The sequence below is a fragment of the Schistocerca nitens genome, chromosome 3, assembly GCF_023898315.1.
Source record: "Schistocerca nitens isolate TAMUIC-IGC-003100 chromosome 3, iqSchNite1.1, whole genome shotgun sequence".
Taxonomy (NCBI): Eukaryota; Metazoa; Arthropoda; class Insecta; order Orthoptera; family Acrididae; genus Schistocerca; species Schistocerca nitens.
In genome coordinates, this window is record NC_064616.1 from 915,115,468 (window position 1) to 916,268,900 (window position 1,153,433).

Below are 1,153,433 nucleotides of genomic sequence, written 5' to 3' on the forward strand. Positions count from 1 at the left end.
AATAGAATAGAATAGAATAGAATAGAACTCCAGCAGATGACTACTGGCTGCTGTGCGTACCAGAAGTTTTTTTTAACAAATTAATATAATATGTATATCTTAGTAACACACATTTTATCATGCAGTAATGCTTCACTGTGATAAGATGGCATATTTCTACAATATGGAGAAGAGAATATGGAAGGCTTTAGAAACTTTCCAGGTGTGCCAATGTGTGACACTGACAATGGTGGTACAGAAGACCCCACTCCTTCTCATTGTACATTTGAGGTTGTGAGAGTTCGCCTCCACGGATTTATTTGGTCCAGTGCTAGGATCAATGCATGGTTATCAATATGTATTGGTTACTGTTGATTTTACATCAAAATACGCCATATTTATGCTGCTGCAAAATGCTACCGCCAAAGCTGTATGCAAAGCATTTGCTGAAGTTTTCCTGGGTCCAGTTTAGGTCTCGACAATGGGAAAGTCTGGTTCATCAGCAGAAGATTACCTCTACATTTACATCTCATTATCACCCTGCATCTATTCCTGCAAGCAAGGAATATTTTCACACTCAGTATAGAAACTGGGACCTCTTCTTGGATTATTTCCAAGAACACTTTAATGGTTTACTACATGAAACAACCGTAATGGCTCTGGTACTGGTCTTGAAGAACAAGTGGTCAGCGTATAAAATTAGAGAAGTAATCAAGTTTGCGCCAACCAGGAGAGAAAGTCACGCACTGATCATATGGATGGCTATTGAAAGTATTGAAAGGGCTACGGGAAGGAGTAAGGTGAACCAGAAAGGAAACATTCAAGATATGGGACTGGAAGTTGGGGACAAAGTAGTTATTAAGGCTCAACACCTGTCAAACAAGTGAAATTTTCCCTGCAAGAAGTTTTTTAATGTGTACTGTGGTCCCTTTCGGGTGCGCAGAGTCATGCACCTAAGTATGATCGAGGTAGAGTCCTTACGCACAAAGAGACCTCGTGTTTCGCATGTGATTCTTTTGCTAGTTGAAAATTATTACAGGTGACAGAGAGTTCTTATGGATTAAATCATTACGTGAGCTATTAACTGAACTTTGAAGAAAGGGATCTCGATTTAGAACGATGCTGATCCACAGTTACGAGTTATGTGGCAGATGGAGTAATGGGAAGCAAATGCAAGCTGCCAGAGAAAACGCTGAGATAAAATTCTGCATACATGCACGATGATGATGATGATGCACATGGATGCAGAGGTAAGTACCTGCATGTGGATTCAGAGGTAAAGCTGTTTGTTTTTCTTTGTTTGCCTGCCTGAGTAGACGTAAGTCATAGGACCAAGGGAGATCGACTGCCTGTGAGTAATGTCCATGGTTTTGCTTTTAGTATGTTATTTTGAAACATAACCGTCTCTGATTGAACCACAATATTAATGGAAGAGAGACGCAAAACACTTTCATTAAGCTTTCATATGACCTGCAATAAGGAAAACATGTTGAGAAGAGGGAGAATAATTGCGAGGGTAACAAGGTGGTATATACATCTCTAAATAGATGCATATTAATATCTGTGTTAGCCATAAGGTGTTGCCATTCAGGGTACTATTTTGTATCTCCTAACAATTTGTATGGTTCTAACTGTATGTTCACAGTGTTTAGGGAAGATATTCTGTCAAGAGACGAGATATCACAAAGAGAATGTCGCGTAGAAAAGAGTATGGTGGAATATTTCGTTTATACTTGTTGTTAAAAAGTACATATATCCAAAGTAAACTTAACTGTCTTGTGTATGTAGGTCCATGGTGAGTCTTCACGTATATATCTGAATGAAGTTTCGCATGTAATTGATTGTAAGAGCGACTCAATGATAAATAGATTTGGGAAGGTTTGATGACACATTTCTGTATCGACGTGCATCATTGGAATCATGACACTGGAATCAGAAAGTAATTAGATACATTGTGTTTTTATTGTAGTGTTTATTTGGTGATTTCATAGTGTGGGTTTTGTGAGAAATCTCAAGAACCGATCCACTATCCCAAAAGGGGATCATCTAAAGTCATGTTTATCTTGTTTATACGGAGATACATTTTTATTTTACTTGTGACATAATTTCTTATAAAACATCGAGCTGAGGATACTCTCTCGTAAACTGTTGAATTTTAGATTTCAATGCAAGATGTTCAAATTAATTTTTATGTAATTAAAATCTAGTGAAATTAAAATCGATTCAATATTTTAGAGGATGTTTTGAGAATTTTTAGATATCCTTGTAATGTTATGGTACCTTATTTAGATATATATGTATATATATATAATCTAAGGATTGTATTTTCACATGAAATTAGGTACTCTGCAATGCTGAAGAGAGTGAGGGCGTGCACTGGGACAGCTCCAATAGAGCGCCTGTGGAGCAGTCATCATCAGCTGACGGGTGAGCATATTGAACATAGGAGGCCACATTCCTTGTTGTTTGGAAGAACGGCAGGTGCTTCGCCCCTGCTTCCTGTGAATGCCAAAGCTGTCTCCGAGCCTTGGGGACACATGCACCTGCGATCAGCTGGAGGCCAGTCTGGCAAACTGGAGCTGATGGCAGCACTACGATGGGGGTGACTGTGGGGGGAGAGGTGTCTTCATCTCCTGCCCTGAAACCAGCTGACCTCCAGACGGTCTTGGCTGCAGGCAAGCTAGCCAACAAGAAGACAAAACCAGAGGGATGTGTGGCGCCGACTGCCTTCGATCCCATTCCGATTGCCTGTGGCCACTTCTCATGAACAGGCCCCCTCCAGAATGAAGCAGCTGAGCACACCACTCTCCAGATAGTCGACCTGCCCTGGGCGTTTGTTTTGTGAAAGCTGGCATCTCAACAAAAGGCAGCCACGTCGAAAATGAGGACTGGATGAGCAGTAATTAGTAGTTGCACAAGGCTTTTCTTTCTTAGTGTCCTGCACGCTGGCACTGGGCGAACAGTGAATGGGCCAGAGACTTGTGACTGTTCGTAATGACATGCAGTTGTGCCCACTAAGTAATCGCAGACTGAATTGCGAGGGAGGAACTGTTTTACTGACAATCTTCTCGCGCCATGTTCTTCATTCGGTACAAAACGAGGGAGATGATTAAGCAGAGCCGGCCGGAGTGGCCGTGCGCTTCTAGGCGCTACAGTCTGGAACCGAGCGACCGTTACGGCCGCAGGTTCGAATCCTACCTCGGGCATGGATGTGTGTGATGTCCTTAGGTTAGTTAGGTTTAATTAGCTCTAAGTTTAAGGCGACTGATGACCTCAGAAGTTAAGTCGCATAGTGCTCAGAGCCATTTGAACCATTTTTTGATTAAGCAAAGCCTGTACACAAGTGACTGTTATGCACTGAGGTGACAGAAGTCATGGGATAGCGATATTCACATATACACATGGCGGTAGTATCGCGTACTCGAGGTATAAATGGACAGTGCATTGGCGGAGTTGTCATTTGCACTCAGGTGATTCAGTGAAAAGGTTTCCGACGTGATTACGTCCGCAGAACGGGAACTAACAGACTTTGAACGTCGAATGGAAGGTGGAGCTAAACGCATGGGACATTCCAGTTCGGAAATCGTTAGGGAATTCAACGAGATCCACAATGTCAAGAGTGTGCCGATAATATCAAATTTCGGGCTTTACCTCTCACCATGGTCAACTCAGGGGCCTGCTGTCTCCAATTAACGACCGAGAGCAGCAGTCTTTCGTAGAGTTATCAGCACTAACAGACAAGTAACGCTGCGTGAAATAACGGCAGAATTCAATGCAGGACGTACGACGAACGTATCCTTTAGGACAGTGCAACGAAATGAGGCGTCAATAGGCTGTGGCAGCAGAAGACTGACGCGAGTGCACATCGCCTGCAGCGCCTCTCGTAAGCTTGCGACCAAAACGGCTGGGCCCGTGGCCTAGCCAGATGAGTCCCGATTTCAGTTGGTAAGAGCTGATGGTAACGTTCGAGTGTAACGCAGACCCAACGAAGCTATGGATCCGAGTTGTCAACAAGGCACTGTGCAAACTGGTGGTGGCTCCATAATGGCGTGAGCTTTGTTTACATGGAATGGACTGTGGGTCCTTTGGGCCAAGTGACCGGTCATTGACTGGAAATGGTTAAGTTCGGCTACTTTGGGACCATCTATACCCATCCGTAGACTTCATCTTCCAAAAAACGATGGGATATTTATGGATGAAAATGCGCCGTGTCACTGGGCATAAACCAATAGCGAACAGTTGTGGCACAGTGACACGGAACATTTTCATCCATAAAAATCCCATCGTTGTTTGGGAACATGAAGTCCACGAATGGGTGGAGATGGTTCCAAAGTAGCCGAACATTCTGAACAGTTCGAGCAAATGATTTGGCCAGACGGATCGGTCGACGTGAATTCCATCGAACAGTTATGAAACGTAACCAAGAGGACAATTCGTGCCCAACATCCTGCACCGGCAACAACTTCAAACGAATTCCAACGACTTGTTGAGTCCATGCCACGTCGAGTTTCTGCACTAAGCCGGGTAAAAGGAAGTCCTACACGATATTAGGCGGTACCTCGTGACTTTTGACACCTCAGTATATTATGGGCAATGCTAATGAAGGGCAATCTCTATTTAAGACGTGATAATTTTTTGGAAAAGACGTAGAATGGCCGCTGTAGGCTGTAGAATTTCAGAACTTACGACCAATAATTGCAGAAACGTGGTCCGTGATAGAACAATGGACTTGCTATGGCATTTTGAAAGTAAAGAGACAGATTGTATGAAAGACACTACTTAGAAACCCCCCTCTTTTCATTACCGCTTTTATCACGTCCTTGTTCAGAGTATGGCGCCTTGAAAGAAACATCAGAGCTTTCACAAACCATGTTATAGCCCACTGAAGGTTGTGTTTTTACTTGTGTATAGACAATGAAGTGAAGTGATTAGGATGCGCACTGCGTGACATCTCACAAGCGAATGTAATTTTCCTTTGTGTATTTGTTTGTGTACAGTCAAGTTACGAAAAAAAAAAAAAACAGAACACCTTGAACGACTAGAGACAGGAGTCTAATATTCACAGGAGATGTAAATTAGTATATTCTGCAGAAATTATTAGTAATTGAACTATGTCGACCCATGGATATCGCGGCGCAACACCGCCTACTAGCAAAATGTGCCTGCGGCTCTCGTTGTCGCTATAAACCAAAGGTAATGGATGCGTGTGGCTTGAACAGACGTGTAGAATGCCTCGCAGACGTGTGCGCGAACTGTACCGTCAAATTAGTAAGTTTGAAAGAGGGCGAATTATTGGCATGAGAGAATGTAATGTATCCATTCGGGAAATTGCTGCTCGTGTGGGACGAAGTGTTTCGGCAGTGCAACGAATGTGTGCAGAATGGTCGCAGAAGGTCGTAGAACATAACGAGATGGGTCAGGTCGCTCTACCCAGACCACACACTGAGAAGATCTACACTCATCCGAATGGCATTGCTGGACAGATCTACGTCCTCCTCGGGTCTGGCGCAACAGTGGAACGGTGTAACACATCGTACACTATTAGGAGTGGACAGTCCATCGCCGATTATTACTGCATGGGTTACGTGCGCTTTGTCCACTCTTCCGCCTAATGTGCAGAAACATGCTGGACGGCAATGGTGTAAGGAACGACGTCTGTGGGGACAGGAATGGCATCAGGTAGTGTTTTCGGACGAATCCAGGTTCTCTGTGTTTGAAAACGATGGCCGCATTTTGGTTCGCCGCAGACAGGGGGAGCGGCATCACAGTGACTGCATTCCCACAAGTCGTACAGTGTCAGCTGAAGGCCTGATGGTGAGGGATGCTATTGGGTACAGCCAAAAATCAGAGTTGGTGCGTGTCCAGGGCACGGTCGCCACTGTGACCTACGTGAATGATATTCTGCGACCAGTAGTCATACCCTTTCTGCACAACACCCCAGACGCCGTTTTTCAGCAAGATAGTGCACGACCACATGTTGCTGCATGAATACGTGTCTTCTTGGTGCTATAGGATGTCAGCCTTTTGCCGTGGTCCGCCGAACGGTGGGTGCAGCGCTGTGATCCAATGCCAACCACCACAGATGAATTTTGGAACCAGTTGACTGCAGCATGGAGGGCTACACCACAGGACGCCATCGCGCATGAAACAAGCTATCAGGACCTATGCCGGACCCCGTGCCTGCTAGACAATTGGACACATGCTGAACCGAGGTGACTGAAATGCTAATCATTTCTGCAAAACATATTAATGTACATGTCCTGTGAATATGAACTTACTATCTCTAGTCGTTCAAGGTGCTCTGTTTTCCTGAACATGAGGTTATTTTTCGCAGGAAAAGACAGTGATTTACGTAAAGATTTCATTCAGACTCGTCCGAACGAGAACCATATTTCGTATTATGATTGTTTTTCTCTTATGTGTTTCTTACTTACAGAAAAAGACATTGATCTAATAACGATTTAAGTATATACTTGTATCACATTTCGTCTGAATGAGGACCACGCTTTCATGTACCTAGTTATTGGTAGTTTATATTTTGTTTGACAGGTCTTTGATGATTGACACCATTTTGTGACGCCTCTTATTGTTGTTTGCAAAATTAATTATTTCTTGAAACACCGATACACTTGCGTATTTTGCATATGATTTATTTTTGTGGGTATTTTATGTATGTGTATATAGTTAGGTTGTTTACCATATTTCCATTTATCTTTTACTCATTTATCTTTTACTCATCTCAAATGCACAAGTGCATTTTTACTTCAGAAAGTAAGTAACTATCACATTTAAGTTGTGATTTATATGGGCCTCGGGTGAGGGCGGAAGTTAGAATTTTTAGGAATGATTCATAATGATCCTCTAAATAAGCTAAAAATCACCTTATTACTAAAGAAAATTAGAGTTTCGACAACAGTGGCGTAGTGTAGACGGTAATTAAGAAAATTTTCGTGTTGTTCGCAGGAGTTAGGGTTCCCTCTTGTGTTGTCATCACTTAATCAGATGGCCTAAACAAAAGAATAAATCAGCAAAAATCCCTTGTTTCTTTCATCATACAGTAATAACAGGTCCAGAGTGACGATTCTAACCTGCATGAAGAGCACTGAAAGGCAGCAGTCAATCCGCCTTACATGTGATTTGCACACTTATAAATTCAGGTGGATTATCTTGGTACAGCTTTGTTACAGGGCCTGGGAACGGCCTCTGAATTTAATTTTTCGAAGCTGGCTTGGGTCTCCAGTTTCCCAGGTGTCAGACTGCCCGGTCTTTCTTAACGCACAGCCTTGCGGATGGTTCCCTCGTGTTTATGGGAGAGGCAAGCGCTTGTTCAAATTTTAGAGGTTGAACCGATCAAAAATTTTGAGCACAGAAACCAGCGTGGTTTCTCCTATCTTGTGGTTGATGGAGATGCCTGGTAACATTGAAAAATTCGTCTTGTCGATTTATTAGTTCGCTCCCTCCAAGTTTCTTTGTGTGTCTGTCCACGGAGTCAAGGCAGGCTGGATTCTGAGCATAGTTAGTAGCTGTGCTGGAATGTGGTGAGTACGAAGTGCCGCTTCTATGTGCAGTTGGAAGGTGATTTTGGATGGGAGTTAATTCAGTTTTTCGTTGTAGGAGCTTTCTATAATTTTTAGTCATTTGTCAGAAGCACTATGACGTTCTCGTGAGTGATAACTTGGCTATCGTTTAAGTAGCTTCAGTTGGGGCCGACGTTGTTCTTTATCCGATCACGTTTCGTCTCAGGCATCATGACCCCTATTAAGTTTCGTTCTGCTTTACGCTGTGAGTGACAAGTCAATTTGAAGTCTTAACCTTTGCTAGGAAATGGTGAATTTTACCGTAGGCTATTCTGTGAATGTATGAATCTTTGTGTGTGAGCCCATGAGTGTCCACGTTGCGTTCCTTATTTAACGCCGGCTGGGGTGGCCGAGCGGTTCTATGCGCTACAGTCTGGAACCGCGCGACCGCTATGGTCGCAGGTTCGGATCCTGCCTCGGGCATGGATGTGTGTGATGTCCTTAGGTTGTTGTTGTTGTTGTGGTCTTCAGTCCTGAGACTGGTTTGATGCAGCTCTCCATGCAGGTTAGTTAGGTTTAAGTAGTTCTAAGTTCTAGGGGACTCATGACCTCAGAAGTTATGTCCCATAGTGCTCAGAGCCATTTGAAACATTTTGAACCTTAACATAATCCTCGCTGAATCATGATCATTAATGTAATGCCTAACAAATTCCCCTTCCGAGACCACAGCCCTAGGATTTTATACGTGTTAAATGTTTACCAAAGTTGAGAAGTACTTTCCATTTTGTGGAAAAATGTCTATTTGGAGTCAACGTGGTTGTTAAGGTTTTCCCCAATGTGCATAACAGCGCATCATTTCACCTTCTGTAGCTATTAACCTCATTTACCCTATAACAGACAGATATTCGGAAGCATTTAACGAAATTCATTCCTTGATCGGTCGATATGAAGTCCCGTACTGAAATTCACGTTGCACGGTATCTGTGTGATAGAATAGAGGGCCAAATTAATTGAAAGTTTATATGGCCTGACCTTAATTGGAAGTTAATAAATGATAGACACTGTTTTATTCAATAGGAACCTCGAGGGTACAAAGAAATCCATGCTATATGCCATGAGTTTGATCCACTGGGGATACGAACAAATATTTAGATGTTTTCAATATTTTATAAACAGTGGGTGGCTTTTAATCTCGTTTGAGGTATTATGTGGTTTCTCTAAGTCACTACAAAGGATCCCGCCTCAGTTCTTTTAGCAAGGTCATCGCCAATTTATTTCCCAAAATCGTCCGTCTTACCCTGTTGTTATTGACACTTTTCACAGGAAAACTTAGTGGTGTAATTAGGAAATTTGAATTCGATCTTATAAATGTCAGTCATATATTCGTATATGTGGTTACCAAAAGCAGTTATGTCTTTTAACATTGTTCAAAAACATCTGTTGATAGAAAATTCTACTCGTCAGTAACTAAGTAACGATCGGGAGAAGCGCCTGCACAGAATTTTTGAGGCTTCCGTGCCTACGTGGTTACATATTGCCTGTTGGATTCTGTCTCTGATTCTTCCACCGACGTTTGATGACTTTTCTGTCGTTTCGCCAGAGTCACTGGCTGGCATTGCCAACGGTTCACCCTCTATTGCTGGTGGCGGAGTGCAGATTATATGTATGTATTGCGCTAAAGTTTGTCGACTTTTCCCTTGCTCCCTGCACCGGTCGTCCTCTGCAGCACAGGGACCACGGATCCGCTTAGAATGAGGCTTTCCTCTTTCTTGTCGAAGTTATTGTCATGTTTGTGCATTTCTATAGCTTCTCTGAACAAGCGAGCGTGGTAACTCTTCTCCACACCGAGAACGCCCGTCCGTCGAATTTCATTGTGTCGTCACTCTCACACAGCGTGCTCTCTGGCATGGCAAGTTCTCCACCTGTCCCAACCAGCAGCACCGTTTATGACCGGCGAGCTTGGTGTTAAATGTTTCATGCTGCTATTTGTGGAGTCACCAATCTAGTTGAGAATGAACTCACCCAGACAGAGCTAGTGCTTATACACTCCTGGAAATTGAAATAAGAACACCGTGAATTCATTGTCCCAGGAGGAGGAAACTTTATTGACACATTCCTGGGGTCAGATACATCACATGATCACACTGACAGAACCACAGGCACATAGACACAGGCAACAGAGCATGCACAATGTCGGCACTAGTACAGTGTATATCCACCTTTCGCAGCAATGCAGGCTGCTATTCTCCCATGGAGACGATCGTAGAGATGCTGGATGTAGTCCTGTGGAACGGCTTGCCATGCCATTTCCACCTGGCGCCTCAGTTGGACCAGCGTTCGTGCTGGACGTGCAGACCGCGTGAGACGACGCTTCATCCAGTCCCAAACATGCTCAATGGGGGACAGATCCGGAGATCTTGCTGGCCAGGGTAGTTGACTTACACCTTCTAGAGCACGTTGGGTGGCACGGGATACATGCGGACGTGCATTGTCCTGTTGGAACAGCAAGTTCCCTTGCCGGTCTAGGAATGGTAGAACGATGGGTTCGATGACGGTTTGGATGTACCGTGCACTATTCAGTGTCCCCTCGACGATCACCAGTGGTGTACGGCCAGTGTAGGAGATCGCTCCCCACACCATGATGCCGGGTGTTGGCCCTGTGTGCCTCGGTCGTATGCAGTCCTGATTGTGGCGCTCACCTGCACGCCGCCAAACACGCATACGACCATCATTGGCACCAAGGCAGAAGCGACTCTCATCGCTGAAGACGACACGTCTCCATTCGTCCCTCCATTCACGCCTGTCGCGACACCACTGGAGGCGGGCTGCACGATGTTGGGGCGTTAGTGGAAGACGGCCTAACGGTGTGCGGGACCGTAGCCCAGCTTCATGGAGACGGTTGCGAATGGTCCTCGCCGATACCCCAGGAGCAACAGTGTCCCTAATTTGCTGGGAAGTGGCGGTGCGGTCCCCTACGGCACTGCGTAGGATCCTACGGTCTTGGCGTGCATCCGCGCGTCGCGGCGGTCCGGTCCCAGGTCGACGGGCACGTGCACCTTCCGCCGACCACTGGCGACAACATCGATGTACTGTGGAGACCTCACGCCCCACGTGTTGAGCAATTCGGCGGTACGTCCACCCGGCCTCCCGCATGCCCACTATACGCCCTCGCTCAAAGTCCGTCAACTGCACATACGGTTCACGTCCACGCTGTCGCGGCATGCTACCAGTGTTAAAGACTGCGATGGAGCTCCGTATGCCACGGCAAACTGGCTGACACTGACGGCGGCGGTGCACAAATGCTGCGCAGCTAGCGCCATTCGACGGCCAACACCACGGTTCCTGGTGTGTCCGCTGTGCCGTGCGTGTGATCATTGCTTGTACAGCCCTCTCGCAGTGTCCGGAGCAAGTATGGTGGGTCTGACACACCGGTGTCAATGTGTTCTTTTTTCCATTTCCAGGAGTGTATTTTAACGTGGAATCCGAACTGCAGTGCAAACAAACGCTAATCAAACAAGTGACATATCGCAAAAATAGAAACCAAAGTAAAATTAGGGTTTAACATTCCTTCCACGTTGTGGTCATTAGAAACAGAATCGTGGAAGGGAATCGGTCATATTCTTTCGAAAGGAACTATACCTTTTTTGCACTGACTGATTATGGGTAACCATGGCAAACCTAAACCTGAATGTTCGGAAGGAGATTGGAAATATGTTTTCCCAAATGAAAATCCAGTGTCTTAGCACTGCGGCACCCCTTCTCGGTGCGAATCCGTGTGAAGTGCTATACGCAGTTCGGTCGATAAAAAGTGAGTCGAGCTAACAAAACTTGGCTGAATAACTTTTTTCAAACAAAATACTTTTAAATTCAGCTAGCTAACTGCACAACGCAGACGATGTTGGAAATTCATTGTCAGATTCAGCAGGCTCAACTGCCAACTCAGAGCCCGCAGTTCCTGCAGCGACAGCAGCTGTAACAACTACAGGAATAGCGGCTTCTGCACCAACATCATCAACAAATACAGTTTAAGTAGCAACAACAGCTCGTCCAGCAGTAACAATTCCAACAAATGAAACTAAAGCAACAGCAACAATAGGTCAACCAGCAAGTCAACAAGCAGCTCGACACTAATAGCATAGCACTTAATGACGGTGTAATCGATAACAATCAATAGCAAAGTGGTCACCTCAGTAAACGGTTACGCGTGGACTCCTACACTGACCGAGACTGTGGCATGAACGAGATACCGTGTTCACATACTGCTGCTTATTGCGGCGTAGTGTCGACGAACACAGATCACTCTCGGGTTCAACCACCGGTTACAAACAATGTGGTTGTGCGACCAAGCGCAAATGATTGGTACACTCGATTTGATACAGGCCCATTCATTGTGTTCGTGGATAGCTTGGACAAGAACCTTGGCAAACTACATCCCGTGTCAGTAGGCAAGTCATTGTACGCCTATGGTTCTCATCTGAAACATGATATTGCCAACATTAGTCCATCAGACAGAAGTAGAGTTAAGGTAGAACCGAAGTCCACTGCGGCTGCCAACGACTTAAGAGTGGCTTCCGTTCTCAAGGATCATAAATTAGATGTGTATATCCCAAACTTCTTGGTTCATAAGTTTGGAATTATCCGAGTGTCTTATCCTGAGATAATTGACGACATGTAGATACAGTATCAAAAAATACGCAAAAGAATTGTGTTTCTCTCACAAAATTTTCCTTCACATGTTACTATTTTGGCGGCACGATGCCCGGTTGAGACTTATGTCGCTCCGGTAATTCAGTGCAGCAGTTGTTGGAGCTTTCATCATCAGGTGAACCACTGCAGGAGCTATATCTATTGCAGCAGATGTGGTGATCAATATTCGGCGGATACGTGTACGGCGATAGTTCCAACTTCCCTACAGTGTTCCGGTCAGCATCCAGTCACAGACAGGACAGGTGCAGTATTTATACAACAACAGGGTTTACAAAGAGCAAAGGGCTTACGCTACGACAACATCAAAGCTCTTCAGTATGCGGACGACGTTTGTTCGAGGGTTGCCCAGAAAGTAATGCACCGCATTTTTTTTTCTCAGCCAAAAACAAAGCTGCGAATGCGAAACGTTACGTATGTATTATGTGAAGCCTCCTGAGTAAGCGCGCCAAGTGTCCGCCACGTCTGACACATAGCGTAGCTGCAGGATAGTTTCAAAATGGCGTCTATAGATGACGTACGTTACAAGGAACGTGCCGTCGTTTAATTTCTCACTGCAGGGAAAGAAACAGTGCGGAATATTCACAAACGCTTGACAAAGTGTATGGAGTATCTGTTGTCGACAGAAGTACAGTTAGTCGCTGGGCACAGAGGATGAGGTCATCAGAAGGCAGTTCGACGGAGCTCCACGATTTGCAGTTGTCGGGGAGACCATCCACGGCTTGTCACACCTAACAGCCCCGACTTAGCCCCCTCGGACTTCCACTTGTTTGGGCCATTACAGGATCCCGTTCGTGGAAGACAATTTGAGGACGACGAGGAAGTGATTCACACATTGAAGTACTGGCTCCGTCACCAGGACAAGGATTGGTACTGACAGGGCACACACGCCCTTGATTCGCACTGGAGGACGGCGATACAACGGTATGGAGATTACGTGGAAAAATATGGTATGTAGATAAATCACCATTCTATTGTGTGTGTAATTTTCATCATGTTCAATAAAGTACTGTTGAAGAAAAAAATTACAGTGCATTATTTTCTGGACAACCCTCATGTATACACCCATTCCCTATATTTTTGGGGGCAAAGTTATGGCGAAACGATGATCGTGAAGTGGTTGCCAAGTGGACGTTAGGCAATAGACTTACTATGTCACCAGAAAAATCCGTCGTGGTGATATTTCTCAACAAAAATACTGTTTGTCCCGTACAAAGTTCCTATACAGTCACATGCTAAACTACTTGGAGTCTACTTGACTACAACTAAGGTGGATTCGTGATATTGCGTACCTAATTAACAAGCTGGAAAAAACTTCAGATATACTACGAATAGTTGGTGGAATCTCGTGGGGAGCGGGACGGATGATGCTTCTGACTGCGCATAAGTTCTGGATCCCCTCTGTCTTCGACTACAGAAGCATCACATACGGCAACACACCAAAACTTACTTTGCAGAAACTAGACGTACTCCATTCCAGAGTGATCCGCTTAACTCTTAGTACCATGAAAGCAACTCCCACTGTTAGCCGGCCGGTGTGGCCGAACGGTTCTAGGCGCTTCAGTCTGGAACCGCGCGACCGCTACGGTCGCAGGTTCGAATCCTGTCTCGGGCATGGATGTCTGAGATATCCTTAGGTTAGTTAGGTTTCAGTAGTTCAAAGTTCTATGGGACTGACGACCTCAGATGTTGGGTCCCAGAGTGCTCACAGCCATTTGAACCATTTTTGAACCCACTGTTGGTGAAAGCTTCCGAAATGCCATTAAAGACAGGGAGACAGATTTTGTCAGACACATTGCTCTTAAGTAGGTTTTCGATATCTCATTGTAGTCCCATAAAGGCAGTGAACAAACTCTTGGGTCTAACAAGAACACCTCACAGAAAAAGAACGAACCGAATTTCGCTTCTAGTAAGAAGGTACGAGAAATCGTGAAATCTCTTACCGATAGTCCTACAGGACCTGAGATTCCCTAGCTTTCACTGTCTGTTTGACATCTCCTTGAATGCAGCCCCAGTGTTACACTTGCCATACGATTTAAGAGAAGGTAAGGATATCAGTTAGGAACTATAGCAATTTGTTGAACGATATTGGCCACAGTATGCTTGTGTATACATAGGTGTTACTAAAACAAGTGCCCCTCTAATGGCACCTATAAAACGATTGCACTTCCATCCAAAATTTCTATCCACACAGCGGAGTAATTGGCCATAAGGGAGGCTAGTTATTATGGCATACAGACATTTATGCTCCTATTATTACTCACGGACTCCCAAAGCGTTATGCAGAAATGACAAATTCCAAAATTCGAACAAGCACACTAAAGATTTATTTCGTATGTCCACTTGCTATGGATTAACGGACGTCATCGAATTTTACATAACGAAATAGTCGACTCCCCAGCAAAGAGGAGCATTACTGAAGGAGAATTCCGTCTCATACCAATCCCATATACTGATCAAACGTATGATCAAGAAATCTGCCTACCGTCACTGGAACCGTGAATGTTTGTGCCTCAGCCACATAAGGGCAGACACCTGACGGCCGTACAACAGGACATTCCTCCACGGCTATGGTTAGACAGTGTGAAACTTAGTAGACATCATGTAACATCCATCATTCGAATGAGGCTAGGACAAGGATTCCACCCGCATATTTACAGCGACAAATAATTCTAGATTCTGGAAATTGCGATATAGTGCAATCTGACGTAGCAGATTTGAATCATGTAACACAGGCATGCACTAAATACGAAGATGCACAAGACGTATTCTACAGGAAACTGATTACAAGAGGTTTTCCCCTATCTACATGTGTAACTTCCAATCCCAAAGAAAGCATGTGTTGACATGTGTGAAAATAACCGAACTATCAGTTTAATAAGTCACGGCTGCAAGATACTAACACGAATGGAAAAACTGGTAAAAGCCGGCCTGGGGAAGATCAGTTTGGATTACGAAGAAATGTTGGAACACGTGAGGCAATACTGATCCTACGACTTATATTGGAAGATAGATTAAGGAATGGCAAACCTACGTTTCTAGCATTTGACAATGTTGATGTTCAAATTCTGAAGGTGGCAGGAGTCAAATACAGGGAGCGAAAGACTATTTACAATTTGTACAGAAACCAGACGGCAGTTATAAGAGTCGAGGGGAATGAAAGGGAAGCAGTGGTTGGGAAGGGAGTGAGACAGGGTTGTAGCCTATCCCCGATGTTATTCAACCTATATATTGAGCAAGCAGTAAAGGAAATAAAAGAAAAATTTCGAGTAGGAATTAAAATCCATGGGGAAGAAATAAAACCTTTGAGGTTTGCCGATGACATTGTAATTCTGTGAGAGACAGCAAAGGACCTGGATAGCAGCTGAACGGGATAGACAGTGTCTTGAAAGAACGATACAAGATGGACATCAACAAAGGCAAAGCGAGGATAATGGAATGTAGTCGAATTAAATCATATGATGCTGAGGGAATTAGATTAGATAATGAGACACTTAAAGTAGCAGATGAGTTTTGCTATTTGCTGAGCAAAATAACTGATGATGGTCGAAGTAGAGGGGATATAAAATGTAGACTGGCAATGGCACGGAAAACGTTTATGAAGAAGAGAAATTTGTTAACATCGAATTTGGATTTACGTCTCAGGAAGTCTTTTCTGAAAGTATTTGCATGGAGTGTAGCCATGAATGGAAGTGAAAGATGGACGATAAATAGTTTAGACAAGAATAGAATAGAAGATTTCGAAATGTGGTGCTACAGAAGAATGCTGTAGATTAGATGGGTAGATCACGTAACTAATGAGGAGGTACTGAATAGAACTGGGGAGAAGAGGAATTTTGGTACAGATTGACTGGAAGACGGGGTCGGTTGGTAGGATATGTTCTAAGGCATCAACGGATCACCAGTTTAGTATTGGAGGGAAACGTGGAGTGTAAAAAATCGTAGAGGGAGACCAAGAGATGAATACACTAAGCAGATTCAGAAGGATGTAGGTTGCAGTAGGTACTTGGAGATGAAGAAGCTTGCACAGGATTGAATAGCATGAAGAGCTGCCTCAAACCAGTCTCTGGACTGAAGAGCACAACAACAACAACCTCCTTACTCTACCAATCCGACGCACATAAATATAATTTGATAGTGATATATTTAAAAGAAAGTGAAATACAGGTTTGAGCTATAAGTTGATGTGGTCCAAGTACTCTTATGGGATCAGCCCGGTTAGCAAAATGCGTTGTCAATTGCGTATTTATTTTAAGGACTCATATTTCTACATTGCTCCAATGTAATTTTTTAAATCACGTTAACTGTGTACTTCTGTAACTATTGCTAGCTATATGGTCAATGTTATCTAAGGCCAAAATAAATAAAAAATGTTTTCACTGCCATACACAGACTTAATGACAATAATAAAGAAAAAAGCCTACACAAAATGGCCTCTGAGCACTATGGGACTTAACATCTGAGGTCATCAATCCCCTAGAACTTAGAACTACTTAAACCTAACTAGCCTAAGGACATCACACACATCCATGCCCGAGGCAGGATTCGAACCTGCGACCGTAGCAGTCGCGCGGTTCCAGACTGAAGCGCCTAAAACCGCTCGGCCACAACGGCCGACGATCCTAACTAATACTGAAAAAATCCCACGTAACACAATTTGAGATGCACTAGGAACTTTATAAAATCAATAATCAGGTTACGATTTAATCGTAGGATTTTCTCAGGTTCTGTTAAGAAGCTGAGAATAGAGGATATCAGTTTCTGTGCAGTTCAGTAGTTCAGCGGGAGATTTAAATCACGTCTTATTTTTTGTGGTAAGAATAAACAACAAATAGAAAAATTACTTATTAACCTCAAAAGTGAAACATTTCCTCACCGAGTAACATGTTTTCTAGCAGATACTAGGCTTGAAGTGTAGAGTTCTTTCTGTATACAACCTAACAAAACTTAATTCATATACTATATTAGTTTATAGAAGGTATTAATTTAATCAGTAGAAGTACATTTGTATTGTATTATTATTATCACATTATCATTATCATTACAATTATTAATATAAAGTACCTTTTTCGTATTTTTAAATTTTGTTAACCTAAAATTTGTGCTCATTAGTGTTTTAGTTATGTTCACTCACGGTAGTTACTACATTTGACGTTCATTTACTGTTACAAACTGTTAACCTGTTCAGTATAATGCTGTAAGTGGTAAAATACACTCCTGGAAATGGAAAAAAGAACACATTGACACCGGTGTGTCAGACCCACCATACTTGCTCCGGACACTGCGAGAGGGCTGTACAAGCAATGATCACACGCACGGCACAGCGGACACACCAGGACCCGCGGTGTTGGCCGTCGAATGGCGCTAGCTGCGCAGCATTTGTGCACCGCCGCCGTCAGTGTCAGCCAGTTTGCCGTGGCATACGGAGCTCCATCGCAGTCTTTAACACTGGTAGCATGCCGCGACAGCGTGGACGTGAACCGTATGTGCAGTTGACGGACTTTGAGCGAGGGCGTATAGTGGGCATGCGGGAGGCCGGGTGGACGTACCGCCGAATTGCTCAACACGTGGGGCGTGAGGTCTCCACAGTACATCGATGTTGTCGCCAGTGGTCGGCGGAAGGTGCACGTGCCCGTCGACCTGGGACCGGATCGCCGCGACGCGCGGATGCACGCCAAGACCGTAGGATCCTACGCAGTGCCGTAGGGGACCGCACCGCCACTTCCCAGCAAATTAGGGACACTGTTGCTCCTGGGGTATCGGCGAGGACCATTCGCAACCGTCTCCATGAAGCTGGGCTACGGTCCCGCACACCGTTAGGCCGTCTTCCGCTCACGCCCCAACATCGTGCAGCCCGCCTCCAGTGGTGTCGCGACAGGCGTGAATGGAGGGACGAATGGAGACGTGTCGTCTTCAGCGATGAGAGTCGCTTCTGCCTTGGTGCCAATGATGGTCGTATGCGTGTTTGGCGCCGTGCAGGTGAGCGCCACAATCAGGACTGCATACGACCGAGGCACACAGGGCCAACACCCGGCATCATGGTGTGGGGAGCGATCTCCTACACTGGCCGTACACCACTGGTGATCGTCGAGGGGACACTGAATAGTGCACGGTACATCCAAACCGTCATCGAACCCATCGTTCTACCATTCCTAGACCGGCAAGGGAGCTTGCTGTTCCAACAGGACAATGCACGTCCGCATGTATCCCGTGCCACCCAACGTGCTCTAGAAGGTGTAAGTCAACTACCCTGGCCAGCAAGATCTCCGGATCTGTCCCCCATTGAGCATGTTTGGGACTGGATGAAGCGTCGTCTCACGCGGTCTGCACGTCCAGCACGAACGCTGGTCCAACTGAGGCGCCAGGTGGAAATGGCATGGCAAGCCGTTCCACAGGACTACATCCAGCATCTCTAGGATCGTCTCCATGGGAGAATAGCAGCCTGCATTGCTGCGAAAGGTGGATATACACTGTACTAGTGCCGACATTGTGCATGCTCTGTTGCCTGTGTCTATGTGCCTGTGGTTCTGTCAGTGTGATCATGTGATGTATCTGACCCCAGGAATGTGTCAATAAAGTTTCCCCTTCCTGGGACAATGAATTCACGGTGTTCTTATTTCAATTTCCAGGAGTGTAGTTAAACTGTTGAAAGCCAAACTGAAATGCAATAAAAAAAATAAAAATGCAATGCCGTCTTACTGTGGCCGTTAAGTATGTAATCTAATAATTGTATAACTTAAGGACAATGATGTACCTAAGTTTCTTATTCAGTGAAATCATTTCTACTTTGGTAAAGTCGAGGTCAATAGACTCAACGGCCGCTAGCTTTGCTATAATTACTGTTTAGTTTATTCTTTAAAAGCTTGGCTTTTTAAATTAAACAGTCTATGAGGGACAAAATTATTTTGACCATCAGAAAATACTTTGAGGTTATGAACCCGAATATTACGAATGAAGTTTCTGGGCTACCGCAATTTCTGAATAAATCTATAAGGATTCACCGGGGCGCTTTTAAATAAGAGTTTAAGTGCAATGAAATCGAAAGTAATTTGGTTTGTGTGTTCCATTACCAGACTAATAAGATGAACTTCCGAAAAAAGGTAAACATTTTACTGTCGTACTTGTCTGATTTATACTTACAAGTTTCACTTGTCTTTCAACGTAAACGAATACAGTTATCACGTCTGTTACCGAATCTAAGTCGAGCGTTATACACAACTATGAATATGCATTTACTCCTCATAATAGGGAGGAGCCAGCGCAGTAAAGAGGCCCATATTTCATTTGTGGCTCTCAGCCGAGAAAACGGGCCCCTACTTTTAGAGAAGGAAATAAATTTGAAGGCAGTGAAACTCCTTCGCACCTTAGAAGAAGAAAGGGAGAACTGGGAAGCAAGAACGCATCTTTGTATGCGTCACGCAATGTTAACGAGTGCAAAGCGACCACTAACACTTACGTCGTTCTGAAGAAGTTTCCTGCAACAATAAAGACTAGTAAGAATCGTATACTGTATAATCGTTACTAGCCATAGGTTTCTGTAGTCGCTTTCATGCTCCTGTGCCATACTGCTCTCGCGGTCACAGGCATACCAACCTAATTCATTCAGATCTCAGTACAGTACACGACCAGTGCCATTTGCCGTGTGTTTTGTGACATTTGCTTCTATAGATGTTACTTACTATCTTCTTTGTCAGAAGCTGACTATTACGTTGCGTGTCAGTAAATACCGTGGTAATTCACTGGCTTATTTTTCGATTCTCGAATTTGCTGACGATTAGCGTTGTACAATAGCACAAATGCCGGAAAATCCGTCGGGTTAGCAGTCATCTGTTCTAGGTAGGATGTACGGCTGCAAGTTAAGCAGTCCTTCACGGGAGAGGATTAAGTCATTTGTTAGCTTTGTTAGCGAAACTGTATATCTGGAGATCTCAAATAATGTGTCTGTAATTTACATCTGATTTAAGTACACACAGAATACGCACACAGTACGTAAAATCTTTCTATTTATCATTTACATAACAGCTACTAAATTAACAAATGTTTCTTGTAACTTAATTTTTTCTAAGAATTACTTCTTCTTCTATGACTTTCACAAGTTTCTCTCGCTGTTCACGAGTACTATAAAGTAGTATAAAGGCGTCAGGCGTCAGAATCCGCACTCAGCATTAGTAGCAGCTTTTAGGTCATAACTCTTGCTCTTCACAGTTTTCTCTACTCGTATATTAAACGATGCAGAAACTATTACTTTTCCTTAAAATAAGTTCTCCACTTCACATCCAATTTGCCGTTATATGTACGCTTGAAGATATCCAAACTAACTATTGTCTGTGTGTCCTTGTGCAATGTAATCTAATGCTTTGCGGAAAAACTCCATGTCACATCTACCTTTTTATATTCTTGCTTCGGACCAAGACGAGCAAGCATGGGTACAATCGACACCCCCGGGATAACAAGGCCGCCCAGCAGTGTTGGTGACGTCACACTAAGCGGCCCATAGCCAACGCAGCAGTCCACGGACACCTCCGTATAGACGCGCCTGATGCTAACGATCTTCTGTCCGTCATACAGAAAGGAGCGAAATAATCGATAATTCTAACCAAAGACCAAATTATATATATTCTTGTAAACAGCATAAAGGTTCATAACGAAATACCGATTACATATACGGGCAGGAATAAGTTTAATCGATTCAGGAACTTTGCCACTATTTTATAATTGTCAGAACACTATTTAGCTTTAAAACTCGCATACAGGTGGTGACAAATGCTAACTGACAGCAGGACTTAACATTTTCAAGCCATTACACTGCAAGTAAATTTTCTTAAACACTGCCATACGTACCAAACCCTCACAACTTTCGTTTACAATAAGGTAACAAGAGTTTGCTTTATCTCATAAAACACCTGACTGTTGTGAATTTACTCATATATTCATGGTGACAGCTCTTTTCAAGAATTTTTACAAGTGTATCCCAGTAATAAAGAATGGAAACAAAGGATAGAGATCAAATATTCTCCTTTCAACATAGACATCACTGAACACAATATTCTGTCTTGCACTATAATACTAAGGGACTGCTCTTTCCTTTAAGAAAACCCTGACAATTTGAAATTCACTCTGCTATTGAAGATACACTTCTAGAAACAATATTAAAAAATGTTATGAATGGTAAGATTAGTAGGAAATGAAAAACAGCCAAGTGCATTACATGTAAGAATGTGAGCAAAAGGCTGAGGCTCTCTTTACTTACCATTTTCAATCTCTCTATAGGTTACTTCCTTATTCACATAGAAATCACCAACTACAAGTCTCATTATTGCTATCTGGTACTGACAAAGTGCTTTTCTATTTAGAAAACCTGACAATTTGATGTTCATTCCGGTACTGAAGATAAACACTTTTCAAAGGAGTTCTAGAGGTAGGCATATATCACATATTGTAAGAAATGTTGAAGAACCAAGGCCACCTGATGTGTTACTAAACTATTAAGCCTTCCTTTGCCTGACATAGCAATGTAATGAAGTAGCAAATATGACCTCTGTGCACTCTAAACAATGGAGTTTTCTTAGCAATCAGTGACAACAGAAACCAGAAATGTATGTTAAAACTGGTACGTCTGTTTCAATATTTTTTAAATCATCACTGACACATATCACAAAATGAAGCACCATCAACATTCACATTGCTGGATTCTCAGCATCACCAATCATCTGTACAATTTTCAGTTTCCTATGTGGATGCACATTTAGTTCTAAGATACTCATAAGTCTTAAATTCTTTTCTGATTCTAACAACTACCTACATGACATATGATACTACCTACATGACATACGATACTGTCTTCCACATAATCGCCAATAAAGTTCAAATCAAGCTACAGTATCTAGTGAGTCAGTTTGAAATTTACCTTGCAGGATATATGACATATTTAGTTCTCCACAGCAGTAATAATTTATCTTCACTAAGCCATATGTGGTAACCCTAAGTGGTGTATATTTCTCTAGGGGCAATTCACCATCCTGCAATTTTAAACTTCTACATTTGTCCAACCAAGTAATGAACTTATCCAGGAAATTGTACAACATATCCCTTATTTTGTTAGTCAGAAGTTTCTGAATTTTTTACTATGGGTTCAGATGCATGCTAATGACAGCAATCAATTCATCCTAAGCAATAAAATAAGATGTTAAGGCTGTGCCAAAAAGACTCAGTTTTGTTTCTTACAATTTTCAGGAAACTGTAGAGCACTTACATTTGGTTTAACACTTGACAGAGCATAACGTCATTCATTTAAAGGGTAAAGCAGTTTACTTATCTGGAGGTTAGTAACAGGGAGCGAGCAATGTGTTTTAAGTAATATTACAAAAATTTTGAGGAATTGTGGCCATTAAGAAGTAGATTTTTGATTCTTAGTACTTTGAAGACACTGTACAGCACTTCCATTTGATTTTACACAAAACACATTTCATCAGTGAGTAAAACATTTTGTGTTGGGGACTTCAAGAGTTCAGTAGGAGGTAGCAATAAAATACATATTAAAGATATTAAATTTTAAAAAAAGTTTATTTCAAATTGTGGAACAGTGTTACAAGTTTCATCTTCTTAGAACTTTGGAGAGACTGCACAGAAGTTTCATCATTTTTCTTTTTACAAAAATTATTTAGTACTATATTTACAGTGGTCCACATCATTTTCTTCACATTTCTGATACAGTGTGCTGAGGACAAGAACTTTCACACAACAGATCAGCAGCCATAATTATTTTCCAAATTAGTTCAGCTGCTACTGCTCTTTGATTCAGCAGCTTCAGGAATGATGATGTTGCCAACAACTTTTGTAGAGTCAAGTAACTGTACATAACTACTGTCACAGGAAATTCATGTGGGAATTTCAAACTTCCTCTGTCCAATTGTCTAATTAAATTAAACTGTTTCTCAGTTGTCATTGACCTATGCAGTATCAAAAAATCTGTGCAGTCTCTGCACTGAAGTTTCCTAATCAATGAGTGGCAACAGTAACAAGCAATGTATGTTAAAACTGGGAGTTCATATTCAATATTTTTTAAATCATCTTCACTGATATTGACATTAAAGGTATATCCACTATCATTCACACTGCTCTCAGTACTTTCATCACAACTATGCGTCTCTACAATTCTCAGCTTGTCTTGTGGGTGAACATTGAGTTCTAAAACAGTCATGAGTCTTAACTTCTTTTCAGTTTCTAACAACTGCCTAAGTGAGATATGATACTGACATCCTGATAACTGTCTATATAGGCTAAACCTTGCTTCAAGAGAATCAGTCTGGAACTTACCTGGCAGAATATATGACATGTTTAGTTCCTTGCAACAGTATTCAGTTACTTGCATTAAGCCATATGTTGTGAGTCGCAGTGCTGTGTGTGTTTCCACAGACAATTTACCATTCCCTGACTCTAACTTCTCCATTTAGCTAACCAAGTAAGAAATTTATCAAGAAAACTGTAACGTATGTCTTCTGCTTTATTGGTCAGAGGCTTCTGCATTTCTTCCTTATGGTGAAGTCCCTTCAGAGGTGCTTTAAGATTGACAATCCTCCACCAAGTCCTAATAAGATTTATAAATTTAGCAGTACCTTCCCAGTTTTCTACATTATGAACTGGCCCCAACTCAACCATGCTACTTTCTACATAATCACTGAAGATTTGAGTCACCAGCTTAACATTTTGCCTTTCTAAAGATGAAGACCACAGGGCTTTCACAGGCAACCCATAACCATATTTTAACAGTTTTTGGCTTTCTAAGTCATGTACTTCTCTAACTGCAGCAAAAGATGCATACCTAACAATATCAGAATCCCGGGTTCCCAGGTTCGATTCCCGGCGGGGTCAGGGATTTTCTCTGCCTCGTGATGAGTGGGTGTTGTGTGCTGTCCTTAGGTTAGTTAGGTTTAAGTAGTTCTAAGTTCTAGGGGACTGATGACCATAGATGTTAAGTCCCATAGTGCTCAGAGCCATTTGAACCATTTTTGAATATCAGAATTATCAAAATCTGGATAACAAAATGTTTGCCTGTGGTTCTTCAGATTTATCGAGTTGTTCGTTATGCACTTAAAAATATGGACAGTGTCATGCAGAAAAAACATTGGTCTTTTACCATCTGAAGGAGATGGGTATACAAAATGGCTTGTGGAGGATTTGCAAAGTATGTAACACATTTCCTGTTAATGGCATTATTATCTGTAACAAGTGAAACAACCTGAAAGCCAGCTGCTTCTATACCTACTACTAGTTCTTACTACATTAAACAAGCTCTCTGTATTCAGTTTTTTCACAGGCAATAAATGTACAACAGTTTTGAAAGGAGAAAGAATACTCTGAATCATGAATACATGTGCACTGCTTGCTATTTCAGCAGTATCCAAAGTCATTACATTAATATTTTCCCCTTTATAATCTACATATGGTTTGATGTGGATCTCATCTAGCATAAAGGTAACAAACAGTTCATGTGGTTCCAAACATGAAACTTCCTCCTTCAAACGACTTAAAAAATCTGGATTGCTTGGGTTCACGTTTATATTACAACTAAGCTTCCTTAATATGTTTTGATGTGGTAGAATGACAAAACCAGATGATCGCAAAAACTTTTAAGCATGTGGATAAATTGTAAACTACACAGTACAAAGAATCAAAACCTCTGGAAGTGTGCTGGCAGCAATCTCAACACCATTTACATACAATTTAACACTGAGGTTTCTACAAACTTAAATACACAATATCATGTGGCGTTTTCTCAAAGTTAAGGTAGAGGAACAATATACAGTCTTCTTTCACAACTTTACTCCACCGTTGACTTAATGTAACATTCTCACTTTTTTTTCAAAAATTCACTATAATCTTGAAAACTGTCATTTTCCCTTTGTGCAGAAGCTGTTTCTATACTTTCAGATATAGCTTTACTTAAGGCATCTGCTTTTAGCCGTTGTCTTCTTTGACTTGGGGGCTCTCGTTAAACATCTCGTCTTGAGCATAAATAACTGGGACAGTTTGGCAGGAAACATGGCACTGCATTTTCTTTCAGTCTTCGCTTTTGTAGAGGCAATGTCAAAGTTCTCCCTGTTTTCCAGTCACCTGCTGTGCTTTGAAGAATCAGGTCACTCTGACTGAAGTTTTCTTGACAAACCTGGAAAGGAAATGAAAAGAAAATTGTTCCATAATAATTTCGAAATTAATTAATCCTACTTAAGATATAAAGATTTCACATTAGTAAAGATAAGTATTTAACACTACCTTAAAATGTTTTGTTGTTAGTAATGCAAAAATGCTACTCATCAAACGAAAAAACCTTAGGGCCAGAGCATTTGGTAGCCTAACTTGCATTTGTAACTGCTAGCCTAAATCAAATATACTTCTTACATTGTTATCTATAGTTTTACGTTAACTTACACACTTTACAGTTAATACATACTAAAACATTCTAAATCGGAACAATAAAAATCGTTTAAACAATACTTTCAATGAAAGTAAACAGTGGAGTCTTTGTAGTTGTAATTTATTCTTACGAAATTAGCTTCGGTTTTTTTTTGTTAATAATGTAACTTGTTACTACTTACCACTGAATGTTCAGAGGGAGTGAGGTTCTGCCATCGAATAGCATGTGTCCACTTCTTCCTCAGTTCAGCGTCCTTTGGAAATCTGAACACAGATATCTTTTTCCCGGTCCAGTAGTTGCCAATACAGCCCGGTACACAGCACTTATTCACCATAGTGTAACGGACAAGTACTTTGCGGTGGTAAATGAGATGTATCAAAATAACAACAGTTTCAGCAACTCACAGCTCGAACTCGAAAGCAATCCACTCACAGCAATATACTATCGCCATATTGGGCCGCTTGTCGTGACGTGACGTAGCAACCCCTGTTGGTTGGCCTTGTTTTCTCGGAGGTGTCGGTACAATCATGGTTCCATAGGCAAACGCAAAATTCTTTCCATGGCGTCACTGACTGTCTTTTCTCACAGTGGGAATATGTATTAACAGTTATGGCACATACTTTTGAAATAATAAACAGTTTACTTACTTCTTTTCCACATGTCTCCTTTTTATTTGACTGCTCCTTATATTTGTTGAACTATACGACTGTCTCTTTCTAACTAAACATGAGGCAGAAAGAGAAGCTAGATTTTAGAAGTATGAAGAAATGGTACTTAAACATGAGGGAGAGAGGGAACATGGAATTAAGAAGCTGGAAGAAATGAGAGCTAAATTCGAAGTGGAAAGGGAAGCTAGATATAACAAGGATGGGGAGTGAGAACTAAACATGAAGCGGAAAGGGAAGCTAGATGTAAGCAATATGAGGAAAGCAACGCTAAGGTAGAAGCAGAAGAGGAAGCAAGACGTGCGGAGTAAGAAGAAGGGAAAGCTGAAGGTAAGGAACTAAAAGATGATTTACAATACGAAGTTGACAAATTAGTAAAGACTTTTCTAGTTAACTATGCAGAGGAGGTATCTGTAAGACAACCAGTAGTACATAAGCATATAGATCACTTAACTAATAAGAATGAAGGAGCTGTTTTTAACAACACTAGATCCCCATGTGTGATTCGTGTATTACAATCCGTAGAAGCCACAGAACTGAGGGATAAATTAGCTAAGTATGGGAAACAAAACTTTGTAAATATTGAAGTAAAATCTAAGAAATCTGAAAGAGGGGACTATGGTTATGCTGAGAGGGAAATCTGTGAAGGTGCTATAAAATATATTTGGCATTTATGCAAATTTCAGTTACATGAGAAGAACTTATCAATGACACAAGTAAAAAATAATAATTTTAAGAGATTTAAAAAGAGTAGACCTGAAGTTAAAGAAGAGATAGCGGGAGATCATGCGTTAGTTTACTTAAGTTTTTTTACATACGATACAGAGGGCAATATACACCCTCTACAATTAGAAATCATTCGAAGGAACATTTCCGAAATGCTGGTCGAAGTTAAGAGGATAAGGGTTATAGTTGGGCATTTAAGAGGAGAAGCTACTAAGTGGGGTATGAAATGCCAAAATAACTTTAAAACACGGGATAGGTTCCAAGTAGCTTTTAAAAAAGCATTTATGTCTCGCAGTGAATGTACCAAAATGTACGACTGTCATATAACTAACTGTGAAAAATGTTTAAGATATTATAAGTATTCATAAGGAGTTCTTAAGCTTCGAAAATAGTGTGCGTCAAGAGAAATTAACTGCTAGCGTAAATGCTGAAGTATGAAGCGTTTTTAAGCTTTATGACAATACGAATATGAATGTTAATGAACATATGGATGAAGCCTTAAGCTATGAATCCCTAGTATATATGCTGCTATGTGAATTACTGTCTGTGGAACGCACAAAGTTTATTATTAGAGGACTATGTGCAATTTCAGGCATTCTGCGTTATGTAGATGCGATGTATTTACGTGTAACAGATGTGTTGTTTACCGAGAAAGTAGAAGATAAAGACTTAAGGTGCATCTATTGCCAAAACCTGGATTTGTTCGTGTTATTTTATGCTGAGGGCACACAGAATAATTGCAAACGCGGTTTTACTCATGACGACCAGTGACAGGTCTGGCAAAGAACTTTTATTTCAAAGCTGAAGCTGTTGGCTCAGATTTACACAGTTACAGTAATTTTATTTATTTTAGTGGAGACAATAGCCTTATTCATTCACTTACTTGTTTATTGTTCGAGGGATAGGTCCAAATTGAAAGAGTTCAAGCTTGTAAATTATGTACAGTATGTTGTTAAGTATTCTCCTGTTTCCTTGTCTGCTGCAGCAGAAGGTCTAGTGTTGAGTATAACAGTTAGTTTAGCAACATAGTACACGCTTAATGTTAAACTAATTCCTCGCAGAAGATCAGGCGTTGAATAACATTAAATCTCGTATTCACATTATTGGAATTGAATATTAAATTAATATTATAAGTGTTGGGAGGTATTTTAATCATGTGTAGGGTGCTCTACGCTATTTGAGATTACAGTATTACTAGTAGTGTAAATGGAAAAATATTTTTCTTTAAGCAAGGCCATTAATCAAAATATAATGCTGTTGTTGAATTTGTTTAATTAGATGGGAGCGATGGCCTTACTTTAAAGTTTATTTGTTTATTGTTAAATGAAAGAAATGCAGTTGGAAGGGTTTAGATATTTATTTATGGTAAAAGAACTTGTTGATGATCAGTTGTTTTTATCAGCTGCAGCTGAAATTAAGTTGGGATAATATAATAGTTACTCTGGTGTAAAAGCTTTTAACGAATTCTCACAGGCATCTCAAGTGTAGCTGCGTAATACATCTGACAGTTGCTCAGGTGGGGCTGAATATTATTCGCATTATATATATATATATAGTGTGTGTGTGTGTGTGTGTGTGTGTGTGTGTGTGTGTAAGAAAAGTTGAATTATGTTAACTTAGCATACAGGGTGTTACAAAAAGGTACGGCCAAACTTTCAGGAAACATTCCTCACACACAAAGAAAGAAAATATGTTATGTGGACATGTGTCCGGAAACGCTTACTTTCCATGTTAGAGCTCATTTTATTACTTCTCTTCAAATCACATTAATCATGGAATGGAAACACACACCAACAGAACGTACCAGCGTGACTTCAAACACTTTGTTACAGGAAATGTTCAAAATGTCCTCCGCTAGCGAGGATACATGCATCCACCCTCCGTCGCATGGAATCCCTGATGCGCTGATGCAGCCCTGGAGGATGGCGTATTGTATCACAGCCGTCCACAATACGAACACGAAGAGTCTCTACATTTGGTACCGGGGTTGCGTAGACAAGAGCTTTCAAATGCCCCCATACCCCTACCAATCCATCGGTCACCGAATCTATTGTTGCGAAGCGTACGAACACTTCGACTGAAATGTGCAGGAGCTCCATCGTGCATGAACCACATGTTGTGTTGTACTTGTAAAGGCACTTGTTCTAGCAGCACAGGTAGAGTATCCCGTATGAAATCATGATAACGTGCTCCATTGAGCGTAGGTGGAAGAACATGGGGCCAAATCAAGACATCACCTGCCCAAACGTTCATAGAAAATCTGTGTTGATGACGTGATTGCACAATTGCGTGCGGATTCTTGTCAGCCCACACATGTTGATTCTGAAAATTTAAAATTTGATCACGTTGGAATGAAGCCTCATCCGTAAAGAGAACATTTGCACTGAAATGAGGATTGACACATTGTTGGATGAACCATTCGCAGAAGTGTACCCGTGGAGGCCAATCAGCTGCTGATAGTGCCTGTACACGCTGTACATGGTACGGAAACAACTGGTTCTCCCGTAGCACTATCCATACAGTGACGTGGTCAACGTTACCTTGTACAGCAGCAACTTCTCTGACGCTGACATTAGGGTTATCGTCAACTGCACGAAGAATTGCCTCGTCCATTGCAGGTGTCCTCGTCGTTCTTGGTCTTCCCCACTCGCGAGTCATAGGCTGGAATGTTCCGTGCTCCCTAAGACGCCGATCAATTGCTTCGAACGTCTTCCTATCGGGACACCTCCGTTCTGGAAATCTGTCTCGATACAAACGTACCGCGCCACAGCTATTGCCCCGTGCTAATCCATAGATCAAATGGGCATCTGCCAACTCCGCATTTGTAAACATTGTACTGACTGCAAAACCACGTTCGTGATGAACACTAACCTGTTGATGCTACGTACTGATGTGCTTGATGCTAGTACTATAGAGCAATGAGTCGCATGTCAACACTAGCACCGAAGTCAACATTACCTTCCTTCAATTGGTCCAACTGGCGGTGAATCGAGGAAGTACAATACATACTGACGAAACTAAAATGAGCTCTAACATGGAAATTAAGCGTTTCCGGATACATGTCCACATAACATCTTTTCTTTATTTGTGTGTGAGAAGTGTTTCCTGAAAGTTTGGCCGTACCTTTTTTGTAACACCCTGTATATGAATACATAAAGTGGCATCTCTACTTCCACTGCAGTTATCTGGAGAAATTTCAGAGCAATGGATAATATCGCATATGTATCGATGTTATACTAGGAACGAAAAGATGGTCCCTGTGACCGAGGTGTAATGCTGTGATGTAGAAGAAAGGTATTTATTGAGTAGTTAATCATGGGAGCTGCGTAATGAGAAATAAGCGAATTAATTAATGTTTTTAAAATAAGAACTGGAATGTTTTCACACGAAGTCAGTTGTATCCTATATGGAGATCAAATAGAAGGTTATCGAATTATCGGGTGAGCTACTAACGCTAGTGGTACCGAAAGTAAAGTATTTATGATGATTAGTTTGAGGTGAGAAATAATTATTGCTATTATACAGGATGATCAGAAACAGTCTGAAAAGCTTGGAAGTTATTTTAGTGATAAGTTCCTATGGGACAAAAGTGCTCAGTTCATCGGTCCCTAGGCTTACACACTACTTAAGCTAACTTAAAGTAACTTAAGCCATGCCAGAGAGAGGACTCGAACCTCCAACGGGGTAGCCGCGCGAACCGTGGCAAGGCGCCTGAGACCAGGCGGGTACCCCACGAGACTGAGCTTGTATGTTGCAGGGTAGGTTGAGCTGAGAAATAATTATTAAGAAAAAATTCGATACGTTGCGCCGTTTCCGAGTTAATTAGCACTGAAGTTAGCCAATCACACCGTTGCAAGGGGAAATTCAAGCGGCTCGCCAGATATAATTTGTGACAGTTATCCTCATAGCACTCGAGACTGCTCAGCCTTTCACTCGGGGTCGATTCTTACTACTGTCCCATGTCCAATTTTTGAATTTTTGTGTCGCTCTCTTGTTCGGTTTTAGGAAACCAAACGAAGAACACGTTTGGCAACTCCGTCTCTGGCGGGCAGCACGAATTGGAGCGCGCAGCGGTCTGATTGGCTAACTTCAATGCTAATCACCTCGAAAACGGCGTAACATATCGAATTTTTTTCTTGACATTTATTTAGCAGCACAACCTACCCTGCAACACCCTTACAAGCTTTTCAGACTGTTTCCGACCACACTGCATGTTATGTATTTGGATGTGACATGTGTTTAAATGAGGGCATCCACAGCCGAAATTCTGCATGTTGAATAAAAAGTTTTTTGCTCATGTAGTTAAAGTCATTTATTGAAAGGTCGCCATCAGTTTCGCGTTCTTGAAATACATCATTAGGTGATATGTACTTTGGAGCAGTAACTTATTTCTTCATCGGTATAACTAATTTTCAAAAATTAAAAAAATGGAAAATAAATGATCATAATCACATAAGAGAGCTAAGAAGAGTATATTTAAATTATCTTTTAAGTGATTGTAGTATACAGGAAAAACAGCTATAGCCAAGTCCTATCGTTCATCGTCAAAGCAATAAAAATAAGTAACCCGCTGTGAAGCGGTGGTCCAAGTTAAAATCGTTGGGCCCAAAAACGGGCCTATTAAATAAGGGAATATTCCTCCAATGTACAGATCACATAATGATGCATTTTAAGAATGCGAAACCGGAAGCAACCTTTCAATAATGGATTTTAACAGCCCGAGCGGAAGACATTTCATTAATTATGCAATAGTTTAGTTTAATACAAGACCCCATCGAGGCACATGGTGGCGCCAACAATCAAATGCCTCAGTTATTGGTTAATTATGCTTCAATTTTGTATTACAGCGGCAGCTTGTAGAGCTGACCAAAGGAATATGGCAGTTACTAGGTGATGCTGTTAAACGATACTTAAATAGATTTGTTAGGTAAAACTTGAGGTCACTACTGCTGAACATGATTAAGAATGGTGCGTTTATTTACTATACCGATATAAGTGTAGCTACACCCACCAACAAGCTTCAAAATTTATTGGAATATATGTAATAAGCAACACTGTGAACTTACAATATCTACTCACGCAAACGCTGTGAGTCTCAGGGCTATGACGCTACGAAGATATGCTCCAAGCGAAAGAAATGCTTTACGCAGTCACACGAAAACGATTATTACTCAGGGCTATCATTTAATAAGCCATTGTGCAATCACAGAGAATCAGTTTTGTGCCCGTAGTGAGGGTAATCTTACCTAGAACGGACTTAAGATTCTTCTAGCCTCCAGGATCGGAAAAGTGTGAAGACAGACGGACCGTGTACGAACAGTCAATATTTACCTCCCAATAGTTAAGACACCTACACAATCCGTTTTCCTCTCCACTTATAATGGTATCGATCACCTCGGGGCAAATAAGTAAATTTTAAAACAGAATTTCAGTACTGGAATGAAGTGGATAAAGTAAGTGCTAGTTCTGCAAATAATAATCCACATAATTTATAATATTGTGGGAGCTACTAAATTGTTAAATTAAAAGGCTTCGGACCGAACAAACGCGAAATGTTAATTGCGTGACAGTGCGGGCCGTGAAATAGCGGCAATGCGTATTTGAAATGCATGAGGTTGCGCAGAAAGCAGGAGTTTATGAATTGAAGGCCGTAAAGATAAGAGGCGCGGCTGCGGGCAAATAATTGAGGCACGACGTGGAGGTAGGAAATGCGCCAGCGTTCAGAGGGAGACGTCACGTCACGTCTTCTTACGGAGATCTCTTCATTTCCGTATTCACGAGCGGCGTAGAATGTGTGCAGCAGCCGACTCAAGCCACTACAACGCCCCAAAATTAAGGCCTTCCTCTCGCAACACTGATGTTTCCATCTGACGCGCGCGTAAGTGAAGCTACACTTATGTCTTTTTCGGCAGTAAACTATGGAACCAAGGAATTTATGGCTGAATATGTGCCAGAGCAAGAAGACGATCGTTTTCCGCTATATTCTCATCCTTTCCTTCTTTCTGAATTTGTTTCGTTTCCGCTAATAATAAATCAGACTGATTTGAATCAGTTTCTTTCACATTTGATACTTACCCAATGCTTGGATAGTTTCTAATAAGGTTCTGAAGATATCGCTGATCCAAATGTGTGTCCTGTACTTCTGTATTCTTATTGCATTTAACGTTTTGTAAAGTCTGGATCAATGGTAGAAGTTTAAAAAATGTTGAGGGAATTTCTTAACTTGATCTTAACATTGTGTTTATTTCAGACATGTGTTTGACTGTGTTGTGCTTACAGACGAATCACACCCTCCGACAATTTCTTAATTTCGTGTTGATTACATGGCGGTGTTTTCTGCCACATTCGTCAACATTACTGCTATTTTTGCTAACCCGCCAGCGTAGCCGAGAGCGCTAACGCGCTGGCCCCGGGTCGAATCCGCCCGGCGGATTAACGACGAGAACCGATTTGCCGGCCAGGCTGGATGTGGTTTTTAGGCGGTTTTCCACATCCCACTAGGTAAATACCGAGCTGTTCCCCATGTTCCGCCTCAGTTCCACGGCTCGCAGACATATGAACACTCGACGCGGACAGTTTGAGTTTCACAATTCCGTCCCGGGGGGTACGGGGTGGCGGCAGGAAGGGCATCTGACCACCCTTTAAACATTCACATGTTTCACATGCCAAATCCGATTAACGATGGCTGTAACTGCGGGACAAGGCTCAAGCTGCTGTTTTTGTTGACGTTTGTGGTTCATTACACATGAATCGCTACTGAAATGATCAAGTATAGCGCATCATGTTGCGGTACTCTTATCTCTTGGGAATGGTGTATGAAGAACTAGGGAAATTACAAAATGAATCATTTACCACGTCGTAACGTTGTAAGAAATCAAACTGAAACTACTTTTCATGCACATCGTACAGTTTCCTGGTGGAAATAGAAAACATGTCCAAGATTGAAACTTCCTGGCAGATTAAAACTGTGTGCCCGACCGAGACTCGAACTCGGGACCTTTGCCTTTCAGTAAAGTTTGGAAGGTAGGAGACGAGATACTGGCAGAAGTAAGGCTGTGAGGAGCGGGCGTGAGTCGTGCTTCGGTAGCTCAGATGGTAGAGCACTGGCCCGCGAAAGGCAAAGGTCCCGAGTTCGAGTCTCGGTCGGGCACACAGTTTTAATCTGCCAGGAAGTTTCATATCAGCGCACACTCCGCTGCAGAGTGAAAATCTCATTCATGTCCAAGATTACCTACAACAATTCCAGAAATTTTATATTTGCTGCAGTGCTGATAATTTTAATTAATTTATCGGGTGGTATACAATTTGGTATTATATTCGTATATTCGTATTGGAAATTAGCATTTTTATTATGTTTAGGACTTATTTAACATTAGCTTTCAAGAGTATGTTTAAAACTGTTATCTTATGAAATGTTCTGCCGTTAAATTATTACTATGTCGCACTTACAAATAAAACTTCTTCTACTGGAATAAGTATACTTACTGTAATCGATAACACACAGGGTTTCGAAATGTATTTAGTGTCGCAATGTTTGTGTACCAATGGAGTAACTTCGTTGACATCTGTGCGACGTGTATAGTCCACTACAATATTATTGGACCTGGGAATGAGGGCACTTTGGTCAGCTTATTGTGAGTTTTTATCTTGATATTTCACGAGACGAGCTGAACCACTTGATAACATATGCACAACTGTCCTGAAGGCGTTTACATTGCGGTGCGTTTTCCTTAGTCACTTGCTTACCGTAACGTCACGGCATGTCTCCGATAACGGTCATGGAGGGCCAAGTGTAATAATATCGTCGCCGGGTAGAATCAGCACACGAATACGGATATGAGCTCTCTGTTGGCTATATAGCGGATAGCAGGTAGCACGTGCATAGTTATCATTGTGGAAACAGCGACACAGAATGACCGCCACAAATTTCTACAGAGGTAAGAACATAAAAACGACTACCTGTGAGGGACCTAGAAAACGGAAACCAGTAGTTAATGTATATCACGTTCAGACACATTATGGGACAACGAATTCTTAGATGGTCTTTAAGAACGGAAGAAAGTACGACACATATGCAAAGGCAAACCATTCGAGTTAACTCATCCTCTGAACTAGTCAAAAACTTACGATACGAGAAAGAGTGAAATTATGTATAATAACTGAAGTTTATTTCCGTCTACATTTACAATCTTCATCAAACACCGAACACGCGCACTCCAAAACTTCATAATTCGAAAACCCAACACAATACAACAAAACACAACAGACAAAGAAGCGACCCGTAAACGCATATTAGTCAAGGTTAATTCCGTGTGTCAATCCAAGTGAAAGTGATACAGACATCCAATAACACTTAACATAAGAGTGTCGCCAATGAAAATGGTATGACGATCATGCAGCCCCTCACAAATCTGCAACACCAGCATGAAGAAGCCAGCTACTCCCCAAGACATCCGATCAACCAACACAGAAAACACAAGAAAACGAAGTGTCACCCAGCAGCAATCAGCACAGTTGGGCAACTGATTACGGTACCTTAGAGCGAAATCTTAAATTAAGAGGATCAGAGCAAAAAGACAATTTCCAAATGGCATAAAGGCTCTTGACTTCATTAAGATACATCTCTAAGCTGACTCGGTCTGTTTGCCGTCCAAGGAGCAGACAGACAAAATTATTCTGAGGACAGAAAAATGTACAAAGATCAGATCAGGGCATACAGAAGGGCACACTTTGACTATACCCAATCTGGCACGAAGTGTTATGTTTACCTTCAACATTCCTGAAGGTTTTACAGCTCAGTGCGACGAGGAGCACCCTCGTTAGTACTGAACATCCCAAAATTGTTCAGGACTTGAGAGATGACGTCCTACACTGCGGTGAAAAAAGTCATGGGATAGCGACACGCACATATACAGATGGCAGCAGTATCGCGAGATATAAAAGGGCAGTACATTGGTGGAGCTGTCATTTGTATTCAGATGAAATGCAAATGAAGTCCGACGTGATTATGGCCGCACGACGGGAATTAAGGAACTTTGAACGCGCAGTGGTAGTTGGAGCTAGACGTGTGAGATGTTCCATTTCGGAAATCGTTAAGGGATTCAATATTCCGAGATTCAAATTGTCAAGAGAGTGCGGAGAATACTAAATTTCACCACGGACAACGCACTGGCCGACGGCCCTACCTTAATGACCGAGAGCAGCGGCGTTTGCCTAGAGTTGCCAGTGCCAACAGACAAGCAATACTACGAGAAGTAACCGCAGAAAACAATATAGGACGTACGATGAAAGTATCCATCCTGACAATGCTGCGACATGTGGCGTGTTAATGGGCTATGGCATTAGATGACCGACGCGAGTGTCTTTGCTAACAGCACGACGTCGCCTGTAGTGTCTCGCCTCGGCTCGTGATCATATTGGTTGGACCCCAGACGACTGGAAAACCATGGTGTAGCCAAATGAGTCTCGATTTCAGTTGGTAAGAGCTGATGGTGGGGTTCGAGTGTCGTGCACACCCCACGGACCCAAGTCGTCAACAAGGCGCTGTGCAAGCTGGTGATGGTTACGTAATGGAATCGGCTGTGTTTACATGGAATGGACTGGGTCCTTTAGCCTAACTGTATCGATCATTAACTGTAAATGGTTATGTTCGACTACTTGGAGACCATTTTCAGCCATTCATGGATTTCATGTTCTCAAACAACGACGTAATTTTGATGTATAACAATGCGTCATGTCATAGGGCCATGATTGTTCGCGATTGATTTGAAGAACATTGTAGACAATTCGAGTGATTTATTTGACCACCCAGATCGCTAGACATTAATCCCATGGAAAATTTATGGGACATAATCGAGAGGTCAATTTGTGCAGAAAATCCTGCACCGGCGACTGTTTTGCAATTGTGGGCGGCTATAGACGCAGCATGTTTAGTATTTCTGCAGGATATTAGGAGGTATGCCATGTCTCTTGTCACCTCAGTGTATGTATGCAAGGGCCTTACGTGAGACTCTGGAAGTTTACGAGCCTTTCCACTAATACTGTCAAGGTAACCGGCAGTATGGGTTGCAAGGCTGCAATATTGTGATCCTCAATAACAGACTAAGCGCTGTTAAAATCTCACAGCCGCGTAACAGTCACCTAGTTACAATAAAAGTATCACAAGGCAGGAATGGGCAGTACAGGCAAGGGTCGAGCCTAAAGCCAGTCCGATAACTACCTAAATAAGAAACTAACAGTATGTGGGGATTTTACCTTTAGGTCCAACCTATGAATCTGTGACAAGACTGATGACAGAGGACACGGGTAATATAGACGAGTGTCAACAGAGAACAAAACCTACATTTGTGGTGGGTGCGCTGTGACAGGATGACGGTACAATGACTAGACAATGGAGAAATACAGCACAGTTTCTGCTGACTAAATTTCTCCTCGATGATGTCAAACCACACGGAGAAGATCTACACACTTTCTACAACACAGCCACATTCACCTGCCCGTTTGATTATGAAGAAGTTGCAGTATCAATGACAGAAATATAAAACAAAAAACAGCAAGTTCAGATGAGATCTATATCTACATCTAATTATATACCCTGCAAATCACCGTACTGTGCATGGTGCACCACGTATCACTACTAGTCATTTCCTTTTCTGTTCCACTTCTCAAATGGTTCAAATGGCTCTGAGCACTATGGGACTCAACTGCTGAGGTCATTAGTCCCCTAGAACTTAGACCTAGTTAAACCCAACTAACCTAAGGACATCACAAACATCCATGCCCGAGGCAGGATTCGAACCTGCGACCGTAGCGGTCTTGCGGTTCCAGACTGCAGCGCCTTTAACCGCACGGCCACTTCGGCCGGCTCCGCTTCTCACACAGAGAGTGAGGAAAAACAACGACGATTTATAAGCTTCCGTACGAGGCCTAATTTCTCTCAACGTATCCTCGTGGTCCTTACGCAAAATATACGTTGGTGGCAGTAAAATCGATCTGAAATCTAACTCAAATGTCGGTTTTCTAAATTTCCGCAATAGTACCTCGCGAAATGAGCGTCGTCTTCCTTCCAGAGATTCTCATTTGAGTTCACGAAGCATTTTGTTACGGCGTAAAGTCAAGCGCCTGCTCGCCAGTCGGGATTGACAGGGAAGAGAAGGCTGTGAGAAAAGGTCAGCCAATCGCACGCTGGCCGGACTTCCCTCCAGGACGAGAACGCAACAGCAGTGGCCCCTATGTGAAGAGGACATAAGGGCCGCGACCGAGGCCTACGAGAAAGACAGGCCGAAGGTAGTCCTGCGCTCGCTCGTTCGCTCAAATCAGCAGACAAACTACGTTTCTACACGTGTTAACCCGTAACTAGACGTGTACGTACAAACTAAAACTGTATCTTCTACTGTAATCCGCTATTATGGAATCTTACTGTTATCAGTCCTGTAATGATGAGTAAGTCCATGGGCCTGCTTATAATTTGTTACGGCTGTACTGGCATACAATAAGATAAAATCATGCTAAAATGATTATCAGTTACGTAGGGCACCACTTCCAGCATGTAATGAGTACTGTTAAGCAGAAGAGACTAAATGCTATAAACAAGCCGTTATACCGTTTATATCGAGTACTGATCTTAAATTGAATTTTGCTGTAGTACTGTTAATCAGTAAGACTTCATAACAGCAGATTCCAGTGGAAGATGCGATTCTCGTTAGTATTTACACGCCCAGCTGCGAGTAACAGGTTTAGAAACGCATTTTGTCTGCTGAGCTGAGCGAGCGAGCGAGTTCAGGGCTACCTTCGTGGCGTACGCGCCGCGGCCTGTCTTTCTCGTGGGCCTCGGCCGCGACCGACAGGTGACGGTTCAGTTCAACAGAAGCTTCAAGATTAGCGACTTCGATAGCAGCGTCAACGCGAGTCACTTCTCTTGTACTCTTTATGTAGCACATACATGGGATTGCCTATACCGAAGAAGACTGATTGTTTTGTATGTCGGCCTTTGCTTGCGACACATCGGTGTAATTGCAAAGTATTGTATCTCTTCTTATTGTAATAAAACCCACTAATACGACTTGTTTAATTGTTTGTCTAGCGGACCAAGTATGCAGGCTTCTTAGACACGTATTTCCGTATTATCTGCGTGCTGATCGAACCTACGGTAGCAAATCTAGCAGCACATCTCTGAAATGCTTCGATGTCTTCCTTTAATCCGTGGGGACCCCAAACACTCGATCAGTACTCAATAATGGGTTGCACTAGCGTTACATACGCTGTCTCCGTTACAGATGAGCTACACTTTCCCAAAATTCTCCCACAAGACGAAGTCTAGCATGCGCCTTCCAAACTGTCAGCCTAACATGCTGATTCCATTTCATATCGCTCTGCAATATGACGCATAGTTATTTAATCGATGTGACTGTGTCACTCAACGCAGTACTAATGCTGTATGCGAACGTTACAGGATTGTTTTTTCCTACTCATCCAGTCCGCCTGCTTAGCTGGGTGGTAACGCGCTCGCCTCCCATGCATGTGGGCCCGGATTCGATTCCCGGCCGGGTTGGGGATTTCCTCCGCCCGGGCACTGGGTGTTGTGTTGTCGTCATCATCATTTCATCCTCATCACCGGCGCGCAAGTCGCCCAATGTGGCGTCGAATGAAATAAGACTTGCACTTGGCGGCCCAACTTCCCCGAATAGGGGCCTCCCGGCCAACGATGCCATACGTTCATTTCATTTCCTACTCATCCGCATTAACTTACATTTTTCTTAGATTTAGAAATTCTAAGTCATCTTGTATCCCCACTCAATGAAGACAGCTTCCAGTACACCACAGCGTCATCAGCGAACAGCAATGAATTGCACGCTGGTCGGACCTCCCTCCAGGACGACAACGCGACAGCAGCGGCCCCTGTGTACTCGCACCTTCGTCAGCAGTCTGCAGTGGGGCACCGTGTCAAACGCTTTCCGGAAATCTAGGAATATGGAATCTGCCTGTGGCCCTCTATCCATGGTTTGTGGCATAACATGTGGTATGTGAGTTTCGCACGAGCGATGCTTTCTGAAACATGTTGATTCGTAGACATAAGCTTCTCAGTCTCAAGAAAATTTATGATATACGAACTGAGAATATGTTCAAGGATTCTGCAGCAAACCGAATTTAGGAATATTAGTCTGTAATTTTGCGCGTCCATAAAAGTAATTAAACTAAATATTTTCGTGCCTTATCCAAACCACCCTCTCAACCAAAACCATTTCTGCTCCCAATAGACCATCACATAGAACACTCTTTCGCTTAGTAAATTATTTTCAGATCACGGACGGCAAGTTACCTTTAGAACTTCAAGGTGGCAGCTGCCTGACCTTTTATTCACCTAGTTTGCGTTACTATGGTGTTGCAAGATAATTTCAACGGAATATACCAACTTCGTATTTGAAACAATATATTTGGTTTTCTATCTTGATTTTTAGGCAAATACTAAATGTTGTTAGGAGGATTCAAGCTGGCTTCAGCAATGGGCAGGTTAACCAATAGGAGATACTAAAGTATTTCAGATATTAAACAAAAGCTACCTTGTACTATTTAAGTATGAGGGTCTGTAGAACTATGAGGATAGCCAGATTGCATTGCGTTAATTTGAGCCTTATTCTTTTTTTGGAGGAAGGGTAATCTTTATGTAGGACTTACTAACCACAAACTGCTGCAGTTAAAATCATAAGTAATATAAATCAGATTTTACAGACCCCATACATGTGTCGACTTTCCTGTTAGGATTAAAACGAACTGGGGTTGTGTTTTCTGTATGTTGCTTAACAAATATATTTATTTATTTAATAAATAATATTTGTGTGCATTTTTTTGAAGTTTTTTGTGTTGATCTGACACAAATATCCTTGGAGGGAGTGATAATACCTGTTCTGCATACTGAAAACTGGATTTTATAGTGTATCATTTTTAACAATTCTTATGTATTAAACTTTTTATAGGTCGATGTCTTGTGAGGTGATTTTGTGACTATTATTTGTTTTCCTTTTTAGTGATATTAATAACCGGTACAAAATGAAGACTGTTGTCATTAGTGAGAATGAAACCAGTTGTGATGTGTTTCAACCATTTGAATCTGTTAATAGTTGTGGTATATAAACAGGTGCCACTTCCCCTTCAACAGTTTGTCCCGTTCAGATTGAACAGCAGAGTGATACGTCAGTTATAAAACAGGAATTTCGTCAGTCTGTCTTGGAAATAATACGTCCATGAGGTAGGAACACAGAGTAACTTCAAGAGGATTCAACAGAAGACTAGAGACTAATGAGAAGCAATTGGAAAAGATAGATAAAAGACAAGGGGTTCATCAAAAGCAATTTAAATGGGTAGATAACAAACTGGAGATAAATGAAATACGATTGAAAAGATGGAGGCTAGTAGCAAGATTGATAACAAAGTTGGGTAAGGTTTCATTACAGAAAATAGACAATAATGCAAGAGGATTTAACGATAAAGTAGATTAAGAGAACAGATTGAAAGCATTATTGAAGAGGTTACAGGTAAACCTACTGAATTAGATACCCAATTCATGGCAGACGGCCAGACTCGATTTCATTTGGTTGTTATGAAGCAAACGAAACGTTTGCAAAATAATTTTCAAAATTTAAGGGAAGACTGTGAGATGAATGAAACAGAATTTTAGTGTTGATTTGAGATGACACGTGACCAGGAAGCTGTTACTCAAAATCACGAACAGATTTTAAATCACGCCACATTTTTCGAAGGTTTAGGAAAGAATTTTTAAGAATTAAAGCTTTGTAGTGAGGAAATGTTTAAACTGAGCATAAAGAAGGTTGATGAGTTCAGTTCTTCAGTTGATTAACTACTGGCTAATGCTGAGTAGAGTGCTAATTTAGTACAAGACTTGAATGAGAGATTATCAAAAGTTGATCAAAAGAATTTCGGGCCAGGATGTCGGGTCTAGTTGTAAGGCGCACGACTGAAAACCTAAAGGTCGCGGGATCGAATCACTGTCGAAGGACAGGATTGTCAGCCTGCCTTCAATTTATCTTTCAGCTCTTAATGATGTGAAGATTCGTGGAAACCAACATGTGGTTGGGTTTTTACTTTAAATTGAAAACTCCCTTTCCACAATAGGATTTTTTGAGTATGATAGGGAGACACAAGTCGCCGAAGTGGCTTCCAAATGAAAGACGCACACCACGCAGTTTTGCCACACAGAACTACTACTACTACTACTACTACTACTACCATAATTATTTTTATTATTATTATGTCTGAATTTTATAGCCTTTCTAAATTTTTCTTTAGTTTCCTTTACTTTTTGCTCAATGTACAGGCTTGGGATAGACTACAATCCCGTCTTACTCCCTGTCTCCCCTTTATGTCGTTCGACTCCAAGAACTATAGCCTGGTTTTCGTATGAGCTGAAGGTAATCTTTCATTCCGTGTGTTTCATTCTTGATAACTTCAAAATTTCAAAATGTTTACTCCGCTTATTATTATCAAAATGTGTTTTCCTAATTTAGAAAGGCTTTATTCGACCTAAATTGTAAGACACATTTCAGAGTGGGTACTGTGTGGCCTGTTGTACGAACTCGCATGACTGTATGTATTGTGAGCGGTACCAGTTAGTGTTGTCACAGGAGGTGTAGTCTGTGGCAGTGGAGCTCACTGTGCCTGCAGTGTATGCTCTTTCCAGAGAATCAACAAGCGTAGAAGGGTCATAACGTTTACTCGCACACGTATCGCTACTTCACAGCAGGGAGCGCTGTCCGTGCAGGAAGTTGCCTATAGAGTCACGGGTGAGGCTGTTAGAGCAAGGCAACATTATTGTGTTACACAGAGAGTTGAACACCCGTCTCACAGTCTTCGCTCCCAATCCACAACATTAGCTGACTACCTCAGCCAAGAAATTACGGACTATAGGCAATAAAATTGAGAACATGTTACATGATGATCAGTTTGGTTTAAGGTAAAGGCACCAATTCTTACGTTACAATTGATAATGGGAGTAAGATGTAAGTAAAATCGAGACACTTTCACAGGGATTAAATGTTGAAAGACCTTTGACATCCTTAAAAAATATATGAAGGGCTTATTTAAATGGTAGTACAAGTCCAATTTTGTTCATTTTGATATACAGAGTCCTAAGTTAAATGAGCTCTGAAAAATCTGCAGTTGAGATACCAGAAATATTCAAGCATATGGCTTCTTGCTAGAAATGAACCTTTCTTTCTGTTTGTTTGAATCATTAATTTCAGAAGCATTATAATCAGAAAAGTGGAGGTAATGGACTTGTACCACTATTGAAATAGGCCCTTCATAGCACACGCTCTGCAGACACACAACGTCAATACAATATGTACAATCAGAAAGAGGAAACAACATGATTGAAAGACTAAGACAAAAGTAATCGGATGAAAAGAGGTGTAACGAGGCAATTCAGTCTTTCTTTCTTGTCGTATAGCCTGCATATTGATGAAGCAACGTAGCAAACAACAGAAACTAGCGACCAGATCTGGATTCGATCTGTTAGCACTTAGTGTCTACGACCAGACGACTTATCTGGCGTAGAGGTAATGAATTATTCACAAAAAACTTTCTCGTGAATCAGGCTATCTATTAGTGAAAATTCCTATGTAATTCCTGAGATTATATAGGTTACAGACAGAAAAACGCGGCGGGACACTTTAATACATACTATCTAGTGAAATGAAATGGTCGTACAGTATTTTTATTTGGGGGGTTGTTCGACCACCTTGTGCAAGTCTCGCTATTTGACGCCACTTTGGCGATATGTGCGTCGATGAAAATGTGATGAGGAAAACACAAACACCCACTTCCGAGCGAAGAAAATCTCCAAGCCGTCCGGGAATCGAACACGCGACTCGACAGTGTGAAGACCGCCACTCTAACCGCTAGATCACAAGCTGAGGGTATAATACGTCGTGACTGATTGGTATGTGTAGCTTTACTGCTGACTGCTGTCAGGAGCTGCGGTGGCTTACTGCATTTCCCGTTAGATAACATCTCCTCTGTAGATGACCAGCTCCTAGTTCCCATCGCTGTCATGAGGTGTCACTCTAAACACCAATTAAATGTGGATAAGGTGACAGTACTTATTTTTCACCCTCATCATTGCTATAATTGTAAGTTACGTACCAAACCTTCCTCATGAATCAGTCCATCTATTAGCAAAAACCATATCAAAATCCCTACAATAGTTCCTAAGGTTAGCCTTCACGTACAGCCAGGAAAACGTGTAAAGGAAGTTTAATTTATAATATGTACAGGTTATAAGGGTGGGATTAAAATTCAGGGTGAGGGGATATCAATGGTAAGATTCACTCGTGACATTGCTATCCTTCGTGAATATTAGGAAGAATTACAGTACCTGCTGAAGGTAATGAACAGTCTCCTGAGCTCAGAAAATGAATAGAGGGCAAACGGCAGAAAGGCAAAACTGACAGCATTCTGCTACCTTGCACGCAAACTAACGTTTTTTGGACGAAGCAAGGGAGACGTAAGAAGCCGACTACCACCACTACCGAAAGCATTCCTCGCCAAAAGCAGTCTTCTAGTATCAAATATAGACGTATAATTTTAGAAAGAAATTTCTGAGATTCTGTCTTGTCTAGGGCACAGATTTACTCGTATAATGAAGTGAATCATGACCGTGAGAAAGCCAGAAAAGAAGAGAATATTTAGTGTAACGGAAGGATTCTGAAAACTGAGTGCACTGCTAAGATAGTAAATGGAAAGTTTTCCTTTTTATAATTTGTGAGAAAAGGAATGTGTCGCAAACACTATAAAAAGGGGCAGAATGATAGACGATATGTTAAGACAGCACACAATAAGGTCCATGGTATTAGATAGGATTAAAGAGGGTGAAAAGCGTAGGGGAAGACAGAGATTGGAATACATACACCAAACAGTTTAGACTGTAGGGTGTAAATGCCGATCTAAGATGCAAATGTCACCACAGGAGAGGGAACAGTGGTGGGCTGCAAGAAAACCACTCAGAAGATCAATGGCCCACAAAAAAAGAAGAGAAACAGAACTACCATATACGTCCTCGACAAAGAGAATAATTCAACGAACAATAGCCCGTATCAAATCAGAAAAAAAAATTGTTGAGATTTTCAGAATCTTGCGATGGTGTGTGTGTCTGCAGATGGAAACCAGTTCTAACGAAACGCGTCAGTTTTAATATGATTTTGAGGTGAATAACATCGAAAATTTGGTGGAGCCGAATTATCCTATAAATCTGTGAAGTAATATGCTTTAAGGACCAAAATAAAAGCAGAGCAGTAGTAAAAATAATGACAGTGTATTCGAAACTGCACATCTCTGCAGTCAAAATCTGATGCTTGGTATCATTCCATGCTGCGTTTCTCCACTCCGTAATATTCTTGGCACGATGGCCAAAAACTGCTCATTACGATGCTGGTCAAATCCGTCTAGTCTTTCGGAGATCATCCAGTGTGTGCGAATAATACATTCCCGTCTTGAAAGAGGAACCCAGAGTACAAATGCTGACCATACAACTGGACAATGTGTTCGAGGACCGCGTCCTGATACTGCACAGCTCTCAAATAAGCCTCTATACTAGAGTCGGCCACGGCATGCCAAATTACACGCGGGCACGATGTGCGGGCCGAGGATCGGTCCATCGGCTTTGCTCGGTACCTCTTGAATGTCCTCGGTAGAGCGCGATATTTCACTTCGCATTGCAGTGCGGTATTTTTCGGTCAGCACCACTGTCTTCAGTTCAGAAGAATCGTGGTGACAGCGCTGTTTACCTTTCGTTATTTTTTCGTGGTATATAAGAAGTTTACAGACCTAGTGGCCTTTTGCACAAAAAGAGACAGTCTACCGATCTATTGTCAAAAGCCTTCAAAAAGAGTGGAGAGAAGGATAAGATTTGTCATTATTTATTAGACGGCATACATTCGCATAATGGAAAGGTACCGAAAATTTGCCACGGAACGATACTACGACACCAAACAGAAAGTATTTAAAGATTTAGTTGACGATGGCATAGTAAAAAATTACAGACAGACGGGGTTCATTGTGCTGTACATCAAGAAACACTTTGTGCTAAATTTTCACGCATGGAGCACCTGACGAAACTAGTGGTTCAAACAGTAAATTTTGTGGAGTCGCCTCACATTATTCCACTGCCAGCTACAATAGTTTTCGATGGAATTGAACGATGAGTATGGAAACTTTATATATTACTGAAAAGTACGTTGGTTAAGTCTAGGGCATGAATGAAGCGGTTTTTCGATTTAAAACCCGCTATAATTGAATTTATGGAGGAAAAACGAGAGCAGGAACGAAAATTAAAGTATCGAAATGGATTGCAGAGCTCTCATTTTAAGTGGACTTGGACGCATACTGCCTACAGTAAGACACTGCAAGATGAGAAACAACTTATTTTTGATTTAATGGGGATGCATTTAAAAAGAAAATTTCATTGTGAAAGGGACAACCTCTGACATAAGACTTTATCTATTTCCCTAAGCTCACTGGCTTTAAAGAACACGCAAGGTTAGAAGAAATCATTGTGGCCTTGAAGACTTACAAGGTAGTTTTCTAAACTTTTTGAACATCTGCCCATCCTACACCTATTTTCGAACTGTTTCCTAGACCGTTGGTTGTTTCACTTGAAAGCGCCCCTGTGCATCTACAGATGGCACTGACTGATCTCCAGTGTAATTCCAACTTAAAAGACAAATTCTTTTACGTTTAAACTGTGCAGGAGTTCTACGTTGTCACTGACGTCTCTCTAGTGAGGTTGCAAAAATGATCAAATATTTCGATCAACATACTTTTGTGAAAAACTTGTTTCGATCATGGAACTAAACATAGTATCTGATGTTAACATCTCGTGTTTGTGTTAATATACAGTATTAAGAGCTATGGGTTTCAGGTTGATAGAAATAAGTTTTAGCCGTTTGTAATTTGACTCGATTACTTAGATATTTAACCCTACGTTTCATCCATGTTTAGAGGGGGTTTGACTTCTTTTAATTATGGAGCAATTCGGTGCAGCATCTTGAGGTATGATTATGACAGAACCTCTTGTATCAAGATTAAATGTAGATATTCTGTCTACCACATTACTTTTACAACATGATTATCGCTTTCCAGTGAGCACAAATACACTCCTGGAAATGGAAAAAAGAACACATTGACACCGGTGTGTCAGACCCACCATACTTGCTCCGGACACTGCGAGAGGGCTGTACAAGCAATGATCACACGCACGGCACAGCGGACACACCAGGAACCGCGGTGTTGGCCGTCGAATGGCGCTAGCTGCGCAGCATTTGTGCACCGCCGCCGTCAGTGTCAAAATGGCTCTGAGCACTATGGGACTAAACATCTATGGTCATCAGTCCCCTAGAACTTAGAACTACTTAAACCTAACTAACCTAAGGACATCACACAACACCCAGCCATCACGAGGCAGAGAAAATCACTGACCCCGCCGGGAATCGAACCCGGGAACCCGAGCGTGAGAAGCGAGAACGCTACCGCACGACCACGAGATGCGGGCGCCGTCAGTGTCAGCCAGTTTGCCGTGGCATACGGAGCTCCATCGCAGTCTTTAACACTGGTAGCATGCCGCGACAGCGTGGACGTGAACCGTATGTGCAGTTGACGGACTTTGAGCGAGGGCGTATAGTGGGCATGCGGGAGGCCGGGTGGACGTACCGCCGAATTGCTCAACACGTGGGGCGTGAGGTCTCCACAGTACATCGATATTGTCGCCAGTGGTCGGCGGAAGGTGCACGTGCCCGTCGACCTGGGACCGGACCGCAGCGACGCACGGATGCACGCCAAGACCGTAGGATCCTACGCAGTGCCGTAGGGGACCGCACCGCCACTTCCCAGCAAAATTAGGGACACTGTTGCTCCTGGGGTATCGGCGAGGACCATTCGCAACCGTCTCCATGAAGCTGGGCTACGGTCCCGCACACCGTTAGGCCGTCTTCCGCTCACGCCCCAACATCGTGCAGCCCGCCTCCAGTGGTGTCGCGACAGGCGTGAATGGAGGGACGAATGGAGACGTGTCGTCTTCAGCGATGAGAGTCGCTTCTGCCTTGGTGCCAATGATGGTCGTATGCGTGTTTGGCGCCGTGCAGGTGAGCGCCACAATCAGGACTGCATACGACCGAGGCACACAGGGCCAACACCCGGCATCATGGTGTGGGGAGCGATCTCCTACACTGGCCGTACACCACTGGTGATCGTCGAGGGGACACTGAATAGTGCACGGTACATCCAAACCGTCATCGAACCCATCGTTCTACCATTCCTAGACCGGCAAGGGAACTTGCTGTTCCAACAGGACAATGCACGTCCGCATGTATCCCGTGCCACCCAACGTGCTCTAGAAGGTGTAAGTCAACTACCCTGGCCAGCAAGATCTCCGGATCTGTCCCCCATTGAGCATGTTTGGGACTGGATGAAGCGTCGTCTCACGCGGCCTGCACGTCCAGCACGAACGCTGGTCCAACTGAGGCGCCAGGTGGAAATGGCATGGCAAGCCGTTCCACAGGACTACATCCAGCATCTCTACGATCGTCTCCATGGGAGAATAGCAGCCTGCATTGCTGCGAAAGGTGGATATACACTGTACTAGTGCCGACATTGTGCATGCTCTGTTGCCTGTGTCTATGTGCCTGTGGTTCTGTCAGTGTGATCATGTGATGTATCTGACCCCAGGAATGTGTCAATAAAGTTTCCCCTTCCTGGGACAATGAATTCACGGTGTTCTTATTTCAATTTCCAGGAGTGTATATACAGGGTGTTTCAAAAATGACCGGTATATTTGAAACGGCAATAAAAACTAAACGAGCAGCGATAGAAATACACCGTTTGTTGCAATATGCTTGGGACAACAGTACATTTTCAGGCGGACAAACTTTCGAAATTACAGTAGTTACAATTTTCAGCAACAGATGGCGCTGCAAGTGATGTGAAGGATATAGAAGACAACGCAGTCTGTGGGTGCGCCATTCTGTACGTCGTCTTTCTGCTGTAAGCGTGTGCTGTTCACAACGTGCAAGTGTGCTGTAGACAACATGGTTTATTCCTTAGAACAGAGGATTTTTCTGGTGTTGGAATTCCACCGCCTAGAACACAGTGTTGTTGCAACAAGACGAGTTTTCAACGGAGGTTTAATGTAACCAAAGGACCGAAAAGCGATACAATAAAGGATCTGTTTGAAAAATTTCAACGGACTGGGAACGTGACGGATGAACGTGCTGGAAAGGTAGGGCGACCGCTTACGGCAACCACAGAGCGCAACGCGCAGCTAGTGCAGTAGGTGATCCAACAGCGGCCTCGGGTTTCCGTTCGCCGTGTTGCAGCTGCGGTCCAAATGACGCCAACGTCCACGTATCATCTCATGCGCCAGAGTTTACACCTCTATCCATACAAAATTCAAACGCGGCAACCCCTCAGCGCCGCTACCATTGCTGCACGAGAGACATTCGCTAACGATATAGTGCACAGGATTGATGACGGCGATATGCATGTGGGCAGCATTTGGTTTACTGACGAAGCTTATTTTTGCCTGGACGGCTTCGTCAATAAACAGAACTGGCGCATATGGGGAACCGAAAAGCCCCATGTTGCAGTCCCATCGTCCCCGCATCCTCAAAAAGTACTGGTCTGGGCCGCCATTTCTTCCAAAGGAATCATTGGCCCATTTTTCAGATCCGAAACGATTACTGCATCACGCTATCTGGACATTCTTCGTGAATTTGTGGCGGTACAAACTGCCTTAGACGACACTGCGAACACCTCGTGGTTTATGCAAGATGGTCCCCGGCCACATCGCACGGCCGACGTCTTTAATTTCCTGAATGAATATTTCGATGATCGTGTGATTGTTTTGGGCTATCCGAAACATACAGGAGGCGGCGTGGATTGGCCTCCCTATTCGCCAGACATGAACCCCTGTGACTTCTTTCTGTGGGGACACTTGAAAGACCAGGTGTACCGCCAGAATCAAGAAACAATTGAACAGCTGAAGCAGTACATCTCATCTGCATGTGTAGCCATTCCGCCAGACACGTTGTCAAAGGTTTCGGGTAATTTCATTCAGAGACTACGCCATATTATTGCTACGCATGGTGGATATGTGGAAAATATCGTACTATAGAGTTTCCCAGACCGCAGCGCCATCTGTTGTTGACAATTGTAACTACTGTAATTTCGAAAGTTTGTCTGCCTGAAAATGTACTGTTGTCCCAAGCATATTGCAACAAACGGTGTATTTCTATCGCTGCTCGTTTAGTTTTTATTGCCGTTTCAAATATACCGGTCATTTTTGAAACACCCTGTAGCGTTGTACGAGCGTTTACGCGGTCCGGAGCCAGCAGGAGTAGTGTGTTACATCTGGCGTATTTTAAGTGCCAGCAGGGTGTGAGGGCGATCTTTAAGCGTGAGAAGCATAGATGATGCAGGAAATGATAGCAAGGGGAGGACTTGTACATCAGATATTAATGACACTTTGGTATGATAATGATTTGCAGCAAGATACGGAATTTTTTATAATATGGACCTAGTGGAATATCAGCATGTAAACAAAAACTACTCTGATACTTTTTACAGCAAAGATATTAATTTATAAAACAGTTGACTACTCTATCGCCGACTGATTGCAGCTGAATGACTACCGTAGTTAGATGATAGTATTCAAATAGCTTTGCAGTGCACCGATGTATCAGTCGAGTGTTAGGCACTGTTAGAATCAGTAGCTCTGACAGTGGAGATATGACGTCAGTTATATCTCGACAGCAGTGTTGACACACTCCACGAATATTCAGTTTTTTTCCAAATCAATGAGGAATATTCGCAGGTATCCCGAATTTTATTGATTTCTTAAAAGGTTACATCCCGCTACGTAGTCCGTATGAAGCCACTTAAGGGTCGTGACGCCGATCGATGCTATCTTCTGCAGGTTCAGCGTGTGGGAAACAGACAAGCAAGAGCCCTTAGTCACCTTGACTGGATGAGAGGAATTGCGAGAGTGTGCAACCAAAGCGTAATACCTGGGGTCACGATTTCGCTAGCAAACGCTTGCAACGGGCTGAGTCCATCCTATGGGTAATGTGACTAGGTATGCTATAAATGACGACCCACAACGAGATGTTTCAACCATTCCAGCTAATCAATACTCATAACTAAAATACCTATTGGTGAGCAATTTAGAGATCTTGAGTAAGGGTAAGGAACGTACGTTGAGGAATAGAAAAAGGGAAGAAGTAATAGACAGAACGTTTGGGTCCATCTTAATGGGTATTTGCGTCAAAAAATGGTAAGTGTCGATGGAGCCATCCTTATCTGACCAAATGTATAAGGAGCGATCAAAAAGTTTCCGTTTGAGTACGTTGCTACAATGCATATGCAACCCAGCGTGACTCCCATGCGACCATGTGAGCACCGACATGTAGGCAAGGAGTTATTATAGTCTTGGAAAGAAAAATTATTGATCGCCCCTTGTACATTAAGTTTAGGGTTGAAATGCTTGTTAAACAGACCATGAAGTATAGGAATCCTAGGAGAACAAACCGGGACTCACATAGGAAATACACTCCTGGAAATGGAAAAAAGAACACATTGACACCGGTGTGTCAGACCCACCATACTTGCTCCGGACACTGCGAGAGGGCTGTACAAGCAATGATAACACGCACGGCACAGCGGACACACCAGGAACCGCGGTGTTGGCCGTCGAATGGCGCTAGCTGCGCAGCATTTGTGCACCGCCGCCGTCAGTGTCAGCCAGTTTGCCGTGGCATACGGAGCTCCATCGCAGTCTTTAACACTGGTAGCATGCCGCGACAGCGTGGACGTGAACCGTATGTGCAGTTGACGGACTTTGAGCGAGGGCGTATAGTGGGCATGCGGGAGGCCGGGTGGACGTACCGCCGAATTGCTCAACACGTGGGGCGTGAGGTCTCCACAGTACATCGATGTTGTCGCCAGTGGTCGGCGGAAGGTGCACGTGCCCGTCGACCTGGGACCGGATCGCAGCGACGCACGGATGCACGCCAAGACCGTAGGATCCTACGCAGTGCCGTAGGGGACCGCACCGCCACTTCCCAGCAAATTAGGGACACTGTTGCTCCTGGGGTATCGGCGAGGACCATTCGCAACCGTCTCCATGAAGCTGGGCTACGGTCCCGCACACCGTTAGGCCGTCTTCCGCTCACGCCCCAACATCGTGCAGCCCGCCTCCAGTGGTGTCGCGACAGGCGTGAATGGAGGGACGAATGGAGACGTGTCGTCTTCAGCGATGAGAGTCGCTTCTGCCTTGGTGCCAATGATGGTCGTATGCGTGTTTGGCGCCGTGCAGGTGAGCGCCACAATCAGGACTGCATACGACCGAGGCACACAGGGCCAACACCCGGCATCATGGTGTGGGGAGCGATCTCCTAGACTGGCCGTACACCACTGGTGATCGTCGAGGGGACACTGAATAGTGCACGGTACATCCAAACCGTCATCGAACCCATCGTTCTACCATTCCTAGACCGGCAAGGGAACTTGCTGTTCCAACAGGACAATGCACGTCCGCATGTATCCCGTGCCACCCAACGTGCTCTAGAAGGTGTAAGTCAACTACCCTGGCCAGCAAGATCTCCGGATCTGTCCCCCATTGAGCATGTTTGGGACTGGATGAAGCGTCGTCTCACGCGGTCTGCACGTCCAGCACGAACGCTGGTCCAACTGAGGCGCCAGGTGGAAATGGCATGGCAAGCCGTTCCACAGGACTACATCCAGCATCTCTACGATCGTCTCCATGGGAGAATAGCAGCCTGCATTGCTGCGAAAGGTGGATATACACTGTACTAGTGCCGACATTGTGCATGCTCTGTTGCCTGTGTCTATGTGCCTGTGGTTCTGTCAGTGTGATCATGTGATGTATCTGACCCCAGGAATGTGTCAATAAAGTTTCCCCTTCCTGGGACAATGAATTCACGGTGTTCTTATTTCAATTTCCAGGAGTGCACATAAACTCACTAAGAAATCCAGTGACGTCTGCCATTAGGAACCAGTACTTATAAAACTTTCCAGTCCCCAAGAAACCCATCAATAGGAGTGTACCTTTCTGGAACAACATCTGTAACTACAAAAAAAGCCGCTAAGAAGACTGTTGAACTTTGCAAGAAGGAAAGGACAATGGACAAGATATTGGGAGGCTCTTGCCAAATTCAGCCTAGTTATTAACAAAGTGAGACTATCATTCTGGAAGGAATACTGTGAGGAGGTGGACGATACAGCTACTACAGCCATACTTTATAAAACCCATCACAAGAGTACCAAGAAATCCAAGAAGCACTCTAAAGAAAGAGTATGGTTGGTATCCAGAGACAGTGCATCAGACGCTGGATGTGTTCCTCAAGACTCACTTCCCTGAATGCACTCTGGCAGATAACACATACCAGTATTCAGTCCCTGGGAGGTACTGGCTTACAGATAACCAATGGGAGAACTGGGAATCTGGTGGAGAATTTGTTGATTTCAAAAATATCCAGTGGGGGTGGTGGGCATGTTTCAACCAGGCCCAGATGGAATTTTTGTGGCTCTACTGCAAAAAATAGGAAAGGGATTAACTAGTCTCCTATGAAGACTTGTCGGAGTCAGCCTACAGCAGCAGTCATTCCCAATGCTTGGAGGACAGTGAAGGTATTTTAATTTCTAAGCCAGGGAGAACTGATCATACAAAGGCTAAGCAGATGAGACTCATCACTCTGTCCTCCTTTTCGTAAAGATATTAGAAAAACTGTTTAATGTGCTCGTTAGAAAGAGGAGGTTAACTGAGGTTCCTCTACATGAAAACTAACAGTCGTATCAACCAGGCACTTCACCAACTTGTTGTGAGGATAGAAAAAGCTCTACACTTTCAGGAAATTGCACTCCTCATATTCCTGGATACTGAGGGGGCTTTTAGGAACTTCGAATCTATGGTCAGAGCTATAGAAGAGCACGGCATGAAGGGCACTAGAAGCAGATGGATTAAGACCATGCTTAGTGGACGAAAGGTAGAAGCCACTGTGATGATTGACAATATGGTGATCAACACCACCAGAGGGTGTCCGCATGAAGGTTATTTGTCGCCACTACTTTGGAACCTAGTGATGAATGGACTTTTCGAAGAGTTAAATACTAGAGCAGGGCTTCACAGAAAACGGCGATCGCAGGCCTGTGAGTAGTGAATAACGTACCCCCTCCATCGCCACAGGGAACACGGCGGGGAGCCGCGTGGAGGCTTCTATATGCGAGGAAATAGATCTTGAAGAAAATGCCTGAAGAAGTTTAGAATGTCTTTATATTCCCTACCGTATTACAGATCAATTACTTTAACCTGCAAATCAGTGCGAAACTTTTTCTTTTTCCCATTAGCGTGCGCTACGTATCCTTATTTATTTCCCAACATGACAGCCGGCCGGAGTGGCCGAGCGGTTCTAGGCGCTACAGTCTGGAACCGCGTGACCGCTACGGTCGCAGGTTCGAATCCTGCCTCGGGCATGGATGTGTGTGATGTCCTTAGGTTAGTTAGATTTAAGTAGTTCTAAGTTCTAGGGGACTGATGACCTCAGAAGTTAAGTCCCATAGTGCTCAGCGCCATTTGAATTTGAACCCAACATCACAGGCGTTCCGTCTATAGACACATAAACACACAAATTCCATGTCATACTTAAATTGTCTACACTTTCTTTGCCTGTAATATCTACACTTTCACACAGCGCTATGGAATAAGCAACAAAGTCTAAAAGATTTCGCAAGCGCCTGCAATAAGGTGTGTGTCACGGTTGACTGTCATATTTAATAACCGCACCACGGGAAACTGTTTTTCCTGAAGTGTACATTGATGTTCAGCTGCTCCTGCCAAGTATTCTTTTACTTAATCACCATCCATGCATGTGCATGAAGATTTTGTTAAAAGTGGCGCAGTTTGTAGCTCATCAGAACGGCACACTGATTATCTTTTTTCCTCTTCTTCCTCCTCTTCAGAGGAGACTTATTGTGCACAGTCAGGTCCTTGACATTTTTCTTTTCCGTTTTCTCTGACGTGTAAATCCATGTACTGTTCTTGAAAATGAAGTTCTTGGAAGTATTCAGTGCCTTATGATAGACTAAACAGTTTGAGAACCTATCTTTTTGGATAAAGGCGATGATTTCCTCGCACTGCGGATTGAGATGCGAAGACATTGTCGGTGTTACACAATGCAGACTCGCTGATGATGCTATCTGGTGGCACCGCTGTCAAAAATAAGCCACCCCTGCACAGTTGGCGCCTTTCCCGTGTTCACGACCGCGTGGCGCGAGCGCGTATCTCTCATTCCTCACCTTACTGCTTCGCTCGCGAGCAACAGCCTGAGCAGGTGGGAGTGCTCACGCTCAAAATCAGAGGATTGTTAAGCCCTGTACTACAGGTTACTTTGCCAACGACACTCAGACGTTTCAGTCATAGTAATGTTTGGCAAATTTTCAAGTACCGTCAGAGCAATGGCTCAATGCGCTCTGAACATCGTGCAAAACTGGTGCAGGAAATAGGATCTAACAAGGGAAGCTCTCCATCACAACCCCCTCACATTTAGTGGCAAAATGGCCCAGTGGATACACCGCCAGAAGAGAACACAGATCAAGCATGGAAACATGAAGAAGGTGTACTGACCTGTGAGAAAAGAAGCAAAATAGAGAGAGTGAACTGTCCAGTCTCAAGATGTGCAACATCAAGCAAATTACAAGAATCACTACGTCATGGCTGTGTAGTCGCGTGGGTGGAGAGCAAATCGGGATTACCGTGTTCAAACCTCCCTCGTCCCGCATTTTTTTCCCCACAAAATAAGAACTTTCCGTCCGCTCATCGACCTGTGTGTTCTCCTTCTGTAGTCTTGGCAACTGTCATACTGTACATTGCTTACAGAATATGTGTCATGTGGTAAGAATATATTATCGTCGCAAGTAAATGTGATGAATAGTGAGAGCAGGTGAAATGCCGCATAGACCTCTCACAGAAATGAATATAAGAAATACACGGGTGTGAACTATGTTACCACACAGTAATTCAAGAGCCAAAGCTTCCAAAACGGAACGCGGGAGTCATAATATGTGGTACTTGTGTACAACAAGGTACGTGTGCCTAGAGGTCCCTTTCTTACACCTCGCTGTTGCAAACGAACGTTACACCACGACACAGACACAAATTTAATTAGAGCGAACAAACACGTCAATGGTCCGACGGACAGTTCATAAATTTGTGAAAAAAAAGTGGGATTCGAGGGAGATTTAATCCCAGATCTCTCCCTTCCCACTCCAACATCGTGACCACACAATTTTTCGTCGGAATCTCTTTCATGACCGTCTGACACGATCATTCAACACACAATTTTGTCCGCGTTGCGTCTTAGCAGATGACGTTTTCCCGCCTTCCCTGTTTTTTTTTTTTTTTTCTTCTGACTGGTTTGATGCGACTTACCACGAATTCCTATCCTGTGCCAACCTCTTCATCTCAGACTAGCACTTGCAACTCACATCTTCAATTTTGCTGGATGTATTCCAACTCTGCCTTCCTCTACAGTTTTTGCCCTCTAGTACCATGGAAGTAATACCCTTATGTCTTAACAGATGTCCTATCATCCTCTCCATCTCCTTGTCAGTGTTGTCCACATATTCCTTTGCTCTCCGATTCTGTGCAGAACCTCCCCCTTCCTTACCTTATTGGTTCAACTAAGTTTCAACATTCGTCTGTAACACCTCACTTCAAGTGCTTCGATTCTCTTCTGTTCCGGTTTTCCCAAAGTCGGTGTTTCACTGTCATACAAAGCTCTGCTCCAAACGTACATTCTCAGAAATTTCTTCCTCAACTTAAGGCCTATGTTCGACGCTAGCCGATTTCTCTTGGCCAGAAATGCCCTCTTTGCCATTACCAGTTTACTTTTGATGTCCTCCTTGCTCCGTTCATCATTGGTTATTTTGCTGCCTAGGTAGCAGAATTCCTTTACTTTATCTACTTCGTGACCATCAATCCTGATCGTAAGATTTTAGCTGTTCTCATTTCTGCTACTTCTCATTACTTTCTTCTTTCTTCAATTTACTCTCAATCCATATTCTTTACTCATTAGATCGTTCATTCCATTTAGCAGACCACGTAATTGTTCTTCTCTTTCACTCACGATAGCAATGTCAGCAGCGAATCTTATCATTGATAACCCTTCACCCTGAATTTTAATTCCACTCCTGAATCTTTCTTTTATTTCCATCATTGATTTTCGATGTACACATTGAACAATAGGGAAAGACTACCTCCCTGTCTTACACCCTTTTTAATCCGAGCGCATCGTTCCCTCTTGACTCTTGTACATATGGTTTATTACCCGTCTCTCCCTATAGCTTACCCCTATTTTTCTCAGAATTCCGAGCATTTTGCACAATTTTACATTGTCGAACGCCTTTTACAGGTCGACAAATCCTATGAACTTGTCTTGATTTCTCTTTAGTCTTGCTTCCATTATCAAACGCAACGTCAGAATTGCCTCTCTAGTGCCGTTACCTTTCCGAAAGCCAAACTCATCGTTGTCTAACACATACTCAATTTTCTTTTCCATTCTTCTGTGCATGGTTCTTGTCAGCAACTTGGATGAATGTGCTGTTAAGCTGATTGTGCGATGATTCTCGCACTTGTCAGCTCTTGCAATCTTCGGAATTGTGTGGATGATATTTTTCCGAAAGTCAGATGGTATGTCGCCAGATTCATGCATTCTACACACCAACGTGAATAGTCGGTTTGTTGCCACTTCCCCTCATGATGTTATAAATTCAAAGTCCTCCAAAGCTCTCTTAAATTCTGGTTCTAATACTTGATCCTCTACCTCTTGTAAATCGACTTTTGTTTCTTCTTCTATTACACCAGAAAAAATATTTCCCTTCATAGAGGCTTTCCATGTACTCTTTCCATCTATCCGCTCTCTCCTCTGCACTTAACAGCGGAATTCCTGTTGCACTCTTAATGTTACAGCCCTTCCTTTGAATTTCACCGAAGGTTGTTTTGAATTTCCTATATCCTTAGTCAGTCTTTCAGACAGTCATTTTTTTCCATTTTTTCACATTTTTTGTGCAGCCATTTCGTCTTAGCGTCCCTGTATGCGGTATAAATCTTCGATACGGTGCCTCTCAAAACGCCAAACACTTCGGCTACCTTAGTTACGGAAGCACTCACCATACGAGCGCTAACAATTTGCCCACATTTGAATGAGCTTATCTCCGTCACAGTGCGATCACAAGTACACAGAACATTGTTCAGGCCACGAATGACATTTTCAACGTATTGAGGACATTGTACATGTACCGTACGTTGTCCAGTACATCAACGCAACCTGCAGGCTTTGGCTAGCATCAGCATTTATGTTCGAGTATGCATTTCTCGATGCGTTTCCATATTTTTGTCCAACATCTGTATATCAATTCCCTCCCCCCGTCCTTCCCTTCCCCTTCGAAAGAGTGTTGTGTCCTTCAGGAGATACTCAACACAGCCATACACAGAAGAGCGCCGAGCTGCATACATAGAAGAGAGGTGAGCTGCCTAGTACCCAGGTGAAACTGAGTTAATGCTAGCTTACAACAGAGGGTGGACGAGGTAAGAATTATTTTATTTCTCTGCCATACGTCACTCATGTCGTTCTCAAGTGGATATCCATCCGCCAAACGTTGATATAAGCTGACACACGGCTCCACTCAGAACCATACAGACCGCGCGGCCGCTACGGTCGCAGGTTCGAATCCTGCCTCGGGCATGGATGTGTGTGATGTCCTTATGTTAGTTAGGTTTAAGTAGTTCTGAGTACCAGGGGACTGATGACCTCAGAAGTTAAGTCCCATAGCGCTCGGAGCCATTTTTAGAACCATACAGAAGCAACAGTACCTCAGGACCGTGTGGTAGACGCTTCCTTCAGAAGACGAGCCAATTGTACAAGTGGTAGTTTTCGTTCACTGAATTCAGGACTAGACTATGATTATCGACAGATTAGTGCCAGTGAAGAATGGATAATTGCGTCGCACCATCTTCATACTACATGTACCTCTAAGGTTTCTGTAAATAAATTATTGTAAATTGTAGCTAATCTGTGTTGCCATAATTTTCCCGTAGATGCTGCGTAACCCTATTTCACACTCTGATGGGATTGTATATTTGGTGCGAGCAAGTAAGCCACCTCATTATAACAACTTTTTTCGGTGGTTGGGGTTTCTCTTCCTGCCACATTAATATGTTTGACACCGAGTGTATTTGGTGAATACAACTACCTTTATTGACAGAGCCTACAGCGTCGAGCATAGTGCGGGACCTCTCTTCACCCAGACCAAGTCCATCAGATATGCCAGATAAAGCCGTAAGACGAAGCTGACCTGTACGTCATATGAACACTTTTCCCCAAACGCGGAAGTTTATTGTATATCGGTCTCTTATCACTCTCTTCTTCTTATTCTTCTTCCTCCACTCAAACACTGTATCTGCATTACTCTCATTACTGATGGGAGTAGTAGGTCTCCCTGTGCCTCCTTTATATTTCTTCTACTTCTACCTGCCAATCTGAACAAGAGAGTTTGCTAGAACCTGCGTACCTCTGCGACCCGTTCTGTTCGCCTCTCAGGCAGCTACGACGCCTACACGTACGGTGTGTTTGGGGCCTCTCGGTAGGGGTGGGGCTCATCTGCTGATACTCTTCTGGAGTTAAGATGCTGCAAGAATATTTTCACACCCATCGTGAGAGTTTCTCGTGTTAGGACGATGTGCCACTAGAGGGCCACTATTATGAACTCTGGCCACTCGCGTCGGACGGTGATGAGAACTCAGTTTCACTGTGCGTGACTGCCCTCTGCGAATGCAAGTTTATTGCAGTTAAAGATGTGTGACAGAATCATGCAGCTGGATGTTCAATTATAAGTGATCGGCCAATGTTTTTAATGCTTGAGGAATTGGATGAGTGCTCCAGTTACATCTACATCTGTACTCTACAAACCACCTGCAGGTAAATGGCAAAGTGTGGTCCTGGTAGCACACTCTACCGTTCCATTCGTGAGTGGTGCCGTGGGAGAATGATAGTCGTTAAGCCACCGTATGAGCTCCAGTTTCTCCAACTTCGCCGACATAGCCACTTCTCGAAATTCACGTCGAAAGAAGCAATTATTTCCTGACTTCTTTTGCAATGTACGCTCTTCAAATATTAACGATTCTCCACGATGAACAGCTGCCCTTTGCCATTGAAGTTATTCAGTATTTCCATAATGCTCTAGACAACTACATCGTACTCCGCAAGCCACCAACGGTGTGTGCCGGAGGGTACCTCTGGTACCACTAAGTGGTCGTTTCTTCCCTGTTCCACTCGCGAATGGCGCGTGGGAAGAATGATTGTCGGTAAGCACCTTTCTAGCTTCTCGGGAGATGTATGTGAGAGGACGTAATATGTTGTCCGAATCTTTCCGGTAAGTGCTCGCTCGAAATTTCAGTACTAAGCTTCTGAGTGATGCTCAATGCCTCCTTTGTAACGTCTGTCTCTGGAGTCTGTTGAACATCTCTGTAACGTTCCCGCGCCGCCTCAACGATGCCGTGACGAAACACGCTGCTCTCCGTTGGATATTCCGTCAGTTCTACCTGGTAAGGATCCAAGACTGATGAACAATACTTAAGAAACGGTCGAACGAAAGCCCAGAGCCCGCACCATTCATCAGTCCTCTGCAGATCATTCTGCAAGTCGATACTGTCTTCTGGCATTGTTACTTTCACGCCGTATTATCTGTGAACAGCCTTAAAGAGCTTCCGACGCTTTCCACTATTACTTTTACATACACTGGAACAGTAACGTTCCTATCACAATTCCTTGATGAACTCCGGAAATCCCCTTTATATCTGTCGAGTTTTTTTCTTTGAAGAGCGAAAAGTTGAGTTCTATCTGCAATGAAGTCAGGTATTCAGTCGCAAATCTGGTCCGATATTCGGTAAACTCGTATTTGTTTCACTAAACGACACTACATGAACCCATGAACAAAACGCGCCGCTCTGCTTCGAATCTTCTTCTACCTGTGCTATTAATCCTACCTTATAAGGGCCCCAGGCTGACGAGCAGTACCTAAGAATCGGCTAGAGGAGGATTACTTCTTTGTTGAATGAATCACATTTTCGTAGAATTCTCGCAAAGGCCATAGCTTGACATCTGGCATCCGCTATATCGCCCCGGACGCATACTCCTTAGCTATTTTAAGACAATTACTGTTTCTAGTGGTTTATGGCCCATAACGTGTTCAAAAAATAATGTGTCTTTCCAATCATTTAACCATAATACCTTATATTTATTTATCTTGAGGATCAATGGCAGCGCCTACAGCAAACGTTGATCCTCTGAAGGTTTCTTTTCATTTCAGTATAATTATCTTGCTGTGCTACTTTTCTATATACAGCAACATCATCATTGGCGAGCAGCCTCATGGAGCTTCCGACGTTATCCGGCAATAGCGGCTTCAGTTCTCTCCAACATATTTCTATATCTGCCGATTTCTCGCCATTACCAGCGACATGTTTAGTCGCGTCCGCCAGGAAGTCCTGAACCTCCTCACAACTGTGGTCTGATAGTCCGTAAGCTCGTATTTTGTTCACTAAACGAGAGAGTGGGATTGCACTGAATGCGTTCCGGAAGTTAAAGAACTAGGCAGTTGCATGGGCGCCGTCATCTACTGTCCTCTGGGTCTTTTGCACAATCAGATCTGTTCGAGTTTCACAAGATCATGTTTATGAAATTCATGTTCAATTCTGCAGAGATTGTTTTCGTTCTCCTAAAAAGGTATAACACATGGACATAAAACGTGATTGCTAAATCTATAGCAGACTGTCGTCAGCGACATACGCCTATAACTATGTTATCTCTACAGCAACAGTTCTTATAAACGGGGACGACCTGCACACTTATCAGTAGCTTAGGACGCTTCAGTGCTCCAGCGACATACGATGAACTAATGCTGGAGGGACATCAGGCCTTCCGCATGATCCATGTGTGTGTGTGTGTGTATGTGTGTGTGTGTGTGTGTGTGTGTGTGTATGTGTGTGTGTGTACTCATGTTCCGCATCCCCTTCTAAACCACTGGACCAGTTTCAATCACACGTGGGACACATACACTGATGAGCCAAAACATTATGACCATCTGCTTAAACGAGTCTTGGTCCACTTCTGGAACGCGATTCACAGTGATTCAGCATGCCATGGATTCGACAGGTAGTTGTTAGGTTTCCAGAGGTGTGTGGAACCAGATGCCTACGCACAGGTCACACACTTCCCGTAATTTACGGGCGGTTGGTTTGTGGGCGCGGAGCTAACGATAGATATCGTCCCATGCTGGTTTCATCGGATTAAGATAAACTGAATTTGATGGCCAAGACATTAACGTGAGTGCACTGTCATGCTCCACAAACCACTGCAGCACGATTCTGACCTTGTGACATGGACAATTATTCTGCTGGAAGATACCACCGCTGTTGAGGAAGACTTCAAGCATAAGGGGTTACAGGTGGACCCTAATAACGTTCACGTAGTCCACAGCTGTCACGGTGCCTTCGATTACTACCGCAGGTCCCACGGAAGCCCAGATGATTGGTCCCCGTAACATAATACTGTCCCACCGGCCTGCATCCGTGGCGTACTATATGTTTCGAACAGCTGTTCGCCTGGATGACGGCGTATCTGAACACGACCGTCGACCTGGTTTAACAATAAACGGGATTCATTCGACCAGGTGACACGATTCTATAGATCTGCTGTCCAACATCGATGATCCCGTGCCCACTGTAATTATAACTGTCGAAGTTGTTGGGTCATCATGAGAACACATAGGGGTCCTCTGCTGCCGAACACCATGCTTAACACTGAGCGCTGAACGATGTGCTCCAAAAGACAACCTGCGCCAGCACTGTACTCTGCCACGGATCGCCGCTTATCCTGCTTTAGAGAGCGGGCAAGCCTCCGGTCTTTATGTTCTGTGATAAGATATGGACGTCCAACTTCTTGTCGCCTACCCGTGGTTTCAGCATTCTTCGACCACTTTTCATAGATGCCCACGACAATAGCACGCGAAGAGCCGACCAGCTTCGCCGTTTCCCAGAAGCTCCCTCCCGGGCACTGGGCGACAACAATCTGGCTTTTGTCAAACTTGCCTAAGTCGGTGGATTTCCGCATTTGCGCCACTTATTGTCGCTAGAATGATTTCCCATTTGTCCCTGCTCCGGTCATATACTTCTCTTAACGCGTCACGTGCCTTCAGCGCCACCAGGCTGCGTACAACATCGCGCACAAAAGTCATCTAATTCCCGTAAATTTGCGAGGGGGCGATTAACTCTGACGCCACTTTCAGTCACATTCCAGTTGTGTTCGCTCGGGTTCGGATTTGTCGAGTTGGGGGCCAGCACATCAACTGAAACTCGCCACTGTGTTCCTCGAACAACTCCATCACACTCCTCGGCTTGTGACATGGTGCATTCTCTTGTTGAAAAAAGCCACTGCCGTCGGGAAACATGATCGTCATTAAGGGGTGTACGTGGTCTGCAACCGGTGTACGTTACTCCTTGGCTGTCACGGTACCTTGCACGAGCTCCACTGCACCCCAGATACCGACGTGAATGTTGCCCAGAACATAATGGAGCCGCCGCCAGCTTCTCCGTCCCGCCGCACAGGTGTCAAGGAGCTGTTCCCCTGGAAGACGACGGATTCGCGCCCTCACATCGGCTGATGATGAAAGTATCGGGATTCACCAGACCATGCAACACTCTGCCACTGCGCCAATGTCCACTGCCGATGGTCACGTGTCCATTTCAGTCGTAGTTGCAGATGTCGTGATGTTAACATTGGCACATGCGTCAGTCGTCGGCTGCAGAGGTCCATCGTTAGCAGTGTTAGGTGCACTGTGTGTTCAGACACACTTGTACTCTGCCCAGAATTACAGTCTGATGTTAGTTTCGCCACAGTTCGCCGCCTGTTCTGTTTTACCAGTGTGCCCAACCTACTTCGTCCGACACTGTAATGAGGTGTGGTCGTGATTTCACGTTGGTTTTGCCACGTGTTGAAGACACTCACCAGAGCACTCGTCCAACACCCGACAAATAGTGCCTTTGGATCATCACAAGCTGCTCTCCGGCAAACTCTGATAGATCGCGCGCCTTCCTCATTCTATACACGGACATCGCGCTTACTGATAGTACATGCACCGTGCGTGTGTCTGACTAGCTGTCATTCCTCTACAGATGACACTGGTATCACCTGGACGGGTTTATATAGGTATCGGGTCAGACAGCATAATGTTCTGTCTGATCAGTGTCTTCTTTGCTACTAAGACACTTCTACAGGCGAGACAACACAAGGAAATCCCTAAAACCTGGCAGCGCTTTTGACAGCTTTCGACTACGAAGCGCAAACGGCTGTAACTGAAAACGACAGCTATGAAGAGGCTCTGCCATTGCGACGTTCAAAAAATCTCGTTGTAGACACGCGAGGCAGCTGCGTCCAGCCTGCGGAAACTGTCAGGGACCATACTTCTTAATTTGCATACTGTACTTATTCATTCGTATATTAAACATTTTCCTTCATACGACTGTTTCATAATTTCAATGGTGTTACCACGAATAGATAGATATGAAATTTTTACGATAATTCACTAAAACACAGTTCATATTTTTCTTTTTATTGCTAATAAAAAATTAGCAGATAGTCTTTATATAATCGTACAGATATCTCATTAGATCCAGTTTCCTGTCGACTGCTGAACGATTTTAATTTTGTCCTAAAAAACTTATTTCAGTATATTATTTTGATGTTTTTGGAATGTTTGTAAAGAGGAGCAGTATTACCATCTTCCTTCTTATGCGGTCTTGTCTCTGCCATTTTCGGAACATTCGTGAAAGTACACTACTGGCCATTAAAATTGCTACATCAAGAAGAAATGCAAATGATAAACGGAAATTCATTGGGCAAATATATTATACTAAAACTGACATGTGATTACATTTTCACGCAATTTGGGTGCATAGATCCAGAGAAATCAGTACCCAGAATAACCATCTCTGGCCGTAATAACGGCCTTGATACGCCTGGGCATTGAGTCAAACAGAGCTTGGATGGCGTGTACAGATACAGCTGCCCATGCAGCTTCAACACCATACCACAGTTCACCAAGAGTAGTGACTGGCGTATTGTGACGAGCCAGTTGCTCGACCACCATAGACCAGACGTTTTCAATTGGTGAGAGATCTGGAGAATGTGCTAGCCAGGGCAGCAGTCGAACATTTTCTGTATCCAGAAAGGCCCGTACAGGACCTGCAACATGCGGTCGTGCATTATCCTGCTGAAATGTACGGTTTCACAGGGATCGACTGAATGGTAGAGCCATGGGTCGTAACACATCTGAAATGTAACGTCCACTGTTCAAAGTGCCGTCAGTGCGAACAAGAGGTGACCGAGACGTGTAACCAATGGCACCCCATACATCACGCCGTGCGATACGCCAGTATGGCGATGACTAATTCACGCTTCCAATGTGCGTTCACCGCGATGTCGCCAAACACGGATGCGACCATCATGATGCTGTAAACAGAACCTGGATTCATCCGAAAAAATGACGTTTTGCCATTCGTGGACCCAGGTTTCATCGTTGAGTACACCATCGCAGGCGCTCCTGCCTGTGATGCAGCGTCACGAGTAACCGCAGCCATGCTCTCCGAGCTGATAGTCCATGCTGCTGCAAACGTCGTCGAACTGTTCGTGCAGATGGTTGTTGTCTAGCAAACGTCCCCATCAGTTGACTCAGGGATCGAGACGTGGCTGCACGATCCGTTACAGCCATGCGTATAAGATGCCTGTCATCACGACTGCTAGTGATACGAGGCCGTTGGGATCCAGCACGGCGTTCCGTATTACCCTCCTGAACCCACCGATTCCATATTCTGCTAACAGTCATTGGATTTCGACCAACGCGAGCAGCAATGTCGTGATACGATAAACCGCAATCGCGATAGGCTACAATCCGACCTTTATCGAAGTCGGAAACGTGATGGTACGGATTTCTCCTCCTTACACGAGGCATCGCAACAACGTTTCACCAGGCAACGCCGGTTAACTGCTGTTTGTGTATGAGAACTCGGTTGGAAACTTTTCTCATGTCAGCACGTTGTAGGTGTCGCCACCGGCGCCAACCTTGTGTGAATGCTCTGAAAAGCTAATCGTTTGCATATCATAGCATCTTCTTCCTGTCGGTTAATTTCGCGTCTGTAGCACGTCATCTTCGTGGTGTAGCAATTTTAATGGCTAGTAGCGTAGGTTAAAATACCCAAATTTAAACTACTTACAAGGCATTGGAGATAAACATATGGTTGACACCAGCCTCCTTGATATAGTGTCATCACACATCAAAGGCGACGGACTCGCACACGCTACGTGGACTTTCGCGCGCCGGAGATCGCCGCCATCAGTGTCTTGTGTGTGCCGTCGTGTTTAGTGTTCAGTGTTCACCGTCACACTCCGTTGTTCACCAGTGCCATCGTCTTCTTCAGTGTTTGTGCGTCGTCTCAACAGTTTGCAGTGTGGTTTATCGTCGAGTGTGAAAGGCTCCGTGTTTGTCTCTCTGTGTCTCCTGTTTTATCGCCCACCATTTTGTGACTTTTCTGTTTTTCTCCTGTTTTTTTTTAATGCTTATGTCTTCTTTGGCTGAAGAGCGGCGTAGTGTGCTGCTGCCAGCCTGCCTATTGTATAGGTTTTAAAATGACAATAAAGTAAAAAAAAAAACATCAAAGGCGATGTATTACTGACACATCCAGACTTCTCTTATACCATATGTATCGTATGTTTCTAGTTTTAATTTCTTCCGTTGATCACACACTTGAATACCGTGCAACTGGGCAACTGTGTGACTTACATATTATTAATTTGTGGCAGCAGCGCGCTGTAGCTTTTTATTCTTCAATACTGTAACTAGAGTCAACATCCAGTTCCGCTGCAGTGTGTTAATTCTTGGTGCTGTAATTAGTGCTGGAAACTATATGTACATGAATTACACCTGAACTGGTCACAAAACCATTTTGTTTGCAGATGGAAAAACGTTTTTGTAGATTTCGTGGATATTTTCTCTTACTGCCGATAAAAATGATGAGCTGAGTAACTGAAGGTAAGTTGATATAAATAAAGTATATGTGTAAATTATTTTGTACATAAAATTTAAATTTTATATACATTTTCTACTGTCATTGTAAAGGGGAAACAATTATTTCCTTGGATTATAGGGATAACATCGTGACAGCACACATAGCTGGAAAAACAAGTGTGACAGCCTAAATCGTAGAAAACAATTCGTTTTTTCACACCACTGGATTTGTGAGTGAGTGTCTAATAGTTCGAAGTGTTTGTCTTGCTAATAAAATATTGTGTTAAATGAAAGTGTTATGAGTTGTTTATTTACCACACGGTTCCACTGAACAGATGCGACAATAAATATGTAAAAAAAAATTTTAATTTCCTTGCTTGATTCAGTTTAGTTTTTTCAGCCTTATCTTCTTTCAATGAATATATTATTTCGGATATTCTTGGATTAGAAAAATTAATTTCTCCAAACTGGCAGACTTTTTGACAAATATTTTTCTTGGTATTGATAAAACAGAACTCATAAAACTGGGCAAATTTGTAAGAAAGTTATAACTGTGCGTCATAAACAGCCCATCATTTTAACAGATGAATTTAAAGGGGGGGGGGATCTTTATGACAGTTAATACTCCGTATTCTGAAGGTACCACACTGAAGGTAAAAAGGTTTGTTGACATCAAAATTAATCGATAAAGATCATAAAATTCCACAAATCTGGAAATTAAACTTCGCACTTAATAATTATATATCGTTATGTTCCAAAAAGTACTACAAGTGTCATACAGTTGCCCAGTTTTACGGTACTATGGATATGGGTGTGACTCTGCTTTTTTGCCTAGAAAATTTTACTTAACTGTAAGTGTTTAAGAAGCTGCAAAGCCCAAGTTATGCGATAAAGTAGATGGAATTTAATTTCTGGTGAGGATCTCTGCCTAATTAATAACTTTCAACATTATCTTATTATTTTAGTCTTTAGTTCTTCCTTCCACTTACACTTTCGCAAATCCATCTAATTGTCATTCCTAATTTCTTAAGTCTTTAGTTTTTCCTTCCTCTTATACTTTCGCAAATCCATTTATTTGTCGTTCCTAATTCCTTTACTTCCTACTTTACAAGCGTTCATGAGTCACATCATAAATTTAAAACGTTCCCAACAAATGCATTAGAAACCAGATTTTCTAATTGTATATAGCTATCGTTGTTTGTTGAAAATTCCTTTTATTCTGTGTGTCTTGTCTGGTCATTATAATTCTTCTTGTAATATCCTTTGTACTTCTGTCGTCGCTATTAATTGTATCGCGTCAATTATAAAATTTACTTACTCGATTTGGAGGTTTTTTTATGGTCTGGTATATATACTCACGTCTCTGTTCAGTATCTTTATGACCACATTTCGTTTCGCTCTCGAAGCTGATCTATCTCATCTAAATTACCAATAAGAAACAAACGTGTTTGCGTTATGTTTAGGAAACGAATGAGATGTTTGAAAATACTCATTTCGTTGCGTGTACTTATAATTTATTGAATGTGCATAGTGAACTCAGGAAACAACGCAATTTTTCGTGCGCAGTCTGATACAGAGGGTTGGATATGAGCGTCGCATTGCAGTGCCACTCTCCTAAGCCTTCAGTTCTGCACTGCCTCCATGTTTCATTAAAAAAAAAACCTAGAGATACGCGTGTTTTCATTCAAAGCACCACTTCTAGGCTCTCCAAATTGCCCATAACATATTTATGACTCGTTGCAGACAAGAGAAAGAAGAATACGACCGATGCGTAGAGCAGCGACAAAAATATCATGCAGAGCGTCTGCAGCAGAGCTGTAAATCGTTGGCAGAAGTTGCTCCCTATGAGAATTTACTGAAACGCAGAAATTAAATGTTGTCGAAGAGGAAAAGAGTTCTTTTTAACGTTGTATTGACAGATGCTGATGCCGCCCGCAGACATCCCCCGTCTGTAAATAAGCCCACTTGGAAGTTCTGTTTCATTGTTCTTTTGTCATTGATGAATATCTACGTTGTTTATTTAGGTGCAGCTAGCGTTCCCTGCAATCGCGGGTGGTAAACAACCGGATTAAAAGTGAGGCGAACGAAGCAGACGCGCCGGCCCTCAGCCCTCCTCAATAGGAAGCGCCCTGCACTCCGGCCCCACCCCCGCCCCCACCCCCACAACCTCCCCCTTCCTCTCTCCCAGCCCTGCACGAAGCGCCGCCACAGAAATTAAAAATTGTCCGCTCGGCTCAGCCTACGGACTATCCAATTACAAGGCTCCACGGATACCTACGCCGGCCAGAAGTCTCAGGAAAGTACGAAATCAAACATAGTTGGAATCTAGTGCCAGAAATATTCCCCCAAATAATTAAAACACTCTCTTGTTTCACGCCGAAAAAGGATTTATCGGGTGTGGGGAATAATTCCGGATGGCGAGAAAAAGGGCAAGCGAAAAATGTTGGTATTGTTCGAAGTCGAAGTCGAATCGATAGATTGTTGGGTGAAAGATAACTTCCAGTCCACCGCCCATCGTTGTGTGTTGAACGAGTTCGAGTAATCTGAAACTCGTATCGAGTTTCTGAAATTCGACAAACCCAAATAATAAAGCACTGGTTTATCTGTTGGAGGGAATGCAGTGCATCGTAAATGTCCTATCGTAGTGTGTGTGAATTCCTAAAGGACCAAACTGCTGAGGTCATCGGTCCCTAAACTTACACGCTACTTAAACTAACTTATGCTAAGGACAACACAAACATCCATGCCCGAGGGAGGACTCGACCTTCGGCGGGAGAGGCGGCGCAATCTGTGACATGGCGCCTCAAACCGCCCGGCCAATCCGCGCAGCCTCCTATCGTAATGAAAAGGATGTTACCGTTAAATATTATTTGCGTCAAGGAACAATTAGTCAACATCTTTCAGTCACAATCGTTAGCAGTACATAGAAAAGAAAAATGTGCAGTAACCTCATTATCAGGAAGAATAATTAAAAGTAATTATCCGTAATATTTATTTCAGTAAGATTGTGTAAGTATCGTGCAAAATATTTAATAACGTTCACGTATCGACTCTTTGCAACTGACTAAAAAATATGAGGTTGATGTCTGTCAGGTCAGAATATTTTACTTTACCTCATTTTGCGAAGGTTTTTAAGATATGCTACAGATTTTTTTGCATGTTCTATTTGTTATAAAATATTTACACTGATTGAGCTATATGTCAAAATCTTTCAACTGACTACAGTTCTCCTAATGAAGTGATTCCAATTTCCTTTCAGAAATGCCACAACATCCTAATTAAGCCATCTTATTTTTTTTTTTTAGACAAAACAAGAATTGATCCCTTCTACACGACGTTCTAAGACTAATGAGAACAAGTAATAGCAAATGAGTACCAATTTACAATGGAAGAAGTACAATGCGTAATGTACTTTAAACTACGATCCCCTACCAAACAGGGATAATGCGATGTTAGACAAATGGTTCAAAGCACTATGGGACTTAACATCTGAGGTCATCAGTCCCTTAGAATTTACAACTACTTAAACCTAACTAAATGGTTCAAATGGCTCTGAGCACTATGCGACTTAACTTCTGAGGTCATCATCGCCTAGAACTTAGAACTAATTAAACCTAACTAACCTAAGGACATCACACACATCCTCGCCCGAGGCAGGATTCGAACCTGCGACCGTAGCGGTCGCGCAGTTCCAGACTGAAGCACCTAGAACCGCTCGGCCACACCAGCCGGTCCGATGTTAGACCTAATAATGAACAAGAATACAGGAACATGTATAAACTAACATTAAAACCATAGTGAATGCGTTATCGTAGACATAACAAATACAAAGCCAGTGCTCACAACAGTAGTAAAAGATTACATGCCTACTAACCCCGCTAAGGATAAAGAGATCCATAGAACCATGAGAAAAGAAAGAAAATTATTCACATAGTTAAGGGAGAAAAAAAATTAATTCTGTTAGGAGACTAAAATTCCACAGGATAAAGAGCAAGAGAAAGAAAAATAACAGGAGAATAGGGATGGGGAAACAGGGACAAAAGGAGAAGCCACCGGAGAGAATTCTGCATTTAGCACGATGTAATAATTGCTAACACTTACTTTAAGAAACATGAAAGAAGGCTGTTTAGTGGAAGATACTTTTAGACAGCGAAAGGTATCAGATAGATTATATAATGGTTGTACATAGATTTCTAAACCATATTTTAAAGAGTAAAGCATTTGCGGGAGCAGATGTGGACTCTTACCTTAACTTATTTGTCTTGAACTGCCGATATCCTTGGCTAAGACTAAGATATTGGATTTAACTGACTCTAAAACACGAGACTGACCGAAGGTACAAAGAGAGAAAGCAAAATTGGCTGGAATATAAATGACAAGGTGTATATGCAGGGACGACTACAGGAAATCTAGATGCCGCCTAGTAAAGTTAAGGAGACATTTGGAGCTAATGAAAGAACATGTATTTAAGAGCTCAGACAGCAACAAAGCATTAACAGGAAGAATACAACGAAAGAAATGCACTGTCAAAAGACCAAGTGCAAGTATTTTTAAACACTGTAGATGTTACACGTTTCTGTCGCACGAAGAGCCGCTTATGACAGCGGTTTGTACAGCAGTTGCTCTGCTTATTGTGCTGCATACCGGAGCGACTTAAATGAATCCGTAAAATGTGCCGATGCAAACTGATAATGTACAAATCACTGATATTTAACAATATTGTTCTCCCGATAAACCTCAAATGACAAGGAGCTATCGGAAATTATGTTGTCTAACAATTTCCTTAAAAATATATTCCACAGTCAATAAATTTTTAATTGAGAGTCTCAATGGTTGTTCCGGGTAGACTGGGAATTATATCAACAGTCTTTTCGTCGGCCTCCTGAATGACAAATGTATCGTTATGTCCAGGCCAAGAGTCCAATAAAACCAATGAATTAATTTCTGCAATTCGTTAGAAACCTTTTCGAATGAAATGTTGAAAATTATTCTTTCTTATTTTTCCAGAATTTGACAGGTTGAATGTAATATATTTTCCACTAAACAGTCCTTTCTTATTTTTGGTCCTAGTGGGCCATGAGGTTTCTGAAGACAGGTATAAAGCTGCAGAAACAGTTATCTACTCATACTCAACGCTATCATTGTTGTATATAAATATGTTACATCATTAATCGATCGCACAACAGACTCTGTCTTTTTTGCCCTAGACATGATAAAGTGCAGTCTGCTACCAGTTCTTTCACGAAACCTGACTGATCAGTGTTACGAACAGCAAATGTGGGCATAACAACAATCTTCGTCTTTACGTCAGATTCGAATTAATGGTATCTCCTCTGTACATTTACTTGAAGTAAACTTCATTGTTTTGCGACTTCCTATATAGCATGATTTCTTGAATCTACTGAAACAGGTCGAAGAAGACTTGAAATCAGCAGTGTTCCTCTCAGTTATGATGTGGAGGGCCCAGTCTCACAGATCACCTGCGGTAACGGTACATTGCCTCTGACGAGCAGCTCTACATCATTTATACATCAAGAAAACTCCTCTAAAGAATTGTTGCTTATGTTATTTGTTTAAGTTAAGGGTTTACGTTGGCTATTAATGGAGGTCAAGGGGCGTTGCGGACATCCTTTATAGTAAATCTTCGGATAGCTTTTCTTTCACATTTTTGTGGATTCCACTGTGGTGAGTATTTATTACTTCGTGTAAGTCTTTCTTCCATTTAAACAGTTCACGGTTAGATTTTACGAAGCAAAACTGATTTTACACATTGCTTAACAGTAACTTCGGACAGTTGTTTCAGAGAAACTGTCAACGAAAGCTGAAAATCGCATTACCAATTACTATCACATCGAGTCGTGTTATCTGTTTACCAATGCGCTGTCAAGTAAGGATTTGCTCCAGCCTTGCTGTGCACGCGGAGTCCGCCACAGCTCAGTAAGTGGTGCACATTTCTCCAGCCGCTTGGTCACCTACAAATTTGGCAATTATCAACATTTTTTACATCATACTTGCAACTCGTCTTAGCAGCTAAAATTTTGACAGAGTCCTTCTTTCGGTGTATTCTTCTTGTATAACAAATGGTGGTTAGTGTTTAACGTCCCGTCGACAACGAGGTCATTAGAGACGGAGCGCAAGCTCGGGTTAGGGAAGGATTGGGAAGGAAATCGGCCGTGCCCTTTCAAAGGAACCATCCCGGCATTTGCCTGAAACGATTTAGGGAAATCACGGAAAACCTAAATCAGGATGACCGGAGACGGGATTGAACCGTCGTCCTCCCGAATGCGAGTCCAGTGTGCTAACCACTGCGCCACCTCGCTCGGTCAAATATCAGGGCATGTTTTGAAATGTCGGACTCGACCATCGCTTGTAATGAAAGAAAGGAAAGGTGAAAGGTGGAAGGAATATATAGATGAGCTATATGAGGGAAACGAACTTAAAGACATACTCGCATCTAATCTCAGGAGCTGCTGTAGGGTTTCTGATCCGGTTTTGAATAATAGATATATTGATTCACGAGGAAGATTTCTGAATATCACTGAGAAATAATTTCTTATAAATTGTCTGAATTATGATGAATTAAAGTTAAGTTATGGAAACGATGCCACGATACCTAGCAAACAAGTGTCATAACTCGAGAGAGCAGCAGTACCTCGAGAACGTAGCAATTGGAATCTAATTTGCACCTGGTGTGGTGATCTAGCTGTAGAGTGTGTGGCTGGAAAACGAAAAGTTATTGGATCGAACCCTGGCTGTGTCTCTTTTTTTCACTCTGCCTTTTAACCTAGCATTCACCTCTCAGTTAAGAGGAGATACGCATTTCGAAATATGACGCTTGGCGATCGTCAGTTTCTGAATGCGTAGTGAGTTACTCAACTTTGAAGTCAGTAAATATGGCCATCAAAGAAATGATAAGCACCTCATTATCACGTTGTGATGTGAGATTTACAAAATGAAATATTTGTAACCAATATAGTTCCCCTGCAATTGTTTGAGAATAACAGCTCAGCTAAATAACATGCGAATTCAAAATACGTTTTTTTTCTACAAGTAAAACGTTTTCCAAAAAAACTACAGTACTTCTGCAACTTCAGGAGCTTTGCTTCGTTTACATATTGTATGTTCTTTCAGCAGCGCAGAAGATGAGTCAGCTTTTAGCCTTATTTCAGTCGAAACCAGACTTGGACATGATAGCGTAGGTAGCAAGGCGAAGAAGTCTGCCACAAAGGGTCGATGACAAAGAATTGCGGCAATGAGATTCAACAACGCAAAACAGCGCGTACTGAGCTCCACAAGAGGAGTGCTGCAACACAAGCTAAACATGTATATCATGTGTGTTTTTTCTCATTTTTTTTCTTTTATTTGTGTCATCTCAGCCAGCCTCCGACACATATTGAATAACTTGCATACACATACAGCCGTGATTCACATACGATATTTACATTGTGTGCGAACATACTACTTACATCACAGTGTCCTCCCATCAATGACATGAGACGTCACTTCAAACGCCAATTCAATATGGATCACATAGCGTTCATGCCTCTAGACAGCTTTCCTGCCGTTACATGAATAATTTGTATGAAAGTGATGATATTCAGTTACTTAACGTTTTTCTCTGAAATTTATTCAAACAAAATACGGTACGTCACAAAAGTCGTCTGGCGGTAGCTACTTAATGCTATTCATGTGAAGCTGGGCTGGGTAGCTAGTGTCTGATATAGGGAAGATGAAGTGGATGAAGATAAGATGGGAGATATGATACTGCGAGTAGAGTTTGTCAGAAGACTGAAAGACCTAAGTCGAAACATGACTCCTGGTGACGAGCACACTATCTGTTGAAAATTGGGAAGAGGAAGTAAGGGTGGTAATGACAAGGCGTGAAAACAAAGACGGTGGGTGGTTAACATTGCGTTGATTATAACATAACGGTGGGTGGTTAACACTGCATCTGTCACATGTCATATGTAAGTAATGATTGAAGTAATAAATAGGTTATGATTTAAATAATATGTACAGATACATTAATAATAATAATTTAAACATATAGCTATACACAATCGAGCTAAGTGAGGGGTGAATACTGTTGCCGTGTGCATGAAAATGCTTGGTTTTTGTGAGTCAAGCTAGTCAATTTTTCCTTTAGAAACTATCATGGAAACATGCAAATTACTAATTCTTGATAAAAAGAAAAGGAGGGGTAGGTAGGTACTCTCTCTCTCTCTCTCTCTCTCTCTCTCTCTGTGTGTGTGTGTGTGTGTGTGGGTCTGTATGTGTGCATTAAAAACTGAATAATGTTGGGTGCTGCTGACTACAGAGATTATACTATCCTAAATTTGTCGTTTTGTCATTCAGCATGGACTCTGATTGTTTTCTTTAGTGCCTGTATATCTGCAGTGCTTCAAAGGTGTCTAGCTTTTTTGCCTTTAGGTTGGATGTGTAGAATGCTGATACTTTGTTATTAACGTGGTGCTCCGTTTCATGCAGGTGGGAGGACACTGGTAATGCAAGATATTTCTTGTTTTTTCCATGTTTCTGGAATCTGACCTGAAACGATCTAGCCGTCTGTAGATACAATTACAGTCCCAATATTTAGTTACGTATACACTCATATTGTGTAGTCAGCTTCTCTGTTATGAGTTAAAAGTGTTTATACCTTTTAGCTTAAAGTCACTGGTAGTCTGATATGAAATATTAACCAGGAATGGGATGTAGGGAAGATCATTTTCTCTGCGTGTTTTTGTGCTGCGATTGTTTCACCATTACTGAAATTTAAAGTGTCTCTACCATGGCGCCGCATTGCAATTTTTAATACCTGTTTATTTCATTATTTCAGTTTCGTGCTTTTATTTAACTTCACGGAGTGGTATCTGGACTACGCTGAAAGCAATATACCGGAATGTTGCCAGTTTGTGGACTGCGAGGACACATGAGGTGTTGTGGATGTTAGCGCGTGTTGTTTTAGCTTTCTAATAAATTTCAGACGGATATCTCTTATTCACTACGGTAATGGTCAGGAGTAAAAATTTCATGTGTTGTCTTCTTGATACTTCAGGATGTGAGCTATCAGTCTTACACTCCTTACAGTGAAATTATTCACGGTTCTTTTCTGTAACTCTTCACTGATTACCCCATCTACACATTTACAGTATTATATAATACAACACTTCAAAAGCTACTATTCTTTCCTTGACTGTACTATTTATCATTGACTTTCCATTTCCATACAACGCTACTCTTGAGAGAAATACACTGCCAGACAAAAAAAAAAAAAAGTGAAGCACCCAAAAAGGAAGAGAAAAGGAAATGAAAATGCACGGATTCAGAGGGTATGTGATGTTATTTCAGTGATTATGTAATCGAGTCAAATTTACACAGAAGTATGAATATTCAGTATCACGTTGCATCTCCTCTGGCTTGGCCGCATGTACTGATTCAGTTGGGACTGGTGCCACAAAACCGTTGTATGCTCTCCTGAGGCAAGTTGGCCCAGAACTGTTGTAACTGGTTCTTGATATGCGGGATACTGTCGCTGTGACAGAGTTCAAATGGTTCAAATGGCTCTGAGCACTATGGGACGCAACATCTGTGGTCATAAGTCCCTAGAACTTAGAACTACTTAAACCTAACTAACCTAAGGACATCACGCACACCAATGCCGGAGGCAGGATTCGAACCTGCGACCGCAGCAGTCCCGCGGTTCCGGACTGCAGCGCCAGAACCGCTAGACCACCGCGGCCGGCGTGACAGAGTTGATATATAAGCTGGCCCCATACACCTTCTATCGGAGAGATATCTTAGAATATCCGGCCATGAGAGTAACTCCACATCACACAGACAGCTCATAGAGATACGTTCCATGTGTGGACGAGCATTGTCCTGTTGAAAAATGGCACCACGATGCTGTTACATGAGAGGTAACACATGAGGACGCAGGATGTCCGTGACACCGTTGTGCCGTCAGTTCCCTAAATCACTACCAGTCTTAACTTGAAGTCGTACCTGATGGCTCCCCACACTATGACGCTAAAAGTGACGCCGCTACGCCTCTCCTAAAGAATGGGACCTCTCCACATCACCGCCATACTCGTCCACGATGGTCATCCAGTGTAGTGCAGAACCACGAATCATCGCTGAGTAAAATGCGACGCTATTATCAGCAACCCAGCTTGCCAGTCATGTCACCACTCCATCCGCAGCCGTTTGTGTAATAGTGTTAACGGCAGCCTATGCATGGGACAGTAATCTCTAGATCAGCTGCTCCTCGTCTCCCACCAAAGATGCGGGATGACACAGAATGTTGCAGGGAGTCCATTAGTTGTTCTCGGACGGCAGGCGCACTTGTGAAGGGGTCAACATGTGTTTGGTGAATAGTACGGGGATCATCTCTTTTGGTAATCAGAGTGGTCGATGGAAACCTTGACGATGAATATGCTTGCCTTCACGTTCCCATGCAGTCCAACATTTGGCCAGTGTCACATCCGAATGACCCACAAATGTGGATACTGCACGATTCGACCAGCCAGCCAAATGGAAACCCAAAATGGGACTTCTTTCACACTCTGTATGGTGCTGATAACGCTGTCACAGATGAGTACGCACACTCCATTTCCTTCACAGTATCTCTCAACATCTGACGCTGCTCATCCACCTTACACTCTACCAAGAATACTAAACACGAATAACACTAATATACTCTAGTGGCCGTCCTACTTGTTACAGAGAATTCAGCACTAATCATTTACTTACCCAGAGATGATGTGTGCATGTACGAAATTACAGTAACATCTGACAATGTCTTTTGGGTCCTTCATTTTTTCAGTTAGTTAGTCCAGTACCAGAAACGTTTTCCTAGCACGAAGTTAATTCGCCATGTTAACGTATTTCTATTTTTCAGGAAATTGTCTAATCGTGTTGCCAGTATAAATTTTAAATAATTTTCCCTTCTTCCACGACAGTGATTTTTGTACCCAAATAGCAAAGCTCAAGCACTACTTTTACAAACTGTATTTCTAATCTTATTTCCCTAGCATCAGGAGATTTAATTCGACTATACTCCATTATTTATGTTTTACGTTTTTAATCTTCTTACAACTTGTTTTCAAGACACTGTCCATTCACATTAATTGCTTTTACAACTTATTTGACGTTTCTGATAGAATTACGACAGCGGAAACTCTTAAAATATTATTTCTTGTTCCTGAACCTCAACTCCTTTTTCAGCCTAACCTATTGGCATAGTATTTAAATAAAGCTAGGATGAGCTGTGGTTCAGACACTAGATCGTATTCGGAAGTAGCGGACGTCAGTATATGTGTTTCAGGTGTTGCCGATTTTCGTAAATCACTTAAGAAGTTTCGGATCGTTCTTGGTGGTGGGCTTTTTTCACCACGTCTGTGAAGTACAGTCTAATGCTTGGCTCAGATAACGTGACGTAGACAGGACGTTAATCCTTCGCTTACACTTTTATTTATTTTACACAATGCAACTAGCACTTATTACATTACTATGTGCCGTGTAAAAGGCCATTAGAAATTCCTAAAAGTGAAACAGCGCACATATGAGCTAAAACAGCCAATCATGCGAAAAAAGGGGTATTAGGGGGAGACACCTTACATGTGGTTGTTCTATCAGTCATAAAAAAAATTGAAGCACAATAGCAATGTTCTACAAAAACAGTGAAATATAAGTTACTGGCATGAGAAAAGTCAATGCTCCACTAAGTATAATCTGTTTCATCTGCAATCGTAAGTGCTGCTTTACTTGCCCCAAGTCAGTTAGTATAACCTGTCACCAGTATAATTTCGATAATAATGTTACTTTGCATCGGCGGAGTTGTAGTATACCATCAACTACACTCGTATCCACTGAAAGTGCACGTCACTCTTTAATTAGGTGGTTTTAGGTGCGTCTTTATCATCACGTTATTAACTGGTGTGTGTGTGTTTTGCGCCTCTGCCTCCACATCCATACTCAGAAGCCGTTTTTTGTGTGTGATGGAGATCACATGTGTGTTGATATAATTCTGTCTGTCTACGTTGACGACTGTACGAGCCCCAAGTTAGAATATTAAAATGAAATAACTTACTTAATGTAAAATATATGGTTAATAAAGCACATATTTAATGGTTTCTTGGCTTATAAGGAAAGTATGCCCAATTTACCGTCATTCCCGAACTCTGTTCCGTTTGCACAGTATCGATGTTTCTTTCTGTGCTTCCGACGTTGAGTTGACAGTATATGCATGCAGCGCTTTGGCTAGCGCACAACCCGTAGTTTTACTGAATTCAAATACTGATAAAAGTTTTGAGTTGACATAAAAGATAGGTCAATAAGATGTATCACTAGTGCTCTAGTGAAACGCTAAGTTCATAATAACGAATAACGAAAGTAATCTTCCTGTAATAAGCTGTTTTTCACAACTTCAGGCTGGTCAACACTAGGCCAGTAATGTAGACAAGTGGTGAGTGATTTAGTAGCTCTATTAGACGAGATAACGGCAAGTGGCTGAATTTTGCGGTTACCCATGATTTAGTTAGTGGTCAAGTGTCGACAACTTTGCTGTGTAAGTTGGAGAGCGAGTACGAATCACACAATAGGAGCTGTAGGGTAAGCTTATCCTGGAAGAAGTAGAAGAAGAGATTAAAATATAAAGAAGAGACACGAAAATGGACTGGACGTTGATATTTGTGTGGAGCATCCAATGTGCGTCTTGGAGGACCTGGAGTTGAAGGCCCGAATGAATACCACGTTAAGAATGTCAGAAACTTAATTAATTTTTGTATAAGAAAAAGTACAAAATAGAGTCCAGCTACTGATATTCAAAAGAGGCCATAAATGTATCAGCAAAATAGTACGCAGTGTTGTACCTTCTTGGTGCTGGATGTAGCATTATGTCCTTGACACATATTATTCGACTACAGAAGTCAACTGATTCTACTCGTATGTTCCTAGCCCGACGCTTTTAATTTTCGATTTAATTTCTCTCGAAAGCTCGGTATTCCTATCGCAGTTTTCAGTCGAGCGTCTGTGAGTACCTTGTTGCTCTGTTTTCGTACAGGAAATGTTTCACATACCGCAAACACGCCGGTCCTACGTTAGGAGTAAGACGTTTGATCGTCATATCTTCACTCCAGCGAACCACGTTGCCGATACACAAGAAACAGGTGGATGAAAAGAGAGAGTAGAACGAAGACGGACTACTATCGTACTCTTACACACTTATGGCGTTGACATCCGTTTAGTGGAGTGACATCAGCAAGTGAGTTGAGGTAGGGGACTAAAAATTGTTGTCCACACACGTTTAGTTCCTAAATCATTCGCTAGTTGGGTAAATTACTGGCCTAATGTAAACTAGCTTTAACGCTAAATCTTTGGGAAGAATAACCCTATCTCTTTTCTGTCAGACTAACGGTATCTTCTGCGTAAATTATTTGTAAGTGAGCTAATTCCTCCTCTAAGTGCTGCGGCTCCCTGATACACTCAGCAAAGTAAATTACTTAAGAAACTATAAGTCTGAAGCTACTCCAAGTCGAATGAAATTTACGAGAATAAGATATTTGATTTCTGCATCCTCCTGCAGCAGCAACATCCCATGTGCATGTAGTTTAGCTTACAGCGAACTGATGAAAATAAGCTTTAACATTCTACCTAAAGTACACAAGCGTAGCTAGTTATCCGCTGGGAAATATTGGAAAATCAGCAGCAGAACAGCATGCGTTTAAGCCCAGAGCTACATGATTCTCAGGAATTAGTGTTTTAGCTAGGAAGAGTCAATAGAAATATGAAATCGATATAAAAGCTGCGCATTTAAAAAAATTCGCTAATAGTGCATAAATCAAGTAACGCAGGTTCTTAGAATGACGAGACCCCCGGAACCACAGTCACATCATTGTCTTTGTTCATCTGATGCCAGAAGAAACGGTCGTTGCCCAGATACAATGAGACGGTACAATGTGTCTAGTACGGCAGGAAGCATCTTAATGTACTTAGATTTTTAGTGAGTCCTCTGAAGATTCTCTATATCTCTTTTCTCACAGCTGAAGGTTATATGTGGCCCGAAATTTTTCATTTAACCCCGAAATTTATGCAAAATTTGGACGGAAATTCTGTTTCACTTTTTAAAAACTATTCCTTTGTTTCTACAGACTGCCAGTCAGCATAAATCGAGAGTGTTACTGAGCACTTATGTCATAGATTGACATTTATGAGCGTGCTACAATTACATAGACCTGGAGTGACAAACACATAAGAAAATGTTGTCATTTTTGTCACAGACATAGGAAACTGAGGTGAACAGGAAACCATTTCGATTACATTGCTTTACACGCCGTAAATGTTTCCACTGGGCCTAGGCGAAAGCACTCTTTTATTTGACAAGCACCGAAACAATATTGAAAGTTAATCAGCAAAAATGTTTGTGAAACAATCTCTCCCATACTACTAGCGATTATCCAGTTCCCAACCCTCAAATAAGTAAAGGATCTCGGCATAATTTTAAATTTATTGTGTGTTTGGGTGCTTACTAGGCACAGTCTAGCGTTTTGATTACTGAGTAGTGTAGAATGGTTCAAATGGCTCTGAGCACTATGGGACTCAACATCTGAGGTCATCAGTCCCCTAGAACTTAGAACTACTTAAACCTAACTAACCTAAGGACATCACACACATCCATGCCTGAGGCAGGATTCGAACCTGCGACCGTAGCGGTCACGCGGTTCCAAACTGAAGCGCTTAGAACCGCACGGCCACACCGGCCGGCGAGTAGTGTAGAGTTCCCCCGTCTTGAGTATGGATAGGGAATGTGATTGCTGTGTTTGGATGCAGGCTGAGTTGGCGACGCTTCGCTCACAGCTCCAGGTGGCGCTAGCTTTGGTCACACTGCCAGTGCGCACCACTGTGGGGAATAGGATGTGGAGATTTGAGGGAGGCCCAGCACGTCCCACGTATCCACTGATCAGTCCACTAATGTGGCCGTCCTAGCTGCTGTAACTACTGCCTGCACTGAGGCTCAACCCTAACCCGTGGTCGAGTGGGAGGTGGTAAGAAGCGAAAAACTTCCTGGAGGGCTGATACACAAAGGAGGCGGCTAGATGGGTAGCGGCGGCTGTGTAGAGTAGACTGGACGGTTTGTTAGGTTAAAGCGTCTCGGGAAAGTACAAAAAAATGTTTCAATCTCAATGGGTGCAAGTCAGACACACGGCATGAACTGACCTGAGAATCATAGGTACTATAGCAGTAAACTGTGGTAGCTGTGTTGTGAAAGAACCAGAGGTCCAGTTGATAGTAGAAAGCGCTAGAGCACAAGTCGTTATACACTCCTGGAAATGGAAAAAAGAACACATTGACACCGGTGTGTCAGACCCACCATACTTGCTCCGGACACTGCGAGAGGGCTGTACAAGCAATGATCACACGCACGGCACAGCGGACACACCAGGACCCGCGGTGTTGGCCGTCGAATGGCGCTAGCTGCGCAGCATTTGTGCACCGCCGCCGTCAGTGTCAGCCAGTTTGCCGTGGCATACGGAGCTCCATCGCAGTCTTTAACACTGGTAGCATTCCGCGACAGCGTGGACGTGAACCGTATGTGCAGTTGACGGACTTTGAGCGAGGGCGTATAGTGGGCATACGGGAGGCCGGGAGGACGTACCGCCGAATTGCTCAACACGTGGGGCGTGAGGTCTCCACAGTACATCGATGTTGTCGCCAGTGGTCGGCGGAAGGTGCACGTGCCCGTCGACCTGGGACCGGACCGCAGCGACGCACGGATGCACGCCAAGACCGTAGGATCCTACGCAGTGCCGTAGGGGACCGCACCGCCACTTCCCAGCAAATTAGGGACACTGTTGCTCCTGGGGTATCGGCGAGGACCATTCGCAACCGTCTCCATGAAGCTGGGCTACGGTCCCGCACACCGTTAGGCCGTCTTCCGCTCACGCCCCAACATCGTGCAGCCCACCTCCAGTGGTGTCGCGACAGGCGTGAATGGAGGGACGAATGGAGACGTGTCGTCTTCAGCGATGAGAGTCGCTTCTGCCTTGGTGCCAATGATGGTCGTATGCGTGTTTGCCGCCGTGCAGGTGAGCGCCACAATCAAGACTGCATACGACCGAGGCACACAGGGCCAACACCCGGCATCATGGTGTGGAGAGCGATCTCCTACACTGGCCGTACACCACTGGTGATCGTCGAGGGGACACTGAATAGTGCACGGTACATCCATACCGTCATCGAACCCATCGTTCTACCATTCCTAGACCGGAAAGGGAACTTGCTGTTCCAACAGGACAATGCACGTCCGCATGTATCCCGTGCCACCCAACGTGCTCTAGAAGGTGTAAGTCAACTACCCTGGCCAGCAAGATCTCCGGATCTGTCCCCCATTGAGCATGTTTGGGACTGGATGAAGCGTCGTCTCACGCGGTCTGCACGTCCAGCACGAACGCTGGTCCAACTGAGGCGCCAGGTGGAAATGGCATGGCAAGCCGTTCCACAGGACTACATCCAGCATCTCTACGATCGTCTCCATGGGAGAATAGCAGCCTGCATTGCTGCGAAAGGTGGATATACACTGTACTAGTGCCGACATTGTGCATGCTCTGTTGCCTGTGTCTATGTGCCTGTGGTTCTGTCAGTGTGATCATGTGATGTATCTGACCCCAGGAATGTGTCAATAAAGTTTCCCCTTCCTGGGACAATGAATTTACGGTGTTCTTATTTCAGTTTCCAGGAGTGTATGTACTGAAAGGTGATTAAAGCCAAAGATAAGTTCAGATGAATATTTTACAAAGGCCCTAACGGTGTTCAGAATAGGATAGGTTGCATACAACTGGCGGTGGCGTGTCTGTTGCTGTTACAAGTAGTCTGTATTGAGCGAAATTCAAGTTCCTGTGAACTATCATTGGTAGAGGTTATGACTGACAACCGGACAAGTTAATAACTAATTCATTTTACTGACCTCTCCACTGAGATAATACAGTTGCTGAACCGTTCAAAGATCGAGTCTTATTTCATACAGTTATACTTGGTAGTGACTTCAATCTATCCTCGATATGTTGGTCGAAAATAAATTTTTAAAAACGGTGATATCAAAAAACATCGTCTGAAATCGTACTAAATGTTTTCTCCGAAAATTATTGTGAACACTTAGTTCAGGAGCCCAGTAGATTGTAAATGTATACGGCTGTATACTCGAAGCATTATGACAGATTCAGGGATTAGTGGTCGAAAGGTCGTTGTAGCGAGACTGAATAGCGTAACATCCATACCCACCATAAAATAAACGCAATATATATCTATTTCAGAAAGCAGATAAAAATTTGCTTGACGCCTTCCTAAGAGACAGTCCCATTCCTTCCGAAGCAATTATGAAAGTGAAGACCAGACGTGGCTTAAACTCGAAGAAAACTGTCGACAGCTTTGGAGATAAGAGAGGGAAGTGACCCCTCACGGTACACAAAACAGGTCAGCACTCTGTTGCAGAAGCAGCGAAAAGAGCATGCCAAATTTAAAAGAGGGCAAAATCTCCAACACTGGCGAAGTTAAACAGAATTTCGTAATTTAGTGCGAACTTGGATGGAGATTCTTTTAATTATTTCCAGAAGTATCGAAATCTGGTAGAATGTCAAATGAGATTCTGGTCGTATGTGAAGTACACCAGAGGAAAAACACAATAAATACCTTCACTGGGCGATGGCGGAGTTACTAAATGCTGTTTTCCGAAATCCCTTCACCAAAAAAGACAAAGTAAATATTCCTGAATCCGAATCAAGAAGTGCTGCTAAGATGAGTGATCGTGCACAGTGCGCAATGTCATTTTAAGTGAAGGATATCTGGTTAAATGCAAGAGAGGGCCTAAAGGACAGGTGATACATTGTTGTTGTTGTTGCGGTCTTCAGTCCTGAGATTGGTTTGATGCAGCTCTCCATGCTACTCTATCCTGTGCAAGCTTCTTCATCTCCCATTACCTACTACAGCCTACATCCTTCTGAATCTGCTTAGTGTATTCATCTCTTGGTCTCCCTCTACGTTTTTTAGCCTCCACGCTGCCCTCCAGTACTAAATTGGTGATCCCTTGATGCCTCAGAACATGTCCTACCAACCGATCCCTTCTTCTGGTCAAGTTGTGCCACAAACTCCTCTTCTCCCCAATTCTATTCAATACCTCCTCATTAGTTATGTGATCTACCCGTCTAATCTTCAGCATTTTGTCCAAACTATTTATCGTCCATGTTTCACTTCCATACATGGCTACACTCCATACAAACACTTTCAGAAATGATTTCCTGACACTTAAATCTATACTCGATGTTAACAAATTTCTCTTCTTCAGAAACGCTTTCCTTGCCATTGTCAGTCTACATTTTATGTACTCTCTACTTCGACCATCATCAGTTATTTTGCTCCCCAAATAGCAAAACTCCTTTACTGTTTTAAGTGTCTCATTTCCTAATCTAATTCCCTCAGCATCACCCGACTTAATTCGACTACATTCCATTATCCTTGTTTTGCTTTTGTTGGTGTTCATCTTATGCCCTGCTTTCAAGACATTGTCCATTCCGTTCAACTGCTCTTCCAAGTCCGTTGCTGTCTCTGACAGAATTACAATGTCATCGGCGAACCTCAAAGTTTTTATTTCTTCTCCATGGATTTTAATACCTACTCCGAACTTTTCTTTTGTTTCCTTTACTGCTTGATTAATATACAGATTGAATAGCATCGGGGAGAGGCTACTACCCTGTCTCACTCCCTTCCCAACCACTGATTCCCTTTCATGTCCGTCGACTCTTATAACTGCCATCTGTTTTCTGTACAAATTGTAAATAGCCTTTCGCTGCCTGTATTTTACCCCTGCCATCTTCAGAATTTGAAAGAGAGTATTCCAGTCAACATAATCAAAAGCTTTCTCTAAGTCTACCAATGCTAGAAATGTAGGTTTGCCTTTCCTTAATCTTTCTTCTAAGATAAGTCGTGGGGTCAGTATAGGTGATACATATCCATACAAAAGTAAATAAAAGTTCACCGATAGGTTTAATACTGGCGTGGCGGGTTACTGCTGTGCTCCGTGCCTCGCTGATGATTTGTTACTGAGGCATCTGCAATACAACTTGGAACGGGCACAGAACTGCACTCGAAGATGCAATAATTGGTTGTGACGGGGTCGCCTTAGGGCAGCGCATTTTCCTGCGCGGGATTCATCCGGAGCGCAGGAGACGCGACTGCACACGTCCGCTCTATCGACATTCGGCTCCTGGGAACTGAGATCGCAGCACATTCAGCGGCGGTCCCACAGGACTGCGCCGCCTCTCACAGGGCTGCTGCCACAGCACTGGGCGCCGCGCCGGGTAGCAACAAGATTACAGCGCGCCTTTCGTCTTCTTAACTCCGTGTCCACACATTTTTTCTTTATTTATTTTTCTCGCTTCTGGGGGATAGTGTGTATCAGCTAACAGCTTTCACAGCAAGTGTCGTTGTACGCACTAAGGGGTTAAAAATGTCCGTATACAAAATCCTTTTCCTTCCAGGGAAGCTCGAAATGCAACGAATTTTTTAAATTTTAGTGCAGAGTTTAGTATTAGGAAAGCTTTCCACCGAACACTAATGCAGTGAAAGATTTTCTCCAACGTGATAATTTTTGTGAGTGTCCGCAGCTGAAGTAGTTCGGGAAGACACTGACGAAGTCTGGCCTTTTTCTATTAATTCAAACGACCGCTTTCAATGCAGTGCGTCTCATTATCAAATTTTATCTGTACAACAGTTAAAAAAGCAAACCCAGTCAGTAAATACAGAGTGGAACTTGTGAGAATCACAAAACACTGAAACCCACATGGATAATTATGTTGTAAGGCCAAATTAACCCTGCTGTTGTAAGGTAATATATAGTAGTTGAGAATTCTTGCCATCATGGGAGCCAATTCACCTGCCATGTTCTGTGATACAATTACTTCTCTTTGTTATGCATGGGATATGCTTATATATGGTTCAAATGGCTCTGAGTACTATGGGACTCAACTACTGAGGTCATCAGTCCCCTAGAAATTAGAACTACTTAAACCTAACTAACCTAAGGACATCACACACATCCATGCCCGAGGCAGGATTCGGACCTGCGACCGTAGCGGTCGCGCGGTTCCAGACTGTAACGCCTAGAACCGCTCGGTCACTAAGGCCGGCATGCTTATATATATTTTGGCTCACAGACGGCTTATATTCGCATAGACCTACATATCACAATGTCACTTTCGTAGACTACAGATAAGCACGCCTGCCGCTTTGAAGCAATATGCTGATATTTGACTTTAAAATATGCCTTGTGTTTCAGTATTTAGACATTCACTAGCCAAATATACGCATTTACAGTTATGCAAAGGTATCTCAACTATCTCTGGCATCTACAAGAAATATCTGAATTTTAGTCTCACAAGACAATGATCTAGATAAAAGCTGTTTGGTCCAAAAGGCTCTGTTTACATACGCCACCGAAAATCACTCGACTTACTGGTTCCAAAAAAATACAACACTCACTAATGGTGGTGGGGTTTTCTCCAAAATTTCAAATTTTACAGAAGTTATTTATACAGTTTTCAATACCATTTATTACATATCAACTTTTATACGAAAAATATTTTTTATATATCATCGTTTCGAAGGTACTGCCCCATAACCTGAAATGCCAAATTACCTTTTGGGGCATAAGTGACATTGGGCCCAGTTTCATCGAGATCGTTTAATGACACTTCGGGATGTTCCCTTGTAAGTAAAACTATAGGACAGCAAATATTCTCTAATATCGCAAAACTCTAACGGGGTAAGCCGGGAATGTGTAGGTGTGTAGTTCCCAGACGGGGGTGTTTGAGGGTGCCAATGTGTTGTCTGAACCATTTATTGCTAATCACACATGAACACAGAGCAAAGTATCGACAGCAGGCAGCAGGTGGTGCCCCTTGGACCCGATAAAGCTAGCACGGACACGCCGGAAGTGTGAAACAGAATGATGGAGCAGCAACAAGACAGCAATTAGCCAGGGATAGGCACGCGCTCTGAGCAGGACTACCTGGGTGATGAGCACGGGGCTGCAGGCTGGTGAGTGGCAGGGAGTCCCCCAGGGCGTGGATCTGGCTGCAACTCGTTGCGTGGCCCGGGCTGTGAGGGTGTGCCAGAATGCTGGCTCCTTAGGCTCAGGCGTTCAGAGGGTGGTCGTCGGTCCGTGGCCCAGAGACGACGGTCATGGCTTCACCATAAGTATAGCGACGACCGGCATGGGTTTTGGGTCATAGTGTGGCGAGCTGTACCCATGACCACGGGCTGGATATGGGGGTTTAACGTGGCTGACTTCGTAGTTGAGTTCTTGTTTCTGTGTCACTTGGAAACATCTGGAACAGAGGCCGATGACTGGGGTCTAGCTGTTGTCGGGAGGCAGTGTCCTAGCCAATGCCTTGCAGGAGTGGACGGCACGGAAACAGCAGATTCTCTGCATAGAGTGTGTGTAGTCATGCTGAGTTATTCTGTAGTTTCCCAACAGGAGAAAGACCAGACTACCTACAGGAACCAAGGTGAACTATGGGAGCAGCATCCCCCACAATGTCGGATGATGGTCTGCTTCCCTGACCCACTGGTTAGGCCATCAGGAGGCTGTATGGTGACGCCAATCAGTCTTGACTTGGATCGTGGCTCTGCAGCTATGTTCCTCAGGTGCTGTTCCACAGGAGATTGTAGCTGGCTAGACAAACAGGAGGCACACTGTCATACGTGTATCCTCCAGGCTGGATGGCTGCTAACTGAGTAGGTCCTCCATCAGAACAGCAGTGATATTTATACAGGCTGGCTCTAGTTGCCGTCACGCTTTCGTATGAAGCAGCTGCACAACGATTGGAATTCACGATATCCAGTTTCATGGTGCTATACGATAAGTTCGTTGATCTGAAAAAAAAAAAAAAAAACGTATGGGGCCTGAAGGTGGCTAAATGAATTGCCGAATCGGTTGCTTTCAGAATAAAATATCTTAAAGTGTACGGCTGTTGGTAAAGTTTAATGACTTGAAAAGCTTAAGTTCGGATGGTCACGCGGAATCTAAGAAGATAAACCAATAAACAAAAAAAAATTGAAATTGATTGTGTGAAACTTGACCGTGTTGGTCAGAAAGTTGATTATTTTATTTACTTAATTAACGTCAACAGGTATAGACCTTCAGGCTCGCTCTTACTCCTTCACCTACGTCACTGTTTTTGAATAGTGTTAGTGCTGTAATAAAATCGTTATGAACAGATTATACTTTCCTCTTTACTTTATATTATAGAAATTCCGATTGAATAAAACTTTAATACTAAGTGCATTCAGTCACATAAGTCTTCTGAAAAACACGATGTAATTAATATATTGTTACAGATGATACGTCAGCATAATGAATCACAGCGTAAGACTCCAGTGTGAGTTGAGAAATATCAGAAAAGCATAGAGATAGTATAATACAAACAATTTTTTAAATTTAGATTCACCAATGACATTTTTTGTAAAGTATTATAAGCATACAAATTTAAAATATTACACCAAACTATGTACTTTTCACAGATAAACCGAAAATGGCAATCACATCGGAATACGCCTGTTGCAATAAACGATATAATGAGCCACAGCAGCGGCTTTGGTTGGGTTTTAGTTTATTTTAGCATTACACTTGTAAGAGCATACGTCATATGAACAACTTAAGTGTTCCAGGTAACACCATCAATGTGATAACGTGTAACGATTTTAAAAACACACGGAGAAATAGAACACATAACCGCAGTCGAGATACAGGCTGTGATCAAAAAGCAATTTGTATGAATAGAGTTCTACGGAAGGTAGGTATTTTTACAGGCAAGCGGCAGCTTTAGCTTACATATTCTGCCATTCCGCTTATAATTAATGAACAGCTGTGACACTGGCACTTTCTTGGTCAGTATCTGTAAAATTATTTATCCTTATAATGTGCGCTGATGTTGCATAAGCTGCTCTTGATTTTGAGTTCTGATAATTTGCATGTGGAATGACGACTGTGATTTATGCTGTAATAAACATTCTGCAAATGTGCAGTGATTTGAGCCATACCTCCAAGGTCTGATACATTCTTCATAAATGTCCAAACATTCCTGTTACCCATTTCTACGTGTGACATTTGAGTTGAAGACGTAAGTTGATGGTGTTGAGACAGCAACCAACCACAAATTTATTTCAAGTTGCCCGCATCTCGTGGTCGTGCGGTAGCGTTCTCGCTTCCCACGCCCGGGTTCCCGGGTTCGATTCCCGGCGGGGTCAGGGATTTTCTCTGCCTCGTGATGGCTGGGTGTTGTGTGCTGTCCTTAGGTTAGTTAGGTATAAGTAGTTCTAAGTTCTAGGGGACTTATGACCACAGCAGTTGAGTCCCATAGTGCTCAGAGCCATTTGAACCATTTCAAGTTTCTTTATTCAAAAGGTACCGTTACCGGTTTCGAATCATTACTGGTCATCGTCAGATGGCTTTTATGCTTTAATTATGACATGTGGTGCATTTTTTATTGATTAGTTGTCCTAAAATATAAATAATATATAATTATAAGCACGCCACACAGATGGTTGCGTTACAGATTTGCATTGGGATGTGACTTACGTGAAACGTCGATTTGGAGTATTTGTTTTTATAGTATTCGTCCAACAAATGATGTTCGTAGTTTCTGCCACATTCTTATCGTTGCACACATAACTTTGTATAATTGAGCACGAAGTGCTCACGTAAGTCACATCCCAACGCAAATCTGTAACGCAACCTTCTGTGTGGCGTGCTTATAATTATGTATTATTTATATTTTAGGACAACTAATCAATAAAAAACGCACCACACGTTCTAAGGAAGGCATGAAAGCCATCTGAGGCTGAATTGTAATGATTCGAAACCGGTAACGGTACCTTTTGAATAACGGAACTTAAAATAAATTTGTGGCTGGTTGCTGTCTCAACACCATCAACATTTGTCTTTAAATAACAGCAACGGTCTCCAACCATGTCATCATATAACAAAACTGCATTTGGGTTGATATATGCCTGTTGCTTGGTACTTTCACTCTTGAGTGCTGAGTTAGTTAAATACAATTAAAGGTTGTGTGTTGATTTACTCGTAAAAGATCGGTATTGTAGTTGTAAATTGTCGTAGCTGTGTTGTGAAAGAACCAGAGCTCCAAGTGCTAATAGAAAAACCTTCAACTCAAATCGTTATAGGTACGGGAAGCTGGCTAAAGATGGATATATGTCCAATCGAAATTTTTTCGAAGTACGTAACCGTGATCATAAAGGATAGATTAAATACAGTTGGTGGTGAAGTGTTTATTGCTGTCAGAGTAATTTACCTTGTAGTGAAATTGAAGAAAATGGTGCATGTGAGTTAGTATGGGTAGAGGTTATACTTGACAACCGGAATAAATTAATAATTGGTTCGTTTTACCAACTCCCTTTTTCAAATGATACAGTTTCTGAAAAGTTCAAAGAAAACTTGATCCTTATTTCGAATAGTTACCCTTCTCACACAATTATAGTTGGTGGTGTCTTCAATATACTCTCGATATGTTGGCAAAAATACACGTTTACTGCCGGCAGCAGGAATGAAACGTCAACCGAAATTGTTCTGAATGCTTTCCCAGAAAATTATTTCGGACAGTTAGTTCAGGAGCGACTCGAAGTGTAAATGGTTGCGAAAACATACATGACCTCTCAGCAACAAATAATTTTGAGCAAATAGGGAGCTTCATCGCGAGTACAGGGGCTGGTCATCACAAAGGCAGTTGTAGCGAAACTGAATACCGTAACATCCAAACCCACCAAAAATAAACGCAAAACACATCTATTTTAAAAAAGCGGATAAAAATTCGCTTGGCGCTTTCTGGAGAGACGTTTCCACTCCTTACGATTTGACTATGTAATCGTAGACCGGCTGTGGTTTGACTTCAAAGGAATAGTATTGACGGCATTTGAGAGGTATATACTACAGGGTGTCCAGAAAAGGACTCCCTGATTTCAAAATTAAATATCTCGAAGACAAAGATCGATAGAGGAATGCAGTAAACGGTATCTTTATTGTGAAAGCTGTAAGAAGTTTATACATCAGTTTGAATTAATAGTTACAAAAGCTGCTAACAGATGGCGCTATAATTGCCATACGTAATGCCTAGTATAAATAGTGATCCGAAGCCCAGAGCGATCAGTTCCACTATTGAAACGTGAAAGGAGGTTAGCGTACCGAAGGAAGAGATTAAAACCATGTACTCCATTGAACAACGCGTTTTTCTGGTGCTAGAGTACCACAGGTTAGAAGAGAGTCCTACGGCAACAAGGCGAAGTTTTCAAGCACGATTTAATGTTCCAAAAGGACCCGATGCGAAAACCATTCGTACTCTCTTCGCAAAATTTCAACGAACAGGCAGCGTAACTGATGATCTAGTGGGCCTTTTGGCCGCAAGCAAACCGCAGTTACGCCTGAAAATATCGCCACAGTTTCTGTAATTATTCAGCGAAATGCAATGTCATCCGTCCGTGGAATTGCATCTGAGACTAGTTTGAAGCACGCAGAAAATACTGAGAAAGAGCCTACACATGTTTCCATTCAAAATTCAAACGCACCAGGCCATACCCGTACGAGCTGTGCAACAAAGGGTTGCCTTTGCTAATCAAATGCTCACAATGATTGATAGTGAAGGATTTGACGTTGGCTGCATCTGGTTTACAGATGAAGCACATTTCCACCTGAATGGATACGTGAATAAGCAGAACTGACGATTTTGGGGTTCCGAAAAGCCATATTGGTGTCAAGCGAAACCCCTGTATTCTCCTAAAGTTACTGTGTGGGTTGCAGTATGCAGCAGAGGCATTATTGGCCCTTTTTTTCATTCGAGAAACGGTCACTGGAGCACGTTACGTTGCAATTTTGGAACAATTTGTCGCCACACAGCAAGCGTTAGAGGATCGACCAGGTACTGAATGGTTTGTGCAAGATGGAGCCCGACCACATTGGACCGAACAAGTGTTTCGCTTTCTTGAGGAATACTTCGGGAATCGAGTCATTGCTTTGGAATATCCCAAATTTACTGGTGCAGGCATCGATTGGCCTCCATATTCGCCGGATTTGACTCCCTGTGACTTTTTTTTTGTGGGGCACAGTGAAAGACATGGTCTACCCGAAGCATCCCGCCACGCTGGACGAGCTTGAATCGGCGATCTCTGTAGCATGTGAATCCATTTCGGTTGAGACACTACGAAATGTGATGGCGAATTTCATTCTTCGTTTGCGCCACCTCTGTAGTGCCAATGGTGAACATTTTGAAAACATTGTGATGTGATTGTTTGCAAATATTGTTTTCATACGATTGTTTTACTTATGTATGCTGATATGAGCTGTACAGCGTGCAACGCCATCTGTTAGCAGCTTTTGTAACTATTATTTCAAACTTCTGTATAAACTTCTTACAGCTTTCACGATAAACATACCGTTTACTGCATTCCTCTATCATCTTTGTTTTCGAGATATTTAATTTTGAAATCAGGGAGCCCTTTTCTGGACACTCTGTACATACATTAATAAGAGGTGATACTGATCCCCAATGCTACACAAAACGGGTCAGAACAATGTTACAGAATCAACGAAAAAAGCATTTCAAATTTAAAAGAAAGCAGAATCAAGAGATTGGGGAAGTTTAACAGCAGCTCGAAGTTTATCTCGAACTACATTGCGAGATGCTTTAAATGTTATCCTGAACGCAACTCTGTCACGAAATCTCAGCAGCCCTCCCAGACTGTTTGCAGGTGATACAGTCATTTACCGTACTCTGAAGACCTCAGATGATCAGAACAAATTGTAAAATGATCCAGACAAGATACGCGTCTGGTGCGAAAAGTGGCAATTGATTCTAAATACTGAGAAGTGTGAAGTCATCCACATGAGTACTAAAAGAAGTCTGGCAAAATTTCGGTTACACGATAAATCACACAAATCTAAATGCTGTAAATTCAACTAAATATTTAGGGATTACAGTTACGAACAACTTAAACTGGAACGATCACACAGGTAATGTTGTGGGTAAAGCAAACCGAAGACTGCGATTTATTGGCAGAGTACTTAGAAAGTGCAACAGATCTGCTAAAGAGAATGCTTCCACCATGCTTGTCCGCCATCTTTTGGAGTACTGCCATGCGGTGTGGGATCCGCATCAGTGGGATTGACGGATGATACCGAAAAAGTTCAAAGGAGGTCAGCTCGTGTTGTATTATGGTGAAACAAGGGAGGGAGTGCCACGGAAATGGATGTGAATTGGGGTGACAATCACTAAAACAAAGGCGTTTTTCGTTGCGGCAGGATTTCCTCATGATGTTTCGATCACTAAATTTGTCCTCCAAATGCGGAAATATTCTGTTGGCGCTCACCTATATAAGGAGGCATAATCATCACGATAAAATAAGAGAAATCAGAGCTCGCACCGAAGGATTTAGGTGGTCGTTTATCTCGCCCGTCGTTCGTGATTGGAACTGTAGAGAAACAGCTTGAAGGTGGTTCGATCAACCCTCTGCCAGACAAATAATTGTGAACTGCAGAGTAATCGTGTGGACGCAGATACAGACAAAACCCTTGTTTCTTTAGAATGTTCGCAACTGTATCTGATAATATATCTGTGTATGTCCTCTTCTGTGATGTAGTCGGCATGTGTATATGTTGTCTTAGTGTTTGTTTTTGTGTTTCCCTGAATTGTGCTAGTGTTGTTTTTGTTCTGTATTTTACCTTTAAATCTGTAATTCAACCTCTACTGTCTCTCTCTTACCCTTTGCTCACGGCTATTAGTTTTATTTTTCTGTCTTTTTCCCACAGTTCTTATGGCTGAATCATAACAACAACATTAAAGATACTTCTTAGTCTAGATCTGAAAATCTTATAAATGTCACTTGCCTTTTACAGTTCCACCAAATCCTGGTAAACGATTTACATCTTTTTCAACGGTTATTGAGGTAACTAAATTAAGCAGTTATATTTCTGCTGATGGAGCATGTAGATCAGGGTGACTGTGTTAAAGTACAGAACATCTGAACAAAGGATTACACAAAGTCTTAGATAAAATGTCAGAGCCAGAGGTCACACAATTCTGGTGATGAAGTAATAGATAATCTCTTAATGTCATATAAAAGCTCTCCAATTTCAGATATTCATTAGATTTTTACATCCATCTGTAAAGAATAGGAAGAGGATTTGCAGTTAACGTTCCATCGACATCATTGGGGACGAAGTACAAACTCGCATTAAATATGGATGGAAAAGAGTATGACTGATAGTCTTGCTATAGGAAACATCCTAGTTTTTCTACCTCTTAATTTGGAGAAAACTCGAGGCACCAAACATCTGGACTTAAACCCGTCTGTTCCAAACAGTATGCCTATTCTAATGCCTTAACCACAGTATCACGTAATTTCGACTCTGTAATTTACTGATGTACTGCCTCCTTGAATAAATCTTAATTGGAGAGGGTAAAGTGCTATTCTTAATTAAATAGTAAATATAGATTGAAAAAAGTTGTGGTTCCGATGAGGCTATATATTATTTGAATAAAATGGATTATTCACCACTAATGACCAACCGGATATTTGCGAGTGAACTGATGACATATGACGACATGAGCAAAGAGCAATACCACAGTGACAACAAATACATTTATACTGTCACGAATATACTAATTTTCGTTATATACAGTGTCGACGACGTATTTAGAACATGGTTATCACATGTACATGTAAATACTGGGTTTTATTGCTTTATTTTTTTTTCTCTTTTAGTATACTCATGACAGAGTAGCCATATCGGTTATTAACCTATTTGTAGATATTTGTTGTCATTAATTTCCTCATATACGTGTGTTTTTATATTTACTGTGTACCCTGGAAAGAGGCCGTTAGTTTGAAATTAGCCAATAGTGGTGAATAAAGCCTCTTATTCAAACGATACACAGCATCTGCGGGGTCGTGGTGGACCCAAGCGTACGGAAAGCGATTGTATAAGAAAGAAGAGTGTACATAATTATGGTTTCCCCGCAAGCCTTATGTCCCTGTTATTAAATCTCAAGTTTGTTTATTAATTGCCACTGAAGTCCATATTTCTTGGACTAAAGCACACTTTCAACTATTTTTTCATTTATTTTTCTTGTCTGGTATGAAATTCCAAAATGTAACAGAAAATGAATTGGCTATACTCTTCTCTAGCGTGCACTTATAATTTATCTCCGTTTGCTTGTCTCCCATTCTCGTTTTCACACTTCCCGTACTTCTGCACGTTTCCTCTTTATGCTCTTACATTTCCCGCAGTATTTACATTGGCATTGTCGTAAAACAGAGACTTGAGCTGAATGTCAGCTATCAGTATTAATGTTACGTACTTCATCCTTCGGGTGCAGCCACTGCGATCTACAGGATTTAATATCTACTGTGCGTTACTCTGTAGCCAACTGCCACTTCGCAGTGAGTCAACGATATTATTAGCACATTGTTGTATGTGAGAAGGCAAATCACTTAGCGATATATTTACAAAACTACTTTTGACATCTACTGTTCGAGAAATCTCTTTGATTTCATGTAAGTAAGAGTGTTGGTTCTGATTGTCATTACCTCAGTAACATTCAACACTATGACTTTTTTGAACAAATAGATTTATTTTATCAGACCAATTGTGTGATTGGATTGAAGAGTTCCTAGATAACAGAACGCAGAATGTGATTCTCAATGGAGAGAAGTCTTCTGAAGTAAGAGTGATTTCAGGTGTGCCGCAGGGGAGTGTCGTAGGACCGTTGCTATTCACAATATATATAAATGACCTTATGGATAACATCGTAAGTTCACTGAGGCTTTTTGCGGATGATGCTGTGGTATATCGAGAGGCTGTAACAGTGGAAAATTGATTGAAATCCAGGAGGATCTGCAGCGAATTGACGGATGGTGCAGGGACTGGCAATTGAATCTCAATGTAGACAAGTGTAATGTGCTGCGAATACATAGAAAGAAAGATTCTTTATCATTTAGCTACAATATAGCAGGTCAGCAACTGGAAGCAGTTAATTCCATAAATTGTCTGGGAGTAGGCATTAGGAGTGATTTAAAATGGAATGATCATATAAAGTTGATCGTCGGTAAAGCAGATGCCAGACTGAGATTCATTGGAAGAATCCTAAGGAAATGCAATCCGAAAACAAAGGAAGTAGGTTACAGTACACTTGTTCACCCACTGCTTGAATATTGGGATCCGTATCAGATAGGGTTGATAGAAAAGATAGAAAAGATCCAACGGAGAGCAGCGCGCTTCGTTACAGGATCATTTAGTAATCGCGAAAGCGTTACGGAGATGATAGATAAACTCCAGCGGAAGACTCTGCAGGAGAGACGCTCAGTAGCTCGGTATGGGCTTTTGTTGAAATTTCGAGAACATACCTTCACCGAGGAGTCAAGCAGTATATTGCTCCCTCCTATGTATATCTCGCAAAGAGACCATGAGGATAAAATCAGAGAGATTAGAGCCCACACAGAGGCATACCGACGATCTTTCTTTCCACGAACAATACGAGACTGGAATAGAAGGGAGAACCGACAGAGGTACTCAAGGTACCCTACGCCGCACACCGTCAGGTGGCTTGCGGTGTATGGATGTAGATGTAGATGTTTGTGACACAATAGGTATAACATTTAATGCATTTAAAGGGCCATACGTAATGAAATATTTGCGTTCACGAACCGCTTTCAGTTAGTAGCTTAAACATCAGCACCACTACTGCATTATGTTGGTAATTGATGTCAATGTCAATGATATTACAGAGAGACTACGTAATGCTTTTTTTTTTACATTATAAAGGATCAGAAATCTTTGTCAGGTACACAAATACTTGTGCTACACACTTGTATCACAAGAAACATTGGCATTTTAAGTTATAACCGAGTGGGGTGGTGAGAAGACTCGTCTTCTGGAGACTGAGCGCGGTGGCTGAGGCACTGCTAAAACACTCAACTTGCATTCCGGACGCCATTGAAACCTCCGCCCGACAAACCAAATTTAGGATCTCCGTGGTACTGCCTTGCCTGCTGCCGCTCAACCACCTTCCTGCTTGTGGCACCGTTCGGCTATCCACTTCATTTTAAATATGGACTATTGCTTTTAGCGCGCTATTCATTTACGGCTTGACGTGAATGACGGAGAGGGGCTCTAAGGCAGTTACGTTCCCGCTATGACTTGTTAAAAAGAATCCTTATCACCTAAGGATGCGTCTTCAATTGGCGCGAAACGGTGGTGATTTAATAAAAAGTATTTTACAGCCAGTGCGGATCATTTCATTCAAAACAAGTATATGTACTTTGTTTTGCGTATGAGAGCTGCTGCGGTCTGAGAACTCTGCATCAGTGTAACAGCGCTGCAGGTCCAGCAAATTAGTTTCTATCGTCACCTACCATATTATCCAAAGACAGAAAATAATTTCATAGCAATAATATGAAAATTTGATTCGCCCTCCGCCAGCTGCCAAAGCTTTGAAGAATTTATTTCCAACTGGTTGCATATAATTATTGTTAAGCTTAAGCTCAACGAGCATTCATATCTGTGTGTTGGAAAAAATATTTTTGCAATTAGTTTCGATTATTTCTATACATATGTAAACATTTTCTATCGTTTTAGCGCAGATGTCGTTTTGCATAAACCAGGGTCACTACTAGCAGTTATACAGAAATAAAAGAATTCTGTGGTAGCGTTCATTGAGATTGTCTTTAACACGGCTGAATTACTTCCATCTTTTGAGTGTATAAGATCCATTACTGCAACTAAGTAGAAGGCTAATTGATCGCCACACGCAACCTTTTATATGTGAAACATTGTTAGTAACCTGTAATACGTACTTTTATTCTTATTATACAACGTGTTCGGAAATTCCCGTTACAGACTTCTAGAACTTGTAGACGGAAGTGAGTACATAATACTTTAAATAGGAACTCATGTCTGTGAACGTAACATTTCCGTTCTACAATGGTTTCAATTCAGATGTTTGACTCGCGCACTTCTGCTTCAGGAACTGAATTAGGCATGACGCAGTACACTTATTAGGTAATAGTTCGAAAGGAAACATAACGAAACATCTATTTATCACGTTTGTTTGTGTTAACACTTGAGCATTGGGTGTTTACATCATTCCAAAACAAAACAGAACCCAGCATACTGTATGTACAGAACAGTACTGATTCTTTACAACAGCGGCTCGATGTGGAGACCACCAACGTTGTTACAGACATTGTACCTGCGAAGCATGATCCGGTACACACTCTCCATCCCACCCGGAGTCTCTTCAATTTCTAGTGCAGCGATCAGAAGTTGTGCCGTTACATCTTCTTCTATTTCTACAGGAGTCTCGTAATTTAAACACAAACAAATGTGCGTAAGTAATTAAAGAATGTGTCGTTATATTTCCTTTTAAATTAATACCTAATAATTGTACTACATCCTGCCTAATTCAATTCCTCAAGCAGAGGTTGTAACGTCGCGAGTCAAACTGCAATAGCATTTTATTGCAGTAAGCTACCTTGCAGTACGGGCTCGTAGCATTGGACTCGGTGGCGGTGACAACCGCTTGTATCTCGGCGTGATTCACTCGTATCAGTTACAGCGACAGCCTATTTAAACCCTTAAGAATCTAAATAAACTATACTAAATCTTATTCCATTTCCAAAAAAGAAAAACTTTATATTTAGCGTTCTGTTATAAAAAGAAAGCTGGTTGCAAAATCTCAGCTTTCTGGCTGGGATACTTTCAAAGTTAGAGAAAATTATCAAAAATACCGAAAACCGACACTAGTAAGATTAAAGTCAGTTCGGATGCATAACAGTTTGTCCTTTGCTATCAGATGGAATCATTGTTGACGTTTACAAAATGTTTGGCCAGTATGTTTGAATTTTTATACTTGAATAACGTTCACTATTTTTCGTTTTCTTAATACAGAATTCAGTAACAATCCATATTCATTTAATAACTATTTGTTTTGTTGTGTAAATAAATGAGAGTAAATGAGAGTGTGTATGCGGGACATAAGTAAAGATTCAATATTATCTCCTGTTAAACATTAGCCGGCCGTGGTGGCCAAGCGGTTAAAGGCGCTACAGTCTGGAACCGCGCGGCCGCTACGGTCGCAGGTTCGAATCCTGCCTCGGGCATGGATGTGTGTGATGTCCTTAGGTTAGTTAGGTTTAAGTAGTTCTAAGTTCTAGGGGACTGATGACCTTAGAAGTTAAGTCCCATACTGCTCAGAGCCATTTGAACCTGTTAAACATTATGTAACTTGGTCATGGGAAAGTGTGCAACAAGCTGTTGCAACGAAAGCTATAGTTCCCCTTACTTGCTGATGACGTATGTCCAAGTGTGCTTGTTTTTGTAAGAAGGCAGCCAGAATAGTTATTTGTAGAGTAATGTTTTTCTAAAGTTATTTCAAGATTAGTTTTCGTTTGGTTTGGTGGAACATTTTATTAATATCTGCATCATAAAATGACGTAAATGCACCTGTGAATGTTGGTTGGAGCAAACCAGTTTAGGCGCGAATATGATCTTGAAAGATTGATGTGACTGGCTGTTCATTTGATCAACCAATCAGTGTGAAGTCTTTCCCGAGCTCTATCAAGTAGTATATGCGCTGTGAGCAACTGCATTGAGGGACTCGTAGTCTTGCTGTCGGACGCGCAGGTAATGTTGAATGTGCTCGAAAAAAATTATATGTAAAATGAAGAAAGTACTGTTATTTCGCGTTCGGTTTATATCGCCGTGAAAGCAAATGCATTTACGGACAGATTGTGAAAATTTGAGGTTGTGAAGGAATTAGTTGGAGAAATAAACGCGTGTGAACTCTCGGCCTTTGTGAAGAATTCCGCGTGGCATACGAGTATTTCGTAATAGTTTACGGAATGGTTGGCGAGCAACTTCTTTTAAAGAAATCCACTTAAAAGGACCGAAAGTAAAACTCATGTTGTAGCTGAGTATAAACTGTGAAAAGCGCGTAACAATTCGGTTTGAACTTTGGTACATTTCTGGCTGTCTTGCGTGTGTACTAGATGGTATGAGCTCTGAGAGGAGGACAGTGATATTAGCTGTTAGTTTTAAATGCGGGCTGATGGCACCTATTTGATTTGGCATCTAAAGCAAAATAAAGAACTATTTGCCGAATTTTGACATTTTTCTAAGAGATGAAACAATCGCCCCTCACCCGAAAATTGTTATAAAATATTTACATGACATTTAGCTACAGAGTTAATGCGGACTGTGTTAACGTAAGTATTGACGATGTTTTTCTTCAACGCTGCTTTTAACATCGTCAAAAACAGTATTTGCGTTGCAGAGAAGCGGGTTGGGGACCAGACGCCTTACTGAGGTAGGTGGAACTTTTGTGGTTGACAGTACGACGAAAGAAGCAGTAAGCATTTATCCGAATTTTAACCCAGCAACGCCGCAAGGTGGATGAGTTAAACATCTGAACTGAAACAGTCATAGAACGGCAACGGTATGTTTTCAGACATGGGTTCCAATTCAAAATATTGTGTACTCATTCCCCTCTACACAAAAAAATAAAATAAATAAATAAATAAATAAAAATAAAATGGTTCAGATGGCTCTGAGCACTATGGGACTCAACATCTTAAGTCATCAGTCCCCTAGAACTTAGAACTACTTAAACCTAACTAACCTAAGGACATTACACACATCCATGCCCGAGGCAGGATTCGAACCTGCGACCGTTGCGGCCGCGCGGGTCCAGACTGTAGTGCCTAGAACCACAGGGCCACACCGGCCGGCCCCCTCTACAAGTTCTAGAATTTTCTAACGGGAATTTCCGAGAACCATTATGTGTATAACAGATATGCAATAAAACTTTCCTGTAAGCGTTTTATATTAGATTTTTGGCGTTAGTGTCCTAAGGTTAAAAACGACTTTTAGGAGCGCAGCTTACTCGGCTTTCACAATTTCGATTTTGTGAGGCCGTTTCTTCCAACCTTATTTAGTTATCTTGCACATTTTATTACGTCCTATTCTGAACTTTGGCGTGGGTAAGATAACTAAATAGCTACGTTGTGGCACATATGTGATGAGAAGACCAGACGAAATCGTGAGTGGAACCAAAAATTGTTAAACCGTAATATCACGTGTGCGCACAAAACTTACAGTATGTTTAACCGAACAACAAGGGAATAATCCCGAAAACTATAATATAAAACCTCGTTTCACGTTTTTTATGACGTATCTATACATGTATAATTATGAGTAAGAAGAAACGTATTACAGACAACTAAAGAAGCAAAATGCGTATGGAAAAAAAGCTTTTTGCTAAGACACAGAAACTGATCTTGCACAATAATAAGATAATAATAATCAGCCAGCGACTAATAAAAGGCAGATGATAGATAAAGTGATAACAGTGGGATAAACATGCAGCAGTATAAACATAGAAATGGCACGGAAAACCCGATAGCCATAGTTCAAATAGGTTTCTTGTGACCTGGGAGGTCTATTTCCCGAAGGCATACTCGCTCCGCCAAATTAGTTTGAGAACGTGCAGAAAACGCGATCGGAAGCGGACGAGTGAGAGAGCAGGCGAAGAGGAGCCTGCGTTTAATTAGGCTTCTTCGTGAGCGGTCGCGGCACAAGTACGTGGAACAGACGGCCCGGTGTTTAGGCAAGGCTAGGATTGCAAATGACAGCTGCGTCTTGCTGGAGCGGCGAGTGTTTGGACATGTACTTTGTTTGGGCAGCGAGCCGTCTTGTGTAACGTCCACGCAAACACCCAGACCTAGTGTCAAACGTAAATAAATACAGGTCGAGCGTAGCAGTCCCTGGATAACTAGTCCGCAGGGTAAATACGCTGGACGCTCGGCTGGGTTCAATGTGCTGTGCTTTTATCATTATGTTGAGGGGGAAGGAAGTTCAACAGTGACCAGTGAGAACAGGACACATGTGCCCTCGCTACAAAGGTGCGGCGCGGCGGCTTTGTCTTATTATGGCGGCTGTGCCAACAGCGCCCTCTCTGCACGGCCGCCTCGCTTTTTGTACGCGCCACGCGCCACAGCCCGCTTCTGCCTGCGGCCTTCCTGTTTCGCGGATACCCTTTGCATTAACAGCCGGCGAAATTCGACTGTAATATTCACTAAGATCTCGGCTCGCGAAGGAGCGCCGCTGACAAATTGTCGCGGACACCTCTGTTCTCTTGAGAACACCTTTCAGTTCCGCGCGTCATTGCAGGCGACTTCTATTTCGATTACAAATCGCCCTTTATATTATTAAACTTATTGTGTTTCACTGACGAAAGCACAACTTTTCAGAGAAACTGTAAAACAAGGATTATGTACTCGGGCAGCTATTTTACTGTTGACTATTATTTGAAATGTCGTCAGTTTTATTTAGTTATCTCCGATGAAACTGATCGACGGACGAGTAGAATATTCGTACTCATTTCGACTGCTAGTACCGTCATTACAATATATATGGTGTGTACGTCATATCTACCAGTCATATTCTTTAGAAAAAGGACAAGTATGAGTAGGATATGCGCTCTGAAGGTTCCGTAGAAACTTAATTACTTCTCTAAATGCATCATCTATAGATTTTTATGAGCCAGTTTGCGAGTACCAACATATGTGACTTAAATAGCCATATAGTTGACTGTACTGACTTAGAAGCTTACATTTTTTACAACGCCAAGGGGCCATAGAGCTTAAAATTAGACATAAAATTCAGCTTGATAACTCTACTTGTTCCTCAGAAAAAGAGATGTTAACAGACGGGCCGACAGACAGATGGACAACAAATGGCAAAAAAATCATATAATTCCAAATTAAGAATTTTCGAGTTTTTCCTTTACTTGTAGTGTGAAACCTTGCCTATTGCAAATTTCATGGTTCTACATAAACGAGAAATACCCTATAGATTTTCATGAGTGAGTCTGCGAGTGTCAAAATATGTGATATAAATGACTGCGTTGAATTGGAGGCTTAAATTTTTCACTCCGTCAAGGCACCGTAGACATTAGTATCTGACAAAAATTTCAACTTCATATCTCTATCCGTCCCTGAAAAAGGGGTCTCAACTGACGGACAACAAAGTGATTCCATAACAGTTCCGTGCCGGCCGCTGTGGCCAAGCGGATTTAGGCGCTTCAGTCCGGAACCACGCGGCTGGTCTAAGTCTAGGGGATTTATGACCTCAGACGTTAAGTCCCATAATGCATAGAGCCATTTGAACCCAACAGTTTCGTTTTTACCGACTGAGGAACAGAACTTTAAAAGATGACTATCGATCAGTAAGTGTGTGCTTCTGGGGTCGTTGTCACGGTCAATAAAATTCTTCGGGGTATGTGATTGCATTTTCAATGTGTAACAACACCCTGAGGAAGGCCATTTGCAACAGTGGCTGAAACGTGGGAGAATTTTACACATGGACTATGCGGTCGCATACCCAGATGAATTTTTTTAACTGTGACTATCGGTTTGCTAATCTGTAGGATATATTAGGAAAAGAAGAAAATGTTCCACACCTAATAACAAAGCAGCTCAAATCCCCCGTTAGTCCCTGTAAGGCTCTGTAAGTAATTTGCAAGTACATTAGCTTTGCTGTTAACCATCATTTACCACAGATCACTCGAGCTACTCGTGATTACGAAAGAGCACATGATACACACATCTGTAAAAAAGGAATCAGAATTACCGTCACATCTATTTGCAGCGGAATGTTACGAGCAGAACATAATCTCACTGTGATGACTGGGTGTTGTGTGATGTCCTTAGGTTAGTTAGGTTTAAGTAGTTCTAAGTTCTAGGGGGCTGATGACCATACATGTTAAGTCCCATAATGCTCAGAGCCATTTGAACCATAATCTCACTTCAAATACTGGAACCTCCCAGAAACAAAATAACTTTCTCCACGATAATCAGCATAGGTTCCAAAAGCATCGATAATGTAAAATCAAAGTGGCGCACTTCCATGATAACTTCAGTGCCATAGACAGGGTAATCATATTTGCTTCTGTCTTTCAAATCTTGCGAAAAGTTGTCGTTCGGTAGCATATTGATGTCTCGCAAAGAAAATACATTTTTGCGCGTTTTCTAATCATGTTTCCGACTAAATCGAAAATTTCTTGAGGAGGGAACTCAGCACATTATCCTAGATGGAAAGTCATCTATAGACAGCGAAGTAAGTTTCAGGTGTGTCTCACGGGAATGTATTAGTACTGTTGGTATTCATGCTAGACACTAACAACTTAGCGGATGGTATTATTTCCAGCCTTAGGCTTACTGCGTGTGACGCCGTCATGTGTGAAGTAATTCTGTCACGTAAAAAATTACAGTAATAACCACGCATATCTCAATAAAATATCAGACTGGCTTTTAGGTCTTGAGATAGAGACGCACCCGAAACGTAAAAGAGTGTCTTCTTTATCTACAGAGTTGATGGGTCACAAATGTCTTCCGAAAATATTGGGGTGTGAAATGTGTAGAGATATGAACTAGATCGATCATATAACAGAATTAATCGAGAATGTAAAGAAAAAGGTAGAGCGGATATTTTCAAGCTTGTTTGACGAGAGAGTTTACAGAAAGCTTGAAAAATCTTTACTCTAAGAAAGACGCGAGAACATGTGACAAATAAAAGCCTGCGAAGAGAAGTAAATACAGTCATTTTTACCAGGCTCCATCCGTGAAACAAACGGTAGAATTCTTAGTATGAGGTACAATAAAGCGTTATACACCCAGTATAGATGTAGATTTATAGATTATATTTGTTTGAACGACTTTTTGAATACGTCGTGTATCTACAAAGGAAAACCATTCAACGTTGGCGAAAGTTTACTAGGAGTCCGCCCTTTCATACCTAATAGTAAATTTCATGGCACCCATTCACGTAAACTACGTTCCAGGACTTGAACCGCAGAAGAAATCCTGGAGAAACTGCACAAAGTGATAAACAACGAGTGGCGATCACAGGTGACATCATATGGATATCAGAAGAAAGGATGCCCTCCACTTTCCCGTCCGCAGCTCGTGGTCGTGCGGTGGCGTTCTCGCTTCCCACGACCGGGTTCCCGGGTTCGATTCCCGGCGGGGTCAGGGATTTTCTCTGCCTCGTGATGACTGGGTGTTTGTGATGTCCTTAGGTTAGTTAGGTTTAAGTAGTTCTAAGTTCTAGGGGACTGATGACCATAGATGTTAAGTCCCATAGTGCTCAGAGCCATTTGAACTACTTTCCCGCGTTATTAATTGCGATAATGTATTATCAAAATGTGTGCCACATTTGTCGATTGCTGAAAAGCCATCAGTGCGAAAACTAATTTATCAGGAAAGTTAGAACCGTAAGTAACCATGATTGAGATGATACTACACCCATTCACGCCAAGAACAAAACTTCAGTCAAACTAGTGGGTAAAAGTCGATTTCATTTCCGGAAATAATGTAGCTAATGATTTCTGAGATGCGAATTTGCATTACTAGAATGCAAGTTTCGTGAGAAGAGGCCTAGATTTAAAAAAAAGTATGAATTTTTAACCATTATGTATTCCCTTTATTAACATGGTTTAGAGCGTTATAAAACTCACCTATTCACCCAAGAAAATTCAGGTTGGAAAGCACTAAATCTAGTAACGAGACAAGTGGATTATCCTTGACTACTGATAAGACTGGGTTCACGCAGTTCAATACTAATCATAGGACTCCACAACCTGTAAAAATAGTCCAGTCAAACACTGACGTAGAACATATACATTGCAACGTTCTTTAAATAAATGAAATAATAAACTTTACGATTACGTTGAATGAAGTCTGAACTGTGGAATGAGTACTCAACTCGAGTTGTCGTGCTGCGTGTTGTAAGTGCATGTGGTGTGCTTACTCTGTGTTATTGTTAGCAAACCTTTACACGAAATGATTGGGCAATGCAACTCCCAATACCAATAAAGTACAGTCACTGGAAAATAAATTCAGCCCCTTAGGCACTGAATCAACTGGCCCTGTTCAATACTGATAACTTTGCTCCCTGTGCACATAACAAGTAAATTAAATTGTCTTACCTTTAAAGCAGCAGCGGTGGAACACGATATATTTTGGTCTCTCACAAAAAAAAATATAAATGCTAGCTACAAGCTCAGCAGTGTGCAATGCTGCCCATAATACCGGGTGATCAAAAAGTCAGTATAAATTTGAAAACTTAATAAACCACGGAATCTGATAAACGAGAACATTTAACAAAACCCAACTTCTTTGAAAAATATATGATCTGGACTGGGAGGCGGTACTGTTTATGATGAATTACTAACACTGTGTTCCTTTAGCAAAATTATATTACAAATTAAGTCTGTCTTTTGAGAAACATCTGAAAATTGAAGTTACATTACTCACAATTTATTCATAAACAATGAGATTTAACCGGAAAGTATTATCTAACTTCATTAATCCAACATAAATGCAAATCATCAAATTAAATATAGCTCTCTTAACAAATCTTAGAAACATTATAAAATGAAATATCTAACTAGCCTTTTTATCAAAACGGTTTACGTACATTCTGGGATTACTCAACAATTACAAATTAAAGGCCAACTCATCTATACTAACGCGCTGGCAAAAACAGAAATCATAATTATTTAACATCTTTACCCTGCTTACAAGAAGACATCTGTTTCCAAGTTCAACAATCTTGACACACCTAAATTAATCTAATACTTGGTGGCTTCACACAGCACACCGAAAAAACTGTCTACTCCACCGTCTTTCCCTCACAGAAAACTACCTACAACCGAGCGCCAAGCGCTCTCTTACTCCAACACTATAACCATCTCAGAAACAATATCTTTGGCTCTGCGGTCGCGCACAGTCAGCGATCCGCATCATCAAGCCTTTCAGAGACATTCATCGTTTATAGTATACTAGTTTCATTTTAATTTATTAATATTCTTATCTTATTCTGGTGCCACATACGAGTGCGACCCAGTAGAATCCTTTCAAAATACTGTTACGATTTTTGGCATAAAGTTAGATCACAACATTACTTATAAAGTCTACAACCTAGCATTAATGAAACGCTTGCCCAACTCACGATTGTTTTTACAGATTATTTAAAAACGAAGAAATTAGTTTATACCCCAAATTTACATTCACTAATGAGTAACAGAATCTTCTTTTTTTTGGGTAACTCAACTTCCTCGGATGGTATTTTCGTGCAATAGAAACGTGTTATCAGAAATATATACAGTGTAAGTTCTAAAATATCCAGCAGAGCCCTTTTCAAAAAACTTCATATTTTCGCAACTGCTTCACAATACATCTATTTATCAATGTTCTTGTCGTTACCAATATTTCTCTTTTCTCAAAAACTGTTGCAAAGTATGAATATAGAGTCTCAGCAAGTACAACCTCTAGCAAGACTTCGACGCGCTAACTTTAGTACAGAAACAGGTAGACACATGGTACACATATACCCTGCCAGAAAATGTTACATGCCTTATATGTTATGAAGTGGAGTTCCGGACTAAATTAAAGTTTAGTTAGTTTTATCTATAATGGATGCAGCTGAACTCCGCGGCTGTTCCTTCGTAGGGTGTAGAGTAATAACAGCTACCAGCCACAACAAAAGGTGATTTTATTTAACGCACGACCGGTTTCGGGCTTATGCCCATCTTCAGGTGGTTTACATTCAATTAAATATTTCAGTGCTCTGTGTTGGAGCTAAATAGAACCAATTGAAACGATTGAATGTTGCTAAGCGACATGTACTGTAAGATCTCAGATATAAGGAGTGCAGACCTGTTGCACATACAAAAACGTAACAGATATTACAGATTAGGAAAATGAAATTGTTACGTGATTATGGAAACACATTGTCATTTATAATATACAGAATGGTTGCTGGCTAATTAAATAACGTTGCACTCATTGCCAATTTTTTATTTACTAGTTCTTAGGGGTCAATGATCAAGAGGTTTAGTTCTTAAAAAGTTAGTTAAAGATGTGCAGAAATGACTTGTTTGCTAGGTCTACTTGTTCACCGAGAATGAGGTGTGGTGAGTTGGAGGTATGAATGTAAATTTGATGCTCTTCAAGGAGATTAATTTTATTTCCTTTGCTGACAGTGTGTAGTAAATGCGTGTTGTTTTTAATTGTTGTGACTGATTGGCCATGTTCTTTCATATGTGTTGCAAAAGGGGATTTACCAAGGTTATTTAGCCGTAGAGTGCCCATGTGTTCCCGATACCTTATAGTGAAATTCATTCTTGTCTGACCTATGTAGAACTGCGGACCATTGTCACATGAAAGTTTGTAAATGCCTGATTTGCTGTGACAGTGGCTACTTGTTTTGCTGCCGTGAATGATGTATTATTGTAGCTTATCGCTAGTGCAGAAGGATATTTGAATACCATTGTTACGCAAAAGTTAGTAACGTCGTGTGAAATTTTTCCTATAAAAGGAATGCCAGCAAATGTGTGAATTTGTTGTAGTGAGTGTCATTTATTAGGCGTGCTATGTTTCTTTTTGATTTTGTTGGTAAATTTATCAATTATATCTGGGTTTTATCTGTTACTGTGAGCAATTCCTTTGATAATGTTAATTTCTTTTTGTTCACCAAGAGGAATGAGTGGGACTTGCTGTATACGATTAAGTGAAAATGGGAAGAAAGCCATTTTGTGTTGTACTGAAAGAGAGGAAGAGAGATTTATGGCAACATCACTGATGTTGGGTTTCGGTAAATTTGAAACGCTTGTTTGTTATTTACATTTGATATTGTAAGATCAAGAAAACTGATTCCTTTATCTACTTGATGTTCTACAGTGAAGTTACTTAGAGTATTTGCAGGTATTTCTATCTCCTCAATTGTACCATCGTACAAGGTAATGGTATCTGCAACATAACGTTTGTAATAAATTATTTTATCTTTAAACAAACATTCTGACCTGAAGAATTGATTTTCTATGTGATTAACGTAAATGTCGTCAAGGATTCCTACCGAACTGCTGCCTATTGCAAGACCATCTCCTTGCTTGTAAATTTTGTTGTTAAAACAACATATGTGCTCGCATCACCTTTATAGGAAAAAGTCATACCAAGTTGCTAACCTCTTTCGTAACAGTGACATTCAAATATCCTTCAGTACTAACGATAAGCTGTAACAGCCCATCATTCACTACAGCAACACTAACAGCCAGTGTCACAGCAAATCAGGTGTTTACAAACTCTCATGTGACAATGGCCCACAGTTCTACTTAGGTAAGACAGGAATGAGTTTCATTATAAGGTAGCGGGAACCTTGAAAAATCCACTTTTGCAACACATCTGAAAGAACATGGCCACTTAGGCACAATCATTAAAGACAAACCGTATGTACTACACACTGGCAGCAAATGAAATAAAATGAATCTTCTTGAAGAGCTTGAAATTTACATACATACCTCCAACTCACCACACTGTATTCTCAGTGAACAAGCAGACCTGGTAAACAAGTGATTTCTACGCACCTTTAACGAACTTTTTAAACCCTTAAACTGTAAATAATTGCGCCCTCACAACTAGTAAATGCAAAAAAGAAAAAAAGGCAATGATTAAAATGTTATTTAATTTGCCAGCAACCATTCTGTACGTTATAAATGATCAGCAACCATTCTGTATATTACAAATGATAGTGTGTTTCCGTGATCATGTAAAAATTTCATTTTCATAATCTGTAATATTTATTACGTTTCTGTATGTGCAACATCTTTGAATGTCTTCTACTTTAAAAAGGCATAACACGGAAGTACCAATATTTACCAAGATGTATAATATACAGTTAATCTGTAAAAATTCGAAATATTTTAGTAAAAAATATGATGAATGTAAAGGTGAACCGACATGGATACTCCAGCTGTATTTAGGGACTATAATACTTTACGACACATGTCGCTTAGCAACTTCCAGTGGCTTCAGTTGGGTCTATTTAGTCATCATCACATTATTTGTTTTTTATTTAAACAGTGATCTCCATAATTGAGCATTGAAACATCTGAAGATGGGAACAAGCCCGAAACTGGTTGTGCATTAAATGAAATAACCTTCTCTTGTGACTGGTAGCGAATACTATTCTACACCGTGTAAAGAAATTTCAGTTGGGCTACTCCCTCTTCTTCACTGTAGAGTATATTCACAGAAACTATTGTAATTAGTATTTTGTGTTATTTTAAAATTAGTATTGGTACTGCAAGAAAATAATGCTCCACAATCCTTACTCGTTTCATTGTACTGCACTTAAGAAAATGTACATCTCTGGCGCTAACTGTCGCCACAGGAAACAATGTTAACGATACACCTTCGGGCTATTATAATTACAGATTGCGAACGTCTTTGTGTTTCATTTATGCGGTTTCATTGATTACCTTCCACTGCTATCACAGCAGTAAATGACATATCAGAAAAGTTGAAGAGTCACGCTCACAAGGGCACCACGCCTGTTCCTCATCACCAATTTCGTCCATGTTAATGGGATATGCAGGGCTTGGGCAGTAATGGAAATGACATAAGTGGGAGCTCAAGATGACAAAGCATTTAGAAAGAAATAGAATTTTGACATGAGCTGGGCGAGAAGGAAGCCATTTTTTGTGGGCAGCAGTTGGCACAGCGGAAAGAGTTCATAACAGTAATCCGAGGGTCGTGGGGTTGAATCCCCAGGCAGGCAATGCTTTTGTTTTCAATTTTGACGTTACTTACACTGCAGATAAACAGAGAAGCTATTTTTATTGTACATCTCACTATTTTCAAAAAGGCATGAAAAGCGAAAAAATGGTAAATTTGGGACAGCAGATAAATTTCCAAGAACAGATCTTACTTATAGCGTCTACGAGAACTTTGCAAATAATGTTTCAAGAATGCATTGTAATTAAAGCGTATAGGGCGCTATATTTCATTAGTATCATTTTGCCCTTCGAGCAGCGTTACGTGTGGTTTTTGCAAACTGTGCGATGAGAGAGAACTTTTGATGAATCTGAAGCAAGTGTTTTGTTCTACAGAAACTTTAAAAAATATGTCACTATAAAACTGCAGCGTTTCTACCGTGTTCCAGATGCGTAGAAAATTACAGCTTCCCCTGATTTACTAAGAGTATAGCCCCAGAACGTGTTAATTATCAGTTGTAGAGTAGTAAAAGGACCTAATTTTATATACGAACTTGTCTTGTACCCCTTACAATCTCTTTCAGGAATTTTATTTGCAGATTCCTTGTGGATGCTGTAACTACAATCCTTTCTGGAAAATCTATTTATCATCCCAAATTTTCCTTTGCCTTTCCTTTTTATGCATTTTATGTAAATATTAATAAACACAATATACTGATTCATTTACGGTTTACTTACACTATAAGTATCGTAAAAATTGCAAATAAGGAAAGGTTACTACACTAGGAGTACCGTTCCGCACCGTTGCCATTGCACCATCCACTCCTTGGAAACCACCCAAACAAAAATGGCTCATGCCTCGCCCGAAAGGAGCCAAAAACGCTGTTTTCATTTATGGCCAAGCGCTAGACATGTCGTAAATTCGGACGAAATCGATGATGACGAGTAGGCACCGCCACTTTGTGAGTTCCATTCGATACTGCAATAGCTTTTTAAGTCTGATTATCTATACTACTACAGACTTTTGCAGCCTGCGAAATAATCATTGGTCAAAACTGACACATGAACGACTACTCTGTATAAACAAAAGTGAATAAAAATAGAGGAACAATTAATGATATAATTAATATATACTACTTTAATACAGTGAGCACAGGACATTCTTTTGTAAATGTTATCAAATGGTAAACGTGTCTTTAACGGCGGAAGATCGCTATTACACAACAAGTGAAACCATCATTAAATATACACCCGCCTGAATGATATAACAAAAATTGCGTGCCTAGTACAGTTCCTATGTGCCCCCCATGATTCGTGGAAGCATACTGTGCAACTTTTGAACCAATCTAGTGAGGTTATAGTTCATAATCTTTGTTAGAAGCAGATGTTATTCGATGTTGCATTTTGCCGATTATCAGAGTTAAGTCTTCCTTCGGATGTTCATTATCACTTCCTACTTAAGTGCAGTATTACAATACATTAATGTACTATCCTTATTCGCATTACTTGCTAACAAATCAAATCTATACTCCGACATATGGAACCACATTAAACAGGTTTATAAATAATGACAAGTTTGTTTCATATCATATGCATTTCTGGCACAAACGTGATTTTTTTTTCAGTTAGTCATGGGCTCGGATAACGTAATGGAATACTGCAAATAAAATATATTGTCACCACTTACTGGTTACCTGGTCTGTGAAAGTAAGAGAGTTGAATGAATCCTGGTGCAACAACCGCACAATTAAACCTGTTGCTAGTGGGTGAAGGAGATAAATCCAAGACAAGTAAATGACAGCCTGAATCTTTGCTGGTAGATACGTGAGATGTTCCAACAGGTTTTTACACGAAATATATTCAGCAGAGATACCCGTGCCTACAAATCTAATGAATCTATAATGAGACGTAAGGTTAATATTGTTATATAATGAAAAAATGACAACATTACGGACTAAAAAATGGATTTCAGACGTTCCAGTCTTTTCTGAATGAAGAATAGTCTAATCATATTTAGAGATAGGTATTCACGTGAGATTATTCTGAATTAGAGGGGGGCATCAGTGATTTTAAGGTTGTGATAGCATCAGTGACTTCGGGTGTTCCAAAGAATGTTAAGAAACGTAGGAACATATTTTTGCTCAGAAAAAGTGGTAGTGCGTATAAGGAGAGCAATGAGAGAAGTCTTCAATGAATTTGAAAGTAAAATTTTGTCTTTGAAAGTAAGATTTTTCCAAAAGATTACACTAAAAACCTCAAGAAATTCTGATCTTAAGTGAAGTGAATAATCATATCTAAATCATCTATTAAGTCGCTAAGTGGCCACAGAGAGAAGGTCGAAATTAATTAATTGGGTATTCTGAAACTGTTCCACCGTGATAGATCGTAGTATGGTTCTTCCTATTAATCATCGCACTTACGCCGAAATGGAAGATATTGAGATACGTGATAGCAGAATAGAAAAACAAGTACTAGTACAGTAGCTTTGCAGCGAGAAAACACCAGCAAAATATGAGATATCTATAAGAAACTACAGAGATTATGTGAAAGAACTGCCTCCCGTTCTAGCAGTAGTTTATCGTAGGACGCTGGACCAACGAAGGATACACATCTTTTCGGAAAAAAAGCGCAAATCATTCCCGTGTTCAAGAAGGGTCGTAGAACAGGGTACATTATTACAGGCCTACGTCGTTGACGTTAATCTGATCTGGAATTATGGAAAATGTTTTATACTTCAGCCGTTACATGCTGTTATTTACCCTACACTCGCATCCATTAAAGGAAGTGTTCCACTCGCCGTTCTCGCATTTAATGTAATACTGCACTCGTCTCTACACTGATCTACGAAGTCCCTCAAACACCCAAGGATAATTTCGTAAAGCTTCACAAAACGGTACAGTTCACTGCTCCAGTTCTTCAACCAAGGAATATTGTACACTTTACTTCTGAGATTTTGGTTTTTCTTTTACATGACCACTAAGTATGATCTGGGTGAGATTACAAGGTATGAATTTTTTACTACATAACCTAATCTTTCCGATCATGACATTACTACATTTGACTGGCAGGATATTAACGTAAGAAACTGAAAATGATTCCATAGTACTTACAAGTTTGTATGGATCTTAGGCTTCTTTAGGAAATGTTACCATTATAAAACAAGTTTCTCGAAAATTCTGTCTGTTGCACAAGAGACACGAATTTCACTATAGTGTAAAAGTGAAGTTTAGAACCCGAAACTTCAGGCCTATGAAATAAAATTTGTCAAACCGAGTAAAGTGTGCCTTAATAATTTACGATAATTCACTGAGGACCCACAATCAAATCACTCAAAATATTAGGTCTATCTTTCGACTCCCTTCAAAATTAATAGGAGAAAATATGGCAGTTAGACTTCTTTTATTATACATTGCAATCATAAATTCAGTGGTTTTCACATTAGCTTCTCTCAAATTTGCGTTTATAAGGGGCCACCAAAAGGTTTCCGTTCGAAGGCCACACTAATCCCTTGCTTAAATGTTGGGTCTTATACACCCGCATCGTAGTCGCGCTGGGTTGCATATACGCTCCAACAGCTCTCTCAAACGGAAACTTTTTTATCACCTATTATATTTTAAAGCAAGACTCCGATATATTTCTGTCACTTCTGTTTGTGCTTTGTACTAAATTACTCTTTTCTCTTGAAAATTTCTAGACGACCATTAAAAATTACTTTAATCTCTTTGGTAATAATGACATATTATTTTTTGTATCCTTTCGCACATTGATAGGAGACGTATCTCAGATATCATTCGACGCGAATTCTTTGCTTTTGGTACTCTTCACTCTGAGATAGGTGTGTATACTTGATGATGATTTTCTTAGAAGAGTGATGTTTGTCCTTTTGGTACATTTCTAACAACTGACTAGATGGTTTGATTTTCGGTAATCTACGGCTGTAGTTCTCATTACCGTGCGGTTAAAGGCACTGCAGCCTGGAACCGCAAGACCGCTACGGTCGCAGGTTCGAATCCTGCCTCGGGCATGGATGTTTGTGATGTCCTTAGGTTAGTTAGGTTTAACTAGTTCTAAGTTCTAGGGGACTAATGACCTCAGCAGTTGAGTCCCATAGTGCTCAGAGCCATTTGAACCATTTGAAGTTCTCATTAGGGTAAACATCAAAAATATGTATTTACATTCATAAAACATCTCAGATGCTTAAATTCAGTTAAAAAAACTGAGTGAATGGATCATCGAAAACTTGAGCGGGTGTCATGGGACGTCCGCTCCGAACAAATGCAACGAACAATTTCGAACAAAACGAGATTTTTTTTAAAAAAAAGTGGTAAAGCACGTACCTGTAAACCGAAAGGTGTTAGAACCCCAGCCGGACTACGGAAATTTTAAGTCTGCATTTACTCTAGGCTTCACCTCTCAGTGCTGTGTGAAGACGCCAGGAACGACATGTGCCTCGGATTCCCATAGTGTATAAATGGAGTAGATCATGGACACGAAACTCGCCAAGGTGGAGTCCAGTTGGAAGAATTGTACACGATCATTCAGCCACAAGACGTTTTTATTACTATTAAGTTTTAATTATTGTCCACACATTTTGATACGATAATGAGAGCAGTCTGAATAATCAGTTAGAGTATATTAACTATGTTAATCGAGAACTAGAAGAATTGCCTTACAGGTGTTCAGCACAACAGGTTCTGCATTTTCCAACAGACAAAAGAACACAGTCTTAAGTCCTGCAGGGTCACCCTCAGTTTGCTATGTGCTAGTTTTCATGTTCGATACTTCTACTGATATGTTGTGCAAAAACTTCTGGCTTTTACTTCACCAAACAGTTCACTGTATCTGTCCATCTTTATAAGTCAGAGGTGTTGGATAAATCGATGAACCACGGACCTTCGCCTCCACAATAAAGATTGCCGTTCCCTAGGTGCAACCACAAGGGAAGGGTATCTACTGGAAGGCCAGGCTAACCCGTGCTTCCAGAAGAGGGCCAGCAGCTTTTTCAGTAGTTGCAGAGGAACAACCTGGATGATTAACTAATCTGGAGTTATAACGTTAGTCAATATGACCTTGCTGCAGCGCTACTGCGAGCGGCTGAAAGGAAGGCGAAACTACAAATGTGATTTTTCTCGGGGCATACAGTTTTACTGTATGGAAAAATGATAATGGCACCCTCTCAGGTAAACTGTTCCGGAAGTAAAGTAGTCCCACATTCAAATATCCGGAAGGGGAATACTCAGGAGGATATCGTCACCAGGAGAAACAAAACTGGCCTTCTGCTATCGCAGCGTGGAATGTTGAATTCCTTAATAAGATAGGGAGGTTGCAGAATTTTAAAGGGAAATCGATAAACTGAAGCTGGATATAGTGGGAATTAGTGAAGTCCGATGGCAGGGTTATCCACACAAAACCAAATAGCGGTAATGCAGAAGTATGGCTAACAATGAATCAGAAATTAGAAGTGTAGGTAAGCTACTATGAACAACACAGTGAACGCATTATCGTAGTCAAGACAGGCACAAAGTCAACACCCACCACAGCAGTACAAGCTTACATGCCAAATAGCTCCTCATACTGTGAAGAGATTCCATGAATGTGTGATGAGATTAAAAGCAGTTATTCAGATAGTTAAGAGAAACGAAAATTTAATTGCGATGAGGGATTGGAAATCGACCACAGAAAAAGGAAGATAAGGGAAAGTAGAAGAAGGAGAATATGAACGGGGGGAAAGGAATGAAAGAGGAATCCGTCAGGCAGAATTTTGCACAGAGCGTAATCTAATCATCACTAAAACTTGATAAAGAAGCATAAAAGGAAGTTGTATACGTGGAAGAGACCTCCGGACATCGGAGGGTTTCAAATTGATTCTATAACGGAATACGTATATGTGGAAACCAGATTTTAAACTGTAAGGCGTTTCCAGGGGCAGATATGGACTCTGGTCATAATATATTGATTAAGAGCCGAAGTTAAAACTTAAGACATTTGAAAAAGATTGGAAATTAAGGAGATAGAACCAGAGATTATGCAGAGTTTCAGAGGGAGCATTAGGCAACGTTGGCTAGAACAAGGGAAGGGAATGCAGTAAAAGACGAATGGGTAGTTTTGAGAAATGAAAAAGTGAAGACAGCAGAGGATGGAGTAGGTAAAAAGACAAGGCCTATTAACAATCCTTGGATAACAAAGGAGGTACTGAATGGGACTGATGAAAGGAGAAAATATGAATACACGGCAAATGAAGCTGGTGAAAGAGAATATAGACATATAAAAAAGGAGATTATTAGGAAGTGCAAAATGGCTAAGCAGAAATGGCTAGAGGACAAACTTAAGGCTCTAGAAGCACGTATAATCGGGGAAAGGAAGATACCGCCTAGACGAAGCTTAAAAAAATTGTTACGAACGATCTGCAGACTACAGTAAACAAATGGGTGCACAAATGAATACACATTATTCTGTTGCTGTGAAACAGTAGAAGTTCTACTGTAATCTGCTCGCTGTTATATACGACCTGGACTTGCGAGGCAGAACGTAAGAGAAGACCGTGTCTGCAACTTCCGTTTGGAACAATAGGCTTCCATTAGGCTAGTAAGTGCAAAGATAAAACTGCAATGTAAAATCATTTCAAGAGCTTTCAGAACGCAATTTAGTTCTAATAGAATTAACGTATGTGTTGCATTTACCCAGAACCGAGAGTAACAGCACAAACAGATGTTTGCTGCATGCTGTATCGACGTGCAATAATAGAGGCATGTGTCCTCATTTGTTTAATGCATTCTGTAGGTCATTCATTATAGCAATGTCCTTGCGGTGGAAGAGTTGTGTTGCACAGCGGTGAAGCTCAACTAGTGCTCACGGGTCTTTAGGTACGCATTTTGAGCTCATATTTACTGTACATTTATCCCTTGTTTTGGTCCATACAACCACTTCTCGAAATATAAAATACATTTTTTAACAATCTGTACAAGGAAAATAAACTTGAAGACAGTATTGCAGAAATGGAAGAAGTAAGTAAAGATAAAACGCGACAGATGATATCGCGAGAAGAATCTGACAGAGTACTGCAAGATCTAAGCCGAAACAAGGCCTCTGGATTAGACGACATTTCAATAGAATTATTGAGGTCCTCGGGAGAGACACCCATTACAAAACTATTCCATCTGGTGCGTAAGATACACCAGTCACACTTAAAGAAGGATATAGCAGTTCCAATTCCAAAGAAAACAGATGCTGACAGGTGTGAATATTACCGAACTATCGGTTTAATAAGTGATGGTTGTAAAATACGGGCACGAATTATTTGCAAAAGATTCGAAAAACTCGTAGAAGACAACCTCGGGAAGAACATTTTGGGTTCCGGAGAATGGAGGAACACGCGAGGCAAAACTTATCCTACGACTTATCTTAGAAGATACGTTGAAGGAAGGCCTAAGTTTTTTTTTATTTATTTGGTTGTCTTCATCGTAAAGTTTATTGAACAAGATTACCGTTTCGGCTTTTCAGTAGCCGTCTTCAGACTCTACAATGGAAGTGAAAGATGAAAGCATTACTGTCTGTTACATTAAAAGCTAAAAAGCAAAACAGAAATTATAATCTAAACATGATATACCTCTCATCCTGTTGCACTGCAAAAAGTCATAAGCATGTCAGAAGAGTCAAAGTTCCTATTAATGCTTCAACCAGTACTGTATACATAGGACGCAAATACTATCCTAGAGGTCTTTGATTAGAGTTGTAAAAACACCGTTGACTATCGTAAGTAAGCGTAAGTCATCGTACGAGGGGCGTTCAGAAAGTAAGCTCCGATCGGTCGCGAAATGGAAACGACTATGAAAATCCGATAAAGCTTTGCACAGATGTGTTGGATAGTGTCTCTAGTATAACCCCAGTTAGCATCACGTCGCTCTTCTCATTTCTGTGCTCGCAGTGAGTGCGTAAAGATGTCTAGAAAATAGTGTCTGCCGCCAAGTACGAGGGCCTGGTGAGAAATTTCGCCTGAAGCTATGCAGCTAACATTACATAACTGTCGTGCTGTTTCTTCTTCAAGACAATTCTCAGCCGCATTCTGCAGGGGCAATGAAGATGCTCCTGCATCGTTTTCAAATGGAAATGTGAGATTACCCACAATACAGTCCGCAATTGTCTCCCCCTGAGTTTCATCTCTGGTCACATGAACCGCTGTCTTTGAAGACTACATTTTGACACAGACAACGAGGTGTAGGCCAGCGTGGAGAATTGGCGGAAAGCACTGGCGGCTGCCTTCTATGATGAGGCTATTGAAAAGTTGGTACAACGCTATGACAAAAGTCTAAGTCAGAACGGCGACTACGTAGAGAAGTAGCTGAAAGGTGTAGCTAATTGTTACAAGTAAAACATTTCTGATGTTCACTGTGGTTTCAATTTGGCAATCAATCGGAGCTTACTTTCTGAACAGGCCTCGTAGTTTTCCTAATAGCTTTGGTCAGTTAAGTTCGTATCTGGGTGTTACCTGTACGTTAGGTGGGTTGCATACCCATTCTGCGTTACCTTTCAACGTTCGCGTTCTTTCCGTATGAGATAAATGTCTTGCTAGATTACTCTAAGAAACTGAGTGAGGATATACGAATCACCAGGTAACCGACAGAACACTTTTGTTCTGCATAGTTATCCTTACTTAGAAGTATGTTACTTAGAAATAACAGTATTCACAGCAAAATTGAAATGTTTCATTCAGATTCGAAAATTATTGATTTGTAACGTGAACAGAGCTATGTAAAACTAAATAAAACAATACAGATTTACGATATAGCGCTAGAAAACGCAATGTCCTCAATAAAAGGTAACACGAGAAAAAGGAAGGAAAACTAAAAAATATCAAACACCATTTCAATACTTAGTCGAAGTTATATAAAATATGCTTCTGTTGTTCGTAAACAACTTTCGCATTTATCAATAAGAACAGGAAACTCTTGCATTTGGTCATGATGAGGAATGTTCTACTGAGAATAAAATAATAATTATATGCACTTTTATGTTTCTGCATGTGAACTGTACTTGCATCAAAAGTAGTTGCTTTTTTTACACAAAACCGCAAAGGTTACGCGATTGACTGATTTTTATTACTTGTAAAATGCAGTTTATGTTCTGTAAGGATATAAAACACACAATGGGCTAACACTGAATGACGTGCCGTTCTAATTATGTGCAAAACAAAAACTAAAGAAACACAAAGAGTACTACGTCATTTATGTAGGGTACCACAACTACGGAACCGTAGTTTCGGTAGAGTGCAACTCTAATGTTGATGTATGCATAACGTACAGATAATTGTACAAAGTAATTAAAAGAAAGCCTATTTAGAAGTACAGTTCGTAAAAAATGTTATCAATTACAGGCAAGTAAGCAAAAAAAATTATATTTAACCACATAAAATACTTGCTACTTCTCTGACAGTTTATAGCTTATCTGCATTTATCGAATTGCTCAAAAAATAAACTTTGATTACAAAGAACATGGTGAAATCGAATATATCGTGATGACTTTAAAATTAGTATTTATTAAGAAAGAAGACGGAAAAACTTGGTGGCCTTGTATACTAGTCTGTTTCACATATTCCAGTTTAGATTGTGGTAATCACAATAAGTAGTAAAAATGCAAACGGAAAGAAAATCAGACGTGAAGTGACAGAAAAGAGTAATTTACAGCAACATTTAAAAAAATAAAATAAATGAGAGATAGTGTAATTTATAGTGGGAAGATAGTGAAGTACAGCGGTCGTCGCTAGGTGACGCACGCTACTGGTAGTTGCTTGTCAACTTATCTTGGTTATGGTTCTTGTTGTGCCATTGAGTGTAGCGGGCGTTCTTACAGCGAGCCGCGCGGAGTGGCCGAGCGGTCTTGGGCGCCATGTTACGGATTGCGCGGCGCCTCCCTCCGGAGGTTTGAGTCCTCCCTCGGGCATGGGTGTGTGTGTTGTTCTTAGCATAAGTTAGTTTTAGTAGTGTGTAAGTCTAGGGACCGATGACCTCATCAGTTTGGTCCCTCAGGAATTCACACACCTTCTTACAGCGAGCGGCGCCATGTCCCACGTGCCGTGCTTTCACACAAAGCTGTAGGTGACAGCGACACTTTTGATGTCTGGAAGCCTTTTCTTTAATGTCGTTAAATATAAAAATGTTTCCTTACTTGGATAAAATTGAATATATTTTTAAGAACTGTGCCTCTAAACGAACCTTCTTTTAATTACTTCGTACAATTACCTCTACGTTATGCATACCTCAACGACTTGTAGGATATCATTTGCAACCTATATAAACAGTTAAAGCATGCATGGCAAATTCGACTCGTGTTAATGTTACATGTTTATGACTTGTCGCAGTGAAGCTGAACGAGAGGTATATTGAGTTTATATTGTCACGTAGAGGAAGGTGTAAGTAGATGAATGACGAACACTAACTTCACTTAACGAAGGTTTATTCAGCACATGCACATACAAGAGCGCGGAGCGAACTGCCTCCGGCCAGAACAAATGGCTCTGAGCACTATGGGACTCAACTGCTAAGGTTATTAGTCCCCTAGAACTTAAAACTAGTTAAACCTAACTAACCTAAGGACATCACAAACATCCAAGCCCGAGGCAGGATTCGAACCTGCGACCGTAGCGGTCTTGCGGTTCCAGACTGCAGCGCCTTTAACCGCACGGCCACTTCGGCCGGCTCCGGCCAGAACACATGCGATATATATACAGCAACAAAACACTCCAGGACAATGATTCTTGCCATTTGTGGATACTTCTAGAATGTACTCGAACCAAATATAGAAGTTAAAATTTTACACTTCAGAGGAGATTTGAGCTCACGAGTCTCCATGCAACAGTCTAGTGTCATAACTACTCCACCTACAGAGAGTGTGCTACTCCGCTTCTTCTGCGACAATATTATAAATTCTGTTTTGTTTTTTAACCTTTAAATAGCAATGATTTCTTCATTTACTTCTATTGTACATGGCTATTTCATAACCGAAAAACGCAATCGTGATCAAAAAGCTTTGCGTCAGGACAATCAAATAAAAAAAATGTGAAGAATTTGTTCACTCTCCAGATGGTCATTTTATGTCAAATTTTAAGCCTAGGTCTGTAATATTGTAGCTTTATCGAAGGCTTTCGACACTGTTGATCAGAATACACTCTTTTAACTTCTGGATACAGCAGGGAAAAATAGAGGGAGCGAAATGTTACACAGAGTTTGTATTTAAAACAGTCAGCCGTTGTAAGAGTCGAAGAGACGTGAAAGGAAAGCAGTAGTTGAGAAGGGAGTGAGACAGGTTTGTAGCCTATCCCCGATGTTACACAATCTGTACATTGAGCAGTCAGAAAAGAAAACCAAATAAAGATTTGAAGAAGGAATTAAAATTCATGGAGAAGAAACAAAAATTTTGCGCTGTGCTGGTGACATTGTAATTCTGTTAGACTTAGGAAAGGGCTAAGAAGCATAGTTGAACGAATAGTGTCTGGAAAAAGAGATTATAAGACGAGCATCAACAAAAGCAAAACAAGGATAATTAAATCAGGTAAAGCTGACGAAATTAGTTTAGGAAATGAGGCACGAACAGTAATAGATGGTTTTTGCTATTTGGGCAGCAAAATAACGTCTGATGGAGAGAAGATAAAAATGCAGACTGGCTATGGTAAAGAAAGTGTTTCTGAAAAAGACCAGTTACATCGAATCCAGTTTAAAGTGCTATGAATACTTTTTGAAGGTATTTGCGTAATCGTGGACGATAAACAGATGGTCCTGAAGAGAATGGAGGATTTTGAGATGTATAATATTAAAGTGGTTGTGTTTTTAAGAAGAACGATGAAATGTTCCATCGGATATGCATGCCTACATGTCCAAAGGAACATTGCATCGTTCTTGTTAACAACACAGGCACTGCAATATCGCACTTATCCGTCGATACCAGGCAGCGACGATATGCAGTTTTGGGTCTGGCCATGGGCTGTGGACGGATAACTAAAGTGGTCAAGGCGACCGCTCGCGTAAAACGGGAAATCCGGGTTCGTGTCCCGGTCCGGCACAAATTCTCCATTTCGTTATTCCCTTATACAGCTGATGGTTGTTCGTATGTGGTGCCACAGAAGAATATTGATGGTTAAATCTGTAGATCGGGTAATTAATGATAGGTACTAAATCGAACTGTCGACAAAAGACATTTATGGTACAACTTGGCGAAAACAAGAGATAGGTTGATGGGAGATATCCTGAGACATATAGGAATTGTAATTTGGAAATGGGAAAGGGGGAGAGGTGAATGTAAAGGGAGACCGAAGTATGAGCATAGTTAGCATTTAAATGGATATACGAGGTGCGGCAATAAAGTAATGAGGCTGATTTTCTTTGCAAGATGTGGCAAACCTGCAGGCTCCCGTAGGCACAATATCTTTGACCTTGGTCTATAAGCTGCTTCTAGTCCAAGCGGCACTGCTCAGTCGTGAGTTGTGCTGTAATAAGTTAAAACGTGTTTGTCTCTCTCGTCACGGAAATGGAACCCCATAATATTGCGCAACGGTATGCCATTTCTTTTTTAATTAAATTGGGTGAAAACGCGACGACAACTTACGGTAAGCTTCAGAAGGCTTTTGGAGAGGAGGTTATGTCAAGAGCTCAAGTTTTTCTTTGGCATAAAATGCTTAGTGAAGGCAGAACGAATGTTGAAGATGAACACTGCAGTGGACGCCCATCAACCTCACGGACGTATGCCAATTTGGCCAGGGTGTGTGAACTCGTACCATCTGATCGAAGATTATCCTTGAAAATGATTGCAGAAGAACTGAACATCAATTGAGAAACGGTTCATCTAATAATAACTGAAGATCTCGATATGAGAAAGATTTGTGCAAAAATGGTCCCCAAAAATCTCATACCACAACAGCGAGAAACACGGAAAAATGTGGCAGCCGATGTGTTAGAGCAAACGGAAAACAATCCAGAACTGTTCAGCCGTGTTATCACTGGTGATGAAAGTTGTTTTTTTTTTCAGTATGATCCAGAGACAGAAAGCCAAAGTTCGTAATGGTGCTCAAAGGGATCACCCAGACCAAAAAAAGCTCGCATGTCAAAGTCAAAAGTGAAATGCACGCTTGTGTGCTTCTTTGATTCCAAGGAATTTGTCCATAAAGAGTGGGTGCTTCCTGGACAAACAGTTAACCAATATTACTACAAAGAAGTTTTAGAAAGACTTCGTAAAAGAGTTCTTCGTGTCCGTGCCAACATTGCTGATAATTGGATTCAGCATCACGAAAATGCGCCATCCCACACGGCTCTGTCTGTACAGCAATCTTTAACCTCAAAACAAATTTCAGTAGTACCACAGCCACCTTACTCACCAGATACCGCTCCGTACGACTTTCTTCTATTTCCAAGAGTCAAAACGGCGGTCAAGGGACACCATTTTCAAACAACACAAGATGTCCAAAGAGCTGTGACGAGGATCTTGGAGGGTATTACCGATGATCAGTTCCAGAAATGTTACCATCAATGGCAGAAGTACTGGAAAACGTGTGTGCAATCAGAAGGGAATTACTTGAAGGAGACAACACTAAACTGGACTAAAACGGTAAGCAACATTTTTTTCACATCAGTCTCATTACTTTATTGTCGCACCTCGTAGGTTGCAGTAGTTATTCGGAGGTGAACAGCCTTGCAAAGCATTAACTAGCGTGGAGATCTGCATCAAACCAGTCTTTGGAATGAAGACCACAACCATGAGGTAGGTTAATTTCTCAACTTGATCGATTATTATTATATCAGGTCGATTTCACCGTTGTGTTTATGTCATGCCGCGGCTCCTGTAACTTTTAAATTCATTTTCATGAACAGTGAATGAATTGGATCTGTAGTGTCGTCGAAACTACTTAATTAACCGATGCTGCTGTAGCAACATCTGCTGGACTATTTTGGCGACCTCATTATGTCTTTTTAGGTATTCTGCGGATGGCAGAGTTTTACATCTGGACATAAAGTGTGATATAGCCTCCCGCTGATCCCTAAACTATCGGCAGCAATTATCTTTTCCTTGCTGCTTCAGGATATACTTCACTTCCCAGTCTCTCGTTGCAATGACTGATGTTTTATCTCTATCATAAATCTCTCATTTTAGGCCTGTAAACCCGTGTGGATCAGCAAGTTTTTAGGTATCTGCAAATCGTCACAATTCTTAATGAGGTCATTAACGTTACGAGTACAATTCTTTTGTACTTAATTTCATCAACATGGTGTCAATTATTTCTGTGTTACAACTTAATACTGTTCCAGTTGTTTCTGTCATATTAACAGATGTGCAATTTATGTCTGTAGTTACTACTATTCTCACTATCTTCCTGTCACTCAACTCGAATCCAGTTGTTTGGATCTTGCTTATCCATATACACTCCTGGAAATTGAAATAAGAACACCGTGAATTCATTGTCCCAGGAAGGGGAAACTTTATTGACACATTCCTGGGGTCAGATACATCACATGATCACACTGACAGAACCACAGGTACATAGACACAGGCAACAGAGCATGCACAATGTCGGCACTAGTACAGTGTATATCCACCTTTCGCAGCAATGCAGGCTGCTATTCTCCCATGGAGACGATCGTAGAGATGCTGGATGTAGTCCTGTGGAACGACTTGCCATGCCATTTCCACCTGGCGCCTCAGTTGGACCAGCGTTCGTGCTGGACGTGCAGACCGCGTGAGACGACGCTTCATACAGTCCCAAACATGCTCAATGGGGGACAGATCCGGAGATCTTGCTGGCCAGGGTAGTTGACTTACACCTTCTAGAGCACGTTGGGTGGCACGGGATACATGCGGACGTGCATTGTCCTGTTGGAACAGCAAGTTCCCTTGCCGGTCTAGGAATGGTAGAACGATGGGTTCGATGACGGTTTGGATGTACCGTGCACTATTCAGTGTCCCCTCGACGATCACCAGTGGTGTACGGCCAGTGTAGGAGATCGCTCCCCACACCATGATGCCGGGTGTTGGCCCTGTGTGCCTCGGTCGTATGCAGTCCTGATTGTGGCGCTCACCTGCACGGCGCCAGACACGCATACGACCATCATTGGCACCAAGGCAGAAGCGACTCTCATCGCTGAAGACGACACGTCTCCATTCGTCCCTCCATTCACGCCTGTCGCGACACCACTGGAGGCGGGCTGCACGATGTTGGGGCGTGAGCGGAAGACGGCCTAACGGTGTGCGGGACCGTAGCCCAGCTTCATGGAGACGGTTGCGAATGGTCCTCTCCGATACCCCAGGAGCAACAGTGTCCCTAATTTGCTGGGAAGTGGCGGTGCGGTCCCCTACGGCACTGCGTAGGATCCTACGGTCTTGGCGTGCATCCGTGCGTCGCTGCGGTCCGGTCCCAGGTCGACGGGCACGTGCACCATCCGCCGACCACTGGCGACAACATCGATGTACTGTGGAGACCTCACGCCCCACGTGTTCAGCAATTCGGCGGTACGTCCACCCAGCCTCCCGCATGCCCACTATACGCCCTCGCTCAAAGTCCGTCAACTGCACATACGGTTCACGTCGACGCTGTCGCGGCATGCTACCAGTGTTAAAGACTGCGATGGAGCTCCGTATGCCACGGCAAACTGGCTGACACTGACGGCGGCGGTGCACAAATGCTGTGCAGCTAGCGCCATTCGACGGCCAACACCGCGGTTCCTGGTGTGTCCGCTGTGCCGTGCGTGTGATCATTGCTTGTACAGCCCTCTCGCAGTGTCCGGAGCAAGTATGGTGGGTCTGACACACCGGTGTCAATGTGTTCTTTTTTCCATTTCCAGGAGTGTATGTATCGTTCTGAATTTGTATAACTAGTAGTTGCTGCTTATGATGGTAATCACATAGTTGAGTGAAATGGTTCAAATGGCTCTGAGCACTATGCGACTTAACTTTTGAGGTCATCAGTCACCTAGAACTTACAAGGGAACCTCCCCATCGCACCCCCCTCAGATTTAGTTATAAGTTGGCACAGTGGATAGCCTTGGAAAACTGAACACAGATCAATCGAGAAAACAGGAAAAAGTTGTGTGGAACTATGAAAAAAATAAGCAAAATATACAAACTGAGTTGTCCATGCGCAACATACACAACATCAAAGAGAAGGTCAGCTCAGGAGCGCCGTGGTCCCGTGGTTAGCACGAGATGCTGCGGAACGAGAGGTCCTTGGTTCAAGTCTACCCTCGACTGAAAATTTTATTTTCGCAAAGATATGATCTGTCCGTTCGTTCATTGCCGTCTCTGTTCACTGTAATAAGTTTAGTGTCTGTGTTTTGCGACCGCTCCGCAAAACCGTGCGGTTAGTGGACGAAAGGACGTGCCTCTCCAATGGGAACCGAAAACATTTGATCGCAAGGTCATAGGTCAACCGATTCCTCCACAGGAAAACACGTCTGATATATTCTATACGACACTGGTGACGTCATGTGCGTCACATGACAGGAATATGTTGTCGGCCCACCTAACTTGTACACTTAGCGAATGGGTAAAAAGATTCTTCTACCTTGCCCGATTTAGGTTTTCTTGTGGTTGTGATAATCACTCCCAAAAAAGTGATGAAAACATAAGAGTTTGTCACATAAACTGAAAATAAAAAATTAAACTTTTCACTCGAGGGAAAACTTGAAACTAGGACCTCTCTTTCCGTAGCTGCTCTCGCTAACAACGGGACCACGGCGCTCCTTGCCTCCCATTGCCCTTGATGTTGCCTATGTTGCGCATGGACTACTCAGTTTGTATATTTTACTAATTTTTTTCATAGTTCCACACAACTCCTTCCTGTTTTCTCGATTGATCTGCGTTCAGTTTTTCAAGGCCTATCCACTGTGCCCACTTATGACTAAATCTGAGGGGGGTGCGATGGGGAGGTTCCCTTGTTAGAACTAATTAAACCTAACTAATCTAAGGACATCACACACATCCATGCCCGAGGCAGGATTCGAACCTGCGACCGGAGCGGTCGCTCGGCTCCAGACTGTAGCGCCCAGAACCGCACGGCCACTCCGGCCGGCATAGTTGAGTGAATTTAATGTTGATGAAAGTGGGTTGAGGGCTATTCAAGTGCGAAGGAACATCGCATGGTTCTTCTTAACAACACAGGCACTGCAATATAGCATTTATCCGCCGATACTGGGCGACGACTTTCAATGAAAATGACCTCCCCTGTATGGGCATGACATCATAATATATTAGTACGAGTACATATGGAGGTTTGGGTCTGGCCGTGAGTCGTGCACGAATAGCGACCACACGTGTAAACCAGGGAATCCAGGTTCGAGGCCCCTTCCGGTGCAGATTTTCATTGTAGTCATTCTCTTATACTGCTAGTGGTTGTTCGTATTCGCAACTGTGCATACATTTTGTGTATAACCATTGTTGGCGTAAGGTGTCATCTTCAAATATGCATGTACTAATCGTAATTTGCTTTGTTATTGTCATTTTGTTATTGGCTTTTATGTGTTGATGTGTCTTCCGGTGGTTATTATTATTATTATTATTATTATTATTATTAACTCAAGACATTCCTGGCAGATTAAAACTGTGTGCCAAATCGACACTCGAACTCGGGAATTTTGCCTTTTGCGGGCAAGTGCTCTACCGACTGAGCTACCCAAGCACGACTCACGACCCGTCCTCACAGCTTTAATTCCGCCAGTACCTCGTCTCCTACCTTCCAAACTTCTCAGAAGTTCTCCGCTGCTAAGTGAAAATTTCATTCTGGAATTATCTCAAAAGTTCATCTCATGTGCATGAACAATTTACAATTTTCTATTATGGCATTTTATTTGCGATGACGTTACGATGTAATTTCTTCAAATGTGATCTTTCCAAGCAAGTAAATGGCTCCGTTGGTTGGGTGGTTGGTTTGTGGGATTGTATGGACCAGACTACTAGGGCCATCGGTCCCTAAATGGCTCCGTGCCTCTTAGATTGCGCAGCTGGCCTCTCACTTTACTGTTTATTTATTCCAGCAGCTTCTCATTTGAGTTCACGAGGCTTAGGGGCCCTCGTTCCAAATATTCTCACTCGAGAAAATCCGAACTGTTTCCCGGAGTTCGAACTACCCTTTCAGTATTCAACAGCATTTGGAACCTCACCACGAAGATAAGACTTACCAAGTACTGCAACTTTTGAAATAAATTATGAAGACATATCTTGGCTATTCTCAAGCTGTTACAGAAACTACCTCATTAAAAAAAGTAGATAATGCAAATATCGTAGGGAATTTCATGGGTCTCGATTTCTCATCGTCACTGAACAGAACGCAAGAGGAAATGTGCACAAATAATGGTATTCTATAATTTTTTGAACTCAGAAATTTCTTTCTCGGAAAAAGAAATAACTTTAAACACATAGTTAATGATTTATAAAATTCGAAACTTTTGGATTAGATTACTTTTATCTAACACACTGTTAATTTTTCAGTCTTTTTTATGGGTCTCACATTCCTGTCCTTATGAAAGAAAGAACCTTTCCTTTCTTTAAAGAAACGTCTGAAATGCTGAAAGAGGCTATTGTTACTGTGATTTCAGCACTTTTGAATAACACTCAGTTCAATTAACACAGTCCTAAATTAATGCCTCCTCTTTGTTTCCTTTATTCCGTAAATTACATACGTTCTGAGAGGACACTATTATTGTTTCGCAGATAAGAACTAGATATCTATTCGTGAACAATTGAGATCTAAGGTGACAGCTTTTGCATACAATATTTAACAGGAAAGGAGAGGACTAGTTGTGGTACATGGTAACCTCCACCACGCACTGTATGGTAGATATAGATGAAGACACGGAACATTATGTTCATAATTTTGTACAGGAAGTAAGAACTGAAACGCACAAAAATAATATAATAATCTTATTAAGCTCCATTGGAATTTAGAATATTATTAACTTGTTAGGTGCAGTTATTGATCTAAAAATTTAACTGCTATGCCGAAGATATTGTAGACAATAAGACATCCTCAGTTTGACCTCATGCTCTGAACATACCCTTGTTTTTCCGTTTGCATTCCCAACAAGGGGTATTTACAACAAGAAAGTCGTATAGCTCAGTAACGCGCCGACTCTTTCTGCAAAGGGCTGTAACTTAGCATTTTTGATTGCATAACACAGATGGTTATATGTTTCCATGTGTTTTAATTGTGAATGGTAGCATCGAGACTGATTCGTAAGCGTAAATGTTCTAACAATATTAGCGGCTGCACACCAATACTTGTAAAATACATGTTTCAAATTAAGTGATTTAGAAGGCACATAGTAAGAATTTAAGGTACAGAATTATGACATATCCGTGAAATTCAACATTTTGCGTAGTCAGATGCAGGGAGGTTTGAACAAGTAAAAATAGTTTCTCTTTGTTCACGAATGTCAGCACTACAAAGGTACCTAACTTTAAAATCGGAGCAAAGTAATATTATTAACAGAATACGTTATTTTTGTGTCTAAGTGCAAGACCCTACGTGAAATTTCGCTTCGGAAGTTATGACATAAACATGTGCACAGGCGCTGGCAGGAATCCAGGATTTTAAAAAGTGCTGATGGCGCGGGCTGTGTCACGGCTCCCCCACGACTGGCCAAATTAATAGATGGACGGTTTAGACGTCGGAGCGACCCCAGCGCGCAGCGCCCACATAAAAAGATCAACAAACAGCCTCCCTCCGTCTGTGCCGCCATTCTCAACGTACCGCACGCTCCCTGACTATCAAATGTCTAATTCCTCACATGGACACTCGTCACTGGTAACCTTCGCTGTCGTTACGATATCTGAAATTATACAAACATCTTATGCATAACTGACTGAAATATTATTGTAGCTGGATTCCACGAAAGCGTCCTCTTATATTACAGATGCTTATGGAGGCACGGCTCAAGGACGGCTTTAAGGAATCCATACAAAGGCTGATTTCATGTTATTATACACCTCATCATTGCATCAGAGTATTATCTCTTATAGAACAGGTACTCACCCTACGTTAAGTACCTAGTTAACTGGCAGCCAGTTTGTAACAATAACAGGCTGTAGTTTGGAACATTCGTGATTTACCATTCGCGTCCAGTGCCTGACAAACGCATTACCCACCTGTGCCACTTGTTCAGAAATTGCGAGATATTTACATTGAGGTGACAAAAGTCATGAAATACCTCCTAAAATTGTCTCGGGCCTCCTTTTGTCCGGCCTAGCGCAGTAATCCGACGTGGCATGGACTCAACAGCTGCTGGAAGTGCCCTGCAGAAACACTGAATATACTGCCTCTGCCGGCCGAAGTGGCCGAGCGGTTAAAGGCGCTACAGTCTGGAACCGCACGACCGCTACGGTCGCAGGTTCGAATCCTACCTCGGGCATGGATGTGTGTGATGTCCTTAGGTTAGTTAGGTTTAAGTAGTTCTAAGTTCTAGGGGACTTATGACCACAGCAGTTGGGTCCCATAGTGGTCAGAGCCATTTTTTATACTGCCTCTATAGCTGTCTATAGTTGCGAAAGTGTTGTCCCTACAGGACTTTGTTTACGAACTGATCTCTCGATTATGTCCCATAAATTTTCGATGGCATACATGTCAGGAGATACTGGTAGCCAATTTATTCACTAGACTTGTCCAGAATGGTCTTCAAACCAAATGCGAACAACTGTGGCCGGGTGACATCGTAGTTTGGGAACATGAAGTCCATGAATGCAAATGGTCTCCAAGTAGCAGAATATAACCCTGTCCAGTCAATGACCGGTTCAGTTGGGTCAGAGCGCACAGTCCATGCCATGTAAACACAACCCACACCATTATGGAGCCACCATTAGTCTGCACAGTGCCTTGTTGACAACCTGGGTCTATGGCTTGGTGAGGTCTGCGCCACACTCGGGCCCTACCATCAGCTCTTACCAGCTGACATCGGGACTCATCTGACCAAGTCATAGTTTTCCAGTCGTCTACGGTCCAACCGATATGGTTACGAGCCAAGGAAAGGGGCTAGAGGCGAGGTCGTGCTGTTAAGCAAAGGCACTCGCATCGGTCGTCTGGTCCCATAGCCCATCGACGCAAAATTTCATCGCACTGTCGTAACGGATACGTTCATCGTACGTCCCACACTGATTTCTGCGGTTATTTCACGCAGTATTTTTTGTACGTTGGCACTGATGACTCTACGAAAACGCTGCTGCCCCCGGCTGTTAAGTGAAAGCCGTCGGCCACTGCGTTGTCCGTGGTGAGTGGTAACCCTTCGCATTTGGTATACGCGGCACTCTCTTGACACTACGGATCTCGGAATATTGAATTTTCTAACGATTTTTGGAGATAGAGTGTCCCATGCGTCTAGCTCCAACTACCGGTCTACGTCCATAGTCTGTTAACTCTCGTCGTGGGTCCATAAACATGTCGGAAACCTTTTCACATGAATCACTTGAGTACAAATGATAGCTCCGCCAGTATACTGCCCTTTTATAAATTGTGTACGCGATACTACCGCCATCTGTACATATGCGTTTCGCTATCCCAAGACTTTTGTCACCTCGGTGTAGATATTTGGATTTCAGTTTAGTGTTGATGTGACAGTGGCTCATTTCGAAACGTAAGTCACAATTAGAACAAGTATGGGAAAAAGGACAGAAAACATGAAGTTTAATTGTTAACTACATCCACATAGACTTGTTTAGTGAAGTCTATTACCCACTGAAATCAACTCGTTTATCGCTGAACTTATTTATTGTTTTTGATTGGGGGAAGCGGAAGTGTTGGCTGAATATTATTAGCCACAAAATTTTGTCTTATAAAACAAGCACAACTTATAACAACAACAACAACAACATACAGTGGTTACGACGCTAGATGCTAATTAGATTCAAATGCCTATATATTTAATTGTTGTATTGTTTCCTTACATGCAGTAACGCAAAAGACGGAAAAGCATAAGGTCTATTTTGGGTGTCATCCTTATTGCGTTCTATCTCCAGTGAAATCATCAGTGGGACATTAAACCCCCAATCTCTTTTACTTGATCATAGAAGAACATATAAAATTGGCAGTAAGGTAGGAAAAGCCTTCTACTGCTTTTATGCAGAACATATGTAATGATAACAATGTCTGATCACGTAAATAAGGTGAACTGCGAACTGCAGCTGTAATTATAGAAGTGAATGTGTGCATATTCTCCTATTCGTTCTCTTACCTCTAATGTCACAAATTTAGGTTTTAGGTCCTGTGATTGAAAGTTTTCAGTTACATTCGCAACTTTCACTATTTAATCTGCAACTTTCACTATTCAATTACTTCGCGTATGCACTACATATCAGAGGCAACTACCCAGGTAGCTGGCTGTGCGTAGGGCGCAAACAATGTTTTTTTTTTGATCAGGCAACAGTCCGTCTAGTCCAGACGACGACAGCTGTACGAAACCAGGCCGTATAATTGTAACAACCAAAGAAATGCCCCCACCCCCCGCAGGTGAAAGTACTAAAATCCTAATGGTTAACCGCAGAAGCATTCGCAACAACGTGATAGGTTTTGAAGTGCTCCTATGCGAAACATTACTAAATACTTTCTCTGAAAACTACCTAGAACGGATGGTTCGGAAACACAGTCATGACTGACATATGTATGAGCTAATGCCAAGAAATACACCTGACGTTTTTGAGGATGTTTACTTTGAAACTGTGATTACTGACCATTAGGCAGTTACAGCAACGATGAGTGCATAGGGTAAATAAGCAGAAAAGTTTATTTGTTCAGCAAACTAGACAGAGAAATAGTAGTATAACTTCTCAGTGGGGAACATAAAACTTTTAGATTTGGGCAGGAGCATGTATAGGATCTACGGCTCATTTTAAGAGAATAGTTGACCATACACTGGACAGATATCAACACAGAAGAACAGTTCATGATAGCATGCACTCATTGTAAAGAACCTTCTAAAGAAACAGAGACTACTGCACAATAGATGTAAAACTAGACGTAGGACTACAGATAGAGAGATGCTTAAGGCTGGCAGTAAAAAGAGCAATGTGTGAAGCCTTCAGCGACTAGAAGCTGAAGGAAACTCGTTTGGCTGTAAAGAGAGCAATGTGTGAAGCCTTCAGTGACTACCGTAGCAGAATATTATCGAAAGATCTGCTACAAAACCCAAAGAAATACTGGCAGTATGTGAAGGCTGTCAGAGGTTCCAAAAAGTTGTTGTCTAGTCACCCACGCACGGAACAGGAATCGAAATTGAGAGTAGCAAAGAAAACGCAGAAATGGTTAACTTTGTTTTCAAATGTTCCTGTACCAAGGAAAACCCTGGAGTGTCGTGCCAATTTAATTATTATACCACTGAAAAGGTGGATGAAGTACACTGAGATGACAGAAGTCATGGCACAGCGATATGCACATATACGGATGGAGGTAGTATCACGTACACAATGTATAAAAGGGCAGTGCATTCGCGGAGACTGCAGCTCAGACAGCCGGCCGGGGTTGCCGAGCGGTTCTAGGCGCTACAGTCTGGAACCGCGCGACCGCTACTGTCGCAGGTTCGAATCCTGCCTCGGGCATGGATGTGTGTGATGTCCTTAGGTTACTTAGGTTTAAGTAATTCTAAGTTCTAGGGGACTGATGACCTTAGAAGTTAAGTCCCATAGTGTTCAAAGCCATTTGAACCATTTTTTGCAGCTCAGGCGATTCAACTGAGTAGTTTCCGACGTGATTACGGCCGCACGACGGGTATTAACAGACTATGAACGCGGAATGGTAGTTGGAGTCAGAAGCATGGGACATTCCATTTCGGAAATCACTAGGGAATCCAATATTCCGAGAACCAAGGTGTCATGAGTGCGCCGAGAATACCAAATTTCAGACGTTACCTCTCACACGGACATCGCAGGGGCCAAGAGTAGCGGCGTTTGCATAGTGTTGTCAGTGGTAACAGAAAAGCAACACAGCGTGAAATACCCGAAGAACCAAATGTGGGTCCTACGATTAACGTATCCGTTAGAACAATGCGGCGAAATCTGACGTTATTGGCGTATGCCTTTGCCAACAGCACAAAGCCTGCAGCGCCTCTTCTGGGCGCGTGACCATATCGGTTGGACCCTAGACGACTGGTAAACCGTTTCCTGGTCAGATGAGGCCCGATTTCAGTTAGTAAGAGATGATGCTAGGGTTCGAGCGTAGCGCAGACCTCACGAATCCGTGGATCAAAGTTGTCAACAAGATACTGTGCAAGGTCGTGGTGGCTCCATAATGGTACGGGATGTGTTTACGTGGAGCGGACTCGGTCCTTTAGCCCAACTGAAGTGATCATTGACTGGAATTGGTCACGTTCGGCTACTTGGAGACCATCTGCTTTCATGGACTTAATGTTCCCAAACAACGGTGTCGTCACGTCACCGCGCCACAATTGTTTGCGATTGATTTGAAGAACATTCTGGGCAATTTGAGTGAATGATTTCGCACCAAGATCGGCCGACGTGAATCCCATCGAGCATTTATGGGACATAATTGATAGATCAGCTTGTGCACAAACTCCTGCACCGGGAACATTTCCGCTGTTATGGACCACTATAGAAGCTGATGGCTCAATATTTCTGCAGGGGACTTTCACCTCCTTGTTGAGTCCATGCCACGTCGAGTTACTGCACTACGCCGAGCAAAATGAGGTATCCGATGGCTTTTTTCACCTCAGTGTAGATTTTAGCGTCAGTGGCGCTGAGAAACAGCTGAAATCGTTAAAACTGAACGCAGTGTCAAATGGAATTCCTAGCAGAATCTACACCAAATTTATGGCTGAGTTAGGCCCTCTGTTAGCTATGATCTATTGTAAATCCCTAGAACAAGAACACGTGCCGAGCAGTTGCGAGAAAGCAAAGGTCACAACCGCTTACGAGAACGGTAGCTGAAGTGATCCACAAAACTATCGTACGAGATCCTTGACTTGCAATTTTTGTAGAATCATAGAACATATTCTGAGCTCAAACGTAATAAGTTGTCTTAAACGGACTGGCAACTAGCGAGGATTCCGTAAACATCGAACATGTGAAACCCAAATCGCCCTTTCCTCACACCACATACTCAAAACCATGGATCAAGGCGGTCATTTAGATGCAGTATCTCTGCAGAAAAGCATTTGACTTAGTGTCACACCTACAATTATTATCAAACGTTCGGTCGTATGGGATACTAAGGGAATATGTGACTGGACTTAGGATTGTTTGGTAGGGAGAACGCTGCAAGTTTTTTAATGGTTCAAATGGCTCTGAGCACTATGGGACTCAACATCTGTGGTCATAAGTCCCCTAGAACTTAGAACTACTTAAACCTAACTAACCTAAGGACATCACACACATCCATGTCCGAGGCAGGATTCGAACCTGCGACCGTAGCAGTCGCGCAGTTCCTGACTGAGCGCCTAGAACCGCTAGACCACCGAGGCCGGCGGTAGCCCTGTTCCAGACTGTTGCGCCTAAAACCGCACGGCTACTCTGGCAGGCGGGAAGTATCCTATGTCATGCATTTCACAGTAGTTTGCAGAGTATGGATGTTTAACATCGGTTTGTTCGCATAATTCTCGAACATATTCTCAATTCAAATACAATAAATTTCCTTGAGACGAATTGGCTTCTGTCCACAAATGAGCAGGGAAATAGAAAGCATGCTCGTGCGAGACCCAGCTTGCCCCTTTCTCACATAATATCCTGCGAGCCATGGATGAAGGGCAGCAGGAAGTTACATATTCCTAGATTTCCGGAAAGCGTTTCACTTGGTGCTCGATTGCAGAATATTAGCGAAGGAACGAGCATACGGACTAGGTTCCTAGATATGTGAGTGGCGTGAAGACTTCTTAAGTGGCAGAACCCAGTAGGTTGTCCTTGTCAGCGAGTGTTCATCAGAGACAAGGATGTCACCAGAAGTGCCCCAGGGAAGTGTGATAGGGCCGCTCTTCTTCCCTACACAAAACGAATGAGCTGATGGACAGGGTGCGCAGCACTCAGCGGCTGTTTGTTGATGACGCTGCGGTGCACGGGAAGATGTCGTCGTTTAGTGACTGTAGATGAATACAAGATGACTTAGGCAAAATTTCTAGTTTTTGTCACGAATCGCTGCTTGCTGAAAAAAAAGTTAATGCGGACTAGTAGGAAAAACAATCATGTAATGTTCGAATACAGCATTAATAGAATGCTGCTTGACACAGTCAAGTCGATTAAATGTCTAGGAGTAACGTTGCAAAGAGATATGAAATGAAACGAGGACGCAATGACGGTGGTAGGGAAGGCGAAAGGTCGACTTAAGTTGACTGGGCGAATTTTAGGAATGTATGGTTCATCTGTAAAGGAAATGGTGTATAGTACACTAGTGCGACCCGTTCTTGAGTACTGCTTGAGTGCTTTGAATCTCCACCAGGTCGGCTTAAAGGAAGACATCGAAGCAATTCAGAGGTATGCTGCCAGTTTTGTTACAAGTAGACTCAATCAACACCTGAACATTACGGAAATGCTTCCATGGAGGGAAGGCGATGTTCTTTTCGACGAATGTTGTTGAGAAAAGTTTGAAAACCGCCGTTTGATACTGACTGCAGAACGATTTTACTGCTACCAGCATTCATTTCACGTAAGGGCTATGAAGATCAAATAATATGAATTATTAGGGCTCATGCAGAAGCATACAGATATTCTTTTTCCCATCGCGATATCTGCGATTGGAATAAGAAAAGAAATGACTAGTAGTGCTATAAGGTACCTCCCGCCATGCACCATGCGGCGGGTCGTGGAGTATGTACGTAGATGTAGTTACCATAGTTCATCTCTGGGTCAGCCTGTGAGGTGGTTAGGAAGTATTCTTTGAGTTCTGGCTGAGTTGACCAGTCAGATCACAGGCTGGCTTGTAAGGAATTATGGGTCGCTTGTATGGAGAGGCACTTGGGTTCTGGTGAGCTTAGCGAAAGGGTTCAGTTTGAAGTCTGCAAATGCGGTTAGCTGATTGCATCATGACGTGGTGGTATGATCCAGGAAGAGCAAAACTGCAATACGGTTTTTTTTAATCATCCACAGCGAGTGTGCAGTTCACGAGTAAATATTAGTAGGATAGCAAAGCTGATTCTAGCACATTCCATTCTAATAACTGACAAGATAACGGGGGTTTCAGGTTACACATACAGTCTCAGGTTACCCACTTGGCCACTTATATTCAAGGTCACTCCCACTCCTTCTTCCTAGGAAACCACTGGAAATTGATGAAGGTCACCCAGGGTAACCTTCACGATACCCCCTCACCCCCTCGCCTCATCCCCCTCTCCGCCTATTCTGTCCCCTCCCACAATCCCTGGACCAATGAAACTGAAGTACCCACACCCCATCTTCATCTTTTCTAACTTAGGTACTTGAGTCAGTGGTGTTCACTATAGGGCTGGGTAGCATACAGAGAAGTTGTTGGCTGTGTCTATTTGTTAATAAAAAATTAATGTTACATAACATAACTTGAGTTGTATCCCAGCAATTTAATACTACGCCAATTGAGGTACCAGCCAAGAGCACACCCTGGTAGATATGTAAGTATGTTCATTCTTCCACGATTTTATGTATTTATCCAGATTTTTACATTTTTCCATATTTTCCACAATTTTACATATTTTTCAACATTGAAACACACCCTCCACATCTTCATCTTTTATAACTAGGACACTTGAGTGGGCACGATAGAGGGACATAGTATTCTGTGCCTATTTGTTAACAACAGTATAAAAATACATCTTTTGAGCAAGCAGTACAGGGAACACCCACGTAGATATGTAAATACTCTCATTGTTCCATATTTTCCACAATTTTGCATATATTTCACAATATTTGCATTTTATCAAATTATGTGAGCTCTGTCTCGACATTGCATCAACTTTATATCATATCAGGACGACGCATCAACGTCGCATTGCGTCACGTCGATGTCCTGGTGCTCTCCACGAATCACATTGCAGCATGGAGCCCAATTTATTTATCATTGATAAACCACCTCATCATTATTAGTATGTGCCATATCATAGGGTATGTGCGACAAACGAACATGTTTCTTGAAATGATGATGTTATAGCAAATTTTATAAGCACTGCAGTTTTACTGATTTCCAGTCAAAGATACTGTGTGTAGCAGAAATACCACACTGCGATAGATAAACCACCTGCTAATACACCACATTATTAGATTATGTGACATCATACTAAAATTCTGAGGGTTACCAATTTCTGGCCAAAGATACTGTATGTGTAGGACAGCGCTTCAAAAATTACGCACCTGGTGAGCTCACCTGTGAAAAGTATGTCGCTTATATGGTAGCCAACCTGTCGAATTGCAACGTGTGGTGTACAGCCGCAAACACTGCATCCCACCCACCCCCCCCCCCACCCCACCCCAGCTATGGCCGAGAAAGTTGCATTATAATAAGTATAATCGTCCTCAACCTGGTTGCTAGCACAAGAGACACTGCTGCTAGTTCAGTTGTGGTGGGGTATCAGCCGCCCACAGTGATAATGGCGAACAGACTCCAGCACAATGGGGAAACAAGGTCTGCTTTAAATACGAGGGTTGACTGAAAAGTAATGCCTCCATCTTCGTAAATCTTCAACAGTTGGCAGCATTGGTATGCGACAACTACTGGCTTGTTTTTCTGCCTCTTCTCTACAGTTCCAGTTGGTGGGAAGCCTTAGCATTGAACGGTTGTGTTGTTACAGTGTAAAGTATGGCAGCCTGCGCAGACGGCCAGTCAATGCGATTCAAGCAACGTGCAGTCATTGAATTCTTGACAGAAGAAGGTGTCACCCCAATGGAGATTTATCAGAGTATGAAAGCAATTTATGGTGATTGTGTTGATGTGAGTACTGTGCGCTGTTGGGCGAGTAAGTTTTAAGACGTTGAGGCGGGAATATCAGACCTGCGTGACAAACGAAGAGTTGGACGTCCTGTGACAGCAACCACCGAGTTTACAAGCAAAATTTTGACATATTGATACAGGACGATCGTCGTATCACTTAGAGGGAAATTGCAAGAGCAATCGGCAATTCACAAGAACGTATGGGTCACATTATTGCTTTGCTTAGCTATCGGAATATCTGTGCACGATGGGTATCCCGGATGCTGATTCCTAAACTGAAGTCGCACAGACTTGAAATTTGCCAGGAACTCCTCTCGCGTTACGAGAATGAAGGTGACGCCTTTCTCCATTCAGTTGTGACAGAGACGAAACGTGGGTACACCATTACGACTCGGAGACGAAACGTCAGTCTATGGAATATCGACACAAAGACTCGCCCCAGAAAAAGAAATTCAAGACGCAGCCCTCAGCTGGAAAAATCATGGCCACAGTGTTCTGGGACGCAGATGGTGTTATCCATGTTGATTTCCTTGATCGTGGAACAACAATAAATTCAGAGCGTTACATCACAACGCTGCGAACTCTCAAACGACGGCTAACAAGGGTCCTAAAGGAAAAGGGAAATGTTTTCCTGCAGCATGACAATGCCAAATCACACACTGCACGTGCCACCACAGCAGAACTTCAAAGACTGAATCTCACCACCGTACGGCATCCTCCATACAGTCCAGATTTAGCACCGTCTGACTTCCATCTGTTCCCGATAATGAAAGACGATCTGTGGGGACATCATTATGCTTCTGATGAAGACGTTGAGAGAAGTGAGACAGGTTGCGGAAACAGAGTGTCGACTCTTTCCGTGACGGCTTCAGAAAACTAGTTTATCGTTGGCAGATGTGTATCCCATTAGCTGGTGATAATGTGGAAAAGTGAAAATTGGTAATTAAAGACCACATTCTAAGGATTATTTCTGCGCTTGAGTTATTAAAATATTCCCATGCAAACCCATTTAACAAAGGTGGAGGCATTACTTTTCATTCAACCCTCGTACATGCCTAGATTACGAGGAAACACCCCACCCCCATGCACTCACTAGATAATGCAGGTCAAATGAGTCACATACAGTACTGGAAGTGTATGGGACTCCTCAAGCGACCACAATCACTGCCAAATCCCTGTAGGACTGTAAAGCCATGAAAACCTTCTGCAAACTGGCTGGCAGAGTGCGTTCGTTCGTTAGGCGGTAGCTGACTGGCAGCAGTGGCGCCTACTTGGCCCTGTGGGCCATCTGCATGTGGCAAGACACGGAATCAGCAGCAGTGACCAGTAGCCGCTGTTCGCCTACCAGAATGTGTTTACGACTGATTTGGAATGTATTATTTCTCACTGGATCTATTTGTTCAGCATTCAGGCACTAAAGGGGCTTGGTTGTGTTGATGGTCATAGCTGATTCATCTCCCATCAGTTGGCACTGCGCTCTTCCACTGATGGTAACAGAACATTTTCGTCTTGAAATGCCTCACATAAATAGGATACGGAGCTGCAGCCCGATAACAATGTCATTCTTTTTTTCTTCACTGTATATACTTGCAAGATTTTTGAGGGTTGTAAGTATAAGCATGGTTCGTTCTCAACTGGGCTTGATACATGGCTGCTGCATAAAGAAAGAAAAAAAAGGAAAAAAAAACAGTTTATAGCAGAACTGTGGCGATAGGCTATGAGCATAGCTTCCATCACACCTGCCATCCAGCCTACACACAAATTTTTTGTGATAAATTTCATAAACATAGAACTTTCTTTTCTTTAGGCTTCTGCGCCACTGCACAAGTCTTTACCATCAGGAGGACAAGTGTGCATCTCCGTACTCTTCGAATTCCCTCTAACGAATGTGTGTGTGGGCTATAGGTAGTATTAATAGTATTAAACTTTGGTGATTTTTCAAATTTCCTCCGCCATTTTAACTTAGGTTACATTGGGCTATAGCTGCAGCGCCATAATGAACAGCATACTAGTGGCGAAAATAAGCACTACTATTCTGGACTTCGTGTTAGGCTGTTGAATCGGCAGTAGGCATGCAGCATCTCCGTGTATGGAGCTGTTACCGGTAGATCATGGTGCAACTCCCGGGTGAGTGGAACCTAGTGCTCGCAGCGCAAAATGGTCCTGCAGAGGTTGCTGACGACCAGGTGGCATTACCGAGAGGGATGACCATCGTGTTTGGCGTATGGCTCTGGCGCATCGTACTACGTTTGCAGCAGCAACTGGAGCAGCAGCTGGCACCATAGTGACACAACGAACTGTTATAAGTCGGTTACTTGAAGGACACCTCCTCGCCATACACCATGTAGCGTGCATTCCACTGACCCCAAACCACCGCCATTTGCGACTTTAGTAGCGTCAAGTGAGAGCTCATTGGAGGACAGGGTGGAGGTCTGTTGCATTTTCGGATGGAAGCTGGTTCTGTCTCAATGCCAGTGATTGCCGTTCGTTGCTTAGAAGGAGGCCAATTGAGCGCCTGCGGCCAACCTTTCTGTGTCCTGGACACACTGAACTTACACCGGGAATCATGGTCTGGGGTACGATTTTGTATGACAACAGGAGCGCTCTCGATGTTATTCCACGCACACTGACTGCAAATTTGTAGTCAGTCTGGTGATTCGACCTGTTGTGCTGCCATTCATGAACAGCATTCCAAGGGGTGTTTTTCAACACGATAACGGTCGCCCACACACCTCTCTTATAATTCCACATGTTCTACAAAGTGTCAACTGTTGACTTGGCCTGTTCGATCACTAGATCTGTCTCCAACGGAGCGTCATCCACAAACAGCATTAACCGTCCCTGTGCTGGCCGCCCAAGTGCAACAGCCATGGAACTCCATCCCACAAACTTACATCCGGCATCCGTACGACACAAAGCATGCACGTTTATATGGCTACATCCAACATTATGGCGGCTACACCGGTTACTAATGTACCAGAATTTAACATTTATCCTGCGATTTCATTAATCTGTGATCTAGCAATGTTCATCACTTAAGTATTTTACCTAAACAAATATATTCTCGAAATTTCATTACTCTATATTATTTTATGGTGCTGAGATTTTTTCCGTCATTGTACATTTTATTTACTTCTCCATGAAATGAGACACATTATTTGTCTCTTAAATATTGCTACCTCTACTCATAGTTACTGATAACTGAAAATGTTCAAAGAGCATACAAGGTGATCAGAAACAGACTGAAAAACTTGTAACAGTATTTCAGGGTAGGTTGTCCTGAAAAATGATTGGTAAGAAAAGAATTCGATACGTTGCGTCGTTTCCAAGTTACTTAGCAATCAAATTAGCAGGTGCTAATTTCAAGTTTAAGTGGCCCGCCAGACGCAATTAGTGTCAGTTGTTTTGCTAGCGTAGACGATAGTGCACGTGACTACTCAGCCTTTGGCTCGGGTTCGATCCTTACTAACATATCAGTACAAATTTTGTATCGATCTCTTGTTCGGTTATGGGAAACCAAACGAAGAAAACATTTGGCAGCACCGTCTTTGGCGCACTCGTTGAATTTGTGCGCGCAACGGTCTGATTGGCTAATTTCAACGGTAATTAATTTTGGAAAGGGCTCAAACTATAGAAGTTTTTTCTTACCAATTGTTTTACAGCACAGCCTACACTGCAACACCCTTACAAGGTTTTCAGACTGTTTCTGAACACCCTCTATAAGTGAAATCACACAAACCCGGAGACTGAGTGAAAACATTCATTGTTGACACGGCCACGCACACTAGTTTCATTCGGTTGTTTCGTTAGATTGAAAAACCGACTGCCGAAAAAATATTAAAAAAACATTAAAAAAATCGACTGGCCAGTCGGTTGTTAAAACCAGTCGGTTGTCCCATCATACCTACCAGGCCTGGTAACAACACTAAACACAAAGAACACTAGTGCACTCCCATGGCCATTCTACCTGTCAGAGAGAACTGCAACTCTAATTATTTACACACCCGCAGATGGTGTGTATGTGTATGAAGTTGTATTGGCATCCGACCATTTCTTCTGGGTGCTTCACTTTTTTTTCAGGCCGTCTATTTGCCTTAGCCTCCATTTGGTGGTAATACCTCAATGGCTTAATGGTTCACACGAGGATGGGATTTGTTTAAGCAGCAAGAATTAAGTTGTTTTAACGGAAGAGGAACAGTATATTGCCAAATTACAGAAAGAGAAATAATTTACTTTCCTGGTCGAAAGGTCGATGCAATGATGGGATTTTTGAACAGTGGAAAAAGAAATAGCGCGCTTGTCTCTTGCTTTAGCTGTCGGTTAATATCTCGAGAATCAGTAGACGTTAGAAGTATTTTCTTCTTCTTTAGTCGAGCTGCAGACAGAGAGAAGGGAATTCAGTAAGCAATTTTTTTTCGGACCACTGTGTCGTAGGTGTTACGGCAGCCTGGATTCATTGGTGTCACACGAATATGATAAACAAGAGAGGTCTATAAAAATGTTCGAAGAGAACGTTAGTGAAATATATTTGGGTTACGTACGTCATTTAGGAACAAAATTAGGGAGGAAAAATTATACACAAGGAACTCTTTCGGTTACGATGAAAATGTTGTGTGTCAGCTCCTCTCGTGGGATATTGATTGGCTATTAGTTTCTTCTTGAAGTAAAGTTACAGATATGAAAACTTCATCAGTGAAATTTTCAAGGGAGGTTTGATAAATACACAATTGTATAGATTCCAGTGTCGCATTCAGTAATTTTTAATTGGTTTTCTAACACATTTTCTCCCTCCACCGCATTTCCACACTTTCGCGCTCGTCTTAAATGATACTTGCATAAGAACGAACACATACTTCATTTCGAGGCAAGAATTACGAAAGATCTTACTGGTTCGTGACAAGTACGTTACATGGTAACCATGTAAATTTCTTCAGTTATGAAATATATCTAAATCAACACGAAAACCCCACAAGTCACTGTACTTGTCATGGTGGAGGGTACTTTCTCGTTATAATGGTATAGTGAGTGAGGGAATAATGATAGTTTCTACCCCTTTACGCGATCCCTAATCTCCCGTATTTCACACTCATGGTCCTTACGTGAGATGGAAGTCAGGGGCAGTAAAATCGTTCAGCTGTGTATCGTATATATTGGGTCTCCAAACTTTAGTGGTAAGACACTCAACTCGTATTCTGAAGTATGGTCAAATTCCAGCGCAGCCAGCCGGCTTTAATGCTATAGCGATTCACCTACAGCGCCAGGATGGTTTCTTTTAAAAGTGCAAGGCCGATTTTCATCTCCATCCTTTCGTACTCGGAGTTGAACTCCATCTCTAATGACCTAGTCGTCGACGTGATGTTGAACCCTACCTTCCTTCCTTGAATAGCGTTCAATCTTCTACCGTTAAAAGATTCCCATATAAGTTCACGGAACATAGCGAATATAGCAACATGTCTCTGAATTAGTTTGCTATCCTTGTTTAACATGACAAAGGGGGGGGGGGGGGGCGCATTATAAACACCCGTACAATAGTCAAGAATGGGTAGCACAAGTGTTACGTACGTGGTCACATGTAAAGGTTTGGTACACTATCCCAGAATATATGTCCTCGTTCCAGGGCAGATCCTCTCACATTCCATCACGTTACCTTTGTCTGTGATGAACACTCACCGTTCAAAATAACACACTGCTAGCTTTTGTCTTATCCATCCTGTGAGTGCATGTCAGTCAGACTGCCAGTAGAAAGTACGAGACTCCTCGTACTGTTATGCTTTCGAAAGTTGCAATAGTAAACGTCTTAAATTGAATTTCTCATTGGTGTAGATAGCGCTTGGTTATCTTTAAGGGGAACCGGTCTTGTCAGGTCTGTCAGAAAGAAAGCCAATAAGAAACGTGTAAATCATGAAGCGCGGAGTCTTCACACTTAAGCAGGACTGCCACAATAGAAATTAGATCACGAATAATATTTCCATTTAATGCACAACTGCACTTTTTTATTCCACAAGCCCTTAGTTTTATTAAAAACAACGTATCCGCAGAGAAGAGCGGTGGTGTTTTTCAGTAACGTTGGAATCTGCAGGAAGCCAGAAGCGTAAATCAGTGCCCTGCCTACGACTGTCGGTCACCAGCGAGCACCTCGCGCGACAGGAAATGAGTCGTTAACATTAAGTGTAAACAGCCGGTAGCCGGCTAACTTACAGCCTGTTAGAGCTCAGAATAAGCTTGCACGCTAGTAGTACATTCGTCACGTCGAAACATGTACAGGTGGCTTTGTGTCCTTATTCGTATGAGTTGTATATCAGAAAATGTAATGCATTATATTTCATGCCATGGCACAGATTTCATATCCGCGCTTCAGATACAACCATCGCCCGCAGTTACATTATGCACTAATATCAACAATGTCTTCCTGAAAGAAATATCGGTCTTTAATGGTATTAATATTCAATCATCACTAAGAACAGAACTTAATAATGTACTTGGATCTTCATATTTTTAGTGTCTCTCTAACAAGAAAATAATCAGAGAGCAAATGTTTCTGAGCTATGAGAACATTCATAGATGCTATCACAGCAGTTGTTACGAAGCTACCATTACAATTACAGACGAAGAAGAATGCAATGAATCGGACTTCTTCGAAAGTAAAAATACGAATAAAATTTGTTCGTCCCGTCTTTTTTGTTGCACACTTTATATCTGCGGTTCCTTAATCGGCAAATGTTGATATCAGTTACCTCAGATGTAGAAAGTGCTAAGGCATCGCTCAGATCGTAGTGTAGTCAATACTGCATTGACCTCGGAGTGTCACCGTGCTCCTCTTTTCGCAGACAAATGCATCGCGCTTATCTTCGTGATATATCATGCCTGACTTCATTTGTCCTTTGTCGTAAGATTTGATAAATCAGACAAACGTCACTGAAATCACACCAAGTGAGTTGGCGCAGTTGTTAAAATAGTGGATTGGATTCATGTTGAAGAGTAGTGGAATCCAAAACCCAGGATTTAGGTGCTACGTGGATTTCCTTATTATATCAGCTGAAAATTTGGAGTGATTCTTTGATAAAGCTACAGTCATTTCCTTGTCTAATTCACTAACAATTAAGGTAGAGCTTCGTTCCATATTATCTCGACTTCGACGAGAAGAAAAAAGTCCTTACCGAGTCTAATTCGTGTCCGATGATATCCACGTCGATAGGAAGGTCAAGGTCCACCACATGAGTGATAGTTATTATTTAGTAAGCATATGCTATAGCAAATCACATATGATCACATACATGACTCACAAAGAATAGTTAAGAAAATCGAGCTATAAAAGTTCACAAAAAGCAGAAAAGGAAATAAAAGAGAAGTGTCATAAGAATTTTTGTATGTATTCGATCACGTGTTTCACAGTGAGAAATTTGTACCGTTGGCAAGAATATGACCATGAAAGGGATTCAGCATGGTGTGTCATTTGGCACTGTATCCATTAAGATTTGAAGAAGCTGCCTTTCTCCCATGGATATAATGAGCCAGCACATCTGCAGTGGTCTAATGTTATGCTGTTGAGGTTGGCCCCTATCTTTCTGTTTAAGTGCACTGACGAGCCAAAATATTATGAGCACCTGCTTAATAGCTTTTTGTCCGTCTTTGGAACGAAATGCATCACTGATTGTGCATATCAGATATCCTACAGTTTGTTGGTGGGTTTGTGGAGTTTTGTGGCATTACATACCTATGCACAGGTCATGTAATTCACGTAAATGACGGGCGGCTGTTTTGTGTACGCAGTGGTGGCTTTCATAGCATTTACATCATGCGAATTTGGTCACCGAGACATCAACGTGAGTTCATTATAATGCTCCGTGTAACGCGGTTCTGAATTCAAGGCACAGACAATTATACTGTTGAAAGGTGACATCGCCGTCGGGGAAGACATCAAGCATGAAGGGATGCAGGTGGTTCGCAGCTGTCAGAGCATCTTCGATCACCACCACAGGTCCCACGCAAGCGCAGGAGAATGTCTCCCATAGCGTAATACTACTCCCACCAGCCTGTGTCCGTGGCGCGCTGCATCTTTCGATCCGAGGTTCACCTTGGTGACGGTGTTTGTGGAAACGGCCGTCGACCTAGTGTAGCAAAAATGTGGTTCACGCGAAGAGCCGAGATGTCTCCACTGATCGACGGTCGAATCTCGACGGTCCGGTCCCCACTGCAATCGTGACTGACGATGTCTTCGAGTCAACACGTGAACACGTAGGGGTCATCTGCTGCGAGGCTCCATGTTCAACAATGTACGATGAACGGTGTGCTCCGAAACACTTGCGCGTGCACTAGCAATGTCCTCTTTCGGCAGAGATGCCACAGACCACCGTCTATCCTACTTTACAGAGGAAACATACCTCCGATACCCACATTCTGTGAAGGACGACCAACTATTTAGTGCATAGTTGAAGTTTCACTATCCTACCTCTTTCCGTAGATGCTCACGACAGCAGCATGTGAACACTCGACGAGATTCGCCGTTTTCGAGATACTCGTTCACAGGCTCTGTGTAATAATCTTTGTCAAAGTCGCTTATCTCAATGGATTTCGCCAGTTGCAGTCAATACCTTCGTTAGGGTGATCCCCTTTCAGTGTGTACTCCGCTTACGTACACTATGTGACCCAAAGTATACGGACACCCCCAAAAACATACGTTTTCATATTCGGTGCATTGTGCTGCCACCTACTGCCAGGTACTCCGTAACGATTTTGACAGAGAGGACCTTGATCGGAATTCAAATTTTCGTGTAACTCAAGATGTAGTGATCATGACAGACTGAGTATCGATAAAGGATGAGAATGAAGAAAATTATCAGTTTAGTGTGAGTGTTGAAGTTGATGATATTGAAACAGTAGTGGTCACTGGTATCAGTAGCACGTTGGGTGCCACTGTAAAAGGAGGAATTTATGAGCAAATTATAGGTAAAAAGACAGTACGAGTTTTACCAGTGCAGATATTTGAGGTCGTAGATGCCGTAGAATAAACGGTCAGGTATTATTAGAAATGAGGAATAAAAAAAAACTAGTGAGAATTATTGGTATGCTGCTACCAAACCGATGTATCAGTTTTACTATAGGAAACGATGTGTAGGTACACTTTGCTGGCCGGCCGCGGTGGACAAGCGGTTCTAGGCGCTTCAGTCCGGAACCGCGCGACTGCTACGGTCGCAGGTTCGAATCCTGCCTCGGGCATGGATGTGTGTGATGTGTGTTTAAGTAGTTCTAAGTTCTAGGGAACTGATGACCTCAGATGTCAAGTCCCATAGTGCTCAGAGCCATTTGTTTGAACACTTTGCTGACGTTAGTTTGGAGAAGGGTAGCATGGCCGCTAAGGTTCAAATGGTTCAAATGGCTCTGAGCACTATGGGACTTAACATCTGAGGTCATCAGTCCCCTAGAACTTAGAACTACTTAAACCTACCTAACCTAAGGACATCACACACATCCATGCCCCAGGCAGGATTCGAATCTGCGACCGTAGCGGTCACGCGGTTCCAGACTGAAGCGCCTAGAACCGCACGGCCACACCGGCCGGCCGCTAAGGTAAATGGAACGGAGAATAAGATAAAATTTGCAAATATTAAGAATTTCTGTAAAGAAGCACAAAATCGATGCTACGTGACGATGATGCGTGAATGATTGCAATAAGAATCCAGAAAAGATGAAATTACGTCATAAAGAGGAAAGGATAGTCAGAACTTTATTGAAACAGGTGCGTCTAACAATTGAATAAAATTTTACGGTAAACGGAATTCAAATAATTTGCGGAGTAGTAAAATGAGGAGTACTGAACGTGATTTTGAAGTACCTGAACGTGTTTTCAGAGAGTAAAAACTCGATGAAGAGTGACAGAAAGGTATGCAATGTTACTGGCATGATAAAAGTAATTTCCAAAGCAGTAAAAGGGAGGATTGAAGAATTGGCTCTCGAAGCAACAGAACATGTTTTCTAAAGGAACAAGACTAATGAAAGACGACGATCAATCACCCAATATTAAGGGCCAAGTAAGGATTTATTAAGAGAATTCTGAAGATCAGTGTGTACTGAGAAGAGTACCACATCCAAATGCAGTAGAAGCATCACATATTGAGTCCCAGTTAATAAAAGGCATTTACACGATCCTACGACGTGAATGTAACCACTTCCAATGTTCGACGTCAGCGTGGAATAAACATTCACAGACGTCCACTGAGTGGCGACAGGCGGCTCAAAAATGGCTCTGAGCACTATGGGACTCAACTGCTGAGGTCATTAGTCCCCTAGAACTTAGAACTAGTTAAACCTAACTAACCTAAGGACATCACAAACATCCATGCCCGGGGCAGGATTCGAACCTGCGACCGTAGCGGTCTTGCGGTTCCAGACTGCAGCGCCTTTAACCGCACGGCCACTTCGGCCGGCGACAGGCGGCCTTTCCAGACGAATCACGTTTTAGGCTCTATCGGACATAATGCCGTTGACGTGTATGGCGCTTCGACAATATTGCTGGAATGGTCCAGGACAAAGGAAAGTGCGCTCTGGTCTGGAGAATGTTTTTGTGGAATTCCCTGGATGAAAATATGTTCAAATGTGTGTGAAATCTTATGGGACTTAAGTGTTAAGGTCATCAGTCCCTAAGCGTAAACACTGTTTAACCTAAATTATCCTAAGGACAAACACACACACCTATGCCCGAGGGAGGACTCGAACCTCCGCCGGGACCAGCCGCACAGTCCATGACTGCAGCGCGGTAGAGCGCTCGACTATCCCTGGGTGATCCCCTTGTTCTGGAAGGCACAATGGATCAACAAACGTATGCATCTATCCTTGGAAACCCTGGCCGCCCCTATATGCAGTTCGTCTATCCTCGGCAGGATGGGCTCTCCCAGCAGCACTATGCAACGTGTGACACAGCTTGCAGTTTACGTGCGTGTACCAGGATGAGTTTACCGCACTTCCCTGATTTAAAGTCAATAAACTCAGGCAAGACTCTGTGGGACGACATCAAATGGTTCAAATCGCTCTGAGCACTATGGGACTTAGCATCTGAGGTCATCAGTCCCCTCGAACTTAGAACTACTTAAACCTAACTAACCTAAGGACATCACACACATCCATGCCCGAGGCAGGATTCGAACCTGCGACCGTAGCGGTCGCGCGGTTCCAGACTGTAGCGCCTAGAACCGCTCGGCCACTCCGGCCGGCTGGGACGACATCTATTGGGCTCTTCGCGCCATGCATTCAGTAGACAAATGAATACTGTCAAATTACAAAAGATGTAAGCAGAGGTACGAAGTTTTATGACGTAAGAAAGAGATTTCGGCCACGCACCAATCTTGCCAGTCGGCGATACGATGTACTCAGAGCCAATTCTTACGCGATAGTCGGTCTTACCACGCTCTTGAATTTCACAACATTAAATTATAACTGTTTTACGATGTCCGCTAATAAATGCACCGTAATGGCATCCTGAGACTTATTTGAAGCAAATTAGCTTATACACTCATCAAAAAAGTTTTGCATCACCCTGATTCCCAGAGCTCCTGAAGATAGACGTTGACTGTGGATATTGCGTCACAGACATAGTCCCTTTGACTGTTCAGAGCCGGCCGCAGTGGCCGTACGGTTCTACGCGCTACAGTTTGGAACCGGGCGACCGCTACGGTCGCAGGTTCGAATCCTACCTCGGGCACGGATGTGTGTGATGTCCTTAGGTTAGTTAGGTTTAATTAGTTCTAAGTTCTAGGCGACTGATGACCTTAGAAGTTAAGTCGCATAGTGCTCAGAGCCATATTTTTGACTGTTCAGAGATGTCACTAAACCCGCTCAAAGATGTAAACAACCATGCATGAGCATCGCCTATTAGCGGAGGGGGTCCGACAGCCGATCAGTTCCTGTCATTCCACCAGGAAGGAGGCACAGGGCTCGTGTTGCCTGCAGTTCAATCATGCCTAGACGGTCAATACTGCGGTGCGATCGCGTCCGCATTGTTACTTTGTGCCAGGAAGAGTTCTCAGCAAGGGAAGTGTCCAGGCGTCTCGGACTGAACCAAACCGATGTTGTTCGGACATGGAGGAGATACGGGGAGAGGCTGCAGTGGATGACCGCTACCCACGGTTTATGGCTCGGAGGAACCCTGACAGCAACGCCACCATGTTGAATAATGATTTTCGTGCAGCCACAGGACGCTGTGTTATCACTCAAACTGTGCGCAATAGGCTGCAAGATGCGCAACTTCACTCCCGACGTCCATGGCGATGTCTATCTTTGCAACCACGACACCATGCAACGCGTTGCAGATGCGCCCAACAACAAGCCGAATGGACCGCTCAGGATTGGCATCACGTTCTCTTCATCGATGAGTGCCGCATATATCTTCAACTATACAACCGTGGGAGGCGTGTTTGTAGGCAATCCGGTCAGGTTGAACGTCTTAGACATACTGTCCAGCGTGTGGAGCAAGGTGCTGTTTTGGGTGGCATTATGTGGGACGACGTAGGCCGCTGGTGGTCATGAAAAGCGCCGTAACGGCTGTACGATACGTGAATGCCATCCTCCGACCGATAGTGCAACCATATCGGCAGCATATTGGCGATGCATTCGTCTTCATGGACGACAATTCGGGCCCCCATTGTGCACATCTTATGAATGAATTCCTCCAGGATAACGACATCGCTCGACTAGAGTGGCCAGCATGTTCTTCAAACATGAACCCTTTCGAACAAGCCTGTTTTAGATTGAAAAGGGCTGTTTACGGACGACGTTACTCACTAACCATTCTGAGGAATCTACGCCGAATCGCCGTTGTGGAGTGGGACAATCTGGACCAACAGTGCCTTGATGAACGTGAGGACAGTATGCCACGACGAATACAGGCATGCATCAATGCAAGCGGACGTGCTACTGGGTATTAGAGGTACCGGTGTGTTAAGCAATCTGGAGCACCACCTCTGAAGGTGGTACAACATTCAATGTGTGGTTTTCATGAGCAATAAAAAGGGCGAAAATGATGTTTATGTTGATCTCTATTGCAATTTCCTCTACAGGTTCCGGAACTCTCAGAACCGAGGTGATGCAAAACTTTTTTTGATGTGCGTAATTACAGTTAGTCTATTTGCACCTGCCGAAGGATCCAGTGCGCTACAAGAACTACTTCGACGGACAACATCTGCTTGGGATTCACAGAAATTAGAAAGGAGGAAATCCTACGCAGCGATTCATTAAGGTAATCCAGGAAAGCGTTAGCTTAACCAGCACAGGCTCGGATGGGAAGGCATCACCAGCTATACTGTACGTCCTCTACACAGGTTTCTGCAGGATCGCGGCTGAACCTAGAAACTTTATATCGGTTTAGGCGAGCGAGGGGATTCTCCACTCTCGTGGAGTGTATTCTACGATGCGTCGCCGCAGCCATCAGCCATAAAAATGGAATGCCATGCTTACTAGGTATATGTTTCTACAATATTGCACTGGCTTATGATTTCATTATTTAAAGAAACTGTTAACAAAATATAAGCAAATGTAGGAACGTAAATGGCACAGGTGGCAAGCTAGTACCTACCTAAGAAGGGAAGGCTGAAAAGTGGAAGTCACATTAACTGACCACCGCCTAAGGTCGATGTGAACGTTCGGTAACCACTCACAGACGGTGGCAGCATTAACAGTGCCGGAGGGACATGGAAAGCGGTGCATTCGTTGTCATAATGCGGAAACTGAGCGATTTATATGACGCCGAAAATGGCATGAACATTGGCTTTGGGGGCCAAGTGTAGAAGCATTTCTGAAACGGCTAAGTCTGTAAACATTTCGCGTGCTCCCGCGCCTGATTCATGCACCCGTGCTGCCTGCTGTTCGACAAAAGATGGAATTTTCACGCCAGTACCGTAACTAAATGTCTTCTGAGTGGCGACATGTCACTCCCTACATGCAGTTTGTTATTATTCCTCGGCAGAGTGGCATCTACCAGCGGGACTGTACAATGTGTCATCAGTTTGCAGTGTACGTGCGTTGTTTAAAGAGCCCCAGGATGAGTTTACCTTAGTCCCCTGGCCACCAGACTCCCCGGATTTGAACGCAATAAACTCAATCAAGAATCTGTGGGACCACTTCTGTTCGGCTGTTCGCGCCATGCATCCTCAGCTGGGAAACCTGGCGCAGCTGGTCACAGCACAGGAGTCAACATCGTTCCACATCACTGTCGATACCTTCCGCAACCTACGTGACTCTCTTGCTGCATGTTTCACAGCCGTCCGTGCTGCGGAAGGTGGTTATTGAGGCTTTTAACAGGTGGTCACATTAGTGTGACCGGACCGTGACAAGTGCTATACAAAAGAAAGTGCTTAAAGACAGTATTACAGCAAGTGAAGAGAAAGGCTGAGAAAGGATGAGGTCACCAGCATTGTGGAGCCTAGTGCAGGGTTGGCTCAGGTGACTGAAAGCATAAGGGAGTTATGTAAGAATTTTAGGAAAGAGGATCAGGTAGTGATAGTGGGTGGAGCAGGGAAGAGTCTCGATAGGGACGGGGAATATGATGTCAGTGGTGACTTGGTTAAAAAAAAATGGTTCAAATGGCTCTGAGCACTATGGGACGCAACATCTGTGGTCATAAGTCCCCTAGAACTTAGAACTACTTAAACCTAACTAACCTAAGGACATCACACACATGCATGCCCGAGGCAGGATTCGAACCTGGGACCGTAGCAGTCGCGCGACTTGGTTAAGATAGCTACTCAAACTGGTGGCACTAATGTGCATTTCGTGCAGCTGTTTCAGCGTCATGATCGGCCTCGCCTTAATGCAGCTGTTACGCGCGTTAACGTGGGGCTGGAGAGGACACTGATGGCACAGGGCATGGATCACATCTCAGTGATGCCAGTTGGGTCTATCAGTAGATCGGGTTTCACTAGGCATGGCCTGCACCTCAATAGGTATGGGAGGGGGAAGCTGGCAAAGCTTATAGGTGACAGTGTAGTGGGTGGTGGTGGTGGTGGTGTCACTCATGGAAAAATTCATGTAGTAATTGGTGTTACAGCTGCACCTTTTTTAGACTGAAGTCAGCTGATAGGTATACCTGCTTAAAGGAAGTGCCTCTAACTAAGGGCTCACCTCCAGAGGATGTAATGTTTCCAAGTAGAGAAGGAATTAGCATATTTCAACAAAATATAAGAGGTATTAGAGATAAAGTTAGTGAACTGCTAATAGATTTTAACTCTGAAATTATTGGTATATCAGAGCACCACTTAAATAATTTGATAATTCAGAGGCTTCCTTTACCAGGCTACAGATTAGCTGGCTGTTTCTCAAGGAGTTCCTTGCGGGGTGGGGGAGTGGCTCTGTACGTAAAAAACAGTATTTCATTTGAGTCCATAGACGTATCACGACACTGCACTGAACAGATATTTGAAAGTTGTGCAGCATTAGTTGAATTTAGTGAAACTAAACTTCTAAATTGTTGTTGTTTATAGCTCCCCTAACTCCGACTTCAGAGCATTTTTGTTTAAGATAGAGAGGGTTCTTGATTCACTTTGTAGGAAGTACCAGAAAGTAGTTATATGTGGAGACTTCAATATTAATTTTGTACATGATTGTGCAAGAAAAAGGATGTTGGTAGATCTCCTAAATTAATATGATCTGATGCAAACTGTGTTTTTTCCAACTAGGGTGCAGGGGAACAGTAGCACAGTCATAGACAATATTTTTATTCATTCTTCATTACTAGATGGGCATTCTGTTAGTAAAAGGGTGAATGGCCTTTCAGACCATGATGTACAAATTTTAATACTAAAAGGTTTTTGTACTCAAACCAATGTCGTATTTAATTACAAACTACGTAGGAAAGTTAATCCAACAGCAATAGAGACTTTTTCAAAACTTGTCAAGGAACAAGAGTGGCAAGATGTTTATAGTGCCGATAATACAGATGATAAATACAATGCTTTCCATAACACATTTCTCAAGCTCTTTGAGAGTTGCTTTCCATTAGAACATTCTAAACGGGGTACTAGCAGTAATGGACAGCCCGGTTGGCTGACTAGTGGGATAAGGATATCATGTAGAACAAAGCGGGAATTATATCAAAATGTTAGAAGTAGTCACAATCAAGCTACAGTAGCCCATTACAAACAGTATTGTAAGGTGCTTAAAAATGTTATTAGCAAGGCAAAAACTATGTGGTATGCAAATAGAATAGCTAATTCACAGGATAAAATTAAAGCCATATGGACAGTTGTGAAGGAAGTGTCTGGTCAGCAGCACAAGGTTGATGATATAAAGTCAGTTCGCGGTAATAATATTTCTGTTACTGATAAATCAGATATATGTGCAGTATTTAACAACCATTTTCTGAGCATTGCTGGTGAATTAAATAAAAATTTAGTTTCTACAGGAAATCATATAAATTTCTTAGCAAATGCCTTTCCGAGATTGACGTCTGAAATACTCCTCTATGGTACAGACAAGAGGGAGATTGTGTCAATAATTAAATCACTGTAGACTAAGGTCTCTCATGGTTATGATGGAGTGTCTAGTAGAATATTAAAGTACTGTGCTGCACATGTTAGCCCAGCCCTGTATTTAGCCATATTTGTAATTTTTCCTTTAGGAATGGTCAGTTTCCTGAGCGATTAAAGTACTCAGTAGTAAAGCTGCTTTATAAAAAGGGAGAAAGGGATAATGTAGATAATTTTAGACCTATTTCTATGCCATCAGTGTTTGCAAAAGTTATCGAAAACGCTGTGTATGTAAGGTTAATCGATCATTTTATATCACACGATTTGCTATCAAATGTACAGTTCGGCTTTAGAAGTCGTTTGATAACTGAAAATGCTATATTCTCTCTTCTCTGTGAGGTACTGGATGGGCTAAACAAAAAGTTTCGAAAGCTTGGCGTATTTTTTGATCTAACAAAGGCATTTGACTGTGTTGATCTCACAATGTTGCTCCAAAAATTGGACCATTACGGAATAAGGGGAGTAGCTCACAATTGGTTCACCTCTTACTTTAGCAACAGGCAGCAAAAGGTCATTATTCACAATGTTGATAACGGCTGTGATGTGGGGTCTGAGTGGGGTACTGTCAAGTGGGGGGTGCCCCAGGGATCAGTGTTGGGGCCGCTCCTGTTCCTTATTTATATAAATGATATGCCCTCTAGTATTATGGGTAACTCTAAAATATTTCTGTTTGCTGATGACACTAGCTTGGTAGTAAAAGATGTTGTGTGTAACATTGACTCGGTTTCAAGTAGTGCAGTACATGACCTCAGTTCATGGCTTGTAGAAAATAAACTAACGTTAAATCACAGTAATACTCAGTTTTACAGTTTCTAACACACAATTCAACAAAACCTGACGTTTTAATCTCACAGAACGGGCATATGATTAGTGAAACTGAACAGTTCAAATTCCTAGGTGTTCAGATAGATAGTAAGCTGTCGTGGAAAGCCCACGTTCAGGATCTTGTTCAAAGACTTAATAGTGCCTTTTTCACTATTCGAACGGTATCGAAAGTGAGTGATACTTCGACACGTAAATTAGTCTACTTTGCTTATTTTCATTCACTTATGTCGTATGGCATTATGTTTTGGGGTAACTCTTCACATTCTAGAAGGATATTTTTGGCAGAGAAACGGGCGGTTCGGGCAATAAGTGGTGTGAGTTCACGAACCTCTTGTCGACCTCTGTTCACGAGTCTGGGTATTTTGACATTGGCCTCTCAATATGTATATTCCTTATTGTCGTTTCTTGTTACCAATATTAGTTTATTTCCAACAGTAAGCAGCTTTCACTCGGTTAATACTCGGCAGAAATCAAACCTCCATTTCGATCGGACTTCCTTAACTCTTGTGCGAAAAGGTGTGCAGTATACTGCTGCATCCATTTTCAATAAGCTGCCACTCGAATTCAAAAATCTTAGCAGTAATCCACGCGCTTTCAAATCGAAACTGAAGAGTTTCCTCATGGGTCACCTATTCTGTCGAGGAGTTCCTTGAAAAATTAAGCTGATTCTCATTGTATTGCTGATAGCGTTTGCTTAAACTTATGGACTGATTTTCTTTCAGGTTCATGAACATTTATTTTTATCTGTTATTACTTTTATGTTGTAAGTTCATGTACTGACACGTTCCATGACCTTGGAGATTTGCTCCTCAATTTGGTCCTACGGAACTTGACATGTAAATAAATAAATAAATAAATGGGAGATGCGATACTGCGAGAAGATGCAGACATGTTCTCTTTGGCTGAACTAACCATTACGAAAATGTTCCATCTGGTATGTAATGTATATGAGACGAGTGGGTACCCTCAGATATAAAAAAGAATGCGAAAATCCCAATTACAAAGAAGCGTGTGATAACACTTATCAAATTACCGATCCATCAGTTGAAAAAATCATGATCTCAAAACTGTAGCACCACTTATTTGTAGAATGGAATGACTCGGAGAAGTCGACCTCAGGAGAGATCACTTTTGGTTCCGGATAAGTGGAAGCACGCCAGCAATACTGAGACCACGGTTATCTTAGAATGTTATTCTTATAGATTTATAGCACTTGTTGATTTAGAGAAATATTTCGACAATGCTGACTGGAATAAGTTCACTGAAATTCTGAAGGTAGTAATGATAAAATACAGGGAGCGTTAAGTTATCTTTAACGCGTACAGAAACCTGAATGTCGTTATAAAAATCCGAAGGTCTGAAACAGAAGCGGTAGCTGAGAAGAGAGTGAGATATGGTAGTAGCCTATCCACCATGTTATTCATTCATTACATGAATCAATGTCCCCAGCTCGTGGTCTAATGGCTAGCGTTGCTACCTCTGGATCACAGGGTCCTGGGTTCAATTCCCGGCCGGGTTGGGGATTTTCTCTGCTGGGGAGAGGGTGTTTGCGTTGCCCTCATCATTTCATCATCATCGTCATCATTCGTGACAGTGGCTTGATTGGACTGTGAAAAAAATTTAACTGTGAAAAAATTGGGACTTCGTACGGACGTTGATAACCGCGCAGTTGAACGCCCCACAAACCAAACATCATCAACATCATCATGAATCAAATAGTAAATGAAATCAAAGAAGAATAGGGAAAAGGAATCAAAATTGGGGGAGAGGAAATAAAAACTTTAAGTTCTGCAGACGACTTTGTGCCAGAGACCTCAAAGGACTTGGAAGAGCAGTTAAACGGAATGGCTAGTATGCTGAAAAGATGTTATAAGATGAATATTGACAGGTAACCCATATAGCACCTTACAGGGTTCAGGCAGGTTCATACAAGGCGGGGAGGCTTATTGATGCGAACAGGATACAGAGTTCTAGGAGCAACCTAGAAGAGGTAGAATGGGATGAAGTATACACAAAAAATGATGCTGATGCCAAATTAAATTTATTCTACCGTAATTTTGTCTCAATATTTGAGAGTTGCTTTCCTGAAACGTTATCCAAAAAAGCCATTACAAAGTCAAGTAAGCCATGGATTACCAAGGGAATTAAGATATCGTGTAAGAGGAAGAGGAAAATATGGACAGGCCAGAATAAGTCAGGATCCGACGTTACTTGCTTACTACTAAATATACTGTAATATTTCAAGGAAAGTCATTAAGAAGTCGATAAACTTATGTGTTCTGACAGAAATTAATAATGCGGATAATAAGATTAAAACTATATGGAATATTGTCAAACGGGAGACGGGGCAGACTGACAGTGTACAGCATACCATAGCAACAAAGCTAAATGATGATGCTGTGAGTGGTAAGTCACAAGTTGCAAGTATTTTTAACAATCACTTTCTCAGTGTAGCAGCAAAAATAGGGTTATAGGATTCAGTTGAAAAAGCAAAAACTATGTTAAGAATGTCATTCCCCAGGACTTTAAGCCTTTGGAAATAGCACTAACATCCCCCACTGAAATTAAGGGAATTATAAATATACTGAGAAACAAGAGCTCATGTAGTGTTGATGGAGTCTCTAAACAGAATTTTGAAGTGGAGAACTTAATAAGTGGAGTCCTTAGCGATATATGTAATGCTTCGCTGACACAGGGAATTTTTCCAGACAGACCTCTTCATAAGAAAGGGGACAAGAGTGACTTAAATAATTATAGCCGGCCGTTGTGGCTGAGCGGTTCTAGACGCTTCAGTCTGGAACCGCGCGACCGCTATGGTCACAGGTTCGAATCGTGCCTTGGGCATGCATGTGTGTGATGTCCTTAGGTTAGTTAGGTTTAAGTAGTTCTAAGTTCTAAGGGATTGATGACCTCAGATGTTAAGTCCCATGGTGCTCAGAGCCATTTTTAAATAATTATAGACCAATCTCATTCCTGACTTCATTTTCTAAAATATTCGAAAAAGTTATGTATTTAAGAGTAGTCTCACATTAAAGTTAAAATAATTTACTCAGCATGTCACAGTTCGGATTCCGGAAGGGTTACTCGACTGAGAATGCTATCTACACAGCAACCCATCAAATAGTACAAGCGCTAAATAACAAATTATCGCCAGTTGGTATTTTTTGTGATCTCTCCAAGGCATTTGACTGTGTGGATCATGTCACACTCTTAGGAAAAATCAGGTTTTATGGAATTGAAGGCTATACACACAGCTGGTTTGAATCATACTTAACGAACAGAAAGCAAAAAGTTGTACTAAATAACACAAATAATGTTTGGAGGGTGGTAAATTCTAGTGAATGGGGAGTTATTACAAAGGGAGTCCCACAGGGTTCAATTTTGGGTCCTCCACAGTTCCTTATTCATGTGAATGACCTCTCACTTAACGTGCCGCGAGCAGAACAAGTAGTTTTTGCAGATGACACGAGTGTTATAATAAATCTCATACCAGGAAAAGCAGCTGAAGATATTGTTTAGGATATCTTTCAAAGAATTATTAAGTGGTTCTCAGAAAATGGAATCTCCCTTAATTTTGAAAAAACCCACTATATCCAGTTCTGTACACCGAATGGAGTCATACCGACAATTGATGTGGTATTTGAACAGGGCCCACTTAAAAGGATAGATTTCTCCAAATTTTTGGGTGCTCACACTGATGACAACTTGAACTGGAGGAAGCACATTACTGAGCTTCTCAAACAATTAAGTTCAGCTTCTTTCGCTCTTCGTGTAATCGCTAGTCTTGGTAATAAACAGATCAGCCTCCTAACGTGCTTTGCATATTTCCACTCAATAATGTCTTATGGAATAGTTTTCTGGGGTAACTCGCCACGTAGACATAAAGTATTGATTGCACAAAAGAGAGTAGTGAGAATAATTAGTGGTGTTCACCCAAGGACATCACGTAGGCACCATTTCAAGGAGTTAGGTATTTTAACTGCACCAGCAGAGTATCTACATCTACTACATCTACATCCATACTCCACAAGCCACCTGACGGTGTGTGGCGGAGGGTACCTTGAGTACCTCTATCGGTTCTCCCTTCTATTCCAGTCTCGGATTGTTCGTGGAAAGAAGGATTGTCGGTATGCTTCTCTGTGGGCTCTAATCTCTCTGATTTTATCCTCATGGTCTCTTCGCGAGGTATACGTAGGAGGGAGTAATATACTGCTTGACTCTTCGGTGAAGGTATGTCTATTCCATGGACGAGATTCCGTTTCAGAACTGGTAAAAAAAATGTACCTCTAAATGTAGTTGCATGTGTAGAACTAAAAATTTCAGTAATATTAATATTAGCACTATTCATGTGTGTATATATATCTTGTAATCTGACTTGTTCCACATCATATCGATAAAATAATCGTGAAAATGATCTACGGAACATGACATAACTAAACTAAACTAGATAAAATAAGTATAATGGAATGTAGTCGAATTAATGAAGTGATGTTGATACAGTTGTATTATGAAATGAGATACTGAAAGGAGTATTGGTATCTGGAGAGCAAAATAACTATCGGTGGCTGAAATATGTTAACGTATAATTTACGGAGAGACCACGAAAAACTGAGCTACACGATGCTTGCATGAAAGGCGCTGGCAATAGGTTTTTGCTGCAACACAACCATATGTTGAACTAGTGACTTCAGAAAAACGAAAGAGAGACGTGTCGATGTACTTTTACGAGCGTCACGTATTTAACTCTGATTCGCCTGGCAACTTTGCGCTTAGAATTCAGAAGATAACGATAATAACTGGTAGTCATATCAGAAGGAAGTTTAAGAGGCGCTCTTTTGAGAGCCTTCTGTCCCGCGAATATTAATGTTTGCTCGAAGGAAAGCAGGGTTGCAGAAACAGAGCGCGTCTCACTCAGACAATCGATGCGGAGCACGCCTGGGAAGTGAGAGTTCCGTAGCTATGGCTGGCTCACTGCCCCTGCCCCCAGTCCTCAAGTAAGGCACCGCCAGCCCGCACTCGTCCTGCAATTCCAGACTCTCTCGCGTCTCCTCAGGTATATACCACATAGCTACGCTCGTTTTCTTTACATATTAAACATAATACTGAGCCTGCTTCTCCGTTTATCAACTTACACTTTCATAATGAATTTTCACTCTGCGCTGATTTCAAACTTCCTGGAAGACTGATACTAAAAAATACTGTAAGCCGGACCGGAACTCGACCTGGGTTCTTTGTCTTTCGCAGACAAGTGCTCCACTATCTGAGCTATCCAAGCACGACGCTCGACCGGCCCTCACAGCTCTACTTCTGCCAGTACCAAATCTCCTATCTTCCAAAGCATGGGTCGTCAGTCGTGCTTAGATAGCCAAGTCGGTAGAGCACTCGCGTGCGAAATGCAAAGGTCCCAGGCACACATTTTTAACCTGTCAGGAAGATTCAACTTAGGCTTAGACACACATTTCTCGGAACTATGAACAAGCTAGTAGTAAATCTCGTAATTTCTGAAACACTTTCGTAGTATACACTGTAATACAGTAATCTTTATTTACTTACTTATTACTTATCCGATGTTAATCGATCTTGAAGATTGTGTACCGACCTCACAACCTGCATCCGGTCACTGCGCTATTGAGCTGATTACATCAACTTCGATTTTGCCACTAGCTGTGTAAGGTCTATCATGATTTCCTCCAACTACTCCGTCTTTGATTTGCCAAGCACACATGTACTTTCGAGACTTCAGACTTTCACAGCTCTGGATCAATGTTGGAAGGGATGCGAGCCACATGGCCTGTCCAACGAAGTCTTCTTCCTATATTTTTCTTTTACTGCTGCTTCACTTCTTACAGTTCCGGATTATTTCTTCTTCTCGAGTCATCCACATCTAGCAGGCATCTACAAACATAGCTCGTGAATTTCCGTTCAGGTAGCGACAGTCTTCCTTCATCTGCCTTTGTGGTACTCAAGGTTTCCGTGCCACATAACGCTACCAACACTGAAACTCGTGTGTCAACCTCGCAATCTACATCCACTGACTGAACTTGTTATTGAACAATATGCCTCGAGTTAGTTTTTTTTTTTTTCCTTCAGATGTGTGTTATATTTTTGTTAAAGAGGGTGAGTGTTATTGCTTAATATTAGCGAATCTGCAGTAGTAATATTGAAGGTGTGTGCATTAGGTTGAGAGATTTTGCAATAACATTATGATTAAAAACCTCAGAGACATACTGTGCTACCTCAGAAATATTGTACCGTCTGTGGGCAGTATTGGCAATATCCTTGCCAGAGGCCCACGTCTCTTCTTCCTTTTGTTCACCGTTACATGTATCTATTAACCGTTACGTGTATCTACTGAAACCAGTTCAAAACAAGAAGAAAGGTCATATCAGACCCGAGAAAATTTCAAGATTCTTACGAGTTGTTGATGACTAAATACAGAGACAGGACTTTTGCGATCCATTTACTCTTTTCTCTTCTGCTTGCAACAAAGTAGAGCAATTACCGATGCAGCAGCGTCTTGATCGCGCGTCATTTAGATCGAGACAAAATACTGACAATAGTACTGCATAGCTTTACTGAGCTGTCTGGGCCTCGCGGGATTAGCCGAGCGGTCTAGGGCGTTGCGGCCATGGACTGTGCGGCTTGTCCCGACGGAGGTTCGAGTCCTCCCTCGGGCATGGGTGTGTGTGTTCGCCCTTAGGATAATTTAGGTTAAGTAGTGTGTAAGCTTAGGGACTGATGACCTTAGCAGTTAACTCCCATAAGATTTCACACACATCTGAACATTTGAGCTGTCTAGGGAGAACACTAATAATACTGCACAGTATTACTGAACAATAGTATTGACCACCTACTGGCCGCTTAATAGTCTACTGTTTTACCTACGACTTTAAATTAATTAAATTAATATGACTAATAAACCACGTACTTGAATTTATTGTCCACGGTCAAACTCAGATCCCCAGCTTGTAATGGGTCTCTCTGCACTTCTCCTCTGGATACCACGATCACCTCCCTCTCCTAAGCGTCGATTTCAGGCAGACTTTGCTTGCATTCGGGGCTAGGGTTTTTACTGGCTCAAATGGCTCTAAGCACTATGGGAATGAACATCTGAGGTCATCAGTCCACTAGACTTAGAACTACTTAATCCTAACTAACCTAAGGACATCACACACAGCCATGCCAGAGGCAGGATTGGAACCTGCGACCGTAGGAGCAGCGCGGTTCCAGACTGAGGCGCCTAAAACCGCTCGACTACAGCGGCCGGCTAGGGCTTTTACTGTCTCCGCCGTCTGTTTCCAACTGTGTCATGACAACAATTTATTCAGTATATGTTAATAAATACTTTCTTCCATTCAGATTATCACCATTGTAATTGCTGTCCATTTCTTGAATTATTTTTCTGGAGCTCCAAATTAAATAGTGTAGGCGAGATGGCACCACCACGTCGTCGCACACCAGTATGCATGTAAAACACTTTCGATCCTAATGAAGAGATATCACCTGCAACTGACTCTTTGTGCTGTTTTCTTCATTCAAATATGTTTCCTGTGGCCTTGTCAGTCATCAGACAGGATTTTCAGAGACATAACGTGTCTCTAAATTAACATGGACCTAGTGAAGATGGGAAGATGATTGAAGACACTTCTAGAAGGATTTGCGATCGAGAGAAACAGCTGCTAAGCTAATAGAAACTCAGTACAGATAAGGTTCCTTCTATAAGGCGACAGACGACTATGTGTCCCATCCTTGTCTTACTAGACCTGTAAGTCTGTAAATGTCTGTATATGTGAATTACTTTATTTTTTTGGTTCTTGAATAGTAATACCAAGACATGTCCAGTATCTTTGTCAAAGAGATCTACTCATAAATTTAGATCTACATATAAGTACAATTATTTCTAAATTTACTTTTACTACTACTACTACTACTACTACTACTACTACTTCATTGCTAAACGTATTTCAGTGTAATGACACTAAACAGTTTATCTTGCGAAAGCAAGTAGTTATTGATAAACTTATGCAGGTCTTTTGTTGATAGGCTGTCGCAACCTCTTGAGCCTGGAAACATGCACTATATCGTCTTCTGAGGTAAGTTGGCACACAACTGTTGCGACCGCTCACTGTATCCAGAACGCTGGCACTGGGATGGAATTAATGAGTAAGCTTGTCCCACCCAATTTCCATTGGGAACAGATCACGGGATTTTGCTGGCAAAAGAAGTACCTCAAAATGACGCAGCCAGTTCACGGTGTAACAGAACAGAACATAGACCATGCTCAGTGTCTTAGGCATAGCACTGGGTACCGAGCATTGACCACGGCTGGCCAACGCCCGTTCGCTAACTTCAGTAACAACTAGCTGCTTCTGTAATACCCCTTACAGATGTCAACAACCTAGAAGCCTGACCAACCTTCAGAATGTCTCTGCAGTTCGACCCACTAATATGACGCAGCCACCGGACCACAGTCACCAATATGTTCCGGACATTTCCACATGACACAGAAATGTGGTCCCTTCTGCATACTCAACCCCAGACAGCTGCATTTAAACTCGAAGGGGCCAGCCTGTCGTTGTTGCACATCTGGGCAGTAGGATGATATCCATTCTGTGGCGGTCAGTGCTATCCCAATGACGCTGCCGCCACTACTGTTTTCAGGCCTGAAACCACTGTCTGTCATCTGACCTCATGGGTGCTTGGGCAGCTCAACACTCTGCTTATTTACTGGTCTATGACGCAGGGGTCCAGCCATCGTCACTTCTGCTTAGGTTCCAACAGAGGACTCCTTTGTCCTTTATCATTGGGGTGGACACTGGGGGGCAAGATGCAGCCGACCACATTCCCAGTGACAGCAGCCACGCTGGTTCAACCAGCTAAAGGCCAGGTAACACGAGATCTATTGACACTCATCAGCTGCAGTGGTAGCGCCCGGTAAGTGCTACAACCTGCAAGGCTGAGCTGGAGGTCGGCATAACAAGAGACATTGTATCGGTGTATTTGGTGTGCTCGTCATCAACACTAGCAGGACTGAAGTGTAATGAACGCAAATAGCACAAGGAGCTTCTTGTATCCACAAGCTGCCTTCTCTGTGATACGTGGATCCATCTTCAGTCGAGAATCTATCTCCACACCTAGACATCCTACACACCCATTATTATTCGTGCCAGAAGATCCACTGAAGATGAATATGGACGACATCTGAAGACGACAGCCATTCTTTGGTTTTGCAGAAGGCGCACCCTACACAGCAATATGAGTAAGAGCTGATTTTAGAGTTTTTTGGTTCTGAATGCTTTTTCTTCCTGTTCCTTCTTCTTCCTTATTGTTTTGTGTATACTGTGTACTTATGGTTGTAGTAAGTAAGCAACATGTCTAAACAAGTTCCAGCGCAGGATGCAGTTCGCCATCAGATAGATCAGGTTGCTGGCAGAACTAAAACAACTAGGGGAGCGAAGGAGAGAACAATCACATCATAGTGTACATACCCTTGATACTAAAACGGCTTCATTGGTCACTCTATTTTCTGGGAAATGGGAGGAAAATATCTTTGCGGTTTTGGATGATTTGGATATAGTTCCAAGGTTGGGGAATTGGAATAATGAGCAATTACTGATCGTAGCTAGACAGAAATTAGCAGGAGAAGCTAGACAATATGTGATGTGCAATGAGAAATTAAGGCAAGAACAGTTGATTCCAGACATGAGAGAGTGGCTAATAGAAAGATATAGGAGGAAAACTATATCGAGGTACTGCGGTGAGCAGATAAAAAGGATATATCAGAAACATGGAGAATCTGTAGAGTTTTGTGGACTGCGTTCGCAAAATCAACATCTGTGCATATGAGCTCACTGACGACGATAACGCTAATAGAGCCATGTTACAGGATGCCAAACAGAGATCACTGGATGCGTTTTTATCGTGATTACCATCGGAGATGTCAGATTGGGTTCCCTTTGAATTCCCAAAGACTCTGAATGAAGCAGTAGACACTGTGGTGGCATTAGCTGAATGTGGTCACCAACACATGGTAGACCCACTCTAACCCATCATACGGCTACCGTCACTAGTGCACAAGAGGGTACTCAGCTGAAAATTCAAATACAAATTTGAGTTCTACGCTCTCCAAACATACCTATTAGCCCGAGGAACCCTGCATAAATATGTGTGTTTTGAAGTATACGAAGTCCCGTACCCTGCTCTCCATGCAGGAATTACTGCGTTGCTGATCTGGGTCACTCACTATCTGTTCTACACAGTAGCTACGCACCGTCCCCAGGTCATGTGTGTTTACCTAGTTCTGCTCCCAGAAGTCTGCGATAGAATGTCCTAAAGAGACGACCAGGGTTAAAACGGAATTCTTCCATGGAGTAAGGTTGCATTGGTTTTATTCAGTGCCACACTCAGTGGTCATCATTTTCTCTTATTACGAGCAAGGACATTTTAGCGGCGTACAGCACATACAGCTAAAGGAAAAAGAGTCATTAATGAACACACACAGGATCCACAACCCTAAAGATCACTCACAAATTAATTTATCTACTTAACCTACCCTTTGAGAGCCTACCTACTGAACACCTGACTTACTTGACTAAGACTATAGAACCGATTCTGCTCGTTTCCCTAGATCACGTGTTAGCTGTGCAAAATGTCTGCATATCAATGGAGCATCATTTAGACCACGCGAAAACGTATCGTACAGAAAATCATTGACAATTCGTAACTATAGAGACCACAACCTCAGCCGCCAGCATGATTTTAATTGTAATAGGTATCGCCTAGTACCAGTTGAAGCAAAAAATTGCCGAAATTCCATCCTTACCAACCTTCAATCTACGGGTTCATACAATAATAATAGCGCTAACGAGTAACAGTCTGACAAAAGGCCAGAACCCTTAATGAATCACAGATTCATTGTTTGTGACACAGTGTGAAGGACTAAGTGTCACTGCGAGTGAAGTAGGACACAAAATGTAAACACTTGTGAGTGAATCAGTGCTTATGTTGCAGTCAGATTTTTCTTAGGGACTAGGCAGTGAAACAGAACAGAACACAGCCGGTGCTCAGTGTCCTAGACAGAGCGCTCGGTTCTAATCATTGACCGCTGATGGACAGTGCCCTACCTGCTCTGCAACTTCGGCAAGAGTGAGCCACTTCCGTACCTCCACTGCCACATATCAACAGCCTGGAAGCCTGACCAACTTTCAGGAAGCTTCTTCAGTTTGACTCACTATATATTATACTAATTATAATATGTACTATAAAATCTGTGTAGTTTTCTCCCAATTTTTGTAGAATAGCTCTACTGTGCTCTTAATTCTCTGATTACTTTCGTGCTTATAATTATTTTGGTTATATTTTATGTGCACACAGTTGTAACCTGTTGGAATCCTTTATTGTTTTTAGGGCAATATTTCCTTTATTAATTTTCTTAATATTGGTTTCTTTTAATTTTCGAGAATTTTGAATTTTTATCCTACTCACTATCCTGTATTTTAGTTAAGGTGCTATCTAATCACTTTTCTTATTGCCTGTAGCCGCTTCTTCTTATAGTCTTACACCTAGATTATTTTACGCCGGCCGCGGTGGTCTAGCGGTTCTGGCGCTGCAGTCCGGAACCGCGGGACTGCTACGGTCGCAGGTTCGAATCCTGCCTCGGGCATGGGTGTGTGTGATGTCCTTCGGTTAGTTAGGTTTAAGTAGTTCTAAGTTCTAGGGGACTTATGACCTAAGATGTTGAGTCCCATAGTGCTCAGAGCCATTTGAACCATTTTGGAGATTATTTTACGTTTTACCGACACTAGGACCTTCTATTGTTCAACATGGTTTTCCTCTGCACTGTAGTCTCAATGTGGCTGTCTACTTGGCTGTTTGGCCACCTGATATCCAGGTCAACTGATGTACGTGTGGCTCTACACCGCGCTTCACCTAGCGGCTCTGACTATTTTAAGGTATTTTCCTTTTATTTATTTGTCTGTACTCCTTGGTCCCCTTTGTGTTTCCCTTCATACATTTATCCCCGGTTTTTATGCTTTTAAGTTGATAGACTTGGTTTTGTTCCAGTGTATGTTGTTCGACATTTCTTCCTTCCGATGGTTGGTTACCATCGTTATGACTAACCGGCCTACCAGCCGGTGATATATAATGCTTTTACAGCCTTTCGTGGATGTTAATTTGATTTTTTAAATTAATTTTTAAAAGTTTAGCGTAGCTTAGAACCACGCCCCTTAACTTGTAATTTTGTACAATTACATCCTCGCTTTTCGTTTTCTTTAAGAAAATCTGAGGAAGCTTTAACCAGGCGAAACGCGTTACTTGTCATAAAAATAGCTTTGCAACCGACAGTGTCTCTTTATATAATCGGAAGAATGTGTACACTCCTCTCGCGGCTACCTGAAGAACAAATGATGGTCATCCGAGGTAGTGCAGAACGGATATTGATCAGTGAAAATGATGCAACGGCACACACCAGCAGTCCGTCATTCCCAATTCTGCAAATGTGTGGTAAACATAAACGGCAGCGGACTCGTGTGATGGCCACTAAATAGCCTGACTTCCGTTAATTTCCAGCCAATTTGGGAGGGATGACTTGGCAAATAGCTCTGAGCACTATGGGACTTAACTTCTAAGGTCATCAGTCCTCTAGAACTTAGAACTACTTAAACCTAACTAACCTAAGGACATCACACACATCCATGCCCGAGGCAGGATTCGAACCTGCGACCGTAGCGGTCGCGCGGTTCCAGACTGTAGCGCCTAGAACCGCTCGGCCACAACGGCCGACTGAGGGATGACTCGCAGTGTTGCAATGAGTCCATTATTTGTGCCTGAACGGCAGGAGCAGATTCGAAGGCGTGAAGATGTGCTTGGTGCATATAAAAAGCGACAATCGTGGAATGATATTGCATAATTTGGCAAAATGGCTATGCGAAGACCCGAAATGATGGCCCTTTCAATCCATGTGAAGTGCTGCAACGTTACCTAACATGAACACACGGCATTCTCTATGGTTCTTCTCAACTCTCAATAACCATCTAAGACACTGCACAAATATATACCCTGATGGCATGAGCTAGTGGTGACAAAACTAGAGTAATTGGAACCTGCGCTAGTCATCACTGATGATGGCAACTGCAGTGATTTACACGTCCGCTGACTGTATGTATATGTACGGAATTGCGTCATTGTAGGAGCTTAACTTCTTTTGTGAGGGTGCGTATGTGCACATTTGACAAAGAGAATGAAAGACTTATTTTCCCTCTTACATCAGTAACTCTGTAAGTATCTCCGAACTTGAAACACGGACCCATTAGACTGTTTTACGTATTGGAAATGCGTCACAAAACTAAGGGTTAAGAGATCTACATGCTGCGTTTGTAGGTTATTATTTATTACATATAAGAGTAAATTTGTTAAAAATTGAATCTCAATGTAGACAAGTGTAATGTGCTGCGAATACATAGAAAGAAAGATCCCTTATCCTTTAGCTACAATATAGCAGGTCAGCAACTGGAAGCAGTTAATTCCATAAATTATCTGGGAGCACGCATTAGGAGTGATTTAAAATGGAATGATCATATAAAGTTGATCGTCGGTAAAGCAGATGCCAGACTGAGATTCATTGGAAGAATCCTAAGGAAATGCAATCCAAAAACAAAGGAAGTAGGTTACAGTACGCTTGTTCGCCCACTGCTTGAATACTGCTCAGCAGTGTGGGATCCGTACCAGACGGGGTTGATAGAAGAGATAGAGAAGATCCAACGGATAGCAGCGCGCTTCGCTACAGGATCATTTAGTAATCGCGAAAGCGTTAAGGAGATGATAGATAAACTCCAGTGGAAGACTCTGCAGGAGAGACGCTCAGTAGCTCGGTACGGGCTTTTGTTGAAGTTTCGAGAACATACCTTCACCGAGGAGTCAAGCAGTATATTGCTCCCTCCTACGTATACCTCGCGAAGAGACCATGAGGATAAAATCAGAGCCGGCCGAAGTGGCCGCGCGGTTCTGGCGCTGCAGTCTGGAACCGCGAGACCGCTACGGTCGCAGGTTCGAATCCTGCCTCGGGCATGGTTGTGTGTGATGTCCTTAGGTTAGTTAGGTTTAACTAGTTCTAAGTTCTAGGGGACTAATGACCTCAGCAGTTGAGTCCCATAGTGCTCAGAGCCATTTGATTTGATAAAATCAGAGAGATTAGAGCCCACACAGAAGCATAACGACAATCCTTCTTTACACGAACAATACGAAACTGGAATAGAAGGGAGAACCGATAGAGGTACTCAAAGTACCCTCCGCCACACACCGTCAGGTGGCTTGCGGAGTAGATGTAGATGTAGATGTAGATGAAACATTGAAAGTGTCGTACGACGTAAGCAAAATTATTAGAAACGACGGTTCCCTTACTGGAAACTGTTCTGGAACTGACAAGCTGCATAATTACCGAAGAAGATAAAATACTAGTTTCCCCATATTAGTTTCCAAGTCTCCCTGTATTTATTCACGGTCAGGACCATTTATCCATCGTAGGCTATTTAATTTTGTGCAAAAAGTTAAACTTTTGCTTCAACATTTATTTTGACTTAAAACCACCCCTTCCTATCCACCAGTGTAGAAATTTTGTATCCCGGAAATCGCGAACATTGCTGGCGTAATGTGGAGGAACGCCGTCTTGTTGAAAGATGACACCTTCCGGAAATTGTGACACTACATACAACTGCAATATATTAATGTAGTTGTTTGACGTTACAGCATTCTCCGCAAAGAAAAATACGCCTATAACTTCATCAAGCACCAGAGCACACCTCACATTCACCTTAGGGATGTTATGTTCGTACTCAGTGTGCGCATGAGGATTTTCAGAAGCCTATATTCTGACGTTTTAGTGATGAACGTGACCACAGACATGAATTCGGCCTCATCGCTAAACATGGTCCTCTTCAGAAATCTTTCATCACAGTCAATCTCGTTAAGCGGGTCTGCCGGCTTGTTTGTTAGTGTGGGACAACTGCAATTTGTAACCAGAAAACGGAAACGTTTCTCTAAAAACTTATGAACTACAGTCTTTTTCATGCCTAATTCTCAAGCATACGCACTCACCGATTTTTTTAGGGGTCCTTAGGCAGCTATCCCGTATTGGTTCCACAGACTCGCCACGAACCGAAGACCTAGCAGAACGGGGTGTGTCAAACAAACTGCCGGTATCCTTTAACTGCTTGTCCCACCCATTAATGTTGTTTCTATGTGGTTGCTCTTCGCTGTACACGCGATGATGTTCACGTTGAACATTGGTCACGGATTCGAATTTAGCAAGCTACAGAACGGACTGGACTTTCCTCTGCACCGTCCACATCTCGAGTGATGTGGCCTGATACGCTGCTGCTATACGGTTTGTTGTTTTGCGTCATTACCTGCACGCGCACACCATTCAACATTATGTTACAGAAACTCTAGGCGATACTGTCCAATGTAGCAGAAGTAACAAGCGTCCATAACTGCAACATGACTTTAAGGACGCACTCTATAAGTTTCGAATGGTGTTGCAACTAGTTGCACGTACATCGGTAATGTGTGTATTGTCATACTTACATGAGTTCGTCTTACGCGGGGGCAGAAAATTTTGCCTAAACACAAGTCGAGAAGACAATCGATTACCATCCTGATACTGTGTCAAAAAAATAGTTAAAAGTAGACCTCATATATAATTTTTCCTCCACAATAACGCAACAACAACGTACAGTTTGAGAACTAAAACATAGTATGAAATAGTTGCGATGTACAGAAGTTGTGGCCGTATCTCACAAGGGGAGGCCACGACGTTTGGAACGCGGATTTACTGTAAACATACACTCGTAGTACTCCATGAGGACAACAAAATGTGTAAGCAGTAGCGCGCGCTTCTCAAGCGTTACTGAGAAAATTGCAAGATAATTTCGGTCGTCAAATATATATCGGTGCGCGGTCATTTTTACCACGAAGCGGCTGTAGCCGAGTGGTGCCGGCACGGTAGCTCAGCGTGTTCGGTCAGAGCGTTAGCTACCCTTTCTAATAAAAAAAAAAACTGAGCGAACGGATCAAAAAACAAACTGAACGGGTGTCAACGGACGGCGCCCTGAACAAATTCAATGAACAATATAGAACAAATTTGTTTTTTATTTTAAAAAAAGCGGTTGGCGTTCAAGCCGCTGGATCGAGTTCCGTTCGTCAGTTTTTTTTTTCAACAGTCATTTTCTTTACTATTTATATTACAATAGATATAATGGGAAAAATACGTGTAATCGGATAAACTTTTATTAAATTTATAATGTTATTTGGCAGTCTACAATTTTTTATTATCACAAATAATATAATATTCATAACTATCGACTAGTAAACGACCAAACGAATGAAGTGATACTGAAAATGTATGCTTGTACGTGTCTTCAAATCTGTTCGTATTTAATCGAAAGAGAACGAGAAATTGCTTCTTGGAAGACGCTACTAAAATACACTCGATACTGCATAACCAATTATCAGCGCCGATTTTTAATGAAATACTGCGTTAAATGTGGTTTGCTTCCAAATTATCGCCTGAAAGAGAGGTTTTTGAAAATGTTAACGAGGTTTGTTTTTCCACGGAAAACGTCAAAAGACCTTGCGTATGCGGAAACATAACATTTATTCAATGCAGCTGGTGCCGTTTAACTTTATGTTTTCCATGTTTTTACGAAAAATACCATCCTGTAACTTGTACTCGTAATGTCGAAAGCGACGATTAATTGTACATCTTTCGAAAGCCGTCTGTGCCGGTCAAAACTTGGAGGAAACAAGTCGTTTCTGGCTCCTTCCAGGTATAAGGGATTTCCTTTACCGCTTGCTCAGTGTACAGACTGAATAACATGTGGAAACATATTCCTATGAACACATAGGAAGGTAGTATGTTCGAATTATGAGAAACAGAATTGAAGAATAAATTGTATGTATCGAAGAACAGAGTGGATTTAGAGTAAGCAAATTGTGTGCTGATAATATACTCTCCTACGCCATTTGACATAAAAAAGGTCTGAAAGAAATTAGGAAGCACAGTTAGTGTTCACTGATCTCGAAAAAGCATATGACAACGTTCCACTAACCAGGCTGTCGAAACACGGGGAACACATGGTACTGACCCGTTATATATAACATATGTAAAGATGTGCACACAAAAATAAGTGTAGGATCTATCATCTCTAAATCGTTTCAAATAAATGAAGGGTTGAAACAAGCCTGTTATATGGCTCTCACATTTTTCAATATGTGCCTCTCAGAAGTGGAAAAATAAATGCAGTAGAATAGGAATTCAGTTAGAAGATCGCAGTTCAAATGGTTGAAATAGCTCTGAGCACTATGGGACTCAACTGCTGAGGTCATTAGTCCCCTAGAACTTAGAACTAGTTAAACCTAACTAACCTAAGGACATCACAAACATCCATGCCCGAGGCAGGATTCGAACCTGCGACCGTAGCGGTCTTGCGGTTCCAGACTGCAGCGCCTTTAACCGCACGGCAGAAGATCGCAGTGTGTAGTCGTACGCCCATTTATTTTCAGATGACCAGGTTGTGGCTGTGATCAGTGAAGAAGATATCTCCTGCTGAGAAAATTAACAGAAGAATATACCACATCTGGACTGAAGTTGGACGTGAAGAAAACAGAACACTTACAATGTAACGCAATCTGTAGATCTTGAAATATCAGACAATGTAATAATCGGTAATAGTGAAAGTTATAAATAGCTAGGGACTATTATTAGTGAAGATAGAACATGTGAAGATGACTTGAGAAACACATTGAACTCAAGAAGGAGAGCAACATCAAATTTGAACTCCCTTCACGTGGTCCACAAATATCTGATTAAAAACGAAACTTAATATATATATATATATATATATATATATATATATATATATATATATATATATATAAAGCCATTATTGAGTCTATTAACACCTATAGTTCGGAGTGAGGGCCGACTACAGAAACAATCGCAAGAAGATAAGATCGAAGTTGTAGAAATGGAGTTTCTAAGATGAACATCAAGGATTCCCTATTTCACCCTAGAACAAAATAGTGAGGATTTACGGGAAATAACACACAAGAAAGATAGCACAATGGATGGAATAGAACGTAGAGAACTCTTTAGTTTTGGACACTTAATAAGAATGAGACAAGAATACTCAAAAATATATTTGAATATAGACCGACAAACAGAAGGCGCGAAGGAAGACTGTGAGTTAAATGGGTTCAAGGGATAGAAAGGAGTATGACCAATTGTATTTGAAAGTTGGAGACACACAAAATAGTTTACTGTAAATGCTGAGATGAGAGACGTGACAGGTGCTGTAGTGTACCTGTGTGTGTGTGTGTGTGTGTGTGTGTTTGGACTTTCGCTTGAAACCTATTATAAAAACTGTTGAATTGTTCGCAATAAGCTGTTAGAGTGATGCTGAAAGTTAAATAACTCAACGAGATACAAGAAATTAATTTACAAATACTAATACTTTTTCTGCTATCTTGCACTTAAAGACATAATATTGTGTCAGTAAATTCGTTCCGTGGTAGTAGTGTTAAATAAAATATTACTCGCAACCGATGGCCAGAAGACGCGCTTTTGTTGCACGAGTCTTCTCCTGAATTGCAACTAAATGTTTGAATCTTGCCCAAGGGACAGATATGTATTCAGGTATACATGCCTATCTGCATCGATAAACACTTTTCTCCTCAAATTCAGTTCCCGTGGCGAATAACAAGTTACCCATTCGAGTCCAAGTGATACAAACAATGTTCAGAGTAGTCTGCAACATTTACGCTCTTAACGTCGTCTACATTTGAGAAACGAACTGTCAATATTTCTGCGCAAAGCATTTTCATCATGAGCAATATAATTTAGGATAAGTATTCTCATTCTGTGACTGAATGGCGCAAAGGGTACAAATCGAACAGGCGAAGGTTCGACCCAAAGTGTGCCATGATTTCTTTGACTTCTGGCAGTGTCTTTGATAACGTGAAAAGCGCCAATTGTACTTTTTGTTACTACTCCACATTAAATTGTAGTTTCCTCTGTAACTGGATGAGTAAGACAATTTAAATGGCTGGGGAGCGCAACGGCAAGCCACTTCCAACGCTTAGTAAAGTACTGCGTTATTACTCCTAAGGTACTTTTTGCGTTTTGGTAGTAGCCCTCCGACCTGTAAGGTCTACAACAGTTTAATTTTGATCAGGCTATAGTGGTTCCCACAGTTCAAGTCGCTTTCACAATTTTGCGGTAACAGCCTCTGGTAAAAAGGTTGTTTTCTCGAAACGACACCATCTTTCTTTTCATTTTCACTACCATTTCCAAAATTAATGGTCAGCGGCTTTCAACTAAAATGTCCTGTCCTGTAATGGACTTCCATAGTGTTTGTGCGAGTACAGGTTGTGACGCAGGAAGGATGACATGAGGAAGTTTGTGTTTAGCCCTGAGTGGTGCAGGGATTGCCAAAGCGGTTAAGGCGACCGTTCGCGTAAAGCAGGAAATCCGGGTTCGCGTTCCGTTCCCTCTTAATTCTCATTGTTGCCATTCCCTTACACAGCTAATGATTGTTTGTATGCGCAACTGCGAATGCATTACATGTTTTCCAAAATTTCCGTAATCAATGCTTGACCCCATTTGCTACCACACCATAAAGGATGGCAATAAAACTTTGACATTATTTATATTAAAGAAGTTGAAGAATACGAGACTAAAGATCATTTCAGAAACATCAGTAATTTTGAGTGAACAAATTTACGTATCAATTTTGTGTCTGATGCGAGGGCGGCAGAGAGATGATAAATAGGTAATGACGATACGTATGTGTATTGTACTTTCAGAAGGTAACGGCTACTTTCATGTTCGTGATAGATGGCCGGAAACTTTCTCAGATGTTGGACGCTTTTGTGCCTGAGATATCTTAGGCATCCACTGATGTAGAAGACGCTTCTGATTTTTCACTTCTAATTTAGCTTAAAAGCCACTTTCCGCTGTTGTGTATTTTTTAACGTTAGTAATTTTAAAGCTGTATTTTCTGCAATTTCTCGTTGTAACTATTTTAAAAATTCGCATTTTTGGAATAGTTCGTTATAAATATCACCAAGAAGTCAAAAAACGTGATTATACGCTACACACCTTTAACTCCGTATTTATCTATGGGATTACAGTGGGTTTACGTTTTTCGTATTATCTGTTTTAGGGGCGATCAGATAATACAGTTCATACGTAGTTGAAAAATGAAACGTGCTGATGATAAAACGACGAATCAAAGAGTTTTACGGATGACGTAGCGACCATCACTAACGCAGGTGAAGCACGGCTGAAATTCATGTCGTCATGCTGAAATCACGCGAAAACCAAGGAATTTAAGTGCGCTACCAGAGACAATGTCGACGAAAGTTAGAAACAGCTATAGCTATCAGATTTTGCATCAAATAGGCCTACCTCGGCCGGGACAAAGGCTGCATGCTCATGGTATAAGCTCGCTGCCGTGAGGGTATGGAGCAACATGGTACCTCGTTTACTTGGCTTTACTAGCATTCCTCCATCGCAGCACCAACATAATCTCTCGCAGCGTATGCAAATTCGTTGGCCTTTGCGCGATGTCGTAACAGCGTATAGCGGACGACTGTTACATAGAAAACATCAGCACAGCGCCACTAGAATTACTAACGCCACATCGGTAAGGGAACACTATGGAGGAAGTCACCGAAAGCTTGATATACCATTTAAATCTAACGTGGCAGCAAAACAGAGAATACTGTAAAACGTAATAATAAAGTCCGCCTGCTTTAGTTTCAAAAGCGTATTTTACTAGCAAATGCAGGTTTGGAAATACAGCTACATCTTCAGTACTTCAGCTGGCCGTAGAAAGACTTTCATTGTGATGCCAACGGATAACTGTGAGAGGTTAGAGTGTTTTAAATTAAAGTTCTCAAGTTCATTGCAGAAAAAATGCAAAATTACATACAGATCCGTTAATCTGGAACGAAACTGTAAATCTGGCTGCATACACTGAAGAACCAAAACCAAGCCAATCCCGTGCTGGTGTACCTTTGGAAAGCAATTGCAGCAGCGATCCTACCTGGCACGAATCCGACAGGTTCGTGGTTGGTTTCCAGAGGTATGTGGCACCAGATGTTTATGCACAGGTCACACATCTGTCATAAATTATAGGCCGGGGGTTATGGACGGGGAGCTGGTGCCCGATAGCATTCCAGATATGTTCGATGAGTTTCATATCAGGCGTATTTGGTGGTCAATATATCAATTTCAGCTCACTGTCATACTCCTCAAACCGCTCTAGCACGATTCTGGCCGTGTAAAATGGGCAATTCTCCTGCTGGATGATGCATTCGCCTCCGGGTAAGACATCAAAAAGAAGGGATACAGGTGATCCATAATAACATTCGCGTTGTCAGCAGCTGTTTTGATACCTTAGATTACTGCCACAGGTCCCATGCAAGCGCATGTGAATTTCCCCCACAGCACAATACTGATCCAGCAACCTGCGCCCATGGCGCGGTGCATGTTTCCAGCAGCCGTTCGCCTGGATGACGTCATATCTGCACAAGAATATTGACCCGGTGTAACAAGAAACGTGACTCATCCGACCAGGCGACGCTTTTACATTGATCCATAGTCGCATCTCGATTTTCCCTTGCACGTTGCAATCGTGATTAACGATGTCGTTGGGTCTACATGTGGACAAGTAGGAGTCATCTAATGCGGAGCCCCATGTTCAACAAGGTGTATTAATACTTGTTCCTGCACCAGCATTGTACTATGCTGACATATTTGCCACAGGTTGCCGTCTACACAGTTTTACAGAGCGGCGAAGCTTCCGACATCTAGGATCATTGATGAGGCGTGGACGACTAACACCTTGTCGCCACTTCGTGATTTTGCTGTTTTTCAGCCACATTCCACAGATACTCAAGACAGAAGAACATCAACAGCCGACCAGTTTCACCGTTTCCGAGATGTTCGTTTCCAGACGTGGGGCCACAACAATCTATTCTCTGACGGTGCCGCTTATGCCATTCCATTTCTGCATTTTCGGCTCGTATCGTCGCTAGAAATGGTACCCTATTAGTTTCAGCTCTAGTTATGTATTTCTTTAAGGAGGCAACACCTCCACGCGTCATTCAATCTCCATGTGCGCGGTAGTCATAATGTTTTGGCTCATCAGTGTATGTCATTACAATGAAGTATTTTGATGCTACACACATGAAAAAAAGTTTTGCATTACCCCGGTTCCCAGAACTCCTGAAGATAGACGATGACTGTAGATACTGTATCATGGACACAGTCCCTTTACTCGCTTCCCACGCCCGGGTTCCCGGGTTCGATTCCCGGCGGGGTCAGGGATTTTCTCTGCCTCGTGATGACTGGGTGTTGTGTGATGTCCTTAGGTTAGTTAGGTTTAAGTAGTTCTAGGTTCCAGGGGACTAATGACCATAGATGTTAAGTCAAAAAAAATGGTTCAAATGGCTCTGAGCACTATGCGACTCAACTGCTGAGGTCATCAGTCGCCTAGAACTTAGAACTAATTAAACCTAACTAACCTAAGGACATCACACACATCCATGCCCGAGGCAGGATTCGAACCTGCGACCGTAGCGGTCACGCGGTTCCAGACTGAAGCGCTTTTAACCGCACGGCCACACCGGCCGGCCCCAGATGTTAAGTCCCATAGTGCTCAGAGTCATTTGAACCACAGTCCCTTTGACTGTTCAGAGATGTCACTAAACCCGCCCAAAGACGTAAATAACCATGCAGCGCCTATTAAACGGAGGTGGTCCGACAGCCGATCAAATGGTTCAAATGGCTCTGAGCACTATGCGACTTAACTTCGGAGGTCATCAGTCGCCTAGAACTTAGAACTAATTAAACCTAACTAACCTAAGGACATCACACACATCCATGCCCGAGGCAGGATTCGAACCTGCGATCGTAGCGGTCGCTCCGCTCCAGACTGCAGCGCCTAGAACCGCACGACCACTCCGGCCGGCGGCAGCCGATCAGTTCCAGTCATTCCACCAGGAAGGAGGTACACGGCTCGTGTTGTCTGTAGTTCAATCATGCCTAGACGGTCAATACCGCAGTTCGATCGCGTCTGCATTGTTACTTTGTGCCAGAAAGAGCTCTCAACAAGAGAAGTGTCCAGGCGTCGCCGGGTGAACCAACGCGATGTTGTTCGGACATGGAGGAGACACAGGGAGACAGGCACTGTCGATGACATGCTTCGCTCAGGCCGCCCAAGGATGACCGCTACCTACAGATTATAGCTCAGAGGAACCCTGACTACAACACCACCATGTTGAATAATGCTTTTCGTGCAGCCACAGGACGTGTTACGACTCAAATGTGCGCAATAGGCTGCATGGTGCGCAACTTCACTCTCGACGTCCACGGCGAGGTCCATCTTTGCAACCACGACACCATGCAGCGCGGTACCGATGGGCCCATCAACATGCCGAATGGATCGCTCAGGATTGGCATCATGTTCTCTTCATCGATGAGTGTCGTATATGCCTTCAACCAGATAATCGTCGGAGACGTGTTTGGAGGCAACCCGGTCAGCTTGAATACCTTAGACACACTGTCCAGCGAGTGAAGCAAGGTGGAGGTTCCCTTCTTTTTTGGGTTGGCATTATGTGGGGCCGAAGTACGCCGCTGGTGGTCATGGAAGGCGCCGTAACGTCTGCAGTACATGAATGCCATCCTCCGACCGATAGTACAACCATATCGGCAGCATAGTGACGAGGCATTTGTCTTCATGGACGACAATTCGCGCCCCATCGTGTACATCTTGTGAATCACTTCCATCAGGATAACGACATCGCTCGACTAGAGTGGCCAGCATGTTCTTCAGACATGGACCCTATCGAACATGCCTGGGATAGACTGAAAAGGGCTGTTTATGGACGACATGAAGCACCGACCACTCTGAGGGATGTACGCCGAATCGCCGTTGTGGAGTGGGATAATCGGGACCAACAGTGCCTTGATGAACTTGTGGATAGGATGCCGCGACGAATACGGGCATGCATCAATGCAAGAGGACTTGCTACTGGATATTAGAAGTACCGGTGTGTCCAGCAATCTGGTCCACCACCTCTGAAAGTCTCGCTTGATGGTGGTACAACATGCAATGTGTGGTTTTCATGAGCAATAAAAAGGGCGGAAATGATGTTTATGTCGATCTCTATTCCAGTTTTGTGTACAGGTTCCGGAACTCTCGGAACCGAGGTGATGTAAAAATTTTTTTGATGTGTATTTACACTTTGTATATAGGGGCTGTACAAAAATATGGAAACGCCACAAACGCAATAAATTATCATTCCTAATACGGTGTAGGAAAACCGTTAGCATCCAAAACAGCTTCCAGTTCTCAAGGAACGAATAAATACAGGTCTTGTATGGTTTTCAGTGGAACCTTAAACCATTTTTGCTGGAAGTTCAGGTAACGATGGTGGATGTGGAGAGCGATCACGCACCCTTCTCTCCAAAGTGGACCACAAAAGACTCAACCACATTGAGATCTTCTGATTGTGGTGGTCAGTGGAGATTCAACAATTTATCCTCATGCTCACAAGGCCAGTACTGACGACGCGGGATGCGTGATCAGGGTCTCTGCCCCCTTGGAACAGAGCACCACCATTGTGGAGCAAACACTGTAGTACTGGATGGACCTTACCTGCTAAAATGGTCACATAATCCACAGAAATGCGGCGTCGAAGAGTAACCGTGGTGCTCATGGAACACCACGATATGGCAGCCCAAATTATCACCTAACCTCCGTGATGTTTCATTCTTGGGACGTAATTCGAGCAGGTTAAGAAATAGTGTGATACAAGACTCTTCCTATGAATTGACATTCTTCCATGGCTCCATAGTCCCGGTTTTATGGCTTCGGTAGGACGTTTTCCTGTTACGGGCATTAGAATCATTGCTTAATAGTTCTGAAATTCCAGCTCACCCTGCAATTCACTGCTCGTGGAGCTCCCTTCGTGTTGTTTTGGTGTTGACAGAGTTCACGAGTGCGATATTCAGTTCTGTTGAGACTCTTGCAGCTGTCGATTTTATTTTTCGTCACAATTCTCCGCGATGAGCGTCTGTCACGACCACTCAACACACAATTTCATCAGCGTTGTGACTTAGTGGATTATGTTTTTGCGAGTTCCATGTGTGCGGTGTTAATCTTCGATACGGTCCTCTTGAAATGCCAAACACCTCGGCTACCTTGGGTGCAGAAGCACACTCACAATTTGCTCATGTTCGAATTCACTTAGTTCCCACGTAATGCCCTCGCAACTAAACAGAGCATTGCTCTCGTCACGATTGCCACTGCAACGTATTTAGGACATAGCACAAGCGACGATAGCTGCCAGATACAACAACACGACACCCAGTCTTGGCTAGCAGCTGTTTTTATGTTCAGGCATGCATTTCTCGCGGTTTTTCTGCGTTTTCTGATTTTCTGCTTTGACTGTAAGAAAAGTGTAAAGGAATACTATTCGCAGAATGAATGACGCAACACCAACGGACGCATTACTAATTAAACCAGCCTTATGATCGTTGAACTTAGCGATTCAGCAACAAGCTGCATATAATTGATTAAAAAGGGCAATTCACTAAAATTAGACAGATAATTAGTCAACCAGTATTTGGCAAGCAGGAAAATTTTAATACCACGGTAGACACATCGCAGACACAATGGGGAACCTTTCAGACAGGTCGCAGAAATTACGAAATCTTTCCTAATGTGCGTAAGCGACTTAAATAACATTTTTTTCAGCCAAAATGTGGAATTTTCCGTTTGTTTGCTGGTAATGACCCTCGCCCGATCAGAGATGGATGTAGGGTATGGAAGCAGCCTTTGAGAGTCTGTGAATGGGGAGATTCAGTTGTTTGTAAAACCATTAATGCCATAAAATTTAAGCTTTTCCCCGTCAGTATCATGGTGCATATAATTAATTACATCTGAAAAATCACAAAAATAAAAATTATATCTACTATATGATAAAATTATAAACAGCCGACCAGTTGCAAAGGATAAAGAAATTCTTTACCTAGGTTTCGACAAACATAAATTTGTCTTCTTCAGAAGGTAACCTAAGGGCAATGTACATCATAGCTTACATTAGAAAAGTATGAAACTTATAAGCCAAGACTAAATTTTAAGACAAATTAGAGAACTCTTGCATTACAGAAGTATGATAACGACGACTGGTACTTACAATTTTACATTAGTAAGGACTAATGTACCATCGCCGTTTTTACAATTGTCGGCATAGATCCATGTGGCAAAAATAAGCCCTAGAATTAGGGCTATATTTTATTTTTGACACATGGATCTATGCCGACAATTGTAAAAACGGCGATGGTACATTAGTCCTTACTAATGTAAAATTGTAAGTACCAGTCGTCGTTATCATACTTCTGTAATGCAAGAGTTCTCTAATTTGTCTTAAAATTTAGTCTTGGCTTATAAGTTTCATACTTTTCTAATGTAAGCTATGATGTACATTGCCCTTAGGTTACCTTCTGAAGAAGACAAATTTATATTTGTTGAAACCTAGGTAAAGAATTTCTTTACCCATTGCAACTGGTCGGCAGTTTATAATTTTATTACCTGAAACCGTTGCTGTTGTGCAGCTATGTTAAAATATATATATATATATATATATATATATATATATATATATATATATATATATATATATACTACACTCCTGGAAATTGAAATAAGAACACCGTGAATCCATTGTCCCAGGAAGGGGAAACTTTATTGACACATTCCTGGGGTCAGATACATCACATGATCACACTGACAGAACCACAGGCACATAGACACAGGCAACAGAGCATGCACAATGTCGGCACTAGTACAGTGTATATCCACCTTTCGCAGCAATGCAGGCTGCTATTCTCCCATGGAGACGATCGTAGAGATGCTGGATGTAGTCCTGTGGAACGGCTTGCCATGCCATTTCCACCTGGCGCCTCAGTTGGACCAGCGTTCGTGCTGGACGTGCAGACCGCGTGAGACGACGCTTCATCCAGTCCCAAACATGCTCAATGGGGGACAGATCCGGAGATCTTGCTGGCCAGGGTAGTTGACTTACACCTTCTAGAGCACGTTGGGTGGCACGGGATACATGCGGACGTGCATTGTCCTGTTGGAACAGCAAGTTCCCTTGCCGGTCTAGGAATGGTAGAACGATGGGTTCGATGACGGTTTGGATGTACCGTGCACTATTCAGTGTCCCCTCGACGATCACCAGTGGTGTACGGCCAGTGTAGGAGATCGCTCCCCACACCATGATGCCGGGTGTTGGCCCTGTGTGCCTCGGTCGTATGCAGTCCTGATTGTGGCGCTCACCTGCACGGCGCCAAACACGCATACGACCATCAGTGGCACCAAGGCAGAAGCGACTCTCATCGCTGAAGACGACACGTCTCCATTCGTCCCTCCATTCACGCCTGTCGCGACACCACTGGAGGCGGGCTGCACGATGTTGGGGCGTGAGCGGAAGACGGCCTAACGGTGTGCGGGACCGTAGCCCAGCTTCATGGAGACGGTTGCGAATGGTCCTCGCCGATACCCCAGGAGCAACAGTGTCCCTAATTTGCTGGGAAGTGGCGGTGCGGTCCCCTACGGCACTGCGTAGGATCCTACGGTCTTGGCGTGCATCTGTGCGTCGCTGCGGTCCGGTCCCAGGTCGACGGGCACGTGCACCTTCCGCCGACCACTGGCGACAACATCGATGTACTGTGGAGACCTCACGCCCCACGTGTTGAGCAATTCGGCGGTACGTCCACCCGGCCTCCCGCATGCCCACTATACGCCCTCGCTCAAAGTCCGTCAACTGCACATACGGTTCACGTCCACGCTGTCGCGGCATGCTACCAGTGTTAAAGACTGCGATGGAGCTCCGTATGCCACGGCAAACTGGCTGACACTGACGGCGGCGGTGCACAAATGCTGCGCAGCTAGCGCCATTCGACGGCCAACACCGCGGTTCCTGGTGTGTCCGCTGTGCCGTGCGTGTGATCATTGCTTGTACAGCCCTCTCGCAGTGTCCGGAGCAAGTATGGTGGGTCTGACACACCGGTGTCAATGTGTTCTTTTTTCCATTTCCAGGAGTGTATATGACACATTTCTTGAATAAATTACTTCCTCGAATACTAAATAGAAGCAAGGCTATTTAGCTATATTCTGTCACCTTCCTTATAATGGAGTCTAACAGTCAAGTATTTTCAGCTGTCTGGGAAAATTCCCTGTGCTGGTGTTGCCTTATGTATATCACTAAGACCACGGAGAACATACTTCAGAATACTGTCTAAATTCCATCATCAGAATATGAGCTTCTTTTTGGAGACCTTTCACAATTCAATTACTTTGACTAATGGTTTTAGGTCTTACTTATCGCTGCTTAAAGTTTCATATACTGATATTTTAATACATATATTTTCCTTTTCAACTAAACTATTTGGCAATATTACAGCCCCTGTGTTGTTCAGAATTACGATGAAATGTTCCTTTGGACATGCATGCTTATCTGAAGTAACATTTCATCCTAATTCTGAATGACACAGGCGCTGCAATATTGTGCTCGTATTTATTTGCCGACAGCGGGCGAACAGCGACTTCCAATGAAAACGTCTATGTCTCTCTGGTACGGAAATATACATAATGAATGTACGAGCTAAGGTTTTAGACAAATGGTTGACGACATGTGGAATTTTGGGTCCAGTGGTAGACGAGAATGCTCGGATAACCTAATGATAAGGCGACCGCACCCGACAAGCAGAAGATCCGGGTTCAAGTCTCGGTTCGGCACAAATTTTTATTGTTTGCATTCCGTTATATAGCTGATAGTTGTCCGTATCTGCGAGTACATTTCATGAACTGTTTTATCTACTTTTAATATCACATTTCCAAAGTGACTATGAAGAATATTTGCAACTAGTGACTCGCCTATATAGCACACGACTACGGAAGCGTACACAGTAGCATTAACAAAAGCTAAGATTACCTGATAACTCCAGACGAAGACAGCGACTGTAGTGGCTAGAGCGCTGGAAACAGAAAAGAAAAATAAATATTATTCGGCGCCCTAAAAATAGCAATTTCGTTGTTCAATGTAACACGTCAGTTACAAATGACGTAAAAACAAAAACAAAAAAAAATAATTTTTTGATTACAGATGTTCTGGAAGGCTAAAGTTTTTGGAATATGGTCGTCCCTTTGTGAGACTTTTACTCACCAGTTGAAATTCTTATTATGAGATCTCTCTCTTATCCGGAACTCAGCCGGCCAAGAGGCTACAGGTTACACCGATTTGACACCATACAACCCTTTTCGTAGTTACTTACCACCCTTCTGCTGATAACGACAAGTCCAGCTATTTTATAGTGTTCGGAAAGTTGTTAGTAACCAGGTGCTGGCGAATGTTTCATTAAATTCGATGTTGTGAAACAAATTGTCAGCGTTCGGTCCAGATGCGCAACCCCTCTCTACCCTTTTAGTCTTCATTTTTTGGAGTGGGTTTGGTTCTTTCACAAGTGATACATATAAAATCCCGAGAAGTAGAAAATTAATAAGCACACAGGAAACACTAATGTTTGAAGACTGCTAAAAATACGCCTCTATTACTGAAATTGGATTACTAAAGCCATTGAAAATTTTTATTTGAAGGTAGGAAGGCTCACTGTTTTCCAAGAGATATCTACATCTACATCTACACGGATACTCTGCAAATCCTGCCCATTATGAGAGAGAAACTGCTATAGGTATAGTGAGAGGTTTTAAACATCAAGTTTTTTCAAAGCTTCGATATCTCGAAGATGTGCAAGTCACAGTGGGATGGGCAACTTTGTGTAAAACATAACAAAGTACGAGTGTCTGTTGCCTGAGATTATCTGAGATTGTCAGTGTAATTAATGGCGACATTAGCACGTGTTTGAAGTGTGACAGCGCCTTAGGAGACGGCGCGGGAGCGGGAGATGGATCGCGCCACCGCCGCCAGACGCAAGAACGCGCCCGCCGTCTGTCTGTCGGCAAAACCGCGCACTAGCCCTCCATAATTTACACGCGCTATCCGTCCCACGCTCGTCTCAAGAGGAACTTTTCTTCCAAAGTCACTGTTACCAACTCGTTTTAGATTGATTCTGTCCTTTGTAGGAGAAACAGAGCGGTACAACTCCGTATCCAAAAGATTTATACAGTGAAGTTCACAACCATACTGGGAAGAAGCCTCTGATAGAGATTAATGACTAAGGCGTAGAAATAAGAATCTACACTTATAAACATTGATAAGTCCTATAGGGGTAGCGTAAGGCGTAGAGCGCCAGCTTCAGAGACAGTGTCCCACGAGAATTGTCCTGGTTTCTCATTCTAGTGTAGGCATCTGCATGTACGTCTAAACGAATAAAACGCGGAATTACACAAAACAGATCCACAGGCAGAGACAACACATGACATACAACCTTTGGATTAAGGCGTTTCAATAAGACACAGTTGCACGATTTTATTTTCAATGTCAGCTAAATAAAGATAGAAACATGGGTAGATCTTAACTTACACGCAGGACTGAAAAGTTTTTATTTTAAAAAGAATCTCAGGTTTTACAGCGGCAAATCTTATACATTGATGCACAGACGAGGGCTATTCGATAATTAAGGGAAGATCGGTAGCGAAATGGAAACCACAGAGGAAATCCGATGAAGCTCTGCGCAGATGTGTTGTACAGTGTCTCTAGTGGCTCTAAGCACTATGGGACTTAACATCTGAGATAATCAGTCCCCTAGACTTAGAACTGATTAAACCTAACTAACCTAAGGACATCACACACATCCATGCCTGAGGCTGGATTCGAACCTGTGACCGTAGCAGCAGCGCGGTTCCGGACTGAAGCGTCTAGAACCGCTCGGCCACAGCGGCCGGCTCAGTGTCTCTAGTACGCCCGTAGATAGTCACGTCACTCTACCGAGTTCTGAGCTCACAATAAGTGCACAAAGACGCCTATAAAATAGTGTCTCCCGCCACGTATGGGTGCTTGCCGAAAGATTTCACCTGATTTCATGGAACCCAATATAACGCAACTGTTATGCATTTCATTCTTCAAGACAGTTCTTTACCGCACACTACAGGGGCGATGATGATGCTCCTGCAGCGTTATCGATGGTAATTGTTTGATCACCCACTATACAGCCCGGACTTGTCTCCCTCTGATTTTCATCTCTGCTCAGGTGAACCGCTGGCTATGAAGACAGCATTTTTGCACAGAGAATGAGCTGCAGTCCAGCGTAGAAAACTGTCGGAAAGCACAGGAGGCTGCTTTCTGTAACGACGGTATTGGAAAGTTGGTACAACGCTACGATAGATGGAGGTGCCATCTATGACGAGGGTATTGGGAAGTTGGTAGAACGCTACGACAGATGGCCAAGTCGGAGCGGCGGCTATATAGAAGAGTAGCTGGAAGGTGCAGCTAACTGTTGTAATTAAAACACTTCTGATTTTCACTATGGTTTCCATTTCGCGACCGATCTTTCCCTAGTTTCCGAACAGTCCTCGTTCATTCATGGGGTACTTTTTACAATTGCGTTTAGGATCACAGTTTTGATTTACCTATCGCAAACGTTTGTATTGCGCTCTACCGGACGCACGACAAACATAAAGACGACAAGTAGACCTGCCCCATACTTTTGTGAGCATGACTGAAACCACTGCATTAACTTCTGTTGCTACCCGATAACTTCTGGGCACTAAGCGCATAGCATTTATAAATGCGCTCTACGACTCGAACGAGCGCACGGGAGCGTCCTATACATTTTACCTTATATTCTTGTACACAAATAGTGTCTTGAAATAGTTGGTGTTCTCGCCGAATGCTCTGGGGTGCAATGGCGTGCTCTCGACAAAAATCACGCAGCACAGTTCTACGAGAACGCGCTGAAAAGCGATGCCCCCGATTCTTTTAAGTGGAAATTCTTAAAGCTGTTTAAATAAAACAAGCATTATTAACATTCCACGTCTTTATTTTTCATGTCCACAAATTTATTTCTCAACACAGTCACCCTGGCGACGAACACAGCGAGACCAGGTTGTTGATACCCTCACTGTAGACTGTTTCACTTCGTTGACAAAACCACAACTACTTGTACACACACACTATCATAATGAAGTTCTCGAAAGCGTCCTTTAAATTGTGGAAACAGATGAAAATCTGATGGACCTAAGTCGGGACTGTATGGAGTATGATCGATGACTGTGAACCCAAGGCGTCGGATTGTAGCAAATGTCGTAGCGCTCGTGTGTGGTGTGGCAGTGGCAGGATGCAAGTTGACGTAGGGGGTGCTCCACGTTTGGACGAACTTTAGAATTCTAAACTCGCTTACAGCACACTGTTTCTAAAGCATCGACATAGTTACGTAACACACCGCCATATTACACGCTTCATTTCGAAGCCCTCTAGTAGCAGAGGGCTCCAAATATGTAGACGTGAAGAATAAAGATGTAGAATCTTAATAATCTTTGGTTTATTTGAAAAGCCTTAAGATTTTTCACATAAAAGAATGCAGAGGCATTACTTTTCCAGCACGCACTCAATTTTGCATCTTTTCGTCGGATTATTCGCAAAATTCAATGAGTCGGACTGTTAGATTTCGTATGCTTGTATTTCACAGAACGAGGAAAGAAGAAATTAACGCGAATTGGCAGTATACAGAATACATATAAAGTAACCAGGAAAAAATGCAATTGAGAAACACATATTTCTGTACATACTGTCTGGGCTTTTGAACATCTTTTGCGCAAGAAGAATCAAGTAGATGATCTTGTGAGGGATGCCTGTCGTGATAATTGTTTGATTATTTACTTTACTCACAGACGCGCCAGGTTTTAAGCGGTTGTTTTAGTTTCATCCTGTTAACACCATTCGCTCCACTTTGGTTTATTCCAATGTACTCAGTTTTTGATGAACTACATTTCTTTAAAATTTCATCCATACGATCACCAGGCTTAATGAAGCCCGTACCTGCCAGTTCTTGCTGGTAACTTAAAGTTTCAGTCTCAGTTTTATTACGATACAGATCACCAAGATCAGTTTAGATTTCAGTATTATCGCTGACTGTTAGTGCATTAAATGGTTAAGAAAATTTCTTTCACATTTGTAGTTGGTTGCTGTTCACTGTAAAGAAGTGTCTACCTGAATATATTTTCCTGAACAAATCGCCTCGAAATGTATTATAGTCTCATGCAGATTTACCCTCTAAATTAATACAATATTTATTGTGGGGAAGAGAGAGTTTCCTTGTTATGGTCGTTCTCTTATTTCGTTATTGCACAGTACTACGGTATGGAGTCTCACAAGTGTTTTTTATTCGTATTTGTAGTCTGTGTTCTTGTTGTTGTAATGATTTGTCTCCTGGAGAAAGTTCAAAGCAGTAATATTTGGACGCCTAAATAGTTTTTACTTTCAATGTATGAACCCCATGTATTGTAAGGGCAAATAACGCTAGGTAGATGTATTATCGATCTAGTAAGCATCCAATAGTTCAAAAAAACCTGTACTATCGTAGTTTTCGCAATTTCATATAGCGTTTTTTATTTGTGACGCAGGTATAACAGCGTACTTTGCATTCCACTATAGTCCGTTGGTACGTCCCGTCGCAGTTTGGAAGAAACGTAGCCGATGTAGCTTGTTGTTCGCTCTCTCTGTGTACATACGCTTTTTAGAGGTACAGTAGTCCCACCACATGAACCGGCGGCTTACGATTGGCGCCGAGGTAAACCTTTAGTTTTGATGCCTAAGATAAAATTTACCTCCAGTTTCTATCTTAAGTTACAAATAAGAAGATATAGAAGAAATTGAATGGAACTATTTGAATCACCCTGTACATCTCCGTGGCTTCAGGAATGGTATGCGCTAATGACCTTAGTAGTTGAGCGCCCTAAAAAGAAATAATAATAAAGGAATGGTATGCAGCCACATGGAATGATGGAGTGAGTGTTGTATGAGTGTTGATCAAGGCTCATCCCCTGCGTATCCACCAATGTTGTTACTTCCATTGTACTGGAAGAGATGGCATCCGCTGTTAAAATATTACTTCCATGGAGAGGAAAAGCAATTCATTGGCTTTTATTATTCCTTTTGTATCAAACAAGTTATATTTATTGCTTTTCACTAATTGTAATAGATATGTAAGCACAAAAGGATTCATACTCTAGCACAAGGTACGAATATATTCAGAAGTGTATTATGTAACCATGAGGCATAAGGCAGTTGCGGTGCAGCCATAATCAGGAGGTACAGACGGAGTCTTATGGTTAACTGATACACTTGCGGAAATGTAATACGTCGCTTACGACGCTATATGCTTGAGGATGAACCCTGTTACGCTTTGAAATCGAACTAAATTATCGAAAAATAATATAAGTCAATTACACATGGAAATAATACTAAAAAAGAATACATAGTTGTTTTTACTCTAAGTAATAAGAATAGATAACTTGGTATTGTCTGGAAATTAACTTCAAGGCAACTTTTGCCTGCGTTGGGCTGGAAATCATCTAAAAAAATTATTTCTCATTGGTAATATACCCTAAGCCATTAAAATTGACATGATTCTCTCTATTTTAGACTCATTCACCGTTTCGAGAACTACAGTACACTTTGCAGGAATAATTAGTTCGGTTATATATAACTATCGCCAACCGACAGTAAAAACAAACTTCAATTCACAAGTAAAAACGCACTAAAATGGCGAAAATTATTTCGATTTCTTACTCTCAAGGAAGACAGATTACGGTTAAATGTCGCGTCGATGACAAATTCATTAGAAACAACGTAAGCTCGAGTAGGACATCGTCATACCGGTGATCAAAACACCAGTCCTCCTGGCAGCAAGTCCCGTGTGCTAACCACGAAGCCACTGCCCTCGGTCAGATTCCAAGAACACAAAACACGTATTCACAAGTTATACGACGAAAGATTAATATTCTACTGGGCTCTTCGCAAGGTAAAATAACAAATGTAGACCATAAACAAAAGAAGACGTAAATCGTCTGCACATTTCTTACGAAGTCTCAGTCGTGATCTGCCTCGAAAGAGGGTGAAAGGGTCCTGTAGCCACCTTTCATTGCCAACTCTCGTAGTGGTCAAGTCGGCAAAGAGGTTTCCGCTACTTGTGAGAAATCCACCTGCGTTAGGTTGGTGGCGGAAATGGCATCCTGGGGTTTTCCGGTCCACGCGGAGCGTGGAAGAGGCTGGAGAAGCAGGAGGCAGTCTGCCGCCGGTACGGGAAGCGTACACAGCTGTGCTCCAGTCGAAGAAGGGTGAGTTGGACTGACCGCGTGGCGCGTTGTCACATAGAGAGGGGAGCTTTTAGCTTTTGGTCTCGAATTTCGTCTTATAAAGATTTACTTGCTGGGTTGCAGCAGGGAATGCAAGGCTTTTGTAGACTTTCAATTTGATTCCCAATGCAGTCTTGACTTTGATCCCTGTGAGCGCAGTTCTTAAGTGGGTGCAAGGCCGCCTAGGGAGCCTCCGCATCAGAAAGCACAGGGCTTGGTCCACCGGCAGGCGTTGCCGAACCCTGGTATCAACGGCGAAGCAGTGATGCGGCGAGCGGTCACAGCTGTTTCCCCGTCAGAGGGGAGGGGATGCTGGTCTTCCCCCAGGCGCAGGCTCACACCGGAGCCCGCAGGCGTGTCACCACGGCAGCGCCAGCTGATGGCCGGCGTTCCACCCCATGCGCTAGTCATCTGACAAGCGAAAGGGAAAGTATGACGCACACCAGGCGAGGCCGCCGATCCCTGAGCGCCGCTAGTCCAGACGGCTGCTGCGGTGAGGTAACGCCCACTGCCCGGAGGGACGCGGGTCCCACCACTGACGCATCAGCTGAGACGGTGCAAAGAGGTGATAAGCGGGTCTCAAGCCCGACAGCCGCACGAGTTTACGTCGACCTCGATGCGACGCAGAAGAGCGCGTGTCTCCCCATTGACACGACGGGAGACGGGGGCGTGTGTCGGTAAAACACATTCCTCCACAACACACGGACGACGACCGCCAAGCCGCCTTCTCGATGATGAGGCAGGGCCCACAAGTGGCGATGTCCTGCAAATCTGCAACGCCGAACCATCCCACAGTATGGACGCAGAGGGTGGAAACGGGCACGAGGCAACGTCGCGGGGTGCTGTCTAGGATGAACAACCTGGGTTACAACGGACGTTACAATCAACGCCGCTGCGAACTCCCCAGTTCAGTGTTGTGGTCCCCTAGTAGCTTATCCTCCAAGTCGCCTTTAGAAGAGACGCCCACCCCAGCACCTAAAGAGAATACCCAGTGAAACAACCATGTGGCGAAACTGAAAAATGACAGCGTGTCAACGAGTTGATTTCTGGATGTGTTTTTGTACTCATGTCTTATTTTCCATAGGTGATTATTTACCAGCTGTCATACCATTAGGTTCATTAATGATTTTGTATCACTGTATTTGTTGTGAATATTGTATTTTGCACTTTCACTTGCATGTTTTTATATATGTCAGCACCAGATGATACTGCTTTGGTTCGTGATAATGATTTTGCATCATTGTATTTGTTTATATATTTATATATATTATGTACCTGTTCACCTATGTCTCTATGTTAACTTTTGATAGTTGGTTAAAGCAATTTTAAAATAATATCTCATGGTTGTGGTCGTAGTAGGTCAGATGACATGATGTTAGCGTAGTATATCACGCTTAATTTAATTTGTTCTGTTTGCTTTGCGGACCGCATGAGGTCACAATTATTGACTAAGGTCAGATAAAGCTCACTTGGATATAAGAGATTAATCAACTCCTTTGTGCTGCTGTTTACTGTTGCAATTGTTACTCGTTAGGGTATGTTTGTTTCGAAGACTGTTGGCGAATCTCCTAGCATGGCGAGAAAATTCGCGGCACAGTCTTCTCCGGGACGTTTGGGGTGATGAAAGGGTCCTGTAGCCACCTTTCATTGCCAACTCTCGTAGTGGTCAAGTCGGCAAAGAGGTTTCCGCTACTTGTGAGAAATCCACCTGCGTTAGGTTGGTGGCGGAAATGGCATCCTGGGGTTTTCCGGTCCACGCGGAGCGTGGAAGAGGCTGGAGAAGCGGGAGGCAGTCTGCCGCCCGTACGGGAAGCGTACACAGCTGTGCTCCAGTCGAAGAAGGGTGAGTTGGACTGACCGCGTGGCGCGTTGTCACATAGAGAGGGGAGCTTTTAGCTTTTGGTCTCGAATTTCGTCTTATAAAGATTTACTTGCTGGGTTGCAGCAGGGAATGCAAGGCTTTTGTAGACTTTCAGTTTGATTCCCAATGCAGTCTTGACTTTGATCCGTGAGAGGAACGCAGCACAAAGGAGTTGCATATGTTGAAGTGCCCTCGGTTCAGTGTGAATGTTTATGTGCCTACAACTGTGTGTGTATGCTTCTAATCTTTTCCGGATCTTGGTAATTTTTGTGTATTTGTGAATTTTCTTTGTCTCATGTGATTAAAATTTGGCCACAGTCCATAGAAATTGTCTCCGCGGACCGAGTGGGCACGCGAGTCTGTTATGAAACGTATAGTATTTCACAAGCAATTGTACATAGTTAGCATGCAACAGCAGTCTATAGATGCACTACATCAATGTTTTAAGGAATAAATAATTTTGCCTTCAATCTTATCTTGTGTACCGATGTTACGTCGCCGTTACCTTCGCCATTTACCTTGTAGTTTTCCTTGTTGGCCCACCTATAGCGTTTGCATGTGCACAGGTGTAGTGATTAGTGTCCCTTTTTTTATCTGAAACAAATGCTCTGGAATAGATCGTGTTTTCACGAATCTTGCTGCAGGCTGCACTTACGCATGGTGTTCACGCCCTATTTACTTTACTCAATATTTGATTCACGGGCAGAATGCCTGGATCATATTAATAACTACATCCCATTCTTTATCAATGACTTTACAATGAATGTTCTTTTGTGAGTTTTTCTTCTTCTTCTTCTTTCGATTTCGGCCATCTTTGGACCACGTTCAACAATTCACTTGCCCGGCTTTTTGATCTTTTTTCTCTCTTCCCAATATTTCCTCATTATTTTCGAATGGTTCCTCCTCCGCTCTTCCGACCATTTCCTGTTATTATTCTTTAGTTTCGTTTCTTCTGGAAAACACTTAATTTCGTTCACTATTTGTCTAAACTTTTTCCTGTCCCTGATTGACTCACGGGTGACATTAAAATAGGCCAAATCCTTTTTAACCATCTGTATCCATTTATTGTTGTTTTTTTCGTTCCTGTTACTATGTTCAAACACTTTTCTTGTTAGTCTGTTTCCATCCATCCTCGACAGGTGACCATAAAACGTTAGTCTGCGTTTACGCATTGCATCACTCACTTTCTCAATAGTTTTGTATATTTCCTTATTACTCTTTAGCTTGTACTCTTCTCCAATCTTTCTCGGTCCTAATATTTTTCTCAAAATTTTCCTTTCTTTCCTTTCCATGTTTTCTATTTCCCCCTTTTTGTTAAGAGTTAGGCACTCCGATGCATACAGGCATTCTGGTCTAATGACAGTTTTATAATGTCTTAATTTAGCTTGAATCGAAATGTTTTTTTTTGTTATATATGTCTTTGGTTTTTTGAAAAGCAAATTCCATTTTCCTTGCTCTCGCCTGGTTTGCACTCTTATTAATAAATCAAGTAATTTTCCGACTCAGTGCTACCTCTTCTTTGTCGTGTGGCTAGAGTTGGTGGCGACCCTATCTTTTATATTGATTTCAGTGTCAAATAGTATTTTCTTATTCAAAGTGCGCGTGGCTCTTTTAGCTATCAGGATACATTCAAAGGGCGCTTCATGCTTCTTGCACATAGCGTCCTTTTATTCACGCCACTTACAAGGGAAATGTGTTTTCGGGGCACGAGGCGTAAACAGAAGTTCTATAGAGGGTAAGGGAGATTACACGTGGGCGACGCTACCTTCCCCTTCACTCCATTTTCTATTCATTTGAAACGCGAAAACATTCCGAGTGACCTTCGAAGCAGATCTAAAACCCTTTGTTGATTGCTACGTTGGAAAACTAGTAGCACAGCAGAAAATATTTTCCTCGGAGATCAAACAGAGTCACCTCCAAACGTAATTGCTTCCACTCCTAATCCCTCCAAACGAAAAACATTCCTTGCGAATACAGTTACCCAGCAAACAACCCGCGTAGAAAAGGTACCTAGTAAACATTTCTCACATCACATTTATTATAACGAGACGATAAGATTCTTCGTAAATTACAGCCACTTTACTCTACAGGGTGTTACAAAAAGGTACGGCCAAACTTTCAGGAAACATTCCTCACACACAAAGAAAGAAAATATGTTATTTGAACATGCGTCCGGAAACGCTTACCTTCCATGTTAGAGCTCATTTTATTACTTCTCTTCAAATCACATTAATCATGGAATGGAAACACACAGCAACAGAACGTACCAGCGTGACTTCAAACACTTTCTTACAGGAAATGTTCAAAATGTCCTCCGCTAGCGAGGATACATGCATCCACCCTCCGTCGCATGGAATCCCTGATGCGCTGATACAGCCCTGGAGAACGGCGTATTGTATCACAGCCGTCCACAATACGAGCACGAAGAGTCTCTACATTTGGTACCGGGTTGCGTAGACAAGAGCTTTCAAATGCCCCCATAAATGAAAGTCAAGAGGATTGAGGTCAGGAGAGCGTGGAGGCCATGGAATTCGTCCGCCTCTACCAGTCCATCGGTCACCGAATCTGTTGTTGAGAAGCGCACAAACACTTCGACTGAAATGTGCAGGAGCTCCATCGTGCATGAGCCACATGTTCTGTCGTACTTGTAAAGGCACATGTTCTAGCAGCACAGGTAGAGTATCCCGTATGAAATCATGATAACGTGCTCCATTGAGCGTAGGTGGAAGAACATGGGGCCCAATCAAGACATCACCAACAATGCCTGCCCAAACGTTCAAAGAAAATCTGTGTTGATGACGTGATTGCACAATTGCGTGCGGATTTTCGTCAGCCCACACATGTGGCGGTGAATCGAGGAAGTACAGTACATACTGACGAAACTAAAATGAGCTCTAACATGGAAATTAAGCGTTTCCGGACACATGTCCACATAATATCTTTTCTTTATTTGTGTGTGAGGAATGTTTCCTGAAAGTTTGGCCGTACCTTTTTGTAACACCCTGTATAATAATTAGTGAATATTTAATATGAGGACTCGTTGTTTTTAGTATGTACTTTGTTTACTATAGCTCACATTTTGCAGTGTTTCTACATAAGAAGGGTATTCTAGGAGAAGTTTAGTATACGTTAACAATCGACAGGGTGAACGAATTTGGTGAGAAGCATGAGCAAATGTAGGCTTTAGCCTCAGTAGTTTCTGAAATTAGCTTCTTGAATGTGGTAGGAATAGGAGCGGTAACATATCGTTACTTAATATGTCTTATGGTCGCTTTTCCTGTGAGGTCATGTAAAAATGTCACAACCATCAGTACCATTACAGTTTGCAGCTTCCGTGGACAGATTCTGCTTCACCAGCAGCTGGTGGTGTCTGCATTTCTCATCAGAGAATAAAGGCTTTCACGGCTGGATGACACAGCTGCTGGTAAACATTTCGGCATGTGAGGTCGTGGTCCAAGAAACTCTTCTGTTCCTGACGTTTTGTCCAGAACTGCGCTGGACATCCTCAGAGGCGCTCTTGCCGACTGACCGGTCGGACGTCCCAGAGCGGCGTGTATATTGTAGGAAAGGGGGCATGGTCGAAGTAACACGTGATGAGCAGAGATAATCCTTATCAAAAATAAAACTTAACTATCGATTGTCGTCTTGTCAAAGATAAAACTTTCTATCGATTCTGCAGAGCTACTGTCTATATGTCGTTAATTTTCATTGCCTCCTATTTCCTATTAAAATTATCCTGATGCTTATAAATTTAAATGGCTTCTCAACATAGTCGTGGCTAATAATGTAATGCTGTAGATAAAATTTCTGTTTCAGAAAACTTCACTTCGTGTTTCCTGATTGAGGAGCATGCTCTGCTACAGCTGATTTCGACCATGCCCCCTTTTCTACAGTATATATGTCGCTCTCGGACGTCCGAGTCGGCAAGACTTAAAGGAGGAGCGCCTCTGAGGATGTCCAGCGCAGTCCTGGACGAAACGTCACGAACAGAAGAGTTTCTTGTAACACAAACTCACATCTCAAAAGGTTTATCAGCAGTAATTTCTCATTATCTTTCTCAGAAGTATCTTAAATTGTTTACTTTGGGCTTCAGTATTTAACGGATCAAAAATCAAATGGCTCTGAGCACTATGGGACTCAACTGCTGTGGTCATCAGTCCCCTAGAACTTAGAACTACTTAAACCTAACTAACCTAAGGACATCACACACAGCCAGGCCCGAGGCAGGATTCGAACCTGCGACCGTAGCAGTCGCACGGTTCCGGACTGCGCGCCTAGAACCGCGAGACCACCGCGGCCGGCAGTATTTAACGGAACCCACAAGCAATAATGTGATGGAAAATGATGTGGTGTTGTATATACTTAAACAATCAAAGGTTATAGGTTACGTGGTTCAAATATGCGTTTACATGAATACAGTTGATAACAGAGAATTAGTTTAATTCGTGTTTTATCTTCAGAAGGTTCCACGTTGACACTTATACGTTCATTTTTTCTGAAACACGAAGAGATTGTTGGTTCAAACATTGTTTAAAATAGCGTGGTCTGAAATGAAATGTTTCCTTCAGTAATAGTTTACCAAGGTATTTCGGCACTGAATGAGATTTTAAAGCAGTGAAATGAGACTTCACGTGACATACACTGTAAGGGGAGGGGGGGGGGGGGGGGGAAGGAAGAAAAGACGCGCCATGACGGAATTATCCGAATGGGACGGAAATAGGAGATGTGGTATACATGTACAGACAAACAAATGATTACAATTTCGGAAAAACTGCATGATTTGTTCAAGAGGAAGAGTTTTACATATTAATCAAGTCAATACGGCGTTGGTCCACTTCAGGCCCTTAAGCAAGCAGTTATTCGGTTTGGCATTGTTCGATAGACTTGTTGGATGTCCTCCTGAAGGATATCATGCCAAATTCTGTCTGATTGACGTGTTAGATAGTCAAAATCCCGAGGTTGTTGGAGAACCCTGCCTATAATGCTCCAAACGTTCTAAATTGGGGATAAATCCACAGAGCTTGCTAGCCACGGTAGGGCTTAGAAAGCACGAAGACAAGCTGTAGAAACTCTCGACGTGTGCTGGTGGGCATTATCTTGCTGAAATGTATGTCCAGGCTTGTCATTAAGGGAGTCAAAGCGTGGCGTAGAATATTGTCGACGTACCGCTGTGCTGTAACGGTTCCGCGTATGGCTACCAAAGGGACCTACTACGAAAAGAAATGACACCCCAGACCATCATTCCTGGTTGTCAGGCCGTATGGAGGGAGAGAGTCAGGTTGGTAACCCACCTCTGTCTGGGCGTCTCCAGACACATCTTCGCTGGTAGTCGGTGCTCAGTTTGAAGTGGGGTGCTGCAGTCAATGAGATTCCATGCCGCTGGTTGGATGTGGCACGTTTAATTGTCCCTGTTGCTGTTGGATTTCTGAAGATGTCAAATGCGTACTTATAGCCGTTTCTCGTTATTGTTATACCCAAGAAATGTATTTGCTTTTGTGTTTCTTTTGTCATGATGAGTTGAATATTTTTACGTATACTGTTTATATCTGTGCGAAGTTTACGTTTTTATTTGTTGGCTCATCTACCATACAAAATATATCATCCATATATCTGAATCAGTAAAAAATGTTGTATCCTCCCCCCCCCTCCGTCCGCCTCTCCAAAATGCTTTATATACCATCGACTGCTAAAGCTGCCACCTGTCGTGTTTGAAAGGTTATCGCATGTTGACGTCGAACATAGGCGATGGTCACACTTCAAATGTAGATCAAATGTACGTGAAGATGAAGAAAAAACTTCGAAACGCGCTTTACGCAATTAACAGTTTATGTTGTGACTGAGTAAAATACCGAGTTTCACATATGCTACGCCACGCCCTAGTCTGGATAACTGAGCTGCCTGGCGCCAGTGCAGCAAGACGACGTCATAGGGACAGAGGTGCCGTCACTGTAGTGACCACACACTGCGATGAAAGAAGACGTATTTAGAGAGCTTATTCGCGAAGCTTACGAAGAGCAAAAAGTTACCCAGTGCTTACAGAGGTGAAGTTGGGCAATACTACAGTTCCAGTTAGGCTCCTTCATGAGCTGGCTGACAAAGAAGAGCAGAACGAATGAAACGATCGCCACCCGATGGCTACATGTGGCTGCTACGGTCTGTTGTCTCTTCCAGCGTGGGGGTGCTGCTATAGGAGAAATATTGGCCAACAGACTCTCATAAATATCAGGCTCTCAGACTCAGATATTCTCAGGTGCACACTGACGTTCTCTGTACACGACCATATCAGTGTGTGTACGTGATGCTAACCACTGCCATCTCCGTCAGCTGCTGCCTTTGAGGTGGAGGCTCACCTACTATGGACTTTGTCTCCGGTAGTGGCAGGCAACCAGCTGTGCTGGGGACCATATGCAGACGGCCTGACGCCTTTGCACCACTGCGTCTCTGAGTGACTGCCTCTCTAGTGGGACGCCTGTTCGAGCCAGAGCTGAGGGCGACCCAGTCTCTCTGTGGATGCGTATCGGTTCTTGGAGGCTTCCGTCGACGCTGATCATTGCCCAGGGCAGGAACACGCCTTCGAAGTCGATCATGCTGCCCGGTTTGAGTACCGTCCTACCCTGTGCTGTATTCCACAGCCATCGGCAGCGGCACACGCTCTCCGCCATCTTGCTGACTCCAGTGGCTGATGCTGTTTATGTGCGCCGCTGCGCAGCGTACCTGCCGCCGACGGCTCCCTATGCTCTGCGGGCCACTAATCGTCCTGGGGTCGACAGATATAATTAACAGATTACATTGCTATTGATTAATATGTCCCGTCTGTTGTTCTTATTCTACAACAGGCTAAATTAAATCAGTTCCACAGTTATTGGGATGATAATATTCTTGAGAAAGTTGCATATAATTGCCGATTTCACGTTTCAAAAATATTAACACCATACCTTTATCTAAATGTAAACAACAATACCGGTGCACTATTCATCCACACTATCAATCACCTTAAATTCTGAAGTGATAGATATTTTGTGTCTCTCTGAATACTATATAATCACAGCGATGGAGAAATTAAATATCACGGTTTATATATTACCTTTATTTTCGTGCAAAGTCACAATGGAAAATGGAGTTACAACATATGTAAAAGTTGGATACAAAATAAAAAACATTGACAAAATCGGTTTCTGTGTAGATCGGAAACTAGAATCATGTGCTTGTGAGTTGTTGCTGCAGAGTACTTCTCTGGTGACTGTAACAGTCTACAGATCGCCACTAGGAATCTTTCAGCTATTTATGAGCATTCTAGATGCATTATTTAGCCACCTGTCAGACAGGAAGTGGTATATGGAGGTTTCAACGTTGATTTCTTAAAAGAAACGGACAGAAAAAACGAACCAGAATCATTATTTGGGTGCTTCAACCTAATTTCAGTAGTTAATTTTTCAACTCGTCTACAGCAAGATAGACGGACCCTTACTGTTAACATTTTTCTAGACAGTGGTCAGGCAAAAGCAATTAATGTGTACCAAATTGCTAATGGGCTTTGCGACCATGAAGCACAGTTAATGGAAATAAACAACTTACACCCATGAAGTAGGTTCATACAAAGCAGTGATTGATGAGAACAGGATAGAGTGTTTTAAGAGCACGCCAAAAGAGATTTATGGGGTGAGGTACATATAGAAAGAGATATTAATGCCAAATTCAGTTTATTCCACAGTAAATTTCAGTCAATGTTTGAAAGTAGCTTTCCTAAAGAGTAATCTATAAAATCCATTTAAAAACGACAAAACCATGGATGACTAAGAGAATTAAAATCTCATTTATGAAGAAGTAGGGCAGGGCCAGAATATGTCAGGATTCGACATTACTTGCATACTACAAAACTACTGTAATATTTTTGAAATAATAAGATTAAAAATATGTAGCATGTTGTCAAATGGGAGACAGGAAAACCAGGCAGTGTACAAAATAGAATTAAACTAAGTGCTAAATGTTGTAACCGGTAAGTCACATGTTGTGAATAGTTATAAGAATCACTTTCTAAGTGTAGCAGTTAAGACTGGAATAAATGGTTGAACTGAAGCAAGAAGAGAATATATTTAAAATGTAATTCCACAAAACTTTAAGCAGCTAAAAGTAGGACCAACATATGTCACTGAAATTAACAGAATTATAAAAATTCTAAAAAATAAAAAACTCTTATGGTGTTAATGGAATTTCAGTCAGAAATCTGATTAGCTGTTCTGACTTAGGAAGTAATATCCTTAGTGATAATTTTTCCAGACAGATTAAGAAAAGAGATTGTTAAACCTCTTATAAGAAAGGTGAGAAGTAAGACTTAACGAATTATCGTCCCGATTCCCTTCATGATGTCTTTTTTCCAAAATATTCGAGAAATTTATATACTCAAGAGCATTCTCGTTTTATCTAGAACCAATTCACTTAGCACATCACAGTTTGGAGTGTAGAAGGGTTACTCAATTGAGAATACTATTCATATATTCACTCACCAAATGTTAAAATCCTTAAATAATAAAATATCTCTAGCTGGTATTTTTGTGATTTTATTAAGGCGCTTGATATTGTAAATCTTGTTACATTCTTAGAAAAACTCGAGTTTTATGGAACTGATGACATTAAACACAACTCGTTTGAAAAACATTTGACGAGCAATATGTTAAAAGATGCGCTGAATAATTTAAAAGATTCTGGAGAAGTAGCAAATGTTAATAACTGGGGAGAAATCACAAAGGGAATCCGAAAGGATTCAATTTTGGGTCCACTCTATTTATATATGTATATATACGTAACTGACCTTCCACTTAACATTCAACAAGCAGAATTAGCACTTTTTGCAGACTAATCTAGTGTTATAAAAAATCTCATTAGAGATAGCGCAACTGAAGATCTTATTAATGATGTTTTTCAAACAATTATTTAGCGGCTCTCCCTCTCTCTCTCTAAATTTTGAGAAATCATACTATATTCAATTCTGTTCAACAAACGTGTAACTAACTTACTAACTAGCACTCGTCATCAGGTTACCGACACTTAATATCACATTGTTAGAAGTCACCTCGCCAGTCTCACTGCAGTTCAGAACGTGACCTCTTCCGTCAGCTGAGAACCGAAAACGCCTTTACTTGCCGCATCCGCAGACGCTATGTTGTCTTTATATACACTCCTGGAAATTGAAATAAGAACACCGTGAATTCATTGTCCCAGGAAGGGGAAACTTTATTGACACATTCCTGGGGTCAGATACATCACATGATCACACTGACAGAACCACAGGCACATAGACACAGGCAACAGAGCATGCACAATGTCGGCACTAGTACAGTGTATATCCACCTTTCGCAGCAATGCAGGCTGCTATTCTCCCATGGAGACGATCGTAGAGATGCTGGATGTAGTCCTGTGGAACGGCTTGCCATGCCATTTCCACCTGGCGCCTCAGTTGGACCAGCGTTCGTGCTGGACGTGCAGACCGCGTGAGACGACGCTTCATCCAGTCCCAAACATGCTCAATGGGGGACAGATCCGGAGATCTTGCTGGCCAGGGTAGTTGACTTACACCTTCTAGAGCACGTTGGGTGGCACGGGATACATGCGGACGTGCATTGTCCTGTTGGAACAGCAAGTTCCCTTGCCGGTCTAGGAATGGTAGAACGATGGGTTCGATGACGGTTTGGATGTACCGTGCACTATTCAGTGTCCCCTCGACGATCACCAGTGGTGTACGGCCAGTGTAGGAGATCGCTCCCCACACCATGATGCCGGGTGTTGGCCCTGTGTGCCTCGGTCGTATGCAGTCCTGATTGTGGCGCTCACCTGCACGGCGCCAAACACGCATACGACCATCATTGGCACCAAGGCAGAAGCGACTCTCATCGCTGAAGACGACACGTCTCCATTCGTCCCTCCATTCACGGCTGTCGCGACACCACTGGAGGCGGGCTGCACGTTGTTGGGGCGTGAGCGGAAGACGGCCTAACGGTGTGCGGGACCGTAGCCCAGCTTCATGGAGACGGTTGCGAATGGTCCTCGCCGATACCCCAGGAGCAACAGTGTCCCTAATTTGCTGGGAAGTGGCGGTGCGGTCCCCTACGGCACTGCGTAGGATCCTACGGTCTTGGCGTGCATCCGTGCGTCGCTGCGGTCCGGTCCCAGGTCGACGGGCACGTGCACCTTCCGCCGACCACTGGCGACAACATCGATGTACTGTGGAGACCTCACGCCCCACGTGTTGAGCAATTTGGCGGTACGTCCACCCGGTCTCCCGCATGCCCACTATACGCCCTCGCTCAAAGTCCGTCAACTGCACATACGGTTCACGTCCACGCTGTCGCGGCATGCTACCAGTGTTAAAGACTGCGATGGAGCTCCGTATGCCACGGCAAACTGGCTGACACTGACGGCGGCGGTGCACAAATGCTGCGCAGCTAGCGCCATTCGACGGCCAACACCGCGGTTCCTGGTGTGTCCGCTGTGCCGTGCGTGTGTTCATTGCTTGTACAGCCCTCTCGCAGTGTCCGGAGCAAGTATGGTGGGTCTGACACACCGGTGTCAATGTGTTCTTTTTTCCATTTCCAGGAGTGTATAAGCACTGTATTACATGGAAATATATCAAATGGTTTTCGGTCCATGCTTCCACAGAACGTACTTTGGGAATAAATACAGTAATGTATATATAGCGGCTGATGCTCCTCTCCAACTTTTAATGTTTTCAGATTTTGTAGTTACAGAGATGGTTCATAATTGCCGCCCAGCACCTACTGATCTTTGGAGCAATAACAAATATTCTTCAACGAAGAGTACGTGATCAATTAAGAAGATTGTGGTTCAAAAAAAAAAAAATGGCTGTGAGCACTATAGGACTTAAGGGAGGTAGGACGTCAAACGGGCCAACTTGGAGCAGGAGAGGCACCACAGGACATTTTATTTTCTACTGTCTATACTTTTACAAATAAATTCATAAAACTTTGTCAGCATGACCAGGAAGGATTCAGGATTCACACTCATAGCAGTGGAAATGCAAAAACATAGCAAAATAATTTTTTTTTACGTATGAAATTTCATCATTTTTTCACTTACTGTTGGCTGCATTTGTGCTATAGATACATTTTTCTTCACAAGTAAGAGAGATTCCTTGATGAAGTTTGCACAGCATACTAACCATACTTCCAGGTGTATGAAACACTAGAATTTTTAAAAATCTATTAAAAACTGTGGTAAAAATTGAGATAATTAACTACAAAATTTCATTTTTTTAAACATAAACTTTAAAACGTAACAGCTCATTTATTTTTTCATAAATTAAATAGATTTATGAAAATATAACATAAGAGTAATAACAGATAAAAATAAAATGTTTATAAACCCAAAAAGTCAATCCATAAATTCAAGTAAACACAATCAACAATACAATAAGAACCAGTTTAATTTTTCAAGGACCTTCTCGACAGAACACAAGGAGTGACCCATGAAGAAACTCTTCAGTTTACGTATGAAAACGCGTGGATTACTGCAAAGATTTTTGAATTCGAGTGGTAGCTTATTGAAAATGGTTGCAGCAGTATACTGCACACATTTCTGCCCAAGAGTTAAGGAAGTCCGATCCAAATGCAGCTTTGATTTGTGCCCAGTAACTGAGTGAAATTTGCTTATTCTTGGGAATAAGCCAATATTGGCTCTGAGCACTATGGGACTTAACATCTACGGTCATCAGTCCCTAGAACTTAGAACTACTTAAACCTAACTAACCTAAGGACATCACACAACACCCAGCCATCACGAGGCAGAGAAAATCCCTGACCCCACCGGGAATCGAACCCGGGAACCCGGGCGTGGGAAGCGAGAACGCTACCGCACGACCACGAGATGCGGGCAAGCTAATATTGTTAACAATAAATGACAGTAAGGAATATATATATTGAGAGGCCAATGTCAAAATACCCAGACCCGTGAACAGAGGTCGACAAGAGGTTCGTGAACTTACACCACTTATTGCTCGAACCGCCCGTTTCTGAGATAAAAATATCCTTTTAGAATGGGAAGTGTTACCCCAAAATATTACCATACGACATAGGTGAATGAAAATAAGCAACGTAGACTAATTTTCGTGGCGAACGATCACGCACTCCAGACACCTTTCGAATAGTAAAAATGGCAGCATTAAGTCTTTGAACAAGATCCTGAACGTGGGCTTTCCACGACAGTTTACTATCTATTGAAACACCTAGAAGTCTGAACTGTTCAGTTTCACTAATCATATGCCCATTCTGTGAAATTAAAACGTCAGGTTATGTTGAATTGTGAGTTAGAAACTGTAAAAACTGAGTCTTACTGTGATTTAGCGTTAGTTTATTTTCTACAAGCCATGAACTTACGTCATGAACTGGAATATTTGAAACCGAGCCAATGTTGCACACACCATCCTTTACTACCAAGCTGGTGTCATCAGCAAACAGAAATATTTTAGAGTTACCCATAATACTAGATGGCATATCATTTATATAAATAAGGAATAGGAGTGGCCCCAACACTGATCCCTGGGTCACCCCCTACTTGACCGTACCCCACTCAGACCCCACATCAACGCCATTCTCAACATTGTGAATATAAACCAATGGTGAGCTATTCCCCATATTCTGTAATGGTCCAACTTCTGGAGCAACATTTTGTGATCAACATAATCAAACGTCTTAGTTAAATTAAAAAGTATGTCTAGCGTTCGAAACCTTTCCTTTAACGCTTCCAGTACTTCACAGAGAAAAGAGAATATAGCATTTTAAGTTGTTAAACGACTTCTAAAGCCAAACTGTACATTTGATAGCAAATTGTGCGATATAAAATGATCAGCTATCCTTACATACCCAGCCTTTTCAATAATTTTAGAAAACACTGATGTCATAGAAATATGTCTAAAATTGTCCGTTTTTATAAAGCGGCTTTACTACTGAGTACTTTAATCGATCAGGAAACTGACCATTCCTAAAGGAAAAATTACAAATATGGCTAAATACAGGGTTAACATGTGCAGCACAGTACTTTAATATTCTGTTAGGCACTCCATCATATCCATGAGAGTCCTTAGTCTTCAGTGATTTAATTATTGACTCAGTCTCCCTCTTGTCTGTTTCATAGAGGAGTATTTCAGACATCAATCTCGGAAAGGCATATGCCAAGACAGTTATATGATTCCCTGCAGAAACTAAATTTTTATTTAATTCACCAGCAATGCTCAGAACATGATTGTTAAATACTGTACATATATCTGATTTATCAGTAACATAAATATTTTTACTACGAACTGACTTTGTATATTCGACCTTGTGCTGCTGACCTAACACTTCCTTCACAACTGTCCATATGGTTTTAATTTTATCCTGTGAATTAGCTATTCTATTTGCATACCACATACTCTTTGCCTTCCTAGTAACATTTTCAGCACCTTACAATACTGTCTGTAATGGGCTACTATAGCTTGATTGTGACTACTTCTAACATTTTGATATAATTCCCGCTTTGTTCTATAAGATTTCCTTACCCCAGTAGTCAGCCACCCGGGCTGTCTATTACTGCTAGTAACCAGTTTAGAACTTTCTAATGGGAAGCAGCTCTCAAAGAACATGAGGAATGTGTTACGGAAAGCATTATATTTGTCATCTACGTGATCTGCACTATTAACATCCTGCCACTCTTGTTCCTTGACAAGGTTTTAAAAAACTCTCTATTTCTGTTGGATTAACTTTCCTACATAGCTTGTATTTATATGTGACATTTGCTTGAGTACAAAAGCCTGTGCCGGCCGAAGTGGCCGTGCGGTTAAAGGCGCTGCAGTCTGGAACCGCAAGACCGCTACGGTCGGAGGTTCGAATCCTGCCTCGGGCATGAATGTTTGTGATGTCCTTAGGTTAGTTAGGTTTAACTAGTTCTAAGTTCTAGGGACTAATGACCTCAGCAGTTGAGTCCCATAGTGCTCAGAGCCATTTGAACAAAAGCCTTTTGGTGTTAAAATTTGTGCATCATGGTTCGAAAGGCCATTCACCCTTTTACTAACAGAATGCCCATCTAGTAATGAAGAATAAATAAAGTTATAGTCTATGGCTAGCTAATGCTGCTCTGCGTCCTAGTTGGAAAAAAACACCGTCTCCATCAGATCATACGCATTTAGGAGATCTACCAAAATATCTGCACATTACTTGCATAGTACACTGAGACCAAATCCTTAAATGGCTGAAGTAGCTGCCTTCTGCTGGTGCGACAAAAACTTGGTGTACCAGCTCCTAAAATATGATTACAGATGCAAATATGTGGGCGTTAACTTCTACAGCTACTCACGTATAAACCTCTTAGAAAAAAGGTGTGCCGCAAACGGGGTGCAAATCGTCTCGTTCTCAAAACAACAGTCCATGTTGCAGGTTCATATGCCCGCCCAGTCTAGAACAAAACTGACCCCGCGAAGAGCGTGGATTTCATTCTTAATGAAACATGTAGGACAAAAAACGGTCGCTTACACAGGCACAGTGCGGTTGGCAGCTCATGAATACAATTAAAAATTAAAGCAGGCCTTTGACAAACAGTGTACTTAAATCAAGTAGGACTAATGTCGGAGGTTGGCATAGATCCTCCAAGATGGCGCTCACTTCAAGAGTGTGAGCCTACTGGCATTGAACCTCCATACAAGACTGGGACAATGCTCAATCTGCGGGTGTGACGCCGGTGAAAGTATGCCTACCAGGATGAGACTTGAAGGACGAGAACGGCGTCCTTTGTAATTGCACGCAGATGTACATGTAACGTACTATGGTGTGATTTGCTTCTTCGTTTCCGTATACTCTTGAAGATCAATAGGCAACTCAAGACCGGACAACGGCACTGATGTATCCATTAAACAAAAATGTGATACTACTTATGTGAATAATTATAGAATATCTGGTTTGTTCCAGTCACCTAGAAAATCTTCTCTAAAGCCTTCAGTTAAAACTTACGGGCTGAGAGGCCATGGTCGAAGAATGAAATTGTTCAACGACGTTTTGTTTTCATCTGCGGGAGACATCTTCAGAGACAAACAATTACAACTGTACCGATATAAAGGGGGTCTCCAAATTCAGATGTTACCCGATACGCCTGTACATTCGATAGCGCCTTGAGCTTTCGATGGAGATGCCGATTATGTCTAAAAGCCCTTTTACATCATTTGTACATATACCTCGAAGACAGACACCACCATAAACATTCCTCGCAGCACTAGACATTTCCCTGCGAGGTCGGCGGTCATCTCTCAGAACTGTTGTGCAAAGACTGACTCATTTCCCCCTCGGCACAAACGCGTAACTGTTTCTTTTCCGGACCTGCTTGCTTGCTCATTTTTCTACACACATCTCTAGCCTCTGTGATCACGAGAACATATCTAATTTCGCATGGTGTGCTAGAATATCATACCATTTTTGCGGTACTTCTCGATATCAAACACATATCAATATCGCTTGAATAGCAGTATTGCTGGTGCGATACAATTCCGAAGATATAGACTGGAAATCATTTCTCTACAAACCTGAAACTTTAGCTAGGTGGAGCATCCTGTAAACCATAGAGTAACTAGAAACTTATCCCGTCTCCGAAGATCTTTACGTGGGAACTCGAAACAAATAGAGGAAAATGATATTTCCACTCACTAATAACGATGTCAGTGAGAGCATCCTGTAAACCATAGAGTAACTAGAAACTTATCCCGTCTCCGAAGATCTTTACGTGGGAACTCGAAACAAATAGAGGAAAATGATATTTCCACTCACTAATAACGATGTCAGTGATGTAACAGATTCCAAATCATCCCTATAATTTACAAAGTCAAGTGTTTCTCATGTTTTCCAGCCGCTAGATGCATATACCACAATCAATGTCCTCTAAACTAAATAAAGACGCGAAATGTGAAGAAGCAGTCAATCGAACAATTTACATGGGCGGGAATAACGACCCAGTGCAGACACATGTCCATATTCAATCTTTGCAAATTTCCAAGCGATCACGAAAGCTGTCCAACACATACTAAGTATTATTTCGCTATTCGGTGTTCTAGAGGACTACACAGTTAAGTCAGGTACAGTCCTACACTCCAACAGGCTTTTCCATTCAGACAGCTCCTACTGTCAATGGGAAACGTGAATCATTCCCGCACAGATCACTAGATCTGCTAGCCAAGCACGAATAAGCAGAATAATTCTAGAAAAAAAACTGGCCTCATTGTACTTACAATTAAATGTTACGATTGCAGTCTAAGTTGAACAGCATTCGACAATGAGCAATGTATCGGAAATACACCCTGCTGATGGCAGCGAAAAATGACGGAGGTATAGGTATACCAAATATACACAGAAATGTGGGGAAGTTGAGGAAGTTCTTGTGTATCTTATCGTTAGGGCAGAAGAATTTGTACATGGGAACAAGTACGTTGCAGCAAGAGGAACCCGAGAAAACGTCGACATGGCAGCGGACGGAATCAGGAAAGCAGTTAATTTTTCTATGTCGAGGCAGCATTATACTGTATGTCTATTGAGGCACCAGTGATGCACGCGAGCTGGCTACTGTATCTGACGCTTTTCAGGAAGACAGAGAACGATCCACCTCTAAACTTCCATGTATCTGCATTAAAGGACAACAGAGAGTGGACGGGCTGATCGATTGAGATGGAGCTGTAATGAGGTACAATTTAATGATAGACTGATGATGCATTCTAGAGAGGGAGAAGTTGCTGCAGGTCAATTTGTCCACAGTTCTGTCAGTATGCATCAGTCGCATGACATAGCCTGCGTTTGATTCGTATACAGCAACGTGTTCTGTATGTGATTTAAAGCACTGTCTACTTGAGATTGTTAACGGTAAACCTGTCAGTCATCAGAGGACTTACATCTCATGTCTTACGAAATGTGACACATTCCTCTAAAGGAACTATGATTTATGCAATCTACTCCATACCCCTGTCGCATCTTGGGTGTAAAATCGAGACTTCAGCTTCATAACTAAGTTAGCGATAGGTGTTTGTAAGGCGCTGCAATCCCTGTGTATACATTTACCTGACAGATGTGCGATTTACAGAGTTAGTGGTGGAATGACGTAATTTTCACATGTCGGACGCTGCTGCTATGCGTTTATTTGTTTCCTTGTATGAGCTATTCCCCGTTACTAACGATCATTTTATATAGGGCTGAGGCAGGCATAGTATAATTTCTGAACAGTGATCGGATGTGAAGAGTGGACGTTATACATCTCCGGAAAGCTATATTGTGCTCGTATCACACAGAGCCGACGTTTTAAGGCAGTAGCTGTTTTCGTTTTACGGCTAGATAACAGAGTTATCATAGAGAAAGTGAGAAGAAGGATGTACGTCATGCAGTTGAAATATATTTCTTGCACTGGAATATTAGCAGCGCTACATTCCATGTGACAGAAAAGTCGGAAACGCAAGCGACCTAACATTATAGCCCGTTTTAAGTGCAGACCGTTGTAGCCTTAGGAGTGCATGTGTTTATGTCCTCTATTAACAGTACCCTCCAGGTACTCATCCTAGACTCTGGAATAATACTTTAAAATTGATAGCTTGGTTGATTTAAGTAAAAATGTGTCGAACTCCATCTGCCTGGAACTCCATCGCACATAAAAATTATCCATTTTTTGTTCTCCTTAACTGTCTTCCATTACATCACGACACTTTCAAATCTGTTACTATACATCTATAAGGATTGCTAACCTCCTAGACATGGGTGCATCTCGAGAAATCTTGTGCACTTGGATGGATGAGGACTCGGCAAACTCCATTCATTCACAAGACGAGGAATTTGGCGGTCCACTTCTGGTCGGTTGCAGATTAAATCGGTAACGGTGCTGCAGGATGAGTTGGTCACTGACAGAGTGAGAGGGGGGGGGGGCGGGGGGGGTTTCAGTCTCTAATTTTACCCTAAGACTGCGAGAATGCTCAGTGAGTCCCATGAGCATAGAGATAGATCGTGAATTAAGACTATGCTCGAGGTGTTAGAAATGTGTAGAGCGCTGTCTGATATACTTTGCTGATGTACGTGTTCGAGAATTAACAATGAATGGACGTACTGCATTGTCATCTATCCACATTCACAATGATACTCGCAAAGTGGAGTATGGGTGGTTTAGCTATGATACTGAAATTGGGAAACATGCTGTCACATCGTTGTTGGTGTTGAAATTAGTGCAAAATTGCTAAAATTGTTCACAGTATCAACTGTGATGCTTATTATTTCTGTACATTGGCGGTGTCTTTTCCATCCCATTCGTCCACTGGCACGTTGTTGGTTATGACATAATGATTGACTGACAACGCTTGTTTGAGTTGGAGAAAGAGTTTTGTGGAGGGATGACACCTACTGGGGATGGCTAGCACCGAAACAGTCATCGCATACATGGCTGTAGTATGAGGAATCAGTCGAAATGGAATGCAGAGCCATTAGCTATTCCATCATTGAGACAGATGAGTTTAAATGTAGCTTGGAAATCCACGCCAACGCTGTAAAACTCTTCCAATATCCTTATGTTGAAAATGACTTTTAATTAAAATCATCCAGTGTGTGCGGTGTGTTATGGTAACAGCAGTAACAATATGTTTTACACAGTGTGACGTAAAGAGGTAGCCCAATTGACCTATCTTCCCACCAAAATTCAAACTTCCCGCCAGGGGGGCTTGGCAAGAGGGTTTGGCACTTTTCCAGTCATCCTGGGTAACGGTACTCGCGTCATCAGCTGATGTCACGGCAGCCACCTTGAATGACGTCAATTTTGTCATCAGCTGACATCACAGCAGCCATCTCGAATGACGTCAACAGCGTCACAGTGCGAAGTCTTTGATAACTATACTTTGGAGTGATGTCCTTGTTGTCTGCGAGAGGCCATGGATCAGAACATCTTAATGAATGACGTCAATCGCATCATCAGCTGACGTCACAGCAGCCATCTAGAATGACATCAATTGCGTCACTATGCGCCGTCTTGGCTAACGGTACTTTGTCTTGGCTAACGGTACTTTGGGGAGATCTCCTTCTTGTCTGGGAGAGGCAGTGGATCGGAACTTCTTAATGTCATTTTAGAACCTGACACAGACCTCTATGTCATGGCAGAAAAACAAAATGTTTGGCAGTGTAAAAAGCGTGTCAGAGCAGAAAAAATAACGTTTCAAACAAAGAGAGAGGGCCACAGGGGGCATCTCTTGCGACTTACAGTATAGTCCGCGAGATATGGTCATCTTCCTAGAGTACAGGTGATGGAATTAAAACTCGTCTGTGCAGTTGATCAATACCTGTATATTTAATAGTATTGTCACATGTGCTCGATTCCTACATGCATGCGGTATTTGTTTTCGGTATATGGGAGGAGGGAGACGCTGTAAAAATCTTATCTAGTTCTATTAGGGATGAATTTAGTTGAGCTTTTATAGTTCGTAATTTTTCTCTGATGGATGGTACAGAATAACGAAGATAGCATGTTGGGGAGATATATGTGAATGGATGTGGATCTGTAGTACGTGTATGTAGTTTTGGGGTGCACCACAGTGCAGTACAAAAATCCTCGTCCTCTCAGTTCCTGTTTCCATCGAATGGTCAAAACACAGTCCTGTCGCAACTTAGCCTGTTTCTACACAGTATGCAGAAGGTGGTAGATAAAGTTTCCTCCGACTTCTACTCAATTCCTACTTACATTGGAACGATCACATGCACGAAGCTGCAGGGATGGTAGTGCAGAGTCTGAGAAGACTCAGAGGGCCATAGACACAGGTTCACAGGTAGATGCCGTGTTTCTTGACTTCCGCAAGGCGTTCGATACAGTTCCCCACAAAGTAAGAGCATATGGACTATCAGACCAATTGTGTGATTGGATTGAAGAGTTCCTAGATAACAGAACGCAGCATGTCATTCTCAATGGAGAGAAGTCTTCCGAAGTAAGAGTGATTTCAGGTGTGCCGCAGGGGAGTGTCATCGACCCGTTGCTGTTCACAATATACATAAATGACCTTGTGGATGACATCGTAAGTTCACTGAGGCTTTTTGCAGATGATGCTGTGGTGTATCGAGAGGTTGTAACAATGGAAAATTGTACTGAAATGCAGGAGGATCTGCAGCGAATTGACGCATGGTGCAGGGAATGGCAATTGAATCTCAATGTAGACAAGTGTAATGTGCTGCGAATATATAGAAAGATAGTTCCCTTATCATTTAGCTACAAAACAGCAGGTCAGCAACTGGAAGCAGTTAATTCCATAAATTACATGGGAGTATGCATTAGGAGTGATTTAAAATGGAATGATCATATAAAGTTGATCGTCGGTAAAGCAGATGCCAGACTGAGATTCATTGGAAGAATCCTAAGGAAATGCAATCCGAAAACAAAGGAAGTAGGTTACAGTACGCTTGTTCGCCCACTGCTTGAATACTACTCAGCAGTGTGGGATCCGTACCAGATAGGGTTGATAGAAGAGATAGAGAAGATCCAACGGAGAGCAGCGCGCTTCGTTACAGGATCATTTAGTAATCGCGAAAGCGTCACGGAGATGATAGATAAACTCCAGTGGAAGACCCTGCAGGAGAGACGCTCAGTAGCTCGGTACGGGCTTTTGTTAAAGTTTCGAGAACATACCTTCACCGAGGAGTCAAGCAGTATATTGCTCCCTCCTACGTATATCTCGCGAAGAGACCATGAGGATAAAATGAGAGAGATTAGAGCCCACACAGAAGCATACCGATAATCCTTCTTTCCACGAACAATACGAGACTGGAATAGAAGGGAAAACCGATAGAGGTACTCAGGGTACCCTCCGCCACACACCGTCAGGTGGCTTGCGGAGTATGGACGTAGATGTAGATGTAGAAGGCTGTTGCAGGATGCATAGGGACTACCTAAAAAAGGTTGGAATTTTACTGTAACAGATAGGTTCGAGAGAGGTGACTTGTTTGGAGATATGAGAGTGCAAGAAATATGCTTCACTTGTGTCTGTAATCATTAACCGACTTCTCCATAGCATCCAACGTAGGTATGTGCTTGAATGGAAAGACTTGATTTGAAATCCCAGACAGCATTTCTGAAACGTCCCCTTTTGAAAAATTATATACGACTATGCTTAACCTGACACACAATATTTCTAGCGCAACGCAATCTGACTTTCAAAAAATCTCTACAAAAGAATGGCCCTGACTAACATTAACCTATACCTTTCACAAATCACTTACCTCACCAAAAATCTTCGTTACTCGAACTACCGCAAAACAGCGAGCGCCACTACTGCCAGCTAAATAAAAGATTCAAACTACGGAAGGCACTAACTACTACCGAGCGAGGTGGCGCAGTGGTTAGCACACTGGACTCGCATTCGGGAGGACGACGGTTCAATCCCGCGTCCGGCCATCCTGATTTAGGTTTTCCGTGATTTCCCTAAATCGCTCCAGGCAAATGCCGGGATGGTTCCTCTGACAGGGCACGGCCGACTTCCTTCCCTAATCCGATGAGACCGATGACCTCGCTGTTTGGTCTCTTCCCCCAAAAACCAACCAACCAACCACTAACTACTGATAGGAATAGTTAGGAAATGAAAGATTTTAGTAGAGAACAAACAATGTATTTACCTTAATAGTGTTGAAAAATCATAATATACATAACAGATCATGACATCCAGTCTTACAAATTTCCAAACTCCGCCATCTCTCTCCCCACATCCACCACTGCTGGCGGCTCACCTCCAACTGCGCAACGCTACGCGCTGTTAACATCCAGCTGCCGCTGCCCAACACTACAATGGCAGACAACAATGCAAACTAGCCACAGACTGCACACAGCACAGCCAGTGATTTTCATACAGAGCGCTACGTAACGTTGCCAATAAGAAAACATAAACAGCCTACTTACATAGCCCCCATGCTCCCCACAAAAAAATTTTACAAATTGTTTTGGGCAGTGGCCAATAATGATTTGATAAAATTTTTCATAATTACAATAACAAAGATAATAAAATACAGTGTTGGTCAAAAGCTAAAATTTTCTCACAGTCCATAAATACAGTTCTGATCATTCATCACAGTAAAAATGCCGTTTCTTTTCTCAAAGTCTGAGCAGTAAAAGACAATGCACATGGAAGTAGTGGATTTCCATGCAGTCTTGAAGAAGTAGTGTTGTCCTTCCAACGGAAAGGCAGTGATGACTCTTGACATGCAGACAGGTAATGGGCCACAACAGAGCAAACCCACTGCAGAGTCAGTCGAAGTTTTGAAGAATATTGGTAGGTAGGTCATCAAAGAGCAGACCCACTGTAGTTCTGGTAGAGAGTATGGTATTGGTGAGTCATCAAAGGTGCAGACCCACTGTAGCCCTGGTAGAGATTGTGGTATTGGTGGGCCACCAGAGGTGCAGACCCACTGCAGTCCTTGTAGAAATAATGGTATTGATGGATCATCAAACGTGTAGACCCACTGTAGTCCTTGTAGAAATAATGGTATTGGTGAGTCATCAAAGGTGTAGACCCACTGTAGTCCTTGTAGAAATAATGGTATTGGTGAGTCATCAAAGGTGTAGACCCACTGTAGTCCTTGTAGAAATAATGGTATTGGTGAGTCATCAAAGGTGTAGACCCACTGTAGTCCTTGTAGAAATAATGGTATTGGTGGGTCATCAAAGATGCAGACCCACTGCAGTCCTTGTAGAAATAATGGTATTGATGGATCATCAAAGGTGTAGACCCAGTGTAGTCCTTGTAGAGATGGCCAGCAGCCATCTGCTGCGACTGTGCAGGTGCACAATCACCATCGAAGAGTCTTGCGGAGAATATAGCAAGTCCATAAACCATCACTTGTGCACTCACACAGTTTTTGGAATTGTCCTTAGAACCAGCAATGCTGTTATCCAGTCCCTTGCTGAATTATTAACACACGTGCAAACACTAACAGTCCCTACTTCTCACATATTGTCCATATACTATGACCAACAGAAATGTGTGCAGTGAAATGTAACTTACAAGTTAATAATATGATGAACTGGTGTCAATTACAATTTTATAACATGAGAATACAATAACAAAGGTACAAAATACATCATTAAAGAACATAACAATACAGATAACATGTGTGGTAATGCAGGCTTTACAGAAGAATAGAAATAAACATATACATCAGTGTTACAGGAATTATGAAAAAATATCAGAATAACTTTCGAAACATCAACTTCACATATGAGCATTAAAACAGAACAGAATACATAATGTCTAAACATCTTTACAAAGAAAATAACATATTATCAGAAAAATTCTACAACATAACTCTTATTAGCTAAACACATAAAGACAGGAATAACAAAATATACAAGAGTACACAAACACATAGGGGGATAACACAATGGAAAGGACAGGGTTCGTTTTCAGTGTAACATTTGGTACTGCAGTCCAACCCAAAACTTCATTCCATATATCGTCCCTCTTATTTCAACATTTGCTCCAGCCAAAAAAAAAAAAAAAAAAAAAAAAAAAAAAAAAAAAAAAATCCTATCCAAGCATGCTTTCTGTATTCTGTTCACATCCTCTTTCAAAAATAGTTTTTCTCCACTGTGCACTACTTTTTTGGCTAAACCATTTTCTTATAGCTTCTCAATGCATTTCTTCCAATTCATCATAGTTAGTTTCTTATATAGTCTACCCCCTCTTAAGCTAACTTAAATCTACTGAGCTCAGATGCTAAACTAAGGGACGAGGCAATGCAGCAGTACAAAACAATTAACACAAACAGCAATAACAAAATATTCAAATTGGCCAAGCAAGCAGCAATATTACAACTAATATTACGCAATGAGCAGCAAACAAGAAAAATAAATCAGTAGTAAAACTGGCCTAACAGAGTAATGTAAAGTGAAATTTAGTAGTACTATGCCTGGCAAACAGAGGAAGCAAATGCAATAAATTATGTCTAAACATGACAAAGTTCAAGCAGAAAAATATTACAGTAAAGACAACAATGCAGATAAGAGATATGTCTATTCACATCTTAATATCTATGTCATTAAGGTGGTGCACCACAACTTATTCTACAAAATAAATTACCAAGTACTTGAAAAGAAAATTATGAATGCAGTTCCTGTGAAGGTAAATGTCTTTTTGTGCTCCCTCATTTTTTTGAAAAAATTATTATTTACTCGATCTGTAGACAGAAAATGTTTATATTAGTACATCTATAAAATTTTATTTTAACCAATGCTGCAGTGCAGCTAGAAACTAGATATTAAACAAAATGAGTAAATAAATACATAAAGCAAGCCATATGGCATTTCTCTCAATTAGCAAGACAATAGCCGTGAAACGTTTCTCATCGTTTCATTAGGCATTTTAGTAAATATCATAAATTAAGAGCTCCACAGTATAATCATATGTTTTCAAGTTCGACCGTGTCGTTTCTTGCGATGCTTTCTACAAAGGAATGTCAATAGCGAGGATAATGGCCTCTTTTTTTTTCACCTGTGCCTCTGAAAGGCACTCACTAATGACTTCTTTCCAGGCGACTGTCGCCCATCTGGGTGCCCACGACGCATTACATGCAGGTGGTCACTTAACTTTCTTACGGAAATATTTACGACAGCAGTTTCCGCTACAGTGACAGTCTCATATAAAAATATTTCACAGGTCAAGAATTTGCGTTACAAGTGTGTAGAAACAAAATCCTATTGATATAACGGAGTCCAAAAAATTTTCATCGGCATTGTAATACATTCACGCATTTACATACATTTCATAACTCTTAAAGTACGATTCTTGGTTTCCAACAACCTGTTTCACAAACCAGAGTCCCTAACCACTACTCATTATTCCTTACCTTATTCGTCGACACTTCTTCAATATTTCATCATAACAGATACGTAGCATACTCAAATAACTCACATAGCATCAGCTTATGGATCATAAACATACCGCAACAGCATAATACACATAGTCATCATAATAATAACATCATAACACCTCAGTCAACTCTCAAAATCGTCGTAGCTTCCTCCAATAATTTCAAAACCTAAAAAAAATTCTCTGCTCATGTCAAAAGTGTCATCTGCCTCAAACGTACTTTGAAAATCGTGATCCCATACCAAATATATCATTCAAAGCTCTCATAATATCACAATGGGTCCGAAAAAATATGAACAGTTCACAAAGTACAGACAAAATACAATTTCGTAAATATGAAGTTACCCAACTGTGTAATTGCGTAAACATGTGTCACTGATGTAGTAAAAAAAGTTTATCTCTCAGTTAAATGATCAGATAGCTGTGTAATTTGTGTGTTAGAGAAATATGGTACCGATGTGTAAAGTTGTATAAGCAGATACCATATTAGCTAGGGCTCCTTGTGCTTGCCAAACACATGGTACACAAAGGAAGTGTGTACCCCCCTGAGGATTAAAGTAATTATACCCTCAGGTGTTACAGATTACAGCAGTGGAATGAAATGTATCACGGAAAACCTTTGTATCATTGTACTTCAAATATCTTTAAAAATAAATGATTTAAGTGCAAAATTAATCACTCAAATACGTGTCCTGTAGTGCTAAATGTGCGTCTTGTTGCAACATAATCTCTGTGGAAGTGTTGTAGTTATCGTCCTCTGAAAGCTAAGTTCTGCAGAAGTCAATGTACTTACCTCATGATAAACAAAAGTGAAATGCTTTGCGTATAGATATCTTAGTTATTACGCTTATTGCCGTGATGAAGAAAGTACTGTACTGTAACGTATTGTTGTGCTACGGAAAAGGCTGTCTCATTGTAGCTATACCACAAGAGTTACTACTAAAACATGTTTTACTTTCCAGAATAATACAGAAAAACTGTGCAGATATAAAACAGAAACACCGCAAAAGCAACATTGTAAATTGTCACTCATGAGTAGCGTCGTGATAAAATCGTGTAGCTGTCACATAAACTAACCACTGTGTCATCTGGTATCTCACAGAAAGTACTTTAAATCCAGAATGTATTTTCGAGTAAACCAAAATGTTACATTAAAATCTCATTAGCAGTACTGGTAAATGTCCTAAGTATCTGAGCCTTATAGTCGTTAGGTAATCATGCAACTAACACGCAAGAATGTACACACACAATGACACTGTGACGTCTGTTCACTATAACAATGCATTCGTAATTTCTGTTTAAATAAGTTCTCTTGGTTCTTGATTGGATATTTAACTTCAAACATTGTTGCATGGTAACAGTTTCTAAGTCTGACAAAGCATACTAGAAATGTGAAGTGAAGAGTTTTATGCCAAAGACAAAGTTAAAAAGCAGATTATCTCTCAATAAGCGGTTTTACATGTGAAATGTGGTGCAATCTTTTACTCTTCATAGTACTCAGAGTTTGAACTTGAACGCAATTATCATGCGGTATACGTCGGTAAAGAATACTGGAATTTTTCTCAAGCTTAGCGTCTATGTTATTTTTCTCTGAGCCAGCCGGCGCATGCGGCTGCCTGCGGTGCGAGTCATTGTCTGTTCCTTTGTTGGCGCGCGTCGTTATTGAGATTAGGAGACCTAACTTCTACAAATTCACCTTGACGAGAAGGCCCTGCTCTGTTTGAATCCCGCCAGTTCTGATGCAATTCAGGTCTGTCGTTACGATCATATCGTCTGTCGCCATGTCGGTAGTTTCCATAGTTTCTTTCTTGTCGGTCACGTGGTGGAGAATTTCTCCCTGAATCGTAACTGCGCGCTGGACCGTTGCGTCTGAAGTTATTCTGTCTCCCTTGATAATAATTATTTTGGTTCCCATATTGTCTGTTTCTCTGATTGTCTCTGTGATAGTCATTACCATGGAGAGGTGATCTTTCCCTGTAATTATTACTACCCTGCCAACGGTTGTCATACGGGTGGTGTCTGTTTCGGTCACGATTTACGTTGAAAGAATAGCCTTGTCGTATATTATTTCTGTCATCGCGGAATTGTGACGGATGTGATCTGTAATTGTTGTGCTCCTGTTTTCGCGTTCCCCGATTGTCAGTGTCAATTTCCAGTTCTTGTAACAGTCCCTGAAAAGCTTCAATGTCTCCTTTGCAACGTCCTGCTAAAATAATATGTCGTAAATGTTCAGGTAGTTTGATTAAGCAAATGCGGATGAGTTCTGAGGGGCTGTATGGGTTTGACAGGTACTGATTCTTGTGCAACATGTCTTCAAAATATTTCACAAGACTGGAAAATTCAGATTGTTCGAAATGTTTCATCATTATGATGCTATGTTTTACTCGGTCTTGAGACCAATATGCTGAGAGGAAGGCATGATAAAAATCTCCTTCACTGTGACAATCGTGAATGACCGATCGCATTTTACAGCTGGTTCATTCTCCAAGTAGCCACACATAAATTCTAACCTGTGCTCCAATGACCAGTTGGGAAGAAAACAATGAGAGAATTGTTGGAGCCATGCTTGTGGATGAATGTCGTTGCCAGAATTCTTAAATGTTTTGAATTTACGTGTAGTAATGAACAGCTTATAGTCAAAGTCATCATGTCGGCGAGTCGCATATCGGTCATTGTTACGTCGTTTCGGCGGTTCCATTTCAAAATTCGGTGCACCTTGCCAATTTCTTTCATAATTTCCGAAATGCGCTGTGTTATTATTTTGTGGCTGTTCCGTATTTCTATGTCCCTCTTCCCGTATTGGGGCGCGAGTGTCCTCTGAAATACGTAATTCTTGTATTACTTGTGCCAACTGATCTTGCACTTCCCGGATTTCTCTTTTGTACCGTGTATTGATTTGATTTTGATATTGTTTGAATTTTCTAATTTCTTCATACTCTTCAGTGTCAGTGAAGGCTACAGGTGTTGTGTCATTCAGATCATCATCTACCTTTGTAGATAAGTTAGTGAACTGATCTGAAAGTTCGGCTATTTTATCCGACAGTGAAATTATTTCCTCTGTATGTTTTTCTGAACCAAGTTTCAGAGTGACCATTTGTGTTGAAATCGTATCTACTGTGTCCTTTAAGTTTTCCTGAGTTTTTGCAAGTTGCGTAACTGTATCGGTAGATGCAACTGAGTCAATTTTAGCTTGCAAGGTCTCACGATTTTCATGAACAATAATTTGCAGTTCTTTTATGGCTGCTTCGTGATTCTGTAATGCATTTTCATGCCGCGAAAAAATAGGTTGGAAATGCTCACAAATTTGTGTTTTTACGTCATTACAGACTTTTTGACATTTCGATTCGATGTTATGTAACTCAGTAGTTAAATCTTCACGTGTTTGTTCAAGCGTGGTGTCTAACTTTTGAAGATTTTGTTCCACTGTGTCTAACTTTTCAAGATTTTGTTCCATTGTGTCTAACTGTTGCTGTGTTTGTCTCTGGTGTTGTTCCATTGTGTCTAACTGTTGCTGTGTTTGTCTCTGGTGTTGTTCCATTGTGTCTAACTTTTGAAGATTTTGTTCCATTGTGTCTAACTTTTGAAGCTTTTGTCCCATTTGTTGCATTAATTGTAATGACAATGCACTGGTGTCTGAAACATGTTCCTCAGTGCTTTTCGGCAGTGAATTTGCACCGCCAACATTCACATTTTGACAAGCGGAAAATGTGTCTTGACTCATTTCAGAAAACGGTGAGAACCCAAAACCTGAGTCTACAGTATTTGCAATATTGTGTTCTGTCATTCCTGATTCCTGAGGCGAGCTGTTGCCGACCGATCGATCGATAATGCTTCCCTGTTCACTACCTGTTTCACTGTCTATACCATTATTTGACGCCCGCTCCATTTCCCTATGCACAGTTACCAAATTACTACTTTGAATGTCTGTTAATTCATTACACAGTGGTGCTGATAAGCTACGCTCGTCGTCACTATTATTTCTCAGTTTACTTTGTAGCCTAGTGTTACGTTTTTCACACGCCATTATTGTCACAATATTTCACACGATAACACAGAACAGCACAATTTGAAGAGCAAAAATAAGAGAACATAGCACTGAAAATAATATCTAGTTAATTGCAAGCTGCGAAATACTTGGTGCAAATTTACATGAGTGCCACACCTGTTTTACTGTACAACAATGAAAGACTGCAACTACAAAGGAGATTCTCTCTACAATTACGCGCTAGCAATAAACAAAATCTACACTAATTACACAAACTACAAGAAAAAATCAGAAGATTCCAGTGAGGTATCCTCGGCTAAGGGTCGACATATGAAACGTCCCCTTTTGAACAATTATATACGACTGTGCTTAACCTGACACACAATATTTTTAGCGCAACGCAATCTGACTTTCAAAAATCCCTACAAAAGAATGGCCCTGACTAACATTAACCTATACCTTTCAAAAATCACTTACCTCACCAAAAATCTTCGTTACTCGAACTACTGCAAAACAGCGAGCGCCACTACTGCCAGCTAAATAAAAGATTCAAACTACGGAAGGCACTAACTACTGATAGGCATAGTTAGGAAATGAAAGATTTTAGTAGAGAACAAACAATGTATTTACCTTAATAGTGTTGAAAAATCATAATATACATAACAGATCATGACATCCAGTCTTACAAATTTCCAAACTCCGCCATCTCTCTCCCCACATCCACCACTGCTGGCGGCTCACCTCCAACTGCGCAACGCTACGCGCTGTTAACATCCAGCTGCCGCTGCCCAACACTACAATGGCAGACAACAATGCAAACTAGCCACAGACTGCACACAGCACAGCCAGTGATTTTCATACAGAGCGCTACGTAACGTTGCCAATAAGAAAACATAAACAGCCTACTTACATTTCTAGCGGATAGCGTAGCATTAGAGATCTGAAAGTTAATCTACATTTCTTACGACCTCAATCAGCACACCATCTACTGTTTCTGATCCTTCTCAATCAACCATCGCCTATAGCCCCGTGGACATATCACCGAACTTTCGACACGGCATCGAAGCAGAAGGCATTACAAATACTGTAGAAATATGTAGCTGCGGTGGCGTGAGGGAGTCGCAAATACTGGTTTCATATCACATTCTTTAGCCAAATCACTTTCTAAATTGGGTAATTTTATTATGAGGCTGAACCGTCGGCGACGTGCAAGTGCACTGTTGCTCTGATACTACATACTCCAGCGATCACCATCACGGTATTTGTCTGGACAAAAAACCACCTCTTTCAGAGGTAATGTCGTACCTCGATTTGTAAAGCCAGTATAGCTTTTAACAGGGATACTTGTGTGCACCTGTAGAACTAAGACTGCTTGTGACAGTAGCATACAGTAATCGTTGCAATCTGGTTTTTTAACATCTGCCGGTTTGTAAGACAATTACACTTCTCTTTCTAAGACACAGTGGTAACACCCACAAGAAAAATTTATGAGACATGTCCACCCATCGCTGATTTTCTCTCAGTAACATTTTGTTTCGTCTGCAATCATTAACTGGCGGAGTATTATACTGAGTAATAGGGTGTGTGTGATAGGTTCACCTTGAGTATCAAGCTTATAAAGTATGTCTTTCTGTTCCAATATATGCAAAGGAAATGACTATGTCCAATCGTAAGAAAGGTATTTGACGTGGAATACTGTAACAGCAAAGGGAAGAGTATGTCAGGTCATAAGAATGGTACAGGTATTTCGATTTCCAGAGCCGCAGCCGTCAGCAGGGTGTATTTCCGATACTTCGCTCATTGTCGAATATCGTTCAACTGAAACCGCAATCGTGACATTTAATTGTAAGTACAATGATAAAACATATATGAGGCCGTTTTCTTTTTTTGTAGGATGATTCTGCCTATGCATGATCGGCTTGCAGCGCTGGTGATCGGTACGGGAATGATTCACGTTTCCTGTTAACAGTAGGAGCAGTCTGAATGGAAAGGCCTGTTGGAGTGTAGGAATGTAGCTGACGTAACTGTGTAGTCCTCTAGACCACCGAATAGAGAACTAATAATTAGTATGTGTTGGACAGCTTTCGTGATCGCTTGGAAATTTGTAAAGATTTAATATGGATTTGTGTTTACGCTGGGCCATTATTCCCGCCCAAATAAATTGTTTGGTTGATTGCTTCTTCACATTACGCGTCTCTATGTAGTTGAGAGAACATCGATTGTGGTGTATGCATCTAGCACCTGGAAGACACTTTTGCTGGTTCTCTAGACATAAGAAACGCGTTATTTGACTTTGTAAATTATAGGGATGATTGGGAATCTGTTACATCACTGACATCGGTATTAGTGGATGGAAATATCATTTTCCTCTATTTGTTTCGAGTTCCCACGTAAAGATCATCGCAGATGGGATACGTTTCTAGTTACTCTATGGTTTACAGCATGCTACACCTAGCTAAAGTTTCAGATTTCTAGAGAAATAATTTCCAGCAGATATCTTTGGAATTATATCGCTTGAGCGATACTGTAGTTCAAGCGATATTGATTTGTTTGATATCGGTAAGTACTGTGAATATTCTAGCAAACCCTGTGAGATCAGATATGTTCTCATAATCACAGAGTCTGGAGATGTGTCTAGAAAAGCGTCTGCTCTCTGCAAATAGGTCTTTGCTCCCATCCGGTTGCATCACCAACGGTGTCTAGGTGATCACGTATTTCGAGAGGAATTTCTCAGGAGTAAAGTATGAAAGAAAAGCCGCCTCCTCATGCTTGAGGGACCTGACCGGACACTTCTGCCTGTCTTGGCTGCTGATGGATGTGTCACTTTATGAGGGCTACCGGTGCATCCTGACTTCTGGGAGTGTCTGCGGTAGCCTCCTGTGTGATCCAGTGGACAGGGGGTGGTGGGCAGTGCCTGCACATGTTGTTTGTGTGTTTGTTGCATTATTTTGCGAGCAGGTCTCTAAGCTGTCCTATGCGTTATTTGGACAGTTTATGAGTTGATTTTGTGTCTCCACATCAGTGTACTGCATTATTTAGGAGGAGTTTGCATGTCTGTGTGCTGCGTACTGAAATTATTTCGGTAACTTAGGAGTTGCTTGCGTGTCTGCAGAGCGTATTTCGGTAATTTGCGAGTAGTATACTGATCTTTAGGCTGTGTGGCATGCCCCCAAGCATGTCAGAGTGTGTGTTTTGTATCAGTATGATAAATATAATATCTCAAATCCATCCCTATATAAGTTGTTGAAAAATAAACAAAGTACACTTCTTCCTCTCTCCAGCAGCCCAGCACAGGCTGAGTCATTTTCCCCTCTAGTCAGCCATCTTGGGCTGCATCATGGAATGGGTCACAGAGCCCTCTGGTGGTGATACTGTGTACTAGGCCTGGACTCCCTGGTGAACACACTGTTTCCCTCCATTTTCCCCGCCATCTTGGGTTATGTCACGGAATGGGCGACAGTGCCCTCTAGTGGCAGTACTGTGTACTGCATCAGTTGGACTCTGGACCCTATGGTCTCTACACTTGATGGTGGTACTGCCTATAATTGTTTAAATAAATAGTGCATGCAAAATAAAGACTTATGTCCAGCACAGGTAGAGCCCTCTTCCCGCCATTTCCTAGGACAAGGTGGCGGTCGGATGACTTAGGTTAGGGGAGGTAGCCCAACTGCACTATCTTTCCTGTCATTGTCTTAGGTTACCAGAGATAGCCTAATTAACCTATCTTCTCTCCAAAATTCAAACTTCCTGCCAGTTCCTAGGAAGAGGTGGTTGGTCAGATGACTTAGGTTGGTGGAGGTAGCCCAAGTGCCCTTTCTTCCCCACCATTTTCTTAGGTTAGTAGAGGTGTGTTGCATTGTCCTGATGGAATTTGGACTTCCTCCAATTTTCTGGGGAAGGGGAGGAGAGGGGGTTAGGTTAGTGGAGGTAGTCCAATTGACCTATCTTCCCACCAAAAATCCACCATCTTGAATGATATCACTGCTGCCATCTTGAATGGCATCATGGGCCATTGCCAAGTCGACAGGCCGCCATATAGGATGACGTCATCGCCTCCATCTTGGATATATCTGGCAACAATGGAGAGTGGGGTGACGCCTGCTATGCCCTTCTACTGATGTCACCATAGTGACGATGATTGCTAAAGATAATAAATCCATCAAGAAGGCTAGAACAGTTTTTATCACGTAAAAATCAGATTAACCAGGGGCGCCAAGATTTAGGCTCACAGATTGGACATGGACCCGGGTGCCAAAGCGCTCAGCCTGGCTGGCATATTCCCCCCATACCCACGCCATGCTGTCTGAGCGTGAGGTGGGAGGGGAAAGGGGGGGGGAGCGAAAAACTGCAAACGCGCCGTATTTAAATGGCAAGTCAGTGGCCTAGCATACGACTTGGGTTTTTATTTCACATTTCTCAACAACATAGGTCACAAACGAAACTAACTTTGAGTATTAGTTAAGTATTTCTGGCGTGCTGCAGACATAATGCAATTCTTATTCAGTGCAGAGTGTCAGCATACGGACAGACGCAGACAGTTTCACAGAGTTTCACACTCATGTTGCCATGTAATCGTGACTTATTTAGTTTCATAATCGAAGGAAGGTCTTTCATACAAATATGTCGATCGAAATATGGTAGAACTAAATGGCTCTGAGCACTATGGGACTTAACATCTTGGGTCATCAGTTCCCCAGAACTTAGAACTACTTAAACCTAACTAACCTAAGGACATCACACACATCCATGCCCGAGGCAGGATTCGAACCTGCGACCGTAGCAGTCCCGCGGTTCCGGACTGCAGCGCCTAGAACCGCAAGACCACCGCGGCCGGCTATGGTAGCACTTTGCAACCTCATTATGGAGGCTAGGAAACGCTACCTGAGGAAAGTAATGTAGACGTCCGGGACAGTTTTAACGTATAAGGGTTTGTCATTACAATGGAAATTATCTTGTACGTCAATCAATTACAACAGCACATGTACAGGAGTATCTTCAACTGAAACGGCAAACGGTTTCGAAAACAGCTCGAAAACAGGTTAAGATTGACAGTGGCCTCTAAACGTTTATGAAACTATCCGTGTAATTCTTTGAAGGCCACAATGAATTCGTGTAACTTTGCGTTTTCTTTGATGGCAGTGAACTTAGGGAACTGGAATGTTTTTCTCAGAATGTGTCATTTACACAATGTAATTTTCTTTTTAAATGTATCCACGTTAACTCAGAAAGAAGTTACCTTGCGATGTGTTACTGTGGTCAGTGTGCAGTCAAGTCCACTTAAAATGTGACGTCTGCACTCTATTTCGGGTGTTCAAAGTTTTAAATCGAAAAATAGTTTCAGGCCTGCCGCTTGACTTAAGCTACGTACTGTACAGTAACATATGAAGTCTATCCTTCGTTCAGTTTCACTGAAAAGTGGTACAACTAACAATGGAATAATGTGTGAGACTACAGAAATTTTGCCCGCATCTCGTGGTCGTGCGGTAGCGTTCTCGCTTCCCACGCCCGGGTTCCCGGGTTCGATTCCCGGCGGGGCCAGGGATTTTCTCTGCCTCGTGATGGCTGGGTGTTGTGTGCTGTCCTTAGGTTAGTTAGGTTTAAGTAGTTCTAAGTTCTAGGGGACTGAAGACCATAGATGTTAAGTCCCATAGTGCTCAGAGCCATTTGAACTTCAGAAATTTTACTATTTGCACCACCAGTTCCTTCACGAACTCCAGGCTTGCAAATTTAGCACAACGTGCTTTTGGATGTACAGAAGAATGAATCCCGTCTATCGAACGTGGTAATTCTTTGCTTTTTCATTGTCAGCTAAATATTTAAATTCTTTCTGCGTGATATTGTAACGTCGTTTCATATAAAATATGCAGTACATGTCACGTATGAGAACTGAAAATTCTCATTCCTTTCCTTTGTGATTGCTATTCATTTGAAAGGATTGCGACGATAGATCGCTAGAGTGACTCCTTTGTGAACAGCCGCTGAACCTGTGAACGTCCTTTAGACCACGAAAAAATAGCGAAGGATTAACAGAGCTGACAGCATGATTCTGCCGAACAGAAGAGAGTTGCCCCGACTAAAAAATGACGCACCACAATGCTAAATGGAATGTCGCTGTGTTCCGGGTACTTAGAAGGACCGAGCTAAGCCGAGTAACATGTCGTGGCTTGGCCCACCCGCGGACCGCACACGCTGCACCCGTTTGGAACGCCGTGGCCGGCCCTGGGATAAACAGTTGTTAGCATCCTACTCAGACAGTGACTTGACATCATTTATTTCCAACATAATGGACGTAGAGGAGTTATGGGCAAAGTTTAAAATGACTGTAAATCGCGCCCTGCAGAAGTATGTGCTGAGTAAGTGGATTAAGGACAAAAGAGACCCAACGAAGTTTAATATTACAATTCTGACAATGCTTAGGAAACAGGTATTGTTGCATTTCCGCTTTAAATAAGAAGCGGAAATGTCGACAGGCTAAAGTTAGTTATAAAAAGTTCGGTGCGCTAAGCATACAACTTCCACTCATACATTGGCGGAAGATATTGCAGAGAACATGAGAAAAATCTGGTCCTACCAAGAATCATTACGCAAACGAAGGCTTCCGTAAAGTCTCTCGTTGATAAGTGTGGTATAGCAACAGAAGACAGCAAAAGGAAAGCTGAACTTTAAATTTCACGTTTAAAAAAATCATTCACGTAAGATGATCGTACAGGTATACTTACATTATCGTTTGGCCAACACACAGACTCCAGTGTAGAGGATTTAGAACATCCCTGATACTGAGAGGCAGCTAAAAGAACTGAAAATAAAAAAGTCACCAGATCGGGATGGCCATTAAAATTGCTACACCACGAATATGACGTGCTACAGACGCGAAATTTAATCGACAGGAAGGCCGGATTGTAGCCTATCGCGATTGCGATTTATCGTATCGCGACATTGCTGCTCGCGTTGATCGAGATCCAATGACTGTTAGCAGAATATGGAATCGGTGGGTTCAGGAGGGTAATACGGAACGCCGTGCTGGAGCCCAACGGCCTCGTATCACTAGCAGTCGAGATGACAGGCATCTTATCCGCATGGCTGTATCGGATCGTGCTGCCACGTCTCGATCCCTGAGTAAACAGATGGGGACGTTTGCAAGACAACAACCATCTGCACGAACAGTTCGACGACGTTTGCAGCAGCATGGACTATATCACCTCGGCGACCATGACAGCGGTTACCCTTGACGCTGCATCACAGGCAGGAGCGCCTGCGATGGTGTACTCAACGACGAACCTGGGTGCACGAATGGCAAAACGTCATTTTTTCGGATGAATCCAGGTTCTGTTTACAGCATCATGATGGTCGCATCCGTGTTTGGCGACATAGCGGTGAACGCACATTGGAAGCGTGTATTCGTCATCGCCATACTGGCGTATCACCCGGCGTGATGGTATGGGGTGCCATTGGTTACACGTCTCGGTCACCTGTTGTTCGCATTGACGTCACTTTGAACAGTGGACGTTACATTTCAGATGTGTTATGACCCGTGGCTCTACCCATCATTCGATCCCTGCGAAACCCTACATTTCAGCAGGATAATGCACGACCGCGTGTTGCATGTCCTGTACGAGCCTTTCTGGATACAGAAAATGTTCGACTGCTGCCCTGGCCAGCACATTCTCCAGATGTCTCAGCAATTGAAAACGTCTGGTCAATGGTGGCCGAGCAACTTGCTCGTCACAATACGCCAGCCACTACTCTTGATGAACTGTGGCATCGTGTTGAAGCTGCATGGGCAGCTTTACCTGTACACGCCATCCAAGCTGTTTGACTCAATGTCCAGGCGTATCAAGGCCGTTATTACGGCCAGAGGTGGTTGTTCTGGGTACTGATTTCTCAGTATCTATGCACCCAAATTGCGTGAAAATGTAATCATATGTCAGTTCTAGTATAATATATTTGTCCAATGAATACCCGTTTATCATCAGCATTTCCTCTTGGTGTAGCAATTTTAATGGCCAGTAGTGCAGTATTGGCAACGGCCTTGCCACAGTGGATACACCGGTTCCCGTGCGATCACCGAAGTTAAGCACTGTCGGGTGTGGCCGGCACTTGGATGGGTGACCATCCTGCCGCCATGCGCTGTTGCCATTTTGCGGGGTGCACTCAGCCTCGTGATGCCAATTGAGGAGCTACTCGACCGATTAGTAGCGGCTCCGGTCAATGAAAACCGTCTTAACGACCGGGAGAGCGGTGTGCTGACCCCATGCCCCTCCTATCCGCATCCTCGCCTGAGGATGATACGGCGGTCGGATGGTCCCGATGGGTCGCTTGCGGCCTGTAGACGGAGTTAGTAGTTAGTAGTAGTAGTGCAGTATTACAGAGTACTCTGTGGTATTGCCCCTTACGTAGGTTGCATTTGTCGTGAATCTCTCTACCTCAGCCCAAAGTCAAAAGTGACTGGAGAAAAGCACATGTGTCTCCTGCATATAAAAAGGGTAAAAGAACGGACCCGTAAAATGACAGGTCCATATCCTTAACGTCGTTTTGCTACACAATAAATAAACTTATAGTATTCGAATGCAGTAGTAGCGGTGTGCTGCTTCACAAAAACATGTCGATTAAATATGTAGGCGTAACGTTAGAAAGCGATATGAAACGGAACGAGTAGCTAAGGTCGGCAGTAAGGGGGCGATATGGTCGCCCTCGATTTATTGGGAGAATTCTAGTTAGAACGTAATAAATTTTGTATGTGCACAAATCAGCAGCGAGTTATAAATCATCGTTTGCATAGTACCCAGCTTGCCAACGGTCTTGCTGCAGTGGTAACACCGGTTCCCGTCAGATCACCGAAGTTAAGCGCTGTCGGTCTGGGCTAGCACAAGGATGGGTGACCATCCGGTCTGCCGAGAGCTGTTGGCAAGCGGTGTGCACTCAGCGCTTGTGAGGCAAACTGAGGAGCTACTTGACTGAGAAGTAGAGGCTCTGGTCTCGTAAATTGACATACGGCCGGGAGAGCGGTGTTCTGACCACATGCCCCTCCATATCAGAATCCAGTGACGCCTGTGGGCTGTGGATGAGTGGATGACCCGGCGGCCGGTCGGTACCATTGAGCCTTTCAAGGCCTGTTCGGACGGAGTTTAATTAGTACCCAGCTTGCCATTTCTTAAATGAAATCCTGTGAACCATTTATGAAGGACAACAGACAGATTTCATATACCCAAATTTTCAGAAAGCGTTTAACTTGGTGCCCCATTGCAGCCTGCTAACGAAGGCATGAGATTATGGAATAGGTTCTCACGTATGTGAGAAGCTCAAAAGCTTCTTAAGTAGCAGAACTCATTACGCTGTCTTGAATGACGAGTGGCCATCAGAGACAACAGTATCGTCTGTAGTGACCCAGGGAAGTTTGACAGGAACGCTCTTGTTGTCTATATACATACACGATCTGACGGATAGGATGCTCAGCTATCTGCGATTGTTTGCTGATAACTCTGTAGTGTAGGCTACAGAAAAGTATCGTCGTTGAATGACTGTAGGAGGATACAGGTTGACTTAGACAAATTTTCTATTTCGTGCGATGAATGGAAGTTTACTCCAAATGTAGATAAGTGTGAGTTACTGCAGATGAGTAGGAAAAACAAACCAGTAATGCTCGCGTATTATGCTGCATCACAAGACACTTCGATTAAATATCTAGTCGTAACGTTACAAAGCGATATGGAATGGAACGAGAAGATAAGGTCGGTCGTGGGGAACGCAGATGACCGACTTCGATTTATTGGGAGAATTCCAGGAAAGATTTTACTCATCTAAAAGGAGACCCCATGTAGAACATTAGTACGACCCATTCTTGAGTACTACACTAGTGTTTTGGATACCTAGCACGTCAAATTCAAGCAAAATATAGAAGCAATTCGAAAGGGTGTTGCTAGATTTGTTACCGGTAGGTTCATCATCAACACATAAGAATTAAGGAAATATTTCGTGAGCTCAAACTAGGATCCCTGGAGTGAAGACGACGTTCACTCCCCGAAACAACACTGAGAATATCTAGATAACCGGCATTTGTGGCTGACTGCCGAACGATTCTACTGCCGTCAGCGTACTTTTCGCATAAGGACCGCGAAGACAAGTAAGAGAAACTGATGCTCGTACGGAGGTATATAAATAGTCGTTTTTTCCAACACTCCATTTGTGACTGGAACACTAAAGGAAACGGCTAGTAGTGGGGATAGGTACTCTCGACCACGCACTTGCGAAGTATGTTTGTAGACTTAGTTGTTGAAAGTGGGAACTTGCTCATCATAGATCATTTACTCTATTTTGTGATGATGCTGCGCATTTGCCCCCCATCTCTGTCTCTGTTTCTACGTCCATGACAGCAGTACCAAATGCTCAAAAATCAACTTGAGAAAGGAAAGGTGGAGAGCGCACTGCTGACCTACTGTATAAGAAGAAGATGGAAGTATTTAATCATTAAAAAAAATCTACTCGGATATCGGCAACTAATGCTGCTCAAAAGAAGGAACCTGTCACGAAAAATCGTAAACAAATCAGAAGAAGAAATATCCACATAGCACCGAATCCGAAAAAGAATCACTATTACTAGTCGAACCAAACGATGGTACTGATGTGGACGCGGACACAATGGACACCATTTCCAGCTTTTAACAAGGAAACCACTGGCCTCACGAAGCTGAGCGCACCCCGTATCTATCATCCCACCAAGGAAAAGTCTCCGACAGTACAGGAAATATTTCACGTGGCCTCCAAGATGATCGCTCAGCTACGGAGACGGTCCAAAACTATATATCAGGTTTAGATAATGTAATTTTACGTACATGTTCTGTTTTCCATATGAATTATGGGCTGGTATTCCTGGTGCTAATGGTACTCTGGCGCACAGTGCGAATTTTTTATGCGAAAACCCTTTAAGTCTTTTAAACAAAACAACAGTTATTAACATTCTACATCTTTATTCTTCGGGCGTAACAGCGTCCTGTAGTCGATTTCGTGTACACATGGAACACCGTCTCCTTCAGCTTTACAATGCCAGACCAAATACTAGCGCTGCGACATCTGCAACAATTCGACGCCTTGGATTTACTGTCATCCCTCATCCGCCATACAGTCCCGACTTGGCCCCAACCGATTTTCATCTGTTTCGAGAATTTAAGGAACACCTTAGAGGACTTCATTTTGAAAGTGATGAAGAGGTGCAAGCACACGCGTGGCTCCATCACGAAAGTCAAACTTTCTACAGTGACGGTCTCAACAAAGTGGTCTCTCGTCGGGAGAAATGCGTTGGTCGATAGTGTGACTATGTTGAGAAATAAATATGTATACATGAAGGATAAAGATGTAGGATGTTAGTAACGTTTGTTTCATTTTCGCATAAAGAATTCGGAGGTGTTACTTTTCAACACGCCCTCGTCCATAGCGAACGGTAATGAAGTATCACTACTCTCAATAAATAATGTCTCTATTACCACAATGACACTATATATGAATGACTCTGTCGGGCGTTTCGTTTTCCAGTTTGCTGGAAGTCTGTAAGACATAGAATAGTTTTATTTCTGCCTGTGTGAGATGACCACTGTATCATCAGGGAAGTTTTCAGTTTTCTCAATATCAGTTTGGTGCTTCCACGCCATCCGACAGCTCAACCTAACTGGGCTCATCGGGAGACATTTAAATCAAAACCTGCTGACAGAAGGCGGCACTAAACACACGACCCAGACCCCCTCAGTAAAATTTACAAAGCTCTTCTTCTGGTAGTAATTAATTTGTCTCCGATCTTTCGTAGACTCTTGGCTGCTGGAATCGTTTGAAAGGACACGTCTTAGTGTTGTCATAACTTCTAGTGATGTTTTTCCTTCTGCAGTGGTGGTTAACGCTCGCTGATCTGTCATTCCTGAAAAGTGCTCTCACCGCTGTTGACTTCTTGTGTTCTGGTACTCATCGTGAACATGGACGAGATGAGAATAGCGGAGGAGTAGTGGAAGCGCAGTGGCTGGATACCTGGCCGGGTCGGGTAGCGTGTTGTTTGCGGCTGAGGCGTGCGCCCCCCGGCCTGGGAGGTGAGCTCTAAGATGGAATGTTTATTCAAGTAAGGAGCCAAGATAGGAGACACCGGCTCTGCCCACAATACTCCTTGAGATGTTAGTCATGCAATTCCCATTTTGCCGGGTCACATTAATATAAATCATGGGCGGGACAGCGGCGGAATACGTGCGCGGCCGCCTGATGGCCAGGTCTGCGTGGCGCGCCGCGTCTTAATAACCTGCAGCGGCGCGGCCGGCCCGCTAAATGGGTGGACACAAAATGCCCCCAGCTACTTTGCACGCATAAATCACCCGCGAGTTCGGCAGGTGCCGCAAACTATTCGCCTGAGAAATTTCCTCCTCCGACACCGCGGCAGGAAAACAGGAGGAAAAAATCGTCTCGGCGGCGTCTCGGGAGACGAGACACGAAATTTGTTTGCGCGATTGCTAGCAGTTGAGAAACACAGAGTTCGGCTCTCGTCAGGTGATGTTCTCCACTACTTAGAATAGTTTCTACGTACATATGACTTTTCTCCTCACCTTATCAAGTTGTCATCATCTTCGCGTTATTACGAGGGGCGTTGAATAAGTAATGCAGTACATACTTTTTCTCGGCCAGTTTTGGTTGAAAAAAATGCCGGATTAGTTGTGGAACATTGTGGAATATTCCCGCTTCAGCCCTAGTTTCATGAAGTTCCTACAGATGACGGCGCTATGCGTAGCCTTTAAAATGACGTCTGTAACGGAAGTGCTCCAACCAGAGAGCTGTCACTGAGTTTCTTTTAGTGAAAAACCAGAACATCGTAGGTATTCATTGGCACTTGCAGAATGCCCTGCGGAACCCTTATAGTGAACAAAAGCATGGTGAGTCGTTTGGCGAGGCGTCTGTCATCGTCGCAACAAGGTCGCACTAACCTGTCCAATCTACAGTGTGCCCGCCGGCTGTACACTGCTGTGATTCCTGCAGTGTTGGAACGTGCGGACACTCTAATTCGAAGTGATCGACGGATCACAATCAAACACCTCGTTGCTCAACTGGAATTCTCTGTTGGCAGTGCTGATGTATTCGTCCGCCATTTGGGGTACTCAAAGGTGTGTGCGTGCTGGGTTTCTCGCTGCCTAACAGAAGACCATAAAGAGCAACGAACGTCCACCTGTGCGGAACTGCTTGCGCGTTACGAGCCTGCTAATGACAATTTTTTATCGAATTTCGTCAGAGGCGATGAAAAATGGATTCATCACTTCGAACCGGAAAGAAAACGGAAATCCATAGAGTGGCGCCACACCACCTCTCCTTGGAAGAAAGAGTTCAAAGATGCACCCTGAGCTGGTAACGTCATGGCTACTGTCTTCTGGGACTCTGAAAAAGTTATTCTGTTTGATGTCCTCCCTCATGGTGGAACGATCACCTCTGAAGTGTATTGTGCTACCCTCAGGAAACTGAAGAACTGACTTCAGCCTGATCGTTGCCGCAAAAATGCAAACTTCTCTTTCTCTATGACAACGGAAGGCCTCAAGCAATTCTGCGCACTCGAGAGGAGCTCACAACACTCCATTAGATTGTTATTCCTCTTCCAGCCTACAGCCAGAACCTTGCGCCTTCCGTCTTTCATCTGTTGGGGCCAATGAAGGATGCACTCTGCGAGAAGTAGTACGTGGGTGACCGGGAGGTTATTGATGCAGCAAGACTTTGGCTCTGCCGTCGAACACTAGGCTGGTACTATACAGCCGTACAGTATGTGCCCTTTCAGTAAGGAGGCGTAAGGCCGTCGCATTTAACGGAAATTATGTTGAATATAGGGTTTTGTAGACAAAAAAGAGAGGGGTATAATATGTTATATTGGAATCCTGAATAAAACCGATTTGCTTTCAGGAAAAAAAGTGTTGACTTATTGATCGTCCCTAGTAAAATACAAACGTTAAAGTGGCAGCGTATTTACATCTGTGTGTATGAAAATGACATTTAAAAAATATGAAGATCTTTGAGTCAGAGAGTTTTAAAAACTGCAAAATACTTTCACTAGTAACATTAAAGAAGTCACTTCACTCTTTTGTTTTTTTTAATTGAATTTGGGTGAAAAATTGATTTGTAGTGACGTTCGTGCACTAGGTTAGGTTATTAAGTGACATATGTTTGTCAGCTAATGGACACAATACACGTGTCACGAGACCGGGTTATTTAAAAAGAATGAAGGTGGTTGTGATAGGCTAGTCTGTTGTTGGTTGGTTGATTGATTTTGAGGAGGAGACGAAACAGCGAGGTCATCGATCCCATCGGATAAGGGAAGAAAATCGACAGTGCCCTTTCAAAGGAACGATTTGCCTGAAGCGATTTAGGGAAATCACGGAAAACCTAAATCAGGATGGCCGGACACGAGTTTGAACTGTCGTCCTCCCAAATGCTAGTCCAGTGTGAAAACCACTGTGGCACCTCGCTCGGTCTCTGTTGTGTAGCCCGGGATCTATTTTGGGAAATTGAGGAGTATTTGGATTGTGAGTTTGTGAACCCAACAAATTTTTTGTGACAACAATTTATGTTTTTATGTCAGGCATTCCTGGGTCATACGAGGGCGGGCAGAAAAATTATGCCACCGAATTTTTTATGGGAAAACTCCTAAGGATTTTTCAATAAAACAAACGTTACTAGTAATCTACATCTTTATTCTCCATATCAATATATTTGCAGTCGTCTGCCGCTAGAGGCTCCGAATTGTAGCGAGTAACATATTGGTCTGTAATGTAACTATGTTGGTGCATGATAAACAGCGTGTTGTAGGCGAGTTTAGAATTTGAAGAGTTCGCCCACACCTGGAACACCCTATCTTTCACTATGACAATGGCAGACTACACACGAGCGCTGCAATAATTCGACGCCTTGGGTTCACTGTAATCGATCATCCTCCATACTGTACCGACTTGGTCCCATCCGATTTTCACCTGTTTACAAAACTTAAAGAATACCTCCGAGGGCAACATTTAGATAGTGTTAAAGTGTTGCAAGGGAGCTGAGGTATACTAACCACAAATCACGTGATGCAGCCATGTCCAGGGATGGCAGCGTTACAATTTCGAGACGACTGAGGTACGACCTGCACGAAGCTCTTGAAATCATACCACAGATTGTTTTGATTGCCATTTTTTAGGCAACGAATATACTTTATAAATGAATACAGTTGTCCCAAAATAAGGTACGATATGGTATAATAAAGCAAAAGTATAAAAAGTAAACTAAACTTTCGTGATTAGTCTCATACATACTGGAGATGATTAATTACAGTAAAGATAATAGGATTTAGTTCCTGCACAATATCCTGAATGTGATAGTTGCAGTGTAATAAATTTAAACTACAAGAAGTAAACAGACGTTTCAGTTTTAGCCTCAGAGATAGTGTAAATTATTATTAAAGTAAATATAATAGCTTTTAGTTTCCGCCCACGATCCTGAATCTGATACTAACCAGAAAGCCTTTTGTTTATCTTACATTCTAAGAACTTAAAATGTTCAGTTGTCTAAACGATAACGCTTCCGCCATTTGTCATTTCGATATTCTCGATTTCGTGTTTTAAAAGTCTTGCTAAGTTATTATTTGCGAGGAATCCAATCCAGACATCCGTTTTATGAAATATCTGTTTTAATTTTATCTGATATCTTACCAACATACGGCAAGGTAACGAATTTATATCCTTTGTGATTCTTCAGCTTCTCCGGGCGTATTCGTTGATCGAGCAGTCCACGGGTTTAGTGACGGTTAATAGCGTCTACCTCTTCACAGAGTGGAGTAATTTCTTGTGCAACTTCACTCCTATTACAAAGAATCCTTTTTTATTTTCCAATCTTATATTCCTCGTGACAGTAAAATTTCGTTTCTACGAGCGTTTCTTCTCAGAAATTGTATTTTGATGCAATTCAGCATGTAGCCTACACGTATATTTGTCATTATGGATTTTCCCTATTTATGTGACTTACAATTTATTTAGTTAAGTAAGAGCCGATGAGCAGTTGTATCAGGACACAAGTTGATATGCGCAGGGGCGACCTTCACAGCGTTAATAAGCTTTTTCAGTGGTCTCCAAGTTGAAATGAAATTACAAGTACGTTTGCCCACTGTGTCAGATTCAGCTGCAAGTACCATAGTACGAGGGCCGTTCAGAAAGTAACCTCCGGTTGATTTAAAAAAATACACCAAGTTAAATAAAAATATTTTAATATATACATCTTACAACTACATCTTTGCACTATTTTTCTACATAGTCTCCATAGCGATTGAGGCACTTATCGTATCTCTTCACAAGCTTTGAAATTCCTTCTGCATAAAAATCACCCGCTTGTGCCTGGAGCCAGCCTGTGACCGCATCTTTGAGCTCTTCGTCGTCATCAAACCGCTGTGACCCGAGCCATTTCTTCAAATGCATGAAGAGGTGATAATCACTTGGCGCCAGGTCTGGGCTGTAAGGTGGATGGTTGATAACGTCCCACTTGAAGGACTCAAGAAGGGCCGTTGTTCTGCGAGCAGAGTGAGGACGGGCGTTATCGTGCAAAAAAACGATACCGGAAGTCAGCATACCACGGCGTTTGTTCTGTATAGCCCGTCGTAACTTTTTTATTGTTTCACAGTACACGTCTTGATTAATGGTCGTACCACGTTCCATGAATTCAACCAACAACACCCCTTTGGCATCCCAAAACACCGTTGCCATCAGTTTTCTGGCAGAAAAATCTTGCGAGGCTTTTCTTGGTTTGGTAGGCGAATTTGAATGTGCCCACATCTTTGATTGTTCTTTTGTCTCAGGGTTCACGTACTTAATCCAGGTTTCGTCACCGGTCACGATTCTGTTTAACAATGGGGTCTCCTTCGTCCTCATAACGTGACAGAAAGTCTAATGCAGAGGCCATTCTTTGAGTTTTGTGGTGGTCGGTAAGAATTTTGGGCACCCATCGTGCACAGAACTTACGGTAACCCAATCTTGCTGTCACTATCTCGTACAAGAGAGTCTTAGAAATCTGTGGAAAACCAGTAGACAACTCCGACATTGAGAAACGTCGATTTTCACGAACTTTTGCATCAACTGTCTGAACGAGTTCGTCAGTCACCAATGATGGTCTACCACTCCTCTCTTCATCATGAACGTTTTCTCGTCCACTTTTAAATAAACGTACCCATTCACGGACAACTCCTTCACTCATAACTCTTGGTCCGTACACGGCACAAAGCTCACGATGAATAGCTGCTGCAGAATATCCTTTGGCTGTAAAAAACCTTATGACAGCACGCACTTCACATTTGGCGGGGTTTTCTATTGCAGCACACAGTTCAAACTGCCACAAAAACTAAACTAGCGCAAGTGCGACGTTCACTCGACCACGGCTTGATGCCGACTGACCTGTTGAGTGCGTGAACGCACAGATGGCGTCGCTACTCCCCCTACAACCCGCACTGTGACCAATCGGAGGTTACTTTCTGAACCGCCCTCGTATTTAACGCAGCAGTCTAATTCACATCAACATATTCTTATTACAGAGCAGAAACTTTTGAAAATTAAGATCGTTTAGCATTTTACAACGTTATCGTCATATGAAAGTTCTGATAGTCTAGACACAGCTTTAGCGTGAGGCAACAAGAAAACAAACTACGACCAAAATGCGCCAATTACGCGGGAACTGCATATAGATTCCGTCCCACGCTCACCTAAGTGAACCTGTTCTTGTTACTTTTAGTTTCTCTGTCTTAATCTGTCTTAAAATTAAAAACCTTGTACATCAGGTGCTTTTCGTTTTAGTTGACAAAGCATCGCCATAAGTTATATTGTAATCGATATGAGTAGAAGATATTTTTCGTTTCTTTGGTTATTATAAAATTAATGACAGTTTCGCTTCTTTTTGATATATTCGAGACATTACCAACATCGTTTTATGTTCCTTGTTCCACAATCTCATCACAACTGATTCTCCTTTCATTTTATCAGAAGCTTGAATCGAATTTGCACTGCAATCATTCACTTGCTTAAGTTTCTTCACGGCTTTTTGAGTTATATTTTTCGGTAATTGCACAAGCTTTCCGCGGACAGTTTATTTTTACTATTTGAAACTACATTATTTACAGGTTATGAAATTATTGTGGGTTTTTAGATTTTGAAATCTGTTGTGTTCGTAATGTTAATATCATCTGGTCACGTTCAAAAAGCAAATAACTTCTCGTGAATGAATTTTTTGTTTCCAGTATGCTTAAGACAAAAAAACAAAAATAGTTACCACTGCTACTGAAGAGGAGGAGGACGTCCCGTCGACAATGAAGTCAATAGAGACGGAGCACAAGCTCGGATTAGGAAAGGATGGTAAAGGAATGCGGCAGTGCTCTTTCGAAGGAACCCCCCCCCCCCCCCCCGGCATTTTCCTGAAGAGATTAAGGGAAACCACAGGATGGCCGGACGTGGGTTTGAACCGTCGTCCTCCTGAATGCGAATCAGTGTGCTAACCACTGTGCTTCTCCGCTCTGTGGCTACTGACGTGGAAGACCACCAGAATCATTCTCCCTCCTCATTATTTATGATGCTCGAGTTGCAGTCGGTACATGTGAACATTATCTGTAACTATACTTTAGACCCAAATCATGGATACAGAAATGCGAATAAAATTCATTGGCCTTCACCTAGTCATTTCCACTCACAGTCAGTGAAGTGGTGCCCATTGCTATGGTATCCGTGAAGTATTAGCTTCCCAAACGCTAGCCACCTCAAGAAACACACCGGCTTTCGCTAGTCTAACGGAGAATCTATCCGAGAACTGGCAATGTTGCAGAATACATTTGGCAACTATGTTACCACGATTTACTTCCTGGAGAGGTTCAAAATCATCTTGCTAAATTCGCTTGCTTATTTTTTATTCCACGGAGGTCGTTCCCTACGGAATCTACCACCAACCTCACATTTTACGCTATGACAATGAAAACATAGTGCAGGGAGTATCGTTTCCTAGCTAAGTGGCAACGCAGCTGCTTTGTAAATGGGGAAAATGTGTTATGTCTTGATTCTAATTTCGTTGGAGAGCAAGACGATTTTTCACCTTTCTACCTCTTCCCTTCCTGAACTGCAGTCTTCCGCATCGATAATCAATAAGGAAATCTTAATTTCTCCATATTAAATCATCTTGATTCAGTACGCCCTAGATCTAAACGTTAAGTGTTTAAGGAACTGCGACATTGCACTCTTGTTAAAACTCTGCTTATACCGACAAAATTTTTAGTTTCTGTGAAACACAATTTGATTGCTTATGAGTGATACTGAGTAATTTAACTACTTTTGTTCATTAAGGCAGATTTGGTCATAAAGTTATCATAGTAAAATGTAATTCACTTTCGTTAGAGCAGGGAAATCTTTTAGCATTTCTTGTTAGATTATTCAGTGTAATAGAAATCATTAGAGAGAATTTATTCATCAACAATTTTATCACTCACAATAACTAAAACAGTGTGGGAGTTTTTGGTTTTTACACTTGTAGAAAAGTACAGAAATAAAAGGTATCCGTAAACGTTTGAGGGAACAAGATTCGAAAAGTAAGTGCGTTAGTGATGACTTCCCAGCCAAGTTCCTGGATAGGTTTTTTAGTGCAATCACCAAACTGTAAACGGGCTCAAATTGGCCTTTCCCTCAGATTTTTTTTTAGATTCAACCATTATTTTCTTTTTATGAAGATAACACACAATGGTTCAAATACCAATCTGGCCATCCTGATTTAGGTTCCCTATTACTTCCTTAAACTGACTAAGATAAATGTTGTGATCTTCCCTTTGAAAAGACAGAGTCGATTTCTTTCCCCACTCTACGCAATCCTAACTTCTATTTCATCTCTAATGAACTCGCCGTCGACACGATATTTAACCCTAATCATGTTTCCTTTCCTTGTTCCCCTACGTCACACACGAATGCAGAATCACACGTAGGTTAAATGGTCATAGTTCATCCCATCTGCCAATAATCATGCGGACTTTAGCAGAAGACCGCAAAAGAGTCCTATTTCAAAGCACTTTGGTCTTCTATAATGCGCCAAATAATTCACGTCGAAACGACTATATTTGAAACGTGAAAACAATTTTCTAATGTGGTTTCTCTGATGCACCGCACAAATGTTTCCAGCTGCCTTAGCTGCTTGCAACTCTGTTAAATCCAAAGAAACCAAAAGTCACAAATTTTACACTTTCTTCCGTTTCACACTCCGGTTTCCAACGCTCAAACAATGTTCCTCATAACCTTCAAATACGCAACGTTTAATAAATCAGGCATGAACAACTCTAGAACCTCAAATAAAAATGACGCTTGATAAATACACTTATAGCAACCTGCATGTGAACATGGCAAACAAAATCTCCACAAACTTTTGCACCAAGACTTTCTTTTTCAGGTGAATTTTGCCTGGTGCTTACACACTTCTATAATCTTCACATTACATACTGCATGAGGAAAGGTCACAACGTCCACGTCTACTCAATAGTATGAGACGAAATGTATTTTAAAAAACAAGACAGTGTGCTCGATATCTCACCTCTGCGTTATAGAGTGCGCCAGATTTACAATTAGACCATAAATACTAGATAGTTGTAATTGAAGTGTGGCTACTCACGTAGGTCCAGTGTGAGCTGTAATTACTGTATGGCAGCGAAACTTTGTAGATATGCTAATGCATTAATGCGAAACCGATTTGCGCTGGAAAAAAATTCGTCCTAATTTTGACCAATAGGTGCAAATCTGGCGCTGTACAGCACCTCGTCGACGTCTCCGGTGCTCATATTGAACAAATTTGTAAGTGGTGGTTAGTAATAAACCAACATAATGTCTATCTAACTCGTTGTATCTTTTCTGTCCATGTCCTATACTTAATTCACTACCTATGGAAACATCTCTATACTTCTTTCTTGCATTCACAGCACCAGATTTGCACCTGGTGGCCAAAATTGAAACCAATTATTTTCCAGCGTATACCTGTTTCACATTAACTCATTAGATTACTTACCAAGATTTGGTGCCATGCGATAATTATAACCTACAACCTACACTTTAAATATAGCCATCCGGTACATAAACATCACAGCAGCTCAAGTAGAAAGCAACCTTTGATGAAGAAATTACCACATTCTAAGATGTTGGCAGTCCGTGCAGGTGGCCTTTATGTGATTTTATTTTAGTAATTACTAAGTAAGCTCAAATGTACGCATTGAGTACCCGGAGCAGATGGGGAATAACGATTCAAACGAACAAGGAAAGGAAAATTTTGACCAGGCTGTAAACAAACTCCAGGGACACAGAATTCTCATCCAGTGTGCAGCATCCTTTGTTATGACAAAAACATGAACGATCCATAGGCGTACCTCGAATGTCTGCCGGAATGATTCTAGCTTTGTATGCTTAAGTTTTTGGTTCGAGTCGTACCTCAGGCAACAGCTTTAGATGGGCACGAAAAATCCCTCTTCACCTCTAGTAACGGTAATTGAACAACGAAGGGTAGCACTGTGGCTGCAAATCCATATTAAACATGATGTCCTTTCGCTGTCGGTTGGATAGCGAGAGAGGCGGAAGTCGTACAAAGCAGAATCTCTGTCACCAGTAAGCTTCCTTAATCTAGAAATTTTGTTTTATTAATGAAACAGCCGTCATGCAAGGTCACAAGGAACTTATTTCCTATTGCATTTGAACGTGAGACGTTGAAAATATTGGTGGTGGGTTGAGAATCGAAAAGAGATTTCGCATTTCGCGGGATTGGGCCCCTTCATGAAGATATAGTCCCATAGTTTTGTTGTTTCCTCAGGTGTCCAACTCATCAAAGTTTCCACTAAAGGTACGTGTCTGGGTTCGAATCATCATTCGACACAAAAATTTTCATCGTGTCAATTCACGCTGTAGTGTGCGTACAATAAACTACTGGTGAAAAGTAATTATAGTATCTAACGCCTCTTTGTGCATTGTCAACAATAACGATAGATGCCAATTTCTACTCCCAGTCGAGCACAGAATTTTTTATCATATCATTTCGCGTTCAGACATGCCAGTTCTGGCTATTGGTGAAAAACCATTCAGTAGCTAACGTCTTTTCGTCTGTAGTCAACAGCAATTATATGTGTACATTAAGTCAGCACAGATCTTTTCGTCACGTTATTTCCAGTTCATACATGCGCGCATCTGGATATTGGTGAAATAAACCGACATTTAACGTCTATTCGGGTCTGCAAACGACGGCTGCAGGTGCCGGGTTCGAATAACGCTACAGCAAAACTTTATCGTTTCGTCATTTCAGTTTCAGTCATTTTACTACTAACGGAAAAGTTCTATATCTAACATCTGATTATGGTTAATTAAATATAGATTAGACGCTGGGTTTGAATCCCCGTCTAACACAAACTTTACGTCGCGTCATTGCAAGTTTTAACATGTGCACAATTTGTCGCTTGTGACTGAAAGCATACTTAAGATCTTTCATGGCTAATTAACAATAATTGTTGGGTAGAAGTCCTGGCCTAATAGAAAAATTTAAGTAATGTAATTTCAAATTGAAGCAGGATTTTTGAAATTACATTTATTGTAATAAATTTGAGTTTACAAGCATTACAGGCTGTGTCGTCTTTAATAATGTGTTTCCTCATATTTTCATTTTGTTGTATTAATTTTCATCTGGATTGACAGCCATACAGGGTAATGGTTCCTGGTGGACTCTTGTAGTAACTATTTTGTATAGTCAAACGATTGTACAGAAAAGAGATTACAGAATCTGCAAGAAATTTACGTTATTTGGGTTGCACACAATCTGACGGAATGCAATTCAGGTCGTTCGGATACTTTTGAGCATAACAGTACATCAACGACTTCCCAAAAATGTTGGTCGCAGGGAACAAAATTCTCTTTGCCGATGACTGCAACATTATAATCACTGAAAAATAATGGAACTACTAGCAAAGAACACAAATTAAACCGTCAAGAAAGTTTACAATTGGTTAACACACAATAAAATCACGTCTTTCATTACTACAAATTAAAATCCTCCGCCGCGCTCTTCTGCCTATATGTCACGGACAATCTCAGTACCTACCGTAGATATTTTGATACAGTTTTCATTACTAGATAAACTGATTCACGAGGAAGATTTGTGCATAAAATTTACAAATATTTCGTGGAAACTGGGTGAACGATGATAAAGTAAAGTCTCAGACCGCGTTTTTGTCTTTATGTGAAGGCTAACTCAGAAACTGCTGAAGGGATTTTCACTAATAGTCAGACAGATACACGAGGAAGGTATGTGTACGTGATTTATTACCGCTATAGTTTAGTATAAAGAAAACAAATGCCATTAAATTCGTTTGAAAAGCAATATGACAACGTTAAATTGAATGAAGATGGTAATTATACAGGCAGTGTAACAAACACAAAATAATTATTAATTGTCAGTTGAAATCGGGTGAACACACAAAGATACAAGCAAACACAATGTCATTGCCATATTATACCGTTTGAGTTCTCTCATTAGTGTTTACCAGTCTCTGCATTTTAGTTGCATCCTATTCGCAACTAGGGGAAAGTTGGGTAGTATCGGATAGCGGATTGTATAGTACAAGAGCTGTAACGCTGATGACAGCTCTACAGCGTCAACTAAGGAGAAACAACACCATCCTTTTGAATAAAGAAACGGTATGTTTCGCAGTGGCAACAATTTACTGTATCTGTTCCTACTTGAGTTTTCGGTGCACGTACTTAACTTCGCAGTGTTTCGTTTTGTTTGCAAGTATGAATTTCATATCTTTATTATGTATTCAGATACAACTGAAATTATTCTTTACACTGTAGGCTGTGAAAATGTCTGTCTCAAGTAATAACACGGGAAGTGTTTAACTACCACACCAATACGTTCGGGTTGTATCAGACGAAGCAATTTCGGTTTGCTCTGGACAAGCATAAAAACTTAAATTACTGCGGATTTGTTTTCTATAGCAGGCAAAGGTGGCGAAGTCAGGAGATACATGGAATGAATATAACATGAAGGAAACCGCAGAAAGTGTCACATTTCTTGAAAGCACAATCAGGGAGGCGAGAAAGAAAGGTTCAGTTTCAAGAAGAACACTGGGTGATAGACTTGAAGTTTTACGGGAAAAGAAAGAGGTAGCCTGAGACCTGTTTTAGGAAATAAAGTTTTTTCCAAGAACAACCAGCGGCGAAGAGCAAATAGTATTGCACCATGGTGCTAAAAATTTAACTATCCAAAGTATGTCTCCGAATAAAGATGAATTCTTACATTCAGTGTAAAAACATGCATAGCGCCTGGCAATAAAGCATCGCTTCTGTAACCACAAATGAAACGGGTAAAGACGTTTACTACGATTTCATGAAAAGATGTGAAGCGAGCAGACCGTTTCAGCAGGGATAAGTTGAGAAACGTGATGAGCTGATGGACATCAACTTCATTACCATTTACGACCGAAATTAAAATTTTCTGCAAAAATTCAAGACTGTTTTACACATTACAGTTTCATGTCCGATACAACCCTCCAAAAGTTCTAGATACCAGAATGAAAAGGGTGGAATAATATTAAAAAATCATCGAGCTTATATTCTTATCACATCGAGATTTATAATTCTATTACTTAACGTATCACATAACTGTTTAGTGAGAAGAACATAAAACGCCCAGAAAATATTATAATTTTCAAAAGAAACTGCTTACGTGTCCCTTACTAACCGACCTTCAGTTCTTCTACGGCTTTCTTTTAGGGAAACAAATGTGCAACACATGGCCGCGTTTCTCAAACTTCGGATATGGCCAAATGAATAGTAACGACAAATTTTAATTAGGCTCACTGTAAAGCTCTGTTCCGCACACTACAGATTTTAACTACGCAATGTGCATACATTTACTAACCAATGGTGCACGTACATAAAACTTTATTATTACTGCACAAACAACTCTATCCATAACCATGAAACAAGATACGGACTGAACTTATATTAAAAAAGAAAGAATAAACAAGAAACCACACACATGCGCAGATGACGTTTTTTCTGGGAATCTATACAAGCCGGCCGAAGTGGCCGTGCGGTTAAAGGCGCTGCAGTCTGGAACCGCAAGACCGCTACGGTCGCAGGTTCGAATCCTGCCTCGGGCATGGATGTTTGTGATGTCCTTAGGTTAGTTAGGTTTAACTAGTTCTAAGTTGTAGGGGACTAATAACCTCAGCAGTTGAGTCCCATAGTGTTCAGAGCCATTTGAAGCCAATCTATACAACTAAACGCTGGAATGACCAATATTAACATCCTACCCACGTTCTGAGTACAGCGTCTCGCTCGATATGCCGGGTTATTGATAAGCAGCTTGAAATCCAACATCATCGAGGTTCCCTAGTCATCTATCTGCTAGTGTGTGTGTGTGTGTGTGTGTGTGTGTGTGTGTGTGTGGGTGGGTGGGTGGGTGGGTGTGTGGGTGGGTGTGCGCTGAGAAACGAATGAATAGTGCATCTCTAGCTTTATATATTGTGAGGTAACTTCATTTCAAGAATTTGTAAGCAAAACAGCATTTTAAACTAGAGACACAACGAACAAAGTTTTGCTGTTGCCGGCCGCTGTGACCGAGCGGTTCTAGGCGTTTCAGTCCGGAACCTCGCTGCTGCTACGGTAGCAGGTTCGAATCCTGTCTCTGGCCTGGACGTGTGTGATGTCCTTAGGTTCGTTAGGTTTAAGTAGTTCTAAGTCTAGGGGACTGATGCCCTCAGCATCCCATAATGCTTAGAGCCATTTGAGCCTTTTTTTTGCTGTTGTTAACAGACTAGCCTTGTATTCCAGAGGATAAAGCCTCTAATCCATACCTACGCGTCCTGATTTAGGTTTGCGAAGGTTTCTCTAAATTCTGTGATGCAAATGCTGCGATGGTTCCTACAATACGGAGATGGGCGACCATTTGTTTCCATCCATGTCAGAGTAGACCTAGAAGTATGTAAATGTCTTTATATATTAATTATGCTTTACAGTTATTAATGTGTAATCAGGTGATGTGACAAATATCCTTGCAAAGTGAGCCAGGTAGGAAAACAACTACCAACATTACGCCTTCTGCAGTGTGAGAAAGACGGCTGGGGAATATTTATTTATTTATTACTACACGTGTTAACATGACGTGAAATCAGTATGTGACTGCCTTACTTTCGAATTGCAACAGTAGGAATTACACTACAACAGGAAAAAGAATCACAAGACTAGTGCAATGCAAAATAACTTATAGACCTACTGCTAGCATAGAGCACAATATCTGTTCACGTGAAGGCAGGTATGTTCTCAGTCCTTCCATAAACGAACGGACAGATTTCAACCGGGTTTCAACGCCTTTTATTACAAAGGGTTTAAGCCTGTTTCGTTTTTTAATATCGGCAGAGTTGTTACTGTGTTGTAAATTTGGTTCTCAAGAACACATTCAAGTGCAACTTTTTCACAAGGTTTTCAAACATTTTTTCATGATAACCCTAGAATCAGAATGCAGATTTAAATGGGGTTTACAGCCCTGTACAGTAAAATATTATGGAAGGACAATAAAAATACACTCCAAATTGCAATTTGTTTTCTTTCAGCTGGTGGTGACCAGTTTCAGTTATGATAACCACCAGACAAAGACCTCAGACCACATCAGGAGGGGTGCTCCCAGCCACGGTAAGATATCCGTAACCAGTTAAGCCTATCTCAGGCGGAGTACAGTTCTCCGCAAGTTTATTAGCTGGCGCGCATGACTGCCAGCTAGCACGTTGGGGTGATGGCTACTTCGCTTTCTGAACCGCTCAAATGACGTATGATGCGGTGCAGAAGCTAGCTGACTGGCCTGATGCTATGAACGAAAGGGCGCACGAGTCAGCTGAACTGCAATCTTTCTCAGACGATTGTAGAGAAACTAATCGGTAAAAAATTTAATTCCATGCTGAACGGCATATTATTTCGTTAATGGTCATATTTAGTGTGATATTTTAGGATTAAGTAAGCTGCTACAAGAATTTCAGAGCGTTTGCCGTGAAAAATACAGGGTACTATGAATTTGTGTTTGGTGCATATTAGGTCATATGTTGCTGCGTATGAAATGCAGCTAACATATTGAATTTTTCTTTAAATTTGAAGAATATTGCTATCTATTTCCAATGTCGAGAAAATGGATCGTATATAAACAGCTTCGTTCTGAATTCGCACGCCAGAGAAAAAGCCAGAATGAAATATTCACAAAATTCCTTGTATCTCGTAAACAGTTTCAGATATTTAAATACGATTTTGACAAATGATAGTACACAAAGGGGAGAGTATTTCGGCGTATGATTAACATACGAAACTTCCATATCTAGCGCGATATTCAAGTGAGTACATATTTTTTTCAATAAAATGACGTAATATTTAATTGCCATCGATGGCTGGTGAAACGAGAATTACTGTGGGTTTGGAACAACATATGTGAGAAATTCAGGTTATTTTTATATCGAGAATACGCCTTTTCCTAAACTATTGACTTGTCTTTCAATTAGTTACTGTTTCATTATTCTGTGGCAATTCCAATTGCATTATAATGTTAGTGATACGAATATTTAAAATTCTGCGGTGTTTTGGCGAAAGAAGCAAATTTGAAGGTGGGAACAAGTGAACTTAATGCATTACTCAAAACTCGCCACTGATAACGTCTCTCTGAAGAAAATTAAAGAGAATAAAAGTTTGGCGAAAATTAATCGATACTTTCTGAAATTTTACTAGACTCCTATACCCCAGTGTCTTTTTAATAATGAATGATGTTGATTGACAATGACCAAAGAATTTCATTTCCGTATTTGAATGATCTGAGAAATATGAAAACATTTAAACTTGCGAAATCTACTCAACTACCTATCAAGGTGTAAATAGATTACCAGTATCTTTGACAAACTAAAAGACGCTTGTGGTGAGGAAGTGTAATCCCTCATTCTCTACAGGGATAGGAAAGAAAAGACTCCGTGCCATGTGCTGTTAATTGTTTTCATATTTCTCACATTACTGAGATCTACAAATAAAATTCGTTGCGCAATTTCAATCCATATCATTCATTATCAAAAATATATAGGATTTCTCCGAAATTTAAACACATTTATTTTTCTCAGACATACCATCACCTTTATTTTTCTTCAGAAAAACGTTATAAGTGACAAGTTTTGAGTGATGCGTAAGACCCATTGTTGCCACATTAATCACTTTCCTTCGTCAAAAGTCAGCTGAGGTTATAAATATTCATCTCACTAACATTATGATATAGGTGAAATTGCGACAGAAACATAAAACAGCTACTGGTGTAAAGACATGTCAATAGTTTATGAAAATGCCCATTCTCAGTACAACAATAAACCGTAATTTCTTCACATATATTGTTCCGGACCCACAGTAAGTTTCGTTTCACTAGCTATCTATGGCCTTTAAATATCACATCATTTAATTGAAAAAATCTGCAGTTTCTTGAATATCACGCTAGATATGGAAGTTACGTAGATCAATGATATGGCGAAATATTCTCGAAATACTCTTCCCTTTGCTTACTGTCATTTGCCAAAATCTTGTTTCAATATCTGAAACGGTTTACTAGATACGAGGAATTTTATGTATATTTCATTTTGGTTTTTTCGTTGGTGCAGGAGTTCGGCGATGAAACTCTTTACCTACGATCCATTTTCTAAAGCTTGGTGATAGATAGCAATGTCTTTCAAAGTTTAAAGAAAAGTTCAGTATGTTAGCTATGTTTCATACACAGTAACATATGACCTAACATGCACCAAACGAAAATTCATAGCGACCTGTATTTTTCACTGCACACTTTCCGAAATTCTTGGAGTAGTTTACTTAATCCTAAAATGTCACAGTGAACATGACCATTAATGAAATTATAGGTAGTTTATCAAGAAGCTGATGAAAGAAGCTATAAAATGTGCGGGGATTAAATTTTTTTCCGGTTTGTTTCTTCACAATCGTTTGAAAAAGATTGCAGGTCGGCCGGTGGGCGTGTGACGTTCTGTTTGGTCTCAAGGGTTCCTGCCCTGTAGGCTGTGACGTCAGCCGCCAAACAGGACTCCTGATTGGCCAGCACAGGGAACCCGACTAGGCCTCACAGAAGCGGACGGGAAACACGCACGGTGGTGCAGGGCAGCTGCTGGCAGACGACAGAGTCGTCGAGGGGGCTGTCGCGTGAGCCGAGTAGTAAGAGTGCAGCCAGTCTTACTACGTGTCACACGGGATTTACTATGTCTGTGCCTGCGAGCACCTCTCCCTGTCAAGTCTTGGATCTTGGTCCGATGGTTATCGTAACCGAAACCGTCATCGTCGCTAGACAGAAAATAAAACTGCGAGTTGGGTTGTTACTTATTGAACTCATAGAAATTGAATTTCCAACATGTTGCCATAATTTCTTACTATGAAAAGGATGTAAGCTATATTTTACAGACGTGAATAAATAGTAACAAAGGTTTAGATTTAATGACAGCTTGGACTGAGAAATACCGTGTCAAGTTTTTCTAAATGTAATGTTTCTGGCCACCTATTCTACGTCTGCCTAACAAAAAAACTTCCAGCACTTCTCTTTCAGTTTTCTTAATTGTATTCCAGTAAATTCCATCATTCCTCTCTACGCCAATCTTTCGTTTACTTCCAGATCTCATTTCACACACTGTCCTCCTAGACACATTATTCAGACATGTAAAATGGATCTTCTGATTGACATCTAGATGTGCATTATGTACTGTTCGAAGTATTTTTAACTGTGATAGGAATCTTCCAATGTCTGTTCCTCTACAGTTGCAACAAAGCGTGTGCTTCTTATTGGCGCTCCTTGCTGCGACCTTCACGCAGATTATCAGCCTTTGATTAGCACTCTCTACGATACATGTCCTCATTTTATGCAACCTTTTTAACACAAGGACTAATCATTAGGAACGGCATGTATTGTGAAAGTACCATCTCTTCGCATTTTCCCCATTCTCTCATTACGTGGAAAACTTATCCCTCAACTCGCCCAAATAATAAACGCAGTAAATGGCTCTGAGCACTGTGGGACTTAACATCTGAGGTCTTCAGTTCCCTAGAACTTAGAACTACTTAATTCTAACTCAACTAAGGACTTCACACACATCCATGACCGAGGCAGGATTCGAACCTGTGACCGTAGCAGTCGCACGGTTCCGGACTGAAGCGCCTAGAACCACTCGGCCACCGCGAATAAACACAGTAATTCATAAACTAAATGCCTCACTACGTATATGTTGAATGTAAAGTGTAGTTACAAACTAATATAAACTAATATGCGAAACGCTGTAAAATATTTCGAATCATAGAACGCTGACGCCGCTGAACGGGAAAGAAATTCATAGCGCGACTGAACCGCAGTTGTAGCATTTTCCCCTGAAAGGCCGTTGTCCCCGACAATTAGCACTTCTTCCTCTGGTTTGTACTTTTCAATCAGCCTGCAACAGACACGTGAATGCGGCAAGATATTGGAACGCAATTATTTTGTCACGAGGTATTCCAGAGCAGTCTTGTTCTGGAGTCTGAAAAGGAGCAAGAGAAAGAGAAGGTAGTGGTTCTACAGTACACAGTTAGAGATACAATTCGTAATTCGCGCCGGAGCCGTGAACTTAGCATTTTTGTATGGTTATTTATTGGCCGAAGCCAGTCAAATTGTACGGGGAAGTCAAATGTAAACGAGACAGCTGAAAAAAGGAAGTACGCTGGTTACTATTTCAAAAGTAATGGCCACAACTGTCAATCCATTTTTGTATAGTTATTTATTGGCCGAAGCCAGTCAAATTGTACGGGGAAGTCAAATGTAAACGAGACAGCTGAAAAAAGGAAGTAAGCTGCTTACTATTTCAAAAGTAATGGCCACAACTGTCAATCCGTTTAAACCGCTGTGAGACAAGACAGTCGGTCAGTGACTGCATGGAAAAATGTTTCCGTTTGCCTTCGGAACCGTAATTGTACCATGGCGTGCACTTCTTCATCCGAAGAAATTCGACGGACACCAATGTCTTTCTTCAGGGCTCCAAAAATATAGAAATCATATGGAGAGAAGTCGGAACTGTATGGAGGATGTGTAAGGGCTTCCTAGCGGAATTTCTGCAGAGTTGTCTAAACAAGCTCGGCAATATGTGGACCCGCCCACATGTCGCCATGGCTGTTTAGACTATGCTGCAGCAGATCCGCTTGGAAGCCCTTATACATCCTCCATAAATTCTCAATCTCTCCCTATGCGAGTCCAAATTTTTGGAAACCTGAAGAAAGACCTTCGTGGCCGTCGAATTTCTTCGGACGAGAAGGTGCACGCCTAGGTACCATCATGGTTCCATAGATAACCATAAACATTTTTCCACGAAGGCGTTGACCAACTTGTCTGACAATGGTATAAATGTATTAAAAGTTACGGCGATTATTTTTGAAATCATAAAAAGGAATTTTACTTCTTTCCATCTGACTAGTTTTCATTTGACTGCTCCTTATACATAGTCTGCCTCTTTAACAACTGTTGACGCAGTAAACGTAAAACATAACCAGGACTTACTACTACACATTTGATAAAGTATGATAATAGAGTGATATGTTAAAATATGGTGTTAGATTAACAATGACAATCAGTGAAATTCCTTTACATTCATTTAGTATGATTTTATATATGAATGACGTCAGATCTTTTATTAATTAATAAAACAATTTCTGCGTAAGATCTATGAAGTTCTGTGAATGTTGTTATTGTTTTGATACCATAAAAAAATGCTCAAGAGGGCAATGTGACTTCTCCTTGTTTCCCAGGCGTCTTGTGTTACTCCTCCTCTCTGTTTACATTTCAAAATCATACAGTGGAGGCTGCTTTCTCGAGACAGCACGGATAACCTTTAGGGATTGATCGGGAAACGTGCGAATCCTAGGTCACGGAGGTAGTTCAAATGGCTCTGAGCACTATGGGACTTAACATCTTAGGTCATCAGTCCCCTAGAACTTAGAACTACTTAAACCTAACTAACCTAAGGACATCACACACATCCATGCCCCAGGCAGGATTCGAACCTGCGACCGTATCAGTCCCGCGGTTCCGGATTACAGCGCTTAGAACCGCACGGCCACCGCGGCCGGCACGGAGGTAGTATGCAATTTGCTGAAATCAACTAGTACAACCGTGGCTTTCGTGAGATGATAGGTTGAACTTGTGTATTAGTTGACCACAATATTATTGCACCTGGGAGTGAGCGCGCTTGGGTCGGCCTATTGCGAGATTTTATCTTGACATTTTACGAGAACATGCTGAAACACTTGATAGTATATGCACAACTGTTTGGAAATCTTTTACAGTGTACTTGTTTACTGTAACGCCACCGCGTGTTTCTGGCTTCATCCAGGCGAGGCAAAGTGCAGTACTATCGCGATCAGGTACTATGAAGCTTGTGTTGTGAACCAGTGGATGTACCATTCCTCTCGGGTAAGTTCCCTGATTAAAAGAATTAAATCAGTGTACGGCAGAGCACTGCCTCGTAAACGGCCTGGAGAAATACTTGGCGAACGCTTCTTTTTCTTTATTAGAGGCCCCAGCAGGAACCTCAGTTCCTATTAACGTAGAGAGAACAGCTGTGGTTCACGCTCGAGCCTAGTGCGCTCCTTAGCAGTCTCGGTGGGCCACCGTATAAACTACAGATATGGTGTAGTTGTAAATGGCACTGCAAACTAGAATTACGGGAAAAGAGTAGTAAATCTGGTAAGGCGTGTGTTTGGGGCGGACAAACGGTCAGGGTCTGGGATATTGTTTAGAGGTTTGTTTATGGGGGACATCGCGATCTGGCACGCTGCCACGCACCAGTGCCACACCTCGATCGGAAGCTCTCCCTCCACCTCCCCCACGCGGCCGCGCTCCTTGGGCCGCTGCCGGCTCGACCACTATTTACGACTGGAGGCGCGCTTGCTTACTTTGTCGCAAACACGCTTCATTAGAGAGCGTCTGGGCCGGGCTAATCTTGTGCAGTCAAATCACGAACACTCCCCTTCTGGGTTCCCGCTTTTTCGCGGAGCTGGAGACACGGACTTGGAATGGTATCCCGGGTCATAATAAGGCCGGCCTCCTACACGGTGGCTGCCCCCTGCCCCGCCGCCATTAATACGGACACGTGCCGGCCCTCCCCACTCCATTACTGCAGTTCGCCGATAACTATTCTTTAGCCTGCAAAGCTCGCCACACAGTTGTGGCCACCAGGCACACGCGAAGGGACGTAAGAAATCTGAAAAGAAGTCAGCACCAACAAAGTGTCGTATTTCTAGCAGCTTTCGAGTTACAGCTATTTGAATATTATTAATTAGTTCGAGTTACAGCTGTATGAATATTAGTTTGTTTACTATGTAGAACAACAGCTGAAATTTAATTTGAAGGAACGCCGTAGAACATTAGCTGAAAATTAAATTCTATTGGCGGTACATCTACATTTTGATTTTCCTTTTTAGCTACTCATGCTACGAGTTTTAAGTAATTACTCGTGTAATGAATATAAGGAATTGATCAGAAGAAATTATTTTGAGATATCAGTGTTAGTGGGCAAATGATCAAATGTTTTTGTTGTTTCGTATTGAATTAGTTTCCGTCACATGTACAACTTAAGTAATGAGTAGTACAGGGTGGTCCATTTATTGTGACCGGGGCAAATATCTCACGAAATAAGCGTCAAACGGAAAATGACCATCACTATTCTTCTCAATTTCTGATGCAATATTTACGACGAATTTCATTGTTCGTAATATTGTGAAGCAGCAGTAAAAATGCCTAACTCCTTGAAAAAGCGTCTGCAGGGTGGTTGTGGATGAACACCATATATTAGTCTCCTGCTCACTTTTTTGCAGTCAAAACTTCCCTTATAAGTGCTGAGTTATTATAGAAAATTATGCCATAATGAGTTCAAATATCAAAATACGTTAAGATGTTATTTTTTCCAAAAACTAGTAATTGTATCAAGAGCAAATCTTTCTGAAGCAGGGTTGGCACGATCGCTCATCACCGTGAAGCAATAGTACCTTCACTTGGCCTTCTTTTCTCGTCTCGTCAGCTTTATTGGAGGCCCTATCGTAGCCTAAAGGTGCCTCAACCTCGGTTTTCAGAAACATTAGGAGGCGTATTTTGCATCGTCGGTACACTGAATAAGTATTAGTGCACTCTCAATACGTCTTCTTCGTTCATAGTGCATGGTTACCAGAATTATGCCACCTCTCACCCTGTGAAGTAGTTTTGCTGCATTAGCCCAAGGCAGTTCAATGCTCCAGACCACGTCGTGGTGCCACAACTGATGTAGCTTCGTTGTTTTAGTGACACCGTACTATTTGTCTCTAGCGGAGATAATTTCAACATCGAATGGAAGAACATAATAGAAGAAGCTGAAAGTCAATTACAATAACATGAAGATCAACATACTGAAAAGATAGTAGTACAGATTAGCCGGGAATTCGGGAATTCCTAGAACCAGTTGGTGATTTTTTATATTGTGTTCAGATGAAGACAATCCCTAGATGGGCAAGAAACGTAGAGTACAGGTAAATAAAACTGATATGGTGATCTTTAGGTAAACTAAAAAGGTTATCAAAATTAAGGTTCCAGTCATCCTGAAAACATGACATTCCATGTGCATTAGTGACACATGGACTTTACACTGATCAGCCATAGCACTATGACCACCGACCTAATATCGATATAAAACGGTCCAGGCGACAGCAGCGTCACCTGGGGAGAAATGACTGCCAGTCAGGCACACGCACGGTGCATGTAGTATCAGTGAGCGTGGGGTCCATGTGTAGAATGAGGAAGGGGCGCGATCTATCTGAGTTTGACCGAAGAAGACTGTGATGCCCTGGAGGCTCGGCGCGAGCATTTCGGAAATGGTTCAAATGGCTCTGAGCACTATGGGACTCAACATCTTAGGTCATAAGTCCCCTAGAACTTAGAACTACTTAAACCTAACTAACCTAAGGACATCACACACACCCATGCCCGAGGCAGGATTCGAACCTGCGACCGTAGCAGTCCCGCGATTCCGGACTGCAGCGCCAGAACCGCTAGACCATCGCGGCCGGCGCATTTCGGAAACTGCGTGACTTGTCGGGTGTTCGAGGGGTGCTGTGGTGAATGTCTTCAAGATGTGGCGAAACCAAACCGAAACCACGTCCAAACGTCGTGGAATTGAGCTGCCACGCCTCATTACAGATGTCGGACATCGCAGGCAGGGCAGACTGGTAAAACAGGACTGGTGGCGAACTGTGGCGAAACCAACAGCATACCTTAATGCTGGGCGAAGTAAAAGAGAGTCTGAACACACAGTGCACCGAACACTCTTAACGATGGGTCTCTGAAATGGGCATGTGACCATCGGTTCAAATGGCTCTGAGCACTATGGGACTCAACTGCTGTGGTCATTAGTCCCCTAGAACCTAGAACTACTTAAACCTAACTAACATAAGGACATTACACACATCCATGCCCGAGGCAGGATTCGAACCTGCGACCGTAGCAGTCGCACGGTTCCGGACTGCGCGCCTAGAACCGCGAGACCACCGCGGCCGGCTGTGACCATCGGCACTGGACGTTGTCGCAGGGCAGATCGTTGCATGGCCTGATGAATCCTGATACCTTCTTCATTGTGCCGATGAGAGGGCGCGAATCCGCCATCTTTCAGGTGAACATCCCCTTTACACCTGTGCGACGGGACGGAGACAAGCTGGGTGTGGCTCCATTATGCCCTGGGGAACATTCACATGGGCATCCATGGGTCCAGTATATCTCATGCAAGGCACGATGACAGCCAAGGAGTACCGTACGCTTGTTGCAGACCACGTACACCCGTTCATGAAGATCATGTTCCCCGACATCACTAGCATTTTTCAACAAGATAATGCGACGTGACACAAGGCCAGCAGCGTGATGGAGTGGTTCGACGAACACAGTGGCTAGTTCCAGTTGTGGTGATGGCCCCCACTGCGCCAGATGTGAACCTGATCGAACACATCTAGGATGTGACTGGAAGTGGCGTCAGAGCTCATCCCCGGAATTTAGGTGACTTGTGTGTGCAGATGTGGTGCCAACTCCCTCCAGCGACATATCAACGCCTCATTGCTTCCATGTTACGATGCGTCGCCGCTGTTATTCGTGCCAAAGGTGGGCATACCGGCTATGAGGTAGGTGGTCATAATGTTCTGGCTGATCAGTGTACATACGAAAGCCATTAAAAATTAGTAACAGATTAATGGGGACAAACGTGTTGCTATTTGATAGGGTAGTCAGGAAAAGAAACAAATGGACCACTGAACAGACTGTGGCGGAAGACATCAAAAAAGCGAAATGTAGCTAAGAGCCAGAAGGGAGGCTGCCAGATAGCTCGAGCTGCAGCTAAACGTCAAGAGCATGGCAGAGGGTCCTTTCCATTCTACCACATATTTGGGTCATTCTTGCCCCTTTCGCGTTTGGATTGCGACAAGTGTGACTGCTTACATTCCTCCGTGTGCGCTATAGTACACTACTGGCCATTAAAATTGCTACACCACGAAAATGACGTGCTACAGACGCGAAATTTAACGGACGGAAGAAGATGCTGTGATGTGCAAATTATTAGCTTTTCAGAGCATTCACACACACAAGGTTGGCGCCGGTGGCGACACCTACAACGTGCTGACATGAGGAAAGTTTCCAACCGACTTCTCATACACAAACAGAAGTTGACCGGCGTTGCCTGGTGAGACGTTGTTGTGATGCCTCGTGTTAGGAGAAGAAATACGTACCATCACGTTTCCGACTTTGATAATGGTCGGGTTGTAGCCTATCGCGATTGCGGTTTATCGTATCGCCACATTGCTGCTCGCGTTGGTCGAGATGCAATAACTGTTAGCAGAATATAGAATCGGTGGGTTCAGGAGGGTGATACGGAACGCCGTGCTGGATCCCAACGGCCTCGTATCACTAGCAGTCGAGATGACAGGCATCTTATCCGCATGGCTGTAACGGATCTTATAGCCACGTCTCGATCCCTGAGTCAACAGATGGGGACGTTTGCAAGAGAACAACCATCAGCACGATCAGTTCGACGACGTTTGCAGCAGCATGGACTATCAGCTCGGAGACCATGGCTGCGGTTACCCTTGACGCTGCATCACAGACAGGAGCGCCTGCGATGGTGTACTGAAAGACGAACCTGGGTGCACGAATGGCAAAACGTCATTTTTTCGGATGAATCCAGGTTCTGTTTACAGCATCATGATGGTCGCATCCGTGTTTGGCGTAATTGCGATGAACGCACATTGGAAGCGTGTATTCGTTATCGCCATATTGGCGTTTCACCCGGCGTGATGGTATGGGGTGCCACTGGTCACACGTCTCGGTCACCTGCTGTTCGCATTGACGGCGCTTTGAGCAGTGGACGTTACATTTCAGATGTGTTACGACCCGTGGCTCTACCCTTCATTCGATTCCTGCGAAACCCTACATTTCAGCAGGATAATGCACGACCGCATGTTGCAGGTCCTGTACGAGCCTTTCTGGATACAAAAAATGTTCGACTGCTGCCCTGGCCAGCACAGTCTCCAGATCTCTCACCAACTGAAAATGCCTGGTCAATGGTGGCCGAGCAGCTGGCTCGTCACAATACGCCAGTCACTACTCTTGATGAACTGTGGTATCATGTTGAAGCTGCATGGGCAGCTGTACCTGTACACGCCATCCAAGCTCTGTTTGACTCAATGCCCAGGCGTATCAAGGCCGTTATTACGGACAGAGGTGGTTGTTCTGGGTACTGACTTCTCAGGATCTATGCACCCAAATTGCTTGAAAATGTAATCATATGTCAGTTCTAGTATAATATATTTGTCCAATGAATACCCGTTTCTCATCTGCATTTCTTCTTGGTGTAGCAATTTCAATGGTCAGTAGTGTAAATGAAATCTTGTATTCGCGGTCCCTGCGACACCCATACTTAGAGGACTGTAGCATATTCCACGATTTATCGTTTACCACCAGCTCTTGAAACTTTATAAATAATAGCACTTCAATGTCTGTCTTCAAGCGTCTGCCAGTTCTCAGGTTAACAATAATGGTTAACGCTCACACGTGAGTCAAGAAAACCTCTGATCATCCATGCTAACATTCTTTGTATACGTCCATTATACTCTGTTAGATCTACTGTATTTGGTGTAGGTTCCACACACTTGAGCAATATTCTAGGAAGGTACCCACAAGTGTTTTATAAGCAAACTCCTTTGTAGATTGACTGTATTTTTATAGTACCCTGCCAATGAAGAGAAGTCTGCGACCTGCTTTACCTACGAGTGAGCTAATGTGATCATCTAACTACATATGACCACAGTCTTTATGTCCAGGTGTTTTAATGGGCCGAAGAACTCGCATTGTGAATCATTTATATTATAATCACACGAATTTATGTTTTATATATTTTACATTTCTGAATTTTCAAAGCAAGATGGCAGTCGTTGCGTACCTTTGAAATCTTATCAAGATCTTACTGTATATTCGTGGAGCTTTTTAAGACAATACAGGGTGTTTATAAATGAATATTGGGGTTTTTACGCTTTATAATATTTATTATATTAAACTTATAAATGATATGGCAAATGAAAGAGCAACAGTTTTACCCAGAACCTTATAAATGTTAAATGTGAGCACCATTTGTCACACGGCACACATCAAGTCTATAGCCGAGTTCTTCCCAAATGTTGTAAGTGTGTCTTCAGTGATTGTAGCAATAGCTGCTTCAATCCGGTTTCTTATTTCAGGGAGGCCTGCTGGTAGCGGAGGCGCGTACACACGATCCTTGATGAAGCGCGAAAGGAAAAAATCGCATGACATTAGGTCGGGTGAACATGGAGGCCATGCAAAACAAGCCCTGTCATTGGGCCCCTTGCGGCTCATCCAGCGCTTGGGCACAGTGAAGTTCAACCAGTCGCGTACTTCGCTATGCCAGTGAGGTTTATAAGGTTCTTAGTAAAACTGTTTAGTTGCTCTTTCATTTGACATATCATTTATAACTGTAAGTTTAATATAATAAATATAATAAAGCGTTAAAACCCCGATATTCATTTATAAACACACTGTACTTCGTTATAGATAACTGCAACATCTGCAAAAAATCGAAGATTACCATTAATATAGTTTGTCAGTTAATTAATATAGAAATAAGCAGTAAGGGCCGAAACACACTTCCCTTGTGCATGCATGAAGCTACGTGTCCATGTGTCAACGAACCTCCTGCAAGACACCACACTGCGTCCTCCCTACCACGAAATCGGCAGTCCAGTCACAAATTTCAATTCCCACTGCATATACCCCGATAGTGTCTTGAAAAGAGATTACCAGATGAATCTCTTCAAAAGTAAAACAAAGGTAAAGAAACATAGAATTTACATTAGGAAATGAGACACTGAAACCAGTAGATGAGTTTTGTGGCCGAGCGGTTCTAGGCGTGCAGTCCGGAGCCGCGCGACTGCCACGGTCGCAGGTTCGAATCCTGCCTCGGGCATGGATGTGTGTGCTGTCCTTAGGTTAGTTAGGTTTAAGTAGTTCTAAGTTCTGGGGGACTGATGACCTCAGCTGTTAAGTCCCATAGTACTCAGAGCCATTTGAACCATTTAGATGAGTTTTGCTATTTGGGCAGTAAAATAAATGATGATCGGCAAAGTAGAGAGGATATAAAATGCTGGCTGGCTGTAGCCCGAAAAGCATTTCTGTAAAGGTTGGCTGAAGAAAGTGCTTGCTCAAAAGAGCGTATTATGTATTTGGGTAAATTGAAAGATAAGAATGTAAATACAATATCAAAAATAATTTATACAGCGAACAGCATTTTCTAAAGGAACATATGGGCCTACTTGTTACCAGCATGTGGCGCATTCGGAAAAAAACAGGCGGTAAAGGTATCAGACCAATCCTTACTAGATTGAGGGTTAGCACTTTCTTCCGAAAACGCCTTAAATTTGTTAATTATAATACAAATTTAAATGTTTGGAACTCAGTTCTCAAAGTATTTATACGATGCTGAAACGTGGACGATAAGCAGTTCAGATAAGAACGGAATAAACGTCCTTGAAATGTGGTGCTAGAGAAGATCGCTGAAGATAACATGGGTGCAAAAAACAAAGTTCAAATGTGTGTGAAATCTTATCGGACTTAACTGCTAAGGTCATCAGTCCCTAAGCTTACACACTACTTAAACTAAATTATCCTAAGGACAATTACACACACCCATGCCCGAGGGAGGACTCGAACCTCCGCCGGGACCAGCGGCACAGTTCATGACTGTAGCGCCCCACACCGCTCGGCTAATCCCGCTCGGCTTAACATGGGTACAACAAGTAACTAGTGAAGAGGTACTGAATGAAATTGGAGTGAAAGGAAATTAATGGTATAGTTGACTAAAACAAAAGATCAATCAAGGACATATCATAAAGCATGAATTTAGTAGTGGAGCGAAGTGTCGGAGGTAAAAGTTGTAGAGGGAGACCAAGGGATGAATAAAGTCAGCAGATTCAAATGGAAGTAGGTTGTAGTAGAGCTTCGGTGATGTTGAGATTTACAAAGGATGGAACAGCGCGGAGAGCTGCACGAAACGTGTCTTCGAACCGAGGACTACTACTACAACACATGATCACATTTTAAGTTACAATCGTTGGTGTGCCATTGAGTACAAAAAAAAAAAAATCGGAAATCAAGAAGTAATGCATTCACATGTTTTCCTTGACTCATTCAAATCGTCTTGTGACGGGAACGTAAATTCGGTTTCGAAAGAATGATATTTTCGGAGTCCACGCCGCAGGACATGGAGGAGATCTATTTGCGTTCAGAATATTCTACAACTGATTGAAGTCTTTGACATTTGACGGCGGTTTTGTGGATCACTTCTGCTACCCTTCTTGACTTTAGTTTCTTACAACCAGGGATCGAAGGCATACACTGATAGGCCAAAACTTTATGGCCACTGCCCACTGCGACTTTGGTCGCCGCCTGGTGGCGTTGCGGGCATGTGACGCGTTAACAAGAGCATGTAAGCGGAGCACGCACGGACAGGGGAGCACCAAAATATGAAAGCAGAGCTGACATGGACGGGGGATCATCCTAGCGACGATATGAGCAACAAATAAGGAAATCCATTGAGATAAGCGACTCTGACAAACGTCAGATCATTATTTCGCAGAGCCTGTGAACGAGTATCTCGAAAAAGGCGAAGGTGGTCCAATGTTCACGTGCTGCTGTCGTGAGCATCTATGGAAAGAGGACAGTGAAACTACCACTAGGCGCTAAATGGCTGGACGTCCACGACTCTTCACAGGACGCTGGACTTGGAGACTTGTCTGCTCTGTAAAGTAGGATTGATGGTGATCTGCGGTATCTCTGCCGAAAGAGCACAATGCTGGTGCACGCACTAGCGTTTCAGAGCACACCGTTCATCGTACATTGTTGAACATGGAGCTCCGCAGCAGATGACCCCTACATGTTCACATGTTGACCCGACGACATCGTCAAATACGATTGCAGTGGGGACGGGATCATCGTGTTTCGACTATTGACCAATGGAAACTTGTCGGCTCTTTGCGTGAATCACGACTTTGCTACACTAGGTCGCTGGTCGTTTCCACAAAAACCGTGTAACACCACAGCTCTAACGCTCTACTGATTTATTTTGCATTTTGTTTTATTTAATGTTACATCGTTGAGCTTCGGTAAATGTGTTTGAATCGATAACACAAAACTGTATACTCTTTTCTTTGTTAAAACTCTGATGTCATAATTTGATTCTATGCAATGTAGTATATCTGTCATTTAAATTCTTTGTCTCAATTGGAGGGAGACAAAACTTACTGTATACATTTGGAATTTTGGTGAATATTTTTTTGTAGAAGTACTAATATGTGCAAATGTTCTGTTTTATTTAATGTGTTTGGTTGCTGTTATGTAAACTGCTGATCCTCACTTAGGGTTCTTAGTTATCCTGTATGTAAAAGGTAGTGTGGTTCCCCTCGGGAACGGAACTTAGTAGCGCGCGCAAGTTTTGGTTGGCCTAGGTAGAAAAGGTGGAACAAAAGTCAGTCGGGGACGAGCTACCAAACTGTGCATTGCCATATAAAAGTTGTATATTGTGCTGGTTCCGAGAGAGGCTTTTCCTGCCGCTTACCAATGTCTCGGATGGATGGATAAATAGCTGGAATTCTGGAATTGGTATCTATCATTGCCACCAAGAAGGGACAGAGTCCGACAATTCTGCCTGCAAATCCACCTACCAACATACAGTTGCCACCACATTGCGCAATCACTGTAACGGAATACTATAATAACGTACAGTGACGGATCAGCTTATTGGATGTTTTAGTGTGCACAAGTATAAGGTAACTTATAACTGAATTCATGTACCAACCTTGAATTTTTCCCTATCACAACACCTCTCAGTTTCCTCTCCATTTGAACTATGATTACCGAGTGTCCTAGTTTGTGGAAAAATTGAAAGCCTCAAAGCCAATTAGTTATTTGAATAATGTTGTTTGATCTTTGATAAGAAGGGAATATTCAGATTTACTGTGGATTTAGTGAAATTGTGGGAAGTAGTAAATGTAGTTTTGGGAAGTTTCAAAGTCACCTATTTAATCATTTACTTGAAAAATAGAAGACTGTGGTAATAAAGACAATTTGCTGTTTCTTTTAAAGATTAAAAGTTCTTAAAACTGAGGCTTATAAAGTTTTGCTTAGTTAATGATCATAGTGCTGCCTGTAGTAAATTTTAAAAGGCGAGTTAGTTTCTTGTAAATTTGTCAACACTGTGTCTCACTGCAGTAAAAGTCGTGAATTGCAGTTGTGGAAAGTTGGATGCTTGCTAATAGTGTAATAAGATACACAGGTTATCCGTTACCACTATTTATGAAAAACAATAATTTCTTTATTCAAAAGACAGTGAGAAGTAACCTGTTAGTGAATTCCATTTAAATTTCATTCTAAATAGATTAGTATTTAGTTGAGAGATATTTAATCTGTGACCAGTTCATAATAATGCAGTGAACTACATTTATAATTTTATGTCAGCTAGGAAAATATTTGAACAATGATACTGAACCTCTGTCCAATTTATTATTCTGCAGTGAATATTAATAGTAATGTTATAAAACTTCTTCGGTTTGAATAAGCCCTGAAAGTAATAGTGTGTTTCGTCATCTGTTATATTTATGCTAATAGTCTGTCCTGCTCTGTCAGCTTCCAATCTTAACCGTGAACATATGCAGGTGTCAGGGTTCATTGCACTCGCGTGTGGCAAAATATAGGTTGTGTTTCTCCTTTAAAGTTACTCATACCTACTTTCTTAAACAAGAACGTTAATCTTTCTCTTGCCTAATTAGGCTGGCGACCGTTTTCTTTATTCTTTAAACAGTGTAGCTAGGTAAAGCATTATTTGTTACTGTCTGAATATTTATGTAATTCTTACTTTCACTTCCGATAAACCACCTCCGTTAGGTAAAACGCGGTCAATATAACAAAATTCTTCTCAGAGGGTAACACTGCTCTGTTGCGTTATGCCATAATTGCTTTAACAAGATAGTTTTATTTCACAACCTGCCTACAACTTAAAGGTTATGGTATAGGAGTAGCATACAGCGGTGTTATAACCGTCATCGAGATGAACTGCGGCCGGCCTGCATGGCCGAGAGGTTCTAGGCGCTACAGTCTGGAACCGCGCGACCGCTACGATCGCAGGTTCGAATCCTGCCTCGGGCATGGATGTGTGTGATGTCCTTAGGTTAGTTAGGTTTAAGTAGTTCTAAGTTCTAGGAGACTGATGACCTCAGCAGTTAAGTCCCATAGTGCTCAGAGCCATTTGAACCATTTTTGATGAACTGCGGCTCGAAACGTGCAGAACACCACGGATGCAGTATTATGCTATCTGAGATATTCTCCTGCACTTGTATGGACCTGTGGTAGTAATCGACAATACGCCGAAAGCTGCGAACCACCTGCATCCCTTCATGCCCCCGACGGCGATGTCATCTGTCAGCAGTATAACTGTCCTTGTCTCGGAGCCACAACCGTGCTACAGTGGTTTGAGCAGCGTTATAGTGAACTCACGTTAATGTCTCGGCGACCAAATTTCCTTTACGTAAATCTTATGGAACCCATGTGGGTCGCTACCGGGCGCCATCACCACGTACGCAAATCAGCGACCCTTTATTTACGCAAATTACATGACCTGTGCATAGAAATCTAATGCGACGTACCTCCACCAACCTTCCAACAAACTGTCGGACCCCTGATACGCGGAATAAGTGACGTACTCCGTTCCAAAGACGGACAGATAAGCTATTAAGCAGGTGGTCATAATGTTTTTGCACATCTGTGTATAATGGTTAAGAGAGGGAGCTCTACCTTATTGGCACTTAATTTGAATTCAATTCCCATAGGCGATGGGACCTAGTTCAGTTTTGTCGATTTAAACAGTTTATCAGCACCACTGCCACTAATATGTATTCTGCTCATCTCTGCAGCGGAGCAAGGATAATACTAATCCGTAATGTTGGATCTACGTTTTTAAAGGATTTTTTGGAACGGAATTCATCATTTATGCTTTGGCTTTCCTACTCCCACTTTCAGTTCATGTGTCATCCGTTGACACTAACTTTGATATCACTGAAAGCCTTACAATATGACCAGAATGTTTTGGGTTTTTGGGAGGTACTGCGAGGGTAGTCGTTGAATGCTTTACACGTTTGGCAGTCAAAGGAAATTTTTGTAACGTCTGTGTATCTATATACCATGGGCTTTGTTTTACACCTCTTACACACTTGTACTGTCTCTTCGTAAATTTCCTTATAGATACTACATGTCTTGAAGGGTCCCTTTTTAGTACATATCTATACAATGATTGGTGAACCATTCTTCAAAACGTGAACCTTTGTTCCTTTTCATGCTCTTGATCAGAGCTAAATATTTTGAGTTCCTCCTCGAGATATGTCGTCCCTACCTCTTTATGTAGTTACTGAACATGTAACCTTTCTACTTGTTTTAGTTTTCCCTTGTGTTGTGCCTTATTTTTCCTACAGATGATACTAGTTTCAAAGAAGACAGGCTCGAAGAGGTGTCAGAGCTGTTTGTTGCCATTAGAGCTAATGATTTCCGTTATGAATGTCTTTCTGAAATATCTCTTCTGAGTAGCTTTCAGAGAAAGCATTTAGTATTATTCCTCAGGGTGTCTTCTCACACCACTAATTAAAAAGCTGTAATCGACAGTAGGATCATTAAAGTCTCCTCCAATTATGACAGTATGATTGGATAACATATGTATTAGAACGTATGAATTAGCAAACTGAAATTTTCCCCAAAGTTTTCAATTATACGTTAGTATGAATCCGATGGTCGAATGTAGGATCCATTTATAAATTTATGTCCAATCTTGTTACTGAGGCCTGTCCAAACGATCTGGCATGCAGTTTTGGTTTATAACACGGCGGATTTCAGTTTTTTGTCTAGTACGTCGAATAAACCACATTTCTTCCCATTGGCCTATCTCTTCGATGTAAACTTAGGTTTACTCCAAAAACAGATAGTTTCATCAGAAAGTCCGCAGCCGCCTCATCCTGTCCAGTTGAGCTATTGCTCCGTCTCTGATGGCGCAGATTTCCACGGAACTCAAGTACTACATTTACGTCACCTTGGCAGTTAGGGTTGCGTGGTATTATGGTACAATTCCCAACAGATGTTTCTTAGGCATCGTTTATCAACCGTTGCAAGGGCTTCTTTATCGGTGAATCATGTTTCACGATGGAACTGTTCGCTTACCAAAAACAAGATAGTCACGCAATGAAAGTGACGAAGCCATTATTTCACAGCGGCACTGAGTCGTTACTTGTAATTTTCCCAAGATTAGTTCCAGCCACAGGCAACAAGTTGCACAATTATATAAAATTATCTGATACAGCTGTCATGGGGTAACATCTCTAATACAGGGATTGAACAAAAATGTGTAAACACCGCGATAAATGCATACTTGCGCATAAATGCAGATTCTAGGAAACTGTACGTTGCGTTGTTGTATTTTACAGCGAGTGGCACCTACGTAATGTCCTTAAAAAATGGTTCAAATGGCTCTGAGCACTATGGGACTTAACATCTGTGGTCATCAGTCCCCCAGAACTTAGAACTACTTAAACCAAAATAACCTAAGGACATCACACACACATGCCCGATGCAGGATTCGAACCTGCGACCATAGCAGTCACGCGGTTCCATACTGAAACGCCTAGAACCGCACGGCCACACCGGCCGGCTAATGTCCTCAATTCGTTGCCTGTGTCAGTCGTGGACAGAACAACGTTCTATGTGATTATGAGTGCATTATGCTGGAGATAAGTGAATTCGAACGTGGGCATATTATTGGTGCTCGTATAGGGTGCTGGGGGGGGGGGGGGGGGAGTGGGGGAGGGAGTGGCGTATTTTGGTAAGTAAGGTAGCCGAAGTGTTTGATTTTTTACAAGAGGCACCGTATTGAAGATTCCATACCATATAGAGTGCAAAAACGTCATACGCCAAGTCACAATTTGGGTTTAAGTGTGTTCTGAGTGATTGTAACGGGCGGTCACTGAAGAGGATCATGACGATAAAAAGAGGACGACAACAAGCAGAATATTGTTGCAGGGTGAGCTGGAATTCCAAAACCACTCAGCTGTGATGCTAATACCTGTAATAGGATGGCTCTGAGCACTATGGGACTTAACATCTGTGGTCATCAGTCCCCTAGAACTTAGAACTACTTAAACCTAACGTACCTAAGGACATCACACACATCCATGCCCAAGGCAGGATTCGAACCTGCGACCGTAGCGGTCACGTGGTTCCAAACTGAAGCGCCTAGAACCGCGCGGCCACACCGGCCGGCACCTGTAATAGGAGAATATAGTGCTAATGTCATAGAAATTAGACAATGGAGCAATGGACGAAAGGCCGGCTTGGGTGGCCGAGCGGTTCTAGGCGCTACAGTCTGGAACCGCGCGACCGCTACGGTCGCAGGTTCGAATCCTGCCTCGGGCATGGCTGTGTGTGATGTCGTTAGGTTAGTTAGGTTTAAGTAGTTCTAAGTTCTAGGGGACTGGTGACCTCAGAAGTTAAGTCGCATAGTGCTCAGAGCCATTTGAGCCAATGGACGAAAGTAATTTGGTCAGCGAGTCTTCTTTCACACTGTATCCAACTTCTGTCGGAGTTTACGCCTTAGGAGTGAAACATGGCGGGAGTTCAATGATGATTTGGGCAGTCACATCGTTGTATTCCAGGGGCCCCATGGTTACTCCGCAAGGTCGCATTACTGCCAAGAATTATGTGAGCATTTTGGCTGATCAAGTACATACAATGGTGTAATGTTTACTCCCAAATGGTGATGCTGGGTTCCACAACGACAGTGCCCTTGTTCACAGCACTCGCGTCGTCCATGACTGGTTTTGTGAGCTCTAGGATGAATTGTTCAATCTCTCCTGCACATTGCAGTCACCAGATCTCAATATTACTGAGCCCTTGTTGTGTACATTGGAGAGAAGGGTGTGTGACCGCTATCCACATCCGTCGCTATAACATGACCTTGCCATTATTTTGCCGGGAGAATGGTATAACATTTTCCTTAAAACCATAAATGACCTGTGTCCATCTATTCCGAGACAAGTGGAACCTGTTTTGAACGCCAATGGTTTTCCTACACTGTATTAGGCACGGTAATGTGAAGTGTTTGTGATGTTTCCATATTTCTGTCCATCCCTGTGTTTCCAGCCTAAGCTGATATGTCGCACATAACTCTCCACTGCTTATAGACGCGTAATCTGTTCGAAATATAATGCGCATATGAGATTCCACAGATGTCGGCTATTCAGAAATCTTATGACGTAGAGTTGCAAGTGTCAAGGAGACAATAAATGACTAAATCACAATAATCTACATCTACATCCATACTCCGCAAGCCAACTGACGGTGTGTGGCGGAGGGTACCCTGAGTACCTCTATCGGTTCTCCCTTCTATTCCAGTCTCGTATTGTTCGTGGAAAGAAGGATTGTCGGTATGCTTCTGTGTGGGCTCTAATCTCTCTGATTTTATCATCATGGTCTCTTCGCGAGATATACGTAGGAGGGAGCAATATACTGCTTGACTCTTCGGTGAAGGTATGTTCTCGAAACTTTAACAAAAGCTCGTACCGAGCTACTGAGCGTCTCTCCTGCAGAGTCTTCCACTGTTTATCTATCATCTCCGTAACGCTTTCGCGATTATTAAATGATCCTGTAACGAAGCGCGCTGCTCTCCGTTGGATATTCTCTATCTCTTCTATCAATCCTATCTGGTACGGATCCCACACTCTTGAGCAGTATTCAAGCAGTGGGCGAACAAGCGTACTGTAACCAACTTCCTTTGTTTTCGGATTGCATTTCTTTAGGATTCTTCCAATGAATCTCAGTCTGGCATCCGCTTTACCGACGATCAACTTCATATGATCATTCGATTTTAAATCACTCCTAATGCGTACTCCCAGATAATTTATGGAATTAACTGCTTCCAGTTGCTGACCTGGTATTTTGTAGTTAAATGATAAGAGAACTATCTTTCTATGTATTCGCAGCACATTACACTTGTCTACATTGAGACTCAATTGCCACTCCCAGCACCATGCGTCTATTCGCTGCAGATCCTCCTGCATTTCAGTACAATTTTCGATTGTTACAACCTCTCGATACACCACAGCATCATCTGCAAAAAGCCTCAGTGAACTTACGATGTCATCCACAAGGTCATTTATGTATATTGTGAATAGCAACGGTCCTATGACACTCCCCTGCGGCACACATGAAATCACTCTTACTTCGGAAGACTTCTCTCCATTGAGAATGACATGCTGCGTTCTGTTATCTAGGAACTCTTCAATCCAATCACACAATTGGTCTGATAGTCCATATGCTCTTACTTTGTTCATTAAACGACTGTGGGGAACTGTATCGAACGCCTTGCGGAAGTCAAGAAACACGGCATCTACCTGTGAACCCGTGTCTATGGCTCTCTGAGTCTCGTGGACGAATAGCGCGAGCTGGGTTTCACACGACCGTCTTTTTCGAAACCCATGCTGATTCCTACAGAGTAGATTTCTAGTCTCCAGAAGAGTCATTATACTCGAACATAATACGTGTTCCAAAATTCTACAACTGATCGACGTTAGAGATATAGGTCTATAGTTCTGCACATCTGTTCGACGTCCCTTCTTGAAAACGGGGATGACCTGTGCCCTTTTCCAATCCTTTGGAACGCTACGCTCTTCTAGAGACCTACGGTACACCGCTGCAAGAAGAGGGGCAAGTTCCTTCGCGTACTCTGTGTAAAATCGAACTCGTATCCCATCAGGTCCAGCGGCCTTTCCTCTTTTGAGCGATTTTAATTGTTTTTCTATCCCTCTGTCGTCTATTTCGATATCCACCATTTTGTCATCTGTGCGACAATCTAGAGAAGGAACTGCAGTGCAGTCTTCCTCTGTGAAACAGCTTTGGAAAAAGACATTTAGTATTTCGGCCTTTAATCTGTCATCCTCTGTTTCAGTACCATTTTGGTCACAGAGTGTCTGGACATTTTGTTTTGAGCCACCTACCGCTTTGACATAAGACCAAAATTTCTTAGGATTTTCTGCCAAGTCAGTACATAGAACTTTACTTTCGAATTCATTGAACGCCTCTCGCATAGCCCTCCTCACACTACATTTTGCTTCGCGTAATTTTTGTTTGTCTGGAAGGCTTTGGCTATGTTTATGTTTGCTGTGAAGTTCCCTTTGCTTCCGCAGCGGTTTCCTAACTCGGTTGTTGTACCACGGTGGCTCTTTTCCATCTCTTACGATCTTGCTTGGCACATACTCATCTAACGCATATTGTACGATGGTTTTGAACTTTGTCCACTGATCCTCAACACTATCTGTACTTGAGACAAAACTTTTGTGTTGAGCTGTCAGGTACTCTGTAATCTGCCTTTTGTCACTTTTGCTAAACAGAAAAATCTTCCTACCTTTTTTAATATTTCTATTTACGGCTGAAATCATCGATACAGTAACCGCTTTATGATCGCTAATTCCCTGTTCTGCGTTAACTGTTTCAAATAGTTCGGGTCTGTTTGTCACCAGGAGGTCTAATATGTTATCGCCACGAGTCGGTTCTCTGTTTAACTGCTCAAGGTAGTATTCAGATAAAGCACTTAAAAAATTTCACTGGATTCTTTGTCCCTGCCACCCGTTATGAACGTTTGAGTCTCCCAGTCTATATCCGGCAAATTAAAATCTCCACCCAGAACTATAACATGGTGGGGAAATCTACTCGAAATATTATCCAAATTATCCTTCAGGTGCTCAGCCACAACAGCTGCTGAGCCAGGGGGCCTATAGAGACATCCAATTACCATGTCTGGGCCTGCTTTAACCGTGACCTTCACCCAACTTATTTCACATTACCTTTAAACTAGGCAACTCCGTCCATTGAGTTACATGCACAAGCGAAAATTTTCAAGTAAAAGCTTTCACATATTAGCAAGTGATGTAATACGATGAATGACCAAATAAAGAAATAAAATAAGTGAACTTTATTTGACTGAAAATAATTAAATACCGAGGATCGTGGACTTGGAATATTCGTTCTTGGGGAATTAAGCTATCCAGCTTCTGCAAACGTAGAGATTACTAGGTAGTAACAAAATATCCAGACAATACCGTCTAACCTTGCTGTATACTTTGAGACTATGTGTTTACCATGATTGGTACGTCAGTACCTATTGTACGTTGCTTTACTTTGAAATACGCGCATTCCTGAAGAATGTTGACGTCAATTTATCTAAAGTGAATCTCTGTTTCTGCATGTCCTTTCTGATCTGAGGATAAACAATCAAATCTGGTTATCAAATTTGATGGTGTATTGTTTGCGATCCAGTCACTTAAAAAAATTTGTACAAAATTAATTTTGTTTTATACTACTTACGATCGCTTTGCTCCATTTTATGATAATATTAGGCATTACTAACAATATGCCTTGTCAGGCAGTGGCAGAGGCGAATAAGTTTTTCAAAATAAGACATAAAATTTCATAGGAATATTAAAAAATTGTTTTTAACAGAAAGTGTTTAAAACCAGCCATTAACCCAAAGAAATCTCTAATTAAATTTCCAATAACTACCTTTAGCACTAGCTGTTAAAGTTAGAAGTGAGCTGCTGTAGTTGAAACTGCAGATACGTGAATCGTATAAAGTAAAAGACGTATGCACCAAGGAGATTCGCAGGTAGAGTAGTGGTTAAATAGGATGTTGTCTCATGCTCACGCTCACAATCTTAAGACCAACATTAAAAGGCGTGTAACTAGGCTTGTTGAACACATTCACAAGCGGCATGCGAACAAAATTTGTAAATTGTATAAGGAATATAAGGAAACAGGTGAAAAAGCAACACTGAAAATACACTCATTCTACGAGAGGCTTCAATCTATTGCAAATTACCTTGTTAAGTAAGCGTCTACAATTTAATGTTTGCGCTGAGCTAAAAACGAATAAAATAAAATAAATTTTAGTGTAACAAAAATATCTACTGAAGCAGTTAAGAGGAATGAAATTAGCACTACAAATAGTGCTGTTAAAACTACAAAATGGTTAGCTATGCAACGTAAATCTAATACTTCATCCAGTTCAAACAATAAATTGCCAAGAAACGTGAAACGGAGAAGGCTATCGTCACTGAGGCAAATAATGTTAACAACATTCCATTGTTTATTATGACGAATACATTAAGAAAACAGACTCTTTTTTTAACTCAAATGGCATCATCGTGATTAAAAATAACCCTACCAAAAGATTCACGACTTACAGATAGTGAAAAGAAATCTGTCAAGATGATGAATCCTAGCATTCCACAGTTAAGATTACAAATTAAAAAAAAGTAAATTAGGCTTATTTTTGATAACTTTACTTCTCCAAATTATGAACCGAACAAAGTATTTAATCAGAAATTAAAAGAAGCTTATATCTTTCAGCATTCTTACAGTAGAAAGAATGGTTACAAATTTACTAAAATGTTGACAGTTGTTCAAATATTGTAAGATGCAAGGCTAACATCATTTGACACTGCAATTTGTGCACTAATGACGCCATAAATGAATGTTTACAGATCGTAAAGGATAACTTGCTCTCACATAGGAAGGTTAGTAAAGCTGAAGTCACTGAACTGAAATAGCTACTAGAGTTACGGCTAACTTACAGCTCTTTTGCATTTAATATAAAATCTGTCACCAAACCAATGGACTTCCTGCCGATAGTAATTTAGCAGATACCTTAGCAGAAACATTTATTAACGCTCTAGAGAACTTTTTTTCGAAAACACAGAGCATTTGAAGAAAAAACTGTATACTACAAACGTTATGTTGACGACATTCTGATTATCTTTAAACATAACAAATGTAAGATAATTATGACTCTTTGTTAAGTAGCATACACCCGAAACTTAATTTCACGTTGAAGCTGGAATATAAGAGCTCTATTAGGTACCAAGATCTGATTATCAGTAGGAATAATAACAAGCATGTATTTTGGATTTTTAGAAAACCAACATGTACTGATGTTATGATTGATGCACACTAGTTTCATCTACAATGTTATAAGAAAGTTTTCTTTTGTTCTGCTGTCCATCTTCTTTTGTGCTTACTCTTACTACAAGATGAAATCGACGAAGAAATTGGTATCTTAAAAGAAATTGCACTAGCGAATGAGTACAAACCAACCAACGTTACCAATATTTATAATAAACTTAAAAAATAAAAACCTTCACACAATGCTAATAGCGCTTTGCCTGGCAATGATAACCGAAAGCTTAAAATTAGATTTATAGCCATGACCTACAACGGTCGTGTCTAACGTAAGATTGAATAGTGCTTGTGTAAAGCTAACATAAGATTTGGTTTCCGAACGACCGACACCCTAAAAATATGCCTTCGCGACTGAATTGGTCCTATGCGTAATACTTTTTAAAAACTCTGGAGTGTGTAAAATTAAATGTAAAGACAGTGACGAGTATTAAATTGGGAACATACACACACCCAAAATAAAACGGCCTTTGGTGTGCACATCGCTGCAAAAGAAACATACCGTGCAGGATGTTGGACATGGAATGGAGGTGCTGCTCAATGCGCCACGGTTAGAAATTTACGGTTATAAGAATGAAACCCTGGTCTTATACTTAATGAACAGAGAGAATTTAATCAGGGCTATTTCTGCAATAGTTTCGATGATCTACTTTAATTTTATTTGGCCGGGATGTGCTGGAGAGTTGTCTGTCATAGGCGCTGTACCCGTCGACTGCGATCTGCGTTTACGTCTTCCTGCTTCAATTTGCTCACGCGCTTTCGACGTCGGTCTTCGTTGCGGTCACGTGCTGGAAGGGGGCGCTTCACCTACATTGGCTGTCTGTCAACCTTTTCTCTTATTTTGATTGCTTGTTTGTAATTTCCGTTATTCTGCACTCATATTTCTTTAAATTTATGTTCCACTCCTTGTCTTTTGGGATTAGTGAAATATATTACCTTCTGTTAGTAACTGTTCCCTCTTAGGTAGTCATGACTTCATCACTACGATTTTGGTGTTAGAGCGTCAGATAAGTTTACCTTTTTCTTCTTGCTCTTAACATTTTTTTTCGCACATTCTATAGTAATGCTGCTTTTATGTGATACGTTTTGTAATTGTGTGTACTTGTGCGCCACCTGCGCTTTATCTAGCAATTTTTGATTGGTCTAGGCAACACCCAGAGCTGTTAGTATGTTTTTGGCTTCGAATAGGCCACATATAAGTTTAGCCTACTATGCATACTTGTATATTGCATCTTCTTGGTTTTGATTATGTTACGTTTTGTATCGATGAAGTGTAAAAAATTTATACTCATGTGCTATTTTAGTATGCACGCTATGTTTCTTTGTTTATTATTATTCGTGCTCTCTGCTTATCGCAGCTTGTATCTTTTATGCTGATTTATTTCACTATTTGTAATGATATTGTTTGTTTCTATTATCCCTATAGGTTTAGAATCACTCTTTTCTTATCCTCGTTTGTACAGCCAGCACATTATTGAAGTTGTCTTTTATATAAGGCTGGTATCACACAACACCCAGTCATCACGTAAACTGATTGTGGTTCTCGTTCATAAGACGGCGGCTTTTCCTTTTTTACGTAGAACCAATATATGCAGATGTTATGATCTAGCCTTAATGTATATCTTGATACTATGTCTATACCATGTTGGTACGTCATTCCTTCTTGTGCGTTACTTTACATTGAAATATGTATATTCTGTAACAATGTTTAAGTTAACTTATGTAAAGCACTCCGCCTAAAGATGACAAATAGGAAACTTGTTGAAACGTTGCTGCAGAACAACGCCTTCACTCGGTTGATCACCTGAGGAGACTTCATTATCAGCCGAAACTAGTTATAGAATTTAATGCCGTATATTGTTTGCGATATAAGCAACTAAAAGGATTTGTCAAAAATTTCAAATTTTTTTTGAAAATAACTCTTTCTACAACTACCTCCAAAGTGCCACTGACAAGGCTAATTAACTTCCTTGCCATCTTCTCTGCTTTCTACGCCTTCTAATGAAACAGCAGTTTTCTTCATTATGGTTTAAACATTAACTGCAGTTGTCGTTTCTAATATGTTACATCTTCCCCTAACTCTGTGTCCTGTTTACAGTAATGCAGAATTTCTGACGTTATTAAATCGATTACAATTTGTATTTTTGTTGTTGTAGTCGGTGTTATTGAGACGTATTTTACTATTACTACTACTATTTTAACAAACAAATGGATGAATAACTTGTTTGTGTGGTCTCAGCGTTTGTGTAAAGTTTCATGTGCAGCCTCAAGCTTCATATCATTATTCCTACTGCATAACTGTGCATAGGCACCTACTCAAACGACTTTCTGGAAAACACTACTGTCTCTCGTTCTCGTAGAACATGCAGAATTATGTCAGGAAGATGCTGAAAAGTTCTGCATTTGCAACAACGTATGAAACATTAAAAAAAGAACGTAAATCCCGCACAAAATCTCGAATGCGTTGTAATTTGTGCAAATAGATTACCAAGCAAAACAGAGCGCTTGGTCTTCAGTTACTAAGATGAGAATATAATTTTTAAACCTTAATGCACAGTTTATTTTTCCAGAAGAGATCAAACTGCGACTCAGAAGCCGATTGCAGCAAGGTTATCAAACTTTATACAATAATTCATTAACTAAATTAGAAACTGTTCCTGCATTATTTGTAATAAGCGTATTTTTTTGAGTTAATATGTTTAATTATTGTTACGCTAATTCTGGAGATCAAAACATCGTATCTTGACATTCTGTATCCTGATACCAATAATTTGCCGTTCTGTTGGAAAGCATTGTATACGGCAGTCGCATGAAGAGATTTTTATAAAGGCCAAGATGGCTGTGTGAGGTCTGCCACTACGGGAACTGCCCAGAAAAGTGTTATGTGCCAACCATGGCGTCACCCTTTTCGACAGTCAGTTTAAACGTTGCAATAGACACTAGCTATGAGGTAGGAATTAGTGGCAAAGGCAAGAGTGACTCGGGGCTTTGGCAGTATTTCACGTGACTTAGTTCCTTATAAACCCTGTAGCTACAGAATTCCCAGATCAGTTCCCAAGTTCCTCCAGAAATACCTCCGCGAGCGTGATTTCGCAGTACTAATTGCAAACAGCGAATTCTCTCACGGAGAAATCCACGCAGGAGTTTCCCAGGGAACAAAAAAATGGCTCTAAGCACTATGGGACTTAACATCTGAGGTCATCAGTCCCCTAGACTTAGAACTACTTAAACCTAACGACAACACACACATCCATGCCCGAGGCAGGATTCGAACCTGCGACCGTAGCAGCAGCGCGGTTCCGGTTGAAGCGCCTAGAACCGCTCCGCCACAGCGGCCGGCCCCAGGGAACAGTGACAGATTCTGTCTTGTACAGCGCCTGCACCACCTACCTCCTAACTTCACCACACGTAACCACCAACTTATACACAAATGATTCCAAACCTAATGTGCAAAAGTCAATCACAGGCTGTATTTCTACGATAACTACGGTATGCTTACCGAGATCTCGAGAAGTGGGCAACAGATGGCGCGTGGGAATCAATTCAGCAAGAAGTCAGTCATTCCTACTCACCAAGAGACGACCTCCAGAAGTTGAAGACATAAAACTGCTCCACTCTCTAATACAATCGACAATGTCAGCCAAGTAGTTTCTGGTGAAACTTGATCGGCAGTTCTCGTGGAGGAGACCTCCCAGCAACCAACTACTTAATTATCCATTACGATCTACTACTGTACAGAGCCTGTGAGTGACTATGCTTGGGGTACAGTAGCTAACACTCACACTGAGGAATTCCAACAGCTTCAAACCAAGGACTACGACGCATATCCCTTGAAATTGCCGAGCTTGCTGCACACAAGAGAAATACTAGTTATCAGACGATTCCAAAACTGCGCCTCGATACTTTATACTATATCCAGGATTTTTCATAATTCCGCAATACGCCGAATCTGACAGCAGAATGAAGAAACAGACTGCTACAAGCGACCATTGGCCCTATAGGATAGCTACGCAGTAAGACATGGAGATGAAGGCAAATGGCCTTGAAAAATATAAAAAAACTTTTTTACGTTTAGAATTACCACATTAAAATTAGTCAATAACAACAATGACTTGATATCCCAAAAATGAAATAATTTCTAATACAGTAAATGTAAGCAGGGCGTGGTGGTCTGGTGAGTTTAGCATACGCCCTGGACGTTCCGGGATGAATGCAGAATGGGTGCGGAGATTTTTCCTAGCTACAGTTCGCTCACCCGACGCCCCACTCGTCCTCTCAGCCCAAAAGCCAAGGAGCACCGCGATTCTCTCCGCGGGTAAAAGACTGCCAGGGCACTGGGTTCACCACCCGTCTCTTCCTAGTGCCTGGCCGAAAAAGGCTATACTCCACCTACGTTCGGAACCATATATCGGCCACGAGATTGCGCCACAGACTTTACTTTTATTTTTACATTAATGTAAGACAAAAATGAAACGAAAAGTTGATACAGAAGAAATACAGGGTGTTCCAGCAATCTTGTCCACCCAAAATATCTCTGGAACAATAACAGCTATTGGAAAACGACTTTCACCGGTATCAATGTAGGGCTGGGGCCCATGAATGTACATATTTGGAAACATTCTAAAACGAAAGCATATGTGTTTTTTAACACAAACTTATGTTTTTTTTTAAATGGACCTCCTATATTTTTTCTTCAGCAGTCCATAGCATGACAAAGCACATACACAATGGCGTTGATTGCATCGCAATATTCCCATTACATCCCGAGATATTGAGACGCGAAGTTGACGCTTGAAACACCCGACATGCGCTGCTAGCACACGTCCTGAGGCTCAGGCGTGAACCCCATGCTGCCCGTAATCGCGATGTGATTGACATGCGTAATCACACTTTCATACTTATCAAGAGGTCCGAAACGAATAATACGGTCTACTGCCATCCTGCATTAACGTCGTACATTCCAGCAGGTATTTATCCCATAGGCTAGGGGTGATGCGGTTCTGTAACAAATCTGTGTACCGCAACGTTAGTCACAAAGTTAACTTCGCTTATCGTTAATCCGTTACTAAAAAGGTAATGCCGTTCAACGTTAAAACTTTACTTTACTGTAGATCTAGCGCAAGTGACTGTTAATCATTCACTCGTAATAGTAAAATTAATGTTGATGGTTTTAGTGAAACTAGCAAGTGGACTAAACGTTTTACCGTTGTTTAGGTAAAAATGTTTTGATATGGGAAGTTCAGGTAGGACATAGAAGATGAATGTAAACATGTTTAACCAATTAGTTTTATTATCACATAATTATCAATGTTATGTTTATCTAATGCGTTAAATGACCAATTGTTGCAAACAAATGTTTCTAAACATCACTGAGTAAAATGGCCCTTTGTAGAAACTTCCACTGTGATACCAGCACTACATACTAAACATAGCGTTCACATCTCATGCTCAAAGTGATGCCCATTGGCTTGCATACATAGGGTCACTCTGCGGATGAAGGATGCCCTACTTCGTGCTACTGTTTCCTCTTTGATGGGTGTACAAGCATCAATAATGCGTTGCTTCATGTCCTCTGGTGTTGTTGGTTCATGTTGGTAAACAGCATCCTTCACTGCTCCCCAAAGAAAATAATCCAGCGGTGTAAGGTCCGGAGATCGGGCAGGCCACCTAACTGGGCCACCTCGACCAATCCACCTACCAGGGAACTTACGGTTCAGAAGTCGTCGTGCTCGTAAGGCGTTATGTGCAGGGCATCCGTCATGCTGATACCACATGACCATTGTCCGGTTCAGAAGTACTGTGTCCAAGAGAACAGGAAGATTGCGTCGTATAAATCTGGAGTATTGTCTGCCAGTTTGGATGCCATTTATAAAGAAAGGTCCGATAATGGTATCTCCAATAATCCCACACCAAACATTAACTTTCCACGGACGTTGATGCTCTACCAGACGGAGCCATTTTGGATTGTCTGCGGACCAATAATGCATATTCCTCATATTGACAATTCCTTTGTTGGAGAATGATGCCTCGTCGGTAAAGAGAACATCTGCAAAAAAATTTGGATTAGTCAGAAGTTTTTGCTGAGCCCACCGACAAAATGTTACCCTACTGCGGAAGTCATTTCCATGAAGATCCTGGTGTAAATGAACATGATAAGGATGAAATTTATGACGTTTAAGAATACGCTGTGCACTTGATTTCGACACACCAACTTCACGTTCAATTTGACGTGTGCTGAATTGAGGATTCACAGCTATGGTAGCGACCACAGCAACTTCAGCACGTTCATCTGTGCGTGTTCTAGGACGTTGTCGAGGTCTTGGATTTAAGCTTCCCGTTTCACGTAGACGAGATGTGAGACAACCAAACATCCGGCGCGAAGGTGATGGCTTGTCAGGGAATCGTCTTCTGTACAGTCGGTCTGCCTGAACAGCATTTCGTCCACCTACAACAGGGTACAGTACAGAGTAGGGTAGGGTAGAAAAGAGACATATTAACTTAATAATCATAATGTTCGCTAACAGTACTATCAACAAACAAGCAATCTCATAACGTATTTCCCGTCAACGTACATTCTCCATAGATCAGCAGCTTTTCTACCATATCTTCATGTGTGTACATTATACTGTACGGTATAAGTTCCACAACACAACGTTTATTCACAATGTGTACTACCGCCGTGCCGTCACTAGATTACTCTGATGCACGACTACACTGGAAAGCGGTGTACTGCACGCCAAAGCAACAACAAATGGGATGCTCGGAGGGTGGTGGAGTACAGGAGTTTGCATGGGTCGCAAATCATAAACAAGGCGAAGTGGTAACTGTGGCAGTAGTGGGAACTACGTTGGACACTTGGCTAGGTAGAGCCAGGCCCTGCGCGACAGGCACAGTGGGTCATATAACGCATTACATAAACCTTATTTTGGGTGTGCAGGATAAATAAGACAACCTGACGGGTGTACACCGATCGGTACTGGTTCATATTGTGTACGTAGATACGTAAAACGTGCAAGAGGGAAACCATTATGTGCTTATGAGAGTTGATGGCAGCAGACCGTATTATTCGTTTCGGACCTCTTGATAAGTATGGAGGTGTGATTACACATGTCAATCACATCGCGATTACGGGAAGCATGGGGTTCACGCCTGAGCCTCAGGACGTGCGCTAGCAGCGCATGTCGGGTGTTTCAAGCGTCAACTTCGCGTCTCAATATCTCGGGATGTAATGGGAATATTGCGATGCAATCAACGCCATGCTATGGATTGCTGAAGAGAAAATACAGGCGGTCCATTTAAAAAAACATAAGTTTATGTTAAAAAACACATATGCTTTCGTTTTAGAATGTTTCCAAATATGTACCTTCATGGGCCCCAGCCCTACATTGATACCGGTGAAAGTCGTTTTCCAATAGCTGTTATTGTTCCAGAGATATTTTGGGTGGACAAGATAGCTGGGACACCCTGTATATAAGTACACTTCATCTTCTTCTTTTTCTTGTGCCTTGACCCGCATCGGCGCAGGGTCGGCATGGTTATTGACGGATATGGAATGGTTATTTTAAGGGGTGGCTAGATGCCCTCCCTGACACCACCCCGTTACCTCCTCGGACAGAATATGTGTCTGCCAAGGGACTGCGTGCAGCGATATCATATGAAAGTACGCAAAAGTTTTCTAAATGTTCGAGAATTGTGAAACTGAAGTGGGACTTCAGCACCAGCCGGTTATTCACCCAGTGAGATGTGGAAAAACCGCCTAAAACCCACATTCCAGGCTTACCGGCAAGGGGACCCTCGTCGTTAATCCACAGAGGGCATTCGATCCGATGCCGGCGCACCTCCACGTCCCGGAAGCTGTCCTTTAGCAGACACGGTTATCCGGGCGGGTCAAAAGAAATACGTAATTATGAATAACCTTATTAAAATAAAGACTGATTATGAAATCCGTGTGTTTAACGATCAAAATCTTTATCCTACTTAAGTAATTTTTGTCTCGATTTCGACTTGCAATATGGTCTGTTCCATTTAAAGAGAATCACATTGTTTCGTGCTCTTTCCTTTTCGAAAGTCATCTGAGAACGTAAGTAATTTGTTATTATTTAGATCTTCGAAAGAGAGCAATGAGCTTTTGCACGAGGTGAAGGTACTGTCAAACAAACACAACTGGCTATGCACACGTCAGATGTGTTGCTGCTGCTGCTATTTTTGTTGTTTTAGTCTTCAGTCCCAAGACTGGTTTGATGCAGCTGTCCATGCTAGTCATCCTGTGCAAGCTCTTCACCTTCGCATAACTGATAATGCATACATCTATTTGAACCTGATTATCGTATTCAAGCCATTACATCCGTCTACAGCTTTCACCTACCACACTTCCCTTACTAACCTGACAACTCCATGATGCCTCAGGATGTAACATTATCAAGCAATTGCTTCTTTTAGTTAAGTTGTCCCATACATTTCTTTTTCCCCAGTTTGATTCTGTTCCTAATCATTAGCTACCCGATCTCCCCACATCATCTTCAGCATTTTCCTACAGCACCACATTTCAGAACCTTATATTCTGTTCTTGCCTGAATTACCTTTGCCCACCGAGCGATTCATACACTGTCAAAGCCTGAAGGCATTTGGCTGAGATACTTTCAAGGTCTTACTTTAGTGAGAGGAACGATCATCAGCAGCACCGTTATCCTACATCAAAAACGGCTGCAAATTTTACCATAATTTACGAGACAATGTGCTTTGACGCTACAGGATGTGACTGGTGCGCTGGTGAATTACTATAAAATAATGACATCACGACATCTTTTGGCCGGCCGAAGTGGCCGTGCGGTTAAAGGCGCTGCAGTCTGGAACCGCAAGACCGCTACGGTCGCAGGTTCGAATCCTGCCTCGGGCATGGATGTTTGTGATGTCCTTAGGTTAGTTAGGTTTAACTAGTTCTAAGTTCTAGGGGACTAATGACCTCAGCAGTTGAGTCCCATAGTGCTCAGAGCCATTTGAACCACTGACGTCTTTTGTAAGAACACCACAGAATGAGCACCACACATGGTTGTTTACAAGTATTAATCAATTTTCTCCAAATAACCACGTCTTCATTCTAAGATGTATGTAAATACATGATTTTAAATGTTTAACAATTGTTGTAGAGCATTATCTTAACAAAATACACTGATATCTCATCTTAAACAATTAAATACTGTAATGCTGTTAACAAATACACCCACACACCACATTAAACAAATAGTACGCTGCAACAAAAAAATGGTTCAAATGGCTCTGAGCACTATGGGACTTAACATCTGTGGTCATCAGTCCCCTAGAACTTAGAACTACTTAAACCTAACTAACCTAAGGACATCACACACATCCATGCCAGAGGCAGGATTCGAACCTGCGACCGTAGCAGTCGCGCGGTTCCGGACTGAGCGCCTAGAACCGCGAGACCACCGCAGCCGGCCACGCTGCAACAAATACATAACAAGTCTACAAGGAACTTGCCTCTGCGCTATTAGTGCATGATATCACTATAATGATGGCCCAAGTAGACTTGTAAACAATGATGGGAAATTCAACTGCTGTGACCGAGCGGTTCTAGGCGCTTCAGTCCGGAAGCGCGCTGCTGCTGCAGTCGCAGGTTCGAATCCTGCCTCGGGCATGGATGTGTGTGATGTCCTTAGGTTAATTAGGTTTAAGTAGTTCTAAGTCTAGGGGACTAATGACCTAGTGCTTAGAGCCATTTGAAAATTTTTGAAATCCGACGTTATACGCACAAACACATCGCTAAACTTACACTTCAGACAATTTCACCACCACAGGCACAGGATGGAAAGAAGATGGGTAAGCACTTTATTAAAAAAAAAAAAAAGACAAAGAAAAAATGCGAGGTGCGGTTCCATACATAGCCGTCCATGCGTGACTTGCGTGATGGCTGCTTGAGCAAACAATGCTGCGAGCTCAAGCACTCCATGAAGTGCCTCACGGCCGGGCGGAGTGGCCGTGCGGTTCTGGGCGCTACAGTCTGGAACCCTGGAACCTAGCGACCGCTACGGTCGCAGGTTCGAATCCTGCCTCGGGCATGGATGTGTGTGATGTCCTTAGGTTAGTTAGGTTTAATTAGTTCTAAGTTCTAGGCGACTGATGACCTCAGAAGTTAAGTCGCATAGTGCTCAGAGCCATTTGAACCATTTGAAGTGCCTCACGCCCACGAGAATCTCTAGCTTTGATAATATACAGTATGTTGCAAAAGACAACGCATCAACTACGGACGGTAACTGCATACCACATATTGACAGATAATGGAGAGACAGAGAGAGAGAGATAGAGAGAGCGAGAAGGGTAGAGACAAAAAGGGAGAAAGAGAGAGAGAGAGAGATGGAAAAATAGCAGCTCTATAACCCTTAAAACGATTCCGTCATGTTGTTGAGGCTGTCACCACGAAACAGCTCATTGTATAATTGTCATTGCCAATGTACCGTAACGTTTCTTTTAATACAGTCTTTGTAATAACAAAAAATTATTTGCTATACAGGAGAACTTCGCTAGCGTTAGTGGTGTGTTACTAACATTTAATTTCTGGAAACATCCTCCAGAATTAGAGGGACCCACAGTAGAAAAGTGTTAGAGTGTTTAATACAATTTGGATTCTCCAATGCTGTGGAAGGCTTCAATACGTGTCGTCCTGTCTGTCTTATCGCACGCATCCTCTGCTGCCACTGGCATAGTAATTGATATACGATCACACATGTTGCCCATACGTAAGCAATGCTGGAATATATATAGTCATCATTTTCCTCATAATGGGGATATAAAAACAAAAGCTGGGATAAATAACAAAGTTTTATACTCTCCCAATTATGAGGAAAACGATGACTGTATATATATAGTTTTCCTCATAATGGATATATATGGTCATCATTTTCCTCATGATGGGGAGAGTGTAAAAGTTTGTTATTTATTCCAGCTTTTGTTTTTCTTCGTAGAGATCTATCGTAATTAACCTAGCAACATCTTGTAGGACCCATCATGAGGGATGCATCTTACATGACGACATGTGATACAGCGATCGTAGTTTTTACTGCATGGATAAACAATGCGTAAATTTTCTAACGAAAGAAGTAGAATCACTACTGACACGAGAGAAACATGACTGCAGGATTTCTGAGCGTTTGTACATTTCAATTCAGTCTGATAGTTGTTGAGACGTATGCATTTGTAATCACTGGATTTGTTTCTCATTTCCACACTAAAACAGGCTTCCACGGAAGGGTCACAATACACACTCCTGGAAATTGAAATAAGAACACCGTGAATTCATTGTCCCAGGAAGGGGAAACTTTATTGACACATTCCTGGGGTCAGATACATCACATGATCACACTGACAGAACCACAGGCACATAGACACAGGCAACAGAGCATGCACAATGTCGGCACTAGTACAGTGTATATCCACCTTTCGCAGCAATGCAGGCTGCTATTCTCCCATGGAGACGATCGTAGAGATGCTGGATGTAGTCCTGTGGAACGGCTTGCCATGCCATTTCCACCTGGCGCCTCAGTTGGACCAGCGTTCGTGCTGGACGTGCAGACCGCGTGAGACGACGCTTCATCCAGTCCCAAACATGCTCAATGGGGGACAGATCCGGAGATCTTGCTGGCCAGGGTAGTTGACTTACACCTTCTAGAACACGTTGGGTGGCACGGGATACGTGCGGACGTGCATTGTCCTGTTGGAACAGCAAGTTCCCTTGCCGGTCTAGGAATGGTAGAACGATGGGTTCGATGACGGTTTGGATGTACCGTGCACTATTCAGTGTCCCCTCGACGATCACCAGTGGTGTACGACCAGTGTAGGAGATCGCTCCCCACACCATGATGCCGGGTGTTGGCCCTGTGTGCCTCGGTCGTATGCAGTCCTGATTGGGGCGCTCACCTGCACGGCGCCAAACACGCATACGACCATCATTGGCACCAAGGCAGAAGCGACTTTCATCGCTGACGACGACACGTCTCCATTCGTCCCTCCATTCACGCCAGTCGCGACACCACTGGAGGCGGGCTGCACGATGTTGGGGCGTGAGCGGAAGACGGCCTAACGGTGTGCGGGACCGTAGCCCAGCTTCATGGAGACGGTTGCGAATGGTCCTCGCCGATACCGCAGGAGCAACAGTGTCCCTAATTTGCTGGGAAGTGGCGGTGCGGTCCCCTACGTCACTGCGTAGGATCCTACGGTCTTGGCGTGCATCCGTGCGTCGCTGCGGTCCGGTCCCAGGTCGACGGGCACGTGCACCTTCCGCCGACCACTGGCGACAACATCGATGTACTGTGGAGACCTCACGCCCCACGTGTTGAGCAATTCGGCGGTACGTCCACCCGGCCTCCCGCATGCCCACTATACGCCCTCGCTCAAAGTCCGTCAACTGCACATACGGTTCACGTCCACGCTGTCGCGGCAAGCTACCAGTGTTAAAGACTGCGATGGAGCTCCGTATGCCACGGCAAACTGGCTGACACTGACGGCGGCGGTGCACAAATGCTGCGCAGCTAGCGCCATTCGACGGCCAACACCGCGGTTCCTGGTGTGTCCGCTGTGCCGTGCGTGTGATCATTGCTTGTACAGCCCTCTCGCAGTGTCCGGAGCAAGTATGGTGGGTCTGACACACCGGTGTCAATGTGTTCTTTTTTCCATTTCCAGGAGTGTAGTTCTCACGGAACGCAGATGGGTAACTTCAGGGAAAGTACGTTTGAGATAGGGTGTGCGATAAATCTATCCCAGCCATCATACGTCTCGTATAGAGGCCTTAGAAATAAGATAACAGAGATAGTTGACGTGAAAGGTAGATTTAATAATTTTAGGTCTGTATCGCTTAACAAAATTAGTACGTGCAGAACAACCAGATATGTAAAAATTTAGTGTATTATCCATTTCTCCCAAATGCTATTCGAGAGTCAATGACTTAGATATTAGATTGAGGTTAGAGTAGCATATATCTATTTCATCTGCTTTAGTAACCTTGAAGTAACTTCTTTAATAGTGATTTGCATATATATATTTGATACAACGCCACATTTTTTTTAAGATCTGTGAAATAAAAGATGCACATTTATATACATTGAAGCGCCAAAGAAACTAGTATAGACATGCGTATTCAAATGCAGAGATATGTAAACAAGCAGAATACGGCGATGAGGTCGGCAACGCCTATATAAAATAACAAGTGTCTGGCGCAGTTGTTAGATCGGTTACTGCTGCTACAATGGAACGTTATCAAGATTTAATTGAGTTTGAACATGGCGCTATAGTGGTGCACAAGCGATGATACAGCATCTCCGAAGTAGCAATGAAGTGGAGATTTTCCCATACAACCATTTCACGAGTGTACCGTGAATATCAGGAATCCGATAAAGCAACAAATCTCCGACATCGCTCCGGCTGGAAAAAGATCCTGCAAGAACGGGACCAATGACGACTGCAGGGAGTAGTTCAACGTGACAGAAATGCAACTCTTCCGCAAATTGCTGCAGATTTCAACGGTGCGCGTCCGCAGCTCGTGGTCGTGCGGTAGCGTTCTCGCTTCCCGCGCCCGGGTTCCCGGGTTCGATTCCCGGCGGGGTCAGGGATTTTCTCTGCCTCGTGATGACTGGGTGTTGTGTGATGTCCTTAGGTTAGTTAGGTTTAAGTAGTTCTAAGTTCTGGGGGACTGATGACCATAGATGTTAAGGCACATAGTGCTCAGAGCCATTTGAACCATTTTGTTTTCAACGGTGCGCCACCAGCAAGTGTCAGTGTGCGAACCATTCAACGAGACATTATCGATATGGGCTTTCGGGGCAGAAGGCTCACTCGTGTACCCTTGATGACTGCACTACACAAAGCTTTACGCCTCGCCTGAGCCTGTCGACACCGATATTGGACTGCTGATGACTGGAATGCTATTTGAAAATAGCCTATTTGAAAATAATCACAAGTGGGTCATGTAGTCTTTCGGAGGTACAAGACATGGGATTCATTTACTTCATTTATTCTCACTGAACATAAGCATGCATTAGGGTTAGAAGATAAACTAATTAAATCTATGAAACGAAATTGACTAGATCTGAGAAAATGTAGCCGGGATTATAACTGAGCGTCAGTGGCGTATGCAAGAGTGTAGAAAACAGAATCAATAAATTAGACCCTCGTTCCTATTTCGATGGTTGTACAAATCAAAATTTCAATTTAATCCTTAAAGAAGCTGTAAGGCTAATAAAGAAACGACGCACTGTCTCGACACTTTAGAGATCATCTATTTTTTTCACCACAGAATGCAATGGTGTCAGGATTTAAAAACTTCTTCCGGGCGTACTTTCAATGTAAAACCATTAAATCCACGCTTTGGGCTGGCAGGTGCAATGCCATTTTAAAGAGAGCACCATTAACAGTCTTAAGGCTCTGACATACGAGTACTTAATACTTACGTGTAAGTTATGTAATGAGCCAAATTTTATAAGAGTTCAGTAATTTAATGCAAAGTTCTAGAAAATTTCAATATAGCATCAAAGGTTTTGTATCTGAGAGTGTGGAAGTTGCAGAACCACCTGACTTCTTAGGAATGACGCTTTCACAACTAGCATCAACGGATCATTCGACAAACTGTCTAACGGAACGAGTGTCTGGACTATCGCATCAGCTTCGTGGATATAATGCAGAACTTCTGGTATTTTAACAAAATGGAGCTTTGTGACTACCTAACATGAAGACACAATTTCCGTGTGCGTCAAAAAGGCGACTAGGGAAGCGGGCTGGCTCTGAGCACTATGCGACTTCTGAGGTCATCAGTCGCCTAGAACTTTAGAACTAATTAAACCTAACTAACCTAAGGACATCACACACATCCATGCCCGAGGCAGGATTCGAGCCTGCGACCGTAGCGGTCGCTCGGTTCCAGACTGTAGCGCCTAGAACCGCACGGCCACTCCGGCCGGCGAGGGAAGCGGAAATGTTACAATTCATATGTGAGTTTTAGTGTATATAATAGTTGGTTTTGGTAGTTAGCCTTTTGTGTTGACAGAATTTTTCTTTGTTGGTTGATATTTTGGAAGAAGAAGAAGAACAAGTGATCTAACTGACACTTTCTAGATTCCCTCTGGCTTGGCGGGGAATCTAAATCACTATTGGATGCTAAAGAAAATAGGAAGGTTAATCAAATGGCTCTGAGCACTATGGGACTTAACATCTGTGGTCATCAGTCCCCTAGAACTTAGAACTACTTAAACCTAACTAACCTAAGGACATCACACACATCCATGCAGTCGCGCGGTTCCGGACTGAGCGCCTAGAACCGCGAGACCACCGCGGCCGGCGAAGGTTAATCAATAAGATCATACATATCCTTGTATATTTACACATAGAATAAGGAAAAAACATGGAAAAATATGGGAAAATGCATAAAAAATATGGAAAAGCCGAAAACATATGGAAAATAAGATCAACGAATGGATAATGAACCTTTATTCTGGTAATGGATTCTAGTCACTACCCTCTTAGGCTACTGCGGACCTGTGCAAAGGTTATAGCCCATCTGGTAAGGTGCTAGATTATAAAGCAAAAAATAGGTTACATCCATTACAATACCGCGACCGAGGTAATAGATTCATGTCAATTCATACAGAAAACTGATTACTATTTCTCTAACCGGCTGGGTTGTCATGACTGCACACATTTTGTCTTTATTGATCTCCTTAACACAGATTTAGCGTTTGGTTAATTTTAAGTCATATTTCCTAGCCTTTTTCACTTTTACAATATCCACATTAATTTGTACTCGTATGATACTTCAGACATGGGGGATTTAGAAAATACGTCGGTTTTTTTAGATATACACATTTTTTGGAGATACACATTTGTAGTTCACTGGAGATGACGGAAGATGTGATCCGTCGGAATGCTATCCATATCGAATTGCTGTGCAGTAGGTCAAACTACCTCAGATACAGTTGCCACTCTGACATCAGTTGCTCTGGCGAGTTGGCGAAGAGCCAGTGTCCTTTGGTTTTAATGTTTTGCAATTAGCTGGTGCCTAAAGTACTCTTATGCTATAAAGCTAAACTGGCTGAGGAATAGCTCCTATCAAGTATAATGCATACATACGTCACTGATGTCGTTCTGCAGTAATAAAAAGCACAAGAAATTTGGCTGGTGTAGAAGTACACATCCCAGACAATCAAGGCATAAGAAATTTCGTAGCTGTGCTCTGCCTCCCTATCTTTTTAGTTATTTGCATGTAAACAATGTGGAAATCTATGTTAGGCATCCAGTTCCAGTGCTCTGTCAGGCTATTTTCAAATAGCAATGCTCAGAAAATGATTGTGAAATACAGTAAATATATCTGATTTATCAGTAACAGAAATATTTTTACTACGAACTGACTTTACATCGTCAACTTAGTGCTGCTGACCAGACACTTCGTTCACAACTGACCATATGGTTTTAATTTTATCCTGTGGATTAGCTATTCTATTTGCACGCCACATACTCTTTGCGTTCCTAATAACAGTTTTAAGCACCTTACACTACTGTCTGTAATGGGCTACTGTAGCTCGATTGTGACTACTTCCTACATTTTGATATAATCCCCGCTTTGTTCTACATGATATCCTTATCCCACTTGTCAGCCACCCAGGGTGCCTTTTACTGCTAGTACCCCATTTAGTACGTTCTAATGGAAAGCAACTGTGACGTGCGGTTCTAATTATGTTCGAAACAAACAAACAAAAACAAAGAGACGTCGTCGGCCCCCAGTTTCTCTCTCAATGCAGTGTACGACTAACGTTGAAATATTTGAAGTCCTATAACGCCTAGGTGACCTGCTTTACTTGCAGAGGGAGACAATTTAAGTGTGTGGGACTCTTCACATCTTGGGAGGGCTGAGGCTGCGTGATGCATTTGATGCAACCCATGCTGTGAAAGATATTCTAGCCAGCAACAGTGGAGACAATGAAATCGACATTGTCTAATAGATATTAAAGGAATATTACGCTTGGGACCGGCTCTTCAGTGTGGTAAACAGTTGACAGTTCCAGCTTTTGAGGTTTTTTTACATAATTGCTCACATAAAAACTGCAAAGGAGTACTCACTTATTACACTGAAAATACCTCCCCTAGATAAACACGAGCTAAGAGGAGTTATTTTGCTAACTAAGAGAAATGGTCAAGAAACGGTGGGGAGGTATAGCCTAGAGTTGTAGAACTACCGTAGGCTACCGTAGACTGTCGTAAGTAAGCGTAGAGTACGGCAGTTTTCCGAGGTCAGCGCTACCTGTACATTAGGTACGTTGTATACCTATCAGGTGGCACCTCATTTCAATCGCTTTGTTTGTGTACGTGATCAGTGTCTTACTAAAGTCCCCTAGAAACCGGAAGCGATGAACCGTCTAGAATCTGAATGAGGATATATATAGGGCCGCGTAACCTACGGAACATTTTTGCACTATACGGTTAACCTCTGGTGTCCTACTAAAAATAAATAGTATTTATAGCAAAATTGAAATTTTTAACGTTTAATTGAGGTTTAACTCGAAAACTATTGATCTGTAACGTGTAACAGAGTGATGTTATGGAAAAAAAAGGAGATTTATCATATAGTACAAGAAAAAGCAGTTTCCTCAAGAAAAGCTAAAATAATAAAATAAAATAAAATAAACGCAAAACAAAAACTTATCAAACATCAATTCAACACTTCGTCGAACTTATATAAAAAGTTTCTGTTATTGCTAAACAACTTTCGCACTTATCAACAATAACGGGAGCCGGCCGAAGTGGCCGTGCGGTTAAAGGCGCTGCAGTCTGGAACCGCAGGACCGCTACGGTCGCAGGTTCGAATCCTGCCTCGGGCATGGATGTTTGTGATGTCCTTAGGTTAGTTAGGTTTAACTAGTTCTAAGTTCTAGGGGACTAATGACCTCAGCAGTTGAGTCCCATAGTGCTCAGAGCCATTTGAACCATTTGAACAATAACGGGAAACTCTAGCCCTTGATCAAGATGAATAAAATTCTACTGAGTACAAAATAACAACAATAATTCTATGGATTTTTTATGTTCGTGCATGTAAACTATATTTGCATAAAAATAATTGCTGTAATTTCATAAGAGCGCAGAAGTTAGTGGTCAACTAATTTTTATTACTATACTTATAAAATGTAATTTACATTTTATAAGGATAGAGAATACGCAATGGACTAACGCTGAAAGACGTGCGGTTCTAATTATGTTCGAAACAAACAAACGAAAATAAAGGGAAGTCGTCGGCTCCCAGTTTCTCTCTCAGTCATTCATTAAGGTTCCTTTCCTACCAATGTTACCAATACTAGCGGAAATCCGACCGTTTACTACGTCATTTATGTACTGTACCAAAACTACCGAATTGTAGTTTTGGTACAGCGCATCTCTGCTATAGCCTGTCTGAAAACTGAAAAGTGAGCAGCGCTCGTTGTGTGAAGTTGCCTTTCCTGGAACAACGCTACAGCTCCGATATAGGATAACTAAGGATCAATTTTCCCTCTAGCAGTGCAGAACAGTATGCAGTGATTTACGTAGACTCTGTCTAGATGCGTTTTTTGCCTTAGTATTGTTAGTAACTAATATCTGTATTCCATGGAGTGTTGAGGCACTTTGTGGAAAATATACAATCCCTCCCCCCCTCCCTCCCCCCCTCCACCCTCCCCCCTCCCCCCCTGGCATATCAACACACTGTGTCGCCAGTGATTCGTAAAGGCGCGCTGCGGAGCGTCGCTATAACTTCGTGAGATACGCTGTAGTTACTACTTGTAACGTAGGGGGGTACACAGAATGGTGCATCACTTACTCTTCGCCTTACAGACCTGTGAAGGAGGAAGGTGCATGGCCACAGTCCTGCGACCCGCCTCCCTCGCGCTTCTACCCCCCCACACCCTCTTCACCCTGTTACACCCGAGAACACAATTTACCTCTCACTACCGCTCTGCTGCACTTAGGTGTGATACACGTAATACTAGTTCTTAACCCATTTCATTTAACAATAAGCATTAATTTTATACCATTCAAACACTGTTTTTCATAATTGCTTTTTCTCCATCCCACGTGACGCGGAGACTATTAGCCCCAGAGAAAAATGAATACGCCCTTTTCTACAGGAAACTGGATGTAGCTTAATTTTTTACTGGGAAACATTTTCGTGAGAAACAGTTGTTTCCAAATTATTCAAGAAGAATATAAAACAGCGACCACGGCCACCCTACTCCACGCTCTCAACACACCGCTCGGGATTTTTAGTATGTTGTTGATTGCATTCCCTCCTACCACTGAAAAAAAATTTGGGAATACACGATTTTTACCGTATTTGACTTTCTTGGATCTTCGTTGATTGGGCTAAATTACGTCCCTGGATAGAATAGTGATTTATAATAGCTCGTAGCCACCCCCTGGGATTAAATTTCGACAAAGTGAGTTATTTTTTTAACTACGTACTTAAGTCATGAAAGTAAACCAAACGCCGTCCGAACAGGCCTCAGAAAGCCCACCGGTACCGTCCGACCGTCGTGTCCTCCTCAGCAGACAGGCGTCACTGGATGCGGATATGGAAGGTTTGTGGTCAGCACACCGCTTTCCCGGTTGTTGTGTTTTCATGACCGAAGCCGCTACTTCTCAATCAAGTAGCTCCTCAACTGCCCTCACGGGGGCTGAATGCTCCCCGCTTGCCAACAGCGCTAGGCAGAACCGGATGGTTACCCATCCAAGAGCCGGTCGGAGTGGACGTGCGGTTCTAGGCGCTACAGTCTGGAGCCGGGCGACCGCTACGGTCGCAGGTTCGAATCCTGCCTCGGGCATGTTTGTGAAGTCCTTAGGTTAGTTAGGTTTAATTAGTTCTCTAGAGGACTGATGACCTCAGAAGTTAAGTCGCATAGTGCTCAGAGCCATTTGAACCATTTTCGAACCCATCCAAGTGTTAGCCAAGACCGACAGCGCCTAACTTCGGTGATCTGACGGGGACCGGTGTTACAACTGCGGCAAACCCGTTGGAAACTTAAGTCATGATTGAGACACAAAATTTGTTACTCCACAACTTATGTTTTCATTTTGAAACACCTCAGACGAGGATCGATACCGTTTATCAGGTTAAAAATCGGGTTGCCGGTTTTCGGAGAATCGCTGCATTTGTACCGCTGTATATCGGTTTTCTGTTTTCCTTTCAATACAGTACATAAACCGCTGTAATACGAATGCTATACACCGTGCTCCCCCTCCACCCCTCCCCCCCCCCTCGCCCACCAACAAAATGACCGGGGTTGGCGTGGGCGTGCTTGCCTAACAAGCTGACCACGACCTGTACTGGATATCGGCGGACAGTCAACATACCGCCGTACGAGACACCGGTTTGTTACCCATAGGCTTTTCACATTCGGATGGCGATGAGATCACGTAAACCAGACTACTTTAGTTTGGGGTGCCAGGTGAGGGATCATCGAGAGTGCCTGTGAGTGAGGAAGCTTGTTGGTATTGGAGGGATGAGCGTTACGAAAGCCGGGTAAAAAAGGTGTCACGCTGACTGTACAGGAAATCGAAGCAGACACTTGCGAGTAAGGGTCTGGAGCAGTAAACGTTGCACAGCTCCGCTCAGTGCAGATAGCCACGCGAATTGGAACGCAATTATGGAGGTATTACCGCAGTTTTGGTCTACTCCGAGCAGACACGCAAAGGACAAGGGAGAATTTCCAGCTGGCATACCGATTTGGAGATGTGCCGCGAGCGCGCTGTGTGCGCCTGGCGTGGGCTTTTGCCGTGTTCTTAATTCTGCGCATTAAGAAGCGGAGGCGACGGGCCGCGCAGCCGTGATTTGGCAGGCGGCCAGCCACCGCTGCCAGCCGCGGTACGCACGCGCAGGTGCGCCACCGCTCTCACAAATTCCCGTCCACACGGAGAAGCTCCTCTTCACATGCTGCATCGTTGTTGAGACATTTGTTGCAGCTCACCACGCTAGCCTATCCTGTGCTTAACTACTGTAAACGGCAGCAACATCTACATTGATATCCCGCAATTCGCCTTACGGCGTGTGCTGGAGGGTATCAAGTACCACTACGGGTCATTTTCTCTCCTGTTCCACTCACATATGGAACGAGGGAAAAATGACTGTCTATATGCTTCCGCATGAGCCCTAATTTCTCGTATCGCATCTTCGTGGTCCTTAAACCCAATGTCCTTTGGAGGTAACAGAATCGTTCTGTAGTCTGTTTCCAAATGCTGTTTCTCTAAATTCTCTCAATAGTGTTCCTCGAAAAGAATGTCGCTTTCCCTCCAAGGATTCTCATTTAAGGTCCCGATGCAGCTCCGTAACACTTGCATATTGTTAGAACCTACCAGAAGCAACTCTACCAGCCCGCCTCTGAACTGCTTCGATGTCTTACTTTAATCCGAGCTGATACGGAACCCAAACACTCTAGCAGTACTCAAGAACAGCTCCCACTAACGTCCCGTATGCGGTCTCCTTTAAAGATAAACCACACTTTCCCCAGAATTCTCCCAATAAACCGTAGTCGACTTTCCTGCCACAATCCTCGCATGCTCGTTCCTTTTCATATCGCATTGCAACGTTACGCTCAGATATTTAAACGATGTGACTGCGTCAAGCAGGACATTGCCAATGCTGTATCCGGACCTTACAGCTTTGATCTTCCTACTCATCCGCGTTAACTTACATTTTTCTACATTCAGAGCTAGTAGCCATTCATCACACAAGCTAGAAATTTTCTCTAAGTCATCTCGAATCCTCTTACAGTCACTCAACTTCTACACCTTACTGAACACCACGACATCATCAGAAAAGAACCGCAGATTGTTGCCCACCTTGCCCGTCAAATCATATATTTACATAGAGAACAACAGTGGTCCTGTCACGGTTCCCTGGGGCACTCCTGACAATACCCTTGTGTATGATAAACATTTGCCATCGAGCACAACACATTGAGTCCTACTGCTTAAGGAGTATCTCATATCTTTGAACCTATTCCATGTGCTCTTACCTTCTTTAAAACCTGCAATGAGGCTCTGTGTCAAATGCTTTCCGGAAATCTAGAAATCCGCCAGTTACCCTTCCTCCATAGTTTGCAGTATAAAATGTGAGAAAAGGGCAAACTGAGTTTCGCACGGGCGGTAGTTTCTACAACCATACTGATTCGTGGACATAAGCTTCTAGAGCTCAAGAAAACTTATTATATTCGAACTGCGAATATGTTCAAGGATTCTGCAGCAAACCGATGTTAGGGATATCGGTCTGTAATTCTGCGGGTCCGTTCTTTCGCCCTTCTTGTACACAGGAGTAACCTGCGCTTTGTCCAGTCGCTTGGGACTTCGTGCTGGGCGAGAGATTCGCAATTAATGCAAGCTAAGGAAGGGGCCAATCGCTTAGAGTACTCTTTGAAAAACCGAATTGGGTTTTCGTACCGACCTGGTGACTTACTTATTTTCAACTCCTTCTGTTGTTTCTCTACGCCAGGGATGTTTATTACTATGTTGTCCATACGGGAGTCTGTTCGATGGTCGAACGACGGCATGTTTGTACAATTCTTCCGCGTGAACGATTTCTTGAACCTGAAACACCAGAGTGGTCAACAGCTGACTGGATGGAAGCCTTAGACCCACTTAGGACCAGAATTTTCTCAGGGTCTCAGCCAGACCTGCTAAGGTATGACAGTGGTAGTAGTTGCATGCCTCGCGCATAGACCATTTCACAGACGCAATCTCTACTAACCTTTGCTTGTCGTCATTTGCGCGTTCTCTTTTGAACTGACAGTGCAACAGCCTCTACTTCCTCAGCAGTTTCCGAATCTTGTTATTAAACCATGGAGGGTCTTTTCCGTCGTTAATCACTTACAAGGCACATAATTCTTCAGACCACGATTGAAAATCTTCTTGAGCTTTGCCCATAATTCCTTTATGTCCATGTTAGTGGAAGTAAGAGACGTCAATTCATTCCCAAAGTGGGATGCTAACAACTGCTTGTCTGCTCTTTCTAGCTGAAACACTCTCCTAGCTTCTGAACTGATTTATTAACTTTCGTAACCGTAGTTGCTGTAATGACATCATAATTGCTAATCCCCTACATTCTATAACTTACTTGCTGTGCTATATTAGTTCTACAATTTTATCCTCCCCCCCCCCCCCCCGCTCCCCCCCCCCCTCCAAAACACAAACACACTAGAAATGGGGAAAACCGGTCCGTTAAAACCGATACCGGTATTTTAATTCAGACTAACTGGTATTTTTCGGTATACATTTGGCCTGTGTTATAACAGGTGTTTTTTTTATTTTTATTAATAACCGAGTTAAACATCGAAATATCAATTAGCCATAGCCGCAGTGCTAAAATTTTTCATGTTTACATTAAACTTTTTCAAAAAAAAACTATATATTTTTTGTAAAATTTGCTTTGGTTTGAAATATTGCGTTATTATAGAAAATGGGAAAAGGGATCAGTGCTATTTTAATAACAATGCCGACAGAAACCCAACACATGGCAAAAGAATTGGTACAGCATTTCTGAAACAATAATGTCCCCTGTTGCTGTGCGTCGTGGCGTAAGCCATATTTTACGGATTATAAGACGCACGTTTTTCTTCGAAAAATTGCATTCAAAATTCAGGTGGGTCTTACACGCGAAATTAATGTTAAAATGTCCAGTGTTTGATTTAAAATTTCGGCCAGTCTTAAAAATGGCGATATATTCGAGGCCACAAGAATCCTGTCTCTATCTCGATACAATGGATGTTACTGGCAGCAGCAGTGCACCGATGGGACGAACATGAGCTGCGGGGATTCACAAGCTTGCTAACAGTGTCTCCCTCCCGCTCCGCCATCACAAACCCAGAACACTGTCTAGCCTATGATGCGTTATTGTAGTCTACGGTGCCAGTGAACTTGAATTGAAAGTGATTTGTGTTATCGGTAACAGTAAACTTATGCAGATGAACATGGAAACAGAGCAGCTGACCGACATTTATGCCCTTCACAAAAAAGGGGTGGGCAAGTAAAGATGAGGTGAAAAAATGAGGAGCACTAAATATGCAAATAGAGGACTGAATGCAAAACGGCCCAAACTAGAAGATGATGTACTGAAATGGATTCAAGTACACCGTCAGAATGCCACTGGAATTAATACAAAGACGACTCAAATACACGCTCGTAAGCTACCACTACAGTGGAACTTAACAAACTTTAAGGGTGGAGTTGGTTGGTGCTACAGGTTTATGAAATGAAGCGTCATGGACTTAGCATGCGAACCATAACCAAAGAACCTCAGAAAATGACACAAGAGTATGAAGAGAAAACATTATCTTTCTATCGCTTTATTATTCAACATTGGAAGAAAACGAATGTGACACTAAGCCATATAGTGAATATGGAGGAAACTCCTCTGGCATTTAATATGCCAAGTGACAGAACTGTTGCCGTGAAAGGTGCTGAAACTGTAACTATAAAAACAAGTGGACATAAAAAAAATCCACTACACTGCTGTGTTTTGAGTTGTGCTGACGGTACTAAACTTAATCCAGAATCATTTTTAAACACAAAACACTGCCAAAACCTTCTGAAATACCGCCAGATGTTGTTGTTCACGTATATCACAAGGGTTTGATGGACGAGGCTGGTATGAAATTATCGATTAACTGAGTGTGGGAGAGAAGGAAAGGTGCTTTATTGAAGCAGAGTTCTATTCTTGTGGCAGATCTTTTTAGTAGTCATTTGAAAAATTCTGTGAAAGAGAAATTGATACAGGGAAATACATAACTTGCTGTTATTCCAAGAGGACTTACTTCACAATTGCAACCTCTTGATGTTTCGATAAATAAACAATTTAAAGGGTATATGAGAGAGGAATGGAAGAAATGGATGATGGATGAAACCGAACATGAATTCACGCCGAAGGGAGCTTTAAAACGACCTACAATGGAACAAGTGTGTCAGTGGATACAACAGTCGTGGTCTAGAGTGAGAGAAGACATTATTGTTTAATCTTTCAAGAAGTGCGGCATAAGTAATGCTGCCGATGGCAGTGCAGACCATGTTATACATGAAGAAGGTAACGACGCCGGTGAAGAAGAAGAAAAAAGTTCATACGACGATTTTCATGGAGTATACAGGTCAGTTCGGTTTTATAAATTACTAATTTTTGTCTGGCTTTGCAATCTAATAGCAAAAATGGTAAAATGCTATTTTCTCAAATAATTTCTTAATAATTAAGGCGCGTCTTATAGTACGTAGCGCCTTATAGTTACAGCAGACGTGTATGTGCAGTGAGCAAGACTTTCCCCACCTCATCCATACACTAGTTTCTCGCTGTGATCGCCGACCATCCCTTGTACTGCAGACTGGCACTAGCGCTACTCTGTAAATATATTTACGAGGTGACGCAGCAAGGAAGAACACTGCTTCACTTACTTTAAAAGATTAAATATTTATCTGCCACTTCTACGAAACAATAAAAGACAAAGAAAACTGTGGAAAGAGTAATAAGTTAAAAACTTAACAACGAATCATTCATAGTACTCAATAAAAATAGAAAGTGGCTGATCTGCTGCTGCGGCTCTTGAAAACGGACAAATTAACACGAAAAACAGAGTTCTTCAACCGCAGCATTCACCCTTTAACACTGACCATTCGTAATGGCCAAATAGTAGTATAATCCTCGATTACATCATGTATTTTGATCGGAGTTTCAAAACATTAGAATCAACAGGAAAATAATGGTGTTTTTATTTTTTGTAGTATTCAACCACTTAACACTTTCCGAGAAAAGCAGCGAACGGTGGACGGAATGCGTTTTCTTTTATTTGCCTATTTCACTTAATAATTTGGCAATAATTTGGCTGTATGACTCTTCGAAAGAGTTAAAATTTTCCAATCTTTGTTAGATTTCTGAGCTTATTACAGGAAATAACAGGAACAAGAAATCGAAAATCGGTTATGTCAGAAGCCAGTCATTTTGAGCGGTTTTAACAGTTAGTTTAAGCTGGCGTGAAAAAAAAACCGATATAACCGAAAACAATTGTTTCAACGATTACCGCCAGCCCCAACCACACACACATTTGAGCAGTACTGTAGAACGGGTCGTACAAGCGTTCGCCACGTGGTCTCCTTTATATGTGCGCTACAGTTTCCAGGTACTCGCACTTCCTTCCTCGCAACTTACCTGATAAGCTCTTAGCATTGCACGTTTTTTTGCAAGTTTCCGCTTAGATATTTCATCGACCTGTTTACGTCAAGCAGCATACCACTCAAAAATGGTTAAAATGGCTCTGAGCGCTATGGGACTTAACATCTGTGGTCATCAGTCCCCTAGAACTTAGAACTACTTAAACCTAACTAACCTAAGGACATCACACACATCCATGCCCGAGGCAGGATTCGAACCTGCGACCGTAGCGGTCACGCGGTTTCAGACTGAAGCGCCTAGAACCGCACGGCCACACCGGCCGGCAGCATACCACTGACACGATATTCGAACATCACAGGAATGTTTCACCTACTCGTCAGCTTTAACATATCGCACTCCAGCAAAAACAGCGACATAAATCAATAATGCAAAGCTGGAGAAAAATCGTCTTACAGAATTTTATAAAACTTACATATAAATAATATAAGCTTCCTTTAAATTTCAAGTACCTATTTTTGGCAGTAAATTCCATTGCATTATATAAACAGTAATATGGACCTGTAGTTCTGTTCTCGTCGAATGTGAGGTGTCATCACGTAATTTTTAATTAGTTGTCAAAGTGTGTCACTTCCCTGCTTTTCTAAAAACTTAATTGTTTTTGTTATGACCCCTCATGTAATACTTCTGCCACTTTTCGATCCCAAATAATATTAATTGCTTACTGCAATATAATACGACATTCGAACATCCTTTAAGTAAAAGTAGTACTTAAGTTAGAATGAGAAGTGGAAAACATGTTGAAATTATTTTATCAGAAAAATACAAAACGTAAAATTATAATTTCTGAAAATTAATACATTTTAATAACGAACATCAATAACTTACAATTTCAGAAATACAATTCAAGAAAACATAGACTCATTAACGGGCTTATATAATGTAGGAATGCTTTTCGCCAAGAAAACTGATTCAATATGAATATCGTAATATTTACAACAGCTGTATTCATCAAATGAGCCTGTAGGATATTGTAATGTAAGATACAGACGCTGTATAAACATCGTGAATGACCCAGGCACACCTGCAAGTACCAACGCTGAAGTGAAACTGTTCTTGCGTGGCGAATCATGAAGTAGCCAATAACAAAACTGACACAACTGCCCGGAAGTGGACAAATTCCGAGACTTAGGGGCACATCTCACGTATTTTTCGGCGACATGAACTAAAAGTTGCCGTTTTTCGACTTGTGTCACTTTTCTTGCGAGGGTACGATGTGTTTATTGACATTTAAAGCAAGCTGCCATACAGCGCACCAAACAGAAATTGGGTCCAAGTCATCCTGAATAACTCCACATACTTAACAGCATCATCAGCAAACAGTTTCAATTTTTGCCCACCCTATCCAACATGTTGTACGCGATAACCTTAGGTTAAATAACGTTCTGGTGTCAAGGATGGAGCATAATCACATAAAACTAGCGACCCTCCCCAGCTTCGTATGGGTGGCACGGAGTATATACGGCTAGGTGACTTTTCTGGCGTAGTGGTAATAAATTACATACCCCAACATTCCTCTTGCATAAGTCTATCTATTAGTGAAACTAAACTAAAGTGCGTCCGAACAGACTATTAAGATGCAACGGTACCGACCGACTGCCGTGTCATCCTCAGGGATATGGAGGGCATGTGGTCAGCACACCGCTCTCCCGGCCGTTCTCAGTTTTCGTGACCAGAGCAGCTACTTCCCAATCAAGGAGGTCCTAACTGGCCTCACAAGGGCTGAGTGCACCCCGCTTGCCAACAGTGCTCGACAGACCAGATGGTCACCCATCCAAGAGCTAGCCAAGCCCGACGGAACTTAACTTCGGTGGTCTGACCGTACCTAAATCCTGACCGTACTTAAATCCCTCAGTAGTTCCTAAGATTATCCTTCACATATCGACAAGAAAAAGCTGCGGGGAACTTTAATTTATAATACGTACAGAAGACTTGTATAGGTTGTGATCGAGTTTTACTGCTCTGTGGAGTGGAGTCAACTGTTTACTTTTCTGCTTTTCCATCCCTCCACCCCCCCCCCCCCCCCACCTGTAGCTGGACAACTCGTAGTTGTCACTCCTTGCCTTGAGATTTGTCGCCAAACGCCAGTTAAATACTGACCAGATAACAATACATATATTACACAGTGGTTATTACTATAATAATTATAAATTATATACATAAACCTGCGCGTGAATCAGTCTATCTACTAGTGAAAACCGTATCAAAATCCCTACAGTAATTCCTGAGATTATCACTCACATGCAGTCAGCAAGGCGTGGTAGAGTACTCTAGATTATACAGGATGTTTCACAATGACGTTTTTAAAATCTGAGGACACGTTTCTTACAGCGAAACAAGAAAAAAAAATCAAGTACAAATGGATTCTAAAATGTATACATTAAGAGTTACGAGCACTTCATCATTTTGGCTACAGTGAAACGCATCTCTCCTACTGAACAAGTGCTCATAGCACTTACAGAATGCATTTTAGAGCACATGTTTCCAGAAAAGTTCTTGTTATTTTGGTCCATACTACCTCCTCGCAACCAGGCCGGTGTGGCCGTGCGGTTCTAGGCGCTTCAGTTTGGAACCACGTGACCGCTACGGTCGCAGGTTCGAATCCTGCCTCGGGCATGGATGTGTGCGATGTCCTTAGGTTAGTTAGGTTTAAGTAGTTCTAAGTTCTAGGGGACTTCTGACCTCAGAAGTTAAGCCCCATAGTGCTCAGAGCCACCTCCTCGCAAAACATGGGAAACAAAGAGCTTGGAGCTGTTTGTAGTCATATGAATTTTACGAACGTACTCACTAAACGATGTATAATATCATCGCTATGTTAATTACAGAAGTGCCGGTACCAACTTCGTTTTTTAAAATGCTAATTTAATCTTATACTATTGTAAAGTTCGAACTGACGAATTCGACTGCGATCCTATGAGTAGTTTCGTAGAGATTTTCAATTAAAGATACACTATAACCGCCTACCAACAACCATTTCTGTCTCTTTTACATCACAATGAAGGTTCTTCGATAATCAGCCGAAGTCTTGAAGATGATCCAGTGCTTCAGAATGCACTTTCGTCAATAAGATAAAGTATTGAAGATACAATGTGCGGACTTTATTATCAGTTTCTCCAAGCGGCTTTAAGTGTAATATAATACAGGAGACGACTCAAAATGAAACTGATGGTAATATATACAACAAAGCTTGCATCATACAGCTGAGCACCAGTTGTGACTCTGAACTTACATGTAGAAAATGCGAACGATGGGTTCTCGAGGAAGAAGTTAATACGTACACTGATGAACAGTTGGCTTGGAAATGATGCCCTGCTAAAGAGAAAGTGCTTCTGTCATCTCGCCGTGTCATCTCGTCAATAAACCAGCCCTCCTGAACGTGATCCAGTGAGAGTCACTAATAGTAAGCTCGAAAAACGTTATCTCCAATCCTACTCCTAAGCAATCCAGGCACTGACAGCTTCATGTGTCGCTGTCTGAAAGATCTATAAGTAAGACCACAGTAGGTAGAGATGAAATCAATGATGAACGCCTTAATGACAGCACTTGAGGTGGAGTAGCTCGGATTTAAGTGAGACATGTGCAGCGTGTCGATCACCATTTTAATGCTAAAAAAAAAAAAAACTTAATGCAATCGCCCCATCGAGAAACTCAGTCATCTGTGTGGTAAAGAATCGAGGGCTAACACAATGGCACAGTTTGGGGAATGCCAACTACAAGACACGAGTGCATCATATGAGGCAATGGGTCGTGACCAGAGCAGGTAAAAATGTACCGCTCCATTGAGATGTTCTTCTGTGGCCACATTCAGACATTTTCAACGAAGGTCACCTATAACGCTTACGAGAGGAATGCACACTCTTCAGAATTTGATGAGTATGGAGTTGGACGAGTTGTCAGTAGTGAGATTATTACTGTCGGAAGAAAAGCCTGGAGAGCAGAACAGTGAAAGGAAGATATCAGACGTGGCATTGTTTAAGAAGCACGAGAAACCTAAATGAGAATTTGAATGGCTCTGAGTACTATAGGACTTAACATCTATGGTCACCAGTCCCCTAGAACGTAGAACTACTTAAACCTAACTAACCTAAGGACAGCACACAACACCCAGTCATCACGAGGCAGAGAAAATCCCTGACCCCGACGGGAATCGAACCCGGGAACCCGGGCGTGGGAAGCGAGAACGCTACCGCACGACCACGAGCTGCGGACGCGAGAATTTGAACCCTGATCCATTCGCATATGAGTTCCGTTCCTTAACCACTGTGTCACCTCGCTCAGCAAACGTTTAGGTTTCTGCTCCGAAACATATCCCTAAGTGATGGATGCTGTCGTCACCCCACGGCACTTCGTTATCATAAGGAATCCACGGCACGAAGAGTCACAAAAGAATGAAGTTCTACTGAGCACAAGTTTTCAATGTTAATTGTTCGTCACTGCACAGCTCTTGCCACTATTTATGATACTAGCGACATCACAACCAGTAGAACGCATATACGTGTAAGAGCAGCGCTTCGTTATGGCAAAGTAATTTTGTCGGCTCGAAACCAGGGAAGACTCTGTCTGTGCACTTACCGTATACACAACCGGAGACAACACGAAAATCTCATGCGGTCGAGGAGGGATGAGCACACATAAATGTCGAGAAATATGCAGACCAGTAAATCCTCCCGCGCAATTTATCTCATTTTTCCTCTCTGAAGTGGCTTCGCAATTGAAGGATTACGCCGTACAGTCGCGAGTGGCGGGACGTCCGAGGTAACGAAGGAAACGAAACCGTTTCGGTGGACTAAGCTTTATCCGCATTTACTCCGCGAGTCCCACAACGCAGAATATTTACCGAAAGGGTGGAGACAAGCCGCTCCTAAGGTTTTTGCAGTTGACCATGTGCAGCTGGGCGCAAATCGGCTTTGTGCTCCCTCCCTCCGTTGATTGGACTTGGATGTTTATCCCATGCTGAGAGGTTTTTCATTTAGATGACTAGAGAATCACTATTTATTTGTCCGGATAATTCTTTTAACAACAACGCCTCCTACGTCGGAAACTCTGTTTTTTCAGACAATTTCTCTTTTGCAGCCGGCTCGCAGTGCCTTTCGACGCCTTCTTCCGCTCTCGTAGCTCGCCATCGGTTTATCTTACGAGTCTGTGTATTTGGAACGCCGCGGGGTTTTTGCAGAGACGAATAATTAAGAGAAACTGTTTCAAGTCGAGGAAAGCGACAGCTGAAATCACAGCCTGTTCGCTGGCATTTGTGACACGTGACCTGCCGTATTAAAGATTCTTTCAATCGCGAGAGACAAATTTTCACGGCTGTTAAGCGACATGTGAGATCTGTGGGCGACCTTGTAAAGCACGTTTATTGCTTAGTGGTGGTTCTACAGCCACTGTCGCTGTGTGTACATTCCGTAATCACTGCAATGACAGGAAAAATCTATGTATTTTGTTTTCTTCTTAATTTAAGACATCGATTGGGGACCGCACTCGACCACACTACACCACACTCCTCCAAACGATCAGTCTTTGTTAGCACCACTTACGAGTCGGCTAAGACGAATAAATACAATTTTCAAAATCAGTTCCTATTTGTGGTTTTCACTTTTCACTGTTCGTCAGAAACGATGGGACATCGGGCTGAGGAAGCATAATACGACCTATAAAATACGGGCACACAGCCGATAGGACCAGCAGTACTATCAACTTGCACGCTGACAATTTAGAAAGAAAAGGCACCGTATGAGCAAATGAGTCTGTGAGTGATGCGTGTAAAAGTGATGAAGTGAATTTTACTGAAGATCACCATCTCACTACATCTGGACTGCTACCTCATTACTGTTGCATTTCAGGGCTAGCGTTTGGAGGTGATAAGACGTTTGCTGGAGCTTCATATCTTGACAGCCTGCATGCCAGTCCCGCCATACGGAGACTTACTTTCTGGCACGTAAGCAAAGTTAGTATAGGGCAGAGCTGTAGTGATTTCGCGTGCTAGAGTGGCCGAGCGGTTCTAGGCGCTACAGTCTGGAACCGCGCGACCGCTACGGTTGCAGGTTCGAATCCAGCCTCGAGCATGGATGTGTGTAATGTCCTTAGGTTAGTTAGGTTTAAGTAGTTCTAAGTTCTAGCAGTCTGGAACCGCAAGACCGCTACGGTCGCAGGTTCGAATCCTGCCTCGGGCATGGATGTTTGTGATGTCCTTAGGTTAGTTAGGTTTAACTAGTTCTAAGTTCTAGGGGACTAATGACCTCAGCAGTTGAGTCCCATAGTGCTCAGAGCCATTTGAACCATTTTTTCTAAGTTCTAGGAGAATGATGACCTCAGAAGTTACGACCCATAATGCTCAGAGCCATTTGAACCATTTGCAGTGATCCCGCAGCACAAGTTTCCTTGAAGTCAGACATTCCATAACGCGGAATTTCCCCGTTGCTGAGATGAAGAACTGACAGTAAGCCATAAACTGCGACGCTAAGTAGAAGAGTATACGTGAGACACTGGATAGAGAAAGGGTTCTGGGTGGCCTCTTCTATTTCGGTTATTTATATAGTGGGCAAATTACACATAACATATGTGGCGTTGGCAGAAGTGCCAACACCGTGTTGCTAGAGGAGGCCGAAATGCACGCGTTTAATTACACGCAGACTGGCGTGAGGTCTGGAACAGGACAATGTCTTGAGAATTGCAAATAAAGTACGTAGATGATTTAATACTTAACTTTAATCCATAATTGTAGAACATCGCTCTTGATGATACATGCTTCACAATATAAATATCAATTGAATACGGCGCCTTGCTAGGTCGTAGCAAATGACGTAGCTGAAGGCTATGCTAATTGTCAGTGATCCCCTTCTGGCAAAGTCGTCTGTACAACTGGGGCGAGTGCTAGTAAGTCTCTCCAGACCTGCCGTGTGGCGGCGCTCGGTCTGCGATCACTGACAGTGGCGACACGCGGGTCCGACGTATACTAATGGACCGCGGCCGATTTAAAGGCTACCACCTAGCAAGTGTGGTGTCTGGCAGTGACATCACAATATATCCTTTTATACACTACTGGCCATTAAAATTGCTACACCACGTAGATGACGTGCTACAGACGCGAAATTTAACCGACAGGAAGAAGATGCTGTGATATGCAAATGATTAGCTTTTCAGAGCATTCACGCAAGGTTGGCGCCGGTGGCGACACCTACTACGTGCTGACATGAGGAAAGTTTCCAAGCGATTTCTCATACACAAACAGCAGTTGACCGACGTTGCCTGGTGAAACATTGTTCTAATGCCTCGTGTAAGGAGGAGAAAAGCGTACCATTGTTAGCAGAATATGGATTCGATGGGTTCAGGAGGGTAATACGGAACGCCGTGCTGGTTCCCAACGGCCTCGTATCACCAGCAGTCGAGATGACAGGCATCTTATCCGAATGGCTGTAACGGATCGTGCAGCCACATCTCGATCCATGAGTCAACAGATGGGGACGTTTGCAAGACAACAACCATCTGCATGAACAGTTCGACGACGTTTGCAGCAGCATGGACTATCAGCTCGGAGACCGTTACTGTGGTTACCCTCGACGCTGCATCACAGACAGGAGCGCCTGCGATGGTGTACTCAACGACGAACCTGGGTGCACGAATGGCAAAAAGTCCTTTTTTCGGATGAATCCAGGTTTTGTTTACAGCATCATGATGGCCGCATTCTGTTTGCCGACATCGCGGTGAACGCACATTTGAAGTGTGTATTCGTCATCGCCATACTGGCGTATCACCCGGCGTGATGGTATGGGGTGCCATTGGTTACACGTCTCGGTCACCTCTTGTTCGCATTGACGGCATTTTGAACAGTGGACGTTACATTTCAGATGTGTTACGACCCGTGGCTCTACCCTTCATTCGGTCCCTGCGAAACCCTACATTTAAGCAGGATAATGCACTACCGCATGTTGCAGGTCCTGTACGGGCCTTTCTGGACACAGAAAATGTTCGACTGCTGCCCGGGTCAGCACATTGTCCAGATCTCTGACCAATTGAAAACGTCTGGTCAATGGTGGCAGAGCAACTGGCTCGTCACAACACGCCAGTCACTACTCTTGATGAACTGTGGTATTGTGTTGAAGCTGCATGGGCAGCTGTACCTGTACACGCCATCCAAGCTCTGTTTGACTCAACGCCCACGCGTATCAAGGCCGTTATTACGGCCAGAGTGGTTGTTCTGGGTACTGATTTCTCAGGATCTATGTACCCAAATTGCGTGAAAATGTAATCACATGTCAGTTCTAGTATAATACATTTGCCCAATGAATACCCGTTTATCATCTGCATTTCTTCTTGGTGTAGCAATTTTAATGGCCAGTAGTGTATATATGGGATTAATCGAATTATAAGTAAGGAAATAAATGTCAAGTGCAGAAAATACGATTATCCTTCAGCCCCGTATGCATTGATCCCGTAAAGATTTTGATGAAAAACGAAGCTAATAAAAGCTCACTAAGAAACATACAAGCAGTCATTTGTGAATGGAACTATAACACTGCCTATTCTATAAACTTAAAAGTACTCTTCCTAGAGCAAACATAATAGTTACCGATGGGTTATAAACGTAAGTGTTTGTTATGTAGTTAGTTGCACGATACATAGTTTACAATTGGGATCTATCGCAGTTATCTGGAACAAATCGATTTGCAAATATAACACACTTTTCTGAGTGAAAAATATGGAAAAATGCAGACCATTTACACAAATGACTATACATTAATCATGAGCTACCAGTAATTATATTCTACGTATGGTGAATTTATACTTAAGATATTGCACAAAGATTTTATGATGTTGCAGCCTGAGCTTCGTGTAGGCGATCAAAACCAGCCTATGACATGAGGGACAAATCACCAGTGTAATCTGCACCTGGGTACTGCAACACCGTTGGCATAGCACCCTGCGACTCTATGCGTTGCTTTGAAACTGTTATTAGTACGTCTAATTATTCCATAGCCTTCTACAAGAGGTTCTAGACTGGATACCACATATTCTCCTTATTACACTCTTTTGTGCAGCAAACACTATCTTAGTAATTAAGAGTTGCTCCAGAATACGATGCCATAAGACAATAGTGAATGCAAATGGGAAAAATAAGTTATATTTCTGATATTTTCATTTTCAAACCTGTTATTATTTGTAACGCAAGAAATGCAGAGTGTGGACATTTAAGACAATCTACAACGTGTCACCTACAATTCAGGTTCTCATTAATATAAATATTCAAATATTTAGAGTAGGCTGTTTCATCTATTGATTACCCCCACTCATTATTTCTTACGATACAGTCACATTTTAAGCAGTAAAGAACAGCATGTATCTTGTTTCATTACTTTCAGTGACAGCACATTTTCTGAGAAATACTTTAAAAAATTTAAAAATTAATTTACATTTTCAAATTTAGAAAATTCTCTGTTAAGTTTCATTATAAATTGCCTGAAAAAAAAGTGAAGCGCCGAGAAGAGGAGAAGTAAACAAATTGGAGCTTCGCTGGTTGAGAGGCTTGTGACGTTATTTCGGTCATTAATTTACAAAGGATTTAGCAGCATAAGCCCAATTACCAGTATGACATTGCGCCCCCTCTGGCCTGGATGCATGTACTGATACGATCGGAAAGGGTATCATGACCAGGTCCCACACATCTTCTATCGGGTCAGGTATGAAGATCTTGCCTTTCACAGGAGTATCTCAACATCATGCGGACAGTTCCTAGAGACATGTGCCATGTGTGGACGAGCGTTGTCCTGTTGAAAAATACCACTACGATAATATCACGTGAGAGGTAACACACTATGGCCCAGACAGTCCGTGACGTAAGCTGTGCCGTAAGAGTTCCCTCAATCACTACCAGCCGTGAACTGAAGTCGTACCCGATTGCACCCTGCACCATGATACCAAGAGTAACGCCGCTGTGGCTCTCCAAAACATATGATGAATAGGACCTCTCCCCTGGTCGCCGAGATACTCGCCGACGATGGTCATCTGGGAAAGTGAAGAACCGTGAGTCATTGCTGAGCACAATGCGACGCCATTCCTGGTAACGGCACCACTGCAAACGCAACCGTTTGTGATATGGTGTTAACGGCATTCTACGCAACGCAAGGTAATCCCCTAGCCTGGCTGCTGCTAGTCTCCAGCCTACGTTACGGTATGACACAGAATGTTGCAGGGAGTCCGTTACCAATTCTCAGATGGCAGGCGCAGATGTTACGGGGTTACGATGTGCTCGGTGCACAATATGGCGATCCTCCTTTGTGGTGGTCACATGTGTTCGACCGGAGCCTTGACGATATCGACGCCTGCTCTCACGTCCCCCGGCAGTCGAACATAGGGCATGCCTCACAAATCTGGATATTGTACGATACGACCAACAGGCCAAATGGAGACCCATAATGAGGACACTTTGAAACTCTGTCAAATGCTGATTTAGAAAGCATCGCTCGTGCGAAACTCAGCTTGCCCATTTCTCAGATGATATTCTACGAACCGTGGATGAAGGGCAACTGTCAGATTTCATATTCCTAGATTGCCGGAAAGTGTTTGACAAGGCACCCCGCTGCGGACTGTTGACAAATGTTCGCATATACGGATTAGATTCCCAGACATGAGGGTGGTTCGGAGACTTCTTATGTAACAGAACCCAGTGCGCTGTCGTCAACGGCGAGTGTTCATCAGAGACAAGGGTATCGTCAGAAGTGTCCCAGGGAGGTGTAATAGGACCGCTATTGTTCTTTATAAACACAAATGATCTGACGGACAGGATGAGCAGCAGTCTGCGGCTGTTTGCTGATGATGCTGCGGTCTGCGGGAAGATGTCGTCGTTGAGTGATTGTGGGAGGATACAAGATGACTTTTAGACAAACTTTCTAGTTGGTGTGATAAATGGCAGCTTACTCTAAATATCAAAAAGAGCTAAATTAATGCAGATGATTAGAAAACTATCCCGTAATGTTCAAATATAGCATTGGTAGTGTGCTGATTGACGCAGTAACGTCGATTAAATACCTAGACGTAACGTTGTCAAGTGAAACGAGAATGTAAGGTTGGTAGTAGGGAAGGCCAGTGGTCGATTTCGGCTTACTGGGAGAATTTTAGGAAAGTTTAGGTCTTCTATAAAGCAGACCGCATATAGGACACTAGTGCGACCCATTCCTGAGTGTTGCTCGAATGTTTGGCATTCCCACCAGATCGGATTGAAGGGAGACATCGAAACAATGGACAGGCATTATGCTAGATTAATTACCGGTAGGTTCGATCGGCACTCGGCTATTACGGAACTGCTTCGTTAACTCAAATGGATATAACTGGAGGGAAAACGACTATCTTTTCGCGAAGCACTGTTGAGAGAATTAATGGAACCGACATTTAAATGTGATTCTAGAACGATTCTACTGCCGCCAACGTATATTTCGCTTAAGGACCACGAAAATACGCTAAGGGAAATTAGGCAGTCGTTTTCCCATGGCTGTATTTCAGAGTGGAACAGAATAGAAAATAACTGTTGGCAGTACAAGCTACCCTCCACCATGCACCATAATGTGGCTCTTGCTGAGTATGTATGTAGATGCAAATGTAGGAGTAGATTACGCAGCATCGATGTTGAAGGAAGATATGTGTTCCTTGTCTCATTTTGGAACACGGGCTTTCGGAATTTGGTTATGCTCTGCATGAGCGCAATTCATTTCGTAGGACAGCTCTGAGACGCCCGCACGCTTCCTACAAAGGAGATGATCGGTCTCCACAAAAGACATCATACGCTTTTTGTCGTTTACTTGTTGACAGTTATAAATTTAATATTTGTTGTGATAGTTACAATGAGAAAAAAAAAACAAATAACATTGCAAATTCAATAACCGTTCATGCAAATACAAGTGTTTTTTGATTACATTACGTTTCAAAGGTCCTATATATGAAATAATATGACCAGCGTTGAAAAATATACATTTAAAAACAAAAACATAAAGAAAATGAGCAGTACTCTATTCAGTTTCTTAGCGATTACGGAGGTTGAACGCTTATCACTTTCCCGCCACCATTCCGAACTCAGAGCCGCAGCGCACTAGGAGTAAAACTTGTCTCGCGATTCTTCCCAAATTGTCTGAGTAGTAGGCCTTACTACTTGAATATTATGCTGTCGTAATGGACTACTAAAGGTGTAAAAAGTTTGAATTAAATCTGCAATCCAGAAGTTGTGGCCTCCCGTTGTAATATGAATGTTGCGTGTTTCATATAGCTCATACTGACACAGTTACTAGACTGGTATACTGTGCGTCTCATACAGGGTGTAATGGTTATAGGTACAGATATTTTTACTGGCGACTGAGGAGAATGTACTGAACAACACAACAAAGTATTCATGCCATTTGCAGGCTAATAATTATAGCTATTACAAGTCACATGTTTTTAAGTTGGTTAGTACTTCCAAGTATATGTGCGCAAGAGAAATGCATTAATTCTTATTTTCCACTGGGCAGCATGTCAGGTTTTGAAGTGTGGATGTGTGGATGAAAACGAGTTAGTCCATTATGACAGGCGTATTCCAGTTAGTGGTTCAGCTGCGAGGGTGCAGAAAGCATTTGGCAGTAAAGTTTTGTGACGTGTTTGTGGGAAGACTGTTCAAGACACAGAAGAAACATCCAACACGCTGATATGTGTACGTATTAAGGTACCACATGCAAAAATATCTGCACTTATACCCATACACCCTCTTTATTAATAGCTTAGCGGATGGTATTGTTGCAGTGTCAGGCTTGTCGCAGGTGATGCAGTTACTGATAAGGCTGAAGTAATATCCAGCTAGATTCTGAAAAAAATTCAGGAAAGCCCTTTCTCTAGGAAATGCACTTCACTAAATGTAAAAGCGTTGTTACTTTTTGCTTAAGAAGTAAATGAGTGATATCCACAGTCAGTCTTGTTATACAAATATTTGGGAGGAACAGTGTGTAGAAATATAAAGTGAAACAAACACATAACACTAACAAGGGGAGGCCACGACGTTGGGATCACGGATTTACTTCAAACTTTGTACGCCGCTAGTAGGCCATTAAAATAGCAAAATGTGCGAATAGTAACGTGCACTGCTTTGGCAATTCGGAGAAAACCGCAAGGGAAGTTTTACACATCTATTATATGACTTACGTACATGTGCGTAGGTGCCGGATATTAGAGTTCATGGTGGTGAAGTTGTTAGCGTTCAAGCTTCGTCACGTGAACGTGTATGAGGCGACGCTTCGACACCCACTCAAACTTAATTATTAATCTATTTTTTCATCACTGGTCATATTATTTAATATATTATTTAATAAATAACACATTTGAGAGGTAATACAATTTTTTAAAAAACCACGTGTATTTGCATGAAGTTTTAGTGAATTTCATGTTATTTGACTACTTACTATTTTTAATGAAATTCAATTATTAGAGGAACCATATTTATAACTATCGACAAGTAACCGAAGAATCGCATTGAGTTTTCCTGGAAATGTTTGCCTGTCGTAATTTGCGAAATCACTTATACATGCAGTCTGGTAAGGTATCCGGAACTACTTTGCACCTCGACACTCCGAGGTGCAGACACAGAGGCAGGCTCCATTTGGCAGTTAATCTGCGTAGCGGTGAGACGTTGCTAACGTAACAAGAACATATGAAACTCACTACAACTTCATGCAAATACATGTGTTTTTTTTTCATTACATTAACTCTCAAATTTCATATAAATTAAATGTGACCAGTGATGAAAAAATTATAGGTTAAAAAGTAAATATTAGTGGTATTCGAGCCGTCAATCGTCCACGGCCCTTTTGGAAAGTAAGAACACTAACCACTTGCCCACACTCACTCCTTGCAGAAAGCTCCTTTGCACAGGTACATCAGTTACATAATAGACGCGAAAAACTTCTCTTGCGAATTACTCTGAATTGCCAGAGTAATGCACGTTACTACTTGCACATTATGTCGTTTCAATGGCCTATTAAAGGCGTACAAATTATGAAGTAAATCCGTGAGCCCAAAGTCGTGGCCTGTCCTTGTAAGTTGTAAGTAAAGCGAATGTGAGGATACGTCTCATTGGGAGGATGCTGGGAACTTGCAGTTTGTCTACAGAGAACTTGCACGGTCTATTTAAATACTGCTGAAGTGTATGGGACCCATATCAGATCGGACTAACAGGAGATATCAAGCGTATGCTAAGGAGGGCGGCGCAAAGGGCATCAAGCTTGTTTGCCTGCCGTGAGAATGGAACAAGAACGTTGACAAATCCTAACTCGAAACAGTCATAGAATATATACTGTACAGATCGCGATAAATTGTTTATAAAGTTTAAAGAACTGTCTTTCAAGGCAAAAGGTACGAATTTGTTTCAACACCTTCAATCGGAGATGAGATTAAGCAAACAGCAGCTGACGAGGAGAATTACAAGCAGCCATTATACCCACACTCCATCAGTGGCTTGGACGGGAAGAACCCTTAGTACATGGTAGAATAAAAAGTACAGTACGCTTCACAGTGATTCACAGAGTGCTGATGTATATACGCAAACTATTTTCATTCTTTGTTCTATAAACCGCTCTCGATGCTTCGTTTTAGCAACTTAGCTGTTGACTGTGAAAGTCGGAACACAGCATTAACGCCAAGTTCTAATAATACGACAAAAAAAGAAAAGATTCCGTCCACAGTGCCTCTTAAGTTAGAGTAGGGACGTAATAAAATGCTAAGTGAACATACATAAAATAATACAAAATAAGAAGCTCATTGATATTACAGCGAACATCTTATCTTTAATTTTTGATTGCCATTAATGTGTTTACTTCTGCAGAGGTGGGCAATGTGCTACCTGGAATACGGTCGGGCCGGCCGCTGGTGGCCGAGTGGTTCTGGCGCTACAGCCTGGAACCGCGCGACCGCTACGGTCGCAGGTTCGAATACTGCCTCGGGCATGGATGTGTGTGTTGTCCTTAGGTTAGTTAGGTTTAAGTAGTTCTAAGTTCTAGGGGACCTATGACCTCAGCAGTTGAGTCCCATAGTGCTCAGAGCCATTTGAATTTGAATACGGTCGATAAATTTCATTAAATGAAGGGAATGTTTATAAATGTGCGTCGTTCCCCACTTGCAGAGCGATGGCGCCAGGCATCTTATCTCCGAATCCACACCACCTTAATTAAAAATAAGACCCGAGGAAGCGTTATCTGGATGCGTCCAGGTGGCCGGCCGCGATGTATGGCGAGGTGTTTACAGCTGGGATTAGCCGCATGCGCCCACTACTTAGCAGATAACCGCCTCCCTGGCAGCGCGTGGTCAAAATGAAGCTCCGGAAATCGAAACTGCTCAGACTATGCACTACCTGCGGCACTCGAGGAACATACAGGTTATTCAGAAGGTGATATAGCCGAATAGAAGAAAGTTTCTTTTTCATTCCAGGTACGATTCTTGTCAATTGGGGAAGGAATGCGGTATACATTGCAACAGAGAGTAATAAATGTCGCCCAGTACATTATAAAGGGCATCTAAAGGGTAATGTTCAACATTCAGGGATACGACAGGAACACTCATTCGAAGCAAAAAACTTCATATGGGAATATGCTCTCTTCCGAATGGTTTCCGAGACACATTTAATGTACATCTGTTTTTGGGCTAGTGGCACGCACGTATGTTTCTTACCCAACCAACTTCTTAAACTTTTCATTCTAGGCCAACCTATCTCGTTGCTTTCAACCTCTTTGCACGGGACCTCTATCTGGCATTAGAGTAGCCCGTTGAACGTGCAATTGTCCATCGTGTGTAATGAATAAATTAGTGCGAGGGATTGAGGGCGTATAAGAACGAGGCCCAGGGTAACTGCGTTTACACATGCGCTGGTGAAGACCAAACACATATACACTAATGAGGAATAAGCAGTTACAGTGTAAGGTATGCTCGCTGCCTCTGCGATGGAAGTGTTCTGTCGAAGAATACCGTCGGTATTTTGCGACGCGTCGAAATTCTGATCGCAGAGTCCTTGCCAGAGTTTTCAGTATACGGCGTGAAACAGGTATTCTTCCTAGTTCTCGTTTTCCTTCTGAACGTGTAACTCAAACACCTGTGGAGGGACAGCATCACGTTGTTGAAAAGTTACAGCGCAGTCCTACTATTCTGGACTGGTCGTGGTAGTACAATTAAATGACCACCAAAATCGCCAGTGGAACCGCGCGACCGCTACGGTCGCAGGTTCGAATCCTGCCTCGGGCATGGGTGTGTGTGATGTCCTTAGGTTTAAGTAGTTCTAAGTTCTAGGGGGCTGATGACCTCAGATGTTAAGTCCCATAGTGCTCAGAGCCATCATCAAAATCGCCAGACATTACACTATTAGAGTTTTATTTATGGGGTTGGATGAAGTCTGAGGTGTACAAACGAAAATGAATGCGTGAAATCAACTGTTTGATCAAATCATGGACTCTACTATCCACATTAGAGAACGTGCAGAGGCACTGAGACAAGAAATAAAACATTATTGACACCAGTGCTTACTAATTTAAGTTATATATTACAGGTATGTTCCTAACAAGTGTTATGTTCATATGCAGATGTAATTGTGATTTTTTGTTTTATACTCTCTGATCGTAAAGTGAAAAAATTTTTAACTTCTAGCACTGAAGATGGTCACTAAGTGACAGAAAATCGATTTTGCGATAATAAACAAAAATATACGACCAATGCTGTCTCTCCTTTCAAGTATACACATTATCTGGTCGTAGTGCACAGGACACTATGGAGTCGCCAATCAATAAAATTTTGCCTAGCTGGGCTTGTGCAGCGTATTTTAAATACAAGAAGTTAAAAATCAAGCTGGCGATCACAAGTCAACATATCCAGTTCAACAAAGAGTGTATTAAGAAAAATGTTACCCCACGGTATGTACAGAGTTATTTTAATAGACGAAGGCAAATGTGCGCAGTGACAATGAAAAAATGCGAACTGGTTTTGATGAGAAGTGAAATTAGGAAACTGTTTTTTAAAAAAAGTGTTATTAATTCTCAGCTGTTCGAAGCACACGCCAATTTGGGTGAACTTGTCTCTCCTTTAACCTTAGATTTGCTACTCTCAAGAGTGAATGAGATTGTGTATAATGTAGTTAGCAAAGTAAGAGCTAAACATGTCAAAAAAATAGCTAAGCTAATGGGACAAGGGAAAAGACAAATGTTAAATGGCGAACATAAATATAACTTCTATGCTAGAGTTAAAAATTTAACGGATATAGTATTTAATCAGGAAGAAAATGAACTTTTGAGTAAGGGTTTAAAGTACAACATACATAAACAATTGGATAGTAGGGCAATTAAGAATGCACTAGTGCAGGTAAAATTCGCGATGGATAGTTGCAAAATAAATAAGGTAGAACAGAATAAAATGGCTGTAGCGGTAGAAAAGCTATTAAAGAACGAGGTAGAAAAAGAAAATAACCAAAACAGGAGGGATCATTTGACAGTAAAAAGCTTGAATAATAAATTACAAGAAAGTAATGCAATTGTCACAAAGGCAGACAAAGGGAATTCTGTTATTATTGTTACAAAAGAAATGTATGTAGAAAAAACTTTACAATTTTTTCAAGAAAACGGTATTACATCAATTGCGAGAGACCCAACGAATGAGATTCAAAGAAAGTTAAATGAGAAACTTAAATCACTTTCAAATGTAATAGCCCCTCGTGAGATACAGTATCTCAAGGTAATGAATCCAAAAATTCCTAAGCTACGATCACAATTCAAGGTTCATAAGCAATCTAATCATATTAGGCCGGTAGTTGATGGGAGAGGAGGCCCGTTGGTGAATATTGCGAAAAAATGCCTAACTATTTTGAATAAACATTATAAATTTGTGCAACCGTTCTCGATTAAAAATAGTACCCAATTAGTAGAGAAAATAAAAGATATACCTATTACAGACACTATGACGTTTCTTTCGCTGGACATTGTCAATTTATATATGAATATCCCGATTGAGGAAACAATACAAATTATTGACGCTAATCTCAGAAACCACAGTAATATGTCCAGCGTGGAAATAAATGAGTTCATAGAACTATTATCATTCTGCTTAAAGTATAACTACTTCACATTTAACGACAAAATTTATGTCCAAAAGGACGGACTCAGCATGGGAAACTCTGTGTCAGGGATTATGGCAGACATCTTTATTAACTATCTTGAATTGAAATTACTAAAAGATTTTCCAACATTAGCTAAAAAGATCGTATACTACTATAGATATGTAGACGACACGCTATTGCTTATTAATGGCAGTCAATCTGATATTGACGAAGTCGTCTGTACATTTAATGGCTTACACAATAAAATTGCTTTCACAGTTGAAAAAGAACAGAATGGAGTCATTAATTTTTTAGACCTAACCATTAGAAGGGAAAATGGAAAACATACATTTGACATTTACAGAAAATCAACATTCACAGATATCATCTTAGATTATGGTTCACAACACCCTGACCAACACAAGAAAGCGTTATTCCACTTTGCATTTCATCGTATGTTCCGATTACCATTATCTAATGAAAACCATGAGAAAGAGTTAAACATAGTTAAACAAATTGCAGGAAATAATAATTACCCGTTGAAATACGTCATGAACATTTATGAGATGGTATCCAAAAAATATAGTAAAGATAATTTAAGTCAGAATGAGACAAGCGAAACTAAAAATCAAAAATTTATCACATTGCCTTTCTATGGTCCCATTAGCAATAAAATTGCCAGAGTATTCAAGAAGAGGAATATTAATGTAGGTTTCTCGACGACGAACAGACTAGGCGTGCTTTTAAGGAATAACAAATGGTTCAAATGGCTCTGAGCACTATGGGACTCAACTGCTGAGGTCATTAGTCCCCTAGAACTTAGAACTAGTTAAACCTAACTAACCTAAGGACATCACAAACATCCATGCCCGAGGCAGGATTCGAACCTGCGACCGTAGCGGTCTTGCGGTTCCAGACTGCAGCGCCTTTAACCGCACGGCCACTTCGGCCGGCTAAGGAATAACAATCATGAACGCAACGTCTTACATGAATCAGGTGTTTACAAACTTATGTGTGCCACGTGTAATGCAGGTTACATAGGGCAAACCGGACGAAAATTAGAAACAAGGTTCCGTGAGCACGTTGCACTGGAGAGGAAAGATATTGCTGAAAAATCGAATTTCGCAGTCCATCTGGTAGCAACTGGTCATACAACTCCAGATTTGACATCGCAATTGAAGTTGTTGCACAAGGGTAAAAAAAGGTCGCTTCCTCGACCTTATGGAAGAGATGGAGATCTTTTGTCATAATAAAGCTCCAGATATCGCGCTACTTAACGAGCAAACGATATCGAGAAGCACACATTTTTGGGAATTCTTCTCCGATTTCCTATGAAAAAAGTCAACTTGTGACCAATTATCACAATTAGCAATTCGTAGTCAGTTGCTTGTTATCCCTTATATACAACGCCTCAGTCATAGTTGCTACGAGAACACTTACAATGGCCGCTATTCCAACTATCTCAACACATAGACACATATGTTTCGGTTTGTTTTAATAACATTACTAATTTCGGTTTTTAAAAAAGATGCTCCTTTTTTGTTCCGTAATTTGCAGAACTTATGGACGCCTACTGAACATAATTTTACTACAGTCGACATCTCGTAGGCGTTGACACAAAGTAATACGAACCGGTTATCACTTTACGTAATTATTTTTAATGTATGTTAACAATTCCTTTGCTGTTTGAATAAGTGCTGGATATCGTGCATAGCCTATGTTTAATTTCTCTAAAGTACGATGTATATTTTTGGTATAAGTGGCACTATTACCTGTCCTCCTCATGATGGTTTCTCGATGTTTGATGTATACTACCTGTTCGCACCTTATATTTTCAAATTTATTTCAAATACACAATTAGAATTATAGGTACTTCTTAAGTCTGCTTGTATTTCATATGGGTCCCACTGCTACTATAAGTTATGTAAAATCAAATTAGTTTATTAATATTCAAAACCGGTTGCTTGGCAACTTCATTACTACAAAATTGTTAAGGCTTTCGTGGCCACTTGTTGACAAACTGCCTATTGGCTTCTGTCTCGGGTTCTTCGGCCGACGTTCATCTAATGATTTTTCTGACGTTTCGCCAGCACGAGTGGCTGGCATTGTCAAAGCTTCACCCTCCATTGCCGGTGGTGAACTGGAGGCGAGTTCGCGGCCGCAGACGATATGTACCTGGCGCGCCAACGTCCGAGGGCTTCTCCGCGGTCATTTCCGGTGCGGTTCTCCTCTTGCTACCTGCGACGGTCGTTCGCTGCAGTACGGGAAGCCAGGATCCGTTTACCTTAAGGCTTTCCTCTTTCTTGTTGAAACTGTTCGCGTGTTTTTGGATTTCTACAGCTTCTCTGAACAAGCGCGTGTGATAGTGCTTCTCTACAGCCAGAACTTCCGTGTCGGCGAATTTTATAATGTGGTCGGTCTCATTCAGTGCGTGCTCTGCCACGGCTGATTTCTCCACCTGCCCCAACCTGCAATGTCGCTTATGCTCTTTGATCCTGGTGTTAATGGATCGTCCAGTCATTCCGACATAAACTTTTCCGCATGTGCAAGGTATGCGGTATATTCCCGACATTGCAAGTGGGTCTCTTTTCTCCTTCGCCGATCTAAGACACTCTTTGATCTTCCTTGTCGGTTTGAAAATCGTCTTTACGCCATGTTTGCGCAATATACGGCCGATTCTGTCCGTCACTCTGGGAATGTATGGCAGAAAGGCCGTAAGGAACCAGAAAAAGAAATGTCGGGTACGGCCTTTCTGCCATACATTCCCAGAGTGACGGACAGAATCGGCCGTATATTGCGCAAACATGGCGTAAAGACGATTTTCAAACCGACAAGGAAGATCAAAGAGTGTCTTAGATCGGCGAAGGAGAAAAGAGACCCACTTGCAATGTCGGGAATATACCGCATACCTTGCACATGCGGAAAAGTTTATGTCGGAATGACTGGACGATCCATTAACACCAGGATCAAAGAGCATAAGCGACATTGCAGGTTGGGGCAGGTGGAGAAATCAGCCGTGTCAGAGCACGCACTGAATGAGACCGACCACATTATAAAATTCGCCGACACGGAAGTTCTGGCTGTAGAGAAGCACTATCACACGCGCTTGTTCAGAGAAGCTGTAGAAATCCAAAAACACGCGAACAGTTTCAACAAGAAAGAGGAAAGCCTTAAGGTAAACGGATCCTGGCTTCCCGTACTGCAGCGAACGACCGTCGCAGGTAGCAAGAGGAGAACCGCACCGGAAATGACCGCGGAGAAGCCCTCGGACGTTGGCGCGCCAGGTACATATCGTCTGCGGCCGCGAACTCGCCTCCAGTTCACCACCGGCAATGGAGGGTGAAGCTTTGACAATGCCAGCCACTCGTGCTGGCGAAACGTCAGAAAAATCATTAGATGAACGTCGGCCGAAGAACCCGAGACAGAAGCCAATAGGCAGTTTGTCAACTTCATTACTGTTTTATCAACCTGTGAATGTACGTATGGGTTCTGACCCAGTGCTTATGCGGAAGCGTACAACCAGTGATGGGACGAATGATATGTACATTATCACGCCGTTAAATATGCTAACAAAATTGTTTATCCACACCTACAAACATTTTTGTAATGAACATTGTGTATCACGGCGTTTTCATTATTAAGTAATGGCAGTTTCGTACTGTTATTATTTTTTTATATATTTGACTCCTTAGTCTTAACGTAACATTTTACGTAAATCACGAACGTTGTACTTCTAACTTCCCACGCCAGATGGTGGGTATTATGTTTTTTTTTAAAAGCCTGTGTTACACCTCATTTCATTTTATTCATTTATTATTCTTTTTCATTATCTTTTGCTCTTTTATATGTCCTGCACTCTGACAACTTATCATCGATCTGTTTTATGTTTTATAAGTTTGTAAAAAACAATACGCCAATGTATTTTAGATATTTCCTTCCCCCTTCGTCTGCTATGTGTTGTACGTACATTTTAAATTTGAATTACTGCACGATTCACAAATGCACAAGAGTTATTTAGTGTTAATATCTCGCAAAACCAGTAATATTATGTCTTCACGTGACACATGTCACATAGAGGGCGTGTCAAGCCCCGTCACACCGAGGTCTGCTGAACAAGTGCATGTAAACAGCGACCTCAGTCTATGTGATCGCCGTAAGCTTATTGACACCAGTGCTTACTAATTTAAGTTATATATTACAGGTATGTTCCTAACAAGTGTTATGTTCATATACAGACGTAATTGTGATTTTTTGTTTTATACTCTCTGATCGTATTGTAAAAAAAATTTTAACTTCTAGCACTGAAGATGGTCACTAAGTGACAGAAAATCGATTTTGCGATAATAAATAAAAATATACGACCAATGCTGTCTCTCCTTTCAAGTATAATAAAACAAGTTCCCCAAATAGTGCACAAATTCATTGAAGTTCATGATGGGAAATTCGAACATTTCTTGTGAACAATACAACAGTCGTAATGTGACGTGTAGGCTAATGTTAAGAGGTGAATGTGTTAAAAATAAGTATTTTTCAAATGATGTTTTGAAAAACGCATGTTTTAATGTTCACCAACGTTTGTTCAGGTGAACATGTGTGAACCTGACGATATACTGAATACTACAGAAAATAAGTAACAATGTCCGTTAGATGTGTTCTATCTAGGAAACAATTCGGAATAGGGTACATGTTCGTATGAAGTTTGTTGCTTCAAATGATCGTTCCTTTCGTATCATTGAATACTGACTATTCTTGCTGGGACACCCTGTATATACCGCGCATGCCAAGATTCTGAATATTTTGACTGGAGAGTATGGAATTAATCCAAACAAGTTGAGCATTACGAAGGTGTACGATAAGTTCCAGAAGACAAGAAGTGTGGCAGATGCAGCCAGGAGTGATCGACCTAAAGTGCAAACTCCGGAAATACGATATTGCAGTGCCTGTGTTACTTTGAATGCATCGTAATTCAGAGTAACAGACGCACTGCAATATCGTATTTATCCGCCGACATCGGGCAAGCGACTTTCAAGTAAAATGTCTCACCTGTACGGCAATATAAATAATGGATGTACGAGTACAGGTTGTTGACGCATGGTTGACGACATACGGAAGTTTGCGGTTGGCTGTGAGCCGTGCACGGATAGCCAGTTGGTAAGGCGACCGCTCGCGATAAGCGGCAAAACTAGGTTCGAGTACTGGTCCGGTACAAATTTTCACTGCCGTAATTCCATTACACAGCTGATGGTTATCCATATTCGACATTGCGAATGTATTTAACGTATAACATCAGAAACGTTGGTCGACGTGCAGGCGTCATAGTCTTTGTGTCGTAGAAAATTGGTGCAATGCCTATGTAGCAGTCCGGTCTCTCTATTGGTAGTTCCCCTAGGCTATTGCGCAGGTGCTTAAATGAACATCCATACATAAGACATGTTGCTCATGAGTTGTTATCGGTAGATAATGAGAATGCGTCGTTTTCTGCCAGTGGCTCGCGTCATCTGACTGAGTTTGGTGTGATGAGGCAGAGTCCCGCCTGAAAGCTCAGAATTCAGGCTTATGGGCTACGGAAACTGCTATTCAGTTGCATAAGGGGGTAGATACAGTAATCATGGCCAAAAAATCACATTATCACTTCTGCATGAATAAATCTATGTGTCTGGTGTTCAATGCTACATAGGCGAATCCTCATCACATTCTTTCATGCTACAATGAACAGCGAACAGTGAGAGCTATGAAGGTTGCTACTTACAGGACTTATTCACGTACAATTCCCAAACTGCACAAAAAAATTGAATGATGTGTTCCTGCAATTGCTCAACAAACATTACAACATGCGTTTGAGAATATGCAACATTGTATTCAATCATGCGAACGGCATAATTGACGCCATTTTCAACGACTTTGGTAATTTAGGCATTTTTTTGTAAGACTGTGTTATTTTTAAACATCCCGTGTATTTAGAATTTTTTTCCTGGCACTGGATGTGAGTCACGAAGTGAACACCTATTGCTCTTTCCGATGGTTAAAGTGATAGGAAATGGAAGTTTTGTGGTAAAGGATTGACTTAAAATTCTTCTCCGGTTGCATGTCCAGTCGATGGCATCGTCACTGTCAATCTGACTTTTAACTTATTTGAACACATTAGTTACTCGGTCGTAAGTCTGATGTGGTCCGCCACAAATTCCTCTTTTGTGCCAACCTTTTCACCTGAGAGCAGCCTACATCCTACACGATCTAACATCTAAGATTCAGGATTCTTCTGTAACACCATTTCAATTCATCTCTTGTTCGTACTATTTATCGTCTGCGTTTCACTTCCGTATATGTTTACGCTCCTAACAAATGGTTTCCAACACTAGTATTTATATTCCATTTTTTAAAACCTCTTAATCAGAAATGCATTTTATTTTTCAGCCCAGATAGCTAAACCCATCTACTACTTATAATATATCATTTCTTAATGTAATTCCATCAGCATCAGAGGATATAATTCGACTCACCTGCATTACACTTGTTTTGCTTTGGCTGATGTTCATTTTATAGCCTTTTTTCAAGACACTATCCATTTCCTTCGACAGATCACCGGTTAACTTTACCGTCTGTGACAGACTTACAAGATGACTAGCAAACCAAAATTTTTTATTTCTTCTCCCTGACCTTTAATTCCATGCTGCAATATGCTTTAACTGCACATATTAGATAATTTTTCTCCCGTACGTTTTATCAATGGTAACTTGAGAATTTCGAAGAATGTATTCCAGTCAACACTGTTTTTTAAATCTAAAAATACTATTAATAAGGGTTTGCCTTTTTTTTTAACTTGTACACTGAGAAAAGTCGTGGGGCCAGTATTGCTGTGCGTATTCTTATATCTGTCCGCAACGTAAGATGTTCTTCACTCAGGCCAGCTTCTAATAGTCGCTCTGTCCTTCCGTAGGTAATTCGTGTTGACTTACTAAAGTGACGGTTCAGTAATACTCACACTCATTGGCGCTACCGTCTTTTATTTGACATTATTACGTTCTGAGTGTATTTTCCTGACTCGTACATCCCGCATACCAGTTGGACTAGTTTTTTCGTGGCTGTTCTTCCACGGATTGTTCTAAGTAAGTTTCGTCTACTCAAGGCGCCTTGTTTCGTCTTTGGTCTTTCAGTGGTCTGCCAATTTCTTCTCGTAGTGTCGCAGCCCCAATCTCATTTCAACCACTTTCTCTGCAGTTTCCACTGTATTGTCTTCAAGTTTCTTTCCGTTATATAAGGATTTGTAAGTTGTCTTTTAGCCTAGTTGTTCCTATGATGCCTTTATCCTTTCATGTCCAGAAGCTACCCATTCTTCTTCAAATGTATATCTTTTGCCTGCTTCAGTCAGCCGTTGCCTAATGGTACCTTTGAAAATCCCAAGCACTTTTGGTTGTTTCAAATTATACAGATTCCATGTCCTTTATTTCCCATTTTTCTGTAGTTGATTCAGTCATAATCCGCCTTTCATAAATAACAAATTATAGTCGGAGTCCGTATCTGCTCCCGGACATGTTTTGCTGTTTAAAATATGGTTTATACATTCATGTCGTACCATTATGTAATTTATCTGAAACTTTGTAGTGCCACTAGCTTTGTTCCACGCCTCAAACCGTCTTTTATGATTTTTAAACCACATGTTAGCTATGTGTCATGCCACACTTTTGGCATTTGCTCCGATGAAGAACAGATGAAGCTAAATGACTAATGTCCTTTATTGTGATTAAATATTTGTCAGTCTCATCGATAAATTGAAAATACATGGACACCAGAGTGCAAAATTCCTTTCCGATTAACATTTCCTCACGTATTACGTTTCCCAACCAAAACTTAGATATTTCTAATACTGTATTATTGCTGACATTTGACGTAGTCCTCGTTCATTATCTCAGAGTTCCTTGGCACACTCCAGAACTTTTCTGCCTTGGACTACGATTCTAAGATACAAAACACACGGGGCTTCAACTCTTCTGCCACTTTTAAAACTTGCTGGCACTTCTCATTGTGTTTATCTGTACTATTCTTATTACTCCTATCTCCGTTGTGGATAATACAGTAAGTATGTATTGGGCAATCTTGCAATAGTCGTCCGTAATCTGATGCTATGTCACCAGAAATTGCTTGTACAACGTATCTACATCTATACTCCGCAAACCACCTTGCGGTGTGCGGCGGAGAGTACTTTGTGTACCACTGTCGGTTATCCCCTTTCCGCCGGCCGGAGTGGCCGAGCGGTTAAAGGCGCTACAGTCTGGAACCGCACGACCGATACGGTCGCAGGTTCGAATCCTGCCTCGGGCATGGATGTGTGTGATGTCCTTAGGTTAGTTAGGTTTAAGTAGTTCTAAGTTCTAGGGGACTCATGACCACAGCAGTTAAGTCCCATAGTGCTCAGAGCCATTTGAACCATTTTTTATCCCCTTTCCTGTTCCAGGCGCGAGTAGTTCGCGGGAAGAATGTTTGCCAGTAAGCCTTGGAGTGGTCTCGAATCTCTCTAAATTTATCTTCATGGTCTTTTCACGAGATATACGTAGGAGGAAGCAATATATTTGTTGACTCTTCTAGAAACGTACGCTCTCGGAACCTTAACAGCTGACCATACCGTGATGCAGAATGCCTCTCTTGCGGCGTTTGCCACTAGAGTTGGTTGAGCATCTGCGTCACGCTTTCGCGCTTGCTAAATAAACCTGTAACGAAACACTCTGCTCTTTTTTGGATATTCTCTACTTCCTCTACCAGTCCTAACTGCTACGCATCCCACAGTGACGAGCAATATTCTAGTATAGGTTGAACGAGTGTTTTGTACGATACTTCCGTTACTGATGGACTACAGTTCCTGAGGATTCTTCCAATGAATTTCAGTCAGGCTTCTGTCTTACTAGCGATTAATCTTATGCCGTAGGTCAAAATGGTTCAAATGGCTCTGAGCGCTATTGGACTTAACATCTTAGGTCATCAGTCCCCTAGAACTTAGAACTACTTAAACCTAACTAACCTAAGGACATCACACACATCCATGCCCGAGGCAGGATTCGAACCTGCGACCGTAGCAGTCCCACGGTTCCGGACTGCAGCGCCTAGAACCGCACCGCCACTGCGGCCGGCTGTCGTAGGTCAACTTAAAATATCTCCGAACGCATCCTCCTAGATATTTTATGGTAGTAACCGCCTTCAGCGATTGTTCTACAATTGTATAATTATACAATAAGGTATCTTTTTGTCTATGTAATCACAATATGTTTCAGTGATTGATCTGTAGTTGGGTGATCATACAACAAAGAATTTTTCTGTCTATGTATTCGCAATACGTTACACTTGTTTATGTTGTGGGTTAATTGCCACTCCCTGCACCCAGCGTGCTCCTCTGCAGGTTTTCCGACATTTATCCACAATTTTCTAGCGTCACGACTTTTCTGTATACAACAGATTATTGCAGATGTGTATCTGCTCACAGAAACTACTCTGGATTCGCAGAGTAGAGCTCAAATACCCCTTGGCCATCCACGTAAAGGTAGCTTCTGTATAGGAGAAGACCACCGCCGGCTTCATCTTCCCTCTGAGATTCTTCTACTTCAGCAGTGATCTCGATGTCAAAGGCCTCGCCTTTCCCCGACATTTCGTTAGTTAGTTACATGTTCCGCAGATCATTTGTACGATTTTTATCGAAATGTCCGGGAGATAGTCATTTTGATGTATGGGTAGAGGTTATACTTGGTAATCGGACTAAACTATTAATTGGGTCGTTTTACCCCGCGACTCAGAAGATGTAGTTGCTGAACAGTTCAAAGAAAACTTGAGTCTCATTTCAAATAGGTACCCCACTCATACAATTATAGTCGGTGGTGACTTTAATCTCCGGCGATGTGCTGGAAACATTATACGTTTAAAGCCGGTGGCAGGCATAAAATGTCATCCGAAATTGTACTGAATGCTTTCTCAGAAAATTATTTTGAACAATTAGTTCACGAGCCCACTCGAAACGTAAATGGTTGCGAAAGCATACTTGACCTCTCAGCAACAAATAGTGAGTGTAGCGACGAATACAGGGATTAGCGACCACAAGGCAGTAAATGCTAGGCTCCTACAACCATCAAAAAGAAGCGCAAAGTATATCTATTTAAAAAAGCTGATAAGATTGCTCTTAACGCCTTTTTAAGAGACAGTCTGCACTCCTTCCGATATGATCATGTAAGCTTAGAAAAGTTATGGAATGACTTCAAAGAGTTATTATCGACAGCATTTGAGAGATATATACCATATAAATTAATAATAAATTAATAGGTGATGGTACTGATACCCCATGGTACTCAAACTGGTCAGATCGCTGTTGCAGAAGCAGCAAAAAAAGCATGCCAAATTAAAAAGAACGCAAAATCCCCAACACTGGCCAAGTTTTTGCAGAAGTTCGAAATATAGTGCGTACTTCAATGCGAGATGCTTTCAGTAATTTCCACAACCAAACTCTGTCTCGAATTCTGGCAGAAAACCCAAAGAGATTCTGGTCATACATAAAGCACATCAGTGGCAGGACGCAGTCAGTATCTTCACTGAGCGATAACAACGGCGAAGTCACTGATGACAGTGCCACTAAAGCAGAGTTATTAAACACGATTTTCCGAAACTCCTTCACCAAAGAACACGAAGTAAATATTCCTGAATTCCAATCAAGAACAACTGCCAAGATGAGAAACATAGAAATATACATCCTCGGTGTAACAAAGCAGCTTCAATCACTTAATAAAAGCAAAGCTTTCGGTCCAGATGGTATATCAGTCCAAGTTCCTCTCAGAGTATGCTGATACAATAGCTCCATATTTAGCAGTTATATACAACCGCTCGCTCACAGAAAGATCCGTACCTATAGACTGAAAAATTGCTCAGTTCACACCAATACCCAAAAATGGAAGTAGGAGTAATACGTTGAGTTACAGGCCCATATCACTTGAGTAGGGTTTTGGAACATATACTGTATTCGAACATTATGAAGTACCTCGAAGAAAACGATTTATTTCCACGCAGTCAGCACGCATTCAGAAAATATCGTTCTTGCGAAACACAACTAGCTCTTTATACTCATGACGTAGTGAGTGCTATCGACAGGCAATGCCAGATTGATTCCATATTTTTAGATTTTTCCAGAAGGATTTCGACACTGTTCCTCACAAACGTCTTCTAACCAAACTGCGTGCCTATGGAATATTGCCTCAGTTGTGCGACTGGATTCGTAATTTCCTGTCAGAAAGGTCACAGTTTGTAGTAATAGACGGAAAGTCATCGAGTAAAACAGAAATAATATCCGGCGTTCCCCAAGGAAGTGTTATAGGCTCTCTATTGTTCCTGATCTACACTACTGGCCATTAAAATTGCTACACCAAGAAGAAATGCAGATGATAAACGGGTATTCATTGGGCAAATGTATTATACTAGAACTGACATGTGATTACATTTTCACGCAATTTGGGTACATAGATCCTGAGAAATCAGTACCCAGAACAACCACCCTGGCCGTAATAACGGCCTTGATACGCGTGGGCGTTGAGTCAAACAGAGATTGGATGGCGTGTACAGGTACAGCTGCCCATGCAGCTTCAACACGATACCACAGTTCATCAAGAGTAGTGACTGGCGTGTTGTGACGAGCCAGTTGATCGGCCACCATTGACCAGACGTTTTCAATTGGTCAGAGTTCTGGACAATGTGCTGACCCGGGCAGCAGTCGAAGATTTTCTGTGTCCAGAAAGGCCCGTACAGGGCCTGCAACATGCGGTAGTGCATTATCCTGCTTAAATGTAGGGTTTCGCAGGGATCGAATGAAGGGTAGAGCCACGGGTCGTAACACATCTGAAATGTAACGTCCACTGTTCAAAGTGACGTCAATGCGAACAAAAGGTGACCGAGACGTGTGACCAATGGCACCCCATACCATCACGCCGGGTGATACGCCAGTATGCCGATGACGAATACACGCTTCGAATGTGCGTTCACCGCGATGACGCCAAACACGGATGCGACCATCATGATACTGTAAACAGAACCTGGATTCATCCGAAAAAATGACGTTTTGCCATTCGTGCACCCAGGTTCGTCGTTGAGTACACCATCGCAGGCGCTCCTGTTTGTGATGCAGCGTCAAGGGTAACCGCAGCCATGGTCACCGAGCTGATAGTCCATGCTGCTGCAAACGTCGTCGAGCTGTTCGTGCAGATGGTTGTTGTCTTGCGAACGTCCCCATCTGTTGACTCAGGGATCGAGACGTGGCTGCACTATCCGTTACAGCCATGCGGATAAGATGCCTGTCATCTCCACTGCTAGTGATACGAGGCTGTTGGAATTCAGCACGGCGTTCCGTATTACCGTCCTGAACCCACTGATCCCATATTCTGCTAACAGTCATTGGATCTCGACCAACGCGAGCAGCAATGTCGCGATACGATAAACCGCAATCTGATCTTTATCAAAGTCGGAAACGTGATGGTACGCATTTCTTCTCCTTACACGAAGCATCACAACAACGTTTCACCAGCCAACGCCGGTCAACTGCTGTTTGTGTATGAGAAATCGCTTGGAAACTTTCCTCATGTCAGCACGTTGTAAGTGTCGCCACCGGCGCCAACCTTGTGTGAATGCTCTGAAAAGCTAATCATTTGCATATCACAGCATCTTCTTCCTGTCAGTTAAATTTCGCGTCTGTAGCACGTCATCTTCATGGTGTAGAAATTTTAATGGCCAGTAGTGTATATTGACGACATAGGAGACCATCTCAGTAGCCGCCTTAGATTGTTTGCAGATATGCTGTCATTTACCGTCCTGTAAAGTCATCAAATGACCAAACCGAATTGCCAAATTATTTAGATAAGATATCTGTATGGTGCGAAAAGTGGCAATTGACCCTGAATATAGAAAAGTGTGAAGTTATTCGCATGAGCACTAAAAGAGCTCCCCTAAGTTTCGATTACGCGATACGTCGCACAAATCTGAAGGCTGTTAATTCAACTAAATACTTAGCGATTACAATTACAAATACCCTAAATTGGAACCATCACATAGATAATGTTGTGGGTAGAGCCAACCAAAGGCTGCGATTCATTGGCAGAACACTTAGAAGGTGCAACAGGTCTACTAAAGAGACTGCTTACACCACGCTTGTCCGCCCTATATTGGAGTATTGCTATGCGGTGTGGGATCCGCATCAGATGGGACTGACGGATGACATCGAAAAGGTACAAAGAAGGGCATCTCGTTTTGTATTATCGCGAAGTAGGGGAGATAGTGTTACACACACGATACGTGAATTGGAGTGGCAATCATTAGAACATAGGCATTTTTCGTTGCGACGGGTTTTTCTCATGAAATTTCAATCACCAGTTTTCTCCTCATATTGCGAAAACATTCTGTTGGAACCCATCTACATAGGGAGAAATGATCATCACTATAAAATAAGAAAAATCAGGGGTCGCACAAAAAAATTTAAGTACGCGTTTTTCCCGCGCGCCGTTTGAAAGTGGAACGGTAAAGAGACAGCTTGAAGTTGGTTCATTGAACCCTCTGCCAGGCACTTTATTGTGAATAGCAGAGTAATCACGTAGACGTAGACGTTAAAGGCTACTTATAGCTAATCTGCTTATAAGTATAATTGCATGATTGCATTTTCAGGTTATTAAATAGCACAGTTGCTTCAAATTCAGAAGAATGGACACATTAGTCTCTAATAGTATTCACGTAATTAGTGATACACTTAAATTTAGTAACTGTTGTTAGGTACACATTCTACTAGTTTTTAATTAGAGTTTCCTCTATGGAATAGGAATTGCCCGGAAGAAACGATTTACATTAAGCTAAAATTTTGCTTTTTTATTAGTCAGATATATTACGTTATTAGGGAAATGATCACAGATTTTTCTAGCTGCGTATCAAATTCCTTTCAGAGCCACTGGCAGCTCTAATAACGTGTAATACAGGTCATTTCTTCTTCAAGTGTTGTATCCCCGAACATTCTACTAGTACATAATATAATTCTCCAATTCTAATAGATTATTTATGACGAACTTTACTAACACATTAATGAGAGGAGATATGCAATATATGTTATGATGTTGATTTTTGCTAGGAAATGTAGATGAATTTAATTGTTTGAGCAGCTCACTAATATGTTTCTTACCAGTTCAAGTTTTCATCAACATGTACACCAAAAAATATGGAACATTCGACCCTCTTTACTGACTCCTGCCCATGTGCTACATGAATTGTTGATGTTATTATACGCTGTTGTTGTGGTCTTCAGTCCAGACACTGGTTTGATGTAGCTCTCCGTGCTGCTTTATCTTGTACAAGCTTCTTCATCTCTGACTAACTACGTATTATTACATATAACTGAATATACTTTAGTTTTCTTTTCAAAATCAAGGGCGACTACATTTTGAGTGTACAGTTCAATATATTGTTAAAAAAATATTAACGATTTATTGTGCTGCTTCATCTCTAATGGGATTATTATAACTCTAGTGTTATCTGCAGGAAGTATTAACACCACCTGATGATTTTTTTGTGGTTATGGCTTTCAGCGATAGATAAAAGAAAATGAAAGACCTACGTGATGTGCAGTACTTTCCCCGGAAATATACATTTCGCATTTCGGTTCTGAAGTTAACAAATGCGTCAATAAATCAAAACATAATATTGATTGATCCTTGTTGATGTACTATGTAATGTATGAAGTGCATCTGTTGCTGATCTCAGGCACGTATATTTTCCAGAATACGTTATTTGTAAATCATACGCAAATATTGTATTTGGCTGCAGTCTGGAAACTCATGTCAAGACTTTCCTGGAATATGGGCGATACTAATTACAACTAAAAAGGTGGTTTAAAAAGAGAAAATTGTATTTACTTTTTCCATGTATAATTCATTAACGGATAATGCTTTCGAAATTAAAGATAATCATCAGTATGCAAGTTTACAAATATAGCAGTGACTAAACGATGCGCGATATCACATCTCACTGTCTTTCTAACGTGCTTGTAAAAAAAATCAGTTACAGCATCCAAGTTATAAGCTGAAAATATTATCGTGGACAGCCACTCAACTACTGACGATGCGGATTTTACTTCTGTGCGCATGCTAAGGCTAGCAGAGCCCTTAAAAAATTGAAAATACTCTTCTCTCGATATAGGAAGGATGAAACGCCGCAGGTCTTGTTATGAAGGATTATTTCATATTTGTTCTTCGAATTGGAAAGAGTGTATGCGAGGAGATCCCCAGAATGCAAACGCCGCGACTGAGTGCGAAATTAAAGTCTGGGTTTGAAAATCAATCACGTTTTGGTGGAATATTGAAATTGCAATCGTCAGAAAAAAATCTATCGTTCACCATCTACCGATTTGAGACTAAAACAGGGAGAATTGGAGAAAATCTCGCACAGTTCGACCTGTGAGCCATCACTTGTGCGTCAGTAATGCCGTTATGTAACAGGCCAGAAGTTCTGGTTAGAGGTAGCAGCGAATGTCTGCACGTCTTACAAGCTAGAGATATTTCTAGCTAGAGGTCAAACCTGTTCCTAAGTCCTATAAATATTTTCTGTTCAGTTAGCGAAGTGAATTAGCTCAGAAGGGTATGAAATTTGTTCTGAAGCTGTCAAATAGTTTATAAAACTAATAATTAAGTTCTCTGTAAGAACTTGTTCTGAAGCTGTCAAATATTTTATAAAACTAATAATTAGGTTCTCTGTAAAAATCTATTTAAGAAAGTTTGAGGTCCCCATTGCACTATCATAATCTGTCCACAGTTCCTTAGTCGACACTACTAAAAATGTTAGGAATCATTACAAAACCAGTTATTCCTATGATTAAGAAACAATAACCAGATAGGATATGTGTTTATCGACAGAAGTAAAGCAATAACTAAAACAAAATATTTTTGTCGCACAGTGAAATTATGCAACAAAGTACCTGTGGAGCTTAAAGGAATTCCTAAAAGAGAAAAAAGATATAAAACACATTAGTAAAACATACCATTAAAATGTGAAGAGGACTTAAACTAACCAATTACAAAACATTATTAGAGATGTTTTCCTAAACATGAAATATGATACACCCAGGTGAGAAGCACTATCTTGATTCCTGGACATTATACTAAGAAGCTGGCGAGTTTTAAAGGTGATGAACTTAGTACGATAACAGTTACTTCATTTGTAACTAAACAAAAAGAAAACTGGACCTTTTACGTAACGATACCAATAAACACTTCTTAAAGGAGAGCCTTTTCTAATAGCGTTACATGTTTTCGCCGACCACGTCCTGATATTAAGGGACACGATGTGTTTTACAGTAATGGGATTATCAGGAATTTGGACTTATGACTATAGAATACAGGTTGTAGAAATAAATTGGTGCGGCTTAAACAGTGAATCCACTCTGAAGTGGGGGAAGCCGCAACATGGGTCGCCTCAAACCTCACTAAATACGCGCTGGACCAACATGTTGTTAAAGCTGAGCGCTCCTTTAAGGGTAGTGCAATAGCATCAGAAGGACCACGGCAGCGAAAAGTGAAGCATAGAATACCATTTATTTAAGTGGCACCAATCGACCACACAAATTTCTGACGGAACAGCTTAATCCCATCCAAGGTTGAAGTTGCATTCTAATATCCCGGAATAGTAGCACAAGAGCTATAGATACGCAGTAAAGTTTTGAAAAAAAAAATTATCAGAAAGGCGACGAGAAAAGGGATAACTTGGTATAAACTGAAACTAACTGTAAGGAACACAGTCAGTCGGGTAAGGCGTAACATCCTTTTTATTTCGAGAACGGTTCAAATTATCGAGAAGACGTTTTCGACAAATAGTAGTAGGCAGAAGGGCGCGTCATTTTGTTGTACGTTTAACCCTCGTAACGTTTGTATTAACCAAGTTATTGAAAGAATTATGAGGTACGAGATACATTTTCACAGCATTAGAAATCTCTTGGCGTTGGAACTTTCCGCAAAAATATTCGAAAGTATACTAAATTAGAAAGGTAAGACAAATCTGGTGCTGCCTCTACCTCATCGGAACCAGGAATGCAGCATGCAAAGAATCTCTTTACACATGGGTTATTATACATAGCCCGCATCTCGTGGTCGTGCGGTAGCGTTCTCGCTTCCCACGCCCGGGTTCCCGGGTTCGATTCCCGGCGGGCTCAGGGATTTTCTCCGCCTCGTGATGGCTGGGTGTTGTGTGCTGTCCTTAGGTTAGTTAGGTTTAAGTAGTTCTAAGTTCTAGGGGACTGATGACCATAGCTGTTAAGCCCCATAGTGCTCAGAGCCATTTGAACCATTTTTTTATTATACATAGCTCTGAATGTTATCGTAGAACGATGATGCAACTAATAAAACATATCATTGGTGGAGACGCAAAATGAAGATTTTAAGGGGATTGTGCTTCGTAAAGGCCTTTCTAAATTCTTTTTAATGCTTACTTTCCCCTTTTCCGTACAGCTCTGATGGGACACTAATATCAATGACGTCTCTAAATGTTCTCGTACTACAATTCTATAATGTTTTGTTAATATTTTCGTACGTCTTATAGTCCTATTTTGTATATATTACGTTTTCTATAGTTTTGTCACACACATACACCGTGACTTCGTTCAGATGCCACGGAATTGTACGAGGTCACTTAAAACCTAAGTTACACATTATCATGCTAGGCCAAGTAAATTTTATTGAAATCTGCATTATACCTGAAAGTGACACAGATACACGAAAAAATTTTTCAAAACAATCACCAAGTCTCTGTAAATAACGATAGGGAAGTTATACAAATCGTTCAATTTCTCGACGTCAAAATCCGCTTCTTGTTCATGGAACCATTCGAGAACCGCTATGTGAACGTCCTAATCGTCGGAATATCTGCGATTGGTGCGAACCAGTTTCTTGATTTCCTGGACATTTTCGTCTGTGGCCGATGTCGGTAGCCTTCCTTCCCCATCGGCATCACCCACGTCTTGCGGCCTCAGTCAAATGGTTGGCACCATTTCACTACGGCTGTATGTGTGGTATCATTGCCACAGATACTACTACAACGCCGCGCCAACACAAGGTTGGCAGCCCGTCGTCTGCCGAGCACAGCGCACTCTAGCGGGCTGTGCAGCTAGACGGATCTGGAGTGTGCTTCGTTCACTTCTTAGCTAGATTTCAACCTAGGCAGTCGCACTTTCATAATCGGCCCTCAGCCAGTTCTGTAATGAAACTTTCTGGCAGATTAAAACTGTGTGCCCGACCGAGACTCGAACTCGGGACCTTTGCCTTTCGCGGGCAAGTGCTTTACCAACTGAGCTACCGAAGCACGACTCACGCCCGGTACTCACAGCTTTACTTCCGCCAGTACCTCGTCTCCTACCTTCCAAACTTTACAGAAGTTGGTAGAGCACTTGCCCGCGAAAAGCAAAGGTCCCGAGTTCGAGTCTCGGTCGGGCACACAGTTTTAATCTGCCAGGAAGGTTCATATCAGCGCACACTCCGCTGAAGAGTGAAAATCTCATTCTGGCAGTTCTGTAATGTTTGCACTGATTCTCTGAGGAGGGCCCATCAGGCGTAGTCCCTGAGAATATGTTGTAGTAGTTTCTGGTATTCCATGTTACGAGAGTGTCAGCTCATAGCCGCAGCTGCAGTCCTACAAACTACTGAAGATAAGTAATTTCATTGTACTATGTGTTTCTTGAATAATGATCCTTCTCTCTAACAGTGTGCCGTACCGTATACTATTGCAATCTGGACTCCTTCGGCTCCTATCAATTCGGCCTTCTACTTTTTTGCATTTAGTAACGAGCTGAAAACACCCACTCGTTTTGTGCCTCTAAACAGTGAGACACAATAGTATGCGAAATTGCATCTTGTCCATATGCCACCTGAATTTCACGGGGAACCTGTAGACAATGTTAGAAGTTTTGTCCACAAGAATTGTACTGTCCCGTATACTTCGACCTTGGAGTACGCTCACAGTTGCCGCGCCATTTCACTCGAACACTGCGCTGCACCTAATTTCTATACCACACCATAAATGTATCTGCAGGAAACCCAAAACATGTAGTCTCTTCTGACAATGCGTCACTTTTACTGTGGAATGGTTTTTGGTCTTAGCGCGCAACGACATGTGTAACTTTTGAAGTCCCCGCACAGTTTTCGACAGTGCGTATCCACTTCCGTAAGACCACATTCGGTTTATATAACGGATCACTGGTCGAACTGATCGTTAGCCGCCCCAAGTGGAAGATGCGAATTGTTGTACTCCACATTTTAAACCGTTTCTGTGAGCTTTACTCACGATACAGCGTTCATCTTTGACATGCTAATGTAAAAGATGGCACGAGACCAGCTCAGTGTAAAGGCCGATCGATTTGCACGTTTAAATACTTACATTTACGCATATAATCCGATTTCAGTTCTTTCCTTTGTGTCCGAAGAGAAACAAGTGTCTCAGATAAATTCTTCTCGAAAACATGGTGCCAAGAGTTTCACATTACATTTAAACGTGTTTTATGTGTTCAGTGTGCGTCTTGATAGATTTTGAATGTTCGTGCACTGGGTGTCGCGAAAAACATATTTTATGCTATAGTATCAGTTGTGAACAACAGCGGAGTTTTTAATTATTTATTTTGGAAGTTATGAGTCTTACGCATTATGTATTTGGTAATAAGTCGGCGTTTGCGAGCAACTGTTACTCTAGCAAATATCATAACTAACACATGATGTACATTTAGTTTTCCCTTTCAGCAGTTGTTTATATTCTCTGCATTTATCGTAAATTACCGCTATATTCGAGTTGGCTAGCGACTATAACTTCAAAAAATGTTCAGGAAATTAGTTACTTTTGTCCCAGGTTTTTTTGATGGATTAACAGAAATCTTTTTGCGTACTAATGCCTCAGTTCTTAAAGAGAATTAGTAATACTTCTAGCTTAGCAGCTCCAGACATTAAATGAGCATCAGGAAGCATACTTCAGTTATTTACAAACAACCGATTTTAACAGACTTTGCTGTCATCTCCACGTCTTCAAAACTTTACGTTACAAAATGTGTTAATTTTGAGTTGGAGCTCACGCGAAGTAGTCATGTAGATAAAACGTAGCACATAATATAAAGGTTTGTCACAAACAAAACCTTTAATATATATACGATTGTAGTTTCAAAGTTATTTGTTTGTTGTTCAGTAAAACATTGCACTAGCCATAGCGCAGCCCCACTGTCAATGTTAATGCTCTTCTCGAAGGGGGGATGAGTTAACTGACTTTTGTAAGCAGCTGGAAAACGCCGTCACTATTGTCTAATGATAAAAAGCTGCTGTGAATGGGTGAGTTTTGCGGGCTCCCGAGAGCTATGCACCAGAGACACCTGAGGCACTTCAAGTTCTGTCCTCTCCTGTGGACCCTCTCTCCTCTACAGCAAGTACAAGAATCCAACACTACTTGTCCACTTGACTGAGTAGCGTATCAGTGGTACAGTGGAAAGCCTAGGTCTTCTGTGCACGGAGTGCAGAGACCAGGCAGAACTCATAGGGGAATCGTCCAATGCGACTTGTCGAAATCTACCCTGAAATTTTTACACGGGAAGATACACCGAAAGTAATGCACTGTCAAAATTGTAGCTGCAACGCGCTCTAAAAGTATTAAAAAATTAAAGTTACTCAGTTTTCCCGCATAAAGAACCACTTATGACGGTTTTTACAGCCCTTCCTGCCTTGCGCGCGATTCAACGAATAAGCAGACACGGCCATGACAGGAGAACGCAGTGCCACGTAGCGCGTTGTCCAAAGCGCATACATGCGAATTTTAAGCACTTAAACTATACCAAAAGTCTCAAATCGTTAATTTTTTGAATAACTTTCATTTCATATTGACAGCTAAACTGCTGCAGATGTCACTGTTACACAAGTGACGGGCAGAGGGAACAAAATCAGGGTAGTGTATTACACTGCTGGAAAAAAATTACTACACCTGGAAAGACGTCAGTTTTGATCCGATGACGGCGTGTGCCACCTGAGGGATAAGAGATGTAATGATAATGGTTTCAACGTCGTCCGCCAACAAGCAGTGCAGTGACATAGCTACCAGATCGCCACCTGTGTCTACCTATTACTAGGGAATGGTCACAGCCCGAAGGCTCAGTGGGGTCCAGATGTGTGAAGCAAGCAGGCAACCATGCCACGAAAACGCACTCGAAGGTCTTACAGCTAACTGAACGAGTTTATAAGGGGACAAATTGTAGTCTTCCGAGTTACGGGATGGTCCTTTCGGAGAAGTTCCTCACAATTTGAACGTGCTGCGTCAGTTATGCAACGATGCTGGTATCAGTGGTCACGTGAACATTCTCACACTCGTAGCGCGGACGCCAGCCATGATCGTCGTATTGTAAAGACAGCAGTGGTAGATCGTACAGCTACCGCAGCACAGATAAGAGGGTTTGTGAGCCCAGACGAGTAAACACCAACTGTCGCGAACCAGTTATTAGCAGTGGGATTACGAGCAAGCACACTTCTATCCCGTCTTCCACTCACGCCACGGCATCTATGTGCACGACTGGTGTAGTCAGAGGATCATTTGGAAGATGGAATGACGCGCTGTGGTCTTCGACGATGAAAGCAAGTAATGGTCGTATGCGCGTACAACGTAGACTTTGAGTGCTGTTTCATAGAGTGCATTCGTCCAAGACACACTGACAAATGTGTTTTTACGTCATTACAGACTTTTTGACATTTCGATTCGATGTTATGTAACTCAGTAGCTAAATCTTCACGTGTTTGTTGAAGTGTTTCTTTAATTTGTTTCTGATTTTGTTCCATTTGTTGCTGTGACTGTTTTTGATTTTGTTCCATTGCGTCTAACTTTTGAAGCTGTTGCTGTGTTTGTCTCTGATTTTGTTCCATTTTGTCTAAATTTTGAAGCTGTTGTCCCATTTGTTGCATTAACTGTAATAACAATGCGCTGGTGTCTGAAACATGTTCCTCTGTACTTTTCGGCACTGTATTTGCACCAGCAACATTCGCATTTTGAAAAGCAGAAAATGTGTCTCGACTTGATTGAGAAATGGAGAATGACGCAAAACCTGAATCTACACTATCTGCAAGATTGTGTCCTGTCATTTCGGATTCCCAGGGAGAGCTGTTGCCTACCGACCGATCAATACTACCCTGTTCACTAGCTGTTTCACTGTCTGCACCATTATTTATTGTCTGGTCCATTTCCTTATCCACAGTTACCAAATTACTATGTTGAACATTAGTTAATTCATTACACGGTGGCGCTAACACACTACTCTCGTCTTCACTGTCATTTCTCAGTTTATTTGGAGCCTAGTATTAAGTTTTTCACACGCCATAATTGTCGCAATATTTCAAACGATAACACAGAAAAGCACAATTGGAAGAGTGAAATAAGAAAACCCAATAAAATAGCACTGAAAATAATATCTAATTGCAAGCACAGCTGCGAAATACTTGGTGCAAGTCTACATGCATGCCACATCTGTTTTACTGTACAACAATGATAAATTACAACTACAGAGAAGATTCTCTCTACAATTACGCGCTTGCAATAAGCAATAGCTACACTAATTACACAAACTACAAGAAAAAATCAGAAGATTCCAGTGAGGTATCCTCGGCTAAGGGCAGACATATGAAACGTCCCCTTAGAAAAATTAGTGAATTCTTGTGCTGATAAACCTCTACGTTATTTGATTTTCAAACAGTTGAGCTAAACTGAACGTACTCAGACATTTCTCTCTTTACTTATTGTGATCAACACAAAATTGTCACACAATATTTTTAGCGCAACGCAATCTGACTTTCAATAGTCCCTACAAAAGAATGGCCCTGACTAACAAAAACCTATACCTTTCATGAATCACTTGACTCTCAAAAATCTTCATTACTCGAACTACTGCAATACAGCGAGCGCTAATACTGCCAGCTAAATAAAAGATTCTAACTACTGAAGGCACTAACTACTAATAGGCATAGTTAGCAAATGAAAAATTTTGAGAGACCAAACAATGTATTTACCTTAATGATGTTAAAATGTCATCATATATATGTATCAGTTCATGATATCCAGTATAACAAATTTACTCTTTCTGATGGACACACGTCCAGATCGTCCGCTCTCAAAATTCTGCCATATCTCTCCCCACATCCACCACTGCTGGCGGCTCACCTCCAACTGCACAACACTACGCACTGTTCACACTCAACTGCCCAACACTACAATAGCGAATATTCCAACAATTCCAACCAGTCACTGACTGCACACAGCACAGTCAGTGATGTTCATACAGAGCGCTACGTGGCATTACCAACATGAAAACCTAAACAACCTACTTACAAGACGAAACCAATTGTCTCTATTAATCAAATTATCCGCCAACCTAATTTCAATTTCCTCTTTATAAACACTTCTTCAGAATCAGGAAGAATAGACAACTATCACAGTTTCGTCAAATTTTAGTCCGTGTCCCTCGTTTAAAGAATGTTCTGCTACCGCCGATTTTTCCGGCTGTTGTAGCCTCATATGACGGCGATGTTTCACCTACCTGCCATGAACTGTGTGTATCCAACGGCCGATGTAAGCCCTCCCCATCAACACAGAATTTTGTATATACCAGGCTTCCTAAGCCCCAAATCATCTTTCGCAGAGCCGAGTAGTGACCTACTCTTGGAAGGTGGACGGAACACTTTCTTAATGTTAAAACGCCTTAAAATTCTTCCAGTCTTAATCGATATGCCCCAGTATAAGGAATAAAGGCCACCGATCTATGTCCCTCTTCATGCATCTTCGGTGGTGGTCCAAAGACCATAGCCTGACGAATCTGCTTCTCAGAGTATCCATTTTCCTTAAAAACAGCCATCAAATGCCCAAGTTCTTGAGTTTAACTGTCCGCGTCGGAAATAGCATATGCCCTGCGTACCAGGGTCCTGAGGACACCACTAAGTTGGTATGGTGGATGACCACTTTTAGCATGCAGGTACCCATCACCCATAGTCGCCAATGTATTTATGAAGAACTTAGAGGATATTGAACTGAGGACTTCGGTTTTGCAACCAACGTGCTTCTGGAGGTATGTGGATGATACATTTTTCGTCTGGCCGCATGGACGTCATACTACACTCCTGGAAATTGAAATAAGAACACCGTGAATTCATTGTCCCAGGAAGGGGAAACTTTATTGACACATTCCTGGGGTCAGATACATCACATGATCACACTGACAGAACCACAGGCACATAGACACAGGCAACAGAGAATGCACAATGTCGGCACTAGTACAGTGTATATCCACCTTTCGCAGCAATGCAGGCTGCTATTCTCCCATGGAGACGATCGTAGAGATGCTGGATGTAGTCCTGTGGAACGGCTTGCCATGCCATTTCCACCTGGCGCCTCAGTTGGACCAGCGTTCGTGCTGGACGTGCAGACCGCGTGAGACGACGCTTCATCCAGTCCCAAACATGCTCAATGGGGGACAGATCCGGAGATCTTGCTGGCCAGGGTAGTTGACTTACACCTTGTAGAGCACGTTGGGTGGCACGGGATACATGCGGACGTGTATTGTCCTGTTGGAACAGCAACTTCCCTTGCCGGTCTAGGAATGGTAGAACGATGGGTTCGATGACGGTTTGGATGTACCGTGCACTATTCAGTGTCCCCTCGACGATCACCAGTGGTGTACGGCCAGTGTAGGAGATCGCTCCCCACACCATGATGCCGGGTGTTGGCCCTGTGTGCCTCGGTCGTATGCAGTCCTGATTGTGGCGCTCACCTGCACGGCGCCAAACACGCATACGACCATCATTGGCACCAAGGCAGAAGCGACTCTCATCGCTGAAGACGACACGTCTCCATTCGTCCCTCCATTCACGCCTGTCGCGACACCACTGGAGGCGGGCTGCACGATGTTGGGGCGTGAGCGGAAGACGGCCTAACGGTGTGCGGGACCGTAGCCCAGCTTCATGGAGACGGTTGCGAATGGTCCTCGCCGATACCCCAGAAGCAACAGTGTCCCTAATTTGCTGGGAAGTGGCGGTGCGGTCCCCTACGGCACTGCGTAGGATCCTACGGTCTTGGCGTGCATCCGTGCGTCGCTGCGGTCCGGTCCCAGGTCGACGGGCACGTGCACCTTCCGCCGACCACTGGCGACAACATAGATGTACTGTGGAGACCTCACGCCCCACGTGTTGAGCAATTCGGCGGTACGTCCACCCGGCCTCCCGCATGCCCACTATACGCCCTCGCTCAAAGTCCGTCAACTGCACATACGGTTCACGTCCACGCTGTCGCGGCATGCTACCAGTGTTAAAGACTGCGGTGGAGCTCCGTATGCCACGGCAAACTGGCTGACACTGACGGCGGCGGTGCACAAATGCTGCGCAGCTAGCGCCATTCGACGGCCAACACCGCGGTTCCTGGTGTGTCCGCTGTGCCGTGCGTGTGATCATTGCTTGTACAGCCCTCTTGCAGTGTCCGGAGCAAGTATGGTGGGTCTGACACACCGGGGTCAATGTGTTCTTTTTTCCATTTCCAGGAGTGTATAAAGAGAGTTTTGGACTATTTCAAGATGGTCGGTGTGGCCGAGCGGTTCTAGGCGCTTCAGTCTGGAACCGCGCGACCGCTACGGTCGCAGATTCGAATCCTGCCTCGAGCATGGATGTTTGTTGACTATTTCAACTGTCTTCATCCCAGCATTAACTTTACCATGGAGGTTGAAAGTGATGGAATGCTTCCATTCTTGGATGTTACGGTTTACAAAAAACAAGATGATACTCTGAGACATAGTGTACACCGAAAGCCGACGCACACTGATTGGTACATGGATGCTAAGAGTTGTCATCCACCATACCAATGCAGTAACTTCCTTAGGATCCTGGTACGCAGAGCATATGCCATTTCCGACGTGGAGAGTTTAACTCAAGAACTTGCTCATTTGATAGCAGTTTTTAAGGAAAATTGAGAAGAGGATTCGTCAGGCTATGGGGTTTGGACCAACACCGGAGGTGCATGAAGAGGGACATAGATCAGTGGCATTTATTCCTTATGCTGGAGGCATATCGTTTACGACTGGACTGTGAAATATGATTTGGGGCTTAGGAAGCATGCTTTATACAAAATTTCGTGTCAATGTGCGAAGGCTTGAGGCGTCGCAGCTAGGGCGCGATCGCCAATTTGTCTATTAACGCTTTCTTGTATGAATGTATGTGGACTCCAGTTTAAGCAGTCAGAATCTTATACGATCTGCAACGAGCGAGCTGTGTCCTGCAGTTCGAGCGCCATGACCATATGGCGTGACTGCAGCGTGTGAAAGTAGCGGAGAGTCGCTTACAGAGTAGTTACATTCTCTGGAACCATAAAAATTAATAAATGATCTGGAAATAGCCTGAGGAACTTCATATTATAGCCTTCTGTTGTGTAAAGGAATAAGATATTTGTTTTGTGTTAGGGTGAGTGTGAAAGAAATGGTTCAAATGGCTCTGAGCACTATGGGACTTAACATCTATGGTCATCAGTCAATGAGCTGAGAACAGTGGTTGGTTCTTGCTAGATTTTGGCGCGAGCCGCGCCCAGAAAGTCAGTTCTGATTGGCCGCAATTCTGTACAGCCAATACGAATACCTAACGCATGATATAGAGGTGCTTGTAGAGGCAGAGAGAAGGGGGTGGCGGACTAGCTTTCGAAGGAGCCGGTCATGCTGAAAGTGTCCGAACGCATTATGTGTAAAATGAAGTGATATTGTGACTTCCGCGTTTCGGTACAGTGATAAAGGTAGCTGGTGTTTACCACTAACTATTTGTGAAATTTTAAGTCGCGAGATATTGTGTTCTGGAGAAAATCGCGTGTGTAAACTTTGAACTAAAAGCGTGGCGGTACTAAGTAATTTTTTTTACTGAGTATTTATGGCTTGCAAAAACTTTATTTAAAGACAACCACTGAATGCCGAGTGCAAAAGAAAATAATTGACTGTGTTACTCTCATAGATGATTTCGAAATTGGATAGGAAACGTTCTGTCTGTTTGAGTGTGACGAGGACTGTGAACAGGAACTTTAATGATTTGAACACATGTGGGCTGATGATATTGCTTAATAGCAATAAACAAAATACTAATGCAAGTTGAAAATGACCTTTGAACTTCGAAATTTGAACAAGCCATTTCCGATTTATTCTTTAGAGTTCACAAGACTGTTTTCAGCTTTTTGTACTTATAGCGGCCTCCGACGTGTAGTTATGAAATCTCAGTTTCTTTAACACTGGTTTTCTGAGATCTCTTAAGTAGCTGCAGTCAAGAGGTAAGTGTGCACATCTGCAGCAGTATTGAGGTAGGTGGACAATTTGTTGCAGAACTGCCGTCGATGTGAGAAAAAGCGCGTTACGTCTCAGACATACATCGGCCGCTCGGTACGCACAGTCCATGATAGGTGCGTGGTACATCAACAACCGGAAAAATTGGCAGTAGCAGAACATTCTTTAAACGAGGGACACGCTATGAAATTTGACGAAACTGTGATAGTTGTTTGACCGCAGCTCGTGGTCGTGCGGCAGCGTTCTCGCTTCCCGCGCCCGGGTTCCCAGGTTCGATTCCCGGCGGGGTCAGGGATTTTCTCTGCCTCGTGAGGACTGGGTGTTGTGTGCTGTCCTTAGGTTAGTTAGGTTTAAGTAGTTCTAAGTTCTAGGGGACTGATGACCATAGATGTCAAGTCCCATAGTGCTCAACCATTTGAACCATTTGATAGTTGCCAACACTTCCGAATTCTGGAGCAGTGTTTACAAAGAGGCAATTGAAATTAGGTTGGCGAATACTTTAATTAATAGGGGCAATGGGTTTCCCCTTAGCAGCACGTAGAATCCTGTACTACCCCGCATCAAAACAGAACGTTCTTCGGTACGGGCAGTACGAATGTTCCAAAATCGTCTGAGTGCGATATATTGTTGCCGCCAGTGCTATACTACGGACGTCGTCTCCTGCCCAGTCTTGGTCAGCAACTGTGATGGGCGGCGCATGGCTCGTGTACGGCACGGATACCTATAAAGGACGCCGATTTGCAGACTTTGCATTAGTTATCAGCGGTACTCAGCAGCAGAAGCAGCGTTCTTCTGAAGATGGCGAACAGTTGCGTCGCATAAATATTGAATCGACTTGATTTTAGTATCCGGCAGCAAACCCGAGAAGACTTTCAAAATTTATTACGCGGGGGAAAGGCTACGGTATCGCAGGAAGGTGATCTCTTGTTCCAACAGTATAATGATCGCCCACACACTGCCGTGCAAATAAACGTGCTCTGAAAGATGTGCATTAACTTCCCTGGCCAACACGTTTTCCGGACTTGTCACCAGTCGAACGTATGAGAGATATGATGGGATGAGAAGTGACCTGTGCAACTCGTCAACCAACAACTGTAACAGAACTAAGGGAACAGGCGGAGCATGAGTGGCGCAATGTATCCCAGGACAGTATTTGCCATCTGCACGATCGACTGGGTGCCAGCATTGCCGCCCATGAGGAGTAAACCACATTCTAATACGGATGTTTCAGCATGGGTCAATACCTGGTACCTCTGAACCGTTTGTGCCATTGATCTGAAAATGTAATCATTTCACGTACTTCATATGAACTGTTGCAGCAATAAATCATGGGTGACTTGGAAAGCTCTAAAAGGTTCTCTTTTTTATATTGTAATGTAATTTCATCCATTTATTCTGTCTTCTACCCTTTTGATAATAGAAGTAATTTTTATAACTATTACCTACTACACACGAAAGCTACGTGCAGTATCTCTTTGCTGCATAAATGTTCTACAGATACTTGTATATTTAACGTATAACTCCAAAGTTATTGCATTTGTTAATGGCGTTCTATAAGAAATTACTATATAGTTTAATGTAAATTACGCTACTTAACAGCAGCAAGACGCAATACTTGCGGTCCCGGCGGAGGTTCGAGTCCTCCCTCGGGCATGGGTGTGTGTGTGTGTTTGTCCTTATGATAATTTAGGTTAAGTAGTGTGTAAGCTTAGGGACTGATGACCTTAGCAGTTAAGTCCCATACGATTTCACACACATTTGAACATTTGAAGGCAATGCTTACGCGCATGCATTTAGCGCCCACTGCTTTCCCATTTTCCTTATCGCTTAAGCTTCCGTAGTGTTAAGTGGAAGATTTTTGTTTTTAGTGACGTTGTTTTAGCGTATATTTGCTCTTCTTTCCCCACGCGGTTGTAACCGTGATCTTTTGTAAATAGAACTCTACCTTCTGCACGCTGAATTTATGTAAAGTATTACGCTGTCAGCAAATGTATTGGTAATTTTATACGTAATGTGTACCAGTAACTATATTACATTTTTAGTAGCCTTGTAGAGGAAATTTCATGCTTACTTTAATGTAAAATGCTATTATTCAACACAAACAAGGCGCAGTTCTTTCGAGCAAGTATTTAGCGCCCTCTGCAGCCCAGTTTCTCCTGGTCGCTTGAACCTGTATATTCGTAACAGTTGGCCTTTGACTCTGGCATGATGTACACGTAACTTATGCATATATTTAATCCTGTGAATCCTGTTACAATTTTATGTTGACGAGAGCCTCTACCTGTGGGCATTTACTAATGACCATTCATTCTGAAGCATGCTAAATGTAATCTGGCTGCTATCTAAATCCATCGCTGTGATAATTCTCGATTTGTCAATTTTATACATGACAAGAGCCGCTCGGCTTCAGTTAATCTAATGTATCATGATGTGAGTACGCTTATCTAACAAATATTTTTCTATTAATATTCTGTTGTTTGTAAAAGTAATTTTGTAACTGGTTATATACATTTTTAGTGCACAGTACTTCTTCAGAAGATATTTTTGGAAATATCGAAACCTAGGTCAAGGGTTAATAAACCTTTGCTTGGCAACTGGTTGGCTCATTTTTTCAACCTCTTCAGATTTACACAGTTGCTGTTTCGCAGTCATGTTTTAGATTTTGAAGCAAACAGTTCCTTGTTTATTCCTTGTAGTTGTCATAAAAATGCAGAATGTGGATTGGTTGATGACAACAAACATTTTCCTTAAGAGACACACCTGATAAAAGAAAAATTAATGCATTCAAGCACTTCACTGTAATTACTAGTTGTCGTAAGACACAATTGGAATGTAGTATGAAATGGTCGTGGCTATTGTTCTGCGTATTGTGTTGCGTACCACACCAAATCGTAAAACGTGATGATGCAGACCGACAAGGCGCAAATGATTGAGGATTAACAATACTGTTATGTTGACTAACCTGAAATGACAAGAGTAATCGGAAATTATATTTCCGACGTTTTTCTGAAAATGCATTACACTGTTGAAAAATTCGTTTATCAAGAGGCTGAATCACACTATTACTGCTGGGTGGAATTGTAATTATATTAAGTCTTTGTGTCCTCCTCCTAAACACAGAAATGTCGTTATGTTCAGGAGCCCAACAAAAGGAATAATTTATTTTCTGTAAGTAGTAAGACGTTTCGGATGTACACTGGTGTCCAAAATTAAAGCAACAAGCCGAAATTTTGCAAAGGTTACGTGTATTTTGTCACGAAACAGTATAAACAGATGATAGTAAAGTAGAAACAATGTATGGAATACAGAACGTAAACAATTTTAGTATGCACAATGGGAGACAAAAAGGTTCTTCGTTTTTTTCAATTTAACGGATTTGCAAACACGTCGAACAACTGGTTAATGTGCTTAGTACGAGGTGTGACCACCTCTGGCAGCAGTACAGGCCTGACAATGTCGGGGCATGCTGTGAATGATGTCGTCAGTACCATGTTGAGGCAACAATACCCATTCTTCCTGCAGAGCTGCTCACAAGTCTTGGAGAGTGGTTGGTTGATGCTGGCGCGATGCAATCTGTGCATCCCAGGCATGCTGGATGGGATTCAAATCGGTAGAGTAAGCAGGCCACGCCGTGCGTGCAATATCTTCCGTTTCTCGAAAACATCAAACCACCTGTTCTCCAGGTGGTCGAGCATTGTCGTCTGCCAGTACGAAGTTTGGGCGAACAGCGCTTCACAATATCCGCACATGAGGCCCCAAAATCTTGTCACGATATCTGACAATAGTTAAATCTTACCGATTCACCCGTACATTTTTCTGAAAAGGTGTTTGAATGGTCAACATAATCCCTGCCTTCACCATTAGAGATCCTCCACGATATCGGTCTCTTTCCACGTTCCTTCCAGATGCGAATCTGTCGAGAATCACTCTCCAGACCAAATCGAGACTCAACTGTGGAAAGCACATTGGCTCTTTGTTAGACCGTCGAGGTGCCATGTTGACGATTCTACTGTAGACTTTCCCTTGTGGGAAGAAGCACAAGAGGCACACATACGGCAGGTCTCCAACAATAAAGGCCACTTTACCGAAATCTTCTTTAGACAGCTTGCCTCGATATGACACATCCAATGCATGATGGAAAGTCAGATGCCATTTGGCGTGCAGTACTATGGCAGTACCGTCGTGCCCTTACAGCCAAATAGCGATCCTCTCTTTCTGACTCCAGACGTCGTCGGCCCTGCCCAGATCTTTTGGATACAGTTTCGGTCTGTCTAAACTGTCGCCACGTCCGAGAAGCAACAGAATGATTCACATTAAGCCATCGTGCCAAATCATTTTGCGACTGTTCTGCTTCCATCCTTCCTATGGCCCTCCAGAGATTCTGGTAGCCGTCTTCTCTGTGCCATATTGCACTCTCTGTGACCGTACACAGCGATTGTAGATGCGGGACTATTCGGCAAACGCTACTCCGTTTAATAGGTGCCCTGGCGTTGTCGTTGGCGTGGTTGTCCGCTAATCAGAATGTCATTTTCCGTGTAGAACACGATCGCACGGACATCTGCTGACAATTTGTATGATTATAGCATGAATTAGAAGCAGGACACGGAAATGGAGGTGTGTTGCTTTAATTTTGGACACCAATGTAGTGTTGAAAATTAATCTCTCCCATTTTTCCATATCTTGTACGTCGATATCAGGATTTTTGCAACTGAACAGACCTTTTTTTAACTTTTTGGCCCTAATGTGCCTTGAGGATCCTCTAGACATATATAAAGCTGCGGAAACAGTAATTCTCCGATCCTTATCATTGGCATTATTGTATACGAATTTACCATAGCAATCATAGACTGCACAGGGACTGGCTATCATTTGCTCGAAATGATAGTGTGATTTCTAAGGAGTTTTTGGACGAAACCTGACTGATTGGATTTATACACAGCATTTTAGGGGATAACACGAAGTTGCGAAATTGTATATTGTACTTCCTATAACGATATCCTCTCTACGCGTTTACTTGAATTAAACTTAGTAATTTTGCGACCTTTTCCATATAATTTTCCGAATCTATTTATCCAGGTCGAAGAAGTCTGTAAATCAGCAATGTTCATCTCACTTTCAGTTCAGAAGGCCTATTCTCGTAGATTTCCCTCGGCAAAGGTGCACTGTATTTAACGAGCATTTCTAAAACTTTCAAATAGTTTTTCTTTCACACTTTCACGAATTTACTTTTGGCGCATATTTCGTACTGGGTGTAAATCTTTCGTCCATTTATACAATCCACGTGCAAATTTTACGAAACAAAACCAACTTTGCATATAGCATAACTTAAAGCGTTTTCTCCAATCTTCGTTTAACCAAAAAACTTCCAATCCTTTTTCTTTACTGAAAGCTATTACAGTAATGTTTTCTATGGGCTAGGAAGATACTGTATTTCTATTCTGGACTTTAATTAGCACAACAATCATTGTTCGATCCTCAGTTCACGGAATTATCAGAGTTATTTCCTGTTGCTTCTAATGTTTACACAGATTCTAACGGAACTTCGACATCATTCGAATGAATGCCAAAAAATTAACTAATAAATAACATATATGCCGATCTTCAGGAGAAGTAGCGTTACTATAAAATCCGAAAGATCCAAAGAAATGCCCCTACAGGAGGAATTATTGAAATACTAGTGATTGTCTGCGGTAGCATTCGCAACGAAGTGACAGTTAGACGCGCTTCTAAAAGACAGTGGAGCTCACTTAATACAAAGTACAGAAACCTGGTTAAAACTTGAAACTGAATATAGTGATATTTTGAGAAAAATGTAAGCGTATATCGAAAGGACAGGTTAATTGAAAATGGAAGTGTAGTATTCGTTGCAGTAAACATGAAAATAAAATCAACCGAGATAGAAGTTTAGTCTAGATGAGAAATTGTCTGGGAAAGGCTCATTATCAAGTATGAGCATAAACCACCATTCCACTGAAACCAGACTCATCTCCAGACGTAACCAAATCTTTGGAGGAAACTTCAGTTCACTAGTACGTACGTTCCTGAATCGCAGTTGTATATAAGTTCCTGAATCATACTGTCATCATCAGAATAGACTTCAATCATCCAATAATCAATTAAACAAATTATAGTTTTGTAAGTGGTGGTGTGACAAGACGTCCTGCGAATCATAACTAAATGCCCTCTCTGAGAACTACGCACAAAATGTAATTCGGACGCTCACCCACGATGGAAGGATATTAAATCAAATGGTGAGAAATAGACCTGAGCTCTTTGGGGGTGTCCACATTGATGCTGGTATCAGTGACACGGGGCAGTGAGGCAACAATGATTACCAAAATACAAGAGGCAACAATGATTACCAAAATACAAGAGGCAACAATGATTACCAAAATACAAGAGGCAACAATGATTACCAAAATACAAGAGGCAACTAAAACATGTAGAAGAATTTATATCTTCAGCAAACTAGATAACGAAGCAGTAGCTCGTATCTCTTTAAGGAACTCGAATTATTTTGCTCTGGAAATATGTAGGAGAACAGAGGTTCACATTTAGAAGAATAGTTGACCATGTACTTGCTAGGAATATACCTAGTAGGACATTTCATGATGGCATACATACTCCATGGTATACAACCTCTGTAAAGTAAGTTCTAAAGAAACAGACTACTGCATAACGTCTGCATCTACTTACGTATTTCCCAAGCCACTGTATGTTGGAAAGTGGAGGGTACCATGTTCAACCACTAATAAATTCCTTTCCTGTTCCACTCGCATATAGACAGAGGCAAAAACAGATTGTCTATATGCCTCCGTTCGAACCCAAATTTCTCTAATTTTATCGTCGTGTTCCTCGCGGGGAATGTTCTTTGACGGCAGTAGAATCGTTCTGCAGTCAGCTTCAAATGCAGGTTCCCTGAATTTTCTCAATATTGCTTCACAGAAAGAACGTAGTCTTGTTTCCAGGGATTTCCATTTGAGCTTACGAAGCATTTCCATAATACTAGCGTACAACAAGTCTAGCGGCACGCCTCTGTACAGCATCGATGTCTTCCTTTAATCAGACCCAGTGAGAATCCCAAACATGCGGGCAGTAGGCAAGAATGAGTCGCACAAGTATTGTATACGCTGTCTCCTTTATAAATGAGCTACACTTTCCCAAAAGTCTCCCAATAAACCAAAGTCAACGTGCTCGTTGCACTGCACAACGCTTTGCAGAGTTCCGCCTAAACATTTAATCGACGTGGCAGTGTCAAGCAGCACACTACTCATGCCGTATCCTAAAATTTCCGGATTGTTTTTCCCATTCATCTGCATTAATTAGCATTTTTCTACTTTTGGAGGAAGCTGCCATTCATCATTGTAACTAGAAATTTTATCTAAGTCATCTTGTGTCCTCCTGGAGTCAATTAACATCACCACCTTCACGTACACAACCGCGTCATCAGAAAACAGCGGCAGATTGCTGTTCACTCTGTCCGTCAGATCATTTATGTACGCAGAGAGTAAAAGGAGTCGTATCACAATTCCCTGGGGAGCTACTGACGATATCCTTGTCTCTGATGAACACTCGCCGTCGAGGACAACGCATTGAGTTACGTTACTTGAGAAGTCTCCCAACCACACACATATCTGGGAATCTATTCCATATGCGCGTACCTTCGTTAACAGTCTACAATGGGAAAACGTGACAGACCCTTTCCAGAAATCTAGGAATGTGGAATTTGCCTGTTGTCCTTGATACATACACAATGTGATCAAAAGTATCCGGACACCTGGCTGAAAATGACTTAAAAGTTCGTGGCGCATTTCATGGGTAATGCTGGAATTCAATATAGTGTTGGCCCTTAGCCTTGATGACAGCTTCCACTCTCACAGGCATACGTTCAATCAGGTGCTGGAAGGTTTCTTGGGGAATGGCAACCCATTCTTGACGGAGTGCTGCACTGAGGAGAGGTATCGATGTCGGTCGGTGAGGCCTGGCACGAAGTCGGCGTTCCAAAACATCCCTAAGGTGTTCTATAGGATTCTGGTCAGGACTCTGTGCAGGTCAGTCCATTACAGGGATGTTATTATTGTGTAACCACTCCGCTACAGGCCGTGCATTATGAACAGGTGCTCGATCGTGTTGGAAGATGCAACCGCCATCCCCGAATTGCTCTTCAACAGTGGGAAGCAAGAAGGTACTTAAAACATCAATGTAGGCCTATGTTGTGATAGAGCCACGCAAAACAAGGGGTGCTAGCCCCATCCATGAAAAACACGACCACACCATAACACCACCGCCTCCGAATTTTACTGTTGGCACTACATACGCTGGCTGATGACGTTCACCGGGCATTCGCCATACCCATACCCTGCCATCGGATCGCCACATTGTGTACCGTTATTCGACACTCCACACAATGTTTTTCCACTGTGCAATGTTTACGCTCCTTACACCAAGCGAGACGTCGTTTGGCATTTACCGGCGTGATGTGTGGCTTATGAGCAACGGCTCGACCATGAAATCCAAGGTTTCTCTCCTCCCGCCTAACTGCAGTAGTACTTGCAGTGGATCCTGATGCAGTTTGGGGTTCCTGTGTGATAGTCTGGATAGATGTTTGCCTATTACACATTACGACCATCTTGAACTGTCTGTGGTCTCTTGTCAGTCAACAGTCGAGGTCGGGCTGTATGCTTTTGTACTGTACGTGTTCCTTCACGTTTCCACATCACTATCACATTGGAAACAGTGGACCTAAGGATGTTTAGGAGTGTGGAAATCTCACATACATATGTATGACACAAGACACCCAATCACCTGACCACGTTCTAAGACCGTGAGTTCTGCGGAGCGCCCCATTCTGCTCTCTCAGGATGTCAAATGACTACGGAGGTGGCTGATATGGACTACCTAGCAGTAGGTGTCACGACAATCCACCTAATATGAAAAACGTATGTTTTTGGGGGTGTCCAGATACTTTAGACCTCATAGTGTAGTTCTCAGGACATCATATGAGAAAAGAGCGACTCGTGTTGCGCACGAGCGATGCTTTCTAAATTCGCACTGATTTGTGGACTGAAGCTCATCCGTCTCAAGGCAATTTATTATATTCGAACTCAGAATATGTTAAAGAATTCTGAAGCCACCGATTTTAAGGCTATTGTTCTGTAATTTTTCGGATTCGTTACCTTACCCATCCAATATACAGACGTCACTGGAGCTTATTTCCTGTCGTTTCGGTTTTCGCGCATGGCGAGAAATCCGCGTTACAAGCAAGCTGTGTACGGGCACAACAGTGTAATGTACTCTTTGTAAAATCGAGTTGGGAGTCCGTCTGACCCTGACGACTTATTTGTTTTCAGCTCTTTAAGTTGCTTCTCTACGCTAGGCATGACTGATACTATATCCTCCATACCGGAGTCTGTGCGACGGTAAAACGACAATAGTTTCGCACGATCCTCTAGATTGAATTATTTCCTAAACATGAAATTAAAAACTTCAGCTTTCCTTTAGCTGCCTTCTATTGGGACACCAGGCATGTCAACAGGTGACTGGATATAAGCCTTGAAACCACTTAGCGGTTTTGCGAAGAACCAAATTTTCTCGGGTTCTCGGGGAGATCTTTTGGTAAGGTAGGATGGTGGAAGTTGTATGCTTCACGCATCGACATTTTCTCAGATGCAAATGTCTATCAATTTTTGCTTGTCGTCTTTGGCGAGTTGTTTTTTGAACTGAGAGTGCAACAGCCTCTGCTTCCTCAGCATTTTCCGAATTATTAAACCACGATGGATATTTTTCGTCCTTACTCCACTTACTCGGCACATACTTCTCCAGAGCGTGATTTACACTCAGTTTAAACTTTGACCGTAATTCCTCTACGTCCATCATATCGGAACTAAATGATGACCATTCATTACATATGTGTGATGCTAAAACCTGCTTATCTGCTCTTTCTAACAAAAATGCTCTCCTACCCTTCTTGTTGGATTAATTAACTTTAGTAACAATCGTCGCGATGATGAAATCGTGGTCACTAATCACTGTCTCTAGAGTGACATGTCTGTTAATAACTACAAGGTCAAAAAACTGCCATTGTGTGTGACTGTCGAACGATCTGCTCAGGACAGTTTTCTGAAAACGTGTTAAACACTACTTCGCAAAACTGTCTGTACATATCACCTCCAGTGAATCCATAAACGTTCCAGTCAATACTCGGTAGGTTAAAGTCACCCCCACCTAATACTTCATGTTCTGGGTATTCCTGCGCTACTAAGCGTAGACTTTCTTCGGACCATTCTAAAACTGTCACAGGAGAATCAAGTGGCCGGTTAGGACATCCAGTAATTAACTTGAGTTTATCTAGGTCTGTTAATCTCGTCCAGATAACTTCACAGACTCAATTTCGATCTCGATGCACACAATATTTTTGTTGACTGCAATGAACACTCTGCCTCCCATGGGGTTTGATCGGTCTTTTAGATAAACGTTCCATGCCTCGCTAAATATCTTGAAGCTTTCTACTTCGGGTATTAGCCATCTGACAGTTCCGAGAAAAATTTGAGTGTGATAACTTTCCTGGAGTGCAGCAAATTCTGGAACTTTGTTACGAATACTTCGACAAATTGCTCGTAATACACTGCAGACGAACTGTCTTTACGTTTCTCTGATTTCTCTCTCTGCCTGTCGACTGTAGAGCGTTCATCAGTGGACCACAAACTACCGCCCTGCTTAAAAATACGTTTGTGCACTACACAAATACTCTGATACCTCACTAGCTGCTTCGTTAATGTAGTGCACCTCTTACCTATCAAGGGGAGTCCTTCAATTCTCCACCCCATTACGCAGGTCCAGATATCTATCAGTACCATCACAGAATAGACGGAGACTTTGACTGACACCCTCCACTCGGCTCCAAGCCAAAGGACCCCGATCATTTCTAGGAACGATGCTGCAAATTCTGAGTTCTGCTTGCAACCGCCAAGTGGGACCAGCAGTCTTCACCACTGCCGCCCATACGAACTGGGCCATACGACTTGGGCCACAACTTGCAGACGACCGCTCCCTCCATTGGTAGTTGCAGCAGGGCCTCCTTCACATCTCGGATCAGACCCTCTGGTAGATATGCCAAACTCACTCTGGTCTTCTTTCCAGCCCTGGACGCTATTTACCCATGGGGCTCCATAACACACGTAACACTGAAACTCCCAAAAACTAGCAAACCCCGTTCTCTTGCACCCGCTCAGTCTCTGCTGAAGTAGCGGCAGCGTGTTCAGACACAGGGTGAATGAGCGAGGCAAACTGGTGAACAAATAAAAGCCCGCTGGCCACGGTCAGCCGACTTCGAGTTGCCGCTTCAGACTGTGGCAGTGGCGAAGAATCTGGCACGTTGCATGGGACATCTCAGATGTCGCTTGTTTTGCCCACAGGCTCTATTGCTGAGGCAACTTGCAGTGTCCCAACAGAGGGGAAGTGCCGTCACCACTGGGCGAGTGGCAGGTTGTAAGTTGTAAGGCGTTCGCTCGAAGAGGAGTGTCATTGTGGAAGTTGGGCATCTTGCTTCGCTCATTCTCCCTGTGCGTTGACAGGTGGCCGCTCCTTCCGCAGAGTCCCAGTCAGCGCAAGGGAGCAGAGGTTTGCTAGTTATTGGGAGCTACAACGTTAGGAACATTATGGAGCCCCAGGGGAAATAGTGTCAAGAGCTGAAAAGAAGACCAATGTATACTCGGTATATCTGCCAGGGGGCCTCATCCGAGATGTGGTGGAGGCCCTGCCTGCAGCTATCGAGTGTGATGGTTGCAGTAGTCTGCAGACTGTTGCTCATGCATGCACCATGTCACTTGGGTTCCGAGGCCATTCTCAGTTCCCACATGTGGTTGGTGGAAGTGGCGAAGACTACTGGCCTCACTCTGTAGAGCGCCAGCAGATCTCACAGTTTGTAGCATCATACCCAATGACGATCAGGGTCCTTTCGTTTGAAGTAGAGTGCAGGGTCTCAGTCAAAGGCTCGGTAGATTCTGTGACGGCATTGGCCGCAGATTTCTGGACCTGGTTATGCGGTGGAGAATTGTAAGACTTCTCTTGACAAATCAGGGGTGCACTACACAAAGGAAGCAGCTAATAAGGTAGCAGAGTGCTTTTGAAGTGCACAAACGGATTTTTAAGCAGGGCGGTAGTTTGAAGTCAGTGTGACGAACGCTCGCCAGTCGATACGCAGAGAGTGAAATCAGAGTAAGTAGAAAGCACTTCGAGCAAGGCATGGGACGTATATCTAAGACAGATTACACGCTATAAGAGGGGGAATGTTCACTGCACTCGACAAAATTATCGTGCCCATCGAGGTAGAAGCCGAGTCTAACTTTTAAGTTATATGGACATGAGTAACAGTCAAGTATTGGATGTTATTGTTATCAAATTCTAAAGGATATATTTTTTGCTGACATACCACTTTTACCACACTGACACTTGTACAATACCTGTGGTTGCATACACTAAAGAACACAAGTGCACACATTAGTTATGTGGTTTCCGACCAGTAAGCAGACAACTGACCACCACAGATCGTGTTCAAAATGTCCGCCGACAGGGGCAATACACGCTTCCTCTCTGGTATGGAACGACTGCTGCACAGATGCTAGTATTTCAGTATAGATGTCCGAGTAGGCTGCAGTAATATGTCGTTGCATATCATCGGGTGTAGTCGTTATGTCCTTGTAGACAGCGTCTTTCAACTTTCCGCACAGAAAATAGTCTACGGGTGTTAAATTTGGAGAACAGGCTGGCCAAAGTACACGTCCTCTCTGTCAAATCCAAGGACTTGGAAACAATTAGTGAAGACATGATGTAGTACTTCGTACACCACAGCCTGTAGAGGAGCGTCTTGTAGAATCCGCGGAAGCTGGTCTGATAGGAGGCTGCGATACTTGAGCGTTTACAGTGTTCCGTCTGTTATAAACAAGCCTATGAGCTGATGGTTCACTATCCCACACCACATATTTACACTCCATGGACGCTGACGTTGCAGTTGACGAAGCCAACAAGGATTGCCAACAGACCAATAGCGCATGTTTCGGCGGTTTACCTGGCCATGATTGGTAAATTTGGCTTCGTCACTAAACAAGATACGTGATACATCTTGAGTATCCTGTCTTAATTCCCATGTACAGAAGTAAACACGTTTATCATAATCGTTTCCACGCAGCTCTTAATAGAGAGAGATGTGACAAGAATAAATCTATGTCGATGGAGAATGCGTAGGGCACTTGCCTGACTCATGGCACTTCCTTCTATGATTGTTCAGGAGCTAATGTGCGTATCAACTGCAACAGCCGCGAGGGGTAGCCGTGCGGTCTGAGGCGTCTTGGCCGGCCGGCGTGGCCGAGCGGTTCTAGGCGCTACAGTGTGGAACAGCGCGACCGCTACGGTCGCAGGTTCGAATCCTGCCTCGTGCATGGATGTGTGTGATGTTCTTAGGTTAGTTAGGGTTAAGTAGTTCTAAGGTCTAGGGGACTGATGACCTCAGAAGTTAAGTCCCATAGTGCTCAGAGCCATTTGAACCATTTTGAGGCGTCTTGTCACGGTTCGCGCGGCTCCCCCCCCCCCTCCCCCTCGGAGATTGGAGTCCTCCCTTGGGCATGGGTGTGTGTATTGTGCTTAGCGTAAGTTAGTTTAAGTTAGATTAAGTAGTGTGTAAGCCTAGGGACCAGACCGATGACCTCAGCAGTTTGGCCCCATAGAACTTTCCAAATTTCAACTGCAACAGCAGCAAGAATATTAACTTTCTCCTCTTCTGTCGTCACTTGTCTCCTATTACGTTGTGTACATGCTACACTACCACTTTCAAGTAACTGCTTGAAGAGGATGATAATTAATTGCCTAGATAGTTGACGTCTATTAGGACAGCTTGCCACATACACGGTACAAGAACGGACTGCATTATTCCTACACTCTTCGTACATGCAGCTTTACTGTATGAGGATGTCGTTATCAGGAGAATGAAAACTGGCGTTCTACGGGTCGGAGCGTGGAATGTCAGATCCCTTAATCGGGCAGGTAGGTTAGAAAATTTAAAAAGGGAAATGGATAGGTTAAAGTTAGATATAGTGGGAATTAGTGAAGTTCGGTGGCAGGAGGAACAAGACTTCTGGTCAGGTGACTACAGGGTTATAAACACAAAATCAAATAGGGGTATTGCAGGAGTAGGTTTAATAATGAATAGGAAAATAGGAATGCGGGTAAGCTACTACAAAGAGCATAGTGAACGCATTATTGTGGCCAAGATAGATACGAAGCCCACACCTACTACAGTAGTACAAGTTTATATGCCAACTAGCTCTGCAGATGACGAAGAAATTGAAGAAATGTATGATGAAATAAAAGAAATTATTCAGATAGTGAAGGGAGACGAAAATTTAATAGTCATGGGTGACTGGAATTCGAGTGTAGGAAAAGGGAGAGAAGGAAACATAGTAGGTGAATATGGATTGGCGCTAAGAAATGAAAGAGGAAGCCGCCTGGTAGAATTTTGCACAGAGCATAACTTAATCATAGCTAACACTTGGTTTAAGAATCATGAAAGAAGGTTGTATACATGGAAGAACCCTGGAGATACTAAAAGGTATCAGATAGATTATATAATGCTAAGAAAGAGATTTAGGAACCAGGTTTTAAATTGTAAGACATTTCCAGGGGCAGATGTGGACTCTGACCACAATCTATTGGTTATGACCTGTAGATTAAAACTGAAGAAACTGCAAAAAGGTGGGAATTTAATGAGATGGGACCTGGATAAACTGAAAGAACCAGAGGTTGTACAGAGTTTCAGGGAGAGCATAAGGGAACAATTGACAGGAATGGGGGAAAGAAATACAGTAGAAGAAGAATGGGTAGCTTTGAGGGATGAAGTTGTGAAGGCAGCAGAGGATCAAGTAGGTAAAAAGACGAGGTCAAGTAGAAATCCTTGGGTAACAGAAGAAATATTGAATTTAATTGATGAAAGGAGAAAATATAAAAATGCAGTAAATGAAGCAGGCAAAAAGCAATACAAACGTCTCAAAAATGAGATCGACAGGAAGTGCAAAATGGCTAAGCAGGGATGGCTAGAGGACAAATGTAAGGATGTAGAGGCTTATCTAACTAGTGGTAAGATAGATACTGCCTACAGGAAAATTAAAGAGACCTTTGGAGATAAGAGAACGACTTGTATGAATATCAAGAGCTCAGATGGAAACCCAGTTCTAAGCAAGGAAGGGAAAGCAGAAAGGTGGAAGGAGTATATAGAGGGTCTATACAAGGGCGATGTACTTGAGGACAATATTATGGAAATGGAAGAGGATGTAGATGAAGATGAAATGGGAGATACGATACTGCGTGAAGAGTTTGACAGAGCACTGAAAGACCTGAGTCGAAACAAGGCCCCCGCAGTAGACAACATTCCATTGGAACTACTGACGGCCTTGGGAGAGCCAGTCCTGACAAAACTCTACCATCTGGTGAGCAAGATGTATGAAACAGGCGAAATACCCACAGACTTCAAGAAGAATATAATAATTCCAATCCCAAAGAAAGCAGGTGTTGACAGATGTGAAAATTACCGAACCATCAGTTTAATAAGTCACAGCTGCAAAATACTAACACGAATTCTTTACAGACGAATGGAAAAACTAATAGAAGCCAACCTCGGGGAAGATCAGTTTGGATTCCGTAGAAACACTGGAACACGTGAGGCAATACTGACCTTACGACTTATCTTAGAAGAAAGATTAAGGAAAGGCAAACCTACGTTTCTAGCATTTGTAGACTTAGAGAAAGCTTTTGACAATGTTGACTGGAATACTCTCTTTCAAATTCTAAAGGTGGCAGGGGTAAAATACAGGGAGCGAAAGGCTATTTACAATTTGTACAGAAACCAGGTGGCAGTTATAAGAGTCGAGGGACATGAAAGGGAAGCAGTGGTTGGGAAGGGAGTAAGACAGGGTTGTAGCCTCTCCCCGATGTTATTCAATCTGTATATTGAGCAATCAGTAAAGGAAACAAAAGAAAAATTCGGAGTAGGTATTAAAATCCATGGAGAAGAAATAAAAAGTTTGAGGTTCGCCGATGACATTGTAATTCTGTCAGAGACAGCAAAGGACTTGGAAGAGCAGTTGAATGGAATGGACAGTGTCTTGAAAGGAGGATATAAGATGAACATCAACAAAAGCAAAACGAGGATAATGGAATGTAGTCGAATTAAGTCGGGTGATGCTTAGGGAATTAGATTAGGAAATGAGACACTTAAAGTAGTAAAGGAGTTTTGCTATTTGGGGATCAAAATAACTGATGATGGTCGAAGTAGAGAGGATATAAAATGTAGACTGGCAATGGCAAGGAAAGCGTTTCTGAAGAAGAGAAATTTGTTAACTTCGAGTATAGATTTAAGTGTCAGGAAGTCATTTCTGAAAGTATTTGTATGGAGTGTAGCCATGTATGGAAGTGAAACATGGACGATAAATAGTTTGGACAAGAAGAGAATAGAAGCTTTCGAAATGTGGTGCTACAGAAGAATGCTGAAGATTAGATGGGTAGATCACATAACTAATGAAGAAGTACTGAATAGGATTGGGGAGAAGAGAAGTTTGTGGCACAACTTGACCAGAAGACGGGATCGGTTGGTAGGACATGTTCTGAGGCATCAAGGGATCACCAATTTAGTATTGGAGGGCAGCGTGGAGGGTAAAAATCGTAGAGGGAGACCAAGAGATGAATACACTAAGCAGATTCAGAAGGATGTAGGCTGCAGTAGGTACTGGGAGATGAAGAAGCTTGCACAGGATAGAGTAGCATGGAGAGCTGCATCAAACCAGTCACAGGACTGAAGACCACAACAGCAACAACTTGGTACACCATGAGCATGTCGACTTTTTCTGCGTTGGTAAATCCCATCGTCCATTCATGACTGACTGGTTGGATTGTCACACAATAGCTGACTAGCAAGTCGCAACGCACTCAAGGAACACACAAGCACACAGTAAGCAAACATAACAATATTGTACCTAGCAACTATGCACACTGAATGGGACAAATAAGTGTCAGTGTGGAAACCATTCAAAATATGATATCTCTTAACGACTCACACTAAAATCCTATTAGAAACACCACCGAATTCTAATTTACCGTATTTTTAGTTTAATATCAATAGGTATTTCTTTTTAAAAGTGTATGTTTTGACAAAAAATACACTTTGTAAGTAGCATCAGGATCTATTTAATGGCTAACATTACGAATCCCTGACTGCCAACCCATTCTGTGGAAACCGTAGATCAATAGCACTTTCCATTTCCACAATATTTTCAGTGCGAGTTTTAGGTCACACACTCTGTATATGCATCTATTACACTGTAAAAATAGTGTATTAGTGCCAAAAGTGTCTAGCACCACCGTGGTGCTGTAAACAGCAGTTAAATATCGTATTCTTTAGTAGGGAGATGTATAGGAGGACATGTAATAAGACATACAACATTCATATGTCTTTTGTATATATGTTATTCTATACCTCAGAAAACCTACTTGGAAATGAAATTTAGCGGCATATATTTAATAAAGTATCAGCCTCCGTATCTTTTTAATGAGAGGTATCATACCCAAGTGAATATCATCTTGCCCAGTCATCTGTATAGAACACCCAAAGTAAAAATCATAGCAATGCTAGGCAACTGCTAATGTCAGAAGCTACCCTAGTATGGTGCTCATTATAATGTATGAATGACACTGATGTAGGTTTTAACAGAGCTAAGAGGCGTGTTTTTCTACAAAACGATATGTACAATTTACTCTGGTACCAAGATCAAATAAAGTTTTTGTTTGTAATCAGAAATCTTCAATCGCATGTATGTATTACGATAAGCAAACTGCTGTACATAACACCATAGAATTATAAATCATGGCTCAATACCATGCTCTTTAGCCCGGAAGACATGTATCAGGTTATCTCCATGCATGTCTCTCATACCTGAAGTATGATGTAAACTAATGTGTATCACTGTCACAGTAGTACCATTATATGCATGGGCACAACCATTATCCGAGCAGTGGTAATGTCTGATCCAGGTGAATTTTTCTACTGTAGTTACAAAAGTAGTGCCACATAAGTGCTTTATGCTAGAAATCTTTAATAGGTAATGGTTTATGTCTGTTACATGCACGTAACAGATGCAAATAATGTTTGAGGAATTGTTATTATCCAGTTGTAAACACACAGCTCAACTATGCTGTTTTGCGTATGGTTTGGTTTGTTGTGGTGGGTCCCAGACCTTGCCCCAGGCCTAAAGCTGGTGAATACGCCTCTGAACAGGGTTATTTATGAAACGCTGGTGACTCTAAATCTGGACGCTATCCTGGACATAACGTTCGTACATCCACCTCCCCAACATAACCTGCACCTATCCTGTATCGTGAAGGCCCCAGCAACAAACTATTACGTACGCAAAATAGCACAAATGGGTTAGGTGTTTACAAATGGATAAAGTAAGTTCCTCGAACATTGTTTCTATCTGTTACATACATACTGAATCTTTAGAGTATGTACAAAGCTTGGGTAGCTGCTGTTGACCAGTATCTCCTGTTATTAACATACGATAAAGTGAGAATGGGTGACACCGCTGTTAGGTGGTCATGGAGTTGGTTTTGTAATAATCAGTAAGCAAAAAACTGTATTTTAGATAGATAAATTCAGCACACTCTATGATGCATTAACTAACACTGTGACGCAGCCCATTACCACATCTATCCATGTGTTTTAGTGTATGTAAGTGCTGGCTGTGGCAGTTACCACAGGTATTTGCAGAAATATGTTAAGAGTAATCTGGAGAAAGAGAATAAATGCTCCTCCAAGCGCTTTGATGATACTCTGGCTAGATGAGGGAATCTGAATTACTGGTGAACGCTAAAGAAAACAACCCACACCTGGTAAATACGGGTATATCTATTGCTGTACAAAAATCTTTATTAATCATTGCATATACATGTTGGGTGTTTGCAGTATGTATCGCTTTAGGACATTACTCTTCACAATACCATCAAATATAGGTATCATCGAATTAGTAATGGTTCTCACAAACACTGCTATTTCACAGGTCTTATGAAAGAAGACCAATGTGACTAAAACGATACCTGTTAAAGAAATTATTTCTTTAAGTGCAGTTAACGTGTTACGTGAATGCAAAAGGAAAATGGAAATCGAAGTGAGAATGAAGACAATAAAGCGAAAAACTGGAGTAGAAAGTGTCAACTGCTACAAATATACAGACTCCGACGACAAGAAAGAATTGGGCTACAGAGGGCGCTAAATACGTGCACGTAAGAACCGCGCCTTGATTGTCTTGATCAACAGTATTTTATAATAAAGCAAGTATGAAAATCCCTCTACAAGGCCATTAAAAATATAAAAATTTACAAGTGTACATTCCGTATAAAATTATTAATACATTTGCTGACAGAGTAATATTGTACATAAATTAAGCGTGCAGGAGGTAGAGTTCTGTTTACAAAATATCACTGTTACAAATACAGTGTGGAAAGAAGAGCACATATAAGCCAAAACAATCTCACTATAGGAAAAAACTTCTGCTTAACAATGCGGAAACTTAAGCGAGTGTGGCGGAAATGCGAAAGCAGTGGGTGCTATACACATGCGCGTAAGCACTGCGTCTTGCTGGTGTTAAGTAGCATAGTTTTACATTAAACTATATGACAGTTTCTTATAGAAGGCCACTAACAAATGCTACAATTTTAGAGGTTTACATTAAATATGAAATCTGTAATACACTTACGTAGCACAGTGATACTGCGCGTAGCTTTAGTGTCTAGAAGATAACAGATAACAAAGCTTATTTGTTAGCAAAAAGGCGAAGAACATAATGAATGGATAAAGTTACATTAAAAGTCAGGAGCTCAACAGTAGAAAAATGTATTTTGAAGAAAAATGCATGTTCATTGACATTGGCGGAGACCGTATATACGTATTATGTGACCGTGAGCAGCCGTTTAAATCCATAAAGGAAGTGCTCACTCGCGATTTGATACTGATCGTTCAAAATGTTACCGTCTCCCTTAGCGAGATGTTCATAAATTTCAAGTTCTTCCAATAAATCTAATTTACAGCCTTTTATTTCCTTACGTAAAACTATGGTTTGTTCAAATTCCATCGGAGAATGGTCTGAAATAAGGAAATAAATAAGTGTTCAGAAAATGAAGAATTATGCACATTTTCCCCTTTCTACCTAACAGGTGCTCCTTATATCTGGGTTTAATAGTTCCACCCGTCTGCCCTATGTAATAACTAGGGAATTCCTTAAAGATTTTATAGACTCCTGAGTTAGTGAAAGGACCTTATTCAGTTTTTAATGTATGAACTAAATTTTTCTTCAGACTAATGTTCGTAGAGAAAGTAACTTTACAACCATATCTTCTAGTCAGAAGACGACTAATCTTTTAAGACACATTACCTAGAAATAGTACCTAAATAAACTTGCCATTTCCCACTTCAGTACTCTTCAGTTTGTCACCTAGTTTTGAAAATCTTTTGTTTGCTCTTTTGTTGCTAAGTATTTCGTCGACTACGTATTGTTTGTAACTGTTATTGCTAGAAATAGTCTTATTCAAATTAACTTCTTTCTGAATATCGTACGGGGAATGTGGCGTTGTTGAAGCACGATAAATTGCTAAATGGAAAAAGGCAACTTTATGAGCCTGAGGTTGGGAAGAATCTGATGGAATAATATTATCAGAGTACGTTGTCTTACTATGAATATTGAAAGTAACACTGAAATTCTGTATGCCTATTTTCAGATCAAGGAAATTTAGGTCACCGTTCTCATTTTGAATTTCTTTTGTGAATTTAATTTTCTCATGGGAGCCTTTGAAGGTTTTAAATACCTAATCTAATTCTTGGCCAGTTACAATATTAATCTGTGAGCAGACGTATTACTGTATTATAAAATGCCGTTGTTCAAGACAACCAAGGCGCGGTTATTACGCGCATGTATTTAGCGTTCTCTATAGCCCAATTTTTCCCTGAGTAACTTAAGCAAATATTTTAGCTTGTGACGGACTGCATCATGTGATGTAATGATTTAGTATCTTTACTTCACAAATATTTTTCTATTAGTATTTTATTATGTTTAAAAAATATTATTTTGTATATTTTTACAAATATAGAAACCGTGGTCAAGGAATAATAAACCTGTATCTGCGACTGGTTGGCTGATTTTTTAATCTATTCTAATTTGGGACAGGTCTATCGAAATGGCATGTAAAATAATTTTGTTCGGAACGGGAAAGAATCCGGCGCTGTCTGTTGACATGGGTATCTCATGAAACACACGATGAGTGGTATTTGTTTGAGTCCGACTCCATATACAAACTGCAAACACGAAATACCGGAGAAAATCTAACTTCTGATCGCTACAATAGTGCTGTCATTACAGATTTCAAACGAGGAAAGAAATCTGCCGTAACTGGAACGTCAGTTCCTAGAGTCAAGTACAATTGTTTAACAACGGTAAATAGGTTCAGTGTCCAAGTTCGTCTGGCGTCAAGACAGAAATACCATTTCTCCTACATGAGAGGGGCCATGTGACAGTGAGAGGAACACTGGGAAGCATTGGAGAGCATTTTGCAAGATATAAAAATTATATTTCAGCCGAAGAAAGTCTGTATTCGTCTGTGCTTTAAAAACGAGGTGAGAGCGCTAGTTGTAAAACCTAAGCTTGTTCGTGACGCTCTATAGAACGTTCCGAGCTTCAACAAAAGCAGAAATCCTATTTATATATACACGCACACTGTAATAAGAGAACACGAATGTGTGTACGGTGTGGACGTGGTCTTCTACCAAAGAATGATGAGTTTTAGTAAGTAATAAAGCTGAAGTGAAAATGGTTAGAGCACAGGTCTTGCTAGAAAAAATATGTCAGGGTGACAGAATGTTAATAACGTCCCAATTCTGGAAATACCTCAACGACGTATAGGTGATTTAGAAAATTATTACAGTGTGTTTAAGACTGTGATGCGGGGTCTAAATCGGGTACAGTCAAGTGGGGGGTGCCCCAGGGATCGGTGTTGGGGCCACTCCTGTTCCTTATTTATATAAATGATATGCGCTCTAGTATCACGGATAAATCTAAAATATTTCTGTTTGCTGATGACACTAGCTTGGTAGTAAAGGATGTTGTGTGCAACATTGAATCGGTTTCAAATATTGCAGTTCATGGCATAAGTTCATGCCCTATAGAAAATAAAGTAACGCTAAATCTCAGTGAGACTCAGTTTTTACAGTTTCTAACATACAATTCAACAAAACCTAACGTTTTCATTTCACAGAATCGGCATATGATTAGTGAAACTGAACAGTTCAGATTTCTATGTGTGCGGATAGACAGTAAACTGTCGTGGAAAGCCCACGGTCAGGATCTTGTTCTAAGACTTAATGCTGCCATTTTCACTATTCGGACGGTATCTGAAATAAGTGATCGTTGGACACGAAAATTAGTCTACTATGCTTATTTCATTCACTTATGACGTATTTTGGGTTACTCTTCCCATCCAGAAACGGCCGGTTCGGATAATAAGTGGTGTAAGTTCACGAACCTCTTGTCGCCCCCCGTTAACGTGTCTGGGTATTTTGGCATTGGCCTTTCAATATACACGGAGGTCCATCAATAGTGACCGTGCCAAATATCTCACGAAATAAGCATCAAACGAAAAAACTACAAAGAACGGAACTCGTCTAGCTTGAGGAGGGAAACCAGATGGCGTTATGGTTGGCCCGTTAGATGGCGCTGCCGTAGGTCAAACGGATATAAACTGCGTTTTTTTAAATAGGAACCCCATTTTTATTACATATTCGTATAGTACGTAAAGAAATGTGAATGTTTTAGTTGTACCACTTTTTTCGCTTTGTCATAGATGACGCTGTAATAGTCACAAACGTATAAGTACGTGGTATCACGTAACATTCCACCAGTGCGGACGGTATTTGCTTCGTGATACATTACCAGTGCTAGAATGGACCGTTTACCAATTGCGGAAAAGGTCGATAGCGTGTTGATGTATGGCTATTGTGATCAAAATGCCCAACGGGCGTGTGCTATGTATGCTGCTCGGTATCCTGGAGGACATCATCCAAGTGTCCGGACCTTTCGCCGGATAGTTACGTTATTTAAGGAAACAGGAAGTGCTCAGCCACAAGTGACGCGTCACCCACGACCTGCAACAAGTGATGCCCAAGTAGGTGTTTTAGCTGCTGTCGCGGCTAATCCGCACATCAGTAGCAGACAAATTGCGCGAGAATCGAGAATCTCAGAAACGTCAGTGTTGAGAATGCTACATCAAAATCGATTGCACCCGTACCATATTTCTATGCACCGGGGATTGCATGGCGACGACTTTGAACGTCGGGTACGGTTCTGCCACTGGGTACAAGAGAAATTATGGGGCGATGACAGATTCTTTGCACGCTTTCTAATTAGCTACGAAGCGTCATTCATCAATAGCGGTAACGTAAACCGGCATAATGTGCACTATTGGGCAACGGAAAATGTACGATGGCTGCGACAATTGGAACATCAGCGACCTTGGCGGGTTAATGTTTGGTGCGTCATTATGGGAGGAAGGATAATTGGCCCCCATTTTATCGATGGCAGTCTAAATGGTGCAAAGTATGCTGATTTCCTACGTAGTGTCCTACCGATGTTACTACAAGATGTTTCACTGCATGACAGAATGGCGATGTACTTCCAACATGATGGATGTCCGGCACATTGCTCGCGTGCGGTTGAAGCGGTATGGAATAGCATATTTCATGACAAGTGGATTGGTCGTCGAAGCACCATACCATGGCCCGCACGTTCACCAGATATGACGTCCCCGGATTTCTTTCTGTGGGGAAAGTTGAAGGATATTTGCTATCGTGATCCACCGACAAAGCCTGACAACATGCGTCAGCGCATTGTCAATGCATGTGCGAACATTACGGAAAGCGAACTAATCGCTGTTGAGAGGAATGTCGTTACACGTATTGCCAAATGCATTGAGGTTGACGGACAACAGTTTGAGCATTTATTGCATTAATGCAGTATTTACAAGTAATCACGCTGTAACAGAATGTGTTCTCAGAAATGATAAGTTCTCAAAGGTACATGTATCACATTGGAACAAGCGAAATAAAATGTTCAAACGTACCTACGTTCTGTATTTTAATTTAAAAAACATACCTGTTACAAACTGTTCGTCTAAAATTGTGAGCCATATGTTAGTGACTATTACAGCGCCATCTATCACAAAGTGAAAAAAGTGGTTCAACTAAAACATTCATATTTCTTTACGTACTACGTAATAAAAATGGGGTTCCTATTTAAAAAAACGCAGTTGATATCCGTTTGACCTATGGCAGCGCCATCTAGCGGGCCAACAATACCGCCATCTGGTTTCCCCCTTCAAGCTAAACAAGTTTCGTTCTTTGTAGTTTTTTCGTTTGACGCTTATTTCGTGAGATACACTCCTGGAAATTGAAATAAGAACACCGTGAATTCATTGTCCCAGGAAGGGGAAACTTTATTGACACATTCCTGGGGTCAGATACATCACATGATCACACTGACAGAACCACAGGCACATAGACACAGGCAACAGAGCATGCACAATGTCGGCACTAGTACAGTGAATATCCACCTTTCGCAGCAATGCAGGCTGCTATTCTCCCATGGAGACGATCGTAGAGATGCTGGATGTAGTCCTGTGGAACGGCTTGCCATGCCATTTCCACCTGGCGCCTCAGTTGGACCAGCGTTCGTGCTGGACGTGCAGACCGCGTGAGACGACGCTTCATCCAGTCCCAAACATGCTCAATGGGGGACAGATCCGGAGATCTTGCTGGCCAGGGTAGTTGACTTACACCTTCTAGAGCACGTTGGGTGGCACGGGATACATGCGGACGTGCATTGTCCTGTTGGAACAGCAAGTTCCCTTGCCGGTCTAGGAATGGTAGAACGATGGGTTCGATGACGGTTTGGATGTACCGTGCACTATTCAGTGTCCCCTCGACGATCACCAGTGGTGTACGGCCAGTGTAGGAGATCGCTCCCCACACCATGATGCCGGGTGTTGGCCCTGTGTGCCTCGGTCGTATGCAGTCCTGATTGTGGCGCTCACCTGCACGGCGCCAAACACGCATACGACCATCATTGGCACCAAGGCAGAAGCGACTCTCATCGCTGAAGACGACACGTCTCCATTCGTCCCTCCATTCACGCCTGTCGCGACACCACTGGAGGCGGGCTGCACGATGTTGGGGCGTGAGCGGAAGACGGCCTAACGGTGTGCGGGACCGTAGCCCAGCTTCATGGAGACGGTTGCGAATGGTCCTCGCCGATACCCCAGGAGCAACAGTGTCCCTAATTTGCTGGGAAGTGGCAGTGCGGTCCCCTACGGCACTGCGTAGGATCCTACGGTCTTGGCGTGCATCCGTGCGTCGCTGCGGTCCGGTCCCAGGTCGACGGGCACGTGCACCTTCCGCCGACCACTGGCGACAACATCGATGTACTGTGGAGACCTCACGCCCCACGTGTTGAGCAATCCGGCGGTACGTCCACCCGGCCTCCCGCATGCCCACTATACGCCCTCCCTCAAAGTCCGTCAACTGCAAATACGGTTCACGTCCACGCTGTCGCGGCATGCTACCAGTGTTAAAGACTGCGATGGAGCTCCGCATGCCACGGCAAACTGGCTGACACTGACGGCGGCGGTGCACAAATGCTGCGCAGCTAGCGCCATTCGACGGCCAACACCGCGGTTCCTGGTGTGTCCGCTGTGCCGTGCGTGTGATCATTGCTTGTACAGCCCTCTCGCAGTGTCCGGAGCAAGTATGGTGGGTCTGACACACCGGTGTCAATGTGTTCTTTTTTCCATTTCCAGGAGTGTATTTGGCCCGGTCACGATCAATGGACCACCCTGTATAGAGGGTGTTACAAAAAGGTACGGCCAAACTTTCGGGAAACATTCCTCACACACAAATAAAGAAAAGATGTTATGTGGACATGTAACCGGAAACGCTTAATTTCCATGTTAGAGCTCATTTTAGTTGCGTCAGTATGTTCTTCCACCTACGCTCAATGGAGCACGTTATCATGATTTCATACGGGATACTCTACCTGTGCTGCTAGAACATGTGCCTTTACAAGTACGACAGAACATGTGGCTCATGCACGATGGAGCTCCTGCACATTTCAGTCGAAGTGTTCGTGCGCTTCTCAACAACAGATTCTGTGACCGATGGACTGGTAGAGGCGGACTAATTCCATGGCCTCCACGCTCTCCTGACCTCAACCCTCTTGACTTTCATTTATGGTGGCATTTGAAAGCTCTTGTCTACGCAACCCTGGTACCAAATGTAGATACTCTTCGTGCTCGTATTGTGGACGGCTGTGATACAATACGCCATTCTCCAGGGCTGCATCAGCGCACAGGGATTCCATGCGACGGAGGGTGGATGCATGTATCCTCGCTAACGGAGGACATTTTGAACATTTCCTGTAAGAAAGTGTTTGAAGACACGCTGGTACGTTCTGTTGCTGTGTGTTTCCATTCCATGATTAATGTGATTTGAAGAGAAGTAAAATGAGCTCTAACATGGAAAGTAAGCGGTTCCGGACACATGTCCACATAACATATTGTCTTTCTTTGTGTGTGAGGAATGTTTCCTGAAAGTTTGGCCGTACCTTTTTGTAACACCTTGTATATTCCTTACTGTCATTTCTTGTTAACAATATTAGCTTATTCCCAAGAATAAGCAGCTTTCACTCAGTTAATACTTAGCAGAAATGAAACCTGCATTTGGATCGGACTTCATTAACTCTTGTGCAGAAAGGTGTGCAGTATACTGTTGCATCCATTTTCAATAAGCTACCACCAGAATCCAAAAATCTTAGCAGTAATCCACGTACTTTCAAATCGAAACTGAAGAGTTTCCTCATGGATCACTCCTTCTACTCTTTCGAGGAGTTCTTTGAAAAATTAAGCTGCTTCTTATTGTATTGTTGATTGTGTTTACTTATACTTATGGCTTGACTTTTTTCGTGTTAATAAACATTTTATTTTTGTCTGTTATTACTTTTATGTTGTAATTTCATGTACTGACACGTTCGATGACCTTCGAGATTTGCTCCTCAATTTGGTGCTACGAAACATGACGTGTAAATAAAAATAAAAAAATAAAACTGATGTCTGCTGGCTTGCTGCGACCTGCGTGATGACTCCAAGACAGAGGCCCACTGTTACAGGCATGCGAGGTAAGAGTTAACTGTTTATACAGCCGTCCGCCCATGCGTAGGGTATGAACCACAATGACAACAGTACAACATTGGGTCCGTGGCTGCAGCACGGTTCGCCTGTTTCCATCAGACGCGAATCAGCAGTCATAGTGAGCCTAACACTCTGGGGAACGGCACTGGGGCGGCGGCAGTCGAATCTGTGGCTGCTATCGGAAGAGGAGCGCGCGACGTCAGGGTCGATAACATGTCAGGTTTTTGTTTTAAATAAAGACATTATTTTTCGTGTACGGTCCCGGTGGTGGTGGTGGTGGTGGTGGTGGTGGTGGTGGTGGTAGGACAGGTATGAAGAGTCCTTTACACGAGCGTATTAGTGTAATTTAGCGGTCTTGTGTGTGTGACCTGCAGTGTTTGCACATACATGTCTGTAAAAACGTTCCAACATGGATTTCTTTTTTGAATTCTCAGCGTTATTTGCAAGCCTACTATGATCTCTTAATGCCAGTCTCTTCTAAGGCAGCCTAATGGTGATGTCATAATGCATAGGCAATTATTTTGGCTCATAAGTTATAGTTAGTGCAGTGGGAAGTATTTCAACACACTGATAATGTGAGAACAAACTCCTTACGTTTTAAGAAGTTATAACACGTTAGTAGCACTTGTACATCCACTCTATTGCTGAGGTGGCTGCATAGTGATGATGCCATTTTCTTGGGTTACAAATTATAGTTATTAAGATAAGTGATTGCGGCAGCCAATGGGATAATGTCCCGTTGAATTTCCGACATTTTCATGTATCCTCTGTAATGCAAAAGTGTATGGAGCCATGACGTCATTTTTCACTCCTAAATTATACTAATTCAGCAATCAGGATATCTTACTTATCATCCAATTGGCCAAGAGGAATGTAGAAGGGGGAGGTGGCCAATTTTTGGGTAATAAATTATGGCCATCAAGACAAAGCTAAAAGCTTCTAGTCACTAATTAGATTTACATAAACGTAAGACCACACTGTAGTTGTTTGTTTGCATAAGGCTAAAATAATGCCGTTCCTATGTTTTTTGCTCTGCAGTCAGCTGCAAATGACAGTTCTCTAAATTTTCTCAACAGTGTTTCGCGCAAAGAACGCCGTCTTCTTTCAAGGGATTCTCATTTTAGTTCATAGAGCATTTTTGTAACACTAGCGTGTTGATCGAACATACCGGTAAGAAGTCTAGGAGGATGTCTCTGAATTGTGTCGCTGCCCTCCTTTAAACCGACCTGACGGGGATCCCAAACACTCTAGCACTGCTCTAGACTGGGTCACACCAGTATTCCATACGAGATCTTCTTCATATGTGAGCTTCCTAAAATGCTCCTAATAAACTGAAGCTGTCCATTCGCCTTTCTTGCTACTGACCTTATGTGCGTGTGCCATTTCACGTCGCTTTAGAACGTTATGCCTAGATATACTTATATTACCGTCGTGACCGTGTGAAGGAGCACACCGCTAATATTTTATTCGAATATTACACGATTGTTTTTCCTACTAATCTGCTTTAACCCACAGTTACAACAAGCAGTCGTTCACAAAACCAAATATAAATTTGGTCTAAATCATGCTTTATCAGCCTGCAGTCATTCGAAGACGATATTTCGAACGTTCAAGAATTCTACAGCAAATAGATATTAAGGATATTCTGCGTAGTTCTGAACAACACAAGCACTGCAATATCATATTTATTAGCTGACAACATGCAGACAGATTTCAATTAGTGTCTTCCCTGTACGGGAATATACATAATGAATGTACGAGCGCAGGTCGTAGACACATGGTTGAAAACATGTGGAAGTTTGGATCTGGCCATGGATCGTGCTCGGATAGCCTAAAGGTGAGGCGACTGCTCGAGATAAGTGGGAAATCCAGGTTCGAGTCCCGATCCGGCACAAATTTTCATTGTCGTCGTTCCATTATACAGCTGATGGTCATCTATATTCGCAAACGCCAATACATTTCATGAATTGGCAGTTGTTGAAGGGAGGCTGAACGCTCGCCAGTATGTGGCAAGAAAGATAAAGTCTGTATCCACGCTCTTCACGGTCTGGGTACCATATGGCACATTCCGACAGTATAATGCACTGCACTTTGAACCACAAGCGTCTTCAGGGATGTTCGGATACTTGAGTAACCTACCAACTTCCCTGATTTGTGACGCATGGAACATGTGTGGGATGCAATGAAAGTGCGCATACGGCTATACCTGAATCCAGAAAGCAAACTTCATGAACTAAGAACGTGGCAAGGCAGGAAACTCAAGATGATATTCCGAGGCTGTTTGTCTCCATGTCACAACGAATACAGTAATATGTTCGTGGCTGTGGGGCCACAACTCATGCTGATGATGACGACGGACATCAGTTCCGAATGGAATGAAAGTTTAATTATTTAACATGCGCTATGTGATGAAGACCTCAATGAAGTTTTACTGGTACCTCCACTTCCATTTCCGTCTATGGAGATCATCCGCTAGTCGTTCAAGGCAGAACAGTGACAAAGAATAAGGAAGATTCCACTTTTTTGCACTGCAAACCTGCCTAAGGCTGCGTGCAGAGTGGCACGGACACTGGCCGCCTGACTCCGTCGCCAGACGTCGCCCGATAACATCGGTCGACAGTGTCCGATCTCCTCCATCAGTTTTTGGTGGGATCAACGAGTTATAAATGGGGTTAGAATCTATTTTAACCTCCTTGGGGAGGGGGTGGGGGATGGATGCCGCAACGTCTACGTTCTTGGAGACGAGTGATGCATTGCGGATTTTCCTATTAAAAAGACGCCGAATGCATGTGGGTGAGATATATCTATCTCGAGAAGATCGTGGCGATTTCGGTACACTCTTCCCACAGTTGTTGGAATAATCAAACAAGTTTTACGAATATACGAAATCAAGACAAGAGCGTTCTATTACAAATTCAAGACGGTTTATTGTGACATTAAAGATCAAGATTACAAACATTCTGCACAACTTCAAATAAGTTCAGCAAAACAAAAATACGTTAGTTGACTTTCAATGAGTGTCATTCAGCATATGTGGGAAAGACAAACATAAATTTTAGAATGAGATTTTCTGAACACTAAAGGCACTGAAAATGGGAAACACACCGCATTTGCAAACCACCTCATACAAAGGAATGCTAATTTTACTGGCATAAAAACGCCGGAAAGCCATAATAATAATAATTCGTTGACCGTTAATGCTTGCCTATCACAACCCAAAAGCCATCCACTACAGAAACTTTAAGCATCAAAATGAACATACGCCATCTTTCTCACATGAACACACAATTTTTCGAGGATATAACCTAGGCATAAAATTTGCCATACAGATTTTGATTGTGTTGCAAATGGTATGCTGCATTAAGTGTAGACGTGACACTGAAATGATTAGACAGCCACGGAACATGGGTAATTATAAGGCAAAGTTCGATAAATTATTATTAAATTTTGTTAGTTGTCGGAACGTGTGGTTTCCAATAAAGCAACGATTTCAGCTTATTGATTCCGAGACACAACCCTGTAATTATCTTTCTGATTCGCAGGATGCAAGAAACACCTTTTTTGTACTAAACCTAACAATTTCTCTCAGTCCACGTTTTGCGTGTGGAAACGTCAGCCGATTCGATCGAAGAAAACAAACGGATTTGAGTTCAAACGACCGTTATCCGCAGTCTTCACGTTCGGGCGTTGAGATCGGTTGCAACGAGCCGCGAACGTACTGGCGTGCTGATTTGAAAAGATCGGTTGTCTTCGCCCGATTTCGGTCGTCGGCGGAATCCTCCGATGTCGGTGACAGTGTGACCGCAGCCTAATTGGTAGAAATCCGATGCATCGGAGGTGTGCAGATACTAGCCACGTGCTCGAATGCTATACGGTAAGCTACACGAGGTGGATGCTTGTAAAAACGGAGGCAGCCAGTGCAGGAAGTGATCGCCCGGGCAATGTGTTCCGTCCATCAGCGGCAGACCGTGCGGGGCCGGGCCAGCTGACGGCATTGTCTGGCCGCAGGCGTGGTCCTGACAACGCGCCCGATAACGCTATCTGGCGGCAGCGGAGCGGCGATGCGGGTGGCTCAGCCGCCACCTCAACTGTCCCTGTGGAACTCCTTGTCCGAAAACAATCCCAGACACAGACAATCACTTGGCACTTGGGGGCGCACTTGAGCGACTCCGGCGTTCTGTTCGGAACTACTGAGGCGGCGGCATCTGGCGCGGGCAGGAAGCCGCCCTTATCACCACCTGTTGGTCGTACAGGCCATCGTACATTGTCTGCTGCCCACGCATTGTCTTCGGGAGTATTTCTCAAAGATACTGCCACCGATAGCGTCGGAAGCTCGGCGAGGTTACGCACGGACGACTTTGTTGACCACAGTACACTGCAACGCCAGGAGACTGTAGCGAAATTCAGTAAGGGCAGCAGAGGGTCGACGACTGGTACAGAGACCGGCAGTTGACCTCGATTATACAATCGGCGACTGTCGCTGGAAACAGCAACAACAGTAAAAATACCTGGAAATGATCGTCCGGAGCGCCATGAAGTGGAACGATTACGATGTGTGACTATAAAATAACGGGACTGATGCTGTCACAAACTAAGTATGCATGTGCCAGAGATGAACGACAAATAATTGTGAAGCGTGAAGGCTTCTCAGTCAAATGAGCCATCTCTGGTGCCTGCAGACAAATCAGTCAGGCCGTGGCCTCCGTTTTTGTAAGAACTGTTATTTTTTATGCCAGAAAAAATGATACGTGTAATAATGGAACAACGAATTATCGTGATGTTTCACATGAAACTTGGAAAAACTGCTACTGAAAGCTATCTTATACTAAAACATATGTATGGTGAAAACTGTTGATCATATACGCGAGTTTTTGGGGGTTCAAACGTTTCCAAGATGGCCGAGAAGACGTTAAAGATGGCTCACGTCCAGGAGGCCCTTCAACATCAACAACGGGTGAAAATATCGGAAAATTAGGTAATTAGATTCGATCTGACCGTTTATTGAGTATTCGATCGATTGTTGAAGCTGTAGGAATTGGCAAAAAATACGTAATGGAAATTTTACGTAAGCAATCCAATATGAGAAAATTAAGTGCGATACTGGTGCCGAAAATTCTCCCAATAGAACAAAAAGAAGCTCGTGAAAACGTTTCTACTGACACTTTCAAAAACATTGAAAATGAACTTAATTTCTTAGAAAGAGTGATAAAATGCGACGAATCTTGGATTCTCACTTATGATTGAGAAATTAAGCGCTAATCCATGCAATGGATGGGCCCCACTTCATCGAGAGCGAAAGAAACTCGAATAAGGAAACCAAGATTCAAAGCAATGATATGTTTTTATATTCATGGAATTGTGTTCAAAATGTTCAAATGTGTGTGAAATCTTACGGGACTTAAATGCTAAGGTCATCAGTCCCTAAGCTTACACACTACTTAACTTAAATCATCCGAAGGACAAACACACACACCCATGCCCGAGGGAAGACTCGAACCTCCGCCGGCACCAGCCGCACAGTCCATGACTACAGCGCCCCAGACCGCTCGGCTAATCCCGCGCGGCCATGGAATTGTGTATCTTACTCGGTTCCTAAAGGTAAAATTATTAGTCAGCATTACCACCTTGAATTTCCTCTTCTAGTCCATGTTAAAATAAGAAAAAACGACCAGAATTGTGGAAGAACAAGTTGTGGGTTCTGCATCAAGACAACGCACCGGCTCATACCGCACTGTCTGTCACGAGGTTTCTAGGGAAGTACAGAATCGCAGTGTTAGACCACCCATCTTATTCAGGTGACGTAGCACCATGTGACGATTGTGTATTCCCCGAGGTCAAATCTCTATAAAAAGGAACAAGACTTCAGTTCGTTGAAGCAGTGAAAGAAAAGCAGCACGCGTCATGAAGTTGCTCACAGAGGAACACTTCCAGCACTATGACAATGGATACAGGCCGTAGCAATGAATTAAAATTTGTACCAAGTTTTACACAATAGTCCCGTAATTTATAGCCACACATCGCAAATAAAATCAGTGTAGGAAACGCAATACCATACTGGAAGTCATTGGAATCAATATCAGAAACAGCTTTTTATTCGTAACAGACGTGGCTAACAAAATACTCATTCGACCGATTCTTGAGTGTTTCTCACCAATCCTTAACCCTTACAAAGTAGAACTAATAATGAAGATAGATAATATCCAACGAAGAACGTCGACGTATTCACGGGTCGAGCGCGAGAACGTTACGGACATTGGCTGACACTACAAGAGAGACGTCGTTTATCGCGGAGAGGTTTACTGCTAATATTCCGGCAGCGTCCGTTTCATGAGGAATTCAAATCATATTGCTTGCTTAGACGCACCTTACGAAACGATCACAAAGAGAAATTCAGTAATTGGTTCCTCCGCATTTGCGAATGGAACGAGGAATCCTGGAAATTACGTAAAAGAGGTACCCTCCGCGTCACACTAACGGATTATAGATACACATGTAGAATCTTGCAAAGAAAACCTGACTCATGTTGCTTAATTACTGAGCAGATATTGTTAGTTGATTTTGATGTGTTTGGATGCGGCAGCTGTCTCTCTCTTCTGCATCTCCGCTATTAAATATCTTTCTGATAAACTCTACTGGTACCTCGAATCCTCTAATGAGTATTCACACTAACACAAAAATGTTAGGAATGAGTACTGACTGTGAATCGGAATGTAACGAGCACACAGATAATAGAGCAGTGAATATTATTAACACGTTATGCACTTAAGGTCTCATCAGTCTACAATAGCAAGTTTCGCGAAATTACATACTTCCTACTTACACTCATTCCTCAGTTGTGGGATTATATTTTTTGGCGTCACGTACACAAACGTGGGATCAATATTCATACAATAGAAAGATTCCGTAGGAACAATAACTTAGTTAATAATCGGGCTAGTTGTACAATTCTACTTAAATTGTTGAGTGTTTTAACTCCAACATCTCAATACATCTACTGGCCTAATTCATTAGGGAAAAAAAATTGGTAATCGTTACACTAACAGTTCTATTTATTAAAAATGAACAAGAATCAGAATTAATTTAACAGATGCCGAGAAAAATTAAACTGGAAACAATGTTCTTGCCGGCCGGAGTCGCCGAGCGGTCCTAGGTGCTACAGTCTGGAACCGCGCGACCGCTACGGTCGCAGGTTCGAATCCTGCCTCGGGCATGGATGTGTGTGATGTCCTTAGGTTAGTTAGGTTTAAGTAGTTCTAAGTTCTAGGGGACTGATGACCTCAGCAGTTAAGTCCCATAGTGCTCAGAGCCACCTGAACCATTTTGAACAATGTTCTTTATCAGAGGATCAAACTATACAATAATTACTGGAGGAAACTAGGTAAAAAACATGTTTGGAGAGGCAGTTAACACATACCTCATAATAACACCCACAATAGGGTACAGTAAAAGATCACTTAAATAACCCAAAGTAGTTAGTGTTAAAAAAATAGAGATGACAAAAATAAAAAGAAAATAAAACATGTGACATGCCACAGTATTATTTCAGAGTTGCTGGAAAAGTTTCCGTCCAAGATCTGTGTTAGTTAGTGCTACCTCCTTTCATCTTCCTGAGCAAACAAATATCCTTCATTAAGGGAGCCTCTGATTCTGTTTCTGAGAAAGACAGTTAGCAACGCAATAAGAATATAATGGATAGCTTGGTTTATCATGTGAAATGTCTTAAGTGAGTACAATCAATGCAGTGACTTGTGATGAGATGTGAATAAATAGTATAGCATTAGTTTTAGAGTTAACTACAGTCCTAAGTAATTATTTTCCTGCATTTTTGTAAACTTCCAACTATACTCTGTTACTGTAATAAGCTGATATGTTCGATGTTATTGTAAAATTGTGTGGATTAGTAAACAACTAACTCAAGCCTTTTCTTGGCGCTTTTACTGCAATAGGAAAAGTGTCGATTTCCTCATTCTGGTAACCATCTACACGTAACATGCAGTTTCTGAACGTTTACAGCTCGTAGTTGGAACTAAGACAATCGTTATGTAACATGAGCGTTTAACTTTTTTATTTTTTATATTCTGTATAAATGTGGAACTGCTGTTAGTTCAACCGCGTACACTTTCCAATATATCAATTATTACATGTACTGCAGGTTGTTCTGATGCATTATATTGTGTGGTTCCTCAAAGGTATTTAAATATACTACCTCTTTCCATTTTACCTATCTATGTTTCTATATAAACTGTTTTGCACCACCTGCATATCTGCGAACTTGTGTGGGCCTAGACTACAGAGAAGCAATAGAAAGTGCACACATTTGGACGTCTGTGAAATCAAAATCTGCTGGTGGGTAACATTTAATACCGTACTGTAGGGCAAGTTTGGACCATCTTTGGCACATTGTCCACAACATGACTGAGACGTGGACACTCAAGCCTGTCCGAATATTCGACGTGGTCCTCTTGAAGTCATTCAGTGTGTAAGGAGAGTTCCGGCAACGACGCACTGCAAGTCTGAACTGTTTCTAAACATGATCGAATATGTTAGCAGGTACCGTAGGCAATTCCATCCGCCTGATTACTGAGATAGTGTTCACGAGGTGGGCGCAGCGCACTCGTCCAGAAATACGAACTCAACGCTGAAATTTTTATTGCTAGACAGGACAATCGTTTTGAGAATCCCTTCTCAATATTGTTGACCTCTCGTGTTACCCTCGATAAAGAAGAGAGATCTCAGACATCTGTATATGATATCGGCCAGAAACATGCCTAACTTCCTCCCTGCTTGATTCGTTAAACGGCATGCCTCAGACGTACCGCCTCCATTGTCTTCTGCAACGTTAGACAAAACCTAGACTCGGTGATAAAGAGAAACCGAAGCAGTTACTCCAGATTCACCTCAGTTAGTACTGTTCTTAGTAGACGCAGAGTGGCCAAACTGATTGTGTGGAGACAGTTGCGCACTACCCTGGCGGACATTCCACTCCGTTGTCTTCAAAAAGACGGCGCGCAGCTCTGTTTTTTCTCTCGGTATCCAGGAGTTATTACTTGTAGCCAGCGGCCACCAGTTGGTTGCCATTGAAAGCGGGCGACCACTGCGGAACTGATCTTCCTTTTTTGTGTCCCAAGAGAGTGGTTGAACGTTTGAATTACAATGTCCAGTTACATTAATGTGACCACCTGTTAAAAGCCTGAATAACCACCTATTGCAGCACAAACACTCAGGAAGAGAGTCAGTGAGGTTCTGGAACGTACCGACAGGGATGTGGAATCATGTCGACTCCACTGCCGTGGCCAGCTGCAGTAGGTTTCTCTACTGAGGATCACAGATTCGCGATTGGGTTTAAATCCGGCGAGTTTGGTGACCAGAGGAGTACAGTAAACACACCATGGTGCTCTCCGAACCACGCAAGTACAGTGCGAGCTGTGTGAAACGTGCATTCTTCTGCTGGTATATGCCATCGTACCGAGGAAAACAAATTGCATGTGGGTGTGGACACGGTCCTCAAGGTTCTATGCACACTTGTGGTGAACCATTGACGTTACAGAATGATGATATCATCCAGGGACTGCCACAAAAACATTCCCCAAATCATACCGCTCCCTCCTCCGGCCTGGACTCTTCCACAGATTCTTGCAGGGCCGTACACACCAAAGGCCATCTGTCTGCCGGAGCATAAAACGTGATTCATCTAAATAGACTACCTGTCGCCACTTTGTATCCGTCCAGTTGCGACACTGGCGTGTAAATTACAGCCTTCGTCGCCGATGAAATCAGCATGGGTGCATGAACCAGGCACCTACTGCAGTGGCTCAAACACAGCAACGTTGCTCAACAGTTCATGTCTCTTCGGCCGTACACATCTCCGCAGCCATCGCTCACCCCTGTCATTTATGGCTCGTGGAGCACCACAGTTCCCTCGGCACCGGTTTCGGAGAGCGCATTTTTCCATGCACGGTATACTTTAACCAAGACAGCACGCGACCAGTTTACAAACGTAGCCGTTTTGGAAATGCTTCCACCGTTGGCCCGATAAACAATGATCATACCATTTTGGACGTCAGATAAACCGTTCTGTTTCATTGCGACAACGACTGCACTGTTCCCCACGTCCTCCACTGCTAGTGTTGCCATCTGGCATCTGCGAGTGGTTCCTACACGTTGAAGTCGAACATAGGCGGTGGTAACATTAATGTGACTGGACCGTGTAAGTTGCTGTGCAGTACGCTAATTGTGCGGGAATTTAGTGTTCTGACAACCGTTCTTGCCTAAAACGTGCGTACGGAATAGGGGTGAAATGTTGTCTGAAAAGAGTGCACACAATGCCTTGTTCAAGACTGGACATACAGCAGGCTATACTGAACTGCACTGGTTAATTCATCTCATTCACAGGAAGCTGTATCTCGTTAATTTCGGAAGTTAAAAGAGTGTTGAGAAGGAGGTTTCCTACCAGAACAATGAAAATTAGAACAGTCAACATTATAGTACAAAACGTGTTTTGAGTGGTTTGTATTCAAGAATTTTTCTTGATTCTCAATTTAGTTTTTCCAGATGAAGTTGTGAGATCACTTCTGTTTTGCTATTTTCTGTAAAGTACTTATTTAATTAAGACTCTTGTTAGAATTGCTAAAAGTGTTCCTAAGTCACATGCAAATTGTTGGGAGCTGACCTTAATTCCATTTGGTTTTCTCACTATAATTATTGGTTCTATTTCGAGATTCTTTTCATTCTAGTTTCCAGGTTATTAATTTTTTTATAAAATCAATTAAACAGTAAACATGTTAAACTATCAAATTGCCTTTCAGCAGTTTCTGTTTCACATGGCTGACGTTTTCGGAATGTTTGCCAATCGTGAACTGAGGCGGAACGTGAGTACCAACCCAGCACTTACCAGGTCAGATGTGGAAAACACTCTAAAAACCACATGACGGCTGGCCGGCATACCGACCCACCGACCCTCGTCTTTAATCCGGCAGGTGCATTCGATACGAGACCGATGCGCCTCCCCGGTTCCGGTGCGTTACAATGAAACAATTATAGCTTATACGAAAATGTTAAGATACTCATAGGCTGTTCTTATGCATAATTCCGGCTGCATCCCTCACCAAGGCTTTTCCAAGAACGACTTACAACTCCCACTTTGCCTCGTTTCAATGTACCTCTTTAAATATGAATTAATCGGGTCCTAAGTTTTGGAGCAGAATTTAAGAAATATTCGATACTACTTATTTATGTAAACAACGGAATATTTAAATTAAAATAACTTATAAATTACTGCATATTAAATAAAACCAACCACACAAGTATAATCAGAAAACTTACTTCTTTGAGTCAATAAACATTCATATTCCATCAAAAGTTTGTTAGCAGGAACGTAATTTTTATAGCACATTGTACCATGTAATTTTACATATCAAGATGTTCTGTAAAATAAAAATTACTCAACGAAACCAGAGAATCAGCTACATATTAACTACTGTCAAATTAATAAGAATTTGGGATGTATGGCGTTAAGGCGATTTTGATATTTTCTGTCGAATTTTTGGCTGAAATCAAATTTCCAGAAAAAAGAACAATATTTATTTACTTTTCAAGTGACATCAGAGCGTGTGCTTGTGCTCAAAAAAATGGTTCAAATGGCTCTGAGCGCTATGGGACTTAACAGCTGTGGTCATCAGTCCCCTAGAACTTAGAACTACTTAAACCTAACTAACCTAAGGACATCACACACATCCATGCCCGAGGCAGGATTCGAACCTGCGACCGTAACAGTCGCGCGGTTCCGGACTGCGCGCCTAGAACCGCGACACCACCGCGGCCGGCTACTTGTGCTCCTTTTTGTACGTTTCAACTTGTAACAAATCAGGAAGTCAGCGTAATACCTCTATATAAGATACCCAGTCGTAATGCGTTGCAGTAAATATACACTCAACAATATGTTTCTGGAATCGTTCCACTGAGACCCATTATGTCCTCAGTGCCATTCAGACTGGATGCAGCCTGGTTCTCAAAACAAGGCACACGACGACTGGGTTTCAACATAGCACAGATCTCATCTCCTCCTAGACATAAGTCACTTGACGTGATTTGGAGGTTGATTATCTCCTACAACTGCATCGAATTATTTTTCTTCCACGATAACAATGACAGTTTTTCTACCGTGTAATGGACTTTAAGGAACAACAAAGACACACTCTGAATTGAAATGCTCATAGAACGTATAGTTTCAGCCACTGTTTCTTCGAAAACGACAGTAAAAAATATATTCGGACATGGTGCTTTAATTGAGAAGGAAGATAGCTGAATGTTATTAAGAGTGATTATCTTTAATAGAATGTGCAGACGATCACTTTGTAAAGGGCACTGAAGCACATGCTTGTTCTACACGAATGTTTATTTGCCGCTATTGCTCTGTGCGTGAACTTAATAACTATGTAAATGTTACATTTTCTTTTCATCAAAATTTTATGTTTAACAAACATCTCTTTGACTTACGTCTTAAATTTAAGAATCTTCATCCACAAAAGTCATACAATAACACTGATAAAGTATGTGTTGCAGATTACAGTAAGTCACAGACGAAATGTGTTAACAACCAGCGGCTCGACAGCTCTGCAGAGCTTACAGTACTTCCACGGAAGACGAGGTCCGCCCCCGTTACTTAACTTCCGTTCTAATAGGCTACTGGTGAATTCGATTATATTTAAAAACCGGTAACTCCATTAGGCGTTGATCCTAAGAGCCAGCATTACGACATCAATTTGGGTTACCCTTTTCTCATTACTTAAGACAGCCTTTACCGAACTTCTTTTAGGCGAACATAGAAACAGGCGAATGACCGACTTTCGAGGAACCGTAGACGATTTCGAATAAGTAAAATTTTGTCTAAAAACACACTCAGGGATTTTTATTTAAAGTATGGTTTGAGAATGAAGTTATTTGCCAAGTGGAGCGTTTGCTGTTCTTCATTATTATTACTGTTCAAGTTTAAGTCCTAATGGACACCGAGATGTACAACGTGGGATATTTTGAGTTTTGTTAGCTTCCCTTTGCGCCCATATTACTTTAATTCCCTCAGAATAGACTATTTTCGGCTCGTCAGACCTGGTCTTCTTAGGTTTCTTTGCCAGGCAAACTGTCTGCTTGAATATTTTCCTGTCTGGAATATCAAGCTGTGTTTCTCCTGTTTCCTTCAGGGAGTATTTTATTACTCCAATCCATATAATTAGTTCACTTTATGCTTCAATCCGATTTTAGTAGAGTTCCAAAACCTGCCTCGTTAATCTGGTTGGCTCCATTCTTTTACTATGTCGGTAGAATTTTCACCTGTGTTTTTTCATATCCGAATATATGTATGTTGGTACATTTTACAATTTCTTTATTTGCCATTTATAGGTTCATTCTTTAGTATAATTTGAATGCAAAATTTTCGTCATCACTTTTTGTTCTCTCTTTTGGATTCCATCAATGTCTCTCTTTTCAAAATGAGTGTCTCAGTCCCATGAAGACACTGGTTTGATGACTGTGCCATAGTGTCTCAAATTGGAGTTTTTTGAGATGCATTATTTTTGTTGTGGATACCTTTTTAAGCCTGAAAGCTGTTTCCGTTTAGTGACAGCGAATTTCGTTATCAATCCTTTCCAGGCTAGTTTGCTGAATGGTTTCGCCTAAATATTTAAACTGAGAAACTCTCGCGATTTCGCCACATTTATTTTTTAGAATTCTGCGTGTACGATGTCTGTTGGATACGTATTTTGTTTCTTCAGACGATGTTTGCAGCCCAGTTCTGTTTCCTATTTGTTTTTGTGCTGTTTGAATATCTTCACATCAAATCGCCTGGTCGTCTACAAAAGCTAAGCAGTCTCTCCTAAAACTGGTTCTTCCTAATTTGATTGGTTCGTCAATTTTAAGCTCCGATTTCAGCTACGGTCACTCTTGGATTACGTTTTCTAAGACAGAACTGAAAAGTAATTGTCTCACCCTTGTTTTAATTTCAAGATATTTCAAAATGCTTATCATGTATTTTATCTTAGTGTTTGTGCCAATTTGCGTTTCACTTGTAACTGCAGTGGTTTTGTGGTCTAGATTGTGTTTCTCCAGAACTTGGATGAAAGACGCGCGAAGATATAAACTAAGTTCTTATTCCGAATTTTTTGATGCCTAAGAATTAGTTTGAGAACTAACATTTGTTGTGGGCAAGGTTTGTCCAGTTTGAAAGCTACTTTATATTCGCCTACCTTGCATTCGAGCAGCTGTTGTGCTTGGTACAGGAGACACTGAGATGGAATTTTGTATGGGACATTATGAAGGGCAATCTGTCTTCCTCCCTTTTTATGCTATGGAGGTATCAATGCAGTTTTCCAGAGATCCGGAATTTTCTGTTTGGTAAATGTTTTTCATGATCAGCGTAACTCCTTTTAAGATTTTTCGGCCAGCTGATTTTAGGAGCTCTGCATCAATTCTGTTTGCTACAGATGCTTTGTTTTGTTTTAACGTTTTAATTTGTGTAACAACTTCCTCTTCATTTTGTGCTTCAGAATCTTACCAATGGGTACAGGGCAGCTCAGAAGTTTTTTAAATATTTGCCGTTGTCTGCAGTCTTCTTGGATGTTAAATGCCAAATGCCCATTTTATTTCTTGAAGCAGAGGTTTTGGGTCTGGTACTAACTTAAGATTGATTTTAAGGTTTTAAAAGTAGTCCTGCTGTCATCTTTTTGGAAGTCCCCTTCAATTTCACGGGTTCGACTGTTCTTATATTGTTTCTGTAATTAATTTTGAAGCTTATTTTCTAGTTGCGATGATCATATCATGTACATTTTCTATTTATTACTTCGATTTTTGAATGAATTTCGTCTAAATTTTACTGCTTGTTCAAAATCTTCGTTCCGTCAAGAAGGTTTCTCCGATTTTTGACAGGTGTGATAAGCTTGTTTTGAGATGTTCGGCCGGCCGAAGTGGCCGTGCGGTTAAAGGCGCTGCAGTCTGGAACCGCAAGACCGCTACGGTCGCAGGTTCGAATCCTGCCTCGGGCATGGATGTTTGTGATGTCCTTAGGTTAGTTAGGTTTAACTAGGTCTAAGTTCTAGGGGACTAATAACCTCAGCAGTTGAGTCCCATAGTGCTCAGAGCCATTTGAACCATTTTTTTTGAGATGTTCCCCATTTTGTGCTTGCGCTCTTTCGACTTCGTTTGATAATAGTAATGGCTGGATTCTGTTAGTATCAAACTTAGGAATTTTTGACGTACCTTTGCTGAATTATATGATTTTACTCGGTTTAGGTAGTTAGTGTTTTCTCCTTTGTCTGGTTAAACATTTAAAATGTCCTTGTGATGTGGATACGAGGCTTCAATACACTAAGTTAAGTTTAGAATACACCTATATTCTTGTTGGTTGATCCCTATGTTTCTTATCTTGAGTTTCTTTCTAAAAACGGGCTTAAATAGTTTTGAGATTTAAATTTCTACATGTACGTACATACTCTAAGCCAACATATGGTGCGTGGCGTAGAGTACGTTGTCGGCAGTAGAATCGTTCTATAATCGCCTTTAAATTCCGGTTCTCTAATTTTCCCGTTAGTGTTCCGCTAAAATAACGTCATCTTCCCTGCAGGGATTTCCATTTGAGCTCACGAATACTTGCGCGTAGATCGAACCTACCGGTAACAAACCTAAAAGCCCGCGTCTCTCTCTTTCCATTTTGATTGGTTCATTTCTGTGCTACAAAATCATCAATCGTTTTCTCTAATTTTCCTCATTTTTCTCACTGTGCATTAAAATCGCCCATCAGAATTTTCACATGATCTTGTGGAATTTTTGAGATTTTATTTTCTACCACCTCTCATGACGTATTGAAGGTGTACGTGTTGTGTCAAGATATACAGGAAAAAGACTTCCAGCACTAATATTACTGACACATCATGTTACCCATATGCACACACGAAGGCTGCATACAAAATGATGGTTCATAGAGCCAATAAATTTCCTTTGAACAAAGAGAACGGGGAGAAGGAATTAGGCATCAGTAAGCAAGTTGCATAACTTCCTCAGATCAATGACAGACAAAACACAGAAACAGATAGAAAAAATAAAGAAATTCCTGGCTCTATGGAACTAATTAATAATACAATCAAATATATGGCCAGCATACCGTTATAGGTAACATTTCCCCAAAAATGGCAAACTTTCATAGGTTACATAAAGCGAAAATAGCTCTATCCACGATCAACAAACTACAACATAAGATATTTCACACTTTAAACGATAAAAAGGGTAAATTCTCAGAATCAATAATATACAAAAGCACATGTAAAACTTGCTCAAGTTTGTACATAGGACAAACTGGCAGGAACTTTCATACTAGATACACTGAACACGTCAACTGTTGCACACATAACCAATTTGCAAAAAAAAAAAAACAAAAAAAAACAAGAGGTCACATACAAAGAAGCCAAATACTAAATATTCCGCAAGCATAAAACCAGTTCTTATAATTGTCATACTATGTAAACTGCAAAGAAAATTGATGACGTAAAACATCTCCATGCATATGCGGCTGAGCTTAGACGTTGAAGAAGGCCTGCAAAACATGACTTGCAGTTGACATTCTTATCTATATAAACACTCAAGAACTTAGAATATCCTGTTTCATTCACTTATTTTCCCTAATAAATTATTGTTGAGATGCTGGACGTACCCTCACATGGCGAGAGGTAGGAACACGTAATGCAGCCAGAAAAATTGTCGAACAGGATTAGTTTGGTGCTCCAGGCTGGAAGCAGTACATCGAGCGCAGGTCCTTTTCAACCGATTCGATTTCAGTTGGCCCTCGGGTATCTGGGCTAAGCACACTTCTTTCCTATGCTCGAAACTAGCGAGGCCCTGTTTGCATAGCTCTGCATGATGACGTATTAGTAAAATTTCAGAGTTTGTGTCTTGCGAATGATCTGAGATGGGCATTTCTACACTGCAGCTTCCAGGCGTTTTGGTGAGAGCTTTGCTTCCTTGCGCTGCGTTGGTGTAATTACATTTTTACATGATGTTCAGACAAAATTGTGTGCCAATGGGTGGTATTGTATATCCACGCGGTCAGGTTGAGTCTTTTTGTGCCTGCTAGTAATGAAATTTTGTGCTTATTTTGAATAATAATTGAAGTTAATTTAATAAATCTCGTAAATGATTTTCCTCCTAAAATCACTTTCAATTTTACTACCTCTTGTGGTCAACAACATATGCGAGCGCAACTTTGTACAAAAATCTCCCTCTAGCGGAATTAATTCCAATAAAACTGTCTTCTGCAAATGTTCACAATTATTCTAGAGAATTTTCACTCAAATGAAGGTAAATTGTGAGTAACAGAGGACTTCAAGACCACAGCCAACGAATACAGCAAGAATTTGTATTTCATTGATTTATGTTTCTTGTTGACAAGCTTTAGGGATACAAGGTACAGTCACATTTGCATTGCACGCGTCTTTTGTACAGAAAGTAACTCTTTCACACGTTTAGGTTGTATTAGGAATGTCGAAGATCTTGGTGATAAAATTATCTTACTTAATTCATATTCTAGTCCCCATGATATATTCCGTTGTGCTATGAAAGTTCGCTTACTTCGTCATGTTTAATTAACGGTAGACACGATGGACTGCAATTGCTACTAGATTTTAATATTAAAAAATTCTATACAGTAGAAGAAGTTGTTCAGAAAAGTATTTTGGTGGATGCATGTTGATACTGTTTGAGCCACTGAAAGGGTTAGTAATAAGTAATTGAGTGATAAAGGTAAATTCTTCTGGAAGTGTAGTTGATGTGGATACTGCTTTTCATTTATAATTACGATTGATTAGACATAGCCCTATCTCCTGGCCTGATAGAACGATTGAGTCTGGCATGAGAGCGAGAAGTTTCGAAGAGAACACTAACAAGCGTTAAATTATTGTACTAGAGTTTTCAAGAGCTTCCGAATCACTTCAATAATGTTTGAGTATCTCGTTAAAAAGAAAAAAAATCTCGTTTTGGTATCTTGAAACGTTCCTGCACTTAAAGCTGTTCAAATTTTAATTGAGTATACACAAGATGGTTACAGACTAAAATTCTTGAAAACAACGGAAACATTAATCTTACAGAGGAAACCTGGAAGGAAAATGTCGTGGACGCATACACGGGCTCCCAACAACAAGACTCACCCACAAAATTTTAACATACAAATACCGACTGAAAACTATACCCTGGATTCAACAAGTCAAATGAGATCTAGAAAAAGCCCCGATGAATTTCTCGGAAGTTATCGAAAATTAACATAAACAAGAAGTTGACAGATCGGAAATGCAGTAGAGAACTAAAATGCGAAAACATCAGATAAAAAAACGGACTGATGAAAGAAAAACAAGTCAGAGAAGAAATGACAGCGGCATGGAAACTCGGGAAACAGGCTGTAAAGTTTTGTGTGATTCAAATAACAGTGAGCGCTTCCTTTTGTGCTACCAATTCTTTCTTTCCAAGTGATGAGTTGCCCCATATCGTAGAAAATCATCCCGTAAGGCATCAATGATTAAAAGTATGGAAAATATGACTAATATCTTCGTTTCAGCCCAAATTTCCATCTATATCTGCAGGCAAGAATTTGGAAAATTCCACTAATTTTCCTCACTCCTGTTCATCTGCTACAGTAATTATTGTTGCTATTCTCCTTGTTGTTCAACACTAAATATACCGTTTTTCCTTTCAAAATTACGACAGCTTTAGCAAATCACTTCATAATTATTTGAAAAATGTTGTTAACCGTTTTCATCTCTTGCTCTCTCCCTAACAGGATTAATTATATGATGTGTTGGCAGAAGAGCCAACACCGTGTTGCTAGAGGAGGCCGAAATGCACGCGTTTAAACTCAGGCAGACTGGCGTGAGGTCTGGAACAATTAAAGGAGTCTAATAAATAAAGTACGAAGCTCTTGGAATACTTAACTTTAATCCACAATTGGAGAACATCGCTCTTGTTGATACATGAATTATAATCTCAATATAAACTAGTAATGGCGCCTTGCTAGGTCGTAGCCAATGACGTAGCTGAAGGCTATGCTAACTATCGTCTCGGCAAATGAGAGCGTATTTGTCATTGATCCATCTCTGGTAAAGTCTGCTGTACAACTGGGGCGAGTGCTAGGACGTGTCTCTAGACCTGCCGTGTGGCGGCGCTCGGTCTGCAATCACTGACAGTGGCGACACGCGGGTCCGACGTATACTAACGGACCGCGGTCGATTTAAAGGCTACCACCTAGCAAGTGTGGTGTCTGGCGGTGACACCACATTATAATGGCTGCGTCATCTGCTAGAAGCACTAATTCTGCCAGGTGTGTGCTAAGCGGAATGTCATTCACCTATCTAAGGAATAGGAGCTGACAAAAAATTACACACCATGGCGCTCCGTACGTGACTTCTGGAAGAGCGCCCATCCAACCAGTATCATGTAGTCTTCCTGCGATTTTCGTAAATCATCTGAGCGGAACTACGGAGTGGTTCGTCAAAACAAGACCACAGCCGATCTGCTTCCGCATCCTCGTCCGGTAGCAGCTTGTGCCCTGCTTACAATAACGTTCATGTCAACAGAACGCCTAACATTTAGCTATCTTCCATTTTGAGAAGTCAACTTTCTCACGCACTCAGGCGACAACATAATCCAAGGAGGGGAAGTTGCACTGGCACGCGATAATTATTTCGTATTTGACGTGTGGTAGTCACTAGTCCGAAAATTGGTTCTATGCAGCAATCTATCTTATCAGCATAAATAGCGTATCCTACATCCAGGTTGTTACATTCAAGCACTAGTCTTCCTCTAAAATTTATACTCCCCCTGTCCTCTCTCTCTCTCTCTCACGCCAACACACACACACATACACACACACACACACACACACAATCACTTTCGACCATTAGCAAATTACTATATCTTTGTTCCTCAGGATTCGTCCAATAAACCTACATCTACTTCTAGTCAAGCTGTGCTACATGTTTCTTTCAACCCCGATTCGATTCATTACCTTCTCGATCCACCCGTCGAATCTTCAGTAGATACCTTCAGAGAAAAATCTTCCTAACAAATAAATTTATATTCGATGCTGACAAACTAAGTCCCTAAGTATCACCCGACCATTCGAATCCATTCTATTACCCTTGTTTTACTTTTATTGGTGTTCGTCTTACGACCTTTTCAAGGCGGCATCCATTCCCTTTAACTGACCTTTAAAGTCCTTTGCTCCCTTTGATAGAATTACAATGCCATCGGCCAACTTTAAAGTTTTCATTTCTTCTCCTTGTACTTTAATTGCTTTTCCAGACTTCTTCTTAGTTTCTTTTACTGCTTTCACATTGTACAGATTGAACAACCTGAGGGATAGTCTGAATCGCTAATCAATCACAGCTTCCCGTTCGTGTCATTCGAGTCTCACAACCTCCGCCTGGTTTCCGTAAAACTAAAATACATCTTTTCGCTTCCCGTATTTTATCCGTGATAAGTTCTTAACCCTAAAGAGTGTATTCTGGTCAAAAATTAAAAAAAAAGTTTCCTAAATCCAAAAATTCTACGAAGGTGGGTTTATCTTTCTTCAACTTACTTTCTAAGACAATTTGTATGGCCAGTGCTCCCACATTTCTCTGGAATCAAAACTGGTATTTCCTAGTCTGCTTAGTCTTCTATAACCAAGCCTTATCAAACTGATGGCTCAGTTGTAAACCTATTTGTCGTGAAGTGTGACGGTTTTTCAACTGTTCATACATCTTACATACGAGATGGAATAATTTTGTGACGGTTGGTTCACCCAGTGACCTTAATAATTCTGAGAGAATGTCGTCTTCTCCAGGTAGCACTAATTCTGCCAGGTGTGTGGTAAGCGGAATGTAATTCACCTATCTAAGGAATAGGGGCTGACAAAAAATTACACACCATGGCGCTCCCTACATATTTAACTTAGGTGTTTCAGTACTTCGTCAAATTCTTTTCGCAGTGTCGCGTTTCCCACTTCATCTTCTTCCGGTTCAGCATCCCTCTAATAATACTGTCTTCTCGATTATTTTATTTAAATAACCCTTCCATATCTTCCTTTCACCTTTAAACCGTCTCATTTTCACTTAAAATTTGCTTGGCATTTGAGGTACCCATGTGCAATTACAAGTTTCTCTTTTCTCTAAAGGATCAGTTAATTGTCCTGTAAGATTTTCGCGTTACCCGTTTATCGTCTCGTAACGTCCCAAATTATAACTGCTCTTAAGATATTTCGGTTTCACGTGCCTTCTTGTTGAATTCCAGTTTTCTCTAGACCAGTGGTCTTTAAACTGTGAATTTGACCTTAAGGTGATAAAAAAAAAATTTAAAAAATGTTGCGTATTTGTTGGAATATTTTTTTAGTTTTTTTGTCGCGAGTGTAGTTGGGCGGCGCTTTTGTTTCTGTGACTGATCGAGTAGAGGGGCGGATCGATAAATGAGCACTCGGCACAGGCCGCATTTATCAATGGAGAGTGTTTACGAAGGCGGCGGGCGTCGGGCGTCGGGCGCTGGCGGCGTCGGCGTGCGGTAGCCGTGCTCCCCTCGCAAGCCGCTCGCTTACACTCGACTGGTCCTCAATGCCTCTCTAACTGCCGAATGCCGCCACTCCAATAGGGAATGAACGATGAAAATCATCGCGCCATAATGACATTAAACTCATTAAATCAAAATGCAGAGAAGCTTTTTACCAGCTTTTTAAGCTTGACTGCCTTCCTGAGTAGTCGGGTGAGATATACGAAGAGAGAAGTGCGAGGGCAGGGGATCCCAATTCCTAAATTACTTCCAAGATGGAGAAGCTGGGTTATGTGAAATTGAGACATTCTTTTATAGCGGATTTGCAGATTTTTTCCCCCACCTCGCACAACGAAAATAATGTGAAGTGTATTCGCGGATGGCTAGATTGCCGAAGGTGGGTGGCGCGTAAAGTGCGTGCGGTGTGCGTATTAATTAAACTGCGAAACGTGTGAGGTGGCGCCTCTCGCACGGATTTAAACGATGCCCTCGCATCGTCCTTTCTCCTCCCCAATATCGATACCACTTGCCTGCATTCGATTCTCGCGTTCGTAGGCAGATATCGGTACGCCTCCGGGAAGTACTTCCAATTCCGACATCGCGAGTCTGCACTCAGTACGTTGTTCGTTCAGTTCGCGTTTGAATTAGAACCAATAATTGGCAACAATAATAAAAACAACATTTTTCTTTTATTTCATTAGCAGACCCTCTAAGGACCACGATAAGCTTACAACTGTCACGATAGCTGACTTTATTTCTTTTTTCTTCGTTTAAGCTAGTTTTTTTTTCAACAGTACAATGGCTTTCATCAAATTTGTGGCGTTTGTCCGATCACTTGCCACCAGTTACCCGTTTATCGTCTCGGAAAGTCCCAAACTATAACTGCTCTTAAGATATTTCGGTTTCATGTGTCTTCTTGTTTAATTCCAATTTTCTCTAGACCAGAGGTCTTTAAACTGCGGCCCCAATCAAGTATCGGTGCCGCCCGGGGTTTCAGCGTTATTGTACTCGTATATGTATCGAGCAACTAACAGCCAAATAAAAAATGGCAGGTTCTTAAGAGTGTAGTTTTCCTGCTCGATAACAAACAAAACTACTTACAGAGTCAGTAATATTTTAGGATGTTCTTAGATTTAATTGACGTTAGTGAATTCGTCTGTGAGCTAAGTGAAGTTGGTCGCTTACCTCAGGGGCAGACGCATATCTGGACGACTTCTGCAGGGTTAAAGGATGTGAGAATGGGAATGTTTTATTAATTGCCTTCTAATACTGCGTGTGCGGCTCGTTCCGGTTAGCTGCTATGGTATAAACTTTGACACGGAAGTAACATGGATTCCTCCACCGTCGGAGGTTCGAGTCTTCCCTTCGGCATTGGTGTGTGTGTGTGTGTGTTGTCTTTAGTGTAAATTAGTTTAAGTTAGATTAAGTAGCACGTAAGCCTAGGGAACGTAGACCTCCGCAGTTTGGTTCCATAGTCCTTATCACAAATTTCCAAAATTTAACATGGGTTCGAGAATGCGACGGTCATCTTGAAATGCGGTACATATTTCTAGCAATGAATATGAAATTAAGTTAAAACTACCGTAATACAATACAATGAATAGTAGAAAAATGACGTTCAAAACATTTACTAAAAATTTGTGATCGTGCTGCCTATTGCATAGTGCATTTAAATATAAATAAAATTACTGTTGTCATTCAATTAATCATCCGCTCACACATACAACACACCGTCACGCAATTACAGTGTCACTACTTTGGGGTCGCTGAGAGTGTTAGCAATCTGAAATAGAACAGTCGACGTGAAGTGTTCGGAATGGTCAGTACTTGGGTGCTGGCGGCCAACTTTTTGCGCCCCTGCTGTAGCTAGTCTACTGAGGGCCCATAATATACTAGTTTATGTAGGTTTTTAATTTCAGTTTATTGCTTTTAAATTCGTGCCCCTTCATCCACGTCAGTAATGGAAAGACGATACGACAGCGTATTACCGACAAATTTCCTGTCTGTTACGACAATACAAATGTAAGGACAACACAGAACCCTGTCTCCGATTTATGTAGCTTAGCAATTATTAAGAAGATTGGTATACAAGCTGCTCGAAGTGGCATCCCACAATCTCAGCATCGGCTCTTGGGCGAAAGCGTTTGACGACCGCTGCTCTAGACCTTTCTTGATGTTAATGTGCTAGGATATCCTTCTTTTGAATTTCGAGTGAAAGAGACCTTGTGTTTCATACGGAGTCATTAAGTCTTGTAACCACGAATCCGATTTATTCATTAGCATAATGTGTCCTTTTACTTCCGTTTTCAAATATTTCTTGCTTCGACTTTTGTGTTTATAATTTGGCCTCAGTATACTTATAAGACCTTTCACTCTTGGCTGTGTAATTCCAGTAGCAAACCTCTCTCACAAAACATAAGTAGCTCAGAATCATATAGACATATTTCCTGTACAACAGACTTTATGGAAAAGCACTTCCTATATTGCAAATGTTTCTTTTGGTTTGGAATGCTATTTCCATTCTTGTAGCATTTGCTGTCAAGACGTCTTTATCTAGCCTATTGTTTGTAATACATTCGCCCAGGTATTGAAAACTGTAAACACATTTTGTTACTTCGTATATTGTGTCTAACTGGGATTTTCTGCCCTTGAAATCTGACAGTAGTTCAGTTGTTTCAAATATTTGCAAGCTAGTTTGTTCTCCTACTTTCGATAACACATTAATTTGTTCTGTTTTTATTTCAAAATCTTCTATAATCAAATCACCTGCAAATAATAATAATAACAATAATAAAATATGCACACACAGACAAGTAAGAAATGTAACTGGTGGAAAGAGGAGCCAGCTATTTTTGTGAGCCCCATCTTGCCACAGTGAACTCTGTGGCGTTAAATTTTATTTAGTAACGATATGAGCTTCGAATATTCCACTTACTTCTCCTTATTTATGAGGTTCATATTAAACATTATATTAGCTATTTATATCCTCATATATTGACCTGAATGCCCAAATCAATCGACCATGAAGTATATCGAGCAACCCAAATAGCGTACATACTGAAGATGAACTAACTGTTTCTGTCAAATACTCGTATGTTTCTCAGTGTCAGTGTAACTGTCGCTAGAGACTTCCTTAATCTCCTGCCGATCAAGTTGGCTTCGACATTGAATCATCTATGTGTACGCTATTTGAGTTGCTCGGTGTACTCCATGGCCGACTGATCTGGACAGCGATAGGTTCTGAACGCATAGCGCTGTAAAAGACCAAGTAATGGTCGACGAAGGTAATGTTATTCACAACATTTTGTCGAATTGTGTCAAGTAGTTTACGAGTTATTGTGGCATCCGGAGCTACCTGCTAGCCGGCCGCGGTGGCCGAGAGGTTCTAGGCGCTTCAGTCTGGAACCGCGCTACCGCTACGGTCGCAGGTTCGAATCCTGCCTCGGGCATGGATGTGTGTGATGTCCTTAGGTTAGTTAGGTTTAAGTAGTTTTAAGTTCTAGGGGACTGATGACCTCAGATGTTAAGTCCCATAGTGCTCAAACCCATTTCAAACAATTTTTTTGAGCCAAGCTACCTGCTTCCACCAACTAATGCGTCCTATTCAGTTTCTTAGTCGTTTCAGAGGTTCTCGATATTCTTTGTTCACCTACCTACTTCATTATTTTGTTCTTCTCATTATTCTATCAGAACATCCTTTCACAACTGATTTCTCTACCAGATCATTCTTTTGTCATAACACCCAATACCTCTTTCAGTTTCAACATTCGGCTCCCGGTGACGTTTCTTGCTTTATTTTAGTCATTACTGATTTTTTTTCCCCACACATCGCGTGGTCTGGGGTGTCTTGCCCCGGTTCGCGCGGCTCCTCCCGTCGGGATTCGAGCCCTCCCTCGGGCAAGGCTGTATGTGTTGTCCTTAGCGTAAGTTAGTATAAGTTTGATTAAGTAGTGTGTAAGCCTAGAGACCGATGACCTCAGCAGTTTGGTCCCATAGGAAGTTACCACAAATTTCCAAAATGTTTTTCTAGTTTATCGATTTGGGTACGTTGTGCAGAGAATTTATCCCAGCCCCCATATTAATAGCTTCTCCCACTCACTGAACATATTCACTATTCTTGCCTGTTTGTAACCTGGAGATCTAATATGTAAACCTCGGGAGTCGGTCCTCTGATCATCCGCTGAGGGAATTTTTGGATAAGGGATATAGAACAATTTCACATGATCACCTGGTCCCAGTATCCGCCTTAATCACTTGAGCCTCCCAGTCTACATATGATACATTTAAATCTCCACCTAATACTACACATAATCGCGAAATTTATGCCCAGCTTTCTCCTCCAAATCTCCACCCAAAGTATTTCGCATTTGGAATCTGTAAGGCCTCACTAGATATTATCGTATTATTTACGGATGTAAACACATCTCTAACACCGGTGTCCAGTCTATCTTCGCGATTGTGTGAGTATTACCAGTGGCTATAAGCAAGACTAGTACTGCGACGTTCCATGGACGCTCCTGCAGTTAATTAATACAGTACAAACATTATTTTCTCTGATCTGCCATGACTAACGGCACACTCTGAAGTTGATCGGAACGATTTTCTCCGAACTGAAACCAGCACGTAATTAACTGTGGGGAGATTCCTCTATTGTAAAAGCCCACGTGTGCTCGACAAACGTACTCTGCTACCCTAGTAGCTACTTCCTGTATGTAGTGCACCGCTTACGTATTAAGAGCACTTTTACAATTTTCCACCCAACAGCGTTAGTTGGTGAATCTGCAACCAAGATCGTCACTGAATCTTATGGGTCTCTGTTTTAAGTCTTCTAATCGGCGTCAAACTAAAAGACCGTGATCGGTTGCTCCCGATGACATGTTGAGCTTTATGTCTTAGGAAGTATTCCATCCAGTCACAAAGGCAATTCGGTATTACGGAGGAAAGAATATTGCTCAGTATGTTACCGAGAGGAACTGTACAGAATGCCTTCCGGATGATAAAGAACGCGGCATGAGATTAGGCGCCACTACGTACTATCTCTAAAGAGTATAATGAACGGAGAGTGTGTGCTGTTTGCGGAATCCATGTTGATTCACAAAGGGGATTTCTTGTTTCATAAAAATGTCATTATACACAAGCCCAGAACGTGTCCCACAAACCTGCAACAAACTGAAGTCCACGATACTGAACTATGGTACTTCTTAATGTGTCCAACGATGCTTCTTGAAAACGTTAAATTAATTTAATGCTTGACGTTTCAGCTATTCGAGTGATTGGGGACAACTCCAGTACTTTTTCGGGCCCCATATGATCACTGAGCTGGCTGGCTGTTATAGTCAAAGTTGCTGGCAGCACGCTGGAAATATTTTACACCGTCAGTGCAATCTTATAACATTCAAATTCATTTATTAGAGGCGTAATACATATGGAAAAAGCGACAGGGAGCTACTTACAGGATGTAATGGGTAAAAGTGCAGATATTTCTGTTGGTGACTGAGGACAGTGTACTGAACAACAATACATCAGTATTTGTGTCATGTGCAGTCAAACGGTATCAGATTTTTTCGTCCATTTTCATGTGTTACACCACAATTATTCTTAAGCTCAACCACTGTGGATACCGCATCAGTGTCTATTAAATAAATGTAAATATAGGTAGCTGCGACCAGTCACTTATGAAATATTTATTTCCATTAACAGTTTTCCAGTCCTTGCAGGCTTATCTTTGGATGGGACATGCAAAAGTTATATACTGATGTTTCCAGCATGAGCCTAGGCACAGGAGGTTGTTTCGATGTGGCAAGAAGGTAGGAAACACTTCTGGATGGCTCATCACAGCTCTAGACACGACAAGAGACTATTTGTCCTAATGTGAGAACCGCGCGACTGCTACGGTCGCAGGTTCGAATCCTGCCTCGCGCATGGATGTGTGTGATGTCCTTAGGTTAGTTAGGTTTAAGTAGTTCTAAGTTGTAGGGGACTGATGACCACAGATGTTAAGTCCCATAGTGCTCAGAGCCATTTGAACAATTTTTTCCTAATGTGAGGACTTCCTTTCAGTTCATCAGGGTGTAAACAGAATTACGATACCTTAAATAGTTCTGGAAATATCATGGATGTACAGCTTATCCGAATCACAAGTTCAGCGCTGCTGTTAGATATTATTTTTTTTCTTCTTTGTTCTTCATGTAAGATCAGCACTAGGTCCCACCTACTGCAAGTTCCAGTGCCTTCTGGTCAGCTGGGTCCGCTTTTCATTTGTTTCTGTGGCAGATGGATGAAAGTTCGTGATTAGTTCATATTTATCCGCCTTTTATTTCCGTGCAATCTCAGACCACAAGGATTAAGAAATTTGTGTGACCTCAGAAGTCCCATAGTGCTCAGAGCCATTTGAACCATTTTGAGTAACTCTGGGATCTGGCTACAGACACTTCGACAATTTACTAACATGAGATTTAACATGTTGAAATCCTTTGGAATGACCTGTTTAAGCGAACTAACAATTTTTACAATTGGCACACCCACATCAGTGTCATTAACTGGTAATTTTTCAGGCCAACGGTTTGTTTCCCGTGGGGAGAAACCTAATCTAAAAAAAACCCATGTGCACGCCACAAGTACTGTGCTACCCATGTTGCTGCTTCCTGTGTGTAGTGCACCCCTGATTCATCGAAGGGCGTCCTACAACCTTCCATCCCATAGCGTAGGTTGAGGAATCTACAACCATTTTCGACACAGTCAACGTAGCCTATGGTTTAGATTCTGCACTGGACTCCAAACCAGAGGACCCCAGTCCACCGTGGGTACGATGCTGCAAATCTTCAGCTTGGCTTCCACTCCTTGAGAGATGGAGGCCACTTTTCAATTTAGGCAGCCGTCGGAAGGACCCAAGGATTTCCTCGGAACCCCGATGACTGTCATCCTTGATGCCGACATGTGCAACAATCTGCAGCTGGCTGCACCCCGCACGCTCGATAGCCTCTTCCACATCCCGGACGAGGCTACCCGGCGAGCACACCCAGTGAACATTGGACTTCTTCCCCTCCCTAGCGCTATGTTCCTGAGGGGCTCCATGACCAGCCTAACATAGAAGCTCCCAATAACTAACAAACACCTATCCCCACGTGCCTGTCCGGATCTAGCTGAAGGAGCGGCCAATATCCTGGCAGAAGGTGCATTCTGATCCGGCTCAGCCTCCCCTCCCCCCTCTCCCCAGCATCAGATAGCACACTGCATCTGTTAGCAAAGTGCCTGGGATTTCGCAGGAACCTGCGTCCCCTATGCGGCCTTCGCCCTGAGGCTCGAGGCCTCGACACAATCCGCCACCCACACTGAGGTGAGAGTGGGCCGGCCGGCTCAGTCGTACCTGAGGTCGGCTCAGTGAGAGAGAGCTGTGATATTCCCCCCCCCCCCCCCCCCCTGCACATCTAGTACAGTAGAGGCTGCCCCTGGCATCTCGAGGTGGCATTCTGGAGCCTGTTGACTGTGGTCAACAAAGCTTCCAGTTGCATTTGGACTGTGGCCAACTCCTCCTGCATCCGCACACAACAGACACAGTCTCTATCCATCTAGCTAATATGTAATTTACTATTAGAAATTTAAGGAAACCTACTGCCACACAAAGTTACACTCAAGTTGGCAGAAAGGACACTCAACAATGAATTTCGTATTCTCGGCATTCTCTGTAGAGTGGGAATCGCGGAATATTGAATTCCGTAACGTTTTCCGAAATGAAATGTTCCATGTGTAAACAATTCCGTATTCAAAGCCAGTTAATACCAGTTGTCCGACCATAACCACGCCGGGAACCTTTTCACATGAATCATCTGAGTGCAAATGACAGCTCTGCCAATGCACTGCCCCTTTATACCTTGTGTACGCGATACTACTGCCATGTATATATGTGCATATCGCCATCAGATGGCTTTTGCACCTGAGTGTAAATTGCTTTTACTTTTAAACTATCATGTGCCACTCTATAATAGTTTAGACGAACTAAGATTTCCTAACAATTTCGCACTTTACGAAACTTCATTTGATTAGTTAACAGAAATGGCAGCAAAATTTTATGACGCTGATACGGACAACGTGGCTCCATGTATCGAAATGTGTCACTTACCACTATTCAGAACCAAGCAACGCTTTTGTTAAAAGTGTTGTTCACGAAACTTTCCGTGTTAGCTTCTCTCACTCAACAAACAGTCAATACGACACCGTTTTCATCGACATAGTGCAGGAAATAACAGGTACATTTACAGATACAAGTAACTGCCCGAGCACATCGCATTTTAGTGTAAGAGTAGCTGAAATTGAATACTTTTGTGAATGCTCTCAAATATAATTTGTAATTTGCAAATTACAGTAATGTAAACTGATGATAACCTTAAACTATACCTATAAATTTTAGCCTGTTGATACCCACATGAGAATACAATAGAACTACAAGCTGCCTTTTTAGAAGCAACTAGGAGGGCTGTATGCACCCAAATGGCACGAAATTGTCTCCACAATGTCGATCTGGCCGTACGCAGTCCATTGTGAGCAACAGTACAAACCACGGCACCATGTTGCACGAAGAGGTGAGCAGGAGAACACCTCGACTGAAACTGGATTAGGGGCATGGGTTCTCTTCATCCATGAGCTCAGGATATGTGTGACGCTTGATAAACGTCGTAGACGCAAGGACTGGAAATGGGAGGAGAAACTGGAGAACTTTTCAATGAATTTCTCATTAAAGCATACCTCACTAGACTCACGGTAATGTGAGCATACTTCTTGTATTCCACAGTACCACGCTGTACCATTCCGAGGCCAGCCTACATTGTTGCCAGATCTCTCCATCCCCTGTCCTCCTCTCTATCCACCTCCCAACCCCTCCTCCTTACCCCTCCTCTAGGACAACTGCCTTATGTATAAAATGTGAACTGTCGTCCTGCTGGCTGACACACACGAGGACAGCCTACACGGTTGCCAGATTTATGAGATCCTTGTCAGATAATTTATTACCCAATTAATTAGCCTTATTGCAACAATTTTTGCCCAATTAGCTTCTCCTCCTAAAATCTATTATTCTTACACTATAATTTGATGGTTATTACAGGTTTTGTTGCATAGCCTTATCTTAATTAGTATAGCTTATGATCCAATATGGTGGATTCAGTATGGGCAGTGCTATGGCATCAAAATGAAACAAGGCTTTTTCAACATGGCAGTCATATACAAGGGCTGTTCTATAAAGAATGATCATGAATGGTCATAATTTCTCGCACTAATATTTAATCTTATGATATGCTGCTAACTTAATGTGCAACAAACACGCCGTAGTAGTTTCATTGTTGGGAGTCTTGGTTCCCACCTGTTAGAAGCGGCAAAGTAAGAAATGTTCAGTTTCGCAATGGAGGTAACACGCGAGGAACAATATGCGGCTTTGAAATTCCGCTTTGGTCTCAACAAAGCTTCAGCTGAGGCCTATACAATGTTACAGGAGGCCTATGGAGAGTCTGTTCTTCCCTACAGCGCAGCTCAAAGATGGTTTAAAATGTTGAAAGGGGGGAGAAAATCAATTTCAAAGGAAGGTGGACCCAGTGCTCCAGTTACTGCTCTTACAGAAGAAAACACCACCACTGCTGCTTTCAATGTGAGAGAGGTTCGACAAATTACCTTAAAATCACTTTCTGAAATACTGAACATTTCACTGGGTGCCACCCACACGTTGGTGACAGAAAAAATACACTTGACACGTGTTTGTGCATGATGGGTTCCAAGACTGTTGATTTCCGAACAAAAGGACATTGGCGTGCAGGCCTGCAACTAGTTAAAATTGATGTTAGAGGAAGATCCGGATTTTCTTTCAAATGTAGTCACTGCTGATGAAACTTGGCTACATCATTTTGATCCTGAGAGCAAACAGCAAAGCTCAGTGTGGAAATCTTTCATCACCAACCCCCCAAAAAGCAAAAGTGATTGTTTCTGCTGGGAAAGTTATGGTCATCTCATTCTTTGATATTCATGGAATGGTTTATCAGCATGTTGTACCTGCACACACATCAGTAATTGGACGGTACTACAGGGATGTCCTGAAAACATTGCAAGTCTATATCAGGCGCAAAAGACCACATTTCCGTGAAGCAGGCTGGATGCTGCATCACGATAATGCGCGGCCGCATACTGACATTGTTGTTGCTGAATATCTTGAAAAAATTAGCGTGAAGTGCATCCCTCACCCTCTCTATAGTCCAGATTTAGCCCCATGTGACTTTTTCCTATTCACTAACATGAAGAAACGCCTTCCTGGGAGGCATTATCAATCATCAGAAGCAGTGGTGAAGGCTGCGGAGGGGATTTTAAAGGACCTCTCAAAGAATGGTTTCCAACATGTATTTGAAGACTGGCAGAAACGCTGGGACAAGTGCATCGCATTCATGGGACACGACTTTGAGAAGAACCATCAAAATTATGAGGATGAGTAAAGGTATGGTATCAAAAAAAAAAAAAAAAATATGATCATTCTTTATTGAACAGATCTCCTCGTTTACCTTCAATAAATTTTCTCCCAATACACCCAGTCCGCAATAGTTCTTCCAGTTTCCACAGAACTGCAGTCGCCTACCCACAGCACTCATCCCCAGTGCATGGGCATACTAGCCATCAGATACGCAATAAAATGAAACACCCATCGCTGTTGTTTTGATGTCATTTTATTATATTGCAACCAGTTTCAGTGACTTAATACACCATCTTCAGGCATTAACTGACGCTGAGGGGCTGAACTCCAATCGTATATATGGCCCCATCAGTTGCCAACATTTATGATCTGCCTTCTGTAGAATGCTATAACAGCAATGTTGTGTCTACGACCATCAACTGCCAACTGCCATCGGATGGATGTGGTACTCTTGCTTTATACATTGTTGTGAAAGGCTAACGAAGTGTTACTGGAGATCTGCCAACTTCAGACAAAATAAAAAACTGACTCACACATCGAACGTAATTATTAACCCTTTCCTCTCTGTCATTGTTCTTCATCATTGTTATCATTCATAGTGTATATGGTTTTTCCCTTCATTATTATTATTATTTCTTTACTTTCTCAGACGTTAAGTCTGGTTGAGAATGGAATGTGACGCGGACCTTGATCAAGCGTCACTTCCTATTAACTGTACGGTATGTGTTATATTGCATTTAGGAACTTTCGGGTAATTGAACATGTATCAATAATTACGGATTTCTGTAGTTGTATATATGTGTTTGGATGTAGCTGTATTGCATTGATGTACTGGTGGATATTGTGTGGTATGACTCCTGTAGTTGATACTATAATTGGTATGATGTCAACTTTATCCTGATGCCATATGTCTTTGACTTCCTCAGCCAGTTGGATGTATTTTTCAATTTTTTCTCCTGTTTTCTTTTGTATATTTGTTGTATTGGGTATGGATATTTCGATTAGTTGTGTCAATTTCTTCTTTTTATTGGTGAGTATGATGTCAGGTTTGTTATGTGGCGTTGTTTTATCTGTTATAATGGTTCTGTTCCAGTATAATTTGTATTCATCATTCTCCAGTACATTTTGTGGTGCATACTTGTATGTAGGGACTTGTTTTAAGAGTTTATGTTGTAAGGCAAGCTGTTGATGTATTATTTTTGCGACATTGTCATGTCTTCTGGGGTATTCTGTATTTGCTAGTATTGTACATCCGCTTGTGATGTGATCTACTGTTTCTATTTGTTGTTTACAAAGTCTGCATTTATCTGTTGTGGTATTGGGATCTTTAATAATATGCTTGCTGTAATACCTGGTGTTTATTGTTTGATCCTGTATTGCAATCATGAATCCTTCCGTCTCACTGTATATATTGCCTTTTCTTAGCCATGTGTTGGATGCGTCTTGATCGATGTGTGGCTGTGTTAGATGATACGGGTGCTTGCCATGAAGTGTTTTCTTTTTCCAATTTACTTTCTTCGTATCTGTTGATGTTATGTGGTCTAAAGGGTTGTAGAGGTGGTTATGAAATTGTAGTGGTGTAGCCGATGTATTTATATGAGTGATTGCTTTGTGTATTTTGCTAGTTTCTGCTCGTTCTATAAAGAATTTTCTTAAATTGTCTACCTGTCCATAATGTAGGTTTTTTATATCGATAAATCCCCTTCCTCCTTCCTTTCTGCTTAATGTGAATCTTTCTGTTGCTGAATGTATGTGATGTATTCTATATTTGTGGCATTGTGATCGTGTAAGTGTATTGAGTGCTTCTAGGTCTGTGTTACTCCATTTCACTACTCCAAATGAGTAGGTCAATATTGGTATGGCATAAGTATTTATAGTTTTGGTCTTGTTTCTTGCTGTCAATTCTGTTTTCAGTATTTTTGTTAGTCGTTGTCTATATTTTCTTTTAGTTCTTCTTTAATATTTGTATTATCTATTCCTATTTTTTGTCTGTATCCTAGATATTTATAGGCATCCGTTTTTTCCATCGCTTCTATGCAGTCGCTGTGGTTATCCAATATGTAATCTTCTTGTTTAGTGTGTTTTCCCTTGACTATGCTATTTTTCTTACATTTGTCTGTTCCAAAAGCCATACTTATATCATTGCTGAATACTTCTGTTATCTTTAGTAATTGGTTGAGTTGTTGATTTGTTGCTGCCAGTAGTTTTAGATCATCCATGTATAGCAAATGTGTGATTTTGTGTGGGTATGTTCCAGTAATATTGTATCCATAATTTGTATTATTTAGCATGTTGGATAGTGGGTTCAGAGCAAGGCAGAACCAGAAAGGACTTAATGAGTCTCCTTGGTATATTCCACGCTTAATCTGTATTGGCTGTGATGTGATATTATTTGAATTTGTTTGGATATTAAGTGTGGTTTTCCAATTTTTCATTACTATGTTTAGGAACTGTATCAATTTAGGATCTACTTTGTATATTTCCAATATTTGTAGTAACCATGAGTGGGGTACACTATCAAAAGCTTTCTGGTAATCAATGTATGCGTAGTGTAGCGACCTTTGTTTAGTTTTAGCTTGATATGTCACCTCTGCATCTATTATCAGTTGCTCTTTACATCCTCGTGCTCCTTTGCAACAGCCTTTTTGTTCTTCATTTATAATTTTGTTCTGTGTTGTATGTGTCATTAATTTCTGTTTAATGATTGAAGTTAATATTTTGTATATTGTTGGTAGGCATGTTATGGGGCGATATTTAGCTGGGTTCGCTGTGTCTGCTTGATCTTTAGGTTTCAGATAAGTTATTCCATGTGTAAGTGTATCGGGGAATGTGTATGGGTCTGCAATGTAACTGTTAAATAATTTAGTTAGATGTGAATGTGTTGAGGTGAACTTCTTTAACCAGAAATTTGCTATTTTATCATTTCCAGCGGCTTTCCAATTGTGAGTTGAATTAATTGCTTGGGTGACTTCATGTTGCAAAATTATCACTTCAGGCATTTGTGGTATCATCTTGTATGCGTCTGTTTCTGCTTGTATCCACCGTGCATGCCTGTTATGTTGTACCGGGTTTGACCATATGTTGCTCCAGAAGTGTTCCATGTCTGTTATGTTTGGTGGATTGTTTATTTTAATGTGTGTGTTATCTATTGTCTGGTAAAATTTCTTTTGGTTTGTGTTGAATGTTTGGTTTTGTTTCCTTCTATTTTCACTTTTTTTGTATCTTCTGAGTCGTTTGGCTAATGCTTGTAATTTTTGCTTCTTTTCGTCTAATTGCTCTGTCGCTTCTTGTTGTGAGATTTTACCTAACCTTTTTCGTTTTTTTTCCGAGATTTCATTTCTTATAAATTGTGTTAGCTGTCCGATGTCTTTTCTCAGTTTTTCTATTCTGATCTGTAGCCTGTGTTGCCATGCTGGTTTTGTGGGTTTCTTCTGTGTGTTGGTTGGTTCTGATCTCTGTCTAGTGTGTATATTTAGTGTAGTGAGTGCTCCTATATAAACCAGTAGTTGTAACTCTTCCATAGTTGTGTTTTCATTTATTTTGTTGTGTATGATTGTGTTGATAGTTTTTATTGTTGTTTCGACTTGTGGGTTATTTGGTGGTCTATGCAAGAATGGTCTTATGTCTGTATTTGTGTCTTTGTATTCTATATATGTTAGCTGAAATTTTTCTTCTATATCTAGCATCTGTGTCACTTCGTGTTCTATTTGTGCTTGTTCTGGTGGCTGTCTTAAGATTTCGTTTTCCTCTGATTGTTTAATTGGTGCGTGTTGTTCTTTGTTTGTTTGTTCTGGGATGTTTGAGTCCATTACTGTATTTTCTTCTTCTTCTGATTGCACATCATTTTGTTCCAGTATTTGTTGTACTTGTTGTTTGATGTTTTCTAATTCTGACTGGGGTATCCTGTTATTTTTGATTATTACACGGATCTGATCAGCTAGTCGTTGTTCTGTTAAAAATTTTAATTCTGGGTATCTGGTAATAAATGTTGTGTATACTTGTGATCTGTATCCAGTTGTGTTGGTTCCTAGGTTAGTTGCTTGGTAATAACAGAACATGAGGTGTCGATTAACTTCATCTGACCATCTCATCCTCTGTCTTTGTTTTCCTTCTAGGGTGGTTGCAGGAAGCATATCCTGCAAAACACCTCTATTTGGATTTAAATCATTTTCCAGTTGGCTAGCAGTGTCGTTACCATTGTGGGCGGGCATAGGGTTCAAGCGTCGTCCCCGACCATGACGGCGCTTGTCCGAGGCTTCTTTAGTTCTGTCCTGAACCAACTAATCACACTAAAGGGGGGTTAGCCCTGTTAGTGGTTTGTTCTTTTCGTCGCCTTTTACGACTGGCAGAACATACCGGAGGCCTATTCTTTTCCCGGGCCTCCACGGGTATTATTATTATTATTATTATTATTATTATTATTTCTTTACTTTCTCAGACGTTAAGTCTGGTTGAGAATGGGAAGTGACGCGGACCTTGATCAAGCGTCACTTCCTATTAACTGTACGGTATGTGTTATATTGCATTTAGGAACTTTCGGGTAATTGAACATGTATCAATAATTACGGATTTCTGTAGTTGTATATATATGTTTGGATGTAGCTGTATTGCATTGATGTACTGGTGGATATTGTGTGGTATGACTCCTGTAGTTGATAGTATAATTGGTATGATGTCAACTTTATCCTGATGCCACATGTCTTTGACTTCCTCAGCCAGTTGGATGTATTTTTCAATTTTTTCTCCTGTTTTCTTTTGTATATTTGTTGTATTGGGTATGGATATTTCGATTAGTTGTGTTAATTTCTTCTTTTTATTGGTGAGTATGATGTCAGGTTTGTTATGTGGCGTTGTTTTATCTGTTATAATGGTTATTATTATTATTATTATTATTATTTCTCCCTCAGCGCCATGATGCATGAAGGTGAAATCAGCAGACAGATTATTCGATACATCAGAGCAGGACACACAACTCTTCTCGAAGATTGAGTTTCCAATGTCTGCATTATCACTCACTGAGCCAAAGATAACTAGAGTCAGTATTCTGCTGTTCATTATTACTTATCAACTGACTGTCTGTGAATCGGAACATGTGAATGTAGGCATATCACCAGTCAGTGACACTGAAGTAATAATAGAAATAGAAAATGTTCAGTATAATACTAAAGAGCAGGGACGGAATGGGAGCATTTTTACAAGATGACAGGTTACATCAGTGGTCAGATGACAACAGATTAAGACCCCTCTCATCCTCCTCCAGACATCTGTACCTTTACCAAGTAGTCCTTAAGACCCAAATGGTATGTTTCTAGTTCTGCTGCAATAATCAGAAGAGGATTTAATCAGATTGCTGTGTAGACTTTTTGGGGTCAACCTAGCAATAGGAATCACCCCTAGTGCCTGGAGAACAGTGGGGGTTGTTTTCATTTTGAAGCCAGGGAGAAGTGATCATACCAAAGCCAAGGATATGAGCCCACTCAGTCTATCTTTCTTTCCTCGAAGTATATTAGAAAAACTGGTTAATGTGCCTGTTAGGAAGAAAAGGTTAACAGAAGTACTTCTAAATGTAAACCAGCATGCATGCTGACCAGGTAAATCACGTGAAATAGTACTTCACCAACTTGTTGGAAAGATCGTTAGAGGTCTAAACTTTCAGTAAATAGCTCTATGCATTTTCCTGGATATCAAGGGGGCTTTTAGCAACACGGTCTTCAACTCCTTGGTTAGATCTGCAGAAGAATCGGCAACAACGACCACCATATGGAGGTGGATTAAGACCTTGTTAAGTAGAATAAAGGAGAAAACCACCAGGATGAATGAGAAAATGGCGATCAACACCACCACCTAGAGTCCACAAGGAGGGGTTTCGTCACCACTACTGTGGTACCTAGTCGTGAATGAACTCACTGAAGAGTTAAATACTACAGGCTACTTCTACCAAGGATACACAGACGATATAGTCATAATGATACTTCTAAAACTTGATAGTACTATTAGAACAGAGGCATAATGTGCACTAGACATTGTGGAAAACTGGTGCAGAAATCTAAGGTTCACTGTCAATAAAACTCTTGTACTGCCATTTACGAGGAAACAAACCCAGCAAAAATACTGGATTCTCACGCTCCTAGATGAAACTCAACCAGTAGAGGCAGTAGCGAAGTACTAGGGATAACCTTGGATGCGATACTATCATTGACCCTTCATATAGACAACGTTATGTTCCAATGTAAAAAGTACACTTATGAGCATGAAAAGGCCCTGGGGCAATAACTCAAGTCTGAACCCCAGGAGAATGCAATGGATGTGCACCACTGTAATCTAAAGCATGGTGGAAGAAAGTGAAACACAAGATGGTTGCAAAGAAGCTTATCAAGGTGCAGAGACTTGTCTGCTTTGCCATAACAGGCGGAATAAGGAGCACACCCACTGATGAGATGGAGGCCATGTTGCACATGTACCTTTTACATATTTGGGTTACGAAGGAGACAGTGGGAGGGGCATACAGGCTAAAAACTGGAAATAACTGGATTCGTTTACAATATTCTGAATCTCACATCCATATAGAGTGTGTGGCGAAATTAGGAATGGTCGTGGAAATGCCGGATTACCATACAATAATTTCTAGCTGCTTCAGTAAAATTTTCAGTGTAAAAACTGGAAGAAGGGAGCAGTGGAAGAATGAACCACTATACCGTTCAGAAGACATATTCTGGTTTACTGACGAGTCGAAAGTAGAAGAAGGCGCTGGGACCGAAGTACATGGGATACAGCCTAGTCTACAGACAGCAGTCGCTCTAGGGAAGCTGGCCACAGTATTACAGGCGGAAATATCCACTACCAGAGTGTGCATGGAGGAGAATTTGCGTAGGTACAACAAGGATTGAAGCATTTACATATATGACCTTGTGGATGACATCGGAAGTTCACTGAGGCTTTTTGCGGATGATGCTGTGGTATATCGAGAGGTTGTAACAATGGAAAATTGTACTGAAATGCAGGAGGATCTGCAGCGAATAGACGCATGGTGCAGGGAATGGCAATTGAATCTCAATGTAGACAAGTGTAATGTTCTGCGAATACACAGAAAGATAAATCTCTTATCATTTAGCTACAAAAAAGCAGGTCAGCAACTGGAAGCAGTTAATTCCATATATTATCTAGGAGTACGCATTAGGAGTGATTTAAAATGGAATGATCATATAAAGTTAATCGTCGGTAAAGCAGATGCTAGACTGAGATTCATTGGAAGAATCCTAAGGAAATGCAATCCGAAAACAAAGGAAGTAGGTTACAGTACGCTTGTTCGCCCACTGCTTGAATACTGCTCAGCAGTGTGGGATCCGTACCAGATAGGGTTGATAGAAGAGATAGAGAAGATCCAACGGAGAGCAGCGCGCTTAGTTACAGGATCATTTAGTAATCGCGAAAGCGTTACGGAGATGATAGATAAACTCCAGTGGAAGACTCTGCAGGAGAAACGCTCAGTAGCTCGGTACGGGCTTTTGTTGAAGTTTCGAGAACATACCTTCACAGAAGAGTCAAGCAGTATATTGCTCCCTCCTACGTATATCTCGCGAAGAGACCATGAGAATAAAATCAGAGATTAGAGCCCACACAGAAGCATACCGACAATCCTTCTATCCACGAACAATACGAGACTGGAATAGAAGGGAGAACCGATAGAGGCACTCAAGGTACCCACCGCCACACACAGTCAGGTGGCTTGCGGAGTATGGATGTAGATGTAGATATTCAGAAAACCAAGCACCTCTGCAATGTCAGCCTCTGTAACGAGATCAAAGATCGTTAGGGAAGGCCGGCCATGAAGCCTTGGGAAACTAGAGGACAGTAACATGCTAAACCTGCTGTGGGTCTAAATCTACGTGATTACTCTGCTATTCACAATAAAGTGCCTGGCAGAGGGTTCAATGAACCACCTTCAAGCTCTCTCTCTACCATTCCACACTCAAACGGCACAAAGGAAAAACGAACACCTAAATTTTTTCTGTGCGGGCCCTGTTTTCACTTATTTTATCGTGATGATAATTTCTCCCTATGTAGGTGGGTGCCAACAGATTGTTTTCGCAATCGGAGGACAAAACCGGTGATTGAAATTTAATGAGAAGATCCCGTCGCAACAAAAAACGCCTTTGTTTTAATAATTGCCATTCCAATTCGCGTATCATGTCTGTTACACTATCTCCCCTATTTCGCGACAATACAAAACGATCTGCCCTTCTTTGTACTTTTTCGATGTCACCCGTCAGTCCCACCGGATCCCACACCGCACAGCAGTACTCCAGAATACGGCAGACTAGCGTGGTGTAAGCAGTCTCTCTAGTAGACCTGTTGCACCTTTTAAGTGTTCTGCCAATGAATCGAGCCTTTGGTTGGCTCTACCCACAACATTATCTATGTGATGGCTCCAATTTAGGGCGTTTGTAATTGTAATCGCTAAGTATTTAGTTGAATTTACAGCCTTCAGATTTGTGTGACTTATCGCGTAATCGAAATTTAGCGGATTTCTTTTAGTAGCCATGTGAATAACTTCACACTTTTCTTTATTCAGGGTCAACTACCACTTTTCGCACCATACAGATATCTTATCTAAATCATTTTGCAAGTCGTTTTGATCATCTGATAACTTTACAAGACGGTAAATGACAGCAGCATCTGCAAACAATCTAAGACGGCTACTGAGATTGTCTCCTATGTCGTCAATATAGATCAGGAACAATAAAGGGCATATAACACGTTACTGGGGAACGCCGGATATTATTTCTGTTTCACTCGATGACTTTCCGTCTATTACTACGACCTGTGACCTTTCTGAAAGGAAATTACGAATCAAGTCGCACAATTGAGGCGATACTCCGTAGGCACTCAAGTTTGGTTAGAAGACGCTTGAGAGGAAGGGTGTCGTAAGCCTTCTGGAAATCTATTACTTCATGAGTATAAAGAGTTAGTTGTGTTTCACAAGAACTATATTTACTGAAACCGTGCTGACTATGTGTCAATAAATCGTTTTCTTCGAGGTACTTCATAATGTTCGAATACAGTATAAGTTCCAAAACCCTACTGCAAATCGACGTTAGTGATACAGGCCTGTAATTCAGCGGATTACTCCTATCTCCCTTTTTAGGTGTTGGTGTGACTTGAACAATTTTCCAGTCTTTAGATACGGATCTTTCTGTGAGCGAGTGGTTGAATATAACTGCTAAATATGGAGCTATTTTATCGGCATACTCACAGAGGAACCTGACTGGTATACAATCTGTACCGGAGGCCTTGCCTTTATTAAGTGATTTAAGCTGCTTTGTTACTCCGAGGATATCTACTTCTATGTTTCTCATCTTGGCAGTTGTTCTTGATTGGAATTCAGGAATATTTACTTCGTCTTCTTTGGTCAAGGAGTTTCGGAAAACCATGTTTAATAACTCTGCTTTAGTGGCACTGTCATCAGTGACTTCACTGTTGTTATTGCGCAGTGAAGGTATTGATTGCGTCTTGCCACTGGTGTTCTTTATGTACGACCAGAATCTCTTTGGGTTTTCTGCCAGATTTCGAGACAGAATTTCGTTGTGGAAATTATTAAAAGTATCTCGCATTGAAGTACGCGCTATATTTCGAACTTCTGTAAAACTTTGCCAATCTAGGGGATTTTGCGTTCTTTTAAATTTGGCATGCTTTTTTAGTTGCTTCTGCAACAACAATCCGTACCATGGGGGATCAGTACCATCACTTATTAATTTATGTGGTATATATCTCTCAATTGCTGTTGATACTATCTATTTGAAAACATTCCACAACTTTTCTCCACTTAAATGATCAGATCGGAAGGAGTGAAGACTGTCTCTTAAAAAGGCGTTAAGAGCATTTTTATCAGCTTTTTAAAATAGATATACTTCGCATTTCTTATTGATGGTTGGAGGTGTTACGGTATTCAACCTAATAGCAACTGCCTCGTGGTCGCAAATCCTGTATTCGTCATAATACTATTTGTCCAGGATTATTTGTTGCTGAGAGGTCAAGTCGGCTCATGAACTAATTGTTCATAATAAGCTTCCGAGAAAGCATTCAGCACAATTTCGGATGACGTTTTATGCCTGCCGCGGGCTTTAAACGTATATTTTTTCCAGCATATCGAGGATAGATTGAAGTCACCATCGACTGTAATTGTATGAGCGGGTTCCTTATTTGAAATGAGACTCAAGTTTTCTTTGAACTGTTCATCAGCTACATCTTCTGAGTCGGGGGTCGGTAAAACGATCCAATTAATAGTTTAGTCCGATTGTCAGTTATAACCTCTACCCATACTATTTCACATGACCTATCTACTTCAATTTCGCTACAAGGCAAACTACCTCTGGCAGCAATAAACACACCACCACCAACTGTATTTAATCTATCCTTTCTGAATACTGTTAGATAGTTTGAAAAAATTTCCGCTGAACTTATTTCCGGCTTTAGCCAGCTCTCTGTATCTACAACTATTTGAGCTTCAGTGCTTTCTATTAGGGCTTGGAGCTCTGGTTCTTTCCCAACACAGCTACGACAATTTACAACTACTACACCAATCGTTTCTACAACTACCTTACTGTGTTTTACCTGCCCACTTTTAGACGGACGTCCCTTCTGTGGTTCCCTGAGACCCTCTAACCTAAAAAACCGCCCAGTCCCTTCCACAAAGCCCCCGCTACCCGTGTAGCTGCCTCCTGTGTGTAGTGGACTCCTGACCTATTAAGCGGAACCCGGGAACCCACCATCCGATGGCGCAAGTCAAGGAATCTCCAGCTTACACGGTCACAGAACCGTCTGAGCCTCTGATTCAGATCCTCCACTCGGCTCTGCACCAAAGGACCACAGTAGGTTCTATCGATGATGCTGCAGATGCTGAGCTCCGCCTTAATCTAGGAAGCAAGACTGGCAGTCTTTACCATTTCCGCTAGCAGCCCGAAACCAGACAAAATCTGCTCCGATCCAAAGCGACACACGTCATTGGTACCGATATGAGCCACCACCTGCTGTTGGCTGCACCCTGTACTCTTCATGGCATCCGGAAGTACCCTTTCCACACCCGGAATTGGCAGCCATGTTCCTAATGGGCCCCATTACGCACCTAACGTTGGAGCTCCCAACTACAAGCAAATCCACCCTCTTTGAATGCCCAGACCTTGCGGGTCGAGAAGCTTCCCCTGGGACAGGGTGGCCGACTGCATCCGGCCCAGAGACATTGTCTCTCACAGATTACGTCCGAAACCTGGTCGTCAAAAGAACCGAGGAGGCCCTACGATCAGCCCCTTGGAAAGTTCTTCGCTGCCTGCCAGACTTTGAATGATCCCCCACTCGACCACGGGTGAGGGGTCAACCTCAGTGCAGGCAGTACCCGGGGCGGCCACAGCAGTGGACCGATCAGAGGACACGTGGGACTAGCTCGACGTCCCTCGCATCCCCGTGTTCGATCTCCCACAGTGACGCCCCTTGGCAGCAGCCTCAAGCTGTGTGGCGGAAGCCAAAGCAGCATGGAGCTGTGAGCGAAGGGTCGCCAACTCAGCTCGCATCTGTACACAACAATCACAGTTCCTATCCATTACTGCAGTCGCTCCTGTTTGAAGTAAAAATATGCAACAAACGGTGTACTTGCCTTATTAGCACTGGGCAATCTAAGTGCTCTCTCACTGACGGTCTAACCGACACTGAGCAAACAAACAAAAGCCTGTACGATACGAAGGTCGATAGCAATGGCGGTACTGTACACTACACTGTTATTGAAATAAAAGGTTGCGCCTAGTAAGCACTCAAACACGCAAGAAATTACAAAAATAAACTAGTAACTACCCAAATAACTGAAAATAAGTCGCTCCTGATTGAAGCTCGTAAAAAATATGTAACAAGCGAACGGTGTACTCACCTCATTAGTAGCAGGAACTAGCAGTGCGCTCTCGCTAACGGTCTAGCCGATACTGGTCTCTCAGGAATTACTGGCAACGAACAAGCTGGTAGACTGGCCAGGACAGACATGATGACTCTATTTATTAGACCCGAATCTGTCCTAAACATCACTAAGGCGATGGGAAAATCAAAACTACGTAGCTGGATCAGGAGGTAACATAAAGAATATTGGACTGCGGTTCAATAACAAAAACATAGCATGCTAATGATGCCGAAACCATATTTCAAGAGAAGTTCTGATTTCCCTTATTTTATCGCAGTGATCGTTTCTACCTATGTAGGTCGGTGTCATCAAAATGTTTTAGCATTCGGAGAAGAAAGTTGGTGGTTGGAATTTCGTGGGAAGATTCCGTCGCAACGAAAAACGCCTTTCTTTTAATGATGTCCAGCCGAAATGCAGTATCATTTCAGTGACTCTCCCTCCCATATTTCACGATAATACAAAACGTGCTGCCTTTCTTTGAACTTATTCGATGTACTCCGTCAGCCTTATCTGGTAAGGATCCCACACCGCAAAATAACAAGAAGGAATCTCCATGAGGGGGAAATTACATCGCGAGCTGGAATCCCGCAACCAGTCTATCAATTGCCCATAATAAGAAAGCATGGTGCTGAAGACATACAACTGGGCTATGGAACAATGAAAGAAAGTCATCTGGGCGAATGAGAGTTGTTTCACACTGCTTGCAGCTTTTGGCTGCGTTTACGTCCCAATTGTTAAACATGGCAGGGGTCTGGCGACGATATGGCCAAACATGTCGTAGTATTCTATGAAAACGGTAGTTACTCTGCAAGGTCGCATTACTGCCAGTTTTTATGTAACCATTTTGGCAGATAGGATCCATCCCATGGTGGAGTATTGGATGCCAAATAGTGATGAGTGCTCCAAAACGACAGGGCCCTGTTCACACAGCTTGCATATTACAGGATTGCTTTTGTGAGCACGAGGAAGAATTTTCGCATCTCCCCTGGTCACCACAGCCACGAGATCTAAATATTATTGAGCCCCTGTGGTCTGCTTTGGAGAGAAAGGTGAGTGATCGCAGTCCACCTCCGTCAACATTATCTGTACTTGTCGCTGTTTTGATTCCTTGAAAACCGTATAGGACCTGTCTTTATCCATTCTGAGATGATTGGAAACCATTTTGAATGCCACCATGTTTCCTACACCGTATTAGGTTCAAATGGCTCTGAGCACTATGGGACTTAACATCTGTGGTCATCAGTCCCCTAGAACTTAGAACTACTTAAACCTAACTAACCTGAGGACATCACACCGTATTAGGCACGGCAACGTGTTGTGTTTCTGGTGTTTTTATATTATTGTGCACCCCCTGTATATACAGAGACCATCATGTTACTTACGTATATCATCATTTGCAGCCGATGGGCTGGCATCATTTGGGATGGGCTCAGTGTTTACGCTCAGGTAGCTAACTATATGAACATCCTGCAGTCTGGGCTCGGTTATTATGTGTACAATATTTTCATCAACATATACACTGATCAGTCAGAACATCATGACCACCGACCTACTATCAATGTAAACCCGTCCAGTAGTATCAGTGAGCGGGCTATTCATGTGTAGAATTGGAAATGAGCGCGATCTGTCTGAGTTTGACTAAGGGCAGATTGTGATGGCCCAGAGGTTCAGCACGAGATTTCCGAATTTGCACGACTTGTCGGGTGATCGAGGAGTTCTGTGACGGGTGTCTTCAACACGTGACGAAACCAAGGTGAAATCGTGTCCAGACATCGTTGGGTTGCGCGGCCACCCCTCATTACAGATGCCGGATGTCGTAGGCTGGGCAGACCAGTAAAACAGGACAGGCGTCGAACTGTGGTGGAACTAAGATCAGAATTTAATGCTGGGCAGAGTACAAAAATGCCTGAACACAGAGTGCCCTGAACACTCCTAACGATGGAACCCCATAGCCGAGGACCCATGCATGTGCCAATTAACATCGGCATTTACGACTGAAATGGGTACGTGACCATCGGGACTGGACGTTGTCACAGGGGCAGAGCATTGCATCGCCTCATGAATCTCGATACCTTCTTCATCGTGCCGATGGGAGTGCCCGAATCCATCATCTTCCAGGTGAACAGCTCATTGACACCTGTGTGACAGGACGGAGACGAGCTGATGGCGGCTCCATTATGCTCTGGGGAACATTTATGGGTCCAGTGGAGCCCAAGCAAGGCACCGTGATGGCCAAGGAGTACCGTACACCGGTTGCAGACCATGTATACTCCTCAAAAGACTCACATCATTAAAAAAAGATGGAACGATAAGGAAAGTTATAAAACCACTGTAAAATTATTTTTTTCCTCAACACTTGTACTTATAAAGATTGGTACTTATGAGCATAATCCTCATTGTTTAGTGGTGGTAATGTGGTGATTCAGTAATCCCAAATCAGTCACCTGCCTCTGCACAGACTATAGTCTCCATCAGGCGAGTTAGCGTATTGTCACTAATCAGAGGTGACGTTATGCTGTCTTCTATAACATCAAATATATTCATTAGATCATACACACACATGAAGAAACACATGCATATTAAATGGTTAGGTACATACTTGCTCTGTCAGTCCTCAGCAGCCTCCCAGAGCGGTCTTCACATGTACAATTCATAGCAGATAGACTAATACTGACGTAAATTCAACTGGTGCAACCGTGTTCTATGTACAGTCGCCTGGGGGTCGAGTGGAGGGGGAGGGAGGATGTCTGCACATCTAGCTTGTGTTGGCGATACCATGCACCCAACCAATAGCAGAAGAGACCTAGATTTGTGGGAGGGGGAGGGGACTGATGCATCTATGTTGCAGTCTGTGTCTATACGATGTTTACCAAACACTATAAATTACCTGACGTCTGGTAGGTACTGTTCAACATATCTGTTGGAGCTTGAGTAACAGTCCCTTTACATGGCAGGGATATAGAATGCAGCCACTGTCTGCAGGTTGGATAGACACATTATAGTGTCTATTTATTCATATGGCTGAGGGGGCTGCACCAGCCTGCTTAAGGGCAGGCACATGATGAAATGAATTATATAGCGCAGAATGAATAGATTATTGGCTACGAGTGAGCGATGAGCACGGTACGTGACTTCAGAGACGTGCATGGCAAGTTGATAGTGCCGGCTGGGATGCAGGAGCAGGCGGATGTGCTTAGAGAAGAAATAACGTGCAGTACAGTGAAGTGGTCGTCCACGCTTGACACCGTGAGCTGCGAGTGTGACGATTACTGTGCGCTCCCACCTATGTAAACAGTGGTGGCAGGCTGGAGCCTGAGTGATGTAAGACAGTGGACCGGACCACGAGTGGCTGGCGAGTGTGTGCTCTTATCTCTGTCAGTCCTCTGCACACAGTAGCCATGTGTTTTGCAGGTGTGTAAAAGTTTGCTTATGGGTTTTAAAACGTTAAATATGCCACGCCTAGTCCTCACAACGTTCTCTGGTGCAAGCACAAGTTCCTTACAGTGCTTACGCTTTTTTATGTGAATGAAAGTTTCCGATTTATGATTAACATTGCTAAACTGCTGTAAAGCATTGAGACCTTTATTAATTGTTTTAACAGTTAACTATATCGAACTTTTTTAAAATTTCGTACCATTATATACACTCCTGGAAATGGAAAAAGAACACATTGACACCGGTGTGTCAGACCCACCATACTTGCTCCGGACACTGCGAGAGGGCTGTACAAGCAATGATCACACGCACGGCACAGCGGACACACCAGGAACCGCGGTGTTGGCCGTCGAATGGCGCTACCTGCGCAGCATTTGTGCACCGCCGCCGTCAGTGTCAGCCAGTTTGCCGTGGCATACGGAGCTCCATCGCAGTCTTTAACACTGGTAGCATGCTGCGACAGCGTGGACGTGAACCGTATGTGCAGTTGACGGACTTTGAGCGAGGGCGTATAGTGGGCATGCGGGAGGCCGGGTGGACGTACCGCCGAATTGCTCAACACGTGGGGCGTGAGATCTCCACAGTACATCGATGTTGTCGCCAGTGGTCGGCGGAAGGTGCACGTGCCCGTCGACCTGGGACCGGACCGCAGCGACGCACGGATGCACGCCAAGACCGTAGGATCCTACGCAGTGCCGTAGGGGACCGCACCGCCACTTCCCAGCAAATTAGGGACACTGTTGCTCCTGGGGTATCGGCGAGGACCATTCGCAACCGTCTCCATGAAGCTGGGCTACGGTCCCGCACACCGTTAGGCCGTCTTCCGCTCACGCCCCAACATCGTGCAGCCCGCCTCCAGTGGTGTCGCGACAAGCGTGAATGGAGGGACGAATGGAGACGTGTCGTCTTCAGCGATGAGAGTCGCTTCTGCCTTGGTGCCAATGATGGTCGTATGCACACAGGGCACCGAGGCACACAGGGCCAACACCCGGCATCATGGCGTGGGGAGCGATGTCCTACACTGGCCGTACACCACTGGTGATCGTCGAGGGTACACTGAATAGTGCACGGTACATCCAAACCGTCATCGAACCCATCGTTCTACCATTCCTAGACCGGCAAGGGAACTTGCTGTTCCAACAGGACAATGCACGTCCGCATGTATCCCGTGCCACCCAACGTGCTCTAGAAGGTGTAAGTCAACTACCCTGGCCAGCAAGATCTCCGGATCTGTCCCCCATTGAGCATGTTTGGGACTGGATGAAGCGTCGTCTCACGCGGTCTGCACGTCCAGCACGAACGCTGGTCCAACTGAGGCGCCAGGTGGAAATGGCATGGCAAGCCGTTCCACAGGACTACATCCAGCATCTCTACGATCGTCTCCATGGGAGAATAGCAGCCTGCATTGCTGCGAAAGGTGGATATACACTGTACTAGTGCCGACATTGTGCATGCTCTGTTGCCTGTGTCTATGTGCCTGTGGTTCTGTCAGTGTGATCATGTGATGTATCTGACCCCAGGAATGTGTCAATAAAGTTTCCCCTTCCTGGGACAATGAATTCACGGTGTTCTTATTTCAATTTCCAGGAGTGTATTTAACGCAGTGCTGGCGACGACTTGAGCGAGCTGCAGCATGTCTTATAACGCATTGTTTTTTAACAAGCAAATTGTCTTGCATTTTTTTTTAATTTCTTGCCATTTTATGCTTAGCACAGTGCTGTCGATGCCTGAAACTTGTTTTTAAACATAAAACTTGTACATGCGTGTCTGGTGGGACCCAGAAACATTCCTGCATAAATAGACCATGCAATATGTAAGCTAACTTACTTGGATCTTTTTCATTTTCCATCGTTTTTATAGTGGGTTAAGTCCTCTGTAACGTCATAGTCTGAAATTCGTCTTAGGTAGCCACATGTCATAGTGTCAACCATATTAGGTCAAAAATTATAATAATTAATGCTGTCGTGAAAAAATATCCATCAACCATCTAAGGGGAATAAATCTTAGTGATGAAGATAAGGGTGGCATACATATAGAATCAGCCATCTTGGATACTAAATTGTAGTGGTAAGAACAATTAATTGATGCTAAATTATCTGATAAGGATCCCAAAAATCTGGCACCTGTGCCGGCTGTCCTCATATGACTCAGCCAGTAGGATAACCCAGCATCATATTATATGTTGGGGAATAGGACTACAGGAGTTGGGGAGGGAGAGGAGACAGAAGGTGGTGAAAGGGGAGCTGGAGAGGGGGAGATCTGGCAACAGCGCTAGCTGGCCTCGGAGCGGTATACTTATCGTTACACTACAGGACGAAAACAAGCTCAGACATCTTGAGGAAAGGACCATCAGGCTGAGTCGTATAAGGAGGTATCGTCTTCCATACACAGAGAATAGTGTAGGGAAAAATCCTGTAGGCACTCGAGGAAAATTCAGTCATTTCATATGAGATGTGTCATTCATTTGGCACTGTTAGGAAAGATCTGTTCTAAACTTAGTACTTGTTGATTGTTGACATTAAAGAGGAAATAATAGATCTCAGAATATTTTGCTAAAGTGTAAAGTCGATTTGCGGTATTTTGACTTCAGAATCAAAAATACAATGGGAATGTTTTAGCTGTTCGCAGAACAACGAAATATCCCAAGAGAGTCAGGCATCAGCAAGTAGCTCTTCTTCTTCGTCAGCTACTAGTGCAGGTGTGACAAAATAACAATAGTATACTACTCATTTTTTGGAGATGAAAAGTATTTTATACACTCTTGTTCAGAGAAAACAGAACACCTTGCACGACTAGAGATAGGACGTTTATATTCACAGGACATGTACATTAGTACGTTCTGCAGAAATGATTAGCATTTGAACCATGTCGGCCAGCGGGTTCAGGGTCAAGACTGATATCGCCGCGCAACACCACCTACCGGTAAAATGTACCTGCGGCTCCCGTTGTCGCTATAAACTGGAGGTAAATGATCAGTGTGTTGAGCAGTCGTGTAAGATGCCTCTCAGACCTTTGCGCGAATCGTACTGTCCAATCACTGAATTTGAAAGGCTGCACGTTATTGGCATGAGAGCATGTGATGCATCCTTCCGGAAAATTACTGCTCCGTGTGGGACGAAGAGTTTCGGCAGTGGAACGCGTGTGTGTCAGAATGGTTAGCGGAAGGCCGTACAACAGGACGAGAAGGGCCAGTTCGCACCACCCACATAACACCCTGAGAAGATCGACACCTCATCCGAATGGCATTGCAACAAATCGTACACTGCCAGAGGTAACAGTCCACTGCATTTATTACGGCATGAGTTAAATGTGCATCGTCCACTTCTCCGTCTACCTTTGACGGACGTGCAGAAACTTGCTAGACGGCAATGATGTATGGAACGACGTCACTGGCGACAGGAATGGCATCAGTGTTTTCGGACGAACCCAGATTGTGTTTGTTTGAAAATGAGAGCCGCGTTTTGGTTCGCCGCAGACAGGTGGAGCGGCATCACAGCGACTGCATTCGCACAAGCCATACGGCGCCAACTAAAGGCCTTAGGGCGTGGGGTGTTGAGTACAACCACAAATCACAGTTGGTGCGTGCCCATGGCACTGTGACTAGTTTAACATACGTGAAGGACATCCTGCGACCCATAGCCATACCATTTCTGCGCAACACCCCAGATGCTCTTTTTCAGCAAGACAATGCACGACCACATGTTGCTGCACGAACACGTGCCTTCTTGGTGTCGCAGAATGTTAGTCTTTTGCCCTGGCTCGCCAGATCACCAGACTTGTCACCAATCGAAAATGTGTTAGATATGGTGAAACGACAGGTGCAGCGCTGTTCAAAATGGTTCAAATGGCTCTGAGCACTATGCGACTTAACTTCAGAGGTCATCAGTCGCCCAGAGCTTAGAACTAACTAAACCTAACTAACCTAAGGACATCACACACATCCATGTCCGAGGCAGGATTCAAACCGGCGACCGTAGCGATCGCTCTGTTCCAGACTGTAGCGCCTAGAACCGCACGGCCACTCCGGCCGGCCTGCAGCGCTGTGACCCAATGCCAACCACCACAGATGTACTTCGGAACCAGGTGATTGCAGCATGGATAGCTATACCATAGCACGTCATTCGCGCCTTATACGGGACGATGCCATTGCGCGTGGGACAAGATACCAGGATCCATGGCGGACCATGTGCCTAATAGCAAACAAGACACATGCTGAACCGAGGTGACTGAAATACTAATCATTTCCGTAGAACATACTAATGTTCATATCCTGTGAAAATTAACGTCGTATCTATAGTCGTTCAAGGTGTTCTGTGTTTTTTTTTTTTTTCTGAACATGAGTGTAAGTACACTATGTGATCAAAAGTATCCGGACACCCCCAAAAAACATAAGTTTTTTTCATATTAGGTGCATTCTGCTGCTACGTACTGCCACATACACCATATCAACAACCTCAGTAGTCATTAGACATCGTGTGAGAGCATAATGGGGCGCTCCACGGAACTCACGGGCTTCGAACGTGGTTAGGTGAATGGGGGTCACTTGTGTCATACGTCTGTACGTGCGATTTCCACACTCCCAAACATCCCTAGGTCCACTGTGTCCAATGTGATAGTGAAGTGGAAACGTGAAGAGACACGTACAGCACAAAAGCGTATTGTCTGTTGACTGACAGACCGCCGACAGTTGAACAGGGTCATAATGTGTAATAGGCAGACATCTACCCAGACCATCACACAGGAATTCTAAACTGCATCAGGATCCACTGTAAGTATTATGACATTTAGGTGGGACGTGAAAAATCTAGTATTTCATGGTCGAGCGGCTGCTCATAAGCCACACATCACGCCTGTAAATGCCGAACGACGCCTCGCTTTGTGTAAAAAGCGTTAGCACTGAACGATTGAACAGTGAAAAAACGTTGGTGCTGTGACGAATGACGGTGCACAATGTGGCGATCCGATGGCAGAGTGTGGGTATGGCGAATGCTCTGTGAACGTCATCTGCCAGCGTGTGTGGTGCCAACAGTAAAATTTGGAAGCGGTGGTGTTATGGTGTGGTCGTGTTTTTCATGGATGGGGCTAGCACCCCTTGCTGTTTAGCGTGGGTCTATCACATCATAGGCCTACATTGATGTTTTAAGTACCTTCTTGCTTCCCACTGTTGCAGAGCAATTCGGGGATGACGACTGCATCTTTCAACACGATCGAACACCTGTTCATAATGCACGGCACGTGGCAGAGTGGTTACACGACAATAACGTTCCTGGAATGGACTGGCTTGCACAGAGTCCTGACCTGAATGGTGTAGAATACCTTTGGGATATTTTGGAACGCCGACGTCGTGCCAGACCTCACCGGACGGCATCGATACCTCTCCTCCGTGCATCATTCCGTGAGGAGTGGACTGCCATTCCCCAAGAAACCTTCCAGCACCTGATTGAAAATATGCCTGCGAGAGTGGAAGCTGCCATCAAGGCAAAATGTGGGCCAACACTACACTAAATTCCAGCATTACCGATGGAGAGCGCCAAAAACTTGCACGTCATTTTCAGCCAGGTGTGCGGATACTTTTGATTACTTCACTTATAAACCCCAGTGTTGTAAGTGCCCACAATGTTTAGAAACGTGTTCCACCGGTTTTATTTGCAGTAGCATTATCATATTGTTGCCTCTGTTCTATCTTTACGAAAATAAAGTACAAAAAGTATCCAGTCATTTAGATATTTCGACTTTCGTGCTTGTTTGATTAAAAAATGACAAATTTCCTAGTAGCCGTAGTGGATGTTCTTGGAACAAAACGAGACACTTAACAAAATGGTAATGTTAATAATGCAATGTATGTACTGCCGTATCATGTTCACAGCTATGCAGATGGTACAGTTTACAGCGACGTAATCAATCATTTTGAGGGTCCATGTCCTAATAGAAAAATATTGAAAGTTTATACATTCACTTAAGATGATGATGAGCTGCAGGAGATTATGGGCTAGTGTTGGAGCTGTAGCCCTCTTCTTGCATCACACAGTTCGCTCAAAATTGTTGAAACCAGCTCATAATTTCCGGTGGGAGAAGAGTGTGGCTGTTTTGTGATGCCAATGTCTTCATAGCTACTGAACGCTGCAGATCGACAGAGAAAGCAAGACTAGGGTGTCATGACCATTCGACGATGGGGTCGCTAGAAACGGATCATAAGATCAAATTAAGCAAAGATAGGGAAAGAATTCGGTCGTGTCCGGTATTATCCTTAAACGATGCAGGACATCATAGGAACCGTAAAGCTAGATGACTAGACGGGGATTTGAATTCCGTTCTCCTGTATGTTACCAATGGACCACCTCCCTCGGTCGTTGCCCATCGAGTAACGAGCTTCGTCGCGGCGTCAGAGGCGATGGCTTTGCCCCGTGCAACAGATTACTGCTATGTTCGCACGCACTCGTGCTCCGCCAGCTCCCAAAACCGAGGTCGTTCAACAACTATCATCCTTTCGGCATTCAAGGAAATGGTCCAGTGGTGCCTTGAAATTTTTCAAATTGGAGGAATATACCGAAAGAAGTCTACTGTCAAATTTTTAGCTGCTAAGGCGCACTTCAAGTATTTTAAAAAATGTTAAAGTTATTCATTTTGGCCGCAGAAAGAGCCGCTTGTAACAGAGGTTTTTACTGCCTTTCCTGCCTAGAGCGCGAATCGGCGAGTAACCAGACGAAGCTGTCACAAGGGAACGTAGCACACTGTAGCGCGGAACCAAAGTGCAGTAACGCGAATTTTAAACAGTTAAACTATACCAAAAATGCCGCAAATAATTAATTTTTTGAATAGCTTGCTGTCATATCGACAGCTAAACTGTTGTAGTTGTAACCATTACACAAGTGACTTGTAGAGGAAAGAAAAAAAAAATGCTTCAAATGGCTCTGAGCACTATGGGACTCAACTGCTGAGGTCATAAGTCCCCTAGAACTTAGAACTACTTAAACCTAACTAACCTAAGGACAACACACACATCCATGCCCGAGGCAGGATTCGAACCAGCGACCGTAGCGGTCGCGCGGTTCCAGACTGTAGCGCCAGAACCGCTCGGCCACCAGCGGCCGGCGTAGAGGAAAGAAACTCACGGCAGTGTATAATGTTACATTACAGACGACTTCCTTAATCAGTATTTTATTTTGTTGACATGAAATGTTTTATAACGATTCCTGTAGCACAGTTCTTATGATAATTTTTTAATAATGCAAATTTTACTATCAATGAAACTGTTCCCAGTTTATTCGCTATAGGCGTTACAAAAATGCGCAGCGTCTAATGGGTGACGAAAACAGACATTATTCTTACAACACGCATACCTAATAAAAGAAAAATTAGCGCATTCAGGCATTTCACAGTGATTACTAATTTTATGTAGGCATAATAAAAGCTGGAGAAAGAAATGGTCATAGCCGTTGTTCTGCATATTGTGCTACATTCTAGGCATACTTGATCAAATTTCGTAAAACGTGGTGCTGCAAACTGGCAATGCACAAATGTCAGCTGTTTAACAGCACGGTTCCGCAGATAAATCTGAAATGAGGAAGAGCTATCCGAAATTATACTTTTTTTCTGAAAAATGATGAGCACTGTTGAAAAATTTCTTTACCGAGAGGTTGAATCACGCTGTAAGTTCTGCGTGGAATCTAAATTACATTAACAGTAGTTTCGATGTCCTAAAGACAGAGGTGTTTTCTCTATCTTATTATCTATTAATGACGTCTCCTACTTGTTATAAACTTCGTAATTTTGCGACTTTATTTTTCATATAATTTCCTAAATGTGTTAACTTGGTCAAAGAAGCCTGGAAAACAGTAATGTTCATCTCACTTGCAATTCAGGAGCCCAGTTGCATAGATCGCTCTCAGTAATTGTGCACTGACTCCCATGAGCAATTCTAAGGTTTGTGAATAGTATTTCTTTCGCACTTTTGAGAGTTTTACTTTGGTACACATTTCGTAGTTTGTGTAAACCTTTCTTTCGTTTATATAATTCACGTTCAGATTTTACGAAACGAAACCGGCTATGCACACCGTTGAACTATAAGCGTTTCCTCCCTTCTTCGTTTAACCAAAAAAATTTACAGTCCTTTTTTTGTCACTGAAAGCTATTACTGTAATGTTTTCTTTGGGCTAGGGGGATATTGAATTATTGTTCTGGACTTTAATTAGCACAACAACCATCGTTCGAACCACAATTCTCGGAATTATCAGAGTTATTTCCTGTTTCTCCTAACGAAATGTCCATATCATTCGAATGAATGTACAAGAAATTAACTACTAAATAACACATATAGTGGTCTTCGTGACAAGTAAGTAATTAAGATTCTATACCAGTTTCTTCATATTTCATCCTTGTGAAGATGACAAGGATTACAAATGGTTCAAATGGCTCTGAGCACTATGGGACTTAACTTCTAAGGTCATCAGCCCCCTAGAACTTAGAACTACTTAAACCTAACTAACCTAACTAACCTAAGGACATCACACACATCCATGCCCGAGGCAGGATTCGAACCTGCGACAGTTGCGGTCGCGCGGTTCCAGACTGTAGCGCCTAGAACCGCTCGGCCACTCCGGCAGGCCAACAAGGATTACACATTACTGTGAAACTCTGGCACTTGCACAGCAACAGATGGTATTGGTAAGCACATACGAAGAAAACACAACGAAAATTATTTGATTTTCATCTCCTGTTAACACTTAGCGATATCGCAACCGCAACTGCTAATAATTAAGGATATTAAATAAGTTGCAAATTCGAGCCAACAGTAACTGTGATAAAATGTGTAAGAGAAACTGTCAACGGAAACTGAAATTCACTTTACAAAATTACGCTCGCCTTTTGTCGTGCTACCTGTTTACCGACGCGCTGTCAACCAAGCCTATGCTTCTGCCGTGTTGCGCGTGCGCTGTCTGCTACAGCTACAGTAGAGATGTACATTTCTCCAGCCACATAGCGGCCTACGAATTTGCCAATTTTCAACAGTTAATAATAGTTGCAGTGTGTAAGCATCACATCCGGGACGAGGAGATGCGCTGGCCCCCCGACCGAAGCCGCCAGTCGGATTAATGACGAGGTGCCAGCCTGGATTAGGCAGTTCCCCACATCCTACAGGGTGTATACCGAGGTGCTACCCAAATCACGCCTTAGTTACACGATTCAGCAACATTTAGGTAACTTCCGCTCAGTTTCATATGACTAACACTACAGCTACAAGCGGAGGTTGTAGAGGATGATGGGGTGGAGGGGAGGGGATTAGCGACTGGAAAGGTATCCGGCCGCCCCTTAAACTAACCACACCAAATCCGTTAATAGCCATGTCGATCCTGCGCCGATGAGGGACAAAGGCACAAAAAAAGAGGTACAAACATAATCGTTTACATTATTAATAATAACGAAGACATCTTCCACACTAAAACAAAGAAGTAAATTTATACGTTTTTATGCGTTTAATATATTTTAGTGTATATCACAAAATAAAAACTCCACAAAAAGGAAGTTTACAACAGATGAATACAAGCAGAGGTCTGAGAATGAATTCAACAGTGCCTATTCAAAGAAACCATCCGACATTCACCTTAAGCAATTAGTGAACTCACGGAAAATCTAAATCTGGGTGGCCGGACGGGGATTTAAACTAGCACGTCGCTTGGCGAAACACTCCGCATCGACGTATTAATCGTGTAAGGTCGCTTACGTACGGAACCACCTCGATAAGATGGTGGGACGTGTTTTACTTTTACATTACGGCCTACTAACAGAAAACATGCTCACGAATAACGACGGTCACGAAAGTGCTGCGTTACAGAAATGTGTGTCCTCTTTCTATCAGATTTCAGCTTCTGCTTGAGCGCTCGAACCAGAATGACATCACATTAACAGGGGCACTTTGAAGCAGATGGCAGAGCAGCAGGGATTCACCCGCTGTTCAAACAAAACAAGCGTCTAACCGGAGCAGCGGCCGAGGACGTAAGTGGGCAGCGTAAAAGCTAGCTGGCTTATTGATCGCGCGCATCAGTAATTAATTCGCCGGTATTTTTAGATCGGGTCGGCGCGGTTGCACACGGGGGTGGAATGCACAAAGCCAACAACAGAGAAGCGCACTTTGTGCATACCAGACGACACCTACCCCTTGATCGCTCAATTTTTCAAGAACCGCCAAGTAGAAAACATGCCGTGCGTAGAAACGTGGATAATGAAGCGACAGAAATTATTTGGCCCCTGCAGGGAAGAATTCTTGCCAGTGAAAGGGAGGTTAGTATCAAGCAATCCGAGGACCCATTGAAATCGAAATGAGCGCGGGCAGCCGCCGGCCTGCATATGCATGTGTCCACATCGGTTCCTTAGCTCGCCGCTTCCGCTGCTTCAGCTGACTAAAATCAAAACACCGACGCGGAACACCGTCATGAACAATTCCGTTTGAATTGCGAGAAGAGAAGAATGGCGTTTATGCAATCAGCGGCGATATTCTGCTAAGAGCGCGGCGCACAATGGCCAGCGACTGCCTAATACGGCGAGCGGGGCAAGATACAGTAACCCCATTGTATTACACTCCACACTGCGCAGTGCGTTTCTTTCGCTACAGTGGAACCAATATTTCTCAGCTTTAGTCGGCGTTGTAATCACACTGCCAAACCTCCAAAAGGCACCAAAATTAATAATGACTGAAAAAGAAGGTAGGCAGCTTCCGCACAGACGATTGAAAGTGTACACAACGCGTATTTCTCTGAGTACTTTTGACGCACATGTATTCTTGTGCTGTAAGACATTATGAACTATTAAATCGTATATGATCTTCGACTTTACATGATTCATACCAGTCTTTATATTCCTGAACACTTAACCTTCAAACGGTACGATGGGGGTCGGATCCAATCTAACGGTTCAATTTCCCCCTACCTTGGTCTACCCTCTCATAGCAGGAAATCGAGCCGCCCAAGAACCATACCCGCCAGTAGTACTACGGCTATTGGAGCGACTGTAACTATCGGTTAAATGACCTTGGCTTCCTATCTTCAGTGTTATCGTGAGCTATTCCGGGCCGTTTTCGACCAACCCTACCAGTAATGTTACTAATTTTGCTATAGAGCCCAAAAATTGCTTGGAAACAACTGTTACCCAATCCTGAGGCAGTTCCACCCGAGTTTCATCGTCAGGAGTATGCTTCAGACCAAGAGGACGGTGACCGTGGCCTGTAAGATCAGTCTCCTAAATTGAAGATGGAAGTCGCATGAACAGTGATACAGAAGATGTTTTCGACTATGGTGATGAGGATGAGAACTGCAAGAGTGATAGATAAGGAACAGATTACAGAGGTTGTCAGTCAGGAATGGGCTAGCAAACAATCTGGACTGACAAGCCTTTACGCTCAAGATATTGACGAACCTTTTCTTCAAACATGATTACTTACTTGCCTGGACTTAATAACGAAATAGAGAACAAAATAAGCGTGAGACATCGTCACAAATTTTGTCAACATCTCCGGCTGAAATTGTAAAGTCCGTCTATGAAAATAACAAAATGTTGGTTTCACTCAATCCTAAACAGAATAAAAAGGTTATCTTACTGTCATCAATGCACCACAAAGGAACAAGCAATTTACTAAACTCAGTAACCTAATAAAAGGTGGAATGGACGTGTTGGATAAACTTTGCAAACACAAGACTTCCAAACGGAAAACCAGAAGGTCGTCACTGAGATACTTCTTCGGGATCTTAGATATCGCAGTTGTGAAAAGTTTCGTTTTATTCAAATATAATTCGGAACAAGCTTCCTTCCCCATAAGTTCACGGGCCACTTTCCTAAAAAGCCTCACTTTCACTTTGGGCATACCCTTGATGGAAAAAGAATACATAACCCACGTATCACGAGGGCTCATCGTTATACAGTTGCCAAGTTCTTGGAAAAAAGGAGCTGCGGAAACGGTTCACTGTCACAGCCAATCACAGTTTGCAAACGAAACGAAGATGTGACTCCTGTGATCCTTCCAAATAAAGAAAGAAACTTAATTTCATACCAAATGTAATTCATGCGTATTGCTCGTTCGGTGTGTGACTGATGATTCTATTGAAGAAAGAAACATACGATACTTCTGTTTATGGAATAATTTCATTTTTTCCTTATATTATTTTACATTTTGCTAAAAGGGACCTGAATCGTATTTAATTGTGTTTAAGGACTTTGATTTTGTTTGGAAGGCCACTAAGGGCTAATAGTTATACACCCATCAAAAAAAGTTTTGCATCACCCCGGTTCCCAGAACTCCTAAAGATAGACGTTGACTGTGGATTTTGCTCCCAATAATTTACTGGTATGTGTGTGTGTGTTACTGGTAACAGTTGCGACACACAGTGCAGAGTACACTGTGTCAGTTTGTATCCTGTTAGGCTATTCAAAGGGAAATCTGAACAAAAGTAACTTCAACAACTAATATGCAATTTTCTCAAATATATATATTTTAATGTGCCTAATTAGGCTGGCGAAAGTTCATATTTTTTATTCACTTATAATTTTACCACTTAACTCCCAAGGTTAGTGTCCGTTTGGTTTTACTGTCAACTTCACAAAATTCGAAATTATAGTCCGACACAATTTTTCATTAGACACAAGCACGATTGAACTTTGAAATCCTCTCAAAGGGTAACATGAGCGTGTTTCACAGTACGTTAGTGTTATACGTAGATTTTTCCATGACAGAATTAAAGGTTCAGTTGTTAGGGGATAGTGTAATATATTAACTAAAATTTTGAGGAAAGTCTTTGCCCCAGTGAGAGCAGCCGATACCTGGGGTAGAAGGAAGAATCAGAAATTGAATTTCTGTGTCTGTCAAACATTGACTACAAAATGAAAACAAGAAGACTTCAATTAGCATGACATGCCACTCGTATGCCTATAGAGCCGAAGATGCGACGTGGGAAAATCTGAAGGATGAGGTCCTTTTGCAAAAGCAGGAAGAGATGTATCGGCGAAATCATGAAATACCTACGACAGCTGGAGACAGATCCAACTGGATACCAATAGCTCAAGAGCTGAGTCACTGGACGCAGCTTGTAAGGTCGCACATGATCAAACAAGGTCGACAAAGTCGGAAAAGAAATTAGCGGAATAGCATTATAATCTACTCACGAAACAGAAGGCTAAATATACGAAAACGTGACTAGGATATGATCGATAAGAGTTGGAGAGCGTATGGCTTATACCTGACATCACGGGAGCTCAAGAGTGAGTGACGTGAAACACAGACCGAAACTGAGCGAGGTGGCGCAATGGTTCAGGAGCATGGCGATTCAAATTCCCGTCCCGTCATCCATATTTAAGTTTCCCGTGATTTCCCTAAATTGCTCAAGGCAAATGGCATGATGGTTCCTTTGAACAGGGCACGGCCGATTTTCTTCCCCATCTTTCGTAATCCGAGCATGTACTCCGTCTCTAATGACCTCGCTGTCGACGTGACATGAAACTTCAGTCTTCCTTCATTCTTCTCAACAGGGGCATAATTCAGTTTTTACGATGCGCGGGTTTTAACAGAGGAATGATTGCGTCACCTGAGGACATTCCTGACGTAGATACGCTTAGCCTTGCCGGTTGTTTATCACCAGAAAATGATTGGGTAAAAGTGATGCGATTGCGGACGAACCCGAGTGCATGTACTGGCCTGACAGCTTTACTTGTACACCTTATCAGCAGGTAAGAGGTGTTCTCTGTAGATCATAAGACAGCTGTGCAAATACGAACCGTATCGTAGTTTGAGACAGCGGAAAATCATCCGGCTATATCTGGATTTGTACAGATTAAGCAACTGCTAGTCATTAGGAGCAGCACTGTTAGGAGTATGGATTGCCTTGAGGTTATGACAAGAAGATCGACAGTACGTCTGCCAAAGGTTCTCCTGAGCACGCTGGCTGCAAGTCGTAATTCTGGATGGCAGCGATGACGTCTGTTGCCTGGGTTCTACGGCCGTCGCCGGCTCTGCTGAGACTGGCTGAAGTGCCGAAGAAATCTAACTCTGCTCAGAGTACCCATTTTGTACTGGCTTCTCCAGGACGAATGTGGGCTTTTGATTTGAAGCCGCGTGGTAAACTTAAACCAGGGGCTGCTTTGATCATACATGTATGTGTATGCCTCCCCTCCCCTTTTTGTCACCAACCCAGATACACACACACACACACACACACACACACACACACACACACACACACACACACACACAGATATATATAATATGGTCATGATGTACTATGTTTCAGGTTCGAGCGCTTTTTTTGGATAACATACCACCTAGGAGAACATAGTAAATCTGTTGGCAACAAATGGGCTCTCTATTTTTTCTTCAGCAACTGCGCAACTGCATCTAAGCGACTAAGTGGCTCTAATAGTATCGTTTATCTCTACTGTTTAGCGAGAAATAGAAAGCTGGGTAGACACTTCTGATTAATAGGCTGTCATCACAATGTCTGGAAGTACCTGCGCAGCCAACAGCAAACGTTCATCCCTTCTTTCAGTAAACCCTTCTTCAATCAGGTATCAACTGGGTGTCCCCATATCTGTCTGTCATGAGCCTCCTTCACTTGCTTGTAATTTTTTCCACTCTTCTCATCTGTTAACATTCCAAACCTTCTTCTTCCTCTCCCTCTTTTTCCTTTTCTTTTCCTCCACGATTCTCTATAGTAGAAATTCCTACGTAATATGTAACCCATAGATGTTTTCTTCTTCTATATCATCCTCATGAAGCTCTACGGTGGATAAAATACGATCAATGGCTCAGATTAAAAAATATTGTTGATCAAGTGTTAGATAAATTTGTCCTGTAGAAGGTAATGAGGGATAGGATAACAATTTTAGAAAGTCGCTATGGAAACAGTTTAATGCCCTCGTCGGCTAAGGAAAGCAAAGGAATATAAAATGCTCTAATAATTGCTCTTCTGTAATATTCATTGATTGTAAAAGCAAGATATTTAATTACCAAAAACCTTAAGGATTTTTGCCCTTACCTAAAATGTCAAAAAAATGGCTCTGAGCACTATGGGACTCAACTGCTGAGGTCATTAGTCCCCTAGAACTTAGAACTAGTTAAACCTAACTAACCTAAGGACATCACAAACATCCATGCCCGAGGCAGGATTCGAACCTGCGACCGTAGCGGTCTTGCGGTTCCAGACTGTAGCGCCTTTAACCGCACGGCCACTTCGGCCGGCTCCTAAAATGTCAATGAGCCATAGTTGACTGTCTGTACGCAGAATGTGAAACCCAAGCATACTGTGAAGACTGAAACGCTAAACTCTGTCTTTATACGAGGGCTGATCAAAAAAGATTCTTTTCACAGACGTTTATTACTCCATTTCAATGTTTACATGAGCCGGCCGTGGTGGCCGAGCGGTTCTAGGCGCTTCAGTCCGGAACCGCGCGACTGCTACGGTCGCAGGTTCGAATCCTGCCTCTGGCATGGATGTGTGTGGTGTCCTTAGGTTAGTTAGGTTTGAGTAGTTCTAAGTTCTAGGGGACCGATGACCTCAGTTGGTAAGTCCCATAGTGCTCAGAACCTTTTTTTGTTTACATGATCTTTTTCAAAGTACTCGCCTCCCCCTTCAATGCACTTTTTAGCGTCTCTGCCAGTCCTGGAACACATGGTGCAAGCCATTCTGTGTCAGGTTCTCGACCGTCGCATCACTTTTCTTCAGCACTGCTTCAGAGTTCTCAAATTGAATTCCCCGAAGCTTTGCCTTAGTGATGGTTGTCAGATCTGGGCTATAAAGCGGATGCGTTACAGAGGTAACGTTGCATTGAGCTAGAAACGGCATGACATGATTTGGCACGCGAGGCCGCGCACTGTCATAACTAAATCGCCACCAAGTCGGAGAAAGTTATGGTGGTTTCCTTGCAATGTGCGTCCACAGCCAACACTGACATGTAGTATGTTGCTGTAAGAGTTGTGTGAGCGAGAACTGGGTGCTGGTAAATCATTCCATGACAGTCAAAAAATGTGATAACCCTCACTTTCCCAGCAGATGGAACAATTTTCGCCTTTTTTGGTGTTGCAAAATCTGTCGATTCCCACATTGTGCTGTCTCTTTTCCTTCTGGATGATAATGATGCGGCCATGAGTCATTACCAGCGACGACAGAGTCCAGAAACGCATTCTATCGATCAGCATGGAGACTCAGCACCTCACGGCCTGTCTTCATTCGCACAGCCTTTGGTTCGGGAGTCAACAGACGTGGCAACCAACGGGCACAAACATAGGTCCTAAGGCCATGATCGTACATAAAAGTAAAGACACTGCCATATGAAATTCCCAACGCTTCCCTGAGGTTACGTAATGTTATCCATCAATCTTCACAAACAATCACAGCAGGTGTGTTGATGTTGGCTTCAGTCACAGCAGAAGCCGAAACGCCGGGGTCTCCTTGCTTAACACACACACGTCGGCCTTCTTTGAAGTCCTCGAACTACCTAAACACTGTTGCACGAGACAGTGCATCTTCGCCGTACGCTTGCTGCACCTTTCCGTAAGTTTTAGTGGCTGTGTGGTTTAAACATACACAGAATTTTATTGTGCTGTACTGCTCCTCTCGTGTCACCTGCATTGTCTGATACGCGAAAAGCAAAGAGCGTCTGCAAAATAGAGCATTACCACCAACCTATGTACAACAGAGTGCTGCCACCTATGGAAATTACACATAAAAACCAGTACTTTTCAAATAGTCATGGTACAGATAGGAAACTATCTCGGAAGCTACAGGAAAAAATCAGTCTCAGTCTTTGTTGATCAGCGCTCGTGCCCATAAGGTTTTGGTTCAAATCGCTCTGAGCACTATAGGACTCAACTGCTGAGGTCATTAGTCCCCTAGAACTTAGAACTAGTTAAACCGAACTAACCTAAGGACATCACAAACATCCATGCCCGAGGCAGGAATCGAACCTGCGACCGTAGCGGTCTTGCCGTTCCAGACTGCAGCGCCTTTAACCGCACGGCCACTTCGGCCGGCCCATAAGGTTTTCCTCGATTTATGCCACCTCGTGTACATTTACGCCCACGAACTTCCCTGTTTTGTGAATTAAATGAACCTCGAGTCGTCGCATATTTCTGTTCGCAGGTTGTGTCTTGGGCCTTATCTGCTTCTGTTGGCTGAACTAGGAACACAGAGATGGCGAGCCGGCACGTGATGGCATCGCCAAGTGCACTTGAGCATGCAGACCGCGCCGGAGCCAGTATTCTCTTTGTCGCTGCTGTGCAGACAACATAATTACATCTCAGCGCGAACATCCATCGATCTGGGTTAACTTCTGAGCCGCGAGCCGCGGGCCGGCCTCGATTGCAATTGCAAGCACGCGAACCCAACGTTGCGGAGCCGCCCGACTTATGCCAGTATGCATTCCTTCACTCGCATCACCACGTCCCTTACGACTGTGAGAGCTACAGGCAGTTTGGACTTAGTTGCTTTTATCACACTTTCTACAAAAAGAACACACGCTGGATAAAAATATGAGAACACAGAAAAAACAACATATTACCTTGTGTAATATGGTGTAGGAAATTGTTAGTATTCAATACAGTTTCCAGTCGCCTCTGAATCGATAAATACAGTTGCTGTATGATTTTAAAGGGAACCTTACATCATTATTCCTGCAAAATAGCGGCAAGTTCAGGTAACGGTGATGGATTAGACAGCGATCACGCGTTCTTCTCTCCAAAGTAGACCTCAAAGACGCAATAATATTGAGATCTGGTGACTGCGGTGGCCACGGTAGATGCGACAATTGATCCTCGTGTTCACAAGACCAGTCCTGGACGATGCGAGTCGTGTGAACAGGGATCGTGTCGTCTTCGAACACAGGTTCACCATTGGGGAACAAACATTGTACCACGAGATGAACCTGATCAGCCAAAAAGGTGACGTAACCCTTGAAGTAATGGGACCTTACTGAGTAACCATGGAGCCAATGGAATACCAGGATTGGCTGCCCAAATCGTCACCGAACCCCCGCCATCTTTCACTTTTGGGACATAAACTAGGTCAGAAGTTGGAAACAGTGTGAAACAAGACTCATCCGATCAGATAACATTCTTCCATTGCTCCACAGCCTAGGTTTTACGGCGTCAGCACCACGCTTTCGTATAAGGGCATTCGCATCAATGATGAATTGTTTTGGAATTCCAGCTCGCCTCGTTCTATACCTAATACAGCTGATGTCAAAGAATTAGCAATCATCAAATAAATTTCGCAATATTTAGTACAGGTGTGGATTGTAAGCTATATCTGTTCCTCCAGACATGCATGTGTGAAGGGACAGACATGGTGAAATAATTATTACATGCCTAACGGGCAAAATGACGACTATAACATTGAACACGTAGTTCCATACTCCCTCCTGCAAGAATCCAAGTAATGTTACAAGTATTAGGGTATGTATACTTGGTGCATATGAAGGTTTGGATCGATCTGAGGAGCATGCTTCATAACGAATGAATGGATGCACAAATGATATTCCGCTTGTGATGTAATGATTTTAATAACGATTCATTACTTGAAATATTCTCTGGAACTAGGCAGACATGTAATAAAAAATGTTAGAGCATTTAATACAGCCTAAGGTATAGTGAGCTGCAGTTTAGTGAGGCTGAGTCAGCATTCTCCGGTGAGGCTCTGCTGGCTATTTCCTGCTGGCTGCTGTCTAAGGTATGTAGGAAAATTTTTGACGGTCGGTGACTTGTGCTACAGAGATAGAGGACATCCCACTTCTTACTCACTCTCTCTGATGTGTGCCTGTCTCTAAATACCTCAATGTCTACATGACGTTAAACCATAATCTTCCAATCTCCCCAATGTGTGCGTGGAATGCTATGGACTTTACTCATCACATATACATACACTGTTGTGTGACAAAGATAAAACGACTTATCTCTTTCTTTCTCACACACACTACTTATAAGACCTGTGGAACGCTTCCAGCTGTTGTTAGCAACCAAGGCGTGTCGCCTGCACATCACTGCATAGGCGGTGACCTGCATCTGCGGCAGTACTTTCCTGGCCTTCAAGCTGTGGCGACGTAGTGGCCTGCGTCTGATGGCTGCAGTACTGGATGCTGAGATATCTGTCACAAGAATTTCCTATCTGTACTGTGTTAAATGTCCAGTCTTGTAGTTTCATGCATCTTTGGAATTCAGGCGGGGGAGGTCCAAATAATTTAAATAGCGATTGGTGAGGTAGTCATACATTCTAGTGCTTACAGAAAATATCATTGTTTTTAAGGCACTATAACACCACTCGTTAAGAATACAGGGACAAGTTCTTTTTACACTTAGTACATAGCAGTAGATAAAATAATGAATTGTGGAAATCGATCAGTGTCGTTTTTATTTGCACCAATGGTTGAGGATTTTGAAAATTGGGAGAATATTTTAAATTGCAATGGGAGGCTATCATACGTTGGAGTAATTATAGAAAATGTCATTGATTTTAACACATTATGATATCATACATTACTAATACAGGGACAAGAGCCTCATAGACTTGGTACATAGCTATTTCTCTAAATAATGCACTGTGGTATTTGTTAAACATGTAAAGTATTCTATTTTATGAATTTTTGTTTGATAATTTTGAAAGGTCAGAGAATCAGTCAAAATTGTTTAAAAAATGTAAATATCAATGGAAGGTACGAGGTAATACATTAGTGTGCTTGCAGAAAATGTCATGACGTCATTAATTTCAACGTTACTTCAGCAGCACCCCACTCACACACTGTAATGTCAAAGCATCTTAAATCATGCGTTTTACAGAATATGCTATGATGTCATTAAATTCTAGTAATCCAGGCACAGCCCAGTCCCACAGCGTAGTGTCAAACGGTATTAGCTAATAAATTATGGTAATATTTACTGCCATATTTAAGTGGGATTACCTTGAATGACGAGGCTCCTAACAACTGCTCTAGTGAGAAAAGAGAAGGGGTTTCACACCGCATTAATGTGATACTATTGGTCTAGATCAGTGGTGCGAGGGGAGAGATTTCTACCATTTTGAAAACATTGTACAAACATCAAAAAAAGTTTTGCATCACCCCACTACCCAGAACTCCTGAAGATAGACGTTGACTGTAGATATTGTATCACAGACACAGTCCCTTTGACTGTTCAGAGATGTCACTAAACCTGCCCAAAGATGTAAACAACCATGCATGAGCAGCGCCTATTAGACGGAGGGGACAGCTGATCAGTTGCAGTCATTCCACCAGGAAGGAGGTACACGGGTCGTGTTGTCTGTAATTCAACCATGCCTAGACGTTCAATATTGCAGTTCGATAGCGTCTGCATTGTTACTTTGTGCCAGGAAGGGCTCTGAACAAGGGAATTGTCCAGGTGTGTCGTAGTGAACCGAAGCAATGTTGTTCGGACATGGAGGAGATACAGAGAGACAGGGCCTGTCGATGACATGCATCGCTCAGGCCGCCCAAGGGTTGCTCTGCAGTGGATGACCGCTACCTACGGATTATGAGGAACCCTGACTGCAACGCCACCATGTTGAATAATGCTTTTCGTGCAGCCACAGGACGTCGAGTCAAGAGGCTGCATGATGCGCAACTCCACTCCCGGCATCCATGGCGAAGTCCATCTTTGCAAACACACCATGCAGCCCGATAGAGATGGGCTCAACAACATGCCGAATGGACCGCTCAGGATTAGCATCACGTTCTCTTCACCGACGAGTGTCGCATATGCCTTCCACCAGACAATCGTCGGAGACTTGTTTGGAAGCAACCCGGTCAGGCTGAATGCCTCAGGCACACTATCCAGCGAGTGTAGCAAGGTGGAGGTTCCCTGCTGTTTTGAGGTGGCATTACGTGGGGCCGAGGAAGCCGCTGGTGGAGATGGAAGGCGCCCTAACGTCTGTACGTTACGTGAATGCCTTCCTTCGAGCTATAGTGTAACCATATCAGCAGCACATTGGCGAGGCATTTGTCTTCATGCACGACGATTCGCGCCCCCATCGTGCACATCTTGTGAATGACTTCCTTGAGGGTAACGACATCGCTCGACTAGAGTGGCCAGTATGTTCTTCAGACATCAACGCTATCGAACATGCTTGGGATAGGTTGAAAAGGGCTGTTTATCGACGACGTGACCCACCATTCACTCTGAGAGATCTACGCCGAATCGCCGTTGAGGAGTGGGACAGTCTGGACCAACAGTGCCTTGATGAACTTGTGGATAGTATGCCATGGCGAATACAGGCATGCAAGAGGACGTGCTACTGGATATTAGAGGTACCGGTGAGTACAGCAATCTCGACCGCCACCTATAAAGGTCTCACTGTAGGGTGGTACAACAAGCAATGTGTGGTTTTCATGAGCCTTACGAAGGGCGGAAATGATGTTTGTTGATCTCTATTCCAATTTCCTGTACAGGTTCCGGAACTCTCGAAACCGAGGTGATGCAACACTTTTTTGATGTGAGTATTTTCCTAGATCAGTGTGGAAGGGTGTCCTCATCTTACATCATTATCTGGGCTAACACAGTGGATGTGTTACTTTAATTTTCCCACCATTTTTATGTCATGTAATGGCTCAAGATTTGTGGCTGGATTATCGGGTTACATCGTGACCTTCAATGTACCACATTCAAGTGCCCCAGAGGTGTAGGCAGTGGAAGAGGGGGCAAATGACAGATAACAAGTTACACAGTGACCATGAAACTCACCATACATTGTCTGCGAAGCGTTGGGGGTGGGGGGTGGGGGGGGCAGGGAGGTGGGGGGGGGGGGTATCAGGTATCTGTTTACACCACAGCCTTGAATATGGCCCCTGTACCAGAACAACTCCACTACTTGCTTTCCCCTCCAGACTAATCAACTAATCAATAGCACCATTTTGTATTAATAATATGTGCCTTACTAAGACTGGAGGCTAGAGCCACGTATTTCATAATCAACGCTAGTACCGTTGTGGTATCCACCCACAAATTTGTCCTGATACCTTCAGTTAAGTCAGTATTTATCCAAACTTCACGGAAGCTCCTTTGCGTTACTTGCTGTAGTAGTACCCTGGGAGAAACGTCTTAGCCATAGTCTATGGAGCTGTTTCCAGAATGAATCATTCATTCTGCAGCGAAGTATGCAATGTTTTGAAACATCCCAGTTCGGTAGATAATTTTATGCAATGAAGGAAAATTAGTTTTTAACGTTACGTCGTCGACAATGTCATTAGAAACCGAGCATTCGCTTGAATTAAGGTAAGGAAGTTTGTCACCTTAAACTATTTCGATGAGTCACGGCAAAGCAAAATCAGAATGGCTGGACGGGGATTTCAAACGACAGCCTTCAGAATGCGAGTCTAGTATCTTACCACTTCGCCATCTCACAGTTACGGCATACAGTTTTAGTCTGACAACTGACAGGCAATTCCAAACCTGCACAATCCGCTGCGAAGTGAGTCATGCTAGAATAATTTTTGATGCTTGCACTGATTCCTTAGTTGTTAAAACAGTGATTCTCTGTTGTTATATTGATATCGTCTGTGGGATAGAGGAAATAATTTCATGTATCGTTCAAAATTACCCTCTCCCCCTCGTTAATAGCACGCATATTATAACGAACCATAGAGTTTGGCTTTGCAGTGTTAGTTTGTTCTTACAGTACATAAACAACTTTTGACACACACATATTATAGAATTTTTAATGGTAATTAAGTCTACGTGAGACTTCTTGCAATCGCTTCTCTAGATCTGTGCTGCTGTGGAACTGTTTGTGGTTGGTGTCCACAGACTGGCAGGAAACTTCGTGACAACCGGGTAGGAGATTTCAGAACTTTTAGACTTCAGACGTCTCCAGAACGTACTATCTTCAAATGGATTACAGGGGCCGTGTTCGGTTTTTGCGTCGTGGTGACATGAGACTGCAGAGTTTGTTTGTTTCTTTTGTGCGTGCGTGCGTCCGTGTGTGTGTGTGTGTGTGTGTGTGAGAGAGAGAGAGAGAGAGAGAGAGAGAGAGTTGCTACATATTATTTACATTTGTTTGGTAATTCGTTATTTTATTATTGAGTGCAACTCTTAATGTAGACGTTGTTTTCTAGGTCACTGTTATGGTCTCACACACAAAAATAAAGAAAGAAGACAGCGAACACAATTGTGATATTTGTGGAATTTGTGGCATTGTTCGCAAACTAACGATAAACATATGTATACAGGCGTACTGATGACACCTGAAATTTTAAAAAAGAAGAAAGTAGCTCAGTTGTGTGTCTGCAAGTGCTCAAGAAACAGCCTGTCTGATAATGTAAACGAAGCACTGATTAAAAAAAAAATAATGGTTGTAGGAAGAACTAATTTTGAAAATTCGAGAACAGTATACATCTAATTGTGTTTATAACTTGGAAAAAAACAAACACGAAAACATGATCTGGATTTTTATAACAATGCTGTCGCATACTTGTTTTATATACAGTAAAAAAACGCATATTAGAGGACGTTGGAGATGCGCCAAAAGAATTGAAATTCTTGTAGCAGATATCTAAAAAGCCTCTTTTTTTTACTGTTAGAGAAACCACCAAACATAACAATTGTAGATGACTGCGTAAGAAATCAAACTCAATGCTACAATGCCATATTGCCCGAGAGATCAACACAACTCGGGTAAAAACTTGACACACTACGCTAATGATTGGAAAAGCTTCACCAAAAAGGTACAACATATCGCAGCATTCGGATGCGAAAGAAAAATTGACACAAGTTCGATGTCCACCGCCGAAAACAGGACCTCGATATGTTTTAGGAGTGTTGCTTTATTTCTGAACTTTTAAAGTAGGAAATATGCAAATTATTTCCTAGAGGTTCAGTCGACTACTGAGAAATGTGGAGAATATCAAAAATGGTTCAAATGGCTCTGAGCACTATGGGACTCAACTGCTGAGGTCATAAGTCCCCTAGAACTTAGAACTACTTAAACCTAACTAACCTAAGGACAACACACACATCCATGCCCGAGGCAGGATTCGAACCTGCGACCGTAGCGGTCGTGCGGTTCCAGACTGTAGCGCCAGAACCGCTCGGCCACCAGCGGCCGGCTGGAGAATATCGATGAGACGGAAAAGCACCGTAGTGAAAGATACGAATTTTGCTCTGTAGTAAGGGCTCCAAACGCACGGAACTCCGTGTTTCCAGAGACCATTTTATTTCCTGGTAGTGAAAAAAGGTCACTGGGCGAGGCGTCTGTCTTCTTCGGAACAGGGTGGCGCAAACCTGTCCGATATCCCCCGAGCTGGCCGGTTGCTCCCGGCTGTGACTCCTGTAATGCTGGAACCTGCGGACACTCTGATTCGAGGTGGTCGACGGATCACAAACACCTTGCTGCGCAACTGGCAATTTTTGTTGGTAGTATTGGCACACTCGTCCACCAGTGAGTGTCCCCGCCGTCTAACAGAATACCATAAAGAGCGTTGAAGGACTGTCTTTAAGGAATTGCTTGCACGAAGATGATCGTGACAATTTTGTGTGGAATATAGTCATAGGCGATGAAACATGGGTTCATCACTTTGAGCAGGGAACAAAACGGAAATCCACGGAGTGACGCTGCACCACCTCTTCCTAAGGTAAGCCGCATCCTCATCCGGTAAAACCATGGCGACCGTCTTCTAGGACTCCCAAGTGGTTATTCTGTTTGATTTCCTTTCTCATGGCGCAACGATCAGTTCGGAAATGTATTGTGCTACCCCCAGGACACAGAGCAGACGATTTCAGCGTGTTCGTCGCCACATAAATACTTGTCTCGAGAAGAGCTCACAAAATTTGACTGCTCTTCCTCACCGACCCTACAGCCTGGATGTCGCACCTTTTAACTTTCTGCTGTTTGGCCCAACGACGGACGCACTCCGCGGGAAGCACTACGTTGATGGGGAAGTTATTGATGCAGCTAGACGTTGGTACCAGTACAATGATACCATGCGAGCACATAGGCCCTCTCAGTTTGGTGGCGGTCGCATTGAAAGGAGATTATGTTGAAAAATAGCGTTTTATAGCCAAAAAGGGTGAGGAATAATATGGTGCATTGGAAGACTGAATAAAACCAACCTACATCAAGAAAAAAAAGTGTTGCAATACTTATTGAACGTCCCTCGTATATAAAATTTCATTCAACTTGTAAATCTGCTGTACTTTATACAGCAGGGACCACTTTTCCAACGGTGTTATTGTTTCACCAGTTTTCAGGATTTGGTAGTGAACCATGTCGACAGTATATCGCAAATAGTTACTGTTAACTCGTCTATAGGCTAAGATGCAGCGATGATTATTTGATACATAGACGAGTACATCTATTCGCCGGCCGCTGTGGCCGAGTGGTTCTAGGTGCTGCAGTCGGAAACCGCGCTGCTATTACGGTCGCAGGTTCGAATCCTGCCTCGGGCGTGGATGTGTGTGATGTCCTTAGGTTAGTTAGGTTTAAGTAGTTCTAAGTTCTAGGGGACTGATGACCTCAGATGTTAAGTCCCATAGTGCTCAGAGCCATTTGAACCATTTGAACATCTATTCGCATGTTGCCACATCAGGAGATCAAGTAACATTATAAGTGAGGACGTGTAGGTTAACGCGCAAAATGGCATGCTTAGTGAGACAACAATTACACACTCGAGTATAAACAGCTCGTTGGATTTACGAAGATTGTTATGATATACCGGATACATAAAATGCATTTTCAACGCAACGTTCCATAAGCTGGTATGCAAATCCAGGGCTGGAACTTCCTCGAAGGAAACTAAGATTCAAGCAGATAAAATACGTATACGCACAGAACAAAAGTTTACATCCCACGCGTACCGATGAAGGCGGCCCAATGTTGAAAACCACACTTGTAGTTGCCACTACGAAAATGCAAATCCGAATCCATTTCTTCGGGGTACGAGGCTGTCCCTTCGTATGGTAAATGATACGACAAATGACAGCGCACTTTGCAACAGAATTAAATTTAAAAACCAGCTTTTACCATTGCCCAGTGGTGGCTGGATGACTACTCATAATTAACGGATTCCGCGACAGCAGGGCCATCTCTGAAGAAACAGTGGATGAAAAATGCAATTTCAGGCTATAAAAGCATTTTAGATAATAAACTATTTGTTGTCGACCTGAGTGTATAGCGAACTCATTTCAGCAACATTTCGAGGTTTCTGTATAAATATCCCCAGAATATTGCTGCAGTTATTCCAACAAATGTTGTGTTTCATTTTCTATTGTCTGTTATATTTGTGAGGTACGAAAAAGGCCATTGCTTTACATTGGCGTTAAAAAGGTCTGTGACGCTATTAGGAAGTAGATAGCTGGTATAATCTAAAAACTTGAACACCTCTTTGGTACCTTCGGAACAGAACAAAGAATATGAGTGCAACTGCTGGTCAGTTAGAGCGGCGCGAGATGAACGTGGTCGGGAAGAGGGCAGTGCGAGTTTTGATGGGACTGACAAAGGGAAGAGGACAGGTAGACTGTAAAGTACGACGAGGAATTTTTGTTCAACATGTTTTATACTGAGATGGCTTTGTGCGTCATTAGTAGTTTCGGTGAGATAATTTTGACACTGATGATAGCATTATAGCATTGTATCCCGAAACGCGTCTGTGTGTTGTGTGAATATTACTGTAAACTATAACTGATGACATTTTAGTCGACATGGCTCACAGCTACGATTTTTACTTTCTAACGTGATGTGATGGAAGGGAGAGGCGCATTGGAAGCCTCAACGCCACGCTTGCATAGAAAACGGTGCAGCTCAAGCCATATAAGCCTCGGTACGTCGTTAGCACCTCCTTAATAGCACGTGAGCGAAGCATTAGGCGCTCATCAATCCTCCAACAATACCAACAGCTCCGTGTGCGCGATTTTATATCTTCGCGTTTCTTTGGTAAACGTTGTCGGCTGAACGAGAACGTACGTAAAGAGTGACAAGGCGGACCCGGCATTAACGTTATACCGCCACTAAATCAACCGTAAATTTAAAAATCAAAGTGTAATTAAATCCAGTTACTAAAGTGAAAAATGTTTAGTTCAAAATGAAATAAAAGTCTTATCGAAACAACAACAAAGCGTTGAATAAAATACAGTAAAAAACGAGATTAAACTTTCCTGGGTAACCACAAAACTTGTCTGTTCTATATAAATAAAAATAAATATGGATTTAAGTTTGCAATATGTTTTAGACTTTCTATAATGTTAGCTGCCGTATTTAATTTTCTTTTTTTATTGTTAATGAATAACTTTAGACTTTCATCGTTCGTTGAGTTCGAATAACTTTCTGTTGATTGCTCAGTCATGTTAATGCAAATATAATGCTGAAACCGATTAATTCTTACTTGTAGGGCGTCCTCTGTACTTTATTTCTGTTTTCCCGTATAGACTGGCACCAGCACTGAGTATATCGATCTTCGACAAAATTCATCTAATGACCCCAAGCGAACCGTTTTGAAGAGGGCTGATCACATTTTCACAATTACGAATAAATACATATATGAGTACAGGAAGACGTAGGCCTATAAAATAAGAACAAAAATTCAGAGAAGAAAAGAATACGAAGCAAGGTACAGTAGTAAAGAATAAAGTAAACTATATGCAAACAATATTCAAAAATCATGTACAAATACTATTTTTCGTGGTACCATTTAAATGTTTGCCCTAGTCTGCAGTGCCATATGACGATAACAAGTGCCTGTTATACTTTCTGTAGCAAAATGAAATCAAAACAAACAACTAGCTGCATCCAGCTGGTACACATGTTACAAGATATCGCTGTTTCACACCTGAAGATGAGAGTATAAACTCTCGAAATGCGTCTTGGGAGAAAATAAAAAGTGACTGACACTGATAAATTGTTTTAATTCAACTTTTATAGTATGCAGTGTCTCTGTGTAAGTCGATCTGGTGGCGTCTTTCTTCTTTTGGCTTCTTCCCGTTTCTACTGAGCGATTGGTATCGCGGTTCTAGGCGCTACAGTCTGGAACCGCGCGACCGCTACTGTCGCAGGTTCGAATCCTGCCTCGGGCATGGATGTGTGTGACGTCATTAGGTTAGTTAGGTTTAAGTAGTTCTAAGTTCTAGGGGACTGATGACCTCAGAAGTTAAGTCCCCATAGTGCTCAGAGCCATTTGAACCATTTTTGATTGGTATTGTCATATGGGTTGACGCAATGCTAGTGGTAGTTGGTGGCCGGATGCCCCTCAGCGTAACAGTAAATCTATGATCAAACGTGAGCGCGTTTTCTAAATGTTTGTGTAGCGTCTAACTGAAGCGGTTTCATGGGTACAGGCCCGGTATTTACGTAGATAGAAGTGGGAGGCCACCTAAAAATCACATCCACACAGGCCGACTAAGCAGCCTCGTCCTTAATCCGAGAGGATGATTCGAATCGAGGTAAGCTCGCCTCCCCCTATCCCGGAAGTGGTGCTTCAGCGCGCTCTGCTACTCGGACACTGTGTGCGTCTATTATGTATATTATTTCAGAAAGCCGATTTTACTTAAGAGGGAGTATTAAATTTTTCTAATCGTATATACGTTAATGAAATACAGAAGTCATGAAACGAAATTTGGTGACCAACCACGGTATCCGCGCTCCAGTTCGTCGCTTCCGATATTCGGGGAGGCGCGCCGGCCCCGGATCTCATCCGGATCGCACCCGGATACCCTCTAGCACTAACACTGCCAAGTCCAGAATAACATGTCGACCTCCTAAAGACTCGGGTAAAACCAAGAAAAAGAAGATGAACCGAAATTGTGTTCATTGTTTTCTTTGAAGCTGAAAATCTGTGTTTGGCAACAATGCAGATCTAATAGATTGTTAGTCGGATGTGCAGTTGGAATGGAGTGCATGTCGACGCTACATACAATATCATTTATTGCTCACAGCACATTATGACATCAACTAATGCAGCTGCTAGAAGATGAAGCCGTCCAAATATCTTTCGGTCTGGGAGGATAAGACGGTTTTTACGTAAAATTTGCAAGTAGAAGGGTCGATCAAAAGGTTTCCGCTCGAAGGCTGCACAGTCCACAATGGGGAATGTGCAAGTACAGCGTTACGACCCTATCGCCATAGGAAGGGGATTTGAACGGGTAAAGGTCCGTTGACAAATGAAGCTGTGGCGAGAATGATTTCGAAGTTCGAAGCCACGGGTTGTTTAGACGATAGACCCCGTAGTGGCCGACCGAGCACAACAAGGCGTAATGCTGCTGAGACAGCTCAGGACGAAATGGAGACTGTAGCGGGTTCGTCTATGCACGGGGAAGTCAGCGCTCGTGTAGTCGCACGTCGCACTGGCATTCCATACACTACTGTTTGGTTGGCACTTAGGCGTACCCTCCGATGCTATCCGTACAAAATACATCGGCATCATGAACTGTTACCTGGCGATTTAGTGAAGCGGAGGGCATTTGCGGTGTGGGCGTTTCAAAAGATGGCGGAAGATGACGATTGGTCGAGTAACGTGTTGTGGACCGACGAAGGACATTTAACGATCAGAGGGTCTGTCAACGCCCACAACTGCAGAATTTGAGCTACCGAAAATCCTAGAACTGTCGTGGAAATTCCATTGCACGACGAGAAAGTCACGGTATGGGTTGGATTTACCACATCTACCGTTATCGGGCCTCTTTTCTTCGAGGAAGTGCGTGATTCTGGTTTTGTAACTGCTACCGTGACGGGTGAGAGGTACGCCGATATGTTACAGAATCGCATCATCCCCAGCCTGGCTGATAAACACCTGCTGGAACGTAAGATGTTTATGCAGGATGGCGCTCCACCCCATATTGCTAGACGCGTGGAAGATCTCTTGCGCGCGTCGTTTGGTGATGATCGTGTGCTCAGCCGCCACTTTCGTCATGCTTGGCCTCCCAGGTCCCCAGACCTCAGTCCGTGCGATTATTGGCTTTGGGGTTGCCTGGCGTCACAAGTGTATCGTGATCGACCGACATCTCTAGGGATGCTGAAAGACAACATCTGACGCCAATGCCTCACCATAGCTCCGGACATGCTTTACAGTGCTGTTCACAACATTATTCCTCGACTACAGCTGTTGTTGACGAATGGTGGTGGACATATTGAGCATTTCCTGTAAAGAACGTCATCTTTGCTTTGTCTTACTTTGTTATGCTAATTATTGCTATTCTGATCAGATGAAGCGCCATCTGTCGGACATTTTTTGAACTTTTTTTTGTGCTAATAAAACCCCATGTCATTCCAATCATGTGCGTCAATTTGTACCTCTCTATCTACATTATTCCGTCATTTATTCAGTTTTCAAAAATATACTGACTTTTTGATCACCCGGTATATTGTTCATTCTCCGATTTATGTCTACCGGTGTTTGTCCTTCGGCAGCCAAGAAAAGAATAACAACATGATCGTCCTGTGTGGATCCATTTGTTAATAACATCGTCATAATTCACGTTTCCGCATTTACCGAAAGCACGTCGTAAAGACAGAAATAGCTCTCTGATCCCTTGCCTACATGTCAGTGCTACTATCCTCGCGTCAGAGTCGCGCTACGTCGCACATACGCTACAGCAACGCCATCAAACGGAAATGTTTTGATCGGCCATTATATATTTCGATGCAGTCCCTTTTAAAGTGACTGCACTTTGTGCAAAATTCCTACAGTGAGTACATTCCCCCGTGAAGAGCAGTTCACGAAGTTTAGTTAGGTTAGCAAAACGTCCATTAACGGATCTCATATCCTGTTAACAAAAACGTTTTCCCTCATCAAATATCCTTGAAGAGGGAAATAGGTCGACATCAGCGGACGTCAAATCTGGTAAATGAGGTGAATTTGTCACTATTTTGAGCAGGTTGTCGTTGACAACATATTTGTATGGGTGGGTGCATCGCCCTGACGAAATTTGAATATTTTTCTTTTGCATCTCTGGCCTCTTCTCACGTGATCTTGCAGAACCAGTTTGACGACTTTCTGTAACTCACCAGTTAATGGTTGATCCTCTGTGTGGGAATCTTTTTTGTTTCCAAGAAAACACTGGTTTTTACCTTTTCCGAGGTGAAATGCATTTCTCTCGTTTTGGTGCAGTCCATCTGCTCTTTAATTACTGTTTATTTGTCTTGGTCTGAGGCAGTGAAACCATGCCCCAGCCATGGCAACAAATAAGCTCAGAAAAGCAGTTGGAGTCTTTCACAAAAACAAATGCTAAAATGCTCAGTAATGTTTACAACTTAACTTTACCCCCTATACCCGGCCGGTGTGGCCGAGCGGTTCTAGGCGCTTTAGTCTGGAACCGCTACGGTCGCAGGTTCGATTCCTGCCTCGGGCATGGATGTGTGTGATGTCCTTAGGTTAGATAGGTTTAAGTAGTTCTAAGTTCTAGGCGACTGATGACCTCAGATGTTAAGTCCCATAGTGCTCAGAGCCATTTTTTTTACCCATTATACAGTTTTTCGAGGGTTAGCCAATTACCTTATGAATACGAGATTACTTCTCACAAAGAAAATAACTTTCTTCTGTCAGTCACCTTATGTATATTGTTATATTTTAACAAACATGACATGTGTTGACAATTTATTTCATTTTCAGGTGCTTGTTTTTAAATATTTTTATATGAAGTATACACTCGGAAAGACGCACATGAAGAATAAGGGGTTTATATAACATGCAGGAATGGCTCCCAGCTGTACGTAGGACAAACCGGCGGAGATTTTAGAACCAAATATATGGACAATTAATGCATACATTCTATTCAGACTTGGAACATCATCTCCAGATATTCCATCGTCTGAACAAAAGTGATAAAACAGGTTTGCTAACGGAATCTCAGCTATTTTGGCACAATAAAAATCCGTAAATATAATACGGAATGAAAAGTTACTGATGTGAAAAGCTTTCTCTTTTTTAACGTTGTTCAAACACACCATTGAAAATGGATTCATTATTCCCTCACATATACCTGCTAAAGTAAAGCTGACAATGACGGCAGTTTAATTTACGTTTATATGAGTAACCTCTGTAAAAACGTATAATCTGAGATATATTGATGTTTTCCTGTAAACATTTCACGCTGTATAATGATGGTGTGCCAGACACATTTACTGCAGCGTGAAATATCTGTTACACAGTATCTAAATATTACCGATGTTAAGTGCAAGTTTATAGAGCCTTATATGCTGATATTATGTTGATGTTTTGCTTATAGTTAAAAAAAACTAGGAAGAAATAATTAAAATGCGGCACCTCGGTTGGGAACAACGCACAATCAGACGGTCATACACAAAAACATGAAGGAAAAAGCGTCTGAAAATGAGAATAAATTCTTGTAACGTATCGTGCTTGTTAAAATAAAGCAACATCTACAACTGACTCGTGGCAGAATTTAATTTTCTTTGTGGGAAATAATCGTGTACTGTTTACGCCGTGTGGTTAGAATTGGCAACAAAATAGCATAAATATTTTTGACAGTTAATTCTTCACGTAAATGTCTTTCTTAAGATACACATATCGCGTCAGTTATGTATAACACTCTGTTCACCAATAATCAGGTACAATATTGTTCATTTCATAGAGCCTATTATATGCGGTTGCATTCTGGGACGTCGTTTTCATGTATCACTCTTAAGAGGTCTCCTGCCAATTTGACTACAGACATCAACTGTTATGAATGAAAGAGAGGACTCCTTAAATACCTTAACCAATTTTGGACAACCTTACTTTCTTGGGAAAGATCTCCAAACAAAGCATTTTATGGTAATATGTAACACTTTTCCGCGAGAGGTACCGCAATTATGTTGTGGTTGTGGTTTTCAGTCAGAAGACTGACTTGTTGCAGCATTCCATTCTAGTTTAACCTGTGTAGTACCCTTCATCTCGACATAACAAAAGCTACCTACATACATTTGAACCTTCGTACTGTAGCCACGCCTTGGCCTCGCTCTAAAATTATTACCCCTTCCATTTCCTTCTATTCATAAATTGATAATTCCTTCATGCCTCAATCAAGTTGATCACTTTCTCGTTAGTTATCCAATCTACTAATATAATCATCATAATTCTTCCCGTAGCACAATATTTCAAAATCTTATATTCTGTTTTTGTGAAAACTTTTCTATTCCGTTCTATTTTTATCTGAACCATTAATCGTCTACATTATTTTTTCTCAGCATAAGACAAATACTTTCAGGCAAGAGTTCCTAAGACATTTCTCTTTTTCAGAAACGATTTTCTTTGTATTGCGAGGCTGTAGTTTATATCCGCTGCATTTGAGTCACCGTGAGTTAGTGTGGGGCACAGGTAGCAAAACTCATCAACTAGCTACACTGCCTCATCTCGTGATGTAACTCCCTTAGCATTAACTCACTTGATTAGACTAAATTTCGTTATCCTTGTTTCACTTTTGCTGATATTCATCATATAACCACTTATCAATACATTATTCATTTTGTGGACTGATCTTACAAGTCCTTCATCGTCTCTGGCAGAATTACAACGTCGTCGAACGACCTCAAAATTTTTGTTTCTTGTCCCTGAGCTTTAACTCCATTTCCAAATTTCTCCTTGTTTTGCTTCACTACTTGCTAAGTGAACACATGGATTAACATCGGAGTTATGCTATAAACCCGCCACACTCCCTACTCAATTATGGCTTCCCTTTCATGTCCTTCGACTCTAATAACTACAGTCTTGTTTTCTTACAAACTGGAGATAGCTCTTCGCTCTCTATATTTGATTCCGGTTACCTACAGAATTTCAAAGAGTGTGTTCCAATCAACACTGCCAAAAGCCTTCTCTAAATCTACAAATGCTATAAATATAGGTTTGCCCTTCTGCAGTCTGTCTTTTAAGGTACCACAGTAATTTTGAGCGAATGTCGTCTGCATCATGAGCTTTGTTTCGACTTTCAGCAATCTGTTAAATTCTTCTCACATAATTAAATCATCCATCTCATCCTCATCTACTTCCTCTTCCCTTACTATAATATTGTTTTAAAGTTCGCTTGTATATGTTTCAAATACATATTTACATCATCTTCGGATCTACAAATGAAAATGATAATAATAATAATAAGTACTTATTAAGCAGATGAAAAAGGCGAAAATTTCGTTAAAATTCTAATTATTTAAAAAAATAATTATTTAAAATAGTTATTTAAAAAATAATTATTTAAAAAAATAATTATTTACATCTTGTAAGGAAATTTAGCGGCGCGTGGTAGCCGTGCGGTCTATGGCGCCTTGCCACGGTTCGACCTGCTGCCCCCGTCGGAGGTTCGAGTCCTCCCTTGGGCATGGGTGTGTGTGTTGTCCTTCGCATAAATTAGTTTAAGTTAGATTAAGTAGTGTGTAAGCCTAGGGACCGATGACCTCAGCAGTTTGCTGCTATAGAACGCCACAAATTTAAAAAAAAAAAAAAAAAAAAAAGAAAGAAATTTAAGAACGATGGTATACAAGTTTATCCATCTGAACAATACTGTCGCAATACAACTACTCTGAATAACCCCATTAACACATTGATACAGCATAATACATCCCGCCAACAAGATTCATAGCTCATAAGCCAGACGTCAGAGGAAGCCTTCTGGCCTGCACAATCCGGGCATCGACAGAGGGTGGGATTATTGCTAGTTGGGAGCTCCAGCGTTAGGTGCCATAGAGGAGTCCAGAGTGCACTCCGTGTGCAAACCGGAGGGAGTCATTCCAGATGTGGAACGGGTGCTGTGAAAAACACAGGTTTCAAACAACTGTCGGTACAAACGACGTGTGTCGCTTTGGAACGGAAGAGATTCTTTCTGATTTCGAGAGGCTGTCTGAAGTTGTAAGCTAACCATTTGTGAAATCGTCGACAGTGAATATTTGGTACAGAGTAGAGTGGAGGGTCTCAGTGAGACGTACAGAAAGTTCTGCGAGCGTTTAGGCTGCAGATTCCTCGACTTGCACCAAAAAGGGTTGTGGGGTTCCACTAATAGGCCAGAGTTCATTACACACAGAGACGGTATACGGGTAACGGTTGCTGTGTGGTGAGGACTGGGCGTTTTTTACGCTAGAGAAGCACGGGAATGTACAAAATGGACTTCATCCTCAGAGGGTGCAGGGCAAACAGAAGACAAGGGTAGAGCTAGAAACAATCGGTACTACAGTTGTAAATTGTCGTACCTGCGTTGGGAAAGAACCAGAGCTCCAAGCACTAATAGAAAGCGCTAAATCTTGAATAGTTATATAGGTACTGAAACCTGCATAAAAGGACAGGTTAAATACCGTTGGTGGTGGCTTGTTTATTGTTGTTAGAAAGAAGTAGTCTATCTTGTGGTGAAGTTGAAGTAGATAGTTTCTTTTAGTTAGTATGGGTAGAGATTATGCTCGACAACTGGAATAGGTTCCTTTTACCAATCTCTGATTCATTTGTGGGAAATGTCAAAGAAAACTCGAGTCTCATTTCAAGTAGGCGCCCCACTCATATAAGTATAGTTGGTGGTGATCCCAATCTACCCTTGATATGTTGGCGGAAATATATATTGAAAGGCGATGTTAGGTATAAAACATCGTACGCAATTGTATTAAATGCTTTCTCTGAAAATAATTTTCAGCACTTGGTTCACATCACCAGTCAAGGCATAATTGGTTTGCAAAACATACCTGATTTTTTGGAGCCGGCTGGAGTGGCCAAGCGGTTCTAGGCGCTACAGTCTGGAACCGCGCGACCGCTACGGTCGCAGGCTCGAATCCTGCCTCGGGCATGGATGTGTGTGATGTCTTTAGGTTAGTTAGGTTTAAGTAGTTCTAAGTTCTAGGGGACTGATGAACACAGCAGTTAAGTCCCATAGTGCTCAGAGCCATTTGAACCTTCTTTTTTTTTATTTCTTGGCAACAAATAATCCTGAGCAAACAGGGAGCGTCATACCTGCACGTAGAGCTGTGCGTGTTAGAACACCCCTTTGGAGACGGGGAGGAGCGCCGACACCAGATCGAATTCAGCCGGCGAATTAACGGCGAGGGTCAATGTGCCGGCCAGCCTGGATTTGTGTTCTAGGCGGTTTCCCACATCCTATTAGGCATATACCGGGCTGGTATCCACGTCCAGACTCCAGTTTCACTTTCACATGAATAACACTACACGCAGACGGTTGGGGTACACATATTTCTTCCTGGGGAATTACGGGATGGCGACAGGAAGGACATCTGGCTACCATTAACTAATCATGACAAAAAATGGTTCAAATGGCTCTGAGCAATATGGGACTTAACATCTGAGGTCATCAGTCCCCCCGAAACGTAGAACTACTTAAACCTAACTAACCTCAGGACATCACACACATCCATGCCCGAGGCAGGATTCGAACCTGCGACCGTAGCGGTCGCGCGGTTCAAGACTGAAGCGCCTAGAACCGCTCGGCCACACCCACCGGCTAATCATGACAAATTCATAAATATCCACTCCAACCTTGCACCGATGCGGGATCTCTTATAGAGTATTGTTGCGCGGGAATGGGGTCCTTACCAGATTGGCTTGACAGAGTACATCAATAAAGTTCAAAGAAACGCAGCTCGTTATGTAGTATAGCGAAATAGGGGACAGAGTGTGATGGATATGATACAGGAGAAGGAGTAGTAGTCATTAGAAAAAAAGCGTGTTTCATTGTTGCAAGATCTTTTTACGAAGTTTCAATCATCAGCTTTCTCCTCCAACTGTGAAAATACTTTGTTGATTCCCATCTACATAGGGAGAAATGATCAACTTAATACAGTAAATCAGAGTTCCCAACGACAGAGTTAAATGTTCGTTTTTCCCGCGCACTGTTCGAGAGTGGAGCGGTAGAGGAATAGTCTGAGGGTGGTTCAATGACCGCTCCGCCAGGCATTTGACTGCCAGTTATGGAGTAGTCATGTTGAGGTTGCGTGGATATCAACTCCATGTCTGTGCAATGGCGACAGGTTGTCACCTTGTTCTCACACCAAGATCAATAAAGTGACTGATGCAGTCTAGTTCTATATAATCGTGACAAGAAAGCCTTAAAGACGACAACATACAAAATTTTCAAAGCCTCTTGTCATCAACCTACTTCTGTGACTTCCTTCCGTCTCTAATGGCCTCAGCCGACCGGTGTGGCCGTGCGGTTCTAGGCGCTTCAGTCTGGAACCGCGTGACCGCTACGGTCGCAGGTTCGAATCCTGCCTCGGGCATGGATGTGTGTGACGTCCTTAGGTTAGTTAGGTTTAAGTAGTTCTAAGTTCTAGGGGACTGATGACCTCAGATGTTAAGTCCCATAGTGCTCAGAGCCATTTGAACCAGCCATCTAATGGCGCCGGCCGAAGTGGCCGTGCGGTTAAAGGCGCTGCAGTCTGGAACCGCAAGACCGCTACGGTCGCAGGTTCGAATCCTGCCTCGGGCATGGATGTTTGTGATGTCCTTAGGTTAGTTAGGTTTAACTAGTTCTAAGTTCTAGGGGACTAATGACCTCAGCAGTTGAGTCCCATAGTGCTCAGAGCCATTTGAACCAACCATCTAATGGCCTCATCAGCGACGAGCCGATAAACATTAGTTTTAATTTCTTGTTACTTACATAGTTTTAATTTCTGGTTTCTGACATCCATGAGATCCTCCTTCTCACAAACGACAAATATAAAATTGTTTCACAGAAATTACGCATACAAGAATTTCTTCACCAAACCACCGACGCATTTATGCAGCTGTCTGACAAATAATGAGGGAACATTTAGTACGATTAGATTATTCAAATCATGCTGCTAAGAGTAACCAATAGGAATATTCCGCACAGATTTGGATGACGACAGGTGAACCTGTAAAAATTGATGATGATATTTCCTTTAAGTCATGTATTAGAACGATATAGTCTGTTTGTCATTCTAATATTGAGAAAGAATTTCGCAACACTGAATAAGTTCAGCATCAATAATTTCCAAAATTCAGTGTTTCACATGAGTTAATAATGCTGGCGTTCGTGAAATCTTCATTTTGGTTCATTATCTACTTACTTTTAAGTAATTCAAATTAACAATTTCGCCCATTTATTATATACAATTCTTCCAATGAAGTCTTTACCGAAAAAAATTAGTCAATTACCAGATGAACTTCAGGGCCTTCAGAACATATTAACACAAAGAAAATTCATTCACGTAAATCTCAAAATGGGCTGTACGTGAAATAGATGTATGATATATGTATAGAGAAAAAACAGGAAACGTACGGCCAAGAAAAATTCTATCCAGTATATACGCAGTGAAACGGTAGCCGTCTCGGACATATTCTTTATTGGCTCTGTTTGGTCAAGCAAAGAAAGTGGGTTGATAATATGACCTGTCTAACCCTGAAGATCCTGAAATTCAATGTACACAAGATAAACATTCATAATTTGTTTCCTTGGAGCCAATATTAAAACCAAGTAAACAAATGCAAGGGGAATCATACTTTCAAGAAACTTCTAATCTTTTTTAGTTTTACGGTTTATGTGTTAAACTGACTAGTCATTAGCATCGCGTTACATAGTATAATTAATGTTGGCTAGAGATCTGAGAGCTTTTCTGAAAGAGGGGTTTCATTGCCTTGCTTATGTTTCTCCTCGTGGTATTACCTTTATGACAGTGATGGGATTTTAGCCAAAGTTTGCTGAATACTGTAAAGTTCTTATTTCCTTAAAGGTTTTGTGGACGGTTATAATTCAAGCAGAGTCTTCACAATTTTATCTTCCAGTTGTTGCTGATGTCACTATAAATAGTTCAGCACTGGCATGGATGCTTCCGATCTATCAACAGCAGAACTGCAAACTGCTTTATGCTGTGAAACCACAGTTCATGATTTATTCTTGATAGTAGTAGTTTATTTGATTCTTAAAACCACCTTCTGCAACATGTTAAACAATTAGTGTGTATCATATACACTCCTGGAAATGGAAAAAAGAACACATTGACACCGGTGTGTCAGACCCACCATACTTGCTCCGGACACTGCGAGAGGGCTGTACAAGCAATGATCACACGCACGGCACAGCGGACACACCAGGAACCGCGGTGTTGGCCGTCGAATGGCGCTAGCTGCGCAGCATTTGTGCACCGCCGCCGTCAGTGTCAGCCAGTTTGCCGTGGCATACGGAGCTCCATCGCAGTCTTTAACACTGGTAGCATGCCGCGACAGCGTGGACGTGAACCGTATTTGCAGTTGACGGACTTTGAGCGAGGGCGTATAGTGGGCATGCCGGAGGCCGGGTGGACGTACCGCCGAATTGCTCAACACGTGGGGCGTGAGGTCTCCACAGTACATCGATGTTGTCGCCAGTGGTCGGCGGAAGGTGCACGTGCCCGTCGACCTGGGACCGGACCGCAGCGACGCACGGATGCACGCCAAGACCGTAGGATCCTACGCAGTGCCGTAGGGGACCGCACCGCCACTTCCCAGCAAATTAGGGACACTGTTGCTCCTGGGGTATCGGCGAGGACCATTCGCAACCGTCTCCATGAAGCTGGGCTACGGTCCTGCACACCGTTAGGCCGTCTTCCGCTCACGCCCCAACATCGTGCAGCCCGCCTCCAGTTGTGTCGCGACAGGCGTGAATGGAGGGACGAATGGAGACGTGTCGTCTTCAGCGATGAGAGTCGCTTCTGCCTTGGTGACAATGATGGTCGTATGCGTGTTTGGCGCCGTGCAGGTGAGCGCCACAATCAGGACTGCATACGACCGAGGCACACAGGGCCAACACCCGGCATCATGGTGTGGGGAGCGATCTCCTACACTTGCCGTACACCACTGGTGATCGTCGAGGGGACACTGAATAGTGCACGGTACATCCAAACCGTCATCGAACCCATCGTTCTACCATTCCTAGACCGGCAAGGGAACTTGCTGTTCCAACAGGACAATGCACGTCCGCATGTATCCCGTGCCACCCAACGTGCTCTAGAAGGTGTACGTCAACTACCATGGCCAGCAAGATCTCCGGATCTGTCCCCCATTGAGCATGTTTGGGACTGGATGAAGCGTCGTCTCACGCGGTCTGCACGTCCAGCACGAACGCTGGTCCAACTGAGGCGCCAGGTGGAAATGGCATGGCAAGCCGTTCCACAGGACTACATCCAGCATCTCTACGATCGTCTCCATGGGAGAATAGCAGCCTGCATTGCTGCGAAAGGTGGATATACACTGTACTAGTGCCGACATTGTGCATGCTCTGTTGCCTGTGTCTATGTGCCTGTGGTTCTATCAGTGTGATCATGTGATGTATCTGACCCCAGGAATGTGTCAATAAAGTTTCCCCTTCCTGGGACAATGAATTCACGGTGTTCTTATTTCAATTTCCAGGAGTGTATATAACTCCAAAGTCAGTTAAATCTCATGAACATTTTGTAGTCGATGAAGCTGTTTGTCTGCTGTCGACGTATACCAGGAATGTAATAAATAACATGGGTGAATATTTCGAACTTACTGTTTATTCTATGTTGTTTTATTTTCGGTACACACGGGAGGGAACAGACATATCAAAATACATACAAGAAATACGGATTTTTGTGTTAAAATGTTTCTTTATTTGCACAGCCAAGTTAAAAAAATGTATTTGCAAACAACTACAGCAACTAAACGCTAAAGAACCTAAAACAGAAACTGAACCAAAGGCAGTAAGCATTCATGACATAAAACCAAAATCATTCATCTCAGAATAGATCTAGGTACCTACGATAATCGTTTTCTGAGAGTTTTTTAATTTCACTGGATTTAAATTGCTATCCAACTTTGTTTCCAATATTTCCGTCTGTTTACAAACATAATGCAGATCTGTCGAATTCCTCAAGAATGCATGATAACAGTGCGCTAAGACAATTACTCAGAATGGTGTTCGCACTGAACAAGGATAAAAAGTCATTTGCATAATGAAAACGTATTACTAAAATGTTGAGCCCAGTACGTAACCAAAATCTACTGTCTCTTTCACACATTTACATGTATTTACAAAGTCCTACTTAAATTAAAAATACAGTAAAGTGAAATTATTTTCTGAAATTCTATATATATTCACGTGAAATTCCAGTAAAACATTACACCCCCAGAAGAAGCCCAGTTTTCGTTACTGAAGTAATGTTGTGTCTATAATGAGTAAACGCCTTCTGTCAAAATAACACTATTATTATTTGGAATTTGATCCATGCTAAAGGAAAGAGTGTATTTCTTTTACTCACAGTTACACTGCACAGCTCAATACTAGCAATAACAGATATAGTGTTTCACAAATGTTACAGATTACGAGCTAATTTTTACGTTTCATTTGCTGATTCGTTTAAGTGATACAAAATATTCTGAGTTGCATAAATAAATGTTTACTGGAAATATACGCAGGACACAGGTGGTCTGTTAGACCAAGCAGAATATTTTCACATTAATACAATGTCTCACAATTGCTTCCTAGTGTTTTAACAGTAGCACTTCCGGTTAGCTTACGACAGACAGTTCTAGGCTATCACGGACCAGCCGCTGGCACTGGTATCAATTCATTGTTAGCTCCGTTAGGGCTATTCCCACGCGCGCATGCATGCAGTATTGGCTATGTTTAGTGTTAGAACAGACTTTTTCTTGCTTGGGACATTATTTTAGTAACTTGTAAGCCCTGCAACTGCATCACAGCATATTATTACGAAGCAGAAGAGCAGAGAAGCGGGCAGCTGACTGAAAAGTGTTAGCTGATATTCAAGCTGATGATTCCGAAGATAGAGAATTCGAGTTAAAGAAATCTAGGGCACAGAATGTAAAAATGATTTAGACACCGAACGAGAAGCATCGGGTGACAGGAGACAGTGATTATGGTGCAGGCAGTCAAGTGGTTGTTGGTAGAAATGAAACGGTACGGAAGTCACTTGCTCCGCCAAAGAACTCGCACACATATTCTCATAACATCACAGCTCATTCACCGGGTGTGAAAAGTGCCGCAAAATGTACTATAAATCCTCTACAGCGCTGGTAACTGTTTTTCGACGAACAAATTACGCATGTACTCGTTGAATGTAATAAAGGTATATTCAAAGTATCCAGGGGAACTTTTCTATGGTGAGAGATGCCCAGCAAACTAATAAAAGTGAAATGAAGGCTTTATTGCGATTATTTTAATACGCTGGGTTAATGTGTGCCCATCGATTAAATCTACAAGATTTGTGGCGAACAGATGGCACATGAGCTGAAATATTTCGTCTCACTATGTATATCAAAAGACCTAGTTTTCTCTTCGGTTTCTCAGATTTGACGATAAAGAAATAAGATGTGGGAGAGAGAAAACAACCTAATTGTGGAAAAAGTTCAGAAGGCTTATACTATTTACGAATACGCGATAGCTGAAGAAAAATTAGAAGCATTCCGTGGCAGATTGCTTCAGTACGTGCCAAACAAGCCAAATAAATATGGCAATGATTTTTACAGCAGTGGATACCAGAATGTTTTGCACATTCAACACGGATTTGTATGTTGGACAACAGCCTGAAGACCTACAGAAACAGCACAACAGGCAATTGGACTTGTTCAGAGATTTTGTCAGCCTATAATGAATACAGTGCACAACATAACTTATGAAACTTATTTTACAAGTTACGAGTTTGCAAATGCACAGATGACACTGGAGATGGCCATCGTTGGTACTCTGAGGAAGCAAAAGAGACTAGATTTATTAACACTAAAAACTGACAAGAAAATTCATATGTTGTTTGGCTTTCACTTAAACTGCACCGTAGTCTCCTATGTGCCGAAACGAAATAGTGGTGTTACTTGTGTCTACGATTCACCACGATGGAAATATTGGTGAAAATACAGGGGATGATAAAAAACAGAAATTATCACATCGTATAACCTTACTAAGGGTGGAACTGACGTGGTAGACGAAACGAGGACAACATAATATAATGAAGCTAAAGATACAAGACGACACCCAATGGTTGTATTTTATAGGATCATGAAGACAGCTGCGATAAACGTCGCTATTACTTTCAACACAAATACAGGAGAACAACTGAAGAATAGAAGTCTCGAGGCAGCTTTCTTTTGCGCTTCTGCAAGACCATCCTTAAGAAAGGGCAACGACAAAAACTTTGGCAAAAATGCCATCTGAGAGAAGTGGAGGGCTTTGAGTTTTGTGGTGTGAAAAGGTCCACGAGGATGGTGAGTGGACTGCAAAAGCAAAACCGGAAAAATCAGATATGTCTGTAAAAACTGCAAGAAATACATTTTCCTTAACATTGTATTATTTTGATAGCAGCTTATTTTTAAGTATCTCCACTTTGCGTACTCGCTTTTGACCAGAATAAATTTTTTTTCTTTCAGATGGATATATTAAAGTAACTGTAGTGATACTGCTTCATTTACTAACACCTCTCTCCATAACATGTATCACAATGCACATTAAAAGCGGTGGAAACCGAAAGCGTCTTTGAGACCAGCTGCGTGTACTGACGTCGAGATTCAAGGCGCGTGTCTGGCGGGGTCAAGTTCAAACGAAATAACCATTGACAAATCATTTAAAAGAAATATAAGACTTCCAGCAGGAATAGATATGTGGAGGGTAGCATAGTTGCATATTTGTTAATACGGAAGAATGTTCCACAAAGGCTTTCGCATATTTGTTCCTGAAGACAAAAGAAATTCAATGGTTTTAAATATAGTTTAATCAACAAAAGTTTTTTTGATGTTTTTGCCTTAATACTTTAATGCTGGGTGCTGCTACTTTTTACATCTGCAGTTACAACAGCGCTCTGATGTCTAAGTTCCGGTGTGATTCGGAGGTTAAGTTGTAACACTGTTTGCTCCTATTCCACTATCTTTTGAAACGGAGATGAAAGAAGAAGAAAAAGTGGCCTCTTCCACGTCTCCGTACTCAGACTTGCCATTAAACACGTTAAAAATATATAAAATATATCTTAGCCAATTAAACACTGAAAGTGCAATATAAGTAAATGTGCCGCTACGCACTTCATACAAACATATGCAGAGAACACTGGGTTACGTGTATAGAAGATATCTCTCTCACATTCTTTTTGTACATATTGTAGAATCTATATACAACTGGTCTGTGGAGAACACAGGTTTTTATAAAGCTGTAGCGCGTGCCATGGAAAAGAAGCTGAAATCATCTATGGCGCTGACTTAAATGTTATCTACAGTGGTAGTATGAAATGAAAGGAGATTGTTCATACGCACTGACATACAAACTGCCGTAACACAGTTAAAGGGAAAGGTAATTCACCTCAAAAAGCCATCAGCCACAGCTAGGAGAGTACAGACAACTATTCAGAAATATTTGTAGGATTAATATAAATTTTCTTTCCGTATGTGAAAGTAATAACTGAGTATTCCAAAACATATTTACGGTACGTGGTATTGGAAAATATGATTACGTTTAAGAAATACATACATCAAAATAATCGCTAGCCTTGGTAATAAACAGATCAGCCTCCTAACGTACTTTGCATATTTCCACTCAGTAATGTCTTATGCAATAGTTTTCTGCGGTAACTCACCGCTTAGACACAAAGTACTGATTGGACAAAAAAAAAATCTGTGAAATAATTAGTGGTGATCACCCAAGGACGTCATGTAGGCACCTTTTCAAGGAGTTAGGTATTTTAACAGCATCATCAGAGTACATATATTCGCTAATGAAATTCGTTACAAATAATGCATCTCAGAATGAGATTTTCACTCTGCAGCGGAGTGTGCGCTGATATGAAACTTCCTGGCAGATTAAAACTGTGTGCCCGACCAAGACTCGAACTCGGGACCTTTGCCTTTCGCGGGAAAGTTCTCTACCATCTGAGCTACCGAAGCACTACTCACGCCCGCTCTCACAGCTTTACTTCTGCCTGTATCGCGTCTCCTACATTCCAAACTTTACAGAAGCTCTCCTGCGAACGTTGCAGAACTAGCGCTACTGGCAGAAGTAAAGCTGTGAGAGCGGGCGTGAGTTGTGGTTCGGTAGCTCAGATGGTAGAGCACTTGCCCGCGAAAGGAAAGGTCCCGAGTTCGAGTCTCGTTCGGACACACAGTTTTAATCTGCCAAGAAGTTTCATATCAGCGCACACTCCGCTGCAGAGTGAAAATCTCATTCTGGAAACATCCCCCAGGCTGTGGCTAAGCCATGTATCCGCAGTATCCTTTCTTTCAGGAGTGTTAGTTCTGCAAGGTTCGCAGGAGAGCTTCTGTAAAGTTTGGAATGTAGGAGACGCGATACTGGCAGAAGTAAAGCTGTGAGACCGGGCGTGAGTCGTGCTTCGGTAGCTCAGATGGTAGAGCACTTGCCCGCGAAAGGAAAGGTCCCGAGTTCGAGTCTCGGTCAGGCACACAGTTTTAATCTGCCAGGAAGTTTCAATGCATCTCAATTCGCGAAGAACAATGATGTTCATGCGTACAACACTAGAGGGAAAAATGACGTTCCCTATCCGTTATTGAAGCTGTCAGTTGCTCAAAAAGGAGTACATTATTCAGCACCAAAAATCTTTGATCATTTGCCCAACAACGTAAAGTGTCTGACAGGTAGCAGATCAAGTTTTAAATCTAGCTTAAAATCATTTCTTTTGGACAACTCCTTCTACTCCATGGACGAGTTTCTGTTTCAGAGATGGTAAAAAAAAAAAAAAATGTACCTCTAAATGTAGTTGCATGTGTAGAACTAAAAATTTCAGTAATATTAACATTAGCACTATTCATGTGTGTGTGTGTATATATATCTTGTAATCTGACTTGTTCCACATCATATCGATAAAATAATCGGGAAAATGGTCTACGGAACATGACATAACTAAAACTAGAAACTAAACTAAAACTAAATATTAATTTGTGATATTTTGCCAAGTGAAAGAGGGTACGTTTGCGGAGCATGACGTGGTACTAAAATCTGCAAAAAATTGTTTACAACAGTTTTTTTTAGTTTATGCAAAAAGCTTTACACGAAATCAAAAGAGAATTGTAGTAGGAATTACTTAGTTACGGAATAAATTTTATACATTATTCATGCGGTATTTGTATGAAAGTTCGGGTAAATCTTTTTCAATAATTTTAAAAGCATTTAATTATAAATACTAGGCTCATTTATCGAAGATCAGTGACAGACAGAATTTTAGTTCTGTATTCGAAGCGGATTCTGCAAGTGAATTCCCCTCATTTATGTTTCCTTACGTCATTTCTAATGACTACAAATTTGAAGAGACTTTACAGTTTAATCATCCGTATTGAATTACAAGTTCCACAGATTTTTTTTTGCTGTATTAAAATACAAAACCAATGGTAGTGTAGTAAACTAATAATTGGTATTATTATAATTATTTCTACACTGCGAGTTTAATTTCTAGTCTATCTCTGTTTTACGTAGAAGATTAATTTGTAATAAATAATGTAAAAGGGTGTGGACTGGGGGAGCGGTGTATATGAAAAGTGGAATACTGGCACTGTTTGAGATTCAAACATTTTCGTAAAGTAGCGTACTTACTCGAGCTATGGAGTAGCTCAGTTCACAAAATCCCAAATAACAGTAATAATTTTTTTTTATAAAAGTTTTAATATGTCTGCAGCAAATATGGGAGGCACTAAATGAAATCGACGATGAATTTATTGTTCTTAGGAGTGTGTAGATCTCAGAAGATCGATACGAAGTAATTTTAAAGCGTCTCTAACTAAGCGAATCGTTGATACGCGATTAGATGTGGCGAGGATGTGCAGAGCACGGCCAGTAAGAAGCGTGCGAGCGTGCGTTGTCATCGTCCGGCGGTTTAACGAATGCAGACGCGCACAGCAGGGGAGGGTAGGCACAGGCTAAGCATAACCGGGAAACCGCGCGCACCTTCCCGCTATCGAATCGCCGGCATGAAATAAATATGCAGAGGGCGGTGAAAGAGTTGGGGTTAGAGTTTTCTCACTGTTTGAGCGCTGAGGGGAGAGCAAGACTCCGATCAGGTGACACATTGCGTCCGAATCAACGCACGCCCGGCCACAGCTGGTTGCTGAATTAAATTTCCATGCGCGAAGAGAGCTTACGCCTTGTGGTAGATTTTTCATTTGCGTACGGCGGACGGCACGCGGATAAATAAAGCAAGCAGGAAGGGCTCCTTCATTGCGGGAATGATATACCTGGCCCCCGCATCAAATATTAATGCGCGCCGGGAACACGTCCTTGCGCCGTGTCGCAGAAGCACAGCCAGACAGAGCCAGTTTTACAGCGCCAAAAGTTATTTTCCACTGTCGCTCCCGCTAATATCGCGCTCCTCGACAAGCCAAGTTTCGTTTATGACAAATACGAAGATAAGCACACATTAGCAAAGTTAGGCGCGCACGCTGCATATTGCTGATTTCATATTTATACGTGCGTCTCCTTCCCGCTGCGACGGTTCCTTGCTCCAGGCGGATACTTACTTCTGCCCTTAGAAACAGATACCTCATAAGCGTGCAAGAAATTTCCTGTTAATAGAGTACGTTCCAGATTTAATTCGAAAGCGAATGTTAAAGAAATGTAAAGTGCCGATTACTCCACACTAAACAGACGAAACGGACCAGAGTTGTCGTTTGCGTTGCTAATTACCTCAAACGACATTCTTTCACTGGCATTTTCATCTAAAATAGTTTCCTTATTTCGCAACAATTAACTAATTTCCCTGTGTTGCTTGAGAAATTTGAAGACGCTAAGTAGTTAAATCTGTTTCGTTCTCAAGATTTTTCCACTACAAGGGGCATATTCGCGTTTGAATATCATAGCTTTATTTTGTTGTATATATTTAAGAGATTTTTTTATTTCAGCATCACGTATTTACAAACTCACGTAATGGGCGTGCTGAAAATTAAAGCCTCAGATTATTTTTTTATTCTGTTTTTCACATCGGTTGAGGTATTACATGTCACGCATACTACTCAGTCGTCTTTCTCGCTTCGCTGACGCAAACTCCAACCCTCTGTCGCTGGAGGTCCCCGTATTGTAGCGTGTAAGACAGCGGTGTGTAACGTAACTACGTTGGTGTACTGCGAGAATTCAGAAAAATGAAGGCATGAATTCGAAGAGTTCGTCCACACGTGGCGCACACTTCCCTTCAGCATAACAATGCCAGACCACACACGAGCGCTTGAACATCTGTAACAATCCGTCGCCTTGGGTTCCCTGTCATTGATCACCCTCCGTACAGTCCGCAATTGTCCCCATTCGATTTTCATCTGTTTCTGAAACTTAAAGAACACCTTCGAGGACTTTTCTATAATAGTGGTGAAACGGTGCAAGCAGATTTGAGGTTGTGGCTCCGTCAACAAAGTCAGACATTCTACAGTGACTGCATCAACCAACTGGTCTCTCGTTGGCAGAAATGCGTACGTTGTCAGCGTGACTATGTGTAGAAATAAATGTTAGACGTGAAGAATAAAGAGGAAGAATGTTAACAAAGTTTGTTTTATGTAAAAACCTTAAAGAGTTCGCATTTAAAAAAAATCGGAGGCACTGCTTCCCAGCACGCCCTCGTATATAAACCTTCCTAAATTGGTCTTGAGTTAAAACCGATTTGTTGTGGCAAGTATTAGAAAATTATCGAGATCCCAATAATTTATCCAATCCAACAAAAAGAACATGCGGAACAACACTGATCAAAATAAAATTGGTTCGTGGAAAATATAACGACACAATAGAAATTGATATGTGGCTGAGACACGGATTTGTGCTATGACCGCTGTTATTTGTCATATATATGTACGAAATAGTCCACAACTGGAATGAAGCAAATTCATCTTGTGTAAAAACGCTTTGCTGCCAGATGCTAATCGCTGAAAGTAAAGAGGACTGGGAAATATCTCCGCACAAAGAACAATATCAAAATTTACGAAACTAAACAAAGGCAAACAGTGAAACCGGAAAAATATTTCCGAAGTAAAAATTTTACTCAATAATAAAATTATAGAGCAGGGAACAAACTATTTTACATTTACGCAGCAATATTTCACAGTTTACAAAACAAAGAGAGATAGAGAAAAATTCACCAAAAGATAATACATTATATGGGCTATCGGAAATAAATGAGAAAATAAATATCGATCAAACTTCACAGTGTGATATAAAAACCGATTCTTCTTTGTGGGATTATTAAAGCCACAATAACAGCCGCACTTAAAGTTTCTTATGTTACTTAAGTAACTCAAGAATGAGGAACAGAGTCAGAAGTGAAAATATGTAGAAGGAATAATACCAACCGAAACAGGAAGGACCAGCATGTTATTCGGATGCCAGGCAGTTATTTTCAAGTGAAGGCCTCCTACACCAGCCCAAGAACAATGGAATTGTAGAAGACCGTATCGTCGATAGATTCAAAAGTTTCAGTAGTCGCGTGGCGGTAGCAGATCCTATGGGGACGATGATGATAACAGAAGGTCTTCATTATATATCTGTATAATCATGTATACCAACCTAACTACCCGCCTCTATGCATAATTTGCACGCTACTGTCCATAATGTTGTCGGTCTTTCATCGGAACATGCACATTAGACTTGATTTATGATGAATTTTTATCCCCTGACAACAAAAGATAATTTCATTTACACATTCTAAGACAATGCTTTTTTATCTGACACTTGTGGAAAGTCTCTCCTTGCTAGTTTCAGCAATTCACGCAGAATTCGATTAGTATCTCTAAAATATTTTCGTCACTTAGCGATTGTAATGTGAGACAACTTCCAAATGAAGCTTCGCCCTCCTTAAGATTGGTTACACATATTTCGCAACTGATTTATGGTAAATCTACGAACTTGTGCCTCATAACATAATTCTTTCATGTATAACTAGAACCAGGATTATAAAACAAGCGTAAATATGCTTTATATTCCCTGTAATTCATTCCCTTACTCACCTGTCTCATGAAATGTCGTAAATATATATATATATATATATATATATATATATATATATATTCCTTAAGCCTGTAGTTATATCATACTTCGACATTAAAACGTATTGACTATGTAATTTATTTGCCACTGTCTCGTTGCAAAAGTGTCAGCCGTGGTATGAGCGAGGTACTGTCAGTGTCCATATGTAAAAAAATAATGAATACAGAAATGCACTGTTTACTGGTAAACGAATTTGGGAATATGGTAAATCCGTGATGTAAATTTTACGCCAACCTTTATGTATTCATATTCACTCTTCACGTGACTCTTTTCATTTCTATAGAGTGGACAGCTGATACATTTTTCCTCGTTGGGGTAGTGACATGGGTACACTGTGCGTGTGGTCAATGATGTGAATACCAAATACCTCGCAACCGAAAGTGCGCCATTTCAGCTGGCAATGTGTATAAACAACCAGATCCTTCCTGCTTACGTTTTATTACAAAGCGAGCAATTAAAAGTATTTCATTGTCTATAAATACATGGCTAGAGTGATAGATTTTACGACAAGAGCCAAAATATATTTCATTGCAACATTTTTACATTAAATATTTTCCAGGTTCTGCTCTGATGTTTGAGAACGCGCAAATCTAGTGCAACGAGTAAGGAAAGCAAATCACCACATGATTATTCCTTGCTTCTCTGTATTTTATTCTCAGTTTTACTATGATACCGCATGCCGTGAAAGCATTGTTCGGCAAATGCTTGCTACAACCTACGGGCATGGAGAGCACGTATTTTGATTTTTAATTTATGTTACTTAAACATAAAACTGGAAAAATTTTACCAATTTTCAGATTTTAATATGCACGTTTTTACTCAAATATCTATTAACTGTTTCATAACAAATTTGCACCAATGTATGGTATTCCTTTTTTGAACCAGACTGTTCTTCGTGTAATACATTTTCCACTGTTGACTGCTATTTTCATAGAATTGCTAATATATTTACTTTGTAGGTGGTATTCAGTACTGAAATGCCTCTGTAACTTTGAAAATTCTTGAGGTCCCCTTGCTTGTGCGTATTAATGATTTTAGACACTTTCCATTGGTCACAAATTTTTTCACACGTCCAGATGTCATTGACTAGTGGTGTGTATCTTCTTTATTTCATGACTGCATATTCTGTAAGTTATTCAGGGTATTATTCTAGTCTGCAGTATTTTTATTGTGAAATTCACCAGTTCGCTCAAAACATTTACCATATGGCTCTTTTTCATTCACAAACATGTCTGTTACATTTAAGCCAATATTCATCCAATACAACATTTTCTTTCGCTTAACCTATTGTTTGACTCAGCAAGTTTTTGAAAACTTTGAATCTAAGTATTCCAGTCTTCTCAGTTTCCTAACCAAAAGCTCTCAGTATTCTTGAACAGAGAAAATTAGCTGAGAATATAATTGTTTATTTAACGTAGATGCGAAATTATATCCTTTTATGTACATTGTACGGTTTTACTTCAACGTAAATAATAGTCACAAAAAATATTCTAACGGAACGACAACAGAATCTCTGACATCTAAAACTAAGAGCTATAAATAACGCCACCCAAATGTAGTAATACAACATTTATGCGCCAATTTCTCTTAATTATAGGTAATGGGAACTGCCTGAAAAAGAAAACGAATTATTTTTTCCTGTGACGCTTCCTGGATGTATTTTTGCTTCCGTATCAGAATGCCGTACCAAACCTTGCCACAAAAGAAAACACCATACGTCGCTCTTCCTTTCGTTTAAGGTATCGGAAGCGAAGAACCACGATAAAGAAACTTGGGTATTCATAAATTCTCCGCAAGTTCACACTAAAGTGTTTCGTTTTCGCCTTTCGTCTATGTCAACACGGCTAAGACTTACTAAACTGGCATTATGTGACATACTACATGCTGTTATCAGTGCACTGGTACTATGATGAGGATTTATTGACTAAAATTTACGTCAAGAAAAGAGGATGGAAACATTTACGAACACACATATTAGCCATAACTCAAGCATATTTGCCATTGTGTTTCATATCCAGAAGAAAGAACACAAAAATTCTCTGTCCCTTAAGCTGAGATTGTAAGAAAAATTTAAAAATAAATTTCGCTCACTGTCTTTTCAATAAGGTATTGTAATCATCAACACACATTTTAAAGTACAGCTTCATTTTAAGGGCATTTAGACGGCTTTCGAATGATCGTCACTGAGATGATAACGCGACGGAAAAGCGAATTTGTCGCAAGTTATATGTGTTTTTAATTTTAAATCACTGTTCAAAATTCACATGAACTTCGGTCTCTCTCTCTATCTCTCTCTCTCTCTCTCTCTCTCTCTCTACACACACACACACACACACACACACACACACACAGAGAGAGAGAGAGAGAGAGAGAGAGAGAGAGAGAGAGAGAGACTCATACACTTTTAGCTATGGTGGTTTTACAGTTTTCTATTCCCACTTTCGGCTCTTTCCTACCGGATACGTTCTTTGTCCTACCGCACGGCTTCGTTACAGTTGTTGATTAGTTATTAAAATATGTTAGTTCGCCATACAAAAATGCTATCGTGCATTCAATTCCCTGACAGTATCCTAGCACATCGATTGGCTAGTAATTCGCATACGTTTTGCAACCTGTAATATGAATTTATTTCTTAATTTTCATCTATAACAGGAATCGCCGGTTTAATTATCTACGACCAGAGAATATTGAAGTGAAGTTTTGCTTAGACATTTTCTTTTGGTTGTCTAAAACATTAAGTTGTTTATCATTTTTGAACAATTAAACTAAAGTAAACAATCTTTTCAATTAGCGATGTACTTTGAAACTTGTGTATGCACATATACGATTCTGAAAGACATGGGGAAGCTACCTCATTGCAGTGCAATCAGCAACAGAAACCAGTAAGTCTCCCAGCACAGGTATGTTATTAATCTTAAGAATATCTGCATACACTACACCGCAATTTTATATATAACCTGACATAACTTCCAGAATTTCTATTAAAGATAGCCTCCAACAGATGGGCGTTTATGTCGTGTTGATAACATAATGAATCTTCTTCGTAAGCCATCCGAAACTCTGAAGATGGCTGCACTTGAAATGTACGTTCGAGAACAAACTACGATATTTAAAATTTAGTAGACAGAACTTACTATTAAGTTGTCCATTCATTTACCTGTCTCGGTTTTGCCAGGAGTAGCCAGTAAGAGTGTCGTGAGATACAATTTTACGCTATAACAGTGTAAAGTTATACGATGCACTCATTTGTATGTTACTGTTCAACTGTTAGCTCCAGTCAAGAAAAAATCTGTCACTTAGAATTCATGAACAGTAGGAAGCTCTCTCTTAGCTACGCAAATAATGACAGGAGCATAATTTACTGATAATTTTCAAACGTGGTCTACCTCCAAAAACTGAAATTCAATACAATTTAAATAATTCTGCAGTCGGTGCGAAATATAAAATAAGGGGTAAATGTAAACGTAAACGTCTATTCTTTAAAATGAAACTATTCTAGCTATAACACCTACGGCACAGAAATCATCTGCGTGCTACCGAAGACAGTATTTGCGGCAAATCCAAGCTTGGCGGTTCCTCCCGGCGTTTTTACAGTCTTCTCGACTCGCGGGTCCCTCGACTCCACAAAGATCGAATGTTATTGGCTGCCTGCTATGTATGCTAACGAAGCTGCACTATCACAGCGAACGTAATTAGGTCCAAATTACTGCTGCTGCTTTCGGATTCATCGAGCAAAGCTGATCCCTGGGCTCAGACATGCGGAATTAGTTTGTGCGCAGTCTCCGAGGAAATCTTTTGCCTCCAAAGAAATTTTCTGCTCGCAAATTAGAGTTCTCCAACGCGACAAGTATTTAAAAACGCTGTTACGTATAGTATTCTCTAGTGATCAATGAGTTTTGCGAAATTGTCAAAATGATCTCCATCCGTGTATGGTTTAAGATACAAATGTAGGGTTGACGCGGCAAACTGCACACACCCCACACACACACACACACAAAGAAACAGAAACACACATAGCGCATGGCACTGTAATGTACGGGGTCTCAAGACAATATATACACTCTCTAAAACAAAATAATACAAGAAATACGTTTTGCAGGATTGTAACCAAAGAGGTCGGAGGTACAGTTATCGTTTGAATATCGGACCTGTACGGTACAGTTTTATCGGAAAACAAAATTCGACGACGTGGGAGGACTGAATTTGCAACACCATCACCAGAAAAGTTAACAACTAGCTACTGCACGAATTCGATGTGAAGACGGGACGCTGTGGAAGCAACAGAAATTTAATAGACGACACAAATGTTACCGTAGTGGTAAAGGATTTCAGACAATCCCGAAATATGTCCGCCAGGGAAGTTTCTCGTCAGAATGGGATAAACAGAGCATGGGTACATAGAATTTTGCCTACTCAGCAACTTAAGACTTGCATTTCGATAATTCTTAGTGCTCTAAACGAGGACGATTCCTACAAACGAATTCAATTTTATAAGTGGTTCTAAGCATGTGTGAGGAAAGGGAACGTTTCTAATACTTAATTATGTCGTCGGATAAAGCGAACTTTAAACTGAAGCAAGCAGTAAAGTGGGTGTACTGGGCTAATGAAGACACATACATTACTGAAGAGTAGCATGTTAACCTACCAGGAGTATCGGTGCGGTGTGGTCTCTCTTCCATATAACTGACTGGGACCAAAATGTGACTCGTCCCTTGAGATGTTACACATTACCACTGCCAGTCATATCGACATTTTTCAGTATGGGGAATGTTACTTCCAACAGAATTGCGAAGCCACTCAGATCAAACAAATTTTTCTTGTGGTGCACCATATCATATCAGTAAATTTGGGACATATTCTGATCAATTTAGGCGTTAGACCTTAACAGGGTTCCGCTTACAAACGGGCACTACACGAGATGGTCTGCTCGAGAAAGGAGTCCGTAGCTCGTGGTCTCGCGGTCGCGTTCTCGCTTCCCGGGCACGGGGCCGCTTTCGGTTCTCGGCGGGGTCAGGGATTTTCACCTGCCTCGTGACTTCGTGTTTGTGTTGTCCTCATCATTTTCATCATCAATCCTGAAAGTGGCGAGATTAGACTGAGTAAGGGCTGGGATTTTGTACGGGCGCCGATAACCGCGCAGTTGAGCGCCCCACAATCCAGACATCATCATCATCATCCAGAAGGGATGACTATTAAATTTAGCAGCACGTCGACGTCCAGTTTATCTAAGACGAAGACCTAAATTACTTGAACAAATATGGAGGAACCATCCCGACATTAAGAAAAGCGACGGAAAGTATTAAGCAGCATAGCCAGACCAATATCTCTGATGTTCGATTCTAGAGCATCTTCATTCCTGGAAGGAAGGCAGGCTCAGAAACAACTCGCGTAAAACACAGCATACTTAATTCACACACGATATCTTGCAAACAGTAGATACAAGGTTTCTGAAATGCGTTCCATAGTACCACATGGTTGGCTAATAACCAAGGTACTATCATACTGAGTTTCTTCGCAGATCTGCGAATGGCTTGAAGAATTTTTTAATACGACGAAGTGATGAAAAGCAATGCCATCGAATTTTTCACTAATGCTTTTTAAATAAAACAATCGTCATTAACATATTACATCTTTCTTCTTCGTGTCAATATATTGGCAGCGCTCTACCACTCGATTCCCGGCGGGGTCAGGGATTTTCTCTGCCTCGTGATGACTGGGTGTTGTGTGATGTCCTTAGGTTAGTTAGGTTTGAGTAGTTCTAAGTTCTAGGGGACTGATGAACATAGATGTTAAGTCCCATAGTGCTCAGAGCCATTTGAACCATCTACCGCTCGACGTCTTCAAATTCTAGCGTATAACATGGTTGTGTGTAACGTAATTATGTCGGTGGGTGACACCGTGTTGTAATCGAGTTTCGACTTCGAAGAGTTCGTCCATGCCAGACGACACACAAGCTCTGCAACGTCTGCAACAGTCCGGCACCTTGGGTTCGCTGTCATCGATCATTCTCCATACAGTTCCGACTTGACCCCATCAGATTTTTATCTGTTTCCAAAACTTAAATAAGTTTCGAGAACCTCACTTTGATGGTGACGAAGCGGTGCAAGCAGAGGTGAGGTTGCGGCTCCGTCAACAAAGTCAAACATTCTATAGTGACGATAGCAACAAACTGGTCTCTGGTAGCGAGAAATATGTTCGTCGCCAGGTTGACTATGTTAAGAAATAAATATGTAGACAAGAAGAACAAAGATGTAGAATACTAACAATGTTTGTTTTATTTAAAAAGCTTTAAGAGCTTTCAAATAAATATTCTGAGGCGTCACTTTTCAGCACGTTTTCTTAGAACCAAGTATACACACTATTATCTCCTTGCATATGCCCGATGTTATTTTATTCGTGTGGAACATTCGCAGTCGTGTATAGCAACAATTAACAGGCCAAATATGTGTAAATAAAATTTCATTATTTGCGACTGTTCTAATAATTCCACGTAGTCCGAACGGTTCTTGTATCACGGCCCTGACTTCGATTCCTTTTATAGGGAACATTGTGACGTAAATCCTCTCACAGAACTCGGTTTCAAATGGTCCCGACCGGTATGCCGACACACTGTCACGATGTGTGGTTTCTCCTTGTTAAACGGGAACTGACGAAAAATGGATATAGGCTGTTGTTACATTTTCTGCTTCTTCTTTGACACTCCAGACACACTCTGATCAGGCGTTGGACCAATTGCAACGAAAAATAGATTTAATTTAATCTGCGATAGCAACAGCTTCTATAGATTTGAAGAACCAAATATTTTAATTACACAAAATTTGCTTACGGTGAAGGAAGGGGAATGTACGTTTCACATTCTGACGCTGTAAACCTATAATGTAATTTCTTTAACTATAACCATTCCCAAAGAATGTAATTTCAAACACAAACACAACACTGAGTTATTTGATAAACAGTGTAAAGCATATGCAATTTTCCTCGTGATAATGAAGCACATATACTGCTCTCCTTCCAGTGTAAATACCTTTCATATCTTTACCTTTTTTTGTGCCACATATATAGACTCTGTCGCTAATTCGGTTTGTAGTGCAAGACGCAACAAAATCTCATACCCATCGCTCACGTATGCCTGCAAAACAGTTTTGTAAGAGATGTCTTCTATGGTGCCGAAAATGATACGATGGATGACTGACGCAGAATTATAATTTCCTTGTTCATTACTTGCTACATTAAATTAGTAGCGATTCCAAACATCAGTCATGCTGAACTCATTTCGTGCTCTGCACACATATTCTCATTGACATGGATAAAAGAAACGAGCTATTTCTTTGTTCTTAGAGTTACGAAAGGTTTTTAATTCAGTATCGCATAGCACGTTCCCGTATCATGTCCGCGATTGGATCGAAAATTTCCTGACGGGGAGAATGTAGCATGTTATCCTGCTTGGACAGTCGTCTATAGACATTCAGTTAATAACTGAGCTGTAATACATTACTCACTTAACGGATAGACTAGGCTTCTTGCAGATGAGGGAATTCTGCACGTTAAATGTTGCAGTACTGTCCCGGTAGATCTCGACACGATAGCAGCCTGATGGGTCAAAAAATGGTGCAAATTGCTCTGAGCACTATGGGACTTAACATCTCAGGTCATCAGTCCCCTAGAATATAGAACTACTTAAACCTAACTAACCTAAGGGCATCACACACATCCATGCCCGAGGCAGGATTCGAACCTGCTACCGTAGCGGTCGCGCGGTTCCAGACTGAAGTGCCTAGAACCGCTCGGCCACACCGTCCGGCCGCAGCCTGATGAAAACACTGGTAACTAGCTTTTAATGTAGATAAATGCTAAGTTCTGCGCTTGACGAATCGTAAGAACATGGTATCACTCGATTGTGAAATTAATGAGTGAGAAAAAGGGTCAATCATGTAATACAATTATTTGGGAGAAGTAATGTGGAGAGATAGGACATTTAACAAACGCATACGGTCCGTTGTAAATGAAGCACATGACAGGTTGCCATTCATTGCTAGGAAACTGCGCCGGACGGAGTGGCCGTGCGGTTCTAGGCGCTCCAGTCCGGAGCCGCGCTGCTGCTACGGTCGCAGGTTCGAATCCTGCCTCGGGCATGGGTGTATGTGATGTCCTTAGGTTAGTTAGGTTTAAGTAGTTCTAAGTTCTAGGGGACTGATGACCACAGCAGTTGAGTGCCATAGTGCTCAGAGCCATTTGAACCATTTTTTTTAGGAAGCTGCAGATTGTCTACAAAACACTTGTACGACCCATACCTGAATAAAGCTCAACGTCTGTGGGCCACATATCAGTCCCATATAACAGGGTACACGGAACTAATACGACGAAGGATCGTGTGAACTATTACAAGCTCCTTTCACTGGCGAGAGAGTGTAACAAATTTGGAAAAACTTCAACTGGATGATACTCGAACAAAGACACGTTATTTCCTTCCCCATGCCATCCCACTGTGAACTCTTCGCCTCTAATGATCTTTTCGTTTCCTCCTTCCAATTTCTTCCTTCGTGGACATTTCGCGAGATGTATATCAGAAGAAGTAATACGTTGGATAATTTCTCTTGGAAAGTAGGCTCTCGTAGTTGTAACAGTTAGCTTGTGCTTCTTGAACAACGCCTCTCTTGTAGACTCTGCAACTGAAGCATGTTGAGCGTTAAGCTTACTAAACGAACCCGTGACGAAACGCGCCGCTCTCCTTTGTATCTTATCCACTTCTTCTACTAATCCTATCTGGTAAGGGTCCCGGAATGACATGTAATACTCAGGAATTGGTCAAGTAAGCTACTTCTTTCGTGTACTTAAGTCTCTTTTAATGAATCTAAATAGTCGTTCCATTTTAGATTGTTTTGGACGGTTAATCCTAGATATTTTACAGCTGTTAACTTTCCAGTGATCATGTAACGGAACAGTGATATATGTTTCCACATATTTATGAGCAATACGTTACATTTGTTCGTGGTTGAAAGACAACTGCCACCTCCTCAAGCAATCTTTCATCCTCTTTTTTTCTTACAGACAATATTATAGTTTACGACCAGCCTCACAGTGCTGTCGGTTACATCGGTTTTACACAATGTAAACGCTTAATCTGCATAACAATATTTCTCTGTCACAGTGAGATACAGTGGAAAATTTTAAGGTGAAGTAGCACATTGGCCTTCAATCACTTTTAGTAGCTACTTCACTCAACATCTTTTTTATATCTTTTTGCCAGTGTTTGGTCCGAAACTGCGCTTTTGTAAATATTGACTGTAAATATTGGTCTACGGGGAGACAAATATGATGATGATGCAAAACCTGAAGCTACAAAACTGCAGAGGAAGACGTGTAATGGCCGTAGCAAAACAGAGACTGTATTGATTAATATGCAGATTTTGCTTCAGTGCAAGCATGTAGCTTTAACTTTGTTTACAAATAACGGGAAGACGCTTTGCTGTCAAGTCACATTTAGTATGCAAATGCGAGCGTCATGGCTGAAATGAGTAAACAGCGACGGCTGACGCGGGGCAGTCTTCTCCAGCGTAATGCACGCTATAAGTGGCCATGCATAAAATTAATTTTACGGGATGGACGTACCGATACCATATATTGCGGTCGTTTGAAATATAAGCGGCCGGCGCCAGAAGTTGTAGCGCTTGTTTACGTCGAGCCGCGCCACCGCCAATATTTTGCGGATTCTCCAAAGTTTTGCGCCCTCCGCCTTTTATCTCTGCAGCGAGCGCGAACGCAGTCGCGGAAATGCCGGATTCATCTCCGGCATCGGTTTAATTACTTTTTTATCCTCTGAAATATTGGCTATCAGTTAGTGCCAAATCGAAGAAGCTTTAAATCTGAAGTGGAATAGGGTCATAGGCTCGCTTTGTTTTTCCCCCTACGGATGGAGGGAAGTAAGACGAGGAGAAATCGATCGACTTTCTGAGACAGATTCACACAGAAACAGAGAAAGGCTGGCCTGGTGGACGTACTCATCAGATGCGTCACACTGTATTTTTAAATTAGGGTCATTTAAACGATACTATCTTACAGAATGAAGTAACATGAAGGGATGCTTGTTTTAATTTTTCGAACTGAGTTTTACTGTGAGGACATTTACAACGTAGAGGTTTTTTCCCCGTGATATCGTCTCGATTCCACTGCAACATTCGCTTCTGCCGTCTTTTTGATCATCTTGTATTTCTTATTTGATTTTGTGAAGAAAGAGAACCATTACTGTTCGGAACGGATTCGATTTGTGCCTTCCATCCCTGTCTTGTAAGCTACCATTCTAGGTGTTGAACTACGTGAAGTGGTTACTTCTAATTTGGTGGATACCGGCATTATTTAGTGACAGAAAGATCGAAAATACACATTCATAGTTAAAACCGACAGTAATCTGGGTATATATTGAAACACACTTGTCTTTTGAATTTGGAGTAATCTACAAATACCATGGCAGATTTTTAATCTGTAGAATGCTCTGGGTAAAATTTCAGATTGTCAGATAGACGAATTAGTGTTTTTGAATCAACTGCTACAACTGATGCTTTTTTCATAACGGAGGACCTCGGTACTGTCCGGCGACGGACTGAGTTACCTGTTGTGCTGTACTGGGCTTCAGTTGTACTTAGACAAATTCTGTCCTGTGTTAATATGAACAACTACCTACAAACTTTCTAAACTTTACGGAGGACAGCACTCTAGGGCATTGTTAGAGACTCAAACACGTTTTTAAGACATACATCTTAGCCGGCCGGAGTGGCCGAGCGGTTCTAGGCGCTACAGACTGGAAGCGCGCGAACGCTACGGTCGTAGGTTCGAATCCTGCCTCGGGCATGGATGTGTGTGATGTCCTTAGGTTGGTTAGGTTTAAGTAGTTCTAAGTTCTAGGGGACTGATGACCTCAGAATTTAAGTCCCATAGTGCTCAGAGCCAATTGATTTTGAACATACATCTTACGGGCCTTTACGTGTAGGGGCTATTTCCATGTGACGCATTGTTGCTTTTACGTATTGCTTCTACAGAGATGTCCGCCTCCCCCGTAGCTGAGTGGTCAGCGTGACAGAATGTCAATCCCAAGGGCCCGCGTTCGATTCCCGGCTGGGTCGGAGGTTTTCTCCGCTCAGGGACTGGGTGTTGTGTTGTCCAAATCATCATCATTTCATCCCCATCGACGCGCAAGTCGTGGATGTGGCGTCAAATCGAAAGACTTGCACCCGGCGAACGATCTACCCGACGGGAGGCCCTAGTCACACGACATTTGCATTTATTCCTTCATAGACTTACGGTTATGCTACAGCGAGGGGCCAAAAGACGTGGGAACGTACTGGACTTGATTTTGATAACGACCCACTCCTTTACGAACCAAAACTGCAGTCATATACTCTGCGAAGTGATACAACCGTCCTGGAGACGGCTGTTGGTGCTGATTTCATCCTGCGTAGGCGGGTATCGACAGCATCCCTTCAATTCCCGACAGGAGGAAGTGGGGGAGTGTTCATAAACTCACCTGTGTGCAAAAAAGAGGTCACGAGTCGCTAGTCGGCTGCTGACGCATAAGGCCCTATGCAGTGCATTTGTATCGGCGGCTGTCTCACTGCAGACCCGCCTGGTTCTGCAGAGGCACCGTCACATCTGTTCGCCAGACACTTGTGGCCGTCCTGTGCAGCGGTTAACACATGCAGAAACATTGGCTCTGCCTTACTGAAAGTCACTCCTAGACACTGTTGACTAAGCAAATCCGACACCTTATGTTGTCTCCGATACACTATGAACCATTCACCTTCTGTCGATTATCATTAGATCTAAGGTTCGCGATGTACCTTCACGATCATTGCACACCAATTGGTAATAGACTGCTCAGATTTCGTCACGACACTCGCGACATACGCTACATCCGGCGGCAAGAGGAAGGAAGATTGGGTTTAACGTTCCGTCGACAACGAGGTCATTACAGACGGAACACAAGCTCAGATTATGTCAAGGATGGAGAAGGAAATCGGCAGTGCCCTTTCAAAGGGGCCATCCCGACATTTGCCTGGAGTGATTTAGGGAAATCACGAAAAACCTAAATTTGATTGGCCGGGAGCAGGTTTGAAGCGTCGGACTCGCATTCGGGAGGACGACGCTTCAAACCTGCATCCTATTGCAAGACTCTGGCGCCATACTCGGCAAATCCTCATATGGGGGACCCTTCTTCTGACTTTTGCCACTCAGTTTATGTAGACATACAGCAATGACGTTTGCGTGTACGAACTCGGGCTGGTCGTAACCTCCGATATCGATGCGATCTTAGACTCAACTGATAGTGTGTAACAAGGTTTTGTCAGTTGCCTGTAGTTCAGACGCACACTCACATTTTAAAAGACTGCTGACGGCGATATTGTGCAGTATGCATATTCATGTGAAAGTTTCTCGGCATATATAATATATGCGTGGAAGTATAATAGGCCACACATAATATAAATAGATTTTACGTAAATATGGGTGTCAAATGAAGTTAAACACTAACGGGGTTGACACAGTTTTCGTATTGTACGTACATACACTGATGGAAAAAAATATTAATGGAGGGTAATGAAATTACAGGAATAGGAATAGATTAATGAAATTACAGTAATAGGTTTGTTTAGGTATACTATTTAAGTGATTAACAGTGGAAGATCACATGGTAATGTAAGAACGAGATAATCTATTGTGAAATGCTGGTTATGATGACGCTGAAGTTGTCGACCGATGACGTCCCGTACGTTCTCGATTAGTGACAGATCAGATGATCGAGCAGGCCAAGGCAACGTATCGACGCTCTGTGAAGCTTCCTGGGTTACAACAGAGATATGTGGGCGAGCGTTATCCTGCTGGAAAATACCCTTTGGAATCCTGTTCATGTATGGCAGCACAACACATCGGATCACCATATTGACGTACAAGTATGCATTCAGGGCGCGTGGAATTACCACGAGAGTGCTGCTGCTATCATTGGAAATCGCACACCATACCATAACTTCAAGTGTAGGTCTAGTGTGTCTAGCACGCAGACAGGTTGGTTGCAGGGCCTCCCTCTAACCAACACACGGCCATCAGTATCACCGCGGCGGAACCAGCTTTCATCAGAAAACACAACAGATCTCCACCTCGCACTCTAATGAGCTCTCGCTTGACACCACTGAAGTCGCAAATGGCGGTGGTTTGGGGTCAGTGGAATACGCGCTACAGAACATCTGGCTCGGAGCTGTCCTTGAAGTAAACGATTTGTAACAGTTCTTTGTGTCACTGTGGTGCTAACCGCGGCTCAATTGCTGCTGCAGATGCTGTTAAGATGCGCGGAACACGATGGTCTTCCCTCTCGGCAGAGGCACGTGGCCGTTCGGAGCCCGGTCTTCTTGCGACTGTACATTTTCGTGTCCACCGCAGCCAGTAATTATGTACAGTAGCCACATTCTTGCCAAGTCCTTCTGTAGTGTCGCAGAAGGAACATCCAGTCTGTTCAAACTCAGTGAGGTGTTGACAATGGCGTCTTTGTCGCCTTAAAGACATCCTCGATTTACATCAACTCATCACGTCCTATCTCATAGGTAACTAACGCTCACGACCGTTACAGCGTGTATTTAGAGCAAACCTGATTTGCAACATTATAGTGGCGCTAATGGTGCTACTCTGAAGTGACGCGGGAAATCTGAATAGACATCAACATTCAGATGTAGAAACACGCCTACCAACTTTCGTTTATGTCGCATAACTCCTTGGTGTTGCGACTTTTTCTCCAGCGGTGTATTTTCCAGCCACTTGCCGTTTCAGGATGTCTATCCATGTGTATTGGCACACTGGTGTATTTCAAGTAGCACGATCCATATTTTCCTTCTGGAGTCGAAACGTTCAAATTGACTTAGTGTTCATTATTTAGGTGGCACTTGAATACTTTGTGATCCTTTATAATGTATTTAATTTTTTATGTAGTACGGTGGAAATAAAAGAGATACTAAAGCACGTTCCTTACTTAGTAATAAAAATAATAAGTTACAGGGCAGGCGGAAGGATGGAATAATTTTATTAATATTTCTTTGCTGCAAGGCATGGTACATACATACGTTTTAAAAAGATGTAGGAGAATGTTACCATAGTGCTTGAATGTAAGGAAATCACAAGTTTTATCTATTTGTTAATGCGTAATTTGAACTCATGTACTGTTCGAGGGATAGTAACAGTTGTTTCGATGTTCAGTCATGTATTACTTACAAACCAAGGAACGTAAAGTGACATCTACGGAACCACATACTACTTGCATACGCATCAGATAACAAACGTACACTTTAATTGCAGTACAGTTCTCTAGCTTCCCTGTGCTCGCAACACATAGTAAAGTGTGGCTTTCAACTTCAGCATGTGCGGATGGAAATGCATCCATACGACCGTCTACTAAACTAGGCTCTTCATATGACCTCAGAAGATGACCACTGCCGTCCCCAGTGTTACTCTAACTGACCATGAGACACCACCAACGCCACTACCACCTATTGATCGTTGCTGTCCCTAATTTTGTGCACTGTCTGTGTCTGTGTACCTCCCAGATAATTAAGCCTGATGATGTGCTACCATCTCGTCAGACGACATGTGACTTTTCAAGAACCGAGTTACTGAAACGGACATTAATCTGTGCCAATATCATCTACACTTTGTTTATGAATTCTAGCATCAAGAGACAGTAACTATAAAAGAACTCCTATCGAGGAATCAACATGGCCTCCGCAAGAACCGATTCTGTAAAAACAAGGTTGGTCTCCTCGTTCACGAGTGAAGATTCCCTAGCGGAAAAAGTTCGCTTTGAATCTCTTACTGGATAGACATCGTCACGTCATCAGTACTTCAAGAGGGTGTGATAGGGGCGCTGCAGATAAAGGTGTACAAATAACGTGACGGATGTCTGTAGCAGTTTGACACGGGGAGCTGACATCGTTACAGAATCCAAAGACACTTACAGATGACCAGAGATTTGTGCAAACAGCGGAAGCTGACCCTAAAAATGTGTGTCCACAGGCAAAAACTTTGACTCGTATGACTCCATCGTCGGTGATTAATCACTGGAAACATTCACGAACTTCAAGTATCAAGTAGTTTCTGCCCTTAGCATTTAAAGGTTGAACAGTCATGTGAATCTAGATGCGAGGAAGGGCTATAAAAAATTAATTATTCAGAGGATCCGAAGCAAGTTTAATTCACTCAGAAAAGAGGCCATTCATAAGACGTTGCCGTTGCATCTGTCTGTAAAGGGATTTTTTGCTTTGACTTTCTGTATGTATGCTGCAAAGTTACAGCACACATTTTTCTGAACCTGAATGAGAATGTTTCTCATTACATGGACAAGCTTAGCATCTGCAATTACCGAAACTGTACTTAACTTATCGCATAACAGTATGGAGTGCCCTTCAATAAAACAATAGCAATGCAGTTACACAGTATCTCGTGGCCTCTTGCGTTTATCTATACGCACTGATCAACTTTCACTTTCTGATGGGCCAACTCTTGTACAAGAGAGGCAGGTATAACTTTTCTAACACAAGCCACGACTTCTGCATAGTCTGGTGACAGCGGAGAAGTTATATAGCAATCTATTTCCCGCTTTCAGGTTCCAAATAATATATCTCGTACTCATTTTCTACGATTATCCCCGGAGATTCCTTTAGTCTCTTGACTAGGTATTTTCAAATGATAAAAAATTGCAAAGAAACGGTCTGTTGTTCGAGAATCAGCAATCCCGTCAATCGCCAAACGCAGATTCATCTAAAATGTAGTGTTAGTATCACTATCAGCTGGAAGATGTGAAACTTAAGTTTTGATGTTTCTAGTAGGATACGATCTTCTTTGACGATGCTGTTATTATCCACATTGTTTTAGCCCATATCAGTGCTACCAAAATCTATAATTCCAATTTCTCTTGAAACTGACAGCTCTCTGTGAAACTGTTATACGTTAAAATCAACTCTTCACCGGCCTTTTGGGTTATTATCCGACGAATGGTTTGTTAGCTTCAGCTACTTCGGCCATTCGTCAGTACTTCCTTGTTCAAATATCTGCCGTCTTTAAATCTGCCCATTACAAACTGCATGTACTTAACCAATTAATTTTGTTGGTTGGTTGGTTGATTTGGGAGAGGGGACCAAACAGCGAGACCATCGTGCCCTTTCAAAGGAACTATGCGGGTATCTGCCTGAAGCGATTTAGAGAAATCACGGAAAACGTAAATCAGGTGGGCCGGACGCGCGTTTGAACCGTCGTCCTCCAGAACGTGAGTCCAGTGTGCTAACCACTGCGCCACATCGCTCGGTAATTTTCTTATTTCCAATTCTATCCATACAGAAAATGATGTTATGTACATAGTTCCGCGTAGTCAGCGCGTACACAACTTTCCCAATAGAGCGCGCCCCGCTAAGTACAACAGCGCAGGCGCAGCGCTCGTCCGTCTCCGCACTACGAGATGGCGCTGTCTTAGAGACGGACCAAATTCTGCTTCCGCCGATCCGCGTATTAATATGTAACGCAGCCAATGAGATTGCTGCTAACGTAGAACCTTTTCTCCTCGCGGATCACACTCGCGCAGTGGTACCTGAACGCGGGAGGTATTATAACGAGTGTACAGACCTCCGATTAGTCAGTCTGCATTAGTCTGTACCAGCCTATAGTCAAGTTTCAGCCTGCGCCTAATAAGATTATCATATTCCTGTACATAGCCATGAAGATAAATGTACAGACACTTTGTTAAGTAGCAGAGATATGTGAGAATAAGATTAACGTACCGAGACCAAAGGAACTTCAGATTGTCGATTGTAAATAGCATCCAGAAACCAGTAAGTTATTTTTATGCTTGTTATTATTTTAATAAATGTGTTTGAAAATTAATCAAGTTCTGTTTAAAGTTGGTCACCGTCAATCTGCTACTCTAAGCGTGCAAGTGGCATTTCTATCGTCTGACCTAACGGCAGAAGATAAACACGCCACGATAAGACCACGAGACATATTGCTGACACTGACCTACTTCGCTAGAGCGACAAGTCAGATAATCTGATGGTGTGTGCACCGAAGGTCTTACAGTACGCACACCACAGATGTTCAAGCCCTAAGCAAACAATGAATTATATTGTAATGTGTATACAGAACGTACAGAGCAGCCGCACATATAAAGATATAAAGTGTACCCCAGTGAGTGGGGAACAAATAGAACCCACTAGCGTTTATAATAACCTCGGTGTCGACGGAACTTCGAATCCTGATTTCTTTCTTTCCTTCTTAGAACCAACGACTTTCCTTCTTACGATATTTAATAAATATTGCGCTATTTTCACTCTGACCAGGATTCAATATGCACGTTTGCTCCATCTCACAGACGCAAAATCAGAGCAAAGTCAAATAGCGCTAAATGGACGTAGCACGTTAAGGCTACAATGTGAAATTATAGTCTCCGCAAGGAACTTTGAAGAGTAAAACGTTACTAGTCATCTTCATCGCATGATGAAGAGATCATACGTTGTATACAAAAGATTTTCCTTTTTAGCATATGAACAGTGAATGCTGGCTGAAGAGATTGTATACGAAAGATTTTCCTTTTTAGCATATGAACAATGAATTCTGGCTGAAGAGAAAACACATGATATAACTACTAAAGAGCTTATTGGAAGTTTCATGGCTAAATGCCTGTATCGTTATTTTGTCTTAACTGAAATTCAGCTCCAGAAGTGTGTGATTTTTGGATAAAGCTGAACTCTTTGAAAAGGGTTGATATGATTCACATCTCAAATTTCTACGCATCATTTTGTATCAAACTGAGATGGTAGACGATTTTTAGACTACGACTCGTCTAAGAAGAGAGAGCAAGTAGTTGTTGTTGTTGTCACCTTCAGTTCGAAGGATGGTTTGACACAGCTTTTCACGCTAATCTGTCCTGTACAATCCCTTCATCTCTACGTACTTATAACCTCTTCTCAAAACATTGTCCGTTAGATACATTATATCTTCCAAGTCATTTGATGTCTGTAACAAAATTACAACTTCAGCGATAAAACTTAGAAATTTCATTTCTTCTGCTTCAATTCTTTTCGACCTTTGTCCCTTGTTTCCTTTAGTGTTTGCTCGTGTACAGCTTGCATAACATTGGGGAAAGGCTACACCCCTGTCTCACTCCATTCAGAACGTCTACCTATGTTTCATGTACTTTAGTCCATGTAAACGCAGACTGGCTTCTGTACAAGTTGTAAAATATATTTCGCGTCCTGTATATTATCCCAGATGACTTTATAACTCAACAGAGCGTATTCCAGTCGACGTTTTCAAAATCTGTTTCTAACTTCACAAATGCTATTGCTGCCTGTTTGTCTTTCTTCCGTCTATCTTCTAAAATATTACGATGAGCCGAGACATTACAACAGCCCATCACGACAATGAATGTCGGCTGCTGGCCTTGTGGACATATGATGTGGTAGATGAGCTATGTAAGCGGTGCAGGGACGAATGAAAAGTCATTCTAGCGACCATACGGGCCACAAATGGAGGAAGCCACTAGTATTAGCGACTATGCTGTGACAAAAGGCAGACTGATGTATCCCGGTACCTGGGAACGAGCACCTCGGAAATGGCGAATCTGCTAGCTGCTTGCGAGCTACTGTCGTAAGTATATAGGGAAAATGGTCGAAGGGTGGTGAAACCGTCAGTAGGCGACAAGTTGTTAGACGTCTAATTAACATCATTAATGTGGAGGTTGGACGCTTGCCCTCAATGTAAAGCAGGATAGGCGGCGGTCTGTGGCAATGACAGAGTGCAATGCTAGAGCAGGTTGATGTCTTGGGGCCCACTGTTCAGAGCGCGTTGTTGAACATGGGGGATCCGCAAGCAGACGACGCCTGAGTGCACCCTTGTTGACCCAACATCATCGTCAATTACGACTGCAGAAGGCACGGGATCATCGAGTTTGGACCGCGGATCAGTGGAAACTTGTCGCCTAGTTGGATGAACCGCACTACGGATGCACGCCGTTTGGAGAGGACATTAACATGGACTTCCGTAGGTACTTTGGTGGCAAACAGAGGCACCATGACAACTGCGGACTATGTGAACACTGCTGCGGATCACCTGTACCCCTTCATGCTTGATGTTTCCCACGACAGCCATGACATCTTCCAGTAGGATAACTGTCCTTGTTACAGGGTGAGAATCGTACTACAGTGGTGTGAGGATTACTGTATTAAACTCGCGTTGAAGTCTTACCCACCAACTGCGCCTGATATGAAACATACGGGACGCAGTGGAGCGCCAGCTCCACATCCACAAACCATCGGCTCGTAGTTTACGGGATCTGCGTGACCTGTGCGTAGACATCTGGTGCCACATACGTCCGGAAACCCACCAATGCATTATCTAATTCTCTCTGCTTGTTTGTGTTCCAAAGGTGGACCAACACACTATGAAGTAGGTCTTCATTGTAGAGTCAGTATTGCGTCGCGAGTCCCTATATTTTTTCCACAGCCCTCATTGATTTTCTCCAAGTCGACGTCTACCAGTTTTTCCATTCTTCTGTAAATAATTGTTGTCAGTATTTTGCAACCCTTTTTATTAAACTGATGATACGGCATGTTCATACCTGTTGGCACCTACTTTTTTTGCAATTACACACTTCTTGAAATTTGAGGTTATTTTTGTAAGGCTTGGTCCTCCCTAAGATTGTTATAATTCTGACTACTCGTGTTCCCTCGTTTCGACTTTAAGTGCTCTGTCAAATACTTCTCCCAGTATCGCGTCTCCCACATCTTCGTCCTCTTTCTCTTCCTTTCCCATAGTATTGTCTCGAAGTTTCTTAACAATTCCTTCCATTTATCAACCTTTCTATCTTTTCTTAAAACCGAGTTGGCATCACAGCTCACGACGTTCATAGGGTTGCTCTTCTTTTCCTACACGCTGCATCTGTCTAGCCCGTGGTCATGCATGTTTCCACAGCGTTGCATTTGTTCTATATACATTCCTGATTTCTCATTCGGGATTTTCTGTCACAGTTTCTTTAGACCGCTGTGTTCGCTTCTGTCTTTCCTTTGGCTGCATTTTTGTACTTTCTATTTCCATGAATTACATGTAACGTCTCCTTTAGTATCCAAGAAGTTTCACTGGCCCTTGTCTTTTTGCGTAGCTGTTCCTTCGCTGCCTTCACTACCCCGCCTCCCAAAGCTAGGTAGCTTGTCTTCTGTTGTATTTATACCGCCCATTTCGTGATTCTTAAACAAAGGGTGTGCAACGACTGAACTCTGCTCTTTGCAAAATTCTACCAGGCAGCTCCTCCTTTAACGTGTTTTCTTTCTTTTTTCAAAACCACATTTTTTTTCCTTCCCTTCCATTTTATAATATCGAATTCGAATGTCCCACCAAAATTAAATGTTCGTTCCACTTTACTTACTGAACAATTTCATTTATCTCATCATACATTCTTACACTCGTTTCACCATCTGCGACACAAGTTGTCATGTATACTTGTGTTGTTGTGGATGGAGGCTTTAAAGTCACTGGAAAAACTGAAATCAATTAAATAATTTCCCTACGTAGTTACCGTGATGTTATTATTCATCTATCGTCACACTTAAAATTTTGGCATGCTGGGATTGGAATCTCGATCTCCTGCCTACGCTTAAAATGAGCCTGTCTCCACGTCCTTCTTCCCTATGACTCCGGAACACTGATGGATTGGCCCGCCAGTAGTATAGACCCATTAATATTGATACCTATGGGAGCAGTGAAATCAAAGAAACCAAATAGGACAACTATGGTGACATTGAAGGTCTGAGTTGGTGTCAGAGGCGTGATTCAGCGACCTAATAGGTTTAGTTGACCGTAGCCAGGGAGCCGGGTTCGACTTCCTATACGACATATTTTTCCCACTGTAACTATGGACGGAAAATTGGCGACTAAAGCAATATCTTTAGAAAGCAACTCATTGAAATGGAAAGATATCCGCGGAAATTATCCGCAGACGATGAGCACATAGAAATATTTGTTGAGCAGATGTACCTTATTCGTTACATCCTCTTATTTAATAGTCATAGAATATCTTTCCAGAAAACAACAGGCGTGATTTTGGGAACATACAGCGCAAAAATCTTTGACTGCGTGCTGACTGAAGAGGGAATTGTTACACTTATATATAAAAAATTTTTAAACAGAGATGAGTGTCTCGCCTACTTTTAAACTGAAACCATAGCTTCCAAAAATATATGAAAAATTAAGTAATGTATACGTTTATTCACCAAGTAAATTACGAATGCGGTATGATGTACGAGTACGTAATGTATAATAAAAAAGGCATTCTCTATTTTTGCGACAAGGAAGAGAAAAACAGAAGTAGAAATGTATTAAATATACTCGTCTTATTCATATATGTTGTAGAAAATTACTTTTACAGAAGTATGTATTGTACTATTAACGGACTCTGTGGGGGAATACTTTTGTTCACAAAGCATTTATAGAAGGATGTTGTACTGAGAAAATGGAAATTCTCGAAGACTAGAAGAAAAATTGTATTTGTTGTATAAATTGGATATTGGCTTTAAGGATTGCAGCATAACGGCAGAAGTCGTTAAGTAACGACTGAGTAGATCGAGTACTGTATCGGCATTAAATTGTTTATACATTTCTTTCAGAATGTATGTCAGTGTGGCCACTTCAAACGATCTACAAAATGCCAGCACAAACTGGCAGGTAGCTTTTTTCTACAGCATTGTGCACATCACTCTGCGACTCAGTGTGAAGAGGGCTCGTTTTTGCTGTAGCCTTTCCGTTCCATTCATGAATGTAGCATGGAAACAATGACTTCTTGTACACCATTATTACGAAGCAGAATTTCGTCATAGATCACGGCATCATCTAAGAAAAGTCTGAGATTGGCTCTGATACTATTCGATACGTCATTAATTTTTAACACGACTAACAACGGTCGTATTACAGTCCCCTGACGTTCACCATATGCCTCTCGAGTGTCATATTGCTCCAGTACCACACTCTGTAAGTATTCGGACACTGTAAGGAACAAATTTTATTTTTCCTTACTTAACACGAGTGGTTCTAGCGATGCGCCGCACCCTCTGTACGACGACGCTTCTCCCGTGGCGCCAAACTAACACTTCTCGCACTGCTATATTTTCGCAGGGAGGCAAGCCACAAATCACCACGTATTCTGAATCTCGGTATGCACGAAACGCGAATCCGGAAGCAAATAACAATGTTTACAGTGAACTCGAGACAGGAGGGAGATACTGTCAATTTAATGTTACTTAGGACGCGGCAGCTTGGCGAACGTCTGGAAATTTACAGCGTTTGCGGGAAGAGGACAACAGCGGTCGCTCCGTTAAACTGTTTGTCGAATACACTTTTGTTTGCGAATTTGCGTCTGTGCTGGCGGGACCCAAAAAAAAAGGGGAAAAATGAAAGGCAGACGCGGGAAAAAGGAAAAAGGCCGGGCGCCTGCAGACGCAGGACCGGGCACTGGGCTCAATTCGTTATCTTTCACACCTCTCCAAGTTAAAATGTACAGCTTGCGCAGGACGAGAGCGAGGTGGTGAATAAAGAGGGGAAAGATTACAGGGGGGATGATGATGTGCTGGCTGCGGATTATCGGAATAAATGTGTGGTCCTCTGGCCAGTTGCCAGCGCGGCGGCGGCGGTGGCGGTGGAAAACCCGAGTGAAACTTCTTGACAAGGCGCGCACAGCAAATTACAAATCCAATCGGCGGGGGACGCACGCAACACCGGAGGCAGCGGCGACGGCAGCGCCAGGAAGCGACAAATCACCGAGCGCCGCCACAAACATAACGCCTGCCACTTGGCCACGCCTGGGCCCGGCGTCAAGCCTCCTGCGCATTCACAGCCACGCACAGCCAGCCGAGTCCCAAACACTAGCGCGGCAATAGTTCCGTTGCTCACTAGCAAATCGACAGCAGATACGTCACACGTCTGACACAAATATATCCCTGAGGCAGCGTCCTACGTGAGCGACAGACCCAACTGAACCCGCGCGAGATCTTGATACGCGACGTTCCAAATACAAGCAGCCGCATCGGACGACACACTCGGGTGTCTTCCGTGTGACGGACGAACTCTCACTAGAAGAGCCGTCCATAAACTGTAGAATGTTATTGATCGAGAGTGAGGAAGAACAATTACCTTTACTTACGAAAATACACAAAGTTGACAAAAGTCATAGTAGGGCAATATTCACACACAGAGATGGCATAAGTATCGCGTACGGGAGGTATAAAAGGGCAGTGGATTGGCGGAGCTGTCTTTTGTACTCACGTGAATCATGTGGAAAGATTTATGATGTGATCATACCCACACGACGGGAACAAACAGACCTTGAATGCGGAATGGTACTTGGAGCTAGACGCATGGGTCACCCACTTCGGAAACCGTTAGGGAAATCAATATTCCTAGATTCACAGTGTAAAGAGTGTGCTGAGAATACCAAATTTCTGGTATTACCTTTCACCACGGACAACGTAGTGGCTGGCGGCCTTCAATTAACGATCGAGATCATCGGCGTTTGTGTGGAGTTGCCAGTGCTAACAGACAAGTAACCCTGAGTGAAATAACAGCAGGAATCAATGTGGGACATACGACGGACATGTCCGATAGGACAGTGCGGCCAAATTTGGTGCACCCTTGACGGCGTGAAAACCGTCGCGTGGTCAAATGAATCCCGATTTCAGTTGGCAAGAGCTGATTGCAGGCTTCGAGTTTGGCGCAGCTCCCACGAAGCCACCCAAATTGTGAACAAGGCACTGTGCAAGCTAATGGCTCTGAGCACTATGCGACTTAACTCCTGAGGTCATCAGTCGCATAGAACTTAGAACTAATTAAACCTAACTAACCTAAGGACATCACACACATCCATGCCCGGGGCAGGATTCGAACATGCGACCGTAGCGGTCACGCGGTTCCAGACTGAAGCGCCTAGAACCGCACAGCCACACAGGCCGGCTGCAAGCTAATGGTGGCTCCATAATTATATGGTCGGTGCTAACATGGAATGTCCTGGGTCCTCTGGTCCAGTTGAACCGATCATCGATTGAAAATGGTTATGTTCGGCTACTTGTGGACCATTTCCATCCATTCTTGTACTTCATGTTCCCAAATAGAGATATAATTTTTATGGATGACAATACGTTTTGCCACCGAGTCACAACTATTCGCGATTGGTTTGAAGAACATTCTGGACAATTAGAGCGAATGATTTGGCCACCCAAATCGTCCAACATGAATTCCATCGAAAATTTAGGGGACATGATCGAGAGGTCAGTTCATGCACAAAATCCTACACCGGCAACACTTTTGCAATCATGGACGGCTATAGAGGTAGCATGCCTCAGTGTTTTTCAGGGGACTTCGAACGAGTTGTAGAGCCCAAGTCACGTTGAGCTGCTGCGTTACGTTGGGCAAATATAAATCCGACACGATGTTAGGAGGTACCCGAGGACTTTTTTTTTTTTTATCTCACTGTAAGGCGATGAAGGAACGCTGTGCATAAAATTTAGAAAGGGAAGAATATTCATGGAGAATTCATTTATATCATAAACTACGAAGACCACCAGCCAGTTTCTTCGAAAATACGAACGTGAACACAGATACGTTGGACTTTCTCACGCGTGGTTTAACACTTGCAATAACAAGAGGAATCGGGGAGGGCCGAATTTTATGCCAACCTTTTTAATATATTGTAATCTGGTTACTTACTTTATATTTTAAAATTTTTGAAAAAAATATTTACGGTTTTTAATTAAGTTTTCTACGAGATTCCATACACGAATTCAATTTTTCAATTAAACTTGATTCAAAAATTTAAGACTCAGTCGCAGATGTCACCTTACCCAGTTAATGTAATGTTCAGTTTATCCAGGTGTTGGGCCTCACTCGCACGTCAGTACCTCATTAAAAAGTATGTTGAGGGTAAAAATCAACAACGATGAACGAAATCTGAGGTTTTCAACTTTTTTTAGTGACCATAAAGTCGGTAGAACATGTTACTGAAAGTGTGTTCATATTACTAATAGTGTACTAAAAGATACTTTTAGATTCTAGACCCTAGTTATACATCAGTACCTTTTTCAAAAGTATGTTGTTCATATAGTTCAACAACAATTACCGAATTTTGTATTTTTACATTTTTTCGAGTTGGCATAAGGTATCTCCACCCCTTTGGTAATTTGCGTTGCGGAAAATGCTTTGGTACTGCTGCGGTTAAAGAGGAGTGTTCCTTGTACGACCATGATCTTTCAGCATCAGATAAGCGTGGGAAAAACCTAGATCATTGCATTTAGGTAATCTACTTTTTCAGCTTATAAATTTTGTGCTGCATAATGGTATGTGATTCCTACATGTAAAGTGACCTATATAAAATTAAACTGTTTTTGTGTTTCCTTGACAATTTACTTGTTTCAGATCAGTTCTAGCGTAGTTTGTATTGTGTAAATAACGTTAACAGTCAAGTATTTTCTCCGTGTTAATGGCAAAACGGTTACGGTTTTCATAACCTCATGCAGTGAAGGACTAAATTTTTCTTTTCTTTTTATTTTTTTTTTAAAAAGAAATAGCAGAAATGTGTTTCTCCGCTGAAAGCAGTTACTGTAGATTATCTGTTCCAATTTAACCTTTACAAAAGCAAAACTGTCTATAAATACATTTTTTTCTCTTTACGTGTTATGCTACAGGTGTGTCATTTCACTAGCTCGCTTTTTCATTTATAGGTGGTGAAGCAACTGTGGTAAACTTCGTGAAAGAAGTGTCAAGAGTCCATGGTCATGTTTCTGGCATTACATACGCCACAACAACTAAAGAACACTTCTCTAATACGTCAAAACACTTTTACAACAAATGGCTGTTTCCAAGCCGCATTGGCAGCGTCGATGGGAAACACATAAGAATTCGCAGCCACCTTCATTCCCAAAGTCAGTATTTCAGTTAAAAAAAATTCTTTTCAGTAGTTCTTTTATCAGTAACAAATGCAAAATATAGATTTATAGCGATGGATGTTTGATCATATGGACGAGGCAGTGACGCTGGAGTATTTAATAATTATGTTTTTCATCAAAAAATTGAATCACATGAACTAATTTTGTCTGAGGGTTCATTCATATCGAATACAGATGAGGAAGTGCCACATGTGTTTGTTGGGGTAAAGCATTTCCGTCAAGACCATATTTGATGCAAGCATACCCAGGGATAAATTTAATTGCTGAAAAAGCAGTCTTTATTGCGAGAGCAAGAAGAGTTATGGATTGCACATGCTGCAGTTTTTCATCAAAATGAAGAATTTTGTTGAAAGACATTGAAAATCATGTTGACAATGCAGTAGCAGTTGTAGGGCCTTCTGCTATTTCACACAATATTATTACTGATTAAGAAGGTATCGACCCAACATTTACTGCAGTCAGTAACGGATCAAGAGTGGGTACAAATATAAGTACTTCAGTAAAGTTAAATTCTTCTCCCAGAGGGGTAAGATGTATCAGAAATGCAATTTATAACTATTATAATTGTCTGCTAGTAGAAAATTTAGAATAAAGTATTTAAAGGTGTAGTTGAATGTTTTCCCTACTGACTGATATATAATCTCGCACGCTAACTAACACATATTTAAATGAACAAATCTTTGTTAGCCCTTTAATTCTTTATATCAAAGACAAAAGAAAATAAACATCTAAATTTTAACGTTACTTGATTTATATCCACGATATATCTTTTATTCTAAAATACCTCAGAAGTCTAATACTGCAATCCAAGCCTAATATGGAAAGTGTTCGTAAATATTTGTCAGCTGAAATATTTAAGATAGGCGGTTACTCCACTGAATAACCCATTTCCACAGTGTGTTCGCATACATCTACTTCACAACTTGAAATACTTGATGCATATGGACTTAACCGAATGACAAAACACTCTAGTAGCTGATAGTCAATGTGTAGTTAGTGACACATGAATTTCGTCTTGAACTACGAAACTTTTAACTGAGATGATAAAATGACTTAATCACAGTTCTATCTCCTCCTGTGTGTACTAGCTTCTGTCTACACACTTTACAATGCGTCTCAAACTACATTTTTAAGTTATTACCAAGGTACTTTAACTTGAAATGTATAAACACATATCCCAATATATCAGACCCATGGACAGGATGCATTATCATGCTCGTATAAATTATTATCGTCTCCGAATTTTTCCTCTACTGTACGCAGTACATTGCTTTAAATTTGTGTCCATATCTTTCCACATTTAGCGTTTTCTTAAGTACAATAAAGTCACCACACCTTAACCACGAAAAATACCCACACAGTAGCGCTGTCTCCTCCCTGCTTCACTGTTGGCACTAACCATGGTGGCAGGTAACGGTCTCCAGGCATTCGCCAAACCCAAACACTTCCATCGGATTCCTATAGGTATAGCGTGAGTCATCACTTCAGATCACTGTTTCTAGTCACCCACTTTCCAGTGCCGTCCCTCTTTACACCACCTCAAACATCGCTTAGCACTGACTTCAGAAATTTTATGGCTTTAGGGGGAGTTGCTCAATCGCTGACCCCATTCTTTTTAAATCCATAAGCACAGCCATTCTGCTAGCTGGACTGCTGACAGCACTCTGGAATTCACGAGTGATTCGTTCCGCTGATTTAATGCGATATTTTACAACCATCTTCTGCAATTCTTGATGGTCCCTGTCCATCAGTACATGAGGTCTGCCTGATCTTTGGGGAAGCTGAAATTGTTGCTTACTGTTTCCACTTTACAACCACATCGCCAACAGCCGACTTGGACAGCTTTAGAAGGGTTAAACATCTCTGATGGAATTGTTACTCAGGTGTCCTCCAATAACTAGTCTACGTCCGAAATCTCTCCTGACCGAATTACTGTGCTGTTACTATTTCTCTACGGACAACAATACTTCCACCTTCCTTTTACAATGGCGAGTCGCGCCGCTCGTGACATCTAGTGGCCAGTTTCGCATTAGATAGGGCTGTCTGTATCCACGTAGTGGTCTAGGGGATAGCCGGCACGGTAGCTCAGCGTGTTCGGTCAGAGAGCCGGTTGGCCTCTGTAATAAAAAAACTGAGTGGAGAGATCAACCACCGAACTTGAACAGGATGTCTTGCGACGTCCGCAACGACCAAACACAACGATCAATAATGGACAAAATGTAAAAAAAAAAAAAAAAAAAAAAAAGGGGTGGCGTCTTTGATTCATAATCAAAACGTCTTCGGTCCCGGGTTCGATCCCCGCCACTGCCCAAATTTTGATAAATAATCAGCATTGGCGGCCGAAGACTCCGGCATAAAAAGTCAGCCTCATTCTGCCAACGGCCTTGTCAAAGAGGGCGGAGGAGCGGATAGAGGTTCAGGGCACTCTCTTGTTCTTGGGGTGGGAAATTGCCCCTAAAGGCGGAAGAATCAGCAATGATCAACGATATGAGGATGCAGAAGGCAATGGAAACCACTGCATTAAAGACACGTAATGTGTATCCACAGGACATGTGGCCTGTAATTGAAGAAGTATCATGATGATCTCTCCATTGGCAAAAGATTCCGGAATAGTCCCCCATTCGGATCTCCGGGAGGGGACTGCCAAGGGGGAGGTTACCATGAGAAAAAGATTGAATAATCAACGAAAGGATAACGTTCTACGAGTCGGGGCGTGGAATGTCAGAAACTTGAACGTGGTAGGGAAACTAGAAAATCTGAAAAGGGAAATGCAAAGGCTCAATCTAGATATAGTAGGGGTCAGTGAAGTGAAGTGGAAGGAAGACAACGATTTCTGGTTAGATGAGTATCGGGTAATATCAACAGCAGCAGAAAATGGTATAACAGGTGTAGGATTCGTTATGAATAGGAAGGTAGGGCAGAGGGTGTGTTACTGTGAACAGTTCAGTGACCGGGTTATTCTAATCAGAATCGACAGCAGACCAACACCGACAATGATAGTGCAGGTATACATGCCGACGTCGCAAGCTGAAGATGAACAGATAGAGAAAGTGTATGAGGATATTGAAAGGGTAATGCAGTATGTAAAGGGGGACGAAAATCTAATAGTCATGGGCGACTGGAATGCAGTTGTAGGGGAAGGAGTAGAAGAAAAGGTTACAGGAGAATATGGGCTTGGGACAAGGAATGAAAGAGGAGAAAGACTAATTGAATTCTGTAACAAGTTTCAGCTATTAATAGCGAATACCCTGTTCAAGAATCATAAGAGGACGAGGTATACTTGGAAAAGGCCGGGAGATAAGGGAAGATTTCAATTAGATTACATCATGGTCAGACAGAGATTCCGAAATCAGATACTGGACTGTAAGGCGTACCCAGGAGCAGATATAGACTCAGATCACAATACAGTAGTGATGAAGAGTAGGCTGAAGTTCAAGACATTAGTCAGGAAGAATCAATACGCAAAGAAGTGGGATACGGAAGTACTAAGGAATGACGAGATACGTTTGAAGTTCTCTAACGCTATAGATACAGAAATAAGGAATAGCGCAGTAGGCAGTACAGTTGAAGAGGAATGGACATCTCTAAAAAGGGCCATCACAGAAGTTGGGAAGGAAAACATAGGTACAAAGAAGGTAGCTGCGAAGAAACCATGGGTAACAGAAGAAATACTTCAGTTGATTGATGAAAGGAGGAAGTACAAACATGTTCCGGGAAAATCAGGAATACAGAAATACAAGTCGCTGAGGAATGAAATAAATAGGAAGTGCAGGGAAGCTAAGACGAAATGGCTGCAGGAAAAATGTGAGGACATCGAAAAAGATATGATGTCGGAAGGACAGACTCAGCATACAGGAAAGTCAAAACAACCTTTAGTAACATTAAAAGCAACGGTGGTAACATTAAGAGTGCAACGGGAATTCCACTGTTAAATGCAGAGGAGAGAGCAGATAGGTGGAAAGAATACATTGAAAGCCTCTATGAGGGTGAAGATTTGTCTGATGTGATAGAAGAAGAAACAGGAGTCGATTTAGAAGAGATAGGGGATCCAGTATTAGAATCGGAATTTAAAAGAGCTTTGGAGGACTTACGGTCAAATAAGGCAGAACGGATAGATAACATTCCATCAGAATTTCTAAAATCATTGGGGGAAGTGGCAACAAAACGACTATTCACGTCGGTGTGTAGAATATATGAGTCTGGCGACATACCATGTGACTTTCGGAAAAGCATCATCCACACAATTCCGAAGACGGCAAGAGCTGACAAGTGCGAGAATTATCGCACAATCAGCTTAACAGCTTATGCATCGAAGCTGCTTACAAGAATAATATACAGAAGAATGGAAAAGAAAATTGAGAATGCGCTAGGTGACGATCAGTTTGGCTTTAGGAAAAGTAAAGGGACGAGAGAGGCAATTCTGACGTGACGGCTAATAATGGAAGCAAGGCTAAAGAAAAATCAAGACACTTTCAAAGGATTTGTCAACCTGGAAAAAGCGTTCGACAATATAAAATGGTGCAAGCTGTTCGAGATTCTGAAAAAAGTAGGGGTAAGCTATAGGGAGAGACGGGTCATATACAATATGTACAACAACCAAGAGGGAATAATAAGAGTGGACGATCACGAACGAAGTGCTCGTATTAAGAAGGGTGTAAGACAACGCTGTAGCCTTTCGCCCCTACTCTTCAATCTGTACATCGAGGAAGCAATGATGGAAATAAAAGAAAGGTTCAGGAGTGGAATTAAAATACAAGGTGAAAGGATATCAATGATACGATTCGCTGATGACATTGCTATCCTGAGTGAAAGTGAAGAAGAATTAAATGATCTGCTGAACGGAATTGAACAGTCTAATGAGTACACAGTATGGTTTGAGAGTAAATCGGAGAAAGACGAAGGTAATGACAAGTAGTAGAAATGAGAACAGCGAGAAACTTAACATCAGGATTGATGGTCACGAAGTCAATGAAGTTAAGGAATTCTGCTACCTAGGCAGTAAAATAACCAATGACGGACGGAGCAAGGAGGACATCAAAAGCAGACTCGCTATGGCAAAAAAGGCATTTCTGGCCAAGAGAAGTCTACTAATGTCAAATACCGGCCTTAATTTGAGGAAGAAATTTCTGAAGATGTACGTCTGGAGTACAGCATTGTATGGCAGTGAAACATGGACTGTGGGAAAACCGGAACAGAAGAGAATCGAAGCATTTGAGATGTGGTGCAATAGACGAATGTTGAAAATTAGGTGGACTGATAAGGTAAGGAATGAGGAGGTTCTGCGCAGAATCGGAGAGGAAAGGAATATATGGAAAACACTGACAAGGAGAAGGGACAGGATGATAGGACATCTGCTAAGACATGAGGGAATGACTTCCATGGTACTAGAGGGAGCTGTAGAGGGCAAAAACTGTAGAGGAAGACAGAGATTGGAATACGTCAAGCAAATAATTGAGGACGTAGGTTGCAAGTGCTACTCTGAGATGAAGTGATTAGCACAGGAGAGGAATTCGTGGCGGGCCGCGTCAAACCAGTCAGTAGACTGATGAAAAAAAAAAAAAAAAAAAAAAAAGGCTGTCTGTACAAGTTTTATCATATTCTGTTATCTGTCCTCTGAGAAGACATGCCACTAGTTTATTTGAAGCGAAACCACTACGCGTATCCGTTTTTCATTGTGACCTATCAGGACATACGTTTCGTATGGCACTGCTTGAATGCTGGCAAGCAACTAAAATTCGAATAAGAATGAACAATGACATTGTATTGTAATCACAGGCATCTTGTCTTACTATGACTGGAAGGGATCTATTAGGCAGCACAAGATTGTATTTTGTCAGATACCAGATATCATTAAGAACTCGCATATACAGTCAGGAACAAACGTATCATTCTGCGACAAGTTGAAATTGAAACTGTGAACAGACCTTCTTCGTATTCAGATTTGTCAACGAGCACAGGCTACGTGATCCCATTACCGCCGTCACTTCAACGACAAATTTCCCCAAATTTTTCGTGGGAGTTGCATCAGCTGCTATATAAAACGAAGAAATGAATAAATGTAATGAGTTGTTTTAGAATCTTGCGTTACCCGCCTGCGGCATCTAGGGGCGCATTGTTGGTATATGGGAATGGGGTCACCCGATTGCTCTTACTGAAAAAACAGGTGGCGTCACAGCAATAACTGAGAAAATATGGATTAGAGCTATCAATCGAACGGTGAAGGAGGTCTTCGTACTCGCTAAAAAGAGGCAAATAATTACTAGGGACCACAATCGAGCTATTTTAAATGGCAGTATCAGGAAGGCATTCATATCAGCTATAGAAGTGTTCAGAAATCTTGACCTGCCAGTAAACTAATACATTCTGTTGACAATAAGTATGCGTGATTCTCTTTTTCCAGAATGTCCTAGCCGACAAGGACGTCTACTTGGTTAAATGAAATAATTGTATGGCATTACTAGCCGGGGGACCCCATCTGAGGTTGTTCGACCGCCTAGCTCAAGTCCGTTTATTTGACGCCACTTCGGCGACTTGCGTATCGACAATGATGACATGATGATGAGGACAGCACATCACACAGTCCCCGAGCGGATAAAATCTCCGCCCCAGCCGGGAATCGAACCCACGCCGCCTGTATGGCATTCAGCCGCACTGACTACTCAGCTACGGAGGTGGACGTCTCTACTTCGTTGGTATGGATTGAAGAAAAAGTATTTTGTTGGCTGAGACTGGTAGACCGTATTTATGGAGACTTAACAATTCTCATCGGTCTTCAAAATTACATTCCCAAATCCCTCCCTTCCAAATCCTCCTCCTCCGTGGCCCCCGCCCCCTCTGCCCCAGGGGCCACCCTTCCTCCTCCTCCTCCTCCTCCCCCCCCCCCCCCCGCCGCCTGAGAAGCGATCCTCTTCTCAGGCGTCCATCGGGGAAACGTTCCGGACCCCAGCTTCCGAGGTCCGGCGTTCCAAAACGGACCCCGCGCGTGAGGACCTTCTTCGGGTCCAGCCCACCATCCCTGCGCCTTCTCGGACTTCCAAGAAGGCCTCCAAGAAGAAGTCTCTGTCCCCCTCTCCACCCCGGCGCGTTTCGTCTGACGCTCCATCCGTGAGTCGCTGCTCCCGGCCGTCCTCAGTTTCGCCGGGACGCTCTGCTGCCAGGCGCTCAGCTGGCCTCTCGTCGGCAAATGATGCTGCCCCTCCTACACAACCAGGGACAGCGGCCGCAGCTGGCGACAACTCGATGGACCAGGATCCGCCTCCCGCCGGTTGTAGCGTTGTTCCCTCGAAACCTGGCCCTCCGCGGCCGTCGAGGTGACCAGCTCTTCCCCCGTCTCGTTCCCCATCTTTTTTGACTAGCGATGGCCTTGTTACATTGGAACATAAGAGGTATTCGATCTAATCAGGAGGAATTACAACTGCTCCCCCGCCTGCACTGTCCGTTCGTCCTTGGTCTCCAGGAAACCAAGTTGCGCCCGACTGACCGTATTGCCTTTACCCACTATACCTCGGAGCGGTATGACCTCACCCCTGTGGACGGTATCCCAGCTCATGGTGGGGTCATGTTGCTCGTTCGGGACGATGTCTATTACCATCCCATCCCATTGACCACCCCACTCCAAGCAATAGCTGTCCGTATTACTCTTTCTGCTTTTACTTTTTCAGTTTGTACCATCTACACTCCATCGTCATCTGCTGTTAGTCGGGCTGACATGATGCACCTGATCGTTCAGCTTCCCCCGCCGTTTTTATTGTTTGGCGACTTCAATGCCCATCATCCCCTTTGGGGCTCTCCTGCATCCTGTCAAAGAGGCCCACTCTTGGCGGATGTCTTCAACCATCTCAATCTTGTCTGCCTCAATACTGGCGCCCCGACTTTCCTCTCGGACTCTACTCATACCTACTCTCACTTGGACCTCTCGATCTGTTCTACCACTCTTGCCCGTCGGTTCGAGTGGTATGTCCTTTCTGACACCTATTCGAGCGACCACTTCCCCTGTGTCGTTCGTCTCCTGCACCACACCCCATCCCCACGTCCTTCGAGCTGGAACATACCGAAAGCTGACTGGGGACTTTACTCCTTCCTGGCGACCTTTCCGGACCACGATTTTCTCAGATGTGACAGTCAGATCGAATACCTCACGGCTGTTATCATCAATGCTGCCGAACGTTCCATTCCTCGTACTACCTCTTCTTCACGTCGCATTTCCGTCCCCTGGTGGAACGAGGCTTGTAGAGACGCTATCCGTGCTCGACGACGTGCTTTACGCACCTTTCGCCGCCATCCTACGTTGGCGAATTGTATTGGATACAAACGACTCCGAGCGCAATGCCGTAGAGTCATCAAAGACAGCAAGAAAGCTTGTTGGGCCTCTTTCACCAGCTCCTTTAACAGTTTTACTCCCTCTTCTGTCGTATGGGGTGGCCTGCGCCGGCTGTCGGGCATTAAGGCCCACTCCTCGGTACCTGGGTCCGCAGCTCGTGGTCGTGCGGTAGCGTTCTCGCTTCCCACGCCCGGGTTCCCGGGTTCGATTCCCGGCGGGGTCAGGGATTTTCTCTGCCTCGTGATGACTGGGTGTTGTGTGCTCTCCTTAGGTTAGTTAGGTTTAAGTAGTTCTAAGTTCTAGGGGACTGATGACCATAGATGTTAAGTCCCATAGTGCTCAGAGCCATTTGAACCATTTGAACCTCGGTACGTGGCCTGACCTCAGGTAGTGAGGTCCTCGTTGATCCTGGGGCTGTCTCCAACGCCTTCGGCCGTTTTTTCGCGGAGGTTTCCAGCTCCGCTCATTACCACCCTGCCTTCCTTCCCAGGAAAGAGGCAGAAGAGGCTCGGCGACCTTCCTTCCACTCGCTGAATCTGGAAACTTATAATGCCCCCTTTACTATGCGGGAACTCGAACGTGCGCTTGCACTGTCCCGGTCCTCTGCTCCGGGGCCAGATGCCATTCACGTTCAGATGCTGGCACACCTTTCTCCGGCGGGCAAAAGCTTCCTTCTTCGTACCTACAATCGCGTCTGGACCGAAGGTCAGGTCCCCATGCGTTGGCGTGACGCCGTCGTTGTTCCTATACCCAAACCCGGGAAGGATAGACACCTTCCTTCTAGTTACCGCCCCATTTCTCTTACAAGCTGTGTCTGTAAGGTGATGGAGCGCATGGTTAATGCTCGGTTAGTTTGGATTCTTGAATCTCGACGGCTACTTACCAATGTCCAATGCGGTTTTCGTCGCCGCCGCTCTGCTGTTGACCACCTTGTGTCCTTGTCGACATTCATCATGAACAACTTTTTGCGAAGGCGCCAAACGGTAGCCGTGTTCTTCGATTTGGAGAAGGCTTATGATACCTGTTGGAGAGGAGGTATCCTCCGCACTATGCACAGGTGGGGCCTAGGCGGTCGCCTGCCCCTTTTTATTGATTCCTTTTTAACGGATCGAAAGTTTAGGGTACGTGTGGGTTCCGTATTGTCCGACGTCTTCCTCCAGGAGAACGGAGTGCCTCAGGGCTCCGTCTTGAGCGTAGCCCTTTTTGCCATCGCGATCAATCCAATTATGGATTGCATTCCACCTAATGTCTCCGGCTCTCTCTTTGTCGATGACTTCGCGATCTACTGCAGTGCCCAGAGAACATGCCTCCTGGAGCGCTGCCTTCAGCGTTGTCTAGACAGCCTATACTCATGGAGCGTGGTAAATGGCTTCCGGTTCTCTGAAGAGAAGACGGTTTGTATCAACTTTTGGCGATATAAAGCGTTCCTTCCGCCATCCTTACATCTCAGTCCCGTTGTTCTCCCATTCGTGGAAACAACTAAGTTTCTAGGGCTCACGTTGGGCAGGAAACTGTGTTGGTCTCCGCATGTCTCTTATTTGGCAGCCCGTTGTACACGTTCCCTTAATGTCCTCAGAGTTCTTAGTGGTTCATCTTGGGGAGCGGATCGCACTGTCCTGCTTCGCTTGTATCGGTCCATAGTCCGATCGAAGCTGGATTATGGGAGCTTCGTCTACTCGTCTGCTCGGCCATCCCTCTTACGCCGTCTCAACTCCATCCACCATCGGGGGTTACGTCTTGCGACCGGAGCCTTCTACACTAGTCCTGTCGAGAGTCTTTATGCTGAAGCTGCCGAATTACCATTGACCTACCGGCGCGACGTACTGCTGTGTCGGTATGCCTGCCGGCTGTTGTCTATGCCCGACCACCCCTCTTACGAGTCCTTCTTCGCCGATTCTCTCGACCGTCAGTACGGGTTGTATGTGTCTGCCCTGCTGCCCCCCGGTGTCCGCTTCCGTCGCCTGCTTCGACAATTGGATTTTGCCCTCCCTACCACCTTCAGAGAGGGTGAGAGCCCGACACCACCTTGGCTCCAGGCTCCGGTTCATATTTATCTCGACCTCAGCTCACTCCCGAAGGAGGGTACTCCGGCTGCAGTGTATTGCTCACGGTTTGTCGAACTTCGTGCTCGATTTGCCGGTCACACCTTTATTTATACCGATGGCTCCAAAACTGTCGATGGTGTCGGCTGTGCCTTTGTCGTCGGGGCTGCCAACTTTAAATACCGGCTCCTCGACCAATGTTCCAGCTTTACGGCCGAGCTTTTTGCTCTCCATCAGGCCGCTCAGTATGCCCGCCGCCACCGCCACCGCCATTCATCGTATGTACTCTGCTCTGACTCACTCAGTGCTCTTCAGAGCCTTGGAGCTCCCTATCCGGTCCATCCCTTGGCTCAACGGATACAGCAGTCCCTCCATTCTTTCGCTGATAATGGTTCTCCTGTCAGCTTTCTGTGGGTTCCCGGACATGTAGGAGTGCCTGGGAATGAGGCTGCGGATGCTGCAGCCAAGGCTGCAGTCCTCCTGCCTCGGCCAGCCTCCCATTGTGTCCCGTCATCTGACGTTCGTGGGGATGTTTGTAAGGGGCTTGTGTCGTTGTGGTGGGATGCTTGGTCATCCCTCCAAGGAAACAAGCTCCGGGCAGTAAAACCGCTCCCAACTGCTTGGACAACTCCCGACCATCTCGGCGAGAGGAGGTCCTTCTGACCAGGTTGCGGATTGGGCATTGCCGGTTTAGCCACCGCTACCTGCTCTCCGGTGACCCAGCCCCGCAGTGCCCTTGTGGTCAGGCATTAACAGTGCGCCATGTTTTATTGTCGTGTCCCCGCTTTAGTCAATCTCGTGTTGTCCTGTCCCTGCCATCTACTTTACCGGATATTTTAGCTGATGACGCTCGAGCAGCTGCTCGTGTTCTGCGTTTTATAACTTTGACTGGCTTGTCCAAATTCATCTAACCTTTTTACTTATTTTATCTACATCTTTGTTAGGTCTTTCTGGTGTCCCCCCCTCCCCTTGAGTTTTACTAGATTCCCTGTGCTCTAACAACAGTGACTGGGCGCTAATGACCTCAGTAGTTGAGCGCCCTTAAACCCCACAAAAAAAAAAAAAAAATTCAAATCACATTGCTGCCCAAGCACAAAGTGATGGGATACCTTGGCTATCTGAATTTGGTCGATTGCAACCGAAATGGAAGATCTGGATGCATTTTCTTCCAGGGTGGTTCGGAGGCATACACTCACGCATTAGAAGAGCGTATGTTGCCTATCGTTTGATCTCTCTATCCAGCATGGAGAAGACTAACTTCCACTTCACCATACCAGCATACCAGCACGGTAGCTGATAGAGACACAGAAGTAAGGGCATCGGGATGACCCGCAAAGTCTCTAGCTTATTCGGCATAGATGGTTCGATTCTGGGAGCTGCGTCAGAAAACTTGAGAGGATCTCCAGAATCATGTGGGAAAGCGATAGCCGACGTCGACATGATGGTAGCTTCTTTCTTTCTACCACCTGTCGGAGAATCAACGACGTGTTGCACAGCGAACTACAATCGTAACGGCGTTAAAAATAAAAGAAGCACTTTGCTTCCTAATTTCATCATTTATACCATTATTTCTTTACTCCTTTGTCGTGAAATCACGCAGTAATTCTCACAACTATAGAGTCGCAACAATACTGATCACTGAGGATAAATAACTGCTCTTCAGTTTATAATTTTTAAAACTTTTTCCATTTTTATCATCGTTTCATAATGACGGTCATCAAAGACGACTTTTCTCTCTGTGTATATACAATCATGTTTTGATGTATCGATCCACAGAAAAAATAATCTTATTCACTGGGTAGTCATTTGTAATTTGCAACTTTTCATTTCATCTCACTATAACCAAGCCAACAATTGAGAAGTTCTTGATCCAACCCACACAGTCACCCGCATATCAAATACGTAAAACAGTCATTTGCTGTCAGCGGAAAACTCCACCAACCAGTCAGTTTTATGAATTATTTCTCGTAAAACCATTATCAATCTTGAGGGGTAAGGAGTATGATATCCTCCCATCTTGAGGTTACATTAATTGAAAAAAAAATTTTGTAGTAAAGAGACGAGTCTTTTCTAACAAGCATGTTATATGAATATTTCAACCTGAAACTAATCCGTTTGTTGTCTGACTGAGTCAGTCCATGAGGTACTAATTTCCGCCACTCCGAGGAACAGAATGAATGTAGTACTTGACATAGTGACAGAAAAAATTGCAAAACACAAGTAGTTAGCTTCTTTTATATCTTCTTCTAGAACTTAGATGCTCTCCTTGTGGGGGTGATTTATGAGCAGTTTTTTATTTTTACTACAACAGTAAGAGCCGCCACATAGAGAAATTTTCTAGCGAGAGCGACTTCTGATTGCGGTCGTCCCTCACGCCTTGGGACGGTGGCGGCTCAGCGTGCCTGGGTGTTGCCGGTAGGAGGACTCTTCATCTATTGCGAGGGCGCCCAGTCGGTTGTTGTTGTTGTGTTCTTCAGTCCGAAGACTCGTTTTATGCAGCCCTCCATGCTACTCTATCCTATTCGAGCCTCTTCATCTCCGGGTAACTATTGCAACGTACATCCTTCTCAACTTGCTTCCTGTATTCATCTCACGGTCTCCCTCTACGGCTTTTACCCCTACACTTCCCTCCAGTACTAAACTGGTGACCATTGGGTATCTCAGAAAGTGTCCTATCATCAACTGATCCCTCCTTTTGCTCACGTTGTGCCACAAATTTCTTGTCTCCCCAACTCTGTCGAATGCCTCCTCATTAGTTATGTTAGCGACCCATCTCATCTTCAACATTCTTCTGTATTACCACATTTCGAAAGCTTGTGTACTCTTTTTGTCTAAACTGTGTTATCGTCCATGTTTCACTTCAATACATGGCTACATTCCAGAGTAACACCCTCAGAAAAGACTTCCTAACACTTAAATATATATTCGATGTTAAAAAATTTCTCTTCTTCAGAAATGTTTTTCTTGCCACTCCCATTCTACATTTTATGTCCTCTCTACTTCGGCCATCATCAGTTACTCTGCTTCCTAAATAGCAAACCTTATCTAGTACTTTTAAGTGTCTCGTTTCCTAATCTAATTACCTCAGCATCACCTGATTTAGTTCGAATACATTCCATTATCCTTGTTTTGCTTTTGTTCATCTTACATCCTCCACTCAAGACACTGTCCACTCCGTTCAACTGCTCTTCCAAGTCCTTGCTTTCTCTAACACACTTAGAATGTCGTCGGCAAACCTCGATATTTTTCTTTCTTCTCCCTGAACTTTAATTCCTACACCAAATTTTTCGTTGGTTTCCTTGCCGCAGTGGTAACACCGGTTCCCGTCAGATCACCGAAGTTAAGCGCTGTCGGGCTGCGCTAGTACTCGGATGGGTGACCATCCGGTCTGTTGAGCGCTGGTGGCAAGCGGGGGGCACTCAGCCCTTGTGAGGCCATCTGAGGAGCTACTTGATTGAGAAGTAGCGACTCTGGTCTCATAAACTGACATACGGCCGGGAGAGCGGTGTGCTGACTACATGCCCCTCTATATCCTCATCCAGTGACGCCTGTGGGCTGAGGATGACACGACGGCCGGTCGGTACCGTTGGGCCTTCCAACGCCTGTTCGGACGGAGTTAAGTTTTTTTTCCTGCTTGTTCGTGGTACACATTGAATAACATAGGGGATAGGCTACAACCCTTTCTAACTGCCTTCTCAACCACTGCTTCCCTTTCATGCCTCTCGACTCTTATAACTGCCGTCTCGTTGCTGTACAAGCTGTAAACAGCTTTTCGCTCCCTGTTTTTTTACCTCTGCTACCTTCTGAATTCTAATGAGAGTATTCCAGTCGACATTATGAAAAGCTTTCTCTAAATCTACAAATTCTATAAACGTAGGTTTGTCTTTCCTTAACCTATCTTCTAAGATAAGCCGTAGGGTTGGTATTCCCCTGCGTATTCCTACTATTCTCCGGAATCCAATCTGATCTAACAGCTTTCCCATTCTCCTGTACAGAATTCATAATAGTATTTCGCAGCCGTGACTTATTAAACTGGTAGTTCGGTAATTTTCGCACCTGTCAGCAACTACTTTCTTTGTAAACGGAATTACTGTATTGATCTTGAAGTCTGCTGTTATTTCGCCTGTCTCATACATCTTGCACAATAGTTAGAACAGTTTTGTCACGGCTGACTCTCCCGAGGGTATCAGTAGTTCTGACGGAATATCATCTGCCCTTGGGGCCTTGTTTCGACTTGATCTTTCAGAGGTCTGTCACATTCCTCTCGGAGTGTGATATCTCCAGTTTCATACATTTCGAATATTCTGGGGTGAGGAACCACTGCGGGAAGTCACTTCTCACGCCATGAGGTAGCGACTGTCTGCCACCTCGCTTGCTCGTCACCCAATTAAGGCGCGTTCTTGGCTTTCCTCAACGGGAATGGCTGGTTGGTTATTTCGAGTCTTTCTCTTAAGAGTGGGAATTGCAGTGGCGATCTCGTCTCATGTCGTTGGGCGACAACAGGCCAAGCACCTCACTGGTCGATGCTAGTCTAGGTGCATTTTTTCTCTGCCGAAATGTAAGAAGGAGAGAGAGGCAAAGTTTTTGATCACTGTGGTACTGAAATCTGATTAAAGTGGTGGTTCGGTAAGTGGGTGCTTCTCTCTGGTTGTTGACTTGGACCGAAAGCGCAAAGAATGTACTCGTAGTTTTAATTGTGCTTCGGTTGATTTTGGGATCCTCACTGTCACCTTTGTTTTGTTTAGCACCATGTTAATGATCTCCCTGATTCCAGATTTGCGAGTGACCTTTATCTAAGTGAATCTCTGTGCACATGCCACATGTTTGCTCATTACAGTTCCAAGTGGGTATCACTGATTCCTTAGCACGTCTGATTAGCACCGTCCTCTCACAGCACGCTCATTGCTGTTATTTCTGCACTATCAGGGAATTGGATTCGAACGTGATCCCTGTAGACAACGTTTTTCGTTTAGCTTCTCCCGTACCCTGCAACCGACTCATAAATGTCGAAAGTATGATCAGTAAAACTTGATACCTTCCCATGTACATCGCCTTTTTTGTATGTGAATTTTCTTTGTATTCAGTTTTCTATGTGCGTGGTTATTGGAGGAAATAAACTGGGCCCACCCAGCGTCAATCATTAAATCGACAAGTGACATGGATGCTCACAACTGGCGTCTTCCAAACACTGATATGCCTTTATCCAGCAAAAATGTAAAAGAATGGTATGTCAGACTCAGTAGACGTTGTTTCCGCACGTTATGTAAAAGTTCAGTTTCGGAAGAGAAAATTTTTGACCCTCGCCTGCAGGTGAAGCTCAGGCTGGAGGCCGTGACCTTCGTGTATTCAGTGACGATCTTTTATTAAACAACTATCTCTCCTGCCTTGCGATAGCCACACCTGGAATCGATAGTGGACCCCTACATCTGGAAAAAAAATCACATAATAATCAGAAGGCAAAATTTACCCACTTTAACCTCGGGAGATCTAAGACTGGGATAATCAGCACAATTTTATTCGGTGTTCTACTGTATGCTGACACAACCATGCACTGAATTTGCTTTCGGGAGGAAGACCGCTAAAATCCACGTCCAGCCGTTCAGATTTTGGGGTTTCCGTGATTTCCCTTAATTGCTCCAGGCATATGCCAGGATGTTTCCTTTGAAAGGGTAGGGCCGATTTCCTTCCGCATCCTTCCCTAACCCAGGAGATGAAAATGTTTTCGTTTGAGGGCGTTGCTACAGCGTATATACAACGTAGCGCGGCTCCGATGCGGGTATATAAGCACCGACATGCAGCAGCCTAGGGATTAGTGTGTCATTCGTGTGTTTCCATCGAGCGTGTACTGAATATGGCAAAGTGAACTATGCCAAAGTTGTTACCATATGCGTCCAAACAGAACCAAAGTGTCGTTATTCTTTTCTTGGCTGCCGGAGGACAAACACCGGTAGACATCCATGGGAGGATGAAGATGTGTATGGACCTGCATGGCTGTCGAAAATCACCGTTTTGGTATGATGTACCGAGGGGTGCTGCTGCATAATGATAACGCACGTTTCCATATCGGAAATATCGTAACGCAGAAGTTATAACAACTCAGTTAGATGACACTCGACCGCCCACCCTATAGTTCTGATCTCTCCCCATGCGATCGTAACGCCTTCCGTCCCTTAGAAAGATTCCTGTCGGATGAGGAAGTGCAGCACGCAATTAGGGACTTCTTCACGCAGCATGACACGATGTTTTACCAAACAGGTGAATTCAACCTGGTGCCTCGATGGGATGATTGCCTCAATACTCAAGGTGACTTTGCCTGTTTTTCATGCCGATTCTGGACTGTACGACCTTCGAAAGTGAACTTTTTGATCGCCCCTTACAGGAGAGGCGTTCAATAACTAATGTTACAGACTTTTTCTCAGCCTATTTCGGATGAAAAAGTACGGAATTCGTTGTGGGTTATTGTGAAATTTTCCTACTTCAGCTCCTATTGTGTCATAAAGTTCTGACAGGTGGCGGAGTTATACGTACCCTCAAAAATGGCTTCTGTAATGGAATTGCGTTCCAAGCAGAGAACTGTGATTGAGTTTCTTTGGCAGAAAACCAGGGTGTTGCAGATACTCATAGGCGCTTGCAGAATGACTACGGAGACCTGGCAGTGAACAAAAGCACGATGAGTCGTTGGGCGATGCGTCTGTCATCATCGCAACAAGGTCCGCAAACCTGCCGATCTCGTGATCTCTCAACCTCTTCAGCACGTTCGTCACCACAAAAATGAGGCGCATTTCCCCTCTCCTTGACAATGCAAGGCCTCAGAAAACTCTGCGCACCCGAAAGGAGTTCATAAAACTTCACTAGACTGTTCTTACTCAACCACCCTACAAACCGGATCTCGCACCTTCAGACATCCATCTGTTTGGCCCAATGAAGGAACCACTCCGTAGGAAGGAGTACGTGGGTGATGGGGAGGGTATTGATGCAGCGGGCTGGGGCTGGGGGCTGTTTTGAGGGAAGAGACCAAACTGCGAGGTCATCGGACTCATCGGTTTAGGGAAGGACGGTGAAGGAGATGCAGCGGGACTTTGGCTGCCATGTCGACTAGTAGAATGGTACCATGCGGGCATACAGGCCCTCCTAGTATGGTGGCGTAAGGCCGTTGCATTGAAAAGAGATTCTGTTGAAAAACAGGGTTTTGTAGCCAAAAGACTGCGGAATAATATGGTGTATTGGAATTGTAAATAAAATCAACTGCTGTCAGAAATGAAAAATGTGTTGCATTACTTACTGAACGCCCCTCGTACAAGATTGTACCTTAGATGAGTGTCTTTGAGATCTATTTAGGTAAGATAGGAGAATGAAAAGAAGGTACGTCTCAAAAAACACTCCAAGGAACTCGTCCGATCACAAAAACGTATTTGTTACATTGAAGTATACTTGAGTACGGATACCACTAATTATGTAATCAGTGCGGAATAAGAAATTCTTCGTAAAATCGATCGGTGGCGCGGAAAAAGAAAGTAGATGTGGTGATTAGTAAATGACTCCCTGCGGGGCTCGTTATAAAGTTGAATACCATCAAACTGAAAACCGTTAACGCGATGAATCGATGGGGCGCAAGGATCCATTGTCGGTAATTAAGTCGAGAAGTGACCGCAGTGGTCTCCGAGCCGATACAGAGCACCAGGGACTGTCTCCCCACACACACGTCTCCCGAAATGATTTCGAATAAAACAAACGACTACTGCCCGCCAGAAAGTTGTAGTAATTGGTTTTGTGAATTCCGATAAACGAGCGGGCGCCTACAATAAGAAAAGCGCGCAGGCCGGCTATGTAGCCGAGGAAAACAAGCATCGGTCGTTAAAGCAATGACCCGACTGATGACCCGTCTTCTTGTTTACTGGCCGGCCCGGTCAATAAGAGAGGGGGGAGGGGGGTAAAAACTGGGCGGGCCCGGAGCTGACGCGGCGGAACCGCCCCGCTCCAAAATAGCAAATATTGCACAAAACTGTCTCTCGTTTTGCAAGGGGAATTAGCGGCCGGCGGTTTTCCATGCAAAGCATTCCTTGGTGTGTTGTAAGGCTTACCCCCAATACAAGGGTGGGGACCCCACGTGCTGGCCGCGGACGCACGATAAGTGCTCCGCCCTTCATCAACATAACGAACGGCTGCTCGTTACGGAAACCGTTAAATAATATCTGCCGCATTCCTTCCACGCACTCCCCACTGAGCGCTCCTCCTTTTTTAGCGGAAGTGAGTGCGTGGACTGCTGCCTTTGTCGCCGACGCGGTACACGTGCTGAGGAAATATCACGGATTGAGTCGCACAGACACAGGCAGTCATACCACTCACCTTACAGTAAATGCACTACACACGATTCACTGAATCATTTAAGTGTCACCACCAAGAACAAGTATTTTCTTCAAATAAAAGAAAAAAAAACGTTAACAAGATTGTGCAGAACAGCCAAACAGAGTCGGGTGTAATGTCTTCATGTCTTCTACACGTACATCTACAATGAGGTGACAAAAGTCATGGGATAGCGATATGCACACACATAGATGGGGATAGTATCGCGTACACAAGGTATAAAAGGGCAGTACGTAGGCGGAGCTGTCGTTTGTACTCAGGTGATTCATGTGAAAAGGTTTCCACGTGATTTTGGCCACACGACGGTTACTAACAGACTCTGAACACGGAATGGCCGTTGGAGCTAGACATATGGGACATCTCATTTCGGAAATCTTTAAGGAATTAAGTACTCCGAGAATATCACATTTCAGGCATTACCTCTCACCACGGACAACGCAGTGGCCGACGGCCTTCACTTAACGACCCAGAACAGCGGCGTTTCCTAACACATAAGCAAGACTGCGTGAAATGGCCGCAGAAATCGATGTGGGACGTACGACGAACGTATCCGCTAGGAGAGTGCGGCGAAATATGGTGGTAATGGGCTGTGGCAACAGACGAGCTACGCGAGTGCCTTTGGTAAAAGTAGGAAATCGCCTGCACTACTTGAAAACCGTGGCCTGGTCGGATGAGCCCCGATTTCAGTTGGTAAGAACATATAGTGGGGTTCGGGTTGGGCGCAGAACCTCAGACGCCATAGACCCTCTGATCCTCTGATCCAACTGAACCGATCACTGATCGGAAATGGTTATTTTCGGCTACTTGAGAAACCATTTGGATCCAAACAACGATGGAATTTTTATGGATGACAATGCGCCGTATCACCAGGTTACAATATTCGCAATTGGTTTGAAGAACATTCTGGACATTTCGAGCGAATGATTTGGCCATCCCGGTCACCCGACATGAATTCCATAGAAGATTTTGGGACATAAGTAATGGTCATTTCGTGCAGAAAATCCTGCACCGGCAACACTTCCAACAATTATGGACGGTTATAGAAGCAGTATGGCTCAATATTTCTGCAGGGGACTTCGAAAGACTTGTTGAGTCCATGCCACGTCGAGTTTCTGCACTACGTCGGGAAAAAGTAGGTCCGACACGACGTTAGGAGGTATCTCATGACTTTTGTCACCTCAGTGAACATCAGTACCCTGTAGGCCACAGTTCTACGTGTTTCAGATAGTACATAATGCACCAGTCTCATTTCTCCCCATACGCAGATGGTAAAGGGGTAGAAAGATTGTCGATACACTTCCGTATGAGCCCGATTTTCCCTAATTTTAGCGGCATAGTCGTTATGCATTAGACGTATTGGTGTAAATATATGTTTCATACCTCATTTTAGAGCATGGGATTTGGAACTGTATAAGTAAGGCTCTCTGCAACCCAGAATAAGTTTTGCAAAGTTCCCAGATGAAATTGACTAACCGACACACTCCAGCTCATTACAGAAACCTGTGACTAATCGTCCAGCTCTTCTTTGACTCTTTACTATCTCTACCATTAATTCAAGATCATAAACGACCACACCGACGAACAAAACATATGAGGTCGTTAGACACGGAGCACAATCTCGCATTCAGAAGGAATCGGGAAGAAATTCGGACTTGCTGTTTCAAAGTAACCACTCCGGTATTAACTTCAAGCGATTTATGGACATCAAGGACAATCTAAAACTGGACGACTTGACGGGGCTTGAACCGGCGTCACTCCGAATACGAGTCCAGTGTCATACCATTCCGCCAACTCCCACAATTACAGTCTATGCTCCGTCACTAATCGCGTCGTCGTCGACGGGACGTTACGTTGTGATTGTCCTTATCACAAAAAAAGAACATACCTTTCCTCAGGATACACAAACAATGAAACAAGACATCTTATTCCAGATTAATTTCGTATAAGGATTTGCAAACAATTGCATTAGTTGTGTTCTGCATTTGAGTGGAGCTGAAATACTGTATGCAGTAATTTATGGATAAAAAGAGAGGGGAGGGGGAATTCCTTTTCAGTAAATAGGAAAACTTAATCCTTCCATATAAGTACATCTTCAAACTTCCGTGTGTTCGTAAGGATGGCTCAAAAGTTTTGAATACCCACGAGGTAGCTAATGCGACCTGTTTTAAAAAATCAGAGTGAAGCTCTAAATAACTAGTGACAGGATTGCTCAATCAGTAGAAGGCTGATCCGACTCTCCAAGGACGCCAATAGTGAATAAAATTATGCACAATTGATTTACCGATAACATTTCTATACGACAGAACATACAATACAACATGTCAAAGATACACTGTCCTAAGAGTAAACAAACAGTCTCTCACTTGCCAGAAGTACATCACTCTGTGACATCCTCCCCACCCTGGTCGACCTCCAAAGGTACGGCCAGCAGCACAGGACGACTAATAATGTGACCTTCTGGTGTCCGGAGTATTATCGTCCTTACCCTGCCGTCTCTTCCTGGTAGTACCTTTTCTATCCTGGGCTTCTTCCACATCTGTCGCGGACGAAGGTCCTCTTGGATCAGCACGATGTCGCCAGGGCGAAAGGGGATGACTCGTTCCGATGGGCGTTTAACTTCATGGTAGTTCCGGAGCTCCAATAGGTATTCTTTAATCCAACAGTTCCAAAAAATGGCACACAGTTGCTTTCTCAGTCGGAATTCCTTTGTTACATTCGTGTTCGCTGAAGGCTCTGGTCCCGTCGGAATAGTCGTAAGTTTTTCTCCCGTCAGAAAATGGGAAGGTGTGAGTGCATCAGAATCATCTCCTGGTGTGATGGGCCTGGAGTTCACCGCGGCTTCAATACTGATCAAGGTGGTGTTCAGTTGTTCCTCAGTGAGCTTTGGGAGTCCCAATACCTTCCGTAGGCATCGCTTTATAGTGCCCACCATTCTTTCCCACCATCCTCCCCACCAAGCCGCCCGGGAGACAATGAATTTCGAAGTAATACCGTGATGGGCGAGGAACTGATAAGTTTTTGTGATGGTTAATGCCTTCCTTTCGTAGAAGATGGACTGATACGTCTAGGATGGTTCAAATGGCTCTGAGCACTATGGGACTCAACTGCTGAGGTCATAAGTCCCCTAGAACTTAGAACTACTTAAACCTAACGAACCTAAGGACAACACACACATCCATGCCCGAGGCAGGATTCGAACCTGCGACCGTAGCGGTCGCGCGGTTCCAGACTGTAGCGCCAGAACCGCTCGGCCACCAGCGGCCGGCATACGTCTAGGAGGTCGACTGCAGTGCACTAGCTTAAATAGGGAACAAAAACATCCTGTACTCCTTGACGGTTCCCACCACTTCACTCAATTGATTATTCGAGACACACACATCCGCCTCCATCACCTTAGTGTTCGTTCTGTACTATCCAAACTGCGAACCGAATTTTGGATCCTTAGAGCTCGTCAGGCCATCAAAAAAATCCTACACTCATGACTCGCATGCAAGATCTTGAAGACTCCACGAGGGCAACAGATCAAGGCACCGCTGCCACCTGAACGAGTTTCGCCTGCCAAACCATTTGCTGTAACCGGAATAGACTTTGCTGGTCCACTATTCATCAAAGTGGGAAAGGAAACGCACAAGTCATGTGTCACTCTTTTCACTAGTGCTACCTCACGAGCTGTACACCTCGAGCTCTGTACAGACTTATCAACGGACATGTTTCTTATGGCACTTCAGCGATTCGCCGAAAGACGCAGACTACCCCATACGCTATATACAGATAACGCGAAAATATTCCACGCCACGAATATGGAACTAGCCCAACTTTGGAAGGCATTAACCACCACAAAAAGTTATCAGTTCCTCGCCCACCACGGTATTACATGTCATTTTAGTCGGTTACAACTGCCGCCAGGGTATAAAACTGGGATGCACTGCGATTAGTGGTAAGTGAGCTCTACGGAGGCTTACGTGAGAGAACGTTAGCACTGACAGAGACTGAAGTCTGCATGTGGCCAGTTGGTCGAATTGCGCAGTATCTAAGCGAGTAAAGCGTTAGGATGTGACAGTATCCATACGCTGGACTCGCTTGGAACCACGCGAAACATACAACAATCACCTCACATATGGACCTGCCATCCAGACACACTACAGCACCCCGTGTCATCCCTCGTCATTGGCCGAGGACTTGCAAAGCTGGGCTTCTGAATCGCCGTCCCACGAATAGACTGCCGTTAGCAGCACAGCAAAGACGGCTGTTTTTGGAGCGGGGCCGTACCTGTGGAACATGACTGCTGATGGATGGCGTCGTATGATTTTCACTGAAAAACTTCGATTCTGCACTACCTCCGACGACCGTAGTCTGCAACCATGGCAGCATCAAAGGGAGAGGGCACATTCTGCCAGCGTTCTGGAGATACACTTGTGTTATCCTTAGCGTTATGGTGTGGAGAGCTTCGGGGTCTGACTTCAGATCAGGGAATTACGACGGCACATCGGTGCGTAACAGACATCCATCGTCCTGTGTTAGTTCTCATGAGACAATATCCTGGTACCATCTTTCAAAATGACGATTCTTGTCCACACAAAATTTGTGTTTGCATGAACTAACTGCAAGATGGTGAGTTAACTCTGTTGGCCAGCAGGCTCCCCTAACCAGTCCCCTGATCAGGACACGGGTGGAACAGGCTTGGACACGAACTCTATCCCAGTGATAATATTCATGACATTTATGTTACAATAGTTGTGTGCCAACATACTTCAGAATATGATGCAATGACTGTATGACACGCTTCGAATTGCGTAAATGCAAGAAAATGCAACATCTTACAAACAAAGCGATCTTACTGCCAATTACGCTGCACATTTAGCCTCACTAACTGAAGTAAAACCAAATAACAACAAATCAACACGTCATGTTTAATTTCTCCTCTTCCTCTCCTTCTGGGTGCCTAACGTCTTTTGTCGGCGGGTGCAATATAAAAGCTCACGCAGAGGCGATCAGTGCACTCCTCTCGGCAGAATCCCAGGTGCGTTCAGTTTAATTGATGGTATGTGTACTTCGCTTCCAAAGACGTATATGATCTTCTCCATGTACCTGTATAATTAACTAATGCAGACTAATCGTATCATTTCACTATACGTATATTTCCTCTACTCTAAAGTACCACCGCTAGATCGAAATGTTGTTCTGTTGCTAAGACAGACGTATCGTCTAACTAGCTTCTTGTTGAACTAGTACCAGCGTGTACAACAACTCTTCAGTCAAGATTAATTTTCACCTCATAGCGCGTCCAATAGCATTGCTCTTGAGCTGATGTTATACCATTGCTTTGTGACAGGCAGATAGAAGAGCTGCCAGTTTGGGACGGTTAGTTCTGTACCGTAGACTGAGAAGAATATTTTGGGTGGTATGGCTCCACACAAGATGTTGCTTTCCAGGACTGAACCCTAAAAGTAAATGCCTAATGAGAGGCATGTTACAGCCTAAATTAACCGACTGGTACTGGCCAAATTAATCGACTTCAACAGCTACTTACCTCGCAGCGTTTGCGTGGCAATAAGCACACGACGGCTGCAGCTTCTCTTGAACGCTAGAACTACACTACCTTCCAAAAGTTGCGCATAACAATAAAATGAAAACACACTCGCTCGAAAGAATGCTAAAAGGATACAGAACAATGTGAAGCTTCCACAAGACAGTTGACACAATATCATTATCAAGATCATTGATTAGCCAAATTTATCGGTTAACTTACCGCATCAGATTCGAATAAAATCTCAAGCTCTCGATGATAACATCCAATATCGACGTTTCAGGCTAAGACAGACTTTCATGAAACTGGTGAAGTTCCCACTGTTATGTATAGAGGACAAATGGTTCAATTGGCTCTGAGCACTATGGGACTTAACTTCAGATGTCATCAGTCCCCTAGAACTTAGAACTACTTAAACCTCACTAACCTAAGAACATCACACACATCCATGCCCGAGGCAGGATTTGAACCTGCAATCGTAGCGGTCGCGCGGCTCCAGACTGTAGCGAGTAGAACCGCTCGACCACTCTGGTCGGCTATAGAGGTCGGTATATGACGTCACGTAGAGGTGTCGCCCTCTGTGCCCACAGATTACGTTTGCTCTCGCCGTTTAACGTCGATTGGAGGCTGTAAAATACGTATATGATGTGAAACTTCCTGGCAGATTAAAACTGTGTGCCCGACAGAGACTCGAACTCGGGACCTTTGCATTTCGCGCGCAAATGCCCTACGTATATGATGTATTCACGTGTACGTTCCATTCACTGTCAAGTGTATAAATAGTGTCTTTGTTAAATTTGCTGTAACACCGTCAGATTTCAACAGGTTCGCTAAACATAGAGTTCCAGTGTTTCGAAGCATGGACTGGAGTCCTCTTCTGTTTACACATAATCTCGTGTTTATTCGGCCACGTCTGATTTTCAGAATTTCCGTATTTAACGTGAAGTTGACATTCAGCACAGCGATCGGCAGTAGACGTCTTCATATAAATGATGCTATACACGCAGAGAACATTAGAAATAGCTTCAACTCTCGCGAAGTGTTTGTCTCTGACAGGTCACAATTTATCTTTAAAATTTGTGGGTAGCTGGAAGATAGGTTTGAATCCTTGCTGTTTGAGATGAGACGGGAGGAAAAGTGGCTCGAAAAATCGATTTTTAAATTTTTGAGTATTTCTATGAAATACCCGCTATTTCGTGAGTTATGATGATTTTCCCGACGCTCTGTGCGATCTGGCATTCAAAGGCCACGCCTTCGTTCTTGCACAGGTTTCTTTTATTACTTGTACGTTACTTCCTGCTTCTATCGTTTTCTCGTGTCAAGGTTTCCTAACCTGTACATATCATCGATACTCATCATTCTGATCGTGTTTGTTATTGTTTTCGAGCGCTATTGCTTGTACTTAGCGAAGTTTGTTGCGAGTGAAGAAAGTGTTGATATATATTCCCTCTGGTTTCGCACGTTTTCATAAAAATGTCACGAATAAAGAAATTCTCGCGTAAATTAAAATTCAGAGTAAATAAATTCGTAAAGGTAAATGAGGTAAATGGGTCAAGGTAACAAAGAATTATAGATGTAAAGATAATCAGCACCTCATGAGAGAAACTGCAGTGTCTTGAAGCAGTTTCCTCTCTGTCATCTTGTCGAGATCAACACTCATTTGGAAATATTGTGGTGAATCTTAGCATGCTCAGTGATGTCATTTCCAGAAATAATGTGTGCAGAATATGTGGATTGAATCGTACAAAATTGTGGTGCAGCTGCTATAGCAATGACATCAGAAATGGCAAAGAATGATTTGTATTAGAATAACATGAGGCTAAATTCTTCATTTGTATGGTCGTAGTGCCCTCAGTTGCTTTATAATTCTTGAGAGTATTTTTGGTCTGTCGTTGCAACTACAAAAAGTGCGTGATTTTTTCACCAGACGTGTTTCGCTTTATTGAGTTAAAGCCACTGATGATGCTTTGCAACGACAGACCAAAAATACCCTCAAGAACATGAAGCTAGTTTATGGTCTCAGATGTTTTGGTAAAGAGATGGAGGCAGGCAAATTCGTTATGTGCATTACTTGACATTCCAAATCCACCTGCAAAATTTATGACGTACAATAAAATTATTCGAACTGCTGTTGCTGAAATTTGTAACATCTCAATCAAGGAAGCAGCTGAAGAGGCACTCTTGGAGAGTGATGACTATGAAAGCGCTGGTATTTGTGCATGTTTTGATGACAGCTGTTAGAAACGTGGTCACACTTCACTAAATGGTGTCGTAACAGCTACATCATTTGATAGAGGCAAGGTAATTGATGTAGAGATTCTAAGTAAGTACCGTAAAACTTGTGGCATTGAAACTGAGAAAGAGGATGAACATAACTATCAGATGAATTATACTACTCCAAGTGGTGGGATGAAAGTAACTGGAGTTTCAGGGTTTTTAATCGTTCAGTGGCGAACAGAGGTGTCAGATACATACAGTATTTAAAGGACGACTACAGCAAGACTTATGACCGGATATGTGCAGACTAACCCTATGGTCCTAACGTCACAGTTTCTAAATTAGAACGCATTAGGCATGTCCAGATGAGAATGAGGTTCAGGTTGAGAAGATTATTAAAAGAAAAGTAAAAAATAATATTGGAAGATGATAAGAAGATACATGGTAAAGGTCGCCTGACAAATGTTGAAATAGACAGATTATAGAATTGCTATGCCTCGGCGAACTTATAGCTCTCTTAAGAAAGCCGCGCGGGGTAGCCATACGGTCCAAGGCGCCTCACTGTCATGCGGCCGTATTAAAAACCTATCGTCTATTTAACAGAAGTTAAATGGACGGAGGGACGGGAGAGTGCCCGGCTGTATGTAGTGGACGCTCTTCAAAATCCTTCATGAAGAATTTAGCAACAGCTGATGACAGTTGGAAACACATTCCTGTCCCTCACTCATTCCATGATAATTTCCAGTGTGTAAAAATACTTTGTCATCGAGACGCGTTGAAAAATGAAAAAGTGACCAGCCAGTATGTCCAATATAATCTTTTACTAGTACTTTAGCGAACAGGAAGCCCATATGAAGGATGACTGTGATTTCATATGGGCATACCTGCGTTTGCTATATAGTTTCTACAAACATTTGAGATGTTAACAGTGACTGACCGAGAGCGCCGGTACACGTAAACAAATGAAAAGCGCGGTAAATCCATTCCAAAACAACAAAACGATTAATATGGGGTATGTTTACCCGTAGGATCCACGTATGCTTGGCAAATGCGTGGCAGCCGCTCTATGAAATCATTCACGTGTTCTAATAGTAAAAGAATAAAATGTTTCTCATTCTTAGCCAGTGCTGCATCAACTACGGATATAAGTGTAATCTACTCTCTGTAGGCGAAGCAGACTGGAGTAGTCAGCAGTGAGAGAATGGATCAAGAAAGATGTAAGCTGAGGTTTATTGTCATCAATGATATGCATAGAAGATGCAATGAGAGAAGTAAAGCACTAACTCGTGTGGAAATTTTCAGCGCTGATGACATAGCAGCGAACAGAAATTTGAGTCGACTGTTATAGACACTAGCTATAATATAAACACGCACAAGAAGAAAACTAGGATAGCAGTGTGCGAATGGCGGACGATTAAATGTTTAGCTATGAAAAAAAATCTCTTGAAGAAGAGGGTGAGTTGTGTTGTCTTGGAAGTGGAAGAAATCAAGAAGTGAGATTTAATAATTAACTTTCTGGGGTGAGAAGCTCCTGTTGACGCTTCTTCCGTGTTTGCGAATTAAATTTGTGTTTCTAAAAAATGGTTCAAATGGCTCTGAGCACTATGGGACTTAACATATGTTGTCATCAGTCCCCTAGAACTTAGAACTACGTAAACCTAACTAACCTAAGGACATCACACACATCCATGCCCGAGGCAGGATTCGAACCTGCGACCGTAGCGGTCACGCGGTTCCAGACTGAAGCGTCTGTAACCGCACGGCCACAACGGCCGGCTGTGTTTCTAAACTCTGCGTTCTGCAGAACACGTGTTTTGAAGAAGGCTCAGTTTAAAAACACAAAAAATATCCGAGAAATATGTAGTAGCGAGGATTATTTAAGCCAAAAGATCTTTCTATAAAAATAGTCAGTTCTTGACATCCACAAACATAAACCTTGAAGCTCGAAAAAAAATTCGTGAGAGGCTGTGTTTCGAGCACAGTTCTGTACGCGTGTGTAACACAGACCACGTAGAAGACGTTAACGAAAGGATTATGCACCTTTTAAATGCGTTAAACAGATGTGCCGGAGATCAGGTGGATTGATTGAGGAACGAATACAGCCTGGACCAAGACATCTAGGAAAAACTGTCAAATGAAGACCGTAATCAAACGTAGAGATAGAACGATTGGGCACATATTAGGACGTGAGTCAGTGTTGAAGCTGTTGAAGCGGTGGTAGCGAAAAACATTCAAAAATGTGGCTCTGAGCACTATGGGACTTAACTTCTGAGGTCATCAGTCCCCTAGAACGTAGAACTACTTAAAAGTAACTAACCTAAGGACATCACACACATCCATGCCCGAGGCAGAATTCGAACCTGCGACCGTAGCGGTCGCGCGGTTCCAAACTGGAGCGCCTAGAACCGCATGGCCACCTCGGCCGGCCGAAAAACGTTGTCAGGGGCAGACAGTAGATCACAGCAGGCAAGAGGCACGAACTGAGAGCTGTATGAGAGCAACCTTAGGGCTTGTGCCTAAAACAACAATAGAAGTCAACTCCACTCCTGAGGAACAGTTGCGCAGGGGTTTGCTGTTGTTTTCATCAGCAAAACCCTGGCGTGAGCCATATGATCTAAGTGCCTAGACCTCGCTGACCAGCCTAAGCGAGAAATTTATCCTCCATAGCATTTCGATACGGGTGTTGTCGACTATCGAGAGGGGATTTGGAGTGACAGCTCCTCTAAATAATCAACATGTGCCTCATCTCAGTATTCCTGTAACCAGCCCAGCTAAGGTGATGTCTTCCCACAGCAGGACCGCACTAGCGTCAAACTGGTCTCTTCCCATGCCATTTTGTGACTCTTCGTCTACCACTTTTCCTCCACAGTTATTTATCACGAGAATAGATTTACCCATGAACACGGAACAAGATTCAGACTGAACTTAAAAAATCCTTAACTTGCGTTTTCTACTTGGGGATAAAATTGTACGGTCCGGAAATTTAAAATGTTATTAAATCAGATTTATTAAGACGTCAGTTAAAAAGTACCTGTTAAACAACACAATCCATATAGTGAAGGAGTACTTAGGTAACAAACTAACACAAGCAACAAATTATAAATCACCTCTCATTTCCCCACACACTTTTCCGCCATTTTTCTTAATTACTTCAGGAAAATGTTGGAGTGGATCCTGCTATCAGACCAACTAACTACCTGTTCCATCCTTTGAAACTACACCTGTGAGTATGTAAACGCTTATATACACTATGTGATAAAAAGTATCCGGACACCCCAAAAATTTACGTTTCTCATATTAGGTGCATTGTGCTGCAATCTACTGCCAGGTACTCCATATCAGCGACCTCAGTAGTCATTACACATCGTGAGAGAGCAGAATGAGGCGCTCCGCGGAACCCACGGGCTTCGAACGTGGTCAGGTGACTGGGTATCACTTGTCTCATACGCCTTTCGCGACATTTCCACACTCCTAAACATCCCTAGGTCCACTGTTTCCAATGTAATAGTGAAGTGGAAACGTGAAGGGAAAAGTAGAGCACAAAAGCGTACAGGCCGACATCGTCTGTTGACTGGCAGAGACCGCTGACAGTTGAAGAGGGTCGTAATGTGTAATAGGCAGACATCTATCCAGACCATCACACAGGAATTCCAGACTGCATCGGGATCCACTGCAAGTACTATGATAGGCGGGAGGTGAGAAAACTTGGAATTCATTGTCTAGCGGCTGTTCATAAGCCACACATCACGCCGGCAAGTGTGAAACGACGCCTCGCTTCGTGTAAGGAGCGTAAACACTGGACGATTGAACAGTGGAAAAACGCTGTACACAATGTGGCGATCCGATGGCAGGGCGGGTTTATGGCGAATGCCCGGTGAGCGTCATCTGCCAGCGAGTGTAGTGCCAATAGTAAAATTCGGAGGCGGTGGTGTAATGGACTGGCCTTCACAGAATCCTGACCTGAATCCTATAGAACACCTATGGGATATTTTGGAACGCCAACTTCGTGCCAGGCCTCACCGACCGACATCGATACCTCTCCTCAGTGCAGCACTTCGTGAAGAATGGTTTGCCATTCCCCAAGAAAGATTCCAGCACCTGATTGAACGTATGCCTGTGAGAGTGGAAGCTGTCATCAAGGGTAAGTGTGGGACAACACCACGCTGAATTCCAGCATTACCGATGGAGGGCGCCACGAACTTGTCATTTTCAGCCAGGTTTCCGGATACTTTTCATCACATAGTGTATACAAAATACTGCTTTTGTTCTTAATCTTAAATGTTATGTTTTCTCCTATATCAGTACAACTGCAAACTAAAGGGAAATTCGTCTTTGAAGAGTCCATCGTCAGTGTATTCCTGCTTCAGTCTCAACGCTCCTGTCTCCGCAATGAATGGTAAGCATTCATAAGAACCACACTGACTAATATCTGGCAGGAAATTACCGCCCGGAGGCAACTGTAAGTTCTGCAGACAATTGTCTTGTAGAAGTTTTTGGATTTCATGGTGCGATGAAGCTCACATGTCGGCACTGTCCTCGTGGTGTCGTCCGAAGAGTGAAGTCCTAAATTGAAGTTGCTACCTGAAGACGGAACCAGTAGCTTAGGACAATGGCTGCCAGACGCAGCCACCAATGAGAGATGTCGACGAAGACACGCCGCCAACACGCTCGGTGCGCGTGATTAATAGTGCGAGATCACAGGTTAATGTAAGCGCGAAATAAGTCACTGCAAATGTAAAATGCTGGTACTTTAATAACCGGTGTAACAGCCAGAATGTTGAATTCCAACATGCGAAACTGCATGCATTGTTTATACGAGCACTTGATGCAATTTTGTGGGATGGACTTCCGTCTCTGTATCACTTGGGCGGACAATACAGGACGACGCTGAAGCTGTCGTCCTATAATGTCCATATGTACCCGATTAGAGACAGATCTGGTGATGAAGCTGTCCAAGGCGACATGTCGACACATTATAGAGCATGTTCGATTACAACAGTGGTATGTGAGCGAGCGTTATCCAGTTGAAAAACACCACCAGGAATGCTGTTCATGGATGGCAGCACAACAGGTCGAATCACCAGACTGATGCACAAATTCGCAGTCAAGGTGCATGGGACAGCCACGAGAGCGCTGCTGCTGTCATACAAAATCGCACACCAGACCATAAAACCAGGTGTAGGTCCCGTGTGTCTAGCACGCTGACAGGTTTGTTGCAGGCTCTCAACTGGCGTCCTCCTAACCAACACGCGGTGATCTCTGGTACCAAGGCAGAAGCAGCTTTCATCAGAAAACACAACAGACGTCCACCCTACCCTACAGTCAGCTCTCGCTTGACACCACTGAAGTGAAAAGCTGTTAATCTCTGTCGTTGTTGCAGACTGTTTCGAAGCACGAAAACGCACCGTGGGCAATCACCTCGTAAATAGCCACTCGTGTTACAGATAAAACAGCCGGCCGCTGTGGCCGAACGGTTCTCGGCGTTTCAGTCTAGAACGGCGCGACCGCTAAGGTCGCAGGTTCGAATCCTGCCTCGGGTATGGAGGTGTGTGATGTCCATAGGTTAGTTAGGTTTAAGTAGTTCTAAGTTCTAGGGGACTGATGACCTCAGATGTTAAGTCCCATAGTGCTCAGAGCCATTTGAACCATTTTTTACAGATAAAACAAGTTCCTACTTGTCCATCGTAAATGACATGAGCCTTATAACCGCAAACCATTACATACGATGGGATATTGACTTTAATGGCCATGTCAAATGAGCGAAACCCTCTATAACATTGGAGTTCGTGACGGCTCGACCAGTTTTCGTTTCTAATCTGTCGGATGTCACCGTATTTGACAAGGACATCCCTAAGAAAACAATTCTCAATCTCAGGTGGCAAATTGAACACTAGCACTTGTTTATATTCGATGTCAGTGTTAGTAATTGAAACTGTACTTACCGACAGATCACGACGTCAGAACTCTGCTTTCCCACCAGTATTCACCAAAATTTTCTCCAGTTGTATCTGATCTAAAAACTGCACAAAGAAATAGTATTCCGCCATGTCATAATATGGTGTGTGGACCTGATCGGACGTGATGCCAATAATATCTACTATCCAGTCATGGATTTCTAGAGAACTCGGTTGCACATTCCTGGAAGATTTCTCAAATGGAAAACACAGGGTATACTTACGTGGTACACTGGGAGCCATAACTGCACTATATGAGCGGCCTGTGAGTTAATTAATAAGCGTGTGTACGACGGTAGTGAAGAAGCACTGAGAATATCACAGGTCACAATCCAAGAATTTCTATAAATACGGCTTGCGGCGCTACGACTACGCGGAAGTACCGGCACGTCCGGTCGCTGTCGCGTCCCAAGTGGAACTAAGTCATCGGGGACACAGAGAAGAGTGCGTCTGCACGGAACTATCTCTGGCATGCTCCCCGTGAGACCCACATTTTCAACTTCCTGTCCACACATTACATCTGTAGTGCTCCTGCCCACTATACTCGTTATTGGCGGCAGCCAATCTACCGAGTCCGGAAAGATTTCGGGCAATGTGAGTGTATCTGCACTGAAGAAAGATCATTAGCCGGTTAGCCTTATCTATATGAAGATGGTATCTGTTCTTTCGGGCCGGCCGTGGTGGCCAAGCGGTTAAAAGCGCTACAGTCTGGAACTGCGCGGCCGCTACGGTCGCAGGTTCGAATCCTGCCTCGGGCATGGATGTGTGTGATGTCCTTAGGTTAGTTAGGTTTAAGTAGTTCTAAGTTCTAGGGGACTGATGACCTTAGAGGTTAAGTCCCATAGTGCTCAGAGCCATTTGAACCATTTTTTGTTCTTTCGGATATGTTCGAAAGAACAGATACCATCTTCATATAGATGTCTTCATACAGATAAGGCTAACCGGATAATGATCTTTCTTCAGTGCGGATGCACTCACATTGCCCAAACTCTTACGGGACTCGGTAGACTGACTGCCGCAAGTAATGAGTATAGTGGGCAGGGGCATTAAAAATGTAGTGTGTGGACAGTAAGTTGCAAATGTGAGTATCACGGAGAGCGTGCCAGAGACAAGTCCCTGCAGTCGCACTATCCTGTGTGTCCTCGATGGCTCAGACGCAGTCTGCCTTTGGCAGGGTAACAGAGCGGACGCGTCTGTGTTTACCGTCTGCGGAGCGCGAGCTCGCCTTGTTTACATTCTGACGTCCGTTGCTTAAGTGCCGGCTTACCGTATACGATACATGCCGAACCGTTACCGTAAATCTACACTCCGATTTACTTTCTGCAACGATTATGCCCGACCCAAAGCACTAGAGGTGGAGCATTTTCTGCGAGAAGAAGTGCAGCTCCCGACGACTGATATTGTCGGCATACATTTGCCGATCGCGAGCAGCATGGTCTATGTTATAATCGTTAACGACGCGGCGTGCGAACGCATCCTACGTGAGACCAAACAGGGGCTTCGCTTCTGTCATGCTGATGGCAATGTGGCGGCGGTAACAGTCGACCACGCTGTCTTAGGTATGCCTCCGGTACGCATTTTAGATTTGCCATTCGAATTTCCTACTGAGGAAGTCGTCGGGGCACTCCGACCATACGGAACAGTCTACGGCCATACTGCGGAGAAGTGTGCACAGTTTCGGAAATATCCAGTCCTAAACGTCGTCCGAGAGGTCACCATTGATCTCCGAAGCCACGTCCCGTCCTACTTACAGATTGGCGGATGCCGTGCAATAATTATGTACGACAACCTCGGACTTGTTCCAGGTGCGGCAAAGAAGGGAACCTGAGATCCGAATGCCTACAACGTAGTATTACGCAACTTCCAGCTGCCGGAGGACCACCCACGTCGCAACCTACGGTGCTACCGGTGACCTATGGCGCTGCTCTAGCTCTAGCCTCTCCTACCGCTTCGCAACACCGCCCGGACGCCACAAACGACGCCACAAACGAACCCGACCAGACCCCGACGAAGAGCGCCTCGGACGGCCCGCCACCTCGGCCGGCCGTCGACGCCGCTCCGACGATGCCGACGCGACTGAACGCCGACCCTTCCCTCGGCAACACGATGGAGATCGACTCTCTCATCGTCCCTACGGTGGCCTTCCTGCCAGAGCGACGCGACTCCCTTCCGTCGTCGGAACGGAGGGTCGCATAAGGAAACGTTCTCCGAAACGTCGCAAGAGAAGGCGGCGCACCGTTTCCGGCGAAGAGGAGACGTTGTAAGTCGAGGATTACGGAACCGTCAACGAGCACGACGCCCCCGAATCCGCTACTGCCGGCGAACACGTTATGGGCGCGGAGACATCCACCGGTGTGCCTGCGCCCGTCTCCCCGATGCCCCATGCGGAGGCTGAAATACTTGATGGACATAGCACAGCCGACATTATACCACGAACCATTAAATCATCTTCTGCAGACATAATGAACGATACACCGGTGCCGCCGCCACAGCATGGCAAGAGGAGCAGGTCGAGGAGCAGGACCCGTTACGGGACCCTGCGTCGTCGGAGCCGATCCACTAATTATACTCTCCCCAGGATCCCCTGCGGGCGAGTGGGCTAACATTCCACTGCGACGCCCACGCTCTTGCGCTGACGCGAGAGTGGTCCACCCTCCAGTTGTCCGCCACCAGGCCTACCGGATAGCAACCATCAACACCAACAACATCCGTTCCGGGGTGAAAATCCGCCTTATGCAGAAGATGTTCTGGGCTTCTGATATTGAGTTCGCCCTTCTGCAGGAAGTTCACTTGGCCAGTCTCCCGGATATCAATGGCTATACCGCCCACGCCTCTGCGGTGATCCTATGGGCCGTGGAGTGGCCATCTACGTCCACCACAGGACTTCTGTCACCGATGTCGCCGTCCTTCCATCAGCTAGGTGCATGGCACTTACTGCCATGGGGGGACGCATCATTAATATCTACGCTCCTTCAGGCACCGACCAACGACATGAATGGGGCCCAGTTTTTTTTCAGAGGAAATCTCCCCCCTGTTTTCTACATCTACATCTACATGACTACTCTGCAATTTACATTTAAGTGCTTGGCAGAGGGTTCGTCGAACCACAATCATACTATCTCTCTATCATTCCACTCCCGAACAGCGCGCGGGAAAAACGAACACCTAAACCTTTCTGTTCGAGCTCTGATTTCTCTTATTTAGGGAGATATGACCACTGCCTACTAGGAGGTGATTTTAACTGCATTCTGCACCCCAAATCTGTAAATCTGTACTGGCTGTAGCTCACTTGTTAACATGTAAACTAGCTGGAATTATAATAATTAGTAACATCTAAGGACCCACTAATTACATAAGGTGGTGGGTTACAGTGTATAATTATTATGGTTTTGCAAATAAAGAATTTAAAAAAAGTTCTCCCTCTGCCGATTGGACGCAGCCTTTAGGCGGCCTTTGGCTATTATCTCACGGCGGGTTCCATGTTCAGAGTCCGTTATGAGACACTTACCCTGCCCCCACGGGATGGTGACCTCGGGCTCGTCAATGTCCGTATGCGAGCTGCGGCCTTGTATATGATTACCATGAGAAGACAGTGGACTGGACGGGGTACATCTCTAACACGCAGCTTGCTTGAGGTGCTCCTGCCTGCTTCTACCTCACCACCGGTGTCTGTCGGCCACATGGTGCCTCATTTGTCTCACATTTTTACCTTTTTCGTCGACTACAGTTACACACATACCAGTCTCCCAGATACGCGCTCACCCAGGACTAAGGATTTTTACAGCCTAATATTGCGCCGTGTTCCCCGGAATATGATGGAGACCGAACATCCCTCCATACAGTGGCGCATGGCGTGGACTACCATACTCCAGCTCTTCCTCCCTACGGACGTCCGGGCACTGTGGTATCACATCGTCAACAGGAAATTTGCCACGAAACAGACTTGTCAGATTCCCCTCTTTGTCTCCTTTGCCAGCAACTGGACACTGATGATCACCGTCTGACATGCACCTCTTCGCCTGGAGCTTCGTGCAGCAAATCATTGCCTGCTATCTCCGAGTGCCACCAGACACAATCGAACCTCGAATGCTTTTATACCCGGAGGACAAGCATTTTCCAGCCGCCATATTTCATGCAATTACGTGGGTCAAAGGGTTGACGGTCGCTTGTCTCTTTCATGAGGGACCTAAATCCCACTTCGACTTCTGTGTCTATTAACAAACAGCCCATGCAGCTCTCGAAAACACGCCACGTTACTGAACATTATTTGCTAACTATCTTCGAGGGGTCTTTGTTAGGTCTCCAGTAAGTTGGAGGGTGCCTGGAGCAGAGGGCACCTACCCCCCCCCCCCCACCCGCGATGTCTGAGCTTAAGCCGCCTATGATCGAATCTACCTCTGACCTCCGCGGATGGGAGTGCGCGTCGTATATTGCGCGGATTTTATTTCATTTTTCTTTTCTTTTTCTTTACCCAGCATTTACATTTCTTTATCTGTCACTGTTGCATGTTCCACATAATTTCATAATAATAGTGAATATTACAAAAACAAAACTCAACTAATAAATAAACAACGACAATGACCTCCCCTTCTCTTGTTTCTTGTGTCTTCCACTTCCCTATGCTCTGCGGGTTTGGAGGTGATGCGGGGGACGTTGTGGCCAGGCCTCGACGGAGCACACATTTTCAGCTGTCCCCGTTGATATAAATCAACGCCTGTAAGCAGCTAAGTATCTGGATTTCATTGTAATTTCATTCTTCATGAGCTGCGAAATCACCAATGGTATCTGTTCTTCATATAATGTTATGCATCTGGCGGAACAGAGACGGTGTGCTGTTCTACGAATTGCTTCCCCGAGGTCTAACCATCACTGCTGACATTTATTGTCAACAACTGAGGTGTCTTGCAGACGCAATCCAAGAACAGGAAGACTGCGTGAAGTGACGCTACTCCACGATAACGCCCGCCCGCATTGCTAGACTGACAAAAATCATTATACAGGAATTGGGTTGGGAAATCATGCCGCATCCACCTTATTCATGTGATCTTTCGCCCTCACATTTCCACCTTTTACGTTCTCTATCGAACATCCTTCAAGGAGCTTCCTTTCCGGATGAAAATACTTTCCGAATATGGCTCGACGAGTTCTTAGCATCAAAACCACGTGATTTCTACAGTCGAAGAACCGAAAAGCTACCCCAGCACTGGCAGACTGTTGTAAACAGTGAAGGAGAATATATTATTGATGATTAAAGCCTCTATTATGGGTATCTGTTGTGTTTATTGAACTTATGGAAAAACTGTGCGTACTAATGCACCAATCCTGTATACAGGGTGAGGCAGCTAAGTCATAACACCGCTTGTATCTCCCCAACCGTAATAGATACAAAGATGCCGTTTGGACAGTGAATTGCACGGACAGGGGCTACTTGAATACATCACATTTCATGTTTGTGATTTTTTTATTACAGAGATATGAGGCCATCTTTGGTTTATTTTTTTTTTAAATGGAACCCTATGTTAAATCTTAGTGTAACATGGCAACCTAAAAATGATGGTTTCAAATATGTGTATATCATAATATTTAGGCGAATAGTTTTTGAGACACATATGTTCCCGTATCGTATTCGTCCTTCGAAGCGGCGCTGTCCAATGCGACCTTTCCTGTTGACCACTGAGGAACTTAACAGGCGATACGTCGTGACGAAACAGTAGGGTCGTTATGCCTCAACGCTAGAACGCCCTCTTCATGTGCCTCACCAGTTGCAGTTTTCTGCCTTGTCCTCTGTATGGCGTTCCATGACCCAGATTCAAATTGTTTCTTGTAAATATGTGCAAGAAGCTGGCGCGTAGGACACTCACGATCAAGATACAGCTCTCCATATCGCTTTATTGCTTTAACAGCATTTCTTCTGCTTTCATCACAGACTAGAAGCATATCTAACTTTTTTTTCGTTGCTGTACATGTCTGCTACAAGAAACTGTGACGGAAATGCGATTTCTCATTAACCCAGCAGCACATTTATACCCTCCTCTCCAGCTACCTCGTGCCTCAACTTGCAGCGTTATCGAGAAGAAGAAGAGTAGCATTAGTGTCCTATATGGTATGAGTCGGCAGACAGTGTTTTAATTATTGTATTTAAGGTATCAGGTGCCGTTTGTTGTGCATTAATGTTAGCATGACCGTTCACCTTTTATGAAACACAGTACCACACGGTCTGCGACTGGCTATAACGTACTTCCATTGCGGGAAAACGAGCGAGGGAGAAGAATGATTCCAAGAGATAATTGACAACTTCGACTCGGTGGCTCTGCAGTGGGAACATATCCACTATAAACAGGATTCAAATATTGTCCAGCCACACTTAGTAATGGTTTTCGTGTTGTTTTCTGACATACAAAACATAAGAAAAATCAAAAAGTATAGTAGTAAGAAGAGAAATAATCTAGATTCAGAGACAGAACTACAATAAATTTGAAGGAAGGAAGGTTGGGTTTAATGTCCCGTCAATAAATTTGAGAGGGGTGGGATCGTGAAAGACAGAAAGGGACATTCAATGACGATAAATGTAGAAAAGTCCAAAGTGACAAGCATCATCAGACTAAAGGTTCCGTTAAAGTACCGTAGGAACGAAATATCTTGGAACAAGTAAAGTCTTTGATGTACTTAGGAAGTTTGTTGACAGAAAATGGATATTCTGTAGAAGAAATACGAAGGAAAATATCTACGGCTATGTGTGATTTTGCTCACAGAAAAATCATTCTGATAAAACTCAGAAAGAGTGTCGACAAGTGATTATCTAGATTGTAGCTTCATACTGATAGTCAGAAAGAGGCAGGAAACAGAACTAGCGGAAAGGATAAGAATGGTAATATATATCGGCTGGAACATATATTACGCAGCAACTGCCAGCAACGAAGATTCATCGAAGAAAAGATTGTCAACAAGAGAGTCTCCCTCACTTGTTGGAGAAGGTTTGGAATGTCGGATGACATCAAAATGGAAAAGGTATCATCTTTTGTTTCATTTTTGTAGATCTGACGATAGCCGGTGCTCGATATGTAATGTCTCGTCGCCTAGGAGATGTTAAACGCTAATCTCTTTTATCTTTTCCCCTGGCAAAAAAAATATTCTTTTTTCGTTAAATTGATTTTAAACGCTTTCGGTGGGTGCGCGGCCACAATAAGCGAGCGTAGCAGTGGGAGAACGCAGACGGGAGCGCTGCCGTGTTTGACAGCGCGCCGGCGTAAATCGAGACGCAATTACAGTTGGGGCGAATGGCCCGGGCGAACCCCGCACGTACACTAAACTTCATAAAGATAGTGCAAAGACTAGAGCAAGAAAATAGCGCTTGTTAATTCGGCCCGGCCAACCCCTCTCTCCGGCGGAGATAAAGCGAGCGAGCCCCGTAATCTGCTTTCTTGGGCGTGTCGCAAGTGTAGCGCACTTCCGCTCTCAGGCGTGATTCCGGCCGCGCCGTTCCGCCCAAATACAAAATAAAGCTGGAGAGGGGGGACTCGCTCCGGCCGTTAACTACAACAAATATCTCCCTCCCGCCAACTTCTCCTTTCCGCCTCTCGGATTTCGACCGAATGTTTGCTTAAACGCCGATGATTCAGCCGAGTGCTGTACCGGAGAGCCAGTAACACCAGTCCGACGGAAACAAATATTTTCCTCTTAATTCGAATCTGAAAGCGACTTACATAATTTACTCTACTAATTAAAAACTCTAGTGGTAATCACGTCAGATGCACGATGTGCTCTAGCGGAAGCCTGTATCGAAATAATGTGGATGTGAAGCTCTTCTTCTCATCATTGATACGCTATGATCAGTAAATCAGAAATTATTACCATTAGGAGTATTTTGTAACCACGATATCGTCGTATAAACGTTAAAATATTCTGGGACATTATACACAGCAGGTTTTTACTTCTTGTTCTGTCTGTATGACAAATATCAGAGTAAGTCAGTTATGTTGGATAGTATAGGAATAGTCGCAGGGTTCTACTTCTCCCCTGCTGCTTCTAATACACGTAAAACGTCTTCCGCTTTCATTGTCAGAAAATAAAACTTTTGTTCTCCTTTCACATGATACAAGTATAAGAAAGAAATGTCGTATCAGTCTTCTTACTTAAAAGGCAGCAAACTAAATATTCGAAACCATCAACAGATGGTTGAAGGCAAAAGGATTACAGTTAAATTTTCACAGGACTCGGTACATAAAATTACATACATCTCATGCAATTCAACAAGCTATAAAAATTGTGTACTCAAACAATGAAATGTGAAAAGTGTTAAGCTGTCGAAACTACAGATGGAGTACAACCCTACTTATAAAAAGCACACCGTAAAATTAATGAAGCACTCTGATTTAGTTACATTTGCAGCAATAATTATTATTGGTATAGGTGATTTAAAGATGGAAAAAATGTTTATTATGATTCTCTATATTTCAGTTCGCTAATGGGTTACGATATCATTTTGAAAGGAAATTCAAATTATATGGACAGTAGGCCTATTTTCAGAACACAAAAGCGTGTTTTAAGAACTATGTCTTGTGTTAAATCTAAAGTATCCTGCAGAGGTATCTTCATCACACGTAGTATTAATTGTCTTGTTGATAATGTAGTGTAGTTTAAGACTGAATTACTAAACTCCCTATCGTGCATTTCCTCCTGTGGTCTTCAGTACAAAGACAGGCTTGATACACCTCTCTATGCTACTGTATTCTATGCAAGACTCTTCATCTCCGAATAGCTACCGCAACCTGTATCCAATTGAACCTCCTTGCTCTATTCATCTCTTTGTCTCCCGCCACACTTACCTCTAACACTAAATTTATGATCCCTTGATGTCTCAGAGGGCGTCCTATCAGTCGATCTCTTCTTTCAGTCAAATTGTGTCACAAATTTCTCCTCACTTCTAGTCAGTACCTCCTCATTCGTTACATAAACTGCCAATCTAATCTTCAGCATTCTTCTGTAGCATCACATATCAGAAGTTTCTGTTATCTTCTGTCTGAAATGCTTTTCATCCACATTTCACTTCCGTACAAGCCTATGCTCCAGACAAATGCCATCAGAAAAGATTTCCTAAGACTTACAGCTTGTACCAGACGGCAGTTACAAGAGTCGAGGGGCATGAAAGGGAAGCACGTAACACATTTCTCTTTCTCATAAATGCTTTTCTTGCCATTACCAATCTACATGTTATCTTCTTTCTACTTCGGTCATCATCAGTTATTTTACTGTCCAAATAACAAACTTCATCAACTACCTTTAGTGCCTCATTTCCTAATTTAATTCCCTCAACATCACGTGATTCAATCCTACGCTCCATCACCCTTGTTTTACTATTGTTGATGTTCATGTTATAATTTATTTGCAAGAGACTTTCCGTTCTACATCTATATCTACATCTACATACATAGATACTCCGCAAGTCACAGTACGGTGGCTAGGCGCGCAGTCCGGAACCGCGCGACTGCTACGGTCCCAGGTTCGAATCCTGCCTCGGGCATGGATGTGTGTGATGTCCTTAGGTTAGTTAGGTTTAAGTAGTTCTAAGTTCTAGGGGACTGATAACCACAGATGTTAAGTCCCGTAGTGCTCAGAGCCACACTACGGTGGGTGGCGGAGAGGAATCTGTACCACAATTAGACATTCCCTTTCCTGTTCCAATCGCTAATATAGCGATATCTGTCAGATGAAACCTTATGCGTCCTAATTTCTCGTATCTTATCTTTGTGGTCCTTACGAGCTATGTAGATTGGCAGCAGTAAAATCGTTAGACAGTCAGCTTCAAATGCCAGTTCTCTAAATTTTCTCAATAGTGTTTCTCGGAAAGAGCGTCGCCTTCCCTCCAGAGATTCCCATTTTAGTTCCCGTAGCACTTACATGTTGTTCAAACCTACTGGTAACAAATCTAGCAGCCTGCATCTGAATTGCTTCGAAGTCTTCCTTCAATCCGACCTGATATGGATCCCAAACACTCGAACAGTACTCAAGAACAGGTCGCACCAGCGTGCTCCTTTACTGGTTAACTACACTTTCCTAAAATTCTTCCAATAAACCGAAGTCGACCATTCGCCTTCCCTACCACAGTTCTCACATGCTCGTTCCATCTCGTATTGATTCGCAACGTTAGGCCCAGATATTTAAACGACTTGACTGTGTCAAGCATGACACTAGTAATACTATATCCGAACATTACAGTTTGTTCCTCCTACTTATCCACATTAACTTACATTTTTCCACATTCAGGGCCAGCTGCCATTCATCACATCAGTTGGAAAATTTGTCTAAGTCGTCTTGTCAGTCACTCAGCTTCGACACCTTACCGTACACAAAACCGCAGATTGTTGCACACCCTGTCCGCGATATCATTTATGTATACAGGGTGTTACAAGAAGGTAGGGCCAAACTTTCAGGAAACATTCCTCACACACAAATAAATAAAAGATGTTATGTGGACATGTGTCCGGAAACGCTTAATTTCCATGTTAGAGCTCATTTTAGTTTCGTCAGTATGCACTGTACTTCATCGATTCACCGCCAGTTGGACCAATTGAAAGAAGGTAACGTTGACTTCGGTGCTTGTGTTGACATGCGACTCATTGTTCTACAGTACTAGCATCAAGCACATCAGTACGTAGCATCAACAGGTTAGTGTTCATCACGAACGTGGTTTTGCAGTCAGTGCTGTGTTTACAAATGCAGAGTTGGCAGATGCCCATTTGGTGTATGGATTAGCACGGGGCAATAGCCGTGGCGCGGTACGTTTGTATCGAGACAGATTTCCAGAACGAAGGTGTCCCGAAAGGAAGACGTTCGAAGCAATTGATCGGCGTCTTAGGGAGCATGGAACATTCCAGCCTATGACTCGCGACTGGGGAAGACCTAGAACGACGAGGACACCTGCAATGGACGAGGCAATTCTTCGTGCACTTGACGATAACCCTAATGCCAGCGTCAGAGAAGTTGCTGCTGTACAAGGTAACGTTGACCACGTCACTGTATGGAGAGTGCTACGGGAGAACCAGTTGTTTCCGTACCATGTACACCGTGTGCAGGCACTATCAGCAGCTGATTGGCCTCCACGGGTACACTTCTGCGAATGGTTCATCCAACAATGTGTCAATCCTGGTACGTTCTGTTGCTGTGTGTTTCCATTCCATGATTAATGTGATTTGAAGAGAAGTAATAAAATGAGCTCAAACATGGAAAGTAAGCGTTTCCGGACACATGTCCACATAACATATTTTCTTTCTTTGTGTGTGAGGAATGTTTCCTGAAAGTTTGGCCCTACCTTTTTGTAACACCCTGTATACAGAGAACAACAGCGGTACTGTCACACTTCGCTGGGACGCTCCTGACGACCAGCTTGTCTCCGATGGACACTCGCCGTCGAGGCCAACATACTAGTTCCATTATTTAAGAAGTCTTAGAGCGACTCAGATATCTGTGAACTTATTCCAAGCGCTCGTACCTTCGTTAACAGCCTGCAATGGAGTACCGTGTCAAATGCTTTCCGGAAATCTAGAAATATAGAATCTGATTGTTGTCCTTTATCCATAGTTCGCAGTGTATTATGTAAGAAACGGGCAAGCTGAGTTTCGCACGAGCGATAGTTTCTAAAATGATGCTGATTGGTGCACATAAGAGTCTCAGTATCAAGAAAGTTTATTATATTCGAACTGAAAATATGTTCAAGGATTCTGCAGCAAACAGAAGTTACGGATATTTGTTTGTAATTTCGCGGGTCCATTATTTTACCTTTCTTATATACTGGAGTCACCTGCGCTGTTTTCCAGTCGCTTGGGACTTTGTGCTGGGCGAGAGATACATGATAAATGCAAGCTAGATAAGGGGCCAATGCCGTAGAGTGTGAAATCGAATTGGAATTCCATTCGGACCTGGCGACTTATTTGTATTCAAATCTTTCAGTTGCTTCTTTACGCTAGGTACGCTTTTTACTATGTCGTCCATAGGTGAGTCTAGCTCTAAACGTAGAAAAATGTAAGTTAATGCGGATGAGTATGAAACACAAATCCATAACATTTGGGTACACCAATAGTAGTATCCTGCTTGACACAGACAGGTCGTTTAAATATCTAGGAGTAACGTTGCAAATCGATATGGTATGGAAAGATCAGATGAGGATTGTTGTAGGGAAGGCGAATGGTCGACCTCTGGTTATTGGTAGAACTTTGGGAAATGAAATCGAACGAGCATTTGAGGATTGTGGTAAGGTGAATAGTCGACATCTGGTTATTGGCAGAATTTTGGGACAGTGCAGTTCACCTTTAAAAGGTGTTACATATAGGACATTAGTGCGACCTATTCTTGACTACTACTCAAGTGTTTGGGATCCATACCAGGTTGGATTAAAGGAAATCGCTGAAGCAATTCAGGGACGGGCTGCTATATTTGTTACCGGTAGGTTCGAACAACACGTAAGCGTTACGGAGATGCTTCGGGAACTGAAATCGGAATCCTTGAAGGGAAGGCGACGTTCTTTTAGATGAAGACTATCGAGAAAATTTAGAGAACCGGCATTTGAAGCTGACTGCAGAACGATTCTACTACCGCCAACATACATATCACATAGGACCACGAAGAAAGGATACGAGAAATTAGGGCTCAAATGGAAACTTAAAGATAGTCGTTTTTCCTTCGCTATAAGAGGGAGTGTAACAGGAGAAGAAATGACAGTAGTGTACAGGATACCCTTCGCCAAGCACCGTACGGTGGCTTGCGGATCATGGATGTAGATGTACAAACTTTTGTTCGAGGGAAATGATAATTAATTGAGTGGATATCCCTTTGAAGGTGACCGCCATTCCCCTGGGTTACCAATAAGTATTCCATACGTCAAATATTGTACTCTTTACACACACATGTGATCTATCTCATACAAAGTAATCATTCCTTCTGTCTCTCTCTCTCTCTCTCTCTCTCTCTCTCTCTCTCTCTCTCTCTCTCTCACACACACACACACACACACACACACACACTGCTGGGTGAGGGCAATGTTGGTTAACAGACTTGTTACTATTGAGAAGGGTCAATGATGATTAGTTTAGATGGTAACGTACTCTTGGGTGGGAAACAGTTTACAGTGCGACGGTCCACAATGGTGAGGACGTCTCTGACAATGACAAACCACTGCAGCACGTTTTCCTGGCTTTATAAAACGCCGCAATGCGGAGTTAGCAAACGAGATGTGATTAGTAAGCAATAGTCAGCAAGTTTCCTATCTTGTTGCTGTTTACCACATTTGCACAGAACACGAGCTCCAAGGCCTGAGATATCGCCCTAGGAAACTGAAACTCTGCTGATGTGTATGCTGAATCTTTCGCGCAACGGCGATGGGAACAGACAAGCGGATCTCTGCCCCGCAATTTTTGCACTAAAATTTTGTCTATTGTTTATGGCACATAATAATGATACAAGATGGTCATAGTTCTTCTGCAGAAGTGAATACGATCCCACACCATCTCTTTCCATAACACAGCGTGTGCTGTTCGATATGCAAAATCCCATGCAATAGTTACCTCAACGTATTACTTTTTATGGACATCTCTCGGGCGATGGAATGTCCTCATACACGACTTCCCATTCTACAAATAAATCTTCTACTTTATTTTTGACAGCTGTTATAAACTTCAGGCAACAATCGAAGCTCCTCTTTAATAGATACTGTTTCGTTAGCATGCGAATTATTGCCAATAACTTTTCATTTGTTCATGTTATACTAACATTACAAAATTCCAATGCACGTGCACAGGGTCTGATTTAGCATGAATTCCTGGAGGGGGATGGGACAATCCGCCCCAGACGTTTCGTACCATTACTAATGTTCTGACCCTGTCCGAACACGCCTGGTGGTAAAACTCGAGCTTTCTTTTCGCACGACAAAAGAATGTGCAAGCTCTGATTCACAAGAAATTTCTGGTGGAGTCCCCTACAATTTTTTTAGACTTCAGATTATGAGTAAGCCTCGCCTTGTGGAATCCCTGGAATTTGTAAATAATACAAATCAATTTTGATGTTTTAAAACTGGTTTGATCCCGTTCGCCACGATTATTTTTAAAATTTAACGCAGAGAGGCACCTCTGATTGAGGCTGAAGACTGTAGTCAGCTTATAAGCAACATCTGAGTGCAATAAGCCCACAAAAACTGTGGCACAGAGATGTGAAAGTCGCTTCCTTTTGCTTGAGAGAAAGATAAAGCAAGAAGTGGACTTGAGATTCCAAGAATGTACATGCAAAGGCACTGATTCAGCAGGATATTTGTAAAAAACTTCTGAGATACGGAATCCCCCTCTTCACAATTTACCTGCAGGAAGGTGCTTGGAAACTCATGGGAACATGCTGAGTAGGTGTTTCTCATGACATGAGAAATTTTCGGGGAACCCCGTCTCCACAATATGCAGAGCGGCATAGGTTACAAAAGCAGTGCTTCCAACTTGCAGAAGTCATTGATTTTACATCACTGAAGCTCTCAACAGCATGACCAGATGGGAGTGAAAGAGCAGAATAAGAAATTACACAACAAATTTTAGTCTTCCTGAAACCGTTCTCATTGTGTAGTCTGTCATTTGTTATACACGTTTTGTATCTATGAATGCAACTCAGACATGTTTTTCTCATTCGGTCAGCAATAATCTTTGGAGACTCTGATGTCTAGAACCCTCCTCTTCCTGATCGAGCAGCTGTAAAATCTGCAAAGAGCAGCAGTAACACCGGAAAATCTGCAGAAGAAAAGCACCTCGCTAGGCTGAACTTTGTTAACTAACCAAATAATATTACTAAAATGTGGGAACTGGCAGTGAAGCACAATAAGTTAGATGATCTTGAACGGATCGCTGTTGGGCCAGCATTTACTAGCCGAATAGGTACTGGCGCTATAGATAATAAGCTAGCGTTTAAGGAGCCTAGACATTTCTTGGATGCCTGTTTCCAAATTTTCGAGAACCGAGTTTATCTAATTGACGAACCTCTTAAAATCAGGTGTTCGCTAGTCTGCAACTTTCTCTTGCCCATGTTAGGCCAGGAGAAACAGATGTACCAAAACATACAGAGTAAATCTCTACTGCTGTCTTATAACATCAGTAAATAGTCTCCAACCAATATCGCAGACCGATTAAAAAAAATACTGAAAATTTTGCAAGTTTGGGATTCCATCTGGGATTTGAAGGAAATAGTTCAGTTTAAAGTTAACGTTAATGAAAATAAGGCATGTTATGCAGGAGCACACAGGAAACTGCATAGGGTAGTAGCAAATAAAACCGCGGCAATAAACGTTAAGTCAAAGGATAATGTCAGCTTTAATTCTAGCCATACTGTATCTGGTTAACTATCATGCAGAACATGTGTCTAAATATATTCTATATGCGAACAGATTTAACATCGCCAACATACCGTTCCCCGCATATCTCAAAAAGTATAGTAATTCGAAAAACAAAATAAAGACATCTCTGCAATCGTCTATGGCATACACAATTCTGATTATGACGGGGTGACTGTAGAACACAACACAGATGATAAAGAATTTAAAGTTGTACCACTGTATATCACAAAACACTGTCGCGAGAGACAAGTAAATCTACTGATGCTGCAAGTGAATAATACAGATATATGCCGTTTCTATTGCATATAAAATTGTCAAGACTAGGTCACAGTAGTATTACTGCATCCTATGAGTCCATCTTCGTATGTGAACACTGCCTGTGTTATTTTCATTCCTAGCAAAGATTAGATGTACATTTAGTCGACTGTACGCAATTTAAAGTGGTCACCAGTACATTGGCTACTGGCAAATACAACCCTGTAAAAATTAAAAAGTTCATCAAAAAACTGAAACTGCTATTTGTACGCAATTTATGCTGATACGAAACGCGTACTGCATCCAGTTGCTGGCGCACTAATAGTACTCACTCTAGTAGAAACTCTGATGAGGTTTATTTGTATAAAGCATTCCGTATTGCCTACTAAATACACTACAACTATGAACAGAAATAGTCTAAGTTTAAATTGTACAGAGGCAAGGATTGCTTGCAATGCTTCAGTGAACAGCTCTATGCAATTGCTGAGACTTTGAACGCCTTTTTATTACAAAATAAAAATATGGTATTAAGCTCTGAGGAAGAGTCAGCGTTTCACTCGGCAGTGGTTTGCCATATTTGCAGGAAACTGTTTGAGGAAGGTGATGGTAAACACAGAGATCGCAGCTATTTCATCGGTGCGAACCAACGTACAGCACATTCCAGTTGCAATGTGAACTATGGGCCTCACTGTACCGTGGCCATCGTATTCCACAATCTGAGCATGAGCATTTGTGAACAAATGGAAACAGATGGTAATGAAGAAATTAAATTAAATTCTGGCCATAGATAGATCAAGGAAAAAAATAAATTATTCACAAAGAATATTCCAATAATGCACCAAGAGAAGAGATGAAACATAAATTTACAATGTATCTATTCACTAAAAAGTGTGTATCTTAGGCCAACTCAAGACAATGAAAACATATTTTCACAACGACAGAGAGATTAATCTTATTAATCAGAAGGAAATTTTTCCATAAGAATATGTGAGCAACGAATCGTTTCCTGCTGGAAGATTGTCCATCTCAATCGAGAAGTTTAAAAGTTTTTGAACATTCAAAACAGTAACGAAGACTTTACCAAAGAGCTTGCAGTTCACGGAATAAATTCAAGTGTAAAACACATGGTGAATATCTAGATTAATAACTGAAACTTGACGTGCTACTGCTTGTTGACATGTATTAAAATGTTCACGGTCTTTGCCTTAAAACATATGAATTCGATTCTGGACATTATATTAACTTTGCCTGGCTTGTAATGGGGTTCTCTGGTGAAAAGTCCTAAAGCAGAATTGCTGCTTATTATTGATATATAGAAGAGCTCCAATTTGTAGAATGAGGCATCAGACAGCGAATTATTCGTTGTTCTTGCAGACATACAGTCCCCAACAAAAAACTTATGCCCGATTAGCATGACAAAATCGACGAATGTTACATAGTTGATCTAGATGCGAATATCCTATATAGATGGGTGATGTTGATACATCTTGCGGTGCCCAGTTTTGAATTGCTACCTCCAAAAACTGTCAAAAGCTTTGTGATGGAAAACATAAACTTGCCTTGTCTGCACTGGATGGCAAAGGTTGATACTGATAAAGTAAATGCGGTAGTATGGGGTTACTACAGTATGGAAAATGATGATGACTGGTTTTATTGAAAATAATTGAAAAATGTAATACATGTAATGTGATTATTTTAAATACCTATAAAAATATAGATAATACAGGGTGATTCAAAAAGAATACCACAACTTTAGGAATTTAAAACTCTGCAACGACAAAAGGCAGAGCTAAGCACTATCTGTCGGCGAATTAAGGGAGCTATAAAGTTTCATTTAGTTGTACATTTGTTCGCTTGAGGCGCTGTTGACTAGGCGTCAGCGTCAGTTGATGCTAAGATGGTCCCTTTTTCTTCGAAGGTGCTACTGTAACTGGACTACAGTATCTGGAGATGTTATAGAATTGGCTGTTCCCTCAGCTCGAACAAGAAGCACAACAATTCATATTTCAGCAGGATGGAACACCACCACATTGGCACTTATCTGTCCGTAACTACCTGAACGTCAACTACCCGAGGCGATGGATCGGCCGCCAGGCAGCCCGTGACAGAGCGCTTCATCACTGGCCTCCAAGAAGCCCTGATCTTACCCCCTGCGATTTTTTCTTATGCGGGTATGTTAAGGATATGGTGTTTCGGCCACCTCTCCCAGCCACCATTGATGATTTCAAACGAGAAATAACAGCAGCTATCCAAACTGTTACGCCTGATATGCTACAGAGAGTGTGGAACGAGTTGGAGTATCGGGTTGATATTGCTCGAGTGTCTGGAGGGGGCCATATTGAACATCTCTGAACTTGTTTTTGAGTGAAAAAAACCTTTTTAAATACTCTTTGCAATGATGTATAACAGGAGGTTATATTATGTTTCTTTCATTAAATACACCTTTTTAAAGTTGTGGTATTCTTTTTGAATCACCCTGTATAACTAAACTTATGAATTATGTATAACGTTGTATGAAAGAGTTATAATAATTTTCGTTTTTAATTTTTTTTAATATTCCTTTTCTGCTTCCCATTTCCATTGTCTGCTACATGCAGCATCACATTGGACAGTCTCTCCCTTTTAACAGAGCTGGCATGAGCTGTGTGTGTTTCTTATGAGGATAGCTGAGACGACCAGAGGTAACTCCCCACACTGCAGTGAGCTCACTGTCTCGCAGTAAGTGAGCCTACACTGACGTCAACAGCGTTTTTATTCTATGCATGTGTATGTCTGTTACGGACAGAAGAGTTCGAGTGAACAGCTGTTTATATGTTTTCTGTACATGGTGAAAAAGGTTGAAGTATTTTTTGTTTTTAAATTTTTTGAGACGCCATTTAATGATGAGGCACAGGAGTAAATACTTGAAATATTTTGTGGACACATCTATGTGAGATGAGATTTAGTGACAGGGCAGAGAGATAGTAAATATGAAATTTAAATAATGTGACAGCAGAAAGGGCAATTTTCTTACAACATTACTGGAAAATTTATTACAGTTTCAGGAAAAGTGTTACAATTTCTAGGAAATTTGTTAAAATTTTGGGGAAATTTGTCACAATTCTTGGCGGGACAATCTGTTGCAATTTAGCGGATTATAATTCTCCACTGACCATCATTCTCTCTATTGAGCATGATTCTTTCCATTCTTGAACATCATTCTCAGTTGACCACCATTCTCTCCATTGACCATAATTATCCATTGACGATTATTCTACATTGACCATTTAGCCATTTTAATTCACCATGTACCATTCACCATTTACTGTTCACCATTTGCCATTTCTTATTTGTCATTTATCATTCATCATTTACTATTCGCTGTTTACCATTTGCCAATTACTGCTTACCAATGTGAGCATTGGTTCAAATTGAGACATTTGCTTGTAATCAGTTCATTTGTTGACTGAGTACTGTCGTTGCCCACATGTCTCTAAATTCAGATGCGTCAAATAGTAGTCTTAAGGGTTGGTCTCCGAGTTACTATTGCAAAACTACTAATTTATTAATGTATTTTTCTTTCTTCCAGATGTTCTGCATCTGGAAGATAACCTCATTATCGATTTACGGAACGAAAAGTATATCTATGTACTATTAATGGACGGAAAAGACGATGCTGTATCGGGTATGTTTCTTCATGTAGAATGTTCAGGGCTCCGTTACAATTCCCCTACAGAAAATCGTGTGTACAAGATAGAATAAAGTGTACAAGTAGTGTGTACTGTTCCTTCTGACAGATTATGTACGAAACTATTTTTATTCGCATCTGAGGAACATTTATGTACACTTCTGAAAGAGACTCATCATTGAAGAAGATGTTCTGTTTGTTAAGATGTTTGTGATCCATCCAAATGGTTGTATATACTTTATCGGATGGCGGACGGTGAAGTATAGAATGATTTTCGAAAGTCTGTAGCTTGGACGACTTTGTCTATGTACAGAGGAAGTTTCAATGAGTGACGGGTTCGAGATGATGTTTCGATTTCTATGTGAATGTCGGCATGACATAAATCAGAAAATTTAGCAGCATTTTGTGACACGTATGTTATTGATATTATTTCAGTCTATAGCGGATTGTATTACATACAATGAATATCAGAAATACAAGACCGGAGATGTTTCGTTCGGCTAAAACAATGTACAGCCAATTACACTTCACTCTCTCAAAATTCTAAATATTAAGAAAAACAAATAATCAAAGTAAAACCTTCGTAACAAAATAATAATCTGAGACATAATTTCTAATCTACGCAAAGAAAGTAAATGAAAAGGAACATACCAATTCCCGCCACCAGCGCGCTAATTACGTGAGTCTCCTGAAAAAGAAAATTTTGGTTACATTAGTGTCCTGCAAGGGAATTCAGGTCTGAGCAACCTGCTTCTAGCGTTAGTCCGATGTGGCTATATCTGTTGTTACTAGGAACTAGAACCACTACCATCAGTAAGTTAAATTAAATCGGTGATAACAACGCATAGATAATGCAGCAAATTCAGTGTCAATCTTGCATCAGGCACTCTATTTTCTTCGTATTTACCAGCTACAAAGACCTACTGTAACATGCTAAACATGTTACATTTTTATCTATTGGCTTGCAGTATGGCTAACATTCAGATGCCATCAGCAGCGACATGGATAAAATCACGACAACATGGCTGACACAAGCAAAGTTCCAGAAACTCACTTCACCCATACTTTCGCTTTCATTTTCTTTAACATTTAATTGATTGTCGTATATGCTCAGAGAATGTTAAATGGACAACCCTGCCCCTGAAGAAATATTCACTAGACGTCTGTCATCTGCCATGCTATTCTCTTTCCCACAGCTCTAGTTTTTATCTATTGCTATTATTAGTATTGTTATTCCAAAACCATTAGAAGCTATGTAAGCTCTTTGCTTCTGACTAACCAATATTTTTCCAAGCTTTTCCAAACATATACTGTTTCCTCTAATATGGAATACTGAAAATGTTTAGTTCCTTTACCCTATCGCCTAAAAATCTCATCCTCGGCAGTAGTTGTGGGCTTCTTTCTTCTGGGGATTCCTCGAACAAAATCTTTATGATTCAGTCTTCTTTTGGTATCATTTCATGAGCAATATGCTTCATTCCTTTAACTTTTATGTTTGGTACGGCGTCAGGGTCTTAAATAGGTTATACGTTCATTTTGGGATTTGTTATTCTCTTTCCTCTCAAAGAGTCTGAGGGCTTCATATCTTTTTGTCAGGGTCCTGGTACGACATGCTTATAATAGAACTGGTTATATAAGTGAATTATTGAGGCACATTTTCGTTTTCATAGACGTACTTTAATACTTGACAGAACATACTATGTTCTGTTTGTCTTTTGAATTTCAGTTTTAACATCATGTTTTCATTATTTAATGCAGTGAAGGTTGTTCTCAGGTGCTTAAGTTCGTTTATGTGTAAAACCTCTTCAGTTTGCACTTTCCGGTTATCATTATCTTTGGGCGAATAGGTGAGCGCTCCGTCCTTAAACTACATTCCATGTATACTCACGTCAGTAGAACGCGAACAGCTGAGCAGCTTCGCCGTTTCTGAGATGCTCGTTCACAGATGCCAGGCCATAACTATACGTCCTTTGTCAAAGTCACTTGTGTCAGAATATTTTCCCCATTTTGGAGCCATATCGTCACTACAATGATTCGCTATCCATGTCTACTTCGTTTATACTCTTTCCTTGCCGCGTCACGTGCCCGCAGTGCCACCTGGCGGCATTCAATCTAGTGGTGGGGAAGTGAATATAGTGTTTTTGGTCAGCAGTATAGGCTCAAACGTATGAAAAGTAGGTGACAGACTTCGGCTCTTTGGTAGGGTATTTGGTAAGTTCAACAAACCTACAAAGGTGATATCTTACAAAACTCCCGAGCGAAACATCCTAGAGTATTACGCAAGTGTACGGAACCCCTAACAAATAGGACTAAAAAGAAATACTGAATATACACAAGGGGTGTTTAGTAAGTTATCCAACACTTTTTTTCTGAAAGCAGGTTCGTTTTACTCAGGATTCCAAGGCTACATTTTGCGCGAACTTGTTGAGATGGCGACGAATGCCTCTCCAAACGACTGACGTGCATTTTTTTTTTTTACTGCCAGTTCTCCACAAACATTCTGAAAGCGCCTATGAATATCTACAGCTCCCTGTTTTTCCGCCAAAAGAAACACAACGACCTCTCTGCTTGGAACGCACCATTACAGGAGCCATTTTTAAGACAGCATTAAGCGCCGCCACCTATCCGAACTTCATGAAAATATAGGGGCTGAAGCGGAAAGGTTCGACGATGTCCCACAACAAATTCTGCATTTTTTCAACCTAAATTGGCAAAGGAGAAAAAAAGTGTTGCATTAATTATTGAAGATCCCGTGTACAAAGGAAGGAAAGAACGAAGGAAGTTACGAATACGAGTTCAGTGTCTTAACCACTCTTACCTTGCTTGGTCGGTAGGGAAGACAAGTCAAACTTGGTGTGACTGACCAATATACAGGCTATAACAAAGAGGAAGAACCCTCAGTAATCACCTACGAAATTAGTGGCGAATATCTGGAGCATTGTTTAAATGTCTAGGGATAACGGTGAGAAATTGTATGAATTAGGACGAACAACTAAAATTTGTAGTAGGGAACGTCAATTCTATACTTAAATATGATGTAAGGATAATGCGAAATTGCGTACAATACGTCAGTGCGACCGGTTATGGAGTGTTTCTCCAGATTTTGAGATCCGTATCAAGTTGACAAGTTAACAGGCATCGACACAATTCAGAGATGCGCTGATATCATCGTCCCAGTCCGTACTAAAGTGTAACAGTGGAGCTCGGGGAACGTCTCTTTGAAAGAAATGCCACGTTAATCGTGCGAACTCCTGTTGGGAAAGTTTAGACAACCGGTACTTGAGGAAGACGAAGTTAAGATGGTTCAAATGGCTCTAAGCACTATGGGACTTAACATCTGAGGTCATCAGTCCCCTAGACTTAGAACTACTTAAGCCTAACTAACCTAAGGACATCACACACATCCGTGCCCGAGGCAGGATTCGAACCTGTGACCGTAGAAGCAGCGCGGTCCAGGGCGGCTGAAGCGCCTAGAACCCCTCGGCCACATCGGCCGGCCAGGTTAAGAGATTATAACGCATACAGTGTTATATAGACAGTCATTTTTGACTCGATCAGTATGCGAATGGAATAGGAACGAGGGTAATGCACGGTGCAGTAATACTGTGACCACCGCCTACTGTCGCCTATGGTGTACCACGGTTCATAGATGGCAGGGGTGAACGACAGCTACGGAGATGTGTAAGTGCAAACAGACGTGCAACTGTTGAGTAACTGACCGCGCAGATGAACCAAGGGGCTGCCAACAGTGTCTCCTCAACGACCGCTCAACGAATATTGCTGCAATGGGCCTCCGCAGCGGGCGCCTGATTCTGCTGACTGCTATACATCGGCTACGAATGCTGGAATTTCCACGTCAGTATCGCAACCGGACGTCAACTGAGTGGTGACAGGTGGATTTTCCGGATGAATCACGTTTTATGCTCCATTGGACAGTTTGTCGTTGGAGTGCACGGCGTGAAACACCCTGGAACAACATTACGCTGCGGGAAATGTTTTCGTGGCATTCACTGGGTAACCTCGTCATTCTAGAAGGCACAATTGAACAATACAATATTAATCTATCCTTGGGGACCATGTCCACGTATACATACAGTTTGCTTTTCCTCGGCACGATGGTATCTACCAGCAGGACAATGCAGCGTGTCACAGCTCGCAGCGTATGTGCGTGTCTCGAAGATCACCAGGATGAGTTTGCAATACTCAGCTGGCCACAAAATTCTCCGGATTTAAACCCAATCGAGAATCTGCCAGTCCACCTCGATCGGGCTGTTCGTGCTGGGGATCCTCAACCGAAAAACCCAGCGCATCTGGGCACGGCACTGGAGTTGGCATGTCTCCACAATCCTGTCGGTACCTTCCAGAACGACAGTGACTCTCTTCCTGCACGTCTCGCTGCGATGTGCACAGGGGGTCACATTAATGTGACTGGACAGTGTATCTTTGAGTGACTGTGCTGTGATGTAAGTTTTCATTAGGATTAAGAGTAATATTTAAGGACATTTTATTCTTTATACATAATTTAGCATCCGGTGAAGCTTAGGTATTTCAAAATTTCTTTTTGTGGATTGTGTATTTCAAAACATACTTCAAAATTCTTATTGGTTGTAAGCGTCTTTAGAGCTCAACTTTCACTTTCCAGAGATCAGTAAATTAACACAACTGCGTTTTATTTGACTTGACAACTATACACGCTACGTACTACACAGTGCAACATCTTTCCGAAACCCCCTAACTGCCTCCATTTGGGATGCAGAAGTTTGAAATATGGCTCAAAGGTCCCTACAACCTTTCTCTGTTGCGATGTAAAAGCGTGGTATCTACGACGCCAACCTCGGCCTCGGCGACACATCAGATAGTAAAATGTTGAGACATGCGAATAAACGGCAAGAGCTAAGAGCTCCATGTGAGTTGAAGGTAAGTTAGTGATGACGCATCGACACTAAATTTCACTACAATTCTACCCAACGCCACTATTGACGTGCCACTCGATGGGAAGGTTGTCACACCTCCTCTTACAAACATTTCACTCCTTTTGACATCTCAGTGCTCGAGGTTAGAACCGCTATGCCCTGCGTTGAAATTACAGGATTTTCTAATGGGTAACCGAGGAAAATATTTCAGTCACACTCATAACGGACACGTGCAGATCTCAAGGGATGACATAAAGAGCATCAATGAAAACACTCCTTACTTGGAGCGTTGATTCAGGCACAGTTATGGGTCGACAGTGACAGTTCGTAATCCGATGAGCAACAGGTCGACTTTGTCGACAACCTTTGACACTACTGACGCCTCACATTAACTTCTGATCTCTTGATTTTTATTCACATGTTTCATAATTTGCTGTTTGAAGTGCAGCCGAGCGCAAATGACGTAGCAGGATGCCACGCTTTCGCACCATTACAGAGGAAGATTGGTGGCACCTTTCAGCCAAATTTCAAACTTCTGCAGTAGACATTTACGGTGTTTTTTCGAAAAAGTGGTTCTTGCATTGTGTTGTACAGTGTACATAACATAAGAGAATAACTGAATTTTTCCTATTGTTTGTAAACAAACATGTGTGCGAACTGTTTGAGACGCCTTAGGAAAGTTAGTACTGGAATACACTGTAGCTGTAATGATAACTGGTTTCTTGGAAATTTGTGGTAAGGTTCTATGGGACCAAACTGCTGAGGTCATCGGTCCCTAGGCTTCACACTAATTAAACTAACTTAAACTAACTTACTCTAAGGACAGCACACAAACACACATACATGCCCGAGGGTGGACTCGAACATGAGAGGGTGGAGCCGCGTGAACCATGACAAGGCACCGCGGCTAAATGGTTTCTGTCGGGGGGAGGGTAGAGGGGGGTGGTTTTGGTGAGTCAGTGTTGTGTCATCGGAAATGGTGATGCAAATGAGACTCTTCGTGGTACTGTAGAGTCTGTGCATGAGACAATAATAACTTAATAAGATGGAAGAATTATGACCCGTAAAGGAGAGTTTCATAGTGCTAGGAAACAACTGGAAAGATTAAGGGGCAATAAGGGTAACGAGAAGTGACAGTGGGAACAGGAGCCATAAAAAGAAAACAATATCTGACACATTCGACATTGGTGCGAAAAATGGTTTTGAACATCTCAGTTAAGGAAGAGTCTACAGTAGATGTTGGTGTAGCCAAGGTACAGCAGGATTTCAACAAGAAATCAGTGGTTTCAGAGAAATTAGGAAAGAGGATGGAACTCCTGCTGTTAAGGAGTAGTGACGGAAGACATGTGAATCAGCTGCTGCCGAAAAATTAAGAAAGAAGTACCAGGTCAGAAACCTCTTCTAGCCAAGTGGAAGCCTTGGCCAAATGGTGCAAAGCTTCAGGAAAGAATGATCATGTTGCAACAGTGGGTGGAACAGGAAACAGTACTGCTATGGCACTGGCCACATTGATTCTGTAGATAAGGAAAAGTGGTCGTTATATAAGCCTTCAGAAAAATGCTAATGTTTCCTGTGCATTATTTTCTTTTTTACTTAAAATAAGTGTAAAGTGGCACCATATAACATGTAGATTCAAAACGTGGCTAAAGCTTCGACCAATTACCATAGTTTGATGGTGATTAAATTTCCCTTAGAGTGGCCACTTTACCCCACCTTCCTACTTCAGCCATTTAATATAATCCGGCTATCCTCATACAAATTGTAAGAATAGTTACAGGAACTAACAACACAAACACTGACAACATTTTTATAGACGAAATAAGACTGCAAAGTCATAGTGTAAGTCTTATATTTGATGACTTCTCACTCCATAACGGTCATCTGTTAACGTTTAATGCATCCGTCAGCAGAAATAATTGGAAAACTACAACGGCACTGAAAAAAGAATGAAACAACAACGGCACTGAAAAAGGAGTGCAGGAATACTGGAATAATGCACGAAAGATGGACTGGAAAGCTGATATAAATAGAAAAATATAATGTATTCTGTAATATATTCATGAGCCATCTTCAAAACTGTTTTCTTAAGAAATTAACTGGCGTAGGCAGATTAAATGCACCTAAAATCTGAGTTCCAAACGGAATGAGGCTATCGTTTATGACTAAGAGATGGTTCTACTTCGTATCAAGGGACACAAGGTGTGGTGTCACCGCCAGACACCACACTTGCTAGGTGGTAGCCTTTAAATCGGCCGCGATCCGTTAGTATACGTCGGACCCGCGTGTCGCCACAATCAGTGATTGCAGACCGAGCGCCGCCACACGGCAGGTCTAGAGAGCCTTCCTAGCACTCGCCCCAGTTGTACAGCCGACTTTGCTAGCGATGGTTCACTGACAAATTACGCTCTCATTTGCCGAGACGATAGTTAGCATAGCCTTCAGCTATGTCATTTGCTACGACCTAGCAAGGCGCCATTACCAGTTACTATTGATGCTGTAAAACATGTACCATCAAGAGCGACGTTCACCAATTATGGATTAAAGTTAGGTATTCCAGAAGATACATGCGTTTTTTGCTAGTCTCAATTTCTTGTCCTGTTCCAGACCTCACGCCAGCCTGCGTGAGCTTAAACGCGTGCCTTTCGGCTTCCTCTCATAGTGGGTTGGCTGTCTTGCCAATCCACAACAAGTGGCGACGAGGCCACACCGCGTTCGTAACTATACTGCCCTGATTTACTTGTGTAATGCCTTCGCCACAATCTCCAGATGTACTGTCCGAATTTTATCGCTTACAGAATCAGCAGACGCAGGCCTTACTGGATGCCCTTTGACAGCTCATCCAGGGTCAACGTGCAATGCAAAACGATGTGGCAGCCGTCGTTCCAACGCTCACGCAGCCACAACACGCAGTTGCCACACCTTTTCGTCCTTTTGATGCGGCACTGGAAAGCTGGATGGAGTGGTCACGCCAATTTGGATTCCATCTCGCCGCCTACAGAATTCAAGGTAATGAGCGGCAGCATTATCTCTATTCGTCCGTCGGCGTCCACACGTACCGTGTGATAGTCAAATTATATCCCCGACGCGACGTAGCAACTCTGTCCTACGACGAAATTTCGTCTGCATTAGACGCATATTTCAAAGAATCAGTCAATGTAGTTGCAAGACGGTATACCTTCTTTCGTACAAAATGTACGGCCGGTCAAACTAATCGGGAGTGGGTTGCAACCTTGCAAGGCCTTACTAGGGATTGTGCTTTTGAGTGTCAATGTGGACTCCCTTATTCAGATACTATGGAACGTGATGTAATTGCACAGAACGTTTCTGATGTTCGTATAAGGGAACAGGTTTTGAAACTAGTCAATCCCTCCCTTCAACAAGTGATAGACATATTGGATCGGCAGGACACACTTGACTTTGCTCAGGAATCATTTGAAACTTCACCAGCCGTGTGTCACGTTAACCGGCCCGCCGGGCGTGCTGCACGGAGCAGTAAACAGCCCTCGCGCCCGGCCGCGCAGCTACCGCCAAGCTCTCAGCCACATGTGTCGTGCAGGCAAGCAAATGCGGTGCTAAAATCATGCCCGCGGTGTGCTACTAGACATTAGCATTAGAATTGCCCGTCACGCCAGGCTATTTGCTTTTTCTGTAATAAAAAGGGACATGTTCAGAGTGTTTGCCAGAAAAAGCTCAGATCGGACACTCACAACCATTCCAGGCCCTTTGCTTCGCGCCGGAATCGGAATCGAACCAAGAATACTCAGGCTCATGAACCTTCGCCCATGGAAATTCATGCAGTTCATTCCACTCCGCCCAGTGCCACTCTCTCTAACAGTGACTGTGTTTGTCCCACAAATAGTGTGCGTCGACATCGCCGGAAATCCCGTCATGTCGCAAGTGATTTTGTACCAGTGTCAGTTCACGTTGCACGAGACAGTCGCTCTTGTCGTCAGCAGGACAATAAACTTCTTTAGATTTGGACATTCACGGCAAAGTAATACCGTTCCAGCTCGATACCGGAGCTGCAGTTTCACTGATCAATCAAGACACGTACAAACAGCTGGGCACACCTCCGTTGCATGCCGCAAATGTTACGTTAAGTAGTTATTCAGGACAAGTGATCCCTGTGTTAGGACAGTGCAGCCTTCTTGCAACATACAAGGGACAAACAAAACTTGTGTCATTGTACGTCCTTCGTTCTTCTGCTGCAGTGAACTTGTTTGGTTTCGATTTATTTCAGTTGTTTAACTTGTCTATAGTAAATCAGGTCCTATCAGTGAACCAGACTGTGCCTTCAGACGGTGTTTCTCGTCTCTGTGAAGAATTTGCAGACATTTTTGCACCGGGCCTTGGTTGCGCTAAGAACTATCAAGCACATTTGGAACTGCATGTCAACGCGCAACCGAAATTTTTCAGAGCGCGCAATGTTCCCCACGCATTGCGTGATGAGATCGCAAAAACATTACACGATTTGGAATCACAAGGTGTAATTGAACGTGTGCAGGCTTCTCTCTGGGCATCGCCCTTAGTAATTTTGCAAAAACCTTCCGGAAAATTGAGACTTTGTGTGGACTTCAAGGCAACAGTGAATCCCCAACTAGTGACTGCAACTTTTCCTTTACCCTGCCCGGAAGATCTTTTTGACAAACTGTGCCTGGGTAAATATTTTTCGAAGTTGGACCTAGCAGATGCGTACTTGCAAATACCGGTGGACGAAGAATCTCAGCGCGTTTTTGTGGTTAACACGCATCTTGGTTTGTATCGCTTCAAACGACTGCCATTCAGGTGTGCACCCGCCCCTGCATTGTTTCAGCAATATTTACAAACTGTTTGTGCGTCGGTCCCTACTGCAGCAAACTATCTGGACGATATTGTGATCTCCGGAAAGACGGAAGAAGAACATTTAGCCAATCTCAGAACATTATTTCAGGTTTTGCGACAAAATGGTCTTCGCTTGCGGAAGGACAAATGTGTGTTTTTTGCTCGTGACTTACCCTATCTGGGACATGTACTCAATGCCCAAGGCATACATCCCAGTCCAGAGCACCTCCGTGCCATACAAGACTTGCCTGCGCCGCAGAATTTGAAGCAGCTACAGAGTGTGCTGGGAAAAATTAATTATTATCATCGCTATGTGCGCCACGCCTCTTCCATTTCAGCTCCGCTTCATCGCTTATGCCGTAAGGGTGTTCCGTTCGTCTGGACGACGGAATGCGAACACGCCTTTCGCCAGTTGAAATTGGCGTTGCTTTCCAATACTTGCCTTACGCCATTCGATCTCCAGAAACCCCTTTTGTTGATGGTGGATGCATCGGATTTCGGGATCGGTGCTGTGCTTGCGCACAAAGATGGATCGCACGATCGCCCTATTGCCTTTGCGTCCAAATTGCTCTTGTCTGCGCAAAGAAATTATTCACAGATCGAGAAAGAAGCATTGGCTCTCGTATTTGGTGTTACTAAGTTTCATGATTTCTTATATGGTCGTCACTTTACCATCATCACAGACCACAAATCTTTGACATCGCTTTTTCAACCGAACAAGCCTGTACCTCCACGTACAGCGCAGAAATTCATTCGCTGGTCTATTTTCCTATCGTAGTACCGCTACAATATCTTGTATCGGGCCACTGCTCAGCACGGAAACGCCGATGCGTTGTCCCGTTTGCCTGTTGCTGAGGATAGAGCATTCGATTCCTCCGAACTTGCTTGCATGTTAATTGATGCGGAAACCGATGACGAATCGTCGAATGGTCGAATCGTTTCCGATTGATTTTCGTCGTGTAGCTACAGCCATAGCTGCTGACCCTGTCGTTGCTACCGTTCTGCGTTTTGTTGCTACGCAATGGCCCTTGTCAAAGTCACGGATCGAGGATCCGTTGGTCCGCCAATTTTTTGCTCACAAGGAGAAACTTTTTGTACAACGTGGTGTTTTGCTTTTGCGTTCTGATAATGATCAGTCCAGGGTCGTGGTCCCACGTTCGTTACAGTCCTCTGTCTTACGGCTTCTCCCCCAAGGACATTGGGGTATAGTGCGAACGAAACAACTTGCTCGTCAGCACTGTACTTGGTTCGGAATCGATGCTGCGATTACACAAATGTGCTCTTCTTGCATGGTGTGTGCCGAACAACAATCAGCACCGCCGCGGCAATTCTTTGCATGGCCAAAAGCCACTTCCCCTTGGCAACGCTTACACATCGATTTTGCTGGTCCATTCTGGAATGCTCGATGGTTGGTTCTGGTCGATTCATTCAGTAATTTTCCTTTTGTTGTCCGGATGTCTTCCACGACATCTTCTGCCAGCACCCAAGCGTTATCCGCTATCTTTTGCATTGAAGGTCTTCCACAGACTATTGTTTCCGACAATGGCCCACAATTCGTGTCTGCAGAATTTCAGTCATTCTGCAAGGCCAATGGTATTCAACATCTGACGTCCGCGCCGTTTTCGCTACCGTCAAACGGTGCCGCTGAACGATTGGTCAGGACTTTCAAGTCACAGATGTTGAAGTTCAAAGAGTCACATTCTCGGGAGGACGCGTTATTGCTCTTTTTGTCCTCGTATCGCTCTCAGCCCCGTGATGGTCGCTCGCCGGCTGAGTTGCTTCACGGTCGCCCTCATCGAACCTTGATGTCTTTGCTACATCCGCCGCATCAGGTTCCTGTGCAGCGGCAGACACCTGCTTTTTCTCCGGGCGACGTTGTCTACTATCGTACCTATCGAGGTTCACGGCGTTGGGTCGAAGGGCGCATTCTTCGCTGCCTCGGCCGCGCTATGTATCTGCTTTTGGGGGCCTCTGGTGAGGTGCGTCGGCATCTCAGTCAGCTGCGCCTCTGTCGTCGCACGGGTTCTGCCGCTCCCCGTCTGCTTTCAGCGACGGTGCCGTCCGGTCAGCGCCCTGGGGACCCATCTACTGGCTCGCCTCAGCCCCAGGTGTTACCGACGCTGCCTTCCATTTTGCCCCATGGCGACGCGCCGCCGCCGCCGCCGCCGCCTGTTCTCCCGCCGGCGACGCCCGCAGTGGATGCTTCGCTGCAACCGCCGGGCGCCTCCCTGGGTCACGCGACGCCGATCGCTTCCCGTGACCAGTTGTCCTCCGACATGGAACTCTTGCCCGCTCCGGACCATATGTCGCTTTCGCCCGTCGGGTGCCCCGGCCCAATGGAGGTCGACCCTTCGGCCCCTCCTGTCTCTCTACGGGCGCATACACCGCATGTTGGCGTGCACCCTGGAGCTGGTTTTCAGGCGTTTCCTAGCTCCCTTCGGTCCGAATGGCAGGGTGCGGGTGGCACAGCCTCGCCTGTTGTTAGGCTCCCCACCTCGTCGCATACGTCAACATGGGGTCCTCCCCACGGCGGGCGGAAGCCTTATGCCACAACCGTCCGCCGATTTGCGGGGGAGGAATGTGTTGTCACCGTCAGACACCACACTTGCTAAGTGGTAGCCTTTAAATCGGCCGCGGTCCGTTAGTATACGTCGGACCCGCGTGTCACCACTATCAGTGATTGCAGACCGAGCGCCGCCACACGGCAGGTCTAGAGAGCCTTCCTAGCACTCGCCCCAGTTGTACAGCCGACTTTGCCAGCGATGGTTCACTGATAAATTACGCTCTCATTTGCCGAGACGATAGTTAGCATAGCCTTCAGTTACGTCATTTGCTACGACCTAGCAAGGCGCCATTACCAGTTACTATTGATGCTGTAAAACACGTACCGTCAAGAGCGATGTTCACCAGTTATGGATTAAAGTTAAGTATTCCAGAAGATACGTGCGTTTTTTGCTAGTCTCAATTCCTTGTCCTGTTCCAGACCTCACGCCAGCCTGCGTGAGCTTAAACGCGTGCCTCTCGGCTTCCTCTCATAGTGGGTTGGCTGTCTTGCCAATCCACAACACAAGGGATGACAGGGTGAAACTATACCATAAGTTTTGAATTCGCCGCTCTTCTCATAGATCCAGGATCGATTACGCCCATTCTACCTATATATTAGCAACTGCTTCAGTTGAAAACTCCTTCATTGACTATAAGGTAAAATTATACGTACACTAAGAAAAAATATAGACTATGTCTGTCAGAATATTCATTAGTGTATCATGTAAAAATATGAGGTAAATTGGTCACGAATTTTTTGAAATTTTTGCTACCAACTATTCCCCTATATATACTGACATCCAAAATTAAAGCAACAAACTGCTATTCCCCCGTCCTGTGTCTAATTCACGATATAACCATAAATGTCAACAGATTTTACGAGCATTTTCTGCACGGAAGACGGCATTCCGATCAATGGACAACCACGGCGGCAATGACATCAGGGCAACTATCAAACGGGGCAGAGTTTGCATGGTAGTCCCACATCCACAATCAACGTGTGCGCAGTCACAGACGGTGCAGTATGGCACAGAGAAGACGCCTACAGACTCTCTGCTGTGGAGGTCCATAGGAAGAACGGAAGCAGGAGAGTCGAAAACTGATGTGACCCGATGGCTTGATGTGAATCGTTGTGTTGTGTCTCGGATGAGGCGACATGTTATAGAGACTGAAACTGTATCCCGGAGACCAGGACAGGGCCGACCACGTGTGATATGAGAAGCGCGGCAAACGGTGTACAGAAGGCTTCAGCAGAGTTACTTTTATTGTTGGAGACCTGCTGTCTTCACAGAAGGGGACGTCTAGAGTGGAGCCGTCAACATGCCACCTGGACGGTCGAACGGTGGGCCAATGTTATTTTCACAGACCAGTTCCTATATGGTGTGGAGAGTGATTCTCGACGGATTCGCATCTGCAGGACACGCGGAACACGATTTCGGGACCCAAACATTGTCGGAAGAGACCGATATCGAGGAGGATCCCTAATGATGTGGGCAGGAATTATGTTGACCACTCGAACATCTCTTCATGAAATTTTATAGGTGAGTCAGCAAGATTTAACTGCTATCAGACACCGCGAGGAGATCTTGGGATCTCATGCTCAAATGTTGCGAGGTGCTGTGGGCCCAGACTTCGTATTGCTGGACGATGGGTGGTTAATGTTTTTATGGAAACGGAAGACATTGCATGCATGGCGTGGCCTGCTAGCTCTCCTGATTTGAATCCCACAGAGCATGCCTGGATGCACAAGGGGGACAGGTTGCATCACGTCAGCTTCCACCAACTACTCTCCAAGACTTGTGAGCAGCTCTGCAGGAAGGATGGGCGTTATTGCCCCAACATGAGATTGATGACATCATTCGCAGCGTGTTCCATCGTTGTCAGACCTATATTGGTGCCAGAGATGGTCACACCCAACACTCAGCTCATTAACCAGTTCGTCTACCGTTATGCATGTTGCAATTGATTACATTCTGTATTCTTTACATTTTTTCTGCTTTACTATCAACTGTTTATACTGTTTTGTGGCGAAATAAACGCAATCCGTGGGGGGGGGGGGGGGGGTGTGAAGAAAAATTCGCGCACATGGACTTCGCAGCACAATTTTTCACATACTAGCAATACGGAACTGTCTAAATGGTTCAAATGGCTCTGAGCACTATGGGACTCAACTACTGAGGTCATTAGTCCCCTAGAACTTAGAACTAGTTAAACCTAACTAATCTAAGGACATCACAAACATCCATGCCCGAGGCAGGATTCGAACCTGCGACCGTAGCGGTCTTGCGGTTCCAGACTGCAGCGCCTTTAACCGCACGGCCACTTCGGCCGGCTCGGAACTGTCTCTCACAAGATTTCGTCCTCTGCACATTTCCGGCCGTAAATTAAATGGACGTGAAAGATTGACAGTCTGACAACACTGTAATCATATGCACATATACGGTACCTACCTCTGTCTGGATGTGGGGGTAGCGCTGTGCAGTTGGTGCAGTTCGGTTCTAGGTTGAGGCATCTTTGTTTTTATTAGTCAGTTTCATTCTACCAGGTAATATTATAGTATACACCGTTTCTTAAGCCATGCGTATCCGGCATTTACGTAGTACAGTGATTTGACGTCTTGAACATCACAAAAACGTAACCATACAAATCAGAAATAGACAGCTGAAACAAATGGCTTGTCATAGGACAGAATAACTACGGAAATAATATAAATTTCGAGATGCTAAAGATTATTACACTGTTAAATAACTCAACATCTACTAGTCATGTATACTACATGCTGTACGTCCGCTCAAATGAAACACATTATCAAACAATGACAATAATAATTTCCACAGTGATGACCATATGACGTTTACAAAAGAATACGCCGTCCTCAGAGCAGATGCTCAAAGCGACCTCCCTTCACGTACAAGCACTGCACTACCCGTTGGATCATACAGCTGCGGACTCTTCGCAGCATGGGTGCACTCACAAATGCAAGAGCAGGATCAAAACGCGCCATCACTTCTTCCACATGTGTAAGCGGAATAGAATACTCATGTTCCTTCAAATGGCCCCACAGGAAGAAATCCAGGGCACTTCGCTCAGGTGAATGCGGAGACCATACAACTGGACCTCCCTGTCCGATCCTTTTTCCTGGAAATTTCTCTATAAATACCGTCGCACATTAATTCCAAAGTGTGGAGGCGCAGCATCATGTTGGAACCATAACCTCTGCCGAACATGAAGTTCAAATGGCTCTGAGCACTACGGGACCTAACACCTGAGGTCATCAGTCCCCTAGAACTTAGAACTACTTAAACCTAACTAACCTAAGGACATCACACACATCCATGCCCGAGGCAGGATTCGAACCTGCGACCGTAGCGGTCGCGCGGTTCCAGGCTGAAGCGCATAGAACCCCTCGGCCACACCGGCCGGCCAACATGAAGTGGAACATCTGCCAGTGCATCAGGCAAATAGTCTGGGAGGAATGCGTGATACTTTCGTGCGGTCAATCGGTCAGGAAACACGATGGGACACACACTTCAGTCTTCCAATATTCCGGCCCACATGCTGATGCCAAAACTCCGCCAGAACAGGCCTTTGTAGGCCCAGCGGTACCGACCGGTCGCCGTGTCATCCTCGGACCACAGGCGTCAATGGATGCGGATACGGAGGGGCATGTGGTCAGCAGACTGCTCTCCCGGCCGTATATCAGTTTACGAGACCGGTGCCGCTACTTCTCAGTGAAATTGCTCCTCAGTTTGCTTCACAAGGGCTGACTGCACCCCGCTTGTCATCAGCGCTCGGCAGACCGGAAGGTCACCCATCCGAGAGCTAGCCCAGCCCGACAGCTCTTAACTTCGGTGATCTGAGGGGAACCGCTCTTACCACTGCGGCAAGGTCGTTGGCACGCTGATGCCAAAGTGAACTTGATATCCACGCGGGTGACGTGCGAGTAATGTCATACCAACGGTGGGCATTCTGAATATTCGAGTGATCGCTGCTTCATTCGATCATATTACAGTGTTTATGAAGTCTTCGTTGGCTTTCTGTTGCTGTTGGTACCATTGACAAAATAGGATCCGAAGACGTGGCAGTGTGCAGGATGCAGGTGTTGCGTTACATAATGATTGAGGTGCATCCCATGCTCATGCAGAACGTCAACGACCGTGCGTTGCGAGACACACGGCTGCCTTGCTATGCTGAGTGTTCTTCGCTGCTTCGCTGGGGTTCTCGGTGTATAACCTCCAGAATAGTTTCCTCGGTAGCTGAAGTACGGCGAGTCTGTGGACGATCTCTGCCACGGGATGGTGTAAGGAGAGAACCCCGAAACCGAAGCTCGTAACGAAAAAACACATTTTTATCTCTGTAAGTCCACCTCTATACAGATGGTTACGGGACCTCGGCTGTTCAATATAAAATATCGAATCAAAACCCCTTCAACCGCCTAAACTTTCGGTTGTTATTTTATTTGAGCAACCAGTTTCAGCGCTACACTACGCCATCGTCAGGCCCCCTGACCGACGTGTAGAGAGAATACCACCTCCCATTCCGTCAAAGTAAGAGTCAGCATTCAGTGACTGGTATTCGTAGATTCTTGACACTGCGATCTCTTCGATCACAGCTTCAAGTGAAATGGAGTGACAAACTAATTCCTTGCCTGTATGTCGGTGCTTATACACCCACATGTTTTGATCTCTCTTTCCTATGGAATGATACACACAGTGACTATTCCATATGGAGACTTCTTTTAAGTACAGCACTGCTTTTAAATACTGCTTGAAAATAAATCTAATATTTTTTCTCTTTGTATCAACGCATGAGGATAAGACAGAAACACCTAACACGCACGCATTTAGGTTATACAAGAACCTGTCTTTATTGTATTGCTTAAAACAGCAAAAATAGGCATAATTAATGATTTTAAATGTCGTAAAAACAAGCAATGTCTAAATGTTACTGACACTAATGCAATACAAAAACAAGCAATATCAGATAATCAGAGTTAGCAACAGTACTAAAGAACTTTAACATACCACAAACAATAGCATTTACAATCACATTTATTAGTGTACAATATGAAAGAGCAGAATAAAGTATTAACAGTGTCTATTCACAGAAACTCTTAAATTAATGTTTTACGATAGTTTAGAAGTAGCGCTCTAATACAAACGTGTAAAGTTTTTTCATTGTATTGTCCTTTAGTTAAATTAAATGTACATGTTCCTTCCATATCCTGGAGACTACAGTACACGGAATCCATGAGATACGACTAAATATAATGTAATAGGACAAACGTGGCTAACACTGGCATGAAGTACCCTCCGCCATGCGCTGTAGAGTTGCTTGCGGATGCCTGGCAAAAATAAGGTAAGGAGAAAACGAAATGAAACTTCTCTGGTTGATAGGATAAGTGATGTTATTTAGTGATTACAAATGGTTCAAATGGCTCTGAGCACTATGGGACTCAACTGCTGAGGTCATTAGTCCCCTAGAACCTAGAACTAGTTAAACCTAACTAACCTAAGGACATCACAAACATCCATGCCCGAGGCAGGATTCGAACCTGCGACCGTAGCGGTCTTGCGGTTCCAGACTGCAGCGCCTTTAACCGCACGGCCACTTCGGCCGGCTAGTGATTACAAAAGCGAGTTAAATTTACAAAGACCTTGGTAATATGAGCCCACTTTTCAGTATTATGTTCGACCCCCTCCGACCAGATACATGCACCTATCAGTTACGAAGGGTGTCATGGAGTCGCTGTGTGAAGCAAGATGGCCCACAACTGTTGTAACTTGCGCTTTATATTCTGGATTCTGGCTCTGGGCTGGAGCTGACGTCAGAGCTGGTCCCACACAGGTTTTTATCGGGGATAGATCTTGCTGGCTACGGAAGTATCCCATCACAACGAAGACAGTTCGTAGAGACACGTAACATGCGAGAACGAGCACTGTCCTGTTGAAAAATGGCGCCACGATACTGTCGCATGAAATGCAACAACTCAGGACGAAAGGAGTGCGGGACGTACTGTTGTGCTGTCAGAGTGCCCTCACAAGGAACCCCTTGAGAGCGAGATCACAAGTTCAGTTTTTAGGGGTAAGGCTCATTTGAAAATGTAGAGAACAATTATTACAGGAGAATACTAGCTTCTAATGACGCGCATTTGTGCATCAGCAAGATGACAGAAGATGAGTCTTCGGCAAATGTAGAGATTAACCTTGTATGAGATGTGTGTACTACACTTCACAAAATGGATTTCGTCGACATTCAAGAAATGTCCACAACAAACCATTAACTTGCACAATGAACACCAAATGAAAAATGGCGCACCACAGTGATCACAAAGGTTCGCACCAGCCAGATCGCAGGCAAATGTTTCATATCAGCGCACACTCCGCTGCAGAGTGAAAATCTCATTCTGGAAACATCCCCCAGGCTGTGGCTAAGCCATGTCTCCGCTATATCCTTTCTTTCAGAAGTGCTAGTTCTGCAAGGTTCGCAGGAGAGCTTCTGTAACGTTTGGAAGGTAGGAGACGAGATACTGACAGAAGTAAAGCTGTGAGTATCGGGCGTGAGTCGTGCTTCGGTAGCTCAGATGGTAGAGCACTTGCCCGCGAAAGGCAAAGGTCCCGAGTTCGACTCTCTGTCGGGCACACAGTTTTAATCTGCCAGGAAGTTTCATATCAGCGCATACTCCACTGCAGAGTGTAAATCTCACTCTGGAAACTTTCCAGTCAATTTACCGTCCAGATCAACAGTCGGCATAATTATATACGGGTGCATTAGGCCATTGATGTTAGTCTTGATGCAACTCTCTTGGTACCTCTAATTTCCAAGGTTCATTTTATATGAATTGCCTCTGCAAATTCCTAGTGGTCGGAGTTGAAAACGAATTTCCTACTGAACGATGGGGTAAGTTTGTTTATCTCATTTACAAATGCTCGGCCAGATTCCGCAGTTTTCTGTACTTGGTCAAGTAGACACTTTGTTTGAAATTTCGTTATTTTACGTCTTCCAAATCTGTAGCACTGTTTGAAGTTAACCAACCATCCACTCCTTGCCTTGAAAATCACTGTAATCTATGTGCCGCGCAATTTGATGTGCGTGATGTAGGAGGTGAGTATTGTAGACGTCCTGTAAATGTTATATAGCTTCCTTGAAATTCGCAAATAGCGGTTTTTTGGAACAAGTGAGCGTTGTCCTCCCTTGAATATCCGTAGCTTTTCATATCCAGTACACGGTCATATTGCTGGGGTCTTATCCGAAATCTGTTCATAATTGACTTGCTACTATGTTGCAGATGATCTTATATGTACGTAATTATGTTTAGTAGCCATTCTTTGGACTACCATTGTCCTTTACTAAGTTTCACTGGAAAGGAGATTTGTAGCTCCCTGTCCGAAAAGATGATGAACTACATGGTTCAACACCTGCATCAACATCATTTTCACTTCGTAAGTACGTATCATCATCATTTTAGTCCTCATTTACATTGCCCGCCAGTCGAGCGTATACGAAACCACGCATTCCACTGACATCTTGGAGAAACATTAATATTTCATCTGCCCCATCTTTCTCACTCTGCAAAATTGCTTGGGTTCCTTCCTGACGAAATGTCAACTTCGGCAACTGTTGTTGCAGACATAATGTAATTTTTGCCTTATTTATCGTTGCAACTGTTCTACATTGTATCAATACTAATAGCACTGTAGCTCTGTTGTGAATTACTCACCGACTGAGCAGTTCACTTACGCTCCGTGGCCTCATGCTCTGCCCACCATTGCATACCTCCAATCCCGCCACACATTGCCATTAGCAGCCAATATTGTGGTTGTATGGTAGACAATACGTGAAGTGTCGAATGCCATAAAGATTGCGACCTCGCTCTGAAGGGATCCCTTGTCAGTTACCACCAGCCGTTACCTGAAGTAACATCCGACGGCTCCGACTGAGCGATGTGGCGCAGTGACTAGCACACTGGACTCGCATTCGGGAGGACGACGGTTCAATCCCGCGTCCGGCCATCCTGATTTAGGTTTTCCGTGATTTCCCTAAATCGCTCTAGACAAATGCCGGGATGGTTCCTTTGAAAGGGCACGGCCGACTTCCTTCCCCGTCCTTCCCTAATCCGATGAGAGCGATGACCTCGCTGTCTGGTCTTCTCCCAGAAACAACCAAACCCAACCGACGGCTCCCACACCATGACGGTAACACCACTGTGCCTCTACAAAACATTGGAAGAAAGAGATCTCTCCACAGGTCGCCGCTATACTCCCCAACAATGGTTATCCGGGGTAGTGTAGAACTGCGATTCATCGCTGGAAACATTGCGACGCTAAGCGGCGCCACCTCCTCTCACAATCTTTAGTATTGTGGTGTTAACGGCAGCCTACGCAAGAGACGCTAATTCCATGGTCCGGCTGCTGCTAGACTCCGATCAATGGTATGCAAAAAGACACTGAATGTTGCAAGGCAACCGTTATTTGTTCTCGGACATCAGGCGCAGAAGTGAAGGGGTTACGATATGCTTCGTGCACAGTACGGCGACCCTCCTTTGTGGTGGTCAGATGCGGTCGTCCGGAAACTTAACAAGGGTTATGCCTGCCCGCACTTTCCATGCAGTCCAACTTCAGGCTACTATCACATCCGAATGCCCCACAAATCTGGATATTACACGATTCGACCGGCCCATCAAACGGAAACCCAGAATGAGGCCCCTTTTAAACTGTCAGGTGTCGATAACGCTGTCTCACACGACCACGCACCATCTCCCTCTCTGCCACAGTGATCACTCAATATCTGACACTTATATACCCTACCAGGCACTATGGTGACCGTTCTACCTGTCACAGAGTATTGCCACTCTAATCATTTTCATGCCCGCCAATGATGTATACACGTACGAAGTTGCATTGATATCCGACCATGTCTTCTTCTTCTTTCAGCCAGTGTATGTAGATGTAGATACGTGATTGCAATGCAATTCAGAGCCACGAATGCCTTTTAGTTCCATCTTCCGTTCTTCATTTTCGGCAGGTGCTAATAATGGGAGTAAGTGAATATGTGAAGTAATTTGCCTTTCCCAGGAAACTCATTTCTAACATACGGCCATGTCACTCTGCCCATTTTCATGATCACTCAAATCAGAAACTTCCTCATACGGTTTCCTGCACTGACTGGAACAGAAAAATGCAAGACATAGTCAATGAAATTTACCATTCCTAAAATCATGCTAACAATAACCAACGATTATTTTTTCGATAATGTACAACACTAACGTCAATTAATTAAATGCGTTCCTTCAGGAAATCTACCCCAATTTAGCCGGCCGGGTGGTCGAGCGGTTCTAGGCGCTTCAGTCTGGAACCGCGCGACCGCTACGGTCGCAGGTTCGAATCCTGCCTCGGGCATGGATGTGTGTGATGTCCTTAGGTTAGTTAGGTTTAAGTGGTTCTAAGTTCTAGGGGACTGATGACCTCCCATAGTGCTCAGAGCCCTTTGAACCATTTTTTGAATCTACCCCAATTTGTGACTGGACTGAAATCGTCTTGAGAAGTGCAACCTCGTACATGCACTGATACAGAATTAATTATGCGTAAACCTCAGGCCATAATTATCAGCAATATCCGTACATAAATTCGACAAACAAATATACGAGGAAGAGGCATCTCATACAAATGTTACGCCGTCCAGTAGGATTTACAGAAAATGTCTATCGGGTTAAAAGACTAGCTACTAGTTTTTAATGCAGAGAAATGTAAACTTCCGGAATTGAAGAATCTTAAACTTACAGTTGTCTATGACTACAGGACTTGTAAATGGGGCCAGCCTAGTCATTCAGCTGAAAGTAACACGAAATATAATGATTAAAAAGAAAAATTTTCTTGGTGTTCTAGTGTAATGTCAACCTTTCTTGTGAAAAACAGATTTTCGACTTCCTGGATCATTGTTAGGGGACAACTTAATCTCACAACCTGCGAAAAAAGATTACAAAGGAAACTATCACATTTTGAAACTAAATATTGAGTTGATTTTACAATTATAACATGATTCTGTGGCATATACATAACTGAAACTTATTTAATGTCCAAACACTATTTTCCTTCCCTTCCATCATTCTCTGTTAAATTAAGTTGAAATTATGCATATTTTAGACAACCTGCTTGCAATAGCGATATTAATATATCACTAATATTTGCAGTCATTTTTTCTTTGTTGTTACTTTCCTTACGATTATCATCCGGAAAAGAATAAATATTACCCGTCGTTTGGGACGGAATGTTTATTTTGTTTTTAACTCTTTCAGGCCCTCTGGCTACAACTGTATACATTAACTAGTACTGTGTCTCAGCTTCAACAGAAGTATTATTTCCTAACGGAAGTCTGAGTTACATATTTCTAAATGTTCAACTTTTTCATTATGCACAAGTGCTGCCAACAGTTGCGCAACACTATGAAAATATCAGCAAGTCAATGTAGCAGTGTACAGCAGCTCGTGACCACCAGAATACATGAATGTGGTTGGTTCGCTATATTCCACACTATAACTGACTTTTATGGTTGTTATATTACATGGTTATTATTGAATGATCATTTTACAATTTGTTACAATAGTGAATATTTCTTAATTAGTTGTTTTAGTCTATAAAATGAAGCCAAGCGTGGAAAGTATGTTTTGAAACCGGATACATATTTTTGTACAAATCTTGCACCTAAAATCATAAAAAATAAAATCATTAAAAAATCACCACATAAAGAAAAATTTTCCGTCCGGAGACAATCATGTCTGAGTGGATTCACTAAACATGCTTCTCCTTCTCATATTTGTCATCGTCAGGAAACGCAAAAACGCTTACGGAATGTATTCGCAAATTATGAATACGTTTTGCCGTCAGCTGTACAGTTTATTAGAAAATTTGTGCCGTCATCGTCAAACAGTATCTGTTCCTTCAGTCATGCATGCATTTCTGAAGGACATTTTTATCTACATCTACATGGATACTCTGCAAATCACATTTAAGTGCCTGGTTGCAAAAAATAAAAACCTCAAATTATTCCCAATATGAACAAGTAAAACACGTTTGGTTAAAAACAAAATAAGTACTCAGTTGTAAAAGACGGATCATTTTTGTTCTTATCTGCATTACAACGAAATTTGAACCTCCTGTTTATTTTTGAAACGTAATAATTTCCTTTGTAATTCTTAAAAACAGTAATGTTTCGCTTAATGAGAACTCTACGTTTGTATCATTAACATCTCTGTAAGCCGTAAGTCATTTTAAATGTGGTTCCACATTCAGTTGTCATACGATGATAGCCCAAGATGTCGAAATCAACTTTATGAATGTGCAAATAATAGCTGCAGTTATTCTCATAATCAGTCAAGCATGAAATTGAATTATTAAAAGGGTCCAATTGAAAATAATGAAAAGGCAAGCATCGATTAATTGTTACAATTGCAGTTTGCCTGCGAAAGCGATTGCATACAAAAAGACATGTATGTTCTACACCAGAATTCGTGTTCGATACCTGTTTGGGATCAGACTAGCACTGAACAGGCAGCGTTAGCAAGAGGGGCAACGCAAAAGGACACAGGTTTATTTGCATTGCAAGAATGTTTGGCGGAAACGTTGTAAGGTTTCAACTGACGGTCACTGAAAGACTGACACCAATTTCTTTGTGAAAATGAACGTTTAAAATTGTTTTTATTGTGGAAAATACGAATTTTTTAGCCCCCCACACACTGCTTCAGTGCGGACAGTGTAGTAAAATTATCGTAATGTGTTGATTTGTTTATGTCATTAAATTACGGTCTATACGTCTCTTTCGTGCTCCTATTTAGGCATTACACATATCATCACACATTCATTATGATGCACAGGTCACCATTTAATATGAAATAAAATACTTAGACATAATTATGACACAAATAGTAAAAGCAATAACAGGAAAAGCTGTTTTGTACGACTCACAACAAATACAAATATAAATACAATGGCACAATGAATGTTACAAAACTGTTGTTTCAAGGACAGTTCCGAGCCAAACGCTCTGTGGCCTGCATTCCACTGACCTCAGACACCGCCGTTCGCGACTTCAGTGGTGTCAAGCGAGAGCTCACTGGAGGGCGGAGTGGAGGTCTGTTGTGTTTCCTGATGAAAGCTGGTTCCGCCACGGTGCCAGCGATCATCGTGTGTTGGTTAGAAGGAGGCCAGGTGAGCGCCTACAACCAGTCTTTCATCGCCTTAGACTGGACCTACATCTGGAGATATGGTCTGGGCTGCGATTTCGTATGACAGCAGGAGCACTCTCATGATTTACCCATGCAACCTCATTGGAAATATGTACGACGATCTGGAGATTCAACCTGTTGTATTGCCATTCATAAATAGCATTCCACAGGGTGTTTTCCTACAGTATAACGCTCGCCCACATACCACTGTTGTAACCCAACATCCTTTACAGAGTGTCGACATGGTGGACTGGCCTGATCGATCACCAGATATGTCTCCAGTCGAGTACTTATGGGACATCATTGGACGACAACTCCAGCGTCATCCAGAAGCAGCATTAACCGTACCTGTACTGGCTGACCACGTGCAATAGGCATGGAAGTCCATGTCACAAACTATCATCCGGCACCTGCACGACACAATGTATGCACGTCTGCATGCTTGCATTCAGCATTCTGGTGGCTGAACCGGTTATTAATGTACCAGAATTTCACATTTGCAATGGCACTTCTCGGACTTAACATTAGCCTGAGGACTTGTAACGTTACTCACTTAAAAATGTTACCTAGACAAATGTATCCCCGGAATTTCATTACGCTACAGTAAATAGTTCTAGCTGTTGAGATATTGATTTCCGTCCCAAGTCGGGATTCGAACCTCCGACCGTAGCAACAGCGTGGTTCCGGACTGGAGTGCCTAGAACCGCTCGGCCACAGCGGCCGGCGATGTTGGAGGTCATCGGCATGAATATGAGAGAATATAGGAGAGGTCACTGACACACAGAGGATAATAGCGATCCCTGCAATGACCCCTGTCACACTCCTGATAAACTACTTGTTAAAATTAACGGAAAAAATGGTTTGCTGTAATCTAATGCTGTCAAAATTAGGGCTTCACTACTGGCTATAGCATATTTCAAGTCATCTGTTACCTTAATTAGCTCAGTGTTCGTACGGGAGTGTTTATAAAACGGTAGTGATATTTGTCACTTAATCTGAATGTGTCTAAGTTGGTTGGTTGATTTGGAGGAGGAGACCGAACAGCGAGGTCATCTGTCCCATCGGACTAAGAAAGGATGGGGAAGGAAGTTGGCCTTAACCCTATGAAAGGAACCATCCCGGCATTTGCCTAAAGCTGTTTAGGGAAATCACGGAAAACCTAAATCAAGATGGACGGACTCGGGTTTGAACCGTCGTCCTCCCGGATTAGAGTCGAATGTGCTAACCACTGCGCCACCTCGCTCGGTAGATGTGTATTGTAATCCCTAACACAAAACAGTATGTAATAAAATACTCAGTCGTTCTGTGAATAGGAAGTAAATACATTCCACAATACACTACAAGAAGTACGCTCTGTCATAGACTTCATTGTGCCTCGCAGAGTACAGACGTAGATGTGGAATTTGAAAGTGTCCAGGGAAACGATGAATGCACGACCACTTGTATGGCAAATATCTCATACGAATAAGACTGTCTGTCAGCTAAACACGTTGACTGTCAGCGGCTATAGCCTGAAACAGGAGAGAGCATCTCGCTGCCTACTTCGTCTGAAACATTTCTCCTCTTCGTTCCTCAATGAATCGCCTATTACTACAAGCCAAATCCTTATTTTTAGTGTATATCTGTGAGCAGCTCTCACAAGTAGTTCGTTCTACTGGTATGGGATACCGATCGGGCTCCAAACAAGTAACCTGGCGAATTTCTCTCGAAAGTTTTCTAGAACTCATCTTTGAAGCAGTTTGATGTAACGACTTCACATCCGTGAAGAAGTGTACAAATCATACTTGTAAATATAGGTTTCCCTCGACTTTATTAGGTAGCGGGTTTGATGTGGTGCATATGTCTCTTCGAGAGGTAGCTCAAATGTATCGACCTTCAGTCATCTCATTGTCACGGTAGCAGTGTGTAATGCATTAGAAAAACTGTTTGCGTAGCCTCCGAAGCACCGGATATCCTCCTTTCAGCCACCCAGTAGCGCATTTCGCATGCCGGCGAGTACACTGTTCCTGTAAACCACCTGTGCTGTCTTGATTTACTAGCTTTCAACACAACAGTTCAGCAACTCCTGAGACGTAATATATAGAAGCCGTTGCCACAGTTACTACTCACAATACGTTGCAATACGCGCTTCACTCATTATTGTTCATTGTGAAACGTCCCCTCAGAAAAATCAGTGAATTACTGTGCTGATAAGCCCCTTACGTTATTTGATTTTCAAACAGCTGATCAAAACTGAACGTACTCAGACATTTCTCTCTTTACTTTTTCTGATCATCACTAAACTGACACACAATATTTTTAGCGCAACGCAATCTGACTTTCAATAATCCCTACAAAAGAATGACCCTGCCTAACAATAACCTATACCTTTCATGAATCACTTACCTCACAAAAATCTTCATTACTCGAACTACTGCAATACAGCGAGCGCCAATACTGCCAGCTAAATAAAAGATTCTAGCTACTGAAGTCACTAACTACTGATAGGCATAGTTAGCAAATGAAAGATTTTGTTGATAAAGAACAAACAATGTATTTACCTTAATAGTGTTCAAAAGTCATTTTTTATATATATAGGGTGGTCCGCCCCTCGTGGTCTCGCGGTAGCTTTCTCGCTTCCCGAGCACGGGGTCCCGGGTTCGATTCCCGGCGGGGTCACGGATTTTTCCTGCCTCGAGATGACTGGGTGTTGTTGTGTCGTCTTCATCATCTTCATTCATGCCCATTACGGTCGGAGGAAGGCAACGGCAAACCATATCCATTAGGACCTTGCCTAGTAAGGCGGTGCGGGTCTCCCGCATCGTTCCCCTACGCTCTGTAAAGAAGCATGGGACTTCATTTCCATTTTTCCATACAGGGTGAGTCACCTAACGTTACCGCTGGATATATTTCGTAAACCACATCAAATACTGACGAACCGATTCCACAGACCGAACGTGAGGAGAGGGGCTAGTGTAATTGTTTAATACAAACCGTACAAAAATGCACGGAAGTGTGTTTTTTAACACAAACCTACGTTTTTTTAAATGGAACCCCGTTAGTTCTGTTAGCACATCTTAACATATAAACAAATACGTAATCAGTGCCGTTTGTTGCATTGTAAAATGTTAATTACATCCGGAGATATTGTAACCTAAAGTTGACGCTTGAAACCTCCGACGCTCAGTTGCGTGTTGTAACAAACACGGACCACGGTCGACGAGCAGCATCTGCAGGGACATGTTTAGGATGACGACCGTGTTTACGAGTGTGGCTGTAGTGCACTGTTGTGGTTTGGTCTAGCTGTCGCAGTGGCCGCATGTAGCGCTTGCTGTTATTGTTATTCTGCATTCGTCTCCGCACGCAGACCAACTGTAGTACACCGTGTTACCAGACGTCTGTGATAGTGTAGTGTTGTAGGAACTGTGACCATGGTGTATTCGAACTCTGAAAAGGCAGAGATGATACTCATCTATGGCGAGTGTCGACGAAATGCAGCTGAAGCCTGCAGGGTGTATGCAGAACGGTACCCGGACAGAGAGCATCCAACGTGCCGCACATTGCAAAACATCTACCGCCAACTGTATGCAACAGGTATGGTCGTAGCACGCAAACGGGTCCGAAACAGGCCCGTCACAGGAGAAGCGGGTGCAGTTGGTGTGTTAGCTGCTGTTACCATGAACCCACACATGAGTACACGGGACATTGTGAGAGCCGGTGAACTGAGTCAAAGTAGTGTCGTGCGCATACTGCATCGTCACCGCTTTCACCCGTTTCATGTGTCGCTACATCAGCAATTACATGGTGATGACTTTAATCAACGAGTGCAATTCTGTCAATGGCCATTAACAGAGAATGCGTTGCAGTTCGACCTGTTTACCGATGAAGCGGGTTTCACAAACCACGGGGCAGTGAATCTACGGAACATGCATTACTGGTCCGTGGACAATCCTTGCTGGCTCAGACAGGTAGAGCGACAGCGACCGTGGACTGTAAATGTATGGTGCGGAATCATTGGCGACCACCTCATTGGTCCTCACTTCATTTCAGGGGCCCAAACAGTTGCAACATACATCGCGTTTCTACGGAATGATCTGCCAACGTTGCTCGAAAATGTCCCACTGGAAACGCGTCGACGTATGTGGTATCAGAATGACGGTGCACCTGCACATTCCGCAATTAACACTAGACTGACCCTTGACAGGACGTTCGACGGGCGTTTCATAGGACGTGGAGGACGCATAAATTGGCCAGCCCGTTCTCCTGATCTTACACCTCCGGACTTCTTTCTGTGGGGTACGTTAAAGGAGAATGTGTACCGTGATGTGCCTACAACTCCAGAGGATATGAAACAACGTATTGTGGCAGCCTGCGGCTACATTACGCCAGATATACTGCAGCGTGTACGACATTCATTACGCCGGAGATTCCAATTGTGTGCAGCAAATGATGGCCACCACATTGAACATCTATTGGCCTGACATGTCGGGACACACTCTATTCCACTCCGTAATTGAAAACGGAAACCACGTGTGTACGTGTACCTCACCCCTCATGGTAATGTACATGTGCGTCAGTGAAAAAGACCAATAAAAAGGTGTCAGCATGTGGACGTAATGTGCTGTTCCAGTCTCTTCTGTACCTAAGGTCCATCACCGTTCCCTTTGGATCCCTACGTAATTCGGTGCTCTCCGATACACACGATCGAACAGCGGAGGAGTGGTACTCAAGCATCAACTTTAGGTTACAATATCTCCGGATGTAATTAACATTTTACAATGCAACAAACGGCACTGATTGCGTATTTGTTTATATGTTCAGATGTGCTAACAAAACTTACGGGGTTCCATTAAAAAAAGCGTAGTTTTGTGTTAAAAAACATACTTCTGTGCATTTTTTTATGGTTTGTTTTAACCAATTACACTAGCCCCTCTCCTCGCGTTCCGTCTGTGGAATCGATTCGTCAGTATTTGATGTGGTTTACGAAATATATCCAGCGGTAATGTTAGGTGACTCACCCTATATATATACACTCCTGGAAATTGAAATAAGAACACCGTGAATTCATTGTCCCAGGAAGGGGAAACTTTATTGACACATTCCTGGGGTCAGATACATCACATGATCACACTGACAGACCCACAGGCACATAGACACAGGCAACAGAGCATGCACAATGTCGGCACTAGTACAGTGTATATCCACCTTTCGCAGCAATGCAGGCTGCTATTCTCCCATGGAGACGATCGTAGAGATGCTGGATGTAGTCCTGTGGAACGGCTTGCCATGCAATTTCCACCTGGCGCCTCAGTTGGACCAGCGTTCGTGCTGGACGTGCAGACCACGTGAGACGACGCTTCATCCAGTCCCAAACATGCTCAATGGGGGACAGATCCGGAGATCTTGCTGGCCAGGGTAGTTGACTTACACCTTCTAGAGCACGTTGGGTGGCACGGGATACATGCGGACGTGCATTGTCCTGTTGGAACAGCAAGTTCCCTTGCCGGTCTAGGAATGGTAGAACGATGGGTTCGATGACGGTTTGGATGTACCGTGCACTATTCAGTGTCCCCTCGACGATCACCAGTGGTGTACGGCCAGTGTAGGAGATCGCTCCCCACACCATGATGCCGGGTGTTGGCCCTGTGTGCCTCGGTCGTATGCAGTCCTGATTGTGGCGCTCACCTGCACGGCGCCAAACACGCATACGACCATCATTGGCTCCAAGGCAGAAGCGACTCTCATCGCTGAAGACGACACGTCTCCATTCGTCCCTCCATTCACGCCTGTCGCGACACCACTGGAGGCGGGCTGCACGATGTTGGGGCGTGAGCGGAAGACGGCCTAACGGTGTGCGGGACCGTAGCCCAGCTTCATGGAGACGGTTGCGAATGGTCCTCGCCGATACCCCAGGAGCAGCAACAGTGTCCCTAATTTGCTGGGAAGTGGCGGTGCGGTCCCCTACGGCACTGCGTAGGATCCTACGGTCTTGGCGTGCATCCGTGCGTCGCTGCGGTCCGGTCCCAGGTCGACGGGCACGTGCACCTTCCGCCGACCACTGGCGACAACATCGATGTACTGTGGAGACCTCACGCCCCACGTGTTGAGCAATTCGGCGGTACGTGCACCCGGCCTCCCGCATGCCCACTATACGCCCTCGCTCAAAGTCCGTCAACTGCACATACGGTTCACGTCCACGCTGTCGCGGCATGCTACCAGTGTTAAAGACTGCGATGGAACTCCGTATGCCACGGCAAACTGGCTGACACTGACGGCGGCGGTGCACAAATGCTGCGCAGCTAGCGCCATTCGACGGCCAACACCGCGGTTCCTGGTGTGTCCGCTGTGCCGTGCGTGTGATCATTGCTTGTACAGCCCTCTCGCAGTGTCCGGAGCAAGTATGGTGGGTCTGACACACCGGTGTCAATGTGTTCTTTTTTCCATTTCCAGGAGTGTATATAATCAGTTCATGACATCCAGTCTTACAAATTTACTGTCTCTGATGGGCACACGTCCAGATCATCCGCTCTCAAAACTCCTCCCATCTCTCTCCCCACATCCACCACTGCTGGCGGCTCACCTCCAATTATCCAACGCTACGCGCTGTTCACATCCAACTGCCCAAAACTACAGTAGCGACCATTCCAACAATCCCACCCAGCCACAGACTGCACACAGCACAGCCAGTGATTTTCATACAGAGCGCTACGTGGCGTTACCAATATGAAAACCTAAACAGCCTACTTACAATTGTAATCAACGTAATTTGAGTTTCTCTCTCGATTTATTCGGACATAACGAAATGACTCAACGGTAAGGCATTGGACTCTTTACTTGTGAGCATGGCGTTCCAAATCCCCTTCCGCCAACTAGATTTAGGTTTTTTGTTTTGTGCCTAAGTGACGTAAGGCAAATTTCGGGATGGTTACTTCGAAAAGGAGGCGGCAAACTTTCTTCTCCTACCCGATCTTGAGCATCACCTTTAATGACCTCGTTGTCGACAGCATGTTACAATCTAATCTTCCTCCTTTTTGCCTTCCACTAGAACGGCCTTTTGTACGTGTACCTTCTTGATCCGTGATTTATGGCGTGTAATGTACAACATAGGTGTAGTACTCGCCGGGGAGGGGGCTGGCTACATACAGTATATTATATTTACACTAACGTGTCGATCGGACAGATGTTTTCGTAATTTGATTTTCCAATTTACGCTTTGCCACTGTTTCCTAAATAGACTAATTCATTGTTTCTGATCTCATATTAAGTCTACGTTCTTCATTAATGTGGGCACACACCTTAACTCGCAATTGAAATGGGCTGGAAGTTTTGGGCAAGAGTTGTAATTAAAAGTGTTTAGTCATCCACATGAGTACCAAATGGAATCCGCTAAATTTCGGTTACACGATAAATCACACAAATCTAAAGGCTGTGAACTCAACTAAAATACTCAGGCATTACAATTACGAATAATTTAAATTGAAACGGTCACATAGATAGTGTTGTGAGGAAAGCAAACCGAAGACCGCGATTTGTTGGTAGAATACTTAGAAAATGTAATAGGTTTACTAAACAGACTGCTTACACTACGCTTGTCCGTCCTCTTCTGGAGTATTTCTGTGCGGTGTGGGATTCGCATAAGATAGAATTGACGTAAGACATCGAAAAAGCTCAAAAAATGGCAGCTCTTTTTGTATTATCGCGAAATGGGGGAGAATGTGCCACGGGTATGATACAAAAATTGGGGTGGAAGTCATTAAAACAAATGCGTTTTTCGCTGCGGCAGGACATTTGCATGAAATTTCAATCATCAACTTTCTCCAAGAGCGTGAAAATATTTTGTTGACACTCATCAACATAGGTAGAAATGATCATCATGATAAAATAAGAGAAATCAGAGCTCGCATAGAACGATTTAAGTGCTCGTTTCTCCCTCGCTTCGTTCGAGGAACGGTAGATAAATAGCGTGAAGGTTGTTCTATGAACCCTCTGCTAGGCACTTAATTGGGAATTGCAGAGTAATCATTTATATATAGATACAGATAAATTAATACGAAATTGCCGATTTGTTGTCTTCCTGTCATTTGTCTTGCACCATTGTTGCTGTTTTAAAGTAGTTTTACCCCTCAAAACATTGAGAGAGGAGTGTAGGTTTGTATGTTTCCCCTTCACAATGGTTCATCCTCCTCAAGGCCACTGCATATAATCCACTGCCGGATTAAGGCTCTTCTTTATCTTTTCGTAAGGGTCGCCTGAACAGGTTCTTATACCGAGGAATTCAGCGGTGAATTTCCCTGGCTACGAGCCCAGTTGACTTCCATTTCAGTTCCTTAATAATCGCTATGGCATCTTACCCACATTATTCGCTCTTTTTTACTTTTCTCATCATTCCTGCGTGTTATCTTCCATTGATCACTAGGCAACTGTCAGCTGCTCGGATAGCGTGAGCCTTCAGGGTCCATGCCCCAATGCCGTATATTAGACGGAAAGAGCAAGAGCGTTTGATACGAGTAGCTGCATCAAACATGGGACTTTTATTGAGTTAATTCCATCACAGTTAAGTGTGAGCTCACAGTTTCATTGACTTTTGACTTTTCTGCTTCGTTTGCAACTCTGAAAGCGAGCTGTGGAAGTTTGGTCATTGTGTCACGATTTGCAGCCGATAGTATCAATCTATCGGCTGGCTATTTACGACAGCGATGATCAATCTATCTGCAAAATAGTATAGAGTTATAAATCGAGCTAACCTACTACGTACGTGAACATTTTCGAGAACCAAGAACAGAAAAAAAAACTTTCTACTTTGCATTTGTAACTGCTGTAGACTACGATTTCTAGACTGGTACTCTTGCTACACGGTAGATAAATGTCCGCAGTATGTACATAAAATATGGGCGGCAGAGGTGTTTTGTGAGCTGGTGACGAACGACGAGCGAGGTGACGGCGGCCGTGGACAGCGACAGTGCAGGGACGCGCCGAACAGCTCGCACCTGCGGCCGCGGTGGAAAATAGAAATAATGTGCCCCTGTGCCAACTCCGAGCTTTATTTACCCTTAGCGAGCCACAAATAGCAGCAGACATAGCCGTAACACTATATTCTTAGTACAGCACGCTTCTTGGCGTAAAGTATAGAAAAAAATGCGTGGGAAGGAAATCACTCGCTTGAAATTCGGAGAAAAACAAACGTGGCACGTAGAACTATTTCACTAAGTTTCTATCAGCCATACTTCTGCTACCATGTAGTATCGCATAAAGCTTTTATTTTCTGTAGTACCTTGTGTATATGAAATCCGAGACAGCCGAAATAATTCAAGAAGAATGTAATAAAATCTCAGTACCAAAAACGATACTGACAGGTGTGTGTTTAGTGACACACGTTTGCAAAATATTACCACGAATAAACACTAGAAGAATGCAAAGGCTTGTAGAAGCCACATTGAGGACGATAAGTTTGGGTTCCAGAGAAATGTGGAACTTCCCAAGGCAGTACTCAGCCTATGACTTATTCTAAATGAGAGACTGAAGAAACGCAAACCTACGTTCGAGGTACTTGTTGTTTCAGGAAAAGGTTTTGACGATAGGGACTGAAGTGAAAAACAGGCAGTGGTTGGAAAGGGAGTGAGCTTTGTTGTAGCCAGTACCCTACCTTATTCAATCGGTAAATTGACAAAACACTGAAGGAAACTAACGAGAATGTTAGAGAAACATTTTAAAATCTAAGAAAAGAAACAAGAACTTCGAGGTTTGCCGATGATATTTTAGTTTCGAAGAACAGTTGAACGGAACGAATATCGTGTTAAATACAAGCTGTAAGTTGAACATAAATACAAGTAAAACAAGCTAATGGAGCATAGTCGAATAAGTTAAAGTGATGTTGAAGGAAGTAGATTGCAAAATGAGGCGCTGAAAATAGTTTTGCTATTTGGACAGCAAAATAACTGACGATGCGCAAGTTTGGAGGATATAAAATGTAGACAATCAACAGCAAGCATAGCTATCCTGAGAAGCAGAAAGATGTTAACATTAGTATAAATTTAAGTGTTAGGGTTTCTTTTCTCAAAGTACATGTTTGGAGTGCAGCGTTATATGAAAGTATAGCTTGTATGACAAATCGTATAGGTAAGGAGAGAATCGGAGCTTTTGAAATATGAAGCTACAGTAGAAATATTTTGAATTTAATGAAGTACTGATTTGAACTGAGGAGGAAAGAAATTCATTCCCTCAACTCTTCCATTATTCCGCGGCAACGCAAATATGTCGGGCCTTCCTGATTTGTAAAAAATCATTCAATCCATTTCTCTTGACTTCGAGCATTAGAAGTATTGAGAAAAGCGATTACTGCAATTATATAAGAGGCGATCAAAAAGTTAGTGCTCGGGGGCCATGCTAAGCCCCTGCCTGCATGTCAGTGCTTACATATTTGCATCGGAGTCACGGTTGGTTCCACATACACTGCAGCAACGCCTGCACACGGAAACCTTTTGATCGCCCCTTATACAACGAACATAAATACATGCAAAACGGAAGACCTGCCGTCGGCTGTTCATGAAATTCAGTGTCTGAAAACCAATTTGGGAAACGAGAAACGAATAAAGCACACGCATTACAAAGGAAAATCACAAATTACAGACGTAGCGTAAGACAAATAACAAAATAACATGATTTCTTTAAAGGCAAGTAAAAATCTGTACTATTATTCATATTTTTTTCTATACCAGCGTGATTCGTATTGCAGTTAATGGAAAAATATGTGAGCTATATTTGCTACAGAAACGCGCAAATAAATTCTTGTTATAGATGTAATTACTCTCTTGTATTTTCATGAAAAAATGGTTTCAGTTATCTGACTTAGCTCTTACATAGCAAAGCTATCGCTCAGACGAACACTGTCGTTTCCAACATGGGTGTGAAATAAAGAAATGGAATTTAATGAAACGACTGGATTTCCAACTTGAGTTATTCGACAGTGGCGCTAAATTCGGAGACTGTCTGCAGCATCACAGAGTTTACGACACGTCAGTGAATGGCGTTTGGCCGTGGATACTGTAAAACGGCCAAAAGGCGCCTCCATCGCATCAATATGTTAACGCCGCAGCGCCTTCTGCGGCCCCTAATAAACCACAGGCAGCCAGGAGCCACACATTCCACAGTGAAATTGCAAAAGGCCTACGCCATCTGTTCTCGACTAGGAAACAATAAGAAAATCTTACATTGCCACGTTTCCGTGTTCAAAAATTTATACAGATGGCTTTACAACAATGTATGTGCTCCATTCCAGAGGGAGTCGTCCAACAGTACATGACATGGCAGGAATCAATATCCGTATCTACACTAAATTACTGACGGAACTGTACAACTTAACACCACCTTCATTATGGTAATCGCTGATAGTAGTGGAGCTGGAAAAGTTCTGGGACAAAGGACCCACTGTTCTTATGTAACCAAGTTGGCTACTTGGTCATATCTGCTTATATCAACAAATCTCTAATTGCCCAAAGCCTTGTGTTTTTAGCCTTGTGTAAAACAACTGCATACTTGGCTGTGGACCTTATGATAACAAAATAGCAGCGTGATGTTTTTAGCCTTATGTAAGCATGTCACACACTTCTACTCTTGTGTTATGTTTATGTAAGTCTAATGTACGACCAGATTTTTTTTTCTAACCTTAATGGCCATAAATTATGACCCAAAATGGCTATCTTCCTTCTGCCTTCCCACTTCTCCTGCTCCTTTAGGCCATTTGGGTGATGTACAAATGCCATAGCGGGCACGAATGTTATTTAACACATATTTTGCAAATTTTTCTTATACAGTTATTGCCACAAGTTCTGCATTGTTTATGGAACATTTAAATCTCCCATTGCTATTTACTTGCGGTTTTGGGGAAATTTGTTACAGCTGTTTCGTTACAATGTTAGGTCAGTTTTCTCCCAGTATTCCAAATACTTATTTTTCAACACCGCCATCCAAAGAGCCAAGTGGATAATAGTAACCAAGGGGCTTTTAATGTTTAACAGTTATCTCAGCACAATTTTGAAGCAGATATACTTATGGTATTACTCATACTGGATTTTTGGGCATTAGGCTGTTGTCCAGGACATAATTCTCTGCCTAACGTCTACTCTTCCAATGCTGTAGACAACATCAAAAGCTTTAACAACACAGAAAGCAATTACGGTATCAAACAAATTCAGTTAGTCGAACTGTTTTTATGTATCCAGGCAACGGTAAGTTCGTGACATCATCAGATAACTGCCTATGATCGCGGAGCCGCGCCCTCATATGTTGTGGAGCTTGCAGTAGGGAAGTGTTGGCGCTGTTTGTTTTATTTAGCACTGAGACCCCCAACTTCTCTCATTTCAATCCTACTTGTTTTTTTTTTTTTTTTTTTGTTAAAGCTGTTAGATGCTTTTGAATTTCTGTGACCTCTCTGTATATCCTAGTGTAGTAATGACTAGATCTTGCTAAAGCGATAGTGTCACAGACACGAAAGTTGTGGTTTCCTGGTCCCAGTGCATGATCTGCTACAGCCGATTTATCAGTCTTTCCCAGGTGACAGTCTTGTCTTCCTTAAGGTGGGTAGTAAGGCTTCATGTTGTAGTTCCTTCTTACACTTGACCACAAACATTCACGAACCTTTCTTGTTGGTTTAAACACCATATCATATCCGTGTTTCCTGAATACTTTCCTGATGTAGACTGTCACAGTTTTTGTAGACGGAAAGAAAACTTTCTCTGCACTTGGCTTTTTCTTATTATAAACTCTATACGTTTTACAGCGTGGTGGTCTATTTATCGCTTTGTCTGAATAACCATTTATTCTGAAGGCAGTCCTTAAATTTTCGAGCTCGCTATCCAAGTACTGTGGTTCACAGATCCTTTTAGCCCGGTACACCAGTGTTTTGATGACTCCTCTTTTCTACTATTGTGCAGTGTCTGTGTTTTACGGTATACTATGCAATGTCCTTCAGACATGTATGCATGTCTGAAGAAACAGACACGGCTACGATCTACAGTGTATAAAGCAGAAGAAATGTATTCACAATTGCGAAAGAACGAGAACTGTACGCAAAATGACGCAGCTTGAATGGCGAGAATATTTTATTTAGCATCTCCATCTTAATTAGTATCCACTAGCGGCCCTGCGTGGTTTCGCACGCGTAGCACTAAGCAATTACGGCCGGACGACTTGTCTGGCGTAGCGATAATAAATTATACACGCAAAATTTCCTCGTGAATTAGTCTATCTATCACTGAAAAGCTTATCAAAATTAGTGCATTAGTTCCTGAAATTAGCCTTCACATATACAGGGTGATTATTTGATGACGTTACAAACTTTCACGGATGATGGTGAAGAGTAGATGTATCAATCTGCTGTAATGAAGCCTAACCCCGCAGCGACTGATTCGAAAGTTATAAGCGAAAATCGTTCTGAAGGCTGTGACAGTGGAATACATGCACCGGTACTACTGTTGCTAAGATTTTAGGGTAGACAGCTTTCAGAGGTGTTATTATGGACCATAAAAAGAACCACGTCTAGTAAACATGGGCTCAAAAGTGCATTCTTTAAGGACTATGAGTACATATTCAACTTCACTACTGTGAAAACATTCATTCTACTCACAGGTCTTTTTCTTGTGTGTTCCATACTACCACCTCTGAAAGTTCTCTAGCCTACAATATTAGCAATAACAGTGCTAGTACATGTATTCCACTGTGAGAGGTATAAGAAAGATTTTCGTTTATAACGTTCGATTCGGTTACTTCGGGACCAGGGACCCTTACTCTAAATTGATAACTTATCCTTCTGCATCATCCCTGTAAGTGATCAAGAAATCAGCCTGTAGAAAGGAAAACGTGGAGGGGACTTTAACTTATGTGTAGTTTTCGGCAATCACATGCAAGAGACATTTACCTTGTTCTTTATTTAACAGATTCAGAAGATTAATAATAATTTAGATATGGAGGATGACTACTTGAATGCTATTGATACAGTTCTGCACCATATTTCAACCAAAAGTTGCACGATTACGGAATACCCAAACAGAATTCCGACTGTATAGATAGTTTCTTGTCAGATGTATCTCGACGTTGTTCTACATTAAGAACCACCATCAACAATGACTGTAACTTCGTAAGTCTCACATGGAAACTGAATTAGCAGCTGAATTAGTAGTGTAAGCTTTGCTGTCGCCCTGATGATTGCACCCATACGGCAGTTACTGCTTAACCGCCACGCACTAGTCGTAGAGAGATAGAGGAGCTGTGTGCATTGCCAGAGTAGTACTGTTTAGGATAGGTGTCAGGTGGCTTGCTTATTTTGAAGAACTTACATGTCCATCGAGTATTCCTCAATTCGAGAACGATGGGGCGATGCGCGGTCTCGCTGAGGATACAGGTGGCCTCCTGAGTGTTTTAGGCGAACAAACGGATGCACATCACTGGGCAGTAGGTTTCTGTATCGTTCAGCTGTAAGATACGATGGCAGATGAATCAGGGGCCCTATTTTATCTCACGGAAACACCTCCCACGCCTGCATGTACCGTTCCCTGTTGGCAAGCAGAGTGCATCCTTTTTCCCAAGGTACTCGTACTCTGAGATCAAATACCGAGATTCGTCGTTTCAGGCGACATGTTTACAATATTCCAGTGTCCAGCAAAATGTTAACCTCTTTGCCCGGCGGCGTACAGCGAGAAAAAGAAGGTTTAAATTCTCATCGACGATGTCAATATGTAACGTTCGAAGCAGTAGGCAATATACTGTATATTCACCAAAAATACTTCATTTGCTTCAAAAGAGCTACAGAAAACCTGAAGACAACGCCGAAATCGCAATAAAAAGACAATTACTATCACACTATAAACATGTTTTCGCCACTTTTATCAAATCCATTATTACCAATTGTATGTGAAATAATTTATAACAGTAATAACAACAAATACAAACACACTACCAGTACGCATGATGCACCACCTGTTAGCGCATGTAGTCCGCTATAAAGTGAATATATTTGACATATGGATAAAACAAAAAATCTATTTATCATAAATAATCACAGATTACTAGTTCTGTGTGCAAAAACACAGTTCTCCGCAGATCACGAAACAGTTAGGCTCTGCTTGAGTACTTTATAATAATGTCTCATTTGCCTGTGTTTATTTAAATGAAGAATTTGTACATTAATATTTTAGTGAAAATGTTTTGAGTAACGCAGTACGAGACTGATAAAGCTGTTCCACCTTGTGCCGAATATAATATTTAATGTCATGTTAAAAGTTTAGCAAATTGTAATAAAAACTATAATATTCAAATTATACACGTCCAACATGTATATCGCCATATTATTAACCAGTATACCCCTGGAATTTGAATGGTGGTGCCGGCCGAAGTGGCCGTGCGGTTAAAGGCGCTGCAGTCTGGAACCGCAAGACCGCTACGGTCGCAGGTTCGAATCCTGCCTCGGGCATGGATGTTTGTGATGTCCTTAGGTTAGTTAGGTTTAACTAGTTCTAAGTTCTAGGGGACTAATGACCTCAGAAGTTGAGTCCCATAGTGCTCAGAGCCATTTTTTGAATGGTGGTCGGCATGTAGTAACACTCTTGACTAGAAAGGTTAGTCATATGACATAATTGATGAGGGAGCATGCAAAACACGTATCGTGGTGTTTCGGTGACCGTCCATGCTCTGGTAAGGAGTAACGTCTTGAAGGCCTATGCCGGCCGGAGTGGCCGTGCGGTTGTAGGCGCTACAGTCTGGAACAGAGCGACCGCTACGGCCGCAGGTTCGAATCCTGCCTCGGGCATGGATGTGTGTGATGTCCTTAGGTTAGTTAGGTTTAATTAGTTCTAAGTTCTAGGCGACTGATGACCTCAGAAGTTAAATTGCATAGTGCTCAGAGCCATTTGACGGTCTATGAGCCGCCGCTTGTGTGATGAAGTGCTTACGTGGCGTGCAGGTAGACGAAGCACGGTCAGTTCAGTGCATCAGTTTACGATTTGGTGATGTGTATTTATTGCGAATTAATAGAGACTTTTGAGACTGAATCATTTTATCGATGAACTGATTTCCATATTAGTTCGGGTGAACTACTTAATGTGAGGACTTCGTTTAGGATAACATGATGCCATTGGAACATTTTAACGTGGGTTTTATATGCTCTGCTTATTCTGAATTCACTGCTATTTCAAATCATGTTTGTTTCATTGAGTAAACATTTAAGCCTCTGTAAGGTCATCATTCTGTATAATACGTTAAATCGCAGTCCATAAGTTTGAGATTCAATTTGACACCCTTGTCTGGTCCTACTATAACTTTTTTTCCTTGTTTGTTCGTGTTATGAATTCAATCATCAAGTGTAAAATGACTAAGATTCTTGATAATGAATTATTACTGCACTATTTTTTTTAAAAAAAGGAAAAAAAGACAGAATGAAATTTTCACTCTTCAGCGGAGTATTCACCGATATGCAACTACCTGGCAGATTAAAACTGTGTGCCTGGCAGAGACACGAACTGGGGACTTTTGCCGCGCGCAAGTGTGTTCTACCGCCTGAGCTTTCCTCCTTTACTTCCCCCAGTACCTCCTCTCCTACCTACCGAATTTCACTGAAGTTCTCCTGAAAAACTGGCAGGACTAGCAGTTCTAGAAGAAACGATATGGTGGAGACATGACTTAGCAGCAGTCTGAAGAATGTTTCCAGAATGAAATTTTCACTCTGCAAGGGAGTGTGTGCTGATATGAAACTTCCTACCAGATTAAAACTGAGTGCCAGACCGAGACCCGAACACGGAATCTTTGCTTTTCGCGGGCAACTGCTCACCGATTGAGCTAACCAAATACGATTCACCGGTGGTGTAATTGTTGCAACACCATATTCTGCCTGGAAATATCTTGCATCCACGGCTGTAATTTATATTGTATGACTTATTACAGCAGAATTCCTTATCGTTATCTTCTTTCATAAACGGCACCGTTATGAACACGAAATATCAATAAATTGTAGAGTGCACTATAATATGAGTTTTACTCAACCACTACTTGCTGGCCACTATCTCCACTGAAGTCTGTCTGCTGCTCACTTCTTCACTTCTTTCAACGAAAAGTCGTACCAAAACACGAAACAGTCATGGCCATCTGCTAACCCTGTAACGACGCTGTCTGCCTGGCCAGCCTGCTGCGCATTTCACGTCAAGGAAAGGTGTTCCAAAAACGGAATCAACGGAAAAAACTTGGCATTTAAAAGATGTAATGGTTTGCCTATTTCGGTAGTTGAACAACACCATTTATTTTATAATGAATTATTCCTTCCTCAGGAAGAGAACAGACGTTCACAACTATGACCTGCAAATTCGTACGTGCATTACAATGGAATAAAGCGATCAATTGCTAACTACAGAATACTTATACAGTCATCTTATGACATTTCTCTCCCAGTGTCAGACATATTGAAATAATCATTAATAAGTTATTTGCCTTACTGACAACACATTACAAAATCGTAAATCTGATGCTGTTCCTTTATAAATCGATTCATTCTTTTACTTAAGTTTTACCATAAATTTCCTTTCTCCTCATTAGGATTTGGATTCTGTACCTCTTTTCCAGTTTTCTTCAGTTATCTGATCTAATCATCAAATTTTCAGCATTCTTCTGTAGAACGAATTTTTAAAGGATCTGTTCAATTCCTGCCCGTACTGTTTATCATTCAGGCTTCACTTGTGTACAGGTATACACTTCAGACCACAATCTTCAGAAAAGATTCCCTAACATTTCCATTTATATTTGATGTTACCAAATTCCTCGTTCCTAGAAGTGGTTTTCTTGCTATTGAAAGTCAACATGTTACATTCTCTGTGATTCACCATGAGTCACATACATTGCAGCTCAGTTACCGATGTTTAACTTTTCTTGCTATTCTTTTTATAACCTATTTTCAAGAGCTTTCCTTTCTACTTACTTTCCAAATGACTCCCTACAGAATTTTAATGTCATTAGCAAACCTCTGAGTTTTTACTTCTTCAACCTAAACTTTAACCTGTTTACTAAATTTTTCCTTGGTTTCCTTCACAGTTTGCCCAATGTATACATAAATAACATCACGGATAGACTATAACGTTGTTCCACTCCTTAAGTTCTGCTTCTCTTTCGTGTCAATCGACTCTTTCAACTATACTTAGTTTCTGTATAACCTGTAGGTAACGTTTCGCTCCTTGTATTGTATCCCAAGTAACTTCAGAATTTCAAAGAGTTTATTCCAGTCAACATATCTATAAACGCAGGTTTGCCTTGTTTTAACCTACACTATGTGATCAAAAGTATCCGGACACCTGGCTGAAAATGACTTACAAGTTCGTGGCGCCCTCCATCGGTAATCCTGGAATTCAGTATGGTGTTTGCCCACCCTGAACCTTGATGTCAGCTTCTGCTCTCGCAAGCATACGTTCAATCAGGTACTCGATGGTTTCTTGGGGAATAGCAGCCCATTCCTCACGGAGTGCTGCACTGAGAAGAGATATCGATGTTGGTCGGTGAGGCCTGGCACGAAGTCGGAGTTCCAAAACATCCCAAAGTTGTTCTGTAGGATTCAGGTCACGACTCTGTGCAGGCCAGTCCATTACAGGGATGTTACTGTCATGTAACCATTCCGCCACAGGACGTGCATTATGAACAGGTGCTCGATCGTGTTGAAAGAGGCAATCGCCATCCCCGAATTGCTGTTCAACAGTGGGAAGCAAGAAGGTGCTTAAAACATCAATGTAGGCGTGTGCTATGATAGTGCCACGCAAAACAACAAGAAAAACACGCCCACACCATAACACCACTGCCTCCGAATTTTACTGTTGGCACCACACACGATGGCAGATGACGTTCACCGGGCATTCGCCATACACACACCCTGCCATCGGATCGCCACAGTGTGTACCATGATTCGTCACTTCACACAACGTTTTTCCACTGTTCAGTCGTCCAATGTCTACGCTCCTTACACTAAGCGAGGCGTCGTTTGGCATTTAGCGGCGTGATATAGGGCGTACGAGCAACCGCTCGACCATGAAATCCAAGTTTTCTCACCTCCCGCCTATCTGTTATAGTATGTGCAGTGGAGCCTGATGCAGTTTGAAATTCCTGTGTGATGGTTTAGATAGAAGTCTGCCTATTACACATTGCGACCCTCTTCAACTGTTGGCAGTCTCTGTTAGTCAACAGACGGGGTCGACCTGTACGTTTTCGTGCTGTACGTGTCCCTTCACGTTTCCACTTTACTATCACATCCGAAACAGTGGGCCTAGGGGTATTTACGAGTGTGGAAATCTCGCGTACAGACGTATGACACAAGTCCCATTGTGCTCTCTCACGATGTGGAATGACTACTGAGGTCGCTGATATGGAGTACCTGAGTGTATGTGGCAGCACAATGCACCTAATATGAAAAACGTATGTTTTTGTAGGTGTCCGGATACTTTTGATCACATAGTGTATCTTCTACGATCTGTCGTAGGCTCAATACTACCTCACGTGTTCGTACATTTCATTGACTCTCTTATCCTGCACGAGGTCGGTAGCTGCCAAATTTTCCGTTCTTCTCTAAATAATTCGTGTCAGTATTATGCTACCACAACTTATTAAACTGATGGTTCGATAGCATTCAGACCTGTAAGAACCTTCCTTCTTTGTAATTGCAATTACTGCAATTCTTTTTAATGACTATCGCATATACAGTCCACACAAGGTGGAATAATTTTGTCATGGATGGCTGCCCCAGTGATCTCCAAAATTCTGAAGGAATACTATCAACTTCAGGCGCCTTTCTTTAATTTAGATGTTTTAGAGGTCTATCCATTTCTTTTCGCAATATCATATCTCCAATCACATATTCATCTACGCCTTCTTCCTGTGACCTGTTTGATCCTCTGCAGCCTTTGCTATTTCATTTCTCGAAGCCACCCATTCGTCTTTTATTGTATTCCTTTCCCCGGTTTCAATCAATATTTGCCTAATGCTACCTTTTCAACTGTCAACAACGTCTGGTTCTTTCTATTTATCCAGGCCACATTTCCACAATTTCCTACCTTTCTGCAGTTTCTTCTGCTTCGTCTGTAGCTCATAGCAGATAAATTTTGATCAGAGTTCATATCTACCCTTGAATATGAGCTGCACTTTAAAATCTCGCTTCGAAGTCTCTGTCTTATTACACAGTCTACCTGAAACCTTGTAGTGTCTACATATCTCTTCCACGTATACAACCTTTTTTCATGGGTTTTTAAACCAAGTGTTAGCATTGATTCAGTTGTGTTCTTCACAATTCTACCAGACAGCTTCGCCGTCATTCCATTCCCCTAGTCCATGTCCTTCCGCTTTTTTCCTTCTCTTACCTTTCCTACTATTGCGTTCCAATCCCCCATCAAAATCAAATTTATGTCTCCCATAACTGTCTGAATAATTACTTTTATCTCATAATACAACCTTTCACTCAATCTAGTTGGAGAAAAAACTAGTTGGCTTCATACCTGTCTTGGCTGCGGTAATGAGTTTACTTTGCTTCTCATGGTGTCTTACTCAGATTACTAGTTTCTTATTCATTATTAGACCTTTTTCTGAATTACCCCTAGATGATTTTGTATTGACGAACATTTACTCACGAGACAAAAAGGTCTGTTCCTTCTGCCACCGCACATTACTAATTCCGACTACATCTAGCTTCAACCTCTCCATTTCGCTTTTTAAACTCTCTAATCTGCGTATCCGATCGAGGGATTCAGTCTTCCACAATCCGACCCATAGAACGCCAGTTTAGTTTTGCTGATGACTACATCCTCCTGAATTATTCCCGCCAGGAGATCAGAATGGGAGATTATTCTACCTCTGGAATATTTTACCCAAGAATATAGCGTCGTTATTAAAACGTACTATAGAGTTGCATGTCCTCGGGAAATTTAATGGCTGCAGTTTACCCTTGTTTTCAGCTTTTCGCATTACAAAAATATCAAGGGAAAATTAACAAGGGTAGCTCAGTCAATCATCCATACTGTTGTCACTGCAGCTACTGGAAAAGCTGCTGTGCCACTTCAGAATCGTACAGCAGTCTAGCCTCTCCACATATACTCCTTCAATGTGATTGCACCTGTATCATTGAGGTCCGCACGCCGTATCACTGCGACAACGTCCACGTTTCGTAGGAAACTTGCTGACAGTGCCATACAAACGGGAAAGATTTGTCAAGACGATTTGTAATACATGACTGCTCGATGTGACGACCGGTAGCAGTTATGTAACATTCCACTTAACTAAGCCAAATGTCACCGGTACGATTCACAGGCTGGGTATCTACATCTACATCCACATCCATACTCCGCAAGCCACGTGACGGTGTGTGGCGGAGGGTACCCTGAGTACCTCTATTGGTTCTCCCTTCTATTCCAGTCTCGTATTGTTCGTGGAAAGAAGGATTGTCGGTATGCTTCTGCGTGGGCTCTCTCTGATTTTATCCTCATGGTCTCTTCGCGAGATATACTGGCAAGGTGCAGCTTCTTGACGAAGACGTATCTTAATAGGTGGAAATTTGTATAACTTTTCCGTCTGGGATCCTTATGAAACAAGACCGACTAAACAAATTCGAAATATAACAGCTATATTTGTGTTTAGGTGTATGTGATCAGTCACAGACATACTACACAAACTCCGCTGAAAGCTTGGACAAAAGTAGCTGTGCATCATGTGATGCTCCAAGAACCGATACTCATAAAAGATTGTAAAACCGTATTATTCTTCGTACAGCGTATATGCGATTCAGAGTCCACTGACCAACAAATCCGTAGCTCGAGTCAACGTGTGCTTACATGAACTGACGGAACTTGCTCCTTTATGGGGGTCATATTCCATTTTGAAACACGTACTTTTCTTATATGGTATATCTGTCTTCGACTGGTATCGCAGGGCGCTGTACAATTTCCTCTGTGCTGTTCCTGTTTATTCATCTGCTGGTAACTGCGTATATTTTTAATGTCATCTCACATTCCAAGCCTTCCTCTTCCACTTCATCTTATGCTTGCCACCTTTTATCTTCGATTGCTTTTTGTTGCAACCAATTTCTCCGCAATTTGTGTATCAACTTAGATTCTTTCCTCATTCTGATCGCTTTCACTAGTTTTCGTTCCATTAATATTCTTGGAAGTACTTTTCTGTTCCTTATTCTGTCTGTACGTTCCACTTCGAACAATTTTTCCCGACCAGGTTCAAAAATTGTTGAAGAACTTTTATTCTTTCTTTTTAACTATCCATGTAGTACTATACTCCAGATCAAACCGTGGGGCGAATCTCTTTCTTAGTTTTATTCGAATTCTTCTAGCTCTCAATAAACCATTCACTTTCTAAGCTTTGTTGCCCGCAGGTAATCAACTTCACGAGCATTTCATTTTCCTCCACAAACATTTCATTTTCTGTCAACAGATTTTCTAAGTACCTAAAAGATTTTAAAGGGTTTTTGCGCCAACGTTATTTTGACGTAACCCTTGTTTATAACTTTTGGCTTTCCCACATTTGTCTTTATTCCATACCCTTTTGTTACTTTTGCGGCCTCTACATCATGAACTATAGTTCTCCCTTTGATTCTGCCAAGACTGCTTGCTCATCTGAGTGATTAATTGTCTTTATCCGTTCGTCTCTTAATATTGTAACTCTCGTTATTTTTTAAGCTCCATCTGTTAGTTTCTCAGCATAAATATTGGAAAGTGTTGGCGAAAGACATTACTCTGATGTTACACTTCTTCCCACAGGAGTATCATCACTTTCCCATCGACTTATGTTAATAGGACTTTTTGCTTCCTGTTCAGTTCGTTTGTAAGTATTCTTTATTACAGATGTATTATGACGCAGAATGTCTGATATGTAATGTAACGGGCTCAGTACCACCATGGAACAGAAAACTAGCTATGCCATGGAACGTGTTAAAATTGTTGATTGATGAAAGAGAGAAATAAGTTCAAAATAAGTCTGTGAAGTGTTCACACAGTTTGACTGAAGCCAGTATTTTCAACAGCAATAACTGTAATATTCGTCAAGATCACACATTTACAAACAAATTTATCAATACTGGAATATTCAGCATAATTACATCAAGAAATCAAGCAGAATTTCGATAACTCTCCTATAAATAAATAAAAACAAAGTGAGGCAGTTTCGGAATAAAATTTTTCTCGAGGATGACATGGCTCTGCTTGCGAGGAGACGTCTTCAGTGCTTGAGAGAGTTTCAGATTGGGTATGTGCTTCCTGCTGAGGTCGCTTGCAACATCGGCCTCCGAAGAGTATATTGGATTCGTTACTGTTCTTGTTATATAATCTGCCAACTTACATCTACAATTGTATCCACCGTCCGCAGACCACTGTGAACTGCATGACAGAGGGTATTTCCCATTGTATCACATATCAGGGTTTCTTCCTTTTTCATTAGGGTAAATAGCTCTTTCTACTGACAATATAAGGATTATAATAAAACCTAATGGGGTAGCTTCAACACTTTAAAATGCAAATAAAATTTTGTTCAATATTATGAGTCAGTCCGCCGCAAATCATTGAACTTAGATGTAACACAGTACACGCATTTCTATAATTCACATGGCCTGAACACACGGTTAGAAACAATGCTTGAGGTATTATCAATAAATGAATCACAGTATTCTAAGTTCTTAGGTGTTTAAACTGACAATAACCCTAACGTATTATAGATCTTGTACAACTTCTAAGCTCTATATTTTTAACATTGAGGGTAACAGCATACTTTGGAGATGAAAATGTCGGAAAGTTCTTACTCTCTCGATTTCTATTCAGTAATTTCTAATGTGGCCATATTGTGGGGACATTCTTCATCGTTGCATAGAGACGTGTAGTGTGGTTAATATGTGGTGTCTACTGTAGAATCTCTTGCAAACGGGTCTTTCCAAAGTTGGGCATTCTGACAACAGCCTCCCTCATCAAGTTTATAAACAATGAACCACTGTAACGTTGATAAATATAATACTTGAAGGAGTAATATCGCACAGCAGGTGACACCTGCATTGCGCCAACGACCTTGACTCACATGAGTCTGGCTTGGTGTGCAAAGTGCAGACGCGGTTGAAGAGACGATAATATTCTTAGGATAATGTTCTTCTAGGCGTGGAAAGATCATTGTCCATTATACTTAAAGGCTAAGAGATTGTTGGCATATGATCTGAGAAATTATCGAGAGCGAAGAGACGCAAGGGGTGCAGCGCAAATTATTTTAGAAACGCAAAATACTGCTAATATTTCCAGCAACATTTATAGATAAATGTTTTAGTGGTAAAGTAAATGCATTGTGTGTGATATTAACTTTTATTTAATCATAGTTTCTCATTTGCTGACGTTCATGTACCGTGTGTCGTGTGATAATTGTTTTTATAGGGTTAACGAGATGGGGAGAGGGGCCGAGGGGCGGGGGAGGAGGAGGTACATCGGGATACTTTTTATTCAGGTGAAATCAAGAGCAATAATTGTAAAATATTTAATCCATTAATAAATTTCAAGCAGTATAAGGTTGTTGAATTGTGACTCATACCACCCAAATTATTTTTAAAACTACTATATAACATGCGTGCCAAAATACAACTTGATTAAGTCTGTTTTATATTATGACTGAAAAAAAACGGATAACTCAACTCTCTAAAACAGTAGAGTGCTAACGTATAGTCGAATCTTTCTTACGGAACAGGAAGTTATCTGCGGTGTAACCTGAGATGATAACACTATATAAAAATCTCCCCAATGTCCATTCTTGCCGTTCGTTATTCAGTCACACAATATATTGGGCTCTACAATTATTCTGTGAAGAAACTACACAAGTCATAATGCAACGGAATTAATTTAATGCTCCTCCAAAATGTCCTCCTTTGTTCTAGGACAATAGAACAGACATTAGAGCCCTTTAAACTATTATCATCAAATATTATTACCACTTTATTTACTATTGTTCTAGTCTTTCGGTTTTCACGATTTCTTATTTCTTCATTCCGAATTCTTTTTCTCCTGTTATCTGCTATGTTCGTCGAAGAGAGTCTATTTCCATTTCTTCCAAATTTTATTTGTTTATTTATTTAATTTATTAATGTTGTTATCCAGTTGCCAGTACTCTGCTCCAAAAATATTAGTCGGCTTTCCAACAGGTATGTATACATGTTGAACCCTAATGCAACCGGGCAAGTTTCGCAGATTGTTCAGAGATATTTTATGAGTATTTTCGAGGGACCCGTGCTCTTCGTTGGCTCGTTACAGGTTAATAATGTAATTATAACTCATTTGGCTTTTGACCCTAAAAACTTTTCTTTCTGCGCAAATATTTTCATAACACTGAAAAAGCCTGCAACATGCAATCATTCTGTCACGGAAGGATCGGGTTTCTTGTAGCGTCGAAGTACAGGTACAAAAGTTCTGTGATGTGGTTGCTGGCGCTGCCAGAGTAATCCAACACAGCATTGTTTTGTCGATTTTCCATAGTAATAAACGAACACCAGGTGCACAACGGCCAACTGCCTATTACTAAACCTATCTACACTTTCGTGTTTCAACGTAACACACAACCAACACTGTCGACAAAAAAAAAAAAAAAAAACCGACAGAACCAAGCAGTATTGAATACAAGCTTGAGGGCGAAGAATCGGGCGGACATTACTAGTATCGACAGCAAGTATCATGAGTGAATATAACAAGTTTGTTTCCAAAGAACCTGTGCAGCGCATACTGTCAATATTTGCACATTTCTGCCTATATCATTATCAGTGTAAAAAAGAAAGATAATCGGCGGTAGAAAATCAAAGAAAATGCAATTACTCTGTCTCGAGATCCTGAGGCCACTGGTCCCTGACACCTAAACGCTCAGGATATATGTCTGAACTATTTCCGGATCTCTTTGAAAGTAGAGTACTGGTTTACCGCACTGAACTATTTCCGGATCTTTTTGAAAGTACAGTACTAGTTTACCGCACATAGCCTATTAAATTATTGACTTTTACTTTATTGAAGCAGAGTAGGAGATTGACAGTTTCGCCATATTTCTTCTTCCTTTTAATCGTTTTCGTAGGTCTATCTGGCTATTTTCGTCTTATGATACAAATTTTTCAAAGTACTTTGTTTCTAATCTTTAAAATTTGTCTTATCTCGTTCCAGATCTACTTTATTTTCACCAACTTTCAAACGTTCCGCTTTTCCAGAACCCGTTTTGAATACTGCTTTACTATTTTTCTCATTACATAATTTACATCTTCTTCGAAGGAAAAAAACACAACATAATTGTCCGTGAACAAGAGGGTGTTGAATTAATTTTCAACTACTCCGACATTTACCAAATTCTTTCGTCTGTTTTTGATAGATTCTATGAGTTGTAAATACTAATAGAGTTTACATGTTAGAAGCATTTTCCGAAAATGTATAATTGCCGACGAGGAAGCATCTCGAAAATATACATATTTGCTTCAGCAACATTCAGCTATTTTCTAAGCCCTTGCACTCATGGCTGAACGGTAATGCATTACATTATTATTGCAAATTTCAGCAAGATAGTTATCCACTTATTTCTCGGAGTGCTGCGGGAACGAAGACCGAAGAAATAATTAATAGGTACACGTATGTACTGTGTAGTCTGACGTTTGGAAAAAAAAATTACCGGAGTTACACAATGAGGGATGCTACTGAAGAGAGGACGTACGCGAAAACGACCAATATTTAAAAAATATTGTTGGCTCTTCATTTACTACATGTTATTGAAGTTTCAGTTCCTGAACATTACGTTCCAATTCCACAATTAAGTGTGATAAAAATAACAATTGACGAAAGCGCGGGGCCACTCCCCTTTCTTGTTCTATATTTCCTCATATTACTTATTCCTGCGGCGTTTTCTGTCAGTTTAATTCAATCGCAATGCAAGGAATGTTTATGTAGCATATCAAGAAAACTGTTGGGTAGCATCACAGCCACTCATCTTGTCTTTATTGGTTTATGGTGTTTGTTTACAAATGGTTGCATAGGAGTAACTTTTACGAAAGTTGTGTGCTGATCTATCATTACAATCTGCAGCATGCCTCGTTGCCGTAAAGTGTATAAAAAGATTAGGAAGTGTCCTTCTTCTTGTCATGAAGACAGCTTGAAAACTAGCTTAATAATAATGAATGGAGACGTCTCTTCAAGCAATAAAGCGAGTACTTCGAAGAGGAAAATTGATGGTGATACATCACTTGATGAGTGTGCCAGAGACACTCAGGCTACTAGTGGTTTTAGGCTTATTGATTTGAAAATATTTTCCAGTACTGTATATTGTATCAACTGCCTGTGTCTGTCTTAACTGTGATGCAAGAGGTTTGTGGCGATGTGACGAAGAAAACAGAACTGGAATATTGTGTGAGTTGCATCTCATTTGCGACTACTATAGTTCAGACACAGCTCTTACAACTTTAGCATCAAATAACTGGAGATACCAAAAGAAATATGCGATTATTAAGCCGGCCGCTGTGGTCGAGCAGCTCTGGGCGTTTCAGTCTGGAAACGCGCGACCGCTACGGTCGCAGGTTCGAATCCTGCCTCGGGCATGGATGTGTGTAATGTCCTTAGGTTAGTTAGGTTTAAGTAGTTCTAAGTTCTAGGGGACTGATAATCTCAGATGTTAAGTCCCATAGCGCTCAGAGCCATTTGAACCATTTGCGATTACTATATGAAATGATATGTTTAGATATACGCAGAGAAGGTACCACACTGTTTTGTGGAATTATAAACATTCCACAACATAATTCTAGGTTCACCATTAGAAATAATGAACTTGTAAGTGCTCTTCAAATGGAAGAAAAAGAAATTTAAAATATTCTGCAAAGCAAGCTGAGAAGGTAAATAATGATACGAACGCAGAAGCAGATAATGCTCTAGACACGGAATTGTTCATCTCATGTGATGTGATGGTATATGGACGAAGCGTGGCCATACATAGCTATATGGAATGTCATCCATCACTGGTGCTAATACTGGAAAAAGTCTTGACATTAGGTAATGAATAAATATTGTACTAGCTGTGCGCTCGGATAGAAATCTGCTAACGAAGAGGAAGAAAATAAGTGGCAGCCTGAACAGAGGAAAATGTAATGCAGAAACTATTCTGGTAGTGGTGGAATCCAAGTGTGGAAAAGTATGGAGGTAGATACATACAATATCTAGGTGATGGAGACTCCAGCGCATTCAGATCTGTTTTGGAATGTAACCTTATGGTGCCAGTTGTCTTATAGAAAAGTTAGAATGTGTTGGTAATATGCAAAAACAAACTGGAGGCTGACTTTTAGAATTAAAGCGTGAATTGAAAGGTAACAAACTTGAACGTGGAAAACTTATAGGTAGTGCTAACGGGTTCACAGACAAAGAAATCCATTCTTTACGAGTGTACGACGGAAAGGCCATAAGGGACAACATTGGAAATGTGCGAAAATGCAGAAGGCAGTGTAGTCTATTTATTTTCATAAACTGTCTACTGATGACAAACTTGTAAATTATATGTGTGACGAATCTTTGTGGAAATTCAAGAAAGCTGTGTTTGGTGGCACCAACTACTCACATACTTATAGCCTACCTGATGTTGTATTAAACACAATAAAACCATTATGTAGGTTTCTTGGAAATTCAGAACTTCTACAAAAAAGTGTGTGCATAGAAAAACCCGAAATCCTACTGACAGTTACAACTCTCTTTGATATGGGAAAGATGTCCCTAGAAAATATTTGTTTGCACAACTGCTGTTGAAATTGCTGACCAGGATGCTAGTTTAGTTTTTAACTGTGGTAATCTTGATAGTCTACGAACTCTACAGAGGCTAGAAGTTGATCAGAGAGCTTTCACGCTATCGATATTGAAGGATATCGATAACAGGAGAATTGCTGCAGCTGATAACATTGGTACGCAATTTGAAAATCGGGTTAACTAAAGAAGACAGGCAAATAAAGGACTGTGTGAGTATGAAGAGGAGTATGCATATGCTTAACACTAGTTCACCTAGATATGGTAACGCACAATACAAAAAATGTAAAATCTTTGATTAAGGTTTCCCGTAACTTTATGTACCTTGCCCTCATGAATCGCTGACGTCAGAGAACTTAAATTTGTCGTGTCACTAGTCAATACTATAGTGAAACGTCTTGTGAAAGGAATTTTCATTTAACACAAAAGGAAGGCAGATAAATACTATGGCATTTATGTAAGAGAAAAGCCCTAAAATTTGCTGTATTTTTTCCACAGTTATTTGGGGAGCTGAAAAAATTCAAGTAAAAGGAGATATAAAAATTTTGTTCCATTCAAAGTGTTGAAACACTTCAGTTGTTTATAATTACAAACGTATAACGTTCATAAGTATGAATGTATGTATGCTTATAAAATTTCTTAAAAACTGTGCCGAATTTAGTTACATTATTTGGAAAACTTTGGGTTTTAAAGGGTTTTTCTTCCCCCCCCCCCCACCCCCACCCCGATGTATTGCAATTTCGCATTCGTTCCCATTAAAATAAGGACAGTGCATTCTTATTTCACAAATTCTCTGAAAAGGCTTTTCAACTAACACTTTCTGATTTAGATTTACAAATAAACAAGTTGAGAGATGTGTTGTTTTGTAAAGATTTTACTCATTTATAGCAAAACTAAAATACCACTTAGATAACGAACAATGCCACGTAAACAAAGTTCATGTTTATACTAAAGAGCGTTCCTTAGTCTGTGTTTTGTGAAAGGTAGAAATTATTTTATATTCAAGTCTAAGAGTCAATACTTGTTAGTATTCGAAATCATAAAAGTGCAGCATTTTGTGACAGAAAAAGGCTAGTGTTCCGTCTTTACAAACCGTGTTTCAGCAGCCTATCTGGTTTATTTCCTTATTGACAGTCTATTAACTGAAACATTGGAGTAATGCAACAGTGCACGAGTCCGTCCTTTTTTGTCACTAACTTACCACAAACAGTATCTAAGGCGCCGTGTGATGAACATATTGAAAAAATTTCAAGACTATAACAAATTTTCTTCAAACTGTGTTACCGTAGGACGGGTAAACTGGTACAAAGCTACCTCAATAACAGCAATATTGTCATATCAGTAGAGAAATAAATTTGCGAATTTTGAAACGTCCCCTTTGAAAAATTAATGAATTACTGTGCTGATAAACCTCTTACATTATTTGATTTTCAAACAGCTGAGCAGAACTGAACGTACTCAGACATTTCGCTCTTTACTTATTCTGATCAACACTAATCTGACACACAATATTTTAGCGCAACGCAATCTGACTTTCAAAAATCACTACAAAAGAATGGCCCAGACAAACAATAACCTATACCTTTCATGAATCACGTACCTCACAAAAATCTTCGTTACTTGAACTACTGCAATACAGCGAGCGCCACTACTGCCAGCTAAATAAAAGATTCTAACTACTGAAGGGACTAACTACTGATAGGCATAGTTAGCAAATGAAAGATTTTGATAAAGAACAAACAATGTATTTACCTTAATAGTGTTCAAAAGTCATAATATGTATGTCAGTTCATGACATACAGTCTTACAAATTTACTGTCTCTGATGGACACACGTCCAGATCATCCGCTCTCAAAACTCCGCCATTTCTCTTCCCACATCCACCACTGCTCGCGGCTCATCTCTAACTGCGCAAAGCTACGCGCTGTTAACATCCAACTGCCCAACACTACAGTAGCAAACAACAATGCAAACCAGCCACAGACTACACACAGCACAGCCAGTGATTTTCATATAGAGCGCTACATGGCGTTACTAACATAAAAACCTAAACAGCCTACTTACAATTTTTAATGGACATTCCGTCGTGATTCACCTGAAAAGGCCATCTGTGGCCACTCAATGAACGTCCAATTGCGGTGCTGGCGTGAAAATTCCAGCCATCGTCGCTGATGAACAGCAGTCAGCGTGGGTGCATGAAACGGGCTCCTGATGAGGAGGCCTGTACGCAGCAACGTTCGCTGAACGGTCGTTAAGGAGACAGTGTTGGTGGCTCTTTGATTCATGCGGACGGTTAGCTGCTCAACAGTTGCTCATCTATTCGCACGTACACGTCTCCGGAACCGTCGTTCACCCTTGTCGTCTAGCACGGCGCCGGTATTGGATAGCGCCGCTGTGCCACGCACGGTATATACGAGGGCAGTTCAATAAGTAATGCAACACATTTTTTTTTCTGAAACAGGGGTTGTTTTATTCAGCATTGAAATACACCAGGTTATTCCCCAATCTTTTAGCTACACAACACTATTTTTCAACGTAATCTCCATTCAATGCTACGGCCTTACGCCACCTTGAAATGAGGGCCTGTATGCCTGCACGGTACCATTCCACTGGTCGATGTCGGAGCCAACGTCGTACTGCATCAATAACTTCTTCTTCATCCGCGTAGTGCGTCCCACGGATTGCGTCCTTCATTGGGCCAAACATATGGAAATCCGACGGTGCGAGATCGGGGCTGTAGGGTGCATGAGGAAGAACAGTCCACTGAAGTTTTTTGAGCTCCTCTCGGGTGCGAAGACTTGTGTGAGGTCTTGCGTTGTCTTGCGTTCGTTCTGATTTTTGTGCCTACGAACACGCTGAAGTCGTTTCTTCAATTTCTGAAGAGTAGCACAATACACTTCAGAGTTGATCGTTTGACCATGGGGAAGGACATCGAACAGAATAACCCCTTCAGCGTCCCAGAAGGCTGTAACCATGACTTTACCGGCTGAGGGTATGGCTTTAAACTTTTTCTTGGTAGGGGAGTGGGTGTGGCGCCACTCCATTGATTGCCGTTTTGTTTCAGGTTCGAAGTGATGGACCCATGTTTCATCGCCTGTAACAATCTTTGACAAGAAATTGTCACCCTCAGCCACATGACGAGCAAGCAATTCCGCACAGATGGTTCTCCTTTGCTCTTTATGCTGTTCGGTTAGACAACGAGGGACCCAGCGGGAACAAACCTTTGAATATTCCAACTGGTGAACAATTGTGACAGCACTACCGACAGAGATGTCAAGTTGAGCACTGAGTTGTTTGATGGTGATCCGTCGATCATCTCGAACGAGTGTGTTCGCACGCTCCGCCATTGCAGGAGTCACAGCTGTGCACGGCCGGCCCGCACGCGGGAGATCAGACAGTCTTGCTTGACCTTGCGGCGATGATGACACACGCTTTGCCCAACGACTCACCGTGCTTTTGTCCACTGCCAGATCACTGTAGACATTCTGCAAGCGCCTATGAATATCTGAGATGCCCTGGTTTTCAGCCAAAAGAAACTCGATCACTGCCCGTTGTTTGCAACGCACATCCGTTACAGACGCCATTTTAACAGCTCCGTACAGCGCTGCCACCTGTCGGAAGTCAATGAAACTATACGAGACGAAGCTGGAATGTTTGAAAATATTCCACAAGAAATTTCCGGTTTTTTCAACCAAAATTGGCCGAGAAAAAAAATGTGTTGCATTACTTATTGAACTGCCCTCGTACTTTGTCCACGGTGGCACGCGAGCACTTCACAGACATAGCGGTAAAGGAAATGCTTCCACCGTTGGCCCGAAAGTCGAAGACCATTCCCTATTGAAGGTCAGATGACGCTGAACATAGGACGTGGTCACATTAATGTGACCGAATCGTGGGTAAGTTCGCTAAGCTTCTCAGAACTCTCCCAGTAACCTGCACTCAGCCGTTTGCTTTCTCTATCACAGACCTTATGCAATCGTTCAGTTTTACGTCGTCTCGCAGTTTTACGCCTAGCTATTTAATCTACGTGACCGAGTCAAGTCGCATACCATTAACATTATAGCAGTGTTTCTCCTCGCCAACCCCATTAACTTCATAGATTTATTTACTTTTAAACCGAGCTGCCATTCATTGCAAAAAACGGAAATTCTATTCAAACAGTCTTGAAACTCCCTAGTCATTCAACAACAATACTCAGCAGTACTCAAAAGCGTTTCCAGAAAACTCTCCCATCCTATTTGCTGATCGTTTATGTTCTCATATGACAGAAGCGGTACTATAACACTTCCTTGAGCACTCCTTACCTTTGTGTTGAATGATGTAATGTATGGAGACGTGTTTGTAGCAACTAGAGTACGATAATGCAAAAGAATTTGGGGGAAGATAAGTGTTAGAGGTGGATCAATCATGGCCATCGAATGCTTTTTATAGATCGCCTGCTTCAGCAGCGTTGGTAACGGAACATCTGAGGGGAAACTTGGAGAAAAGTTTGCGTGAATTTTTCTGATCATGTTACAGTTGTTTTTTCACCTTACAGCGCGGGTAATAGGGACACAGAATCGTGTGCAACTGTTCTGAGAGTCGTATACGAAAATTCCGTTGAGCAGTTAACTAGAGAACCCACTCGTAAAGACAACATCTTAGAACTGCTGGTGACAAACATAAAACAAAGACCACCTGAAGAGACCATGAAGGCCCGACTGGCCGCCGTGTCATCATCAGCCCTTAGGTGTCACCAGATGCAGATACAGAGGAGCATGTCCTCAGCACACTGCTCTACCGGCCGTTGTCAGTTTTCGAGACCGGTGTTGCTACTTCTCAATCAAGTAGCTCTTCAACTGGCCTCACAAGGGCTGAGTGCACCCTACTTATCAACAGCACTCGGCAGACCCGGATGGCAACACAGCCAAGACCGACAGCGCTGAACTTCGGTGATTTGATGGGAACCAGTGTTACCACTGCGGCAAGGCCGCTGGCTGCTGCTGATAAACACCCCAACTTTTTGACTCAGCGTAACACAGGTAATTAGTGATCATAAGGTCATTACAGCATCACTGAATACGGCTGTAAGTAGGAATACAGAGGAAGGTATGAAAATCCTTCTTTTTAGCAAGAGCGAAAAGAGACATATTACAGGTTACCTGACAGCTCAACACGAAAATTTCTTTTCCAGCATTGGCAATGTTAAGCATCAAAGGAAAAGTACAAGAGCATCGTATAATACGCCTTAGGTAGGTATGTGCCGAGCAAAATTGTGATGGATACCAGAGACCCAACATGGTTCAATGACCGTGCTAAAAAGCTGCCACGAAAGTAAAGGGTGCTTCACTGCAAATTGAAATGTAGGCAAAGCCTCAAAGAGAAACAAAAACCAAACGGAGACAAAATAAGAGTAAAAATGACTATGCATGAAGCGTTCTGCTAATTCTAAAGTAAAATTGTATCTACTGAGTTGACAGAAAATCCTAAGACGTTTTGGTCTTCTGTTAAATCGGTAAATAGGTCGGAGCCATTTGTCCAACACTCAGTGACCATATTGGCGTTGAAACAGAGGATAACACAGAAAAGGCCGAAATACTAAATGTCTTTTCCTAAACCGTTTCAGAGAGAAAAATCGCATTTTCATTCTGCCTTTACATCGTAGCACGAAATACATAATGACAGATACCGAAGTACGTGACCAAGGAGCAGAATAGCTACTGAAATCGCTAAACAGAAGAAAGACCGCGTGACTTGATGAGATACCAGTTTGATTCTACACTGGGTTCGCGAAAAACTTGCTCCTCTTCTACCAGCAGTGTACCGTAGGTCTCTTCAGAAGCGAAGCGCTCCTAATAATTGGAAAAATGTGTATGTCATTCCCGTTTTCAAGAATGATCGTCGAACAGGCGCGTAAAACTACAGGCCTCTCTCTCTCACTTCGACCTGTTGCAGAATTTTGAAACTTGTTTCATTCTCACGTATCTGACATTTCAGGAGACTGAAACTTTCTTCTATATAAATCAAAATGGGTTCCGAAAACAACGGTCGTGTGAACCCCAGCTCGCTCTGTTCGTCCACGAGGCCCAGAAAACGGTAGATACAGGCGCCCAGCCGCGTTCCTTGACTTCGGGAAGGCGATCGATACAGTTACGCATTGATGCCCAATGCGCAAAATTAGAGTGCACGGAATATCGGACGGATTGTGTGACTGAAGAAACAGAACACAACATCTCATTCTTAACGGAGACAAGTATTTAAACGTAAAAGTAACTTTGGATGTGCACGAAGAGAGTGTTATAGAACCATTACTTTTCACAGTATATATAAAGGACCTAGTAGGTAATTTGTAGATTTCATGAGGCTATTCTGACTGCGCGGCGCCTCCCGCCGGAGGTTCGAGTCCTCCCTCGGGTATGGGCGTGTATGTTGTTCTGAGCATAGGTTAATTTAAGTTATTTTAGGTAGTATGTAAGTCTAGGGACCGATGACCTCTGCAGTTTGGTCCCTTAAGAACTCACACACACACATGAGGCTATTCACGGATCATGCTGTATATACAGAGATGCAAAGCTAGAAAATTGTAGCGAACTGATGCTTGTGCAGACGATTGACGCTTGTGCAGGGAGTGGCAACTGAAAGAGTGTTATAGAACCATTACTTTTCACAATACATATAAAGGACCTAGTATATAATTCGCAGATTTCATGAGGCTATTCACGGATCATGCTGTATATGCAGAGATGCAAAGCTAGAAAATTGTAGCGAATTGATACTTGTGCAGACGATTGACGCTTGTGCAGGGAGTGGCAACTGATGCTCAACGTAAACGAATGTGCCGTATTGCGAATAAACAAACAGAAACATCTTTTAATGTATTAATATACGATTGCTTTACAATCAGTAGAAGGAGTTACTTCCATAAAATATCTAGGAGAGTACATCTGGAGCGATCTGAAGTGGACCCACAACATAAAATTAATTACGGATAAGGCAGATGTCAGACTGAGATTCATTGGAGTAATACTCAGGAACTGCAGTCCATCAAAAAGTGAAGCAGCTTACAAATGTTCAAATGTGTGTGAGTTCCTAAGGCAGCAAACTACTGAGGTCATCGGTCCCTAGACTTACACCCTACTTAAACTAACTTATGCCAAGAACAACACACACACCCATGCCAGAGGGAGGACTGGAACCTCCGGCGGGAGGGGCCACGCAATCCGTGGCATGGCGCCTCAAACCACTCGGCCACTCCGCGTGGCTGCAGCTTACAAAACACTCGTTCGACCAGTACTCGAATATTGCTCGTTAGTCGCGGATCTGGACTCGATACGACTGATTGAGGGAATAGAGAAGATCCAAAGAAGAGCAACTCGTTTACTTACAGATTCATTTAGCACATGGGAAAGCGTCACGGAGATGTTGAGCCAACTCCAGTGGCAGACGCTGTATGACAGGCAGTCATCTGTTAAAGTTCCTAGATGAGTCAACCAATATGATTCTTCCTCCGACATATATCTCTCGAAAAGACGATCTATGTAAAATCAGGGGGATTCGAGACCACACGGAGGCTTACCAGGAATCGTTCTTCCAGCGAACCATACGCGACTGGAACAGGAAAAGGAGGAAGTGATACTGGCACACAAAGTACTCCCTGCCACACACCGAAAGGTGGATTCAGCAGTATAGGTTTAGATGTAGATGTAGAGTGACCACCCCTCTTCAAGGGAAAGGTGCTATTACTAAAAAGCTCCTCAAGCCAGTCAAATATTTCAGTTCCTATTTATGATGCTTTGACCTTTCGAGAATTGTTTGCAGTGTGGTACAAGTTTGAACACTTTTCGGAAATGTAGGAAATAAAATGTGCCCATTTGCCTGCACCCGAGATTCTCATGTTATCGTGTCTGAAAAGAACGAGTTGTTTTTCGAATGAGCGATGCTTTCTGAAACCACTCTAATTTATAGAGAGATATAAATGGCAAGATGTTGAACACTAACCGTTCTTGTTCCCTTGCTTGTAGAGTTTTACTGGCATGCATCCGTATCAGCTGAAAATGCTAATCACCAGCTCAGCAGCAGGACACGAAACACTTTATGAGCCCAATATCTTCACATGCATAGCACAGTTGGCATACTGAATGTACGGTCTGAATAACCGGCGAAATCGAAAATCACTCCTTTGCTGCTCGTAACTTCCCATGGGAACCAAATTTTAACTGAGACTAGAAACGAATTGCACTCCGTGAAGAAGCTTTCCAAACATATACTGAGGTGACTAAAGTCACGCGATCTTCCAAATAACTAGTCGGACGTCCTTTTACCTCTTTAGATGTACGTAATCGTGAAAGTGTTGCCGGTGCAGGATTTTGTGCACGAACTGAGCTGTCGATTATGTCCCATAATAATTCGATAGGGTTCATGTCGGGTGATCTGGGTGGTCAAATCATTCGGTCCAATTGCCCAGAATATTCTTCAAACCAAACGCGAACAATTGTGGCCCGGTGGCTATCATCCATCACAATTCCATCGCTGTTTGGCTACAAATGGTATCCACGTAGCCGAACATACGAAACCTACCGTCAGCTCTCACCAACTGAAATCGGAACTCATCTGACCATGTCACGGTTTTCCTGTCTAGAGTCCAATCGATACGGTCACGAGCCCAGAAGAGTCGCTGCAGGCAATGTGGTGCTCTTAGGAAAGGCCCTCGTGTCGACTGTCTGCTGCCATAGCCCATTAACAAACAAATTTCGCAGCACTGGCGTAAAGGATACGTACGATGTATGTCCCACATTGATTCCTGCGGTTATTTCACGCAGTGTTGCTTGTCTGTTACAACTGACGACTCTACGCATCCGCCGCTGCTCTTGGTCGTTAGGTGAAGGCCGTCGGCCTGTGCGTTTTCCGTGGTGTGAGGTAATGTCTGAAATTTTGTATTCTCGGCACACTATTGACACTGTTGATCGCGGAGTGTTTAATTCTGTAGGCATTTCCGAAATGGAATGTCCCATGCGTCTAGTTCCAACTACGATTCCGCGTTCAGAGTCTGTCGATTCCCGTCGTGCGGCCATTATTACGTCGAAAACCTTTCCACATGAATCACGTAAGTAGAAATAACAGGTCTGCTAATACATTCCCCTTTTATACCTTGTGTACGCGGTACTACAGCTGTCTGTATATGTGGAGATCGCTATCGCACGACCCTTGTCACCTTAGTGTACACTTGGATTATATTAGGAGCGTCACAGATCCGGTGTCTATTTAAAATTGTCTGTTATCAATTACGAAAATAGTTTTTTGCAATTGTACCAAATCTCTCACTTGAGAAAGTATACGGCCTAACACGTGTTAGAAATCAAGGATTTCTCAGTTACGAGTGCAATGCGTGAATACCGTGCAACTTCGGGCGGGTCGTTCCCTCTTCAGTCGTCGATTACATAAGTTGTGCCCTTTAAAGACCAAGTACGAAAATTAAAAAAAAGGACAGTACACAGGCGAATGTGTGTAGGCAGTGGGCTGGAAGGCAGAGGCAGAAGCAACCCTTCTTGGAGCACGGCGGCGTGCCATGTGCGGCAGCGCTGCGGCGGGGAGGTGACGGGCCGGCCAGCGAAATCAGCAGAAGGTGCGAAATTTTATAACTGCGGGGGGGCGCAGGCGGAGGGGACAACAGCGCCACCCTCTTCACTTGGCGTTCCATTCGCGCTTTAATTATTTCTCCGTGTCACAGCGAATATTGGAGTTAGGGAGCGGCCGCGGCGAGCAGCTAGCCTAGATCACAGACACTTCCGACTCCCGCAAACACTACGCCGCGGGAGCCGGCAAGTAATTAATTGAGCCCACCGCGTCACCCGTCGTCCATAAGGAGAGACATAGCAGTCGCCAAACACCGACTACGATTACACCCTTTTCAAATTAAAAACCTGTTAATTTACGCTTTTATTAGAAGCAGCTCTGTTACGTCGTCAGTTCAGTGAGTAAGGAATCCGATAATTTCGTCAATGTGTCACTAGACCAGAAATAAAAACAATAATCCCTTCGCACGTACCAAAATTATTTGCTTTTATACGTTCGGTGGAAACTTAAGAGAGCTGTTGTCTTTTCACCAAATGGATACAAGATTAATTTTAACTGTGATCTACTAACCACTTCTGCTGTAAGAGAAATATTACCAATTTCAGCGTTATGATTCTTTATGTACTCGGTGACACTTATCGCATTAAGTCTCTGTAACTCCATCTTTATACAATGGTTGCGGGACCTCAGCCGTTCAGTATAAAATGTCTAATCAAAATGCGTTAAGCCGTCTTTATTTTATTTGAACAATCAATTTCAAGATGGTGTCTGAACATGAAAAAATGTAACTCTGAAACTGGTTGCTCAAATAAAATAAAAAATGGAAATTTAGACGGCTGAAGGTGTTTTGATTCAACATTTCTAATCACATTAATTGGCGTAAATATAACACGTGAATGTTTTAAAATATTTGTCAAGTTAGAAACGTATCTCACTGTTTGTATGATGAAGTGACACAGTTTTAATCACTCAGTATACTCTAATGGACAATAATTGCAATTCCAGAAAATTAGAATAACGAAATTTCGGGAATACATTTGTCTAGGTAACATATTTAAGTGATGAACATTGCAAGATCACAGTTTAATGTAAGAGCGAGATAAGCCACTGCAAATATGAAATGCTGGTACGTGAATCCCGGTATAACCGCCGGAATGTTAAATGAAAACATGCAAACTGGCATGCATTGTGCTGTACACATGCCGGATGCCAGTTTCTGGGACGGAGTTCCATGTCTGTTGCATTTGGTCTGTCAGTACACGGACAGTTATTGCTGAAGTCCCATATGTGCTCAATTGAAGACAGATCTGGTGGTCGAGCAGGCCAAAGCAAAAAGTTAACACTCTGTAGAGCATGTTGGTTTACAACAGCGGTATATGAATGGCAGCACAACAGGTCGAATCACTAGACTTTCTTACAACTTAGCAGTCAGTGTGGGTCACGCGAAATCACACTCCAGACCCAGATATAGGTCGGGTGTGTTTAGCTCGCAGACAGATTCGTTGCAGGCCCTCAATTTGCATCCTTCTAACCAACACACAGCCATCACTGGCACCGAGGCAGAACCAGATTTCATCAGAAAACACAACAGACAAACCTGTCCTCCAGTGGATTCTCGCTTGACAAAATTGAAGTCGCAAATGGCAGTGGTTTGGGATCAGTGGAATGCACACTACAGGGTGTCTGTCTCGGAGCTGTCCTTGAAGTAACAAATTTGTAACAGTTCGTTGTGTCACTGGTGCGCCATCCATTGCTCAAATTGCTGCTGCAGATGCAGTACGATGCGCCAGTGTCATACGCTCTCTCTGTAGTGTCACGTTTTCTTCAGGAACATTGTCATCTTGCGACCGTGCATTCTCGTGTCCACCGCTACCAGCAATCACTGCAGTGACTTTCATTCCTCCAAATGCTTCTGCAATATCGCGGAAGGAACATTCATCTTCTCATAGCCCTGTTACACGACCTCGTGCAAACTCAGTGGAGTGCTGATAATGGCGTCTTCGCCGTTTTAAAGGCATTCTTGACTAATATCAACACACGACGTCCAGTCTCAAAGGTAAGTAACGCTCACGACTGCTACCACGTTTATTTGAAACAACATTTATTTTCATCCTCATAGTGACGCTACTAACGCCACTCTTACGCGACTGGCGTGAAATTTGAGTAGACATAATTTTTCAGATGTAGAAACACGCCTACCAACATTCGTTTATGTCGCACAACTCCTTCTTGGTGTTGCGATATTTTTTCCGTCAGTTTATAAGCAAGATGAGGCGCCTAACTTTTTCACCTAAAATTACTTTTAATGTCTTACAGAATTCTGTAATCTGTTGTCACCAAGACGGTCAAGGACCACGAGCTTATGAAAAAAATAGCAATGCGATGCAGTTTTGTCGTTAACAAACATTCCTTTACGAGCATAATATGTTCTCGTGGATATCTGACCATTTGTTAACATTATGGGAGGTGAAAAGTGTCAACCGTTCCTTCTTGATGCCGGCTGAATGAGTTTCCTGCGTTATAACATTTTCTTTGGAATGAAACATTTTCCGACTTTTGTAAAGTCTAACATACAAGCATGATCCTGAGTCTTAAACTGGCTGCACAGGTTTGCTTAGAAAGTGGTTTGAACTTCCGGGTGGTGGGCCATTCACCGTGTGACGTTCGCCTGCTTTGTTATCTCGCCGTTGATAGTCCTAGGTGTCGACGTACTGAGTTGTTATACTGGCTAAAAATGGGGAGGGAAGTTTAACACTGACTACTGTAAATGATGTAGCCGACAGTCGCACAGTTGTGTTTCAAAGTTCTTTACGTTCACTGTTCACAACCCCCAGATATTAAGCAGTTAATATGACCAATGCACTATTGGTTAACTTTTGATAAGCCTCAATAATATATTGCAGGCAAACGTCAGCATACTGCTACAATAGTATGTTGTTGAACATCTATAAGCAGTAAAAATCTAATCACACAGTTCTTGCAGAATAATACGCTACATATTGAACAGACGCCGTCTTTGTTTTAACACACAGCCTACTTGTGCTACACTTATTTCACAGTTAAGTTGATGCATTGTTGTTGACCTAGCCAACACAGTTACCTCGTCTGAAAATCGGCCGTGGACTGACTGTCTCGGGATCAAAAATCGGACCTTTATATATCCTCACAATAATAGGCACTGAAACTATACATTTCCCGGAGTTTAAGTTACAGAAATTACAATTATAACATAGCTCATTCAATTAACTGAATATATAGAAAAATTCCTTGTTTTTAACAGTTTCTTATAGTACAAGGGTTAGGCCAAATTATTTGTTTAAATACTGAAATTAATAGGTATAGTTATACAAACAATAATCTTGACAAAACTGGTAATTGCTACGGAATTAATTAAGGGCTGGCTTTGCTAACATGTTTTCGAATAGAGCCAAATAGATACTTCAAGAATATTTGTACTACTCCTTCTAAATGTTTATAATTATTACAGAATTTATATTTGTTTATAAGTCAACAATAGAATCTAAGTCACGAAACAATTACTGGTTTCACCCTATGATGATATGTAGCTAAAGATATAAATTAGGAATAGTCAAAATGAATTAGAAAATTAATTACATACACAAAACTAAGCACAGAATTAGATTTGTTGGTACATTCTTAATACTAAGGGCCAAACTTTCTCTTTTCTGGGAATGGAGATTATACTCCTGTACGTTAATGGTAATTAGCTAAAAATGAAAAAAATGAAATTAAGGAGGCAAATGTCAAAACAAGAGAGGAAGTAACAAGATGCCAGCTTGCTTCGTCACAACTCGTTGCAATCACAGCACAACAACCCCTATATTCAGTCTCCTTTTATTTCGTGATTTCTTGTTACATTTACAAAGAAGACAAATATCACTGAATTTGTCACATCGAGATGCTATTCCCGTGGAGAAAAATAGCATACTTGAGTTTTTAAAAAAAGGAAAAACTTGATTCTTGTGTCTTGGTTATTAATTAATTTGTGGGAATGCACTGCTGTTTGTTTCATGAGCCTGTGATCACTGTTCGTCTAGTTGAAAATAGTTTGCAAATTTCATTAACAGGTCAAAAATAATTGGAAGTGAAATGACGCTATAATGTGACGTCACAATGTGATGTTACTATCACATGTCGCTATGCGATATTATTTCATTTTTCCGGGGCAGCCCTGCGCCTCCCCAGGTCGGAAGCGTCTCTATAACCACGTCTGTCAGCAGAAACACAGTAGCTGAATTGTCGAATGGCCCTTCTTTGGGGGCAGTGGGTGTTTCACTTCATTTATTGCATACGTAAAAGCATGCTACTTAATATCATAAAAGCAGGTCGTACATTTTAGAATTTTACGTGTAATAGTACATTGTTCTACATTACTAACAAAAATTGTTTTGATCAATAAAAACAAAAGTAATAACAATGAGTTACAAAGAAAATTAAATTAGCTGAAGGAAACGGAGGGTTGAAATAATAAATATTAATAACTTAGAAGAAAATAACAGAAAAATAGCAAAGGGACGAATCTGCAGTTTCTTTTGCTGTTAAAACAAAGTCTAACATATAAATTGTTTCGGCGTATCGATAGCGCCGGCACGAAGACAAAGATCGCAAGAGCAAAGAAGCTGATAGCCCTCTGACAAGGGCCACCACTACAGGAGCGCCGTCTAGCCGTAGAGAGTATAAGAGCCGCTCGTGCCAGTCTCGGCCGGACAGTACGAGGAGAGCACTACGATAGCAGTGACGTGTCATCCATATCAATTTCTTACACGGACTCTGTATACAGCAAAGGACTCTGATTGTTTGCATGTCGCCCATCGCTTGCGACACCATTGTAAATTTAAAGGTAAGTATTGACTATCTTCTTTATTGTAACAAAAATTATTAATGTGATTTGCTTGAATTGTTGTATAGCATTCCCAGAACGCAGCATCTCTTAGGCGCCCTATACGAGACTAGTGGGCAGCACCCCACATAAATTAAGGTCTGTTTTGTTACTATTCCAGGTGGAACGGCCTCGGCAGAAACATCGAGCCTGCATCACCTGAAGTAATGTACAAAATTATCTCTTCTTATATTACTAAATGAAATACATCATGACCGACTCTGTGTGTATTTGTTTCGACCGTCTAAGAACTAGTACGACATATTACATTTTTTAAAGTGCAAGTGCGTCCGCAGCTCGTGGTCGTGCGGTAGCGTTCTCGCTTCCCGCGCCCGGACTCCCGGGTTCCATTCCCGGCGGCGTCAGGGATTTTCTCTGCCTCGTGATGAATGGGTGTTGTGTGATGTCCTTAGGTTAGTTAGGTTTAAGTAGTTCTAGGGGACTGATGACCATATATGTTAAGTCCCATAGTGCTCAGAGCCATTTTGAACCAAAGTGCAAGTGCTTACGCAGAGCATTACCATTGCGTTGCTTGCATTGATATGTTTGGTTATTGTGCATTATACTGTTTCCCTTAACCAATGCCATAGGTAGGCGGGGAGCCTCGCAACTGAAACGTCGAGCCTCGGTTCCTCATATGGGATACTCGGTATATGTAAAAATTAATTAGCCATTTTGCTTTACGTTATTTAGGCATCATATTTAATGTGAAATTTGGATACGTGAACCAATCATGTGCTATGTTTTGCTTTTCATATAATTATCTTATTTATATATTTTACGTGCTATAGTCGTCTTGTTCTCAGTCTGTGTTTGATGTTATTGTGTTTGTGTCATTTTCGTACCTGAATCTACATCAATGTCTGTGCCTGAGTTTGTCGTGTTTTACTGTGTGTCTGTTCGAGATTTGCCGTATGGATTTTCTTGTCTATAGGTGTCATGCAGTGCTCTTGAAATCTTATCAGCGATATTGCCTAGAGCACACCATTTGTCTGGGTCTCCTAACATTTCTTTGACTGCATCGTATTCTGCTACAGGTCTTCCGTGTGTGAAGTTGTTGCAATCTAATGCCACATGCTCAGGAGTCCATATGCCACAAATATGCTCGTAGCGGTTCAGATACGCTGGGTACTTGCCGTGGCCGCTCCAAAAGTGAGGCCATGGCCTGGATCCGCATGATTCAACTTCAGCCGTTCCCGTATATTGAATTTCCCGCTCCCGATGCCATGTGTCAAGATGTCAGCTGTTTAGTTGACGCATGTCTACGTTTTCCCCTGCTAGTTCAAGAACACACTTCGGCCAGTATGGTTCTGCTCTGCGGCTGATAGTGAGGCGAATGGGGCAAGTTCAAAAAAAATGGTTCAAATGGCTCTGAGCACTATGCGACTTAACTTCTGAGGTTATCAGTCGCCTAGAACTTATTAAACCTAACTAACCTAAGGACATCACAAACATCCATGCCCGAGGCAGGATTCGAACCTGCGACCGGAGCGGTCGCTCGGCTCCAGACCGTCGCGCGTAGAACCGCACGGCCACTCAGGCCGGCAATGGGGCAAGTCCCCACACACAAGGCCTCTACTGATGTGGTGCCAAAAGCACCTGACATTCCGAGTAGTATGCTCCATGCACTTGCTTCAAAACATACTACGGCTTCCAAGGTAGTCTGCATTGTCAGGCGTTTAGCCTTGCAAGGTTGTGCATTAGTTGTTTATAAATAAACCAGTAATAATTTGTTATAGGAAAAGTTCGCTTTAACCTTATCATCTACTAGATATGAGCAGTTATATTCTAAGTGCGAAGTCTTTCCCGACTATCTCCTACCCCATTTACCCTGTCATATGCATCCTAGTTGCATAGGAGTGGCTCGATAGCAATGTCCCAAAGTATTGGTCCACAGATTGAGCTTTGCGGGCTTCGTTCCGTTATTTTCTTGACTACTTTCTTGTGTCCTGCTTCCAGCTGTGCTGTCCTGTTTCTCCAGTGATCTAGAAAGCTGTTCTACAGGGCAGCAGTGGCATCTCCCTCAGTGTAGTCAACAATGTAGGCCACCAAAGGTTATCAAGAGCGCCTGCGATGTCGATTAAGGCAGCAACACTCTTTTATCGTTTGTTGTTTGTATTATCTCTAATGGGCTATTGATTGCGTCATCTATTGATATTTTTGCCGTAAAACCGTATTTATGTGGACTTAGGCCAAAGAGCTGTCTGTGCGCTTGTGGTCGATCACAGAGGAGCCACGCCTGTACCATACTTAATCAGTGTGCTTAGGAGGCAGATTGGCTTGAATGTTTGGGGTCAACTGGATCGTTGGCCTATGATTTCATAATAATGAAAACGTTGGCTGTTTTCCAAAGAGCAGGGACTCTTCCTTGTTGTAAGGTGTTTTTTAGCACGTCCGTTAGAAAGGGGGTGACCTGTGTGAGACTAGTTTTATGGGTTTCCGAAGTATTCTACGTGGGGCCGGCGCCTTTCTGTTTTTAAGGCGCTAGCTGTACATCTTCACGAGCAAAAGGGATGGTACACCGTCGTTTGCGTAAATACTGTTTAAGTGGTCACATAAGTATGTATGGTCTTGTTGGTCGTGTGATTGTTCATCATCAGGAAGGAGGTTGCTAGGCAGATACTCTGCTAATCTTCTCCAGTGCTGGGTTGTTGCACCGTCTGCCCGTTTTAATGCTGAAAGAACAGTTGGGGTCTTAATGCGTTCTGCCTGTAAGTTAAAGGGTTCTCCCCATATGTTGTTCTATATTTGTGTTTTAATAAAGTTGTCCCACTGGTCTTGTTCTTAGTTCTTTATTGTTTTTTGTCACAGTACATTTCAAGTCTGAGTTGTTGTTGTGCTGTCTTGGTCCATCGGTTTCGTAACGTGAGTCTTCCCGTGGTCTTGTCAACTCTGTAGACCGCGGTAGTTTATTTCCATCCGTCATTCGCTCGTGAAATTGGCAGTTCGCGGAACTCGGGCAACTACTCCGTCCACAGTTATAGAAAGATGGGCTGGCACCTGCATCTCCGGAGTCAGTGTATGCAACAGCCGCCCCCACAGTTCCCAGAGAACACCTGAGTGCGACATTGTTTCTTTGCTGCGCGACGGCAAAGGTTCAGAAGCCGCGACATCATGTCGTCAGTATGGGAGAGTCTGTTGCATACGTTCCAAAAATTTTGTTCAGCCAGTACTCCAATGGGGTGACAAGTCTTGGTATACGTCCTAATATCGTGTCAGACCTCCTTTCACCCGACATAGTGCAGCAACTCGACGTGGCATAGACACAAGAAAAGTTGGAAGTCCCCTGCAGAAACAATTAGCCATGCTGCCTCTATAACTGTCCATAATTGCCAAAGTGTTGCCGGTGCAGGATTTTGTGCACAAACTGACCTCCTGATTATGTCCCATAAATATTCGATGGGATTCATGCTGGTCGATCTGGGTGGCCAAACCATTCGCTCGAACTGTCCAGAATGTTCTTCAGACCAATTGCGAACAATTGTGGCCTCGTGAAATGGGACACTGTCGTCCATAAAAATTCTATCATTGTTTTGGAACATGATGTGTGTAGAAGAAATTGTTAAAAAGTCTAAGTCAGGAGAGGGCTGTGGTGGTAGGTACCACAGACGGCCGAGCGGAGGCACCTCAGCGTGAAGTCAGGATAGCTTTCGATAACCTGTGAAGTGTCAACGACGTCAGTAAAATACTATTAGGGTTCTGTTATTTATTCACGATGTTCACAAGCCGTCGTTCTTCTGCAGTAGCCTCGGCTGTTGCTAATTCAGCTGTGTGTTGGATACTAGCTGACACCCGTCGAATCAGCTCAGCATCTGCATGCCCAAGTGGTCATGTTAGCGACCCTGACGGCGTGCGGCTACCGGTGAGTGGGTTGAGGCTGCCCAGCGCGGTGTCGTTCTTGCGTCGGCTGCGGAGTGTACTCGGCCCCAAATTCTACAATGACCCTTGATGACCAACCCACGATGTGCCTGGTGCCGGTAGTCATGTGGTCGGTTGATCTCCTCCCTACAGCCGGCCGCTGTGACCGAGTGGTTCTAGGCGCTTCAGTCCGGAACCGCGCTGCTGTTACCGTCGCAGGTTCGAATCCTGCCTCGGGCATGGATGTGTGTGATGTCCTTAGGTTAGTTACGTTTAAGTAGTTCTAAGTCTAAGGGACTGATGACCTCAGATGTTAAGTCTCATAGTGCTTAGAGCCATTTGAATTTTCCTCCCTACACCTGGTAGGTTTCAGCACACGAAGGCGCCTGAGTATTGAACAGGAACGTGGACCCAAGAGACCCTTTTTGTTGGCTTCCGCAAGAAGTCTGATAATGGCAGCACTCTACGATGTGGTGTTGTCGGCAGACAGCCAATTTCTCCATCAGTAGATGGCAGCCGGCGACAGCATGAAGATCATCCAGTGAGGGCCATCATATTGAGTACATTTTCAGCTAGTTCATATACTGTGTTGGATCGTCTAGGACATAGAGTCACTACAATACTGTCATCAAGGGATCGATTTCTATCACTGTGAATTCCATCGATCTCAATGATCAACTCATGACAAGAACTGGAGAGCTGGAGTAATAAAGAGAGTAAAACTCGGTTCTTAATGACGGAAGGTTTCACTTAAAAGGCTGTCAGTTGCTGTGCTCTTATGAAATAGATACAGTGTCTTGCAAATGCCTTACGAGCTAACGAATATGCTTGTCTCACATCCCCTGGTTTAACGTCTTCTTTTCTGCTGAACGTTCATTCCTTACTCGGCAGACAGTGCCATCGACCTGACCCACTTGTCACATAATGGCTCGCTTCCTGCTTCCGCCTCTGTCTCTGGTGTGACTTTGTAAGTAGGCTGTTTCTGTTTTCTTATTGGTAACGAAACGTAGCGCTCTGTATGAAAATCTGTGGCTGTGCTGTGTGCAGTCTGTGGCTAGTTTGCATTGTTGTCTGCCATTGTAGTGTTGGGCAGCTGGATGTTAACAGCGCGTAGCGTTGCGCAGTTGGAGGTGAGCCGCCAGCAGTGGTGGATGTGGGGAGGAAAATGGCGGAGTTTTGAAATTTGTAAGACTGGATGCCATGAACTGCTATATATATTATGACTATTAAGGTAAATACATTGTTTGTTCTCTATTAAAATCTTTCATTTGCTAACTATGCCTATCAGTAGTTAGTGCCTTCCGTAGTTTGAATCTTTTATTTAGCTGGCAGTAGTGGCGCTCGCTGTATTGCAGTAGTTCGAGTAACGAAGATTTTTGTGAGGTAAGTGATTTGTGAAAGGTATAGGTTAATGTTAGTCAGGGCCATTCTTTTGTAGGGATTATTGAAAGTCAGATTGCGTTGCGCTAAAAAATATTGTGTGTCAGTAATTTTTCAAAGGGGACGTTTCAACTTGAATTTGCATGAGGCAATGTGAGTGAGTTTCAATAACTTTTTTCTAGTTTCTACTCCATTTAAATTTATCATGTCAAGATGTCCAATACAAATAGCCCCTGTGAGAGGCGCACCATAATAAGAAAAAAAATGATAAGGGATATTGTTCAACTGTTGCACCTACGTATGGTGTGTTACTGTCATTATCACAAGTGTCATTTTTACTACATGCTGTTCAAACAATCGTATAACCTTTTAAGAACTTTTTGCTTATGTCTGATATGCCCCTTGTTCAACATGCTCACTGCCGTGTGGCCGCTGACAGCCGCAGCAGACTCACACCTAATGCCTTTTACCTGGCTTGGCCTAATTGTGTAACATCCATTACTACGCATGCGGCACTCAATGTGTTAACTGAGGCTGAAATGGGCTATACATTAGTGAAGAGTGTATTCGTTGTCACGGACTACATTAGATGTGGCGGCTATACCAAATTCAGAATGCCTCCACAGAAAACTCTCGTAACTATGCAATAAATGATGACGATGTAAGATTTCCAGGCTATGTGTCGAAAAGTGGTCTTCCCAAGATGATAACACCAAAAAAGTTGATTGACTTTCAAGCTACGTTTTCTTTCAGTTCTATTATGTCTGCGCAGCCACAGTCTATCCAGCCGGGTTGGTCAGTTATTGGTAGTGCCCGCATGGCATTGCGCGATTGTTTAGAGGCATGCTGTTCACGAGTTGTTACCTGAATCGATGTGAAGTATGTAGCTTTCTGTCGGTCTCCTCGGACAACAGACTGGGTAGCAATCGGTGACTGGTTGATAACCGACATTTCCCAACTTCGTGTGTGAATTAACATAATTCACCCAGTTGGGATTTAGAAAATCAAAATTAGCTTTACGAGTCCCTCGTACACACACAAAAAATAGGCGTTTCCCAGAAAGACGAATAACTACTAAATCCGCTGAAGATGCTTTAAGGAAAAAGACGAAACGAATCTGAAATATATACTATGTAATCAAAAGTATCCGGACACCTGGCTGAAAAAGACTTACAAGTTCGTGGCTCCTTCAATCGGTACTCAATATGGTGTTGGCCTACCCTTAGCCCTGATGACAGCTTCCACTCTCGCAGGCATACGTTCAATCAGGTGCCGGAAGGCTTCTTGGGGAATGGCAAACCCTTACTTCACGGAGTGCTGCACTCAGGAGAGGTGTCGATGTCGGTTGGTGAGGCCTGGCCCGAAGTCGGCGTTCCAAAACATCCCAAAGACCCAGTCTATTACAGGGATGTTATTGTCGTGCAACCACTCCGTCACAGGCCGTGCATTATGAACAGGTGCCAAATCGTGTCGAAATATGCAATCGCAATCCCCGAATTGCTCTTCAACAGTGGGAAGCAGCAAGGTGCTTAAAACATCAGTGTAGGCCTGTGCTGTGATAGTGCCACCCAAAACAACAAAGGGTGTAAGCCCCTCCATGAAAAACACGACCACACCATAACACCACCGCTTCCGAATTTTACTGTTGGCACTATACACGCTGGCAGATGACGTTCACCGTGCATTCGCCATACCCACACTCTGCCATCGGATCGCTACATTGTGTACCGTGATTCGGCACTCCACACAACGATTTTTCACTGTTCAGTCGTCCAATGTTTACGCTCCTTACACCAAACGAGACGTTGTTTGGCATCTACCGGCGTGATGTGTGGCTTATGAGCAGCCGCTCCACTATGAAATTCAAGTTTTCTCACCTCCTACTTAACTGTCATAGTACTTGCAGTAGATCCTGATGCAGTTTGGAATTCCCGTGTGGTGGTCTAGATAGATGTCTGCCTATTACACATTACGACCCTCTTCAACTGTTGGCGGTCTCTGTCAGTCAACAGACGAGGTCGGCCTATACGCTTTTGTGCTGTATGTGTCCCTTCACTTTTCCACTGCACTATCACATCGGAAACAGTGGACCTAGGGAAGTTTAGAAGTGTGGAAATCTCGCGTACAGGCGTATGACACAAGTGACATCCAATCACCTGACCACGTTCGAATTCCGTGAGTTCCGAGGAGCGCCCCATTCTGCTCTCTCACGATGTCTGATGAGTACTGAGGTCGCTGATGTGGAGTACCTGGCAGCAGGTGGCAGCACTATGCACCAAATATGAAAAACGTATGTTTTTGGGAGTGTCCAGATACTTTTGATCACATAGTGTAAATATAGATTGCAAACAAGAGAAGGTGTTTCAATTTATAAAATAAATTTTTATGTACTTAGTGCAAAAAATAGCCACACCAACTAACATGTTCGGTTCATCAGTAGGTTTCTTGTGAAATGCAGTCAATGTTGTAACGGGACAGTTTTTCGGAACAGTCATGCAAAAAATCGATTCGTAGTAAACCCGCCCTCGACGTGAATAATTAATTACGATCGGAGAAATGAATTGATATTAAATGCAAGAGTGATTGTCAGTTTCCGTATTACTCAAAACAGATTTGCATGCTGGTTGGAAATAAAGGAAAGCACCTTGGGCGACACGGGTGCAGAGCCGAGCGCCGGAACAGTCAGAGACCTTAAACAATCCCTCTTAGGTCATTAAGGAGAGGTGGCAATTGTTGCGGCCGGGCCCAGTAGGAACCTTTGTGAGACTCCACAGCGTTGCCGTGGAGATGATCAACAGTTAGAACATAGTCAAGCAACCGCTCACGCAAAATTTTTTACTAGGTGGAGTGTGGAGGAATGTTTTGCGAAAGGCACTTTGGGACAGATTCTGGAGATCGTCATCTTACAAGAAAAAAATAGAGCTCCAAACTAGGCATTTGGAAACAGTGAGACGCCACTGAAAGCATATCTCTTACAAAAAAAAAATTGTTTAAGGACTTAAGATCTATGGGCATTGGTTCTTTTACACTTTTGCCAGTGTGACAGAGAAGAGCGGCAGTGCCAGAAGGAAGCTACCTCTTTCGCCAAGAAGAGAGGCAGGAATAGCGAAGAATGACTTTTTCAGAGAAGAATGGTAGAAAACAAATCATTGGTTAACCAAGTAAAACATAGCCTGGAGACCAGGACGCGCAGTCTCTAATGAGCATCTTCGTTGGCCATAGATCTGAACATTCAGAGCCCGGCCAACGAAATTTTACATCTATCTAGAAACACAGCAAAGCGCGGTTTCCATGTCGGGCGCCTTCACACAGGAATATCTTCACTTCACTACAATACATAATCAACATCAGATGTTGTAATCCTGCCTCTCGTCTTGGAGCATTGCTACCACACCGGCCTCTTTGTTAGTTTCAGCATACAGCTGATCAGATGCGTTTTATCTAGAAGAGAGGGTCGCTGGCACTGCCATTGATAGAGGTCCCAGTACTTTAGTCACCGACATCTCCAATATGGTGAGAAGGAGGCGCTGCTACGTAAGATGTAGGCAGTATCAAGTCAATTTATATGTTTACAATCCGGAGCCTTGTGAAGTCATGAACTGTTTGCTTCCAAAATCCACAACAGGTGTGATGTATTACTTTGAATAATTCTACGCATTACCTTCAGTAGTTCTATTCTATGCCAACCAGTTTCACTTCAGGCACTTGGTATTTGCGCAGTTTATTCTCAGCTTCCCTCCCCTCCGCTATTCCCCGGCCCTCATGTTAGATTTATCAGATATTCATTCAAATAGGTTGCCATTATTAAATGTTTGTTGAGAAATTGCTGCAGGGGCCCATTATTGTGCATGAAGGATTAATTGTCAATGGGAGTATTTGAATACCATTTTCCCTTAATTGTTAGTTGTCTAACTTTTGATGTGCAATGAATCCAAGAAATTAGAATATTTGTATCATTCAACATTTTATCGACTCTCCCCAACAAGGAACTATCACTGTACAAAGGATATAGCTTAGGAAAGGCTTGTGCAAGCAGTTTTACAATACTGCTCAAGTGGACCCATATGAAGGACTAACAGGAGAAATTACATATATAAATTGAATGGGCACAGTTTTTTTTATTATTATTATTCATGGGAGGTATCACGAAATTATGAAAAACCTGAACTAGTAGACATTCAAAGCAAGACGGCGTCTGTTCCGCGAAAGTTCACTCGCCAAGTTCCGAGAACCAGTTTGATATGAAGAATCTAGTAATATACTACAAACCGTAAAAGGCGAATTAGACTTAATTACCGTGCGTACGGAGACGTTTCAGCAGTCATTCTTCCAGCAGTCCATACACGAATGGAACGGGAGGAAATCATATGTGGTAATATAAGTTGTATACTCTGCCTGGATGTACATGTAGAACAGGGCGCTGAGACCTTGAAGTGGTTCTCTTTAAGCAGAGGAGGAAACGCAACCGTCGGCTTTTAAGTAATTATCGGTATGACTCGGAGCTCTCGATATGACAATAAAATAATTTTGGCGCGGAGGCGGAGGCGCTGGCTGTGCGCCAGGCGGCTTCACTTGAAGCGCTGATGGAGGGCTTTGTTTATTGCGGCCGCGACACCGACAGCTTTACGAGACGGCCTCCCAAGGGTCCCGCCATCGCCGGATTTACATGGCCGTTCGTAAAAATCTATAGCATTCATCCGGAACCTAAGACGCGTATTGTACATCACTGGCCACATCGCCTAATTCTCGCGATATTTCGGAAATAAAAAAATAAGCCAACGAATCATTTCAGTTTGAGATTCAACGCCATCGATCGCACAATTCAGCGGACGTTTTCCGATATTAAAGCGTTCGGACAGTCTTTGCTCTAAGATGAGAATGACAGCTGAATAGCACAAAATCTTCGTCATTTTAAAACGTATGTTTCCTTTATTATCAAATAGAGCAGTCGTTCTCTGAGAGAATAACAGTATAGCTTTCAGAAGCTGATTGCAGTTTGCCTGGAAATCGAAAGTATCTGTAGGTGTGCCTTCCAAATGTGTGAAACAGTTGTTCCATATGTCTAGGAATTGGTAACAAGCACACACTCGTAGACACCGTACTTCCAAATTCACAAATCATATTAATGAAATTAACCAATACAGTTTCCAGAATTCCACTGAAAGTAAGGAAAATACGTCCTAATTACAAAACACAATGAAGAACCTTTATTCATAATGCCAAGGTTTGGATTATAAGGCCTGCTCTTTAATCTAAGCAGACACTCTTCATGTTTCACATTACTTTCATCACGATGTAAAAAACGTCTTATATTTAATTTGTAACCCATAAATTTGGAATATTTGACACAAATAGTGAAAACAGTCATACCTGTAGCATAAAAATATACAGTAACTTACAGAAATATAGATCTAACACTGTGGACAGTGGCACCAATGGACGTCAGGAAAGTGATGAGTGACTGTTGAGTAAGAGGAACGTGATACGACGCTAGTAATGAAGAGAGCGGCGTCATTGGCTGAAAAATAAACAGTCAGAGACCTATATGTAGGAGAAAACGTATAGTTTGATTAACAAAAAGAATACGTCATAAACGTTCTTCTTTTTAAGGAAAAATTATGCCTTTATATTGCTCTCGGGTGTCCAGCATTGCGCAGTGGTTCAGGAAACTTAATACCGGGGGCGAGCTCCGGTCCCTCAATGATTCTGCCATCCCTATTGGGCGTGAAAGCCGCTCTTGGCCGACATTGTGACTTCAGTTGGCTTAGTGCTGCGTCCCACGCTTTACTGAGAGCGAAGCCACAGTTTCTATTCATCAGGCCGTCGGCCATTCGCATTTCAGCAACTTACTTTAGAAGACAATTCCCAAAACTACGGTATGCCTTAGCTCTTCCATTCATTGAGGCCCCCGTAGCCATGCAATGTTCAGCAACAGCAGATTTTTTGGTTGCTCGGTTGTTAGTGTTCAGTGCCTCCCGTACACCCTATGTCCAATAATTCCATAGTCTTTAGACAGCACCTGAAGATGACGGCAAGGTACGCTGTCAAAATATCGTATTTTGTAAATGACTGCGCCCACTTGGACATCCGGGAGCCGTACAAGAAGATGATTAGGAGGTAAAGCTTCAGACCACACAGATTTTATGTGACTGACGAAAAGAAATGTTTCAGCTTGTTCCTGAATAGCATGTTGCGGTTTGGGTATCAGAAGTGGAGAAGGAGTTTGCGAATGTGTTTGTTTAGAGGGTGTGTACAGATAGGATACTATGTAGTGGAAAAGTTTTGTTGCAATTTTGATGAGATTACAAGTACTTAATCCGTGTGGTGCCAGGTAGTTTACATAAAATACAGTAGTGACGCATTTTTTCCAAACACAGCCATACTAACTAGATGTCTGAAGCACTCACACGCTCAAATAGATGAATCTTGCACAAGTAACGCATCCAAGCATTTAAAATTAATTCTAAGTGTCTAGAGGTGTCTCCAATTGTGCGGCGTTGAAATATATGGTAGTAGTGGAGTTTCGGAAGAAAGTGGCTGCAGAAGTTTGGGTTTCACATCCAGTGGAAGCATGATTGACAACTTCTTCAGCGCACAGAGGAAAACAGAAGCCTTCCTGCATAGGACTGGAGAACTTTGCGTGCATTAACGTTTCCGATATGCATTGCGATACGGTCGAGAAGAAAAGGAGGCAGTTGTTTGCGAAGGAAGGAAGATCGGGTTTAACGTCCCGTCGACATTCAGATCACTAGAGACGAAGCACAAGGTCGGATTTTGTTAAAGATGAGGAAGGAAATCAGCTATGACCTTTCAAAGGAATGATCCCAGAATTTGTCTGCTGCGATTTAGGGAAATCAAAGAAAACATAAATCTGGATGGCCGGACACGGGTTTCAGCCGTCGTTCTCCCGAATTCGAGTCCAGTGTGCTAACCACTGCACAACCTCGCTCGGTAAAATTGTTTGTGAAATTTAGTATTAAATAATTTCCGACAGGACACAAAATTTTTGTAACTTCTTCTAATTTAGTTCAAGTATCAGCTTTTGTATCCGTCTGAAGGCTGAAGACCGATGGTGGTTCATCTGTCGTCAGTTAAGTCGTAAATTAACATTTGGGTCAATTCGTTCTCAATGGTGGGAGTATATTTCAGGCTGTCTCGCTTGCACTGCATCTCTATTGCATCCAGAGGAGTTAAATGGTTCAAATGGCTCTGAGCACTATGGGACTCAACTGCTGAGGTCATTAGTCCCCTAGAACTTAGAACTAGTTAAACCTAACTAACCTAAGGACATCACAAACATCCATGCCCGAGGCAGGATTCGAACCTGCGACCGTAGCGGTCTCGCGGTTCCAGACTGCAGCGCCTTTAACCACACGGCCACTTCGGCCGGCCAGAGGAGTTAAATTATGCACTAAAGTTTTTAATGTCAGGTGTGTAACTTATAGAAGTGCCTACTCATTGGTTATTAAAGCTTCATTCTCTGCATTGTAGAAGTTCTTCGAGGGAGTTTCCGTAAGTGCGATATTAATTAAAGAAAAGTTTAATTTTGTGTACATTTTAAGATACGATCAACAAAAAGCTGCATATTATTTTAATATACAACTCGCTAGCCTGGACGGGTTCTGGAACAGATAGCGATCTTATATCAACGTTGCTGACAAGGACTTCTGGTGTAAGGTTGTACATTTGGGTTAGTTATCATCCCCCTCTTCCCCTCCCCCTCTGGAATCAACAGCAATTTATCAACGTCACCTGGGGTAACCCCCACCCGTTCCCTCCCCCTGTCCCCGCCCCAGCACCCTGGACCAATAGGGAGACTGGAAACCCCTGAACCAAAGAACATCGAGCTCTCCCCTCCACTTTATTATACTATGAATCGAGCTGCCTTAACATCCCTAATTCGTGGTCCGATAGTAAAGGGAAGAAGCACCAGCAGGGACCATCCAGCGGCCATAGGCATAATAAGAAGAATAAGAAGACTGAGAAATTTGAAAGTAAATATCTATAAATCATAATATCATAATTATTACTGTCGTTTTTATAAGTATATTCGACTATACTTACGGTTTGTTATTTACTCCAGCAGCAGTGCAGTGTGCCGCTGATCATGAAGCAGCAGAACTGCTGGACAAGGACACTCACATACTATCATCTACACTGCTACAGCAGCAGCCCACGGGTCGTCTTCCCGATTTATCAGACCTGTTGGTGTTCGATATTCTATACCACCGCAGTAGTAGGAGCTGCCACCGTTGTAACTGTCACAGATCACCGAGCCGCAGGCAAGTCACACAAGAGTATTACTGTTGTCAAACATTTATAACGACACTGCAAGTAGATCTAAACGCATTAATGTTGGTCTAGTACCGGATAGTGACTTTGTCACGGTGACCGAAATTGAAAACACATAACATGTTGGTGCCAAAGTGCCGAATTCATGGTATGGGTGAGCACATCTTCGTCTCAAAATATGAGAGACGAATATGATCCACCCCTAGCTCTAATAGAAGTCCATTTGTATGGACATAAATTGTCCATAGTTGATATACATGATGAGAGAATTCTTAATTAACCTCATGGGACACAAGCGTATACCTAAAACATTCCAGAGTACTAAAACTGAATGAGTGTATTGAATACCATCGATCGCCACAGACCACCTTTGTCACTGGGACCCGTATATCATAGGGATTTACTATGATCCTATCGACTATCTGCGCAAAACAGGGTAACTATGTGCCGAGCAGAACAGTGTATCAATACCTATATTCCCCCTTTACCAGAGTGTTTAAGTTTTGAACCTGTCAAGTCTGTAGAATTTGAGCTCACGGAAGGAAATTCTACGTATTTGTTCGTGCCTATTGAGCTGAATGCAATACAGTCCGAATGTAAGGCTTGTAGAATGCAGACGTTTTCAAAACACCGTGTTGCCACAATGCAATGAGATATATGTATGTAAAGTAATAAAACTAAATGTATTTCCTTGTAAACCTCTTGACATTTCGTCCTCCTCCCGCCCCCCATGTCCTATCAAACTCCCTATAATATAAAAAAAATATTTAGCTTCTTGCTGAGAGTGAGCACTGGCTCGCCGTCGCCATCGCCGTACCTGCGGCCGACGCCGCCTCCTACGCTGTATCAGGTCTCATAGAATAGATGCCACTGAGTGCCCGATACCAGCATGCCTTCGTCGAGAGACACGAGCCGCTGCTTATCGTGGCATAAGAAGCAGTACCCACAGGTGCATAACTTCGTATCGGATGCACCAACAGACAGCTGCATGGCGTCCTCCTCATTAAAATATGACAGGAGTTCTTGAAAAGATGTAGACACTGTGACGTAGAGAGTAGCATGTTTCATTCCTAACCATTTCCATAATCCAAAGTACTTGCTAACCTGCAGTGTTTATACACATTATTCCTAGTTTTATAAAATACATTTAGTGGAAAAAATTATTTATTTTCCTTTTTACAATCAACAAAATGCAGTATAATTGGATGATATCGTGCATTGACATCATTATGTTTACATCAGGCCTCATACATAGAAGGATGCACATCGTTTTTAAACTCTTGAAGCGGCAAATTAAATCTTTGTGGAGTGTCACATACTAGAGCTATAAACTGCGTTGGAAACACGTAATACTCTAGAGCATTCAAATTGTTGTGTCATTCAATAAATATCCTGTTCAAAAACACTTTACAATTTTTTTATTTCAGCCACTGAAAAATGTAATACGTAGTAACACAGGCATTGCCTTCTTCTTAGCAACCATTGTTCTCTAGGTGAAGCGGCCGGCCGAGGTGGCCGAGCGGTTCTAGGCGCTACAGTCTGGAACCGCGCGACCGCTACGGTCGCAGGTTCGAATCCTGCCTCGGGCATGGATGTGTGTGATGTCCTTAGGTTAGTCAGGTTTAAGTAGTTCTAAGTTCTAGGGGACTGATGACCTTAGAAGTTAAGTCCCATAGTGCTCAGAGCCATTTGAACCAGGTGAAGCATCGTACCCTATTCAGGAAAATCCAGAACGTCCGGGTTAAGTCGATTTCTTGAATACATCAAAGTTGTGCAGTCACTGTTCTCCCGTAATACCGAGGTAATTGCTAACACATCATTAGACATAACTTACAGTACAATTCACTGTCCTCACACAAGTTAACGCAAGCATTATGGCTCCGCAAAGCGTCGTAACCTTGCTCAGTCTGCCGAAGAACTGGCAGTAGAGTGGTGCATAAGGTGTTGCAAACAGCTGGAAAAAGACCATCCAGATGGTATCGTTATGTAGACGATACATTTGTTATATGGACCCATGGGGAAGAGGAACTGGATGCCTTCCTGTTACATCTGAATCGTATTAATCCAAGAATTCAATTCATCATGGAAAAGGAAATCGATGGTCACCTGAAATTCTTAGATGTAACTGTAATCAAACGAGAGGACGGATCATTTGGTCATAAGGTTTTCAGAAAACACACACACACACACACACACACACACACACTGATCGTTATCTGCAGAAAGATTCTAACCACCACCCAAGACACAAAAGAGGGGTAATTAAAACATTAATAGACAGGGCGCACAAAATATGTGAATCAGCTTACTTATATGATGAGAATGAACACCTTAGAGCGACTTTCAAGAAGAGTGGGTATTCCAACAGAGAGATAGATCGTGCACTACGCCCTAGACTGACAACCAGGACGGACGAGGATCGACACCAACCCAAGGGGAAAGTGTTCTTACCATTTATCAGTAAGGTCACTGATCGCACTGGAAATTTTTTAAGCAAGTACGATGTGGAAACTGTTTTCAGACCCACCACGAAAATAAAAGAATGTTTAAGATCCGCAAAGGATAAACGGCATCCTCTTGCTACACCAGGTGTCTATAAAATTGCGTGCAGTTATGGAAAGGTCTATATAGGCACAACAAAAATAAGCGTCAACACCCGTCTGGGTGAATATAAAAGGAACTGCCGCCTCGGACATATTGATAAATCGGCTGTAGCGGAACATGTGTTTCAAGAAGGTGATCATGAAATAAAGTTTAGTGAGACGACCGTCATAGCAAAGACGTCGCATTATTATGCGCGAATGTACAGAGAGGCCATTGAGATTGCCAAACACTGCAATAATTTTAATAGAAAAGATGAAGACATTAAGCTGGATAACATATGGATGTCAACATTGCAGCAACAGCGTGACAATGGATTAATTTCAATTGAGAAAGTTGGCAATATCAGAGATCATAGCACAGCAGACGTCACGTGACTGACAGCGGCGCCCTCTGGATGGCTTATACATACGGCGTTCACTCGCGCTCTCGTTGCAGTTCGCCGATTGTCCTCGGAGGATGCCTTCCGCAGTCGAAGGCGAAACGTCAGGGGAGAGTTTTATGTATGGACCACGGCATATCAGTGCGGAAGTGTTAAGAGATGATTCAATTGTTTATTTAACTTGATCTATTCCCCTTTTCTGTTAAAATTATTGCGGTGTTTATACATCTCAACAGCCTCTATACACGCGTGCATGATAATGCGTTGTTTTTAATATGACACTCATTCCACTGAATTTTATTTAAGTATTAAACCCTTTGTACACATGTTCCGGTATGACTGATTTATCCGTATCTCACGGACGGCAATAGTTCTTATGTTCAACCAAATAGGTGTTAATACTTGTTTTCATATTAGCAGCATATACGAGATGCGTTCAATAAGTAATGCAATACATTTCTTTCTCTGCCAATTTCTCCATCTACATTTATATGACTACTCTGCAAATCACACTTAAGTACCTACTAGAAAGATTATCGAACCACCTTGACAATAATGCCCTTCTATTCCACTCTCGAACAGCGCACGAAAAAGTCGAATACATATATATCCTTCTGTGCGAGCTCTGATTTCCCTTATTTTATTATGATGATCGTTTCTCTCTATGTAGGTCGGCGTCTACAAAATATTTTCGCATTCGGAGAAGAGAGTTAGTGATTGAAATTTCGTGAGAAGATCCAGCCGCAACGAAAAACTCCTTAGTTTTAATTACGTCTGCCCCAAATCCTTTATCATATCCGTGACAATCTCTTCCCTATTTTTCCATAATACAAATCGTGCTGCTCTTCTTTGGACTTTCTCGAGGTAGGCCGTTAATCCTATCTAGTAAGGATCGCACACAGTGCAGCAGTACTCCAAAAGAGGACGGACAAGCGTAGTGTAGGCAGTCTCTTTAATAGATCTGTTGAATCATCTAAGTGTTCTGCCAATAAATTGCTGTCATTGGTTTACCTTCCTCACAAAATTTTCTGTGTGTTCTTCCCAGTTTAAGTTGTTCGTAATTGTAATTCATAGGTATTTACTTGAATTTGCGGCCTTTATATTTGATTTATCGTGTAACCGACGTTTAAGGGGTTACTTTTAGTACTTATGTAGACGACCTCACACAATTCATTATTTAGGGTCAGTTTCCAATTTTTGCACCACACAGATATCTTCTGTAAATCGTTTTACAAATTGTTCTGATCTTTTGACAACTTTACTGGACGATAAACGACAGCATCATCTGCAAACAAACTAAGACGTTTGCTCGTATGATTGCGAGTCGCTTGTGTAGTACGGTGTTAAAAGCCTTCTGGAAATCTAGAAATAGGGACGCAAATTTAAATCCTTTTTCTTGTGAGTAAAGAGCTAGGTGTGTTCCACAAGAGCAATGTTTTCTAAATCCGTGTCCACTATGTGTCAACAGACCGTTCTCTTCGAGGTAATTCATATCGTTCGAACAAAACGTGTGTTCCAAAATCCTGTTGCCTATCGACTTTAATGACGTGGGCCTGTAATTTAGTGGATTATTCCTATTGCCTTTGTAGAATACTGGTTTGACCTGTACAACTTTCCAGTCTTTGGGTAAGGATCTTTCGTCAAGCGAATGGTTGTATATAATTGGTATACAATCTGGGCCTGAAGACTTGCTTTTATTAAGTGATCTAAGCTGCTTCACTACTCTGAGGATATCTATTTCTAAGTTACTCACGTAGGCATCTGTTCTTGATTCGAATTCTGGAATATTTACAGTGTCTTCTTTGGTGAAAGAATTTCGGTTGAAAATTGTGCAATTTGTTGTGGTACATCATGGAATTTTCCCGTTTCAGCCCCTATAGTTTCATGAAGTTCTGATAGGTGACAAAGTTACATGTAGCCTTCAAAATGGTCGAAAACCAGAGCATGAAAAATATTCATACGCTTGCAGCATGTCTGCTGAGACCTAACAGTGAGCAACAGCATGGCGAGTCATTGGGTGAGGCATCTGTCCTCATCACAACAAGGTTGAGCAAAACTGTCCGACCTTTCTTGTGCCGCCCGGCCACACACATATGTGACTTCCGCACTGTTGGAACGTGCAGACACTCTCATTCGACGTGTTTGACGGATCACAAACACCTCGCTGCACAATTATGTTGGTAGTGCTGACACATTCATCCGCCAGCTGGGGTACTCAAAAGTGTATGTCCGCTGGGTTCAAAGGGTACCGTTACCGGTTTCGAATCGTTGTGATTCATCATCAGACGGTTTACACGCTTTCCTTATGACATATGGTGTGTTTTTTACTGATTAACTGTCCTAAAATATAAATAATACATACACAGATGGTTGCGTTACAAATTTTCGTTGCATGTGACTTACGTGAAATGTCGGTTTGGAATGTTTGTTTTCATAACATTCGTCCAACAGATGTAAATACATTCCCATTGCATTCTTATTGTTGCACACGTAAATTTTTCCCACTGAACACTTTAGATTTCTCACTGAGAAGATTTCTACCACGCACCACATGTTTTGATACATACAAAGAGCTTACAAACCTATGAGTATCAAAGATGCTATGATATATCGTAACATTTGAAGATGTCCTATGTTTGGATAGGATCATATATTCACTTACGCAACTGAAATGCCTTTTACACGAGTACAGAGACATTGAATTTTTGAGTTGATACTGTTACATTAATTATAAAGTTGTTTTTTTAATACTGTATAGGTAAAATAGTACATTATTTAATTACATTTATCATCATGAGAATTATAGTAACATATAAATTTGCTACTTGTTCTGCAGACAAGCATCAATGTGTTCTTTGTACCTAATTTCAAAACTTCTGCCTGTCTGTCCAATGTAGAATTTTGGACATGTATCGCATTTGAGTTTGTATATTCCTGATTTACGGTAGGGACTCTTGGATGTATTTACATCATGGATTACTTTTTGTTGTAATTTATTGTTTGTGGAAAAGCTGATTGTGATATTTTTCATTTTAAATAAGTTTGCTATTTGGTATGATAGTGGGCCTGTGTATGGGAGTGTAGCATATTTAGGTCTGGCTTCTGTGGCACACTGATTTGGCTTGAAGTGACTGCTGTGAAGTGGATCTGTGGTTTTTGTCTGCATTTTGTTGTGAAGTTTTTCTATTATTATGGGTTTATATCCATTATTATGAGCAACTGTTTTAATTATACTGATTTCATTTTGTTGGTCTGTGTCACTAATTGGTACTTTTTTAATTCGATGTAGCATCGTTCTGAAATATGCCATGTTTTGTTGGTGGAGGTGGCAAGATGAGTTGTTAATACTGACATCTGTGGTGGTAGGTTTCTGTAAATACTAAATTGATGTTTATTGCTACTATTGAAAATTTTCAGGTCCAGAAAGTTAATGCTTTTATTAGTTTCATGTTCAACTGTGAATTTAATATTTTTGTGCAAACAAATAATACCTGCAAAAACACTGAACTTAAAGATTTGAAAAATATTAACAGCAAACTGTCTAAAAGTAAAGCACTCATAGTAAAAGCTGACAAAGGAAATTCTATAATCTTAATGCATGAAAGAGGATACGTAGAGAAAACCTTGCAATTTTTCCATAGCAACAATATTACTGAAATAAAGTCAGATCCTACAATAAAAGTCCAAACTTAACACCAAAAGCTGCTACAAAACTGTAACTTTTTACTGAACAAATATGAAATACGTAACTGCATAGCAATGAATCCTTCAGCACCAAAACTGAGTGCACAGCCCAAGTTTCATAGAGAAAATTGTCCCATTCGCAGGATTGTTAACTCAAGAAACAGCCCTGCATACTTCATAAGCCGTAAACTAAAAGACCTCATTACCAAATACTATACATTTGAAAATAACTACACCATACATAACACACATGAACTCATAAACTTAATTAAAGCCATCCAAATCCCACCAACAGCTAAATTAGCATTACTAGACATAGTCAACCTATACACGAACATCCCTGTCAAAGAGACTATTAACATTATAAGAAATAATCTGCTTAAATATAAGAAAAGTAGTATTGCAGAGATCTGTGAACTCATAGAAATACTTTCACTTATTCTAGAGCATAATTACTTTAGCTTCAACAACAAACTGTATCAACAACATGATGGTTTGGCAATGGGAAGTGGCTTAGCTGGGATATCGGCTGACATTTACATCAACCATATAGAACAAAAATTCTTCTCAACGAACCAGCACATCTCAAACAAAATAATCTACTACAGAACATATGTTGATGATACAATCTTGCTTTTTGATGGTACAAGCAATGAAATAGATACATTAGCAGCAGATCTAAGCAAAATGCACAAAAATATTAAATTCACAGTTGAAGAGGAACGAATAAAAGCATTAACTTTCGTGAGCTGAAAATTTGCAATAGTAACAATAAACATGAATTTAGTATTTACAGAAAACCTACCACCACACATGTCAGTATTGACAACTCATCTTGCCACCCCAGCCAACAAAAAATGGCATATTTCATAACGATGCTACACCAAACTAAAAAAGTAACAATGAGTGACACAGACCAACAAAATAAAATCAGTATAATTAAAACAGTTGCTAATAATAATGGATATAAACCCATAATAATACAAAAAATCCACAACAAAATGCAGACAAAAACCACAGATCCATTTCACAGCAATCACTTCAAGCCATATCAGTGTGCCACAGAAGCCAAACTTAAATATGCTGCTCTCCCATACATAGGCCCACTATCTACCAAATAGAAAGAACGAAAAAGTGGATCTCGTAGATTTGAGAGAATGTTCACATTCTAATAAAGGCTTCAAATACATTTTAATGATTATAAATACGTATTCCAAATTCGCCTTGGTCCTTCCTGTGAAAGCAAACACTGGGAGTCGTGCAGTTGTTTGAAAAATTGCTACAGACTGGGACAAAATGGTGTCCTGACGGACTACAAGCCGACGAGGCGAATTTCATAATACATGTTTCAAGTCAGTAACGGAGTGATACAGAAAACCACTACTCAACATCTCTCACATGAAAGTAAGTGTTGTGGGGCATTTGAACAAGACCATGAAAAACCGTTTGTGAATGCGATTTAATCTTCGTGTATAATACACATGGCGAGAAATTCTACAAAAAATTGTAGAGAAGTACAGTCGAGCGGAACGTCATATGACTAAAGTGAAATCTGTTGATGTTCATGACAATGGGCTTCTCAATACAGTACACAGTCGTATTAAGATACTGAATCCTTGCGAGTAGAATGTAGTTGATTTGGTGCACATTTCAAAATAAAAAACTGCATTTGAGAAGTCTTACCTTCTGGGCTGGTGAAGGGAGATATTCATAGGGTCCAAAGTGCAGCAGGCAAACCCATGAACTTAAGTTTTGAAGGACAGTGATAGTGAAGTTCAAAGAGCTTTTGCATAGGGAAATTACAGAAAAGTTCATTCGAACGGTGTCACAGGAACAAGGATTCATTGAAATGTCTCAGCTTTCCATCAACGAAAAGAATAGTTGGTTGAACGCTAGCGACTTGGTATATAGGAGGGTGTGCAAATCTTTGACAGTGCAGCAGCATACTAGGAAGCGCATCAGAGGTGGTGACGGTTTTCTTGATAAGGTACCACTTGAACTGCATATTCCTGGATGCGACTTCTTTGGAACTGGAACGAAACATAAATGGCATCTGGCTTGTGGTGATAGTGGGAGTAATGTAAATGACTAGGCTAGCAAGAAGCTTGATTTAATGTATGCTGCAAATCAATGTTTGGCACAAATAAATGCTGCAGACCGAATTTTATCTGATAAACCCAAGTAAATACGACGAAGAAGGGACACAGGCATTGGATTATGTATTTGACATTCACAGTTGGTACAGCAATACATCTACATCTACGTGATTACTCTGATATTCACAATAAACTGCCTGGCAGAGGGTTCAATGAACCACCTTCATGCTGTCTCTCTACCGTTCCACTCTCGAGGGGCACACAGGAAAAACGAGCACTTAAATTTTTCTGTGCGTGATGATCATTTCTTCCTGTGTAGGTGGGTGCCAACAGAATGTTTTCGCAATCGGAGGAGAAAACTGGTGATTGAAATTTCACGAGAAGATCCCGTCGCAACGAAGATCGCCTTTGTTTTAATGATTGCCATTCCCATTCATGCATCATGTCTGTGGCACAATCTTCCGTATTTCGCGATAATACAAAACGAGCTGCCCTTCTTTGTACTTTTTCTATGTCATCCGTCAGTCCTGCCTGATGCGGACCCCACACCGCACAGCAATACTCCAGAATAGGGCGGACAAGCGTAGTGTAAGCAGTCTCTTTGGTAGAGCTGTTGCACCTTCTAAGTGTTCTGCCAACGAATGGCAGTCTTTGGTTTGCTCTACCCACAATATTATCTATGTGAACGTTCGAATTTAGGTTATTTGTAATTGTAATCCCTAAGTATTTAGTTGAATTTAGAGCCCTCAGATTTGTGTGACTTATCGTGTAATCGAAATTTAGCTGATTTCTTTTAGTACTTATGTGAATAAATTCACACTTTTCTTTATTCAGGGTCAATTGCCACTTTTCGCACCATACAGATATCTCATCTAAATCATTTTGCAAGTCGCTTTGATCGCCTGATGACTTTACAAGACGGTAAATGACAGCATCATCTACAATCAATCTAAGACGGCTACTCAGATTGTCTCCTATGTCGTTAACGTAGATCAGGAATAATAGAGGGCCTATAACACTTCCTTGGGGAACGCCGGATATTACTTCTGTTTTACTCGATGACTTTCCATCTATTACTACGAACTGTGACCTTTCTGACAGGAAATCACGAATCCAGTCGCATAACTGAGGAGATACGCCATAGACACGCAGTTTGGTTAGAAGACGCTTGTGAAGAACGGTGTCGAAAGCCTTCTGGAAATCTAAAAATATGGAATCAATTCGACATCCTCTGTCGATAGCACTTATTACTTCATGAGTATAAAGAGCTAGTTGTGTTTCACAAGAACGATATTTTCTGAATCCGTACTGACTATATGACAGTAAATCGTTTTCTTCGAGGTACTTCATAATGTTTGAATACAGTATATGCTCTAAAACCCTACTGCAAATCGACGTTAGTGATATAGGCCTGTAATTCAGCAGGTTACTCCTACTTCCCTTTTTGGGTATTCGTGTGACTTGAGCAATTTTCCAGTCTTCAGATACGGATCTTTCTGTGAGCGAGTGGTTGTATATAATTGTTAAATATTGAGCTATTTTATCAGCAAACTCTGAGAGGAACCTGACTGGTATACAATCTGGACCGGAGGCCTTGCCTTTACTAAGTGATTTAAGCTGCTTCGTTACTCCGAGGATATCTACTTCTATGTTTCTCATGTTGGCAGTTGTTCTTGATTGGAATTCAGGAATATTTACTTCATCTTTTTTGGTGAAGGAGTTTCGGAAAACCGTGTTAAATAACTCTGCTTCAGTGGCACTGTCATCAGTGACATCACCGTTGTTATCGCGCAGTGAAGGTTTGATTGCGTCTTGCCACTGGTGTGCTTTATGTATGACCAGAATCTCTTTGGGTTTTCTGCCAGATTTCGAGACAGAATTTCGTTGTGGAAGTTATTAAAGACATCTCACATTGAAGTACGCGCTATATTTCGAACTTCTGTAAAACTTTGCCAATCTTGGGGATTTTGCGTTCTTTTAAATTTGGCATGCTTTTTTCGTTGCTTCTGCAACAACGATCTGACCCGCTTTGTGTACCATTGGCGATCAGTTCCATCACTTGCTGATTTATGTGGTATATATCTCTCCATTGCTGTTGATACTATCTCTTTGAAAACATTCCACAACTTTTGTACACTAACATGATCAGATTGGAAGGAGTGAAGCTGTCTCTTAAAAAGGCGTTAAGAGCATTTTTATCAGCTTCTTTAAATAGATATACTTTGCGTTTCTTTTTGATGGTTGTAGGTGTTACGGTATTCAGCCTAGCAGCAACTGCCTTGTGGTCACTAATCCCTGTATTCGTCAAAATACTCACTATTTGTCCAGGATTATTTGTTGCTAAAAGGTCAAGTATCCTTTCGCAACCATTTACGCTTCGAGTGGGCTCATGAACTAATTGTTCAAAATAATTTTCTGTGAACGGATTCAGTACAATTTCGGATGAAGTTTCATGCCTGCTGCTGGCATTAAAAGTATAATTTTTCCAGCATATCGACGGTAGATTGAAGTCACCACCAACTATAATTGTATGAGCGGGGTACTTTTTTGAAATGAGACTGAAGTTTTCTTTGAACTGTTCAGCAACTATGTCTGCTGAGTCGGGGGTCGGTAAAACGATCCGATTGTCAGGTATAACCTCTACCCGTACTATTCCACATGAACTATCTACTTCAATTTCGCTACAAGGCAAACTACCTCTGACAGCAATTGAAACGTCCCCTTAGAAAAATTATACATGACTGTGCTTAAACTGACACACAATATTTTTTAGCGCAACGCAATCTGACTTTCAAAAACCCCTACAAAAGAATGGCCCTGACTAACATTAACCTATACGTTTCACAAATCACTTACCTCAGAAAAATCTTGGTTACTCGAACTACTGCAATACAGCGGGCGCCACTACTGCCAGCTAAATAAAAGATTCAAACTACGGAAGGCACTAACTACTGATAGGTATAGTTAGCAAATGAAAGATTTTAATAGAGAACAAACAATGTATTTACCTTAATGGTCATCAAAAGTCATAATATATATAGTAGTTCATGACATCCAGTCTTACAAATTTCAAAACTCCGCCATCTCTCTCCCCATATCCACCACTGCTGGCGGCTCACCTCCAACTGCGCAACGCTACGCGCTGTTCGCATCCAGCTGCCCAACACTACAATGGCAGACAACAATGCAAACTAGCCACAGACTGCACACAGCACAGCCAGTGATTTTCATACAGAGCGCTACGTAACGTTGCCAATAAGAAAACATAAACAGCCTACTTACACAATAAATACTCCACCACCAACTGTATTTAATCTGTCCTTTCTGAACACTGTTAGATCGTTTGAAAAAATTTCGGCTGAACTTATTTCCGGCTTTAGCCAGCTCTCTGTACCTACAACTATTTGAGCCTCAGTGCTTTCTATTAGGGCTTGTAGCTCTGGTTCTTTCCCAACACAGCTACGACAATTTACAACTACAATACCAATCGTTTCTACAACTACCTTACTGTGTTTTACCGGCCCACATTTAGACGGACGTCCCTTCTGTGGTTGCCTGAGACCCTCTAACCTAAAAAACAGCCCAGTCCCTTCCACACAGCCCCCGCTACCCGTGTAGCCGCCTCCTGTGTGTGGTGGACTCCTGACCTATTAAGAGGAACCCAGAAACCCACCATCCAATGGCGCAAGTCAAGGAATCTGCAGCCTACACGGTCACAGGACCGCCTGAGCCTCTGATTCAGACCTTCCACTTGGCTCTGCACCAAAGGACCACAGTCGGTTCTATCGACGATACTGCAGATGGTGAGCTCAGCCTTAATTTTGGAAGCAAGACTGGCAGTCTTTACCATTTCCGCAAGCCGCCCGAAACCAGACAGAATCTGCTCCGATCCAAAGAGACACACGTCACTGGTACAGACATGAGCAACCACCTGCAGTTGGCTGCACCCTGTACTCTTCATGACGTCCGGAAGCACCCTTTCCACATCCGGAATGACTCCCCCCGGAGTGCACACGGAGTGCACACTGGCTTCCTTCCCCTCCTTGGCAGCCATGTTCCCAAGAGGCCCCATTACGCGCCTAACGTTGGAGCTCCCAGCTACCAGAAAACCCCATCCTCTGTGAATGCCCAGACCTTGCGGGCCCAGAAGCTTCCTCTGGAACAGGGTGGACGACTGCATCTGGCTCAGAGACATCGTCAGCCACAGATAACGCCCGAAAACTGTTCGTCAAACGAACTGGGGAGGCCCTAAGATCGGCCCGCCGGAAAGATTTTAGCTGCCTGCCAGACTTTGGAATGATCTCCCACTCGACCACGGGTGAGGGGTCAACCTCAGTGCAGGTAGTAGCCGGGAAGGTCACAGCAGTGGACAGATCGGAGGACACGTGGGACGTGCTCGACGTCCGTCGCATCCCCGCGTCCGTTCCCCCACAGTGACCACAGTGACGCCCCCTTGCAGCAGCCTCAAGCTGTGTGACGAAAGCCAACGCAGCCTCAAGCTGTGAGCGAAGGGTTGCCAGCTCAGCTCGCATCTGTACACAGCAATCACAGTTCCTATCCATTACTGCTCTCGCTCAAGTTCGAAGCTCATAAAATACGTAACAAGCGAACTGTGTACTCGCCTTATTAGTAGCAGCAACTAACGGTGCGCTCTCGCTGACTGTGTTACTGACTCTAAGCGTTAATCAGTCACCTGTCTGTCGTGTGTCTGGATACCATTACAGGCTATCTAACCAGTGCTGTCGTAACATGAGGCTCTGTTGAGGTCCCTGAAGATCTATAAAACTGTTCTGAGAGGTGTTACTGTTCAGATTACCAGCATTTCGTAGGGGTCTACAGCTCTACTTGTAGTTCGTCTACAAAATCTTTTCACAGCTCATATCCGAATACTGCTCAAGTCTAATGGACCCATATCACATAATACTAACAGGGGACATTAAGAAAATACAAAGAAGGGCGAAAGAGTATAACAGAAATGTTGAAAAATGTGAACTAGCAGATTCTCGAAGAAAGTCACCGTACATCTCGCGAGCACCTGCTTGCAAAACTTTCAAGAACCCTGTTTCAGGGTGGGGAATACGAATGTCCTTCGGGCCCCTGGGTATTTATCCTGTACACGCAGCATATATGGAATTAAGAAAATCACTGTACACATTCATGCGTATAAGGCTACTCTCTATCCACGGAAGGTGCGGGCAATACTTCAATAACAGAAGTATCCTCTCTCACGCACTTCATAGTGATTTGCAGAGTATAACAAACATCACTCTTTAACCCCCTATATAAGAGTAGTGGCACTAGCAAAGCGGTATTACCCTGACGATGAGGCTGCCCTATTAGGGAAAAAAAAAAGACTGAAGATGACGTTATCAATTTCACAAACGTGTAATGTTGTGTCCACGTCGAGGTCATTATAGAAGCGATGGAAATATCTGTTGACATTTTTCTTACACTCCTAGTATTTGAATACGACAGTCGGCTTAAGAAGAACGCCTTTGAAGGGAGGATAGAGGCGTAATACATTATAGACCAAAAGAGACCTTGCCTCACAATGAAACAATCATGGAGAGAGCTTAACGTTCATATTGCATACACTAATGGTAATCAAAATCAGTGTTTACAATATTAGAACAACTTATCAAATAACTACCACAAAATGTGTTCCCACGTTAACATGCAATGGTGGAAGAATTTCTGTAACTCACTGTATTGAATTTATACAATGTTTTATGCATTTATGAGATATTTTTTATAGTATACTTCGACCCACGTTCATCTTTTCTTGGTGCTTACAGCACAAGGGCAGTGCAGATAAGCAGCTGGCTAATCCTAAATGAATCGATGAATCGTATCGAACACAGGTCATGTCAAGAAAATTAGGGAGGTTCGCGATGGTGCTGTGCTGCACACAAATAGTGAAACAATTATAACCAATCTAAGTTAACGATTGCGTTAAAAGGAAAGAGGAAAGATCTATTCAGCGACGAGGTAATTTGACACAGGTCAATGGCTTTGTTTCGACATGTTTGAAGAAAGAATGGGCCATTTCGTCGAACCATAAGAACAATTTGCTTAAGTGATGTACGAAAGCACCAAAAAACTTAATTATGTTGCCAGAGCAGGGAACTGAACCCCAATCGTTCCGAATGGAAGAATATTCTCTTACCACTGCCAGTTCTCTCCTATGAGACTGTCGCCGGCTGTTATCAGTGTTGATGGTCGATGATAGTCAACTTAGACGACAAGATTTAAATTTGGTCGGTTACATCCCCCAAGCCCATGCCGACACAAGATCCTGAACGGCTGACACATAGGGCCAGAATCAACGCGTTAATACAGCCAACGCTGTCGGTAACTTACATATATCTTGGTTTAAACTGAAGCTAGAATACTGTGGAGATGGCCAAAACGATTTTGCATGAGTAGAGTTTTGAGTTTCACAGTGGGTGACTGGGATTCCTGATGGAAAAGAAAGTAAGGTCCACTTTGACATTTCATCAGCTTAGTAGTAGCTATGCGCGATGGACTAGTTGACTTGAGAAGTGTCCTATAAGAAGTCAGCTATAACCTTAAGTAATTAAATGCCTTTGCTGTGTCTGGAGAACTACGTGCCTTCACTTAAAAGGTTTTGATACTGCTTTCTGCCACTGTCATAATCTATAAAGCCAACATTACAAAATTTTATCGTACATTCGAAAAGTTTCAGAAGGTCAATACATACGCTTCTGTAACCACAGTTCGAGGCTCACATTCAAATGAAGCAAGATCTTGTTCGTATATTCACAAGCCTGACTCCAAGTCAAATAAAATGTTCCATGGGAACATCATTTGATCCTCAACATAAATAAATGTTACCTACTGCGTATAAATATACGGGAAACTCCAATACAATATTGGTGATAAACCATAACGGTTTTACGGTAACAACTGTAATAGTACTATGAGTAACAGTCCGAAGAGTCCCAACCCAAAGTGGAATGACAAACAAAGGTATACTTCGATCAATGATTGAAATTTGAAAATGAAAGAGGACTTTTTGTCGGCTCGTCATTACACACAAGAGAAATACGGCCCAGATAGCAGCAGCTATGCGGTCCCATACTAAATTCACACATTCCCTCTAATGTGCACTATCGAGTTCACTCTGCAGGATCCTTATAAATCACTTCCCCAACGTATTTAACAATTAACTCATGTATTCCGTAAAAGAAACATAACGCACAGAGAAACAAAGCATATTAAATTAAGTGACAGTAATTACGTTAAATTCGGTCGCTGTGGCAGAGCGGTTCTAGTCGCTTCAGTCCGGAACCGCGCTGCTGCTACGGTCGCAGGTTCAATCCTGCCTCGGGCATGGATGTGTGTGCCGTCCTTAGGTTAGTTAGGTTTAAGTAGTTATAAGTCTTGGGGACTGATGACCTCAGATGTCAAGTCCCATACTGCTTAGAGACATTTGAACCATTTTTGAATTATGTTAAAGACCTCAATTATCGTCCGCAACAAACTGATAACCGGCAGCTGAGGTAGCAGAGCATTATGGCAGGGCATAAATAGTGACCAAGCTAGTGCTCTGGTGGCTTGTTGCTGTAAACAACTACCTCGCCAGTCATCCAGGTATAGTACAGGAAATGCAGGTACCAGGCTGAGATTCATTACAAGGATCCTAACCGATTCTTGAGTATTCCAACGAAAAGAAGCGATTTGTGTCGTGTGTTCAGTCAGTAAGCGCTGAGGAGCTGGTGTATCTTCAGCGCCACGTCTTTTACAACACGATAAAGTTCAGTATTAAAATTCAGAGAGCGTTCGTACCAAGAATAGTGTGGTAACATATTAGTTCCTCCCGCCTACATCTCACGGAATGACTACGACGAGAAATTAGAGCTCCTATGTAAGCTTCTTACCGAGCACCATTCGTGAATGGAGTATGATAGGGAGATCAATTATAGAGCTACGCCCGGCCACACACCGCAGCGAAGTTCATGGAGTGTAGATGGTTCAAATGGTTCAAATGGCTCTGAGCACTATGGGACTTAACATCTATGGTCATCAGTCCCCTAGAACTTAGAACTACTTAAACCTAACTAACCTAAGGACATCACACAACACCCAGCCATCACGAGGCAGAGAAAATCCCTGACCCCGCCGGGAATCGAACCCGGGAACCCGGGCGTGGGAAGCGAGAACGCTACCGCACGACCACGAGATGCGGGCGGAGTGTAGATGTTACAGCGAAATGAATCCCCCTAGCTGCACACAGGCGTTGATATAAATCAACGGGGGCAGTTGAAAATGTGTGCCCCGACTGGGACTCGATCCCGGGATCTCCTGCTTACATGGCAGACGCTCTATCCACGTGAGCCACCGAGGACACAGTGGATAGTGCGACTGCAGGGACTTACTTCTGGCAAGCCTCCCGTGAGATCCACATTCCCAACTTAGTGTCCCGCACTATATTCATAGTGCCCCTGCCCATTATACTCATTACTCGCGGCTTTTTGGCGATTCCCGTAAGAGTTCGGGCACTGTTTGTGCATCCGCACAGATGAAAAAGATGGTCGAATGGCAGGTGAGCCTTAACTATATATAGACATGAAGATGGTATCTGTTATTTCGGACATGTCAGAAAGAAAAGACACCATATTCATATATAGTTAGTGACCCTATCAGTATGCTACACGAACGAATATCAGGGACGTGCTCAATCAGATCAAAACGGCGAGTAATATTAGGATGATAGAAATATAAAACTGCATAGGATAGTGGATAGAAGCAAACATCATTTACAACGAAGCCTTAGCATCTAGTATCAACAAGATGGCAACGGCATACCAGCTATCGAGAGATCCGTGTTATTTAACACAAATACACTGAAGAGCCATAGAAACTGGTACACCTGTATCGCATAGGGCCCCCGCGAGCACGGAGAAGTGCCGCAGCACGACATGCCTTGGACTCTACTAATGTCTGAAGTATTACTGGAGGGAACTGAGGTTATGAATCCTGTAGGGGTATCCATAAATCCGTAAGAGAACGAGAGGGTGGAGATCTATTGCGAACTGCACGTTGCAAGGCATCCCAGATATGCTCAATAATGTTCATGCCTGGTGAGCTGGTGGCCAGCGGGAGCGTTTAAACTCAGAACAGTGTTCCTGGAGTCACTCTGTAGCAATCCTGGCCATGTGGGGTATTACACTCGTCTGCTGGAATTGCCCGTCGGAATGCACAATGGACATGAATGGATGTAGGTGATCAGACAGGATGCTTACGTACGTGTCACCTGTCAGAGTCGCATCTAGACGTATCAGCGGTCCCGTATCACTCCAAGTGCACACGCCCAACACCATTACCGATCCTCCACCAGCTGACATGCAGGGTCCATGGATTCATGAGGTTGTCTCCATACCCATACATGTCCATCCCTTCGATATAATGTGAAACGAGACTCGTCCGACCAGGCAACATGTTTCCAGTCATCAACAGTCCAATGTCGGTGTTGACGTACCCAGGCGAGGCGTAAAGCCTTGTGTCGTGCCATCATCAAGGGTACACGAGTGGGCCTTCGGCTCCGAAAGTCCATATCGATGGTGTTTCGGCCGGCCGCGGTGGTCTAGCGGTTCTAGGCGCTCAGTCCGGAACCGCGTGACTGCTACGGTCGCAGGTTCGAATCCTGCCTCGGGCATGGATGTGTGTGATGTCCTTAGGTTAGTTAGGTTTAAGTAGTTCTAAGTTCTAGGGGACTGATGACCACAGATGTTGAGTCCCATAGTGCTCAGAGCCATTTGAACCATTTGATGGTGTTTCGTTGAATGGTTTGCGCGCTGACACTTCTTGATGGCGAGGCATTGAAATCTGCAGTAATTTGCGGAAAGGTTGCACATCCGTCACATTGACTGATTCTCTTCAGTCGTCGATGGTCCCGTTTTTGCGGGATCTTTTTGCGGCCGCAGCGTTGTCGGAGATTTGATGTTTCCCCGGCACACAAGTGAAATGGTCGTATGGGAAAATCCCCACTTCATCGCTACCTCGGACATGCTGTGTCCAATCGCTCGCGAGCCGACTATAACAACACGTTCAAAGTCACTTAAATCTTGATAACCTGCCATTGTAACAGCAGTATCCAATCTAAGAACTGCGCCAGACACTTGTTGTCTTATAAAGGCGTTGGCGGCCGCAGCTCCGTATTCTGCCTGTTTACATTTCTCTGTATTTGAATACGCATGCCTATACCAGTTTCTTTGGCGCTTCAGTGTATAAGGGAATATTGTACTGTTGTTCGACCAGAGGCTCTATGCGCAGCATAATACCTCGGGATGAACAGTAAATGTCTGAACGAGAAGTTAGATGCTGAGGGAAGAACGATCTTACAGATTGTCTTAAACACAATGAAAGAAAAGGGCGAGTAAACGAGACGGCAAAACAATGAATTGTACTTGCACGTGGGAACGGTGGCATACACCAGCAGGCTTGCTGTCAACAAATCAACCCCAAAAAAATGACCAAGTCGAATGTTACCTATTTTTCGGACAAAAAAGCAAAGGGACCCGCTTCACTGAAGTTCAACCGCATTTTCAGAAAGTGGAAGTCAGAAATTAAGACATTCAGGAATGTGATTCAGTCAAGAAGACATCTAAAGTATACTAGAGTTTCCAAGTGAAAAAAATGAAAACTGGCAAGACACGGACTTCAAAAGAAGAGAGGCTCACAGAAATAGAACGCGGGAATACATAGTGCAACTTAAAGCTCAGAAATAATGTGCTTCGCAGCTGACCAAAACGAAGAAAGGTAACAAAATTACCGGAGTTTAGTGACAAAAGTTTTGGCATTCTTATTGTTGTGACCAGACGAAACTACTTTCGTCCACTGATAACTGCATGTTCTTTGATTGCTCTGGGAGAAGGCTCATCAAACTAGAATACAAGAAATATTAGTTCACTTAATTACATAAATTATAACGATATTGACACAGTTCTTTGGCACAGGAGCACTGAATAATTTACGACTGTCGCTGACTATCAAATCATCACTTGATGCAATAATTAACCAACTGTTCTCTCGAGGTACAATGTTCAATCTTTACTGAAGTTCAAGTTCATCAGAAAATTTAACAGCTTGTTGGTCATACACTACGAAGCTGACTCCTTCAGATGAGGTCACAAACTGTGGCTTAGCTCTTGCATGCTCGACACTATGTTGACCTCAGCTTGAGGGCGCTGCTATGCTAATAGGAAGGCGATGTCTTCTGGAGTGCCTCCCATCGATTGTTGCGGATTGTAGCGAGTAGTTGATCTCTCTGGTATCGATTCGCATTGCCGACTTTGGTATGGCACCACGATCTTTGGACGATACCATATTTATTTTGTACCAAACACGGTGGTCGAAATTCTGTATTCTCTGGAAGAAAATACCGGTATGGCAAGTTCTTTTCTATCTCCAATAATTTTTAAAATAAGTTACTTTTACGTTTGAATTATGTGGCGTCGATAGTTACGATGCCACAACGTAGGTGCACGCTTTCGTTAAATTGGCACTACGAGAGAAGACTAACTACGCCGACTACAGCGCCCTCTGGCCGACGCTGTGGAGCTCACGGAGTGCCGTCTTGATTTCGCCCATTTCATCAAGAGCTTCTACTAACGAGTGGGCTAGCTTGCTATTGAGACTTTGTATTAGTTACGTTCAGTTAAAATTTTGACAGCAACGAGTATTTTTTAGCTTTGAGATTACACAGAACAGTCATTCTAACTTCACAGAATTAGACATTGACTACGGCTTCACACCTACGAGCTCATCCCAGCCAAAGTTATGTATGCATTTGATATTTACTTGAGTTTTTGACTCTATTAAAAGTTTTAAATTTACATGCAGTACTCGCTTCCTTCACTCTCGGCCTATATTACAGAAGCAGTTCACAGGAGCAGACCTACGAGCTGCCTATCCAGGAAGGATACAAAAGATTACCTATCCATAATATGTATCACTATAAGACACAGTAGACTTCTTTCTCTGAAAGCACACACTGTAGAACATGTGGATCCGTCCGAAGAGCGGGGTGCTAAAGTAAATTTGGCACCTCGCAAGGAAACAACAGAAGACTATAGTTGGTCCATGCTGCAGCAAATAATGAGAAACGCTGGCGTAGCCACGCCTCCTAGAGCTTTGCTACGCCACCGCAGTCGATGATCTACTTAGGCGGAGCAGAGAAATGCTCGCTCCAGATCACAGTCAACGATCAAGACGACAGTTTCGTGTTAGATAGGACACCAGTGTATGAAATGTTCTAGTTAAAATTAACGTCATCATTAAGTCAGTCATTCTTCAAGTCAAGAGTCTTGTAAATTCGTCTGTATCGAGTGATACTTTGATATTCACAGATAGTTGTAAATATTCAGAACATTCCTTTTGAAATGGATTGAATAATGTTAAGTAAATACTTATATTGTAACAAAGAGAACTAATGTCTTACATGTTACAGTTCCGCTCCATCTCCTCCCACAGCCAACCAAAGAACCCATCGTTGTGCTGGCGAGTGTATTTTCGTATTGTACAATAGGACATGTGGACACAACAATACTATTTGATGTCTCACTTGGTATGAGATTCCCTCCCGAGTTTGTAAACAGGGAGGATACAGAGCTCTAAAATACTTCATTTAAACTTCGATAACACATGCGTACCGAAGAACAAAGGCTCTAGCGCCATTTCACCACAGAAAACTTCAGAGTTCATCCTGCTAGTTAAACGCTTGATTCTTTATTCCTTTCTGTCGTTTCATATTCTGTCGGTAGCTAAATTTAAAAAAACTTGCCTTATTTCAAAGAGACGGGCAATAACGCTGTTTTTGCTTCTAAGCCTCTCCAAGCATATGCATAGTTGTAATTCAAATGCCACCAGACAGAATATATTAGTAGTTGGGAGGACAAGGAAGTGATAAGTTCGCTCTCCCTGCATCCCATAGACACGTATACAGTAGTTGTATACTGTAGTGATGAATATTCTTGTGTCTAAATCACATTTCGTGAGTCTTCTGTTACGATTTTATACTTGCTATCCCGTTCTTAGACAGGGCAGCATAGTAAAAAATGAAGTCTTTTCGCTACTCCGAGGTTTATTTATTCTGACATAGTCTTTTAAGAAGTGTAAAACTCCTGAAGTAAAATGAAACTACACTGATTTGTCTCAGGCAACGTCGTGAAGAACGCTACGCTGTCAGACCGGCGTAGTTTTCTTCGGAACTTCTTGAAAATTTTCTTTTACAATGCACGAAAACCTTCACCAGTCTCGAATGGAGGACCATCGTAGGCCAACAGTGCGCTATTCTGAGACTAATGATTTCGCATTGCTTCAAGGAATCTTTCTATGTTGTCTTTCTGCTTCTTCACAGGTATCGACTGGAGCTCCCTACTCTCCTATTCCTCATACTGATTGTAAATTCATGCGATCCTTCCTTCATTGTAGGAAATTTCTATGCGATACATGACCCAGCCAAGAACTTTTCAGTTTTGTTATAATTTCTATCAGTTTCTTTCCTCTCACATTCTTACAAGTATCCCTTTATTACTCATTCTTTCAGTCCATTTAGTTTTAAAAAAAATTTCTCCTCGACCTCTCTTCAAAACAGTGGAAGTGTTTTTTCCTCTTTTCTTTTTGAGTGCCCGTGATTTAATGGCACATAGTATAACACTTCAGACAACATACTTCTGAATCTCTTTCTTAGTTCTATCGGAATTCTCTCTAAAGTCATCAAATCTTCTACCTTTTCGAAAGCTATTGTACACATAGATATTCTAATTGTAACTTCTTTCACATAGCTTCTATTTCTCGTCCCCAAAACCGCTACGCACATAAAGCATCGTGCTTTTTCTACACTTCTCTTCCAGTGATACTCTGACTGAACCTTCATCTTTGTTGATTTTATTGTTTTTTTTACTACATTTATCCTCATTCCATACGCTTTTTCCATTTTTACAAGCTTCTGCATCACAAATGTTAGTTCTTCCTCTGATTTTTCCAGCGCTGCTCAACATAAATATTCTTGGTGACAGGAAGCACTTCCCTCATTACTCGTCTCATGTATTTCTTCATCGCCAGTCCCTGCTACCTCTTTTTATTTTGGGTACTGTTACATACGTTATTGTATATCCTCCCACATACATCGCAAGTATAGTAGAATGGGCAATGACATGCTACATTTTCATTCTCAGTACCCACTATCTCGTACATAATTAATTCGAAATATGTAGCTCTGAATCCAGAGAACTACTGAAAAAGAACAGACGCAGTGTCTCAGTTTAATCTAGTTTCGGAATATTGCTTCAGAACGGCTAGAAATGGGTAGTGACAATGCACTAGCTAAGATGTTGAACAATGAAAGGAGCCATTACGTTGGCCAATTCAAGTAATGAGACAGTGAAATGAAAACGAAACAGATTGAAAGAAAGTAAGTAAACTGCTTTTTATTTCAAAAGTAATAGGCATAACTGTTAATACATTTATCTCACTGTGAGACAAGGCGGTCAATGCCTTCATGAAAAAAATGTTTGCGGTTTCCTACGGCACCATGTTTGTATCCAGGCATGCACATCTTCGTCCGAAGCAAATCGTCGGCCACGAATGTCTTTCTTCAAGGCTTCAAAAACGTGGGAAACGCTTGGGGAGAGATCGGGACTGTGATGTGTTTTTTAGAGACCAGAAGAAAGACATCTGTGGCCGTCGATTGCTTCGAACGAAGAGGTGCACGCCTGGATACAATCCTGGCTCCCTAAACGACCGCAAACATGTTTCCACAAATGTCACATAGTGGGAAAAACGTATTAACGGTTATGGCGATTCCTTTTGAAATAATAAACAGTTTACTTACCGTTTTTCCATCATCCCTTATAAGTACGTAATGACTGAGTGTGTATTTTCTGTAAACCGCCTTACTTCACTTCCATCACACATACACCTAGAGAACTACAATAGCAACTACCCAACAGTTCAGAGCGAGGATGGCAGGACCTGCACATAAAGCCGAGTGCTGGCAAAACTCACAGCTTACGCAGTACACGCAGATACGTGCGGAGGGCTGATCAGAAATTAGGAGAGCAATATTTGTGTATTTTAATACCCCCTCGTGACGTCGCGATCCATTTAATTTCTTTTGGGGAGTAGGGAATGTTGCTACCGTACCAAATTATTTCGCGCGATATTAGTATCGGTTATAAGTGGTTTGATTTACTCAAGGGATGGAAAATCCAAGCTCTCCTGCTGTACTGAGAGTGTTAATTGGTGTGTATTTTATTCCACGCGAATATTCGACTTCGTTTGTTCTCAAATATCTGAAAATAAAAGCTTCGAGTCAGGAGAGCATAATCGTTTACAGTATATTAAGAATAGTTCTACAAAATGAAAAGTGTTTTCATTATTTCGCAGACTGCACGTTACCGACATTCAAGCCCTGAAAGAGCATTTCGCACCTGTTTCTTCTTGAAAGTGTAATTTTGCTTGTTTCACGATGAATCACGTACACAGACAATTTCATTACCCGCAGAAGTTAACCGTCGTAATTCAGTTCAAACGAATAAAAAACGTTTTATAAAATTATTTTCTTCGCTGTTAGATTTAATATTTGGAAGCTTACATTCATGTAGCAGTCGTTAAGCCCTCCTCAAGTTTTAGGGGACTTCATTTCAAGAATCAGTTTAATAACTTGCTTACCTAAATAGGTTCCTTGTGGGAAGTCGACACTACTAGTAAACGTCTGTCACGTTTTGCCAACGCGAACAGTATTGTTGCACGTTTGTCGTTCTGCATCGTTAGTAGCCCAACAATATCGAGTTCTTCGACCCAAGCAATATAATATATCACCACAAGACGTACTCGCATTGTTCAATAGCGTTGTTACTGCCACTAGATTCAGTGCTTTAGTTACTTTAATGCTTTACTTTTCCAGATAAGCCTGTTACAATGCTTGCGGATTTGCACAGTTTTTGTGCGTAAAATGGAGCTGTTTCTGTTAACACGCTCTAAGGTCGGTGGAGAATGGGCTATATTTGGTAAAAGCGTAACTTCCATGCGTGGGCAACGGTAGCATAGCAGTATACTATCCGAGTTTGACGTGAAACGAAAATGGAAGTTATTTGCCAGCGACATAATCTCTACACAATGATAATATTCCGAAAGTGATCCTAGCAAAACACAGTTATCCATATTTATTTTACATATTTATAGTTGTGGCATTGTCATTGTGTGTTTAATTAATTTCTTTTCAGATTACATTTCGCTTTTCTGTAATTGTCTACCCATTTCAGCCACAGATGCAAAGTTAATGCAACATGGCGTCGATTCTTGTAGTGAGTCTATTTTTAAACTTGTAAGATAAGGTTTCTTTTTTGGCTTTCTGATTTGTCATATTGTACCTTTTTTATTTTGGCGAAGTTTTCCTCGTGATCGTTGACAGTTTCCCGCTTTATTTCGTTTCGCTATACGATTTTGAAGCTATTTCACTGCACATTTCCATATTAGTAAATAACTGCGGCACTATTTCTGAGTGGTTATATAGTTAGCTGGAGAAAATTTCTTGGAAATCTCCAGTTAAATGAGCTATTTTAGTCAAAAGAAATAAAATTGTGATGTCTGGACGTAAATAAAAGGCAAATGTAGCCAAGAAAGGTCTTATGACCTGTGGGAAGTTCTCACATCCTTTATATCCACAAGATCGCTCACCAGCCATCACCATGGTTTTTAGAAGAGTAAGTCCGTATAAGTGACGTCTCACCGGCGGAATGACTGTGATTACATTGATGACTCTCCTTTTTCTGTACATAAAGGCTATAAAATTGTGGTCATTGCGGCGGGAGAACCATAAAACATCAATTGGGGTATATTCTGCTTCGTAATAGGTTTTCCCCGCTGAATCCCTGTTGTTTGAAACTGGTTGTCTATTGCGATGGTCCCTGATAGAGATATGGTGAGCTATACAGTCTCTGTAGAGCACCAGTGGTAAAGGACCTATAACGCTTGTGCTCTTGAATAATGGTTATCAATGTTCTTTGTTAGACTGCACTTCAGTTGAGAAATACTCTCGAAATCAGGAGAGGCCTTTTACTTTCGTTAGATGATTTTATGCGTGACGTCACTTCTATGAAGATAGTCTCTAGATGTTTCTAAAGTGGATTTCCGTAATATATTGTCGGCTTAGTCCATTACTGTTGTGACAGTAAGTTTTTTCTTCGATAATGTTTCATTCTAAATAAATGTAAGTGGTGGTCCTGTTTCAAAGCACTTTTGATTTCCTCTATGAAAATCCTTTTAGGTACATGCACCACGTGCCACATATTACTTCTCAAATGTCGAGTTGTATGTATTTAGATAACTTGTGTGTCCAGTTCCTCCAATGTAAGCAATCGAGTTCCGTCACGGCGAGTTCAGAGTCATTCTTGTGGAGGACCACTAATGAACTACACAGCTCTCCTGGAAGTGATGGCGACGTTAGAAATCAAGCAGTATCACTGAAATTATAATAAGTTTTTGCGTTTCAATTGTTAAAGCGTTCTCACGCATTAACGTCCAGAATGTTGATGAGGACGACGAATACTGTATTGCATGGTCGCTTCAGGGTTGCGACAAAAATTACAAGAATCAGTCTCATCTTAAGAGAATCTAACATACATCTAAGGTTTGGGAGTATTACAAGTTCAATGACGTTACAACTTCAGTGGCATACCCTGCTAAACTTCAGGACATACCAAAATTTGAATGGCAGAATCCAGATTACTCAGTTCGTTTTTAGAGCTTCACAGCAGATGACGGCAGTACAGAAGAGGACAAAGAGCACATGGTGCAGACAAGAAAGATGTAAAGCATAAGGTAGTTGGACTCCTCTAAATTTCAGAATTAGTCAGCACCTCAAAAATGCAAATTTCTTGTTGCTCTTCGAGAGGGGGTAAAAGCACTAGATCTGGACAAAAACATGTTCCACCTACTTTCCGCCCAACTGAGTAAAAATAATGGGGCATGGAATTTTTTCCATTTCTCTAACCAGTAACAGGTACATTTAGAAATGCCTACGAAGGCAAACAGGTCCTTAAAGTTTAAGAACAACCACTACCAAGAGTGTTGCCCCTCTGTAATTCATGCACATTTTGATTGCCTCCTAGCTGCTGTGGCACATTATGAATGTGACCTCTCTGCCTCTCATCCTACCCTCATAAAACGGTATGTACCATATGTGATGGCCTATCAAGTTGTATGCTCATATGACTCTAGTCTTAACCACTTCAATTCATACATTGGGGATAACCCTGTGAGATGGTTGCTCTCTAAGCTTGAACAGCTTGCAATGTGTTTTGATGAGATTTATTGCACCATCATTCCTAGGGCCAATTCGTAGGAGAACGATGCATTATACAAGAAGGCAGTTTAATGTCATACCTGTGGACTGCCACTCGATAGAAAAGTAGTAACTGCATCTAGAGACCACTATCAAGTAACAGGGACGTTCCGCAGTGCAGCGCACAATGAATGCAACTTGAAGTACCCCCTGCTATGAGACATACACGTTTACTTCCATAGTTTGAGCGAATAAGATGCTCCCTTTCCTGTAAGTACTTGGGTGATTTCAGCTATAAAAATGAAAAAGGTCAGTGTCCTGGCTGAGAGTGCTGAAAATTATATTTTGTTTTCCAAGTGAATCACACCAAGAATAACGCTCCACTTCCTGAATTCAATTTGATTTATGCATGCACTGCTTCAGGAACTTCCTAAGGCAATGCATCAAGAGGACTTGCATATCACTCAAAGCGCACACCCTGATGATGCAAAGTTACAGCTGCCGGCCGCGGTGGTCGAACATTTCGAGGCGCTTCAGTCCGGATCCGCGCGACTGCTACGGTCGCAGGTTCGAATCCTGCCTCGGCAATGGGTGTGTGTGATGTCCTTAGGTTAGTTCTAGGGGACTGATGACCTCAAATGTTAAGTCACATAGTGCTCAGAGCCATTTGAACCTTTGTGACGAAGAAGTGAGTCTTATCATACGAATACCTGGGTTTGATGAAGAGACTCAATGAAAACAGATTACTCAGTATAGCCACAGTCATCAGTAAACTTTGAGGCATTGCCATAACAGATGTGGGGTATGGGCATGTGGTGCATTTGGCAGAAATTCAAGATCTCTAATTTGTGAGAGTGTGCTAGAATACACGTGGACATTGGCATATACCTTCTTGCGGGTATTTTTGGGAAATTCCTGAGTGTATGCATGGACACATACTCACTGGGTCCCGCCTTCTATTAAACGGCGCCAGGGCCATATGACAACATCGAACTATTGGCGAAAGTTGACATGCTGCTCCTTTTCAAATGCGCGATTCACGAGGTACTTTGCCAGTGTGTGCATAGATACACAAATGCAAATAACACATGAATGAGTGAGGGGAGCACAAGGCATCTGACGATTTGAGTTACATCCTAATCATGAATGCAAACAATTTATATGCGCACGCCATGCAACAGTCTCTGCCGACTGGAGAGCTTCAATGGCTGTCCGATGAGGAAGTCATGAGACTGGTTAAGTTCCAAGATGTGGCTTTGGATTATCGTTTGGGATATATTGTAGAGGCAGAACTGCCACATCCTACTACTTTGCATGTCATGTAGAGCGAGGTGCCATTGTATCCAGAGCGACTAGCTCCACACAGTGGTTCCATCCCCAAGCTGATGACAATGCTAGGGACAGAAAGGGGTATGTTATGCACTACAGAAACCTCCAGCAGTGTTTCAGTTTTGGAGATGAATCTCATTAAAGTCATCCATGGCGTTCCCTTCAGCCAGTTATGATGGTTGAAGGAGTGTGTACATACGTCAACAGTGAAAAGAGAACTCTCGCAATGTCTGATTATGAAAATGATATTTTAAATTAATAAACTTAAGGTACCACATGAACATTCACTTACTTGCCGCTGGGATGGACGTTTGGCGAAAGGTATTACATCGCCAGGCCACATTTTAAGTGGATCACTATCTTCAAGCAAGGATTAATCACTCTGAAGATGGCTAAGATTTCGGTACGTGAAAAACAGCATGCTGTAATCGACTTTCGAATTCGAAGAGTTCGCCAAGACATGGAGCACCCTCTCTTTCAACATGACAATGCCAGACCGCGCACCAGCGCTGCGACATCTGCAGCTGTCCCACGCCTTGGGTTCACTGTCATCGATTATCCTCCATACAGTCCTGACTTGGCCCTACGTGATTTTCATCTCTTTTCAAAACGTAAAGTACACCTTCGAGGACTTCACTTTCATATCGATGAAGAGGTGCAAGCAGAGTTGAGGTTGTGGTTCCGTCAACAAATATTCTGTCAAAACTGTTCAACAAAGGTGTAAAGGAAACATGCGTTACCGACGACTTAGGCAGCCATTGTAGATAAATTTGTCCTGAACACTACCTCACCTGTGGACCTGAAATGGAAAACAGTGGTACCAGCATTGTGGTGCTGACACCCAACCTCTGGGACAGTATAATAATTGGAGTAGAGGTTACTTTAATTAACAGGGTCAGAGCTTTAGTTGTCATAAATCTTGAGCTTCAACGCTGATTGTTTTTGAATAGCGACGGCTGTCGTAGTTATCTTCTCATAGATGATTGCCTATTAAGTGTATTTGTTGGTGAATGATATCGTATTACGCCATTTTGTTTACTACTGTTGTTTTTTGGTTTTAGCATAACTTTCTCTTCTCCTTTCAAATGGTTCAAATGGCTCTGAGCACTATGGGACTTAACATCTATGGTCATCAGTCCCCTAGAACTTAGAATTACTTAAACCTAACTAACCTAAGGACATCACACAACACCATCGTGTTTTGACTGTTTGTGTACCGTATTCTCTGATGCGAATTTTGGGAAAAGTTCAGCATCTGTCTAAAGGAGCGTCGGAAACCTCCTAAAAGGCCACACTGAGGCTCCCCTGGATAACCCACGGTCCTTCGTCCGTCGCGCGGATTCCACCTGGATATGGTTCTTCTCGCTGACTTGTGATGTAGCGGGCTGCGCGTTGCGCTGTACGGGCAGGTCTTATCAGAGGCTTTTGGTACATCCTAAATTTCTGTGAAACTGTTTTATTTTTTGACTGTGCCCCGAAAGACGGGAAACATTCGCTAAGGCACCATGTTACGTTCACAGTTTGGTTGGAGTCCATAGAGCCAATAAAGAGATATTCGTTCGGCATCTGACGAAGACAACTAGGGAAACTGTCGACATAATTTGATAACAAACTGACAGTATTACTCCAGATGCACACTCATAATCTTTGAAATCATCCTTATTAGTGTCAGAAATCGAAACTATCATCTCCATCGTTCTTTATAGATAAACATGTTGAGATAATCACTGTTCGCAGAAAATCGAAAGCCACCTATGGGGCAGAGGAATTATCGTAGCTTTTGAGACCAGTCGACATTTCTCCTAGTACACTGAAACCATTCTCTTCTAAAGTAGTAGATGAATGGTCTCGTTAATTGAAGTTACATGTCGATCTACGCCAGTTCACCATAATCTGGTAAATGATAGGATGGAGCAAAACAGGCAGATTCCATCATCCAAGATATTCGAAAGGTATTGACACTTTATCACATAGTTCATTACTAATCAAGATATTATCATACGGATTATCTTGAAAACTATGGAAATACATTATTCTCTCTATGAGTTTTTGACTAATATAGTCCACTACATTACGCCACATCGTGAATTTTCAGTAGAAGTGAAAGTAAAATCGGGTGTGCCCCAAGCAGCTGTAACATGCCCCCTAAACTTCTCAATATATACAAACGGCGTATCATATGGCGTCATAACCACTATCAGGTTGTACGCTGACGATGTTCTTGTATGTAGATAAGTATTGTAGTTAGGTGATCTGAAGAAAATGCAGAAAGTTTTGGACAAAATTTCTACCTGATGTATTAATATCAATTCGCATTAAAAGTGCATAATAGCCATGTGCATAAGACCCATAACAAAGAGAAACAATCTGCTAATATTCGATTACAATATCAATGGCGAAAATCTTTAGCATGTTACACCACTTTAATATTGAGGGGTACAATTTTCAGCATATTCCTGTAACATATTTCAAAAGGTTCTACCCACTTTTTGTCTGACCTGTTTATCTTTCACATTTAACTACCTTACAAGTATACACTTCAGACGAATACCTTCAGAAAAGACTCCCAGCACTTAAATCTATGAAGGCAAATAAGGAAGTCTTATTAGACAAAGTAAGGTACTGCAGGTAATGACAAATATACATCCTATTGTACGTATCTAACACTATTTTTCCACATAGTCTCTATACCGGTTCACACATTTGTTCCATCGCGGCACGAAGTATGAGATGCCCCTAAATTCGTCCAGCTGACTATGGAACCATCGTCGGACTGCTGTCTTGGCTTCATCGTTACTTGTGAGTCGCTGTCCTGCCAGGAACTTCTTCACTGGTCCGAATACGTGGGAATCACTAGGGGCGAGGTCTTGACTGTATGGTGGGTGGTGCAGAATCTTCCAGTGAAAAGCCTGGAGCTTCTCCGCAGTTCTGATTACCACATATGGTGTCGCATTGTCGTAGAGTACAATCACGTTGTCCACATCAAGAATCCGTCGGCGCCCACGCCTGATGGCAGCCCTCATATGTGACAGTGTGGAACAATTGATGGTTGCACCTCATGGCATGAAATCAAGCTGGAGCGGTCCACAGCTATCCCAGAAGGCCGTTTTCATCACTTTTCCAGGAGATGGTGCTGAACGGAATTCTTTTGGCACAGGTGAACTCGCATGTTTCCGCACCATGCTCTGCTGCTGGGATTCTGGCGAAAAATGCTGTATTCAAGTTTCATCGCCAGTACCAATGCGCTCCAGGAAACCTTGACTTTCCTTTGAGTTTCGTTCCAGATGATTAAGTGAATACATCATTCTCTTCTCTTTCATTATGTCATTCAACTGCTTAGAGACCCACCGACATTAAACCTTCTGGTAACCAAAGGGCCCGCGAACTATGTCGTAAGCACTCCCATACGATATGCCAAGCTCCCGGGAAACGGCCGTGATGGGCACATGCCGGTCTGCCTTCATCATTGCATCCAAGCGGGAAATGTCTTCAGTCGACGACGATGGCGGCCTCCCCGACCGCTCATTGCCATGCAACACTTCACGGGCTTTGTCACCATAGTAAAATAAGGGAAATCAGAGCTCACACAGAAAGATATAGGTGTTCGTTTTTCCCGCGCTCTATACGAAATTGGAATAATAGATAATTGTGAAGGTGATTCGATGAACCCTCTGCCAGGCACCTAAATGTGATTTGCAAAAAAATGGCTCTGTGCACTATGAGACTTAACATCTTTGGTCATCAGTCCCCTAGAACTTAGAACTACTTAAACCTAACTAACCTAAGGACAGCACCCAACACCCAGTCATCACGAGGCAGAGAAAATCCCTGACCCCGCCGGGAATCGAACCCGGGAACCCGGGCGAGGGAAGCGGGAACGCTACCGCACGACCACGAGCTGCGGACTGTGATTTGCAGAGTATCCATGTACATGTAGATGTAGAACTAACAACATCACCACCTCACAGTTCTCAAAGCGAGACAGTTTTCCTCATATTTGGGCTGTATTTCCCTGTAGATTCGGACATGTCTGAAAGAATAAATACAATCTCTATACATAGTTAAGGCTAACCGGCACGACCTTATTCTTCTATGCGGATGCACACGCATTGCCCGAACTCTTACGGAACTCTGTCAGATTGTCTGCCGCGAGTAATGAGTGTAGTGGGCAGGGGCACTGCGAATGTAGTATGTGGACATTAAGTTGGGAATGTGAGCCCCACGGAGAGCGTGCAAGGGATAAATCCCTGCAGTCGCACTATCCTATGTGCCCACGGTGGCTCAGATGGATAGAGCGTCCGCCATGTAAGCAGGAGATCCCGGGATCGAGTCCCGGTCGGGGCACACATTTTCAACTGTCCCCGTTGATGTATATCAACGCGTGTCGGCAGCGTAGGCTCTCGATTTAATTATCATCGCTTTATACAACGTCCACTGTTAGTGCTGCCACCTGCCGTTTGTGAGCCGTTGTTGCAAATTGACGTCGAACGTAGGCGGTGGTCACATTAATGTGACTGGACCGTGTAAATACTCGTCGAAGAAGAGACTCCGACGCCACTGATCCGCGTTGCACTGTAGGTGTTCTGTCGCTCATTTTATCTCGCACCATGACTCTGTTTTTTCCTACGATTCTCGTAATGGATGCCTAGGGGCCAGATTCATCTTTTGGAGACTGTTGTGGACTGGCTAGTGTGACACAGTTTCTACCATAAATGTAGTCAGCAGTCTATTACATTCTCCTCAGTGTACCTACGGGCCATACTTTGAAGGTAGTTGTTATTAGCTGGTATTGACTGCAGGAGAACACGACAAGGCAACGGTTACACGTTTGATTAACGCCAGTTCGGCGGGTACCTGACAGTGCCGAGAAGTGACGATGTGTGCATGACGTAAGATTGAAATGACACTTCGAGGTATGTCGAAAGACTAAACAGTGTACAACAACCGCAGTGTCCCTTTAAAGACTGAACTCAACGAACTGCACTCAGAAAGTGAGATTACTGTAATCTCCATTACACAAGATGCTCTATAAGGAGATATCGCGTGGCCAAAATAGTACTGGGAAAGAGGTTCCCGACAAAAAACTTCTGTGCAAATGATGTGGGTGTACAAAATTCTTTTTTGGGCAATTTATATCGAAATTATTAATGTAAAAAGCCCTACTGATATCAAACTGTGATAATAACATCGTTTCACATTTTTCCACGGAAAGTTTGATGTTAGGTCACTTCTATCACTTCTATCAACACAGTTTACGTGCTATGACGTTTCAGGAGGCTTACTGATATTTGTGATGGCTGTTATAAGGTGTAAGGTAGTCCTTCAGCTGTTCATAACCAATCTCTCCTAGGCTTTACATACTACAGGTGCGATGATCAGCCGGTGGATGCGTGATGATTTCTGATTGTCATTCTAGAGTGTTGGTGAAATTTCTCCAGAGTTTCGGAGGAGAGAGCTGAGCCACCCCTGGCACGCGATACAAAATATTTAACCGGCTTGTCTGGCGCGTGTGGCTGACACACGCGATAATTACAGGGGCAGGTGGCGCGCGCCAGGGGTCACTGCTATCGGTTATTGGTTAATTTATTAGATGCCATTCATATTTAAAAAATATAAGGCGCATAACAGTTATTGATTCCTTGTCCTTGCTGCGGCGGTATTCTGCGGTCAGATGTCAACCTGTAATGAAACTGAAGAAGATCGTTTGAATACCAATATTTCCACATAGTTACGGCCAGATATTTCGCACCAATACTCCTCCAGATAAAATGAAACCACTTTCAGCTCCGTATGTGAGGTCGTTTGGGGACTGCAGGTAATTCACACCTCCCGTGATGGAGCCAGTGAGAGGAAACTCCTTCTCCCTCTTCTACACAATTAACTATATTTGCATTCTGGCAAGTTCAAAATCATTTATATCCTCGATACGTGAATTGTATATCTCCTGAGTTAGCGATTTGCAAACAGAAGATATTAAAGTGTGTATCCTGTTCACGAGACCATTAAATAAACAAACATCGCACTTAAAGTTTTCAGTTTTCAGATGACTTATTGACACAGCAACAACGTTTTCATTGTATTAGAATATAAATAACACCATCATCTTCATTGTCATCGGATTCCCACCCCAGTCGCACGGGTGTGGTTTACCATTCTTCTCGCCGGACCGTATTTCAGCTGACTCCTATTGTTCTTCATCCTCCTTCATCTGCTCCTTCCCTGGTCTTCCTACCGGTCTTCTACGAATAAAATCTGTGTGTAGTCATTTTGTGCTATTCTTCCCTGATCCATTCGTTTGAGAAGAACAAACCGTCCAAAACGTGCCCTAGGTAATTTTTCTTTCAAGGAAGTGTACATTTCACCATCTTCCTTTATTTTTTCATTTCCAAATCCATCCTTCCTAATTTTATAGACCACAGTTCGTAAGGGCTTTATTTCTGCGGCTTGCAGTTTTTTGTCAACCTGTTTGGTTGTTGTGCAGGTCTCTAGGCCATACGCTAATGTGGGGATAAAGAATGATTGAGGGAAGGTCTGTTTTGATCTTAAGGGCACTTGTTCGTTCCAGAGTAAATTCAGAACTTGATGGCAGAACTGAGGTAATATTTGAGTTCGATTATCGGTCCCATGGTGTATCCTGTTGTCGCTTGAAATAATGCACCCAACATTTTTGTACTGGTCAATTCTTTGCGTATGCGTATCTTCCAACCTGATTTTTTCTTTCTTGTTCACCCTGTTGATTGACATTGCATCCGTTTTTGATTTATTTATTCTAATCCGTGTCATTCTGGATGGTCATTCCACGTGGGCAGCACCTCCTGGACTTGTTTCATTGTATTTCCCCAAATTATTGCATCATCCGCAAATGCAAATGCATAGACGTCCTTAATGTTTTTCTGCTTGATTCCTTCCTTAACTTTATACATGACAGTGATAAAAGGTAATGAGGGAAGAGTACTGTCTTGTTGACCTCCTTTAGTTGTCTACAGCCATTTAGAATTACCATTTCCCATCTGTTTGCAGCAGCAGCCGCCTTCGTAAAGCACTTTAACTTTCTGAAGAAGCCTTGTAGGTAAATTTCTCTTTCTTAGCTTCTCCTATATGGTCTTCCGCGGCACACTATCAAACGGTGTTTCGAGATATAAAAACACAGATGTTATGTCTGTGCCCTTCTGCAAGTGATTTTCAAGCTACATTCTGACAGAACATGTGGGAAGTATAGTGGAACAGTCTTCTCTGAATACGTAATGCCTTTCTGTAATTGTTGTTCTATTATTTTATTTAGACTTTTCTAAACTATTTTCTGAAATATTTTCAGACCATGTGACAAAATGAAACGAAACTAAAAATTAGGATTAAGAAACGTGCCACTGCTTTCATTTCCGTCATCATTCCTAAGATAGTTTTCGCGCAGTACCCATTCCTGTGGCTTAACAAATGTCATTTTCGTAGCTACTGCATCCTACATCATACTCAGGCCTAGGCCTGACATGAGATACTTCCCTATCGCCTCATAGATAATGTCATCTAAGATAATGTCATCTAAGATAATGTCTTCGGTCAACAAAGACAGCGACAGAAACTCTAATTCGAAGCTTACTGTATCTATTCAAGTGTAAATTATGACTATGCTAAATACTATCCGCAACATGTAGACTGGCTTCAGCACTAGGGTTCGTAACTACACATGGTCCTATTGGAACTGGTATGTCTTTACCTCCTTCAGACCTTAGAACTGAGTCACCCAGCCACCTACACTGGAGCTACTGTTTAACGTCAAGTTCGAACAATTGTGCTGTTTTTGACTAACAAATCATTTCCAGAGGTTAAAGTTCCGATAGATGACAGAAAAAACCTATAGCCGATGTAGCTCGATCAGCAGAAATTTTGATTGGTGATATGACACTGACCCATTCTGCCACGAAGCCACGCGATGACTGTATTATAAATGTTACTTCTACCTAACTAAACTAGTCACATCGTTAATGTTAACATCCGTTGTGTACTATCTTCAGACGATACACTTGCATACAGAACATTTATATGAAAATAATAATTTAAAATAACTAAAATACATGAAAATATGTCGTTTCAATGTAGACTAATTGTCTATTGCCGGCCGGAGTAGCCAAGCGGTTCTAGGCGCTACAGTCCGGAACCGCGCGACCGCTACGGTCACGGGTTCGAATCCTGCCTCGGGCATGGATGTGTGTGATGTCCTTAGGTTAGTTAGGTTTAAGTAGTTCTAAGTTCTAGGGGACTTATGACCACAGCAGTTGAGTCCAATAGTGCTCAGAGCCATTTGAACTAACTGTCTACTGATTCCGACGCTATACTCTATTCTGAATGGAATAAAAAATTTACCCATAATCGTTCTGTATGTGATTACTGTTGAACCAGGAGTCTATCACAACAGGATATTTCATTTGCGTGTTATTCGGCCATATCCGTGTCCGTTCGTATATTGCTTTCCAGTTAGCAGGTACCAAGTCGAATTCATTGTTCTTGTCTAAATCATGATGAGCACAATAGTAACACTTTCTATTTACCATCTCCTAAAGGCGAGACCTAGATGCATATGTCTATGTGTCTACTCTCCACGCAACGATAGAGAGCTATGTTAGTTATCCACATTTATATCCACATCTGAACTCCGCAAGCAACCGTAGGGTACACAGCAGAGAGTACCTTGTACCACTACTTCTGATTTCCCTCCCTGTACCACCCGCAAAAAAGCGAGAGAAAAATGACTGTCGACATGCCTCCATACGAGCCGTAACTTCTCATTTCGTATCTTCGTGGTCTTCACGCGAAATGTGTTTTGCTGGCAGCAGAATCGTTCTGCAGTCAGCTTCAAATGCCGGTTTTCTAAATTCGCAGAAAGAATGTCGTCTTCCCTTCGGAGATTCCCATTTGAGTTCACGAAGCTTCTACTTAAAACCCATGTGTTGATCCTACCTGCCGATAAAAAATCTAGCAGCGCACCTCTGAATTGCTTCTATACCTTATTTAATACGACGTGGTAAGGATCCCAATCACTCGAGCAGTACTCAAGAATGGATCGCATAAGTGACCTAAAAGGGATCTCACTTGCAGATGAGCTACACTTTCTTAAAACTCTCCCAATAATCCGAAGTCGATCATTCTCGTTCCATTCTATCGTCCTTACATGCTCGTTTAATTTCATATTGCACTGCAGTGTTACTCCAAGATATTTAATAGATTTGACTGTGTCAAGCAGGATGGTACTAATACTGTATTCGAACATGACAGGATTGTTTAGCCGACTCGTCTGCACTGGCTTAAATTTTTATACATTTACTGCCAGCTGCCATTCATCACACCAACTAGAAATTTTGTGTAAGTCATATTGTATCCTCCTACAGTCACTCAAAGATGGTGCCTTCCCGTACGCCACAGTCATCAACAAACAGTCGCAGATTGCTGCTCTCCCTGGTCGTGAGATCATTTATGTATTTAGAGAATAATAGCCACACAAGGATGGGGCCCCTCCACGCCCACACCAACGTGGTGACCAAACCAAAAGTTCTACTGTCACCTCCGTAAACATGTTAGTTTTTTAATCAGGCGTCACAGGATGCGGGCTGTGATGTTGTCCATGCGTCTGGGTAAGATTACTCATTAACATGGTCCATCAGGAGATAGAAGTGGTCGAAAACGATTGAAGGGTAGCGGTTGTAAAGGCAGAGGAAAAAAAGTGCCAAGGCAAGAGCCAAGGGAAAAAAAAAAACTCTGCGACAGTAGGACGGGTAGTAAGGGCAGTAGCGGCTTGCTATCTGCAACAGTGCATGCAAGGTGTGGTTGTGTTAGTTCGAGGTATCGTGCATCGTTACCTTTGTCGTTGTTGGAGCTTGTTGCTGCAGTTGCTGCGTCCCTGCAACAGTTCAAGGTCGTTGTGGATTAGTGGGCGATCGGTCATAGATCGGCTCACAGACGGTGTAGGGGGTGTGTGTGGCTGGTTTGCGTGCTGTGTACAGTACGGTTTCCCTGCGGTTGCCTGTTTTACGGCTAGTCGCACATCTGGGTTTCCAGTAATAACTGTGTTGCAGGGGCTCGCCAGTACTGTCGTGTTAGCGTTCTATAGACCATAGATGTTCAGTTCCTAGCCAGTAATGTCTTTGGTCTGTTATGCTTCCATCTATGGTTGTGGTCGTAGTTACCCAGAGAAAGGATAAACGGGTTGCGCGAGTGTCTCGTGTTATTGTACAGTCGTGTGGAGAGTTTTTGAAATACCTGCAAGACAGTATCTAGCCGGTATTCCCGGTGAAGGTCCGCGATGCGTGTGTAGCGCGGAGCGTTGCTCGTGATTTTGAGTACTTTGTTCTGTATGAGCTGCAGACGGCGCAGGCGAGTTGGCGCAGCGTATCCCCAGACAGGGGCTGCGTACGTCATCAGGGGTCTAATAAGTGTCATGTACATGGGCCTAGACACCCTCCTGTTCAGTGTGCTACGCCTGTTAAGCATAGGGTAGAGTTGTTTGAGCCTCGCGTTAGATTTGTTGGTCACGTGTTGAATGTGGTCCCCCCAGAGTAGTTTCCTGTCCAGCCAGACACCGAGGTATTTGACCTTCTCGCGGAAACGTATTGGGCGTGTGTGTAGTGTTATTGGGTTGCAGTGCTGGTGTTTGCGCAGTTGCTTCGGTCTTCTAGTGAACAGAACGGCCTCGCACTTGTCGACGTTTACTCTAACACGCCATTTCACCAGCCAAGGCTCCGCCGTTCTGAGTGCGGTCTGTAGTCGTGAGTTAATGTTAGACGGCTTCCAATCTTGCGCAAGGATGGCAGTGTCATCCGCGTAGATTGCTACCGTCGTGTTATGTGTAGCTGGGAGGTCGTTAATGTAGAGGTTAAACAGTAAGGGCCCTAGGATACTTCCTTGGGGTACTCCTGCCTGTATACCATGTCGTGTCGATTGTTTGCCCTGCACGTCGGTGTTGAAACTCCTGTCCGTGAGATATGAGTGTATGATACGTACGAGCCCGTCGGGGAACCCTGCGTCACTAAGTTTGCGTATTAGGCCGTTGTGCCATAGACGATCGAAAGCCTTTTCGATGTCCAGGAACACCGCCCCAGTTGCCTTGCTTGTGTTGTATCCGTGTGTTATGTATTCAACGACGCGGAGGAGTTGTTGTGTTGTTGTGTGGTGATTCCTGAAACCGAATTGCTCCGGTCTCAGGGTGTCGTTTGTGATGCAGTGCCTGGTGAGTCGTTTTAATATTACCTTCTCAACGATCTTGCTGAGCGCGCTCAGCAGACTGATGGGTCGGTAATTTTGTGGGAGGGAGTGGTCTTTCCCCGGCTTCCTGAACATCAGGACCTTGGCCGTCTTGCAAAAGGCGGGGAAGTGTTGGTGCTTGAGTATGGCATTCGTGATGTGTGTTAGGTAGTCTACAGCTTTGTCCGTGAACTCCTGGAGGACACGGTTTTGAATGCCATCGTGACCAGGGGCCTTCCTAGCGGTGGTATGCATGATGGCCCACTTGACTTCTGCTGTACTAGCTTGTCGGATGTTGTTGCGCGCTGGTTGGGCCAAGATGCGTGTGACCTCCTGGTCCGTAGCAAGTGTGAACGCTGGGTCTGAGGGATCCAGGTTCGGTGTGAATGACGCTGCGAGTGTGAGGGCCATCAGTTCCGCTTTTTCTTCCGCAGAATATGCTGGTCCGTCGGGCCCTTGTAACGTGGGGGTGTACAGTTTCTCCCTGGTGAAGTGTCGGGCTAGCTGCCACACGCCAGGTCGCGTGGTGTCTAGCCCTTCGAGTTTCTGGTCCCACTGTTGTGTCTTGAATGTTTGTATTTTTTTCCCGGATTATACCCTGGAGCCTGTTAATGTGCCGTTTGAAGTGCTGGCGCCTGGTACGCTGCCAGTGTCTCCTGAGGAGGTTCCTCATTGAGATTAGGCCCAGGATTTCCTGGGGCAGGGCAGCACTGTGTTGTTGTGGCGTGCGGATTGGTATGGTGTCGGCTATTGCGTCCTGGACGGCGCCGGTGAGGGTTTCGACTGCCTCGTCAATTTGGGCTGTCTCGTTAATCGCGTGGGTAGGTGGGATGCGACTGTCAAGCGTTTCCTTGAACTGGGTCCAATTCGCGCGCCTGTAGTCTAACATCCTGCGTTGTTCCATGTGCTCCAGTGTTCCTTCAATGTACAGTATAACGGGTTGGTAATTTGAGGGCAGATCGTTTTCAACGGCAACGTTGAGTGTCGTTGTTATGCCCTTGATGAGGGCCATGTCTAACACGTGTGGCCTGTGTCCCCTCCTGTAGGGAATGTGCGTCGGTTCGGTCGGCGCTAGTGTGATGTAGTTTCGTCCTAGTGCGTGTTCGTATAGTTTTTTGCCGTTGGAGTTTCGTATTCGTGAGTTCCAGTCCGGGTGTTTTGCGTTAAGATCTCCAGCGGCTATTACGCGCGGTGATATGTTGAGTATTGTGCTGATGTCGCGTGTTTTAATGTTTTTAGGGCTGTTGTATACTGACACCAGTGTAGTGTAGGCTCCGTTGAACATGACCCTGACGGCGGTTGCCTCTAGTTTTTCAAGTTCAGGGAGCACTATGTTTGTGTGTTCTATGTCTTTGTGTATGATGATGGCTGTTCCGCCGTGACCGGAGCCGTCCGGTCGGTCGGTACGATAGACGCAGTAGCCAGTGAAGTTTAGTTGGTTGCGTGGTTTGAGCTTAGTTTCGCTCAATAGTGCGATAAGGATACCCTTACGCTCCATGAGCGCGGCAAATTCCGCCCTTTTGTTGTTGATCCCGTCTGCATTCCAGAACAGGATCTGTGTCAGTGTCTAGTTGTTTGCGATGGGGACGGGGTGTGGCGTGTTATCCATGTATAGGTGTAATCAGTGTGGTGAGCGCTGTTTGTATGACAGCCCAGTGCTGCCCGGGTTGAGCAGTCATGAGCTGTGTGCAGAGTGTGGCGACGACCGTCAAGATCTTGCAAAAGATCTGAGCGGTCGTGTGACGGGGGAATATTGTTTCCAATAAACCCTCAGATGTTGTGTTGGTGTTGTGTGTGTCGGCCTGAGGCTCGGTTGTGGTGTTGGCGGCCGCTGGTGCGGGTGTTGGCTTTATGTGTGGGCTGGCGCTTGTGACGTTGTTATGTGGAACATTTTGTGGTGCCTGTGTGTCATACGTGGTGGGGCGTGGAGTAGTGTGTATGCTGGTGTCGCTGGCTTGCTGACTGTGTGTCTGTGTGTCAGTGTTTTGTTGTCGCTGGGTACGTTGTTGTGGTGCACGTGTGTTCCCTCTCCTGTTTCCGCGTGTTCGCCTACGCCTTCTCTGGGGTTTTGGTTCTGGGGTTCCTTGTGTAAGTATGTTTTCCTGTGTGTCGTGCGTAGGTTCGCAGGCAGTGGCTTCAGGGGGCGGGGTCGTGTTGTTTTTGGGGGCTGGTGTTGGTACCGGTGTGGTTGCAGTGTCGTGTGTTGGCTGAGACGATTGTGTTGCTGTCGCAGCGGTTGTGTTAGGTGCGTGTGCTGGGCACAGAGGTTCCGCGGCCTGCTCCTCTCCTCCAGGGCGTGTAGCCATGGCGAACGACACTCCGTTCCTGACAGGGTTTGGTGCGGGCCTTGGTCGTGTTATGACGTTGGGTGGCTTCGACTGTTGGTTTTTGAGCCTCTGCGCCTCTCTGTATACGTTACAGCCCCTGTAGTTGGCCGCGTGGCCTTGGCCACAGTTGGCGCAACGGCGTATGTTTTCGTGTATTAGTGTACATGCGTTGGATGCGTGTTTGCCAGCGCATCCGCGGCAACGGGGTGCCAGGCCGCAGCGGAGGGCCGAATGACCGAACCGCTGGCAGTTGTTACATTGTTGTGGGACCTGTGGCGGTTCGTAGATTTCTACCCTTACGTCCATCCGCAGAAGGCTTTTTATCTGCAGAAGGCCGCGGGAGGCGGCCGTGTCGTCCATCTCGACCAGGTAGTGTGGTAGACGGTGGTGGGAGTGGAAGCCTGTCATCCTGGAAGCACTTTTGCAGTCGAATCCAAGGAAGTTGAGCGCCGCTTGTACTGTGTTGTTTGGGGTACTGGGGTCCACTCCCTTTACCACGTACTGCTGTGTCCGTTCTTCGGCGGTCCTGTACGTATAGTGTTCGATCTCCTTTTCTTTGAGGAAGATAAGGAGATCTTTATATTCACTGTCGGTTGATACGTACAGTGAGGCCCTATCCCCAGAGTACTTCGTGTGTAGCGTGCAAGGTGAGTGCCTTTCCGCGAATTTTGTGTTGAGGACGCTGAGGTCCCCGTAGTTCTGTATTACGACTGGGGGAAAACCAGTCTTTTGTTGTGCGGGTGTAGCTGCGGTTGGTACTTGTGTGGTGTTGCTGACCGCAGTCGGGTCGTGTTTGTTGTTGTGTTGGTGTTCCTAACCGGAAGTGCGGGTTTTGGTGTAGGTAGCAGCGCCTTTCGGCTACCTTGCGAGTGTGGTTGCTCGCTTGTTTGTGTCGTGTTTCTCTGTTTGCGACGTGGGCCCTCCACCTGCCAGGGCCCAGTGTAGTGTTGTTCTGTGTCCGCATCTGCGGCTGCTGGTTCCGCCGTTGGAGTCAGCTGCCGCAGTGGGACAGTGGTGCATGAGTCACCAGATGCAGGTGAATGTAGTGTTATGTAGAGGTCGGTTATCAATCGACGCTGGCTCAGCAGTTCCTGCGCTTGCGCAGCGATCTGCCGGTCCTTGTCGGCCAACACCTCCTCAACGGCGGCAAGCGGGACGCTGACGTCGACGGGAACAGCCGACTCTCGCGCCTCTTTAGCTACAGCCTTGCTGTGGGTTAGGGCGGGGGAAACACCGGCGGAATCTGCCATCTTAGTGTTTACAGGAGCTTTATTTGGTGTGGGTGGGCACGACAATTATGCTTTTTCTGAAAAGAAAAGGCTAACAAGTAGGTCCTACAGAAGAGGGGGAATGCCCTACGGCCTAGCGTGCGCCGTTGGTGCAGTGGCGCTGCACCTAAAGGAGGTGCGGAGGAAGAGAAGTGGCCTACAGTACGCGGGGTGGTCCGACGTGAACGGGCCCCTGGCACTGATCATCCCTAACACAGAACGAGATACTCTCGCTATGTTTGTAACCGAAGTTACGGGTTACTGTGAGTCAGTGACTCTTACGACAGTTCTGCTTCTCCGCGAACTACGCGGCTTTTCGACGAAAGGGAGCAAGCTCAACCTTCCGCCGATCCACCGAGCGCTACTGGCGCCTCGAAAGGAACTCTCTGTAGAGCAGAGAGGTCAGCGAGGCCTAAACCCCAATAGCCATCACCGGCTGAGAGCTCCTTCCGCTACGACGGCAGGAGCGCGTCTCTTGAATAATAGCCGTCAAGTCACACTTCAATGGGGCACTTCTGATGAGACCCTTGTCTCTGATGAACACTCTCTCTCGAGGACGACGTGCTCAATTCTATAAGTTAAGAAGTCATCGTGTCATTCAAATATCTGGAAACATATTCCATACGCTCGTACCTTCGTTGAAAGTCTGCAGTCGGACACCGTGTCAAACGTTTCCCTTCTTCCACGGTTGCAGGATATCGTGCGAAAAAAAGGGAAAGCAGAGTTTTGCACGAGCGATGCTTTCTAAATCCGTGCTGATTTATCGGTCGAAGCTTTTCTGTCTCAAGGAAAATTATTGTATCCAAAATGAGAACATGTTCAAGAACTCCACAGCAAACCGATGTTAAGAATGTTGAGCTGTAATTTTGCGGGTCGGTTCCTTTGCCCTTCTTATATACAGGAGTCACCTGCGCTTTTTTCCACCGCTTGAGACTTCGCGCTGGGCGAGAGATTCTTTCCTTATTCTGTTCATCGATGGATGTGAAGAAAATAACTGTCTGTATAGCTCATTATGTGTCATAATCTTATATCTTTCCTATGTTCCTTGCGCGAAAGGAAGTTGGGACTGCAGCTGCTGTGTTCGGATGCAGGCTGAGTTGGCATCCCTTCGCTCCCAGCTTCAGGCAGTGTTGGCTTCGGTCACACAGCTTGAGGCTGTTGCCAATGGGCATCACTATGGGGGTCCGGATGGGGGTTTGTCGGGGACAGCCAGCTCGTCCCACGCATCCCCCGATCGGACTACGACTGTGGTTGCCCGGGATACTGCCCGCTTTGAGGCTGATCCCTCACCTGTGGTAGAGTGGGAGGTCGTCTCAAGGTGTGGCAGGGGGCGAAAGACATTCCGGAGGGCGGAACGGAAGGCCTCTCCAGTTTGTCTGACGAACCGGTTTCAGGCTCAGGCTGATACTGATCTTCGGCCTGACATGGCTGCTTGTCCTGTTCCAGAGGTTGCCCCTCAGTCTGCAAGATCCGGGCGGTCGCAGAGGGTGGGCTTACTGGTAGTTGGGAGCTCCAACGTCAGGCGCGTAATGGGGCCCCTTAGGGAAATGGCAGCAAGAGAGAGGAAGAAAACCAATGTGCACTCCGTGTGCATACCGGGGGGAGTCATTCCAGATGTGGAAAGGGTCCTTCCGGATGCCATGAAGGGTACAGGGTGCACCCATCTGCAGGTGGTCGCTCATGTCGGCACCAATGATGTGTGTCGCTATGGATCGGAGGAAATCCTCTCTGGCTTCCGGCGGCTATCTGATTTGGTGAAGACTGCCAGTCCCGCTAGCGGGATGAAAGCAGAGCTCACCATCTGCAGCATCGTCGACAGGACCGACTGCGGACCTTTGGTACAGAGCCGAGTGGAGGGTCTGAATCAGAAGCTGAGACGGTTCTGCGACCATGTGGGCTGCAGATTCCTCGACTTGCGCCATAGGGTGGTGGGGTTTCGGGTTCCGCTGGATAGGTCAGGAGTCCACTACACGCAACAAGCGGCTACACGGGTAGCAGGGGTTGTGTGGCGTGGGCTGGGCGGTTTTTTAGGTTAGATGGCCTTGGGCAAGTACAGAAAGGGCAACAGCCTCAACGAGTGCGGGGCAAAGTCAGGACATGCGGGGACCAAGCAGCAATCGGTATTGTAATTGTCAACTGTCGAAGCTGCGTTGGTAAAGTACCGGAACTTCAAGCGCTGATAGAAAGCACCGAAGCTGAAATTGTTATAGGTACAGAAAGCTGGCTGAAGCCAGAGATAAATTCTGCCCAAATTTTTACAAAGGTACAGACGGTGTTTAGAAAGGATAGATTGCATGCAACCGGTGGTGGAGTGTTCGTCGCTGTTAGTAGTAGTTTATCCTGTAGTGAAGTAGAAGTGGATAGTTCCTGTGAATTATTATGGGTGGAGGTTACACTCAACAACCGAGCTAGGTTAATAATTGGCTCCTTTTACCGACCTCCCGACTCAGCAGCATTAGTGGCAGAACAACTGAGAGAAAATTTGGAATACATTTCACATAAATTTTCTCAGCATGTTATAGTCTTAGGTGGAGATTTCAATTTACCAGATATAGACTGGGACACTCAGCTGTTTAGGACGGGTGGTAGGGACAGAGCGTCGAGTGACATTACACTGAGTGCACTATCCGAAAATTCCCTCGAGCAATTAAACAGAGAACCGACTCGTGGAGATAACATCTTGGACCTACTGATAACAAACAGACCAGAACTTTTCGACTCTGTATGTGCAGAACAGGGAATCAGTGATCATAAGGCCGTTGCAGCATCCCTGAATATGGAAGTTAATAGGAATATAAAAAAGGGAGGAAGGTTTATCTGTTTAGCAAGAGTAATAGAAGGCAGATTTCAGACTACCTAACAGATCAAAACGAAAATTTCTGTTCCGACACTGACAATGTTGAGTGTTTATGGAAAAAGTTCAAGGCAATCGTAAAATGCGTTTTAGACAGGTACGTGCCGAGTAAAACTGTGAGGGACGGGAGAAACCCACCGTGGTACAACAACAAAGTTAGGAAACTACTGTGAAAGCAAAGAGAGCTTCACTCCAAGTTTAAACGCAGCCAAAACCTCTCAGACAAACAGAAGCTAAACGATGTCAAAGTTAGCGTAAGGAGGGCTATCCTGAAGCGTTCAGTGAATTCGAACGTAAAATTCAATGTACCGACTTGACAGAAAATCCTAGGAAGTTCTGGTCTTACGTTAAATCAGTAAGTGGTTCGAAACAGCATATCCAGACACTCCGGGATGATGATGGCATTGAAACAGAGGATGACACGCGTAAAGCTGAAATACTAAACACGTTTTTCCAAAGCTGTTTGACAGAGGAAGACCGCACTGCAGTTCCTTCTCTAAATCCTCGCACAAACGAAAAAATGGCTGACATCGAAATAAGTGTCCAAGGAATAGAAAAGCAACTGGAATCACTCAACAGAGGAAAGTCCACTGGACCTGACGGGATACCAATTCGATTCTACACAGAGTACGCGAAAGAACTTGTCCCCCTTCTAACAGCCGTGTACCGCAAGTCTCTAGAGGAACGGAGGGTTCCAAATGATTGGAAAAGAGCACAGGTAGTCCAAGTCTTAAAGAAGGGTCGTCGAGCAGATGCGCAAAACTATAGACCTATATCTCTGACGTCGATCTGTTGTAGAATTTTAGAACATGTTTTTTGCTCGAGTATCATGTCGTTTTTGGAAACCCAGAATCTACTATGTAGGAATCAACATGGATTCCGGAAAGAGCGATCGTGTGAGACCCAACTCGCTTTATTTGTTCATGAGACCCAGAAAATATTAGATATAGGCTCCCAGGTAGATGCTATTTTTCTTGACTTCCGGAAGGCGTTCGATACAAAATGGCTCTGAGCACTATGGGACTCAACATCTTAGGTCATAAGTCCCCTAGAACTTAGAACTACTTAAACCTAACTAACCTAAGGACATCACACACACCCATGCCCGAGGCAGGATTCGAACCTGCGACCGTAGCAGTCCCGCGGTTCCGGACTGCAGCGCCAGAACCGCTAGACCACCGCGGCCGGCGCGTTCGATACAGTTCCGCACTGTCGCCTGATGAACAAAGTAAGAGCCTACGGAATATCAGACCAGCTGTGTGGCTGGATTGAAGAGTTTTTAGCAAACAGAACACAGCATGTTGTTATCAATGGAGAGACGTCTACAGACGTTAAAGTAACCTCTGGCGTGCCACAGGGGAGTGTTATGGGACCATTGCTTTTCACAATATATATAAATGACCTAGTAGATAGTGTCGGAAGTTCCATGAGGCTTTTCGCGGATGATACTGTAGTATACAGAGAAGTTGCAGAGTTAGAAAATTGTAGCGAAATGCAGGAAGATCTGCAGCGGATAGGCACTTGGTGCAGGGAGTGGCAACTGTCCCTTAAAATAGACAAATGTAATGTATTGCGAATACATAGAAAGAAGGATCCTTTATTGTATGATTATATGATAGCAGAACAAACACTGGTAGCAGTTACTTCTGTAAAATATCTGGGAGTATGCGTGCGGAACGAATTGAAGTGGAATGATCATATAAAATTAATTGTTGGTAAGGCGGGTACCAGGTTGAGATTCATTGGGAGAGTGCTTAGAAAATGTAGTCCATCAACAAAGGAGGTGGCTTACAAAACACTCGTTCGACCTATACTTGAGTATTGCTCATCAGTGTGGGATCCGTACCAGATCGGGTTGACGGAGGAGGTAGAGAAGATCCAAAGAAGAGCGGCGCGTTTCGTCACAGGGTCATTTGGTAATCGTGATAGCGTTACGGAGATGTTTAATAAACTCAAGTGGCAGACTCTGCAAGAAAGGCGCTCTGCATCACGGTGTAGCTTGCTCGCCATTTTTCGAGAGGGTGCGTTTCTGGATGAGGTATCGAATATATTGCTTCCCCCTACTTATACCTCCCGAGGAGATCACGAATGTAAAATTAGAGAGATTAGAGCGCGCACAGAGTCTTTCAGACAGTCGTTCTTCCCGCGAACCATACGCGACTGGAACAGGAAAGGGAGGTAATGACAGTGGCACGTAAAGTGCCCTCCGCCACACACCGTTGGGTGGCTTGCGCAGTATAAATGTAGATGTACATGTAGAAATATGCTATTAGAAGAAAGGAAGGCTGCAGTTTGACACTCCGCCGTCGACGAGTTGGTTACAGACGGAACTATGCTAACCGTACGTTATAATAGTTTTACAGTCCATATGAGGTACTACTTAGCGAGGAGGAAGTCGTCTTTCTGCTAAGGATTCCCACTTACTTTGTCTGAGTATCTACACAGTCTTGCCGTAGGGAATAAGGCGAGCGTCTTCACCCTTAGGAACGCACCTCTGAATTGTCTCGATCCCACACAGCGGACTAGTTGTCAAGAACAGTCGTGCATGTTACCTCCTTCGTATAATAAAGGCGAGTACACATAATTTACCCAATACTTGGAAATATTCCAACTGGATTGTTGCTGTTGGTTTCGTTTGTGAGTTTCGCTCCATATCTCTCTACAATGTTACGTATAGATATGTAATATATGTGACAGAATTCGTGGATTTACACTAAATGCGAACTCGTATGATCCAGTTTTTACACTATTCAAGCGGAATCTCTTGCACACTTTAAATAAGACCTGACGTTCATTACATTAAGTGGAAGATTTGATTGAATTTTCCCGAATTTCTGGTACTGTTAGAATATGAAAAATTAGTGCACACAATAACCAAGAGTGCAGCCAGCCCTATATCGCAGATGGCGTAAAGAGACAAAGAGAGAGAGAGAGACAGAGAGAGAGAGAGAGAAGGGTGAGGGTGGAGGAGATACAGGGTGCAACGGGTGTAAGTGCAGATTTTTCTATTGGTGACTGAAGACAGTGTACTGAACAACATTACATCAGAATTTACGTCATTTGCGGACTAAAAATTATAGACATTACACGTCGTATGTTTTTAGGTTGGTTAGTATGCCCAAGTGAATGTGGCGAAAGCGAGCCACTAAATCTTATTTTCCCCTGGGAAGCAGGTCAGGTGAAGTGTGGATGCGTGAACGCAACACGGTTAGTTTATAGCGACAGGCGTAGTCCACTTATTGGTGGCGTACGACCGTGAAGAAATCTTCAGGTCATGATATTTGTGATGTGTTTGTGTGAAGACACTTCAAGGCAGAGAAAAACAATCAGCTCACATGATGTGTGTACATGTTTAGGTACTAATATAAAAATATATGCATGTACATCCGTTACACCCTATAAACTATCCCCTCGGATTTCCTATGGAAATTTTGGGCTTTCTATTTGTTATGGATGAACACCTGCCAGCCAGCAGAACATAATGAGTTTTGAAACTGTCTGCCAGACAAGGACTCGAACTCAGGACCTGTGCTGTCCAGGCACGAAACACGACCCAGTAACAGAACTTAACTTCGTCAGTACTTTTTCTGTGCCCACCCCCCCCCCCCCCCAGACTTCTCAGAATCTAACTTATATACCTTGTGGGAATAGCACTCATGGAAGAAAGGGTATTAAGGAGCAGTAGCTTAGCCAGAGACTAGAGGATAGATTTCAGAGTGTATTTTCACTCTGCAGCGGTGTATGAGGTGATCTGAAACATCTTGCCAGATGAAAACGGTGTGCTGGCCCAAGATCTAGCGACTGAGCACTCCAGTTTTAATCTGCTGGGGAGTTTAAAATCACCGCGCAATCTGCTGAATAAGGACAATTCGTTCTGTATACTGGGTTCTATCAGAGAAATGCCGAAGGGACCACATTTTTACATCGCATGCTGTTACCATTATTAACCGACAGTGCGCACCAGCTGAATGGCTTTTGAAAATATAGGAAGGCAGAATCTACCTATTTGCCTGTGACAACGTTTTAAAAATATCGTTTGTGGAAAGAATGAACTACATCTATAGGACCCATTCTTCTGAAATCGATGATGAGTTTTGGAGAGTTTAGCGATTCTTAAGAAACGTTATTAAATTAAATCTTAGACTATGTTGTACGATTCTGCTATACATGCTCTAAAGAAAGAATATAATTAGTAATTCTGGTAGTTAAAACCGAACCGCGATACATGTATTCCACATTCTTATTATTCCTTAACCCTAGCAACACCAGCGCATTTTCCATAACGAGCGGTACAAAGGGGGTGGGGGTTACTTTCTGGCCACCATTAGAAGTTCTATAAACCAAAATTCGTTAATTGTTGTTGACGTAAATTAACAACATATTTTTAAAGAGGTACTGATGTGTAAGTAGGGCCCATAACCTGAGAATATCTCTTAACACACTCTTAGCGATATCAAGGCATCTACAACAACGAATTTTATGTCAATTTTTGTTGACTGTTAGTCACAACATAATTTTGAAAGAGATAATGGTGTATAAGTAGGATTCTTAACGTGAAAATATGTTTTTTGAAGCAATAATGATGTATAGTAAGACACTTAACCCGAAAATACTATCACATTCACTGCGGAAAGTGACATCTTCTACCAAGACTTAAATTTTTGTGTTAAATTTAACTGAAAAATTTAAAACATCTATGAAATCTGGTTGAATAATTCACTAAAAACAAAAATTTTTTAAAATAAATTTTAAAATGCAGTATTAAGTAACTGACTAGATTACAATGTGAGCATAAAATAACAGCCCCCCCCCCTTGATACTGCGAGGGTTAATGGCTTTACAGATAGAACAAAAGTTGTTGTTTACTCTTTTAAAAATTTCTAATTAGATAAGCGCAAAAGAAGGAGATTTAGTGTGCATACCGCGAAACAGAAGCTGTGTTAGCATTAAGATACGATTTCCTCCTACATGTGACGCTCAGATCAACAGAAAGAAAGATGAAGTAAACAAAAAACTCCAAAATAATCTTAAATTATAATTTCAATTTTCTGTCAAAACAAGCCTTTTTGCGTAAAAAAGAGGTTCGTTTTAGCCAGCGTCCTGAAACACAGGAGTTTTGTGGTATTGGAACAGAATCTCATTTTTTGAATGCGATTGTTGTGGACTAGAGTGAGTGCGGCGTGAGTAATGAAGCGCGGGAGATGCGATTTATCAACCGCCTCGGCGCACTCCGACCTCGTAAACAACATAAGCAAGTTCCTCGTTAAATTCAAGCCAAGCAGAAAAACACATCAGACCACACGCAAGCGTTCAGCAGGGGATTCATTCTTCCAGGCCGTGGGGAATGAGGAAAGCTCTACTCCCTCATCAACATACACAGTCATGAAAAACGAATTTTAATTCCCTGCAGAAGAGCTACCGCTTGCTGAGAATGCTGTAAACAGAACAGTCTGCAGTGACAACTGTCATAGGAGAGTGAGAAACGTAGACATTGCCAACTTTTCTCGGTATAAGAGAAAGGTAGCTGAAAGACCGAGAACGTTTCCACGTCTCTTTTTGTGTCTTCCTATTTGGATAGAAGAAGCCGCCGGATACATTAATGCGCAAACGGTAAGAACGGAGGTAACCTTCGAATAATGTGTCACGGCTAAGTAACATAGCTCCATGAAACTTGTACTATGCATAGGACGAACAGCTACAGCATAATGCAGAAGGTAAGTGAAAGGAATAAGCAATGAGGCAAACAGAAATGACACTTTTAGTCGAATACAATAAATTTATGATTGTCCCGTGGCATTAAAAACCAAGGGACACGGAACTTAGTAGTATGTGTGATCACCACACGCTCTGCAACTTGCTCTCGTGGTCGCCACAAAGTTCTAGTGGTAGGGCGTCTCATTCCTCCACCAGCGTGGTTCACAACTGCTGGATGGTCATTGTGTGTTAACGTGCTGCAATACGTATCCTCATCGTGTCCCACACGTATTCGATGGGATTTAAGTTGGGGGAACTGGTAGGCCAGACCATTCACTGAATGTGCTCTCGTTCAAAGGGCTCCTCCACGTGCGCTCTTCAATGCTGACGCGTACTATCCTCCATAAAAATGACGTCAGGTCAGAATGTATCCCTGAAAAGACGCACCTGAGGAAGGAGTACAGTGGCACAATAACTCTGATCGGTGAGTGTACCATGTTCAAAGATTTGGAGGTCAGTACACCGGTGCAACATTACGCCTCCCCATATCAGAACACGTCATCACCAAAACGATCACTTTCGTCAGTGTTCGTGGGTGCATTACGTGATCCCATCTAACACCATATGCGGGGACGTCCAGCTTTATCGTACATGATCGTTTAGGTGGTCCAGCTATAATGGTGTGGGAAGGCATGATGTTCCATGAATGTAGTGACTTCCAAATATTTTAACACGGAACAGTCACAGGTCCTGTCTCATGTGCGTCTTTTCAGGAGTGCATTAGGCTCTAACCTCATGCTTATGGATGGCACTACGAGACCGCATCGAACAGCACAGTGAAGGATTTCTTGGAACGAGAAGATATTCGACGAACTGTCTGGTCTACCCGCTACCCGACATAAAACCCGTCCAACGTGTGGGATGGAGTTGGGGAACGCATTGCAGGCCGTCCACAAGCAACAACGACCATCCACTAATTGTCAGTCGCGTTGGTGGAGGAATGGAACGCCTTACAACAAGAGCTCCATGCCAGACTTGTCGTCGGTATGGTAGCACGTTACGCTGGCATGCACTGTCGTCCATGATGATCACATACCCTATTTAAGAGCCATGTCCCGTCTTCAGTAATGTCCAGGGAGCCTCATAAATAGCACTGATTTCAGAATAATTATTGTCTTTGAATAAAATTGTGATTTTTGTACGTGTCATTTGCGAATTTCTTTCAGTTACTTTCTGTAGAATACTGTAGCATTTCTTTTCATGTATGGTAAAAGTTTCATTGAGGTATGTTTCTTGACAGTGGCATATCATGCGAAAGTTACTTTCGTCCTTAAGTTCTGCACACTAGCGTATATTTTGTGCAGGAAATGGTAGGCTGTCTCTCTCTCTCTCTCTCTCTCTCACTCACTCACTCACTCACACACACACACACACACACACACACACACACACACATACTTTGTGATCAGAAGTATCCTGACACCTGGCTGAAAATGACTTACAAGCTCGTGGCGCACTCCATCGGTAAGGCTGGAATTCAGTATGGTGTCGGCCCACCCTTAGCCTTCATGGCAGTTTCCACTCTCGCAGGCATACGTTCAATCAGGTGCTGGAAGGTTTCTTGGGGAATGGCAGCCCATTCCTCACGGAGTGCTGCACTGAGAAGAGGTATCTATGTCGGTTGGTGAGGCCTGACACGAAGTCGGCGTACCAAAACATCTTAAAGGTGTTCTATAGGATTCAGGTCAGGTCTCTGTGCAGGTCATTCCATTACATGGATGTTATTGTCGTGTAATCACTCCGCCAGAGGCCGTGCATTATGAGCAGGTGGTCAATCGTGTTGAAAGATGCAGTCGCCAATCCCGAATTGCTCTTCAACAGTGGGAAGCAAGAAGGTGCTTAAAACATCAATGTAGGCATGTGCTGAGATAGTGCCACGCAAAACAATACCATCGGTTGCCACATTGTGTACCATGATTCGTCACTCCACACAACGTTTTTCCACTGTTCAATCGTCCAATGTTAACGTTCCTTACACCAAGCGAGGCGTTGTTTGGCATTTACCGGCGTGATGTGTAGCTTATGACCAGCCTCTCGACCATGATATCCAAGTTTCCTCACCTCCCGCCTAACAGTCATAGTACTTGTAGTGGATCCTGATGCAGTTTGGAATTCCTGTGTGATGGTGTGGATAGATGTCTGCCTATTACACATTACGACCCTCTTCAACTGTCGGCGGTCTCTGTCAATCAACAGACGAGGTCTGTCTGTACGCACTTTTGTGCTGTACGTGTCCCTTCACGTTTCTTCTTCAGTATCACATCGGAAACAGTGGACTAGGGATTTTTAGAAGTGTGGAAATCTTGCGTACAGACATATGACCAAGTGACACCCAGTCACCTGACCACGTTCGAAGTCCGTGAGTTCCTGCTCTTTCACGATGTATAATGACTACTGAGGTTGGTGATATGGAGTACCTGCCAGTAGGTGGCAGCAAAATGCACCTAATATGAAAAACTTATGTTTTTGTCGGTGTCCGGATACTTTTGATCACATAGTATACAAGTGTTTCCGAGTTGCGATCAGTGAGTAACAGGCATAATATGTCAAAGTATATCTGCTAACATTACAATGCATGCAGTGAAGATCATAAGGCCGTTGTATATTGGTGACACCCCACAATGTTCACATTAGTGGAACTCTCTTGTTTCACTGTTATTGTAGTTAGAAGGGAGTGAGGTGAAGGTTCAAAGTGACTGACGACTGACATCTAGAGAAGTTCTATTGTGACAGGTTTAGAGTCATAATTACATACTTACATACCACACACATACATGTTGCAGAAAGGGAACATTCTGTGACACTACAAAGTTATAGTTTTCCAGACTGTGAAGATGTCGTAGTTAGTATAAAAGTAGTAGTTATGTATTTTATGACAAATAGGCTCAAATGAATAACGACACAAAAGGAAGAACCATAGCAACGGAAAGTGTCAAAACTGTTGTTGTTGTTGTCCTCTTCAGTCAATTGTTGTTCTTTATGGTGTAGCTCTGAACGATATTCTTAACTGCATCATTTTCTCCGTCCTGTACATCTACGGCAACTCACATTCATTTTAATCTGCTTTTGTATTCAAGCCTTGGTCTTTTTGTAGAATTTTAACCATTCATACTTCCCTCCATTACCAAATTAACTATCCCTTTGTCGTAAAGCACTTATCTCGTCGATGCAGTACCTCTTTTTCAGTTGCACGGTCTATTCCTCTAATATTTAGTGTCCTTCTGTTAAACCACATTTCAAAAGTTTCTATTCCGTTCTTTTCTGGATGCTTTATTGTCCACGTCGCGCTTCTTTCAGAGAAAACTTACGAGTATTTTAATTTATATTTGATAATACTTCATTTTTCAAACCAAATTCCATTGATATGGTGAGTCTATATTTTTCATAACCTTTACTTCTGCCGTCGTCAGTTATTTTGCTGTCAAAATAACAAGGCGCGACTACGATGCTGGTATATACGCACCAACGTATAGATAAGGGATTACAGTGACCTTCGAACAGAAACTTTTTGATCGCCCAGTATATCTAAAACTATCACACAAATCCACAGTGTACATCCATGAATTTGAGCGGTATAAGTGGTAATACGTAGTAAGACGTTAAAAGCACAAAGAAAGAACAGAGTCCACTGCCCTGGGCATTGCACAGATCAACAACGACAGTAATTCGTATAGCTTTGGATCTACAGAAAACTTTCCAAGTCTTTTCAGGGGGTACTGTCTCTGTATTCGGCTGTTAGATCTACTGATGATGGTGTCCAATGGTCTTCCAAGGATTTTATTCACCTCTCCAGTCGAAATGTGTGTAGTTCTTTGAAGTCTACAGTAGGGCGCCACTCTGCAAACAATGCAGTTTGGGTCTCCTTGTAGCTTTCCAGTTCTCTTCCCATTACTGATTGTGCGATGCCAGCCAATTAATAAAACTTAACCGTTGGGGTTGGTCTGCGGCAGTCAGCTAACAATTTTTATCTTTCATCGAAATCACAGACAACATTTCTGGTGCGTGAAAATTCTCTTAAACATTTAGACGACAGTGCAGCAATAAATTGCATCTATTAGTAGCAGACGAAAATAACTGTAACGGCTACACTGAATAACAAAATGTTATCGTTACATACATACAGGATGTAATGGGTATAAGTGCAGATATTTTTATATGTTGTATCTTACTGTGTGCACATACCAGTGTGTCGGTTGTTTTAGCTCTGCATAGAACAGTTTTCCACAAACACGCCACAAACCTTATTGTCTGACGTTTTCTCCAAGGTCATATCTGCACCGCTAAGTGGACTACGCCTGTCAGTATAGACTAACCGTTTTGCATCCGCGTGTCCACATTTCAACACCTGAAATGCAGCCCAGGGTAAAATACTCTTTGATGACTTGCTCTTGCCATATGTACTTGGAGGTAATAACCAATCTAAAAACATACGACTTGTAATAGCTACATTTATTAGTCTTCAAATGACTTAAATACTGATGTACTGTTGCTCAGCACACCGTAATAAGCCACCAATAGAAATACCTGCACTTATACCCATAACACAGAATTTTTTGCAGTACAAATGTTTGCAATTAACAGCCTGCTCCATAAAGAATAAAATAATATATTATGAACTAGAATAAGCAACAGTCGAATAAGTCCCTCGCGTTTTTCTCGTGTAATGAACTTCGCGATTTGCAACATCGTTTGTGTAGTGGGTTGGATGGAAAAAAAGCGGCAGGAAGAAGCAGCTGAGAAAGAGAGAGTAAGCAGAGTCCCTGGCCGGTTCTTCGTCAGAATTGCGGAGAGCTCGCCGCCAGCCTGCAGCCGTCTGCCTCATTTCAAGCGTCTCGCGCCAGTGTTTCCTTTGTGCAGAAGACTGCGGGTAATTGCTTTCGCAACGAGAGACACAATCTTCTCCTGATAACTTTTTCTTCCCTAGTGATACCTTACTCCATTGACAGATTCGCCTTCCTTCTAATAAAACACATACCTACCGTCTTACGAAAAAATGGTGTCAATAAAATATCAGTGTATTCGCAACTAATGAAAAGCAAACGGAAAGAAAGCAACTCTGCGGAAAATTACATTTATTGAATTCGAAGCCGAAACAAAGAGCCACGAGGAACCGGAGGGTCATGAATGGGGGCTATCGGTAACATTCATCTGCCCAGTTTATTGGCATCGAAACGAAACAGAGCTCGATTTCATTCGCAAAGGCAAATAAATGCAGACTGAAACCACTTTACATAATAGCTAGCGTCAGAGGCTCCATTCCGTCTTTTTGTGTTTACTGCGTGTAGCACATAAATTCCATCTTTTACAATACATTACGTGTCCGCAGGCCACTACCCGCGATGAATGTCATATTTCGCTCCCACCTTCATTTCTTTGCATCACACGTGGTTGGTGTTGTGATGCAAGAAGTATCTCAATAAGTACAATCCTATTTGAGGTACTGAAAAAAGAGCAGGGTGTTTTTCCGAGGAGAGAACGGTCATACTGCACTACTTTAACACTACTCCGCAGATTAAGATTCAACCATGAGCCTTACATTTACTTTTACATCTACGAATACATATAAATTCTGCAAGCCACTGTATATTGGGTGGTGAAGGGTTTCATTCGTGTACAGAGCAAGGTAATTACATGAATCTATGCCTCAGTACGTTCCCTAATATCAGTCATTTTATTCACAATGTCCCTACGCGAGATATATGTCGGTGGCAGTAAGCCTGTCACACAGCCGTCCCCGTATATCGCTTCACTAAAGTATAAAATTTACAGACTTTCGTGAGGAAAACGTAGCCTTTTTCTTCAAATACTACACCTTTAAATTCTCCGAGAATCTGTGATACACTTTCGAATGGGATATACCTGTTAAGGTATCACGCTTCATATTTATACGGACTAAAAATGGCTCTGAGCACTATGGGACTTAACTTCTGAGGACATCAGTCCCCTAGAATTTAGAACTACTTAAACCTACCTAACCTAAGGAATCACACACATACATGCCCGAGGCAGGATTCGAACCTGCGACCGTAGTAGTTGAGCGGGTATAGACTGTAGCGCCTAGAACCGCTCGGCGACTCCGGCCGGCTTATAAGGACTCCGAAAGCTGGAACAGAACTCTAGAATTGGTCCTACTACCGTCTTGTATACAACTGCCTTTACAGATGCACGGCAGTTTCCCAGAACCGTTTCAACAAACATAAGTTTTCTATTCACCTTCACTGCTACTGATTTCACACCTTCGTCCAAATTTACGGCGCTTCAGAGTATTTTCCTTTTTCCTGTCCTTGATCCCGTATATTCACGGGGTCGGTATGTTAGTTTTTTGATTTGACAATATTAGTGGCAGAGAGGTGCGGAATGCCGTTCCTGACGCCACCCCTTTTCGTTCCGGGACGGAACTTTTGTACCCCAAGTGTCTGCGTCTAGTGTTATCCCATGTGAAAGTGTGCGAAGGTTTTCTAAATTCTTGCAAATCGTGTAACTGAGGCGGAACGTGGCTAACAGCCCGGCATCACCTGTTCGGAAGTGAGAGACATCCCAAAAGCCACACCCAGATTGGCAGCCACACGTGCCTTCGTAGCTAATCCGCCGGGGTAATCCGATTCGATTCGATTGTATATTTTGCTTATTTTTTCATAGTTCCACACAACTTCTTCCTGTTTTCTCGATTGATCTGTGTTCAGTTATTGAAGGCCTATCCACTGTGCCAGCTTATACCTAAATCTGAGGGGAGTGCGATGGGGAGGTTCCCTTGTGAGGTCGGTGATATGGAGTACTGGCAGTAGGTGGCAGCACAGTGCACCTAATATGAAAAGCGTATGTCTTTGGTGGTGTCCGGATACTTTTGATTACATAGTGTATATGATGCCTCCGGGCCATGTTGTAATGAAGAACATCAGCACAGTTCACCGTAACTGCTCCTTGATTGACGCGTACTGTATTTTCCCGTTCCTTCAACTGTTGCTTGTTGCAGAAACAGCCCAATCTGACGCATTAGTCATGCTGACCTCACGCCATGTCACTTTCAGCTTTTTTTGGACAACTGGGGGACTTACAGCAACATTATCTCGCACTTTCATTCATTTCCACGGAGCATTTAATGTATTATGGTAGTTTCTCTATTTCGATCTTAAGTTCTGCATAGCAATAGATACAGGCCGATCCAGAACTCAACGGAGAAACTTTCAGATATGGACGCAATGGAAGCATTTTTTTCAATTGTTCAAGTTAGTTGTTTGTGTTGCACGAAGAGCCGTTAGTGACAGCAGTTTGTATACCTCTTCCTGCCCAGCGCGCTATTGACCGTGGCAAGACAGCGTAGCGCCGCATTGTGCTAATATTCGGAGTTACACAAGCGAATATGAAGCACCTACACCGTAGAAAAAATGTCAAGTATCACTGATGTTTTGAGTTAGAGGCAGTTCGTATCGACAGCTAAACTAGCTAAACAGTTACACATGTAATTCTTACAAAGGTGACTATCAGAGGAGAATAAATCAAGGCAGTGTTTGATGTTAAATTACATTTTTGAATACTGTGTATTTTAGTAACAATGAAACAGTTCCTTGTTTATTTCCCACAGTCGTTACAGTAAAGCGGAGTGTCATTTGAATGACGAAAACGAACATTTTCCTTACATTAGGCACACCTGATGAAAGAAAATGTAATGCTTTCAGACATGTCACAGTAATTATTAGTTTTATTTAGACAGAATTGCAATGGAGTAAGTAATGGTCCTGGACGTTGCTCTGATTTTTGTACTGCATACAGAGCATACTTAAAGCAAGTCAAAAAATGTGCCAATATAGACTGATAATGCACAAATAATTCTTCACACACTGTCAAGCACTTTACGCATGTATAGGGTAATAACAGTCCTATTACACTTCCATGGGGAACGCTGACAATACTCTTGTCTCTGATGAGTCTGGGAACCTATTCCACAAGCTCGTACGTTCGTTAACAGTCTGCTGTGGGTCACCGCGTTACAAGCTTTCTGAACATTTAGGAATATGGAATCTGCCGGTTTCCCTTCATCCATGGAGTGCAGGGCATCGGTTCCGCACTTACGTTTAGTGAAAAAAATACGAGCTTACGGAATATCGGACCAGGTTTGTGATAGGATTCAGGATTTCCTAGAAGAAAGAACACAACATGTCATTCTTAACGGTTCAAAATCTGCAGATGTAGAGGTAATTTCGGGAGTACCGCAAGGAAGCGTGATAGGACCTTTATTGTTTACAATATACATAAATGACTTAGTTGACAACATCGGTAGCTCCGTGAGGCTATTTGCAGATGACACGGTTGTCTACAAGAAAGTAGCAACATCAGAAGACTCGTACGTACTCCAGGAAGACCTGCAGAGGATTAATGAATGGTGCGACAGCTGGCAGCTTTCCCTAAACGTAGATAAATTTAATATAATGCGCATACATAGGGGCAGAAATCCATTCCAGTACGATTATGCCATAGGTGGTAAATCATTGGAAGCGGTAACGACCGTAAAATACTTAGGAGTTACTATCCGGAGCGATCTGAAGTGGAATGATCACATAAAACAAATAGTGGGAAAAGCAGGCGCCAGGTTGAGATTCATAGGAAGAATTCTAAGAAAATGTGACTCATCGACGAAAGAAGTAGCTTACAAAACGCTTGTTCGTCCGATTCTTGAGTATTGCTCATCAGTATGGGACCCTTACCAGGTTGGATTAATAGAAGAGATAGACATGATCCAGCGAAAAGCAGCGCGATTCGTCATGGGGACATTTAGTCAGCGCGAGAGCGTTACGGAGATGCTGAACAAGCTCCAGTGGCGGACACTTCAAGAAAGGCGTTACGCAATACGGAGAGGTTTATTATCGAAATTACGAGAGAGCATATTCCGGGAAGAGATGGGCAACATATTACTACCGCCCACATATATCTCGCGTAATGATCACAACGAAAAGATCCGAGAAATTAGAGCAAATACGGAGACTTACAAGCAGTCGTTCTTCCCACGCACAATTCGTGAATGTAACAGGGAAGGGGGGATCAGATAGTGGTACAATAAGTACCCTCCGCCACACACCGTAAGGTGGCTCGCGGAGTATAGATGTAGATGTAGATGTAGAAAAAAGGTGAAGCTTATTTTCGTACGAGCGATGATTTCTAAACCCGTGCTGGTTTGTTCAAAATGTTCAAATGTGCGTGAAATCTTATGGGACTTAACTGCTAAGGTCATCAGTCCCTAAGCTTACACACTACTTAACCTAAATCATCCTAAGGACAAACACATACACCCATGCCCGAGGGAGGACTCGAACCTCCGCCGGGACCAGCCGCACAGTCCATGACTGCTGGTTTGTGAACAGAAGTATTTCTCTCCCAGTGAAATTTATTATATTGAAACTGAGAATACGTTCAAGAATTGTGCTGCAATCCGATGTCAAGGATGTTGGTCTGTAAGTTTTCGGGTCCATTCTTTCCCCCTTCCTGTATACAAAACTTAACCTGTGCTTTCTTCGAGTCGTTTGGGACTTTGCGTTGGACCAGAGATAACCGATAGATGGAAGCTAAGTAAGGGGCCAGAGACGTAGAATACTGCCTGCAAAATCGAGTTGGGAGTCAATTAGGATCTGCTGACTTATTCGTTTCCTACTCTTACAGTTACTTCTCATCGCCAGGGATGCCTGTTTCTATGTCCTCCATACTGGAGTCTCTTTGACGGTAAACGGTGGTATGTCTGTACGATGTTCCTGCGTGTAAGATTTTTTTAAAATGCAAAACTTAAAACTTTAACATTCGTTTTGCTGTCTTGTTTTGCACGACCAGACTTGTCGACTCGATAGAAGCCTCCGGTGCGCTTTGTGATTATACGTAGGACCAGAATGATCGCGTTCTCGGCAAGATTCTTCCTTATGCTGTGTTGTACGTACGCATCACATACGTCTCCAGAGCGCTGTTTACAATCAGTTTACACTTCGCCCATAATTCCTCTTCGTTCATCATATTGGAACTAAATGATGTCCAGTCACTGTCTACATAGGATGCTAACAACTGCTTACCTTGTCTTCCTGACATAAAGACTCTCCTAGACTTCTTAATGGATTTATTGACCTTAGTTACCATCGTCGATATAATGGCATTGCGGTGACTAATCCCCGTCTCTCTACTGACATTGTCGATATGGTCAGGTCTGTTTGCAGCTACAAGGTTACAGTATTTCTATTTCGTGTGGGTTGTCTAAATGGCGGCTGGAGATAGTTTTCGGTAAATGTGTTCAGAACTACTTAACAAGACTGTCTGTCTGTACCACTTGCAACGAATCCACAGACGTCCCAGACTAACTCCGTAGATTAAAGTCGCCTTCAACTAGTAAAGCATGATCTGGATATTTTCGCTTTACTTGAGCATAGGCTTTCCTTGAGTGTTTTACAAGTGTTACGGCGGAGTCAAATGATCGGTAAAAACTTTCGATGATTAACTTGAGTTTACCTAGCCTGGTTACTCGTTTCCAGATTCGAGCTGAAAGTCAACGGAGATAATACACTCCTGGAAATTGAAATAAGAACACCGTGAATTCATTGTCCCAGGAAGGGGAAACTTTATTGACACATTCCTGGGGTCAGATACATCACATGATCACACTGACAGAACCACAGGCACATAGACACAGGCAACAGAGCATGCACAATGTCGGCATTAGTACAGTGTATATCCACCTTTCGCAGCAATGCAGGCTGCTATTCTCCCATGGAGACGATCGTAGAGATGCTGGATGTAGTCCTGTGGAACGGCTTGCCATGCCATTTCCACCTGGCGCCTCAGTTGGACCAGCGTTCGTGCTGGACGTGCAGACCGCGTGAGACGACGCTTCATCCAGTCCCAAACATGCTCAATGGGGGACAGATCCGGAGATCTTGCTGGCCAGGGTAGTTGACTTACACCTTCTAGAGCACGTTGGGTGGCACGGGAGACATGCGGACGTGCATTGTCCTGTTGGAACAGCAAGTTCCCTTGCCGGCCTAGGAATGGTAGAACGATGGGTTCGATGACGGTTTGGATGTACCGTGCACTATTCAGTGTCCCCTCGACGATCACCAGTGGTGTACGGCCAGTGTAGGAGATCGCTCCCCACACCATGATGCCGGGTGTTGGCCCTGTGTGCCTCGGTCGTATGCAGTCCTGATTGTGGCGCTCACCTGCACGACGCCAAACACGCATACGACCATCATTGGCACCAAGGCAGAGGCGACTCTCATCGCTGAAGACGACACGTCTCCATTCGCCCCTCCATTCACGCCTGTCGCGACACCACTGGAGCGCCGGCCGAAGTGGCCGCGCGGTTCTGGCGCTGCAGTCTGGAACCGCGAGACCGCTACGGTCGCAGGTTCGAATCCTGCCTCGGGCATGGATGTGTGTGATGTCCTTAGGTTAGTTAGGTTTAACTAGTTCTAAGTTCTAGGGGACTAATGACCTCAGCAGTTGAGTCCCATAGTGCTCAGAGCCATTTTTGACACCACTGGAGGCGGGCTGCACGATGTTGGGGCGTGAGCGGAAGACGGCCTAACGGTGTGCGGGACCATAGCCCAGCTTCATGGAGACGGTTGCGAATGGTCCTCGCCGATACCCCAGGAGCAACAGTGTCCCTAATTTGCTGGGAAGTGGCGGTGCGGTCCCCTACGGCACTGCGTTGGATCCTACGGTCTCAGCGTGCATCCGTGCGTCGCTGCGGTCCGGTCCCAGGTCGACGGGCACGTGCACCTTCCGCCGACCACTGGCGACAACATCGATGTACTGTGGAGACCTCACGCCCCACGTGTTGAGCAATTCGGCGGTACGTCCACCCGGCCTCCCGCATGCCCACTATACGCCCTCGCTCAAAGTCCGTCAACTGCACATACGGTTCACGTCCACGCTGTCGCGGCATGCTACCAGTGTTAAAGACTGCGATGGAGCTCCGTATGCCACGGCAAACTGGCTGACACTGACGGCGGCGGTGCACAAATGCTGCGCAGCTAGCGCCATTCGACGGCCAACACCGCGGTTCCTGGTGTGTCCGCTGTGCCGTGCGTGTGATCATTGCTTGTACAGCCCTCTCGCAGTGTCCGGAGCAAGTATGGTGGGTCTGACACACCGGTGTCAATGTGTTCTTTTTTCCATTTCCAGGAGTGTATTTTGTTGACTGCAATGAACGCTCCCTCTCCTTTGGCGTCTAACCTGTCTTTCTGATATAATGCCATGCCTCGTTAAATATTTCGGAGCTTTCAACTTCGCGTTTCATCCAGCACTCGGTTCCGAGATTAATTTGAGCACAGAAACTTTCGTGGAGGGTAGCAAATTCAGGAAATTGGTTATGAATGCTTCGGAAATTTATTTTTAAAATTTTGACAGCCGAAGTGATTTTACTTTGTACGGGACCTGATTTCAGTCTCTGCTATGATTTCACACCTTCGTCCAAATTTACGGCGCTTCAGAGTATTTTCCTTTTTCCTGTCCTTGATCCCGTATATTCACGGGGTCGGTATGTTAGTTTTTTGATTTGACAATATTAGTGGCAGAGAGTTGCGGAATGCCGTTCCTGACGCCACCCCTTTTGCTGTTGTAAGGGCCCACCTGCTTAGGGGTGCAGCCGAAGGTCGAGTTTATGCCCTCCCAGGAGCAGGACGCCAGACGCCGCCAGCCAGACGAGATGCTGGGATTCGTTCCCATATGTCTCCACTGCCGACGCACGCCACGTCAGACCGTCACCCCGTCTGCTAACAGCCTAGCTACGTCAAAGCGCTGCGCAAGCATCTGGGTGATCGCCGCACAGCGGCCGGCTGGTGTAGGATGACATAATGAGTTTACTCGTACGCTAAGGAAACAAAAACCGAGAATAAACTACGCGATGCTACTGGATGGTCACAGAAACAATGAATGCTGAATGTGATTACAAACACTGGTAGTTACGGTAATAACCAACAACTGGTTTTTCACACGTCTTTTAAGATGAACTTTAGAATCAGATTCTAAAATCACCGCTGTATAACAACACACACTAACGAGTTTATACCTGCAACGGACGCAGCCACAATGAGAGAGCGCCTCCTATTTTGTTCCCTCTTCGAAGGCAGCGCTGCATTTACGCACCTTGATGTGTTTATAGGGTCTCTCATTTCGCAGAATGAAGTATACACCCTAAAATACCCTTTACATATGCACACTAGGAAACTGAGAAGGCTTTAAAAATATTTTTAAACGTAATTTTGTCGTCTGTCAGACAAGAGGAGCAAAATAATAATGTATAGCTACGTAGAAATTCATTTTTGAATAGAGTCTGAGCAAAAATGAGCTCTAAAAACGTTACTTAACACTTACAATCTAATCTCAGTTGTATACTTTCTCAACAGAACTATTTAGGACAAAAATTTTGTATATAAAAAAATAATCAACAAACTAATAAACAGTCTTCTGCGTCAGTCACTTATTTATTTTGTCAGTATGCGTTTCGATGGTTCACAAAATCACCTTCAGGTAGAGAATTGTTTATTTACATCGATGGTGTTAGTGAAGAGCACAGACGCCAAGGGCAATATAGGTAATGTTGCGTCTTTTGCCAGTTATAAAAAATGTTTTTTAGAAAGGTTTTAGGGTTAAAAAGCATGCATCCGTGACAGTAAATTGTACTTACAGGGACAGGAGAGTAGACTCAAATATTCTAACGTAGAACTCCACTCATTGCACCAACTATGCAGCACGACTTGTCAGTAATCAATGACGGCGCTTATCGCGCATATCATTACAGTGTTCCAAGACTGTCTTTCTTTTATTCGCGTATCTACCGCAAATAAGCACGAGACGGAATTTTGGTACGGAATTCTTCGTAATGTTAATATGCAAGTATTTGTATTGTGTTGCACAAGTTTTGATTCATCCTGTTAAAAGTAATAGATGTAAATTTTAACTTCAATGAATTTCAAATCAGTTTTCTCTCTGGCTTCAACATCTACTTCGCAAAGAAAGCTGTGACATATGCCAGTAATGGTGTAGCTCGGAGTCCTTGAAAACCAAAAGGCATTAAAGTAACGTACAGTAGAAAGAGAGAAATACACAAGGTGGTCTGGACAAGCACACATGTGTAAGTGCTTTCGTATTATATAAGCTATTGTTCTTCATTGACAAGAGTTACGAAGTACAAGTTTTTTTATTTTTTATGTCATGAATTAATAATTGACAAAATAACGTGAAACAGTACGGAACATGGTTAGAAGGGAAACTGAGAAATCAAGAAAAGAATTATATGGTCGAGTAATTAAAGGCAATGACTGAACGGTCCATGACAACCACTTAAAAATAACGGAAAAACTCGACACGCTAAGCACAAAGGTAAAACCGTTTCAGTACATGCGGCGCTTCAGACAGCAAGGTGTAGATTAGACACATGCGAAAAAAGGCCCGACCTCAGAAGTTCGTAGAAGTGTAACGTGGGTTGATCATGTCACATTAGCACCAAATTTCGTAATATTTCTGCACAGCGCCACCGTGGACTTGTCACTCGATGGGAAGGTCTTCTTACATCTCTTCTTACACGCATTTCACTCTTTATTCTGGTGCATCTCGATAGAGGTCAAAATCGCTCACCCAGTGTTAATAAGGGTGGCCGAGGAAAGCATTTCAGACCCACCGCTGCACAGTATCGAAACGATTAGGCCTCAGGGCCTGGTATAAAGTGCAGAGTAAAGTCAGATCTTTCAGAAATAAATAGTTAATATATAAAATTATTATTATCCAAGGAAATTTGATTTGTATGGTCTATTTAATCTTTTCAGACAACAGGCTGTAATTATGAATGGTAAGTAATAAGTAACCCTCTATCCTTAAGTCGTAGATTCCCACATATTTTGAAGCCGAAAATGACTGTTCGCAGTGTGACGAGCAACAGGAAGTCGTTCTTAACAACCTTTGACACTACTGACATCACTGGACAATCCAAATTTTCTCTGACCACACTGTGGGCCTGCAACCGCACTAAACGTGATCGCAACCCTTTTGCGAGGAGCTCGATTGCAGTTTTTGCTCCAGTGTACGGGGTGAAACAACTAGAGACCGTTCAAAAGTATTCGATGAAATCCGAATGTGATCCGAAGCAGCAAAGGATATTTATGCTTTTTCAGCCCTCCAGTTGTGTGCCATCCTGGAGCGTGATCACGGAGGAAGGGGGTGGGATGCGACCAGATGTAGTTGAAAGTAGGTCGAAGCAGAATATTAGCTTAAAGAAAAAGGACAGGTCGGGATCAAAACAGAATAGGAAAAGAAGAATTCTGCTTATAGGCAGCAGTCATGGAAGGGGTGTGGGCCAGCAGCTTCAGGAGAAATTAGGTGCAGGGTACCAAGTCGCAAGTTTTATGAAACCAAGTGCTACCCTTAGCCAGGTGTCAGAAAACTTAGGTCAGCTATGCAGGTAATTATAATTGATTGGGGGAGCAGGAAACAGCCTGGCTACGAATCCTAGATGCAGTATGAGGAGTGACTTGGATAAAATAGGAGCAGAAACTGAGCACACAAATGTGGGGTTTGTGAAGGTCTCTCAGTGCCATGATCAGCCCTGGGTAAACGCTGCTGTAAGGCATGTTAACACTGAGCTGAACAGGATGCTCCAGATACTAGCAAAATCTCACATAAGTGTGGTTCCAGCAAATGCTATTGACAGATGGGGATACACTACAATGGCCTGCACCTGAATAGCATGGGGGAAAATAAGTTAGCTTCTCTATTATCAGAAACTGTAAGGGGGTCCACAGTCACACAAGGGATAATCCCTGTGGTTAATGGGTCCAGGTAGACAGATTTTTTAGGTTAAAGCCAAAATACAGACAGATGACAATCGAGATAAATGGAATAAAAGAAAGTTCATGTACAGTAAATAGGGGTAAAGCTAAGGGCAGTATCAACTTACTTCATCAAAATATCAGGGGAGTAAAAAGTAAAGAAGATGAGCTATTAGTGTGTTTAGATGATCTCAAAAATAAGAATGAGACTGATATACTCTGTCTCTCTGAACACGATGTAACTGTGGGCATGGATAGTGTCAGTATAAGTGGGTATAATTTAGCATCTTACACTTGTAGATCTAGGATGGATAAAGGAGGAGTTTTCATAAATCAAGAGTATAAATGCAAAACTGAAAAAAATAAGGAAATTTTGTGTTGATCAGCACTTTGAGGTTTGTGCATGTGAACTTCAGCTAGATAATGTAGTACTGATATTAGCAACAGTGTACAGGTCCCCATTAGGAGACTGGGAACTGTTCATAAAAAGTTTGACTCCCTATTGTGCTGTCTGCCAGACAAAAAGGAGAAGTTATTAATCTGTGGTGATTTCAATGTAAGCTTTCTAAGTAATTCTGATAGGAAAAATGAACTAAAAGTGTTATTAACAACATATAACTTAGAATCAGTGATCAATTTCCCTACACGTACAGCTCAAGACAGTGCACGCTAACAGATAATGTATTTGTACAGAAAGAGGATGTAAAAAAAACATATGCTTTCCCTGTGGTAAATGGATTGTCAGACCATGATGCACAACTGATTAACTTACAAAACCTAACAGGGTGTACAGTTCGTAAACCATTAAGTAAAAGTGTGAGGTTGCTGAACCTGATATCTATACAGCACTTAAGAGAAAGCTTAAGAAATGTTAATTGGGGAGATGTATATAATGAACCAAATGCTAATGATAAATGCAACATATTTCTTGATACATTTATATCCCTTTTTGAACATTGTTTCCCAAAGAAAACTACTAAATGTAACACCACACACTTCTCAAAAAAACCTTGGATCACTACAGGTATTAAAGTGTCTTCACAAAGAGAAAGAAAACTGTATGAACAGCAAGAACTAGTAAAGATCCAGAAGTAGTTTTACACTATAAAAATTATTGTAACATACTGAGAAAAGTTGTAAGGAAATCAAGAAATATGTATGTTAGAGGAGAAATTAACAATTCTGGCAATAAAATAAAATCAATATGAAAGGTTGTTAGAAGGGAGACAGGAAAAGCAACCACTGGGGTAGGTCGTATTACTATTAAAGAGAACGAGACAATCCTAACTAACAGTACACAGTAGATAATGTATTTAATAACCATTTCTTAGTGTAGGAGAAGAAAATGGTGAGAACATTTCAAAAGAAAAAGACAGGTAGTACATGGAAGAGTCTGTTTTGGAAAAAATTTTGTCAGATTAAGTTTCACCTAACAACCTCTTCTGAAATAAGTAAAATTATTAAGTCTTTGAAAAATAAATGTTCTGCTGGAGTAGATGACATCTCTAATAAGATATTAAAACAATGTGGAGCAATTACAGCTGGTGTTCTGAGTCACATATGTAATGCATCACTAACTCAAGGTATTGTCTCAGACAGGTTAAAATATGCCATTGTCAGGCCTCTCTAAAAAAAGGGGGACACCACAGATTTCAATAATTATCGAGCAGTATCCTCGGTTACAGCATTTTCAAAAATCTTCGAGAAAGTAATTTACTCACGAGTGGTTAGCCATCTCAACAGTAATATGATACTTAGTAAATAACAGTTTGGATTTCAAAAATGCTGTTCCACTGAGTCAGCAATATACAGTTTCACTGTCCACATAATAGAGTCTTTAAATAGTAAAATGTCACCAATAGGAATTTTCTGTGACTTGTCCAAAGCATTTGATTGTGCGAACCATGACATTATGTTACAGAAATTACAAATCTACGGTATAAATGGAATAGTACATGAGTGGTTCATACTTACAGAACAGGAAGCAAAAAGTTTCCCTATATGGGTCAAGTGATTTAAATAAGTTTGCCACTTCATCTAACTGGGGTGAAATCACATTAGGTGTTCCACAGGGTTAAATCATGGGTCCCCTTCTGTTCTTGATATACACTCCTGGAAATGGAAAAAAGAACACATTGACACCGGTGTGTCAGACCCACCATACTTGCTCCGGACACTGCGAGAGGGCTGTACAAGCAATGATCACACGCACGGCACAGCGGACACACCAGGAACCGCGGTGTTGGCCGTCGAATGGCGCTAGCTGCGCAGCATTTGTGCACCGCCGCCGTCAGTGTCAGCCAGTTTGCCGTGGCATACGGAGCTCCATCGCAGTCTTTAACACTGGTAGCATGCCGCGACAGCGTGGACGTGAACCGTATGTGCATTTGACGGACTTTGAGCGAGGGCGTATAGTGGGCATGCGGGAGGCCGGGTGGACGTACCGCCGAATTGCTCAACACGTGGGGCGTGAGGTCTCCACAGTACATCGATGTTGTCGCCAGTGGTCGGCGGAAGGTGCACGTGCCCGTCGACCTGGGACCGGACCGCAGCGACGCACGGATGCACGCCAAGACCGTAGGATCCTACGCAGTGCCGTAGGGGACCGCACCGCCACTTCCCAGCAAATTAGGGACACTGTTGCTCCTGGGGTATCGGCGAGGACCATTCGCAACCGTCTCCATGAAGCTGGGCTACGGTCCCGCACACCGTTAGGCCGTCTTCCGCTCACGCCCCAACATCGTGCAGCCCGCCTCCAGTGGTGTCGCGACAGGCGTGAATGGAGGGACGAATGGAGACGTGTCGTCTTCAGCGATGAGAGTCGCCTCTGCCTTGGTGCCAATGATGGTCGTATGCGTGTTTGGCGCCGTGCAGGTGAGCGCCACAATCAGGACTGCATACGACCGAGGCACACAGCGCCAACAACCGGCATCATGGTGTGGGGAGCGATCTCCTACACTGGCCGTACACCACTGGTGATCGTCGAGGGACACTGAATAGTGCACGGTACATCCAAACCGTCATCGAACCCATCGTTCTACCATTCCTAGACCGGCAAGAGAACTTGCTGTTCCAACAGGACAATGCACGTCCGCATGTATCCCGTGCCACCCAACGTGCTCTAGAAGGTGTAAGTCAACTACCCTGGCCAGCAAGATCTCCGGATCTGTCCCCCATTGAGCATGTTTGGGACTGGATGAAGCGTCGTCTCACGCGGTCTGCACGTCCAGCACGAACGCTGGTCCAAATGAGGCGCCAGGTGGAAATGGCATGGCAAGCCGTTCCACAGGACTACATCCAGCATCTCTACGATCGTCTCCATGGGAGAATAGCAGCCTGCATTGCTGCGAAAGGTGGATATACACTGTACTAGTGCCGACATTGTGCATGCTCTGTTGCCTGTGTCTATGTGCCTGTGGTTCTGTCAGTGTGATCATGTGATGTATCTGACCCCAGGAATGTGTCAATAAAGTTTCCCCTTCCTGGGACAATGAATTCACGGTGTTCTTATTTCAATTTCCAGGAGTGTATGTGAACGACCTCCCTTCCTATCTGAAACAGGAAGCTGAACTGACACTGTTTGCTGATGATACAAGCATCATTATTAATCCAGTAAAATAAACTCCAATTCAAAATGATACAAATAAGGTAATGGAAAAGTCATTAATTGGTTTTCTGAAAATGGGCTTGCTCTAAACTTTGAAAACACACAGTACATCCAATTTTCTGCTGCAAAAAGTACAGTTCCTTCAATAAATATAACACGTCAAGAAAAGTCAGTAGACAGGGTAGAGCATACTAAGTTTTGGGGTGTACATATAGATGATAATCTTAACTGGAAAATTCATATTTTGGATCTTCTCAAGCGACTAGATTCAGCAACTTTTGCAGTCAGAATAATTGGCAGTTTTGAGGATACAGAAATCAGTAAGCTTTGCATACTTTCACTCTCTGATGTCATACGGAATAATATTTTGGGGTAACTTAACATTTAGACAAAAAGTATTCACTGCTCAAAAGAAAGTGGTTACAATAATGTATGGGTTTGATAGTCGCACATCTTGTAGGCATGTTTTTAAAAGATTGGTAATTCTTACAACAGCCTCACAGTACATTTACTCGCTAATGAAATTTGTTCTCAACAACATGGACCAGTTTAAAAACAACGGTGACATTCATGATTATAATACCAGAAAAAAGAAAGACTTACACTATCCTTTACTCAATCTATCTTTGGCACAGAAAGAGGTAAAATACGCTGCTATAAAAATTTTCGACAAATTACCAGACGAAATAAAATGTCTGACAGACAGCAGTAATAGCTTCAAAAATAAACTGAAATCATATCTCCTTGACAACTCCTTCTATACCACAGATGAATTCTTGAATAGGAATAAATAAATCTATAAATATAGTATATGCATTTTGTGCCATTTAAGGGAATGGAGTAAATAATAGAAATATTAATCTTTATCTCTGTATTGTAAAATATATACATTAAAAATTTTGTTTCATATGTGCATTTCTTGTGCACTTGACACGTTCCGCATCATAACGGCTACCGTACCTTGTGATTGATCAATGGAACACGCAACCAACATACTAACTAACACTGACATCCACCTGAATAAAACAGCAAAGGATCCCAGAACGTGATTGCTCTGAGTATGGCTAAGCACCAAGCGAAGAAAACAGTTCGATATCTGGTCCTTTGTTTCGGTGTGTGTCCATGATTTGTTGATGACTGCGTACGGGTAGGAGTGCGTTTATCATTGTTACGAGCCTGCCTCGATAACTGTAACACCCTTGGTGCCACCTGTGTATCTTTGTTGGGCACTTCAAAAATGTTCCTGAAGAGAGACACCCAGGCATTTGGCCCCGGTGTGGCAGGCACGCCTTTCACAACCCCTCAGATTTCCATGGGCCAGCAGACGCTATTTCAGTGACGATCAGCTCGTGGGTGTTGAAAGGGATGCCTGTCATGCCGGCGCCTAAGAATCAATGACTGGCTGTTTCTGTTAAGAAACGTTTTTAAAGTGCCCCCACCCCTGATCACACCACAGAAGGGGGCGAGCAGGAGGGCTGAAACACCCTTTGATGCTTTGGATCACGTTCATATTTCGTCGAATGCTTTTGAACAGCCGCTTGTGGCTCCATCCATTACACCACAGCAAAAACTGCGGTCGTTCTACACTCCAAAGGGTTGTGGTCACGTTCCATGGGGTTGGAGGCCCACGTTGGCCTTACATAACTATTTAATCGTCCGGATGGGAGGGGGGTGCCAACAGTGTCAAACGTTGACAAGAACGTTGTCCTGTATCCCACTGCACTGCGAACTGTCGCTTTGTACTGCGAAACGTTTGGGAATCAATGGCCCAAGGGAAGGGGTTGTTTTATTGACGTAATTTATGCCACCCTCTGAGTTCTTTTCGTGTCGATACTGAGCGACAGTGTGTTTGATATGTTTTCCTCGGCCAGCTAAATGAAATACCTGCTGGACTTTGCGAGTCTGACCTCCATCGCAGAGGTGTCTAAAGAAGGTGCGAAATGTGTGTAAGGTTCAAATGGTTCAAATGGCTCTGAGCACTATGGGACTCAACTGCTGAGGTTATTAGTCCCCTAGAACTTAGAACTAGTTAAACCTAACTAACCTAAGGACATCACAAACATCCATGCCCGAGGCAGGATTCGAACCTCCGACCGTAGCGGTCTTGCGGTTCCAGACTGCAGCGCCTTTAACCGCACGGCCACTTCGGCCGGCTGTGTGTAAGGTGTGTGACGACTTTTCCCTTGTGTAACACGTCCACGGTGGCGTAAGGCTGAATTTTGGTGAAGTTTCATGTTTATCTGACATTACTAACCCACGTTACACTTCAGAATATCTTCTGAGCTCTGGCCTATCTTTCGAATGCATCGACGCCCTGGTCTTTGAAGCGTCGCCGAGCGCTAGGGTGACGTTGGAGGGCAATACTATTTTACACCGTTACAAAGGAAGGTTGTAGGCGCCTTTGAACCAAATTTCATACTTACGCGTCACAATGGGAGACAATTACGGGGTTTCGGAAAAGTGTTGCTCAGTGTATATTCTGAAAGAATGTAAAATCCACGATACATCTATATGCACACTGGCTCTAGGTGGGGTTGTATGAATCTAGCAAATCAGGGTCATGTTACGTCTCACTCTGTTACACGTTTATACTTGCTATATGGATGTGGCTCATGAAGCTTAACATTTGATGTAATCCATGTTCGTGTAGAAAAACCATTCCACTTTAATTTATAGATCCTTTGCATTTACGATCCACTTATTAGCAATGCTACCCCTTCGCATTTGATAACAGTCAGTTGAACACACAGAATGTTATTTGAGTGTTCATCAACAGAGGGAAAACCATGGCACCAGTGGTGCATAGTTAAGTAATTACGCTTTAGATAACTATCAAAATGGTTCAAATGGCTCTGAGCACTATGGGACTCAACTGCTGAGGTCATTAGTCCCCTAGAACTTAGAACTAGTTAAACCTAACTAACCTAAGGACACCACAAACATCCATGCCCGAGGCAGGATTCGAACCTGCGACCGTAGCGGTCTTGCGGTTCCAGACTGCAGCGCCTTTAACCGCACGGCCACTTCGGCCGGCAGATAACTATCCTGGGCATTGTAAGATATGAGCAGACTACCAAATATGCATGTGTTTCACATTAGTCTGCATGGTATTCCTAATGTCCGTGTAAGTTACCATGTGGCTGGTAATTACAAAATATTTTCGTCATAGTTAACATCATTGCCCCAGTATATAGGGTGAGTCACTTAACGTTACCGCTGGATAGATTTCGTAAACCACATCAAAAACTGACGAACCGATTCCACAGACCGAACGTGAGGAGAGGGGCTAGTGTAAATGTTTAATACAAACCATACAAAAATTCACGGATGTATGTTTTTTAACACAAACCTACGTTTTTTTAAATGGAACCAAGTTGGTTTTGTTAGCACATCTGAACATATAAATAAATACGTAATCAGTGCCGTTTGTTGCATTGTAAAATGTTAATTACATCCGGAGATATTGTAACCTAAAGTTGACGCTTGAAACCTCCGACGTTCAGTTGCGTGTTGTAACAAACACGGGCCACGGTCGGCGAGCAGCATCTGCAGGGACATGTTTATGACAACGACCGTGTTTACGAGTGTGGCTGTAGTGCACTGTTGTGGTTTGGTCTTTTGGTCTAGCTGACGCAGTGTCCGCATTAGCGCTTGCTGCTATTGTTATTCTGCATTCGTCTCCGCACGCAGACCAACTGTAGTACACCGTGTTACCAGACGTCTGTGATAGTGTAGTGTTGTAGGAACTGTGACCATGGTGTGTTCGAACTCTGAAAAGGCGGAGATGATACTCATCTATGGCGAGTGTCGACAAAATGCAGCTGAAGCCTGCAGGGTGTATGCAGAACGGTACCCGGACAGAGAGTATCCAACGAGCCGCACATTGCAAAACATCTACCGCCAACTGTATGCAACAGGTATGGTCGTAGCACGCAAACGGGTCCGTAACAGGCCCGTCACAGGAAAAGCGGGTGCAGTTAGGTGTGTTTGCTGCTGTTGCCATGAACCCACACATGAGTACACGGGACATTGCGAGACCCGGTGGACTGAGTCAAAGTATTGTCATGCGCATACTGCATCGTCACCGCTTTCACCCGTTTCATGTGTCGCTACATCAGCAATTACATGGTGATGACTTTAATCATCGAGTGCAATTCTGTCAATGGGCATTAACAGAGAATGCGTTGCAGTTCTACCTGTTTACCGATGAAGCGGGTTTCACAAGCCACGGGGCAGTGAATCTACGGAACATGCATTACTGGTCCGTGGACAATCCTCGCTGGCTCAGACAGGTAGAGCGACAGCGACCGTTGACTGTAAATGTATGGTGCGGAATCATTGGCGACCACCTCATTGGTCTTCACTTCATTGCAGGAGCCCAAACAGCTGCAACATACTTCGCGTTTCTACAGAATGATCTGCCAACGTTGCTCGAAAATGTCCCACTGGAAACGCGTCGACGTATGTGGTATCAGCATGATGGTGCACCTGCACATTCCGCAATTAACACTAGGGTGAACCTTGACAGGATGTTCGACGGGCGTTTCATAGGACGTGGAGGACGCATAAATTGGCCAGTCCGTTCTCCTGATCTTACACCTCTGGACTTCTTTCTGTGGGGTACGTTAAAGGAGAATGTGTACCGTGATGTGCCTACAACTCCAGAGGATATGAAAAAACGTATTGTGACAGCCTGCGGCGACATTACACCAGATGTACTGCGGCGTGTACGACATTCATTACGCCAGAGATTGCAATTGTGTGCAGCAAATGATGGCCACCACACTGAACATCTATTGGCCTGACATGTCGGGACACACTCTATCCCACTCCGTAATTGAAAACGGAAACCACGTGTGTACGTGTACCTCACCCCTCGTGGTAATGTATATGTGCGTCAGTGAAAAAGACCAATAAAAAGGTGTTAGCACGTGGACGTAATGTGCTGTTCCAGTCTCTTTTGCACCTAAGGTCCATCACCGTTCCCTTTGGATCCCTACGTAATTCGGTGCTCTCCGATACACACGATCGAACAGCGGAGGAGTGGTACTCAAGCGTCAACTTTAGGTTACAATATCTCCGGATGTAATTAACATTTTACAATGCAATAAACGGCACTGATTACGAATTTGTTTATATGTTCAGATGTGCTAACAAAACTAACGGGGTTCCATTTAAAAAAAACATAGGTTTGTGTTAAAGAACATACTTCCGTGCATTTTTTTATGCTTTGTATTAACCAATTACACTAGCCCCTCTCCTCACGTTCGGTCTGTGGAATCGATTCGTCAGTATTTGATGTGGTTTACGAAATATATCCAGCGATAATGTTAGGTGACTCACCCTGTATATGCCTTCTAATGACGATTCATTTGTACTACTCTCAAATGTATAGTTTCATATACCGATAAAAGAATGGGCCTGTAACACCTTTATATAACATACTCGTAGTCACGCTTCTGTTACTTCATATGGATGGTATTCGCAGCTCACTATTTATTACGTTCGTCAGATAGGATTGGTGGAAGTAATGTACAACACAATTGCATAACTGCTTACGGTGGTGTCAGATTCCGAACTTTCTGTTTGACACGTCAGTGTGGTTGTCATATTATCCGAAGTGCCTCCGTGATGACGCCTCAGTGGTTTAGCCCGATAGTGCCTTTCTGTCTCACGGTTATCTAGTGCAAATCACTTACGATAGACTAAACTGAGTACATGGCACAAGATTACTACACCGTCTGTTAAAACTGTTTCCTTGTTATTCTTGTAATATTATTCTACCTATGAAGTTCTCACAATATATACATTTTTGCATATGAGTACGCGACACAGGAAGCACAACTTGTATTTTAAGCCGGCCGGTGTGGCCGTGCGGTTCTAGGCGCGTCAGTCTGTAACCGCGTGACCACTATGGTGGCAGGTTCGAATCCTGCCTCGGGCATGGATGTGTGTGATGTCCTTAGGTTAGTTAGGTTTAAGTAGTTCTAAGTTCTAGGGGACTGATGACCACAGATGTTAATTAAGCCCCATAGTGCTCAGAGCCATTTTGTATTTTAGCATGCCTCGATACCTTTTTAGAGTAATGTACACTCGGTTTCATCGTAAAGGTTTCATTTACATAAATGGTTTGTGTTTTTCGAGGTCATAGTTCCACTGTAGATGTTCTTTAATTTGCACCGAAAAGTTGGCTACCAAATTTACATAATCATATTTAATGAAAGTACTGTTGTACTGGTATATTTTCTAAGACTATGAATGTTCATACTATGGGTATAAAAAAAAAGAACTCCGTCTTCAGGCCACGAGTGGCCTACCGGGACCATCCGACCGCCGTGTCCTCCTCGGTGGAGGTTGCTGATAGGAGGGGCGTGGGGTCAACACACCGCTCTCCCGGTCGTAAGATGGTATTCTTGACCGAAGCCGCTACTATTCGGTCGAGTAGCTCCTCAATTGGCTTCACGAGGCTGAGTGCACCCCGAAAAATGGCAACAGCGCATGGCGGACTGGATGGTCACCCATCCAAGTGCCGACCACGTCCGACAGCGCTTAACTTCAGTGATTTCACGGGAACCGGTGTAACCACTGCGGCAAGATCGTTGCCCATACTAATGGGTCAACAAGATAATTTTAGTGATTTCACCAACTTTTGTTTAATCGTATCGCGTTTTTACATCTGATGACTAGGGGCCGGATTTTAATGACAAGTCATATTTTTTTCTGAATTATAGGGTGAATTTTAGAACAATTTATACACAAATCTAGGCATTTTAGTGTCGAAAAATGTATTTTGGTTGTGCATATAAAGTCATATTTCAACAAATTTTAGTAATAGGTCATATTGCGGCTAACTTTTAATATAATACGTCATATTCCCGTCAACTTTTGCCAAAAACGCATATACCGTTTTTCTCGTATCTTACGGGACACACGAGTAAGAAAATGAATATGTTGCTCACGAGACAATATTTAACGTGCTATTATGAAAGATAAACAGATAAATTAGTACACAGCTTTATTTCTCAGGACTGTAGCAGAAAATCGGTGTACCACAACAGTCGTTTCGCGAACATAAAATATTGTTGAGCAGAGTCGACAATACGCTCTCAGAGCCAACAAAGGCGGCTTCTGCCGCAATAATCATCGCAGACGCACAGGTGTTCCCAGTAACCAGTTTGAATCCAAAATGTTTCAAATGTTTCTGAGCACCGTGGGACTTAACTTCAGAGGTCATCAGTCCCATAGAACTTAGAACTACTTAAACCTAACTAACCTAAGGACATTACACACATCCATGCCCGAGGCAGGATTCGAACCTGCGACCGTAGCGGTCGCGCGGTTCCAGACTGTAGCGCCTAGAACAGCTCGGCCACCTCGGCCGGCAGTTTGAATACAGCCTTTGCCTTGTTCCACATGCCTAAAGGAAAGTGCTCCGACAGCGTGAAGTTGCGAGGATGTGTTCGGGAATTTGGAGAGAAGTTCTTTAGTGCTGATGAGAAAATATTATTTTGTAAACTGTGTGAAGTTAAAGTTAGTGCAGGAAAGCGCTTTAATGTGCAACAACACTGTAATACCGTTAAACACAGCAGCTGTGTGGAAACGAAGTGCTGAAAATAGCAGCAGGCAAACGCTGTTATTTGAACAGACAGGTCAATCGTCAACCGTGCAATCATTCTGGAAGGATGTGTGTGAGATGATGGTGTCCTGCAACATCCCATAGGAAAAGCTGAAGAATCTACGCTTCAGGCGGTTTTTGGTGAAGTACACAACACATCCAGTTCCAGATGAATCTACACTGAGAAAGAACTATTTATCCGTATGCTACAATGACGTGCTCAACCAAATACGAATTACTAAAAAATGGTTCAAATGGCTCTGAGCACTATGGGACTTAACATCTGTGGTCATCAGTCCCCTAGAACTTAGAACTACTTAAACCTAACTAACCTAAGGACTTCACACACATCCATGCCCGTGGCAGGATTCGAACCTGCGATCGTAGCGGTCGCGCGGTTCCAGACTGTAGCGCCTAGAACCGCTCGGCCACCCCGGCCGGCTACGAATTACTATTGCTGAGCAAAAGATCTGGCTGTCGATAGATGAAACTACGGATATTAGTGCGCGATATATTGCAAATTTTGTTGTTGGTGTTCTAAAAGTTGATGGCCCTGGAGATATGTTCCTACTAACGTGTTAAGCTGTCGATAGAGTAAACAATTCGACGACTGTTATTTTGTTTGACAACTCTCTGAAGTTGCTGTGGCCGGATGGTGTGAAAAGAGACGTCAGCTAAAGGGCTTCAGATTCTCTACCCCAGTATGGTGTACGCCACTTGCCTCGCACATGCGTTGCACAGAGTTGCCGAAGAGGTACGATCAAATTACCCTGACGTGGACAAATTAATTTCCTGTGGCAAGAAAATCCATGTGAAGGCTCCGCTACGGGTGCAGAAATTCAAGGAACGAGCACCTTCAACGTCCCTCCAAACTAAACCTGTTCTTACACGATGGGGTTCTTGGCTTAATGCTGCCGAGTATTACTGCACCAACTACACCCAAATAAAGACTATCTTCTGTGAGCTTGATAGGGATGAATCAAGTGCTATCAAAATTGTGAAAGAAGTTTTTACAGATACATTGTCTCGAAACTTGGCATACATAAACGTCAATTTTTCAGTGACAGCAAAAGCCATCAAACGATTGGAAGCTGTTGGCGCTCAGCTATGTGAGGCCCTGAGTATTGTGCAACATGTGCAGCGTGAGTTGGGTCGAGCTCGTGGTCATGTGGTTGACAAAGTGAAAACCAAATTGCAAAGTGTAGCCGGTCGCGGTGGCCGAGCGGTTCTAGGCGCTTCAGTCCGGAACCGCACGACTGTTACGGTCGTGGGTTCGAATCCTGCCTCGGGCACGGATGTGTGTGATGTTCTTAGGTTAGTTAGGTTTAAGTAGTTCTAAGTTCTAGGGGACTGATGACCTCAGATGTTAAGTCCCATAGTTCTCAGAGCCATTTGAACCATTTTTTTTTTAAGTGTTCTCCAACGGGATCCTGGATATTCAACACTGAGCAAAATTAGTTACAGTCTTTCAGGGAATACCGCAACATTTGAAGGTACTGAAACAAAGCTGAACTCCAGTGACCTGGCTGCTTTCAAATACGCTCCAGTGACGTCTTGTGAAGTGGTGAGGAGCTTTCCAGGTACAAAACTATCCTCAGCGACAACCGTAGATTTTTGACAATGGAAAACCTGAAAATGCACCTTGTGATCCAGTGAAACTTTGCAGATACTGAAGATTGACATACGGTATTAAATAATGTGAAGCGCTTTAAATACTACGTAGAAATAAAAACAGTTTTACTGTTTCGATAGATGATATTTTCACTGTACTTTGTGTTTAGAAAATAAAACATTTAGTTATTCAAGAAATAGGTGCAAATTAGACACAAACCCTACGGAAGGAAAGAACTATACTTACAATATTTTGAGAAGTGAATTTTGTATTACTTTAGGGTGCATAAAAAATTAAATAAATAAACAAGAATGCTTTAAATAAACTTCTATTAAGTCATATTTTATTTTTTAAGGTCATATTTATGTAAGTTGAAGTCATAAATGCTTGCATATTTCATTGTTTTTAGGTAATTCAAATATGGGCCCTACTGATGACACCTAATTTCACACTCTGAGTATGTAGCCCATGGGGCATAAAATAGTGTTTTATTATATCTCTGCGCCCCGTCAAATTAATATTTGTTTGTGTTCAGTGTTTTTAATGCTATAAATGTTTATTGCGTGTAAAGTGTGGTACACACATTTCCACTATAACTAGTTTAAATTCAACCGTAATTTGGTTGCTAACGATATGTAATGACGTTAACATTCCGAAAACAGAAAATCTTACGTGACTTAATATTTTATCTTGACTATGATTAATTGTAATTTTATGTATATTTTGACTTAAGCTCAAAAACTTTATCTTGATCTTATGGGCGGTAGGCTTCATAACTTGCAACATTCACTACACGGGAAATGCTGTTACGTTGTATATATACTGATGAAATTTTTGGAAAATTTTACTATGTGCACAGGTGCACCTGAAGATGGGGCTGTCACTCCCGAAATCAATTAGGTGTGAACGAAATTATAAAATAGGCCTCGCAGCCTGAGGTTATATTGATAATTGCTAATCATATACAGCTGGTTTCCCATAATCAACTGTGATGAATACTCGAGATAACTGAAGAACGAAATTTATCCTACTGGGAATATTGTCACTTTTCTAATGCATTTGACGGTGCAAATCGTAACATTCTTGTTGAGAAACTTAAATTTTAGGACTTTCAAGGTACAGTATCTAAGTGGTTCACTCGACGTATAACTGGCGGGAAGCAAAGGTTTGCAGTTTTCGTGATGAATCTTCATCTAACTTGGGACAAATTGACACTGGTGCTGTATAAAGTTCACTATTGGAACAACATCTGCTCATAATATATACAGCGTGCTTCACAAATCTTGTTACACAATTGTAGAGGTTCTAGAGGGGATTTAGTAGATCAGGTTTTACATACGAACCCATAATCGAAAACGTCATCTAACGACGCTACAGAGTGTCAAAGTTATAAGCGCCGGCGCCTGTAAATTTTTGTATATACAGGGTGATTCTGTGATTATGTTACAAACTTTCAAGGATGATGGAGAAGGATAAATGTATAGATTTGATGTAAGGATCTCAGTACGGGAAACGAAAGAGTCGAAAGCTATAAGCACACAGCGTTCAGATACCTCTGACAGTAGAATATGTCTACCGGTACTTTTGTTGCAAAGAATATACGGCAGGCATCTTTCAGAGGTGGCAGTTAGGATCAACACAAGAATAAATGTTCATGAACATCCATGTTGTACCTATAAAAAAAACAGTTAACATGCCATACAGTCTTTGACCAAAGTTTGGCCACTTCCAGTCCATTTTCTGTCGCTTGATGGAGGTCTTCGGCAATACAGGAGGATGGATACATTCGACACTTAAGCATATGACCGACAGTCTGGACTGCTTCACAATCACACTTAGTATTATTTTCTGTACTGTAGGCCCATCTTGCCAAATTAAACCTTGATCCACCCGCTCCCCCTCTCAGCCTATTCAAAGATTTACAGGTCATCCATTCCTCGCCATGTACTGGAGGCAGAGCTTCAGAAACTCTTTTCCAGCCAGCGGGAAGGGAAGTCTTATCCCTCCAAAGCTGCATCCTGGCAATTTCAGCAGTGGTACTAAGTACCTTTGATATTCTAAGGAAACACTTCCTTGACTTCAATCGCTGCGAATGCGGTTTATGTCCATACAGGGGATGGGGTGTTGGTATTCCACTTTCTTTAGTTCGTTATTCGCCATAATTTCCCTCTGAATGGAAGGTGGTGCTGTTCCTGCAAAGTGGTAAATCTATCCGACAGGAGCAGATTTCAAACAACCTGTTATAATTCTGCAGGTGTCGTTGAGAGCTACGTTTACCTATTTGCCATGTGATGAATTATACAAAACAGGATAAGTGTACCCTGCTGTAGAATAGGCTAAGGTAGGCATTATAAATCTAGTCCAAAACAATAAATTAAACTACAGAAAAATTATAGATTGGTTCGTGGCCAAAAAAAAAAAAAATCAATTACTGAGCGTAGACGAAAGAATAAAACGCTGCCCTTTCATTTCTATACAAGACAGGATTCATTATCACTGGTAATAATAATAATAGTAGAGCCTGGGAGAAGGAAATGTGTGAAACGGAATGTTCAGAATTCGTGGGTGTGCTGCTGTTAAGATCTTGAATAGTAAGTCACATATTTTAAATCTTCAGAAACTACTGAGTCGAGTAGAATGTGCTCTATGTATAATTGATGGTGGAAAAATCATTTAGAAGGCTTACGTTGCATTTTACCATTCGTTAATGCAATTTGAAATTATTTTTCTGTGGCAGTTAATGCGAAGATACAAAGTGTCCGCTATAAAAATTTGTGCTAGAAGTACAATATTTTTCCTCGGACATCGTGTCGACAACTGTTTAAATCTCAAGTTATACTAACAACAGCCTTACATTACACTAATTTAAATCCTGCTGCTTCGCTCGCGTAGGCTGTATGGTCCGCACGGATTTTTTTTTCTCTTTAATCGAATTTTTATGTTGTTCACAAATTGCAACACCTTCAAAAATTTTCACGCTGATTAAAGCCATTGAAGCATGGTCTTTCCAAAATTTATTTCTGACTAAATAGGGAGTCTCGTATCTGGAGACCAAGGTTTTTGTTAATTCCGCCTTTTTCGTTGTAGTGGTTTCTTCATAGAAACTTTCATCCTCTAACACAAATTTCTTTATACCTAACCGAGAGGTGAAATAGTTTTTTATAGATTTAGATTTAAAATCTTTTTTAATGTATCTAAATATTTTCTTAAACATTTTCATCCCCTATTTCATCCCTTAGGGTTTAAATTTCCAAAAACACTGATCACGTATTTTTATCACTTCTAACTGAGAACCAAATAGCTATTTTCATAGATTTAGCTCCAGAAAAGCTTTCACAACAAGATATTTTCATAAAACACTTCACCCCCTGTTCACCCCGTTAATGGTTGAATTTCCAAAAACAGTGAAACACACATTTTTTATATCCAATCGAGAAACCAAATTAAATTTTTCATAGATTCAAAAACACTAAAATAAGGTTTTTTTTAAATTTGTAACCAAGAAATCAGCCGTGGCTGATATAGCTTTAAAAATCATTTAGTGTTTCCTTAATCATGCCGGCTGGAGTGGCCGTGCGGTTCTAGGCGCTGCTGTCTGGAACCTAGCGACCGCTACGGTCGGAGGTTCCAATCCTGCCTCGGGCATGGATGTGTGTGATGTCCTTAGGTTAATTAGGTTTAATTAGTTCTGAGTTCTAGGCGACTGATGACCTCAGAAGTTAGGTCGCATAGTGCTCGGAGCCATTTGAATCAGTTGAACATTAATAATGACATACTTTCAAAAAAAAAAAAAACCTTTGACCCACTATTTCACCCTTATAAGGGTTAAATTTTCAAAAGTTGGGTAACAAGTATATCTTTATTTTTGGCCGAGAAACCAAATAACAATGTTCGTAGATCTAGCTTGAAAACCGCCTTAGCAGCGACATATTTTCATAAAAACTTTCATCTGTTAATTCACTCCCTTAGGGATAGAATTTCGAAAACTCTCTTCTTAAACGACGCTTACAGTACAAGATTAAAACACTCTCTAAATTTCAAGGTTCTATCGTTAGCAGTTTGGGCTGATGAATCCTCAGTCAGGACATTGCACTGAACATACATAGATTTACCCCCTTATGAAGTTGGTTATGGGGAACCAGTTGGATTTTAAAAAACGTACTAGCATTTACAAATGCACCGCTACGAGCAAAGACAGCCTTCACTGTTCACAACACGCACACCGAAAGAAGCACACACACACACACACACACAAATAAATTATATATATATATATATATATATATATATATATATATATATTACATAAAAAAAGTTTTGCATCACCTCGGTTCCGAGAGTGCCGGAACTTGTACGGAAAATTAGAGTAGAGATCAACATAAACATCATTTCCACCCTTTTATTGCTCATGAAAGCCACACATTGCATGTTGTACTACCATACAGCGACGAGACCTTCAGAGGTGGTGGTCCAGATTGCTGTAAACACCGGTACCTCAAAAACCCAGTAGCACGTCCTCTTGCATTTATGCATGCCTGTATTCACCGTGGCATGCTGTCCACAAGTTCAGCAAGGCACTGTTGGTCCAGATAGTCCCACTCCTCAACGGCGATTCGGAGTAAATCCCTCAGAATGGTTGGTGGGTCACGTCGTCCATAAACAGCCCTTTTCAATCTATCCCAGGCATGTTCAATATGGTTCATGTCTGGAGAGCATGCTGGCCACTCTCGTCAAGCGATATCGTTATCCTGAAGGAAGTAATTCACAAGATGTGCACGATGGGTGTGCCAATTGTCGTCCATGAAGACGAATGCCTCGCCAATATGCTGCCGATATGGTTGCACTATCGGTCGGAGGATGGCATTCACGTATCGTACAGCCGTTACGGCGCCTTCCATGACCACCAGCGGCCTACGTCGGCCCCACATAATGCGACCCCCAAAACATCAGGGAACCTCCACCTTGCTGCACTCGTTGGACATTGTGTCTAAGGCGTTCAGCCTGACCGGGTTGCCTCCAAACACGTCTCCGACGATTGTCTGGTTGAAGGCATATGCGACACTCATCGATAAAGAGAACGTTATGCCAGTCCTGAGCGGTCCATTCGGCATGTTGTTGGGCCCATCTGTACCACGCTGCATGATGTCGTGGTCGCAAAGGTGGACGTCGCAATGGACGTCGGTAGTGAAGTTGTGCATCAAGCAGCCTACTGCGCACAGTTTGAGTCGTAAGACAACGTCCTGTGGCTGCACGAAAAACATTATTCAACATGGTGGCGTTGCTGTCAGGGTTCCTCCGAGCCATAATCCGTAATCAGCGGTCAACCACTGCAGTAGTAGCCATTGGGCGGCCTGTCATCGATAGTTCCTGTCTGTATCTCCTCAGTGTCGGAACAACATCGATTTTGTTCAGTTCGAGAGGCCTGGACACTTCCCTTGTTGAGAGCCCCTCCTGGCACAAAGTAACAATGCGGACGCGATCGAACCGCGGTATTGACTGTCTGGGCATGGTTGAATTACAGATAACACGAGGCGTGTACCTCCTTCCTGGTGGAATGAATGGAACTGATCGGCTGTCAGACAGACCTCCTCCGTCTAATAGGCGCTGCTCATGCACGGTTGTTTACACCTTTGGGCGGGTTTAGTGACATCTCTGAACCGTTATATTCAAAGTCTAAACGTCTATCTTCAGGAGTTCTGGGTACCGTGGTGATGCAAAACTTTATATATTTGACACCTAGAGATTCTTCTAGATAGTGGAATGGGCTGTCAGTCAGATATGATTTCAGTTTCGATTTGTTCGATTTGAAGTTGATTTCACTATCTATTACATTTTTTATACCACTCGGTAAGTGCTCAAAGATTTTTGTGGCTGAAAACCTTAATTCTTTCTTTGGCAGATAGTGTTAAAGCATTACACCATTTACTGTTTGCTATTTACAGATGAATGAGAACTCCATCGACAAATTTTCGAACGTTGTTCGGGGATGTTTTCTGAGTATTTTGGTATAAGGGATCCGTGGTCTCCAGTGGTATGTTACAAATTTATAATATAATTGGGATTTACTCGGTTTGGTACTTTTCCAAAACTACTGTGACGTGGCTGACGTCGTTGCGGGAACAGCTCGACACTGCGTCGCAGTCTTGCACTCCTATTGCGCTCGGTGAAACCATACACGAGGTGCATGTCGGCCTTCTTCTGTAAACTGTTCATACTGTTGTGTATCACTGTTGACGTACAATTAACGCTGCCGGAAGAGCAAACTCGAGACACAAGAGAGCAGGACTTAATGCCAGCTTGAGCGCCAAGAGTTAAGTGAGTACTACTGTTGTCAACAGCGAGTACCACGAGTGAATGGCACATTGCAATACAGATACAAAGATAAATGGGTGTAAGAAATCGAACGAAAATTTGAAAGCCGGCCGGGGTGGCCGTGCGGTTGTAGGCGCTACAGTCTGGACCCGAGCGACCGCTACGGTCGCAGGTTCGAATCCTGCCTCGGGCATGGATGTGTGTGATGTTCTTACGTTAGTTAGGTTTAATTAGTTCTAAGTTCTCAGTGCTCAGAGCCATTTGAAAAGTTGTAACTCTGTAACGAGACGCCGGAGGCCACGGGACCCTTGCACCAAAATACTCAGAAAATACCCCTGTACAAATCTGTCCGAGGAGTTCTGGTTCACCCTGTATATTAATATTGTTATGGCTTCTGATCTGTGATTGACGATGACAACAAACGTCATAAAAGTGTAAACGTAATGTGAAGCTACTATCAGTATACGGAGCTGTTTAAAGGTCTGTGTATTAAACGATCTAGAGTGGGCACCGCATATTACTTTTATTGCACACTGCTTTGCAACGAACACTTTCTTACACAAGGAGAAGAGTTTTCACAGAATATGATGCCATAAAACATTAGTGAACGTGAACAGAAGAAGTAAGTCAGCCATTCTAAAATTTAACAGCCAACATCTGCTACATTATGTAAAGTGAAATTTGCAAAACTTAGCGATTTAACACAAACTGTGACACGTGACTTCCAGCTAAAATTCTTATTAATGTAAACATAAAAAAATTAAATTATTCTATTTCAGATATTGAATTTATCTCCTGAATTATTTCTAACGGTGTGGTCAGGCCTATGTTGCAAAGAATGACATGTACTATGTTTTATCTAAATTCAGTGATAGTCCATATGCAGAGATCCAATTAATAATTTTCAAGACTATGTATGTATGTATGTATATTCTTCTCTCTTGAAGTGTTAGGAATTTGTCTGATACGTTCTGTTGTTCAGTGACTCACGTAGTTAGTTTCCATTTTATTTCTCCATCTCTTTCTTGGTCCACCTATTAATGGTTTACCTATTGATCTTTAATTCGTTATTAATTTGGACATCCAATTTTCATTTATTATTGTGACGTGATCTCTCTGTTCAGTTATTTGTTACTTCTTGTGTCATAGTTGTATTCCTTATCACATCAATAGTCTATAGCCAGCTTCTTTTCTTAAATACCTCCTTTCCGCAGATTGTATTCTTCGTATTTCCAGCTGTCATTGTCGTAGTCTCACTGCCAGAAAGTGTAAAGGTGTATAGATTGTACTGTCACTGTTTTGTAGAATTTTATTAGTGTTTCTTTCCTCACTGTTTTATTCAGTATCTCTATATGGCCTCTTTAACCCTAGTAATACCAAACATTTTCTATAACCGCACATTACCAAGGCGGGGGGAGGGGGGTGAACTTTATGCCCGCCCTAAAAAGTTTAAAAAATATTATTTAATTGTTGTTGATTTGTTAACAACACACTTTCAAAGAGGTTCTGATGTGGAAGTACTGTCCAGATCCTGAAAACATCTTTTAGCACACTCTTAGTAATATCAACGCATTTTTCAATAACTTGTACTACCAAGCTTGGGGTACTTTATCACCACCACAAAAAAATTAAAAAATGCAAATTTCATTACTTGTGGTTGACTTTTACTTACAACATAATTTTTAAAGAGATATTGATGTGGAAGTAAGGTCCTTAATCTGAATACATTGAATATGTCACTCACTGCAAAAAGTGACAACTACTACTAAGACTCAAATTTTTCGATATGGTTTATGGACTCTGGTAGAAAAAATTTAAAACATATGTTTTTTCCAAAATTTAAAGTAATTGACTAGACAAAAAGATGGGCGTAAAGTACTCCCCGCTTCTCACCTCCTGCCGCCCCCCCCCCCCCCCCTGCCGGCCACTGTATTTTGAGGGTTAACGTAAATGAAACTGTCAGTTTTTCCGGTAAGTCGTTCTCGTTTGCGACTGGCATGGCATTTCTCAAGAGGTTGAATTCATTCACTCTATATTTTCTGGTTTTTACTACAATTTCGGATGGGACTGTGTATTTATGTTTAAAAAGCATTACCTCTTTTTATATAGAGAGTGTAAGCTTATAGCACTTGGCAGTTATGTTTAATCTATAAATAGCTTTTTGAAGGGTATCCTTACTGCCAACTATAAGCTGTTCATCAGCAATGAGTGTTGTAATTATGTAATTTCGGTGGTTCGAGTTCCGTGTGTAAAGCTCTATTTCTTTTAATTACTATCTCAACATAACGTGAACATGGATATTGAAAAGTATAGAAGACAAACAGGATTCTTGTCATTAACCTAGATTCGTTGTCATTTTAACATTCTGTTAACGGGCAGCTTAGAGTATTGGTCCATTACGCTTTGTAAGGGGGGCGGTATGCCTCTCCTGTCTTGTATTACTCACAACATTCTCCTATCTACATTGTTAAAGGCTTTTACGTAGTAAATAAATAGATGATGTATTTCTCTTCTAAATTCTTCATGCTTTCAGTTATTTATTGGATGACAAATATGTGTTCTGAGCAGTCTGCTCTTCGAACATGGTATTCTCGAAATTACTGCGAATGTTTGTGTTATTGTCTACGAAAATATTTTATACCTGGTGTTGTGTAACGAAATTCCCCTACAATTTTTACAATGTTTCTTAGTTCCTTTCTTGAATATAGGTGTTACTATGACGAATTTCGAACAGTTTGTAATTTCTTTCCGTATTCAGCATTTGTTGATGAAGAGAATGAATCTAGATTTCACAAGACGAGATAAATAGGTGATCAATTTCGTGTTTATGTTGTCGATTCCTAGTGTCTTCCTGTTTTTCACTTTTCGTAGCGCATGCTGTAATTCTGTCATTTCAGTTGTGACTTCCTTCTGTTCAGGTGTTCTAACTTGTTCATCTTTGTCTATATCTGCTTCCTACTCTGCCCAGTTCCTGTTATGGTAAACGAACTACTGTAACTTACTTATCAGGTCGATGATCACGTTACCTTTTATATCCATGTTGAAGTATATCATTATTTTATAAGCAAATTCGTGTCATCCACGAATATCGTTTTCTGCTTCTGAAATGAATATGGCCCAGTGCTCCTCTTTAACTGTTCTGTAGAGTTTCTTCATTTCTGCTAGTAGTCTCTTGTATTCATCTCTACTTGTCGTTGTGGGGGGTCTAACTTTTTCACCTCAAATTACTTTTGATGCATTAAAGACATTTGTAATCTATTTTCACCTAGACGAACAGTGAGTAGAGGCTCATGAAGCAAACAAATCAATAAATACATTCTCGTAACTTCATTAACAATCGAGATATAGACGGGTACTCCACTCTTTGAATGTCACTACTCTACTTTTTGCCGCCAAAATGGCATACTGTATTTCTGTGAGGCAAATTCAGTGATATAACTCTTCTGAAGATCTAACAAGAAAACACAGAGTCAATATAAATAGAAAGTAATTACTTCTGTGTTCTTGTTGCTGTTTACTGTAGTGGGGATGGCGGTTACCGATGAAACAACCGGTTTTAGATAATATCGATTATTTTCCCACGCCTGTTTAACCTGACAGTTAAAACCGCACGAAATAACTGGTTTCTGAAATAATCAATTTTAGGTTTCTTATTTCGATTATTTCGTGTAATAAAGCTAGAAATCTAACAAAAGCCGGCGGCGGTGGCCGTGCGGTTCTAGGCGCTCCGGTCCGGAGCCGCGCTGCTGCTACGGTCGCAGGTTCGAATCCTGCCTCGGGCATGGGTGTGTGTGATGTTCTTAGGTTAGTTAGGTTTAAGTAGTTCTAAGTTCTAGGGGACTAATGACCACAGCAGTTGAGTCCCATAGTGCTCAGAGCATTTTGAACCATTTGAATCTAACAAAAATTGAAGAAGTTTTATTCACTCAGTTTCAAGATACATGTTGTTGTTGTTGTGGTCTTCAGTCCTGAGACTGGTTTGATGCAGCTCTCCATGCTACTCTATCCTGTGCAAGCTTCTTCATCTCCCAGTACCAACTGCAACCTCCATCCTTCTGAATCTGCTTAGTGTATTCATCTCTTGGTCTCCCTCTACGATTTTTACCCTCCACGCTGCCCTCCAATACTAAATTGGTGATCCCCTGATGCCTCAGAACATGTCCTACCAACCGGTCCCGTCTTCTGGTCAAGTTGTGCCACAAACTTCTCTTCTCCCCAATCCTATTCAGTACTTCCTCATTAGTTATGTGATCTACCCATTTAATCTTCAGCATTCTTCTGTAGCACCACATTTCAAAAGCTTCTATTCTCTTCTTGTCCAAACTATTTATCGTCCATGTTTCACTTCCATGCATGGCTACACTCCATACAAATACTTTCAGAAATGACTTCCTGGCACTTAAATCTATACTCGATGTTAACAAATTTCTCTTCTTCAGAAACGCTTTCCTTGCCATTGCCAGTCTACATTTTATATCCTCTCTACTTCGACCATCATCAGTTATTTTGCTCCCCAAATAGCAAAACTCCTTTACTACTTTAAGTGTCTCATTTCCTAATCTAATTCTCTCAGCATCACCCGACTTAATTCGACTACATTCCATTATCCTCGTTTTGCTTTTGTTGATGTTCATCTTATATCCTCCTTTCAAGACACTGTCCATTCCATTCAACTGCTCTTCCAAGTCCTTTGCTGTCTCTGACAGAATTACAATGTCATCGGCGAACCTCAAAGTTTTTATTTCTTCTCCATGGATTTTAAAACCTACTCCGAATTTTTCTTTTGTTTCCTTTACTGCTTGCTCAATATACAGATTGAATAACATCGGGGAGAGGCTACAACCCTGTCTTACTCCCTTCCCAACCACTGCTTCCCTTTCATGTCCCTCGACTCTTATAACTGCCATCTGGTTTCTGTACAAATTGTAAATAGCCTTACGCTCCCTGTATTTTACCCCTGCCACCTTTAGAATTTGAAAGAGAGTATTCCAGTCAACATTGTCAAAAGCTTTCACTACGTCTACAAATGCTAGAAACGTAGGTTTGCCTTTCCTTAATCTTTCTTCTAAGATAAGTCGTAAGGTCAGTATTGCCTCACGTGTTCCAGTGTTTCTACGGAATCCAAACTGATCTTCCCCGACGTTGGCTTCTATTAGTTTTTCCATTCGTCTGTAAAGAATTCGTGTTAGTATTTTGCAGCTGTGACTTATTAAACTGATAGTTCGGTAATTTTCACATCTGTCAACACCTGCTTTCTTTGGGATTGGAATTATTATATTCTTCTTGAAGTCTGAGGGTATTTCTCCTGTTTCATACATCTTGCTCACCAGATGGTAGAGTTTTGTCAGGACTGGCTCTCCCAAGGCCGTCAGTAGTTCCAATGGAATGTTGTCTACTCCGGGGGCCTTGTTTCGACTCAGGTCTTTCAGTGCTCTGTCAAACTCTTCACGCAGTATCGTATCTCCCATTTCATCTTCATCTACATCCTCTTCCATTTCCATAATATTGTCCTCAAGTACATCGCCCTTGTATAGACCCTCTATATACTCCTTCCACCTTTCCGCTTTCCCTTCCTTGCTTAGAACTGGGTTTCCATCTGAGCTCTTGATATTCATACAAGTCGTTCTCTTATCTCCAAAGGTCTCTTTAATTTTCCTGTAGGCAGTATCTATCTTACCCCTAGTGAGATAAGCCTCTACATCCTTACATTTGTCCTCTAGCCATCCCTGCTTAGCCATTTTGCACTTCCTGTCGATCTCATTTTTCAGACGTTTCCATTGCTTTTTGCCTGCTTCATTTACTGCATTTTTATATTTTCTCCTTTCATCAATTAAATTCAATATTTCTTCTGTTACCCAAGGATTTCCACTAGACCTCGTCTTTTTACCTACTTGATCCTCTGCTGCCTTCACTACTTCAGCCCTCAAAGCTACCCATTCTTCTTCTACTGTATTTCTTTCCCCCATTCCTGTCAATTGTTCCCTTATGCTCTCCCTGAAACTCTCTACAACCTCTGGTTCTTTCAGTTTCTCCAGGTCCCATCTCATTAAATTCCCACCTTTTTGCAGTTTCTTCAGTTTTAATCTACAGGTCATAACCAATAGATTGTGGTCAGAGTCCACATCTGCCCCTGGAAATGTCTTACAATTTAAAACCTGGTTCCTAAATCTCTGTCTTACCATTATACAATCTATCTGATACCTTTTAGTATCTCCAGGGTTCTTCCATGTATACAACCTTCTTTCATGATTCTTAAACCAAGTGTTAGCTATGATTAAGTTATGCTCTGTGCAAAATTCTACCAGGCGGCTTCCTCTTTCATTTCTTAGCCCCAATCCATATTCACCTACTATGTTTCCTTCTCTTCCTTTTCCTACACTCGAATTCCAGTCACCCATGACTTAAATTTTCGTCTCCCTTCACTATCTGAATAATTTCTTTTATTTCATCATACATTTCTTAAATTTCTTCGTCATTTGCAGAGCTAGTTGGCATATAAACTTGTACTACTGTAGTAGGTGTGGGCTTCGTATCTATCTTGGCCACAATAATGCGTTCACTATGCTGTTTGTAGTAGCTTACCCGCATTCCTATTTTCCTATTCATTATTAAACCTACTCCTGCATTTCCCCTATTTGATTTTGTATTTATAACCTTGTAGTCACCTGACCAGAAGTCTTGTTCCTCTTGCCACCGAACTTCACTAATTCCCACTATATCTAACTTTAACCTATCCATTTCCCTTTTTAAATTTTCTAACCTACCTGCCCGATTAAGGGATCTGACATTCCACGCTCCGACCCGTAGAACGCCAGTTTTCTTTCTCCTGATAACGACATCCTCTTGAGTAGTCCCCGCCCGGAGATCCGAATGGGGGACTATTTTACCTCCGGAATATTTTACCCAAGAGGACGCCATCATCATTTAATCATACAGTAAAGCTGCATGCCCTCGGGGAAAATTACGGCTGTAGTTTCCCCTTGCTTTCAGCCGTTCGCAGTACCAGCACAGCAAGGCCGTTTTGGTTATTGTTACAAGGCCAGATCAGTCAATCATCCAGACTGTTGCCCTTGCAACTACTGAAAAGGCTGCTGCCCCTCTTCAGGAACCACACGTTTGTCTGGCCTCTCAACAGATACCCCTCCGTTGTGGTTGCACCTACGGTACGGCTATCTGTATCGCTGAGGCACGCAAGCCTCCCCACCAACAGCAAGGTCCATGGTTCATGGGGGGGCAAGATACATAGGATCAAAATATTAAATGAAACAGGTAAATAAAAGAAAACATAGTCCGTTTACCACTCGCTGCGTTTCTCGAAACGTGATAGGTGGTTGGATGCTTCAAAAAGTGATCAGAAATTCTCCTGTTCATCATAATTTTTTGAAACTCTGCTCAAAAATCACTTTTTAATCGGGGATCATACCACTGTTTGAGCATTACGAATAGTCAGTGCTAAATTGTTAGAGGTTGAAGAATTATCGTTTTCGTTTTAATTTGTTCGCTTTCAAGAGTTTCAAGGAGATAAAGGCATTTTATATTATATGCACAGGCAGCAGATCACCTACATTATATTTTTATTGTATATTATGAATGGAGTGTTGTTAAGTTTTTAGTTTATTACTGTTACCATAATTTCCTTCCTCATTTATTATTTCGTATAGATGGCAGAGAAATCCTTAATCTTTCAAAGCAAATGAAGCACTGTACTTCTTTGCTGTGTCACTTCGTGAAAATATTTCCAGACCAGACACACTGCACGTACACACGGCAACAGCGACATAATTTTCTTAGCAATGTTGTACCAATTCTTAGGCAATGTGCTTGTTGCTCATTTCTGTCAGCATTGTTATTAAAATAGCACTGATCGGTTTTCACATTTTCTGTAATAAAGCAATGTTTCAAAACAATGAAAATTTTACGAAAAGAATCACTCCTTTTTTAAGCAATGTTTATTTTAAAATAATTTTATTTGACACTTCTACTATGACTAATTGATATTTCGGTTCTTTACCCTGTTATTTGAAAAAAAAAAAAAAACACGTTGCGACCGAAACCAAACAAATACCGGGAAATACCGGTTATGCAGAAAATAACAGTATCGGTTTTAATCGGTCGTTTTTTTCCCGTCCCTATACTGTAGTGATTACTCCCCATTCAGGAGATGGTGTTCCATTGTGTAAAAACCTCACACTTGCCTCTTGAAACGTCGGTGAAGTGAGGTATTTGAGAATTGTGTCGGCGGCCGAGCACAGTAGGCAGGAAGTAATAATAGGAAGAGGCAGGTGATGGATGCGCGGGTATTGGCCTGTCGGCTGGCAGGCAAACAGCCGCCGGGCGCCGGCCATGTGTGGGGACTATAAGCGCCGTCATATAGCTGGCCGACACACTTTGCACGATCAGCAGCGCGCCCCGCGCTTTATAGGCTCAATGTCCATATTTTTTATGTATTAGCCCGCCATGCTTCTCCAGATGCTGCTGGCGCCACAAATCTGCGCGCGGCACTTTCTTACTGCAGCCGGCCTAACGACTCCACACGCGTCCCCCGCTCGTAAATTACTACGAAAGGCAATACCTCGACAGTACTCTGGAAATAGCTGCATATTGTTGACGGGTATATGTCGTCAGCATCGGAGATCGGTTTTCTTTTTCTTTTCTGAAAGAGGGTATCGTTATAACAAAGTGTCATATACAGTAAATGAAGACCCTGGGAGACTATACTAGAACATGTTGAACCAGCAGCAAGATATTTATTTTATCTTTTGTGCTAGTAATCCAGACTTTTTTGTTCTGTATGGTCTATTGAAAGTTTAAAGTTTCCTTACAATGTTGACAGCTATTTGCTAAGCAAATATGTGGGATTATTTATACTTTCAATGACTGGATGGATAGGGGCAGATATTTTATGAATTTTCGGACGACCACGTAATTTAGATGATCTAGGATTCACTATCAAAAATGCTTGGTTTTCGTAGCCGCATAGAATAGTGTTACACCCTTTGACGATTTTCTTTGTCTCTGCCGCGAATTTGTTTGCGGGATGATTAATGATTTGCGTGACGTTATTCACTGTGAAAAAGTCATTTACTTTCTGTAGATAGTTATTTCGTTTAGTGTGGTTAAACTATTACCTTTGTCTGACTTTGTTGTTATTGTGCTAGTAGCTCTTCCCTTATCATTAATTTGGCGTAATATCATATACTCTTGGTAGGTTTGTGTAATTATTAGTGCTTTCTTTTTCTTTTGCATTTGCTGTCCTAATAACGATTTCGTTTTGTTGCTTTATAGGTAATATAGCTGCACGAATCTCTATTTTACTTGTTGCTACAAGTTGTTTCCTGATAGTGTCGTGTTTGGTTCTAGATTATATTTCAGTCTCTTATATGACAGATTTCGTTCGTCCTTTGTGCGCAATATGTCAGTCAGATTTTCTGTTCTCTCATAAAATTAAAACTTCGTCCACAATGGGAACCAATGCCCGTATCTTGCTCCAGCACCTTCAACACTAAAAAGGGAACGAAGGGAAAGTGGTTTGACGCCTCGATACCTACGAGTACGTGTATGTACACATACTCCGCAAGCCACTGTACAGCTCACAGCGAAGGTATTTTGCAACATTGTTGCTCTTCCCGTTTCATGATCCACTCGGAAATGGATCGAGGAAAATTGCTCGTATGTCTCTTTACGAGCACTGATTTCCGTTACGTTGTCCATAAGATGAACGTTGTAGGCAGCAGAATAGATCCAGCTTCTTCAAGCGTTTTGTGAAAAGTTCGTCTTCTTCCCTTCAGGCATTTCCGTCTGCGCTAACATCATGCCTCTAAATTACTCCGATGTACGCCTTTAACCCGACTTGGTGGCATCCCAAACACTAATGCTTTGTTCATAAATCGGATGCACAAGAGCTCTTTTCTTGGAATCTTTTATAGATGCACAACGCTTTTCCAGAACTTTCTCAGTAAACTGTAGTCGACCATTCGCCTTCCGTACAACTGACCTCATGTGCTACTTCCGTTTCATGTCACTTCCTGCGTTACGTCTAGATATTTAATCGGCGAGACTAAGCCAAGAAAATCGTTTGAGATCAATTTTTAAAGTATATTCTCTAAAACTTTTCCAGGACATTTGTCAAAACATCAACATGTAATGTAATATGTAATACAGTGGCCTGCTTCACGCCGGCGTCACTAGGTAAGAATCAGCTCAATTCCAAACACGTACTATCCCTCATGAATAAAAGCGGAGTCTAGCGATCACATGCCAAGAGGGTGGTTCACATTACATAGGAAAAACAGGCAGATCTGTATGAATGCTAATGATGGCATTTCACAGATGCTGGATTTGCACAAGATAGAATATACTTATGCACACAACTGTGTAGGTACTGACCACAATAATTCCGTGCACACACAAAACACTGCAATCAAGATCGAGAATACATATACCTGCAATATTCTCTCTCAACACTTCCGAATACTGCCTAAATAGCTAAAGGAGAATCGGATTGATCTCTCTTCCCCCAGACACAGAAAGCGTTGTTCACTTATCTACATCTAGAGTGCAATGTCCAGTCTACCTCTACACATATTCTATGCAACCACAGTATGGCGTGTGGTGGAGAATACCTTGTACCACTACTAGTCAATTCACTTGTTCTACTCGCAAATAGAGTTCTGTCTATATGCCACGACCCTTAATATCTCTCACCATATCTTAGCGGTCTTCACGCGAAATGTACGTTGGCGCCAGCAGAATCGTTCTGCAGTCAGCTTCAAATGCCGGTTCACTAAATTTTCTCAATTGTGTTCCTCGAAAAGAAAGTCGCCTTCCCTCCAGGGATTCCCATTTGAGCTCCCGAAGCATCTTCGTAATACTTGGGTCTTGCCCGAAGCTACCAGTAACAAATCTAGAAGCTCGTCTCTGAATTACTTCGAGGTTTTCCTTTAATCTGACTAGATAACGATCCCAAACACTCGACGAATACTCAATACTGGGTCGCGCTAGTGCTCTTTAACAGATGGACCACCCTTTCTCCATTCGCTTTCCCTACTACAATCCTTACATGCTCGTCCCATCTCATATCGAATAGCAACATCATTACGCCTAGATATTTAACCGACGTGACAATGACAAGCATGACACTACCAGTGCTGCACTTCAAAATTACGGGATTGTTTTTCCTACTCATCTGGACTAACCTACTTTTTTTTGTGAGCTAGCTGCAATTAATCGCACCAACTAGAAATTCTAAGTTCACTTGCACTACAGTATCATCAGCAAATTGTCGCAGATTGCTGCTCACTATGTCTGCTAGACCATTTATGTATGTACGTAGAGAATAGTAGCGGTCGCCGGCCGGAGTGGCCGTGCGTTTCTAGGCGCTGCAGTCTGGAGCCGAGCGACCGCTCCGGTCGCAGGTTCGAATCCTGCCTCGGGCATGGATGTGTGTGATGTCTTTAGGTTAGTTTGGTTTAATTAGTTCTAAGTTCTAGGCGACTGATGACCTTAGAAGTTAAGTCGCATAGTGCTCAGAGCCAGCCAATAGTAGCGGTCCTATCACACTTCCCTGGGGCACTCCTGACGATACCCTAGTCTCTCATCAACTCTCGCCTTCGAGGACATCGCACTGGATTCTGTTACTTAGAAGTCCTCGCGTCACTCACATATCTGGGAATGTATTCGGTGTGCTCGTACCTTCGTTAACAGTCTGCAGAGGGACACGGTATCAAAAGCTTTTCGAAAATCTATAAATAAGGAATCAGCCTTTTGCCTTTCATCCATAGTTAGTAGGGTACCATGTGAGAAAAGCGCAAGTTGAGTTTCGCACCATCTATGTTTTGCGGACAAAAGCTTTTCCATCTCAATGAATTTATTATATCAAACTGAGAATACGTTCAAGTATTCTGCAGCAAACGGGTATTAAGCACAATGGTCTAAAATTTCGTAGATTCGTTCTTTTACCCTTCTCCTATACCGGAGTCACCCGCGCTTCTTGCAGTCGCTTGGGGCTTTGCGCTGGGCTAGAGATTTACAATAAATGGAAGCTAAGAACAGGGTCAGTGCCGTAGAGTATTGCCAGTAAAACTGAGTTGGGCTTCCATCCAAACCTGTCGGCTTATTTGTTTTTAGCTCTTTCAGTTGTTTCTCTCCGCCAGGAATACCTATTACTATGTCTCCCATACAGAAGTCTGCGCGATGGTCAAACGATGGTATGTTAGAATACCTCTTGCGTGAACGATTTCCTAAACGCGGAAATTAAAACTTTGGCTTTCCTTTTGCTGTCTTACTGCCACACCAGACTGGGCAACTACTCACTGCATAGAAGCCTTCGACCCGTTTAGCTATTTTACAAGATGTTTTGCTAAGGCGAGACGGTGGTAGTTTTATGCTTCGCGCATCGATCTTTCTACAGGCCCACGAATCTCTACAAACTTTTGCCTATTGTCATTTGGGCGTCCTCATCTGAACCGAGGGTGCAACAGTTTTGCTTCCTCACAATTTTCCACATTTTTTTGCTATATCTTGAAGGGTCTCTTCCAGCCTTTTATCGACTTATCGGCACAACTTCTCCAGAGCACGATTTACAATCCGTTTAAACTTTACCCATAATTCCTATGCCCGTTTGCTAGAACTAAATGATGTCAATTTACTGTCTAAGTGGAATGTTAACAACTTCCTGTTTGCTATTTCAAGTACAGGTACCCTCCTAGCCTTCTTGATTGATTTATTAACTGTAGTACCCATCGTCGCTATAATGACAACCTTGTCACTAATCCCTGTCTCTATCCCAACACGTCGACAAGGTGAGGCCTGTTGGTAGCTGCAAAGTCTAAAATATTCCAATTTCTTATGGATTGTCTAACTAGAGGCACAAGACAGTTTTCTGGAAACACTTTCAAAAGTACTTCGAAAGACTGAATGTCCGTCCTTTTATACCAAAAACTCAACTACATCCTCAAATATTGTGAAACTTATTGAAACAATCGTGACACTCTGTTCGTAGTGGAATGCACTTGTTGTCAAACACTGTCTTTAATCAGTAAAAACAACGTCAGATATCTTTGTTGCATGTTGTGAGATTTTGATGTAGGCCTGTTTCGAATTACCGCTTAATTCATTGGTGTTCGTGGGCTCTTCGCTTCATAGTATATTCATTTGGTGTTTGTGGACTCTTTGCTTCGTAGTATATGTGAATAATACCTTTCAAACAGTAACTCTAGAAAATAAGCTTTTAAGCAGAAACTTAGATTGTCTGAAACAAAATTCTGTGAAATATGGTCAATAATTGTGTTTCCTTGTCTGTTAGGTAAATATTTACTTCATTTACACCTTTGCTACGTGTTTCTGATAATTCTGTGATTAATTTAGTAGAACAGCTACAATTTAAAATTTTATTGAAGTGAATACAATAACTACATAATATTGAAGTGTGCCAATCTCTTGCATTGCTGCATCACCAGAGGAAGAAGCACAAAGGTAACACTCCTCATTAAGACGTCATATTTCACTTTTCTGTCTACATCACTGCAGTTTCGATGTTCGGTGGAACTATCACCTGGAACGTAGTTCTTAAGTCTACAACTTTGCTTCCGCCGTTTTGCAATAGATGGCAGTAGCAGCAAGTGGTGGTGCATGTGGTAGGTCGTGTCATACAATAAGCTTAGGCCATAAAACTATTAGTCAATTTGTGATTGCATCATAAAGTTATTCTCTATTTAATATGTCAGTTTACGAGTCCAAATCTCGTCATTTACGGGAAGTTCTAATTTCCGGCTTCAACATGGAAAACTCTGCGGCTAAGGCTCATAAAATAATGGATAAGACCTATGTTGAGGCACCTATTAGTGAAAGAACGTGCAGAGAATAGTTCAACGCTTCAAGAACGGTGATTATGAAGGCGAAGACTGGCATGGTGGTGGAAGAGAAAAGGTTTTCGAAGCTACTGAAACCGATGGAAACAATCACATGAAATTAGTTTTGAAAGCAACTGACGCGTCTGAGCCAAGCACTGAAAGGCAAATAGCCACAATACAACGACAGACATGAGAAGGTGATTTTGCAGCAGGACAGCGCTCGACACCATATCGCAAAACCGGTCAACACATAACTGGAAACGATTAAATAAGAAGTCCTACCCCGCCTGCCGTATTCTTCAGGTATTGATTACCACCGTTTTCGCCGGCCGCGGTGGTCTCGCCGTTAAGGCGCTCAGTCCGGAACCGCGCGACTGCTACGGTCGCAGGTTCGAATCCTGCCTCGGGCATGGATGTGTGTGATGTCCTTAGGTTAGTTAGGTTTAAGTAGTTCTAAGTTCTAGGGGACTGATGACCACAGATGTTAAGTCCCATAGTGCTCAGAACCATTTAACCATTTGAACCACCGTTTTCGATCCGTTGCGCACAGCCCGGCAACCGGCATTATTTGTCACACGAGCAAGTGCAAAAGGGGATCGATTCATGGTTCTCCTCAAAAGACAGCCAGTTCTTCGGCCGCGGGATCCGTATGCTGCCCGAAAGATGGGGGGAGAGTACTGTCCAGCGATGACCAATGCTTTGAATCGTAAATTTTTTATATTTTTTCACAATAAAATCTCAAACTTTGAGAAAAAACGTTGGAACCCAAGTTGTAGACCTAATATATTGTGACGATGTCATTTGGAGACGAAACACCAAATCAGTTGGAGGGGGAAGAAAGGAGCATTTTGTAGTGACTTGGTAGATGAAAGTATCTCAGAATTTGCCTAATGCGCCAGCTCATTCGTTCAGAGTTGAATTTTTTCGGTATGAATTTATTCTGTCTGTTGCCTGATGAAAGTAGTTGTTCGTAAGTGGGAACTAACTTATGTGACGAGGTCGTCTTGCATCCTTGGCAATGCTCTACCTACTTTATGCATCAATATCTTCTGAAGTTTTTACCTTGGACAGTTTTTAGTAATCCTTTGAGAATTTTAGCGTCATTATTACGGCAGTGAAGCATTCTAGGTACAGTACCAAACATCACAAGAAACATCATCCTATGTACCAGTATCATTTCCCTTCTTCGTATTCAATTCACTGGTTGAACGTGAAAAGAAATTGTCGATATTCTTCTGTACCAGTCTAAATTTCTCTATATTTGGCATCGTAGTCATTGCGTGAGATATACGTAGATGAGGTAAAGTATTAAACCACCTGTCCTCTGCGAGATTAAAGCAGCCTGATGACGATAACGGTAAGTAAGCGGTAAGGAATGTATAGAAGCGCAACAGTGACGAATGGAGAACCATTTTAGTGACGATCAGGGCAGCAAACGGGGAATTCATTGGCATATGCGGCTTTGACAAAGGGAATATTGTTCTGGCCCGGCACCTGGGAACGAGCATCTCGAAAACGACGAAACTGGTCGACTGCTCGCGTGCTACTGTCGTGTGCATCGATGGAAAGTGTCGGATCGACGGTCAAACCACGAGTAGGCAGCAAGTTGAGCGTCCACACCTCATCACACAAAATGGAGGCTGGAGGCTGCACAAGTGTTTCAAAACACGCCCCTCAGCGCAATTTGTTGAACATTAAGCATCACAGACGACGACCCCTACGTGTTCCCATGACGAGCCAACGGCATCGACAATCGCGATTGCAGTTTGCACTGGATCATCGAAACCTTACTGTGGATCAATGGAAACGTGTTGCCTGGTAAATCGCGTTTCTTTTTACACACTACGTCGTGCCCGGATACGCCGCCGCCCAGACGAAGAGCTGCTCGAAACAACACTGCGCCAAGAACGCAGACCGGTGGGAGTAGTGCAATGCTAAGGAGTTCATCCACCTCGGCTTCCATGAGACTTTTCGTAGTATTCGAACACACGTGAGCTGTGGAATACGTGAACATTATGGTGGACCACCTGCATCCCTTCATGCTTGATGTATTCCCCGACAGCGATGGCACTGTCCAGCAGGATTACAGACCATGTTACAAGGCTAGAATCATGCTAAAGCGGATTCTAGAGCATGACAGGACACTAACGCTGATGTGAGCCTACTATGAACCGCATGGAATACATTTAGGGCGCTATGGGCGCCAGCTCGGCGCCCATTGTACACCGTCCCATATTTACGTAAACTGCGTAGACGTCTCGTGCCACCTAGGACTTGTCGAATACATACCATACAGAATTACATCTGCATCGCACGCTAAAGGTGAACCAAGACGCTTATAAGCAGGTGGTCGTAGCGTTTTGGTTTATCTGCGTATTTTGGACGGATCAATATGTTTCTGGCCTCTTGGAATTCTGTGATGTGCGAAGTACCACGTCTTTGTTGTAACGTGTCCCACTGCACTGCATCGTAATCCTCACGTTGACTGAACAGACTCGTGCTGAATCGTGTAACTCCTCTTTGACTCTCTTCTCTCCCATATATACCCGAGGACTGGTCGAACAACGTTTTCTCTAACGACATCAGTCGTATGTGAATTGTTCTACCATAGAATTGTTTCAATAAATGTAAGTCTCGCATCTGTCTTCCCCACGGATAAATTTACGCGGTCACTCCATGTACGCGCATTACATTATATTTATTCATATTTTGAGTCAAATTTTAATCATTGAACTAGCTACTTATCATCTGCAAGTCTCTCTGCACTTTATGGCAAATTTATACCGATGTCGCCACCCTGCGTCGTCTGCGATCAGTTTCATAGCTTCATCCGCCATGTAATTTATATATACAGTGAACATCATTGGTCCTATTACACTACCTTGTGATTCATTGAAACACTCTTCGACTGTTCTGCTCCCAATTCCACAAGAGGAAGACAAATGTTAGAGCTTCATTTCGCGTCGGCACCGCGAGGTTCTTTAGAAAGAACTTTAGCGCTGATGGACTTGTATGAAGAGGGGAAACCGATGCGCATTATTCTGGGAATGATTTCAATATTTGTTGAAGTTACAAGATGTCTCAAAGTTCATTTGATGGTCACAAAAGTAAATGCCATCGTGTGGTAACACAAGTGCTTACGCATGTGAATAGAAAGGAATATTGAGAAGCCTACGTAATGCTGAACAAATTGACTTTTTGATGCATGATGATATCAGAATCAGCGGCATTGGCATGGTCTCCCCTGGTACCGCCTAATTTTTTGTTCCCTGTGCTTTGGTATAGTAGTGATAACAGCGATGACGTTGGTGCTAGTATTAGCAATAATAATAATAATTTGATCTATTTTAACCGTAGCATCGTTATTTTAATCTAATATGAATGCAGAAATGTAACTGTTGACAGAAAGTAGGCCCCATTGTAGAATACTAGGTAATAGGCCATAACATAAATAAGTAAGAATATGACACAATCGCGTTGTTTCGCTGATGGTATCATAAATCCCTTTGTCATAAAATATGAATCTCGGATGGGATCGTAGAAGGAGCCACATTAAGGTATGGTGAAATTGTTGCTGCTTCAGGGGATCTACGTTGAAGGAAAATTTGTCCACGTGTATGTACAGACTGTAGTAAGTGTCTCTTCAGAATTGTCGATGGGACGTGAAACCATAAAAAATAGAAAATAATACTAAAATGTAAACATATTTTAAGCAGTTATGGACAATGTGATAGCAGTTTTCTCTTCAGAGACACAAACAGCAATATTTTCTTACGTCGTTCAAAACTAGAAGCTTTCCTGAAGTGTAAAAAAGTAACATGTAAAAATTGTGCATTGTAGGCAGCACACCAAATACTACATACTATATAGCAAACAATAAGTATCTCTCAAGTAAAATAAGACTAGAATGCAACCGGGCATTCCTGAAAACACCCGGTCCAGTCACATTAACGTGACCACAGCCTATGTTCGAAGTCAACTTGCAATAACCACACAGGTGGCAGCACTAGCTGTAGAGGATATACAGGTTGTTACAAAAAGGTACGGCCAAACTTTCAGGAAACATTCCTCACACACAAATAAAGAAAAGACGTTATGTGGACATGTGTCCGGAAACGCTTAATTTCCATGTTGGAGCTCATTTTAGTCTCCTCAGTATGTACTGTACTTCCTCGATTCACCGCCAGTTGGCCCAATTGAAAGAAGGTAATGTTGACTTCGCTGCTTGTGTTGACATGCGACTCATTGCTCTACAGTACTAGCATCAAGCACATCAGAACGTAGCATCAACAGGTTGGTGTTCTCATCACGAACGTGGTTTTGCAGTCAGTGCAATGTTTACAAATGCGGAGTTGGCAGATGCCCATTTGATGTATGGATTAGCACGGGGCAATAGCGGTGGCGCGGTACGTTTCTGTCGAGACAGATTTCCAGAACGAAGGTGTCCCGACAGGAAGACGTTCGAAGCAATTGATCTGCGTCTTAGGGAGCACGGAACATTCCAGCCTATGACTCGCGAGTAGGGAAGACCAAGAACGACGAGGAAACCTGCAATGGACGACGCAATTCTTCGTGCAGTTGACGATAACCCTAATGTCAGCGTCAGAGAAATTGCTCCTGTACAAGGTAACGTTGACCACGTCACTGTATGGAGAGTGCTACGGGAGAACCAGTTGTTTCCGTACCATGTACAGCGTGTGCAGGCACTATCAGCAGCTGATTGGCCTCCACGGGTACACTTCTGCGAATGGTTCATCCAACAATGTGTCAATCCTCATTTCAGTGCAAATGCTCTCTTTACGGATGAGGCTTCATTCCAACGTGATCAAATTGTAAATTTTCACAATCAACATGTATGGGCTGACGAGAACCCGCACGCAATTGTGCAATCACGTCATCAACACAGATTTTCTTTGAAAGTTTTAGCAGGCATTGTTGGTGATGTCTTGATTGGGCCCCATGTTCTTCCACCTACGCTCAATGGAGCACGTTATCATGATTTCATACGGGATACTCTACCTGTGCTGCTAGAACATGTGCCTTTACAAGAACGACACAACATTTGGTTCATGCGCGATGGAGCTCCTGCACATTTCAGTCGAAGTGTTCGTACGCTTCTCAACAACAGATTCGGTGATCGATGGAATGGTAGAGGCGGACCAATTCCATGGCCTCCACGCTCTCCTGACCTCAACCCTCTTGACTTTCATTTATGGGGGCATTTGAAAGCTCTTGTCTACCCAACCCCAGTACCAAATGTAGAGACTCTTCGTGCTCGCCGGCCGAAGTGGCCGTGCGGTTAAAGGCGCTGCAGTCTGGAACCGCAAGACCGCTACGGTCGCAGGTTCGAATCCTGCCTCGGGCATGGTTGTTTGTGATGTCCTTAGGTTAGTTAGGTTTAACTAGTTCTAAGTTCTAGGGGACTAATGACCTCAGCAGTTGAGTCCCATAGTGCTCAGAGCCATTTGAACCATTTTTTCTTCGTGCTCGTATTGTGGACGGCTGTGGAACGATACGGCATTCTCCAGGGCTGCATCAGTGATTCCATGCGACGGAGGGTGGATGCATGTATCCTCGTTAACGGAGGACATTTTGAACATTTCCTGTAACAAAGTGTTTGAAGTCACGCTGGTACGTTCTATTGCTGTGTTTCCATTCCATGATTAATGTGATTTGAAGAGAAGTAATAAAATGAGCTCTAACATGGAAAGTAAGCGTTTCCGGACACATGTGCACATAACATATTTTCTTTCTTTGTGTGTGAGGAATGTTTCCTGAAAGTTTGGCCGTACCTTTTTGTAACACCCTGTATAAATAGCGTTGGGAGGACAAGAAAAACAGTGCAGTCACTGTCGTAGTGCGGAAAAGGAGCGAATTATCTGACGTCCAAAAGAACATGATCATTGGCTTTCTGGCCACGGATGGAAGCTTTTATGAAACAGCTAAGTTTGTAATCTGTTCCCATGCTGCCATGGTTAAAATATACTGTGCGTGGCAAAATGGATGCTAACCAAACCTGTCGGCACTGTTGTGCACCACAGGCCGTAGATAACAGGGGTGAACGACGGCTGTGAAGATGTGAACGGGCGAATAGACGTGCCACGTTTGAGCAACTGACTATCCAGATGAACCAATGGGTTACCAACAGTGTCCCCTCAACAAACGTTTCTGCGTATGGGCCTTCGTAGCAGGCGCCCACGACTGCTGTTTGGCGTCGAAGGCTGGAATTTTCACGCCAGTTCCCCAGCTGGACGTCCATTGAGAGGCGACAGGTGGTCTTTCCAGATGAATCACGACAGAATGCCCATTAAAAAATGACCTATTTATTTCGCTTCTGACATGACAATACTGCTCTCATTGAGGTTTCCTTGTTCCATTTAACTGGTCCTACGGTAATGCATTTTCGTTTGGACAAATGGACGTTGGCGGATACCGCTTGAAACGTCTAAAATAAAACACCCTGCAACAATCGTCGGAAGCGTACAGGCCGGAGCAGGGGGCGTCATGGTCTGGGGAATGTTTTCGTGACATTCCCTGGGTGATTTCGTTATTCTGGAGTACGCAATGAATCAACATTGATAAGCATTTACCTCTGCGGATCATGTCCACCCTTACATCCAGTTCGTTTGTCCTCGACACGATGGCATCCACCAGCAGGGCAATGCAATGTGTCACACAGCTCACAGTGTACGTGCGTGGTTCGAAGATCACCAGGACGAGTTTACCGTACTTCCCTGGCCACCGAACTCCCCATACTGAAACCCAATCCAGTATCTGTGGCCGGGCTGTACGCGCCACGGATCCTCAACCGAGAAACCCAGCACAGCTGGCCACGGCACTGGAGTCGGCATGCCTCCACATCTCTGTCGGTACGTTCCCGAACCTCACTCACTCTCTTTCTGTGCGTCTCGTAGCAGTCCGCGCTGCAGAAGGAGGTTACTCGGGCTTTTGACAAGTGGTCACATTAATCTGACTGGACAGTGTACTTCTCTCTCTGCGTCTCTTTCTTCAGAGAGTCTAACTTTGTAACACAGCAATTTCAAGTTGAGCTTACTAAGAACATATAAGATCAGAGTGTTTTAGAGATGAGAGATCCATCACGCATGTATCACATATTCACATGTTAAGCGAGACTAACTGCTTCCGATACTTTTGGCAAAGAAGAGTCAAGGAAACTTATTTGCCTTTCTTTCGTCAGTCATGGTGACTTTATGAGATCGCAGTTCCTAATGTCATATCACGTATTTTTAATTCTCTTGTACGTGCGTGATGTGATGGTTTACTTATGCACACTCGTTTGCATTGTAAGAATTTGCCGTAAACTCCCCCGCTATGCAGGGCTACATCAGGAAAACGGGGTGTTTTCGCAAAATTCCAGATTTTTCTCCAACGCTATACTATAAAATTGAAGTCTCTGTTGACAGTCTCAATGGAGGTTTGTGAGGTTTCTGAAGCAGTGCGGAAAGATCTGGTGCTTATTATTCATGTTTGCAAGAAACTGTACTTTTCATCCGCACTGTACGTCGATGGTCGTCCCCGGCCCCAAAGTTTTAGAGGTTTACAACTGCAGCATACTCTTTCATGTATCTATCCATCGATTCAAGTGTTCATATTTTTCGTTTCCGTTGGTGATGTCTGTTGTGAAACGTTTGCTTCCATCTGTAAACCTATAGAGACGGTGTTTGGCGGCATATTTCTCATTTATGAAAGCTTCTGTGGAATTCACACTGCGAAGAATTCGTTAGCAACAGTGCTCGCTGTCACATGCGCAAAGACAACGCAGCGTGTCCAGTATCTGGCTGAGGGCTGTTTAGCAGTGTTTACGCTTTCAGCAGAGGGGACACAGCGTATTGCTGTCTGCCTTGCACTCGTATTAGAAAATTACCTAGCTGTTTTTGTGAAAATTTTATTGAAAACCTGAACAAATGACATGTCATTGGACTCTTGTTTCCTAGAGGTTTTGAAAGCCATTAAAACAAAACTTCATTCCACTTAACACAAACATTATTTTTTCAATATCTCAGTTGACTGAAAAGATTGTACAGCTAATTACTTCCTATTTTGTGTAGTATCACAGTGCTGCAATACCTAAAACCATCCACAAATTATTCAGGATGTCCCAAACCTCTTGAACGTTTGGCGGAACACTCATTGCTTTGGGAAAAGTACCATTCAAGAAACGCAACTGTTGCATATTTTTCAGAGCGTTCATGTTATTAGTATCATCCCATACAGTATAAGACGCGTACTTTTTTCACCATAAACAAATTTCTTCTCTGTATTGACATTTCTTACTTCTTTCTCTCGACGATCAAGAGGCTCATGAAACAAAGACCAACGCCCTTTATGTACTTCATTAACCACTAAGTAACAAACTTGTGCTTTTAATTGGAACTATGGTACACTTCTTGTGCCACAATAGAGGCAAATCTAATGAAATCAGTGTTTTCTTCCAAGAGAAATGATCTTGAAGGCAATATTATAGAAGGGGAAGGAGAAGTTGATTAAGGGTAGATGGCAAATGTGATAGTGCGAGAAAAACTTCGCAGAGCACTGAAAGACGTAAGTATAAATAAGCTCCCCGGAGTAGAGATAGTCCCCCGATATTATTGAGATCCTTGTGTGGCCCAGTCATGTTAAAACCATAGAACTGTGTGTGCAAGTTACATGAGACTGACAAATACCCTCAGACTTCTAGAAGAATTAAATAATACCAATTCCAAAGTAAGCAGTTGCAGACATGTGTGGATATTATCGAGTAACATTGTAATATGTCATGATTTCAAACTGCTGAAACAAATAAGTCACAGAAGAATTGAATGACTGATAGAAGCTGACCATGGGATGGATCAGTTTCTATTCCAGAGAAGTGCAGGGACAAGACTAACAATACAATACTGACTCCTACAACTTATCTTAGAAGATAGTCTGAATAAAGGAAAACCTATAACTATAGCGATTGCAGATTTGTAAAAACTTTTGACAATGTTTTACTTCTGCCAGTATCTCGTGCTAGTTCTGCAGGGTTCGCAGGAGAGCTTCTGTAAAGTTTGAAGGGTAGGAGACGAGATACTGGCAGAAGTAAGGCTGTGAGGACCGGGCGTGAGCCGTGCTTCAGTAGCTCAGATGGTAGAGCACTTGCCCGCGAAAGGCGAAGGTCCCGACTTCGAGTCTCGGTCGGGCACACAGTTTTAATCTGCCAGGAAGTTTCATATCAGCGCACACTCCGCTGCAGAGTGAAAATCTCATTCTGGAAACATCCCCCAGGCTGTGGCTAAGCCATGTCTCCACAGTATCCTTTCTTTCAGGAGTGCTAGTTCGGCAGGGTTCGCAGGAGAGCTTCTGTAAAGTTTGGAAGGTAGGAGACGAGATACTGGCAGAAGTAAAGCTGTGAGGACCGGGCGTGAGTCGTGCTTCGGTAGCTCTGATGGTACAGTCTGCCGCCGGCAGTGCTGCGAGGCGGTCACGCGCCAGAGCGCTGCGGGCGAGGCGCGCACGGTGTGTTTGTGTTTACTTCGGCCGCTGTAAGTGCCGTTTTCCTTCTAGACCACCATAGCGCACAATTATCGGAAGAAGACATTACGTTTCAACTTTTGTTCCGACTTCGCCCGACCCAAGGCCCTGGAGGTAGAACGATTTATACGCGATGAAGTTAAAATACCACCAACGGATCTAATTGGTATCCACTTGTCCATAGTTAGCAGTACCGTCTACGTCAAAATGATCAATGATACGGCGTGCGACAAGGTGCTTCAAGGGGCAAAACGTGGACTGCGCTTCTGTCATTCCGACGGCAACGCCAGACCCGTTACCGTCGATCACGCAGGTCTCGGCACACGGACGATAAGGATTTTCGAACTGCCGTTCGAACTACCTGCAGACGTCGTCATCGAGGCGCTCCGTCCCTATGGCAACGTTCTGGAACATGTTGCCGAACGATGGGTCCAATTTCAAACCTATCCCGTTTTAAACGGTGTTAGACGGGTCCGCATCGAGTTGCAGAAACACGTGCCTTCCTATCTACGTATCGGAGGCTGCCGTGCCATTATAATGTACGACGGCCAACCTCGTACCTGTTCCGGTTGCGGGAAAGGTCACCTACGGTCTGAATGCATTCAACGACGTGTCGCGCAGCTCCCGTTGTCGGAAGCGTCCGTCACACCCACGATGATCGCCCTACCGGCCACTTACGCAGCGGCTCTTGCCACGTCTACAGTTTCGTCCAGTCCGTCGCCCGGTCCTTCCGATCGGCACGTCCCACCGTCCCCGTCACCTACGGACGGTGCAGACGTCCCACCTGACAACCTCACCGCCGAACAGGCTCCCGCACCGAACGCTGAGGAGACCAGTACTTCTTCACAACACCTGTTTGACAATTTCATTGTACCCACCGACGCCTTCGAACCAGGTCGACGCTCCTCCTTGCCGTCGTCCGACACTGAGGAACACGTGCGTAAACATCGCTCGCCACGTAGGCGCAAACGCCGCCGCCGTTCACCCACGGGCTCTCAAAGCGTCGCCACCCGCGACGACGAAGACGACACCCAACCAGCCGACATTTCCACACAGAGGTCGGCGGACAACTTTCACGATGAACAAGACGTTTCGCAGGACGGGACCACTATGGAGGTCGCCACGCACAATGTAACGACCGGTGCGCCGGTTGAGACGCCTGTCTCCCCGCCGACAGACAGACAGACAGACCCACGGCACAGGAGCATGGGCCGACGACATTGAGGGAGATACGCCCCCTCCTCCGGATGAGTTGCCTCCGCCGGACAAGGCTGCCTGATAACATCAAAAGCGAGGCATTGCAGCTGATGGGACGGGACTTCCTGTCGGTGCCCTCCTCTTACTTCCCTTGGTGATGGTAGATGCGCGTCCACCACCACTGAAACAAACGTACCGGTTTGCCACACTGAACATCAACATGATCGGCACTGCACCCAAGCTGCAACTCCTATGTGACATACTTCGGGCCTCTGACGTCGACGTCGCCCTTCTTCAGGAAGTACGCGTTGCCACACTACCACCAGTCTACGGCTACGACTCATACACGTCCACATGTGATAAATCAGGGCGTGGAGTGGCTTTCTACATACGCGAAGGAATCCCACTCAAGGACACGACAATCCTTCCCTGTGGAAGAGGCATGGCTGTTACCATCTTCGACACGCGCGTCATCAATATCTACCCTCCGTCTGGCTCCACGAACCGTCGGCAGCGGTCCACTTTCTTCGGACATGACGTGGCGCCCCTGTTTTCTGGACGCTATGATCTCCTTATCATGGGAGGCGATTTCAACTGTGTCCTCCATCCGCAGGACCAAGTGCCTGGTTATTCGCCATGCCCGGCGCTGCTCACCTTAATCGAAGATTTTCATCTAGTGGACGTTCGGGAGAAAATTCATGGCAATACCCCCGGTTTCACCCATTATACAGCACATTCTGCGAGCAGACTGGACCGGTTTTATGTCTCTGCCCACCTTGGCAATGAAGTCGCCCAAGCTGAACGATGGCCCCTTGCATTTTCAGACCACTGCGCCATCATTTGCTGCCTGGCTCTGCCACCTCAGTCAGTGTGGCGCAGCAGAGGTTACTGGAAGCTTAATACCTCCCTCCTTAATGATCCACACTGCCGACAATGTATTGCCACTACATGGGCGTCTTGCGAAAGACGCCTTCCGCAGTACACATCCACGTTCCATTGGTGGCTCAAATGTGCCAAAACTGCGATCAGAAAGGCCTTCATACAATGTGGCAAGGAAGCAGCAGCATGGCATCGAGACACCACAAATTTTCACTACGCCGTCCTCCGTGAGCTCGATACGCTCCCTCCATCACCTGACACCCACAGGGAACGACAACGTACTAAAGCTCGTCTCCTCTCTCTTCAACGTGCACGACTGCATGGTGTCGTGGTGCGTTCCCGACGACAAGACCTCCTCCACGACGAAACCCCATCCACAATCCATGCCGCATCCGACCATAGTCGTCGACGTCGACTTTTCGTCCCCAACATCACGACCTCCGATGGTGTTCACCACACAACACAGGCGGCAGTCGTGTCTGCCTTTGCTGAACATTATCGCCAATTTTATGATGATGAACCGATGGTGACGCCCATTCCTGATGATCTCCGTCCTTCCCGGAGCGGAGTCAGCGTCCATGATGTCTGCAATCACCGCAGAAGAGGTGGTAGATGCGATCAACAAAGGGGCCAAGAACAAATCACCCGGACCAGATGGTCTCCCAGTGGAGTTTTACCGGGCGTTCACCATGTTAATGCTTCCTCGCTGAACGGAAATGATTCAGGAACTCTTTACTCCGTCCTTCCCAATTCCACCTGAATTCGTCACTGCCATTCTTCTACCTGTGCCTAAACCGAAGGGAGGGTCTCATGTCTCTGCATATCGCCCCCTTACACTACTGAATGCAGACTATAAAATCTATGCACGCCTCTTAGCAGCGCGCATACGCACCGTCTTACCTACGGTCCTTTCACCTGAGCAGACTGCACGTGGTTGTGGGGCCACCTTACAAACAGCCCTAGGAGAATGCCGTGACCTCATTGCACTGGCGTCGGTTTGTCGCCTTCGTGCAGCACTGGTATACGTCGATTTCACGAGTGCCTTTGATCGCGTTCGGCACCCATTCTTCCTCATGGTGGCGACACGTATGGGGTTCCCATTGCTTTTTGTCGATGCCATTCGCCGGTTACTACTTCCCGCGGTCTCGATGGTACAAGTCAATGGGAGGCTTGTAGGACCGATTCCTATACGCCGCTCTGTGCGTCAAGGATGCCCTATGTCTACTTTACTATATGCCATTGCACTTGAGCCCCTCATCACTGGACTTACCTCTAGACTGCAGGGCCTCACTTTGCGTGACTACACCTTTCACTGTAGGGCTTATGCGGACGATCTCCTCTTTCTCACCTGCTCCTCCACGGAACTCAATGACGCCATCCAATGGATCCACCAGTATGGACGTCTTTCTGGTAGCATTCTTAATGTCCGTAAATCGACTGTGATGCACATTGGGCGCGGCCTCCCGGCTATGGTGCCGACCCCACTCCCAGTCAGTGCCACACTTCGTTACTTGGGTATCGAATTTACGAGCTCCACACACCGCACAGTGGCCCTGGCTTACCGGCGGCTTTTGCAGTCGATTAGGCACCATGTCCGCGGTCAAATGCACCGTAACTTAAACCAACTCCAACGTGTGTCCTATGTCAACATGTATGTCGCCCCTAAACTGGTACACGTCGCCCAGATCCTCCCAGTGCCGTTACTCCTTGGCCGCCGCATCCAATCAGCCTTTGGATATTTCGTGTCAACAGGGGCACTTTTCAAATCCGCTACAACACTCTAACACTGCCTCCTGCAAAAGGTGGCCTCGGACTCATCAACGTGCGGGCACGCTCTTCTGCACTCTTTGTCCACACTCTGTTTCGGCACTGGCAGGGGCCGGTCCCGTCCTTAACACGCAGTCTCTTAGATATCCTCCGACCAGCTTCTCTCGATCCACCGATCAATGTGGCACCTATTTCTCCATTATTGTACCACGTCGCCAATTGTTTCATAGAACTCAGCTACGTTCGGGCCGATCTTCCAGTCACCCGTCCTCCCCGTACAAAAGATTATTATCGTTTGTTTATGCTGTCCAACCCTTGCGGCCCGCATCTCGTGGTCGTGCGGTAGCGTTCTCGCTTCCCACGCCCGGGTTCCCGGGTTCGATTCCCGGCGGGGTCAGGGATTTTCTCTGCCTCGCGATGGCTGGGTGTTGTGTGCTGTCCTTAGGTTAGTTAGGTTTAAGTAGTTCTAAGTTCTAGGGGACTTATGACCACAGCAGTTGAGTCCCACAGTGCTCAGAGCCATTTTTGAGCCAACCCTTGCGACCCCATGATGCTACAGCATCCTGACATTAACTGGCGCACGGTTTGGGGGTGTGTGCATGCACCCTTTTTACCGTCGTCTGTGTCTGCACACTGGTACGTTTTAGTCTATGGAAAATTCCCGACTAATAGTCGACTTAATCGCATAGGACTGGCCACCTCCCCACTCTGCCCTGACTGTCAGCTCGAAGACACCGACGAGCACCGTCTTACGTGCCCCCTGAAACAAAACGTATGGCTCCTCATCCAACGAATCGTGGGCTTTTACCTCCGTGCCCCGCCAACGACGGTAACCCCGGATTTCCTGTTGTTGCCCCAGTCATTTCACTACCCTCTTACTAAGCACCATACCCTAATCTTGTTTCGAGAACAGGCTTTAGAATACCTCTTTCAGAGTGGTCCGCATACAGTCCTTGATTTCTGGCACAAAGTTGTGACCGCGCATAGCACCCTCACCCGAAAACCATCTTACCGACAAACTTTTGCCGGTTATCTCCGCAGCGTCTTCCTTGACCCCCCTCAAAGTTGGGGTGTACCATGCCTACCTGTCAAATGATGCAACACCCTTATCCACGTTCTCATGCATCGACCAAAAACAAACACAAATTTTTTAAAAGAAGGAAGAAGACAGAATATGTTATATTTTGTTGTATTTAATGTTTTTCTTTTTAATATTTTTGTTTTGTTTAACTAACAGTCATTTGTATATGTTTCAATGGTACCGTGAAGAACTCTTGCATAGTGAATATATATGTACTTTTAGTTTGTTCAATACAAATTATTAAAAAAAAAAGAAAAAAAAGAAAAACAGGATATGTTATATCTTGTTGTATTTAATGTTATTCTAATAATTTGTTTACCTAACACTCATTTGTATATGTTTAACTGGTACCTTGAAGAACTTTTGCTTTGTATATATATATATATATATATATATATATATATATATATATATACACTCCTGGAAAATGAAATAAGAACACCGTGAATTCATTGTCCAAGGAAGGGGAAACTTTATTGACACATTCCTGGGGTCAGATACATCACATGATCACACTGACAGAACCACAGGCACATAGACACAGGCAACAGAGCATGCACAATGTCGGCACTAGTACAGTGTATATCCACCTTTCGCAGCAATGCAGGCTGCTATTCTCCCATGGAGACGATCGTAGAGATGCTGGATGTAGTCCTGTGGAACGGCTTGCCATGCCATTTCCACCTGGCGCCTCAGCTGGACCAGCGTTCGTGCTGGACGTGCAGACCGCGTGAGACGACGCTTCATCCAGTCCCAAACATGCTCAATGGGGGACAGATCCGGAGATCTTGCTGGCCAGGGTAGTTGACTTACACCTTCTAGAGCACGTTGGGTGGCACGGGATACATGCGGACGTGCATTGTCCTGTTGGAACAGCAAGTTCCCTTGCCGGTCTAGGAATGGTAGAACGATGGGTTCGATGACGGTTTGGATGTACCGTGCACTATTCAGTGTCCCCTCGACGATCACCAGTGATGTACGGCCAGTGTAGGAGATCGCTCCCCACACCATGATGCCGGGTGTTGGCCCTGTGTGCCTCGGTCGTATGCAGTCCTGATTGTGGCGCTCACCTGCACGGCGCCAAACACGCATACGACCATCATTGGCACCAAGGCAGAAGCGACTCTCATCGCTGAAGACGACACGTATCCATTCGTCCCTCCATTCACGCCTGTCGCGACACCACTGGAGGCGGGCTGCACGATGTTGGGGCGTGAGCGGAAGACGGCCTAACGGTGTGCGGGACCGTAGCCCAGCTTCATGGAGACGGTTGCGAATGGTCCTCGCCGATACCCCAGGAGCAACAGTGTCCCTAATTTGCTGGGAAGTGGCGGTGCGGTCCCCTACGGCACTGCGTAGGATCCTACGGTCTTGGCGTGCATCCGTGCGTCGCTGCGGTCCGGTCCCAGGTCGACGGGCACGTGCACCTTCCGCCGACCACCGGCGACAACATCGATGTACTGTGGAGACCTCACGCCCCACGTGTTGAGCAATTCGGCGGTACGTCCACCCGGCCTCCCGCATGCCCACTATACGCCCTCGCTCAAAGTCCGTCAACTGCACATACGGTTCACGTCCACGCTGTCGCGACATGCTACCAGTGTTAAAGACTGCGATGGAGCTCCGTATGCCACGGCAAACTGGCTGACACTGACGGCGGCGGTGCACAAATGCTGCGCAGCTAGCGCCATTCGACGGCCAACACCGCGGTTCCTGGTGTGTCCGCTGTGCCGTGCGTGTGATCATTGCTTGTACAGCCCTCTCGCAGTGTCCGGAGCAAGTATGGTGGGTCTGACACACCGGTGTCAATGTGTTCTTTTTTCCATTTCCAGGAGTGTATATATATATTTGTTCAATAAAAAAAGAGCCATTTGAACCATTTTTATATTGGACCGGGGTTTCACACATGCGATCCTTTTCCACATCACAGTTCCGTAAAAAGTAACAATTAAAAAAAAAAAAGAAGGATGGTACAGCACTTTGCCCACTAAAGGCGAAGGACCCGAGTTCGAGTCTCGGTCGGGCACACAGTTTTAATCTGCCAGGAAGTTTCAACAGAGTTTACTGCTTAATAGGAGTGAAACAAAGCGTAGGGCTAAAGATAGAGAGATGCTGAATGAAAATCGTTTGAGTGTCAAGAGAGCATTCCGAGATGCCTTCAATAACTATCGTACCAGTATACTGTCATATGATGAAATGCTGGTGATATATGAAGACTGTTATTGCCACCAAAGCTAATATTCAGTCCCTAGCGAATAAGATAGGAACTGAAATTGAGGGTAGCAAAGCAAAATCTGAAATGCTTAACTCAATTTTCAAATGTTCCTTTGCAAAGGAAAGTACGGGAGAATTGCCACAATTTGCCCCTTATACCACTGGAAAGGTGCATGAAATAAATATTAGTGTCACTGGTGTTGAGATACAGCTGAAATCGTTAATATTGAACAAAGCTCCAGGGCCCGATGAATCCTTGTCCGATTCTACACTGAATTTGTAGCTGACTTAGCCCCTCTTCCAACTATACTCTATAGTAGATCCCTCGAACAAAAAATCGTGCCCATTTCTTGGAAAAAGGCACAGGTCACACCCGTCTACAACAAGGGTAGTTGAAGTGATGCACAAAACTACCGTCCAATATCCTTAACAGCGATTTGTTGTAATATCTTAGAACATATTCTGAGCTCAAATATAATTAGGTATCTTGAGTGGAATGACCTCCTCAGTGTCAACCAGCATGGATTCCAAATGTTCAAATGTGTGTGAAATCTTTTGGGACTTAACTGCTAAGGTCATCAGTCCCTAAGCTTACACACTACTTAACCTAAATTATCCTAAGGACAAACACACACACGTATGCCCGAGGGAGCATGGATTCCGAAAACATCGCTCATGTCATACCCATTTCGCACTTCTCTCAGTGCAATCATCTGTAATGGAGTACTATCTGAAAGAAGCTCCATAAATATTCATTCAGATCTTGAAATTATTTCAAAGTGGTACAAAGATTGGCAACTTGCTATAAATGTTCAGAAATGTAAAATTGTGCACTTCACAAAACGAAATAACGTAGTGTCCTATGACTATAATACCAATGAGTCACCGTCTGAATCGGCCAACTCATACAAATACCTGGATGTAGCACTTTGTAGGGACATGAAATGGAGTGATCACATAGGCTCAGTCATGGGTGAAACACGTGGTAGACTTCGGCTTATTGCTACAATACTGGAGAAGTGCAATCAGTCTACAAAAGACATTGCTGACAGATCACTCGTGCGACTCATCCTACAATATTGCTCAAGAGTATGGGACCCGTGGCATATAGGGCTGACAGGGGATATTGAACGTTTACAGAGAAGGACAGCAGGAATGGTCACACGTTTGTTTAATCTAGTGTTACAGAGATACTGACGGAACTGAAATAAAAGTCTCTTGAAGGTAGACGTAAACTATCCCGAGTTAGCCTGAAAAAAGTTTCAAGAACCTTCTCTAAATGATGACTCCACGAATATACTATTATTCCCTACGTATCGCTCAAATAGGGATCGTGAGGATAGGATTAGAATAATTACTGCAAGTACAGAGGCATTTAATCAATCATTCTTCCCGCGCTCCATACGTGAATAAAACGGGAAGAAACCATAGTACCTGGTACAATGGGATGTAGCCTCTGCCATACGTCTCACGGTGGTTTGCAGAGTATAGATGTACATGTAGATGTAGATATAGAAGCGCTTCACCCTGTTGTATAGGATGTAGCTAAACGGTACTGACAATCCTCGAGGGGTTGTGGAGTGTGTCTTGAGAACAAAAATAAACATCAGAACCCATGTTCGAAGAAATTTTCCAACAACAATACACAGTGTCCAAGTTATTGAAGCCAATGCCTAGGGCAGCGAGAGCAAACGAGAATGACACCTATGCGCTTAACCGTCTCTACAGTGTTGCGACAGGGGCGGGCACGTTCGACCCCATATCACGATGCTATGTTCCTGCTACTGTGTATCTTTTCTTTTCTAGTCCTTCGTTTTCTCTCTTAGAAAATACATTTTGCAGCCCGCAAATTTATTCTTTTCTCATGCCTTACAGAAAAGCTAAAATTAGTTGTCTTGGAATATAGTTAAAGAAGACGTCCCGCAAAGGTCCTTTCAATCTATTAGACACCAATATCCTCAATTTTTTAAGCCCCCCAGAAACTGGGAGCAGGGAGCGTGGGTAGGCCGAGGTAAGCCGAAGAAGGTGCGGGCTGGCTGGTGTTGCAGGCAGGCAGTATTTAGCGTGCTATATTCGCCTCTCGGCAGCAGATAGCAGCTCAACAAATATTGAACCAAGCGTGACACATCGCGCTCGCTTATATCGAAGATGAAACTCCAAGATCCCGTACTTCCGCCACGTTTATATTAAAGTTCCCCAGCCAAAGGTCTCACTTATATACAAAAGTGTCGCACCTTTCTGAAAACAGAAAGAAGCATCTTGGTACGTGTATGTGCAATGTTATTAATGTTTTAATATTATCGCGACATTAATTTCCATTACTTGAAACTGTACGGATATGTAATAACTAACGAAAGTCGTATCGGTATTAATCATTTCGTTTTAGCGTAGTGGGCAATAACAAATACAATCAACAGTGGCAAAGTACGAAAAACCGAGAGTGAATTCGCAGACAAATGATTTTTATATCATTACAATAAATTTAGTGATAACCGATGCGTTTTGTTTTAAGATCGCTCTATCTGACGGGAGATTTTAAACAAATAATTCCAATGTCTTAGCAACATTCAGGGACCACTGACTTTACGATAATAAAAATTAATCATTTTAACATGCCCCTGATAACGTGGGAACCAAAAGGTATGAGTGGTACGGAAATATGCTACTAACACAAAACTTCATTTACCCAAGGAGAATTTTGAATACACTGAACATTACCATAAATAGCTTACGATCAGTATACTGTATTATGTAATTCATTAAAAGCATTTAATGACACTTTAAATTATTAATGACATTGAAGTATAATTGATTGTATTAACGAAATGTATCCGCAAATTTCGAATACGATTATACACCAGCTGTACAAATGATTAGTTACAGATGAAAATTTGCCGGCCGCGGTGGTCTCGCTGTTCTAGGCGCGCAGTCCGGAACCGTGCGACTGCTACGGTCGCAGGTTCGAATCCTGCCTCGGGCATGGATGTGTGTGCTGTCCTTAGGTTAGTTAGGTTTAAGTAGTTCTAAGTTCTAGGGGACTGATGACCACAGCAGTTGAGTCTCATAGTGCTCAGAGCCATTTGAACCATTTGATGAAAATTTGTGCCGCACCGGGACTCGCACCCGGCTTTTCCGCTTAACGCGATCGTTTTTTTGCACGCCTCCCGGACCGACCCAAACTTATATGTATCACAGTGTCTACGTCTTATTCACACACATATTCCTGTGATTCTCGCACTGGGAGAGGCATTGTTATTCTCGTCTTTATGCCTTGCTGTGGCATAAAATATAGGTTGGCAATATCTGTATTGTTCAGTGTGTGAATAGTTTAAACCAATGTCCTTCAGGCACGCATTCAAGGACATTGAATGAGACAGTTCAGATACTGTACATACAAACATTGCCAACCTGTATATTTGTGATGGTGTCTATTGGAATCAATTGACGAAAATGAGTATACGGACAGAGAAAAATGTCACGTAAATACGCTCTGCTTCAAAGGACTTTTACTGGTATTTTACTGTAAGTAGCCGTACCGTGACTGTAGCTATGAGGCCAAAGTATGTGTCCATTGCTATTTTACATACATGACCCACCAGGCGGCCTAGTACTAAACGTTCCACAACCTACTGACATACCTCCACATTTTCACTCCTTTTATAGCCTCCCGTGACCAATTGTTTCACCTGAAATCCTAAATTAGGTTCAACGAAAGTTCATTATAACATAGTAATCCTGAATCTCTTGGAAGGGCTGTCAAGAGAAATGTGAGCGTGAACCGAAATTAAAAACGTGCAAAACAGCAACATTCTACTAGTCATTGTGTGAAATGTCATGAGTCTGAGAGTGGTAAGCTAAAAAATCTGAATAGGGAAATTCAAAGCCTAAGTCTATGTATATTAGAAGTCAGTGAAGTGAAATGGAAAGAAGATAAGGATTTATAGTCAGATGAATACAAAGTAATATGGCGTAACAGGCGTGAACTTCGTTATGAATCGCCGGCCAGAGTGGCCGAGCAGTTCGAGGCGCTACAGTCTGGAACCGCGCGACCGCTACGGTCGCAGGTTCGAATCCTGCCTCAGGCATGGATGTGTGCGATGTCCTTAGGTTAGTTAGGTTTAAGTAGTTTTAAGTTCTAGGGGACTGGTGACCTCAGAAGTTAAGTCCCATAGTGCTCAGAGCCATTTCGTTATGAATCGGAAGGTAGGGTAAAAAGTGAGTTACTGTGTACATTTCAGCGATGGGATTATTCTCATCAGAATCGGCAGCAAACCAACGCAAATAACAACAGTATACATGTCGAAGTCGTAAGCAGAAGATGAAGAGACAGTGTGTGTACATGATGGCACTGAAAGGTTGATATGGTATGCGAACGGAAAGGAACATCTAAACGTTCTGGTAGGGGAAGGAAAAAGAAGTGAGAATTACAGGAGAAGACGGGCTCGGTAGTAAGAACGTGAGACAAGAAACATTCCTTTAGTTCCGTGACAAATTTCAACTAGTAACAGCAAATACACTGTTTAAGAATCACGAAAGATTGAGATACACTTTGAAAAGGCCTTGTGACAAAGGAAGATACCATCTGAATTACACACTGAAAAACTTGCGCGGGTAGCCAGGCGCGTTAGCGCAACCGCTTCTGGTAGGGGGAGGTATGCCGGCCCCGGATCGAATCCGCCGGTGACTTGAAGACGAGGCATCGATGTACCGGCCAGCCTGGATGTGGTTTTTAGGCGGTTTCGCTCATTCTACTACGTAAATACTGGGGTGGTCTCCATGTTCCTATTCAGATACACGCTACGCAAACATTTTTCTCACACTTGCACACATAATTTATAGTATACGCAGACAGATTGAGTACATTGCTTCCGTGAATAGTATACTGACGACCTTAGTTGTTTAGTCTCATTAAACACTCAGCATCAGCCCACCACGGAAACAGAAATTGCAATATCAGATACTGGATTGACAGGCGTAGCCATGAGCAGACACAAACTCAGACCATAGGTTGACAGTGCTGTCGAGTAAGTAGAAGTTTAAGAGGATCGTCAGGAATATCTAATGTGCACGGAAGTTTATTACCGAAATACTGAATAATGATGATGCGGTAACAAATGCCGCAGTAAGCAGTTCAGTTAACGAGGAATGGACATCCCTAAAAATTATAATAATGGTTGGACAGATAAATGGAGCTACAAGGAAGGTAACTGCAATCGAACCTTGGCTGACAGAAGAAATACTTAAATTTGAGAATTAATTTTCTCTCAGAGCTAATCTGTAACTTCTTGAGAGACTAAAACGGTGTGTCGGACCGGAAATGGCGGAAGTAAATCTCTGAGGCGAGTCGTGATCGCGCCTGGATAACTTAGCCGGTACTGCATTTGCCCACAAGAGGCAAAAGTTTCGGGTACGACTCTCATTCCAGGAAACACGTTTAGTACGTCAGGAAGTTTCAATACTTCAATAGACCGACGATAAGTCACTTAGGAACGAAATCAGTCAGTAGTGTAGGGCAGATAAGCGAAAAGGCTATAGTACAAATCTGAAGAAATAAAAAAAACTTGTCGGCAGAAGGACAGACTCAGTATATACACTTATTAAGATTAAAATTGTAAGGCCGTCAAAGCGGCATGCGATAAACTTCAAATTGACCTGATATGGACTACACTGCCTGACAAAAGGATTGAAGCACCAAGAAGACACTGCCGGATGTCATTGTAAGTTTGTACACCTACACGCTATCGGTTGGAATGCAAACGATTAGAGTTTCAATTCTCTTTGACTTTTAGAACGGCCACAAGAGTGTCTTAATATTGTTGGTGTTGGTGTCACCAGACCTATACAGTTAGTAAGGGGCGTGAACTGTGAACGTCACGGAGATGAACGTATTCGTGTGAGACAGTGTTGTCTGCATCTGATAGATTTTGACAGGGGCCTCACTGTGAGTCTCCATTTCGCCGGTTTGTCCAGTTCGGATGTGACTGTGACCCGATATTGGATATTGGACTGCATGTGGATGGGAGGGCGGCATACTCGGCAACAAGGCTCCGGTCGACGACGTCTGACCACCACAAAGTAGGATCGCTTAATTGTGCATCAAACAAATAGTAATAACTTGACATTTGCGTGTGCCATGGACTCCCGACAACCTTCTGTCATCCCATACTACACTCCTGGAAATTGAAATAAGAACACCGTGAATTCATTGTCCCAGGAAGGGGAAACTTTATTGACACATTCCTGGGGTCAGATACATCACATGATCACACTGACAGAACCACAGGCACATAGACACAGGCAACAGAGCATGCACAATGTCGGCACTAGTACAGTGTATATCCACCTTTCGCAGCAATTCAGGCTGCTATTCTCCCATGGAGACGATCGTAGAGATGCTGGATGTAGTCCTGTGGAACGGCTTGCCATGCCATTTCCACCTGGCGCCTCAGTTGGACCAGCGTTCGTGCTGGACGTGCAGACCGCGTGAGACGACGCTTCATCCAGTCCCAAACATGCTCAATGGGGGACAGATCCGGAGATCTTGCTGGCCAGGGTAGTTGACTTACACCTTCTAGAGCACGTTGGGTGGCACGGGATACATGCGGACGTGCATTGTTCTGTTGGAACAGCAAGTTCCCTTGCCGGTCTAGGAATGGTAGAACGATGGGTTCGATGACGGTTTGGATGTACCGTGCACTATTCAGTGTCCCCTCGACGATCACCAGTGGTGTACGGCCAGTGTAGGAGATCGCTCCCCACACCATGATGCCGGGTGTTGGCCCTGTGTGCCTCGGTCGTATGCAGTCCTGATTGTGGCGCTCACCTGCACGGCGCCAAACACGCATACGACCATCATTGGCACCAAGGCAGAAGCGACTCTCATCGCTGAAGACGACACGTCTCCATTCGTCCCTCCATTCACGCCTGTCGCGACACCACTGGAGGCGGGCTGCACGATGTTGGGGCGTGAGCGGAAGACGGCCTAACGGTGTGCGGGACCGTAGCCCAGCTTCATGGAGACGGTTGCGAATGGTCCTCGCCGATACCCCAGGAGCAACAGTGTCCCTAATTTGCTGGGAAGTGGCGGTGCGGTCCCCTACGGCACTGCGTAGGATCCTACGGTCTTGGCGTGCATCCGTGCGTCGCTGCGGTGCGGTCCCAGGTCGACGGGCACGTGCACCTTCCGCCGACCACCGGCGACAACATCGATGTACTGTGGAGACCTCACGCCCCACGTGTTGAGCAATTCGGCGGTACGTCCACCCGGCCTCCCGCATGCCCACTATACGCCCTCGCTCAAAGTCCGTCAACTGCACATACGGTTCACGTCCACGCTGTCGCGGCATGCTACCAGTGTTAAAGACTGCGATGGAGCTCCGTATGCCACGGCAAACTGGCTGACACTGACGGCGGCGGTGCACAAATGCTGCGCAGCTAGCGCCATTCGACGGCCAACACCGCGGTTCCTGGTGTGTCCGCTGTGCCGTGCGTGTGATCATTGCTTGTACAGCCCTCTCGCAGTGTCCGGAGCAAGTATGGTGGGTCTGACACACCGGTGTCAATGTGTTCTTTTTTCCATTTCCAGGAGTGTATTTGTCGTACACTTATGACAGCTGGACTACGAAATTACTGTCCCGTGCGTAGTCTGCCGTTAAAACTACAACACAAACGGCTGCGTTTGGAGTGGTGCGTTACCAGGAAGCATGGACTGCTGTTGAATGGCGTCGCATTGCGTTCAGCTATTAATCGCGGTTTTGTACTACCCAGAATACATCGTCAATGACTATGGCGGTGACCTGGGGAGAGGTCCCATTCTTCGAATGTTTTGGAGAGGCGGCGATGTGTGTTACTAGTGGCGTCATGTCGTGGGAAGCCTTCGAGTCTGGTTTCTGGTCACAGCTGGTACTGAGTGAGGCAACCCTAAAGGCACAACGCTACGTCTCGGACGTCCTACGTCCTAATATGTTAGCTCTTAAGCGAGAGTAACCTGGAGCCATTTTTCAACAGGACAATGTTTGTTCTCACACGCCATGTGTCTCTATGAACAGTCTGCGGGATGTTGATGTACTTCCTTGGCCAGCAAGTTTCGCAGACCTCCCCCTACAAAACACTTTTGGGACTACCACGGACGTCAACAGCGTCCTAGGGCCATTATCTGGCATATCAAGGGCCAGTTACAACAGTTGTTCGGCTTGCTTTAAAGGATTCAGCACGTTTATGACACTCTCCCGAACCAAATCAATGCGTGCATGCAGGCGGAGTGGCTGCAACGTCATATTGATTAGTGAGCTCATACTATCAAGTTATGTGTAAATTTGACTCGTTTTTGTAATCACTAAAATATTCCATACCTAATCGGTCGTAATTTTTCAATTCGTTTCTCCCTCCCCTTCCTGGTGCGTCTCTTTTTGTCAGACAGTTCAGAAAATGGTTCAAATGGCTCTGAGCACTATGCGACTTAACTTCTGAGGTCATCAGTCACCTAGAACGTAGAAATAATTAAACCTAACTACCCTAAGGACATCACACACATCCATGCCTGAGGCAGGATTCGAACCTGCGACCGTAGCGGTCGTTCGGTTCCAGATTGTAGCGCCTAGAACCGCACGGCCACTCCGGCCGGCTGTCAGGCAGTTCGTAAGCTTGGATATACAAGGGATTAGCATTCCAGTGCAACGCACATGGTAGTTATGAGTAATGCCATTTACATTCTGTGTATCAGAAATACCTTTTGGATTTTTGTTGTTTACGAGAAAATTGTGTTATGCCTCGTGTAAAAAGGAGAAACATCTACCAGCACGTGTCTGAGTTTGACTGCGGCAAGGATGTTGGCCTATTGATACTGCCATAACTGCGATTTGTCGTTCTGCGATATTGCTTCTCGCTTTGGTCGGCATCGTAGCAGTCCCGCCAATATAGAATCGACGTGTTGAGGACAATCATACACTACACCAAGAAGCGTCTCAGTGGCCCCACGCGACTAGCGCCCAGAGGACAGATATATTGTTTACTCGGCCGTGCAGGATCGTAGAGCCACGACACATAGCTTGGATCAGGAAGCTGGCTTGTTTGCAGCAAGACTAGTAGCCACATCGAAATTTTCTTATTTGTTACTATTGGTTTATTTACTTACCAAACGACGACGTCTGGAGCATCATGGACTGCCACTACGGTGATCTCCATTACTGCTTCCTTTGATGCCGTAACAGTGATGCACCTTGATTGTGATGCCACCAACGACAACACTGGACATAAGAATGGCACCACATCGTCTTTTCAGACGAATCCCGGTTCTGTGTCCCGTATCACTATGGACGTATCCGCGTGTGCAAGCTCTGAGAACAGCATTCGTTGTCGTGAAAAGCGTCCGTTTCCTGGTGGGTTGTATGGTGTGCCTTTGGGACACATCATCATCATCTCTGGTTGCCACAGCTGGTAATTTGTCAGCAGGGTTTACAATTCTGATGTGTTAAGGACGGTGGCGGTGCCATTTATTTGAGGTGTCCGTGACTTTATTCACGGTCCATTCCCATTAATGTGACCAGCACCTACGCTCAACGTCAACATGCAATAACCAGTCACAGAAGGCAGATTACAGCAGCAGCACTGGAGGGTATACAAACAGTGTCGGGGGTTGGAGAGGGGGGGAGGGGGCGGAAGGGCACGGAAAACAGTGCAGTCGTTGCCATAATGCAGAAAAGGAGAGGTTTATCTGACGTCCGAAATGGCATGGCCTACATCTACATCTACATCCATACTCCGCAAGCCACCTGACGGTGTGTGGCGGAGGCTGGTTTTCGTGCCAACGGTGGAAGTATTTCCGAAATTTCTAAGTTCGTAAAGTGTCCGTGAGTTGCCGCGGCTAAAATACACCGTGCATGGCAAAGTGACGCTATTCAAAACCGGGGCTGAGGCGACCGTGGTGCACCATGGGTCATAGATGACAGCAGTGAACGACGGCTGTCGAATTGTGTACGGGCTAATAGACCTGCAATTTTTAAGCAACTGACCGCCCAGATGAACCAGGGGGTGACCAACACTGTCTCCTCAACGACCGTTCAGCGAATGTTGCTGCGTATGGACATCTGCAGAAGACACCCGGTTCATGCACCAAAGCTGACTTTCGTTCACCAAAAATGAGGGCAGGAATTTGCACATCAGTACCGCAACAGTACCTCCAGTAAGTGGCGGCAGATGGTTTTTCAGATGATTCACGTATTATGCTCCATCGGACAGATGGCCATTGGCGTCTACGGCCACGGAAGAAACATCCGAAGAGTCTAGGCCGGATGGAGAAGTGTTATGGTCTGCGTAATGTTTTCGTGGCATTCCCTGGATGATTCTGGAAGGCACAATGAATCAAAACAGGCATGCAACTATCCTTAGCGACTATGTTCACCCCGAAATGCTGTTTTGTTTTCCTCGCCACGATGGTATCTATTAGCAGGACACTGCAACGTGTCACACAGCTTGCAGTGTACGTGCGTTGTTCTAAAACCACTTGGATGGGTTTACTTCCCCACTGACCACCAAACTCCCTAGATTTAAACCTAGTCGAGAATCTGTGGGACCACCTCTATCGGGCTGTTCGCGCCGTGGATCCTTAACCGAGAAACCTAGCGCAGCTGGCAACGGCCCTAGAGTCGACATAGCCCCATATCACTGTAGGTACCTCGAGAACCACACTGATTCCCTTCTTGCACATCCGCACTGCGAAAGGTGATTATTCAGGCTTTTGACAGGTGGTTACATTAATGTGACTAGACCGTGTATGTCAACAAGAGAACGCAAGACAGCAAGTTTCCCTTGCTTTCCTCGCCTACTTCAATTTTACAGCCAGCTCGCTGAACAGCATGTTTGTGAATGACTTCACAATAAAATCTACGCCTCATTCGCTAGGCTTACATGGGGCTCTCAAAACCCCCAATACCGCTTCTGGTTAGTCATCTGAAGGCTCCAATTACATTCTGGAACTGCAATTTTAGCTGTCGGATTTCCTCGTCCACATTCGCTCAGATGTAAACGAACAACCGTTTTTGAAACGTGCTTAGATTGTCAGGTTACGTCTCTTTTGCAAACTTTTTTCCGCTGATCTGGACGGAGTGGCTAATCATCCAGTGAAGGAGAGGCAGAAATGTCAAATGTGCGCACGATCGTGCTGACCTGAGATATTTAACTGAGGAGAAACAGCAGTTCTGCTGATTCATAGGAAACCGGAATAACTGAGTTATAGAGGCCATTTTTGTAAAACAATTGAAGACCACAAAACCGACATTTGGCCGGTCTAAAAAACCTTTCATGCCTTATCACGTAAAGCCGAACAAGGAAAAACGGTTTCTGAAATTCGGTTTTCGTCTTGAGAGAGTTGTGTCTCATGTAAACGTAGCACGTGTCAAGACAGAACTGGTAATACGAACTTTCACACATTACTATTTTGAAACTTATGTTTATATTGAGAAAGATAAACTCTGTCTGGGTAACTACTTCTCTTTATTCGGATTACCATTTCGACCCTAGCCACAACTCATCTTCAGGTCCAGATCTAGCTGCTATGATTCGCAATAGTTGGACTCGGATCTCAAGATGACCTGAAGTACTTGTTTTGTAAATAAAACCGCCTTTTCTTACTGCAACTTAATTTATCTTTCACAGACGCGTTTCGCCTTTTTTTTTTTTTTTTTTTTTTCCTAATGCATCTTCTGTGGGATAGTTTGCTGTGATCTGCGTTTCCTCTTATCTGGTCTGGAGGTCGCACTACAATTTTATTTTCGAAACATAGCACAATTTTGTATTCCGAACTTTCCACACTTAGAGCAAGAGAAAGGCGAAACGCGTCGGGAAAAAATAAATTGAGTTGCAGCAAGAAAAGGCAGTTTTATTTACAAAACAAGTATTTCTGTGCTTACTGCGGAGGATGGCCACGCAAACAAATTTATTGACCTGAAGTATTTGTCGAAATCGGTAATCTGAATAAACACAAGAAGTGGCACAAACAGTTCTTATATTTCTTCGATATATTAAAAGTGGTCACGATACCCTATGACGTGTCTTGAATTATGAAATTCCATTTAGTTGTGATAGTAGAGGTGAGAGATGTTGCAACAGCTTTTTTCTTTTTTTTGTAATTTTAACAGTCTCAGTAGAAAATTTTCATAAATAATAACTAGTTTTGATCACTTAATGATCATATTCAGACTGATGAACAAAAATAAAACATTAATAAGCATATATTTAATTATATAACATTCACTGAAAATATTTAAAATTAAAAACACTTAAATTTATACCTGATTAGTCACGAGATGTAAAAAGTCAAAATGATTATAAAAAAACTCAGTCATAAGCTGTAAAATAAGAGGAATAGCACTATAGCTGACATGTAACAAAATTCAGTTATATCCAACATTTTCTTTTTACACTTCCGAAAAATTGCAAGGATTGCGTTCAGTAGCATCAGCGCATAACATGTGCATACTGAGGGCTTATAGTGTTAGTGACTCATTTGTCACGATCATCGGCGATCGGACTGGCTCAGGACGCCCGTCAGTGCGCCCCTTGTTTTAACTCTGAGTTTGAAGGTGAGCAGTGTTTACAGCTTTCATTCTAAGGTACAACTTAGAATGAAAGCTGCAAACACTTCTCGCCTCCAAACAACCATGTCGTCCCGACGAGTATGTACTCCTCGTGAACAACTTCTGCTATTTGAACATGTTCGCATTGTGGACCTGAGTTAAGATGAATGGACATATCGATTGACTGCTGCGCATGTTGGGCACAGTGTATCAGTGATGTGTCGCTGCTTTCAGCAGTGGCTTGTGGAACATCCCCAAACCCGCAGATCAGGTCTTGGACATGCGCGTAGTACAGACACTCGTCAAGATGTGGCTTTGCACACCTAACAGTGAAGAAATCCGGAAACACGTTTTACTAGCTGTGTCACCAAGAACCACTGCGAACCGTCTGCTTGCAGCAAGACTAAGATCATGTGTGCTTCTGGCCAGGCTACCACTGACACGGCGACATCTACAAGCACGGCTACTCTAGTACCGTGAAAGAGTCGACTGAAGAGTGCAATGGCCCCCTGCTGTCTTCAGTGATGAAGGTAGGATCTGTCTGTACCAGAGTGATTAATATGCACCTATACGGCGTAGACCCTTCGAGCGGCCTGTTCTGGAGTGCTTCAGATTTGATGTTTCTGGAGGGTTAAGCAATCAGTGTCCACTAAATTGCACAGGTTATTATCCCTGTTCCATTACCATTTCTTCGAGAAGAAGGTGATGTGATTTTCAGTAGGACAATGCACGTGGTGGACAACTACCTGGCCAACAAGGTCGCCAGATCTCTCGCCAATTGAGAACGTGTGGGACATGGTGAGGTGGGAACTTTTCCATAGCCTACAAAAACCATTACGCAACAATAACAAAAGGGGCAGGTCTATCGCAGGATGCCATTCGGCACCTTAAGATCGTCTGCATGCGAGAATACACGCTTGCATTGTCGGCAGAGGGATGTACACAGTGTGTTATTGTGACTTTTTGGGCATCCTTAACAGTGACATGTGAATTTGGTCTGGATTTTTTATCATATGCTCGTACTTGTCCTTGATGGTGTTGAATTTTTTTCCCAGGAGTGTAGTTCAGCAAAATCCCTGCATGTCATTTTCACTGTTTCGTCTATTTAATTTTCTATTCATTCAATCACTACCTACTTTAAAACGTGTTCTGTTAATTTATTCCTCTAACTGCTGAATATTATCTGCGCTCAAACCAAACATTACAATTTCAACTTCAAAACGAAGGTTGTTTAGGTATGCTCCAGTAACATTACTTCTTTTCCCAGTTTAGAAATCTGGGAACTACACTGGCAGTAATTTCGATTATAGGGTGCCTCTTTCCCTGACTCTTCTACCAATTCTGAATGTGCCACCAGTCTAATGAAGTCTAATGAAACTTGTGGGATTAATGCATATATGCTTCGGTATATCAACATAGGTTGATACAATATCTTGTTTCTAAAGAGTTGCATGTGCAGATTTTGTTGAAAATGTTATAAAAGCTTCCTGAAAATCTAGGATCTCCATGATATAGCTAATTCATGTCCATTGTACGGTTATACAATTATGTTCACAATTTGAAATGGTCCATTGCGCTACATTAACTTCTAAAGATTGCATACACTTTTGATCGATTAGATATGTAATTAGTGTATAATTTTAGTGAGTATCTTGTACATTACGGAGATGAGACGTCTGGTTCTACAACTTTTTATGTTTTGTCTTCTTCATTAACTTGAAATTAACAATAAAAGCACTGTTCCTACTCTGGGAAATTGGCTTACTCTTCAGGGATTCTGCAAATAATTTTACAAATTTCTTTCGTATCATTTTTAATGTAATTGACATGTAGAAATCAGTTACTAGTAATATCACATACATGATTTTCAGATTATATCTGTGTGCAGTCGATAAATGCAGTTTATGTTTTACCATATGGGTTTCGTTTCAGTATATGAAGAAGCATCTCCGGCGGCAGTACGTGTGCTTGTTGCACTGCAAATGAGCTTCATTTCCTAGTGATGAATCTATGTAAGTAGGCTTTGCTAACTGTTTTCGTTTTTGACGATTCTTGGCGGCAACAGCCAAGGAATCATTTGACGCAGTTTAGTATATATAAATGTCTGATATTTTTCACATCACTGAGGATCATCTGACAAGGGAACCTCCCCATCGCACCCCCCTCAGATTTAGTTATAAGTTGGCACAGTGGATAGGCCTTGAAAAACTGAAAACAGATCAATTGAGAAAACAAGAAGAAGTTGTGTGGAACTGTGAAAAAATAAGCAAAATATAAAAACTGAGTAGTTCATGGGAAGATAGGGAACGTCAAGGAGACTGGGAACGCAGGAGCGCCGTGGTCTCGTGGTAACGTGAGCAGCTGCGGAACGAAAGGTCCTCGGTTCAGATCTTCCATCGAGTGAAAAGTTTAATTTTTTATTTTAAGTTTATGTGACAAACACTTATGTTTTCATCCCTTTTTGGGAGTGATTATCACATCCACAAGAAACCTAAATCGGGCAGGGGAGAAGAATCTTTTTACCCATTCGCTAAGTGTACAAGTTAGGTGGGTCGACAACATATTCCTGTCATGTGACGCACATGCCGTCACCAGTGTCGTATAGAATATATCAGATGTGTTTTCCTGTGGAGGAATCGGTTGACCTATGACCTTGCGATCAAATGTTTTCGGTTCCCATTGGAGAGGCACGTCCTTTCGTCTACTAATCGCACGGTTTTGCGATGCGGTCGTAAAACACAGACACTAAACTTATTTCAGTGACCAAAGACGTCAATGAACGAACGGACAGATAATAACTATGCAAAAATAAAGAAAATAAAATTTTCACTCGAGGGAAGACTTGAACCAAGGACCTCTCGTTCAGCAGCTGCTCACGCTACCACGGGATCACGACGCTCCTGAGCTCATTTTGTACATGATGTTGCCTATACGACCCGTGGACTACTCAGTTTGTATATTTTGCTTATTTTTACACAGTTCCACACAACTTCTTCCTGTTTTCTCAATTGATCTGTGTTCAGTTTATCAAGGCCTATCCACTGTGCCAACTTATAACTAAATCTGAGGGGGGTGCGATGGGGAGGTTCCATTGTGAGCATCTGTAAAAGGAACATCAGCACGTCGTCCTTTTGTCAATATTTTTATGTATATTTTTGTTTTACATGTTCCACATTCTTGAGGATTTCTTTGCTTTACATCTATGGAAAGAAGAGTGTATTTCATCCAATTTCCCCTGATGCAGAGGACAAATATTCAATGGGAGAGGGAGAACAGTTATTGTAAATTCGGATTTTAGAATTATTTTTGTAATAAACTCCATCCAGTACGCTATTTTTGCAGACATAATAACCTATATTGTGTCGATATACGGTAGCTGAAATGATGAACAAATTCATCGCTAAAACCCAGATCGTAGATCTTAAGAAGGGAGTTTTAATTGTGTAATGGAAAAGATATCGATAAAATGATGTAAAAGTATTTATAAGAGACAGTTTGCTACTATTAAATTGTTTTCAAGTTGTTTTAAGCATTTCTCAGAGTGTAATAGCGCAGTAATACGACTGGCGATTCTTAAAGACAAAACACGTTGTCTTGTGAGAGCAGACAGAACAGTATGATGCCGTAGCGTTTATTCGCCTTGTGATCAAAGGTATTGTTCCTGAATCTTGCAGCGTTTCTAAAATACTGTATACAACTGTGGCTGCCGTGACCCATGGCTCTGAATAAGCAAATACGCTGTCAACTGTGAGCATAGTGCTAATAGACTACGATGTTGTACGCACGCCGTAAAAATAAGGAACTTCTGGACAACTGCAAGCCGCATAGTTGTTAAAGAGAACACGTTATCGAGGCCAAGTAAGCAGATTCCTGAAAAAATGGTCACAGTTATTAATGAGAAAAATGCTACACTGTTCAAATAAAGCATGCAAACAGTAATAAAGGTGTAATGCGATTTCTTTAATTGCAGTCTCACGAAACTGTACACAGTTTGGAGCTTACTGCGGGACAACAGTAGAGATGCGCAATTTCTGAGAAGCTAAACAGCTAAACGATAACTGCAGTGCTCTCAGCAGAACAATACTATGCGAATTTTAGTCCCAGTTTCAGTCTGACGCGCTAAAGCGAAAGAGACAAAAAGATTAAAAAGCGCAGGGGCAAAGCAGACGTTGGTGTGCCAATTACAAAGGGCGTGCTCTAAGCCAGTGTGTTTTCGTCGGTAAAGGAGCTCTTTAACAGCGCGTTTAAATGGAGAGTGACACGAGCAGTGGAGAGCGGCGCAGGTAAAGTGATGGCAAAACCAGCCGCCACTCAAAAGATATTCAGCTTGGAATATAAAAAACAGCACGCGCCCCTCGCCACTGCCATAAAGAATATACTGGCGCTGACACACCACGCCTGTTGTTCTGTCTCTACCTCTGCATAATATATTTCCGCTTTACGCACAGCTATCAGTTTACGATTCCATCCATTCAGCGAAAAGATAATTTCCTTTGGAGAACGTCACTAAAGGAGTATTATAATGGACTTAGCAAAGAAAAATACCCCCGTTTTCAGCCATACACGTTAATTAGCATTTATGTAACAGCATCCTTCTGTGTATGCTACAGCAATATGTTGGATAGTTTTTGGTCGTTATGAGAGTATTTCAAATTCTTCATCAGAGTTTAATGGTGTCTGCGGATGTATGCTGCCATCGACGTTTTTAGAATTGCGAGCCTCAGTCTGTAAAAACGGAACCCCTATAAGATCGGTTTGTTGTCCGTCTGTCTGTCTGTCTGATTGTTAAGAACCCTTTTTCTCACGAAAGGGTAGACGTATCAAGTTCAAAATTATGTCGTATATTAAGGTCTATGGTCACTTGGGGGTGAAAAACATTAAGCTTCTAAGTTACTTCAGTCGAAAGATACGACCATTTTCGTCACATATTCTGATATCCCAAAAATCACTCATCAAAAATTGACCTAGAGTCACGAAATTTGCCAAGAAGGAAGGTTTCACAGTACAAGTAAATGGTAAATACATAAAACTAAAAAATATTTCTCTTGCCACTTTTTATCTGTTTCTTCGTCTGTCCGTCTGTTAGGACCCTTTTCTCTGGAACAGGTTGGAGTATCAAGTTCACATTTATCTCACGTACTAATGTCTATGGTCCCTTGGCGGTGTAAAAAATTGCAGCTTCTAAGTCAATGTAGTCAAAAGCTTCGGCCATTAATGTAACATATTTTGATACCCGCGAACTCACTCATCAAAACCTATAGGGTACTTCCTGTTTACCAAGAATCATGAAATTCGGCAACAAGCAGAGCTTCACAGTACAAGTAAAGCATACACTAGTTCAATTGTAATTATATCACATAAAAAATATCTTTTTCCATTTGAACATGCATTGAATTCATCATCCGTCAAAAGCATACTAGAAAAACATTAATGTATGCAAACATAAAATGTAAGTTGCAGTCATGTTTTAGTAAGTAAATAAAATGTTTTATTAAATCTTTTCTCTCTACATATATAAACTGAAGTCCCCTGCTCGTTTTTATTTGTATGTCCGGGCTGGTCTGAGGAACTACTGTCAAGATTTTTATAGGTTTTGGAATTCCTGGGACCAATACCCCAGCAGTATCAATATCGACAACAGTAAAAAATCGTAGACATTCTCGATTCCGAGGATATAAAAGTCTGTACGGAACCCTCAACACGCAAGCCTTACTCGAACTTGGCCAATTTTTTAAAATATACAAACACTATGCGGAGATCTGTATTAAATTCCCACGCCTTCCCCGCTATTCGTCAGAGAGTGAACGCATGTTGATTATGAACTTGTTCATCTGTGTTAGTGATATCCACCTCAGTTAATACACGGCAGGCAGATGCGCTGTATCGAAATCTCGCGCGAGCAGTTCGCTTTGGCAAGCTTTGCCTCGGCTGCGACAATAATTCCAGCGGTGTTAGTAATTAAATTTCTTCCTCGTAGGCTGACACCAGGTTTGCAAACAGAAACAGATCCGGCGCGTAAGACATCGCGCTAAATGGCGGAACAAGATTGTAACCGCACGCAGGCGCTCGCAAACCTAAAGACACGACTTAATTTGCAAACATTCATCAATTTGTCGCGGAACTGCAGTGTAGGAGAAACCGCAGATGCAAATAGGGCCTCGTTAATTCTCCTGCTCTCAAGCAAGTCATAAATCGCACCCGCAGCCTCGCCGGCAACACCTGCGATGTTTATTAGTGACGGCAGGTGGCGTGTGTCTACGGGACGCCCGCCCCCACAAATTCGGCTTTCCCTCCGCGTCTAATTCGCATATGGATCCGTCGAAGACGCCGCCGCCTCGGCTCATCACAACACGCTGCGGCCGTAACCGTGGCACGGCACCCAGCCAAGTAATCGAGAAACTGGGTTCGCATCCACGCTCAGCCACACGGGTTTAAGTTTCCGAAGGATAACTCAAGTTGGAATCAGAAAGACCAAAGTAATGAGAAGTAGTAGAAATTAAACATAACATATTTTGAGCACAGAATTGTATGGTAGTAAATCACGGACAGCGGGAGAACCAGAACAGAAGACAATCGAAGACTTTGAGATGTCGAGCTACAGAAGAATGTTGAAAATAAGGTGGAATGATGAGACAAGGAAAGAGCATGTTCGCGGAATCACCGAAGACAGAAACATACACTATGTGTTCAAAAGTACACGGACACGCCCAAAAACATACGTTTTTCACATTAGATGCATTGTGCTGCCACCTATTGCCAGGTACTCCATATCAGCAACCTCAGTAGTCATTAAACATCGTGAGAGAGCAGAATGGGGCGCTCCGCGGAGCTCACGGACTTCCAACGTCTTTACGCGAAGTTTCTACACTTCTAAACATCCCTAGGTCCTCTGTTTCCGATGTGATGGTGAAGTAGACAAAGAAATTATCTGGGTCACCTTGCACGTGAAGCTAAGTTACGCTGGCTTGAAACACCCGCAAATGCCGTGTATATTCATGAACAAAGCAAAATTATTAAAACTCGTGAAAAACTTCAAGAATACAATTGTAAATCGTATATCAATAACATATCAAGCGGAATTGAGAATAAAACTTATTCAAGATGGTACTGAAATTACATACGATGAAATTACCACGACGTACAATGAAAAAAGCTACACAATCTTAAAATTGAAACGAAATAAGTGGAAGAAATAAAATATATACACACGAGAAAAGTTCACACACACATTCCAGTTAAAAGAGAAGGCAGACAACTGAATTATAAACCTGTGCTGGAGTAACGAACATCCTACACCACGTGTTCTGCTTACACAAAGCGAGGGCAGGAAAAACTTTTTACATACATTAAAATATACTCTGTAAAACATAAGAATTTGACAATCGAACTTAAAAATGAACTAGCAGATCAAAGTGTATATAAGATGGAATAGCTGCACACTCACCAGCGCCAATCCCGAGTGCCGAGAGCACGCTCTCCCTGCACCAACTTCCCCCAGGGAGCCGGAGAGACGACAGGGGTCCTTTCCGCACAAACATAACTACTGTCGAATTACGACCGAAAGGGTACAAATCTCTTTGCCTTGACCGAGAAAGCTACGTTGGCGACACTGTTGCTACCACAGCAGATTGCCATATGCTATATTGCCTACCATAAATAAGGCAAAATCAACATACACACTCTGTCACTCATTCATACAAATGATAGAGGGACAGGAATTTGGGAGCGCAAAATGTAGGTTATGTACATAGGATTAGATGCTGACGGGAAAAACTGATACTTTCATGTGATTGTATACCACTGAAAGGGGACAAGCACGAAGTACAAAACTAAATTATAAGTAATTGAGCATGAAAGCACGAAAAAGAAATTAAATAGCACGAAACGAATCTAACAGAGACGTTTCATTACGTCAGAAAAAGTACGAGAATTCCTCAAACAGAACACAATCGCAACCCTTCCTCCTTATTCTCCAAATGAAGAAATTTTCTGCCTATAATGTCTTCATTTACATCCATGTCTATATGATTACTCTCCAAACCATTCAAAAATGGTTCAAATGGCTCTGAGCACTATGGGACTTAACATCTGAGGTCATCAGTCCCCTAGAACGTAGAACTACTTAAACCTAACTAACCTAAGGACATCACACACAACCATGCCTGAGGCAGGATTCGAACCTGCGACCGTAGCAGTCGCGCGGTTCCAGACTGAAGCGCCTAGAACCGCTCGGCCACCGCGGTCGGCTCTCCAAACCATAATTAAGTGCAAGACAGAGGCGTCATCGAACCAGCTTCAAGCTACTACTCTCTCGGTCCACTCGCGAACAGCGCACGGGATAAACGAATACTTAAATCTTTCCGTGCGAGCTCCGATTCTCTTATTTTATTGTCACACTCATTCCTCCCTGTGTAGGAGGGAACCAACAAAATATTTTCACACTCTGAGGAGAAAGCTGGTGCCTGCCACCTTAATTCGTGTATCATATCCGTGGCTCAAAAATTGGTTCAAATGGCTCTAAGCACTATGGGACTTAACGTCTGAGGTCATCAGTCCCCTAGACGTAGAACTACTTAAGCCTAACTAACCTAAGGACACCACACACATCCATGCCCGAGGCAGGATTCGAACCTGCGACCGCAGCAGCAGCGCGGTTCCGGACTGAAGCGCATAGAACCGCTCGGCCACAACGGCCGGCTATATCCGTGGCACTCTCTCCATTGTTTCGCGATAACATCCACCGAGCTACCGTTCATTGAACTTTTTCGATGTCCTCCGTCAATCCTATCTGATATGGATGTAGTACCGCACAGCAATACTCCAAAACGGACAAGCGTAGTGCAAGCAGTCTTTTTAGTAGATCTGTTACATTTTATTAGTGTTCTGCCAATAAATCTCAGTCTTTGCTTTGCTTTCCCCACAATATTAACTATGTGATCGTTCAGTTGAAATTAGTCCTAATTGCAATCCCTAAGTCTTTAATTCAGTTCACAGCCTTTAGATTTGTGTAATTTATCGTGTAACCGAAATTTAGCGGATTCATTTTAGTACTCGTGTGGATGACTACACACTTTTCATTATTTAAGGTCGATTGCCACTTTTTGCACCGTACAGACATCTTGTCTAAATCATTTTTCAATTCTTCGGATATCCTATAGGATATCTAACCAGGTGTGTGACAAATTGAAAATTACTTAGAAGCAGGAGGCATCGCATTATCCTGAATGGAGAGTGACCAACAAACATTAAAGGTATACCTGATGTGCGGCAGCGGAGTGTAATAGAACCGTTGCTGTTCGTGTTAAGCATGAATGATTAGCGTATTGTGTTAGTTTCGTTATCTGGCTTTCCACAGGAGCTGTAGTTACGTATGTGGAAATCCTATTAGGTAAATATTAAAGCATTATCCTGTAACAATTCGTCAAAATGTCAGCCTAGTGAAACACAGCCTCACTGTGGGAATGGGGAAGGGGGGCAGGCGATGGACGTTGGAATCCTAAGGACATCCACCACGTCCCTCGTATCCCCCGATCGGTCCTCTCCTGTGGCCCACGCTGATACTGACCGCATCGAGTTGACCCCCCACCCATGGTCGGGTCATTTCAAGATGTGGCAGGCAGGAAAGACCCTCCGTCGGGTCGATCGAAAGGACCCCATGGTTAGGCGTGTAGTGGGGTCCCTTAGGGATATGACTGCCAATAAGGGAAGAAATTCCGTGTGCACTCTGTCTATTTAGTTGTGTACAGTCATACTAGATACGGAGTGGGCTTTCCGTATACCATGCATAGCGCAGGGGGAAGGTGCTGACTCATTTAGGACCAATGATGTGTGTTACTTTGGGACAGAAGAGAGAGATAGAGAGTCTCTCTATTTTAAGGCGGCTAACTGTAGTGGTAAACCTGCCAGTTTTGCTTGCGAGATGACGGCAGAGCTCACCGTTTGTAGCGCTGTCGACAGGACCGACTGCGAACCTTTCGTACAGAGCCGTGCGGGAGGCTCTCAACCTAAGGCTCAGGCACTTTTGTGACTGTGTAGGCTGGAGACTCCTGATTTGCACTATAGGGTGATGAAGTTTCGGTTCTGCTTGATAGGTCAGTGATCCACTATACACAGAAGGTCGCTACACGGGTAGCGGGAGCTGTGTGGAATGCACTGGGCGGCAGTTTAAGTTAGAGGGTCATGGGAAAGTACAGAATGGACTTCAGTTTCAACGGGTTCAGAGCAAAAAAGGAAGAAGGTAGATCTAGAAACCATAGGTATTATAACAGTAAATTGTCGTAGAGCTGTTCGGAAAGAACGAGAGCTCCAAGAGCTGGCAGAAAACACTGAAGCTCATATGGTTGTAGGTGCTGAAAGTTGTCTAAAGCCGGAGATAATTTCTGCCGAAATTTTTATAAAGGACCCAACGGTGTTTAGAAAGGATAGATTAAGTACTGTTGGTGGTGGTGGTTATTGATGTTACAAGTAGATAACTTTGCAGTGAGGCTGAAGTAGATACTTCTTGTGGAGGTTGTACTTGACAATCTGGTAAATTAATTATTGGTTCCTTTTACTGACCCCAACTCAGTTTCTCAAAGGTTCAAATAAACTTGAGTTTCATTTCAAATAGGTACTCCACTAATATAATTATAGTTGGTATATATCCTTGATATGTTTGCAAAAATACGTGTTCAAAATGTTGTACTGAATTGTACTAAATGATTTCTCTTAAAGTTATTTTTGAGCAATTAGTTCGGAGGCCACTCGAAGTTTAAATGTTTGCCAAAACATACTTGACCTCTTTGCAGCAAATAATTCAAACAAATGGGGAACATCATGACGGATACCTTAATTAGTGACCACAATGTCGTTGTAAATAGACCGAATACCGTAACATACAAATTCATCGAAAATAAAAGCAAAATATATCTGTTTAGAAAGCAGATAAAAATTCGCATGACGCCTTCCAAAGAGGCAATCTCTGCTACTTCCAAACTAACTGTGTAAATGAAGATCACGTGTGGCTTAAATTCGGAGAAATAATATCGATGTCACTTGAGGGATTTATACCAAATAAATTAATCAGAGACGGAAATGATCCCCCATGATACACAAAACAGTTCAGAAAACTGTTGCAGAAGCAGCGAACAAGCAAGCAATTTCAAAAGAACGCAAAATCTCCAAGACTGACGATGTTTTACAGAAACTCGAAATTTAGAGCGCATTTTAATGCGGGGTGGTTTTCATAGTTTCCATGCCGAAATTCTACCTCGAAATCTGGTAGGATATTCGAGGAGCTTCTGATCGTATGTAAAGTACGCAAGCGGCAAGACACAATCACTACATACACTCAGCGACAGCAAGGGAAATGTTACCGTCGACAATGCCACTAAAGAGGAGTCGTAGCTACAGATTGGAAAGTTACACAGTTCACACCAATACTCAAAAAAGGAAATAGGAGTAAGCCGCTCAATTATATAGCTGCCATCGGTTTACACGGTTATCCGAAATTTTTCCACCAACGAAGACGAAGTAAATATCCCCGAATTCGATCAATAACAACGAGTTCAGATTCCCGACGTCGACAAAGTGCGGGGTGACTCACGCAATCTTTTGACAATTGTTACGGGGCGGAAGATGGATTTTACAGACTTGGAAGTACAGAAGGAATTTTGAAGCAGATCTACGCAACAAAAGAATTCAATGTCCTGAAAACTTAATGAGAACTAAAGGCATTACTGACCGTGAAATACCTCTCCGATTTGCATGATGAGGCCAAGAATTTGTAGGTGTATGTGCAACGCGAAATGCCAAAACATGAGGTGCCTTTGTGCGAAAAATAAAAATAAGTGCAATCCAAAATATCGCTCTAGCCTTCCCTGGTGCAAGAAATAGGTTATACCAATTCTATTTTGTGTTTTACCGGTAACATCATTCCGTTCGCATTCCATCTTCGTCGTGAAATGTATGCACAAGATCAAATTGCAAAAACGTAAAGCGTTTTTTTGTGAAAAAGAAATGTAACAAATACTTCAGTGTCAGTTCTGCTTTCACTGCTTTCTTGTAAGAATATCTTGTACTTTATTTCGTAGTTTTGTTCTTTCAGTTTCATGTGTGTATTAATTAATAGAGGCTTCTCGTCTTGTGCGCTATTAACACTTTGCGTAGATGGTACTGGTCGTCCTTTCATTGTTTTCCGGTAAGAATATCCTGTGCTTTAATTCGTAGTTTTGTTCTTTCAGTTTCAAATACGTATAAATTAATAAGGGCTTCTCATCTTGTGCCCTTCTAACACATTGTGTACACTGTACTGATCATTCTGTATAATGCCTAGTAACTGAATAGAATGTCTAGGAAAAGTAGGTGACTTTTCACAAAAAACTTATATGTCGTGGTGTGCCTAAAACCATCAGGCATTCTATACATTACCTAGGAACTCTATAGAATACCGGGGTTCCACACAATGCCGGTAACATAAATACTACTGTGGTGGGTGTTGGCTTTGTATTTATCTTAGCTAAGATAATTTCATACTTACAAGGGAACCTCCCCACCGCACCCCCCTCAGATTTAGTTATAAGTTGGCACAGTGGATAGGCCTTGAAAAACTGAACAAAGATCAATCGAGAAAACAGGAAGAAGTTGTGTAGAACTATGAAAAAATGAGCAAAATATATAAACTGATTAGTCTATGTGGAAGATAAGCAACATCGGGGACAACCTAACGACAGGAGCGTCGTGGTCCAGTGGTTAGGGTGAGCAGCTGCGGAACGAGAGGTCCTTGGTTCAAGTCTTTCCTCGAGCGAAGAGTTTTATTTTTTATTTTCAGTTTATGTGACAAACTATTATGTTTTCATCAGTTTTTTTGGAGTGATTATCACATCCACAAGAAAACCTAAATCGGGAAAGGTAGAAGAATCTTTTTACCCATTCGCCAAGTGTACAAGTTAGGGGGGTCGACAACAAATTCCTGTCATCTGACGCACATGCCGTCACCAGTGTCGTATAGAATATATCAGACGTGTTTTCCTGTGGAGGAATCGTTTGACCTTTGTTTTCGGCTCCCATTGGAGAGGCACGTCCTTTCGTCTACTAATCGCACGGTTTTGCGGTTCGGTCGCAAAACACAAACACTAAACTTATTACAGTGAACAGTGACGTCAATGAACGAACGGACAGTCATAACTTTGCGAAAATAAACAAAGAAAATTTCCACTTGAGGGAAGTCTTGAACCTTGGACCTCTCGCTCCGTAGCAGCTCACGCTAACCACGGGACCACGGCGCTACTGCGCTTCCGCTCTCCTTGACGTTGCTGATGTTGCACATGGACTACTCAGTTTATATATTTTGCTTGTTTTTTCATAGTTCCACACAACTTCTTCCTGTTTTCTCGATTGATCTTTGTTCAGTTTCTCAAGGCCTATCCACTGTGCCATCTTATAACTAAATATGAGGGGGGTGCGATTGGGAGGTTCCCTTGTTAGTAGCTTATTCGCATTCCTGTTTTCTTTTTCGTTATTAGAACAACTTCTGCTTTACCGCTATTTCCTTTTGTTTTTATTCTGTGCTCACCTGAAATCGCACTTCAATGCTTCTCACTTCAAACTACTCGTTTCCTTTTCGAATTATTTAACTTACCTACCCTCTTACGGGATCTAATGTTTCACGCTCCGACTACTAGAAAGCCAGTTTTGTTTTTCACGATGTCAACACACTTCTAAGCAGTCCACACCTGGAAATATTTATAGGCGATTATTTTACCTCAGGGATATTTTACCCAAAAACAGGTCAGCACCTCGACAAATATAATGGTTGTTGTTTCTTTCTTCTTTCAGGCATTGGCAGTACCACGTTGGCTAATGTTGCAAGGTCAGATCAGTCAGTTATCCAAAGTGTTGCTTCTACAATTTTTGAGAATTCTTCTGCTCCCATCCAGAAACAGCAGGTTCATCTGACATCTCAAAAGACACTTCCATATTCTGGTTGCACCTACGGAACGTTTGTGTGTATCGTTGAGGCACACAAGCCACTCCGACTCTGCGACATCCGTGGTTCTTGGATAGAGGAATCAGGAGTGCATGATGAAAAAAAAAAGTACGGTTTTCCGTATACATCACTCTGATTCGCAGTAAATGTATGTAAATATGCCTGCGACTAAAGCATTTGGCTCACATCCGAAGGGACAATCAGAGTTAAGTTTTCCGCGGTTTCCATAAGTAGCCCAACGCAAATGTCGCAATGGTTCCTTTGAAAAGAATACATCTAATTTTCTTACCCATCGCTGTCCTATCCGAGCTCATACTCTGTCTCTAATAGCTCGTTGGAAGTGCGGTTCCTTGTTTCCTTTCTGATAACGTATTGCTGCTTTTATACTTGATGAGAGATAAAAACCTAATCGCTTCCGATACAACACAAAGTACTGTGTCACTATCCATTTAAGAAGTCAAGTAGTATTTGTACTTTAATTTGCAGATGTGATGCACGTCGTAATCTTTCCAGATAGTGTATTGTCTCTTAATGTATTGTTGCTTTGGTACGTGACTTTTCCTCTTAATAATTTAGTATTAGAGCGCTCAAGTATGGAATGAAATTGACTGCATTACATATCAATGGAAGTGTTACGCCTGTTTCACTTTACGTTCTTGGATAAGGGTAAAAGCTCGTAGTAATAAACACGCCTTCACTATGAAGTGAAGAGAGAGCGCTAGAACAATTATTACCTGAAATCTTCCAAAGGCAACATTTATAATCCCTTGGCCTCTCCCTTCTTCCTTGCAATGCATTTCTCCAGAGTACCCATAATTCTGGCAGTAGCTCTCATCGCAGTTTATCGGAGATTTCTATGACAGTCTCGCCATGACGTGAGCTCTCGATGAGTAGCTCAGTTCTTCTCCGTATCATCTCTGTCTCCTCTGCTTATTCGCTTTGTTAATGACTCACATGGTAAATGAGCCCCAACACAGCGTGTGTGTTACCCATACCTAAGCGTCTACAGCTACATGCAGGATTTGGACAAAATATGGAAACACCGGCAGAAATGCTTGAACATAAATGTAGATGTTAGCCAAACCTGCAGGTTGCTATGTGGTATTTGACCACAAACAGCAACTGTGCAATGTTATCAATGCGTTACAAGTGTCAGTTGTGGTTAGAAGTGTTCTGTGTAGTTGTGAGTGCATTATCTATAACTTCAACTACGTCTACATCGCTACTCTCCAATCCACCTTACGACGCGCTTCGGAGGGTATCTCGTACCACTGCTATTCATATAGCTTCCTGTTCCAATCGCAAATAGAACGAGAGAATAACGACTGTCTGTATGCCTACGTATGAGCCCTAATTTCTCGTATCTTAACTTCGTGGTCCTTACGCACAATGTACGTTGGACGCAACAGAATCGTTCAAAAGTCACCTTCAAATGCCAGTTCTTTAAATTTTCTCAATAGTGTTCGTCAAAAAGAATGTCACATTTCCTCCAGGGATTCCAATTTGAGTTCCCGAAGCATCTCCGTAGCACTTCCTTGTTGTTCGAACATACCAGTAACAAATCTAGTAGTCTCCATCTGAATTGCTTCCATGTTTTCCTTTAATCCGAACTGGTACGGTCCCAAACACTTGAGCAATACTCAAGAATAGGTCGCATTATCACATTCTGTGAGGTCTTCTTCACATATGAACTACACTTTTCTAGAAGTCGACCATTCACCTTTCCTACCATACCGCTTTGCCCCACATATTTAAACGAAATAACTGTGTCAAGCAGGAAACTACTAACACTGTATCCAAACATTACAGGTTTGAAACTTCCTGGCAGATTAAAACTGTGTGCCGACCGAGACTCGAACTCGGGACCTTTGCCTTTCGCGGGCAAGTGCAAGTAAAGCTGTGAGTACCGGGCGTGAGTCGTGCTTCGGTAGCTCAGATGGTTAGAGCACTTGCCCGCGAAAGGCAAAGGTCCCGAGTTCGAGTCTCGGTCGGGTACACAGTTTTAATCTGCCAGGAAGTTTCATATCAGCGCACACTCCGCTGCAGAGTGAAAATCTCATTCTGATTACAGGTTTGGTTTTCCTACTCATCCGCATTAACTTACATTTTTCTACATTTAGAGATAGCTGTCATTCATCACACCAGCTATAAATACTGTCTAAGTCATTTTGTATCCTCCTACATTGACTCAACTTCGACATCTTACGGTACACCACAGAATCATCAGCACACAATAGCAGGTGGCTGCCCACCCTGTCCGGCAAATCATTTATGTATATAGAGAACTGCAGTCCTATCACATTACACTGGGACACTCCTGACGATACTCTTGTCTTTGATGAACAGTCGCCGTCTAGGACAACATAATGGGTCCCATTACTTCGAGACATTCACATATATTTGAAACAATACTATACGCTCTTAACTTCCTTAACAGTCTGCAATGGGGAACCATGTCAAACTTTTTCCGGAAATACAGAAATATGGAATCTGCTTGTTGCCTTTCATACATAGTTTGCAATGTATCATGTGAGAAAAGGGCAAGCTGAGTTTCGCACGACGATGCTTTCTAAAACCATGCTGATTCGTGGACATAAGCTTCTCGCTCTCAAGAAAATTTATTATATTCGAACTGAGAATAAGTTCAAGGATTCTGCAGTTAATCGATGTTACAGACATTGATCTGTAATTTTGTGTTTCTGTTCTTTTGCCCTTCTTATACACAGGAGTCACCTACGCTTTTTTCCAGTCGCTTGGTACTTCGCGCTAGGCGAGAGATTCGCGATAAATGCAAGCTAAGTAAGTGCAGTTTGAAAAAGAGTTAAAGTGAATTCGAAAATGGGAAAACTGTTGGTGCTCGTATAATGGGTGTTTCCGTAACCAAGGACGTCGTAGTGTTTGGTGTTTCAAGAGACACCGCATCGAGGATTTCTACCACATACTGCGAAAAGCGGAAAAACGTCATTCGCTAAGTCACAATCCACAAGAAAATGAATGCTGAGTCATCGTGACAAACGGTCATCGAAGAAGATTATGACGAAATGAAGGGGATGAGAACTGCAAACGCCACTGCAGAACTGAATGTAGCACTTGCGAACGCTGTCAGCACCAAAGCAAAACGAAGGGAGCTCTATAAGCAAGGAATTACAGGGCGAACTGGAATTCCAAAACCACACTTCGGGGATGCAAGTTCCCTTAACAGGGAAACATGGCGCCGAAGCCTTAAAACCTGGACTGTGGAGCAATGAAAGAATGTCACTTGGTTGGATGAATCTTTTTCAACTGTTTCCAGCTTCCGGCCGAGTTTCAGTCCCAAGTGTGAAACGGTCATGATTTGGGCAGCCTATCGTGGTATTTCATGAGCGCCGTGGGCACTCCGCAAGATAGCATTACTGCCAAAGGTTATGTGTCCTCTTTGTCTGATCAGATCCATCCCATGGTACAATGTTTGTTCCCAAATGGTGATTATGTGGTCCGCAACGACAGGCCCCTGTTCAGGACGTGTTTCATGAGCACGAGCATAGTCGAATTTCCCCTGGCCACCACAGTCAGCAGATCTCAGTATTACTTAGCGTTTGTGATCTACTTTGGAGAGAAGATTGAGTGATTGCTATCCACCTGCATCATCGTTATTTGCAGGAAGAATGGTATAAAATTCCCTTGAAAATCACACAGACCTGTTTTGTTACAACTTATTAGGAATTGTAATGTGTAGTTCTTTTGGTGCTTCCATATTTTCATGCTCTTCCTGTATCTGCTTCGTTAACTCCCTTACGGTGTGTGGCTGAAGGTACTTCCGGTACCATTCAAATTCCCCTCTGTCCTGTTACATTAATGAATGGTGATTGAAGAGAATGACAGCCGACAAGAATCCGCATGGACTGTAATTTCTTTAACTTTCTTGTCATAGTGTATTCGTGAGATGTACGTTGGAGGATATAATATAGTATGTTGCCTGAATCTTCTTGGAATGCATGCTTTCGGGGTTTTAATAGTAAGCCTCTATCTCAGACACAACACACATTCGGTAGGAACATCTGCGAATGGAATTTAACGAGGAATTCCATAACGCTCTCGGTCGTACTAAATGCACCAGTGACGAGACGTGCAGTTCCTGTTTGATTCCTCTGTATGTCCTTTATTAACCCTGCCCGGTAAAGTTCCATAATTAGTAGCGGTACTCAAGAATCACTTGAAACTGTGATTAGTAAGCCACTTCTTTTGTGAATGCAGTCGTTGCATTTAAGGTCGTTGTGGACTGTTGTCCCTTGATATTTTACTGCAGTTGCTGTTCCCACTGATTTCTTACCAGTGCTGTAATTAAAATGCCAGACATCGATACACTGCAAGTCCTCTAGCATTTCTTTGCCCTTTTCTGGCCTCGCAACCTTCATACATAAAAATCAGTATAATGTGCGAACAACCTCATGGGAATTACGACGTTATGACCAGACCTTTTACATACTCGTATATCGTCAACAGCAACGTTTCATTAACACACTCATAGTGTATTTCCGACGTTTTAATGACAATTTTGCGTTATCAAGAATGATGTGGTGAATTTTGTCTGCTAGGAAATTCTGAATCTTGTCGAACATTCGACAATGTTATATTAAGCTGACTAAGCAACAGCGTAGAACCGGAAGCCACGGCATACGACATTCCATCTGAAATAACTGCACGTAAGATCTCCTCTTCTGCAGATGCGTAAATGACTGACTGTAAGAACAGAAAGACCGTAGTACTGAAATATCCAGTGGAGTTCATCTTATATGAAAGCAGAAAGCAGAAGCATCTTAGATGAAAGCTGAAATGTAGTGAGCATTCTGAATAAAATTTGACGTATGACTGTCAGGTTGCATGAATTTTGGAGGAAGAGGCAAAAGCGTTACATCTTCATGCCCAGTCCTCCTCCTAATCCAAGCTCCTTTCCTACACCACACCCCTCCCCCTCCACCCTCACCCTTCCTAAAACACGCACCTTCCCTCCCCTCCTATCCCTTAAGCCACATTCGTTTTTTGGAACAAGGGTGATCAGAGAGCTTTCGAGTCAACACACAAGTTTAGCTCTCCCAATAACAGTTCAGTACTTTTCTGTTCAATCACATTTCGCAACTCCTTCTCAAGGCCCGCCTCCCCCTATTCTTGGAATTAGGCATATCAGAGAGCTTCCTAAATAAAGAATAGGAGGAGAAGTAGTGCTGGCAGTTGCATCTTGTATGCATGGCGTCGGATATATTCACGCCATCATCTATGTTTGTTTCTTGTCTCTACTCCTGGGGCCTAAAAAGATGAAGCACTTTAGTACTATTGGCTAATTTTGCTACATTTTCTGTCTTCGATGTAGCTATTTTCAGCAGTATATACCTAAAAACATGAATGTGTTAACCTTGGAGATGGTGCAAACAGATGGTAGCTTTGTAGAATTCTCGGGTATAATCCTGTGTTGTGTCATTAGTTCTTCAAGATATTTTGGCAAACAGATACAGTTCACCTGTATGTGGTTGCTCATGACTGCTACACTGCTGAGGTCAGTGTTTTACATGCTCTGAGCATTATCCCTACTTCGGTTCACTTGTGTCGCTGTTCATACTGTAACTGAGGACGAATGGCAATAAATATTAACAATATCACTACTGCCATCGCAGATCTGCAATACACAGAAGAAGACACTCACCGTAACAACACGAAACAATTTGAAAAATGTATAATCAATATCATTTTATTCCAAATTACATTCATGTTAAGTAATGATTCTCAAGCAGCACACAAAGCTACGTCAGGAGCACAGAGATCTTGGTTAAATAATTCTATGTTCCCAGCTTCATAAAGGTATTCTAGCGTTTAGTGTTATCTTAGGACAGAATTGACGTGTGTCGATTTGTCAATTTATAATGAAATTGAGGTAATCTTTACAAATAAAATGTATCTTGAGGGAAGCCTGTACATAAATAATTCAGAAATCCAATAGCTACAAGAAGAAGAAGACCGTTGACCAAGGTAAGTGATCTCTTTCTACACGTCCCACAATGCAGTAATACATGGGAGTTTTGAAGCATGTTAAACATCGATGTAAATAAAGGGATCCATCACACAGTTTAAGTTCTGACAGTTTAATACTCAATGTAAATTGACCTCACACAGGGAACAACAGAGGAACTCATGCGAAGGACGTTGCGGACTGGGAAATGCATTAGTGAAATTTGTTGAAGAAGTAAATCCTTCTTCTTTAGAAAGACATAAGGCTCGTTCAAGGACAAAAGGTATAATTTAACTGAGCAAAAGTTAGCGAAATAAACTGCACTGAAATAATTCTCATGGTCCAAACTTTAATCACAAATGAATAACATAGACACAGACTCAGCAGGTGAGTTTATTTATCTGTATTTGAACTAAAATATGTGTCGGTGTTTGGCTGACTTCTTGGGTCGTTATTTCCAGGCTTGAAATCTCTTCTGGTGAATTTCGCAGGTGAAGTTTTCAAAGGCGTTATTGTTTTAAGATCTAAAAATCCAGATAATAAGGGTCGATTATTAAAATAACATTTGTAGTTTTTATCCAAAAGCACACTTCCCAAATTTACTCATAAATGTTTTCTAGTTTTTACGTTTTGTAACTATGCTTTATATTGATATAAAAAGTATAGTAAAGATTTATTAGATGTAAATCGCTACGCAAAAGGCTCGATGAACCATTAAAATTACTTAAATTTCCCAGTGCATCTGACGACGGCATGTATGGCTGTGGAACGAAAGGTTAAGCGAAAGCAAGCCATCTCGCCTGCTTCCGCGCCAGTGTTTGCAGAAACGAACCCCTCCTGGACAGCATCCAGGTTTTCAACCGCGGCCTTCCTTCCGGCCTACCACCAGTGCGACAAAAAGTCTTAAGACTTCCTCCAACTAAAATCGTGTTTTCATTCTCCCCCACCGGAAATACTCCATGACTAAACACAATTTTGTTCGCTAGCCTCTTTCATAGTCGTGGCAGGAAATCTGTAATGTATAACGGCAGTCCCGCTCTGCCCTAGGAGGCAGATGTCGCAAATAAAGAGACGATTTACAATAAGTGGGAATAGATATTTTGTTAGCTGTGATTACCCAGGGTATTTAATGTAATGTTAAATGAAATCTTTTCACAGACGATTTCTGAAAACTTTAAGAGCAAGTAACAGAAAAATGCTTTTTCACACCAATATTTGTTTAGTATTAACTAGTTTTCAGCTTATTTGGCCATCATGTCAAGTGTCCACAAAGATGCTAGTGTATCCAAAACCAGACATCAGAAACTAAAGAATCTTGGATCATTACCTTAAGCAGGAAATATCAAATAGTGTGTACATAACTCATGTCATGTGTTAAATACGTTACTGTAGTTAGTACTTTTTACTTACTGTAATATTGTATAACTGTATATGGAAAGAGGTGGAGGTTTTTTCAACGTAGTTTCTGCATGAGTGTCACATATAAATACAAAGAACACATTGGTTTTAATTTACAATATAACATACATATTTACACAGGATATGACAATTTCAGCATACACACCACATTAAAGTATACAGGTTGGATGCATGTAGTGTATAAACGTCTATATAATTTAACAGGGGGGAATACCCTACAAGAGGCATTAATTATGTTACCAAGAATATACGAATTGTAATACAAAGATTAATGACTACAAACCACAGTATTTTAATTTATAATCTTTAGCATATTGTGTATTTGTATTGTACTGTTAAAAATCTTCAAATATTAGTAGAGCAACACGCTGTTTGTTTGCTCCTAACCCTAAGTATGAAGAACAGTAAAATAAAGTCCTGACATGATTTCTGAAATATTTCCACGAGACTGTAACGTTAGAAACGCAAACTTTGAAGGAATTAGTTGGTACGACCATTGTATGTATAAAAGTCACTTTGAACAGCAAAATTTAAACTGTCTTTTGGTTCCACTAGATTCGTCATCATGTTACCTGTGAAAATATAACGTCGCCTATATACTAATATCGGAATTAAATGGCGGAACACCAGTTAGTGTGTTGTATCATCCTTGACTAGTGCTGAGACAATTTACGATATCAAGACTTTTACGTTACAGCTGGGAATGCTTTCTGAAAGAATAGACCAACATGACAAGATATTCCATTTAATCAGATGATTTCACTTGATACATTCACTCACGGAAACACGGAAGAGCAATTAAATTAGACGGGCAGCTTCTTTTATGTATACAATACATACCCCTTTACACAATAATACCAGATATTAATTAATCAACTGAGTTTCATATGCTTGAAACTAAAAAGGAAACTACAAGTACAGTATTACTAGACTCATAATTAGTATAACTGTAAACTATCTGAAGATAAGCGTCCGGAGCGATTTAATATGGAAAGGGCATACAGAAGTAACTTTATAAAAGGCAGCTGTTAGACATTCACTGGAAGACTCCTGAAGGAATGCAATTTGTTCACTAAGTAGGTAGTCTGCTAATCCCTCATTAGAGCAGTTCGTGAATATTGCTCCTTGTTCTATAAGTTCTCGAAGATGCTCAACGAACTCTAGCAGCAAATGTTACAAGAGAAGTGTTATGCAACAACGAAAGTTGGCGGCTGTAAGACCGCGCAGATGCAACACGCATCGAAGTTTTGGATGACCACAATCATAATGAAAATGTTATACTTTGATACTCACAGCAGATAAACACTATTACATGTGCACCCTCTGCAATTCCTAAAACGTTGCGTTTACACTGACGAACAATATGCACCCGGCTATTCCACCTTGCGCCGAAGTACATAATGTGATTCGCTACCCTTACCAACTCTTGCCTGTCTACCAAACGGCACCAATATTCGTATTAGATACTTAGACTCGCATACGAAAATCAAATACTATTCTTTAAGATTACAAAATTAGAATTCGCAAGCATAAATTGTTATACCGTAAATATAAAATTATGATGTAACTTTTAAAAGAAAGAATATGACATAGAATGCTGCTGTTCAAATTTTTATAGAGAGTGAAGCAATATATTAGTTTCTCTCTAACAGATATACAGTGAAATGACCATGGTGATAAACTCAGAGATAATCTTTGATATACACAAACTTACTGTCGATTATAGTTTTTCCGAGAAGAGAAAGATAGCGAAAGGCGGCTTGCAGAGTACAAATATCGAAGATGTAAATGTAATTTGCCTACGACCACTTTATGTCCAGTCATCATGAAATATTGAATTAACTGATATCCTAACGGACTGCGAACATTTGGCTAATTGTGCTGAGACAGTAAATAAACGACTGTTCAGAAAGGCTGCATGTAGCGTTATAGATTTTACAGCCTTAATCTGTCGGATACCTTTCGTTTAAAAGTTGCATCACAATTTAATGTTTATGATGTAATAATTTGTGCTTGCCATTTCCCCATTTTGTAAGCTTAGAGAACAGTATTTGCTGTAGAATATTAATGTTTGTGCATGACAGTCTAAGCATCGTGTGTGAATACTGATCATGGACGGACAGAGAAGGGAGATTTTCTGAGTGTAGCGGAACATGTTCTTAATTGTTACGTAACGAAATACGAAATGTTGTTCGTGAGTGTAAATACAATACAATCTCTGTAAACGAAATTTCAGTAAGCGCAAAAAGTTACATAAGCTAAGTGGCGTGTAACTGGCTTATATGGCGAAGCAGAACAGCTTTGCAACTTCGTCGCGCTTTGCTACTGAACGCTGTCACACGCGCCAACATGCGGTGTAACATTTCAGCATCGACGGCCGGAGGAGACAAGGTGGTTGGTTGCCTGTTGTGTACAGACATAGAACCACTGGCAAAAATCAGTTACCAGCACTTATGGACACGCCAGCTACTCCGCTGACAAGTACGTGTTGGTAATCGGACAGTGAACTCCTTCTTCAGAATAGTCTATTGCGCTGCAATAAATACCGTAAGGAAACTTTATGCAAATATTAGGCTCTCGTAAGCATGTATAATGTCAAAAAATTCTCTGCTATAATGAAATAAAATTGGCGGGCAACCTCAACACACAGCGTTTAGTGAACTAATCATTGACTCGTTTAAATCATTTTCTTCCGTAGTTCTTCTCGTTAACAGTAACGGCTGTCAATAAATTTCTCAGGCAAATGAATTACACACTACAAAGTTATAATGAGCTGCCAAGCCTGTAAGTAATTATTCTGCATTTTTTTTAGTCCGTCGCCGTAGGTGCTACAGTAACATAATGAACAGCCTTACCTGTCACCACTGTTCAAGTAAATTGTTGCTCACAGGCGAATTAAAATTTGGTAATACAGTGTTCCAACCTTTCTGCAGTGATTCTAATGGACTTGCAAATTTATTCCAAGTTATTATTATATTACTGTTTCCACAATAACAGAGACCATATATACATTTCCACGTTGCCCACTTTCTCCAGATGTACTCCTTTCGTTATTTGTCTGTCAGTGCTTAACAGTGTTATGTACCTCTCTGTGGAATTTTCATTAGTACTTAATGAAATAGATATGAATAATAATGCTGTAAAGCGCTATCTCTGACTAACCAGGTAGTTTCTTCAAACATTTTCAGTGGTACCTTTGACAGCTGAATCTGTTGTGATTGTACTGCCAAAGTGACAGTATTGTTTCGAGTACTTTATCGCGAATAGAAAATACTGTTTCGAGCTGAACTGTAGGCATTTTTGGATTTTGGCTGTACTACTTATAAATGACAAATACGAATCATTTACAACACCATACTACGTTGTTTAATCGCAAGTGTTAGTAAATGCGTCGACATTCTTGTTTCCATATTAGTTTGATGTTATGCTGAGCTATTATCACCTCAATAAAATCAGTAGTTGCATAAATTGCATTAACCAGCCATGCTACATGTATTAGTAAAATTTCGATAAATAATTCAAAGTAAGATGTTCATTATCATGAAGCTACTAACATAAAAAAGAATATGTCCGTATAATATGTGCTACGCTGCCTTCAGATGATACATGATGAGCGTAAAAGAAACTATGAAACGTGAAAAAGTCCGGAGTCGGATACAGAAGACATGCAAATCAGTAAGGAGAGAGGATTACGTCAGATGAGTCTGCCGTGGATTGCATGAAAATGATGTATTCACATATTAAGTATTATGAAAACTTTCTAATAAGTAATTCTAGCATTCTCGACAAGGTATATTGGTTACAAAATCACGTTCGGGTAAATTCGGTGAATCCCTGAAGCCGTCAGTGTGTTCATATGGAGATATAAAGGCAATGGAATATCAGAGTACGTAATTTCAGAATCAAGACACTACACAAAGATATGCAGGAGAGACATCTCACATTACATACGGTCCCAGCTACTGTGGCGATTTTTCATTAAATGAGTATCACAAATAATACTAATAATATAACTAATAACTTTAGAAGACGAGCTTACTCTTTAGTATTACTTTAAAAACATTATTTATAAAAAGCTGACTTATTTAACTGGCTACAGAATTTATGCAAGCTTTATTGAACTGTCTGTTACGATTTTTAATTGGTACGGCCGCTATACAATTCCTTTCATTTTCCTACTGCCTCAAAAACGGACTGGAATTTGAAAACGGAAAATTCGCTTCTTTTAGATGACAAGTACTCAAAGGAGTGAACTATCAGGCTTGGATAGTTTAGTCGATACAGCGTTTACCCGTGAAAAGCAAAGTTTCTCGGTTCGAATTCCAGTCCGCTACAAATTTTCAATTTGCTGCAAAGTCTCACATTAGCACACACTCCGCTACACAGGGAATATTCATTCTGGATTTAGACAAATGAATTTAGTAATCAAATGGAAGTGAAAAATGATTTATATAAAAGCAAACACTTGTAAAAAGCAATAATAAAACATATAAATAATCTACCTAAAATGTAAATTGAAAATAAATGAAAAGAAAGCTTGGAATTAACATTATGACGAAAAACATACCTTAGAAAGCTTCAAGAGGTTATCAATAGCATTGAAAGTAGCACATACGTGGGTGCACATGTACTCAACGATCTGGCGGAGCATAGTTGCAGGCAATGTTGCGGATCTGATAACTGAGTTAGTGAACTCTGTGTTTTGCAGCTCATTTTACTCCATTGAACAGTAAATTCACAGAACTCTCAAAATTAATATCTTATGTTATTTTACATTTCACATTAACAAAGTAATGGGATAATATTTCATAATGTTTAGTCTAGTAGAAATCTTTGGATAACACAGGATATATTTAACTGATGAAAGGAGAAAACATAAAAATGCAGCAAATGAAGCAGACGAAAGGGAATACAAACGTCTAAAAAATGAGAATGACAGCAACTCCAAAATGGCTAAGCAGAAATGGCTAGAGGAGACGTTTAAGGATTTAGTAGCAAAGTTTACTAGGGGAAAGATAGATACTGCCTACAGCAAAATTAAAGAAGCCTTTGCAGAAAAGACAAGCAGCTGCATGAATGTGCAAAGCTCAGCTAGGAAACCAGTCCTAAGAAAAGGAGGGAAATCTGAAAGGTGGAAGTAGTATACAGAGGGTCTATACAAGGGAGATGAACTTGAAGCCAGTATCATGGACATGGAAGAGGATGTAGATAAGGATGAAATGGGAAGAGAACGTTGATAAGGATGAAATTGGAGATATGATACTGCAAGAAGAATTTGATAGAGCACTGAAAGACCTCAGTCGAAACAGGGCCCCAGGAGTAGACGACATTCCGTCAGGACTATTGATAGCCTCGAGAGAGCCTGCCACGACAAAACGTTTCATCTGATGTGTAAGACGTATAAGGCAGGCGAAGTACCCTCTGAATTGAAAAAGAATGTAATAATTCCAATTCCAAAGAAAGCAGATGCTGGCAGGTGTGAGTATTACGGAACTATCTCTTTCAGAAGTCATGGTTGCAAAACACTAATACGATTTTTTTACAGAAGAATGGAAAAACTGGTAAAATCCGACCTCGGGGACGAGCAGTCAGGATTCCGGAGATATGTAAGAATACTGGAGGCAATATTTACCCTAGGACTTCTCATAGAAGATAGGTTAATGAAAATCAAATCTACGTTTATAGCATTTGTAGACTTAGAGGAAGCTTTTGACAATGTTGACTGGAAAGAGAAAGATTTTGACAATGTTGACTGGAATACTCTCTTTGAAATTCTGATGGCAGGAGGGGTAAAATACAGAGAGGGAAAGGCTATTTATAATTTGTACAAAAACCAGACGGCAGTTATAAGAGTCAAGGGGCATGAGAGGGAAAAAGTAGTTGAGAAGTGAGTGAGACAGGCTTGTAGCCTGTCGCCTTTATTATACAATCTGTACATTGAGCAAGCAGTAACGGAAAGAAAAGAAAAATTTTCAATAGTAATTAAAGTTCAGGGAGAAGCAATAAAAACGTTCAGATTTGCCAATGACACAGTAATTCTCTCAGAGAGAGTAAAAGACTTGGAAGAGCAGTTGAACTGAATGCACAGTGTTTTGAAAGGATGATATAAGTTGAACATCAACAAAAGCAATACAAGGATAATGGAATGCAGTCGAATTAAATCAGGTAATGCTGAGGGAATTAGATCAGAAAACGAGACACTTAGAGTAGTAGATGAGTTTTGTTATTTTCGCACAAAAATAGCTGATGATGGATGCAGTAGAGAGGGTATAAAATGTAGACTGACAATGGCAAGAAAATCGTTTCTTACGAAAAGAAACTTGTTAATATCGAATACAAGTTTAAGTGTTAGGAAGTATTTCTGGAAGTATTTGTATGGAGTGTAGCCATGTACGAAAGTGAAACATGGACGACAAACAGTTTCGACAAGAAGAATGACAGTAACTCCAAAATGGCTAAGCAGAAATGGCTAGAGGAGACATTTAAGGATTTAGAAGCAAATGTGGTACAGAACAATGCTGAAGATTAGAGGGGTAGATCATCTAATTAATGTGAAGGTACTGAATATATGTGGGGAGAAAAAGGGTTTGGTTAATTGGACTCATTCTGAGACATCAACGGATCACTAATTTAGTATTGGAGGGATATGTGGAGAGTAAAAATCGTAGAGGGAGACGAAGAGATGAATATAGTACGCGGATTGAGAATGATGCGAAATGCAATAGTTATTCTGAGATGAAGAGGTTTGCAGAGGATAGAGCAGCTTGGAGAGCTGCATCAAACCAGTGTTCGGACTGGAGACCACAACAACAACAATGTTTACTCATTTCAATACATTGCATTTACTTCGTTATATATACATCTTTTACTATCCTTAGTATCCAGGATACCCTACCCGCGGGATCTCTGGAATGCGGCAAATGTAATGTGACGTAATGATACATGGACACATTTGACGGAAATAAATTTTCGTAAGGAATATTACGTCTCCTGTAATGAGCTTGATTTAAAATTTCTATCTGATTCAATCGAATTTTTGGCGATATATGAAAATTTAGAATAACAGTTTCATGAGCTCTGCACGTTTTATCGGCAACTCCGATTCAACGAGGGAAGAAGAGCGACTGATGTGCATCACTGTAAGAGGTGTGTGCAGTTACAAGACTTTTTTATAAGCAGGAGTTCCACCCAAATTTATCGCAAGCTGGAAGGTGATGCATTGTTTGAGGCTTTGCCGACGAAATGACAACTTACGGTGGTATAGGGCGTAGCGTCAGATGATGCTGGAGGGAACTGAATACTATCGTCAGGAGGCATATCGAAGAAATGTTGTGCAGTTATTAAACATCCGGGACTACTCTCGAGAACCGTATAAAAATATAGAAACTGTATATGGCCCAATAGTTTTATATCGAAATATAGGGAGTGTGTGATGGGGAAAACGTGTAAACTACTTTTTATGATAATCTAGAACAACACTGATGACTTTGCTTTACTTGTGCATGTATAATAATGGAAGGCAGGAAAATCAGAATGAATTAAATTTCTGCGATAGGGTTTATTCCAAAGAAAATGACATCTTCTGAACACTCGTCAAGTGTACGTTCATTAGAATCCAAAAACACTTATACCGAAGAAACACAGATTCAAAGGAATGGTTACCTGACATGAAACTTTACGTCGGCAGCAGAGGAAAATTAATTACTGCTTGGAATCTATTACATGTGATGAGCACATGTCTCCTTTATTACCTCCGACAAAAAATAAATAAATAAAAAAAAATGAGAAAGTTCATTTAATTAAAACTCGGAGGTCACATTTTTGATAACTAAAACGATATCTAAATTGTAGAGCAGCCAAAAGTGGCGACTTGACAATTCCATATCGTCCGCATTTTGTTATTTTCAAAGCTTCCTGCTGTGTGAGCACAAATTTCCAATTGTGATCACAGACACGTTCCTCAAAACTCCCACCCACTTGTGGCTGGCGACTGAACAGATGGAGCAAGGCAAATACATTCAGAAGTGTTCATCACGGCTGTATTTGATATTATTCAGAAATCACCCATAAGCAAAATTACAAAAGTTATTTTGTAACAATATCGTTAAGCAACATATATCACACTGTGAACGACAGTCCGATCAAAGTTCCTCAGTCGAAGTGTTTCTGTCAGCTTAAGTACCAAAAAATATTTTATGTTGCTATTATTGTAGTACCTGGTCACTCTTTAACACAAACTAGTTATGTTAAGGATAAGTAATTGAACATTTACGAAACTCTAAACACCGCTCCACTTACATATTTCTACAGTAAACTACTTACTGTCATCGGATCGTTCTCGGATGTGAAAAGTGTTGTAAAACGTGTTTGGATGGTAAAATCTGTCTATTTTTTCTTCGTTGTATCTATAATAATATGTTTCAGAGCTGCTGACATTTCTGATGTGAAATATGCGTTACAAAAGCCTATTATGAGGACAGTTAACACTAACTTTCACAAGTCAAGGACGTACTTAGCTAGAGACAGGGAAGTACAGTTGCTCCCCCCTCCCCCTCCTCACCAGTCAAAAAGAAAAAGTAAAATGAAATAAAAATTGAAAATAAGGCATAACGTGTAATGGAGCAGCTAGTATAATCCGAGTTCTGGAATCTCAAAACTATGTAAACTATTAGTCACTCACCACGAAACAACATGAACTGTCACCTCTCACCGTGACCTCTAATCTCCCTAACCATCAATGGAACTATCCAACACTTCACTGCGCAGACCAATAGAGCTGTTAGTCTTTCACTGACTATAGCATACTAAAACTAAACTAAACTCCGCCCGAACAGGCCATGAAGACCCAAGGCTACCGACCGGATGTCACTCTCAGCCCACAGGCGTCACTCGATGCGGATACGGAAGGACATATGGTCAGCAGACCGCTCTCCCGGCCGTATGTTAGTTTATCAGACCGGATCCGCTATTTCTCAATCAAGTAGCGCCTCAGTTTGCCTCACAAGGGCTGAGTGCATTCCGCTTGCCAAAAGCGCTCGGGAGATCGGATGGTCGCCCATTCGAGTGGTAGCCCAGCCCGACAGCGCTTAACTTCGGTGACTGACAGGAACTGTTGTTCCCACTGCGGCAAGACCGTTAGCCGACAATACCATACTAAAGAAAAAAAATGCTTACAGAAAAATCGTTTAAAATAAGGAGTTATGTGTTTAGACACTCGAATTTTTCAAGATTTTTTCTTTTTTATAACAGTATCTTACTGTAATTTACAGTGTTAAACTGCGAGTTATCGGTGATGAATGAACGTTAAGCTTACTCAGCAAATTAAAAAAAAAATCTGATGACAGGTATCCGTAGAAAACGTCTAAAAATTTTTGTTTACAGTATAATTCTTTAAAATGTGAAATAGAAATAAACTTCTGTAATTGTTTTATACTGTAGATCTGCGCAATGAAGCTCGATGTTTTACGAGTCAACAACGATGTTTGAACTGCAGGTATATATCGCAAGTTTTGATGTTTAGTATCTACGGAAGGCTGGAAAATAAACAAAAAATAATGATGAGATGTTCCTTGAGACAATGCCTATGTTTCAGTTTTGGTACACTTAAATTCTGGGTGTGGAATTTTACTTATGACAGACTATGTAACTGGATTTAGTCGTCGTAAATTTATGTTAGTTTTGATAAAATATTTCAATTGTATACATTACACGTAATGTCAGATTCTCACGTCATTCCAAACTGCCCATTGTATAATGTTTTCTTTTCATATTTACACTTACAAGGTCGAATATTACAAGACATGTCAAATGGTACATATAATGTATATTAAATGAAAGAATATCTCCTGTACTAAATTGAAGTTTTCTCCTTATACTACAAGATTTGGTGATATTGAACTCTTGAAAAATAACCGACAGCAAATGTTGGTATTCTTGGAAGCAAAATTATGAAAATTTGTTACAAAGCTATGCAGTACAGTTTATGAGACCAAATTATAGCAGACGAAATTCAGTAGCACTGGAACACTACGTACTTTGTGCAACAAGACAGAACACGAGATTTTTAAATGCGTAAAAGGCAATTTAAAGATGTACAACACTATGTCTTAAATTATTAAGAATTCATCAGTTAATCTCGACCCATCATCTTTCTATTTAATCTTTTCGATTTTAGTTTTCTTTATGATGTACATTTATACCTTATTTCTGATTTCCTCAAAATAATTCTATTACGAACTGTACCACCTTTAAACCAGTTTAGCAAATATACATTATAAAATTAGTAGGCACCGTAATAAATTATTTACTTCAGTTTAAGTAAATGATCAGCAATATTTTTTCCATCTCTGATCATTGACAACTTCACGTATGTTGGTTAAATAAAAGAAAGCAATCATTTAACCCTCCTTTGACGTCCAGAACAGAAAAGCACCAAATGAAAGAAACAATAAATTTAATGAATGTTCAGTTTTCGTCTCAGCAACGGATCTATTCCGACAATCGAGACTTACTATCAATTTAAAGTGAGACCTATATCCTTCTCAGACCGGGACAGATCTCGGTTTTCAAATGCATCTGTGAGACGTTTCGTGTAATCTCGAGTAATTGTTAACACTTTTAAGCGTTTTCGTTTGCACGTAATACGGGTAACTTCGATCCATCAGCTAATATTAGTTTCGAACATCGCCTTTCTCTCTTGTCCTAGAACCGATGTGCGATGTTTATAATTTTATTTGTGGAATGAGTTTCCTCGACACATTGAGCGCAGACTACTTCAGGCGTAATGAACAATTCAATTTCTCTTACAGAAGACTCGGCAGGAGTAAATTTCCCTCTGATACGAATATTTAGCTCCCACATACAAGAGCGCCTCCGTTCCCCCCCGGCGAGCCGTCCGCGTTTCGTGGATATTGATAACTTGCTGCATATTCGTGGAAAAGCGGACATTTATCTTCCGAGTTAGAAGACGGCAGAGGTGGTGAGCCGTGATACATGAGGACAGGCGAATATCCGTGCAACTATCCACACTAGCCAGCAAACAACAGCCAGAACGGCTTTTATGGCAAGGCCAGAGGAGGGCAAGTTGCTCCCTTTGTGTGTTATTGGAGGCAGCACGTCGTGGTTATGAAACCATACATCGTGCCCAGTCACTAATTTATCTGTTGCCATTCGTTAGTGGTTCTCCGCCGGGGACCAAGTTCGGGCTAAGAATGCCACGCATTGTTTTCTATTACCGCAAGGTGAACTTCACTTTAAAACGAACAACTGGCTTAGCAACCGCAAGTTGCTCAATTACTCACATTATACCGCAAACGCGTTAATTGCAAGAGCAGTTCGTTATCGAACAGAAGAGAATTAATCCAAGGCACAAAACAGCGTAGGCATTCCTGGTTTTAACTTACCGCAACGAACGTTGCTGCACATCCGACACTGTACATAGAAGCCCAAGCTTGCATCAATATTCTTTCCCATATCCATTTACTGTTGAACAGAGCTTTTAAGAGGCTTTTATATTTAAAAAAATGTATCTCAGTAGCAAAGACGTACATACACAATATACATCTATATCAGCATCGCTACACTGCAATTCACACTTAAGTGCCTAGCAGAGGGTTCTTCGAAGCATCTTCAGACTATTTCTCTACCGTTCCATTCTCTAACAACGCGTGAGAAAAACGAACACTTAATTTTTTCTGTACGAGCTCTGATTTTTCTTATTTTATTATGATGATCATTTTCACCTATGCAGGTTGGAGAAAATAAAGTACTTTCACACTCAATGGAGAAATTTGTAGATTGAAAACTCGCGAAAAGAATCTCTGGACACCAACTACTAACATTCAAGAAAACTAAAATGGTGACCATATTTATATTGAATCCATAATAATATACAATTATTATATTCTCCTTGTGGCCACCTTGCAACAGTTCGTTTTGTGCATGTTAATGTTGCGAACTGAAACTACTCAAGACAAAGCAACTATTACGTGGGGACTTACGAAAATTGTAAGGGAGCTTACCACAAGATATTAGACAGTGAATAAAATTCTATTTTCATTGTTTTATTTCTCAGGTCAGGATCACAGTGAACAAATGAACGCACAGTAACTCAAGCAGGAGGAAAATTTGTACAAAATTACCAGTGTGAAGTGCATAGATTAAGGTTATCTTATAAAACTTAGGGAGCATAGAGAAGTATCCATACAGCACAGAATTGTGGTTTTGCGTTTCTGTAGGTCTATTACTAGTTTAATACAGTGGAGGGAATTCTACTAGAAACTATCACTGCTGATGATTGTGAATTAATTTACTAGATAAATTGTGTAGCGTAAATAATGTTCTCTAATCATGGATATAAACAGTAACAATAACGTTTATTTATGTTTGGGGCCACATGCGCATTAAATTTCTGCAGAGATGCTATTTTCCTGTGTCATGCTCTTTTCATATCAAATAAACACCTTTTTCATTGTCGATTGGCTATATTCGTCCCTTTGATACTAACAAGTAACATCACAGAAAAATTACGCTGTATACTCTCATTTGTCAGCTCAGAATCACATTTAACACAACAGCAAGAAATAAAACAGGTTAAGACGGTTACAATTTCGCTTCCACGCATTTTTCGTCTAATGCTAGTATCCTTCCTCTGTCGAGCCAGAATTTGATCCGACCGCACTTGTACAATGCCGTACGGTTTTTTTTTTTTTTTTTAGAAAGAATGTGCTATAGCCATATATACGTGTTATCAACGTCTTTAGGACTTTCATTCATTTGCCGACTCTCTTGCTTCAAATTTAAGCTAAAGTATTGTTGGAATAATTCCTGAAATGCTGTTTAAAACTGCATCTGAAGACATGGGTTGTTTTTCCCACACGAATAAATAAATAAATAAATAAAATTATAAAAGTTGAGGAAGGGGCAGGAGGAGGAGTTGATTAAACGCGCCTGCACTTTACGAATCCTCCTGCCACAATTCCATTCCAGGAAAATGTTGAGTCAACATATTTCGCCATATATAATGTAAACATTATGTTGTATGTCTAGTGCCTACATTCCTCTGATAAGTCTTTTGCAACTGGGTAAGTTTAATATCACACTTGTTCAGTGAAATGTTTCGCTTTTTTTTTTGAATCAGTTCATACGAATGTAATTACAGGCAGGTATATATCATTTGAAACTTGTTTGTTAATAATCTAAACGTATTACACTTCTGATAGAGAAAGATAATACATATCTTGGTTATATTAATTTTTATTCACGGTTCAACCTCTTGTTGTTGAGCATGTAGTTGATCAGCCACAGTGTGAGTGTCACAGCTGTGATTAACAATCTTCAATAAAATTTTGTTAAGCACCCTTATGGTCAAAGTCAAGGAATGTATTGCTATTTTTTAATACCGAAGCCGTCGTAATATGACATTTTAAACTGAATCTTCCTGGTTAGCTGGTAACAGATTTTATTATATAACGCACAAGAGGCATATTTCAGCAGTATCGCCATTATCAAGTGCACCTGCGATTGCAGTTGATAAATTTTATTTACTTTTTCGATATTTGTTTGTGGAGCTAATTGCACATGTATACTTACGTCTAGCTAGGCGAGAGGTTCATACTGCATAACTGATTAAAATTTATATATACTTGGGACACTATCCGCACGACATATTAAACGAATAGACCGAGTTCAAACATAAATATTACATGGAAAATTTTGTTGACTTTCCGAAACATGGTAATGGATAAAAAATAAACAACCAAATTTCACACCTGCAACTAAGTTATCTTAAACTCAAACAACGCCGCTGAATGGCTGTAACCATTTTGTAAACATACAGCATCATTGAGAACTGTCAACTAACTGTCAAATTATTACGTCTTTTTATTTTACTTTAATAAAAACATCGATAATTGTTGAAAGGATTCATCAATGATGCAATACGTACGTCTCGCCCAGTCAGACGTAAGCATACGTGTACAGTTAACTCCAGGCACTAATTTCGCAATAGTAAATGAAATTCACCAACTTTAATATCCGAAGCTCCAGTTGACAATGATATCATAGTAAATATAGTAAAATTGTTAGCAGTTAACTAGAAAAATTCAGTTGAAAATATATTGCCACTCTCAAAAGGGTAGAATTTGAGACATTCGTTCTTACGGAAAGGTGCCATTTCCTTATAGCATGTTACATAGCGGCTTTCGCAGTAAAGATCTAAGTATTCGATACTTTTGATCATGGTACCGAAGGCTAAATTGTGATCGGCTGTTTTATTTGAATGGTCTGTAAAGTATTTTTAGACTTAAAAACACTGTAAGTTATTGCCTTTACGTTATTTCTGGATAAATACTTTTGAAACTGGCGCAAAAAAATTGAGAACACCTGATACTTTCGAACACAGCCGAGATTACTACATGTGATACTCTATTTAATTTTAATAGTTTGTGAAGTGTTAAGCTCTGACTGGAGTGAATGGCAGGGGTAGGGGTTATAAAGCACAACTATGTTAGTTCAGCGATCATAGATTCCTTCCGATTTTTTATTTCTCTCCATCTTGTATTTTTTAATTTATCACTAACGTCATCTTGCAATTATAAATATTTGCCATCCGCCATCTTGACATAATGAATTCAGCCTCATTTATGACGTCGTTGCCCCTGGCATGTAGGCAAACACACTGCCCCTCATTCTCTCTCCCTCTCTCTCTCTCTCTCTCTCTCTCTCTCTCTCTCTCTCTGTGTGTGTGTGTGTGTGTGTGTGCTATTCATAGAATACGCTATTTTTCAATTCACGAATCAGATTATACATCCTTCAAATGACAAAATTTGCCAACTGGTATTTTTTGTGACATTTGATTGCGCAGTTTATAGTATTCTCCTGGATAAACTCGAACATTACGGTGTGAGAGTTCTTGTGGGTAAGTAGATTTCTTTCTGTCTATAGCTGCAGAGTGTTGCATTAAGAATCTCAGTGAGTGCACACAATGAAACAGTATCTTTAGAGTGGAGAATAATCTGTAAAGGTGTACAGGGAGCGATACTGGCTACGCTCTTCTTGTTGTTGCACTGTAGAGCTTTCTGGAGTTATTAGAGGAGATAGAAAGGAACATTTCTGTTATGTGACATGAATGTCGCAGATGCACCGTTTACCTGCTACGGTTTTTGAGGTATCGACGCTTGATTTCCCTTACGCCATCGTTCACAGTTCAACAGCAACAAAAAACATGTCTGGGAGTTGAAATATCCTAAGAGAACTCTTGCGTTTCAGCATCAACGAAGACGTTCCATAAATAAGTGGGCCGGTATCATTCACAACCATCTGCTAGAGCCGTATTTTCGGCCAAATAAGCCCGGTGTAGGACATTACCGCATCTTTCTCCGTGAAGCACTACTGGAAATGCTGGAGAATGTCCCCTAGCGGCATGAAAGGACTCCGCCACACTTTGACTTTAATGTCGGAGAACATTTAGGCAACATTTTCCACAGTTGCTGGATGGGACGGGGGAGGCCAGTACTGAGGTTACCACGTTCTTCCAACTGCACTCCTATGGATTTCTTTCTGCAGAGGGAGATGAAATGTTTGGTGAAATGTTTGATGTGCGACACATCTTTAGACATTCCAGAAGAGCTTGTTGCTTGTTTGGGTAACGCTATAGCCATTATTAGTGAAACATCTGGCACTTTTCAGCGTGTTAGGCAATCATAAGCCACAGGTGTCAGTTGTGCATTACTGTAAACGGACGGCTTTTCAATAACACCTCTGAAAGAATATTCATCACACAGCAGTCTGAACGGCCGTCTCTGAACATCACTAGCGTCAAAACGTTCATGGGCCTCTACCGAGGAAACGGTGCACCTATGACATTTATGTCGTATGAAGAGTTTCGTTTTATCTCCTCTAAACACACAAAAATGTTGTAAACGCTATTTCTTTTACATCCCATATATAAATGGTCTTCAATCACATATCTAAGAAGCTGAAGTAGTTCTCTTTGATGACGTCACAAGTATTGTAAACAGGCCTAACAGATCAACTGCAACACTTAAAAAAGATAAATAATATTTCTTGACAATTGACAACTGCTCTCTGTAATTGGACTGTCACTAAGTTAAGATAAACACACTGCACGCAATTCTGTACTGCACCAGGCCTGTCAAGGGGGTGTATAAATACATAAAGAGAATATTCAAAATTCTTTGGTGTTTACGTTGATGAAAACCAGAACCGGGTTTCACATCACATATCTGCTTAAAGCTCTAAGCTGAGCAACTTTTGCGTTACTAATATCAGGTTTTGGAGTCAAAACTGTCGAAAAAATTGACTTAATTTTCTATATTTTCGTTCCCTAAGTCCGATGGCATCATATTATGGGTAACTCAACACTGTGGAAGAAAATGTTTGTTGTAATAAAGCGTGTAATAAGGATAATATGTGATGTCGACTCTAGAACCTCTTGTAGACAGCGCTTTAAACAGTTGGACGTACTGGCGTCAGCTCACAGTACATTCACTCCCCTATGGAGTCTGCTAACAATCAATCTTAGTCTGGAAAAAATAGGAACATCCATAAATATAATACTAGAATGAGATTTGATTTAGAATACACACAACCTTACTGTGACACAGGAAAGAATGAGGTACTTGACCGGAAAAATCTTTAAACTGAGGTCCTTGCTGCTGTCCAGCTCTTTCATCTTCATAAAATTTCTTAATGTGCGTTGGCATATTACACGCGTTCGTGTGTTTGTGTGTGTGTGTGTGTGTGTGTGTGTGTGTGTGTGTGTGTTTGTAACATATCTAAGTATAAATCACTGTATGTATGAAGAAAACGTGACTTAAAATAATAATGAAACAGGATGAGTAAAGCTCCATATTTTTGTCAACTGTAATTATTAAATTGTCTCTTTCCACACCATAATGACAAGTCGCAATTAAGATGATCGATGTAACATGTGAATAACTAATTAAATAACTAGCTGTATATATGGATTAGTTCCTATGTTTCTTTATGTCACGTCTTGTAACGAATATTCAGTGTTTGCGACAATACTCATTTCTAAACAAAATTCGTATCAAGATGTCTTTTGGATTACAAATACAGGTCATCTGTCTTTTAACAGCTTGTTAAAGTACTAGAGAAGAAAAAGCAACAAGCTACGGCCGTTACTTAACCCCATTTATAAGAAACCATTTCTGCACGGCTTTGTTACTACACCAGAATGAGAAAGGGAATAAGTTACAATAGTCAGTTACTCCTTATTCTTCCTGTCGAAGTGTTAAGAAGTTCCTAAACAGTCAAAGACAAGATACTGTCAATACGATGTGTTTTTGTATGTGCGCTTATTTCTAACGCTGTCAAAATTCAACGTTTTTGCAGCTGATGATATCCAAGCAAGCTTCTGAATAAATAGTAGCACGTAAAAGTCAGGGAATTTTGCAATACATTCAATGATATAATGAAACAACTAAATAGTAAACGACTAATTTACATTTTTCTGGAAGTGGTGCTACAGCCCATACTACACATTATATTATTGTACTCTTCTTTTCAATGTGTCACGTAATCCATTACAATGAGCATATAGTTTACTTTAAAGAGGTAGGTATAACAGTTATAACAGGTGGAGGAGGAGTAGATTAGTTTTTAACGTCCCGTCGACAACGAGGTCATTAGAGGCGGAGCACAAGCTAGGGAAGGATGGGCAAGGAAAGCGGCCGTGTCCTTTGGAAGGAACCATCCTGGCATTTGTCTTAAGCGTTTATGGAAATCACGGAAAACCTAAACGAGGATTACTGGACGCGGATTTGAACCGTCGTCTTCCCGAATGCGAGACCAGTGTGCAGACCACGGCGCCCCTTTTGTTATAATAGGTACTAACAGTTACAAGCATTCTCCCCTTCACGTGACATCACCTACACATCCATACATACAGGGAGGATAGGGATATAACAGGAACGATCATTCGAAGCAAATAAGGCTAGTCAAAATGGACTCTTAAATGCATACCTTAGGAGCTATATGCACTTCTTCATCTTTGATACTTTGAAGCAAATCGCTTCTCCTGCAAGATTTTTGCTTTCCATATTTTGGGAGGAGGTAGTATGCTCCAACAAAAGAAAAAATTGTCTGGTAGACATGGACTCTAAGATGCATACATTAAGGAGTATAATCATCTGTTAAGTAGAAGAGATGTGTTTCACAGTATTGAAGATGAAGTACGAATAACTCTTTCAGTTATTCATTTTAGAGCCCATGTTTGCTAGACGTTTTGCTTTCAATGATCGCTCCTGTCATATCCCTGAATATAGACCATTCTTCCTGGGACACCCTATATACTCCGCAAGTCACAGTACAGTGAATAACCAAGCGTACTTTGAGTAATTGCTAGAGAGTCCCTTCCATGTTTCACTTGCAAATAGAGTGAGGGAATAATGATTGCCTATACGTCCCAATAGGAGCTCTAATCCCCCTTCTTTTATCCTTACGGTTATTCCGCAAAACTAGCGATGGAGACAGCAGAGTAGTTCCGCTATCTGTGATAAATGCTGGTTCTCCAAACTTCATCAATGGAGTTGATGAAAGATTATTTTCGGGACCGATGACCTCAGCAGTTTGGTTCCATAGGAACTTACCTCCACCAAATATTGTTTTCTTCTTTCCTAGGACTCACATCTAAGCTCACGATACACTACAGCAACACACTCGTACCGATCGAAACGAACGATAACAAGTCTTTCAACATGTCTGCAAATTGCTTCGATGACCTCCCTTAATCTAATCTGGTGGGGAACCCAACACTCCAATAGTACTCGAGAACGGGTTGCACCAGCGTTCTGCACGCTATCTCCTGTCAATTTACGCCATACTAATGGAGCTATAGCCCTACCGAACTATTGTAATTTAGTATAATTTTACCTAAATAACAGTGGTACGTGGGTTCTCTTTTCGTACCACACTTACCCACCATATCTTAGGTACCATAAAACAGGAAGCGGGATGGAATCATGATCGGTGGTCATAATTTATAACTAAGACGGTTTATTGACATTACGCCTTTTAAGGAATTTGACAATTATAAATTGTTAACGGGCCACTAGATAAAGATTTACAAATAGAGTTAGAAACCCAACGTACTGAGTGCTCCAATAAACAGTCCCTTAAGAGAAAGTTATAAAAAACTTAATGTGCTAAATCTTAAGCATAGCAATTATCGATTACTTCACATAGCCACTTCATCAAACTCCTTAAAACCAGTTATTACATTAAGATGGCCACACTTCAAACATTCTTCACTAAAAACCCTTATAATTTACTACTTCAACCCGTTAAAGAAGCACTTATTAAAAGGTCAATTACAGACTTAACGTTGCCGGGCACTAATACCCCTTGCTTTATTTTCTCTTATTAAGAAAACAGAATTACCGACAAACTTCAGAAATTCGAACTCTCGTATAGGATTTCTCTCAAAATACATATAATGAAAACAGTTTCCAATACAGGGTGGCTTCATTACATTTCAACACTAGTGCCCAGCTAAGATCCAATTACATAACATGATAGAACCACTTACATAAAAAACCACAGCAGAAACACTGACCTTTGTAAACGAATGCTCACATACTCAGACGTGTAAATAAAGATTACTAGAAAGAGCTGCGCAAGGAACTCAGCGGATGCTATGCAATTTAAAGTTTAGCCAGTTGCCAGTCGCTAAGATTTAAGGAAACAGGTTCGTATAATAACAGGTTACACACAATATATATTTATATATCTACCAGATTAACCCGCCTTGGCGGAAGGAAGACAAATGCTTAACTTCGGAAGGCGGTATGTGAACAATTCCCGGCAGTCGCTAGATGTTTAAGCACTGCCAGGCCTAGACCTCGGATGACATTTCACTCCCTGCCAAGGCGTTGGCACAATCAAAGGTTTTTGCGCGAATCAAAAGACATTCCAATAACTCTGAAACACAGAAACACTCGACAGAACACGTTACACTACTGACAAATTCGCAACTTTGACCTCGAGCATTTTACACGTGGACAACTGTATTAATAAAGTGCAGGCTTTGAAAACGCCAATCATTTGATTACAAGAAACACAGAGCACTAGTATAACTTCTGAGAAAGCTTTCAAATAACGGCCACCATTTAACTAGGCCAACTGAACTCTTCCACACCATCTTAAAGTTCGACTATTAAAGTCTCTCCATAATTATAAAATTTAAATGCCTCTGAGTGTGTCGGTCAACAAAACAGAATTACGACCACTTATTTCATATCACGTAGATAATACGAAGGAGCGGGTTCCACAGATTCACCGCTTCACTTCAAATTTTGTTCCCATCGAAGTCACAGAACTTGTATCTCCAAGCTGCACATGTCGCCAAAACGCCCGACCAACTTCACACCACAACGGATAACAGTTATCACGCTCGTTCGACAGCCATTGATACTCGTCTCTCACCGAAAATCATGAGATCTCGAGGGTTACCCGTCGGAGGCTAACAACCAAATCACTTCGCCCGCCAACCCGGAAGAAAAGACACGCGAAAAGCAAAGATACCTTAGCTCAACCACAATCGATCTCAACAATACGTAGACAAAATAACACTGCCGCCAGCGCGCCACGGCTCAAACAGAAAACCCTGTCCCTATGTTGCCATGTATACTATACCCCAACAGAACAAATAGTCCTGTTACGGGAAAAGCCACTTATAACCCTTTTACTAAAATTTACATTTGTTTCCAAATAAAGTACACTATGCGAGGGTAGCCCTGTTAATAGGAAAAGCTAATAAATAGAGTTACCCTTTTTACAGGATTTGACCTTGTGTTGTGTCTAATGGAATAGTAAACCAGACTATTCAGTGCTTTTCCTAAGATCTTACCTAGCGGTTAGATAAAAACGCAAATGAATAATATGGGACAACTCAGTTTCAAGTTCAAAATGGTTCAAATGGCTCTGAGCACTATGGGACTTAACATCTGAGGTCATAAGTCCCCTACAACTTAGAACTACTTAAACCTAACTAACCTAACGACATCATACACATCCATACCCGAGGCAGGATTCGAACCTGCGACCGTAGCAGTCGCGCGGATCCGGACTGAAGCGCTTAGAACCGCACGGCCACCACGGCCGGCAGTTCCAAGTTCATTTAGTGGTTTAAAACATGTACTAATGGTCGCCAGCCTCTCCGGGTAATGAAACAGTGAAGAACTGGAAAAGCAGAAGTATTAATTTTGTCCACTTTCTTGCTACTGTTTAATTTCGTTCTTCAAATAAATATTATTCCACTTAAACAATGTTGGACTACACCCTTATATATTACGTTTTGAAAGAGAAAAAAGCCCAGTAGGTAACTTCAAGGGAGCAAAAAAAAAAAAAATTTGGCCAGGGGGACCGTTAGAAAAGCATTTTCTATAATCAACAGACTTAAATAGTAAAATACTTTGATACTAAAACACACACTTTTTATACTGAACATTTCACTTCAAGATAACCCCTTTCTTACTGGAATTTACTTTCAAAAGCTATTACTCTTTGAAATAATTCTATATAGTCATTTAACAGATTGTAGTAACTTGGTTTAACTCTGATTAAATTTCACCTAAGCAAACTTTTACAATAACACTTTTCAATAGTTAAGAAAACATAGAAACAGTTTGCTTTACATCTACAACTACTTTACAGCTACAGAAAATATAGCAGCAATATATGAAAAATTTAAAGCAAAAAAATTATAAAAATTTAAATGAACCATAAGTAAATAATGCTATACAGCCTCGCTGCCCTGCAACTGAACTTATATGTGTGTTCCACATCATATCGTTTCATAATTTTACAGTATTCGAAAATTAAAGGAATGCTGCTTATACCCATACGCATTAACTCATCTGACGTCGTGAATCCCTTACAGTCACTCAGTAACGAGGCTTTCCCGTACACAACAACGCGATCAGGAAAGAGTCTCAGGCAGTTGACCACACCAAGCGTAAGATCGTTTATGTACATGGAGAACAGGAGTGGTCCTATCACACTTCTCTGGGACTCTTCAGACGTTACCTTTGTCTCCGATGGACACTAACCGCACAGGGCGGGGTTCAAATCAAATGGCTCCGAGCACTATGGGACTTAACATCTAAGGTCATCAGTCCCCTAGAACTTAGAACTACTTAAACCTAACTAACCTAAGGACATCACACACATCCATACCGGACGCAGGATTCGAACCTGCGACCGTAGCGGTCGCGTGGTTCCAGACTGTAGCGCCTAGAACCGCACGGCCACGCCGGCCGGCTACAGGGCGGGGTACTGGGTCAATTACCCGAAAGATCTTCGAGTCATTACGTTTATTCGGAGTTTCGTTAACAGCGAACGATTTAGTACCTTGACGAATATTTACCGGAAATATACGAATATAGTATCTGACTGCTGACGTGCATCCACGGTTCGCATATTTCAGTATCTTCAAATGTTTCGCAAATATTTGAGATTAACAGCTTTTGTATAGAGAGACGTCACTTTAACATACGCTTCAATAGAATTGTGTAGGTTCGAGGTTGAAAAATAATGCTTGTTTACAACCGGAAGGTTGCTTCTAAGACGCAAACTTGCCGAACGTCACGACAGCTCTGATTTTCTTCCGAGGAGAAATGTTTTCCGGGCCGTGAGGGCTGCGTGTGATCGCAGACACTTGCTGCTCAGATTAACCCTCAAGTTGCGCCAGTCGCCTTTTAAGCAAACAACAGTAATAAGTGCTATCAGACGGCGCTGCGGCCATTCGTGCCGCCGACAAAACGCCGTTCATTTTATTTCCTTCCAGGAAAGTTCTCCGGAGGGATCATTATATAGTGTTCGGTATCGATTGCAGCGTTTTAAATGGGGCATACTGATTTGCCGGCTTCACACCTGCGTGACCGGTTGGTATTAGCCCCGGTCTCCGACAGTAAACGCGGAATGTAAATAATTGGCTTCGTTGCTGCGAGTCACCCTCCCCAACCATTTACAGAACAATAGGGGGAAAAATACGGCAAATTCCTTTCTCCAGCCAAGAATATTGGGGTGGAAAACAATTCGTCAGCTAGGAAAAGAAACGTTAGTGATAAACGAGTACAAATAATGCGGCTATCGATGAAACCGTGCGAGCGGGAAAAGTCTGCTACGTCGATAGTCGAGACAATCGTGCGTGGCATACAAATTTCACACTCTGGTGTCGACTTAATCTTAATATTCATTAGGTATAAGGTTTAGGCAATGACTGATTCTCATCATACCTCGTATCTGTTCTCTAAATGTAGAAAAATGTAGTAAAAGTAATGCAGATCAGCAGGAAAATCAATCCTGTAATGTTTGGATACGGTATAACGTGTTTTCTGCATGAAAAAGTCATGTCAATTGAATGTCTGGGCGTAGCGTTGCAGAGCGATATGATATGAAACGAGCGCGTAAGGATGGTAGTGGGGAAGGTGAATGGTCGACTTCGGTTTATTGGGAGAGTTTTAGGAAAGCTTAGGTCATCTACAAAGGAGACAACATAAATAACACATGCGCAATCCATTTTTGAGTACTTCTCGAGTGTTTGCGATCCCTTTCAGGTAACATTAAAGAAAGACATCGAACCAATTCAGAATCATGCTGTTAGATTTGTTACCGGTAGGTTCGATCAACACGGGAATGCTATGGAGATACTTTGAGAAACCAAACAGGAATCCCTGGAGGGAAGACTATGGCTCGAGCAGAGGAATATAGATAGTCGTTTTCCCTCGCTCCGTTTTGGAGAGAAATACTAAAGCAAATGACCACTAGTGGTACGTGGTGCTCTCTCCCATACACCATACGGTGGCTTTGCAGAGTATGTATGTGGATGTAGATGTAGATGGAAAAGGCGAAACATAAGTCTGAAACAACACAGTCCTCAAATTAAGTGAATGTTTTAATGAAACCTTTAACACATACGAAATATGTCAATATAGCATGCTGGACCAACATGGCTCTTGACATACATCAATGTCATCCCAGACAAAGTTAGGCATGAAGGTAAATTCTTCTTGTTGATGACAACAACACAGTAATAACAGATAACACAGTAGAACTGCTGGTAGTGAACGTATATGAAGCCCTCAAATACGTTTATTATTGGTCAGTTTGAAGTAAACTGACATTGATCGTAAAGTAAACAAACAGTAAGAATTTATATCTGAACAGGAAAACTATTCTGTAAAAATAAGTTTTTATTAAAATTCCATAAAGTGTATACGGAATATAAAACTGTTACGAATGCCAAGATTGGTTTGGGCAGCACTGTGTTATACTAGGCGTAGATCTGTTGGGGACGACAAGCGTTGCCTTTTTCCGACGATCTTCGCACCGATTTTCCCACCCATTTATAGGCAGCCGCACAGATTAACGTGGACTCCGAACAACCGTGCATCTTGAAATTTTGACAGTTCGTTGTCATATGTGAAAACAGCACCAAATCACGGAAAACTGTAGATCCACCTGGGGACCTTGGAATTTCCAGGAAAAAGGAAGGAAGATTCATAGTTTAACGTTCTATCAACTACGGGGTAGAAATGGTGAGGTTTTTAGTCTGATAAATATCCATAGAGCCCTCGAACCATACTTGTAGAATGAAAACAAAATAAAATACTACCTGAAGTAATAGCAAAGATATATCATCAGTAAGTCATTCCTATAGATTACTGTCATCAGTTTGTAACATACAGTGCCTTGTAACTATCTACTATTCTTCTAGACGCTTAAACGTAACCTATGGAATCAACGCAGGCTGATGTGTAAATGCGAGTTGTGATATACCTGGCAAAGGAGACAGTAGTGTACGATTCTAAAGTAACAGAGGACTTTTGTCTAACATATTAGACAGAGTGTCTGCTGCTGCTTGTGTTTTAACAGTTCTGATAAAATGATTTGAATATCGACAGTCCGATGATGAACTCCATCACTCGAAACGCGTTGCTACGTCGTGTGAACATTTTCGTAAAGCGTATTGAAAGCTCCTAAGCTACAATTACTGAATATGGCAACACATCTATAGAAATGAATAACAATATTCAAGTATGGAGAACTTTTACAATCCGATGATCCAAGCAAATTATGAATCATACAGGTAGACAAAAGTTACAAGCAGGAAATCGAGCATGACTAATATGTGCATCATGGAATATGAAGCAGGCTTATAACCATATGTTAGAGCTGTACTCAGCTACCAGTCCAGTGTGTCTTCTATTTGTTGCTGCTTTTTGTAGTAGATTAGAACAGTCGTTATCAAAATGGTAGGAAAAGAGAATGCACGCAATTACTGGCCAATATCCTTGCTACCAGAGTTTTAGAATGTTTCTGAGAAGCCTGTGTGGAAGAGAATAGTAGGCTGCCTTAGTAATTTGTTACCTGACACGCAAGTTTCACTTCAGGACACGAGTAAACACAAAATGTAATTTATTGTTTTGTGTGTGAGGCACTTTCGGGGCAATATGAAAAGTTAAGGACGGTAAGTACCTTCTATGATGTAACAAAAGCATTAGATTCCGTGAAATACTTTTCCATACGTCCAGTCATTGTGATATAAGTGGAAAGACTCAGCAATAAATCCTTAACGATTCTTTTCGGACCAAACAAACAGGAAGAAAACGTCCTCAAGTATCATGAAACAGGGAGTAAGTTTGAATTTAACTGGGGTCCTATAAAGTGAAAATGCAACATTTTTTCCTATTACAAGTGTTGTTGTGGGAGCCATGGAATGTGCTGTGAATGCCATGGTAAGTAGGGTAGTAGTCAACAGCAGCCCGTAGATTACAAATAGATTCTATGAAGTATGTGTTTGCCTTTTTAAGCACAGTATGGTACAGTATGATTGCAGGACAGAGATATGAGAATTTTTCTAATTCATTAACTTATAGTACTGAATGTACTTTATAGATCAAATGTGAAATTATAAGCATTTTTTTATTTTCATATTAAGATCTGAAAAGTATCACTTGCTACGATTCAAACCAGTAACAAAAAACGTAATCGTGATTGTACCTGGCAATCCAAACTATTTTAACAAATAGATTGCCGTATGACTATATCAAAAGACAGTACGTGTGATTTTTAACACAGGACTAACCTAAAAGAGAATTTTACTATCCCACGCTCATCAAATAATCAGCGACTTCGAACATTTTAAACAAGTAAAACTGAGGATAACAGTAAATCTGTGTTGCATCTACCACATTCATTCTATGTGCAGCAACTGCGTCCTGCTGTATGCATAATCTCCACTGTCAGTGACAACGAAACACAAAGAAAGTTTACTTTGCTAATTTTCACTGTGCTATATGACGTATTATCATAAATCTGAAGTAATATGAGCATTTTAAAGAATATTCTTAGCCCAGAAACGGTGAAACGATCTGTAGTGTCAGTTTCGCGAACTTCGTGCAGTTCATTGTACGGGAGACTCAGAATTCTAACTCTGCCTAACTGTGCGCATACTTCCTTATGGAATTTCAGAAATAAACTCTTCTTTCGTTAGCTGTTAAACGTAACTTTGCTCTGTTATGAAATTTTATACAATTATGCAGTTGAGAATATTTTGGATGAGTCTTTCACACCTTACTCATCCAGATCCAATTATAAAGAAGTGCCATTGGCATCTAGCGCCACAATTATGGGAATTCTTCTGGTTTCCAGCTGTGTTGGACTATTTTCAACAAACTTAAATAGTGAGTATAAGAGCTGTGAAGATGAAGTTATAGTACATAACTCTTTCAATCCATGTCGAAAATGTTATTGTGCCTGAGAAACACGTATTGCTACAATACCATGCTGTTATGAAATTAAAGCTTTACTTTTAAGTGATACTTTACACCATAATATTTATCCATGCTACAATATTGCAAGAAAGTAGAAAAACACATTAGCTAATAATATTTCCAAGAACGTGTTTCTTGCAGTCATGTATAACTATGAGGTAGATTCTGCACTACTTTCAAACTCCCAGCCATTTACTACACAGTAGAGGTATTGTGCTCGTTCACATACAGGACAGGTTCAACTTCCGCTTTTGAACCGATAACCGTAAACTACTTTTTTTCTTTTAGCTGAACAATGTAAACTGGAACATTTTAACAGGCACGACCGTTGCTGAGAAACAGTCAGCCGTCACACATATTTGTCCCAAAAAGTCTTTACTTTACATTTAAAGGTAATGCATTGTGACTTAATAATATTTGAGACAAAACAACACTGCGGTACTGACAGTACCTTTAATACACATGCAAGTGAAAAGATTGTGGTGATAACCGAAAGAAATATAGACACTTGCATGCAAACTATTTAAAACAAAAGCTATCAACCAGAAGTTTTATTTAAAATGAGCACAATATACCTGCATAATAATTTTGTATTGTATTTCACATGCAAATGTTTCTAAGAGATTATTATTTTACATTACTGGAATTATTTATTTCATCATCAATTGTTTCTTCATAAATTTATCTTCGGCAGCTATTTGGTTCAAGTTATACCAGTCCATTGTTATCGCATCGTCGGTTACATATTCTTGCCCCTATTGTTTCAGTTCCAAATTCATTTCCCCAACAATATCTAAGTACTTGTTGCCATTGTTGTCATCTACAATAGAGTAGTGTCCATAGGGTCTTTTGGTGCTGACACACTGGAGTGAGTAGATGGGCAGGTCATTGGAATTAACAATGAAGAAGAAAGCTGCAATACTTGGTCGTGTATCAGTTGGTGTCAGCACATGAGAGATATCATCTAAGATAGGTTTTAATAAGTCTACAATTTCCATGTTACTGAAAAAGTACAGGAAGATAGGAATGTTGATAGTGAGAAAGGGAGAGGTCGAAAAAAGGCATTCGTTGTCACACAAGATAGGATACTCAAAAGACTTTCTCTCAAGGATCGTCGCTCGTCATCAAGTGAACTATAGAGAAATTAGTGATGTCTCAGTAACCAGTGTAACTGTTAGAAACAGACGGCTGGAAGCAGCAACAATGGGCAAAAGCACATGCCATGTGGCATAGACGCCGGAGATGTAGACCAGAGTAATTTTTCCAGATGAGTAATCTTCATATCTCCGATGGCAAAGTGCTCGAAAGTCACAGAGTAGCTGAATAAGTTTTGCCTTCCTGACTAACGTAAACAGTCGAATATCAAGTAGGACAGATGATCTGGGGATACATTTCTACCCATTCAGTAGGTCGTCTAGACTTCATAAATGGCACAGTCAATGCAAATGTACATATCAGCGTCCTTGATAGGAAGCTTATGACCACAATAAGAGACCAGTGTGGAGATGTTTCCAGTTGCATTTCGCAGAATGATTCTCCTGCTTGCAACAGGTCTTGGAAAGTAGGTCCTGTGATCAATGTTTGTATTAAGAGTGAAACAGATGATGTTCCAGCTTAACTGCTACGCATTTCTACATGTGAGATAAAAACTCTCCTTGGACAAAATGGAGTTCAAACCTTCGAATGGCCTGAAAATAGCCCAGTCTCAATGCTATTGAGAACTGTTGAAAGTTGATGGGAAATGTTGTTGCAAGAAAGAAGCCAAGAAATAGACAGAAACTTTTGGAAACCCTTATGTGCGTGTGTGTGCTTTCATGAACTGAGAGAGGAATAAATTAAAAAGTTAATTTCTAAAAAGTTAATTTGTCAATGCCTACGCGATGCAAAGCAGTGATAGGCACGCGGAGGAGCGACGAAGTATTAAATAGTAACGGTGGATTCAAAGGAGGTAACTGCGTATGTATAAACACTAAAAACTATGAGTGTTATGATGTAAAATCAACATTCAGTCTTTTTTCCGAGATAAACACTCATAGTTCAGAAGAAAAAAAACAGATCAAATGGCATACGCACTTTTACCTGTACCTTAAGAAACTGTTAAAATGTAAATAAAAACTCTTCGATTTCCGAAAGGTATTCGACAATATACCAAACGATTGACTGATAACTAAGGTCTGATAATAAGGAATATCTTCAAAGATACGCGATAATATGGATTTATTTTTCCCTAATAGAATCCAATACGTTATGCTGAACGGATTATGTTGAATCAAAACGAAAGTAACATCGAGCATATCCCAAGCAACGTAATGGGATCCTATAGACATAAACGATTAATCAGATAGGCCTAAAATCGCTTTCAGATTGTTCACTGACGATCGTTGAACGACCGTAAGAAAATGCAGGAAGCATAGGAGAAAATTTTCACACGGTGTTCTGTAACAAAGACAAAGACACCGACAATATCCGATTACAAGAGGTGGAGGACATTACATCTTTTACGTATTTAGAGATAACACTAAGAAACGATATGCAAAGGAATTACCATGTAAAGCATCTATTAGGAAAGGTAAGAGTATTTGGTGGACTTAGAATGCATGGATAATAGGCATCAAACGACATCAGAGACGTGTACAGAGGAACATAATAGGACGGTACAGCCAATTAAAAAATGTGGGAGAGATTTTCGGGGAAATTAAATGCGAATCATTCAAGTAAAGCTGACTTTATTCTTGTGATACAGTATTAGATAAATTTAGAGACCGACAAGTTTTTTAATTGGCATTCTGGACATCATAATAGAGCCATCTCAATAGTGGAATGTCAGTTATTGCGATAAGAATGTGCGGACAACACAACAAAACAACCAGGCGATACGAATGTGCGGACAACACAACACAACAACCAGCCCCGAGCAGAGCAAATCAACGACCCGGCCGAGAATCGAACCCAGCCACTTCGAACCGCTGTTAATGGAACACTATTTCACAGTTTTGCTGCAAGCAAGTAAGGAACGTGGGAGTAGGATAACAGAGATTGGCGCGGATACAGAGGTTTGTAGACAGCCATATTTGCTCTAATTCAACACGCGAATGAGATAGGACATGAAATTGCTAATACTGGAATTAAGTGTTTCCCGCTGAAAACTTTGAGTATCCGCAGAGTATGTATACAGATGTACATGTAATATACAGTGTGGTCCATTGATAGTGACCGGGCCAAATATCTCACGAAATAAGCGTCAAACGAAAAAACTACAAAGAACGAAACCTGTCTAGCTTGAAGGGGGAAACCAAATGGCGCTATGGTTGGCCCGCTAGATGGCGCTGCCATAGGTGAAACGGATATCAACTGCGTTTGTTTAAAATAGGAACCCCCATTTTTATTACATATTCGTGTAGTACGTAAAGAAATATGAATGTTTTAGTTGGACCACTTTTTTCGCTTTGTGATAGATGGTGCTGTAATAGTCACAAACGTATAAGTACGTGGTATCACGTAACATTCCGCCAGTGCGGACGCTATTTGCTTCGTGATACATTACCCGTGTTAAAATGGACCGTTTACCAATTGCGGAAAAGGTCGATATCATGTTGATGTATGGCTATTGTGATCAAAATGCCCACCGGGCGTATGCTATGTATGCTGCTCGTATCTTGGACGACATCATGCAAGTGTCCGGACCGTTCGCCGGATAGTTACGTAATTTAAGGAAACAGGAAGTGTTCAGCCACATGTGAAACGTCAACCACGACCTGTAACAAATGATGATGCCCAAGTCGGTGTTTTAGCTGCTGTCGCGGCTAATCGGCACATCAGTAGCAGACAAATTGTGCGAGAATCGGGAATCTCAAAAACATCGGTGTTGAGAATGCTACATCAATATCGATTGCACCCGTACCATATTTCTATGCACCAGGAATTGCATGGCGACGACTTTGAACGTCGTGTACAGTTCCGCCACTGGGCACAAGAGAAATTACGGGACGATGACAGATTTTTTGGACGCGTTCTATTTAGCGACGAAGCGTCATTCACCAACAGCGGTAACGTAAACCGGCATAATATGCACTTTTGGGCAACGGAAAATCAACGATGGCTACGACAAGTTGAACATCAGCGACCTTGGCAAATTAATGTATGGTGCGGCATTATGAGAGGAAGGATAATTGGCCCCCATTTTATCGATAGCAATCTAAATGGTGCAATGTATGCTGATTTCCTACGTAAAGTTCTACCGATGTCACGACAAGGTGTTTCACTGCATCACAAAATGGCGATGTACTTCCAATATGATGGATGTCCGGCATATAGCTCGCGTGCGGTTGAAGCGGCATTGAATAGCATATTTCATGACAGGTGAATTGGTCGTCGAAGCACCATACCATGGCACACACGTTCACCGGATCTGACGTCCCCGGACTTCTTTCTGTGGGTAAAGTTGGACGATATTTGCTATCGTGACCCACCGACAACACCTGACAACATGCATCAGCGAATTGTCAATGCATGTGCGAACATTACTGAAGGTGAACTACTCGCTGTTGAGAGGAATGTCGTTACACGTATTGCCAAATGCACTGAGGTTGACAGACATCATTTCGAGCATTTATTGCATTAATGTGGTATTCACAGGTAATCATGCTGTAACAGCTTGCGTTCTCAGAAATGATAAGTTCACAAAGGTACATGTATCACATTGGAACAACCGAAATAAAATGTTCAAACGTACCTACGTTTTGTGTTTTAATTTATAAAACCTACCTGTTACCAACTGTTCGTCTAAAATTGTGAGCCATATGTTAGTGACTATTACAGCGCCTTCTATCACAAAGCGAAAAAAGTGGTCCAACTAAAACATTCATATATCTTTACCTTCTACAAGAATATGTAATAAAAAATGGGAGTTCCTATTTAAAAAACGCAGTTGATATCCGTTTGACCAATGGCAGCGCAATATAGCGGGCCAACCATAGCGCCATCTGGTTTCCCCTTCAAGCTAGCCAAGTTTCGTTTTTTTTAGTTTTTTCGTTTGAAGCTTATTTCGTGATATATTTGGCCCGGTGACGATCAATGGACCACCCTGTATATGCAGAGTGCACAAAATAAAGCTGCTACCGAAAATATTTATAAGACTGACGCGGGACTGAGCCTTGTTAGTGAACAGGAGAACTGCTGCAAACCGTGATATAGATGCACCAAATGGTTACTGTCCCATGTCTACGCAAGTGCATCTCCTGCAGGCTCTGCACCGCTTACTTCACTGAATCATTACGTTTGAGTGAGTTAAAGGAGCAGACGCATTTCCTGACTAGTTGAACGCAATATAAAATGGTACTCGAGATGAAACACCGTGTGATCACTGCTAAGTGTTTTGCGAAGCACAATTCGTGGAAAACGATTGCGGAAATTTGCAAGAGGGTTTAAAAGTGGAGGTATTTTGGCAAAACCTCCATCAAAGTCTGCGATGAACCTCTTTGTCTCAAAACCCGAGCAGATTTCGAACACCAGAAAATACTGGTCGGGTGAAGGAAGGACAGAAACCAAGTTGAACGAAATCTCAGCGCCATGTATCTGTACGACTAGGAATTAAGAGATCGTCGTATGGAAACATTCTCAAAAATAACCTGCATCTGTATCCTTACAAATTCACTGTTGCGCATGTGTTAGAGCGTCCAGACGAACTACTGCGTGTTATGTTCTGACAGGATTTCTCACTGAAATAGAGTCATAACTTTTCGATACCAAGTTTTTCATTTCTTCCGATGAGGCATGATTCAGCTTTTTCAGTGTACGTGAACTCACATAACATGCGCCATTATGCATCAGAAAATCCCTTTCTGTACTCTGAAGAGACGTTGCATAGTCTCCAAGATTGTATTCTGGTGCGCAATGTCTAGTGTCGTATTTTCAGCAAGACGAGAAAAAGCACACACCGCCTTACAGCCTTGCCACGAGTGCGAGAATAGTGCAATCTCTTGACCACCTAAATTAGCTGATCTCTCTCTCTCTCTCTCTCTCTCTCTCTCTCTCTCTCTCTCTCTCTCTCCCTCCCTCCCTCTTTCGCTCTGCGATTTTCACCTTTGGGTCAAATTAAAGAATCAAGAGTGCTTAAATACGAGTAAGTGCTTAAAAGTAATGCCTCCGAATTGTTTATGTGAAAATTCTTGAAGCATTTTAAATAAACCAAACATTATTAACAATCTACATATTTATTCTTCATGTCTACATACACACATCAAAAAAAGTTTTGCATCGCCTTGGTTAAGAGTTTCCGTAACGTGTACGGAAAACTGGAATAGAGATCAACACAAACATCATTTCCGCCCTTCTTATTGCTCATGAAAACCACACATTGCATGTTGTACCAACATACAGCGAGACCTTCAGAGGTGGTGGTCCAGATTGCTGTACACACTGGTACATCTAATACCCAGTAGCACGTCCTCTTGCATTGATGCATGCTTGCATTCGTCGCGGCATACTATCCACAAGTTCATCTAGGCACTGTTCGTCCAGATTGTCCCACTCCTCAACGGCGATTCGGCGTAGATCCCACAGAGTGATTGGTGGGTCACGTCGTCCGTAAACAGCCCTTTCAGTCCATCCGAGGCATGTTCGATAGGCTTCATGTCTGGAGAACATGCTGACCGCTCTAGTCGAGCGATGTCGTTATCCTAAAAGAAGTCATTCACAAGATGTGCACAACGGGCGTGCCAATTGTAGTCCACGAAGACAAATGCCTCGCCAATATGCTGCCGATATGGTTCCACTATCGGTCGGAGGTTGGCACTCATGTATCGTACAGCCTTTACGGGGCCTTCAATGACCACCAGCGGCGTACGTCGGCCCACATAATGCTACCCATCGGTGAAGAGAACGTGATGCCAATCCTGAGCGATCCATTCGGAATGTTGTTGGGCCCATAGTATCGTGATATCGTGGTTGAAAAGATGGACCTCGCCATGGACGTCTGGAGTGAAGTTATGCATCATGCAACCTATTGCGCACAGTTTGAGTCGTAACACGACGTTCTGTGGCTGCACGAAAAGCATTATTCAACATGGTGGCGTTGCTGTCAGGGTTCCTCCAAGCCATAATCCGTATGGAGCGGTCATTCACTGCAATAGTAGCCCTTGGGCGACCTGAGCGAAGCATGTCATCGACAGTTCTCGTCTCTCTGTCTAGCTGTATCTCCTACTATGGCCGAACAACAAAGCTTTGGTTCACTCCGAGACGCCTGGACACTTCCCTTGTTGAGACCCCTCCATGGCACAAAGTAACAATGCTGACTCGATCTAACCACGGTATTGACCGTCTAGTAATGGTTGAACTACAGACAAGAGCCGTGTACCTCCTACTCGGTGGAATGACTGGAACTGATCGGCTGCCGCACCCTCTCCGACTAATAGGCACTGCTCATGCATGGTTGTTTACATCTTTGGGCGGGTGTAGTGACATCTCTGAACAGTCAAAGGGACTGTGTCCGTGATAGAATATCTACAGTCAACGTCTATGAGTTCTGGGAACCGGGGTGATACCAAAACGTTTTTTTTGATGTGTGTATAAGCAGCTTTCTGCCGCTAGAGAGCTCCGAATTGTAGCGTGTAATATGGAGTGTTAAAAGTACCTATGTTGGTGCGTGAGAAATGGTGTGCTGGAATCGAGTTTCGAATTCTAAGAGCTCTCCCACACACTCACTCCTTCCACAACCCTCTCCTTCAATATGACAATACCAGACAGCATAAGTATAGCTGCGACATCTACAACAATCTCACGCCTTGGGTTCACTGTGATCGATCATCCTCCATACAGTCTTGAATTGTCGCCAACCGATTTTCATCCTCCTCCAAAACTTTAAGAATACTTTCAAGGAATGACTTTGATTGTGATGTAGCGGTGCAAGCAAGGGTGATGTTGTTGTTCTGTTAACGAAGTGAGACATTCTAATGTGACAATAACTATTTTGGTAAATAAATGTGTAGATATTAAGAATAAAAATGTAGAATACGCTACTGCTACATCCTTCTGGCAGTGCTGCTACTAGCGTCTCGCAGTTTAATAACTCGAACACAGCGTCAATCCGTTGTCAGCTTTATTGTCAATATTTTGCGGGGCAGTTTTATTTTGCCCATTCTGTGTTGACGATGATGTTGTAAATTACAGGGAAGAAGGAAGGAAAATGGATTACTGTTTCCCATCTCGTCGACGGCGAACTCATTGGAGACGTAAAGAGAATGTAAGGTGCACTCGGTGTGCAAAAAAAGAAAAAAAAAGGACCACGCACTACGAAGGAATTATGCGGACGAGATGAAAATCGGCAGATGTGATGTACATGAACGGACAAACAAATGATTACAATTTCATAATAACTGGATGATTTATTCAAGAGAAAGAGCTTCACAAACTCAAATTGAGCAAGTCAATAACACTTTGGTCCACCTCTGGCCCTTATGCAAGCAGTTATTCAGCTTGGCATTGATTGAGGGTGTTGCGGCGTTGTTGGAGTCCTCCTGTGGGATTTTTGCCTAATTCTACTCAATTGTCGCGTTAGATAGCCCAAATCCGTGCTTGCTGGAGAGCCCTGCCCATAATGTTCCAAACGTTCTCAGTTTGTGAGAGACCCAGCGATCTTTCTAGACAAGGCAGTGTTCGGCAAACACGAAGACAAGCAGAAGAAACTCTCGCCGTGTGCAGGTGAGCATTATCTTGCTGAATGTTGCCCCATGATGACTTGTCATGAAGTGCAACAAAACGGGGCGTAGAATAACATCGACGTACTACGGTGCCGTAAGGGTGTAGCGGATGACAACCACAAGGACCCCGATATTAAAAGACATGGCACCACAGACCATCACTCCTGTAGTCAGGCCATATGGCGGATGACAATCCGGTTGGTACCCCACCACTATTCGGGGAGTCTCCAGACACGTCTTCGGCCAGGAATCTCAGCGAGCTTTAAGTGTGGAGTTGTCTTCAGTGATGAGTCTCACTTCGAACTACCGATAAAAGTGAAGGAGTGTCTGTAGACGTCCCAGCCAGTGTTGGGACACCAACCTCACTGTTGCCCTCCATACGGCCTGACGACCAGGATTGATGCTCTGGAGTGCCATTTCTTTTCGTAGTAGGACACCTTTAGTTGTCATCTGCGGTACCCATACAGCACAGCGGTACATCGACAATATCTTACGTCCCGGTTTGTTTTCCTTCATGGCACGCACCCCTGGGCTTATATTTCAGCAAGACAGTGCACGCCTGCACACGATGAGCCTTTCTTCTGCTTATCTTAGTGCTCTCCAGACCTTAACAATTTCGAGATTTTGACGATCTATCACAATGTTTGGACAGAATTTGGCACGTTATCCCTCAGGAGGACATCCAATAACTATCAATCAATGCCACGGAGAATAACTGCTTGTATTATATTCAGAAGTAGATGAAATCTTTACGTGAGTTCACTATAGTAGTACTCAAACCACTGTAGCACGGATCTGGCACCGAGACACAAACAGTTATACTGCTGAAAGACGACTTCGCCATCGGGGAAGACATGAAGCATGAAGGGGCGCCGGTGGTTTGCAGAGGTAAGCGTGTCTTCGATTACTACCACAAGTCTATGCAAGCGCAGGAAACTGTCTCCCATAGCGTAATACTGCTCCCACCAGCCTGCGTGCATGGCGCGCTGCACGGTTCGAGTCGCTGTTCACCTCGATGAAGACGACCATCGATCTAGTGTAGCAAAAACGTGATTCAGCCGAACAACCGACACGTTTCCATTGATCGACAGTCGAATCCCGATTATCCGCGCCAACTGCAACCGTAACTGACGATTTCGTTGGGTCAACATGTGAACACGCAAGGGTGGTCTGTTGTAGAGCCCTATGTTCCATAATGTGTGTGCACCAGAATTGTGCTCTTTCAGCACAGATGCCACAGATCACCATCTATCCTACTTTACAGCCTCCGATCCCCACGTTCTGTGAAGAGTTGTGGACGTCCAACCATTCAGCGCCTTGTGGTAGTTTTACTATCCTTCTCGCTCTTTCCGTAGTTGCTCACGACAGTAACACGTGAACATTCGAACAGCTGCACTGTTTTCGAGATACTCGTTCACAGGCTGCGTAATAATGATCTGCCCTTTGTCAAAGTGGCTTACTTCAATGGCTTTCCCCATTTGCAGCCCGTCCGTGCCTGCTCTCCTTACATACTTTTGTTACCGCGTCACGGGCCCACATCCAGAGTTGCGGTGGGCAGTGGTCATAATGGTTTGGCTGATCAGTGTATAGTGTATTAGAGCCATGTGATAGCTTTTACCGCGAGCCATCACACATGGAACTCTTATGTCCTCATAGAGAAAAGAGAATCCACCATTATTAATATTTTTTATGCTGGAATTGATTCAATTTTTTCACGGTATCTGCCATGGGCTTTGGATTCCATTCAACTAGTAAAAACATTTGAGAGCCATACGTGGAAATCCTAGTTCCAGAATCTTCGCTATGCATTTTGTTCTGACAGGTATTACGTTTTATTACACGCCCACCACTTCTCTGACAGTTTCTAAGATGCAGGGACTTCGGAGGGTAAGTAACACATGTCGTCCCACGCCTGGACCACAGCGCAACAACAGTGGCGCATTGTAAGAAGAGTGTGTATGTTGCAGGTTTCCTGCAGAAACAGTTCTGATGCGATACCAATAACGAGCACATCTCAGTGTGTGACTGAAAAGGCGCGGCACCTGGAAATGCACTCGAAACGATAAACACAGAGGGTCTCATATGGCTCTGTAGCCAATGAACAGATTTCTAACATAGAGGAACTGAACGACTGGTAGAACGTTCCGATCGTTGTTTGCAGTATGGTGATTACTATGTTGAAAAATAGTGCCAAGTATATGTATCACTTTGAAGTGTAGTGCAGCATTCAATATAAGTTACTTGGCTTGCAGTAATAATGTGTAACCTTTTGAAGTCCCCTCGTATTTTGTTCTCAGAGGAGGCATGAAAACCGTGTGGAATGAAAAAAATAATGAACAAAAAAGTTTTAAACAGTTGGACATACTGACAACAGCTTCACAACACATTGTGCGTTAAACAGTGAACATGGAACCAAATATTGCTTCATTTTTTCATTCGTACAGAGGCTTGCATCTGATGTTCAATATGTAGTCTACATAAACATAATAATGATCAACATGTAACTGTACTACGACAACTGAAGGTGGTTGAAGACTCGAAACGCGCTTTCGCATAAATAAAGGTTTATAAACAGTGACTGGTGGCTGTACTACGTCAGGTAATTTAATGCACAGCTACGGAGCACAACCCACCAGTATCATGGATAAATTAATGTAAATGAACAATTACATTATTCTGTATCTTCACTCAAAATGTGACCTAGTTAAAGAATTTCACCTCATAGTATGTTATAAACTTGCAGCATAGCACATGGAAAGGTGTCAGAGAAACAATCAAAACAGTCTACGTGGCGATGAACACACTTACGTGAAGCCAGAGCTAGCTATGGCAACGGGTGTCTGTCACGTGAGAAAATTGGATAACTTTCGTGCTGTACAGTTTTAAGGTGAATGTCAGACTATTCCCTCAATGGAATCCGTTTGTTAATGCCTTCCTCAGATTGTCAGGTGGCTCTTGCGCTCAAGTAACAAACTGGTTGCAGCTTCAGTTCTGCTAGCGGCGACGAGAACCTGGGAAAGCAGACGCTGTGAGACTCGGGAAGAAAAGAGCGAGACCTGTATAGCTAAACAGCGCGGAAGGGAAGTCGGCTAATTGAGATGGGAAAAGGATTCCGAGTTGTGCGCGCACGGCATCCGCAGATAAGTCTTGTCTCGCGTGGACCTGGGCCGCACCCTCAGGAAATGCACCAGAATAGATGGGACACCCCGCTCTAGCCATTACCTCTGCCTTCAGCATTAATTCCCAAAATACCTATCGATTCTGCCCTCTTTCGTGACCAGCTGCCAAGGATTTACACTTGCCGAACATCAGCCAGCAGACAAAGGGCTCACATAAGCTAAAGCCTCGAACGACCTACAGTGCTGAACTGTATCGTAGTAAAAATACGAGTAAATGATCATTACGCTCGAGATTTTTTTTCATTCTGAGTAGTCTAAGTGTATTCTGACAGGTGCAGAATTTGAGTTTCAGATTCAGTAATACCTGCTTGGTTGATTCGGAAGCAGAGGTTTGATACAAAATTTCATTTACAAGATCAATGGGCAAATAATCAGTTTATAAGATTACATACAAAAAATGATAAAATGTCTGTACGAAGAGAAGAGATAGTGTGCTCTAACTGAAATCAAATTACCAGAAATTAAATTGATTGTGAACGTGTCAGAACTGCGATGTTACACACAACTGCAGAAAGAGTACTACTTTCTAGTACTTATTCAGTAAAAGGCACACGTAGGTGATACAAGGTATAGGACACCAGCAAAACATAGCTACTTTTTTTACTGTAAAGTATACCTGAACAAAAGTTAACACAGACGCACAGTCTTCAACTTGAAACATATTACTAGCAATAATGAAAGTTTAATACGCTCGTTCCTCTTAAATTTAAGCCAGTGTGCTATTTGGTAACCTGTAAATAGCCATCACGTAGCTGTATTCACAAACAAAACATGTATACGTAGTCAGTAAACTGATTTGTTCCACATCATTACGATAAAAGTCTCGTAAATCATTTACTGAACATGTAACATACATACTGTATTTACGCTACAATACTAATAAATCAAACTATTCTATCCAACACGTTAGTCACAGACTATGTTTGTTCTTATTCGAAAACGCTAAATATTACTCGATAGTGTGAAGTTACATTCGAGTTAAGTATCTTAAAAAGAAACTCATTCTAATGGAGTAGGTTGTAAGTAGAACACAGATTCCGAGTGTAACGATCAATCTGCAATGAAACTGTAAATTAGAGACAGGGAACAAAGGGAATAAACAGTGCCTTTCCCACGAAGTCGAGCAACGTAGGTACAAATAGAACAACTCTAGTGAGCATGTAATTGCGTTATTTACTTCCAGACAAATGTCGGTACTTAAAATCTACTCTAAACTGTCTCCAGATCCTGTAGAAATTTGTAACATGGGCATACCTTCATCATTTCATCATTGGATATTATTCTTCAGGTATCATTGTTCTTTACGACTTTTAGCTACACTTCTCTTCCACTTAGCTCCTGGCTCTTCGTGGACGTTTCAGTTCGTGTTGATAAACATTTATTTGTTTCACTCTTCTTTATAGGGCAGCACCATCTCATTTTATCATATCCACTGTTTTTGCTTAACCGTCAACCTCAGCGCGAAGAGGGTCTCTTTCTTTTTCTGTGCCAAGTGCTTCTGCAAAAAATTTACTCAGCGTGGTGTTAAACAGAGGTATCCATTATTTTACACGACTTCATTCCATAGTTCGTCATCACATGAAACTTCATAAAGCTTCTTTCGTCATCATCATCAGGCATTTATCATTCACTGGTAGCTGTGGGCTCCTTGCACACTTTTCCATATAAGACGCTCCTCAGATTTTCGCAACCAAGTTTGTCCTACTCGTTTCTTCATGTGGTCAATCTCTCTTCCATTAGATTGCCCTCTAGGATTTTTCTTGTCGCGAGGAACCCAACTCATCCCACCTTCCATCATTTAATCTCGCTTTATGCACGGCCCAAATCCTCTTCAGTTCTTTAACAGCCATTTAATATCACAACTCCTGTACTTTCTCGTTTTTGTGTCCCTTTGTGTTATGAAAAACATGCATATTTCCATTAGTCGTAGGGCAGCCCTAAATTTTTGAACTATCTGAGCATTTAACGTCAATCTTTCACTTGCGAAAATCTGTACTGGTGGTGTACACTGGTGATGGTCTTGGAACCGACTGCTAAACAGAGCATTTAGTTTTTCAAATGAACTACAAGGCTTTCTTACCCTTCTGATTATAAGATTAAGTGTCACTCCGTTTTTCTGTTTTCAGTTGGCCTTAATACACACGCATGTCTACAGGAACAGACACTGTTCTGGCGATTACAGTTGTGGTAAATTATACACAAATTTTAATGTGTCGCAGACAGCTGATGTCAATATAGATCCGTAAAATACGAATCCATTTCGTACAATTTACCGCAGTTGTAATAGTCAGAACAGTGTAGATTCCTTCATGCTTGCATATCTAAAGGTCATTGTAATGTGAAAATACGGACATTGCATCAACATAGACATTGTAACCACCAATAAAATGATGTAGATTCTTTCGTGGTTCTCAGGTAATGCCTGCACGGTTTTTGTTATGACAACTGCACACAGTGTGGTAGCTAATATTCGTTGCTTCGCTTACAACTTGTGTATGGGATATTGTGGTATATCCACTCCAAAACCCTGCTTTCCTTTCACCTAATTAAAATTAATTTCTTTTCTAGATAAGCAGTAATGATTTTTGCCAAAATCTTTTATGCAACTGCCAAAAGATTAACGGTCGAGTTGATAATCACGTTCTAGAACAATTAAATTAGTTTGTTTCATTAATGTTGAAATAAAGTGCACTTTTCTAGCAACTTCTATGATAGTTATGTGTAATTAATAAAACAGTAATATCAGAAAATTGAGTCCGCCTTGATACAAAACACCTTGTTATTGGTTTATTTCTTTAATCTCCGAAACTAGTTTCGGCGACAAATATCACCATCAACAGTGTTTTTTTTATCTAAAATATGCAGAAAATAGCATGGTTATACAAACACAGTAGCACGTTATTACATTTTTACTATTCGTTTTTTAAATATAGTTTTCTATGGACACTTTTATACTACCTTATTTATTGAATGTTACAACATGTTTTAAGCATTTATTGTCGCTGTCTACGACATATTTTCTGTGCGCTTTTTATTTCTGTTGCCGTTTTTTACATAGCGAACATGTCATCTGCAAACATGTGAGCGGCTGTTAATAAACAAATACTAAAAGATGAACTTCGTATGTCAGCAATATATACTTGGGGTTGTGGTAGTGTTGTGGAAAGCCAGTTATTTGGTGTGAAATGAGATGTTACTTAGCTATTCCTGTACTCACGTTCGTTGGATGGTATGTGGCTGCTTTTATACACAAAAAAAAATTTTTCGCACTCTGTTTCTGATCCAGAACATTACGCCATGACATGATGTTCGCTAAGTAAAAAACGGCAACAGAAACAAAAAGTGCACAGAAAATATGTAGCAGCCAGCGACAACAATTGCTTAAAACATGCTGTAACATACAATAAATAAGGTAGTATAAAAGTGTCCATATAAAACTATATTTAAAAAAAACGAATAGTAAAAATTTAATAACATGCTACTGTGTTTGTATAACCATGTTATTTTCTGCACGTTTTAGTTTATAAAAAAGCCACTGATGATGGTGATATTTGTCGCCGAAACTAGTTTGCGAGAATAAACAAATAAGCGAATAACAAGGTTTTTTGCATCAAGGCGGACTCAGTTTTCTGATATTACTGTTTTTTCTATGCAAACACGGACCAAATGGAAGAGTTCCAAGATAAAATCATTGTGTAATTCATAATTTGGCAAGACAGAAGGGCACTAGGTAAAGTAAACTGATTATTCATCTGCTTCTTGTGGCTCCTCGTCGAAATCGCGGCTCGTTGACATCATGGCTCACTGTAAGAATAGTTAGTGCCTATGGAATGTGATCAGGTTTTTAGCTCTTAAATAACAATAGTTCTTGAATATATTTTATGCTTCGACCTGTTTTATTTTCTTCTTCTCACCTTTAGCACTTTTATATTTTCATACCGATAAACTTACAACTGTTCAACATGATAACTTCAACTTTCGACAACACAATTAGACTGCTACAACTACTGACTCCATTCTCGAAAAGACAATAAGTAACACTATGGTACTCCAGACTACACCATACTAGTACTAACTCGTTCCAAAAACATGTTGACACCAGAAGCCTAGCGATAGATTTTTTACATCTACAGACATTAGACACATTTAATTAGTTGTTTTACAGATATTATGAGCTATTCAGAATGAATTAGGGAATGACATTAATAATTTCAAATGTGATTACAATTTTGAATTAAATTGTAGGTATGAAAAATAATCATGTTTTCTGGAAAATAATAAATATAACGTTAATTTGATCCTGTATAGTCATTTATAAATATAACCATAACTAGTGATAGATGTTTACAGCCTGTCTGAACAGGATGTATTCACTGGGATAGAGAAGATAAATATCAGGGATTACAGACTAAGCATCACTTTCCTGTAGAGTTAACATGTAAAAAGGAGGAGTTGAAACATATGTAAAAGATGGACACACGAAGTCAAAGCTATTGAAAAAAGCAGTTTTTGTGTAGGTTAGAACCTGGAAAACTCTGCTTGTGAGTTGTTACTGCAGAATACATTTCTTGTAACACCCTATAGATCCCTTCTAGGACACTTCCAGCTATCTAAGAGAAATTTAAATCCATTATTGAGCTACCTGTGAGACATGAAGAAACAGTTAGTAGTTTGTGGCGACTTAGATGTACTGTTTTTAAAATATTCTGACACGAAAAATGAAGTATAATCATTATTTGGGTGTGCCAGTCTGTTTTCAGTAGTGAATTCATGAACTCGTGTGCAGCAAGACGGCAGGACCCTGATTAATAGCACTTTTATAGACAGTGTTCAGGTTGAAATAGTTAATTTGTACCAAATTTTTAATGGGCTATCTGTTCATGATGGCACAATTAATGGAAATAAACAATTTAGCCAAGCGTAAGACATGTCCGTGCAAAGCAGTGAGGCATATTAATGAGAGCAGGGTACAGTGTTTTAGGAACAAGTTAAGACAGTTGGTATCGGATGAGGTATATTGTATATGGAAACAGATGCTAATGCGAAATTGAGTATGTTCCACAGTAAGTTTGTGCCAATTTTTGAAAGTAGTCTTTTTGACATCACTTGCATTGAAAAAAATACTGTGATGTTTTAAGAAAAGTCGTTAAAATATCCAAAAATATGCACGCCCTGCCAGAAATTAATAATACAGATAGTAAGATCAAAACAATATGAGATACTGTAAAACAGTAGACAGGACAACTGTGTGTTCAGGATATTATGAAAATTGAACGAATCTGACAATGTCGTGACTGATAATTCACAAGTGGAAAATATTTTTGGCTATCACTTTCCAAATGTAGCAGCAAAGATAGGATTAAATGGTCCAGTGGAAGAAGCAAGAGAATATATTAAATATCTTGTTTCATGAAACTTTAAGCAGGTACAAGTAGCAACAGCATCATTCACTAAAATTAATATATTCCTAAAAATTCCAAAAAAACAAAAGCTCATATGGTGCTGAAGGAATTTCAAACAGAATTCTGAAAACTAGTTCTCACTGAGTAAGTAATGTCATTAGTGATATATGTGGTGCATCACTGGTACAGCAAATTTTTCCAGAATGGTTAAAACAGACAATTTTAAAACTGTTTATAACAAACGTAACAATATAGACTTAACTAATTATCGTCCAATAAGCTTATGGACGTCATTTTCTAAAATGCTCGAAAAAGTAATGTACTCAACAGTAGTGTCATATAGTAAGTAGAAATAGGATTCCAGAAAAACTGATCGACTGAGAATGCTATTTATACAGTCACTCACCAAGTACTAAAGCCTTAAATAATAAAATATCACAATTTGAAATTTTTTGTGATCTTTCCAAGGTGTTTGATTGTGTTGATCATGTGTAACTCTCTTAGAGACCTTACGTTTTATGGAACTGATGGTATTACACACAACTGGTTTGAATCATATTTAAGGAAAAAATGCGAAAGGCTGTGTTCAATAGTGCAAACATTAATGGAACGAAAGAAAATTTTAGTGAGTGGGGAGAAATAGCGAACGGAGTTCCACAGGGTTACATTTTCGTACATTTGTATTCCTTACACATGTGAATGATCTTCACGTTAGCTATGATCAAGAACTATTAGTTTCTGCAGATGATACGAGTGTTATAATAAACCGTATTACAGATAAAGTAAAAGAAGATATTGCTAACATCGGTTTCCAAAGAACTATTAAGTGTTTCTCTAAAAATGGACTTTCATTATATTTTGGGAAAACACACTATATACAGTTCCGTAAACTAATACCGATACCTAAAACTGATGGATCACATAAACCGAAGTTAGTAAATGGAGTAGAGTATTCCAAAATTTTGAGTGTACATGTTGCTGGAAAGCTGAACAGAAAGAAACATATTACTGAGCTGCTCAAAGAATTAAGTTCAGCTGTATGTGCTCTTCACTGGTCTTGTAAACAAACAAATCAACCTCCTGACATATTGTGGATATCTTCTATCAATAACGTCTTTCAGAATAATTTTCTTGAGCAAATCATGATTTAAAAAGAAAATATTGATCGCTAAAATGCGAGGAGTAATGACAATATGCGGCATTCACCTGCAGTCGCCATGTACACACATAAAAAAAAGTGTTGTATCACCTCGGTTCAGAGAGTACCGGAACTTGTACAGAACTGGAATAGAGATCAACATAAACGTAATTTTCCACCCTTTTTATTGCTAATGAAAACCACACATTGCATATTGCACCACCATACAGCGAGACCTTCAGAGGAGGTGGTCCTGATTGCTGTACACACCGGTACCTATAATACCCAGTAGCACGTCCCCTTGCATTGATGCATGCCTGTATTCGTCGTGGCATACTATCCACAATTCCACAAGTTCATCAAGGCACTGTTGGTTCAGATTGTCCCACTCCTCAATGTGTATTCGGCGTAGATCTATCAGAGCGGTTGGTGGGTCACGTCGTCCGTAAACATCCCTTTCAATCTATCCCAGGAATGTTCGATAGCGTTCATGTCTGGAGAACATGCTGGCCACTCTAGTCGAGCGATGTCGTTATCCTGAAGGAAGCCATTCGCAAGATGTGCACGATGGGGGCGCAAATTGTCGTCCATCAAGACGAATGCCTCGCCAATATGCTGCCGATATGGTTGCATTATCGGTCGCAGAACGGCATTCACGTATCGTACAGCCGTTACGGCGCCTTCCATGACCACCAGCGGCGTACGTCGGCCCCACATAATGCCACCCCAAACCCGCAGGGAGCCTCCACCTTGCTGCACTCGCTGGACAGTATGTCTGAGGCTTTCAGCCGGACTGGGTTGCCTCCAAACACGTCTCTGACGATTGTCTGGTTGAAGGCATATGCGACACTCATCGGTGAAGAGAACGTGATGCCAATCCTGAGCGGTCCATTCGGCATGTTGTTGAGCCATCTGTACTGTGCTGCGTGGTGTCGTGGTTGCAAAGATGGACCTCGCCAAAGACGTCGAGAGTGAAGTTGCGCATCATGCAGCCTATTGCGCACAGTTTGAGTCGTAACACGACGCCTTGTGGCTGCGCGAAAAGCATTTTTCAACATGGTGGCGTTGCTGTCAGTGTTCCTCCGAGCCATAACCCGTAGGGTCGCGGACATCCACTGCAATTGTAGCCCTTGGGCGGCCTGGGCGTGGCATGTCATCGACGGTTTCTGTCTCTCTGTATCTCCTCCATGTCCGAACCTTGTTGAGAGCCCTTCCTGGCACAAAAGTAACAATGCGGACGCGACTGAATCGCGGTACTGACCGTCTAGGCATTGTTGAACTACAGACAACACGAGCCGTGTACCTCCTTCCTTGTCGAAATGACTAGAACTGACCAGCTGTCGGACCCAAGGGACTGTGTCTGTAATACAGTATCCACATTTAACATGTATCTTCAGTAATTCTGGGAACTGGATTGATGCAAAACTTTTTTTGATGTGTGTAGTTACCTCTTTAAGGAGTAAGGGATTTTAACTGTACTATCACAATACAAACATTCGCTAACGAGTTCCACAACGAACAATCTAGCACAATTTGAGAAGAACAATACATACGACACAAGAGCAGGAAATGACTCGTATTATCCATTACTGAAGCTGTCAGCGGCTCAATTGGGAGCTGAATACATAAAAAGATAATATTTTTGACAGGTATCAAGGAAGTTTTAAATCCATCCTAACATCATATCTCTTGGACAGTTCCTTCTATTCTATGGACGAATTTTTATTTAAGACCTGGAAACCTGTGAAAAAACCTAGTTTTGTAAGTGTAGTTGCATGAGTGCTTGACTAGGACTAAAAATATTTTCATTAATGTAAACACTAATCATATACACATATCCTATAAACTGACTCGTTACACATCTTTTCAATAGAAGAATCGTTCAAATGATCTATGGAACACGTAACTAACAATCCAGCCAAATTAACAAACAGTCAACTTCTCTGCTTTTTTTCCTGTGGATTAAAGCATTTATAGCATTGTTTCAACTTTCTAGTATTATCTTTGTACACAAATATTCTATGAATAACTGTAAAAGTTTTACTTTCACTATCTCTCCCTTCTGATCTTATTTCGGCTGTTATAGTATCATATCCTGGAATTTTTCCTATTTCCATGCATTCTACTGCTGTCGCTACTTCTTTTGGTATTGCTTTCAGAACACACTCTTTCTCACAGTCTATTACATGAGTATTCCTTTCCATGGGTGCATATAGACTTCGAACAAACCTTGAAAAACTTTTAGTATAGTCTCCTGATTTGTCATAAGAATGTTATGTGACAAACTGCCTATTGGCTTCTGTCTCGGGTTATTCGGCCGACGTTCATCTAATGATTTTACTGACGTTTCTCCAGCACGAGTGGCTGGCATTGTCAAAGCTCCACCCTCCATTGCCGGTGGTGAACTGGAGCCGAGCTCGAGGCCGCAGACTATATGTACCTGGCGCGCCAACGTATGAGGGCTTCTCCGCGGTCATTTCCGGTGCGTTTCTCCTCTTGCTACCTGCGACGGTCGTTCGCTGCAGTACGGGAAGCCAGGATCCGTTTACCTTATGGTTTTTCTCTTTCTTGTTGAAGCTGTTCGCGTGTTTTTGTATTTCTACAGCTTCTCTGGAGAAGCGCGTGTGATAGTGCTCGTCTACAGCCAGAATTTCCATGTCGGCGAATTTTATTACGTGTCGCCTTCCCTATCCCATGAACAATCTGAGCCAACTGGGTTTCACACGATCCATAATTTCCGAAACCTTTCTGATTCGTACACAGGAGGCACGTCATGCAGAATTCGTACATAGGAGGCAAGTCATGCAGAATTTATGCTCGCTGCACTATTGAATACTTTTCTCCTTTTTGACTTGGTGTAGAAAGTGCTTGGCAACTGCATCTCTATCATCGTGCAGTTTCTGGCACAATATTTTCATTGATATTACGTTATATGTACGCAGATATACCTCAGCAATAATTTCGTGGCAGTATTTTCCTTAATAGGGCTAAAAATGTCCTACTAACTCTACTTAGCAACTTAAGTAACTCTCCCACAATTTTGCTTAGAACACAGAGTTTTACTCTCAATTCTATATGAAGTTATGACACGAGATACAATAGCTCTGGATAGACTGAAAGGATTCGACAGTGTTGCTACGGTTGACGAATGCCACAGTCCATGATGTAAAAACGATTTGCGCTCTTTGGGATGCCTATGAATTTAGATGGACCGGCAAATCAACATAACTCTATAACCATGGCAGATTGATTACCAGCTCAGAACATCCTAGAGACGCTGTAGTTAATGCAGAAAACAAAAAGGTAATGTCATTGCGTTACTGATAAATCGGGAAACAAGCTCACGAAATGAGATGTTCATATACTTTCTACAAATCGTGTAATCAGCTTCGAAATATACCACCGGTTGCTGGTAAATCTTATAACTGTGTTCCATAGATCAACTTCACTTTAGTATAACGTTGTTATAGGTTTAAGCTAACGGATCTAAGTAAGATGTAAAGTGTTCCTCTGCCTCACAGAAGCTTTGAATTGGATGTACCGTTTCTTTAGGTTAAAGAGAGCATCGATTGCGCAGGTTTAACGATCTTTTTCCGGATTCAGTCATTTGACAATAGCGAGGTGAATACAGGCACAGTAATGGATTAGATGTTACAAGAGACTGGAAATGGAATGCCCGTGGCTTATTTCATGAAAACAGCAAGTAGTTTAGAACTTTGAGCTGGACTAGGAACCAAGCCCGGAACCTTGCATTTCGCTGGTAATGCTCTTACCGACTGAGCTACCCAGGAACGACCCTCACGACTTCGTCTCTGCCAGCACCACTCTCCTACCTTTCAGACATCACCGAGCTCTCCTGAATACCGTGCTGAAATCTGTGCTGAAATGGCAGTTCTGAAATAAAGGGTATATTGTGAAAAAGAGTCATCGATTACGTCTGGATAATTCACTAACTAAAAGCATTGCTTGCGAAAATGAAGCTTCCGGTAGTCCAGTATCGAAACGATATACAATTATAATCTGATAGGAAATTTCGAAACTGCGTACAATCGCTGCAGCGTGAAAAATTCATTCTGACAACAAATCATTAGGCTATGGCTAAACCATTTCTCCGCAGCAGTCTTTATTCCAGGAGTGGTGTTACAGTAATGTATGCACGAGAGTTTCTGTGACGTTTGAGGAGTAAGTGAGACATACTGGCAGAATAGAAGGTGTGTCGTGCCTGGTTCGTTCAGTCGGTAAGAGCATCGAAGTTTCGGTACAATACACACTGTTGCAGACTGAAAGACCCATTCGGGAAGCCAGGCGTTTGCTCAAAGTGGTTAGCGGAAATGATGGAAAAACAATTCTGGCTGATCGAGTCAGCACGGTGAACTACTGTCGAATGCAGATTTTTTTACTGGTACATCGCTTTGCGGTAGAACAATTCCTAAAGCCTAAAAGTTTCATGAATTAAGATGGGCTACCTCTCACGGAATAAAATGTGTAGGGTCACTGGAATTTCGGTGCAAACGCAAAGCCCACACCTAATGAGAACAAATCACATACATACTGCATAAACAGTGATCAGAGGAATAGCAGTCAAGTGGAAAATGTATCGCCGTTTACAATGTTCCCTCCCCTACCTCCCTTTATTGGGCACTCAGCAGTGTTGCATCACTCTTTGAACCCTTCTGCATGCTGAATATTCAGGACGACGGTCATCCAAATTCCCGTGTAGCCACCCACTGTCAGTATTTCCGTGATTTTCCTAAATCACTTAGGGGCATAAGTGCAAATATTGTTATCATTAGTACTTTCATATGTACTCACTTCGGTGTGTTAGTTGATTTTTCTCTGCGCCTAACAGTCTTTCCAAAAACACGTCACATAATTTATTTACTACCTGATGTTTCCTGCATTGTGGTAACTGCACCACTAAGTGGACTACACTTGTCAATATAGACTAACCATTTTGCATACACACATCCATACATCAAGACTGACCTCATGCCCAGGAAAGATAAGCATTAGTGGCTTTCTCTTGCAACATATACTTGGAGCTACTAGCCAACCTATAAGCATCCTATTCCTAATAGCTACAATTGCTAGTCTGTAAATAACGTAAATACTGATATAATGTAGTTCAGAACACTGTCCTCAGCCACCAATTGCTCTTATAGCTATAACAAGAAAACGGTAAAACGGCAACCGAAATTTCTGTTGAATAAGCAGAATGGGTTTTACTTGTATGCTCACTTGGATGTATTCAGAAACCTTCTGAAAAGCGTCAGTCGTGTGCGCCGGCCAGTAGCGACGAGAAGAGTGGGCCTTCTTCCACAAGCTCCGCCACAAGAAAACAAGAACTCCATACAGAGAAGCCAGGAGGCGGCGCCACTAAGATTCCACTCTAAATGTGTCATCGTCTATCGAGAGTTTAATTAATACTCGCTGTTTTGTTAATTACATCACATTTACGGTTAGGCTTAATTGTTTAGTCATGCTGAAACGTTCCGATTTATTCGTGTAGTGTTACTTTTAAATTTTTTATTCTGATATTTACACAATTGTATGTTATTTACTTTGCCGGGCTAGTAGCATCTCATTATTACTCTTGACACGTTTTACGTGGATTTTAAGTATGAATCTAATTCCACATATTGTAGGTCAGTTCATGTTTTATTGTCAGATGCTCATTTTGCCATATGAAGTAATTTTAATTAATGACTACACAAACTGAATTTTAACTAATAAATTTATGACACTGGTTACTCACGTACCCTTGCTATAGTACCCTCTGCTGGCCTCAGTTGTTTGTATAAATACTGTACACATCCAGGCCATCACCAGCAATTGCTATGTACATACATACACTCCTGGAAATTGAAATAAGAACACCGTGAATTCATTCTCCCAGGAAGGGGAAACTTTATTGACACATTCCTGGGGTCAGATACATCACATGATCACACTGACAGAACCACAGGCACATAGACACAGGCAACAGAGCATGCACAATGTCGGCACTAGTACAGTGTATATCCACCTTTCGCAGCAATGCAGGCTGCTATTCTCCCATGGAGACGATCGTAGAGATGCTGGATGTAGTCCTGTGGAACGGCTTGCCATGCCATTTCCACCTGGCGCCTCAGTTGGACCAGCGTTCGTGCTGGACGTGCAGACCGCGTGAGACGACGCTTCATCCAGTCCCAAACATGCTCAATGGGGGACAGATCCGGAGATCTTGCTGGCCAGGGTAGTTGACTTACACCTTCTAGAGCACGTTGGGTGGCACGGGATACATGCGGACGTGCATTGTCCTGTTGGAACAGCAAGTTCCCTTGCCGGTCTAGGAATGGTAGAACGATGGGTTCGATGACGGTTTGGATGTACCGTGCACTATTCAGTGTCCCCTCGACGATCACCAGTGGTGTACGGCCAGTGTAGGAGATCGCTCCCCACACCATGATGCCGGGTGTTGGCCCTGTGTGCCTCGGTCGTATGCAGTCCTGATTGTGGCGCTCACCTGCACGGCGCCAAACACGCATACGACCATCATTGGCACCAAGGCAGAAGCGACTCTCATCGCTGAAGACGAAACGTCTCCATTCGTCCCTCCATTCACGCCTGTCGCGACACCACTGGAGGCGGGCTGCACGATGTTGGGGCGTGAGCGGAAGACGGCCTAACGGTGTGCGGGACCGTAGCCCAGCTTCATGGAGACGGTTGCGAATGGTCCTCGCCGATACCCCAGGAGCAACAGTGTCCCTAATTTGCTGGGAAGTGGCAGTGCGGTCCCCTACGGCACTGCGTAGGATCCTACGGTCTTGGCGTGCATCCGTGCGTCGCTGCGGTCCGGTCCCAGGTCGACGGGCACGTGCACCTTCCGCCGACCACTGGCGACAACATCGATGTACTGTGGAGACCTCACGCCCCACGTGTTGAGCAATTCGGCGGTACGTCCACCAGGCCTCCCGCATGCACACTATACGCCCTCGCTCAAAGTCCGTCAACTGCACATACGGTTCACGTCCATGCTGTCGCGGCATGCTACCAGTGTTAAAGACTGCGATGGAGCTCCGTATGCCACGGCAAACTGGCTGACACTGACGGCGGCGGTGCACAAATGCTGCGCAGCTAGCGCCATTCGACGGCCAACACCGCGGTTCCTGGTGTGTCCGCTGTGCCGTGCGTGTGATCATTGCTTGTACAGCCCTCTCGCAGTGTCCGGAGCAAGTATGGTGGGTCTGACACACCGGTGTCAATGTGTTCTTTTTTCCATTTCCAGGAGTGTATATAGATTCTGACGTTGATACCTACATCAGAACATTTTACGTTATGTATGGCTGATATGCATAGCTGTTAATCATGTAAATACTTCTTATTTTTCTTATGTACCAATAGGAATATTTTGGTTTTTTCTTCAGCTAACTGAACCTGGTTACACCACTGTTTTTCTATTTGTAACAGATATGAAGGTGGCAGTAGCCGAAACGGGAATTTACAATTGTATAATTTGTGTGATCAAGATGGACAATTACAAATAAAGTGCCATAACATGTTCGTGGATTCATTTACAGACTTTATGTCTTCAGTAGATATAAGTGTGTGTGTGTGTGTGTGTGTGTGTGTGTGTGTGTGTGTGTGTGTGAGTGTGTGTGAGCATAAGTGTTCACATGTACGTGGTATGTCCGTGTCTATGTATGTGTAAATGCGGATCTATACAGGGTGTTACAAAAAGGTACGGCCAAACTTTCAGGAAACATTCCTCACACACAAAGAAAGAAAATATGTTATGTGGACATGTGTCCGGAAACGCTTACTTTCCATGTTAGAGCTCATTTTATTACTACTCTTCAAATCACATTAATCATGGAATGGAAACACACAGCAACAGAACGTACCAGCGTGACTTCAAACAGTTTGTTACGGGAAATGTTCAAAATGTCCTCCGTTAGCGAGGATACATGCATCCACCCTCCGTCGCATGGAATCCCTGATGCGCTGATGCAGCCCTGGAGAATGGCGTATTGTATCACAGCCGTCCACAATACGAGCACGAAGAGTATCTACATTTGGTGCCGGGGTTGCGTAGACAAGAGCTTTCAAATGCCCCCATAAATGAAAGTCAAGAGGGTTGAGGTCAGGAGAGCGTGGAGGCCATGGAATTGGTCCGCCTCTACCAATCAATCGGTCGCCGAATCTGTTGTCGAGAAGCGTACGAACACTTCGACTGAAATGTGCAGGAGCTCCATCGTGCATGAACCACACGTTGTGTCGTACTTGTAAAGGCACATGTTCTAGCAGCACAGGTAGAGTATCCCGTATGAAATCATGATAACGTGCTCCATTGAGCGTAGGTGGAAGAACATGGGGCCCAATCAAGATATCACCAACAATGCCTGCCCAAACGTTCACAGAAAATCTGTGTTGATGACGTGATTGCACAATTGCGTGCGGATTCTCGTCAGCCCACACATGTTGATTGTAAAAATTTACAATTTGATCACGTTGGAATGAAGCCTCATCCGTAAAGAGAACGTTTGCACTGAAATGAGGATTGACACATTGTTGGATGAACCATTCGCAGAAGTGTACCCGTGGAGGCCAATCAGCTGCTGATAGTGCCTGCACACGCTGTACATGGTACGGAAACAACTGGTTCTCCCGTAGCACTCTCCATACAGTGACGTGGTCAACGTTACCTTGTACAGGAGCAACTTCTCTGACGCTGACATTTGGGTTATCGCCAACTGCACGAAGAATTGCCTCGTCCATTGCAGGTGTCCTCGTCGTTCTAGGTCTTCCCCAGACGCGAGTCATAGGATTGAATGATCCGTGCTCCCTAAGACGCCGATCAATTGCTTCGGACGTCTTCCTGTCGGGACACCTTCGTTCTCGAAATCTGTCTCGATACAAACGTACCGCGCCACGGCTATTGCCCCGTGTTAATCCATACATCAAATGGGCATCTACCAACTCCGCATTTGTAAACATTGCACTGACTGCAAAACCACGTTCGTGATGAATACTAACCTGTTGACGGTACGTACTGATGTGTTTGATGCTAGTACTGTAGAGCAATGAGTCGCATGTCAACACAAGCACCGAAGTCGACATTACCTTCCTTCAATTGGGCCAACTGGCGGTGAATCTAGGAAGTACAGTACATACTGACGAAACTAAAATGAGCTCTAACATGGAAATTAAGCGTTTCCGGACACATGTCCACATAACATCTTTTCTTTATTTGTGTGTGAGGAATGTTTCCTGAAAGTTTGGCCGTACCTTTTTGTAACACCCTGTATAAATATGTCGTTATATGCCTAGATACACTATGTGATCAAAAGTATCTGGATACCTGGCTGAAAATGATTTACACGTTCGAGGCGCCATCCTTCGGTATGCTGGGATTCAATATGGTGTTGGCCCAGTCTTAGCCTTGATGACACCTTTCACTCTCGCAAGCATACGTTCAGTCAGGTTCTGGAAGGTTTCTTGGGGTATGGCAGTCCAGTCTTCACGGAGTGTTGCACTGAGTAGAGGTATCGATGTCGGTCGGTGAGGTCTGGCACGAAGTCGACGTTCCAAAACATCCCAAAGGTGTTCTATAGGATTCAGGTCAGGTCTCTGTACAGGCCAGTCCACTAAAGGGATGTTACTGTCGTGTAACCATTCCGCCACAGGCCGTGCATTATGAACAGGTGCTCGATCGTGTTGAAAGATGCAATCGCCATCCCCGAATTGCTCGTTAACAGTGGGAAACAAAAAGGTGCTCAAAACATCAATGATGCCTGTGCTGTGATAGTCCACGCAAAACAACAATGAGAGCAAGCCCCTTCCATGAAAAACACGACGACACCATAACACCACCGCCTCCGAATTTTACTGTTGGCACGACACACGCTGGCAGATGACGTGCACCGGGCAGTCGCCATACCCACACCCTGCCATCGGATCGCCACATTTTGTACCGTGATTCGTCACTCCACACAACGTTTTTCCACTGTTCAGTCGTCCAATTGATACGCTCCTTACACCAAGTGAGACGTCGTTTGCCATTTGCCGGCGTGATGTCTGGCTTATGACCAGCCGCTCGACCATGAAATTCAAGTTCTCTCATCTCCCGCCTAACTCTCATAGTTCTTGCAGTGGATCCTGATGCAGTTTAGAATATCTGTGTGATGGTCTGGATAGATGTCTGCCTATTACACATTACGACCCCCTTCAACTGTCGGCGGGGGTGAAAAACGCACCTGTGATGTTTCAAAAATTGTTGGACGGGGAGTTTAGAGGTTTTAAACCGTATCACTGCATCATGTGTCTTGATGATATAATCTTCTTTGTGAATGACATGGAAGAGCACATACAACACCTAAGGGAGGTATTCGAGAGATTAACGGCTGCAAGTTTAACGATGAGTAAAGAGAAGTGTAATTTTGTGTTAGAAGAGGTGGCATACCTTGATCGCATAATTGGTAAGAACGGAGTTAAGGACTCCTAAGGTTAGTTAAAGCTATAAGTGAATTTCCTGTAGCTGAATTGGTGTAGGGGCTGCAATCATTCCTTGATGTCGCAGATTAAAAGGTTCATAAAGGTTTATAAAAATATTTGTGAACATTACGAGACCATTAACGTAATTGTTAAACAAAGGTTCAACGTTTGTATGGTTGGAGGGTTGCCAGCGTGGTCTTGAGAAACTGAAGGAAGCTTTTAATGGTGAGTCCATTCTTGGTATTTCCAAATTCCAATAAGGAATTCATTGTGTTATGCGATGTGTCCAGCCATGCACTCAGTTGTGTGCTGAGTCAGGAGGATGAGGGCGTGGAACATCCAGGAGCCTACGCATGAAGGCAGATGGACTCAACGGAGAGGAATCACTCTATGCCAGAAAAGGAAACGTTGTGCCTTATTTATGGAAGCACCTGTTTCAAGTGTTATCACTATGGAAAGAAATTTCAAGTGATAATGAATGACGAAATGTTGAAATCGTTGCTGGGGTTGAAGAATCCACGATGTGCAATACGATTTAGTGAACTTGATTTTGAGATCACACATAAACCGAGAAAGAAACAAGGGAACAGAGATGGATTGAGTAGGAAAGCAGAGCTATAGTAAATAGGAGGTAATGAGCTTATTCCGTGAACAGTCGCAGTTTTGTGTGCCAGATGGGTTGCTGTGCAGACAAACTAAGTTGGGCCCGCGAATGGCAGTACCAGCACAGCTGAGAGATTAAGCATTAAAGGAGATGAATGATCACGTGTTTAGCCGGTCGCTGTGGACGAGCGGTTCCAGGCGCTTCAGTCCGGAACCGCGCTGCTGCTTTGGTCGCAGGTTCGAATCCTGCCTCCGGCATGGATGTGTGTGATGTCCTTAGGTTAGTTAGGTTTAAGTTTTTCTAAGTCTAGGGGACTGATGACCTCAGATGTTAAGTCCCATAGTGCTTAGAGCCATTTGAACCATTTGATCACGTGTTAGCGGGTCACGTGGCATGCAGCTCTGCCAACAGGAGAGCAGCAGAGAGGTACTGGTGGAGGAATAGGAAGGCAGACGTGGACTAATATGTGCGGAATTGCATACAGCGTGCACAGAGAACGGATTTGTGTCAGACAAGAGTACCACTGCAGTGGATACCTAAAGCATTAGCACCGTTACAGTTGCTCGGGATTGATGTCTAAGGTCGTTAGAACAAAACACATGCAGGGAACAAATACACTCCTGGAAATGGAAAAAAGAACACATTGACACCGGTGTGTCAGACCCACCATACTTGCTCCGGACACTGCGAGAGGGCTGTACAAGCAATGATCACACGCACGGCACAGCGGACACACCAGGAACCGCGGTGTTGGCCGTCGAATGGCGCTAGCTGCGCAGCATTTGTGCACCGCCGCCGTCAGTGTCAGCCAGTTTGCCGTGGCATACGGAGCTCCATCGCAGTCTTTAACACTGGTAGCATGCCGCGACAGCATGGACGTGAACCGTATGTGCAGTTGACGGACTTTGAGCGAGGGCGTATAGTGGGCATGCGGGAGGCCTGGTGGACGTACCGCCGAATTGCTCAACACGTGGGGCGTGAGGTCTCCACAGTACATCGATGTTGTCGCCGGTGGTCGGCGGAAGGTGCACGTGCCCGTCGACCTGGGACCGGACCGCAGCGACGCACGGATGCACGCCAAGACCGTAGGATCCTACGCAGTGCCGTAGGGGACCGCACCGCCACTTCCCAGCAAATTAGGGACACTGTTGCTCCTGGGGTATCGGCGAGGACCATTCGCAACCGTCTCCATGAAGCTGGGCTACGGTCCCGCACACCGTTAGGCCGTCTTCCGCTCACGCCCCAACATCGTGCAGCCCGCCTCCAGTGGTGTCGCGACAGGCGTGAATGGAGGGACGAATGGAGACGTGTCGTCTTCAGCGATGAGAGTCGCTTCTGCCTTGGTGCCAATGATGGTCGTATGCGTGTTTGGCGCCGTGCAGGTGAGCGCCACAATCGGGACTGCATACGACCGAGGCACACAGGGCCAACACCCGGCATCATGGTGTGGGGAGCGATCTCCTACACTGGCCGTACACCACTGGTGATCGTCGAGGGGACACTGAATAGTGCACGGTACATCCAAACCGTCATCGAACCCATCGTTCTACCATTCCTAGACCGGCAAGGGAACTTGCTCTTCCAACAGGACAATGCACGTCCGCATGTATCCCGTGCCACCCAACGTGCTCTAGAAGGTGTAAGTCAACTACCCTGGCCAGCAAGATCTCCGGATCTGTCCCCCATTGAGCATGTTTGGGACTGGATGAAGCGTCGTCTCACGCGGTCTGCACGTCCAGCACGAACGTTGGTCCAACTGAGGCGCCAGTTGGAAATGGCATGGCAAGCCGTTCCACAGGACTACATCCAGCATCTCTACGATCGTCTCCATGGGAGAATAGCAGCCTGCATTGCTGCGAAAGGTGGATATACACTGTACTAGTGCCGACATTGTGCATGCTCTGTTGCCTGTGTCTATGTGCCTGTGGTTCTGTCAGTGTGATCATGTGATGTATCTGACCCCAGGAATGTGTCAATAAAGTTTCCCCTTCCTGGGACAATGAATTCACGGTGTTCTTATTTCAATTTCCAGGAGTGTACGTACTCACGATTATAGACCATATCTCTAGATACGTGGAAATAGTCGCAATGCCAAACCAACAGGCAGCAGCAGTGGCGCAAGTGCTAGTAAACATTTGGGTACTGAATTTCGGGCTACCTGAAATGATAGTGATAGAGTAGGGATCCAACTTTATTACGGATTTGTTCAAAGAATTGTGCCGACTGTTGTGTGTGAAGGAACTAAGAAGCAGTCCTCTACATCCGCAAGCAAGTGGAAGAATGTTAAGGGCTCATAGAACTGTAGGGAAGATGTTGGGATACTATGTGAACGCATGCCATACAAGTTGGGATGCCTATTTAAGGTATGGTGTCTCAGCATACAAACCGAAGCAGCACACGAACACGCGAATGCAGAACTGTCACCATATGACGTAATATTTGGGTGTAAGGTGCCGCCACCATTCGACATGTTAGAAACAAGGTAGGGTAAGACAAGACAGTCTGTTAAGGACTTCACGAGAGTGATAACGGTAATAGGGAACAGGGTGCAAGGAGTTAATACCATGGCAGTAGAAAATCAAAAAGAAGTGAGCCGTACAGCGAGAATGCCACAGTACAAAGATGCCATATGGGTAATTTTGTGGACTTCCTACATCTCGAAGGGGAAGATGGAGAAATTTTTTGCAAAATATGAAGGGCCAGATCAAGTTGTGGAAATCAGGTCGCCAGTGAACGTCAAGATCCAACTGCCGACAAGGACGACGATCGTACATGTGGGATGTCTGAAACCGTTTCGGGGGAGTCCATTTGTTATTCCACGCGTTGTGCGGCTAAGCGAAAGAAAAATCCGAAAAAGAAGGTGTAGAGTAGCGAGTGGGAGGTTACAGACGAATCAAAAAGAGGAAAACCCTGTGCATTAAGGCCTACGAGATAAGGGACTTACGTTTTTATGTTTGTTAGATATAAGTATAGCATAATGTTTAGAGTAGGTCAGATAAACTGCTGCGGGACAGCAGCGGAATTTTAGGGAGAGGAAACCCTGCACTTAGATTGGGTACGTCAGGGGACCAGATGGAGAAGGCGCGGATCGTAGCCATTTTGATGGCATCGTCGTAGTGAAAGCATTGCGTAAGCAGCAACTGTATGGGGGAGTACTGTTTGCAAAGCAGAAAATGTAGTAATTACCAGTCACCGCTAGGAGATAGAGGTGATATCTTACACATGGGAAGTGTAGAACGAATTGGGAAGACTGGAGGAAGTATTCGACAGTTTCCGGCAAGGTAAAAGAGTCATGGAATGCTCAAAGGAGTTACGGGCGGATGCATGATGATACCTGGGACTTACCTGTATGAGAAACTGAGAGACGAGAAGACACAGTTTCTGGGGATTATACTCAGTGCAAGGAGGATGAGGTGTTGGATCGAAGCAGGAGGCCGACTACTGAAAACTGTGTTCAACAGCTAACGAGGAGGATACGAAGAGAATGAACGAAACATTGGAAGTGGTAAAACAATAGGTAAAAAGAAACAAGGCTGGAAGGGAGTGGCACACAACGCTGTTCACAAATTTCAAGAACGATGTTTTAAACAATACTCGGTTATTATGCCAGCTGACTGGGGAAGTAAGGAGTTGCGCGTGAACTGTGAAAGCATCAGTGAACCAGAACGTAAAGATGTTGAAAACCAAAGTGGAGATATTAGGTAGGGAAATAGTGATGACGGAGTGGTTGCATCCCTTGCAAAACAGTGTGTAGGCAGCACGCAAAGGAGTACAGGAAATACAAGAAGCCATCCAGTAGGCTTTGTGAGGACAACTGTAAGTGAACTTATTGTCACCATATCAGAACCTGGAGGGGTTACGGAACCTGCAAAAAGGACTACCACCCTAACTGAAGTTTGTCATGGAACCTAGCCATGAAAACTTGGCTTTCTATTTTAACCTAGCCGGAAGAGACGAGGATTGGTGGAGTGAAGGTGTATATTTCTGACTCCTTTCCAGCAGCAGGAAATCAGAGACAGTACCAGTGTGACGTACGCCATACATATCCCATCAAGTGGAGAATGCTGAAGAAGTTTGTCAGGGTAAGGGCGTATCGATGGTTGCTAATTGCAGAGAACAGGAGTGGGCATGAATAAATGGAGGAAGTGAAGTTAGGGAAGTGTTACAGGGTTGAAGTTACGGTTTGTCCAAACAGAGTAGTGAGAGAGGCTCAAAACTCAAGCACAGTGAAGTTATTGCTGTGTCAGAAAACGGGAAAGGATAGCATGAAAGAGGTGATTAGGCCTGAGTTGTACTTCCAACAGGTTGAGGCATATTGGCTGTACTCTACCGTCAGTAAAGTGATAGTAGTAGACAGTTCCTACGAACAAGGGAAGATCAAGCCAGCAAAGAGGATGGAACTGGATAGGAGTGGGTTGCTAATGAACGGGACATCATGAAGTACTGAGACCTACTTTCCGTCTGCCCCCTACAGTTTCGAGATTAACACATCTGAGCATTTCACAGCCTCGGTTCTATTGGCCAGAGGAACCTTGTGAATTCAGTTCATAGACAAACTCGTTAACGAGCAGGAGGGGCGAATCTCCGTAAAGACGCTAATGCAGCATACCGATCAGCACAGGGAGATTCAGTACCAGAAAGAAACAACATTGACTATTGCTATACCAAGCACCACAGCAACACCTACTCTCCTTAGCACAGGACTTGTTTACAAATTCAAGAAGCGGAACACGAGAAGAAGTTCGGACCCAGCCACTGTTCGAATCCCGATAGCTGGATCCCAGAGCCTAAGAGGCAGCAGATGAAACTACAACTCTATGTTAAGTGAAGCTAAAAAGGAACGGTCGGACCTTAGGATAAGTAGCGCACAAAAAAATGTACTGGTAACAGCAATTTTGAGAAGGAGCTGACTAGAGATAACTGGGCCACCCGCCAGGAAACTTGCCACTTTAATCTACATAATGTTGTTGTTGTCTTCAGTCCTGAGACTGGTTTGATGCAGCGCTCCATGCTACTCTATCCTGTGCAAGCTTCTTCATCACCCAGTACTTACTGCAACCTACATCCTTCTGAATCTGCTTAGTGTATTCATCTCTTGGTCTCCCTCCAAGATTTTTACCCTCCACGCTGTCCTCCAATGCTAAATTTGTGGTTCCTTGATGCCTCAGAACATTTCCTACCAACCGGTCCCTTCTTCTTCTCAAGTTGTGCCACAAACTCCTCCCCAATTCTATTCAATGCCTTCTCATTGTTTATGTGATGTACCCATCTAATCTTCAGCATTCTTCTGTAGCACCACATTTCGAAAGCTTCTATTTTTCGTCCATGTTTCACTTCCATACATGGCTACACTCCATACAAATACTTTCAGAAACGACTTCCTGACACTTACATCTATACTCGATGTTAACAAATTTCTCTTCTTCAGAAACGCTTTCCTTGCCATTACCAGTCTACATTTTATATCCTCTCTACTTCGACCATCATCAGTTACTTTGCTTGCCAAATAGCAAAACTCTTTTACTACTTTAAGTGTCTCATTTCCTAATATAATTCCCTCAGCATCACCTGACTTAATCGACTACATTCCATTATCCTCGTTTTGCTTTTGTTGATGTTCATCTTATATCCTCCTTTCAAGACACTGTCCATTCCGCTCAACTGCTCATCCAAGTCCTTTGCTGACTTTGACAGAATTACTATGTCAGCGGCGAACCTCAACGTTTTTATTTCTTCTCCATGGACTTTAATACCTACTCTGAATTTTTCTTTTGTTTCCTTTACTGCTTGCTCAATATACAGATTGAATAACATCGGGGACAAGCAATAAACCTGTCTCACTCCCTTCCCAACCGCTGCTTCAATTTCATGCCCCTCGACTCTTATAACAGCCATCTGGTTTCTGTACACATTAAAAATAGCCTTTCGCTCCCTGTATTTTACCCCTGCCACCTTTAGAATTTGAAAGAGAGTATTCCAGTCAACATTGTCAAAAGCTTTCTCTAAGTCTACAAATGCTAGAAATGTAGGTTTGCCTTTCCTTAATCTATTTTCTAAGGGTCAGTATTGCCTCACGTGTTCCAACATTTCTGCGGAATCCAAACTGATCTTCACCGAGGTCGGCTTCTACCAGTTTTTCCATTCGTCTGTAAAGAATTCGCGTTAGTGTTTTGCAGCAGTGACTTATTAAACTGATAGTTCGGTAATTTTCACATCTGTCAACACCTTCTTTCTTTGGGATTGGAATTATTATATTCTTCTTGAAGTCTGCGGGTATTTCGCCTGTCTCATACATCTTGCTCACCAGATGGTAGAGTTTTGTCAGGACTGGCTCTCCCAAGGCCGTCAGTAGTTCCAATGGAATGTTGTCTACTCCCGGGGCCTTGTTTCGGCTCAGGTCTTTCAGTGCTCTGTCAAACTCTTCACGCAGTATCGTATCTCTCATTTCATCTTCATCTACATCCTCTTCCATTTCCATAATATTGTCCTCAAGTACATCGCCCTTGTATAGACCCTCTATATACTCCTCCACCTTTCTGCTTTCCCTTCTCTGCTTAGAACTGGGTTTCCATCTGAGCTCTTGATATTCACACAAGTGGCTCTCTTTTCTCCAAAGGTCTCTTTAAATTTCCTGTAGGCAGTACCTATCTTACCCCTAGTGAGATAAACCTGTACATCCTTACATTTGTCCTCTAGCCATCCCTGCCTAGCCATTTTGCACTTCCTGTCGATCTCATTTTTGAGACGTTTCCATTCCTTTTTGCCTGCTTCATTTACTGCGTTTTTATATTTTCTCCTTTCATCAATTAAATTGAATATTTCTTCTGTTACCCATCGATTTCTACTAGCCCTCGTCTTTTTACCTACTTGATCCTCTGCTGCCTTCACTACTTCATCCCTCAGAGCTACCCATTCTTCTTCTACTGTATTTCTTTTCCCTATTCCTGTCAATTGTTCCCTTATGCTCTCCCTGAAACTCTCTACAACCTCTGGTTTAGTCAGTTTATCCAGGTCCCGTCTCCTTAAATTCCCACCTTTTTGCAGTTTCTTCAGTTTTAATCTACAGTTCATAACCAATAGATTGCGGTCAGAGTCCACATCTGCCCCTGGAAATATCTTACAATTTAAAACCTGGTTCCTAAATCTCTGTCTTACCATTATATGTCCGCAGCTCGTCGTCGTGCGGTAGCGTTCTCGTTTCCCACGCCCGGGTTCCCGGGTTCGATTCCCGGCGGGGTCAGGGAGTTTCTCTGCCTCGTGATGACTGGGTGTTGTGTGATGTCCTTAGGTTAGTTAGGTTTAAGTAGTTCTAAGTTCTAGGGGACTGATGACCATAGCTGTTAAGTCCCATAGTGCTCAGAGCCATTTGAACCATTGAACCATTATATAATCTACCTGATACCTTCTAGTAATTCCAGGATTCTTCCATGCATACAACCTTCTTTTATTATTCTTGAACCAAGTGTTAGCTATGATTAAGTTATGCTCTGTGCAAAATTCTACCAGACGGCTTCCTCTTTCATTTCTCTCCCCCTATCCGTATTCACCCACTACGTTTCCTTCTCTCCCTTTTCCTACTCTCGAATTCCAGTCACCAAAAATGGCTGGTTCAAATGGCTCTGAGCACTATGCGACTTAACTTCTGAGGTCATCAGTCGCCTAGAACTTAGAACTAATTAAACCTAACTAACCTAAGGACATCTCACACATCCATGCCCGAGTCAGGATTCGAACCTGCGACCGTAGCGGTCGCTCGGCTCCAGACTGTAGCGCCTAGAACCGCACGGCCACTCCAGCCGGTAATTCCAGTCACCCATGACTATCAAATTTTCATCTCCCTTCACTACCTTAATAATTTCTTTTATCTCATCATACATTTCATCAATTTCTTCATTGTCTGCAGAGCTAGTTGGCATATAAAATTGTGCTACTGTAGTAGGCATGGTCTTCGTGTTTATCTTGGCCACAATAATGCGTTCACTATGCTGTTGGTAGTAGCTTACCCGCACTCCTATTTTTTTATTCATTATTAAACCTACTCCTGCATTACCCCTATTTGATTTTGTATTTATAACCCTGTATTCACCTGACCAAAAGTCTTGTTCTTCCTGCCACCGAACTTCACTAATTCTCAGTATATCTAACTTCAACCTATCCATTTCCCTTTTTAAATTTTCTAACCTACCTGCCCGATTAAGGGATCTGACATTCCACGCTCCGATCCGTAGAACGCCAGTTTTCTTTCTCCTGATAACGACGCCCTCTTGAATAGTCCCCGCCCTGAGATCCGAATGGGGGGCTATTTTACCTCCGGAATAGTTTATCCAAGAGGACGCCATCATCATTTAACCATACAGTAAAGCTGCATGCCCTCGGGAAAAATTACGGCTGTAGTTTCCCCTTGCTTTCAGCCGTTAGCAGCACCAGCACTGCAAGGCCGTTTTGGTTAGTGTTGCAAGGCCAGATCAGTCAATCATCCAGACTGTTGCCCCTGCAACTACTGAAAAGGCTGCTGCCCCTCTTCAGGAACCACACGTTTGTCTGGCCTCTCAACAGATACCCCTCCGTTGTGGTTGCACCTACGGTACGGGTATCTGTATCGCTGAGGCACGCAAGCCTCCCCACCAACGGCAAGGTCCATGGTTCATGGGGGGAATCTACATAAGGATAATCTATTTTGGCTCTGAACACTATGGGCGTTAACTTCTAAGATATCAGTCCCCTAGAACTTAGAGCTACTTAAACCTAACTAACCTAAGGACATCACACACATCCATGCCCGAGACAATATTCGAACCTGCGACCGTACGGGTCGCGAGGCTCCAGACCGTAGCCCTAGAACCACTCGGCCACTTCAGCCGGCCGATAATCTATTTTAAGACGACCTGAGGGACTGGATCTTGTTAAAGAAGTTGGCAATGTAGTGCATCGATCACATTTAGTAAGAAAAATGCGTGAATTTGGAAGTGAATTGCAACAATACCAGCCACAGCCAAGAGTGGGTGTTAGGGTTTACAAAATATAACACAGCCTTTGCAATGTTGCGAGCCAAGCCGGCCTGGGAGCGTGTGGAATTAGATGACACAGTGGACCATAGTTCACTTCTGGGCAGTCTACTCTGAGACTGTGGGACCTGGAACCACCGCCAATACGGGCCAGCACCGGCTATGGAAAGCAGTTCGCCGGCCATCAACTCAGGGGCAGTGGGACAGTGCCATTACGTCACCAGCTTGCGGTCTTCTGGACAACACGGGGTGAGCGAGCCATGCCACAACGCACGCGGGCGCCATTAGTCGAGGCCGCTCGGAGCTCGATCACCACTGACACAAGCACTCGCATCTAGGGGCCGCTGCCCGCCCACACCGTGCTCTATCAGCAATGCGGTGCGAGAACACGCAGGAGGCCGCTGAATGACACTGCCAAGCTGCTGCTTCCTGTACTGATCTATAGTGGGGCACCACAATAAAGCATTTGATATTACAGGCTGTTTAATTGGCAAACGCGCCGTCCCCCCAACCCACCTCCATTAGTAACTTGCATTGTAGATGATCTCCAAATTCTGTTTTATTATTTTGTAGTGACATAGTTTCTTTAAACCGGGACAAAACATTTATAGCCGTTTGACCTATATACTGTGTTGGGAATGCAGGAGGACGGCGTAGGTTACCTTTAATCAGAAAGATTCTTAACACTTAACAATAAAATAATATTTATTAGCCGGCCGCGGTGGTCTAGCGGTTCTAGGCGCGCAGTCCGGAACCGCGCGACTGCTACGGTCGCAGGTTCGAATCCTGCCTCGGGCATGGATGTGTGTGATGTCCTTAGGTTAGTTAGGTTTAAGCAGTTCTAAGTCTTAGGGGACTGATGACCTCAGAAGTTAAGTCCCATAGTGCTCAGAGCCAATATTTATTAAACATGAAGAAATACTCAACTTTAATGATGCTTCTTCTTGTGAAACAGTCCAGAGCTGGTGTACGATGCCTATGGAGCGTAAGTCTAGGAGATGACGGACGAATACTGCTGCTTGCAGAATCGGCAGCAGCTGGCGACTACACAACTTGTCGCACTGAAGAGAACTGTCCGCCACAGCTCAGTGCCCCGGTATTTAACGAGGCATAGACCAATCACTATCCACACACGTCATGCCCATGGGTTGGCACCTGCGGCCCCTGACGGACCACGGTGTAGTTCGTACTGTCAGCCCAAACAGATGCTGCACTACAAATATTTTGAGCGCTACTTATCGATTGTGGTGCGCTACTCTCTGGCGTCTAGAGTACCGTCACCTCACACTGTTGTTGACCATCGTTGCATTTAATGTTGTACACTCGATTTATGTGTATCATATTTTCTCAATTGGAGAGTTTTGCTTGGGTGAGCGCCAGCTGGCTCTTATTGTAGAAAAATGTAAGGTAATGCGGATGAGTAGGGAAAAAACCTAATAATCGGATACTGCATTAGTAATGTCCTGCTTGACACAGTCACGTCCTTTAAATATCTGGGCGTAACGTTGCGAAGCGGTATGGAATGGAACGAGCATGTAAGAACTGTGGTACGGAAGGCGAATTGTCGACTTCGATATATTGGGAGAATTTTAGGAAAGTGTGATTCATCAGTAACGGAGACCGCATATAGGACGATAGTGCGAACTATTCTTGAATACTGCTCGAGTGTTTGGGATCCGCACCAGGTCGGATTGAAAGAAGACAACGAAGCAATACAGAGGGGATTTGCTATATTTGTTACCGGTAGGTTTTCCCTCCCTCTGTCTGCGAGAGACGGGAAAGGAAACAACTAGTTGCCGTATAGGGTAACCTCCGCCTCGCACCGTACGCTGGCTAGCGGAATATGTATGTAGATGTAGATATTCTTAACCCGGTTTTCCAAAACTGTTTCGCTATTGTACCTGACACTCTTCTTCTGTATTCAACTGTCACATAAATAGATTCTTGTGTTCGAAGTTTCCCTTTCCACGTATGAGTATATTTTACCACATGTTCTTGATTTTAATTTTTTGATACATTTTAGTGACTACTTCAACATTGCTGCCGTTACTTACGGTGACTTGTTTCAGAATTGCTAATTTATTTCTCATACTCTGTTCACTTATTGCTAACTTAAGCAAACCCAGACAGAGCAGAGGTTCACGCCTGCCAACGTGTGCCCGCCGGCGGCCAGACATTCCACTCTGTTTATTAAAGAATGTCTTACGACTGTGCGTAGAAAACGACGCAAAAAAAAGTTAAAAACGTTGAACAAGATATTGTACAGGAAATCTCCTGTACACCAGCCTCAAGTCAATGGAGACATACAAATTAATACACAGTACTGCACTGTATACTATACCAAACACAGTGCAGCGTGTGGCTCCCGGCAGGCACATGGAGTGATGTGTGAGCCTCTGATGTGTCTGCTGAAAGTCTCGTGGCAGTCCATGTATTAAGGAACGAATATATGCTATTCAGTATATAGTTGGATGCCGGGAAATTCAAGCTGTAGTGAGATCTGTACAAATGTGTTTCATGTAAATGCTGAATTTGTGGCTAACATCTTATTTAGTGACAGTCACGTCAAAGAAAATGATTAACCCTTCGCATTCACGTTCAACAGCAAATTTTGATTTGGGGTTAAAAGCATTAATCTCTGGAGCAACATCATTGATTTCCTTTACATTCTTTTTCAACAATAAAATGAAATCATCAACTTGTCAGTAACAGTACATTACCATCTAGCTAACTCTGCGCACTCATCGAAAAATTTCTGTTCTATATTTGTTGTTGTTGTTGTCTTCAGTCCTGAGAGTGGTTTGATGCAGCCCACCATGCTACTCTATCCTGTGCAAGCTTCTTCATCTCCCAGTACTTACTGCAACCTACATCCTTCTGAATCTGCTTAGTGTATTCATCTCTTGGTCTCCCTCTACGATTTTTACCCTCCACGCGGACCTCCGATGCTAAATTTGTGATCCCTTGATGCCTCAGAACATGTCCTACCAACCGGTCCCTTTTTCTTCTCAAGTTGTGCCAGAAACTCCTCTTTTCCCCAATTCTATTCAAAACCTCCTCATTAGTTATGTGATCTACCCATCTAATTTCAGCATTCTTCTGTAGCACCACATTTCAAAAGCTTCTATTCTCTTCTTGTCCAAACTATTTATCGTCCATGTTTCACTTCCATACATGGCTACACTCCATACAAATACTTTCAGAAACGACTTCAAGACACTTAAATCTATACTCGATGTTAACAAATCTCTCTTCTTCAGAAACGCTTTCCTTGCCACTGCCAGTCTACATTTTATATCCTCTCTACTTCGACCATCATCAGTTATTTCGCTCCCCAACTAGCGAAACTCCTTTACCACTTTAAGTGTCTCATTTCCTAATCTAATTCCCTCAGCATTACCCGACTTAATTCGACTACATTCCATTATCCTCGTTTTGCTTTTGTTGATGTTCATCTTATATCCTCCTTTCAAGACACTGTCCATTCCGTTCAACTACTCTTCCAAGTCCTTTGCTGTCTCTGACAGAATTACAATGTCATCGGCGAACCTCAACGTTTTCATTTCTTCTCCATGGATTTTAATACCTACTCCGAACTTTTCTTTTGTTTCCATTACTGCTTGCTCACTATACAGACTGGATAACATCGGGGACAGGCTACAACCCTGTCTCACTCCCTTCCCAACCGCTGCTTCAATTTCATGGCCCTCGACTCTTATAACTGCCATCTGGTTTCTGTACAAATTGTAAATAGCCTTTCGCTCCCTGTATTTTACCCCTGCCATCTTTAGAATTTGAAAGAGAGTATTCCAGTCAACATTGTCAAAAGCTTTCTCTAAGTCTACAAATGCTAGAAATGTAGGTTTGCCTTTCCTTAATCCATTTTCTAAGATAAGTTGTAGGGTCAGTATTGCCTCACGTGTTCCAACATTTCTGCGGAATCCAAACTGATCTTAGCCGAGGTCGGCTTCTACCAGTTTTTCCATTCGTCTGTAAAGAATTCGCGTTAGTGTTTTGCAGCAGTGACTTATTAAACTGATAGTTCGGTAATTTTCACATCTGCAACACCTGCTTTCTTTGGGATTGGAATTATTATATTCTTCTTGAAGTCTGCGGGTATTTCGCCTGTCTCATACATCTTGCTCACCAGATGGTAGAGTTTTGTCAGGACTGGCTCTCCCAAGGCCGTCAGTAGTTCCAATGGAATGTTGTCTACTCCCGGGGCCTTGTTTCGGCTCAGGTCTTTCAGTGCTCTGTCAAACTCTTCACGCAGTATCGTATCTCTCATTTCATCTTCATCTACATCCTCTTCCATTTCCATAATATTGTCCTCAAGTACATCGCCCTTGTATAGACCCTCTATATACTCCTCCACCTTTCTGCTTTCCCTTCTTTGCTTAGAACTGGGTTTCCATCTGAGCTCTTGATATTCATACAAGTGGTTCTCTTCTCTCCAAAGGTCTCTTTAATTTTCCTGTAGCCAGTGTCTATCTTACCCCTAGTGAGATAAGCCTCTACATCCTTACATTTGTCCTCTAGCTATCCCTGCTTAGCCATTTTTCACTTCCTGTCAATCTCATTTTTGAGACATTTGTATTCCTTTTTGCCTGCTTCATTTACTGCGTTTTTATATTTTCTCCCTTCATCAGTTAAATACAATATTTCTTCTGTTACTCAAGGATTTCTACTAGCCCCCGTCTTTTTACCTACTTGATCCTCTGCTGCCTTCACTATATCATCCCTCAGAGCTACCCATTCTTCTTCTACTGTATTTCTTTCCCCCACTCCTGTCAATTGTTCCCTTATGCTCTCCCTGAAACTCTCTACAACCTCTGGTTTAGTCAGCTTATCCATGTCCCATCTCCTTAAATTCCCACCTTTTTGCAGTTTCTTCAGTTTTAATCTACAGCTCAAAACCAATAGATTGTGGTCAGAGTCCACATCTGCCCTTGGAAATGTCTTACAATTTAAAACCTGGTTCCTAAATCTCTGTCTTACCATTATATAATCTATCTGATACCTGCTAGTATCTCCAGGATTCTTCCATGTATACAACCTTCTTTTATGATTCTTGAACCAAATGTTAGCTATGATTAAGTTATGCTCTGTACAAAATTCTACCAGACGGTTTCCTCTTTCATTTCTCTCCCCCAATCCATATTCACCCACTATGTTTCCTTCTCTCCCTTTTCCTACTCGAATTCCAGTCACCCATGACTATTAAATTTTCGTCTCCCTTCACTACCTGAATAATTTCTTTTACTTCATCATACATTTCATCAATTTCTACGTCATCTGCAGAGCCAGTTGGCATATAAACTTGAACTACCGTAGTAGGCATGGGCTTCGTGTTTATCTTGGGCACAATAATGCGTTCACTATGCTGTTTGTAGTAGCTTACCCGCACTCCTATTTCTTTATTCAATATTAAACCTACTTGATTTTGTATTTATTACCCTGTATTCACCTGACCATAAGTCTTGTTCCTCCTGCTTCGAAATTCACTAATACCCACTATATCTAACTTTAACCTATCAATTTCCCTTTTTAAATTTTCTAACCTACCTGCCCGATTAAGGGATCTGACATTCCACGCTCCGATCCGTAGAACGCCAGTTTTCTTTCTCCTGATAATGACGTTCCTCTTGAGTAGTCCCCGCCCGGAGCAGCAAGGCTGTTTTGGTTATTGTTACAAGGTCAGATCAGTCACTCATCCAGACTGTTGCCCCTGCAACTACTGAAAAGGCTGCTGCCCCTCTTCAGGAACCACACGTTTGTCTGGCCTCTCAACAGATACCCTTCCGTTGTGGTTGCACCTACGGTACGGCCATCTGTATCGTTGAGGCACGCAAGCCTATCCACCAACGGCAAGGTCCATGGTTCATGGGGGGAATCTACATAAGGATAATCTATTTTGGCTCTGAGCACTATGGGAGTTAACTTCTATGTTCATGTGGGTAGGTGTTCTATATTGGTCATGCATATTTCAGCCATGGTATTAGCACGTGTTACCAATTGCTGAGCCTTCTGGTTGGTAAAAAATTTTACCGTTAAAAGTGAACTTAATTGTAAGCCAATACTAGTTCTAACAACTTTATTGACTTCATCGTTTTTTCGGGAGATATGTTTTATGTATCAGTAGATTGTTTTTTTATTAAATGTAGGGCTTCACTGATTGGCACATTCATATATAAGTTCACTACATCAAACAACAAAAACAATATATTTTGGTATTACAACATGTTTGACACTATCAGCAAAGTCATATGCGTTCTTAATACGAAATTGTTTGCTTAATACACATAAAGCTTTTACCTTTTGCGCCAAATATCTTTTAACAGGTGCATTCTGATCTGTTTGTGCGTTGTAGATGAGACTCAGAGATCTGTCTTGCTTGTGCAACTTAACCTTCGCGACTGGTATTTGCAGGTTCATAAATAGAAAATGTTTGTTTTTAATACCATTAAATAGGAAGTCAGAATTTTGAATTTTACTTTTCAAATCACTATTAAATTCGTTGTATAATCCTTTTTTTTTACTTCTTTCATTGTACTCTCCTGAATAAACTTCTCATTTTTAGCTATGTAGTCAGTTTCAGTCATTATGACTTTGATATTCCCATTATCATCCTACATCACTAACGCTTTATGCTTTTTTTAATTCCTCATTTCAACATCGTATTGTTTTCTTATCATTATTTTACTCCCTATTCCTATTTTTTAGAACTGTTTCAGTAACATTACTAGCAATAACTTTTTTTTTTTTTTTTTTTTTTTTTTTTTTTTTTTTTTTTTTTTTTTTTTGCTGGATGGAGTTTTGCTGCAGCGCTTTTGCATTTCACCTCTGTTATAATTTGCTTTATTTCATTGTCACCTAGTGTGGGCTGTGGATTATTTTAACATCATTTTCAAAGAAAGGAAGTCTCACCATTAGTGACTGAAATGTCTGTTAAATTAACAACTTTGCCGTAGAACTTATGCACGTTCTGTGAGGTGTGCTATTTCCTTTAATTTTACCGCTCTCCAGATTTAAATGTTTTATCTGATGTCTCACTTTAGTTCTCTCCTCCTCATAATTTACTTTATTGTCAATTAACTTGAGAGAAATTTGAAAACTGTAATTGGGACAAAATCTTTGCAAGCGTTAAATATTTTATGTACAAGTCACAATTAAGTCTATCTTCATTCCCGTTAGCTTTCCTAATCTCAGCCATGACCCATGTTATATAACTCTGTCAATGGACTGTTTGTGCGGTTGGCTTTTTATTTTTTATCCGAATTCTTGAATATTTCCGAATCGAACTGCATGCAAGACATTCTTTATTAAATTTCATTTTAAGCCAATGACTTATTACTTTAATCTTTAGTTTTATATAAAAAAATTTAATTTCTCAAATACAGAGGCAGATAGGAATTACAGCGTTATTTCACAGGGGCGAAATTTCCATTACTAACTCCCCAGATATCTGGAGGTTATATTGAAATATCTGGACGTTATATTCGATCAGCTACTTTCATGTAAGTAGCATTGGACCAACATGTCAAAGTAACTTGCCTTTAGTAGTACACCTACCCCACAAAATATCCAGAAATAGCTAAGTAGCAAAAGCAGATATCTTATGCAATATTGCAGTTTCGCGTATGGCCTCAGCTGCTGAATATTGTGTCACTGTATGAGAAAACACCTTAAAAAGTATATGAACATTTGAATGATGCCATGAGAACTATTATTGGCGCTATCAGATCTCCTGCCACTCAGTGGTTGCCTGTTTCGCCCAATATTGCCCCTATAGGTCTCAGAGGAAATGCTGACAAGGTGCAAATTCTTAACAGGGACCGAGCGAGGTGGCGCAGTCGTTAGCACACTGGACTCACATTCGGGAGGACGACAGTTCAAACCCGCGTTCGGGCATCCTGATTTAGGTTTTCAGTATTTCCCTAATCGCTTCAGGCAAATGCCCGGATGATACCTTTGAAAGAGCACGGCCTACTTCTTCCCCATCCTTTCCTAATCTGATGAGACCCATGACCTCGCTGTTTGATCCCCTCCCACAAATCAACCAATCTTAACAGGATAAAGCCCCCATAACAATTCATTTCTACATACCGATTTCCATAATTCACGAATTCACTAGCTATATGCCTGAAGTCACGCAAGCCAACTCCGGGTTTGTCTTTGGGTCATAGAAGTTTCCAGTGTCATCGAGAAGTGGTAAAAAAATGCCAGAATACATGTACAGCCCAGACCGCCCATTTAAATCAAAGCCCAACATCAAAGGTTGCAGGTTTTGAACTTCCTTGTCGTGAATGATCGAGACTCAGCTGCGTCCGAATGGGACAAGGACGATGTCGCCACATCTTGAAGAAGTGATGTGTGTGATTGTAGTGCAGAGTAATAAACAATAAGACATATTGTGGAGAACTGCCCTCTTGACACTTTTATAGGTGGTCTGAAAGATTTTCATGATGTGGTACTGAGTGCTGTGAATCTATATGTCTATATTTAAATATTAATCTGTGAATCCATTGTGTATGTACATGCATATGTTCCGTTACGCAATACAACACCAATAATACCAAAAAACTGGTAAACCCTGTGACAGTTTTTGCACTTTTTGTAACATAACCTTATACAGATACGTAAATGGCATTTAATTTCCACATATATGGAATTTTATGACCTTTATATCTTATTACTGATAGCAATAAGGTTTTTATTCCTACTGAGCAATTTATAAAGTAGAATATTAATGGGAAGTAGGCTACAGCTCTGTCTCGGTCGCTTTGCTACTACTGTTTTCTTTCATGTTCGTTTCAGATCGCAGCTAATCTTTCATTCGCTGTAGCTAATCTTTCATTCGCTGTAGCTAATCTTTCATTCGCTGTGTAACGGTCTGGTGTGAAAATGACCACTGCTGGACGGGGGGAGCCGTCTTGTTGTGTGTCAGGATGGACTTGACTCCAACCTGGCGTATCCTGGGTTGTTTTGATGGCTTGGGAGACGTGTATGACGTTGTGGGAAGCTACATACAAACTATGAGAGAACGTAAACAGTTATTTATTAATCCATTAAAGTCGAACAGTCATTCTGGTGTATCCTCGTCTCTGGCTTGGTTTGGGATCGGCTTGTAATATTTCCATTTGGTGTGGTAGGCAACGAAGGTAAAGCAAACGGCCTACAGTATAAACACACTGACTGTGAGGAGGTGTGCTAACTTGCCAGCGCTGAGTCGGCGGTGGCAGCTGGGCGATAAGAGATGGCCCTGCGGCAGACGCGAGGCAGCCAGTGGTGTCTTCTTATTAGTGGCGTCATCCAGATCCAAACCCTGAAGTGTTGGCTGGAGAGCAATGGGGGGGGGGGGGGGGCGGCTGGGGAACTCCAGCAGCATGGAACTGGGTGACAGTCCATTCGTGTTCCTACCACAAAGTAGCAGCAGATATTTCAGTGAACAGTCTCGTAGAGGCAGTCGCAGATTGTCGGCTGCCGAAGGCTTGAACAGTGAGGCAGCAGTCGCCGGTTGGGACCGACGGCGGCGTCGGCGTCTACAAAGCAGTTAAGGCGTAGACAGGGCCGCGTTTGCGTGTCACGCGGAAATGTCTGAAACAGGGTCGCTGAGCGAGGCCCAGTGTTATCACATGGCAGTGGACCGAGTTGCAGAAGCTTCCCGAAGGCCGGTCACTGTCACAGGCCATAGATGCGTGGAAGTCTGACTGCACGGAAGCGCTTCAGTGTTGCTGAAACTGCCAAACAGGCCGGGTGTTGTCCTGCAGTGGTCATTGCTCCCGCCAAAGAACTCTTTTTGCAGATCTAGCTGTGTTTATTCCGGTACACCTGTATTTTATTCTTGACAGCGTTTGAATATTTTGCATTCAACGATACCAGCAAAAAAAATTATTTCCATTTGAAATATGGAAGTTTGTACCAATATCTCTGCAATAAATACGGCTATGCAAATACACTACACCACGTATAGTAAGGATCTTCTAACAGTTCAACTGGGTGGAAACAGAATTACGATATATTACACCGTTTAGGTAACTAAACTGACACAATGAAGTATAGAAACGTAAGTAAAAGTAGCAGTATGTGGAACCCAGCACGTGTCTTTTGTGTTTTCGGCACATTTATGAAGCGCTGCATGACGAGTAAACAAAATCCTCGCATACAAAAAGTATCTCTAGGTATGCACTTGCGAGTGGCTCGGAGAGAGCCACTATGACGGCGCACGCGATACAAAACCGGCTGTCGCGCAAATAAATAGGCTAACAGGCACGCGGGCGACGCCGGTCTAAGTGAAGACGCGCAGCCATCATTAACGGCGAGGACTTTGTTTGACGCCGCCCCTGCTCTCCACTTCGCAATTAAACCCTCTCGTACGCGATTATAGCACGGTGTTACGCGTGTTAGAGTACGACACGAAATTCCGAGAGGCCTCCCGCGTAAAACAGAAAGTCGATACCACTTGCGTGTAATGCGCGTTCTTACGGTCTAATTGTATATTTTCGAAAACGCGTTGCGGGGCTCGTATAATGATGTGCGGCGACAGACGTCATTACCTGCTACTCGCGCCGTCCTCAATAGCGTCCGCGTCCAGCTTTGTTTCGATAGTCGAGTCGCTATTTGAACTTCTCTCGAGCGCGTTCGAAAAAAGGAACCTTCTCGTTTACCTTCTAATGAAGTTACGATATTTTGGGGGGAGTGTGTTTATCGGCAATGTGCGCGTCACAGCCGCGCTGGGGCTCGTGTCTTGTAGCCGAGCTTCTGCCCAACTTCCCTCGGGAATTAGTTAATTAAAGCGATTCGCTCGTGGAGAGTACATCGATATACGCACCTACAGTCGGAGTATTTGTCATCCGTTTGGCCGGGACGGGTGGAGGGAGAAACAATTATCGTTTCGGAAACTCCACACATGTGGCTTTCATATGGGAAGACTTACAGCCCTGAAACAAATCAAATTATTTCAGACCCTATTCCTTTAGTGCGGAGTATTTGAAATAGCCAGCAGTTAGCGCTCCGCTACAACCTACGGCAATAAAAATAATTTGTAGATTCCCCACCTCTGGCTTATAGGCGCTCCAAGAAGAGAGTGCAGTTTCCATTCTACAGCCCGCGCAGTTAACGAAATGAGAGAGCGAGTAGCGGCAAAATTAAAACCCTCCTGTCGTTATTTACATCTGCGTGCTTCTCCTTTGTTTGCAACCTGTAGAGAGATTCTCACCGTTAAAATTACTACGTTAAAAAAAGTCACACACCTGAGACGACTGATTTCTGATGCCCTGAGATACACAAAAACATTACCACAGAGTGAAAATTTTCCGACAATTTCAATATATTTTAAGCGGGCCCGTACATTGGGACTTTATTCTTTTCGTCGTTTTGTAATAATATGTCGTTCTTTGATATCCAAGTGATGAGAAGCTGCCAGTTAAGTTACACGGAAGAGAATATGAGACTAAAATGCTGGTATCTTCGATGGAGGAATCATCCCTAAATTTTATCCTAGTGTTTAATGACAACTACGGAAACCTCGCGCTGATGGGAGAGCCGTCCACTACCATCACCCTAAATTCCGATTTATTTCGAAAATTTGAGCGAAACTACTCGTCTCTTACATACTTTTTTCATTATCTTTATATCAATGAAAGATAATTGTCAATTATAATATACTAATTACAACTGTTTCACAGTTCCTCTCAGGCTGTAAACTCAATACTCTGGAGCTTGGAATACCTAGAAGTAAACTTCCCACATCTACATCATCGACTCTGTAGCATACTGTAGAAAAACAACCAAGAATCGAGCTTACGGAATATCTTCGCATATAAGCGATTGGATGGATGAATGTTTTTACTCTTGCAACCCAGTAAGTTAAACGGTACGGCGAATGCTTAATACATACGAAATGAACACCTGGAATTTCCTAAAGAAGCAACATTAAAATGGCAATGTTATCAGTATACATAAAAGAATAACCAAATCGGGTTAAAAGCAGTTTCAGATTGCTCCCTAACGATGCTGCTGTCCACTGGAAAATATCGTTGCTGGACAATCGCAAGAAATGCAGAAACTTGCACCAAATTCTCACCTGCTGTAATGAATGTATTGCAGCTGTCGTTAAATACAGACAGGCTATCCAAATGTAGGATCGGTGGCATAAGATCTGGACCACATCAAATCGTTTATATATTTAGAACTGCAACTGAAAAGCCATGCGACATAAGAATGAAATCAGTATTAAGAGAGAAAACTGAAGACATATTTTTGGATGGGTTCTCGGAAAGTGCAAACAGAAGACGTTAGTATTACCAGTTCTATAGTACTGTTCTAGCGTTTGGAGTCTTTGTGCAGTATATGACAGCAGACATCAAAAGAATTTAGAGACGCGCTGCTGCTATCGTTACAGTTTCGTATAACCATACAGAAGAGTAATAAAATGCGCCGGTAACTTGAATGGAAACTCTTGGAAGAAAAACGACGTAATTCTAGCAAACCCGTAATTCTAGAAAACCACTGTCGTGTATCTCGCGCAGAGATCACCGAGATACATAGATTCATTCTTTCGTCGTTCTATATGCAATGGTGTAGGAGACAAAGCTGTTTGTATTAGAAGGAAGTACAGATTGGTGAGTGCGGAAAATGTGAACAGATGTACATCCACACAGACGGATAATAATGTCAACACCTAGAAGGGGCTGTGCGACGTAAACGAAAGTTGGTAGGCGTGTTTTGAAACGTTCCCCTAGAAAAATTTAAAAATCACAGCGCAAGAAAACCTCTTACGTTATTTGATTTTCAAACACCTGAGCAGAACTGAATGTACTCAGACATTTCTCTCATTACGTATTCTGATCAACACTAAACTGACACACAATATTTTTAGCGCAACGCGATCTGACTTTCAATAATCCCTACAAAAGAATGGCCCTGACTAACAATAGCCTATACCTTGCATGAATCACTTACCTCACAAAAATCTTCGTTACTCGAACTACTGCAATACAGCGAGCGCCAATACTGCCAGCTAAATAAAGGATTCTAACTACCGAAGGCACTAACTACTGATAGGCATAGTTAATAAATGAAAGATTTGAATAGAGAACAAACAATGTATTTACCTTAATAATGTTCAAAAGTGATCGTAAATATATATATATATATATATATATATATATATATATATATATATATATATATATATACAGGGTGTTTCAAAAATGACCGGTATATTTGAAACGGCAATAAAAACTAAACGAGCAGCGATAGAAATGCACCGTTTGTTGCAATATGCTTGGGACAACAGTACATTTTCAGGCGGACAAACTTTCGAAATTACAGTAGTTACAATTTTCAACAACAGATGGCGCTGCAAGTGATGTGAAAGATATAGAAGACAACGCAGTCTGTGGGTGCGCCATTCTGTACGTCGTCTTTCTGCTGTAAGCGTGTGCTGTTCACAACGTGCAAGTGTGCTGTAGACAACATGGTTTATTCCTTAGAACAGAGGATTTTTCTGGTGTTGGAATTCCACCGCCTAGAACACAGTGTTGTTGCAACAAGACGAAGTTTTCAACGGAGGTTTAATGTAACCAAAGGACCGAAAAGCGATACAATAAAGGATCTGTTTGAAAAATTTCAACGGACTGGGAACGTGACGGATGAACGTGCTGGAAAGGTAGGGCGACCGCGTGCGGCAACCACAGAGGGCAACGCGCAACTAGTGCAGCAGGTGATCCAACAGCGGCCTCGGGTTTCTGTTCGCCGTGTTGCAGCTGCGGTCCAAATGACGCCAACGTCCACGTATCGTCTCATGCGCCAGAGTTTACACCTCTATCCATACAAAATTCAAACGCGGCAACCCTTCAGTGCCGCTACCATTGCTGCACGAGAGACATTCGCTAACGATATAGTGCACAGGATTGATGACGACGATATGCATGTGGGCAGCATTTGGTTTACTGACGAAGCTTATTTTTACCTGGACGGCTTCGTCAATAAACAGAACTGGCGCATATGGGGAACCGAAAAGCCCCATGTTGCAGTCCCATCGTCCCTGCATCCTCAAAAAGTACTGGTCTGGGCCGCCATTTCTTCCAAAGGAATCATTGGCCCATTTTTCAGATCCGAAACGATTACTGAATCACGCTATCTGGACATTCTTCGTGAATTTGTGGCGGTACAAACTGCCTTAGACGACACTGCGAACACCTCGTGGTTTATGCAAGATGGTGCCCGGCCACATCGCACGGCCGACGTCTTTAATTTCCTGAATGAATATTTCGATGATCGTGTGATTGCTTTGGGCTATCCGAAACATACAGGAGGCGGCGTGGATTGGCCTCCCTATTCGCCAGACATGAACCCCTGTGACTTCTTTCTGTGGGGACACTTGAAAGACCAGGTGTACCGCCAGAATCCAGAAACAATTGAACAGCTGAAGCAGTACATCTCATCTGCATGTGAAGCCATTCCGCCAGACACGTTGTCAAAGGTTTCGGGTAATTTCATTCAGAGACTACGCCATATTATTGCTACGCATGGTGGATATGTGGAAAATATCGTACTATAGAGTTTCCCAGACCGCAGCGCCATCTGTTGTTGAAAATTGTAACTACTGTAATTTCGAAAGTTTGTCTGCCTGAAAATGTACTGTTGTCCCAAGCATATTGCAACAAACGGTGTATTTCTATCGCTGCTCGTTTAGTTTTTATTGCCGTTTCAAATATACCGGTCATTTTTGAAACACCCTGTATATATATACTCCTGGAAATGGAAAAAAGAACACATTGACACCGGTGTGTCAGACCCACCATACTTGCTCCGGACACTGCGAGAGGGCTGTACAAGCAATGATCACACGCACGGCACAGCGGACACACCAGGAACCGCGGTGTTGGCCGTCGAATGGCGCTAGCTGCGCAGCATTTGTGCACCGCCGCCGTCAGTGTCAGCCAGTTTGCCGTGGCATACGGAGCTCCATCGCAGTCTTTAACACTGGTAGCATGCCGCGACAGCGTGGACGTGAACCGTATGTGCAGTTGACGGACTTTGAGCGAGGGCGTATAGTGGGCATGCGGGAGGCCGGGTGGACGTACCGCCGAATTGCTCAACACGTGGGGCGTGAGGTCTTCACAGTACATCGATGTTGTCGCCAGTGGTCGGCGGAAGGTGCACGTGCCCGTCGACCTGGGACCGGACCGCAGCGACGCACGGATGCACGCCAAGACCGTAGGATCCTACGCAGTGCCGTAGGGGACCGCACCGCCACTTCCCAGCAAATTAGGGACACTGTTGCTCCTGGGGTATCGGCGAGGACCATTCGCAACCGTCTCCATGAAGCTGGGCTACGGTCCCGCACACCGTTAGGCCGTCTTCCGCTCACGCCCCAACATCGTGCAGCCCGCCTCCAGTGGTGTCGCGACAGGCGTGAATGGAGGGACGAATGGAGACGTGTCGTCTTCAGCGATGAGAGTCGCTTCTGCCTTGGTGCCAATGATGGTCGTATGGGTGTTTGGCGCCGTGCAGGTGAGCGCCACAATCAGGACTGCATACGACCGAGGCACACAGGGCCAACACCCGGCATCATGGTGTGGGGAGCGATCTCCTACACTGGCCGTACACCACTGGTGATCGTCGAGGGGACACTGAATAGTGCACGGTACATCCAAACCGTCATCGAACCCATCTTTCTACCATTTCTAGACCGGCAAGGGAACTTGCTGTTCCAACAGGACAATGCACGTCCGCATGTATCCCGTGCCACCCAACGTGCTCTAGAAGGTGTAAGTCAACTACCCTGGCCAGCAAGATCTCCGGATCTGTCCCCCATTGAACATGTTTGGGACTGTATGAAGCGTCGTCTCACGCGGTCTGCACGTCCAGCACGAACGCTGGTCCAACTGAGGTGCCAGGTGGAAATGGCATGGCAAGCCGTTCCACAGGACTACATCCAGCATCTCTACGATCGTCTCCATGGGAGAATAGCAGCCTGCATTGCTGCGAAAGGTGGATATACACTGTACTAGTGCCGAGATTGTGCAAGCTCTGTTGCCTGTGTCTATGTGCCTGTGGTTCTGTCAGTGTGATCATGTGATGTATCTAACCCCAGGAATGTGTCAATAAAGTTTCCCCTTCCTGGGACAATGAATTCACGGTGTTCTTATTTCAATTTCCAGGAGTATATATATATATATATATATATATATATATATATATATATATCAGTTCATGATATCCAGTATTACAAATTTACTCTTTCAGATGGACACACGTCCAGATCGTCCGCTCTCAAAATTCTGCCATCTCTCTTCCCACATTCACCACTGCTGGCGGCTCACCTCCAACTGCGCAACGCTACGCACTGTTCACATCCAGCTGCCCAACACTACAGTAGCAAATATTCCAACAATGCAAACCAACCACAGACTGCACACAGCACAGTGAGTGATTTTCATACAGAGCGCTACGTGGCGTTGCCAACATAAAAACCTAAACAGCCTACTTACAGTTTTTACATCTGAAACATGATGTCTATTGAGATTTCAAGTCAGTCCTACACGCGTGGCGCTAGTAGCGCCAATATGAGGATGCCAATCAGATTTGCCTTAAATATACGCTTTAACTTCTAACAATACCACCACTTGCAAAGTAGGTTAGAAATCAGATTAATAATGTTGCTCACGCAGCATATGTTCGCTTTATCGGGCAACAACAAAGTTATTGTCTGTGGATGGTATCGTCAGAATGGAAATAATGAAGTCACTGTAAAAAAGTCATTGATTTTGGCACTTATCTTGAATGGATTCCCACGTAAATTTCGCCGAAGTTGTTTTGGCTCATCTTGTTGATTCTGGGATGATTCCACTTTGACTGCAAGAAGGTCCAGATCCGTATTTTAGCAATATTTGAAGACCTAACAAATGCGTTTTTCAGGAAATTCTTAATGATCAAACAATCCCAGATCAGAACAATGGTATGGTAGAAATAATTTTTGACTTGGTGTTCACGATGAGCATTTTTATAAAGCTTCTTGTAAATTCACATATACTTCTTCTTAATTGTCACATCGTCAAGAAAACAGTTTTGTATCAATCTTCATATATTTAATTTCCACTTTAACCAAACACAAGACTTGACTGTTCTTTTACAAAGCGAAATAACAACTTAACTTCTGCAAAGTGAAACAAAGACTGCTCTGTGCGTATTCGCGCCAAAACGGTTACAAGTAAGTCAAAGATTATGACAGTCTCACAGAAATGAATACACATAAGAACCATATCACTGTAATATATCGATACATCGGAGTACCTATACATTAATAAAACCAAATGTGAATATTGTCACAAAAATATGTCTGTTACTTCGCAGAAAAGTAGTACCATATTACTGGTATCGAAAACTGGGGTTGGAGTGCCGTAATGGTCACGTAAATAAAAAACCATTACAAACTGTCGTGAGCGTTAGTTACATTTGAGATTGGTCGTGGTGAGTTGATTTTAGTCAACAATGCCTTTAAGGCGACAAAGATGCCATTATCAACAGCTCACTAGGTTTTAACGAGGTCGTGTAATAGAGCTGTGAGGAGCTGGATGCTCCTTCTGCGATATTGCGGAAAGGCGTCAGGAATCTAGCCACTGCACATAATTGCTGGCAGCGGTGGCTCGAGAATTTGTGGCTGCAAGAAGACCGGACTCTGAACGGCCACCTGGCACTACCGAAAGGGAAGACCATCGTGTTCGGCTTATGGCTCTGGTGCATCCTACTTCAACTGCAGCAATAACTTCAGCAACAGAGGGCTCCACAGTAAACATATCGGTTACTTCAAGGACAGTTTCGAGACAGATGCCGTGCAGCGTGCATTCCACTGACCCTAAACTACTGGCGTTTGCGACTTCAGTGGTATGAAGGGAGAGCTCAGTGGCAGGCAGGGTGGACGTCTGCTGTGTTTTCTGGTGAAAGCTGGTTCTGCATCGGTGGCAGTGATGGCCGTGTGTTGATTAGGACGAGGCCAGTTGAGGGCGTGCAGCCAACCTGTCTGGCATGCTTGGCACATTGGACCTACACCTAGAGTTATGGTCTGGGGTGCGATTTCGTATGGCAGCAGGAGCACTCTCGTGGTTATCTCACGCATTCTGACTGCAAATTTGTACGTCAGGCTGGTGATTCGCCCAGTTGTGCTGCCATTCATGAACATCATGCCAGAGGGTGTTTTCTAACAGGTTAACGCTCGACCACACACCGCTGTTATAGACCAATATGCTCGACACAGTGTCGACATGTTGCCTTGACTTGTTAGATCACCAGATCTGTCTCAAATTGAGCACATATGGGATATTATTGCACGATAACTCCTGTGACACCCACAGACAGCATGAACTGTTCCTGTGTTGCAACATTATTAACTATTCCTGTGTTGACCGACCAAGTGCAACAGGCACGCGCCTCCATCCCACAAACTGACATCCGGTACCTGTACAACACAATGCAGGCATGTTTGCATGGGTGCATTCAACATTCTGGCGGTTACACCGGTTAGCCGGCCGAAGTGGCCGTGCGGTTAAAGGCGCTGCAGTCTGGAACCGCAAGACCACTACGGTCGCAGGTTCGAATCCTGCCTCTGGCAAGGATGTTTGTGATGTCCTTAGGTTAGTTAGGTTTAACTAGTTCTAAGTTCTAGGGGACTAATGACCTCAGCAGTTGAGTCCCATAGTGCTCAGAGCCATTTGAACCATTTGGTTACACCGGTTATAAAGGTAGCACCATTTCACATTTGTAATGGAGTATCTCGCGCTTACATTAACCTGGGATCGTGCAATGTTTATCTCTTAAATACGTTACCTTCACAAACGTATTCCCTAAATTTCATTACTCTACATTAATTATTTTTTGGTGTCAAGTTTTTTTCCGTCAGTGTATATCGAGAACATTAGAGGTACATTACGCATCCTTGCCGTACAACCAATGCTACTTTTTTTTTCTTTTGAACATTGGCTGTCCTGTATAACGCACTGAGAACTAACTTAACTAGTTTTTAATTTATCGCATCCATCGCATATCAGGAACATACTCCGCACTGTTTTATCACTATTATTAGTCGACCCCCACTCTGTCAAACGTCTTTCGTAAATCTAGGAAGACTTGACCTACCCGATTAGCTGCACGTACTGCCAGCAATCTTTAATCCGTCGAGTTGTCACTCACAGCGACGACAGACCGCGCGGCTTCACCTCTCTGCCGGGTGTGCTGCACGGTCGATAACGAACCGCTGTGAGTCTGCCGCACTCAAATATTCTCAGAGGACGAAATGTCAAAAACGGGAAGCGAAAATGAGACATTAACGACATTTGTCGCCTAGACCGGACGGAAGCTGCCTTCACCGAAGAACTCGCTAGCGTAACGCGCATGTGAGCGGGGGATACGGAGAGTAAATGGGCAATCCGGTTAATTAGCGAGTGACGCAAAGTGGCGTGGCTAGGCGCGAGCCGGGCGCCGCGCGTCAATTATCGATGGCGACCGGCTCAATCACGCGTGATTAGCTGCGTCACCTCTCGGCTTCTTGCCTGCCTCTCCGTGGCCGTCGGGGCCTTCTCACTTACCGCCATTATTAATGAAACGCTTTTTGAAATGTTTCCCCCGAGGGGAGCCGGCTGAGCTTAAAAAAGCGGAATGTTATATTTAGTGTAAGAAATATTTTACGGACTGTAGTCGGAGCCAGTGGCCAGCGCCTCCTCCCTCTCCAAGTAGCTGCGACGGAACCCCGTGTTGATTTCGGCGACCGCGACAATTATTTTTTATTTCCGCGGTATAATGTAGCCTAATAGATCCTCCATAAACAAGCGCGGATTATTGCAGCCTCATTTATAAAAAAATAAAAACCAGTAATATCTGGTCGGCAACTGTTTAATTGCTATTCATGTGGAAAAGGAGACCAGTATTTCACGATATGCATATAATTGCGCGCCGGCCCCTGCGTGCGCAGTGTATGTGGATATTGTGCTTGTGGTCTAATTGGAAGCGGCGTTTATTTATTGAATCGCAAGTTTGGCAAGGCCCGAGCTCCAGATGAGCTGCACGCCGCCACTTCATTAGCCCCCCATTCCCTTAGCCCATACCCCACGCGGGTCTTTTTCCTCGGCACAATTACTGTGTAAAACCGAAGGCGATGTTGCGGTCGTAATGTAAAGCAGCAATTTCGTTAATCAGGGGCCGCTGGCTAGCGGCTCGATGCCTGATTCAACGCGCGTGCACACACTCTGCGGGTATCCGACGCAAATGCTCCCTGGGAATATTCTTCCTTCTCCTCATTAACCGATGTGTACGATAACTGACTGTTTTTTTTTTCTGTAATCAGTGGTCATCGAAGCCCAAGCTGTGGGAAAGCGTCGTCTTTAGCGCCCTCAGTCTCAGGATGACACGTGCGGACTGAACACCAAATAAATTATTTATTTAATTTATTTACGCATTTCAAACTTTTTCATTTTAAACACAATCACTAAATATCTTTATAATCTAACCGGTTTCGGCCATACACGGGACTCTGGGCAAGCTAATTCGTTTCAGGAAGGTTACTGTCCGCAACCCACTGCCTCACAGATGTTGCTTTATGGCAGGATGCATTGTAATGCTTATACAGATACTCATAGTTTCCGCACAGTTCGTTTACTATATACAATACACAATGCTGTAAAATATATTGAAATCCTTCCGAATTTGCATTTTCTTAAGTACAAAAATGGGACCACAACCTTACCACGGAAAATACCCCTGTATCGTAATAGAACCTCCTCCTTACTTCACTGTTCGCACTACACATCATGACAGGTAACGTTCCCCAGCCATTCACTAAACCTAACACTTCCATCTGATTGCCACAGGGTATAGCGTGATTCACCACTTCAGATCACTCGTTTCGCTTGGAACTTACTGTTAAAATGTGTGGTTTATGAAGAGCTGCTCGACAATTGTACCCCATTCCTTTTAACTCCCTATGCGCAGTCTCTGTGCTAGGTTGAATGCTGGCAGCTCTTCACAATCACATCACCAACAGTAGACTTGGGTGTATTTAGAAGGGTTGCAACGTCCCTTACGGATTTGTTACTAAGATGACATCCAATGAATAGTCCACGTTCACAGTCACTGTGCACTCGTGACTGAGCCATTTTACTGTTACTGCTTCTGTACTGACAACGCATTACTCCCCGCCTCCATTTATACTGGCGGGTCCAGGTCTCAGGACATCTACACTCGATTACGTTTTACATAGCGGTGTCCGGTTTATTTTGTTGAGGCAATGTTTGGCAAGGTTCAGAGAAAGTCTAATGTGAAGGAAAAGTTCACAGGTCCAGAGAAGAGCGAGAAATAATACGGGAAAGTTAACAAATGACATGGAAGAGGAAAACCAGAAATAGATGCCTATGAGGAATGCTGGAATAGCGTTGGCAATGTGACAGAAATACTGCTTCGCTGTTGGACTGACGGAATACAACTGGGATATGCCGAGAAGCAAGTAACGCTGACGTTGAAGGGAAAAGCTTTCATCTCGTCCTCATTGCATCGTGATGCCGATTAAAGGGTAATTTCTTCCAGAATCATGTGGCTAAAATGATGAATATATTTTGCAAACGCAATGCTAAGATACTGAACCTATCAGATCCTTTATTGGAGTTATTCAATGATAGGTATTTGGTAAATAAGAGAAAGTAATCAGATAACCAAATAATACACACATATATTACGCCTGCCTTCAGGGCTGACTTGAATTGTCTCTTGATTTCGCATTTTGAGCAGTGTTGAACTAAATCAAAGTAGGGTAGTTCTAGCTGTACTTAAAACAAGACTAGTTTTGTTCTGCTTTGAGTGGAATTATTTTTCTAAATTTTTGATATGCATGTAAGCAAGTGAGACATTTCTTTCAGTTTGCTCTTCCCAGTTTAGATTCTCATCAAAGATTATTCCGAGATCTTAAACTGTTTCTGAAAGAGTGACTAGATACTATCAAGAAGTACGAGAAGAATTGTGTGACAGAAGAGTTCGTTGGTCAACTTCTGGTATGGTATGAGGACCACCTACGGCTTCTTACAATTATCTTTATCATGATTTTGAATAAATATCGCCATTCATACTGGTACGCCAGACACATTAGAGCTGCCGTTTTGTTACAGCTGGAAATCCGCAGCATGTAAGTGATAGTTACAAGAATGTACGCTGATGAGCCAAAAGATTATGACCACCCACTTAATAGCTTGTTTGTCCGTCTTTGAAACGAAATACATCAATGATACTGCGTTTCAGGGATCCGACAGTTTGTTGGTCTGTTTGTGGAGGTAAGTGGGATCATATGTCTACGCACAGGTAATATAATTCGCGTAAATAACGGGCCGCTGATTTGCGTACGCGGTTATGGCGCCCGATAGCAACGCAGATGGTTTCATAGAATTTACATCAGTCGAATTTAATCGCTGGGACATCATCGTGAGTTCACTGTAATGCTCCTCTAATCAATGTAGCACAGTTTTGCTTCATAGACACGGACAGTAATACCGCTGAAAGATGACATCGCCGTCGGGGAAGACATCAAATATGAATCTCTAAGCACTGTCGGACTTAACATCTGAGGTCATCAGTCCCCTAGACTTAGAACTACTTAAACCTACCCACCATAAGGACATCACACACTTCCATGCCCGAGGCAGGATTCGAACCTGCGACCGCAGCAGCAGCGCGGTTCCGGATTGGAGCGCCGAGAACCGTACGGCCACACCGGCCGGCTTACCGTTAGTCTTCGTAGGTCATACAAAAATGCTGACGTATGGTCTCTTTTCTTTCCTCGCCGTAATGTCGTCGTATTTTATATATGTAGTGTCACTGACTGTGATGAGATTTTACGTATTATAATCTGTTTTTGTTGATATCGATCATTATGTTCAAAATAGTTTAAATGGCTCTGAGCACTATGGGACTTAACATCTGAGGTCATGAGTCCACTAGAACTACTTAAACCTAACTAACCTAAGGACATCACACACATCCATGCCCGAGGCAGGATTCGAACCTGCGACCGTAGCGGTCGCGCGGCTCCAGACTGAAGCGCCTAGAACCGCTCAGCCACAACGGCCGGCGATCATTATGTAAATCAACGTAAAACTGAGGATGAAACCCAATAACAGACCATAGCATTGCCCATTTCATTAACACTAAGCGACCACCTAGCGTGGTGAAGCAATCCTACAGACGAACGACTATCAACAACGTCGCTCGTCGTCATCACACGATGCACTACTATGAGGTTTGAGTGCATAGCACGTTATCAAGAACTGTTCGCAACTACCTCTCTTTTCTTATTGTGCTTCGCCAGGGAGCGGTTTTTCCTGAGGCGAAGGTTTCGCAATTTAAGTCGAAATCTCTGACTCCCACCGGTTGATCAGGAAGGGCGGGAACTTCAAATAAGTTATTCTAACTAACTAACATGGAAATACAAGTCCAAACTCGTAACAATGACTTCCGTACAAAATTTCATTCTCTTAGATGTTGAGACTGTTGCAAGGATAAAAAAGAAAACTGCAGCACATCTAAACTTCATCCTGACACAAATAAAGATAATTTACTTTCCGACTGCGTAGTCATGACCGCAGAGTCAGAGGAAATGCTTCCCTGAGTGACAAGTTAAGGAACAGGAACACACCATGTGAGAGTCCGTTCACTGTCCCTGGTCAAATTCCCGTCCCTTCTATATTTTCAGAGCCTTGCTCCTCGCTAACCAGCTGTACGTGGGTTAAACGACTGCGTTCTCCCATACCTCAGACTCGCTCATCGCCTTATACGGTGTTACAGGAGAGATCGCACTGGCCGTAAACTTCGATATACTCTTTAGTTCATTGCAACCGCTGATCAGTTTTGCTTCCGTGGCCGGAGATACCGCTATGCCAGACTGATCCTACGACTGATAAGTGAACATGTTAGTAGTGTCTGTTAAGCCCCAGATAAACTTCGACCAAACGGTTCAGTCTGCACTTCCATGCTAAACATTCCAGCCAGTCAAGAAGTCTGATCGCTCTTTCAATTGTTTTCTCGTCGTTCGATTCCATTTTCAATTATACATCGAGAGAAGTGATGTAGCGATCAAACCAGTGGAATCACGGTCTATAGCAGAGGCATATATCAAGATATAGTTTTTCATTTATCTCCCTATAGAGACTGATGTGATGCCTGTTGGTTTCTTTGCAAAAGACACGGTAATTTCCCTCCCTGTGTGCCCTAGTCTAATCTGGGTTGTACTGCGTCTCTAATGACCTCTTCATCGGTTGGCCATTAAGCCACAACATTCCCTCCTGTTAGAGAGACTTTGGTCAGGACGTGTCGTGACCAGAACTGTGAACTGGTTGGTTTTGGGGAAGGGGACCAAACAGCGAGGTCATCGGTCCCGTCGGGTTAGGGAAGGATGGAGAAGGAACCATCAGGGCATTTTCCTGAAGCGATTTACGGAAATCACGGAAAACCTAAATCAGGGTGGCCGGACGCGGGATTGAACCGTCGTCCTCCCGAATACGAGTCCAGTGTGCTAATCACTGCGCCACCTCGCTCGGTACAGTGAACTGTTCCTTCCTAATGGAGCATAGCGTCATCCAAGGCTCGCAAACATCGGACAGCAGCTACAGAACGCAGAGGAATCTAGCCTTAAGTGATTTCATCTGAACAATTCTATAGAATAATTTTTAAGTAAAAAACAGCATAAGTGATCAAAAAACTGCATAGGTGAGTGTGTATCACTAGTTACATTAGTAATACTAAAGACTTATTTGTTCTTACTTACTCAATTTGAGCCAGTTTGCTATTTAATTAACCTGTAGCATCTAGCCACATTCAGAAACACATCGTGTGTACCAGGTCCTTAAACTGAACAGTTCCACAACATTTCGATAAAAATCGTGCAAATGAATTACGGAACATGTAACTATAAGTAAAAATGTGACTGACTGACAAAATTAATAACTGGGCTTAGGGTCTTTGATATTGTGCGTGAATATAGGTGGAACTTACCAGGTTGCTAATCAAATAATTGTCCGCCAAACATAAAATTTTTGGTGCGCCACATTTGATAAACGACTTTACCATTTTTTACATTCACTATGAATTTGAGTTTTGCTAATGTTAATAATGATAACTAGAGCTAATTAATATTTCCTCAGTACAAAATTCAGTAGAAAATTATTGTAGTAAAGTATGTTTTCTGCTACATGACGATCACATAAATTTTAGCTTCTGTTCATTATACTCTCAGAACAAAAGATTATAGAAAAGGGAAAATTTATAAAAATGAAAGAGTCAATTTAACCTTTTACATGTTGTGGTACACCTTGGCATGTGCTGCCTCACACTGTGACTAACGTCTATCCTTCCACTTGTTCGACAGGCTACAGATGACGGCGAATCAGATTTATTACGCATCCTTCATCCATTTCAGCTTAGGAAACTTCACTGAGTGAGGTGGCGTGGTGTTAAAGCGTTTGATCTGATATTAGGGAGAATGGAGGGACGTTCACATTCCCATTTGGCCATTCAGATTTAAGTTCCCCGTGATTTCCTTAAACCTCCGTCCAAACAGAACTTGGAAGGCTCAACGGTACCGACCGACCGCCGTGGCAGCCTTCGTCGATAGGCGTCTTTGGATGTGGACGTGGAGGGGCATGTGATCAGCACACCTCTCTCCCACCAGCTAATTCTCAAACAAGTAGCTCCTCAATTGGCCCCGCTTGCAATAGCGATCGACAGATCCGGATGATCACCCATCCAAGTCCTATCCAAGCCCGACAGCGCTTAACTACGGTGATCTGACGGGAAGGCCGTTGGAATATCCTTAAAACTTTGAGACAAATGCCGTTTTGACAGTGAGAGCCTTGGTAAAATGCCTCGATGCGGTAAAGAGGACTCCTGCCACAATACGCTGACACAGCATTGCGCCACAGCACTCGCTGGGTGCTGCCGACTGCCTGCCCTTCGGTGCCTGCTGGTTACTGAAACTTGGGAAACTTCGACACGCAGCACATGTGGCAGTTGCGGCAGCAACACACAAATTTAGGCCTTCCTCGCCACCGTGCCACTGGGCATCCGCCAGGGCCAGATGCCACCCCAGTCAGACGCTGAACTGGGGTTCGCTGCCAGGTATTCACTTTCCCATCGCTCGCCAGGACTGGGGCAGGCTGGTAACAAGTGTTACAACTGGCCAGACCGTACCAGTCTTCCAGCCATAACTGTTTACAATGCAAGGACGCAATGCATCTCCGCTACGCAGGGCGCAGCAGCTGAAGGCGTTTCACGAAAATGCTCCGTCTTGGAGACGGCGGGTCGATGACCACCTTCCAGCGCCTACCAGATTTGGGCTTCAGCTACTAAAATGAACTGTTGGAAATTGATAAGGAGATTCTTCAGGTATGGGCTTCAGCTACTAAACTGAGCTGTTGGAAATTAAAAAAGAGATTCTAGTGCCACTGAATGGATTTTGACTCACCTCGAACCACCATCTTCCACCTGAGCACAATCGTATCCTCTACACTGTGATGTTTTCTTTGAAAAGGAGAGGTCATGGTCCATCCGCAACCAAGATTCCGCTCCAGTGATAAAGAAATGGCTGTTGATGGGACATTAATCCCTAATCTTCTGTCTATCATAACACAACCGTCAAAAACCGACCAGTACTAAATTCCAAGACGTGAGCATAGACCGACTTATCAGTCACGTGTCTGGATGCATTCATGCACTAGCTGGATAGCTTTTCTGATTTTCCTTCAGTAATTCTCAATGAATGAACTCTACCCATTTCAGACACAAAATTATCCAGATGGTATGTCAGAAAACTGGACTGAAGTTCCATCCACAGTGAGGAACCTGTACTCTTTCCAGAGATGTACGAGGGGCGTTCAGTAAGTAATGTAACACTTTTTCTATGAAAGCAAATTGGTTTTATTCACGATTCAAATAGACCATATTATTCCCCACTCTTCTGACTACAAAACTCTGTTTTTCAGTATGATCTCACCACTTTACTGGGAGGGCCTGTATACCCGCATCGTACCACTCTCCTGGTCGACGTCGGAGCCAACGTCTTGCTGCGTCAATATTCTTCCCATCCCCCAGCACTGCTTCACGCTGAGTGGATCCTTCATTGGGCCAAACACGTGGAAGTCGGAAGGTGCACATCCGGGGACTCCAGTGAAGGTTTTTGAGCTCCTCTCAGGTGCGCAGACATCTGTGAGCCCTTACGTTCGCATTTTTGTGGCGACGAACACACTGAAGTCGTTTCTTCAGTTTCCTGAGATTAGCACAATACACTTCGGAGTTGATCGGCGCACCATGAGGGAGGACATCAAAGAGAATAAGCCCTTCAGAGTCTCAGAAGACCGTCGCCACGGTTGAGGATGGGGCTTTGAACTTCTCCTTCGGAGGAGAGGTGGCGTGGCGCCACTACATGGATTGCCATTTTGCTTCCGGTTCAAAGTGATGAAACAATATTTTATCACCTGTGACGATGTTTGACAAAAAGTTGTCACGATCAGCCTCGTAACGCGCAAGTAATTCCGCACAGATGGTCCTTTGTTGCTCTTTATGGTCATTTGTTAGGCGGCGGGGAATCGAGCGGGAACTCACTCTTGAGGGCCCTAATTGGGAGACGAGTGTGCCATTACTACCAACAGAGTTCAGTTGAGCAGCGAGGTGTTGGATTGTGATGATTGTTATACGTCGATTACCTCGACCGAGAGTGTCCGCACGTTCCAATATCGCAGGAGTCACAGCGGTGTGCGGCCGTCCGGCACACTCGGGTTCGGACAGGTTTGCCCGACCTTGTTACGATTATGAAAGGTGCTTCAAGCAACGACTCACCGTGCTTTTGTTCACTGCCAGGTCTGCATAGACATTATGCAAGTGCTTATGAATATCTGCGATGTTAAGGTTTCCTGAAAAAAAAAAGCAAAAAACAGAGCCAACAACAACAGGTCTCTGCTTGGAACGCACCTCCCCGTTACAGACGTCATTTTGGAGGCTATAGCACTGCCATCTGTCAGAACTTCATGAAACCATAGGAGCTGAAGCGGCAATATTCCACGATGTCCCACAACAAAAATCGCATTTTTCAACCGAAATTGGCCTAAAAAAATATGTTGCGTTACTTATTGGACGACACTCGTATGAAGCATGTAAAGAAGTCTTAGCAGATGCCCAGTCCAGTCTTCTTACAAAGAAAGAGAATCAAAATAAATTAAAATTACGTTTCCAATCACAGATTCGTATTGCTTAAGTAATCACTAGCTCAGGGACAGTAGTTCCACAGGACTTTAAATCAATTGATTAAAAAATTCATGAACTCAATCAGTCAATTTACGCATTAAACCCAATTTTTCCCGGACAAATAAAATCACCGATGTTTCACCTAAGTGGAGGACCATGGAATAGTGAGCACGGAGTAGTTTTCATGTTCAGCAGTCAATTTGTTTCATAAATTTCACAAGACGGCTAAATTCAGTAGTCTGGGGCAATTATTTTCAGTTTCAAGTTTCTGCGACTATGACGTGTAAAGAGAGCAGCCACGCCTGCGTTCGGAGAACTGGTGTCACTACAGGATCACAAACCTGAGTGCCACCAGGCACCAGGGCAAGCTGTCACTCCCCACTCCCCCCCCCCCCCCCCCCGGCCGCAACGGAAACGGCCGCGCCATCACCGCCACCACCAGCAGTCATCTGCTTTGTCGCCCCAGTCAAGTTGGCTATGGGACCCTTTTTTATGAGCGGAGACACCTGCGTACAAGGTTACAGAATTACAGAGGAATGTTTTCGCAGCCCAATTTCCTTGTAACTCATGGTCGGCTTAAAAAAAATGGTTGAAAGGGCTCTGAGCACTATGGGACTTTACTTCTGAGGTCATCAGTCCCCTAGAAATTAGAACTACTTAAACCTAACTAACCTAAGGACATCAAACACACCCATGCCCGAGGCAGGATTCGAAGCTGCGACCGTAGCGGTCGCGCGGTTCCAGACTGTAGCGCCTAGAACCGCTCGGCCAGTCGGCTTCACTTCGTTATTAGCAGCACAGCGAAAGTTGGCGCATTTTCGTTATACGTGTGTGTGTAGATCCAGATTCAGCCAAGACATTTCGCGGTAAAATGTTCGTGGCAACTCCAGCCATGATCAAGACGCAAATACGCTAATTCTCTCCATGAGCATAACGATTTCATCGACGTTAAGGAGGTAAGCTTTGTCGCGCTGCCCTTGTCTATTATGTATTATGTGACTGCTGATGGCTAAGTACTTCTTTTCATGATTCTCGATTCCCAAAATTCATCTCAGTTTTTCCGATGATCACTCTGCCTAAGGACTAGCCCCTGTATCGTCTCTTGTTTGATTGGCGTTGTTTTTCATGTACATTTATCTTGTCTACAGCAAGTCGGTGGCTAGCCACGAGGCCCAGAATTGTGAGTTGGCTAAATCTCATTCTTTGTGACAAGACTGCCTCGTATTTACGTGTTTTATCACGAATATGAAATTCGCCGTCTGTTTCTGGTCTGTAGCTTCCCTGTTCTCTTCATTAATTAAATCATTTATATAGGAAACAGAATATCCCGCAGTAAATGATCAAGACGTCAATGATCAAGACTGACGTCTCTACGGTCAAAGGAACAGAAGATTAGCACCTGAGTTGTATCTGTCTGCTGATAGGGAAACGGTGACAGACAGTACACCTCATTTGTGTCGAGCTAAGCAACCAAAATACGGCATCTAGAAGTGGCAGCGCTCCTCGTATTTACGCTCAAGAAAGGGAAAGGAAAAGGAAGCTACACTGCACATTCATATGCTCTTATTCGAAAACACGTGTTCCCTGATAGCATCTACTCATGCAATATATGTAAATCCACATCTTGTCTAACTAATCACAGACGGTTTGAATGCATTTATCGTTCGTCTCACTGTAATATAGCATGGGCCCTTCGAAAATATGTTTGTCGTTCATGTACAATTACTCGTTTTATATGACGCATCGTAAATCGGAATAATGCAGGCACTGCAATATCGTATTTATCCGCCGACACGGCAAGTGACTTTCAAGTAAAATGTCTCCCCTGTACGGTAATGTACGTAGTGGACGTACGACTACAGGTTGCAGATACATGTTTGACGACATACGGAAGTGTGGGTGTGACGGGCGAGGTGTTCGAATAGCCAAATGGGTTTAGCTACTCTTCGTAATAAAAAAACTGAGTGAACGGATCAACGAAGAACCTGAACGGTTGTCATGGGACGGGTGTCAACGAATAATATAGATCAAAATGAGATTTTAAAAAAATGGTACGGCGACCGCTAGCGTAAGGTGGCAATCCGCGTTCGAGTCCCGGTCCTGCAAAAATTTTCGTTGTCGTCATTTCATTATACAGCTGATGACTGTCCACATTCGCAACTGCGAATATATTTCATAACGACTGTAATAGCCGCAGTGCCTGTCCCTCAAGAAATGCGTGCATCTCCGAAGGAAGTTTGCATAGTAAATCGGAATAACACAGGCAGTGCAATACCATATATTCTCAAGTAGGTCAGCGGTGTAGCAGAAACCCTGTATTTTGTTTTCTCCTAAGCCACTTCAGATGAAATGCTGCATTCGCTTTTTCCCAAAAGGGTAACAGCCGAAACCTTCCACCATTCATGTCGACTGGACTGATTTCTGCTATGTTGTTACCTCAGTATTCAGCAGATATTGTATCTTGAAAAATTAAGATCACAGGTGATTATGTCACTGGCTGAACAGTGTCAACAACAACTTTCAGAATATCCGAATTTCGAATACAACATTATGTTTCGTATAAGAAAGGCATTGGAAGAAAACTGCAGTCTCAAACGTAAACAATACTCGACACATTTCATTCTGTGAAACTGAGGTACACCGCAGAGAGCATTGTGCATCCAAAACATCTAAGTTCATGTGGAATCGAATACACGTATTCCTGATATGTGATTGGTGCTATAAGATATCGAATCCTTGCGCAAGCCGTGAGCGTCTAAGCCTCCCAAGCATCTGTGAGAATAACAAATTTACTATCTATGTCATCCCATTTTCAGTAGGCTGGGTGAAAGCTGTAAAGTTTCGTTCAACGGGCACGGCCAGCTAGCGACAGTTACCGTCGCCAAAAATGTGAGAACTTTGTCTGGTAGTTCAAATGGTTCTGAGCACTATGCGACTTAACTTCTGAGGTCATCAGTCGCCTAGAACTTAGAACAAATTAAACCTAACTAACCTAAGGACATCACACACATCCATGCCCGAGGCAGGATTCGAACCTGCGACCGTAGCGGTCACGCGGTTCCAGACTGAAGCGCCTTTAACCGCACGGCCACACCGGCCGGCTTGTCTGGTAGGCCAAGACTCCTGATGTCGACAAGTAGCTGAGCCTGACACAAAGTGGATGTAATGGTTTTCAGGAGGAGTGAGACGCGAGATTTGCTCGTCAAAACTGCCAAAGTACATCAGCTAGGTAATGTTCAAGGTGGCGAAATTAGCTAATTACCAAAGAAACAAAGTGTTGATTCTCTCGGTTTTCAAACCGCTTAATGTCGAAGTTGGAACTCGAGCTTTTGAAGATATTAGCCATTTTTTTTGTCAGGAACTAACTGGCAGCTGGGACCGATGTGTGAAACACTCATCGGAGAAGATGGGAATATCTTGGGAAGCTAGAGTTTCAAATCAGACGCGAGGCAACAAGCTAACAGGGGAAGTACCCTAGTTAGAACGGCTAAAACCCATTGGAAATTCGTTTAAAATGTAATGTTGTACCTGCTCGAATAGCTATCACCGTCATTCATCTGTAAAACTGTGTGTGCAGCCGTTAGCACAGTCTGAAGTTCAGCGTACTAGCCCCACTGCGCCGTAAATGGACAGACAGTACGAGCGTGACTTGCAGTGTACGATGGTGAAGTGCACATACTGACGTCAGACATGAGAAGGCAACAGCCAAGCTTGTGAACCTGCTGGGCGGAAAGGTACGTCGAACTAGGATGTAACAGGAGTGAAAGATGAGCCGTTTGCATCCCTATTATCTGAAATCACAGTGCAAAAATACTTCGACAACTTACAAGAAGTACACACTGACACGTTGGATAGGAATGGTGATTTTGAGTCTGACGGCGGAGAAGAAACTGCAGATGGGTAAGAGAGTACCCAACTGATATGGAACGTCCTCGACAGCAAATGAAGCAACTGCAAGTCAACGTCAATACGCACTTTCGCCCCAAGCATATCAGGACCCAGCGTGCTACAGTGTATTGATGACCAAACTTTTGACAATATTTATGACGATTATTTTAATCGCGGCTACCATTCTTACAGAAAACGTATAAAAAGTTATAGCTACATCCGTTCGAAATCCAATTGTTTGATAATTTTACATTACGTGACGCGCAAAAGTCAAGCCCCAGGTCACTTCAATGGAAAGAAAATATCAAAATTGAAGGCTCTAAAAGAATCTGTTTGGCAAAGCCAGAGACTATGGATGAACAGTCCGCTATTGGCACATTGAAGTGTGGGCTTTGAAAGCTGCTGGGGCACTTAGTCTGGACAAATGTAAAGCTTCTTTGCGTTTCGTCAGTGGCTTCAAATGAGAGTTTAACGTTTCGAGCGGGCATATCACTTCCGTCATGACGGATTGAAGAAGACCATACTATTAGAAAGAGAATAGAAACATATATGCTAATATAAACATGTTCATTAAAGACAAAAACATTGTTGAGGCACACGTGTGAAATATTGACCAGAGCCATTTTTTTATGAACTGCCGTCTTTTTCAACACTGTCACACAGAGGTGAAAAATCAACAGTTGGTATGGTACAATCTGTTCATAGTGCCACACATAATTAGAGAATAGATGTGGCTGTGTCGATGGATGGTAGATTAGCGAACAAGCTTTACATTTGTTTACGGGAAACACATGGGACGTTTGGTCCGTAGGTTGCAAAGAAACTAGCAGCATTGCGTCTACGAAACATCCATAGTGAAGCAAGTGAAAGTGAAAAAAATACCAAAGTACATATGAAAAGCTTTCTCAGCTCGCTCCCTTGTGAACATGTTGATGAGAATGGACTATTACTTTGGGATTCATGCTTAGGGCACAAAGACTACAGAATGATAGAAGAACGGTTTCTCAACTAGAATATTACGTTACAGACACTGCCACCAAAGAGAAATAATTAGTGGTAACCTCTGGACGTATATTTCTTTAGATAATACTAACTCTGCTGCAGACGTCTTGTTGATTTTGTGCGCTTGCAAATCGACAAACCACAGGTCACATTACATGTTCGATATTTCATCGCCCGCCTTCCCTCTGTTTCTAATACCAGCTTTATGCACCGAGGTGTAGATCTATGTTAACACATGCGTGACAAAGGTACAGATACGATGTTGATGTTACTGTCGCATCATTTGATAGTGTGGTCACTGTGGATTTTTATACTGGACTGTTTCAATGTAGATACACCGAAAACAATGTCGTATGTCCACATGTTGCCCTTGTCAAGTGTGTATACTGTTCAATTTCACTGTGTTTTAATCAGTTCACTGAACCTCCACATTTGCACTTTGATAACGTATAAAGGAAGAACCTTCCACAACGCAGCATCTACTAGTTTGGAAAATAGGGACAGGTACGTACTGCATCTGTTAATATATTATGTTGCTCATAACAAATGTCATGTAGCCTTTTTCCAGACAATACCTTATTTACGTCTTTTGTGGATTTGCTGGTCGTAATTGTGTGCTACATGGTATTATTTCATTAGCGACTTGTCCTTTTATAGTGTTTGAGTTTGTTGTCATTCATACATCGATTGTAAACAACTATGGACTTTTACAGATAAATAACTCTGATGGGTGGTAGAACAGGTACAGCTTCGTATTGAAAACGCATTTTTACTCGGTTTGAACCGTTCGAGCTGGCGTACATACTTTCTAAGTGATCTTTATACATGGACGCGACCGAGAAAATCCAGTGAAACAAAGTGGTTGTTTCAAGTACAAACAAACTCACGCTGGACAATAACTTCTTTCAAGAAATTCAAAGCAATAACTATAAAATACTACACAGGTCTTCTGAACCAGCTGTCTAAAAACTTGTGAGAAGAGGACTGAAGGAAAAGGACGCTGCGCGATCCCGCGAACACCGTTTACTGATGGCAAAACTGACGGATTTGTAATCTAAATTCTTATGGCGTTCTCTTTCATCATCAAATTTGTAATCTTGTGTCTTACAACTACTCTCATACCTGAAAAAACAGCCGGCCGCGGTGGTCTAGCGGTTCTAGGCGCTCAGTCCGGAACCGCGCGACTGCTACGGTCGCAGGTTCGAATCCTGCCTCGGGCATAGATGTGTGTGATGTCCTTAGGTTAGTTACGTTTAAGTAGTTCTAGGTTATAGGGGACTGATGACCACAGATGTTAAGTCCCATAGTGCTCAGAGCCATTTGATCCATTTTTGAACCTGAAAAAACTGTGACAAGGAAGAAACAATAAGCATTACGTTGATGTTCGGGAAAGTGCACTTTAGATTCACGCATATTTGCCATTAATTGTTTACAATGACCCAGATATATTAAACGTTTAGACTGAAGCGCCAAATAAACTGGTATAGGCACGCGTATTCAAATACAGAGAGATGTAAACAGGCAGAATATGGTGCTGCGGTCGACAACGCCTATATAACACAGCAAGTGTCTGGCGTAGTTGTTAGATCGATTACTGCTGCTACAATGGCTGGTTATCAAGATTTAAGTGAATTTCAACGTGGTGTTATAGTGGGCGCACGAGCGATGGGCCGCAGCATTTCCGAGGTGCCGATGAATTGGGGATTTTCCCGTACGACCATTTCACAAGTGTACCGTGAATACCAGGAATCCGGTAAAACATTGAAACTTCCCCTTTGAAAATGAAGAATGACAGTGCTGCAAAAACTCTTACGTTATTTGATTTTCAAACAGCTGAGCAAAACTGAACGTACTCAGACATTTCTCTCTTTACTTATTCTGATCATCACTAAACTGATACACAATATTTTAGTGCAACGCAGTCTGACTTTCAATAATCCCTACAGAAGAATGACCCTGACTAACAATAAACTATACCTTTCATGAATAACTTAGAAAAATCTTCGTTATTCGAACTACTGCAATACAGCGAGCGCCAATACTGCCAGCCAAATAAAAGATCCTAATTACTGAAGGGAGTAACTACTGATAGGCATATAGTTATCAAATGAAAGATTTTGATAGAGAACAAACAATGTATTTACCTTAATAATATTCAAAAGTTATAATATATATATATATATATATATATATATATATATATATATATATACTACTGGCCATTAAAATTGCTACACCAAGAAAAAATGCAGATGATAGACAGGTATTCAGTGGACAAATATATTATACTAGAACTGACATGTGATTACATTTTCACGCAATCTGGGTGCATAGATCCTGAGAAATCAGTACCCAGAACAACCACCTCTGGCCATAATAACGGCCTTGATACGCCTGGGTGAGTCAAAGAGAGCTTGAATGGCGTGTACAGGTACAGCTGCCCATGCAGCTTCAACACGATACCACAGTTCATCAAGAGTAGTGACTGGCGTATTGTGACGAGCCAGTTACTCGGCCACCATTGACCAGACGTTTTCAGTTGGTGAGAGATCTGGAGAATGTGCTGGCCAGGGCAGCAGTCGAACATTTTCTGTATCCAGAAAGGCCCGTACAGGACCTGCAACATCCGGTCGTGCATTATCCTGCTGAAATGTAGGGTTTCGCAGGGATCGAATGAAGGGTAGAGCCACGGGTCGTAACACATCTGAAATGTAACGTCCACTGTTCAAAGTGGCGTCAATGCGAACAAGAGGTGACCGAGACGTGTAACCAATGGCACCCCATACCATCACGCTGGGTTATACGCCAGTATGGCGATGACGAATACACGATTCCAATGTGCGTTCACCGCGATGTCGCCAAACACGGATGCGACCATCATGATGCTGTAAACAGAACCTGGATTCATCCGAAAAAATGACGTTTTGCCATTCGTGGACCCAGGTTCGTCGTTGAATACACCATCGCAGGCGCTCCTGTCTGTGATGCAGTGTCAAGGGTAACCGCAACCATGGACCCCGAGCTGATAGTCCATGCTACTGCAAACGCCGTCGAACTGTTCGTGCAGATGGTTGTTGTCTTGCAAACGTCCCCATCTGTTGACTCAGGGATCGAGACGTGGCTGCACGATCCGTTACAGCCATGCGGACAAGATGCCTGTCATCTCGTCTGCTAGTGATACGAGGCCGTTGGGATCGAGCACGTCGTTCCGTTATTACCCTCCTGAACCCACCGATTCCACATTCTGCTAACAGTCACTGGATCTCGTCCAACGCGAGCAGCAATGTCGCGATACGATAAACCGCTATCGCGTTAGGCTACAATCCGACCTTTATCAAAGCCGGAAACGTGATGGTATGCATTTCTCCCCCTTACACAAGGCTTCACAACAACTTTTCACCAGGCAACGCCGGTCAACTGCTATTTGTGTATGAGAAATCGGTTGGAAACTTTCCTCATGCCAGCACGTTGTAGGTGTCGCCACCGGCGCGAACCCTGTGTGAATGCTCTGAAAAGCTAATCATTTGCATATCACAGCATCTTCTTCCCGTCGGTTAAATTTCGCGTCTGTAGCACGTCATCTTCGTGGTGTAGCAATTTTAATGGCCAGTAGTGTATATATATACAGGGTGAGTCACCTAACGTTACCGCTGGATACATTTCGTAAACCACATCAAATACTGACGAACCGATTCCACAGACCGAACGTGAGGAGAGGGGCTAGTGTAATTGTTTAATACAAACCATACAAAAATGCACGGAAGTATGTTTTTTAACGCAAACCTAGGTTTTTTTAATGGAACCACGTTAGTTTTGTTAGCACATCTGAACATATAAACAAATACGTTATCAGTGCCGTTTGTTGCATTGTACAATGTTAATTACATCCGGAGATATTGTAACCTAAAGTTGACGCTTGAAACCTCCGACGTTCAGTTGCGTGTTGTAACAAACACGGGCCACGGTCGACGAGCAGCATCTGCAGGGACATGTTTACGATGACGACCGTGTTTACGAGTGTGGCTGTAGTGCACTGTTGTGGTTTGGTCTAGCTGTCGCAGTGTCCGCATGTAGCGCTTGCTGCTATTGTTATTCTGCATTCGTTCAAATGGCTCTGAGCACTATGGGACTTAACATCTATGGTCATCAGAACCCTAGAACTTAGAACTACTTAAACCTAACTAACCTAAGGACATCACACAATGCAATTCTGTCAATGGGCATTAACAGAGAATGCGTTGCAGTTCTACCTGTTTACCGATGAAGCGGGTTTCGCAAACCACGGGGCAGTGAATCTACGGAACATGCATTACTGGTCCGTGGACAACCCTCGCTGGCTCAGACAGGTAGAGCGACAGCGACCGTGGACTGTAAATCGCGACCACCTCATTGGTCCTCACTTCATTGCAGGGGCCCAAACAGCAGCAACATACATCGCGTTTCTACAGAATGATCTGCCAACGTTGCTCGAAAATGTCCCACTTGAAACGCGTCGACGTATGTGGTATCAGCATGATGGTGCACCTGCACATTCCGCAATTAACACTAGTCTGACCCTTGACAGGATGTTCGACGGGCGTTTCATAGGACGTGGAGGACGCATAAATTGGCCAGCCCGTTCTCCTCCCGTTCTCCCGTTCTCCTTATCTTACACCTCTGGACTTCTTTCTGTGGGGTACGTTAAAGGAGAATGTGTACCGTGAGTGCCTACAACCCCAGAGGATATGAAACAGCGTATTGTGGCAGCCTGCGGCGACATTACACCAGATATACTGCGGCGTGTACGACATTCATTACGCCAGAGATTGCAATTGTGAGCAGCAAATGATGGCCACCACATTCAACATCTATTGGCCTCGCATGTCGGGACACACTCTATTCCACTCCGTAATCGGAAACAGAAACCACGTGTGCACGTGTACCTCACCCCTCATGGTAATGTACATGTGCGTCAGTGAAAAAGACCAATAAAAAGGTGTTAGCATGTGGACGTAATGTGCTGTTCCAGTCTCTTCTGTACCTAAGGTCCATCACCGTTCCCTTTGGATCCCTACTTAATTCGGTGCTCTCCGATACACACGATCGAACAGCGGAGGAGTGGCACTCAAGCGGTAATGTTAGGTGACTCACCATATATATATATATATATATATATATATATATCGTCCGTTCTCAAAACTCTGGCATCTCTCTCCCCACATCCACCACTGCTGGCGGCTCACCTCCAACTGCCCAACGCTACGCGCTGTTCACATCCGACAGCCCAACACTACATAAGCGAATATCCCAAAAATGAGTCCAACCAGCCACAGACTGCACACAGTGCAGTCAGCGATTTTCATACAGAGCACTACGTGGCGTTACCAACATAAAGACCTAAACAGCCTACTTACAACATCAAATCTCCAACATCTCTGCGGCCGGAAAAAGATCCCGCAAGAACGGGTCCAACGACGACTGAAGAGAATCGTTTAACGTGACAGAAGTGCAACCCTTCCGCAAACTGCTGCAGATTTCAGTGCTGGGTCATCAATAAGTGTCAGCGTGCGAACCATTCAACGAAACATCATCAATATGGGAGCTACTTAGGGGTTTGTAATATGTTTATAGGATCATCATTGGAAGCCGATCTGCAGGAGTCTGCTAGTTCAGCTTCTTAAGCATCTCTGTAACACTTTCCCATGGGTCAGACAAACCTGTAACCATTCGTGCTGCCCTTCTCTGAGTACGTTCATATCCTCTGTTAGTCCTATTTGGCACAGGTTCTACACGTTTAAGCAATATTCTAGAATGGGTCACATGAGTGATTCGTAAGCGGTCTCCTTTGTAGACTGATTGCACTTCCCCGGTGAATAGTGAACAGTTTCGATTCCATGCTTTCGGAGCCGAAGGCCCACTCGTGTACCCTTGATGACTGCACGACACAAAGCTTTACTCCCCGCCTGGGCCCGTCACTAGACTCTTTATAATTGGAAACATGTTGCCTGGTCGGACGAGTCTCGTTTCCAATTGTATCGTGCGGATTTACGTGTACGGGTATAGGGACAACCTAATGAATGTATGGACCCTTCATGTCAGCAGGGTACTGCTCAAGCTGGTGGAGGCTCTGTAATGGTGTGGGGCGTGTGCAGTTTGAGTGATATGGGACCCCTGATATACGACTCTGACAGGTGACACGTATGTAAGCATCCTGTCTGATCATTTACATCCATTCATGTCCATTGTACATTCCGACGGACTTGGGCAATTCCAGCAGGACAGTGCGACACCCAACACGTCCGGAACTACTACAGTGTGGCTCCAGGAACACTCTTCTGAGTTTAAACACTTCCGCTGTCCACCAAACTCACCAGACATGAACGTTATTGAGCATATCTCGGATGCATCGCAACGTGCTGTCGACGAAAGCTCTTGACCCCCTCGTTCTCTAACGGATTTATGGACAGCCCTACAGGATTCATGGTGTCAGTTCCCTTCAGCACTACTTCAGACATTAGTCGAGTCCATGCCATGTCGTGTTGCGGCACTTTTGCGTGCTCGCGAGGGCCCTATAAGATATTAGCCAGGTGTACCAGTTTCTTTGGCTCTTCAGTGTATATCTCTGTATATACTGTTCGGTCCTACTCTCTCTACACAAAAACATGTGTATAAGAGGTAATGTAAAAAGGTGTCCACCCGTATGTGTTGCCTCCCTGATATAAGTGCAGTAACACGATCTATATTTCTTTATTTTTCTAGTCACAGTGGAAAACATATGTAGAGCACGAAACATATCCCGTACTTAGGGATAAAAAAGTTGTAGCGGAGGCAAGGATGGTGTTACTCAATGAATATAAAGCAACTGTCAGTGCTAGCATATCGAAATGACTATAAAAGAAAAGCATTAATACTCAGCTAACTTTGAAGCGTGTAAGAGTTTCATACGAATTGTAGGTGCGGTTCGAGTCAGTGACTTTCAATAGAGATAGTGGTCTTTGCTGTAATTCCATTAAGTGTACCAATGCCAATACTTGCGTTTTTTTCACAAATCATTAAACAAGATTTGCTGGAATGCCGAATTTTACTGTGATTCTATTCAGACACATTGCACTAAATTATTTATGACATGACGCCAATCGACATTTGTTCTGAAGGGACATCAAGAAGAAAACGGAAAAATGAGTTTCATCCTCCTAGACCTGACCCAACGATTTGCAAGCCTGAGAGTGAGCAACCAAAGTGAAGTTCCATGAGCCACGATTACAGCAACGTGAGTCAACCTTTGGAAAACGAAGGTAATGACGGTATAGATCACGAGAGACTTCTCAACAGTGCACAGAGTATGTGATTAGGCACAGCAGATGGTGAAGTCTCTAAGCTTCAAAAGTACGACTAGGGTCTCCACTTAGAACGCTTACTAAGGAGCGGAAACAATAAGTATTACGTTGTTGTTGGGGTAAGTGTTCCTAAGCTTCACGATTAGTTGCCATTCATTGTTTACAATAACCTGATATATTGCAAATATTGTTACGTTTGCAGAAAGTCGTCTTCAGTGTCCAAAAATTGAATACCATTCAGATATGAATTCCGTTCTTTGTTTTCCGTCCACCGGTAGTGAAACCTGTCCAGCGGAAACGTACACAACGTGGCGTAATTACAAGAGAATAAAGATTCCGCAAGTAATAAATATAGTTGTATCGGGCGGAGGACGGCACGGCTACACTTCCATACTTCATGGTGTACTGGAATGGCCTTTCAGACGGCCGCTGACCGCTCCTTATCCGCTGCAATAATCCATCACGTGGAGACACGCTGCCTATCTGCGACGCCAGTATTATTTTAGCTACAGGTATCAATACAGCAATATATAACGCGCGACATCTATAAATAGCGCCAGCTGTTGACAGTCCCATTCACTGCAGTCAAAGAACGCAAATAATCCGTTTTCTCGACACATGGTCAGATACAAGCCTTTTGTCCCTGAAACGACGTAGCTTGTTTAGTTACGGTCAGTATTTTCGCTTCTCTCACGGGCCCTATGTTCTAATCTCTTTTCGCACGTTTCTTTGCACCACTGTTTTCTATATCTTTTGTGTGATTATGTGATGAAGCTGACGTATAGAATGCTTATTTCTTTCACATTACGTAACCTTTTATTTCCCACCTTCGACACGGTTGTTATAATTTCACAGATTAGTTCCCATTTTCATTCTGATATGTCTTCCTTAAATACCTTTATAAATTATTGTGATGTAAGCATAATTTATTTTCAGAGTAAGTACTGGACTACAAAAACAAAGGTCCTCTAAGGTATTCAGAAACGACAAAACTGTGTACGGAAAGGCTACAGCTTTAGAAACTTGTTACGAAGTGCAGAAAGTCTTGCAGATCACCACTGAATGGTGCAAAGATTGGCAGTTGATCATAAACACAAACAGAAGTATTGTGGCTGTTGTGGTTGTCAGTCACGCTAGTCTATCGTGTGCAAACCTCTTCATCTCTTCATAACTACTACAACGCTCATCAAGTTGAACGTCCTTACTGTAGCCAAAGCTTCCTACTCCTTTACAATTTTTACATTACCAAGCTGACAATTCCTTGATGCCTAAAGTTGTGTCCTACCAATCGATCGTTTTTTTCTAGTCGAGTTGTGATATAAATTGCTTTTCTTTTCAGCTCGGTTCACTTCATCCTGCTTGATTATCCGATCCACCAATCTAATCTTCAGCATTCTCCTGTAGCGCCACAAATCATAAGCTACTCTTCTCGTCTCAACTCATCATCGTTCACATTTCACTTCCGTACAAAGCTACATTTCAGATGAATACCTTAAGAAAAGACGTCCTAATTTTTAAATTTATATTAGAAGTTAACATACATACCTTCCCCAGGTATTCCTTTGTTCCTAATGCTCGTCTGTATTTCTATTTCTCTATACTTCGACCATCGTCAGTTACTTGGCTGCCAAAATAACAAAACTCGTCTACTACTTTCAGCATCTCGTTTCCTAATTTAATTCCCTCAACTTTGAATGATTTCATTCCCTTACCCATGTCATTGACTTTTGTTGATGTTCATCTTATAACCCATTTTAAAAACGCTATACATTCCATTCAGCTGCACTTCCAACTCCTACAATGTCAGCTCCACTACTCAAAATTTTTAATTCTTCATCCTGAAATTTAGTTCCCTTTTCAGATGTCTCCTTAGATTCCTTAGCAGTTTGCTCAATGTAAAGACTGAACAACATCGGGGATGTGCTGCAACACCGTCTCACTCCTTTCTAAGCTACCGTTCCCCTTTCATGCTCTTGAGCTCTAATAGCTGCAGTCTGATTTCTGTGCGAGTTTCATCCCTACTACTTTCAAAATTTCAAATAGCGAATTTCAGTCAACATTATCAAAATGGCTCTGAGCGCTATGCGACTTAACTTCTGAGGTCATCAGTCGCCCAGAACTTGGAACTAATTAAACCTAACTAACCTAAAGACATCACACACATCCATGCCCGAGGCAGGATTCGAACCTGCGACCGGAGCGGTCGCTGGGCTCCAGACTGTAGCGCCTAGAACCGTACGGCCACACCGGCCGGCTACTGGCTTCAACATTATCAAAACATATTTGTAAACCTACAAATGCTATAAACATACGTAGGCGCGCAGTCCGGAACCGTGCGACTGCTACGGTCGCAGGTTCGAATCCTGCCTCGGGCATGGATGTGTGTGATGTCCTTAGGTTAGTTAGGTTTAAGTAGTTCTAAGTTCTAGGGGACTGATGACCACAGCAGTTGAGTCCCATAGTCCTCAGAGCCATTTTTTTTATAAACATACGTTTCTTTTTCCTCAGTCTGTGTCTAACATATGTAGTAATGTCAGTACTGCCTTGTTCTCTGGGAACAAAACTGATATTACCCGTGGTCGATTTCTACCAGTTTTCATATTCTTCTGTAAATAATTCATGTCTTTTGCTGCCATGAGTTAATAAACAGACTGTTCGGTCATAATTCGCGAAAACAGAAGAAACGATCCGACATGACCGGACTAACTGGCCAAACAGCGCGGTCACATTCCCACCGAGCGCTGCGGCGAGTGGGGCTGAGGGGTGACGAGGAAGAGGACGCTGGAGACCGCAACTGGATGCTTCTAGAGCTGGATAGTCGCCAAGTGGTTTGCTGAGAGTAGTAATTGCATTAAATTAGATATACGTTCTGCATTAGGAGTTAAATAGCATCTACGCATTTGTCCAAAAAAGAAAAAAATGCACAAGTCACTCGTTCAATGGCAAATGTCTCACTTTTCGTATCGTTTAAAGGCCAAGTATAGGGCTTAATAATCCATTATAAGCTGAAAAATCATTTATTGGAACTCCATTACAACACCAGCCACAAAGACGATACAATGCACTTGTTTCCTGACGCACGATGATGAATGCTGGCTGAAATTAAGGCGGCCATTGAAGTGTTAGGTAGGGTGCTGATAAATTCCATTATTGTTGTCATCACATATTATTTGAATTCTTTAAGTGTCTTAATGCTAGTGAAGAATAATTTGGGAATCGACATGGTGGAAAAAACTGATGCTATCAAACAGAAGTTAATTCTATGGAAAAATCAGAATCAGATTCATGACACGAAACATTTGACTTAACTCAAGGGAATCAATACATTTCAGTAATTGAAACATTTCATCATGAGTTCTCAAATAAATTACAAGACACAGCATGACCTAAAATGGATTTCGATTTATTTGTCAGATCAGTTTGCTTTTCTCTGCTAATGCACCTCATTACTTCTGACTTGAGGTGACAGATGTATAGTGGAGCACCCAACTCAATGATTCGTTTGTCGAATCAAGGAATTTAGAAGACTTTTATAAAGTTTTACCAGAAGAGCAATATACTCTATTAAACAGACAAGACGCTAAAGTTATTTCAATGTTTAGTTCAACAATGTATGTGAATGCTTTTTCTTCTCTCATGAAATTCACAAAATCCCACCAATGTTCCGGTTTAATGGATTCTAATATGCATAACTCCATGTGTTTGACTGTATCACAAACCGCAGTTCCAGAATTATTATATATTCTAAAATCGAAATGGGTGCAAATTTATAAACATCACAACGTAATGTTAAACGCCTGTATGTACTGTTTTCTGTAGTTCTGCTCACTTTATTAGCACCACATAATGTATTTTTAAATCTAGTAATGAACGTAATTGCTTTGGGAAAAAATAAAAAGTTGGAAATAGATGCACATGATGAATGCTTATACAAGTATGTTGTAGTACTCGTCTCTTACAAGAAACTGCAGTGTTTTGTAAACACGTCTTCCTAAGTTTCATGCGTGTGTAACCTTCAGAATATAGCCATCTCACTCACAGCTGCTCGGAAAAGCGCAGTGGTGGGGGAAGCCGGAGCGCTCAACAGACTCGACTGCGCTCGCGAAGCGTGAGCGCGCTCCTAGAGCGCAAATGTTATCCAGGCCTGGACTAAGCGAACATCTATCAATAACTGGAATCAGTACAAACTTCTACTATCAGGAGCTTGTGTCTGTAGGGATTTAAAGCGAAACAATCATGAAACTGTATTCTTGAGGACAGAATGCAGTTGCCTCAGACTAATTAGGAGGGCGATCCTCGATGGGATTGTTTAGTTAGCTCCAGGGTGCCACAGAAATTTGTATTGAACTACAGTGTGAGACGTTAAAAGAAAGAAGTAGGACAGCCTTATACAGAAATTCCAAGAGCTCACTTTACAGAACGAAAGAAGAAAGGTATTAGTACTTCCAAAATATACATCAAGTAATGACCACTATGATGAAATTAGAAAAATTCTGTCTCATTCAGATGGTTATTTGCCAACATGTGCACCAGCTGTGAATGGTGTAGGAAAGAGGGGACAGGGACTGCTACACTTTGTACCCTCAGTCACACATTGTATAGTGGCTTGTGGAGTACAGATACAGATGTAGATCCCGTGACAAAATTTTTCTTTGCTGAGGATCAGGCTCCGCATTAAGCTGTAGGTCACCCTCTATAACGACTGGTATACCTGTCACATGTCAACTAGACCGGAAAGTCGCAGACTTCAGCACGCCACTTGCGGGATTCGGGGACGAGCGCCGTTCAGGGGTTAACTACTAGGACTGGGTTGCTGGCCAGCCTGGATGTGATTCTTAGACGGTTTCCCACATCCGAATAGATGAATACTGGGCTGTTAGTCATGTCCCGCCTTAGAACATTTTCTCAAACAAATAGGGTACACAATTTCACAATTTCTTCCTATGTGGGAAGGGATGGCGACAGGAAGAGCATCCCGCCATCCTCTACCACCAACACTGTCCAATCCAAAATAACATGCCGACCTCCTGAAGATACGGGATAAGGCCAGCAAAGAAAGAAGATACCTTCCACAAGTCTGAGGAAGGCTACGTCATAAGCAGAGCACTGCGGTGTTCAAACAAAAAGTTTATGACAGCATATGGTTCAAATGGCTCTGAGCACTATGCGACTTAACTGCTGAGGTCATCAGTCGCCTAGAAGTTAGAACTAATTAAACCTAACTAACCTAAGGACATCACACACATCCATGCCCGAGGCAGGATTCGAACCTGCGACCGTAGCGGTCGCTCGGTTCCAGACTAGCGCCCAGAACCGCACGGCCACTCCGGCCGGCCACAGCATACGCCTCCAAAAGCTCTGCACTGAGAATAAAAAAAAATCTTTGTTTCATCCTACATCCACCTGTACATATACGTCTATACTAGACAAGCCACAGTACGGTGCGAGGAGGGTGAAGCGGGGGTTACTACAACAGGCCCCACTATCATTTCCCCCGTTCCCTGCTGTATTTAGAAATGGTGCGTTGGGAGGACAATTGTATATAAATCTCCACATGAGCTCTAGAATGTTTGATATCAAATCATTTTATGAGACGTGCGTGGGAGGAGGTGATATGCTCCCGGATTCATCTGCTGTTGCTACAATTAGTTTTAAGTGGTTCCATTTTAGAGCACTCCGAACTGTTATTCCTAGGTACATCACGGTTGTTATTGTTTCCAGTGATTTGACGCAAGTGGCGTAATCGAACACCAATGGATCAATTGGTGCAATGTAACTGAGGGGGGGGGGGGGAGGGGGGAAATATGACTTTGGCGCGAATTGTGCCCTCCGCTATACACCGCTTGGTGACCAGCGGAGTATATATGTAGATACATATTGAGTAGGTGGTCATAATCCTTTGGCTCATCAGTGTACATTCTTGTAACTATCATTTACATGCTGCGGACTTCCAGGCGTAACGAAACGTATTTCGTTCCAAAGACGGAAAAACAAGGTATTAAGCAGGAGGTCATGATATTTTGGCTCATAAGCGTATATAAATTCAATACATTCGCCGTTTCTTTACTGGAAGTGACACACGGTGATCCTAAAATAGTTCAATCGCCTTACAAAGAAATAAATATTATACAATACTCAAAAAAAAAATCGTCAGTCTTGTGAAACCCTGTAAATGTCTCCCACTGCGAAGCGTAAGTTTGAAATTTGGCTCAAAGGTGCCTACGACCTTCCTCTTAATGGTGCAAACGCGTGGCGCCTTGCGACGTCAGCTTTCGGGATTTGTGACATTTCAACCAGCAAGGTGTTGAAACCTGTGAAAGAGGAGGCCACAGCTCAGAAATTCGTGTGAGGTGTAAGGAAGGTTAATGATGTCGCATTGGCACCAAATTTCACCGCAACTCTGCCAAACGTGCACGTGTAATGTAATTGGAGATCATCACACCTCCTCTCACCCACATTTCATCCCTTCTTTTGACGCATTTGAGATGGAAGTCACAACCGTGGCATCCAATATTGTAATCACGCGATTTTCTTATGGGTAGCCGAGGAAAACATTTAAGACACACCGTCACTCAGAATCGACACGAAAAGTCCCCAGCAGGTGGCATAAAGGGCGCCAATGAAAGCACCCCTTCCCTTGGGGCGTTGATTCCCAAAAATTTAGCGGTCGATAGCGACAGTTCACAACGGGATGAGCAACAGTACGACGTTTTTGACAACGTCGACACTACCGACAACCCTCGGAAGATTCAACGCTATTCTAAGGATATGATGGGGCTGCAACCTCGTTGAATGTGATCTGACCCCTTTTGAGTGTAGCGCGAACGCAATTTTTTTGCTGTGGTATACAGGTTGGAAGCGCTTGGCACCATTCAAAACCATTCGACGGAATTTGAACATGGTCTGAAGCAGCAGGAGGTGTTTACGCTTTATCTGTCCTCCTGTGGAGAGGTCTAGGATGGGGTGGAGGGGTAGGGGGGGAGGCAATGTTTTCATGTGTGTGAATGAAACGGCAAAAGGTCTCTGATACCCCACAATTCGGTAACAGCCTCAGTGCCACTCACGCACCTTTGATGAGGACGTTAAAAGTGTGCCTAACAGAGACTTTGCCACAATTTCCGCCGGATGGCGATTCGCAGCTGCTCTAGCGCCTGAGGGCAGGTGAACCCCCCTAAGGAGTGCCGAAGGGGTTTTTATTCACGCAAATGCCAACGTTGCACCCATCCGTGAATATGCCGTAGGAGGGCGCGAAACTGGATGGTTGAAAAAACATACACACCCGTCGCTGCTTCGGATCACGTTCAAATTTCGTCAAATGGTTTCGAACGGTCTCTAGTCGTTCCATTCTGTATACCAGAGCAAAAAATTGCTGTCGTACTACATTCCAAAGGGGTCAGATCACGTTCAATGGGGTTGCAGCCACATGACGTCCTTGTAGTAGGGTTGAACTGTCCGGGGGTTGTCCACTGTGTCAAACGTCGTCAAGAACGTCGTACTGTTGCTCATCACACAGCGAACTGTTGCTTTCGACCGCGAAATGTGTGTGAATCGACGACCAAAGGGAAGGGGTGGTTTCACTAACACGCTTCATCCCACGTCTTGAGGGCTCTTCGTGTTGATTCTGAGCGGCGGTGTGTCTGAAATGTTCCCCCGGCTTCCCATAAGTGATTTCAGATCTGGGTGTTGCGGTTGTGACCTCCACCCCAGAGGCGTCAGGAGAAAGAGTGTAATGTGGTTAAGAGGAGCTGTGACGACCGTCCAATCCTGTGACACGTCTACGATGGCGTTGGGCAGAAGTACTGGCAAAATTTGGTGACAATGCGACAACATTAACCCCCTTACAAAATGGCTCTGAGCACTATGGGACTCAACTGCTGAGGTTATTAGTCCCCTAGAACTTAGAACTAGTTAAACCTAACTAACCTAAGGACATCACAAACATCCATGCCCGAGGCAGGATTCGAACCTGCGACCGTAGCGGTCTTGCGGTTCCAGACTGCAGCGCCTTTAACCGCACGGCCACTTCGGCCGGCTAACCCCCTTACACCTCACATGAATTCCTGAGCTGTGGCCTTCTGTTTCGCAGGTTTCAACACGTTGCCGTTTGAAGTGTCGCCGAGCCCGAGGGTGACATGATGACGCAAGGCTCAGTCTTTTGAACCACTGCACAGGAAGGTTCTAGCCACCTTTAAACCATATACGAAACTTATGTTTCGTAATGGGAGACAGTTACAGGATTTCGAAAAGTGGCTACTTTTTTGTATATTGTAGTTTATCTTCCTATCGACAGAGTAATTACTAGAGGCTGAGCACAAGCTCCGTTAGAGAATAAGGAATAAATGTTTAGTAGCCTCTTCGAAAACCATACTGTCGTTCTCTTGGACTGATTGAGGAAAACGACGGAGAACCTAAACCAGGTTGACTGGACGTGAATTCGCAGCCTGAATTAACTTTCACACGTTATTACCCAGTAAATAGGTTAAGTCATCGACAATATGGGAAATAATTAATTTATATATTTTTAATTTCTACTATTCCATCCATTTGTGGAGATATTAACGAAGTGAGCTGCATTATCTTGTGGAGGGATTATGTGCACCGGGTAAGCGTTTAGGTCGTTTTTTTAACAGACCTGTCAATATCGCCGTCCACATCCAGCCAGTTCTGTCCCACAGCAAGTACTACCGGTATCCAGATGACCTCCAGTTATACACTCCTGGAAATGGAAAAAGAACACATTGACACCGGTGTGTCAGACCCACCATACTTGCTCCGGACACTGCGAGAGGGCTGTACAAGCAATGATCACACGCACGGCACAGCGGACACACCAGGAACCGCGGTGTTGGCCGTCGAATGGCGCTAGCTGCGCAGCATTTGTGCACCGCCGCCGTCAGTATCAGCCAGTTTGCCGTGGCATACGGCGCTCCACCGCAGTCTTTAACACTGGTAGCATGCCGCGACAGCGTGGACGTGAACCGTATGTGCAGTTGACGGACTTTGGGCGAGGGCGTATAGTGGGCATGCGGGAGGCCGGGTGGACGTACCGCCGAATTGCTCAACACGTGGGGCGTGAGGTCTCCACAGTACATCGATGTTGTCGCCAGTGGTCGGCGGAAGGTGCACGTGCCCGTCGACCTGGGACCGGACCGCAGCGACGCACGGATGCACGCCAAGACCGTAGGATCCTACGCAGTGCCGTAGGGGACCGCACCGCCACTTCCCAGCAAATTAGGGACACTGTTGCTGCTCCTGGGGTATCGGCGAGGACCATTCGCAACCGTCTCCATGAAGCTGGGCTACGGTCCCGCACACCGTTAGGCCGTCTTCCGCTCACGCCCCAACATCGTGCAGCCCGCCTCCAGTGGTGTCGCGACAGGCGTGAATGGAGGGACGAATGGAGACGTGTCGTCTTCAGCGATGAGAGTCGCTTCTGCCTTGGTGCCAATGATGGTCGTATGCGTGTTTGGCGCCGTGCAGGTGAGCGCCACAATCAGGACTGCATACGACCGAGGCACACAGGGCCAACACCCGGCATCATGGTGTGGGGAGCGATCTCCTACACTGGCCGTACACCACTGGTGATCGTCGAGGGGACACTGAATAGTGCACGGTACATCCAAACCGTCATCGAACCCATCGTTCTACCATTCCTAGACCGGCAATGGAACTTGCTGTTCCAACAAGACAATGCACGTCCGCATGTATCCCGTGCCACCCAACGTGCTCTAGAAGGTGTAAGTCAACTACCCTGGCCAGCAAGATCTCCGGATCTGTCCCCCATTGAGCATGTTTGGGACTGGATGAAGCGTCGTCTCACGCGGTCTGCACGTCCAGCACGAACGCTGGTCCAACTGAGGCGCCAGGTGGAAATGGCATGGCAAGCCGTTCCACAGGACTACATCCAGCATCTCTACGATCGTCTCCATGGGAGAATAGCAGCCTGCATTGCTGCGAAAGGTGGATATACACTGTATTAGTGCCGACATTGTGCATGCTCTGTCGCCTGTGTCTATGTGCCTGTGGTTCTGTCAGTGTGATCATGTGATGTATCTGACCCCAGGAATGTGTCAATAAAGTTTCCCCTTCCTGGGACAATGAATTCACGGTGTTCTTATTTCAATTTCCAGGAGTGTATTTCAATGCAAAACAATTCACTTGATGACGTCTATCGAAAATGACAGTCTTGACCTGTATGGACTATCGAAATGGACACACAATGTAGTGCTAAATCACAATCCAACGACACCCAAGCAGTACTGTTTGGTAATTCTATGCTCACTCGACAGAAATTTCGAGAATCCCCCCTATCTTTAATCCTAAAAGGGATACATATTAATCTCCCAGTGAAGATTTGAGGAGCGATAACAGATCAAAATCGAAACTAGGTTGAATACACATCAATAAATCAGATAAATCCTAAGTTTTAAATATTCCACTTACTTCGAAACTACTAATCAGATTGTGAAGCACAGTTGAATGAGACTCTCTGAGATCTAAGATACGACCAGTACAAATTACTAAAGGTCTAATTTAAAAAAAAATAAAAAAATAAACGACAATAACAACTTTACACGCATATGTATGTGACTCACATAGGTGTGACAAGAGACTATATGTTGTCTAGTAAAGCCTTTCTTACAATTCAGATGGATTAAGAGAGAGTTACAATCTCTTACGCGGTTTCTGAAATATTTTTAGTGAATCCCTCATTTGGATCACCCTGTATGACATAATTTGACAGAAACGTAGACGGGTATGTTCTTTTGCTTGCCTTTAGACTTATCTTCTGTCTCATTAGCAACGCACTTAAAATTTTAACACTCAATTCATGTTTATAATGAACTGTAACATTCCTGCAACTTGAGATCGCTGAACATGCTTTTCTGGCACAGAGTTTTCTGCTATATCAAGCGGTTCAGCGATATCACACAAACACGCACGCGTTTGACGAAGTTTGTGACGCCGTTTACTTTGCAACAACGTTTGTACATACCGCTAACACCCGACGTTAAAAGCGACGTTCCTGTACTTGTTATTCCTGCCTATCAAAGGAATATCAGATACAGCACATTAAAAAAGGACCTTAACACGTGATTACGTAAATGGTACTTACTGTTTGCTTTAAAGCCTTCCCAGAATGTTCTGTTTGTTACATTCATTGAGCAAACTCTGTCCTGCTTTCACATTTCGTGCCCGTCCAGTGTTGTTATTTTTTTTTCTTTTTTGCGTTAAACTGCTTGCTTACTAAGGCTACTGTTGCTAACTGGTGACCAGTACATATTTACTCAGAAAATGAGAAGCATGTGAACCGAAAATTGTAACTATTTACGCGCTCAGTCACAGGTGAAAACGTAAAGGAACCCATGAATAGGTCCTTTGTTGGTTTCTGGAAGTCATTTACGTGAATGCTGCAATAGTTGAGAGTTCCCAATAAACCAGTCCAATATACGAATGTAATTCTCGACGAAACACCCAGGCGTTTTGTCCTCTTGTAAGATAAAAAACAAGGTAATTCGCAGAGACGATATCACTGAGGTTCTCATCTGACCGGAATGATTTTGATCTTCCGTGGTTCCTGTAAATCAGTTACGAAGAAATCTAATGCGGCATTTTGGAACAACTTACTACATTAAGAACTTCGAGTTCAACAAGTTTGATACTGACCGGTACAAACAGACCTTACCTAATAGATGGTGTCAATACAGAGACAAGTATTAATGATCATGATGTCCTCATAGTAACAATGGTTACTAAAGTTAAGAAATTAGATATTTTTGCTAGAAAGAGCAGATTAGAAGTTTCTAGCATCCCACTTAGACAATGAATGGATATTACTTAGTTCCAGTATGATGGAAGTAGAGGAACTATGGGCAAAGTCTAAACGGTTTTCAAATCGGACTCTGGAGAAATATGTGCCGAGTAAGTGAATTCAGGACGGAAAGGACCCACCATGGTTTAATAACAAACTTCGTATAGTTGCACTCTCGGTTCAAATGAGAACGCGCAAACGAAGACAGGCAAAAGTTTGTAGAGATTCGTCCGTCTCTAAGAAGATGGATGCGCGAACCATACAACAACTACTACCATCGTCACACCTTAGTAAAAGATCTAGCTGAGAACCCGAGAAAATTCTGGTCCTACGGAAAATCGCTAAGCGGCTCAGAGGCTTCTATCCAGTCGCTCATTGACCACTCTGGCGTGGGAACGATAGCAAAAGAAAGGCTGCAGTTTTAAATTTCGCGTTTAAGAAATCGTTCACACAGGAGGATCGTACAAACATATCATTGTTTGAACATTGCGCAGACTCCACTATGGAGGACATAGCAATAGGCATGCATGGCGTGGACAAACAACTGGAAGAATTGAAAACAAATAAGTCACTAGGTCCAGATAGAGTCCCTCTTCGATTTTACTAAGAGTACTCCGCAGCATTGGCCCCTTACTTAGCTTGCATTTATCGCGTAACGTCCCAAGCAACGGAAAAAAGGCGCAGGTGACTCCCGTATGTAAGAAAAGTAAAAGAACTGATCCGCAAAATTACAGACCTATATCCTTAACATTGGTTTACTGCAGAATTCTTCAACATATTCTCGGCTCCAATATAATAAATTTCCTTGAAATGAAAAAGCCTCTGTCCACAAATCAGCAAGGCTTTGGATAGCATCACTCGTGCAACACTCTGATAGCCCTTTTCTCACGTGATATCGTGCGAACTATGGATGAAGTGCAACAGGCAGATTCTATATTCCAATATATCCGGAAAGCGTTTAACACGGCGCCCCACTAGAGACTGTTAACGAAGGTACGAGCATACGAAATAGGATCCCAGACGTGTGAGCGGCTCCACGGCGCGTGTTCATAAGAGACAAGGTTATCGTCAGGAGTGCCCCACAGCGGTTTCAAGGACCACTCTTATTCTCCATTTACATGAATGATATGACGGGCATGGTGAGGAGCAATCTCCGACTATTTCCTGATGGTGCTGTGGTGTACGGGAAGAGGTCGTCGTTGAGTGACTGTAGGGCAAGATGACGTAGACAAAATTACTAGTTAGTGTGATGAATGGCAGCTAGCTTTAATTTCAGAAAAATGAACGTGAGTAAGAAAAAACGATCTTGTAATGTTCGAATGCAGGAGACAGTCACATCGATAAATTATCTATAATAACTTTTCAAAGCGATATAAAATGGAACGCTCATGTAAGGACTGTAATGCGGAAAGCTAATAGTCGACTTCGGTTTATTAACAGAGCTTTAGGAAAGTGTGGTTCTTCTGTAAAGGAGATCGCATACAGAACACTAGTGCGACCTATTCTTGGGTACTGCTGGAGTGTTTGGGATCTCTACCAGATCGTATCATACGAAGATATCGAGGAAATTCAGAGGCAGGCTGCTAGATTTTTTACCGGTAGATTTGATCAACACTCACGTGTAACGGAGATGCTTTGGAAACTAAACAGGGAATCACTGGAGAGAAGGCGGCGTACTTTTTGAGGAACGCTACTGACAATATTCAAAGAACCGGCATTTCAAGCTGACTGCAGAAAGATTCTACTGTCGCCAATGTACATTTGGCCTAAGGATCACGAACGTAAGATAAGAGATATTAGGGCACATAGATAGCCGTTTTTCCCTCTCTCTGTTTGCGAATGGAACGGGAAAGTAAATGTCTAGTAGTGCTACAACGTACCCTCCGCCACGTACCGTGTGGTGGCTTACGTGCAGAGTATCTGTGTAGATGTAGACCAGACATCGCGCTCTAGCCTTTCTTTTGATGACGTCGTTACCAATGAGACATACCTCACTGACAAAAAGCCTTAAGTGCTTAGGAGAGGATGAAGAGAAATGACACTCCCAACGTTGATAGCTGATGTAGTTTTATTTCAATGATAACAGAATGAAGTTAAATGGACACCGTAACCGGCAGTAAGAGCGCACAACTTATTCCTCGTCAGCAGGATGTTACACCTCTTTGGGTCTGGACGCATGCAGTGACTCGGTTGAAAGGATGTCCTTCTGAGATACGTTGACTCACAACTGATGCAAATGAAATCGATATCTTGGATACTGGCACTGGAATGACGTTGACAACCAAGCTCTTTCCACACTTGTTGTATAGGTGGCAGGTCGGAGGATATCACTGGACGAGGGATTACATTAAAAAGGTAGTCCATAAAATCAAGTGCCCTGTTGAATGTCGGTACAAGGCTACTTCCTCACGAGAGGTAATTCATGAGGACACAGGAATTCCGTGCCCTACTGGTGGGCCTTTATGACTCCCTGAACAAGTGCCAGCTCGCCTACATTCATGTCCGACGGTTCCGAACACAATACCGCTACGGGATTAACAACTCTGGTGTGCGTCTCCAAAACGTTGGTAGAATATATACTCTAACATCGGCGCTGCTATACTCACAGACGACGATCATCCTCATTAATGAAGAACCGAGATCTTCATTTAAACGACGCGACGCTCTTGTGAGCACTCCATTCTTCCTATGTACAGCACCACTCCGATGATAGCCGTTTGTGTTATCATGTTAACGGTAGTCTACTCCAAAGACCGCTATTCAGCAGCTCAGTTTATGCTAACCAGTGGTGTGGAACGAAACGGGGTGTTTTCCTGAGTCCATTGCTCATGGCCAGATGCTAGACGGAACAGCTAGAGGGCTACGGGGTGCTTCTTGCACAATAGCACAATCATCCCTTAGTGTGGTTAGATTCGGTTGACAAGTATCTCATGTGCCAGTTCATTGCAACATTGCAGCACAGTTTCATTCTAACACCCAGTGTGCACGGATATTCGACAAGCCGGCCACACGTAGATCTACAATTACATCTATTAAAAAACCGTAGCAACTTTCTTTCTTTCGCTTACGCCATAGTCCCGCATCGATCGCAGGGTCGGCGTGGCTACAACGGATTTGGCAATGTTAGTTTTAGGGATGGCCGGATGCCCTTCCTGCAGCCACCCCGTACCCCCCAGGACAGAATCAGTGTATCCCAACTGTCTGCGCCTAGTGTAAATCGTGAAATAGTGCGGACATGTTTCAAATGTGTAACTGAGGCGGAACGTGTGGACCATCCCGGTATTCACCTAGCGGGATGTGGAAAACCGCCGAAAAAGCACATCGTTAATCCGCCGGGCGGATTCGATCCCAGGCCGGCGCGCCTACCCGAGTCCAGGAAGCAGCGCGTTAGCGCTCTCGGCTACCCCTACCAACTGCCCAGAATTTAATGTCACATGGGCAAGCAGTATGCTTCCTCACCTCCCCCCGCTTTTTTAATGCGTTTACCAGTCGCCTTCTTGTCTGTCTTTCATGTCGAGTACTAATTTTGGAACTGATTTTAAACTAAAACTTCCTGGCAGATTAAAACTGTGTGCCGGACCGAGACGGGCACGTGCTCTACAAAATGAGCTACCCAAACACGACTCACAAGCCCTCCTCAACATTTTACTTCCGCCAATACCTCGTCTCTTACCTTCCAAACTTCACAGATACTCTCCTGCGAACTTGCAGGAAGTGCACTCCTGGAAGAAAAGATTTTGTGGAGACATTCTGGAAACACCTCAGACTGCGGCTAAGCTACGACTCAGCGATATCCTTTCTTCCAGGATTGCTAGTCCCATAACTTTCACAGGAGAACCTCTGTGAAGTTTGGAAGGTTGGGGACGAGATACTGACGGAGGTAAATTTATGAGGACGGATTGTGAGATGCACTTGAGTACCTCAGCTGCAAGATCACTTCCTCTTGAAAGGCAAAGGTCCCGATTTCGAGTCTCGATCGAGCGCACAGTTTTAATCTGCCAGGAAATTTCATATCAGCGCACAGTCCGTTGTAGAGTGAAAATTTCATTGTGAATTTTAAACAAACTTCCTGAGAGGCTACAAGCTTGAAATTTTAAACATTGCTCACAAGTGGATGATAATTCAATAACACTCGCTTTCTTTTCAATCTGTTTGAAGGGGGTGGGTGTGGGAGTGGAAAAGCTTGATAACACCTGGCATCTCAGCTGCCCTGCAGGACAAGATGATTGTGTTGGTAGTATTGGAATTCGTTCTAAGTGGTACGCAAACTGACAGACATTGGACATTGCTGAGCAGAGAGAGAGAGAGAGGGGGGGGGGGGGTGAGGAGATGGACAGGCAGAGGGTATGAGAAGAGGTGTGTAATATACACTGACGTGACGAAAGTCATGGGATACCTCCTAACACCGTGTCGGACCTAATTTTTCTCGGCATAGCGCAACAACTCAACGTGGCATTGACTCAACAAGCTGTTGGAAGTCCGCTGCAGAAGTAATGAGTCATGCTACCTCCACAGCCGTCCTTAATTGCTTAAGTGTTGCCGATGCAGGATGTTGTGCACGAATAGACCTCTCGATTACGTCCCATAAATATTCGATGGGATTCATGACGAGCGATCTGCGTGGCCAGATCATTCGCTCGAATTCTCCAGCATATCCTTCAAACCACAACTGTGGCCTGGTGACATGGTCATTGTCATCCATAATACGAAGTACATGAAAGGCTGTAAATGGTGTCCAACTAGCCGAACAGAGCCATTGCAATAAATAATAGCTTCAGTTTGATGAGAGGACCAGTCCAGTACATGTAAACATAGCCCACACCATGTGCTCAAATGTGTGTGAATTCCTAAGGGACCAAACTGCTAAGTTCATCGGCCCCTAGACTTACACACTCCTTAACGAAACATAAACTAACTTCTGCCAACAACAACACACACACCCATGCCCGAGGGAGGACTCGAACCTCCGGCGGTTCAAATGTCTCTGAGCACTATGGGACTTAACATCTCAGGTCATCAGTCCCCTAGAACTTAGAACTACTTAAACCTAACTAAGCCGGCCGGAGTGGCCGTGCGGTTCTAGGCGCTACAGTCTGGAGCCGAGCGACCGCTACGGTCGCAGGTTCCAATCCTGCCTCGGGCATGGATGTGTGTGATGCCCTTAGGTTAGTTAGGTTTAATTAGTTATAAGTTCTAGGCGACTGATGACCTCAGAAGTTAAATCGCATAGTACTCAGAGCCATTTGAACCATTTTTTGAACCTAACTAACCTAAGGACTCACACAAATCCATGCCCGAGGCAGGATTCGAACCTGCGACCGTAGCGGTCGCGCGGTTGCAGACTGAAGCGCCTAGAACCGCTCGACCACCAGCGGCCGGCGAACCTCCGGCGGGAGGAGCCGCGCAACCCGTGACATGACGCCTCAAACCACCCGTCCACTCCGCGCGGCTACCAGCTTGCATAGGTGCCTTGCTGACAAATTGTGTCTGTTGGTTCGTATGTTCTGAACACTATTATCAGCTCTTACCAAATAAAATTGGGACTCATCTCACCAGGCCCGTCGTCTAGGGTCCAACAGATATCGTCACGAACCCAGGAGAGGCGCTGCAGGCGATAGGCACTCTCGTCGGCCGTCTGCTACATATACCATAACCCATAACCCCAAATTTCGCCGCACTATGCTAACAGACATGTTCGTTGTACGTCCCACATTAATTTCTGCAGTTATTTTACGCATTGTTGCTTGTGTGTTAGCACTGACAACAACACTATGGTGGCCGAGCGTTTCTAGGCGCCACAGTCTGGAACCGCACGACCGCTGCGGTCGCAGGTTCGAATCCTGCCTCGGGCATGGATGTGTGTGATGTCCTTAGGTTAGTTCGGTTTAAGTAGTTCTAAGTTCTAGGGGACTGATGACCTCAGATGTTAAGTCCCATAGTGCTCAGAACCATTTGAACCATTTTTGAACAACACTATACAAACGGCGGCGCTCTCGGACGTTACATGAAGGTCGTCGGCCACTGCGTTGTCCGTGGTGAGAGGTAATACCTGAAATTTTGTATTCTCGGCAAGCTCTTGATGATGTGGATTTCGGAATACTGAATTCCCTTAAGATTTACGAAATGGAATGTCCCATGCGTCTAGCTCCTACTACCAGTCCGCGTTCAGTCTGTAATTCCTGTCGTGCGACCATAATCACGTCGGAAACATTTTCACACGAATCACCTGAGTACAAATGACAGCTCAGCCAATGCACTGTCCTTTCATACCTTGTATACGCCATACTACCACCATTTCCATATTTGCATATCGCATGACTTTTGTCACCTCAGTGTACTTTTCCTGAGGGTTCTCCTTATGAATCTCAGCCTGGCATATGTCTTTCCTACATTTAGTTTTATGTGGTCATCCCAGATATCTGATGACTGTGACTACTTCCATCAGTCAATGGTCGCAAGAATTGTTTATTAGCTAAACCGGTTTCCATACTTAAGTCATTGTCGGTAGAGGGCTCTAGTAGGGGCGTTGAGGAGATGCTCATATCTACTACGTTCTAACGAAGCCTTCGGCTAAGAAATAATAGGAACTATTGGACAGGACTTACGTGTCGCAGCTGTGTGTGAATATTGACTGATTACCTCTGTAGCGGCGAGTCTTCCCGTCTATTTATGAGCAATACATTGTAGTTCTTAGTGGCTGGATAGCTCAGTAGGAAAAGGGCAGTGCCAACGAAGGGTAAGGTTCCGGAATTGAGTCCTTATCTCTGCATTAAACTAGTCTTCGAATTGAAAACAACAACAACAACAACAACAACTGGTATTTAGTTTTAATCGGCGAGGAAGTTTCACAGAGCAGATACGGTATACTCGCTTGTATTGTGCAAGAAAGGATAAGGAAATCAGCTCTTATTAACTGTAACTTTTACCATTTCTGTGAAGCGACAGATTTATATCGGCACCTAAGTATCCACAGAAAGTCGTGCCTACCACTAGCCTCTTCTTCCGTCGCTGTCTTCGTCAATGCGCTGTTTAGATCGGCGTATGTTCAGTGTGCTACGGAGATAAAGAACTGACAGAGTCGAAGAGCCGCGCAGAGTATTAAATGAGCCCAGATTCTGGAGTTCGGAACAACGTTACTGAGGTTAGGTTAAGTTGGGTTAGTGTTGTTTAACGTCCCGTCGACAACGAGGTCATTAGAGACGGAGCGCAAGCTCGGGTTAGGGAAGGATGGGGAAGGAAATCGGCCGTGCCCTTTCAAAGGAACCATCCCGGCATTCGCCTGAAACGATTTAGGGAAATCACGGAAAACCTAAATCAGGATGGCTGGAGACGGGATTGAACCGTCGTCCTCCCGAATGCGAGTCCAGTGTGCTAACCACTGCGCCACCTCGCTCGGTCAACGTTACTGATAAAGCTGGAGTAATAGCTACCACGAAAACCACGGTAGTAGAAACAACGTTCGACGGAGTAGAAACCAATTCCAGCATTATTCTGGAGATACCATGGCAGAGTTAGTCTATGGATCTCAATATTTTGGAAATATATCATTAGGAGATACCATCATATGCGAGGAATCACAAAATACAAACACGTGTTTGTTGTAGTAAAATAGCTGCAAATGTGACATTTGCGAGTAGAACAAGAAGGCAAAATGACCAGCTAATGGTACATAGTAACCTACGCCATGCCAGTTCTTTGCTGGGTATTTTTGTTGATGTACGGAAAATTGATCTGAGGTAGATTGGGAATGTGTGGTTCATATTCAGAACTAAGAAACGTACCTACAATATTACGGATAGAAGGCTAGTGGTAGGCAGCGAAATTGGAAATTAATGACGGGACACAGGTGCTGTAATAATTTGCAGTTACACAGAAATTGGAAAAAGTACGCTTCATACGAGTGGATCTTGGTCAAAGTTAGCTGAGCATATCGGTCTGTGGGGCTGTTTACGAGCGAGCGAACTCGCGAAAACATTGGTCTTTCGCTTCCGGCGGCTGTTGTGGCGGCGCGGCGTGGCGCGGACGCCGGGGCGGCTCGGCATCTGTGTGCGGGCGGCGCGGCCGCGTCGTGTTTTATATGCTGTATCGCCGGGCCGGCCGCGGCGCCTGCAGCGCGCGCATGCGCAACACACAACAACAAAACAGGCGTCACAACAAGCAGCAGGCAGCAGGCAGTGGGCCAAGGTCGGCGCGCGCCGCCAGCCGGGACTACCCCACGGCCCCGGTCGTTGCCGCCCACGCCTCCCGCATCTTTCGCTGCGCTGCCGGCCCCGCTGTACACAACACAACAAATGCTGTCCCAGTCGCCGTCGACGTAGGACTTCGTACCGAGACTTGTTTCTTTTTTTTGCGTTAACTGGTAGTTCTGACACGCATCCAGTTCCCCTTCGGAATATGGGGCTGCGAATATTAATTACAAATTACCCACGTGGCCTGGTTACTTATTTTTCCCAATATTAGATGAGGTAATGAGATGACACAACGTTTATTTGGCAAGTATGCAACACTCCATAAATATTTGAATTTAGATTCTCACATTCATAACTTCGGTGCAGTTATTTAACTTTTTTGAGATTATTTCATCCTAAGATGCAGTTCAAAATCTTACATGTGCATCTACATCTACGGGGTGAACTCCCGTTACAAACCTATAGGACTTGTAGAGCGGAGTGAGTACACACTATTTTGAATACGAACCCATGTCCGGAAACTTACCATTTCCGTGCTACGGCCGTTTGAAAACATGTTTATTAGATAGGTATGCAGCAGGGTAGTCACGGTAGGGAGTAGTTATGTCGGACCGGCTGATGTCATTTGACGACTGTCCTACCTCTCTGACCTGGTTCTAGCCTTATTCACGTCTCTGTGACTGTTAGAGTATCATTGTTGAGTACGCGTCTGCCGAAAAGTTATCAAATGTGTGTGAATTCCTAAGGGACCAAACTGCTGAGGTCATCGGTCCCTAGACTTACACACTACTTTAACTAACTTACGCTTAGGACAACACACACACACACACACACACACACACACACACACACACACACACCCATGCCCGAGGGAGGACTCGAACCTCGGGCGGGAGGGACCGCCCGATGCGTGATATGGCGCCTCCAACCGCGCGGCCACTCCGCGACGTCTGCCGAATAAAATGGTTCAAATGGCTCTGAGCACTATGGGACTGAACATCTGAGGTCATCAGTCCCCTAGAACTTAGAACTACTTATACCTAACCAACCTAAGGACATCACACACATCCATGCCCGAGGCAGGATTCGAACCTGCGACCGTAGCAGTCGCCCGGTTCCAGACTGAAGCGCCTAGAACCGTCGGCCACCGCGGCCGGCTCTGCCGAATACACCGACATGATCCTTCTGAATGGCGAAGCCCATGGTAATGAAATAGCTGCTCGTCGCCTTTATCAAGATCGTTCTCCACGACGTCCGACTCCATCGGATAAGCTTTTCGCCACAACTGCGCAACGGCTGCAAAGGGTACCTTCACTGTCAGCAGGCGTGATTGTGGCACTCCAAAGAGACTCCGAACACTCGAATTGGAAGAAGCCGTATTGCATCACGTTGAAGAAAACCCGTCACCGATTTCACGAGCAATTTCTTTGGCTGTTACTGAGTGGAACTGCAAAGCTAGTGATGTACTCGGCCTCACCTAATCAATTAGGCACTTATAAAAGTTGCGTTACCAACATCTTTTCACACGGGTGTACCACGGAAAAGGCACATTTCAGGACATGGGTTTTAATTCAAAATATTATCTACTCACTTCTTTCTACAAGTTTTGAAGTATGTTCAAAATTGGTTCAAATAGCTCTGAGCACTATGGGACTTAACTTCTGAGGTCATCAGTCCCCTAGGACTTAGAACTACTGAAACCTAACTAACCTAGGGACATCACACACACCCATGCCCGAGGCAGGATTCGAACCTGCGACCGCAACGGTCGCGCGGTTCCAGATTGTAGCGCCTAGAACCGCGCGGCCACTCCGGCCGGCTTGGAAGTAGGTAACGGGAATTTCCAAACACCCTGTATACGCCGTAAACGACTTTACGGTGTGAGCTTTCCAGTTTTCTTGGCGTGATTGATTAATGGTATGCTTTCAAGTGTTGAGCTTGTTGATTTCATTTTTCTGCACGATATTTGACCTTTTCGGGTGGTGCGAGCTGTGTGGTGAGTGGAAGAAGGCGCTTCGTCACACTGCCTCTTTTCTGTTCCAATCACTAATGGAGCGTGGAAATAACGGCCACCGAAAGCCCTAGATCGACTACGAATCACTTTCATTTTATCTTCACGGTCCTTTCACGAGACAAATCTGGTTGACTCTTCTAGGAAAATAAACTGTCAGAATTTTAATAGTGCATCATACCATGATTCACGACGCTTCTCGTGTAGCATCTGGTACTGGAGTCGGACGAGCATTTCAGTGCCGCTTTAAGCGGGGGTAGACCACGCTTACGCTCGATTTCGGATCCTATATTCATGATTTTTTTCAATAACATAACAAAGAAATTACAAAACTGACTTTAGACCGTTACTGTACATCCATAAGATTGTATTATGTACCTTTCTTAAGTAAAAAGTTTACATCCAAAGGGCAGAAGACAACATCGACGAAAGGTTTTCGTGAATTGCGAGGGCGGTTGGTGGGAGCTCAGAACGCCACAGTTTTCAACTTACTTGTTAGAACAACATTTCAAAAACTGCTTTAAAACTAATGTTATTGTCTAACATACTACGTAGGGATATTTAAAAAAAAAAGTTTTTAACAAAATGTATTTTGAGAATAGCGTTTTACTTGATACTAACGCCCTGTGTGATACTATCCGAAACTAACACACTTCCTATTTCATCGTAACAATTATAGCATTACATTGTTTTCATGCGAGTGCTCGGAAGCGCCAGACTCCCATGCAGTAAGTCACGGTTTTAACATATTTATCATTTATGAAACGCTTTATACGAATGTATGGTAAAAATAGACTCTGTGTGGAACATTGTAGCAAATAAAAAGTTTAGGCTAAAAAATATTCTACCCTCTTACACCAGGTTTTCCTATTGAGCATGAATTTTGCGCCGCGCGATCAGGACAGGGCGTTTCACATCACCATGGACGTAATACTTGTATGCGTTACGCATTTGTGTTTCCCCAGAAAAAGAAAGCGCAAGATCGTTAAATACTCATTTTACACGTCTTGTCTGGGAAAAGCGTTGAAACAAACCATAGTTAAATTAATCGAAGTTCTCATGTACTGCACAATATTGGAGGATCGTTTCGGAGAAAAAAGAAAACTCCTGGATTTTCTGATAGCTAAACATAATATGGACGATGAAGAAGAGAATTATTTGCTTCAGCCTTAAGCGAAGTGCGGAAAAACGGTCAGCATTGTATTTTTGACACTGCGTCAGTTAGCAGTTGATCTTCCTGGAAACTGAAACGCACTTGTGGCTATTTAGCACACGTTGTGGCCATTTTGCACACGAACTTTACCTGACTTGCAGCAATTACTTCACTAGAACGCAGCGTTCAACGCATTAGACTCGTCCAGAACCAGTTGGCCAGTCACGCCTGACGTAAAGTACAGGCGCCCTAAGCATTGCGTTGTGTCGGAAAATACCTTCCTTATTTTGTCACTGTCGGAGGACGACGCACTATGCGGTGAAAAATTCCTGCTTCTAGGAAAACACGTCTTTACTAAACGAACCCATCACGAAGTGAGCTGCTCTTCTGTCGCTCTACTCTATTTCTTCTGTGAAAACTACCTAGCAAGCGTCCCAGATCGAGAAGAAACACTCAAGTATGGATCGAACAAGTGTTCTGCAAACTGCGACCGTTGGTGAACTACACATTCTCCATATTCGTTGTGGATGGCGAACTGCAACTGTGATTTAAATTGGCGATCTATAATATGCATTTGGTCGTTTTTTTTTTTTAATTTGATACGATTTATTGCACCATTAACTAGTTTTCTAGCAACTGAAGGTTCATCGTCAGGTGGATGTGTTACAGGAACATCATCTGGACCATGTGCAGCTAGACACTACCCATCCTGTACTGTACATCTTGCCAGCTTATACGTACACACAAACACACTCACACGCGCGCGCAAAGTACTTAGCTGCAAATTTGTAAGTATGAAACGAGACGCATAATTTTACGTAGTTCGACGTTACAGAGGAAAGTGTGTGTTACGTTACATCAGAAGTAGCTTTTATTACCCGAAAATTTAGGGTAAGGGAAGAAAGAGACTTCAGTCGGAAGCAACCGATCAGATATCCATCGACCCTTTTGAATCAATCTTTGATTATTAAAGAGTGGTCACTTCAACAGAATTATATGGCAGTTTCATAGTATAAACACAGTATATTAATTGAAATGTAAAATTTTCACTAATACGTTGTAACATTAATTTATCACAAAATTCTATTATATACAATATTTTTGTAACTCCTTCCGGTACAGGACAACTAAATTCTTGCGTACAGCCACTCTTGTGCAAGCAACGGAAAGCTGTGCATGGCACAAACATGCCGATATCAAATCCACTCCACATTATTTAATAGAATTCTTCTGTGATTTATTGCTCGCGATCGATAATACAGGAAACAGGACATAGTAGCCGACGAACTAAATACTATGGATTCGACATTAATATTCGCCGTTTTCGGCTATTTTTACGTCACACCTTTCCCACGCCGGAACCCTGGGGATGAAATAACATAAAATATGACACTAACATCATTATCGATTATTTGTAGATGGCACTCACTTTGCAAGCCCATCCGCACTCCCACGGGTGAAATGTTGTCAGCACTGCCACCAGCCGGTCTGGCAACTTCGAAAGCTATGGGTTCGAAACCAGTGTCGGTCGTTTAAAAAATGGCTCTGAGCACTATGGGACTCAACATCTGTGGTCATCAGTCCCCTAGAACTTAGAACTACTTAAACCTAACTAACCTAAGGACATCACACACATCCATGCCCGAGGCAGGATTCGAACCTGCGACCGTAGCAGTCACACGGTTCCAGACTGACGCGCCTAGAACCGCACGGCCATACCGGCCGGCGTCGGTCGTTTACTATTACTTTTACATGTCACGTACTGCCTTCCTAGATTCATCATGTGTGTCTGACCCCCACAGTATTTCTTCGTTTATGGTAACAGATTCGAAAGATAAGCGCCCTCCTTCAAGCAATCAAAAGGACGTGTTGCCGGAATTATTTGTTTTCCAGTCACTAACAACCTAAATTAGCAATCTCGGATTGGAAATAAAATCTTTCTCCTCCCTGGTAAGACCGAGCGAGGTGGCGCAGTGGTTAGCACACTGGACTCGCATTCGGGAGGACGACGGTTCAATCCCGTCTCCAACCATCCTGATTTAGGTTTTCCGTGATTTCCCTAAATCGCTCCAGGCAAATGCCGGGATGGTTCCTTTGAAAGGGCACGGCCGACTTCCTTCCCAATCCTTCCCTAACCCGAGCTTGCGCTCCGTCTCTAATGACCTCGTTGTCGACGGGACGTTAAACACTAACCACCACCACCACCCTGGTAAGAATCCACTGCAGCATCTCGTTCGGCTCCGAATAACACCTGAGTGTCAAGTATTTACTCGACTACAACATAGTTTTGGACACTCCTGGGAAATGCAGGAATTGTAAAAGACATAATAATCAGACAGTCGAGAGGAATTTCACTTCAAATTCATATTTTATGAATATAACGTAAATATAACGTAAAGCCCTCGACGTTCAATTTTTTACACATATCACGTCCCACTATACACATGGGACGTATGTTTTTACATCAGAATAGAGTTAGAAGTAATGTGTTCAGTTTGTATACACACTTCCATTGATATTTCTTCAGATACTGCACATTCTCTTCACTTACACGCTGACATACTAATCTGCACTTCTGTCGCCTAAGAAAGAGTTCAAACTAAGACGTATAACAATAACAACAAACATAATAACAATTTTACTGCGTTTCGGAACTATTTTACTGTGTTAAATACCATCACGGAATCTTATACGAATAAATTTTACTTGTTGTTTAAAGGAACCATTTCCATATGTGACCGGTTCCACAGTACTTCCAAGAAATTTTGATACTGAAGAAGTTCATTAACAATAGTACTTAGCTGCTACGGTTCCGCTTTCGACAGTGGACATTAACGGTCAAAAGAGAGGTCTTATGTCTACGTGCTTTCAGTGTTGGCAATGATACCTTGCACAGAATTTTCCGCAGTTTTAGTCCTCGGAGATGAATTGTGTTACTTTGTTCAAAGTATCTGAAAAGTCGAGAAACACTCGTTGCGATGACAAGAGGGACGTTATCTGTAAATGTAGGTTGCTCTTAATTTTCCAAAACTCAGTCTTGGTAGATAAATTTAAGAACTTTTTTAATGTAATCCTTCGACTCCAAAAGCTGTCACACAGAGCTTTGTGACTGACTGAACTACGTGTTGCAAGGGATTCGAAACTAAATCTCTGCCCTTGGTGGGAACCCTACACCAGGCGAGCTATCCGAAAACAACTCACTTTATGTAGTACATGCTTGTTATTGAGCGTCAGAAACGGCATTTTGCTAACGACGAATGCGCCGAAGAGGAGAAATCTTACTCAGTAAACAAAATGAACATTATAATATAAGGTCGCCACTGTGCTACATCCAGAATAGGAACATGTAATCTGAAAATGATATGATAATTATATATTTAAAACAGGACTTAAATCACTAGCATACGAAACGCCAAACTAAAAGAAAGCTCAGTCCTATAAACCACCACACAAAAATACTAGTTAAACTGTGCTTTGTTCTAAAGACTGAAATGCCACTCAGGACAACACGTTACTCATGAAATATAAAAAATGGTTCAAATGGCTCTGAGCACTATGGGACTTAACATCTGAGGTCATCAGTCCCCTAGAACTTAGAACTACTTAAACCTAACTAACCTAAGGACGTCACACACATCCATGCCCGAGGCAGGATTCGAACCTGCGACCGTAGCGGTCGCGCGGTTCCAGGCTGAAGCGCCTAGAACCGCTCGGCCACAATGGCCGGCCATGAAATATAAATAAGAAAACTCTATAAGTAACTGTACACCCGCAGTATCGCGTTCTCAACTAGCATCGAAAACATCTTTACTCTCAGGATCTCACCAAGCGAGTAACGGAACCCGCGAGTTCACTCTTTCTTTCTAAACCGCAGAGAGGCGCTTAAAGTTAGCCAACCAAAGAGCATTGTTCCCTTATCCGGTCTTTTCTGGTATTTACTTAATAAATAAACAATAATTAAATTAAATTGATGTTACCATATTATATTGCCGATATAGAGATCGAGATAATATTTTCGTCCATAGCAGTCTGATTTCATATACGTATTGTACTCTTACTACATATAGTGTTCCAAGGGTTTTACCCCTACATGACCGTCGTATACGAACAAGGCGCCTGTGCTAGAGATAGTGAAGCTAACGAGCACTCTTTTCACCCAGCACTACACAAAAATCCACAGCGTGCACTGTTGTTCCTAGAAGAAATTGTTAGTTACGTTTACTAAACAGTTCTCATTTCAAATGGCTCTGAGCACTATGGGACTTAACATCGATGGTCATCAGTCCCCTAGAACTTAGAACTACTTAAACCTAACTAACCTAAGGACATCACACAACACCCAGTCATCACGAGGCAGAGGAAATCCCTGACTCCGCCGGGAATCGAACCCGGGAACCCGGGCGTGGGAAGCGAGAACGCTACCGCACGACCACGAGCTGCGGACCTTCTCATTTCGGCATACAATTTCAAGTGGTGCATCACAACTGATAGGCAAATTTTTTGCCTCACACTGCATTTAGAAACTGTAGAAAAGAGTAATTGACAGACGGAAGCGTTCAGTACGTCCGTGGTTCCTGGTTGCATAGCTTAAACGAGAGAGAACTGTCCGCCAAACGCATCAGAGTCTGTCCAGTGCATAGTATTCGTTGCGAATGTTCGGTTTAACATTGTGCTGCTAAGTCGCTCACGTGACTAAATGAGATAGATAAAAACTTGATGATCGTTTCTTTCACTCGCTCTTTCTGATACATTCCCCGCATCCATATAAATTGCAATGATTTGCGAAATGAGAAGGGGCAGGTGGACAGCTGAACACTCAGTTTTATGAATCCAGGGTAAACGTTGGTATCTTTCTGCAGCAAAAATTCATTGGAGACGAGTACAAGATGTTTTGTTTCTTGCTTAATTAGGCAAAAAACTATTACACGGGAAGTGATGAAAATTAATGTGCAAACTGTAATGTCATTCACTTTCTTTGCGTTGAAATAAAGGACTCACTACTTCTGAACTACTGTGTTGTGCACATTTCTTAAAGTGGCGAATCTGTTTATTACACAAGACTATGGAGTGACAGTTTCCTTTTATTTTTGTGGTGTTACAACCATGGTAAGTTGTTGTCTGGAAAGAAATCAATAAGTAGAAAAATTTCACTAATATACTTCGATATACTTTGTCAACAGAGTGATAAGGGGAAAAATCAGCACTATAAGCAATGAAGTTTGCAATTAATACGAAATGATTTGCTTCTACGATATTGTACAACTATACCGTGCACGACTGATTTCTTATTGGTATACAGGTGCCTGTTAATTAAGCATATTAGCTTCGAAACCTATCGCAATATAAGATTTTTACATCAGTAAATACTGATGAAGGAAAACTTAGCAGTTTTGTTCATCTCGAGAAGCTGAATTATCTTTATCTTCCACCAAGACAGAAAAAAACATACTCGATGTCTTTCGTCTTAAATGTCTCGTACGCAACAAAAAAGTCGCAATGGCTGTGATGTCAAATGAAAGTTTTTTTCTACTAACGTAAACTTCATATTCGCGTGGTGAAGAAATATCAGAGTCACAGCTGCGCAAGAGTTTCCATCGGAAGCCCATTAACCTTCTAATAAAGAGCGAAGTTAAGAGCGAGAAACAGAACAACGTCTTATCACTGAGCGAAAGAAGGTGAAGGTGTGACAGGAATTCCGCTTCTCAGATAAATAAATATCTCGAAATGTTTGAATAATGCATGCGTAAGGAGGAGAGCGAAATAGGAAGCACCATAATATATTGTATATTAATAGAGAGACTACCTTGTTTGTAAAACTGGAAAATGTTACTCAGTTTCACACATTAAGTTTAAAATGAAAAAAAAAATGTTATTGGTACTTGCTTCATTTTTATGTCGTGTTAATGGTTTTATTTAATTCACTGCAGTATCGACTTAACAAACAACAGCGGAATGTGCGATATATTTGTGCCACAAGAAAATGAGTCAAAATATAAACCGGATCACATTCGCTTGTTTTTACAGGGCGTGCGATTTCAAACTTCAGGCTCTTAAAGGAAATGAAAATGAAATCACAATAGCGAATAAGAACTTTTCCTGGATCGTGTGATAAATGCAAAAACAATAAAAATCATCACAAACAATGTTTTTCTTGTATGTGGCCGAAATAAAACCTCATGAGATCGGTATATCAGGGGGTCCCTTGAACTTACACATTGCACAGAGGTCATACTAAAATACCTGATCAACATCAGTGTAGCTTAGTAGCATCCGCCATACCTTACAGCAATGTCCACATAACATAGCACACAGTAATGTTTCGAGATTATGGATCCGTCCTCGGGCTGTCAGTCTCGAATTACCAAAACTACTGAAACACGCGTCATGGTATATCATTTTATAATCGTCCACTTCTGTCTTCTTTGCCAGTCCAATCACAACTCTCACTTGCCCAATAGCCTGCGTCCTCTTCATCGACTGTTGGTCTTGCCCACATTAAACTGCTACGACTCTAAGCGACCAGCAGTAGCTGAGCGCCGCCAAGATCGTCGAAACACTAAGTGTAGGGCGCAGTCGACTGAGCAGAAACGTTGCGAAGTGGTTCGTGTCCTTTGTTCAGTTGTAGAAATTTACGTTAACCTGGTCTTCGAAACGTTCCTAAAGCAACAGGTGAGGCGGGTGCTGATACAAGTAAATTCGCACTGAGAGTATGTCAAATTTTACCAAATGAAACCTCCCAGAGCGCCTTACTCTGAAACTTTATGAACGTCTCGAAGATCATGAGAAAAAAAAGCCACTTCTCCTTGCAGGCAGCTCTCAGGTTTAGCGTTATGTGTACGCTTTCCTATCTCTTTCTATTTCACTTTATGCTGTTTCTTCCTCTCGCACCTCATCCCATATCATCACACCCTCCCCCCTCTCCATTTCTCTTTATTGCAACAAGCGAAGGGGCACACTGGCACGACATTCATACCCTCAAATGGCCATTCAGATTTACGTTTTCAGTGGCTTTCCTAAGTGCTTAGGACAAATGCCGGGATGGTTCCTTTGAGAAAAAAAGCCATAGCTAGTTTTAGAATACAACGTATAGTCATTTGATACTCAAATACCAAATTAAAAAAAGATCCTTCGTTTCATTTATTCGCGCCAAATTAAAATAAAATAAACATTTCTTGGTTTCTTTTTTTCGTATAATTTTGCATTGGATATAACTGGGCAGTGGGCAGCTTGTCAGCGAAGCAGCATACTTTTCGGGTAAAAGGTCAAAAATGAACTTCCCTGTCTGGATGAACAGACTTTGATAACGACATACATCCGTCTGAAATGAATTCGAAATAAATTCTCTGAATGCGCATTTGTGTCACCAATGGATAATACATCTCCACCTAACACAGCTGAGACCAAGTTGTTCGCATTCAGCGAATTTATTTAGAATTAATTTAGTCAAAAATTAAAAACCACGCCCTACAGAAAGTGTGCTGCAGTTAGAAACCGAAAGTTAATTTTTTTCACAGCTAAGTCTGTATTCCGCAATACTGTTCGTGGTGTGGCCGAGGAAACTAGTCCTGTACTACCATTTTAAGAGTACAAAAAATGCTTCCAAGAAAACGCAGGTAAAGAAAATATGTAGTAGAAATTATGAAATTATTCTATTAGAAATTATGTTAGAAATAATGAATCCGTCTTATTTTGCGTTGAACAGATACAATTACAAGGAACTGTTTTTCTAGTTTCTGCTGCCGCGTCAGAGAAGTTACAAAATAATAATCACACTTTAGCTAATTAACTATAGCTTTTCCGTTAATCCAAGTCTTGCATTTATTTTGAAAATACATCTTCGATTTAAAAAAAGGAATCTAGTAAGCACAGGTATTTTTTTCAACATGCGTTATTGCTATAGTATCACGATTTTTTTGATAACTATTACTTTACTACTTAATATAACACAATATGATATAGCAGCTTTCAGTCGTGTCTGGGTTAGCATGCTCACAGGTCTTGGAAAATGAGATAAATCCTTAATCATCCATAGGCCTACAGTACCAGTATTAGAAGAAACCTTTGGTCGTGTTGTGTTGTGAGTAAAAACATAAGAAATTCGTTGTATTGTGTTGTGAGTAAAAACATATAAACGATGATTTTAAATCTCACCATTAGAAATAAAGTTACTTTGTCTTTCCTCCACTAGCTTCAAATGTGTCGCGAAGAGTCTTTTTCAGAAACTCTTCTTAACAGTTTTTATTTTACTGCTAGAACAAATTGATTTATAGGTAATTTTAAGACACCATAAGTCACTGTTACATTAGTAAAGATACAAGAAAGAACACAATGGAAAACAAGCTATAAAATACATTTAAAACAGAAAATACTGATACTATACATGTCTTAGAAGTATCTTTAGCAAGAAATGAGCGCCAAAACAGTAAAATCGATGTAATCATAGTAAGAGATGTTGCAGAAAATATTATTACTTTAGAAGTTGGGTCATACGCAATACGTACATTTGGAAACGGCAGTTAGGTTCACATACAAACAAAAAGAAGAAGAATAGTGATTTTATTAGTTTTATAAAACCTGTTCCAGTCGAAGAAAGCCCATTGTGCGCATATGTCATGTTACATTTAGACTGCAATCGCTAATCTAAATAGGTGCTTAAAACTACTCACTGATTCCTACGAAATAAATGTGGGCTAGGCTTAAATCTTTGTGCTTAGATTGTTATTACAGCCATTCACATTCCGGTATGAACGTGTTTATGATCTTACTTCACAGGAATGATCCAATAAAGGGTTTTTAAATAACATAACTATTTTGGTATTTTATCTTCTAGGTACGTCGAAGTGGTACATTGTGATGTGATTTGCTGCGAAGATACCTCATTAATTCGAGGTGTGCCTGAATAATAAAAATGCTGACTTACGTATAACGATATACTGGCCGTAGGAAGCGCCATCTTACCATACCCAGCATTGCTGCGTGAATTAAGAGGAAGCATTCGATGCAAGATAACACAGCTGAAAGAATACGTGTTCACTTCTGATAGTTGGTGGGCATTTTTCTCCTCAATTAATTATGTAATTATGTTTTTAGAGTCTTTACCATATCAAGCATGAAGCGATTAGAGATATGATTCTCGTCTTCAAGAACTCAAATATTTGTATTTTTACATAAGATCGACGATGGGTACTTTTATATAGATTTGTTTCTTAGTCTTTTATTTAATTACATGTCCAAAAGTTCAATTTTTCCGATTTTTATCGATGTCATATGGAGTGAGTCAGTTTATATCTTTCTGAGTTTGGCTACATAGTGGTCTTTTACAAATTTCTAAAATGATACGAAAGTAATAAGCCTGAAAATATTTGTATTTAATGATACTCATGCAGCTAATGAACAACTTAAATATCATTATTTATTAACTGCGCGTGAAATCTGTTTTTAATCAAAAATTAGTTTATAGAATGATACAAGTTTTCCAGAAGAAATTATTTAATTCAATATTTAAAATTTTCTTTGCTATCTGTCAGATATTTTACGATTTTGGTAAAATCATCGACGATTTTTGTGGCCGCTTATTGAACTCCATTCTGAGGCACTGATAACTTTAGTGATGAGTAATAAAAATCACTTTCTTTTCTTCTGATGTTATAACTGTGGATATAGCTATTCGTTTCAAGTTGTGATGGATCATTTATCACAAATTGCATTATCGAAAATACATATTGTGAACGAGAAGTTAAAATGACTCCTCAAAGAGGCTCAACACCACATATTCTCAGTACTCGCTTTTGTGCAATCAGTTTTTTTCTTGCACTTGATGGTACATATTAGATACACTCTAAAGTAGAACGCTGTTGTTAAAATACAGGGTTTGAAACGTGGTACAATCTATTCCGGCAAATTTCTGCAGCGTCACAATATGATGTGCTTGGTTACAGAAAAAGGAACGCATGAGTGCCACGTGCTACATGTGTATACAGAGGATATTTTAATAAGTGTAATAATGACTTATATCTTTGTTAACGTTCTCTGTTGTTCTTATGGTCTTCAGTTCGAAGGCTGGTTTGAAGCAGCTCACCATGCTAATCTATCTCGTTAACGTCTCTTCATCTCCTCACAACTGTTGCGAGCTGCTTACTGTAGTCCAGCCTTATTTTCCCGCTACAATTACAAACCCCCTCCCCTGTTAAGTATTCCTTGATATGTCAGGGTATGCGCTATCAAGTTATCTTTTCCTTTAGGCAAGCTAGGCCAAAAAGTTCTCTTTACCCCGATTCGATTCAGTGCCTCTTTAACTGAAACCCAGTAACATGATCTAAGTTTTAATCTATCCTCTACTTGTTTGAACAGTTTTCGTCAGAAAAGCTTTTCTTGCTATTTCCAATCTAAATTTTATATCATCCTCACTTCTGTTGTCGTCATCATTTTATTTCCCAAATGTCAAAGTTGTCTGCTACTTTTAGTATCGCACTACCTAATCTGATGCACTGACCGTCACTTGACTTCACTCTGCTGGACTATACAGGGATAAAATGCAGGGAGGAAAAGGTTATTTAGCAGTTATATGAGTGTATGAGCCTGAAAGGGAATCAGCGGTTGAGCAGGGAGTGAAACGTGGTTTCAGCGTATCTCCAACGTTATCGAATCTGTACATGAACAAGCAGTAAAGAAAACTGAGGACAAATTTGGAATCAAAGATAAAATTCGGGGAGAAGATGACATTCTGGAGAAATGCAGAAGACACTGTATTTATGTTAGAGATGTCAAACGGTTCGGAAAACCAGTTAAACGAACTAGAGAGTGTCTCGAAATGGGGTTTAAGATTATCATCGACTAAAGCGAAACGTCGACCGCGCAAAGTATTGTAGATGTAATGGTGTAACTGTTACTTCTACAGTTGCATTATTCCCAAAAAATTAGTTGACTGTACTGTACAACTTTTCATTGAGCGCATAGCTATTTTTTTCTTTTTTTACGGTGTCAACATATTTTAGTACCTGTAAGTGACTGATAACAGAGATGTTTATTGTCAGTGAGGGGTAAGCTCGTATTCACGTAGTAGCATTGCACAACGTCAATGAACACTTTTTTATGCGTTCCCCCGGAGTGCGCGCGAAGCTGCGGCTGTGCCACGGAGCCATTGTGGGCGTGGGCGGCGGGGGAGGCGCTGCAAATATGTCCGCCGGCCGTGCGATCGATGCGGCAGCCGCGTGCGCTTCCCCCCCACACCTACTCCAACTTCCCCCAGCCCGCAGGTCCGCACAGCGACAGTAGACGCGCTGCCGTCCAAGCCATTGTCACAAAAGCGTCTCCACACAGCTGTTCGCACTCTTCCGTTAACACGATCCAGCGCGATATGTTATTCCGAGAAGCAATGCCTACCTCTAAATGTGACCTGAAATTTTATCTAATCCAGTGGGTAAAAACTCGTGAAAGATCGTTAGAATCAAACGTTGCTTCTGGCGTGCCTCGGGGTAGTATGATATGACTCTTTAGCAATGTACCGCTCCTAAATAGATGAAGAGATATCACTTGACCCACCTGAATCTAGCCGCAGGGACAGTCGTATGTCAGACACAGATTTGTTGCAAGAATCCAGAGGGCGTGTGATTCAGGAAAGAAAGGGATCGATTACATGGCTCTCGTTACATCAGTTCTTGAGTATCGGCCGTCAACCTGGGGCCTTTACCAAGCTGTACTCACAGAAGAGAGGGGGAAGTTTCAAAGTAGTGCTGCTCAATTCATCACTGGTTTATCTATTCAGCGTGAGACTGTCACTGAAATGCACAACAAATTACAAGTAGAGTCGTACAAAAACACATTTGTAAAGTGGAGAATCTCATTTACAAAATTCCGGGAAACAAACTACTTAATCCATGAATAACTTCGCATAACGAGCACGGCACTAAAATCTGAAAAATTCGAAATCTCATTTACGAAATGTCGAGTAACGAAATGGGTTCAAAACGTATTGCTTACTCCACGACTCACTTCGAGTATAAGCACGGCGCTAAAATTAGAAAAAATCTGTTTCTACAGAGTTTCTTGCTGCCTACCATACGTGTGTGGAATAGGAATGGGTGACAATGACACATGAAAACTGTGTAGCATCCCCAACACAACTTACAGTAGTTTGCGGAGAACAGATATACACGTGGACAGTTTATTTTTCTGTGGAATTCTTACAAAATGATTCTTGAACCTACGCTTCATCTCTCTTTCCACTTTCATAGGTCATACTCGATAGAAAAAGTAATATCATTACGGACACGCGAAAAGTTTCATTCCCTGGACTAGGCGCAAGTATCTTATATTAAACCAACTAATTTAATTGGTATACTTCGATTTGACACGTTCACTAAAGCCTAATCAGCTTATTTATGTAGATCTATACACTTTTAGGGTTTTATATCCGTTGAATATGATGGATCCATTGAACATAGATGGCTGAAGAACTTATTCGTAACCATCTCGTGAAAAAAATGACGTGTCTTAATCTCAAGTGATTTTGCATCAGGTACTGATTAGATGCAAGTGTCTCTGAATTTCGCAACACGTTTCTAAAGTTATCAGCTCGATACACACATCTTCGCGCTCTGGGAACATTCTTATGCTGCTACAGACTTTATCTGCCAGATCATTTATTATGAACCACAATATTATTGTACCTGGAAGTGAGGGAGGTTCGAATGGCTTATCGTGAGCTTTTATCGTATTGTTTCAGGAGCACACGCTGAACCACTTTATAGTATAGGCACAACTGTTTTGAAATCATTGACAATACGAAACGTGTTCCTCACTCACCACAGTACTGGTTTACTGTAACGTCACCGCGTGTTTCTAGTAACTGCCATGGGAGCCAAGAGCAATAATATCGCTGCCGATGGAACTGCTTGCATGAAATACGAAGGAAGTACCATGATACAGTGTTTCTTGACTTTCAAAAAACCTTCAACATAGTTCCCGACCACCATGTACGGAACAAAATACAAATTATGTGCGTTGTTTAGTGTCATCAGTCTGCTACTAACCCCATACCCCACCCCAGGTCAGAAGCAGAGTACCCTGCACTTTTGTGTATGGAGGAAATTCTGTGTGCAAGCATGAGAAAGTGTTCTAAATGTTTGCATAGCGCGTATTTTAGGCGGAACAAGAGAACCAGTCCGGTATTCACCTTGTGGGATGTGGAAAACCGCCTAAAATCGAATATCCAGGTGGCCGGCACACCGACCTATCGTCATTAATCCACCGGGCGGATTGTGTCCGTGCCCAGCAAACCTCCCCTTCCCGGCAGCGGTCGCGTTAACACGCGCGGCTTCCCGGGGGGTAGGAGGCATCGTTAGAACCGAAGATAGCGTACGGCGCGGGGAGGCCTAGTATGATTGCGCCACAAGGTGTGTGCGGTCAGAAAGGCGAGGGGCACTCGAAGAAAGTGCCCTACGCGCATGCGTAATGCCAGTAGCCAAGTCCTAGCGGCGAACATCAGTCGTCTCATTGACGACGTGCTGCAGCGTCGTTGCCTCCTGGCAGCCGAACAAGCTACTTCGACTTCAGGTGCGCTCATAGTACTAGATGACTGCGATATTATTGCTCTTGGCTCCCGTGGCAGTTACTAGAAACACGCGGTGACGTTACAGTAAACCAGTACTGTGGTGAGTGAGGAACACGTTTCGTATTGTCAATGATTTCAAAACAGTTGTGCCTATACTATAAAGTGGTTCAGCGTGTGCTCCTGAAACAATACGATAAAAGCTCACGATAAGCCGCTCGGATCTCCCTCACTTCCAGGTACAATAATATTGTGGTTCATAATAAATGATCTGTAGCAGCATAAGAATGTTCCCAGAGCGCGAAGATGTGTGTATCGAGCTGATAACTTTAGAAACGTGTTACGAAATTCAGAGACACTTGCATCTAATCAGTACCTGATGCAAAGATTAGCAGCTCACCCATGTGTGTAAACAGACAAAAAGATCAATATTGTTGCACTATGTTACCGGCCGTCAGTCACTGCACTCAATAATACCTTCAGGAATATAGGAATTCTTTCCGGAGTGATTTAAGGCGGAACGCAGGCTCACATCTAGGGATGGGGAAGGAAAATACAAAACTCCGATTGACTGGATGAATATTGAGGATGTGTAATTCACGCATGATTGGGATCGCTTACAAAACCCTTCTTCTGCTAATTCCTGAGTCTTGTTTGTCGGCCCAGGACCTTTACTAAGGTGGATTTTGAGAATAACTGTATTATTCGTCATGTGTTTGTACAGTCAGGCTGTGTGCGTCACAGAAGTTCACGAGAAAGACATTGTATACAGCGGGAGGCTATAATCTCGAAATTCCGAGAGATCGCATTCCAAACAAGAGCCAAGGAACATATTATTTGCTCCAACAAATAACACGCGCCGTGACTACAACACTAAGATTGTCTCCATAACGATCATGTCTGTCAGCCTGCAGAACTGGCTAATTATTTGTATACGGATTCAACACTGCTTGCACAATATCTTGTGTAAACCATTCTTCTGGTTTCTCCCTATTTAGTCATAAAACTGAGCATAGAATACTCCATTAGAACGCAAATTTTGAGTTATTTGAGGAAAATGATAGTCTAAGGAAGTTTTATATCGGTTTGAAAGCTAACTTTTGTTTCATAGTGTCATATGTAGCCGATCAATCTAACTCCAGTAACTAGCAGTTTCGTGAGACATACCACAACGTGTTCCTTGAGTTTCAGAATTTGGCTTCAGCAGTATGCAAAGATTACTACTTATCAGAGTCACCCAACTACTCCCCTTCAATGGCTTTTCAATATCACTACCCTAAACACAAATAAAAATTTCATTCTTCTACGATTTCTGACATAGTTACTGAATAAGAAAACAAGTACTTTTTTACAATATCTTTATTGATTAATTCATACACATTTACACACAGGAAACAACTCTTTCCTTCTTTATGTTCGTTTTTTATTCGTTATCCTCATCAGAAACCTAAAAAAAATCTTATTTTCGTGTGTCTTTTTGATAGTGATATTATGATAAGCAACCTGTATGTTTTGTGCTTTTATACTCGTAATCAGTACTCACTATGATAAATAATTTTATTTATAATGGCAGAGCGAATGGCAATATCCTTGATGCTGCACGATTGTATGAGGAAGCTTTTCCTCTCCACAGGCAGCCTGATAGCCGTAGATATAGCCGGTTACACCAGCGCGATATAGAAACTGGGAGTTTTGCACACCATGTACGAGAAGGTCGACCCACATACATAACACCCAATGCTGAGGAAAGGGTGTTATGCATTGTACATGAACGTCTGAGTACTTCAACAAGGTGGATTGTTACACAAGAGTGTCTGTTGAGTCACAGCAGTTACATAGGCAAGTACTCGATCCACATCATCTCCAGCTAGTGAAAGCCCTCAAAAATCTAGACTTCCCTCCTAGAGAGAATTTCTGCCATTGCGTGCAACAACAGTGTACCCTAATCCCCTGTTTGTAAGCTGTTTTCTGTTCACGGATTATGTTGGATTTACCCATGATGATATTTTTAACTACCATAACTGTCACATTTGGGCCTATGTCAATCCTAATGCAACACACATATAACGACATCAGCAGCGTTATTCTGTTGCTGGGTCAGGGGATCGAACCAGTGACTCCGGATGACCGAACTGAAGCCGGGACCCACCACACCGTATTTCGTCAGAAGGCCGAGCAAGTTCAAAAGTGTTAAGGTGCAGTGCAGAGTGATACAGCGGTATTTGGTAGCATTTCTTTATTCGACTAATTTACAGTATTCGATAGGTGCAGTGTAGTGTCAGTGTGCCGCCCACAATGCTGTTCTGAGAGTCCAGCTGGCTCAGAAACTCCTGGTATGCTGACGCTGCTGCTATTGTCATCAAGGCCACTCAACTGGAAGTCGCCCACGCTCTGCCCGGTCGCCGCCCACCGATGCATCGCGTCTTGCGTCACGTAGCTGCCCGCGATACCGGAGACTGCTATAATCCCTGGTCCACGCCGCCCTCCACCCCGTTTGGCCTGCTCTGTCCGACCATGGGATGAAGGTGGATGTACTTGTCACCTGTGGCCCTCGGGACACCGCTGCTCCCAGGACAGGACTGGACTCAAACCTACGCCCTCCTGGACGCTGTGCCACAACTTGCTGCTAGTGGTGTTTTCCAGATGGCAACACCCACCGCTGTCTCTGGCGCTGCTGCAGCACTGCTGCACCTCCCGCAGTGTACACCTCACCCGGACCCCGGTACACCAGGTGGGAAGTAAACGTGGCCCGTAGACGGGAGTGGAACCGTGCCCCTCTTGGAGCCGCTGCAGACCACTGTCACTGCCCTCTTTCAGGCAGATCGTGCAATCTCCAAGTTCCAGGCTGCCGCTCTGTCCCAGCCCGGTGTTGTGTCCCCAGAGGCAGAATATAGCCCGAACAACTATATAGAAACAAAGTACAAGTTTATGTAGAATACTTATGAAATTGCTGCCAGACTTGACACTATGCGCGTAGTCCAGCACAGGTCTCTCCCGACGCTCGATTGACCTGGCACACTCTACCTCTAGCTAAAATTGCTTGTCTATTTACACTGGTTTCCCCTCGCTTCTGACATAGTGTCAGAGAGCGACGGAAACTATGGCAGGGTAAAATTCCCGCAAGTTAGCCACTTACAAATCGCCGTCCTGGCTCTGGCCTAGTACCCCACCTCATACATCGCAATAACTTCAAGCAACACTGCGGTTTCCTGCCTCGTTGTTGCACCATTCAAAACAAATCGTGCATGCAATACCGCTGTTGCAGCTTAGCGCCCGTGAGTGCCATGTTTACCTTTTCTGCCCTGCTGGCTGTCGACTGCCAGTGGCCCCAGATTCCATTTTCAAACCGCGCCTTCATTGACTTTTGATAAAATTTCCCTTCACCTCGACTAGGACTGACACTAGCAGAGCAATTCGTTGATCATCTGGGCAGGACTGCTCAGAGACCACATCACTGGGCCTACCACAGAGACTAACTGAACAGCAGTAAGTGAGGTTTCTGTGGACTGTACCTCCAAATGTACATGATGATGTCACACTGAACCAACGCCTGAACATGTGGTGTATACGTGACGGTACTCCAGCACATTGTCATTTACGAGTGCACCGGCTCCTAACACACTGTGTGTGTGTGAGGGGGGGGGGGGGGGGGGGGGTTCGGTCCAAATATGTGTGTGTGTTTCACAAGTGATGGTCAATAATTCTCGTGTGTGTTTGTTGCTGATGTAATTTAGATGTGGGAATACTGCAAGTTATACCATTTACGTAACTTTTTGGATAAATACTTTTGAACATGGTACCAAAAATTCAGTTCGCTTGGATAATTTTGAGAACAGCCAACATGACGGCTCTCCAGTACATTTGATTAGCTGTTTCATATTAACAAACAGTTTCGTACAGGAATGTAATCAGCAGTGACGGGAAAGGTGGGGAGCACAGGTGGAAACTTAGGGAGGAGTGGTAGTGGGATGGGGTGTTTGAGAATGCTAACATAGCACAACTGGGCTAGTTCTACCATATTGGATTTTTTAATTTACCTGAATGTTCTTTGGAAGTGTGTCTTTTCAATTTTTTGAATTTTTTAAAATTTTCTCCCATCTTGCATTTTTTTAATTTCGCACCAGGGTCATCTTGTGGTGTCACCGCCAGACACCACACTTGCTAGGTGGTAGCCTTTAAATCGGCCGCGGTCCGTTATTATACGTCGGACCCGCGTGTCGCCACTACAGTGATTGCAGACCGAGCGCCGCCACACGGCAGGTCTAGAGAGACTTCCTAGCACTCGCCCCAGTTGTACAACCGACTTTGCTAGCGATGGTTCACTGAGAAAATACGCTCTCAGTTGCCGAGACGATAGTTTAGCATAGCCTTCAGCTACGTCATTTGCTACGACCTAGCAAGGCGCCATTATCAGTTACTATTGATATTGATTCATGTACCGTCATGACCGACGTTCTTCATTAACGGATTAAAGTTAAGTATTCCACCAGCTACGTCCGTTTTTCTAAATTCTAATTTCCTTGTCCTGTTCCAGACCTCACGCCAGCCTGCGTGAGCTAAAACGCGTGCCTTTTGGCCTCCTTCTAGTAACACGGTGTTGGCTCTCCTGCCAACCAAAACACATCTTACATTTTTAATTTTCCCACAAGCGCCATTTTAGATTTCTGACTTTCCTACCACCCACAATATTGAATTCTTGAATTTCCCACCACTGCCAACAACTGCACTACTATGACAGCAACGCCGAATTGTAGTGGAAATTTGAACTACGGGTCAGGTAGTACATTCATATACAAGTGACACAGGTGTGTGTACGACCAAGGAAGGAAAATTATGCTAACCTGCTGGGTGTCAGTACGAGAGAGAATGAGCAGCCTGGTCCAACACTGCTCCCCATTTTCCACAGGCAGAATGTGATTTTTCCCAGACTTTATACTGGCTACACACATTTAGTGGTGCTGACACATTATCCGCTGTTCTGGGGAACAAGCAACCTCTTCTGAGGCTCCAAAATAAGACCATTGTTTTCCGTATGTAGTCAGCACCCCCTGGTCTAGTGGTTAGCTTCGCTGCGTCTGATCATGGGGGTCTGTATTCGATTCTGAGTCAGGTCGGGGTTTTCTCCACACGGAACTAGGTGTCCTCAACTTTCATCTCATCTTCATCAGATGTGGCAGTCGCCAAAGTGGCGTCTAAAATGAAGACGTTCAATATGCTGTTCAACAAACCCAGACTGGATCTCTCGGCCAGTAAGACCATACAATCATTTCACTTCTACATCTACATCTATATCTACATCCACACAGATACTCCTCAAACCACCGTAAGCTGGTGGGAGCACCTTGCACAAGTACTTGTCATTTTCGCTCCTGTTCCTCTCGAAAATAGAGCAAGGGAAAAACAACTGTCAACTGTCAGTACGGCTCCGTATGAGCTCTAATTTCTCGTATCTTATCTTCGTGGTCCTTACCCGATGTTGGCGGGAGCAGAATCGTTTGGCAGTCAGTTTCAGACGCCGGTTCTCGAAATTTTCTTAATAGTGTTTCCTCAAAAGAACGCCGCCTTCTCTCCAGGCAATCCCATTTGAGTTCCCGAAGCATCTCCGTAACACGTTTTGTTCGAACCTACCGGTAAAAAAATCTAGCAGCTGCCCTCTGAATTGCTTCGATGTCTTCCTTCAATCCGACCTGGTACGGACTCCAAAAACTCAAGCAGTACTCAAGAACAGGTCGCACCAGCGCACTACATACGGTCTCCTTTACAGGTGAACCACTCTTACGTAAACTTCTCCCAATAAACTGAAGTCGACCACTTGCCTTCCCTACTATAGTTTTCACCAGCTCGATCCACCTCATATCGCTTTAAACGTTACGCCTAGATACACAAATCAAAAAAAGTTATGCATCACCTCGGTTCCGAGAATTCCGGAACCTGTACAGAAAATTGGAATAGAGATCAACATTATCATCATTTCCGCCCTTTTTATTGCTCATGAAAACCGCACATTGCATGTTGTACCACCAAACAGCGAGACCTTCGGAGGTGGTGGTCCAAATTGCTGTACGCACCGGTACCTATAATACCCAGTAGCATGTCTTCTAGCACTGACGCATGCCTGTATTCGTTATGGCATACTATCCACAGGTTCATCAAGGCACTGTTGCTCCAGATTGTCCCACTCCTCAATGGCGATTCGGCGTAGATTCCTCAGAGTGGTTGGTGGTCACTTCGTCCATAAACAGCCCTTTTCAATCTATCCCAGTATGTTCGATAGGGTTCATGTCTGGAGAACATGCTGGCCACTCTAGTCGAGCATGGCCTTATCCTGAAGGAAGTCATTCACAAGATGTGCACGACTGGGCGCGAATTGTCCACGAAGACGAATGCCTCTCCAATATGCTTCCAATATGGTTGCACTATTGGTCGGTGGATGGCATTCAAGTATCGTACAACCGTAACGGCGCTTTCCATGACCACCAGCGGCGTACGTCGGCCCCACATAATGCCACCCCAAAACAGCAGGGAACCCCCACCTTGCTGCACTCGCTGGACAGTATGTCTAAGACGTCCAGCCTGACCGGGTTGCCTCCAAACACGTCTCCGAAATTTGCCTGGTTGAAGGCATATGCAACACTCATCGATGAAGAGAACGTGATGCCAATCATGAGCAGTCCATTCGGCATGTTATTGGGCCCATCTGTACCGCGCTGCATGGTGTCGCGATTGCAAAGATGGACTTCGCCATGGACGTCGGGAGTGAAATGGTTCAAATGGCTCTGAGCACTATGGGACTTAACATCTATGGTCATCAGTCCCCTAGAACTTAGAACTACTTAAACCTAACTAACCTAAGGACATCACACACATCCATGCCCGAGGCAGGATTCGAACCTGCGACCGTAGCAGTCGCGCGGTTCCGGACTGAGCGCCTAGAACCGCTAGACCACCGCGGCCGGCGTCGGGAGTGAAGTTCTGCACCATGCAGCGTATTGCGCACAGTTTGAGTCGTAACACGACGTGTTGTGACTACACGAAAAGCATTATTCAACATGGTGGCGTTGCTGTCAGGGTTCCTCCGAGCTATAATCCGTAGGTAGCGGTCATCCACTGCACCCTTGGGCGGCCTGAGCGAGGCATGTCATCGATAGTTCCTGTCTCTCTGTATTTGCTCCATGTACGAACAACATCGCTTTGGTTCACTCCGAGACGCCTGGACATTTCCCTCGTTGAGAGTCCTTCCTGGCACAAAGCAACAATGCGGACGCGATCGAACCACGGTACTGACCGTCTAGGCATGGCTGATCTACAGACAACACGAGCCGTGTACCTCCTTCCTGGTGGAATGGCTGTAACTGATCGACTGTCGGACCCCCTCCGTCTAATAGGCGCTGTTCATACACAGTTGTTTACATCTTTTGGCGGGTTTAGTGACATCTCTGAACATTCAAACAGATTGTGTCTGTGATATAATATTCACAGTCAACGTCCATCTTTAGGAGTTCTGGGAACCGGGGTGATGCAAAACTTTTTTTGATGTGTGTATTTAAACGACTTGACTCTGTCAAGCTGAACACTAGTAATACTGTATCCGAACATTACAGGCTTGTTCTTCCTATTCACATTACAGGCTTGTTCTTCCTATTCATTCGCATGAATAACAGTGCATCAGGGAAGTGTGATAGGGCCGCTGTTGTTCTCTATATACGTAAATGATTTGGTGGACAGGGTGAGCAGCAGTCTGCCGTTGTTTGCTGATGATGCTGTGGTGTACGGTAAGGTGTCAAAGTTGAGTGACTCAAGGAACATTATTCCACATTAAGGGCTACCATCGCACCAACTGGAAATTTTATCTAAGTCGTCCTGTATCTTCCTTCAGTCACTCAACTTTGACACCTTACCGTACCCCACAGCACCATCAATAAACAACGGCAGACTGCTGCTCACCCTGTCCACCAAATCATTTATGTATATAGAGAACAACAGCGGCCCTATCACACTTCCTTGGGGCACTCCTGACGATACTCTTGTCTCTGATGAACACTCGCGGTCGAGGACAAAATACTGGCTTCTATTATTTAAGAAATCTTCGAGCCACTCACATATCCCTGAACGTATTCCATATGCTCGTATCTTCGTTAACAGCTTGCAGTGGGACACCATGTAAAATACTTTCCAGAAATCTAGAAATATGGAATCTGACTGTTGCGCTTTTTCCATAGTTCTCAGTATATTATGTGAGAAAAGGACAAGCTGAGTTTCGCACGAGCGATGCTTTTTAAAACCATGCTTCGACGCAAGAAAGTTCATTATGTTCGAACTGAGATGTGTCCAAGAGGTCTGCGGCAGTCAGAAGTTAGGGATATTGGTGTTTAATTTTGCGGCTGCGTTCTTTCACCTTTCTCATATACTGGAGCCACCTTCGTTTTTTCCAGTCGCTTGGGATTTTGTGCTGGGCGAGAGATGCACGATATATTCTAGCTAGTTAAGGGGCCAATGCCGTAGAGTACTCTTCGTAAAATCGAACCGGGATTCCGTCCGGACCTCGTGATTCATTTGTTTTCAAATCTTTAAGTTGCTTCTCCACGCCACGCATGCTTATTTCTATGTTGTCCATACGAGAGTCTGTCCGATGGTCAAATGACGGTATATTTATTCGGTTCTCCTGTGCGAACGATTTCTTGAACGCGAAATTTAAGATTTCGACTTTCGTTTTGCTATCTACAACTGCCACACCAGACTGGTCAATTGGGGACTGAATGGAAACCTTAGAACCGCTTAGCGATTTTACATACGACCAGAGTTTTCTCGGGTTCTCTGCCAGATCTTTTGGTAAAAAGTGACGGTGATAGTTGTTGTATGCTCCGCGCATAGATCTATTCACAGATGCACGAATCTGTACTAACCTTCGCTTGTCGTTGTTTGTGCATCCCCTTTCGAACCTAGACTGCAACAGCCTATGCTACTTCAGCATCTTACCAATTTCGTTATTAAGCTATGGCGGGTCTTTTCCATCCTTTATCCACTTACTAGGCACGTAACTCTCCAGACCACGATTTACAGTCTGCTTAAACTTTACCCATAATTCCTCTACATCCATATTCGTGGTACTAAGTGATGCCAATTCACTGTCTAAGTAAGATGTTAATAACTGCTTATCTGCTCTCAATAACAGAAACACTCTCCTAGGCTTCTTGGTTGATTTATTAACTTTCGTAATCATAGTTGCTACAGTGACATCATGATCGCTAATCCCCGTTTCTACACTGACATTGTCGATAAGGTCCGGCGTATTTGTAGCTACAAGGTCTGAGATATTTCCATTGCGTGTCGACAGCCGAGCTAGCTGCTCAAGACAGTTTTCAGAAAACGTGTTCAGAAGTATTTCGGATGACTGTCTGTCTGTACCCCCCACAATGAATCCATAGACATCCCAGTCTATACTCGGCAGGTTAAACTCGCCTCCAACTAGTACTGCATGAGCTGAGTATTTACGCACTGTTGACCGTAGACTTCTTTGAATTACTCTAGAACTGCCACTGCGCAATCGTGTGGCCGGTAAAAACATCCAACAATTAACTTAGTTCCATCTACACCTGTTATACGCGACCAGACGACTTCACTGTCGCAGTCAACTTCGGCCCCAATAGAGACAATATTTTTGACAATGAAACCACTACCACCTATGGCCTCTAATCAAAAAAATGGTTCAAATGGCTCTGAGCACTATGGGACTCAACATCTTAGGTCATAAGTCCCCTAGAACTTAGAACTACTTAAACCTAACTAACCTAAGGACATCACACACACCCATGCCCGAGGCAGGATTCGAACCTGCGACCGTAGCAGTCCCGCGGTTCCGGACTGCAGCGCCAGAACCGCTAGACCACCGCGGCCGGCGGCCTCTAATCTGTCTTTCCGATATACGTTCCCGACTTGCTAAATATCTCAGAACTTTTCACTTCGGGTTTCAGCCAGCTCTCTGTCCCAAGGATAATTTGAGCGCGAGAACTTTCCTGGAGGCTAGTAAATTCGGGAACTTTGTTACGAATACTTCGACAGTTTACTGATAAAATTGTGACAGTCGAAGTGTCTTCATTCTGAACGCCGTTTGACTTCATCTACATCTACATCTACGTGATTACTCTGCTATTCACAATAAATTGCCTGGCAGAGGGTTCAATGAACCACCTTCATGCTGTCTCTCTACCGTTCCACTCTCGAACGGCACGCGGGAAAAACGAGCACTTAAATTTTTCTGTGCGAGCCTTGATTTATTTTATTTTATCTTGATGATCATTTCTCCCTATACAGGTGGGTGCTAACAGAATGTTTTTGCAGTCGGAGGAAAAAACTGGTGATTGAAATTTCATGAGAAGATCCCGTCGCAACAAAAAACGCCTTTGTTTTAATGATTGCCACTGAAATTCACGTATCATGTATGTGACACTATCTCCCCTATTTCGTGATAATACAAAACGAGCTGCCCTTCTTTGTACTTTTTCAATGTCATCCGTCAGTCCCACCTGATGCGGATCCCACACCGCACAGCAATACTCCAGAATAGGGCGGACAAGCGTAGTGTAAGCAGTCTCTTTGGTAGACCTGTTGCGGCCGGCCTGAGTGACCGTGCGGTTCTAGGCGCTACAGTCTGGAACCGCGGGACCACTACGGTCGCAGGTTCGAATCCTGCCTCGGGCATGGATGTGTGTGATGTCCTTAGGTTAGTTAGGTTTAAGTAGTTCTAAGTTCTAGGGGACTGATGACCTAAGATGTTAAGTCCCATAGTGCTCAGAGCCATTTGAACTATTTTATAGACCTGTTGCACCTTCTAAGTGTTCTGCCAATGAATCACAGTCTTTGGTTTGCTCTACCCACAATATTATCTATGTGATCGTTCCAATTTAGGTTATTTGTAATTGTAATCCCTAAATACTTAGTTGAATTTACAGCCCTCAGATTTGTGTGACTTATCGCGTAATCGAAATTTAGCTGATTTCTTTTAGTGCTCATGTGAATAACTTCACACTTTTCTTTATTCAGGGTCAGTGGCCACTTTTCACATCATACAGATATCTTATCTAAATCATTTTGCAAGTCGTTTTGATCATCTGATGACTTTACAAGACCGTAAATGACAGCATCATGTGCAAACAATCTAAGACGGCTACTCAGATTGTCTCCTATGTCGTTAATATAGATCAGGAACAATAGAGGGCCTGTAACACTTCCTTGGGGAACGCCGGATATTACTTCCCTTGTGAATCGACTGGCTTGTGTTCATCAGAGCTCCTCAAACTACCGCCTAGCCGTCATATGTAACCCCTTCGTTTGTGTAGTGCACCGCTAGTGCTATCAAGACGAGTACTAAAAATCCCCACACGACAACGCAGATCCAGAAATCTGGAGCCAAGACCGTCACAGAGACGACGAAGTCTTTGGTCGAGACCCTACAGTCGGCTCCAAACCAGAGGACTCCGATCAACTACGAGAACGATGCTGCAAACTGCGAGTTTTTCTTGCCCCCTGCGGGCGAGGCCAGTAGTCTTCGTCACCCCCGCGAGCCACATATGCGAAGAGATGATCGCCTCAGAACCCATGCGATAAGCGTCGTTGGTGCCGACGTCAGCCACAACATGCAGACGACTGCACCCTACACGCTCGATAGCCACCGGCAAGGCCGCCTCGACATCTCGGTTGAGGCCCCCAGGCAGACATACCGAGTGCACATCGGCTTTCTTTCCAGCCCTTAACGCTATCTGCCTAAGGGGCTTCAAATCGCGCCCAATATTGAAGCTCCCAGTAACCAATAAACCCTCTCCCCGTGTGCCAGCTCGGCCCCTACTGAAGGAGCGGCCACCTGTCCACTTATAGGGTGAATGGGTGAGGCCAGGCGGCCAGTCTCCACACTGGCCCTCCTCCTAGAGCGACACGAACGCGTTACGACTCGCCACTCATTCTGCTGTCAGGGTGCATCCACCGCTAGGAAGCGCCCTGGAAGCAGAACCCGTGGGCAAAACAAGAGACACCTGAGTTGTCCCATGCGACGCACCAGATTCTCCGCCAGCGCCACACCTCGAGGCGGCAGCGTGAAGGTGACTGACCGTAGCCAACAGCAAGTTCAGCTGTTCGCGAACTTCAGCCAGCTCCTCCTGCGTCCGCACACAGCATGCACACATCCTACCCATCCTAGCAAGACTAACTGAAGAAGTGAACTATTAAAAAAGACAATCCTAGATATGCGACTTTCTACGCTCCTGATGTGTCACAAAAGGACGCTGAAGCGCTAAAGAGATAAGTAGCTGGCTGTTCAGTGAACAACTATTGCTCTAAAGACTGAATGAATTTACACTTACAGAAACGCGAGATTAACTCTCTTAAACCGAGAAACACGCACGAAATTTAATAAATATACCACATGGAAAACACAGAAAAGGATAAACACTTAACTTGCGGCTCTGTAGACGAACTCGTATCACAGCCGAGAGCTGCAGCCTGCCTTCATTTCCGTGTGTAAGACCCTACGAGAAGTGCCGTCCAAGGCCGCCTCACAGCTTCATATATCTGCCTTTATAACTCCCCCACTCCATGACGATTTGTTGTCAGTTTCGACAAGCGCGGAAGCCAGCTTCATATTCCCCAATTTTGTGATCGAGTTGCTCCTGAACTCTTTGGAAGAGGTATGATGACAGAATTTTGTATGTAACTCGCAGGAGGCAGATTCCTCGATAGTTACGTAAATCCGTTTTGTCGCCTTTTTGTATAGTGGGTGAATCGAGGCCATTTGCACCTTTCAGAAAGGTTTTCTGCCCAACATCTATCATGATCTGTGTGAGTTCTGAGAGTGAATTTGGTCCAAGGTTTTTCAGCAGTTCAACGGTGAGATCATCTTCTCCCGAAGGTCTGCTGTCTTTTGGTTTGAGGCTATATCTGTGATTGCACCCAAGGACGGGTATGCTGTGAAGTGGGTACTACACCATCTAGGAGACTGTCAGTAAACCAAAACCTCTATTAGAGATCAGCAGATGTTCAGCTATGGATGTTTAGGTCAGCAAAATAATATATGTGGAAAATACATGATATCATGAGAAAGGAAGACATAGGACACTGTCGTCGAGGTTATACACAGGGTGAACGTTAATAAAACCGACAAACTACTGGGAGCGATTCCTGACTGGAAATGGAGGAAGAAAGGTCCTATGAACATGTGTCCGAAAATGCATCGATGTCACGGTAGATGGCGCAGAGGAACGACAGTTGCTCTGGCCACATGCCGTGTGTTCCTTGTGTTGCAGGCTGTGTGATTGACACAGTGCACCGTAAGCAGCAGAATGGCCCGGCATTCATGTCGGGAACAAACCATGGTGGTGTTTGTGTACAGCCAAGCAGATGGAAACAGTCGCAGGTAGCACGGTTACACCAAAACAAGTACCCTCACAGACACCAAACGAGTCACACAACATTTTAAGCCTTTTTAGGGCGTTTCTTTGATCATGGGTCCTTTCAGACAGGCGAACGTGCAGGGTGGTGGCGGACGGTGCGTACACCAGATTTTCAGGACCAGGTTCAACAGATATTGAGACGAACGCTAGTACACTGTCCAGGCAAGTGGCACGCCAACATGGCGCAAATAAAAGTACTATTACCTGTATCCTGTATGACAGCCGCTACTATCGCTAACACCTACAATCCCATAGAGGCCTCTTTGAACATCTGTTGTGACGTGGATATGATGCAGCTCTGTACCGTGATCCGGGACGATTTTTTGTCATTGCACACACATCATCAATTTCCTGACACGTGTTCATTGGACCTTTCTTCCTAAATTTCCAATCTGGAATCTGTTCCTGCAGTTTGTTGGTTTCTTTAATGTTCACTCTGTGAATGTAAATACAGGTAGTGATTAAACTTTGGAAGAAAATTGTAAAGTTGAGGTTTTCAATGGGAGTATTGTGCAGCAATTGTGGCTGAATAGGGATGCACTTTTACACTTTCCCAGGCCACGAGTAACTCGACATTGGGCCAAAGGCAATGGATTGTCACAACAGTGTAGGATACAGGGAGAAGAGTGGATCATGAGAAACTGTTGGAGGAATGTTTGCCTGAGGTTGAAAGTGAGGAATTAGTATTTCGAGAAGGTTTGCATCAATACGTTCTGTTCGCAGGAAAGTAATGGATACACTACTGGCCATTAAAATTGCTACACCAAGAAGAAATGCAGATGATAAACGGGTATTCAGTGGACAAATATATTATACTAGAACGGACATGTGTTTACATTTGGGCGCAAAGATCCTGAGAAACCAGTACCCAGAGCAACCACCTCTGGCCGTAATAACGGCCTTGATACGCCTGGGCATTGAGTCAAACAGAGCTTGGGTGGAGTGTACAGGTACAGCTGCCCATGCTGCTTCAACACGATAGCACAGTTCATCAAGAGTAGTGACTCGCGTATTGTGACGAGCCAGTTGCTAGGCCACCATTGACCAGATGTTTTCAGTTGGTGAGAGATCTGGAGAATGTGCTGGCCAGGGCAGCAGTCGAACATTTTCTGTGTCCAGAAAGGTCCGTACAGGACCTGCAGCATGCGGTCGTGCATTATCCTGCTGAAATGTAGGGTTTCGCAGTGATCGAATAACGAGTAGAGCCACGGTCGTAACTCATCTGAAATGTCACGTCCACTGTTCAAAGTGCCGTCAATCAGAACAAGAGGTGACCGAAACGTGTAACCAAAGGCACCCCATACCATCACGCCGGGTGATACGCCAGTATGGCGATAACGAATACACGCTTCCAATATGCGTTCACCGCGATGTCGCCAAACACGGATGCGACCATCATGATGCTGTAAACAGAACCTGAATTCATCCGAAAAAATGACGTTTTGCCATTCGTGTACCCAGGTTCGAGTTTGAGTACACCATCGCAGGCGCTCCTGTCTGTGATGCAGCGTCAAGGGTGACCGCAGCCATGATCTCGGAGCTGATACTCCATGCTGCTGCAAACGTCGTCCAACTGTTCGTGTAGATGGTTGTTGACTTGCAAACGTCCCCACCTGTTGACTCAGGAATCGAGACGTAGCTGTACGATTCGTTACAGCCATGCGGATAAGATGCCTGTCATCTCGACTGCTAGTGATACGAGGCCGTTGGGATCCAGCACGGTGTTCCGTGTTACCCTCCTGAACCCACCGATTCCATATTCTGCTAACAGTCACTGGATCCCGACCAACGCGAGCAGCAATGTCGCGATACGATTAACCGCAATCGCGATAGGCTACAATCCGACCTTTATCAAAGTCGGAAACGTGATGGTACGCATTTCTCCTCCTTACACGAGGAATCACAACAACATTTCACCAGGCAATGCCGGTCAACTGTTGTTTGCGTATGAGAAAACGGTTGGAAACTTTCTTCATGTCAGCACGTTGTAGGATGTCAGTACGTTGTAGGTGTCGCCACCGGCGCCAACCTTATTTGAATGCTCTGAAAAGCTAATAATTTGCATATCACAGCATCTTCTTGCTGTCGGTTAAATTTCGCGTCTGTAGCACGTCATCTTCGCGGTGTAGCAATTTTAATGGCCAGTAGTGTATTATGGTATGGTATATTGTCTTGCTGTTGAGCCATTCGGAAGGCTAGGAAGTGGTTTTAGCGTAAATAAAAAGCTCGAAGGAATATTTAAATTGTATTTATTTGTGAGAATAGGTCTCTTTGGTGTTTAGCTGTCATATGGTCCAGGCTTAAAGAGGGAATTTTCAAGGGTATGTAGTCTTTGTAGTAGGTGGATCTATTGTAAAACTTTAGTTAGAAAACAGGACATCTCTTCAGGAGTGGGAGAAAGGGAGAGGGAATTGATCGGCCATATGTGATTTTGATGCGTCTTTTTGGTACAGTAAATTCTAGCTTAGTGAGCGGGCTACAATTCTGCACTTTGAGGAGTGACTGGGATGGGACTGACGGAAGTTGTAAGTTGGAGGAAAAGTGAGGTTTTGACACTGACTGAGAAACAGGGAGGCTTTGGATGAGGACAGATAGGAGTATCTTCGACGGGATAGTGAAGTAATCTTTGTAGAAAAAGCAATTTCTGCAATATCAGTCCTGGGTATGATACTTCGAATGATCGACTTGGCTGATCAGACACCTCTGTGTTGTAAAGCGGTTCGTTGTGGAGCGCAAATCAGTAAACATTCTACATCAAAAAAATACATACATACTATGCCAAACACCTTTCGGTGCGTGGCCGTGGGTACGTTGTACCACATCTAGTCATTTCCTTTCCTATTCCACTCGCAAAAAGAGCGATGGTAAAGCGACTATCTCTGTGCCTCAGTATGAGCCCTAATTTGTTGTATCGTATGTTCACGTTTCTTACTTTAAATGTACGTTGACAGCAGTAGGATCCCTATGCAATCACTTTCAAACGCCAGTTCTCTATATTTTCTCAACAACGTTCCTCGAAAAGAACATCAGCTTCCCTCCAGGGATTCCCATTTGAGTTCCCGGAGCATCTCCGTTATACTTGACGGTTGATACAACCTACCGGTATCAATCTGAGCAGCCCGCCTCTGAATTGCTTCTATGTCTTTCTGGAGGGGATCCCAAACACTCCAGCAGTGTTACTGAGATGGGAAAGAAAGATACTGAGAAGGATTTTTTGAGCAGTGAGAGAGGTAGAAGGCTGGAGAGTAGGAACAAATGTAGAACTACAAACACTTTATGGACAGATGGATATTGTTGTTGAAATTAAGCAGGGAAGAATAAGATGGGTACGACATGTACAGAGAATGCCAGAAACTTGGAGTCTTTACGGGAAAACCTGACGGAAGAAGGAGAGGGGGTAGAACCAGGAAAAGGTGGCTGGACGATATGGAAGAAGATCTAAAGGCGATGGTAATAAGAAATTGGAGAAGGAAGGCGATGGACAGAGAAGAATAGAGGCAGGTGATACAGGAGGCCAAGGTTCTTCAAGGACTGTAGAGCCAACCAAGAAGAAGAAGAAGAAATGTTGTATATGCGGCCTTCTTTATAGATGAGCCACTCTTTCTACAATCCTCCCAATAAAGCGAAATCGACCATTCGCCTTCCCTACTACAGTCCTTACATACACGTTCCATTTCATATCGCTTTGCAGCGTTACGCTCAGATATTTAAACGACGTCTCTGCTTTCGAATATTACGGATTTGATTCTCCTACTCATTAGCATTAACTTCATTTTTCTTCATTTAGAGCTAGCTACCATTCATCACACCAACTAGAAATATTGTCTAAGTCATCTTGTATCCTCCAACAGTCACTCAACGACGTCACTTTCCCGTACACCACAGCATCATGAGCAAAAACAGCCGCAGATTTCTGCTGACGCAGCCCATCAGATCATTTGTGGTCATAGAAAACTACAGCGGTCCTATCACACTTCCCTGTGGCACTCGAGACGATATCCTCATCATCGGTGAACACTCGACGTCGAGGACAGCGTACTGGGTTCTATTACCCAAGAATTCTTCAGGCCGCTCACAAATCAGGGTATTTATGTCGTACGCTTGTACCTTCGTTAACAGTCTGCAGTAGGACACCGTGTCAAACGCCTTCCGGAAATTTATGAATACGGAATCTGCGTTTTGCCCTTCATCTATAGTTCGCACAGTATCGTTTGAGAAGAGGGCAAGCTGAGTTGTGCACGAGCAAGGCATTCTAAAACCGTGCTCATTTGTAGACAAAAGCTTTTCCGTCTCGAGGAAATTTATTATATTCGAACTGTGAATATGTTCAAGAATTCTGTAGCAAACCAGTGTTATGGATAATTGTCTGTAATTTTGCAGGCCATTTCCATTACCTTTCTTATATACAGGAGGAATCAGCGCTTTTTTCCAGTCACTTGGGAAATTGAACTGCGCGAAAAATTGGAAATTTGTGGTAAGTTCCTATGGGACCAAACTGCTGAGGTCATCGGTCCCTAGGCTTACGCACTACTTAATGTAACTTAAACGAACTTACGCTAAAGACAACACCCACACCCATGCCCAAGGGAGGACTCGAACCTCTGACGGGGGGAGCCGCGCGAAACGTGACAACACGCCTCAGATCGTACGGCTACCCTGAGCGGCTGAACTGTGCGAGAGATTCATGATAATTGCAGACTGAGTACGGGTCAGGGCTACAAAATACTCTTTGTAAAACCGAACTGTGATTCCATCGGTACCTGCCGACTTAGTTTTTTTTTTCGACTCTTTCAGCTGCTTCCCAACGCCAGGGACGTCCTCAATACGGGAGTCTATGTGATTCTCAAACGACAGTATGTTTGTACGATCCCCCGCGCGAACTGTTCCTTTAACACGAAATCTAGAATTTCAGTCTTCTATTTGTTATCTTCTACTGCCACACCAGATTAGTCCATATAGCTGTTGTACGCTTAGCGCATCGGTCTTTTTACAAACGCACGAATCTCTACTACCTCACGCCTTCCGTCGTTTGCAAGTTCCCTTTTGAACCGAGAGTGCAACAGCCTCTGCTTACTCAGTATATTCTGAATTTTGTTACTGAACTACAATGGGTCTGTTGCGTCCTTAATCAACTTACTCGGCACACACAATCCGTTTAAACTTTGCTCATAATTCTTCTACTTAGATCATACTGGAACTGAATAATGCACATTTCTGTCTAAATTAGATGCTAGGAAATGCTTATCTGCTCTTTCTTCAAAAAATGCTGTCCTAATCTTCTTAATTGGTTTGTTCACCATGTCATGACACCATGATCACTAATCATTATTTTTATTTTAGCTACAAGGTTCAAAATATTTCCATTGCATGTGGGCTGTCTAACTACCTGCTCAAGATAGTTTTCTGAGAAAGTGTTCAAAAGTACTTCGAAAGACTGCCTGTCCGTCTCCCCCGCAATAAATCCATGGACGTCCCATTCTATACTCGGCAGGTTCAACGTCTCGAACTAATATTGCATGATCTGGATATTTCCGCGTCATTGAGCGTAGACTTTCTTTGACTGCTACAGCGGAATCGGGTGCCGATAAAAACGTTCAACAGTTAACGTGATTTCACCTCGACCTGTTATACACGTCCAGATAACTTTACAAACACATTCAAAATCGACCTCATGAGAGACAATATCTTAATCAGCTGCATGAACACTCCCCCTCCTATGACGTCTAATCTGTCTTTCCGATACACCTTCAATGAGTCACTAAATGTCTCACAGCTATCTACTTCGCGTTGTAGGAAGCTCTCGGTTCCGAAAAGAATTCGAGCGCGACAAATTCCCTGGAGGGCAGTATTTTTGGGACATTTGTTGCGAAAAATTCGACAATTTACTGAGAAAATTTTAACAGTCGAAGTGACTTTAGCCTGAAAGCAGTCCGATTTCGGTATCTGAATATCGACTGATGAGCGCCAGGCCAAAAAATCTGTCATATGCACGTCACAAGCACTCTGCTACCTGAGTAGCTGCTTCCTTTGTGTAGTGCGCACCTGACCTATGAAAAGGAGTTCTACAAATCTCCGACCCATAAAGCAGATCCATAAATCTGCACCCATAAATGTCACAGAATGGACGTAGTCACCGGCCGCTGTGGCCGAGCTGTTCTAGGCGTTTCAGTCTGGAACCGCGCGACTGCTACGGTCGCAGGTTCGAATCCTGCCTCGGGCAATGGATGTGTGTGATGTCCTTAGGTTAGCTAGGTTTAAGTAGTTTTAAGTTCTAGGGGACTGATGACCTCAGAAGTTAAGTCCCATAGTGCTCAGAGCCATTTGAATTTGGACGTAGTCACCGGTTAAGGACCTCCAATTGGCTCCAAACCAAAGGACCTCGATCACTTTTGGTAACAATGCTGCAAATTGCGAGCTGTGCTTGCACCACTGCCGACAGCCGCCTATATGAACTGGGGATGACCTCAGAACCCAGGTGATAGGCATCACTAGTGGCGACGTGAGCCACAAGTTGCAGACAGCTGCACCCTGCACGCTCGATAGCCGCACGTAATGGAGCCTCTACATCTCGGCTGTGACCCTCCGGCAGACATACCGAGAGCACACTGGCTTTCTTTCCGGCCCTGAACGCCATTTCCATAAGAGACTCCATAACGCACTGCTCCCAGTAACTAGCAAACCCTTCTCTCAGTCTGCCTCCATGGGCCCTGCTGAAAGAGCAGCCACTTGTCCACTCACAAGGTGAATAGACGAGGCCAGGCGGCCAGCCTCCACATTGGCTCTGTTCCTCGAGCGATGCGGACACGTTACCATCCGCCACTCACTGTGCGATGAGGGTGGATCCCCTATGATGGGTCGTCTGGCAGTTACCTCGACAGCAGAGCCCGTGGGAGAAAGAAGTAACACCTGACGCGTCCCATGCGACCTGCTGGATTTACAACCATCGCTACACCCCCGAGGCACCAGACTGCTGACCATAGATAAAAGCGCCTTCAGCTATTTGCGAACTGCGTCTGCATACGGCAAGCACACGTCCTATCCACCCCATCACCAGTAAGGAAGCACAGAAAAAGCTAAGCTAAATAAGTAACTTACTTCACTGCGTATGTGTAGCAGGCGAAATCTGGAACCTGACTGACTGAAATGAATAGTTGCTGACTCATCAAAATAATCAACAGAATAACAGCTGCTGTAAGACCTCCTGAATTTACTATTTACAATTTCAAAACGCACGGTTATACCTCTTAAATAGAGAAAATGTATGAAATTTGAGAAATATGCTACTATCAAAACACACAAAAAGCTAAATACGTAACTTGCTGCTCTCCAGTTGTATAGCAGGCGACAGCCGGAACCAGACTGACGAGGTACTTGGAGTTAGAAATAGTTTCGATTCTAAGTGGTTTCCGGATGTCATTCTCACGATGGGAGCTGGGTTAAGATGCCTCCTACTCCACCTGTGGGTGGTAGTGAGAGCAGTTATGGTGTTAGATTGGTCTTTTCTTTCTAGTGAGGTGGAGAGCTTGGTCTGTAAATGGGAAGTTTGAAGGAGACAGCGGTTTGTGGGGAGGGGGGGTAGAAGATTAGGGGTTTCTGGGACTTTCCTTTTTGGGTTACGAGAGACCGGTGTAGGCCCTTCATCAAAATTTCAGTCAATATGAGTGAGACTGATTATTGATGGAATTCCACTGCACGCTGTAATTCGTGCTGTGTTTTTTATGATAATTGAAAGTAATTTAAACGGAGGAATGAGTCGGAGAGTAGGCCCAGAGAGAGAATAGAACAATAGTTAGCTAATGGAATGGAATTTTAGTAGGTGACGATGACTGTAGGATGGTGGCTTAGATGAAGTAATTCGTGTTGTCGCAGTGGAAACTAAGAATAGGGAGATACAGAAAAAGTAGTGGTAGGATGTCTGCCAAGGTGAGTGATCGGGCTATGAGTGATAAGGCCTCTACGATGCGGCTTCCTGTGGCTAAAATCTGTCATCAAGGCTGTGAAAATGAAAGTAAAGTTGATGTACCCTGGGGAAACTGCAAGCTGCGACCAGAGGATAGACACATAAACAGCAGCAGTGAGAAGAAAGATGGAAATAGAAGCAGATGTGACGTGAACACAGGCTGGTTAGGAGGAGCTAGACAGAGGAATAAACAATGGCAGTTTTGTCAAAAATGGTTCAAATGGTTCTGAACACTATGGGACTTAACATCTGTGGTCATCAGTCCCCTAGAACTTAGAACTACTTAAACCTAACTAACCTAAGGACATCACACACATCCATGCCCGAGGCAGGATTCGGGGCATGGATGTGTGTGATGTCCTTGTGTTGGTTAGGTGTAAGTAGTTCTAAGTTCTAGGGGACTGATGACCACAGAAGTTAAGTCCCATAGTGCTCAGAGCCGTTTTGATCCAGTCACCACCAATTTGATCACTCCTTTCTCTGGAAGGTCAGCTGAGGATATAAGGTCTTTCTTGGATCATATGCAATTAACAGGTAGGACTGGAGGTTGGTGACAGGATCAGTTACTGCGAATAGCAAAGTTATGGTTGATAGGGAACAAAACCCTATGTCAGGTGTGCAGAGGTGCGAAGAGGCTCCAGACGTTTAACGGGTTCAAGCAAGGGCTGCTGCTAAGATATAACAAACAGAACGTAGCGAGAGTTTCCCGCGGGTAGTTGAGGACTTTAACGAAGAAGCACAGAGACTCGGTGGAAAAGTTTTCGGACTGAATACATTAGATCAATGTGCAAACGTACGAGATGGGGGAGAATTTTGAGGCAAATTAATTCGTACAGTAGGGAACCGAACCTAGGACATTAAATACCTTTTTGAGTGGCCCACCACCGATATCTCTAGAAGCCTTAGGACAGACACACCGAAAGACTTGTACTCTACTGTCATGATGAGTATAAAGTTTGAGGAAACTGATATAGCAGCAGGAGTACGCGATAAGTAACGTTTTTTACGCTAGCGTAAAGCGCTATACATGTGGACGACAGCCTCAGTATTGTAAGTGTCGTGTGGTTCGACATTATCAATGCGATTGCAGGGACAGTAACAGCAATTAAGGGGAAATAGACAAGAGGCAACCCCCAAATCCGCCGAGTGGCGTTCCCAGTAAATTTGTATGCTACAGGTTCGTATGCAGATACGGAATATGGTATGGTGGGATTTGTGAGAGGCAAGAATCGCAGGCTGTTGTTGGACACAGGTGTGCATGTGTCAGTGGCAAGTATGTAACTTGTAGGTCGGAGATGATTGAACTCATTACGCTGTAATTTTCACGGGGTTGGAGACACTAATGTGGGGTCTTTGGTTTCAGCAATATTGAATTCTCAGTTTGGGGCAGAACATTTCAAGCAACGTGTCTAAGTCGTGCCTCGTGTAATCGAAGGTTACTCTATGATCCTAGGATTAGTCTTTCTGATTACAAAGAATGCCATAATTGGCCTTATGCGACTTCTGGTTGAATTTAGAGGGATATCATTCCATCTTAAGAGGTGAACCGATTGAACTTCGGACAACACTAAGGCTTAATTTTCATGATATTGTGCCGCAAGGTACCGGAAAGGTGCTCTTGATGAGTATAGAACTGGAGTGGACAGTTAATATGTTGTGTAGGTAGACCCACTTCCAGAAAAATGGTTAAAATGGCTCTAAGCACTATGGGACTTAATATCTGAGGTCATCAGTCCCATAGACTTAGAACTACTTAAGCCTAACTAACCTAAGGACATCACACACATCCATGGCCGAGGCAGGATTCGAACCTGCGACCGTAGCAGCAGCGCGGTTCCGAACTAAAGCGCCTAGAACCGCTCGGCCACTTTCAGAAAATGATGTGCTTAACACATGACGTTGTTCAGTGAGAAGAATCATTGTACTTGTACAGGCGGAAGGTGATAGCAAAATGGTACCTTAAATATAGGTAATTTTGGTGCTGATGAGAAAACTGATCAAGGGATTGTTGGTAGCTGCTCTGTATATCCCAGATGAGAATGACTGGGACACGGCAAGTGTGCACCATGATCAGACACATTCCGCCGCTAAAACTGCAGCATGTAAGAAGATAGAGAATCTGGAACGAATTGAAAGGGTGAAAACACAAAAATTGTTATTACAGTTTGAGGACTTGGCTTTGCCTCAATGCCCTTTGCTAGCAACACCTGTGACCCAATATCGAATTCCTACTGGGAATAAAGTACCAATATATCATGAACTATATTGCATACCTTGGTATTTATAATCAGTTATGAAAGATTTTATAAACCAGCAGTTAGCTGATGGAGTAACAAAGGAGAGCACTAGACTATGGGGAGCCACTGCGATGGCTGTGACACAAAAGTAACCAGGTGGGTCTAAGAAACATAGGTTGTGCTGTGACTACAGACATCTTGACAGCAAGACAGTGACGGAGGCGTACCTGACACCACATACTGAAACTACTGAGTGCTTGGGAGAGTGCAAGTATTTCTCTGCCATCGATCTACGGAGTGTGTACCACCTGGTATTTCCTTTGCACTGACCGAAGACAGCATTCTCGGTCCCTTGGGGTCATTATCAATATCGAAGGATGCCATTTTGGACCAAAAATGCGCCAACAATATTTCAGTGGTTGTTGGACAGGGTACTTTGAGGGATGAAACTTCGTCAATGTGTGATACAATGGGATGCCGTATTCTCTTCCCAAAGGATTCGACTGAGCATAGACAACGGTAACAAGAATTTTTTAAAAGTTTATGTGCAGTCAAAGTACTGAGAAGTGTCATTTTGCTTTGGAAGAAGTTGCGTAATTGGAGAATGTAATTAGTATTGAAGGCGTTACGACAGATCCAAGACTGGTACAAGCAGTGCAAGAGTTTTCAGGTGCTAGGAATAGTAAAGAGTTCCAATCATTTTTGAGTTTGGCAAATTACTATCGAAAATTTGTGAAAGGTTCTGTAGACGTGTAAATTCCAGTGGTCGAAAGAAAGCGTTTGAGGAACTGAAGAGAACATTAACATCGAGTCGTGTGTTAGTTATCCGGGACTTTGAGAAAGTGTATTTGCTTTCATGTGACGCTTCCATTCAGGCATTGCAGCGTGTTTTATGTCAGGTGTTAATCAGTAAAGAACATCTTGTAGCATATACTTGTCGACAGTTCAAAAGAGCAGGGAGGAACGACTTCTTGACAGAAAAGGGAATGCTTACGTTGATGTATGGGATTACGTATTTTCAGTGTAGGTTATGTGGGAAGAAATTTAAGGTAGTAACCGACCATGCATCTCTTAAACGGTTCTTGAGGCTAAAGGACACTTCTAGTTGGCTCATGAGACAGGCACTAAAATTGAGTAAGTCGAAATATGAAGTTGTACCTAAGCCTGTTAAGAAACACAGGAACGTGGATGGTTTAAGCAGACAGATAACGATAATACAGGCACTGGATCACAGCTCTGAACAATGGAAAGCAGAGTAACATCTTGACACCGACTGCAAACTGTACATGAGCGTCCACAAGTCGTTGTATGTGACAGCCTGTTAGGTAAGACAGATTGGGGCTCAGTGTGGTAGTGCCAGCTAAGCCGTAGTAAGAAGTTCTGAAGGAAGCACATGGTCACATGCTGTCTGGGCTTGGAGTTTGTAGAACAATGAATACGAGGGTAGTGGAGCTACAGCTCCTGGATCTGTAAAGACAATACCTTCAATGACAGAACATCTCTTGGTTTTAATCTGTGAATGATTAGGATTAGCTCAGATTACGTGGTAGAATTATTGTCATAATCCGATAAGACCTAAGTACAACTTCTTGTTTTCTGTAAAAGAGATGGTTGAAAGAAAACAAAACAACACATTGTTGTCTACTCTATTTTTGCTTGAAAATGCGTATGTGAGAAAGAAACTATATGGGAGGAACAATTTGTCTAATGGTTTACATGGCCTCCTATTGTAGTTGAAACTGGCTACAAGAAAGAAATTAAAACCGCACATTTTCACAGCACAATGTTTTCTTTCTTGCAGACGGTTTTAAGAGAAACCCCGCGCATTGCCGTTTTGAGAATGTATAGGCTATGTCTATCTGCATATTCATTAGCGTATCGTGTAAAAATTTAAAGTAAATCGGTCATGAGCCTTTCGAGATTTTAGGTAACAACGTTTTCTTTGCATAGATTACATACATATTTCTGCATTATACATATTAAATATATATATATATAACCTAACATATCAAGATTTTTACTAACAATGTCTGCACACACACACACACACACACACTGCCCATGCAAAACATCGTAACAACGTTGGATAAAAGACTGAATTAATTGGTCAACAACTTTTCGAGATTTTTGGTAACAACGATTCTCCTCTATATATTACATGTAAACTTATATATTACATGTATTAAAAAGATGCATAGCCTATGTCCGTCAGCATGTTCAATAGAGTATCATGTAAAAATTTGAAGTAAATCAGTCAAGAACTTTTCAGTATTTTTGGAAACAACATTTCCCCTTTATATATTACATATATATTTATATAGTATATATATTGAATATATATAGCCTCTGTCCGTCTGAATGATCATTAGAGTATCGTGTAATAATATGAAGTGAAACGGTCACGTACTTCTCGGGATTTTTGGTAACAATACTAAACAAAGACGTTTTTATGTAGTACTATAGATTATTGATTAGTTAACTTGCTCACGCTGAGTGATAAGGAGCGATATGTAAATATTCAACTTGAATAGAGACGATTTCTCAGCCAAGATCGCATTTGTAAGGCCTTTACTTACAATGACCGATTTCGGTAAACAGAGTTATCATCATTTGATCTGAGTACAGGTTAATACATGTGGTCAGTTTGAGCTATAAATGTACACCATATCTTAATTAGCTGGACAGTTGATGCATTGGCATGTCAAAGGTAAGTCATCATACACAACATGTCCAAAGTTAAAACTAGTATTAACAAAATGATTAGCCAAGGGTTCCCTCCGATATTACAGATGGCAGAGCACGTCATTGATGCCAGAGCGCCACAGATCTGCCATCAACGCTAACCACAAGAGACATCCGTCACAGTACCCTATAGTCTACGTAAATACCTTAACTCTCGCCTTCTACCGATCTCCTGACATATTCTGACGATGCTGAGTACCTAGCTACATATCGCATCCCGCCAACTCTTTCATGCCTCTCTCCAAATTCACCTCAAAGTCCCGGTCGAATTTAAATCCCACGTAAACGTCCCGGAAAGCCAAGCTACCATCTTCGACCATATCGGTGATTTCCATCTTTCCATCATCTCTATGTCCTTAATTGACCGTAAGATGTGTATCTATATTGAAGATCCTTTAAATTTTTATCTGCCTGTAGTTACTGAAGCAAAAAATATTCCCTCGTATGTTTTATATTACATGAATTTTGTAAAAAATGTAATACTTACCCTGAAGTGAGGTTCTACTCGTTGCCACGCCGCCACTCATGGAGATCTGAAATAATAATGAAGAAAAAATCACTACTTTATCTTTTTGTGTGCCTACATCAATACACTGACAATACCCTTCTGCATCTACATTACTACTCTGCAATTTACACTTAAGTGCCAGGCAGAGCGTTTATCGAACCACCTTCAAGCTATTTCTTTACAGTTCCACAGGAAAATGGACGCTTGGATCTTTTTGTACGAGCTCTGGTTTCTCTTATTTTATCACGATGATCATTTCGCCTTATGTACGTTGACAACAGTAAAATATTTTCACATCCAGAGAAGAAAGATGAAGACTAAAACTTTGTGAAAACATCCTGCAGCAACGAAAAACGCCCAATTCGCGTATCATATCAGGGGCAGTCTCTTCCCTATTTCGCGATAATACAGAACGAACTGCCCTTCTTTGAATTTTTCAGTGCCCTCCGGAAAACGAATCAGGTGCGGTTCCCACAGCGCACAGCAATACTCCAGAAGAGGGCGGACAAGCCTAGTGCAAGCACTCGCTTTGGTAGACGTATTGCATTTTCTAGCTGTTATGCCAATAAATTTCAGTATCTACGTGACTGTTCCAATTCAAGTATCCTGTAACCGTAATTTAGCAGATTCCTCTTAATACTTATGTGGATGATTCGCTCTTTTCATTTCATAGAGCCAAATGCCACTTCTCGCACCGTAAACGTGTCTCTTCTAAATCATTTTGCAATTCGTTTTGATTATCTAATGACTTTACAAGACAGTTAATGATAGAATCATCTGCAAATAATCTAAGAGGGCGGCTCAGATTGTCTCTTAAATCCTGTAGTAGATCAGGAACAACAGAGGACGCAAGATATTACTTCAGTTTGGTGGATACCTTTCAGTCAGTTTGACTTTCTGACAAGAAATCAGGAATCCAGTCGCACGACTAAGAGGGCATTCTATAGTTACGCAATTTGATTAGAAATCGCTTACGCACAATGGTGTCAAAAGTTTTCTAGATATCTACAAATGTGGAATCAATTTGACATCCCCTGTTGATAGCACTCATTACTTCCTAAGAATAAAGAGCTAGTCGTGTTTCACAAGAACGATATTTTCTGTATCCATGTCGGCTCTTTGTCAATAAATCGGTCTCTTCGAGGTAATTCACAATGTTCGAACACAGTGTTGTTGTTGTTGTTGTGGTCTTCAGTCCTGAGACTGGTTTGATGCAGCTCTCCATGCTACTCTACCCTGTGCAATCTTCTTCATCTCCCAGTACCTACTGCAGCCTACATCCTTCTGAATCTGCTTAGTGTATTCATCTCTTGGTCTCCCTCTACGATTTTTACCCTCCACGCTGCCCTCCAATGCTAAATTTGTGATCCCTTGATGCCTCAAAACATGTCCTACCAACCGATCCCTTCTTCTAGTCAAGTTGTGCCACAAACTTCTCTTCTCCCCAATGCTATTCAATACCTCCTCATTAGTTACGTGATCTACCCACCTTATCTTCAGTATTCTTCTGTAGCACCACATTTCGAAAGCTTCTATTCTCTTCTTGTCCAGACTAGTTATCGTCCATGTTTCACTTCCATACATGGCTACACTCCATACAAATACTTTCAGAAACGACTTCCTGACACTTCAATCTATACTCGATGTTAACAAATTTCTCTTCTTCAGAAACGCTTTCCTTGCCATTGCCAGTCTACATTTTATATCCTCTCTACTTCGACCATCATCAGTTATTTTACTCCCTAAATAGCAAAACTCCTTTACTACTTTAAGTGTCTCATTTCCTAATCTAATTCCCGCAGCATCAACCGATTTAATTTGACTACATTCCATTATCCTCGTTTTGCTTTTGTTGATGCTCATCTTATATCCTCCTTTCAAGACACTGTCCATTCCGTTCAACTGCTCTTCCACGTCCTTTGCTGTCTCTGACAGAATTACAATGTCATCGGCAAACCACAAAGTTTTTACTTCTTCTCCATGAATTTTAATACCTACTCCGAATTTTTCTTTTGTTTCCTTTACAGCTTGCTCAATATACAAATTGAATAACATCTGGGAGAGGCTACAACCCTGTCTCACTCCTTTCCCAACCACTGCTTCCCTTTCATGTCCCTCGACTCTTATAACTGCCATCTGGTTTCTGTACAACTTGTAAATAGCCTTTCGCTCCCTGTAGTCTACCCCTGCCACCTTCAGAATTTGAAAGAGAGTATTCCAGTTAACATTGTCAAAAGCTTTCTCTAAGTCTACAAATGCTAGAAACGTAGGTTTGCCTTTTCTTAATCTTTCTTCTACGATAAGTCGTAAGGTTAGTATTGCCTCACGTGTTCCAACATTTCTACGGAATCCAAACTGATCTTCCCCGAGGTCCGCTTCTAGCAGTTTTTCCATTCGTCTGTAAAGAATTCGCGTTAGTATTTTGCAGCTGTGACTTATTAAACTGATAGTTCGGCAATTTTCACATCTGTCAACACCTGCTTTCTTTGGGATTGGAATTATTATATTCTTCTTGAAGTCTGAGGGTATTTCGCCTGTCTCATACATCTTGCTCACCAGATGGTAGAGTTTTGTCATGACTGGCTCTCCCAAGGCCATCAGTAGTTCTAATGGAATGTTGTCTACTCCCGGGGCCTTGTTTCGACTCAGGTCTTTCAGTGCTCTGTCAAACTCTTCACGCAGTATCTTACCTCCCATTTCGTCTTCGTCTACGTCCTCTTCCATTTCCATAATATTGTCCTCAAGTACATCGCCCTTGTATAAACCCTCTATATACTCCTTCCACCTTTCTGCCTTCCCTTCTTTGCTTAGAACTGCGTTGCCATCTGAGCTCTTGATATTCATACAAGTGGTTCTCTTCTCTCCAAAGGTCTCTTTAATTTTCCTGTAGGCAGTATCTATCTTACCCCTAGTGAGACAAGCCTCTATATCCTTACATTTGTCCTCTAGCCATTCCTGCTTAGCCATTTTGCACTTCCTGTCGACCTCATTTTTGAGACGTTTGTATTCCTTTTTGCCTGCTTCATTCACTGCATTTTTATATTTTCTCCTTTCATCAATTAAATTCAATATTTCTTCTGTTACCCAAGGATTTCTATTAGCCCTCGTCTTTTTACCTACTTGATCCTCTGCTACCTTCACCACTTCATCCCTCAGAGCTACCCATTCTTCTTCTACTGTATTTCTTTCCCCCATTCCTGTCAATTGTTCCCTTATGCTCTCCCTGAAACTCTCTACAACCTCTGGTTCTTTCAGTTTATCCAGGTCCCATCTCCTTAAATTCCCACCTTTTTGCAGTTTCTTCAGTTTCAATCTGCAGTTCATAACCAATAGATTGTGGTCAGAATCCACATCTGCCCGTGGAAATGTCTTACAATTTAAAACCTGGTTCCTAAATCTCTGTCTTGCCATTATATAATCTATCTGATACCTTTTAGTATCTCCAGGATTCTTCCAGGTATACAACCTTCTTTTATGATTCTTGAAGCAAGTGTTAGCTATGATTAAGTTATGCTCTGTGCAAAATTCTACAAGGCGGCTTCCTCTTTCATTTCTTCCCCCCAATCCATATTCACCTACTATGTTTCCTTCTCTCCCTTTTCCTACTTTCGAATTCCAGTCACCCATGACTATTAAATTTTCGTCTCCCTTCACTACCTGAATAATTTCTTTTATCTCGTCATACATTTCATCAATTTCTTCATCATCTGCAGAGCTAGTTGGCATATAAACTTGTACTACTGTAGTGGGCATGGGCTTTGTGTCTATCTTGGCCACAATAATGCGTTCACTATGCTGTTTGTAGTAGCTAACCCGCACTCCTATTTTTTTAATCATTATTAAACCTACTCCTGCATTACCCCTATTTGATTTTGTATTTATAACCCTGTAATCACCTGACCAAAAGTCTTGTTCCTCCTGCCACCGAACTTCACTAATCCCCACTATATCTAACTTTAACCTATCCATTTCCCTTTTTAAATTTTCTAACCTACCTGCCCGATTAAGGGATCTGACATTCCACGCTCCGATCCGTAGAACGCCAGTTTTCTTTCTCCTGATAATGACGTCCCCTAGAGTAGTCCCCGCCCGGAGATCCGAATGGGGGACTATTTTACCTCCGGAATATTTTACCCAAGAGGACACCATCATCATTTAATCATACAGTAAAGCTGCATGTCCTCGGGAAAAATTACGGCTGTAGTTTTCCCTTGCTTTCAGCCGTTCGCAGTACCAGCACAGCAAGGCCGTTTTAGTTAATGTTACAAGGCCAGATCAGTCAATCATCCAGACTGTTGCCCCTGCAACTACTGAAAAGGCTGCTGCCCCTCTTCAGGAACCACATGTTTGTCTGGCCTCTCAACAGATACCCCTCCGTTGTGGTTGCACCTACGGTACGGCCATCTGTATCGCTGAGGCACGCAAGCCTCCCCACCGACGGCAAGGTCCATGGTTCATGGGGGGTCGAACACAGTATATGTTCCAAAATCCTACTGCAAATCGACGTTAGAGATATGTGTCTGCAATTCAGCAAATTACTTCTGTTCTTTTCCTTGGGTATTTCTGTGACTTGTGGAACTTTCCACTCTTTAGGTACGGGTCTTTCAACGAGCGAGCGGTTTTATAAGATTTCAAAGTATGGAGCTACTGTATCAGCATACTGTGAAAGGAACCTGACTTGTATACAATCTGAACCGGAAGCCTTGCTTTCCTTACGTTTAAGCCGCTTCATTACACCAAGCGTCCACTTCTAAGTTATCTATGCTGGCAGTTATTCTTGATTCGAATTTTGGAATATTTACTTCGTTTTCTTTGAAGAAGGAATTTCGGAAAACCGTGTGTAGTAACACTGCTTTAGTGGCAGGGAAGGTATTGTGGTTTGCGACAAGTCTACTTTACATTAGGACAGTTAATTTTCTTAAAAATATCGGGAATCCGATAGATCTATATTTAAAAATATCATTACAGGCCCTCTGTATATCGACAAAGGTATCGATATATCGACGAAAAAATATCGACGTACTGGCCTATAAAAATATCGACTGCACAATGTAAATATACTGCCAGTTTTAGAACTTTATATTTAAGTATTCATTTATTATTAGATATTCTGTACATCAACAAGCTCCCCCTTCGACCAAGAATTAAAAGGACAACCATGCACGTTCACGCTTGGCGAAAACCATTTTGCTAGCAATGGTGACTATATGTAAGTGGCACAATAGAAGGTGTCCGATACCTCCGTCGTTCGGTTTCGTCACATATCGGATTTTTCCGGAACACTTCATGTCGACTTCCCTATTTTTTCATTTCTGCCAACGCTAGTGACCTAGTAGTTGTACTGTCAAAATTGCATGGTGAAGTTAAACGTTGCAGTTTTTGTTGGTAGCGCCGATCATGTCAGCATTTCCCCTCACATGTCTCCGCCCACCGCAAAGACCAATCTTGTCATTTAGATTTTTGTTCACCATTTTCAGCAACTGTTTTTGAAGAATGACAATGTGAAGAAATAGCGCACTACTTGCGTTGAAATTGTTTTTTAACGCCACTGGTGTGGTACTTCTTCACATCGGACATCTTGTTGTTCCATTCACATCGCCACTCCTCAGTGCAATCGGACTTCTTCTCCTTTTGTGCCACATATACGTGCTTCACACAGTCAAAGTGAAAGATTGAGTGTGATGAAAGCTCAAAAAGTAGCAAGACTTCTTCACACAATGAAAGTCAAATTATGTTCTGCTACAATTTCAAAAGAACAACTTCAAATATTTACAGAAAATTCTGGAAAAAAATATAACATAAAATAAAAATCCGGGTACCCGATATTACCATTTTGATATCGTTATATAGGGAGAAAAATTATCGCCGATATGTATCGATGCTTTTTGGAAAAAAACTGATACGTCGGTAATTTATCAACAGCCCTACTTTATATACGACCAGAATTTCTTTGGGTTTTCTGCCTAATTTCGAGACATAGTTTCGTAGTGAAAACTATTAAAAGTATCTCGTACTACAGTTCGCCCTAAATGTTGAGCTTCCGTAAAACTTCGCCAAGCTTGAGGGTTTTACGTTCTTTGAATTTTGACATGCTTTTTTCGCTGTTTCTGCACCAGTGGTCTGACCTGTTTTGTGTACCATGGAGGATCAGTAGCATACCTTATTAATTTATTTGGTATATATCTCCCAATTGCTGTCGATATTGTTTCTTTGAATTCAAACCATATCTAGTCTTCGCTTACGTAGATTGGAAGGAGCCTCTTAGGAGGGCGTCAAGCAAATTTTATCTTTGTTTCTTAATTACATGTATCTTGCTTTCGTTTTTGGTGGGTTTGGATGTTACAGTATTGAATCTCTCTACAATAACCTTGTTGTCGTTAAACCCTTGATCCGTCAAGATGCTTCCTATTTGCTAAGGATTGTTTGTTGCTAAGAGATCAAGTGTATTTTCGAAACCATTTACACTTCGAGTAGGCTCCTGAACTAATTGTTCAAAATAATTATCTGAGAATACATTCAGTGCAATTCCAGACGACGTTTTTGCCTACCACCGACTTCAGGAAGGAATTATTAATTCATTTTGGTTGTCAGGTATAACCTCTGCCCATACTAACTCACAAGGAATGTCTACGTCAAATGCACTACAAGGTAAACTATGTCTGACAGCAATAAACAATCCACCACTAACTGTATTTAATATATCCTTTCTGAACATGGTTAGGTCCATTGTAAAAATTTCGGCTGAACTTATTACCGTCTTTAGCCGGCTTCTCATACCTATAACGATTTGAGGCTCAGTGCTTTCTGTTATCGCTTGGAGCTCTGGTTCTTTCCCAACACAGCTATCACAATTTACAACTACGACACCGATTGCTGCTATGTCTGCCTTTCTGTTAAGCGGAACCGCAAGCCAACCACCCTATAGCTCAAGTCGAGGAATTGGCAGCCTACACCGTCGCAGTACTGTCTGCGCCTCTGATTCAGTTCTGTACCAAACGACCACAGTCGACTCTGTCGATGATGGTACAGATTGTGAGCTCCGCCCTCATTTCGCGAGTAGGCAGTCTCCGCCGCTTCAGTTGGCCACCCGAAAGCAGAGAGAACCTCTTCCGATCCAAAGAGACACACATAGTTATTACCGACAAGAGAAACTACCTGCAGTTTGCCGTATCCTGCGTTCTCCATGGCATCCGGAAGTAGCCTTCCCCCATCTGGAATGACTCCTTCCAGCATGCATACCGTTTTCCTTACTGTGAATACGTTGCCTTGTCCCTAAGATCTTTCTAATTCTCCCTCAATAATTTAACCTTCTGACAGCTGGTAACAAACAAAGCACAGGGCAAATACTCTCACGAACTATACTGAGAGGCTGATTTTATAATCAAATAAACCTCTGCGACGACTAGTTCCAGGAACAAATCCGCTGCAGTTGGCCGAGAAGGCATAGCCAGTGCCCAGCAACAACGGTATCTGCCCAAACACAAACAAATCCTTCTTCTGTTCTTTTTTTTTTCTCTTCACATGGCCTTCAGTAGCCGGCCGAAGTGGCCGTGCGTTTCTAGGCGCTGCAGTCTGGAACCGCGAGACCGCTACGGTCGCAGGTTCGAATCCTGCCTCGGGCATGGATGTGTGTGATGTCCTTAGGTTAGTTCGGTTTAACTAGTTCTAAGTTCTAGAGGACTAATGACCTCAGAAGTTGAGTCCCATAGTGCTCAGAGCCATTTGAACCATTTTTTTGGCCTTCAGCAGCTAACGACCATTTAGCCAGTTAAAGATAAATAACTGACATACAGTACACAACCGTAGACTCTTGACATACAGGACATAGATATAAGTTTCACAAAGACTTTAGAAGCCTGCTGTTGATTGACGTCAATGCGAGATATTTTACAACTGCTCTGGTAAGCTGCGTCATTGCTACAAAGATATCTTGGTAGCATCTGACAATTTAAAAAGCTCTGTAGTATATGTGGGATTACTCAAAGAAAGTAGAACAGTGCCAGTCGAAGGACCTCTGCTTTCGAACGACATAGCTGTTGCAGAAACGATTGTCTTTGTCTCTCCCAATTTGAACCCGCAAAGAGAATGTGAACGATGTCACATTCCGTAGTGTTAAAGCAGTCATAGAACGGATTCGAAGAAATTCCAATGCGGTGAAGGTGCATAGGAAACCTTTCATGAATAGTTATTCAGAAGGGATACAGGGCGAAATAACGACCTTATCGCTTCCGCTGTCAGGTTGCACACTCGGCCGACTTATAATCAAAGTCACCCCTCACTCCGCTTTCCTCCCCCAGTCCAAGGAATCACTGGCACATGTATACGGTACAGTCAAGGTCAAGCAGATGAACCCCCACACTATCCACGCAACTTAGGAAACTGAATGAGTTATATTCAAGATCATCTAGGTGGACCCCTACACTACCCACGCCCCTTAGGCAAGTGGACTAGGTCATGATGTAATCCATTACCAGTAACATGATAAAAAATTACAGCGAAACGCCTGGACCAATAGTAGCGTTTTAAAATGGCAAGAAACCCCTCTCCTCCCCCCAGACCAACAAAAGTTAAGCTCCCCATCCTCCCCTTTATCATCTTCTATAATTGACTCAGTTGCATAGGCCTCCTCATTCGAGATCTGTGCATCATGGAGAGAGGTTCAGGTTTGTTATAAACAATAATTCTATAGTGGTAGGGTTTGGAAATAATAACAATGATATAACAAATTACTAATAATTTATTGTTAACAGTTATTCGATGCATTTATTTGCGATCATTTGTTGTCTATTAAAATTTTCGTTTTTATTTATAAGGCTATTTGTTATACATACAAATGACAATTTTACAAAGCATGTTTTTCTTATTGTTCTTGTTGGTGTATTTACATAGTATTTTTCTTGATTTTAATTACAAGGTATTTTTTCTGAAAATTTATCACTATTAGGTACATTGCCCTGAAGCTATCGGAACTTAATTACTATGTTTCCCATTATCTTTCTATAAACAGGATTTACATTTTAATCATTTCTTTCAGTATACCGTATTTACATTTTAAGCATTTATTTTTTACCTTTTTTATTCTACATACAATCTGGGACCAGCAGTATAAGATGAGGAAAAGCCTCACACATGCGCTCACACACACACACACACACACACACACAGTATTCACACACACACATAGTATGCAGTTGTGTACATAGTACAGTAGACAAACACATAATGCGCAAACACATACACAAACACACACACACACACACACACACACACACACACACACACACATGCGCGCGCACACACACACATGTACACACTCATCAGTGACAAGTGGTTCATCCAACTACTCTGCACACCCTGACATACATCCAGAATTCACAAATAAGTAAACACACAGCCAAACACTCAATCACTGATTCAATAAAGTGAGTACAGGAGGTAGCTGATCCCGTCCCCACAAATTAACCATTTGTCATCATGACAAAACAGTTGCAGTGCAGTATGTACCTCATGGCCTCACAATCGAAAGATTACCTGGTGCTCCACATGTGTAGTTGTGTCAATGCTCTGGAGGTGGAAACTTGTATTCATTGATCGTGAGAGTGTTTGAGGCACACCCTTAGCCCGTCTCTGGTTGGCACCTGCATCTATGTGGTATGCATACGTTTTCAATATGAGCCCCACACACTCCACGATCTGCGAACTATGCGCCTGATCTTGCATAAAACCGATAAACTTCTTGTCTTTTGGTATTATTCCAAAAGGATTATCGGCCACATACGCAGATGTGTTGAATTCTTCGTTATTGTACCTAATTACTTCATATGAATCACAGCCTTTCACCCAGTAGACTAAACTGTCAGTATCCACAAAAATTAACTTGAATTCGGTGAAGCGTGGCTTCACAAACTCGTAGTGGAATCGGTACATGAGGAGTTTGGAGAGGTCTAGTACACACATATCGACAGGATTTGTGAACTGCACTGAAACCTTGGCCATCAACACAGCGGCTAGTCTTTTATTGAAGTTGGTGATCCGTTTGAAATTTGGTCTGTGGATGAAATCTCTTGCATCATACCGGTATCGCCCCCCCCCCCAACCCCCACCCCACCAGTACACTAAATGAATTTCGCGATATTCACAAACATTTTGCATGGTTTGTCTGAAAACTGAACTACCCATATGCTTGTACAGATCTCTTTCAAACTCGCACATCTCAATGGCCTATTGGTTGGTGAATACATCACTGTACTCCTTCAAACAAAAATGCTCCTTGAAGGAGATTTTTGAATTTTTTGAATTTGATTTGTTGCTCATTTAGAGGCCTGTTACCTTACATTTTAGAGCAGTCGTTCATTTTACAGCAGTCGTTCATTTTACAGCTTTTCATGTACATTAGAAAACATATTCCATATTGAAAATAGCAATTATTATTTTCAGCAATTACAACTGAAGTAATAATAAATTAAAAGTACATTATAAATTGAAAGAAAATACAAAAATATTCAAATTTTAAGAAGATATGATGATAGATTATAGTAAAGACTTGGGTAGGAACAGAGAGAGAAATGTTACACTATCTGAGCCAGCCTGGTCTGAAAGTCTCGAAACTTCTTCGAGCCTTGCAGTCTCAGATTTACGAATTAATATTACTAAACATTATTTACAAAAAGACTGTAACTATTACGAACATTGTGGTAAGCGCAGTGGTGTGCGAATGTGACGTACGTCATTTCTTGGGGTTATTAATTAAACTTCTGTTCCTATATTATGTGTCTTGAATTTTACCTATTATGTTGTTTATATGCTAAGTGTTCAGTTACAACTGTGATATCCCAACGACGGTATAATTATCGCGGGGTGGATATGCCTGCTATTTATACTTAAGTTACAACAGATTTACAGGGTTGATGCATTACACTGTTTATTCTAATACAGTTAAATTATTCTAGATGTTGTGTAAGGTTGTCTGCGGCACGTGTTGGTGAAAGTGTTTGCAGTTTGAGTGAATGTGTGTTTCGGTACTGCGGTCTGTGTCGGTGTACGAACTGGAACTGCTGTCTTGCGTGCTTCGTGGAGATACCATGCTTGTAGGAGATGCCATGGTGATAGTAAAAAACTCCACCCTGAACCTGAGACATTGCTGGAGATTTCTGTATTGCAGAGTGTGTAGCTGCTTATTCCGCAGCATTCTCAACGGCTTCATGATGAACCCATTTTGTAGGACTGGCTGCCCCGGACACAGCTGCACCTCATTGTGCTCGTCATGCAGATGGGCGGGATATGCTAGTTCTAATTTCAGAACATATAGCTCACCAGCATCCGCGATCACATCACAGATCTTTTCCTTCAGTCTGGCGATTTACTCGTTGTACATCTATTGGAATCCGCTAAATAGTAGACTTTGTTTCATGGCGTACCTATCGACATTGTTGACGTCGAAAGGTTGTAGATTAAATCGTCAGTCATTCGTAGGTAATTCACCATGGCACACCCGTGCACGTACTGGTAAATCCCCTACGAATCCCATGTTCGAAGAATAGCATGATGTCAAGGATCGACCAACAGTTCAATGCTGACACGTATTCTTCTTAACATTGCGTCCCACGAAATGGAAGGCAGGATCCAGATAGTATGAGGCTAGGAATACACTCCAGAATTTCTCAAAAATACCCGTGAGTAAGTGTACATCAGTTTTCATGTATAACGTTACATGTCCTGCTACATCAGGGATATCAAACTCCTTGCAAACATTCACGGTGTGTTTATACCTCACATCCGTTATGGCACTGCCTGTTAGTTTACTGGAGTATGCGGTTATGTTGAGCATTGTGGAGCCGGCCGCGGTGGCCGAGCGGTTCTAGACGCTTCAGTCCGGAACCACGCGGCTGCTATGGTCGCAGGTTCGAATCCTGGCTGATACATCGGTTACTAAAGTACCAGAATTTCACATTTGCAGTGGCTTATCTCATGCTTACATTTACCTGTAATCTTGCGATGTTACTCACTTAAATATGTTACCTGTATTCCCGGAATTTCATTACCTACGTTAATCATTTTTTAGTGTTGCGATTTTTTCTGTCAGTGTACATCAAGCAGGCTGATTCACTCATCTTACCATCCTGGAGTTAAAAACCACCTTTTTACAAGAGTGCGAACCCGCAAGTAGCGGCTGCATGAAACAGAATAATAACGTTACTATCCGGCTTTTACAAAGTTATAGAAGGCATGATTAAACACAGATTTGAACAGTGGGCAGGAATCAGAATTTTCTTACAAACGGGCAGTACGGTTTTAAAAATGGTCGAAGCACCTTGTCACTTTACTAGCCGACATCCTGATTTAATTTAGTGACATGTGTATGCTACTTGTTTATACCGGATTCACCAAGGCCAATGACTGCGTCCTGCTCCCATGGTTAGTGCAACATTTAAAGAACTTTGGCTTGCCTATTATGTTTATTGGCAATCTGTATCATTTAGTGGCCGTCAGAGCCTCAATTATACGTCAAGATGAGGGATACATAGGCCTCAATGCACGAGCAAACCTTACTGCAGAGTTCGACTTCATCACCAATATTATTTAATCTTTACACTGGGGATCTTTATTCACTTCTACAAGACAGTTTCAAAGTGATACAATACAAAGACGTCCTGTGGTTCTACACTGCAAGCCTGAGGCTCATGGAATGTCAACTTCTCATGTCTCTCGCTATGGAAAGGTTTCAGGATCGGTTACATCGGAATTCCTTAGAAATATCGCCAACCAAATCCCCTGTTTGCATTTATATGCTACAGCGATGGAAAGCCTCAGGAATGATGCTATTGGGCCCTTGTAGTACACCAATCGAACAATTTATCTAATACTTTGTCTTCTATATCGACCGAAAGCACATCTGGTCCACACATGTCAAGTATATCCTAAAAAATAGGAAAAGGCAGTTAATAGTATCCATTTCATTACAGGAGGCTGGTGGGGTGCCAACTCAAGAATATGTATTACTCTTTGTAGTACGCTAATCCTGTCGTATATGACCGACAGTTGCTTTTTCTATGGTTCGACCACTGACTCTGCCACTCAAACACTTAACAGGTGCTAGTATAAATTTATGAGGTGCTGCCTGGCTGCTAAACGGTCAACTCCTACGAACGCTCTTCTTGTCGAAGCTGATGAGTCCTCAATCGACCTCGGGAGACAGCACATTGGCTCCTCAAACGCGCACTACTTGGGTAATGTAATACCCATTGTTTCCGAGGATTCAGTTGTTGGCCGGGAAATGCTTCCGTAGTGGATACTGCTTTATAAAGAAGCTTCCATATTTTATGGTTGGTTGGTTGGTTTGGAGGATTAAAGGGAACAGACTGCTACGGTCATCGGTCCCCATATTTTATGATTTTTAATTACTGAGTCACCGAATTGCATCTGCTTTGCACCATCACTGTTTCGTATTAGATCACAGGAATACGATAACAGTTTTCGACTTTCTTCCTGATACCCCATATGTGGAACATAATACGAGCCCGTATCTGTTAAAGGACTTTTTAAGTGGATGGGAAATGTGCACCATCACCATACAGATGGTTCACGTATTTCAGATAGCGATGTATACACATACACAAACTGGTACACCTGAGTAATATCGTGTAGTGCCCCGCAAGCACGCAGAAATCTCGCAACACGACGTGGCACAGATTCGACTAATGTCTGAAGTATTGCAGTAGGGAATTGACACCATGAATCCTGCAGGACTGTCCATAAATCCGTAAGAGTACGAGGGGGTTGAGATCTCTTCTGAACAGCACGTTCCAAGGCATCCCAGATATGCTCAATAATGTTCATGTCTTGGGAGTCTGGTGGTCAGCGGAAGAGTTTAAACTCAGAAGAGTGTTTCACGAGCCACTCTGTAGCAATTCTGGCCGTGTGGAGTGTTGCATCGTCCTGTTGGAATTGCTCACGTCCGTTGGAATGCGCAATGAACATAAATGGATTCAGGTGATCAGACAGGATGCTTACGTACGTGTCACCTGTCGGAGTTGTATCTAGACGTATTAAGGATCCCATATCACTGCAACTGCACACGCCCCACACCATTACAGAGCCTCCACCAGCTTAAACAGTCCCCTAGTGACATGCAGGATCCATGGATTCATGAGGTTGTCTCCATAGCCGTACCCGTCCATCCGCTCGGTACAATTTAAAACGAGACTCGTCCGACCAGGCAACATATTTCCAGTCATCAACAGTCCAATGTCAGTGCTGACGAGCCCAGGCGAAGCGTAAAGCTTTGTATCGTGAAGTCATCAAGGGTACAAGAGTGGGCCTTGGGCTCCGAAAGCCCATGTCGATGATGTTTCGTTGAATGATTCGCACGCTGATACTTGTTGATGGCCCAGCACTGAAATCTGCAGTAATTTGCACAAGGGTTACACTTCTGTCTCGTTGAACGATTCTCTTCAGTCGTCGCTGGTCCCATTCTTGCAGTAAATAAATTAGGGAAAAATGCATAGTCCACTAGCTACGACTACAACACGCTCGGATTCTCGCAAAGAATTTTTCACATCAATCGCAGTGGTACTTTTTTCTGTTAGTTGTTTCCTACTTCGAAGTTGTAATTTAATTGTAGCATGATTTGAAAGTAGGAGCACGGAAGTTATATGCATATAATTTAACAAATGGCGTACAAATTTTTCCTACTCTATTTCTGAACCATAGTTTCAATACAAACCATACGCTATTAAAAAAAAAAATTCAGTTCCACACTGCCGAAAAAAGGCAACCCCCTCTCAGGGAATAGGCCATTTTGTTCACAAGTGATGTAGCAGGTAATTCATCATTGTAGGGGTACGAGTATATGATAACAAATTCAGACCAAATGATACACACATGGTTCAGTAAACGGTGCCCAAACAGTCGCATCAGTATGCAGAGTACCCCCTCCCCCCCTCCAGCGGCAACGTAGGCGTGTATTCTCGCATGCAAAATATCGTAAAGTCGCTGAATGGCACTATGCGATAGGTTGTCCCAAGGATCTTGCACCTTTTGTTGCAGTTCAGCAACTGTTCTTGCAGGCTCTGGAGAACGAGTGAGTTCCCGCTTCAGCATGTTTGATACGTGTTAAATTGGCGAGAGATCTGGTGATCTTGCTGACCAGGGCAGCTGTCGTGCACCATTAAAAACACGTTGCCTTGCAGCAGCCTTATGTGGGTGTACACTATCACCTTCCTGACGAAGAAACGGCAGCAGCATGGGGATAACATCCCGTCAAATGTAGCAGCCACTGGTTACTGTACCCTGGTTATGCACCAAATGTGACGGCGAGTTGTAACTGATGGCCTCCCACACCATGAAGCTTGGTTTGGAAGCTGTGTGAAGTGGGCGAATACTCTCCGAAATACGCCGCTCACCAGATCTACGCCGTACATATGTACGTTCATCACTCGCATACAGACAGAATCTACTCGCATCGCTGAAGGTAGCTGAGTGACATTCCACTATTCAGTTGACTATTTCGCGATACCAGAGTAACCGTGCTCTGTGGTGTTGCACAGTTGTACCCTAAAATGAATGTTGTACACATTGTTCACTGCGAAACTCAGCACAGTTGGTGCATGGCTACAGAGTCGAAACACGGGGTGCACAGACAGGTCTCCAGAGCTCCATCTGATCGCTGATGGCCGTGGTAAATGAATCAGTAACACGACAACCCCTCAGTATGCACATATTATGGCATGGTATCACTAAACACAATCGTCGTGTTGCATTTTTTCACTGCAGTGTACATATTTACTGTAAAAGAGACATAATAGATCTAGGCATTCGCCTTAGCCGATTACGCGGTCCCAGTACGCGCACTGGACGGATCCAACATTGTATAGTATTTAAGTTCATCTTACGCAGAAGACCTAGATTTTAATTCCGGTCCGGCACATATTTCTATTTGATGCGGAATATCATTGCATGTTCAGTACTTCTGAACAGAGTCCACTGATATTATTTCACATCACTGAATTTCATTGATTTTATCCTCACTGATACCACTCATTTCATTTAAATAAAGTTAATTTACTTGTTAGTAAGAAGAAATAAACATGATAAATTCCCCAGTCCACACAGGTAACAATATAAACGTACTATAGCTTCTTAAAATATTTGGTTCAGTAACTTATGGACTACTTTGCAAGTCTAGAAGGAAAATAATCAGGAAGTTAAAACATTTTGCCTCTTCTCAAACGATAATGTTATTCAGTGATAATCAGAGTAACACATTTCTTAGAAATAAGGTTTCTATTGTCTGAATGTGTTCCGTAAGAATGACGAAAAACTGTCGTAACTGGACTTCAGTTATGTTGATTTTACCTCAGAAAGACGTAATTCCGTTGGATCAAAAATTTTCTGCCACCTTCCACATCATATAAAATACCTCATAGACAGCGAAGTGCCAATTTTAAATGCATTTTATTGACAAATCCTATTCCAAAGATGATGAGTCACTTAGAAGTTCAAAACACAATTCGTGCAAAATTTCACGGTACCTAGTAGTATCTGACGCGGTAACAACAGAATATATTTTTGGCAAAATCGTGGCAGGGAAACGAATGGAAAACCTCCGCTATTGCTTTGGAATAGCGTAATTTATTAGCCAGCGCGATACACAGTTTCATGTCCACAGATGCGCGTTTCCGTCACAGTCAAGGTGAACCCCTGAACTAGAAGTTGTGCTTCGAAATGTACATTGATGAACGTGATACGCGGTGGAGAAGACAGCAGACGCATTTCATCGTTAAATTTTTCAGTTAATAATGTAATTAAAACGAAGTGTACTTTTTACTCTTTTTATATGCTAACTGGCATATGAAAAGCAGTTCAAAAATAGATTATTTTATCTTTTGCAATATGATTTCCTCTAGATCATTGCGACGTGTAGCGAAAATGATTCGTGGATTATGTCATTATATTATTTACACTCACCTTCTATCAGACTCATCTGTGTTATGTTGCATACCGCGACGACTGCGACCTGGCGATTTATTGGAATTATAAAACGATTGTGGAAAATTGTGAACATGCCCGATTCATTCATAACGGGAGAGAGAGTGCGGTTTTTAAGAGCTGTCGTGTTGTCCGCGCCACAGCACCGCTGAAGCCGCGGAGCACAGCAAACTTTTCTCATTACCTGCGTCGCACCGCAATTCGCAACAACAACCTGCCATACACAGCTACAAACACCCAGTCTGCCGCATTTCCCTCTACGCGATGAAAGCAATAAAATGTATCATATCCTACATATACCACTGGCCACAAGCGTCGCATCAACCCTTCTCTTTTTACTTTTTTACGTAATTTTTAATGTTGCTTGCAGGGCAAAGAAATTAAATCGGGATGCAAAATCACTGTTCCATTTAACTTCACGCGTAATAAATAAAGTCTATGGTTTTATTGCATTTCATTTCCTAACCGTTTAAAATCTATACGAAAAATTCATTCTTTGTGATAAGGACAAAGAAGTCCGGAAAATTTACTAATTAATGAGCTTTGGAAGCAATGTGTGAGTGCCACATTCTGATCTCATTAAGGTCTTTGTTTACCATTAGTTCCCTAACCAATGAAAAATGTGACAGTTGTACAGCTGTAATATGTGGGTGAGTGTAAAAATTGCTTGTGCAGAGTGTTGTCGTGTTTTTGTTGTTGTTGACGAATGTGTAACGAAATGTGTGGATAGAAAATAACTCATTTGTCTTAGTTACCTAAAGCAAAGAACTGAGATTAAAGTCCCCGTTCTACGTACAGATCGCTTTTTTTTTTACCCGTCTGATATACCGGTCATTGTTTTTATTAATTACTGCATGTCTTTTTGGTATGTTCCTGTCAGTGAATGTCTAGCTTAATAATGATACTGTTGGGCCTGCTAGTCTAGAGGTAAAACGCGTGCCTGGAAGGCGACAGCTTGCGGGATCGAAACCCGGTCGTACCATGGCAATTTCCTGTTTGCCTTTAATCTGGCCTTCAACTCTCAACAAGTGAGGGGTCGCCAGGGACGAGGTACCACGTAAAACAGCAGAACATCCCCCCCCCTTTCCCGGTTGCATAATTAGGGTAGATTAGGGAAATGCAAGTCGATGAAGTGGCGTCCAGTTGAAAGACTCACCTGACCATCGAGCCACACGAAACTATTATTATTGTTGTTATTATTATTATTGCTGTTATTATTACTATGAAGTTTTTCCAGAACTAATTTAGCATGTGTACAACAGTTGTAAGAGCTCCAAACAGCGGATCCTCTCACTGATATATCAATGTAGGGCTGGTCTGGGGATCGGCGATAGCCCATATCTTGGACAGTGCCTGTACTGCCGAATTCCCAGATTCACTATGCAACACCACTATGCAACACATGACACCGTACCAATACGCAGAAACCTACCACGAGCTGCAATTCAACGAGAACTTCAGGGTGCTTGCCAAGATCTCGAGAAATGGGCAATGGACTCGCCTGCGATTCAGTAGAGCCAAAAGTTAAGCATTCGTCAGCAACAGACGTTCTCCAGAAGTTGGAGAGATACAACTTTTTGAATTCAGTGAAGAATGACTGCCAAATAACTCGTTGTGATACTTGATCGGTTGTTGACCTGCAGACAAAATATACATTACGTACGAACAATACCTCTCAAATCCACGGTCCACTCTATTCACTATTTAATCAAACGTTACCAATATCTATTGCAGACCCTTAATTTACAGGGCCCGCATCCGACCTCTGAGTGACTATGCCTGCCCTACCTGGGGTACAGCTGCAAATACTCACATCGAGAAACTAAAACAGTTCCAAAACAAGGATCTACGGTGCATATTCCAGATTCCTAGAAACTTCTCATCCTGCTACCTACAATGAGTGGCTGAAGACGACCCATTTATAAGACAATTGTAGGACTGCGCCGCGATATTTTACAGTAAGGAAAGGACCTCCCATAATTCCTTATAACGCCGAATCGGAGAGCTGAATGAAGAAATAAATAGCTACGAGGAAAGCTGTGGCCTTACTGGATAGACAGCAAGAAGACAGACGGAATGTAAGTGGGTCTTTAAAAATCCACTGGCTACCAAGAAGAGTAAACACAAAAACGAAGTGACTATTACAACAACCACCTAAGAATAGCCAATATCTCAAAAGTAATAACCTGCATCATGCCCCTAACAAGTATGGTAGAAACCTTTAAGAGAACATAGCTTCTCATGGTGTGCGGTATCTGGTATGGTAGAAAAAACCATGACCGGGCAACAAGGACATGTGATATAATATCACAGCATCCTTCCCTGTGAGCTGAGTTTAAGCATGCAGACAATCTTACCAGCGGATACCGGACCAAAATGGGTAAAAACTTCGTCTGGTACTGAGTTGCGCCAGTTATCTACCTACCACGCCATCATCAACTGCAAGTTTCACAACGTCTTACGGCACATATTCCGATTCTCGTGGGTAAGACTCCGCGCACTAGTGACGAATATTCGTGCTTTGTACTGCGGGCTTTCAAACAAAATGATAATGACGAAATGATGTGGCCCTCAACCTCGTACCCTCAGACTCAGAGTTGCAATATTAAAAGTTTTGGCACGTTTCGTTGTCTAGGGGTTGGGATAGTAGTTGCCGCATTACAGGCCAAATACTGCTGAGTCTACAGTGTACGATACGAATATACACATGAATCGAATGGTCGAAAGTTTCTATCACTCGGCAATTACGAATTATGAATGCAACATTTAAATTTATAAATGAAAACTGCAATTAAATAAAATCTGTAGGTACTGTCTTAACGACTTTAAATGATGAGTACGATAGTAGAAGTACATTTGAAAATGCAGTATATTTTTGCAAAACACTTATTGGTGTCGATATTCCAGCAATTAAATAAAATATAACTCGAATAACAGGGATACAATAGATTCCTACTGCACGTAATTACTCATGAACAACAACATAGCTCGCGAGATATTCACTTCTAAACACACACTACGTCTTCACTGTAGAAGCCGCGGAAATCTCACAAGTGCACAAGTCGGCACTCCGAAGTTTTAGTATCTGCCGCGAGCACGAGCAAACCACTCCACACCTAGCGAGGTGGCGCAGTGGTTAGACACTGGACTCGCATTCGGGAGGACGACGGTTCAATCCCGCGTCAGGCCATCCTGATTTAGGTTTTCCGTGATTTCCCTAAATCACTCCAGGCAAATGCCGGGATGGTTCCTCTGAAAGGGCACGGCCGACTTCCTTCCCCATCCTTCCCTAATCCGATGAGACCGATGACCACGCTGTCTTGTCTCCTTCCCCAAAACCAACCAACCAAACCACTCCACACTCCAAGTCTCTCTCCCGTGACTGTGAGTCCGTCGCGCCGTCACGTCCAACACCTCCCGTGTCCTGTGCGACATTCTCTCGCGCCGCACTCTCCAGAACTGCCGCACTGCTCATAACTACCTCGTGTCCTCCCCGGAGACGAACGCTGTGATTGGCTAGAGCGCTCCCGCCCTGTCTTCAAGCCAACGCCCACTCACAAACATAATGAAACATACGAAATACTAGATTTTCATTTAAATAACTTGAAATTACATAAATATTCCTACGGCTGGACCATAAAAACGCTCTAACACACATTATTAGATACATAAACAAATTAAATAAATGTATATCAAAGGAATAGGACAAAAGGTAGGCCAGTAGCCTAATGTCTCTGTGCTTTCTAAAACACAGTAAATATTTAACCAATTTCTTCACGAATAGTATATATCGGATATAAACAAAGACATAGATAAATAAATATATTTATAAGCATGCTTCTACCGTTTTTTCGTGTAACTGTGGAGTACTAATGGCCTGACGCGATCGATAGTAATCGGCCACTTTGATCTCCAATAACTCATGTACTATTGAAGTTACATACCTGTAATTTATACCAATTTAGATTTACACTAACAGCTTTATAAAGGCGCGAAGACTCGCCCGTTACCTCACAGTACGGACTTCCTAATAACCTGTGTGCCACAGAGGACAGTAACCGCGGAAATGACTCTTTTCATCTCTACAGTGACTGTGACTAATACTCTGCCATATTTACTGTTACAGAGACAATGAAAGAGAGACTTACCACTTTTCTCATAATCATCATCATTCTCATCATCCATTTATAATTTTGGCGATGTTTCCGTTCTGCGACTACATATATTGTTCAATCCATTGACGACGATTTCTTCCTAAATCTCTCATTCCTTGGGGTTTATACTGGAGCTCTTTGTATAGTAGTACATTTATTCCATCCTAATAAAATGTTGGTGTCACGCGGAGTGGTATGTCCGTTCATTTTGTACCAGTTCATCTGTATAGCACTGTTTACTTGTACTTTCACTTTGCACTTTCTTTCCTGCATTTAGGGAACGCAGAAATCTCATTTATCTGCTGCTTATTCCAGCTGTAGCAATTTGGAGATTCCAATATTCACTTTCACATAGAAGGGCTGGTTTTTAAAACGACATTGTGAAATCATATTTGTATTCTTTCTCTCATTTGCTAACCGGAGTACCTTCTCAACATTCTATATTTCAGTTTCTACATCTGTTTGATTTGTAAATTGTGAAAACGATCACTCAAAGACATAAAGTCTGTGACCTGTCCTACTGTATTCTTACTGATTGCAGTATTTACTCCTGAAAAGCTTTTTCTAGCTACTACCTTTGCTTTGTTTTAGTTCTCCAAATTTTTGTGTTACACTTTTTGCGAGTGTTTTGAAGTTTGATGACCTTCACAAATCATCTTCGATCTCAGCAGAATAATTTCCATAACTACAACACTAGAAGAAAAACGTGACTTTCATAAATAATTACTAAAACAGTAAGTTGCACACAAAGGTGCTCAATGTGCAGACAAAAAAAATTCTCATTAGTTTCGCAGTAACATAAAATATATGACTAATTGGAATGGACGTTTAAAATCCATCCTCAAAATCCTTCACTGTACAGATGAATGTTTAGTTAAAAACTAGCAGCACTTGTAATGCAAAGGACAATGATCCTTCAGTTGAATGTAATGTTGGGTCAAAAAAATGTACACACTGTAGCCGGATAAAATTACGATGCCTTCCCTGGTAACGTAAGAAGCAATGTAAGAGGGTCAGGCCACAACAACAGCGGGGCGAAATTTCAACAGGGAATGATAGCTGATACGGCGCCACCATTGAGGCTTTTGCTTCACACTGTTGCCAAGCCCATTGACCAGAGACACATAAGTACCGTCACAACAGAAAGATGGGACATCCACGGTGCGGACAGCGTAATTACCTCGTGCATAAGCCGAGTTTCTGTTATGGCTCGAGTGGAAAAAATCAGTACTGTAGCAAAACAAGTACCGCCCAGATCTGCATAAATATTCCTCATTTTCAGCTAAAGGTATCGCAGTCTACTGGCATCCAGCTATGAGGTGGGATCTATGACGGTTCATAGTCTTCGTGTTTACGGAACAACAAGCTTCATGAGTCTACACGATTTCTCCTGTGAACTTAGAAGCTGATGCCTACAGCGCTGTGCTCATGCGGGGCCTGCCATTGGGGACTGGGTGTTCTGTGTGCTCTGGTTCATGACTGGGCGAGTACAGTTGCTAATCTGCTCCCACTTGTGGGGGTAAAGCACGTTCTGCTTGCATTATTGACAAGAGCAGACTCCGCTGCTAGGTACTGCTACCTCTGCATGCAGTCCACGCTGTGCTCGCGCTGGTTGGTTACTACGTAGGCTGCTAGCAGCCACTGGGCCATGTTAGAAAATTTTCCCAAAAACACTGCAGCATACACATCGAAACTTTTACAGGAACTGTGCAATGAGTTGTATAAATGAACAGGTACTACATCACCTCAAAGTGCAAACTGTAGACACTCAAGGCTTCTATGAAGAATGTAGACCATCTGTATTTAAGGATTTGCTTTCATCACAGTCACAAATGTTGGACATGTTATTACAATTTTATACACAAATTTTGCATCACCAAAACTATTTAGAGATGTGAATTGTGCAGATAAAGGAATAACTGCGTTATGATTAGTGCGTAATTACCATGAAGTACATAGGAACGATCCCGGGTCAGCTTATGACGGTATGCTGACATCGCTTCGAATACGTGATCATACAGACATAATCATGTACATGAAAGGCAGAGAGGTTTTGACGGGTATGTAACGTTTACAATCACTCTTTTACTGAACCTGGTATTGTACAAGTGCCAATCCCCTCAACAGCTTAAGCAGAAATATGATGGAGAAGAAAAAAGTGAATCAGAATTGCTTTACGTGTGCTTCAAATAATGTAAAATTATTATTACACTGGGTGAGAGGTAAAGGATTTTTAATGTATTATTATTATTATTATTATTGCAACTTTCCCTCCTCCTTTACCAACACGTCTGAACAAGCTGCCCTGAATTTGCAGGTAAGGCTAGAATGAGGAAATATGACACATTTATTCGGTGTATGAATGTTTTTTTTTTTTTCGTGAAATTTCATCCACATGTGATACGTCTGCAGAACCGGCAAAAGTCACATGCAACAATATGTGAGGCACGCTATGCACAACCTCAGGCAATTATTTTGCGAACTGAGTTACACTTTTACAAACTTCACTTTCTTCGTAGCAACATGTTTACTCATATCAAACACTTTTTTACAATGAGTGGTTTCAACTCTGATGAATATATACATATACTGTATATATGACTGGACTTGGCAAACGAAGTGTCGTTTTTCTAAATATGAACAACGGTGATATATGGTAACAATTTTTTTTGTTTTATTTGGTAACATGTTTTTTTTGTATCATATGTTCTCCTTCCCATGAGCGTCTTGAGAAAAAAAGGTTACAATCAAACTTTAATACGTGATGCTAAAACCTAATGATAGTATTGACTTGGTGACTACCAACAGGGAAAAAGATAAAGGCTAATGAAGCCATACGTACAGAAATCTGAAGCACACATAGTGAGCAATGAACTCCAACACGTTCATAATATACAGTTCAAGCACACTCATATATTCATTCCTATTTATAGTATTATAAAGGGCACACTATTCTGCACTAACACACACACACACACACACACACACACACACACACACACACACACACACACGCATGTTTATTTACAAATACATCCACCCTCCCTCAATCATCCACATGAATAGTGAGAGTACTGCTGGTTTCAATTTTGGGATCACAAATGACCCACTTATCGTCATGACGTGACAGGCCGATATTAGTTGTGATATAGAGTGTACCTCATGGCTTCATGACTGAATATTAGCTTGGTAATCATCGACCGTCAGAACCATTGAGGCCATTCGTCACACATCTTTTGCCCACATTTGTGTGGCACTTGTCACTGTACACTACGCATACGTTTCCTGTCTGATATACAGACTCCTCAGTCTCCGACTAATTTACTTTTTTTTATTAGACGTGTAACTTCGTTGTTTGCTGTCATTGTGCTGTAAGGATTATCAGCAGCATGTTCAGATATGTCGAGTGCATCATGATGGTCCCTTATAACCTCATATCGATTGAAGTGCTCCACCCAATACATGAAGCTGTCAGTATCAAGTAAATTTGCGTCTGCTAAATGAGATTTTGCAAACTCATGATGGAACTGGTTCATGTAGAGTTTGTATAGGTCCCATATACACATTACAACATGAACAGGTTACATGAATACTCTCAGAACCTTAGCCGTCTCCAGATTCATGAATTCCTTGTTGAAGATTGTAGCCCATTTAAAATTCGACCTGGTGATATAAGTTTTTGTGTCATAAAGTACAGTTCATTTCGTTGTTCAGTGAATTTCATGTTTTCTAACATTCTCAATTTTTTCTCGAAAATTTCATTATTCATAAGTTTGTAAAAACATTTGTTAAAATCATAAGTCATGGAAGCCCTCTCAACGGTGTTAAGGTCAACGTTTTTGTTCACCCAGCGCGACTGGTCTAATTTAATAGCACGGGTGACCTTACTACCATTTCCATACCCAAACTTCGACATTTGTGCAGGCTTCTATAATGCATTACATATGTCCCAGTGTCTGATCAGCTTCGGGAGGGAACCATTTCATGGAACTCGGTGCTCTGCAAATACCGTCAAATCGCTATGCACCTCATGCAAACCATTACAATATGCCATGCCTGCTTCCACGACGTACCTGACAATAGAATCCATTGAGACATCTGATAAATCACCAATCCGACAATTTCTTTACACGACAGCCATCGAAATCCTCCAATTGGCAGAGATAGTTGCATTTCACGTCTGTATAAATTGTTTACATCGAAGTATAGGCTGTAACTCATATCATAGATGTTTTGTTGAACTTTGCACCCAATTGCAGGTTATATGTCTTGGCGTATCTATGAACACAATAACAAAGACCCCTCGAGTCCCACACTCAGAAAACAACAGTGGATGAACATAGGTTAAGACTTCTGTGTTTACACTTGTTTTTTGCATATTGCATCCAATGCAAGACCCAGTGTGATGTAATAGATTGTAGAATCCAGCATGTGCACTGATCAGCTAAAAAATTATGACCACCTGCCTAATAGCCAGTACGTCCATCTTTGGCACGTATAACAGTGGCGATGTATTATGGCATGGAAGCAGTGAGGCCATGGTACGTCGCTGGAAGGAGTTTGCAACATATCTGCACACACAAATCTCCTAATTCTCGTAAATTCCGGAAAGGAGTGCGATGAGTTCTAACGCCACATTCAGTCACATCCCAGATGTGTTGGACCAGATCTAGCGAGTTGGGAGACCTGGACATCAGTTGTAACTTGCCAGTGTGTTCCTCAAACCACTGCATCACACTCCTTGTCTTGTGACATGGAACATTATCTGCTGTCAGGAAACATGATAGTAATGAAAGGGTGTACGTGGTCTGCAACAAGTGTACGATACTCCTTGGCCGTCAATGAATGTTCTCCAGAGCATAAAAGAGCTACCACCATCTTTTCTCCATCCCGCAGTTCAGGTGTCAAGGAGCTGCTCCCCTGGAAGGTGACAAAATGGATCTGAGCACTATGGGACTCAACTGCTGAGGTCATAAGTCCGCTAGAACTTAGAACTACTTAAATCTAACTAACCTAAGGACATCACACACATCCATGCCCGAAGCAGGATTCGAACCTGCGACCGTAGCGGTCACGCGGTTCCAGACTGTAGCGCCCAGAACCGCTCGGCTACTCAGGCCGGCGGGAGATGACAGATTCACACACTCCCACCGGCGTGGTGAAGAAGGTACTGGGCTTCACCAGACTATGCAACGATCTGCCACAGCACCAACATCAAGTGCTGATGTTCCTGTGCCATTTCAGCAGTAGTTGTCGATGTGGTGGTGTTAACATTAGCACATGCATGACTCGTCAGCTGCGGAGGCCCATTGTTACGATGGTTCAGTGCACTGTGTGTTGAGGCGTACTTGTACCCTGCCCAACATTAATGCCTGAGGTTAGTTCCTCCACAGTTCGCCGCCTGTCCTGTTTTACCAGTTCTCCCAGCCTATGACGTGCAACATCTGTAATGAGGGGTGGTCACCCAACCCCACCAAGTCTGGACATAGTTGAACCTTGGTTTCGCCACATATTGAAGGCACTGACCACAGCACTCCTCGAACACCCGACAAATCGTGCAGTTCACGAAATGCTCATGCCGAACCTCCGGGTCATCACAATCTGCCCTCACTCAGATTGTGCGCTTTCCTCATTCTACACATGGACAGCACACCATGTGTGTGTCTGACTAGCAGTCATTCCTCGCCAGGTGACGCTGCTACCGCCTAGATGGGTTTATGTTGATAGTAGGGCGGTAGTCATAATGTTCTGGCTGATCAGTGTACGTTCCCACGCACAAATTGTTGAGTTTTTCGAAAATGTGTACAAGTAAGCGTATATCTGTGTAAAGTTTTGCAAACTCCCCTAAATTGAAGACGTTGAACTCCTGCCAAACACTCATCACATGTCGAATTCCGCATCCATTATGGCATTGCCAGTAATATTACTGGAAAATTGCAGTTATGTTGGGCACTTTAGTTTCATTAAGATTCTCCATCACATCTAGTACTCGTATGGGAGGACCCCTTCATCACGAGCTCAGACTTAGCCTCATTGTGATGCATAACTTGAGTCATATGCATGTCCTCCTGACCCATGGTTTCAGGAAGTTTCTGAAGTGGTAAATGCATACATTATAGCAAGTGGAGAAACTGCAGCTTAATGTTCTTGGTGAATTGCTGGAGAATTAATTTTTTTTACAGTGCTCTCAGGTAGGGCGCTAGCCTGAACATTGCACAAACTAAATCAGCCATGTGCTCAACAAGGAAACGAGCATCACACTCGATCAAATTGTGCAAAAAAAAATGGAAATGTCGTGTGACGAGGGCCTCCCGTCGGGTAGACCGTACGCCTGGAGCAAGTCTTTCGATTTGACGCCACTTCGGCGACTTGCGCGTCGATGGGGATGAAATGATGATGATTGGGACAACACAACACCGGACAACACAACACCGGACAACACAACACCCAGTCCCTGAGCAGAGAAAATCTCCAACCCAGCCGGGAATCGAACCCGGGCCCTTTGGATTGACATTCCGTCACGCTGACCATTCAACTACCGGGGGCGGACAAATTGTGCAAAAAACGGATATGTGTTGTGGTAGGTTGTAGTTCAGGTTGCGTGCAGTGAATGCTGCACTGCAGAAATTTGTCAATTAGATGATAATGATCCCTGAATCGAGTTTCAACTCTTTCATCTAACTGCAGCCCATAAATATAGCATTCTACTAATATGATATATTATAGGAAAAAGAAGAAAAGCGTTATCGTACTTCGTTAAATTCTTCACTGTGTATGTTTGATTTGTAAAGTGCGAAATATGGTTACTCAAATTATAAAATCTGTTTCTTGTTCTAATATTTTATTACTAATTAAATTTTTAATACTAATACATGTTTTCGCACTTCCTCTTTCTGCTTCATCATTTCTTTGTGAATACTACAGCTTAATCTCTAATTCTGTAAGTTATACAAAGTGTTAGAAACAAGCCGCCACGGCGATGCAGTTGAAAAGCGTTGTATCGGTTTTCGGTTAGGAGTCACGCGAGCGTATCCTACCAAACCACAGGCGCGTAAGTTACACTAGAAGCTCGAGATACTATCTTCCCGCGCTGACGCTGTTACCAGAAACAGTGGAAGCCAAGATGTATAATAAATTAACCTAGTGCAAACTCGGAATCAACGTGCAACGAGGGAAGAAGGCGAACGATGGAGAGCTACTGTTGGCTCCGAGTTTTCGTGTTCTTTTTCGTGCTTTTAATAAGCTTTTAATTCATTGTTTGTTTTATTCCAAGTTTTAATCAGTACTGAAATGAGTTTTTGGAGCCATTAACGATGTGGAGAAACAAAGAGAATCGATAAAACAAACTTGTGGGCCTCCGGCCGACTACAAGAGAGATTACTTGGTAATTGTCTCTTGCATTCGTAAACACGCCGGCCCGGGAAGGAGGCTCGGCTCGGCGCGCTGATACATGCTGGCGGGTCGCTCCGGCCCTTTCCCAATACATATCGCTGTTTGCCTGCGAGACGCGCTTTGTTTTGCGTTTTCATTGTGCCGCGCGCTGTAGAGACGCCGTAAACAAACAAGTTAGATTAGAAGCAAGTCAGTATCGATCCCTGAACGGAACATTCGGCAGTTGCCGAGGCGCGAGTAGTCGCGAGGGAGCGGCGCTGCAGGACCCACTGGGGCAGGGGGGCTGTCTCGACCGAGCTGAGCCACCGCCGATTGTATGCGGTGAGTGCATGCTCCTGTTACGAATCAAGCGGTCCGGTTTAGGGTCTGGGATCTATTACGCCAATACCGATTCTCTGCATCAGAAGTGACTTACTAAATCGCAGAGGCTTCTGTTTCATAAGTCATGGTTACAAAATACTAACAATTATCTATAGAGGAATGGAAAGACGGTTACAAGGCAACCAGGTGAAAAATCAGTCTCGGTTCTGGACAGAGGTAGGAACACACGAGGCAATACTAAGCCTAAGAATGATCTTAAAAGACTGACTCCACACAGTTAAATATACCCCATCCAGTCACCTTAATATGAGAATATGTCAGAAGCCTGAAAAACCATCTTTTGCAGCGCGAACTGTAATGAGGTGTGCAGGAAGAGAGTCGATGGGGTTCCGGAATGTACCGAAAGGAATGTGTAGCCAAGCTCACTCCAGTGCCGTAGTCAGCTCTCCGCTAGGTTTCTCGGCTGAGGATGCGTGGTGCGTACAGCTCGATCGAAGTAGTCCCACAGATTCTCGACTGGGTTTAAATCCGGAGAGTCTGATGGCCAGGGGAGTACGGAAAACTCCTCCTGGTAAACTTTGAACCACTCACGTACAGTTCCTGCAGTGGTACACGTTGCATTTTCCTACTGCTAGATGTCATTTCACCGAGGAAAAACCAACTGTATGTTAGGGCAAACGAGACCCCAAAGATAGACACTAACCTTTTTTATTTCATTGTGGCTTCCAGGATGGCGAGATGACCGAGGGAATACCACAAAAACATTCCATTGACCATAATGCTCCCTCCTTCGGCCGGGTCCTTCCTACGGTTGTTGCAGGGTCCTAAACGCTAACGACCATCTGTCCAATGAAGCATAAAATGGGAAGGCCACCTTCCACCACTTAGTGGACGTCCGGTTGCGGTACTTGCATATAAATTCGAGCCTTCGTCGCCTGCGAAAGGCACTCAGCATGGGTGCATGAACCAGGCGCCTGCTGCCGAGGCCTAAGTTAAAGCAGCAACGTTCACTGAACGGTCGTTGAGGAGACATTGTTGGTAGCCCTTTGGTCCATCTGGACGGTCAGCTGCTCATCAGTTGCAGCCGTCGTTAACCCCTGTCATGGCCCGTAGGCACCACAGTCCCCTCGGCGCCGGTTTTGGATGGCGCCATTTTTCCATGCACGATATACTTTAACCATGGCAGAGTGCGAACAGTTTATAAAGTTAACCGTTTCGGAAATTCTTCCGCCCGCAAGCCAATGTTAATTCCCTTTTGGAAGTCAGATAAATCGCCCCCTTTTCGTATCACGACAACCTCTGCACTGTTTGCCGCGTCCCCCAACACGTTTTATATACTATCCACTGCTAGTGCAAACATCTGTTGTGTGTGAGTGGTTATGACACTTTGAAGTCGAACGTAGGTGGTGGTCACATAAATGGGACTTGATCGTGTATATTTATAGCAGATTTTTATAAAAGATTTCGCTTATGTTGTCCGGAATACACTTTTCCAAATAATGAAGTTGTCAGGCATAATACACTAGGAATGAAACCAGACTGCAATAATTGGAGTTGTGGTCATGAAAGGGAGAAAGGGAGGTAGTAATTGAGTTATTATATCTACACAATGAGTAAGCAGCAAATGAAACCAAGGAAAAGTTTGAAAAAGAATTTAAAATTCGTGACGAATATCAAAAAAAAACTTTAGATTTGCCAATGACATTGCAGCTGTGCGAATAGTATTGATTATAAAATGTCTTAGATACTGCCTTCGAAAGAAGTTAGAACTTTAACAGCAACGAAAGTAAATCTAGGGTAATGGTGTGTAGTAAAATTATACACTCCTGGAAATTGAAATAAGAACACCGTGAATTCATTGTCCCAGGAAGGGGAAACTTTATTGACACATTCCTGGGGTCAGATACATCACATGATCACACTGACAGAACCACAGGCACATAGACACAGGCAACAGAGCATGCACAATTTCGGCACTAGTACAGTGTATATCCACCTTTCGCAGCAATGCAGGCTGCTATTCTCCCATGGAGACGATCGTAGAGATGCTCGATGTAGTCCTGTGGAACGGCTTGCCATGCCATTTCCACCTGGCGCCTCAGTTGGACCAGCGTTCGTGCTGGACGTGCAGACCGCGTGAGACGACGCTTCATACAGTCCCAAACATGCTCAATGGGGGACAGATCCGGAGATCTTGCTGGCCAGGGTAGTTGACTTACACCTTCTAGAGCACGTTGGGTGGCACGGGATATATGCGGACGTGCATTGTCCTGTTGGAACAGCAAGTTCCCTTGCCGGTCTAGGAATGGTAGAACGATGGGTTCGATGACGGTTTGTATGTACCGTGCACTATTCAGTGTCCCCTCGACGATCACCAGTGGTGTACGGCCAGTGTAGGAGATCGCTCCCCACACCATGATGCCGGGTGTTGGCCCTGTGTGCCTCGGTCGTATGCAGTCGTGATTGTGGCGCTCACCTGCACGGCGCCAAACACGCATACGACCATCATTGGCACCAAGGCAGAAGCGACTCTCATCGCTGAAGACGACACGTCTCCATTCGTCCCTCCATTCACGCCTGTCGCGACACCACTGGAGGCGGGCTGCACGATGTTGGGGCGTGAGCGGAAGACGGCCTAACGGTGTGCGGGACCGTAGCCCAGCTTCATGGAGACGGTTGCGAATGGTCCTCGCCGATACCCCAGGAGCAACAGTGTCCCTAATTTGCTGGGAAGTGGCGGTGCGGTCCCCTACGGCACTGCGTAGGATCCTACGGTCTTGGCGTGCATCCGTGCGTCGCTGCGGTCCGGTCCCAGGTCGACGGGCACGTGCACCTTCCGCCGACCACTGGCGACAACATCGATGTACTGTGGAGACCTCACGCCCCACGTGTTGAGCAATTCGGCGGTACGTCCACCCGGCCTCCCGCATGCCCACTATACGCCCTCGCTCAAAGTCCGTCAACTGCACATACGGTTCACGTCCACGCTGTCGCGGCATGCTACCAGTGTTAAAGACTGCGATGGGGCTCCGTATGCCACGGCAAACTGGCTGACACTGACGGCGGCGGTGCACAAATGCTGCGCAGCTAGCGCCATTCGACGGCCAACACCGCGGTTCCTGGTGTGTCCGCTGTGCCGTGCGTGTGATCATTGCTTGTACAGCCCTCTCGCAGTGTCCGGAGCAAGTATGGTTGGTCTGACACACCGGTGTCAATGTGTTCTTTTTTCCATTTCCAGGAGTGTATGTTGTGTTGGAAGTACAGAAGCTAGAAACTGAGACCCGGAAATTAGTACGTAAGTTTTGCTATTTGGCCAGTAAAGTTATCTACGATGGCAGAAGTAAGTTCATCTTTCCGGCCCTGGACGGGCCAATCGCGCCCGACCGACTGCGGTGTCATCCTCTGCCAACGGCATCGTTGGATGCACTATGGAGGGCATACCGGTCGTTGTCGGTTTTCTTGACGTTGGAACCGCTAGTAATAGGTCTTGTAGCTCTCAGCTGGCCTCACGAGGTCGATTGCATCCCGTACAAGCCTCTCACATAGGAAAATTCCCTGCCAGTACCGGGAATCGAACCCGGGGTTTCCACACGGCAGTCAGCTACGGAGGCGGATGTGGCAGCAGTAACGAGGATATAAAAGTTAGACGGTAAACTGCAATAATATTATAAACCAGCGTAATATGTGAGCATCGAATAAAAATTTACATATTATGAATCTATATCTGAAAATTTGCCTGCAATGTAGCCTTACGTGAAAGCGAAACATGGACGATAAGTAGAAAAGAGAACAAGAGAATATAAGCTTTGGGAATGTCATGTTAGAAAAGAACGCTCACTATTAGAAAGGTAGACCAAATAACTCTTAAGGACGTCAAACTTCCTGGCAGATTAAAGCTGTGTGCCGGACCGAGCCTCGAACTCGAGACCTTTGCCTTTCGCGGGCAAATGCTCTACCGACTGAGCTACCCAAACAAGACTCACGTAAAACATAGTAGTATCTGAACATCGAATAAAAATTTACATGTTATGGGGCATTTTCTGAAAATTTGTCTGCGGTGTAGCCTTATATGGAAGCGAAACATGGACGATAAGCAGTATAGAGAAGAAGGACGTATTGACTCCGAAAGAGCTTTACGGCAGAGCTAAGGTAAAACGCTGGATACGTTGGAAGGTCGTTTCCTCGGGGATTAGGAAATAGTGAATTTTTTAATGGAGAAAGGTGTGGGGTATGTATGGGGGTGAAAATTGTACTACGAGACGACGGGTTAAATACTGTAAGAAGGTTGAAATGGGTGCAGTCGTACTTCACAGTATAGACAAGCGTGGAGAACAGCATCGACTCAGCCTTCGGACTGAACGCCACAATAACCTCTTGTTAGGAACGATGGGATCTTGCTTAGATTCACTGCCTGAGAGGCGAAATACTGACAACTAGCGCATTCTATGCGAACTCTAACATGAATTCTGCATTGTCGTCGACTGCTGTCTTCCCTCGTATTTCTCGGCCCGGGGACTGAGTGTTTGTGTTGTCCTCATCATTTCATCATCATTGTCATTCGTGACAATGAATAGATTGGACTGTGATAAATTGGAACTTCGTACGGTCGCTGATAACCGCGCAGTTGAGCGCCCCACAAACCAATCATCATCATCATCATCATCATCATCATCAGATCATCATCATCCCTCGTATTTGCGACCAGCCAGCACAGATTCAGAAAACACCGGTCATGCGAAACCCAACTCGCAATCTTCTCACATGCCATCCTGAAAGCCACGGATCTACGCACACCACACAGATGGATGGATTATTCCTTTGTTGCTGAAAGTTTTTACTGAGTACAACTCTAACCTGTAATTAATGTGCGATCATTTAGGGTATGAGACAACATTTGTTGGAAGGGAGAACGTAGAACATTACCTTGGATGAGAGTGTCACTGAGAGATGTAGAACTAACTTCATCTAGGCGCTCAGTCCGGAACCGCGCGACTGCTACGGTCGTAGGTTCGAATCCTGCCTCGGGCATGGATGTGTGTGATGTCCTTAGGTTAGTTAGGTTTAAGTAGTTCTAAGTTCTAGGGGACTGATGACCACAGATGTTAAGTCCCATAGTGCTCAGAGCCATTTTTGAACTAACGTCAGGCCTACTAAGAGAAGTATGTTGCACATAGAGGAGTTGCAACACTAAAATATTTTTGCGACGTTTGATACACGGATTGACACTTGACCTTCGGCATAAATACAATAAATGTAACATATTTCACATAAATAGTCGTTGTTGCCTGATTATACGATTGCTAAACAGTCGCTGGAAACAGTACTATCCATTAAATGCGTATTGAGTCATTTAAAGTTGAACGAATGCATGTGAGGTGCGTGTCTTAGATTCACTGCAAGAATCCTCAGGAAGTTTAGCGCACCAACGAAAGACGCAACTTATAGAACCATCGTCTGGCCGATACTTGAATTTTACCGCTTAGTCTTGGATCTAACCAGGCACGACTGATAGAGAAAAGAGCGCAGATCGAAGATCTTTATTGCAGCTCGTTTAAAATCATTGGCTTGGAACTGCAAATAACGATGGAAAGCGGCTTCCGACTGTCGGCTGTACACCCCTGCTGCCACTGTTGCTGCTGCGTCGCAGATGCTGTGGCCTGCTCGCTCGGACAGCACCTGAAGAAGACTGCGAGTCACGCAGTTGAAATATCATGCAGGAAAGACGCGAATAACCGGCGGAAACCCGATTAATCAACATGACAACACCTCACCGGCAAAGCCTGAAGAATTACAAGTTTGTGTGTTGTCAATTTTGTGTCGAGCACCCCTCTTTTATTCTTAGTCGTTAACCTAGACAGCGTCCTGTCCGATGTGCTACGATATTTCCGAGTATCCTATTTTATTGAACTGAAAAGTCATTTCAGTAAACTTTCACTACAGTTAATAAACTTCCTGGAGTAGTAAATTTCATAATTATTCAGTGAACATAAGTTTTGAAATAGCCCACGTATTTTTCATAATACGATAGTTAAAATTTTAATAAAGTATAATTGTCAAGAAAAGATTTAAAGTATTCAGCTTAAATTTTGTTCCTCAGTGCAGTGTTACAGTTACCTGCAAAAGTTGTGATAATTTTATAAGTCGTATTGTGACTAAAATGTGCAATATAGATCTGAGTCTGCTAACAGATTAGATTCTGGGTTCCCTCGCTAATTGTTGGGACAGATTTCAGTTTCATATTACTTTTACAGCATTAATGAAGTGCATTTATGAATCATCTAACATTCGTTTGCTATAATAAGCAACTGGCCAAAACTATTCATACTTATACTAGATCCAGATACCACATGTTCCGTTTGTGCTAAATACTATAAGGAAGTAAACGCTCCTTGAGAGCACAAATATTAATAGGAATAGAGAATGTGATTACCTGAAAATCATTTCAAGGACACTATTTTCCGATAATTAAGCTGGCCAAGTTAATATTGTTCCACCATTAATAATTATTTGTCTGCAATAATCATTAGCTTCCTGCTTTAATGTACGTGTTGTGTTACTGAGACCCAGTTATTGCAAAAACAGTTAAAATACCTTCTGTGTTGTTCGCGTCAGTTACATTGCTTGCTAAAGTTTACTGATATCTCGTGTCCAATGCGAAAAGTTAGTATTTAGTATTAAGTAAATTTTACCAGCAGTTAACTATCTTTATAAATCGTGTAATATTTGGTACAACTTTGCCTAATTAGGCTGCCGACCGTTTTCTTTTACGTAATTACAGTTTACTTGATAACTAACAGAACGTTGGTTCGATTCTCCTTTGTTCTGCTAGTGCTTCCTCTCAATGGATTAGAGAAACGGAAAGAGTCTGATACCTTGCCCATTATACCCACGATCACGGTCAAATTAATATTTTTTCTAATTTATTAGTAGCGAGTAGTGTTATGACCAGATATCAAAACTGAAAGAATATAGTTGATACATTTTGTTACTTACTCACATACACCTAGTAAATCCTGTGAAGACGACAAATGCAGCATGGAAATTAGGAAAAGAGTTCCAGCAGCAAATCCTCCCCACTTTCAATTATAAACACTACAAAAAATAGTTGTTTGTCAAAGACGTACATCTAGAGTGTGTTCTTATAGGGCTGTGATAGTTGTACAATGTTCAGGAATGACACGAAACGCCTAGAATCAACTGCAATATGGCTTTGGAGAAGGCCTGAGAGCATCCGCAGGACATAAAGTAAACGCAATGAAGATATTTCGAAAAAAATTAATGAGCCAAAGAACCTTACAGTAAGCACTCAAAACAGTAATACGAAATATATTGGTCAATTATATAGACACAAAAAATTTTAACAAAAAATTGACAGAAATTAAAAGTGTTACAGGATCAACATCTTGACCGAACGCTACCAAACTGATACAACAAATTCCAGTTCTATCGAATATGCTGACTAAAATTGCATCCTTATGTGAGTTTATTTTCAGCACAGGAAAAAATATTCCTACAGATGCAGAATGCTGTGAGTGCATAATGGGCATTAGGTGTGTCTAACGTTACAGAAACTCTGCAGGTGGAGACTGTGGCACAGCAAGGCCAGAGTACGAGCATGTGTTGCTTGATACCATCTTTCGAACTTTGAGAAACGTCGAATCATTGGCATGCGGTAGACGGGAGCACCATACCTACATATCACACACACAGTTGGCTGTAGCGCAATGACTGTGGCGAGATGGACTCAGAATAACAGTGTGGCAAGATGAATTAGCACAGGTCCTTCCAGAACCTCTACACAACCTAAGAGCATAGGATTGTCTGACTGGTTCTGGCGAATGGACGAATGACTACAGCTGAAATCCGGCAGACTGTCGCCACGAACTGTCAGGAACAGATTACTCGAAGATGGGTTGAGGTGTCGTATTTCCATGCATCGTTTACAGATAAGAGCATATCACAGATAACAGAGATTTGCTTGGCGTAGAGTCACTGAGAGGCATTCTCTGGTGTTCGGCGATGACTCTCGCTTCTGTCTGTAGCAGTCATACTTATGTCAACGTGTTCGTAGACGACACTGAGGAAGATTACAGGAGGGGGCGATTCTGAGACACTCTCCAAATCTAGGGATCGTGTTCAGAGGAGCAAACACATTTTGTTACACTTTCTTAGACGTTTATAGGACAATAAGCGGCGCTCACAACTTACTGGAAACTTATACCTACACCTACATTTATTTTTGCATGTATTATTTTATCAACAGCTAGTGCTGCAAAATGGTTCAAATGGCTCTGAGCACTATGCGACTTAGCTTCTGATGTCATCAGTCGCCTAGAACTTAGAACTAATTAAACCTAACTAACCTAAGGACATCATACACATTCATGCCCGAGGCAGGATTCGAACCTGCGATCGTAGCGGTCGCTCGGTTCCAGACTGTAGCGCCTAGAACTCCGGCCGGCGCTAGTGCTGCAATTTGCTGTCTAGTCCATTGTTCTTTTTTGAGCGTATGTCCATAGTCTTGTCAGTTAAAATTCGATCTACGTTTTGTAATATCTTTAGTCACAGTGTATGCAATATTGTGCTGTTTACAAGCGACATCTAATTCGTTAACACCTTTATCACCTCTTGCTACACGTTTTTGTAGCTTTTTCCCTGGCCCACAGTAATTATCTCTATGGATATTAAGTTCAACAGGACGTTTATGGAGAAAATCACCATACCCATATCCGATGTTTTCTCGAAAGAAAGGTTGCCTTCCCTCCAAGGATTCGCATTTGAGTTCTCGAAGTATTTTCATAACAAAAAAATGGTTCAAATGGCTCTGAGCACTATGGGACTCAACTGCTGAGGTCATTAGTCCCCTAGAACTTAGAACTAGTTAAACCTAACTAACCTAAGGACATCACAAACATCCATGCCCGAGGCAGGATTCGAACCTGCGACCGTAGCGGTCTCGCGGTTCCAGACTGCAGCGCCTTTAACCGCACGGCCACTTCGGCCGGCTTTTTCATAACAATTACGTGTTGTTCGAACCTACCACTAGCAAATCTAGCAGCCCGCCTATGAATCTTTTCGATGTCTTCCTTCAATCCGATTTGGTACGGATCCAAAACACTCGAGCAGCACTCAAGAATAGGCTGCACCAGTAACTGATGCGTTTACTGAAGAATGCGTTAACTTGAGGTAACATGGTATAGATGCCCAAACCAAAATATTCAGACGGTTAATTCCTCTTCACTTACAATCCAGAGTTTCACAAAGTTCTAAGTTGATAGTAAGTTCCGGTTGCCTTACATTATATTACAGTAGTACACGACAGTTGAGAGTATAAGGCAGTTTGCGCAAAGAAGGTTGTAGCTTAGGTCGCAATATTCACATTAGAGGTGAACACATATTACTCTTATAACCAATTGATTTAAAGTAGCGTGTTTCTTCACTGACAAGGAATTAGTGATAAGGATATGTGTTTTAAATTCACATTTCTACACTATTCTGTTCTGTGATGGCACTACCAAGTCTTAACCATTACATTAGTTGACACATTCACATCATTTCATGCGAAATATAGACATTATACGTCTACATGGGATAGAAGAAAGGAGTATTGCATGTGCTACGGTTCAAGAACACAGTGTGTTCTTCGGTATACAACAGGTATCGGCAGCATGCATTCCAGTTTTCTCTTTCCTATTTTTCTACTTTAATGTATTGGACTTCGTTCATTCGTAATCTCATATTCCTACTTCTTGCTGTCCCTCTCTTCCCTGCAATATTTTCTCTGAGGTCTCTACGTTAGAGGCGTTTTCTTCATAATGTGGGTTCCAGGCAAGGCATTTTCCTTTTTTCTTATCGTTTATGAGAGGGCTTCAAAATGTAAGTTACGCATTATTATGTCAGGCCAGATAATTTTTATTGAATGCTGCAGTGGACTTGAAAGTGGCACAAATACTTGACACTATTTTTCAACATGTTCGCCTGGTCTCTGTAAACAACGGCCGGAACGGTGTTCTACCCGCCAAGTGTTTGTAGCAGTCGGAACGTTCCAATTCCTCGACGACAGGATTCTGCTCCTTGGTCACGGAGCCATTTGACAACCACTGCGTGAACGTGCTCATCGTTCGAAAATCTCTTTCCTTCCAGATATTGTTTCAGATTGTCGAAGAACTGGAAAGTGCCGGGTGTAACAAATGGACATCCAGATTGACATCACTCACGGATGGGCGGTCTTGGTCATATTGTTGGCTTCATTTGCAGTACAGCTGGTCGTGGCATCACATTTACTCCACATACCGCCAGAATGTCAGGTTGGGTCAGCGTGAAATTTAGACGTATTGCCCACAAGAATTGCACTGTTCCGCGTGCTTCAACAATGAAGTACATTCCCAGTTGCCACGCCATTTCACTCCCAACCTGTGATACAACTGTTATCCGTACTGCAGCAAAAACGTGTCTGCTGGAGCTCCGTAACATGTATTCTATTTACTGACAACGTGCCAGTCTTGGTGCACAAAGGTTCTGGCATGGGACAGTATGTGTAACTTACTTTCTGAGGCACATTATTTTTCCTTCCTCTTCTGTTCTTAGAAACACTTCTTTAGTCTTCATCCTCTCAGCCGATGTCGGTTTAAGCATTTTTTTACGCAACCATGTTTAAAAACCATCCAAGTACGTTTTTTCTATTTTTCACTCGTGTAAATAAGAGTGCAAAACTAGTCACCCATAGCTTCACGTGGAAAGCTTACGATACAGCTCTGTAACATATGAGTATAATACAAACTGGACAACAAATACATATATACTGAAAGAAATAACAACGGACGATTGCTTTTTTAACTAAACTCATATTCACTAATTTATTTGTCGTTGTTAAATATCGTATACTTGCGGTTCGGTAGTCCCTCATATTAATATCAGCTAAAACTGCAATGCTATACAATAATCTCGGTTTCTTATGAACATTTTCCAACAAAATATTATTGTTCGGCAGGGATGAAAACACAACACAGTTGTGACTTATTATCTCGGAAACAGAATAGTGCACCAGAAAATAACAATGAGAAGTCACATTAACAGTATCTCATATGATCTACTGTTAAAGTAGACAATATGATTAGGAACAACTACTGCATGCGACTTACAGTTCAACCCCTATATCACACGTAGAGAGTGGACAAAAATACGGAAACAATAAAACCACAACACATTACCAAGCCTAATACGGTGTAGAAAACCCGTCGGTATTCAGAACAATTTCCAGTCGTCCCAGCCGGAGTGGCCGTGCGGTTCTGGGCGCTACAGTCTGGAACCGAGCGACCGCTACGGTCGCAGGTTCGAATCCTGCCTCGGGCATGGATGTGTGTGATGTCCTTAGGTTAGTTAAGTTTAATTAGTTCTAAGTTCTAGGCGACTGATGACCTCAGAAGTTAAGTCGCATAGTGTTCAGAGCCATTTGAGCCAGTCGTCCCAGAATGGATAAATGCAGGTCCTGTATGATTATCGAGGGAATCGTATACCATTCTTCCTGCAAAATAGTGGGAAGTTCAGGTAATGATGAAGGAGGTGGAGAATGATCACGCACCCTTCTATCCAAAGTACACGACAAAGGCTCGGTAATACTGAGATCTTCTGCCTGTGGTAGCCAGGGAAGATGCGACACTTCGTCCTCGTGCTCACAAATCCAGTCCTGTACGATGCGAGCCGTGTGAACAGGGGTCTTGTCGTCTCGGAACACAGCATCACCACTGGGGAAAAAAACGGGATGTGTCTGATCGCCAAACTGCTCACATAATCCCTGGCAGTAATGTGACCTTGCAGAGTAACCATGGTGTCCGTGGAATACCACGATATGGCTGCCCAAATCATCATCTAACCCCAGCCATGTTTCACTCTTGTGCCACAGAACACTTTTCTGACCACGACTGACACAACGTATTGAAGTTGTTCGTGGCCAGATACACAGCACAACCTCAAGGCTTGGCTATCGTCTGCACTGATGTTCAGAAATGCATTTCTCGCGGTGTTTCCCTATCTTTGCCCAACCTCACTATATGGTCAGGTCGTGGTAACATTAATGAAGCCAACACGGCACTGATTGCTTTCCAGATATAAAGTTTGTAGACATTTGCGTTCATTATTTATTCAGCTCGACTGCTCTTGGTGCCAGTTTCCTCATTATCATTAAATAGCGACAACTGCGACAGGGGCATCCTATGAAGATAGCCACTTGCAGGCATTCGTGGGAGGTGAAACTTCGGAGCAGCACTGGGAACTGATGGTCTTCGAAAGTGAAAGCGATAGTGAGGATCGAGCGAAGCGATTTTCGATTGTCCATTGCGTGTGTAGAACATTACCGTATAGCTCTCTTTCCTTCTTTTCTAGCGCCGCTTCAAACACGGCGTCCGCAGTTGCCATCAGAATTACGAAGTTATTGGAGGAAACAAGAAAGCAGTTCCCACTGATGGCTGAAGTTGGAGTCATAATAAAATTTTAAGACGACCGTTTACCGGCGAAGAAAAACATCATCCAAATTACTGTCGTTTAGTTACTTCTAATAACTCAGACAGGCTTCCCTCTGCCTGATTATACGCCAGAGTAGACACGTCCGGCTTGTTACCGACTAAAAAGTGTCTGATATGTTGTATGTCTGGAGTTGAACTAATTATTAAATATTAACGAACGGTCTCTGGTTGATGAATACCTCTTGCACCTTATTAATATAGCCCGTTATTGATAAAAATATCTGGTTTTTATTAAATGCGTACGTCAGTAAATGTGGATGCTGCCGCGTCATCACTATTGATGAGGAATGCCTTATGCAGGATTCCATATTTATCTAACATATGACCAACACACCGTTAATTGGTCAAATAAGTAAAAAAAATCGACTTTCAAAATATAGCAGCAAAGAATTAGAATGCTGAAATTTTTTATTCGCAAAATAGTCTGTTGAAAATCGCAAGAAAATACTCCTATAAAATCATTTAATATTCTTAGAGTATTTGCTCAACGATTAAGTTTTCTGCCTTTTAATAATGAATGTATCTGTACGTATGTGGAGCTCGTTTATCTCCATCGCCGATCTGTGCCAAAATTGTCATCCATAAACGGTCTGTGAGATTTGATACCTTCTTTTAGCAAACAATGCAAATTGTCTTACTACGCTCACCGGCCGGGTGTTTAAATAGTGGAACGTGTTCTGGTACTGGATGACAGTCTTTGGTTTACTTCTTAGGCAACATGTTATGTTTCACTGCGATGTAATGCAATGTCTATTATCTTACGTAGACATATGGTTCTTTCTTCTCGCCTGAATTCAATGTCTCTCTTTTACGGTAACATATAACTGTATCCTGTGCATTTTGTATTTTCACAATTACCTAAATCACCTAACAACAAAGAAAGTTCAATCTGCACACACTATACTTATTTATTGACTGCGAAAAGGCTTTTGATAGGGTTAAATGAAACTTATGGTGGAATATTTTAAGAAGACGAGGATTACCAGCACAGTATGTAATATCATGACTGCTCAGAAAGAATTATGTGAGAACAAGAACAAGTGAAACTGATAAACTTGCTGCTAACATGAACCATGGAGTCACATACTGGTGCCTCTGTCAGTTGCAAGTTTTAATATGTGTACAGACGAAGTCATCGCAAGCGTGGCAAAATAGAGCTAAAGAAATTTTCCATAGTACTTTACAATAACTTAATTACTGGAATATTTGCGGATGATTAGCTAATCACAAATAGTTCAGAGGATAGAATACCAGAGGCATTATATGAATTAAACACTCTTGGGAGAGAATATAATACGAAAATATCTACGGAGGAAACCTAAACAGTGGCTATCCATCGCGACAACCCAATCAGAGGAAGAACTAATATTCACAACAAAATTATTGAGCAACTCCCGGTGTTCACATACCTTTGTTTTCACATACCACAGAATCACTACATTTGATCGTACGAGATTAGGACGTTTCGTGGGAACAATATAACGAATGCTGGGCCAAACAGTAATGAAAGGAACTCTACTTAAGTCGTCTAATATAAACGCGATACCATTATTGTTTTATGGGAATGAAGACTTGAATCTAACATATGACCAAGTGAAACGAATACACATGACCGAAATGAAGATCCTGCATAGGTAACAGATTTTTTTTTTTTTTTTTTAATGTCGTGTGACGAGGGACTCCCGTCCGGTAGACTGTTCGCCGGGGGCAAGTCTTTCGATATGACGCCACTTCGGCGACTTGCGCGTCGATGGGGACGAAATGATGATGATTAGGACAACACAAAACCCAGTCCCTGAGCGGAGAAAATCTCCAGCCCAGCCGTGAATCGAACCCGCGCCTTTAGGATTGACATTCTGTCACGCTGACCATTTTTTTTTCCATAAACTGCTGCTAGCATTTTTTTTTTGAATAAGACGATGACCTTTATAAAATAAAATATTGCTGGGAAACGTAAATAAGTGGACTTTTTTTTGGCAGAATGGTGTAAAAATAACAAACATAAACTGCTTCTAGCATTTTTTTTTAATATATAAGACAATGACTTTTATAAAATAAAATTTTTCTGGGAAACGTAAATAAGTGGACTTTTTTTTACATAATAGTGAAAAAAAATATCCTGCTTCTGTCAGTACAAAACAATAACGGTCTACGTTCCTCTTTCGGGCGCGTACCTCGCTAATCCCGTTATACCTCGCGTTGGTGTCGGGTACGTCTTCACGTGTGATTGTGGATGCTCTCCACTGTCCTGGTCCTTTCTTGTTCTGATACGTATAGACAATAATTACATTCTCTTACCCGGGACACCCCAACTGGCCGGGGGATCAAGCAAGGCACTCCCTAAAAAATTTGCGTAATATGTTCGATATCTCGGATGTCTCATAAGCTGTGAGTGCTGTTCCTGTAGTAAGGCCCAAAAGTCGAGCACATTCTTACTGCCGTCTCGGAAAAGATAACGCACAGTCAAACCTCGAATCCAAGTCACTGCGTTTGTCTTTGTTCGGGGATAATATGTCCTATCTGGGAGAAGTAGTATGCGTGGTTCTATTGTTTGCGGCCCCACCCGAAGAAGGAAGGCGATCATTTTTTTGACCAAACACCATACGTCCGCCGAAGGTCCGCATATTAGGCGATGCTCCTCTGTGTCCATAACATTGCACTGCGGACACAGTGGCTCGTCCGCCATATGAATTGTATGCAACATGGAACGAGTCACGTATTTCCCATTTACCACCTGATATCACAGTGCGCGCGTTCCCGTATCAAGGTGTGGGTGCTGCACTGTACGCCATACCACTGACCACGTAACTGTTGGTTGGCGGCGCTCTACGGCATTATTCGGCCGTCACCATTCAGCTACCAGGGGCGGACAGGTAACTGTTTATTCACTAAAAAGGAGTAAAGAGGGACAATAACAGCTGAGAGTCCAGAACACCAATGATAAAAGAGAATGCAAGCCCATATCTAGGATAGTCACAAGAACTTGGCAGTACAAAACTGAAAGTCGACGAAAACAGGGTTTCCTTTGGATTAGACGGTAGAACAATCAAGCAGCTAATGCAGGCCTAAGCCCTGATGCAGATGACGAAGATGGTTGGAGGTCGCAATTGTTCGATTTCACTGGACTAAACCATTAGAATAGGCAGTAGTCTATAAACATAGCCATAGGCGTCTCAGATACTCTACCGACAAGGGACTACCTCAAGCATCTTCTGCACGTAGCGCAGTTGATAACAGGTTTCCGCAAAGTTAAAAAGATAACATCATTTTTCCCGCATAGTCCACAACACTCGACATAAGCCAGTGTAGTCTGTTGCCGCTATCAGTTACGTTTTCAAGTAAATCTGGTAGCTTATAATGTCATTTTGTTTGTATACTCCGGATTCATTAACAGCTAACAATTCTGTTTATCCATCTTTATTTCCTTGGTGGTGACAACATGCTTCCGTTACTATGAAAACGGCTATCTTTACTATTAAAACTACGAGGACGTCCTGAAAAGTAATGTCTAGGAATTTTTATGTGAAAATGGTTAAAGTTTTCGTTTTTAAATGAGACAGACGTTATTATCATTCTATATTTTTATTCTTCACGTGTTCATATTCGTTTCTCACATATAGTCACCCTGGCGACGAATACATTTCTCCAAGCTAGAGAGCAGTTTGTTGATAATGTCATTATGAAATGTTTGACTTTGTTTACTGAGCCACAACCTCACCTCTGCTTGTACAGGTTCATTACAGGTTCATCACTATCAAAGTGAAATCAAAGTGAAATCCTCGAAAGTGTTCTTTATGCTTCCTAAACAAGAGAAAATCGGATAGGGCAAGTCAGGTCTGTGTGGAGAATGATCGATGACAGCGAACCCAAGTCGTTGGATTGCTGCAGATGCCGCAGGACTCGTGTGTGATCTGACTTCGGCATGCTGAGAGATAGGGTACTCCACATGTGATCGAACTGTACAATTCGAAACTCGAAACTCGATTACAGCACGCCATTTCTCACGTACCGACATCGTTACATTACACATTGCCTTATTGTACGCTTCAATTCGTAGTCCTCTAGCGGAGAAGGGGTGCAACATGGGTCAGCGAAGTTGGGAAATCGACGGAGTAATATGCATGACATGTACACTGGAGAGCCGAAGAAACTGTTACATTTGCCTAATATAGTGTCACGCATAAGTGCCGCAACACGACGTGGCATGGACTCGACTAACGCCTGAAGTAGTGCTGGAGGGAACTGACAGCATGAATTCCGCAGGGCTGCCCATAAATCCGTAAGAGTACAAGGGGGTGGAGATCTCTTCTGAACACCAGGTTGCAATGCATCCAGATATGCTCAATAATGTTTATGCCTGGGGAATGTGGTGGCAAAGGGAAGTGTTTAAACCCGAAAGAGTGTTCCTAGAGCCACTCTGTAGCAATTCTGGATGTGTGGGGTGTCGCATTGTCCTGCTAGAATTGCCCACGTCCGTCGGAATGCACAATGGACATGAGTGGATGCAGGTGATCACACAGGATTCTTGCGTATGTGTCGCCTGTCAGAGTCGTATCTAGACGTATCAGGGGATCTATATCACTCGAGCTGCACACGCCCCAAACCATTACCGAACCAGCTTGAACAATCCCCTGCTGATATGCAGATCCATGGATTCATGAGGTTGTCTCCACACCCGTACACGTCCATCCGGTCGATACAATATGAAACGAGACTCGTCCGACCAGGCATCATGTTTCCAGTCATCAACAGTCCAATTTCCGTGTTGACGGGTCAAGGCGAGGCGTAAAGCTTTGTGTCGTGCAGTCATCAAGGGTACACGAGTGGGCCTTCGGCTCCGAAAGCCCAGTACGTTCTTGTGTTTAGTACATGTCACTCTCCATCCTGTATACTAAGATAGATGCAAGAATGTAATGTGCCAGTTAATATCCACTTCGCAATGACCAGGTTCAGTAAAGAAGAAGTTTATAGCTTTAAACAAGACCGTAGCTTCAATGAACTCACACAATTGATGATCATATGACCTCGCACGTACAATCCGCTCTGTAAGCCGAGGCTGGCTCTATATCCACTATACAGTGCCATTTTTCAACAAGACATTGCTTGTCTACACATGCTTATCCACTATACAGTGCCATTTTTCAACACGACAATGCTTGTCTACACATGCCATGTGTCTCTGTGAACTGTCTGCGTGATTTTGAAATTACTCCCGCAGCGAGTACGATCCCTAGGTCTGACCCTGGTAGTACATGTGTGGGAGCAGGTCGGACGTCAGCTGAGTCCCATTGCCAATATGCAAGAAATCAAAGACCAGTTACAATAGTTGTGCGCCAGATTTCTTCAAGAGGGGATACAACAGCTTAATGACACCGTTACCAAACGAATCAGTGCATGGATCTAAGACAATGGTAGTGCAATCTCATACTGATAACTGGGATGATACTGTCTAGTTCTTTATAAATTCGACCCAATTTTGTAATCACTGAAATAACATCACATACCGTCACAATTCGCGAAGTTTCATTTTCTTTCCTTCGCCCTTTCCGGGTGACTCACGTTCTTTGACCGGTAGTGTATTCACAGAAATCGCGAATACTTAACTCAAGTCCTGCCCAAAAAAATTTGAGCCTAATCCCTCCAACGTATGAGGCGTTCCACCATCTACATCTATACGATCTGAATCAAAGTGATTTGCACGATAGACTGTAATTTTTAATGTACTCTGCATTAGGTTGTCTTCCCGTTGAGTTCACGCTTGGAGCATGGTTAAAATTATGGCTTGTACGAATGTTCAAATGTGTATGAATTCCTAAGGGACCAAACTGCTGAGGTAATCTGACCCTAGACTTACACACTACTTAAACTAACTTACGCTAAGAACAACACGGACACCCATGCCCGAGGGAGGACTCGAACCTCCGGCGGGAGAGGCGATGGCTTGTACGACTCTGTGCGTCTGTTACATGTCTGATTTTATTTGTGTCATCTCTACGCGTTTAGAGTTTTTAAAATGTTTTCCGTTAAATCATATACTACGCTACTGGCCACCAAAACTGCAACCCAAGAATAGATCGTAAATAATAAAATTTTCTTTATTGTGCATATGCAATATAGTAAGAACAATGCATGGTTATGTCTATAGGTGATTTCGGTGTTTACAGGTGCGAAATGTAGCACACAGACCTACTAACTCTGGCAGCAATAACTGCTGTAACTCGTCTGGGCATAGAATCGAACCAAAATCGGATAACAGATGTGGGTAAGTCATTCAACTCTACTTTAGCTCTGTGTCAGAGCTCATCCGTCGTAATGGTCAGCGATTGGTGCCATACCCGCTCTCGGCAACATATGAGCAGGTGTTTTCAATGGGTGAGAGATATGGATAACTTGCTGGCCAGGGCAACAGTTGACAACACTATCTATCCAAGTATGTCAGGAAATATCGTGCAACAGGCAGTCTTGCGTTATCTTGTTGAAAATTTGCTTCACATATGCCTCGAAAGTAGGACACTACCACCGGCCGTCGTAGATCAGTAATGCAACAGCTGCTGTCCAAAGTCACGACTATGAGAACTAGAGGTGATCGTGTTGTATTCTCAGTGGCACCGCATATCATCATGTCAGTTACTGGGACGTATGAAGATGATGAATGGGATCCTCGGAGCCTCTGTAGGTAGAACCAGGAACCGTCCTGAAAGACGCCGTGGTGCCATTCCTGCGTCCACAGTCGCCGTTGGGCGCACCACTGTCAGAGCGTCTCTCTCGGCTGCCGCGTCAAGAGCAGCCGCAACAATGGTCGCCGTGCTAAGAGTCTGTGGTGCTCCAGACATCATCACACCGATCGTACGGATACTTGTCTTTCTATAACTACGCCGCGTGACGTGCCTGTGCGATCCGGTACGCCCGAGGGAGCAATATATCTGACCTTTTGGACATTATTGGCGTGGGGCCGCTGAGATCCTTTATGGCGTTGTTTATGCCTCTCTTGAACTAAACGGTTCTACATTGAATTGACAAAAGTCATGGGGTACCTCATAATATCGTGTCAGACATCTTTTTGGCTGGCGCAGTGCAGCAACTCGGCGTGGCATGGACTAAACAACTGGTTGGAAGTCCCTTGCACAAATATTAAGCCATGCCGCCTCTATATCCGTTCATAACTGCGAAAGTATTGCCGATTCAGGATTTTATGCACGAACTGACCTCTCGATTACGACCAATAAATGTTCGGTGGGTGCACAAATCATTTGCTCGAAATGTCCACAATGTTCTTCAAATTAGTCGCGAACAATTGTGGCCCAGTGACGTGGTGTATTGTCACCCATAAAAATTCCATCATCGTTTGGGAACATGAAGTCTATGAATGATTGAAAATGGTCTCCAAATACCTGAATATAACCATTTCCAGTCAATGACCGGTTCAGTTTGACCAGAGGACCCAGTCCATTCCATGTAAACACAGCCAACAGCTTGCACAGTGCCTTGTTGTAAACCTGGGCCCAGCGCTTCGTGGGGTCAGCGCCACTTGAACCCTATCCTCAGCTCCTACCAACTGAAATCGAGACTCATCTGACAAGGTCACGATTTTCCATTCGTCTATGGTCCATTCGATACGGTCACGAGCTCTGGAGAGACGCTGCAGGTGATGTGGTGCAAACGCATTCGCATCTGTCGTCTGCTGTCATAGCCCATTAACACCAAATTTCGCCGCACTGTACTAACGGATACGTTCGTCATACGCCCCACATCGATTTCTGTTAGCAATGATAACTCTAGACAACCACCGTTGCTCTCGGTCGTTAAGTGAAGGCCGTAGGCCACAGCGTTGTCTTGACATTGTTGATCTCGGAATATTGAATTCCCTAACGATTTCCGACATGGAATGTCCTATGCGTCTAGCTACAATTACCAATCCGCGTTCAAAGCCTGTTAATTCCCATCGTACGTCTGTTATCACGTCGAAAACCTTTTCACATGAATCACCTGAGCAAGAATGACAGCTCCGCCAATGCACTGCCCTTTTGTACTTTGGGTACGCGATACTACCGCCATCTGTGTACGTGCATATCGCTGTCCCATGGCTTTTCTTCGCCTCAATGTATATTCGCATGAGAGTCGTGAAATCTCTACCAATGCGACCAACAATATCGCGGAGTCTCGATAGACCACTCTTTTGCTGCTGCCACAACTAACACGTGCTGGTACACATTTTTCTTTCTTACACAATACATAATACGATATACTCAGAAACGAGCAACGTCAAAATGCGATTTCTGAGTGAGAAACTAGCTGTGTGGTCTTTCCTTACATAAAGAATGTAGATGGCCCGACTTCTGCCTACCTGCGCTGTCTGATTCCGCTGGAATGTTAATCATTCCCATACACAGGGTGGTCAGAAACAGCCTCAGTATCTTGTAAGGATGCTGCAGCGTAGGTTGTGATGAGTAATAACTGTTAAGAAAAAAATTCCGTACGTTGCTCCTTTTCCGACCTAAGTAGCATTGAAGGTGGCCAGTCAGGCCGTTGCACGCGAAAATTCGAGCGGTCCACCAAAGATGGTGTCGCAAAACACGTTTTGTTTCCTAAAACCGACAAGGGGTGATACATAAACTGGGCACGTGACGATAGTAAGGATCGAACCCGAGCCAACGGCTGTGCAGTCTGATGCACAATCATTCAAGCTATGAGAACAACTGACTTTAACTGTATATGGCGTGCAGCTTGAATTTGCGCGCAAGGTCCTGATGGGCTAACTTCAGTGCTAATTATCTTGTAAAGAGCGTAGTATATCGAATTTATTCTTAATAATTATTTCTTAACGTAACCTGTCATGAAACACCCTTACAAGTTTTCAGACTGTTTCTGGCCACCCTACATAAGCATGTAGGACACGTCGTATCAATCTGACAATTATTGAAGGCTGTCTTCATGGTACTGCACTTGTAATGGTCAGTACTATATTACTGTAAATGTATTCCACCGGTATAAATGGCTCTGAGCACTATGGGACTTAACGTCTGTGGTCATCAGTCCCCCAGAACTTAGAACTACTTAAACCTAACTAACCTAAGGACATCACACACATCCATGCCCGAGGCAGGATTAGAACCTGCGACCGTAGAAGTCGCGCGGTTCCGGACTGAGCGCCTAGAACCGCGAGACCACCGCGGCCGGCCCACCGGTATATTTTCTTATTTGTCGGATTGAGGAAAACTGGTCAGTCGTTTATAACCATAGCCAAAAGTGGAGTAATTTGTACCCATAAAAACGTTAATGTATAGGAAAGACCTTACAAAAACTGTAGAAGTACGTAAGAAGAACAACACTATTGTTGCTTTTCATATGTCCGAAAATGTAGATGAGGAACTGAAAAAAGTATGCTTTCCCGGTAATAATATTTAAATCCTCACATCAATTCTTCCCGTACAGAGTAAATTTTAGGCAAACTGCTTCAGGGAGCAAATGTTCAGACAGACATGCGGTGGGGGAATTGAAGATAACAAGATCGTGCGCCGAAGGGGCCGTGGGCCGGGTGGTGGGGGTGTTGATTACTGTGTTGTCTCGCACGATTTCCAGGGAAGGGTGGCGGACGGAAGCCCGGAAATAGGGATAGATATACGTGGGGAGGCTAAGAGGCTGATAAACGGACAAAATCACAAGCTAAAGCAAAGAACATTAGAGGGATAAATGTGTACAATCAGAGACGGGGACCAAGTGAAACCGTCCCACTACGTCAGCGGAGGTGTTAAACACACTGTATTCGGATAGCAGTAAGGCGGGTAAGAGTGGAATGAGAACATGAGACCCTCCTACAAACCAGGCTGGATGAGATTTCACTCGGTTACCCTCACTCATACTAGCGAGCGCTAAATTGTCTCGAGACTTCCATTTCAGGTGCGCTGCTCACAAACAGATCCGTCTCCCCAGCTGCCCATGTCAAGGATATAACCGGTTTGAATCCAGGTGGTGGAAGTAATTATGAAATTCGCCATTTGGTCGGTAATGTAATGAAAAGCGTGCAGACAGTGGTAGCAAGACAAATACATACATGCACTCTCGAAAATAATCGCAACCTCAAAAAATAATTAATGTAGAGAAATGAAATTTCGGGACTTCATTTGTCTAGGTAACATATTTAAGTGATTAACATCGCAAGATCATACGTTTATGTAAGCGAGAGACAAGCCATTGCAAATGACAAATGCTGGTACATTGATAACCGGTGTAACTGCGAAGATGCTGAACTGCAAGCATACAAACGTGCATGCTTTGAGTTGTATAGGTGACGGATGTCAGTTTATGGGAGGGTTAATGCTATTTGTGGATAACGCTGGAGTTGTCATCCGATGATGTCCCACATGTGCTCGATTTGAGACAGATTTGGTGATCGAGCAGGCCAGGGCAGCATGTCGACACTCTGTAGAGCATGGTGTGCTACAACAGGGGTATGTGGCGAGCGTTATCCTGTTGGAAAACACCCCCTGGAATTCTGTTCATGAATGCCGGAACAACAGGTAGAATCAAAAGCCTGACGTACAAATTTGCAGTCAGGATGCGTGAAACAGCCTAGAGAGTGTTTCTGCTGTCATATGAATTCGCAACCCAGACCATAACTACAGGTGTAGGTCCAGGGTGTCTAGCATGCACACATGCTGGTTCAAAATGGCTCTGAGCACTATGGGACTTAACTTCTGAGGTCATCAGTCACCTAGAACTTAGAACTACTTAAACCTAACTAACTTAAGGACATCACACACATCTATGCCCGAGGCAGGATTCGAACCTGCGACCGTAGCGGTCGCGCGGTTCTAGACTGTAGCGCCAAGAACCGCTCGGCCACCACGGCCGGCCCTCAATTGGCCTCCTTCTAACCAAGACACAGCCATCACTTGTACCGACACAGAACCAGCTTTCATCAGAAAACACAACCGAACTCCACCCTGCCCTCCAAAGCGCTCTCCTTTGACACCACTGAAGGCAAACGGCAGTGGTTTGGCGTCAGTGGAATGCACGCGTCTGTGTCGAAGTTGTCCTTGAACTAACCGATTTGTAACAGTTCGTTATGTCATTGTGGCGCCAACTGCTGCTCGAACTGCTGCTGCAGTGCAGTACGATTCGCCAGAGCCACACGCCGAATACGATGGTCTCCCTTCTCGGCAGTGCCACGTGGCCGCCCAGAGCCCGATCTGATAGAATAGACAGAAATCCCAACAAATGATTACACATCGGATCCTCTCATAAGTACATACAGGAAAATATAATAATAATAATAATAATTATTATTATTATTTTAAAAAATCTCTCTCTCCCTCTCTAATACACACACACACACACACTTAAAAAATCTCTCTCTCCCTCTCTAATACACACACACACACACACACACACACACACACACACACACACACACACACACATTCACAAAAAAGTTAGTAACACTTAGAAAAACAAATGAATCTCTGTATTAAAAAGATGGCAATTACAGTGATACGAACTGAAAGTGAACTTTAAGATGTCCACCTGGTTGTCAGATGAGAAAAAGTAAGCTGTTTCCTTAGAAGCAGTGAATTAAAAGTTACCTGTGAGTACCTTACCATGTCGTAAAAAACGTTAAGGCACTTTTTTTAAGATCTATAACCTAGATGCGAAACCATAACCTATGTGTAAAAAGGACAAATCATGTAATATTTCATGACATCCACTGAAGATGCCTTGTAACAAAGACGAAACGCGTCTGGGTGAATAAATTAAAATACAAATTTTTATGTGCAGCATGCAAAAGGCATTTTCTTTGAAAAACTGCAAAGTATATCAGTATAGTGCTACTTGTCGTTGCAATATTACCGATTTTCTCCCACTTTTCACGATCATCATTCGATGACACAGACCTTGAACGTTAAACAATTTCCACAGTGTGATACTTTAGTAAATATGTCGATATCCCACGTTAAACAATTAACACAATGCGATATTTTTACAAACACAACGATATCCCACGTTAAACAGTTATTACACTACCTAAACTACGCTCTTGGTATGTACCAAGTCTTCGTAGAACTTATAACTACAGTAATTTGTGAGTCAAGAATAATGACCTCACTATCAAGCTGCCTTAGGAAAGTCAGACACTATAATATTACAGTAGACTTGTAAACATGGGCCGAAAATCAGAGTAGGAACGTTTCTACACACGAGACATTGCTAAAAATTACACTGCAAAGAATTATCTGCAGTTGTACTGCTACCATTGCCACTGGTGATAGAATCGGAATGGTACAGAAATGCACTTTGTTTCAAACAAACTAAAAATGCTAGATGGACACGCAAGTGCCATTATCACGTACGCATCTTCCTGATATTAGTCGCTGCGCCATCGTGATGTGAATTCGACGCAAGTCAATACACTTCTACAATGGCCCTGCCAGCAGTGTCAATGTGCTGGCCAGTGAAAGCTGAGGACCTGTGTGGGAGGGGACAGAGATAATCGATTCAATGAGCAGCATGCTGCCACTTGTTTAAGCTCCAAGCACTCTGCAGGGAGAGGCCCTAACAACTTTATACAATATTTGATGAAAAGTATACAGATTCTACCACTTTCTTAGACACAGCATGAGCCCCGTACAACAGTTGTCAGGTGTTTCGGTATTTACTTGCAGATTATCGTTGCAGTCAGCCCAAACTTGTACTACTCATGGCATGGTTCAAAAATGGCTCTGAGCACTATGGGACTCAACTGCTGAGGTCATTAGTCCCCTAGAACTTAGAACTAGTTAAACCTAACTAACCTAAGGACATCACAAACATCCATGCCCGAGGCAGGATTCGAACCTGCGACCGTAGCGGTCTTGCGGTTCCAGACTGCAGCGCCTTTAACCGCACGGCCACTTCGGCCGGCACTACTCATGGCATCTTAAAGCTGAAGGAAAGCGCTGCACTGTGTCACGCTAGGAACAAATGACTTTGAAAAAGATATTACTTTACCATTATATACAGTCTCTCTGTTTAGCTGAGTTGTAACGTGTTTTTCTACTATGCAGCGGACCTGGGTTCGGTTTCCCTCTGGGTTGGAGCTTTTCCCTGCCCGTGGACTGTGTGTTGTGTAGTCTTCATCATCATCTCACCGTCACCGGCGGGCAAGTCACCCAATGTGGCGTCAACTGAAATAAGACTTGCACCCGTCGGCCGAACTTCCCCGGCCGGAGCCTCCCGGCCAACAATACCACACCGTCACTTCATCTCATTTTTTTTTCATTCGATACAGCCTCCCCAAATTAGTAAAGCTCAGTTCTGTTTTAATCCGCCTGTATTAACAGGGACATTAAAAACACGAAAAATAACCAGTATTTCAACATATCAAAGACAACAAACTGCTAATCTAGCCATGTAAGCTTCCCAGGTAGATCCTACATCTTGTGCTTACACTAAAACCCCGCAGCTTCTGCCGCAGATTCCTGTCATTTCCATTGCAAAATGAATTTTTGTAGCATATCTATAAAATCTGTATAGTGTAACTAAAGTAAACTGACGTATGGCTATAGGCAACGAATTATAGTTGATATGTTATGGATGGTTTGTGTGGTGATAGAGTCAGATATTTTTCCATGCAATACACCCCGATACAGAATCGTGTCGCCACTATCTTAGTGTAATGTACATGTTGCCACTCGAGTGCTATCCTCACATTATATAGGACTTTTCACCGGATAATGCGGCACTTCTTCAGAACACTGCAGGGAATTAAAAAAAAAATATTTTTTAACTTTAAGGAATACTGCCTACATCGACATAAAGTATTATTGTATTCTAGTTTTGACTTTTGACACTAAAATCACGATTCATTAATGCTCGTCTGTATTTTCAAAGGAAATGTTAAAATTATGGTGTAATCGTATTAAGAATTGACTTATCAGGATATTATCTGTCTCTATATAGAATGTCGATGAGTGGTGCCTCATTGTAACAAAAAACAGCTACATCCTTCGAGTGAATATATAATTATACAGCATTTTTGCTGCTTCCACCATAGGAACACTAACGGATCGTAAACTATACACAACATCAAGAACACCAACATATCTTGTACGTCTGAAGCATCATGTAAACTAATGTACACGTGGGAAACACCCTTGAAACAACCATCTTTTCTGTAGTTACGCCAATGTATGACCACACTACTACAGTATTTCACAATAAATACAGATCTGCTGTATTCCCATTTCGTATTCGGATTTTTTCATATTTATTTCAATATTTGTATATTTTTCCACATTTTCTGTAGTTTTCATATTTTCCATATTTCTCAGTATTTTCCACATTTTTCCATAATCTATGTGCAAATGTACAAAGTATTTGCGCTCGTATTTCTTAACGAAACAAGTTTCTTGGGCATCCAACAGTGATTTGGATTCCTCCACCAAGCTGGAGAGAATCTCCGAAGTGTCTGCAAGATCGCTTGTTTCTCTTCTTCCAAATATCAACCAAGAGAAACTTCCGCTAACACACAATGATAACCACCAAAGGCAACACCCATAAATGTGAAGGCACACATGGCTTGTTGTGGAGGCAGATTGCCGATTTTAGCTACTTACATACGGCTTTATGTTTACTGACTCTTACACAAGATATGTCCATGACCACCTAATAACGATGATACCTATTTGAGCTTTCTCATATGTGTAATGTAAGTTGAAGGTGGATGGGCGAGAAAGGGTGCATAATGAGTGGCAACAAGTGGAAATGTGTGTTGGACCAGAATTCGAACCCATGATCTCCTTCTTACTAGGAAACTGTGTTGACTAGTGTAACCCCATCATGCACTGCTGATTGCAAATGTGGGGGCTATTTTGGCATGCTCCTTGGCTGACACACATTCCCACCTACCTTCAGTGCACGATAATGATGGTAATGTTACCGATGGTGTTGCCACAAAAGCAGAGTTACTATATCAGTTTACGAAATCTCTTCAGCAAAGAAGGCGAAATAAATATTCCAGAAGTCGAATCAATAACAGCAGAAAACATAAGTAACGTCTTTCCACTGTAGGATACAATGTACGTATATGCTCACAAAATCTGTGTAATCTACATACAAGTTACATCAATTATGTGTCGGTAGCTTAGAGAAATGCCATTGGCTGCCTTGTTCATACATCAAGAAGTATACACAAGTAGGAGTAAAACGCTATCAAATTTCACCACGGCCGGCCAGTGTGGCCGAGCGGTTCTAGGCGCTTCAGACTGGAACTGCGCGACCGCTACGGTCGCAGGCTCGAATCCTGCCTTGGGCATGGATGTGTGTGATGTCCTTAGGTTAGTTAGGTTTAAGTAGTTCTAAGTTCTAGGGGACTGATGACCTCAGAAGTTAAGTCCCATAGGGCTCAGAGCCATTAGAACCATTTTTCACATTTGGCCATAACAACTGCAGATATTCACTAAATAGGTGAGCCATTGTTATAAGACTCGATGCTGATACGTCTTTACAAGCTAGTAGAGAACACCACTCGGAAAGTATTTCATCATTTTCTAGCACACCTACCACAGCATTTACCACTTTCCATTCGCTGCACTCTGGTGATTCGTCACTGCTTACTCAGTTTCTTTTTATTGTCACATCCTGTTTTGATTTTTCTTAGCATTTCTTCGTGGCAGTAGGCACATACAATTTTCTTAATGTAGATTCTTCTCGTGTTTCAAACTTTGTGTATTTTGTAAAAAAATTTCTGAGAACTAGTCTTCTCACTTTGTATAAAGGAGTAGCACACAAAAGAAAATTGTTGCATAAATCTGCATAATATTGGAGACTTTTTGAGACTAGCGTATGTGAAGAAGAAGCTGCTTCACTTAAAAGAACTTGTCTAGAAGTTGTACATGAAACGCCCATTCTGTGTTTACTATCTGCCAAATGCTGCAAGACTTGAGACTGCTGCTCAACATTTACTGACCCCTACATTTTTGACAGCATTGAATTCTTCTATCACTTGTAAAGATGCCAGAAAATTCAGCAAAATATTGCTGCAAACGAGAGCAAACACATGACTTTACTTTTGGCATTACATGACAAGCCACTTTACTTAAGATACCGTGCTGTATAAAAGCTCTACACTAAGCAGGTCGAGGGCAATGAGTGAACCCTATTGTTTACATTGCGTCAGCTGTCCACATCAAAAATTGGGATTACCCTCCCAGACAGCGAGGACGCATATGTAGGGGAGGTCACTCACCATGCAATATCTTTAAAAATGAAGATCGTTCAGTTTCTGGTGTTGCAGCTCGTGGTCTTGCGGTTGCGCTATCGCTTCTCGCGCACGGGGTCCCGGGTTCGATTCCCGACGGGGGTCACGGATTTTTCCTGCCTCGAGATGACTGGGTGTTGTTGTATCGTCTTCATCATAATCATTCATCCCCATTACAGTCGGAGGAAGGCAATGGCAAACCACCTCCGCTAGGACCTTGCCTAGTACAGCGGTGCGGGTCTCTCGCATCGTACCCTACGCTCCTCGGAGTATACGACCTCATCATTAATATGACACTGCGTAGGATTTTTGTTAAATTTGAACATTACAACAAAGAAAAGTGAAAAATTATATCTTTTTATCAAAATTATTTAAAATATTCATTTATATTAAATATTACAAAAATATGTATTTTATGTGAAATAGAGTTTCGTATATGACTGAAGTGTTTTGTTTCAATAATTTATGTCTAAGTTAGAGTTTTTTATCTATAAGCAAAACAGGATTTATTTACATAAAAATCTGTTCCCTAGTAATACATAACAGATCGAGTGCATATCATTATTCTTCTCAAATCGTGAGGATATTTATGAAGAATGTCATAAGTGAGTATATACGTTGTGAAGGAGCAAGTTAAATCAAGCAAGCTAGCACCGCCGTATAGCATTGGAGTTGTGTAGACTTTCCCTGGATTAATGAAAACTCCTTGCCCTCTGGAAAAAAAGAAAAGAAAAATATGATCGATCGATTCCCTTTCCCATCCTTCCACAGTCAGAGTTTGTGCTCCATCTATAATCACTTCATCATCGATGGGATTTAAACTCCACTATTCCCTTCCCTCAGGAGCGGTTTAAGAGTGTAACTCCTTGAATTGGTGTCCACAAGATGACTGTGGGAGAACACAACGTCAAAAATTTTGTCGCAAGCCATGAATGTAAATACGCAAATTGCTGTACCGAGACTTAACCCCCGCGGTGTCAGCAAACGACGTGACATCAGTGCGTCGAAGATGCATAATATACAGGAGGCAATAATCCTGGAAGACAGACAGGCATGCTCTGACCGTCCACAAGATGGCGATCCTAGCTCCCCTGGAGGGCGGTGGACTTCATAAACCTATCCTCTTCTGTAAGACACGCGCTCAAAAATAGGCCCGGCTGTATCCTATCGCCGAACCGTATTTAGGGCAGCGCTTCGGCCAGACCAGACCAGTTCACTCGAAGTAAGTTTTCCTGGGGCGGTCGCCTATTCTGTGAAGATTCCATGAATTACGATTCTCACTCGAGAGCCGCCATTATGTCGCTTGTATTCGCATCTGACATCATGACCCTGTGAGCTGCCAATGGAGGGTTTAGAGTGTTCGTGGCCTCCTCGCCGAAAAAGGCGGGAAACATGTCATCAAGACAGACGCGTAGACTTATAAATAGATTCCTGTTTAACATTCAAATGGCCACATGCTGGGCTTATAAGGGCACCACACAGCAATCGGATATTTATAATTTTTATATGTATAGTATGTAAAGTACAAAACTAAGAAATACCTTCCCCAAATTAATTCAGTGCAACTGTAAAAATTCCCTAGAAAATCGACTTTAAAATAAGATAAAGATTTTTCAACAAGCAGTGTGTCTCCTTCGTAGAGTATTTACTAGCTGTGGTGGGGGGCGTACGTTCAAATCCACGTGGAGTCGATTTTTCAAACAAATGTTCTATGAGCATGTCCGTGAAGTGTTTAACATATAAGGCACACGAAATTTGTAACCGCTATAACGAGCCTCATTTCGGTCATTACTTTTCCAGTTTTTTTCATTCATTTCGAATAACTATGTCATCTAAACCTAAAATTCATTAAATGTATGCTAAATTAACACCCCTAAGAATCAATTCTAAGAAAAATATTCGTCTTTCTTCCTAATTATATACTGCACACAAAAAATACAGTTTTCATTACAAACAAAAATTCTTAATTACTAATCCTGTATAAAAGATTGCTGATCCAGATTGTATAAATAAAAAACAAGTTAATTTTTTTATGTCTTTCTCTATCTTACGTTCATGTAAATCAGGGCCGGCCATGGCGTGCCTGATTTCATTCTAAGTGGAGTGTGCGGGCCGCGTGCAAATCAATGCTCGGCCTGTCTGAGCTTTCCTCGACTCTTCCTTTGAAGTGACCAGTACATCGGAAAATTTCATTCAGTACTTCAGTAAGGCATTTTACGACCGGCACAACTCTCTTCAGTTCTGCAAAATCGTGGTGTCAGCGCTGTTTACCCTTCGCTATTTGTTCGTGGTATGAAGGACATTCACAGGTCCGGTGGCTGATTGCACAAAAGACGCGATATAGCTCTATATCGTCACAAGCCTTTCACCAATGAATGGGAATGACAGACGAGAAGGACGAGAATTCTTATTATATATCATGCCGTCGGATATGCGACGGTTACAGCAAATTTGTTATGAATCGACATTACAATACCAATGAGAAAGAATTATTATTACGCCGAGAAAGCCAACGAATTCAATTTAAAGATATAGTTGACAATGAAAGAGCAATAAATTACAACAATTAACAAATGGAACTCATTCTTCTGTATATCAGGAAGCACTTTGTGCTAAATTTTCAGGCATGCAGCACGTGAAGAAACTGGTGGTACGAACAGTAAAATTTCTGAAGTCGCACGCATTATGCCACTGCCAGTTACAACAGTTTTCGATATAAATTAATGAAGTGTATGGACACTTTATATATTACTGCAAAGTAAGTATGTTAAGTGAAGAGGCATGCCTGGAACGTTTTTTCGATTTAAAACTCGCCATTCTTGAATTTATGAAAAAAAGGAGTGCAGGAACGAAAATTAGAGTATCGGGAATGGATTGCAGGCCTCGCATTTTAAGTGCACATGACTGCACATTGCCCACAGTAAGCATTGCAAGGAAAGAAACTACTTTATGATTTGATGGGGATGCATTTAAAACGAATATCAAATTGTAGAAGGGACAGCTTCTGACAAACACAGTCCAGTTCCCTAAACTCACTGGCGTTAAAGAAAACGTGAGGAGTGAAGTATTCATTGTGTCCTTGAAAAAAATATGAGGACATCTTCCTGAAAGTTTTGAGGACGCTGCGAATCCTTTGCTGTTTCAGCTGAAAACACCACTGTCCAGGTGCAGATGTAACTGACTGATGTGCAAAGTAATTCCCGTTTCAAAGACAAACCCTTTTTCATTAAAACTGTCCAAGATGTCTACAATGCTTTCCTCAGACAGTGTTTCCACGTCTCCATAATGAGGTTGGAAAATTGCCACATTTCGATCAACATATGTGGCTGAAAGAACTTTTCTCGATTATTAAACTATATGAGTCACGATTAAGTGGCAACGTGAGTGAGAAAACCTGTGAAATTGTTTGCATCTCTCTGTATGCTGACAGTTGGTACTGGATAAAAATTATATCTTCAGCGTGTCAAGGAAACATTGTTTTGTTTGTGATCCATGTTGTTGAGAAATATGAAATATAAAATCAAATCGTATGTAGTGAAACTGTTTTGCCATTTAAATGACCCGCGTTCGCATTTTTCTCCTTTCTCCCTCCTTGTGCTCAGACAACGTGACGTGGCAGCGGGGAAAGTGCGCACCGAGACTGAGTGCTATGGCACTCGTGCCTGAGCATGGTTCGTGAGCCAAATTCTTGCCTACCCTCGATGTAAATGCCCCAAGAACATGTCCAATTCTCTAAAAATTTTATTCATCCACGATTCGAACCCAGGCCCCGACACAGTAAGCAAGCACTCTACCACAAAGCCACACTACTTATATCGTTAAAGCATATTAAACGTGGTCAGAAAACTTCAAAGTCGATTGTCTTGAGAATTTTTGAGAATTTCATCGAACTGCTTTGAGAGAGGTATATTTGAGTTCAAAACTTCACGTACCATAAACATAATAAATTACAAAAATCCGATTGCTGTATGGTCCCCTTCTTAGACAGCTTTGCTCTCAACGGGACTTTAACTTTGTTCATTCAGGTTGTACTTCAACTCTGGGCATCCTGTGGGACTTTGACTTTTATGAAGTATATGTTTACTGAATTTAAACTCAGTGACAAAGTAACAGGCCTTCAGCCGCCCGAAGTACTGTTATTCTATTTGCAGAAGTGAAACTCACATGCTGCCAAGGTTGTTTCGAACACGCTACAGACGTTTCCCTGGGAACCCGTTACACATCCTTCATACAGTCCTCATCTCTTTTCCATATTTTTAGGGCCCAGAAAAATGACATTCTTGGCTGTCGACATGTTTAGGACGAGGTAGTGTAGGCGTGGATAGAATTATGATTCCCTAGGCAATTGCAAACGTATTTCCATTTGAGTCCATAGACGTATCACGACACTGCACTGAACATATATTTGAAAGTTGTGCAGCGTTAGTTGAATTTAGTGAAACTAAACTTCTAAATTGTTGTTGTTTATAGCTCCCCTAACTCCGACTTCAGAGCATTTTTGCTCAAGCTGCAGAGCAGGCTGTTCCAGCTCGTCGGCTCCGTTGTGAGCCGCGGAGCGCTCCCTGCTCCAGGGAGCCGTGTTGCTCGCTGTGACCAGTCGAGTGGGCCGGCACCCCGGCACGTGGCACGGCGGGCTGAGGCAGGCTGCAAGGCAAGCGTTGCGTCTTACAACATTCACTAACAGTTTAACAAATGTCACATCCTGTTGCGGTGTAATCGAGTGGTACAACATCCAAGAGGTCTTCAGTTACTTGCAGCTCCATGTCGACACCACGCACAAAGACTACAAGCTGAGCACAATCCGATATGTCGGTGCTTTCGTCAAGCGCTAGCGAAAATGCAACAAAGCTCTCCGCCTTTTTTCTGAGTTGTGTCTCTAAATCCGCTGCCATGTCCAGGATTCGACGAGACATTGTTTGCTTCAACAGACAAACCCCTTCAATTGCCTGCACCTCCCTTGGAAACAAACAGTCTGCAACTGCTACCATGCACGATTTTACGGGTGGTCCCACCGAAAACGGCTTGCCACTCGTCGCAATGATGTGAGCCACCCTGTACCTTGCTCGAATTGCAGATTCAATAGTGTTTTCTCCGCTCTCATTCACCTGAAAATTATAAACGCATTACAGAACTATGTTGCATGTTTTGATATCCTCCGTATTACGAAACCGTTTTAAATTTACGTCTCCTGGTATGTCGTTTTTAAGCCTGGCTACCAGTTCTCTGCGTGCAACGCCTTCTATCTGATTGTAGTGCGCTGCGTGAAGAGGTGTATAATGTCGTTGTATATTGTACCTCTTCGCAGAATTAAATACTTTATGACATACAAGACACTGCGGACGACCATCCCTCTCAATGAATAGAAAGGTATCCTCCAATGGAGGTACAGGGCTCACGCGGCTAGTCATAGCTGTCATTGCACACGGATTATTGCGTCAGTTGTGGCTACATGCGGCCTGGGGGCAGTGAGTTCGCTTTCCCCCTCCACGTGGGTTCCGAGCTGCCGCAGTGAGCGCTCCGGAGCGCTCCAGCTCCCTGGAGCTCGGTTGGAACAGCCTGCTACAGAGCGTTCTTGATTCACTTTGTAGGAAATACCAGAAAGTAGTTATATGTGGTGACTTCAATATTAATATTGTATATGATTGTGCAAGAGAAAGGATGTTAGTGGATCTCCTAAATTCATATGATCTGATGCAAACTGTGTTTTTTCCAACTAGGGTGCAGGGGAACAGTAGCACAGTCATAGACAATATTTTTAGTCATTCTTCATTACTAGATGGGCATTCTGTTAGTAAAAGCGTGAATGGCCTTTCAGACCACGATGCACAAATTTTAACACTAAAAGGCTTTTTTTACTCAAACCAATGTCATATTTAATTACAAACAATGTAGGAAAGTTAATCCAACAGCAATAGAGAGTTTTTTAAAACTTGTTAAGGAACAAGAGTGGTAGGATGTTTATAGTGCTAATAATATAAATGATAAATACAATGATTTCCGTAATACATTCCTCATGCTCTTTGAGAGTTGCTTTCCATTAGAACATTCTAAACGGAGTACTAGCAGTAATGGACAGCCCGAGTGGCTGACTAGAGGGATAAGGATATCATGTAGAACAAAGTGGGAATTATATCAAAATGTTAAAAGTACTCACAATCATGCTACAGTAGCCCATTACAAACAGTACTGTAAGGTGCTTAAAAATGGCCGGCCGCGGTGGCCGTGCGGTTCTGGCGCTGCAGTCCGGAACCGCGGGACTGCTACGGTCGCAGGTTCGAATCCTGCCTCGGGCATGGGTGTGTGTGATGTCCTTAGGTTAGTTAGGTTTAAGTAGTTCTAAGTTCTAGGGGACTTATGACCTAAGATGTTGAGTCCCATAGTGCTCAGAGCCATTTGAACCATTTTTTGCTTAAAAGTGTTATTAGGAAGGCAAAGAGTATGTGGTATGCAAATACACTCCTGAAAATGGAAAAAAGAACACATTGACACCGGTGTGTCAGACCCACCATACTTGCTCCGGACACTGCGAGAGGGCTGTACAAGCAATGATCACACGCACGGCACAGCGGACACACCAGGAACCGCGGTGTTGGCATTCGAATAGCGCTAGCTGCGCAGCATTTGTGCACCGCCGCCGTCAGTGTCAGCCAGTTTTCCGTGGCATACGGAGCTCCATCGCAGTCTTTAACACTGGTAGCATGCCGCGACAGCGTGGACGTGAACCGTATGTGCAGTTGACGGACTTTGAGCGAGGGCGTATAGTGGGCATGCGGGAGGCCGGGTGGACGTACCGCCGAATTGCTCAACACGTGGGGCGTGAGGTCTCCACAGTACATCGATGTTGTCGCCAGTGGTCGGCGGAAGGTGCACGTGCCCGTCGACCTGGGACCGGACCGCAGCGACGCACGGATGCACGCCAAGACCGTAGGATCCTACGCAGTGCCGTAGGGGACCGCACCGCCACTTCCCAGCAAATTAGGGACACTGTTGCTCCTGGGGTATCGGCGAGGACCATTCGCAACCGTCTCCATGGAGCTGGGCTACGGTCCCGCACACCGTTAGGCCGTCTTCCGCTCACGCCCCAACATCGTGCAGCCCGCCTCCAGTGGTGTCGCGACAGGCGTGAATGGAGGGACGAATGGAGACGTGTCGTCTTCAGCGATGAGAGTCGCTTCTGCCTTGGTGCCAATGATGGTCGTATGCGTGTTTGGCGCCGTGCAGGTGAGCGCCACAATCAGGACTGCATACGACCGAGGCACACAGGGCCAACACCCGGCATCATGGTGTGGGGAGCGATCTCCTACACTGGCCGTACACCACTGGTGATCGTCGAGGGGACACTGAATAGTGCACGGTACATCCAAACCGTCATCGAACCCATCGTTCTACCATTCCTAGACCGGCAAGGGAACTTGCTGTTCCAACAGGACAATGCACGTCCGCATGTATCCCGTGCCACCCAACGTGCTCTAGAAGGTGTAAGTCAACTACCCTGGCCAGCAAGATCTCCGGATCTGTCCCCCATTGAACATGTTTGGGACTGGATGAAGCGTCGTCTCACGCGGTCTGCACGTCCAGCACGAACGCTGGTCCAACTGAGGCGCCAGGTGGAAATGGCATGGCAAGCCGTTCCACAGGACTACATCCAGCATCTCTACGATCGTCTCCATGGGAGAATAGCAGCCTGCATTGCTGCGAAAGGTGGATATACACTGTACTAGTGCCGACATTGTGCATGCTCTGTTGCCTGTGTCTATGTGCCTGTGGTTCTGTCAGTGTGATCATGTGATGTATCTGACCCCAGGAATGTGTCAATAAAGTTTCCCCTTCCTGGGACAATGAATTTACGGTGTTCTTATTTCAATTTCCAGGAGTGTAGAATGGCTAATTCACAGGATAAAACTAAAACCACATGGTCAGTTGTGAAGGAAGGGTCTGGTCAACAGCACAAGTTCGACGATATAAAGTCAGTTCGCATTAAAAATAATTCAGTTACTGATAAATCAGATATATGTACCGTATTTAACAATCATTTTCTCAGCATTGCTGGTGAATTAAATAAAAATTTAGTTTCTACAGGAAATCATATAACTTTCTTAGCAAATGCCTTTCCGAGGTTGATGTCTAAAATACTCCTCTGTGATACATACAAGAGGGAGATTGAGTCAATAATTAAATCACTGAAGACTAAGGACTCTCATGGTTATGATGGAGTGTCTGACAGAATATTAAAGTACTGTGTTGCACAAGTTAGCCCTGTATTTAGACATCTTTGTAATTTTTCCTTTAGGAATGGTCAGTTTCTTGAGCGATTAAAGTACTCAGTAGTAAAGCAGCTTTATAAAAAGGGAGAAAGGGATAATGTAGATAATTTTAGACCTATTTCTATGCTATTAGTGTTTGCAAAAGTTAGTGAAAAGGCTGTGTATGTAAGGATAATTGATCATTTTATATCACACGATTTGCTATCAAATGCACAGTTCGGCTTTAGAAGTCGTTTAACAACTGAAAATGCTATATTCTCTTTTCTCTGTGAGGTACTGGTTGGGCTAGACAAAATGTTTCGAACGCTTGGAGTAGTTTTTGATTTACCTACGGCATTTGATCGTGTTGATCACAAAATATTGCTCCAGAAGTTGGACCATTACGGAATACGGGGAGTAGCTCACAATTGGTTCACCTCTTACTTTAGCAACAGGCAGCAAAAGGACATTATTCACAATGTTGATAACGGCTGTGATTTAGGATCTGAGTGGGGGGGGGGGGGGGGGGGGGTGCCCCAGGGATCAGTGTTGGGGCCGCTCCTGTTCCTTATTTATATAAATGATATGCCCTCTAGTATTACGGGTAACTCTAAAATATTTCTGTTTGCTGATGACACTAGCTTGGTAGTAAAGGATGTTGTGTGTAACATTGACTCGGTTTCAAATAGTGCAGTACATGAGCTCAGTTCATGGCTTGTAGAAAATAAACTAACGTTGAATCACAGTAAGACTCAGTTTTTGCAGTTTCTAACACACAATACAACAAAACCTAACGTTTTAATTTCACAGAACGGGAATATGATTAGTGAACCTGAACAGTTCTAATTTCTAGGTGTTCAGATAGATAGTAAGCTGTCGTGGGAAGCACACGTTCAGGATCTTGTTCAAAGACTTAATACTGCCATTTTTACTTTTCGAACGGTATCAAAAGTGAGTAATACTTCCACACGAAAATTAGTCTACTTTGCTTATTTTCATTCACTTATGTCCTATGGTATTATACTTTGGGGTAACTCTTCCCACTCTACAAGGATCTTTTTGGCTTCGAAACGGGCGGTTCGGGCAATAAGTGGTGTGAGTTCACGAACCTCTTGTCGACCTCTGTTCACGAGTCTGGGTATTTCGACATTGGCCTCTCAATATGTATATTCCTTATTGTCGTTTCTTGTTACCAATATTCGTTTATTCCCAAGAATAAGCAGCTTTCACTCGGTTAATACTCGGCAGAAATCAAACCTGGGTTTGGATCGGACTTCCTTAACTCTTGTGCAAAAAGGTGTGCAGTATACTGCTGCATCCATTTTCAATAAGCTGCCACTCGAATTCAAAAATCTTAGCAGTAATCCACGCGCTTTCAAATCGAAACTGAAGAGTTTCCTCATGGGTCACTCCTTCTATTCTGTCGAGGAGTTCCTTGAAAAATTAAGCTGATTCTCGTTGTATTGCTGATAACGTTTAATTAAACTTATGGACTGACTTTTTTCAGGTTCATGAACGTTTATTTTTATCTGTTATTATTTTTATGTTGTAACTTCATGTACTGACACGTTCCATGACCTTGGAGATTTGCTCCTCAATTTGGTCCTACGGAACTTGATGTGTAAATAAAAAAAAATTTTTCATGAAGGCACTGACGGTCTTGTCACACAGTGGAATAAATGGATTAACAGTTATGGAGAATACAATTATTGTTTTGCTTCAATACCCAAACATATTTCACCACAGTTGTGTAGGTCTTTTTTTTCTTTTATTATTCCTTAATTTTACTTTGAGTGTGCCCTACAGCTGCCAACAGCAGTCAGTTACAGATCTAAATTAATACGCCATATCATCATTGCTGCATATGACTTGTCCTGAGCAACGGCTGGTTTCTGTCTGTCTGCCAAACATGTTTTTATTGTTGTTTGTGAATTCAGAATGACGTTTTCTCCTGCTCATTGGTGAATTCCGGGTCTTTTCATGTTCTTGTGGCTTGGAAACACGTTTCACTGCACTATTTGATGTGCATCTAAAACGCAAATAGTGCAATGAAATGTGTGTCCAGGACAAAGCAACATAACAGGACCAAGAATTTACCAATTATCAGGAGAAAACGTCATTCCAAGTATGCAAACAACAACAAAAACACGTTTGGCAAACAAATAAACACCAAGACAAGTCAGACACAGCAATGATGGCATGGTGTTTTAATTTAGACTTGCGGCTGTTTTCTGTTGGCAGCCACAGCATACACACAATAAAAAGAACAATAAAAGAAGAAAAACCACTGAGGATACCACAACTGTAGTGAAGCATGTTTCGGTATTAAAACAAAACAATAACTGTGCAATTGCAAAAAGCGGGAACCTCTATAATTCTTATCGCAAATAATTAATTTACCAATGCCGCCATTTGTAGTATTACACATAAAAATTGCGAGAAAAATTAAACTGAAGATGTTCCCAGGCACGTTACAGAGAAGACAGCATTGGGTTTATACTTACAGATAAGAAAATATAACATTGCAAACATTAATTAAAAACCAAAATTTTTACATATGACCGTAAGGGACATAAATGGTAAATAACGCAACATTTGGAAAACTATATAACAAACAAGAAGGACCCAGATATGATACTGAATGGAAAAACGGTTTTTTTAAGGAGGCGTACTTCAATGCATGCGGTGCCTTTCCTCCCAGTTCACAAGACACAGGCCTGAATTCAGTGCGCCCACCGTGTGTAGACGCGGAGTCACTGCTTGTCTTTCTGCTACTGTGGCCTGCAGAACTCGACAAAGATGTAAACAAATCAACAGTTGAGGTGGAGAAACTCTTTAGTGAACCTTGACCAGTTATTCGTCAGTTTTTCATTGATTTCAATACATTAAGTAGGGTATATTTATCGCATTTTAATAATTTTAATCACTACTGCAAGACGAAAGCTAATCGTTTTTATATAACAGAACCAGAACTAAAATAGTGTCTAATAGAACACATTTCAAGTTAAAAATAACTCATGCTTGTGCTTTGCAGCACATTGGTATAAGACTTTTATTATCTCATTGTGTTATAACACTGAAAGTATTTTATATGTCATATATCAAACTAACTTTTCATGGACGGGGTTCACAGTCATGTAGAATTTTTCAAAGGACATCGTATTCACCGTTGACTGTAGAAGTTATTTATTTCACAATTGCAGTTTAGACCTTTGGACCATTTTCACGTGGTACTGCAAAAGATTTTGCTTCAGCACATGTCAGACTTTAAAACCATCCGACAAGTATATAGATCATTGTCAACAATAAGCCTTTTCACAGTCTTTAAGTCCTTCACGTACTTCGCTACAAATCAATGTTCTAACACACTGTTTATCTATGAACAGTGCGTTACAACATGGATTTGTAGCGATTTAGGTGAAAGATGTTAATATTCTGAAAAGGTTTATTTTGACGATGACATGTTTACATGTCGGAAGATTATAAAAGTCTTATTTGTGCTGAAGCAAAATCTTTTCGAGTACTACTTGAAAAATGGCCCAAAGGCTGAAACTGCAATTGTGAAACAAATAACTTCTACAGTCCACAGCGAATATGTTGTTCTCTAAAATATTTATCAGACTAATTTTCCATTTTTGTATCTGAAGATGACCGTTTGAGATGTCCGACACCAGTTGTGTAAAAACAGAACTGTGATTGTCCCTGGTAATAACAATTTTGTAACTTACGTGGAGCACCCACTATATGCAAATGAGACAGTAAAAAGTATTATTTCAGTGATGCTGCTGTCAGCGGATCGCGAAAGGTGTACAAGCATTAAATTACCTAGTAAACAATATAAGAAAAACAAATAGTAAGAGTTCGGAAAGTCGCCGTCGCACCGTGAAACGAGGCTTTTAACTCGATATCACAGAGCAATTTCCTTTCTACTGAATCTAGGAATATTGCGCAGATTATCAGTATCGTACGCTACGAATTTGTTTTCTCACGTCTTTGGCACGTAAGTTGGTCATCACAATGATGCTTTACTCTCAACAAGCTTAGATTCGCATATCCGAAGACCTAGGAAAGGCTCAGAGAAACGCGCAGTCAGCAGCGAAGTCGGCTGTTATCGACGCACTGCGAATCTAGCAGAACACACATGGTTTGGAGTAAACACAATATGAGGAATGAGACGGCGCCCCCTGCGGGCCAACAATCCTCTGACTGATGATTTGTAAACCCAATCAATCAGAAAACTTCTTCCTACCTCCCGGAGCAGCCCGGGTCGTTTACTACAAGTTTTCCCGTATTTCTGATATAAAAAGAAACGGCCGCCGGCTCCTCAATGGAACTAAAATACGTCCCCTGAGACACAGGAATTTCATCAAGTGGAAGCCTCCATAATACCCAATACAGCCAAATAGATGCGCCTGTGGTCTGAAGAATGTACTGCCCCGGGCCGCAGAATGTCTTATTTTAGTATCTTTCATAAACTAATTTTGTGCTGGTGAAATTTTCATGGCTGGCTAGAATCATTTAGATTTTATTGTCACTGTCGTGGCGCCGGGCCACAAATCTTTAGGCATGTATAAAACAAGCAGGAGCACAATTAATTTTATAGCTCCGTTCTCGGTTGTCTGTGCTCATTAAGATGGCGCTGCAGTTGCGCTGTCTTTATGGGGCCCCGTCGCGCCGCCACTGCTTATTAAATTCGCTACTGTACTATCGGCGCCTGCGTTCGCTACTTTGCTGCCCTTGTTCACAAAATACCCGTGTTCAATTAGCTGATTCATTAAAATGGCTTTGTGTGTATTAGGCTGTCGATGAAACCGAACTGTCGCCACGCTCGCTGCCGTCGCAGACAGCAAAATGTCCCACGAGAAAAAACTTTAAGATATCTCGCTGTGTCCGTAAAAGATTAATGTGCATTACCTCCAGAGCTTCACAGATTAAAGTAAGAAGGTGACAGGCTTAAAAAAGTACTTTTTCTCCGCGAAATAATATGACAACTAAATTTTTACTGTCCTCGTTAGATGTTTAAGCACACAACACATTTTCAAACGAGGCAAATTGTTTTTTGGTTTCAGTCTCCTTGTTAGAATATTAGGAGCGCTAAAACTGAGTAATTCTTTAGCAGTACCATAAATGCGTAGCCGACAAAGAGCACATGTCTGAGCACTCTTTGGTGAACTGAAGAGCATATCACACACTCATTTTGTATTAAAATACTCAATATCCAGTATACGATACTGGCATCGACGCAAAACTTTAGCAGACCTTTGATGAATTTGTGATTCGTCAAATTTTTATAATTGACTGTGGTCTTCTTTTTAAATTCCATGAAAAAGAATTAAGTAAGACAACGTCAGCTATTATTGGTGGGAGTGCCATACTTATTTGTGTTTAGAGGAAAAGCTTACAACCGGCCAGAAAACTTTTGGATGCCCTTCATTTGATATTAACACAGAAAACCACCAGTTGTCCATACAGACAAACAGCCTATGTGATAAAAATTAATTGACAGCCACTGATCCATTTGCCCCAGGGTTACGCTCTTCACCTAAAATCAACTACGAACTTAAACAAGCAACACGACACCTATTTCGAGTCAAAACTGCTAACACCAAATGTTATGAAGAATCGGAGCTTCCCGAAACTTCTGAAACCACACAAAACCAAATTTATTAGCACCCTCAATATACAGTCGGTAAAAAAGAAATATGATACTGCAAGATACTAACGGCTACGTGCCACAGATTCGGATTTCTCATACTTATTACTTTTTATCTTCTTTTCCGGTGCCCTTGTCCCGCATCGGAGCAGGATAGGCATGGTTATTACCGAACTTTGCATGGTTAGTTTAAGGGATGGCCGATGCCATTCCTGTCGTCACCCTGTTACCCCCTAGACGGAATATGTGTACCCCCAACTGTCTGCGTATAGTATGATTCATGTGAAAATGAGCGAAAGTATTCTCAATGTTTGCAAATCGTGTAACTCAGTTGGGACTCTGGTACCAGCCCAGTATGCACCTAGAATAATGTGAAAACTGCCTAAAAACCACTTGCATGATGGACGCACACTGATCTTCGTCGCTAATCCGTTGGGCGGATTCGATCTGGTACCGGCGCACCTTCCCGTCCAGAGAGCGGCGTTTTACCACACACGGATATCCGTGTGGGTATTGAGATTCCTCATACTTGCAGTACAAAAGTTATTCTTCGTGATTCTGATCATTTTGATTCAGTTGGTTACCGCAATTTCAAAGGAAAATCTATAGTTAAACTCTTAAATACTAATTTACATACACTCATGGAAATGGAGAGATTTACTCATGAAGCACGGGTCCGTTATTTACGAACCTTTGTCTGCACCTATATCAACATCATACGCCGCAAGCCACCTAACAGTGTGTGGTTCAAATGGTTCAAATGGCTCTGAGCACTATGGGACTTAACATCTGTGGTCATCAGTCCCCTACAACTTAGAACTACTTAAACCTAACTAACCTAAGGACATCACACACATCCATGCCCGAGGCAGGATTCGAACCTGCGACCGTAGCGGTCACGCGGTTCCAGACTGATGCGCCTAGAACCGCACGGCCACACCGGCCGGCAACAGTGTGTGACGGAGTGTACTTTCAGTACCACTATCTGATTCCTCCATCCCTGTTCCACTCGTGAATACTGAGTGGGAAGAATGATTGTCCGTTAGCCTTTGTATTTCTTGAATTTCCTCCTCGTGGTCAATACGCGAGATGTATGCGGTGGGAAGTAATATGTTGTCCGACTCCTCCTGCAAAGTGCCGTCCCGAAATTTCAATAGAAAATCACTCCGTGATACACATCGCCTCTCTTGTAACGTCTGCCAGGGAGTTTGTTTAGCATCTCCGTAACGCTGTCTCGCCAGCTTAACGACCCCTGTGACGAAATGCGCCCCTCTTCGTTGGATCTTCTCTATCTCCTTTATCAGTCCTACCTGATAGGGATTCCAGATAGATGAACAATACTCAAGTATCGGGCGAACAGGCACCTTATAAACCACTTCTTTCGTGGATGAGTTACATTTCCTTAAGATTCTTTCAATGAATCGGAGTCTGGTATCTGCTCTTCCCACTATCTGTTTTATGTGGTCATTCCACTTAAGGTCGCTCTGGGTAGTTACGTCTAGATATTTTATGGCAGACGCTGTCTCCAGCTGTACAGCTGTACAGTGTAGCTGTACAGTGTAGCTGTACAGTAGTGGATTCCTTTTCCTAGGCATGTACAATATGATACATTTATTTACGTTAAGGGTCAACTGCCAGATCCTGCACCATTCATTAATTCTCTGCAGGTCATTCTGCAAATTCTTACTATCTTCTGGCGTTGCTACTATGGTATAGACAACTGCATCATCTGGGAATAGCTTTAAAGTTCATCCGACGCTTTCTAATAGATCATTTACACATATTGTAAACAGCTACGGTCCTATCACACTTCCCTGTGGTACTCCGGATATTGCTTTTACATCTGTCGATTTTGTTCGTTAACAGCGACGTGCTGAGTTCTATCTGCAAGAAAGTCTTGAATTCAGACGCAAGTCTGCCCCGATACGCCGTAAGCTCCAATTTTTTTTTTTCATTAAACGGCAATGCGGGACGGAGTCAAATGTCTTACTGAAATCAAGGAACACAGCATCAACATGAGCGCCATTGTCCACTGCGCTGTGGGTCTCATACAGGAACAGAGCGAGCTGAGTTTCGCAGGATCTCTGTTTGCGAAATTCATGTTGATTTTTATGGAGATGTTCATTTTCGAAAAACTTCATGATTCCTGCGCGTAAGGCATGTTCCATAATTCTACAACAGCTAGACGTCAACGATATAGGTCTATAATTGTGTGTATCTGTATTACGGCCTTTCTTAAAGATGGGAACGACCTGCGCCTTTTTCCAGTCGTTAAGTAACTTTCGTCGCTCAAGCGATCTACGATAAATTACTGCTAGAAGGGGAGCAAGTTCTTCCGCATAATCTTTATAGAATCTTATAGGTGTCTTATCTTGTCCTAACGCCTTTTCAGCTAATTTTCAATTCCGCGATCGGTTGTCTCAGCATCTGCCTTTTCGACGTTCGTACGACGATTGAAAAGAGGGACAGTGTTACGATCTCCCACGGTGAAACAACGTCGAAAGACCGAGTTCAGTATCTCGGCCTTCTCTCTGTTATCTTCCGTTTCGGTGCCGGTGTGGCCGCTGAAAGAATGAATAGATGATTTTGACCCAATTACTGATTATACATACGACCAAAATCTCTTACGGTTTTTACTCAGGTCGGTTGACAACGTCTTACTTTCAGAATCATTGAACACTTCTCTCATTACTCTCCTTACGCTCATGTTCGCTTCGTTCAGCTTTTGTTTGTCGGCTAAGTTTTTACTTCTCTTGAATCTGAGATGAAGTGCCCTTTGTTTACGTAGCGATTTTCTAACACGGCTATTAATCCATCGTGGTTCTTTCCCATCCCATAAAATATTGCTCGGAACATACTTGTTTAGGGCATATTGATCTATGCCTTTCAATTGTTTCCATTTGTTCTCCACATCTTCGTCCCCATCACCGAATATTTGATGCTGATTGCAGAGATATTCTGAAATTTGTATCCTGTCACCCTTGCTGAGCAAATACATCTTCCTATCTTTCTTATCATTCCTTGTAGGACCCGTCGTCACAGATGCTGTCACAGCCTTATGATCACTGGTACCTTCTTCTACGTTAACTGATTCGATAAGTTCAGGTCTGTTTGTTGCCATGAGGCCTAAGACGTTACCTTCACGAGTTGGTTCTCTAACTATCTGGTCAAGGTAATTTTCGGGCAAGACATCGAGAACAATGCCGCAGGAATCCCTGTCTGTGGCACCAGTTTTGACGGCATGACACTCCCATTCTGTACCTGGCAACTTCAAATCACCCCCTAATACAACGGAATGATAAGGAAAATTATTAATGATATTCTGCTAGCTCTGTGTGAAGCGCTCTACAACTACAGAACCTGACCCAGGTGGTCTACAAAAGCATCCGATCACCAGTTTTGACCGTTCTTTGATACTCACTTTCACCCAGTTTAAGTCACATTCGGAATCCGTGATAACTTCGCTAGATTTTATCGAATTCTGTGCTGCAACAAACACGCCGCCACCATTGGCGACTAATCCATCCTTAGCATAAACATTCCAATCTGAACTTAGGATTTAGTTGTCATTGACGTCTGGTTTCAACCAGCTTTCTGTTCCCAATACTATCTGTGCATTATAACACTCAGTAAACGATACTAATGCTGGGACCTTTCCTTGGATGCTCTTGCAGTTCACTAGAATCATATTAATCTTTTCTATCTCTGATCTGCGAGGACCACGATTATCTGAGGTCACTGTGGTTGTTTAACAGGCAAATCGACTTTGATCCAAAGGGAGGGGTTCTCTAACCTAAAAAAGCTCCATGTAAATTCCACAGGTTCACCGCTACCCTAGTAGCCGCTTCCTGCGTGTAGTGCACGTCTGACCTATTAAGGGGAACCCTACAATTCTGCACCCGATAGCGGAGGTGGAGAAATTCGCATCCGATACCGTCGCAGAGTCGTCTGAGCCTCTGCTTTAGACTTTCCACTTTGTTCCAAACTAGAGGTCCGCGATCAATCCTGGGTACGATGCTACAAATAGACAGCTTAGCCTGCACCCCGTGCGCGTCGCTAGTTGCCTTCACCAAAGCAGCCAGCCGCCGAAAGGAGCCGAGGATGGCCTCAGAACCCAAGCAGCAGGCACCATTCGTGCCGACATGTGCCACTACATGCAGCCGGTTGCACCCAGTGCGCTCGATAGCCGCCGGCAGGGCCTTCTCCGCATCAAGGATGAGACCTCCCGGCAAATATACCCATTGCACACTGGTATTCTTTCCCGTCTAGCCTGCCATCTCCCTAGGGGCTCCATCACACGCCCAACGTTGGAGCTCCCAGTGACAAGCATACTCACCCTCGGTACGTGTCCGGACTGGACAGGAAAATCGACCGCTGGCCCTACAGGAGGGGCATCCCGTGCTGGCTCAGAGTTATCATCAACAGTGGGTAGCACATCGTACCTGTTGCTAAAACGTAGTGAGCCAGCCGCACGGCCTGCTTCCTCTGCACATGTTCATCACATAACGGATGTTACAATATTAAATATTTATTCCATTCGGAACTGGTGCCCATCTTCATCATCAGTATGAGGTGTGACGCACATGGACAGGTATATACAGTTGTATTCGTTGCGATATGGAAGCAAACAGCCTCTGAGCGTCTTGTTGATGAATTTCTTGACCTGCCTGAAACACGTTACGCCAGTTAATCAAGATTTCTGGTTGGAGGCTGGTATGAAAATATAAGTCTTCCCATCGCCTCCCAGTCATGCTGCATGGGTAACAAATCAGGTTACCAGATCTTGCATTATCCTGCTGGAATATGGCATGGTCATATGAAGTGTATGGCTTACCAATCTTGCCACATGCTACTCCCTTCACATGAAAATCTCTACTGTCTGTGGTATGGCGTCGGCAGTAAACGCCCCATGGAATTTCGAAGTCTCAGCCCAGTTTCTAGTAATGTGTCCTCCATCGTTTTGTGGTGACATTCTGCCTGTAACATCTGCCTGGATTTCAGCTGTTGTCACCCGTCTATTAGAGCTTGTCCAACAATCCTACAATTCACCACAGCGCCATTTTTAAGAAATAATATTGGCCTGTATCAGTGAGGAGAGGCTGGGTTGGATTCCTCGCGATTTTTAAGATATCCTATTGACCTAGATTAATGGGAGAGTGTGGTTTTGTCTTACATCATTATCTGGGCCAGAACTGGCACAATGGATAGGCGACCTTCATTGTCCCGCATTTATATGTCACGTAATTGCCATACATGCACGGGTGAGATTGGTGGATACACGTGCCAGATATCAGGTTACATCCTGACCATGTATATAATAAACGCAATTGTCCGAGAGGCGTGGGCGGTGTCTTTGAGAGGAGATCGTTACCTGAGCCAGAACTCTCACAGTTATACTACCAACTCCATGACTCGAGCGTGAAATCACGTGAAGTTCGCGGCTTAACACTTGGCGCTGAGGCACCGTTTGAGTGTGATACATACACAAAAAATATATCTGTGTTTAACAGAGGCAGAAGATCTTCGACAGAAACCTGTGAGGCTCAAAGATCATCACAGTCGAAATATAAGTTAACCGATGTCTACATGCCGGTTTATTTGTGGATGGAAAAGGTAAAACTTATACCGCACTACGGGGCAACCGGAAATGAGGAACAGGTGCGACTATGGCAAATTCCTGCACACTCAAACAGCCCACATGTCTCTTGTGGTATCCTCTGTGTAAACAACTGGACGATTGACGTTTTCTATTCTATGACGTTTATTGACATCTATATTTATACTTGACAAGGCACCTTACGCTGTGTAATTGTAAGTATTTTTATCCATTCCAGTTCGAAACAGTGTTATACGTGACTCGTCCTGCAAAACCACTTTCTTCCAGTGGTTAATACTCCAGGTTTTATGGCTTCGGCATCACGTTTTTTTATTACGGGCATTTACATCACTGATGTGCTGTTTCGGAATCCCACCTCATGATACATTTCGCAGCCATGGAACTTCCTTCGGCTTGTTTTGGTGCTGAGAGGGTTCGCGAGGGCGACATTCACGTCTGCAGTGGCTTTTGAAGCTGCCGCCCTTGTTTTATTGTCACAGTCCTCTTCAGTGATCATCTGTCACGATAACTTATAAACACCTTCGCCCACGGAAGATGTTTTTCCGCTTTCCCTGTTGCGGCATAAATTTTCGATATGGTGTCTCTTAAAACACCGAACACTTAGGCTCTCTTGGTTTTTCCACTCGTTCCAATTCACTTAGTCCCGACAATGCATTCACCTCACAAATATACAGAACACTGTTCTGACAATGACTGACACTACCAACGTGTTTAGGACATCGCACAAGTGCCGATCGTGCTCAGATACAACAGGGCAACCTGCAGGCTTGGCTATCAACTGCACTTACGTTTAAGCACTTCTCGCAGTGTTTCTATATTTTTGTCTACTCCCTGTACATTCCTGTGGACGCGCAGATGACCTCGGGCACGCTCACAAGCATCCTTCCTATTTGTCAACCCAATAAATTTCAACATTATCGCCGTTTCCTGACACAAACACGCGAGAAAAATAATTTCTGGTTTATGGCACGGATGGGGAACAATATGCATTAAAGTCAAATAGTGTCCCCCCCCCCCCTATTTACGACTCAACCATTCCAGGGGTCGACAGGGCCCGACGTCAGAAGTACAGACACACAGAAAATGTAAAGGTAAAGATAATAGGGGTAACAGTAAGTACAGCGTCTGATGCACTCAAACCAGTTCAGAGAGCCTCTATACAGCTAAATCTGTAAATTTGTGGTAAGATCTTATGGGGCCAAACTGCTTAGGTCATTGGTTCCTAAGCTTACACACTACTTAATCTAACTTAACGCTATGGAAAACACACACACCCATGCCCGAGGGAGGACTCGATCCTCCGGCGGGAGGGGCCGCGCAATCCGTGACATGGCGCCTCTAACCGCGCACCCACTGTTATCGACGTTCTCGGCGAAAAGCGTTTACCATGTGGGTACATAATCGGCAGTTGTAAAAGTTTCTTTCCTCGAATTCTGGATAAGTATGCGTTTGCGGACCCCATACCTGATGATGAAAAATGATCTATTTACAACTATCTACCGATCCCACCAATTTTGAGTCGATTTGTCATCACAACCTTTAGGGGTGATTTTCTAAAAACAGGGGGGTGTTGAGCCAAAATTTCTTAGTGTCCTTCGTTTTGGGGTGTACACAAGCGACCTGCCAAATCTGAGCCGAATCGGTTGGCCGTGTCTGAGACCTTCCCATTATAAGCCTTATCCCCGCAGTATCCTTTCTTCCAGTTTCGCAGGAGAACGTCTGTGAAACTTGGAAGGTAGGAGATGAGTTACTGCCAGAAATAAGGGTGTGAGAGCGTGTCCTGAGTCATGCTTTGGTAGCTCAGTCAGTAGAGTATTTGTCCGCAAAAAGCAGAGGTCCCGAATTCGAATCTCGGTCCCGCACATAGTTTTAGTCTGATAGGAAGTTTCATCTCAGCGCACACTCCTCTGGAGAGTGACTATTTCATGCTGGAGAACGACAGCACTCAAGCACATGCGTCAGCAGTAATAAACAACACGTCGTGACATGACGCAACTTCTCGGCCACTGCGGCATGGGTTCCTCATCTTCAGCTTCAATGAAATAGGTCTTGAAACTCTTCTTAAAACAAAAATAAAAAACTACGGGGTGTGCATAACAAAGCACGAAATTCCGAAAAATAAGGACCACCTTAATATACAGGGTGAATCACCAAAAACTTGCATCGCAAATATTGCGGATGTGGAAAGTGCTAGTGATGTACGGTTTTGACAGAATGAAGTGGTAGTCAGGGGTTCGTATTGTTAGTCAATCAACAGGTTATAATAACACTTACAAAGTGTACTTTTTGTGCAAACATACACTTCTAAATAGAACAATGCCTGTTGACATAACAAACCAAAAGTAGGATAAACCAGAATAGCAGAGGTGTTTGTTGCAGGATTCTAGCGTGAGTCGTTTCCGAGATATCACGTTTTGAAAAATTTCCACACGGACATTTGTACAATGCCTGTGGTAGCACACACTAGAGAACAAAACAAGTGCATATATTAGTTATGTAGATTCTGTGACGATCACAGGTTGTTGTCAAAATGACCACCGGTAGGACAGGCTTCCAGTCTGGTTTGAAACGACTGCTGCACACGTGCTAGCATTTCAGTGGAAATATCCTTGCAGGCTGCAGTAATACGTCGTTGCATATCATCGAGGGTAGTTGGTATGTTCATATAGACAGCGTCTTTCAGCTTTCCCCACAGAAAAAAGTCTAAATGCGTCAAATTCTGGGAACGGGCCAGCCAAGGTAGACCTCCTCTGTGTTCAGTCCAACGATTTGGAAACAGCTCGCGAAGATATCCTGTGGTGTCTCATAGTTCAAGCTTGTCTGCAGGAGAACGCCTTCTAACATCCACGGAAGATGGTCTGTTAGGAGGCTGCGATACTTGTGCGCGTTCACTGTTCCGCCTGTCAAACACCTAACAGGAGCTGATGGTTCACGATCCCACACACAAGTTTACACTCCATGGACGCTGATGATCCATCTGATGAAGCCAACAGGGATTGTCAACAGACCAATAGCGCATGTTTCGGTGGTTTACCAGGCCATGAGTGGTCAATGTATCATCATCACTAAACGAGATACGTGATAAGGAAGTTAACACGATTCTCGTAATCGTTCGCATGCAGCTCTTGATGAAGAGAGATGTGATAGTACTGGAACATATATCAATGGAGAAAGCTTAGGACACTCGCCTGACTCATGCCACTTCCTCGTGCTAGGGCGCGGGAGCTGACGTGCGGATCAACTGCAACACTGGCAAGAACGGTAATGTCCCTGTCGTCTGTCATCACTTTCTTCCTTCTGATGTGTTGTCGAGGTGTTACGCTACCTCTTTCACGTAACTGGTTGAAGAGGTTGATAAATAACTGCCGAGGTGGTTGACCCTCTAGCCTGGAGTCACAAACGAAGGCATGCGTCGCTTGTGTTTTAAAATGGCCACGGCTGCGGCTAGTGTTTTGCGTTAGAATAGTCCAGTTTGAGTGTTCGATTCTGGTTTCTTAATCGTCATACACCAATTAAGTCCGATTTTATACTGAACACGTGCTGTTGTTTAACACCAACATGGAATCTAGAGTACAATATTTATTTTAAATTTATTTTTGGTCTTTAAATTGTTATTCTGTTTTCATCTATGCATTACCCTCCACTTAACTTGATGCTTTCCGGCCAATTATCACCATTGCTTCCCTTTCCCTGAGATATACTTCTTCCTTAAAAAAAGACACACTCCACAACACTCATTCTTGGTCTGTCCCTGCTTTTATACCATTTATACTAGGTAATTCTCCTGCAGCCACGCCAGTCACAGCCATATCGTCTAAGCGTATTATTTCTCACTACTTCACCGACGACATTCGAACCCATTTTCCGGTGTACGCTCCTGCTATTGGTTATATAGTACTATCATGCTTACTTCCTTCGTGCTTATTACACTTGTGCAGAACACCGTGTCACCAGTTGGTCCAGCAACCCGCTCCGCAGGTAGTAAACAGTTTCTAATACCTTTATTCTACTCCACCGATGCTCTTGTAACTTTGCTTTTGTGTCTATGCTGCGAATAGTTCAGATAATCATGATAAAGTGAGTCGCAAAATGTTTTGGTACGCAGGGAGGTCTGTTTGGACGTCTGCTCTGAAGACTAATTACGAGGGTTGGAACTTTAACAGTGGCAACTATCTATTTACAGCTCGTACAAAATAGATAAGTGTTTCAAAGTTTTACTGACCTTCAGAGTAGTCACCAGCATTGTGCATAACCCGTTGCCAGGGATGTGGAAGTCGTAGGATACTCTTATCAGTGCCATTTATGTTGACAGTTAGAGCAGCGCGGTCTATTGTCCGACGAATTTGTAGTAGTTCTGAAGCGAATGCCGTCAAATGTTTCCTTCAGTTTAGAAATCGAGTTGAACTCACTTCTGTCTCTATGCTGTTCATTTTTGGAACACAACCTACGACCGGCTTAGAGACAGAAGTGATGACACTTTCTGCAGGCCCTGACCATCATTTTGCAAGACAATGCTAAAGCACGTACAGTGCAAGGTGTTACTCATTTGTTTGACTGATGGGGCTGCTAATTGCTATACCACATACTGCACTCGACTGACTTAAGCCCTCGTAAGTTCAACTTGATTTCTAAACTGAAGTAAACACTTCACTGCATTCGCTTCAGAACTGTCACAAATTCGTCGGGCAATAGACCGCGCCGCTCGAACTGTCAACACAACTGGCACTGCTAAGCGTGTCCTACGACTTCCACGTCGCTGGCAACGGGTTATACACAATGCTGGTGACTACTTTTAAAGTCAGTAAAACTTTGAAATACGTATCTATTTTGTGCGAGATGTAAATAAACAGTTGCCACTATTAAAGTTTCAACCCTCGTAAGTTTTGCGAAATATATTCTATCACTGGTAGTGTGTTTAAAATATTACTACTGGCCGCTCTTACTGAATGTAAAATGCATGGTTAATATCTGTCCTATGACAGGTAGTTTAATTTTTGCTGTTTATTACTTCTCATGAATATTTCTGTAATGTATGATCAATAATTGTTATGTTCTACGTTCAAAACAAAAAAACTTTATTTGTAGGATATATATTTTTTAAGAAACAGTGTATGAACATATGCTTCGAGAAGTGCCGATGTGATAAGGCCTACCACTCAGTCCATGATAAGAAGATTGCAGCACTGCATTGATACCAATGGTCATCACTTCGAACACCTTCTGTAAATGAATGTTCATGCCTCTTTTTGACCTTCGTTGACCTTCAAATACCTTAGTGTTACACATCATTGGATTCGTCTCGATAGCCGCTGTCAGAAAATAAGTACCAAACTATAGCATCCCATTAAAAAAAAAAAGCAAAGTTGACCTTCATATCTCTGAAGCGACTCCACCTAACAACAAAAAACCAACGTCATATTATGGCTCCATTGTCCAATACAACTTTTGTCCCACAAACTTTACAGTTCCTATCATACTTTAGGATTGTCCCACAAACTTTTCAGTTCCTATCATACTTTCAGAGTTATTCTTGGTGGCAATAGTCAGTGACTCACCCTGTATATCTGTATCTATATCTCTGTTGACAAGGCATGTCTTTTTATAAACTAGTCTTAACTGCAGAAATATTGGAAACAAAAAGACAAGGTTGTGCTGACATCAGATATTCACTAGATATAACGCCAGTTTAGATGTGTGGATTCGATGCGACAGATACGAACGAATGCCATAATCATATGGTATAGTACACAGGTGACAGTCGTTGTCACCAATAACAAGAACCAGGTGCTCGACCGTATAGCATCGCCAAAACAGAATGTTTGTGATAAATCACAAAGTGAAAAGTACTTCTACAAGTATATCTGTGGTGTTCAGTTTCCGTTAAATTATGACTGTATCCAGTATATTAATAATAACAATGAAAGTAATAATATCTACGCTGCTACTGCTATGCGTCTTTCAACACAAAGATTCCCAAATCTGTTGTTTTTTATTCTAGTATAGCATATTTGCCTTTGTTTGTGGCAACAGCTACGACTGGTTTAGCGTGGATGCTTACATTGACAGATTGATGAGAATGGTACCTACAGTGCATGTAAGTCACAGCAGTATACTACGTGCGTATATGATTGCTGTAAGACTTATGCTACAGCAGACAGGTGTTGTTCCAACAGCAGCCAGAAGGGAATAACCCGAAGAGGTTCGGCTCAAGATGCAATGAATCAACAAACACGTCTACCACGTTCAAATCCGTGAAACAAATTCATGATAATAACAAGTTTCAACACACTGGTATTTCTACTGGGAGTACGGAAAGTGGACGATTTGAATATACTATTGTAGTAATCAATTGTTGCTTAATGGAGGTCATATTTCCCCACTTCAGGACTGGACCTACATATTACGATCTGAAGGCAGACAAATAATATTGCAACAGATTACACAAAGTTAAACATTTACTCATTAAAGTGGATGAGCGATAGAGCAATATTTATAACTGTCTGTACGGTCTGTTAGGATCTAACTAGCGCAAAGGAAGTAAAAGGAAATATTCGGACAATGTTTTACTAGTGTTAACGGAACCATTACATAAGGAGCAAATTTCTGCCATGAAACTGGTCGTAAATCCAATAAAAAAGGAATTTCATACAGTTGAAGAGGTTTTCTCATTTTCAAGATGTAAACTGATTACTAGACGTCAGTCCACTTCAACGCCTACTTTCATTCGTAACACTATATGAGGCTAGCAGCATCAAGTACGTAATTTAAGAAGATGGAAACCAAAATAACCGTATTGTGGATCTCACCGGTGTTGCAAAGCGGAAGACTTGGCAAATCACTGTGCGTACAGCAAGCAACTGCTGTCTAACCAGGCAACGCTGCAACCTAATTTATATTAGACTGGTACTACCGTTACTTTGTGTCACGCTAGCACTAATAGTGACACTTGTTTTATAAAAGAAAAAAAAGGACGATAGACTACTGTGCCACAGATGGAATGTCGTAAGAGAACATAAAGAAATCACTTAAACACTGAAGCTGTTAGAAGCAAATAGAATATGGTTGTAACCACAATTTTTATTTATTACGAAAATTCTGGATCGTAACAAATATTTATAGCAGCAAAACATCTGCCATTTGTAAATATGAAATTTTCTGTCACAAACTGACAAAAGAATTGATCATCACGATTTAAATACGCATTTGCAAAACACTTGGGAGTTTAGCTGTGACGGCCTGTTGTTAGTCGTGCCAGTCAGTATGAGCACTGACCGCGAGTGATAAAGCTCCGCGTTCGAAACTCGGTTCAGCATGCAGTTTTAATCTATCATGAAGTTTCGGATAGCAAACATGCTTCTGAAAATATGCCATACTGCATTAAACAGTAATTCAAATATACATACACTATTAAAATTCACTACATAAGAATGGAACGTGTGGTAGAAGCCGACCTGGAAGGAGATCAGTTTGCTTTCCAGACGAAAAATCTTGGGAGTTGCATGGAAGAAAGGCAACCCGCATTTATAGCATTTGTTGATGTGGAAATAGATTTTGACAAGGTTCACTGAAACGTATTCTTTGGAATTCTGAAGTTGTCAGGGATAAAGTAAAGGGAGTCAAAGGTAATTTCCAACTTGTAGAAACCAGACAGTAGTTTTAAAAGTCGAAAGAAATGAAATGGAAGCTAACTGAGAAGAGAGTAAGACAGGGGTGTCCCCATATCATTCGATTTGTTCACTGACCAAGCAGTGAAAGAAGCTAAGAGAAAATTTAGGAAAAAGGCAAAACTCCAGGAAGCAGAAATTAGAACTTTAATGCAGGCCAGTGACATTGTAATTCTACGAGATAAGATAAAGACCTTCGAACATAATCTGAACGGAATTAATAGTCTTGAAAAGAGGTTATAAAATGCACATCAACAGAAGTAAAACAAAGTTAATGGACTGTAGTGAATTAAGCCACTCGATGCTGAAGGGATTAAATTACGAAATGGGAGTACAAATTAGCAGACAAATTTTATTATCTGAGTAACAACAAACCTGACGGTGGCAGACGTAAAGGACATACAAAATGTTCACTGGTAATAACAAGGAAAGACTTTACCTAAAATATGAATATGTTAACATGTAATACAAATTTAAGAGTTGGGAAGTCTTCGGAAAGTATTTTTGTGGAATGTAGCATTTTATGGAAGTGAAACATGGTCGATAAGCAATATAGACAAAAAAGAGCAGAAGCTTTCGGAACGCTGTGCTGCAGAGGAATTCTGAAAACTAGATGGGTAGATCGAGTAACTAATGAAGAGGTATTGACTCGAATTGGATAGCTAAAGAGTTTTATCAGTCACCTTCAGAAAAAGAAGATATAACTTGATAAGAAATTTCTGAGGCATCAAGGAGTAGTTTAACCGATATGCAGAGAAGTAAAGGACCAAAATTTTAGAAGAAAACTAATGCTTGCCATCAGTAAAGAGGTTCAAATATATATGGGATGCGGTTTGCACTTGGAAGAGATTTGCTAAGAACAGACAAGTGTGGAAAGCTTCATCATATCAGTCTTCGAATTGAACATTGCTACAAATACATTGTTAAGGGCAAACCCTTTACTGTATACAGCACATCTGTTGACAGTTTAAGTAACTGCATAAAATTGTTCAAAGGAGTAGAATTAAACGTAAGTGAAGCCTGGACACAAAACACTGAGATTATTCATGAAGACCTCATACGCCTCCAAGTTCCGTAGATTGGCGGAAACAGTGGCGGTGCGCGGGAGAGGCCGTAATGTTTGAATGTGCTGCTAATTCTCGGGGATGTTGGCCATCGCGAGGGGAGAAAAGTCAGGCAATTTGACGAGTGGCTGCTTGTCAGTACGGCGGAATCGATTCGCTTGCCTCTTCATTAGTGGACACTTCCCTCGCTTCAGCCATTACAAATTGAGGGGGATATTGGATATCATCACTCAGCGGCGCAGCTACGTTATAATACAAATTAACGTGTGGATATCAACGCGCTGTAAAAGCGAGAAACGGCTAGGAGCAATATGACGCACGCGGAGTCAAATTACCTTCCCCTGAGGGAAATGACGTGACGCCAAGCAAACTCGTAGATGAAGTATTTCGCGCCAAGATAAAAGTTTCATTCAGAGCTCGTCGGAAAAAAAATCCTTATGTGAGTCACTACCAGACCTGTCAGAGAACTCAATGTTTGCATAGAATGTACAGCACTGTTCTTTCCCCGAAAATATGATCGCTTTTATTAAAAACATTGTTTTGTCATTTTGAGACATAACAACATCAAGTACACGTTCAGGAAATTAAGATATTTGATACAGCAATTCACACCAAGCAGTTACTGAATGTCAGATTCTGGGACTATTTATAGAAAATCAGAGTGGGGTGCCACAGCGAAGCTTCTCTGGATTTGTGTAACACAGACCTATCGCTGGAAACGTGATTCATCCGCCGTAATACAGAAACGTCTGAAAGTTAAGCTTTATTGGGAAAGGAAGAAGATGGAAAGAGAAAAGATAGTAATCACACTAGACGGTCGCCACTGTTTCGTCACAAACCGGAATTGCGCTATCTGTAAAAGAAAACAGCAAATCCATGTGTAATGTGACACCAAAAGGAATGGAATATCGAAATAATTATACGCCCCAGATTGAAGGTTTAGCAAATAAGTTAATGTGTTTCAAAATCTACATGTTGGTTTTTTTCCCACAGTCGCAGCTATACAAGTAATATTGTCTTTTGCGACTCTAATACAAGTCGTATGTAGACTACACGCGTTCTGCTTATTTCAAACGATCTTTAGAGGTCACCGTAACGTTTCGGTTTTTCTTACAAATCTGTTTGTCAAGACTCTAAACAGTCCTCATGAGTCTTCACATTTTTCAACTAGCGCGCGCGCGTGTGTGTGTGTGTGTGTGATACATATATGTCCTACCTTCCGTATGCAAAAATTATTAATTTGTTAAAGCTACTTTATTATGGTACTATGGTGAATGATCATGAGTGTGTATGATGGCTGTTTCATGTGATACTTTTTTATGACGGCTAGTATAATTGTTAGCTATTTGCTATATGTTTTATTAGTTTAAAGAACATTTCGTGGCTAATGTTAGTTTAGTTGTTTATTACGTGCTTCTTTTCTGTGATTGCCTTTCGAATTTGGAAGTTTTCTTGTAGTGTTACGTGTTTTTGTTGCTCAGTCTGATTAATTTCATATCCGTTTCTATTGTAGCTAGGAGTGTGGTTTACTCTTCAGAAGTGTTCTGCAAATGTTGAATGGCTGGTGCCATATTTCCATGTTCTCATAAGTTCTTTATATCTTATTTCAAAAGTTCTGCTCGTCTGTCTTAAGTATAGAACATCATGGCTGTAGTTGGTGGATCTCAGAGATTTTTTTAATAGTTTTCAGTGCTATTATCCTTCTTTAAACCTTTCCGAATTGCATCATTACTTTGGTAAGCGATTTTTATTCCTTTTTCTCTTAAAGATATTACCAGTACTGTGTTTAGCTTGTTTTCGTATGGGGCTGTGGACCAGACGTGCTGTTGAGCTTGAGTGCAGCGTTCTTGTTGTGAAGTACTGATGTTCTTCTTGTGTGTGGTTATGGTGACTGCTAAGGGCCCCTGTATTTGTGTAGAGTTTTGTTTCACTTGTTTGGCTCCTTTCATTTTTATGTGTTTTGAGATTTTCTTAATTAATTTTGTAGCTAGAGAGTCTTTTGTATCCATTGACTTTTGCTATTTCATTTAATATATCCAGGTAATTATTGCAATTGTTTTTGCTTAGGGGCACTTTGTTCAGCCCGTTGAGTATGTACGAGTATCTGCGAACTGCCTTTTTTTGGACCAGAGGTTGGTTGGGTACTGTTGTATTATTGTGTTGGTTTGGTGTTTTTCCAGTAAGTATTGAATGAGGGTTGGTTATCTTTCTTTGTGGTAGACATATCTAGGACGTTTATATGTCTTGTGTGTTCTTTCTCTGAAGTGAACTTGGTGCTTTTGTGTGGTGTGTTTATCTTTGTGCATAGTTTTTATATCTTTATTTCTGGTTCATCATCCAACCATGGAATGTCTTCCATGCATCTCCACTAACAACGTAGGTTGTATTTTTCTGGTACTATTTTCGGAAATATTCTTCCTTCTAGTTTGAAGATATTTGCTAGTTTTCTTGAAACGATGGATTTTATTGGCAATCGCTACTCTTGTAAGTAGAATTCTTTCTTAAATTCAAAGTAGTTTGGGTCAGTAATAAAGTGTAGGAGTGTACTTATATCTGAGATATATTCCTGTGGTAAAGTTATGTCCCGATGTGTTGACTGTTTCTTTGGTTGGGTTTGTGGAGTACACGAAAGCAACATGACTGTCGCACTGCATTACGAAGAAAATTCCAAGAATGAAATACGGACATTTCTCGAATAATAGGCCTATCTACCGACTGGTTTACAGATAGCCTGTTTAATACTGTAGTATAAGCAGTCTGATTTTGAATTTCAGAGGTTTTACTCAAATGTTTAGGCAAAAGCAGTACTTTAGTTTCACATCATCTATTACTTCACGGAAATGTATAAAGCTCACAATTCACTATCAGGTAGCAACATTAACCTCCTTCGTTGAATAACTCCAAGATACCCATTTTTAAATATTTCGCTGAGACAGCATCCACAGTCTCTTTCATTTCATGCCTTGTTGAAGGCTGGAGATAATTCTATGGTCTAACTATGTCGTTCATTAATAAATGATAACGCACTTAACTATTTATGTATATCGTTTAAAAATACACGATGAAATCAGTAAATATGACAGCGAAGACAAAAAATTAAATTCTAATAATTAACTGTATTATTACGCTGCGACATACAACAAGCTTTAAGGCTCTTAGAGGAAGACTGAACAATACTGGACTATTTTTCTTTGTCCTCCCAAATAATTTTCCAGTCTCTTTTGCAAATCACTTACAATAGTGCTGATGTACCTTTTGCATGAGAGGCGTATTGCAGTGAGTAGCTCTTCTATTACTCCCTTGCTGGTTCTTTGATGGAGCTATAATGACACGCTACTATAGCTTTTGCTACTATATTTCTTTATTTATTTCTTCATCACTATGCAGTGTTCTCGAACCATTGCTTTTTTCTGTCTTTCTGGGTTCATCTATCTTCTTTAAGATTTTGCTTTCAAATATCCTTAATTTGCTTTCTTTTTTATTTTTCTAGTGAAACTCCACGTGTCAGATACGTGGGTTAAAACTGTTACAATTAATGTTTCTTATATGTGAGATTCTTTTTTCAAACTGTCAGAGGACAAAGCAACAGTAGTTAGCTTTTCGAATTAGTCATTCGATTTCGGCATTTATGGAGTTATCAGCGGTTAATAAGGGCCATTGGTCTTTACAAAAGTCGTGTTATTATTTTGGAGTTCAGTACTATTTGTGGATAGGAAGTTCATTGTTTTATTTGTATGGATCTGATCTGAAGACCCATGGCTTTCTTCGTAATTTTTGACTGTGATATGAGAGACGTGAATTTATTTTTTCATTACTTAATTGATCAATGACCTAAGTTAAGCGAAGATATTAATCTTGCTCTTCACTGGTGCACCGGTTCATAATAATTTTATTATTCAATTTATGATTTTGCTAATTACAATATTAAATAGAACTGGAGATAATGAATCTTATTTGACTGCTGTTTTGACCTCGAAATCTTTAGAGAGTTTCCTGCAACTTTTATTTTATATTTTGAGTTTATAGCACATTATTCTATTATATTTATTAATTTGTTAGAGACACTAAGGTGCCTCATGCATTTTCATTTAAATTTTTTCAGACAGTCAGAACTTTTGAGAATATAGAAAGTGTCCATCAATTACTCAGATAAGTAAGTGCATTACGGAGACATTCTGTAAATTGTTCAACGAGCGCAGGGCTGCCTACTTTTTAATCGGTAGCAGTTGGAATATTTATGGCCAATAGTGACTCGTGTATTTGCCCAGGCACTTCTGACCTTATAGGGCGCGTTTTAATACCATTTTAATGTTTTGTTTCATTATGTTGTTTCGTTTTCAGGGTAGAAAGCACAAAGAGCAGGTGTGGTGGCGGCACTTTCCCCCTTTCGAACGGCTGTGTATGAGCTGCAGCAAGCTTACCTCTACCACTCGCTGCACACTTAAAGGAAAACAAGTGCTTCACTCACAAGTAAGAGTTTCCAACTAGCACGCTACCAGCGGTTACCTCTGGGACTACCGCAGCAAGTGACCAGGCTGGCAGGACATTTGATTCAGTTCACGTACAAGCAGAAGTAAATTTTCTGGTGTATTGGGAAACGTGACCAACTGCTTGAAACGATGTACTCCAACATTCTCTACACCGAAAAAAGCCATTTCCGACACATCTTCACCATTTGCAACAAAGCCCGGATCTCCAAACTCTCGCCTCACCTCACAAATACTAGAACACCATCCATTCAGCCTTATCTACCGTATCCGAATTCCCTTTCCTACGAGCATCCTATACCAGTTAATAAAATTAGCCCCCATTCTCAAATACCTCTAAAATCTTCAGAAAGCCTACACTTCCTGTAAACTCGAAGATTAGTTGCCCGTTGTTTCCTCCATTCACTCCAACCCTAGATAGTTGAAGAAACTATGGAAAGGATGAGACATCTAAGACAGGCCTCCCCAAATAAATCCATAATGAATGAATATATCGTGGTGTGGTTTTAGAGAAGCTATAGCAGAGAGTATGGTGAATTTCTTGACGTTTGCAAGCAATTTTTATCGTTTCTACTTGCCCAATTACGACAACGAATTTGTTCGTTTTTTTTTTTTTCCTGATGGAACTGTATACTTCTATTTCTGGTATTTTAAGGAAACTTCTAACACTGCTTCAGTGACATAACGTATATGGGATTTGATCAAATTGTATCAAGATAACAGCATAGCAAAGCACTGTCCCACTGCTAGGGTAAAACGTTGCCCAAACGTCAGTCATATTACACCAAATGTGAGCAAGCGGGTAACTCAGGTACGATTCGTGTCTTTATTTTCACGATTGTCATACTAAGTGTCCAAAATGTTGCCCCTGAGCATTACTGCACGTTATAAAGTGATTCTGCAGAAACAATACGGCACGTTTAATCTCAAGTAGAACTAACGGCAGCACAGGCCCGTGTTATTAGGTAGTTCATGCCTTCGGCGTCGTCGGTGTGTTCTAATAGATCTCCTTTTTTAAGAAAAAACGTGCCACACGCGAAGACAGGAGTAGAAATGTTAAGTTTGCTGAGTGTGCACACCGTTTTGTGTTTCCTGAACGACCGTTCCAATGCTCTCCGAATGTTCTCTAAAGAGGGTCTGTCATCAAATGTGTGAAATGGGAGGGACATTCGTCATGATGGTACCACACTTACTGCCTTATGTCCAGTGTCTTCCAATAGCTGCGGCAGTTGCATATCTTAGGAATTCGAGATGCCAGAGTGTATTTAGATTCCCATCAATAAAACGGAGGCCAATGATGCGTGTCTTGAAAAACGTTGGTAGAACAAAAGCGTTGTTTTTATCCACTTCTTTGAGTCAGCGTGGAGTTTCAGCTGACAATTAGCGCATATCGAGAAGATTGACTTGCCCATGGCTTGTAAATGATGTTTCTCCCTTAACGAAAATTTTACATAGATATGCCGCATCACTTTGCACTCTTCACAGATAACATTCGGAGAACTGTACCCAACATTAGAAGTCATTGCCACGAAACGGTAGATGCAGCGAAATGTGAAAGGGATGAAATGCAATGGAATGTAGTGTTCGCAGAACACTCGTTTGGTTGAGCTCTCTCGTACTACCGAGATGCCTTTTAGTGAGATTTGAATTATGTGTTACTGCTGTTAAAACGTTAGATTCATTTCTTTCATCAGTTACACTCCTTTTTTCTTGGCGTATTTTATTCTCAACACCTCAAGTTTCTAGAACTATTTTTGTAATGTTTGCACAGGCAGATCGTCAGAGAATGACACGATCTGGTTACTCTTCAACACACAAGCACACTGCTGCTCCAATAGTCGCCATAAACGATATTCACTTTTTCTATGTCGTATACATTGTGACTGTCTCAGTAGCTCTACGAGCAAGTTATCTGATTGCTAGAATAGCAGAAACCAGACTGGTGGGCTTCAGTCACACAGTTAAACACAAGAACCATATCTAAGTTACGTGTTTGCTTGCGTTTATTATAAAAGGCCAGACGTTTGTGGAACGTCTTCTCCTGACGGCGGGACTATGGTTCGCGGCGTTGTTATCTTGATACTATTCGATCAGTTCCCATACATGTTATGTCGTTCACGTTCCCATAGAATTTTCTTTAAAATGCCACAGAAAAAGTATCAATTTCCATTAGAAAAAAGAAAAACAAAGTCAGTGTTGTAATTCGGCAACTAATAACGATAAAATTTACTTGCGAACGCCAGGAAATTCGCCATATTGCCCGCTATAACTTGGCGAAAACAACACCTCGATATGTTTATTCGTTCTGGATGTAGTTCGAGAAGCCTGTCTTAGCTGCCTCATCCTGTATACACAACCTGTATAACACCATGCTACCCGTGTGTGTGTGTGTGTGTGTGTTTTTTTTGTTAAATATATACAACAATGTCCGCCGCTCGCGGTTCCGCGGTAGCGTTCTCGCTTCCCGAGCGCGAGGACCAGGGTTCGATTCCCGGCGGGGTCAGGCCTTTTCACCTGCTCCGAGATGACTGTGTGTTGTTGTGTCGTCTTCATTATCATCATTCATCCCCATTACGGTCGGAGGAAGGCAATGGCAAACCACCCCCATTAGGACCTTCCCTAGTACGGCGGTGCGGGTCTCCCGCATCGTTCACCTACGCTCTGTCAAGAAGCATGGGACTTCCATTCCATATACAACCATTGTGTTGTTGTAATGGATTCATACGATAATAACAACAATAAATAGTAAATAATCAAATAAATAATTTTACTATATTTTAATCCTATTAGTTTAATCTTTTTAACTGTAAAGTTTTTCACTCTGCAATTCTATAGTTAAACCTGTCCATGTGAGTAGCACTGAATCAGCTGTCAAAAACACGCTTGAAGTTAATGAATTTGTGAAAATTCAGGATATGAAAGGCAGAGGATTTATGCAAAACAAAAAAAATTGGCATGTAGTCAACGAGACGAAATAGTTTGGGTGCCTCTTGGTTACACGAACACCCGAGCCCACTTTGTACAGTTTCTCAGGTGACGTTGTAGATACCGCCGGTGCTGTTCTCAGATGTCGCATCTCAAAACACAGTCAGGTCACACTTTTTTTTTTTTCAAAATGCTGAAGATCCACCGATTGTCATGCTTAGGCTAACAGTTAATCGTCTACATAATAAAATATAGTATCGTTACTGGCATAAGCAACAACAGTCATACTACAAGATTATCCTTCCAGAGCGATTGAAGTCTTGTAGCAGGGTATGAATAGTACAGTTTGTTGAACGCAAGACACGATACACTTGAAGCACTATTAGAAGTATACCAACACTGATCACTGTAGAACAGTCTAGTCGTTGACGTAATATATGAACAAGCACTGGCAGAATCAGTGTGAAAACCGTAAATAGTTCTGTAGCAATAGCAGCACCAGGGAAGGCTTCATTTTATGCCCCCACATGAGGGGCTGATGCCTGGGGGCGGGGGGAGGGGGACGGGGTGTCAGCAAGCAGCCATATTGTTGCCCTTTAGCCAAATAATCTAAAAACTGAAGTATATAATTTTACAAAATATATTTAAGTGTTATACATTTTTAATATAAATTACGTAAAATGCAAAACTACACTATTGGCCATTAAAATTGCTACACCAAGAAGAAATGCAGATGATAAACGGGTATTCATTGGACAAATATATTATACTAGAGCTGACATGTGATTACATTTTCACGCAATTTACGCTCATAGATCCCGAGAAATCAGTACCCAGAACCACCACCTCTGGCCGTAATAACGGCCTTGATTCGCCTGGGCATTGAGTCAAACAGAGCTTGGATGGCGTGTACAGGTACAGCTGCCCATGGAGCTTCAACACGTTACCACAGTTCATCAAGAGTAGTTACTAGCGTATTGTGACGAGTCAGTTGCTCGGCCACCATTGACCAGACGTTTTCAATTGGTGAGAGATCTGGAGAATGTTCTGGGCAGGGCAGCAGTCGAACATTTTCTGTATCCAGAAAGGCCCGTACAGGACCTGTAACATGCGGTCGTGCATTATCCTGCTGAAATGTAGGGTTTCGCAAGGATCGAATGAAGGGTAGAGCCACGGGTCGTAAGCCGGCCAGAGTGGCGGAGCGGTTCTAGGCGCTACAGTCTGGAGCCGCGCGACCGCTACGGTCGCAGGTTCGAATCCTGCCTCGGGCATGGATGTGTGTGATGTCCTTAGGTTAGTTAGGTTTAAGTAGTTCTAAGTTCTAGGGGACTGATGACCTCAGAAGTTAAGTCCCATAGTGCTCAGAGCCATTTGAACCATTTGAACCACGGGTCGTAAAACATCTGAAATGTAACGTCTACTGTTCAAAGTGCCGTTAATGCGAACAAGAGGTGACCCAGACGTGTAACCAATGGCACCCCATACCATCGCGCCGGGTGATACGCCAATATGGCGATGATGAATACACGCTTCCAATGTGCGTTCACCGCGATGTCACCAAACACGGATGCGACCATCATGATGCTGTAAACAGAACATGGATTCATCCGAAATAATGACGTTTTGCCATTCGCGCATCCAGGTTCGTCGTTGAGTACACCATCGCAGGCGCTCCTGTCTGTGATGCAGCGTCAAGGGTAACCGCGGCCATGGTCTCCGAGCTGATAGTCCATGCTGCTGCAAACGTCGTCGAGGTGTTCGTGCAGATGGTTGTTGTCTTGCAAAGGTCCCCGTCTGTTGACTCAGGGATCGAGACGTGGCTGCACGATCCGTTACAGCCATGCGGATAAGATACCTGTCATCTCGACCGCTAGTGATACGAGGCCGTTGGGATCCAGCACGGCGTTCCGTATTACCCTACTGAACCCACCGATTCCATATTCTGCTAACAGTCATTGGATCTCGACCAACGCGAGCAGCAATGTCGCGATACGATAAATCGCAATCGCGATAGGCTACAATCCGACCATTATCAAAGTCGGAAACGTGATGGTACGCATTTCTCCTCCTTACACGAGGCATCACAATAACGTTTCACCAGGCAACGCCGGTCAACTGCTGTTTGTGTATGAGAAATCGGTTGGAAACTTTCCTCATGTCAGCACGTTCTGGGTGTCGCCACCAACCTTGTGTGAATGCTCTGAAAAGCTAACCATTTGCATATCACATCATCTTCTTCCTGTCGGTTAAATTTCGCGTCTGTAGCTCGTCATCTTCGTGGTGTAGCAATTTTAATGGCCAGTAGTGCAGAAAATGAATACATAAATGCTTTTCATCTGGGGTATTAGACACAAACTTTTTTGAGTAACAACCGGTTTCGGGCAAACAGATGTCCATCATCACGTGCAGTTACTGGAAACAAACAAGAGAATTGTGCAAAGAAATAATGTTTACTTAAGTTTGTATGCATAAAATAAGGAAAGCTATTGAGGACTACCATATGTAAAATTCAAACGGCGGTCGGGCTAAATACGGTGAAAAGTGAGAGAGGAATTAGTCCCAATACGGTGTAATGATCAAATGAAGAACCCGCTTGGATGAAGAGGTATTGTATAAGACAAGAACCAGAACACTTACGTCGTGTGCTGCGACCCAAGGTCCCGCTAGACTGAGTAGAGTGAAGGCAACTACCAGAAGCGAACGCAGAGCTGTTTAATAACAAGTGCCTATTGAAGTGTTGGCAGAAGAGCCAACACCGTGTTGCTAGAGGAGGCCGAAATGCACGCGTTTAATTACACGCAGACTGGCGTGAGGTCTGGAACAGGACAATGTCTTGAGAATTGCAAATAAAGTACGTAGATGATGTAATACTTAACTTTAATCCATAATTGGAGTACATCGCTCTTGATGATATAAAAGTATAATAAGTTCAATATAACTGGTAATGGCGCCTTGCTAGGTCGTAGCAAATGACGTAGCTGAAGGCTATGCTAACTATCGTCTCGGCAAATGAGAGCGTGATTTGTTAGTGAACCACTGCTATGAACGTCGGCTGTACGACTGGGGCGAGTGCTAGAAAGTCTCTCTAGAACTGCCGTGTGGTGGCGCTCGGTCTGCGATCACTGACAGTGGCGACACGCGGGTCCGACGTATACTACCGGACCGCGGCCGATTTAAAGGTTACCACCTATCAAGTGTGGTGTCTGGCGGTGACACCACACCTATCACTTAAGGTAAATCTTCTTACCACTTTAAAAAAAAACTAGAATTCAACGCATTTTTTTCAAATTTTATTTACTGTGTTAATGACAAACTGGAGAGATTAGTGCAGTATATCATTGTGTTTTAGCAGTTAAGTGTTACCGATGAATGACGGTTACATTTTGTTTTAAATGGCATACACACTAGTGTCCAAAATTAAATCAAGAAACTGCTAATTCCCCGTCCTGTATCTACTGCACGATGTAATCATACAAACTCTCAACAGATGTCGTTAAGATCATGTTCTGCACGGAAGATGTCATTCCGATCAACGGACAACCACGCCAGCAATGACGTCAGGGCACCTACCAAGCGGAATAGTGTTTGCAGCGTAGTCCCCCATTCACAATCGCCGTGTGCGCAGTCACAGACACTGCAATATGACACAGAGAAGACACCTATAGGCTCTCAGCTGTGGAGGGCCATAGTATGAATGGAAGCAGGAGAGTCGCAAACTGATGTGGCCCGATGGCTTAATGTGAATGGTTCTTTTGTTTCTCGGATGAGGTGACAGTCTATAGAGACCGAAACTGTATCCTGGAGACCAGGACAGGGCCGACCACGTGTGGCATCAGAAAGAGTGGGCCGTTATTTGGCTGCAAGGGCAAGATGGTACCGCCTTACTACCGCACTGCAACTGACATCTGACCTAGCAGCATCTCCTGGACGGTTTACAGAAGGCTTCAGCATAGTGGCCTTTATTTTTGGAGACCTGCTGTCTGTTTACCTCTGGTGTGTCTTCACAGAAGGTAACGTCTAGAGTGCAGCCGTCAACATACCACCTGGACAGTCGAACGGTGGGCCTATATCCTTTTCACAGATGGGTACCGGTTTTGTCTGGAGAGTGATTCTCGGCGGATTCGCATCTGGAGGGCACATGGAATACAATTTCTGGAGCCAAACATTGTGGAAAGACACCGATTTCGAGGAGGATCCCTAACGGTGAGGTCAGGGATTATGTTGACCACTCGAACACCTCTTCATGAAATTTTACGGGTGAATGAGCAAGATTTAACTGCTGTCAGGTACCCTGAGGAGATCTTGGGACCTCATGGGCGGTTTCTGCGAGGTGCTGTGGTCGCAGGCTTCGTATTGATGTACGATAATGCTGGATCTCACAGAGCGTGGGTGATTGATGTTTTTTTGGAAACGGAAGATATTGCACGCATGGCGTGACCTGCTCTCTTTCCCGATTTGAGTCCCATAGAGCAAGTCGGGGATGCACAAGCGAAACTGGCTGCATCACGTCAGCATCCATTAACCACTCTCCAGGACTTGTGAGCAGCTGTACAGGAAGAATGAGATTAACGACATCAATCACAGCACGTCCCGTCGTTGTCAGGCCTGTCTTGGTGCCAGAGATGCCTGACCCCATACTGAACACATTAACCAGTTGCCAGAACGTGTGTTCAAATCCGTTAAGTTGGAAAAAGAGGAAAAATATTTTGTCTATCGTTATGTGTGTTGCAGTTGATTACGTTCTGTATTCTTTACATTGTTCTACTTTACTATCACCTGTTTAAACAGTTTTGTGGCAAAATAAACGCAACCTTGCAAAATTTCCGTTCTTTGCTTTAATTTTGCACACCAGTGGTAATCCACGATAGCGCCTAAACATTACAGGTGCTATGTCTGCTGCCGATGATACTATATTTGATAAAGGGATCGTTTTCTCCATGAAATAATCTTTCAAATCATTAAATATTGATTTGCATTTGGTATCTGCTGTTACAGTTCAACAGTAATGCATCATTCCCAGGTGAAGCTGATTTGTCCAGTTCTGTAGAGAAGAGGGTCGTTTCCAGACAATTATACAAGATGCTTTCTGTACCATAACTCATTTCATTAACACGTCTTTGAACCGCGTTGTAGCTCAAAGTAATTCTTTTGAGTATATCATAAGCAGGTTAATGTAGCACATTTTTTAAATAATTGGCTGCTAAAATTAACTATTCCTCGACAATATATGTTTTTCCATATTCTGCTGTAAGTAGAGAGTATAGGTAGAGAGATATTGTAAACCGCCCGCAAACCATCTTCATCTGTTTGTAACATCGAAGTGAACTTACTGCCCACCATGAGTCTCTTTTGAAGTTTTGCTTCAGGTACACGGTAAGGAGAAAAGAAAAGATGCACCACGAAGAAATCATCCGAATGAGATAGAAATCGGTAGATGTGATGTTCATGTAGAGACATGCACACTATTACAATTCCGGAAAAATTGGGTGATTTATGCAAGCGAAAGAGTCTCAAAAATTGAGCGAGTTAATAATTCGTTGGCCCATAAGCAAATAGTTATTCGACTTGGCATTGACTGAAAGATATCGCGCCAAATTCTGTCCAATTGCCGCGTTATATCGTCAAAATCCCGAGCTGGTTGGAAGGGCCTGCCCAAAACACTCCAAACGTTCTCAGTCGGGAAGTTTTCCAGCGACCTTGCTGGGCAAGGCTGGGTTTGGCAAGACCGAAGACAAGCAGTAGAAACTCTCACTGCGTGCGGATGGGCATTGTGTTGCTTAAATGCTAGCCCAGGATGGGTTGCCATGAATGGTAACAAACCGGAACGTAGAATATCGTCGACGTACCGCTGTGCTGTAAGGGTGCCGCGGATGACAACCAAAGAAGTTCTGCTATGAAATGAAATGGCACCCCAGACCATCAGTCGGGGCTATCGGGCCGTATGGCAGGCGACAGTAAGGTTGGTATCCCACCATTGTCTGGAGTGCCTCCAGACAAGTATTCGCTGATCACTGGGTTCATTTCGAAGCGGGACTGATCACTGGAGACAACTGTACTGCAGTCAATGAGATTCCAGACCAAATGTGCCCAACACCATTGCAAATGGGCTTGTTAGTGTACAGAGGTCAATGGTAGTTGACACAAGGGATGCCATGAGCTCAGCCCCCTTTCTGTCAGCCGCCTAATAATGGTACTTATTGTCACTGAAGCACCAGCTGCTCGTCGGATCGGTGATAATGACGAATCCGGGGCTCTGAGTACCTCTGTGACGATTGCTCGGTCCTCAATTTCTCTCGTCTTCTAGGTCGACCACTTCCTTCTTGAAACTTCCGGGGGCCACTTGCTTCTTGATGTTGTGTTGAGCAACGATTCACCCATTCCACCCAACATCGTCAAATAATGGCATCGCTGAAATTCCGGAGCCGAGCGATTCGCCTATTACTCCAACTGGCTTCACTGAACCCAATTACATGTCCTTTGTCAAACCCTCACATCTATTTACACTGATAAACCAAAACCTTATGACCACTGCTCACTGTGACGTTGGTTGTCGCCTGGTGGCGTTGCAGGCACGTGACGCGGCAACAAAAGCATGGGAGCTGTGCAGACATGGACTGCAAATGGGAAAATCCATTGAGATAGACGACTTTGACAAAGGGCAGATTATTATTACACAGAGCCTGTGAACGAGTGTCTCGAAAACGGCGAAGCTGGGCGAATGTTCACGTGCTACTGTCGTGGGCGTCTACAAAAGGAGGTAGAAGGACGATGAAACTACCTCTAGGCGCTAAATGGTTGGACGTCCACCACTCTTCACAGAACGTGGGGTTCGGAGACTTGTCTGCTTTGTACAGTAGGACAGTGGCACCTCTGCCTTTAAGAGCAAAACTCTGGTGCACACACAAGTGTTTTGGAGCACACCGTTCATCGTACATTGTTGAACATGGCACTCCGCAGCAGAAAACACGTACATGTTGACACGTTGACCCAACTACATCGTCAGTTACGGTTGCAGTGGGCACGGGACCATCGGGATTCAACCGTCGATCAAAGAAAACGTGCCGACTCCGGTTAAATCACAATTTTGCTACACTAGGTCGATGGTCGTCTCCAAAAACGCCGTCGTCGAGATGAACAGTGGCTCGAAACGGGCAGCACATAGGTAATCGTTTTTCCGACAATGACAGAAGAAAGCCAAACTTACGATAATCAAAACTGCAATGTCTAAATTCCGATTTATATTCGGTCATATTTAGTATCAGTTATCTTGTGGACAATAATTAAGCCACTTTGATAAATATGATAAGACATAGCAGCCAAAATCAACCATCTCAACCTCAAGTCTCTACGCAATCGAAGGAACTGCAAAAAGAAAATTTGATAAAAAAAATTTGTTACGTTACTCCGGTACTCTCAGAAAACATGACACTGATTCACTTTAACTGGTATGGTACCTCAATATCGTGTGTTTACAAAGAGATGAACAAGAACTCCCTAACTGAGGATCGGAAGAAGTCGGTAGAAGTCAGTCGACTCGTTCCACTCCTCGGAGAAGGGTTAGGGGTAGTACATTACCGAATGGAACTAGAAAAATGATTAATGATGTTGCTGAATGTTGCGAGTAGGGCAGCGGAAATAAAATGCTACTCCACTATTTCCGTTAGCTGATGAGACGAACAGTGACGTACCCATGAGAAAGCTTCAGCTCTGGGAGGATTCTGAGTTATCGTTGCGTCCTGCCTAACTGGGATCCACCGTCGTGGATAACCATTTACATCTAATGCATCCCCTTGTTTTTTGATGACATGGACCCCTTGCAGGTTGGAGTCGACCCCCGGGGTCGTTAAGACCGCTTTCAGAAGCACTGGTGTAAACGAAAGGAAAAGAAAAATGTACAATAATCTCATTTTGTAAGACTGTCTTTTGTAGATAATAGACCCTGATATATTAGAAACATGCTTATTTCACGTTCTTCATTTTGATGTTCCGTTTGAGACGCACTGCACACATTACAATGCAGTCTCACAGTTCCGCTGAATTGACTACCTTACTGCATTTACTACCTTACCAGAACTCTAAGACTGTCACGAACCCTCTCAAACCCACGAGTAACCCACTTTCGAAGATCAGATTATCTCCATTATTCAGTGGAGCATCACATAGAAAAAGTCCGATAGTTCAGGTCTTTTGCGCGAGACGACTAGGCCACAAGTGCAACACGTTTCACCAACCGACAAAACACGTCTCATCGGCGTCACAAATTATGAGGGAAATGGGTGAGTGCAGCAACCCCATATATTATACTGGCCATATCAGAATTTAGGTATTGTTAACACTATAACGAACAGACGTCACGAATGACGTGTGTTGATCACACTAATTATCTAACCACCGATTCATTCTAGCCCATGCTAGTACACCAGTAATGATCTGATCGCACCGACGTCAATTTATCTAATATTCTGACGCTTCTTGATTAGATCTAAGAAAAGTAAATTAGGGTTTAACGTCCCATGGACGATGGTGTCATTAAAGAGGAGCACAACCTTGAATTGAAAAATACAGGCAAAGAATTCATCCGTGTGGTTTCAAAGGAATCATCCCAGTATTTGCCTTAAGTGATTGTGACAAATCATGGAAAAACCTAAATCTAGAACCCTCGTCCTGAATAGATATCTCTTGTGACACCTCCTCGGTTGACTATATTTAAGTTAAACATATTAACACCATATCATCAATACTCTGTGTGGTATTATCCCCAAGTGGTATGGGTTTATATAAATGCTAATTCTCCTTTTATTTCATTACGGAGTCTTTAGCAGATTTTTCGTCTAATATTCGATGCATTGCGATGAGTAACAACTCATGCAATTTTCATGAGACAAACCCAATGCTATTTCCATTTCCAATAACGTCTACATCTAACATGTTTTTCGTACTAGTTGTGTAGCAAGCAAGAGGTACACAACAAATATTGCGGGAGGCCGCCACCACTCGCCTGGCGCCTCTCGGTTCCGCATAGCAGCTTCCAGACGATCCTCACACAAACCCAGCCCTCTTCCTGCTTATGTACCGTTTCTTTCAGCGTGTCATATACATCCGCCGATTATGGACAGTCGCTAAAGAGAGTGCTGTCAGCCGCGGACTACATTGCTTCCACTTGGTACTGGTAGACATGGGAACCTTTCCGCCAATAGGCACCAAAACATGATATGGTGTGGACACTCTGTTCTGAACCAGCAATTACACATTTCAGTCCACTAGTTGCAGCCAGCTGAAGACTACCTTCCGACTTAGCAGTCGCTATCTACAGAGTAATTGGATTATAAAGTGTGTTTGCAGTCACTGTCATCAGTTATAAGGAAAATATCTTACACTGCCAAGAGACAGCAAAATTACGTACTTAGATTTCATTGTACGAGTATTAGATTTACGACATCAAGTGCCACACATCAGATTGTACCAAAGTTAAGCATAATTTTGTAACAGAGTCTTAAAAATTTGATTTGTTATTTATCAGCTATAGTAGCTTTAAGGAACTATAGCAGGGAAACACTGTTGATGACAGTACTGGATGATAGCAACATTCAGTTATGATATTTCGAACAATAATAATCTACGGCAATTGAAAAAGAGCTTCAGCACAAATACCTAGTGACAAATTTTGTCTTTCAACACACTAAGAATTTAACGGTTGATACATAAGGAACAAAATCTGCAGAAGACATGACTGATCTGGGGAAATGTGAGTTATAATGAGGTAAAGTTAGCAGATGAGATGGATGAAAGAAAAGCAGAAATATATAAGAAATTTGCGATAATATTGACAATGGGGCAGAAATATTGGTTCGCTGTGGGGAAGAGGGGAGACACCTAGGACATGCCGGGTAGGGGACTAAGCCGACGAGGAGAGATAAAGCTTTACTGTCCTCTTGAAGGTGGCTGATTTAGCATCAGACCCACATTTCTAGGTATTCTGATAATCTCTTGGGGTCTGCTGCAGGATCCTAAAATCAAAACGACTCGATACCTCGGCGATTAATCTGACCATCATCTTCAGGAGAACGCTGCTGTTCCTGATTCCCGCTGAAAACTGGTGACAAGGCTGCTTTTTCTTCCTTTATGGCATTTAGATTCCCCCAGAGGGGGGCGGGCTGGCAGCAGCGTAATAGTCCGCTCTACAGCCTACAGAAGAGATAAAAACAGAATGAGAAATAACAAACAATAAAAAAAGGCAATAAAACTGTGAGTTTTTAAAAAATTGGAAAATGGGGGAAAGTTGTGGAAGTTAAAATATAAAAACACAGGGTTGATGATGTGAATGAAGACACACAGTAAGCAGACAGGCACAATTAAAAAACACGGCGACAGCCTGGTTTGTGTTCGCAAGAGCTAAAAAAAAACTGGCGAAGGTATGGTGTCTGTTCGCAATACTGAAAGGGGACGCACAACACTGAACACTCACCTAAAACTGCACTATAGAGGAGACACGACGGCAGATGAGGGGGAGGGGGGGAGGACCTGGACCGATGATGGAGAAAAAAGTGGGGCGGAGAGGAAAAGGAAAAAAGGGGGGAGCCGATGGAGGGAGAGGACACATAAAGGGGGGGGGGGCAGGGCAGATGCAAGAAGGAGTGGGGAAGGCAGAGGAGGGGAAAGCAAAAGGACTCGGTGGAGAGAATGGAGGCTAAGAGAGGGTAGGTGGGGAAAAAACAGGATGAAAGGGGGAGGGGAGCCTGGGAAAAGGACAGGGGGAGGGAAGGGAAGGTGAAGATCAGAGTTGATAGGAGGGCTAAATGGAGGGAGAGAGGGCATCGTCTGGGATGGGGAATTGATGGAAGCCATCTTGGGAAAGGAGATGGAAGGTATAGAGGTGGAGGGTAGGGGGACACAATGGTGAAGGCGCAGCAGCAGGCAGGGGTTGGAGAGGAGAGGAGCAACCAGGAGATGGGAGGATTAATTCAGCAGGAGGTGTAGAGGATGTGGATATATTCATGGAAAAGGAGTAGATGGGGGAAAGGAATCAGGTCATAGAGAATCCGCGTGGGGACAGTAAGTGTATACAGACGGTAAGGCAGAGTGCATGGCGCTCGAGGATCTGGAGGGACTTACAGAATTTGGGGGGGGGGGGGCGGATTTCAGGTGGAACTGGAATAACAGGGATGGATTAAGTATTTGTAGGTGTGGAGGATGGTAGAAGGGTTAAACCCCCGTGTCTGGCCAGAGAGGAGTTTAAAGAGATGAAGGCGGTTGTGGGCTTTGGATTGGATAGAGGAGAGATGAGGGATCCCGGTGAGGTGATGGACGATGGCAACTCCAAGGTAGGGGAGGGTGGGGGAAAGGTGGACAGGACAGGCATAGATGATAAGGGAAAAATAAAGGAGCTGGTAGGAATGAGTGGTATGACCTACGATGATTGCCTGGGTCTTCCAAGGATTGATTTTGAGGAGCCTCTGGTTCCACCATGTGGCAAAAAGGTCAAGGTGATTCTGGAGAAGGCGTTGGGACCGTTAAAGGGTAGTAGCGAGGGCAAGGAAGGTGGTGTCTTTGGATGCTGCAGGAGGTGGACTGGAGCGGAGGGTGTTTGGTCATATCTGCTGTGTACCAGAGGTAGAGGAGAGGGGAGAAAACAGAGCCCTGGGGCACACCTGCGAAGGGGTGGAAGGTGTGGGAATTGGTGTTACGGATGGTAAGATAGGAGGGGAGGGGGGTAGGAGGAAATCAGACAGACATAGTTGATAGGAAGGGCATAGGTCTGGAGTTTAAACAGGAGACCGGGATGCCATACACGGTCATAGGCCTTTTCAAGGTCTAGGGAGACAAAAATGGCGGAGCGACGGGAGTTAGAGGAAATGGGTGAGGGGTAGGAGTTGGTCGTTGGCACAGAAGGAAGGTCAAAAGCCACATTGGGTGTTGGGGAGGAGGTGGTGTCGGTGGAAATGGTGATGGATGCGCCAGGTAAGGATGGTTTACAAGAGCTTGCTGAACACTGAGGTGAGACATACAGGGCGATAGGATGGTAAGATAGGAGGGGAGGGGGGTAGGAGGAAATCAGACAGACATAGTTGATAGGAAGGGCATAGGTCTGGAGTTTAAACAGGAGACCGGGATGCCATACACGGTCATATGCCTTTTCAAGGTCTAGGGAGACAAAAATGGCGGAGCGACGGGAGTTAGAGGAAATGGGTGAGGGGTGGGAGTTGGTCGTTGGCACAGAAGGAAGGTCAAAAGCCACATTGGGTGTTGGGGAGGAGGTGGTGTCGGTGGAAATGGTGATGGATGCGCCAGGTAAGGATGGTTTACAAGAGCTTGCTGAACACTGAGGTGAGACATACAGGGCGATAGGAAGTGGCATCTGATTGCGGCTTGTTGGGTTTGGGAAACATCACGACACAGTAGGTTTTCCACAGGTCGGGGTAGAACCCTGTGGCAAGCATTACGTTGTAGAGGGCGGCAAGGACTGCAAGGAAGAAGGGAGGGCAGTGTTTGAGATGGCGGTAGGTAACTTGGTCGTGGCCGGGGGGGGTGTTGCGTTTAGTGTGGAGTCTGAGGCTGATGTCCTGTGTAGTGATGGGAACGTTAAGTTCTGATGGTGGTGTGGCCCAAGTACTGGAAGCTTTGAGCAAGGGGAGGAGCGGAGGTATCTGTACGTTCGATGACGTCGGGGAAGAGGGAATAACCAATTGGGGATCATTTGGAATGGAAAAGACATCGGATAGGTGGGAGGCAAGGCGCAGTAAGCATGTTGCGGATGTGTCATTGGACAAGGCAGCAAGTCATTGTCCTATTATAGACCTCCGTACCGTAAATGGCGCATGCGCCGCCTACCACCTGCTGCCCTCGAAGACTGGGCTGGTGGCGCCGCCCTTAGTAGAGCACCGGCGGCAGCGACATATCGCACTCAAAGATTATTTTCGTTCACTCGGGCTGGCCGCACCGACAGACGTTGCGTTTCATGCATTATGGTACCGGGTTCCACGTCCGGCTAAGAGGGAAACCATTGTCTGTTTTAATGAAATTGTCAGCCAAACTAATTTCGATTGCTTCTTTGTAAACAATGTTCCAAAACCCGGAAACACTGGCCTCTATCACAGTCTCGTCAAATTGCATCCCATGCCGCTCGTTTTAGCAATGTTCTGCTACCGCCGATGGTTTAGACTGTTGTAGAGTCGTATAACGGCGTCGTTCCACGCTCCTATACTAACCTCTGCGAATAGAATGGCCAATGCAAGCCTTCCGACACTGAGAAGGAATTTTATAGATGCCACGCATCCTAAGTACCAACAGAACGGAGTAGTGCCCTAATTTTGGATGGTGACGGAACGAACTCTTACTGTTAAAAATTCTTAAAATTGTTTCAGTATTAACGATGGCTGCTCCCACTTATAATCTGGCGAAGTATTTAACAGCTGTTTCTCTGTCCACATATTTAAAGCTTGGTCCTTCGGATTTAACAATAAGTTTGGTGTGGTATCTCTGTTTACATGAGTCCCTCTGGAAGAGTCCTTGAGTTTGGTTGGCGGAAAACTGGATGAAGAGACAGTGATGCTTTGTCGTCATGTGCTGACATCCACGTATTTTCTATTTAATGACTACATTTTAGAACAGAATAGGTATAGTCCTTCATCCAAAGGCCTATATTCACCAACTCCCTTTTTACGGAAGACTTCCAGGATGGAACACTGAGGGCCTCAGATTTACAACCAACTTACCTCTGGAGATAGGTAGACGATACAATTTTTGTCTGGCCTCATGGATGTCACGCTGTTAGCAGATATTTGGATCACTTCAACTATCTTCATACCAACAATAAATTTTCCATGAAGGTTAAAGTGATGGGAGGCTTCCATTTTTGTACGTCACGATTTTCAAAAAAACATGATGATACTCTGGGACTTATTGTTCACCGAAGGCCGACACGCACCGATCGGTATCTGTAGGCTAAGAGTTGCTATCCACCGTGCCAATGCAACGGCGTCTTTAGGACTAAAAGTAAACACCATTTTCGACGCGGACAGTTTAATTCTGGAACTTGCTCATTTGATGACTACGTTCAAGAAAAATGGATTCTCTGATAAGTAGATTCGTTGGTCTATGGAGTTTTGAACATCCCCTGAGGTATATGAAGAGGAACATCGATCTGTGGCCTTTATTCCTTATGCTGTGGGTACATCGTTTAAGATGGAAGAATTTTAAGGCACTTAAGAGTGTTTTCCGGCCACTTCCAAGATTAGGGCACTACTCGGTTCTGTCAATGATGATTTGGTACTTAGGAAGCTTGGCATATATAAAATTCCTAGTCATTTTCGGAAGGCTTGCATTGGCCGTTCTATTCGCTGAGTTTAGGACAGGTGCGTGGAACGTCGCCGCCACACGAGGCTACAACAGCCTAAACAATCGGCGGTAGTAGAACACTGCTTAAACGAGGGACACGCGATATGATCTGACGAGACCGTGAGAGTGGCCAGTACTTCCGGATTTTGGAACAGAGTTTATAAAGAGGCAACTGAAATTACTTTGGCAGACAGTATCATTATCAGAGACAATAGTTTTCCTCTTAGCAGGCGTGGAACCCAGTAACATCACGCATGAAACGTACTTCGGTGCGGCCAGCACGAGTGAGTGAAAATAAGCTTTGAATGCGATATATCGCTGCCGCCGGTGTTCTACTAAGGGAGGCGCCACCAACGTAGTCCTGGAGGGAGCACAGCAATTTGCAAAAAAATGGTTCTGAGCACTATGGGACTTAACATCTATGGTCATCAGTCCCCTAGAACTTAGGACTACTTAAACCTAACTAACCTAAGGACATCACACAACACCCAGCCATCACGAGGCAGAGAAAATCCCTGACCCCGCCGGGAATCGAACCCGGGAACCCGGGCGTGGGAAGCGAGAACGCTACCGCACGACCACGAGATGCGGGCAGCAATTTGCAGCCTTGTCATCAGTTTTCTGCGGGTCTTAGAAGCAGCAGCATTCTCCTGAAGATGGCGGATAGATGAATCGCCGAAATATCTAGTTATGTTGCTTTTAGGATCCGGCAGCAAACCCGACGAGATTGCCAAGAATTATTACACCAGAGAAGCCTACAAAGTCACGTTACGTATTTTGTTCCAGAAACATATTGATTAAATGGAGAAAGATCGAATGTTATGCGTACATGCAGCTAAGACGCTGCGCGTATCAGATAATGTACTGCAGTTACCTACTTATGATGCAAGTTTGATATGGTAATATATTGGGAGGTGTTAAGGGCACGAATGACCAAAAAAAAAACCGTTGGCAAATAGTCTCAAAAATTACGTGGCCTATCCGGTCGGTTATATCCTAATTGAGTATAGGAAAGACTGACGTGACCAAACAACCGTATGTTACAAATGTGCCTCACGCAAGCATTCGTAGCTAGCTCGACTCGTCGTGAGGTTTCAAAATGTGTGTCGTGTTGAACTACAACAGAGTACTATAGATTCTACCGTATTATACAGTGGAATATCTTATATTTTATTTTAGGCGAAAGGGCTCTTCTAAATTTTTAATTGAATGTGTGATGCTGCAACTGTTTGTTGTTGCCGTTGTCGATACTCAACCAAGATCATACCGAGATCTTTTATTGCATTTTTGCTAGACATATCACGATGGGAGGTATAGCTTTATGCAAATGTTGACTGATCAGCTTGCAGTGTGATATGAGGACGAATTCTGCCTTCTTAGTGTTTCATTTTTGCCCCAGGTTTTATACCTATCATCATACTTAATAAAGGTCATCGTTCACACGTGAAATGGAAGAAACAATGTTTTCAAGTTCTTATCACATATAATGTGATAAGTACAAAAACGAAAATCATTCATACAGAGGAAGAAAAGATACGGATCAAGATGTGACCCCTGAGAGATGATTTCTTCATTGGAAAAAGTTACACACTACGGCGAGTTTGCAACAGACTAACGGCTTCATTTTCATAACTAAAGTCTGCTGTGCAAAGAGGGGTTCAAAGTTCTGGAGGACTGCGAGCAACGTAATTCGTTTTGTATCTCCAGTTTTCTGGCAATATGGCAATTACCGACCTTTCCTCCTCCCATTTCATTTCACGGGGAAGTACCTTTCTTATTCATATTATCCATATAGTGTATCAGATGAAGTGTGACAGATAAACGAAAATATCTTGAAAAACCCTTAACAGTATATAAACCAAACAAGTTTGCCTTGCCAGTGACTGGAATCCTCGGCGTAAAATTTCGTGTTTTGAAACGAAAATGCCTTCCTGCAGATTCTTTTTATGAAGATTTGCAAGTCATGATAGTTCTTCGCCAATGTACAAAATTGGTCTTATCTCTAGAAAAATACCGAGCGAGGTGGTGCAGTGAACATTGGACTCCCATTCGGGAGAACGACCATTCAAACCCGTGTCCGGTCATCCTGATTTAAGTTTTCCCTAAATCGCTTCAGACAAATCATGGGATTGTTCATTTAAAAGGGGCACGGCCGATTTCCTTCCCCATCCTTCCATAATCCGAGCTTGCGCTCCGTCTCTAATGACTTCGTTGACGACGGGACGTTAAACACTAATCTGCTCCTCCAGAAAAATAAAAGATTTAAAAATTTGGATACCCTCGTAACAATATTAAAAAGAAGACAAGCTGCAAAGATGGGTACGTTGGATAAAATTAAACGTAAATCGCTTTTGTAAGTTATCTGGATACTTATGCTGGAGTCGGTGCTTGATTTTTCGATGTTAAATCTCAAATCGCTAGGCTCTAAATGGTAAGTAAATTATATACAAAATGTCCTGCCAAGCATACCCAGCTGGTTTGGTACGAAACTGCCACCAGTTCAGTTTTGTAATGTGTGTAATTTGAATATGTGATGCCGTCCGATTCGTGAGGCTACTTTCTTCCTTGTCGAGTCCCATAGGACTAATTGCCTTTTGTACATACTCGCTATTGACCTGTTAATTAGGCTGCGGTCGCAAAGTAGACTTGACACGAGGGTGATCTCGTACTTTTTCTCCTTCGCAGAGACAATTTCTGTACCTAATCATACCTACCATAGCACAAAAATGTTGCGCGTGTCTTATTACTAAAGTGCGCGTCATATATCTTGGCGGCCGAGTTTAGGTTCGTTCTGCGCATCTGACGTCACAAAACACAGTCAGCCAATGAACAGAGAACGACGTTGCCAGATCTCGACAGCAGTGCAGAGCACGGACGAGTGTCTTCAGTTTTAGCAACGTTCAGTCATAAATAAAGTAATAGAACAAAAGGAATGTTTTGATAGCAGACTTTCTTTTTCAGAAAGTTTGGAAAAAGCATTCTTTATACCAATTGCTTCATATTCTATTAATTAATTAAACCAAACAAGCAATAAGACTCCTAATTCAGGCGATAGCAAGGAAAGGTGTTTGTTTCAATCTCACGAACTGCTTTTTCGCAATAAAGAACAGCGGTAATTGTTTATTTCCTATTCTACTTCGACGAAGCGTGAGTAATTCATAGTCATACCAACAGTGATTATAAGTAGTTGCGTGAGGTGTTAGAGTCCTTATGGAGTTACACTGTTCGATGAGCTGAGGTAGCGGAACGGTTAAGGTGTTGGGGTGCTTAATATTTTCTTTATTTAAAAACAATATTGGAGTGCCTTACTTCACCAATTTTATTCGTTTGAATGACATTTCTAGTGCTTTGCCTCTTCATTAACTTTTTCGCTGCTGCAGACACGTGCTCCCCGCATTCCGCGCTGTGCGCGATTTTGTCATCACTGCACTTCTCGCCTGTGCAGACACATGGTGTTCCCACTGCTTTGACACACTTATCATTCGATTTCACAAAAACTATTTGGCCAAAAAATTTGATTTTTACACGTCTTCTTGCCTGATACCTTCCCCCCATAAATGACTTAATTTTGTTTTGATGTGCAGCATTAAATGTAGTAAACCATTGCACGAAATTTTGAAGAGTTTGCAGAGGTAAAAGTCCATAGCGTATACTTTCCGTATGGTCGATTTTAGTTGCCACAATGTTGAGAATGAAATGTGGACAAGATACCTAAATTTCATATAATATTTACTGTATAACAATATCTCATTTAATTTAAGTACCACATAGGTGTCGTATGTAATATTGAGAAATATTCCGTCTTTCGCGACTGTAATAAAAGTTTTATATACACACGGCGCGTTTGGCTTTATTTTAAAGCACTTCCATTGGTGAAAGGTATGGCACATACACAATGGTATTCATGTTCTATTTCTTGTTTTTGTTCCACAGTCGCAGTTTTACCAATGGTATTGAAATATATCCCTCTTCTGCAACTGTAATAAGCGACTTATTTAGACCAGACGCGTTTCTCTCTTTTGAAGCATCATAAGAGGACTGTATTTTGTGTCCTCCATTGCCAAGCCACCTTTCGTAGTTTTGTGCTGCGGTAGCACAATATTCAACGTTTGTGTTGGCTCATCAGTGTTTTAGCAAATAAATGCTGTTTGTGTGCCACACACAAAATTATGTTTGACATAGCTCTGAGCACTTCACTGACAGACGGTATATTCAAGTCCTAATGTTTTTGTATGTCCACAGTTTTGTTTAATGTGTTTTGTCTACTTCCTTTTGATTGATTGAAGTGCTTTAAAATAAAGCCAAACGTGCCCAGTGTAAGTAAAACTTTTGTTACAGTCGCGAAAGGTGGAATATTTCTCAATATTACATACGACACTTATGTGGTACTTAAATTAAATGAAATATATAGGTATCTTGTCCACATTTCATTCTCAACATTGTGGCAACTAAAATCGACCATACGGAAAGTATACTCTATGGACTTTTACCTCTGCAAACTCTTCAAAATTTCGTGCAAAGGTTTACTATATTTAATGCTGCATAATAACTGCGTTGAACATCGGAACAAAAGTAAGTCATTTATGGGGGGAAGTTATCAGTCAAGAAGATAGGTAAAAATCTAATTTTTGAGCCAAATAGTTTTTGTGGAATCGAATGATAAAGAGTGTCAAAGCAGTCGGAACACAATGTGTCTGCACAGGCGAGCAGTGCAGTGACAAAATCGCCCACAGCGCGGAATGCAGGGAGCACGTCTCTGTAGCAGCGAAAGGGTTAATGCGGCCGTGGTGGCTTTATTTCATGAACTGCGCGCTCCCCCCTACACGTAAGCTTGCGAACTATGCTATACTATGGCGCTGCTTCTATTGGCGCGTGCGTCGTGTGCAACTGGCAACGCAGCAATCTCCAGCGTCTGGGCGGGCATGCGCGAGCCGCCAAGATAAAAGAATTGAACTATAGCTGTGTCCAAATCATCGACCAGTAGTCGGCGGAAACTTGAATCTTATTTAGTGAGTGGCTGTTGTGGCAGCGCACTATAAACATGGCTCGTAGAGTTTTTTAAGGACTTTGTTGTCAGTATAGCGGTATAGAAATTTCAAGTCTGCTGATGACACTATAACTCTGTCAGAGACGGCAAAGGGCTGCAGCTGAAGGAATGGATTGGCTCTTGAAAAGAGGTTATAATATGAATATCAACAAAAGAGAGATGAGTGTGATGGGATGGAATTAAATTAAATCAGGCGATGCTGAGGGAATTAGATTAGGAAATGAGATTGGATTCCATTAGGAAGTTTGTGCACCACGACCGCACCACAAGTACTGTAAACACGAGACACTCCAGCACTGGTCGTATCAATTTGAAAGCGAATCTTACCTGCTGGTTGACGTGTTCTTTATGATAAACACCTATGTTTGCAGTTATATTTTGTGCATGATTATGCGAGGCCACAGGATTTAGTCTTGCACTGAAGATGATCACTCTGTGATTGAAATCGACATGCAACGACAAAAAACGGTTTCAAATTTATACGACCAATACTGGAGTGTCCCTTGTTTACAATTAATAAATAAAGCATGAAAATTAGATGAGTTTTGTTATTTGGACAGCACAGTAAGCACTACGGCCGAAATAAAGAGGTTATAAAATGCACACTGCTAGTATCAAGAAAAACATTTCTGCAAAAGGAGAAATTTAGCAACGTCCAATATAAATTTAAATGTTAGGGAGTCTTTTCCGAAAATATTCGTCTGGAGTGTAGACCTGTACAGAAGGAAAGCGTAGGTGATAAACACTTCAGACAAGAAGAGAAGCCTCGTAACTGTGGTACTACATGGAAATATTGAAGATTAGATGGGTATGTCGGATAATTAATGAAAAGGTACTGGATCGAATTGGGGAGAAAAGACATTTATGGTACAACTTGACTAAAAGAAGGGATCGTTTGATAAGACATATTCTCCGGCATCAAAGAAAGGGAGAAGTGGGGGACATTGTTGGGAAGACCACGGTTCGACTACATTACGCAGTTTCAAATGGACGTGGGTTACAGTTGTTATGCGTTGGACAGAGTGGCGTGTAGTGCTGCACGAAACAAGTCTTCAGTGAAGACCATCATAACATAACTGGGGTACGAAGTGGCAGAGCTGAGGTTAATCGTTGGGACCATGTTCTGCGGTTTAAAAAGACGGAAGACACGGCGAGTGTTATTGTCGTTGTCATCCCACTGAGGTAGTGAACCACGCATCAGTATTCTAGTATCATGCATATGGAAGACACGCACCCGCTGCCTCCACTGGTCTGTGGTGCTGGCGCCTCTCCCTCACGCACTCGCATACACGCTCCTGGAGACAGACCGCAGATCGTCATAATTTGCAGCGCCACAGCGCTACTCGTTAGCCTCGGCAGCGCCAGGAGGCTGGCGGAAAGGCTGGCCAGCGCGTGTCCTGTTACTCGCGGGCCATAAAAATTTAGCTGTCAGCCCTTTCAATTATAACGACGTAGGGCGGCCGCAGGTCGGCGCGTGAAGACGGCGCGGTGCGGGCGTATCGACTGGAGCCGCGCCGCGGGCTGTGGGCTGTGGGCTGTGGCTGCGGTCCCAGCGGCGACGGCCGCGGGAATTGGACGCGGGCCGCGCGCCCCCGAAGGCCCATCACGACGTGCGCCACAAATTTCGCAGCACACCGCCGTTTATTTCTTACCGCGCTAACTGCTATTGTAAAATGGCGGCTGTCCTCAATAACGAGCCAGGTGATGAGTCCCCGGGCGCCGCAGAATCTTCGGCCGAGTCGCGGAAACGGGATTGAACCCGAGCGGTGCCATCGACCTATCGATTTGCCGCTTCGCGCCCTTCCTCTCCTGGGAAGGAACGACTCGGCTGGGAAACAAAAGCCTACGTAAAGGGTTCGCTACTTTTGGGAATGAGCCTCCTGCGAAGAAGTGACTCTACGCGAAGGGCGAAGTCGTTGCTCAGCAGTCGGCGGCCACGTGCGTGTCATCAGTTCGCTCGTGAACATTATCGGGGTTGTTCGTTGGGACTGAACAACGTCCCTCTATGATATCAAAACACGAAGGGAATAAACAAGCCGTTGATCTAAATGAACCTGATCTACTGCTTAATTTCGTAGAGTGCCTATTGTTGGCCATAGGGAGTACATGTATCGATGTCTGTGTAGTTGTCTGTATATAGCCTTTCCAACTAAGATCATTGATGAAAGTGTCGAAACTGTACTATATAAAAAATAGTTAACATGGTACAGACGTAGTACTTTGGGCATACTCTCGATAACTTTAGTTTTAAAACCATATATCGCAGTTATATGTTTTTGTTGTTGAAATTAGGTCATTTAAGCCAGCATAAATCACGTGCTCCATAAACTCATTGAAAAGTAGTTGGATTTTGCGAAAGCCAACTGGGTTTCCATATTGTTTGAATTAAAACGAGTGAAATGGACAGAGACCAAAACAGGTTTGTCATAATACGTGGTTTTTACCTGACTATGTAAGTGGCTGTCTTGGCAAACATATTTGTAATGTATTTCTGTTCAAATTCTAATACAATAGAACGATTTGTAATATTACATTGTAGTTCTTCACATTTTATTAACATCGAATGACTGCCACTATTCTAATTTGGTGGAAAGTGTCAAGGCGACGGCGCTAGTCAAACAGTGTTTCATAGAATGTCTCAACTAGTCTTTGACACTTATGATGGACGTAGCAACTACTTATGAAATATTAGTTTATAAGACAAACATAAGTTAGCTATGAGGTAACGGACGAGAATTTCCTTTAGGTATAGATACATCTTTAACACGATGGCCCACCAGGCGTCGTGAATCAACGTGGAAGCAATAGATCTAACGGATACAAATAAAACTAAACATTTGAGTCGCAAGTCACATTGGTTATTAGCTTTAATAATAGCGCGTCTAGGGAGCACGGATAATTAACAAAGGAATTTTCTAACTCCTGAAGTGACAGTCGAAAACTGCAGCTGGCTACTTGTTGATAATTCCCACGCATTAATATTCACGACTAAGGATGTTCTAAAACGATTGTGAACCTTTACAGCAGCATATAACTGATCCATTATTTTATTAAAATAGCTAACGATAACTGTACGATAGCATATTGGGTCCTAATACTAGCTCACACACTTATTTGAAATGACAAGTCAAAGAAACGAGTTTTGCTAGAGAGATAAGCTAACTTACAGGCTCTGACCAGCTGCTCAACAGACACCGACTTCGATGCCATTATCACGTATTTGTTGCATTTCTCTATACTGCTCATTATAATTCTGCGATCACAAAGGAAAGACCCGTATGTAATTTTAATAATACTGAAGACTCATTAACTCTATGAGGAAATTATTGTGCCCATTCACGGTACTGCTCTGTAACAGTGAAAGAATCTGTATAGAAAGAAAAGAAACAGAAATGTGTAGCGCCAAACGAATTTCGCGAAGCCATCTGTTCGCAGACGGATGATGATTTTTTTTTTAATTTCTTATTTTTCAATAGTGGAAAAAACTAAATTTCGTGTGAAGAAGTTTTAATTTGCTGTAACATCCGCCTGTCTCATGGTCAACTATAAACAGATTTCACCCGAGTTAGCAGCGGGAGATATAATTTTTAAATGTGGTTTCGAACAACAATCGAAAGCGGCGTTCTTCACTTGACTTTGCCAGAGGTAAAGGATGTCTTTTGGTGAGTGTTAAAACTAGTATTTTGAAATTAGTCGAGAGTTCGAGCCCATTATTTTTTTATTTATTATTTTTTTTAACCACATTTCATCAGCTGAATGTATCCAGTTGATGGAAGCACAAAGATACTGTACTACACTTTCTAACCCGCCCTTAATAACTAAACATTCCAAAAACAGTTCCGTGTCATACCTCGCAACTGCTTGCCCTGATCAGAACACGCGCTGGTTAATAGGTTCCTCTCGATGAGCTGACCACGGCCTACAGCCACCGGGCTCCTGGCGCCACCCCCCCCCCCCCCCTATCCGTCCAAGTGATAGCAAATCTAAACACCTTGTGCCTGTGGCCTGCAGTGCACGCTGCAGCAGTCGCATTGAAAAGCATCAAGTTACTTATCATTGTGGTTTGATTTTCCGCGACAGATATCTTCTACAAACCAAGTGAGCCCTGTGCAGGTACAATAGTGGTGCGACTATTGCTAAGGCAGCATATAATGCGAGGAATATTGAGCTATGTAATCTACCACTGCCTAAGTTGAACATTAACTGAAACATCTCCATTACCTATGTCAGTCCACAACAATAATGGTATGCATGTCGTGGGACAAAGAATGTGTGGTGTGCTGCTAACTACTTGCGGAGGTATGTCTAGTCCAATTGGCATTTGTTGTCAATAGCTGAGACGCCTTGCGGGCGAAATCTAAAACTTGATCAAAACACTGCGTCAGTTGGTGCTACTGCATGATAACGCCCACCAGCAATCTGCTGTTCTTCTGATCTTGCACGCTCAAATGTTTACCCATTACGGTCCTTATTGGACAACCATCAAGGAAACTGCGCTTCAGATTTGGCTCAACGACATCACCAACTCTAGATTAATAGGTTTCCATACGTGTTATGTCGTAAAACCATCCGAGCGTTGTCAGATTGATTCAGATTATAGAGGAGACTACACTGTTGATAATTAATTCATGTCTTGTGTTGTGTTCAATAAACTAACGGAAAATCGTTGCGAAGTATGCACTGAGCTAATACAAGTGAATTATGACTTTTAACGATAATTTTACTACAAACATCTTTTTGAAAAATAAGTAACTGTAATACAAGCGTGTCCAAATCGTCACCAATTAACAGATATCACGCACATTTGGCTTCGAAATGTTTTGTGTGTATGCGAAGCCCACAGCCATACCGCAATCGTATCAAAATGTAGCATCACAGGTACACACATAACAAAATCCCGTTAAAATTATTCAGTGCCATCAATAAATTCAATACAACTGCGTAGACACAAGAAATTAAAAAAATATCTCAGCAGAAGCGGAGAAAGCAGGCATTAAAAAGTGTTCAATTCTGCAAGGTTCTCATCTTTAGGGTACTTAATCAAGGTGGCGAGGAAAGGAGAAGAAGTTTCCTTAGCGACTTTTTATCTGACTGACTGTAGGTCTGTTACAAAAGAGGTAAAAATCTTGTATTCAGTGAAACTGGAACCGACGCTAGCACCCCTTCAAAGGGCTCTGCATGTGAGCTAGTGGACGATTGCAGCAAAACTTGCTACCTCTTTATTCCACTGATGGCAAAGGTGGATCACTCGTAATGTAAAAGACGAAATTAGTTGTAGTTTCTGCTTGGAACGGACGGACTTCCTGGATATTATCAGTAGAAGGTAGCAGACGTTTTGTATTGCAAGATAAAGTTAATCTCCTAGCACAGAGCCAACATAATGTTGTGTGACTATGAAAGTGGGTAGTTGAAAGCATAGAAATCCTCGTTCCCTATCTATACAAATGTGTATTATTACTGTTCATTACGCTATTTCATCAGTATCATGTAGTTTCCCATGTGTGATAGGACGATTTAGCATTATCAGCAGAAGACGAGAAAAATTTTGAACTGCAAGATGAAGTTTATACCCTAGCATGGGGTCGCTATAATGTTCGGGTGACTTTGAAATTAGTGTTAGACATGAGTTTTTCACATATTCAGCTGTCAGAATAACATTGTTTAGTTTAGTAAGCCTCTTCAATAAGTGCCCATCAGGCTGCAAGTTAGATCAGCAGTAGTGCTCATGTGTGTTTTGTAATTTTTATATGTTTTGGTGTCATTAATGCATGGTAAAAAGATCGAATTATGATCAGTCACTACTCCATAAATTATTTCAGTAGTGCCAGTAATGTGAAGCGTATGTATTTTGATACATAATATAGACAAATTAGATGTGGAAATATTTAATTTGAGGGCCCATTGTGCTTGCAAGTGCTGCTTAATCTGTAAGTCATATCAGTAGTGTCAGTATGCAAGCCATGTGTATTTTTTTAATGTTACAGAACAATTAATTTATGACAGTAGTGCTATGTGCGATTTGTGCTCAATATCTTAATTTTTTGATAAATAATAGAGATTTATTTTTCTGGAAAGTTTCGATATACGTTCAAGATTGGAGATCTGTAATTGTATTTGCGTATTACAACAAGCAACCTGTCTGAGTGTGTGTGCGTTTTTATACCCACAAGCTTTACTTATTTTGATAAATAATTTTGTTTTGGTGCAAAGATCGTATTTTCGAGATATCAAACTTTCATTCTGTTTTGTTCCACCACTGTCATGGCGATGTTGTGTGTAAAGATTTCAAATTATAAAAGTTTCCTTGTATACTACGAAAATGTGACACATCGCCATAAATATTTCGCCATAACACCTTCTTCTCATCCTATACTGGTTATTGGTCACTTTGTTTGCCTGTATCTATGTTGTGTGTCTTTACAGGGCGTATTTTGGAGCATTTGGATTAGATTTTTGGTATTATTTAGTAGCTGATTATAGGAAGTATTCAGTAAACATTTTAGAGAGCCTTGGCAGCATAGACCCTGTAGGTAAATGTTGCAGCCTTCCTCGATTGTTGTTTTTGTATATAACATCGAATAGGTCTAAATCATGTGTAATAAAACCTAACAATTGCCACTCAGTATCATCGATTATATTTTTCCAGTGTACAGACAGCATGATGCATTCCTTTCTCCCCCACCCGTCCCCTTACCCTAAATTAGTGCTTGCTAGAGTGAAACAGTACTGAAAAGTTTCAGGTAATAACAGTTCATTCTACAATACATAAGATAGCCTCAGACTGAAATGCCAACATCCTCTACATATTGTAAATACGGATAGACCACTTTACTACTTGACTTGAACGCAGTGTGTGCGTTCGCGATCTTGCGCGTGTGTGCACCTGCGTGGGTGTGTGTGCACCTGCGTGCGTGCGTGCGTGTGTGTGTGTGTGTGTGTGTGTGTGTGTGTGTGGGTGTGGGTGGGTGGGTGGGTGGGTGGGTGTGGGTGTGGGTGGGTGGGTGGGTGGGTGGGTGTGGGTGTGGGTGGGCGGGTGTGTGTGGGTGTGGGTGTGTGTGTGTGTGTGTGTGTGTGTGTGTGTGTGTGTGTGTGTGTGTGTGGGTGTGTGTAAGTGTGAGTGTGTTTTGCTGACATGCTTTAGATGTGAAAATATTGCAAGCTATACCGTTTATGTAAATTGTTGGATAAATTCTTTTGAACATGGCACAGATTGTTTGGGTACTTTAGAGCACAGCAAATATCGCGGCTCCTTGGTTACATTGTGACTGGCTGTTTCACTTAAATGGCTAGTAAAATACTAGGCTCTGATTGGAGGAGAGGAAAAGGGAGGGTGAGGGAGGTGGATAAGAGGGGTTAGAGTGCATAACTCGGGCGGTTGCGCCATCTCTGATTTTTTCAACTTAAAAATATGTTTTTAGTATATATTTTTTTTAATTTCACACCCCCTGCATTTTTTAATTTCCCACCAGTGGCATCTTGAAATTTTAAATTTCATGAATAACTGGGATTAGCAATCTGTGTCGATATAGAGTAGAATGATGATTTAATGAAAGCCACTGAAAAAAACCAGGTGCTGCACTTCGGTTCATTGATGAAACACTGGGCAAATGCAATCAATCAACAAAGAACTGCCCTCGCTTGAGGTCGCCTCCGCTCTACCCAGTCTTAGTCTAGTCAAATGGTAGTTTGAAGTGGGAAGTTATGGTTTAATTGTTTTTAGTGGTTTCTTTTACCTTTTCAGTGTGCTGAATACGAATCTGGAGTCGTCCAACAAAAATGTACCCCCCAACTACTAAAAATAATCAAAATACCACTAAGAATAATGTTTTTCGTGGTTTCCAGCTTATACCTCGCAATATACTGACTGCAGACAGCCTTTGGTATTCCTCCAACACAATTGCACAGTATCTTGTTCGTTGCCAAGTCATTATTGTACTTGAAAATATACTCTCAATTAATATCGCAGTGCTGCAGCCTCGGTAGGAGGTGGGGATGCGAAATGCTGTTCTGATGCAGCCCCAAGACAGCGGTTGTACCCCAATTTGCTGAAGGACGTGCCTTCCTTGTCAGGCAGTTTGTACATTGCAGTGAAAAAGCTAAGGCCAGCGTTAGTAACAGCGCCAGCCCGTGCCGTAGGATCTTTAAAACTTCCAATAGTCTTAGTTAGTACAAGGCTTTTCTTGAAGAGAAACCTCATATTTCCTAATTTGAAGGAGGCTGAAGTTATGACATATCCTCCATGGGAGGATGCAAAAACAGTATGTTTTCACTGATGGATTGTCATGGTTGGCAGTCGGGAGAAAAAATGCGTTGTGAAACTCTCCCTTTGCCTGATCTGCGTGAATGCCAGTGGCTGCAAACTTGCCCTTCAACACTGAGACTAGACGGTATTTGTTTTTCTCATGGCACTGTCGGGATGATTGTTTCGTCTAACATTACACCTGCTGAAATCCATCTTCTTACTCGCTCAGCATATTTAGTGCCTTCTTGAAGGTAGCCATCGAAGACGACCACAGCGCTGTCCTTGTACTTTGACTTAATAAATGAGATATCCCTCCTCAGGGGCTCAGGGGACACCACCTTAACGTAGCACTGTCCGTGCGAGCGAGGAGGTTTGCGTGCTCTGGATGCAGAGGGCTATGCCGACGGTAGCGTAGCTACTAGAAGGGCCACCCACGCCGGACAGGCCAATGGGGAGGAGCCAGACGAAGTGTGTCCCACAACAACCTATCTCCTGTCTCCTGTCCGATCCTATCCTAAGGCTATCCCTTTCCCTTATCATTCTTAACATCCTACAACATAGGACAGCGAGGGCTGTAGAGGCGTGGTGAAGCCAGTCTCCCTAAGGGAGTAAACCCGATACAAATCACCTGCTGCATTGCAGTTAGCCGAGGGATCTACAGAGGCTAAGGATGCTCCCTTGAACGTGGAGCCAGCTAACCTGCGAGCTGTAAGGGGCAATCCCCAAACGGTTGGGCGGAAGATTAACAATCAATTGTTGCGAATGCTTGCACAGGAATAAGCCATACAGATATTTTGATGACGACCTCAGCAAACAAAAAAATGACAAGAGTTATGTACATAGGAACATGGAATGTGCGGAGTCTATACCAAGCTGGAGCCCTACGTCAACTGCTAACGCAAGTAAACAACTACAGTATAAAAATATTGGCTCTCCAGGAAATTAGGTGGAAGGGGAGTGACATAATGGACGCAGGAAATTTCACTATCTTCTATAGTGGCGGGAGGATTAATACCTTTGGAACAGGTTTTGTGGTCGTTAAAGAACTGAAACATGCGGTGATGTGCTTCCAACCAATCAATGAACGGATGTCCATATCAAGATTAAGGGGAAAATTTTTCAACATTACAATGATAAATGTACATGCGCCCACAGAGGAGGCAGATGAACAACAAAAGGACGAGTTTTATAGCAAGGTACAACTGTGGAACCGCGCGACCGCTACGGTCGGAGGTTCGAATCCTGCCTCGGGCATGGATGTGGGTGATGTCCTTAGGTCAGTTAGATTTAAGTAGTTCTAAGTTCTAGGGGACTGATGACCTCAGATGTTAAGTCCCATAGTGCTCAGAGCCATTTGAACAACAACTGTATCATCAAGCTCGCAAACATGATGTCAAGATATTAATAGGAGACCTGAATGCAAAAATAGGAAAAGAAGAGGCCTTTCAGCCAACCATAGGAAGATATAGCCTCCATGTAATATCAAACGACAATGGACTTATGGTTGTAGATTTTGCTATAAGCAAAAACATGACTGGCAGCAGTACATGTTTCCCACACAAAAAATGCACAAAGAAACATGGATTTCACCAAATGGACAAACCAGAAATCAGATAGACCATATATTGATTTATCGGAGACAAGGCTCGGACATAATGGATGAGGAACTCGTTGACATTTGCCTCCTTCCAGCAAACACACCGCCAACAATGGCACTGAGGCAGAACCAGCAGTCATCAGAAAACGCAACAGACGTCCATCCTGTCTTCCAATGAGCTCTAGCATTGGTAACACTAAAGTCGCGAATGGTTGTGGTTTGGGGTCAGTGGAATGCCCGCTACAGGCTATCTGGGTCGGAGCTGTGTTTGAAGTAACTGATTTTTAACAGTTCGTTGTGTCACTGTGGTACCAACTGCTGCTGAAATTTATGATGCAGGTACAGAACGATGCGCCAGTGCCATACGCCGAACATGACGGTCTTCTTTCACAATATTGTCACGTGACCGTCCGGATGCCGGTCTTTTTGCGACCGCACATTCTCGTGACCACCGCTGCCAGCAATCAAGTTAAGTGGCTACGTTCCTGCAGAAGTCTTTCTGCAGTATAGTAGAAGAAACATCCAACTTCTCGTAGTCATATTACACTACCTCGTTCAAACTCAGTGAGGTGCTGATAATGGCGTCTTTCTCGTCTTACAGGCAATCTTCACTAACATCAACTCACCACATCCAATCTCAAAGGTAACTAACGCTCACGACCGTTGTAGGGTATATTTAAAACAAACCTGATTTACTTCCTCACAGTGGAGCTACTAGTGCCACTCTTATGCATCTTGTGCGAAATTGGGATAGGACTCATCTTTCAGATGTGGAAACACGCTTACCGACTTTCGTTTATGTCGCGCAACTCCATCCTGATGCAATTTTTTCCCCGCCAGTGTAGTTATACTTACGGACGGCATGTCAAATGAAAGGTATATGACACAGTTATAAGAACTGAATACCACTTGCTTCTCAGTCAAACAGTTCCGCCGTGGCGGCACATTTCCCGTAACACATTGTTTTTAAGAACGCTAAAAGTCAGTTTTGAAAAACCATAAACATATTATGATGTCATAATCACACAATGTACCAGTCTCTCTACATTCCAAATACTTTCCCGGAAATTTTATGTTTCAGTGAAATTTCATTTTCCACTATAAAGTAAAAGCTATTGAACTGGAAAGCGTGGGACTGCCCTCGTGGGCATTCAGGGGCCTTCGCAACATGCTCGAGGTCTTCCGCTCGTCATCTTTTGGTGGCGGTCCGTAACTTAGTATCTGAGCAGCTACGCCACTGTTCCTTTACACAACACTTCATAAATTTTAATAGAAAATGTTCTCGATACTCATCCCATTTTGAGAGTGACTGTTTTGGTATTGCAGTGCAGTCATAAAGACAGAATATGGCTAATTGTAACACTGACTTTCCACCACCTGTTCCTGTGATGCAGCAGAATTCCCAAGAGAATTTTACTGAAGTAATGCGTACTAGAACTTTTGAGTTACGCCCCTTCATATGTAGTGACTGATTTTGGAGAATCTGTTTGCACTTTTACTTGATTATTTGGACTGATGGGCATATCGAAAGCAATTTTACAGGACTTGATAGCATACCATAAAAACCGCTGTTAATTTTTTCGTTGTAAGGCCATCATTTGTTGATGTGGGACTGACTGTATGAATAGTTATGATTCATTCTAATAAACAGATGTGTAGAATTCAATTATTCACGACCTATCATCTTAGTTTCTGTAATTAATATTTATCTACAAACGTGCTACAGTCTTTATGCTTCACATTTATTTCAAAACTTTCAGCAGTTATATTATCGGGTCATAGAGTGTGTTTGGGTGTGCGATATTCCCCTAAAGCTACAGTAGTGAGCTAAATCAATTTACTGGGTCGTAAATTGGCCCTAACCTCATATTCTCACACAAATTGGTAGCTTAGGATATTCACCATGCACGTCTCAGTCTCTTACAACATAAAGTGAATGTGGAACTTGTAGAATAAAAATTAGTGGGATTAATATCATCAAGTTAGCTTCTATAAAGGCTACGGTTCAGTATGCAGACGTTGCATACTAGGCAGAGTTCTTGTGCAAACGAAGCTACTGAAAAACTTAGTTGCTAAGTGTAGTTGCATGAACAAGACTCAAAAATATTGTGTTCATTTATGTTAACACTAAATCATGTGCATGTACACAAACTGTAAACAGACCCGTTGCACATCATTTCAATAAAGGCATAGTTCAAATGATCTATGGAACGTGTACGTATTTAACGAACTGACTAACATAACACAAGCATTTAACTGTCTCGAGACTACGCGAAAACAGAAACGCGGAGGACGCTTCCGCGTCGACAAGCAGTGCAGCGTGCACAGGGCTTTATCGATTTCGAAAGCTCAACAGAATTTACCGAAGTTCCGTTAAGTCGGCCGATGAAGGAATGTATCCCGTGTTGATATTAATATTAATGGGCTAATTTCGACGCTCTCCGTCTGAGTCCATACAATCACTGCGGAAGGAATTAGAGGGACGTGAGGATCTGTCGCCGCTGGAACAATAAATGATATGACAAGTCGCAGAAATGGAACCGTAACCATAAAACGTCTAAGCTTGCCATCGTATGCGGATTTACATTGTTGAGTAAACCTTTATCAGAAAGTACGTCACAAAGCTTGTTTGTAACTTTCTGAACACAGTGCGCTTATTTCCTACCCCCGTTAACTCTTTAGCAACAAATCTGCAAAGAGAAATGATAGTCAAAGAAACAGGGTTTCTGAAGAATTTTTCATTGTTATAGCAGTGACGGAGACTGTATGTCAGACGAGTTTTTATTTACTTGCAAATTAAATTTCGGACTGAAATTTTAAGAGCAAAACTTTGTTATGTTTGGTTAGTTAGATTTTCTGTGGAGCATTTTCTAGACAGTTATCGAAATTAGATTGAACTAGGCAGCCTAAAAGCTACGTATACATATTTGTTTATGAGTATAGCAATGAGCTATCCATTTCCACGTACTAAACAGCATACTGATAATAAATCATTTAGAATTAACATATTCGCCTTTAATACTAATGATACACTTGAATTCAGTTTTATTTTTGTAGGTACAAATTCCACAAGTTTGTTTTGTTTTGATTTAAAATTTGGTCTGTGAACTGTTGGAAAGTTATCCTTTTTGACAAATAATGAAAGATTTTAATGGCAATGCTAAGACATTGACACGTTTAATTTGTGTAATAAAGGTCATTTTTCCTCGAGAGCATAATGCTTAAAATATTAGAGGTAATGGTTGATTAAAGATTATTGCTTTTCCTGATGCCACTACCGAATAAAAGAGGACAAAATAACATAAATAAATGTTTCTTTATTTCTGTCTCCTTCCAGAAAGAATTGGAAACTGAATTTGACATCAAATGAAATCTTACTATATCCTGTTGTGTAACTGAGCATTCATATTTCCTATACTTACAGCTACATTTAGTTTCAGATGAAACATGAGATGTCAGATAGATAAGCAAGTTTATTATTCGCAATTATCTTGACAGCCTTTCGTGGAACCAGTATCTTGTTAAGAAAGCTACGGGGCGTCACGACAATTTATTTGTCCAGGAAGACACTGCATCGGAAATTCCCACTGAGATGTCACAAACACTTAAAAAAAGTGTTTTTCCCACAGCACTATCAAAACTTGGATGCCACCTTTTAAGAATGGGCACCTTACCGTTGGAAATGAACCCCGAAATGGACGGTAAACATCAGCAGAATTGGGAGCAAGCGGTGCTGGTCGTATACTGCATCTTCACCTCCAAAACCATAACTGAGAGACTGTACATGTCCCAGGAGTATGTCTGACTATTAATAGTATCCTAGATGTGAGGACGGTATCAACCAAGTTAATTACGACAGTTTTGAATGGTGAATAGAAAAAGGCACCAACAGCGCCATCCAAAGCTGGTTTGGCCCAGTCTGATGCGACAAAGCGCTTTCTGACAACGTCAGTGTCTGAGATTCCAAATAACCTTCAAATAAATGGAACCACAGTGAGTACCCGCCACTGAAGAAGTTCTCCGCCCCCCTTCCTCTCCCCGTTTTGCGAGACAACAACTATATTTCGTTGGTGAACAATCTGTCTGTAGTATAATCGGAGAATATTACGTCAGTTTCCTCGAACAGCTGAAGGGAGCAGTTACGAGGAAACGCCATGGAAATTTGGTAGAGCATCGCCCCTATTTAAGAGTACCTGACGTGGGCCCTTCAGACCAATCATCTGTTTCCTATCCTCATCAAACGAGTGAAGGGTTGTTTAGACCATATATTACATGGATTATTTTTGAATGGGCTATAAAAGATGTAAGAAAGATACAAGAAGCTCATCATTCTGGACGGAAGGGTAGAGCATATGTTGAACGAATATATGCTGTAACTCTGACCCTATTCATTCTGTGTACAGCCAGGAACTTTTCACTACCCGTCGCAGCCTGAACCATAGAAATAACAAAAGAACTGGGAAGAAACAATATCAAAGAGGCAGAAACAACGTACAGCATCTCTTTCAAGAATAAGATCCTAAATTTAGAAGGCTAAGGCAGATTTGAAAAAAATTGAAAAATAGTTGGAACAATATGGGCAGAAGGAAGGAAGCAACAACAAGAGGAGAAGATAGAGAACAGATAAAGAAAAAGGAATACCACAGAAAGTGTGAGCGTTTCGTTCGTTACAGAAACTCGAATGCAATGTATTCGTTGACGTTTGAGAGATTTGTGGTGATATGTGCTGCACACTTTTCCGAATGTTGAGGCCCCTTGACTCCGTATGAGTGGCTACGATTTCCTGGTGCTGGAGCGTGGGTGTTATAATATGTCTGCGCGAGTGGGGCGCTGCTCGAATGATAATGGAGCGTTTCCGCCGGACTGGCCACGCGGTCACGGGCTGTTTGCGCCGCTATATAAGTCAGCCGGCACGCCGCCATTTCCGACCGGAATTTTAACCGTATTCTCGCCCGATCTCAAAAACTGCTATCGCTTTTCTTCGGCCATTTCACGCGGGCTGCGAAGTGCAAGTAGGTACACAGAGTGCTGGTCGCGAGATAGTAGCCTTTTCCCAGCTGTGAGAAGCTTTCTGCAGACCATACATCACCGAAATAAAGCTAAGTGGCAGAGTGGTATTTTCCTCCGAAACCTGTCAATAAATGGCGAAGAGACTTCTTTTCCTTTTTCGTATTTCCGCATTTAATAACCTAGCGGAAGAAAATGTTGCCTTTGGAAAAGGATGAAGAAATTTCTCGCGTAGTACCGCACTGCCATGAAGACGAGTTGTCATTTTCAACGAAAGATCGTGATTCCTAAAACGATGGAGTATGATAGGACTTCTTTACAAGAACAGTCTCCTGTATCACAATACTTCCTTATACACTTTCGAATAGCTACAGATTCGAGTCACGTTGCGCCACGGACATGGTTGTAAATTTATCCTCTTATGACCTTAGTAATAGTAATCTATATCTAAAAAAAATAATTCGACAGCTACTATACAGCGCACGGTGGAAGGGTACCTTGCACTACTGCTAATCACATCCATTCTGTCACAAATGGCGCGAAGAAAAAAAACACGGCCTGCGTGCTTCTGTACAAGTCGTAATCTTGCTTATTTTATCCTCAAGATCCTTACGCGAGATGGACGATGCAAGTAGTAGAAGCATTTCGCAGTCCATCGTTAATCCAGGTTCTCTAAAACTCCGCCATGAACATTATGTGAAAGGAATGTCTTCTTCACGCCAAAGATTTCCTTTCAGGCTCTTGGCGTATCTCCAGGACACTGATCGGCCCAGTAGGCCAAAATCTAGCAGCACGGCTCTGAACTGTTTCGATGTTTCCTTTAAATTAGATCTGGTGAGGATCTCAAACACCAGTGCAATAATTGAGAGTGAGTAGTGCATATTATCTATAGAAGGCCTTCTTCATATGCACGAAAGATTCGGATTTAACGTCCCTTCTACCATGAGGTCATCAGAGACAAAGAATGAGTTCGAACTGGGGAAGGACGGGAAGGAAATCGGCCGTATCCTTTTCAAAGGAACCAGCATTCGCCTTAAGCACCCTGCAGAAACCACGAAGAATCTAAATCCGAACTTCCAGTAACACACCACTGCACCATCTTGCTCTAGCTCGCTTTTATAGGTGCTTATTTTCCCGGAATTCTCAGAAGAAATGGTATTCAACTATTCTCCTTCCGTCAGACTGACTTTATATACTCACTAGCTGAATACCCAGCGTTGTTCGAGTATGTATTTATTCTAATCTTCTATTAGTCATCTCCTCCCTTCCCCTCTTTCTGTCCATCTCCTCCTCCCTCCTCTCTCTGTCCAACTTCTCGTCCCCCTCTATATGTCCATCTCCTCATATCCCGTGTCTCTGACCATCTTCTGTTCTTTCCTTTCTCTGTCCGTCACTTCCTGTCACCTCTCTACGTCTATGTCGACCTCTTCCCTGTCTCTGCCCATGTCCTCCTCAGACTTTTTCTGTCCATCTCCTATTGCCTCCTTCTCTCTCTACGGTATCACCCCATATCAATAGGAGGTTGCTGGTTCTTACCCCAACACCATTTCTTTCCATATATTAAGTACTATGTATACCTAGTTTGGTTGAAATCGATCCAGGGGTTTAGAAGGAGGAGCTTTTTATTCTTGGCTTTGGCCACGTACGCGTATGTGACATATATTTAACATATATTTATCATATTTCACACACATTTGTTCTAATATTTCTTCTATCCATGTAGTAAATTTTTCTCTACAGTAAAGTTTTCACGCACCTCAGTGTTTACGACGTCATATCTCCTGAAATATGTGTGGTACTGTGATATATTTTTGCATGTAGATTTAGTGGTATATTTAAAAATTGTCTGAAAAACGGTTTGCAAATAGAGTTAATAGTAAAGAAGTAATAAATTAAAAGGTCATGCCTGATGAGGCAGTTCTGTTGCATGAACATCGTAAATGTAGTAAGCGAAAAACATTTTTCCTCATTTCATTCGGTGGGGAGCGAGAGCGAGAAAAAGTCTAGTAAAGTTTTGAAATTATGTGTAAAGTTTCTTGAAAATCTATAAGTCCTCTCATTCTCAAATAGTGGATGAATATAGACTGGCCATCTGTGCGTCGAGAGCTACGTTTCTTTTGCACTCTCGTCCCCACCCCTTTGATAGGTAGGTGCTTCTTACATTCACAATGGTTCTTTCCAGACAGTAAGTGATATGTTGTAATAGATCAAGTACTTTAGGAGGATATGTAAATCATACATGCATCCATTTTCATAATACGTATGCATTCCCTTTCATGCCGTTCCGCAACATTAGGCCTGGATACACTGACAGAAAAAAAAATCCCAGCACCAAAAAATAATTAATGTGTAGTAACGAGATTTCTGGAATATGTTTGTCTTGGTGCCATACTTAAGTGATTACCATTGCAAGATCACACGTTAATATAAGCGTGAGATAAACCATTGCAAATGTGAAATGCTGGTACGTTAACAACCGGTGTAACGGCCAAAATGTTGAATGCAAGCATGCACTGTGTTGTACGGTAGATATCAGTTTGTGGGACGGAGTTCCATGCCTGTTGCACCTGGTCGATGAATACAGGGACAGTTGTTAATGTTTGTGGATGACGCTGGTGTTGTTGTCCGATGATGTACCATATGTGCTCAACTGGAGACAGGTCTGGTGATCGAGCCGGCCAAGGCAACATGTCGACACTCTGTACAGCATTTTGGGTTACAGCAGCGGTACATGGGCGAGCGTTTTCCTGTTGGAAAGCACCCCCCTGAAGTGCTGTTCATAAATGGCAGCACAACAGGTAGAATCACCAGACTGATGTACAACTTTCGAGCCAAGGTGACTGTGACAGCAACGAGAGTGCTCTTGCTGTCACATCCCAGACCATAGCTGTAAGTGTAGGTCCGACGTGTCTAACACACAGACAGGTTGGTTGCAGGCCCTTACTGGTCCCCTTCTAACAAACACAAGGCCTACACTGGCATCGAGGGATAACCAGCATTCATCAGAAAACACAACAGATGTCCACGCAGCCCTCCAATGAGCTCTCGTTTGATGACACTGAAGTCACGAATGGTGAGGGTTTGGGGTCAGCGTAGTTCACGCTACAGGACGTCTGGCTCGGAGCTGTCCTTGATACAACCAGTTAGTTCGTTGTGTCTCTGTGGTGTCAGCTGCTGCTCAGATTGGTGCAGCAGATGTAGTACGACGCGCGAGTGACAGCCAAACACGGTGGTCGTACCTTCCGGTAGCGTCGCGTGGCCGTCCAGAGACCGATCTAGTTGCGACCGTACAACATCGTGACCACAGCTGCCACCAATCATGTACTGTGGCTACATTCCTGCAGAATGTTTCTGCAGTATTGTTGGAGGAGCATCCAGCTTCTCGTACGCCTTATACACGACCTTGTTCAAGTCTGTGAGGTGTTGATGATGGCGCCTTTGTCGCCTTAAAGGCATTCTTGACTAACGTCAGTTCACGTCCAGTCTCAAAAGCAACTGACACTCACGAGCGTTACAGCTTATATTTAAAGCAAACCTGGTTTGAATCCTCATAGTGGCGCCATTAGCTCCACTCCTATGGAACTGGGCGACTGGGGCGAAATCTTAATAGACAATATCTTTCAGGTGTAGAAACACGCCTACCAACTTTCGTTTATGTCACACAATTCCTTCTTGGTGTTGCGATTGTTTTTCCGTCACTGCATTAAATGGACGTGACTAAATACATCAGCATACCATGTATACGAGTACTTTATTCGAACATTACAGCCATTTTTTCCAACCTTTCCAAATTAACTTACATTTATTCACATTGAAAGCAACGTGGCATTCCTGGTACCATACAGAAATTCTGTTCCTACAGTTACTCAACGAAAACACTTCTCCCTACTCATCAGCTTCATCAGTCATCAGCGAATAGTCTGTTTGGACCCACACCACGCAGCAGTTATTTTATGTAATAGCCCTCGCCCACTTCCCTGGGGGACTTCTGACACTACCTTTTTATTCTATCGACACTTACCACCCAGGACAATGTACTGGGTTCTGTTGTGTACGATTTCTTACACAACGATAAGAAGGGAGGACTAGAGAGTGTTGTGTCAATCGTCGTAGGAAAGCTGGACAGGAGCAGAAATGATAAGCGAACCAGTTAACGCAACGAAGACTCACTACAAATAAGCAGCAAGAACTACAGTCTTGATTGCACCATAGCAACTAGAATGCGACTTGCTGTCCTAAGCACGAATGAAGGTTTCGTAGCGTAGTGTCACCAAGCGTAAGTCAACTTGAGTGGCTGCCGACAGCCGTCCTATATTGAGGCGGCAGAGGGCGCTCGTAGTCCAGAATCGCTCTGGAGGCATGCATCAATGGGCGTGCTCCAGTGGGTTCGCCTTATCCCGCACGACCGCTTTCTGTGTCTAACAGAAACGTGCTATTCCGTTACCAGCTCTGATATTCCGTGGGGTGGTATCGAACATGACACCAGGGGTATCATTCAGAAGGCCTCCGAGCCAGTCTCATATTTTCTAATAGTTGACCGTCTCGTACAGTGTCGATTGTTTTGTGGATGTGTAGGAATATTTACCCATCAGCTTTCAGCCGCTATTCGCGGGATAATTTGTGTTCAGAGGGCGAGCTACATTTCGCACGAACGATGTTCCATGGTTATTCACAAACAGATGCTTTTCTCTCTCTAGGAAACGCATTACATTTTAGCCTGGAATAAATAGCCTTGACGTCCTCAAGACTGTTTGAATTCCAGTCATTCCTGTTTTGGAGTTTGTGCTGGGAGCAACGACGTGTGCGTGAAATCTTCACACTCCCGCTCATCAACATGCTATGAAACTCGATTCTAACCGAATCACTCCGCATATCGCGACTCCCATGTATAACAGCACTCGCTACATTGGAACTAAAATCTGTCTAGTCTTCGATATCAATAACCAATAATTTTTGTTCTACATAAAAAGGTGCTAGGAAGAACAGAATGCTGTTGGAGAGGTATAAAGACAGTAACATGTACCTTAGAAGAATCTCTCCTCAAGAATTTGATATACTGGTCTTCCTAGCCACGTTCCCCGATATTCTAACCACGTCACACACACGTTTATGTATCCACCTTCGTATGATCATTGCAGTTTTAAACTCCTGTGTTACCCTTTGACAGCGTGTACGCCCAATAGTGTCATCATTCTCGCATATGACTCTCACTGTGTTAACGTTTAGTTTGGGCTACGATGACGTTTAAGTGCCTGTTGGGAAAAGGCCTGTTGGGTAATACCACAGAGGAAAGCGAAACGTTAAATTCTATTGCATATTATCGAGAATTACCTCAGGGCTATAACGAAAATGTGTCTGTTGTGTGCCGGCCGGCGTGGCCGAGCGGTTCTAGGCGCTTCAGTCTGGAACCGCGCGACCGCTACGGTCGCAGGTTCGAATCCTGCCTCGGGCATCGATGTGTGTGATGTCCTTAGGTTAGTTAGGTTTAAGTAGTTCTAAGTTCTAGGGGACTGATGACCTCAGAAGTTAAGTCCCATAGTGCTCAGAGCCATTTGAACCATTTTTGAACTGACCCGATTATCATATGTCCAGCCTCTCCCTCGTGATCGGCCTCGGTATCCGCTTCCTCTCTGTACACTCATTCTGTTTATGTTTACCTCGGTTCGATTTTCACTCTGCCTAACAGGATGTCGATACTCTCTCCTCGCGCTGTCCTCCTCTTTTAGTACAGATTCTACACGTTCAAGATATTGCACGAATTTATCTACATTATCTCTAGGTGCAGATATAATCTTATTCTTCTAATACCAAGGTAGCTTATATCTACCCCCATAAATATTTGTTCAGTTTATACCTTAGCACTAAGATGGGACAGAGGTGTTACCCACCTCTATACGAATCTTTTCATCCCTTCTTTCTTGAGGTCGTATTTTTCCCCAGACCAAAACTGATTTAGAACATCCATTTGTTTACGCTTTCCCCAGTACTCTTCAAAGAAAGCTTGCTTAAATTCCTGTAACTTATTATATTTATCTGAGGCCAAGTTTCCCCAGATTCTTGCCTCTCCCATTAAGTTAGAAGTAATAAACCCGACCTTCTGCTTATCGCTCCACACTTTAGACAAGATATCCTCAAAGTCATTCCAAAATTCACGTGGATGTACACTTTTATTTGGATCAAACTTAAGAAACTGACGATGGGTGACATAAGCAATCTCAGTGGATTCTATTATTCCACTAGAAATAATGCTACTACTACTGTTAGTAACACACTGTTCTACTTCTGTTATTCAACAGTCATGCTCACACAGTTGCTCATTCACACTATTACTGAATTGATTAAGATGGGTTCTACATCTACATTCATCTACATTCATACTCCGCAAGCCACCCAATGGTGTGTGGCGGAGGGCACTTTACGTGCCACTGTCATTACCTCCCTTTCCTGTTCCAGTCGCGTATGGTTCGCGGGAAGAACGACTGTCTGAAAGCCTCCGTGCGCGCTCTAATCTCTCTAATTTTACATTCGTGATCTCCTCGGGAGGTATAAGTAGGGGGAAGCAATATACTCGATACCTCATCCAGAAACGCACCCTCTCGAAACCTGGCGAGCAAGCTACCGCGATGCAGAGCGCCTCTCTTGCAGAGTCAGCCACTTGAGTTTGCTAAACATCTCCGTAACGCTATCACGCTTACCAAATAACCCTGTGACGAAGCGCGCCGCTCTTCTTTGGATCTTCTCTATCTCCTCCGTCAACCCGATCTGGTACGGATCCCACACTGATGAGCAATACTCAAGTATAGGTCGAACGAGTGTTTTGTAAGCCACCTCCTTTGTTGATGGACTACATTTTCTAAGCACTCTCCCACTGAATCTCAACCTGGCACCTGCCTTACCAACAATTAATTTTATATGATCATTCCACTTCAAATCGTTCCGCACGCATACTCCCAGATATTTTACAGAAGTAACTGCTACCAGTGTTTGTTCCGCTATCATATAATCATACAATAAAGGATCCTTCTTTCTATGTATTCGCAATACATTACATTTGTCTATGTTAAGGGACAGTTGCCACTCCCTGCACCAAGTGCCTATCCGCTGCAGATCTTCCTGCATTTCGCTACAATTTTCTAATGCTGCAACTTCTCTGTATACTACAGCATCATCCGCGAAAAGCCGCATGGAACTTCCGAGACTATCTACTAGGTCATTTATATATATTGTGAAAAGCAATGGTCCCATAACACTCCCCTGTGGCACGCCAGAGGTTACCTTAACGTCTGTAGATGTCTCTCCATTGATAACAACATGCTGTGTTCTGTTTGCTAAAAACTCTTCAATCCAGCCACACAGCTGGTCTGATATTCCGTACGCTCTTACTTTGTTTATCAGGCGACAGTGCGGAACTGTATCGAACGCCTTCCGGAAGTCAAGAAAAATAGCATCTACCTGGGAGCCTGTATCTAATATTTTCTGGGTCTCATGAACAAATAAAGCGAGTTGGGTCTCACACGATCGCTGTTTCCGGAATCCATGTTGATTCCTACATAGTAGATTCTGGGTTTCCAAAAACGACATGATACTCGAGCAAAAAACATGTTCTAAAATTCTACAACAGATCGACGTCAGAGATATAGGTCTATAGTTTTGCGCATCTGCTCGACGACCCTTCTTGAAGACTGGGACTACCTGTGCTCTTTTCCAATCATTTGGAACCCTCCGTTCCTCTAGAGACTTGCCTCAAATTTTTCACACTTATCTTTACTTCCAATTTACATTCTAATGCTGCGTGATTTCTTTCACCATAGTTTTCCACCCCTTGGATATGTTCACGAGCCTTGACTATCTCTGATTTAACATGCACTTTAAACTGTTGGTGGTCATCAGTAACTTGTTCGATCTATGTTGTTAATTCACTTTTTACTTTAAGCATTGATTGTGTAGATTCCTGTTTAACCTGACTGATTTCAATTTTTTACATTATTGTTAAGCACTGCCATCCCGTGCTTCCAAAATTCTGTTACATCTGAAATTTTTTTATCCAGTTAAGATTCTATTTCAACACCCATGTAATTTTTTTAATCTAACCCACTCATTTTTGTATCAATATCAGACGGCATTTTACCTATTTTAGATTTCATTTCATCACTTAATAACGTACCCATTTTTGTCATCTTTGAATCTAGCCCACTCATTTTTGTCCATAGATTCTTTAACATTCCTGCTGCACTATCTTTCTCCCCATCATTGACTGACACAATTTCCTGATCAATATTAGCTACCGCAACAGGTAGGTCTGAAACACTGGGGTCCGATACATTCTGTTCCCCTTCGATTCATAATTACCATATAATGAATCTGACAAACTACTACTAATATTTGGTTGTGATACATCCAAAATTAAGCTCATGGAATCATTAATTTCTTCCCCTTTTTCTTTCCCCAATCTACCTTCAGCTCGTCCTTTACACTTGTCTGCTTACTTTCAGCCATTCTATTCAATTTCTGCGCACTCACACACAAAGTTTTAAAGAGCACACTACTTAACTTTGCGCTTCTAATGTCCCCGACACAGCTAGCTCTAACCGCGGGACCGACCACCATGCGCCGGGCCGTCGTACCAGTTTCCGGGCCACCACTCTGGTCAGCGCTGCCAACTACTTTTGTTGCCGGTGTCACGTCGTTCTCGTAGCTTGTGGTCTGCATGAAGTCGCCGCTATCCGCTACTCCAATCGGCGAGATATAACCGCAAATCCGTCCACCAGGCACAGCCAACGCAATCACAGTTTATGGGCTATCACTTTCTTTCTATCCACGTGGCGATAGTTCACTCATAATATTTGTCCTTTCACAGTTCCTATTTATTCGCGAGCGCTTTTTCACAGTCCGATTATCCCAACACTAATGTTTTTCTAGAAAGTCGCCTACCTCCGAGAAATTTACTAATGTTTTTCCCGGCCAATCCAGCACCAATTGCGACGTAATGCGCTCTTTCGCACATCGACGGCGGTTCTGCAACATAGTTTGTCCACCTACCTCGATACTGCTGCAGATCTGCACACGTAACTCCTGACTGCAGCTACTTAAGAGATCTCAGAAAAGCAGTGTTGAAGAAACTAAGATTTCATAACTACACGTCGGAGGCCGCTATACGAGGTGTGGCTAGAAAAAAACCGGACTAGTACTGGTGAAACAATAAAACGAATGCAATAAGGCTGAAAGTCGCGTGGCCTGTCACGTGACTCTCGCTCCGCCTACTGCTCGAGTTTCATCTGCCTCCTGCACTCAGTCTGCCCGTGGCGTCTGTTTTAAGTAGTTGACGTTTTGTCTGTGCGTCGGAAAATGTTGAGTGTACAGGAAGAACAGCGTGTTAACATCAAATTTTGTTTCAGACTAGGAAAATCTGCAAGTGAAACGTTTGTAATGTTACAACAAGTGTACGGCGATGATTATTTATCGCGAACACAAGTGTTTGAGTGGTTTAAACGATTTAAAGATGGCCGCGAAGACACCAGTGATGACACTCGCACTGGCAGACCATTGTCAGCAAAAACTGATGCAAACATTGAAAAAATCGGTAAACTTGTTCGACACTTTCCTTGTCAACTCCTGTTAACTCAGACACTGCTCTGATTGTTAAACGGCGATCTTGTCGAAAAGTTTACCGATTTTTTTCAATGTTTGCATCAGTTTTTGCTGACAATGGTCTGTCAGTGCGAGTGTCATCACTGGTGTCTTCGCGGCCATCTTTAAATCGTTTAAACCACTCAAACACTTGTGTTCGCGATAAAAAATCATCGCCGTACACTTGTTGTAACATTACAAACGTTTCACTTGCAGATATTCCTAGTTTGAAACAAAATTTGATGTTAACACGCTGTTCTTTCTGTACACTCAACATTTTCCGACGCACAGACAAAACGTCAACTACTTAAAACAGACACCACGGGCAGACTGAGTGCAGGAGGCAGATGAAACTCAAGCAGTAGGCGGAGCGAGAGTCACGTGACAGGCCACGCGACTTTCAGCCTTATTGCATTCGTTTTATTGTTTCACCAGTACTAGTCCGGTTTTTTTCTAGCCACACCTCGTAAGTACAAAAAGCTGAAAATAGTCTTGTGAACTCTAAAGAATAAATCGGAAATGGGTTGCTGTTCAAATTTCTAAGTTCAAAGGTCCTTTTAAACTTGCATTAGGATTTTTTTATTGCTATTAAGCAAGATCATCAGCCCACATGGTTCAAATGGCTCTGAGCACTATGGGACTTAACATCTATGGTCATCAGTCCCCTAGAACTTAGAACGACTTAAACCTAACTAACCTAAGGACAGCACACAACACCCAGCCATCACGAGGCAGAGAAAATCCCTGACCCCGCCCGGAATCGAACCCGGGAACCCGGGCGTGGGAAGCGAGAACGCTACCGCACGACCACGAGATGCGGGCTCAGCCCACATGTGTTCAAATCATTAAAGTTCCTGTTCACAGTCCTCGTCACACTCAAACAGCCAGAACTTTTCCTATCCAATTCCGAAATCATTTACGAGAGTAACACAGTCAATAAACTGCTATTTACTTTTGCACTCGGCATTCAATGGTTGTCTTTAAACAAAGTTCTTGCTCGCCATAAATACTCAGTAAAAAAATTACTTAGTACCGCCACGCTTTAAGTTCAAAGTTTGCACACGCGATTTTCTCCAGAACAAAATATCTCTCGACTCTTAAAATTTCACAAATAGTTAATGGTAGACACCAGCTACCTTTATTACTGTACCGAAACGCGGAAGTCACAATATCACTTCATTTTACACATAGTGCGTTTGGACACTTTGAGCATGACCGGCTCCTTCGAAAAGCTAGTCCACCACTTCCTTCTCCTCTCTCTGCCTCTACAAGACCCTCTATTTCATGCGTTAGGTGGCAAAACCGTCTCACTTCTTATTGGCTGCACAGAATTATGGCCAATCAGAACTGACTTTCAGGGCGCGGCTCGCGCCAAAATCTAGCAAGAACCAACCACTGTTCTCAGCTCATTGACGTCATTAAAATAAGCAACTCAAAACGCTCTTGTTAAACAAATAAAACGAAATAAACTTTAAACTGTACTTTACGTCTGGAATTTAACTATACAGTCGCGAACGTTCTGGCTGTCTCTTACATATTCAAACATTCTTGGACATTCGTCATCCACTAGTAGGAGAACCACAGGTGGATTCATTCCGACGATACAAAGCTGGAACGCTAACAAGTTCCTATAGAGAACTGCAAACTGAAAATTTAATATTGGCGAATGTCCCACATACACTCACACAAGTACTCTCTTTCACACTCACCCTAACACAAAACATAAATATCTACTTGAAATTCTTAAAGTTATTACCACAGCAAAATTACGAAAGGTTTTCTAAAATGAGAACTTCACAAATTTGAATCTAAACACTGAAGGTGTTATCATAGTTTTTCAAATAATCACGGTTGGTGAACTATTAACATATATATATATATATATATATATATATATATATATATATATATATATATATATATATATATGTGTGTGTGTGTGTGTGTGTGTGTGTCGGATAATTACGTTTTTTACTTAATTTTCTTTTTTTTGTAACTTCCAAATTATGACAGTTATTGACTTCAGATTTTGACAGATTGTTCCTTTACACAACAGAAGGTTATCTACCTAATATGAAGTTCCTCAAGCTATTTCTAGATCAGTTATTAATTTTTATATTTCCAGAGAATGTAACTACTCTGTAAGCGCCTCTCCGCTACTTTTACACGCTGCAGTCACGCAATATGGTCATGCCGCATGTCTGCAGGACACAGCTCGCCCGTTGCAGATCATATAAGATTCTGACTGCTTACACTGGAGCCTACATACATTCATACAAGAAAGCTTTAATAGACAAATTGGCGATCGCGCCCTAGCTGCGACGCCTCAGTGGTTGTAGAGCCTTTCCCATGCATTATTTTAACAATTTACAAGTTGTTTGCGTCTCTGCACATCGGTGTACTGCATTATTTCCGTGATTTATGAGTAGTTTGCAGGTCTGTAGACTATCTACTGCGACTTCAATCTTTCCAGGGTGAGTGTTTTGTATCAGTGTAATAAATAATATAGGTGAAATCCAGCCCTAAATAAATTGCATGTATTATTTCGACAGTTTATAATTCGTGAGTGTGTCTGCACATCAGTGAACTGCATCATTTCGGTGATTTACGAGTAGTTTGCAGTTTTGTAGGCTGTTCAATGCATTATTTCGAGAGTTTACAATTAGCAAGCGTGTTTGCATTATTTCGGTGATTTACGAGTAGTTTGCGGGTCTGTATGCTGTGCACTGCATTATTTCGGTAATTTACGAGTTGTTTGCGTCTCTGCACATCAGTGTACTGCATTATTTACAAGTAGTTTGCAGGTCTGCCGATTATTTACTGCAACACCCAAGTACGCCAGGCCAAGTGTTTTGTAGCAGTGTAACAAATAAACTACATTAAATTATCCCTAAATAAATTGCTCCTACAATAAATAAAGTACACTCCTTCCTCTGTCCAGCAGCCCAGCGCAGGCTGAGTCACTTTCCCGCCACCCCCCCCCCTCCCCGCCCCATGGGACAACGGCAGTACTATGTATTAGGTCAGCTAGACTGGGCCTCGTGGTGAACACACCGGATGGAGCTAATGCCTCAAATTATTTAAACAAACACTGCATGCAGAATACCGACTTACGTCCATCCGATCCACCAGCCCAGAACAGGCTGAGTCCTTTTCCCGCAATTTTTTGTCCCCAGACCGCCATCTTGTATTACGTCACGGAAGGGACAACAGCGCCCTCTGGTGGCAGTACTGTGTACTAGGTCAGTTGGGCTCCAGACCTCATGGTGAAGACACTGGATGGAGCTACTGCCTCTAATTGTTTAAATAAAGACTGCCTGCAAAATAAAGATTTATGTCCATTGTATCCAGCAGCCCAGCATAGGCTGAGTCCTTTTTCTGCCAATTCCTAGGAAGAGGTGGCGGTCAGATGACTTAGGTTAGTGGAGGTAGCCCAAGTGACCTTTTTTCCCGCCATTTTCTTAGATTAGTGGAGATAACTGTGGTGTGTTGCATTGTCCTGCTGGAATTTGAACTTCCCGCCATTTTCTGGGAGAGGGTCGGAGATGGGGGAGGGGAGGATGTTAAGTTAGTGGAGGTAGCCCAATTGACCTACCTTCCCAGCAAAATTTGAACTTTCCACCATGACGTCATTGTGCTGTTGCCATATCTATCGCCGCCATCTTGGATCCACCACCTTGAATACATTTCGCAACAATGGAAAGTGGGGCCGCACTCTCCTTGTTCCACTACGGGCGCTAACGCTGGCGTGGTGACTGGTCTCGTTATATCGCGGCTGTCGAGCCGAGACGCCGCTGTCTGCGAGGCAAGGCACGCGAGGCAAGGTACGCTAACGCCAGCCCCACCCACGCTGTCTACCTGAATGTTGTCGCACCAACTGTTGTATTTCGTGGACAACAAATGCTTAACATTGTAACGGTCGTCAGTCAGCCATTTACCCTCTAAGTCTGCGAACCAACGTACCTGAAATGTTGCTCCGTCAACCATTTGATCTCGGCCTGACCTCTGGACGCCAACCACCATAGCATACTACCCCGAAGACAGTGCAGTACTGTACTCACCTGAAAAACACAAATTTCTTAATATACGTCAATAGTCATACTATATAAGCAAAAATACGTAATTCTATGACCTGTCGTAGACAACTAAACGTTCGTGTAAGTAAATTGATAGCCCCAAGTGTTAAAAAATGCCGGAAGGCAATAAAGAGGAAAATGAAAATTTAACATGCCAAAGTCGATGATGACATAACAGCACTGCTTGACTGTGATAGGGATCAACATCTGCCTTCCTGAATGCATTATTCTGCTGACATTTACTTACATGGATTACGAATTGGAAATAAGTTTTGTTCCATAGATCCATAGTGAGGAGATCCTCAAAGACATACATCGTGATTCACTTACCCATACCAATGGGTTTTACGCAACCGGCAACGTCTTTAAAAACCACGATGGAGATTTGCATATTCTCTCGCCCTTTACGGACAAACTATTAACCCTGCAGCAAAAATGAACAGGACCTCTCAGAAGAAAATCCAAGGTAGTCAAATTTTCTACTGGGATACGCTGGAGGCCACAGTTTTCGAGTTATTCAAGAACAACGTATACAATTTACTTTCAAATGCAATTCCATCCCCACACTCTTCCCTCATCAATCAGGATTTCTAGTATGTTGTTCATGGCAGTCCCTCATACCACTGTACAAAAATTTCCGGCTACACGTGCTACTCCCGATATTCAACATTTCTTGGTTCTATTGATTGGGCTATTACGCTACCAGTATAGTCGGGTATTTCGTTAACATTTTTGATTTAAACATGCTCGTGAGGGTAGTGAAAGAAATATGACTTTTGCAATGTTACGTTAAAACTAATTACTTTGATAATTCGGTCCCCTAACTATTGCAAGCAGGGTAGCTTCGCTGTTAGTCGATCTGACGAATACAACCATATAATTTTTTATTTTATACCGTTAAAGTTCACAAAATTGTGAGGTAAAATTTACACAAACGTCAATTTAAAAATCTGAAAACGCTCCACTACGCCGATGGCGTAATAAGGCCAGTCAATTAAGACCAAAAATAGGTGAATGTTGGAAATAATTCGTGAAATCGTTAATTTTTGTACAGTGGTAGAAGGGAGCGCCATAAACAACATAACGATAAATGCTGACCGGTGGATGCTGAGAGTGGGAGTGAGGGTGTGGTCATTTTGTGTATTGTTCTTGAATAGCTCGAAAACTACGGCCTCTAGCAAAAATTTAGCTTCATTAAATGTCCTACAAAAACGTCTTGTTCATTTTTGCTGTGGGGTTAAGTCTACATGTAATGACCGAGAGAATATGAAAATCTAGTGTGTAGTGTTTGGTGACGCCTAGTGGTAGTTTCACTGTCCTTCTGCCTCTTTCCGTGGATGCTCACGACAATAACATGTCAACATTCGACCAGCTTCGCCATTTTCGAGATACCCATCAATAAGAGCAGCTGAATCACCCTGTAGAACATGTCATAAAACTAGTATACGTAACTCATGTTTACAAAAAATATGTATCCTAATGTTCTTTTCATGGATTCTTTGTGAAATTACACCCCTGGATGCAAAATAAGCACATTTTCACTGAAAGAGAAAATCAAATTTGTCACAAACATAAAAGCATTTGCAAACATTGATTGGTTCTACTAAGAAAATACCTTTTCCTCAATAATGGACGCCTTCCTGGACGACAGTAAAAGTAGATTATACAAATTTCTAATTTTTCTTCCGTGAACTCAGCAGTTGTTTTCAAAAATGAGATATTACTTACGACAAATTCCAGTAAGTAATAAACGTATTTGGAAGCAATAATTAGTAGGCCTATCCCCATTTCCTTCAACAGGGCTCTCCAGAACGTTCTTGGGTTAACATCACACATAACCTTTCATTAGACGCTTTTGGACTTCAGCTTGACTTGATGAGTTACCACAAAAATGATTTCGTATGATACGAACTGAATATAAAGAGAATATGCCAGCTTTTTATTCTTCTATCACCTATGTCTGACAGTATTTGTATGGCAACTAAATAATCGATTAGATTCTTCAGCAGTTTTTTGGTATGTTCCTCCGAAGTGAACTTTTTATCAAGTTGCTATCTCAAGAGTTTAACACTGTCAACCTCTTGTATCTGCCCGTCGTCACACTTTAGAAATATACTGGAAAGATACATCGTACAAGTTCTGAACTGCCTAAATATCGTGGCTAGGAAACTAAGTCAAGTGTCTTTGATCTCCGGGCTTCCCGAATGCCATGCGGCTTTTGATTAATCGGTTTTATATCAAATACTAACCTATTATTAATGAGTTTCCAACAGCTCTGGCAGCATTGATACTAAGTGGTAGTAGGAATTGTTGGTAATTCATGGTTTTTTTTCATACACAGTCGCAATTTTTACAATTTAATCTTGTTTATTCAGACCATTACAACCACTGGTAATGATATCTGCGTATTCAGATTCAGGTTGTTATCACAACACCGATGCCACTTAATCAAAATGTTGGTCAAATTCACACGGAATTTTTTCGAGAATATCTAAAAGTATGATTTACATACATGATCTACTTGAGTCAAAAACAGGCCAACCCGTTGCATTGCCTCCAAATACATTAATATGTTTTGAGGTTTTAACTACTGCGTTCCTGATAATCTACATTCATCCTGTGCAGAATTCCAGAGCAAATGCACTGAACTGAAAAACAAATTAAATTAGGCCTTCCCGCAAATTAAAAAACGCGCGTATTAAGTGCGCCTCTGCGTTCCCGAGGCTATTGTAAATTATAATTAGTGCGACTCGGTGCCACTGTCAACACAGCAGTATCAAGATCGCACAATTGCCAACTTGCTAGACAAGTTAAATAAAGACAATTAAGGGTCACCGTGTACTCTGCATAATGCGCCTACGTTACTCATATCGAGACCAGTAATCATTTAACTCTTCGAGTTAAATGACACTATCTCTTTATCCATCTGTTCTCAAAGACAACCCAACAAAAATCAGAAACTAATCTCACTCTAATCGCTACGTTTGTTTGTAACATACGTTAGAGCTTTCTTTTGGTGACAAGAACAATCTATTACAGAAGACTGTTAAAAAAATAACACATTTCTTTTGCGGAATCATTGGCGTGGAATAGAAGCCAGAAGCGAATGTCCATCGACGCAGTCCATCTAAAGCAGACAGGAAAGAAATGACAGCGAGCTTTCTGGTATTCGCGAATTCCAAACAGATTCGGCAGTTATTTTAAATAAACCGTAACGCATGATCGGCTAACGGCTATGTTTTCGTACGGAGGATTTGTATACGCCATTAGTTTCGGAGAGAGGACGGAAAAGACACAGCTGCGTTGCGTATTTTTCGTAGTAGCATTCGCTCCCGATGTTCTGTTTTCTAAATGAATTGTGCCAGAATGTTTTGCTACACCGACAACGAACTTAAAATTTCACAGAGCGGCAAATAAAAGCGTGCACAAACACAGACTCTTTATCAGCCGATTCCGTTCGCCTTACACATGAGTGGCAACTTCATTTCGGCTGGAATATGCAAGAGTTGGGATAAAAGATGGACCTATTGGGTTATGCGTCAACAAATTGAGTGAGCAAACAGAAAAGTATTCGAGCAATGTAAACATGGACCTTCATTATGTCCAAGTGTATTCATTCATGCAGTTAACAAATTATAACAGAGCGCTCCTTTCCTTCGGCAGGCACTTGGTAATTCGGCGCGGCGGTTGCGCAGCTGTTCTGCCGAATCTGCTGCCGATCTCCGCTTTTTTGACACACGAAGTAATCCTGCATTCACTAACTGTTTAGACAAGCAATAAAAATCGGAGGAAGAAAATTTCTGTTTTTCGTTATTGTCTCTCCCGCAGAGGCGTAATGCTCGTAGAAGCATTAGTCGTGTATCAGAAATCAACATTCCATGATGCCACTGTTTGTATAACAGCGCCAGTGTCATCGCACTTTGGAAGTCGTATGTTCCCATTCGATGGCGCCTTTATCGGGAAAAAGAACTCTTAAAGCCACTTCTCGTAGCCTTTTCCTTCTGCTGACTTTGTTGATTTAAGAATATTATATACGATCGGGCTGGCTTCGACATCAGGAATGCATATACCAAGCAGAAATTAGTTACATCATCGAAGGTATCGCGAAATATACGGCAACTGCGTGATGCCACATTATTACTAAGACCTTGTTATTCGTTAGGTATGAGAGCCCGCTGAAAACTAATGTTTTCGAATTTTCTGTGTGGAAACGCTTGAAGATTTTTAAATAAAACAAACTTTATTAACATTCTACACCTTTATTCCTCATGTCTGGATATTTATTTAGCCGGCCGGAGTGGCCGAGTGGTTCTAGGCGCTTCAGTCTGGAACCACGCGACCGCTGCGGTCGCAGGTTCGAATACTGCCTCGGGCATGGATGTGTGTGATGTCCTTAGGTTAATTAGGTTTAAGTAGTTCTAAGTTCTAGGGGACTGATGACCTCAGATGTTAAGTCCCATAGTGCTCAGAGCCATTTGAACCATATTTATTTCTCAACGTAGTTACCCTGGCGATGAACACATTTCTCACAACGAGGGACCAGTTTGTTGATACCGTCAATCAAGAATGTTTGGCTATGTTGGAGGAGGTACAACCTCACCAGTGCTTCCACCGATTCATCACTATCCAAATGAAGTCGTCGAAGGTACTCTTTAAGTTTTGGAAAAAGATGAAAATCGGAGGGGTCCAAGATGGGCTGTATGGAGGATGATCGATGGAATGAACCAAGGCGTCTGATTGTTGCAGGTGCACCGACGTAGTTACGTTACACACCGCCATGTTACACGCTACAATTTGAAGCCCTCTAGCGGCAGAAGGCTGTAAATATGAAGACATGACGAATAAAGATGTAGAATGTTACGACGTCTGTTTTAATTAAAAGTCTTAAGAGTTTCCACATAAAAATTGGGAGGTATTACTTTTCAGTGCGCCCTCGTACATATTCGCAGTACATTATCCTGGTAATTTTGTATTAGATCTTCAACGTACGCAATGATATGCTGCTTCCATTTACCTGTATTAGTCTGCGATCAGCTATCACAGTCTTTCAACGTTTTTCCTCAATATACAGTTTACCTCCACAATGCATGTTCATGTCTTATTTACATTACTGTGGCTATAAAACGATGTCACTAATTTTTACATGTAGTATGTTTCTTTGTAGCTATAATAACTTTTAATGTATAGCACATAAATTTTTACTAACAGTCCACTGACGACATAACTAATTGCTTCTTGGTATATAGGAGCCTGGTGATGAAGCGTAATACTTCGGATTCGATAGCATATTATATTTTTAGATAAAATATACAGTTGCAGAAAAAATGATTCTCCCCTACAACTCGCAGAAGAAATTCCCAATCTTCCACTGGCATGGAAGGGAGTAAAAGAGGATTGGAGCCTGTCTCTAATGTTATTCAGTAAGTTATGTTATTCAGTAAGTAAGTGGAAGAAACTAAGGAGAAATGTGGAAAGATAATTAAAATGAAGGGAGAAGAAATAAAAGATTTAAGATCAAGTAATGAAACTGTTAATTCTGTCAGAGATCAGTTGTACGTAATGGATAGTGTCTTGCAAAAAAGGTTATAAATAAGCTCCACGCCAGGTCATGAAGGCCCACGGGATGTCTACTGGCTGCCGTGTCATCCTCTGCCTTGCGGCATCATGCGAATGCTGTATGGAGGGCATGTGGTCAGCTCGCTGCTCTCCAGACTTTCCAGGCACTGGAGATGCTACTATTCGGTCAAATAGCTCCTCAATTGGCATCACGAGTCTGAGATCACCTTGAACCAGTTCTCCTAACAATGGAAAATCCTTCGCAACATCGGGAATCGATCCCGGATCTTCCGCATGGTTGCCATCTGCTCTGACCACTCATTTATGGAGGCGGACAAAAAAATGGTTGTAAGATGAAAGTTAATAAACGTGAGACCATGGCAATGGAGTGTAGTCGAATTAAGTCATGTGAAAGTGGAGAGATTTAATTAGGAAACGACATGTTAAAAGTAAATGACGATGTAAGTGAAGAAGATATAAAATATATGCTGGCAATAGCAACTTTCCTGAAAGAGAAAAATGTTGCTTGATAGTAGAGGGATATATCGGGTAACTCGAGTATGTAATGAAGAACTGAATTGAAATGGGAAGAAAAGAGCTTTACGGCATAAATAGACTAAAAAAAAGGAACAGAATGACTGCGCACATTCTGAGACATCAGGCGATAATTAACGAGGTAGTGAAGGGAAGTCTCAGGGGAAAAATTGCACAAGTAGACCAGCGTTTGAACACAGTAATAAAATTGAAAGGATGTAGGGTGCAGTAGTTATGAAGATATGGCAAGACTAGCGTCGAGAGCTGCCTCAGACCGGACAGGTGACTACAACAACCATCTTGAAGGAAAGAAGACTAAGATGATTATGTGTTTTATTATTTTACTAATCGAGCAACTGCGTGAAATTTATGAAGCGGCTGAAATATTTATAAAGCTTCGTTGTCCATTGGAAGACTGCCTCCGTCCTGTTGATAATATACAGTGAACTTATAGCACTCAAAAAAAAAAAGATTCAAATGGCTCTGAGCACTATGGGGCTCAACTGCTGTGGTCATAAGTCCCCTAGAACTTAGAACTACTTAAACCTAACTAACCTAAGGACAGCACACAACACCCAGCCATCACGAGGCAGAGAAAATCCCTGACCCCGCCGGGAATCGAACCCGGGAACCCGGGCGTGGGAAGCGAGAACGCTACCGCACGACCACGAGATGCGGGCTATAGCACTCCAATTAGTGTTTGTTGCTGGAGAAATCGTCGAAACATCAAAAGTACATGCATCGATGAAAAAATATTTAGAAAATGGTAGGGTGTACTTAAATTTGCATTTCATAATAGGACTCCAAGTCTGTGAGGGCGAATGTTAACCTCTTTTCATCTTGCTGAGAATAGCATGTTCTTCACTATGTTTTTCAAAGAAGGTAAATGGGAACGCGTACAGGGTATCATGAGGGCCGTGAGGTCTGCAGAAAGGATCTGTGCGTAATTTTTGCTGCGAGTACAATGTGTACCGTGACTCGTGGTGATATGTGGATAAACAGTGTAACATTTGTTTTGCAATTGAGTAGCGCTGTAAGAAATTATACCCTTACATGTCTGTTAATTACAATATTTCAGTGTTATATGTCTCATATAATCGTAGAGTCCTCTCTGAATCAATAACTAACACTCCCCTGGCCTGCTAATATACAAAAAGTCGTTTATATCAAAATGAATCCTTTTTTCTTACATTTTCCCAACGTGAATGTTTCCTTATTTCGCAAATACGTCTTCGGTCGGTCTCTGTATTTCGACTTCGTCATCTTTATCATTAATTGCAAGTGCAGTTTAAATATATCATTAGTACGGCAAACATAAGATTTGTGAAATGCGAAATTCGCCTGACGAGACTTTTCCATCACATACCAGTCATAAGCGAAAGCTAGTCGATCGAATCGAACTTCAGAGAACGAAATACTATGCTAAAATCCATCTCATCATCAGTTATTTTTTCACTTAAAGCGTTCTCCAGTGTCTGCTGGTACTTGAATTGCGCAACCATTACGGCACCTCACCTGAACCTCTCGATACCAGCTATATTCTACTGTGTTTCTGCAAAGTAGTTAACGTATTTATGAGACAACATTCAGATTTGATTTCATTTTTGATACATCGATATGTTTATATTGCAATGATATTATTCTTATGTGTATTATTTCTTTTGTCACTATGATCTTTGACGCACTTGTAACTCTGATGTTTGGGCGCGTAAGTGATTATTAGTTAGTTATTTTTATTTACCGTATGGCTAATACAGACATATCATGAAATTACATATACATATGTACATATTGACACACAAGAAACTTAAGTTTGTCTTTACAACTGAATATCCAGTCCTTCAATCCAGCGCACTGCGTCTGGAGTTGCTAGCAGGAAGTCTTCTTTGGCGCCGTGATAGGCTCGAATCCTGCATTCACTGACAATGTGGTGAACAGTCTGGTATGGAGCCCCGTAGTCACAAGCTGGATCAGGCAGCTTCTTCCACTTAAAGAGAGCATCCCTGCATCGCCCATGGCTGGTACGGATTCTGTTGAGAGTAGACCACGTCTTGCGTGGTAAGTCGAATCCACTTGGAAGTTTAGCACCTGAGAAGATGTTATGCAGGTGCACATCTGTCACTGCTTCCCACCGACCTTTCCATTCTTCAAGAGGTTTGAAATTCTTAGCAACCATGTCAGCAGCATCGCACAGAGTTGGATGACGTGATTTCAGTCTCTTGCGATTTAAAAGTGGCAGGTCGCAATGCACGGGTAGGTTAGAATTCCTGGAGATCTTGTGGAATTCTCTCATAAGGGCAGTACATCTGCGTAGATCAGGAGGCATTATACCGGTTAACAGTGGAAGCCAATAAACTGGAGTAGATCTAATTGTGCCAGATATTATGCGCATTGTCGTATTCAACTGGGTATCAACAAGCCTTGTATGATGACTATTCATCCAAACAGGTGCACAATACTCAGCACTTGAGTATACCAAGCCCAGAGCTGAAGTTCGCAGGGTGGTTGCTGAAGATCCCCAGGTAGTTCCGCATAGCTTATGGAGGATATTGTTTCGAGTCCTCAGCTTTTGAGCTAAGTTAAGAAGGTGTTGTTTGAAGCATAGTGTACGATCCAGGATGACACCAAGATATTTTGGGTTCCAGTTGTGACGAAGAATTTTGCCTCTGAAACTTACCTCCAGTTTTACGTTCGCCAACTGGTTATTTAGATGGAAGCAACACACTTCTGTTTTACTCACACTGGGTTGAAGTCTCCAGATTTTGAAGTAATTGTCTAATGCAGACAGGTCATTGGCTAAAATCTCTTCTGTTGTCTTCATTTCCTGGTGTTTGACGGCTAGAGCCAGGTCATCGGCATAGCAGTATTTTCTGGACGAAGTTGTTAACTTGTTAGAGAGTCGGACCTTGAGAAAGTCAATTCGTGGACGTCATGTTGGAAATACGAATATTGTCGTCAGCTTATAAAGTGTGAACTTCAACAGTGACTGTGACGAAGATGTTTTCAAGTATGTTTTGTATTGTGAAGTGAGGTTTTGCGTGTTACGTGATATTGCAATAAAAGCAATTAAAAGGAAGTGTAACTTAAATTCGGAGTGCTGATTATTTTTTTTACATCACTATTGTGCTAACTTTGAAAGGTTTAATCTCCAAGAATGGTTCGTGAAGCGCATCTACATAACTTTTGAATATAGCACGATAAACCCTAGGCCTCTTTGCATCCGAGCTTGGAATCATAACCACCTAGATTTTCAACGATTGAGCCATGATTTTACGACGAGACCAGCGTGGGAAACACAAAAAGATGAGTGCCTAGTTTTTTGATTATTACATGAAATGACTTTATTAACTGTGCTCTAATGACACCTGCTACATAATATGACTGTTGTTGCCCGAAAATGCAGTATTTAGCAGCGTGAGCAACACCACAATCGTTATTAAATGCTGACCTTTGTTGTGGTAGGGTTGTTGGAAGTGGGAGAAGAAATCAGATCCTTCGTCAGTTCTACCATCAGCGAACGAGAGACCACAATGGCCCAAACTCAACTTGAATTTGGAGAAGCGGCCTAAATTCACCATTAGGTCATTAAAATCTATGTTGCCGTAGGTTCTCGAAATCTCTCAGGATAAATGCGAGGACATCACTGAAATCCTCCCACACAATTCCTTCTTTAAATTATTATACACCATAAAGTGCAAGGAAGATCACCAACAGATTTTCTTGCCAAATTTACTTGCGATGTTATTTTTTCAGATCACACAAAAGCTTTTCTTAAAAAAAAAATTATATTAATCACATTTGCTCCTTGTTTGGACTGATTTACACAATCGACGTTTTCCGTGAGACGTTGTGATTTGTATCGGATAGTAAAGTATTTTTTTTTCCGTTATGGATCAAATTTCATAACACTAGAATACAATTTCAGGTATTAATATAATAACCACAAGCAGCTACTTTTGCATTATTTTTTATTTATTTACAATACCCATCTAGTTTAAAATGCTGGGCACATGGGTTTGTTGTGCTTGTCTGTCAAAAGGGCTGTGCTAATAATTATCCCAGCGCGGGAAAGTAAGAAGTAAAATATCAGTCTTGACGAATTTTAACGAAGAAACACCTATGTTATACAAATACGTTACGAGCACTTGCGTATGATACTGGTATGCAGTTATGTATATAAAGTACGGCAATGAAACACTTAGCACTTTTAATCTTCAACAGTTGCGACAAACAATGACCCTTAAGTGTCTGTAACGCATTCGTCTTTCGCAACTGATTTGCGTTAAAATTCGCTAAGAACAATATCTCACTTCCTGTTTTCACGCAGTGGGATTGCTATTAGTACTTTCCTTTGGATGGACATTCGTAACAAATACATGTTCCGAGCATCTGAGAGTAGTTATGCATTGTAAATAAATAACAGCAACATAAGTAATTGGTTGTGGAAATTTAACACTGAGGTGACAAAAGTCATACGATGCCCCTAATGTCGTGTCGGACCTCCCTTTGTCTCAGTGTAGTGCAGCAGCTCGACGTGGCACGTATTCAACAAGTCCTTAGAAGTCCCATGCAGAAATATTGAACTGTGCCGTCTCCACAGCCGTTCATAACTAGGGAAATGTTGCCGGTGCAGGATTTTGGGCACGAATTGACCTCTTGCTTATACCCCATAACTATTCGATGGGATTCACGTTGAGCGATTGGGTGTGCATAGCATTCGTTCGAATTTTCTAGAATGTTCTTAAAACCAATAACGAACAGTTGTGGCGGGTTGACAATTTCATCGTTGTTAGGAAACATGAAGTCCATGAATGGTCTCCAAGTAGAAGCCGGACATAACCATTTCCAGTCAATGATCGGTTCAGTTGCACCAGAGGACCCAGACCATTCCATGTAAATTAGGCTCACATCATCATGAAGCCACCACCAGCTTGCACAGTGCCTCGTTGACAACTTGGGTCCATGGCTTCGTGGGATCTGCGCCACACGCGAAACCTACTATCAGCTCCCACCAACTGCAATCAAGCAAGGCCTCTGTTTTCCAGTCGTCTATGGTCCATCTGATATCGTCACGAGCCCAGGAGAGACGCTGTATGCGATGTCATGCTATTACCAAAGCATTCGCATAGGTCACCTCCTGTCTTAGCCCATTAACGCCAAAGTGCACCGCACTGTACTAACGAATATGTTCATCGTACGTCCCACATTGATTTCTGTTGTTATTTCACGCAGAATTTTTTGTTTCTTAGCACTGCTAACTCTACGCAAAGGCCACTGTTTTTGGTCGTTACGTGAATGTCGTCGGCCACATCGTAGTGCGTTGTGAGTGGTAATTTCTGAAATTTGGTATTCTCGTCACATTCTTGTCACTGTGGATCTCAGAATATTGAGTTCCATAACGTTCTCCGAAATGGAATGACACATGCGTCTAGCTCCAACTACCATTCCACGTTGAAAGTCTTTTAATCCCCGTCGTGCGACCATAATCACGTCGGAAACCTTTTCATAGGCATTACCTGAGAACAAATGACAGCCCCGCCAACGCCCTGACCTCTTATACCTTGTGTGCGCGATGCTACTGCCATCTGTATACGTGCATATCGCTATCACATGACTTGAAAGTGTATAATATGTGATCAAAAATATCCGGATCCCTGGCTGAAAATGACTTACAAATTCGTGGCGCCCTCATTCGATAATGCTGGAATTCAATATGGTGTTGGCCCACCCTTAGTCTTGGTGACAGTTTCCACTCTCGCAGGCATACGTTCAATCAGGTGCTGGAAGATTTCTTGGGGAATGGCAGCCCATTCTTCACGGAGTGCTGGACTGAGGAGAGGTATCGATGTCAGTCGGTGAGGCCTGGCACGAAGTCGGCGTTCCCAAGCAGGTGTTCTGTTGGATTCAGGTCAGGACTCTGTGCAGGCCAGTCCATTACAGGGATGTTATTGTCGTGTAACCACTCCACCACAGGCCGTGCATTATGAACAGGTGCTTGATCGTGTTGAAGGATGCAATCGTCATCCCCGAATTGCTCTTCAACAATGGGAAGCATGAAGGTGCTTAAAACATCAATGTATGCCTGTGCTGTGATCGAGCCACGCAAAACAACAAGGGGTGCAAGCCCCTTCCATGAAAAACACGACCACACCATAACACCACCGCATCAGAATTTTAAATTTTACTGTTGGCGCTACACACGCTGGCAGATGACGTTCACCGGGAATTCGCCATACCCACACCCTGTCATCAAATCGCCACATTGTGTACCGTGATTCGTCACTCCACACAACGTTTCTCCACTGTTCAGTCGTCCAATGTTTACGCTCCTTACACCAAGCGAAGCGTCGTTTGCCAATTGTCGGCGTGATGTGTGGCTTATGAGCAGCCACTCGACCATGAAATCCAAGTTTTCTCACCGCCCGCTTAACTGTCACAGTACTTGCAGTGGATCCTGATGCATTTTGGAATTCCTGTGTGATGGTCTGGACAAATGTCCGCCTATTACACGATACGACCCTCATCAACTGTCGGCGGTCTCTGTCAGTCAGCAGACGAGTTCGGCCTGTACGCTTTTGTGCTGTTCGTATCCCTTCACGTTTCCACTTCACTATCACATCGGGAACAGTGGACCAAGGGATGTTTAGGAGTGTGGAAATCTCGCGTACAAACGTAAGACACAAGTGACGCCTAATCAGCTGACCACGTTCGAAGTCCGTGAGTTCCGCGGAGCGCGCCATTCTGCTCTCTCACGTTGTCTACTGACTAATGAGGTCTCTGATATGGAGTACCTGGCAGTAGGTGGCAGCACAATTCACCTAATATGAAAAATGTATGTTTTTGGGGGTGTCCGGATACTTTTGATCACATAGCGTACGTAAAATCAGAAAGTATGGTCGTTAGATACGAACCTGTAAATAAGTTAGACAATGGTTCGGGAAGGTATTTACAGGTTTTACCAACACCATGGAAAACATGGTTTACGATGGATGGGTGGAGATTTGATGCACGGTAGTCTGGAATTCCGATCCAGTGCAACTCTCTCGCTATATGATAAAATGCAACCTTAGAGAACTGCAATGATCGAGCACCATCTGTTCCCCAGAGACTCAATTACAGTTAACCAACCACAAACGGGATTCAAACCGCGAACAATACATGCACATTGACTGCTGGAAAAAACGGATTGCACATACCTGATAACAATGGAATTACCATGATTTCTTCGTGATTCCTGCGACCAACAAAGGGTCTAGATAGCTCAGACTGATAAAGCTGTAATCGCAATGGGTTCGCCGCGCAAGCGAAAATAGAAAAAACGGATTGCACATACCTGATAACAATAGAACTACCATGATTTCTTCTTGATTCCTGCGACCAAAAAAGGCTCTAGTTAGCTCAGATTGATAAAGCTGTCATCGCAATGGGTTCGCCGCGCAAGCGAAAAGCACACCACAGCAGCCTCAAAGTGTGGACATCGATTGACAGTTACCCCCCCCCTCCACCCCCTCCACCCCCCCAACCCCCCCGCCCGCCCAATCCCCGGAGAAGTAACTATGCAAAGGGACCTGTGTGTGCCGCTAGCATGCTACGAGTAACAGAGGAAAAATCCTCCTCATTCTCCCTCCCCCCCCCTTCCCCAATCGCGCCTGCAGTCACGGCGTCCACAACACAGAGGCCACTTTTTGATCATTAGACAAGTGGAATCTGAGAAGAGACCATGCACTGCTGGCGATGCCTCTAATCACGGGAAGCCAGTGTTTGATAAGATTTGTAATGTGTCACCTACCAAAGACTCGTGACAGCCATGGGATGCTGAATGAATAGAAAAGTTCTAAACTAACTTTCTTGTTATAAATCTCTTTAAATACTGAGAATAATTCCAATAATGCAGAGCTAGAATTTATTAAGTCGATTGTACCAAGAAAAAAAGTTCTGAGACAAATATGCAGTAACTTGTGTTACGTTTACCATCGTGATGGAAGCATTAAATATGAGTTTTAGTTACATTTGTAGCGGTAAATACATGTATCACGAGGCAGGTCCACACAATACTTCCTATGAAGAGGATAAAACGATGGTAAAGAAAAACCGAGTTATAATTAACCCATCTTTTTTGTAAGGCCACACATCGTAGGAAGTATTTTTTTTTTTCAGATACGCTGTAACAGACATCCCTTACTAAGTACAAGACCTCTTCAAAAACCTATAATGTAATGCTGAACTTGTTACCGGTAGGTTCAATCGACAGTCTACTATTACATGAACTCTAATTGGACAACGTACATTTCACGCAACATTAGAGAAACTAGGATCTGTGCAAATAGATGTTTCCTCTCTAGCTCTGTTTCATGTGTGTGGCATCTGGTAGAGTGTGTACTATGTGCGTGTTCTAAAGCAATTTAGGAAGAGGCGCCAGGATCATGTGTTCCTCTTATAAGCAATAACAAACCCAGAATTCATACATACATTAAAGATCACGGTGAATCTGTGCACAATCATAAGTGTAATATTTGTTCGAACCTACTCTTGGTTGGCTATGACTTCCTTGTTTCCTTGGTTTTACAATCACAAGCCAAAAGTTTGAAGAACTGCTTGCCATAATTTATTGACTCTTCCTTTATCCTTAGCCCCTGGAAGGTCGATAAAAATACCTTAAAACATGTTGTTGTTGTTGTTGTTGTTGTTGTCTTCAGTCCTGAGACTGGTCTGATGCAGCTCTCCATGCTGCTCTATCTTGTGCAAGCTTCTTCATCTTCCAGTACTTACTGCAACCTACATCCTTCTGACTCTGCTAAGTGTACTCATCTCTTGGTCTCCCTCTGCAATTTTTACCCTCCACGCTGCCCTCCAATGCTAAATTTGTGATCCCTTGATGCCTCAGAACATGTCCTACCAACCGGTCCCTTCTTGTCAAGTTGTGCCACAAACTCCTCTTCTCCCCAATTCTATTCAATACCTCCTCATTAGTTATGTGATCTACCCATCTAATCTTCAGCACTCTTCTGTAGCACCACATTTCGAAAGCTTCTATTCTCTTCTTATACAAACTATTTATCGTCCGTGTTTCACTTCCATACAGGGCTACACTGACACTTAAATCTATACTCGATGTTAACAAATTTCTCTTCTTCAGAAACGCTTTCCTTGCCATTGCCAGTCTACATTTTATATCCTCTCTACTTCGACCATCATCAGTTATTTTACTCCCTAAATAGCAAAACTCCTTTACTACTTTAAGTGTCTCATTTCCTAATCTAATCACCTCAGCATCACCCGATTTAATTTGACTACATTCCATTATCCTCGTTTTGCTTTTGTTGATGTTCACCTTATATCCTCCTTTCAAGACACTGTCCATTCCGTTCAACTGCTATTCCAAGTCCTTTGCTGTCTCTGAGAGAATTACAATGTCATCGGCGAACCTCAAAGTTTTTATTTCTTCTCCATGGACTTTAATGACTACTCCGAATTTTTCTTTTGTTTCCTTCACTGCTTGCTCAATATACAGATTGAATAACATCGGGGACATGCTACAACCCTGTCTCACTCCCTTCCCAACCGCTGCTTCCCTTTCATGCCCGTCGACTCTTATAACTGCCATCTGATTTCTGTACAAATTGTAAATATCCTTTTGCTCCCTGTATTTTACCCCTGCCACCCTTAGAATTTGAAAGAGAGTATTCCAGTCAACATTGTCAAAAGCTTTCTCTAAGTCTACAAATGCTAGAAACGTAGGTTTGCCTTTCCTTAATCTATTTTCTAAGGTAAGTCGTAAGGTCAGTATTGCCTCACGTGTTCCCATATTTCTGCGGAATCCAAACTGATCTTCGCCGTGGTCGGCTTCTATCAGTTTTTCCATTCGTCTATAAAGAATTCGCGTTAGTATTTTGCAGCCGTGATTATTATTAAACTGATAGTTCGGTAATTTTCACATCTGTCAACACCTGCTTTCTTTTGGATTGGAATTATTATATTCTTCTTGAAGTCTGAGGGTATTTCGCCTGTCTCATACATCTTGCTCACCATATGGTAGAGTTCTGTCAGGACTGACTCTCCCAAGGCCGTCAGTAGTTCCAATGGAATGTTGTCTACTCCCGGGGCCTTGTTTCGACTCAGGTCATTCAGTGCTGTGTCAAACTCTTCACGCAGTATCGTATCTCCCATTTCATCTTCATCTACAACCTCTTCCATTTCCATAATATTGTCCTCAAGTACATCGCTCTTGTATAGACCCTCTATATACTCCTTCCACCTTTCTGCCTTCCCTTCTTTGCTTAGAACTGGGTTGCCATCTGAGGTCTTGATATTCATACAAGCGGTTCTCTTCTCTCCAAAGGTTGAAAGGTGGCTACACTGAGCCACAGCGCCAGAGATCGCTGGAGAGCATTGTTCCGCCGCCTCCACTGGCAGTGATTATTGAGATGTCGTAGTGGGCAGTGCTTGTCCAGGACTCGTAGTAGTCAGTTCGTGTTGAGATGTGTTAGTAGGGAGTGCTAGCTGAGATGTGATACTGAAAAGTTCTTGTTGAGATGTGGTAATAGCGAGTCGGTGTGGAGATATATTGTAATGATTAGAGTGATTTTGGTCAATATATGAAGGTAACGAAACTTGATTTATTTTTCATTATTTCCATGTTTTAAATAATGCGTCATTACAGGTTCAGTCAACAAAGCATCTGGCTTGTGTTCTTGTATTAGAGTGTAATTCTGGTTTTCTTGAGTAATTATGGTATTTTTATTTTCTTTAATTAATTCAGTATAAATGATATTTAAAATTTCTTGTGTTATTGAAGAAGAACCGTGCCAGATGCGTACGTTGAGTCATACTTCCACACACAGAACAGTTACACTTGTGCTTTGGTTTCGTAGGTTTTTATAGTTGCTGGGGACTTAATTAATTAATTGTGTTAATGAAAATTTCCATTTCATTCTTTGTTGTTGTTCTATGCAGTCAGATAGCGTAATAATACTAGTCAGGGCCAACCGTTACGAGACTTCGTAATCGGACAGACAGCTACTAAAGCAGAAATTAAAATTATTTGCATTCTATATTTTAATTAAGCCCCCATGCACGTGGCGACCGCTGCTTCAGATCGTCCCTTGGAATTCTTCTGATTGTAAAAATAGTAGACAGTAGTATTGTTGTAGTAATTTGTAGTTTAGTAATTGTAGTCTATTTTGCATGTGTAGATGTGGTAATTGGCATTCTTGTAATAGTATTTTTTCAAAATTTTTTTTGTTGTCTTGTCTACGGGTTTGACAATTTAGTGCAATTTTTTCAATTGTTCGATTAATCGTGTTTGAGGGAAACATTTCGTGTGAATGGTATTGTTGGAGATATAGTGTCATTGTGTGTAATTTTCATATAGTGACGAGTTTTGTACGTTTTGTAAATGATTACGCGATCGATGAAAAAGGCAAAAATGATGGATAGTGAGAATGACGAAATTGTTAACGTGGTGAACTCGCCAACAGAGGAAATCAGTATCATGAATAATGAAGTTGAAAACAATTTAATAAGTCGGGAAAATAGTCCGGAACCAATTCAAAACTTTTCACAATTAGAAAATTTTCAGAATTCGAGATTAACGACAGAAGATTCTGGAACAGTATCGAACACAGATAGCTTTACAGCGATGACGAAGGAACCTGGTTTTGCGGGAAATGTTAGGGGCGAAAAGAATTTCGAACAAGTTAATATGGAGCAGTTGATGAGTGCAATATTAAATTTTCGATCTGAATTTAAAACAGAGATAGGAACAATTAAAACTGAGATGGGAACAATTAAAACTGAGATGGGAACAATGGAAACACGGTTAGACTCACGAATAGGGACATGTTTCAAAAATATGAAAGATGAGTTAAAGAAAGAAATCAGAGAAGAAGTACAACCGATTTTGAATTCTCACAATAATAGATTAATTGCAGTAGAGATTAGACAAAGGGAACAGGATAGAGAACAGGAAGAAAGAGATCGCGTGATCGTACAGAAATTTTCAGAGTTAAATTTACAACGTGCACACGATAAGAAAGAAATATTTGAGAGAATCGAGGAATCAGTACCAAATGACAGAATAAATAACCTAACACAACAATATGAACAGTTAACTACCAAATGTGTCAACACTGAAACCCGAGTCGTGACACTTACGGAAGACGTAGGTAAACAGAAAGAAAAAATAGGTGACTTATCGGAAAGAGTTGAGGAGATTTCAGATAAATTGACAAGTCTTAGTTTAAATGGGGATAGAGATTCAGATGATACAGCTCCATTACCATTTGCAGAAACCGAAGAGTACCAGAACATAAGCAAGCATGTTGAAAATCAAGGAAAATTTAATGAACGTGTTAAAAGGGAAGTTGAGGCATTACGAAAGCAAGTCAAACAAATTGAAGGGGAAATTGTAGGAAAAGACAGCAAAAGAAATTTGGAATCACAGATAGCAGAGGGGTTTGAAGAAAATAATTTGTTTCATTTACGGGATGCAACAAGAGAGCGCCAGGCGCGCGAACTTGACAATAATCGACATTCAAACTGGGACAGACGCGGTAGGTCTTTGTCGCCACGAGGCGAAAACTTTGACTATAAACACTTTTTGACTGTTCGGAAATTTAAGATCTTCCGCAATTCTAAGAATGACATACATCCATGTGCATGGTTAGATCAATTTATGTATGCACTCCCACCAAATTGGCCACTAAGTCACAAACTGGAATTTATGTGTGGATATTTAGAAAACGAACCGGCGACGCGGATGCGTGCACTCATTAGAGATTGTAATAATCTGAATGATTTTTATCATGCATTTCTATCGGCATATTGGTCCGAAAACACGCAAGACAGAGTCAAACACAGTCTTATTATGCAGCGTAATTTCAAACAGTCTGAATTCCGCACGCCAGCAGAATATTTTGAAGACATGATTCGAAAGAATCAGTTCCTTTCCAACCCTTACAGCCCGACTGAATTAATTCGCATTTGTTTAACTAAGCTGCCACAATCCATAAGACAAATTGCTTTAGCCGGAAGATGTAAAGACGACATTGAGAGTTTTAAGACTTTGCTACAAGAACTTGAGTATGACAACGACGACGGGACTTCTTGTAATTTTTTCAGTAGCAGTAACTACAATACATTTTCAGAGAAAAGGGATAGTGATCGGAACGGACGTTATATGGGTAACTTTGAGAATGACAGACGTAACAGACAGGACAATAGATACCAGCCTTATGACAATAACAGACGTTCTAACAGAGATTACACAGACAATTATAATAACGGTAATTCTTACCGGAATGATCAATCATACAGAAACAGTAATCGGTATCATCAAGACAGAAATTATTCATACAATAATAGAAACTCTTACTTCAGAAATAACCAGGGTAGTAGGTCTAACAATAATTTCAGAAGTGACAGTCGAAATTATACAAGAAGTAGTTATGCAGACAGACAGGAAAACAGAAATTTTAATAACAGACACAACCAAGAATTTGCATCTAACAGACAGGAAGGACCTAATTGGCATCCTCCGCGTGACAGAAATTCAGAGAGACAAGTAGAAATAGTAGAAATTGATCCGCGAAATGACGGGAATAATCAAAGACGTGACTCAAACAATCGACCATGACTTGCAGCTTCGGCTTCTGGCAGCAATATAGACGGTTCAGAAAGTAATGACACTACGACTATACACTACGTACGCCTGGAAGACATGAGAGACATTTTGCTAGATGAAAAGGAAAATAATGTAGACGCATTTTTACATCCTGTCATTGAAGTATGTGTGGGTAAGAATAAGTTCACTGCAGTTTTAGATTCTGGGAGCCCATTGAACGTCATTAGTGAATCAGTTTTTCGTATATGTGAAAGAACTATTGCCTGTCCTGTGTTACCTATTTCTAAAACTACAATTCGAGGAGCGATTTCTGGAAAAGGTGTGGAAGTTAAACAACAGACCAACCTAAATTTCATTTGTCAAGGATACGAATTGTCTGCTAATTTTATTATTGTTCCATTACTCAGTACACAGATTATTTTAGGTATGGAGTTTCTTAACGCACGTAAAGCAATTTTGAACTTTAAAGAAGGAAGTGTGAATTTGACTGTTGCCGGAATGCCGAAATGTTTGAAATTTTTCGAGTGTTTAGCAAGATCTGAATCAGATACAAAATGTTTAAGGTTTCTTACTTCTGATGCTTTCGTTGAGCATTATGACGACAGTGTGTTTATTCATGACAATGACAATAGATACAGAGACGCGATGGAGGATATAATTAGTAGCGAAGAATTAATTAATGAAAAGGTTAAAAAAGCTGAAGTGCCAGATGACGTTGCAAGAGAAGAGCTGCACCATATTTTGACTTCACATGCTACAGTGTTTAGTCATCACACAGGAACTATACAAGGCTTACAATATTTATTTAAAGTAAAAGAACACACACCATTTCGCGGGAAAACGTACGCTATTCCTTTGGCTTACAGAGACAAGGTTAAGAATGAACTTCAATACATGTTAGATCAGGGCATTATTGAGCCAGCAGTCAGCCCTTATACCAGCCCATTACACGTTGTTCTTAAAAAGGATGGGTCAATTCGTTTGGTTCTGGATTCCAGACAGATAAATAATATTATTATTCCTGAAACTGACCGTCCACAAAATTTAGATGAACTTCTTCAACATTTCCATGGAATTAAAGTTTTATCCACGATTGATATGCGCGCAAGTTTTTGGCAAATAGAACTCCACCCTGATTGTAGAAAATATACTGCTTTTTTAGCCTTTGGTAACTGTTACCAGTTTCGGAAATTACCGTTTGGACTTACTGTATCTTCAGCAGCATTCATTCGTAGCTTAAATGAAATTTTACCTGTTTATCTTCGTGACAATATTACTTCATATGTTGACGATATTCTTATTGCTAAACGTTCTTGGAGTGAGCATAACAAAATTTTGGATTCATTATTACGTATTTTTGCACGAGTTGGCATGACAGTGAACTTGGAAAAATCAGAATTTGGTCGTTCTCAGGTGAAATTTCTCGGTCACATTATTTCTACAGAAGGTATTCTTCCCGATCCAGAGAAACTAGATGCTATTCGTAATTATGCTGTTCCTACCACAAAACGTGATGTTCGTAGTTTCCTTGGTGTTTGTAATTTTCTTAGACGTTTTGTTAGATTGGACAATTTGGCCACACCTCGTTTATGTGAATTATCTGGAAAAAATTCTAATTGGTGTTGGGATGAGGAAGCTCAGTCAGAATTTGAACAACTTCGTGATGCTTTAGTTGCTGCCCCACTTCTTTCACATCCGGATTTATCTAAAGATTTTTGTTTGGCGACGGACTCATCATACAAAGGCCTAGGTGCACATTTATTTCAAGAGATAGAAGAAGACGGCGTTGTAGTACAGAAGACAATTGCATTTGGAAGTCGTGTTCTCTCTAAATCCGAAAAGAATTATTCGATTACGGAACTTGAAGCTTTGGCTGTTGTTTGGGCTTTTACAAAATTTCGCACATTTTTGTTTGGCAGACATACTAAGGTTTACACCGATCATCGAGCTCTGGAAATTCTTATGTCGACAAAATTAACTCATGGAAGATTGTCACGATGGGCGCTGTACCTACAGGAATTTGATTTTAGCATTGTTTACATACAGGGATCTTCAAATATTGTTGCTGATGCTTTATCACGTGCACCTATGGGTTTGAAACAATGTGCTGAAGAGGACTGCAAAGAAAACCATTATTGTTTGATGTACATTCAAGGTGTTGCGTTTGAGAACTTTATTTCGTCTTCGCTCCAGGACATCGCTAAGGAGCAAAATAAGGATCCAATCTGGAAGGACATTAAGGAGAAGTGGAGGAGAAAGGAAAGCGTAGCGATTAGACAGCATTATTTAGTTCGCAATGACATTCTTTTTAAACGGAAATCGGTCGACAACTCTGTTTGGTTAGTTTGTATTCCTGATGAGTGGGTCAATAAATTGATTTGGTACACACATTTTAGTTATGCGCACTTTGGTCCCAGAAAATGCTTTCATAAATTACGAGAAAATTGCTACTTCAGTAATATGGAAAAACGTATTCGATCCGTTCTTGCCAAATGCAAATTATGTCAAATGGCTAAGCCGCCAACTGTTTCTCACAGAGCACCGTTGTTTCCTATCATTCCAGCGAAATTAAAGGACATGGCTGCAGTCGATTTGTTCGGTCCAGTGGTTCGTTCTACTAATGGTTTTGCGTACATTTTCGTAGCAGTGGAATTGACATCAAAATACGTGTGTTTTACACCATTACGCAAAGCAACAGCTCGTTCAGTATCTAATGCTTTCATCAAACATTTTCTTAAAGAAGTTGGTCATGTTGATAAGGTTATATCAGATAATGGATCACAGTTTCGCTCTAAAATTTGGCTTCGTACTCTACGGCGTCGTAAAATTAAACCAATTTTTATTTCACTTTTTCACCCTCAGTCTAACGCTTCAGAAAGATGGATGAAGGAAATCAATAAATTGTGTCGTCTTTATTGTCATCAGAATCACAGAACGTGGGATCAGTATCTTCATATTTTTCAAAATATTCTGAATGAACTCCCTAATGATTCAACTTCTTTACCGCCTACACTGATATTAAAAAATAAAGTACCAACAAATCGCATTTCTGAAATAGTTCCTTTTCCGCCTTCACGAAAACTGCGGCATTCTGAAGTTGTCAACCTGGCTCTACGAAATATTGCATCGGCGGCTGCTAGAAGAAAGAAATCAGCGAAACGTCCTGGTCGTTTAAAAATTTTGTCAGTTGGTCAGAAGGTGTTAATTAAGTCTCATCGTTTGTCTCACAAAGGAAAAGGCTTGTGTCGCAAATTTTTTCTGCTTTATAACGGTCCATATAGAGTTCGCAAAATTATTCATGATAACACTGTTGAAGTAGAAACTGTTAAATCTCGACGCTCTAAAGGAATACATCATATATCAAACGTTAAAATTTTTGTGGAATGACATACTTGTGAGAAACTAATAGCTATACGTAAACATAGAGAGAGTACAAGGATACCGCGCTGTCTTTGTCGGCGGCACATACTCAAAGCAACAGTCAGTCTGCGCGCCGCACAAGGCAGTCGTTGACCGCAAACAATCACTTCCTACGTCACGCGCCTACAGCTGATCGAGCGCTCAGTGCGAATGCACTGACAGACGTAAATAAATACACAGTTTAATTTCTCCGAATAAATTCTGTATAAAGCTATGGTGACTTCATAAATTATGTTATTAACGTTCAGTATTTTTCAGGATACGGTTGTATAAAATATTTAAGACCTTCAGGTAAATTCTGTGCGTGTCCGACGTTAAGACGACTTGCTTTGGAGAAAATTTCAGGAAGAATGTAATTTCGAAAAAAAAAGGTAATAAACTAAAAAGGGTAACTATTAATTGAGTTTATTTTTCAGGTAACATAATTCCACTTAGGTACGTACTTTAGACGTAATTTTCTGCTTGCGATTACGTGACTCATACTTGGTGCTAAATTTCATGTTCTATGAATTTACTTGTGAAGCGACGTGCTTGTGTCCATTTACTGATTTTGACAATTATTGATTAATGAACAGTGTTATTACTTGCGTATATTATGCATCGCTTGGCTGCTATGCTTTTTCACTGATGTCATATTTTTTTAATTTTGTGCCTGCTGTGCTTATTTATTTAAATTATAATTGTCACCTGATTAATTGTGCTGTTATGTTTGTAAGTTATACTTTGTGATTTATCTGCTTGCGCCTTCATGTTTACTTATAAAGATTACATATGAACATTTATTTGCTTATGTCGATGTGATGCTAATGACCTGTTTATTGTGTAAGGCATGTTTGCTGCTGTGCGTATGGATTGCATATTTACACATTTCTGTTCTTTTGTCATAACTACTCTTTAATTTGGTGTATAGAAATGCTGATATACTGTGTACGAACATAGAGTTTAGGTTACACTGTGGTATTAATTATAGATTGTTCGCTTGGCAGAGCCTCGTTGTAGGGATTGTGCTGCATCCACTTGTTGACATTCTGTTCTCTACTGGTATATTTACTCGCTATTGCTTGTTTTGCTTACGCTCAGTGCCTTATATTTTTAAGATAGGAAAATGAACTGCTATAATTCGACGAACGACATTAGTACAAGAAACTTCATAGAAGTCACATGAGCTGAGGTTTTAGGGAAGCTGTATAAATTTATGTTACTAGGAAGGAAGCTAACGACATGACATACCGAAACTAGGTATAGACTATTGACAGTCATTACACTGCATTTTTCGTGAGCAATTGAAATAGGAAGTGACACTTGACACAAAAATACTCCACATGTTTGCTTCTGCTATGATTCTCGAAGTGGTGTACACACTGTGAAATATGATGATCATTCACACTCCGTAATCGTACTTAATTACGGAGAGTTAATCGAACTGAAGTCTGTTAGAGGTCATGTATGCATTTCTTTTATTTAATGATGGACAAGGAACCAAAATGTATCTTATAATTTATAATGAGTAGAAAATCTGGGTCAGATGGATTACACAGAGGTTGTGTGTGGACACTGTGTCTTCGGATTGTATGGGATGATGAATTGAAGTTGCACTAGGATTTTGTCTGTACTTGTTCGAGGAGACTGACTAGAGGAAAGAGTTGTTATGGAAGTGAAATGATATTGGTGCTGAGGTTTATATGTATCGACGTATTATTGAGGTATTGAGATTATGTGAAGTTGATGATTATTCGAGTTTCGTGGACAAGAGGTAAGGTAAATGAGGTATTATTGAAGTATTAAGATTAAGTGATGATGATGATTATTGGAGTTTTGGTGAATAAGAGGTAAAGTAAATGAGGAGCATATTGTTTTTGTGGGTTTATATGGAACAAGGAGGATGAAGATGGCAGACTAGAACACAAGTAGAAAGAAGATTGCCTACACACACACTTTGTTAAATCAATAAGCAGTATACACTTTTTTTTTGAAGAGAGGAAGTATTTGCATATCTTGGCTCACTGACAGTTGTTCAGCAACAGTACATTTTGATCTGGCTTGGCAAACATTGGTCTTGACATGATGACTATGACGTTGACTAACTATTATTGACTGTTATACATTGCTGCCACTACTACTTGATACACATGATGAACATAAAATTTTGACAGAATTGCATTTACACAGTTAACACTATTCAATTACACAGTAGCACTAATGTGGATGAAAGATGAGTGAGTGTGTTTTCCTTTTATAATCCCAGAGAAGTGATCCCAACCTATCTCCTAAATATTATTTCACTTGTTTGTTGTGGCTTGCACTGACACCCATAAATATTATAGGTTAACTGTTATTGTGTACTGTAATAGTTAATGTGACAATTAACTGATATCATTTGTGTGTTTATTATGATTTGTATGTTTAGTGTAAGAGCATTGATTATATTTTGTTAAAGAAATTGTATGTGCATTCAAACTATTGTTCATGACTGAACTGTCTCAGTAGTTATGGTGAATAGTATGGACTGTTACTTGCACCTTTTCTACATGATTGGTGCTACAAGGATATGTTTAATTTCTGCTGATGAACTGTGTGATCAGTGATTGTAAAAATTATGGACTGTTACTTGTACCTTTTCTACAATATTGGTGCCACTAGGACATGTTTAATTTCTGCTTATAAACTCTGATGAACAGTGTGATCAGTGCTAGTGAATTTTATGGAACTGCTTCTGCTGAGAAATGTGACTTGTTTCTGTGTGTACCTGCTCAACATTGCTGGGTACCACTGATGGACTGCTTCTACTGAAATGGTGTTACTTGTTGATGTCTGCACCTGTTCAACATTGCTGGGTGCCACTGATGGACTGTTTCTACTGAAAAGATGTCACCTGTTGATATCTGTACCTGCTCAACATTGCTGGTGCCACTAATGGAACTGCTTCTACTGAAATGGTGTTACTTGTTAATGTCTGCAGCTGCGCAACATTGCTGGGTGCCACTGATGGATTGCTTCTACTGAAATGAAGTCACCTGTTGCTGTGTGCACCTGATCAGCATTGCTGGTGCCACTAATGGACTGCTTCTACTGAAATGGTGTTACTTGTTGGTGTCTGCACCTACTCAACATTGCTGGGTGCCACTGATGGATTGCTTCTACTGAAATGAAGTCACCTGTTGCTGTGTGCACCTGATCAACATTGCGGGTGCCACTGATGGACTGCTTCTATTGAAAAAATGTTACTTATTGGTATTTGCATCTGTTGACCATTGCTGGGTGCTACTGCTGGAACTGTCAACTGCTTATTCTTGGGCTATGGAAAGCGTTTATGTGAATATTTGTATAAACTGATTTTTTGTGTATTACTGTTTGTGGAAAGTTATGAGACTCTTACCTGCACATATTCGTCATTGCTGACGCTATTGATTGAACTGTTTAACCACATAATACTTGTATAAACTGTTATGTAAAGTCACATGTATGAAAGAATTTGTATTGCTTACTGTATTCTATATAATAGGTTATTGAAAGGTCAGTGCAAAGCCAAAATTTTATCTAGTTATATGATATTTACGTATTAATATTATCTTTTATTTTTGTCTGTATTTTTTTGACGAATTTGGTGGTATTTTCACCACCAATGCTGGCAAAAATACCATCAAATTCTAGCCGTGGAGGAAGGGCATATGAAAGGTGGCTACACTGAGCCACAGCGCCAGAGATCGCTGGAGAGCATTGTTCCGCCGCCTCCACTGGCAGTGATTATTGAGATGTCGTAGTGGGCAGTGCTTGTCCAGGACTCGTAGTAGTCAGTTCGTGTTGAGATGTGTTAGTAGGGAGTGCTAGCTGAGATGTGATACTGAAAAGTTCTTGTTGAGATGTGGTAATAGCGAGTCGGTGTGGAGATATATTGTAATGATTAGAGTGATTTTGGTCAATATATGAAGGTAACGAAACTTGATTTATTTTTCATTATTTCCATGTTTTAAATAATGCGTCATTACAGGTTCAGTCAACAAAGCATCTGGCTTGTGTTCTTGTATTAGAGTGTAATTCTGGTTTTCTTGAGTAATTATGGTATTTTTATTTTCTTTAATTAATTCAGTATAAATGATATTTAAAATTTCTTGTGTTATTGAAGAAGAACCGTGCCAGATGCGTACGTTGAGTCATACTTCCACACACAGAACAGTTACACTTGTGCTTTGGTTTCGTAGGTTTTTATAGTTGCTGGGGACTTAATTAATTAATTGTGTTAATGAAAATTTCCATTTCATTCTTTGTTGTTGTTCTATGCAGTCAGATAGCGTAATAATACTAGTCAGGGCCAACCGTTACGAGACTTCGTAATCGGACAGACAGCTACTAAAGCAGAAATTAAAATTATTTGCATTCTATATTTTAATTAAGCCCCCATGCAAGGTCTCTTTAATTTTCCTGTAGGCAGTATCTATCTTACCCCTAGTGAGACAAGCCTCTACATCCTTACATTTGTCCTCTAGCCATCCCTGCTTAGCCATTTTGCACTTCCTGTCAATCTCATTTTTGAGACGTTTGTATTCCATTTGCCTGCTTCATTTACTGCAATTTTATATTTTCTCCTTTCATCAATTAAATTCAATATTTCTTCTGTTACCCAAGGATTTCTATTAGCCCTCGTCTTTTTACCTACTTGATCGTCTGCTGCCTTCACTACTTCATCCCTCAAAGCTACCCATTCTTCTTCTACTGTATTTCTTTCCCCCATTCCTGTCAATTGTTCCCTTATGCTCTCCCTGAAACTCTCTACAACCTCTGGTTCTTTCAGTTTATCCAGGTCCCATCTCCTTAAATTCCCACCTTTTTGCAGTTTCTTCAGTTTTAATCTACAGTTCAAAACCAATAGATTGTGGTCAGAGTCCACATCTGCCCCTGGAAATGTCTTACAATTTAAAACCTGGTTCCTAAATCTCTGTCTTACCATTATATAATCTATCTGATACCTTTTAGTATCTCCAGGATTCTTCCATGTATACAACCTTCTTTTATGATTCTTGAACCAAGTGTTAGCTATGATTAAATTATGCTCTGTGCTAAATTCTACCAGACGGCTTCCTCTTTCATTTCTCTCCCCCAATCCATATTCACCCACTATGTTGCCTTCTCTCCCTTTTCCTATTCTCAAATTCCAGTCACCCATGACTATTAAATTTTCGTCTCCCTTCACTACCTGAATAATTTCTTTTATCTCATCAAACATTTCATCGATTTCTTCATCATCTGCAGAGCTAGTTGGCATAGAAACTTGTACTACTGTAGTAGGCATGGGCTTCGTGTCTATCTTGGCCACAATAATGCGTTCACTATGCTGTTTGTAGCAGCTTACCCGTACTCCTATTTTTTTTATTCATTATCAAACCTACTCCTGCATTACCCCTATTTGATTTTGTATTTATAACCCTGTATTCACCTGACCAAAAGTCTTGTTACTCCTGCCACCGAACTTCACTAATTCCCGCTATAACTAACTTCAACCTATCCATTTCCCTTTTTAAATTTTCTAACCTACCTGCCCGATTAAGGGATCTGACATTCCACGCTCCGATCCGTAGAACGCCAGTTTTCTTTCTCCTGATAACGACGTCTTCTCGAGTAGTCCCCGCCCGGAGATCCGAATGAGGGACTATTTTACCTCCGTAATATTTTACCCAAGAGGACGCTATCATCATTTAACCATACAGTAAAGCTGCATGCCCTCCGGAAAAATTACGGCTGTAGTTTCCCCTTGCTTTCAGCCGTTCGCAGTACCAGCACAGCAAGGCCGTTTTGGTTAGTGTTGAAAGCCCAGATCAGTCAATCATCCAGACTGTTGCCCCTGCAACTACTGAAAAGGCTGCTGCCCCTCTTCAGGAACCACACGTTTGTCTGGCCTCTCAACAGATACCCCTCCGTTGTGGTTGCACCTACGGTACGGCCATCTGTATCGCTGAGGCACGCAAGCCTCCCCACCAACGGCAAGGTCCATGGTTCATGGGGGTACGCCTTAAAACATGTTAATCTTAAATATAATGGAGTAATGTCGACCTTATTGATATTCTGCTCTAACAGCTTGTACACGAATATGAAAACCGTGTCATCTGTCAACAAAGTGGATAGCAATATAAGTAGGACAAATTTCGTTGGAGGCTGGAACAGAAAATACTTGTTTTGCTTGAGAATGAATTGAACTAAGTCGGAAAATACCAAAAAGCGTATATTTCAAACATTTCCCCTGCAGATGAGGCATAATCTGTAGCAAACAGAAGTTTTCAAGCATTTTGTACTACCCAAGGGACTCACGATTTTGATAGCGTGGTGTTTCAAACAGTATAATACTCATCATCTATAATACTCATCATCTTCTGGCAAAGCGTCGAGATTTTGCGGATGTCCCTAGATAGCATGTATATCGGTGGGGTGGCCACTCGCTGCAACTGGCTATGGGCGCCAGGTGGGCGGAGAAGGGATGATGGGTGTAACGATAAGGTGGGGGTAGGCCGCAGGCTGCGCTCGTCTCTCTGCGTGGCGTGCTGGCCACTGCTTGACGAGCACTCTGCGTATAGACGTTAATGTAGGATTCGAGGTCGAACATTTTTTTCGTAAACTTCTCCATTAATTTCGACAGTGAATTCTGTTTGCGGGTCTGCTGATAAAGTATTTGTTTTGGAAAAGGAATTCCTAGAGCTACTATTTGTTTTTATTTTATTTTTTTACTTACATTTCATTTTTTCCACTTGACTGTATACATGAAAGACCGCTTGATAGTGGCGCAACCCACACTAATCGCGGAAAATAATGAAATGTAAATAAATAAAATAAAAATAATGCGTAACTTTAGATCAAAGCAAATAGCTGAAACCGTTCGTCCCTATTGACAAGCTAATATAATACCTTCCCAACTGCCGCTCGGCTTAGCAGCTTGGTGTTCTCAAAATCAAACGTACGTTCTTCAATTAGGCTGTGTTCTGACGCTGCTCATTTTTCTGTGTGCCCGAGACGTACACACGTTCTGATTTTAGTTACACAAATATGGATAGAAAACGCTGGAAAAATACATATTAATACATATAAGCTATCTGAGAAATGAAAACTAGCAAAATACTGTAAATGTAATATGCAATGAGAGAAACACTACTATCTACTATACGACTGCTGGGATGTTCAGATGATTTGAACCTAATGAGTAGAACATTTAGAGATCTACAAAGTGCCTTCTCAGCTCTAAAACTGAGGACAGAGAAGATGGGCATGAAAATTAATGAAGGAAAGACCAAGTATACAATGGTACAAATCAACCTTTACAGCCCACAATAACCCTTGAAGGAACGACTCTCGAGGGAGTGGAATGCTTCACTTACTTGGGCGCAAAGACAGAAGCAAATGGCAGCACTTGGACTGAAATTATGGCTTGCATAAGTGCTTCTAATCGATGTTATTTTGGAATGCTGCGACATTTTGAATCTAAGCTCATATCACGAGAGACTAAGTGCCGATTCTATAAAACGCTGATACGCCCAGTAATTACGTATGGTTCAGAAACATGGACGATTACAAAGCAGGGTGAACGTGGACTGAGATCACACGAAAGAAGTATACTGAGGAGAATCTTTGGACCTGTGTATGAAAATGGGATTTGGAGAAGGCGAAGGAATGAGGAACTCTATGACTGCTATAAGGAGGATGATGTGATAAAGTTCATAAAGTTGTGTAGATTGATATGGGCCGGACATGTAATACGACTCGATGAGACAGATCCTGCAAGGACATCCTGCTGCAGTGAACCTGGAGGAAGAAGAGCAAGAGGACGACCGAGGTTGTGATGAATTGATGAGGTTGGAGAAGACGCTGCAAGAGTTGGTTGTCATTACCGGAGGTCTACAGCGAAGTCCACAGAAGAATGGCCAAAAATTATCGAAGAGGCCAAGTCCCATCCTGGATGTAGTGCCAATGGAAGAAGAAGAATGGCCGCGCGGGATTAGCCGAGCGGTCTACGGCGCTGCAGTCATGGACTGTGCGGCTGGTCCCGGCGTAGGTTCAAGTCCTCCCTCGGGCATGGGTGTGTGTGTGTGTTTGTCCTTAGGATATTTTAGGTTGAATAGTGTGTACGCTTAGGGACTGATGACCTTAGCAGTTAAGTGCCATAAGATTTCACACACATTTTTGAAGAAAAATGACGGAGACATATGAAGAAAGCAATGACAAAAGTATCCAAAGTTTTCGGGACCCTGTAGTCAACCAACATTTCTTGAAATAAATCTTCAAGAGGACGACACGTTGAAGACTCAACTGTAATTAATTTAGAGTCGTTTTCATAATTCTTTTGAATGATAGTTCTTACTGTTGGTAAAGCATCTTCAGGTGTTAACTAACAAAATATTGATGCAGTTACATAGAGTTTATCGAGATGTAATTCATGTAAGTGCAACTGACAACTGTAAACGATATTCACATAATATAATGTACGTATTCATTCAGAACGTGTAAAAGCTATACTTGCACAAAAACTAATGAGAAACAACAATTGTGAATTAGTCGTACTGTGGACGGTACACATTCCCTGCAACACTGGATAAGAAGAGACCTCCGTTTCTGCGTCAGTTCTTGCATGAGAGATTTATGGTGGTATGGTGATAGTTGCCCTAGTCTTTGCCAACGTTATTAGCAGCAGTGCAGTTTTATTGAGGTGGAAAGAAAGAGAAAGGACCGGGACTATTTCTTTCTTACACAGTGATCCCACAATTCGTTTTATATAAAGAAATATTTTTATGGTGGTATGGTGATAGTTGCCCTAGTCTTTGCCAACGTTATTAGCAGCAGTGCAGTTTTCTTGAGGTGGAAAGAAAGAGAAAGGACCGGGACTATTTCTTTCTTACACAGTGATCCCACAATTCGTTTTATATAAAGAAATATTTTCATCAGTTAGGATGGTGATGTGATATTTGTTGCGTTACTATTTATACATCATTCGGAAGCCAGTGGGGTAAACGTGTATGTGAATGACAACGCCATTATGATAAATGCAGCGCCACTAGCAACCGCGAACATTGCTACAGTGATTTCCACTCCGCATTTGCGGAAGACTGAGTTGTCGTTGTGTACTGAACCAACTTTAGAGAATTAAGTTTCTATAAGTGGCAGTCAAATGTAAATGAGGCAGATAAGAAAGTGTAAGTAAACTGTTTATTATTTCAAATACACTCCTGGAAATGGAAAAAAGAACACATTGACACCGGTGTGTCAGACCCACCATACTTGCTCCGGACACTGCGAGAGGGCTGTACAAGCAATGATCACACGCACGGCACAGCGGACACACCAGGAACCACGGTGTTGGCCGTCGAATGGCGCTAGCTGCGCAGCATTTGTGCACCGCCGCCGTCAGTGTCAGCCAGTTTGCTGTGGCATACGGAGCTCCATCGCGGTCTGTAACACTGGTAGCATGCTGCGACAGCGTGGACGTGAACCGTATGTGCAGTTGACGGACTTTGAGCGAGGGCGTATAGTGGGCATCCGGGAGGCCGGGTGGACGTACCGCCGAATTGCTCAACACGTGGGGCGTGAGGTCTCCACAGTACATCGATGTTGTCGCCAGTGGTCGGCGGAAGGTGCACGTGCCCGTCGACCTGGGACCGGACCGCAGCGACGCACGGATGCACGCCAAGACCGTAGGATCCTACGCAGTGCCGTAGGGGACCGCACCGCCACTTCCCAGCAAATTAGGGGCACTGTTGCTCCTGGGGTATCGGCGAGGACCATTCGCAACCGTCTCCATGAAGCTGGGCTACGGTCCCGCACACCGTTAGGCCGTCTTCCGCTCACGCCCCAACATCGTGCAGCCCGCCTCCAATGGTGTCGCGACAGGCGTGAATGGAGGGACGAATGGAGACGTGTCGTCTTCAGCGATGAGAGTCGCTTCTGCCTTGGTGCCAATGATGGTCGTATGCGTGTTTGGCGCCGTGCAGGTGAGCGCCCCAATCAGGACTGCATACGACCGAGGCACACAGGGCCAACACCCGGCATCATGGTGTGGGGAGCGATCTCCTACACTGGCCGTACACCACTGGTGATCGTCGAGGGGACACTGAATAGTGCACGGTACATCCAAACCGTCATCGAACCCATCGTTCTACCATTCCTAGACCGGCAAGGGAACTTGCTGTTCCAACAGGACAATGCACGTCCGCATGTATCCCGTGCCACCCAACGTGCTCTAGAAGGTGTGAGTCAACTACCCTGGCCAGCAAGATCTCCGGATCTGTCCCCCATTGAGCATGTTTGGGACTGGATGAAGCGTCGTCTCACGCGGTCTGCACGTCCGGCACGAACGCTGGTCCAACTGAGGCGCCAGGTGGAAATGGCATGGCAAGCCGTTCCACAGGACTACATCCAGCATCTCTACGATCGTCTCCATGGGAGAATAGCAGCCTGCATTGCTGCGAAAGGTGGATATACACTGTACTAGTGCCGACATTGTGCATGCTCTGTTGCCTGTGTCTATGTGCCTGTGGTTCTGTCAGTGTGATCATGTGATGTATCTGACCCCAGGAATGTGTCAATAAAGTTTCCCCTTCCTGGGACAATGAATTCACGGTGTTCTTATTTCAATTTCCAGGAGTGTGTAATCACCACAGATGTTAATACATTTATCCCACTGTGAGACAAGACGGTCAGTGCCATCGCATCTCTTCGTACGAAGCAAATCGATAGCCACAAGGGTCTTTCTTCAGGGGTCCAAAACTATGGAAATCGCATTGGAAGAGATAGGGGCTGTGCGGAGGATGTGTAAGGGCTTCTCAGCGAAACTTTTACTGCGTAGTTGAAACAACCTTGGTAACATGTGGCGGGCAGTATCTCGCAAAATAATGATGACATATATCAACATCTCTGGGCTTTTGGACTTGATGGCGTGCTTCAATTTTTGCAAAATGTCCACGTGCCACTGTGAGTTAATTGTGGCGCCTTGTTCCAGAAAGTCAGTGAGCTATGGGACCTTGTAGTCAAAGAAAAAGGTTATCACTACTTTCTCTGAGCTGGAGTGCCTGTTGCTTCGCCTACGCTGAAGAACTTTCGTTGGAAAGCCCTTACACATTCTCCATACAGTCCCAGTCTCTCCCCACGTTATTTCCAACTTTCTGGAACCGTGAAGAAAGACATCCGTGGGCGTACCTTCGACGGAAGAGGGGCACGCCTGGATACAATCATGGTTCCGTAGGCAGTCGCAAACATTTTTCCATTGTGGCATTGACCATCTTGTCTCACAGTGGGATAAATGTATTAACAGTTTTGGCGATTAATTTGGATATAATATACAGTTTACTTAGTTTTTTCCTTCTGTCTCGTTTTCGGTTGATTGCCCATTGCATACCGAAAAATCGTAAGTATTATCGTTAAGGGCACAACCATATACGAGTACCACACAGTCATCATTATCATTATCATCAGCTATTTGATAACTCTTCCTGGATACAGAACTCGTACAGATGTTCCCAAGCATTACGTTATTCTGCGATACACATCTATAATGCTCCTTAGGTATTATCATTTTATTTAGAATACGTTTGTCGCCTGTCTTTTCTTATCTCTTGTAAACAGCAAAGAAGCCAGTCATCTTTCGGCCAGTCTCCTAGCTTAACGTGCTGCCCAACAATAATGCCTTCATAACGTCTAACACGGAAACCACTTTTCTAAGCAGTTCGTTTCTTTTCCTGTTCCTTCTAATATCTACAACATGAATCTCTCCATTTATTCTTGAGCAACCCTTGCTTTTCTATGGTTTTCGCTTTAAAAATCAATGTCTCAGTGATACAAGTCAAAACTGGTAGTACACATCGATGGTAAACACTCGGTTTCGGACACATAGGTGCATTCGTTTTGGAATCTGTTTTATGAGAAAAACTAAACAGGCTCTTAAGATGGGCAGACATCACATACTAGTATTGTTAGCAGTTGTTTCTGTTACCAAGCACCATCTTCTCACATCCTCCCGAATTTTTTAATTTACTTCAACATACACTGTCGTGGTCCTGCTTTCATTTGACGGAAACTCGCGCCTTCTCTTTAATTATTACTTTGTTCGATTTGAGATTTCCTTTTGCCTTCTTCATATCTGCATAATCTTCTGCTGTTTACATAAATACCTCTGCTAAATAATTGACACCTTCGTTTTTATCTAAATAACTTTTTTTCACAAGACAATGAACTTCTTACCGAACTTAACTAGATTCACATCTTTACACTTCAATGAAATCTCAAAATTTACACTTTCGACATCCTGCCCAATGAGATTATTTCTTTCTCGTTTGGTGATTATTTTTACTTTGCATCTTACGTAGCAATGATCACTTGCAAATTCTAAATAGTGATATGACTGTCACATTCTAAACCAACACCTTCAGTATATTAAAAGAAAGAAAGAATAATTAATTTCATTTTTAGTTTTACTTTCTCCTTGTCTAGTACATTTCCAATTTCTTATATTGTGGAAGAAGATGTTTAAGATAAACATGATGTTCTTCTTACCTTCTCTGTCATATTATACACACATTTAAAAGAAGAAACAAAAAACAGTAAAAATAGAAAATGCAGTAACAAATTCTACATAGGATACCCCCGGGGACATACAATGAATATCGTGGACGAACTAGAAATTTACACCATTCAGACGTGTAGCCAAACGAAACTGTAAATGAACAAACAGAACAGAAGTATAACAAAATCTAGAAAACTTGTTTGAAATCCTAAAAGGAAAAGAATGAATTTCCAACATTTCACGACACATGAAAGACAATACAATACTCTACACAAATATATTTGTACGACAAACGAAAAATTAGGTATCCTATCTTTCTAATGTACTTATTATTGCTGATTTTCCATGAATAAAATTCGTTGTAAACGTATAAGCATCACTGGAGAAAACTGTCAGACATAAAAAGTGCTATATAAATTATATTATAAACGTGACCAATAACACTGAATGATACTCAAAAGACACTATAAGATGCAGTATGTAACGTACGTCATAACATCTAAGACGAAAAACAAGTAACTACGAACAGATGCGTAAGCCATGTATATTATTCTATAGGTGTAAACAGTACAATTTTACTGTACGTCTTTACGAAAAATTTACCATCATTGCATAATTACTTGAAAATGGCAAAAATGCGGAAATGAGGTCGTCGTGATAGGCATATAACGAATTAAAGAAGTGTCAATAAAAAAGCAGCAAAAACTTGGAAGAATTTATATAATATTTCGTTCTTAGACCTAACACGTGCTGCAGGCCATCAGAAAGGAAAATTTTTAGTTTTATCAAACTTGGTCATTACATTTCCTATTACGAACTCTCAGTGGGATTTTCTGCGATACATCATTTTCTGTATCACTTCTTAGGGATCTCCACTTTCCTCATCAGAATTTGAGAATTTCAATGTTCAGGCTCAAATTTTTTTCGAAAGAATCTCATGTATTTATTTCTACAATAATTTTCACCTGTGTTTAGAAATATCTTCAATATCTGTAACAGCTGATAATTTTACATTTGGATCGTCTAAATACAACTGAATGAAACACAATGTTTGTGCCATACGCGTTTCGCCTTTATTCTTTGCAAGTCATCTCCAGTGGCCTGAAACATGTACATATTTCTGTTATACTATTTAGTTGTGACGAAAATGTTTTGTGAAACTGAGCGCAGTGGCGCTGATATTTCTGCGGCATTTCAGTAGACAGTCGATTTTGATAAATGTATAGTTTTATTTGGCATTTAATTAATATGCCGCAATTCATAATTTATGTTAGATATTAGTTTCTTTAAATTTAAAGCATGCTGCAGCAACACCACTACAAATAATTACATTATTGATCTGGCGCTTAGGATATTTATGTTATTGTATTATGAATTTGTGTCTTGTAAATTTGGGTGCTACTTCATAACATATGTGGCACGCCAACATGTTATGAAGTGGAGGTGTGTAAGTTAACGAGCATTGTGCTCTCATTTATGTATATGGCCGGAAGAGTCAGCCTTCAGGAATTGTGACACGAACCCTGTCGTCCAGGACCGGATGCGACGAAGGACGCAGATACACCACGAGATGGAGAAACTCACGGGCATCTATTGTCTAATGTGACCTAAGCGCTGTAGTGTGCGAGTGAGACAGACGAAAACCTACATCATAGGGAAACCCAGTAGAAGCCTTTTGTGGCCAAGGAGACGTAGTAGTGTTAAATATGGCGGACCTAAGATCGGCCATAAAGGGAAACATTTATGAAAACTATTTAATTCTGTAGAAATGCAGGGAATCAAGACACAGTAACAGAACTCTAACTTTTCACGTAATTAACGAGGTATTTCGCGATGAGACTGCGAATGATCGAAGTGTGTCAAACGGATATGCTCTCGAGTGTAATAATAATTCTAAATACGACCACTTTCGCTATTAGTTTGCTTTCAGCATAAACATTATTCTAACCAAATCGCAACTGTGTGGACTACATGATTTATGGATCGTTAATTTAGTTCCTTATATTATTATTACTGTTATTATATGTTAAATTTTGTACTTCGCAAGCTTGCCATCACCAGAAAATTTAACCAAAGGGTCACAAGTGTCTAATTTAGGGCGTATAATGCGACACGTGCAGTTCAACCCCTAGACGAGTTTGAGCCAACACATTTCGACGACGAGGAACCTCATATGAACCCGAACATCTTTGGGATGTTAGCTTGCAACCATCTACTTATTTTCTGTATGGTGCTGTCATTGTGTATGACAATCCAACACACACACACACACACACACACACACACACACACACACACACACACGCACACACATACACACACAAACAGATCACAGTTATCTCGAAATTACACTGAACAGTTGGCAATAACATTCGACAGTAGCAAACACCAACCAAAACATAGCATCAAAAGAAGTGTTCTGTTTCTATTGCTGTGAAGTCTGAAAAACAATATTTTAAATGGCAGCCATAAGCAGAAGAACAGTGTTAAAAACAGAACAAAAAACACATCATGTAGAACAACATCCACGGCACCTGTAAGTAGAAATTTAAATTATTACTACATCACAGAAAAGCAGACCACCAGAACTGTTCATAACCTCTATATACGAGCACATCGTTCCAAAATGTTAACTGAATAGTATAAACAAAATATGTACATATTCCAGGCCACTGAAGATGCCCTGCAAAGAATAAAGGCGAAACGCTTATGACATGAAAATTGTGTTTGATTCTGTTGTATTTACACGGTCCAAAAGCAAAAATTATCAACATACGCAACGGAGGAGGACAGGACTACGGAAGTTGAAGATATCTGTAATACCGTTTTAATGTTTTATTTTTAGGAAAGTCTAGAATTGTATTTATTCCCTCTTCTGTTTTTATGTCATAAAATACATATCCTGCTTTTAATTCTATTTGGTCTTCGTTCTTTCGCTGTACATTTAGTAAAGTTATTGTGTCATGGTTCTGCAAGATTCGCAGGAGAGCTTCTGTAAAGTTTGGAAGGTAGGAGGCGAGGTACTGGCGGAAGTAAAGCTGTGAGGACGGGGCGTGAGTCTTGCTTGGGTAGCTCAGTTGGTAGGGCACTTGCCCGCGAAAGGCAAAGGTCCCGAGTTCGAGTCTCGGTCCGGCACACAGTTTTAATCTGCCAGGAAGTTTCAATACATAGATGTATTTGTAAGATTTTGTATTCAGTTATTATAGTATTTTATTTAAAGCCTAGCGGACGCTACTTTCCGAATTGCATTCCTATTGTAAGAGGCAATCGTTCCCTATATTTGTTAAGGTATTTTATTCTGTGCCTGCCCAATTAACGGGTATAGCTCGTATTTATTTATTTGTTTGGTAGTTCACGAGAAGCGCGTGCATCTTTCCTCCTTCAGTTTTTTCTCAATGTTGCCGAAGACGTTTGTTTCATTTGGCGAAGTAAATTAATTACGGTCATAGCAGAAGCATTGAGGGCTGAGTCAGGCTACTGGCGTGCGACCGGCGCTTATTAATGCAAGCGCAAATTGCGCGGACGTGTCGGATGCGGATGCCCGCGGCAGCGGGAGCGGGGTTTAGTGTATTGTGTCTCAAGAACAAGGCCATCCAGACTATTTGGTATTCAAAGATACTGCATCTGGCCGCATTAACAGGCCAGGCCGCCATTGATTTAGGGGCGAAGCACAGCTGTTGTTTCGCCCCCCGCCGTTCTCGCCACTGGCAGCCTCTCAGCTCTGCGACCATCGTCTGACGGAAACACGCTGCACGCAGTGAAGATCCTCGAAAGACAGGACAGTTCTGGAGTTCGTCGCACTTTCCATAAGATGATACTGTCCTCAATTATCTATGATCCATGAAATGTATTTGCAGTTGCGAATATGGACAACCATCAAGTACATAATGGAATGACGACAATGAAAATTTGTGCCTGATAGGGACTCGAACTCGGATTGCTCGCTCATCCTGAACGCCGTCTTAGTATTAGACTATCCGAGCACATTTCGCGGCCACGCGGGATTAGCCGAGCGGTCTGAGGCGCTGCAGTCATGGACTGTGCGGCTGGTCCAGGCGGAGGTTCGAGTCCTCCGTGGGGCATGGGTGTGTGTCTTTGTCCTTAGGATAATTTAGGTTAAGTAGTGTGTAAGCTTAGGGACTGACGACCTTAGCAGTTAAGTCCCATAAGACCTCACACACATTTGAACATTTGAACACATTTCGCGACCACATACAAACTTTCATATGTCGTCAACAACGCGTCTACAATCTGCACTCGTACGTACATTAGGTATATTCTCGTACAGCAGAGACATTTTAACTGAAAGTCACTTGCCCGGTGTCAGCGGAAGAATACAATATCCCTGTGGCTATGTTGTTCAGAAGAATGATGCACTGTTTCTTTGGAAATGCATGCATCTCCGAAGGAAGTGGCACTGCGGTGAATACAGCCATTATGAAATACATGAAATGTATTCGCAGTTGTGAATATGTACAAATTTTCATTGTTGTCATTCCATTATGCAGCTGATTGTTGTGCATATTTGCAACTGCAAATACATTTCACGTATTGTATAACGTTTGTAGTCGCCACAGTGCTTGTTGCTTCCGACAGGAAAGCATGTCCGAAGAAACACTGTACCGCAGCTCTGAACAACGCAGGCACTGCAGTGTTGTATTTATCCACCGACACCGTGGAAGCGATTTTCAGTTAAAATGTGTCCCCTGTACGGGTGTATACATAACAGGTTGTAGATACATGTTTGACAACTTTTGGAAGTTTGGTTCTGGCCGTGAAGCATGCTGCGATAGCCTAATGGTACGGCGACCACCCGCGATAAGCGGGAAATCCGGGTTCGAGTGCCGTTACGGCACAAATGTTCATTGTCGTAGTTCCATTATGCAGCTGATGGTTGTCCATATTCGCTATAGTCTTCATATAGATAAAAGCATTGTATGGGAAAAGGATTTTGGAACATACAAGGATATCAGTTGTAAACAGTAAAGAGTCTATAACAATCGTTTGATTCGAAATTACGGATACAGTTGTCGATTTCGTTCACTTACTGCACTTTGCATCTAGTAGGAAGTTCTGAATCCATTCACAAATCCGACCCGAAGCTCGTATTTTTGCTCACTAAATGATCTAGTGCGATCAAACCAGTCGTACACTGAATGGTGTGCAGGTCTACACGGAAAAAGGTTGTCATTCCTAGTCGCACTTCCTACCCCTGATACTAGAGCCTCTATTTGGCGATAATACAAAATGAGTTGCCCTTATTTGAACTTCTTCTCTATGTCCTCCATCAGTCCTATCTGGTCAGAATCCCATACCATGCAACAACTCTCTAGAAAAGGACGAAGAAGCATGGTACTGGCCATCACTTTTAGCAGATTTGTTGCGTCTCCTAAGTGGTGTGGCAATAAATGCAATCTTTGGCTCGCACTTCCACATGACCTAACCATTGTTGTACACAATAATCACGATATTTCGACGCTTTTCTGTGTGTGTACAGATGTTATTTAGGATATGAAACACATTAAGCAATGCATAATCATTACTAACTTAAATAACAGAAGTTATTTTACAATGCTCCATTGACCAAATCCGTATCTAATTGTTTAATATGTCATAATACGTAATAATCTGCGTCTGGTTCAATTGTTGTGAGATGTTCCCGTCAGGTATGGAGGCAAAAAATTCAGGGCTGGAGGTGCTCAGGAGATAAGGGAGCTGAGACAGGCCTGGTGCTGGTGCGGTCTGGGCGCCGCAAACTTGTGGCAGCGTCCGTAGTGACTGGAGCACTGCAGAGGACTATCAAGCTATGCAGCATGCATTGCCTCACGCGAGACCGAGTCCGCCATCTGCAGTAAGTTTGTCGACATAAAACAGAGATAATTGAATAGACCTCTGACATAATGCTAGTCACTCATTTGTTTACAAAATGAGCCCTGTACCTCCACAGTGTAGTTGCTCTATATCACAACCGTCCTCTGCTTAAAAAATGAACCCGACACATATACACTGTAAATGTTACGTCGCAAGAGTGTCCCTCATTTATAAAATGAACCAACACCAGTGTAATTGTAATGTAGCAAGAGTGTACTCCGTTTATAAAAAAAACCCAACCCATTCACAGTGTATCTCTTAGGTAGAAAGAATGTACCTTGTTTAAATAAAATTTCTCACACATACAAGTGGACTCGATAAACCATCTTGTTTATCCTTGTCCAAAAAAGCGGTCTGTAATAATAATAAATCATACTGGAAATCCAAGTGTGCTAGATATACTCTCTCTATTAAATATTGCTTCGCACATGCCCTTAAAAGATGTGATGGGCCACGTTGCTCCAAAGCGTTCCTAAACGTTTAAATAAATAGACCACACAATATCAACCTGTCTCCCTTGGAATTCCTGGTGTTTTTACGTTGGAATGACGTCATAGTGGCGCACTTGTACAGCAAATCACAGGGGCAGCCTTCTTGGGCAGCCATCATGGCATGTGACGTCATTGTTGACGCCATATTAAACCGCCAACTTGGCCTTCCTCCGTAATAAATTATCCCAGATCCTATCTGGGTAACGCTTTTACCTTCCGCTATCTGGCAACCACGCAGGCTGTGCCAAAGTCCCCAACCAATAAGATAACTGCCCTTGAATTTCCCATCAACAGAGCAAGTAGCCTAGAAGAGTGGTGGAAGGGGCAGAGGGAAGGGGGGTTATAAATCATTGATAAATTTTGGGGAAAAACTAGCAACAATGCAGACTGTGCTGAAACCAGTAAAACCTCCATACACCTCCCCCCCCCCCCTCCCCAGCTGTCGTCACACATTCCATAAGTTTCATAAGATGATACTGCTACCCCTCCCCGACCCCTCCACTCCTCCCACATTTGATTCGCACAGTGGTCATTTTTTCTTTTACTTATGACTCGACTGATCACACCATCTTGTTAGTTCTGGTTTGGATGGATGATAAAAACAACCAACTTACGAGTATTGCAACATATCTTAAGAAATACATTTTCTATACTAAACGTCAGAGAAGAAATGTCTTGTGTGTAAAGCAAGATGTTGTGTTACCCCCACTCTTTCTCAATATGGTACTTGATCATATTATATAAATATGGCACAAAGAAATGCCTAAATAATTAGCTAAATGAGAACAAAAAAAACGAATAAGTATCAAATTCTTTGCATCTGGTGGCGAACTAGTAGTAATTAACGTGACCACCGCTGATTGCAGAAACGACCTACATAAACTTGATGACATCGTTATCAAATCGGTCTCCCCGCCTCTTAAGTTAAGTGCAGTACATGAATTCCAAGCATGCAGATCTGAGTTCCCTCACTATGAGATGCGGCAGCTTCACGCAGGTTAAGCATTTCAAGTACTTATGCGAAAATATTCGGAACACCAGCAATCACAGAGTGGTCAATAAAAACCGCCCAGAAAAACTGTGTAAAGCACACACAAGCAGCTAGAACATATACAACAAGAAATCCTTTACCTCCAAATCAAAATTTCACCACTATGATACAGTCAGTGTCAATGCCATCGAGAAAATGGAACGACACATATGCATTCTACACATACAGGAAAACATTTCGACCCAAGTATCAAAATAGAATTCGGATGCACACAAAGCAAACTACGTATAGATAAAGAATCCACTCACAAGATCACACACAAACGACAGACGGAATGGAGACTGAATTTCAAAAACGCATGGACACAAAAAAAGAGAGACAAATAGGAAGACGAGGGATTCAGAACAAAAAGACTAAAGATGAGCAATGGTCATGTGTAATCTTTAAAGGTCGAAACGAAATAATGATAATAGTAACACTTAAGAAGAGGGCTTCACAACCACAAAATGTTCCAATTCTGAAATTTAAACTAAAATAAGCAAAAGCATTAAAACATAACAACATGCATGCAAAACGTACGTGTAACAGAAGATATGCCGAGTGAAATGATTGAAGAGGAATATGAGGTGACGGTACTCATGACTCCAGAGAGTACCGCACCACAATGGATAAGCCGCGCTCGCAACATTCGTAGCACAGCAGCTGTATGGGCTGGCAGGACGAAATACATCGACGTCCGCCGAGGACCACAGTTGCCAACCCATGGACATAACGAGTGCAAATAGCGATTGGTCAACGCCTCGTTGAATTGCGGAGCACTGAGCTACGGCTGACAGCTCTCAGTGCGCCGAGTCGTGCACTGCCTCCAGTTACCGCCGAGTCTACCAGCTGCAGTGATCGACCGTCGTCTTCGAGGCTTAGACATCGTCGGCCAGCTCTGGACTCTTTATAGGCATCACTCAGAGGCACAGTGAAAGGTGTTTAATGTTTTAGAGAACTTGTAATAATTTAAAGCGTCTAATTATTCTGGACACTTCACAAGAAGAAGCATCATTTAAGTTGAGCATTTCTTCATATTTAATAAATATCATTTTATTACTAATTTTTTGGAATGTTTCTCACTAAAGATAACCAACACCGTCCTCCTGCATTTCCAGTGACAGAGTAGTCTGTAAGGTCTACAACAGTATCAGTGGCACTGGGCAGAAAGCAGAAGCGCTGTGTAGGATTCATCGGAAAAGAACGGCGCTCCAAATCAGTTGTGATACAAATAAACGGTTTAAGTTCCAAGCAAACACAACTACATTATGACCAAAACTACTTCCATTTCACGGGGCGACATTGAGCAGGCCCCTTCTGTACAAGGCATCAAATCAGTTGAATTTCGCATGTTTCTGAAAATTTATCTACCTGGATGCTGTAGTTCCCGAGTAGCTACATTCACCACGAAGCTTCAAAACGTTTCACGCAGCACCGTATTCTGCAAGGTAAGGTTGGGGGTTTAACGTCACGTAGACAACGAGATCATTCGAGACGTAGTGCTACATCAGGCAGTAAGTTATAAACCACGTGGCATCATTTTGAAGTTCTGATGGGCAACATTGCCCAACTGCGTACCGCAATGTTAATACGAGGAACTAATAGTAGCATTTGGCCCTGAGCATGTGGCTTATCCTACCTAAATGCCTGACTTGTTTAACCTTGATTTTCAACTCATTTTGCTTCGCAAATCATTCCTTACTAGCTAACGAAATAAAACGAACTTCAGTGAGCTAGTCTCAGCAAAAGAAGCATATTATACAAGTTGAGATGTGTACCGTTTTACCTCAAACAACTTGTGAGCCGTTAAAGATATTTGTAATCTATTTTCATCTTGACGAAGTGACCAGGGGCTCATGAAACAAACAGTAATGCTTTCTCGCACTTTCATTAATAACCAGGATACAGGCATGAATCGTTTTTTTAATTAGAAGTATGCTATTTTTTTGTTGACAGCACAACAGATCTCGATGAAACAAATTACTGGCGTAACCTTTTAGCTGTTGTTGTTGTTGTTTTGTCTTCAATCCGAAGACTGGTTTGATGGACCTCTCCGTACTACTTTATCCTGTGCAAACGTTTTAAACCCCTAATAACTATTGGAATCTGCATCCTTCTTAGAAATTGGAAATTTGTGGTAAGTTCCTATGAGACCAAGCTGCTGAGGTCATCGGTCTCTAGGCTTACACACAACTTAATCTAACTTAAACTAACTTACGTCAAGAACAACACACACACCCATGCCCAAAGTAGGACTCGAACCTCCGACATGGGGAGCCGCGTTCTCTATAATTCCCCCCCCCCCCCCCACACACACACAAACACTTCCCTCCAATACTAAATTGGTTATCTCCTGACGTCTCAAATTGTATCCTATAAGTCGACCCCTCCTTCTAGTCAGGTTGTGCCACAAATTTCTTTCCTCTCCAGTTATGTTCAGCATCTCCTCATTAGTTATGTGATACACCCACATAATATTCAGCATTATTCTGTAAATCCTACTGAAGATCTCACAAAAAATCACGGCAAACATGTCACTGAACACAGGGTTTTATCGCTGTTGTTGGGCCTTTGAATGGCGCACCACCCGGAAGTTTACACGACTCTCAAAGAAACTTCCTCGGCTGAGGCAATAGGTACGTGTTGCTTACCCTACTCTCGACGGAAGCCTGTGTTGCCGATACAAGAGATACATCACCAATATTGTGTATTGCTCTTCGGAGGTAGTAAATGAAGTGCAGTGGAACCACTGTCTACGTAGATCAGGTTTGTTATGAGGAATGCTGTAATTTTTTACAGTGTGTTGCTTGAAAGGCATCAAGATAAGCGAATCGATGGTAATGCATAAACCGTTTTTAGCAGTATAATACACTACTGGACATTAAAATTGCTACACCACGAAGATGACGTGCTACAGACGCGAAATTTAACGGACAGGAAGAAGAGGCTGTGATATGCAAATGATTAGCTTTTCAGAGCATTCACACAAGGTTGGCGCCTGTGGCGACACTTACAACGTACTGACATGAGGATAGTTTCCAACCGATTTCTCATACCCAAACAGCAGTTGACCGGCGTTGCCTCGTGAAACGTTGTTGTGATGCCTCGTGTAAGGAGGAGAAATGCGTACCATCACGTTTCCGACTTTGATAAAGGTCGAATTGTAGCTTATCGCGATTGCGGTTTATCGTATCGCGACATTGCTGCTCGCGTTGGTCGAGATCCAATGACTGTTATCAGAATATGGAATCGGTGGGTTCAGGAGGGTAATACGGAACGCCGTGCTGGATCCCAACGGCCTCGTATCACTAGCAGTCGAGATGACAGGCATCTTATCCGCATGGCTGTAACGGATCGTGAAGCCACGTCTCGATCCCTGAGTCAACAGATGGGGACCTTTGCAAGACAACATTCATCTGCACGAACAGTTCGGCGACGTTTGCAGCAGCATGGACTATCACCTCGAAGACCATGGCTGCGGGTACCCTTGACGTTGCATCATAGACAGGAGCGCCTGCGATGGTGTACTCAACCACGAACCTGGGTGCACGAATGGTAAAACGTCATTTTTTCGGATGAATCCAGGTTCTGTTTACAGCATCATGATGGTCGCATCCTTGTTTGGCGACATCGCGGTGAACGTAAATTGGAAGCGTGTATTCGTCATCGCCATACTGGCGTATCACCCGGCGTGATGGTATGGGGTGCCATTGGTTACACGTCTCGATCACCTCTTGTTCGCACTGACGGCACTTTGAACAGTGGACGTTACATTTCAGATGTGTTACGACATGTGGCTCTACCCTTCATTCGATCCCTGCGAAACCCTACATTTCAGCAGGATAATGCACGACCGCATGTTGCAGGTCCTGTACGGGCCTTTCTGGATACAGAAAATGTTCGACTGCTGCCCTGGCCAGCACATTCTCCAGATCCCTCACCAACTGAAAACGTCTGGTCAATGGTGGCCGAGCAACTGACTCGTCGCAATACGCCAGTCACTACTCTTGATGAACTGTGGTATCGTGTTGAAGCTGCATTGGCAGCGGTACCTGTACACGTCATCCAAGCTCTGTTTGACTCAATGCCCAGGCGTATGAAGGCGGTTATTACGGCCAGAGGTGGTTGTTCTGGGTACTGATTTCTCAGGATCTATGCACCCAAATTGTGTGAAAATGTAATCACATGTCAGTTCTAGTATAATATATTTGTCCAATGAATACCCGTTTATCATCTGCATTTCTTCTTGGTGCAGAAATTTTAATGGCCAGTAGTGTACTATTTCATAGTGAAAAATTGGTCTAACTCCTCTTAATTTATGGCGAGTGCCACCAAAATGCGTTAAGAGCAGTAAGATTGTGCGGAACAGATCCCAGATAGACGCTCTGTAACTAGATCTGCCTTTGTCATTACCACCGAAGCTGCAGAAGTATTGGTTCTTGCAGCTCCTGCAATAACTCCGCATGCCAGTTCTCGTGAAATAAAAGGAGAAGTTGGTTGTTCTCCGTATTATTCATATACGTAAATATCACTCATTCCATGTTTCTCCAAATCAAGATTTACAAGAAAGTGATTTTAATCATCATTTTTAATTATGTCATTGGGTTCTGCCGCAATGCATAATTTTGTAGAGAAAGTATTACTTACTGACAACGTCTTATTCACAACCCAGGGGAACGTAAATTTGAGACATACGTACTACTAGTTAACAGAAAACCCACTTGGTTTCGTTAAGTGTTCAACTAACGACAGCACGTGATCGGCCCATATTATGTTTAAAGGGGAAAAGTAAACAGATTCTTTGGTAAATACCTTACCCTTACTAACAAAAAATGTGCCCTTGAGAACTCGTCAAAATATTTGGTTTCAACACTATGGATATCCTCCACGTAATTCTTCAGCTGGGAGTGATACATTGCCGGCCGGGCTGGCCGAACGGTTCTAGGCGCTACAGTCTAGAACAGCGCGACCGCTACGGTCGCAGGTTCGAATCCTGCCTCGGGCATGGATGTGTGTGATGCCCTTAGGTTAGTTAGGTTTCAGTAGTTCTAAGTTCTAGGGGACTGATAACCTAAGAAGCTAAGTCCCATAGTGCTCAGAGCCATTTGAACCATTTTTTAGTGATGCATTATCACCTATTTCTACACCGATTGGCGAAAAAAGGCAGTCCTTTTCAGAGATACACAAGATGATCGCCTCACCTGACACCCTTAGACGTCTTACTATGGAGTAATGCAAATTATGTGGCCTATGAAGAGTTTTCAATGATAGCGAAGAACATGCTGTTTACAAAAACATCACCAAAAGTAACGTGTTGACATATTATGTATCCTTTGTTTTCTTCCACAACTTTGGTTTGAGTTATTTAACGAATTATTTTAATGCACGATTTTTTATCGGTATTCAGGTGTTACAGCAAATTTAAAATACAAAGGAAGAAATAATTTTATTTTCATTTAAAGCAACCAATTTTAACTCGAAAATTCTGATTTTCTGACTAAAAAATATACTTTTGAGAGCATCTCATGTTCTCACAGACATCTGACAACTTATTGAATATTTTTGGAAGAAAAAAGTTTACTGTCATATCTTAATGCAGGATAAATTACTTTTCAGGAAAATAACACTTTCTTTGGCACGAAACATGTGTAATGTCTAACGCACAAACATGACATTGCGTGTTAACCCGGCGGCTCACGTTTGCCTGCAGGGTGGCGTTAGCTTCCAGGTGTAGGGCCATTCAGCGGCTGTAACAACAGTACAGAAATCCGTATGTTAAATTTATTTGTACTCCACAATTTTTTGTTAGATCTACAATAGAGTTAGATCACTAAATTTGTCCCATCGTGATCTGCTGCACTGGCGACAAAAAAAAATACAGCTCTATTTTTTTAAAAAAAAGTTCATGCCTGGCATCGGTTATGAACTAAGTTGCGAGAACGCATTCCTATGTGTTTCATGAGACCCTGGCCACTCTCAGTCAGGGTGACAACGGATCAAAAATGTCTTCAACGGGTCAAAAGCAATTTGAGACCAACAGTTACGCAACGCACCCCGTATATTTACGCCGAGCACATACCAAAATTGATCCCATCCCATGATACGTTTGTAGAGAATGGATGCAATTATTAAGAAAAATTATAAAATGTAAGGCCTTACATGTTTCGTGTTGTGTTGTGGTCTTCAGACTCAAGACTGCTTTGATATAGTTCTTCATTCTAGATCATCGTGTGTGCAAGTCTCTTCGTCCCACAATGAGAGGTCGTCAGGTTGAGACTGAATTTTTTTAGCCATCTAAACGGTTGTGTAGGCTTCACACCTTGCAGCCATTCACCCTGTTGGGGTCTCGTTGCGAGTAACGAACAAAAAAGATCTTGCAATTTCACGTGATAATCTAGAGCTTCAAAAATAGGAGCAGTACACAGAAAGAAGGCATAGCGTAATGACTAAGGTGCATTCCCTACATGCACAATGTTAGCTGTTCGTATCCACTCAGGCACACCGAAGTTTTTTTTTTTTGTTTTCTAATCTTTATTGAAATAATTTTAATCACTATTTTTATTCAGTTAAGTGGTTAAACGTAATTTTTTATTTCTAATTCTCTTTCATGTCATTTTGATCATCGTATTAATTTTTTGATTTGCTCTCGTTTTTTTTCCTTTAATCCTTCTTTCATTTAGAATTTTGTTAATGTAATTATTGTTATTATTATGTATTAACTTCGATTTATTTCTTCCGTTTCATCATCTCATATTTTCGTACACGTTACTGCATTCATTATTTCTGTTCCTCATTTTTCTTGAATTTCGTTTTACTTATAATACCTACTTTCGTTTAAACCTTCATCTGCGCTGTTTTGTCTATAGTGCAACAAGAATTCATGTTTTAAATTTTTGTATGAAGATTAACATTCAAAAACATGTACGTCTTGTAAAGAAAAAGGCATTTTTGACACCACTGCACACTCAGGATAAATAGATTATTTCGTCCTTTGTTCTTAACCGATAGATTGGTATTTTCAAATGTTTAAAAATTATGAGAGACAAATAAAAATAGTTAAATTTACATGCACATAAATTCCAAATGGAAAAAGAATGAAAGGAAAAATAACAATTAGACCAATCATAAAATTAATACAATTAAAATGACGTGACAAAGGATTAGAAATAAATAATACATTGAAACCAATTAACTGAATAAAAATAATGTTCAAAATCATTTCGATAAAGATTAACAAATGAAACATTTCGAAACATCTGAGGAGATTCGAACCCATAACCTTCCGCGTGTTATTAATGTACCTTAAGCATTACACGCCGTTCTATGTACTGATATTATACACGTCGATCTGTGTACTGATATTATGTTTAAAGCCCTAGACCACCAAGGGAATTAACGAAATTTTCTTTTCGTCAATTACTCGCAAATGAGGAGGAGGAGGAGATTAGTGTTTAACGTCCCGTCGACAACGGGGTCATTAGAGACGGAGCGCAAGCTCGGGTGAGGAAAGGATGGGGAAGGAAATCGGCCGTGCCCTTTCAAAGGAACCATCCCGGCATTTGCCTGAAGCGATTTAGGGAAATCACGGAAAACCTAAATCAGGATGGCCGGAGACGGGATTGAACCGTCGTCCTCCCGAATGCGAGTCCAGTGTGCTAACCACTGCGCCACCTCGCTCGGTCGCAAATGAGGGCCCACCAGGTTGAATGGCTTCAGGGTGTTTTACTTGGGACCTAAACGACATCACCGTATAGATGGTTTCAAAAAAAAATTGATCCCACCCATGGAGACCTTCCCCTATCAGAATAATTATTGCAACCTGCATCCATTTGGCCGGCCGGAGTGGCCGAGCGGTTCTAGGCGCTTCAGTCTGGAACCGCGTGACTGCTACGGTCGCAGGTTCGAATTCTGCCTCGGGCATGGATGTATGTGATGTTCTTAGGTTAGTTAGGTTTAAGTAGTTCTAAGTTCTAGGGGACTGATGACCTCAGATGTTAAGTCCCATAGTGCTCAGAATCATTTGAACCATTTTTTTTGCATCCATTTGCACGTGGTGCTCCATGTATTTTATCCCTGCTATCTTCAAACTTCGTCTGTCAAATTCTCCGCACAGCATCATACTTTTCACATCATCTTCACCTATTTCCTCTTCTCTTTCTATAATATTGTCCTCAGGTTGTATCCCTTATATGGAACATTATTTCCACTTTTCAGCTTTCCCTTCTTTCCTTAGTACTGGCTTGCATCTGCATCTACATTTACATTGGTACCCTGTAAATCACACCTAAGTACCTGGCAGAGGGTTCATCGAACCACCTTCACAATAATTCTCTGTTATTCCAAGCACGCGGAAACCAACCTAACACCTATATCTTTCCGTGCAAGCTCTGATTTCTCTTACTTTATTATTATGATCGTTTATTCCTATGTAGGTCTGCGTCAACAAAATATTTTCTGATTCGAAGGAAAAAGATGGTGACTGAAACTTCGTGAGAATATTCCGTAGCAATGTAATACACTTTTGTTTTAATATGTCCACCCAAAATCCTGTATCATGTCCGTGACACTCTCTCCACTGTTTCTCGATAATACACAACGTGCTGCTCCTGTTTGACCTTCCTCGATGTACTCCGTTAATCGCGTCTGGTAAGGATCCCAGACCGCGCAGCAGTACTCCAAAAGAGGACGGACAAGCGTGGTGTAGGCAGTCTCTTTAGTAGATCTGCTTCATTTTCTAAATATTCATCCAATGAAATGCAGTCTTTGCTTTGCCTTCCCCAGAACATTTTCGATGTGTTCTTTCCAATTTAAGTTGTTTGTAATTGTAATTCCTAGGTATTTAGTCGAATTTACCGTGGAACGGTATAGAAATAGTATTAAGTGGTTGGATGAACCTTCTACCAGGCACGTGAGTGTGAATTGCAGAGTAGTCATGAAGTTGTAGAGGTAGATACATATACTCCGGAACCCATTGTAAATTGGATGCAGAGGGTTTGACAATGTTTGTCATTCCCTTTCCAGTTCCATACGCAATCAGAACGAGAGAAAATGATTGCTTGTTTGCCTCTGTATGCTCCCCCATTTCCCTTATTTTAGCGTTACAGTCCTTACGAAAGATAAAAGTAGTCCCTCTCAAATGCCAAAAAAACCTTCAATAACGTTTCGCTAGAATTTGGTCTTCTTAACTCCAACGATGATCGTTTAAGCTCACGGAGTACTTCCGTAAAACTCTCATATTGTTCAAATTAACTGGTAAAAAATCTACTAGAACCTCCCCCCCCCCTCGATTTGCTTTGCTTTGATGTTTTTCTTTAATCTGGTCTCGTGGGAATACCAAACACTCGAACAGTACTCAAGATTTAGTCATGCAAGTGTTTTGTATGCAGTCTCCTTTATAAATGCAACAGCAGGCGCCGAGCCGAGGGGGACGCCCTAGAGTGGTAGCTGGTAGCAGCTGTAGCAGTTTCGCTGGTACATAGTAATTTAATTTGGTTTATGTTTTTTCAGGTACTTCTGAAAAGCACTGAACTGTAACTATGTATATTATTGTGTACGAACTTACTTCAGTTTTTGCTTTTGCGCAAATCTTAGCGCATATCCTTGTATGAGGCGGCTTCCTCGTGCAATTTTTCCGCCGCCAGAAGCGTCACGCCACGTCACAACGTTTAAATCTCGTATTAGTACACAGCGTACAATTTAGAGCACCGATTTAGAGTTTGTTTATTTAATTCCCGCAGCAGATTTTGTATAAGCAGAGTTTCTAATAAAAAGTAACTGTTGATATGTCCATTTTCAATAGAGAGATTTATTTCTTGGTTCAAATGGCTCTGAGCACTATGGGACTTATCCGAATTAACATATAAGGTCATCAGTCCCCTAGAAATTAGAACTGCTTAAACCTAACTAACCTAAGGACATGACACACATCCATGACCGAGGCAGGATTCGAACCTGCGACCGTAGCATTCGCGCGATTCCGGACTGAATCACCTAGAACCGCTCGGCCACCGCAGATGGCTAGATTTATTTCTGTTTTAGAGCTTGCGGATCATGCAGTCTCTGGCTATAGTGAGAACTCTGCAGAGCGGATTTTAATGTTTGTTTATTCTCCTTGGTATATTTTGCGTATATTCCAACCTGAGTAGCGTCACAGAAAGGCAATTTTCTCTTTTTTGGGGGTCTCTTAGTACTTACTAAGTTACTTCTGACAGCTTCGCTTGTATTTTTTTGAAATCTTATTGAGTTTTTTTTTCACAGTACTATGTGGTTAATGAGATAATGACTGTTGTCTGTAAATTGGGCTGCTGTCCGCAAACGTCTGGAAGCTGATTTGGCCATGGCCGACAGGATTATGGCTACTCGTTTAAGCTATGGCGACATCAGGGCGCCAGTGAGGAGACATGCGACATCTTTGGTGCCGCTGGAATCCCCTTGTGACCTGGTTGTCACTGCGTATTCAGATAAACAGCACCTGACCGGTCTATCCTCACTCGAGAGTGAGTGGCGGATTGCGGTCGGTTCCCGTGTCACAAGATGGAAGGGAAAGAGGGACCGTTCCACACGTCTGACTCCTTACGCCTTAGCAACAGGTACGAGGGACTACCCAGAGCTGATAATACTTGTGTGTCAACACGGAATACCTCTCCTGTTGGGCCAGCAGCCGATTTTCCTGCCCAATTTGGGCAAATGCAGAGGTCAGGTATGCAATTCATTTGGAGCTCCAGCGTTCGGTGGGTAATGGAGCCCCTCAGGGAAATAGGATGCAAGACGGGAAATAATGCCAGTGTGCACTCGGCATGTTTGCCAATGGGTCTCGCCTGTACGTGGAGGATGGTCCGCCGGTGCCTAACGAGTGTGCTATGTGCAACCGACTGCAAACCGTGGCACATGCTGGCACGAAAGACGCCTGTCGCTTGGCTTCTGAGGCCATCCGCCGCTCCTTTCAGTGGATGGCTGCTTTGGTGCAGGCAACAAGCATCGCACTCGGAGTGTAGACTAAGCTGACTATTTGGCCCATCATACCCAGTACCGATCGCGGTGTTCTAGTTTGGAGCAGAATGAAAGGTCTACACCAGGGGCTCAGACGACTCTACGGCGTTACCGGATGCGACTTTCTCGAACTCCGCTATCGGGTGGAATGTTTTAGGGTTATCCTTAATAGGTCAGACATGCCCTACACGCAGGAAGCGGCTACTGGTGAGTCAGCGTACGTGTGGCGTGCTCAAGGAGGTTTTTTAGTTTAGAGAAACCCCCTTGGGATCAGAGACGAATTGCCTGCCGGAATCGAAGTTGCATAAACCACAGTGTTCTCAGAAAATGCTAGTTCTCCGAGGTTAATATGGAATTACTAAACTGCAGAAGCATCCAAGGAAAGGTCGCAGAATTAGTATCGCTTATTGAAGGCTATAACCCGCACAGAGTATTAGGCACAAGAACTTGGTCTAAATTTAAAATGAATAAAATTAAATCCTAAGTTCAGATTCGAATATTCTTCGTAAGAATAGGTTAGTCGCTGATGTCGGCGGATTTATTACACTAACAAACTCGATAATATCTAGCAAGGTTATTACGGATTCCGAACGTGAAAGGCAAAGGTCGGTCATAAATGGTAATCGGATGGTTTTATAGACCGCCTGGATCAGGACTGTAGTGTTAGAGCGCTTCATAGAGAACTTCCAGAATATGGTTAGTAATTTTCCTGATCATCCCGTTGTTATGGAGGTGACTTCTACTTGCTAGGTGTAGATTGGAAGAGTCATGCTATCAAAACTGATGCCAAAGACAGGGATTCGAGTGACATTATTCTGCATGTATTGTCCGAAAATTACTTTCAGCAGACAATTACAGAACCAACTTGAGAAGGTAACGTTTTATACCTCCTAGCAACAAACAGAGCTGAGCTTATCGAATCAGTTAACGTAGAGGAAGGTATCAGTGATCATAAGGCTGTGATAGCGACTACGTATGTTACAATGAATGATGAGAAAAGTAGAAAAAATATTTTTGCTTAGCAAAAACCATGGACCTTGCCGTTGGTGGGGAGGCTTGCGTGCCTCAGCGATACAGATAGCCGTACCGTAGGTACAACCACAACGGAGGGGTATCTGTTGAGAGGCCAGACAAACGTGTGGTTCCTGAAGAGGGGCAGCAGCATTTTCAGTAGTTGCAAGGGCAACAGTCTGGATGATTGACTGATCTGGCCTTGTAACAATAACCAAAACGGCCTTGCTGTGCTGGTACTGCGAACGGCTGAAAGCAAGGGGAAACTACACCCGTAATTTTTCCCGAGGGCATGCAGCTTTACTGTATGGTTAAATGATGATGGCGTCCTCTTGGGTAAAATATTACGGAGGTAAAATAGTCCCCCATTCGGATCTCCGGGCGGGGACTACTCAAGAGGAAGTCGTTATCAGGAGAAAGAAAACCGGCGTTCTACGGATCGGAGCGCGGAATGTCAGATCCCTTAATCGGGCAGGTAGGTTAGAAAATTTGAAAAGGGAAATGGATAGGATAAAGTTAGACATAGTGGGAATTAGTGAAGTTCGGTAGCCGGCCGAAGTGGCCGTGCGGTTAAAGGCGCTGCAGTCTGGAACCGCAAGACCGCTACGGTCGCAGGTTCGAATCCTGCCTCGGGCATGGATGTTTGTGATGTCCTTAGGTTAGTTAGGTTTAACTAGTTCTAAGTTCTAGGGGACTAATGACCTCAGCAGTTGAGTCCCATAGTGCTCAGAGCCATTTGAACCATTTTGAAGTTCGGTGGCAGGAGGAACAAGACTTCTGGTCAGGTGACCACAGGGTTATAAACACAAAGTCAAATAGGGGTAATGCAGGAGTAGGTTTAATAATGAATAGGAAAATAGGAACGCGGGTAAGCTACTACAAACAGCTTAGTGAACGCATTATTGTGGCCAAGATAGATACGAAGCCCACACCTACTACAGTAGTACAAGTTTATATGCCAACTAGCTCTGCAGATGACGAAGAAATTGAAGAAATGTATGATGAAATAAAAGAAATTATTCAGATAGTGAAGGGAGATGAAAATTTAATAGTCATGGGTGACTGGAATTCGAGTGTAGGAAAAGGGAGAGAAGGAAACGTAGTAGGTGAATATGGATTGGGGCTAAGAAATGAAAGAGGAAGCCGCCTGGTAGAATTTTGCACAGAGCACAACTTAATAATAGCTAACACTTGGTTTAAGAATCATGATAGAAGGTTGTATACATGGAAGAACCCTGGAGATACTAAAAGGTATCAGATAGATTATATAATGGTAAGACAGAGATTTAGGAACCAGGTTTTAAATTGTAAGACATTTACAGGGGCAGATGTGGATTCTGCCCACAATCTATTGGTTATGACCTGCAGATTGAAACTGAAGAAACTGCAAAAAGGTGGGAATTTAAGGAGATGGGACCTGGATAAACTGAAAGAACCAAAGGTTGTAGAGAGTTTCAGGGAGAGCATAAGGGAACAATTGACAGGAATGGGGGAAAGAAATACAGTAGAAGAAGAATGGGTAGCTTTGAGGGATGAAGTAGTGAAGGCAGCAGAGGATCAAGTAGGTAAAAAGACGAGGGCTAATAGAAATCCTTGGGTAACAGAAGAAATATTGAATTTAATTGATGAAAGGAGAAAATATAAAAATGCAGTAAATGAAGCAGGCAAAAAGGAATACAAACGTCTCAAAAATGAGATCGACAGGAAGTGGAAAATGGCTAAGCAGGGATGGCTAGAGGACAAATGTAAGGATGTAGAGGCTTGTCTCACTAGGGGTAAGATAGATACTGCCTACAGGAAAATTAAAGAGACCTTTAGAGAGAAGAAAACCACTTGTACGAATATCGAGAGCTCAGATGGCAACCCAGTTCTAAGCAAAGAAGGGAAGGCAGAAAGGTGGAAGGAGTATATAGAGGGTCTATACAAGGGCGATGTACTTGAGAACAATATTATGGAAATGGAAGAGGATGTAGATGAAGATGAAATGGGAGATACGATACTGCGTGAAGAGTTTGACAGAGCACTGAAAGACCTGAGTCGAAACAAGGCCCCCGGAGTAGACAACATTCCATTGGAACTACTGACGGCCTTGGGAGAGTCAGTCCTGACAGAACTCTACCATCTGGTGAGCAAGATGTATGAGACAGGCGAAATACCAAATGGTTCAAATGGCTCTGAGCACTATGGGACTCAACTGCTGTGGTCATAAGTCCCCTAGAACTTAGAACTACTTAAACCTAACTAACCTAAGGACAGCACACAACACCCAGCCATCACGAGGCAGAGAAAATCCCTGACCCCGCCGGGAATCGAACCCGGGAACCCGGGCGTGGGAAGCGAGAACGCTACCGCACGACCACGAGATGCGGGCGGCGAAATACCCTCAGACTTCAAGAAGAATATAATAATTCCAATCCCAAAGAAAGCAGGTGTTGACAGATGTGAGAATTACCGAACAATCAGTTTAATAAGCCACAGCTGCAAAATACTAACACGAATTCTTTACAGACGAATGGAAAAACTAGTAGAAGCCGACCTCGGGGAAGATCAGTTTGGATTCCGTAGAAATAATGGAATACGTGAGGCAATACTGACCTTACGACTTATCTTAGAAGAAAGATTAAGGAAACGCAAACCTACGTTTCTAGTATTTGTAGACTTAAAGAAAGCTTTTGACAATGTTGACTGGAATACTCTCTTTCAAATTCTAAAGGTGGCAGGGGTAAAATACAGGGAGCGACAGGCTATTTACAATTTGTACAGAAACCAGATGGCAGTTATAAGAGTCGAGGGACATGAAAGGGAAGCAGTGGTTGGGAAGGGAGTAAGACAGGGTTGTAGCCTCTCCCCGATGTTATTCAATCTGTATATTGAGCAAGCAGTAAAGGAAACAAAAGAAAAATTCGGAGTAGGTATTAAAATCCATGGAGAAGAAATAAAAACTTTGAGGTTCGCCGATGACATTGTAATTCTGTCAGAGACAGCAAAGGACTTGGAAGAGCAGTTGAACGGAATGGATGATGTCTTGAAGGGAGGATATAAGATGAACATCAACAAAAGCAAAACGAGGATAATGGAATGTAGTCGAATAGGGTCGGGTGATGCTGAGGGAATTAGATTAGGAAATGAGACACTTAAAGTAGTAAAAGAGTTTTGCTATTTGTGGAGCAAAATAACTGACGATGGTCGAAGTAGAGAGGATATAAAATGTAGACTGGCAATGGCAAGGAATGCGTTTCTGAAGAAGAAAAATTTGTTAACATCGAGTATAGATTTAAGTGTCAGGAAGTCATTTCTGAAAGTATTTGTATGGAGTGTAGCCATGTATGGAAGTGAAACATGGACGGTAAATTGTTTGGACAAGAAGAGAATAGAAGCTTTCGAAATGTGGTGCTACAGAAGAATGCTGAAGATTAGATGGGTAGATCACATAACTAATGAGGAAGTACTGAATAGGATTGGGGAGAAGAGAAGATTGTGGCACAACTTGACTAGAAGAAGGGATCGGTTGGTAGGACATGTTCTGAGGCATCAAGGGATCACCAATTTAGTATTGGAGGGCAGCGTGGAGGGTAAAAATCGTAGAGGGAGACCAAGAGATGAATACACTAAGCAGATTCAGAAGGATGTAGGTTGCAGTAGGTACTGGGAGATGAAGAAGCTTGCACAGGATAGAGCAGCATGGAGAGCTGCATGAAACCAGTATCAGGACTGAAGACCACAATAACAACAACAGCAAGAGTGACAGGAAACAAAAATCAGAGTATCTGAGTAGTTAGCATCAAGTATACAGTGGTGAGGACGAAGATGTGGAGCACAAATGGAACAAATTTAAAAGCATCGTTCAATAAGACTTAGACAAATATGTTCCGCGCATGGTCTAGAGTGATGCGAAAGACCCACAGTGGTCTAATAGCCGTGTTGCAAAACTGCTATATAAACAAAGACAACTTCATGACAGATTCAAAATAACTCATTGCCCATCTAACTAACATAAGCTGAACGAAGCGATAATGAGCGTAAGGAGAACAATGAAGGAAGCGTTCAATTATTTTGAAAGTAGAATTTTGTCAACCAATCTGAGTAAAAATCCTAAGAGGTTTTAGTCTTACATAAAGTCAATAAGTGGTTCGCAATCATCCATTCATTCACACAGTTCACCGCGGAACATCGTAACACGGTCCCTCCTTTCAATTACGGTACGAACGTCGAAATGGCAGACATTGAGATAACCGATAGAAGGACAGAAAAGCAACTACAATCGCTTAGTAGCGGAAAGGCATCAGGACTAGATGAGTTTCTACTAGATTCTGCAAAAAGTATTCGAAAGAAGTTGCTCCCTTTCTAGAAGCAGTTTATCGTAGGTCACTGGAGCAACGAAGGGTATCGACCGACCAGAAAAAAACCACAGTTGATTCCCGTTTCCAAGAATGGCCGTAGGACAGAGGCACATAATTATAAGCTTGTATCGTTGACGTCAGTCTATTGTAGAATTATGGAACATATATTACGCTCAAGAATTATGAAAATTTTAAAAAACGAAAATCTCCTGTATCATAATCAACATGGATACTGCAAACAGAGGTCTCGCGAAACTCAGCTCGCG

General features: G+C 42.6%; 1 long non-coding RNA gene and 2 pseudogenes across 1 annotated transcript; 2 read left to right on the forward strand and 1 right to left on the reverse strand.

Moving 5' to 3' along the window:
* Positions 1–25,024: 25,024 nt before the first annotated feature.
* LOC126248975 (uncharacterized) lies at positions 25,025–952,615 on the reverse strand. The gene is made up of 5 exons (XR_007545573.1): positions 952,564–952,615; positions 670,226–670,266; positions 551,390–551,426; positions 187,118–187,160; positions 25,025–25,365 (listed from the first exon to the last, which is right to left on the reverse strand). It is a non-coding gene; the product is annotated as an uncharacterized LOC126248975 (long non-coding RNA).
* LOC126249973 (5S ribosomal RNA) lies at positions 232,186–232,302 on the forward strand (annotated as a pseudogene).
* Positions 232,956–233,073, forward strand: LOC126250147 (5S ribosomal RNA; annotated as a pseudogene).
* Positions 952,616–1,153,433: the final 200,818 nt, after the last annotated feature.